The sequence below is a fragment of the Euleptes europaea genome, chromosome 12 (genome assembly GCF_029931775.1).
Source record: "Euleptes europaea isolate rEulEur1 chromosome 12, rEulEur1.hap1, whole genome shotgun sequence".
Lineage (NCBI taxonomy): Eukaryota > Metazoa > Chordata > Lepidosauria > Squamata > Sphaerodactylidae > Euleptes > Euleptes europaea.
In genome coordinates, this window is record NC_079323.1 from 44,137,387 (window position 1) to 45,290,819 (window position 1,153,433).

The following is a 1,153,433-nucleotide window of genomic DNA, read 5'->3' on the forward strand; positions in this document are numbered from 1 at the left end:
AATGGAATCGTATTGGATTACCCAGTCCTCCCAGTCCCTCCTGATTGAACAGAAGACATCCACAGTAAGACCTCTTTTGGGGCTTTAATCTATAATTTTTCCCCGTGTGTATGTGGGGGGGGAGCAGAGTCTGTGTGGGGGGGGCAGTTTCTGTGTGTTTGAAGATGCCAAGCTTTTCCCTCGGTGGATAGGAGATACAGAAAGGTTCCCCTGGAGGATAGGGTATGTCCCTGTGCTTTAAAGGAAATTGAAACAATAGAGCACGCCCTACTGCGCTGTCCTTTATATCATGAGGTTCGATCTAAGTTTATCTCTCCCTGGCTTAGTTGGCATTACAGTCATTCAGGTCAGGAGCAAACTAAAATGTTGCTTATAAATGAAAACCCACAGGTTACAGTAAGAACGGCTAAGTTTTGTGCAGCGGCCTGTAGAATCCGCCAGACGCTGCTGAGAACACTGGTGCGTCAATAATTTAATGAGTAGTTTATATAGTTTGCAAAGAGTCCAAACAACATTTTTTACTATTTGTATTAACCTGTGGGTAGAGCATAACACTAAGGGTTTGAATAGTAAATTGTGAAGAGCTGTGCTGGTCTATGACTGTTTTTAATAAAGACTGATGTTTGCCTTCCAGTTGATTTCCCCCATATGTTCACACTGATCATCTATTTAAATGAGAAATATTTTGCATGTATCTGAGGTTGGCTGGATTCATAACATCATAAGCAGTTGGCTGACAGGGAGGGGACCGACATAGGATGGGAACTTCTGTGTACATACACACACCCTCTCCTACATTTTTTGCCACACTCACTAAAGTCTACTAAACACATTTAAGTGTTTTAAAATAGAAGCTTGTCAAAATATGAGCGGTTTCAGGTTGCACAGGAGGCTATTTGTCCATCACTAGTTCTAGGGTTCAGCCTTGTTGAGCCATGACTCATATTAAACCCTTTGCCTATCCCTCTATATTTCAAATATCAAGCACAGTTTTTCCCCATTAAGTTTCAAATGTTGTTTCAAAAAGCCATTTACAAGGGAAAAAATAATGTGAAAGCCAGCCCTTTCATGGCTCCCAGATGATGCTGTTCTGGTTCTAAATTACTAAATGCAAACAAAAGTACCAGAATTGTCACCTATTCATTGGATAAGTTCAGCTGCACTGTCACCTCCTGATAACAACATTTAGCAGAGCATATTTTACAGCAGAACTTATTGGCCAGTACATATCGCCCTCCAAAGAACCCATCTGCAAGGCCATTACCCTGCCTGAAGCCATTAGCACTTTGCCTAGATCCAAAGGCATTTGCAATATCTACAAACAATCAAGCAACGCTTGAAGACACCGTTCCAGCCCTCTGAAATTCAGAAATCCATTTCAAATAGAAGGGCGCTGTGATCAGTACAGAAATGATTAGATTTCACACTTCCACTGGACTATTTTGACAATTTAGTCCTTTGAAACCTCTAGGAATAACCATTCTGCAAACAGAGAGGCATCAGCTCAGCATGATACAAGCCTCTGATCTTCTGTTAATCTTTCCAAATAAAGCTACCAAGAATTGAACTTCGTCACTGATTTTTTTGGGAATACTTTATAGGAGGCTTTATCTTTTCCTTTTGTTTCCATTCTCGTTTCAGTATATTCCCCAATATTACAATCAATCTAATAGTTGCCTCAGATTATTCTGTTCTTTTACACATGAACTGTGGAAAGAAAGATAGAGCCACAGAGGTTCACATCAAAGCCTTGTCTTTGTCTTCATTTGGTGATATCCGATCTTTGGCCCAAATCATCTTTCATGATGATCTATTTGCTGAAGGATTGTTTACACTATCCATTATCCTGTGAGTACTAACTGTGAATATTTTTTCAGATTGGTTGTATACAATCAGAAGCCTAATCAAAGTCTTTCGTTAAGGAGGGAAAGGAATTCTGTATGCTTGAAGTTGGCAAATATAAATCAGAGCCTTGGATATGGAATGAATCTAAGAAGCTGGTTCTCAAGAGCACTGAAGCCCATGATTACAAGATGAACAAAAATCTCTAATCTAAAAGGTAGTATGCATATCGGGAAAGGGGAAAAAATCTCACATATGCACATCCCTCAGGTGTGTTCTGTTTATTTATCAGGACAGATGTTTCAAAAATAGCACACAGAAAATGGAAGTGGATAACAAATAGGCAGCTAAATCAACATTGCAGTAAGCATAAGAATGGATCTTAGCTGCAGCTCAGCAAAGATCCATTTAGTACTGAGTTCTGTTTCCAGTAGTGTCCTGCCATGTATTTTTCAGATGTAGAGTGATGGCTATCCTCTTTTATTTGACCGTAGCACTTGATAATTTGGCACAGCACTTCAGAATATATGCATTCCATTCTTAGTTTAGCTGTGTTTACTGGCCCAATGCCCACATAGTTTAGTACTGCCTACATTGACTGGCAACAGCTCTCCAGGGTCTAGTGTGAAGAATGGTTTTCCTAGCATCTCCTACTTGATCCCCTCTATCCATAGGCTGATTTTGCCATGTATGGGAAAGTGGGTGAGAGGCAGTGTGGCATACTGTTAGAAAGTTTGGTTTGCATGGTGGCAAACCACGTTTAATCACCTGCTTAATATTGAAGCTAACTTAGTGGACCTAAGTGAATCTCTTAGTCTAGGCTTCTATACAGTCTTTTAGGCTGAAATAATACTCTAGTTCTGGAAGGAGCCATGGCCCAATAGTGGAGCATGCACTTTGCATGCAGAAGGTCCCAGGTTCAATCCCTGGCATTTCCAAATAAAAGGCTCGGTTGGTAGGTATTGTGAGACCCTCCCAGTCACAGTAGACAATACTGACCTTGATAGACCAATGACCTGACTTGGTATAAAGCCACTTCAAACTTGGAAGAAACACATCCTTTGTGTTATCTGTCTTCAAATTTCTTTCCAAAAGAGTCATTCACTGGATAACCCCAACATCAAGAGTTTTGAAAGTCAGAAAATATCTCCTTCTTCTGTTGGGCATTTAAAAAATGAATTCTTTTCTTGTGCTTTTTTGTCATCCTCATTTCCCCCAGCAAAAATAACAAAAACAAAAATATCTTTAAAAAACCCTCAAATGGTTGCTTCTTCAGGAATGCCCTGAATCTTATAAACTACAAAGTTTATAAGAACATATGCCAATCAGATCCTGCCTATTTGGATAGTGCTTTTTAAAATTATGGCAAGCTTGTGGGTTATTTTGAGAGTAATGACCACATAAAGAATAGCATGGCTATTATGTCACATATGCAAAGAGTAATATGTTTAGAGTAAAGAATCATCAGCTAACGTACCAAGGAAAAAAAGCTGAGATGTATGATTGACAGTGAAGTCCTAAGCAGAGTTACACCATTCTAAATCTGTGGAAGTCAACATGACTCTGCTTGAAGCCATGACTGTGCTTAGGACCACACGGTAGGTTCTCTGGCCATGTAATGAACAGTGTTGATTCAGGGTTAAATTAGGTGTCATGTGGGAGATCTGCTGGGTTTTTTTTTTAATGTCAAAGCAGTTGCAGAGGCTGCTCCCAATCTAATTGGAAGCCACAGGTTGTGTGGGATTGGCCCTTCCTGTTGCTCTCTTTATTATGTAAATCCCTCATGAATTTACTATTTGCCCAGGGAAGGGGAGTGTATTACACCGGTAACAACATGGAGGATGGGATTAAAACAAAACAAAACACAAGAACAGGGGTAGTGGTGGAATGCAATATCTCCAATTGAATTGGTGCTCACTCAGCTGCTTTAATTTTTTTTAAAGAGAATATCTTCCATATCATGTCCCATTTGGCCTTCAGAATATTAATATGGAGACAACCTTTCATGATTTTATGATTCTCTAATGAGATTTGTGCCACTCATTGCAGTGTTATTAAAAAGATATCCAGATCTCTTTTATGACAGGCATTATTCTACACAAAAGTAAAAGGGAGCCACTTGATACCCTTGTCAGTCATAGGAGACAGGCAAGCAAAACACAATATGAGGAGGAGTCACATCCTCTGCTCATGCAGCATTTATCCAAGGGCCACAATGCCTTAAAGAAAAACCTTGGAACTCAAGGGGTTTTCAACAAGAAAAGTTAAAGAATACCAAGGAAAACATCATAACCAAACAGACCAAAGGAAACGTGTATTCTGCAAAATTTCAGTAAAAGCTAACCAGGTGTGTGCAAAGGTTCAAACTGTTATTACCTGTTCATTTTCTGCTGAATTGTAGCAGCAGCCATCAGACTGCAATCTAAACTGTAGCGGTACTGATTAAACATACGCAATAGCTGAAGATTAATGTGTAAGGTTAGATGGAACAGAGGAGAACACATAACAGATGATTTCATGCTGTTCTAATACTGAACCATGTGAAAGCATGAGTCTATGGGAAAGTATGTAATGTACCTCAAGTATCCGGGCCTGCAAACCCTGAAGAGGCATCACTGCAACAGTTCTAGCTGAATGAGTTCTAATTTGCCACTCAAGAGGCAACCTACCAAGTAATAACTATGAGAATTGTACAGTGCTCCTAATACAATGTACTGTAGTTCTGTTTTTAAGCTAGCGGCTGATATATGTGTATGCCAGCTTCATCTGAACGTCTCCTGCTATCCCAACTATTTTTCTGAATGCAAATAATCAACTGTGCTAGAAAAGCTGGGAAACCCTAAGAATGAAAAACGAGTGATACATGAAATCCTTCACTCATAATCCTGAAGCCTGTTTCCCTTTATATAATACAATTTACCATTTGTTGGCACTATGGAGGTTTCAATGTTTATGATAATGTTTTATTATATTGTTATGACTGTAAACTGCCTTGGATACTTTGCTTAAGACCGAAAGGTGATATAGAGAAAACTGATAAACAAAAAGTATTTTATTGTGGGATTGCTTAGTTTCTCACTAATCGAGAGAACAGAGCACCTTCTATCTGAGAGCCTTTAAATGGAGAGGAACCTAATATCTTTTGAATGTAAATCAGGTGTTCTACCACTCAGCTACTGTCCCAGAGTTGTCTTCCATCCCAAGGGTATTGTTCTCCCAGCAGAACCTGGGAGACAACATAGGTTTTTTCTTCAACATTTCTTTTCCAAGACAGCTACAGAAGTGGCTCTATAAAAATCACAAATTCAAAGGACTGATGTGTAGTTTTCAACCTTTTTCAAGGGGAAAGGGTTGTGCAAATCAGCCTGTGTGCATGCTGATGTATACATCCAAGCCATACATATCATCTGGCACACGAGCATATGAACTGCTCTAAAGTTAGTACTTCAAAATGGAAACCAGTGGCAACAGACAATGACCTCCCGGAGAAACTATTCACATGATCAGGAAGATCCATGAGAGAAGAGTCACTATCTGATATAGGGTTGCCAGGTCCCTCTTTGCAACCAGAGGGAGATTTTTGGGGTGGAGCCTGAAGAGGGTGGGGTTTGGGGAGGGGAGGGACTTCAATGCCATAGAGTTCAATTGCCAAAGCAGCCATTTTTCTCCAGGTGATCTCTATCGGCTGGAGATCAGTTGAATTAACAGGAGACCTCCTGCTACTACCTGGCAGTTGGCAACCCTAATCTGATAGCAATTTGCCATGTGAGTCAAGTAGCCCAAATACTTTATTCTCCCCCTCCGTCATTATCAGTGACATAGTATGGATTTGTTAGGGGAAGGGACTGGTTTCTCAACTTAGTCAGAATGCATTGGTCAGCCCAGATTGGGCATTGCCTTAGGCACTTTAAGAGCCAAGGGTGGTATGTCAAGAGGCTACCCATATGTCTTCAGTGTATGCTCTTAATAAAGAGGTGACAAACTCAGCTGTGGCAATTGCAGCTTCTAGGCAATCAGAGAATCGTGAGAACAAGCCCCCTCTGACAACAGCTGGAAGGTGTATCCTTGTCACAGTTGGTTGCCTTCCTGTTTCTATTCTGAGCTCCCCAGGAGAAACTGTAGAAGGACTTACTATTTAAGCGCTTATTTGTTTTAACATTTTATTATGCCAGAATCAATCCTGAATAAGTTGCTCATCATCCTGGCTTTCTACATCAATACTCAGCACAATAAAGAAATGAATCAATTGACTCAAAATAGCACGTAAAGAAGGTGTAAATAAAAGAAAGGGAGAGAGGGGAAGCAGGCAGTTGGGGAAACGGAGAAAAGGAGAACTGCTCTTAACACCCAATATTAGTATTCATTCTTCACATCCATTCAAGGCTCTTGGCTCATGCACGTCTCTCCTATTAAAGGCAATTTTCTTCTTCACCTGCCAGGTCTAGGAGATCTTCTGCTCACAGTTCTGAAGCAGCTCCCATAAATCTGACCACATAGCTTGTTATAACAAAGTATCTCACATGAGTAAAGCAGGACATTTAAGTACCCAGGGGTGATAGTAAATGACAGACTGAACATGAATCAGCAGTAAGATGTTGTAGTAAATATGGTTAAATTTAGGGGATTGTATTTAAGTATAGGGCTTTCCAAGTCATAATATAATATCAATAATACTTGCATATTGCTCTCCAATGTTTAAAGCTCTTCACATACATGACTGTGCTGTAACCCTTACTTGCCAGGGCTTAGACTTACAGAGATAGCAAGTCTGCAGGGGTAGGGAATCATTTAAGATGATCTGCCCCTATAGCTTGTTCAGTCTGGATCTGACTGGTTTTCAGAGGGCATTAGGGGATTTTCCTGCTGGTTGGTGCTCTAGATGATGCTCTGGTTCACCTCTGGAATGAGGAAATGACCCAGGCAATTGACACAATTGGTAGGGTTGCCAACCTCCAGGTACTAGCTGGAGATCTCCTGTTATTACAACTGATCTCCAGCCAATACAGATCAGTTCACCTGGAGAAAATGGCCGTTTTGGCAATGGGACACTATGACATTGAAGTCCCTCCCCTCCCCAAGCCCTGACCTCCTCAGGCTCTGCCCAAAAGCCTCCAGCCGATGGCAAAGAGGGACCTGGCATCCCTACCAATTGGTCCTAGTCACCTTCTCTCAGGCCTAGGAGCCCAGGCAGCCCCTTGGTTTATGGAGGAGCTGTGGACAATGGAAAGATAAGGAAGACAACTAGAGCAACAGTGGAGAAAGACTCAGGATGATGAATCTAACAAGACATGGACTAGACTCATTTTAAAGCCTTCTCTGTGGTTATGATGGTAGCAAATAAACAATATTTTTCTGCCACCATTGCATCCACATGGTGTAGACCTGCATAACTCTTCAGGAGCCTATGGGGTTCTGGTCTAAAGGAGGAAGTAGACTGCTCTGCAGCCTTCTGTACTCATATTGGTGAACACTTTTTTGAAGTGAGGCTTCCAGAACTGCACACAGTACTCCAGATGTAGCCTGACCAATGCAGTGTATAATGCTGTTGTACACTGCATTGGTCAGGCCACACTTGGAATACTGTGTACAGATCTGGAGGCCTCAATTCAAAAAGGATGTAGACAGAATAGAGCAGGTGCATAGGAGAGCAATGAGGATGATCAGGGGCCTGGAGACCAAGCCCTATGAAGAAAGGCTGAGGGTGTTGGGAATGTTTTGTCTGAAGAAGAGGAGATTGAGGGAGGACATGATTGCTGTCTTTAACTATTGGAAGGGCATTCACATAGAGAAGGGCACAGAACTGTTCCTGTTGGCAGCAGAGGATAGGACTCGCAATGATGGGCTTAAATTACAGGCAGAAAGGTACCATCTGGATATCAGGGGGGGAATTCACAGTGAAAGTAGTTCAACAGTGGACTTGCTGCCTAGGAAGGTGGTGAGCTCCCCCCTCACTGGCAGCCTTCAAGCAGCAGCTGGACAAACACTTGTCAAGGATGCTCTAGGCTGATCCTTCATTGAGCAGGGGGTTGGACTAGATGGCCTGAATGGCCCCTTCCAACTCTATGACTCTATAATAAATTCTCTTGCATCCATTCCAACTTGGGCTCTACATTAGCAGTTGCAGAATTGGATGGTCCCAAGGTGTCAATTTGTCCAGTTGTGTGGAATACCTTCCAGCTCGTCAGGGCCTGAGGATGCAGATAGAGCTTGGAAATGTGAGATCTTTCACCTGCTTGTACGCCCTCTGCACTTTTGGCTGCTTAAATCTTCTAGGAAAACAGACAGATTGGGTCCAGAGACAGTAGATGACTCTCACAAAAGAAGTGGTCACCAATGGCAAGTGGTGAGTCCCCTCCTAGTCATGCTGCATACCTATTCTCTCTAGTATCAGAGGAGCATGCCTATTATTTTTGGGTGCGGTGGAGCACAGGCAGGATGGTGCTGCTGCACTCGTCTTGTTTGTGGCTTCCTAGAGGCACCTGGTTGGCCACTGTGTGAACAGACTGCTGGACTTGATGGGCCTTGGTCTGATCCAGCAGGGCCTTTCTTATGTTCTCCTAAAGAAATCTACTCTGGACCCAGGAGAGTTAAATAACTACCATCCAGTCTCAAATATACCATTCTTGAGCAAGGTGATTGAACTAGTGGTCCCTGGACAACTGCAGGGATTCCTGAATGAAGTAGATTGTTTGGATCCATTCCAGCCTGGTTTGGGATTGAAATGGCCTTGGTCTCCTGGGGACCTGTGATGGGAGGGGGACAGGGTGTGACCATGTTAATTCTCATGGGCCTACTAGAGGTTTTTGATACCACTGATCATGGCATCCTTCTGGACCGCCTTTTGGGATTGGGACTGGGACTGAGAAGCACTGTTCTGCTGTAGCTTCGGTCCTACCTCAAAGGTCCTACCTCAGAGTGTGGTGCTTGGGGACTGCTGCTCTGTTTCTTGGCCTGTGGTCAACAGGATCCCACATGAATCCATCTTTTCCACCATGTTTTTCAACATCTGCTGGGAGAGGTCATCTGAAGATTTGGGTTGATTTGCTACCAACACATCCCAAGGAGAGTGTGAAAACCATGAAACCATGAACAGGTGCCTGGAGGCAGTTTGAGGATGAGTAAGGGCTAACCAAACTATTGTACATGGTGCTTTAATGTCTCTTAGCCACTCTGCAATATCAGTGCTCTGCCCTGTGTCATATCATCTAACAGGGTTTACACGCTTTCTTGTTCACTGTTATGGCTGGTCTGGAAAATACAAATAAAAGTGAGGCAAGAAAAAACAATGTGTGTGTGCGTGCGCGCGCGTATGTGTATGTGCATTTTCATGTATGACAGGAACTGAGCAGTCAGCAGGCACCCAGAATATTTTGGTTTAAATTGGGGTGGGTGGGAATCAGAGGATTATTTCCAGAAAGCCAGAAGAAGCAAGGTCTGATGTGGAAGCAAATGCTGACCCAACATGTGATACCACAGAGATAGGTATCACATGACTTCTTTGGATTTCATGTAGCTAGTTTATAGAATCCGGTTATGTGAACTGGCAAAGATAAAGAAGCCCATCTTGAGAGGGCTGCTGTTTTAGCAAGCTATTATACCCACCGAGGAGCACCTCAAAGTTTAAAACTTAGAATTTGATGTCCAGTTTCTTTCTCACTTCTGAATGTGAACAGAAGACTCTTATCTTATGCCTTTGAGGAATCCCAGTGAGCTACTCAAGGGCACATTCCCTTCCTATTTTTAAAAGACTTGAACACTCATGTGTCATAGTTGTTTCTGAAAAAGTAATATGGAAATAGTTCCACAGACACCAGGTAAACTTCACTAACAGTTCCAGAGACACATGAACACATGAAGCTGCCTTATATGGAATCAGATCCTTGGTCCATCAAAGTCAGTATCGTCTACTCAGACCAGCAGCGGCTTTCCAGGGTCTCAGGCAGAGGTCTTTCACATCACCTAGTCCCTTGAACTGGAGATGCCGGGGATTGAACCTGGGACCTTCTGCATACCAAGCAGATGCTCTACCATTGAGCCACTGCCCCATCCTGCGGGCATTTTTAAAATGCTTGTATTTCTTCACTTTCTAATCCTTGGCCAATGATTGAACTGGCAAGGTTGGGGGAATATATGCTGGAACCCACAGAAAGCCAGAGAAAAAACATGACTGATCAAATGGGAATTAGATGGTGGTACACACATAAGGCTGTTTCTCAATAATGCTTTCAACCAAGTCAGGAGCAAAGAAGAAATATTAGCTAATACATATATGGAAGCTTGAGGAACCAGTGGAGAGAAGGGAAAAGTGAAGGAAGGAGACAAAAATGCAAGCAAACTCACACAGGCAAATATATATCATGCTCTTATATCTGAGTAGAACCACTTTCACATGAATATTTGGGAGGTGACTTTGAACTAACACCACTCTCGAGAGACTGAGAACTCCTTAGTATGAACCCTGGGTTGGATCCAGTGCTGAATGTCTGCTTGCACTAGAGTATAACCAGCAATACAAGAAAAAACTACAATTGTCCCTTGCACTCTCAAATGTATTGTATTCCCAACCAGTCCTGGGTTTTCAGGAAGTGATCCAGCAGGTTCTTCATTCTCAAAATGACTCCCTGGGGTGCAATATGGGAGAGGGAGAAGATAGTTGCACAAGATCTTGTGTATGTTATTGTATATATGATCAAACTATTACAGGAGTGGAATATGTTGCTCAAGAACTTGTGCAATCCCTTCTGCCAGCAGAACTACATTAAGTACGTTTCTTTTTCTGTTTGTGCATCCCTGAAGCCAAACCACTGAAACCCTGTAATACTTTCCTAATATATCTCATAGTCTAAGGGTAGAAGCACATGTTAGTTGCCAGAAGGATATCTTTCTGCATTGAGTATTGAGCCTTCATGTCATGGTCTTGATGTCCATTCAGGGGATCATGAAGAAGCACAATATACCAGAAGAAATCACATTCAAATTGGGAGAGGAATCATTAATCAGGGAGAGGTTTGGCCAACCCAGGTGGCCTCTTCATAATAACTCTAAATTATGATCCAGTCCAGCTTTAAAAAGAGAGATAGAGAACATGGTTTGCATTGGTTTGATTCCTGTGCTTTTGTAATGTTTTGAATAAAAGCAACTGCTGTTATATGGCACTTACTAACTTAATGTAGATCACGATGGGTAGCTGTGTTAATCTGTCACTAGCAGTAGAAAAGAAGAGTCCAGTAGCACTTTAAAGAATAACAAAATTTCTGGCGAGTATGAGCTTTTGTTAGCCACAGCTCAGTTCTTCAGGTATCTGAAGAAGTGAGCTGTGGCTCATGAAAGCTCATACCCATGTAGTATTATTGTTTTCATTATAAGAAGTAACTTTCCTCTCAACCTTTTTTGAATGGTCTGTAGTAAGAGGACATATTCTCAGAAGTTCTAAAATAGCAGTGACATAATAGTAGGATAATTATGTCAAAGACAGCACACGGTTTGCATATTTCTAATCTGCAGATCTTCTAATGTTGGGTAAGACTTTTTTTAAGGTGCACTAATAGTGTTCTCTCCATAGAGGGAGCCATCCTCAATGTTGTCTGAATCTGAATGTTAACATTCCCTCTCATTCGATTTCAGTTATGTCTTTAAAACGTTCTTGAACTAAAATGTTGAGAGATCCCAAATTAATCAGTGCTGCTTTATTTTTTCCCCTTTCACAGATTTAATTAGTTCCCAATGACCAAAGATTTTTCTGGTTTCGAGAGCATGCTTTCTTATAGTGCATTACTAATATTTGTTTTTAAACATCTTAAGTGAAAGATAATCTAAGTTATAGATCTAACACAACGGAATATATTACTGCCAGTTTTTTGGTTCGGGGACACAGAAGGACTAATAAATCAGAAGACCAAAATTGAAAACTAAAGTAAATACTAAAAAAAGCATCAAAAGCACATTGAGATAAGGAGTTGAATGAATGAATAAATTTATTTACGGCAAAGGCCAGAATAAAATGACCAGATACAACCTGTGAGAGATTAGGGTCTCTCTTGTTTAAAAATATCACAATTTAAAAACAGTTAAAATCTATAATTTACCAGATTAGCCAGTCTCAATGTTCACCTTTCCGGTACGGCTCTTAATTGCAGCAGTGCAAAATCTGGCAACTTGAGAGAGACAAAAAGAGTCCCCATCCCAAAGAAGAAATTTCATTACCTCTTCCTCTGACTCCATTAAATTAATAAGTGGATGGATCAGCTTTCACCGAATACCCTCGTAATAGCCACATCTGAGGAGTACATGGTTTGTGTTTTCCAGTTCTCCTGCACCACACGGGCACTCCCACTGTGCTCTTGGCAACTTCCTGAATTTTCCCTCCAATAAAGCTGAGGGTAGAGCAGATCCTCATGCGAGGGTTAAAGCTGTCCTATGCTTATTTAATTCTAATGTAAATAAATACATTGCAGGGACCATACGGTAGCGTGTACTGGAAGGAGCTAGATAAGCCAGGGTGATAAGGAGTTAAACTTATAAAAGCAAAACAGTTAATCAGAGTGGGTAAAGAATGTGAATTAAGCATTCCTCAAAACGGAAAGAAAAGGTAGTTTTATAACAATATTTTTTAAAAAAAAGTATGCTAGAAGCTATTATTTCCACTGATTACAAGATGCAAGGCCATTAGTTGTCTTAAGAGCGCCGCAACAGCTACTGGGCAAATACTTTGGAGACTGGAACCTGTGTCATTTTTGGTGTCATGTTTATTTATCCAATTATACTCTTTGAACAAGTGGCCATTCCAGAGATCAAGGTTGCAAATATGTGTATCACCAACAAGGATATGTAATTCTTTGCCTGGGATGGCAGAGATAACACCAGACACTCCCCTTTTTGTATCCCCTGCCCACATAGCAAAATCTAGCATCCACCAGGCCCATTTGGGGGGGGGGGGCACAGATGCACCTTATAAAGGTCCTCACACCAGACAGCAAATTTGACAATCAGTTGTTGGGAAGCTTCACCCTGGGGCCAGGGAAGGGGAGATATAGAGCAGATATTACTGAGGAGGCCCTATGGGTCCTTCACAGGCTTGGCCACACCCCTATAAGGCTTCTGGCTAGAGGGAGTCCACTGGGTATGCTCCAAGCCTTTAAAAAGCTTGAGGGAGGAGGCTGGTGAGGACAAACAAGTACTGGCTCCCAGCTCAGAGACGTAGAGCTAGAGGAGAGGAGGTAGAACAGGGTGGTGCTCAACTCCCGCCCCCCTCTCTCTGAAACCACTTCAGCCAAATTGGGCCCTCAGGTGTGATGGCTAAGGCCTGGGATCCTACATTCTTACTCTATTAAAAAGATACAAGAGGGAATTAATGTAATTTAAAAATAACGGTTCAGGGGCTATTCACTTAATACCATGTGACTTAATGGCAGCTTCTCACAATCTACCTGTGAGAAAGGTCAGCAGCAATTTGCCCTTGTAAATGCATTCAGCCTAGCTCTAGCTTGTATGTGCAGAAAACCTATTTTACATTCTAATTCTATAATTCTTGCAGTGGAGTGGGGTGTATACAACTATCCATGGACTTTGTGGAGTAGAACTTTCCCACTCACCCCCTCCTGCTGCAGCCCACTGAGCTAACTAAAATTTTGTCCCTGGGTCATGACCCGAGGGATCAATAGACCATCAGGAACAGCACTGGCAGCCAAATGGGAGAGAGGAGAACCAGCAGAAATTGCTGATCCCTCTTCCAAGAACAAAAGTGCTGTTATGTTTTCAGATTTGAATGGTTGTATGTATGCAAGTGTCATGGCCCAAATCAATGATCTAGACCAGCGTTTCTCAACCAGGGCTCCCTGGAACCCTAGGTTCCCCAAGAAGTAGTGATAAATAGGCTAATCATATGTAAATCATATGTAATCATATGTAGGGGTGTATTGCCAAAGCGATTTTTCACTACCTGAGACATGAATATTATTTCATGGGTTCCGCAAGGGTAAAAAGGTTGAGAAACGCTGATCTAGATGCTGGCTACAAGAAGGATGGTGTCATATCTCTAGGCCCAAAAAGGAAACAGGTGATGTCAGCAAGGTGACAAGGTGGCAAGCTGACAGGGCCCCAGAGTCTCTAAAGGCTGTCCCGAGGATAAGTGATTCCAGCACGGAGGAGACACAAGCTCCAGCTTAGAACTCCCTATTCACCAATCCTTTCTTGCTTGGGATGCCAACTGCTCTGCTAACATAATGTAAATTATAGATCTTGGTAACAACCCTGGAAGACCCCCCCCCAAAAAAACATTATGAAAAATTATAGCTTGAACTTAAAGGAGTAAAGAAGATGATTTTAATTTACTGCCGCCTTTTAATAATTTTATTTTTATTTCTTTTTATTACTGCTATTCTGAATAAAGACGATGTGTTATATTTTCTTTATAAAGGGTTGTCTATTTACCCACATTTTCCTGGAAATATTTATATTTGTTCACCAGAATTTTTCCTCTTCTTACCATAATTTTTATTATTTACATCCTAAATGTTAAAGGAGTACTGGAAATCAGAATACAGCCTTCTTTGTTGAGGAGACGGGCTTCAGGCAAGCTATAGAGTCTACTCTGCTATACAGAGAATTCAGAACTTCCTAGCTCTGCTTAGGAGCTATCCAAGGTCTAAAATCTTTCTATTAGGCTGAATTGCTTGCCCTGGGTGATCCACCTCATCCAACTCCAGCACAGATCTGTAGTCTCCGATGGTCACAACAGGCTGTTTTCTTCTCACTTCTGTGTGACTCAGAATCTCATCCTTGGCACTTTATCAAGCTACAACAGGGCAGTTATTACAATGAAAATATGGAAAGGAATATTCTAGGGCCACAATTATATTTATCTCCTTGATGTACCCAAGAAAAAAAATGATGAAGAAGGGGAAGGGCCATGGCTCAGTGTTTGAGCCTCTGCTTGGCATGCAGAAGGTCCCAGGTTCAATCCCTGGCATCTCCAGTTAAAGGGACTAGGCAAGTAAGTGATTTGAAAGACCTCTGCCTGAGACCCTGGAGAGCTGCTCCCAGTCTGAGTGGACAATACTGACTTTGATGGACCGAGGATCTGATTCAGTATAAGGTGGCTTCATGTGTTCACACTGTTTCACCTTGAAAGGAAAATTGAAACTTTTAAAAAATAATGTCTATTCCTTCCTTATTTCTTGGAATTTGCTTTGCACTGCAATGAATAATCTTTTAATATCACATAGTAGGGATGTGGATTTGGTTATTAATTTAAAAAAAAAGAAATTCTTCCTGCTATTAAAATGAAAACAAATAGGAAAACTATATTTCTTTCTCTTCATTATTCTGGCTTCTAGTTGTCTGGTTTAGAAAGTTCAAGCAGAGTTCAGAGCCAAAGGGAGAGGAGGTCACTGTGTAAAAATGATGAATCTGACAATCATAAGTCATGCCACAGAAAGCATATTTCCTAATATCTTTGTTCCCACACTGTCTCACTCAATCATCAGAGCCTTGTGAATATATTATTTGGTTTTACATAAGCCGTTAAGAATACCTCCTGAACCACCATCTCTTTTTTTCTGAGCTAGTCTGTTCTTTTGGAGACATTTGAGACCTCTATTTGAGCCTGTTTTCCAGGTTTTTCCCTGTACATCTGAGAGGGGAATTGATTTGGTATTCTTGGTAACCTTAGTGTGACATTGTTCAGGACCGAATAGGCCACATGAGCAACATAATTAAAGTAAGGTATTCTTGGTATGGGAGCATGTTGCTACAGTGTACATGTATGGGTGTTAGTATGTTAATTCTGTAAGTTCTGTACTTTTTCTTGTGTATATTACAGTGCCATCCTAAATAGAGTCACACCCTTCTGAGTCAGCTGAAGTCAATGAGCTTAGAAAGGTATAGCTCCGCTTAGGATTGCACTGCTAGTGTTACCATTTTGCATGTTACTGTATGTTACTAAGACTCTTTGCAGTGCATGGAAATATTAAGTTTGTATGTTACTCATGGTGAGTCATAGCAGGTATGCCTATCACTCTGTGCATCACTGATTCCTGCACATACACACTCAAAGTGATCTGCACCAAACACTATTACTTTTATCAAACGTTTCCATTCAGTCTGTTAACAATGAGGAAACTTCCTTGTTTATTTATGTTGCTCACTGAGATTGTATACTTGGAACAGGGTTACATTCTGTGCTCTTTTTGAGAGATAATCATGAATGCAAGCAGATCACATCATCTCTAGATGCTAGATGCTGGGAGATTTGGAGAAGGCTTTGAGTGCAATGTCAGACACAGTTAGTGACAGCACTATAAAAGGAGCATCTAGGATACAACTTTTTTAAAGGCCTTCTCTTCTCCTACTCTAAAAAGAAAACACAGAGAATGTGTATTGCAGTTTTAAAAATGCCATTTGTGAACACTGCACACGCAAAGAGAAATTTCATATGAGGATCCATCTAGTCTTCCCTCACTGGCTCCAGTGACAGCATTTTTTAAAAAAATCCTACATCTGCATGCAAATCTGGCTAACTCATTTCCAGAATGATAGAAATCATAAGAAAGATCAAAGAAGAGCAACAAAATAATTAAGGGGCAGTAGGGATTTGACTATAAGGAAGATTAAAAGAGCTAAATAAATATGTAAAGTTTGGCTAAGCGATATCTGAAGAGAAGCATGCTAACCATCTACAAATATTTGATTGGTTTAAACACTTGGGACAGTAGGGAATTGTTTTGCACTGACTGAACAGGTACAGCTAGAAAGATGAAATTAAGAAATGGAGAATTTAGGCAGGAGCAGAACTCAAACCTAATTCTCCTGACAGCTGGATGGAGAAATGAGTGGGCAATATACTAGCAAATGTACAATGGGAAAGAATTCTACTCAGATAAGGAAAGGGACTAGATGACCTACTGGGTCTTTCCAATCTCAAATATTTATGATTCTGTAATTAAGTATTATTAAATATAATTGCCTGTGCCAATGGTTGTCCCTCAGAAATCTTTGACTAATGCCTTAGGTCAGAAGTGTGCAATTATCACCTAAGTAAAGGTCTTTCACTTTAACTCATCCACTCTTCTGAAATTACCTTGCTGATTTTATGATTTACAAGTGCTTTCATGAAGGCACCTGTTTGATCTTGCAGCTGTTCTGGGGATTGGAACAAGAACTGTGTATGTGGAATGGCTGGTGAGAAAGGATGACTGGAGAAGAGTGGATACTTCAGACTGACATACACCCCTTCCCGAACAGTGAGATATTGCAATCAATCTTGGCTTTATCTACCAATGATTATATGTTGAATCAGACAGCATCCAATCAACATATAACTTCTGACCATATTTGTTACTTTGAGTCTCCACAGCACATGAATCGCATGGTCCCTTTTCATTTTCATGAATGATCTGCCTCTCCATAGATTAGATGGGTGCTCCTTACACACAAAGAAAGCACCATTACTGGGAAAAAATGATACATGGTGGAATTTTCAAAGCATCACCCTAATACATGAGAATAATAAGAATGAGCATGGTAATCCAACAGCAGTAATGGTGTTTCATCAGCAAGACCAACAAGCAAGAATATCATTGTTCCTCCATTCATTGGTGATAAAGCAGATTCACAGTGTTGCCTGATGTTGACAGAGCGATCTGGTTTCCCCCAATATTGGGAACTATTTGGGAGCGTAAGCACACAGGAAGCTAGGTGCATGGTGTAGTGGTTAAGAGCGGTGGTTTGGAGTGGTGGACTCTGATCTGGAGAACCAGGTTTGATTCCCCACTCCTTTACATGAGCCACAGAGGCTAATCTGGTGAACTAGATTTGTGTCTCCATTCCTACACATGAAGCTAGCTGGGTGACCTTGAGCTAGTCACAGCTTTGATAGAGCTCTCTCAGCCTCACCTACCTCACAGGGTGTTTGTTGTGGGGAGGGGAAAGGAAGGTGATTGTAAGCCAGTTTGATTCTGCCTTAAGTGGTAGAGAAAGTTGGCATATAAAAATCAACTCTTCTTCTGCATGGTACACAGTTGTTTTAAGCAATTTTAATCATACTACTGAAATTCTTCATTTTCAGGGTTAGTAGACTGAATGAAATGGACTAACATGTGTAGGCTTTCCAAATGACTTCACACAGGATTAGATGCCTACATGCTTCCCAGTTTCAGCATCAGCTGGTTATGTTTGAAGATGACCTATTCATTGAGGAATAGATATAAAAAACAACAACAACATAGATTTTCCAATTTCATAGCCATGTAAAGAGCTTTCCCCTGCTAGGCTGATCATTTACCAAGATACCTTCAGTCATTTTTTCTTGTTTGCCAGCTTTTTTTTTGCAAGGCACATGGCTTTTCTCTCCTGCTTTTCATCCCTTGACTAGTTATGCAGGAGAATCAGTATTAGCACATAGCAGGTTTCCACCATCTTACACTGTCAAAATTCTCCTTCATTTTGTTCAGAGGAGCTGCCAAAGCCAACTCACAGTCTCCTTTTAATATTATGTATTATCATGAACCACTGAGAATAATAAAAGCGACACAGAATATATTCAGAAATTCATTATTTTGTTTAATCCATCACGTTGCACATTTCTGCACTCCTCTAACTTTATGTTAAAAAAAAAAAAGCTTGCAGAGGCATATTTGGCAGCACATTATAGTCATTTGGAGCCAAAGTTAAGCACTTCTAAGGCCCATGATTTCAATGACGGATAAGCATATTCTAATCTAGAAATATGCTTGAAATCACTCAGCACTTAATTTTTGAGTCGTTATTTCAGCAGGCATAAGTGTGAGATATACTACAGCTATCCACGTTTCACTATATTATTGTGTTGGGTAAGAAATAAATATGGGTGCTGTTGATCGATGTGGTGCTAGAATGGATGCTTCAAGATGAGGTATAAAAAGGCCTCTTTTTTTTTTTTTTTACTAACGGCATGGTGTATTGTTCAGATTTAAAACTGGAAGTGGAAATTGAGGCTGGGACAAAGAGATATATTCCCTCCCTGTTCCTTCTTTGTGTTTCATCCCCTAAATTCCATTCTGGGACCTTAGAAAATGGACTTCTGGATGTTTGCTGGACTGATGTACAATTTTTCATCAGATAACGTAAGTGAAAGAACAAAGTAACCTAAGAAGAGCCCTTCTCGATCTGGCCAGTTGTCCATTGTGATGGATACAGGGTTAAAAGTAAACTCTGAGACTGAGGAACTCTTTCAGCCAATACTTGCAGGCCATGGGCAGAGTCTGGTGAGCTGACAGGAGTCTTCTTGGAGCTCTGAGCTCTTGAACTGTGCAGATGTGTGTAGAGACTCTTAGAACCTGTGTGTTCAAATGTAACCTAGCTTGTATAAACCAAACCTGAGTGGTGACAGGGGAAGATTGTGATAGAGAGGTAACCCTTTCTTCAGTCACTAAGTGGGAGGTGGCTCCTGAAACAGGGAGACTCCTGATTCAGTGTTTGGGGGAGAAAGTTTTGTTTTCCACAGGAGGTAGGCAAGTCTGAGGAGTGGGAAAGGTTGTGGATAAACCTCCACTCTCTGGTATTCTTTGTGCTAGGGTAAACTGAGTCTGGATGGCCCAGGCTAGCCTGATCTCATCCTATCTCAGAAGCTAAGCAGGGTCAGCCCTGGTTAGTATTTGGATGGGAGACCACCAAGGAATACCAGGGTTGCTGTGCAGAGGAAGGCACTGGCAAACCACCTCTGTTAGTCTTTTGCCATGAAAACCACAAAAGGGGTCGCCATAAGTCGGCTGTGACTTACACACATAAGTTGTGTGACTTACACACAAACTGAGTCCACACTGAGTATATTGAGTGTAATGAATATATTGAACAAAGCCTGAATATATTTACTGAATAGCCTGAAGAGACTGTACCGAGAACTAAGTACTGTGCCTGTAACCATTTAAGATTTGAACTGTTCCTAACCAGCTAAGCTTTGTGCCTCTATTGAAGAAAAACAATCAATCTACCTCTCTGTAAATAATAAACTTCAGTTTATATTCATAATTATAAAATCAGCTACAGCCTCTAAGCCTCTCAATTTCATCTGGAGGGAGGAAAGGGGAGCTTTCTCCTCACACTAACAAAGGTGACAAGGTGCGGGGTTTAAGAAATATTAAAAACCCCTCACAGTTATTGGTAACAGAAGAAAAAAAATGGGAGGGTTCAAAAGGGATCAAGGACCCTCACATCCATCTAGTCTAGCATACTGTCCCACACATCTGCCAACCAGTAGCCCTAGAAAGCCAACATACAGGACAGAGAGGCCAAGGCCTTCAGCTGTCGTTGCCTTATATTAAATTGCCAAATTGTACATATGTACATAATATCAAACTAATGCATAAGCAAAATCCTGTGGCATCACACAAGAGATCCTCTTGATCTTGCATCCCATTCCAATTACTCCTTATGGAAATTTGCATGTGTTAATTGTATTGTGTAGAGAATGCCTTCTTTTGCATGTCCGAAAACTACTCTCCATTGACAGTCTTCACACCTTGCTTAATTTTATCAGCCTTTGTTGTGCCACCCTTTGTCATATGCGGCATAAAGTGAAAATCCCGAGCAATGTGTAGTGGTTAAGAGAGGTGGACTCTAATCTGGTGAACCGGGTTGGTTTTCCCACTCCTACACATGAATCCAGCTTGGTGACCTTAGGCTAGTCACAGATCTCTCCAAACTCTCTCACCTACCTCACAAGGTGTCTATTGTGGGAAGAGGAAGGGGAGATTATTGTAATTTGAGACTCCTTAAAGGTAGAGAAAATCGGGGTATAAAAACCAACTCTTCTTTTTCAGTCTTTTCTCACAGGTTTTAATTATTGATTTAAGAATTTATGTTCCACTTTTCTCCCTACTGTGGACTCAGAGGCTTACCCCAGAAAAAATCATTTAGACAAATAAGCAAAGAAAACCAAGTATACAATGCAAATGAATACAGACATATAGATCAGAATTAGGCCAAAGATTGGGAATCCACAAGCCAGTCAAGGCACAAATTCAAAACAGGCAGGACTCAAGAACCAGGCTCAGCAGCACCATCAATTTGTTCGTGTTATGGACATGTTGCTCAGCCTGAGAGGTCCAGCTTTCTACTTCTAGTCTAGATCTTCATGGACCCTTCAGTCACTTGCGCCTTGAAGCTCTCATTAGATCCTTCTAAGCAGGTGTACCTTCTTTGCTGGCTATCTTCAGGAGGATGCAGAGGAGTTTGGGTCAATCCTTCTTTTCTGAAGGCAGGCAGCTAAGATAATGTGCAGAGCAAGCATCTAGAGCTACTGAGCCCAGGTTCTGTTCAGGTCCCTAAGGTGCTTTTCACCATATTGAGTGATTTGGTGTAATGTGTAAATTTAGCAAGTGCATTGCTCAATTCAGACAATTTATGAACAATCTAAAAAGCACCAGTACTAATACAGATTCCTGGGGAACCCTGTGCCTATTTTCCTACATTGATCATCCATTTACTCTGACACACTGCTTTCTAATCTACTGGATTTAACCTGTTTTTAATCCACAAAATGACTTTTCCACTTATCTCAGGATTGCTAAAGGCCAAACCAGATGCAATGTTGTGAGTTCCATGAATGGAGTTCCCAGAATTGTTTCTTCCTTGAAAGCAGGTGCAGGGGACCACAATTTGGATTACCGTATATACCCGTGTATAAGCCGACCTTCGTATAAGCCGAGGTGCCTAATTTCTCCCCAAAAATGGGGAAAAATTAGGCACCCGTGTATAAGCCGAGGGTTGGCTTATAGCCCCTTCCCCCCCCAGCAGGTTTACCTCATACAGGTGTGCATGCAGGCGGTGGCAGCGCCCCCCCCCCCGCGGCCCAGGAGGCCCCCCCAGGGCGCTGCTGGTGGGGGGGAGCCATGGGCGCCCGGCGGGGACGACGGCGCGGCCTTCCCGCGGCCGCAGAAGGCCCTCCCAGGCTGCTCCTGGCCTGGGGGAGCCACGCGGGCCCAGCAGTGAGGCCTTCCAGTGGCCACAGGAGGCCCCCCAAGGGCGCTCCTGCCCGGGGGAAGCCGCGCAGGCCTGGCGGCGATGGCGGCGGCAGTGGCAGCGGTGGTAAGTTCCCTCCTCCCTCCTCCCCTCCTCTACCGTATTGACCCGCGTATAAGCCAAGGCCGGCTTTTTCAGCCCTTTTTTTGGGCTGAAAAACTTGGCTTATACGCGAGTATATACGGTAAGACCACAGCATAAGGCTGTGGTCCCAAAACAGCCCAGTGGAGTTGCTCTTTGCCTCATTGGGTACCTGTATGTTTTTCAATGGGGAAAATTACAGGCTTTTTATTTTAGGAAAATAGTACAAAAGGAATGTTTAACCACCCCCTCCCTCACACAGAGGGCCTATGCCAATTGGACTCATATGCAGGTGCTTTTAAAAGAAATGCAAAGGTTCATTCACATCATTCCCACTGTGATATCTGGCTTGGCTCTAGGTTTGTGCAGGTGCCTTTGATGAAGGAATTTGTCAAAAGCTTTTTTGCAAGTCTAAGTATTGAACATCTGCCGGTACATGTTTTTCCCTCATGAAATCCACCCCCATTATTGATTTTTAAGGGTCTGTGTGATTTATTTTGGGTGATGGGTCCTGAAGAGAGAAGATGGTTTGGGCTAAGTTTCAGTTCATGGGTCCTAATTCAGCTCATTGCCACCCTAGACACTGGATTGGAGCCAGGAATGAGCAAGCAGAAAAAGAAACCAACTCAGTACAGTTACCCTTGTGCAAGGTTTTGTGCAGCATATAGTGCTTCCCTCCCCATATATTTGTCTGGGGATGCAGTCTTTCCCAACCCTGCGCTTACTTCCTTCTGGGGGAAGGAAAGGCAACCTCTGAAGATTCCCTGGAACAGAAGGAAGGCCCAGCAGGCCAGAAACAGACTGGGAAAATATGGGACTGGCCCTAACCCTGAGGAGGAAGGGCTAGGAGAGGTTTTTAAAGATGTATAGAAGAAAGGGAGCCCATTGGCCACGAGGACAGTCACTCAATGAGATGTGTTGGAGGGAGCCCAGGGAAGTCCAGCCCCAGGTATACATTTATAAGGCCTGCCTAGAGGCAGCCACGGAGGAAGAAGCCCAGGTCTTGTCCTCAAAGCCAGACGGCAGCCAGAGACCAGGGAGAGAGGGAACCAGGGTGAAGGAATACCCCCTTCCTCCCCATTGCTCAGGCATTGTGCACAGGCATGCTGGAAAAAGAGAAGCTGGGCAGTGAGACTGCCCCCCAGGCTCTGGCCCCTGACCAGTGGAGTCTGACAATATTATAGTGCCCAGAAACTAGATGCACAATACCTTGTGCAAGCAGATACACAAGTACAATAGGTTTGACTTAGTGGAAGTGACTACTGTGAACTTTCCCCATGCATTTCTACTTGCACAAGAGTATTTGCACAAGTGGAAATTTTGTGCTGGATCCAGCCCAATGTGGTTACTGTAAGGGGTGTTACCATAGAGAACTAGTTCATGAGTTGCCCAGCATATGATAGGGTCAAGAATATCATTGCATGTGTGCATGGGTGTGTGTGATTGTATTGGGTAGTATTGTTTTTATTTCTTTGTTCATCTCCAGTAAACTGTTTTTAGCCTATATATTTGCTTGATCGCTGCACATGGTACATACATGTAGAAACTCTTGACCCATCCATTCCCTTCCTTATTTTAAGCTTTCTTACTTACAGACATTAATAGTGTTAAAATGATCTCTAATCAGATTTTTCTTAGGTCCACACATTTTAATTCCATCCTTTTTCATTGGGCAGACTTTTCTTAATCTTTTCCATTGTAATCACTATTGCCACTTTAAAAGAGTTTATTGATTATTTTTATAGCACACAGCCTAGAAGCTGCTGGGGAAAAAAATATATATACTAATAATTTAAAATGAAAAGGCTTACATCTTCAGCCTCAGAATAGTACGCCAGGAACACATACATATTCACCATACAAAGTCAAAACTAATTTATACATTTCCTTTCACACTGACTTTCCACTGAGCAGGAAGTAAAAAATACATACTTTTGGAGTTGTAAAATATATAGCTGTTTACTCATGCATGGAGAACAAATTACTTTTTGGTAGCCTGAGAATATTAGACTTTAGAATTGAAGGATATTTTGCGTTATCCTAAAGAATAATGTCAAATCTTTCCTCACAGGATAATTTTTTTTAAGACAACAATAAGAAATTACTTTGCAGCTGTGATGCATTGTTAAATTCAAGACACTCAGATATTCTGCATTCTGTATTCTTTTTTTTTCTTTTTTTTGCAGAGTTTCCTGGATCACTTCTGTGAAAGATAATTTCCCTCTCTGACATTCTCCAGATAGTGTCTGCAGATTGTCCCTGGGGAAAAAAAATAAACTCCTATTAGTAGCTGAAGATGACTATTCTTTTGCAATCAACATTCAGAGAGAAAGGTTTTCCTCCCCCACACTCCTTCACCTGATTTAGATTCTGGAGCCATTTTTAGCAGTTGCCGGGCTATTCCTTACCTTATTTCTCACACTTATGCCTTGAAAAATCTGTACTGAGATGTTTGCTCTGAGAAGAGCCGTGGCTCAGTTGTGGAGTGCATGCTTTCATGCAGAAGGTCTCAGCTTGAGCTCCTGATAATCCATAGAAGTCAGTGCTGTGAGGGCCCCGTAGCTCCTGCCAGTCAGTCTTGCCAAGATTCATGGATCAGTAGTCTGATTTGGTATATGGCAGGTTCATATGTTTGTTAATTTATTATCGGGTACACCTTTATTCCATCTGTTCTCCAAAGAATTCAAGGCATTGCATATGGTGCTCCTCATCTCTATTTTATCTTTACAACAACCCTGTGAGGCTGTGAAAGAATGATAGGCTCAGTGCTCAATACGTTTAATGGAAAGTGAGGATTTAAACCTAGTTCTCACTGATCCTAGTTCAACAGTAACCACTACACCACAGGATCATGCCATGCTGCCTGGTTTGTTTGTTTTGGGGTTGGTTTTGTTTGTTCTTAGATTCAATGTCATCCCCAAATCTGATTTTTATTCCAGGGCTTACAATTCTGGGCACAGTCTATATTACACAACATATTTCATACTCATAATTTTTTTTGTCTTTCCCCCCTTACAATTCTAGGGCATAGGGTTGCCAGTTATGGCTTGGGAAATTCCTGAAGATTTGGGGTTACTGTGCGGGAAGGACAGGGTTTGGAAAGGGAGCTCAGCGGAGATGTGATGCCCATGGAATCTGTGCTTCAACGCTCCACGGAAACAGATCTCTGTAGTCAGTAGATCAGCCGTAATTCCAGGAGAATTCCAGGCCCCACCTGCAGGCTGGTAATCCTATATATGAAGAACAGCAGTATTCCTGAGCAGGTGCTGGGTGTATTTCTTTCCCCTTACCCCATATTTATATGTATCTGATCACCACATGGACTGGTTTTCTCCATGCCACCACAGATAACTAGGGGGATGATTGAATTCATGCAGGGGAAATGGTGAGCTGGTGCATACAACTAGTGTGACTTATTGGTAAAATCTCTCTGGGAAAACCACTGTAGGATTGATGTGAGGATTCCCTAGCACTAAGTGAAGAGTATTCTAAGGGAAGAAGCCTTACTCCATCAAAGGAAACACCTCACTTAGTGCTTCTTGGATGCAACCTAATGTGCCCACTGGCTCTAAAACAGCCTAAATTAATTTCCCCCCTCAATTTGGTTAGCTAGCTCATATATCAGGATACCTTGCATGAATAGACTTACCAAGCAATAGCTAGCCATGATTGTTTATTATTATTACAGCAATTGCCAGTAAAAGAGTACAAATATACATTATAAATACGAAAAAAGAAAAGTTATGTAAGAAAACAATGGTCAATTTTGATCATAGTTGCAAAAGACAAGAATTCCTCACTTTTCTGGCACGTCAAATCAAGCTACGACAGTTTATACCCCTTTGGATTTGGTCATTGCTCCAAGTAAATGGATTTCCTATTTTAGGAACATGTTTAATGATTCTAATTCTAGGGATTCTTATATGGAGTTACCATACCAGAAGGGACATCAGAATGGCCCCCAATTACACTGGCAGAAATTCAGTCTCATATAAAACAGCTTGAAAATGGGAAGGCACCAGGAGAGGATTCCTCCTGAATTCCTTAAAAATATGAAGATTGGTGGGCTCCTTTTTTGGCAGCCATGTTTACATATATTGATTTTACTGGACATATTCCAAAAGATTGGGGAAGGGCGGTGGTAATTCAATTTTTTAAGAAAGAGAAAAGGGAGGACCCTAGTAATTATAGACTGATTCACCTTTTAAATATCACTGAGGAAATCTATGCTAGGCATTTGTTAGATAAGCTCACGTTGTGGCTGCGTCAGGAGAAGATAATAGTACAAGCTCAAGCAGGGTTCAGAGAAGGCAGAGAGCTAACCATTATTTAGACATAATTTTTGAATTTTCCCATCCTGGCTCTTTCAATCTTAAAATCCCCATTTTGCTTTGTCTTACTTGTGTGAATGGAACCTAATTTTTTTTGCATCATTTTCTGTTTCTACATACTGATTTCCCCCCATGAAATAGATAAATTTTCCAGTGATATTTGTGTATCAATAAACCAGCTTTATACACATATTATATACATAAATGAAATGCATTCTGTATGTTTGCATGCGTGCCACACCATTAAGCATTAGTACACAATACAAACCAATCTACAAAACTAATTAAAAACAAAGAACAGAAACCATTGCCAATAATATAAACAAATATGAAAAGAAATGTAATAAGCAAAGTTTGCTCATACTATTGATACCACTGGCATCAAATAGGGTTGCCAACTTCCAGGTAGCAGCTGAAGATCTGCTGCTATTACAACTGATATCCAGCCAATAGAGATCAGTTCACCTGGATAAAATGGCTGCTTTGGCAATTGTACTCTATGGACTCCCCAAACCCTGTCCTCCTCAGGCTCCACCCCAAAAACCTCCTGTGGGTGGTGAAGAGGGACCTGGCAACCATACGCATCAAACCATTAGGAGTGTCAGATTGGGCAACAGTTAGGGAAATGAAATCAAAAGAACACAAGAGCTTGCAAACATTGGCACCTTTAGGGGGGAAATGGATAAGATGGTCTGAAAGTAGATAATAAAATCATTATTGTTGAGGAGGACCAATGTCACAATTAAATCCTAAACAAGGTAGCATCATAGCAAACAGGGATTCTAATAAGAGGAATCAGTATCTGGTTTTGGTCTGGACCCAGTTTGCTACAATAGTTGGGTGGGAGAAAAGGCAGAGAAATAGAAAACTAGAGGAAAGGTACACATCATGAAACCAGGCAGCAAAAAATAGGCAAAAGTGGTGCAGACTATTGGAGAGGATGAAAGAGAGTTAAGTGGATTATACCAGAAACCTGGAGACTCACTGATGAATGGAAGCCTCTAAAGACAAAGGAAGAAAGAACAGAGTAAAATGTATGAGGCTCCTGAAGACACATGTAAGGTAGAGAGGAAAGGGCAAAAGTAGAAAGGAGGTGCAAGCCGGATAGAAAAACCTGAGCCCATGAGAAGACTGCGGAGGCAAAAAATGTAAGACTTCAAACAGCTTTACAAAGCAGTGAAGGATCTTTCAGAAAGAAAGATGGTCACATGTGGTGCCCATTAGAGACTCTCCTGGACAGATATTGAAAACACACAAAGAATAAAGCTAAGAGCTGGAAAGAGCACTTTGATTCCATATTATATTACTTACATAGAAGAAAAATATCACTGTGTCACTGAAAAAGGTGATCGTGTCCAGAACACAGACTAGGAATAAAGGCCATTGCTCTCCATACTACCAGAAGGGCCAGCACAGCTATAATGAAAGACAATATTTTAATCTTCATATAGGATTGTTTCTTTGCATTGCATAAACAGGATTACAGCAGCCAAAGGAATGAAAAGCCAGATGGTAAACCTTTTTTCGCATTAGGAACTATGGAGAGCAACAGTCCAACTCTGCAGCCTTGTCCACAAGTTACACTAAGCAGCTGTACGATTGTACAAATGCACACTTTTATTTCTTTGTATGTGTATCATGTAATTCTCGTGTTATGTTCAATGCATGTACAGCTCAACATGTGACTTAAACCACACATGTATACGGAAAGGGTCCCTGTTTTTATTTGTAAAGTAACCACGTGTTGGCTCTTTCTACGTGGCTTGAGACCCTGGGTATCTGAAGGATCATCTTCTCCCATACATTTCTGTTTAGGAATTAAGATTGCAGGGGAGATGAAATCCCAGTTAAAGAGGGCACCCAAGAAAGAGCCTTTTCAGTAGCAGCCCCACAATTATGGAACAACTTTCCCAGGGAGGTGCCCCCAGCCCCCTCATTGTCGATCTTAGGACTGCATTTTGATGGATTTAGCTTTTATTATTGGCAGCCCTAATAGAAATTTTTAAACCGTGACTTTTATGGGTTTTATAAAAGTGGTTTTTATTGCTTTTTTAAAATGTTTTGTAAATAATATGAGCCACCTTGAGTTCTGCAAGGGAGAAAGGTGGCTAATAAATTTTTAAAATAAATAAATAGATTGTGCTCCAAGTGATCTTTTGTAGGGAGAGCTAAAGCTTGGGTTATACTACAGAAATGTCCCTGTCTCTGAGGCTCACCCATCAAGCCTGTGAAAGAGGGGGGTGCACATAGCAGGACCTCCACTGAAGATCTTAATTGCACAGAATGTAGATAAGTAATTATTTTATTTAGTTTACTTCATGCGTGCCCCACCTTTCTTCCCAGTGTGGCTACCATTGTTCTCCTATCCTCCATTTTATCTTCACAACAACCCTGTGAGGAAGATTAGGCTGAGAGTGTGTGATTGGCCCAAGGTCACCCAGCAAGCTTCTGTGGCAGAGTGTGGATGCAAATCTGGGTTTCCCAGATCCTAGTCCAACACTCTAACCAGTACATCACATTAATGCTGCAATCTAAACTAATATGAGAAGTAAAACAAGATACAACTTTTCTAAAAACCTTATCGTCCCAGAAATAAATATTTGCTTTTGCAGATAGATATATTGGACATGTTACATCTTTTTACAGCAGGGTGTAAATATCCATGGAAATCATAGGGTAGGTGTCATATATTCCATGTGGCTTAATTATGCATAGTTTCTACTTTGGACATAAGCAGAAGCATTATATTATTTTATTGGTTTATCCGCTTGCTCTTGCACATATAGCTCTAATACAAAGTGCTCACCAGCGTGGTACAGGATGTCTATAGTGTAGATAATAATACAGCATAAAAAGAAGTAATGGGGGGTTAAGTTCATAAAAATTCTATGCAGAAAATACAACATCAGACCACTGGAAAAAAAATTCTGCCTTAGAAAAGCTCTTTAAATTAATTCCATAGACTTCAAAGCTGAATTGCATGAGATGTTTCAAGAGAGTTTGTACAATAATATTAAGTGATATGGATATCAAATGAACCGATTGCTGTTGCGAAGAGTTCCGGTAATATTAGCTGATATGCATTAGGATCTGATGTAAGCTTGATGTAAGTATGGCAAGGATGGCTATTGTCATCAATTCACTTTGCACTGGCAACAGACTGAGGTGCAAAATTGTAGCCAGAAATAATATGAATGGGGTAAATAGGCTAATGGAGATGAACAAGGCAACCTTGACTCTGACAGTGCCTTTTTTGAGGTATGTCGTAAAGCAAAATGGTGTATTTCATGGCAGCTGGTGAACTGAAACCAGAACTGAACGAATACCCTGGAATAGCGATAAGTGGAGAGAAAACAAGGATCACAAAACAAGTTACTGGACAAGATTGTAAAGCTGACAATGGGCAAAATTTAAATGGAACAGGAAGACGTCAAGGAAGCATAATAAACATGAAAACTTGACTGCAGTAGGTGATCAAAAGGGGAAAAATATACATCCTAGTTCTATCCACTGTCATAAAGATTTTAAAAAAACAGCAACAATTATAATGAGCATATTGTTATTATAGGCCAATAAAATAGTCAACAAAATAAAAAAATCAATAAAATGGTCAACAAAAATTATACTTGAGGCTGAGAGCATTTTATGGAAAGACAAAGCATGAGATTTTTGTTGTTGTTAAAAGAACAGACCCTTCCCTAAAACTCCAGGTCTGAGGTTCTTTATTTTTTATTGTTTTTTATTGTTTTTCTCTAGTATCTTAACCCATCTTTTCAACAATTTAAAAAATTCTATTAACTTTTTTTTAAAAAAGAGTAAATAATATTGTTGATAATACATTATAAATTTAAATCAAACAGTTGACGTCCCCTCACCCCTTCCATCTAATAATAAATTTAATACTCTTTTGCATATCAGTACTAATCCCGATATCATAAGGTATAGCAAATTTCTATCACTTCATAAACACATTGTACAATATAATAGATGATCTCACTTAGGCTATGTTTATATTCCTTTAAAACACAAAATTCATTGTTATAAATTTACCTATATGTAATAATAAAAAGTTTATAAACAAAAGGATTAGATCAACGAGTAACCTTTAAACATCCCCGTTTGAATTTCATTTTCATTTTCACAGTAAATTTTCCATGCCCCCCATTCCCATTAGTTTCAATGGAAGACATCCTCCAAGTCTGTACCTTCATGTTTTTCTATCCCAAATGGACAAAACTAAAGGGATTGCAGTACTCTCTGAATCCATCCAAAACCCCAAATTTCAGATAGGTAGGATAAAGGGCTCCCCCTTTTTGAAGCAATGGCAAGTGCCCATGTTTAATGTTAAAGTCTACGGATAGGAAAGCGTCCAAACAATAACACAGATGACAGTTGCATGAGGAAATTTGGGACTGCAGCCACATAACCTGAAGAGCAGTAGCACAAGAAAGTACTAGGCTGACAAGGCAAGGGCATTTGGTGGCACAAGCAGGCCAAGACATCTGAGCAAGCAGGCAATAGCATGATTACCTTGAGATAGATTTGCTAGGATGTGGGATAAGTTTTGGAGAGCAATAGACAGGCAGGCAGGTGGCTGCAAGGAGGAATTTGGCAGAGCAGGGCAGGCATTGGGAGGAGACAGGAAGGCATAGTCCCACCTCACGTACATAAGGATGAGAAAACCTCATATATGTGTGTAATCCTAGTGGCTGCAATGTTCAACCAATCAAGAACGTTCAGAGCCCCCCCCCCCGCCCGCTTGCCCAAGGAACACTGTGCGTGCTATGCCCTGACTAGGAAAATGTTGGCTGACTTGTAAAAGTGAAACTGGCCAAGTCAGAGAGAGAGAGAGAGAGAGAGAGACTAAAATAATGAAAGAAACAGAACACAATGAAAGAAAAAACATCAGTATTTTTCATCATAGGCAATTTAGATGGGGAATTTGTTTTGATCTCATACTAATCATAATAATCACAAAACACTCAATTTTAATAGCTGTTGTACTTAATAATGAAAGGAACACACAAGTCTAATAAATCATTACACTCAAGTTTTTAAAGTAATCCGTAGATTTTGTTGTTGTTTTTGTAAACCACTACTGGTGGCTCCAAGATTGGAACCTATCAAAAACAGTGCCTTTTCAGTAGTTGTAGACTTAGCTTGTCTATAATTTTTGCTGCTGGTTTTGGTGATTCCTTTATACTGGGTGTATATTTTATATGTAATACGTATTGTATTTATGCAAATAGTTTAGGAAGTTATATACTTGCAATATATAATGCTGATTTACTGACACAATTAATAGTGAAAATGCATATATCTTCCCCACAATAGTGACAAAAAGAGAATCACTTGGTGTAATTTGCACAAGGAAAAATAAATTTAAAAGATGCATTTTCATGTTGAAATGGCAGAGATTAGAAATTTAGAACAGCCTAAACAGCTCAGACAGCTCTTAGTAAGAAACATTTAGACCTGAACCTCAAAAGAACAAGATAGGACCTGTGATTTATCAGGGATAGGACCAGAAAATTGGGCCTGCTCCTGGTAAATAGGGGGAGCTGGAACATATGCCTTAATACATCTGATTCCCCAAGGAGGACACCTACAGATTGACCTCATTAGAAAATATGTTTCCTGGATGAAAGAGAAAGTTGTGTTTTGATGTTACTATTTAAAACTGTATTTGACAGAGCATGTCACCAGTCTCACATGAACACATGAAGCTGCCTTATACTGAATCAGACCCACGGTCCATCAAAGTCAGTATTGTCTACTCAGACTGGCAGAGGTCTTTCACATCACCTACTTGCCTAGTCCCTTTAACTGGAGATGCTGGGGATTGAACCTGGGACCTTCTGCGTGCCAAGCAGATGCTCTACCACTGAGCCACAGCCCCTCCCCACCAGTCTCCACCAGGATGTCCTCCAGCTTGCTCAGGTTCACACATTGGATGTCCCTTGTTTGTTTAATGTAAAACCAGTGTCATTATTTCTTCCATTCAAACACCGGGAGTTATGCTAGAGCATATCCTTGCTCATTCCCTTTCAGTGTTCCAACTGTGGGTCCTCCTGGCTACGTTCCTCATTCTTCCCAAGGAAATGGGACATGGCTGTGCAGGTGCTTCCTTGCAAAAACTAACATTAGCTCAAAGACTGTATTCCATCTTTCTGTAAACTTTTTTTCTTTTTTTTCTATAAAAGAGAAGGTACTTTATTTAAAGATTACAAGTATCTGCAGTCACCACATTATGGAATTACTATAACCATATTATCAATTAGAACAGCAGGTTGCAATGCAGAGACTATTTATTCCTTAAAATGGTTATAAGAATTCAGTCACAGAATGCTGAAGAAAGAATCTGAATAGCTTTGCTCATGCCATTCAATTTACTGGTGAAAGCTCTGCTGATGTGTGTACATCTTCAATGCATCTTTTCTTATATCTTCAGGTGCATTTGCATTACTTATAAACTTAATTCTGTACAAAGGTCTGCTATCATTAAGTAACATTCCACGTTGTGGTTTTAAGCAAAAAAACACATGCAGCAGACTTAAGTTTTAACTTGGGGGTCCTACGTGATACTGGCCAGAGTCCCAGGCTCAGGTCTCTTCTAGGGCAAGCAGTGTCATTCTAGGGCAAGTAGTGTTCTGGTTGGTTTGCCAGCTATGACCATTCCTTGAGAAGTATGATCTGTCCGCAGTGATCCATGCTCTAATCACATCCCAAGTTAGATTACTGTAATGCACTATATGCGGGGCTGCCTTTGAAAACAGTCTTGAAAATTCTGTTAGTCCAAAATGTGGAAGAGGGTATTGTTGGGTGTCAGTTACAGGCATTGTATCACTAGGGTTACCAACCTCCAGGTACTAGCTGGAGATCTCCTGCTATTACAACTGATCTCCAGCCGATAGAGATCAGTTCACCTGGAGAAAATGGCCGCTTTGGCAATTTGACTCTATGACATTGAAGTCCCTCCCCTCCCCAAACCCTGCCCTCCTCAGGCTCCGCCCCAAAAGCCTCCTGCCCGTGGTGAAGGGGAACCTGGCAACCCTATGTATCCCCCATGTGCTAAAATATTTGCACTGGTTACCCACTGAGAGAAGAAGTGGAATATAAATGAAGTAAATAAATAAACCTTAACATAAAAAGTGCAAAAAAAGCTCAAAAGCAACTTATATGTTACATATGAAGACGCCCTTAGTGTTCTGAGAAAGGATCAGCCAGAAATGAAGCTGCTATAGAGACAATACATGTTATTGAACCACTGAGAATTCTACTCTGTTGCTGCATGCTGAGATGATAGTTGTTGTACGTTGTCGTTCAGGATTTTACTCGTCATCACTGTACTGTCTTTTTTTTATTCCAAATTTTCTCTGAGACTCAGTCAACAGTCAGACATACTGCAGAAGGAGGAGTACTTTTATCAGATTTCGAAAGTCCAGCTGTCACCTGGCCCTTCCAGGCTCTATCAGTGACTAGGAGAGGGAAGAATTGACAGCAAGGCCCCTTCTATACGTTTTCTTTCACCTGTTTCCCTTGTTAGTCATATTTGTTAGTCATCTTTGATTTTTCTTTTTAAAAAGGAAGGAAGGATACAAATATAATAAATTCAAGCGCAAACAAATGGTGCCTTTCAATTGATGTGTCTATGTGAAATTTAAAAGGAATCCAATGACACCTTAAAATCTAACAAGATTGTATTTCAGCATAAGCTTTCGTGGACTAGAGCCCACTTTATCAAAAGTATGTAGCAGATCCTCAATATAATAGAAATTACCTCCTAGAATTCAACCTAGTTTCTGTGGTGGGATTTCATTTAATTATCCCTTAGGGTCTGTAGGCTTTTGATTTTTAAGTGGAACTGGTAGGTTGTCATGGAATCTCATATAGAATTCGAGCCCTTTTGCTAAAAAAAATAAATCCCCTAGAGTTCGTCTTTGTTTGTTTCATTTGTTCCCTAGCAATTGATACAGCACTCTCAATGTGCATTATCAAAAATTGAATGGAGTGGTAAAAAAATGGTTTGAAACATTTAGAACTGGCATCGCAATTCATCTTGTGCTCATCCTCATGAGACTGTTAAGCACCTTTGTTGGTTTTACTCTCGCAATTACCAATATCTACTCAGTATCCTCCCCCCCCCAAGTAAATAAAAGATAAATAGCCCATTCCTGAAGGGGGGGTGGATCTGCGGCAACCAGGAGCGGCGCAGCCACGCTGCCTCCTCAGAGGCTTGGAGGACAAGAGATGTGCCACAAGACAGGAGAAGCGCAAATATTATCTTAATCTTCAAAAAAGGGAGGAGAGATGACCCAGGAAATGGCAGGCCGGTCAGTCTGACTTCTGTCCCAGGGAAGACACTGGAGCAGATTTTAAATGGGGTCAATTTGTGAGCATCTGAAGGACAATTTGGTGATCTGGACACACCAGCTGGATTTGTCCCCAATAGGTTCTGCCAGACCAACCACGTTACCTTCTTGATCGGGTGACGAGCTTACTGGATCATGGGAATGCCATCGATGTTGCTTACCTTGATTTCAGTAAAGCTTCTGACAGAGTCATAGAATCATAGAGTTGGAAGGGACCACCAGGGTCATCTAGTCCAACCCCCTGCACAATGCAGGAAATTCACAACTACCTCCCCCACGTGCACCCAGGGACTCTACTCCATGCCCACAAGATGAGTCCCCCATGATGATCTTATTGGTAAACTGGTGCACTGCAGACTAGACTCTAGAATAGTTAAGTGTATAAGGAACTAGCTCAAGAACTGCATCCAAAGAGTAGTTGTCAATGGCATTTCATCTGGTTTGAGGGAAATGTCCAGTGAGGTGCCACAGAGTTCGGTTGTTGGCCTGTTATTTTCAATATTTTTATAAATGATTTGGATGAGGGGTGGAGGGGCTACTAATTAAATTAGCAGATGACACTAAATTGGGAGTAGTAGTGAACAAACCAGAATATAGAGATAGAATTCAATGCAATCTGTACACACTGGAAAAGTGGGCAGATGTGAACAAGATGCAATTCAACAAGGCTAAGTGCAGAGTTCTACATCTGGGTAACAAAAATGAGAAGAATTCATACTGCATGAGGGATGCATGGGTAGCAGTGTGTGTGAATAAGATCTTGAGGTACACATGGACTGTAAGCTGAATATGAGCAGTGAGTTCGATGCAGCAGCAAAAAATGCTAATGCAGTTTTGGGGTGTATCAACAGGGGCATAACATCCAAATTGCAAGATGTCAATGTACACCATATTGATCAGGCTGTACCTGAAGTACTGCATGCAGTTTTGGATGCCTCACTTCCAAAAAGATGGGGGCAGAATGGAGCTGGTTCAGAGGAGAGCAACGAGGATGATCAGGGGCCTGGAGATCAAGCCCTATGAGGAAATGCTGAGGGACTAGGGAATGTTCAGTCTGGAAAAAGGAAGACTGAGGGGGCATGATTGCTCTCTTTAAGTATTTCAGAGGAGGGCAAGGAGCTATTCCTATTGGCAGCAGAGGATATGACTCACAATAATGGGTATAAATTACAGGCAAAAAGGTAGTGGCTAGACATTAAAGGTAGACCCCTGTGCAAGCACTGGGTCATTCCTGACCCATTGGGTGACATCACATCCCAACGTTGACTAGGCAGACTATGTTTATGGGGTGGTTTGCCATTGCCTTTCCCCAACATTAGGAGACATATTTTTACAGTAAGAGTAGTTCAGCAGTGGAATTGGCTGCCTAAGGAGGTGGTGAGCTCCCCTCACTGGCAGTCTTCAGGCAGTGGCTGGAAGAACACTTGTCAGGGATGCTTTAGGCTGATCCTGTGCTGAGCAGGGGGTGTATGGCCCCTTCCAACTCTATGGCCTGTATGGCCTTATGGCCCCTTCCAACTCCATTATTCTATGATTCTATTAGGGTTGCCAGGTCCCTCTTTGCCATCGGCAGGAGATTTTTGGGGTGGAGTCTGAGGAAGGGGAGGTTTGGGGAGGGGAGGGACTTCAATGCCATAGAGTCCAATTGCCAAAGCGGCCATTTTCTCCAGCTGAACTGATCTCTATCGGCTGGAGATCAGTTGTAATAGCAGGAGATCTCCAGCTAGTACCTCGAGGTTGGCAACCCTATATTCTATGATTGGGTTGTAACTGTGCCTGGCCTGACAGCCACTACGCAACTGGGCCCAGCCCAGCATTGGCAGACAACATGGAACTGGGCTGGGCTGGGCACCAGCAGCTACCATTCAACTGGAGCTGGCTCAGTGCCTCTGCTGGCTACTACAAACTTGACCCAGCCCAGCCTGGAGCTATCAGCAGCCACAGTGCAACTGGGCCCAGCCTAGAAGCAGCAGTGGTGTGACTCAGCCAGACTTTTTCTGGAGAAAGTCTGCCAGGAAGAGGGAAAGCTGAAGACAGGGGAGCAGACAAAGCTATGTTGGCTGGTAGGTGGAAAGGGGAGAGCGAAGCCAGAAAAGGGAAGAGGCTGAGGAGGCTGCTAGGGAAGGGAAATAGAGTGGGCAGGAATACGGAGGGAAACAAGATGCCCCCTGCAAGGTTTTGCAGGACCCTCACTTGTTCTTTTATAATGTGAACACATGTTGCTCAGATTTCACAGACAGTTTTGGCATGCAGTGTACACAGTTAATACATATAGTAAATGGATAATGTATGTGTATGTGTGTTCAGTGCCATCAAGTCGCTTCCGACTTATGGCGACCCTATGAATTAAGGACCTCCAAAACACCCTGTAGTTAACAGCCTCGCTCAGGTCTTGCAAACCGAGGACCTTGCTTTCCTTTATGCATAGTGTATAACTGTCATTTAGTAATGTGCAAACAACATTGCAAATGCATACATTTTATGGGGAACAATCAATAAGTGAAAATAGATCATAGTGCAGATATTGGGAATCAGTGGATGGATTCACACAAAGGAGATGCAAAATGAGGATTTGGGGAGAAGAGATGATACATGTGACATACGGTATCCTTGCATACCCAGGTCTAATATGAACAAATGTGTCTATTCATCTTTCAAGCCTCCCCCCTTTTTTGGGGGGAGGGAATTCAGTTTTTCCCTCTTGGGCGTTCAAAAACTGCCTTGACAGTGAAATTATCATGTTTAATTTTACTCTTTTTAGCATGCTCTGCAATTCTTGTCATCATACAGCTGTGAAAAGAAGTTATTTTACAGCGATTTCTTCGTTCCTGGCCTTGTGAGAATAGTGCTGCAGCAGAATCCTTTGATTGTTCACTTGTGGTAAAATTAGCATTAGTTCTGTTTTCCTTTGTTCTGAAGTTCCTTTGGATTTACTTTATGCTTTTGGTAGGAGGGTTTTGTTTATTTCTACATTTCTTAACTGTACTACATTCACACAGTAAGGAATAAAATGATTTCCCTCTCATGTTTCCATTCTGTTGTCTTTCTGTATATAGAACAAAAGATTTTAATAAAACCTATTGAGTAATAATCCTTTAAAAAGATTTAAGGACATGAAAGGAGAATATTACATTGTGACAATCCACTGGAGGCTGATACATAACGAAACTTCTATTAAACAAAGGAAGAATTCAAATTAGAAAGCAGTTTTAATATTTTGTTGTTTTTCTGTTGCTAAAATGTTTTGCTTCAAAAAACAAAACAAAAGTAGGACATCAAAGAATGGGCTGGTGGTAAGAAAATTAGAATCAAACATTATGTTTGAAGTGATCTTGTTTAATCACATTAAAAAGTCCATGAACAGAAAAACCTGAATATATTGCATAACTTTTTGGGAAATGCAAAATATCGCTGTGGGCATGATCCTTTGGTTTCAGTGGGAAGTTAGGCACACACTTATCAACCTAACTGGTCTTATGAACCCACTAGACCTTAACTGCGATAAACTTTGATTGGATCACACTCCATATTTTTATTTTATTAATTAAAACATTTCTACATTATTTGACCATTGTCATGACTAGATCATTATCAGCTTCACACATTTGGATCTAATCATCCTTCACTGCAAAGTCTGTGGATCATTTATGGTGACAAAGCCTCAGAGATTCCAGGAATTCACAGAGGTCCAGGAGATTGTTGTGGTTTCTGCAATGGTAGTTCTGTTAATGCCCTCTTTACCGTTTTGAATGAGAAGATAATTATAACCTCCTCAATGTAGGATCCATAAGTTTCTGTCAGTTCAAAATGCTGCTTCTGTGCATTCATGTATATTGTATCCTGTACCTTTAAAACCCTTCAAAGTTAGGGACTCACATACCAAAGAACCACTTCCCCTTCACATGAACTCACCTGCTAGTTAATATTCAGCCAGCAAGCCTTGCTAGGGGGAGGCACCTCTGTGACAGAAACACATGCTGGAGGTGAGAATAGAGCTTTTCCCAGTAGCCACTTCTTTGCTGTAGACTGGTTTGTCCAAGTCAGTCTTCAAAACCTTTGAGTTTTTTTCTCCATAAGCATTGCAAAACTTTCCCCCCTGTTTTTGCAGACATTTGATTAATTATCTGACTGACTGATTTTGCACTCATTGTTAATTTTATTGAAATGTTTTGATTGAAAATGCTTTTGATATATTGCAGTGTATCAGTGAGGAATAATGCAAGTTTTGTGGGGAACGTACTAAGCACTTACCCTGTGTAACTATGGTGATCAGATGTGAACTAGGATGATCTGTTCAATTTGGTACTGGATGATTCGGACACTATCGAACAGGTCAGTATTGGGTTTTGCAAAACTGCATGTGTGGAAATTCTGCAGATCCAGACAGAGTGACAACCATTAGCACTGCTAAGGACTACTTAGATGAATACCAACATAGAATTTATATATGACAGATTTAAATAGTTGAGACAGTGACGGTTACATCAAAGCTGGCCTCCCTACCCCCTACTTTTTCTCTCCTTCTATTTCTCAGTTCTTTTGGTTTTGGTTTCTGTTTTCCTTTTCTTTTTCTCCCCTGCCCCATCGTGATCGGCTATCCCCATCATAGTAGGGATAGTAGCAGCCTTCCTGATCGGCTATCCCCATCATAGTAGGGATAGTAGTAGCCTTCCTGATCGGCTATCCCCATCATTATTAGGGCGCTAACTGGAATTGTTAAATTAAGAAGGTCTTCTAAATTTTGTAGTATGTATTTTTAAAACTAATTGTCTATCCTTGTTGTGAGCTGCCCTTAGCCTGACAGTAGTCAGGAAAGGGCAAAATATACATCTAAACACACACACACACACACACAAACGACACAAATAAATAAGTAAATGACTAGTGACTGATTTAACTGTCTGCACAATTGCCTGTGGAGCAGAATAGCTGTGCAGCAAGAATGAAGGAGGGAGCAGAAGTCTGTAGGGTTATGTGAGAATGTGCATGAGTGAAAAGCCCATTGCATTGCAATGTACTGTTACAATTACAATTGAACTGTAGTTAGGGTTGCCAGCTCCAGGTTGGGAAATACCTGGAGATTTTGGGGGTGGAGCCTGAAAAGGGTTGGGTTTGGAGAGGGGAGGGGCTTCAATGCTATAGAGTTAGAACATAAGAAAGGCCATTCTGGATCAGACCAAGGTCCATCAAGTCCAGGAGTCTGTTCTCACAGTGGCCAACCAGGTGCCTCTAGGAAGCCCACAAACAAGACAACTGCAGCAGCATTGTCCTGCCTGTGTTTTAAAGCACTTAATATAGTAGGCATGCTCATCAATTGCCAAAGTGGCCATTTTCTCCAGGGGAACTCATCTCAGTAGCCTGGAGATCAGTTGTGATAGCGGGAGATCTCCAGCTATCACCTGGAGGTTGGCAAGCCTAATTGTAGTATATACATTGAAGTGACCTGCCAAACAGCCATGAACAGTCCATCAAAAAGTCGGCTGCCTGATCACTAATGGTGAAGTGCCTATAAACTTCATTTACGGGAAAACATATTCTTTCACATGTATGAATACTCACAGGTTTATGAGGTGCTATGCTCAGGTATAAGAGCATAGCATCAGGCACATATATATTCTGCACACATATGTAAAGGCACTGCCCCATGTATAAGGGGTAAAGAATTAATCTTTGGTTCAGATCCACTAGTGTGTGATCACTGGGTTAGCATAAGCTGGCAGCCATTTCTAATCAGGTGCCAGTGAGATCATCCTTGCTCGGCTGGTACAGCCAACCGCCTTAACAAGGCCTAAGACCAGTGATTGAAGACACCAGAAGTGTCAGATAAGAATGTTAAGTTTCGTTTCTTCAGTAGAGATCATATAGCCACCTAAGTGAACGCCTTAAGACCACGCTCGTAGGACATGCAAATTATTGTATACACACACACACACACACACACACACACACACACACACACACATGAATCTAATGTGTATTGGCTCTGATTGTTATACGCAATGCTGATTACTGCCCTTCATGCTAAAGCAGTGGTTCCCAACCTTTTTTCAACCAGGGACCACTAGGACTTTTTTGTTCGGTGCAGGGACCCCAAGGTTCAAAATAAAAATTCTGAGAATTTGAAAATAAACTTTAATCATAACTGTTAGTTAAACATTAAACTTAGAATAATATTTGAATATATATATATTATAATAGAGAACTTTTAATTAAAAATATTAATTTATTATGGGTTTATAACTTTGTTTCACGGACCTTAATTTAGTTCTCGCGGACCCCCCCCCCCCCCGTTGGGAACCAGTGTGCTAAAGTCTATAAAACACAATGTCTTTGTTTGTTCTTGGTGGAATGCTCTGACGCTTTTTAAGGGCATTTCCACATGCGCTATTTCTTTTATTGGCCAATAAAAGAACTGTTTGATCCTGATAACCTCTCCTGAATTACTTTATTGGGCAATTGGGGTAATTGAGGCATATCATTGGCAAACAGGATCAGAGCCAAAGCAATGAGTATTCTCCCTCATTTCCCTCATTTATTCTTATAAACTGTCTTGACCCTGTGGAAAGGCCACGTATAATTTTTTAAATTAAATGTATTCTGAAATATCTATACCTTGAAGGATGTAAATCAATGTACTCCTAAATCTATCTTTAAAAAAATCTAACATATCCTTCTTTCTGAGAATATTCTGAGTAAAGACTAATGCAATCTTGCTTCCATTGGAAAGTATTACTTCTCTGAAAATATTAGGCAATAGTATTGTCATCTCTGATAATTTACATTTGAAATGTAAAAAAATGTATGGAGACATGTTGGAATATTATTGAATCTAGAAAAAATGTACTTATTTGCAATTTTCTAACAAGCTATTTTTGGTAAAAAAAAATTAATAGCCCTTATTTAAATTAGCCAAGACATAAGAGCAAAAAAGGGTTTTGCCCTTGAAAGCTCTGATAAATATGCATAGCGAATCATAAATGCACTTAAGCAGCAGCACTTATAGCATGATTTTAGGGACAGGGAATCAATTATTTGTAGCATAGTTCCAGAACTCTATTTATTACAGAAATGAGTGGATGATGTATCCTGAGACCAGCCTGGACCAATGATCGCTTTGCACGAAGTAGTTACCTACAGAAGCATTTCTTCTGCAGAGAACAAAATGGCATTTCCAGCAATTCTCTGTTGGGTAAGATTGGCCTGCCACTCCCTCTGCAAGAAGAAATCCAGTAAAGAAGAGCAGATTTCTGGGCCTTTCCCTTATTTTTCTGGCACTTGAACATATGAACCTCCCTTATACTGCTCAGACCATTGGTCCACCTAACTCAGTGACTAGTGGCAGTACCCCCAGAGTCTTTCATAACTAGAGTTGCCAACCTCCAGGTACTAGCTAGAGATCTCCTGCTACTACAATTGATCTCCGGCCAACAGAGATCAGCTCCTTGGAGAAAATGGCTGCATTGGCAATTGGACTCTATGGCTTTGAAGTCCTTCCACTCCCTAAATCCCACCCACTTCATGCTCCACCCCAAAATCCTCCTGCTGGTGGCCCTATTCATAACACCAGCTACCAGAAACCTTTTAACTTGAGATGTCGGGATTGAACCTGGGATCACCAGTGTGTAGAACATGGCCTTTAGGCAGATCCTAATAGATAAGAAGGATCCTTAATAATGACATTAAACAGGTTTTGAGCAGACTCTGCTTAGCTTCCGAGATCTGACAAGATGAGGTTAGTCTAGGCCATCCAGGTCCGACAATTTTACAGCTTACATACTAGAAAAAAATAGAAGCATATAATTTAAGTATTATATATTACACTGATGTAATATCCACATAGGACTTATTTCAAATTCAACAAATATAAGTAATCCATGCCCTAGATACAACTGACTGTTGTTAGATTAATAGTGTGATCCTGTGTTTTGTTGCTGTGCAGCAGTGGCATATGGAACTCATTTTTCCTAGGACAGAGTTTTGTATAGTCTGGTGACTGGTCCTGTTTCTTGTGGCGTGGCAGAGCATCCATTGTATGATAAAAATCTATACAGGGTGAAGTGTAAGGTTGCAAACTTTGGAATGGGAAATTCCTGGAGATTTGAGTGTAGAATATCCTGGGGAGTAGGGTTGCCAGGACCCCCCTCTCGATTGGTGGGAGGCTTTAGGGGGCGGGGCTGAGGATGCTGCATGCACGCGCAACAACGCACATGTGATGATGTAACTTCCTGGTTTACTTCTGGAAGTGCCACATTGCTGCAGCCACTTTTTGAGTGCTAGAGCAGCAGCAGCACTGTGGCGCTTCCAGGGGTAAACCCGGAAGTGAAGTCATCATGCGTGCGTGGTTGCGTGTGCATGCAGCATCCTCAGCCCCGCCCCCTAAAACTGCTTTGGAGCAGCTGGGTGTGCAATTGCCCACCAAAACCACCCACCTGGCAACCCTACTAGGGAGAGTAGAGTTTGGAAAAGGGAGTGAGCTCAGCAGGCATGTAATGCCATATAAATCTGCCCTCCAGAGCTGTCACTTCAGGGGAAATGATCTCTGTAGTCTGGAAATCAGTTGTAATTCCAAGAGAGCTCCAGGCCCTACCTTGAGGTTGGTAGCCATAGTGAAGTGGCATCATATGAGATGATTTCTCAGTCCTAGACAGGACTGCAGGGCTACGGGTGGCAATCTTAATCCTAAAGCCTTATCCCTATAGCATCAAAGGAACTTTGTACTGTTCAAATATTGTAGTAAAGGGCTTGGTGATTCAGGTATACACCCCTGCCCTACTTAACTCGGGTTGCCAGCTCCGGGTTGGGAAATACCTGGATATTTTGGGGATGGAGCCTTAGGAAGGTGGGGTTTGGAGAATCCAGTGACCTCAATGCCATAGAGTTCAATTGCCAAAGCAGCCATTTTCTCCAGGGGAACGGATTTCTAATGCCTGGAGATCAGTTGTAATAGAGGGAGATCTCCAGCCACCACCTGGAGGTTGAACTCAATCAAAGTAGCACCTTGCAATGTCAGAATATATCTGAAAAATTACACTCCAACACAAGATAGTGTGTATAATAGTAGTATTGCGTTCACAAAATCAAAATGTGCATAATACAAATTGTGTGCTTGCACAACCAGCCGCCCGATAGTAAACTGAAGGCACAAACCTTTACTTTGGATATGTTTTCATGGAATACAATCCAACTGTGAGGATTTTCAAGTTTGATGAAGCATGAGCGAAATGGGAAGATTTACCGGAGGTCCATTGCTTGTCCTGTAATCCTGTACATTGCACATTTTATATTGTTCCCGTGTGTTGTTGTTGTTGCAAGCGCACAATTTGTATTATGCACATTTTGATTTTGTGAACGCAGTACTACTATTATGCACACAATCTTGTGTTGGAGTGTAATTTTTCAGATATATTCTGATATTGCAAGGTACTACTTTGATTGAGTTCAGCCTGACTATTTGGCACTTGCCAGCCTTTTTTGAATACCACCTGGAGGTTGGCAACCTTACTACTTAAGTTTCAACAGAATGCCAGTACTTGTTACTGCTACAGCTTCTGCCTTGGTCACTGCAGTGGAAGGAAAGAACAGGACCAGGCCCCATTGTCTTTAATTCCACTCCTCTGTCTTAACATGGTTTCTGGATCAAATTGATAGTGTCATGTGACTGTATAATAAGACTTTATCCTTTACAGTCGGCTCACGTATATACCCATTATCATAGAATAATTAGCGACTAGCATCAGTGATAATTTATTTTCATCATCAATAGAGGTAGTGTTGGCAAATGCAATACTTTTAGATTTATTATTTTACACTTCTTGTAATGGAAATACCTGTTGTATAATTATGGCCTGATGGGGATCTCATTTCATTGTTGTTCTCAGTTTAATTGGAAGCTTATTTCACACTTTTTTTTGGTTAAATTCTAATAAAATTAAAGCAACAACCTACAAGTATAGATTCAATACAGAATGAGTGAATAAATGCCACTCTGCACCATTTTTATGTTGCCACAATTACTCACTTATGGTCACTGTCTTTGTTTTGGGAAATGGCTTTAATAGTGTATGGAACTTAAATTTAGTGTGTGCCATTTTTTAATTATAACATCCATGCTTTCCCCATTCAGATATTTTAAACTTGTAAAACTTACAGGAGATTTGCTTATTTGGGTTAGCAATGTGGTTTCTCCATTGTGACAGATGGCAGAAGCTGTCCAGAAACCAGTTCTGGTACATATCTAGAAAGTCAATTTAATAGGGACTGTATTTTAAGGAAGTTTATTATCACTCTGCTGGGATCCCAACAACAACTTCAACATTTACAACCACTTTAATGTGTATTTGCTGATAAGCACTGAAGTTCTCTCTGCACAATAAGTTTATCATGCAATAAATATGCATTTGTTTCTCACTTGGTTTCATACAGACCCCAGCATGGTGTAGTGGTTAAGAGATGTGGACTCTACTCTGGAGAACCAGGTTGTATTCCCCACTCCTCCTCATCAGCGGCAGACTCTAATCTGGTGAACTGGGTTTGATTCCCCACTCCTCCACATGAGCTGCGGACACTTATCTGGTGAACTGGGTTGGTTTCCCCACTACTACACATAAAGCCAGCTGGGTGACCTTGGGCTAGTCACAGCTTTCTTAGAGCTCTCTCAGCCTCACCTAGGGCTGTCAATTCGGTTCGGTCCGAACTGAAAATCAACCGAATTTCCCCTGATTCGGTGCTTTTCTGTTCGGACGGATCCGAACTCAAAACTGGCGGGCAACCGGGGGGGGCCGAATTCAGCGAGTTCGCGAGTTCGCGAATAAATTCGGCCAATTTGGCCATCAGTAAGCAGCATAACCGTCAGTAAGCAGCATTCTCCTCCCCCGGCCAATCGGTGGCCAAGCTGGGTCTTCTTCTGGCCAATCAGTCAGGATTGAGTACTGGAGGAATCAGCTGATGTGCAACCCGGCCAGGGAGAGAGAGAGAGAGAGCGAAATCCTCGTGTGTGTGTGTGGGGTGCTTGTGCACGTTTGCTCCTTTCTGTGGCTGCAGGGGGTGCATTTTTTGGGGTGCACACACAAAACTTTCACTGGAACTTCAGATGAAGCTTCTTAAGGTACCCCCAAAGTTTTGTAAACATTGGGTCAGGGGGTCCCGAGATATGGGCTCCCCCCCTTTTTCTTTCCATGGCTGCAGGGGGCGCATTTTTGGGGGTACAAATCCCAAACTTTGAGCAGAGTTTCAGACCAGTGTTCTTAAGATACCCCCCAAGTTTTGTAAACATTGGGTCAGGGGGTCTCGAGATATGGGCTCTCCCCCTTTTCCCTCCCCCCTTTTCCATTTATGTGGCTGCAGGGGGCGCTTTTTTGGGGATATAGCCCCCAAACTTTTATCATAGCTTCAGTGAATTATTCTTAAGATACTACCCAAGTTTTGTAAAGATGGGTTCAGTGGGGGCAGAAATATCGCCTCCCCCCTTTTCTCTTTCCATGGCTGCAGGGGGTGCATTTTTGGGGGTGCAGACACAAAACTTTCACTGGAACTTTAGATTAAGCTTCTTAAGGAACCCCCCAAGTTTTGTGAACATTGGGTCAGGGGGTCCCGAGATATGGGCTTTCCCCTTTCCCCTTTCCCCTATTGGGATGAATGGGGCAGCCGATCCGATCCTGTGTGCATCTCTCCAGAGCAAAACGTTCCGTGCCTAATTGGAATCATCTTGGATTACAGCCCGTCCTGCTGGAACAGAAGACAGCCACAGTAAGACCCCTTTGGGGGCTTTAATCTATAATTTTTCTCCTGTGTATGTGTGTGTGTGGGGGGGAAAGCAGAGTCTGTGTGTGTGTGGGGAGGGAGCAGTTTCTGTGGGTGGGGGGGAAGCCAAAGGGGGCTTTCGTCGGTTCTGCCTGGGGTGTGTGTTCCCCCTCGAGTCTCTCGCTCCCTGGTTTAAGGGGGGAGGTTTCAGTTGTGTGTTGCAAAGGTGTTGTTTAACAAGGTTGTGTTTGCAGTTGTTTTGCTAATTTCTCCGCTGTTGTTGGGCTGGGAGCTTTGTGCGTGGGCGGCAAGCTCTGCTGAGAGATGCACAACATTAAGGGTGGGGGGGGACCCCTTTCTGGGCCCATATCTCAGCCCCCCCCTGACCCAATCTTTACAAAACTTGGGGAGTCTTTCAATAAACGTCCTTTGAAGCTCTGCCAAAAGTTTGGGACCTCTAAGCCCAAAAATGCCCCCCCCCAGAGCTGCGGAACGGCGCGGTTGTGTTTTTAATGGCTTTATTCGGCCGAACTTGTTTCCGAACTTTGAATTCCCGCTGAATTGAACGGATCCGAAGTGGGGGAGTTCGGACTTCAGCACGTACCGAATCCACAAGGGCCAAATTCGGCCGAATCCAAACTGTACCGATTTTTTGTTGTTGTTGACAGCCCTAGCCTCACCTACCTCACAGGGTGTCGGGTGTGGGGAGGGGAAGAGAAGATGATTTTAAGCTGTTTTGATTCTGCCTTAAATTGTAGAGAAAGTAGGCATATAAAAACTAACTCTTCTCCTTCTCCTTCTCCTCCTTTTCCTTCTTCTCCTTCTCCTCCTCCTCCTCCATGGTTATTATCATATTTTCTGCCTGGTGAAGCATTTTTATCAGATGGTACTTCCGTGATTGTTGTGTGAATGTCCTTCCTTCCTTCCAATAGTCTGGAGGATTCCTGAGGGATTGATCATACTTCAGAGAAAAACAAAAAGCAGGTTGCTCTTCTGCTTTGTGTATTGTAAGAATAGTGTTTGGTATTGAAGAAAGTTTCCATGGATATGGAAGGAGGGACCATTTTTGGCCATACTCCTTGTGAGGAACTGGGAACATGGCATTTTTGAATTCTGGCTGTCATTTCAACTAATGCACTGGCAATGACAGGAGGTTATGGAACAGGTGTTTACTGTTGTTCCACCCCCATGGTCAGGGTGGCACTCCTTTCCATGCTATGGCTTGGTAGGATGGGACTATCTGATCACTTATGGGACCAACAGGATTTATTTTTAATTCCATCAGACTGGTTATGATGGATTTTTTCCTTGCTGCCTACTGTCTGTTTAGAATGTTTGTTTGTTTGTTTGTGTTTTTAAAAAAAGATTAATTAGATCTAGTCCTGGGACTGGTGAGGCCCTAACTAAGTTGACAGGAATAGTAAGGTGGAGATGGCCTAAGCTACATAGGGAAATTTGTCAGATGCCTTGAGATATATAAGGGAGTGCAGAAACCCATCCGTTTATTGGCTATATGCTTTTGGGTGGGTGGGGCCATGTGAAATCACTTGATTTGAGCAGCAGCACCTACACCCTAGCAGCTGAACAGGTAGGGGAGGGAGGAGGCTAAACACCTTTTTAGTACTGGTTCTATGCAGGCAATGCAGGGCATTGCAGCATTAGCTCTGCTGAGTTTTGTCCCAGGGCTGGCTTGCTCTTATATAAGGAGGTCTTTGTGGGACTCTCTTTAGATTTAGCTCACGTAGTTTGAGGTAGAGGTTAAGTAACTTTTAATGAGTTTCTGTAGGTCATTCTTTCGATAAAGTGTTTCAAACCCTTTTTTGTGTCTCATGTCTTCCTCCTGACCATGTTGATAGCTGACATAGCATCTGGCAATGCAGCAAAACAAAATTTGGGAATAAGCGAGATTCTGATTAGTTTGTGAGTCAAATACCACAGGGAAGCCCACAAGCAGTGCCCACAGACAATACTCACCTGCTGACTAACAAAAGCATTCATCCTCTAAACTGAGAGGCCCCATTTGGCTATCACGGCAAACAGCCAGAAAGCCTATCATCCGTAAACTTGTCCAACCCTCTTTTAAATCCATTTTAGTCAGCAGAGGGATTAACTAGGGTTGGGAGGCAGAATTTGATTGCAAAGCTTTTCATTGTTTTAATGGAGGGATTTAGAAGGGTGAAAGGGGGTTAGTTACAGCTTCCCCCCAGGAAAGGCATTAAAGCCAAGGTAGTAAGTTATGACTGTTCTGATTATCAACTCTCACACTATTGTAAGCTATCCTAAATGAACATAATAATATGGCACAAGTATTCAAGAAAATAAAGGGACTTTCTTTATCGTCTCTGCTCTCCATCCGTAATGTGGAAATGGTAAAGAAGTACCTTAAAAAGTTAACATTATCAAATAAAGTTGGTAGAGATTTTTTTTGACATGAAAATGCTGAAAGTGTCCTGTAAAGGTCTCAAGAGGTTGGCAGGAGGCCTAGGAAATCTCTCTCCCCCCCCCCCGCCTCCATGGCACAATCCTCAAGCTGTTGATGCCCATAGTTCCTTTATGCATATTTTAGAAGGCTCTTCAACCTCTTGACAGGCCATAATAAATCTTGCTCCTTGGGAGCTCTAAAAAAGCACTGGGAGCAATGAGAGCTAATGTATATAAAGGCAACACTTAATTTAGAAGACAATTGGTAGTGTTTTTTATGTACCACATTATTCCTAAAAAGCATTCCAAATTAAAAGAGAAAAGAGTTTCACATCATGGATTGATTTAAATCATGCCAAATCACAATGAAACAGCAAATATCCCATTTAATTCTAGTATCACCGTGCAATTGGTTACATTGGGAACCCTGAGCAGATGTGAAGTTGCAGAGAAAGTAAAATGGAGTTGTTGTGTAATAAAATTGCCCTTGAAGAATACAGAGTTGTATAGTTAAGTTTCTTCTGGAAAACAAAAAAGGATACAAAAGCTGTTATTTTTAATCAACTTTATTTTCTGCTGCAATGCAAACTTTGGCTTGGATCCTACCCATTCCTTCCTTCCATTGGTGTAATGGCTGTAGCACCAGCAGAAGAGCAGTAATTGTATTGCAGAAGAGCCTAGCACTAAGAGAATGTCAGGGTGTTCAACTGTGTAGATCCTGTGTTGGTATCATGGGCTGCAATAAGCTGTAGCAACAAGCTCTAATTAAATTGCATGAACAAAGACTTTCCCACCTCCCTCCTCCTCTCACATGTGCTCCTGCACCTGTACAGTATAACTGCAACTTGTGCTGATGTAACAGCTCAAAGGGAACAATCCTAAGCAGGTGTACTCCAAAGGAAGTCCCATTTTATCCAAGGAGGCTAACTCCCCTGAAAGTGCTTTTAGGATTGCCTTGTAAGGCATATTTCTGTTCTGTTAGTGATTCATGAGATCTATAGGAAACTGAAGCATGGAACAAAATTTTCTTAATATTGTACAGTTCCTCCTACAAACGCTTAAAATACCAGCTGCCTTAACTTTATGTTTCCTTCCATGGAACACTTCAATTGCTTTTTATCATTATAGGCTGAAGAAGAAGAAGAGGAAGAAGAAGAGTTGGTTTTTATATACCGACTTTCTCTACCACTTAAGGAAGAATCAAACTGGCTTATGATCCCCTTCCCCTCCCCACAACAGACAACCTGTGAGGTAGGTGGGGCTGAGAGAGCTGTGACTAGCCCAAGGTCACCCAGCTGGCATCATGTGTAGGAGTGGGGAAACAAATCCAGTTCACCTGATTAGTGTCTGCCACTCATGTGGAGGAGTGGGGAATCAAACCTGGTTCTCCAGATCAGAGTCCACCACTCCAAACCACCGCTCTTTACCACTATAGTATGCTGGCTCTCCAGAAGGTGGGTGGAGATGGTGAACTTCTATCGCCCCGGTAGGGAGTTTCTGGGTCCAATCATGCAGTGAAAGCCATAAACAGGCATACACATAAACTGAGGCATACTTGTGAACAAAGCTCCTTACTGAATCTTTCATATATATATATATATATATATATATATATATATATATATATATATATATATATATATATATGTATGTATATATGTGTGTGTGTATATATATATATATATATATAAATTTTCCATGGTCCTGGATTGCCCCCATGCTGCCTACCTTCACAACTAAGGGTACTTCCAAATTTCTCATCCCTGCTGGTTCAACCCACTGCTCCTGCACAGACAGCCACCCTTGGTTCCTGATGACTGCAGCTGCATGCAAGGAAGGAAAATACCCAAATGTATCATGTTCGAACAAACAAACAACTTTGTTACAGCCTTGCCAGAAAGATACATATGGTTAGATCAACCGGCAAATATATTCATATACATACTATATGTTGTTACAGCTAATTCCCTCTTTCTGGGAAATTCAGTCCTAAATAGTCTAAATACATAAACAATGTATGCCCTTTTAAGATTAATCCTTGCACTCCTTAGGAATACCCTTAAATTGGCGAATCTTAAGCGCTACTGCACGGAACCTGGCTGAGGAGGATGTAACCTGCTTGTCTTCCCCCAGTAACAACATCCGCAATAAATCTGCTTCTGGAACCCCTGTGACTCCTTTTATTAGGGGAAAAAATGAGCTTGACGTGGGCCAATGTATCATGTGTACCTTCTGGCCCCTGGCCCATGCATGTTGCCCACCACTGAAACACTGCAAATAAGTTCACCAGAATCTTTAGAGAGGGCTTTAGAACAAAGACTGGTAAGTAAAGGTTAGTCTGTACCATATGGGATTTGAACCTGAGTTTCCCTGCTCCTAATCAACATTTTTGTACAATACTGATGTGTGTTAATATTTATTATATCTAAAAATTCCTACAACAATAGTCTTGATAACAATACGGTTTATTTTAAGATTTTGATTTCTCCACTTTTGAATCGTGATCAGAGCTGTCAATTTATTTCCAATGAAGTTTCTTCCTGGTTATTAACTGTCTCATAATAGCTCGAGAAAGCTGAATATGATCTCTGTGTCCCTGCAGGTCTTTTTGTTTATAGTTGCAGGTTACACTGTATTAGTCTTAATTGGATCAGGAGCATCCTTTGAGAAATTACATTAACAGTAATTGCTATCTGACAATATTTTATTTTCTAAATGGCAGTGTAGACTCTTTATTTTACTTCTAAGTGACAGAGTAAGCCAATACTTACTTTGAGGAGTGAAATGTCTGTCACTTTAAAGGTTTCTCAGATCACCGCAGGAAGCTACCACAGTCATTTTCCTCAAAGTAAAAAAAACATGTTTGCTTAGCAAGAATTAACAAACTCTCAATCAGCCTGAAGATAACTACCAAAAAAAATCAAACTCTGACCAGCCCCCTGTATTTATTTATTTTTCTTTTGCAAGATGATCCTGCCATCATCTCGTAAGCGTATTTACAATTGGAGTGTTTGCACAGGGGCATTTGTCAGTTATTCAGTGGGAGTTCGCACATAATAGGGAAGTTATACCACTACATCAAGACTCAAGCATGCATTTTCCATCAATTAGAACCGAGATTTACAGTTCACAGTGGGTAGCCGTGTTAGTCTGTCTGCAGTAGTAGAAAAGAGCAAGAGTCCAGTAGCACCTTAAAGACAACAAAAATATTTTCCATACCCGGCCAGAAAATATTTTTGTTAGTCTTTAAGGTGCTACTGGACTCTTGCTCTTTTCTACTACTGAGATTTACAGTGCAATCCTAAACAGTATTACACCCTTCTAAGTCCATTGATTTCCGTGTAACTGCTTAAGAGTAGTAACATTTATTGTGGTCAATGCATTCACTACTTTAGGCTACTTTACACATTCAAATTGAGATATTCTGTATATAGGCATGCCAGACTCCAGGTAGGACCCCTGGAATTGCAGCTCATCTCCATACTACAGAGATCAGTTCCCCTGGAGAAAATGGATGCTTTGGAGGGTGGACTCTATGACATTGTAGCCCACTGAAGTCCTTGTCCTCTTCAGGAGTTTCTCAACCTGGATCTGGCAATCCTACCCCCCATTCTTCATTGGTGGCCAGGGGGACCTGGTAACCCTATCTGTATATAGAGTTCTGGACCACACTCTGCATATTGTGAAGGGATTATTTCACCCCATGAATAAGAAAGTTACAATTTAACAACACAGGCTTGCTGTAGAGTATATGCCTACTTTCTTCATTTCATAGAATTATAGAATCATAGAGTTGGAAGGGACCACCAGGGTCATCCAGTCCAACCCCCTGCACAATGCAGGAAATTCTGACCTGCTTCCCCCCCACACCTCCAGTGACTCATACTTCATGCCAAGATGATGGCCAAGGTGCCCTCCCTCTCATGATCTGCCTAAGGTTATAGAATCAGCATTGCTGACAGATGGCCATCTAGCCTCATCTTAAAAACCTCCAGGGAAGAATTTACTTGCAAAGAAAGTCTTGTGGGACCATGCCTAGTTGAGGGCTTCAGCAACCCAGTTCAGGAAAACGTATTTCAAAACTAAGGCTGAGTGGGATGGTGAATGGAGGAATTCTCATCAGAAATGGGAAAGTGGGCAGTACAAACCAGTGAGATGTCAGCGAGGTGCCCTGTCTCTATGGTATCATGGATCCAATGCTGGACATGGACATGTGAGACCTATATTCAAATCCCTATATAGCAACTAACTAAACACACAAACCTCCTTCATACTTTTCTGAGAAAGGGTGGGATGCAGATGTGGTTCAAAATGCATTCCATCTTCTGCTTCCCTTAAATAAGAGCAAGAAACGGTCTGAACTTAGTAACTTGGAAATTCTGGTTGCAGTATTCTCTCTTTTATTAATTAAAATATCAGTGACTAACAATGATTCATTAAAATAAAGTCCAAGGGGGAAAAACAAGAAAGTATCGTATTTTATACGTGATGCAGAGTGGTAAAGCTGCAGTACTGCAGTCCAAACTCTGCTCACGACCTGAGTTCAATCCCGACAGAAGTTGGTTTCAGGTAGCCGGCTCAAGGTTGACTCAGCCTTCCATCCTTCCGAGGTCGGTAAAATGAGTACCCAGCTTGCTGGGGGTAAAGGGAAGATGACTGGGGAAGGCACTGGCAAACCACTCCATAAAAAAAAGTCTGCCTAGAAAACGTCGGGATGTGATGTCACCCCATGGGTCAGGAATGACCCGGTGCTTGCACAGGGGACCTTTACCTTTTTATCGTATTTTAAAAGTCTACAAAAAAGTAAGCTAACAGCAGAATCACAAACAGCTGAAGAAGACAGAAACTATTTAGCCATCACACTGGCCTACATATCTACCCACCACACTTCTGATGAAGAAGAGTATCTGAGAAAAGGCTGTATTGCCAAAGGGCAACTGGTTCTTTCCTTCCCTTAGGAATTTCAAGAGGCAATAAGTACAACGCTGGGAGAAATTAAGCACTTTTATTGCTTACAAGCATTCAACAGACAGAATAACAAGATAGAAATACCCATGTCCCTTTGCTGCTAGGACCCCAGAATAAACAGCAGTGAGTGGACTCCAGAGTATACACACCAACACACACAGCACCATTTTCCACACTTCAGTCTGGGCTGAGGTCCCCCTGGGAGAAAGTAGTCCCCCTTTCTTATAAGAAAGTAAAAGTGTGTGTGTGTGTGTGTGTGAGAGAGAGAGAGAGAGAGAGAGAGAGAGAGAGAGAAAGAGAGAGAGAGAGAGAGAGAGAGAGAGAGAGAGAGAGAGAGAGAGAGAGAGAGAGTGTGTGTGTGTGCTGGTGCCTAGCAACCTGGGATGGAGCTCTCCAAGGTCAGATAAGGCAGCTTTGGCATGCCAATGCCATCTGCAGATGACTCCCTTTCCCTCCCCAAAAGTGCCCTTGCTAGGGGAGAAGATAGAATACTTCAGCCCCATTAACCCCTTCCAGCCAGTGCTGTCATAGGATGATCTATGGCATAGTGGAGAAGCATCTGGTTCATTACTATCTCCTCAAAATACAATGGTCATTGCAATTTTCCACTACAACTGCACATGACTAGAAGAGAGTAGGTGGATTTGTATGGTTGTAGGTGATCCTTAAGCAGTGCAATTCTAAATGGAGATGTAACATTCTGTCCGTTGAAGTCAATGGACTTAGAAGGTTGTAATTCTGCTCAGAATTACTCAAAGCAGTCCATTACTCTAGTTTTATTTAAAATAAGGGCCAAGACAAACAGCTTCAATTCTGTCACACTTTAAAAGTAACTAATAAGTAGATTTTTGGGAACTTCCTTTCTCCTCTTCCTTCCTTCCTTCCTTCCTCCCTCCCCCCTCCCTCTCTTTCAACATTTATTAGCCACTGTTCTGCCTTATAAGAACTCCAGGCAGATGACTATGCAAATAATAAAATGCACAAAATATGTAAAAACAATTAGTTAAAACCAATAATTTAAAACAGCTGCTAGGCAGAAGAATTGATCAAATGCCATCATGAATAAAGCTGTCTTCATCCGCCTCCTAAAGATCAAGAGTGAGGGGGCCAGGAACACCTCCTGGGGATGTTGTTCCGTAATAGTGAGGGTGCCACAAAAAAGGTCCTCTCTCATGTACCAATCAAAAAAGCTTCTTTGGTTGATGGGACAGTCAAGAGGGCTTTTCCCTGTGATCTTAGTACCCAGGCAACAATGTATGGGAGAGACCGTCCTTCTGATACCCTGATCCCAAGCCATATAGGGCTTTAAAGGTGAAAACTAACATCTTAAGTAGGGTACGGGAGCACATTGGAAGCCAGTATAATTGTTGTAATATTAGATTACATGATCCCAGTAACTGGCCCCAACCAGCAGTCTAGCCTCAGCATTCTATGACTGCAACCTCTTCAAGGGTAGGCCTAAGTAGAGTGCATTGCAATAGTCCAGTCTAGGCGTAACTAAGGCATGGATCACTGTGGCTAGATCAGACTGAGCCAGGAACAGGAAAACCAGCTGAAGCTGGGCAAAAGCACTCCGAACCACAGCAGCCACCTATTTTTCTAAGGTGACCCTGTGTTCAGCAGCACTCCCAAGCTGCAAACTTAATTTTTCAAGGGGAGTGTAACTCCATCCAAGGTAAGGGAGATCTCAAGTTCCTGGTCTGCATTTCTATTAACCCAGAGCATCTCTGTCTTGTCAGGATTAAGTTTCAGCTTGTTCACCCCCATCCAGCCCATTGTTGACTCCACGTGCTGGTTTAGAACATAAAAAGCTTTCTCAGAATTAGCTGGAAAAGAAAAATAGAGTTGGGTATCATCCCCCTGTTGGTGACATCACAGCCCGAACCTCCTGTTGTCTTCTAGTTTTTGGTGTACAGATATATGAAAGCAGGTCCTTGCCTAAAAAAGTCACAATCTAAATTTAGCAAGAAGCAAGCCTCACAAGAAATTATTATTATGACAAATCTGTGCATGTCCCTAGTAGGACTGTGTAGTTTTTTTTCTGGTATTTTCCTGCTTCATACATTTTTGGAAAATCCAGAAAACCCGGATTTTCCAAAAACAATTGGGTAAATAAACCCAAAGCCAAAAAAAGTTGGAAAAAACCCGAAACCCGCCCCTGCACAGCTTCTCCAGGCTCCAGGGAAGCCACATGGGGTGGGCTTCAGTTAGATCCATGCTGCCAAAGCTGGCAGCATGGATCTAACTCATGACCCTCTGAGACCGTCTTCATGGGAAGGTGAGGGGGGGCTCATGAAGATCCATGCTACCAGCCATGGCTGCATGCATCTTAACTAATTCCACTTCTCCATGCGGCTTCCTGGGACTTCTGGGAAGTTATACAGGGAGGGCTTCACAAATATGCATGCTGCCAGCCTTCCCCCTCATCTGTGTTTCCAGGATTCCTGGGAAGGTGGGCAGGGGGGCTTCATGAAGATCCATGCTGCCAGCCTTGGCCGCATGCATCTTAATGAAGACCACCTGCCCGCCTTTCCGAGGGGGGGACTTCATGAAGATCCATGTTGCCATGCTGTCATGCTGGAGGAGTGGGAGGAGAGACCACAGTGGGGGAGGTCAGGGTCATGAGCATAGAATCCTGCAGATTCTACTATTCATGGATTTTGCATCATTTTGCTTTGCAGTGGTCTATGGCAAAGTTTAAAATTGCGATAAAACAGGTTCTGGGAAATGCAAGACAAGTGTGAGTTGGCTGCTGGGTGACCTCTGCAGGACAGAAAATTCATTAATAATAACCTCCCAAAAAGCCATGGGGCAGTTCCGTTTGGATTGTGTGGCAAATAACCAAGCTTAAATGGCCCATCTGTTTGTGGCAGGCTGGTTAGGAGGTCTATCTGACAGGGGAGATGGCATGGGTGGGGATCAGTGGGCTGGGTGTGGTGCAGTGGCTGCAGCATTGAGTCCAGAGCTTGGGGGGGGGGTCCTGGCCTCCAGACACACCTACATAGTTGGAAACTCTCTCATTCTTATCACATGATCATCACTGGGTCATTAAATTGTCCTAATTTTAAACACGTAACTCTCAGTTTGCCTCCTGTGAGACTACTCAGTAGGTTTAAATGACTCACAGTAGACACGTTGCATTCTTTTTGTGTTTGCACAGTATATCAAGGTTCCAAAGGTTAACATGTTATGCTGTCTCAGAGACACCCAAGTCTGTGCCTTTTCTGCTGGAGTCAGCAGTGACACTGCTAGACATGGGAGGAGGGGAGCAGCTGCAGGAAAGCTGCAGGTAAACACATATGCACAGTCATCTTTTTCCTGCAGCTGGACACGTTGGAGCTTTTCAGATTCAACAGCCTCTCAGATATTTGACTCCTATGATCAGTGCACACGAGATAGATAAATTCAGAGGCTGTGAGTATTTCAGCATCCCTGGAAAGAACCCACTGAGGATAGGAAGTTTACTTATTATCTGTGGATGATATACCATTGCAGAGACCAGGATTGCATTTCAAATTAATCTGGGTAAACTGTGATCTCTAAGCCATACTAACAATGCCATCCTAAACAGTTACGTCCTTTTAAACCTGGTGACTTCAGTGAACTTCCCTCTGTTCAGGATTGTACTCTAAGACAAAAGAGACAAAACACTGCTACACAGAGAAAAGTCAAGTGTATACAAGTGTTATAATGTTATTAAGGCAAGGATGTGAGGGGATTCATAGTGGGTCACAATCTAAATATCAATCACTAGTTGAACAGCAGTGTAAATGTTATGTCCTAATTTTGTACTCCCAAAGAAGTACTAAGTGTTTGGAGGTGCACAGGCATGAAGATGCTTTATACCATATGTTAAATCACTTTAACCACTAAAAGTATTACAGCAGTGGGCTGAAAGTTTTGCCGTAGGGAAGCTGTTTCCGGGAGAGAGTATAATTAACATTATGGATATCCCTTCCCTTGTGGCTTTTTACCTTTTATACAAAAGAAAGATACTCTGAGACATTCCTTTGTACAAAATATGTACTGTTGGTTGAATCCAAAGTATCTTTGTGAGAGCAGAGACACTGTCACTCCTAAATTTATGTATTTTAATTGAATTTCATAATTTTAACTGCATTTTTAATTGTTTAAAAGTGTTGATGTTTTTATGTTCACCAGCTTGTGGACCCTGATTGGGCGGAAAGGCAGCATGAAAATTCTTGTAGGTTATCCGGGCTGTGTGACCGTGGTCTTGGTATTTTCTTTCCTGATGTTTTGCCAGCAGCTGTGGCAGGCATCTTCAGAGGAGTAACACTAAAGGACACTAAACACTCTCAGTCTCTCTGAAGATGTCTGCCACTGCTGCTGGCGAAACATCAGGAAAGAAAATACCAAGACCATGGTCACACAGCCCGGATAACCTACAAGAACTGATGAACTCTGACTGTGAAAGACTTCGAAAATAGCATGAAAATTGTTTAAATCAATAAATAAATATAAGGTGGAGTCTGTGATTTCAGCAGATTTCTTCCTTGACATGCAGACACCCTCTCATGTTCTTATGGATGTTTGTTTTAAACTTATTTTATATTGAAATTTTTTTCATGTCAGCCACTATAAGCTTTCAGGGAAAGCAGTATATAAATATGTTAATTAAATAAATATGCAGATAGAAAATGCTTTCCAAATGACCTAATGAACTGCAGAAGAAATTTTTCAAGTAGAATGGGGGACTGAGAGAAGAGGTAAAGAGTCATTCTGGAGATAATATAGCCTAGGAGGACCACCACCACAAGGTTTGCCTGCTTATACTTATTATTTGACAACTTCTCATCTTTCTAGAGCCTTCTGTTTAGCTAGACTGAATGCTAACCCCTCTATGGTTTGCAGGGCAGAATTTTGAATATACCATATCCAGACAGGACCTGTCCTTGCTCCTCTGGCTCTGTTGATTCATTAGCTCATGCCCTCTTGGAATGCTGCTTTTATGAGGAACTTCGATCACATTATATCTCTCCCCTTTTAACATATAAATCTAATGCCTCTGTGTCTGACAATGCCTTTTTTACTAAGTGACAGGGATCCCAAGGCTACATTGTCAGTGCCAAGATTTGTTTCAGTCCTTATATCCCTCAAACATTAGATATATGCTGCTCCGATTCCCTTCATATTTGGCACTGCAATGCCTACAGCCATCTTGAAACTGGTGGCCAATTTTCAAATGCCTACCTTTATTTTCTGATGAGTTATAAGTTAAGGCTCAACTGCCTCCTCCTTGGCCAGTGGTTTCAGGGTGGCATTCTCTCTGAGTGGCTGGGGAGGTTGCCAATGCGGCTACAGCCAGTGAGAATGGTTGCACCAATGAACTGGCTATCAAGGCCATGCCCTGATGGCTGGATAGTGAGTATTATTGATTAATAATAAATAATTCATAGTGATTTCATACTGTGCCATCTCCGACTGTATGGTCTACCAATTGAGTAACATTTATATGTTGAAATTTTTGTGTTTTTCAAGGCTCATGTTATATTGTTCAAACGTTTGTGTTGATTAGTCTTTGCCTACAGCATGTTTTTGAATGTTTAAACACTGATTTTGTTGGAAGTACCAATAAATATATCTTTAATTTGATCGACCATTTACATTTTTATTCCCATGAGTGGCTGTGGGGCTTTCTTTGCCCAGGGGCCTACAATGCTGTTAAGAGAACCCTGGGTTTACAGCACCCTGTAACCAACAGTGATGCTGTCAAAATTCATACTTCATGTGCTTTGTTTGCTCATGCCTTCCTGCAATGTGAGTCAGTACAAATCAGGGAAGAATTTCCCCTGTCTTTCTACTGCTCATTCTTATCTCCTTTCCAACTTACCTGTTGCTACTTTTGTGATGGAAGTGGTGGATCAACCAGCTGACCAGGAGAAAGGAAAAAAAAATTCCTTACTGCTTCTTCCATCTTTGACTGCAATGCCCTGTGCACTGTGGGAAAGGTAGTTTCCAGGATGTCAGACATTTTCTAGTATTTGGGTCTACATTTCCTACCAGGTGTGTGGCTTGCCAGTTGATAAAGGGACAGGCAAGGAGCTCAAAAGAAGGTAGGTGGATCTATCTTCTACTTACCTGGTCAGTTGGCCTGCTAGGTTACTATATATCATCCCATTGCTGCTGCAACAGTAGAGCGATGGGAAAATTAGGCTGGGGCTTCAAGAACCCCATGGTTTTCACAATGCACATAGTTCCAACTCCTCCCCATGCAATCATATTGTGGTCCCAGCGCTGAAGGGGTGAGGATATAGTGAGGCACCCCCACACACACACACATACACCATATCCATGCACATGCAATAACCACAAACAACTTTCTGGACTGAAAATGGCCACAAATTTTGTTGGTAAAGCAGCTATCAAAGCCTTGGCACAGCATGGGGCAACAGATCTAGGCATTGGCTGACCCACTTGCCGGTCAATGTACACCTCCTTGCTTCAGCCCAGCCGCTAGGGAGGGAATCAACCATGGGATGGCAGGTGTGGGATTCCACATGAGCTGAAGCCACTGCGTGGTCTCCCCTGCAATGTGAAAGTGAGGGTGCCCTGACAGTCCCTGAGCTGTGAATGTCACTTCCAAATCCCTTAAGAGGATCCCTGAAGATGGGGGAAGTGGGCACTGAAAATAAATCTGGCCTAGGGTTGCCAACCTCCAGGTAATACCTGGAGATCTCCTGCTATTACAACTGATCTCCAGCAGATAGAGATCAGTTCACCTGGAGAAAATGGCCGCTTTGGCAATTGGACTCTATGGCATTGAAGTCCCTCCCCTCCCCAAACCCCGCCCTTCCCAGGCTCTGCCTCAAAAACCTCTCGTCGGTGGCAAAGAAGGACCTAGCAACCCTAATCTGACCCCATGCTGATACTGCCCAACATGGTTGGAAATCGAATGACAAGAATATAATGCACCATGGACCAGATGCAACAATCCCCAAAATGCCATAAACAGAGGGAGGGATGAGTGGGGGAAAGCCACAAGGCCAGCTGAGTCCCAGCAGCTCAGCAGGGCCTGATATCCTAGCACCCTCTGAAAGGTCAACCAGCTAGGCCCAAAGACACCTTGCCTCCCCTGCCCCTGTCCCAGCAAGCCTGCAAATAGGCCCCAGATAAGTCTGGGGGCCTCTCGGCTTTTTACTCTGGATAACATGGTAATTCGTCTACGCCAAGTTGGGTTATCTGCCTCTGATTGCAAGGGAAACCCTGAGTGCTGAGCAATTGCTAGAAACCATAAATATCTCCCCTTGTATTGCAGAAACGGAAGCAAGAAAAACAAAGATAACAAGAAGGGCAATATTAAGTGACGTTACTCTAGTCAGAGGGCATTGAGTTCAACTGACTTACAGCCCATTCCTGAGCTGAGGCGTACAAGGACGGCAGGGGTGCAGTGGCGCCTCTTCCTAAGCCTCTCCCCGTACACCATTAAACAAACAAACAAAAAAAAGCCATTTTGCGGCTTTTTTTTTTTTGTTTAACTGGGGCGTTTTGCCCCATAGGGAATAGCGAGGCTGTGCCTGCTAAAAAGCAGGTGCAGCACCGCCATTCACGGAGCCGGTGGAAGTGGCTGAAAGGGGCTAGGGAGCCATCTAACCGGCGGCTCCTTCCCTTGGCCCACCCCCGGCCCACCCCCCTGCTCCGGCGTGGCCTCTCCACTCTGGAGAGAGAGAAAGAAAGAAAGAAAGAAAGAAAGAAAGAAAGAAAGAAAGAAAGAAAGAAAGAAAGAAAGAAAGAAAGAAAGAAAGAAAGAAAAGAGAAACAGCAAGATTAAAGAAACACACACTCCTTGACCCCCTGCCAGCCTGGCCCAGCACAGACTCCCTTCCTCCCCACAGGGGTGACTGCCCTCCTTCTTCCCTCACCATTTATTCTGTTTGGAGGGAGGGGCTAGCACAGTGTGTGACTGAGATGGGAGAAGAAAAAAGAGACCCAGGAGCTCCATCCCTGCAGAAGTGCAACCCTGGGCTGGGAAGGAGGGGCTTGGGGGAGCGCAGAAGGGAACCTGCAGGGACAGAGGGAGGAGCGCCAGTGGTTTTAACACCCCACTCTGCCCGCCGCCCAGGGCAGCTACTCCCTCTTGCCCCCTAGATCCAGCCCTAGTTATAAATGTCTGTTTACGTCCTCAGCCCTCGAATTGAGAAACAATTCACTTTGAAGTCCCCAATTCTTGGAAACTATTATAAAGGGTCCTCCTGAAAAGATTATTCAGTCCTATGAATAGCTCACATCTCTTTTGGTACCTCTTTGCACAATCACACAATCAAAGGAAAAAAATCTAAACACGGCCCTTCTTTGTTTAATGCATTTAGCCACAATGTTAAGCATGCAAAAGTATATTTATCTAACAGCCCATTCCGGACATGCGTTGGTGACCGGGACCAAAGGCCTTTGGAGGCCGGCGAAAGCCTACACTGGCGCAAGGGCCCACAGTGCCGGCATTTGGGCGGCACACACAGGTGTTTATGACCCCAGCGCTGGCATGCAAGGCCCAAACGCCAACGGAGCCGACTGCCGGCGTCTGGCCACCAGCAAAGGCCACGGCAGCGTCCCAGGAGGCATTCCCAGGGCGTCCTGGCATCTTGAGAGGCATTCCCGGGGCGTTATGACGCCAGCCGGGTGGCAAGGAAACCTTTACGGCTCCAGAATGCCCCCTTTTTTTCCTATGAGGGTTGCACGTTTTTTTGGCGCCGGGTGGAGGTTTCGGCCGGGCCAAAACCTCCTTAGGAGGCAGCGCCGCTGCATTACCTCCTAATCCCAGCGCAGGCATTCCGGTCAGGAATGCGCTGTAAGTTCCAAAGATCAAATGCTCAGGAATTTCTGCTGCAGTACCTAACATATAAAAAATACTGTTTTCATATGTATGTAAAAAGAAAAAAAAATGTCAATATGTTTGTAAAAGGAAAAAAAATTTCATTCTAACTTGGCAGAAACTGCTGCATGCTTCACAATATCGTGATAGTTAAGCCTTTTGGTGAGTGATAAACACAAGTAACAAACCTTATACTAATGGGGGGGGGAATTCCACACATTTCAGTGGAACTCTGTGGAAACTATTTCACTACAGTTTAAAATGAAAAAGAACTCACTACACTTCCATCTTTTACTTTACCTCTGACAATCTTTCCAAACGGTCATTGGTTGAACTAGAGAAAATCTTTTCCTTAATAAAAGGATTAAAGTATGTTAAGACTCCGGCCCAAATTGGACGTCTTCAGACCTTTTTAAAACATACTGGGCGTGGTGGGCTCCAATTTTAAAACATTTATTTACTGTGATAGATTCAACTAGAAAAATTCCTGGAAAATGGCGAGAAGCATTTGTTGTTCTGATATATAAGAAAAGTTCACCTCATTCTCTAGCCAACTATAGACCAATCAGTCTGTTATCAATATCAGTAAAGCTTTATGCAGCCCATCTACAATTAAAACTTTGTAGCTGGAGTTAAATTTGCCAGTATCAGGTCCAGAACAAATTTGCTTTAAAAGGTTAATCTACATTACATCATGCATACGTGCTCTCCTTTCTTGCTGACAAATATTCATCATATCCTAAGGGAAATTGTTTACTGCTTTTATAGATCTCCAAGCAGCCTTTGATAATATCTCCCACACAAGGCTTTGGAACAAATTGAATCAGTTGGGAATTCCTAAACAATTATTACATCTGAGTGTAGTTGTTTTTCACATTTACATTTCAACTTCCACGAGAATAAGAAGTACCATAACTGTCAAATCCAGGCCCAGTTACAAAATGAGTTAGACAGGGATGTGTTTTGGCCCCAGATCTATTTAGCCTCTACAGAAATACAGACAGAAATACTTACCCATTTTTTATTCAGTTGTGATTTATATTCTCCTATAAGATCTTCTTTTAATACTCCATTGATCTCACACTTTCCAGTATGTTCACACAATTATTATTTAATATATTTGCTGCCTGGTAAAGATAAGGTTGTTACCCTATCTGTAGCTCATTTTTTAATGGCTGCCTTGAAAATGCGTCAAAAGCTATAATCAACTTACGCCTAAATGCTTATTTGCATACAAGCGCTCATTTTGCACTGGAACTGGAATGTAAACTATTTGGGATTCATTAACAAAATCATGTGTTGACAAATTATTGTGAATCAGTTTTCAAGTATTATCAAAACTGAGCATGAAGACTATCAAATCCATTCTAGTAAAGCAGCGGAGTGCTTTTGAAAACTGTTTACATGATGCTATTTGCATTCTTAGCTCAAAAACAAAGTACATGCTCTGAGCAATATTGCTTAGCAATTTCTGAGAAAAGGCGTTATTTTTGATGTTACATTAAACTGACAGTTTCTTAGATATGAAAAAGGAGCTTGAATTAAAACATTATGATTATAATGAAAAGGGTTTCTTGTTGTGCTAGCACCAGCTTACCATATCATATATACAGAAGAAGAAGAAGAAGAAGAAGAAGAAGAAGAAGAAGAAGAAGAAGAAGAAGAAGAAGATGATGATGATGATGATGATGATGATGATGGTCAGAGGCTGTCCTTCCAGGTGAATTTTGTAAGTAATTATAAATAAATGCCAAAGGCAAATTGGGATTGTTAGGGCAGTGAAAGACACTGTATAACACAGTAAGTTATCACTTGGAAAAGTGAGTTTTGAACTGATTTATTATTTCAGCTTTTGATTAATTTTGCAGTATATTTTTCATCTTCTAACTTTTAAAGTTATACCTGATTGAATTATCTCAGGGAGTCCAATAACTTATGATAGAAGAAAAGGCATCATGATAAATTGATACAGACTTCTCCTTAGGGTACATAATTCCATAAAAACCATGTCCATCATAGCTGACATCAGAATTTAGAAACAAGGCTCTCATCTGTTACGATGTAATATATTACCAATAAAGGGTAAGAATGAATTATAGTGAAATTTACAGTACAATCATATGTAGATTTACTTCAGTCTAAGGTCAATTGCTTTAGACTGGAGTAAGTCTGCATAGTAACCCATCTATGGAAGTCTATTAACTGAAAAAAAATCTTTACAAGTTTGTAATTTGTAGCTGTGGCAGAAGATCATACATTTTGCCAGCATTACAGACTGAGCAATCACAAGCGGAGCTCTATGAACATACTTCATGAATGGATAACCCTTTTCCTGTATTTTCTCCTTCTCTGACAGCTTGGGGGATTCTGTCTACCCTCATCCCCTGAGAAGAACTACTGGAAGTTCAGGGATGCTTCAGTGATGCCTGTCCAAGCACAGTTAGAATTATGAGTCACTGGATTCCCAGCTGGGTCTCTTCGTGTCTTCCCATTGCCTCGTATCTGATCTTTAAAGTGGTTTCTAATTAGTAAAGGAGAAGAAAGGAAAAGAAAAGTGAGAGGTTCTAATCCTGGATCTGGCATATTTATATACTATTCCCTAAGTGTGCTCCCTATCGGCGAATATCTAAATCCACTGATCTGGCCACGCTTGCACTAAATAGCTGTTTCAGCAAACTTGGGGGACTCCCTGGGCTTGTAGAAAAATATAGGCGCTTTTGACTCCATTAACAGGCCAATCCTTTGGGAGAAATTGGAAAAATTGCGAATAGATCAACGACTTTTATGGCTATTGCGCAAAATCCACCTTTCTAACACCTGCCAAGTTAAAATAGACAACAACAGGTCCCTGACCAATAAGATCCCGGTCACCAAAGGTGTGAAGCAAGGCTGTATTCTAGCCCCAGCCTTGTTTAATCTATTCCTTTCTGACATCCCATCTAGGGCTGTTGAAAAAAAAATTCGGTTGAATTCAGATTCGGCAAAATTCAGCCCATTTTTATTCGGGCCGGGCCGAAGTCCGAACTCCCCCACTTCAGATCCCCGAAATTCGGGGGGGATCCGGAGTTCGGGGGAAAATCCCCCCCCCCCGCGCGCCTTCAGGGGGATTCCCTGAAGGCGCGCTGGGGCTCTTTAAACAGATCTGTGCCTCCCAGCTGGGAGGCACAGATCTGTTTAAAGGGCCGCCCAACAAGCCCCTCTGCAGGGGTTTAAAGACCCCCCCCCCGCCCGCCTTGCCGGGACTCCCGGGAAGGCTGGCGGGGGGTTGTCAAGTGCCTCTGCACTCTCTGCGCAGAGAGCGCAGAGGGGTCTAAAGACCCCCCCCCCAGCTTTGCCGGGACTCCCGGGAAGGCTGGCGGGGGGTTGTCAAGTGCCTCTGCACTCTCTGCGCAGAGAGCGCAGAGGGGTCTAAAGACCCCCCCCCCAGCTTTGCCGGGACTCCCGGGAAGGCTGGCAGGGGGCTGTCAAGCCCCTCTGTGCCCTCTGCGCAGAGAGTGCAGAGGGGTCTAAAGACCCCCCCCAGCTTTGCCGGGATTCCCGGGAAGGCTGGCGGGGGGCTGTCAAACCCTTCTGCGCTCTGCGCTAGGGGCCCTTTAAACAGATCTGTGCCTCCCAGTTGGGAGGTGCAGACCTGTTTAAAGGGCCCCCTCCCTGCGCCTTCATGGAAGCCCCGTGAAGGCACGGGGGGCCCCCGAATCTGCCGAATTTATTCACTGAATCCCCAAAGTTGGCAAATTTGGCTCCCCGTTTCCCGCCTTTTTTGAGTTCGGTTCGTCCGAACCGAAAAACAGCCGAATCAGGGGAAATTCGGCTGTTTTTCAGTTCGGCCCGAACTAAATAAACAGCCCTAATCCCATCTCATATGTTTAATCAAGGTAACCATCCCCCCAAACTGAACGCCTACCATGTGCCTATATTGCTATATGCAGATGATGCAGTGGTGCTTTCTTACACCAGAGTAGGCATGAAGCGGGCATTTTCAGCCTTTGCTTCTTACTGTGATAAAAACCTTTTAAGTATTAACTATACCAAAACAAAAATATTGGTTTTCTCCAGATCATGGAGACAGGAGATCTTGAGAATTGGGGACAGGGAAATCGAACAAGTCAAAACATTCCGTTACTTGGGTTTACTGTTTTCCTACAACTTGAACTGGTCTTTACATAGGGAGTGAGCACTTATATCTACTAAGAGTAAACTTTCAGATATTGCCCAATTTTATTTTAGAAATGGGAACCAATTTGTCCCCGCGGCCATAAGAATTTTCCTGACCACACTAATTCCACATCTATTGTATGGAGCCCCAGTGTGGATCCAGACCTTTAACAAGGAGGTGGAAGGGGTTAATATGTCATTTCTTCGGCGTATACTTGGCATACCCAACTCCGTGGTTATCATACAGTTTGTGCGAAGCTAGGCCTCCATTCTATTGAAAGCAGACCCTGGATCTCAACTATCAAGTTCTGGCTGCACATACACTTCGGTGCCCCCTCAAACAGCCTTATAGCTAGTTTGGTCGCTGACCCGTATATATCCAAATGGTCTGAATTTATTCAAAAAAAACGCCAAGACCTTAGGCATTGATACTGAGGGACTGGCTAATTCCAAGGATACATATATCCTCCGGACCATCTCAGGGTGAATTAGGGATATTGAATCGCAGAATATAATTGCAGGAGCAAACAAGATCTGCTCCCCTACATATTTTGGCCTTACTTTTCAAAAATAAACCTCAATGGCCAATTATTTTTCCAGCCTAACTCACCCATTCCAGCGCAGGGCCTTCATGCTAGCCAGATTAAATATATTCTCATCTGCTATAGTTTCTGGCAGATACAGGGGCATACCCTGGAATAAAAGAATTTGTACCTGCCAGATGGCAAAACCAGAATCAGTTGAACATATTCTTCTGCATTGTCCCCTGTACCATAATTATCATCTAGAATTGATAAATCCCCATATTACACCTTCAGAAAATACAACACATGATATCATTAAATTTTTACTTGAGGACAAGATTCCTGCTTCACTGAACATGTGGCAGAGTTTCTGATGGCTGTCATCAAAACAAAACAAAAGAGTAACAATTAAGTAAATGGTATAAAATTAACCTAGGTTATTTGAAAGCACGGGGCTTCATCATCAGATAGAGTGCCGGGGTCTATTGTAGCTCATAGTCACCTGCTGGATATATGTATTGTTATGTTTGTAGGATGGAGTGTTTATTATATATCTTTGTACCATTGTTATTTTTATATCAGTGTCCTTTATATGCCAATAAAGGTGTCTGAATCTGAATCTAGAAAAAATATGACATTAAAAGAAATATCGGGGAGTTTATATTCCCCCCTACCTGCACTTACCTAAGATGGTTCTCCAGATTAGAGTCTACCTCTCTTCACCACTACACTGTGCTGGAAAGGCAAAAGAGATGGAGGATAGGTGGACAGATAAGAGGAATGAGATAAAGGGGGCAAATAGGGGGTAGATTGACAGAAAAGGCGGTAGGTTGATGGAGAAGGGGTGGGGGCAAAAGAGATGGGATAGGTTGACAAATAAGGGGACGGGGACAACTAGGGATAGGTAGATGGAGAATGGATGGGGGACAAAAGGTAAACAAGGGAAGGTTGACAGATAAGGGGAGAGGATAAAGGGAGGAGAGAGAAGTAAGTTGATAGAGAAAGGGAGAGGTGTATTGACAGAGAAGGGGTGGGAGAGCACAAGAATTGGGGGTAGGTTGACACATAAGAGAAGGGGGAGAAAGAGTGAGAATATTGTTATAGAAGGGGGAAGAGGGAAGGAAACAACGGAGGGGAAAGGATGCTCCCTCTCCATAAGGTTCTTGGGGGTCCCCACGTCTGTATACTAATAGTGAAGTTAGCCAAATCTTTGGATATTTACCTCCGGTGACTGGATGTGTGAACTGGCAACATCAATTGTTCTACAAACCTGAAAAGGGCCCTAGGGTTGTATAAAAATGGGAAATCTTTTTTAAAAAAATACATTGGGGGGGGGGTTTAAAAACCCAAAATGATAAAAGAAGCACCTGTGGTTTTAAGCAATGGATTCCCTCATTCCAAGGCTTAGTTCTATCAGTAAAAGCAAGGGGGAGGGGCAGTGCCCTTTCTAGGCCTATTTTGGGCCTTTGAGGGAGGACATATCAGGGCCAAGCCTGACTAGGATTGCCAGCTCCAGGTTCGGAAATTCCTAGAGATGTTGTGATGCAGTCTGAGGAGGGCAGTGTTTGGGGAGAGGAGCGGCCTCAGCTGGATATAGTGCGATAGAACCAACCCTCCAAAGCAGTCATTTTCTCCAGGGGAATGGAAATTTGTCATCTGAAGTTCAGTTAAAATTCTAGGAAATCTCTAGGTCCCACCCTAGGCCTGGAAGCAATCTCTGGGTGACTTGATACCACCTGACTTCTATGACTCAGTTAGGACTGGCTGCATGATACTGTTCAACAGCAGCCACCCTATGAAAGCCAGTGTAGTGTAGCACTTAGAACTTCAGAGTAGGGTCTGGGAAATCTAGGTTCAAATCCCCATTTTGCAGTGGAAACCCATTGGTTGATTTTGGGCCAGTCACATACTTTCAGCCTAACCTACCTCACATGGTGGTTGTGCAGATAAAAAGGAGGAGAGAAGACTAATGTAAGCTGCTTTGGTCCCCACTGTAGAGAAAGGTGGGGTATTAAATGAAGTAAATAAATAATAAATATAGCTGAAGATGGGAAGCAGATAAAAGGTAAGTTGGTGCATGGCTGAGAAGAGATTGAGGCAGGAAAAATATGGGGGTTGCCAGGAGAGCAAGGAGAGGATATGGGGAGAAGATATGGGAGTTGTCAAGAGGGTGGAAAGAGAAAAATAGTGTGGGGAGGGAGATACAGGGGAAAATTAGGTGCCATTCCACAAGTCCTTCAGGATTCCCTATAATGCAAGTGGGCCTGGCCCAGTAGTTCGTACCACACAACTGGGCCACAGAGGGGCATATAGAGGTAGGTTGGCTGTTGTCTAGGAGGGAGATAGGTTAGGAAATACCTGAACATTTGGAGGGTAGAACCTGGGGAAAGTGGGGTTTGAGGAGGGGAGGGACCTTAGAGGGATGTAATTGCATAGTCTTCACCCTCAAAAATGGCCATTTCCTCCAGGTGAACTAGGGTTGACAACCTCCTGGTGGGGTCTGCAGATCACCAGAATCACTGCTCTCCAAATGACAGGGATCATTTTCTCTCGAGAAAATAGCTGCTTCGGAGAGTGAACTGCACGGCATCGTACCCTGCTGAGGTTGATTCCCTCCCCAAACCTTGCCCTCACAAGGCTCCACCCCCAAATCTCCAGGAATTTCCCAACATGAAGTTGGCAACCCTTGGGAGTTGATCTCTGTTGTTGGGAGATCTGTTTTGGTTCCAGAAGATATCCGGGCCCCATCTGGAAGTTGGTAACCCTAGGAGGAGAGAAGGGATCAGGAAAAGGGGAGGGGGGATAGGGGCTTTCAGGAAAGGGAAAGAGAAAATTGTGTGTGTAGGGGGGGGGAGAATGAGATGCCTCCCACATTTCTTTGTGTGTTCCCACTTCTCACATCTAGTTTAATGATAGCCCTCTGCATATATTATGTCAGTGTAATGGATTCATGTGAAGCAGGAGCCCACCAGTCATGCATTTGGGGAGTACTTCATGCATTATTGTTGTATCGTGTGAATAGAACAACCTGTGAGTGGAGCTGTATGTGCATGGCATCTTGCCTATCATGCATATGGTATTACCCAAATGCATGGCTGGCACATGAATACAACACCAGCACGGCATCTGCAAAGGGTGCTCAGCCTGTCTCTCATCTTTCTATCCCAAACCCTCCTTTCTATCCTGTCGGGGCTAATCCTCAGTATCATACTTTGTGTTAGCTGAAAGACTTCAAGTTTTTTCATGAAGTCCTTGCTGTAGAGAATCAGTCTGTCTACTGAATTATGACATTCACCCAAGTATCAGAGGAAAAATATGGAGACATGAAATGAAAATTTAAAAAAAAACAATTTTCATATCCTTGAATAAAACAGTAGACTACTTTGGAAATGGAAAGAACCTATTCATAAATAAGCAAACTTCAATTCCCCAAAACAATTATTTCAAAACTTCTGCAAGCCAAAAATACAGAAAGGGGGTTTAAAGCATCTAGATGTGGGTTAGCAGCATTGCATCACAAAACAGTCAATAGCTTGCTGCATCCTAATGGCTTTGTTTAACTAAATTTGCAACATGAGAACGTAGGAGTAGAAATAATTGTAATGAGACATTATTTGCTTCACCTTACCAATCCGTGTGTCTTTTACAGTTCCATGGCTCAGAAGTAATTTAAATTGGACAATACACCATGGAATACCTGTGTTTGGTTTTCTTTTACTTGTAGTAGCAAATTGTAACATTTTTGCCTACACCAGCCGAATTGTAACAAATCGCTTGTTGTTAGCTATAAAAAATTCCCACCCTGAATGTATTCACCTGGGGTTAGGTTTTATTGATGTCAGTGGAGATTACATCCCAGAAAAAAAAATCCATAAAATTGGCCTCCAGAGCCTGAGTATACAATTTCAAGGGAGTTATTGGGAACTTGGAGCACCTCTTTTACTTAACTGCATGTGAGGATCACTTCTGAGGGTTGAAGGGAATTAACTCACCCTCATTGCTGTTTGCTGTCTTCCTACCAGGCACCTAGCACTAAATCCTTGTTCTTATCTTCTCTTTGCTTAAAACTTGTAATGTCCTTGCTCCATTACATATAGGGTTACCAACCACCAGGTACTAGCTGGAGATCTCCTGCTATTACAGCTGATCTCCAGCCGATAGAGATCAGTTCAGCTGGAGAAAATGGCCGCTTTGGCTATTGGACTCTATGGCATTAAAGTCCCTCCTCTTCCCAACCTCACCCTCCTCAGGCTCCACCCCAAAAACGTCCCGCTGGTGGCAAAGTGCAACCTGACAACTCTAATTACACACGACTGCCCTCATTTCCTGTTTTATTACTGTCTGTTTCCTTTTCTCCTCTCAATGTGCCATCCTTAGCTGCCCAAAATTGGCCCACTTTCTTAAAAGTTTTCTCACATTCTTCCTTCCTGTCCTTTTTATCTGGAATTCCTACCAAGAACACCTATATAACTGCTTTTCTCTCTCTGTCTACAAATCATCCTTTAAATCCTCTCTCCCATCCCCAATAAAAGTCTAAAGGAATATAGTTACCCATGCTCACACCTGTCCCTTCACATGTTTCCTTCCTTCCTTCCTTCCCCTTCACTCCATTTTAATCCCCTCCCTACTATTAAAATTTATATTGTTCAAATACTTGAGTTAAGGATCTGTGACTTTTGCTTATGGTATATCCATTTATTTTTATTTATAATTCTATACTACTTTCCAGCCCTAAGGCCTAAGGTCTATATAATAAAAGCACAACAACAAATTATCAGAAACTACTTTAAAAATAAAATGCAAAAATATGAAGGCTCAGATTTTCTGTTACCTAAAGTGCAAATTAATTCAAATTAATTCATATTAAGAAAATGTTTAAACAGATTTCCTAAGAATCACAGAGCAAGGAGCCTGATGACTTTCCCTTGGAATTTCAGATGGCTAACCATACACCATGATCCCCAAGCACTTGGTCAGGGTATCCAGAATAATTCCGGGCTGGCCATCCATCAGCAAAAAAAGCTGGGTGTCATGCATACTGATGACAACCCAGCCTGAAACTCTGGACAAGCTGGGTGAGGAGATGCATATAGATATTAAAGAGCATTGGGGAGAGGATCATCCCCTGAGGTTCTTCACACACAAGGAGGTGACAAGTTGAGGTCCTCTCCCCTAGCAACACCCTCTGTCCCTGACCTTGGAGAAATGAGATACACCATTGCAAGGCAGTCCCATGAATCCCAATGTCGGCGAGGCAGTGGGTCAACAGATCATGGTCAACCATGTCAAACACTGCTGAAAGGTCAAGCAATAATAGCAGCACTGACCCGCATCAGTCCAGTTGTTGACAGAGATCATCTGTGAGGGTGACCAGTGCATTCTGCATCTCAAGGCTGGGCTGGAAGCTGGATTGAAATGGGTCAAGGACTGACATGCCTTCCAGGAATGTCTGAAACTGCTCAGCTACTGCTGTTTCTACTGCCTTACCCAGAAATGGCAGATTAGAAACTGGGTGTTAGCTGGCTAGATCTAGAGATTTTTTTTTGAGCATAAGTGTCACTATTGGCTCCTTCAGAGTCCCCAGGAAGTCTTATGAACTCAGAGATACATTGATGATAGCTTCCAGGGAGCTTGAACTACCCCGCCCCGCCCCCCGCCCCCCACTCTAGCCTTGACTAGCCAGGTGCCCTAAACATGGGGGGAAAGTATCTTTCATTTTGGACTTCTGCTGCCTGCCCTATACTGACACATGAAATGGCCATATACTGAATCAGAAATCAGTCCATTAAGGTCAGTATTGTCTACTGAGATGGGCAGTGTCACTCCGGGGTCTCAGGCAGCAGTATACTGACCGGTCCTTTGAACTGGAGAGGCCAGGGATTGAACCAAGTACTTTTTGCATGCTAAGCAGATGTTGCACAACTGAGCCATGGCCCTTCCCCTATAAGTGTGGACAGAATCCTTCCCCAAAGTATAATTTTGATCTACTGCCCCAGATGCACCATATTCGTGTAGCTGACAATGTCTAATGACCCCTCATAAGAAAGGCCCTGCTGGATCAGACCAAGGCCCATCAAGGCCAGCAGTCTGTTCACACAGTGGCCAACCAGGTGCCTCTAGGAAGCCACTAACAAGACGAGTGCAGCAGCACCATCCTGCCTGTGTTCCACCGCACCCTCTTCTTTTCCCATCTTGGATTACTTGCTTCCCTGCCTCATTATAATCTCTCGCCTATATGTTATTTCTGACTTCTTTCTTTCCTTCCTTCCTTTCTTCCTGAGTGGAATAACTTAGAATTGGGGGACTGGAAGTAACTTGCTACCTGATGGGCATCTAGTTTTATGAACCCAGTAGCTTCCTAAGTATAGATTTGGGGCTTCAGTTGGAAAATGGGCCATATTCCTAAATTCACACTGAAATATGTCTCTTAATCACTCATAGTGTCAATAGTAGAGTGTAAAGTGGCAGAGAATGTGGTGGTGCTATATACAAATACTAATAAAATTTCAGATGGACAAGGTTAAGCTGAGTATCTGATGGTTTGTGAATGGGGTAGTAAGTTTGACCTCAGGGTATAGGCATTGTATTGAAGATGTTCAGTTCTCTCTTCATGGAGTAGAGGTCTAGCAATGGTTACTAGCCATAATGACTAAAGTGAAACTCCATATACATAGGAAGTAACCTTGGAATACCATGTAAGATGACAGCATCAGTTGAAGGCCTTGACCAATATGTGTTATTTATTTGGCCCTCCAGAAAAACTGGTTAGCATTGTGTGAAACAATATGTTATATTAGATGGGCCACAGGTCTGATCAAGCAGGCTCTACTTATATTCTTATGTAAAAACCCATTTTAAAAAAAGGAATGCAAACATAATAAGTCACAAGTGATAACAATCTTCCTGTTATGACAGATTTTTGCGTAGGAACCCAGCAACATATTCTACCGGATTCTACTTCCATCGTATATCTATCCACTTTATATTTATTCTGCAACTTATACTTGTTTCCTGTTTCATTTTTAAATATATTTGCTCAGTAGAATCTTATACTGGAAGCAGATTATGTTTTGGTTTGACTTAGCAAATCATTGTTACCCCATATGTTCCTGGAACATGCTCTCTTGCATCTGAGCTGTCTGGTACAGAAATAAAAAGACAATCTCTCTATAGGTGTTCTGTCTCCAGATGGTACAAACTTGGGAGTAATGTGCCTGAAACTTTGAAGGCATTCTACATTAGGAGTAAGGTCCCCCTCCCAGAAACTGTGCTACATACGTGGCAGAAGCTGGTGTAAGATAGGAAATAGCTTTTCTTCCAAGGTAATAATAGTAAGGCTATAATTGCAAACTTTCTCATAAGTAAGCCCTACTGGATTCAGTAGGACTAGCTTCCAAGTAAATGTTCATAAAATCAGCCTGTAAAACATTTTAAAGGATTTTTTTTTACCAGAGTAAACTAGGATCATACAATTTCTTGGTATTAAATACTTGAGCCTTAAACTTTATTGTGCTCTTAGAATAATTATAGGTTATTTCTGGTACAGTTGAATACTTGAGTTCTTAACAGCCAAAGTGGTAGAGCAGAATTCTCTTTCCTGGTAATATACTCTTATGATCTGATTTTTAGCTACTTAGGCACAGATTAAATGTTGGGTAGTGTCCCTCCCATGGTAGGAGACATGGTTCTGCCATGGTCTTGCTGTGCTTCTATTTGTTCCAATCGGGCCTGTGCATGAGAAAGTCCTGGTTCATTACTATGCACCAGGTTCTTACATGAAGAGCTGGTTTTATCCTAAAGTGCTTCATATAAGCGCCCCGTGGCGCAGAGTGGTAAGCTGCAGTACTTACCAAGCTCTGCTCACGACCTGAGTTCGATCCCAACGGAAGTTGGTTTCAGGTAGCCGGCTCAAGGTTGACTCAGCCTTCTATCCTTCCGAGGTTGGTAAAATGAGTACCCAGCTTGCTGGGGGTAAAGGGAAGATGACTGGGTGAGGCATTGGCAAACCATCCCGTAAACAAAGTCTGCCTAGTAAACGTAGGGATGTGACGTCACCCCATGGGTCAGGAATGACCCGGTGCTTGCACAGGGGACCTTTACCTTTTTAATGTGCTTCATAAAGTAGAAACCAAAGTGACATATTTTCATGCTGTGTTGATTAAATTAATCCAGTATGCATCAGTTCATATACACCATATGCACCAGTCAAAAGTAGGGGAGATGTACCATTTTGAAATTTGCCTTCCAGCTGCACTGATCAATTGACTACATCTCTCCAGTTTCCTTGGGATTTCTAAGAGCTCTCTTAAGCAAACTGATTATAGAACCCCATTGACTTCCCTACTAGTGACCTGCAGTCAGGAATACTGAAATATTTAATACTGGTTTGTGGGTTTTTAAAGAACACATTGGAAATTGTATGATCCCACATGGGAAACAAGATTATTTCAGTTTTTTAAAAAATTAAATAGTATGGAGTGACAAAAAAAAAATCTGAGAAGTTTTTCTTTTGGAAATCTACAAAATGAATCGGATAATACCCTTTAAAAAAAACCTGTTGGTTTCTATTTCAACTCTATTCATTTGATAGGGAGACTTGTGTCATTGACTTTGGGATGAGAGAAGGAAGGATCCTTCAGGTTGTTTTTCTTAATACTGTTCCACTTCATTATTAAGCAATAATGCCAAGCTGTTCACCAAGATTGCTGCTTGCAGGCTTGAACAGCTCCTGCCAAATGTGATTAATGCAGATCAAAGTGAGTTTATTCAGTGGAAGAGATTGGCAGATAACATTTATCATCCCTTTGAGAGAGAGTTGGGATTTCCAGGTTGTCATTAGGCTGGTGATAAACTTCGGAGCTGAAGGGTATTAGCCCAAGCAGAAAGGAGTTGGGAAAAACTTGCATGAGTATCATTAGTACAGAAATTCAAAGCGATTCTCTGGGAATCAGATTTGCATCTAAAAAGCTACTTTTAGTAATGAACATTTCCTGACAAAAGGCAAATAGGCATCCTGCTGGCAGTGGCAATAAATTAATTTTTAAATTTAGGAACAGAAGAATTGCAATCATAGACCAAGCCAATGGATGACTTTGTTTCTCACAGGCTGATACCATCTACTTTGTAGGGAATTAAATAGCCTTTGCTGTGTGTGCCTGTTTTTCAAACAGGAACAGTCTCTTCATAGTGCTGCATTGACACATGATGTACAACACCACATTCATCTGAAGGGATGGGATTATAAAATAGGAATATCAGGGTCACTGTCTTTCTTCCATTGCTTTTTCTCAGAGGCATCCTGGAGACACACTCATATCTAGACCAGTAATCACTGAATCACTTGCCTTAAGAGAATTACTAGAGTGCCCTGAGATATTAAGAAAAGCATAAGCCTCCTGTGAGAACAAGGTGCCTAACCAGAGGGTCAAATACAGAATGGAACCAAAGTTCTTCTTTTTTGTGCCATGCCACAATCCTATACTGAATTAGGCCCAATGTTCGTGCTTCTGAAAAAGATAGAGGAGGGGTTAATTCTCCTCTTTCACTTTCCCAACTTGAAATGGTCCCACAGAGCTGGTACCTATAGCAGTGGTGTAAGGCTGTTTCTGTTGGGAACACAGCACGAGGGAAACCTTAATCTCTCTTCATGTCATAGCCGCAGCCTGAACTGTGTTGATATGCACATGCTACTTAAAGAAAAAAGACACTGGGAGCTCAATTTATGGAAATTCCAGGGTTGTGTCTAGCTGGACCCAGAGAGAAGGTTTCCCACTGGTTATTGTTATGATGTGTTGTTTTGGGCCTGCCACCTTCCAATCAACCACTGCAGGGGCAGGTAATTTTTAATCCACACCTCTACACCATGTGATGGGCAGCAGATATAGGACACACAATTACTTTTTCATACGGTGGAACCACTGCTGCTGTGTTGATCATTACCATAGATGGCTTTATAAGGGAATGAGACACATTCTTGAAGAACAGCTCCGTCAATGGTTATATGGCATATGGAATCCCATGTTCAGTGGCAATATAATTTAATGTATTATTATTACAGTCCTTGGACCAAGCATAAAATGTTTGCAGTTACATGGCGTGCCCAAACCGGCAGTATAAAAAACACTGGTCAATATAAATTTAAACAACCTGTCCCCTCTACAACTTTTCATTTCTATTTAGATTTCCTGCAATTAAATACTATTCTACAAAACTTGGCCACTAACTTTGTTACCTGAGAAAATTCATCCTTAAGAAGGATGTTAACTCTAAAACATTCAGGATAACCAGTGCTCTTTCTTAAAAGAGGGCCAAGAATCTTCTCCCTGTCCTCCTTATAGTATCTACACCTGAGAAGGACATGTTCCAGTGTTTGCAACCACTGTTGCAAAGTCAGAGCCTTTGTGAGAGGGGAGTCTTTTTGAATTTACTTCTAATACTACAGAGGGCAGAGCCAAACATTGAGTTAGAGTAAATGCTCTCCTAGTTATAGTTCTTTCTAATATTGAAAGGTATGTCACTGGGCAAGGGATGTACTTGGCTTTGACAGATGCCCTAAAAAAGGTGCTCTAGCTAGATCAAATTGCCTTTCAGAGTCTTTTATTCTTTGTTTTACTGCTTGTCTTGCTCTATCATAACCTAAAGCCCTCCGATTCTCTGGGGGGGAACCAAGATGTTCCATTTTGTTTCTAACGGCCTTAAGCCAAATTGATGGGTAGTCACCCTCTAGAATCAATGGCAGAAGTCCAGTGGCAATATACTTCTTAATACCAGTTGCTGAGGAGCAACTAGAAGGCTTTTCCTTCTGCGCCTCTACTTATGGGCCTTCTGGAATATCTGGTTTCCCACAGTGGCCCCTTGGTCTGAGTCAGCAGAGTGGTTCTTACTGGATCATTCAGACACTCCTGGTGCAGAAACATGGCAGAATTAAATTCCTGCCTTTGGTGAGTCCCACCCTGAACAGTTACAGATGCATATTTACAATGGTGAGCTCCTCTGAAGTCAAATAGTGATTACTTTTTTCAAGTTTAGGAAAAAACATTTTTATTCTACGGAAAGCTGTCTCCGCTAACATAAGTTCACAAAATGATGCTCTTGTCATTTTATTTGCATTGCGTTTCTGAAGAATAGCTCCCCCCAAGCTTATCTTCTAGTCATGACTTGAGAGGGAAAATTAGGGGAAATATCCTGGTGTGACTCTGAAGAAAGAAAGTATGAACCTGATTCAAATGCATCATTGCTGCAATGAACAGAGCTGCACAAACAGGAACTTGAAAAGAATCAAGGCTACAAGTTTACTAAGTAGTTGCTTTCACAGTGTGCGAACGTATATGGGTGCCTTTGTATATGTCAGTGGGATTCCATTCAATCCACTTTATTCAGTTCAGCTTGCCAGCTTGTTCAATTTAGCAAGAGCCCAAACAGCGGACTTCTTTCAACAGCTCATAAATGTATAGGATGAGGCTCAGTAACAGTTACGCCACTGTGAAGTCATAGCACTTAATGTTATGACTGTCTCCAAACAGCAACATTACATTCCCTTTAGAGCTATGCCAAATAGGTGTTGAAAGCAGATCTTCCAATGTAAAAGTTGAAGGTTACATTATACATGACTCTTAACGTTAACCTCACTTGCTTTTGGAAAGAGGTTTCTTTTCAGAAAAATGCCCATTGAACCATGGTTACTGTTTCAAAAAGGCTTGGTGAGAGTCAAGATACAGCAGAATCAATTTCATTACATTTTTATCCTGCTCTTTCTCCAAAAACAGCGTAGCAAATAAAGGTCTCTGACCTCATTCTATCCTCACAACAACCCTAAGGGGTGTGTTATGATGAGAAATAGAATATAAGTCATTGCCACTTCCATGAGCAAAATTTGAAGCTTGAGGGACCAGCCTGAGGGACCTTCCACCAACTTAGGCTCTTCTGCCAGGTGAGGAGCTCTTTAGTTGGAGGAACTCTCCTTAGATTGGAGAAAGTCTTCAAACTTTTCTCCCTGTGTGGTAGAATACAGGCCACTAATAAACCTAGAGTCACTCAGAAAGCTTTGTGTCTGATCTTTCTCCTTGGTTGAAGTCCACCACTCCAATGTGCTAGCAATTCCAAGCCATTCTGAGCAGCACTTGTGTCTTAGATCACATGGAAATACAGAAATGTAAACATGTTTAAGATATTCTGAGTGGATATAATGAGTTTTGTGATTAAGATCAGGATACCAAGCATGTCTGACCTCTGCTACAATCATAGGAATGTTTGTATGAAGTCTACATGTATGTTGTGCTTTTCCATGATTCCGGATCACCTAGAAAAGTTTTGCTTGTACCCTTATAGGTGCCTAGGGTCTGTATACACACTTCCAATGAATGTACATGGGTCAAAGCAGAACTTACCACCATGATCCCATTCTCCTCCCCAATTTGATTTTGAAATACCTGAAAAGGGCTACAGGTACAGGTAGCAATTATATTTTCTAGCCACCGGGATCACAGGAATTGCTGTGCCTATATTTTACATGTGCTTCAAGAAAAAAAAATCATTATAATTTCAGATTCGGGGTTCAGAGGGAAACTTTTACTGTGATTGCTGGTTTTCAGGTAGAACCTTACTGGTTCAGGATTCAAATCAGTTAATTTTTTTCAGGTTCCAAAATGTTGGGACCATTATTCTCAATGGATAACCAATCTGAGAGTCCCATGGGACCTGTTTTTAAAGATAATGGCACCGATTTTGCACAGGACATAGTCCTTCCATTAATCTGAAGACCCCCTAAATTTCAAGCAGAATGGACAGAAGAGCTTGATTTTATAGACTCCACAACTCATGTGCCTCTCGTCACAGGTTCATTTCTCTCCACTGATTCCCATGAGGAGGAAATGGCAATAACCCAGCAGGAAAGCGCTGGCCACCAGAATTTAAAAAAACAAAACAAAAACCTGTCTGCATCCATTTTTTTAACATAATCTTACAGTGATTGACTGACATGTGGCAGTAGACTTTGTTTCCTTTCACAAAGTAAGGAAGGCTTCTTTTTTGGGGGGGGAACCCTCCCTTGCCCACTCCATCCCTGCAAATTTTTCAAATGAAAACAAACAGATCATGGGTGTGTGATTGAATATGATGACTCAACCACCCAATTTTTATGAGACATATGTCTTCATTCTGGGCTTCCACTGTTAAGGGTACCATAATTAGTAATCAGTGCAACTACTAATTAAGGAGTTCCTGGAGGAGGAGGAAGAAGAGGTGGAGGAGGCTGGTTTATGGAAGTCCAAAGGTAAAACATTTGTTTATGAGTTGTTCCCGGGTTCATTGTCAGATGTCAGCTCCAAGAACATTGCTTTAAAAACCATAGAAGCTGGTTTTGCTGTTGAGTGGTGGCAAGGGGGAGGACGGGGCTCTTGCTTCCCCCTTACCTTTTTCCTGATCTTAAAAAATACCCAGTGGGTTGTTGTTTGAATACATTTGGAGCTGAACATAGAGTATTGTGAGCATTCACAGCTTAGTTGCTACTCCTCCATGGATGTTCCTTCTCTGGGGCTTGTCTCCAAAGTTGATTGGCTGGGAGAACTTACCTCTTGATCCTTTGCAACAATCTGACTGGGAGAAATACCACTGCTTGGGAAATCAGGAGAATTAAAGCAAACACCTGCTGCTGCAGACAGAAAACCCCTGAACACGAAACACAAATACACACTCAAATGGGCAGGATGAAAATAACATATGGCAGTCAATATGATATGTGGGTTGATTGGCCCTAAGTATTTCCCTTGCAATACTGATGCATAGCTGAGATTACCTAACAGAGCCCTCTCAAATACAGCATCATTGTAGGTACATAGCATAACAAGCGAACAGCCATTCTTAGTGCACATGGTAGCACTTTTTGTTTGTTTCAGGTTTCCTATGCTCAGGTTGTAAGATCTGGGCTGACTTTAATTGGTCATAATAAAGCTGATCCTTTCTTTGCTTTAAGATTTGGTGAGTTTTTAAAACCTTCTGCTTGATAATTGAAATACACTGTGGCACAAAGCAGGAATTTTGTTGATGCTCCAAAACAACCAAATAATATAATAGCTTTCCTTTTTAATTCATAACTTTCACTTATTTGATAACAATAATCCAGATCTTCTTGTGGGCAATGCCCATTCAAATCAGTCGATGTATGAAAAAGCGTATGTCTTCAATTAATTTCAGGCAGGCTTTCATGCTACAGTAGATATTCCTGGTAGATGCTATGCTGTATGAATGGGTTTTCTTCTTAAGTGAAAAAAGTAAAATATCATGTTAAAGAGTTTAGGGACCTGGCCCTCTGGTATCCACCAAAGGCCAAAAGAGCTTGTCTTCCATGTCTGTTTGTAACCTCTTATTCCCTTTAGAAATCTGCTGAGAAGAAATTGTTCCTTCCTCTGAAAGCTTATAATATCTAGTGGCAATATGACCTTATGATTGTGTGCAGATAAACAAAAGGGGTCAGAGAGCACTTCTTTCTCTTTGTGCTGCTTTCTCTGCCATTCGTTATATCACTGCAATGCAAAGCATCAGGGCCAGATCTACATTTTTTTTGAAGGGGGGAGGATAAAAGTACAAAATGATGCCCTCCCATATATTATATGCATATTTTTTCTGGATACATTGTATCTGTATGGAGAAGCCCGGTGAACTTTCCCATCATTTAAAGCCTGGCTGCTCCATTGAGATACATTGTGACGATCACACTAAAGAATCTGAACACAGCCACTTTGCCAATGCTTTTCAATGGAGGATGGGGTGACCCCTTCCAGACCCCATAACTCCAGATCCCCTGACCCAATCTTTACCAACCTTGGGGGTTCTTGCAATGAGAGTCCCTTCTAGCTACCCTGAAAATTTGGGACCTCTACCTACAAAAATCCCCCCTCCGGGAGCTGTGGAAAGCCCCATAAGCTTTATTGGACCCGAATTTTTTCAGGAAACCCAGAAAAAAGCTGAATTCCCATATTTACCAATATGGGAAATTCGGCTTTTTGGCTTTTCCTGAAAAGAACTGGGACCAATAAACCCGAACCCGAATTTTAACGATTTTTTAACAGCCCTATGTACTGGCAGAAGCACTGGTGGCACATGTTGAGGCAGCTTCATGTATCTGTATTTGTGTGCATGTTAATTTACATACATTAGGCGTACCAGTTGCCTACCGTGGCAGACAAAGTCTTGTCCCTGGCTTCCAGCTCTTGCCACTAATTTGCACTCCAGTGGGAGCAAAAATAAGGTGTGTGAAGCAATATCACATGGCCTTGTGAAGTCCCTTCCAGTACCCAGAAGTGAAGTCACAACACTCTAAGAATCAGGGAATTCTTAGAGCATCACAATGTCATGCACCATCACTCACCCCCCCCCTTTTGCTCCCACTGCAGGGAAGAGGCTGGCAGGCAACTCTTGTTGTGTGTGCTACAGAAGTAGCAGCTATTATTGGGAACTTTCATTGCAAACATGGTCTCTTGAATGAAAATAGACAAAGAAACAACATGCCTGTAAATTAAACAATGAGAACTTAAGGAGTGCCAGGAATTTTGTTAAAAAGGAAATGAAAGGGGGGGGGACGTTTTGAAAGATGAATGACTGTGAAAGCATGTGAAAGGGTTTTTTTCTGTAAATTAGTTTGTGGTAAATATCCTTCTTGAAAAATAAATCTGCATTCTAGTGTAGATGGTAATGAATGAGGTAATACCTTACATTTGATAGGGTATAGGACGAAATCTCAGGATTAGTGCATTTCCTGTTATATCTTGCATTTTGAGGAGTTGCTTTATGACAGCCCTACAGGCATTTGTGGCACTGTGAGTCAGCTGCTTTCATTTTGAGACAAGTTGCTACGATCCTCTGTAGTACTCAGGAGTGTGCTAGGCCCCAAATTAAATTGGGAATAGTTTTTTTCTTAATGCAGTCTAACATTGGTCTGAATCTTATAGACAGTTTTATTGTTCAATAAATATTGTATAGTAAAGCATGGAACTGCCCATTGTACGATTCTCACAACACATTTCCTATCTGCTTCCACATGCAGAAAGTAAAACTTGTGCCAGGCATTACTGTGTGCTAATGTATTGTGACTGGCCAGATTTAAATTGTATTTCTTCTTTTAAAAGAGATTAAAGAAAGGTAAAATGTATTACCCAGTTTCTTTTCTGCCACCACTGCCACCACCAGTGGCTAACTTCATCCCCAATTACCCTAGCCAAGTTTACTTGGGATGCTATGCAACCACACCCCCATGGCAGCTGAAATCCTTTGATGGTATAGTACAATTTATTTCTTTGTGATTTCTGCAGAAGTACAGGCAATATGTCTCTGCTTTGGGGGTTCTTGTAACTACCCAGTTTTTTAACCTTTGGGATATTTATTTATTTGTTTATTTGTTTATTTTTGCAAACTGGGGGTTCCCCCAGGTTTGCAAGGGGGAAAACCCTTTCTATATATCACAACCTTTTTTTGATCCAAATTCTGAGGTCATGTTCATCAAGGGATATGATATACCGTATATACCCTTGTATAAGCCGACCCGTGTATAAGCCGAGGTGCCTAATTTCTCCCCAAAAATGGGGAAAAATTAGGCACCCACATATAAGCCGAGGGTCGACTTATAACCCCTCCCCCCTCAGCAGGCTTACCTGGTACGCAGGCAGGGGGCGGCGGCCCACCCCCCCCCCACGGCCCAGGAGGCCCTGCAGGCCGCTCCTAGGCTGCTCCAGGCCCTGCAAAGGCGGCGGTGGGGGGGCCCCCGCAGCCCAGGAGACCCCCCCAGGGCGCTCCTGGCCGGGGGGAGCCTCACGCTCCCGGCGGTGGTGGTGGCGCAACCCTCCAGCAGCCGCAGGAGGCCCTCCCAGGCCTGTGCCGGCCCGGAGGAGCCGGGCACGCCCGGCGGCGATGGCAGCACAGCCCTGCAGCAGCCGCAGGAGGCCCTCCCAGGCCGGTCCTGGCCGGGGGAAAGCACGCACGCCCAGCGGGGGCGGCGGTGCAGCCCTGCAGCAGCCACAGGAGGCCCTCCCAGGCCAGGGGGAACCATGCGCACCCGGCGGTGGCGGTGGCGCGGCCCTGCAGCAGCTGCAGGAGGCCCTCCCGGGCCGGTGCCGGCCGGGAGGAGCCGGGCGCGCCCTCGGCGATGGCGGCACGGCCCTGCAGTGGTAGCAGGAGGCCCCCCCCAGGGCGCTCCTGGCCGGGGGGAACCGCGCGGGCCCGGCAGCAATGGCGGCGGCGATAAGTTCCCCCCTCCCTCCTCCTTCCTCCCTCCCCCCTACCCTACCGTACCGTATTGGCCCGCGTATAAGCCGAGGCCAGCTTTTTCAGCCCTTTTTTTGGGCTGAAAAACTCGGCTTATACGCGAGTATATACGGTACTGTTTGTTAAGCACTTTTAAAAATGGGGGTTTTAAACGCAGACTAGACTGCAATCTTGCACCAAGTTACACATGGTTAAGATTCACTGATCTGAGTAGGAATTAAGAATGAATCAAATTGGTTCTGAAACCTTAATTTGGAAAGTGGTTTGTACTCATAACTGTCCTGTAAAGTAGGTAATTATTGTTCTAATGTAATAGTTGGCTGATGAAGCTGAGTAATAGCGATTTACTCACAAAACAGATCTATGAAAGATGTGGGCCTGGAACCTAGGTTTCCAAGAGATTAGTCACTCTAAATTCATCTAAAAACTGATGTTGTACTGAATTCTGTAATTTTTGAAAGCCCTCACTAGCTGCCAAAGTACCAAACAAACGGAATCCATTAATTCATACACAATGTTATCTGTTAAGCACAGATGGATATTTATTGCTGTAATGTTGGATTCAAAATTGGGACTGCCAACTCCCCCTGCCCAACTGCAGTTCCCACGTGGTATGCTCTGGATGTTCCCTAACTTCTTGGGCACATGGAAGGCAATGCAGCCTGGGGAAAAAGGGACCAACTGGTGCTAAAAGGATTTGCTCACTCAAACATGATGATTTCTGGTTCCAATTGTATATATAATAGGCTCCTCCTAACAAGCAAAAAAGTCATTTAGATGTGTGACCTATGAATGTATCAGTGTGGCCCCAATGAGACAGGTCTTCTGAGCAACCGCTTCAGAACACAAAGCACAGAAACTCTACTTGTGCTTGTCAGTTCAGCTGTGTTACAGGGGCTTGTGCTGTGAACTCATTCTACTGACAAAATGTATGAAGTACAGCTACTAATAAGGATTTAGTATGTTGGAAGGAAACTATGAATGCAGAAGGCCGAGGTAATTGCTTCGAGCATTTATGTGAAGGTGTTCTGAATTGTTCTTCCCAAGGCAGTGCCCTTCATTATCTGAGTGCCTTTTCTTGTGAAGAACAGAACTGAACTACAAATTATTTGGAAAGTCAAAATCTGTACAGTATTTGGCTTTCATCCTACTATACAGCTGCATATTTCTTAATACAGTTCCAAAGATACCAAGTCTCTCCAACCTGCTCACCAACTCTAAATGAAATTTGACATTACGAGGTCAGTTCTGATTTGCCTTATACATGACTAAAACATTTACAGAAACATAAGTTCACTGTTCCCCCAAGAATCATTCCTCAACCGACTGGCAGTTTTTGATGGATATAGTTAAATTTCACTCAGTAAATGGAAGAGAATATTCCTGATATAATAAACTTCTCATGGTCCCACATGTTCTACACACTGAAGAATATATAGGACATTAAGTAGATAGTAGACTTTTTTAAACAATAAAAAGTCTCCATACTTCATGAACATCAAAAGGTCTATAAAATGAAATCTTTCACCTACCAATGCATAAATCAGGAAGACAACCCAGCCCTTTTTACATATAAGTGCATTAATTGGAATGTATGTGTAGAGCTTATGGGCTTTCATACCAATGCATATAAAGGTTCTCTCCATGCAATTTGGAATACTGACTTTTCAGGGTTAACATAAGAACATAAGAAAGGCCCTGCTGGATCAGACCAAGGCCCATCAAGTCCAGCAGTCTGTTCACACAGTGGCCAACCAGGTGCCTCTAGGAAGCCCACAAACAAGAGGAGTGCAGCAGCACCATCCTGCCTGTGTTCCACCGCACCCAAAATAATAGGCATGCTCCTCTGATACTAGAGAGAATAGGTACGCAGCATGACCAGTATCCATTTTAACTAATAGCCATGAATACCCCTTTCCTCCATGAATATGTCCACTCCCCTCTTAACATAGCCATTTTAACTAATAGGTTTCCTAATTGTGCAGAGAAAATGATATTAACTGAAGCTCTATGTATACATTCCAATGAATGTGTGTTGCTTGGGGACAGAGTTTGCTGCCACGGTCCCACTCTGCCACATGTCACCCACCGTACATGCTGAAAATGATGACAAAGCAATTTGGAACATAAGGAAAGTACTCTGTAAATGTTGTTAATATATATATTAAAAACCCTGTTAAGCATGTGTTTCATTTGTCTTGGTTCAGCTCAAAACATCTAAAAAAGAACCTCACAAATAAAACTACAAACTAAACACACATACACACACACAACTACCAATTTACCAGTAAATGCCTATTTGAGGGAAATTTGCAGTGTCTGCCCCAAACAGATACATAGTGTTGGCTAGAGAGCTTCTTTGGAGAGGGAGCCATAATAGTGAAACCATCCTTGGAAAGTTGTTGTTCCTTTCCCTGGATGATCTTTTCAAACTGCTCAATGTATGATATCCAGTCAAATCCATTTAAATCAAAAGGTTCTCCTTTTGAAAGGAAAATAAGTTCATACATTTATTTCTTTTATTTACAAAATTTGTATCTGCCTCTCTGCACTTACAAGGGCCAAGATGGCTAAATATTTAAAGCATACCTGATAAAATACATTATACACAATTAAAATAACCCTTCCTCCAAATGCACCTCATTGAAATAACTTTTTTAAAGTTAAAAAGACAGAGTTAAAATACATATAAAACAGTTGAAATACATATGAAACATAAAACATGGATGAAGAAGGAGATCATTGAGAGAATGCCAAACAAAACAAAACAGTCTTCACTTCCAGTCTGCTGCTAGAAAAGATCCACAGAAGGGGACAGATAAACTTCCGGGGGGAGAGAGTTCTAGAGCTTTGGTGCCATGACTGAGAAGGATACCTCCCGGGCTGTCACCCATCTAATCTCAGAAGGTGGGGGCATCTGGCCTCTGCAGATGACATGGATAGGCATTGCAAGGAAGGATACATGTAGACTTTTTTTTACAGCTGTGGGGACATGTACTAGCACCTTGAATTGTGCTCAGAATCTACGTCATTAGACTAGGCTTACATAGGCTTACACCATTTTCATGGGAATATGTTTTTGCACATGCCTTCTCATAGAGGAGACTGGGAAAATTATGAGCCTCCAGATGGAGCTTCCAAATCACAGCCATGCTATGTAGCACTGGTACATTAATTAAATCATGTTGACAAGGTGAACAAAAACTGTTTTAACTTCTGTTTATGAAACCCAAATTGTACATATTTGAATCCTAAGCATTCCAAACTGACATTCAGTGTTATGTAGGTGCTGAACTTTAGTAGATTACATATGTTATGAAACGATCCACAACTGTAGATTTAGATCAGAGATTTTGAAACATCATCGTATTGTAGAACAATTGACTGGTTTATTTGGTTATATACATATTTAGAAAGAGCCACCACAAGGTCAGGTGCTTCAAAGTCTTCCAAATCAATCCTCAACCACATTTGCATTCTGATGCAGCTTTCCACTGTCATTGGTCTAAAAGAAAGAATCCATGGGGTGAAGGGAAAGAGGAAACAGTGCTGGGTAGCATTGCCACCTTCAGGACCAGCCCCACACTGCGGAGAAGTTTGTCAATCAACATACTACTTTTCTGGGTTCTGGAACAACACACGTATGAAGAAATATTTCTGCATATTTCTGCATATTATTATGGCCTGCTGAAATGTATATTCTTGGATCTTGTTTCTTTTAGTTTATAGTGACAGAGAATACTTTATGTTTGGTATACTTGGAGAACAACCTCTATTATATCCAGCCTTTTGTCCTTTTATTGATGTTACTCAGAAAGGTTACAGCTGCAAATGTATTGAAACCTTGAATTAATGGCTTTGTGAGTCCTCCTGAATTGTACAGTTCAAGAAAGATTGGTCCATTCAAAATGCCCTGTCTTGGCTGCCTGCCATTACACAAATAATGAATACTTGCAGGGGAAACTTGCCTAATGTGACCTATAATGATCCCTTTTTCTTAGCAAACTTTTAAGTGGTAACTAATAGCAATGTGACATGATATTGCCACTTTTGGCTTCCTCCTTCCTGAATTTGATCAGTGTCACAGGTTTGTGACAAGGAAACTTTCATGAACAGCCTCTAAGTGCTGACACCTGGTGAGCAGGTGGGTTGCCCTAGCAACAGAAACTAGCAAAGGAAAACTAATTGCTGAATAGACCTCAACATTAGGACCAAACGGAGCCTATTGAGGGCAGAAACAAACATACAATCAGAAGGCTAATTAAAAACACCCTGAGAAAAGCCACAGACAGCTCATCAGACCAAACCAGAGACAGTGATGGGCAGAACTGTATTGAACAAAGTTTCTTCTGTAAGGGTGAAGATGGGGCCAAAGATATGTATTTTTATTTTATGGGTTTTAATTTTAATTGCTTCTGTTTTTAAAATGTATTGATTTTTGTAGTGGGGGAGGGGCAGGATATAAATCTAAAATATACATACATACATACATACATACATACATACATACATTTATGGCTTCATTTTAGTCTTCTCTCAGACTATGACCAATGTGGTGTTTTCCCTGAGCTCCACTGAAACACACAAACCCTATCACCATGTTAAGATGTGCATCCAAGAGGTAGGTGGAGAAGATGGAGTGAAAATTGGTGGAAGGAACATTAACAATTTGAGATATGCAGATGACACCACATTACTGACAGAAAATAGTAAAGACTTGAAATATCTACTGATGAAGGTTAAAGCAGAAAGTGCCAAAGCAGGAACATCAAGAAGAAAAAAGTAATGAGGAATGAGGAATGACACAACTTTAATGTTGACAATGAAGAAATTTATATTGTTAAAGATTGTCTATTCCTTGGATCCATCATCAACTAGAAAGAGAGACTACAACCAAGAAATCAGAAAGAGATTGTTAGCGCTTTCCTGAGCCAGGAAGGCACTGCAACGGCGTCTGGGCAACTTACACTGGTGTTAGTGGCCCGAACGCTGGCGAGAAGGCCCGTCACCGGTCACTGGTTGCTGCCGTGGCAGCACCACCCCGGGAAGCCGATGGGGCCTTCTGCTGGCATCCGAACACCATCAAAGCTTGCACTGGCATCTCGGGAGGCATTCCCGGGGCATCCCGGCATCCTAGGAGGTGTTCCTGGGGCATCCTGGAACTGGGCTGGGGGAGGAGCTGCTGTTAGGCGTCCTCCTAAGGCCTTTTGGACCAGGAATGCCCCTTTTTATTTTTTTCAAGATACGCCACCTTTTTAGGTGACGTATCTTTGCCTCCAAAGACCAGCACAGGCACTCCTCTCAGGAATCCACTGTGAGACTGGGAATGGCAGTCATTCAACTCCAACTAAAAAGCAGCAGCTTCAACAGCTATTATAGAATCATAGAATCATAGAGTTGGAAGGGACCACCAGGGCCATCAAGTCCAACCCCCTGCACAATGCAGGAAATTCACAACTACCTCCCCCCTCCACACCCCTAGTGACCAGAAGATGCCCAAGATGCCCTCCCTCTCATCATCTGCCTAAGAATCAGCATTGCTGACAGATGGCCTTCTAACCTTTTCTTAAAAACCTCCAGGGAAGGAGAGCTTACCACCTCCCGAGGAAGCCTGTTCCACTGAGGAACTGCTCTAACTGTTAGAAAATTCTTCCTAATGTCTAGACGGAAACTCTTTTGATTTAATTTCAAACCGTTGGTTCTGGTCCGACCTTCTTGAGCAACAGAAAACAACTCGGCACCCTCCTGTATATGACAGCCCTTCAAGTACTTGAACATGGTTATCATATCCCCTCTCAGCCTTCTCCTCTTCAGGCTAAACATACCCAGCTCCTTCAACCTTTCCTCATAAGACTTGGTCTCCAGACCCCTCACTATCTTTGTTGCCCTTCTCTGGACATGTTCCAGCTTGTCTGCATCTTTCTTAAATTGTGGTGCCCAAAACTGAACACAGTACTCTAGTTGAGGTCTAACCAGAGCAGAGTAAAGCGATACCATCACTTCACGTGATCTGGACACTAAAATTCTGTTGATGCAGCCCAAGACTGTGTTTGCCTTTTTAGTAGGGCTGTTGAAAAAAAATTCGATAAAATTCGGATTCGGCAAAATTCAGCCCGTTTTGATTCAGGAAATGCTGAAGTCTGAACTCCAACTATTCGGATCTGTGGAATTCAGCACCAAGTTCCAAGTTCGGGAAAAAATAAGGCCGAATAAAGCCATAAAAAACCCCCAAGTTTTGTAAAGATTGGGTCAGGGGGGTCCCGAGATATGGGGCCCAGAAGGAGCCCCCCGCCAAATCGCCCACAGGAATAAAGGCATTAAAAACACATTCGCACCTTTCCGCTGCTCTGGGGGGCATTTTTAGAGGTAGATGTCCCAAAATTTCAGCGTAGCTTGAGGGGACCCTTCTTGCAAGAACCCCCCAAGTTTTGTAAAGATTGGGTCATGGGGTCCCAAGATATGGGGCCCGTAAGGGGTCCCCCCCAAAAAAATCACCCACAGGAATAAAGGCATTTAAAACACATTCACGCCTTTCCAAAGCTCTGGGGGGGGCATGTTTGGAGGTAGACGTCCCAAAATCTCAGGGTACCTTGAGGGGACCCTTCTTGCAAGAACCCCCAAGTTTTGTGAAGATTGGGTCAGGGCCCCTTGAGATATGGGGCCTGGAAGGCGTCCCCCCATCTGCCCATTGGAATAAAGCCATTAAAAGGGATGTACTAAAATGAATCACAAGTCAGCCCATTGGAAGCAATGGGAGAGGCTGCCCAGCCCATTGAAGATAATGGGAGAGGGGAATGTTGGTTGACTTGCATTGACTCTACTGAAATACATTACAGGGGATGTACTAAAACGAATGACAGGCTAGCCCATTCGAAACAACAGGAGCGGCTGCACAGCCCATTGGAAATAATAGGAACCAGCCAGAGAGAGACTCACTGACCCACAGTTAACTCCGCACGAAGTTGGCAACTGGTCAAAACAGTAGAAAGCACAGTCCCACACAGAGGCAATCAAGCCCACCCCCCAGCAGAACAGGTAAACACCCCCCCCTTTGGCTTCCCCCCCCCCACACACAAACACACACACACACACACACACAAAATCTCCCCCCACATACACACACACAGGAAAAAAATATAGAGAATTATAGAGAAAAGCCCCCAAATGGGTCTTACTGTGGATGTCTTCTTCTCTTCTACCAGGAGCAGAGGACTCAGGAGTAATCGAATACGATTCTAGCAGACTCACACACACATACTCTCTGGCATGGGAGGTTTTGCCTTGGATTTGCCACTCTCTAGATGAACATTAAGGATTGCCTGCTCCCATTCATTCCAATGGGTGGATGGGGGGACCCCATAACTCAGGATTAATTGCCTTTTAGTCAGACCCCCTGGCCGGGGTAATGGTACGGCCCAACTGCCGAGGCAACCAGACCCCCAGGCTGGGGTAATGGTATGGCCCAACTGCCAAGGCAACCACCAGACCAGATTCCCGGGCCGGGGTAATGGTACGGCCCAACTCGAATGTGTTTTTAAAGGCTGTAATGGGCAGATCATGGGGGACCCCTTCTGGGCCCCATAACTCGGGACCCCCTGCCCCAATCATCACCAAACTTGGGGGTTCTCGCAAGAAGGGTCACCTCAAGCTACGCTGAATGTTTGGGGCCTCTACCTCCAAAAATGCCCCCCCCCAGAGCCGCGGAAAGGTGTGAATGTGTTTTTAATGTCTTTATTCCAATGGGTGATTTTGGGGGGACCCATTCCGGGCCCCATATATCGGGACCCCCTGACCCAATCTTTACCAAACTTTAGGGTTTTTGCAAGAATGGGCACCTCAAGCTTCACTGAAAATTTGGGACCTCTACCTCCAAACATGCCCCCCAAGAGCCGCGGAAAGGCGCTAAAGTGTTTTTAATGCCTTTATGGTTATGCTGCTGATTCGGAGCCCCCAAATTTGCTGAATTTATTCATTTATTGCCCCGAACTTGCTGAATTCGGCTCATTGTTTTCCCGCCTTTTTTTAATTCAGTTTCATCCAAACTAGAAACTGCCGAATCGGGGAAAATTCAGCTGTTTTTTTTGTTCGGACGAACTGAATTGACAGCCTTACTTTTTAGTTACAGCATCACACTGCTGACTCATGTTCAGTGTTTGGTCTACTAAGACCCCAAGATCCTTTTCACACACACTACTGCTCAAACAAGTCTCCCCCATCCTATAATTATGCATTTGATTTTTCCTACCTAAATGCAGAACTTTACATTTGTCTTTGTTGTAGTGCATTCTATTAGTTCTAGCCCATTTCTCCAGCCTGTCAAGATCATCCTGCATCTTGGCTCTGTCTTCTGCCATATTTGCTACCCCTCCCAATTTAGTATCATCTGCAAATTTAATAAGCATCCCCTCTATTCCTTCACCCAACTCATTTATAAAGATGTTGAACAACACAGGGCCCAGCACAGATCCCTGAGGAACTCCACTAGTCACTTCTCTCCAAGTGGATGAGGAACCATTAACTAGCACTCTTTGGGTATGATCTGTCAACCAGTTGCAGATCCATCTAACAATAATAGGATCTAACCCACATTTTCCCAATTTGTCAACTAGAATACTATGTGGAACCTTATCAAAAGCCTTACTGAAATCTAGATAAACTATGTCTACAGTATTCCCCTGATCCAGCAAGGTAGTAACTTTCTCAAAAAAGGAGATAAGATTAGTCTGACATGACTTATTCTTGAGAAACCCATGCTGGCTCTTAGTGATCAGATCCATCCTTTCTAAATGCTCAAGGACAGACTGTTTGATGATTTTTTCCTGATGGGTCGGTAGTTACCTGGATCCTCCTTTTTCTGCTTCTTGAAGATGGGGACAACATTTGCCTGCCTCCAATCTTCTGGCACCTCACCTGTTTGCCAAGACTTTTCAAAAATAATGGACAGAGGTTTCGAAATTACATCTGCAAGTTCTTTGAAACCCTTGGGTGCAATTCATCTGGCCCAGAGGATTTTGTTTCATTTAAAGAAACCAGGTGTTTGTGCACTACCCCAATGCCAATTCTAGGCTGCAAATCCCTTCCCTCATCACATGTTCTGTTTATGCCACATTGAGCACCACTTCCCTCATGAGAAAAAAACTGAGGAAAAGTAGGAATTGAGGAGTTCTGCCCTCTCTTCATCTCCTGTTACAATTTCACTTTCTGGTCCATGCAATGGGCTTATCGTGTCCTTGTTCTTACTCTTACTGTATACATAGGAAAAGAACCCTTTTTTGTTGCATTTAGCATCTCTCGCTAGCCTAAGTTCATACTGAGCTTTAGCTTTCCTAACACTCTCCCTACAAGCACTAGTTATTTGCTTATATTCCTCTTTGGTTGTAAGGCCCTCCTTCCACTTCCTAAATGAGTCTTTTTTATGTCTCAACTCTTTAAAAAGCTGTTTATGGAGCCACCCTGGCTTCTTTAGGCTCCTCCCATTTTTCCTTCTCATAGGAATGGTTTGGGATTGCACCTACAGTATTTTATTTTTAAGAAATGCCCACCCTTCTTGAACTCCCTTCTCCTTAAGTATTTCTGACCATGGGATTCTACCTAGCAAAAAGTTTGTTAAAATTTGCTCTTTTGAAGTCCAGCCTACATGTCTGACTACGTACAGGTTTTCCTCTCCCCAAGATTGTAAATTCCAAGAGTATGTGGTCACTGCTACCCAGGGTGCCTACTACTTTAACCTCATCAACCAGTTCTTCCCTGTTGGTGAGAATCAAGTCTAAGATAGCAGACCCCCTTGTTTCCCTGTCCACCTTCTGGAATAGGAAGTTGTCAGCAAGACAAGTCAGGAATTTATTGGATCTTGCATTTTTAGCAGCATTATTGAACAGGCTTTGTTCTGAAGAAGGGTACTCACCCACAAGGATGAGCAATCACCTTCACAAGAGAGGCCTTGGCCATGACTTTGGCTGGCTCCAACCTGCTCTCAAACTGAAGGCTGCCTTGAGTAGAGGCTTTGTATCCCCACACCATGAACAGCTCTTGAAATAAGATTTTTGATGACTATAATAAAGGACTGTTCACAGGATGTCATTTGCCACCAAAAGAAATGTTTTCTGTGCTTTATTTTTCTTTCATTTAAGCCATTTTCCTCAGTTTGGAAGCTAATTTGCATGAACATCATACTATGTGCCCCAGATACGAATGGAGCCCCCAGACTTTGAGGTGCCAGCCTGCCAATTGGCTCTTTCCACCAGTCCTCAGCAATACTGAACTTATGAACCTGAAAACCAATGGACAGCTCGGTTCTCAAATGCCTAGAGGATGGGGGTGACCCCTTTGTGGGCCCATAACATTGGACCACCGTTCCAATGTTCACCAAACTTTGGTGTCCGTCTAAGGAGATTTCCTTGCAACTATGCTGAAAATTTGGTGACTCTACCTCCCAAAATGCCCCCACAGGAGCTTTGAAAAAAATTCCCAGACTATAATGGGCCCAATTTTTTTCCAGTAAACCCGAAAATAAAACCAAAATACCCATTTGCCGGTATGGGTATTTGGCTTATTCTGGCTTTGCCCAAAAAATCGGGCCCAATAAACCCAAACCCAGAATTTACCAATTATTATTTTTTTTGCACTACCCTAGCTGCTGGTGGCCAAGATCAAGATAATTCATATTGTAGTATTTCCCATTACTATGTATTGCTGTGAAAGTTGTAATAGTGAAGAAAGCAGACAAGAAAAAGTTTATTCCTTTGAAATGTGGTGTTGAAGGAAAGTTTTCCAGATACCATAGACTGACATAAATAGATAGATAGATAGATAGATAGATAGATAGATAGATAGATAGATAGATAGATAGATAGATAGATAGATAGATAGATTCTAGGTCAAATCAACCCTAGACACACCCCAGAAGCTAAAATTACTAAACTGAAGCATTGTACTTTGGTCACATTATGAGAAGAAAAGACTCACTGGAAAAGACAATAATGCTACAAAAAGTTGAAGGCAGCAGGAAGACCCAAAATGAGATGGATTGACTCAATAAAGGAAGCCACAGCCCTCAGTTTGCAAGACCTGAGCAAGGCTGTTAGCGGTAGGACATTTTGGAGGTCATTAATGCATAGGGTCACCATAAGTCAGAAGCGACTTGATGGCATTAACACACACACAATCCTGACAATATTGTAACCAAAAAAGAGTGAAATGTGAGTGGATTGCTGATACCTTAGTCTCACAATAGTTAGAGACAAATTCCCAACGCTTATACTGAATGAGTTTGTCATTTACCCTCTATGTAATAATCTGGAAATGTATCTTCCTCACATCAGAGTTCTGCCATTTCTGAGCTGATATAGATCAAAAGAAGCTTGGTCTCAGAAGAAGTCTCTAGCTTTGTGTTTCATCTTCTTTAGCTCTGCGGTTTAGATGAACTCTTCTGCTGTTGCTCTTATCTTTCCTCAGACAGATTATTTAGGAACACCTCTGTAGCTCCTTATTGCTAACCCCTTTCCATCCTTGACTGACTGACTGTCATTCTCCTAGTAGACTTTCAAACATCACCCTTCTGAAAATGCAATTGCTGCCTCATCCCTTGCTATAAGGGCTTAAGAAAACCCAACCAAATAATTCTACCAAGAGTTTACCTGATTTTGGTCCTGCTTTCTCTCTTCAAGGGACTAGCATTGTGTCGAACAGTTAGCAACCAGCTCAATATATGCAGGATTCCCAATTGAATGCAATGCTACATATAGCCTGTGCCTCCCCACAGGTCAACTGTCAGCTTGTGGCTATGAGATCATAACACCCCCATCAATCTGGGTGAGCAATGCATCATTTATCTGTTATTTGTTTAGAAAATTCATATGCCACTTCTCCAGACCTGCTTGATGCAGCTTACAACTAAAAAAAGAATAAAATGAAGTGAACAGCAATAAAACAATAAACACAAATCATAACAATAAAATGTATATAAAACAATTCAAGTCCAAAAAATTAATAAAACCAACAAAGTCAATAAAAAAACAGCCAATAAATTCAAGCATATAAAAGGTAAGGTAAAGGTCCCCTGTGCAAGCACAGGGTCATTACTGACCCATGGGGTGATGTCACATCTCGATGTTTACAGGGTGGTTTGCCAGTGCCTTCCCCATTCATCTTCCCTTTACCCCCAGCAAGCTGGATACTCATTTTACCAACCTCAGAAGGATGGAAGGCTGAGTCAACCTTGAGCCAGCTACCTGAAACCAACTTCCGTCGGGAACGAACTCAGATTGTGAGCAGAGCTTGGACTGCAATACTGCAGCTTACCACTCTGCACCACGAGGCTCATGCATAAATTCAAGCATAACAGCACATAAAACAGAGAGGTCTAAAATAATATTGATAAAACAGTCCTCATTCTAGGAGGAAACCACACTACAGCTAAAAAGTTCAAACCCGTTAAGTTAAAAGTTTGAATAAAGAGAAATGTCTTGGCCTGGCACATAAAGGAAATGAAAGTAGGTGCTTTTGTGTAATGAAGGCTATCTTCAGATACTAATCTTCACATCATTTGCATTTATACTTCATTGCTCCAGTCATGAAATGGGTTGAAAGGTTCCCTCATCTGTTGACTAATCTGTACTTTCATCATACTGTATTTGCATGGCAATGGCATGAACTATTCAGTCAATGTTTCTCAGAAGCCTCTTCTAACAACAATGGACCTGTCCACCTAGTTTCAGAAGAGCCATCCAAAAACATACTAATCTATGAATCCTGCCATAAAATCCTCATGTTACACTCATGGAAGGAAACACATTTATGAGCATAAATAGGAGGGCTAAGGGAGCCTATTTGGCTACTCTGCCAGGAAGGGAGAAGACAGATAACTTTTAAGATTCCAGCCTAAATCCACGCCCCCCCCCCCCCAGTACTGCATATGTCATGATTGGTTAAATTCTGGTTTGGCAAGAAGTTGGTAACACAACCCCACAATATAGGATCAGTCCCACAGAATTCCTCCCAGATGGTAAGGAAAGTGTTAAATGTTCAGTTTACTCTGACTAATAGCAGTTACTATTCATTGGCTAAAAACAGGAGACTAGGTTTTCCCCACAAGACAGTTGAGGCACTCCCCAGCTTCACAGTCCCTTGCATCCTGTAAAGCATGGAGGGGGAGAGCTGAAGGGTTGAGGGATCATGACGTGGTAGCGGTGGGATTGCGGTAAAAGTTTTGAGCAGTCTGGCAGCTGTAAAGCACACTGGGTTGGGAAATATCAGAAGAATGTGTGCTTAAGTGCTTGTTTGGAAAGGACTGTTTGGTTAGTTAGGGAGGACAGAAAGCAAGGCAAAAAACAAGCTGGGGGCACATGCACTCTGGAAGCCTGGGTGAAGTGGAAAGAAGGGGGGAAAGAGACCTGCCATCACCGTAAAGTTCACTGAATGGAATGGAAATGTCAGTCCAGGAAGGTCAGAGGCAGCTTTGACAGCAACAGGCACATAATTTGTCTCTTTTCAAAAAACCTCAGATTAATTAAGGATGCTGTTTATTATTTTTAATAGTGTGAATTAAAATTATCTATGGTTACACATTAAACCTGTAAATCATACAGATGCTCAGGGATTAGGCTGAAGCGAGTTCAATCGCTCTACTGAAAGCCTTTCTCCTCCTTGCTCTGAGTTCTACAATTATGGATTTGATATGACAAAAGTGTTTTTCTATTTTCCTAGATTGATGAAAGTATTAATTTTGTCCAGAGCACTCCTGAAAGAGGATAAGGATATATTTTCACCATCTCAACCAAGTAGGTTATGGGACAAACAGTGCAAACCTACACAGGGTTATTCCAGTCTAAATCCGCTGAAATCAATGGGTTTAGACTGGAGTAACTCTGTTTAGGATTGCCCTGAAAATCCAACCTATTCCCACTTCCATCCCAGGGCTAGGCAGATGTGCTTTTACCCCCCACCCCCCCCACACACACACACAGAGCTAAGCCAGGAATGGCTTTTTGCACCTAAGCTATGTTCATGTATGTCAAAAAGCCTATTTGGAAGGAAGTCCATGTGTGGCAATAATATACATGACTGCCTTGCCATGGACTAAAGTACCTGGAAGTGGTATATATTTTTTTTCCTCAGCTGAGCTCGTCACGAGAAAAAGCCCTAACACAAGGTTTGTAGGGGGGGGGATTTGCATAAGATAATGGCAGGGAGTCTTTTTCTGAACAACACAGTTTAAGAACAGTTCTCCTAAAAACATAAAGGGGATTAAATACGATGAGGCAATAGAACAAAACATAAGTCAGCAGCTATTATTCTTTCTAGTTATTTGGTTTGTTATCTTACAATGTGAATCACACCACAGTTGAAGGCTATAAAAGAATGCACAGAGATGTACTTGTACAGAATCCTTACTCCATACGTTTGCATGCTCTTGCTCAGTGGGGTATTACTTTCTGGCTGTCTCTTTGGGGTATTCTTTTGTGATGGATACTGCTGAATGAAAAACTCTCCTTTGCTAAATCTATTGTTTCATCCACTAGAACTATTCATAGATTAAAATATTGAATCCACAAAGAAAAACCTCCTGGAACTTGCATTTTAAGTCTGCAATCTAGAATACTGGATGAAGTGGTTATGAAAATAAAATTTTAAAAACATTGAAACTAAACTACACATTAAGGAAGCATTTCCTTGCATTGTTCTGGTTCTTAAAACAGAGATTGGGACTGCTGTTTCCCACATCCCACATTTTGTTTCTGTAAATAGGCTAAAATGCAGTTCCTGTTCATTCTAGCAAGACCTGCAATAGTATAGCGGTCTAGGGAGAGAATTTTACTTATTCATTACTTTATCCCTTCCTTCTTCCAAGGAGCTCAGGCAGCTAATATGGCCTACCCACCATTTATCTTCACAACAATTTTGTGGTGTAGGCTACACTAAGCATATAGCAATTGGCCTATGGTCATCCAGTGAGGTATATGACAGAATGGGAATTTGAACTTGGGTGCCACTTTAAACAATAACTATTTATTATAAATGTAAACTAAAACAGCTTTCTCCTCTGGGTTCCTTCCCTGCATGTTGTCCTGGCTCCTCCTCTCTTCATTGGGCCTAGTGTAGGATCACATCTCACTATGCCAGGTCTCCGTGGTCCTAATCTAACATGTGAACCAGGCCTCCCGTTGAATAAACAGGCAGCAGTGGTGGCCAGGAGTGCCTTTCACCAACTTTGGCCCTTCCTGGGCAGAAAAGATCTTGCCGCTGTGCTGCATGTCCTGGGAACATCTAGAGTAGATTACTGCAATGCACTCTACATGGAGCTGCGCTTGAAGACTATCTGGAACATACAGATTGCAGGATTGCATCTACGTAGCGAAAGTAGGCTGATTGAAAGTTCTCACAATATAAATCAATGGGGATTTTTTGTGAAGCTCCTGTGGGGGCAATTTTGGGGGTAGAGGTCCCAATTTTTCAGGGTAGCTTTCAGGGACTTTCCTTGCATGAACCCCAAAGTTTGGTGAAGATTGGGTCAGGGGGTCCAGTGTTATGGGCTCTGGAGAGGTCACCCCTCTCTCCTCCATAGACAAGCACTAGCCGATTAGCGAACCAACAGAGAATCTGACTCTTACCTTCCTGCTTGTGTATGGAGGTGAGACCCCATAACTTCAGACCCCCAACCCAATCTTCACCAAACTTGGGAGTTCTTGCAAGGAGAGTACCTGCAAGCTACCCTGCAGGTTTGGGGGCTCTTCCTAAAAAAATGCCCCCCCGGGGGCAATTATTTTTTTCAGGAAACCCAAAAATAAACCAAATCCCCATATTTACCAGTATAGGAATTTGGCTTATTTCAGGTTTCCTGAAAAAAAATTGGGCCCAATAAACCTAAACCTGAATTTTACCAGAATTTTTTGCACACTCCTAGTTGTAATAGCTGGAGATCTCCATCCACCTCCTGGAGGTTGGCAATCCTAAGCAGAGCCCATATCATTCCAGTTTGCTTCCAGGCTCAATTCAAGATGCTGGGAACAATGTACCTCAAGGACCACCTCCTCCCATAGGTACCTACCTGTACACTCCAGTCATCTTTGGAGGCTCTATTTTGGTTGCCCAGAACATCTGAAGCTAGGCGAGTGTTTTCCCGAGAAAGGGCCTTCAATTTTGTGGCATCAAAACTTTAGAATCCCTTTCCCAGGGAGATTCATCTGCCTTCCTCTATCAGTGTCTTTTGCCAGCAGGTGAAGACTTTTTCATTTCATCTGGCACCCCCAATACTCCTAATAACAGTTACTGGCCCTCCTTCTAGTGTTGTTTCTTTGTGTGTTTTAACTGAATTATTTTATAATTTTAACTGTATTTTTAATTGCTTCAGTGTTTTAAAGTTTATTTTAAAAATATTCAGCACCTTACAGACCCTGATTGGGTGGAAAGGCAGCATAAAAATATTTTAAATAAATAAATGCATACACTACAGCGATGTTTTTCGTACTTCTGTTGGAAGTTGGCTTGCATCATCAGACTTCTTGTCATTACTTCAGAAAAAAAAAACCTTCAGCATGTGGCAAGGATGTCAGCTAGAACTTTTGAAAACCCTTACTTCTCAAACTTCACTTAAGTTCTTAAGGTAATTTATGAGATTTTGTTTTGCAATGTGTATCAGCAAACTCTGATACTAATTTACTATTGCTAGGTTTGAGTCTTGTAGCACCTTAGAGACCAACAAGATTTTCGGGGCATGTAGTATCTGATGAAGGTAGGTTTGTCTCTCAGAAGCTCATACTCCCCAATATTGTCGGTCTCTAAGGTTCTACTGGACTCAGATCTAGCTGCTTTACCAACAAGGCTACCCTCTGAAACTCATTTTCTATTGTGTTTGATCTTTCATGGGGTTTAGCATAATGGCACAACCTGTCTGCTTCCAGCACTCCCATGGAACCACTCGAGCAACGGCTTTTGGCTTTTCCCCTGATGATTTCTTCCAGCTGTGAAGTGGCATAAATGCAGATTTATGAAAGGGCTATGGAGGGTTTGGGAAAGATATTGGAAGATTGTAGCAACAGTTCCAGTTTCAGTTCCAGTGCAAAATTAGCTTCTGTATGCAAATGAGCATTTAGGCATTACTTGATGATAACTTTCAGCGTATTTTCAAAGGGGCCATTAAATAATAAAGTACGAATAGAGTAACAGCCTTATCTTTACCAGACAGCAGATAGATTAAATGATAGACGTGAAAACATACAGGAAAGTGTGAAATCAATGGAGTAATAAGAGAAGATCTTATAGAAGAATATAAATCACAACTGAATAAAAAATGGGTGTTTCTGATTTTGCCTTCCACATGGGCAGACTCTCTGTAGCAACAGTGCTGCATTTGCACAAGAGGTTAGGACTGATGTTTGTTCAAAAAGTGGTCTCCACTAAAGCCTGTTTGTTCAGACACTTTGTTGTTGTTATTGAGGAAAATGTAGTCTTGTGCTTCCTGAGAGATACTTCCTTCTATTCCTTCTTCCCACATCCCAGAACTGAACCCTGAAGTTAAACCCTGACACAAACTGATCAGGATACTCTCCCAGCTTGAGCCCCTAGGGTCCTTTGAGGCGGCTGCAACCCAACAAGCCAGTCGTTTTTGTAAAGTTGAATTCATACAAAATGTTGGCACACAGCCTGGGTACTTGTGTGCTGGTACAGCAAGTCTTATACAGATTGTTAGCCAATTTTGAAGGGTATTTTTAAAAGCTCATTTAGAGTAAGTTTTGCAAAGAATTCTGTGCCATCCTCATTTTCGAAAGCTGCATAGCATGCAATTATAGGCAGCATATTGTTTTGGCAGAGGGGTGGTCACACGTTGAGCAGCGCTTCACATTAATTGTATAGAGTTTCTGAAAGCTAACTTGGATACCCATCGAAGCTTCGTAGTTTAACATATGTGCAAGAAATTACAGTCATAATCCACTCGCTTGGACAAATGCATGGCTGCTGTGAAATCCTAATAATATTTTTCCACTAGAGTGATGCATCTAAATACACGCAGAGGACTGTCATTTATGATCTGAATAATACTCAAGCAAAATGGTTCCCCCAGATATTAATTTTGATGAGATTCTCTAACATAACAGACAATAATACAATGTTCCAATGAAACTTGAAACTATCTCGAAGAGATGATTTTCTGAAATATGTTTTTACATGCACCTGAAGCATGCATCTGTGGCTGTATTTTCTTTTTGTCCCTTTAAAATATGGCCATGTAATAGGATCCCACAGACCTCCACTTCTACTTATTATTAATCCCATCAGAAGTACCTTGAGAAAGTTTAGTTTGGCTCTGACTTTTGTCAAGTAGAGACCTGTATCTCATATATGTGTCAGGTACAGTTTCAAAATCCAAAAATGCATAGCTGAAATGTGACTGGCAGTGCAATCCTAAGAAGTTACATCTTTTTTGAGTCAATTGAAGTCAATGGACTTACAAGGATATAACTCTTTTTAGGATTACATGGTATATTTGGGTAGAGAAAACGTGTGGTGTAAAAACCAACTTTCTTCCTCCTCTTCCTCCTCCTCCTCCTCCTTCTGTTGCCCACTTAGTCATTAAGCCCCCTGGCACGGCCTGGAATTTACATATTCTATTTTTTTTAATTATTATTATTTTTATTTTCTTGCATTTTTAAGGGGTACAAAAAAGGAAAAAGGGAAAGGGATAGTTGTTAACATTATAAAAACAATACAATATTGTAAGATGATTTCTAAATAAAATAAAGTTACAGAATAACTTTAGTTTGAAATTCTTGCTTCATAATTTCTCTTATATTTTAAAAATTCTTATTCTTGTTTAACAGTTATTTGAGATAAAAAGTATACAACAGAGTCTTATAATATTTTAGCATAGATTATTCATGTTGGTTGCATTTCATATATGTATAAAAAGAAGCCCACTTTTCCTGAAATTGCTCGATAGATTCACTGAGTTTAGGATTTAGTTCATCTGTCATTTTAGCCATTGCTGCATATTCCAAAAGTTTTTCTTTCCAGTCATCAATTTCAGGTATGTGGGTCTGTTTCCATGTTCTTGCTAGGATTATTCTGGCGGCTGTTGTGGCATACTTAAAAACGTCATGCAATTTTTGAGGTAAATTTAACGGTACTATACTGAGTAGGTAAAATTTTGGGTCGAATAAAAACTTCATATCTAACATCAATTGTAGTTCACAATGAACTCTTTTCCAGTATAGTTGTAACTTTGGACACGTCCACCAGACGTGAAAATAAGAACCGTCTGATTCTTGACATTTCCAACATGCGCCTTTTTTCCCTGGAGTTGTCATTTGAGAAAGCATATTGGGAGTCAGGTACCATCTGTAGAAGGTCTTATACCAATTTTCTTTCACTTCTTGGGAAACAGTGTATTTCAATTCGGAAGAGCAGAGTTTTTCCCATGAGTCCATATTGATCATTTCTCCAAGATTTTGCATCCACTTTATCATGTTTGTTTTTACTTGTTCTTCTTCTGTATCGTATTTCAGGAGAAGTTTATATATTTTTCCTAGTACGTGTGAATCATTTTTGGATATCAACTGCTCAAATTCAGTTAGTTCACGAAATGGTTGTGGATATGAGCAGTCTTTTTGCAAATTGGATCTCAATTGTAAGAAAGTTAACTAGTTCAACTTTTGGAAATTTTCTTGAAGTTTGATCATATCCTTGATTTCACCCGTGGACTCTATCATGTCGTTGTAAGTAAAATGAACACCCGGTTTTAGTTTAACATTATCATGATAAGCTTCAGTTGGTGACATTATAGATGGTGGAGAAGGACTTATTCTCTTTTTATATCTTTTCCAAACTTTTAGTAACACTGTTTTAACATCGCAATCTTCTTGTACTTTGTCTTTTTGGATTTTTGATTTGGGGTCCCACAAAACTTTGTGAAAACCCTGTCCCAAATCTGCCCGTTCTAAAATAACATGTCGACTTTTTGGTTGTTTTATCCATTCGGTTATCCAAGATAGGCAGGCTGCATGGTGATATAGTTTGATGTTGGGCATTGCCAGCCCTCCTCTTTTCTTTTCATCTTGAAGGACTTTAAATCTTACTCTAGGTTTTTTCCCGTTCCAGACAAATCGGTTGATTTGTTTTTGCCAATTATCTAATATCTTTTCAGAGATGTCAATCGGCAAAAATTGAAATAAAAAATTTAATCTAGGAAGAACGTTCATCTTTATCGTCGATATCCTTCCTAACCATGAAATGTTCATCTTTGACCATAAACTCAGATCTTTTTCTATTTCTCCCCAGATTTTCAAGTAGTTTAACCTTAAGAGCGTGTTGTTTTGTGAGGATATGTTGACTCCCAAATATTTCACTGATTCTTTGGTGATTCGGCATCCTGTAATGTCTTCTATAAGCTTGTCTTCTTCTGCTGTTAAATTAAAAGTCAGTATTTTCGTCTTTGTTTTGTTAAGTTTATACCCAGAGTATTTTGCATATTCGGTAAGATGATTGTAAATGTATGGGAGTGTTTGCTCAGGATTTTGACAAATTAAGACAACGTCGTCTGCATAACTTTTAATTTTGTGTTCTTCATTTCCTATTGTTAAACCTTTGATTTTTGGATCATTTCTTATGTAATTTGAGAAGACCTCCATTGATAAGTCGAATAAAAATGGAGAAAGAGGACAACCTTGTCTAGTACCTTTTGTGATGTTCAATTCTGTAGACAGCTGACCGTTAATCAAGAGGCGAGCTCTTTGCACCGAATATATCGTATTAAAGACTTTAAGTAAAGTTTCTCCACAGTCCATTTGTTGTAATGTTTGACTAATAAAATGCCAGGAAACATTGTCAAAAGCTTTTTCAGCATCTAAAAATATCATTGCTGTTTTTAATGATTTTGACTTTGCATATTTTATTGCACTGAGAACCAGTCTCACATTGTCTTTCATGAGTCTTTTAGGAATGAAACCTGTTTGATCTGGATGTACCAAATTTCCGATATATTTTTGAAATCTTTTGGTAATTATAGAGACAAAAATTTTGTAATCAATATTCAATAATGATATTGGTCTGTAAGCTTGGGGAAGGTATTGGTCTGCAGCTTCTTTTGGAATTAGTGAAATGTGAGCTTCTTGCCATGATGGAGGAATCTTACCATGTTCTATTACCTCGTTGTAGAGAGAAAGTAAAACTGGGGTTAATTGATGTTCTAGCAATTTATAATATTGAGGTGTTAAACCAACTGGTCCAGGTGCCTTGTCTGATTTTAGATTGTTGATAGCATCTACAATTTCTTGGGTTGTTATCTTCTGATTGAGTGTCTCTTGTTCATCTAGCGAGAGTTTAGATAGTTGTGCGTCAACTAAATAAGTTGAAAGTCCTTGTTCTCGCAAATCATCCTTCGAATAAAGTTGCTTGTAGTATTCCAAAAATATTTTTTCGATTTCTTCTTGTTTGTTATAAATTTTCCCATCAGCTTTGGCACCAATTATCTTCCGTTTCTTCTCTTGTTGTCGAAGTTGATTGGCTAAAAAACAACCTGGCTTATTTGCTCTTTCAAAAAACCTCTGCTTGGCATATTTAATTTTTGTTCTAATTTCTTCTGTTTCTATCAACTCTATTTGGTGCTTGGTCATCTTGATATCATGTAGAATGGTTTTATCTGGCTTAATCTGGATTTTCTTTTCCAATTTTCTTAATTGATCTTGTAATTCTTTAAATTTCTTCTGTCTCTCTCTTTTTTTTTTAGAATTCAGGGCGATCATTTTCCCTCTTACAAAAGCTTTGCTGGTGTCCCATATAACAAGATCGGACATATCTTCTGTTTTGTTTAAAATAAAAAACTCTTTCAAGTCATGTTTACATTGTTCAAGTATTTGCTTGTTCCGAAGTAATTGATCATTCATCCGCCATCTTCTGATCCCTGTTTTGCCTCTTATTAAAGTCAATTCAATTGGATTATGATCTGACAATATCCTGGGTGCTATATATATCTTCTCCACATTTGTTATCATTGATCTAGAAGTCCAACACATATCAATTCTTGAGTGTGATTTATGACGGTTTGAGTAGAAAGTATAATCTTTTGTTTTTGGATTTTTCATTCTCCATATATCAATTAAGTCAAATTCTTTCATTGATTTAAAGACACTCTTCGGCAACTTTCCAGATGTACTGCTATGAGTCTTATCAATCATGGGATTCACAACTGCGTTGAAATCTCCTATCATTATAATTTCTCCTTGATGGTATTCTGTAAGATTCTTAAACAGTGCTTCATAGAAAGTTTCTTTAGCAGCATTCGGAGCATAGATATGCACTATTGTGAAGCAAATTCCATCTGATCCAAAAAGGATTAAAATCTGATAGCGTCCATCCGAGTCTGCTATATGGGATTTTACCGTCAAAACTTTCTCATTGATGTAAATTGCAAGGCCTCTCTTCTTCACCTTCGCCGATGCCAAGTAAGGGGTTCCAAGATGGTTTATGTGTAAAAAATTTTCATGATTTTTTTTTATATGGGTTTCTTGGAGACAGATGATGTCTTTCTTTTGCTTTTTTAAACTGTGAAAAACTCTTTTTCTTTTGTTAGGAGAGTTGAGACCATTAATATTTAGTGATGTTATCTGCAGATGATTCATGGTAAAATTAAGATTCGATTCTACAAGGCAGCTGCTTGGTTTAGTTTGTCGCCTTCGGAAGTCTTCTTGTTTTTTCTAAGTTCTCGCTTCTCAAGCGGTTGTTTTTTCCCCTTCGGAATCGGTTGAGATTTACTGGGGCCTTCTCCTGGAGAGTCTTCGGAGTCTTTTGGAACTGTGTCTCCTTGAATTTTGAATTCTTCAAGTAACTCTTTGGCTTGGAGTTGATTATGAATTATCCTTTTCCCTTGCGGCAAAGAAATCTCTAGTGAGTATGGAATAAGCCAACGAAACCTAATTTGTCGCTTGTCCAATTCTTGCTTCAGATCGTTGTACTCTTTCCTTTTTGTTAGGACACTTCTTGGAAGATCGGTTAGGATCTGTATTGAATTCCCTTCCCAGATTAATGGATCGTCTCTTTGTGTCTTTAACAAGAGATCTCTAGTTCTTTTATGGACAAATCTCACCAGTATATCTCTTGGTTTTTTATATTTGGTGGCATAAAAAGAGTTTATTCTGTAGCAAAATTCCAGGAGAGTATCGTCTTCTTCAAATTCGTAGTTATCATGGAGAGGTGTCCTGGTATCGGATTCTAGAGTTTCTTTCCCGAAATGTTCTGGAATCCCGCGAAATTTGATGTTCTTATCTCGGAGCTTCACCTCGTGGGCATCAGATTTAGTTGAAAGATCTTGAATTATTTTTGATTGTTCCAGAAGTTCTGTAGTATGATGTGTTACTGAAGTCTCAATTTCGTCTTGCTTCTGTTTAATTTTGACAATTTCTTGGGAGTTGAGTTCAAGTTTCTCTTCAACCTTAGAAATACTTTGAAGAACCTTTTGTTCTGAATCTTGTATTGATTTCTGTAAAGAAGTTTTCAAATCTAGTATCATCTCCTGTGTACGTAGAAAAAAATCTTGATTTTCTTTTGCCATGACCACACTTTTATTTTTTTTATCTTGAGTATTCTCTGGTGTAAGTTTAAATTTTGCAACGTCTACCTCTTGTTCTTCTTCTTCAGAAACTACGAATTCTTCTAAGAATTTTTGTTGTTGTTTACCTTTCAACTTCTGGGATTGTCTGTGTGCAAAACTTGTAAATCTCTTCCTCATAGTAGTCAAAAAAAGAAACTGAAAATTATCAATTCAAATTACACACACTGATTATGGTAATCTGACCACTTCCACCCCCACAGAACCTGAAAATCTGATGTAAATCTAACAGTTCGTTACTTTCCGTTCATTCAATGTACTGGATCAGACCGCAATATTAGTTCAAATGATTACAAAAATAGAGTTAATTGAGTTATATATCAGTAGGGAAATTGATCAGTGTTTTCTCTTTTTTTTAAAAAAAAAAAAGAAGGGTTATGTAAATTACATGTGAAGGAGTCAATGGTATTGAGGGAGAGAACCAGAATCTCAGTCTAGTGTATATAAAAATAGATGGGGAAAATTAACTGCAGTTGATCCAGCAGCCACAGGAGGGCAGCAAAGCGTTCTTTAGTTCTTTAGAGGGAGAAACGAAAGTTAACTTTAGTAGCCGGGCTCCATTTTTTTGTTCTTCCCCTTTTCCTCTGTTTCGAGTTCACTTCAGATCAGGAGCCTTACTGTGAGAGATTAAAAAAAAGAACGAAGAAAAAATATAATCCTGGGGGCGCGGAGCTAAATCCCGTGCGAACGTTGTGTTTCTTGGAGGGGGGGTCGAGAAGAAAGCAGGAAGGAATCGAGTCTCCAGCCGGGACTGCCGCTGCGCCGCTGCTCTACCGCCGCCTCTCTGCCCGGTCTCCTACAGCCCGCCCTGCCCCCGTTCGCCCGCCCGCACCCGGGTGGGCCAACTGGATCAGGGCAGCTGCACAGAGACCCACGATTAATTTCTGGCACGGACACCCAGAAGGAAGCCACAGCAGCCTCGAGCCTGGAACACACAGCCGCAGAAAAATCCCCCCCCTCCTCTCCTCTCTCTTCTCCCCTCCGGTTGTCTTCGCTCAGACGCAGCCCCTTTCAGCAGGTATTTAGAATTAGATATATTAGGATGAATTCTTGAATTGTTAAGTTCTTGGTTTGTTTTTATATCGTTTTGAAGAGTTCTTTTAAAAAAAGGGAAGTGGGGGGGGAAGGAAAGGATAGAGCGGGCGGCCGCCATAGTCTCAGTGGACTCACCCCCAGCTGCTTCCTTCTTCACCAGACGCACAACGGCGTTTTGCTGGCAGTCGGACCCCCGGGAGTGAACCGGGGGGGCTTTATGGAGGGTCTCTCCTATATGGCCGACTCCCCCCAAGCCTGGGGAGGGTCTCCACGGAAGCGGTTGGGAAACCGCGAGAGAACTCGCATCTGGCGAGCTCCGTCTCCGCCCGGAAGTTCCGAATTTACATATTCTAGTGACACAAGGTTCATCACAGCAGCATTGCTCCTTCCCATGCTACCAAGGTAATGAAAAAACACCAGACTACATTGGAGGAGTGCTTGTTGAAGCTCTTCCTGATGGGCAACTGGGTTAGTGTTGGGATAAGGAGAAGCTGCATGGTGGGCTTCTCCAGTGTGGTGCTAGAATTGTTGTGTTAACTGGCATCATAGCAACAAGAGAGTGCCTACTGCTCCCATCACACTGCAATGCTATAAGAATCCAATGCACAAAGGAACATGCTTGTGTAGTTTTTCCCTTGCTACTGCAGCTGTTGATACAGGAAAGCAGCAACAGGGCTTCCCCATGGCAAGTGTACCCATAATTTTCCCACCGCAGCCTTTTGGCAGGGACCACACCCAACCACTTACCCCCCGCACAGTGTCACAAGGGCTTTTTTCAGTGAATATCATTATAGCGTTGTATTTTTTCCCTTTATTTACTTCATTTAAACTCCTCTTTTCTCGCCAATGGGGACCCAAAGTGGCTTATAATAATCTCCCATTCTCCATTTTATCCTCACCATATCTATGTGAGGTAGCTTCAACTATCTCTGTATCTGGTTTTCTGAATTCCCAGCACTGATTTTTTAAAGGAAGTGTCTAGCCATTTTGGTTGTAGAGGTATGAATTGCCACATGAAAGGAGCAAGAGACTTTAAAAAATGAAAGCTGGGAATTTCAGAGAACCAGAGTAATAATATTCAATTGCTTGTAGCAAGGGGATGAAATTGCCACCTCAGGAGCTGGTGCAGAGAAAACGGTTGCCATGTGGACAGGACTGAGAAAATCCAAACTTTCTCACCCACATGAAAGCCATTCAGGCTTTGCTACAATTTTTTCTTTGCAGCCAAACGGGTTTGTGAAACTTTGAAGAAAAGGGGAAACCAAAGGGATTGAGCTAAACATTATCTAATATAGCAACCAATAAATCTATTTTTATTATATATTGTGCACAACTGTACTTAAAAACACAGGGCCTGATATACAGGCTTCCTAAAAAGGACCAAGTTACAAATATTAGCAACACATAACAGTTAATTTAAGTACATAAAATGGCCAACATCTGACCAGACGTGTGTGTGTGTGTGTGTGTGTGTGTGTGTGTGTGTGTATACATACACCTTTTGTGTTTTTAAATACAATTGTGCAGAATATATAATAAAATAGATTTATTGGTTGCTATATTAGATAGTGTTTAGCTCAACCCCTTTGGTTTCCCCTGACTTTCAGGTTGAATTTCTTTGTTTCCCTTAAACCTCTAAGAAAAGCCAGGGAAACTTTGGGAGGTGGGCAAATGCACCTTGATATAGGGTTGCCAGTTCTGGGTTGGGAAATACCTGGAGATTTGGGGGGTGGAGTCTGAGGAGGGCAGGATTTGGGGAGGGGAGGGACTTTAATGGGGTATAATGCCGTAGAGTTCACCTTCCAAAGCAACCATTTTTCTCCAGGTGAACTGATCTCTGTCGCCTGGAGATCAGTTGTAATAGCAGTTGTAATCTTCAGCCACCACCTGGAGGTTGGCAGCTCTACCTTGATACTGTGTGGAAGCAGGAAAAAAGACCCACTTCCTAACAGCATCAAACCAGGGTCAAGTAATCCCTGTGGAAATGGCTTAAGTGGCCATTGTTGCTTAAATTAATCCCTCACAACATCTCTTCTGATCTTCAACCATATCACAAATAATATTATGTAAGACCAAATTCCCTTCCCCTATAATTATAGATATTTTCACTGTCTCATTAAATGCAGCTGATATTTCACTGCCCCAGCCCCTCTCTCAAGCAGGAAGTTGAATATGAAATTCTGTAACTTACATGACAAAATAACTATCAAGTGTCCAACATAATTCAGGAAACTAGACTTGGAAAGTTTTCAACATATGTTAATGGTACTGGGTACGATGTTCAGGCATCCAGCATATCAATGATCATGCACATTTGAAATAGGGTTGCCAGCTCCGGGTTGGGAAATACCAGGAGATTTTTGGGGCGGAGTCTGAGGAGGGCAGGGTTTGGGGAGGGAGGGACTTACCCTAACACCCTAGACAGCCACTGCCAGTCTGAGTAGCCAATACTGATTGTGATGGACCAGTGGTTTGATTCACTATATTTATTTATTTATTTTGTGATTTATAGCCCTCCCTCCCCGGCCAAAACCAGCTCAGGGCGGATAACATCACACAAAAACATTAATACAGCAATAATAAAATTAACCATAAAATCTAAATTTAAAACAATGAAATCCCAATTTAAAACTTAAAAACTACAAAACTATAGGTGGCTCCTAAACGGTACTAGTGTTGCCGGATATTTGCAGCAGGTTACCCCTCAATTGACATTAATATAAGAATGTGGAGTAGTCAGAAATAGGCGGTACAGGTGTCAGGTAACTCTGTCCCTGATTCCATCAATCTTCATCAGCCGCTTATTCAATTAGCAATAGTAAAGCAGCATTCTATGCATAGCATGCCTGAACAAAAACGGGACCCATTCCATCTTCACTCCAGAAGATAACAGAACTGGTGGGATAGCAACAAAAATTACAATCTCATTCTTAATATATCTTGTGGGTATGGTCATATCTCTATCTTGCCCGTCTTCCTGAAGCAGCTAGCTAGAATCAGTCTCGAGGGCAGCCCTACGTAGATTGAGTTACAGTAGTATAGCCTAGAGGTGACCATCACATGGATCACCATGGCTAGGGCAGGACAGATAGGGCACCAGCTATTGGGCCCAACGTAGATGGAAGAAAGCCATCTTGACCACGGCTGCGACTTGGGCCTCTATAGACAAGGAGGAAGAAGAAGAAGAAGAGGAGGAAGAAGAAGAGTTAGTTTTTATATGCCGACTTTCTCTGCCACTTAAGGGAGAATCAAACCGGCTTACAATCAACTTCCCTTTTCCTCCCCACAACAGACACCCTGTGAGGTAGGTGAGGCTGAGAGAGAATGACTAGCCCAAGGTTACCCAGCTGGCTTCAAGTGTAGGAGTGGGGAAACACATCCAGTTCACCAGATTAGCCTCTGCCACTCAAGTGGAAGAGTGGGGAATCAAATCCGGTTCTCCAGATCAGACTTCACTGCTCCAAACCACCACTCTTAACCACTACACCATGCTGGCTCTCCAGCTCTCCAGGAGGCATCCAGGATTACACCCAGACTCTTGAAGGTGGGTGCAGATGTCAGTTGCACACCGTCAAGAGCTGGGAGCCGGCACCCCGACCCCAAGCCACCCTGGCCCAGCCACAGGATCTCCGTCTTCGCTTTTTCTCAACCAACCAGTCACAGCATCCAGTCAAGCAGCTTCATGTGCTCAACCTCAAATCTTACATGTGATTGGCTTTGTTGTGCTCATTTGTATACCTCCATGTAGTCCAGGCACTGACTATTAGACATTGGATAATGAAAGTCTCTGGTATTACTTATGCTAGTGATAAATTCAGTTTAGAGTCTCAGCATCTCCAGTGTTTATTGGGGGGGGATGAAAATGTACCATTTACTTGATCTGCAGAGTGCTAATAAATATACAGAACATATTAGTTATACTAGTAGGTATTAAACTACTATCTGCTCAGTGTTGTCCCATTATTTGTGCAGATAATTGCTGTAGTTCTGCAGGACATAAAAATGTAGATACAAATTGAGTGGGATATTTATTTTAATAGACCAAAAATTCAGACTGGGATATTCTAAACTATCCATGAATGGTTACAATAGGGAAAAATTACCACATTTTATGAAAAATTGAAAACAATGTTTTAATATCTATGTCAAATAACAAAGTTATTTGCATCTTAATTTTCTCACAGTTTTACAGTACATAAAAACATTTATGCATTTAGTTATTGAACACCATATGGAGTACATAGCAGAAAACTGTTTCCTAGAAATATTATTCCAATATTTGAAATCACAAATCCCGCCCCCCCACATTAAAACTGTCAAATAGCATCCACAACAATGGGTCACAGTTCAGCATGTGCCAGTGGAGCATCTACAGAATACAGTATGTAGCATGATTTAGAGGCCGGAGTGTCAGAGTAGGATCTGGGGGACCTACATTCAAATCCTACATCTTCTGGGTTCATCTTGCAGAGTATTCAAACGTCCATGACATTACTCCTTGAAAATGCATTTCAAACCTCGCTTCTCATGGCACAACATGCAATTACATTTTAAAACATGATTAGAAACTCACATAATTAGAAACTCAATATTACATCCTGCACTGTATATCATAATGATATAGCTAAACCTGTAGCCAATCTGGTATTTAAACCATCTGCTCTCTCTGTTTTGCCATATTAACGCCTCATTGTTGGTAGAGAACATGTCACCTGATCCCCAACTGTCTCACACTATTCAACTGCCTCCTTTTTTTTATTGAGTCCAGTGATGTTCGTGGCGCTCAGTTGCTTTCAGGAAGTGCTCGTCACTTCACAAGATGATGCCTTGCATGAGAAATACTCCTTTCTATTCACATATCCTTTTTGCGGATAATACAAAAGGGTGCAGCGATCCACTCCCTATTATTGACATCTTTCATGCCAGATAGGGAAAAAGCGAAACTGCAGCCCTCCAGCAGTTTTCATTTGAATAGAGAAATCCAACTGGAGAGAGGACAGAAAGGAAGAGGCGTAAACTTCCCTCCTGCTAAATTTTTACCTTTTCAGGTGTCTTTTGATTCTTGCAGACTATTTTTGAATACTCAGTGGCAAACTTCCATTGATCATTACATTTTTATGCTAGAACAACATTGTAAAGAGTTTCTTGCTTTTAAATATGCTTTTTAAATGGTGGCTGCTGTGTGTAGCAATTTCTAAGGAAAAAATCTGGCTCTTTATCCATTATTCATGCTCACAGATTTATTAGCTATTCTTAATTATTGTAATTTCTAGCTTCCTTCTTCCACAGCCAAGCTTGTTTCATTGTTATGAGTCCTTTTTAACATCTTCTCAGTACAGATATTTTCTCTCTCTCTAGCTAGTATCATGGGGGAGGGGAGTATACTAGTTGTTTTTTTATCTGATGGGCAACACAATCCATGGAGGGTGTAGCCAGCAAACTGGCAGGGATGCTCCCCCAACCCCTGTGAAACTGCTGTATGCAGCTCATGGGACTGTGCCAATGGTTTTGCCAGCTTGTGTCAGCTATTGTGGGCATCCCCAGGATGAAAGGGCTCTGGGAGCTGACTAATGCCAGCCCTACCCTCTTTGGTGTCAGTGTGAGACCCTGCGCTGGAGGTGTGCTGACACTAGGGTTGCCAGCTCCAGGTTGGGAAATACCTGGAGATTTGGGGGGCAGAGCCTGAGGAGGGCAGTGTTTCGAGAGGGGAGGGACTTCAATGCCATAGAGTCCAATGGCCAAAGTGGCCATTTTGTCCAGGTGAACTGATCTCTATTGGCTGGAGATTGGTTGCAATATCAGGAGATCTCCAGCAACCACCTAGAGGTTGGCAAACCTAGCTGACACTGCCACTGTGCCAGCACCCATGCGTGGTGCTGCTGCACCGCTCCCCAGTGCCAGCATAAGTGCTCCAGTGCAAGTGTCCCTTTTGCTGGTGCAATTGGCATTTACGCCAAGGTCATGCTGCCTCCTCACCAGTTTCGTCCTCTCCTTGTGGATTGTGCTGTTAGGGTAGTCTCTTTCACTTCAGCATATCCATAATATTCCTTCAAGGTTCTCAGTGTGGTATAGTGGTTAAGAGCAGTGGCTTGGAGCATCTTCAGCAATGTGAAATTGAATGAGTGGTCTCAGTAATCTATGGTGTGAAAACAAAGGAATTAGAGGTACACACAAAGTGGCAGTGTTGATCTGCACTGTTATATGCTGGAGGATATATTCTCACAATATTCCAAAGAAAGACATACCTTATTTTTCGCTCCATAAGACGCACCTGACCATAAGACGCACCTAGTTTTTAGAGTAGGAAAACAAGAAAAAATATTCTGCCGAATAAAGACCCCTGTCCAGTTTCCAGGGAGTCCCTAGAAGCCGGGCGGGGGTCTTTAAACTGCTCTGCGCTGCCTGCCTAGTTTTACCTCCCCCCCCCTTTCCCGGTCCGAGGCTCAGCTGTTGGGCAGGGGCCCGCCCGGCTTCTAGAAACTCCCTGGAAGCCGGGCGGGGGGGGGGGGTCTTGAAAGGCCCCAGGTTCAATCTCCGGCATCTCCAGTTAAAGAGCCCGGGCAGGTAGGTGATGTGAAAGAGCCCCTGCCTGAGACCCTGGAGAGCTGCTGCCAGTCTGAGTAGACAATACTGAATTGGGGGGGGGTCTGATTCATTAGAAAGCAGCTTCATGTGTTCATGTGTATTTTGGAGGGGGCTGTGAGCTCAGTGGCAGAGCCTCTGCTTGGCATGCAGGAGGTCCCAGGTTCAACCCCCAGTGGCATCTCCAGTTAAAGGGAACAGGCAGGTAGGTGATGGGAAAGACCCTTTCTGCCTGAGACCCTGGAGAGCCATGGGGAGGGGGCTGTGAGCTCAGTGGCAGAGCCTCTGCTCGGCATGCAGGAGGTCCCAGGTTCAACCCCCAGTGGCATCTCCAGTTAAAGGGAACAGGCAAGTAGGTGATGGGAAAGACCCCTGCCTGAGACCCTGGAGAGCCATGGGGAGGGGGCTGTGAGCTCAGCGGCAGAGCCTCTGCTGGGCATGCAGGAGGTCCCAGGTTCAATCCCCAGCGGCATCTCCAGTTAAAGGGAACAGGCAAGTAGGTGATGGGAAAGACCCCTGCCTGAGACCCTGGAGAGCCGCTGCCGGTCTGAGCAGACAGTACTGACTTGGATGGACCGAGGGGGGGGGGCTCTGGTTCAGCATAAGGCAGCTTAACGAGGAGGGGCCCGTGGCTCAGTGGCAGAGCCTGTGCTTGGCAGAGGTACTACTGCAGGTCCCATTACTGCCTTTTTCTCTTTTCTTCCTTGCCTGTAATTAAAACGGGCAAGGGAAAGGGGGGTGTGTCAGCTTTTAACTCCCTTCCTCTCCTGCTTTTCCTCCACAAGAGGGGATTCCTTGATCTGCAAAGGAAATGCTTCAGAAGAACCACTAATAAATATATATATATTTAGAAATCTCTCTTGTCTCTCTCTCTGGTCCTGTCCCCCCCCCTTTCACACTCCAGTGACAAGTTTTAAATTGAGTCCACAGGGGAGATCTCTTCCCCACTCACCCCCCCATCCATCCCTTTTTTTCCCCCAAGCCAGAGGCAAACCCCCCACCCCCACCTTTTCCCTTCAGTCCCAGCAAGAGCCTCTCCTCTCTGCCTGCCTGCCATTATGTGCAACCATCTTTTCAAGCCAGGCTTCCCTCTCCCCCTCTCTGCAGGCTGCTGTGGCAGGGAGAGGGAGCCCTTAAACATGCCTGCCTGAAAAAAAAAGCACCCTTCCCAGGATCGGCCCCTCCCTGGCTTTGCAGCACGCACTAGCCTTCTTGCTCAAGGCTACCAGCAGCAGCAGCAGGTCTGTTTGCATGGGGGTGGGGAGGCGTTTTGCATGCCATCTTGGGGAATTGGGGGGGGGAGAAATCTTTTCTCTCTTTCTCCTTTTGGCTATTTATTCATGGAAGGTTTTGCATTGGATTTGTCACTCTATAGAGGCACATTTTCCCCATCTGAATTCTCAAAGTTCTGCACGGGGGCTTATTGTTGAGTTTTGAGAATATGGATGGGGAAAAAGTGCATCTAAAGAGCGGCAAATCCAATGCAAAACCTTCCATGAATAAATGGCCTTTGTTTCCTGGTGGGGGCCTGCCTGCTGCAACCCTTGTAAACTATTCCTCCCCCCCTCCTTTTATTCGCGCATACACACACAAGGGGGTGGAAATACATATTTGCAGGCCCCGCTTGCAAGACACCAGCAGTTCAATGCAGCAGCAGCAACGTTGTTACGGCTCTGAAATGCCTTCGCGGTGGGGATCGCCGAGGGGGAAGTGGGAGAGGGAAAAAAGGAAGGCCGGGCGGTCGGGGCGAGCGGAAAGGAAGGAGGGAGGGCCCGCGGATCGTCCCAGCGGCGGGACCCAGCCTCGCTCTTTGCCCACCCCGCCTGGTCTCCGTGCAGTGAGTGGGGGGGGAGAGGCGGAAGCCCCCGGTTCAGTCCCTGCGGGGTGCCTCCGCTCCCTCCCGCCCCTGGCCCCGGCGAGCTCGGAGCTGCCCGGCCTCCGCCTCTCCCCCCCACTCGCTGCACGGAGACCAGGCGGGGCGGGCAAAGAGCGAGGCCGGGTCCCGCCGCCGGGACGATCCGGGGGCCCTCCCTCTTTCCCTTCTGCTCGCCCGGCCTCCGTGCAGTGGGGATCGCCGAGGGGGAAGAGGGAAGAAAGGAAGGCCGGGGGTTGAAGATGGTGGTGCTGGGGCGGCTCCTGCTGCTGCTGGGCTCCTGGGCGGCCGGCGCTGGAGGTAAGCAGACCCCCCACCCCCGACCCCCCGGCCTTCATTTCTTCCCTCTCCCACTTCCCCCTCGGCGATCCCCACTGCACGGAGGCCGGGCGAGCGGAAGGGTGCAGTGAGTGGGGGGGGGGAGGCGGAGGCCGGGCAGCGCTGAGCTCGCCGGGGCGAGGGGCGGGTGGGAGCGGAGGCTCCCCGCAGGGACTGAACCGGGGGCCTCCTGCTATGCCAAAGCACAGGCTCTGCCACTGAGCCACGGGCCCCTCCTCGTTAAGCTGCCTTATGCTCAACCAGACCCCCCCCCCTCGGTCTACTCAGGAACAGGAAGCGGGGGAGGTTAAACTACTCTGCGCTGCCTAGGCAGGCAGCACAGAGCAGTTTAAATACCCCGCCTCCCAGCTGGCTGTCCCGGCAGAACGCCGGCTTGCGTTCGGGTGCGCCCAGCGGCTGGGGGGAGGGGCGGGGGTCCGCACATTCGCTTCATAAGACGCACCGACATTTCCCCTCACTTTTGAGGAGGAAAAAAGTGCGTCTTATGAAGCGAAAAATACGGTATATATTGCTTCCTTTTACTAATGTATTAAACCTTCACTCTTTAAAACACTGAGGCCAGTTATGCAGGGACAATTTTGCTGCTCGCTCAAAGCTGTTTTTTTTAAATGCGACCTTTAAAATGCTTATTCACGGTCCTGACGCAAAAGGAGAAATTCCACCCCCCACTTGCCTGCTCCTTTGTTCCTTCCATTTAGCAATCTCTGTTTGCATAGCTAATGTGCAGCTGTGAATTTTGCATGCTTCTTTGAGGGGATTCTTCCCTGCGAGGGAAGAGCAAACACAAAAGATCGCGTTAATGGGGCTCTTAAGAAATTCAAAGTAGGTATGTGCCGCGCAGTCCCTTCCTGAATGACAGTTCAGCGTGCAAAACTCAAAAAAAGCTGCAGGGCACTTCAGCCTGGAACGCACTGCTAATTACCAAACATAAATGGCCTAAGGTGTTCTATTGTTGATATCCTTTTATTTAGGGTTTTTTATGTTGTTTGCACCCACTTCTTAATGCTGGCCACAGTCTTGGTTCCAGATTTTTCCAGTCTTTCAGGCAGAGTGTCATGTCAGAACCCCTTAAATTCCTCCCTTTAGTCAGTCAGAGCCTTTCAACAGGGCATTTTGCCCAACAAGCTACAGAGTTATTAATTTCTTCTTACCGACTGTATCTAGCACTGCTGTCTTCCTATTAACAAATTGCCAACTACAGCCTGACTTCAGATATGTGAATTGTTTTCTAAGAGTGATTGTTTATAATTGTCAACAGTGTTATATTAATATGTAAAACTCAGTAGAACTGGCTTGCCTTGTTTGAGGAGAGAGGTGTTGTTTATTACTCAAATAAGAATATGTCAAGAACATCAGAGTACACAGTGTAGTAATAGTAAGTGTAGCAATAACAAAGAAAACTAATCAATGTTTACTTCTCTAATCTGTATGTATGTATGTATGGATGGATGGATGTATGGATGTATGGATGTATGTATGGATGGATGGATAAAATGGCTTGGATCCCATGGAGTATTTCTGCAGCAACTTTCTAGACTTTTCTAGCCATGGCAGTCTGAAATGCCCTTCCAAATCCAGTTCCTGCTGGATTCAAGTCAATGATAAGGCTAAGGAGGCACAGATTCGTCTTCCTTGTTCCATTTCTGCTTATATCCATTTATATTTTCAGCAATGGGTTTAGTTCTCCAATCTTCCTGTGGTTTTGTATTGTGAACATATAGCATGTGTTTTTATATAATGTATGATAGATATAATTTATATATGCATCATATACAGTATTCATTTATTAATGGACAAATACTATTGAAAAATGCTTACCTTTCACTGGGAATATTCGAGAAGAGGAAACAGAAAACAACACAAAAATAATCATGAGTTTAATTCACATAGGGTGAAATATAATCAAAGCCAGGGTTTGGGGTTTGGAACACCAAGGATGAGAAATTTGACATCTACTTTGCGCCTGTGATGCTGGAATTCCCAACATGGTGGAACATATCCTATTGGACTGCCCTCTCCATAGCGGACCTCATCATCTAATGCTTAGCCATTTGCCAGACCCTTGGTGCACAAGATCAAAAAGGAATCTGACTCGTCTCCTTTTGGCTTACCAAGACAGAAACTTCACAGCTTCAGTAGCTTCCTTCCTAGCTTCAGCCCTTACCAAGAGAAGCATCAAGCCCACCCGGTTTAAGAGACCTTAAATAAAATTTTAATCAATAAATATTATTTTTAATGAACAACGGAAGATTTTAACCTATTTTTGCTGACGTTTTGGCGTGTTATATCATGTTATGATGCCAATAAAGGTATTGTATTGTATTGTATTATTGTTGACATCAACTTAATCTAAGCTTCTATCAGTTACCATTAAAAAAAAACAGTCTGTGCTACATGGAGGACAAGGATAGCTCTCCTTTCTGCTATATACTAGTTATACTGTTGCTATTTTTGAAGTAAAATGGACACTTGTACCAAAATAGCCTTCCAAAATTCTCCCCGTGTACATTAGCATATACAAATCTCAAACATAATTTTCGTCTGATTTATTCCATTTTTGTCTTAACAAAGCAAGTTGATATCATTTCGGTTTCTATTGCTGTGGCAACAGAGTAAAACCCAAGAATCCGATTATTCCAATTCTTCTATAGTTTACACTTATTTGAAACTAAGTAGTCTGGAGAATTAGATTTGGTTCAGAAATCAAAGCAATCCTATTGTTCCTCAGTAAGTATGACATGAGTCGCTCTGTTGCAACAATCCCTCTGCATTCCACTGTTAATTGCCTCAAAATTAACAAAAGGGTTAGATGCATCTCACTGTGAGAGAATGAATGAGTCTGATCCCTGCTGCTAATGATGATTCTACTAAATATATAGCAGATCAGGAGTTTAATAAGGAAACTGTCAGTTGAACAACTGAATTGGCCATTTTGTGAATTATCTGCAAATTTGTTAAGCCCTCACTACAATTCACTCTTTGTACCACCCAGGTCACTATCTTCTATTCTGTTATTAGAAATTCCCCATTTTGGTAGAAGAAATTATAAAGCTAGAGCTTTATATGAATCATAAAGATCTTTCTTTGTTATTTGATGATGTTCTTGTGAACACTGCCCATAATCCCACACATCATTGGTACAAAGGGACACTTGGGCTCTCCCAAGTTGATAGAAGGGAGAATCATCTTTCAACAAAGCATGCAGGTTCATTGTTGGCTGAGAAAACCATTGAACACCAGAGATTCAGTTAAGTAAGCATTTCAAACGTTTTCTTTCCAGTTTCTTTTCATACTGTGTTAAGAGAGACTGGAAGTTGCCATAAACAATGTAGAAGAAGTTCTCATATATACACCCCTGTCCTTCCCTGTAAATTCCTTTCATTTGTATGTTTTTTCCTGAATACTTAATAAGCTTCTTCCTTATCAGATAAGCTAGAAACAGATATTAAGTAGCAGTGCTATCCTAAGTAGAGTTAACCCTTTTAAGTCAAAGGGCTTAGAAAAGTTTGACTCTGTGTGTGTGTGTGTGTGTGTGAAGTGCAGTCAAGTTGCAGCCAAAAACCCATTCGGGTTTTCAAGGCAAGAGACTAACAGAGGGGATTTGCCATTGCCTTCTTCTTCATGGTTATCCTGGTATTCCTTGGTGGTCTCCCATCCAGGTACTAGCCAGGACCGACCATGACAGTGTTTAGGATTGCACTAAGGAGCCAGCATAGTGTACTGTTAAAGAGTGGCGAACTCTAATCTGGAGAACCAGGTTTGATTCCTCGCTGTTCCTCATGAAGCTTGCTGGGTAACCTTGGGCCAGTCACAGTTCTTTCAGAACTCTCTCAGCTCCATCTAGAAGAAGAAGTAGAGTTGGTTTTTATATGCTGACTTTCTCTACCTTTTAAGGACAATCAAACTGGTTTACAATCTCCTTCCCTTTCTCTCCCCACAACAGACATCTTGTGAGGTAGGTGGGGCTGAGAGAGTTCAGAGAGAATTATGACTGGCCCAAGGTCACACAGCTGGCTTCATGTGTAGGAGTGGGGAAACCAATCCGGTTCACCAGATTAGAGTCCACTGCTCATGTGGAGGAGTGGGGAATCAAACCCAGTTCTCCAGATTAGAGTCCACCACTCTTAACCATTACACCATGCTGGCTCTCAAGGTGCCTGTTGTGGGAAGAAAAAGGGAATGTGAATGTAAGCTGCTTTGAATCTCCTTAAGGTAGAAAAAAACAGGGTATAAAATCCTTTTTTTCCCTTCTACTTTAACAGTGTAGTCTTATGAGGAATTTCTGCAGTCTGATCATTTTCCTTCCACACTCAGATATACGGTACTGCCATATGCTCCCTCTCCTCTTCCTTTGCTTCCTTCCCTTCTTTTCTTCCCTTCCCTCTTTCCCTCATCTCCATCCCCCTCCCTGATTGTTCTCCCCATCGTTATTGTTAGTATTCGTTTTAATGTTTGGTAAAGATTTTAAATGTTAACTTTATATTTTATTGGTTGTTAGCTGCCCTGAGCCTGAATTCAGTGGGGAAGGGTGGGGTAAAAATCAAATACATTAATTAAAAACCTTAAAAGCACCCAATGTAGGCATTTCTTTGCAGTCTTTAGGTCATAAATCCTGCCATCTCCTGAGGCTTCTTCCTAGATGCATTGAGAAATGAGTACACAATATACTTGTACACATTTTTAAACAGGGTACAAATGAACAGGGGAAAGGGGGAATAGAATCATGCCTGTTGGCCCAAGCTGGATTTCCAAGCAGTCATTGAAACCTGTGGACTGGGGCTCTGAATGTGGGATCAGTAGGAGAGTACAAGCAACACATTCAGACCATATACCGATTATTATGCCCTATAAACAAGTTGCTGTGAATATTCAGAAGCCAATAGTGAGGCATGGTCTGATTCCCCATCCATCCATTTAGCTGCATCCTCTCTGAATGCCTAGACTAATACAGTGGTCTGACTGGTGTGAAACACCTGTTTATGCTTTAACCCAGTAAACCTACCCCGTGTTAACCTGAAAATGCTGCAGCTTTTATTATGTCTGTTCACTTCTTCTAAAATTGAACTCAAATAGAGAAGAAAATAAAAAATGAAACAAGGTCTTTACCAAGACCATCATCATTTTCTTGGGGTGTATTCCTATATAATATGAAACAGAATTTAATATAACTCCTGGACTCCAGATTCAATAAAATAGCAGTGTCTATTAAAAATGAAAAATAGCAAAAAGGAAATTAAATAGAGTCAGACCTGTCCAGCTCCCCAAGGGAACAGGTGAAGCATATTTCATTGCAGCAGCAGCATTCAGTATGATATTGACCATCTCTGCTCTTGGGTTCCCCTCTAGAAACCATTTGTTGCATTAGCAACAAACCTAGGAACAATGATTTATTTCTGAAGTCCCTGGAGATGCAGGGTGGTGCAAAGGTCTTAAATCTGCTGACTAAGATAAATTGCATGTTGGAGTACATTTAATAAATGATAATGCAAAATGCAGGAAAATATATAGCATCCAAGATAAGGGAGGAGAACAATACATGACCTGCCTGAGAAGTGTTTTAGTACAACATGCAAATATATATTGCTACCCAGAAAAAAACTTTGTGCTTCTGATAGGGGGGAAAAAAACACAACTGGAGTGCCATGTATTTTGCTAATTCGATGGGTAACTTGCAGAGAAAAGAAACTATGAGTTTCAGAAAGGAAAATATTTTTGTTAACAACTGAAAGTATATGTTGCATAATGTCAAAGAACTCCATTAGCCAAGGACTACTGGGACTTACATAGTACAGACTTCCTTCAAATTTGCCCTGAGGCAGACTACTAGACCTCAATGCATTAAGGTCTGAACCAAGCCAACGGATGTTTGTTCTGAAAGTGAACATCACAATCTTTCTTAAAGAAACAAAGAACAGTTCAGAAGCCCTTCCAAAGTTCCAAACTTTGGTGTTAAGAATGATTTTCACCTGAGTGCCTTTTGAGCCAGAATGCCCCACATGAAAACATAATGCACTATGCACTGGTTTCCCTTCAAAATCAATTTGGAAACTATTATTAGGAGCTAAGTGGCACATTGCTTTACTAGGTTGATAACTGCACACATCATATAAAGGAGGCATATGAAAACCAGTATCACAACCAGAGTCAATCTTACCAGATGGTTGAGTAATTGGTAGTATAGTATACAACCTATATACATGCCTGCTTGGTTTGATTTAAAATGTTTGTACATGTATATATTTCTGTAAATGTATGCAGGTGTTACATGGGTTTTAATTGACCACGGATACAGGCCAAATAGGCCGAAACGCATCTGGTATGTGGTTAGAGACATCAACCTCAGGAAATGCCATTGTGCTATTTTAACGTTTTTTAAATAATTTTAATCTAAACATAGCGCTTGTACCCAGCTTCTGTTTTCTAGGATGTGTTTTATTCCCCTCTTTTTTCTTCTAGCTAAGTGGCACATGACAGTCAGAGTGATGTAGTGGTTAAGGGGTCAGACTAGGACCTGGGAAACCCAGGTTCAAATCCCCACTTGTGGCATGGAAGCTTGCTGGTTGACCTTGGCCCAGTCATGATACAGAGGCAAGCAATGGCAAACCACCTCCAAACGTCCCTTGTTTGATTTTCCCAATGGTCATGGGCGGTTTGATAACTGAACCACGCTTATGGGGCTGTGCAAAAAAAAAAAAATTATATAAATCTAGATCGATTAGCAACCATTAATGTTGATCAGAGTGACACAGATGAACACCAGACTGTAAGAGACCTTTAAGGTAAAGGTCCCCTGTTGATAGCATACGGGCCGCCTAAACTCCCGGACTGGACCTGGCAACCCACTATGCAGGCACGCGACTACTGTTCCAGCCGCGCGCCCGCTCCAAATGCTACTGGACGGTTGCAGCGCGTGCCATTGAAACTGACACGGCCACTCCTGCAAGCTCCGTGCAGCCAGCCACTAGGAAACAGAAGCAAGAGCAACCTCCAGAGAACCTGAGAGACTCCATGTTCCTATGCTAACCCTGTTCCAGCAACAGCCATTTCATGAAAAGCAGACAGTCACGTAGTCAGTGCCAACACCCCCCCTTTCCCATTGCAACATCAGCAGCTTAATGGGCAATCAGCAGCGATCCTGATATCAGCAACGAGTCGTTCCTCCAGTTATGCAACAGCGATACCCGGACGTTTGCAGAGAACGCACCCATTGTTCCAGAACGTTGATCACTTCAGCAGAGATCTCCCAGTTCCTCCCGGGTTGCAAAAGTTATTGGAATCAGAATAGATTTCCAAATTCTCACTACCCCACCCTGGTAGCCACAGATTAATTCTTTTGTCACCTTTTTGCCACCTGGGAACCTAGGAGGGGTAAATCCCCTCTCCCCACCCCCAGAAAAACAGTATATCTGGGGTACCCCTAGCCCATTATGACACCTTAGGTCTTTCCTGGCTCCTACGCCGTTACTCTGTTGGTTTGGTTTCGCGCAGCCTGACCACGCTCCCTCCCGCCTTGCTGGCCAAGTCTACGTGAACTTGGACAACACCTCTTCTGGAAGGTAAATATTACCCATCATCGATCCCTGCCACGTTGGCATCTGTGCTTGTACTCCTCTCTTTGAATTTCCTAGATTTCTTTGTATGTGTGTATGCAACACTGATTTGATTGAAAGACGACATAAACACTTTTTATTCGAAATTCCCTTGTCTGTCTTGATTCTTAAGTTCACAGTTAATGGGCTCTGGTATAGTTGGTTGATCTCGCTTTATAAAAACATAGTTTCTGATTCCCCAAATAAAGAGCAATTCGGGTAAGACTGTGCAAGCACCAGGTCATTCCTGACCCATGGGGTGATGTCACATCCCAATGTTTACTAGGCAGACTTTGTTTATGGGGTGGTTTGCCAGTGCCTTCCCCAGTCATCTTCCATTTACTCCCAGCAAGCTGGGAACTCATTTGACCAACATCGGAAGGATGGAAGGCTGAGTCAACCTTGAACTGGCTACCTGAAACCAACTTCCATTGGGCTTGAACTCAGGTCGTGAGCAGAGCTTGGACTGCAGTACTCTGCGCCATGGGGCTCTTAGGAGACCTTTGAGTGACTGTTTTTGTTCATTCTTCATTTAAACAATTAATGACGGAGAATAGCGTAGCAGGAGTGACGGGAAGGAATTTAATCCATACTATGTATGTGCAGAAAATAATCCAGTGGACAGATTCCAGCTGCTTGCAAGCAATCTGAACTGCACATCAAACCATCAGCTCCCCGCTCATGATGGACGAGCAGGATGCGAGCCAAACTGGCAGATGCTTGAGCATCCCTAGCAATAATTTTAACTCTTGTTAAAAAGAGCCCTGTTAAATTAAAAAAAAATAGAGCCAATTATAGGCCAGTCTTCCAACTTTTTTGAATAAGGTGGTGGCATGAGGAAATGGTTATGTTGCAAAATGATCTCATGGTATGTTTGCAACATAAAGAGTACCGTAGCCTCAGAAGTCTTTTTTCAAGCTTTATTTATCTTTTTTTATCGCATATATTAGACTCTTAATGATAATTCTTTAAAACATGAAAAAATGCAGTTATTGTTGTATCTTATTCATGTTTAAAGATTAGACAGGGTTGTTGTTGTTTTTTGCTTCATCCTCAAGTGATAAGGTCATACTATGATTGTGTAATTTTATGTATTATTAATGTGTTCCAGATGAAGAACCTCATTGTGTCACTTCTGGTTTCGACAGAAAATGTGAGTTCAGAGTGGGTTGCCATATTCTACTTCACATTTTTGCTTGGTTGCACTATATTGTTTCTGTAATTAACTTTAGATTTGATACTTACTATTTTCTTCAATGTACTTGAAAAATCCATAAGTAGTTCTACTGAAATGAATGTGCTTCGATGCAGAATATGTACAGCACAATACAACAGATAGACGCAAATAGAGATAATTATTATAATATTAAGGATGAAAGCCCAATTGTGCTCGATATAATACTTTAAGCAGTGATCAGCATGAAAAACTAGAATGCAGTATAGTGGCTACACACGAAGGCGGAGAGGAATGTGCAAACACACACCAAACACACACACACACACACACACACACACACACAGTATATGCCCGCGGGGGGGGGGGGAGGAACAGATCTGCGCCTTCCAGCTGGAAGGCGCAGATCTGTTTAAAGGGGCCAAATTCGCAGAATTTATTCGGGAACACCCCGAACTCGGCGAATTCGGCTCCCCGGTTTCCCCCCTTTTTGAGTTTGGTTTGTCCGAACCGAAAAACTGCCAAATTGCGGGAAATTCAGCTGTTTTTCGGTTCAGACCGAACCGAATCAACAGCCCTATATAAATGTTTTTATAAACAAACAAATATTAGGCAGCCCCTCCTCCTCCATGCCACACAGTCCTGACCTGAATTGGCCCCCTGAGGGTCCCTACGGGGAACTCCAACATTATTATATAGTTGCAGGTCCCTGTGATGATCACACAGCAGACATAATGTATAGTTGGGCTTATGGAGGCTGGTTGAACCTGGCACCTAAAAGTGCTGTCATTGGGCAAAAACGCACGGTCGCTTTAGCCTCCTTTATTCCCTGTTTCAGCCAGGATTCAGCCAGGATCGAACGCATGTGTTTCGCCAAATGTGCGTTCGATCCTGGCTGAATCCTGGCTGAAACAGGGAATAAAGGAGGCTAAAGCGACCATGCGTTTTCGCCCATTATTTCTTGTATGCAACAGGTTCCACTAGCCACTCATTAGCTGCATACTGGGATGGTGCTCCAGCCATGGCCCCAACCACTCAGTCACTACTTTCAATCTTCCCTATTCCCTTCAGTGATGCTCAGTAATGGGGGGCTGAGATATTTTCTTTGCCCCTACCCAAGCTGATGCTGCCTAGAATGATCTGTGGTACCTTTGGGCATATTTAACCAGCCCACAACTTGAGACTGACCATTTCTTCCCTACTATATGTGTCTTTATTAGGTGAGATTGAAGAGCAGCTAGGACAGGGCTTTTCAGTGGTGGCCTCCCAGGCTTTGGAACTCCCTCAGAAGTCTTCAGTTTTTAACCTTCCATAAATCTGTGAAGTCTGTTGTTTCCCAGATGGTGAGCCTGAATCCAAACTATTATGCTGATCCCTTTATCATTTACTTTTTATTGCTGGTTTCAGTCTTGATTTTGTTATGATGTTTTGGGTGCTTTGATTTGACCATTTTTATTGCTTTGGTTGCTTGTTTTTGTGCTTTTGTTTAATTCATTTATACCCTGCCTTTCCCCCAATGGGGACCCAAAGTGGCTTACAGCATTCTCCTTTCCTCCATTTTATCCTCACAACAACCCTGTGAGGTAGGATAGGCTGAGAGAGTGTGACTGGCCCAAGGTCACCCAGTAAGCTTCCATGGCACAAGTGGGGATTCAAACCTGGGTCTTCCAGATGTGGTCTTTGTATTTTTCTATTTTCAATTTTGTGAGCCATCCCAAATGCCATTTTGGTAGAATAGTAACATAGAAAGTTTTTTTTTTAATAAATACATTTTCTTATCTTAAAATTTATTTAAGATAAATACTGAAGTCAAATTCATAATACAGGACCTCAAGGCACAAGTATGTGCTATGCTCTTTTTCAAAAAGAAATGAGTGATATGCTCTACAGGATTTCCTTCTGCAATGTTCTAGCTCTAAAATACTACTGTGTCTTTAAAACATCTTTTAAGAAAGTAGACACTGGGATATTATTTGGGAAACAGAGAACAGCTTTAAAGGAAGAAGACATGTAAATGTCCCAAAGAAGAATAACAGCAAACCAGCAGCAACTGAATGTCCTTGAGCTGTTTCCGCAAGGGCTTCCTAATGTCTAATACCAAAGGAGCCAGACAGATGTATGAAGGCAGCTGAGACAAGGTGCCTCTTCAGTGTTAAAGGGGGGGGGGTGAAGTTATCTTAGTCTATATTCAGATAAAACAACAACAGAACAACAGAGATTGTGCCTCAAATAGGCATGGTTAGAAGAAATAAAGGGAAACAGTGGGATATCTATGACTTTCTTGAACATTTTTTTTCAGAGGAAAAAAACCCACATTAAATATGGAGTGATAGCTTGCTAGTTTAGGGAGGGGAATTGACAGTGGTCTATTTTTACTTTCTTGTCCACAACAACAAAACTACTTGTTACAGAAAAGCCCACACAATTCCTAAGCCTATTAGTCTGCTGTAATAAGTAACAGCACTTTCTGAGGCCTGCATTATTTGCATGCTATTTAGTCATGGTTACAGTCATCAACACTCATGGGTAAGGGTGAGTGGACCACGGGATGCTCATTTGTATTGGCAGTGCTGACAACGGCCTGGCCTTGCTCAATACTGATCTTTATAAGAACTGGACTAGCAAGGCCTGGCAATAACCACTACCATTAAGTAGCTAACAAGGACCAACCCCTCATTCCCTGACCTTTCATAGCAACTGTGATGCTGTCTGAATTTCATTAGGTCCAGGTATGTAGAGTTGCCAACCTCCAGGTTGCGGCTGGAGATGTCCCGCTATGACAACTGATCTCCATGCGATATAAATCAGTTCCCCTGGAGAAAATATAACTACTTTGGCAACTGTACTCTATGGCATTGAAGTCCCACCCCTCTCCAAACCCTGCCCTCCTCAGACTCCACCCCTTGAAATCTCCAGGTATTTCCCAACCCAGAGCTGGCAACCCTATCAATATATTCTGCATGTTCATGATGCCATCAAGTTTATATTAATGCTCCAAATAGGGTTGCCAGCCTCCAGGTACTAGCTGGAGATCTCCTGCTATTACAACTGGTCTCCAACTGATAGGGATCAGTTCACCTGGAGAAAATGGCTGTTTTGGCAATTGGACTCTATGGCATTGAAGTCCCTCCCCTCCCACCCTCCTCAAGCTTCGCCCCAAAAACCTCCTGCCGGTGCTGAAGAGGGACCTGGCAACCCTACCTTTAAAAATCATTAAGCTGAATTGCAGGTTTATTTCCATGTATAAATAACTTTCCTTGGCTAATTCCTGTAGATCAACCAACTGTTAAAGACATTCAAGTAAAGATTGGTTGAAAGGTTGACAAGCTTTTGAGGGAATGTACAGTTCGTATGGATTTTCAGGAAAGACCTGTGCACATGAGCAGATATGGATCTATTCTTCCCTTCTAAGATTTTCCATGTAAAATCCTCATTATTGCTGCAATGCAAAATCTTTTTTTATTAATTGGGGGACTTATATCCTCATGTTACCCCAACAATGTTAACAATAGCTAAGTGTTTGGGTGTTGATGTGTGGTCTAATTTCCAAGATGACAAATGAAATATTATTGCCATTTAACCACAACTTGTAGAATTACTTTCCAAAGCAGAATAATGAGATTCGGTAACACAAAGCCTTGTAAAATAACCACAGCGTTAGAGCTTTTGCCATTTTTATGAAGCCATAATCAAGTTGTCTCATAAGGAAGTAGATTATAGCCTCATAAAGCAACATGGTGGAACTACAGTATTGTTATTTTAATGCATACAAAAGCAATGTTGCTACAGGACATTCTGACAAAGTCTATAATGTGGTATTGCAGTCATAAATATAAAATCAATCAAAATTGGATTTGATTATGGTTTTCACAATATTAAAATGGAAAAGTAAAAATATAAAAATGCAAAATAGGTTAGCCAGTTGTCGGAGTAAATGCTATAACAAAAGACAAGTTGACGCTTGAAACTACCTAATTGTAAAATACTGTAACATAAACATCACAAAGGGTGCTCAACGTCTTAGTGTTTGTACGTAATATATATGTGTATTTTAAAAGCTGGGTTTTTTCTGTCATAAAACCTGGACAGAAGATAAATTTACCAAATGGAAACACATCTAAAGGCCATGCATACCCACGGTCATTCAAAATAAGTTTCCGTTAATATATAAACATATCCATGTTTATTCAAAATAAGTCTCACGATAACATATGATTTATTATTTGCATCACTATTTTGTTAAAAAAAACTGCTTGCATAGAGTATCATGCCAGCTTTATCCATGTTTTATGTATAGTTTGAAGTGTACATTTTGTTGCTGTGAAATATATGGAAGAGATTACATCACAATAGATTTCAGTTTTGCAGAGGAAAACATCTCACTTTTTTCTACCCTACCAAGGTTAAAATGTCACAGTCATAACTATAGAAGCACCCACCCTTCTCATGCAAAATCAGAGTCCACAGTTGGGTATCCTGCATATGGCTGACTATACTGTATGATGATATTGTGGCATGATCGTGTACACCATGCAAAAGGAGGGCTGTGCCTTAGTGGTAGAGCATATGCTTTATATGCAGAATGTTCAATGTCAGTCCTTAGTATACTTAATTAAAGGATTTCAAGTGGCAGGTGTTAGAGAAAGACTTTTCATTGTCTGAGATCCTGAAGAGCTATAATCCTTCAGAGTAGACTATATATTTGTTTGTTTGTGTATTTAAACATTTATACCCCACCTTTCTTTGTGTTTCAAGATGGCTTACAGTAATAGTTTAAAAAACAATTAAAACCAAAATAAACTAATAAAATGACAAACCTCATCCCTTTATCTGGACAGATCAATCTTTGGATTAATTATAAGGCAACTTCATGTATACTTTAATATAGTTCATAAGAAGAAGAAGAACATGCCAGTGGGTCGCAGCCAACTCATAGGGACCACGGGGCATTCCAGACTAGAGAAGAGCAGAGGTAGTTTGCTATTGCCTTCCTTTGCACAACAACCCCATTCTTCCTTTGCAGTCTGCTATCCAAATACTTCAGAGCTCATGCTAAGCTAGGCTATTTAGACTACTTAATTACTTAGAGGCATATCTAAAGCTACTTCAGTATAGTTTTTGGCTCCAGATTGACCTACTTGAAGCCGTCATATTTTTACAAAATTGACTTCAGACCATGTTTCTGTGTAGTTTGCCATCAGAAACTGTGACTTTTGCTGAGAATACAGTGTTACAGCACCTGTCCATTGCTTTGTAGGGGTGTGCTCTGAGATAAAATTCATTCTAATTTTGGATCTGGGATTTGGGGGGGGGGTTTACTGTGATTACTGATTTTTAAGTAGGACATTACCTGTTTAAGTAGGACATTACACATTCATTGACCAAAAAGGAACAACACAAGAAGCACACTAGTACAACTTTCCATGCATCACCAATATAAATCTGTATCGCAAAGCCACAGTGTTATCCTAAAATACCTGCAGTATCATTTTTCATGATGAAAAAATCTCATACACACCCCTCCTTCTTTAGGTAGATAATATCCACGAGGAATGTTTGAAAATCAGAATATACCGGGGGGGGGGGGGTTTCCAGAAAAAAATTGGAACAGAATAAAATAGCCTTGAAAAGCTTTTAAAAAATCCTACCGTTGTGAAGTATTAGCCCACCAGTACAGATTGTTAATGTGCACTTTGCAGAAAAAAAATAGCATTTACCTGTTTAATGCCGAACTGCTTTCCTGATGGAATTTTGCAGAACTCAAAGGATTGTCTGACAGTGAAAAGTGCAGAAAGCTAATGGCAGCAAATAAATGCACAGAGAATTATCTTCAAATGGAACATGTATAAGTAAAATTACATATAACAAAATGCTGAGCTGTGTTAAAGCTTCCTTTGCTAAGCTGTGAGAAAAGGAAAAAGGAAAAATTTTTCTAGTGTTCTCTGTTTGCCAAAAGCTCCAGAAAGAACCAGTAAAAAGGTGTTTTTTTGGTAATAATCAAATATGCTAAGTTGTTTTACAAGAACATTAAAACAAAAATCTCAGCCTTAAGAGCTACTGTGAAGTTGTGGGTAGGTAGCATGTAAAACTAGGAATGTGGGAGACATGGGTTCAAAATCCCACAGTGTTGGTATGAAGACAGAAACCCTGTCTTGGTACCAGTAGAGTGACTGAACAGCTCTGGGTTAGGCCAGTGAACTCAACAACATAGCTTAAAAAGCTTTATTGACAGAAAAGTTCAAGAAAAAGGTAAAAATACACATTACATAGTCAATAGGCAAATGGCGATAATAAAATCTAGCTGGCTACTTACTAAGTTGTTACATGATAAGCTGGATCTTAAAAGCTAAAGATGTTCTTCAAAGAGGCAGAGTAAGATGCTGGAATCAAGGGGTGAAAACACATGGTCACTTTTAGACTCCTTTATTCCCTGTTTCAGCCAGGATCCAGCCAGCATCGAATCCATGCGTTTTCGCCGAACGTGGGTTCGATCCTGGATGAATCCTGGCTGAAACAGGGAATAAAGGAGGCTAAAGTGACCATGCATTTTCGCCCAAGGTGTTAAGGAAGCTTAGCTACTGTGAAGCATAGTCAAACTTATGGAAAAATGAACCTAGAACAGGTTACTCTAAACTCCCATTCAGGGTGAATATTTGGGAGAAGTCTCTAGATCATGGGTATCAAACATAAGGTTTGAGGGCCAGATCCAGCCCCTTGAGAGCTATTATCTGGCCCGTGAGCCAGCCAAGGCAGTCAGTCTGGATAAAATATTAGTGGTGTACATTTTTTCATGTTTTGGTTTGGAAAATAGCAAAGGCAAACCAGAAACCGGCACAGAACTAAAGGGACATAATCTGTCTATTCCTAGTCAAGGTTGTCCAAGATGCAGGGGAAACCAAGAATGCTTTCTGTGGAGCTAACTCTGCAACTGCTCTGCTGCCTTAGCCTTTTCTCTCAAATGTTGTAACTATCAGTTGTGTCTTGATAACTTTATGGCTACTCTGCTGAAATGTGTTCTATATATAATTGCTGTGTCAAAATTTTCAGCTGGTACAAAATGTCACAACTTGGCTTATGATGAGGGTTTTTCCCCATCTTCTGTGCATGGAGAAGGGGTCACGAGGTGTGTGTGTGGGGGAGGTAGTTATGAATTTCCTGCATTGTGCAGGGGATTGGACTAGATGACCCTTGTGGTCCCTTCCAACTCTATGATTATATGAGGATGGGATGTTGTGAACACATTATGGCACTGCAGGTGCTCAAGATGCTAATTTGGATTTAGGAGACCTAAGTAGATAAGAGAGCAATTCTAAGCAAAGCTACTAAGAATTCTACTCAGGTCTAGTCAATGAGGAAAGTGTTCACAGAAAAGTGTTCTTAAATGTGGTCCATCACAAACTTCCAGAATCAATGAGGAGCACTCTCAAGTTTACTGTCCATATGGCAGCATAATATGTGGAAACACATTCTTAATAGCTACCTTCCAATTGTGTAATATCTTTCCCCTATGACTCTGACCAATATTGGTTTTCCGGGGAAGGAGCATTACTTTATTTTAGTTGACTTTTGGCACTGAGGATAGAAAGAGATGGTAACAGTATTAATAATGCACTTAGTTTTATGGCTTTAATAAGTTCCTACATACCCAAGTATTTGAGATGAGCTCATCTACAAATCAAATTGATCCATAAATACAATATGTCACAACTGAGGTGTGACTCATACAGCTATTTCCAGTCATCTGAAAATGTTATATGCTATTAACCCATAGTCCGGAGCTACTTGACAATAATCTACATTTAAGCAGATGCAAGCTTTGGTTGCACTTGGTTGTGTGCATTTCTTCATGTTCACTGGCATTTTATTACTCTCTTTTTTATATAAAAGGACTTCAGTTGTATGCCTCCCAGTGAACATTACGTTTGTCAAATAATAATCTGTTGGTGGTCCCCAGCCCAAAGAATGTCTGGCTGGCCTCGACCAGAGCCAGGGCTTTTCTGCCCTGGCTCCTGTCTGGTGGAATAGTCTCTCTAATGAGACCAGGGCCCTGCGGGACCTTAAGGAGTTTCGCGGTGCCTGCAAGTCAGAGCTATTCCACCAGGCCCCTGGTTGCAGCCAGCTAAGGGTTTCCAGCAATGTTGGCCTCCCTACTCCCCCTTCCCACATCTCCATCTGAACTTATTAAAAACTATGTGGGGGGACCTGACTGCCCACAGGCCTTGCTGTGGCTTATATGCTACTATGGGAGAGCTCCATCTCATACATTTACTGTGGATGTTCTTTTGATTATGCTTATGGGGCTGGTTTCTTTTATAAATGCTGTTTTAACATGATTTTACTGGAATGTTATGGATCTGATATTTATGATATGTAAGCAGCCCTGAGCCTGGCTCTGCTGGGAAGGGTGGGATATAAGATTAATAAAATAAATAAATGTTAATTTCCTATCCTTTATAAATGTAAAAACATAATAGCTATGATTGCTTTAGGGTAACCTTTCTATCTTTAGTCTTAATACAAATTTGGAAAAGTGTTACTACAAATTTGCTAAAGGGTTAAAATAAAGAAAAGTCTGGTAATTCTGGTTTTATTATTCAGTGGAAATTTTGGCATACATTTAAGAGTAGGTAAAGGTCCCCTGTGCAAGCACCGGGTCATTCCTGACCCATGGGGTGACGTCACATCCTGACGATTCCAAGGCAGACTTTGTTTGCGGGGTGGTTTGCCAGTGCCTTCCCCAGTCATCTTCCCTTTACGGCCAGCAAGCTGGGTACTCATTTCACTGACCTCGGAAGCATGGAAGGCTGAGTCAACCTTGAGCCGGCTACCTGAAATCGACTTCCGTCGGGATCGAACTCAGGTCGTGAGCAGAGCTTTTGACTGCAGTACTACAGCTTAACACTCTCCGTCAGGGGGCTCCTACATTTAAGAGAACCTATATTAAATAATATTTTATTAATAATCTGCTAATTCATTGTATTTTCACCTTTTCCCATGTGCATAGGTTGAACCAGCACAATATACAGTAATTTGCCAAGCTCAATATAATTGAACCAGCACAGTATAATTTGCCAAGTTCTCTTTCCTGGGAGTAAGCTCTGTGGAATAAAATGTGATTTGAGTAGAAATAGACATACAGTGAATATGAACACCTAGTTTTCCATGGTTGGATCCAGCCAACTTTTTAATTCCCTTCATTACTGTGGCCCTTATCCCACATGGCTTTTCTACATGCAGGTCCCATGATACCCAACTTAGTCTTTTTGGGTGGTCAAAGGGGTCCACTACTTCCTTTTCTAACAGCAGAAATGTTGATTGGATCCAACCCACAGTCTGTATTCCTGAACTGGATCTTTGTCATAGGATAACTTTGATTTCTTTCACAGCTTTCTTTTTGAAATAAGACCAAATGGTTAGGGTTGCCAGCTCCTGGTTGAGAAATACCTGGAGGTTTTGGGAGGCAGAGCCTGAGGACAGCGGGGTTTGGGGAGGGGAGGGGCTTCAATGCCATAGAGTCCAATTGCCAAAGCGGCCATTTCCTGTAGGTGAACTGATCTCTATCAGCTGGAGATCAGTTGTAATAGCGTGAGATCTTCAGCCACCACGTGGAGGTTGGCAACCCTACAATTGGTCAATCAGAAAAATCTTAAGTTACAAATGGGGACCTGTGAAACTTGCAGTGGGAATCCCCCCCCCCCACATTGCCACCACTGCAGGGCAAGTGTGGCTCTCACTCACTCCACCATCATTGCTGCTCCTGAGCTGGCTTCCCTCTTCCATCACCAGTTCTGCTGCACCTTCTCCCCCCACCCTCACTGCTACTACAGCCAGACTCCCTTACTTCCAGCTCAGGAAGGGGGTGAGGACTTCTGTGCCTCCCCACCTGATTTCATAGTTGCTGGCTCAGAGGAGGGGCAGTGAGGACTCTGCACTCCCACCGGACTCCTTCATTGTCAGCTCAGTGGGGGGCGGGAGGACTCCTGCACCTCCCTGCCTGACTCCCTGGTTGCTGATTCAGCAGGCATGCAGGCATGCTTGCTGTCCTGGTGGGAGGGCAGCAGGCACTCCTGCCTACCTCTCTCCTTGCCAGCTCAGTTGGGGGGTAGTGATGGCCACCAGCAAGCCACACTTGGGCTTTTCTGTCCCCCATTACCAGTGCAGGCAGCAAGCCCTAATTGTCTCCTAATCTCTGCCACCAGGCCCTCTGAGACTTCCCCCCATGATGCTGGCAAGCCCCCCACACCTCTCGGCCTTCACTGAGGCTTTCTGCCACTTCCTTCCACAGGAGAAGGAGGAGGCAGGCACATTCTTATATCTGGGGGGAATTTAACACCCCAATGTATTTTAACTATTTTCAGATTTTTCTGCAAATCTTGATGGGGGTCCCCCAAATATGAAGAATAATCTCCTTTCTCTCATTGTAGGCCCAACCCACAGATTTAGATATCCTCAGATTGGCCCAAACATGCATATTGGATATATACTTAAGTTATCTGACACGGACAGAGGATGAAAAGAATATACTACGTTGTTGCTTTTTAATTGAAAGTGCCAATTGTCCCCCTTTCAGGGAGAAGGATAATGTTGTTCAGGCATCCGGAAATGTTGGTTAATCATCAGAGCTACACAATTTGTGACCCAACAAGCTGAACACAGCCTCCCTGCCATGCTTGTTGGACAATCTGTTCTCAGGGACTCAATACATCTCTTGGTTTTGCTACCTGACTAAACACCTGATAAAAATAATGCAGTTTTAGGAAGAGTTACTCCAGTCCAAGGTAGGGATGCTCAAGCACCTGCCAGGTCAGTGAGCAGGCGGCTAAGGGGAGACATGATAGAGGTCTATAAAATTATGCATGGTTTGGAGAGAGTGGACAGGGAGAGGTTTTTCTCCCTCTCCCATAATACTAGAACGCGAGGTCATCTGTTGAAGCTGGAGGGTGACAGATTCAAAACAGATAAAAGGGAAAAAAATTGCACACAACGCATAGCTAAATTGTGGAACTCCCTACCCAGGATGTGATGATGACTGCCAACTTGGAAGGCTTTAAGAGGGGGAGTGGACATATTCATAGAGGAAAGGGGTATTCATGGCTGTTAGTTAGAATGGATATTAGTCATGCTGCATACCTATTCTCTCTAGTATCAGAGGAGCACGCCTATTATTTTGGGTGCAGAGGAACATAGGCAGGATGGTGCTGCTGCAGTCGTCTTGTTTGTGGCTTCTTGAAGGCACCTGGTTGGCCACTGTGTGAACAGACTGCTGGACTTGATGGGCCTTGGTCTGATCCAGCAGGGCCTTTCTTATGTTCTTATGTTCAGTTCAGCTGTTCATGAGCATCTCAAGCTTGTTTCCAAATATTCAAATGGCAACATACAGTATAAGTAACTGCATTTTATACAAGCACATTCTCACACTGCCTGGTGAGAGTTCTAGTTTCACCTCAGCCTTTCATCAGTGCACTTGCTCACTTCAGCTTTCCTCCTTTTTGAGCTACCGTAAGTAATATTTATACAGACAGTTCAGAAGTTATGTTAGTAACAAGCATGGTTCCCCCCACCCCTTAGGTTCTTTTTCAAGCTCCTAACAACACTAACACAGAGCACCCTAGACTTTCAGCTTTCATATCTTGTATTTATAAATAATAAGACATGGTATGTATAGTAAGAGTTGCCTCATACTTTCTTTAGGGAAAGTATATTATATATTTTATCAAAATTGTATTGTTTAAAGTGGAGCATTTCATACCGTATAGGTGCTTGAAGCTCAATTGTATGGGAAAGTTCTCAAGGTCTGATGTTCAAATATTTCTCTCTCTCCAAAAAGTTGAACCTGTCATGCCAAGAGGACAAATTAATGGGTTTACGGATGTCAACTTTCACTCATACTTCCATGCATCCCATTGAGATCAGGCGAGTAATAGGAGCATTAAACACTGAAGCACTATGTTTTCAGTGTTTCTTAACCCATATTGACATTTGTATAATATGGGGGGTGGGGAGTAATGGGGGGGAACTTCACTTGGTATAAAGTTGCTTTTATGCTAACTCCATTAACAGGCCTTCAGTAGAATACAAGGTCACAAGATGGTTCAAGTATGGTTGATGAGGAACATCTTTCAGGGATTTTGCTTTCATTTCCCTGTAACGGTTCAGCTCCCGTGCATACATTTATTTCAAACGGCAATATTTGGCAATTTACCATAGGCAGTTAGGCTGTTATTCTTCTACTTTCTAATAAGACAATAACAATGAATTTTTAAAATCCTACTCCTACAATATTTCAGACACTGCTGATCATAGTGACCGATGTTATAATTATGTTTCTTCTCCAATAAAGCATATCAGATTGTAACATATTCATTGATGGATGCTGTTAATACCAACTGGTGAATGTCATCTCTGAAGAAGACGTGTCTGGAAACTTGCAAGGCTGTCTGCTATTTTCCAATCCGCTTGCAATTTGCAGAAACTCAAAATCATACTTGATAAGGCCTCCTCCTTCCTATAGACAAGAGATAAATGAATAATGCTCGGCATCAATAATACAGCTCCACAGTCATTGGCAGTATATGTTATCTACCGCTGTTGTCAGGTCGGGCTTTGCAGGCCCCTTTGAAGTTGAATGCGTTGCTACTGTGACACAACAGAAGTCAGACATCTCATTAATTATTTTTAGTATCCCATAACATGGGAGACCAGGAGAGAATGTTGTTATCTGTGCAATGCTGCTGCATTTTCACAGATGAGAAGTGCTTAATTATAGAAATTAGCTTTTTGTTTTATAAGGATTTACTGGGAGAATATAAATAATTTTTAATCCACAATTATTGCATGCATGTGAAGAGGAGAATTACAATTGTGCATTTATCTTAAGATACTTAAGAGTGCCAAAGGGAGTGTGGACTCTATCACTATTTGTAGACTGTTTTAATCGTAACAGCTGAGGACTTTTTCACTGAGTTCCACTGAAGTTTCATAATGTAAATGAGGAGCTCACCACATAGACTGGCATTATGAGAAATCTTTACCACACCAACCTAAAGACCACTGGTATCAGACAAGGATGCCATAAACTTCACAATGAGCATGTTCAGCAGCCCAACGTACCATGTTTGACACTCACAATCAGATCATAAGCTGCCCATGGATTTGTGTGGGTAGTAAGATTTAATACTGTGGTAATAAGTGAAATTGTGCTTATTTTTTTCTTTATTTAACCCATTTTTTATATTGTCACAGTTTAGCTTTATTTATATAATGACGTAAGAAAATATGTGAGGTAGTGGTATCCTAATTACATTTGTTCATCATCAATATATCTGATTGAAAGCATGGAGGATATGATTGATAGAGCCTCAAAATGGTGCTAGGGATAGATTGGGACAGATTTTCCTATAAACCTGAAGGAAGTCCCAGATGTGCTGAAAAATCTGCACTCTAAATAAATAAATTAGGGGGATTAAAACTCTGCAAAAAAAAACAACAACAACCCAAACAACATCTGCAGCTTTAAGAGAAGAATAGCCATGAACTCTCAGCAACTGCTGGGGGTTACTAGGACATCACAACAATATTGCCCAGTCTTCCAATCTCTTGTTTCTATAAAGTGAAGCCATGGGTGGGGAGAGAGCAAGAGTGGACTGGGAGGCTGAAACAGCCCTGGAAAAGGTCCTACCCCCCTTCAATGTCATGTCCCTTGATGGAGGAGGACTTGGAAAGGACAGGACAAGCAATGATTACCAAAAGCTCACTACGCACACAACTCAGCCAGGCCTGGAAGCAGCGGCTACCATGCAACTCAACTCATACTGGCCACTGCACAACTGGGCCCAGTCACTGCACTGACCAGACCAGCACCAACTGTCATGCAGCCTGGCCGACATTTCCCTGGGAGAGGCTGTCAGAGGTTGAGAAAGAGGGAAAGCTGAAGACATGGGGGCAGATAAAGGAAAGTTGGCTTGTGTGTCAGAAGGAGAGAAGGAAGCGGGCCCAGAGGAAGCAGGCCCCACACAACTGGGCCAAGACCTGCACTGGTGGCCACCACACAACTCAGCCAAACTTTTCCTATAGAGAGGCTGCCAGGAGGAGGGAAGAAGGCAAAAATGAAGACGTGGGAGGGGGGTAGAGATAAAGGTAGGTTGGGTGAGAAGGAGAAAAGGAAACAGGAAATACAGAAAGGCAATGGGGGCTACCAGGGGAATTTTTGCCTCACATTTGACGACAGCTGGTATGTCGACAAAGCAATGCCTGTGGGCTGCTCTGTGGCTTGCATGGCCTTCAAGCCATTTAGCACCTTTCTTGAATGGCTGGCTAAGGATTGCATTCATTCCCCATACGTCATGCATTACTTAGATCAGGGGTCCCCAACCTTTTTGAGCCTGCAGGCACATTTGGAATTCTGACGTGGCATGGTGAAGTTCATTTGAGTCACACATTATTTATTCTTATGTATAATATGATTTGGTTGTTTTTACTCTATTAGCCATGGCTAGGGACCAGAGTGGATTGTATTAAAGAGGAAGAACTCTTCATATTGAATGAAGTAAAACCATGCAATGCTTGCATTTGTAGTTATCTGAAAGGGTCCCCAAATATTCACTGATTTCCTTTCAAAATCTTCACTGTGATTTCCAGGATTACCTTTATTATTATCTGACAATTCTCTAGGATAACTTTTGTTGTACCCGAACAAATTATACTCTAACTTATACAGTAGATGTGCTTATTTAAGATATTTTATGCCACTTTTCCAGAATCCTGTTTAGGGCTTAAAAGAGGAGCCATATTCTTGGTATTGTTTAATAATTTCTGTTGTGATGCAATCAAGACCAGTCCATAGTTAATTTTGTTTCCAAGTCATTTCATGTATATTCTTTTCTGTGATGCAGCATCCAGTTAATTCAATGAGGGAGATGTTGCTGGACCCTTACAAGGCCTTTCTGCCCCAGTGTGAGAAGAGAGCAGAAAGAATAGAGAAACATAGTTTAACAACCTGAGGTGAATGTCAAAGGATTAAATACATCTCTGAGAAACAAAAAATGAAGGGGAATGAGTCAGAACCCCAAATGACCTACTGAAAGGCAGCGTGAAGAAGGCAAAGGCATAAGAAGGAACAGAGAGGTTTGAGAAAAGAGGATTGGATACCATGGTAAATGAAGGCCAGTGAGACGAGGCACTTATGTGCACCTTCCTAAGAAAGATCTAAAAAAATAACTGTATTTCAAAAACAGCAAAAAAACTCAATAAAATGGAATCCTATTTTGTTTCCTTTGGGGTACGTGTGTCTTTCATAAGGCTATACAACTTCATATACAGTGAGAACACTGGTAGAGAAATGGACTATGAAAGGCAAAGTGCTGATGCATGACCAAGGTTGGCTGCAGGATTGCAGGTAACAGCCATTCAGTGGCTATTGTATCCACACATAGCAAGCCTTCTTTTCAATCTCATGTTGTGGAATGCTCTCAGTTTGTGGAATGCCTCTGCATGCACATAAGAGGAAGTGAGATTTCTCATTGTGAAATAGGCATGTGAGAATATCAATGAGATCTCGAAGTTCTCTTGTTGCACCTCCAGTTTCCTAAGGTTCTCCATATTGTGAAAGATCTAGAACAATCACTTCTATTCAAGATAGCTATAATTTATGAAGGGCTTGTGAAGACTACAACTCATATGGAGTGCCTGGGAAAGTTGATGGTGGAACAAGTAACAAATACTATATTCAACTTTCTCAGATGCTCAGTTTGGAATGAAAACCTGTGCCACCATCTTCTGCACACCACAGAAGATTCTGGTCTCACTTAAGGAGTGCACCATCAACGGGGATGTAATGCTGGGTCCATGGAAGTAGCTGCAAATCTCACTGGTCTCCTCAGTGCCAGAACTAGGGTTGCCAACCTCCAGGTACTAGCTGGAGATTTCCTGTTATTACAACTGATCTCCAGCCGATAGAGATCAGTTCACCTGGAGAAAATGGCCACTTTGGCAATTTGGACTCTATGGCATTGAAGTCTGTCCCCTCCCCAAACCCCGCCCTTCTCAGGCTCTGCCCCCAAAAACCTCCCACCAGTGGCAAAGAAAAACTTGGCAACCCTAGCCAGAACTGTGGGGCTTGTCTTGGTTGCTCTTTTCCCAATCATCACAGGCTTTATGCCCTGGCTTGGGAATAACCATTTTCTCTCTGATAATGAGCAGGTTTTCTGCTCATGCTGGGATGGTCATTTAAATCATTGGTCATGACCGTATGTCACAGTTTAACTTGCAACTGAGCAAAACAAAACAATCTTTTGCTTCCGCTTATACTGCCTGGTCTTTATGATCTGTGAGCCACCATAAACAGCTCATCAACAAGATAGAATCTAAAAAACAGAAGCTTGACTCATGCGCATTTACATGGAAATAAGCACTATGGAACTCAGCTGGACTTGTGTGTGTTAAGTGCCATCAAGTCGCTTCCGACTCATGGCGACCCTATGAATGAAAGTCCTCCAAAATGTCCTATCTTTGACAGCCTTGCTCAGATCTTGCAAATTGAAGGCTGTGGCTTCCTTTATTGAGTCAATCCATCTCTTGTTGGGTCTTCCTCTTTTCATGCTGCCCTCAACTTTTCCTATCATGACGGTCTTTTCCAGTGACTCTTGTCATCTCATGACGTGACCAAAATACGACAGCCTCAGTTTAGTCATTTTAGCTTCTAGGGTCAGTTCAGGCTTGATTTGATCTATAACCCACTGATTTGTTTTTTTGGCAGTCCACGGTATCCGTACCACTCTCCTCCAACACCACATTTCAAAGGAATCTATTTTCTTCTTATCAGCTTTTTTCATTGTCCAGCTTTCACACCCATACATAGTAATAGGGAATATGATGCAAATCATATATTTACTTGGACTTACTTCCAAGTAAATAGGCATGGGCTAGAACTGTCAATGAGTTACTTTATTTTAGAACAAGGGAAATACAAAAAAATCTTATTCTTATATTTTGCATTTAGCTATGGATATGTGAGTTCTGCACCAAGTATGAAAAATACACACATGCTTCAGATTTTTCTCTTAAGGTGAATAGAACTGAGGAACTAATCCTTTCCCACTTGATACCTTCATGTACTTTACAGCACTGTTTGAAACAGGTATTCATCCCGTACATTATATTTCCACTTACATATAAAAACATAAAATGTGTGCACGGCATATAACTAGTTAGCCAGGGTGGGTTATGGCTTCCCTCCCTGTATGTGGTTTGTAGGCTGCTATAGTGTGAAGAATCTATAATCCAGGGTACACACATATTTTCTTTAAATTCTCTTGCGAGAAGCAGATTTTCAAGTATAAAACATACCCTTTCTTTCATGCAAAACAGTCTTGAATGCCAGTCTCATCAACAACCACTGAACAGCCCTTCATTACCTTTCCATCATTTAAATTCCTCTTTATCCCCCTAACCTACAATTTTGTAAGGTCCTCTACACTAGTGAGTTTTCTTTGCATGCCCTGCTAAACAACTGTCTTTCTCACATAACCATGACTTCCCAGACAGATCCCAATTAAGCTAAAGAATAGACTTCTCTCCCTAATCCCTTAAATCCCTTAATCTCTGATTATTGGAAGGTTTGTTGTAAAAGGTGGCCCATTTATTGAGAAAATTGCATCATATCATATGTCAATTAATGCGCTGCTTAATGTGCCAAAAGCTCTTCTGACTAGCAGTGCATATCAGTTAACTGTTTTCTTCCCATTTTGTCATCGCAATGGCCCTTGTAGCTCTATTTTCTCTTGTACTGATGTTATATTGTTGCATGTCTGGAATGTACAGTTCATGGTTTGCCATAGCACTGTGTCTGACCTCCACATGAGCATCTAACCATTATTTTAAACTGGAAAATCCTGGGGATTGGAAAACCAGGGGAAGTGTCGTGTCAGAAGTATGCTGGACCCGCAGGAGGGGCCCCGCCATGCATTTAGACTTTGGGGATTCGCTAAATCAGTGGGAGAATCACAAGACAAAATAGCTATGCATTAATGGCCCTAGTCCTAGAACACTGGTCATAAAATGTCTCCTCATATTGGTTCTTATTAGATGCCTGTTCATATGGAATGCTATCAATTTACACCGTGTAATCTGATTTGAATCTCTGGGAGATTCACTCTCAGTAGCAGCTTCATATAAGCCTCCTGATATATCAGTCTCTTGACTGAGGTGATTTATAAGTAAAAATACGTGTAAAATACCTTAAAATCATACCAAGCAATGCTTTTGCATATAGTCTGATGGTAAAATAACAATGCATTATTTCTTTGGGTTTCCCTTCATACGTGTGCAGTGTACCCATAGTGGAATTTGTGACTGTTCTTAATTTGTGTTATTTAAAACAGTGGATGTGATTCATCTTAAGCTGAGCAGTTTTATATCCCATTGATTTTCAGGGGGGGAAATTAAACAAAAAAATTAACTTTCCCATTGAAATGGATGGAACTTGAAAGTTTAGGTTTAGCTGAATCATGGCTATTAATTGCATATTAAATTTGTTAATGTTATTCCTAGTGGTTCACTTCTTATATTAGTTGGTTCATTTGTGATAACCACTATTGTGTTTGTGCCTGATTTATAGAAGTACAACCAGCATTATTTAATACATGTTACACATTAATTCCAGAGGCAGGTGCTTGAGAGCCTTAATATGTCAACATTAATGAGGACCATAGGCCTACAGATAGATGTACAGAAATTATCAGAGTGCCATTTTCTCTCCTATGTGGAATGATTTGCTACAATTTTAAAATGCCTAATTATAAATGATTGTATTTCCCGGATGAAAAATAAATTAATCTAAAGTGCACATTATACAAAAATGCTAATTTTAATAACATAAGCAAAGAAGAGAAAATTATTATTCTGATGGAAGGGTTGTATTACTGGCTTGGATCCATTTCTGTGTATGGAAGGATTTCTGCTTGTGAAGCGTGACTTTCTTGTCTCCCCCCTCCTGTTCTGTTGTGCTTTGTGAATAGAAATCCTTCCCTCTGTGGAAATGCTCCAATGGATCAAAAATATTTTCTCATTTTTTGTAGCTGAAATTAAAACCAGGAACAAACCATGGTGGTAGAAGAGGGGGGAGGGAATTGATAGGGCCCTTTAAGTCCCATGAAGGGAGGCGGGAGCGAATGTACTGTAGCGGTGAAACTGTATGTGTTCAGTTCTTTTATTTTGGGGTTCTGGATTTCCCTGTCTTTTCTGTAGTGCTCTGGAGGAACAGCCTTTTTAAAAAGAGCAAAGGCAGCTGAAAATAAAAACAGATCTGTGAAGATAATTTGGTCCTGAGCAGTTTGACTCTGCGGATAAATGCATTTTATTTGGAGCTTGGACTTTGCAAAACTGCCACACTTGGTTTGAAACGTTTTTCTCAACAGTGCACAAGCCATTCCCATAGTAACTAGACACAGGTAGTGGGAGCCATGGGCACTAGGCAGAGCCTTTAATTGGCAATGCAGAAGGGAAGCTAGGAGTGATGGTGGTAGGGTTGCCAGCCTCCAGGTACTTAGCACAGGAGCTAAGGCTACACTTTGTATCCCTGCGAGGAACCAGTGAACTTGTTGCAAGATGTTGTAAAGAATTATGCTGCCATATTTTGTATCTCTATGGGGAACCAACTAATTATCCTGATGTGAGATATTGTAAGAATTTTATTCTGGAAAAACAGTACAAGTACAATAACTTTTGTTGAATTGATTAGAAGTGGGACTGAAGAAGAATTCGAAACGGCTGTATCCCCCTTCTGCTTTCTCTGATGGTACCAACTGGACCTTCTTCTTCTTCTTCTTTTTTTTTTTAAAGGTTTTTAAGGTTTTATTTTTCTTTGTGATTTTTTTAGGGCATTAGTTCCATGTCTCTTTAGGGGCTTATCTCTAGAGGTCAAATGTAACACCAGTTAGCAGTGCCATGAATTCAGAAATCATTACAATTGTGTAGGTTGCTATCCTTAACACTTTGGATACTGCTAACAGACAGTAGTATCATTTTTTGTGCAGGGGAGAGAGCTTCATTAGAATATGAATATATCTAATTCTCCATATGGCCAAATCTGTAGATTTTAAATCTGGAGATAGGAGTCATGAACAAACAAGACAGATATTTTCAGAAACCTGAAAAAATGTCCCAGGTTTATAGAAAATCCTGAAACCTTAAAAAAAAAGTCCTAGGAATCAAAATCCCCAAGAATAATGGAAAATGCCTGTTGCTTTAAGAAATGAATGCCCTCAGTGACCATTGCTACACAACCACTACAGTAATACCAGCCTTCAAGGCTTGGTTTCTGTCAGTATAAGGGGAGGAACTGTGGCATAGTGGTAGAGCATCTGCTTGGCATGCAGAAGGTTCCATGTTAAATCCTGGCATCTCCAATTAAAGTATCTGGCATAGGGCTGTGCATTTCCCCCCCAATAAATTTTGATTTTATTGGTCCCGTTTTTTTTTTCTCCAGGAAAACTGAAATAAGCCAAATACTCATACCGGTAAATAAGTATTTCAGTTTTTTTCTGGTTTTCCCAAAACAAATTGGGGCCATTATACCCTATGGAGATTTTTTTTCCCCAAGGCTCTGGGAGGGGGGTATAAATGTAAGCCAATATTTACAATGGTTTCCTATGGAGAAGAGGGGCGATCCCTTTGGGGGCCCATAAAATTGGACCCCCTCACCCAAACTTCAACAGACTTCTGTGTCTGTCTCAGGAGAGTCCCTTGCAGCCATTCTGCAAATTTGGTTACCTTGAAAAATGCTTCCCAGAGCACTGAGAAAAAACTTCCTATAGCCTATAATGGCTGAATTTACATCCAAGATTCGTAAGAAAACTCACTTTCCCATGATTTCTTGCAATGGGTACATATAAAGCAATGGGTAGACCTGGCCTTTTATTGCTTTGTACAGGCCCATTACAAGCAATCATGGGAAAATGGGTTTTCCCACGTATTCTCAGATGTGAATACGGCCACTATATTCTATGGGAATTTTTTCAAGGAGCTGGGGGTGGTGTTTTTCAAGGCAGAGTAAAATTCAGAGTGTAGCTGCAAGGAACTCTCCTTGCATGAACACTGAAGTTTGGTAAAATTTGGGACAGGGGGTAAAAAAAGAAAGACGGGGCTTGGCACCTCCCAGCACAATATGTGAAGGGGAGGATAAACGAGGCAGGTGGTAGCCACTGGCCAAGTTTGGAGCAAGGGTGGATTTGCCAGAGAAGGCAGCTGTAGATAGGCTGCCTGGTGCAGCCCGCCCTCAATTAAATTATTAGCATAAATTACTGTTGATGTAGATCAGCTGATTTAATTTAAACTAGTTAAACCACTATGTTGTCTCAAGTCTTCATTTGGGTACTGGGGCAAAAGACTCTGCTCTAGTATATATGTACCAAAATTGAATAAATGTGCCACTGCAAAGTTAGACTAACCAAATACAAATGTTCATCATAAAAACATAAAAGGTAAAATGAAAAATAACCCCCTCCAAGCTCTGGGAAAATAAGAAGGTCTTTTAAGAACATAAATAGATGACCACTGGGAATAAAACAGATCTCATAATAAATGCAGAGAGAAGGCATCAGTTGCCTTTCTCTATTTTGAGGTAGTATTACTCATTCACATATATTTCAAAGGTGACATGAGGTTTGACTCGGCAATGACTGCTTGGTGCCTCAAGTGCACAAAATAGATGAATGCTTTGAGGGGTATTGCTCAGTCTTGCTAGCCCTCCGGTATTTTTTTTTCTAAAATAGACTCATTTTATGGTAATCAAAGATCCCCAGCAACAGAGAGATTTCTTAAATGTCATCTCTGAAGACATCATCATTGCTATGTAAGATATGGGGGGAAATCATTCATTGTTATAAGCTGGTCTTTTAAATTGACTTGTTCTTCTATTTTGTCTGAGCCCTTGTTAATTCCCCTTGAATTATCATGATGCTTTTTTGGTGATTTACAGATACAAATGACTTTTTTTCATGTGAACAGTAGCTGCTGAAAGTAATGTTTCTGATGTGATTGTATTCATTTAGTACATTTTTGTCCTACCTTTCTTTCAAGGATCTCAAGATGGCATATGTCAACCTGCCCGCCTCCAGTTTACCATCACAACAACCCTGTGAGGTAGGAAGCTGAGAGAGTGACAAGCTTCATGACAGAGTGGGGAATTGGTATTAACCTAATAAGACAGCTGTTTGTTTTGAACCATCTTTCTTAGAAACACAAAATAGTATTAATTGTACTGATGCATTAGCAACAGAAACACCTTCCAATATATTTTTTTTAAAAATCCCAAGCATCACCACTGAATCCACGTTTACTCTTTTTGATGTTGTGACAGGGTCCCGAGCATTAAGCTTCCCAACTGATTTTCTACCCTATTGTCAGGCTCTTAAGCAATTCCTACCTTGTTTCCCACAAAACATGAATGACAGAATATTTTAGCAGCTGTATCTGCAGAATGAAGGCTGCAAAGCATTTTCTATGTAATCATGAAATCTAAAGTGGGAAGCATACTATGACCGAGTAATGCATTCTGAACAGATATGAGTGCTTTTGTGTACTTAACGCTCATATTTTCCTTTTTGATCTCAGTTTCTACATTTAAAAGCATCCTAATCTTGTCATTTTAAAACTTATCTCAAATGTTTATCAAGAGGTGATGTCACGGTAGATGTGCTATATGTGCCTGTATATATGCCTGTATATTTGTTTAAAAAATAAGGCTGGCTTTTATTTTTTCTAAAACTCTCTCTCTCTCCAATTGAAAGGTAAAGGTAGTCCCCTGGGCAAGCACCGGGTCATTCCTGACCCGTGGGTGACATCACATCCATGGGTAGACTTTGTTTACCGAGTGGTTTGCCAGTGCCTTCCCCCGTCATCTTCCCTTTACCCCAGCAAGCTGGGAACTCATTTGACCAACCTCGGGAGGATGGAAGGCTGAGTCAACCTTGAGCCGGCTATCTGAAACTGACTTCTGTTGAGTCCGAACTCAGGTCATGAGCAGAGCTTGGACTGCCGTACTGCAGTCTACCACTCTGCGCCACAGGGCTCTTCTCTCCAATTAGGCTGTGTTATTTTGGATGAAGAGTGATTACTCACTATAAATTGACAATCATATGATAACTTAACTTGTCATTTTATTAAAGGGGATGTGGACTGGCAACATTTCAGCCATATTTATCCTCTTCTATAAATAATGACTTCATGACATCCAAAAATCTGGTGACTGCTAGTAAAATAGTTGCTATTTGCTAAATGTAGGTAATTGTTGGAAATAACATAAATTATTCCCAAACCTTACCTTGAGGTGTATAACTAAATGTCAAGATAAAAAGGAAGTTAATCCATACAAGAAGCTGCATGTACTTAGGTAATTCTCAATGTTTTCATTGATCATAGGGCAAGTAGTTTGTGTCTCAGCAAATGAGTTGTAGAAATTGCATCAGGGGGAAAAAGTCTGTACATATTTGTATGCTGCCTTTCCACCCAGTTGGGGTCTCCAAGGTGGCACACAAAAAAAGTTGAAACATTTGAACAGAAATTTACAATTATAAAATATTTCAACAAAAGCACATTAAAAAAACAACACCAGGACCAGGAGGAGGGCCAGTAACTGTTACTGGGGGTACGCCAAATGAAATAAAAAGTTTTCTCCCAATGGCAGAAGACATTGACAGAGGGAGACAGACAAATGCACTCAGATACACCAATATAGGAACAGAAACAAGTTTCTCTGTGTGCAGCCAACGGGGATGAAGTTGTGTGTCAATTTTCACTATGATACTCATCCATGCTCTGTTAAAGTGGTGGAATTCTTAAGAATTAGAATTGAGATGCAACACAACTTTAATCGATGCAGAGCTTGATGACAGGTTTATTTATTTATTTATTTAGATATTACTATCCACCACATTTTTTCCCAGTGGAGAACCAAAACAACTAACAATATTTTCTCCTCCTCCATGTTATGCTCACAGCAACCCTGTGAGGAAGGTTAGGTTGAGAGACAATGACTAGCCCAAGGTCACCCAGCGAGCTTCCATGGAAGAGTAGGAACTTGAGCCTGAGTTTCTCAAATCCTAGTCTGACACTGTAACCACTACACAACACTACTTCCTTCCTTGTGCACCACATGAAACCTTACTAATTCCTTTTAAATTCCCCTTAGTCTTCCCAGTTGACCATAAATCACAAATAGCGCAGAATACAACTCATTTGCTGAGGCCACCAGTGTGTATGCATAACTCACAGCCCATGTGGACACCACAATTTAAGAAGTTTGTAGACAAGCTGAAACGTGTCCAGAGGAGGGCAACAAAGATGGCGAGGGGTCTGGAGACCAAGTCCTATGAGGAAAGGTTGAAGGAGCTGGGTATGTTTAGCCTGGAGAGGAGAAGACTGAGAGGGGATATGATAACCATCTTCAAGTACTTGAAGGGCTGTCATATAGAGGAGAGTGCCGAGTTGTTTTCTGTTGCCCCAGAAGGTCGGACCAGAATGAATGGGTTGAAATTAAATCAAAAGAGTTTCCGTCTAGACATTAGAAAGAATTTTCTAACAAAGCGGTTCCTCAGTGGAACAGGCTTCCTCGGGGGGTGGCAAGTGCTCCTTCCCTGGAGGCTTTTAAGCAGAGGCCAGATGGCCATCTGTCAGCAATGCTGATTCTATGACCTTAGGCAGTTCATGAGAGGGAGGGCATCTTGGCCATCTTCTGGGCATGGAATAGGAGTCACTGGGTGTGTGTGGGGGAGGTAGCTGTGAATTTCCTGCATTGTGCAGGGGGTTGGACTAGATGACCCTGGTGGTGCCTTCCAACTCTATGATTCTATGATTCCTGACCCGAAAGGACAAAAGTCCTTAGGAGACCAGGAAGTGGCTGCACCTGCATTCATGTTCCCTGTGCCAGCACCCATGCCACTTACGCCATCCAGGGTGGAACGGACGCCGGCAGGGAGACCTGGAGACTATCCTCCTGGCGCTGCCATAGCAGCACCATAGCAGGCTCAGGAATGGGCTGCCCAGCTGGTGAAGAAGAAGAAATGTAGAACTGAGGTTGTGTTTATATAATTCCCGCCTAAACTGTAAACCATCAAACTCTGTGGCCTTGCCCATTGAGGCTCTTTCTTTTTCCCCTGGGGAAGGCAAACATAATTGGCTATCACCACCATAGCAAACATCCCCCCCCAAGCAAGACCACCACCAGTTCATAAAAGAAACAAGGACAGTGACCCCCCCACACACACACACGCACAATAAACATTATAAAGATGTATGAGGAGTTTAGCCTATCAGATGGTTGACATCCATCCCATGGCTAAAAGAACCTTCTTGAAACAACATGTTATGAGTCAAAACAAAGAATTCTTTTACATCCCTACTCCTGCCTGGCACTATAAATAGAGGGTGCTATCAACTGACAGCATATAAGACCATCAATGGATTCCATTCAGTTTGGTAGAATCCAGTTGTACAAACCTAACTCATGCATGGCATAGATGTATAGCTATTAAAAGAATGAAAGCTGTTATAGAACTAGTTAATGATATGATTTTTTAAAAGTACTAAGGTTCTTATGTATGTGATCACTGTTACAAATACCCTAGTTAAGCATAAAGGTGCCTACTTGTTATTCGAAGCAGAGTAACATCCTTCTAAGTCCATTGGAGCCATTGGGGTTAGAAAGGCATCACTCTCCTTAGATTTCATTGCGAAGCACTTTCAATTGCAAATAGTATAATTCACCTATCATTTTATTAGTGCATTTCCTAGATGGTATAGGTGTTGGGTTGCCAACCTCCAGGTAGTGGCTGGAGGTCTCTCACTATTACAACTGATCTCCAGGTGATAGAAATCAGTTCCCCTGGAGAAAATAACCACTTTGGCAATTGGGCTCTATGGCATTGAAGTCCTAACCCTCTCCAAATCCTGCCCTCCCCAGACTCCACTCCCAAAATCTCCAGGTATTTCCCAACCTGGGGCTGGCAACCCTATATGGGTGATGTATCATGATTTGCTTTTCAAGTACCCATGAACATTTCATTTAAATTTAAAGTGTATTTAAATTTGAATAATTAACTGAAATCTATTTGGAGAGTTGTTCGCATCCCATGTTACCTTGGGGCAAGTGGGCCTCATTGGGCCACTCAGAAGAAGTGAAATAAGATTGATTTCTAGGTAAAGCCAAAAAGTATCCAAGTGTTGGGCTGGTATAGTAATAGATGAAAGTGGTTCTGTAGTCAAGTTTTAACCTTCTTCTGGAAAGTGGCAAGTGTACATCAGGGCTTGTGAGACCCCGCACCCCAACCGAACTGCATGTGGAGAAACAGAAAACAGGTGTACCATTAAGATTTACCTCATCATGCCATGCATATTTGTGTCACTAAAATTCAAATGTCTGTAGAGACAGCAAAGCGAGACCCAAAATTGCAAAGCAAGTCCAAGAAAACACATGCAGTGCTGGTCTTCTGTAATGAGAAATTTCTGTCCACCAAACATACCAGTCCATCAACAACATCCTGTGTTTTCCCCAGAGGATATCCCTATCATTTAAAGCACTTTAAAATTCCAGTGTAAACCTATCTCTTGATGATACTTTATACCATTATGATTCAGTGGCTTGGCCTAGTTCATAATGAATTGTCTCCCTCCTCCCCCTCTTCAAGTTTTTACTTGCTTTTATTAGCATCTAAAATGCATTGCTGTAAACCCACAGTTTATCACCTGGTGTTTAGATTATGCTGCAAGTTGGATTGCTGCATTTTAGATTTAATATGCCTTTGATTATTTTTTTAAGAAACTGATTCAAAACAATATCTTAAAGAAGATTTATTACCATTGGATTTTTGTGTCATTATCTTAGTGGCCACAGCCAGGCAACAAACTTAAAACCAGATAATTTCTCTGAACAGCCTGAAATAGACAAGCAATCTCTTCCTGTCCCCACTAGGTCTGTGTGAATATTTACTACAGTCAAAACCAAGGGGGTGGAGGAGAAAATACAGTTTTAATGGAGAGTTATCTGAGTGCACTGCGGCAAAGAATTTGAGTGCAATACAAAATTGCATATAGTCTCACTTGGTTTCCAGTGCCTTTTTGTGATGTTAACGGAGAAAGCATCTTTAAAAGAACAATGGTGAGATGGGTTTGTAGTATGCATAGACAAGTATGCATTAGGGGAAAGGTCATCAAATTAAATTCCTAGACTCCAATCCTCAGTACAGAGCTGATAAATTTGAATTGTGGTGGTTATTATTTAGCATGAGAGGACAATAAAGAATGAAAGAAAAGAAAAGACTAAATACAAGGTGTTCCTAGTGGATTGCTAGAAAGATGTTAAATGAAACAGTCTATAGATTGTGGGATTATTTAGATGTCAAAAAAAAGTGATGAGAAACCAGAATCAGGGCATTAGGGACATGATTTTCAATAATAACATCATTAAAAATGTATTTGTCATGAAGGGGTATTTGTGTGTTTTAAGGTTGTTGCCTCACACCTTGTACAACTGTTGATTGTATCGTATCATCAGGCTGCACAGGAAGTGCCAGAAGAATGGGAATCTTTTTTTAATTCTTTCAGTTCACTGTCAAGTCTTTTCATGCATTGTGCCCCACTTCTTCTCTCACACGGTGTGGGCTTGATATATGGATAACAAACAACTATGGTTGCCAAGTGATTTTTCACATTTCTGGTAAACTGCCCAGATGCCTTGACTATACCCAAAAGAAAATAGAGCGGGGTATCCCTGGGGTCCCAAGCTTGTGTAATGATCTCCCTGTGGAGGTTTCGAGTTGCTCCTTCCTCATACCATTTCACACAGAGTAGAGGACTTGTCCGTTTCCAATAGTGTTTGCCTGACAAGGGGCATCTGCTTCACTGTTGGGTTTCTGGATTTACTGTTTTATATAGTCCCCCTTTAAACCCTGGAAAGGTGGAATATAAGTGTTTTTCATGGGGTGGCTGTTGTTGAACAGTAGCAAGCAGCCGGGCCTCAGTAAACTGCATGGTAGCAAGTCAGTCAGCGGTTGCTGCCAGGCTTGGCCCTCCCTCAAAGGCCAAAACAGCCCTGGGAAGAGTCCTTCCCCCTCACCTTACCTCAATGGTCCCTCAGTTTTTTGTATGCTTTGTATGTATTTTAACTGTTTTGTATGCATTTTAATTCTGTTTTTTAACTCTTTAAATTTTATTAATAATGTATGTTTTTATGTTTTTGCTGTAATGTATGTTTTTATCATAATGGTTTTATAATGTAATTTTTTCATATCTTTTAAATTGTTAGCCAACTTGGCAGCAAGGGCAGAAAGTGGGATATAAATTTTGTAAATAATAATTAATCATAATGAACACATGAAGCTGCCTTATACTGAATCAGACCCTTAGTCCATCAAAGTCAGTATTGTCTACTCTGACCGGCTGTGGCTCTCCAGGGTCTCAGGCAGAGGTCTTTCATATCAGCTACTTGCCTAGTCCCTTTAACTTGAGATGCCAAGGATTGAACCTGGGCCCTTCTGCATGCCAAGCAGATGCTCTGCCACTGAGCCACAGTCCTGCCCCTAATAATAATAATAATGGAATTGCTCTGTGCTATCTCAGTCCATCTAGAAATTGTGTGCAAGTACTTTATCTGAGGTCTTCTTGTAAGGGTGGCAGGCTTTTCAGTAGCAAACTCTATGTTTTTGCTAATTTTCTGGAAAAAATAGTTTGGCAATGTGGCAATATAAGTAAAAATAAATATAAGTAAAAGCAGACATTATATTATTCCCAGATTTAAGGTGAACCAGCTGAACACTCAGTTAAGTAAATGTCCTTAGAAATCCTCTGAATCTGTTGAAACTCTTCTGCCATTTGGTAAATATGAGTTCATGCCAGGCAGGGTCTCATTTAATGATATGTATGTTTATTGTGCTCTTTTGCTTCACAGATTTCTAAACTCCTGCTGAGGGTGCCTTTCAGGATGACTCAATAGATGTGTGTGTGGTTAAAAGACTCCATGTTTGGAATAACATAGTTGGCTTATATGCTTAATGTATATTTTATGTCATTAATGAGACTGCTGACCTGAAGAAAGAAATCGTATAAATAATTACTGCTGAACTAATGCTGGCTTAAACAAGAAAGAAGACAATTTTGAAGTTGCCACTACAGAATTTTGTTCCCAGCATTTGTCAACAAGTACACAATAATCTTCCACTATGATTTCATATTTTGCCCAAGGACACTGAAAAACTTGGGGATTTTAAATGCAAATTCCAATGAGAAACTACTGAATCCTAGTCCAGAGAAAGACCACTGAAACCTATATCATACTAAGAACTCAAAGGCAGTTAAAGAGGACAGAATTGGAACAAGAATATTTGGGAGATAAAATTATGAACATTGAATTTGCCTGGATGGTAAAATACAATATTGGCAGGCAGAACAGACCAGCAATTAGGTAGCTAAACATACTTTGCTCAAACTCCCTGTTTTTCATATGAGTTGCTCCAACTCCTTGTTGCTCCAACTCCTTGTTTACATATAAGCTGAACATTCTCAGTATTTCATCTCACAATTGTTGTTTGATATTCATTTTGAATGTCATGTAGAACAGGTTTGCATCAGCACATTAGCTACTTGTGCTACAGAGTCATAGCTGAGTCATGCCTTACTAAATAAGGTTTGATTGTAACATATATGTTCCAGCTCTCACAATCAATGAACCAAATCTTCTCAGTCACTAGAAACACATAACAACCCCCTAAGGTTATTGTTAGCTCATTAACAGTACAATTTTAAGACTACTTCCCTGGAAGTAAACTTCATTAATTAGACTTGAGTAGGATTCTGAGTAGACCTGCTTAATATTGTTCTTTAAAGTGACTTAATGACTGAGCTGAGATTCACTCACAGTGTGTTCTCTTTTAGTTCCCGCACAGTCAGATGCATAATTTATATGACTTACTGGATACATTGCCTGTTCTATGTGCCAGCACAGTTGGTGGCATCTGTCACCATTGCAAGAACTAATAACTCTAATATTTGGCATGTAGGTTCATAATCAGGTCATGTACTTCACTAAGTTAATAAATATTCACAGCATATATTCTCAGTCAAGACAATTTAGCTGCCTTTCTTTTTAGTTGTCAATAGGGTCATGTAAAAAAAATGGTAAATTTCAGGTTCGGATTTATCGGGCCCACTTTTTGGGGGGTAAACCCAGAATAAGCCAAATACCCATACTGGTAAAGGCTTTATTTCTGTGTTTACAAAAAATTTTGGGTCTATTATAGTCTATGGGGATTTTTTCAAAGCTCCCGTGGGAGTATTTTTGGAGGTAGAGTCACAAAATTTGCAGCATTGCTGCAAGGGACTCTCCTTAGATGGTCACAAAAGTATGGTGAACTTTGGGACAGGGGGTCCAATTTTATGGTCCAGCAAAGAGGTCGCCCCCTCCTCCAGGCATTTGTGAGCCGAGCTGTCCATCGGTTTTCAGGTTCAGAGGTTCAGCATTGCTGAGGACTGGTGGAAAGAGCAGATCTGGGGGCTCCCTTCATATCTGGGGCTCATAGCATGATGTCCATGCAAATTAGCTTCCAAACTGAGGGAAATGGTTTAAATGCAAGAAAAATAAGGCACAGAAAACATTTCTTTTGGTGGCAAATCACATCCTGTGAACAGTCCTTTATTATAGTCATCAAAAAACTGATTTCAAGAAATGGTCACGGTGTGGGGAAATGAAGCCAGTATTCAGGGTGACCTTCTTTTTGAAAGCAAATTTTCATGGGGGGGATGATATCGGAGCCAGCCGAAGTCTCAACCATGGGGGCTGTTCTGAAGGAGACTGCTCATCCACATGGGTGGGAAAGTCTTCTTCGGAAGCCTGGTGGTGTGAGCAGCTGTCGAAGCCAGTGCTTTTTAGTTGGAGGATATATCCCTTCGGACAGCACTATGTGAGCCCTGTCTTTTAAATGACCCTTATGAAGACTAATCTTGATCCAGATTAACTCACTGAATGGTGATGATTGGTCAGACCAAGTTGCCTTTGGTTACATGACCCCTACCTCAAAAGGGTCCCAACTAGGGCTGTTGAAAAAAAATTCGGTAAAATTCAGATTCGGCAAAACTCGGCCCGTTTTTATTAAAGAAATGCCGAAGTCCGAACTCCCCCGCTTCGGGTCCATGCAATTCGGCATGAGGTCCGGAGTTTGGGGAAAAATTCAGCCGAATAAAGCCATTAAAATCACAACCGCACCTTTCTGCGGCTCCGGGGGGCATTTTTGGGGGCAGAGGTCCCAAACTTTCAAAGCTTCAAAGGACCCTTCTTGCAATAACCCCCAGGTTTTGTAAAGATTGGATCAGCGGGGGCTGAGATATGGGCCCCAAAAGGGGTCCCCCCTCCTTAATGTGCATTTGCAATTAACAGAGCTTGCCGCCCACTTGAAGCTCCCAGCCCCGACAAACAGCTGAGCTGCGGGGAGCAAGGGTGGGGCAGGTGCGAAGAAGTTTGCAAACCATGAAAAGCATGCAAACCATCACGTTTGCAACCATGCAAAGCAACACCTGATGCCTGGGAGTTTGCAAACCATGGAAAGGGACAGAAGAAGTTTGCAAACCATGCAAAGCAACACAACCATGCAAAGCAACACGTTTGCAACCATGCAAAGCAACACCTGACGCCTGGGAGTTTGCAAACCATGGAAAGGGACAGAGGCATGCCAGCTAAGCATAAGGAGCAGGAGGGGGTGGGATTTCCCCTTTTGCATCGGACTCGGGACCAGGGAAATGCATTCTTTAAGTCACAATTTGAAAACAATTTTTGAGCAAGCATCAAATAGACCTAACAGATCTTATGAATGAGGGAAAACCTGAGGACACACAACTGAAGCCCCCCCTCAAACCAGGGAGAGAGAGACTCTAGGGGGCACACACACCCCAGACAGAACAGGCGAAAGCCCCCTTTGGCTTCCCCCCACCTACAGAAACTGCTCCCTCCCCACTCACACACAGACTCTGCTTCCCCCCCACACACACACACAGGAGAAAAATTATAGATTAAAGCCCCAAAAGGGGTCTTACTGTGGATGTCTTCTGTTCCATTAAGAGGGACTTGGAGGACTGGGTAATCCAATACGGTTCCATTTAAGCACGGGAGGTTTTGCCTTGGATTTGTCGCTGTCGAGATGCACACAGGATCTGCTGATCCCATTCATCCCAATAGGGAAAAGGGGGGGGGCATATCTCAGCCCCTGCTGATCCAATCTTTACAAAACTTGGGGATTCTTTCAAGAAGGCTCCTCTGAAAGATTTAGGTTACAATATAGATTTGGAGATTTGGGAAAAGTTGTGGGAAAAGGAGTTTAAATTTACCATTTCAAATGAAATAAGAGAAAATTTATATAAAATGTTTTATAGATGGTATATAACCCCAGTATTATTAAGTAAAATGAAAAAAGAAGATAAAGCTCTCTGTTGGAAGTGCGGTACGGATACAGATACATTTATGCATGCTTGGTGGTTTTGTAAAAAAATTAAGAGATTTTGGCGATTAGTTTTGAATGAAACTAATAATTTGATTAAATCAAAAATTAGGAGAGATCCCGCCTTTTGTTTATTGGGTATTTCAAAAAAAGATTTAGATAAAGGTGACAGAGTCATATGTCAATATAGTTTTGCAGCGGCAAGAATTATAATTGCTAAAAAATGGAAGCAAACGAATAAACCTTCAATTAAAGAGTGGAGAGAAAAACTATGGATGTATATGCGGATGGCCAAAATTACAGTTTCTTTACATGGTAAAGATATGGAAGAATTTAAATCTACATGGTCAAAGGCTGCCGCATATTGGGATAAATTGGTAAAAACGGATCTTAAAAGTATTATTAACGAATTATAGTATTAAGTGATTTTTAACTAACGACAATAATAATTTTTACATTTTGCCACAACATTCCATCGGAAGTCCCTTGGTGAAGGGCACTGTGGTGGGGGATGGGGTTTGGAATCAGAGCACTAATAGGGTCTTATAACGAATAATGTATTAGTAATTAATCATTGCTCTATATATGTATTTTTTCTTTTTTTTACTTTGCATTATATATCTTTTTTCTTTTTTTTCTTTTTTTCTTTTCTCTTTCATGTATTCTTTGTATGTTTTCATTATAAAAATGCAATAAAAATTTATATAAAAGAAGAAGAAGGCTCCTCTGAAGCTACACTGAATGTTTGGGGGCTGTACCCCCAAAAATGCGCCCCCTGCAGCCACGGAAAGGAGTGAATGTGTGCTGTAAATGGAATAAAAATGCACATTAAGGGGGGACCCATTTCGGGGCCCATATCTCAGCCCCCGCTGATCCAATCTTTACAAAACTTGGGGATTCTTGCAAGAAGGCTGCTCTGAAGCTACGCTGAAAGTTTGGGGGCTGTACCCCCAAAAATGCACCCCCTGCAGCCATGGAAAGGATTGAATGTGCACAAGCACCCCCCACGGGGATTTCTCTCTCACACAAACAGATACTCTCTTTCTCTCCCCGGCCGGGCCGCGCAGCAGCTGGGCTCATGCACTCAATTGCGACTGATTGGCCAGAAGAAGACCTAGCTTTGCCACCGATTGGCCGGGGGAGAATGCTGCTTACTAACTGACGGTTATGCTAATGCGCCGAACCCTGAATTTGCCGAATTTATTCACCGAACACACCGAACTTGCTGAATTTGGCTCCCCGTTTTCCTGCCTTTTTTTAGTTTGGTTCCATCCGAACTAAAAGCCGCCGAATCAGGGGAAATTCGCCTGTTTTTTGGTTCGAGACGAACCGAATCGACAGCCCTAGTCCCAACTATGGGGCCCTAACAAAACCAGACAAAGATAGAAAAATGGGAGAAAGAACAGAGCCGTACATCTGAGTAAAGGTGATTAGTCAAAACACAAAAAAGCCAAATATCTATTCAGCTTTTTTGGGATCGCCTATTCAGCTTCAGGCAGATTCCCAGGCTTTTGTATTCTGTTGACCCAAAACCCAAATATTGCCAAAATGGCTAATTTCGGGTTTAATTTTGGTTCGAGCATGTCGATGTACACAACCCTAGTTGTCAGTATGGGCCACCATATACCAGGACAGGAATATTATGTCAAAAGTTTAACAAGCTCTGACATGCATCCCTTTTAGTCCTGTAAAAAAATTAAAATAAGATTTTTACAGCAATGGGGGACTGCAGTTCCCATGAAAGGCCACTCAAATTGATCAGGATCCAGGCATCCATTGATGGACATGGAGCAACACTGTCATAGCTACCAAGCAGAGACACCAAAAGCAGTATGTCTCAACTCAAAATTGTCTTTTTTCTGCAATTGAATTTGTTTGAGATTTTTAGATTAATAGTATTTTCAACGTTCAACTGCTATGATTGCTATCCAGGAGCAGAATGTGAACTAAACTGGTGGATAATCAAGCATTCATGCTTTCACCAATATTATATTCATTTTGGGCTATAGTTCTTCAGTATTTTCTCAGTTAAGCTGGAACCCATGTTGCATCTATTGATGGACACCAGATGGATGAAATTATTTTCATAAAAATTACATCCTACAAATACAAAACTTTCTTTTTTTCATTCCCCCGTTCTTAGACTGAAAACATGAACAATAAAACAATAAAACTTAAATAAGACCCATATCTAAAAACTCCTCCTTTCGACTCTTCTCTGCAGCCTCTAAAAAATGAGCAACAAAATAAATACATTGAGGGTCCTCTATGAGGAATTGAACCTTTTGCTCTAAAGTCACCTGAGAAAATGTGGACCATTTATTAAACATGGCACAATCCATTTTAGCCTAAGTTGGAGCACATAAGGGCATTGCAAAAGGATATGTATCAAGGAATCCACTGACTAAAAAGGGCAGATACATAGCCGGTCTGAAAAAGTGATCCTTAGCAGACAGCCCAGTAAAACCATTGAAAAAGGGTAATTAAATCTTGAGTGCATAAAGGTTCTACATAACTTTAGTCTAACCAGAGAATCCAAAAAGGAAGGAAGATTACCCTTAGATAAAAGGCCCAGGGCAAATGAAGAGCATGTTCTCCAAGCATCAAAATGAATGTAATTCTTATCTCTATCACAGATTAATTTGGCCACATATTTTTTACACTGATCTACAGAAAACAGAAAAGGTCCTCCACTTCCAGATTTACAAGTGATAACTTCTGTTCAAAAAGCTGGAGCCAGGGAGCCTTATAACAGTCCCTGAGGGTTAAGCTTACCAAGTTACCCTCAGGGACCTCAATAAATAGTTGAAACGAGAAATTAAGGCACATACCCAGGCACAAGCTTCTGTTGAGCTAAGACTAAACTCATAATGAAGGGGTAATAATGAAATGCACCTGGGGAGCCCTCCAATTGCTCAAAGGAATGAGAATTGCACTCTATTTATAGAATTGTCTACAGCAGCAATCCATATAGGGGAACCATACAAAAGTTGTAAAATCACTATTGGGTTAAAGACTCGAATAGCTACTAGAATATAATCTGCCCCATTAGACCCCACCCCCGCAAAATTGCCTTCGTAGTAGCCATAGACTTCTGAGAGGCCAATTGTTTATGACATCTCCAAGACAAGGTGGAATGAATTAAGACACCCAACAAATACAAAACTAGCATGTTGAGATGTTCTAGCCATTTTAGTGATCTCTTTCATGTTCTTCAAATATGTGATACTTGCTGCCGCCAGACACAAAACAAGCCAGTGGCTGGGAGACAGACCTTTAAATAGGCAAAGGGAGCGAAGCAACACAGGGAGTGCCTGCGTCATCAGTTTCTGACACCATCTTGTTACTTCGCCTGCCCCCAGCACAGTGATAGGCTGCAAGGCTGGAAGGAGCGGGCAGGAACATCCATCCATGCGGCGGGGGTGAGAGCGACAATGCTTGCCCCTGCAAAGCTCCTTCCAAACAGAGCCACTGCCCAGCTGGCCACAACGGGCGGCCATGGTAAGACATGGCTGCATGCATTTACTTTAGCTCACTGTGTGGCCTTGCCCTCTGCAGTTCTGGAAGGGAAATTTTAAAATCTAAACAGAAATGAAAAGGTGTTCATTGCCATCGTGCTTCTGAAATTACTTTCCTTAGCCATTGTATTCATTTTAAATATATTAATATTTTGTTTAGTGTTTAACTAAAATGTATCAGTTTTTTACTATTGAAATGGTTATGTAAAGATAATTTTCAAAAACTACATGTTTGGTCAACGACCTTAATAATAAATGATGATGACATAGGGAACGTAGCTTGGTAGCCTGAGATGATACTCTGTGATGGGCACTCATAGAATCCACCTCAAATTCCTTTGCAACAGTGATGGACAGATACATAGTGATGAATTGACCTGGTCATGGAACCTTGAGTTACAGGAGATTCGAAAAGAAGAAAAGCTTCTGAGAATTCTACAGTTGGCAGTTGAGAGAGATTGTTAGAAACTGACAGTGGTTAACTGACTGTCGAAGTGGACAGTTGAGGCTAACAGCTGGAGTGAGAAGAACACAGTTGTTTGGGATCAAGAAAGATCCTGTTTGTGAAAAAAGTGATTTCAGTGTCCTTCCCTAAGGGAAATAGCTCCTTAGTAAAAGGGAATGGTCCCTAACAAGTTTTAAGGAAGAAAACCAGAAAATTATGTGTTTTGTTCCTGACTCCTCCAACATTTGGAATATTGTTTCAAGAAGCTTAGGTCTGTTTGACTAAGCAGTGACCGCCAAGGGTTCTCTATCTCAGTCTATATTAAAAGTATAAACACCTGTCTATGAAATACATCAGATACAGCCTAATCACAAAATATCTATTATTTATAAATATCCTAAGTTTCCTCATTCCTGTTGTTGTTGTTTAACCTGCCAAGTTAATTTCTTGAAACCTCCCTGCAAATCAGACTTTTCCTTTTCCCCAGAAGAGACAAATAGAACAGTTGTGAATTTTTATTTCAGTAAACCTCTTGCGCCATATTCTAACTTATATAAAGAAATAAGGGTGTTTTTTTGGGGGATGGATCCCCCAACCATCTTAACTGTGGGACAAGAAAACAGCAAGAGCCACTTTATAAGTCTCAGGCATGATAGTGGTGGTTGGTGAGAAAAAATAAAACAAAACGAGATATGTCATAACCACATATAAGCAAACGTACGTTGGTTGCTCTTTATGTATTACTATACACACTACAAAATACAGAAAAGTCAGCTTATAATTTTTTTGTTAAAACAATAAAAGCACCCAAAAAAAGAAACAAACCAGCCATCTAGGGAATAAAAAGCTTCAGTAACAAGTTTCTTACATATGTGAGTGATCAGTCTGTTTTATGGATAGAACTACGGGGCTCACCACATTCCTGGCAGAAAATAGTAAAGATTTGAAATGACTCCTCATGAAGGTTAAAGCAGAAAGTGCCACAACAGAATTACAGTTGAACTTAGAGAAGGCACAAGTAATGACTACTGAAGAATGACACAGCTTTAATGTTGATGAAGAAGTTGAAATTAAAATGTATGGGTGTTAAAGTTTTGGGCAGTGAAGAAAGCTGACAGGAAGAAAGCTGAAATGTGTTGAAGGAGAGTTTTATGGATACCATGGACCACTAAAAAAACAAATACATGGGTTCTAGATCAAATCAAGCCTGAACTCTCCCTAGAAGCTAAAATGACCAAGTAATGCTAAGATAGTAATGCTAAGAAAAGTTGAAGGCAGTAGGAAAAGAGGAAGATCCAACATGAGATGGATTGACTTGATCAAGGAAGCCACGGTCCTCACTTTGCAAGACCTGAGAAAGGCTGTTAACAATAGGATGTTTCAGAATTTATTAATTTATAGGGTTGCCATAAGTTGGAAGTGACTTGCTGGCAGTTTATACACACACAAGGAAATAAAACTGTTAAAATTGATAGCTATTTAAAACCAGCCAATAAAACACAGAAACATAAAAGCACATAAAAACCCAGAGCATAAAATATTTGACAACTTAAATGATTTTTACAACTGTCTTCAGGCCAACAGCAGATAATGAATCAATTTAAAAAGATTGAATATCTAGTCAAAACCCTGGGTGGAAAAGATGTGCTTTGGTTCAGCACCTTAAAGAGAGTAGTGCTGGTGCCAAGAAAGTCTAAAAGGAGGGGCATTCCACATGCTAGGTGCCACCACTAAAGAAGCCATCTCTCACCTCTGCTGGTAGGGGGCACAGAGAGCAGCACTGGGAAAGCAGACCTTAACTAGTGGGTGGGACAGTAGACAATTCTGATCTGCTTAATAAACAAAGAATGTGTTCCTAAGGGGAGGGGGAAGTTGTTTGGAGGTGACGTGACCCCACACCATCGTAAGTGCCCACTTATCACAGTATAAGGGGCACTTTGCTGGCACACAGGCATTCCCCTTCGGCGACTGGGTGCTGTGGAGCTGGGGCTTCCCCACCAGCGCAGCCTCTCCAGGTACTAAATCCCAGAAGAGAATGGCTGCGTCAGCATGGAGGGAGGGTGTTCCCAGGGCAGAGCTAATTTTAGTCAGCTTCCTAACCCGGGAAAACCCCTTGCTGTGGCGGCAATACTTTTTTTGGTGTTGCAGCCCCGCTGTTCTCAATGGGGTCATTTTCCACATTTTTGCCTTAAAAAAAAGGGTTTTTTTTATTCTCTGTGGTGGCCAGGAAACCTCTGAGGAGGCAGTATGGCTGCACTGCTCCCAGCCACCGCGGATCCACCTCCCACCCTCAGGAATAGGCTGCCCTAGTTAGTCTTCGTAGGAGGCAGCTTCAAGTAATCATACTCCAGCTTTTGGTTTGGAAAGAAACATCAATATTTTACTTTACTTAAAACCAGAACAATTGCTTTTGATAATTTTATGTTTCAGCATTCTTGGATTATAAAAAAAAATGAGCATGCTGCTCAGCACGTTAGGGCAGAAGAAAATTCATGCTAGCACCTATCTCATATGTCAAAACACAAAGTTCCATCCCAGCTGCAGCCATGGTGCTCAATGCTCAACTTAACTCTCCACATGGATGCAAGGATCACTCTTGTTAATATATATCAGAAAAGCAAGCTCCCAATTGGCAGATGACATGTTTGACGTATTTCTCTACTGGAACATTTCCTGAGCAGTGCCGCATTCACACCAGGTAGCTGCACAGTGTTCATAATTAGTGCTGAAGAACCCCCAAAAGAGACAATTAAATTAAAGAGTCCACTTAGGCAGCAGATGCCAAAGTTTCCTTGTTAGACCCATTTGTCATAATATTCAGGCCCCTGATAATAATGCACATCCGTTTGTCATGTGCAAATAACAAAAGCTCCAGAATAATTAACGCTCTTGTTTTTTTCCCAGACTACCTCAAACGTGCTTTCAGCTGAGCCGTAAGTTGTTTGTTCAATGTGGTAATGATTCAGTGCCGTGATCAGAGTTAGACAGGTTGGTTTCTTCTGCAAAATGTTATTTTAATAACTTGTTTTAGACTTGGAATTCAATACATAGCATAATTGACAGATCACGGAGTAAATCACCTTATTCAGCAAGGGAAGCAGGCAACCTCAAAAAGCAGCAACTGATACTGGACCTTGATCTTTCAGCAACATTTCATTTCTGTGTCACTGAAATGGCACAATTAGTTCCTCGTAGGAAAAGAAATATGGCATTGCAGGATTGTTAGTTCTGCAAGTGTTTGATGGAACATCCTGCATACCTTAGCATACGGAGGCATCCACACTAGAATACATTGCAGCTTAAGCTATCATGTTCATTAAAAGCATATTATACATACCTAAAGGGAAGCCCCTTTTTTCCTTTGGGGCTGCTCTACAATTTAATTATTATGGTAGGCTTTCCTTTCATTTTATGAGATTCCTTGAAGCCATAAAAATGCAGCTTGATTCATGCCATCACTTCACATTCTATCAGAGCGGTATACTTTAGCTTGGTGGGGGGAGGAGAAGATATGGCTGGTAAAAAATTCTGAGGACAACCTACAAAAAAGACAATTTGTTCCAGCCTTCATAAGAGGTGATGCATCATGGCACTAACAAACCATTACAGTCTAGAAACATCGTCAAAACATGTGTTGGCGAGGGAAATATAGCACCTTGGTATTCCCCCCCCCCATTATACCAGTCAGGCTACAACACTAAATTTCCAGTTTTGTGAGGTCATATTTACCCAAAAGTAGAAGCAAAGGAGATTTAGATTGGAGAACAAACTATCATGTTGACATTTTTTCAAACGGCTGTGCTAAAACTTTGCTTTTAAAAAAGTGTAAATAGTTGGGCCCAAAAGATATATACAAATACAGACATGCAAACAGAAGCCGCAACCAACAACATGAGGAAAAGCAGACCATGTCGTTTGCACAGAATTGCAGTTTGTGTACCAACACATGTATGTTTTGGTAGGAACTAGGAAATCTAAGCTCAGACTTCCTTACTGTATCTCTTTTTTTCTGTGCTCAGTGACATAAATATGACCATTAATTCTACTTCATAAGAACTTATAACTCAGTTGAAAACATGATCAGCAATATCTCATGATCAGCAATATCTCATAAGAACTTATAACTCAGTTGAAAACATGATCAGTAATATCTCACAGGACAATGATTAGCACATTACCTTTGATACTTTTTGCAGGACAATGATTCAGCTCAACCCAACCCCTTTCTGACTATATATTACTCTTCCTATACACTTGGCACTGAGAGACACTGTCCTTCAGTGTTACTCCTCTGAAGATGCCTCCACAGCTGCTGGCGAAACGTCAGGAAAGAAAATACCAAGACCACGGTTACACAGCCCGGATAACCTACAAGAACCAATATCTCATCTATTTATTTTATTTACTTCCAGTATTTCTAGACTGCCTTTTCCCAGAAAAAAATGAGCTTAAATCAGTTTACAATGTAAACAATACGCAAAACAAACAGCTACAAACAGTTCGAAACCGTATTTATCATTAAAACAGTAGTCTAAGACAAGACTGGAGGCATTTCATTTCCCCCTCCTCCACTATTTCCTCTTTCCTTTCCTGAAAGCCCCCATAGCCTCTCCCCTTTCCCTCCTTCCTTCTCTCCTTAGGGTTGGAAGCTCCAGGCGGGGCCTGGAGATCTCTTGGAATCACAGCAGATCTCCCAACTACTTAGATTAGTTCCACCTTTTAAAAAAATTGTTGACTATAAGAGGCCATATAATACCAAATATTTTGTGTGGGTTGATGTAAACTCTTAACCAAATTGTGGGTCTTGCCACATGGACAGTTGCTCACACAAACTAGATGACAAAAGTTAAGGTTAAGGTTACTATGAATTAAATAAACCTTTAAAAACCCCATAACAAAAGTGTATATAAATAACCAATCAGAACTAATCTGGTACAGAATTAACAATGCTTCCGGATGTGTGTACGTCAACCTGTGATAAATCTAATTGGCACTAGTACTCTGATGAAGTCAGCTATTATATATAAAAAAACAGAGGATGATGCAATACCTCTCATATGTTACAGCTTCCAGGAAGAGGGGGGGGGAGAAAAGAAAAAGGGGAGGGGCGAAGGAATTAGAGTGAAAGGTTTTTTTTTACTGCTAATCTGAAAGCTACAAACCTAGTTATGCCCTACACATCCAATCTACTGATTCATGTGGAGGTGCCAATTTTCACACACCCGTTTTTCCACAGTTGCAAGCCTGACAGTTGTTCAGTGCACTTCATAGTCATGTGGAGACCCCTATAAATGTGAAATTCAATCCAGACTTGTTAGGCCTTTTAAGCAGGAACGCTTCCCCGCAGTCACCCCCGACAACTGGTTTGGGGCTTCCTTTTGATTATGCATGCCTTTTCCACCCGTCAGAGGTAGCCTTTATCTCCCCATGTGTTTTGCCTGCATTTTTCAGATTTTGGCTCAAACAGCATCTGGAAAACAGGGGCAAAACGCACAGGGAGAATGAGGCAACCTCTGACAGGCAGAAAAGGCACGCATAATCAAAAGGAAACCCGAAGCAGTAGGTTGGGGTGACTGCAGGGAAGCGTCCCCGTATAAAATGCCTTAGTCACCTTCCAAATGACTGGTCTACTTTATCCAGCTGGTGACATGTCCACCCCAATGAAACCCTCTTTTTAAGATCTTTACATACAAGAAAGAACAAGAAAAGCTTGCGGTGGCACTAATATTCCAGGGGAGGTGTTTTAGAGAAGCTTGATTTCACCCAGTGTTAGTAGTTGTGGCATGAAATAATTGCAAAAATGCTGGTTCAGTCAAGATAACACATGACCTAGAGAATTTGAGTTGGTGCCACATGAACCATAGCTCCAGTCACATACAGAAAAGGTTGACCTATATGCTGACAGCAACTGTTGCCATCTGGCTGCTCTGCGCCGCATATAAACAGCTCTTTTATCTTCCCATTCTGTTTGCTCAGTAATTGTAAACAAGGACACTTTCATATTCGTTTCTCTTGCCTTCATTGCTGAAGGGGCCCAAACACCTATCTCTTGGTTTGAAATTATCAGATTGGTTTGTTTCAAAGGTTTCTTCACTGCCATCTGAAGAAAAAGGAATGAACAACGTTCAAATCATTATCACAGTTTCAGAAGGATGCTTCATCTAGTACTATTAGATAAGCCACAGCCACCTCTAGTGCCAAATTTGTAACAGGAATGTTTGCACGAAGATTGCATTTCTTGATTAGATTAACCTATCAGGATCTTACATAGGCCTTCAGTTTTGGGGCACTTTCTTCCCCTTCTGCCCTTCATTTACACACACACATACACACACACACCAACTGGAATTATACATGTGGTGACTGCTGCTGCAGTCATCTTGTTTGTGGCTTCCTAGAGGCACCTGGTTGGCCACTGTGTGAACAGACTGCTGGACTTGATGGGCCTTGATCTGATCCAGTAGGGCCTTTCTTATGTTCTTATGTTCACACAATTATACATGTATACACAAACTGGAATTATATGTGTTCACTTTAATCACCATTTTTGAATACATGAAGATACAAAACCATAATATGTGACTACATTTTCCAGAGAAGACAAGAATGAGACTTCTTTAAAGGGGAATCTGTCCCTCAAATGTTTCAAATGTTCATTTAATCTCAGATTACGCTCTGCTTTTTCCAGTGCAATATGTATAGGTGGCTTGATTCAGGCTATGCTTCAGATTATGAAGATTTAGTTATGGTTTGGTGTTGGTGCAAAGTGGACTAGGACTGACATGCTCTGGGATTGGCAACATTTATTGTCATGAGCTGGAACATTGTTGGAGTTATTATGGAACATTATGCAATATAGGAGAGCTTTTGCATAAGGCCAGCCTGAGGTTCTTGAGGAGGGACCATTGTCTGATTGTAGAACCGTGCTTTGTATGAAGAAAGTCCCAGGTTCAATCCTTGCCATCTCCAGTTTGATCTTGAGGGCTGAGGAAACCAGTCTGCCTGAAACGTTGGACAGCTGCTGCAAGAGTAGTCAATTCTGGGGGCCGCGTGGCTGAATGGTTTGACTCAGTATAAAGCAACTTGTAATAAGTCGCAATAAAACTATGTACTGGAACTTGTGATAATTCACTATGCATTGGAACAAAACGTATGTTGCATTTTTCAGATTTATGTTTGAGGATTTGATTTGTGGCCCCTTTCTGTTGTTTTAGTTGCAATCCTATATTGGAGAAATTCTTTAATACTTGAAGAGACCTGACAATTAACTGGATTTGTCTTGATGCCTGAAGGACGGGTGATATATTTAACATATCCTGAAATCAGTTGACTTAAAGATGCTTCATTTTGAACAGGTTTGTTTACAATGCCTTCAACATCAGAAAAGTACTTGGCACTCCAATCAAATCAGCTAAATTTGGCAAATAGTTACATAGTAGTAAATATTTGATTTGACTTTAGTCAAAGGCTTCAAGTTCTCGCCGTCTTTTTCTTAATGAATGATGGAAGGCTGTCTTTTTCTGACTCTGTTTGCTAATGATCGTGCCTATGAGACTGCTGACCTTGAATGAATGTCGTGCTTAATTTGGTTGAAAGATTAGGCAAGAAAAGTCTGACAGAAAACAAATGTGATGAGACTCATAGCTAATATTTAAACATCTAATAACAAGGCACAATTATTGGAAAGGCAGAAATAGAAAGCTGAGCCAACACTCCAACTACCGTAAAGGGATTTATGCCAGAAATCACTTTGAATGAAATTGGTATTACAGAAAATGCAAATAAATACAATTTTTGTCATGTAGCTCTGCTTGAATCAGCGATGATCATAATCTTGCATTTGTGAAATTGCGTATGTTGCCAAAATTAGCAGGTTTTCACAAATAACAACTCAGACAGACCTCATGCAGTATCAAATCTTTTTTAATTAGATTGCAACTGTTTTTAATCTTAAACAATTTACTGAGGAAAAGCAAATTAGCAAAGTATAATGAAAAGCATCATAAATTAGAAGATAAAGGGTGACAAAGTGAAATATTTCAGGCATTCCAAAAACCCAAGTGTAAGGTGTTAAACTGAAAGGGAACCCTAATAAAGCACAATGACAACTTGTTTAGAGAAGGATTTCTTTAGAAAAAATAATGTGTAGTTTAGGAATAGCATGTCATAATATGCAAATGACACCCAGCTGTACATGTCTCTATCAAAATGCCCTAACAATGCAGGAAAGGTCAGGAGTTGCTGCCTGACTGCTGTGGTCAAATGGCTGAAAACAAATAAATTAAGACTAAACCCAGACAAGGTGGAAGTTGTGCTGGTTGGGCAGGTGGATATCTTGAAGGACCTTATGCTTCCTACTTTCTATGGGGTTCAGCTAACACTTGCTGGCTCAGTTAAGAGCCTTGGTGAGAGCCAGTGAGGTGTAGTGGTTAAGAGCGGTGGTTTGGAGCGGTGGACTCTACTCTGGAGAACCAAGTTTGATTCCCCACTCCACCACATGAGCGGTGGATGCTAATCTGGTGAACCGGGTTGGTTTCCCCACTCCGCCACATGAAGCCAGCTGGGTGACTTTGGGCTAGTCACAGCTGTCTTAGAGCTCTCTCAGCCCCACCTCACAGGGTGCTTGTTGTGGGGAGGGGAAGGGAAGGTGATTATAAGCCTTAAGGGAAGGGGATTCTTCCTTAAGTGATAAAGTTGGCATTTAAAAACTAACTCTTCTTCTTCTTCTTCTTCTTCTTCGGGTTATACTAGATCCAGCATTACTGCCAAAGAAGCAAGTAAGTGCTGCAGCAAAAAATGCTTTCTTCCAACTCAGTCTAACCTGAAAGATGGCCCCTACCTTGTCGCAGATGATCTGGCAACCAAGATCCATGCCAGGGTAATATAAAGATTAGACTATTGTAATGCAATTAGACTATTGTAAGTCTCCCCTCAAAGTCAATTTGGAGACTTCAGTTAGTTCAAAACGCTGTGCCTAGGTTATTATTGGGAGCTAGGTAGAACACACACATCATTCCTATTCTGAAGTCACTCCATTGGCTGCTCATCGATTACCTGGCTCAATTCAAAATATTGACCATCCTATACAAAGCCCTTCATGGCCTTGGTCCCTCTTATTGGCGAAACTGCCTCTCTCCCTCTGCTCTGCCATGCCAACTTCACTCATCCCAGCAGGATCTTCTGTAGGTACCATCCTGCAAATGGGCAAAATCAATAACTGCCTATGCTCATGCATTCTCTGTTGTGACCCCCCACCTTATGGTATGGCCTCCCTGACATTGTTAGGAAATCTCCCGCTCTCCTGGCTTTCCACAAACTATACAAAATGGAATTATTCAAGAGGGCTTATTGCACAGGTAAATAGGTCTGTACTGTAATGAAATGGTCAGAAAAACTGTAAGTATGCTTCAGACTAGATAGTTTCTACACCAGTTAATGTGTCATGTTTAACTGCTCATGCTTTGTCTCTGCTCACTGGAAAAGATAATAATGCTAGGAAAAGTTGAAGGCAGCAGGAAAAGAAGAAGATCAGTCATGAGATGGATTGACTCACTTAAGGAAGCTATGGCCCTCAGTTTGTAAGACCTGAGCAAGGCTGTTGCATATAGGACATTTTGGAAGTCATTAATTCATGTGTGTTGTACAGTGCTGTCAAGTTGCAACCGAGTTATGGAGACCCCAGCGAGGGGCTTTCAAGGCAAACGAGAAGCAGAGGTGTTTTGCCATTGCCTTCTTCTGCAGAGTCTTCCTTGGTGGTCTCCCTTCCAAGTACCGAATCTGCTTAGCTTCTGAGATTGGGCTATAACATGCCTTTTTCCCGCCCATTAATTCATGTGGTTGCCATAAGTCAAAGCGCCTTGGTGGGTCACAACACACATTATTACAATCACTGCATCACACACACACACACACACACACACACACACACACACTGTGCAACATGAAACACTTTAAATGCTTAGTTTATCCTTATCAGGCTACTAATGTATGTCACTGGGTAACTAGTAGAGCAATGTATTGCAATGTAAATCACTGGGTAACTAGTAGAGCAAAGTATTGCAATGTGAGTCTGTGAACCCTTTCGGAAGCAGAGTAGTCAGTATAGTCCATCTTATTACTAGGATGAGCTAGCTGAGAATGAGATCTGGGAATAAAGCAAGATAAAGATATCAGAAATCTCAAAGAAAATGATGGGATCCTTCCCCCCCACCCATGTGTCACTTCAACATAGTATCGGGTATCGGGTATTATTGCAGGAAAACAGAACAGATATCACCAGCGGTATGATTTTGTAATCTGATAAAGTCACAGATTCAGGACTTACCCTCTGCCCACCCTCAAGCAAAGCCAACATATTTTATAGGCAGTGACTCATGTCACACAAATGATACTAAGCTAATATAAAATCCTGTTACAGCAAAGGAAAAATATTTTTTTCTTGATATGACCCTTGACTGGGAAATAAGGAGACAAGCGATTCTTGCATTAAAAAAACAAACACAGATACTGATTTCTACACAGAAAAATGGCTAGCCAAAGATTGTAAAAGCTTTATTACATCAACTGTGACCAATATCAAAGTACTTCTGGCAGTGACACTGTACCAGTATTCAGGGTGGAATGTATGAGACATATTAATGCAGGAGACTATGTGGTGAAACCAAATTTTGTGCTGCAAAGAGAATCTTAATAGTTCTCCGCGTAGCTCTTCCAGTCCACCATCATAGACAAAATATCATCCCATCGAAACAGCAGCGCTTTTCTTATCAGCAGGCAATTGAAGTGATTTAATCTTTGCCAAAAGTATTTTTCACCCTCTGACAGTCATCTATTTAGACCATTTGGTAGTGGCTTAAAGCTGAAATCTGTTTTCTTACTGATTTGTTTTCTACTAATGCATGTGTACAGTCTTGTTACAATAAAGCTGTTCTGGGCTGCAAGGCATTGGAACATTTGTTGTTAAATTAAAAAATTAAAAAAAGGAATTATGGACGCTGATAAGAGATATTAGGAATGCAGACAAGTGAATATTTCACTCTCACATCATTGGACGCCTTTCTTAGTGATATAACGCTGGTACATTTGGGTCTCTACCTGGAAATCCTAACTTTGTTTCTATTGGAAAGGACTATGAACAATATTTCCTGTAGATTAGTGAATAAACGACCACCAACTATTATATTGCTAGATAGTATGAATTGAACCCTGGTAACATGACCTTGAGGAGCCCTGTGGCGCAGAGTGGGAAGCTGCCGTACTGCAGCTCTTCTCACGACCTGAGTTCGATCCCAACGGAAGTCAGTTTCAGGTAGCTGGCTCAAGGTCGACTCAGCCTTCCATCCTTCCGAGGTCGGTCAAATGAGTACCCAGCTTGCTGGGGGTAAAGGGAAGATGACGGGGGAAGGCACTGGCAAACCACCCCATAAACAAGGTCTCCCTAGTAAACGTCGGGATGTGACGTCACCCCTTGGGTCAGGAATGATCTCGTGCTTGCACAGGGGACCTTTACCTTTTTAACATGACCTTGGGATGATTCCTTGGGTCCTGTTTTGCTCATGCTCGTTGTTTAGTTGACCCACATTTTGATCTGGGAAAGAATGTTACCATATGAAAAGACAGAGAGTGACCTTGAATGTTTTTTGTGTCCTCCTCAGGAAAGTATGGTTTGGAATATGTGCGTGAATCTCTTGGAGCTGTTAGAGATGCTGGCATCATTTATACAATGGGCCCGCTGTCTGATTGTGACAAATGATAATGCCAGTGGTTTAAGTGGATCTGTATGTGGCTGGTTGGTGGGTGTTCCTGTTTTATAGGATGGCCCTGGTCTTAACAGTCCTTTATTCCCCGTTCAAATTCAATGATCTTACGATTCAATGGAACTGTGAATGTTTGCACTTATCTTTCAAACAGCAGTAATATACTGCCACAGGAACTTCAGCAGCAGAGTACTTCACTACTGTAATGCTTGCAATGTCACTTCAGTGGGGTCTGAGTGACTGATGTCCCCCTGCCTTGCCATCATGTTGAGAATAAAAACACTGGCTAACCCATATTCCTCTCCATGGAGTAATGGATTCTACAGCATGCTACATTTGAAGAGGGCATTCTAACCAATTATACCTGCACAGGAGGACAGAAGTACTTACCTTGCATTCCAGAGGCATCTTTTAGAGATGTCGTAGTCTCTTTTTATGCATGGCAGAAGGGAGGGAGGAGTAATCTGCATCTGGAGTAGTATGCAACACCATATTACTGCTTGGCCATTGTAGGTCTCCCAGCACAGGAGGTACGACAACAAATAGTTAATTTTCCAAGGCAATGACTTAGGGCTCATTCCTGAGGTTGGGGGGTGATTGGGCTTAGGAGGCAGAGTGACCCTGCCACCAGCATAAGTGCCTCTTATTCCGTGATAAGAAGCACTTACGTTGGTGGCAGGGGCAGTTCCGTTGGCGCCTGAGCACCATGGAGCCGCATGCAGCTCCCCCGACAGCGCAGTCTCTCTGGGACATAAATCCTAAAAGACACATGCAGTGCCAGCATGGAAGGGGGGCATTCCCAGGATGTTTTCAAGGGCGGAGCTGATATTAGTCAGCTTCCACAGCCCCTCCAGGCCAGGAATGCCCCCTCCAGGAACACCGTTGCTGCAGCAGGTTTTTCCTGGCGCAGCCTCGCTGTTCTCAACAGGGGGAAATGCCCCATTTTTTCTTTTTCAATTTTAAAAAGGCTTTTTGCAGCCTTTAGAAGGCCGGGAAACCTTTTTGGAGGTGCTGCGGCCACACCGTTCCCAGCCGCCGAAAGGCTCAGGAATTGGCTGCCCCTCCTTTGGGCAGATTCTACCATTAATCTGGCCTGTGGTTGGGGCCTCATTTTGACTGTGTACACAAACCTTGTACCTTTTCTGTTCCCTATTCCTTCATTTATGTTGTACATGTATTTCTGAGAAGATTAATCCTCCCTTCTATGGTCCATCATGTGCATATGATGTGAACCATAAATTGCTTTACTGTAGTGTGCATTTTCCTCTTTTAACTGACAACTTAAGCTTTCTTCTTATGTCTCATTTATCAGTTTCCCAACAGTGAAACCTGGGGAAATCTTCGTATCAATATTTAGTGGACAAACAGCTCACTCCTTCTGTGGCCTTAGCTACCCAGGGTACTGTTGCAAAAGGCCTCTTTAATTCTCACAGCCTGGTCAAATATTACTGCTTCTTCATTTCTCTGCTTCTGGGGAAAGCTTGAGCATGTTCTCATAGGAATTAATTATGAAGCAGTTAAGCTTGGTTAAAGCCTCTATTCACTGAATTTACAAAATGCATAATACTCCAGGTCTCTCCCACACACTAATAAAAAGGAAATAAGTTGGAGGACACCATGCTACTTGCTGTCAAAATGTTCATACACGAGTTGATTCCTTCTCCTGTTTATAGATTTGCCCCATAGGGTTTCTTTCTTGCAAGGAGGATGTTATTTTCAAAGCTGATCCATAGGGGTTATGCTTTTTTGTAAAATTAAACATATGCACAGCTTCCTGTGAGGCTAGGATCCGAATGTGGCTGATTTTTTTAGTTAATGATAGAAATAGCAAAGTTGGGTCCCAAAGATTTTATAAATGCATTCAAGCTGTAGCAAGGGATCATTTGGTTGCAGCAAGATATAATGCTCTGTTCCAGATTCCACTAATATTTTCTTTGTTGTATTCTTAATATCCAGCCCCGGGTTTACTGGAGGAGAAAAGAGACCAGAGAGCCTGTATACAGAAAACAAAGCTGTAGCTTTTATTGAGTACAATGCATTGCACATCAGTCCCCCAAGGTATTTACTCACATGAGCCGGGGCTTGCCAAACTTGGGAATAGGACTGGTGGGTCAGGAGAAATCTAGCAAAGGAGATTTCTGCCCTACTTCTGGAGACCCTACTCTTTATATCCCTTCCTCCAGGGTCTTGCAGGTACATCATTGCTACATGGGGCAGTCTGGGGGACTTGTCACTTGTCCTCGTGGAACGATCTCATCTCCAGTCCTTCAGCTTATGCAGCACTATTTCTTCTTGAGAAGAGTGTTCACCCTGGCTATTCAGCCTTACTTCCCTCAGAGGGTTGCCAGCTTCAGGTTGGAAAATTGTAGGGGTGGAGACTGAGGAGGGCGGTGTTTGGAGAGGGGGGGGACTTCAATGGGGTATAATGCCATAGAGTCTACCTTCCAAAGCAGCCATTTTCTCCAGGTGAACTGATCTCTAACACCTGGAGATCAGTTGTAATAGCAGGAGATCTCCAGCCACTGTCAGGAGGTTGGCAACCCTATTCCCTCTTCATGTCTTTTCCTGTGTTGTTCTGCTGTAGAACAGCTAGATTCGAATCCAGTAGTACCTTAGAAACCAACAAGATTGCCCATATATGAGCTTTTGAGAGTCAAAGCTCCCTTCATCAGATACTTGGACTGTAGTTTCTCTCCTGGTCTGAGATTTCCCAAGGGCGAGCACATGATTCCTGCTTCTCATCTCTGGTTTTTGCACTTCTAACCTCTGGTTTTTGCACTGGACACTTGAACTTCTGGCCCTTGATTTGATAACGACTGTGTTTCTCACCACTGGTCCAGTGCCTTGAATTATAGCCAGACTCCTGACTCTGACATTCTGAGCAATGGCTAGCATGCTATCTTCCATGTGCTCTGTACACATGAGTGCACATAGAGGATAAATAAGGAAAGAGGGTTCCGTGGATCCAGTTCCATGCCACAGATACTGATGAGTGCATGGTGAGGCAGATCATGACTTTAGAACTTTGATTAAGTATAACAGATTCTGTTTTTACATATTACTGAAATACCTACATTCAATATAAAGAAAATAAAGTTTAGGTTTTAAAAAAGCTCATGAATAAAGCATGCCTATTAAGTGAATTAAGTAGATAAACCTGGGGATTGACAGCAGGCTCCACAAATAATATTAAAGAAACATAATGTGGAGCCGGAATGGAATAAGGAGAAGTTAAGAAATAGCCCTTCTATTATGAGTTATGATGTGTTTTCACTTTCAGTATTTAGCAATAGCAAAGCAGCACTAGTAAACTAAAAGCACAATGAGAAGAAGGGAGGGGCAAGAAAGAGGTAATTAAGATTTCTTTTTCAAACAGCAATTTGTGTCAAAGATTTTTCAAACCTCCAAAAATTGTCAAACCTAGAGCACAGCACATGTTGTGAAAGTTAATGTGAAAGAAGAAGAATTTTTTTTTTTAAGGTTTCGGAGTCGGACTAATTAAAGTAAGATTGATTTAGCATGAGAGCAAACAAAATAAAGGTTAAATGAAATACCTCCCACATTGAAACTACAGAATTCAAGTAAAGGAGTGTTTTTATGGCAACAGTCCCTTTTAGCTACTAGAGTAAAAAATTAAATGTTTATGTTGCATTGTAAATTGAAGCAATTTCATCATGTTAAATATGGCAGAATGGAGAAAATAATAAACTAGAAATATTTATTTTATTTTGATTAAACTGAAAAAAAATTAATAGAGGTACATGAAGACCTTTTTCTCAATTAGTAGTTGGTATATATATCCAGTATTTTACAAAGTCCCTGCATAAAAATTAGCCCTTTAGCGATGTAAAATATTTAAACTAGATGGTTAGTACTGTGATGGGATGCTGCTCTTGCACTGCCAACCAAAATGCTCACTTAAAAATAGAATTCAAATAGCTGTGCACCATCAATATATCTAATTCTCTACATGGTTACATCTGCAGATACTTAAATACACAGATCAGAGCCATGTACAGAGAAGAGAGGTATTTCTACAAACCTGTGGGAACACCCAGGTTTGCAGGAAAATCTGTAACCTTTCAAAGGGGAGGGGGGTTACAAAACTCAGCAAGCACTGTTTCCCATTTACCATAGCAGGCAGGAGGGCAGGGGAAGAGGAAAAAAGAAGAGTCTGTTTTTATATGCCGACTTTCTCTACCACTTAAGTAAGAATCAAGCTGGCTTACAATCACCTTCCCTTCCTCTCCTTACAACAGACACCCTGTGAGGTAGGTGGGGCTGAGAGAGTGTGACTAGCCCAAGGTCACCCAACTGGCCTCATGTGTAGGAGTGGGGAAACGAATCCAGTTCATCAGATTAGCCTCCACCGCTCATGTGGAGGAGTGGGGAATCAAACCTGGTTCTCCAGATCAGAGTCTGCTGCTCCAAACCACCGTTCTTAACCACTATGCCATGCTGGGCATAGCAGCAGCCATTACCATCCCTTTAACTCCATGTAGTGAAGGAGCAGGCGGGTGGGGGAGAAGGACTCATTACTTGCCCCCCTCAACGCCTGAGGCCACGACACTGAAGGTGGGCAAGGGAAGAGGATGAGGAGGTGAGAGCCATCTCTGCCAATCCCTCCACCCCTCAGGTGGTAAAGCTGCAGTCAGGCAGGGGCGAAAGAGGAGGTGGGGAGGAGTGTGTAGTGGAGCTTCTTCAAGTGGGACCGGCCAATGTTCCCCTCCACCCTCCCACAGAACTGAGGCAGCACCGCTAGAGGAAGGAGGGCTAAGGAAGAGGAGGGACAGGTGGACAGACCAGCTGGGGTGTCCATGGGGATTAGGCAGCCCCTTTCACTTGGCCACCTAGACATCACTGCAATTAGCAAAGCCCCTCCACTTGCAAGCACCTTGCCGTATAGACTCAATTCTGAATGATATCAATGCTCCATTAATATCATAGCCCAAATAGTCAGACCTCCTTTCAGTCTATCCATAGAGGGAGGCCCATTTTAAAGATGCTGCTCTAGCAACTTGAATATTTTCAAGTACTCCCTGTTTAAGTGAAGCCTTCTAATTTCTATAAACAATATGATCCGAAACTCCCGCTTCTATATCTTAAAATATTTTCACCATCAGTGAGTACCTCTCTGAATATTCATGAGTTATTTTTCTAGCAATGTTAAAAGTTGAAAACTTTTGCTTCATCAAGACACTCAACAGCAAGCCTTGAGAGAACTAAGTTTCTACCTTGAGAGAATTCAATTTTTTCCAGGAGATTTCATTCCAAGAAGGGACGGTGCTCTTTTTCCTGCCATCTGCTCATACCTTGTTAGGTATTTTTACAGCGTTTGGGGGTAAAGAGAAAGCAAAGGGATACAAAAAGGGAAGTCTTAAGTCCCAATTTCGTTTTCCTACTGAAGATTGGGCAGAATGTCAGACCAACTTCTCTGCTTATTCAGACCAGTTCAACCATCCCTAATCAGAATGCTTGCCTTCAGCCAGCTGTGTTGATCTTTCCCTATTCAGCACACAAGTCTTCATGTGCTGTTGAGAAAGAGGCTCTTATCATTAGGCTAAGCTCAAGACAGAACAAATGTTACAAGGGGGAAAAAAAGTGATCCTAACTATATGTTCCTTTCATAATGATAATGTGGGGTAGCATTTTCAAAGAAGAATCAAAGGCAGGGCTTAACCCTTCCCACTGATTCTCTATTGCAAATATTCCTCGTCCCCCAAGTCACTTTTAAGGTGGAAGTGAGTAGATTGCTGAAAATGCCCTGTGAATTGGTATTTACACCAGGGAGAATGAACACATGTAGGGTGGAGCCTATCTGGGTTTTTTTCTGTTTAAGTTATACAAAAGAGCCCATGTAAGCACATGTCTACACATGTAGGTCCTGTACACACAGTTGCAACTTACATTTGCCACGGTTCCCAGGTGTACAGACAAAGGCTATGATGAACACAAGCTTGTGTACCCATAAGCTCCTGTGAACATGTTAACTGAAATGTTTGTAGGAATGGGGCTAACAGTCACCGTTCTGTTCTCTCCTACATGCTCCCACAATCCTTTAAAGCCATACCTTACAAAACTTAGTCTCCCATGTAAGGTTTTTTTGTTTTGTTTTTTAATAGAGGAACCCTAAGGATTTTAGTACAGGAATCTGGTCACTTGCTGGGTTGGTGGGAACCTGTTCTCAAGTTGCAATCATCACAGTTCAATATTGAACTTAAACAAACTGTGTGCCTGTGCCCAAACAGTTCAAACGCTTTTGATTGGGGGGATCTATTGTGCATGTGTGATCACATATTGCTTTTCGTAGATCTCTTCTGGCCTCCAACCCCCAGCTGTCCCTACCTCCTTTTGTCACATTATTTAAAATTGTGATATCCTAGTGAGGTGCCTTACTGCCTCTCTTTTGACAGCACCACAAAGATGAGTTTGACATCACAGGGACCCTGGCTTCAATTCAGGATCCTGGAGGTTGGGATAGAAGGATTTGGTCCCCTCTCCCTCCTCATGGACCTGATCATAACTGGAGATGTGTGCCCTTGAATTTGACTTTTACAGATGAATAGGGGAGCTATAACCTTCATCATGTGTGTTTGTACTCTGTCACTTTTTGTTATGGGTCAGGGAGGTGAAACAGTGTTACTTGTGGCACTGTATGAATGCTTTCTAGAAAGGAATGGGATAGGGAGAATCATTCTCCTTATAAGCAAGAGTTGTGTGATAAACAAAAAGTCTCCAAAAGATGCAGTACAAGGTGCTTCTTCCAAAAAGCAATTCAAGGGTTCTACAGAAAAGCTTCAGCCATTCAATCTGAAGAATCAACCTAAGTAACTGAACCAATAATGTAATTTATTCCTAAGGAGGAAAAGCATTCTGAATGGCAGACACAAGAGAGGCCCCCAATAGACAAGGAACAAGATCACTTTTCCTTGAGAACTCTGAATATTAATACCATACAGCCAATTTACGACTCACCTTTTTTTAGGTTATTCCCCCAGAGTTTTATTTTACCTAAAGCTAGGGTTTAGCTCACGAACCTGGTTCTCATTCTGGGGCTCAGTCTGTAACAGTACAATCCTAAATATAGTTACACCTTTCTTAGACCATTGACATCAATGGACTAGAAGGGTATAACTCTCCTTAGCTTTGCCCTGTATATAGGTGCAGTAATAAGTGCTTCTGAACATACGTCGAATATGTATTCCCTTAAAACTGAAATCAGGAGAAGGTCTGCTGAAGTAGAAGATGTGATCTTATGTCAGACTTCATGTCTCAAACAAGGGTGCTTGAAGGACTACCTGGCTGAATACAAATCTGTACAGATACTGAGATCATCTTAGGGTTCTTCCTGCATTACCATTACCTGACACAGAGTGGCTGGTGGCTGAAAAATATAGGGCCTTGCTGATGCAGGGCTAACAGGAGAGAAGGCTCTGTCTTCGAACAATTCTTGAATGCTCACAAAACACACTGAACACATTATTCTTGGAGATTAATGGCCACAACTTGTTTATTTAATTTTCAACAGCTGTAAAGCATTGGCACCGCATGTGGGCTGGATCCCTGAACATTTGCCAACCCCCAATGCACACCCTACTTCCAGTGGTCCCTCTAGGAGTAGCTAGGGATGGCAGTAGCGGGAATCACCAGGGCGTGAGCCACTTGGTGGTTCCCTTGCCACCTGGGAGGAGGCAACTTAGACCACTCCTGAGCTGGGCGTGTTTTATCCCCTTGCCTCCCCCCCCCCAAGTCCCTTATTGGGACCCCTCAAGGCAGAGGAAAGGGGCTCACAGACCGCTTTCCTCCCAAAATGAATCCAGCCCAATGCACACCCCACCTAAGTTGTGACAAAAATAAGTTCAGGAACCAAACAGTAATAAATTCATAAACCATTCAACAATAATTAACACATCCATATTAATTTAACTGCTTCAACCATCCAACAATAAAGGGAGGGAGGGTGGGGATGCAAGCCGGCAACGGACTGAGGCTGCCGAACAAGCTGCCCCCTTTAAATGCTATGGGGACAGACCAGAGGGAAAACTGCCTCCAGGTCCATTCCCGGTATGCCCAACCCCTCCGGCGCCGGCTGCTCCCATAGGCTTGTTCAAATTGACGAGCAAGACCTGATTGGCTGGCCTGGGCCCAGCAAGCGCAACAAACCCCGAGCTGGGACGGTTGCAATGAAGCCGCTTCACACACATACCCAACTCTGCCGCCTGCCCCCCGTGCTTCCTGCACCTCCTCCCTCCTGGGCCAGGAAATCAGGCTCAAGGTAAGTCCTGGAACCCATGGCTTCTCTGTGGTGCTGCCTTGGTTGAAGAATTCTCTCCCCAAAGCTATTTGGCTAACATTGAACTTCTTGTGTTGTGAGCACTGGCTTCAGAGGATTGCTGTTGTTGTTTAATTCCTCAGGCTTTTAGTTAGTTGCTGAGTGTTTTAACCTGTCTTTTAACATCAGTCCAGAGTGCTGTGCTTTTACAGACATGTTTAGATTGCTTCTACGTGTTTATCGATTATGACTGTTTTAGCTGATCTTCTGCTGCAGCTATTTTTTACGTTGTCACTACGGCTGCAGGTTTTGAATTAGTTAATATTCTAATGCTGGCATCTGAGTTATTTCTGTGTTGTTTTGATATTGTAAGGATTTGTAAACTGCCTTGGGAGCCTTCTGGCTGAGGATGCATTCTAGAAGAAAGCCCAATTAACAAACAGATAATTAATCACTTGGAACCTGGTCCTTCAGATTTCAAAAATTTAAGCACTTCTCACTGCCTTTTTTTAAAAAAGTAATATTTTGAAATAGGCAAATTGAAACTAGCATTGGTTGTTTGCTGCTGTTGTTTCAAAAGATTCCATAATCTGATTTCTCCAGGAAAGGTGGCAACTCCAATTCTTGAGAATTCTCTAATGGAAACTCCGTATACATGTAAAGACCCCTTTCTAGGCAGGAATTATAGTGAAAGAACCCTTCTTATGTGGTTGCTGAACAAGCATTTGCAATGAAGTCCAACCTTTTCTAGATCAATACCATCTTCCTGTGATAGATAACGCAGCAGCATCCATTCCCCTTGCTCATGCCAGCAATACTTGACTTCCTGAAATGACAGGCTCTTTGGTGATGGCTCTCAGTGCCTGTGATAATTGCAGCTCTTTTGCAATTCGGCTGTGGTAAGGAATCACATCCTATAAGCTTCAGTTCTGAATAGCTGAATGGAATTCAAAAGCAACAGCCTTTGATTCCCATTGTAATTGCTCAGACAATGTCATCTAGTATTTACTCACACTTTAGTAACTTCCACACTGTCATTTTTTTTAAAAAATGGGAATTCAATTCATGTGTACACTTATTGCAATCCACCTCAAAGAGCTCTCTGGGGATATCGAGAAGAAAGAAAGAAAGAAAGAAAGAAAGAAAGAAAGAAAGAAAGAAAGAAAGAAAGAAAGAAAGAAAGAAAGAAAGAAAGAAAGAAAGAAAGAAAGAAAGAAAGAAAGAAAGAAAGAAGTCTTAAAATATAACATAACATACAATTTATTTCCTATTGTAGGGAAATTCAGAAGCACTAATTTTTCAAGGATATTTTGTTTTAGAGAGGGACCATGGCTCAGTGGTACAGCATCTGCCTGTCATGCAGGAGGTCCTAAGTTCAATATCTGGCATATCAGGATCAGGGAACAGGTGATGTGAAAGACCTCCAGCTGAGACCCTGGAGAGCTGCTACCAGTTTGAGTAGACAATACTGATTTTAATGGACTTGATTCAGTATTAGGCAACTTTATGCATGTATCAACATATTTAGTTCCCTGGCATATCAGAGCTGGCACAAATGTTTTGGTGCCTGAAACAGCAAGTCCATTTGGCACCCATGCCATAATTTGTCACTTTGTAATGCACCCAAATTTAATAAGGATGAGCAGATTTCCCCCTCTCTCTTATTCCAAAATTTATAGAATCCCATTCCTTAATTCCAGTTTAACCAAGAGAATTTCAAAAAATATTGCACAGCTTTCAGTTTGAGTTAATTGGTATATTCCTCCCCTTTTTTCCCCCTTGGGTGGAGGCATTTAAAAGGGCTTAACTTTGTATGGGGAGGAAAAGAAGCTTTTTGGTGGGAACGCAAGGTGTATGGAGGGGAGAGGCCATTGACTCACATGACTGTGCATGCTCCCTCCCTCTACAGCTGTTGCCCATTTAAAGAGGGAGGAGGAAGGCAGGAAAAGCCAGCCAGAGTGCTGTCACAATGGCTGAAAGGAGTGAACCCTGCATCAGAAGAAGCACACTCATGAAGCAACAGCGGCAGGGCTGCCTCGCCTTTCTTCTCTCTCTCCCCTTCTGCAGTTAATGCCCATTTAAGGCTGGGGGAGAAGGGATGAGTGCACCGGAATGCATACACACACAGGGCACTGGGCCGGGTGGGAAACGAACGTGGCTGTTTGCCATGCGCATGTGAAGCGCCACTCACTGGGAGCCGCATTTTCAAGAGGCAGATCCCTTCATTTTCTGTGCAAACTCCATTCTTTCTCCTCCATTCCTCCTGCAGGCACAACCCCTTATCCCCTGCTTCTTATCCATCCATTCACACATTGATCTTGGACAGGGTTGTCTTCACCACTTAATGGTGGGAGTCTAGGTTCTATTCATATGGTTCTTGTGTTCCCCAGCCACTTGATGAGCAATGTATTAGTAGTTTAAGACAGCTAATTCTTGTTATGACTTAGACATAAATGGCAGGAACACAGTTTAATACAGTTCCAGTAGATGGAGTAATGCTAAAGCAAATGCTAAGGCAAATTCATCTTTCTTTCTTTTTCTTTCTTTCTTTCTTTCTTTCTTTCTTTCTTTCTTTCTTTCTTTCTTTCTTTCTTTCTTTCCTTCTTTCCTTCTTTCCTTCTTTTGTTCATTCTTTTGTTCTTTCTTTTTGTAAAAGAAATTCTTGAACTTATCAGTCTTACTAGGTCGAGTGCACAGAACAGTCACAGCTTTCCATGACAGAACATTCCCTTGTACTTAGGGTTGTTTGTGGGAGTTCAGTTTCCGAGTGTCCTTTTTGCATTTTAAAATCTATATTTATTTATAATACTTGCATTCTATGTTTTGACTTACCTAAGGTTCACTAAGTGGCCAATAATATCTATGAACAGCACACATAAAGTGGCCAAAATGTAGGAAATGTAGACCGTGGAAGTAGAATCATAAAAATCAAAGCAGCCAGCCAAAAGGGGGAAAAGCCCACCAGTAGGTTGTTGGAAAATATATTATGCCACAAGCCTAGCACATCTAGGTCAGGTTAGTGGCTGGATGGGAGACTTCCTGGGAACTCTTGCACACTGCTTTCAGCAATTTCTGATGGAAAAACCACCTTGGTCGTGACTTGAGCTGGCTCCGATATCACCAACACCCCCCCCCCTGAAAGCCTGCTGTCAAACTAAATGTCTCCCCAAGTAGTGGCTTCATTTACCCACACCATGACCGTCTCTTGAAATCAGATTTTTGATTACTATAATAAAAGACTGTTCACAGGATGTGATTTGCCACCAAAATAAATGTTTCCTGTGCCTTATTTTTCTTGCATTTAAGACATTTCCCTCAGTTTGGAAGCTAATTTGCATGGAAATCATGCTATGTATCCCAAATATGAACGGAGCCCCCAGACTTTGAGGCGCCAGCCTGCCAATCGGCTCTTTCCACCAGTCCTCAACAACCCTGACCTTCTGAACCTGAAAACCAATTGACAGCTCAGCTCTAACCTCTCACAAATGCCTCGAGGATGGCGGCAACCCCTTTGTGAGCCCATAAAATTGGACCCCTTGTACCAAACGTCACCAAACTTTGGTGTACGTGTAATGAGAGTCCCCTGCAGCCACACTGCAAATTTGGTGATGCTACCTTGAAAAATCCAGGTGGGGGGCAGCCTTGAAAATAAATTCCATAGACTATAATGGATCCAGGTGTTTTTTTTCCAGGAAATCGGGAAATAAAGCCAAAATATCCATTCAGCTAATTCGGGGTTTAACAACAACAACAACAAATCAGGGCCATAAACCTGAAATTTATCCCAAAAAATTGTTATAATATGTAGCAGAACTATTTTCACATAAGAATCTACTTATGAAAAGAAGATAGTCATTGGCAAGTATGAGACACTTTTCAAAAAGAAAAAAATGCTATTGGCTATCTTCAAAAGAACCAAGGGATCTTTAGAAATTCTTCTTTTATTAGGATACCTATCCATATAAACATTTAACATTTTGGTTTAAGGAGGAGTGATTACTCATACTTTTGGGATTTTATTTTGTCTTTAATCTTCTTTACATGTTTTATTGAAAATTTTAATGTACAAAGACCCTTGAATGCTCTTGCCAGCAAATTTACATATCTCTGGATAATGATTGTTACAGCCTCTGTAAGTGAGTTGGGGTTTTTTGTATGAAAATACACAAAGAGCAATGTATATTGGGAGTATGCATAAATGACCATCAAACTTGTCATTGGAGAAAGTCCAAATTAATTTTCACTTGGTTGAAAAATGCAAACTGAAGCTAGGCCTATGAGGAAAAATAAAGGAATGAAAGTGATTATAAAATGTACCACAATCATTCTATAAAAGAAGAGATGTAAGATTAATGGAGTCAAGGATTGGAATGATCTCCAGAGACCAAGCTCATAATCTTTGACATGTTTTGACACATGTATAGTAGAAGAAAATGAATTTTAAGGATGAATAAGAAAGGAACACTTTTCAGAGCTTGTACTTAATTAGCGTCTCATCCTGGAAATTGCTCAACACCTTCTGCTATGTACTCAGCAACCTGAATTCCAATGGATTTCCACGGGAATTCAATAGTATTCATTAACATGGAAGAAGCACTCAGCACCCTGCAGAATCCATTCCATTTGGTAATTAAAGTAATGGTACATTTACAATTCACCCAAAGTAGAGACTGCATGGGTTGTTGTAAAATAGCTACAGTTCCCAGCAGGTACAAGATACACTCCCTGTCCTGCCAAACACAGTCTCATTAGCTTCCGGAGCACATTCAGCCAGTATGTGAAAAAAATAGAAGAGTTGCCAGTTATGACATAAACTGCTTGTGAAAAGCTGACTAAAGAAGAGGTTGGGGTTTGGTTGCAAGAGTCTGTCAATAAGCAATGAGAGTAGACTATCATCATCTTTCATTGGCAGATGAACTGTAGGTCTTCAGGGGGTTGGGTGGAACCCTCTAATTGAACCAATGCATCTCTGCAGTTCCCCTTCATTCCAGGTAGCATTACGAGATTTACTCTTCTTCATTGCTATGACTGGCTGTTGTATTTTTCTTTCCCTGTGTGGGAGGGGCACAGCTCCTTTAAGTAGCACCTTATAATGGTTGTATATTCTAGCACTGAATTACATTTACCCAGCTGTTTTCCAATCCTGACCCAAGGATAAGGAACCCACAAACTGTTTTGATTCCATTCAAGTTGTTTTGGTTGTAAAGGGATTCATAACTAGCTTTGCACATATTATGTGTTATTTATTTTTAGTTGTCCACAGCCTCAATGGGAACAAACATGTTTATTAATGAAATACAAGACAATCAGTAGAGGGTTATGAAGAAGGCCAGGGAGGCCACAAATTTCACAGCAAACTTGTTTGGCAGTCAAAAATACTCTATTTGACCCTCATGATCAGACCATTAGCCAGCTGAGGATAGCAGATAGCTTAGCAGTCTGGTGGGAATTTTGTCAAAAGCTTTTTGGAAATCCAAATACACAATGTCCACAGGATCATCCTGTCCACATGCTTATTGACACTTTCAAAAACTCTAAAAGGTTAGTGAGACATGATCTACCTTTACAGAAGCCATGTTGGGTTTTGCTCAGCAGGGTTTCCCCTTCTATGTGCTTGACAATTCTATCTTTAATAATACTTTCCATCAATTTACGTGGAACAGACGTTAAGCTAAATATTCCATGTAAAAGTTTGCTATTACTGGACTGAGTGGACTCAGTAATAGCAAACTTTTACATGGAATATTTTGAAAAGACAGCATTAGAATCAGCACCTTACAAACCTACAGTCTGGTTCAGGTTCGTAGATGATACATTTACCATTTGGAGCCATGGTGAAGAAAAATTAATGGACTTTCTAAACCATCTTAATAATATCCATCCAAACATTCAGTTTACCATGGAAAAGGAAATTGAGGGTAAACTCCCATTTCTTGATACCCTTGTCATCCGTAAATCAAACCTTCAGTTAGGTCACAAGGTCTACCGGAAACCAACTCACACAGATCGCTACTTACACAAAAACTCCAACCACCACCCCCGACAGAAAAGAGGAATAATCAAAACATTAATGGACCGTGCAAGACGGATCTGTGAACCACAGTTTCTCAAGGAAGAAACTAACCATCTAAATCACGCACTGCTAGCAAAAGGCTACTCCAAGAATGAAATCAGAAGGGCCATTGAACCAAACAAAAATCAGAAAACTCAAGAAAAACAGTCTCCCATAGGAAAGGTATTCTTGCCATTTATTAAAGGAGTCACTGATAGGATGGAGAAACTTTTGAAAAAACATAACCTACAAACAGTGTTTAAACCCACCAAGAAAATACAACAAATGCTACGATCAGCAAAAGACAAAAGAGACCCCCTCACCTCTGCAGGAGTATATTGTATACCTTGCAGCTGTGGAGAAGTTTACATCGGGACCACAAAACGCAGCATACAAACAAGGATAAAAGAACATGAAAGATACTGCAGACTTGGCCAACCTGAGAAATCAGCAGTGGCTGAACATGGACTGACACAAACAGGACACAGGGTCTTATTCCAAGACACTGAAAAACTGGACAATTCTACCAACTATTTTGTCAGATTACACAGAGAAGCCATTGAAATTCATAAACATCAGCACAACTTTAACAGAAAAGAGGAGAGTTTAAGAATGAATAAGGCTTGGCTTCCTGCCCTGAAAAACCTCCAGACAAAGACAACATTCAACAATAGCCATACAGATTAGTTTTGGATTACACACATTAACAGATCACTTCAGGATACAATGGTTCCATATTAACATACCATACCCTCATTAGCACATTATCTTGATACTTACAGGACAATACTTTTGCAGGACAATACTCAGCTCAAACCCAACCCCTTTCTGACTATTTATTACTCTTCCTACACCCTTGACACTGAGAGACACTGTCCTTCAGTGTTACTACTCTGAAGATGCCTGCCACAGTTGCTGGCGAAACGTCAGGAAAGAAAATTCCAAGACCACGGTTACACAGCCCGGATAACCTACAAGAACCAATGAACTCTGACCGTGAAACCCTTCGACAATATTTTAAAAAGTAAATAGTTTGCTGTTTCTTTTAGTCAAGAAATTTAAGGATGAGATCTTTTAAAGATAAATCTCATAGTTTTATTTAAAGGCAATTTCTTGAACATCATAATTCTGGTTTCACATCAGATTTATTCATGAGATAAGGTCACTCATACCATCTAGAAATTAAGCTCTGATGCTTCCAAATCAACTTAGGTTTGTGTCATCTTTATGCTTTAATAAAACAACCTTAAAATGTATCATTCAGGTTTTTAAAAATGTTATTTCAGTTATCATATCTCTCTAGAAATGCTCACTGTTATTTTGTCCTATTTCTAGTGTAATTTAAATTATTTCTGAATGATAGATTGCACTTACAACATTGCTAAATTAACATCATCTACAAAATAGTAACTTTAGTTAAAAAGTTCATGTTAAATTACCATGACATGTCACTGATCCTTTGCAACATAAAATCTACTTCACTTTTGTCTTGTTCACATTTTGTTGTTCCCTGTTATCACTTGGATTTTTTCTAGAGGTGGGGAAGAGTATGTGCTAGCTTCAATAGGTGCAAATGTGTATCCTCAGAAATCTGGATTTGTCCTGTTCACACAAAATGCTTATTGGGCATAGTGACATCTCCTCTTGTGTGTGGTTGGATCACCTGGACTACTGGGTCAAATACTGTATTTGTCTATAGATTATATTCATGTTCAGAGTTAAATATTTAGCTGGCACCATGAAATGTTTGATCCTTACCTACTGTAGGGTAAAAATAGAATAAAATGAAACGGTGTCAGCATACAGAATTCAAGTCTCAATATTCCTGCTATTTATATCATATTACAGCACCTGTTGTCACCAGACCTGAAAGTAAACAAAAGACTAGAAGTCAACATTCTGGAATATCTGGTCTTGAAGATCAAAAATCTGTCTTGTACATTAGCTACATTTAATATTATTTTAAATATCACTGATCAAAGCAACTTGTGCTAATGATCAGCATTGTGTTTAACTTCATTTTTTTTATTTTCCAGAGATAACAGAGTAATGCTAAGTACTATGTAGATTCAACAGAGGAGTTACAGTAGAGCTTTCAATAGTAAAAAGATCAGAAAGAAAATTTAAAGAAAGAATTGGAAGGAAAAAGCTATGTTACCCTAAATTTATATTGAGAAGTGCCTAGCAAGGTATACCAAGAAATAAAAATAGGATCCCTATAGAGTTATGTAAATTGATGTTCTATAAATATGTTCTTGGTATCAAAGGATTTGATCATTATTAAACTTGTCTTATGTTTACTTGCCACTTGCTAGACTGAAGAGCTGTTAATTGCAATATGTGTCCTTAGCCTTGACCTTCCAGTTAACTATGTTATTAATGGAATGGATTAAGGGGATTGTACTTTCTGTTTTTCAATGTATTAGATTATTGTTAAATCATAATGGATTTACATCATCTACAGGGTGCATATACCCTCCTCTTTCAGTATGGGTTAAGTCTAAGCTCAAGTAGTTCTAGCAAAATCATCAGTTTGTTTGTTTAACACAGCCACCAAATGCTTATTGGTAATTGTGAGATATTTTTGTTGCCATGTAATAATCCTCTGTATAATCCTTTTCTTCTCTTCCAGTGATTGACTAAAGCTCCAAACCACTACTGGTATCCACAATAAAATAAAATAAACCCTGCAGTTCAGCAAGGCTGATTCCTATTTTCTCTTTTGCCTCTACTGTGGGGTATTCCTTATCATACAGAGAGGTTAAGCAAATCCTTTCCTTCTTTCCTAATGGTATACCCCAGAGGTATATGGGGGGAGGGGGAGAGAATGACACCCTGTGGTCACTGCTTTGTCCCCCTTTTTAAAACTATGTGAACTTGCCCTGAGATAAAGGCAAAACTAGATCAAGTCAATGGGAAGTTCTTGATTATACCTCCAAGTTGTTGTTTTTGTTTTAACTGATAGCTTTTAGGTTGAATAAGTTCTAAGATTCAGGGAGAGGGGTTGCCAGGATGTTGCCTCTGTGTTTCTCCTAACTGGCCAAATGGCATCTCCAAGGGTTTCATTGAGGTTGACAAAATAAAGCAGAAGAAAGGAGTTGCCATTCATTTATTTGTCCATTTATTTATTATATTTCAAACCTCTCCTTTCCCCCAAGAAGTTCAGGGTGGTGTACATCATTCCCCCCTTGCCCATTTTATCTTCACCACAACCCTGTGAGGTAAGTTGAACTGAGAGAGAGAGAACTGAGAGAGAGAAGCCAGGAGTCCCCAATGTGGTGCCTGTGGTTGCCATAGTGCCTGCCAACACATTTCTGGTGCTGACCAAGTGTTTTTAGGAAGTGGGTGGGGCCAGGTAGGGCTTTTGCCCAGCAAGCCTTCTGATAGACTACTGGTTTGGTTGTGCAGAACTTTTTAAAATGTTGGTTTGGAGGCAGATGCCACCACAAGGATCTACACTAGGGTTGCCAGGTCCCTCTTTGCCACCAGTGGGAGGTTTGGGGGGCAGGGTTTGGGGAGGGGTTTCAATGCCATAGAGTCCAATTGCCAAAGTGGCCATTTTCTCCAGGTGAACTGATCTGTATTGGCTGGAGATCAGTTGTAATAGCAGGAGATCTCCAGCTAGTTCCTGGAGGTTGGCAACCCTAATCTACACTATGTTGCTGAGGTTAAGCTGTGGCAATCATTTTGTGGCTGGGTCTGCCTCCTGTGGCAGCCATTGTGGCTGTGCCTACCAAGCCGTGTCAGAATTCCAAATGTGCCAGCAGGCTCAAAAAGGTTGGGGCCCCCCAACCATAAGCTCTTCCAGCAAGCTTCATGGACGAGTGGGGATATGAACCTGAGTTTTCCCAATCCTAGTCTAACACCCTTGCTGCTACACCATCCTTGCTTGCCATGTCATCTGCACTACCACCCAAGTCCAAATCAGAGGTGGGGCATGGCTGAAATTTAACAGCAAGAAATTCTTGGATTGCTTAGCAACCTAGCATCAAAAAGAACCCATTTTAAAATATATCAGTATATCTATTTCTGAACCGTGCTGTAGAGAATATGATCAACAGAGTCCCAATATGGAGCTAGGAACAGACCAGGGGGGTTCATTACAAACCTTAAGTAAATCCCAGGGTTGCAGAAACATCTGAAATCTTTTTTAAAAATGCACCTCACTACTCTACCGCTCCAGTGGATGCAGCCACCCCAGCGCTAGACCCAGCCTGAAGCTAGCAGCAGCCACTACAAAACTGGGTCTGGTCACCTGGTGTGACCCAGCACTAGTGGCTACCACACCACTTGTCCTGGCCTGGCCCAATGCTGGCAGCCATTGCACAACTGGTGCTGGCCCAGTGCTACAGGCCACCATGCAACTGGGCCTGGCCCCACACTGACAACCACTGTGCAGCTAGGTCAGATTTTTTCCTGAGGAGGAAGGGGCTAATAAAGGTAGGTTGGCTGGTGGGTGGGTAGGAGCAAGGAAACAAGAAAAGAGGAGAGGCTACAGAGGCTGCCAGCAAAGGGGAAGAGGAAATAGTGGGGAGAGGGAGAACTGAAATAAAAGTCCCGTGAGAATCTGCAGTGTATTTTACTTCGTTTATTCAGGCTACAGTAAGTTCTTGTTATGTTCCAGTGTACTCAAACAAGAAACGCCAGGAATTTATGAGTTTGGTTGCACATGCATGTTCAGCAATTGATGCACGGGTGAGTGTGTCAGCGCATCAATATATCAGTGCATGTGTGAATGAGTTGTCACATGTTGGACACCACAGTGTTATCCAATAGTACAATGTTATTCAATATAGAAAGGGCACACATTGAGCTTTCAGTCATCTTCCCTCTGCACTGCTACTTATCTCATACAATTTTAAGCTCAAATGGCGTCTCTCAAGATTCAAAACAAATGTTCTTTAAAAACCAGATAAGCTAAATTATTATATATGATGTGGTTCAGCTCTAAATCACTAATAACTCTCAGAATAGGAGATTAAAGGACAAAAATATAACCTAATTATGAAGGATTTGCAGTGGGGAGCAAAATTATTTCTTGTTGAAAGCAAGAGTGCCTTGAATGGTTTCTTGCACTCCGGCGTATTGACCAGCATAATGACCAGAAATGTCAATGAGGGGTTACATGTAATCATGTCCCATTTTGGCAGCCTATAGAAAATAAATTGAGTAACACAGACTTTTTAATTGCTTGTGTTTTGTAATACAGAAAAAAAGGCTGATTATGAGTAGGGAAACTTTCAGTAGAAATTGAAACCTAAATTCAACAAAGAAGAAGGCCAATTTCAATGCAATCAACTTGAATTGTGCAATGACATTAGTACTAGCATACCGTTGATTGCATGCTATTGGTCTGCTGGACAATCTGAGCATTTGGCCCTGTCCAGAGGTTCAAGACATCCATGCCAAAAAAAAGTCACAAAGCTTAGGACTTGAGAATAAAGGCAAATTTGCTTAAACATCCAACACATGGAGGCTTCTTTAAATAGTTCTTATGGTAGCTCCCTCTGTGTAACAAGCCTTTCATATGCAGCCTCCTGTGGTTTCGATCATACAGTTTTCTCCATGCAACACGTTGCATGCTAGTTTGTGATAGAGAGGATAAAATAGCTGTACGTGTACACAAATGATTTGCCACATGGAGGCAACTAAAATGAGCTTCTTGTGGCTTCTCATTGAGGCATATGCCCTCTTTTGATCTTGTTCACTTGGACACGATGGCAGATTAGTATTGAGTCAAGTCTTCTGCAATAAAAAAATTCAGATTTGATGATGAGATTTAAAAATTAGCATTAGAAAAATTGCAGTCTATTCAGAGCGTTAATGTTTATTTTTAAGTATCTTTATATATGTATTTTATATACATATTTATATATATCCACTCAAATCAACCCAGTGTGGGAAAGACCCCTTGCAATTACCTTAAAATAATCTTACTTAATCATGCCGCCCTTTCAGCCGGGGATTAAAGGCAGGATACAAATAATAAATAAATAAATGCCCCTCAACTTTCCCCCAATCTAACTACACCTACCTACCTACACTCAAATGCCTAACAAACTACTTATTCGTCTAAATAAATAGAGCCTGCGCAATCTAGCGGTTAAGAGCAGTGGACTCTATTCTGGTGAACTGGGTTGGTTTCCCAACTTCTACACATGAAGCCAGCTGGGTGACCTTGGGCTAGTCACAGTTCTCTCTGAACTCTCCCACCCCCCCCCACCTACCTCACAAGGTGTCTGTTGTGAGGAGAGGAAGGGAAAGAGATTGTAAGCGGTTTGTTTCTCCTTAAAGGTTGAGGAAGTCAGCATATAAAAACCAGTTCTTCTTCTCAATACGTACCTAACAGTACGTTTTTCTTTTTTTCCCCTTTTTTTGTACTTATTAGCATTAGCTTACTACCCTACATGGGTGGTGTTGAAATCGGAGCAGAATAGGCAGTGATACAACATGGCTGCCACCAAGTCCCACACACAAAATGGCACCAATTACATGGCAATCAAAGGGTTGAAACCCAAATGGCCACTGGGCCCTAGAAATTGCTGCTTCATGGCCAGGCCCCTATGGAAATGCTCAATGAGGCCAGCGCACATGTGCTGTTATCTGTAGCAGGCAATTCAGCTTCTTTCAACTAAAAGCCTAAGTGAGAAGTGCTCCCCCCACCGGCACTTCCGTCATGGGGAATCCACTGCCACCACCCGATTCCTTGTCAACATATCCTGCTGCATCATTCAGGCTTTACAGGTGAGATACCACTGACAGGAGGTTTTTGGGATGGAGTCTGAGGAGGGTGGGGTCTGGGGAGGGGAGGGACTTCAATGCCATAGAGTCCAATTGCCAAAGTGGCCATTTTCTCTAGGTGAACTGATCTCTATCGGCTGGAGATCAGTTGTAATAGCAGGAGATCTCCAGCTAGTACCTGGTGGTTGGCAACCCTACTCTTCTTCCACTCTTGGCATCAGGCACAAAAGCCTGGAGTGAAGGGTCAAGGCTTGCTTATATAGCCCCTTCATCCTGCTTTCCCATTGGATGGCTATCATACATTACAGCCAATTCCACTCATGCCTAATTTGAAGACGGACTGGGGCAAATCAATCCCCAGCTTAAGACTCATGAATGCCTCTTCTGATAGGAATTGAAATCAACAAAGGGATTGTGCAGAACAAACAATTCCAGCCATGTGCCTTTTGAAAGCTATTACAAAACACTTTTAATTTTTGTGTAGTTAAAAAAAATATATTCAATCCTAGTGAAAAGTACATGGTACTGAAGTCCCACTGAAATCAAAGCAACTGTGGACCTCAGAAGAACATTATTGTTTTGTCTGGATTTTTAAATCTTTCCTATGAACCTTGGTGAGTTATAAACATTTCAAAATGTCTGACATTTTGAGGGTTACAAGAAAACTCTTGTAGGCAATGAAGCCTCTACCTTTCCAACATGGGGCCCAGTTGCGGCCTCTTCAATGTGCATTGCAATTGCAACATGCAGAGATATCAAGGTTCCCTGATTATGAAGCTGCACATAAGGCTTTTCATATAACTGCAGACACAAAATTGAGAGAATCTCAATTGCTTTTATGAACTATGGCATGTATATTTATAAGCAAGCTTTAAGTTACACTTGTGAAAGGAATGCTAAAATAAACTAAAGTATGCTACTTGAGTTGGCTGATTTCTTAGCCATCAGCAGGGAACTACAAAACGTTTCTAGCTGAACCAAGTCCTCAAGGGCAAATTACACCTTCAGCTACACAGATGTAATGTCATTGATTTGCACCAGCATAAGAGAGGGTGACATTTGTCCCCAAGAAACTGTGTTATCTTAGTGCTGTAACCTTGTAAAATGGCTTGTTTTCAAAAGGCATGCTCATTACTGAGGAAAGTTATAATGGAACTCAGGTGAGTAAACAGAGCAGACATCAAATCTGACTTTGCTCAGTTTCATCAATGTAATGTATACCTGAAGTGACTCCATTATCTCTAAACTGGATCAGTTCCAAAGCAATTGAGCACACAATTAACTCTTTACAGGTGAGATACCAAAGACCAATGCCTCTGCGCTAGCCAAATGTGCCACTTAAAATGGCAGCAGATGACATGCATTAAGTTCCATCAACAGGTCTTAGATACATTCACATTTAAATCCTCTGCTTTGGAAGAATGGGTTGTGTCCAGCCCGAGATCTCAATCTCAGCCAATCTCCTTTTTTATTGCAGCCCCCGTTCTACCTGACTCTGTCCGTACAGGTTCCAAAACATAGTCTTTTCAGTTGTCAAAGGGGACTGTTGCTTCCCTTTTCACTAATGGAAAAAAACTGGCTGGCTCCAACAGAATGTATTCTAATTATTTGTTTTTTATATTTTGTCTTTCCATTCTCACTGCTGACTTATTTTAAAGTTCCGTGCTTATCAAAGGAGGGCCAGTGAACTCTCAAATTGTAACTCTTCTTCACTCCTTTCCTATGAAAAGATGAAAAATGAGGTAATGATGACATGATTTTGTGCCTCAGGCAGGGAACTGCTCTTATTTCTTTGCCTCAGTCATTAGGGCTCTCACTCCTTCCTGAGAGGGCAGGGAAAGACAAGGGGTGAGCTGGCAATTTGAACTCTCCAGCCTCTCCTGACTATTGGAAGAGCTGAAAGAGCGGCCATTTATTCATGGAAGGTTTTGCATTGGATTTGTCACTCTATAGATGCACATTTTCCCCATCTGAATTCTCAAAACTCTGCATGGCGGCTTATTGTTGAGTTTTGAGAATATGGATGGGGAAAAAGTGCATCTAAAGAGTGGCAAATCCAATGCAAAACCTTCCATGAATAAATGGTCAGCAAGATGTTCAGGATTCTAACAGCCAATAACCAGTAGCTTCCCACATGGCCAGCTGTAGAGTGTAACCAGGGCCTCGGTCAAGGCTGTGCAACCATAGCTTTGACGTCCCTTCAGTATACAATGCCATGTTTAGAAACATTTCCTGAAATGACTATTCAAAAAATGGGCACAATAATTATACTTGTGAGCCTACAACTAAACACAAATAGATCCAGATCAGGCTTTGGATTTTCTATTAAGAGTTTTGAGAATACTTGAATTTGGGGTTAAAGGCATGGAGTGTGCATTTTCAAAGAAAGAGAAAAATATATTTTTTGCCTAAATTTTGAAACTTGCTGGTTAAGGGCTTGGGGATTTAATAAGTTCATGTTCTCCTTCTAGCTCTCCTCCACACGTCAAGGACAGTTCTTTGTTCCAGTCTTGAGGTAAAAGCAAAAATGTATTTTAATGGATTCAAAAGAAATCTCTAGTGTCCAAAGAGAACTCAAGAAACATCCATTTGTCTTTTTCAGTCCCTCCACAATATTCCCATTTAGGAGACGTGTCATCTGTAAAGAGACCATCTTACTCCCTAGCTAGTCACTTCAAAAACATTAAAGTATCTTTCCATTTTCACTCATTATATTTCCTATTGTATTTCCCAGACCTTGTGCAATGGATAGTCATTATGAAAATATTGTTTTAGCAGCATAGCATCCATTAGGCAACTGTCTGCTATCCTTGGAATGGCATAAGATGAACAGGTCTTTACTATACCTGAAACAAATTCAGAGTCGTTTGAGGTGGTATGGAATATTTTTGGAAGCCTCAGGGTAAACTCAGCTGCCACAGTAAATGTAACACAGGGTAAAAGGATGAGGATTTACTGAGAAAGATTTGCTACAAAATTCCCTTCTAGAAAATCTCCTAATAGAAGGGATCCTGTCTTGAGCACCAGCTTTCGATCAGAGCTGACAGATTGGAGGAAGGTTCTATCTCACCTTCTACTCAGGTGGCAAAAAATGGAAGGGGAGCTTTTATCAGTTTCTGAATATGGACTGGAAAATCTTAATTTTTCCTTCACATCTTAAAAACTTCCCTTAACCTGGAGCGTATATTGGGCAGTATTCAGCTTGCATGAGCCAAATAAGATAAATTCAAAATGTTGGGCAGGGAGATGTTGGCAGCAGAGGATAGAACTTGCAATAATGGGTTTGAATTATGGGCAGAAAGGTACCGACTGGTTATTAGGAAAAAAATGTTTTACAGTACGTAGTTCAGCAGTGGAATTGTCTGCCTAGGGAGGTAGTGAGCTCCCCCTCACCGGCAGTCTTCAAGGAGCAGCTGGATGAACACTAGTCAGGGATGTTTTAGGCTGATCCTGCATTGAGCAGGGGTTGGACTAGATGGCCTATATGGCCCCTTCCAACTCTATGATTCTATATTGTCGAAGGCTTTCACAGTCAGAGTTCATTGGTTCTCGTAGGTTATCGGGGCTGTGTAACCGTGGTCTTGGTATTTTCTTTCCTGACGTTTCGCCAGCAGCTGTGGCCGGCATCTTCAGAGTGTTACTGCTCTGAAGATGCCGGCCACAGCTGTAGGCGAAACGTCAGGAAAGAAAATACCAAGACCACGGTTATACAGCCCGGATAACCTACGAGAATCTATGATTCTATGATCACACAGATCTATAACAAGCCTCATGAATGAACATCAGTAGGTCGGAGAATGGTGTATGACAAACCTAAATTCTGTAAATGCTTCCAGGTGAAGCTTGGTCCTAGCATAAGATACAACACCATTCAGGATTCTTATGTTCTTTGCCCCTCTTTACCTCAGCCTGCATGCCACATTCATACAGCCTTACCTTGCTATACAGACTGAGTTGAAAGAGCCCAATATGGCAAAGGCAGAAGACATTTTAGGCTAGTTATATTTAGGGCTTCTGTATGTTTTACCGCGGATGTGTTCAACAAACATAACATGACCCAAGGTTGATCAGTTGTGAGCTGATCACTCACCCTACTTTTTTTTTAAAATAGAACTAAAAGTAACTGATAGAAAAGGAGTGGCAGGATATTCCTGCCTGTATGATCAGGTAAACTAGATGAAGGGCAGAGCTGACTATGAAGGCAAATGAAAGGAAGGGTTCATTCTCCACATCCATGTCATTTTTTCCACCTTGATTTGCCCTAGATCTGCTATTTGCCCCCCAGGGGAAAAATACAGTCATAAGGGTCCATGTCTAGCAGTACAGCATGGCCTATCAGTTAAAGTGCTGGACTAGGATCTGAAAGGCCCACATTTCGAATCTGCCTAGGGTCCATGTCTAGCAGTACAGCATGGCCTATCAGTTAAAGTGCTGGACTAGGATCTGAAAGGCCCACATTTCGAATCTGGGTTTCCACTCTGCCATGGAAGCTCACTACCTTGGGCCAGTCATACTTTCAACCTAACCTGCCTCATGGGCTCATTGTTGTGAAAATAAAATGGAGGAGCGGATACCATTGTAAGCTGATTTTGGTACCTGTTAATTAATTGTTGTCTTTGTGAAGTGAATATATTCCCCATTGTGTGTGGGGGGGTATGTCAAAAAAGGCATGGGGGAAGTTGGTTAAATGTTCCTCCCCTGCACTGGGCTCTGATCCAGATTTGTAGTCCTGGACCTCTTATTTCTGCATTAAAAAAACAACTCAGAGATCCATTCATAGACCTTCCACCATCATGTTTAGTTTGACCTTTAGCTTACCCTAGTGATATGATTGGAACCTGGGATAAGAGGCAGTATAACAGATCTGGACATGGATTGTAGTTATTCACCCCTTTGGATCTTGACCGTTGTCTGTGGTTCTTCTTTGGAGACAATGAAGTTATAGGCTTGTGCAGAAAGCTCTGGTTCAGGCCTCAACGGGAGCCATGTTTGCTGCCCGAGGCTAGAGGGAAGCTGAAGCATGGAGAGGGGGGAGACAAAATGGACGGCCGACCGACACGTGCATTTGCTCATGCTCGGGAGGTTTGTGCCGGTCCTTGTCTGCCCTACAACAGTCTTCCCATTGGCCAGGACCCAAAGGGCGTTGAGCCAATGGGGCCATGGGCGGGAGCTTGGGGTAGGCGGGGCAAGCCCTCCCACAAGAGTCTAAAACGGGGAGAAGGGCCTGCCTCCAGCTCACTCCGTCTTTTCTTTTGAAGACGGAATCGAGCGGAGAGAGAGAGAGCGATAAAAGCGAAGGAGCGGACAAGCAAGAGAGAAAGCAAACATGAGCGGACAAGAGAAAGAGAGAGACAAGTAATGGAGAGGACAAGCGCAGACAGAAAGGGAGCGGAGGGTGAACTGAGGAATGTGGGGTAGATCAGCTGGATAGCGCAACTTACATCAGCGAAGGGGAAGGGAGGGCGGGGCACCGGCTATGCGCCTCCATTAGGAAGGGCGGGGCACCTCCCCCCGCCAGACGGTTGCCGCTAACACCGCCGCTCCCTGTTTGAGGCAGCTGCGGGTGTCTGTTATAAGAGCCAAGCAGGCTCTCATCACCCCCACCCCATATATATTCTCCGCATACGGGGCATACCGCTCCTCCTGTTGGAGGCAGCATTTGAGTTTACATCGCTCCTCCTTTTGGAGGCGATATCTCCGCAGTGACCCCAAACACTGGTAGGGAGGCAGGGGCCGGTGATTTGCGGCACCTTCCCCCCCTCTCCATCTGTTATTCTCTGTGCTCTCTGGGCATAAGACACAGCATCTGGGCTCTAAGGGCGTAAGGCACAGCATTCTTACTGCTGCGCAGTTACTTAGGCAGTGGGGAATAAGGCTCAGTGGTGCCAGCTTCGGCAAGATCATTAACTGAGTTGCCTGCCAAACACCACAGGTCCCAGTCCAGCCTGCAAACATACTGAGTGTCAGTAAGCAGGGCACGGCCATGCCGCCAAAACGTAAGAACACCCCAAAGAGAGGTACTCCCCTCCTCGTACTAGGGGGAGGGCCGGGGCAGCTAGGCGGTCTTGGGAAAGCTTGGCACCCGCCAGATGCTTGGCCAGACCGACCCGGGTAAGGGCCGCCTCCAGGTCCACAGGATCAAGCACTGCCTCCAGCGCAGGAAGCCATAGCACAGCCCCCATGAATATGTCTGGGTGTGCAGGAACAGGCAACACCGTTGCACCCAAAACTGGCCAATCAACCCGCAAGGGTGGGAGATTTCAAGGGGTCTCAACCACAGCCCAAACAACCGCTACCATGTCCAGGGATAGGCTACGTGCAGCCACCATATGAGACCTATCATATGCTGTAGAGCAGCTTTCCAATACTGTGGGCAGGCTTAATGCCCAACATTCTGAGGTTGAGGATGCCCCTGACCCTAGTGGCTTGGGAGCATCTTGAGGCTGGCCGGTTACCCCCAGAAGGAGGAAGAGGGCACCCTCTCCCTCCAGCTCATTGGATTCCAGTGAGGAACCACGCCGGGCTAGGCGCAGGGGGAAACCTGCCAAAAAGAGGGGCAGGAAGAGGGTGGCCAGTAGGAAGATGGCAGCAGATTCCGATTCCTCAACCTCTGACAGTGAGACATCTTCTTCTAGCGATTCTTCTCAGGGCAATAGGTACGACTACTGGCTGGCAGCAGCCTCGGTCCCAGGCTTACCAGCATGGGCCCTCAGGCGCAGGAGGCACCAAGTAAAAAAGCGAGGTGAAGGGGAGGCCAGAGACTTGTGGGAACCTGAACAACTTGACAGGGACTTCTTTCTCCCTCCCACGTTTCAGGATAAGGAGGATCCTCCTGGGATCCACCTTCCTAGAAGGCTAAGGGAAGATATCCTCAATGGGTACTATATAGATGTACTTACACTTAGCAAACCTGATGTTGAAGAGGGCTTAGATCTAGGACCTCATCAAGGGATAAAAAGAAAAATAAGCCGGTGACTGTAGACAGGTCGTTCAATAAATGGATGGCCAGATACAACATATTTGTAGGGGTGTTAGCCTCTGTCTACCCCGAGCGAGGGTGGCATCTTCTCAATCATCTGGGCAACGTTCTAAGAGCCAGAGCTTTGGCCAGCGATTTAGCCGCCATCGAATACGATTAGGCCTTTCGGAAACGGGCCTCTCAGAACTGGAGAACCTGCTGGGACCTCATCAATGACAAGCTCTGGCTTGTGAAAGTAGGTCCACATATTAAAGGGAGAACAGAAGGTGGGAGGCCCGCCTGGGCCAATAAACCCCGTAGGGGCGTCAACCGGTGTATTTGCTGGGACTTCGGCCAAGGCAAATGCCAACGCAAGGCATGCAGATTCGAACACTGCTGTGAGACCTGCTTTGGCTCCCATCCACGCACTTCTTGCCCACGGGGAAATTCCAGTCAGCCCCCCCTTTCGAGGGGGCAGATCAGGCTCTTCCAATAACAAAAGGTGGGTGGCCCTACCACCAACACTAACGCATCCAACAAATGAAGGGCAGTGTTGGGGGGCCTGGCTTGCACTCCAATTAAGAGGGACACTTTAATACCATTACTGATTGAATATCCTAACAAGGCAGCGGCACAATATGTAATGGCTTCACGGCCAGCTTTTGTATCCCCCATGGAGGCTGGCAACCTAAAATTGGCCAAGGAAATGCCGGAGGTGGTAGCCAAGAAAATCAAGAGGGAGTGGGAGTTGGGCAGAATAGCGGACCTATTCCCGAGACCACCTATTCCAAACCTTAGGATTTCAGGATTGGGGGTGGTGCCAAAGAAGGCCCCTGGGGAATTTAGGTTGATACATCACCTGTCCTAACCAAAAGGGGCTTCCATCAATGACGGGATACTGGAACACCTCTATGGATATTTGCACAAGAGATGTTAACATTGAGACCATTGAGACCATCCCAATTTCTCAACTACCAAGATCTTTTGGTATGGGAAGATAATAAATGTGCCCTAAAGGAATATGAACAATTGAAGGAATACACGCAGGCATCATTTGTGGCTAGCATCACAAAAGATTGGTGTGCCATGGTGCCAGCAGCTGCCCCTGGCTCAATCTATGCTGCTGATTTGCAGATGCTGCTACTGTATACCAACTCCTCACCTACTTGTGCTATTTCTATAATATACATTACATTGTAATTAATAACACATGATCTTGTGTCCCTCATAGCCATTGGCCAATGAGAAAAGTATTTTTCACACTCAAGAGAAAATTAAGCCTTGAAGACATGTTTTCTTTTAACAGTAATTGTCCAGGTCTGCTCACTTGCAGGGAACAGCTCTGCTGCTTGATTTCCAAAGGATATTTTATACGCACAATTTTTAAAGTGGAAATTATTTGTAAGTTAGTTTATCTAAGGTCTTGTTGACACATGCACATTTGTTACTGAAGAGAGTTCAAATCAAACGTGGCTTGGGTAAATTGAAAATGTACTATTTAGCCCAGACTTAATTCTGTTTCTCTCCAGTTATGTTCCTAATTAGGTTGGCTCATGGTAGAAACATAGCCAGCACCTACTCATACACCTTGCTCAAGAATGGAATGTTGTCATTACAGTATGAAGATAACCAAAGCATTGATCATATTGCCATATCACACCTCTTCTGGAAGTAGGGGTGAGTAGTGCAGTGGCCACGTTTGCAGATGACACCAAACTAGGGCTGTTGAAAAAAAAATTCAGTAAAGTTCGGCTTCGGCAAAATTTGGCCTGTTTAAATTCGGGACATGCCGAAGTCTGAATTCCCCCGCTTCAGATCTGCGAAATTCAGCGCGAGATCTGGAGTTCAGGGGAAAATTTGCCCCCCCCCCCGCGGGCCTTCATGGGGTTTCCATGAAGTGCGCGGGGGGCTCTTTAAACAGATCAAGCGCCCCCCTGCACGCCTTCAGGGAAGCCCCCTGAAGGCGCGCGGGGGAAGGACTGAAAAAAGGCGGGAATGCCAAACCTGCCAAATTTATTCGGCGATGCCCTGAATTTGCTAAATTCGGGGTGTCGTTTAACCGCCTTTTTTCAGTTCGGTTCCATCCGAACTGAAAACAGCCGAATCAGGGGAAATTCAGCTGTTTTTCGGTTTGGGACGAAATGAATCGACAGCCCTACACCAAACTATTCAGGATGGTGAAAACCAAGGATGACCATGAAGAGCTCTAGGAGGATCTCCAGAAATTGGGTAAGTGGGAAACAATGTGGCAGATGAAGTTCAGTGTGGGTAAGTGTAAGGTGATACTAGGGCTGTTGAAAAAAAATTCGGTGCAGTTCGGCTTCGGCAAAATTCAGCCCTTTTAAATCCGGGCCATGCCGAAGTACGAACTCCCCCACTTCGGATCCACGGGGCTTCCCTGAAGGCGTGCAGGGGCCCTTTAAACAGGTCTGCGCATAACAGCTGTTAGGCGCAAATCTGTTCCCCCCCGTGCGCCCTCATGGGGCTTCCCTGAAGGCGTGCGGGGGCCCTTTAAACAGGTCTGCGCCTAACAGCTGTTAGGTGCAAATCTGTTTTCCCCCCCGTGCACCCTCATGGGGCTTCCCTGAAGGCGCGCGGGGGTGGAAACAGATCTGCGCCTCCCAGCTGGGAGGCGCAGATCTGTTTAAAGGGCTCCCCCTGCGCCTTCAGTGAAGCCCCGTGAAGGCACGCGGGGGGGGGGGAGCTTGATGGTTATGCTGCTGCACCAAACCCTGAATTTATTTGCCGAACACCCCGAAGTCGGGGAATTCGGCTCCCCCGTTTCCTGCCTTTTTTGGAATTCGGTTCGTCCCAAACCGGAAACCGCCGAATCGGGGGAAATTCGGTGGTTTTTCAGTTCAGGATGAACCAAATCAACAGCCCTAGGTAATACACATTGGAACAAAAAAATCTCAGCTTCAATTATTGGATAATGGGATCTAAGGTTGCTGATCTTGGGGTCATAGTAGATAGATTAATGAAAGTGTCAAGCCAGTGTGCTGCAAATGAAAATGAAAAGGGCAAATTCTGTGTTGGGGATTATTAGGAATGGGATTGAAAATAAAATGGCCGATATTGTAATGCCCCTGTACAGATCTAGGTACGGCCTTATTCGGAATAATCTGTGCTGTTCTGGTCACTCAAAAAGGACATTGCAGAACTAGAAAAAGTACAAAGGAGGGAAACCAAGATGATTAGGGGGCTGGCGCAAGAAAGGGGCCACAAAAAAAGTAAATAAATAGATATGTGACCAACAGTACCTCAGTTTTGATCTGGATTAAGCTTCAGTTTTCATATTTTTTGCCATTCCTAAATCTATTCCCAGTTTTTCAAGGAAAGCTTTAAGATCAGCCAAGTAATAGTGCTTTGTAGCCTTGAATTCTTTGTACAGGCAATATTTATATCTGATATGCAGGCAGGTAGTTTTGATCTCTGCTGAAGTTACTGTTCATTTTTAAATCCTTCTTAAAATACATATGATGCAATCTTCAAACCACTTTGGAATAATCATATGTATTTCAGTTAGCTTATTGCAGATTGAATAGTTTGAATATTGCAGCTCTCAGCACTTAATACACTAATGCTATTGTGACCATTTTCCTTTGTGATATTTAAAGAATATTTTATTTCACAAGGACATCAAATGTTGTATAGCTTTTGCTAAATATGTTGGCTGTCTGTAAGTAGAATCTTGGCAAGAAATTTTGTTCTAATAAAAGCAGGATTGGTACTTCCCCTAGGGAAGGACGTCTAGTACAGCTCATTCTAGTTATGCGAAGAAATGTGCATATATATATGTAAATGTTAAATTTACAATAGCTTAGAAAGAAAACTGTAGAGGTAATTTAAACCTGAATGGGTTGCAATCATGATCACTACCATGGTCTTTTAGAAGTGATAGTAGATGGGAATGTGGTAGTAACAAGTTGACCCATGAATTCAATTAATTACAGGAATAAATATAGAGAATCAAAACCACTTGTGGGTTTGAGTATGTGCATTCCATGTTGATCTTTGAAAATCTGTTTGACAGGCCCAGACCAACCATAGAGGCAAACTAATAGAGATGCACAACCATGTGGATGTTTGGCCCCTTGGAGGTTCATCTTGTCAAATCTGGAGTAGTGACTTTTGACTGAAGGTCTTGGCATGGGTCCTATATGTTCAGCCTTCTTTGTGGTTGCAATCTACTCCTCAAGAATGGGAGATATTACTTGTATCTTACTGATTGGTTTTTAGAGAGTTTCTTCTGTGCTCAGCCTCCCTTTGTTTGATTAAGGTTACTGCTTCTGTTGGCTTGACAGGTACCAGTCTAGTGCTGTTAACTTTCTACCAATTGATTGATCAATAGATACATATTGTTTCTTAAAAGCTGCTAATTAGATTTATAAAATAACATGACAGATCCTGATGACAGATCTCCAGACCTGTAGCTGGGGGGGGGGGGCGGCGGGAATGAGGACAGCCGCTGCTCCTGTGTCATGCAGAGAAGGCAGCAGAACTGCCTCTCCTACCCGGCCTGCTCCTCCTGTGTGAACACATTCATACACAAAATGTTCAGCTTGTTTCCTTCTTCCAGGATATCCACATTGTATGTATGTACATAGAATGTATGCTCATGTACATGTTGGAATGCATAAAGGCTGAGCTGCATTTTTATTATGAAGCCTCCAGGAGTTCAAGACCACAGCAAACCTATACAGGGCCTGGAACATAATGTTATCTTTCTATCTAATAAAAAAAATGCTTATGCTTGTTTGAAAGTACTGAGAGCTGTTTTCTGCTAACTACAGAAATTATTGGATAATAGATTATTCTGCATGTCATTTGTTAGTTCTCACTCTGTTCACACGTACAGGAATTGCTTTTATGAAAAATGATTATCATAATCTATAAAAACTAAATGGTAAGTTGCCTTACTAAAATAGAGATAAGGTTGATACATAAATAAGCTCATGAAATATTTAGATTATTCTGGAGAACCATCTTTCTATTATTTACTAATATAAAAAAGAGTCCAAAATACATTAGAGATGGGAATTGAGTATCTCCATGGAAACCTCCAATGAAGATTATGGACACTGACATCAAGTAATTCAAAAGGAATTGGTAAAAAAAAAACACTAGCAACTAGAATCTTAAGAGGATAATAAGTAAAAAGAATGTGTCTGAAACAAGATATGTACTGTAGAGGATGTGGGTAACTGGAAGCAGTAGCTGTGCAGAGATACTGAGAAAATAACTATGGATATGGTATAACTAGACTGAATCACTCTTAATATCTGTACATTTGAGTGGAAATGTTTAAGTTAAGAACAGTTTAGTGGAGAAAAAAAGTTGAAACCAATGGGACTTCAAAGTGTTTAACTTTGGCCAAATCATGTAAAATGTACAACAGGAACTAATAACAGAACAAGTTTTATCTAGAGTCATAGAATCAGAGTTGGAAGGGACCACCAGGGTCATCTAGTCCAACCCCCTGGACATTTACAACTACCTCCCCCCACACCCCCAGTGACCCCTACTGCATGCCCAGAGAATGGGGGGGAAAACCCTACAGGATCCCTGACAAATCTGTCCTAGAGGATAATTGCTTCCTGACCCCAAAGTGGCGATCAGCATTGCCCTGGGCATGTAGGAAAGGGCCATGAGAACTAAAAACTTCCACAAACCTTCCTGCCCTCCCTCTCGATCTGCTTACTGATCAACAGTGCTAGACAGATTAGAGCAGAAATAACATTTTACTCAAATTTGAGTTGAGTAATATTTTGTCATTCAGGTCAAACTGTCAAACTTAAATGATCTTGGGCAAATCATTTATTATTGTTGGTACAGAAATGGAAAAAATGAAAAACACTAACTTTTCCATTAAAGGACCAAATAGGGCTCAACATTGTAAGACATTCAAATATCAGGATCACGGATCACAATGCTAGTAGCCAGTTGAGGTTAATTAATATTAATTAATTAATATTTCAGTGGGAAGACCAGTGAAAAAACATGGGACTTCAGTTTTCAGCATTACTCAGCAAGAACTTATACTTATCTAGGAACATCGCAGGCCAGAACTTCTATACAGCATAAGGTAAGTTTAAATTTATCAAGAATCTGTATCAGGATGAAGACAGAGGTTGTTTATGCATGGGTACTTTCACTCACAGTCACCCCCATTTGTCTCGGTGGTTACTTGGAGTTATGCATGAGTTTTCCCTCCATTAGAGATGACCTAGCTGCCAGCCCTCACAAATCCCGGGACTTCTTGTCCCTCTATTAATCCAATTCTTCCCTCTCCCCTGATCTCAGCCCAGGTTAAATCCCCATGCATAAGGCAAAGTGTGGGACACAGAAGTTTGGTTTCTCTCACAGCAAGCAGACAGCCAATTAGAAAGCAGTGTGTCAAGGGGCAGGGATTTAAATGCTTCCTGCTTCTTCAGAGTTCTTTCTGAGCAGAAGGCTTTTAAAAACAAGGCTTAGATTTCTCCCCCCCCCAGTTCCTTTCAAATAGCTCTTTTTGTTTGTTTGTTTGTTTTTATATTTCAAATGCCCTTAAAATGCTTTTTTATGGGAAATTGGGTTTCGAGGGGGACTTTTCTCTCACTACAGCCAGTTACAAAGCAGTATTTCAAGGGGCAGGGATTCAAATACTTCCAGATTTGAGCTTGGAGACTGCTGGTGCATAGACTCCCAACAGGAAAGCATGGGTCCAGAGAGCAACTTCAGGTAAAACTCCCATGGATAAATGACCAGAGTGTTGTGGTTAGAGTGTCAGACTACATCTGATTCAAATCCCCATTCAGCCATAAAGTTCAGTGGCTGGCCTTGGGCTAGTCATTCTCTTTCAGATTAACCTGTCTCATAGGATTGTTGTGGGTTTAAATTGAAGAGGTAAAAATGATATCTGCCATCCAGAGCTCTTTAGTAGAGTGGTGGGATAAAACTGTAATGGGTTAATAAGAGGGACGGGCTCATGGCATGTGAAGAATCTCCAGCATCTTCAGTTAAAAGGATCAGGTAGTAGGTGATGTGAAAGACCACTGCTTGAGTCCTTGGAGAGATGCTGCCAGTCAGAGTACACTATATTGACCTTGATAGATCAATAGTCTGACTTAAGGTAAGGTTGATTTGGCTGCTTCTTCACAGTGAGCTTTCTCTGTGTTGCTCTCATTGTCGGTGTGGATGCAGAGGCATTCGCTTTGGGAACAGAGATTACCCCCAGGTGTTTCTGTACACTTTTCTGTCATCAGCACCTTTTATTTAAGATTGTAGCAATTGTGTTTTCCTAGAATTTGTGATACTTTGTTCTATGGAAAGCACCAGCCAGTACCCTTAGAAATGATATTCTTTAGATCTCTGAAATAAAAACATTCTGACCTCAAAGATAAGAGGGGATCAGGCTTACAAATGAGAGAACAGAGCACTCTTTGACTTAAAACCTAAATAACAAAGTATTCATTAAAATCCAATTTTCCACATGCACGCTGCCCTATTACAAATAAATCTAATAGCAATTAGAAACGAATTGAGATAAATTCTAAGTCTTGTGTACTGCGTATTGGTGTAAAGCTGTTGTTCCTCCCTCCCCCCCCCCCCCCCGTTTAGTTGCATGTTAAATTCTTTGAGGGAATGGCTACAGTGCATATAGGTGCATTTTCAGAATGTCAAGTGAATTCAGGCTACTACATTCTGATTTGTTCCCTTGCATCAAACTTTGTTTTGCACATCCGGTGGTGTTTACTTAGGTAGAAAGCGATCTCCTCTGCAGAATACAAAAATCCTTGTGGGAAACAAAAATGGCTGCTAATTGTTTCCTTCAGAAACCAAACAAGAGAATGTCTCCTGTAATGATTTCAAAATCTCCCCCTCTCCTGATAGTTGCTTCCCTTTGCATCTTAAATGAAAACAAATATTTGGAAGGGGAGAGGGAGGAATATAAAGTCAACAAAGCCAAGCAAACTATTCATATATTTTTCTAGCTGGGATGACATGTAATACAAAGGAATGAGAAGCAGTGGCTGACATGGCTTAGAAGAGAAAATACAGGATAATAACGTATTGATAGAGAGGATGCAAATGGAATATCATACCCTACTTAAGTGCCAGGCCCAAATATTTCTTTTTATCTGGGCTTTTAACTAATAGTTTGATCTTTTAAATTGTTTTTAATTTTACCATCTGCTTCTACTTGAAGACTGTTATGGTTTAGGTTAGGATTGCTAGATGTTTTATGTTGTAGCTTTTAATGTGCTTTTATGCTCTGAGTTTTTATTGGATGGGTTTTATTTGATTTTATGTTGCCATGATTTTAATCTCTTTTTATTTTGCAAGGTGCATTGGGGAGGTCTCTAAAAAGGTGGCACAGAAATGCGTTTAATAAATAAATAAATGGAAGAGGCCAACCTATGAAAAGCAAAGGAAGAACCAGCAAACAGTACTGAAATGAAAGGAGAAAACAAGTAATGGGTCCCCTCAATGTATTTCAAAAGAAAAACAGATGACTACACTCCCTTCCTCTTTTCAAATAAGAAATGGTATATAATGTAGTGGTGGTAAACTCAATCAAGAACCACTTCCCTGCTCATACCATTGGAATGAATAAGTCTTGAGATAAAATACTACTCTGTGGCTAGGAGCAGCTTTTAGTACATGGGTATAATATAACCCAGTGGTTCCCAAACTATTTGAGTCATGGAGCACTTTTCAGGAGAGAAATTAATCAAAGAGCACTAATTTTCACCTAGCATCTATATACTAAACCAAACAGCAGTAATATTTTACTTTCCAATCTCATCACAGAGCACTAGGAGATATTTCGTGGAGCACAGTTTTGGAACTGCTAATATAACCCATAGTTGTTCATTATTATGATTATCTTATATACTAATGACCAAGTTGGCAAAATCTGAGGATACTTAAATCCGGTGATTGGAGCTGTGAACAGGCAAGATGGATCTTTCTACAAACATGAAAATGGCCCCAGGTTTGCAGAAAATTTTTTGAGATCTTCCAGGGCTGTTTTGGTCTTTGAGGGAGGACTCATCAGGGCCAGGTCTGGCAACAGCCACTGGGTGACTTGATACCACCCAACTGCATGACTCAGCTAGGTCTGGCTGCTAGCTACTGTTCAACAGTAGACACCCTATGAAAGCCTGTATGATGTAGCGGTTAGAGCTTCAGAGTAGATTCTGGGAGATCCTGTTTTCAATCAACAATCTGCTGTGGAAGCACACTAGGTGATGCTGTTCCTGTCACATGCTTTCAGCCTAACCTACCTCACAGGTAGGGTTGCCACGTCCCTCTTTGCCACCGGCGGGAGGTTTTTGGGGTGGGGCCTGAGGAGGGCGGGGTTTGGGGAGGGTTTTCATTGCCGTAGAGTCCAGTTGCCAAAGAGGCCATTTTCTCCAGCTGAACTCATCTCTATCAGCTGAAGATCAGTTGTAATAGCAGGAGATATGACACTTCTTTGGTTATGTAAGTACCTAAGCTATCCACCTATCCACATATAGTACAGTTAAGTGTTTTTTCACCTACCCTTCCAATTTGCTACCTTATGTGGCCCACTGTCACAGCTTACTAGACAGAGCCAAAAATATTGCATTTTCCCAGCAGACTGCACACAAGTCTTCTGGGACCAATCCACTTGGTTACTCCCATTGTTAAAAACATGTTCTCACACTGTCCACAATGGACCTTAGTACAGGGCATTGCCAAGGCTGTGAATTTTGTTTACTGATTACTCTTTCAAAACTGTAATCCTTGCAGCAGCTCTGTGTAGAAGGCACCCTGCAAGGCAGGCACCACAGTAGTAGTAGGAAAAGCCACAAGAAGAGATGCAGGAAGAGGACACTGAACTGGGACCCGGACCAACAGTGGAAGAGACCCCTCCTGAAGAAGAGAAAGTGCCTTTGGCACAAGGTTTGTGAATGGTCATTAAATTGTTGGAAGGGACACCTAGGGAAAATAGTAGTGGTTGCTGGTCATCCTTTAGTAAGTGACTTTAGCTTCCATATGTATCTTTGCTGACAGGTGAGCAATCTGAAAATCATCCTGCCTGAAGAGCTAGAGTGACTGATAAGTATCCAGTTGCAAAAAATTTGTGTAGGGAGGGGACATGGCTCAGTGGAGGGCATCTGCTTTGCATGCCGAAGGTCCCAAGTTCAATCCTTGCTATCCCCAGTAAATTGATCGAGTGAGAAGTGATGTGAAAGACCCATGATCCTGGAGAGGCACTGCCAGTCTGAGCAGATAATACTGACTTTGATTAACCAGCATTCTGGTTCAATATAAGGCAGCTTCATGTGTTCATGTGTGTGTTGAAAGTATATTAACCAATGTACAGGTTGAGTATCCCTTATCAGAAAATCAAATAGCCAAAATGATCTAAAACTTTTTGAATGCCCACAAAAGGTAATAAAATGGCACATGTGCAGGCCATTCGAGCCAATGGCAGGTTTCCCACAATGCCCCACATGCACAAAATTATTAATATTGTATAAAAGTGTCTTCAGGCTATGTGCATAAGGTGTATATAAAACATAAATGAATTTCATGCTTAGACTTGGGTCCCACCCCCAGGATACCACATTATGTATATGCAAATATTCTAAAATCTGAAAAAAAAATCCAAAATCTGAAACACTTCTGGTCCCAAGCATTTCAGATAAGGGATACCCAACCTGTACTTACATTATGTGCTACTTTTATGTCAGGAGGACAATCATGGCCCTACCCAGACAGATAACCCTGGATCATTCAGAGAGGTCATTGAGTGCCTCCAGTCCATGAAGGAACAAATGAAGACCACCTTTAAGTGAAATATGGTTGTTTTTTACAGAAGGCACTATAGGTAAAGGCTCATACTGTCCAACTATAGACACTTAATATGTTCCTTGCATGTCGAAATGTGAGGAAAAAACAAAGGCTCTACAAAATGATATCAGGACCATGAAAGAGACATTGGCTGGACTTGTGGGGGAACAGTAGTACTTTTGTATATAGCTCTTCATAGGTAAATTTAGATATATTTCTTGTTATTATGTTTTGGATTTTTAATTAATGTTGTTTATTAAAATATTTTTCCAATCATAACTGACATTTAAAAAAATCCTCAATATGTAATTTTCAGTTCAGCTGTGCAAACCCAGCTCTTTCATCTTTCCAGTGAAATCCTATGCAGACTTCCTACAATCAAAGCCTATTGATTTCAATAGATTTACAGTGATGTAATCTGCATAGAGAGGAGCCCCGTGGCGCAGAGTGGTAAACTGCAGTACTGCAGTCCAAGCTGTGCTCACAACCTGAGTTCGATCCCAACAGAAGTTGGTTTCAGGTAGCCGGCTCAAGGTTGACTCAGCCTTCCATCCTTCCAAGGTCAGTAAAATGAGTATCCAGCTTGCTGGGGGTAAAGGGAAGATGACTGGGGAAGGCACTGGCAAACCACCCCATAAACAAAGTCTGCCTAGTAAACATCGGGATGTGACGTCACCCCATGGGTCAGGAATGACTCAGTGCTTGCACAGGGGACTTTTACCTTTACCTTTAATCTGCATAGAATTGCACTGGTAGAATCCAACAGTGCTACAGGGAGTACTGTGATACACTGTCACCAGTGAGATTTATTTTCAGTAAAACAGAAATAGCCTGCATTGTTCCAAAATGTAAGATTTATTAAAAAAAAAAAAAACCTCTGGAAAACATAATCTCTACATTAAAGTTTTTACTTAATGAAAACTGAATTAACACACGGGAGCCAAACATTTCAAAAACATGCAACCAGCTTAAACAGCATTTGGGATACATGATTAGATTAGGGTGATAGTCTCTTTTGGGCAGCCTTCATTTCTCTTCCTTTGTTTTCCAATTCTGAGGTTCCCCAGTGCTGAAGGTGCAGGATTGTTGATCCGCTGATTAAGGTGAGCCTCTTTGTTCCATCTCTGTGCTCTGTGGAGGATTGTACAGCTCTCTTTGCAAGAGTTCAGTGAGCACAGATTGAGTTTGAACACATTCATATACAACTTCAGAATGATGGCTGAGAGCTTGTTGCAGCATCTCCCTGTCCTTACGTGCACACTGTTGAATCTGCTGTATGGGCTGCCTTTTTGCCTCCATGTGTTCAGCATCATGCCTCTGAGACAGGGCCTTCTATGCCTGGCTCTTGAGGTCATTTCAACAGATGCTTGTTCAGGAGGCGGGTTGCTTTGACTGGAAGGTCCAGCTTTTTCTTAAGGAATTTTGGGCACTGAATGGAGATAAGAAATAACATCAGCATAAAGAATCCTATCAGTAAACAGTTCCCAGCGAACACCTGACTGTACTGAACCATTATTCAAACTACCAAGGATGGACATGCTAGTGGTTTAGGAAATCATCAATATGCAGCCTACATTGTACATATTATCCTCAAAGGGAGAGAAACTGAGAATAGGAAGATTGCATCTTTTTTTAATGTTTAGAGTTCATCATACATGTATGATGCCCTTACAATAACGTCACTAAAGTGTTTTGTGTGTGATGCTGATGCAAAATAACCCACATCGCTCTATCATCTTTTTTGTTTCAACTGAATAATGTACTGTAATACAATACTGATTCAGTGCATACAATCAAGGCAATACTTAAGAGTGACAAACATTCCTCCACCAGTGTTTCCTCAGCATCATCGATGTCTAGTTTTCCTGGTGGTCACCTGTGCAAGTTTAAAAAACATGTGATTATACAACCTGGGTGATTTTGAAAACATTTGTGAAACCACAAAGATCCTTCAGTAAGTAGAGGTTTACTTTCCAAAAAGCTGATACAAAAATGCCATACAAAAATAAATAAGCAAATAAACTGTTGATATGCTGCCTGTCTGAAATCCCATTCAATGCTTAATTCCAACAAATTACCAAGCAAATACAGTTTCAATGGTATCAGTTTGCATCGGTATATCAGAACAATTAAGATTTATTTGATGGTATAGACAGACATTAAATCAACAGGGCTATGGCCCTCAGAGGTTCGTTTTAAAGACAAAACAAGAACCCTATAAAGTAGGTAATACACATAGTACAATATAAAGTAGGTTTAGCATAGTTTTATTATATATATTTATTATCCATCTAGCATTTTATTAACCTAGTATTTTCCTTTTATTATGTATTTGTGGTATAGTTGACATGCTTGTAATGGCCTAAGGCTATATGCATATAAAATTATTCCGCTATAAAGTAGGTAATACACATAGTGCGTGATGGACTCCTCTGTGCATCAGCTTTGGAAGTGGAAAACAGGGATGTGCTTCCTTCCACACACACACCTCACACAGAGCTTGTTGGGCCTGGGAAAGAGAGTGGGCATCTCATCCCTCATTCTCTTCACCAAACCCTTCAGCAAGACATGAAGTAAGAGCACAAGAAAATAACCCCACACACAATGCATTAAACTGCAGAAAATGCTTTATTCCCACCCCACCCCCTCATGTCAATCTGTGGAACATCTGCTGAAACCATATATGATCTGGTGTGCAGCTAATGAAAGTCTTCCACTGATGCAGCTCCTTTGGTTTAAAAACCCAACTGTCAGAAAACACAAACAAACAGGCATGTCTTCGGAATGCTACTCAGGCTGAAAATGCATGAGCAACTTACCATGATCGTATGCGCAGATGTCCTCCAAGTTAACAGTGGAGGTTCCTCATTGCAGAAAAATTCTTCTGACAGATCCTCAGGGGGCACAGAACACACAGGCTGCTGTTCTTCAAAGGAGATGCTGCCTGACAACCTCTTTGGCTTCACAGTAGCATCTCCTTTCGAAATGCTATGCAACTCCATTTGTGAAATGTGGCAATATAAAAGGGGGGCTCTATGTGTTTAAGAAATCCATTTACTCATCATTGAAAAGACAACAGTGATCTTCTCATTGAACTGCAAAATGCCCTCAATCAACTACTCAATGGACTGTAGCACTAGAACATTGCCAGGGTTGCCCCTTAAGTCCATCATTGAATTGGAAAACTTGGCAACCACAATTCATTGTCGAAGGCTTTCACGGTCAGAGTTCATCAGTTCTTGTAGGTTATCCAGGCTGTGTGACCGTGGTCTTGGTATTTTCTTTCCTAATGTTTCACCAGCAGCTCTGGCAGGCATCTTCAGAGGAGTAACACTGAAGGACAGAGTGCTACTCCTCTGAAGATGCCTGCCACAGCTGCTGGCGAAACGTCAGGAAAGAAAATACCAAGACCATGGTCACACAGCCCGGATAACCTACAAGAACTGATTGGCAACCATAGTTCATCATCATCATCATCATTAACCTTTATTGGCATGCCAGATAACAAAAATAAAACAACAATATACCTCCAAGGGACAATACATATAATTCACAATTCCGGTTAATAAAACTTTTCTTGTTCTTTAAGAACTCCTGTAAGAAATTCAGCCACAGTAGCCGTAATTTTAGGATCCTGATCACTCAATAAAAATTTACATTTCACTTCATTGCTCCTGTATCTCATGGACTGGAGCAAAGTAAATAACAGTTTATCCCACAGAGTCACATAAAGAGGGCAGTCTAAGAGGATGTGATCAATTGTATCAGGCAAATTTAAGCCACACGGGCATAAACGTTCATGCCTGGGGATCTGAAGATATCGGCCTGAGAGCATCCTAGATGGGAATGCGTTAACCCTAGCTAATAAAAAAATGAGGCATTGAGAAGGTACCTCTAGATTAACCAAATACCTAGCCATTTTACCCAAGTCGTTATTAAGGCCTAAAGCTGCAGGAGAACAGACGGAAGGTAGAGCTGGGTTAAGATTCTGCAGTTCTACATCCAGGATTTGTTGTTTAATTCTTTTAAAAATATAAGATTCATTGGCTAGACTAAGGTTATCTAAATCAATTCCAATTTGACAAAGTTTAGATCTAATTAATATGTCCCATGTAGAGTAGTGAAGTTCACTTTTCAAAAGATTTAAAAGGGAACCTGGCTCAGTTTGAAAATATAATTTGAGCCAATATTTTATTGTTTGAATCCAAGCTTTAGTGGTAATCAAGTTTTGTCCGATTTCGAGGCAAATTGTAAAATATGAAACACATTTAGGTGGCAACCACAGTTGGTCTGGTTTGTGTCTCCTCGGTCTCTGTCTGCTGCAGCAGGCAAAACTCCAGGGGTGCTGCAGTTTCTGTGTGCTGCAGATAGTACTCGAAATTGTCAATGGAACATGTCATGCAACACTCCAATCCTCTTTAGGAAGTGGGGAAAGGAATGCAGCAATGCTCAACAGAACAACAAAGATAACTTTAACACCTGAAACAGTTTGTTAGACCACAAGTTTCTAACATAGCCATGCACAATTGGCACTGCCGTGAAACATTTGGCACATGTTTCATCCATTGTATCACTGTGCATCACTGTCAGGAAACTGTGGTCAGTCATGCTGTATCAAACATTAAATCCTGCATGTGTGGGTTGTACCACGAGCCACATTGGGCCGTTAGACTCAAATTCTCTATCTCAAACCTTCCGGCCCATACATCATGTGAAAACAAATCACATGACTTACCTGACTCCATGGAGCCCTAACAATAACTAGGAATGCTTCCCCCATCCCCAGTCCCACCTGTTGTAGAGGAGGCTTGTAGAGGAGAACATGAAGAATTTTCTAGCATCTGAAGCACAGCATACTGTGCCTTAGAACACCTTCATTTTTCTTACCCGTCACAAATTCACACACACTTTTTCCTGCTGCAGAGCAAAAAAGGAAGAAAAGAACAAATCCCAGAGAAATGCTGCACACATCCCAAAAAATGCCACACGTTTCCAGTTTACAGACAGATTCTTAGCAAAGGCTATCAAGACACGCCTTTTGTGGATGCAAGCTACTAAGGCTAGTTGACAAATGACTTGCTTATATGCCCCCCAAATACAGGGGAAAGGCCCTTAGACCCAAATGCTACTTTTGTCCCACATTTTCTGTTGTTCCAAGCCATCTTCCCCAGGATGTATACTCTTAACTTCTGCAGAATCAAACAGAGAAAAGAATAGGCAGGGCAAAAATAGAAAGATGATTGCAACAGGAACCAGGAAAGTGATATTTCTTTCTTTCAGGATAATAAACAGTGATTCAAAGATCACCAAAGTCTTCATTTCCCAGCCAAAGTGGCCTTTTCCTTGACTCTCCTTGATGACTTGACTCTGCCTAGTTCTTGTGGAAGGCATCTTGCCCTTTTAAAGGAGAGCCTCGGAGAAAGCTGGATCTCTAAGTACAAGACTTTGTTGTTACTGCCCACTGCCCCTTCCCAATCTTGCCTGTTTAGGTAGATCTGCTTTGCTTCCACTCATTCCCATCTGGCTGAGTGGTATTCCCCCCTCCCCCTCTTAAAATTTGGTTAGCTGTCATCAGCTGCTGTTCAGTTCTTCTCTGCCCTCTTCAAGGCTGCCTCGCTCATTTTCCTCTCCACTCAAACTTCAGGCATACATGCTAGCAGTGTGCTTAGATACTTGCGTTATTTCTGGAATGATGCAGGAAGTGTGTGGGCATGAAGGAGTCGTTCTGCAGCACCAGCCTCGAATGATGATCATGATCAACAAGCGCAATCAGGGTCAGTAGCTCCTATGCTGTACTCTTCTTTCTTTTAATACATTAATTGCTAATCAGACACCTAAACAATCCTCTCGGAATTTTAGCTGTATTCTAAATTCTCATTAGTTTCCACACTACACAGCAATATTAATAAAAATTACAAGAGACACAACTTTTTTTTTTTTTTTGCAGCTCCAAAGCAGGTAATGGAACGAACTCTAAAAGATATATATCTGAAATCTTGCTGTGTTAGGTAGGGGTTTACACTTTTTGGGGGGCGGGGGGGGGAACGTATTAATTTCAGGTCGAGATTTGAAGAAGCACACTGCTACCATTATTCCTAACCCTAACCCTAACCAGCACTATTCTAGGATTTTATGGGGGAGCGGCTGAACCAAGACATTTGGGTCTGACTTTTTACATTTTGTCCCCATCACATTCAAAGGCAGCAGAGAAGGGGGAAAGGGACCAAACTAGTCCAGACTTATCACTATTCCACAAGATGCCTCCCCCAAACGCAAAACACTCCTGAAATCCCAGAAGATTAATTTCCATTGCTTCTGGGATTTGGGGGATTATTTGGGTCACTTTGGTATATCTGAGCTGATTATAAACAGTGATTTTCAGGTTTATTGTGTTGGTCTGGGTATACTCAAAAGCAAACCCCTAATGTTAGGCCTGATTTAAACAGTATGCATGGTGTATAATGAAAATATATCGACCTGATTGCCCACACAGTTGACTGCGCATTTCAATCAGACCTTCAGCCACTACATGTGTAGTGTTCGCATGGTGCTGGACTGGATCACAGATCTTTGGCACACTAACAGTGCCCCGTAGGCAAGACAACCCAATTTCAATAAGATGCCCGAAATGTTCCCTTTGTGGTATTACCGGTATCTGAATGCATGGAATGTCACAAAGGGAATGTTTTGTGTATGCTCAGAGTTTCATTTAAATCAGTTCCCAACAATGCTGCTAAAAAACGTTTAGGTTCTGAATGGAAAGTGCTGGTGAAGTCAACATCTTCTGGTTATGTCAACATCACTACATAACAATGGGGAGAGGCTTTGCCTGTTTATCTGGGCTTTTCATATTTCCTTATTGTCTCTGAGCACTCAGGCAGAGAAAATCCAACTCAATGCATCAGACGTGACCATCTAGAGAGCTAATTAGAAATTAAAGCTATCTCTTGCAATACTCAGCAATAACAATGATAATGAGAGTTAGAGAGGGCACCCAAGGTGTGCAAAAAGTCAATTCTGATTTTATTCTTGTATTATTTTAAAGGCTCAAGTAATGCCTGTCATATTAGGAAGGTAATCCAATAACCATTACTATAATCATGGTTCCCCTGCCTACCCAATAGGGATGACATTCTCAGCCAAAAATGTAGTTCACTGAAACTTGAACTGCGCCCTCTCCCATATTTGACTTCATTGTCCTCCCTTTCTTTCAGCATTTCTTCCCAAATAAATAGTACATGTGAAGAGGAGAGTCATGAATATTTGGTTCCCTCCATCATGCAGGGATTTTAAGAGTAAAGAGTAAAAACCACCAAGCCTGAATTAGTGGTCCTCTGTCAGAGGCAGAGGATCTCATCATCAGTTATCTTTCTCATCAACTAAGTGTGTGCATGTATGTGTGTGCACGTTTGTAGGTTTTTGCCCCTTACCTTTGGGAAAAGGGTGAAGTTTCTAACTCTATCTCCTCCCCCCCTAGGCAAGAGAGGGTAAGACATCACTTCAGCTTTCCCACCATCTCTCTGCTCCATACCAACTAGAGGGAACTGCCTGAGGTGGTGGAGAGAAAGAAGCCATAGCCCACAGGCTATGGGAAGAGCTTCTATGCCTCTCAATCAGCCCAGCCTGTCTGCCAGCATGTGCAAGTAAAGTGTTTACACCCCACAGGTGAAAACCCAAAGAATGAAATAGCTTGTGTCCCCACACATGCTTATATAGAAGTAGAAAATCCTTCTAACACAAGTAAGGTGGTGAAAAGTGGACATTTTGCACACAGAAATGCCAACTGAGATGAAAACAAAATTGGATGTTATGGTTGAACAATGGCTTTGAAATTGACAAAGGGCAGTGTTAGTGTCTTCTCATATAGCCCCCTCCACTTTCCAGGAGAATGAAACCATACATCTATACAGCAAGATGTGAAAATTACTGTCAAATCAAAAAGCTTCTGACTCCTGAAAAAAAAGTGAGAGACAATTTATGTTTGATTTGAAGCCTGCATTATACTTATGAATCAGTATGGATTTGATCAGATTTTGTTTAGAAACCTTTTTACTGCACTTCATGAAAGGGCACATCTTATCCCCAAAGTATACAAAGAGCAGTGTTTTATGGGCCTCCTGTTGACGAATATGTAACCTATCCACATACTGTCTCCTGGCCTTCCTGCCCTAATTTCTCTCAGTGTTGCAAAAATATCAGATACCTCTTTGTGAAGTCAGGAAAGCTCAGATCTGAGAATACTCTCCGCATCGTCTCCTTATTCCTGCTCTCTAATGTGTCCTCTTGACTACAGGTCCTTCCCAGTACTTCTTTGTCATAAGACCCTTTAAAGAACACCCAGTTTCTTCCACCTCTGTTTGCCCCAGTTCTTTGCATACTCTTTAAGAACATAAGAAAGGCCCTGTGGATCAGACCAAGGCCCATCAAGTCCAGCAGTCTGTTCACACAGTGGCCAACCAGGTGCCTCCAGGAAGCCACAAACAAGACGAGTGCAGCAGCACCATCCTGCCTGTGTTCCACCACACCCAAAATAATAGGCATGCTCCTCTGATACTAGAGAGAATAGGCATGCAGCATGACCAGTATCTATTCTAACTAATAACCATGAATACCCCTCTCCTCTTTGAAGTACATCAACTATCCTCCTCCTTATAGCCCTTCTCTCTTAGCTCCAATACTGTTATTTCTCTAATGTAAAACAGCCATGGACATTTGAATCTTTGTAAAGCAATGCAATAGTGTCTTCTTCCTTTGGAAAGTGGCATCTTTGAACCCGGGAAAGAGCAGTGAAATGGTGTCATGGTAAGTTGTCAGCTGGTCTTGGAAGTTAGAAAAAATCAGGGAGAGCTGAGAAGTTTTGAGGTGGAGTGTAGTTGGGTTAGAAGTATTCTAAGGCAGGACTGTAGAACCTGAGCAGTTGCTCCCTTCAATTAGTCTGATGTAGTATCAGTGGTTTTGCTTCCTGATGTAGGGCTCTGTTTTTTTCACTGCATGTATATTTGTAAATAAAACAAGATATTACAAAGCCAGATATCCATATGACTCCAGCAAACCCTGAAATGCTACCCTTCAGCACTCCAGCAAAGGGTGGGTGTGAAGTGCTTAACAACATTTAAATACTGTATAGTAATTGTAAAATGTTACTACACTACTGCAGTAAAATGTTTTTTGCAAGCACTACAGATAATCTGCACTTGTTATTGCCAAATTGTTATTTAGAAATACATAAAAGTTCAGACTCAACCAAACTTTATAAGCTGTAATTAAGGTGTTAGTAGGTGCTTAAATGCATAATGGTCTAATTTAAGAAAAAGAGATATAGGTCTTTGAACATGTATTAATAAAAATCATAACAATGCACTTTGTCTTATTTGGTATGTATCAGTGATCCCCAAACCTTAAAAAGTCTGCAGCACTAAAGTGGAGTACACCACTTTTAAGTATTTCAGGGATCATACATATCCTTTTTATGCTCTAGTTTTGCAAATGCTGTTACTTTACAATTTTGTAGCCTAATCCTTTTCTCCCTTGAGTATGATAGAGGCTATTATTGCAGCAAGACATTATTATTGCAGCAAGACATTTTCATATCTACTGAGGTGTTACATCTTCAGGCTTTATTTTCATACGTGTATCCTTAGTCCGAATCACAACAACCATGAAACAATCGGACACTCATCTTCGTAACTGAGAAAGAGAAGGTGTCACAATGACTGGTGAAGAAAGAGGAGGCTAACACATATCGTTCCACTCCTTGAGAGAGAATTATTGGACTTTCCAGAATGATCTTCCCCTTATTCTGCTGCCCTGAAAGGTCTTTCCTTTTCCACTTTTAATATTAGATTTTCTGTGATTCTCCTGACCACAGTGCCCCATTACTTCATCTATCAGCACAAAAACCATGAAGAGAGTCAAGAGGAAAAACATTTTAAAAAAGATGTCACTTCCATGGAAGTCAGAAATTTATTGCTTCAGTCTTCACAACTGACCTGATTCTATCAGCGAATTTCTATGCTGTTCTGCGTCGGTTTGACAGAAAGGAGTAAAAAGGAGGATACGTGTGGAAAATAAAGTATCATATAAGTATGTTTATAGGGTTTTGAGCAGATATTATTTGAAATGAAGCAGCATGTCATGTATTTTCAGATATTCCTATCTATACATATATTAAGTTAATTTTCAACTCATTTATGTTATCCATTACATGTTATCCATTACAATTTAATCAGTGCAGCAATTAGAAATAAAATAACAATAGGGGGACTCACAAAGACTCACATGGGGATGTGTCCCCCACTGTTCATTCTCCCCATGCTATCTGCACTTTCCTTCATCCCTCCATATCAAAGTACCTGCAGCTCCTTTCCCTGTTTGATTCTCTCCAATCCACCCATCTCAGTTTGTCCCATCTGTCACTTAACCTCCAGTCCACCCATCCTTCCTTCTTTTCACAGCTTCTCACCCTTTCCTGCTTATTTCCCTACCTCTTTGACAAAATGAACATGCATGTTGATAATGGTGACCCAGTAGATATTATATACTTGGACTTTCAAAAGGCTTTTAACAGGTACCTCACCAAAGACTCCTGAGTAAACTTAGCAGTCATAGGATTAAAAAATTGGTTACGTGATAGGGAGTAAAGAGTAGGAATAAATTGACAGTTGTTAAAATGGATAAATGAAAGCAGTGGGGTCCCACAAGGATCACTATTTGGGATGCTACCATTTAATTTGTTCATAAATGATCTGGAACTAGGGGTGAGTAATGTAGCAGCCAAGTTTGCAGAAGACACAAAATTATTCAGGATGGTAAAAACCAGGGATGATCGTGAAGAGCTCCAGGAGGATCTCCACAAATTGGGTGAGTGGGCAACAATGTGGCAGATGAAGTTCAGTGTTGGTATGTGTAAAGTGATGCACATTGGAACAAAAAAATCCCAACTTCAAGTATATGCTAATGGGGTCTGAACTTGCTCAGACAGAGAGGAAAAGATCTTGGAGTTGTAGTAGATAGCTCAATGACAGCGTCAACCCAATATGCTGCCGTGATGAAAAAAGCAAACTCTGTGTTGGGGATTATTAGGAAATGGATTGAAAATAAAACAGCCGATATTACAGTGCCCCATTTAGATCTTTGGTGCGGACTCATTTGGAATACTGTGTGCAGTTTTAATCACCGTATCTCAAAAAAAATCACAAGAGCAGGAAAGAGTGCAGAAGACAATTAGGTAGTTGTAGCACCTCTATGAGGAAAGACTGAAGATTCTGGGACTTTTCAGTTTAGAAAAGAGACAACGAAGGGAAGACATAATAGGTGTTTATACAATTATGCACGGTGTAGAGACAGTTGACAAAGAGAACTTTTTTCTCCTTCTCCCAAAATACTATAACTTGAGAGCATCCAATGAAGCTGATGGGCAGTAGATTCAAGACAAACAAAAGGAAATATTTCTTTACACTGCAAGTGATTAAAATGTGGAATTCACTGCCAGAGGATGTAGTGATGGCCACAGGCATAGACAACTTTAAAAGGGGATTATTCATGGAGGATAGATTTATCAGTGCTACTAGCAATGATGACTAAATGGAACCTCCACATTCAGAAGCAATAAACCTCTGAATACCAGTGCCAGGAGGCAACATTGGGGAATGCCTCAGCCCCTATGCCCTGTTCTTGGACCTCCAGAGGAACTGATTGGCCAGTTTGTGAGACAGGATGTTGGATTAGATGGACCAATGGCCTGATACTCATTCTCCTCCACAACTCACCTTCATTTTCAAAATGAAATTGCACCAGCCGTTTTGAATTAGCTAGATGACCACAGCTGCCTAAGCAGTTCAAATAGTGGCTGCCTAGATCCCTTGAGGAAATTTTATGCTGACTCAGTACTTTAAAGTTTGTTTTAAATTCTCTTAACCTCCACTCCCCCTTTTAAATTAAGATTTTCTCCCCGTCTGTCCCTGGCTCCATTGTGCAGGGTTTTTTTTGATCTACAGCCTGGGACCAAGTATAGAATAAGATACAGGTGATATCAAAGAGAGAAAATTTGCCATTGGCTTAAACAAGAGCACCAATTTTCTCAGTGAAGACAGTTCCAGGTTTCTACTTTCAACGTATAACTTTTGCCCATCATCACTGTGAATAGTTCCACATATGTCACACATGATTGAATGTGAACTATTAGTTCTAATCATAGAAGAAGAGATATATTAACCATTGAAAAGGCAAACAAAGGTATTTAAGCATATGGAGCTGTCTAAATCTGAGTCAGCTTGTGTTTCCTGCTCCGGCTGGCAGTGGTTCTCTAATAACACAGGCAGACAAAAATCTTTCCCCGCATCTGCTGTTTGGGATCCTTTAACTGGAAATGTAACTTGGTACTTCCTGAATGGAAGTTATGTGACATTCCTGTGTACTAAGTGTGCTCAAGCATAATCTTGATTTTAAATTATTTGGGCCTTGCAAGTAATATATGGGGGCAACAAGGGAAACTTATGCTTAAAATGCATCTTGAAAATCAGTGTTTGGAGATTACCCTGACCCAGAATCGTGGTAGTGACAACCCCTGACTTCCCAGACTCATCTCACTGGGAGCCATGGCAGGAGAAAGCACTGCCAAAACAAGAGGTGCCCAAACTACCACCCAAAAGGAACAAACTGGTGATGCAGGACCCAGCACCGTAGCTACCTTCATCTTGGGAGACACTGCAGGGACCAGGAGTAAGGAGAAGCAGGAGCTGGGGTGAGGTCCCAGGCTCTGGATCGAAAGGCCTAGGCAGGAGCTGCTTGCGGCGGCAGCCAACACCCACAATAGCAGTGTGTTGCTAGCCAGTGATGTAATTGGCTGGGGACAGGCAGCATCCCTCCAGAGAACAGAGGGGAGAATCTCCCTGGAAGGGGCCAGGCTTCCTGGCCATGGCCATGGCCAAGGGGGGAAAGGACTAGAGAGGGAGGAAGAGGGGCGGAGGCTAGGGATGAAATAAGGTGGCTCAATCCAGGATTGGCTGAGGCAGGACGAGGAGGGGAAGGGTCCAGGACTGAGGGAGGAGTATAAAGGAAGTACTCCAAGACCAGACCAAGGAGAAAACATGATGCCTGGATGAGTGGCTAAGTGCTCCTGGGGTAAGAAAGAAACACATGATGCTGCAAGCTAGGGCTGTTGATTCGGTTCGGCCCAAACTGAAAATCAGCCGAATTTCCCTTGATTTCCCCGAATTTCCCAAAAATGGCGGGCAACCAGGGAGCCGAATTCAGCGAGTTCGGGAGTTCACGAATAAATCCGGCCAATTCAGGGCGGCAGTAAGCAGCATAACCTTCAGTAAGCAGCATTCTCCTCCCCCGGCCAATCGGTGGCCAAGCTGGGTCTTCTTCTAGCCAATCAGTCAGGATTGAGTACTGGAGGAATCAGCTGATGTGCGGCCCGGCCGGGGAGAGAGAGAGGGAAATCCTTGTGTGTGTGTGCGGGGGTGCTTGTGCACATTCGCTCCTTTCCGTGGCTGCAGGGGGCACATTTTTTGGGGTACAAACCCCAAACTTTCAGGGGATATTCAGACAAGCCTTCTTAAGAGACCACCCAAGTTTTGTAAACATTGGGTCAGGGGGTCCTGAGATATGGGCTCCCCCCTTTTTCTTTCCATGGCTGCAGGGAGTGCATTTTTGGGTGTGCTGACCCCAAACTTTCAGAGGAGCATCAGACAAGGCTTCTTAAGAGACCCCCCATGTTTTGTAAACATTGGGTCAGGGGGTCCCGAGATATGGGCTCCACCCCTTTTCCCTCTCCCCCCTTTTCCATTTCCGTGGCTGCAGGGGGCGCTTTTTTGGGGGTGCAGCCCCCAAACCTTTATCATAGCTTCAGACAATCCTTCTTAAGAGACCACCCAAGTTTTGTAAAGATGGGTTCAGTGGGGGCAGAAATATCGGCTCCCCCCCTTTTCTCTTTTTATGGCTGCAGGGGGCGCATTTTTGGGTGTGCCGACCCCAAACTTTCAGCGGAGCTTCAGACAAGGCTTCTTAAGAGACCACCCAAGTTTTGTAAACATTGGGTCAGGGCCCCCCAAGATATGGGCTTTTCCCCTTTTCCCTATTGGGATGAATGGATCACCCTCGAGAGATGCATACATATGGATCTCATATTGGATACAAATGGAATCATATTGGATTACCCAGCCTCCCAGCCCTTCCTGATGGAACAGAAGACAGCCACAGTAAGACCCCTTTGGGGGCTTTAATCTGTAATTTTTCTTTTCTGGGTGTGTGTGGGGGGGAAGCAGAGTCTGTGTGTGTGTGGGGAGGGAGCAGTTTCTGTGGGTGGGGGGGAAGCCAAAGGGGGCTTTTGCCGGTTCTGCCTGGGGTGTGTGTTCCCCCTCCAGTCTCTCTCTCCGTGGTTTGAGGGGGGGCTTCATTTTTATGTCTTCAGGTTTTCCCTCATTCATAAGATCAGTTAGGTTATTTTGATGCTTGCTCAAAACTGGTTTTCAAATGGTGACTTAAAGAATGCATCTGCCTGGTCCCAAGTCCAATGCAAAAGGAGAAATTCCACCCCCTCCTGCTCATTATGCATAGCTAGCTGCCTCTGTCCCTTTCCATGGTTTGCAAACTCCCAGGTGTCAGGTGTTGCTTTGCACTGTAGCAAAGGTGTTGCATTGCGTGCTTGTGTTGCTTTGCAGTTGTATTGTTTTGCAAAATTCTTCACACCTGCCCCGCCCTTTGCATGTTTGCAAAGGTGTTGCTTTGCAGTTGTGTTGCTTTGCAAAGTTCTTAGCCCCTGCCCCGCCCTTGCTCTCATCAGCTGTTTGTCGGGGCTGGGAGCTTTGTGCGTGGGCGGCAAGCTCTGCCCAGAGATGCACATTAAGGGTGGGGGACCCCTTTCGGGGCCCATATCTCAGCCCCCCCTGACCCAATCTTTACAAAACTTGGGGGGTCTGGCAAGAAGGGTCCTTTGAAGCTCCTCTGAAAGTTTGGGACCTCTACCCCCAAAAATGCCCCCCCAGAGCCGCGGAAAGGCACGGTTGTGTTTTTAATGGCTTTATTCGGCCGAATTTTTTTCCCGAACTTTGAATTCCCGCCGAATTGCACGGACCCGAAGCAGGGGAGTTCGGACTTCGGCATATCCCGAATCTAAACAGGCCGAATTCAGCCGAATCCGAACTATACCGAATTTTTTTTAATTCAACAGCCCTACTGCAAACCTCATCTCTTCTTCTATTTCCAAAGCTGGTGGAGAACTATGTTGCCAGGCATGACCGAGGAGGGTGAGGGAACCTCACCAGTCAAAGGGAGCTTTCACAGTCAGTATATTTATTTTCTGAAGAAATAGAAATATATGACTCATTAATGTAAAGAAAAACAGCAATTGCTGTTTTACTGCCAGTTTCATCTTTACTTAAAAGACCACTGAACAGGTCATAGTATCCAACCTGACACCTAAATGTACGGATTATGATCTAACCTGGTTTTTTTTCCTGCCAGACCAGGTTAAATTATTGTAGTCTCATTTTAGAGCAACTATTACTGCCAGTCGAAAAGGAACCTACTATACCAGTTCAAGAAAGACTCTAAATACACAGTTTCATATCTCACTTTCTGCACAAAGGTGACAAGGCTGTTTCCAGTGTCCTTGCCTTTTGTAATGAAAAAAAGAAGCTCATATATTCTATCTCTGCACTTTGTTTTCCGAAACATGCAGGCAGAGATGACAGCAAAGGGTCACAAGTCTTCCAAGCTGCCCTCTTAAACTGAATGGCAAGCTGAAAATTGACACCGAACATTAAAATGGATGCTTTCAATCTTTACATAAATATGGAAAAGAGAATAGGCTAAGTAAGGAACACCTACTCTTTCCTGTTCTCCTTCATTGAAGCTGAAGGCAGACCTGCTGGCTGTACTTCTCCAAACCAACTTTTTCTAATCAGTGGGTTGCAAAAGCACCCCAAAGAAATATTGCCCCCAGACACACTATAATTGGCTTCATAAAACACACATATTTACAGGCACAGAACACAGACTTTGCCACATAAATAACATTATACTAATGCACAATAATACAAAAATGTCAAGCTTAAAGGTTCTTCCCAGAACCCCAAATAAACAAGAAAGATGCAATAATTTTCTCCTAGAGGTTGCCCTGCTGGCATTATTCTTGCATATTGTAATAGAGGAGAATTTCTGAACCTGTAAGATAACATAATTAAATGTGGGGGTGGGGGTTTAAAAAGTTTGAAGGTCAGCTATAGCACCTAGAGAGTTGAAGTTTTAAAAAAAAAAAACTTCAAAAGGATTATTTTAATTCTGTAGCATTTCCGAGAACAGGTTGCATGATTTTCAAGAACGTGTTATCAACTATGTGTCAACACATGAGACAAGTAAGGAAGAAACTGTCACAATGTGCTTCCACACAGCCACAGTATTAAGTGCATGTATCATGATATAGCATGATTTTTAGCTGATCAATAGGCAGGATGTGCAGGGGATGTTTTACCTGAAGGAACAAGTAGGCTAGGGATTCCTGACTCCTAAGAGACAAACTAGATGATACCGTGTCCCCAGGTCTACCATGGGGAAGTGGCTCCATTTTAAAGCCTTTTTTAAGTTTTAAAATTGTCGTGAGGGCTAATCCTGCTGGGGACCAGAGCACAGGGGGATGAGGAGGGAGAAACTGTGAAGCTGCCTCTTCTGTGGCAAACCCACCCAACAACTGGCTCTTGACCTTGTGGTGAGCAGTTTTTTTTCTAAGCAATTTACTGCATAAGATGAACTGTAAAATCTTCCCTATTTGTCTTTTCCCTTTTTTTTCTTTTCCTGTACCCCCAAGATGAACTGTAAAATCTTCCCTGTTTGTCTTTTCCCCTTTTTTCCATGTACCCCCTTCAAAAAATGAATAAAATCATTTAATTAAAAAAGAAAAAAGAAAGCCAGCATGCTGCAGTGGTTGGCATGCCAGACTGGAATCCAGGAAAAGCAGTTTTGAATCCTCACTCTGACATAGAATTTGTTGAGGGACCTTCGACCAGTCACTATCTCTCTGTCTAAGCTAGTAGTTCTCAATCAGGGGCCATATGCCCCCCCCCCAGGACCCCGGGATATTCCAAGGGGGCCACAGGTGAAAACTGCTATGTGCATTTTGTGTGGCTGTTTTATGCTTCTTTGTTCCTTGGCTATTTACAAACAAAACATTTAAATAGCTACCTTTCTACCAGTAGGACAGGGGGCCACAGGAATAAAACAAGGTCGGAAGGGGGCCACGGTCGGAAAAAGGTTGAGAACCACTGGTCTAAGCTACTTCATAGGGTTGTTGTCTGAATAAAACGGAGGAGAGGGGAATGATCTTTGAGCCCCCATTGCGGAGAAAAGTGGGATATAAATATCCAAATAAATATAATCCCAAGGAGACTTTCCTGTGAAAAGCCCCATTGAATAGATCTAAGTAGAATTCTGAGTAGACCTACTTAGGATTCTTTCTTAACCTCCCCTCACCTGGACAGTAGGCAGAATTGTTTTCAGTAAAGGAAATGCTACATTTCAAGGTTTTCATAGCCATAAAACCAATATCCACCTATCAGCCAACTAAACGTAGACTCACAATTAAACTGAGAAAATGAAAACCACCAATAATTTACTTTTTTGCTGTAGCTTCAGCACTTCGGTCTTATATATACAGCTAGTTATGTTGACACACTGTGGGGCAAAGTTTCATTTATAAAACATTAGTTAAATTTATTGCTTCATATATTGCTTTTGAATGTTTAATGCCAATCTTGTTTCTTGCAGTAAATACACTGCGTCTGCAGATCTTCTTTGATAGTCTCACTGAACATTATCTGCCTTCTGAAGAGATTCAGGGTCAGAATCTGCCTTCTGAAAAGATTCAGGGTCAGAATCAATTGGAAATTCATTATTTGCATGCGCGCAAAATGTAATCCAAATAGAAAAGCACAGCCCACAGCACAAACTGCAATATGCTGCAACCCATGTGTTTCAGTAGCCTTAAAAACTTGCATCTCTGGGCTGAACAGTGACCATACTATAATGTGACATAGATGGTCAGGGGTCACAATCCAGAATTTGGTCCAATCAATTTCCTCCAGTAGGGACTGAAGATTTGTAGGTACAGCTACCCTTTTACCTAATTCATGGCCTACCATTTACCTTACTGCGTATGCATCTCTCGAGCACTGCTGTAGGTTCAGAAGATGCTCCAAGTACTACTGGTCAGCTGTCTAGCATGATAATAAATGCTCCTGACTGCACAGATGCAAAAGCTGCACCCAGATTTGAAATGCAGTTTGTTTTAAATTGTGAACATGTGGCAATCCAAGAGACTCGAGAGCAAAACTAACATGACAAGCAGGGAAAGTTCCATTTTTGAGCGTGTTATTTTTGAGGCGAATACCTTCACCAGTAGTTACTTAGCATACAGATGGGATTGTTAAAATGGAACTGCTAAGTAGAGCAGAAATATTTGATGGGGCAAAAGGGAACAAAGGGCGCAAACAAGCTGGTCCAAGCCACGTGAACTTTCAGGGATCAAAATGAGCACCTTGATTTCCAGTATTCCATTGCTGTCAAGAAGCAGACTGTCCTATGAACTAGGCTTACCAGGTCCCTCCTATGCTCCGGCGGGAGGCTATGGGGCTGTGGGTGTGATTATGTGCGCACGTGCCAATGCGCACGTGCTGCATTTCCAGTTACAACCAGAAGTGCCCCCTCGCGAGGGGCCTTTTCCTCTTAGTTTGAGTGGTAAAGCGGCACGAGTGCGCGTTTGCCCGCCGACCCTCAGGTAGTTGGTGGGCAGAGGGGCGAATTGCCAGGGTTTTGCCCGCCACCACCGGGCACCAGGCAACCCTACCTATGAACAGTCATGAAAGGTCTTAAAGCTGCTTAAAGAACATTGAACCAAAAATGTTGAAGATGAAATTGCAACATAAATGTTATTAAAAAATAATGAATAAGTACTTCATTTGCCCTAAAATAGCTAACAACATAGCTGTGAAATAGTTTCAGTACACTCTGGGGCTAACACAATGCTAATACTTCAATTTTCCACTCTGGAGCTCCTCAGAGGCTTATCATAAGTTCATCAAATATTAGAACAGTAGTGGGTGATAACTAGGGTTCCCAGTCGCCAGGTGGTGGTTGGAAATCTCCTGCTATTACAACTGATCTCCAGCACATAGAGATTGGTTCCCCGAGAAAATGGCCGCCTTGGTCTTAGGACTCGATGGCATTGAAGTCCTTCCCCTCTCCAAACCCTGCCCTTCTCAGGCTCTACCCCCAAAATTCCCAACCCGGAGCTGGCAACCCTATTGATAACTCTCATAGCATGCTTCTTAGAACACTTCCCAGAATTCTTTTTAATAGACAAGGGTGCTGGGGATTCTGTACATATCTGTAGAGGCAAAAATGTAGGAGTGATGTGGCAAACACTGATAGTTTGAAAGCTACTGGTACACTTTATCTGGTAAGAACCAGAATAAGGAAGTAATGGGAACAAGATCAGAAATAAGTTTCATCTGACATAATACACAAAACCTGTGAGACATTTTAGGCCTATTTCTCACTGAGGCATGAATGAGTAACTGGGCTATACCGCTTCAGAAGGAAAGAGAAGGTTCACTTCACTGGATGAAGTTCCATATCCCTCCACACAGAACATATCTGTCAAGGAGAAAGGTTGTGGCTTAATCTTGTCACTGATATATTATCTTCTAGTATACTGGGAATTTGTTTTTTTTATGAAGATCACTGAATCATGTGAACCACCATTTGCTACCTAAAGTAGTATAGCCCCAATATTAGTTTACTGCCTCTGGAAAGAACTAGGAGTAGGTTTGCCATGTGCATGCCAGGGGCAGGAGGTCTCCCCCCCCCAGTGGGCCTTGCCTGCTGGCACTCCAGCAGCTGGCAGGAGAAAGAAATATTTTTTAAAAGAATAATAAGTTATGGTGTGATATCACTTCTGGGAAAACCTGGAAATGACATCATGCCTCTCTCTAGGAATTACTACAATTTTTCAGCGATTCCTAGACTTACGTCACTTTCAGGGAAAACCATAGGGGTTTTACCATAGAGTTCCCAATGATTCCTAGAGGTATAATATCACTTCCAAGTTTTCCCAGAAGTGAAGCTGTCACTGATGGCTGCCCCCCATGTCCCTGCCATACCTGGTCTCCCACTGGTTGCTGAGCTGGAAATTATGGGAATGAAGGCTTGTAGTCAAAACCTCCATGAGACTTAGGCTTAAGGAACACAAACAAAAGAAAGGTTTCAAGCTTGAATTGTGCCAGTGCTTAGGGGGTTTGCTTCATTAACCTCCAGATGATAGAAACTATGGGTGACAGCAGAAAAAGTAAGTTGAAACAGCTCAAGGAAAGATGACAACACGTCAGGACCAAGATGAGATGTGACAGAAAAGAACCCAGGAAAATGGAAAAAATATCTAGGGAAGACAGAAGATGCAAATAGGAACTGACAGCAAAAAACTGCTTGAGATTGTAAATGAGCATAGTGGAAAGAGAAGAGGAACACTCATTGGGCTGGAACCACTGAATTATGGGTTTAAGCCCCCAGAACTCTAAGCATAGCAATACTGTCTCCCACCCAATAGATCAGGCCTCAATTTATTACACTGTGTGCAGCTCTCTGCCTTTCTCAGGCTGTCCTTGCAGGATCCTTGTCATTGATGCTGACTGAAAAATTAACCAACCTCTTTCTCTCCTTGTCTCTTCCTCTCTTTGTTAAATTAGTGAGAAAATGTAAATGTTATTTTCTCTCTCCCTGTCCATCTCCTCACTGACTCGGTGACATACTAGATACTAATAGTGAGAATATTTAATTCTTTGGTTTTCTTCTGTCGCCTCGCAGCCTGGTGGCCCTTTGCAGGCGCTAATGGACTCTCTCGTGCACACAAGTCATCACGCTCTGGGACAATTACTTTCAACAACTTCCTGCCTAGCTTATGCAAAATGTATAGAAAGAGATCTAACTTGAAAGGCTGGCTATGGTCTCACAGGGAACTCTGGTTTGCTCTCTAAATTCATGTATGTCATGATACCAAACTCACTGTCATGTACAGTCATAATGGACTGAGAGAGTGTGGGTGGGTTGCAGTTGAATTACTGCAATACAATGGAGAAATGAGAGAGGTATACAGTTCCCTTGAAAATGTGTATGGAATTATCTATCCTTTGTCAGGGACCACATCAGTTCATACTAGCTAGTTTAACTTGCACTAAGCCACTGTTCACCTTTGCTGTCAATAACCCAAATCAATAAATCAATAACCCAAACTGAAGAGCACTAAAACTCATGATGATACTTACAATACTTACTCTTTGCTTTGCTGTTTCCCATCACTCAGGAAATTCAAAGTATATCAAAAAGCATGAGTATCAACTACGGCTAAGTTAACATTTCTAGTGAATAATAGATCAACCTCTGATTTTTATGAAAAATGGAAAGTATTTCTTGAGTATATAGTTGTTAACTGATAAAAATAATAGAATGTTAAAATTTAAGTAAGAAATACATAATTGAATATGCAATTATAACAGTCAAAGAAGATATAATACAATAGAAGTTATAGAGTAAGTTCCATTATAATGTAAGAAAAAAACATTAGTATGACACAACTGCTCAAATCTGAGGAATCAACTTGTCATTGAGGGAACTGCACTCCCCTTGAAGGAGCAGGTTGGGGGATGTGCAGGATGAATGTCAGCTGATATACCAATTACAGCCATTTCTTTACAACTGTGATCTGGTCATGGTAATCCATGCCTGATCATACCCATGCTAGGTTTCTGCAGTATGCATGTTTTGCCTTTGAAAACTATGCAGAAACTTCAGTTGGTCTAACTGTTTTGGGCTGGATCATATCAGCCCTGGGCTGAAAACTCTGCCCTGTCTTCTCTGTTTCCAGGCACAAAGTGCTGGTTGTTATCTTTCAGGCTGTAAATCACTTGGGGTCAAGGTACTTCAAAGCCCAGTGCCCACCTCCTCTAATAGCATCCAGTAGCCAGTCAAGGTTGAATTGTTCATTTGATTTACAGGGATATTCCTGGTGGGTCACTGCCCTGGAGGGCACTGGGAATCAGGAGCAAAGAAAGCCAATCCCCAATAGGTTTGCTTAGTACTGCAGAGGCTTGCTCTAGGGCCATTTTGATTTCCCAGTCAATGCTTGTTCCCAGTTAAAATCATCTACCCAAGTCTGGCTCATTGTGCACCCACCTGCAGAGGAGCGGTAGGTGGCAAATACAAACAGGGATTTTCCATCTTGCTTTGTTTTCTTTAAATTTCTACCCCACCCTTTCCTGGCAAAAAAACAAGCTCACGGTGGCTAACAACAATGTAAGTTTCATAATTTATCAATACAATAAAACATCAAACATATATATGTGTGTGTGTATATGTATGTGTGTGTGTGTATATATATATGTGTGTATGCTATTCGTCTGCGTACTCTATATACATGTATCAACTAATTGAGCAGAAGCTGCCACCACCTTACACACGTCAGAAATCCCTACCACTGTTGCCATTGAGGGCGAGGGCTGCCTGACTGGTGGTGCTGGTTGTCCCTGGCCTCCAACCATGAGGTTGCCTGTCACATCCTATGCCAAGCTGACCTAAGCCTTTCTAAAATACAGGGGCGCTCCCCTGCTATGTTGGCATGACTCACTCAGCTCAATCAACTGAGGGTAAAGGTAGCAGCATCAAGCTGACACTCCCCCCCACCCCAGAACTCGTTAAAGAAGTGAGCATAGACAAGGTCTATGTGGCATGCTTTAGCCTCTCTACCCTGTGTCATAGAGCTATTTCTGTTTCCTGGCTTCTAGGGTTGGTTAGTGGGTGGGGAGGGAAGAAAGAGGCTAAGTACTGACATTTTCATCTGTAAAGTAGAAGAACATGCTTTTGAGGACATTCCATTGTATTCAAATGCACCCAGGTGTCCAAGGGCACACATAGGGTTGCCAGCCTCCAGGTAGCAGCTGGAGATCTTCCGCTATAACAACTGATCTCCAGGTGATATAGATCAGTTCACCTGGATAAAATGGCCACTTTGGCAATTGGACTGTATGGCACTGAAGTCCCTCCCCTCCCCAAACCCCACCCTCCTTAGGCTCATCTCCAGGTATTTCCCAACCCGGAGCTGGCGACCCTAGGCATACAAGAGGCAGGCTTCATCATGACAAGAAGAACGTCTCTCTAGGCCTTGGGGTTCTGCCTGACTGATATGACCCCCACCTATGTAAATTCCTTAGTAGTCTGTTGGAGCCACCATAGCAAGAACCTCATGCTGTGTATGTCAGCTTGGCTGGCTTCTTTTGAGACCAGAGTGGTTGGCTCAACTATTTCAAACAAGCATGAGTATATGAATGTGTTATTTAGATATACTATGGTGCTGGTGCATGAATATGTGTGCAAATGCCCCTCCAAAAGCATGTATGCTTCACCAATCAAATCAGTCTCCTCCTTACCACCCAGCTGCTTACTCTGTATAGCCTAATAATTCCAAAGTTTATTTATGTTGTATTTTGCCAGGTTGTGTGTGTGTGGGGGGGGGGGGTTAACATGGCTATATGGTAAGGGATATCATGAAGAACTCTTGCACTTCAATTTGTACCAGCATCTTACTGAGAATCATGTACCCCCAATGAGAAGTTGAAGCTAAAAATCTAAATCAGCTTCCCTTGCCACCTCTGACATCCTGGAAGGGCAGCACTAAATTGGTGCCCTTCAGCATCACTCTTTAACAAAGCACCTATCCTAAAGCCATGCTTAACCTTTAAAAAAAACCTTTGTTATACTTAATAAGGTTGTGGATGGTTCAGTTTGGTATGGTGAGGATTTTCCCACACAGAGGTGAGAGATAATCCACTCTGAGTGCTTCAGTGCTACGATTGCTAACTTTTTGCAGGAGTGAGACACCAGGAACTTTGAGCCTATGCAAAGGAGCTCTAACCTTTGTGCAGTTTTTTGGTTCTTACAGCAGGAAGCTTGCTAGTTTAGTCTGGCTAACACAAGAAAGTTGATACCTGTTGTGTACTGCCTCTTTAAGATGCTAACCCAGAAGGCATCCATGCAAGCAGGAGAGGAGAGAACACAGTTTCACTTCCATAGTAATGATCTGCAGGACAGTTGTGCCTACACAAACTGCTCGAGATCAGACCAGAACAATCCTGGACCTAATGGAAAAGAAACACCTTTTAGTTAAGTATTGTTATATTTACTTTTCCAAGCCAAGTTTCAAGCTCTGAAGTTTCAGTGTTAATTAATAAACCATTAAGTTAAAGGAAACTAAGTGTTTGTTGTTGCTCCACTATGTAATAATACCCACAATACTTTATTACAATGCAGTCTTTGGACCATCCTTTACTTATAATTCAACTTAATATAAAAATCTAGGTCTTAAGTCTGTCCTCTGATCAAATGTTATGAAATATAGCATTTTCACCTTTCAATATTTGTATAAGACAACACCTTATTTAAATTTAGGAATAAACACCTAAGCATTGCAGAATTATAGGTACTGATATCATCACTTAGCTAATGAAAGTAACCACGTAAGGCTATACTTTTGATATTGAAAAACATACTCTTTTTCTAAGTGATTTTAAAGATAAGAAAATATATGCAAAAAATATGTTAGTGTTAACTTTAAGCAACCTAGCATTACAGCTTACTGGCTTTCTGTCTGATGGATGTGAATGCCAGCAGCTCCTGTGAAGAAAGGAACAGTCCAGCTGCATGAGAATCTGTAGGGAAATTGTGGAAGACCGTTGTCATCTCGAGGAGTCAGGAGGTGAGCCTGCTACAACTTTCCATTTGAGCCTGAGTTCCCTTGCAGACCCCAATACCTATCTCTGCTTTGCATGCATCTCTAGCTGATGTACAGAACTAGAGAGTACATTGTTGATAACTTATGTACCTGGTAAAGGGAGCAGTGGGAACACAGCACAGTTATCAATAGGAGTGTGCGTTCGGGAAAGACAAGCTGAATATCCGTAAAATACCTTACCAGTATATTTTGGCTATTTTTTCAGCAAAAAAAAAAAAAAAAAAAACTGATGCTTTAAACTGTAGGCAGCAATCCCAATCCTGAAAAGCCAAAAAAATTCTGCTGCTGGTCTTGCACCTGGGTTCTTCTGATAGTCTTTTACACATTGCAATGGGTTGAACACATAAACACATGCAGCTGCCTTATACTGAATCAGACCCTTGGTCTATCAAAGTCAGTATGGTCTACTCAGACAGGCAGCGGCTCTCCAGGGTCTCAGGCGGAGGTCTTTCACATCACCTACCTGCCTAGTCCCTTTAACTGAAGATGCCGGGGATTGAACCTGGGACCTTCTGCATACCATACAGATGCTCTACCATCTTCTTCTGGGCTTGCAAAATTGTGTATCCCCCCACCCCTTAAGATTGCTGTGCAGGGCTTCTTGCTCTTGATTATGAAAAAAGAAAAACAAAAAATGTTTAAAAAACTGGCATTCTGTGGTTTGACAACAGTTCTGTTGGGCTTTCACTGCCAGAGTGGGCCTGGGTTCTGGTGGGCACCTGCACATTGCATTTGGTTCATCCAGGCTAGCAACAGTGCCCCCTTGCTTGATTTTTTTGTGCTGTGATTCTCTGGTTTGACAATGGTTCTGTTAAAATTTGCCACGTTGGCTTGTGGTTCTACTGGATTCCTTGGTTCTGGTTTGTTTCTGATGGGCATGTGATGTTTCTTGGGGTTGGAGGCATTGACCTGTGGTTTCTCACAGGCATGCCTCTTTGCTTTCCCTCTGGAGGAAAAAAGGCTATTTTCCCCCTCCAATGGAAACTATAGAAGATGGATGAGGCACCCTGTTCGGGGCCCATAAAACCTCCGACCCAATCTTTACCAAACTTGGGGGGTTCTTCTAAGGAGAGTCACCAGCAACTATGCTGAAAATCTAGTGCCTCTACCTTAAAAAAAAATAGCTCCCCTGAGCCCTGGAAAGATTTCTCATAGGATATAATGGAGCCAACAATTTTTTGATTCCCCCCAAACCCCCCCCCAATCCCATACCTGTATGGGAATTTGGAGATATTTTGGGATCCCAAAACTGTTCAGCTCTGATATACCAGAATCCAAAATTTCCCGGTTTTTGTTTTGCACACCCCCAGTTATCAATATTGGACACTTGCCACGTACCATTGCAAATCAGTTGGCCTGGGAGAGTTTCAGATGTATGACTCCTGACAAGGTCAGTTATGTAATATTACAGGCACCTATGACATTAATTACTCTTGAGATAGTATATAAAGCCCCAGGAGTAGCCAAGAGATTGGAACCTCAGCACAGACTGAAACCATGGAGCATTGCTGTGCAGTAGGCCAGCTCCAGGGGGATCCGTCCATTATCATTCTCCAGGATTTCCTGACAGCTGAAGGGATGCGAGCGTATGATTTTGTTGCACTGATTATTCTGTAGATGTGGTTTTCTTCTGTAGACTACTAAAGCTACTAAATAAAATCTATTTTCTTTCACCATTTGTGTGTTCATTGCCTCTGTATACCTTAGAGTAAAAGAACCATTGCCCCCTGGCTAGGGCTGTCGATTCGGTTCATCCCGAACCGAAAAACAGCTGAATTTCCCCCGATTCGGCTGTTTTTCAGTTCAGGATGAACCGAACTCAAAAAAGGCGGGAAACAGGGGAGCTGAATTCGCCGACTTCGGGGGTTCAGTGAATAAATTCAGCAGATTTGGGGTTCCCCCCCCCCCGCGCCTTCATGGGGCTTCCGGCCTGGAGGCGCAGATCTATTCCACCACCACCCCACGTGCCTTCAGGGGACTCCCCTGAAGGCACACGGGGGGGGGCTTTAAATAGATTTGTGCCTCCCGCGCAGGAGGCGCAGATCTATTCCACCCCCCCGCGCGCCTTCAGGGGAGGCCTTTAAATAGATCTGCACCTCCCAGCAAGGAGGCACAGATCTATTCCACCACCACCATCCCGCGCCTTCAGGGAAGCCCCCTGAAGGCGCACGGGGGGGGGGCAAATTTTCCCCCGAACTCTGGATCTCGCCCAAATTTCGGGGATCTGAAGTGGGGGAGTTCGGACTTCGGCACGGCCCGAATCAAAACGGGATGAATTTTGCCGAATCCGAATTTTACCAAAACATTTTTCCAACAGCCCTACCTTTGGCAACACACTTTTTTTAGTGGCGCAGGCCCGCTTTCCGCTATGGGGGGGAACCCTTTTTTCCTTTTTTTATATCAGAAAAAAGTCTTTGTTCCCCCCCACGACAGCTCAGAAGCCTCTGAGGAGGCTTCTCAGCTGCACCTTCCTGGCTGCCACGGTTCGCGCCCCCCGCCCCAGGAATGGGCTGTTTGTGGCCCTGCACCAGCATTAGTGCCCATTTAGCTGGCGCAAGTGGCACTAATGCAAGCGCAGGGATCATGCGGGCTCCTAACATCATTCAGCCCCCCCTTCAGGATTGCTCTGCCCAACTTTCAAAGGCAAACAGTTTTTTAAGAAGACTGTTGCTGAAATTACTCCAAGTGCTGAATAATTACAGTGCCATCCGAAGGAGTTACACACTTTTAAGTCCATTAAGGTCAGTGAGCTCAGAGGACTGTAGGTCTGCTTAGGGTGGCTGCGGAAGAGTAATTAGATAAGAGCAACAGCAGACAAAGGGGGGAATTAATTTGTGACCAAAAAGTTGATTTCTCATTGAGAAGTAAAACAGACATAAATGTATAAATATACTAATAATTTATTTAAATGTAAACATTTTTACAAGAATTTAGGACAGGAGAATGGGGATTACATAAATACAGAAGAACTCTAAAAGACCTGAACATTGATGTCTCTACTGGGAAAATATTTGCCGGCAGACTGTGAGATTCCACTGCAATTACTGGGCTAATCTGACTGCATGATCCTTGTGCGATAACATGCACACCTGGAAAAGCCTGTGAAGCCAAACTAGAAGGTACAATGGTGTAACCTGTATGTTACATTGTGAGTTGTGCCTGTTTTCTGTGAAACAGGAAAACGATTGATTAATTCCTGAAGACATTTACATCCCACTTTTCTCCCCTGTGGGGGACCAAAAACAGCTTACAGCATCATTCTCCCCTCCTCCATTTTATCCTTAAAACAACAACCCTGTAAGATAGGTTAGGCTGAAAGAGAGTGACAGGCCCACTTAAGGTCACCCAGTGAGCTTCGATGGCAGAGTGGGGATTTGAACCTGCGTCTCTCAGATCCTAGTCCAACACTCTATCCACTACACCACATTAAAGTACAGCACTGTAAAGACTAAAGTGTGCATGCCCTGTTTCTGCTTATAAAGGCAAAGGTCCCCTTTGCAAGCATCGGGTCATTCCTGACCTATGGAGTGACGTCACATCCCAACGTTTACTAGGCAGACTTTGTTTTCGGGGTGGTTTGCCAGTGCCTTCCCCAGTCATCTTCCCTTTATCCCCAGCAAGCTGGGTACTCATTTTACCGACTTCGGAAGGATGGAAGGCTGAGTCAACCTTGAGCTGGCTACCTGAAACCGACTTCCATTGGGATCAAACTCAGGGCGGGAGCAGAGCTTTTGACTGCAGTACTGCAGCTTACCACTCTGCGCCACAGGGCTCCCTATACCTTACACCTGTATATATTTTGGCTATACTTTCCATTCCCCAGTCTTTACTGTTAGTTTGTATATTTCTTAATATTTTAGATGCAAGTTGTACAGTTTTATATGTTGTTTGTAATATTTATACATACAATGTATGTCAGATATTTGTTTATAAGTTGATATATTGATGCACATCTTACTTTGAAAATGTATAGTTTTATGGGATCATTTCAGAACCTGGAAACCAAATGGCACAAAAACAAAGAAACACAGATTCAGTTCATACGCAGAAGAAGAAAAATCAAAATGAGGATTTGCAAGTTGATTAGCAGGGATAAGAAGTTTCAAATCATTCCTACAGATTCCCTTTCCCTCACCCAGAAAAATACCTTCTTGGGCTTAACATGGAATTCTTACACTTTATTTTTTCTGTCTTAGATTTTGGGATCATTTTCTTTTCTATGGTACAATTGTAATTTACTAATAATCTCCTGTATTTCCTAATGTGCAAATGGAGATACTAGGTTGTTTTAAATAATAACAAGAAACATTACTAGAAAGTCTTTGATTTATTAAGGGGAGTTAACTTTGGTGTGTTAAATTTAATCAACAGCCTGGGTAATTTTCGATAAATAATAGGTTAGGATAATAAGGTTTCAAAGGCAGCTCATATGTACATTGTAATGATTTTTTCTTGGCATTTTTTAAAAGCATGCAGTGTAATGTTGTGCTATGGCTGCACGGTATTTTTTTAACGATGAAACCCTTCAGTGAGATGACAGATTCTTTCAGGAGGTTTGCCCTTGGATTAGAGGTCTCTTATTTGTTCACACTGATGTGATAAATGATAATGGTCCTTGAAGAATTGATATTGTTTATTGTGTCCACTGAGAATCCTCTCTTTGCAATCACTTTTAAAACAAAGGCAAACTCAAAAGGGTATTACATCAATGCTGAAAAGTTTTGCTTAAAAATCTTGCAAGCAGAACAGTTCATAATGTAAAACTGAGTGAGTTTTGAGTATTTGCTTTGGTTTGGGTTAATTTTTTTTTTTTACAATTGGCTGCTGCTGCTGCCCTTACCTGGCACATGGCAGCTTGCTGTCACATTAGAACGTTGTAAGATAGCATCAGCAAAGGAAGGTTTGCAGCAAATCCAGACTGTCACATCAAAAGGAAACTATAGACCACTGCCAACAGCCATTCTGGCCAGGATCACATTGATTTCTGAAATGGCATTACCGCAGCCATCCATTTCGTTCAATGTAAGCAAGGGTTGCAAACCACTCTATCCTCACATAACAAACTTGCAGAAAGATTGTGCTCTATGAAGCAGCCACACTGCGGCCACCTCAAGGAAAATAGAAGGCATTTTAAAAAAATAAAAAAGGGAAATGCCCCCATTGGGTAAAGCGAGGCTACACCACCAAAATCCCTGGCATAGCAACGCCGCAGCTCGAGGGAATGTTCCCAGGTCCAAAGGGGTTAGGAAGTTGCCTAAAGGCAGCTTTGTTCCCTGAAATGCCCCGGGAACACCCCCCACACACACACGCATGAGCTCCCACTTCCAGGATTTTGCTGCTGACGTAGGAATGCTGGCAGCAAAGGTCCATGCAGCAGTATGGCTTTCTGGCGCCAGCGTGTTTGCCCCCGTGCCAGCACAGGTGCTGCGTTATTCCATGATAAGGTGGCACCTATGCTGGCCCAGGGTCACACTGGCTCCTAAAGAGCTCCAACCCCCCTTTCAGGATTTCAGCCAAAGTCCTGTTTAAGGGGCAGGTTGGGCAAAACAAAACAAAAAGGCTGAAGTGTGGGTCCTCACACTTCAGAGTATCTCCGCCACCCATCCTCTTACTATACAGCCAGCCAGAGACCAAGGGACAAAGCCTCTAGCCCTCCCAAGGCTAAGAACAAGAAAATCAACACTACAAGGTACGATGCTTACAAGGTGAGTTCCAGAAAACATTTACTCTGGTAACTGTAGCCAATATGGGTTAAAGTACTGGATTCAGATCGAAGCCCCAAAACCCAAGAACACCACAAAACATACTTAAAGTGATTTTTTAAATAAAATTGTGCAGGAGCATACAATAAAAGAGCAGTGAATAGTGAGGATAGAAATAACAAAGCTATAAATCTAAGCTAAGCACATTTACAAGCATTGGTTCAATATCTAGCTGTTACCCAACAAGACTGAGTCCAATAAGGTTTCAAAACCCAAAGTCCAAGACAAGCTGCTCCAGTCAGCCTGACCCACCCACAATCAAGAAATGTCCCAAAGTCACAGAGCAAAACGAAAATGAAATATATTTCCTTTATGTTCGACATTCTTCATTGGCCTGATTCTAGTTAACCAATCAGATTTATAGCATATGATGTAATTTGACAAATCAGATATATTGCTAACCAGATGACTCAACTGATCAGTTGAGTTTGCCAATTAGAGCCAACATTCTGCAGCTGCATCCAGTCCAATTAAGCCAGGGGAGGGGAACGTCAGGCCCGGGGGCCAGTCCTGGCAGATGTCTAGCTCAGAAGGATCTAAGACTGGTGATCCGCCCCCTCCCGCAGACAGGAATAGCCTCTATTCAAGGCAGATGTGAGTTTGTTTTGCCAAGAAAAGGAACCTTTCCCCCCCTTGCAGAAGAGTCTTAGCTATGGAGCTGCTAGGACCACCTAAGAAACTGTTAACCCTTTCCCACCCAGGCCATGGAGAAACGTATTCCCTCTGTACTACAACAGGGCTGGGGGAGGAAGTGGCAACAATGGGGGTTAAAGGGGACAGGGCCAGAATGTGCGAGGGGGGCAGTTCTTAGCTAGTGTGTCCTCATTACATCCCTGCAGGCAGAGGTAGCGGGAGCCGGCTGTAGAATCCGGCCCCGACCATGCGGAGCAGGAGCAAGTCTGGCATGCAGCTGGACGGCTATGCCCAGCTGGTGCAACAGATCATCCTGTGCCACCAGGTGGGTGAGTGCGCCACCGGTTGGATGCCTGCCTGCTTGCCCACGCTGGGGAGGGTCGGGTCATCTGGGGCAGCTGCCTGCTTGGGGCTTGGTAGGCTAATTTTTAAGTTGATAGTTTTGTATGACCCGCAAATGATGTTATAAATATCCAAATGGCCCTTGGCAGAAAAAAGTTTCCCCACCCCTGAATTAAGCAAACACCTCCTCCCACCCACGGGCTCGGTCACTAAGGAGATGGAATGTATCTTCCTAGATTCTTCTGGCCTTGTGTGTCCTTGAAACTGCCAGGCCTAATGGACTGATCATCACCTGAATTGCCTCTCATCTCACAGAATCATAGAATCTTCCTTATCTGGATCTTCTAAGCTTGACTTAAGTTCTCAGAAAGAAAAGTTTCCATGATTTATAGCAAGGCTTCAGCTCAAACAATTGTTGAATTTATCAAGAAACTACTTCACAGGTTTCTTGACAAGCATAACAACCTGGATTTTAAATCTATATTTAAGTTTTTTTCAGAGATTTGAGATGATATGAGAGAGGCAATGTTGCTTGTGATGTACACTTGAATCTCATTATAGTTTATGATGTACATATTAGGCAGCTTTTATTACTTGAAAAACCTGCAAAGATCTGTTTGACCAAAGATGACGGTGGAGAAAAGGAAATGATTGGAAATTATCATGAACATAATAGACAATGATGCCTACACCAGGTTAAAATTTCTCATTTAACTCTTTGAAAAAACAGTTGTTTATTTTTGTAACTTGGGTTTCTTTTTAGATCAGCTTTTGGACTGTTAACTGTTATTTATTATTTATTTTTTATTTCAGTTATACCCTAGTTTTTCCCCCATTTTTCCCCAGTATAGCCCCAAATTATCTTATAAGATTCTCCCTTGAGACTTTCTTATCCTAGTCCAGCATTCTAACCATTACACCATGCTGGCTTTCATTGTGAGCAGAACACCTAAGTTATTCCTTTGAATAAATGTATCACTCCACCTCTTTTGCTCTGTTGTGTTTTAAGTGGTTTTAATAGTAAATTAATTGTGTTGCATTGATTTTGTTGAATGTCACCTTGGGCAAGGAATTTAACTTAGATAGATCACTATTACATTTTAAAATAATGTACAAAAATTATAATGAACCTTGGAATCTAATCAGAAAGACCGGAGTGGAACAACCAAGTGGAAAATTCAGGTATACCTGAAGGGGGTTGCAAAAAAAAAAAATCAGCAAATTAATTTACGGCTGATCTTCTCTGCATGATTAAGAGATAATAACCCACAGCTCGCCTGAAGTCCCACTTTGCCTAACTTATAAAAACAGGCAGAGAAGAAGGAAAGTGAATAATATCACACAGTATTTGAAGCAGGGGTTAGGAACTAATGAGAGATAGTTGGACTGTTGAAAATGGCCTCCCACTGAAGTCCTTTAAAGGGCTAGCAAATTATGGATAGGACAGTCATTAATTGCCTAGTCATCACAACGAGCACATTTTAACTCATGGGCACTTACAAAATGTTGTCTCCAAATCCCACTCTGAGCACATAATACTGTCTTTTATTGGGAAAGACAAGTACTTGCACTGACTAGATACTACTTCCATAGCATAAGATACCTCACCATCATTTGAACCAATTCTCTTTCATTTGCATGAGAACAGAAATAATAATCCTTAAGGGGTAAGGGTTTTTCTATATTGTTTGATTCCTTAAATGGATTACAAGAAAACTTAAAAGCAATAAAATTTACGAAATACAATAAATATCTAATACAACTCATCCATTTAAAATCAGAATCAATGGTGTGCAATTGTAGCTTTGACTTTAGTATATGTACTGGGAGGGTAGGTAAATCTATATATTATTTGAATTGCAATGTGTTGTGTTTAGATTGGATCAGTTACTTGCATCTTATTCTTTATTTAATGTTATTCATCAGGAATTTCCTTTTTATAGTCCAAAGATTTTGTTTATGTTTTAGTCCAACATAATCCAGTAGGATGCCTTGCCTGCAGGTTTGGTAAGCATGTTACTAGTACAAACATACATCCTCACCTTTGCCATCCACGTGCACATCACTTTTAAGATGTAAAGAATCATCACTAATAATGAAAGAAGGGAAACCTGCTTTCAAATAATATTTAGCAATTCTACTTGGTATCACCGACATAATTTAGCCAACTATGTGTAATTTGGGAAGGTTTTTGCCTGCTTCTTTTCACCCTGTAGGTGTTACAATTAATTACTCCACTGTTTTCTGTTTTGCAAGTACTATTATAGTTAATGATGATTGGTGTAGATAATTTTGTTAAGACTCCCAGCTCCTTGCTTAGGGCTATCACTTTCATTTTAAAGAGCTGATTGTTTCTTATCTAACTTTGAAAATGAGATTAGATACGTTTAAACCGATGTTTCTTATATTGTCTAAGTATGTAGATTTATATGGTAATTTAAAATCTGATAAGATAGGAGTGCCATAATAAAGCAATCCCAGTGGATGACACATTGGAGAGAATTAAATTGTTTTGCTATAAAAAGGGGGGATACTATTGAATGCAGAAAAAAGTGGAAAACATTTTGAACTGAAGTTATTACTTATGTTATATAGAGTACCTTCTGTTTGGAGCTGCTTGGAAGGTATTATCATACATTTGTAGAGTGTCGGACTCATGGCTTGTAACTGATACTTTATAAGCAGCAATTGTTATGGTCCTTTATTATTACAACTATAGAAGAGTTAATAAATAATGACATAATCCAGACATTACTGAAATAAGATACTACTGCTGCTACTATTACTACTACTTGAGTCCCTGCAAGAAAGGCAGACTATAAATAAGGTAAATAAATACTACTACCCCCACCCCATATTATTTCCTGCAAATGAACAATATGCTTAGCATTGTAGTGTGTAAACTATCCATGGACAAAGAATTACAGAAATGTACCAGCTTTTCAGTTTAGAAACCATGGCTGTGTGTGTGATATGCTTGTTAAATGAGACAAAAGTCTCCAGATCTAACACTGAAAAGGATCATGTTATGTTCAGGATCAACTGCTATTTATTTAATACAACTATCAGAGCTCGTGCAAGTGAATAAGAAGGAAGCTAGGGATGCATCAATATGCCAATCTGAAAGATAACTTTCAGGTATTTTGGTGTGTGTGGGGGGGGGGGGTTTAACTGCAAAAAAACTGCAGCAAAATGGGAGCCGAAAATCAGATTCCCGAATAATGTCAAATTTATTTGGCATTATTTGGGCCACATTGGCTCCGCCGCCATTTTTTAAACCCCCTCCCTCTTCCCTTCCCTCCCTAACTTGCTGCTGGCTGGCTGGCTGCCCTGCCATCGCTGCAGGTTCCAGAAGTCCTGGACTTCGGAGTAGGCAGTAACATTGAACTGTGCCTTTTTTGTTTAGCATTACTGCCCGGTCTGAAGTCCAGGACTTCTGGAAACTGCAGCGACCCTAAACTGAAGATGGTGCTGTCTCCCAGCTGGGAGACAGTGAAATCTTCACTACCTTTCCACCCCAGCCAAGCCCCAAGTAAAGTTTGACTGGGAGCGGGGAGAACTGAATATTGTGTTGTCTCCTGGCCGGGAGGCAGCGTGGTATTCACTCCCGCCCCAGCCAAGCCCCATGAGACTGGGGGAGGGGCCCCTGAAGATAGCACTGGCTTTCAGCAGGGAAGTCAGCACGAACTTCACTCCTTCCCTGCCCCAGCCAAGGCACATGTGGAGCTTGACTGGGGCAGAGATGAAAAACTGAAGATTGTGCTGACTCCCGGCTGGGAGCCAGTGGGATCCTGTCCACCCCCTCATACTGGACAAGCTGAAAGGTAGCCCACACAACTGGACAAATTGGCACCTGGGACCAGCTGATTCTTTCACTGCTAATGTTGAGGCCAAGTCAGAGCAGATGTGAAAGACGTTGTCTGCAAAATATTTCGCAAATATTGCAGCTGGCTGTAGAGCAGTCCACCTTCTCCTGTAGGCTGGAACTCAATAAACCACTGACTACCCAGAAGAGTTCTACAGGTCGACATTGTGCAAAACTGACAAAGAAATACTGGTTTTTTGCCACCATCACTGCCATGGATTAGGCTTTAAAATGAGCTCTAGCCTGTGTATTTTTGGATTTGTCCTGAGTTTCCCCCTCACACTGTCACTCTAGCCATTTCCTTTGTCATTTCATTGTCCTCAGCCCTCAGTAAACCAAGAGGCTGCCCAGGCTTTTAGACTTCAGAGTCTGGCTGCAATCATATCAATTGCCCAGGCCATTTCCTCATTTTGATCAATCAAGGCATCAACAAGAGCGCTGACCATATCATTTTAATCGATACCCCATCCTTGAGGAGTCTTGGTATCCATGTAGGCCTAAATTCCAGCAAGTAGTGATCTCTCCAGGATGTGGAACGGTACAGTATAGCCTGGTCCTGTCAGATCTCGGAAGCTAAGCTGCTTTGGTACTTGAAAGGGAGACCTCAACAGAAGACTCTTCAGAGAAAGGCAATCGCAAACCACCTTTGCTTAATCACTTGCCTTGAAAACCCCACTAAGGATCACTATAAGTCAGCTGTGACTTGATGGCACTTTACATATACGTACAGTGATCTGTCCGTGACAAGATGACCATCTCCAGTTTTCCCCACCTTCAGATCATCTCCTTCCTGTCCAGAGTACAACAGCAGATCAAGGATGTGACCTGGACAGTATGTGGGACCTGTTATTACCTGAGACAAGCCCATGGTTGTCATGGAAATCATGAAATCCTGAACTGTTCCCAACAAGGTAGCCTCAGCATGGATGCTGAAGTCCTCCAAAACTACCACCAGCCTAGGAGTTTTCAACAATGCCTCCAAATCCATCAGCTCAAGAAAGCAGATGGTTGGGCAGTGGGGTGGGTGGTACATCAACTGAATCTCAGACCTGACTTACACTCCCAACACCAGCTACACCCTCTGAAAACCAGCAGAGACCTGGACGGGCAAAGGGATAGAATCCCAATAGAGTACAGCAACACCACCTCCCCACCTGCCAGACCTCTGTTGATGAATCACAGTGCTATGGGGGGCATAGTTGGGAGAGGTTCTCCTCCCCTTCCCTCAGCCGGGTCTCAAATGCATTCAAAAGCAAAAGCCTTTCATTACAAGCCTTTCATTACATACCTTTCATTACAACAACAACCAAAAAAAAGGAAACCAAATAAGTTGTGCTCAGTGTCTCATATTGAAAGCCCTGTGAGTAATGCCTCAGCTGCCTGTTACCTACTTCACATGCAAAACTCTTCCTTTGCTCAATCTGTTTGGCAAGGTAAGGAACGCAATTTTCAGTTGTCCAAAGAGTCAATGGGACAATGGATGTTATAAATAAATCCAAGTCTTCTGTACCTCACTGATACTGATGACTCAGTTCTGAGGTCTGACTCCACAGATTTAAAAGCTTGTGCATTGTCATTGCATTCCGATGCACTGTCCCATGCAAAGGAATGCTTCCTCTGTCATCTTCCATCTCCCAGCATGCATGGTTGTGGCAGAATGGAGCCTTGAAAGAAAGAAAAATGAATGTGCTGAGCACATTGCGAACAATATGCCTTTCAACAATGGTTGCTTTTCTCCTCAGAGAGATTTCTGTGATCTACTTAGTTATGTAATCCATATTTCATAAGTGCATTGTGATCAAACAATATTACAACCATTGTACTTGCGCCTTTTACATCTTCACAGTAGACTCTGCGATAACTTTAGACAGTTGAATTAGATTGTTTTTCTTAAATTCCTTTCTAGTACAGTCTGATGCGTAAAGATCAAGACAAGGAGGATGCAGTCTTGGGAGAAACAGGCTTTGTACCTTTGGGCGGTGTAAAGGAAATGCATAAGACCCAAAAGGTGCAGTCATAATTTTTGTTCTCTTAATGGGAAAAAGGGAAGGAAGGAAAAACTTGCATGTAAGAACTGGGGGGCGGGGGGGAATGGTACATGGATTTAATTAGCTAAAAAGCAGATCATCTGGAAAGTAGTGTTTTATCAAAATGCCTTTCCTCCTTCTTACAGATAATCACAGTCCACAATGTAAACAGTAGAGTTAGAGCACCAGTCAGATTATCTCAAAGGCTTTCAACTCCTAACCTAAAAGATACTACTTGATCTATTGTTGTTTTATATGGCATCATGCTGCTCTACTTTGTAAAATTACTTAAGTAAAAGACTGATCCTGCCCTATCTAAATTTAGATCAGGCAGAAAGGAAGACAAGAAAGGGGAGAAGAAAGAGTGGTACAAGTACTAAAGAAGAGCTTCAAACAAACATTCATGTGTCCCCTTTGGGCCAAGGTGTAGCAATAATAAATCCTCACATGTATGAGCTGAATGCTTTCTCAAATGGATTTATGAAGGATGTGCTGCGTTTTCCTCATCCTCCAAATTAAATATACACAAGTGTATATATTTGATTATAAATACCAATATACCCCTGTGCAATGGACAGCCTCTAGTTCTGCTCTCTAGGCATCTTAGCAAATTTCTGCCTACAGGGGGAATATGCAGATACTCAGCAGCATTAGGCATTGAGAAGATGTGGAACTTCTTGCAGGGGGAGGGGAGAGAGTTTGGTGGAGAAGAAGTCTGTCATCCCCTTAGACAGGGCTTGAGGAAGTGACAGAGAAACAAGGAAAAACTATCAGGATATTAGGTAGTTATGCTTTGCCAGGTAAAGGAAAAGAACGGAGACATCTAGGTACATAGGACTCATGGGCTTTGTAGGTGTCTTACATTTAGTCTGGCAACTGATAGTAAGTAACCAGGCTGTGGCATTCTGTACCTACTGGAATTTCCAAGCTGATTTCAAGGGCAGACCTATGTAGACTGCATTACAACAGTCTTTGTGTGTGTGTGTGTGTGTGTGTGTGTGTGTGTGTGTGTGTAGCCATGTCACAGCTGATTTATGGCGACCTCATAGGGTTTTCAAGGCAAGAGACTTTTGCAGGTGGTTTGCCATTGGCTGCCTCCACGTCATGACTCTGGTGTTACTTGGAGGTTGCCAATCCAAATACTAACCAGGGCTGACCCTGCTTAGCTTCTGAGATGTGATGAGATCAGGCTAGCCTGAGGCTATCCAGGTCAGGGCTACAATAGTCTAGCCCTGAGATAATCACTGATGAATCCAGATGGCCAGATAAGCTAAATCAAAGGAAGGGCCATCTTCTGGGCTAAATGGAGCTAGAAGAATGCATTTTTGCTGCTGCATTAACTTGCTTCTCCAGCAATGGTGCTGGTCCTGGATCCAGTGTAACCCCCAGGCTCTTCACTGAGTTAGCAAGCATCAGCTGGACCCTATCAAAAGTGAGAAACACAATGGCCTTCAAGAGCTCAGCCTTCCCAACCAGCATTACCCTCTTCTTGTCAAGATTCCATTTCAACTTGCTTAGGCAAAGTCCTTTAACTACAACAATAAGGCACTGACTCAGGACTTCTACAGCACCAGCAGGCAATTTGGATAAAGAAATATTGATCTGGGTGCCATCAGCATATTTCAAAACCATGAATAATTTCTCCTAAGGGTTTTCCATAGAGGCTGAATAGAATTTGAGATTAAACCGAGCCCTGAGGAACCCCACAAGACAGGGAGCCCCACTAATGACTGTTTGTCTCCAGGGATAACTAAGACCTGCCTGGAAGTTACAGAAGCATACATCAGAATGCCATGAGCCAATCTGTCTAGAAGGAATGAGGCTGTTTGTACAAGAGACAAATGAAAGAAGGTACACTGGAACTAAAGCAGCAAGAAACTGCAGAACTTAATTTTGCAGCTAAGAAATTTCCCTAGTTAAACCAAATTTAAGAAGAGGAAAGAATTTACAGGGAAATAAAGGAACATAAATGGGGTAATCTGCTTATCCCTATGGAGGAGAAGCAGTACGGTAGGAGGGAACACCGGAACAGAAAGTGTTCCGCACCCTCATCCATTCATCCATCTGTCCTTTAAATCACATACTTTCTTGGAATTCAGCAGCAATCTCATTCTAATACATGGATCTGCTACCACCATATTTAACTTTCCCACTGGAAGCCTAATTTTTTAAAATAGCCCATTGGTTTTCTACTCCACTTGCAGTTTTGAAGGTTAGAAACTAGTTTTATATAAAAAATAAACTCTTCCGTATCAAACCTGGCATATTTAATCAGAGCAGGGAATACTAAATGTGGTCCATGTGCAACCAAGAACAAAACAGCTACTACATTTTTTTTTGGCAGAGGATTATGGGGGCCAGCTCTTGAGGCTGTCCATGAAAAAAAAATAGTAGCCCCTGTTGTGCTCATTTTTCATAACTATGAATGAGCCTGGTCCATAGAAAAAGAATGTTTTTGCAAGTGAACAATTAGTTTCTTCTTCACATATTTTTTTAAAGCAGAGGGCACACCATCTACTCCATAGCTATTAGCATACCCCTTATCTCATTGTTAGCAAAAATCCATTTCAAATTTGTCAGCGTTCCCTGAATATCTTGAGCAAAAAGACTTTCATTCCATATTCATTAGCATTTTTTATGCATCTTCATAAACAAAACACCCATTCTGTGTTCCTCTGCTTTCTCCATATGGCCTGAACAGAGAAACTTTTCCTTGGCAATTATTTTGTGTGTGTGTTTGGGTTTTTTTTTTTTTTTTTTTTTTTTTTTGGTATTTTTCATAAGGATTTGCCTGGCATCCATCAGTTTTATGTGTATCTACTCAGAAAGTAAGATGACTGCTCAGCATTCATGGACATACCAAACACAATCTCATTATGGGACAAAGGATGAGCTAGGCATAAAGTCAAATATCAAATTAGCATTACAGCAAGGTTTGCTGTGCTCTGGATTTACCATTAGGTTAAGTGGTTAATAGAAGCTTCCCAACAACCAGTAAAGACTGTGGGTAATTAAGCCTCTTTCTTATTTTTCTGCTGCAGTGATGCACTTGCATGCTCTGTTGTGGCCTTTTAAGGGCTCTTGGATGTGCCTTCTTTCACCTAGCAATATTATGGGTCAGTCAACTGCAACCTTTTTTGCTATGTGTTGCCAGGCGTACAAACAAAGGTAATAGGTGAACCGTAGAGAAACCCAAACAGGATTCTGCTCAAGCAATAGGGGTTTCCTGCCCTCTCCTTACCTATGTTCCTGCAGAAAAGCTGGTCCTGAGGATAAGAGAACCTTCTGGAATGACATGTGACGGGAATACAGGGGCTGCTGCTAGAAGGGGACCTGGCTAAAATCGGAAATTTTCCCTCGAGTGAAAGTGCCCTCTGCTCACATAGCGGATTATTGATCCTGTCCATAATGTCTAATCTCCCACTGTGGTCAACCTGTTTGAGTCTTCCCTAGTTCAAACTTGCTCCACTTTACAACTGGAAAAATCCCAAGCATTATCTAACTTCTCCAGATCAGAAGAAATTATCAAGACTTGTACCGCAGATCCATTGGCTTCTCCCTACCAAATTCTATGCAGTTGTGTAAAGGTATGTCTGTTTTATAGGCAGTTAATGTTCTGACTTGCAGAGAGGGCACGGGGGAGGCATTTAGCAACACAAAATGCGGCGGGGCACAGAGCTGCACACCGGGCTCGGCTGAGCATAGCCCAGCATGCAGCTCTGTGTCAGTCGCTACCTCTGAGCCCCACTGGGGGACCAGAGGCTGCTGTGGAGCTCTGCACTGGCCTGGCCAGCTATCAGGTAAGTGAGGGAGAGGGAGAGAGGGTTCCCCCCCCCCAGTCTTTTTTTAATGACCCGAATTTTGCCAGAAGAATTCGGCATGATCTGGGATCCACTTTTCGGCTCCCTTTAAACTGGTTCCATTACTTTTCAGGAGGAACCTCCCCCACCCCCAAAAAAAACACCTTATTGGGGTTTTTTTTGGGAGGGGGGTTCTGGTTCATCTTTGCTGAATGCATACCCTTGCAAGGAAGTACTACTCTTGGAGTATTGCTCTAGATCCATAGTGTGGTTGCGCACAGCCAGCCTGTCAGTTGGCCTCCTTTGCACTACTTCAACCTGGACCTTCTGCCACCACCATTCCTGCTGGGGTTGCCAACTCTGGGTTTGGAAATTCGTGGAGATTTGTGGGTGGAGCCTGAGAAGAGGGGTTGAGAAGGGCAAGGACCTCAGTAATGTATATTGCCATAGAGTCCAACCTCCCAAGCAGCCATTTTCTCCAGGGGAACTGATCCCTGTCATCTGGAAATCAGCTGTAGTTTTGGGAGATATCTAAGCTCCAGTTGGAGGTTGGCAACCATAATAATTGCAGAGTGGGTCCTGGGGGGGCAATGGGCCCAGGTTCACGTCCTTCTTGTCTTCTTCTAAGGACTTCAAGTTAGACTCACTGGGCTGGTCAGAGGGGTCATGACACTGACTTAGATTCTACACCTTGCTTAAATAATGCCCTATTGTGGCCAGTGAACCACTCCCACTAAAGTGGTCAGAGCCACTACCAGCTTCAAAGGAATACTGCAAATCAGAGTGAAAACAATGCTTATTGAGGAAAGTAATATAAATGTCTGGACTAGAGAATTAGCAAGAATCCATTGTAATGGCCAAGACTAGAAGTTCACATCAAGAGTCAATTGTTCCACATATCCAAACACTGTGCAAATCACTCAATTCAAGAGGCAACTAGGAAGACTCACTTAGAAGGTAGAGTAACAGAGAAAGCCAAGGTGATTATAGCTACCCCTTCATACAGTCCAAGAGGAGGTCTGATTTCCAAGGTTGGGTGTGTAATTGCAAGCATCTGGGCATCAAAAATAAGGAAATTATCTCTTGACATAGTCCAAAGTGGTTAAAGAAGCAGAGACATAATGTGTGTAGGGGGGAGTTCCTGTAGCTGCTCAAAGGAGTGAAACCTGAAGAAGCTTATGATATTAGGTGCTGTGGAACACAGGCAGGATAATGCTGCTGCAGTTGTCTAGTTTGTGGACTTCCTAGAGACACTTGGTTGGCCACTGTGTGAAGAGACTGCTGGACTTGATGGGCCTTGGCTTTTCGTATGTACTTAAGCTCATAGATGGAGAGGGTGTATGTTTGAGGCTGTCTTGATCTGATCAGAGGAGTGTAGTTTTGGCAGGCAATTTGAAATAGCCTAAATTAGATCAATCTGAAGCAAGAAACCCCTTTCTTTGAGAAATGCTAATACAACAGGCTCTTTATATGGCTAAAGACACACTGATTAATGATTGACAGGTCTTGATTAACAATCTGATGGCCAGATAGTGGGTGAGGCATCACCTTTCCCAGAGACATTCTGTTCCAGTAAAGGTGATGAAATTAAGCACAGTCACATGCCTCAGCTTGCTGTCTTGTCTATTGTTATGGTAATCGCCAAAAACTGTTTAGTGATTCCATGCAGAGAGCGACAGAGAGAGAAGAAGAAGAAACTGTCCCCAGCACTGGTGGGGTGTGTGTGTGTGAAAAATAAAATGAAGGCTTATCAGCAACATAGAGTTTACAAATGAGTATGGGGCTAGTTCAATCAGGTTATATTACTTGTACTTTTTTGAGTATGCTCTTCTCTGACCGTGTTTTCATATAAGGTAACAAGCTAATATTGTAACATAATTCCTGCACAATGGGGTGGGGAACAGTGGAGGGAAACGCCAACGGCTTCAATACTAATCACTGTGTGCTTCTCTGAAATCAGTATCCCAGTCAAACCAAGGAAAACTCGCCTTATTTCTAGCCCTCAGTTGCCTAGGAAGGCCTACCATGAAAAAGGATCTGGTAGACCCATTTTCCCCTGTCAATTAATGTGAACAACTGCTTCCAAGAAGAACACAATCATAACAGACACCCACTAGTGAGGCGGAAGGCGCATCAGACACCTATGAATATGCAAGCAGAAAACAGCAGGGAACTGCACACCAATATGACAACACAGAGAAGATGCTGTGAAATTCAGGAATCTGGCAGTGTGACAGATAAACAATGCAATATGACCCTACATTGATAAGAAAGGGCGGGGGAACCCACAGCTTTAATTAATTGCAGTTCTCTAAAAGTGCCATCTTGAACAGAGTTACACCCTTTAATGTATTTAGAAGGAGGCAATGTTGCTTAGGTGGGCCCTGTGCTTCAGTTAAATAGGGCGAATCTTACCATTTCACTGACAAAGTATGTTTATTTATTAAAATATTAATACCCCACCTTTCCTTTTGGCTCAGATTTGCAGCCTTCCTCCAACACAAGGAGCCATCCTCCAAATTAAGTGGCTTTTCCATTGGAGGAAGAGCCACTTAAGTTGGGGGAAGTCTCCTTAGGCTGCAGGAAGGCTGCTTGAAGGATGGTTGTAGCCAGTCCTGTATGTGTAGCTCTGATCAATAAGATACACCGGATTTTTTTTTTACTACAGTACTCTTGCTGATTTAATACTGTGATTGTTCTTCACAATTTTTATGAACTACCTGAGCTTAGCAAAGGCAATGCACAAATGTCTAAATACAGAAATAATGGTTGTTTCTACCACTCTGCTCAGCTAGCAGGAGTGCTTTGCTCTGGTGGATCATGTTCTTCCTCTGGCAGAGGGCACATAAAACCAAATAACTCTCCAATGACCCCCAAAATCCAAAGAACAAGTGTCATGATCCAAACTGGACCTTAGATTTGCTCAAACTGTAACTCCCCTCCATTCCACATGACAAAAACTGAGGGACGTTTCATACAGCACTTCTGTGATATGGCTTGTGTCAAGCCTGAGGTCCTCTCCAGGAACCCCAGAGCTTGTTGTAACGAAAACCGAGCGTAGGTTAGTCTACTCAACAGAATACCACAGCTTTAAAAGGAAAGCCGAAAAGGGCTTTATTTAAAACAAAATTCAAAATACAAATTAAAATACAAGTTACAGATATGGCACACTGGCAATAAAATAAGAAAATAATCTATCTAGTCAGAAAGCTCACTAGCTGACATTTAGCAGATGATCTTACTGCTCTGAACTGGTTCTGGTCACAGCCTTGTGGCTGGGCATAAATCTTGGGTAGCAAAGTTGCAGAGTAACAACATTCCAAGCAAAATAAGGTGTAAAGGTATCAAGGCATTGTAGAAAATCAGAAAAGGAAGATAACCACCATATTGCCTAACTGCAATTATGGATTATCAAAGGGGGAAAGTCAGAAATTCCTTTGGAGACACATAAATCTTTGGGGGAGGACCTCAAAAATCTCTTTGGAGTACAGCTGTTTATTTACAGAAGCTTTTAAAATATCATATAATACACTTAATGTATTCTCAACCTGTTATTAAAGAACTTAACAAACAGATATAATGGTTTGAATATACTTTTGAGTAACGTGTTGTGACATTATTGCCCCAGTGCCCATCAGGCCACCTTCACTCCCTGCCTTATATATATATGCCTTATTGTTACTGAAAAATGAGTCTGCCCAAAACCCGGAAATATTTAGGATTAAACAGGAATATCAGGATCCAGCGTTTGCAGGCTCCCAGGACAGTTCATTTCCCTGCCCACTTTGTGTTTCTGTGTCTCCTAAGGCTTGGTATTGGCTTTCCAGGCTTCTTTAGATAAGATTGTCAGTTTCAAGTGTTTTTGTTGTTGTTTTTAAGTTTGTTCTTTGCTGGAGTTGGCTTGTGTCGGGTTTGTGGAGTTTTTTTGTGTGGATTCTAAGGTTTTACATAGTTTCAAATTCTCGAGTTCTACATTGTTGGGTTTAGCAGTCCCTTTCAATAGCCTTTCTATGGGGAGATCCTCAGGTTTTATACTTGTCACAGGTGTTTTTCACCATAGAAAAAAATGGAAGATGGCTGGGGCACCTTTTTCAGGGACCCATAGAACTGGTGGCGCAGAGTGGTAAGCTGCAGTACTGCAGTCCAAGCTCTGCTCACGACCTGAGTTTGATCCCGACGGAAGTCGGTTTCAGGTAGCCGGCTCAAGGTTGACTCAACCTTCCATCCTTCCGAGGTTGGTAAAATGAGTACCCAGCTTGCTGGGGATAAAGGGAAGATGACTGGGGAAGGCACTGGCAAACCACCCCATAAACAAAGTCTGCCTAGTAAACGTTGGGATGTGACATCACCCCATGGGTCAAGAATGACCCGGTGCTTGCACAGGGGACCTTTACCTTTGCCTTTTATAGAACTGGACCCCTTGATCCAATTGACTTGAAATTTGGGAGTTGTTTAAAGAAATAGCACTAGCAGCTCCCCTGCAATTTTGGTGCCAGTATCATTAAAAACACCTCCCAGACCCCCAGAAAGCCTCCCCAAAGGGAATAATGAAACCTAAATATTAAATACCATACCAGTATTTGGAACCCAGGACACTGGGAATACTGGTATTTTTCAGCTCCGATGTATCCAGATCTGAAAAATACTTTTTTTTTTTTTGCTGCACACCCCTAATTCAGAGTTTTTCTCTTCCGTAACCCACCACCAACTCCTGATCCCTATCTCCTTCCCTAGTTGGGAACAAGGAACTTCCAAACAGGGACTGCTTTTGTAAAGTGAGCCTCAGGGAGGTGCATAGGTAGGACTCAAGGCAATTGCTTTCTCTTAACTAATATTATTCTAGAGTAAATACATATCCCAGGACTAGGGTGCAGACTAGTAAAAGAAACGGGAGTGGGGAAAAATTGCTAACATTCAAAGAACTTACAAATCATGAGCATCTGATCTCTTTTCCCCACTGGGGAGACCGAGAGAGAAGGGACAGCTCCTTTTCAGTTTAGGGGCTTAAAAAGTCTGGATTCCTAGAAATGCTTTTTACTGCTTTAGAAGGCCAGTGCTTTTTCTCTCTCCCTTTGTTTGTTACAATTTGAACTTGGTAGTCCCCGATGAGATCTCAGAAAGAACTTCCATGCTGCTACTTTCAGAAGAAGCTCTTGCAGGCATTCATGAGCTCCTTTGCTTTGTTCCCCATGATCTCTCCCTTTTTCTGGTGAGTAAAGGAGACAGAAAGGAATAAGGACAGCAAGAGAAAGATAAAATTTCATCATGTGGGAATAAAGTGGGACCCTGTGTGTGGAACAAAGAAAGAAATGTCATAGGGCGGGACCACATTTACAATCCAAAATAATATCTCAACCACAATCAACCTTTAAAAACTATGCTAACTTTCATGGGTTGTTTTTGTTGTTGTTGAATGAATACTTTCCCTTAACATATTCTGTTAGCAGCAGCAAATATTGCTTAAAGAGCAAATTGCTATTTTTGAATTTTTTTTTTTACTGAGCTTTTTGAGTATAGGAATTTCTTTGGAGAATGGGGCTTAGAGCACTGGAAGATATGCACCTCTTAGTCATTTTCTTCCTCCCCACCCCTTCTTAGACTCTTTACAGTTCCTTATATACACAGCTTTGCTCTTTCCCCCTGTTAGTTTTCCTCCTGTTTTTCTCTTCTTCACTTTCCCCATCCCAAGTAATGTAGTCTAGATTTGAGTCTAGTCTTCTCTTCCCCTATTTCTCTTTCCATATCAATCCCTTCCCCTTCCTAGTACATTCTTTGTTTGTCCCTCTTCTCTCTGTTTCTCCCCCCCCCCCCGCTTATTCACCCCACCCCAAATTCCTGGGTAGGGTGGCTGGCAGAACCAGCTTTAAGATTCAAGGCCAACTGTCAGAATGGAGTAGCTAGCTGCCAGAAGCAACCAGCAGAGCGATCCGTCAAAGGATCAGTGGCAGGCGGGCAGGGAGAGAGAGATTGTGTGATACTGAGAAAAACAGAATATGCCTATCTGACTGCCTAGGTTTTGAATTCTCTACTAAGGATTATCTTCAGACTCTCAGCCTAAGAGTTTCCCATCCACAAAACAAATAACTTGTTTCTCAGAATGTGTTCCATATGCTTAATTCCTTATAGTATGCTATCTATATGTGCGTTATATCATTATCTTACATTCTAATAGCAAAGATGGCCAAATCTTTGGATACTTAAATCCAATGACTAGAGTGTAAACGAGCAAGACAGATCTTTCCACAAACCTGAAAAGGGCCCCAGGTTTGCAGAAAAATCTGAAATATAAAAAAAATGCATTGGGGGATTCAAAAAAGCCAAAATTGATAAAAGCAATACCTGTAGCTTTAAGCAGTGGATCCTCTCAGTGGCTTCTAGGCAACCACAATGTTAAAGGCTTCAGCTGCTGTGAGTAAAAAGCAGAAGGAGGACCCTTTCCAGGCCTATTTTGGCCTTTGAGGGGCTCATTGGGGCTAGGCATTACTAGGGTTGCCAGCTCCAGGTAAGAATTCCTGGAGATTTTGTGGTGAAGTTTGAGGAAGGCAGGATTTGGCAATTTTTGCCAGATTTGAGCCTAACGTACTTCTTGCCAGATTTGTGCATTCCAAGAGCACTTTGAGTAGTATTAGTAGTAGTATTGGCCCAGTGGCAGCCACCAGACAACTAGGTCCAGCCCAGTAATAGCCTCCATGCAACTGGGCCCGGCCCAGACCTTTCCCATAGTGGCCAACCAGATGTCCTGGAAGACCATCAATTCAGGCACAAAAAACATGGCCTCTTCTGTTGCTGTCACCCAGCTTTATAGTTTTTATTATGTTTTATTTCATAAGCTGCTTCAGGCAGATTCCATGGAGAGGTGACATAGCAATTGTCTAAATTAATAAAGAAATGGTTGTTGACAAGTATACTGTCTCTGAACACAGAGGTTCCTGTTTCATCAACATAGCTAAACATCACTGTTGGATCAATTTTCCATGAATAAGTCTAATTCCATTTTTAAGTCATTTAAACTGACAGGCATCACAATTCTTCTGTGTGGCAATAAATCCCAAAAGTTCGTTATGTTTTGTTTGATTAAGTACTAACTCTGCTAATCAACTTCATTGGGTCTCCCCAAATTCTAGTATTTTTGCCAAAGGAGATAAAGGTCTATCAGCTTTTTCTATCTCATGAATAGTTTTATGGCTCTGTCATACCCGCTCCGTGAGTTCAAAGTTTAAATCATATAGCTAATGCTGAACAGGACCATATAAATAGATCCACAAAACAGAGTTAGCGACAGATAGGGGACATTTCTCTAAAAATCTGAAGAAAATCCCAGGTTTGTAGGGAAACTGGAAATAAAAAAATCAGGGGATTAAAACTCCTCAAAATAATAGGGGGGAAGCCTGTCACTTTAAGAAAAGAATGCCCACTGAGCTCTCGGTGGTCATTTTGGAGGTTTCTAGCCAACCACAACAATACTGCTGAGCCTTTTAAACCTTGGTTCTACAAAGCAAATCCCTAGAGGGGAGCACTTGGAAGCCAAACAGCACTGGGAAAGGTCCTGTCCCCCTACCCTGACATGTTCCCTACTGGAGGAAGACTTGCCAGGGATAGGCTCAGCAAGAACCACCAGAGACTCGCTTCACAAACAACTAGGCAGCATCCAGTGATGGAAGCCACCACCCAACTGGGCCCTGCCTTGCAGCAGCCAGTATGTAACTTGGCCCAGTAGCAGCCACCAGGCAACTAGGTCCATCCCAGTAATTAGGGCTGCCAACCACCAGGTACTAGCTGGAGATCTCCTGCTATTACAACTGATCTCCAGCCAATAGAGATCAGTTCCCCTGGAGAAAATGGCCGCTTTGGCAATTGGACTCTATGGCATTGATGTCCCTCCCCTTCCCAAACCCCGCCCTCCTCAGGCTCTGCCCCAAAAACCTCCTGCCGGTGGCAAAGAGGGACCTGGCAACCCTACCAGTAATAGCCTCCATGCAACTGGGCTTGGCCCAGCACCAGTAGTCTCTGTGCAACTTGGCCCAGCCCAGCAGTGGTGATCTCTGGGCAACTGGGCCTGACCCTGTAACATCTGGCCCCAGTCTGACACTGTTAGCAGCAGCCCCTGTGCAATTTAGCCATATTCTTCCTGGGAAGAGGTTGCCAGGGGGAGGTAAGGGTGGAAAGCTTGTTACCCAAATTGCCTACATGTTACCCAAATGGCCTGTCCAAATGTCCCAATGTTTAGAGCATCCTCCTTGAGTGTCAAGCACATACATGTGTATTCCAGGGTAAAATTAAAGTACCAGTGCCTATGTATACCAAGGTCCAGAATTTGGAGTGGCACTTCACCATGGGAATGGAGAGACTCCCATAAATAAACAGGGGGGGGGGGAATGGAATCAAAGTTTAAATCTTTTTTTTTTTAGAAAAATGGTGCTAGAAAAACAGGGAGCTGTATGCTCATCGACCAACCCACACAGATACACAGTAAACACAACCCTAATCAATTCTAGCATGGAATCAATAAAGGAACAAATAAAGGGGTGGGGCAAATACAAAATTTTGGATGATGAATGTTTGGATGGATATTATTGAGATGGTTTAGAAAGTCCATTAATTTTTCTTCACCCTGGCTATTTCTGGAATAGCCATGGTGAAGAAAAATTAATGGACTTTCTAAACCATCTCAATAATATCCATCCAAACATTCCGTTTACCATGGAAAAGGAAATTGAGGGTAAACTCCCATTTCTTGATACCCTTGTCATCCGTAAAACAAACTTTCAGTTAGGTCACAAGGTCTGCCTTGTGAAACCAACTCACACAGATCGCTACTTACACAAAAACTCCAACCACCACCCCCTACAGAAAAGAGGAATAATCAAAACATTAATGGACCGTGCAAGGATCTATGAACCACAGTTTCTCAAGGAAGAAATTAATCATCTAAATCATGCACAGCTAGCAAATGGCTATTCCAGAAATGAAATCAGAAGGGCCATTAAACCAAACAAAAATCAGAAAACTCAGGAAAAACAGTCTCCCATAGGAAAGGTATTCTTGCCATTTATTAAAGGAGTCACAGATAGAAGGGAGAAACTTTTGAAACATAACCTACAAACAGTGTTTAAAACCACCAAGAAAATACAACAGATGCTACGATCAGCAACAGACAAAAGAGACCTCCTCACCTCTGCAGGAGTATATCGTATACCTTGCAGTTGTGGACAAGTTTACATCGAGACCACACAACGCAGCATACAAACAAGAATAAAAGAACATGAAAGATACTGCAGACTTGGCCAACCTGAGAAATCAGCAGTGGCTGAACATGGACTGATACAAACAGGACACAGGGTCTTATTCCAAGACACTGAAAGACTGGACAATTCTACCAACTATTTTGTCAGATTGCACAGAGAAGCCATTGAAATTCATAAACATCAGCACAACTTTATCAGAAAAGAAGAGAGTTTAAGAATGAATAAGGCTTGGCTTCCTTTCCTGAAAACCTCCAGACTAACAAAGACTACAGTCCACAATAGCCATGCGGATTAGTTTTGGATTTCACACATTAACAGATCACTTCAGGATACAATGGTTCCATATTAACATATCACACCCTCATTAGCACATTATCTTGATACTTACAGGACAATGATTAGCACGTTACCTTTGATACTTTTTGTAGGACAAATATTCAGCTCAACCCAACCCCTTTCTGACTATATATTACTCTTCCTACACACTTGACACTGAGAGACACTGTCCTTCAGTGTTACTCCTCTGAAGATGCCTGCCACAGCTGCTGGCGAAACGTCAGGAAACAAAAAACCAAGACCACGGTCACACAGCCCGGATAACCTACAAGAACCAAAAAAAATACATGCCTGTCCAAAGTGTGTGGAAGCCCTGGAGGGTCCAGGGTGGAAGGAGCAAGAAGAAGGGTGCACAGCAATGCTACACTCTGAGCAATTCTAGGCAGCAATCAAAGGAGAGAAAGGAAAAGTGGGGCAGAGGCTGAAGCCAGCTTTAGATCTCAGTGGTTTTCCTGTGACAAGGCACAAGGGCAGAGGGCAGATGGTCCAAAAAGTTGTTGCTGCAGACTTCTTGGGGCTTGGGGGAAGGCTATATTTATACTAAAAACATGCTGGAAGATGAGCAGCCCATGGGTTCCAAAGCCAATACTGGGCTGAAGCCAAAAAAAACCTTGAATTTTATTGATGGATTTGATTCACCAATAAATAAATAGTGATTTCACTCAACAAATTATAAAATCAGTTTCAGATTGAGTCCTAATTTTGATTTAATAAGGTGTGCCCATCATTTGCAACATTAATCCCCATGTTCACTCCCAAGTTTTTAAGGGCCATTAGGCGCTTTCCTTCATTTGCTAGATATATATAATTAAAGGAAGGCCCAGGATCATTATTACTGTCTGAAACCTGCAGTAAGTGTTACAAAGTGCCCTCTGCATTTAGATGTGATGAATTATGCCTCTCAGGTCAAGCAGCACACTATAACTGCTCTAATTCACTTTGCAGCCTGGTAGCCCAATTCCAGTTCAGATGCTTTGAAGAACCTAGTAAATCAAGCAGAAATCTCTGCGCGAGACAAAATGCTCAAAGGGTATAAATCAAGTGAAATTTGTCTCTGAAGAGTGACTTCATAAAAAATAACCCCCTCATTTTTTCTCTCAACATTTTCAAGCGTGTGTATGTTCAGTTTTCAAGCAAAATATACTCTTCTTTAGACTTCAGACTATATCATCCTAGTCAGCCCCATTATTCATCTGTTTGTAACAAACATAAAACGAAAGTTGGGGATATAGAGAGGAAAGTCTACATCCAAGTTAAATGCCTACCATTGGCCTTTTATGCATGGCTGTTTCCCTTGCCGTCACCCCTCTGACAACTCCAGGTCTTTGTTCTGATTATGCATGCCATTTCCGGCCGTCAGAGGCCACCTTGCGCTCTCCCTGCATGTCCTCACATTTTGCCTGCGTTTTCAGAGACCTGTTTTATCATGAATTTGAAAATGCGGGTAAAATGCAGGGAAACTCATGGGAAGAGCGAGGCAACCTCTGACGGTCGGAAATGGCACGCATAATCAAAACAAAGACCCGAAGTTGTCAGAGGGGTGACAGGGAGGGAAACAGCCATGCATAAAAGGCGGTTGCCTGTTTTGAGGGAATAGGATCAGCAACCTGAAACTACTTTATTGCCTTACGTAATTCAGGAATCGTAACTGGTCTTTCCTTTGGGAAGGACCAAGAAAGTTCACTGAATGAAAAAGAAATCTGCACGTGTCATTACAGCCCACAGGGAAATGCACTAGTCTCAGAGGAGGGTATGACTGGAGCCTTTGTACCAGGAGGGTTAATGTGTGTGCAGGAATGAGCATGCCAGCCTTGGCACAACATGTGGCAGACCTGCCCCCCCCCCCATCATGCATTCACTTAAGCATGGGCATAAAACAAACACAAGCTGTATATGCTTAGGCACTGTGTCCATGTTCAGGGCATACACACATGGACTGAGGCACTGCTTGGATCCAGAACACAAGATGTGAGTCCTACACCTGGCGTGTAGTCCTTTTCCCCCTTCCCTCGTGCAGCTGCTATTCTGGAACCTCCTTCTGCAGGAAAGGTGACTATGAACCGCTTGGGAATCTCAAAATCTTTACTTTCTTAGCTCTGTGGGTTAGGAATTAACTGTTTGTGTGTGTGTGTTTGTTTTCACCCTATTTGATTACTTTTAATAAAACCCTTAAAATTCATAAAGGCCTCCTCGTTATTGTCTCACCTAGGGGCCAAATTGGTTTAGAAAGATCCCCATGCCAGCCTCTTGCAAAGCTCTATTTATTCTCCAACTAATTTCCCCAAATAAAGGAGACCCTCTGTGGTTGGCATAACACGCTCTCTGTTCCTCCAACCCAGGGCTCTTCTTCCTGATGTTTGCAACTGATGTCATGGAACATCTTCGTGCCCCAACCCCATCGAGATGAGCTGTGGCAGCCAGGGTCAGTCATCCTCCAGATGCTGGGCATCAGCCCCAGGGCCAGCAGCTGAGGGAAAGGTCATGTTGCAGGCAGACTTGACATCCATGGAAGGTGGGGGCAGTGGGGTATGGGAAGGGTGGAGGTGGAGGAAGCAGACAGCTGCCTCCGGGACCAGGTAGTGTGGCCAATGGAGTCCCCAGTAATGTGGGAGACTCTGGCCCCTTGCCTGGGCTCCAGGCACAGGGCCCGTGTCCAGCTCAGCCCACTCCCCACCCACTCTTCCATGCAGGTGGTAGTCAAGTGGGAGCAGCTGAAGACTGGCTGTAAGTGGCAGGATGCTTTCTCCAGGGGTGACCATTGCGTGGAAGGGCTAGCAGCATCTGTGACAGCAATGCCACACACCTATAGGGGCTGTTTGCTGTTGTGAGGGATGTCAGGGTTGGACAGGTGTACATTTAGAGGCTGCTGGGGGACTTGACAGTGGTGCTACAGGCCCCCTCATCACAGGCTGCCTTTGTGGCTCCCCTGTTGCTCACCTCCAAAAGAGGTGGCCTGCAGGTTGGCCCAGGGGTGATCTTGGCAGCATGGCCAGGCTGCTGGGAGGCATGCCCACCAGTGAGCAGAGGACACCTGTGACAACACAAACTATCTCTGGCATCATCCCATGCCCCTTTCTAGGTGATGCCACCCTTTGTGCCATATGTGGTGAGGGATGTCTTGGTGTCTCTCCATGAGGGGGGTTGCTCTCTATCAGCTTCCCAGTGACTTATGGCAGGGCACAGTCCCTTCAAAGGGGAGTGTACCACAGTCACGGAGCCATCATCCCTGGCCACAGCCCCACCCACTCCTCACCTCTAATGAGCAGAGGGCCTGCTGGCCTGCTGGCCCTTGATTAATTCTGCCTGTTCTTTCTGTCACAGCCCAAACGTAGGGTTGCCTAGACCCTCTTCACCACTGGTGGAAGGTTATTGGGGTGGAGCCTGAGGAGGGCGGGGTAGGGACTTCAATGACAGAGTCCAATTGCCAAAGCAGCCATTTTCTACAGGTGAACTGATCTCTATCGGCTGGAGATCAGTTGTAATAGCAGGAGATCTCCAGCTACTACCAGGAGGTTTGGAAATTAGCACGGGTAAAAGATACACAAATGCACAGAGCCAGTTAGCAAAATGCAAATATTAATAGGTGCTAGAAAAGAGAGACAAACAGTGTGAAGCAAATATTCCTAACAACTGTGACTAAACCATTTACAATATATACATGGAATTAGTAATTTTACAGGCAAAAAAGTCCTCTTCTTAAATATTTCAAAGATGATCCGTTCCAATGGCATAAGTTATTCTCAGGTATAAATCCAACAGGTATAGATCCAAAATTTATAGATCAAAAGATGGGGGACGGCCGTTTCACCTTGGTTTCTTCAGCCCCACATTATCTCCTACATATAAATATTAGCATTAAAATAGTTTCATATCCATATTTCCATTGGTACTCATTATATAAAAATATAAATATATACTTACATCCATACAATGGTAATTTAAAGCCTAGCAAAGTCCATAAAGGTTCAATATTAAGCCACAGCAATGTCCACAAGTTCCCAAATGGGATACTAACGTAGTGAAATACTTCACTCTTTGCTCACAGTTAAATACAAAACAGGTGTTAATCTACGGCTCCTACATGCATCTTCTCCCTGAGTCACCGTATATACTCTATTGCAGACGCCCTCACTGTTTGGCAGCTACCGTATAACATGTAAATTATATAAAACACGAAAGGTCATTTTCAAGGTTCAAACCTCTTGGTTTAACAGAATCAAAAAGATGGATAAAAAAAGCCTCTTTCTGTCTTAAAATTCTTAAAATTGTTAGGAATATTTGCTTCACACTGTTTGTCTCTCTTTTCTAGCACCTATTAATATTTGCATTTTGCTAACTGGCTCTGTGCATTTGTGTACCTTTTACCCGTGCTAATTTCCAAACCGCCAAGGTATAGGCACGGAGGTGCCTTTGTTTTGTTTTTGCTAACTACCAGGAGGTTGGCAACCCCATAGCTAGGGACCTTTTGAGATAGGGTTATTTAAAAGACGGGGCTCACCCAGTTCCGTCCAGAGGGATATACTCTCCAACTAAAAGAGCCAGCTTCGACAGCCCCTCACCAGGCTTCCGAAGGAGATTTCTTCATCCACATGGATGAGAATCTCTTTCAAACAGCTCCCGTGGTCATGACTTCAGCTGGCTCCGATATACCCTCCCCATGAAAACCACCTTTCTAAAAGAAGGTTGCCCCGAGCAGAAGCTTTGTTTCCCCGCATGTTGACTATCTCTTGGAATCAAATTTTTCATGACCACAATAAAGGACTGCTCACAGGATATCATTTGCCACCAAAAGGGCTGTTTTCCATGCCTTATTTCTCTTGCATTTAAGACTTTTTCCTCAGTTTGGAAGCTCATTTGCATGGACATCATGCAAAGTGACCCAGAAACAAAGGCAGACCCCAGACTTTGAGGTGCCAGCCTGGAATCAGCTCTTTCTGCCAGTCCTTGGCAATGGTGAACTTTTGAACCTGCAAACCAATGGACAGCTTGGCTCGCAAATGCATGGAGGCTGGGGGTGACCCCTTTGTGGGCCCATAAAATTGGGGGCCCTGTCCCAAAGTTCACCAAACTTTGGTGACCATTGAAGGAGAGTCCCTTGCAGCCATGCTGCAAATTTGGTGACTCTACCTACAAAAATGCCCCCCCCCCAAGAGCTTCGAAAAAATCCCCATTGACTATAATGGCACAAATTTTTAAAGGTAACCCAAAAATAAGCTGAATATCCATATATACCAGTAAGGGTATTCGATTTATTTTGGGTTTACTGAAAAAAAAAACAGGCCAAAAAAACTCAAACCCGAAATTTACCGAAATATTTTTTTTTGCACAACCCTACTTCCGGGTCTTAGGTGACAAAGGCCTTTCCCAACATTTGCTATCTGAGATTTTTCACCTGAATGTGCAAAGACAAATTTTGGGACCTTCCTCATGCAAAACATACACCCCTCCCATAAGATTTTTGACTCCTCCCACTCAGATAAGGCAAAAAAAAAATCACTAAGGAAATCAAGACACTTATTATGTAGTTTTCCTCCAGGGAGCACCAAATGCCAAAGAAAAGCTTCAACAGTGGAGAGAAAGTTGTTTGAAACTGCACAGGATTACCTAAAATACAGTGTTTACAAGACTCCAGGTAAAGCTTTACTTCTTGTCAAACATCTTGGACAATTGCTGCCTGATTATAATTCATATCACATAAAATTGAATTACATGAATTTTAACAGATTCTGATCTGAAGAGTGTTCATCTTTTAGATTCAAGAAAAAGATAATCTAGTAAATTTGTGGTACATTAATCAGGTTTAAGAGTTGTTGTTCTGTGCTTTTTTTTTTTTTTTTTTTTTGAATGTCTAAGGAATTTGTTATGTGTATGTTCCCTTTATAGAAATTGGTATTCAAGGCAGTTCCTATAAAATAACAAAGCAACAAAAATAACAATAAAGGTAACTAACAAAAGTAGTAACACAGTTAGAAAGATGACTAGAGCCAGTATAGAACAAAAAAAATCCCCTCATTTTAAAAGGGAAAAAAAACATTTAAAAACAAAACCATACAGCAAAATCTTTTGTATGTACATTTGGTAATAAGTCCCATTAAGTTCAATGGGATATTGTGACAGACAGATCCCTTTTTCAGATCTGCCAGTTCCTGTTGCTCTTTGGTGCAACAGCCAATCACAGCCTTCAGAACCATCAAGGGTAAAAGGGAAGGGGAGGAGGAAGGGATGGAGGAAATCTGTTTAATTACTGTATGAAGGCCACACTAAACATTACAGTGGCTATAGGTCCAACCCCTGGCCACCAACATCATTTCAGAGGAAAATTTATCCATTAAAAAATTGCTGCGAGGGCTGAATCCTGATCATAATTTTCTGGGTTATTTGGAAACTATTGGGCAGTCAGATGTCTGCAGTTTAAAAGGCTCTCATATTAGGAAAATTGAGGGGAAAGTAACAGCTTTTAAAGTCCAAAGTAGTCTGACAGTTACTGGCTTTCTTGCTACTCTATAAAGTTGGTTCGGAACATCGCCTATTTCCTTTCCCCCAAACTATAAAATTAACCTTTTTGTCTTGGTATTTTAAATCTCTATTATCCTATTGCTATTAAGAGTGGAAAAGGTTATAATTGGGTTTACCAGGGCAGGAATGTGCATCAGGAGCGCCATAATGATGTATATCAGGGTCAATACCAGTAAATAGTGTCAAGCACTGACGGGCCAGTAAAAAAATAATAATCGTTGGCCTCTTTCACAGGTTGCTTGGTGGAGTGATGGAAGAGTTGTGTGGGCAATTTTTTTTTTTGCCAACAAGTCAAAGCTGGCTTATGGCAACCCCATAGAGTTTTCAAGGCATGAGACGTTTGGAGGTGGTTTGCCATTGCCTGCCTCCACATCATAACTCTGGTATTCCTTGGGGGTCTCCCATCCAAATACTAGCTAGGGTTAGGGCTGAGAGTGTGTGACTGCCCCAAGGTCACCCAGCAAGCTTCCATGAAGTGAGTGGCACTGTGCCATACAATATTTAATGCCTGCTGCTGCCATCCCAACTTGTCACAGATATATTCTCAAGAAAGTGTGTATAGCATTGCAGCCAAATGGCCTAAATTGTATGCCAAGCTTTAAAAAGTGTAACTCTTCTTAGGATTGCACTGTTGGTTACTAAAAGCTCACATTTCACCCAAATGGCAAATGGTGCCGGATGAACATTCCTCATGAGGAAGTTTCTGGCATGGTCACAGCACAGAAAGGGCTTGGTCACAGAAAAGGCCTCTTTTCCCATAGCCACCTGTGACCCCACTTCACAAACACAGCCTCTCACCACAACCCTGTCACTCAGGTTCAGCTATAAAGGTAGGTCAGGCAGTCACAGTTTGCTATCTGTCCTGTCTCCTTTTAATATACAGAGAGCCCTGACCCTTTCTCATGCCAGGTCCTCTCTCTCATTACCAAAGACACTACCAGACAGGGCAGTCAGTCCCCTTATCAACCATCCCTCACCCACACACTTCACAGGTTGGGACCCAAATACCACTTCAATCTTACAATGCAATCATTTATTCATGTGTGTGTGTGTGTGTGTGGTTCTTTCCCTGAGACAATATACATTTACAGAAAAGAGGCAACTTTTATTGAAGGCTTTAAGCAACACTGGAGTGGTTCAGGTAAATAGATATAACATTTCTTAACACTTGAACTTTTGATCCCTGGTTTCTTTCATGCTTACAAATCTATTTGTTACAACTTAACTTCCTTTCAGCCAGCTTCAGATTATTATTTTCTCACTCACTGGCTCAAGCTGTCATCTCCCTTCTACACAGCTCTAGCTCTCTCTCCAACTGGCTCAATGGCTCTAATTGCCATCATGTTCAACGTTCTGTCAGGTCTCACTGGCTGTTTGCAAAGAAAGGCAGGACTGGACCTGTCCGGCACACCACCTACTTACCTTCTGAAAATAGTAGCATCTGAATGATCTAATGAAGATCTTATATGAAAGTAGGTGATCCTTCTGATACCTAGTCCAAACAGATCAAGTGTCTGGTCAAAGGTACCTTCGTTTCAATTCCACATTCAACCCAATTCAAATATTGCTCTCTCTAGGGCTGAGAAGCAAATGGACCTGTCTCCATTACTAAGTATTTTCTTCCAGGAAAGATTTCCCTCTTTTTTTTATATCCCCAGAATGAGTAGATTTGGCTGCATGAGTGGCGTGGAGGAAGCTTTGGGGTTCAGACGAGTCTTCCATTAATTCTAATTGATCCAATATGTGCCACATGTCACCCTTCTGCAATATTCCATTGTCATCCACAAGCTCTATTTCTAGTCCATGTTTGAAACTGGAAGAGCGCGAACATCATAAAGTGTAAAGGTAGTATGGCACAGAATCCTATCACCTCTACATATTTCCGCAAAGGGGCACAAAAATAAAGACAGCCAATTAGTCCAATCCAGGACGATGCTGTCATATTTTTAATCAGAGAACAAGACCTCTTTTATTGTAAAGGAATATACTTAGGTAAAATTTCTTCAACATCAAAGGGCTTACATATTTTATGAGCTAACATTTTAATCTTAAAGTTCAAAATTTTCATAAAGAGCTATTTTTGGCATGTGCTAACTATTAAAATATTCAGATTTTGTGCTCAGCTTGCAACCTTGTGCAGCTAAAGCTATATGGGAGTAAATGAGGGGTGCAGATGCGCTTCGTAACAGAGAGATTGCATGAATAATCAGCCATACACATAACTCATAGCAGTTTCATGGAGACATTGTGGGGGAAGATATTGAACTCAACTGACAATGGCTAATTTTGATGTTTAATGCAACAAATATAACCTCATTCTGTTCAAAAAGATGCCTTCATAAGGAGGGGAAAACTCATTTGGTACTAATTATAAGTTAATACAACTTTTCACTGCCAGAATTGAATACTAATTCTCCTATTTCATGAATCTGTAATTTGGGGCTCTTCTTGAATTAGCAGAGTATTTATTGCACTAATAGTTTTCTGAAATGTCATTTTTAAAGTTCTTCCATCTTTAGGATCTGCAGTACTTGTTATTTAAAAATCTGTAAGCATAATCAAAACTTAAAATACTGTTATAAATACATTATTAACTAGGCTCAAACTACATCAGTTAATGATGTTTTTTCAGAGGTTTTGAAATGACCAGTTGCTGCCAATATTTAGGAGATCATTAATATTTGTCATGGTCTGGAGCTGTAAGGTGTTTTGAAGCTCACCAGGAGTAGCTTGGGACCCTGACAGCCACTTACTTTCCCTGGGAAGAGAGCCATAAAATGTACCAAGAGGCCAGCAAGAGCGGAAATGCATTTCTGCAAAGAGATAACCATTTGCTCTACCTGCTAGGAAAAGCAAAATGGATAGCTATTGTAAAACATTGATATTGAGATGTATGGAACATGTGCCTTTGGATAATTGGCAGATCAGGGTCCACCATCCACGGGTGAGAGAGTTTCCTAAATCTGGATTAGGTAAGAGGCTTCCTGCCAGCAAAGGCAGGAAGGATTAAAAGGTTAGTAACTTGCAGTTAGCAACGTTCAAATGCTAGGAGTTGGATTCTCCTGCATAGAGCAGACAGGGGTCAAGATTTGCATTTGCTCCATGGACATCCAGGGAAGAATGTCAGAGGTAAACCTTCTGTACTGTTAAGTTTAACTTAGTGAGATGATTTTTCCTGTTCTTTTTCTTGATCTGTGAACTAAGAAAAAGATGGCTTGATAGTTATTTTCCATTGTCTTGTGCTCTATGTTAATAACCTATAGCAATAAAGTTTTCCTGTTTAAGAGAGCAGACTGTGTTTCAAGCTCCTCCCTGCACATCTTGGCTACTCACAAATGCTTATACAAGTGCACAGTGGAAGCGCCGAAGTAGTTAGGAACTCTGCCCTTTGTACATGCTCAGAGGATGCCTTTACTTGTGTTCCCCAAGTCTCTGGTAATGTGAGAGGCTGGATTTAACTTGGAGTTGTGGCTCCAAAGAAAAGCATGCTTACATGCACATGCTACATTCATGTAAAACACAGACCCAGGGTGGGGGTTATAATAATCCCCATCCCACTCTTTCACTCATTACCAGCTGAGGAAAGCTGACAGTGCCTTGCTCCATAGCCCTTCCTTGTGGAAATTTAGAACATTAAAGGCTTGGTTACTGTGTTAGTGGCCGGACCACTCCAGTTACCTGGGATGCCATAAGTGAACATAGGACCAAGTCTGGCACAGAAGCAGGGCACTGTTCCACATAGATGAACCATGCTTTCAGGGGATCCTGGAAGCCATCTTTGTGTTTTTGTTGCAACGTTGGAGGTGGAAGTGGGGTTGGTCACTTTACATTTTCTCCAAGGCTCAAGGATGTGAATGACTGAAACAATGGGAGTGGTTAAGCTTCGTTCACATGTTAAATCATGCACTCCTGGCAGCCACCTGGCAAACATTGAGAACTTTAAATCTCATCAACTGTGAGCAATCAAGGTTATTAAAGAGAGTCACACAGCATTTCTCCTGTATATCTGATTCCATCAGGTATTCAAGGGAGATTGAGCAAACATCTTCTATCTGACTCATACCCATCCTGAGAAACCCCTCAACCATTTTCCCACATTCTAATGTCTATATCAAGCAATCACCAGAAATTAATCAAGCAATCACTCAGACATTCTCCTAGTTCCTGAGATACATTAAACTTCTCTCATTCTTTTGTCTGGACCCTGGAGGAGCAATTAAGTTCTTTGTCCCTGGTAATGTTTCATTGTCAGTTACCTCATTTCTGGGTATAAATATTGCTCCTGTGTGTCTTTGGATCCAAGCACTCACCCCATGCTTGCATGTAGGGTTACTCTATTTTGCTCCAGAAACGCTGGCTCGTTTCTCCTTCTACAGCACTGTTTTCATTGGACATTGTTCTCCTAGATTGGTAATTATCACCCGAACCCTATCTCTAGAATTCCACCCCTCCACCCTTTATTTTCCTTGTATGAACTGTGCATGTTCATTCACCCTGTGTGCTTGAAATCATTTTATCATAAAATCCAATTAATTGGAACAAATAGCTTCCTTATTGGGAGTTTTCCAAAGGGACTTATCCCTACATACACTGGTTAAAAGATCCTGGTTACCCAACCTCGTGCAAGGCTTAGTCACCAACATTAATTCCCCCAACTAAATCGGAGACTATCTAATTCAAGTAACAACTGAATTATGACTGATGCTGCTTTTAACCTGTTCCTCTTGATGCTGCTGATTGTTTTGTTGTTTTAGCTAAAATCAGGGTTGTTCTTTGTATCCATGTTGCTGTCTAACTGGAGCAAATGCAGAGGTGGAATTTAAAATTTTTAGTTTATTTAAACATGTATGTATTTAATTTGTCTTGCTGCCTTATGTTCGACCATTCAGACAGTGACAAAAGTTCCCTGTTTATTCAATTCCCTATCCAGCCAAAACATCAAAATGAGGCCCTGGAAGACTTGTAGGAAGGAGAAGGCAGTTTCCATTTTACAGAGCTGTGAAGGAACAGGTGTTCTGCAAAATATCCTACTTGAGCTTTTCAGTCAGTATGTTTGAGAACTGTGAACCTGTGAAATATTTTTAATGAAAATACTGCAGAGTGAAAGTGCACAGGAAAAGGGGGAAATTAATCAAAACTCTGTGATGAAAAGTTACTGATCCTAAAATGGGGGAGGGAGACTAGTCAATTGTCATCCCCCTTGGCTCCATGCATGACTTTTCTATTTAATTTGCTTAAGCTTGGTAAAGTTGGTCAAGAAAGAGAAATGAGAGAAATGGCTTTGCGGCAATGAAACATCATTTGAGTCATCTTGAAAGCATTTGCTTTAAATGGAGAAAGCATTTCCGTATTAGTATCCTCTGCATGCATATCAGTTATGTATAGATAACTCATTTGTCAGCTTTTAATACAATCTGAACCATTTAGCACAGTCTAGAAGCATGGGACAAACTGATGCTTCTTGTTCACAAAGTGCTGCCAGAGGAATGCACTGTAAGGGAATTTAGTGCCAAGAATGGCAGGAGGAAGCAGAACATGGATGACCCTGAAGCTTGGGGGATCAGTTAGTACAATGAGCAAAGTAATTCCCTGATGGTATGCCAATGAACTCCAGTGTGTTAGGAGGAAATGATGAATTATGTTGTCGAAGGCTTTCACAGCCAGAGATCATTGGTTCTTGTAGGTTATCCGGGCTGTGTGACCGTGGTCTTGGTATTTTCTTTCCTGACATTTTGCCAGCAGCTGTGGCAGGCATCTTCAGAGGAGTAACACTGAAGGACAGGGTCTCTCTGTCCTTCAGTGTGACTCCTCTGAAGATGCCGGCCACAGCTGCTGGCAAAACGTCAGGAAAGAAAATACCAAGACCACGGTCACACAGCCCGGATAACCTACAAGAACTGTTGAATTATGGTTTGGGGGGAGAGAATTTGGAATACACTGTTCCAGGAAACTTCTCTCCCTCCCTTGCTTTTGACCTTCCAGAAATCTTTTAAATGCCCTTTGGAATATCTATATATCTGTTTCCCGAGTGTATCCCCTGCAGATATCTAAATCCATGGATACGGCCATACTTGCCCTAAACAGATGTTTCTGCAAACTTGGGGAACCCTATAAATTCGCAGAAAAATCTGTCATTTAAAAAACAATTGGGGGATTTTATTCCCCCCCAAAAAATTTCTGCACTATTTACCTCAGGGGGCAAAGCAAAAGCCATGCTGCACCCTGCAGCAGCAGCAGCAGGGAGCCACAGCTGTCCTGGTGAGAGGGTGGGGGAGGTCTCAGCAGGCCCGCCGGAGCAGCTCTGGCCAAGCCACTGAGAGTGGGACAGTGAGGAGAGCGGAAAGAATGATGGGGTGGAGCTGGAAGAAAGAAAGAAAGAAAGAAAGAAAGAAAGAAAGAAAGAAAGAAAGAAAGAAAGAAAGAAAGAAAGAAAGAAAGAAAGAAAGAAAGAAAGAAAGAAAGAAAGAAAGAAAGAAAATGATGGGGTGAGCATCCTAAAGAGAGAAAGTGGCAGTAGACAGGAAGAAAGTAAGAGAGGGAGTGGGGGAGTGAAAGAGAGAGACACTGAGAGAAGTGGGGAGGAGGGAGGAGTAAAAGGTGGGGAAATGGCATGGCTGTTTCCACAAGTTTCTTGCAGGTCCCCACTTGTCTACATACTAATAGCAAAGTCTGCCAGATCTGAGGATACTGAAGCTATGAACAGGCAAGAGAGAACTTTTTACAAACCTGAAAAGGGTCCAAGTTTGCAAAAAATGGTAAAATCTCAAAACAATACATTTCAAGCCTAAAAATTATAAAAGGAGCACCTGTAGTTTTAAGCAATGGATTCCTTCAGTGTCTGTGCTAGGCAACCACAGTATTCCAGGCTGGGTTTCTGTAAGTAAAAAAGCAGGGGGAGAGGGTGGGATCCTTTCCAGACCTATGTTGGCTTTCAAGCAAGGACCCATTGGGGCCAAGCCTGACTAGAGTTGCTAGCTCCAGGTTGGGAAATTCCTGGAGATTTTGTGTGGAGTCTGAAAAGAGCAGGGTTTGGGGAGGGGAGAGGCCTCTGCCAAATATAATGCCATGGATTCCACCCTTCAAAGCAGCCATTTTCTCTGGGTGGCAGATATGTTTCGTCTGGAGTTCAGTTGTAATACTTGGAGATCTTGGAGGCTAGCAACCCTAGGCCTGGCAGCAATCGCTGGGTTACTTGATATCACCTGACTTCCATGACTCAACTAGGCCTGGCTGCTTGCTACCTTACAGCTGCCCTATGAGAGCCAGTGTGGTGTAGCAAGTCACAGAATGGATTCCTCTCCCTAAGTGCACACTGGTGGCAAACCAACAAGGTTCTGGGTGGGGGTGGGGAGAGCAGCATTAGGCAGGGTGAGGGCCAATGGGCCGGCTATTGCCAGGCTCTGCTCCACATTGAGCAGTTCGATGTGGCACACATGCTGGACAACATCACCACCACCATTAGACACCAGTTAGCGTCCTGTGTAGGCATGGGTGTCACTACGGGTTTCATGGTGACTGATAGCAGCAGTGGCAATAGACCTGGATTTACTGTGCGGCCCACCTTCTCCACCTTGTGGTGAGGGATGTCCTGGATCTGGGTTCTTCAGAGGAATCCAAATTAGATGCTGCGACTCATGATTTCCATCATGAAATGCCACATCTTACGGCTCACTTCTCATGACATTTGAAGGACAAATTGCTGCTGTGTGACAAGCAGGCCCAGACATGTGTGCCAAAACACTACCTTTTTGGCAATGTCAGCACTTGCTGGAACTCCACCCACACCATGCTTGAGCGTTTGGTGGAGCAGAGGAGAGCCCTCAATGCATTGTTCCATGAGATCGACATGTTGCGGCAAGAGAGCCAGCTCAAGCAGGAAGAGTGGTTGACTATCTCTCAAACCATAGAGGTTCTTCAGCCCTTTAAGGACTACACACAGATGCACTCATCTGACACAGCGATGCTGGCTCTGGTAATTCCCATGACACAAGTGCTTCATGAGAAGATGGCCAAGTTTCTGGAGCCAGCTGAAGGACATGCAGACTACATTCCAGCAGTGTGTGCGCTGGTGCTGAGGCTGCAAAATGATTTGACAACCCATCTTTAACCTCTTGCCCAGCAGCCAGTCTATATGTTGGTGACCATGTGTGACCCGTGCATCAAGGGCAGCATCGCCGAGCAGGACAACCAGCTAGTGCGCTGGAGTAACGAGCTCTCTGTTACCCAAACTGCTCTCAACTTGGGGAATTATAGCAGCAGTTGGAAATCACAGAGTATTTATTTATATTGCGGAATCACACCCAATGTATACCAGAGTTGTTTTCAGTACCCCTGAATAAAGACAGAGGCAAATGGCTTTCGGATTAAGAGAGTTTATATAAGCAAATGTTCAATGATGCATACACACATACAGAAATTCCTATGAAAGAAAAAGGTGGTATATACAGAGACGATTCTAAGGTCATTGGTGGGTAATACATTACCAAATCCAGAAGATGTCCGAGTTCCATGGCAGAGAGGAATAAAAAGGGGGCTGGGGGGGTCCTCTGTATGTTCCAGCATGGCTGCTCACTCTGGCTGAGTGACAGTCAGTATCAGAGAGAGAGGAAGAGAGAGAGCTAAGGACTTTTGGGGGATTCAATTATACCTTACTCTGGGGGCAGCGTGGTGAGGGGCTTCCCAGGGGGGGGTAGAGATCACCCCAGTTGGCTCCTTCTCAAAACAATGGGGATCAAAGACTTCTTGGGATGTGGCAATATTATATGCTATCCTGACACCAGTGATTTGTACATCCACGGGACTGGCTGGAATCTGATTCTTCTCTCTTGGAGATTTATGGTGATGTCTCATGAAGGTGCGAATCTCAGCTTTCCAGGATGTGGCAGCTGTGGGAATCGTCTCCAGCTGCTATTGTAGATTGCAACGGATGTTTTGGTGATTGAACTGTTGGGAGGGGGGAATGCAGGAGAAGGCTACGTGGTGCTCTCGCCTCGGCTCCATGGCTTCTCTTTGGATCAGGAGACAATCAGGATCATGGCTTCCCTCTGGCTTGTTTAGGGGAGACCCGGTCTCTTGTCCTGGGCAGTCTGGCTTGCATGAAGCAAAGGAACGCTTGCCAAAACGACGGGCATTGCCGCTTAGGCAGTATAGTGAGTCTCTGGTGTGGTTGCCATGACCAGGGCAGGAGGTCAGGCTGCCCACCTAGTAACATCTGGACTTTGAGGGTGGCTGAGGCGAGCACATTCTTGTGCCTGCATCCCCTCAGAGTCTGTCATGGGAAGTTGGGGTGAAATGCTCTTCCTTGAATAAAAAAGTCAACATTAGGAAGAACTGGCAGGTCAGATTTCCAATTTGATTGGTGGTCCCCTCCCCAACCCCTAATGCCACCTCAAACCTACCGGCACACACACCGAAGCTTCCATTGACCCTTAGTGGCCGTGCAGCACAGGGAAATGTTGAAGGTGGTTCTCAGCTCACTCAGCCCCTTGGACATGCACCACACACAAAATCTGCATGCTTAGATTAATGCAGTAGCACCAAAAGTGTTCTTCAACTCTTCAGAGATGAAAGGGGTGCAGTAGGATAGGCACCAGCATTTTAAATGTTACATGGCAGAAACCAATGGAGTGGCTACAACAATAATGAAGCTATTTAAGTGTTTCTCCCTAGCTTTCTTCTTTGCAGGGGTGGGAGGTAGAAAGAGGAGAGCCAGCAATGATGAAAGGCAGCCGGAGCACCAAAGTTTCCACCTCATGGGCTGTGGTGGTGTGCGAGACTGCAGAGAGAGGAGGATCTGGGTGCATAACAACCCCCTCCCTCTCACTTTCTGAGGCCTTCCTTCCAAGGGAAAAGTGTGGGTATGTATCTTTGTTGTGTGCCTGGTTGTGGTTGAGTTTTGCCCTGTGTGTCAGATTGGTTTGGCATTACATCTGGGCAGGCAGCAGTTTAAGAAGCTTTGATCTAGAGTAGGGATTCCCAAACTTGTGGGCATATGTGGAATTTTGAGGAAGGGGAACAGTACCACCACAAAATGCGGTGATGAAGGAGTGGGACCAATACCCAAATGGTTGTCGTGCGGGGGGTTGTTCTATCCAAGTCTAGCATCCTGTTTCACTTAGTGTTATTATTGTGTTCTTTAATTGTAAGTGTGTGTGTTTTTGTAAATGTGTGCATTTGTAAATGACAAGATGCGTTTTACTTACATTACCACCATTATAATCTGAAGCCATCTGCTTTAGTTCCAGCTTTTAGTTAGTGGCACATTTGAGCCTGGATTGTGCTGGTTGCACCCTTGTCCTCTAGACCATTCTTCATGATTCCACACATTGCTCCAGCTGCTCCTGCTTCTATTTTTATCTGTGAAGTACTTAAGGCTGTGCCATGTCCCCCTGTATAAATTTCTGCCCTTTCAAAAGTAGCACGCCAAGGAGAAGGGTTCATTCTCCTTTCTGACATACTCTGTTCCAGTGCTTAAAAGATGATAAACTGTCATCTCCACACCATCAGCCTAATATAATCAGGAGAAGCTTTATCTACTTGATTCTCTTGATTGTACTGTCTCTCAGATTATTAGGACCAAGGCAAACTACTCTGGAGGCTTCAATGGCAAAAGCAGGACCAGTTATTTTGATCTAGGTTTCCAGGTATTGTGAAAGCTGTTGGGAAATGATCTTGTAAGCCCTGCTTCTGCCCAAGTGGGAGCTTGGAAATTTCACATCCCGGCTCACCCAGAGAGACCCCTCCCTTACTCCCATTTAAGTTCCTTCTCTCTGGGTATTTCTTCTGCCTCCAACTAATCTCAAATAGTATCTCCTGCTAAAGGACTTGAATACTCTAGCACTCTTTATGTGTGTAAAGTGCCATCAGTTCGCAGCCAACTTATGGTGACCCCTTATGGGGTTTTCAAGGCAAGAGACTAACAGAGGGGGTTTGTCAGTGCCTTCCTCTGCATAGCAACCCTGGTATTCCTTGGTGGTCTCCCATCCAAGTAATAACCTGGGCTGACCCTGCTTAGCTTCTGAGATCTGACGAGATCAGGCTATACCATGCTGCCTTCCCCTAGTACTCTTTACCATGTTGCCATTTAAAGGCTCAATCTTGTTTCTGCATCTCTGTCTTCTCTTGCACTAGCTACTATGGGAACTACTTCCATGTGCACTCGGTGATGAAAGTATCAACTGCATAGCTGCCCTAAGTCGAGAATTGTCAGATATCCCCAAAAGGGACACCTGTGACATGTCTCTCCTGTTACTTCTCCTTGATAAGTGTGACTGAATGGGCTTAATGTGTGCATAGAGATCAGACTACCAAAATTCAAAATATAAAGTGTAATTCAAAAAATTAAAAGTCTACATGGTCTGTAAATGCATCAGAATGAGCATGGATTAAAAGAAAACATAATGTATCATTTAGTTTTCTCAAGCTCTGTGGTTTAGGTGTGACTTTTCTATCCTTTATTCTTCTCTGGCTCATCCATCTGCATATTTACTGAGCTAGATGGCTCATGCTTGGGGATGAGTGATGCCTACCCTGCTTTTCCCTTTTGCACCTATTAGGCTGTAAGAGGCACTTTGCACTCTGAACATATACAGAGTGCAGAACTAATTATTGTAACTTTGACATAATTTCTGGGTACAAGGCATTTAAGCACACAGACCATTGTTAGTTAAACTTTAGCAGCGTTAATCTTTGTTTTACCTAGGCATTTTCTGTGGAAACATCAAATCAGAGGAAGAACCTCCCCCTAAGAAGCTCAAATGGCACTAACTCTCTTTTCTTAGGGGCCAAGTCAAGGGATCTTCCATTCAGGATATGACCCGATCAAGACCTGCTTAGTTTCAGCAAGCTGTATCATGTACCTTCCAACTATACTCTGGAACTCCAGGGAATCCTTTAGTAAGTAAATAATAGAAGATGACTGTTGCAACTGGAAAAAAAATCCATAAGAGTGGATTGTTGATTGGGGAAGGATCAAATGCTTTTGAGCTTGTGGAAGCATGCTTCTAAATCCCTGCATTCTAATCCAACATCTGTAGGTTTATACGTTTCCACAACCACAGTCTGCTATCCCCTTAGGTAACTAGCTAGTATTGGATCAGCCCTGTGCTGCTACAGTCGACTTACTTTCCCAGTGTAAGCCCTCAGTGACCCATGATATCAGCTTGCTCCTGCCTGCAGTCCTTACTTTTGCTTTGTTAGACATCCTGATGAGACTGCCTATTGGATTTCTTCCTTTTCATCATCAAAGAGACTGACTCTCCAGTTTTTTAAATAGATTCTGTTATAGTGTAGATCACTGATTCATTTTCACTGGAGATAGCCAGTCATTGTAAAGAGCAATTACGTATAATGAGAACCTACTGGTTCTCAGACATTCACTTAACAAACACATACTGCTGTGCTTATCCAGACAGGCAAGAAGATAATACACTGGTAATAAAGCACAGTGTCCTTGGAAATAGTTTTGCTAACCATTGGGAGGTTCATCAGTAGAAAAATGTGTGTTCTATATGGTATTTAGAGTTTAGCTCTGAATATTTACATGCATTTCTGTCAATGGATATCTTGAGCTTTTATCATCTGAACTGAAGGAAGGGTGGGGTTTGGAAGGGGAGGGTCTTCAATGCCAAATGGCCAAAGCAGCCATTTTCTCCAGGTGAACTGATCACTATCAGCTGGAGATCAGTTGTAATAGCAGGAGATCTCCAGCTAATACCTGAAGGTTACCAATTCAAATAAGCACGGTACTGCAGGAAGATTGCAACTGTAAGAAACCAGTACTTCTGTTGGATGCTGTTCACTTACCTGTTTATGGCTTCATTGGATAATACTGGACTGTAATTTCTCAACTTATAAACACGACTGAATGGTCAGAAGTCATTCAACCACAGCCAGTGTACCGTTGTGTCAAGTCCACTGTTGACTCGTCGGATTTTCAGCCACCGGGTTTTTTGTTATAGGGGTCTGCAGTCGTCTTGCTTCCCCTTGTTTTACTTTGGATGTGGTATTTTTTGTAGATATTATATATGTTTGTCCTTTCCATGGTATCATATTGTATTTGTATGTGTATTGTTTGAATTTTTGGAACATATATGCAATTTTAGAGCCTTTATACTGGTTTCTTACCCTGACCTGGATGGCCCAGGCTAGCCTGATCTCATGAGATCTCAGAAGCTAAGCAGGATCAGCCCTGGTTAGTATTTGGATGGGTGACCACCAAGGAATGCTAGGGTTGCTATGCAGAGGAAGGCACTGGCAATCCACCTCTGTTAGTCTCTTGCCATGAAAACCCCAAAAAGGGGTTGCCATAAGTCGGTTGCGACTTGATGGCACTTTACACACACACACACAGGTTTCTTATAGTTGCAGAATACCTGGAGGTTGGCAACCCTAGGGCCTGGGCCCAGCTGTCACTAGGAGCTGTTCCATGCTTGCTCCTTCTCCACTGAAATCACTGGACAGAGACACACACACACCTTCACCTGGATCCTCCCACCACACTACTTGGAAACGTCTTCAAAAGCATTAAGACTTCTGGACCAGGCAACGTATGAAACTTTCTGCTCTTCTTCTCTGATCCTCTCACTCTTCCTTCTTCCCTAGTCCCAGCCCTGCACTGAATAGCTGCTAAAAGAAAACTTGCATCCGCTGCCATCCTCTCTCTTCCCCCTCTCTAGGGATGCTGTACACTGATAACAATACAGAGGGTGGGTTCTGACTTTCTGGACTACCCTGAGGTTCAAATATCTAGTGTAATCAGGACAGCTTCCACTAGGAATAATCTGATTTGCTTGTTGCTCTTTATTCCCCAAATGTGTCTGTGATTTTTGTATGCTATTAGTTATTTGATTGTCAGTAATTCCCCAAAGGTAGTATTGTATTGCTCTTTCAATCTACCTAAATTTTCCTGCTTTCTCTTATGCTGATTTTACATGTTCAATAAAGTTTAACACTTAAATATTGTCTCCCTCACTGTCTGCCAGCCCCAGCCCCTCCCTGAAATATTGCCCAGGTTTGTACTCATTTGGAACCCAAACAGACAATCCCTTGTCCCATAAATCTAGGAGTGCATGTGTGAATAGAGTTTTCACATGAACACTGGTAACAGGGGACCATCTTGTGCTGTTTGTGCTGAAAAATCGAGTGTATGCTTACAAATCATAACAAAGTCAATGTTCTCTTGCTGATTTTTATTTATTTGGACCCATCAAGTAAAGGCTGGTAGCAGGACCAGTTCCAGGTTTTTGGAGGCCCTGGGGAAAGTTCCAGGGTCCTCTCCTCTCCTCTACTCGCCACCAGGCCTTGCTCAAAACGTAATTCCCTCCCACCAGTCTTTATGAATCCCATCTGCCTGTGCATCCTTCCCCTGCCTACTTGGAGACTTCCCACTGCCCATACTCACAGCCACCTGCACTGCCCAAAATCCTTTCCCTGGTTGCATGGGCCAGTGCATGCAGCAGGCAGCATTGGTGATGGAGCCATTGCAAGTGAATAGGAGGAGGGGTTGGCAGCAATGGACCCTCCTGGCAGCTTTGGTCCCATATGCCCTCATGGCATGCCAGGTTGCTGGGGCAGATAGGGAGATAACATTACACAGGAAATGATTATTAGCAACATATATTGCTATTAGTTATAGGGTTGCCAACCGCCAGGTAATCAGTACAGGAGCGAAACACTACTTAAACAAAGTGCAAAATAGATTTATAAATAGCTACGTGCAATTACATACTGAGCTTCCTTACCCTTCTTGGGACCGGCATCTGAATGTTACCCATGGTGGGACAAACATTATAACCTACAATTTGAAATGAAAACTAGGTCGAAAATACTGCAAGATGCCTTTTGAAGGACTGAAGAAGAATTGTTAAATTGCCAAGAATTTGAAACGGCTGTATCCTCCATTACTATTGGCATCCATTGTACTACATGAGATTAGTCTGTGGAAGAAGAATTTGTACCCTGCTTTTGGGACATTTAAAAATATGAATGTCTATGAATGACTTTTTGTAGGTCTTTTGTGTACATAATGTCTCATATTGTATGTAATTGCATGTAGCTATTTATAAATCTATTTTGCACTTTGTTTAAGTAGTGTTTCGCTCCTGTACTAATTTCCAAATCTGTTGATATTTGTACAGTGGTGTCTATTTTTTCCTCAACCTCCAGGTAATAGCAGATCTCCTGCTATTACAACTGATCTCCTGCCAATAGAGATCAGTTCACCTGGAGAAAATGGCCACTTTGGCCAATGGACTCTATGGCATTTAAGTCCCTCTCCTCCCAAACCCCATCCTCCTCAGGCTCCACCCCAAAAATCTCCGGCGGATAGCGAAGAGGGACCTGGCAACCCTAATTAGTTAATAGTTCTTATTTTGGCACCTGGCTATCACTTTTACTTCTTTCTGAGTAAATGTGGCTATCAAGGTTGGGGCGTGAAGCCACAACTCTATGAGTACTTACTTTGGCAATTAAACTTGGACATTTCTTAGCAAATATGCAATTTGTGTCTTCTTTTTTACACCAAGCTTCAGGAAAGGCTAATCTACCCTTTCAGTGGCCGGTACCTCCAGCTCCCTACCTCATCCTTCCTAGCTCTGTTCTGCACAATCTAGGCAGAGCAGAAGCACTGAGGGTTATTGGTACTTTGGGTCACATTCCTTATATCTTACCCTGTTTGCTCTGGCAGCTGACTGCTGGGGCAGAGGGTGGAGCTGTAAGGACTGTGCCTCTCTGTGAACAGAGTGTTTTGATTAATTTCACTGAAGGTGCATAGTTCTTTCCCTTCTTAATGTTGCCAGGGCAGTATGTGATTATTCTCTTGCTTAGCAGTTGACAGATGTATGGATTGTTGGTTACCAGGGCCTGTGAGCAGCCATTGCAAAAGAAGACTTTTTTGTCATTATTCTTGTTTGTGCAGCTTCCAAGACATATTTGGATATTGAAGCCCTTGATTTATCTACAGGCTGGGATCCACATACTTACCAAGGATAGTAGGAGGCTTAGAAAGAGAATTTCAGAGACGTTGCTTGGTGTGTCCTTGTGAAATTCTTACAAACCTAGGACTATGTTTCCTAATAAAAAATCCTCTGCCTTTTTGTTTTGTTACAGTATTTAACATTACCCCTGGCCTTTAGCAATAGAGTTGGCTGGTTATTTTTCAATCACTGGCCCCAGTCCAGATAATTTAGAATATAGTAATAAAAAACCCTGCACATCTGTTGTTAAATCTTCAGAATACCCCACTGCAGCTCTCCTTGCCTAAGGGAATCAGTGCTGCTCACCAATAATGTGGGAAGGATCATGAAAGGGGGAAACAGGACTGATCGAAGCACCTTTTCCCCTCTTCCCTCCATATAAAGAATGACTGGAATTGTCAAATTAGGTAGTATATGAAAGAAAGGTTACTGGCTGAAGGGAGACTGGTTGCTGGTTGCATACTACAACCCCCAGGACTGCACTCGCAAGCCATATCCACCTTCATTTCTCACATGGAACCCTCCTACAAAGCAGCTCCCTTCTCTTGCCTGAAACAAAGGAAAAGTTCCTCATTTCAGACCCCCTTCCAGGTGGGTTGCCGGAGCCTTAGCCAATCAAGGGTCCAGGTCCTTGGCCTCAAGCCAACCAGAACATGGTCCTTCCAATCAAGAGGTGTTAGCACTTCAAAGAGACTGTGAAGTGTTTCTTTCCCTTACTTTGCCAGACTCTGGGGTGCCAACTCAGCCTTCCATCTCTGTAACTGTCTTAGAACATCTTGCCCATCTACCTCTTACCCCACAAGAGTGACTTTAGCGGTGGGAGCCAGCATGGTGTAGTGGTTAAGAGTGGTGGTTTGGACTGGAGCAGTGAACTCTAATCTAGAGAACTGGCTTGATTCCCCACTCCTCCAAAAGAGCGGCAGATGCTAATCTGGTGAACCAGGTTGGTTTCCCATTTCCTACACATGAAGACAGCTGGGTGACCTTCGGCTAGTCACAGTTTTCTCTGAACTCTCTCAGCCTCACCTACCTCACAGGGTGTCTGTTGTGGAGAGGGGAAGGGAAGGTGATTGTAAGCCGGTTTGATTCTTCCTTAAGTGGTAGAGAAAGTCGGAATATAAAAATTAACTCCTCCTCCTCCTCCTCCTCCTTCTCCTCCTCCTCCTCCTCCTCCTCCTCCTCCTCCTCCTCCTTCTTCTTCTTCTTCTTCTTCTTCTTCTTCTTCTTCTTCTTCTTCTTCTTCTTCTTCTTCTTCTTCTTCTTCTTCTTCTTCTTCTTCCTAACTTACCTAGAGGAGAGGAGAATGATGTAAGCCAGGGAGAATGGTGGGATATAAATGAAGTAAAATGTGTTTTTTAAAAACATAAATTTAAAAAGTTGTTGGAGTTTACAGGAAAGCCAAGGTCAATACTTGTTGTACGTATAGGCCACTGAAGAGTTTTTCCTCCTTTGTGGCATTCTATGCTTTTCATTCTATAGGACAAAAACACAAACTAATCTTGATGTTATCATGACTTTAATAGCTGAATGTATTAAAGTGCTTTAAAAACATAGAAAATCTTCTCTGTGTGTTTGTGTACATGCCTGTCTATATTTTGCAATCAAGCACATTCATATATTCTTTGCATTGAATGCACATACATAATGGATTTGATTCTTAAGTTTCTCAGAAAGTAGAGTCATGGTATGAAATGGTGGGGAAAGTAAGAGATGGCTCCCTTGTATTTCAATGAACAAAGTACTTTATATGTGCTTTGCATCCTGCTACTTCAAACCCTGCTGGAATTAGATATTGTGATTGACAAGCTACCTTCCCACTAATTTTTTTTAAAGTTGAAGTGTCTAATGAAATTAATCGTAGCCTGAAGAGACAGTTCAGAACTTGCTAAGAATCACATTTATCTGAGCAGATTTTACAACTTGCTAGGACTAATTTGCAACTGGCAAATATATCACTGTCAGCCAGTTCTGTAAAGTTTGCATTTGCAATCTTTTGAACTATCAATACAACCCAAGCGTCACTGTGAAAGACTAAGGGAATAATGGAAACACTGATGCAAAGCGTCCTGCATCCCAGCAGTGATCCTCTTAATAAGGATGTATTGCTATGTCTCTCTTTGATCTAATTATACTTATTTGGAGTCCACCTCAGGAAGTCAGGGGGAAGTGTGGTGTACTACATAAGACCCAAACAAGCAATCTCTAAGGTAAACTACCTAGAAGAATATAAATACCATTTCAATTAGTAGCTTATCTACAGCTACCACCACCCCGGGCCCTCAGTTATATCTTCAGGATCTTTTCTGAGAGCTTTTGGGGCAGCTTCTCAAGGGAGCTCACCAGTTTTAGGAGCTCTCATACCACATCCATTATTTTAAAGAAACATAAATCTCCACCGCCTCACAATTGCTAAGGGATATTTAGAAACGCAGGAGGTATTCATTATTCATATCTCAAACCTAAGAACTTCCATAAGGGATGTACATTTGATCGAAACTCATGTGAATCTAGTCAAAGAAGGCCTTGTACATTATTTTATTTATGTATTAAAAATTACATCCCCTCTTTCTACCCTTACAAGTTTAGTTGTTGCAACTACTCTTAACAGAAAAAGATAACATTTCAAAATAATGAGGACAGATAATAATCCTCTGTGTATTCTCTGGCAGTTTGCGGATGGTGTTTCTGTATTGTGGAGTCAGTGAAGGGGAGAGGAGGCAGAAAGACTCAGGAGATAAGTACTTGACAGAGATATCCTCCAACCAGGAGAGTTTGCCAGGTTCCATCCAAGCAAGATCATTCCAAATGGTGTTTCTTTAAAGAGCTTTCCACTGGACAGTTGTAACATTTCAGTTGTAACATTTGTGGGCTTCCTAGAAGTAGCTGGTTGGCCACTATGTGAACAGAATGCTGGACTCGATGGGCCTTTGGTTTGATCCAGCATGGCTCTTCTTATGTTCTTAGCCAGTGTCCTGTTTGCACGAGCTATTTAATGCTATAGGACCGTGTCAATTAGTAAGCAGGGCACAGGGCAAAGCTTTGTTTGTAAGCAGACACTATGAGCACTATGGAGATTTTGGAGCCATAGAGGCAGAGGCTCAGTATTTGTATCCCATATAGCACCAATGAAGAGCCAATGCAGGAGATGACATAGGCAAATGATTTGCTTGCAACTAGCTTGCAGGCTGGGGGGTGGTAATTGAGGCAGGGATAAGGCATTGTCATTTTCCCTCCCTGCAATAGGTGGCTCGCTTTATTTGCTGTCTAGAGCAAGAGAGAAAAGGCAGAAATTGAAGGTTTGCTCTCCAGCGATAGAATGTACACATAATGAAACCAGGCGAGATTTAAGATATCCGTGATTAGAAATGATCAGACAATTTCTCTCTGTGTTGGGCTCTGAGGTTTCTCAGCTGAGAATGCTACAAAATTTCTTAGCTTTGCTTGTCCATTTTGAAAGCTGCCATTCCAATCTTGTTTCTTACTCAAGCAGATCAAGCATCCAAGTCTTAATTTTTGTATCTTTTGGGCTTCTTCACACCAGATTTCTACGCCTAAAATAACCAATGTTTCAACATTGTTTTTGCATCAATTTTATTTCATTGCATAAAGGAAACAAAGAAATTGAGTACACCAGCAACCAAAATGAGGGGAACAGAGATAAGCGATGAACAGCTGCACCCGAGAGAAATGCTATCCCCAGTGCCTTTTGACCCCAGTAAAGGGTGTCAAACATGCTTGTGTTTCTATGTTCATTTGATAAATAATAGCAGTGCAGTCGTACCTAGAAACCACAGACCAGCCTTGCCTGCACATGTGTAGTTCCCACATAAAATTGCACAGGCTGTGATGATGGGCTCTAGTTTTAAATAAAACCATGGGGCGTGTGTCAGGGAAGACAAAGCCTGTTTCTAGTTTGATTTTACTCTGGTGCTTGCAGCTGTTTTCTCCTAGACAGACTCCAGTATCAGAAGTTGGTCAGGATGGGAGGGGGAGAATGCTGAAATCAATGGAGCACAGTGAATTAAAGTAGGGGAGTGTGGTGGTTTGGGGGTGACAGGAGCAGGCAATACAATATTTTTGGCTGGAAAACTCCCACATAGCCCAGGGTGACTGAAGGTGTGTATACATTTTTTTTTTAAAAAAAGGAATGAAATATGGAGAGTGGAAAGTTAGCCAGGAAATGCCAAGTGCCCATCAAGTTTCTTAACCTTTCAGAGAACCACTGCAGCTTTTAAAAAAACACAGACCTCAGCCTGTCTTAATAGCTTTCCAATCACCCAGTAACTTTCCAATTGCCTCATAAGACAATATGTGATCCATATACCACTGTGTGCCATGCCAGATCATCACACCGAACAGTCCACTTTCACCTCAAGTGACTGGAAACAGAGCAAGATCTCTACCCTGCTTAAGGAACCTGTAAACTCTGACTCAGACCTCCATTAAACAGGCCTTTCCCCATCTGCTCTTCCGAGGGTTGCCAACCTCCAGGTACTAGCTGGAGATCTCCTGCTACTACAACTGATCTCCAGCCGATAGAGATCAGTTCACCTGGAGAAAATGGCCACTTTGGCTATTGGACTCTATGGCATTGAAGTCCCTCCCCTCCTCAAACCCCGCCCTCCTCAGGCTCCACCCCAAAAACCTCCCGCCGGTGGCGAAGAGGGACCTGGCAACCCTAGCTCTTCCCCCTCCCTTCAAGTGCGCCAAGGGCCCTGATTGGTCCTTTCTGTCTATATCTCCAAACCACCAGGGAACAATGGGGATTGGCAGATACTGGAAAAGGGGACAGACTTGGCTGTGACCACCACGGGATATATGTTTAGATGTAACCAGACAACACTAGGGGTGTGCATCCCAAAATCCCGGAACTGAAAATATATACAAAAATCACTGAGTTGTTAACATGATTTCTGGAATGGTAAACACAAATCCAAGAGTCTTAGGCATTTCAAAAGAATCTGTGTTATTTTCTGTGTTGTGCACTTACCGCCATCTGTAGCAATAGGTATCTTGTTTTTCTTTGATTCTCATGCTTTCGCAGGCAACAGCATTTCTTCAACTGGATCCTTGCAAGGGTTCAGGAGCACTCCCAGCCAATCACCATTTCAGATAACCCAGAAAAGGAATTTTTAGGGCCTGCAGCTGCTTGTCTGAGCCAGATGCCATTTTCAGAGGAATGAGAGACCCCACTCACTAGGAATTCCTTAAACAGTAGTACCACTACAATGGATGCCCAGGCCCCAGTATGAAAACATGTCTCATAGCAATTGGTATGGTTGCCAACCTCCAGGTGGTGGCTGGAGATCTCCGGCTATTACAACTGATCTCCAGGCGACAAAGATCAGCCCCCCTGGAGAAAATGGCCACCTTGGCAATTGGACTCTATGGCATTGAAGTCCCTCCCCAAACCCCACCCTCCTCAGACTCCTCAGATTGCAGTGATGGGGTGGGAAGGGATAGTTTTATTGTCTATGTATGTGTGTGCATGTGTTTTGCAAAAAAAGCCTTCCTTGTTTTGTGAAAGAAGACAAGGGGCCAAAACAAGGAAGGCAAATGCAGCGTTTTCAGCTGAAAGAAGTCAGTCACTGTAAGAGATAATAAAAAAGCAGATTTTTTCCTGCCATTTTACCTCCATAGGAAATGGTGGAGTCAAAAGAGTAAATCATCCAGTCAGAGTCAGTTCGTCTCTGTTGAATTGGGAGGAGGGCAAAGTCATAGTTTGCCTAGGGTGCCAGAAACCCCTGGGCCAGCCCTAGAAGGCGTAAGCCCTGCTCAGTTTCCTTCCACTCTTTCCTTCCTTCAGCTTTTTTTTTTTTTTAAGGGAAATTGCATGCCCATCATTCAGTAATCTGTGTGGTTCCCCAGACAATCTTCACATGGATCTGGGCATGTGATTCCCCCTACTTCTCTCTCCTTATGTATTGTAGTGTCTTTTGGCTTTCTTCCATGTAGTATTCAAGAAGTGAGTACTGGCCTGGACCCAGTCTCTCCCCAGTACTACTTGCAGGCCTATGAATCCAATTCTTTGCTGAAATCTTTAGGGCAGATATTGCTTTGCATAGTTACTCGTCATGCCATTTAATTGTACAAATATGCCCTTTTACAGAAAAATTGGGGGCAAAGAAACATAAAATGATGTGGCAGTATAATGGATGGATTTGATTAAGCGGTAAGCAAAATTGAAACAGGAATTTTAGAACTGCTATGGTGGATCCACAAAATGTAGTAATGGCTGGGCTTTCTCCGCCATCAAAGCCTTCACTACTGGGGTTTAAGCAGCAGTTGAAGGCATTCTTTACCACTAGCATTTGACCTATAACAATCTTTATTTTTGCTCTTTTGTATGTGAATTATTTGCAGCTTATCATTGTTCCATTGTATTGATTTGGTTTTACTGGATGTTTAACTGTGACCTACTCTGAGCAAAGTTTCTTTGGAAAGGCAGCTATTTTTTTTAAATAAATAAAAAAGTACAATACATATGTCAAACTTAAAAAGGCAATGCCACTTCTGAGAAGTCGTTTAAAATGTTAGGGGACTCAATAACCCTATAAAGCAAGGAACTATTAGATAAAAGTGCAATGCAGCAAGTTTTTTTTATCTGCCTTAATGGTACATGATGAAATTAATAAACAAGCATTAAATATCAATGGGGAAAAGGCACTGCTAGCAAAGATGCATCTGCAGAAAAGCCTAAATGTAGATTAAAAAGCACTTTTTCCTGTGCTGTGGAAAAGCACTGTGGAAAAAAGGTCATACCTTCAAATATCTAGAGCACTGCTGCACATAAAATTGCCTCACCCCGACAACAGATGTGAACAATAGATAGCATGTTTTCACTGAATGTTACAGGTACATTTTATTTGCAAAGTGAAATCTATTCTTTTTCCTCCTTTTTGGCTTAATCTCTTGTAGTTGATAAAACTGTCAACTGCCTCTTCTTTTCTTGATATCACTTTCAATCATGCTAGTTTACATATAGACTCGAAATTCCTGGTTATGGATCAGCTGTGCCTGTGTGAATATGGAAAGAGGCATGTATACCTTATTCCATGCTAACAGTACATACTGTGATACAGAACGTTGTCTGGCATTTGTGTTCACAGAGAGGTCCTGTATATCTGGGCTGCTCCTTCCATTGAAGTGGATCAACTTTTCAGTGGTACTCCATGTACATATCAAATTTCTGGATTGGATTGCCGGATATGTATTTTGCATAGCAAAAAAAATTAGTCGTGTAAGCAAATATTGCCTGCATTTTGGCATACTTTTATGTATGTAATATTCTCAGTGATAGGGATTGGTGGGAGTTTGGCAAAGAAACATTTTTTTTTATCTAGGCTCATCCAATCTAACATCCAACCTGGAACTACAGCAGTTACCCTGGGGAAAAAAGAGAAAAGAAAGCAGCACTGTTGACTTTCCCTGGTAACATACTGTGATATCTTCCTGGACCAGGCCTCTAGTTTGGGCTCCTGTGGGTCCATTCTTTCCAGGCTAACTGGTTCCAGAAAGTGGTGGTTAAGGACTGCAGCTCTTTCCCAGAACATTTTTGTGTGGCCACACAGGGTTCTAGCTTGTCATTTATGCAATTTAGCAAGTACCTGAGATCACTTAAATCAGGGGTGTCAAACTGGCGCCTGCGGGCTGGACCCCCCCCCCCCGCACTCTCCGGGGCACAGCCAGGCTGCTACTTGCATGGCAGTAGACCTGGCCTCCCGACGGGGACTCCCCACACCCCACCCCAGAGGTCTACCCATTGGTCTCTCGTCTCACTTCCCTCTACCTAGGGTTGCCAACCTCCAGGCAGTAGCTGGAGATCTCCTGTTATTACAACTGATCTCCAGCCGATGGACATCCGTTCACCTGGAGAAAATGGCCACTTTGGCAATTGGACTCTATGGCATTGAAGTCCCTCCCCTCCCCAAACTCCATCCTCCTCAGGCTCCACCCAAAAATACTCCCACTGGTGGTGAAGAGGGAGCTGGCAACCTTACCTCTCCCTCACTGCTTGGGCTGTACAGCTGGAACAGCACTATGGAGGCACTATCGCCACACTTTATGCATATCAAGATCATTCATTTTGTACTCAGTATAATCAATGTATTGTTTGGCTCCTATTTTAATTAGGTACCATCCACCTGTTCTAGTAATAGAGTGCTTTTTTACTAATAGACCAGCATAATGATGTATCTGTTACGATGCATTATTCTTAACGGTGGGCCACACATTGTCACTGTGCTAGCAAACACGGATGAGATGTTGTAAGTGGGAGCTGTATGGTTTTATTGCAGGGTGCATATTTTATATTTTATGCCGGCCTTTGGCCGTAACAAAGATGATTTGACTATGCTAGCAGTGGATCCTATGATCCTCATACAGAATGGAACTTTCCCCATCTTTCACTATATACAATTGTACCCTCCAAGATCCTGCCCCTGGAGTTCAGGGGATGCTTAGGAATGAATGCCGGGTATGATTTGTGGGTGTCAGGCAGTAATAGAAAGAATCTGCAAAAGATCATCACCCTTCTCCAACTGCAAAAATTGTCTTTATACTGATGGAAATCCCATTACTTTAAAAAATATTTTCTGGATTATCTTCCTATATATTCATATTAATAAAATTAACCATATCACTGGTTACTACAAATGTGCAAATTTCATTAATTGTAATGTTTACATATCTTGCAAGATGAATGTTTACCTTCAGATGTCTAAGTAATACAAAATGAGATTCTGCACACGTAGAAAATAGTCTTAATTTAAATTAATGTTTTTGTTCTTGTCATATCCTAAAGGATGGGAATCTCACAGACCTGTAAGGAAGAACCGCTGGATCCTCAGGGGGGAAAAGCTACGCAATCTGTGAGTTTAGCTCATCAAACGCGGAGAAGTTTTCAACTGTGGAGTCAATAAGGTTTATTTCTTCTCACACACTTTTATTTCCTTTACCTTTTGACTTATTGTGAGTTCCCAAAATATACTCCAATTATGTATTAGCTTAATATATGATTCGTGTGTGTGTGTGTGAGTGTGTACAGTACTCTGAACAAGGGGCAATCATAAGATCCTGCTATTCCTTGTTCCCCTCCCCTTTTGCACTGTTCTTTGGATTGAAACCAGATCTATAAAAATTCTATGGAACAGTGCAAAAGGGATTCACCATTCAGGTGTTTTACCCAAAGTTTTTCTCTGGTATCCAGGCAGATTTTAAATATAGGGGATTAAAAAAAAATTACGTTGTAAAGTTATGTACTTACATTGTCCTGAGATTCAGGGATCTTAGAAAATGAGTGCCAGTGAGTTCCCTACAACACAGAATAAAAACAGAAAGAAACCTCTTCAACACTACACCTTTGTGTGTTACAAGCATTTTAAGGGGTTGTTTTTGAGCATTTTAACTCCTATGAGGTTTTCATTATTTCTGTATGTCTCTGTGCTGCAGAAGAGTGCAATTTAAAGTAAATTTTCTCCAGTGCCCATGGACACCAGAGAAACAGTGAGGTCAGTTCTCTATTCATTGTCTTCTATTTTTTAAAGATCTATAACATTTGACAGAGATTTTTGGACTGAAACCCCAGGAGTAAAGAAAACATGCATCTCAACAGGATGGAGCTGTGAGGACTAGGGTTGCCAGCTTTGGGTTGGGACATTCTGGGGATTTGGGGTTGAAGTCTGGCACAAGCAGGATTTGGGAAGGGGAGGGATCTCAGCAGGGTATAATGCTATATAGTCCACCCTCCAAAGTGGCCACTTTCTCCAAGGGAACTGATCTCTGTAGTCTGGAGATCAGTTGTAAATCCGGGTGAACTCCAGGCCCCACCTGGAGGTTGGCAACCCTCATCAGAATGCTTCCCATTACTGTGCTTCCCTTTGCTTCTGAGGAGTATAAAGCCTGCCTTGAGCCCCTGCTGTCAAAGACAGAACAGGCAGTGTAGGGTATTTATATTCTCTGTATGCACTCTCAGAGGGTACTGCAGCATTTCAGTGTTCCCAGGATGAGTGTTGATTTGAACAATGTAGAAATATAAAACAGTAGTAATGGTGGTGGTGCTAGCAGTAGTCTAGGAACCTAGAAGGTTGAGCCACAATAATTAAATATAATTTTAAAAAGAAGGCCCTTTGGGCTGAAACACATATGGTCTTGGTGGTTGCAACATAGTGCAACAAATTGCGCTGTTTTATGCGATTTCATATATGGATGTAACTTATTTTTTGAGGCTTAAGTTTCTATCTCTTTTAAAGTGCAACTGCACTTAATAATAAAGATATATTTATAATGTTATTTTAATTATTGTGGCTCAGCCTTCCAGGTTCCTAGCTGCTCCCTTCCAACTCTATGATTCTAGTCCAGTCTAGTCTAGTCTGTATATACTATTCTATTGCTCTCTTTAAGTATTTGAAGGGATGTCACTTAGAGGAGGGCAGGGAGCTGTTCCTGTTGGCAGCAGACAATAGGACTTGCAAAAATTGGTTTAAATTGTGGGCAGAAAGGTACCGGCTGGATATCGGTGTTTTTTTCTTTTTTTACAGTAAGAGTTGTTTGGCAGTGGAATCAGCTACCTAGTGAGGTGGGGAGCTCCCCCTCACTGGCAGTCTTTAAGCAGAGGCTGGACAAACACTTGTCAGAGATGCTCCAGGCTGATCCTGCATTAAGAAGGGGGTTGGACTAGATGGCCTGCATGCCCCCTTCCAACTCTATCACTCTATGAAACTGTGATTTAGCAAGATTAAAACCGAGAAGTCTAAACTTTGATGTGCGTACATGAATCACAACCTTTGTTTGCATTGATTTGCTTTCTTAACTATGTATATGGTTTACAATACAGCCTTACCATGCATTCCAATATTTAAGAAATCACCAGCTGTTACAGCAAAGAAGACTTTGTTTTTAGTCACATCAATATTGGTGCACCATATATAGTTTATAAAGATGTGCTTATAATATCAGAAATAGTAGTTCAATGTGCAACACACTGCCAACATGGTCGTTTTCAGGTAGAGATACAAATTATCCTCAGATTTGTCAATAGCAGTTCAGGTAGTTTTGACTGCCAAATCCATGAGCTATATATATTAAATGAATCAATACTTCAGTAATGTCCAACAGATAACTAAAATTGAAATTTTATTTTTTAATAATATTTAGACATTTCTCTGACAAGACTTTACTGAAAGATGAGGTGCAAATGGGAACCCTGTAGAATGTTTATAAAAATCGTACATGACATTTCTTAAGTGTTACTTAAGTACACACTGAATACTCTGTAAGTATATAGGCAAAGCAACATGCAAGTGTCATGTACCTAACATTACAATATGCATTTTGTTCACTTCAAATTAGGAAAAAATTTGTGAGGTAACTGTGCTTTCATTGTCAGTGCAGCATACTTAACTCCCCTGGGTCTGGATTGAGTGCTGAAATGTCAGAAATGTACCCTTTCAATTGCCATAAATTGTAGGTGCTGAAGTCAATCACACTGCCGTTCTAGGATACTGCAGAAGCCTTGCCATTAGCCGCTTACCTGGGGCAAGTAACAATTCCTTCTTAGTGAATAACCTACCTGGCTGCTCTGTTCTAGTGGCTCGGAAGCACAAAGACACACACTTGGCAACTGTACTTGTCAGACATTTTGTGATGTAGTACATTTTGAGAGCAATCCTACCCAGTTCTACTCACAATCCTACTCTGGTCTATTCAATGGGGCTTACTTTTGGGAAAGCGTTCTTAGGATCACACTTTTAGTGTATCTGCAAGCCTGCCTAACAATGTTCATGCGTGCAACCCTTGCATTATTTAACTGGAAACAGATTAAGCAAATCAGAAATCAAGTTTTTTTTTTAACCTTTTCATAAACTTGTTATTTATCCAAACACCACTTTCCTGTGTAGGAGGAAGAAACAATTATAGGAATCTACAGATCAACACTTTAGGTAAACTTAAAGTAGAATTTTGGATTTTAAGAGCTGTAAAGCAATACAGCGCATAGACTTCTTTTAAAAGGATGGGTGCTGCTTTGCTCTTGACCTGAGTAGGAAATGAGTATCTACTACCTGAAGGAGTGGCATGGCTCTGCTTGGCATGCAAAAGATCCCAGGATGAATACCTGGCATATCCAGTTAAAAGAATCCAGTAGTTGGTTGATGTGCCCTTGAGAGCCAGTGCCAGTCTGATTGGACTTTGAATTTGCTAGACTAGGCTCTGATTCTAGATGTCTACAAGGCCTGTCTCAATATGTGCTTGCTTTTATATATAGATTGTCATGTTTGTTTGCTTATTTGTTTTTGTAGTTTGAAACGTTTTTTTGTCTGGTTATGGCCTTTCTGGGGGAGGGGCCTCCCTAAAAGGGCTTACATAAATAATATATATGGAAGTATGGATCTACATGATGTCCAGAAAACATAACTGTAAATCATCCCTACATATTATTGCGAAAATCTTGCATACTGGAGGGTAATATACTATTATTTTTTAGGTTGGAAAGCCAGTATTACACTGGGGGAATCTATAATTATGTTTTATGATCAGCAATGCATTATGTTGTCAACAAATAATACTCAAAGTCTTTTCAGTTTGAAAAACTGAGCTGTAAAGTTCACGAACACTACATTGGTAATTAGCAATATATGTGCTGATTTTTTTTTAAAAGAGTAGATCATACACAAGAAAGATTTGTCTTTGCCCTGAGTCCATATCAAGGGGCTTCTAGAATGGCCCTCTGTCAGTCTAGTTTGGACTAAGGAAGTAGAGAACTTTGCTGCAAATGAGTCTGACAGGTGGAGTTACCATGATTGATGGGGACTGACTGTGATGAGCTGATCTCGAGATCATTTTCCTTGTGCAATAAACATCATGTGAATGAGTGGCCTTTTTTTTGCCCCCGCCCCCCACCAATGTCATGATGCACAGCAGAGGGTAGAGAAGGACATAGCAGAAACGGAGCCTCAGCAGGAGAAGAACTTCACAAAGTGGTGTAAATGGTCTGATTCGGTATAAGGCAGCTTCGTGTGAAATTTACTGGGGTGGGGTGGAGCTTTGACCTCCAGAAACAGAGATGCTAAATGAGAAGAAAAAGCTTGGTCTGAAAAGTAGCCATGGGGAAAACACAACTCCCAGGCTCCTTTGCTAAACCACCCATGTATCAGTGCTGGTGGTTGTGCTAGATGCGCAGCCACCCAGCTAATTCAGACAAATTGCTCAGCAATCGCATGTCCTGATCAATCAATCAGTTGGGAGGGGGAATCCTGACCGGTGAAATATGGTGCAAACTGAACCTTCAGGAGTTGGTGCATCCCTAATTTAGACCTGAAATTTTTACTGGAAACCTATCATTAGGCTTTGTAATAAGACAAAAGATAAAAAGAAAAGGTCTCTATCATTTAAGACTGGAGCCTTAAATATACATTATGAGGTTCTCTTTTTTCTATACAGCCTCTGAATATGTGGTGGGGAGAACTGTCTAAGAAAATCTTCTTGACATGTGGATCAGCACATGGTAGTTTGGGATATTAGGGTAGATTCTCATTTTTTTATAACCTCTCTTAACAGTTTCATGTTGGGTAATGGAGCTGACCTCTTGTTGGTCATAAAGGGACCCAAAAAATCACGCCAGTGTATAGAATAATGGTGAAATTTATCTCTGTAATTTCAGCAGTGCACATGAACTAGGGCAGGTGCTTTAATTGTAGATGATTATAAAAACTTAGGGTAGACACAGTTTCCTTCTGTGCATCATGTCATCACCACATATTACGTAAGTCTAGCTATATCTATATCAATCTTTGATGGCATATGAGAAGCCTGCTTCTTTCCAAGGATTTTCCAGTTTGTCTGCCCACACTTTCAGATATCCATAGAAGTCTGCAGAAGACACCTCAGGTATCTTTTTTTTTTAAACAAGTTATCTGAGCATAGAAGTTTTACTGTCTTTCTAAAAAAAGCAGTGGTTTAGCTGATACACATTGTAGCATGGGTCTTGTTAACTAGCTGTGGGTGGGACTGTGCATTCTGCTGTACCTTGAAACAGAGTTTCCATTGATGCACATGCAGTTTATGTTCCTTCTCTTTACCTAGCTTGTGAAGGAGTGCTCATATTCAGCCTCCAATTATTATTTGTTTCTAATGAAAAATAAAGTGGATAGAATTGGATTGTCTGCGCTGTCAGAATTTGAACCAGATGAATAACTATGACATTTCTAATATGTGATAAAATCCACATTAATTTGTAATAAGTGCTTGATAAAGGTACACTGAATACTGTCATGAAAACAGTGGAGCATGTGTATGTAGGTGAATGTGTACAGGATTGCAGCTTGCATATGTTTCCATGTGGAGTCAGTGTTTGAAAGCTGAGATGGAAGGTTGTTTAGGTAGCGTCTCAAAAACGAATCCAGCAGAGGTAATCTCCAAGGACATAATTCCACTCATTTTAATTCATTGAAGTTAAAGTACCCAGCATGCTTAATAGTCTAGAGCAGCGGTTCCCAAACTGGAGCACTTGGTGCTCCGCAAAACATTTCCTAGTGCTCCGTGAAGAGATTGGAAAGAAAAATACTACTGTCATTCGGTTTAGTATGTAAGTGCTAGGTGAAAATTCACGGTCCATGACGAATTTATCTCCTGCAAAGTGCTCCATGACTCAAAAGGTTTGGGAACCGCTGGTCTAGAGGATCATGGCTTATGTGCTCTAATGCCACTGTAGGATGCATCGCTTCCATGAACCTTCTTTAGTTAGTGGGCACAGCTGAGTATACTAGAGAAAGGGATGCTTATCTTTAAATGTATCAGTGCCTGAGTGGTACTTTGGCTATTTCTAACTAGCTCAGCAGGTCCTGTTTGAAGGCAGGAGGTACACTGACGTACAAAATCTATCAAATCACATAAAATATTGGATTATTATATTTTGGAAATACTTTTCCTTATTTATTTGATCATCTACTACTCCCCCAAGAGGTACTGGTTAACTGGAGAACAGGCCAACCCTTCCAATGTTAACACTAAAGTAGCATGCTTTATTCTATTGTGAATCTACAATGCTGTTATCTGAATACTTCCTCTGTATAAGAGTACAAGGCGTTTAATACAAATACATGATCAAAATATTAAAATATTTGATGTGTATTATTAAATACTCATTTTAAAAAAGTGTGTGTGGTATTTTGCGTCATGGACATAGCTGTGCATGCTAGAGGAGTTGGCACAGGAAATGGCAGAGCCCTCTTTCCATCTTCAAAGCATACTTGTGGCCAAGGGGGCAGGGATAGACTGGGGGTGGAAAATGTTCCCTGTAAAGGCCCCCCCCTCAATAAAGGACTCAATAAAGGAAGCCACAGCCTTCAATTTGCAAGATCTGAGCAAGGATGTCAAAGATAGGACATTTTGGAGGACTTTCATTCATAGGGTAGCCATGAGTCGGAAGCGACTTGATGGCACTTAACACACACACACAAAGGACCCCCCTATTGCCCCAGCCCTGCCCTGGCCAGCCCTGCCAAACCATAGGAGGAAGGGAGGGAGGGGGCAGCTTGCCTGCCCAGTGGGCAGGGCATGGCCTCTTCATCTGCCCATGAGGCTTGGATGGGTGGGTAGGGGGCCCCTTGCCAATGTGTGGAGAATGGCATCTGGGAAAGTCCCAATGGCCATAATGGCCAGTCTGCTCCTGCCAGTGGGGCTGAACAACATTAGTTTTAGCAGAAAGTCTATGTAAACTTCCTATTTAGTTATTCTGCCATCTCTCTTCCCTCCACCAGGGCTCCAACAAATTAGTCATGTATGAAGAGCCTGAAGCAAAGTCCTTTGCACTCACAAATTAACAGTACAATCCTAAAAACATTTCACCACTCTAAACCTATTGACTTCAGTGGGTCAGATGGACGCAAATCTCTTTAGGGTTGCACTGTAAACCCCACATTCAGATCACAGTTTCTTAAAAAGAGTGCACAACTAAAGATGCACTGCACAGGTGCATGCAAAGGTTGACAGGACCAGAGGATTAAATTCAAGCAACTTAGTACATGGAAAAATAAAACCAAACTAAACAGGATTACTAGCCAGAGAACAAACCTCTTCCAAACAAGTCCCCGTTTATGATGGGAACTAGTTAAAATTGGGCAACTGAAGGTGGGTTAAATGCCTTGGAAAATAACAACAGTGCTTCAGACAGAAAAAGAAAGCTACAGCATGAGAGGCTCCAATGCTCTGCAGTGTTCAATTTAACAATATTTCTTGTGTCTGTGATTGTTCTGTGTTATCTTGCTACTTTCAATGCATTGCTTTTGGACGAGCATGATGGAAAAAATGACAAGATGAAAAGGATCAATGATATAAAATGTCATGTTTGGAAAAAAGTTAACTTTATCATTAAAGGCATCCTCTCTGGTTTGATGGAAGCATTTTGTACTCACAATGTAAGATTACCTGACATTATTGGGAAATAAATAGCAGAAATTCCAGGTGAGGTGCATCAACAAAATAGGGGTCAGGAGAATGCAGTTCTCTGTGCTTCTCTTTCCAGTTCTCTCTGCCTCTCCTTCCATCACTCAAGCTAAAAATACCAGGGCAAATGGCAACACTTTTCAAACATCTTAGCATGCAAGGCTCCCTCAAGGAAGATAAAAAGAGCAACCTTGTACTGTTAGGCTAGAAATAGATCACTGAGCAACATTCCCAGACAGTGTGCTGGCAGCAAAGCTATTAGCAGAATTGAAGTCTTTGCCCCAAAGGTGTATGGAAAGAGCCTTTAGGGACTCAAATAAGAGGAGAGACATAACCAAGTGGTGGTTGGGTCTCAAGAGAAATATGGCTTACAATAACTAAAATATTCTTCGTAAATGACAGGGGAAGTGCACATACTTCTGGATACAAGCTCTATATGTATGTTTATAGCTCACTGCTTTTTACACTAAGCACTTGTCTCCTTTATAAAATAATCAAAATGCATATTATAAATACATGGGTTTCCAATATCCATACAGAGAAAGTACAAGATACTTAGACTGTAGTTACCTATATTTTTGCATAGTTTTAGTGTGTACTTTGTGCCACTTAATCAAAAGCATTACTCAGTTATTTCTGCTAGACAGTTTGATCAGGAAACATTTGAGCACCTGGAAGAGTTTTTATTTATTCATTTTTTGGTATGTTCACTAAAAATGGTCATTTCTGAAGAATGAGAAGATAGGAGCAATCTTGGAAAGCTTTGGATAAAATCGTAGCATGGCCAGAACAGTTCATGATTTTCAGTTTATCAGCATTTACTTTTAGTCTCAACAGAGTTGTGAATTCAAGAGTTTTTATTTTCCGTTTGGTAACACTTTACAGTAAGTGGCACTAAATTACACTTGAACTGTAATGTTACATGGAAGCACATGTAACCACACTGTCACAATCAAAATACCTAATGCACGCATGCGTACATGGTAACTTCAGTGCTTTTACAATCATCAATTATATAAGCTCCCATCCTTTCTTCTCACACTGAGGGATTTATATAGATCGGTAGATATCCTTGTCGTGAATACCATATTCAAAAAGTCCGCTTCAATGGTTTGTTTCAAAATCAGCTTTTTCTCCTTTGTTCTTTCTAGCAAGAATCCCAGTGCAAGATGAACTGCTGTTCATAAATGTTAAAAAAATGTCCCAGGTTCATTATATATTAGTTTTCCTTACCTGCTTCTTGGATTTGTTAATGACATTTATGAATGACACAACGGTGCATCTATTTATTCTGAGATGCCACACTCTACTATTTTATAAATAAAAATATTGAAGTCTCAAAGGAAGATAATTGAGATTAAATATTAAATCGGTAACAGCTTGATACTTTGTATTGTTTTACTTTTAAAAAATGATATATAATAAATGGCCCTAAACATATTCCCCTTGAGAACTATCCTTTTCTACAATTCCCTTGGTCACTGTCATGAGGCCATCAACATAACATGGGCTCTCTACTTGCCATAGACTGTAATTTAAGTTGCTCATTTCTGCAGGTTGGTGCCTTGCTCCAAGTGTATTCATCTAAACCCAGGGTTCTCAAACTGGAATTGTGTGCTCATTGTAGAATCTAAGAGGGGGGGGGGACTCATCAAACTATATCAATTATGCAAAACCTTGAAAGTGTGTGTGTGTGCGCGCACGCGCGTGTGTGTTATAGCCTAACTCAGATAATGCTGCATTTTCACACCAGTAGAAAGGTAAGCCTCCATTCCCTGAATAAGTAACTGTTTGTGGTATGTTGCAAGCCAGAGGTTAGGAAAGAAGGAAAGACTACACCTCTCAGCCATAATGAAAACTAGGTACCTCCCAGCCTGAACTAAAACCATCCTGAAGGCAGAGATGGGATCTATTGCCCTTTTTTTAGTTGACCTCTCCCCTGCTCTTCCCAGTCTCCAAAGGTCAAAAAGGCACTGAATCAGGGAACAGGAGTAACCGAGATCTGCTCAGGTACTAGCACACGATCTACATGGATTCAGGGACACTGGTGCAAAGAATTTTCATGGCATTGTTGCCAACATTACGGATTCATGGAGAAAAACTTGTAGGTTGGACCAATGAACCCCATTCTTTATTAATGAAATAATTAAAGTATCAGTAGTGCAAATAGTCTGGTATAATAATAACTAGCACTTCTGCTAAAACTGCAGATGGTGTGCAGAAAAAAAAACAGACTGAAAAAGCCTCGAATGTCCATGAGATATATCAAACCTGGAGTTTCTTTATAAGAGAGAGAAGCTATTATCCCACTAAGAAAAGTTTGAGGGCCTCATATTTAACTGAGTGCAGAAGACAGGAAGTGATAGCAGGCCAGAAATATCTTAACATTGCATGTTCTTTTCCCATACCGTCGCCCTTTGGGCCTGTTGTAAATTACATCCCAAGGTACAAGGCAGGAAAACTTCAAAACAAAAATATGACTGCAACTGAGCGGAGAAGAAAAAAAGTTAACAGACTAATTCCTATCTACTTTTTACAAATTCCAATGATTTCCTTTTCCTACACTGACAATATGCTTTGGAACAGCTTACATCTAAAGATGCCCAAATTTCTGAAAATCTCACATTGCACAGTGACAAGCAGGTGGATAACATAAGCAGCAGTTCTATATAATCTAAGCAGAATGGACTTTAGAAAGAATGTATGATGACGTAAATATTAACACAGCACTATTGGACACTGGAGTTTCAGTAAACAGAATCTTACTGCAGCAAGGCACTTAAGCACCATTAAGTGCTTTGCTGGCCTGGACATTAATTCCACAAATCAGCTTTTGAAATAGTATTTACAGCTCACTGCTGTGACAAATACTTTTCTTTCCTAGTAGTAAACTTCATTCCTTTTGTCAGTTCTTAAAAAAAGTATTCTTTGAAAGACATGATTATGTTGTAAACCTATACTACCCTCAATGTGCCTAGTAGCCCCTACCTGATTCTCTCAAACTACCGTAACTAGATTAGCATATTATTGCATTTCCCCCCCACAGACGGAGTGAACTGTAAAAACAAGCATGCAATCACATCAATGCAGACGTATTTCTTTAAAATGTCATACTGTATATGATTTATTATGTTAACACTCAACCACATCATATTATTTATGTTCTGTATACTTTGAAAAAGTGCTGCTTGATTGATGGTCTCTCAATTTTTTTTTCTTGTAGAAATTAACAGGGTAAATGTTTCACCCACCCCAACAAAAAAACCATTTAAAAACTCTACTATTGTCTTTAAAAGGTGATATCTTCTGATAAATAATCCGACACAGCACCTTTGATTTCCATTTACTGCGACACATGATGTCATAATCAAATGCTACCCTCCCTCCACCCCTCCCCCACGCAAAAAATAAATCCCTGGAGATAATCCTTTACAATAGGCCATTATGCTTTTAGACTTCACCAGTAATAGCATCCATATAGAAATATTCCTTTTTCTAAGGTGCAGCACTTAGGAGATGAATTTAATCTTCTGACATGGGACCAGCAAGGAAGAACTCATCTGGTGATGTTTTGATTTTTTGGGAAGAGGAATCAAGCCAATCACCTTATATTAGGGTATGTTTAAATCCTGAGGGGTGTTTTTTTTAAAAAAGATGTAATTTTTGCCCCACATTTGGAGAATGATCTCAAAGAGGTCTTTACTGTGGAGCTAAAAGCATGGCAGAAATTCTCTATCGTTCACCGTGACATAAGTTTGTACCTCACAAAATGCATAGACAGGAATTTAATATAAAGAATTAGTCCATTTACCATATACACAAAACATAGAGCTTTTGTTGTAACACTTTCGTTGTTTGTGTTTTGGCAAATCCAACATAGATAAGCAGCTCTGGGACTGCCAAATTATAAACTGAATATTTTAGCAACTTAATCATTAATCATTAATGTGGTTGTAATTTAAAACCTGAGGCTGTGCACTGGTTGTTAGCTTAAAACTACCTTTCCATATAACATTGTGCTTCCATTGTATAACAAAGAAAAATTAACTGGAACTAGAAAAAGTTTGCTGCTGAACAGTGCTAGGACATACAGACAAAAAGTACTAATACATGTTATCTACTCAGAATATTAAGTCATATCTAAAGGGATATAATGGACATTAGAAAATGCGTACTTGTGACTGACTTATCTACAGCCCCAAAAGTTAAATATGTATCAAATAATGTTTAATTGGTTTTATTATATGCACTATATACAGATACTAAAATGCCTTGCCGTTGTGCCCCATGAACACGTCCAATTTGAGTAGGCAGGTGAGCCCATGTGAAGCAAATAAATTAAAATGAAAACAGAAATGACAGAAATAGATATGGAAGTCTTTATAAGCCTAAAAGCCTTAAAAGAGCTGGACAAATGTTTTCGAAATGGAACAATGCAAGCCAGCTCTTTGGATTCTATACAGACAAGACTGCATGGTGTGGTTACCACCCCGGTGGAGCTTTAGTACTGATGTGCCATTAAAAGAAAAGGTCTGTTCACACCCCCTTCACTATCGTTTCCAAACAAGCACACAAGAAACTATGCTAGAGTGCTCTGGGTTGATGTTTTCTAGGGCATAATGTTTCAAAACTAGGCTGATTCTGAATTATAGACATATATAAAACATTCTTTGTAAACTCTAATCTTCCTTGTAATGGTTTATGTAAGTACATTTATGTCCTCACCTAAACACATTTTGCTATGACAATGATTGGTGAAGTACTGGTAAGGACCTTGAGGAAAGACAATGGGGAAAAAAGAAAATCCATATACCATTCCCCCCCCCAAAAAAAAATGTAGAAAAAACTCAACAACATTAACTGAGATGATTAAAATTGTTAAGGCTGTATATTCAAGCACTGTATGTTAAGAGAGTAATGGATATGACATTTAGGCCATAAGAAATGTCCTGCATTATGAATGGTACCGTAATTAAAGCAAAAATGCTGTCCACAGCTAATTGTTGGCATAAACTGGCTACTGAAAGATGTTGTTTACATTAATAAAGGTAGCAAAAGGATGGGAGAAAAGAATTCTGAAAGATGAGAGCCAGTTTTCTCCAGCAGTCAGCCTGGTGAGTAATACTTAGAGAATCTAAGTCTGCATCTATATGAAATATTCCTTCTTCTCTTCTGCATTGACTTGGCTGCCTTCTGCATTGATAATGGCTGTATCTGCATCAGGTGCGTCTTCTGCTCCTTTAGCTTCATTCGTTAAATATGTTCCTGTGGGAAACAAAACAAAAAAATGTTAGTGCTTTGATACCATGGAGGACTTTTTTCAAACGTGGCTCTATTACAGTGGACTAATTGGTCCTAGTGAGGTGTAGCGTAAATGTCACACAATACTGTAGGATGAACAGTATGCCTGATCCTCCAATTTTGGAGAGCAGTAATTGTGATCCATAGCCCTTGTAAGGTTACAAATGCAAGCCAACGGCATAGAAAGGCCACACTGCCAAGAATGCATTAACAATAAATATTTGGGGAAATGTCTCCTGCTTTCTAACAAAGTCAGAAATGTTGCCAGTCTCTCAAATTCAACCAAGTAATATACCCTGTAATTTCAAAGCTCACATTTTAAGTCCCATTCATTTCAATGCAAGAATGCTAAACGCATGTAACTTTTCCCTGTTGAGAGACTTAAAGGTGCTTAACATTGGGTTGAATCATGCCTTACAATAGCTACATTAGGTTAATCCACTGCTGTCATTGAAACATGTTATACTTGAATAATGTTACACTTGAAACACAACCCTTAAATATGTGTGCCAACATATCTACCTGCAGTGCCTCTGCAACCTCCCGATTTTGTTCTGTTAGCCTGGCACGGCAGTAGGCCCTTTCTATTTGCTAGCTGCTAGGGCAGTAAATCTTGGATTCGTGCAGCAAATCATTCATAGCCAGTGATGTCTGAAACAGCCAATTTTCACTTAGCGCAAAGTGTTGCTTATTTTGAAGCTTAGGACATGTGTGTTGTCCTGTCTAATAAGAGTGGAACACAGATATTATATTCTCCACTAGATGTATAAAATTACTTGTTCCTTTTTGTATACAAGCTTACTCATTTGATTAAACAAATCATTCTTTATTAGCTTGTATGAACGAGCTGAACAAGCATCCTTGGAAACCTAGGTCAAATGTTTGTTCTGGAGCAGATGAAAGTGAGTAGCTACTCATTCTAAAGAAACAGACATCTTTACAACAATAGCTATCTGAGTAACCATTACTGGGGTTGTGTGGTGTTCTTGAATACACAGTAATTAAAATATATTAGTTTTTTGCCAACTAAGGTTTAAAAACAACATAGTGATAGGGATGAGCAGACTTCCCCCATTTCATTGTCCCACAATTTCCCTACGTACCATATTTTATACGTCTCAAATTCCAGTTTACCTACACATAACTGTGAAATTAATTCCAGAATTGGAAGAGGCACAATCTGACTCACTGCTTATTTGCATTTCCCCCTTATCTACATTCCCAATGCACAAGAGCACACTGTTAAAACGCTGTAAGCTTCATCAAGGTTATTTTTGTGTGATGTTTTATTGACACATATAAGTACACGGGAACAGAAATAAACACCACACATTTTTTTAATGTAATTACACATATGGTGCAGAACTTTTTTTCCAGATTTTTAGTAATGGATATGTGGGCACTGGCAATATAAAAAGAGAAAGGACACAAAATTACTGATGGAACTAAGTGCCACTGCAAAATGTGCATGCGTAGGGAACTGAACAACATTTCAGGGGGGAAACACAGAACAATGGAGACTTTCTAATGCAAGAGCTCATTTTCTGAAACAAGAATTAGAACTCCAAAATTCAGGGGGTAAATAGGATGGAAGGAACTTTGCAAGCATTCCTATTTGGCGATAAAACTTTTAATACATGATTTTGAGCTTGGCTTTGGCTGGGAAAGGGCGGGGTCTAAATCAAATCAAATCGAATAGTCTGGACTTAACCCCCACCCCCAATCCGTATGTGCATTAGTACTGGCAAGTTTTTTTAAACCCAGAACTTGAACAAACCTTTAGGATTTAATCCTCAATATCTTTTCTGTTGTGACTTTCAATCAACAGGTTATGTCTATTTGTCCCCTTCTCATCTGCCTGTATACAAACTCACAAAGCATGTTGAAGTAACAAACCTCCTAAACTAAGAAGCTATCTAGGTCTGCTTCATGGCACTGCAAAGTCACCTAACTGTCTTTTCACTTGTCTGATTCCCTGAGTCACTGACTCCTTGCATGACCTTGGGCAAATTGCTAGACATTATTTTGCCACAGTTAATCCAACTGTAAAATTGGGTAAAATCCAAGACCTTGCTAAAAACCCGAGGCTGCATCATCTGAGCTGAGTTTTCCTGGGATGAAGGAAACGGAAAAAGTGCGGCAGGCAAAAGCTAATCACTAGGAAGTATTGCTGCAAAAGGTGACTGCACTTCGATTAAATCTAGCCTACCTTTATGTCTTGCCAGATATCGACCAAGCAGAAATATAGAACATAGCGTGACGAAGACAACTACAGCCACTATCCCTCCTATAACAGCATGGTCTGGTCCAGCCTGTCCAGCCAAAGCATTCGGGTCTGGGGGGAAATAAAAGACAGGATATGTTACTTTGGAAAGCTGTGAATTGACATAAAAATCCAACTGACTAAGTTGCAAAACAATTGGTTGGTTGGGGGGAATTAAGCATTTAAAAACAAGTTGTTATTCCCTCACTCGATTTCCCCGTCTTATCAGCAATACAACATTGCTTATATTCCTGAACTGTCAAAGCCCTGAGGACATCGCAGTATTAAGAGAAAAAAAAATCTTGCTAGCACAAGCTGTTAAATGGGAAAGGGTTTCTGGTTTTGTCCTCATCACTTTACAACCGGAAATCTGGGCATAGCTATTTATAGAAGCAAAAACAAGGGATTGAGAACTGGGGATCAGATAGAATCAGAGGAGTAGTGTCTGCATAATACATAATTTATAGAGCTGAATCTCAGTGGGGATCCCTTATATATTCTCCTCCTGTCATTCCTATCATTTTGCACTGGGGGGGGGGAAATAAAAAGAGAACCAGAGATAAAGTGCAGCTGAGCCAAGTTCCTCCGCAGATGGCTGAGTCTGCATGAATTTGGTCAGATAAATGTAAATGTACCCTTAAAGAACATCATTCATTCTCAAGTGTTACATTTGTGAATTCAAAGCAGTTATCTGATTAATACTGAAGTGAGTAAATTCAGATTTTTTTTGTTCTAATAATCTAGGAGGCTTTGTTTTAGGTTCTGTGTTCAGAGCGTTAAGAATTCCACTGGATTTAAGCTTGTCACATTGACCATTTTTCTTTTAGGGACCTCGTGCTCTGCAAAAGTCTCAAAAAAGGCAGTCACTGAAAATGAAGCCAGTTAGGGGTCAGTAATTCCTCATACTTTCTGATCAATGAAGTGGTGACCTTCAGGTATCAATTCATCAAAATAAATGAGGGGAAGTTTTTTTTTTTTAAAATCACATTAGTTCTATAAAATCATGCCAGAATTTATCTTTTTATATGGCAGTGTCGAAGCTAGAAAAATAACAGCAATTCTGCCAAGATTAAATATACCAGCTGGCCTGCATACATCGATCCTTGGCTATTTCCTCGGGAGTTATATGCTGCAGTTAGTTTGGAGATCACTATCTGAGTTGTATACCAGAGATATGCAAGTTATATCCAAGATGGTAACTGACTTGTGAAAATATTGAACACCATTCCAGACTGAAAGGGGGAACATTAACCTCTTCCACTTATATTTACTTTACTTTATTTTAGACTTATACCCCTCCCCTCCCCTGGATTACAGGATCCGGGGATGGCTTACAACAGTTCAATTGAGCAATCATTCAACAACAATAAAACATACAAAATCTTAAAAATACAAGGGAGCAAAATAATATCCTAACAGACAACAAAATAAAACATCATCCATTGGCACCAGGCAACCTACATCCTAGACTATCAAAATCAGGTGGCACTGCTGATAAGGTGGGAAAGTGGCCTTGACCATCATCAACATAATGCCTGGCTGAACAATTCCATATTACAGGCTCTACAGAATTTAGGAAGATCCTGCATGGCCTGGATGTCATCTGGCAGAGAGTTCCATCTGGTAGGAGCCACTAACAAAAAAGCTCTTGCCCTCGGTGAGGACAGTAGAGCCCTTGTGTGCCAGACCCCACCAGTAGACCATAGGAAGAAGAATGAACCATTGTTGGGGTAATATATAGGGAGAGGCAATCTTGAAGGTATGAAGGTCCCAGACCATTTACAGCTTTAAAGGTAAGAACTAGCACCTTCAACTTGACTTGGAACCCAACAGGGTAGCTGGTGTTGAACAGTAGCAAGTGGCCAGGCCTAGTTGAGTCATGCAAATTGGGTGGTATCAAGTCACCAAGAGGTTGATGCCAGGCCTAGGGTGGTACCTAGAGCTCTCCCAGAATTACAACTGAACTCTAGATGATGCAGATCTGGCTCCCTGGAGAGAATGACTGCTCTGGAGGGTGGACTCTATGGCAATGTATCCAGCTTGGGCCTCTCCCCTCCTCAAACCCTGCCCTCCTCAGACTTCACCACAAAATCTTCAGGAATTTACCAACCAAGGGCCCTCCAGAGCAGAATCACAGAGTTGGAAGGGACCACCAGGGTCATCTAGTCCAAACCCCTGCACAATTCAGGAAATTCACAACTACCTCCCCCCACACACATCCAGTGACCCCTATTCCATGTCCAGAAGATGCCCCCCCCAAAAAAAAAACCCTCCAGGATCCCTGGCCAATCTGGCCAAAGTGCTTCCTGACCCCAAAATGGCAATCAGCATTTCCTGGCCATGTAAGAAAGGGCAACGAGAAACACTGACACAACCCTTCCTGCCCTCCCTCTCATGATCTGCTTTAGTTCTCAGAATCAGCATTGCTGAGAGATGGCCATCTAGCCTGCGCTTAAAAACCTCCAAAGAGGAGACTCCACTACCTCAGTAGGAAGTGTGTTTCACTGATGAAACCGCTCTAACTGGAGATGGTCACAAGGTTATTAAAAGGTAAATGGAATTAATTATTTGTCTATCTCGACCTTTATTCTACAAATACGGGCTTGCAACAGTAAAAAGCAACAGTAAAAAGCATTAAAATTTGCAACAGTAAAAAGCATTACAATATTATGAGAAGTGAAAAACGAATAGCTAGTAACTATTTTCTCTCAACTGAAAAATGGATGAATCTATTTTATTAAGTTATAAGGCTGCACTCTGAACCAGGATCTTGCATACCACTGCTTAGGATAAATATCAGGCCGGTCAAGGGATTGTCTACTGTGTGGTTACTACTTTTCCACAGGTTGCCAACTCTGGCATAGGAATTGCTGGAGATTTGGGGTGGTGCCTGTGGAGGGAATAATCTGGATTTCACCTCTAATCTATGGAATACCATACAGTTTGCCCTCTGAAGCTGTCGTTTCCTGTGAGGGAACTGATCTCTGTAATCTGGAGATCAGTTACAACTCCAGGCCCCATCTAGAAGTTGGCAACCCTAGTACAGATGTCAGTTCTGAGGGAATTGCCCAATGTTATCGAAAGACCAATGAATACAAACAGGTTTTTTTTGCTCAAAGTCAAGACTAGGTTTATTTTATCAGGCTAAAGACCTGGTAAATCTAAGTGAAATGGGTCTGGTCAGAATGTGTGGAGAGGGGTTCAAGACATGTGCTAGAACCATCTGAAAGATCATTTTGATGCAAGTAAAACCCTAAGGAAGTTCATTCTTTTTTATTCCAACCTTGTAGTAATCTATCATGTAATAAATTTATCACGTGACAACAGAAATCTATCATGTCAATTTCCTCAAAATGCAAACATTATATAAGTTCACATTATAGACATGAAAAATCTAACATTCAAAATGCTTCCAAGAGTTTTGTTAGGAAAGCAGAAAAGCAAAGGATTGGTCCCAGAAGACTGTATTCTGAAGCTTTTGGCCATTATATTGAAGTAAAACATAAACTCAGTGATGTGGCTAAATCCTTTCTTTGTTCTACAAGACCAAAAGGCCAAATGTTCTCAAGAACATTTAAATTTATATTCTCTGCTGCTCAACTTTATCTTTAGTTGATGTTCCCTTACTAAACTGCTGCTGATATATGCTGCATATTATTTTGTTGTGCCTGAATTCAGGCTTAGAAACTTCAAATTTGGCTGATAAGAGAACATAGGATTTCAGCTTTTTTAGGACTAGACTTTGTAAAATCACGGGAAAGTTTTCCTTAGCTGCTCAGTGAGCAGGGCCTGAGCCATTTCCCTCCAGAGCTGTATTCCTGGTGGCAAAGCTTTGCCTCCTGGAAGCAGGAATCGTTCCCTGTGCAAGTAACTCAAGTGATATTTGTGTCTTTCCTCCTCATCCATGGAAGTCCTCTTCAGCTGATGCCCCTTTACAATGATACCTTACTCAGTCCCATTTCCTTCCAAAACCCACAATTCTCTGTTAAGGCACTGGCAAAAATTTCTATCCACCGTAAGAACACCCCTGCTAGATCAGACCAGTGGTCCATCTAGTCCGGCATCCTGTTTCAACCAGAAGTTTCATATAGCAGCAATCTTCATCCCTACATTTGTCTCTCCTAAGAGTTTACCCTCAACATACAATCTGGTTTCCCCATAAGGTTAATGTTCTTAAGGCATTGTCTTCTTGATCTCAAAAAGCTTATTGATAAACATAACTCCTCCAGACATTCTCAGCTTGTTTCAGCTTGTTCACTCTCATACAGCCCATTCCTGACTCCGTTCACTGGTTCAGAAAATCAATGACATCATTGGAATTAGGTGGAAAAGAAAGCTAGAGCTGGGTATTATCTGCATATTGATGACATTGCAGCCCATACAACTTGATGACCTCTCCCAGTGTCTTCTTATAGACATTAAATAGTATGGGGGCAAATGGAACCCTGCAGCAATCCACAGGTCAATAGCCATGGGGCAGAGCAGGATTCCCCCAGCACTACCATCTGAGATCGACCCCCCAGATAGGACTTTTATCATTTATTCTGTTCTTTATGCTCATGGACCCACATGTCATGAGCAAAACAAATTAAACAATACAGAAATAACCAAACATCCAGATATACAATATCTGAGCAGTATAGTTAAAAGAAAGTATCATTAAAAACCATAGATAAAAAAATTGCCACGGTGAGGGTTACATTTGGATCAGTATCAGCCAATAGCTTTGCAACTACCAGGGCAGGTCCCCACCTCTGAATGTATACTGTGATCCATTTGTCTGGCGAGATCATGCTCTTTACAATCCACACACACACAAAAAATGCCAAACAGTGTCCAAACTCCCTGATCCAAAATCACAAAGTCGCTTGGAAAAGGGGACCCCTGAAAACCTGCCTGCCAACTCCCCCAATGGCAGAGCATTTAATCTAGCCTTGGAGAAAAGCACTCTGTATTTGGGAACAGTTACAAATTTACAATAAGCAGGTAGAATCTTTGGAATGGGGAGGCCCAGATGGTACAATGAGCATATCCTGCGCAAACTGCAGCCAGTGCTCCATTTGTCAAGTTGCAATGATCTGACTAATTTACATGCAGAGGGATATTCCATTTGCTTTAAAATCTCAAAGGACAAATTCAATATTCCTCTAAGTAGTCCCTAGTGATGTGGATGGATGCTTATTTGTTTGATTCAGTGATGTCTTTGCACGTGCACAATTTTGCAAAAAATCTGATGCAACTGTTCAGCAGGCATTCACAATTGTTCAACATGGACCAAACAGACTGGGTGACTGGCTCATGTCTCCCCAACACTTTCAAACATGATATGCTTAACTGCTGAACACATTTTTACACCATCCCTACTCTTGAGTGGTGTTGCTATCTATGGAAGTGAAAGTATAGTAAAGTAACTGAATGCAGGTTTCTCCAATGAGAAGTCTACCTCTCTAGGCAAACAGAACACACAAGTTATCAGATGTTGTTTCAGTTGAGCTAAGTTGTTCTAGAGGCTAGCTCAGCCCATGCCAGTCTCCTGGAGTATCTCCACAGAACACAAATCAACCTTACATCAAGTCAAATCATTGGTCCAGCTGCCTCAGTGTTTTCTCCTCTAATTGGCAGCAACTCGTCAGTGTCTCAGGCAAAGAAAGACCTTTCCCACTACCTGTTATCAAAGATCTTTTAATCTGAGATGTTAGAGACTGAACCCAGAACATCTGTGCACAAGGCATGTTGTCAGTCAATGAGCCAAAGCCTCTCCCCAAACATCACAGATTATAAATACTGCCTTCTCCATTGGTATTACTTGCTAGTATATGAAATAATTTGGCAGCACTTAACACACACACACACATTTTATGCCTTAAAAAAATAAATCGTGGCCAGTTTCATCCAAGTATATTGGTGTCTGCCTATTTATTTATTTACAACTTTCATCCATCCAGACTTAGTAAAATGCCTATTTACTGTTACTTAGATAAGAAAGAAAAAGTTTTGTCCATGTATCTGCAGAATTAGTTCTTTTAAAAAACGAATCAAATAATCCTTGTAAAGCACAATATGGAAATGTATGTCCTGTTTGCATTGCTAGTGGTTTGTTTCCCTTTTCACACCACAGATTCTGTACCAACTACTCTTTCCCAGTGTCAAAGAAATCATTTGGTTAAAATGCTCTCTTAAAATTTCAGCATTCTAATGAATGGAATTTTTGTATCTGAGCACAGAGCAGAGCACTTCTTATTTTAGTTTATGGAATAATCTTCCAGACATAACATTATAGCTTAATAGTTTAATGTGGTCAACTCATTGCCTAGAAATTTGTAGCGATGAATTTTTTTTCTGTTCCTGCATTATCATGTCTTGCCTCCATCCTATTTTCTGCTGCCAATGTGGGAAAAAATTGACAGAAAAAAACCCATTATTTTACACAGTCCTGCTCTTGTGTACTGACAAGTCCTCTGGACATTTTTCTGACTTATAGGCAGGCAAGATGCTGCAATATCAATGGGAGATTAAAATAATAATCACTTACCACTACAGAGGGGGGGAAAGCATATAGGCAAGAGTATCATGACACCGGGAGCAAGGATATGAAATAAGCAGAATGAAGTGAAAGTTCTGTGAATGGTACAGATAAGAGAGATTGTGAGTGAGGGCAGGATCTACAAAGGCAAACCTCTTTTCCTCCACAATGTTATGACAGAGGTCCACTTTAAATAGCACACTGTGTTTATGGAAGACATTTGCCCAAGAATAGCAGAAGAAGTGTTGGTTTTTATATGCCGACTTTCTCTATCACTTAAGGAAGAATCAAACCGGCTTACCATCACCTTTCCTTCCCGCAACAGACACCCTGTGAGGTAGGTGGGGCTGAAAGAGTGTGATTAGCCCAAGGTCACCCAGCTGGCTTCATGTGTAAGAGTGGGGAAACAAATCCAGTTCACCAGATTAGCCTCCGCCGCTCATGTGGAGGAGTGGGGAATCAAACTTGGTTCTCCAGATCAGACTCCACAGCTCCAAACCACTGCTCTTAACCACTACACCATGCTGGGTCTCTAGGAAGGATAAAAGAGTGGGAATTATAGGATGGGGAAAAGACTGGGAATTATAAATAAAGTCCCAGCTTGCTCTCAATATTTAAAAGAGTGTTCCCATTGGGGCACAGCAACACCACATTTTTAGTCTGTCTTGCAATAATCTGATATGGGCAGAGCAATCCTCAAGGAGGGGCGAATGACCTCAGGAGGCAGTGTGATCCCAGCACCAGCGTTAGTGCCACTTGTGCCAGATAAACTAGCAACAAATGCCGGTCCGGGGCCACTTATGCCTGTATTGGGGAGCTGCGCTGCAGCACCACAAATGGGCACCAGCACATCCACTACAGCAGCATTTCCCCAGTGCAAGGTCTTGTGCCAGCGCCAAAGGGGGTATCCCCAGGGGCGGGACTGACTTTAGTCAGCTCCCTAAGTCTTTTCACCGTGGGAATGCCATCCTTAGCTGGCGCAAACTTGCACCTACAAAAAAGGAGGTGCAACCCTTGGAACTGTAGGGAGCAGTTTCATGGGGTTCTCATTAAAATAACATTTTTGGCTAGTTGCGCCCAGCAGCAAACTGTTCAAGAGGCGGCCTGCCTGCGCCATCCCCAGGTGTCGTGAGTCAGCCTGAGAGTTACTCTTCAGAAGAAGAGGAGGTGGCAGAACAAGCCCTCACTCCCTCTGAAGAGATAACACTGGAACAGAAAGACGGGGCCTCTGAGCCAGAAGACTGGCTGTCTGAAACAAGAGAACAGGAACAGGGAAGAGAAAGCCTTTCACCTTCAGGGTCTCCTCCTGAAGGTAGAATGGCACTGCAGCAAAGGAGAAAGTCGGCCCAGCTTTTGGACAAAAAAAATGTAAGTTGGCGCAGGAGGAATCAGAATCTGAAGCCGACAGTTGAGCTGAAACACCTGAAGAGTCATGAAGACAATATAAGCAAGACTGACCGTTAAGTATCTCGTGGGAGCAAATGTTATTGCATGCCGGCTGTCTCTTGACAACCTCGTCTGAGATTTATCTCTTCTAACCCTTATCTTGAGAAGCTTTATTTGGAGTCCTGTTTGCCATGTTGTTGAACTTCAAAGAAAGCCGTGGCCTGCAGCCAAGACCTTAAGAGCGAGGAGTTCGCGTCTGTATGTGACCTTTTTCCTGAATGGTGAGTGTACTGTTTCTGTGCTTATTGAGGAGCTGCCGGCCCCTCCCAGCAAGAGTAAAATACGCGTCAGGCTCTGCTTCCTTCAGCACCGATACATTGCTGTGTGGAAAGCAGAGACTCAGACCTGCCTGTACGCAACACCAGGTTTGCTGTGACTACCCCCCTTTAGGATTGCACTTTGAATTATATCTGTGGTTTAAGTATAATGGTATTTCTCTATTTTTGTGTGTGTGTGCCGTCAAGTCACAGCTGACTTATGGCTATTCCGTAGGGTTTTCAATGCAAGAGCCATTCACAGTTGGTTTGCCATTGGCTACCTCTGCCTCATGACCCTGGTATTCCTTGGAGGTTGCCCATCCAGATACTAACCAGAGCCGAACCTGCTTAGCTTCTGAGATCTGACAAGGTCAGGCTAGCCAGGGGTTATCCAGGTCAGGTTTTTCTCTAATAATAACTGGAAAATCACACAGGTTGGCATTTAATAAACTCTTATTGGATTACTTTTTTTTTTTTTTGTCTTAACCGAATTTCTTTCTGGGAGCTTTTTCAGGTGGGTAGCCACATTGGTCTGCAAGAAAGGTTGCAACCTTTGCATCCTGACACCTTTCTGTGCAATACCCTCCCACCTTCTGACTGGGATGTAAAGATGCAGGGATCTCCTCTCCTACTTGTATCTGATGAAGAGACCTTTGTCTCTTAAAAGCTTATACCCTGGAAATATTGTGGGTCTTTAAGGTGCTACTGGATGTGAATCTTGTTCTCTGGGAATGGCAAAGCTTTCCTCCCGTAACAATCACAATGTAAAAATACTATCCGGTATTAGCAGAGTGTTCTATGTTGATTTGAATACTGTGCTTGCCAAGACTGAGTCTGAGCTGATATTTGGTTTCCTAAAGTCTTTATATGAAGAATGAAATGCTGGGCAGCTCTTGGTTCATGGTGTTTCCTTACCCGCAAATGTGTTTTTTCCCCCTAAATAGGATTGAGAGTGTCAACACTCTCAGTTGAAAAAAGGATCAGAATTCTGTGTAGGTAGAACCTCTATTGGGTTGCAAATGACAGATTTATTCATTGCTTTCTCTAGAGATGGAAATAAGGGCTCAAATCAAAAGGTCCAGTGTAATTATTATGTATATTTCAGATTGAATAGAAGTAATAAAAGCTTCCATCTGGCTGTTGATCAAATGAGCAAAGGGAAGCTGATTTCCAATGACATATTACAATATGTTGCTTGTAAAAATCTCTAATGTCATCTTGCAAATTACGTACATTTGGGATTACTTGACAAAAGGCAGACAGCCATATTATCCACTTCTTAAGTGATGCCTACTGGGAGAATGTGAGATGTGGTCTAATCTTAAAGTTGTTAGGCAAGGCACTACCAAACAATGGAGCTATTTCATTTTACTAAATGGGCATTGTGCTGAAGCTATTTGAAGAAAGGAAACTCAGGTCAAAAACGCATGGTCACTTTATTCCCTGATTCAGCCAGGATTCAGCCAGGATCGAATGCACGTTCGGCGAAAACGTATGCGTTCGATCCTGGCTGAATCCTGGTTGAAACAGGGAATAAAGGACGCTAAAGCGACCATGCGTTTTTGCCCTCAGTTGTATAGCAAGCAACATGAGTTGTACCAGGAATGGTAACAGGTTGACATTAAAATAAGAATGATAAAAGGTCATTCTCAAACCTAATAATGTTTGCAAAAGTATGATACTGATGGCTAGTCAATATATAAACAATAATACTATAATTTAGTAATAGATTGCTTAAGGAAGAAATGTTCTTTAGACTCAGGGTTTAACTCCAAAATGAGTTTTCATGCCAGGACCCAGCCCTAGGTCATATGAAGAAGAAATAGAAAAAGTCTTCAAGCATATGCCATGTAATGGGGAGCTGTGCATGGAAAAAAATAATTATGTTTCTCCCATGTTAATTTTCAAGAGCCATTCATTTCATTTTCATTTGGGTATAATTATATTATTTTCATTGTCCATTCATGATGCATTCATTTCTCCACTAAGGTGGTCTTAGAACATAAGAAAAGCCATGCTGGATAAGACCAAGGCCTATCAAGTCCAGCAGTCTGTTCACACAGTGGCCAACCAGGTGACTCTAGGAAGCCCACAAACAAGACAACTGCAGCAGCATTATCCTGCCTGTGTTCCAAAGCACCTAATATAATAGGCATACTCCTCTGATCCTGGAGAAAATAGGTATTTTTGCAGAATGTTTGCAGATATTTATAGGTGACAAGAAACTGACCTTTAAGGCAAGATGCATGGTCATGAATGGCAGGATTGACAGTGGGGAACATGAGGTGCTAGAAGAATCACTGAATATGTAACAGCTTGATGACTAGGAATATCTTTCAGTCAGGGTCCAGTATTTAGAGATTTTCCTGAGACCTACCATGGACAGCCAGGTCCATCTGCCATTACAACAATCACAATTTTGATCCCTGACAGAATATGGTTGAATGCATCAACCAAATCATAAACAAATGTGGGCTAACAATCAAACAGGTGCAAACAATGTTAAACAATACACATCACAAATATCCCTCATTTCACTTCTAGATACCTGAGATATTAAGCTTGTCTAGTTAGCATCAGTGGGACGGAAGGCAGCATGGTATAGCCTGATCTCGAGAGATCTTGGAAGCTAAGCAGGGTCAGCCCTGGTTAGTATTTGGATGGGGGACCACCAAGGAATACCAGGGCCGATATGCAGAGGAAGGCACTGGCAAACCACCTCTGTTCGTCTCTTGCCTTGAAAACCGCCATAAGTCGGCTGCGACTTGACGGCACTTCACACACACACACACACACACACACACACACACACACACACACACACAGAGTTATCATCAGTACAATGGATACTGCTGTTGCCAAAGGAGGCCTCCTTCTGCACCGAACCAGCACCTCAGGAAAAACAATTCTCAATAAGCACGGCACCTTAGCAAAACAGCAACTCCATTTTCCCTCCACTACAATCTTTTAAACTCAACCTAGATACTATGTCATGATTTTAATGCATTCTCTTTCTCTCTTCATTAACAGTGGATTGGCTTATAACGATCAACATGGGTGTCTCATGAAACCTTAGTTTGCCATCCAGAAGTGTGCTGGAAATCCAACAGCAGATGCTCCAGAACTCCATTCAGATACAAACGCTGCTTTCATCTGCCTTGACACTTGCCCACCACAATCATTTTAATAATTGGAACACAACTGTGTGTAGCAGCTCTAACTTCATTTCCTTGCTATAGCCTTCAGCTATTGGCATCATTTGCTCTCCTACATTCATGTAACACCAGCTTTTATTTCTAAAAGCTTTATTGCCACATTTATCTTTATACTTGTAAGCACTGTTTTATAAGAAACCATGTTATGCTTCAACTCATTTGATTGTGTCTTTCATACTTTCAAATCCGTAAAGCTATGTGAAAGTTTTAAATAGGCTTTGATTTATGATGCACCAAATCGTATATTTGGCAATATGAAAAGAAGGCAGGAAGATATTGGTTGCCCAAAGCAGTCACTCATTAAACCATACTGACATTTGCTGGTCAAAAAATACCCTGTTTGGGGTAGGTTCCTGTCAAAAGATTTCCACTTAAAGAGGCAAATGAAATACCAGTGAGAGAGATTCTGAACAGAGGGAGACCCTGCATTCAGCTAGGAGACAGGATCTAGGCTGTGAAATTTGACTTGATGCCTACTTTCCCATTCTCCATATTTAGGAACAGAACAAGAAGTACAACTTAAACACAATTTACATAAACTATCTCTATAAACAGTATGATTTCTCATTCCCCAGTTAGCTCCATACCCTCCTGTAAGGGCACCTGCTTGCTTTACCATTACTTTGGTTTCAGGTTTGGGCAATTCAAGGACTGTAGAACCAGGGTGAACTAGTTCTATACTGTCATTCAGACAAACATATATCAGGATAATCTGTGACAGATGGGGGGGGGGCGGATACTGCTCAGGTACACAGAATGCCAGAGTGTACTTTAAAACACATTTGAAACCTTTAAAAATACAAAATAGAGAAGTATTTTCAAATAATTTTTAAACTGTCTTCCTCCACTGGACCTTCTCTGTATCAACTCTCTTACTGAGGTATCCAGGCCATGAGAAAGAGTTCTTTTTTCCCCTTATCTCTGCAGCCCAAGTTGATAGCTTGGGGTACAGAGAAGGGAAATCATCTGAGTTCCAAATTTGCTGACTCTTGGCAATGCTAGAAGACAGCAAAGTTTCTAAGCTGGAAGCTCAGAAGAACCCAACTTCCAGCTGATCTGCTGGGAGCCAGCTCCTGATCTCCCTTCTATCTGTGCTGAGATGGATTGACTCTATAATGGAAGCTGTGGCCCTCCGTTTGCAAGATCTGAGCAAGGCTGTTAACGATAGCATGTTTTGGAGGACATTGATTCATAGAGTCACCATGAGTTGGAAGCGACTTGACAGCACTTAACACACACCCATGGCAAACTTGCTGGGTCTCACTATTTACCCCATGTGACTGAGGGTCTACATGAGCAGGTACGAATGAGGCGATAGAATGAACTGAACCATTTCGGCCTACTGGGGCAGATGCTACTTCTTCCTGAAAAAGGAAAACTTGCCCATCAGAGAGAAAAGTTCTTGCTGGGTCCTTTACCTGCTGTGCTGCTTCTCCATTTGCACCAATTTGTATTGCAGTGTTAGGTCATTTATGCCTGGGAGTTTTTACCTGAGGTTCATTGCTGGCTGGACCCACACTTTCCTGTTGGGAATCTATGCCCCAGAAGCCCCCAAGCTCAAATCAAGCCCCGCCCCTTTAAATGCTACTTTGTAATTGCAATGCTCACTGTGAAAGAAGATCCCCTCCCAAAAAAACCAATTTCCACATAAAAAAGCAATTTAAGAACAATAAACAAAACCCGGAGCAATCTGAAAGAAAGGGGGGGGGAGAAATCCAAACCTCCATTTTAAAACCCTTTCCTTTTGCTCAGAAATAGCTCAGAGGAAGCAGGAAGTATTTGAATCTCCACCTCTTTACATGCGGCTTTGTGATTGGCTGTGAGAGTAGCCAACCTTTTTGTGGTCTGGTTTTGCCATCTGCATGGAGATTTCAGCCGGGCTGAGTTCAGGTTAAAGGGAAAAGTCAGATTAATGGAAGAATGGGAAGACCTGGACATTGCGAGAGCTAGCAGTGAAGCCATTTCTAATGGATGGAGAACTCGTGCAAAGCTCCAATGAACAACCGAGTCAGACCGGGGCCGAACGTGAGTCCAAGTGCCCATGCATAAATGACATCAGAAAACATTACTGCCCCACCTGCAGCCTGAAATACTGCAGTCCCTTCTATCACCTCTGCATTCTTCCATCTTTTTTTGCTGCATGTGTTAACAAGGCCTGATAAAGTGATTGTAGATTACAGTCAGCAGTGCTCTGCAGCTGTATATTGCAAGGAGTATGTTGTAGTTAAGGGCTAGTTGCCTTTCTGAGAAACTGTCCTTCGTTACTGATCTCAGTGAGGAACTCCTAATAAGCTCCTAAAGTAATCCAAGTACCCTGAAATATTGAAAACCTGGATTCCACAGCAAGGGGTTTTTATTCTGCTCACATCCCTTAAACACAAAGTCATTAACATAGCCATATTTTAAGATTAAAAAATAGATTTTATTGCCAAAATTTATAGCTTGTTGACAATTTTTCTAAGCTTCTAAATTTTTTATGGGGCCCTACTAGGGATAAAGTGTATCTCAAAGCCATTAAAAAGTTTTCATTTAGATACTGCTGTGAAAGATTTATACATAACAGTTAAGACAGAAACGCTTAAATATAGATTGACAAAACTTACTTTAAATGAATCTCGCATTATACACTGAAAGTTTAAAACTCTTTCCAGCCATAACACAGCTGTCCTTTGAAATAACATCTGCTTATCTACTTTAGTTACCTGCCTGGTAACATTCAAATAAATTACTATAGATTTTATGTAGCAGCCGGAGAGGGGGTGGGAAATCTCTTGTCCTGTAATAGCTCAGATGCAACATGAAATTGCTGGTCTGAATATACCTGTCACAACTACACAGAGGAGAAAAGTCTTACTTGGGAAACAATTTACATAGCACAGGACAGGACAGCATAGCTTTGCTGTTAGTATATTGTAGTTAGATGAACAATTCCCAGTTGAATTTTTACATTCTGGTACAAAAGGTTTTCTTAAAATAAGAAAATAAACATGGAAACTGCTGACTGTCCAAAAAATCTAGCCATTACATTTACATTTAAACATATTTGTTATGTTTTACCACCTGCCTATCCATTTCCTATCCAAAACAAGTACAACTACACGATCGATCTTCAAGTAATGAATACTCCCCACCGCAATGTCTGATTTTCAGCACATTAAAGTTAAACGGGATGATACACATGATGCAGCAGGGTTCCACAACAAGATGGCCATGGGCACCATGGTGTCCACCAACACCTTTCCTGGTTGAGAGTTATTCGAAAGTGGGCTTCAAATTTTTTTAAAAAGGTAAATGTCCCCTGTGCAAGCACCGGGTCATTCCTGACCCATGGGGTGACGTCACATCCTGACGTTTTCTAGGCAGACTTTGTTTACGGGGTGGTTTGCCAGTGCCTTCCCCAGTCATCTTCCCTTTACCCCCAGCAAGCTGGGTACTCATTTTACCAACCTCGGAAGGATGGAAGGCTGAGTCAACCTTGAGCCGGCTACCTGAAACCAACTCCCGTCGGGATCAAACTAAGGTCATGAGCAGAGCTTTTGACTGCAGTACTGCAGCTTAACACTCTGCGCCACAGGGCTCCTGGGCTTCAAATAGACTGCCATTTATTTATTTATTAATAAAAAGGTTTCTTCAGAGGCAACCACAGCACAAGGATTGGTGATGAATGACTAAGGAAGCTGCTGCCAGCCTTAGCCATTACATCCTGGGTGGTCTCTCTCCCCCCCCACCCCCGCAGAAGGGGGAAGAAAAGCCTTTGCTTCCCTCATGTAAGCCAGCATGCTTGTCCTTGCTTGGTGCTGCCACTGCAAGCACAAGAGAGAACACTTTCCCTTTCCCTTTCTCACTCATGGTGCTATGATGCTCCTAATATGTTCCCAAGGGAAAGCCTCGGACAAATTCTTTTTGAATGCACTGTTTGAACAGAAAGGATCCAGGCTGGGAAGAGCCAAAGAATAGGATGAGAGGGAGGAATGATGCGGACTGTGCAGTTGCAAAAGCAGTATACAAAATCCAGCTTCCTGCACACAAGATACATCTCTATGTTGATTTAAGGCATAGTAACCAAGCACGTATGATCAGAAAATATGCTAAAGGCTTTCCTCCTGCCTCTACCAGCTCCTTGCTCCTTTTGCTGCCCATCCTCCCTTGCTTTTGTCTCCCCATCCTTCAACTTCCTATTCCTTGTAGATTGAATCCAGCCCTCTACACCAAGAAAAAAAGTTGAGATGTCCTTTTTTTCTCATTTCTCATATCCACTATTTTTCTTTGTAGGCATCACCATGCAAAACAGAGAAAGCGGAAACAATAGAACATGTTCTGCTGCAATGTCCCTTCTACAATGACATAAGATTGCAGTACATTCTCCCCCTATTGTCATCCTTTCCTGGGAGATCAGAAGAAGCTAAAGTTTCCCTTCTCTTAGCAGATAACTATTCAAGTACCCAATTTTTGCCTCCGGTCTAGTGGGATTCGTAAACGGCTAATTGAAAACCTTTCCCCATAGAAGATCTTTCCTCCTCTTCTTCAAAACATCCCTTCCAGAATCATCAACTTTAATTATTTTATTTTATTATTTTAACCTTACTTTGATTTTTATTCAGAGCTGATATTGTATCGAAATAAAACTTGATTGGTTTGTAGGCATCAAAGGTTTCAAACTGATCAAGACAACTTGACCAAATTGATCTTTGTTGTGTTTTCTTCACTTACACAGACACATAACTTCTTGCTTCCTTTAGCTATGACAGATAATTTCTGCCAAGCTCTCATGAAAACAAAACAATTAACAGCCATCAGCGGAAAAAAACATTAAGTAACTATTCTGAACCTTTAACTTAACCAAGGCATAGCCAACATTTGTGTCAATACTATTTCAGATCACACTTGGTATGATCTTTTGCAAAAGCACACCAAGCTGGGGAACATAATGGCATCTCATTAAAAAAAAAGTTGCAAAGACAGTAAAAGAATGTAAAAAACAACAGCAACAAAAGAAAGATGACAGGTAAAATGGAATTTTCCATCAGTAAAAGGGAACTTTCTGCCTCCCCTACCCCATGGCAACCCACCAATTTCCATGAAATGCTGCCCATGGGGATAGGGTACCCTGAGGAATCACCTGAGTGGGGTCTACATGAAGAAGGGGGAATTGGTGGAATTTGCCATCAGCAGGGATCCAAAAAAACACAATTGAAATTTGACAGAATTATGAGAGAATTTTTATAGAAATACGCTTCTGCTTGAATTTTGTCAAGCAACGAGGAATCAAAATAATAGTTTGTGCTTTCTCCGTGCCACGGTAGAAAGAAATATCTGAAACCTCCATAGATCAAGTTGAGCAGATTATTTGATAATTGCTTACTCAAATGTAACAAACTGAAAGGATCATTTAAAAGCTTTGTGTTGCAATGTACTTTTTTACCTTCAGAGATCATTTGGAAGGTAGCACTGGCATAGGATATAGTTAGGGTTGCCAACCTCCTGGTGCTAGCTGGAGATCTCCTGCTGTTACAACTGATCTCCAGCCGATACAGATCAGTTCACCTGGAGAAAATGGCTGCTTTGGCAATTGGAATCTATGGCATAGAAGTCCCTCCCCCAAACCCCGCCCTCCTCAGGCTCCACCCCAAAAACCTTCTGCCAGTGGCCAAGAGGGACCTGGCAACCCTGGAAGTACTAACTGATGTCCAGTTGCCAACCCAAGACAGGAGAAGTATATGGAGGGAGTATTAGCTTTGCCAACAGAACTTGCTGGAAGCCCACTTTGAGATCAAGAGGTGGGACCCGGCTCACTGCTCTCCATTTTTTTCATAAAAACCTTGCTTCTGACCAGGCTTTCAGTGTAAATATACAGGCAGGAACTGCATTTCTTTACAGAAGCAAGTTAGTTTCAGAGCTTTTTAAACAATAGCTTTATAAAAGTATATAACTTTATAACACATACAACTTTATATCATTGCCACCATTCTGGTTCTTTAATTAGGATGTGTATACGTCATGAAGTCTGTGTATATTGAGCTCAATTTCAACTATTAAATAAAGAATTAGATAACTAATACAAATCTGACACTACAAATGATAATCAAGTATAAAAATCATGATGGCATACAAAAAATGAATGAGTATCTAATTATAAAACATAAATAATATAATCTATCCGGTACAGAGCATCATTATGTGACCTTTCCTAATTACATTCCAAAAATATGAAAAGTAGTAAACATGGTTGCTTTTCATAAATACACGTCCAAAAGGGAGATCACATCTTTCTTTACTTGGCTAGAAGTAATGTCAGTGCAAAATAACCAGCTGTGCATGAAAAACAACATCTCCTTCCAGGCAGCTCCAAGAAAGCCTGAGGATGTAAAAGAGCTGATAATTATAATAGTGCAAAAGTAATGAGCTCTTAGTGGGTGTGATGATGATGATGAGCAGCTCTGTTATTGTAAATCAAAAAATCAAACTCCATTTTCAAGAGAGAGTGCTATTTAGCGTAACATTTTAATAGCAGCTTCTATATCTAAATTGTACAGGAGCCCCTTCATCCCCATGAAACCCTGGAAACAAGGTGGCTAATTTCAGTAGGTTTACACCTTGAGAAACATTTTAACCTTGAAATCAATTACTATGAAATTGATGTTGTGTTAGCAGTAGTACTGTTAAAGAAAGCAAGATTCCCCCTTTCTCCCCTTGTGATATTCAGGGCTTGAAAACTGCATTATAACCTATCAATAGAAAATCTGAAGTAGCTGTATTCATATTAATAGATTAGGGACAGAAGAGAAATCATGAATAAAGGCAGACAAGTCCTTTCCTTTTATTTTTGATTGATTTTTGAAAACAGAATCATAGAGTTAGAAGGGGCCATACAGACCATCTAGTCCAACCCCCTGTTCAATGCAGGATCAGCCCAAAGAATCCCTGACAAGTGTTTGCCCAACCGGTGCTTGAAGACTGCCAGTTAGGGGAAGCTCCCCACCTCTCTAGGAAGCCGATCCCACCACTGAACAACTCTTACTATAAGACATATTTCCCTAATATCCAGCCGGTACCTTTCAGTCCATAATTTAAACCCATTGTTGTGAGTCGTATCCTCTGCTGCCAACAGGAACAGCTCCTGCCCTTCTCTAAGTGACAGCCCTTCAAATACTTAAAAAGAGCAATCATGTCCCCCTCAGTCTCCTCTCTTCCAGACTGAACACTCCCAAATGCCTCAAACATTCCTCGTAGGGCTTGGTTTCCAGGCCCCTGATCATTCTCGTCGCTTTCCTCTGCACCCGCTCCATTCTGTCTGCATCCTTTTTGAGGTAAGCCCTCCAGAACTGCACACCATACTCCAGGTGCGGCCTGATTAATGCGGTCTACAGCGGTACTATGACATCTTGAAATTTGGATATTAAGCCTTTGTTGATACACCCAAAATCGAATTAGCCTTTTTTTGCCCCTACATAACACTGGCTGCTCACAAAATAAAGTTCATATTCTTAGACTTCATGGAAGAGTCAACATATTCTGAAAGTTGCTTTCTGAATTCTGAAAAAAGATATTGTGCTTATATTGTGTATAAATACGTAATGAACAAAAATAAGGATTTTAGTTGAATACAAGTGCATGAAAATTAAGAAGGGATGGATCTAAAGTGAAGTTACTTACCATTGATGATCCCCACTTCAGAATCCCACATCATACCCTATACTGTTATAAACCCCTTGTCTCACCCAGAGACTGCTTCTGCAGGGAGCACAAAAGGCTACAACAGAATGAGGGAAAAGGGAAAAGTCTACTTAGTGAACAGATTTTTTTTTTTTTTACATCCAACCCAACGAAAAGGAACCACTTCCATTAATAAGACTTATTCTTATTTTCAGCAGGGCTAAACTGAAAGCAAAGGCAGTTTATATGGACACATTTGACTGTATGAGCCCACCCACCCTTTTGCAATAAGTGAGGTGCCTTTGAAAAGGGTCCAAAGATTTGGTGAAGGATCCAGAAAGAAAAGCCACAACAGTTTGGCATGAAAGGTTGACAATATCAAGACCTGACATTCAGGGTAAAAAAGCCCTGCCTTTACCTGCCTTCAGTCATGCTATGTGTTAAGTGCCATCAAATTGCTTTTGACCTATTGTGAGTCTATGAATTAATGACCTCCAAAATGTATTAACAGCTTTGCTCAGGTCTTGCAAACTGAGGGCTGTGGCTTCTTTTATAGAGTCAATCCAGCTCATGCTGGGTCTTCCTCTTTTTTTGCTGCCTTCAACTTTTCCTAGTATTATTATATTTTCCAGTGGTCCTTGTCTTCTTGTGACCAAAATACAATAGGCCCAGTTTAGTCATTTTAGCTTCTGGGGAGAGTTCAGGCTTGATTTGATCTAGAATCCATTTATTTATCTTTTTGGCCGTCAAAGGTATCAGTAAAACTCTCCTCCAATACCACATTTCAAAGGAATCAACTTTCTTCCTGTCAGCTTTTTTCATTGTCCAACTTTCACACCCATACATAGAAATGGGGAATACTGTGGTATGAATTAGCTTGATTGCCAGCAACACATCCTTACACTTAAGGATCTTGTTAAACTCCTTCATAGCTGCCCTTCCCAGTTTCAATCTCCTTCTGATTTATTGGTTGCAGTCTCCTTTTTGGTTGATGATAGAGACAAGGAATATAGGTTGAGTATCCCTTATTAGGAAATCCAATATCTAAAATGATCCAAAATCCAAAATTTTGTGAGTGCCCATCAAAGGGTAATAAAATGGAATGTGTGCAGGCTGATCATGCCAACAGCAGGTTACCTTCAGGCTATGTGTATAAGGTGTACATAAAACATAAATGAATTTCGTATTTAGACTTGGGTCCCATTCCCAAGATATCTCTTTATGTATATGCAAATATTCCAAACATATGGAAAGTTCCGAAATATGCAACACTTCTGATCCCAAGCATTTCGGATGCTGCATAAACCTGCATAAAATCAGTAACAATTTTAATTTATTCATCTTCTTAAAGTTATGTAATCCTCCTATTGTCATTACTTTTGTCTTCTTGACGTTTAGCTATAATCCTGCTTTGGCATTTTGTGGTGTAACCATCAGTAGTCATTTCAAGTCTTCATTATTTTCTGCCAATACTGTGGTATCATCTGTGCATCTCAAATTGTTAATGTTCCACCAATTTTCACTCTACCTTCATCTAAATCTAATCCAGTGTTTCTTATTATATTTTCTGCATGTATATTGAAGAGATAGGGAGATAGAATGCATCCTTGTCTGACATCTTTGCCCATTGGAAACCATTCTGTTTCTCCATATTCTGTCCTAACAGTAGCCTCTTGTCCAGAGTATAGGTTGCACATCAAAAAGATCAGATGTTGTTTTCTTTTAAAACCAACCAACTTTTCTTGATCCTAGAAGAAAAATATTATTGGCTACATGGCATAATATGTTCATTACACTTATTGCGTGATTCCTGGTTGGCTGGAATTAAAATGCAACCTCATCAGTCAAAGGGAAAAGTAGCCACCAGTTTTTCCCCCTGTCAAGTCACACCTAACTTATGGTGACCCCCATAGGGTTTTCAAGGCAAGAGATGTTCATAGGTGGTTTGCTATTGTCTGCCTCCATGTCACAACCCTGGTATACCTTATGTTACCCCATGCTTGCCAATCTCCTGGACTGGGTGTATGGCAACCCCAGAAGCCACGTGTCGCCACCGTTCCATATTTGGGGCAAGCCCCAAATGTTAAAGGGCTCCCACATGGTTCCGCGAAACAGGCATGAAGGAACCATGGGCAGGACGGCCCCTCCGAGTGAACCAGAGAGAATCCATTTTCTTGTGACCCCATTCGAGTGTCCAGCAGAAGCCATTTTGCAAGGAACAACCAGACACGTAGCCAGCACCCACCCAGCCATCTGCATGATTAACGACCCATCGGAAGCCTCCGGGATATCATCAACTAAAGATAGCACCTCCAGCAAAATAAACTCATCAGCGATCATCTCCTGGAATTGCTCAAGCCATAGATTTTAGCTAGCCTGTCTCAATTGCCCTCGTCACACCTTTGCAGCTGACCATTAAGGTTTCATTCACCTTTTGTTCACCATGGGTACCACGAGGGGATAATCCCATTATCCCCCACCCTAAAAAGAGTATAACTGGAGTCGCTCTCTGCCATAAGCTACCTTCCTTTTTCCACTCTCATACTCGCTGTCACTCTGTTGGTGTGGGTTTTGCACAGTCCAGCCACGATACCCTCCCGTCTCTCTGGCCAAGCCCCAGGAATCCCTTGCCCCTGCTTTTCTTGTATTATAGCCGCACGGAACCCCGGACATCCGCTTCTGGATCAGGTGTAGTATTGCCCCTCTTAAAAGGGAAACTGCCACATTGGCGAATGTCTCTATTCTACTACCTTTATTTCCTAGGCTCTGACTGTGTGTTGTGTACGTGTTATTGGATTGCTTGTAGACATATTATTAAGTAAATTTTATAAAAGAAACCAGTGCTTCCGCCTTATTCATTGAACCTTGGAACGGACTCCCGTAGACACAAGTTTAGATCCTGCGGTTATGCCCAGTGCCGGTTATTGATTTGCTAATTCCCCCATATAAATATTTATAACTGAGCAATTTGGCTAACACTTAGAGGTCTCCCATCCAAATACTAGTCAGGGTCAAGACTGAGAGTATAGCGCTGGAAAAAAGATAAAATAAATATTTAAAAACACAATTTGGTGTTGTTGAAAGCTTATCTTTTGCTCTGAAAATATTTATGACATGCATTCAGCATAGTTCTAATTTTCAGTAGGAAATATATGCTTTAATGGGTATCCCACAACTTTATGCTCTTCTTCTTCTAATTAAAATGGTGCCCTAATCTGGATGGCCCAAGCTAGCCTGACCTCATCTGATCTCAGAAGCTAAGCAGGGTTGGTCCTGGCTAGTATTTGGATGGGAGACCACCAGGGAATACCAGGGTCACTATACAGAGGAAGGCAGTGGCAAACCACCTGTCAGTCTCTTGCCTTGAAAACCCCACTGGGTTGCCATAAGTCAGCTGTGATTTGACAACACTTTACACACACACAATTAAAATGGTACTGAATCATTCTGTTAACTTGTAAACATGAATATAAGTTCTACTTTATTTCACTATATATTTTACATTAAAAATATGTCTGGAATGGAGACGAGCCTAGGGGGCAGGTAGAAAATTAAAACACAGACACACTATACTGGGAGAAAATCCGGCCACAACTTTATTGATTACAGGGTCCTCAGGTCTTGATGCAGCATAGGCTGGGGACAGTGGGGACAGCTGACAGCCTTTTTTGAGAGAACCCCCACAACTTGCCTGTTGTGGGCAACCAAGGAAAGAAAGCCAAGGAAGAAAGCTAGTCATAGGCTGGAAGTAGCAAAAGCCACTGTTTCTGCCTACTGCCAGCCTCTTGGGGTGGGGGTTAACATGCCAGCCCTGAAGGTAGCTGTCATGTCCCTTACCCTCAGAGCCTCTTAAGGGAACTCCCATTCATGCACACCCTGTAGTATGTCCCCAGACAGTGCCTAAATACCATGTGAGCCAGTTAGCTTAGTTGGCTGATTCTACTGCCAAACCAAAGGAAGTCGTAATGTGTGCATCATTGGTTCTGAAGCCCATATCCTTGCCTCCCCATAGAGATTTATGCCATCAGTCCTATAGAGGCCACTCAGTTTGTGATAAATGTCCAGGTTCCCTACTACTACAGTACCATGGCCTAAAACAAAGGACCAGAGTGCTCTATTACAGCACTACTATGGGTTAAAATGAGGATTGCCAGCTGTGGTCGGGAAATCCCTGGAAATTTTGGGGGTTGAGCCTGAGGACGGCAGGGTGTGGGAAGTGGAAGGACTTCAATGGGGTATAATGCCATAGAGTCTAACTTCCAAAGCGGCCATTTTCTTCAGGTGAACTGATCTCTGTTGCCTGGAGAGTAGCTGCTATCCCAGGAGATGTCTAGCCACCACCTAGAGGTTGGCAACCCTAGAAAGGTCTGGAGTGCCCCATTACTCCTTCACCATGGGCACAAAACATGCCAGAGTGTCTAGCCTGCCTACAGCCCTTCTGTTGAACATCCAGTGCAAACCAAATCAGAGCATGATCATCAGGTCTGCTGGCCCTACCCCCAACAACGTATAGCTGGCCAAATGGGGGCAGGCCACACAGCAGTGTGAGAGCCACCTGGCTGAGCCAGTGCTCGACACAACTGGCCAGAGTCTTCCGCTTCCTCTCTCCACACCAGGCCACAAGAATTGCCCAGCTTAAGGCTGTGAGTAGGCCTTAAAGGTAGGAGAAACCAGGTGTTACTCACTGTGCACTAAAATGTTTTAAACTGAGAAAGCAGCTCGAAAATTTGCACTACAAGACATGCTTCAGAAACAGCCGGAAATAGACGTCTGTGTTCTACTTTTATTTTGAATTTGGCGTTATGTGACCCAGATTCTCTCAGGGAGAATTTTTAAAAAGAGGTGTTTGATCTTGCTGGATTGGAGGAAGAGGGAAAGCTGCATGGCTCGTCTCTCATTTCTGAACATACCCCTTTGCGGCCCCATCCCTATGGGGGGGAACAGGGGGAGGCTGTTACCCCGGGGGGAGAAAAACCCTACCCTGGCAACCGACCCGTGGTCCCACCCAAGAACGACTAGAATACGTAGCTGGAGTAAACAGGTCACAACTTTATTGATTACAGCATTAGGCATTGGCAAGCATGAGGGGCAGGAGCCAGGGATCAGCTGACCCGCCTGTCAGCTGATAGCACCCTGCGCCCAACCCGTCTGCTGGGCGCAGCCTGAGATGACAGTATGCCGGGTCCCCACGTGGGCGGAAGCCAACTGTGTGGTCCACTGCCACTTGGGAGGAGGCCAAATCGCAGCCCCCGAGACAGGCTTCACCAATCATGGCCTCCCCCCAAAACCCTTTATTAGGGTCCCCAGAGTGGGAAGCGGGGCACGGGCCCACCTCCCCCCCACGGGGGGGGAGGCGGCAATGCCCTGCCGCCCCCGACCAGCCGAGGCAGCCGGTAAGCCGGGACCCCCACTTGCCCCCCCGTTCCCCACCCCCGCAGGCCCACAAACCCGGATCCCCCCAAAGGGATCTGCCGCTTTTGCCTACCTACGTTTTTTCATGAGCGCTTTTGGGTCCAGATCATAAATACACTATGCATGGTCATTTTAAACTGGGTCTGCTTTGCCATGGCTGTTCTCCTTCCCTTACTGTCCACCCAAAATACCCGGTAAAAAAAATAATTTGGAAAAAATATTACTTTCTTGGTTGTCTCAGTCCTGCTGGCCAGACTATGCGGGGAAACTGCTTATCTTTCTAATGTTTCAGTCTTACTTCTTTTACATGCCTAATAATGTTATGTTTAATTAACAAATATTTATGTGTTTTCACACTGCCATCAGGGTACTGTAGTTCAATCCTGTAAGTTCTGAGCATACATCAGCATGAATTCCTGTGACTGATGAATGCTAGCAAATTGTGCAGATGCAAAAACAGCACACATGCTCTAATATGGTTGATTTTATATAATCCATGATCTGTCCATAATGGCCCAAGGGATATGCAGTCCAAGCAAACTGTGTGTCGACAGCAGCTAACTGGCTAGTTACCATGTTGAATGCCATCAATGTACAAACACAAAATTTTTCAACATGCCACTCATTTTGAACGGCAAGCAAATCATCGAGCTCATCACATGCGGTGCTTGGCTCAACACCGAACAGGCACTGTGAAAATAGTAAGTTCACATTTCAGATGTCTGTTTTGTGAAAACTGAATCATCCCTGCTCCCATTCTTCATAATCAGGTGTTCGGTGGTATCTGTTTATTTTGATACAGCCTCAGATGGAGCAAGATCTGCAGGTTGGTGGCAGGTCTCTTCGAGATGAGAACACAACTTGTCATCCAAAGCCTTAGCTGGGTATAAGAGATGGTAGCCCAACTTTTCTTATATCCTGCTTTCCCCTTCACACTGTAGTACAGTCAACACTGCAAACACCAGTATTCACATGGCAAGTATATTCTGTGTAAAGTGTGAACCATCTTTCATTGTGGGAAAGTCTAATGCAGAACCAAGCAAAATTAAAAACCAAGTATTTACTGCTTAACAAAAACACAAACAAATGAACAATAAAATCCTTAGATGTGGTCACAAACTGGCATTTAGGTCTCCACAGTTAATCAGTATTCAAGCTTACCGGCGAAGCATCCAGCTCATTTCCACTCATTATGAATCATTACTTGAGAAACGGAAAAAATATCAAAACTACTAATGATGAAGACTGCTATTATGCAGATTTGTATAGGCAACAGCTCCTTTTCAAGTTGCTGGAATCGAGCCAGCATTCCAATCTCTGCCTGAAGCAGGCAGGAGCTCCCGTTGAAAGGGGACGAAGTATAATGTCTCTATTGAGAGGGAAAATGTGCCTTGTGCCACGATTTTTATTTTCCACTCTCCAATTGGCTGAAAATGCAGTACAGAGCCTCCCCTTCATTACTTAATAGAAGAAATTTCCCAAGACCTTTATATAGTTGGGATAAGGTCCTTTAGAGGCATCATTATTCCCTATATCATACATCCATATTGAATGCACTATACCTGAATAGGTTTAGCATTGCATTTACCATAAAACAAGAGTATGCATTTTATAAAACACGCAGATCACTCTTAAAGATCCACAGGAGCTCTGATGCACACACCATTTCCCTTGCAATTAAAGGTTTCTCCATTCATTTCACTGGTAGGAGGAACTCCACATATGCACTGGAAATAAAAGATTTCCTTGAGTAGTGATCACACTGTTACACTTAACCCCTTCCTTCCCGTCTTCCTAGAGAAACTAAATTTATAAACTGGTGGAAAGTTTGATAAGCTGTGAAGAAAAGGCTGAACTAATCCAGCTGAATTAAAGATAGGAAAGAAAAAATAATAAAGAAAAAGCTAAACTGAATTCGAATGTTTTTATTTTGAATTTGACAAAGTGATTTTTGCCATGGGTCCCATGGAAGTATAGAGGCAGCAGAAATTGTTGGGGGCAATATACGGATATGTAGTTAAAACTTATTACATTGGCTAAGAGTGACTCAAGCTCCTTGGCGGGTTGGGGGCTGCAGTAAGTAGCTGGCTCCAAGACACTCCCCAATTTGGTGCTATGCCAGAAAAACACGTGACTCTTCCTTTTCCTGATTCCATCCTCCCCCCACCCCTGTATGTTCGGAGGAATAGTGTCTATCATTACTCAAGGAGAGAGGATCATTTTCTACATTGTTAAAAAGTTTCTCATCCATTCCTTTGAACATATGAAGAGTTCTGGATTTACCAAAGGTCAATAGAGACAGTAGCCCATTTCCTACAATGGCCACCATAATCAGACACTTCTAGGAAGTCCACTAGCAAGGCTAGAATGGTATACCCCAGCAATGCTGGGACAACTGCTGATATTCAGTTGCATACTGATTATAAACTGCTCACAGAACTAACTTCTCTGTGTTTGTCTAATCCACTCTAGTAGACATGACCACATCCTGTGATAGTGAATCTGGTTTGATCATACAAGATCTTTACACTTGTTAATGCAATCAGAGCATGTTTACCATCCGTGACCTATTCTCCTCTTCCAGTCCATAAAATAACTAGAGAGATGCACACACCAAACAATATGTTTGCACAATACACTTCTACTTCTGCACAGGTATAACATCATAGCCAAGAAGCAAAGCGCTATCTGAGGTTCAAAACTCACATCAAGTATAAAGTCACTAAGTGGATTAAGGTTTTGTCAGCCTCAGTATCCCCCACTCTCAACCAAAATATTATAATTGTAATACTGACGTACCCTATGGAGTTATTCTAAGAGTGACTGCAATAATACATGTGAAGTGTTTGGGACATTCTAAAGCATTCAGTATGACAATGATGGTGGTTGAAGGGAATGTAGTATTATACATTTGTTTTAGACATTCTAACAAACCCAAGGGTGAAATCCTATTAATAATAGGACTATAATCAGGATGCTAAAATGTATGTGCATACACAGTATGTTATGAAGTAAAGTACATCCGGCAATACATCTGCTAGAGGTACGCCGACATGAAACTTTCTCGATTTCCCATTAATGCAAATAGAAGGAAACAGTCCACACATCATTTCTTTGTTCATCCCCATTAGCTTTCTAAATCTCACAGTGAATCTATGCATCTTTGGGACCTGGGTATGCATCACAATGTATGTAGAACTCTGGACTCAAATGGACATGCTGTGTGTAGCCAGAGTGCTGGAGCTGAGCTAGGGACACCAAGCTGAATTACCTTTTCAGCTATAAAGGTGCCCTTGAGTCACTGGTAGGGTTGCCAACTGCCAGGTAGTAGCAGGAGATCTCCTGCTAATTCAACTGATCTCCAGCCGATAGAGATCAGATCACCTGGAGAAAAATGGCCGCTTTGGCAATTGAACTCTATGGCATTGAAGTCCCTCCCCTCCCAAACCCTGCCCTCCTCAGGCTCGCCCCAAAAATCTCCCTCTGGTGGCAAAGAGGGACCTGGTAACCCTAGTCACTGGGCTTGTAGGTAAGTCTGAGCCTTGCTTCTTAGCACAAAATTCTTCTAATCTATTTAAAAAACTCGATGTTCTCAGTATTTTATTGATTTTTTTGTTAAAGCTCATGATTAGGTAAACAAAATACAAACGGTACAAAATATGTCCTAGGGGAAAAAACTATGGCAAAACTCAAATTGCTTTTCAGTAAAAGAACAATAATTTACAAAATCATAAACTACAAATTTTTAAAATACAATTATTTCCTTGACATTCTAAAGGATTTATTTTCTCTTTTCTGATTATTAATTATATCAACATTCAGAATTGTTATGATTGAATGATTTTCTGTTTGTACAACATCTTACTTTCTTCATGTATCTGAAAGATATATTAAACTAATGATTCAAATTTCCTGCCCTCAATAATTTCAAAAAGCTTTTTACTCTGCTACTTTAGAAATGGGGGAGATATTTTCTCCATAGTGATGGAGCCAATGATTACTTACAAGGCATGGGGAACTTTATCCCAGTCTGTTTCTTAATAGCCCATCACATGAAGAATCAGGTGTCACTGACCAAGAAATCTTCTAAAACTGTCAAAGAAAAACCTTTGAAAAATTTGAAATGATCTTCTCTCTCAGTAACATGGATGCTTAGAGATAATTTAAATGGTGGGATGTATTTACTTTTGCATGCCTTATTTGCTGTTTAGGCAGAGAGAAGATATAGGAAAAGCTCAGACAGCTGCAAGAAACATTACAGCAGGTGAATTCTGCAGTGCTTGGGTGTAGATTCTGCACATGAATTATAGCAGGGTTAAGAAATCCAAGGTGCCTCTGAGAATTTAGGGTGTGGAAATTCCTTGGGTAAATCACTTATCTTTTGGTGCTATGTCATGTATAGAGTGCCATGTAGTTATGCCAAAGCCAAGAAACTCCAAAGGACCAGTTGCATTGATTTATATAAGATTTAAATGGTCAGAAAATTGACAAATATACTTGATTCAATGCTTCTGTGTGTTTGTATTTGAGAGAAAGAGGGGGGTGGAAGGGACCAGAGAGGAGGTAACCCTGGATTTAATCCTTAGTGGTGCTGCCAGAGACTTAGAGCCAAGTGGCATAGTAGTCAAGAATGGCAGACTCTAATCTGGAGAACCGGGTTTAATTCTCCACTTCTCCAAATGAGTGGCAGACTCTAATCTGGTGAACTGGGTTTGTTTCCCCACTCCTCCACTTGAACCCAGCTGGGTGACTTTGGGCCAGTCACAGTTCTCTCAGAACTTTCTCAGCCCCACCTACCTCACAAAGTGTCTGTTGGGGAGGGGAAGGGAAGGTGATTGTAAGTCACTTTGAGACTCTTTTCTTCTTCTTCTTAGTGCAGGATGTGGATGTGGTTGAAACAACTGGCAACAAGGACCACAAAGGCATCACATTTAATTTGTATGTATGTGGGAAAGTTCCTGGGAAATCTCACACAATTACATTTAAAATAGAGAACTTCTCTAAAATGATGAATCTGGTAAAAAGGAAGCTGAAAGGAACAGTTTGGGGGGTTAAATCTCTAAATACGTGGGGGGGTATTCAAGACCTCAATACTAGAGGCTCAGTTAGATTGTATACCACAGGTAGTATAAAATCCAAGAGATTACTGCCATGGCTAATGGGTAAGGTGAAATAAGCTATTAGAGAAAAAAAGGTTTCCTTCAGAAACTGGAAGACTTGCCCAAATGAAGCAAACAAAAGCAAGCACAAACTTGCACAAACTTGCACAAAGTTTACAGAGGAGGAATTAGGAAGTGAAGAGCCAAGGGAACAGAGGGTAAAGGATCAGAAGACAGAGGAAAATCCCGGGTGAAAGGGTACTCCAATGGCGGAGCCTATCGGCGAAGCTGCTTCCCTGTACAAGGCAGGACGGAAACTGGATATGGGTGGAGATCCCGCCCAGGAAGACAGGAAGTGAAGCTTTTAGTCCTGCCTCCCTGGGCACGTGATGGTAAAACCCACAGTTGCAAGATACCTGGAGAGCCCAGAACGAGAATGGAAGGCTTGCCCAAATGAAGCAAACGAAAGCAAGCACAAACTTGCACAAAGGAAATGCAAGCAGACAATCAGGGATGTAAAAAACTGATTTTGAAGGACATATCGCTAAACACATCAAGACCAACAACGCATCAAGACAAACAATAAGAAATTCACTAAATACATTAGGAGCAGGAAACCAGTTAGGGAAGCAGTTGGATCACTGGATGACAATGGGAGTAAAGGAACACTGAGGGAAGATAAAGCAATTGCTGAGAAGCTAAATGAATTCTTCTCATCTGTCTTCACTGTTGAAGATACAGGGCAGATACCTTGTCCGGAACAAATGTTTTGGGGAAGGGAGAATGAGGAGCTGGGGCAAATAGTGGTAACAAGGCAGGTGGTTCTAAAATATATAGACAAACTGCAAACTAATAAGTCACCTGGACCAGATAGTATCCATCCCAGAATTCATCAAGAACTCAAATGGGAAAGTGCTGAACTTCTAATGATGATATGTAAGATCAGCCTCTGCACCAGAGGACTGGAGAATGCCCATGTGTCAGAACATTGATCTGTGCCACTGACAGCAACCACAGTCCACACAATTGGATTCCCTGTGCACTTTAGGAAACTTCTGAGCGCTGAACACAATAACAACGCATGCACATGGGAACTACTATGAGAAGTAGTTGTGTACTACAAGCATGTTTGAATCTGGACTGAAAACTATCAGGCTTTCTGAAAGCAGGTTCGGGGGGCTACATGGACTGCCCCAGAATGTTACAAAGCCCTGGAAAAAAAGAACTAGCACAGGAAGTTTCCATCAATTTTACCCAAATAAACTGCTAGCTTTTTTCTGCAATAACCAAACTTGGTAATGATAGCACTTACTGAACCAACTGCCAATAATTATGGTAAAAGCAATAAAAACCCATACAAACAACTAATGTAAATGGGCCCCAGAGCTTTTGAGAAACATCAGTCACACATGCATATTGACACGACAAAAGCAATTACTCTGAAACTGCAGTATAAATGGAACAAACAAATGCTCTTTGACATCCTAAGTACCATAAATGACACAGAGGAGAATAACAATTAAGAAACGTTTCTTTGTCTTGAGGTGTGGGATAGCCTTTAAAAACGATTGCCCTCTACCATAGCAAACACTGAGATGGACTGATAGATCAGTTCTCTTAAAAAATGAGTGCTTTTGCAGCCTTCAGGTATGTAAGGCAATATTTCCAGTGCCACACTTTCCAACTGTCACTGATGCATCGTTTACCTTTTGATAGTTGAAACTACAGAAAGAACCCATCTAAGTCCTGGTCTGCATTGGTGAATATCTGACAGGTAGTCCATCAGCTGATGGCGATGCATATCTATTCGTATTATTTTTTTAAATCAACACATCCTGCCTCTGTAGGTCAGAGGCATTAAAGTAGCAATGAACAGAGAAATCGAAACAATGCTTCCCCCTGTCCAAATGTTAATGTTGTAAGTGTACAAGAACTGGGTCAGAGCTGCCCCCACGTACCCTTGCTCTAGAGAAAATTTATTCCTACCTGATTAAAGATGTGGGGTGCATATCAGATAGGAGCTGACACTCCAAGGTATTTATAGAATTTTATGTCTGCCCTCCATAATAAATGTGGTGAAATCCACAATATGCTCAAAACTGGAGCCAAATGTTAACAATAGGTTCAAAGAATTTAGCATCAGAAACCATTTGGTCATTCTGAAAGGGCATTGCCCTAATGTGCCCGGAAGTAAGGAAGTTCATGTCTCAGTCACTCTCGAACAATTAACAAATTGGTTTCCTAAGACACTGCTGCCAGCAATCCCAGCAGTCACAGTACGCTACAAGAGACTTCTTATACTGCCAGAAGTCCCAAAGGCACTGAGAGCCTATAACAAGTCTCAGAAACTCTTTGGCAGAGTTTCAGGTAATGGAGGAGAGCCAGCCCCAATGGCAATCAAAGGCTCATTTCTTTTTCACACTCCAAACTCTGGAAATATTGGGAACAGACGCTTCAAAGAAAAGCCAGGAGCTTCTGGAGTCCAAACAGTTCACAGACTTTGGTAACTTGGATATCGTTAAATTGAACATGCTACCGCACTCTAGGTTTAAAGGCCTGAAAGGCAGATGGAGCGAAGTTCTGACAGCCACCTTTGTGGCTGCTTATGACAATGCTAGAATATTATTTGAAAACTGGGATAACACTTGTAAGACTGATTAATGTCTTGTCCTCCGGGGGTGGGGGGATGTTACAAAATGTGATTCTGAAAATCATTTCTGATGCAAAGAACACTATAACTTTAAAACACTGAAACATCAAAACATTTCAGACATTTAATTTTTTTTTTAAACATTAAAAGATTTCACAAATTCAAAAGATTTAAAATACAAATACAGTGCCTAATATTTTAAACAATTACATAATATAAACACATGAACACATAATAAGGATAAGCACATAAAGCACATGCAAAGAAGGAGGAGGGGTTATAAGAGTTAGTGAAGGAATGCCAAACAAAAAAGTTTTCACCCACAGGTGGAAGACAACAATAGAGGGAGGTAGACAAATGTCCCTGAGGCATTGCAAAATTTTGGCATCACAACTGAGTAGGCCCTTTCTCAGGTTGCCACCCATCTATCCTCTGATGGTGGGGGCACTCAAAGCGGGGCCTCTGAAGATGATTGGGGTGATTGGATAGGTTCTCAGAGTAGGCAGACCTTCAGGTGTGCTGGCCCCAAAGCATATTCAACACAGTGTCCGGAACACTAACTAGCGTGGGTCATAAGGACCATCTTGTTCCAGTTGTGGCCATCTACACTGGCTCCCAATTTGCTTCCAGGCCCAATTAAAGGTGCTGGTATTGACATTTAAAGCCCTTTTGGGGGAGTACGACTCCATCCAGAACATGAGATACCCCCATTCCTGGGTCAAGCTCCCCTCCCCACCAGAATCACCTCCATTTTGTTGGGATTAATTTTCAGCATGTTAACACTCATCCATCCCAAAACTGCCTCCAGGCAGTTCACCAGTTTACACAGCCTCCCTGGGATCTGCTGGAAACGCGAGATAGAGCTGAGTGTCATTCATATAAAGGTGGCAACTCAGCACTAATTTAAGCTTTCTCCTCTGAGATGAAAAAAAATCTAAAATAATTGATTACACCCTAATATGGCCTTCACTACTGTAAATATGGTCTGAAATATAATTGGAACCAGCAGAGATATCCATGCAAATGATGAGTAAATATCATCCATAGTGGTATAGTGGTTAGAGCATCAGCGTTAGAGCATTAGAGCATCTGGGAGACCTGGGGTGAAATCCTCACTCTAACATGAAAGCTCACTAGGTACCCTTGAGCCAATCATTCTCCCTCATCTTCACTTACATCATTGCACTGTTGTTGTGACGACAAAATAGAGGAGGGGTGAATGATGTTGTAAGCCGGCTCTAAACAGCTAAATAAATAATGTGGACTATATAAGTGATCCCAGGAGGAGAGGAAAAAAGAAGGGAAGAAAGACAGTCCCAACAGACAATCCTATCACTAAAATCTCCACAGAGTTAGATGATATACAAGCGATGAACCTTCAGAACAAACAACTGGACCACACTACAACTTGTAGGAAATGACAGAATGGTAAAGCTTGGGCCATTTTAACTAGAGTATGCTCTATGTCAATACAGATTTCAGAAGCAAGTCAGTGAAGGTGGCATAGAAGTCAGGCTCTCTGTATGCATGGCAGCATTTAGAAGTTCATGTTTGTGTATATGAAAATAGAGGAGAAGCACAGGGTATGTGTGAGAGAATGTAAATTGCTATTTCCACTTTGTTTCTAAGAACTGGGTGGGGGGAGAGAAATCCTTGATTAAAGATTGATTCATTTTTCCGGAATTCATGTTATCCAATTCACAGCAGGATTACATTACTTGTAATCAAACTTTTCATACGTTGCATAAATCTGAAGGAAGACAAAACAGTACTCAACTTGTTGCCCTCCATCACAGTTAATTATGGACTGATTCACAAGCTTATTTTAAAAGTGATAAAACCTATATACGATGGCTTTGCCATTTCAGTTTCCGTGCGGTGAACTGATTGTATGCAAAACTCTCCTCATTAAAAAAAAAAAAAAGTGGTGAGGAGAAAGACTCAATGGCCAAAAACACATGGTCCCTTAACCCACTTTATTCCCCATTTCAGCCAGGATCAAATGGATCCGGGCTGGGGGGATCTGAACGCATTACCTTGAAAAGCAGGGACGAAACTGTGTGCAAATCCATCCATGTAAACAGAAAGTGCGGGAGACGTGCACAGTTCCTGTTTAGCTTGCAACACCCCCACCCCCGGTGATTGGTCGTTTCCCGGGGCAGGGAAGGCCCTTATTGGTCAATTTGAAACGACCAATCACCTGGGCATGGGTGGGGGGTGCCAAACTAAACAGGAACTTCATGTCTCCCGCACTTTACATGGATCGATTGGCACAGTTTCGTCCCTGCTTTTCAAGGTAATGCGTACAGTTCCCCCCACAGCCTGGGTAAATTTGATCCTGGCTGAAACGAGGAATAAAGTGGGTTAAGGGACCATGCGTTTTTGGCTAATATCTTGTCTAAAGCAGCAGTGGTGGGGAAGGGCTCTGCATGAAGCCCTGTGGAATTACTGTTAGTCAGAGTAGGAAATACTTAAACCAGTCGGATAAATGGTTTGGTTCAGTATGTGAGGCTGCTACCTACGATCCTTTTCTATGACATAACTTACCTATATTCTAGAAGGAAAACACTCCATGTGCAAATAAAACGCAAGACAAACTCAGTGCAGGCAGAGTTAGTGATCTGAAAAACACAACCAATCACCCCACTATTTCTTGACAAAAATATTTTTGCTTCTAGGTTAGCTTTGAAAAAACACTTTCTTGTCAATTATAGTTGCAAGGTTTTTTTTTTTAACTTTCAACAGCAATTTCCTTTCATAGACTAACATGCACAAAAGGTTCAGGTTTAAATATGACTGCAAGACTATTCATAGCAAGTGCCATTAAACTTGGGGGAAGGGGAGAGTTTAACTTATCAGTAAATATGCATCAAATCAGACTGCATTGTCTTAAAACAGTATATCAGAATTTAACACAATGTTTTTCTTGATTATTTTGAGGATTGATATTGCAACTTGATATGGCTTTATATCAGACCCAAGATATCACCTCCAAATCTTCTGCCAGTATTATATTAATTAAGTGTGCAGTCCTAAGAGGGGGACCTGAAAATGGTCAGGGAGCCAGCTGACCATTATGGCGGAATATCTCTGAGTTACGCAGCATAAGGGCCAGTTACGTCGGTGCAGGCCTCTGACGCCTCTCTACCACTCTTAGGCATCAGCACAGACCTGCCCGTCGATGCAACTGAGACATAGGTCCCCACGCCAGCATGATTGTGGGTGGTTCTGGGGGCGTGGCTGGAGTTAGTCAGCTCCCTAAGCCCTTTCAGCCCGGGAACGCCGCCTGTCAGAGGCGGAAAGTTACGCCAACACAAAACATGGCATAGGCCACAGGCACCAACTGTACTCAAAAAGCAAGTGCCCCTCCACTGCCGCAGCCACACCCATGAGGCCCGGAGCAGCTCATGATGTGACTACAGGCGCGACCAATCATCTCCCTTCTCTGTGGCAGCCAAGCCCCCTCCCAGCATCCAATTACAGCCCTCCAGCCCTATAAACCCCCCAGCTTGGACACCTCACAAGTCAGTAGACAGGCTGTGTGGCATGGGACTCTGTCTCAGAGTTCCATGCCATACAGATTTGAGCGAGTGGTGAGGCACTTTGGTGGTGAGAAAAGAACAAAAAGGGCACTTAGCACTACTGGGCAAGCACTTTGGGTCAACACCCAACACTGATACTCTGTGGATGACCTCTCTCATTTCAGAACCCAAACAGGTACCCCACCTCCAGAGGCACCACCCAAACGGGCAGCTGTGCACTGACAGGTAAGCAGGGTCTGGTTGCCAATCCTGTTTCCCTGTTCCCCTTGCTTGGGCTGGGAGCGAGCTGCCCTGGCGACACCAGTTCCACACCCAAACCCAGAAGCGTTGTAGTTGAGTAGGGGCGACAGGACCCATGGACTCCTGGCACTATGGCCCTTGCACAGAAGGGGGACTGGGGAGTAGGGTGTGGCCTGGGGAAGGGGCTCAACTTTTCAGCTCTGCACTGGGCTGTATGCTCACTCCTTTAGTGGGCTCCTTGCCCAGAGAAGGTGCTTTGTTGGAGGGGTTGCAGCCCCTCCATTCTAAGTGGAGTAGGTTCCCACACAATCAATGATCTCATTCTCTTGCAGGAATAAAGCCCTGTGTAGCAGCTGGTACAGAAGATGAGCATTTCAATGTAGGACAGGTGAGCATGGTTCGGAGAGTGCCAGCAGCTTCCTTGGGGGTGGGGGGTCTGCAGTGGATTTCCATCCCATGAGCTACAGAGTGGAGTACCTGGAGGGCTGTGATGGACATAGCTGCTCCCAGCAAGACACTCATGGTTGCTTGTTGTTGCTGATTATGTCTCTGTTTTGCTTTTCTGCAGCTGAAGATCCAATAGGGCAAAATCTGGCCCAGGCCAGTACTACCCCTGCCCCCATTCTGCTCAGACCACTGCCTTCAGAAGTTGACTATTGTTCTTATATTGCTGCTCCATCTGCAGCTCCACCCCACTTGCCGCCCCAGGAGAAGAACAATCCATTCCCCCATGGCTCATCAAAGGTAGTCTCTAGAGCCCCTTCCTCCACTGGCAGTTCAAAAAACTTTTGTTTTCTGTCACAACTGTGCCTCTGTCTGTGTGAGGGTTGTGTGTCTGGTACGCAGCACTTCAGCATTGTCTCAGAGAATCACCAAGGGGATGGTGTCCCCTATTTGTAAGTCCACAGTTGCAGGTGGCTGCATTTGTTAGTTGCAGCTTCTTTTCACCCCCATGCCCTCAGTTAGGCACCTGCAGCCTGGCTGCAGCCTACCCAGACCACTTACCCAGTAGCCATCCTTTGTCCTCTAGCCAGGAGACCAACAAGTGGTTGAGACCTGATGCTGCAAAGATCTGCACATCATGGAAGCTGCCCAGAAACTTGGCCATGATGTCTGTGAAAATTCCCTGATGATTGAAGGTTGCATGGACATTGAGGCTGTAGAAGCGATGGCAGTTTTGGTACACCTGCAGCTCTTCCAGGGGGGTAATGAGTGCCGTATGGATGCAGTCCACAGCACCTACTATGTTTGGGAAGACTGTGTCTGCTGTGAACCCTATCCAGATGGGTGCCAGCTCTGTCTCTTCTGTGGTGAAGCACACATGCTCCTGTAGGTGGCCCAGCACGGCATCCAGGAAGCTGTGCAGGCAGCACCTTGTCGAGGAATGGGACACCTCTAGGACCTCTGCCATGACCCCTTGAAAGGATTCGGTGGCCAGGAGTCTGAGGAAGAGCAGGAGCTTCTGTAGGACAGGGAGGACACACAGGCTGGGAGCTTGGCCCTGGAGACCTGGCCCAAGTTGGATGGCTGCCTTGTCCAGGAGGAAGTGATCCAGACAGGTACTGTCTGACATTTGCAGCATCCTGATGCATGCTGAGTCTCACCAGGCATGGCGCCTTCTCTGCTGTCACAGTGCCACCCAAACACAGCCCTTGCAACAGGTGGGTGAGTCATACCTCTAGCAGAGCGGGGAGAGGCAGAATGGAGCAGCATCCCAGGGCAGCTTGGCTGGGGCCTGCAGAGAGTGTTCAAAATGGTCAAAGTAGTTTGGGCCCCTGCGACCTAGCTAACCTCATGACCCCTCTTTACCTACCTCCTTTCCCCATGGATGACTCCCCAGTCTGCGTGGCCTCCTCCTGATGCCTGGTGTCCATTATGGGAATAGGCGGAGGTGGGGTGGGACAAGGGTTTTTTAGGCTTCCCACAATGTCTCGCTCAACCTCTGCATTCCCCTGTGTGTGGGTGCCATAGCTGTGCCAACATCTGGCAGTGACAGTGGCCACCACCAGCCTAACTGGACTGAGGCTGAGAAAGCACTGGTGTTGGTGGTGAAGCATGCCAGCATACCCCTTGCGACCGCCGGTACTGGCTTGGCCACAGCAAGCTATGGTGTCTTCTGGCTCATGACAGCAGAGTGGGTCTCTGCCATGGCACATGATGTCCAGATGGAGATATCGACCCTGAAGCACTGGAATAATTCATTTGCTCAGAAACGTTTGTGTGCCTTCGTGACCCAGGGTGTCCTTTGCGAGTGGGCAGTAGCAGAGGGTGTCATGAAGGTGGTGATACCCTTCATGGTAGTGGGCAGCTACTGCATCAAGGTGTTGTGTGGTAAGAAAGGGCCTGCTGCCCCCACCCTTTCCAACTCCTCCTACATTAGCTGACACCTGCCCTTCCCCCTGCAGGAAACTCTCAAAGTGGGAGCATTGTTGGGCAGCCATCAACAGAAGTACCTGAAGGGGGTGCTGGGACAGCCACAGCCCCAGGAAGCCAGGAACCAGCCCCAGGGAGGAGAGGACCTCCGCCATCATGGCCACTCCATTCCCCCACAGTAGGGTGCTTGTCCAAGACCCCAGGGTCTGGCAACCCTGGCCTCCATCTCCTTGTGCTGAGCCAGGAGGATGTTGTGGACCATCTCCACACCCTGACCCTCATAAGACAAGCTGAAGCCGCTGGGTCAGTTGTCCTGCAGACACAGGAACCACGGAGTTCTTGGGGCCAGCAGTTGAGGACAAGGCCATGCAGTGGGTGGTGTTGATATCTTCAGAAGGAGGAGGATATTGGGGAATGGGGAGGGTGGAGGTGGAAGAAACAGGCAGCAGCCTCTGGAGCTGGGTGTTGTGGCTGCTGGTGCCCCCAGTGACGCGGGGGACTCTGGTTCCTTGCCTGGGCCTGGGGCGAGTGGATGGCTCAGCCTATCCTTCCCCCCTCTCTTCCATATGGGTGGTGGTCAAGTGGGAATGGTTAGAGGCCTACCCCAAGTGGTGGGGTGCTTTCTCCATGAGTCACCAGTGCATGGAAAGGCTGCCAGCATCTGTCATTGCAGCTGCCAGGCACCTGGAGGGGGTACTTGATGTCATGATGGATGTCAGGGATGGACAGGTGTGTATCGAGAGGCTGCTGGGGAACCTGCTGGCAGTGCAATGGGCCTCCGCATGATGCCCTGCTCCGATGAACTACTCTCCTGCTACACCAGCAGCAGGAGTAGCCCAGGGTTGGCCTGGGGCACCTTTGACAGCATGGGCAGACTGCTTAGAGTTGTGACTGCCAGTGAACAGAGGACATCTGTGACTGCACAAACACCGGCGGCTGGCCCCTGCATCACAGACGGCTCTTAGGATTGCACTGCGCATTTCCTACAGCAATAAAATGTGGGGGAAAAGGAATGAAATTAAGATGAACTTTCTTTTTGACACTTAAAAACTGGTTCTAGGTTTTCTATTGTGTGAAATACTACTGTACACCCCTGGAATTCATGTGTCGTTTAATTAACAATTTTAACTGGAAACTATGTTTACGCAGTGGGAACTTTTGATGCAATTAAAAGTTTTGGGCCAATCTATTAGTAACAAGAGCATGAAGCTTTTCCACCAGAAGAGTACTGCAGAAGACAGAGCCAACTTGCAATCAGCCTTGGATACCGTGTGGAGCTCATTTGAATAAAGCTCAGATCAACTATGCAGAAGTACCCTGTTTGCTGCACTTTACTTGTAAACAGGGTCTTCAAGGTTATTGTTTTTATCGCATTGTGGGTTTTGTTTTGTTTTTAGCGCATTGTTCAGAGAGATAAGGCAACCTCAGGATTTTACCAAGGTCACCTTCTATCCAAAAACGCAGTGCAATTAGTATCAATTCACTATTTCATCAAGCTCACCCTGGAAGTTATTAGCAGTGTTTCAAATGGAATGGCAGCACAAACAAGAGCAGACCCCAGACATCTTTTCAGCTTCAAATGCACAGCTGATAATTTGAGCTTCTGGGTTTGTAAGAAAAACAAGCATTTTCATTTAATAAAATATGGAGAGAGAGAGAGAGAGAGAGAGAGAGAGAGAGAGAGGGAGGGAGAGAGGGGGGAGAGGGGAGAGAGGTGTCTAGAGCGTCTTTCCTTTCTTAATTCCTTTTTATCATTTGATAATCTTTATAACAAAAAATGTATAACAAATACATGGCTATCACTACATCCAACATTATAAATGAAACTGAACTATCTGTATCTTTCGAATTGACTATTCTGTTTTATCATTATAATGAAAGCATCTAAATAAAAAAAGAGATATACTGAAAATAAACTTCAAAACTGATAAAAACATTCTACTTTAGAATGTAGGAAACGTCCACTGGGTAACATTGAATACTCAACTGCCAGATAGGAAAAACACACACACACATATATACCCAATTTATATTAAGTGAAAACAACAGGACGAGTTCAGTGAGAGTTCTTTAAAGATGTATTTTTCTTTATTTGGTTCCAAACCCATGTAATACAGTTTGTATATATTTTCTTATTTTATAGGCATTAGTATATAAATTCTCAGTTTGTCATTTGTGGAAACTGATGATTCTGATGTCTCAAATTAGACAATTAACATTGAGACCCCAATAATTAATCATACTTCAGCCATATGATCAGTGATGTGGTGTTGATGGGGTTACCAACCTCCTGGTGGGGCCTGGAGATATCCTGGAGTTATAGCTGATCTCCAGGGCAGACACTATGGCACTATGTCTTGCTGAGGTCCCTCCCCTCCCCAAATCTTGCCCTCTCCAGGCTATACCCCAAAATCTCCAGGAATTTCCCAACCTGGAGTTGGCAACCATAGGTGTTGGTGTATAAATGGGTGTTTCATTGTGGCTCTTTATATAATTGCACAATGTACTGGTATTCATACAGAAAGTTGCACTGATTTCCACATATTCACCATCACAAAAAAGCCCTGCAGCAATTCCTATATTACACTTACAGCCCATTCCTGAGCTGACGGAGTAGGGAAACGGCAGGCAAAAGGCGGAGCAGGTCCTCCTCCTAAGCCATTTCGCGGCTTTTTTTGTTTTTGTTTAACTGGGGCATTTTGCCCCATTGAAAACAGCGAGCTAAATAGCAAGCGCAGCAACGCTGTTCCGGCCGCCAGTGCAAGTGGCCGAAAGAGGATAGGGAGCCAACTAGCCGCCGGCTCCTCCCGCTGGCCCGCCCCTGGAATGCCCCCCTGCACCACGCAGCCTCTCCAAGCCATTGCCGGCGCCACAGAGAGGCTGCGCCGGCGGAGGGGGGAGGCGCAGTCCTGCTGCACTCGGTCGCCAGTGGGATTGGCCTCGCCGTCGGCGTGAATGCATGTAATCGCCTCCAATCGACTTTCAGCCCGATCCTCAGGAATGGGCTGTAAAGAACTCCTCCTTCGAGGAATTTCATTAGACATTACTTATGACTACAGACATGTTACAGAAGCTGATCAAATGTTCCGAGGTATGGGTGGCAAACCCAAAAAGGAAAAAAAAAAGATGCAAAGTGACAGGTGACAGCTTTATTGTCATGTAAAGCCCCTACGTGTTTCACTCTATAAGCTTCATCAAGGGGATCAGAGTTATAGAACTCAATTGCTGTGGAAAGGTTCAGAAAAAAGAACTCTGATCCCCCTGATGAAGCTCATACAGTGAAACATGTTGGGGCTTTACATGACAACAAAGCATTCATCAGTCACCATGCATCTTTTTTTGGTTTGCTTGCACCGTTGCTTGGGGTAGCCCTATTTTTCTCTCTCTCAAAGATATGGGTGGCACATAATTTGGCATCTTACAAGCATTAGTAGAGAAAATTCACATTTAACAGCGCAATTGGGGTAGGGGAGGTAGATGCACCACAGCTGGGGAGGGCACAGCCGAGAGACCTCCTAAGCGGCTTGCTACGCTGCAGCCAGCAACCCGACAGGGACCTTCCCCCAACCCCCGTGGAACCGCTGTATGCAGCTCATTGGGCTGCTTCTATGTTTTTGCCAAATGTGGGCATTCTCATGCCAAAAGGGCTCAGGGAGCTAACGCCAACCCCGCCCCCGGGTACGCTCCCTTTGGCACTGGCACACGCCCTTGTGCCAGAGGTGCGCCGGTGTGTGCAGCTGTGCTGGCACCCATGTGTGGTGCTGCTGAGTTGCCGTTGCGAATGCCCCGGCGCTGTTGTAAACAGCCATTATGCCAGAGCAAGTGACATTTATGCCAGGGCCAGGGTCAAATTCAGTGCTCCCCCCTTGTAGATTGTGCTTTAAGAGAGTAATCCACAGCAAATCTACTCAGAATCCTACTAAGGTCTATTCTCTGAGGCTTTGCCTCTGGAAGGTGATTTTAGCATTGTGCTGGGAATTACCCACATGTTCTAATAGCAGAAGTCACTGAAATTCTAAAATAGCACAATCCTAGCCAAAGCGTTTATCCATGCTGATGGACTTCCATGTAGCTAGACACAGCATCCTACACTTGACAGACTCTGGTCTAGTTCCCCATAGCAATTCCTTACATTTTCATAATCTGATGCTTTACTGGATTGGCCAGAAGAACAAATAGCAACACTTCCCTTATTTTACATTGTTCTCTGCATACAGACCCAAAACTTTACTTATCAATACATTTATTTATTACAATATTTATACCCTGACTTTCTCTTTGCAGCTTGAGTTGGCTTATCATTTATTGCATGAATGCCATAAACATCAAGTAATACTATCCTTAAGAACAACACACAAACACGTTAGTGTTGGCGTAACGCCAAAACACGTTGGCGTTAGCTCCCTGAGCCCTATTGGCATGAGAATGCCCACATTTGGCAAAAACATAGAAGCAGCCCAATGAGCTGCATACAGCGGTTCCACAGGGGTTGGTGGAATGTCCCTGTCGGGTTGCTGGCTGCAGCGCAGCAGTTTTCAACATGAAACAACCTTGCCCTTTTACTCAAATGTCATTTTCCCACCAGGCTACAATCTTGTTTTGCTAGCTGTGGCTGGGATCCAGATGGGTCTGAGCTCACTGGTAGTGCCATAGGCTCTTGGTTTGGACATGGTTGGTGGTGGCATTGGTCCAGCTGATGACACGTTTTCTCCCATACAGGAGTGAGCCAGTGAGGGGAGTGGACATATTCATGGAGGAAAGGGGTATTCATGGGTATTAGTTAAAATGGATTCTAGTCATGCTGCATACCTATTCTCTCTAGTATCAGAGGAGCATGCCTATTATATTAGGTGCTGTGGAACACAGGCAGGATGGTGCTGCTGCACTCGTCTTGTTTGTGGCTTCTTGAAGGCACCAGGTTGGCCACTGTGTGAACAGACTGTTGGACTTGATGGCCTTGGTCTGATCCAGCAGGGCCTTTCTTATGTTCTTATGAGCCAAGCCTCTGTGTCTTGTCAGCCCCCACCTCATTTTGGGTGATGAATTTGTCCTGCTTTCCTGGTAATTTCACACTTACCTTTCTTCCCTTTTTGCTATATGTTATCTCACTATCATTAGACTCATTCTATCAATTTCAGAGTGTGCATTAAAAATATCCATACATTAAGCCAAATACAGACAGGAGGTTTTTTTTTTTTTTTTTACTAGCCTGGAGAAAACCCCAGTTTTGCAGAAAAATTAAGTAAAATACATCGTGCCAGTTAAAAAACAAAATAAAATATGTCTCATTCTTTAAGAAAAACAAGCCACCAAGATCTCATGAGACTAAGCTGTGAGTTCTTGCTGAGGATTCCAAGTAAGGATGCCAGCCTCCAGGTGGGACCTGGGGATACCCTGAAATTATAGCTCATCTTCAGACTACAGAGATCAGTTCCCCTGGAGAAAATGTATGCTTTGGAGGGAGAACTTCGTGGCATTGTATCTCACTGAAGTCCCTTTCCTTCCCAGGCCCCACAAATCTCCTAGGGTTTTCCAACTTGGAGCTGGCAACTCTATTCCCTCCCCATCCCCCACCGGTGGCCGGGGAGACCTGGATACCCTAATTCCAAGCCTCAGGACAGGGAAGGGACAGACAAAACAGATAAAAGAAGGAAAAGAAGATAAAGCTGTAAGGGGTGTGTGTGGAAAAACAGAAAGCCGAAGATGGGGGAAGGGAACATAAAACTGTAAGTGAGTTAGTGAGGGGGGACAGAGCCTTCCAGGGCAAGAAACAGAAAATGGTAGGTAAGTAGGCAGATGGCAGTCAAGGAAAGGGAAGAGGCTGCCACCAAAAGGGAAAACTAAAGATGAGGAAAGATGCAAATAAAAAGCTAGAGGAAGCTGCAGGCACTGCCAAGAGGAAACTAAGAGGAAAAACAAAAGGAAGAGAAGTAATGGGGAAATTAGTCTCCCCCATCATTGTGGGTCCCATACATCTAAAGGAACATGATTGCATCTATATTTTACAAAACAGTGTACCTGAATGGTTCACTTGCATGATTTCTTCAAAGAAACCATAGCTGGGGCATACATAGTAGACTTGACCCCAAATAGGGTTGCCAGGTCCCTCTTTGCCACCGCGGGAGGTTTTTGGGGCAGAGCCTGAGGAGGGCGGGGTTTGGAGAGGGGAGGGACTTCAATGCCATAGAGTCCAATTGCCAGAGTGGCCATTTTCTCCAAGTGAACTGATCTCTAGCAGCTGGAGATCAGTTGTAATAGCAGGAGATCTCCAGCTAGTACCTATGTGATGTACTTTACTGACGTCTGATTGCTCATACTTACCCTGTGTGGGAAGGAATGATGAATATGTAACAGCACTTTTGTATTAAGGACTGAAGAAAGATTTCCACTGCTGTGGATCTGAAACGGCCGTATCCATCGATGATTGTGGCTCTATATGAACTTTACACAAGGATTACAATATTAGCATTCATTTGGTACTCAGTTGAGACCTTTGGAACTTCTTCTATATATTTGTGGTACTCAGTTGAGACCTTTGGAAATTTCTCTACATTTTTTGTGTGAACTGTACATATTGTATATAATTGTGTTGTATATATGTCACGTATATGGTCTATGTTTCACCTCAGTAGCTTATAAATATTTGCACTTTGTGTATATACAGTTTCCTGTACTGTTTTTCTAAACCTTTTGGTACGAGTACAGAGGTGCCGTTTTTCTCCCCAGTACCTGGAGGTTGGCAACCGTATAAGTAAAGCAATATTCTGATTAACAGCTTAATGGGAAGCAAAGGTGGGTGGAGAAGGGGGTGAACTACCTGGATGTTGGCATTCCTACTCCAAAAGCAGTTCTTTCTCACATGCCATTTATGCACGGAGGTTTTGCCTTGGATTTGCCACTCTTTAGATGCACTTTCTCCCTATCCATATTCTCACAACTCAACAATAAGCCCCCATGCAGAGTTTTGAGAATTCGGATGGGGAAAATATGCATCTAGAGTGGCAAATCCAATGCAAAACCTTCCATGAATAAATGGCCAAAGTCTGTGTTTGGGTTTTCAGAGTCTTGGAACACAATAAAGCTCTGGTGGTGGCAGTTATGGAAAAATAGTCCTAACTTGCAAATTAGAATTCTGTTCAGGCTTTGAGTGAATGAAAACAACAAGAAATATCATTGATTATTGTTTAGAAATGAGGATGCCAGGGGAAAACATGCTTACACTCAGTTATTTGATGAGAAAGTCCTGGCTGAGCAGAAAACTCTGGAGAGGAAAGCTTTACGTAAGCTTAAAAAACAATTAATACACAGAGAAATTAGAAAGGTAATTTCTCCCTTGGAGGTCAAAGCAAGAAGACATATCAGTTTAATTAATTGGCTAACAATGATAACTGTTATGAAGTGTGATAAAATTGCTAGCTCTTTAACCTGCCGCTGAACACCACTGCTTTAAAGGTTAGGCACTGATCACACCTTTTATTTTCAGTCCTATATATGAGTAACCCTATAACATAGGGTTGCCAACCTCCAGGTACTAGCTGGAGATGTCCTGCTATTACAACTGATCTCCAGCCAACAGAGATCATTTCACCTGGAGAAAATGGCTGCTTTAGCAATTGGACTCTATGGCATTGAAGTCCCTCCCCTCCCCAAACCCCACCCCAGGCTCCGCCCCAAAAACCTCCTACTGATGGAAAGAGGGACCTGGCAACCCTACTATAACAGCTATCTTAGAGATAACTTCTTCCTTATCTCAGGCACCATTCAGCCCAACTGTCCTCCCTTTTTCTATGTATAACTTTGCTGTTGCTTTGTGCTGTATTTCTTTCTCAGTATCTTGGAAAGTAGCAAGGTACTTTAATAAGATCAAGCAGGAGAAAAAATTAAGGTGCAAGCAGAGACTTGGTGTTGCTGAATACATTTCTATATCTAATGTATTGGAAAATAGAGCTACCACCCAGGTAATTCTTGCAGCTTAAGCTCCAATACAAAAGATGTTATAGCTAATTTTTCCATACACATATATATATACACTCCAAATAACAAAGAAAGGGTGAGAGTATATAATTTCACAGGTTGTATTGTTGCAGTTTGGTGTGATGAAATTAAAATATTCATATTTAAACTAGAGCACATTGATAAAATCCTCAGTACTTCAATTAATTTAAAGTAAAGTATTTCTTAAATTTAGATGTTTAAATGGCACTTATAATTCTTTTTTGAAAAAATTCTAATGCATTTTTAAGTGGCAGTAAAGACAGGAAGAAGCATACTGTTGCACAGGTGTGCAGCATTATTAAAATTAATGGATTTTAGAGACACACTGAATATAAAACAAATGCTTTGAGTTCCAGGCATAACCATCTATAAGCACAATGTTGCCTTCTATTAAAATTGCTGCACATTCGCCAAGAGGCAGGAAATATAGGGTAGGCTTTAAAGGATAATTTTCTTAATAATGTGAGTATTGGAAGTTTGGCATGTCTGTAAATGTCCATATAGTTACAAATCTATAGAACCTACAGAAATTATAAAGGTACCGAAAAAAGAAGAAAAAAACGGGCTGCAATGCTAATCTCAACAACAGTAGACTGGAATCCAAAAATGAAAACTTTCAATTCTCCTAACTACTTTGCCATAATATCAAGACTAGTTTAAAACTCCCCTGAACAAATATTGCACTGCTGATGCATGAAACAAAAGGGTGTCTTTTTCTGCAGCAAATTGCCCATTATTCTATATTGTCCACTATCAATACACAGATCACACCAACATTAAAGTCGGGACCATTTTGCATAATATATAATATTAGTATCACCTTTGTTCTGGTTGTTTCATTTTGTGATTTACAACTAAAACCTGAGCGGCAATTATTAGATCAAAGCACAACTCTGGAATCACTTGCAAACTCATCTGCAAAATTTGCAACATGCCATTTGAATATTAATTAAAATAAGCATGCTAAATCTGAGATGCTAAATAACTTATATCAAAGGCCTGCAATGCAGACCTTGCAAGACTTTAGATTTCTGCTGATTCGTTGTTAGCAATGCCAAAATTACATCACTAAAAATCCTTATATTGCATTAAAAACATTTCAATTTTGTTTCCTATTAGAATGTTAAGAAAACTAATGTTACCAAATTAGCATATATATATACCTTGCTTTTCTAGTCTTTATTTTCATTAATGGTGAAACCAGGGTTGCCAGGTGTCCTGCTATGGTGGGAGACGTACCACTGGCAACCTGCTCTTCCTGCTTCTGCCCCTTTGGGTGGTGGGAGTATTTTTTTTTTAATTACTGTGTTGTGCACACGGCATGACATTACTTCCAGGGAAAACCAGAAGTGATGTTATATAGCTCTAGGAATTACTAGAAACTCTATAGTTTCACCATAAAGTTTCTGGTGATTCCTAGAGCAACACTGGCACATACACCCTCCCGTGTCCCTGCTCCTCCATCTCCCAGTGAAACAATCAAGGGACAATCAGTTGGGTTTGTATACTATAGAGAGGGGTCTAAAGGTATTTTTTTTTTGTTTCCAAAATTTGGCAAGCACAAATCTGAATGTAACTAAATAAGTATACACACAGTAGCACTTCTGGTTCATGCTTGCTTTTAATAGGTTCGTCATAAAAATTCCAATATTGATTGCAATTAGTTTGTTTACAGTAGGATCCCACCTTAGAGTGATCAAGCCCAGAAAGCCTAGAGCTAGTAAACCTATAGCCCAAGTGGCCTAGAAAACCTGCCAATACTTCTCTGACTAGTTGAGTAAGACATAGTTGCTCAACACTATGTTTATATAGTTTGCAAAGAGTTCAAACAACTTTTTTTTTACTATTTGTATTAACCTGTGGGTAGAGCATAACACTAAGGGTTTTAATGGTAAATTGTGGAGAGCTGTGCTGGTCTATGACTGTTTTAATAAAGATTGATTGATTGATTGATTGATTGACTGACAATCAAATGCAAGGCATCCTATTATTCCGAATGATGTGGCACAAACTTGCCTGGGAGCTGTTGAGACTCGTAGGGACAACTAGGACATTCAATATCCACCTTAGACTTACACTTATGCTATTTTCTTTCAGGTGCCAGGCCAAAACATTTCTGTTTACCCAGGTTTTTAATTAAGCGGCTGATTTTTCAACACCATTTTTATAGTATGCTTTTAGCTTGAAAACTATTATCTTCATTGTTAAACTGCTCAATAATTTATGTTTTTATGCTCTGACTGGGTTTTAAGCGCTGGGTTTTAATTAACAACTGTTTTGTGGTTTCATTACGTTTTATTTCGTAAGCTACCTTACAGAGGCAGCAGGCTTTATTTCTAAATAAATAAAATAAAAATAAATAATAGTTGTGTTCCAGGTATGTTGTGGACTGTCAGTGGCATGACTGTCTACATTAGCTTTGGAAGTGAGTTGTACCCATAGTTCCATGGTAGCCTGAGTAAATTACAGTAAATTACTGTTGCAAAACTGCTTATAAAACCAAATGTATGAAATTTAGGAAATGGTCATCAGTTGGGACTCTCTCAGCCAAACTCATAGGAAATATATTACCATTCTGTACCATTCCATTAGGATAAAGTCTATGATTAGATCCTAAAGGGGAGATAGGGTTGCTAGGTCCCTCCTGGCAACCAGCAGGAGCTTTAGGGAGGCGAGTTCAGGGTTGGTGATCCCCTGTGCGATGATGTCACTTCCGGCTTGATGCGGAAGGACCGGCATCACACTGGGCGATGCTCTAGCACTGGAAGTGACATCATAGCACAGGGGACGCAGATCACTCCCCCCCTTCTGCCGGCCTGCTTCTGCCCACTGACCAGCTGAGTGTCGGTGGGCAGCAGCACAAATCGGCGGATGATTGCCCACCATTAGTGGGCAGCTGAAAGCCCTGGGGGGTGGGAAGGACATAGAAGAGGCATCCACTAAAAAATTCTTCTTCACATATTAAGCATTTCCTTTTCTTTTGGTTCTGCAGGACTTATCACTCTAGATATTTGGGTCTCTGTACTTTTCTTGACTTGATTCTTAGGTTTTTCAGACACTTGACACTACTTCTTCCTCACAGCACTGAATTGCACTTAGAGGTTTGTATTTAATGGGCAATGCAGAGCTAAAGAAGGGAGGTGATAGTGGATATCACATGAGGATTGGGCTTAAGAGAAAATATGTGCCTAAGTGAGTAAAAAGCTAGATGGGGGAACCTTTCATGAAATACTGTTATTAATGATCCAAGTAGATTTAGTAACTTTTCAAGGTTGCTTCCTGAACCTTATGCAAATGAAAAGCCTATCTGGGCTGCAAATCCTCAGAGTAAACTGTAAATTTTACTTACCTGTGTAACACATACGCTGTAGTCTAGGCACCAGTGTCATAAGGAATCACTATAGTGTGAAATGAGTTAATGGTTAAGATGGGTGCTCTAAAGTAGGAAAGCTATATGTTCTGTAAAATGTCCTTATTGAAATAGTGCCTTTTGTGACTGCATATGGAATACTAGAAAGACAAATTTAATGGCTCTTGAAATGCAGGGATCATGATTAATGATAAGTAATGACTTCATGCAAATTTAGAGGCCATACATAAAAGTAACGCTTTAACAAAGGAACAATAAAGAGGTCATGCACTTGCATCTCTGTGGAAATAGGTGTGTTTCTTATTTAGCTTTGAGACCAGGGTAGATGATTGACTGGGATTCGTCCCCACCACAAATTTATGCTGTGTCATTCTTTAATATATGCAAAAAGAGCCAAACTGATTTCTTTTAAAAAAGTAGAATGTGCTGTGAAAACAGAGGGGATGTGCTGTGGTTCAGTGGTAGAGCACCTGTTTTGCATGCACAAGATCTGCGGTTCAATCCCTGGCACCTCCAGTTAAAAGAAACCAGTAGTCGATAATATGAAAGATGTTGACCTGAGTCTCTGGAAGGCTGCTACCAGCCTAAGTAGACAATTCTGACCTTGATTAACCTATTATCTGATTCACTGTAAAGCAGCTTCATATGTTCATGTGATCTTGGTTCTGAAGTGGAACTGATGCATTAAGCAAACTTACCCCAAATTATTTCTCCTTGAAGATGATAAGCAAGATATTCTTACCCCAATCGGAGATAAGACAGAATGACATTGGCTCTTAGAGTAGAGACTGCTGTTGCAAATAATTAAAAGCTTTTTCAGTCTGCTAACTCCTAATAACTACCGGTATATTCTCACTATTTTCTTGTTAAAGCTGCACCATTTTCTCCCTCTATGTTCACTTATACACAGCCCTGACTTCAATACTATTGGGAAGTGGGTTTTTTCCTGCTTCCCCACAACATCATGATGCTTCCAGGGTTTGCCTATCTTTCTGCCATCTTTCTCAAACCTGCTTTGCTATGATGTTTTGGGAAAGCAAAGACAAGATAGCACCCATGTGGACAGGAAAGTTTGGATTTTCCCAGTGCCTCGTACATCAGCACTATTTCCCCTGCTCTAGTCCCCTGCTCTGGCTATTTTCCTCAACATTACCACCCCCACCACTGGAGAGCATTTTTAATTGACAACTGACATACAGTTATAGTGTCATAATGTTAAAACACTATCAAGTTTTCAGAATTCCTAGCTTTCATTTATTTTAAAAGGAAGTCTCTAGATGTTTTTGTTGTAGAGATATGTCTTTCCGCTTATACCTCTGGAAGAAAAGAGGCTAGGGCCTTCCTTTTTTATTGAAAGCTAGTAATTCAGAATCTGGTAACACAAATTGTTATAATGCATAGGCAGCTACTACAGATATTTCGGCATCCCAAACAATAACCTAGCTGCCATGGTTTGCACCAACTGAAGTTTCTGAGAAGTTTTAAAAGGCAGCGTGCGTAGAACACGTTACAGTAACCTAATGTGGATCATCATAGTCATATCACCCTTTTCAAGTAACAGCCATAGCTGGATTCAGCTGAGGAACTGTACACCATGGAAGATACCTGAGCCTGCAACCACAGACCAGGATCCAGCAGCCCCCCAATCTATGAACCTGATTCTTGAGAAAGAGTGCAAGTTATCTTCTATAACAATCCATATTCCTTGAGCAGTTTCTTCATGGACAAACAGCACCTCAGTCTTGTTTCCATTGGGCCTTACATTACTGGCCCATATCCATCCCATTACCTTCTCCAGGCACCTGTTCTGAGCTTCCACAGACCCATCTGACTCAGCTGTTAAGGACAAATAGAACTAGGTGTCATCTGCACACTGACGGCAGCTCATTTCAACCCCCTGGATGATCTCTCGCAGCAGTTTCATGTAAATATGGAACACCATGAAGAACATGATGGATAAATGTGAAGATAAATGTCAGCGGGACAAGCAGCAGACCCTGAACAGCACCATCCTCTAAAGTTGTCCAGTCAAGTAAGACCAGAACCTCCAAAGCATGGTGCCTCCCATTTTAACCCAGCCAACTTCTATAGAAGGATACCATGGTTGATGATATCAAAAGCTGCTGAGATATCCAAGAAAATAAATAGGGATGCACTCCCTGTCTCTCCTGTAGAAAAAATGGTCAGACAGAGCACTCAAGGCCATTTCAGTTCCAAACCTAGGCTTGAATCAAGACCGAAATGGGTCTAGTTAATCCATCTCCTCCAAGACTACCTGAATCTGTGTGGGTACCACTAAGGATGCCATCTATTCTCCAATGCCACCGAAACGTGGAATTTCTAAGGAAGTTTAAAGTTCTGTCTAAAATAGTTTTAGTGCTTCATTTGTTGACTTTAATTCTTTTGCTTTACTGGATATGCATTTTTACTGACACTGTAGCCCACTCTAAGTCCTCTGAGGAGAAAGAAAAGTTAATATTCCTTACATAAATAAATACAACTTTCATGGTAACTTCCAGTGTTTCATTTTGTCATTAGTGATCCATTGCCTTTCCTAATGCATTCCAATACCTTTTTCGCTTAGAGCTTTCCCGATATTATAGGGCCCAGAGACTGGCTGCATACAGTCTTGCACAAGAGGAAATGCAAATTGGGATACAATAAGTTTGTCTTAGTGCAAGCATCCACTCTGGTCTTTTTCTTGCAATTCTGCTTGTGCAAGAGCTTGTGCAAGCAGAAATTTTGCACTGGATCCAACTTTCAGCCTGTAATTCACCATCAAGTTCTTTATAAAGTAGGGGATTGCAAGACCTACAATTAACTGCACCTACATGAGCCATCTGATAGGCCACAGCAATTCATATGAAAAAACCTGATCCCATCAGAGAGGGGAAAAAATCTCACCTTTTGCCTTCAGTAGTTCCATTCATCAGCTGTTTGAACTTAGTGCTTTAGACATTGCTACTCCATATGATTCAGCAATCCTATGATACGCCAATGTTTCAGCACGAGCTAGTACTGGTTGTTATGTCACTTACCTCCATTAAATGTTTGTCATTTTAAGAGGTAAGCTCTGAGATCTGTGACAGAGTCCTATCATTCTCTACAGAGTTTTTACAATTTAATTATCATGAATAGAGTTACATTATCTGCATCATAGTTAATAACTTTTTCCATCCCGTTGAAGCATCCATTATACCAAACATGGCCTAGGGTCACTAATTGTACTACCCACTGTAGCAAGAATTCATTGATTTGCAGTCTGAATCACAAGCATGGATATTTTTATATTATATATCTTTGATCCTTAAAATGAAATAATGCCAGCTTGTGAGTCAGACTGCAACTCAGTGCAGACAAAACAAAGATTGACAAACATTTATTGTATAATGGAAATTTCATAGCCCAATCCTATGCATGTTTAGAGGATTTATTCCCAATTAAGAATGCATAGGGTTATAGTTTATGTGTATCGTTTGGAGCGGTTCTCCCCCTCAGTACATCTATCACAACAAATTCCAGGTTCCTCTTAGAAGAGTGAGAATATTTTACAAAAACGAGTTTGTTTTGTTTTATTTCAAGCAATATGATAAAAAGCGTAGAATGTTGATTTCACACTGAGAAGGTTCAAAAAGTGTTTGTATACTTTTAAAATGTGTACAGTATGAGCTTGTGCTGAGTGCTATTAAAAATATAACACTTGCTTGTGTCCATTGTATATAATGTGCCACTAAAGCAGTCAAGATTTGGAAGGTAGTTGCATATGAACTTTGAAAAATATCTACAATTTAGAACTCCACTGCAAATTATGCTGAAAGATTCAAGATGTTTTTTGTTTTAACTGAGTGCAGCCATAGTAAGATTTTTAACTTGATCAGACAACTGCAGGGGCAGGACAGTCCTCCTGCATTATTGAAATAGTCCAAACTCACTAGCTGCTGTTTGCTTGCTGGGGAAGGAAGTTGAGTGCTTCTATCTTGCTGGGGAAGGAAGTTGAGTGCTTCTATCTTGCCTGTACATTTCTCTGTAGACAGGAATCAGCATCTAGGAAGCTTATTTTGACCAGAAAATAGCATGGGGCAAAGGGTCTCCCCTCCCATATCCCCAATTAAACTATCTCCATTCAGTTAAAAAACAAAAAAGAAGATTGATATGCATAATTAGCAAAATAGCAAGACGCAATGGCAGCAACACAACCACTAATAACTATGTGGTAAGTATTTTATATAACAACCTCTATGAATATGAACACTGAGTTACCAAACTTGCTTACCAAATGTTCTAAGTTACAATTTTATTATACAACATTAATAAATACAACCGAACAACAAAGGAGCGATTCACAAGAGGAAACAGCCTCCGTGCCAAAGTCCAGAGCAGCCGTTAAGGTTGAGCTCCTAAAAGCCATTGCACACGAGGAGAACAAACCTTCTGTATTGAAATCAAAAACAGCCGCGGTAGCTTGGCTTGGCTTTGTGGGTCCTGGCAGATCTCTAGCTCAGAAGGATCTAAGACTGGCGATATGCCCCCTCCTGCGGACAGGAGTAGCCTCTATTCAAGGCGGATGTAAGTTTGTTTTGCCGAGAAAAGGAACCTTCTTTCCCCCTTGCAGAAGAGTCATTAGCTATGGAGCTGCTAGGACCGCCCAAGAAATTGTGTTAACCCTTTCCCATCCCGGGCCGTGGAGAAACGTACTCCCTCTGTACTACAAGAGGGCTGGGGTCGGAAGTGGTGACAATGGAGAGGTTAAAGGGGGCAGGACCAGAATGCGGGTTGGGGGAGTTCTTAGCCAATGTGTCCTCATTTCATCCCTGCAGGCAGAGGTAACAGGAGCCGGCTGTAGAATCCAGCCCCAACCATGCAGAGCAGGAGCAGCTCCAGCGTGCGGCTGGATGGCTACGCCTGACTGGTGCAACAGACCATCCTGTGCCATCAGGTGGGCAAGTGCGCCACCGGTTGGATGCCTGCCTGCTTGCCCACACTGGGGGGGTCATCTGGGGGAGCTGCCTGCTTGGGGCTTGGTCGGCTAATTTTTAAGTTGATAATTTTGTATGGCCTGCAAATGATGTTATAAATACTCAAATGACCCTTGGCGTAAAAAAGGTCCCCCACCCCTGCTCTAGGAGATGCCACCATGTAAAATCACTAGAGGGTCATCTATTGTACTGGGTTATCTTATATATTTCCTTTTATGCTCTGTAACTATCTGATCTCTACAATGTAATCAGGTCACAAGTTATGAAAATTAACTTCCTAAAAACAAATAAGATACTTTCTTTTTCATCCTAGGAAAATAAAATGCTCTGCCCATGGCCTACCAGTTTTTGCTTGTGGAAATCTGGCATCTTAATTGTTTCAAAAGAGGAAAACTTATGTTTTCTTTTCTAGTCTATGAATAAAAGTGAGGGGAAGTATGAGGTCTATTTGTTTAAAAAGTTTTCAGAACTACCAAGAAGAATGCCAGTGGAAAATATGAAAAAAATGTGTGTAACGTTTAAGGTTGTTTAGTTTAATAAAACATAATGTGTGCATGTTTATGTGTCTGTGATCTACTTCCCACTACTAACTCTCTGCAGCTTGAAACACATAATGTCATAGTTATAAATTAAAAAGCACCATAATTAGCAGTTATAAATTTATTAAGCAGTAATGTACTTTTCTAAAGTTAGTTAAAAGTACTGAGTTTATGCACACACACATACACACACAAATCGTTTATACACATACCCCTGTCATAAATAGTGTAATGTTTCAATTTAGTAACATTAATTAATTTGTTTTAGTAGTTATAATAATATTATGCAACATTCAAATATATGAAGAGATGCCAATAGGAAACTTGATTGAAAACAGTTACTTAAAGTGACTTCTTATTTGTTTGTTTGTTTGTTTGTTTACTTACATAGTACTTACTTACTTCATTTGGGTTTCAATGGAACCCAAAGCAGCTTACATCCCTTTCATCCTCACAACTACCCTGTCAAGTAGGGTTGCCAGCTCTGGGTTGGAAAATACTTGGAGATTGGGGTGGGGGGGCTTCAATGGGGTATAATGCCATATAGACCACTTCCCAACATGGCCATTTTCTCCAGGTGAACTGATCTCTGTCACCTGGAGATCAGCTATAATCCCAAAAGATCTCCAGACACCAACTGGAGGTTTGCAACTCTATTGTGAGGAAAGTTAGGTTCAGAGATTTGAACCTGAGTGTCCCAAATCCTAGTCCTCTAATCTAACCTCTAAACAACACAGCCTCTCCACACTGCCTCTTCTCTTGGTAACTGAGATCATCTTGATTTAAATCAATCTCCTCTGAGAACCACCATAACAGGTAACAAGGATGGGGAGGAGCTACATTCAGCAGCTCTATCCAACAAGCAAAACAAAATACCATAACGGCTGGGGTACTGGTTGAAGGTACTGGTTGGGGAAATGTAACATGTCACAGTTGCTATTTAATAGGATTCCATGTCATCAGTACAGACACAGAATACAGTGAATTCAAATATGAAACGGTCGTTTTAGCTAGGGAGGAAACTGCCATTTTCCAACCAAAAATGTGATTTTAAATATTGTTTGGATTGGGGAACCAATTTCCAAAAAACAAAACAAAACAACTTCTCCCTTTCAAATCATTATCTAGATCATCAAGTACAAACAACAAAACATCAACAGATTTCCAGCGCAATAAAATAGCTGCCTTAAAATTCCCATTTTGTAGATTCAGTATAAAACAGAAGTCTAGAAAAAATTACGCTATAAACACTGATGAAATAGCTCTAAATATATGGTTAAATCAAAATCTCTTGACACATTCACAACATATTAGCAACAGAAAACAAAATAACCTTATTAAGAGATGATGTTAATTTGAAATAATGTATATTTGCTTCCAGCACAAGTTTGGTATGGCAACTGTAAAGGAAGCAACTGCTGATAATAATCATACCACCAACAAATTGTTATTAGACAGAAATGCATGCTGTATTATTAAATCATTAACAGCTATGTTAACTGTTGAAAATTAGCTGCTTACTTAATACACTGCTGACTTTAAATCCTAAATATTCATTCAGAATCTCTGAAACATTTTGACCGTATTTTACTGCTTTTCTACCTGTCAACGACTGTTTATTTGCAGGCCGTAACAAAGAAGCATACTGTACCTCGGGTGTCGATGGCTGTTGCCGATGGGACTGTGCTTGTTAAGGCTACAGTGGTTGTGACTGTTGCAGTGGTAAGGGAGGGGATGACAGTGGTAGGAAGCAAAATGTTGGAAACATCTGGTGAGTGGAAAAAATATAAAATAAAATCATATCATGCAAACATAGAAGCCAGCATAACAATGATTCAATTTCTAAATACACACATGTAAAAACGTATAAATTAAAACATGCTTAGCACAGACCAACAAAGGTACAGTAGTACACTTTCAAATTCTTGACATCAGATCACTCTCTCTCTTTTTAATGTTCAGATATCAGTAGACAGGCTTTTGAACAAAACAAAACAAAACAAAAAGACGGTTAACATGACTGAGTTTTCACAGAGCAGGAGAGTGAATCTTTAAGTGACAAGAATCCTTTTCCTCACTGAGCCATTTTAAATGTCTCAAACAGTAATAAAGCAAATACAGATGAACATGCTGTGTCAGCGTGGGAGATGAAAACACGACACCATCATGCTAAAATAAACACGTGTTAAGAAGAGATGGCTTATGTTAAAACACCTACTTTCAGACAGACTGTGAGAAAAAAAACATGGGCAAATGGCTACTAACTCTAAGAGCTGCTTTATGGGCTTTGCTTGTCTTCTTCCACATATTTGTTTTAGATACAGTCGTCTGCCAAGATCCAGAGCAGAAAATACATCAAAATCTTTACACTAGTGAACAGCAAATGCTATTTGACAACTGTTGTGAGTATGGGTAACTCAAAAGAACCATTATTAACCATACGTATTTTGTTTGAAACCCAATGCTAAGAATGATTTATAGTAATGCTGTTAACTGTGTGTGTGGGCTGGGATGGACCCTACCAACAAATAAACATATAAATAAATAAATAACAACAACATTTTCAGTTACGTTCTGAATCGAGAAGTGCAGGTACACAAGCTAAAGATGTCAATGCTGATACCCATCATAAATTCCCCTTAGCAAAGGTTTTGTTATATTAATACATAGAGTACAAATAAGTAGGCAAGTTTGTTACAACAACAACAAAGAAAAAAACCAACACTCCTAACAGCAGAATCCTAATGGGAGGGGGAAGGAGATAGGAGCTGGCATGACTTCTGTGCCAGTGTCAGTGCCACTTGTGCTGGCTAAAGTGGCATGAATGCCGGCATGGGGGCACTTATGCTGGCTCTGGGGAGCCGCGTGGCTGTGCCATACTTGGGTGCCGGTGCAGCCTCGCCGGCAGCATTTTCCCGGTGCAGAGGCTTGCGCCGCTGTCAAAGAGGGCGTTCCTGGGGGCAAGGAACGGTGTCAAAGGGGCCGTTCCTTTTAGCCTGGGAACGCCCCTTTCTGCAGGCGTTGAGTTACGCCTGCCTTTTTGCAGATGTAGCCCCATGGAACTCTATGGAGAGTTTCATGTGGTTTTCTTCAAAATAGCCTTTTCAGCTTGCTGTGCTTGGCAGCAAGCCGCCTTGGTGGCGGCACAGCGGTGCCATCCCCGAGCACCACTTAACCCGCACTCCTGAGGAAATGGCTGCCCCAATTGCACTGAAAACAGTACTGAAGATCAGTGTTCATTTTTCAAGGAAGACATCACAGATAAAACATAGGAAAAAGCCTTAAAATGCTCTCAAACTCAGCTTTGATTATGAAGCATCTATGATACATAAGTTTACCGGCACCATCATTTCAGAAATGGCTAATGCAAATAAAGCACTGACTCAAAAAAATTATTTGCTGTGTCATCCTCTTCCAGAGAGGAAAAGGGAAGCTAAAATTTTACAGCATCATACATGGCAGATGGTTCTGCCATTTTTAGACATACCCTGTTGTTCTTCTAGTTAACACAAGAGCTACCCCCAAATTCCACAGTCACATTTGCTTCTAGTAAATAGCAGAATTATCCTCTCGAGTCCATACTTGCCATTTTTTTCTTTCAGCAAAGACATCTCTATAGATTCACTCTTTCATTCTTGGCATACTGATATTCACATCCGTTCTTCACTGAGAGATATTCCCTGGCCAGCAAACGTAGAGCAGGCTTTTCAAAAATCTGATGCTGCCATATTAATGACAAGCAGGGTGGATAAAAATCAATGATTTTTTTACAATTTTTTTTTTAAATTTAACTTGGATTAAAAAATTTAATCAGATTTTTTAAAAATAAAATCCTTTTTGAGGAAAAATCTATCTAAAGATAGTTTAAATAGTTTTCTATTTAAGATGCATTATACTCCAAAGGCTATTTATCATGAAACAAAGATTAGTTTTTAATTATGTAGCATGAGACTGTATATTCATGCAATGTTTAAATTTTGTGGTAAACAAATTCCATTGATCTCTTCTCTCCAGGATCAGAGGAGCATGCCTATTATATTAGGTGCTGTGGAACACAGGCGGGATGCTGCTGCAGTACTCTTACTTGTGGGCTTCCTAGAGGCACGTAGTTGGCCACTGTGTCAATAGACTGCAGGACTTGATGGGCCTTGGTCTGATCCAGCACGGCTTTTCTTGTGTTCTTATGTTCATTCACACTGTCATGTTTTTCCAGAGGCTTCAATAAGATTATTTTGGGCAGTTTTTCTATCCAGAAGATATCACAGATGCTTGATTTTGCAGTTCTCAAAACTGTGAATTTGTGTCTGCAGAGATAACATGCCTCTTCTTCACAGCAAAAATGTTATAAAATGAACATAGAGAGATGAGAAAAAGACTTGAATCCCATTGTTCCTTTGGAAATCTATGTACACAGAATCAACCCCTTACCTCTTAAGCGCTAAATTTCAAGAAGTTTAACGAATGGATTGTTTGGAGTAGAATAGATCTGTACAAGGAGCTAAGTGTGAGGAGGGAGGGGCAAACAATAAAAATGAAAGTGAAACCTTTTGAGCAGAATACTCCACAAGTCTTGGGATCTTTGGGTGAAAACACATGGTCGCTTTAGCCTCCTTTATTCCCTGTTTCAGCCAGGATTCAGCCAGGATCGAACACATGCGTTTCGCCGAACATGCGTTCGATCCTGGCTGAATCCTGGCTGAAACGGAATAAAGGAGGCTAAAGCAACCATGCATTTTTGCTCTTAGTGTGTATAGCCACAGGTTTTATCACATCATTCTGGCTCTGGAGGAGAAAATCTATGATGGCAGCAGGCCATAAAAGAGTTTGGGAATATTTTAGTGAATTTCCTCTACCTATGGGTAAGGCGGGCATGCATGCAAAATGCAAACACTGCAACAAAGAAATGCAAGACCTGGCAGCCCGAATGAAACTGGAGATAGTTCACACCACAACAATTTCATAATTATATATCTATGTATTTCTAATAGTATAACCAAATCAGTAATTTTATGACATAACTATAAAGCTAATCTGAAAAGTTAGTATTCTAAAAATGAAACCTTCATCTGGTTGTAAATATTAATAATTAATTATACCAGCAAGAATGAGTTTTTATGTAGAAAACCATAATTTAAATCAAGTCTTACTGACTAGTAATCATGATTTAAATCGATTTGATTTAAATCAAATCCACCTTGATCAGAAGGACAGACTTTAGCAGTGTCTGGAGTGTAACTGCCATGACAATTAAACAGTAGATGTTCGTCCATACTGTTAATGAATGATCACGTTTTGCAAAATAACTTGTGCTTATATTATTTTACATGGAGTGAAATTATTTTGTCAATCAACCCACTGAGCACCCTGGAATATGGCTGCCCTATAAACAGTATGATACACAGGACTGTGTTTGTCAGTTGTGCTATAAAGCTGCCATCCCAATATCTATCACATTTCTTGTCACCTTTCTCCCCTTTCAAGTCAATGTGCATTTTGGAAAGCACAGTAGCAGATGAATTGAGCTCACAAGGGACGCTGTTCTGGCAGTGCAATCCTAGGCAGAGTTGCAATTTTCTAAGGCAATTGACTACAATGACCTAGAAGGGTGTAAACTGTAGTTAGAATTGCACTGTAAATTCTGCTTCACGCCTACAAACATTCCTGTGTTTCTACTGTAGGTCAAAACACAGTTGGGTTTGAAGGGCAAACTGCCCATGTCTGTATACTGAAACCCGTGGCATTCTCAAACCAACACCCTCATTCATAGAATTAGAACCACAGAATCATAGAGTTGGAAGGGGCCATACAGGCCATCTAGTCCAATCCCCTGCTTAATGCAGGATCAGCCTAGAGCATCCCTGACAAGTGCTTTTCCAGCCTCTGCTTAAAGACTGCCAGTGAGGGGGAGCTCGCCACCTCCCTATGTAGCTGATTCCACTGTTGAACGTTCAGTCACTAATGTAAAAAAAAAAAAAAGTGTAGTATATCCTGCAAAATCTAATGTCTGGCAAGTAAAGCACATCATTCTCCCTTCCCCATCTCACTATGATGAAAGGCTAGTGCATGCTTAAAATGGACTATGCAGTTCCCATTGGCTTCAAAAGGAGACTGCTGGCATCCTATTTACTGGCTACTTCATATTAATCACAATAGCTTTTCTTGCAGGCATCGTTGTGCTAGAAGCTATTCCGAGGCCAAGTTCCAGTCTTGCATCCTTTCAGCTTCTGCCATAAGTCTCCCTGAAGTGGGTCTTAATACTACCAAGTCATGCTGTTCTAATAGGCTTATAAAAGAATGAATAATGATTTCCAGGGCTCTCCACTATTTCATTGTTTATTGGGCATGAATAGGGGTGATATAGTGGTCCTTAGCATTTTGGGAAAGGCTTTCAGCGAATCAACCTGATTTTCATATGTTCAGAGAGTTAACAAGGTATTGCTGCAGCTGCTATCTAGGCCATGTTTAAAAAAAGAAGAAATGTTATGCTTATTGATGAAGTCCATTGATACTATGAATAAGCAAAAGCAAATCCCATTTCATAGGTTGTAGGCTTACAGAACTATTTCAGGCTTTTGGACATGTACGGGCATCTTGGGAGAGCAACAAAAGCATATAGCCAAGTTTTCTAAATTAAGGCCTGTTTAGAAAGGTAAAATATGCCGACAATACAATATATACACGAGGCACCTGAGCCCCATTTGTTAGACTTCTTAGACAGAAGTTTCACTCAGTTATACCCATTTAAGTTCCTACCTCCAGGTGGGGGTTAGAGATCTCCCAGGATTACAACTGATCTCCAGACATCACCCTGAAGAAAATGGCTGCTTTGGAGCGTAGACTCTATGGCACAGTGCCCCTCTGAGGTCCCTCCCCTCCTGAAACCCCACCCTTTCTAGGCTCCACCCCGAAAATCTCCACGTATTTCCCAAGTTGGAGTTGGCAATTCTATACTACAGCCTGACCCTAAATCTAAATTCATCAAGCTTTCTTTCTGATAGGTTTGCCAAGTCTTGCAGCCATAAGCATATATAGTTGGAAACAATACTGTAGCCCCTAAACAATGTGTTGCAATCAAAACACCTTATTCCAAGAGATCCTGTTTGAAAGTCAGGTTTCAGTAGAGGAATATGGAAAACTGACTGTATCACAGTAGTCATCGATCAATTTCTCACTGACCAGCCAGATGCCTTTCAAGCATATGTAGGGTTACTGGAAGATTTTATAGGGGGCATCTTCTGGGCATGGGGTCCCTGGGGGTGGGGTGGGGGAGGTAGTTGTGAATTTCCTGAACTGTGCAGAGGGTTAGACTAGATGACTAGATGACCCTGGTGGTCCCTTCCAACGCTATGTTTCTATGATTCTGAGTAGAACAATGTGACCAAAGCCTCCCTCTATTGCTTTCTCCAGCAGCTATTCAAAACAGGTTCCGCTTAGTTATCATTTATGGGGCATAAAAAAAGGTAAAGGTCCCCTGTGCAAGCACCAGGTCATTCCTGACTCATAGGGTGATGTCACATCCCAACGTTTACTAGGCAGACTGTGTTTGCGGGGTGGTTTGCCAATGCCTTCCCCAGTCATCTTCCCTTTACCCCCAGCAAGCTGGGTACTCATTTGACCGACCTCAGAAGGATGGAAGGCTGAGTCAACCTTGAGCCAGCTACCTGAAACCGACTTCCATCGGGATCGAACTCAGGTTGTGAGCAGAGCTTGGACTGCAGTACTGCAGTTTACCACTCTGCACCATGGGGTTCTTTAGGGGCATAGACGTTTTAATTTTTTGGGAGGGGGGGAGGGAAAACCTATGAAAGGGTTGGGATCAAACCTGGAAAGAGGGTGGTGCCATAGGCCAAGATCCAAAAAGACAGCTCAAAAATAAGTTATGTACAACAGATCTTTAATACATAAATTAATAAATTATTACAGCTAACAGAACAAATGCAGTATATAACAAATGCAGTATATACGTATATTGCTAAAATTATTCAGTACATTAAGATTTATCTTCTAAAGAGATCTGTTTATGTCCATGTAGAATAGCTATGTGATTGATCCTGGCTTGCTCCATGGTTGACTGCAGAATGAAACACATATAGCGAGGCCTGTTTTAAGTAGCCAATGGAGTTACAGATCAGAAAAGAAGCTAATTTAAAACTCAAAACATGAATCAATATGGACATCTATTTTTCTAACAAAGTTAATCTGTTGGTTGAGCATGTTCAGTGGCCACATTTTTGCGCAAAAGAACCAATACAAATCACTAAAGTCTGAGTTGAACCATCAAACCTAAAAAATTATTCTGCTTCTCTAAGGAATATTACAAAAAGCTTCTTTACTATTTTAAAAAACCATCTTCTTTCCACACTGTAACAGCCATAAGTAAGCCTAAGAATACTGGAGGCAAATTTATGCTACACCGAAGGACTACCTATGCAAGTTATACTTGCAAAAATCACAAGAAAGAATTGATCATTTTACATACCTAAAATATTCTATACAACTGAAACGGAAATTTGACTCTAGGACAGACCTACACATAACACTTACAGTCTTCAGCCTAACGACTCACAACTATAAGCAGCTCTATCTTTTTGTGGGAACGTATGCAACATATAGGTCTGTCAGCATTGGAGATGGCGGAATGGAGGGGTTATGTCTTGTTGTGCTTTCTGGATTATGGGGATTAAGAAATACATCATGGCACAGTTTAACAGTACTTTGTTATACACAAATGCTAAAAAATTACTGAAAGGGTAGGAGATAAAAGAACTTTCGTGATGAACAATACTGAACTTGAACTGTTGACCCAATAGGCTGCTTCATGACCTACAGTAGCCTTTGAAATTACCTTAAAATTATTTCCACAATATTATTCTCTTTAGAAGTAGTCCATTGCTATATGCCATTGAGAGCTGGCTGAAAAATAGGAAGTGAGATTAGGAATCAATGGTCAGTTCTCACAATGGAGGGATGTGAGCAGTTGGGTCCCTCAGGGATCTGTGTTGGGACAGGTGCTTTTCAACCTGTTCCTCAGTGGTCTGGAGTTGGGGATGAACAGCAAGGTGGCCAAGTTTGCAGATGACACTATCGCGGAAGCCAGCGGGTTATCAGTTGGTCCAAAACACTTCACCAGACTTCAGCTACTATAAAAGTGCTTAGTTTATTTACAGTGTATAAAACAACACTCCCAACAATAGCTTCCCGACCACCAGCATATACTCCAACACTGAGCTTTACATGCTACTCACTTATATACATATCAACACCCAGATATCTATCAGGCCACCTGCTGTTACACCCACAGCTTTACATCATTTCACCGGCCATATCCGGTTTACTCCAGCACATACTGCTGCTTCCAGGCTCTTGCAGCCTCTTGCATCAGCCCAGATCTTACTCATCTGACAGGTATTTGACAGCTCTTACTGACCAGCTGTCTGTCACAATATTATGACATGCTTGTATTTCTGACAGGCACCAAATTATTTAGGGTGGTTAAAAGAAAACTGAACTCTGACGAGCTCTAAAATGATCTCTTCAAACTGGAGGAATGGGCATTACAAGGGCAAATGAGATTCAATGTGAACACGTGTAAAGTGAAGCATACTGGGGCAAAAAATCCCAACTTCACATATACACTGATGGGATCTGTCCTTGGCAGTGACAGACCAAGAAAGGGTTCTGGGGGTGGTAGTGGATAGCTCAATGAAGATGTCAACCCAGTGTGCGGCTGCTGTGAAAAAGGCAAATTCCATGCTGGCCATAATTAGAATAAAAATAGAGAATAAAACTGCTGCTATCATACTGCCCTTGTACAAATCAATGGAGAGAGACCACACTTAAATCAATGGAGAGACCACACAACCCCTACATGGTTCTGGCAGCCCTGTCCATCACAGCCCTGCCGCCTCCCCGCAGCACCTCCAAGGAACACAGGGGCATGGTTACTGGGCAGGCTGATACAGTTGTGGCCACTGTCAGCCCCCACCCCCCCAGACTTTTTCCCTGCCAGCCACTGTGTAAGCAAACCCTACAGGGAACGGACTAGCAGTGCCATAGTTACACCACGGCCACCTGCAGCGGCACAGATGCACCTCAGGATTGCTCTGCCTGAGCACTAAGCCCTACTGAACAGACCTCAGTAGGATTCTGAGTAGACATGCTTAGTATTGCTCTCCGTTTCTAGTATTTAAACATGTTATTCCCAACACTCCAGAATTACACAGAATGTATGAATTTTCCAGTATTTAATTCCAAATAATCCAAGAATATTTAAACATTTTTAAAACTTCAGCTGTGATCCAAGAACAAATTATATGGAGCTGAAAACTGTATCAGGCATTTCCATAAAAAGGTTCTTACTAGCTTCCATCAAAATATTTACTTTAAATAAGAATACAGACAACAAATTAATAGGGGTGGTTGGATATTTTACACCTTTGAATCTTGTACAAATCACAACCATACATTTAAAAAGAATAACAAAGTAGAAGAAACTTGGGAACCAAGAAAAATAATTTATGTAATTGGCAGCCATGAAAAATATAATAGTAAACATATGGGTGTAGATGTAGATCATAAATGGAGAAATTCAGGAGTTCAATCGTTCTGTAATATGTAACTAGCTCTAACCTTGGAACCAGTGGAACTGAAAGCGGCTTAACTTTAACTAATTATATGGTTAACTTTAACTAATTATATAGTCTAGAAAGTCTTGGTAAAATAAGATCAAAGAATATGGAAACACCATTTATCTGCCTGACAGTATGGAATACTGCTTTACAAAACAACATATGCAAGAAATGCTGCGGGTGTGGCTATTGTGAAGACACAAACCTGCCTGACATATCATTTATAGTTTAAGCAAATCAGTGAAGGGAAGCAGCTCCAGTAAACAAGCAGGTTAATCATGCTGTGTTCAAATGTTGATTACACATTTGTGAAGTTCACAGGTTCCCTCGATCCAGATGATATGGATACTGAACGTGGCCTTTTGAAGCAAGATTCCTGAGAGAATAGTGGGTTTGGATGATGTCGATTATCTCCATCCATTTCTATCAGGCTTCAGACCTTGTTTAGATTAGAAATGAGCTTTCCTTGGTTATGCTGGTGCGATGACTTTCATGAGGAGAGCATTACGGAGAGCATAACTCTGTTAAAATCCTGGAGTGCTCAATTTTTTAACGTCATCGGCCGTGATATCATTCTGTGCCCTTTTGCAGGATTTTGTCTGGGGGGCGGGGGCATTGTTATGTAGCAGTTCCAGTCTTTCCTGGGGAATAGATCCCAGAAGGCGGCAAACTATAGTTCTTCTCCATGGGAAACTCAGATTCTCAGCTTTCATCTTGACCCCCCCCCCCGCCCCCAATCACCGGATGTAAGTATCCAAAGAATTGGCCAACTTTTATTAGAATATAAGCTGTATACATCCCTATGGCTTTTATGCAGAATGTATATATTATCTATACACACCATACACATTTTCATGTAAATATATCATAAACAAGGGATTCTCTAGCAAAAAATGGTGCAAGGAAACAGAAAATGGTGCAAAACAAAGAAGCATTGCTTAATTCTGCACAAAGAAGAAGTGCAATCGGAATGTTTGGTCTGAAACAACAGAAAAGATGATTTTGAAATTATCCCTACTGTATTCCTCTGATTCTAAGAAATTTCATGCATTCACCATTAGTAGAAAGACTTCAATAGTAAGAAATAAGAGCTCATTAAGATATTACTAAACAATATCTGGTTCAATATTTGGCATGCAATAATTACTGCATGGTTGTCTTTGTTTTAACTATGGCTAACAGCTAAAGAACAGGAAGCCACTCATCTAACTCTGGAACTCAATCATGTAATACTATGAAGGGGGGGGTGATCCTAGGCATGAATTCCAACCCTAATCCTAGGGCTATGAGATGAAGCAATTAGCTTTTAAAGGCAATTAGAAAGCCCTGCAAGGGCTTCCATTCCCATTTAATCATATCCACCAGGACTCAAAGTAGGATTGCCAGAAAACCAGCAGGTGACTAGTTGGGGAGGCTGCTTATTTTATCATCCATTATTACATTGTTTAATCCACAAAAATCAAACTTTTAATTTGAGATTTAACTCAGCCTCTAATTAAATCAATTCAAGAACAAACAAGCTGATTTGTTTACATACTGACAATATGTTTATGAGTATAATCAATTTGATACTGTTAGCCTATTTCCACAAGTGACGCTGAAATCAGATTTTTTTTTCATTTCCCCAATCTGCAACTTAAATGTCATACTTCCATTGGATAAAATATATTTGATTTTTAAATGTCTCTCTTACACTTATTAACTTAGATTAGCAGCATTTACATGTGTGCATCAATAACAAGAGACATTCAAAGGCATAGAAGCTATGAGAACGGTATAACTGGGAAGTTCAGAGTAGCAAAATGTTTCCCCCTGTCCACATATACAATTGACTATTTTTATATGCAATTATCTAACAAAGGATGTTTCTCCAAGAACTGGCCGTTTTTGTGACGTGCCACATAATGCATGCTCTACTTTTTAATGTCATGTGTAAAATGACCTTATTAATTGATGTAGAATGAAATGTCTTATCTTGAAATATAATGTTAAAGTAATTAGTGCATATTTGCATTGCTTTCCAGATACCTGCTATGAAATCAGCTACACATTTTAATGCTTCAAATCCTAGTTGTGTGGGTATAACCAGGCCCTTATTGAAAAATATATTATTTTGCTGAACATTATGAAAAAAGATTCAGATCAAATTATGGTTTTCGTCCCTACAAACTAGTATTTTATATCAGAGTTCAGATACTAATGTTTCTAATGTATGTTTTCCTAACACCATTTAATAAATTAGATGTTATTTCCAGTAAAAAACGGAATTTGGGAATAATAGAAATATATGCAATCCTTACAGCACAATCCTGATGGGGGGCAGTTAGGCAGCGGCCGGGAACAGCGCAGCCGCGCCACCTTCTTAAAGGCTTCCCAGCCACCACAGAGGGAAAAAGCTGTTAAAAATAAATAAAAACAAAAAAAGAAGAGAAAATGCCCCATTGAACAGAGTGAGACTGCACCACCAAAAAAGGTGGTGCAGCCACGCTGCAGCTTAAGGGGGCATTCCCAGGGCGAACGGGGTTAGGAAGCCACCCAAAGGCACACCAGCGTGGCCACTCTCTTCTAGGATTTAGTTTCTGGAGTAGCTGTGCTGTTGGTGGGGGCTGGCAGAGCTCTGTGGCTACCAGACGTGGGCATGTTTGCTCCTGTGGTGGGCAAACACGCCGGCATCCATGATAAAGTTGCGCCTATGCCAGCGTGGGGTCACACCAGCTCCTAAGGAGATTAAGCCCCCCCTTTCAGGATTGCAGCCTTACTGTCCTATCAAAGCTAAACTAATTTGACTGCTTTAACAATATAGAATGCATCATTATAACTTACTTCACACGTAAAATTCCAAAATTTGACATATTTATGGAATTTAAAAGTTATAAATGTTGGGCAGAGCAATCCTGAAGGAGGGGGTGGTTGTGGGGTGCTTGGGAATGGCGCAGCTGCACCGCCTCCTGAGCAGCTAGCAGAGGCACGGCTGCATTAAAAATCAGATTTCCCTCAAGCCCTGTGAAACTGCTCCACAGAATTTCACAGGGCAACACCATCCTTTTTGCAGATGCAAGTTCGCGCCAGCAAAAGGCGGTGTTCCTGGGGCGGAAGGGCTCAGGGAGATGACTAAAGTCAGCCCTGCCCCCAGGAACATTCCCTTTGGTACCGGTGCAAGCCCCTGCGCTGGAGAAACGCTGCCGGCGAGGTTACGCCGGTGCTCCTGTCTTCCACTGGTGTGCGGCTCCCCAACACCAGCGGAAGTCACCCTGCACTGGTGTTGGTGCCCATTTTCATGCTGCAAGTGGCATTAAAGACAGCGCAGGGGTCATGCCGGCTTCTAAGCCAATCCCCCCCCTTTGAGGATTGCCCTGTTTTGTACAAGCAAAATTGCAAATATACCCAAAACTTGAGAGAAAACAGCAAGCTGATGCCAGTATGCTACCTTAGCATGCAAACCTTCGTTTTTGCTATCTGGTTAGACACAGGTCAGTTCTCAGTGAAATGTTCAAAGTTTTTCTCTGAGGCTTTGTTGCAGTTTCTGCCCCACCTCCTTCTGATCTTTTTCCCTCCAGTAAATTCAGGCTACTTTTTACCCAATCTGTGGGTGTATGTGTCACAGTAGTTTGAGGGAAAGGTGAAAAGCTCAATCACAAGTCAAGTCAAAAGGACAACAGCGGTTTGCAACAGTTGAAAAGCTATGAAAGCCCTGCATCTTGTATTTAAGAGCTGTATATGTCTACAGCATGCCCAAATTGTCTTTAAAAGCATTTCACTCATTTTAAAAGAGAAAACATTTCATAGGAGTTTTTTTTCAGCACTCCCCAAATTTTCTAATTTTTCCATTGGTAAAAAAACAACCTGTTTTCCCCTGCATTTTTCCAGTTTTTTTCTCGGGACTTCACATTTCTAGCATTGTGTTCAGTCAGAGTTTTGTACTAGGATAAGGAGAACATGGCTTGAATATCCATTCTGCTGTGCTGCGTGACCTTGGACTAGTCACACACTCTCAGCCAAACCTACCTCACAGGGTTGTTCTGAGGATAAAATGGCTGTAAGCTGCTTTGGGTCTCCACTGGGGAGAAAAGCAGGGTATAAATGAAACGAATAAATAAATATTCCATAAGTCAACAATGATTCTAGTTACAACCTTTAAAACCCTAAAAATCTAGGTCAAAAAGATTCAAAGGACTGCTTTCTCACAGATGAATCTGCATGGCAATTAACATCGTTTCTGGACGTCCTGCTTGTTGCCAATGTTTTTTTCTGATTACATTGTTTTTTATACGAGTTATTAATTTTCAATACGATGGAACCACAGGAGCTTGTATTGCTGTCTGATTTGGGTATAAAAATACATCTGGGGGGGACGGGACTGGAAAGACAACTTTGCCGAACAATCACATATAGGACTCACCCAAGCTTAATACACCATGGCTGACCCTCAATACGTATTCCTTATTCTCACACAGTGATTTGTTGCTATGTGCAGCTACAGACTATTATAAAGAGCTCCATGAATTTCTTTCTCTCCCCCATTTTTTTTTAAAATGAAAGCTAATGGAGTCTGCAAAGAGAAGCAGAGGAAGGGTGTGTGTGAGGGGGTGCTTACATTTATTCCTATTTCTCTTCATTTGCTTTTCTATCCACAGGGCAATTTTGAATCGAAAAACCACTGGCAGGAAACGAGTTAATTACCAATTTCTATCCATCCTTGTACCACTCCAAACATCAGCCTCCAGGGAAAAGTTTCATGCAACTCCGTTACAAGTTCCAGCATACAGTTTGCCTTTCAGTTGCTTAATCTAATTGGTATAGAGCAGAGTTTTTCAAACTTTTTGAGTCATGGAGCACTTTTCAGGAAAGAAATTCATCACGGAGCACTAGTTTTAAACCTAGCACCTATATACTAAACCGAATGATAGTAGTATTTTTTCCTTCCAATCTCTTCGCGGAGTAGTAGGAGATGTTTCTCAGAGCACCAAGTGCTCCTTGGAGCACAGTTTGGGATCCTCTGGTATAGAGGAACGATCGTAAGTCAGGCTTTTATCCAAGCTGTGAGAATAAGTAGCAACAGAGTATCAATCCCTCAGAAATGCATGATTTAAATCAAGGCTAACCTTAGAAAGCTTGGTAGGGTCAAGACTAAAATCTGTGTAGGCCAGAACACATCCATGTGTGCGTGACACAGTTGCGTAAAGGGTCAAAGGTAGCAGGAATAAGTATGCTGATTCCACCAACACCTACATCTACCTACCACATGTGGGTGTACATTTTGTATGGATGTGGAAGCCATTCCTGTGATCAAAAAGCAATGTTACTAATTACAGGGATGGTGCATGCATGTATGTCTTGTGCCAATGTGCAGTGAACACATGTAAGCAAGAGACAGAGCTAGCACGCTTCTTCAAGAGTGGGAGTGGGGTTAGGATTGACAATTCTAGGAAGGCTCAGATCTGGCAAGCTACGGGGGTCTAGTGGAGCCACAGGATAAAGCCTTCTGCAGTTAAAGGGGGGGGGGCAAAAGACCATGACCTAGGAGCTGAGCTGAGAAGTAAAAGGGTGAAGTGAGAGCTACCAAGTGCCCGGTGGTGGCAGGTAAAATTCCGCTGATTCATTGGGCTGCGTGGAAACCATAGAGTTTTGACTGAGATCGCTAGAGCATCCGCATCACACAGAGTGCACGCACATGTCACGCCAGGCACACGCGCACATCGTGCACTGCAGCCACAGCGCTGGAAAGCTCCTGCCAGTGGACTACGGGGCCTGGCAAGCCTAGGTGGAGCCAGCACAGAGCATGGCTATTCCATGTACTTACAAGTCCTACCAAACATGCATCTGAGTTGTTTTCTAGACTGTGATCTAAATTCTTAATGTTAGATGCTGAATTCTTTCATCATATGCTGCATGTATGTGCATTATGTGTGTGCAAACTATAGTACTCTCACCTGCCTCAGCGATATATTGTTTAGTTCTTTCTTTAAATTCCTGGCAGCACATTTGTTTCTGGGAACAATTCTTTCTCTCCCCAACTACACAGATAAAGTGGCTACTAACCAGATACAGTGCTGTTTCAGTGGTGGTGCCTCACCTTTAGCATATCCACCCAAGGCACCTTTCCTGCTCTTTAGATGGTAGGCCAAAACATTTACCTTATTCAGACTTTTACTGGAAGGGCTCCATCTTGTTAGTGGCTGGTTTTATTAGTTATGCTGCAGAAATCACATTTGATAGTTGAACATACCTCGTTCAACAGCTTTGGAGCTGAACATCCAGTCTGTATGCTTGGCCACCAACCCCCTCGAAACAACTTTGCAGCCCCTTTCAATGGCTGTCAAATAGCTTTGCCACTGTGCAGTAGCTGTGGTGGTGGAGTTTTGTTTCCTTCTAGTAGCAGAGTTTCACGTCTTTGTTTTGCTGCCACTTTTTCATCTGTGTGGTATGTGAGTTCAATTCCACCCAGAGTGGTTAACTGATAGGATTGCCAGGTCCTCTTTGCCATTGCGGGAGGTTTTTGGGGCGGAGCCTGAGGTGGGCGGGGTTTGGAAGGGGAGAGACTTCAATGCCATAGAGTCCAATTGCCAAAGCGGCCATTTTATCCAGGTGAACTGATCTCTATCGGCTGGAGATCAGTTGTAACAGCAGGAGACCTCCAGCTAGTACCTATTGCTTAAACAATAGTTCAACATTCATTAATTACTAGAATCCCCCAGGAAAGTGTCTATGAGTCCGGCAGTAAATATAATTGCAATGGTAGAAGCTTAGGATTGCAATAGAAGATGCTCTCAATGCCACGGTCTGCTGGTATGTAGTTGAGTGCATACAGTTCTGGGTCAGCTGATCGCTGCTGACCAATCAGGTTGCTGGAATCTCGTTACTGCTGGAAAAGCTAGCATAACCGCTTGCCAATGATGCTGTGTGTTGCCCTATGATATAAAAACACAGAAAACACTAATTGATGTTACAAGATTCCGGTTATTTCTTGTTTCGCGTTGAGGTTTGCTTCATCAGACTGTGTAGTTATTTCTGGCTGCAATCTTGCAGCTCATAAGAATGACTCCTAGTCATTCAGCGATCAGCTGACCCGGAACTGTATGCACTCAACTACATACCAGCAGACCGTGGCATTGAGAGCATCTTCTATTGCAATCCTAAGCTTCTACCATAGCAATTATATTTACTGCCGGACGCATAGACACTTTCCTGGGGGATTCTAGTAATTAATGAATGTTGAACTATTGTTTAAGCACACATTTGTATTGAAAATCTTGCTAAACAAGTTCTATATTTATGCAGAATTGTAACTACCAAGTTCTTCTGTATATGTTGATGGTTATATGGTATTGCTAAGCAAACAAATATATTGGTAAAATAGTATACATTTACTGTGTAGTGGCTGTGTACTGAGAGTTTTCCTTTGGATTTTAAGTACCTGGAAGTTGGCAACCCTATTCATTGATGTGTGTGTGCGGTGGGTGGGGGGGAGAGGAGGAACTATACCTCATAAGGCTATGTGAAAATGTGCCTGTGTGGATTAACAATAGTATCACAGACTTAAATGCATACCAAATGGTAAAACTTTTATTTAAAAACACACACACACACACACAGAGTTTTTACTTATAATTGCTGGCTGACTGATTTGCTTACTGTTTACTTATACAAGTGGTTGCTGAGTGGCATGTCACAGCAACAGGCCTGTGGGAGAGGGGAGAAGCAGGACTGCTGTTGGCCTCTGCAAGAATGCACATAGCGACAGTACGTGAAAAATAACCTGATAAACAGACTCGACCTGTTCACAAATATCAACCTGATCCTCAGACAACTGGCTTCCTGTTTGTGGCTGGCAAACAGATAGTGAGCTACTCCGGCAGGTGTTCAAGGACCCTTAGCTTTCATGACCTGCTTGTAGCCTGAAGGCCATTTTATGGATATCTGAATATTATTTTATGCTGTTTTTATTCCCCTGTTGGGTTCTTGATTTGGTTTAAGACTTTAAAATAATTTTAACTTGGTTGTTATGATTATATTATAGTGCTGTTTACCTTTGTGATAAGGCTTGAACAGATCTCTCGAAAGGCATCATATGAATTTTCTGAATGAATAAATAATATACATAAAACCAATGAATGAAGAGGGGCTGTGGCTCAGTGGTCTGCTTGGCATGCAGAAGGTCCCAGGTTCAATCCCCGGCATCTTCAGTTAAAGGGACTAGGCAAGTAGGTGATGTGAAAGACCTCTGCCTGAGACCCTGGAGAGCTGCTGCCGGTCTGAGTAGACAATACTGACTTTGATGGACCAAGGATCTGATTCAGTATAAGGCAGCTTCATGTGTTCATGTTTTCATCCAGTTAGCAACTCTAAGCAGGTCCAATGCACTTTATCTTGCTCCATTTATATGCACATTGTTCCTGTGCATAGCTATGTTGCATGTACAGGGTTTACGAATTCTTGCAAAGGAATTCTAGCTTGCATTGAAGTGTATTATTGATGACTGTTAATACTAATAATGACCAAGTTAAAGACAGGCAACAAATATAACTAGAAGACATTGCTTGCTAGTCACAAGCTGAGAAATGTGTTGATTTACATTATTATAAGAGAATATGAAACAATATTTCTTCAATACTACATCATGGGAGAAAGTGATACCTCTAAAATTTATTTTTAGGCTGCCTTAATTAAAGCATCATATTATTCATGTTGTTTTTATAATTAATATGAATAAACACCGTGCTTGCTCTTAATCTCTAATTATGATAAACTACACATTTCCATTTAAGTCAATCTTCTGCTTCTACTAAAGCTTTCTAAATCTCTCCTGAGTTTTGAAGATAACTTTGGAAATTGAGGGAATTAGCAGATAGGGTCCCACTGAGAGCTGTGTTCACAGGAAAGGGAAGAAAAAACAGATAGGTGGGTCCAAAGTACTTGATAATGGAAGCTAAAAAGCTGTTGTGGTTGAGATCATCAAGTAGAAATTGTGTGCACACATTAAAGCACAAATTTAAAAAGAACAAAATGACAGAGATTCTGTGCCCCACTCCCTTCTCAACTTATTCTGAGGTTCACATTGGTGGAGGTGGCAGACATAAGGGGTGTCAGGCAACTGGCAGGAGTTTGGGGGGGGGGCTGCTGGTGGCAGTGGTGTGATGTCACTTCCAGAGAAAATTTTGAAGTGATGTCACACCTCTCTAGGAATTTCTGGAAACTCTATGATAAAACCATATAGAAACTAAAGTGATATCACACAATCATTGACAGCTTTTTTAAAACATTATTTTTCTCCCACCGACCACAGGAGCTGTGGCTGGAGGGAACCTGGCAACTCTAAGCAGACAGTGGAAAAGTCATACATATATGCATCATAAATAAATACAATCTTTCTTCTAACTCCAGTAAACTTAGTCTTTTCCATATTCCATATCCCTTACACCACTGAAGACCACAAAAATTAAGATGAGTGAATCATTTACCTTCAGTGCAACCTTAGCCTTATAATGGAGCCGCTGATGGGTAAAGTCAATACAGGGGCATGGGATCTTCCAGAAACTTGCTAGCTTTCAGCCTGGAAACTATTATTATGTTTGTCCTATGATAAAATATATAATAATTTAAATTTAAACTGATCAAATATTATAAATTGGACCCCAGTTATGCTAGGATGAGGATTAAAAAACTGGGGACCTGCAAGAGTTTACAGGGGACATCTCATTTTCTCCTCCCCACAATTCCTTCTTTCCCTGAAAGGCCCCATAGCCTTTCACCTTTCCCTGCTTCCTTCTCTCCTTTCCACATGCCAATCAACCTACCTATTATCTGCTCCCCATCTTCAGCTATATTTATTATTTATTTACATCAGTTATACCCCACCTTTCTCCACATTGGGGACCCAAAGCAGCTTACATCATTCTCCTCACCTCCTTTTTATACTCGCAACAACCATGCAGAGTAAATTTGACTGTGTAACTAGCCCAAGGTTACCCAGTGAGCCTCCATGGCAGACTGGGGATTTGAACCTGGGTCTCTCAAATCCTACTCTGAAACTCTAACTACTATACCTCACATGCTTTTGTTTAGGTGGCTGCTGCTGAACTATAGCTAGCAGCCAGGCCTGGGTGAGTCATGCCAGTGGGATGGTAGAAAGTCACCCAGTGGTTGCTGCTGGGCCTGGCCCCATGAGATCTCTCTCAAAGGTCAAAACAGCCCTGGAAAGAGTCCTGCACCTCCCCCTGCCTTTTCCTGCAGAAACTAAGGCTTCAACTGGCAATACTGTTGTGGTTGCCTAGCAATGGCCACCGAGGGCATTTCTTTCTTAAAGTTACAGGTGCTGCTTTTATTTTTTGGGTGAGGTTAACCCTCCAGTTTATTATTACTACTATTAGTTTGGATTGCAGATTTTTCTGCAAACCTAGGGCTTTTCTGGGGCTTGTAGAAAGATCTGGCCCCAGTCTCTGAATGTAAGTACCCACAGATTTAAATACATTGAGAATTAGATATATTGATACATTTAGTCCAAGGCAATTATAAACAGATCCACACCCTTCTGAAACCATTGACTTCGATGGCTTTAGAAGGGTGTAACTCTGAACAGGATTGCACTGTAAGTTTTATTTTGTTAATTAAATTATTCATGATTGCTATGTGTTTCAGCCTGGATAGATTAATGTATGCCCCCAAATACTGAATCACTGTAATAAATGAATGTGTTCTAATAAAAAAAAAGAAAAAAGCTTTGGCTCCAAAGCAGATACCTCTTTGAAAGCATAAACGACTGGCATTGTCCTAGTTTGTTTCCGTAGGGGTGCTGTTAAGTAGAAAACCGTAGATGGGGGAAGAGGCAAAAAGATCCCTTATCATCCTTCCCTTTCACATATCCACCACACCTTTTTGATTCTTTTGTGTCACCTCCCTATATACAACAACTCCCCAGTTCCCAGGATGTTGCCCAGGAGTCTCAGCCTAAAAAGCAGCATTTCCTCAACTTCCCCACTTATAGTTGAATTAGATTTGGCAACAGGCTATTTCCAGTCTTCTTTTTGTAATAGTAGATTAGCGAGGTAATCTCTGCTTTCCAATGCAGTGTCATGTGAATAACTGGTAATGTAAGTTCCCAGTCTTGCCTGAAGCAAGTTAATGTTTTTGGCATATTTTCAGAACCGAGTGCCTTAATTCTGTTGTGCTCCTTCCTCTTAAACTGAGCTCACAACGAGGAAAAGACCATCATAAATTTCCTTACCCAACCACAGTGGTTATTAACTCTGGGCTGAAAGAATATATTAAATGCTGGAGACAATTTTTGTGTAAAGTGAAGATAAGAAAATATTTGCCCTCTATTAAATGGCATAACCCTCTCTTCAATTTTCACATGGCAAAGTAAGAAAAAAAGGGGGGAAAGTTCTGTCCCTCTTGCTGGACCTCATTTAGCTATACATCTAATCTCATTGCTCAAAGTAAGGACAGAAAATTGTCTAAGATTATCTTTATTATCAAACTATAGTGAAGAATCATTTGATCTCAGATGCTATGAAACACTGACAGTTTTAAAACTGTTGTGGTTGAGATCATCAACATTATCTTATTTCCCACAGTTTTGCTGAACTCAAAATACATTTTCTCAATTACCCTCTGAAGTTCTAAATCTGTATTTGCAGAAATTTAATTAGGAAAAAAAAAATCTCCAATGTCCATTACATAAAAATGTCAACTTGCAAGTTAATATGAAAGATGTGCTGACAGGGGCAACCAAATCATCAGAATTAACTACCACAATGGAATCGTGATAATGAAGCATCTCTCTGACTGAGCTACATAATCAGATCAAGAGGGTGTAATAAAGGGGTGGGGAGACCAAGCTCATAAACATTCTGTAACTCATTTGTCTAAAACAAAAAGTTGTATAATGGTATAAATAAGAAAGATCAGTCATCACTTAAGCAAAATCTGCAGTTGTTCTTGAAAATTCATTGTAACATTTGTTTCATCATACTTGGATGATTGAACATTCATTGGTGTCTATCATTTTATTTGAAAAATTACCATTATTAAAATTGGTGTAAAGGGAAAGCTCGAATACTTTTCACTTGTGCCACTGTTGGCAGAGTCCAAGGGCTGCAAGCTGCAGAGGCAGCTGGATTGATATGTATTTATTATGTAGATCGATTTAAAGTATTAGGCACCTTTCTGCCTTCTGGAACTCAAGGTGGCTTACATTAGTAATACAATTAAAACATAAAATACAATGTGTGTGTGTTAAGTGCCGTCAAGTCGCTTCCGACTCATGGCGACCCTATGAATGAAAGTCCTCCAAAATGTCCTATCTTTGACAGCCTTGCTCAGATCTTGCAAACTGAAGGCTGTGGCTTCCTTTATTGAGTCAATCCATCTCTTGTTGGGTCTTCCTCTTTTCGTGCTGCCCTCAACTTTTCCTATCATGACGGTCTTTTCCAGTGACTCTTGTCGTCTCATGACGTGACCAAAATACGACAGCCTCAGTTTAGTCATTTTAGCTTCTAGGGTCAGTTCAGGCTTGATTTGATCTATAACCCACTGATTTGTTTTTTTGGCAGTCCACGGAATCCGTAACACTCTCCTCCAACACCACATTTCAAAGGAATTGATTTTCTTCCTATCAGCTTTCTTCACTGTCCAGCTTTCACACCCATACATAGTAATAGGGAATATGATGGCATGAATTAATCTAGTCTTGGTGGCCAGAGTCACATCCTTACACTTCAAAATCTTTTCTAGCTCCTTCATGGCTGCCCTTCCCAGTCTCAATCTCCTTCTAATTTCTTGGCTGCAGTCTCCCTTTTGGTTGATGGTGGAGCCAAGGAATAGAAAGTCTTGAACAATTTCAATTTCCTCATTGTCAACCTTAAAGTTGTGTAATTCTCCTGTAGTCATTACTTTTGTTTTCTTGATGTTCACCTGTAGTCCTGCTTTGGCACTTTCTCTTTTAACTTTCAGCAATAGTTGTTTCAAATCTTCACTATTTTCTGCCAATAATGTAGTGTCATCAGCATATCTCAAATTATTAATGTTCCTCCCTCCAATTTTCACTCCACCTTCATCTAAATCTAATCCAGCTTTCCTAATTATATGTTCTGCATATAGATTGAAGAGATAGGGAGATAAAATACATCCTTGTCTGACACCTTTGCCAATTGGAAACCATTCCGTTTCTCCATATTCTGTTCTAACTGAGGCCTCTTGTCCAGAGTACAGGTTGCGCATCAAAACGATCAGATGTAGTGGCACACCCATTTCCTTAAAAACCAGCCATAGCTTTTCATGATCCACACAGTGGATAAATTACAATAAAAACCACAAATTAAAATCACAATCTGCCAATAAGTAGGGGGGAAAAAACTAATCAAATGCTGTCCTGAATAAAACCATCTTCAGCTGCCTTCTAAGGATCGAAAGTGAGTGGACCAGGCGCAACTCCCTGGGATGGTTTTCCATCGAAATGGCCCTCTTTCATGTACCCATCAGAGCAGCTTGTTTGTTTAATGGGACAGTCAGGAGCGCCTCTCACTGGGATCTTAATTCCTAGGCAGGAATGTATGGGAACAGCTCTTGAAAGTTGGTGTCTCTTCCCCATTATCTGAGTCATCACCAGCAGGGTCTGGCAAATGCATTGCATAAGATGGGCCGCAACAGCACAAAAGCAGGGTACACAAGCTTTCTACTGTTAACCATCAAACACATGGCTCCCCAGGCCTGCTTTGCTGCTGAAGATATGCAAGACAAGCTCTATCAGAACAATGCAGAATATGGTTGCCAATATTAAGATGAAACTGGGAGTGCGGGGCAGCATGGAGAGTGGTCTGTTGGACCCTTGGAAGTGAGTTTATAGTTCAGTTTCACTGGGATGTCCTCTGGTTTTGTGGGAGGAAAGGGTTAACTTCAGGGGAAAGGGGGTGTGCCTTTATGGTGCTAGCAACACAGGCTGGGACAGCAACTAGGAGAGCTAGAAAATTCTCAAACCAAGATTTCTTAAGGCAAACTAGGATTAAATATTGTCTGTGACATTATGGTTTCACAAACTAACCATATGTCAAACAAACCATGGCTTGACATTATGTCTGAAGTGAGATAATGTTCCATCTAGAGCTGTCAATGAAGACTAGGCTTTCCTGTTTCAGTTGACCCTAACTAATTTAGAACAAAGACTTCTCTATCCGTAGCCTCATAACTTTATCTGCACAGATCCACCCTGGGTTCTATTTCTTCATCAAACTGTGACAAAATACCGGGGGCTACCATATGCTTGTGCACAAAAGCAAACACAAGATTTGCATTTATTGGGCTTTTATTCTCATTCTTTTATTCTTGCTGTTTCCCTTTTTATTGAAGCTTGGGGTTTTTTGTGCAGTGTTGTTGTATACACACACACACACACACACACACACACACACACACATTAATATCCATTATATTTCAAGTCAGCATGGTGGGGTATTGGGAAAAAGTTTTCAATTAGCAAAAATTACATCTTGGATCAACCTCAATGGCTATGCCACTGCCACTGTGCAAAGCTCACATATTAATACTTAAAAATATATAACCCACACATTTTAGCAAACTCTTCAAAATTCTTTTGGGGAAGAGACAAAATGTATGAACTAATGTTTGCTGATTCTGTTTATTTCATTTTATAAACATTATACCAGAGTACTAATTACTCACTGTTTCAATGAGTCTGTCATTACCTTTGTCACTAATCCTAGGTAAACTAATGATAAAATTCACAGCACTTATCTAGCATCAGGAGCATTAATCCATGGGGTGTTTTTTGATAAATTGCAGTTCAATGACCGAGCCAAAAATGACTAATTAAAAAGTTGCTCAGAGAAGTACTTATCAAAAATGTGAACAAAAACAAAAGGCAAACTTGGATATTTCACGAATTCTGTTGCTAGTGACTTTGAAACACTCAAAATTCTCCACATGGAGTACTTACAAAATTAAATTAGCTTAAGATCTCCCAGTCATTTGACTTTTGCATGCAAACTTTAAATGCAGTAATAATGAAAAAGAAATGTGCACAATTCTGGATCAAGAAAGCTTAAGACACTGAAGTGAGGCAGATATAATGTTCTTTCCTGTCTGAATTTACCACATTTAAATGTGTATGAAAATAATATTCATAACTACATGGACACTGCCTGTTCTCTCCAAAAGGCTTCTTTCTAAACAAAGACGGAATCTAAAGAATTTTGAGAATGGGTCCACACATGGAACTGACCTTTGCCACTTCCTGTTTCACGCAGTGTCTTCCTGAAAAGACTCTCCCTGAAGGTCAAGAACTATCAGAAACGATGTGGGGTATGGTTGCACCCCCCCACACACACACTGCTTCAGACTGGCAGGGGAAAATGGGGAGGGTGCTAGTGCTGTGCCGATATGTGACATCACTTCTGGCAGAAAAACAGAGTAATGCCTTCACATTGGGGTGATGCTGTAGGATTCACTCTGAACTCTGGTTTATGCAGCATTTAATCCTAGAGTTTCATCCCAGTGCAATAATGTCACTTCTGGTTTTGCACCAGACATTGCACATTGGTATGATGCTGGCAAGCCTTCCCCCCCCCCTCTTATTTCTCCCTGAGGGTTGCCAACTGCAGCTGGCACCCATAAATGTGGTGAAGGAGACTGCAGCAGACAAGAAGAATCAGTGGCAACTGACATCCCTTCCCCACATAAAAGAATCCTTTCACTCATGCAAAGGAGGTCTGAATTCAATCCATGGAAAGTGGGATTATATATGCCTGGTCTCCATCTTGCCGAAACAGGCCAAGCTCTGAAGCTCCATGATCTTTTGTAAGGGCACAGAGATCCTGCCACTGCTAACTTTACAATCCTCCTACACGGGCACAGCCAAGTGATTCTTTCCACAATAACCTACAGCTTGTATTAGTAGATTATCCAGATCTCTCTCTATCTCTCTATCTAGTTATATATACTGTTGTATTATGTGTCTCCTGTCCCAAACACCCTCCTTATAATACCTTTTCCAAAATTGTGTAATCCAGTTATAGATAAATTTGGCACTGTTAGAATCATATTAAAATATTTTGCAGAACTTTTAAATACATATTTCTCAATTCACATAAACAATTTATAAAGCAACTTGCATCAAACGTATTTATTTGAGAAAGAGGCCTAAAATGCTAGAAGTGAGATGTAGCCAATTTCATTTTTGAAAGGCAGAGTTAAAAAAAAAAAATTAAAGACAAAGAAATTAACTGAATCATATGTCAATTTATATCATAATTTAAAATATATACATGGAGTACTTACCATGAATAATCAGGACATACTCTGCGCTGTTTTGGCCAATAGTATTTTCTGCTTCACATCGATATGTACCATTGTCCGTTTTATTTAGGAAATTAATGTTTAGCTCCCTACCGTTGACAACCATTCTTTCTGGATCTGGCAATTCTCCACCATCCTTTGTCCATAATACTGGATCTGGCCTATTAAACAAACCAAACATTTAGTATTTATATTTATTTATATTAAAATGTATATTCTGCAAAATTAACTTATAGGTGTCCTTGCCAAGCAGACAACAATATAAAAAGAAAGAGTAAAATCTAGCACCAAATAAAATAATCAGAGTTAAATGACTCAATTCGCCATCAATGAGTTTCTCTCACTGCATAAAATACCAGAACAGCTATTTTTATTTTAAACCAAGTTCACTTTTGCCTAGGCAGCGGCCATGAATTCCAACCCAAATGTTCGAATTTCAGACAAGATGTTATTCATGAATAGATAATGGTTGAATAACATATATTTAATATCAAGTGCACCTTTTATGACATGTCTCTGGATAACCCTATTTGATACTAAGCATACACAAATATGCTTAGAAATCATGTAAACCATGTACAGTGCTTAAAACGTTTGTTTTAAAAATCATCCAGGAGAGTTCCCAGTGCATTGGGTCTGTTTTGGAAATAAGACTGTCATCCAGAACTTCAAAATCCAGGACGAAATTTGAAGTATCTTGTCCATGTCCCTAGGTATTTTACCACTGCTTTCCCACAAATGGTAATGTCAAATTGGTATTGTGGGAATATAGACTTATTCCTGCAATACATAATCAAATACTTAAGATGGAAATAAAATAATAACTCATTACAGTGCAATAATTTAAGGCAATAATACATAGCACTTGCATGCGACGAAAAGGTACAGAATTAGAAAAGGTGAGCACCAAGTTTTCATAAGAATCATGAAGGAAAATGAGTACGCATCAGGGAAGCAATATAAGCACAATAAAATAAGGTGGAGTGGGACACAGTTTAATGGAATTGGGAGAGAGAATTAATATATAAAGTTTTGAGTGCTGTAAAGGAATTCTCTAATGGGAACAGGATAGGAGCAAATAATCTATAAGGAGACAGATTTGGGACAGCCAGCATGAAAGATTCTTTTTTAAAGATGACTGACACTTTGATTGTTCAGAATGAAAGAAACGCCACAGTCAAGAAAGTGAAACATCTGAATGCTCAAAATCTCTATTCCCTATTCAGTATAAATAAGCTTGAATAAACCCAAACTAGGAATATCTATATTAAATTTAGCATACATGCAAAAACCACTACTGCCAATGACAATGTAGTGTTTAAAGGGGCGGGGACTCAGGCACTTCCTGATTTCTCCTTGTGATTATGCTGTGCTCAAGAGACTGTCCAGGCCTTTCTTAACTACAAGCAACACCATGCATAAGGTTTTCCAATCTAGGCATATAAAAGTGTGAGACATGAGAGGGATGAACCAGGGACATCCAACCCATGCATAAGCAGCCTAAGGGGCTGGTGGCAGCGGTATCCTGAGGTGGGTGGGCTCACACTTCAGCCTTTTGTTTTGTTTGCCCCTTGCCCAAACCAACTGCTCTCCTGAAGCAGGACCACTTAGCAATGCTGTGGAGGTGGTGGATTTATGACAGAGGGGTATGATCTCTAACGCCTCTCAATCTTGGACCCGTTCCAAGAAAGGAAAATGTACTATACACTTCGAAGTAGATATTAGCTAGGAATTACTTTTTGGTTCTTCTCTTACTGTTCTGCCTTAATTCTACCTACTCAGAGATTGTTCACAGGTATCTGTTCTTTCTAGAACAGTGGTTTCCAACTTTTTGACCAGGGACCACTAGGACTTTTTTGTTCGGTGCAGGGACCCCAAGGTTCAAAATAAAAATTCCGGGAATTTGAAAATAAACTTTAATCATAACTGTTAGTTAAACATTAAACTTAGAATTATATTTGAATATATATATTTTATAATAGAGAACTTTTAATTGAAAATATTAATTTATTATGGATTTATAACTTTGTTTCGCCGACCTTAATTTAGTTCTCGCGGACCCCTGGGGGTCCATGGACCCCTGGTTGGGAACCAGTGTTCTAGAATGTATGTATAGTTGTGATGCAATAGTGCCCTCATTCCACCTAGGATTAACTTGAATATTAAAAGGCCCAGTCAGACTAAGCAGGTACACCTGGCTTGGGAATCTTAGGTCCTTATCTCTCCCATATTTGGGCAGTGGAATGTGTTAATTAACATTCACTTTTGAAAACCAGGCCCAGCTGTGGTAAAAGGATGAGGGGTGGGGGGAGAAGAAGGTATAGGTGCAAGTGTTTTTTGGAACACTGCTAAGAGATAAGGATCTTATTGATTGAAATGTATCATCTGATGCTGTAGGCCAAACCCTATAATTGGGTATAGGGATTTAGGGTGGGCTATCTCTTTCTCTCTTATGTGTTTGCCTATCTTCCTGACATCTGTACCTGATGCTCAAGCTAGTATGATGTATTGTGCCATAATTTCGATTATTCTTCTGCTCACTATTATCAGGTTGTTCACAGAAGATTTACCATCTTCACTGCCAGTATCCTATGTATTATGTAGTGAGTTAGGTGATGTTGTTTTTTGTTTTTTTGCTCTTGGACCTAAAGAGAATGTACTGGAATTTTTTTTTCTTTAACTTGTAGAAATAAAATATATTTGTATTATATCTGGTTTAGTTACTGTGTGAGCAGGAATCACATTGGAACTCACAGGAAAGTAGTTTGGGAGCTTTGCAAGGTTTTGGGGAAGTTGCTCAGGGTTCCAGGTGTTGGCACCAGGAACAACATCCCTGCAGGGGAGCTTCAGTCCCGACAGTAGTCAATAATGTTCTTTTAAACCCAGTATCCATGGGTTTTTACTGGGACTGCTTGGGGAAAATTCTACCTATTGATGCTTGAAACCACTCAAAACATGTATTGCCAAGTAGCTGATGGTGATAGAACCCTCCTATATCAAGCACAATCTTATATCAAACTCATATATCCATGTGTGTATGTATATGCATACATGTGTGGGTGTGTGTGTGTTTGGGTTTGTGTACAAATAACTGTCAGTCATAAAAATTTTAAAAAACAAACAATGTGCATGAATGTCTCCACCTCCAATCGGACTACTATAATCCTATAAATATGAATGCAGGTTAAAGTTGTTTTAGATTTTATAACCATATCTACATGTATGACATCAATGATGTTATGGGATCCCCCCCAATGGATTAACACCACTATCTGCAGCATTGTCTGTTTTGAAAATTCCACATTTAGCTGTCCAACTGGGAAAAAAGATGATCCCTTCATTGGGACTTTAATTGTGAGGAATTCATGTTTTCCATCCACTAGGTAGGCAACACAATTTGGCTTCTATTGACTTACTACCTATTACATCATCAAAATTACTTTATTAAGTTGTCAATATAAGAAGTGTCACATTTTCTCTGCTATTCTCTTTTTTTAAAAGTATCTGTAGTTCAGAGATGGGGATACTGGCATTTATATTTTCAAAGGGTAAGAGTTTTTGTTAAATTGATATCAGTAACAGAAAAATTACTGAATTAGCCTTGATGCAGCAAATCCTCTTTTAAAGATGACACACAATTTGATAACAATTCCATGTATATTAATAGAACAATTGTGTCTAATTCCATGTTTTTCATCTCACTGCAAGACCTGAAAGATCCCCAGGAGTTCATTCGTATGTGTGAACCTGGAATACAAACTCTAAAAATAATGTGGTTAATTGTATGTAACCTCATATTTCTATTAAGCTTGTCTGAATTCTTAGATTGTATGAATATAACAAATACAGAATATAATAAATATAGCTGTGCATAAGACCATACCTTTCACCTTCTTACAAGTTTTAAAATGAGTGGCAAGTTTCCAGCTAATAGCCGATTACTACATTTCTTAACCAAAAATAATATGGAACATAATATTAAATTAACATCAAAATCTATTTATGGCAGAATACATATGCATAAACTTTACAGAATGGCAGCAAGACTCCCAACACTGTTGAAATGCTTGAAAGACCTTAAGTGTTATTGTTAATTGGTTAGGGTTGCCAGGTCCCTCTTAACCAGCAGCAGGAGATTTTTGGGGTGGAGCCTGAGGAGAACGGGGTTTGGGAAGGGACTTCAATGTCATAGAGTCCAATTGCCAAAGCGGCCATTCTCTCCAGGTGAACGGATCTCTATCGGCTGGAGATCAATTGTAATAGCAGGAGATCTCCAGCTACTACCTGGAGGTTGGCAACCGTATAGTTGGTAGATTAGTAAGTAAGAGATATTCAGAGAAAAGATGCAACAGCATTTATACTGGGTTTACAAACCCAGGACAATCTGTTGTCTTGCTGCTGGAGGGGAGAGTTGCTTCTCCCGTGTGTGAGCTCTTGCTCCGTTTGCACAAGAAGTTCCACAAGTGTGTGGGATGACTCCCTGCTCATTTTCAGCACTGAACTGTACACCATTCCAGAACGCCCCTGACCCACAGGAACAGCTTTGGGGGAGGGGAATCAAGAGGAGGGCGGGGAAGACAAGACCTATTATATAAAATCTGTACTTGATGGCTTTTGGGATCCAAATCAGTATTACCAGGCTGAAAGCAACTGTATTGTTATCCCCCAAAATATGTACTACATTCTCTCCTGGAATACATTTAAAATCCTGTGTGTATATTGGAGGGGGTGGTGGTGGAAAGTAGAATAATTAATTGACAAAGGAAAACAGCTGTACCATAACTGCCTTTGTATTCCAAGTACAACCCAGCACTTCCGTTGCAAAAAATAATTTCCTTCGCAAAATAAGTACTTCCGTTCTTCATTTATTATTGTCAGCTTGTGTTGAGTCTGGCTTTTCAGTCCTCTGGTTAACTTCCAATACCAAAGCTAGAAACTCAAGGGAATCTCTTATGCTGCAAACTGATGAGCTTTGAAGCCAATTGTAGGCATGTAATTTAGCAGAAACATTTATGTTCAAACACTCCATGTGTTTGTGTTAACATTCCAACTCAATGAATTTCTTTTTAGAGAGGAGAAGAAAGGATGAAGAGAAAGAGGTGCAGAAAAAGAGGTACAATGTTTTAAAACCTAGAAGGTATTTAGAAATTGTCCTCTTCCTTGCTTCAAAAATGTATAAAACCTACATTACTCACTTTACCTACTCTTGTTTTAGCATTCAGCTTTAAAACAGTTGCATTTCAAAAATAATACCAGAACAGCTATGTATACATCATTACATCATATGTATAACAAACAATGCTCTATTACTAGAAATTAAGAATATTTTAAAATACTGTATATAATTTACTAGAAGATCTGAAGGGAAGATCCAGTACCTCTCTGTATCCATTCCCTGCATCCACAGTGAGGTGCATGGAATATAACACCAGGGTAATGTAGCAATTTTACCATTTAGGAGAGAAGAGGACATCCGAACCACTTGGTTGTTCTCTTCCACATGATCCCACGAGACAGGAAGTATACTGATCTTCCTATCTCTGAGGAGAAAGAAGTGCCCCATTCCATTTCCTGCGTCTCCACAGAGAACAGGAACAAGGATGAGTTCTGGATACCTTGTCTTGTGGGAGTAGGGTTGCCAGCCTCCAGGTATTAGATGATCTCCTGCTATTACAACTGATCTCCAGCCAACAGAGATCAGTTCACCTGGAGAAAATGTCCACTTTGGAATTGGACTCTATGACATTGAAGTCCCTCCCCACCCTCCTCAGGCTCCACCCCAAAAACCTCCCAACGATGGCAAAGAGGGACCTGGCAACCCTATGTGGAAGCTCCTAGGCTGTTCCCCCCTTTCTTCCTTGTGTGCCTTTCTTCATTCCCTGTCTTCAGATCCTTGACACCCTACTGTTTCTTCCCTATGTTACCTTCTTGTCCCTCCTCTGAAAACAAACATACAAAACAAAATCTGCCTACCCAATGTTTTCCCCTCTCTGCCTCTCTTGCCACTTGTCTTCCTCATCACACCAGTCAGCTGCAAAGCATCCCCAGATGGACAGCTAGGAGCCATTCTCCTCTAGATGCTAGACAGGAGGGTCCTGCAGTCTTGCATGCCCAGTTGCCCAACAGAGAACCAGGATAATGTTGTTTACAAGATCTCAAGATCAGAGAACAACACAGATGAGTAGGTGTGTTTTGGTGTCAAAACTACAGCGTAGCCCAATGAATCCAGAGGGTGGAAGGATGAGATATTGATCCTCCTTCCAGGACTCCAAGCATGACAGGCAATTTGTTATCAAAGAAATGGGGAAAAGAAGAGAGCAATACTTAGGCTCTAGGGAAAGGCAAAACACATGGACCCCCAGGTAGATTCCTAACACTGTGTCCGTGCAAGCCTCTAGCAGTGCTCACAGGGCATCCTGGCCCACAAAGGTTGTCAGGAAAGACCCAAATATCCATACCAGCAGGTTCTCCTCTTGCTCATCCTATAAGAAAAAATGACACAACAGTCAGCATTTATATTATCTCTTTGCCCTGAAGGAAATGCCCTATCTCCAGTACAGAGCCCTTAAAATCCTACGATTACTGATCTTCAAGGCAGATAAAACAAAAGCAGAGGAGAAATCATAAGAAGCTGATTTCTACGTTTCTCTATGGAAGATATCGAAGACGAGTAGGCTGACCATGCTAGTCAACAGGGAATATATAAATATTCCCTTCTCCTCAAAGGTGATACAGCTGGTCAGAGTACCTGTAGTGAATATTTCAATGGCCAGCCTAGATTCAGGCACAGCTGTCCCTAGGGAAGTGAAAAAGGTTGCTTAGGGACACCACAGACAGAAGGAGTGATGGTGCACCCAAACACTTTCATAAAGATTTAGCCCTTTTCATCAGGGCATCAGCAGCCATCTTGCTGATGGCTAGGACTTTGACAATGTAATTGAGAAAACTCATGAAGGAGTTTCCAGATACCAATAGGAGCACCTATTAATATCTGACAAGCCTTTCTACTAGATGCAAGTATACTTCCTATGTACTGAATGGTTGTCCTTCATCATGGGGGAGTCCTTCACTTGGGGCTAACAATGGCGGTGCCAAAATCTGTCCATCATCCCTGACTCTGGATAATCCACCCAACGCTCTATAGGTGCCAATGGAAGTGTCCCATTTTCTAAATGTAGCATAGGGCTGTGGGGAATAATTTTATGAAGTTTCCTCCCACCAAAATCTGTGGATCTTGGTTCAAGGTAGTGTAGGAGAAACATGGCCTCCTCTTCCCTCATTACCAAAGGAAGCATCTGCTATGAAGGGAAACATAATATGAATATTCCTCCCTTCCTGCTTAAAACCTGGATGCCTGAGTCAGTATAGAGCTACAAAAAGCATGGAAAAGCAGTTCTGTCCCTGACCTTGATACCATCCTGTTACGATGGTCTCATTTAGGGATGCACAAACTATTGCATTTTCAGTTTGTTGGGATTCTGCACATGTAACACCAAGTTTCCAACATTTTTCACTTACAACCTGTTTATAAATGAATTTTACTTTTATAACTTTCCTTTTGGCTCAAGTTTGAGGTCTTCTTTCAGCCTAAGCTAAAGAGTCTTCCTCCAACTTGTGGCTCTTCCACTGGAGGAAGGCACCTTTGTCTGGAAGAAAGTGACTCAGAGGATGGTTGGCTCAACCCTGCTGTCCAGGAAATTGTATCTATTAACTTCCAGAGAATGGGTAGGGTTGAGTGGTGGAATTAGCAGCAGAATTTTTTTGTACTTCCTCTGAATACCTTCAAAAGAAACAAACAAAATGTCCCTTTTCTGATGCTCTTTGGATAAATGCAGTGACAGATGTTACACTCCACCCTCTTCTCTGCAAAGATCATGAGCATGAATGTGGGAATGACATAAAAGTTTAGACTGCAAATTAAAAACAAACAAACCTGGAGAACACACACTAAGCAAGGATGTAAGTGCATTTTGGGTGTCTATTAGAGGCACCTGTGTTTTCATAAAAGGACTACACATCTTTAGTTTAGCCCTGAGGAAGGAGACCTGCATCATAAGACATGAGGTTTGATGTAACATCATTGACAAAGGTTGAGTCTGGGGCCACATAGGAATCAGGTAGTTGCATGGGTGGGTAAGTTGCCTTCTGGGGATGAGCCAAATGAATAACTGTTGCTGTGATTGTGTTTGAAAAGGCAAAATGCCTAAAGCGATTTTCAATTATCTCGTAACTTCCTTGACCATCATCCTCTGTGTTATGTTACTCAAAGCCAATCTAAAGCAGACTGAAAGCTGAAGCCCTTTTTTTAAAAACAAAAAAACAAACCTTACCATGTTTAAAAGCCAGACAATGATCATGTATGTTTCTATAATTATAGCACAGACATGTCTGCTCAAGCTGGATCAGACAATGTCAACTGAGTCAGAGACAAGAAAGAGCAATGATTGGAAAGGCATGGTATAAAACCTCTCCTTTTAAAGCTGTAGGAACTGTCCTATACAACTGTAGGAACTGTCCTCTACAACTGTTAAACTCAATCCCCAGGCAAATCCAGCATTTTTCTTTATTTGTCATTTTTCTTTCCTCTCCCTAGGACCTGGCAGACCCAGGTTTGAATCCCCACTTCTGCCATGGAAGCTTGCTGGGTGACCTTGGGGCCAGTCACATACTCTCAGCCTAACTTACTTCACAGGGTTGTTGTAAGAATAAAATGGAGGAGAAGAGAGTGATGTGAGGCACTTTGAATCTTTGTGGGGAGAAGGGTGAGGTAGGACTCTAAACAGGACATGTTTAGATATGGTGAAGAATTAGTGAAGAAACTGAGGACTATATTCAGACATTATGTACCCCAAGGACTACATTTCTCAGGACCCCCAGGATTGTCTCAGATGCTAGGGAAAGAGGGGGAGGCTGCTAGGGAGAAAGTCACTAGAATGATATTGAGGCTTTGTAGGTCCACCATCTCTAATTTAGATCCCTGCCCAACCTAGTTAGTTAAACCCTATTGGGACAAAAGAAAAAAAGAGTGGATCCTCTTTCCAGGATAGTTAATCCATACTTAGTGGAGGGAATGTACTAGTCAAGATGACCTATTAGAGGGGCAGGTATTAGGCCTTTATTGAAGCATCTATTCTTTGATAGAGGGCTTTTGGCAAATTACTGTATTTTCTGGCGTATAAGACTACTTTTTAACCCAGGAAAATCTTCTCAAAAGTCGGGGGTCGTCTTATACGCTGGGTGTCGTCTTATACGCCGGATGCTGAATTCCGAGCTGGACTGGAAAATCTGCCTGGGGAGCGCCTCCGCTCTGTCCATGTCCACCGGAGGAGGGAGGGGAGGCGAGCCCGGCGAGGGTGCTCACTGCCCGGCTCGGAGTCGGAGCCAGGCGCGCCGGGGTGCACGGAGGGAAGTGCTCAGCTGCGCTCCAGCGGCAGCGCAAGGCAGGCAGGCGGCTGGCTGGCCGGGGCTGGGGTGGCCACTCTCTTCTCCCAGCACAGGGTGTTTTGGCTGCCGCCTAGCACACCCAACATGCCCCCTTTCCTCCCCGGCCTCCCCTCCAAACCCTCCTTTAGCCCCGTCCTCCGCGGGCTGTCGGCTCAGTCCCCCCCTCGCCTTTAGCCTCGCCCTTCTCGAGGGCCCTTACTCTCGCCCCCGTCCCCCTCTTCTTCTCCGCTCCCTTCTCCCCTTGCCGACTCCCCCCGAGAGCCACGTCCCGCCGCTTCGGGCTCCCACCCTCCCGCCAGAGCCCGGGGCTGAGCCTTGGCTACAGCCGGCGTCTCTAGCTGTGGGGCTCCCGCTGCCCGGGGAGGCTCCCTCCCCGCCTCGCCTCCAGGATTTGTTCCGGCCGGGCCGGGTCGGCACACACTCTTCCATGCCGGGAGGTCGGCCCCCGGCCTCCTCCTGTTTCTCCCGCCAGCCCCGCCTCCTGGCGCGCTGCCAGCTCGTCCGGCCGCCCCCGCCCCCTCTTTCTCCCGCCCTGGTAAGTGGTGTTGTTTCCCCGGGGATTGAGCCGCCCCAGGAGGACCGGGGGTGGCCGCAGGGTTGGGGCGCAGTCCCGAGGGCCGGCCCCAGGCCGCGGACTCGGGTTGGGCCGCTCCAGGAGGTCTGGGGGCGGCCGCGGGGTTGGGGCGCAGTCCCGAGGGCCGGCCCTAGGCCGCGGACTCGGGACAATCCCAAACTCTATATTTTAACTGTAAAAATGGGGGGTCGTCTTATACGCCCAGTCGTCTTGTACGCCGGAAAATACGGTATGTGCTGTTTTCAAATGTCACCTTTCTTGGCAAATAGATAAAGATGATGGGGGCAGAACAAAGTTCTGCCTTGGAACTTCTTCAGCCTGTTTTTATGTTTGGTTTTAGGCTAGTGTGGTAGACAAGCTCCACTTATTAATGGAGAAGGGAAATGCTTCCCTTTTGATCTATCTATCTATCTATCTATCTATCTATCTATCTATCTATCTATCTATCTATCTATCTATCTATCTATCTATCTATCTATCGCTCCTGACCTAATAAACTTTTTTTTTTTTAAAGCCTTTTAGCGGCTTTTTTTTTTGGGGGGGGGAAACGGGGCCCTTTTCCCCCATAAAGAAAAGCAAGGCTATGCCTGCTAAAAAGCAGGCACAGCTTCACTCTTCTCTGTGCTGGCATTCATGGGGCTAAAGGGGACAGGAAGCTGCCTAACGACAGCTCCTCCCCCCATCCTGCCTCGGGAATGCCTTCCAGGATGCCGGAACGCCTCCTGGGATGCCAGCGTGGGCTTTTACGCTGGTGGGATGCCGGCAGAAGGCCCTGTCGGTATCCTGGGGTGGTGCTGCCATGGGCCACTACCGCCGGCATAAGTAGCCAGGACGCCGGTGCGGGGGGGCCCAAACACCAGCGCAGCGCCTTCCTGGCCTCCTAAGGGCTTTTGCTTTGGAGGCTCAGGAATGCGCTGTTAGTGTGCTTGTGGCCTTTTCAGTAGTGGTATTAACTCAATGGAATGGATTCCCATTGAAGGTCAGGAGTATGTTCACTTTGCCAACATGTAAGGCAGCTTTAAGAAGGCTTTTAGTTATGTGTCCTAATAGGATCCTGTAATCATCCCTAGTCTTAATTCCATTTTATGTTACTTGCTGTGGGTGCTACGTTTAAAGTTGGTTAAGCAAAGCAATAGAAAGTTTGTACCAGCTTTGTTGCTTTTGCAACAACAGACTAACACAGCTTCTCTTTGCAAACTGACATGAGTTTGCTGTGTGTAGCACCTCCTTCATCTCATTACTTTTAGAATGGCGACTTTGATGAATTTGCAGGCCATGGCTCAAGGGACCATGACATTAGAGATCAAAACAATCCTTTGAAACTATGAATTGTACACCTTTGTAACTGTAATGTGTGGTTGCATAATTTAAATGATGATGTTAGTTTATAAATTATTTAATTAGGATCGGGGGACTGGAGTGTTAAAAGGGGGACTGTTGAAGTACCATATCCAAAGGACTGTGGAGTAGAAAAAATAATCCAGCATCAGAAATACTATTTGCGGTCTGTGTGTGTGTGTGTGTGTGGGGGGGGAATGCAATCGTGCACAAAATGTTAAATCTTGTTTCACCTCTAGGGATGTATGTATTGCAAGGCCGGGTATGTATTACTATCACTACCACTTAATTGAAGTTAACACAAGGGGAAAGCTCTAGAAAAAATTGTACGACAGCACACAATTGTGTTCTATCTTAAGAGTTTAGGAAAAACAGAACAATGAGACCATACTCTCACAGGTTCTTGTTATTCAAAGATTATCTATCTTTTTCATGGTTTAGACACTAGGCAACATGTTGTAGATCTGTGATCAGATCTTCTGATTAGGACTGTCCAACTGCAGAAGGGGGAAGATCCTTTTCATCTATGCCATTTTTCTAATGCATATTACCCCTTCTGCACTGTTATTTACCTCAGGAATATGGCACAATAAGAAACAGTTAAACGCCTCCAGTCCAATGTCCCATTGTAGCCTGTCCCCTCTCTACTAAAACTGATTTTTAAAAGACATTTAAATAGACATGATATGATCACAAATGTCCACAATCTCATCTCGTTTAAAAAGGTAATGGTAGTCCACTGTGCAAGAACTGGATCATTACTGATCTATGGGGTGACATCACATCCTGACATTTACTAAACAGACTATGTTTTCGGGGTGGTTTGCCATTGACTTCCCCAGTTGTCTACACTTTACCCCCAGAGAGCTGGGTACTCATTTTACCGACCTTGGGAGGATGGAAGGCTGAGTTAACCTTGAGCCGACCTCAGAAGGATGGAAGGCTGAGTCAGCCTTGAGCTGACTACCTGAAACTGACTTCTGTCGGGATCAAACTCAGGTTGTGAGCAGTGCTTTGACTGCAGTGCTGCAGCTTACCACTCTGTGCCATGGGGCTCACCATCTACTTTAGCCATAACAATTAATGTTAATTAATGGCGAGGCCGCAGATCACCTCAGCATTCCGGATGATCATCTAACAGCCAGCTACAAGGAAGGAAGCTGCTGTTTAAACTTTTTTTTCCCATCTGAATGTGCTTTATGAGCTCCAACATTTGCCAGACAGCATCTGTGGGAGTGTTACTTTTGGTAAGGCTGTTGGGCTGAGGCCATGATTCTCATTGGTTCCATTCCCAGACAATGCTCTCCTCTAGGGAAAAGGAGGCACCCTTTTAAAGGGAGGGGCTGTTGATATGCATGCATAAAATCCCAGGTACAATCCCTGGTACTTCATGAAGACAGACTTCAGCCTGATGTCTTTGGCTTGCAGCATTTCTCCATGAGGCAGTACCAAGCTAGGTAGACCAATTATCTGCTCATAAAAAGCAACATTTATTTGTGCTGTTGCTTTGACAATCATGTTGCTGGGAGTCTGGTACTATGAATGCCTGCTTCTCTCCATCTCTGTATCTGTAACACTTCCTTGATAGTTCATCTTTGAATAAACAAATATTATAAAACACCACAGCTCTTCAGGCATTCAAAGCAAAACCTTGTAATGCAGTCCAGAAACCTTTAGTTGCTCATTTGCTGCCATCCTTCTTTAAAAGGTAGAAACTGAAATGCTGCAAAAGCAGATCCACAGGAAAAGCAAATGAAAATAGTAGTATAATTTCCCAGGGAAAAAAGGCCTTTAGGACCAAAGTGAGCAACTGGAAAACCCCACAGCGAAATCCACAACCACATTTCATTAGCATTAAAAACACGGCTCTCAATTAATCTCAGTAATTTGTAATAGCTATTCTGATGCATCCACTTGAGTGTTGTATTACCTTGATATTGCTGACATTTGCATGTCTTTGGAATACACTTTTAAATAATTTATTATCCTTTAAATACACTGCCATTTTTTAACCATCTTTGGATTTATTGATATTTTTGCAATTTTTTACTTCCTGTAGTTGTTTATAAATGTAGATGGAAAACAAAGGCCTCAGTATAAAGAGCCCCTTTATTGCTCTCATGGGGCTTGTCTATTCACAGTAGTTTGATTCTAATTCCTAACTGCACCTACCCTGTTTGCAAGTGGCTTTTTAAAACCTGGAAGAATTTAAAACCTACTTACCATGTGACATGGGAAGGAAAAGAGATGCAGTTCAAAAATGACATGCTTCAGTGGCACATAATCCCATACCACCAGCTACAACCCTCAATGCCACAAATTTTCCTACACATTTTATACTAAATTATTTCCCCATACTTTCCCTTTTATCTACTGTCCATTATATATCTTTCAATGTGATAGTGATCATTTATCAGTCCTCTCTAACAACAACAACAAAAGCTTTACTATTACAATATAAACAAGTGGAAACCTGCAAGGACTTGCTGGAGGCATATCATTTCTCTCTCTCCCACTATTTCCTCTTTCACTTCCCTGAAGGCTCCCATAACCTCTCCCCTTTTGCTGCCTCCTTCTCTCCTTCTGACCCAGCAGCCACCCTACCTTTATCTGCCCCCTATATACACATTTCTCTCCCCTTTGGCAGGCTGTACCAAGGAAAACTATGGCCCAGTTGTGTGGTGACAGCATGGTTGGGAGCCCTCAAGGACCTCTGGGGGCACCTTACTTTCCCCTTATCCACCACCCCACATTATATCCTTTCCCTCCTCCTGGAAACTCTCATATCCTCTCTCCTTTCTCTGCCTCATTCTCTCCTCAATCATTCATCAACTTATCTCTTATCTACCCCCATCTTCAACTATATTATTTATTTACTTTGTTTTCACCCCACTTTTCTTAACAGTGGGGCCTAAAGATTCTTATATTCTTCTTCTCTCCTCCTTTTTATCCTCACAACAACCCTGTGAGGTAGGTTAGGCTGAAAGTATGTGACTGCCTTAAAATCACCCAGTGAACCTCCACAGCAAGATGAAAATTCAAACCCGAGTCTGCCAGACCCTACTCTGAAGCTGTAATTTGCTACACCACACTTAGGGTGGCCACTGTTGTCTAGCTGTTTGCTACTGTTCCTCACTGAATCATGCAAACCAGGTGACATCAGGTCATCCAGTGGTTGCTTCCAGGCCTAGAGTACCAACCTCCAGGTGGAGCTTAGAGTTTTCCTGGAATTAAAACTGATCGTCAGGCCACAGAGTGCTGTCCCCCTGGAGAAAATGACTGCTTTGGACCGTATAGCATTATATCTGGCTGAGGCCTCTCCCCTCCCCAAATCCTCCCCTCCTCAGACTCCATCACAAAATCTCCAGGAATTTCCCAACCTGGAGGTGGCAACCCTAGTCAGGTGTTGCTTTGATGAGTCCCTCCTCAAAGGCCAAAACAGCCTTGGAAAAGACCCTGCAGCCTTCCCCTGCCTTTTTACTCACAAAAACCCAGCCTGGAAAGCTGTGGTTGCCTAGCAACAGCCACTGAGACCACCTGTTTCTTAAAGCTACAGGAGTTCCTTTTATCATTTTGGGTTTTTTAAAAAAACCTCCAATGTATTTTTTTAAGGTGTCACATTTTTCTGCAAACCCAGGGAATCGTTCAGGGTTGTAGAAAGATCTGTCTTGAACATTCACAGCTCCAGTCACTGGATTTAAGTATCCCCAGATTTGACCAACTTCACTATTAGCATATAGATGCTAAATACACACAAAAAGCTAAAGCCAGGTTACTGGCATCACATACAGGTTGAGATCAAGCTGAGTTGAGTGTCAGATAAAAAGGATAAGTTAGTAACATGCTGAGTTCAAGTAAAATGGGCAAACACCAGGAGACCTGGAAATTGTCCAGCAGCCAATAAATCAGGGTAGAAGCAGAGTCAGGAACAGGTGTGTAAAGGTAAAATAATGAAGCTGTATTTGGGAGCAAGAATGAAGTGGGACCTTTAAAAAGGAACAGAACAGCATGCTAAGGAGCAAGAAGATACTTTTTTTGGACCCAGGGACAGAAGGCAACAACATTTATCCTGCCCCTGAACCCTAACCTATTTGTTGTGGAAGAAGGGGAAAGAAAAATGACACCTCCCCAAAATCTTGCCAGGGAACTGCTAGCTTAAGATGCAGTTGCCCTCCTGAAGCCTCCTTTCCCCTCCTACACTTGAAAGGTAGAAGCAGCTGAAAACAACCTGATAGTCACTCTTGCAATTATGGGGTCCATAGACAAAGAGCAGATAGAGTTGCTACTTGACCTTCCAAACTCACACATCTTTAGTTGCCAGCCAGAAGCACATAATTTGTGCAAAATATACTGAAGAAAAAAGGTGTGACACTCTCAGCTCCAGGAAAGAAAGCTTTACTGGTAAACAGCAAAAGAAACGGTGGGGAGAGATGTAAAAGTTGTTGCTTTAGAAGTTCAGGGGAAACTGTGAGAAGCATCTCAGCTTCAAAGGCATGTTTATACAACTATGGAGGGAAAGGGGGACGGTCAGAAGAAGGAAACATGAATGGAATATAAATAGTGCACAGTGGGGGGGGGGAATCCTAGCTACTCTAGTAAGTTGCACTTATGTTAGCTCTGGTGGTCTGCAAAGCCAGCAGATCAGAGGCTCACATCTTTGAGGTCTGGATGAGCACATCTGCATAAAACTGACACCCAGTGGTTCCAAGGGAAATATGCGTGGTCCTTGATTCTGGGATTTAAAGGATTATGAGACAACAATGCTGGCTGAATGGGATAAGCACTTCTAGGGAGCTTACTTAATGAGGGAAAAGGAATACCAAGTGGGGATATACATAAATAATGGGGATCATCATTACAACAAAACCAGACCAGGATCATCATTACAACAAAACAAGACCAAAAAGCAATGGACCTAGCCTGTTAGAGAAAAACAAAATGGCACCTAGGGTTGTGCAAAAAAACAAACAAACCAAAAAAAAAAAAAAAAAGGAAATTTTGGGTTCAGGTTTATTGAGCTTGATTTTTTTCGGTAAACCAAAAACAAGCCGAATACCCACTCTAGTAAATATGAGTATTCGTCTTATTTTCAGGTTTCCTGAAAAAATCAGGCCCATTATAGTCAATGGGGATTTTTTGAAGCTCCTGGGGGGCATTTTTTGAGGTAGAGCCCCCAAATTTGAACCTTGGCTGCAAGGGACCCTCCTTCGATGGTCAACAAAGTCTGGTAAACTTTGGGACGAGAGTCTAATTTTATGGGACCGCAAAGGGGTTGCTGCTGTCCTCCAGGCATTTGCAAGCCGAGCTGTCCATCAGTTTTGAGGTTCAAAAGTTCAGCATTGCCCAGGACTGGCGGAAAGAGCCGATTCCATGCTGGCACCTCAAAGTCTGGGTTCTGCCTTCGTTTCTGGGTCGCTTTGCATGATGCCCATGCAAATTAGCTTCCAAATGGAGGGAAAAGGCTTAAATGCAAGAGAAATAAGGCACAGAAAACATTACTTTTGGTGGCAAATAACATTCTGTGAGCAGTCATGAAAAATTGTGGTCATGAAAAATCTGATTCCAAAAGAGGGTCATGGTGTGGGGAAACAAAGCCTCTACTCAGGGCAACCTGGTTTTATCTGGGGGGGGGGGGAATGCTATAATTCTCCCTGCCCATATTTGTCCACTAAAAAAAAACAAAAAAAAAACACAGGAACTTTTGAGACTCTTACTCCTAGTTCACCACCAATGCAACAACATATTAAATTTCCTGTGTGCTAGAAAGCTTACCTGTCATGAAGCTATTAAAATCACACAGCTTGTCTTGAAACCCAAAATGTTATTTTGTAACTCAGAAAAGACTGAAAATGAAGACAGAAGCAAATGCAGTGTCAAATTACTAGCCTTTTGTGCCTGCTTCTCCCCTACATTTTTCATCTTGCAGTTACCTTCATGAGTCTTGAAAATGTTTTTCCTCAGAACTGAGAGGCTGTAATTATTTTTATGATGAGAATGAAATTGTGGGGGATTTCAGAAATAAAGAATAATGATAATGTAATTAGGAGCTAAAAGCCCACAGTTTGTCTTATTAAGCTTGTTACCACTTAACACACTTCCAAGCTAATATTGCTTGTCCAGATACCACATCTATTTCCTGCGTGGTGCCATGATTTTTCCTGCCTACGGTACATATGTTATGTCATAGGGTTCTCAGATCATTTTCTTTGCCAAAAGACAATGACAGCTTTGATAAATACTGAAGGAAAACTGCAGAAAGTAGTACCCATCATTACCAATGGAAACAGAAGGCATTTCAATAAGTAGGCTGTTAGCAAATGAAAATTAATTAACAGGCACCTACTCATGTAATCTCAGCCTTTTATACCACTTTGTTTGACAGGAATTTATCGTTCATAGTCACTACAGTATGGTATCCAAATCCTTTTAAAGGGGCAACAGAAAATAATTTTGTTCTGTTTGGGGAAGTTAAAAGAGCTTCATGAGCACGTTCATTCACTGACTTCCATGGGACTAGGGTTGCCAACCTCCAGGTGGTGATGATGCAAAATAAACAGTAGTAGGCAAAAAATAAATCAAACAACGAACAACAGATAGCAAATGACAAACCAGCCAAAGCTGTAGTTATATTGCATAACAATAGAAATATATTACACAACAGGCTAAGCAACCGAGGTTACAAAGCTGAAACGTAACAACGCAAAGAAGAAAAGCGACCAGCTAAAAAGCTGTAACAAAGTTCATGCAAAACATAAAGTACGATTGATCAAGCTAGCAGCCCGTTTGGGAGCTCCATATTTATCCTAGGAATAGTATTTTAAGCCTTTTTTGGCTGATGAACCTACTTTTGTAGCGAAAACGCTGGAATACATCCGGAGCAGCGTTACCATCTGCATCTCCATGGCCTGAAGATATATTTATACAACTTGAACGTGACTTTATGTATAGATATAATGCTATACAGTCCAAAGCAGTCATTTGCCTACTACTGTTTATTTTGCATCAATACTTGTTACAGTAGAGTGAGTGTTTATTTAACTAACCTCCAGGTGGTGGCTGGAGGTCTCTTGCTATTACAACTGATCTCCAGCTGATAGAGATCAGTTCACCTGGAGAAAATGGCCACTTTGGCCTTTGGACTCTATGGCATTGAAGTCCCTCCCCTCCCCAAATCCCACCCTCCTCAGGCTCCACCCCCAAAACATCCCGCTGGTGGTGAAGGGGGACCTGGCAACCATACATGGGACTATGACAGGTCAAATACTAATTGAATGAACCCCTCCCACTGTCACGGCTCTATTTAACCCAGAGAAAATGGGATCTCAATCTCAATTTTGGGATCTCAATTTTGCAGGACAATACTCAGCTCAAACCCAACCCCTTTCTGACTATATATTACTCTTCCTACACCCTTGACACTGAGAGACACTGTCCTTCAGTGTTACTACTCTGAAGATGCCTGCCACAGTTGCTGGCGAAACGTCAGGAAAGAAAATTCCAACACCACGGTTACACAGCCCGGATAACCTACAAGAACCAAGGATCTCAATCTGTTTTGCAAAAAAATAGACATGCAAAATTTTGCCTTAACTCTCCCTTTTGAAAAGTCACAACTGCTTTTTTTTTTTTTTAAGGTTTTTGTAGCATGCTGAGATCATAAGCGTTTTAGGGTGATTGTCAACAAGATGTGATTTCATGGGTTTAAACATGAAATTGTCCCAATCACAGAGCTGGTGGAGGGGTCCAATTTTAACATTGCTAGATCCTCCCTATATTAACAGCTTATCCTCTAAATGGCCTTTTCCACCAATGCTTTTTGTTCAGCCAAGTGCTTGGGCACAGAAGTCAGGGGAAGGTAAGCTGGCATCAGTGGAAAGGTTGAACACTTCTCTCTCACATACACCTTTTCTGGTCACTCCAGGCATGCCTAAATGTAAAGTAATATGTTTTTTTTTATTATCTTATTCACATTAGTGATTGTATTGTTCAATCTGGACATATTAGCAACCTTTAGTTGGTAATGAAATTTCAACTAACCAAGTACAAGTAACTCAAGGGATAAATAACATACTATCAATAGTTAATTGGAATCCAGGGCATAGGCCCCTCTTTGCCAGCAGTTGGAGGTTTTGGGAGTGGAGCCTGAGGAGGGTGGGGTTTGGGGTGGGGAGGGACTTCAATGCCATAGAGACTAATTGCCAGAGCAGCCATTTTCTCCAGGTGAACTGATCTCTATTGGCTGGAGATCAGTTGTAACAGCAGGAGATTTCCAGCTAGTACCTGGAGGTTGGCAACCCTACTAGGGCAGTAACAAGGTAGAAAGTAGCTACAAACAGTGTGGTACAGTCACAGAACACTGGGATAAGAGACCTTAGTTCAAATATCCCCTCATCAATGAAATTTTCTGGATAATCTCAGACCAACTGCCATCAGTCTAGCCAACTTGTCAGGGATCTTGTGCAGACAAAATAGGATAACATGGTGTTTCAGGAACTCCTTGGAGAAAAAGAATACAGAAACGAGAAATTAAAAAACAACAACACCTTCCTACACCCTTTACTAATGGCATGTGCTTTATTACTTCCAATTAAAAACTAGTTCCAAGCAATACACAGGGCTTTTAAAAGCCTTCTTTTTCTCTGTAAGAAGAAAAGGGCATCTACTTGTTTTTTACAGTGCATTTTCTGCACCATTTTAGGAGTAAACATTGCAGCAAAGATGGTTCAAACTAAGGAAGCTCTTCTCCAAAGCTCTTCTCCGATCGGAGCCCATTAAGTGATCTGATCAGTTTACAGACCACTAAAAGAGACATTCTTAGGTGCTGTAGTGGGTTTTATTGTGGAATGTAATTTATAAATGGGCTCTAATGCTTCTACCTGTTTCTTGCCATGACACTTTTTATGACACCAATTTTGTTGCTTTGTAGGGGGAAAAAAGGATTCCCAATTGTAAAATGAAAATCTTGATGCACAAATAGCAAATCTCTTCCATACCACTTGAAAATTTAATGTATTAAAGTATGTTTTTTACATCTTAGCTGAAATAATGCATTTTTCTTAGCCAATTTAACTCTCCGTAGAATAATATATTACCACTCCAGAGTCTTAAATTCAGAGAAATATTGCAAAGTAAGGTTGCAAAGCTAACATTTACATAATCCTGCAACATAATTGACTTTTTTGATGTTGTAACAAAGACAAACTGCCTATTGGAGATAGTTTCCTAAGAGTGTTTTCTCGGTGGAGTCATATTTTGGCTGAGCATCCCCAGGTGTAACTATTACAAAATTTTAGAATATTTAATTGAAAACATACTGCATTTCTGATAGCCAATAAATAAAATCAGCACAGCCTACTAAGGGACAAGGGTAGTCTCTTACCCTTCAGATCTAGCCAGCTTCAAAAGGAATCACATACAGATAACAGCTGGGAAGATTCAGTGGTATAATGGCAGGAGACAGAAATATTTGTATGAGGAAAATATAAGAAATGAAAACTGTGTGCAATAATATATTGGAAACCTGTCATGTTTCGTAATTTGTAAAATCAATTCCTATCTTTCTGTGCTCCTGCACTGAAATGGATGCCATTATGAACTTTCTGGGCATGCATCCCAGGACTATTTTAATTTTTTGCTTACTGCAACATTTACATTGACCCATGTCAGTTTTTGATAGAACTCTTAGATCAAACAGCAATTAAAATCTTTGTGTTTTATTAGAACAGCTATGAATAAGGATTAAAACAGTACTCTTTACATCCCATTCTTATTTATTTAGAAATATTTCAGTCAGGCAAATGGAAAATTAAATCCAAAGGTTCATTTCTTGGCTCTATTGTTTATAGTAGATGAAATCATAGTAAATTTTTCAACATAAAATATTATATATGGGTTAATGTATTTTGTGTGTTTTGTCTATTTTTTGTAGATGATGTACAGTTTGTATGCCTGCACATTAAGTTGCTATGGCCTGTGGCCAGTACACTAAAGCTAATCTAGCTACAAGCCCTGCTATTATCTAATTTTTAAATACCTATATAGATATTTGGCAAGAGTCTAATTTTTTTTCAATTCCTTTTAAAAAGTATTTTTTCTACATTATAACTATTGAAGAATCTCCAAGAAATTGATGAGCATGGAAGATCCTTTTGAAAATAGGTTGATTACATAGGCTGGGATACACCAGGACGTTTCCACAGACAAAAGGATGTAGCATAACTTTCTTACCTCCTCCATCCAGCCCCAAATGCCACCCCAGAAATGCTGCTTCTGAGAGATTGAGATCCCCAGGAATTCTGCATTGCAGCAGGAAGGTGGAAGTGATAAAGTCATGCTCCATGGGTGGAAATCCATTTACAGAAATGCTTCACTCGATCCAAGTCATATTCTTTTACCAAAATTTTTTTCAACAGCCCTAATTTCAACCATATACCAGTTTTCTGAAGATTACTACTCCAGGCATTAGAGAGCCATAGTTACAGTTAAATAGGTAAGCTATTTCTTTGTCTTCCTTTGATATAGGGGCTATATGTCAAAAGACCCTACTGGCATGATCTTCTGGGATGGTGCAAGCAAACAAAACACAACTCAAAAACACCGACGTGTCAGTCCACCCGCCTCAGTAGGTAGCCTGCCACCAGTCCCCTTCACTATCCAGCCAGGCAGAGATCAACAGGCAAGCCTCTGTCCCTCCTGGGACTAAGATCAAGAAAGTCACCCTTGCAAGGTGGGATGCTCACAAGGCAAGTTTCAAAATCTATTAATCTGGTAGCTGTAGCCAATGAAGGCCAAAGTACTGGATTCACATTGAGGCCTCCTGAAATTCAAAGACACCACAAAATATAATTAAAGTGATATATTAAAATAGTGCAAGAATATTCATAAAAGTGCAGTGTACAGTGAGGCTAAAATAATAACGCTAAAAAGATCTAACTCAACACTTTACAAACATTGGTTCCTTTTCAGATGACCCACAGAAAGCTGAGTCCATCCAGGTTTCAAATTCAGAATCCAAAGACATGTTTCCAGTCAGTAAGACCCACCCAGGTTCAAGACAAGACAGAAGGAAGCTTGGAGTTAGCTCAAAACTAGAATGAAAGATCTTAGCTAGAAGCCCCAGGCCTGTGTTAGCGTGATTTGAGTTGACCAATCAGAGGTTGGCCCAATGATGTCATTTTGACCAACAAAATGGTTGCTGACAAGGTGACCTAGTGATCACCGGAATTTACTAATTAGACCCAACATTCTGAGGCTATGCCATGTCCCCTTAGCAAGGCCTCACTCCCACTCTCAGGCATTAACTAGATGGAATGTACTCCCCATCTTCCCTGTCCTTGAAGTTGTTATGCTCAGTGGTGTGAACTGCACCTGGCTTCCTCCTCCTGTCTCCCTTATCTAAGTCTCTGCAGTTGCAAAAACTTGCTAAATTTCAATTAAAGGAAGACTTCCATCTTTTTTAGGCCTCAGCCTGAACCATTGTTTTGAACAAGAAACTGCTTAAAGGACCAGTTTCTTGACACGATAGACTTCGGGATGTATACCATATTAAATTTACAGCCTGATACATATCTCATGCTGGTATATTTCTATGTTCCATAGAAACAAAGGTCTTTGTACTCGCAGATGGAGCCTGGGTATCAAAGCATCAACCTTCAGTTTGTTTTTCTATTCCCAAAGAAAACAGAATAGTTTAGCTGGAACTGTAGTATGATAGTAGCCCACAGAGTCACACATATGGATGACTAGCAAGTGCTTCTTACAAAGAGGAAAAGCAGCAGCACACAGTAAGATGCCAGACATGCCACACTAGGATATTATCAGTCATCACTGAAACTGCCCTATTTCATGCAGGCAAGTCAATATATGGCGCACCATATTGTTCATTTACAATAATGTATTCATGAGTCTCAGCAAGAAAGGAGGGCTATGCAGTAAATATATATCTCAAATGCCATTATTCTGTTTACTAATTTTTCTTTTTAAATGACAACTATGAGAGCCTCAGGTAAGTCCTAGCTCTAAGAGCCACTCTAAATGTTTATTGATGTGAACTTGGAAGTTGTTCATTGAAAAACTTGGATATGTTGTGCTTGGGACTGTTAAATTTTGGGAATTTTCAGTCACACATCTGGTCCCACACGTCATTTTCATGACTCAAATTCTAATTTTATTCTCTAGAATTCTATTTATTCCCCAGTAAGAATTTTTACATGCTTAATAATGACATAGATATGCTGAGATACTAAAATACATTTTTGCTTTACTTGCCAAGAGACTGACTGTATAATTTATTTTATTGTGTTACAATTTTAGCCTAGGAACTAACTTGCAGATACACTTCAGCACTAGGAAATTACAGCATAAGGAGCAGCCAAAGGCAAGATGCATTCTTGCTAACAGCCTTCATAGCTTGAAGAGAAGTGAGAACTGAATGATAACTACACTTATGTGCAAATTGTTTTCTAGCTTTAAAAAAAGCAACAATGGGCAATCTGTCCTTCCATTGCCCATTCCATTTGGTAATATAGCTGTCCACAGTAACTTGATTGCTTACAGATTCTGTCTGGTTCAGGATAAGAACAGGATGAAGTTGTCCATGTTTTTAAAGGAGGAAATGATGATATAAAATGGTGTCCCTTTCACAATGGATGCAGTATGTGTCTCTTTATACTCCAGTACAACATTTAGCATGAAAAGATGTCTTGAACTCATCTTCACAAATTATTTTTTTAATTAACTCCTTTTGGTAAATCCAGAAGTAGGAAGGGAAGGGGACATTTTAGCTTTATGAAATCAGTTCCTTCTTGATGGTTCTTAAAGTAGTTGAGCATGTTCATGGAGGTAAGACACCAGGGTGATTGCTTCTGAACACAGGTCTGCCTAGGAGACTACTCAAGATGGCAGCATTGATCTGGCCAAAATTAATGGATAGTGATGCACCAACTTGCATATTTTTGGCTCTTTTAGGGTTATTTTACATTTGACAATCTCAGTTCATTTTCTGTTTACATATGAATGGTTAAAGGACAAATGTTATTTTTTTGTATAGCTAAGGCAATGGATTGAATCGTCTACACAAATGGTTCTTAACCCTGCTTTTGGTCGTGGATCTCTTTGAATATCTGATGGAAGCCATGGACCCCCTTCCCAGAAAAATGCACACAAACACATACACACAAAATTTGTATATAATTTATTTAACTGCATTGAAAATTTATTTCCTTTACACAGACAGAACATAAAAATGGTCTTTACAAATAATTATGACTCTCTCATTCTCATTTATGCATGTAAATATTAGTGGCCACTTTCTGAAATAAATCCAAACTGTGCAAATAAAACTTTAATTCTGCTCAAAAGTAAATTGCAATGAGAAGTCTGTTGTAGTTTGGCTTGAATAAAAAGTTGAAATTGGGGACTGCTCTTTGACATGGCAACATACCTGTCATCTTGGACATTCAATTGATTTTGACTTTTTGTTTTGATGGTAACAGGTGATGAAAACATTTGCTCACAAAAGGTATGTAATAGCAAACAGAATCAGAGCTCCCATACCTCGCTTTACCAGACGAGGGTAGGCTTGTGTCAAGGAACATCCGAATTCTCCAAGACTCTGAGCTGAATTAATGTTGCATCATTTCCTTTGTCCTCGAGTCAGTGATGGCCATCTTTGGAAAAAATCAGCATCCTTGACGTTGTCTATTTCAGCAAGGAAAGGATTATGAATCTACATTTCAGTTTTAAGATGTCCAGATGTCTGCCTGCGGAGAAACTGACAAGGCTTTGCCACTCTCTACTATAGCCTGTAGAAGCACTTCCTGCTGCGCTAGAAAGTTGCATAGTTGTCAACCTCCAATTTCCTCTTCCAGAATGGCAGCTTGGCCAAACAAACTCATAATGTTTCAGCAGCATCCTTCAAGATGACTGCAAAGCCTTGAATTTAAGGATTTACCTCATTCATTTACCTCTCTCACTCTCACTTTCTCATCCTCAAAACACACGTACACACACACACACACACACACATTTAAACTTCTGCCCAAAGTTCAAACATGTACTTCAAGATTTTTAATTTGGAAAGCCAGCAGTCTTCTGTGTAGTAGAGAACAGCTTCATATTCTCCTCCCATATATTTTTTTGACAAGCAAGAACCCCAGACTTATCTGGGGCCCTATTCATGGCTCATGGGGAGTCGGAGGAGGATGCCATTCACTGGCCACAGAGTCGGTGGGTGGTGTGGCTGGGGGAAAACAGCCAGGGAAGCCTCTATGGCTGTGCCAGCTTCCCAGTATGCCCCAAGGCCTGGCCAATCAGGCATGGCCTTACATTGCTGGGAGTGGGGGTTGGACGCAGACTGGTGGACCTCAGGTCTGCTGGCCCAGGATACAAAAAGCCCCCTCTGTGCCACCGAGATAAGTTGGGCTTGTGTCTTTGCCTTCCCATCTCACCCTTTGTCATTTTGTTATGGTTTCGTGTTCTGTGCACCCTCCTTTTCATTGTCACAATTTGTTGGCTGTGTCAGCATGGGGCTAGATCCATTTATTGGGGAAAACTGGCTTGCGTACCCTTTCCCCCAGCAAAATCCCATTAAGGGATTTTGGGGTGAGGACTCAGGGGAGATGCCCAGCTTGAGGGCTGTCAAGGCACACTCACCCCAAGTGGCCTAAGCCCATGTGGAGTCCCACATGCTGGGTGGAGGCATTCTGCACATCAGCTGGAAGATTGCTTGGCCAATTCCTGGATCCGTTGTCCCTATGCTGCACCAAGGCTCTGTCAGATGTAATCAATAAAGTTGCGGACACTTCCACTCCAGTAATGTGTTAGTTATCTTTCTTGTATGCCTGTTGTTGGCGGGCTCCATGCCACTCTCCGGCTCACCTAAATGTTGGATCCTTCAGGCCTGGTTCTGATTAAATTGATAACTTTCACAGCATTAGACAAGACCCTTGGTCTTCAAGATTTGTGGTAGAGTCTTTGACACTAATACATGCTGACGTACAGAGCTGAGACACCACGATGTGTAGAGTTTCTTTCTTCACCAAACAGCAAAACCAGATGTGTTGTCAAGCATCACAGGTGCTCCATCTATTCTAGATATCATAGCATGGTGAAAATGATGATTGTATGTTACCTGACTGTGTACAGTAGCATCCTATGCTACCCTACACTTATCTGGAGTGAAACAACACCTTAATAACATTTTTTTAAAAATCACTAAGACAATTTCAAAGTAACTAGAAGGAAACTGAAGAAAAGGGTCACTTTTTTGCACCTAGTTTGTGAATCCCCTGAAGCCAATCCATGCATGGATCATGGGTTAAGAGCCATGATGTATACCAAGGATTTCCATAACCCTTTCTTTATAATATATTTTCTCAAATGCTTTATTCTCAATACAATACACCTCTAGGAGCATACATGCAGATTAGTTAGAATTCTTGTTAAAAGTATAGAATTTCTCCAATGTCATGTAGATTTTAGGGTTTTTAATGATAGTTGTGCAGTTTTCAGTGGGGGGCAGTCATTACAGTTCTGCTGTTTCCTCCAAACCTTGCATAATTCTATTTAATTTGAATTTTTTTTCTTAAAAGACCACATAAAAACAAGGAACCACCAAGTTATCAAAGATGGAATAGTCATGTATTAGAAGAAATGCACAGCTACACACGATGGGATGGATCCTGCACAAAAACTCATGAAAAAACTTTGCAGAGTAGATCTTTCCCTATCTTCTCCTTCACTCTTGCTTGTACCAGAAATCCTCTCTGAGGGTTGGAGGACCCTTGTGAACAAAATGGACCCCAGTATAGATGAACACCCCTGTCCTGGATGGCCCAGGCTAGCCTGATCTTGTCAGATCTCAGAAGCTAAGCTGAGCTGGCCCTGGTTAGTACTTGTATGGGAGACCACTAATGAATACCAAGGTTTTTATGCAGAGGAAGGCAATTGCAAACCACCTCTGTAAGCCTCTTGCCTTGAAAACCCTACTGGGTTGCTATAAGTCAGCTGTGACTTTATGGCACTTTACACAAACTTAGGTGAACACATATATGAACACATGAAGCTGTCTTATACTGAATCAAACAATTGATCCATCAAGGTCAGTATTGTCTATTCTAACAGGCAGTGGCCTCTCACATCACCTACTGCCTGCTCCTTTTATAAATGAAGATATCAAGGACTGAATGTGGGATCTTCTGCATACCAAGCAGATGCTTGGTCACTGTGCCACTGCCTCTCCATGCAGGTGGCTGCAAGGAAGAGGAGTAATTAGGCAAAATTATGTTCTTCTGTCTGTTCCACTTTCAGAGTTCTGCTTGCATGAGAGAGGAGGAGGAGGAAATGTCACTTGATCCTCCTTCTTCCTTGCAGTCCCTGTAATATGGTGTACATTATTCATAAGAGTTCTCCAGTCCTCAGAGAGAATTTCTGAGACAAGAGTTGGATGTCTAGCAGGAGGGGAAGGAAAAGATCCACCCTGCCAATTCCTTCTGTAAACTTCTACATGGGATCAAAAATTGTCTGTGTTTCTTCTGTGTAAATGTTCAATCTAATCATTGTGTGTGTGTAAAGTGCCATCAAGTCGCAGCCAACTTATGGCGACCCCTTTTTGGGGTTTCCCTGGAAGACTAACAGAGGTGGTTTGCCAGTGCTTTCCTCTGCACAGCAACCCTGGTATTCCTTGGTGGTCTCCCATCCAAATACTAACCAGGGCCGATCCTGCTTAGCTTCTGAGGTCTGACGAGATCATTAGGAATGTGCAAAAAAACAAAACAAAAAAAAGGTTCTGCCCCCCCAGATTTGGGTATATTGGACCTTAAAAGTATTGGTATTCCCAATATAGGAGCCCCATGGCACAGAGTGGTAAGCTGCAGTACTGCAGTCCAAGCTCTGCTCACAACCTGAGTTCGATCCCAACAGAAGTTGGTTTCAGATAGCCGGCTCAAGGTTGACTCAGCCTTCCATCCTTCCGAGGTCAGTAAAATGAGTACCCAGCTTGATGCTGGGGGTAAAAGGAAGATGACTGGGGAAGGCACTGGCAAACCACCCCGTAAACAAAGTCTACCTAGGAAATGTCAGGATGTGACTTCACCCCATGGGTCAGGAATGACCTTTACCTTTTTATTCCCGATATCCCTGCATTCCAATACCAATATAGTACTTGGGCAGCAGAACAAGTCCAAACAAGAGGAGGGGGGGTTTGCAAGCCCATCAGAACCATTGAGAATGTACATAATGCCAAGCAGAACCCAGGGCCACTTTGGCAGTGCAAGCTCAACAGGACTGATATCATACCAGAGAAGAACAAATCCAAGCACTGAGTGAGCAACAGTGTAAAACCCATGAAGAGAACACAAAACAACTCTTCCAAAGGAGGGGGGGAACCTTCTGAAACTTACAAAGAAACCTGAAACTGACAGAAGCAGTCAGGCAAGTCCATTGAACTCTGCCAAGATGCAAAAAAAGAAAAAAAGAAAAAAAAGAAAGGGGTGGGAAAGACAAGGGTGCGGAACGGTTAAAAAAAAAAAAAAAAACGTTCCCAGGGGCCTGCAAATGCTGGCTTCCAATCTTCCTGGTGAATGCCAAATATTTCCGGGATTTTTTGAGACCAGGGGAGGGGGGTGTCCTGAAAATTCCCAGAAATATTTAGAAGTGCCAAATATACCCAAAAAGTATTTTGGGTATATTTTTTGCTTGGTTTCACCCAAATACACACCTGTATTAATCACTATAAAGGATATCCTGTGTCCTGTATTAGATCATATAATGTATTTGACATATATACCTGCAATTTATAAACGTTTGTTACCAGGGACTTTAATCAATATTCTGTTAAGCATTTATCCAGTATAGTAAGATCTACCATTATTTTTGCAAGAAGTCATCTTCCATATATCAAACTGATGATTTTCCTGTTTTGCTGGTAGTCCGTTTCTGATTATTGGATCAGAAAGGTAACTGGGTTGTTTAAAATCTGCAAAGGGATTGGGTTCTAAAATATCTTCAAGAACATTTAAATCAAACTAGTTAGTAGTGGAAGCCAAGAAGACAGACATTCCAAGTGACTCGGTACTCCAGCATTAAAAAGACAAAAGGAAAAAAAACCCTAAAAAAAACAGAGCCTACCTATTGATCTGTCATATCCATTAGCCACCACATGAACTGCTTCTGAATAGACAGAGCAAATTTTAATTCTTCTCTGACATCTGTCAAACATACAATCTGTATAGCTGTAGGTTCTGTGTAGAACAGCAGGGGAATTATAAACAGCCTGCCATCCACCATCAACAAAAAAGGACTGCAAGAAAGAAGCACCAGACTGCCAAATGGATCTAAGATAGGGTGCCCATATTTTTGGGACATCATCTATGGGATAGGCATTATTATTTTCCATTGAAGTGTTATAGATATTGCTTAACTAAAATATTCATAACCCATTTGGAGTTCACAAAATACATTTCTCAAACACTTTGTTTTGCATTCTTTCTATTACTATCAAACAGTATAGATTTAGCAAGCAGTGAAAAAATGGGGGGAAATGCTCCACTGTTTCAGGAGTATACCAAACTGAAATGATGCACAATATCATTAAAGCTCCCTACATATGCTTAATCAGCACATCACATCCTTATGTTAGATATTTTAGTCTCTGCAAATCTTGCATGGGCAAATAAATAGGGTCAAAAGTTAGATCAGCCCATAGCCCCAGATTTCATGTCTACGCACATGACCCATCATACTAATTCAGTGGTAGGCAAACCGCGGCTTGCGATCCGCATGCGGCTCTTTGGCCCCTTGAGTGCAGCTCTCGGTCGGGTGACGGGAAAGGCGGCGGTGGCTGTCGTCGCCTCCGCCGTGCAAATGAACTGAGCCTCTCCTCCTGCCGCTGCTGCTCGCCCGCTCTGGCACAGAGAGATGCTTGCCACCGCCGCCCTCCCTTTCCCCCCCTCAGCGCCACTCAATCCCCTCAGGCGGGCCTGGGCAGAGCAGGCGGGTGTCCATGCATGTGTGAGGAGAGAGGCGCGGGGACCCGTCACCCGACCAACCGACAGACACCCCCGCACATTCCTGAGCCACGCGAAGTCCCCAAACCTGCTGGGAATCCTGGCTCAGGCTGTCTTGCTGAGGATGCGCTCGCAGGCCCCCCGCCGCACCTCTCCTGGCCAGGGCGGAGGAGCGCAGCAAGACAAGGGGCCGCACCAGAGCCTCCCGCCGGCCCCACAGGGTGGCTGCCAAGAGCGGCTGGGTGCGCTGCTGCGCCCTTGCGACACACAGCGACCCCCAAACCCACCCGCCCGCTGCAGGTGCGTGCCCAGGCTTGCCAAAGCGGCCGCACCCCACCACCTTCTCTTGGAAGCGACGGCTGCATTCCCCGGTTCCCACCAGCTGCGCCGTCGAGGCTTGTCGGGGCCCGGATGCCGAGCCGGGGGTGGGCAGGGTGGCCGCCCCTTCTGCGCAGGGAAAGGAGGGTGGGGCGGGGCCCGCATGTCCATGTTGCACCGCGGCACGCCGGCGGGGAGGGGATCAGGAGGCTCCGCGCCAGCCCTGCGTGATCACCCGACGCCGCGCCCCTCCTTCTCCTCCTCCGCCTCCTCCTCCAGCTGGACCCCGTCCCCGGGGCAGCCCTAGACCCCCCCCCCGGCGGAGAGGAGGAGGAGGAGGCGGCAGCGCATTGAGGAGGTGCATCAGCACGGAGTGTCCCCAGGCGGGCGGCTGGCCCAGGGAAGGCCCCCCCGTGACCCCCAGACGATGCCCGGAGGAGGAGGAGGGGTGCAGCATTGGCGGCGGGTGGTCGCGCAGGGCCGGCGCAGCGCCTCCTGATCCCCTCCCCGCCGGTGCACCGCGGCGCAACATGGACATGCGGGCCTTGCAGGCTGCCCTCCACAGGAAAGCTCTGCCATCACCCTGTTCTTGCTGCAGGAGCTGGGCTTTGCAGAACTCTGGTATGGGAAGATAATGGAAGTTGGCAGAAAAGTTGAAATATATGCAGGGGCTGTGGCTCAGTGGTGGAGCCTCTGCTTGGCATGCAGAAGGTCCCAGGTTCAATCCCTGGCATCTCCAGTTAGGTGGCTCTCAAAAGAAATCTCAATCGTTGTACTGTTGATATTTGGCTCTGTTGACTAATGAGTTTGCTGACCACTGTACTAGTTTTTCCAAGAAACAAGGATCTCTGATTTTGTGATAATTTCTTTAAAATAGACAAGAGATACGAGACTATGTCATGAATATTCTCATTAAATATTATCTGCATAAAATAAGACTTGGGGAATATGGCATGCGACAAAATTGACTGAATAAATACATTTCATATGGAAACTCATTGAATAAGAGAATGCCTGGGAGTAGGCTATGTCAATGGACATATGTAAATATGTCAGTGGACACATTGGTTTTACAATCTTTGTCCTATATGAGATCTCTTTGACAATCTGAAACTGTTGCAAATTTTTGTATAGAGGTTCTGTTCTGAATTAACCCTAGAAGATCATTCTTCTTTCCAGTGTTCCTTTCTGCTTTAGAATGCTTTCTCTCTGTTCTCATATAACTGCCCATCCTGCTTTATTCCCACTCTACAGAAGAACTTAATCTTAAATAGAAGCAAGGCCTAGAAGAAGTTACCATGCAGATCAGAAGAGCCAGCATGACCCTGGGCCAGTCACTCTCTTTCAGTTTAAACCTACTTCACAAGGTTGCTGAGAGGATAAAATGGAGGAGAGGCGAACAACATAGGCCACTTTGAGTCCCCATTACAGAGAAAGGCAGGATATAAATGAAGTAAATAATAAATTATTTTCTGTGAAGATGTACAATATCTTTCAAATACCAGGAGAGCTCCATGATTAAATGTGCCAGGGGGAAAAGTTCATTCCTTAAAACAGCAGGTTCCCAAACCTTTTGAGTCATGGAGCACTTTTCAGGAGAGAAATTCATCACGGAGCAATAATTTTCACCTAGCACCTATATACTAAACCAAATGACAGTATTTTTCTTTCCAATCTCTTCACAGACCACTAGGACAGGGGTCTGCAAACTGCGACTCCCGAGCCGCATGCAGCTCTTCGGCCCGTTGAGTGCGGCAGCCGGGATGCAGAGCCGGCGCGCTTGAGAGCGAGCGAGCGAGCACGAAAGAGCAGGCGAGCGGGCGCACTGTCTCCCCCCCCCACCGTGGAGAATGGCCAGGTTCCCCTTTCCCTTGCCCTCAATGGTTGGGAGGCTAAAGCCTCCCCTCCACTCTAGCCACGCGATTGCTGGGCAGGCGGCTCGGCAGTTCCTGCCCCCCCCGCCCGCCTATCAGCTGTTGGGCGGGGCGGGCTTCCTTTGGTAGACCTGGCCTCCGGCTGAGTCCCATTGGGAGGCCATGTCTACCCACTGGCTTTCTTGGCGGTAGACCTGGACTCCGAGGAGGGGGAAAAAGTCTCCCTTCAGAGGCCAGGTTTACCAATTGGCTTCTATGGGCCTCCGGAGGCCAGGTCTACTGCCAAGAAAGCCAATGGGTAGACCTGGCCTCCCAATGGGACTCAGCCGGAGGCCAGGTCTATCAATAGGCTTTTATGGCGGTAGACCAGGCCTCCAAACGAGGACTCCAGACGGGGAGGGGGAAATGGCAGGGACTTACAATTTAATTTTTATCAATAAATAAGATCACTATTAAGTATGATATCAAGTTTTATTCAGTGTACCTATAGTTTAATTAAGACTTAAAACTTTAATTAAAGTTTATTAAGTTAATAAACAGTGTACCTACCTATATAGTTTAAGTTTAAGAAATTTGGCTCTCAAAAGAAATCTCAATCGTTGTACTGTTGATATTTGGCTCTTTTGACTAATGAGTTTGCCGACCCCTGCACTAGGAGATGTTTCGCAGAGCCCCAAGTGCTCTGTGGAGCACAGTTTGGGAACCGCTGCCTTAAAATATTGTCCACCCACAACCTGTGTACTTGGAATAGGATATATTTTCTAAATTTCTCTTTAATGACCTATGTTACAAATTAAGTAGATAGATTAGCTTGTAATAACATGACAAATACATTGGTTTGTGCACTGCAAATGTACCAAATGCATCCAATCTTAACATTATAAACAAAAACAGAACCATGCCAATAAGGCATGCAAGTTCCTTACGGCTACTAGGATATTAAGCTTACATCAGTTATCTCAACATCTCAAAATAAAATCCCAAATTAACCATCTGAAAGGGTTATAGCTGGGAGTTATGATTACATTATAAGAAACAAACTGTTTTGAATTCTCTTTTCAAATGACAGATTCAATGTATTCTTAAAATGTGTAGGGTCACCTTAAGGTTTGTGCAGGAATGAGTAAACAAATTTCTGGTCAGCCTTAAAAATATACAACTTCATTGCCTTAAAGCTATTTTTAAAAGTAAGATAGCTGAAAAGATAATTTGCATATATCATTAAATTTCCAATTACCATGTAAATGACAACCGAAGCAGGCAAAGAGTTCAACATTTTGGTGTTAAAAAGGTGTTGATTTTAGAAGTTTTTCATCAAATGAGAAGCTTTGAGAATATGTACCCATCATCAGACTGATGATATGAACAGCAAATAAGCCTGCAATCCTTTCAGGTTGAAATGGCTTACTTTTAAAAAATACACAGCAGGAATACTTTCCCAAAACTAAAATAAATGACAAAGTAAAAGACCAGTCTTCCATAGGCACTTAATGAAGACATGCTTCAAGGATTTTTCTGTATCAGAGATCACTTTACACCCCAGGACAAGAGGGGTGGGGGGAAACCCAGCAGAGCTTTGCAGTCAGATACTGCAATCAAAGGAGAATGAAGAAAATAACAAAAATATATTGCTTGTTAAATCACTTACAGTGGTTTTCCTTTGGATTCACAAATCAAAGTTATAGATTGTCCTTCTTCTGGCCATGGTGTGGAAGATATAATTTTAACTGAAGGTATATCTGGAAAAAAAATGTTGCATTAAATTTAATGTTTATGCCAAGATGTTGTACTATGTAAATGAGTAAAGCAAATTCAAATATTACTTAAAGCTAAGTTTGAAGTCTTGGGCTTAGTTTACCATGCTATTAAACGTTGAAATTTTCCATTGCTGAGTGCTCATGGTATTGGAGTAGCAAGTAAAGATGTCTGTAAATAACCATGAGAACTGGAGTGCTAAACTACTATATTCACAAAGTTGAACTGAAAAAATGAAAGAAAAAGTGAATTTACTGAAAATCAATACTATTTCTTTGTAGAAGTATGTGAACACTATTTTAAAAATGATCACATTAAGTGTGCATTTGAACATGAATATTTACTGACATGGTACTCTGAATAATAGAAAAATTTACATTAATGCAAAAAAAAAAAAAAAACCAGAGTATTACAGAGTATAGGATTTTTTGAAAGTGTTTTCAACCATTGATTGATAGTTAGTATTGAAGTTACAAAACCACCATGATAGAACTATAGGGTAATATTACCGGGGAAGATATATGACAAACTGTTCTGTTGGTTTGGCAGGACATCCCCTTCACCTCTTCCACTGCTGGCCCCAAATTTTCCTTCAATGCTGTCTGTGTTCCCTGACTCCCAAGAGTACAATTTCAGAGGACTCAATGATTTGCAGCAGGAGTAGCAAAAGCTCTATTTTGAGAACTTTGTACTGTTAATCGTTCACTGGATGCAAGTCAATCTCTAATAAGTCCGAGATATTATGTTTTGATACAATTAACTTTGACTACAAATGCAACTTCTTTCACACTGTGAATCATAGTCGAGTTTAGTTTCATATCAAGAAACTGAATGCAGACAGAACATAGATGAGAGGATGAGCCTAAGGTTTCCTACTGAGTTCTGTGCAGCTATCTGGGACACAAAGTGAGAGGGAGCAAAATCTGGTTCATGCCTACCCCCTGCCAGGTTTTCTCCTGCCCCAGATATGTCACTAATGCTCTCCTTTTTCACATGTAGATGAATGCTGCCATTTTCTAATACCAGAACTTGTGGTAATAACAACTGGCTACCACTGATGCTAAACGACTCAGCATCCACCCAAAGGGACTATATGGTGGGTAAACTTCATATCTGGAGTCTTACATTTAAGAGCACTGTTGTAGGAGAGGGCAAAATCTGGGCTCTCACAGTACCACTAAGTGGCAGGAATTTTGTGTCTGTGGGCACAGAACTAAAGTACATTATATTATCCTCAGCTGCTCATAACATAAGGCTCTGTCTCCACATGCATCACACATATCATAAAAGTGAAAGTTGCCTTAGTATAAGAAAAAGGCAACACATCTGCCCCAAAGGGACTATTTAAATAGGCACTAAAATACTTTTAATAGAATACCTAGTTATAGGATAGTTACAAGGCAAACAGAAGGCATGATCATATTGTTTCTGGCATTATAGATATAATCTTTTCTGTAATGCAAAAGGAAATATGCTGTGAAGAAATGTTAAAAACATGCTGGAGTGTCCTACTTGGAACAAACATATTTATATGGTTGAACCCAGAGATCCATTAGCCAACAGAACTTCCTAGCTTTCTCCTCATTTAGCTGCCAATTCCAGCACTGATGAAGTTGATTTGAGGGAGCTGTTGAACTGGCGTGGAGTAACCACCATGTTGGGTGGTGGAGTGTACTGGGAAGAAACCACAAGAAATGGGAAGTGGGAAGCATAAACCCTTCCTGCCACTTCCATCAGTATAGCTGCCCTGATTAAAGAGCAAGGAGGATGTCCCATCCCCTCTTCTCAATGCAGTCTGCTGACCCATGTGACTGTTGCTCCACATGGGTCCCTGTACCACAGGAATAAACTTTCCCTGCGTTGGAAGTGGTTGTGGGGTGGAGGAAAAAATGGAAAGATCCACAATTCTTATGGATTAAATTCAAAGAAACTTGAGATTTTATCTCACTTTGAACAATATATAGGCCTGTTTCAGAATCGTAAGAATATACCATGGGCAAACTTACTAACACTTCACAATAAGAATAAGACCATAGACAGAATGGTGATTTCTCTCACGTATGACCAAACATATGCTAGTGTTAGAGAAATATTTGAAAAACATTGCTATCTTCTATCAGGAATCCCTACGTGCAAATCTCATCTATTGTTTACTTGTAGAAGTGCCAGGAGTTTCAGAGACATGCTGGTCTGAAGTAAATTGAGTGAATCAACAGTAGATAAAAATGTGGCAGGAGGCAGGGTAATCCCCACAGGTAATTTTCCTTGTGTAAATTGTTCTGTTGGCTGTCTATGTTTTAAAATTACGGTATTCCATGGTTCATCTCAAACCAAGAGCTTCTACATAAGAGCATTTGTAAACTGTAATTCCAAGGTGTAATTTACGCTATACAATGCCCTTGCAGATTAATGTATATAGCAATGACCACAAGATCGGCCAAAACCCACATATGCAAGCATAGAAGCTGTACCAAACAGCAGAGGATGCAGAGTCCACTTGCGAAGCACTTTGTCTCTTTGAACCATTCAGATAAACAGCTTAGATCAGGGGTGTCAAACTCATTTGTTATGAGGGCCGGATATGACATGAAAGGTTCTTCTATTTCTTCTTCATCTTCTTTCAGGTTGGTCAGAAATTCTGTATTTTGTACTTTGAATAATTTTACTTCATGGTGCCTATTTTAACAATTTGTACCACTGAGGAAGGCCTATTGGCTGAAACACATTTGGTTTTAATTTTTTTAAACTGTTTGTTTTATATTACAGTTTTGTTAATTTATCTTATGTAACTGTGCTAGGCCAGGTCGTCTCGGGTTACTGCCGGCTACTGGTCTTGAGAGCAGGCTGTTATCTCAGGAATGCAGGAATCCGGGGGAGTCCCGCCAGGAGCTGGAAACCAAAATAAAGTCGGGGTGCAGAGGGGAAGTCAAAAGTCCGGTCCAAGGGTCAGAAGTCCATTTATCAAAGTCCAGGAGCGTCAGCAACAAAAGTCAGAGATCCTTTTGCAACAACTGCTTTCACAACGTCTGTCTGTTCCAAGCCTGGGTTTAAGCTGTTTCTCTTTGCCTTAGTTCTCATCCTCAGACAACTCACAGTCTTGGAGCCGTCTCCTTAGTCTTGGAGCGCACTTCTCCTTTTACTTTGCAACTCCATTCTTCCTTTTTGCCTGTGCTATTGTTGAGTGGCTTCAGGTGAGCTGGGTGGGTCCTGCTTCTGTGGAGTTACAGCTGCATCTGGTTGTGCCGAAGGAGGTGATTCTGTGTTTACTTCCAACTCCTCAGCAGGGCTGGTGTTTACTCCTACCTGTTGTCCTTCGCCCTGCCCTGCATTCTCAGCTGTCTGAGGTGCAATGCCCGTTATTTCTTCCCTGCTCAGGCTGTTTCGCCTGTTGAAGCCTGGGCCATGACAGTAACAGTAACCCATCAGTATTCATTCTGTTATTAATTTCTGAAGAATTTCAACATCAATGTTATGTATCATAACTTCTGCGAAGTACAGGGGACCAAAATGTTTGGTTTGGCTCTCTAGTAAAACAAAAACAAAACAAACACCAGATATGAGTGGGAACAGGAGTAATAGAGTTGGTGGTGGCTGCTTATCCATCTGTCTGCATGAACAGTGTATTAGCCAAGTTGGTGGATGACACCCAAGTATTCAGGATGGTGAAAACCAAAGCAAACTGTGAAGGGCTCCTAGAAGATTTTTCCTGAGTGGGTGAGTGGGAAACAATGTGGAGAACAAGATGATGCTTACTGGAGCAAAAAAACAAACATTCCTAACTTTCAATATATGTTGAAGGGGTATGAAGTGGTGGAGAATGACAGGGAAAGAGATCTTGGGGCTGCAGTGGATAAAGCTAAGAAAATATTGACTCAGGGTATGACATCAGTGAAAAAAAGCAAACACCATGCTGGAGATTATTAGGCAAGAGTTTGAAAATAAAAGAGCCAATATTGTAATGTTGCTGTATACACAACTGGAATATTATGACTAGAATCATAGAATCATAGAGTTGGAAGGGACCACCAGGGTCATCTAGTCCAACCCCCTGCACAATGCAGGAAATTAACAACTACCTCCCCCCACATCCCCAGTGACCCCAACCCTCCCCCTGCCATGCAAAAGCACTCCCGACAGATGGCCATCTAGCCTCTGCTTAAAGACCTCCAAAGACGGGGACTCCACCACCCTCCGAGGCAGCACATTCCACCGTCGAACAGCCCTCACCGTCAGAAAGTTCTTCTAATGTTTAGGTGGAATCGCTTTTCTATTAGTTTAAATCCATTACTCCGTTCCCTAGTCTCTGGAGCAACAGAGAACAAGCTAGTTCCCTCATCAACATGACATCCCTTCAAATATTTAAACATGGCTATCATGTCTCCCCTCAACCTTCTCTTCTCCAAACTAAACAAACCCAACTCCCTAAGTCTCTCCTCATAGGGCATGGTTTCCAGACCTTTGACCATTCTGGTCGCTCTCTTCTGGATACGCTCCAACTTGTCAACATCCTTCTTAAATTGTGGAGCCCAAAACTGGACACAGTATTCCAAATGAGGTCTGACCAATGCAGAATACAGTGGTAGTATTACTTCCCTTGTTCTAGACACAATACTCCTATTGATGCAGCCCAGAATTACATTGGCCTTCTTAGCCGCCATATCACACTGTTGACTCATGTTCAGTTTGTGGTCCACTAAGATTCCCAGATCTCTTTCACATGTACTGTTGTCAACCAACTCTCTCCCATCCTGTACCTGTGCCTTATGTTGTTTCAGCCTAGGTGAAGAACCTTACACTTCTCCCTATTGAAATCCATTTTATTGCTTATGGCCCAGCTCTCCAGTCTATCGAGGTCATTCTGAACTCTGACCCTACCCTCTGGGGTATTAACTACCCTTCCTAATTTGGTGTCATCTTCAAATTTGATTAGCATGCTTTCTATTCCATCATCCAAGTCATTTATAAAAATATTAAATAGTACCGGTCCCAGGACAGATCCCTGTGGTACCCCACTGGTCACTCCTCTCCAGGATGCCAATAATGAGCACCCTTTGGGTTCGGTAGGTCAACCAATTACCAATCCACCTAACAGTAGCAGTGTCCAGCCCACATTTTACTAGCTTTGTTTCAAGAAGATCATGGGGGACTTTATGAAAGGCTACACTACATCTACAGCATTCCCTTCATCTACCACACTTGTCACTCTTTCAAAAAAAAAGATATGAGATTAGTTTGGCATGACCTGTTTTTGAGAAACCCATGTTGGCTGTCAGTGAGCACGGCATTTCTTTCTAAGTGCTTACAGACCGTCTGTTTAATTATCTGCTCTAGTATTTTACCTGGTATTGATGTCAGGCTGACTGGGCAATAATTGTTTGGGATTTCTCCCCCCCCCCCTTTTAAAGATGGGGACCACATTTGCCCTCCTCCAGTCTGCTGGAACTTCTCCTGTTCTCCATGAATTCTCAAAGATTATTGCCAGTGGTTCTGAAATCACTTCAGCCAGTTCTTTTAACACCCTTGGATGCAGTTCATCCGGCCCCGGAGACTTGAATTCATTAAGAGTAGCCAGGTATTCCTGTACTATCTCAGTGTCTATACTATGCTTTAATTCCCCTATTGCATCCTCTGCTCCATTATTCCCATGTTGAGCACTATTCCCCTTTTGGGAGAAGACTGATACAAAAAAGGAGGTAAGTAATTCTGCCTTTTCTGCCTCCCCTGTTAATAACTCACCATCCTCTCCATGCAATGACCCGATCGTTACCTTGATCTTCCTTTTGTTATGGACATAACCAAAAAACCCTTTTTCGTTGTTTTTAACTTCCCTGGCTACCCAGAGCTCATTCTGCGCTTTAGCCTTCCTGACTTTCTCCCTACATGTTCCGGCTACTTGTTTGAATTCCTCTTTGTTGATTTCTCCCTTTTTCCATTTCTTGTACATGCCCTTCTTAAATCGTATCTCAACCAAAAGTTCTTTAGTCATCCACCCTGGTTTCTTCAAACCTCTACCTTTTTTTCTCCTCGTGGGAATTGATTGAAATTGCGCCTTCAATGTCTCCCTTTTAAGAATTTTCCATCCTTCATGTACTCCCTTCTCATTCAATATTCTCACCCACGGGATCACACCCAGTAGTTCCCTAAATTTATTGAAATCAGCTTTCTTAAAGTCTAGAGTACATGTTTGACTAGTTCATGTCATATTTTTTAAAAGATATTGCAGAACTGGAAAGAGGACAATTAAGATGTTTAGCGAAGGGAGTACCTTTCCTGTAAGGAAAGGCTAACAAGTTTGCAAGTTTTCAGTTTATAAAAAAATACAACCAATGGGTGGCATGATAGAGGTAAATAAAGGTATGTATGGGGTGAAGAAAGTAGATGAACATAACATTTCCCCACCACTGTCCATAATACTAGAACTCAGGTACAATTAAATTGATAGACAAATTCAGAATGGTCAAAAGGAATGAACTGCCAATGGATATAGCTATCACCATTAGCAAAGATGGCTTTTGAAAGATTAGACAGATTCATAGAGGATAGGTCCATCATGGGCTTTGTCACCTTTTGTCACACAGGAACCACGAAGGAGTCATCCAATCACCCCGCCCCCAGAAAACAGTATATCTGGGGTCCCTACAGTCCATAATGTTACCTTAGGTCTTCCCCTTTTATACCGACTATCACTCTGTCAGAGTGGGCAACCATGCTCGAACACGCAGGGGACCCCCCCCTTTTATTCCTGTTAGCCAACGGAACTCAGGACAACTCCGCTCCAAGACAGGTATAGTATTTCCCATCATCGTGGGCCTGCTACAATGGCAACTGTCTCTCTACTCCTCCCTTTAATTCTTAGACTCTGTATGCTGGTGTGTGTATGATAATTTGAGTACTTGTGCACACATTTTTAAAAGTAAAACTCTTGGAACTAAATCCATTGCCTCGGCTTTAATCTTGAATCACAGTTGGGATTCCTGTAGACATAGGTTTAGATCCTGTGGGTTATGCCATTAGCCGGTTATTGAATGCTAATTCATAACCGGGCATTTTGGCTAACACATTTTTCCAGATTCCTGGTTTTCCAGATTCCAGAAGCCAGTTTGGTATTCAGTTCCGGGCTTTTTGGGTATTCCAATATTATTTGACTCCAATATTATTTTGACTCCATTATTCCCTATGGGGAATTTTTCTGAGGAGTTGGAGGGGCTTTTTGTTTTGTTTTTAGCAAATTGTACCAAAAATAGCAGCAGACAGCCAGCATGGTGTAGTGGTTAAGAGCAGCTGACTCTAATCTGGAGGACCGGATTTGATTCCCCACTCCTCCACATGAGCAGCAGACGCTATTCTAGAGAACCAGATACGATTCCCCACTCCTCTACATGCAGCTTGCTGGGTGACATTGGGCTAGACACAGTTCTCTCAGAACTCTTTCAGTCTCACCTACCTCGCAAGGTGCCTGTTGGGGGGGAGGTGATTGTAAGCTGCTTTAAGACTCCTTTTGGTAGAGAAAAGTGGGGTATAAAAACCAACTCTTCTTCTGCTTCGGCTTCCTGTCCCTTAAATAACCTCAAAATTTCAAGTTAATTGGACCAAGAGGTCCAATTCTATGGGCCCCTGAACAAGGTGCCCCTACCATCCTCCATTATTTGCTAGGAGGAAGGGAGTTCCATGCTGTCACCAGAGCAAGGAATAGCCAAGTTACCATATAAGTTCAGCTTAACCATCTATAGACTGAATGGTAGATTCCCATCTTGGAAATCTATCCCCCTTGTTAAAAGACATTTAAGAAGCCTGTTGGGAGCATGATGCATTTTTATAGACCTAAGAGCAGTGGAGGTGCTAAATAATTTTCATCAAATACAAAAAACAAAAACCCAAAGCTAATGTTCAATCAGGTTGGGTTCTTAAAAGTCAAGGGGATATTCACAACATGAGTCTTCAACAATATTATTATAAGACCACTGTTTCCCAACTTCACCAGGTACGAGATCAATCCATCTAAGAGAACTGAACCATCTGTTAACAAGGATAATATAAAGGAGGACAACAGAATTCCACTGAAGAACTTAATACCTTCATTGGACCTCCCAAGAGGGGAACTTTGTACGGACAATGATATCTTAGAGGTAGAAGTCATAACTGCCTTTGGGGAAATTTCCACATCAGAACAGCAGATGTTAATAGCTAGGTTAGATAAAGTCAGGGCACAATTAGATAAAGTCCTTTTGCCCCCTGCTGTGCTGGACATCCCCTCAACCCCAAGCAGGAGGCTTACAGGCCTGCCAGATAGGCCTTTGAATCCTAGTAAGCCCTCAAAAATGATGGTCAGAGCGGAGGTATTACACACAGCTGAACATCAGGCAGAGATGCAAGAGGCTCTGCTCAATCCGACGTCCCTAGGTAAAGTGTGCAAGGGTCTAGTAAATGGTTGTGTCCACTTTGATGCTAATAATTCTCTAGAAGGAATAGCCAAAGACACAAGAGCAAGCAAAGCAACCCTTGGCCGAAAGCCTGTCAAAGCAGACAGAACCATCAAACCCAAACACAGAACCAGGGAATCCTGGAAGAACCATGGAACAATATGGCAAGCCTAACACAACAAATGTACAATCTGAGAATCCATCCCAAAGACAAACCAGATAATCATCTAAGCCAAACAGAAAAGGACTGCTGTTGCAAGCCCAACAAATGTAAAATAAGACAATTTGAGCCAATGTACAACCTGAGAATTGAAGGCAAAGTCAAACCCAAAAATCCACTGCAAAAAGCAAGCTTGACATGAAGCGCCTTGCACAAAGAATACAATGTTTCAAGACCAACAAAACCAATTTCAAAGGTCAGAATCACAGCCAAACCAACATGGCAAGCATCTGGAAGACAGAGACACAACAGAAAAAAATAAATAAAAAACAGTCCTGGGAGCCTTAAAATGCTGGCTCCCAATATTTTCTATTATTCTTGAGTATTTCTGGGATTTTTCGGGACCCATTTCCCAGTATTCTTAGGACACCTTTTGGGATGTATTCAATCTAAAACTCAAACACTGAGAAATTAATCTTCTCCCCTGCTGCTCCACTTTCTCCTGAGATCTCCCCTACTCATTCCCGTTGTAGGAAAGCAATCTATGGTGACTCTCAATACTCAGCTCAGTCCAACCATTCAGAAACTTTATCATGCTAACCAGGGTTTTGTAGAAGTGCACAACTTCGGATGGGTTTTATGGTGATTGACAAGTTCTTATCAAAATTTAAATTGAAGAAGCAGGAGTAAAGTAAAAGTAAACACAATCTTTTCTAAACAATGTAAGAATGGGTATAAAAGCTTTATTTTTTTAAAGTCATCATGTGTCATTGAACAGTTCTGTATTTCAGCAGTGAATTTTTATTTATATCTGATAAGGGAAGGGAGGTAAGGAGAAAATCACCATGAAAACAAAACCTACTATAGCAGAAATAATTCAATATATGATTAACTATTACTCAATATTTTGTTACAGTTACAATAGCAGGAAAATATTAGCATTCATGGAATAAGTGATAATGAGTAGTGGATCAGATTCTTGGATTAGTTAGTCTGTAATGAATTTACAAAAAAAAGTTTAAAAAGCTTAGAAATTTAGTAGCTATGGAAACATTTATAGTTATAATGATAGGGAGTAATTAATTGTCCTGTCAGTATGACTTCTGAACTGTACTGTGGCTGTTTACCATGTTCATTTTAATTGTGAAACCAGGATTCTATTTGCAGCCAGTCATTGAAATACTTGTTTGCCTGGTTCAAACGCTGGTTTAATTGGTACTTCTCATTCCCTGTTTTTCCTAAAGAAACCAGGTTGGTATCCTGGTCTACATTGAGCTTAGGGCAGTGCTGGAGAACAAGACAAGATTGAACCTCTTATCCCCAGATCCTCCCCCCCCCCCCCGCACGCCCTAGGGCCTGTTCAGCCAAAGGCAGACTTTATCTTGTATTAAACCAGTAGTCCTGATAAGAATTATGCAATAAAAATTCCATCTCATGACGAGACAACCAGGTGACCATGAGAAACCACCACACCCCATGGGATCCCAGGTCAAATTAAATTATTGGTGTTTGAGAGTCAATAACTTTACATTGCATTCTGCTCAAGAGTATCTCTTACAATACAGACCTGCCCAGTAAACTAACCAAGTCCTTAATCAATAGGGATACCATCATCTGCCCCATTTGCATTTCATTCAAAGTAGTTCAAGGATCCAAAAAATTGGTTCCCCACCACTGACAGATTGTAAATATGTAACAACCCCTTTTTAGTATATCATTTAAGGACTGCTTTTCCATCACTGGTATTTTAGGTTCAATCAGCTCAGTTTCATCTCAGGGCTGTTCCTCCACTGCCATGACTCTCAACAATGCTCATATTTCAGGGTCAGACAACATATGGACCTTTCCCCTCCCCCTTTGCCTGATGCCACTGCCTTCGTTGAGGTCAGTCTGTATCCCAATGTGTCTTGCTCCCTTGCTGCTTTCCCCCATCCTCTCCTTAGCTGGAACCCTCCTCCAAAAACCTCTCTCCCCCAATGGCAACATATTCCACCTCCCATTTTTCTTTTGCCCCTTGGGCACTGTACCATTTCTCTCCTCTGCCCTCTTCTCTTAACCTTGCTTGGCTAAGCCCCCCCTCCCCAATTCTTTCCACCTATCTTCTCCTCATTCTCTCTCCCATGCCCAAGTTCACACTCTTGTTGCACCTTTCCCCTTCTCCCTTCTTCTTCTTCTTTATTGGGGACAACATGCATACATCCAAGGTTGGGCTCAATTTGGTGTAAATCATCATGCTTAATATGACTCCTTCCACTAGAAACATTTAAGTTGATTTTCACTGCATTTCCCAATTTATTGTGTGTGTACATTGCCTTCCCCCATTTTGTGCTGTATTGCATTTAATTGCATTGCATCTCTCTCTCTCTCTCTCTCTTACTCTTTCTCTCTCATATTTCTCCAAACACCCCTGTGCAGACACAGACTAACTTTCCCATATTGGAGTTGGCAGCTGTATCGGTAAAGGCCTTGTTTATTCCCTTGTGCTTAGGTAACAAGCCAGAATGTCTGCATTTATAAAATAATGTGAAACTAGGCTATCCTGATCTCGTCAGATCTCAAAAGCTAAGCAGGGTCAGCCCTGGTTAATATTTGGATGCGAGACCAACAAGGAATACCAGGGTTGCTGTGCAGAGGAAAGCATTGGGAAACCACCTTTGTTAGTCTCTTGCCATGAAAACCCCAAAAAGGGGTCACCATAAGTCAGCTGCGACTTGACGGCACTTCACACACACACATAAGGCCAACTATGGATAAAACACCAATTCACAACATGGTTTTAGATATTGTTTTATGTACCTTAACTAGCCAAAATCAGTGTGATGGCCCACATTTGGACAATAACATTAGCAGCATTAGTTTAATTAAACCATAGTTAAATTGTGGAACTCCCTGCCACAGGATGTGGTGATGGCTGCCAACTTTGAAGGCTTTAAGAGGGGAGTGGACATGTTCACGGAGGAGAGGGCTATTCATGGCTACTAGAAAAAATGGATACTAGTCATGATGCATACCTATTCTCTCCAGGATCAGAGGAACATGCCTATTATATTAGTTGCTTTAGAACACAGGCAGGATAATGCCGCTACAGTTGTCTTGTTTGTGGGTTTCCTCAAGGCACTTGGTTGGCCACTGTGTGAACAGACTGCTGGACGTGATGGACCTTGGTCAGATCCAGCATGGTGTTTCTTATGTTCTTATTAGTTTCTCATGATGTCTGAACTGGCTTGGGGGGAGGGAGTGGCTAAGAGTACTAGTATCAGAATCTGCTTCTCTAGTTGTATAAACAAGTTAAAAGGGATTTCTAATCTAATTACGCTACTCTGTTGTGTTGTGTTTTTGGTGGGGGGGATAATTTTCAATAGCATGACTTTAGAGTCACAGGGAAGGTTTTGTTTTGTTTGTTTGTTTGCATTAGGCTCTTGTGCTGCACTCGTTTTCTAGATTATGTTACCCCACATTTGAGCCTTGGCTCCTGAAACAATGGCTTGATTCAGAATATCCACTGCTTGGAGAGCCAGTGTAGTATAGTGGTTAAGAGTGGTGGACTCTAATCTAGAGAACCGGGTTTGATTCCTCACTCCTCCAAGTAAGCGGCGGACTCTAATCTGGAGAACCGAGTTTGATTCCCTGCTCCTCCATGTGAGCGGCGGACTCTAATCTGGTGAACCGGGTTGGTTTCCCCGCTCCTACACATTAAGCCAGCTGCGTGGCCTTGGACTAGTTACAGTTCTCTCTGAACTCTCTCAGCCCCACCTATCTTAATAGGTTTTTGTTGTGGGGAGAGAAAGGGAAGGAGATTGTAAACTAGTATGATTCTCCTTAAAAGGTAGAGAAAGTCAGCATATAAAAACCAACTCTTCTTCTTGATTAGCAAATCATGGTTTGGTGGTGGTGATTGGCCCACACATTCTTCCCCATTCCCTCATTATCAAGCACTCCTTCCTCCTATATCTGATTGGCATTAATGATGGTTTGCTGTGATATTTAAACAAGCATAACTATAGATACCACTACTTACAATGACCAGTAAATATGGCTATGCCACTTCAGACATTGGACTGAACTGCAGTTAATTCTATTTATTAAAGGAAGTGAACAGGTGCCATTAGAGGAAGAGACAGGTACACACAGTCCTTCAGTGCTATAAACCATTGAGAAATCAGCCAGCAAGATGTATGAATTAGAGCAATGTTACCTTTGTATGTTGGAGTGACATTTAATAACTGGAGTCTATAAATTTTGCTATGTTTTTACTATCTTTTACTATACTATACCTTTTACTATACTATATAATGAATACTATATGTTAGTTTGGGAAGTGTCATTGCTGACCATTTGTATTTGTGTGTGTGTGTAAGGTACCGTCAAGTTGCAGCCGACTTACAGCGACCCCTTTTTGGGGTTTTCATGGCAAGCGACTAACAGAGGTGGTTTGCCAGTGCCTTCCTCTGCACAGCAACCCTGGTATTCCTTGGTGGTCTCCCATCCAAATACTAACCAGGGCTTACCCTGCTTAGCTTCTGAGATCTGATGAGATCAGGCTAGCCTGGGCCATCCAGGTCAGGGCTAAACATAAAACAATCAAACTGTACATTTACATGAAATACATAAAATACAAAATCTGTCTGTAAATCTTGGAATGTCTCATTTGCTAGGTTAGTTTGCTCAAGAGACTAAGCTGACCCTTCTCATCTAGACCTCAGAGAACTAGACATACCCTCAACCTTTTTCCAACATACATTTTCCTTGGAATTAACAAAATGGTCATTAGTCTTAGCTCTCTGTTATTAGCATATTTGTTGCCAAGTAACGTCTCTCAGACTGAGCCCAGTAGTTTTTACAATAATTATGCATTTCTTACAGTTGATTTAGTTCTAAGGCACACGTTAGGACAGTAAACTCTAATTATTATACAACATATGTCTGTTCAAAACTTGGTTGGAAAGCTAAGACATTTCTGACACTATTCTCTTTGCAATACAACAGTGACACTCCTAACAATCACTCAGGGTAGTATTCATCAATGTCTGTTGCATTTTTTTCCTCGTACAAATCTGGTGTCCACAATTTTTGTTCTATTGGTATTTTGCATTGGATATACATTTTTAATTAGGAGTGGTTCTATCCTTTCATGGCTTGTTAACACTTTCATTTGGGTAGCACAGCTTTCATTAGCTCTCTGAATAATCACTATTCATTGCGGCAAAGTCCATTTCTTGCAATAACCTTGCTCTGACCTGATTACCAGTTAAACTACAAAAAAAAAAAAAAAAAAACAGTGTCTAATTAGTCCATCAGTTCATGTTCAAATTCACATGAACTGGCTTTATTAGAGAGGTCTGTAGCGTAAATGCCTACGGTCTCCCCTGACTACTTCTAAAGAAAACATTTTGTAGCCTAATGTGCCTATTGGATCATACTAGGGGAATCCGGATGCACTACAATCACCCCTTCTCTTTTCTGTCAAATTCCATTTGGAAAAGTGATTCAAGCAGCTTCATCTGGTTTATATCTGCCAAGGATTTCCCCCCACTGGCGCCATGCAATAAAGGCACAATACATAATAGTGTTGCTTACAGATTATGTTCTCATCTCTGTTTCATAGGTAAAGAATAGCACAAAAGGTTACCATGTTCAAACATATTTATAGGATACAAAGTAACAGGCAGTTCTTAAATCATCAGAATACAGAATTCAAAGAGAATGGGTCTTTCTAGGGTTGCCAGGACCCCCCTGGCCATAGGTGTGTGTGTGGGGGGTGATCTTACCAGGGGAGTGTCTCCCCTGTTATCTCCTGTGTGATCACATCACTTCCAGAAGTGACACCATCATGCTGGTGACATCAAGACTGAGGCCTCATTTTAAGCCTGGTAAGACCCCCGCTGGCAAGCTGGATGGCTCTGGGGAAAGGGGGCCTAAAGTGGGGGATCCTCTGCCCCTGGTGGGGGTCTGGCAGCCCTAGGTCTTTCACATAAATAAATGTTTTTGTCAGTATTTAAACTCAGCGTTGTCACTTTCTCCAATGATTGAGGCATACATTTAATACATTTGTAGGGTTTCCTTAAGATTTTGGGGTGCAGCCTGGGTAGGAAAGAGTTTGAGGAAGGGGAGGGACCTCAGCAGGGTATAAGGCCATAAAGTCCACCTGCCAAACAGTAATTCTCTCCATGGGAATTGACATCTGTAGTGTGGAGGTTAGTTGTAAATCTGGGAGATCTACAGGTCCCATCTGGAGGTTAGCAACACTACACATTTCCATTGCTCGCAGTACCCACACTTTCCTATTGGGAGTCTATGCTCCAGCAGTCTCCAAGCTCCAATCAGGAAGTATCTGAATCCCCGCCCCTTGACATGCTGCTTTGTAATTGGCTGTAGTGAGAGAAACGTGTCCCGCATAAAAAAGCAGTTTAGGAGAATTTTCAGAACAACAACAACAAAAAATAATGGAGCTATTTGAAAGGAACGGGGGGAGTTTTGAAAAGCCTAGTTTTTAAAAGCCTTCTGCTCAAAGAACTGAGGAAGCAAGAAATATTTGAATCCTTTGACATGCTGCTTTGTAAGTGGCTGTCTGCTTGCTGTGAGAGAAACCAAGCTTCTGTGTCCTATGCATAGGGATATGCATAGGGATTTCAAATGGGCTGAGCTCAGGGGAGAGGGAAGAATTGGGTTAATAGAGGGATGGGAAGTCCCAGGATATGTGAGGGCTGGTAGTGAGGTCATCTCTAATGAAGGGAAAACTCATGCATAACTCCAAGAAACAACCGAGACAGACCCCGGGGTGTGTGTGTTGAACATGAGTGAAAATACCCATGCATAAATGACTTATGAAATAGCCATTTCACTCTTTCAGTGATAAAACTAAGTGCTGTCCAATTCCTCAGCTTCTTGTCTTTTGTTAGGGTAATGCCTATAAATGGTTTAATGACTTGAAAGAAGACAGTGAAAACAGAAGCTGGTTCCAGTACCAAGATTGGGGGGGGGGGAAGGGGTGTAACCAAAATGGAGGCTTGTTGACAACAATTGAGCCACTTACACAGACTGGGAAAGGATGCTCAAATCAAGCCAATCAGCAATTATGGAACTGTGATAATTAAACCAGATTGATGCACAATAGCTAATTGGTTGCTCTGCCTTTCAGCCGGGGGCCATAAATAATTTCTCTGCCTGTAAATGGGAAACAACATTCAATAATGCTATGATGCAAATTAATACAAAATAACAGTTCAGAAAATTATATGCTCTCAACAACTTCATATAGATTTTTGAGGATTATGGTGGACAGACATGCTGACAGGATCAAAATAAAAGAACCCTTCATGGTCTGTTTTCAGAGGCATCTGGATTTTGTTTGATACAAGCCTACTTGGCTTACAATGAGAACGGGAATCCAGCTATTAGGGAGACAGCGATTTGAACAGGGCTATGCTAAGTGGAGCTATGCCATTCTAAACCCATCAACTCCAATGGATTTAGAAGGGTAGTAGGATGGCACTGGGAATCAGATACTCAGATACTATGAAACAGAGGCTTTGTGACTGACAGCTTTAACTCCAAACACATATATTTGGGGGGAATATGGGGCAGCAGTAATATTTGATTACAGCACAGTGGCTAACTCAATTTAAAGAAAATTATTCAAACCAGGCACATCTTGCGGGCATGAAATTTATATTGAGAAGATGGAAAAAAAGCCAACATTTCAAAAATGTTCTTGTTTTCCTATATTTCACTCTCTCTCTCAAGAAAAGTTTTATTACTACATGGCATGAATGCTCATTAGAAAAGCTTTATTTAGTTCTAAGAAATAATATGAATTACTGAATTCGATTAGGTACATTCAAGAAAGCTAATATCCTTAATCCCTTTGTGTTCAGCTCTTTAAATGTTTGATTGAAAGTTCTGAGAACGCTTAAATACACACCTGCTGTTTCTCCTTCTGAGCCCTTGAGTGTCAAAGCTTGATTCTACGGAATGGTTTTTAATATATCCTTTCAACTTTTAAAGCAGATATAGGCCTTTTCAGACTTGGGGGATCAGTGTTGAATATGCAAAACCAAGCATATACTATGTTTTCATAGGACTTTTATTGGCCTTGCCAATGCTAAATGATAAGGACTATTACTCTGGCTTTGCTCACATATAGTAACAATGATTGTGTTTTCTGGCAATCTGTTATTGGATCTGGAATGGCTAGTAGGTATTGACAGACTAGCAGAAATCTATTCAAGTCTAATCCATAGTGCTTACTTCAAAAAAAAAAGTTCTTAGGATTTCACTGTTAGGTTGCAATCCTATGGCTAATTTTCCTGGGAGTAAGAACCACCAAATGACATTGGACTCATTTCTGAGAAGACTTGCTTAGGAAGGATGCTGATTGAATAACATGGGACTTATTGGAGAATACCTGCTTAGGACTGACCCTTTTGCCCTTTAGCCGCCATGAAATTGTCTAATCCTTTTTAAGGCCATCTGAGCCACTGACCACTACAAGTTGTGGCAAAGACTTCTACTAAATGGTCTGGGACCATCACATCTATGGGACCATCTCTCTCTGTATGCCCCCCAAAGAGTGTTACACTCAGCCAATAACAACTTGCTGGTTATCCCCGGCCCAAGAAGTGTCTGGCTGTCCTCAACCAGGGCCAGAATTGCAGTCATAACTTAGAGTTTTTCTATAAACTTTTGTGCTAGCAATACAGAAAGACTTCATTAAAGCTTTGTACCATTATGGATGACTGAATTCCTAAAGATTCATCCCGTTAATAATTAGATCTCTCTCTACTCTCAATTCATCCTGCAAATTCTTAACTTCAGGTGTTACCATTCCTTTCCTTTCTAACCTCCATGCCATTTTCCCAAACTAAAACAGCCAAATACCACCTCCTGCATCATTTCAGTTCAGACAAATTGTGGGGAAGGGTGGGGCGTTAAGCTCCTTCTGCATGTGTGCCACAATCACAATCTGAGTCAGTGAATAGGGGTGTGCATCAATTTTTCCCCAGTATTTTTCGAGTTTGGGTTTATTAGACCCAGAATTAAAAAGAAAAAATCTTTCCCAAAATTTTTCCCAAAAAAATCAAAAACATTTGGGTTAATAGACCCAAACCTAAAAATACGAAGTGCAGAACTGAAGGCTAGGCTCATAGCAAGCCCAGCCTTCAGTTCTGTGTCCCCACCGCAGCCAAACTCCACATGAAGTTTGGCTGGAGTGGGAAAGAACTGTAGGCTGTGCTCCCTCCCAACTGGGAGCGAGCACAGCCTTCAGTTTAGCATCACCGCAGGTTCTGAAGTGCTGGACTTCGGAGCGGGTGGTGACACTGAAGGCTGCGCTTCAAAGCCAGTGGCAGACCCAACCAGCAACAAGTAAGGAAAGGGAAGGGAAGGAGGGGGTTTAAAAATAGTGGCAAGCCAAAACAGCTCTGAATAATGCCAGATATATTTGGCATTATTCAGGAATTTGCTTTTTGGCTCCCTTTAATTGCTGCCATTTTTTGGTACCCCCCTGGAAAAATACAGAAAAGGTATATTTCAGGTTTTTTTTTTGAGTTTGGCATATCAATATGCACACCCCTATCAGCGACTACAATGGCAGAACTTGACGAGAACCCACAACTCACACCTGACTGTTACACAGGACCTCAGATCCAACCTGTATATTTCTTGATGTTATTTTTCCTTGAAGCTGTTCCCTTCTGAGGCAAAGCAATACAGTGAGTGCTTTCCCAGTTTTTTTTTTCAGTAGCTAAGAAAGCCTTGCTCAATTTGTTTTCAAAATCCCATGAGAACACTCACTGTATTAGTTATCCATAATTAATTTATAATCATCATCTTCCTGTTTGTAACCAGATCCTGATCTATAAAAGGATCTGCCCTCAGTAAGTGCTAAATGTTTTAAGGAGACACTGGTGAGGAACTTCATTAACAAGTGTTATAGAAGTCCAAGGACACAATCAAAATAAAGTATCATCCCATATCTATATACTTATTCAAAGTAGCAAAGCTGGTATTACCATTTGAGAAATCATTTGTCTTCAGCAAGGTTTATTCCTTTGAGTCGGAAGGTTTATTATTTTATGTATGACAAATCCAGTCTTAATAAAGCTTCCCATCTACTTTTTTAAGGACACACATTGACTATTGGGTCTGAAATTTCACTGGATCATCCATCTAGGACCCTTTTATAAATAGAATTACATAAACAAAAGGCAAATTACACTATCAGATCCATCTACATATTAAAAATAAATAAATCTTGGTTTCCTCCCTCTCCTTTTTTTCTCCTCTTCTTTTCTTCCTGCCAGCACCAAAGGAGTACGTATGCATGCATTTGTGGACATGATTGCTTGACAGAAGGAATTAGCCAATTAATGTGCATTCAGTATTAAGACCATGAGGAAGAACAATTGGTAGAGGGGAATCAGCAGATACAGTTCAAAGAATGCATTCTATATATATCAGTTTATTTGTCTCAGTGAGATCTTAATTATAGGATCAACAATCATTTAGGCTTTACTGTAACTAAAATGCATCAGATTAGATAAATAGATAGAAAAATGAATCATTTGGAAGACTGCTAGTTTGTGATATTTATTTTGCTTGTGATGTTGCTTGTGCTGCCCAACCAATATTCACTACTGGTTTACAGTTAATTCTCCAAGACAAGTCCAGCTGGCAGCCCTAAACATCCTGGTGGAGGAAGGGGGAGGAACAGAAGACTCTGGGCAATTGTGCCCAGCACTGGTCAGGCAAGTGGCTGTCATGTTGCTTTCTGTGGCATTTGGCTAGGTATACAGTACAGGGGGGATGGGACCAGTATACCCAGTGGTCATGCTCCACTTTGGTCAGCACTGCATGCATTAAAAGAAAAGGGCTGGAGGAATTCTGGTTGTTTTGGAGCCATCGGCCAGCAAAAAGAAAAATAAACCCCATATTTTAATGGTGTTGCTACTAATCCTTGCTATGTATGCACTGGGGCACTGGTTAATAGGGCCAGAAAGTCATTTTACACCCTTGGTCAGAACCAAGGCCTTAGGTGTTTTGCCTTCCCCATAGCACCATTTTGAGTATGTTTGCACTATTGAATGAACATAACTGTTCCTACTGGCTGCTGGTGTTTAGGCACTGGCTGGTAACATAGTAGAGGGTGTTTTTTTGGGGGGGGTGTCCTTACATGATCCTAAAAGGGGGTTGTGATGTCCCGTCTCCACTCACACAGAGTTCCTACCACCCTCTTAAATCTCTCTCCGGTTATGGTTCACACAGAGGTCAGGACGTCACACTTGCCATCCTCCTTGTCTCTTTCAAAATACATAGCCGTGACCACTTCACACCTAAGGTCCTCTTTCTTTTACTCACAGGGACATCAGCAGACAGGATAGCCCAGTCCCTTTTAATAACAGACCCCCACTCACACTGAGTTATTGGGGTTGGGGGCTCAAACACTGTTCCATTCACATGCTGCCACCATTTATTCACACATATATAGACCATGATATTAATCTGTGTGTGTGAGTCCTTCCCTGAGACACATAGCCCACAGGGTTAAACAAAACAGTATTAATATAACAGGGAAGTAAGTAAGGTAAAAGTTGCAATGTTTCACTTCCAAGGAACTTTTGAACTGTTTCCCTGTTCCCTCAATTGGGATATTTTGTTACAAATTGACTCTTTTCAGCCAGCTCTAATGTCAGATAGGCTCTCCGCCGGCCCCGGGTAGAAACAAGATGGTTTCCCCCACAGACAAAATGGGGTCCTTTTGCACTCCGCCCCGCCCCGTTTGCACCTGGTCTCCTGCCCAAGTTCTGCAGCTCAATGGAGACCAGCCCCGGTAATGGCTGATCTGATACCGGGTCCCGCAAAACAATACTGGGAGCCCGGGAAGATCAGCCACTTAACGCACGCATTTTACTCTGAATACTTTTGCTCAAGTCTTTACCGGTAGTTTGTTTCGGTATTGTGTCTTTGTTTCCAATAATCCAATCAACCCCATTGTATCCACCCTATATATGTTTCAATATTCCCCATACCTGTATGCTAGCCTTAAGTCTTTGACCTGCTGAAATCGCTGTTCTTCTGAAATAAACTCGCTGCATCGTCTGGAGGAAAGTTATTGCCAGGAACGCATCAACTTGCTGAGGCCTGACATCTACGTATCTCTTCTACACAATTTCACTCAGACATACTCTTTTTCCTCACAGCTCCCTAGCTGCCAACTCCCAACTGCTGTTCTAAGTTGTTGTCCAACTGACTCTCCCCAACATTTCATCAGCTCTCACTTGCACCTCTTAGGGAGAGGTGGAACCTAGCCTGTTTGTCACAGGGGTCCCCTTAGTTGCCTTTCCAGCCAGAGGAATGACAGCCACCTTTGGGGCTTCCCAGTAGGGGGAACGGGGGGAAAGCGTCCTGGAAAGCATCCCCTATGGACTGTGGGTCCGCTGCTGCCCTGGAGCAAAAGACTGGGCACTTGGTGTTGAGGGAATTGGCAAATAGATCTATTCCCGGGGTACCCCACTTGGCGAATACAGGGACAAGGTGACGTGGGAGCAAGTGGATTAGCAGGTCTCCAGGACACACCACCAGAACTCTTGCTTTATAGAAAACAGTGTTGTTTAATTTACAGTGCACAAATACAAAAGACAAACCGTCACGTACACTTCTCTTCCACTACTTCCCAACCGCACAAACACAGAGTATTACATCACCTTACTGCTTTAAACTGGTTAGATGCAGTTCACCTGGGACCATGCAAGGCTATTGCTCCCTCTTGCATCAGCTTAGATGTCCCAGATCTGACAGCTACCTGTCAGCTTTCTCTGTCAGATTATTATGATCAACTTGATACTCTGACACAAGGTACTTGTCCTGTATTGACCACTTGTGCTGTAGAAAGGCATCTTGGCTGAGAGCACCAGCAGGGTTTGATACGCCCACAATATGCATGTCAGTGAGGGAAAGATACATTGTGGGTGATGGCCCATTCCCAAACCTGCATGGCCTCATGGCATAGGGCCATGGAACCAGTGCCTCCCTGTTTGAAGAGGTAGTACTTTGTGGCCGTGTTGTCAGTGGCCACCATGATTTTGGAGCCAGCGAGAAGGTCTGAAAAGGAAGCAAGAGCATATTTCACTGCTCTGAGTTCCAACACATTAATGTGCAGTGTAGACTCTGCTGCAGACCATCGACCTTTCAAAGATAAGTGTTGACAATGTGCCCCCCCATCCCCTCAGGGAGCTGTCTGTAAACAACTGAAAATCATGAGAAGTAACTCCGAATGGAACTCTCTTCAACAGGTTATCCACATCCTACCACCATCGCAGGGACCTAGTAACTTTGTGGAGGATGGACAACATTCACCGTTGAGGCTCCACGTTGATTTTAATATTCCGTAGAACCAGTTCTGCAAAGGCCTAAGACGGAGTCTGGCCAGTGGCACCACTGCTGTGGTGGATACCATCAACCCCAGCAGTTTCTGTACCCTGACCACTGATTGGTACCTACATGCAATGAAATGAGAAGCCAGCAGATTGATGGCTGTAACTCTAGTTTGTGGACGAAAGCCCTTACCCAATTTAGAGTCTAATATTGATCCTATAAACTCGATAGACTGGATAGGTGTCATGAAGTTTACAACAAACCCCAACTGTTAGAGGGTCCTGAGAACCAAGGCCACTTGGTCAGCCAGTGTTTGTGAGGAATCTTCTACCAGGAGCCAGTCGTCCAGATAGGGGTCGATTGTGCACCCTGGCAGTGTCAAATAGGCAACACCTCAGAAACACATTTTGAAAAGACCCGTGGTGCTGTGGAGAGACCAAAGGGCAAAATAATGTATTGATAGTGTTGGTTGTTAAAGGAAAACCAGTGAGGATGCATAGAAATATGGAAGTGAGGATGTATAGAAATATGGAAGTAAGCATCATTGAGGTCAAGGAAAGCCATGAGTTAAGCTGGAGGAGGGGGAGAATCTCTGGAATGGACAGCACACGAAAAGAGCGAGCCCTTATGAATTCAATTCAAGGCCGTCATATCCATGATGGGCCTCTTCCCTCCATCTTTCTTGTCCACAAGAACGTAACAGGAGTAAAAACCATGGTGGACCTCTGCAGGGTCCTTTCTCAAGAAGGGAGCACACCTCCTCCCACAATAGGACTCAGGCGAACGATTCGAGTCAGTACTGACACGAGGTCAGCATCACATTGTCACAATGATTGGCTGGAATCTGCCCTTTCGAGGGTGAAAAGCCCCGACCTCGAGGGTTTGGGGTCGATGAACCTCTGGGGGACGAGGACCTTTTTGAGGTCGATGGAGCAGACAATCCACCATTTGCAGGTTTCATCCAATTTTGTCATCTTGGTCCCGCAGCTCTTACATTTTTTGAAGAGCACCATCCTGGCTCCAAGATGACAAATCAAATATCGAAGAAGAAAAAGAAATACGATGAAAGAGCAGAAAAAACTCTCCAAAGACAGACGAAGCTATCCAAACGTTCTCTAACAGCAGTAGCAGAAAGAGAACTGAGGGAAGGATGCTTCCTGCCCCTCCATCACACGTCCAAAAGGGCGGGAAGGACAGTTGCCAGAGGGGAGGGGGAGCAATTCTTGTTACTGGGCTAAAAAGAAGCTTTCTAAGCATTCCACGGCTGATCTGCGCAAGTGCAGTTCCCATGTGTGCCTGCAAAGAGGCCACGAAGATGAACACTGGCTTCCACCACTTCTGGCCCTGAGACTAGTCCTCCTTCCTTGGTTACCTCTAAAAGGTGGGCGGTGGGCTGGTGCTTTGCTGTTAGCAGTCAGCTATCATCTGCACCCACTGTTCCCACTCTATGCTGTGCCAAGACCTGAGGACCCTGCAATCAGTAAAGTTGTGGGCTGATTTTCTCCATTCCAATATTTCTATGTTATTCTTCTCTCCCTTCCCTCCAGGCTGTGGACACAATTCACAGATAGATTATGATGTGGCATTCCTAAATCCAAATTTAGATATTCAGGGATGATATATACCGTATTTTTCACTCCATAAGACACACTTTTTTCCTCCTCAAAAGTGAGGGGAAATGTCTGTGCGTCATATGGAGTGAATGCCGGCTGGGCGCGTGCGCGTCATGACGGCGCGAGCCGGCGTTCCCCACCCCGACGGCCAGCTGGGAGGCGGGCAGGGCGCACAGAGCCGGCTGGGCGCGTGCGCGTCCGGACGGCGCGAACCGGCGTTCCCCGCCCCGACAGCCAGCTGGGAGGCGGGTGGGGCGCACAGAGCCAGCTGGGCGCATGCGCGTCCGGACGGCACGAGCCGGCGTTCCCCGCCTTGACGGCCAGCTGGGAGATGGGCGGAGCCGCACAGAGCCGGCTGGCCTCATGCACCGGCTCGCGCCGTCCCGATGCACATGCGCCCAACTGGCTCTGTGCGGCCCCGCCCGCCTCCCAGCTGGCTGTCAGGGCAGGGAACGCCGGCTCGCGCCGTCCCGACGTGCACGCGCCCAGCCGGCATTCACTCCATAAGACAAGTTTTTAGAGGAGGAAAACAAGATTTTTTCTTGTTTTCCTCCTCTAAAAACTAGGTGTGTCTTATGGTCAGGTGCATTTTATGGATTAAAAAATATGGTAAATCACTGCAGAGATTTTGGAGGATTGCACCAGATGAAGGAGCATAAACCAGAAACATTTATCCTTTAATAGATACAGAAGATATTACTAAGTAAGAAAGCATTCATAAATTTTTAAAAAAGATAAAAGAAAACTTAAGGAACTGCAGTTTTGAATGTTCTTTCCTTTAAGTACTTTCACATGGAAAAATGGCAAAGCAGGAAAAGAACATGATCACATCCTTTTTTCTCAGTGTGCTAGTTTTCCATATATAAGAAGCTTCTTTTAACATTGGAGAATGTTTAGTAACATGTTAATCTACGAGCAGTTGGTAGGAGTACAGTCCAAGAAGACATCTTGCTAAATGTGTGGATCAGTCCCCAGTAAGATCTGTTATTGTTGACTCCATGCATAAGTTTTTTTAAAGCTCTGTTGTTGAGATTGAAGTGTAAACGATACAACTAATAATTTAGCAAGCATATCACTGCAAAATGTTTCAGAAAAATCATTAAAATACCGTACATTAAATCCATGGTGTCACATCATAGATGACAGTCTCAGCATGAATATTTTCAGTGTGTACTAAAGAACTTGTCACCATAGATTGAAAGTAATTCCCACAGCGGTCATGTGAATCTGCTGGGTGACAGCGTGACATCTTTTCCAGCAAAACTTGTAAATTATGTCAGTCTACTCTATGAATCACTGAAAACTCTATGGTTTTACCATGGCATTTTTGGCAATTCCTAGAGAGGTGTGACATCACTTCACACCATCATTCAATAGCACCCCCATGTCCCATTCCCCCAGAGTCCACCTAAATATGACATGTACACACTGCCTTCATTTGTATGCAGTTTGTAACCATCTGTGAACCATTTTATAATACGTTTGTATTAAGGATGTTAGTAAAAAAAAATTGGTTAATATTTCATTATAAGCAAACCATAACCCTCCAGATAGTAAAGTGTATGATTGTATATTAACCATTTGATCCCAATATTCTCTTTGAAGATAAAAGTTTGGCAGCAAATGAACCTACATGATTTTGAATTATTTCGCTTTTAAAACATGGATTTTTTATTTTCATCCATCATTAACTTAATTGATCTAATTTAAATATGCAGATTGCAGCACTGAATTTTTATGCTAGCAGATATTCTTGGGTGCTTGTCCTAAGAATCTTCTAGGTTGCATTTTTTCCTAGCAATCCTTTGTTTGAAATAAACAAATAAATAATGTTGATTATACTGTTTACATAATAATTCATGCTGATAATTATAATTATTCTAAATTTTAATGTGCTCCAATATTTAAGAAAAATACTAGATTAATTGCTATTAAATATTTCTGATTTTTTTTATTTCCTTGATGTGTTTTCCTATTACAACAAAATGCGTGTGAAAATAGGATAATTATGGAGCAGATCACAACAATGGCTGTTACCGCACTAGGTATTCCCAGCGATGTATCAAGAGTTTGGAAATGTTATAAAACACATCGCTTTAAAAGGGTTTTTGGATGCCACGGCTAAAAAATGGTTGGAAAACGTCTTCACAGCTAAAGGGGCCAAACAAAGTGCGAACAGCGTTTTTTATAAGTTTTAAACTCTTAATACATAGGTGGGAATACATAGAAAGTGCTAACAGTATTTTTTATAACATTTTCAAACTCTTAATACATCGGTGGGAATACCTAGTGTGGTAACAGCCAATGTTGTGTTAATAATTTAATTGATTTTGCCTGATCCCTCCTTAAATACTGGCCCCAATTTAAAAAAAAAGAAAAAGAAAAAAAAACCTGAATTATTATGTTCATTTCAACATGCCATAACCGTAAAAAATAGAGAACTACTAGTTCTTACATTTCTAAAAAGTCCATGGATTGTATTTATCTTATTTGCCATGTGATACTTTAGACTGTTCTTAAACTGCCCAGGTAGCACATGACGACTGAATACATCATTTTTATGTTTGCTGAGCTTTGAGCTTTGAAATGATATTAAGACATAAAAACTCACTCAAAGCCAAGCCAAGCAGGGTTTTTTTTTTGTAGAATATGTTTATATTCTGTCAAGGCAACTAACCTATTTGGGTTGCCGCAGTTATGTATTATGGACAGGCAGAAATGCCATCATGTTTAACAAAAAGTATCATTGTATTAAATGAACAAGAATTATTTCCAATCTATAATGTTGTCAAATTATAATACTTATCTAAGAAATGCTGGGACACTTTGAGCCCTTTCCTAAAAGGGGGGGGGGACAAAACTCCTCTGGAGCCAGTGTGACCCCACGCTGGTGCAGGGGCAAACATGCTGGCGTCCAGGCGCCACCAGAATGGAAAGCCTGAACCGGCATGGGGGGGACGTTCTCAGGGATGGAGCCGCCTTTAGGCAGCTTCCACAGCCCTTTAGCCCCAGGAACACTCCTTAAGTAATGACAGGACTGTGCCACCTTTTTTGGTGGCACAGCCCTGTTAACAAATAGGGATTTCCCCCCTTTTTAATTTTTTTTTTAGGCCTCTTTTTCCCTCTGCGGCAGCCAGGAAGCCTCGGAGGAGGCATCACAGCTGTGCCACTCCTGGCCACGGTGGAATTGCCCCCCGCTTCAGGACTGGGCTGTTAATTACTAATGGAACTTATTGGGGAAGAAAATGTTGTGAGCTAGCATGGTGTAGAGGTTAACAGCAGTTCTATAATCTGGAGAACTGGGTTTGATTCCTCACTCCTCCAAATGAGCGGTGGACTCTAATCTGGTGAACTGAGTTAGCTTCCCCACTCCTACACATGAAGCCTGCTGGGTGACCTTTGGCTAGTCACAGTTCTCTGAACTCTCTTAGCCCCACCTACCTCACAAGGTGTCTGTTGTGGGGAGAGTAAGGGAAGGAGATTGTAACCCGGTTTGATCCTCCTTAAAAGGTAGAGAAAGTCGGCATATAAAAACCAACTTTTCTTCTCCTTCTATTAGTTCTTAAAAGTCACACTCTTTTCTCCCCAAATCCCAGAAAGATCCCAAACTTGATGATCCAATGCTCTTAACATTCCTATGAAGAGTTAGTACAAGTCTGAGCCCGTTGAAATCAATACACTTAGACAGAAGTAACTGCATAAAATTGCACTGTGAGTACTAGGAGTGCTTGAATATGAACCAGTTCAGCTTTCATTTGTTTTGCCGGTTGCAATCAGGCAGTCAGTTTGATGATGGGCGCAACCTATTTGGGTCTCTTTGGTATGAACAGGCTAGATGTAGCCAGCTAACAGAAACTGTTGCTGTTAACCTACCATTATCTAGGACTTAGCTTCTAATTTCCTGCTTAAAAATTTTTGCATCCTTGCTAGGAGTCAGCAGAGTATTCAGGGAGGGTGATAACTAGCTGATCAGTTGTGCGCCCACCCTGGGAAACTTTGCTGTGTCATAGCTGACTCCCCCTGATATCCGAAGAAGAGCTACAACTATCTAAGTCAATTGGACTCACTGGGCTTAGAAATGTGTGACTCTCTTTATTATCACATTGTCTCCCAAACAGCTGGATCCATATCTGTCAGAGTAGCAAGTTGCCCATAATAATCTGACAGAGACAGCTGACAGGGAGCTGTCAGATCAGAGGCATCTAGGATGATGCAAGAGGCAGCAATAGCCTTGAAGGTTCTAGGGTGAACTGCAACTAACCGGTTTAAAGCAGTAAGGATGATGTAATACTGTGGCCAGGTCTGCAGATGGCCTTATTAGTTTCAGGTGGAGTTCTGTATATAAGCCTAAGTAACTGTAACTCTGTGTTGGGAAGTTTGGTGGAGAGAAGTGTACGTGACGGTTTGTCTTTTATCTGTGCACTGTAAATTAAACAACACTGTTTTCTATAAAGCAAGGAGTGCTGGTGGTGTGTCCTGGATAACTGCTAATCCGCCTGCTTCCACATCAATATCAGCTTCTGATATGGATCCAGGAAACTTTTCTATGATTTCTTCAAGTCAACTGCTACATCTGAACGAGTTGATATGACAGAAATACAAATACGTATGCTCCAAGATATTTGCAGTTTGAGAACAGTATATTTAAACGACAACTGAAAATTCTCTCTTGTAGTAGAAGGCAATACAAAGTAGAAGGCAATTTTCCAGCATGGGTTGTATATGATATACCTGGCAATGCTTCCTGGCCTCTGAAATCTTGTCACACACAGCTAAGACAATATTTTTACAAAATTGGCAACATCAATATGCTCACGCTGACTAATTCTGCTCTTTCTACAGAATATGAAACTAATAGCTATTTTAAATTATGGGTCTGATGCTGAAAACCAGTCACAAGCAACTACCTTCTCACAAATAATGTGACTGAAGTGTTGGACTGACTGGTTCAAATTTCCATTCTACCATGAAGCTCACTGATTGAGACAGAGTACAATTTTGCATCCTGTATTGGGGGGAGTTATACTACATTTCTTTTCATTTTTAAAAATATATATAATTAATTATGTTATTAAAAAAATCTTCTATATTCATCATTCATACCCTCTCCTCTCTGTGCAGGCTGGCTGGACTGCTGCAGGAGTCACTGCCAATCTCTTCCTCCCACCCCATCAGCATGCTGGGTGCTCTCTTCATGAACCTGAGATGATGCAGCACGGGATTCCAGTGCGCCTGACATCTCTGATACGTCAAATGAACAAGAAAGAGCATCTGAGATGCCAGGGGAGATGGAGAGACACACTTGTCACTTCCTGTTATCCCTCCTCCTCATCTGGCCTAACCTAGCATGCCAGCCCAGACCTGAGCCTGATCCACACAGTAACTGACTGATGGGCACAATCTAAAGCTTCCAGTCACCTGACATTATCTTCTGCCTCCCTCCCCATTCCTCTGCTAAACCAGAAAGCAGCATATCAGAAAAACGAACAGATACAAATGTCATTTTTGAATTTTAACTCATTATTTTTTACCTGATATCCCTACTGTATTATGCATCCCTACTACTCTGAGAAGATTCCAAGTAAACATACTGAGCATGCATTGTTTAAATGATACTCTTGTGCGTATCATTATACTCTCAATTCTCAAGGTTTTTTCCCCCTTTAATAGGGTAATGAACTCTCCACTTCCTTTTTTTAATGTGGTTAAACAAATTCAAAGAAACTTGTGGCATCTATATAATAACTATAAGTAAGCAGAACAATCAAGAGGATTCTACAGCTGGTCTTTTGTGGGGTGCCATAGCCATATTCGTCATTGCCTTGGGTAGACAAGAGTCAGATCATGGGTCAAGTCAAATCTCCACCCACCCCCAAAGACCTCTGCTCAAGGGCTTACTGCAGATGATTAAGTCCAAGACCTCTTTCATGTGACCACTTTCATGTACTCTCATGTGATACAGTAGTTACACTATCCTGTTGTGGTGTGTGGAGGCAGAAGTAGGTATCAGGGCCCTGAACTGGTTTAAATCATTCCTCGTGGATCGGACTCAAAGGGTTGCCTTTGGTGGGGGAGCTGTCTTGTGGGGCTTTGTAGGGCACTTTCTTATCCCCCATGTTATTCAACCTCTGTGTAAAACCTTTAGGATAAATCACTGATAGCTTTGGCAAGCAGAGATCTTGAAGGACATTGTGCTTCCCATTTTTGATGGTATTCAGCTGACTCTTGCTGACTTAGTAAAGAGCCTAGGAGTTATACTAGATCCAGCATTGCTGCTGGAGAAGCAAGTTAATGCAGCTGCAAAAACATGCTTTCTTTTAACTCAGTGTAGCCTGAAAGATGGCCTGTTACCTTGACACAACCCATCTGGCCACCTGGATCCACACGATGGTAACACTGAGACTAGACTATTGTGGTGCTTTCTACATATGTCTCCCCTTGAACTTAGCTTGAAGACTCCAGCTGGTGCAGAATGTCACGGGTTGGTTATTATCAAGAGCTAGGCAGAGCATGCATATTACACCCATTCTGTAGTCATTCCATTGGTAACTGTAATTGCTGGGCTCAATTCAAGGTATGACCATCACATACCAAACCCTTCATGGCATTGATGCCTCATATATGCAGGCTCACCTCTCTCCCTATGCTCTACCATGGCAGTGTCGCTCATCTGAGCAGGGCGTTCTGTAGGTGCCACCCCGAAAATGGGCAAAGTCAACAACTGTCTGTACACGTGCATTTTCAGTTGTGACTCCCACCTTATGGAACAGTCTGCCTGATGAGACCAGGAAGGCTCCCACCCTCCTGGCTTTCTGCAAAATATGCAACACTGAATTATTTAAGAGAGCTTTTTTTATGCAGGTAATAGAGCTATACTGTAATGAAGTGTCTGAGAAAGATGCATTGGTAAAGGAATAGGGACTGGGGACTCTATTACTGTATATAATATGTACTGTCTGTTACTATTATTCTACTATATAATTTCTGCATCGTTTAACATGCCATTTCAATGTTTATGCTTTGTTTCAGCTATTTTCCGATTTTGACTCATTTTCAGATTTCTGCAGTCCAGCTCCTATTTCATTGTCCAAATCCTGATGATTTAAAATGTCTTATGCTGTGTAATCTACCTTAAATCTCAGTGAGAAAGGCAAACTATAAATTACACAAATAAGTAAATAAATAAATAATTCTGAATCAGTTTCATAGAGAACAATTGTTATCTCCCCTCCCATATCAGGTATAATTTTTCATACCTAACACTGACTAAAAACTACATGCTCTTTTCCCCCCCAAATTATTTCTAGTTGTCTATGTCTCTCCCTCAAGCACTACCTAGTGTCACACTATAAAGTCTAGAGAAGGATTTGAAACCAACAAACTTTCAAATCCTTTCACCTATTAGTTGCTAGTTAGGCAACATCATAATATTGAGCCATTTTATGATAATCCAGTTAACCTCCTCAAAATAATCCAAATTGGAAAAACTGCCTTTAGGTGCCATTAATGGATTTGTTTACATCATTCTCTTATAACAACAGTGACTTTTATAAATACTTCCCCCCCCCCCCACACACACCCCAGACAAATGAGAATTATGAAATCTGGCACATATACAGGTAATAATAGGAATTAATCAAAGTATCATATCTTTTAATTCTCAGATGAGCAATCTTACATATTTAAAATATTTTTGTTTAATGGACCCCCCTCCCAAAATCTAGAAAAATTTCCAAATGTGGAAAGGTGTTACCTTTTACAGCCTTTTCTCAAAAAATAAAATAAAAATCAAATTCGTACATGTTTGCAATTATAAATGTCCTAAAAACTGGGACTATTTTCTTCTCAAAAATTCAAATAATTAAGAAAACTCTTTGTATACCCAAAAGCAATCTTAGTAGTACCTTCAAGCAGAAATAATCCATACACATATTACTTACAGTGTATTTCTAGAACTTGCATTGCTATCTGAGGCGTGGAGTTCAACGATTCGTGGTCTACTCTGCAACTTACAACTGCACCATCATCACTGCGATCTGCTTTGAAATTCATTGTGCTGCTGACAGTGAATGTTTTCCGATTTGCATCCTCTTCTTTTAAATATTTAACATCTGCAAAAATAAAGTTCGCAATAGTTTAGCTCTATGGTTTGGGGTAGTAAAAGGCAAAAGAAGGCTAGAGTACATGCAACCATTCTAAATAGCAAATGACAAATGCACCTTTCACCATTGTTTGCTCACTCTTTCAAAGCAAACAAAGTTATATTTCCAGACATTCCATTATTTGTCTTACAAAACTACCAGTGCTGTCATTCCCAAATGTACACAGACACAGATGGGAAAAGCAGTTTCAATATCAACCAAAAGGCAGAACTGTCAGAATGAGATTCTGCTCCTCATTATCTCTGATATAACTAGATTACAATCCAAATAGTCTTCCCCTCAAATCCATTATAGAAACAAAATATCTTTTTTTCTTAAATTATCTTATTAGGGGTTTTTAACCAACACATTTCCGAGGCCCCAGGCCAGAATTTTTTTTATTTTTTTTTTAATAACACATGAATATATTAAACAAAATGTCAACTCTTAGCCTCTCCCATAAAAGATTTTGGAAGACATTCAAATAAAGGTATAAGTCAGAAGAAGGAATTTCCATAGTGTGAGGGCCCTTCTTCCCTTTTGAACACTCACACATTTTTCTACTGTTACCAATAGCCCTGAGGGGTTTTTAATATTTCTTAAACCCCACCTTTGATTGTGTGAGGAGAAAGCTTCCCTTTCCTCCCCCCAGGTGAAATTGAGAGGCTTAGAGGCTGTAACTGATTTTACAATAATTAATATAAATTTAAGTTTATTATTTATGGAGAGGTAGTTTGGTTGATTGTTTTTTCTTCAAGAGAGGCACAAAACTTAGTTGGTTATGAGCAGTTCAAATCTTAAATGGTTATAGGCACAGTACTTAGTTCTCAGTACAGTTTCTTCAGGTTATTCAGTAAAATAAATCACAAAACCACACAAGGTTGGAAGAGACCACAAGGGCCATCCAATACTCAGATGTTGTTCAATATATTCATATACTGAATATACCCATATATATTATCTTATGGCTGTTTAACCCCCTCCCCCAGTCAGATTTTTCTGCAAGCCTAGGACTTTTCTCAGGATTGCAGACAGATCTGTCTTGTCTGTTCATGGTTCCAGTCTCTGGAATTAAGTATCTACATATCTGGCCATGATGAGAATTAAAGATATTGATATTAGACAATTCGGGATATGAGTTTATATCAAATTCCTTTTCTCATTCTGCTCGATCTTTAGCCCAAAATACTTCTTAATTCTTTCATTCATTGACTCTGAAATGTGAATAAGGGTGCAGTCCCAAGGCCAGTCTTTAAATTCTAAGGATAGTCATTCAGTCTCAGAGTCACATAGCATGGAGATACTGACATAGTGTTCCCTTTAAGACCAAACTATATGATACATCTGGCCATGAGCTGGGTTATGGTTCTCTGAATTTGACTCACTTTCCCCACAACCCCATGGCAGCTATAAGCAACTTCCTTAATCAAGTTCCTGAATGCCTGATTCAGTTTAGCACTGAGGAAGGATGGGATCCACCCTTCTCCCCACGTCATTTCCCCAAACCGACATGGCCTCAAGGAGTGCTTTCCCCCCAAACCAATATGGACTGCACATGCAGTGGCCAAGTGTATTGTGCAATGTGACCCTAAAACTATCAAGGGCAGACCAAACTATGCAAGTATATACATAGAATAAGCCTCTCTCCCCTGTGCAGTTTACATCTTCAATAAGGCAATCACGATAGGCAGAGGAAACTATCACATGAAGTTGATACAAGTGCTTTTTTCCCAGTGAGTTACTCGGGAGAAGTGACAGAAATGCTTTCTGTGAATGTGCAGTTTGCTGTTTATTTACAGAGTGTGTCTTGATTGCCTTGCCAAACAAACAAACAAACAAAAACAATAACGAAAACACTTTGTGATGCATTTTCTCTTCCACACAGGATCTGAATTCTTGTCTGAAGAAGCCTGTAGGCTTTTCATGGCAGTTTCCTATTCTAAGTTAGTTGTATGACCCATTCCAGTAGGATGGCCACGGTTCCTTCTGTGTGTTTGCAAGAGGGGTTTAAACTGTGGACCTTCCAGTAGTAGTTATTCAGTTCCTACAGAACAAGTCCTTCCTAGAGTAGGTGGTGCTGTGTTTCCATCATATCAAGTAACTGAGTACAACTGAGATTCCGAACAATGTTTATTGTAAATCTTAACCAGGCATAACAACTGCTGCATCAGTCAGTAAGGCAGCTTAGGACTAGGCCGAAATGCCACCCTTCTACTTCTTTTTCCTTTCTTACAATACTACATTTCCCAGCAGGATCTGTTGTTTATAGCCACTGCTACATTTAAGAACATCACATTTCCCCCTCTCTTAAGAAACTCTTTTATCTATAAAACTTGCTTATCTAATGATACAACTGATCAACATCTCTCTTTCTATATATACACATTGGCCTCCATCATACATAAAACAGGCAGATAAAGATAATAAAGGTACGCAAATCAGTCAAGACCACTGTCAAACATTACATAACACAGGCTCTGGTGATTGGCTCTGGTAGCCTGTCTTTCAGGCCCAGTCTCTGATGGTGCATCTTGCAGTGCTAGTGATGGGTTTAAGTCAACTATCAAAGGCTGATGATCTGAGCCAGTTCCATCTTGTGTCTGATAAGCTGGTGCAAGATGGGATCATTCCATACACAACCATCAGAAAGTCTGTAGGTGTAAGATCCTCTTTTCTCAACAATTTTGAGAGGGGATGCAGAACCCAGTTTCCCTACTCTAACAAAGGAATCATGCAGAACCACACTTGTCTTTTTATGCCTTATCTTTCTTTTGTTTCTATACCCCCCCCCCATGTCATGGGGTTATAAAGGTGCACCAGTCATTGATGATTTGAGAAGTGCAGGGACTTTTAATTCAGTATGCATCTGTCTCCCATGCAATAGTCCTGCAGGAGATTTCTGTGTTGTAACATGTCACGTAGCCCTGTAAGCCCGCAGGAAATCAGTAGTAAAGATTTCCCATGCTTTCCTTTCCAATTTAGCTGTTTGCAAACTCTCTTTCAAGCTTCTGTTAAACTGTTCAATTTCCCTATTAGCTTGAAAGTAATACAAAGATGATCTTCTGTGTATAATATTCTATTTGGCAAGAAAAGCACCAGATTCTAGCTATGTAACTGAATGCTATTGGTGGAAATTATGTCTTTAGGGTTTCCTCCCATAGTAAAAAATAGAGAGAGAGATTTAATGATTATAGTACAGGTAGCTTGCGATGTAAATGACACTTCAGACCATTTACTGAAATTGTCTATTAGGGTGATAGCACAGCAACAGTCCATTGGAGTAGATTCAAAGGGCCCCACAATGTCAATTGCAACCCTTTCCCATGCAGCATTTAGAAGAAGGACTGGCTGTACTGGTACTGGATGTGTGGCTGCTGCCTTTCAGGAAGTGACATATCCAGCAGTATCATGTAGCTGGCAGGTCACACAGGCTTTAATGGCTGCTTCAATTTGGTAAACCTTCCCTGGCCCCTAATAGAGATCTCATAGTTGCTGTTTGGTTCAGATGATCCTTTGATGCATGTCATGGGCAAGATGTATGAATGTGAACTGCAGTTCCTCTGGCACAAGCAACTGGCGCATGCCTCATAGCGTCCAGCCATTCCGTAAGGAAGGTTCATTACATATTCTAACACTGGAGCAAGTCCTTTAGGATTGTTGGGCCATTTCTTTGTCAAAAATTCCTGCAAACGTTGTTGAATTAGACATGCTAAACAAGCAGCTTGAAATTGCTCTGATATCACTGCAGTAAGTGTGCTTGTAAGGAGAGAAAAACCTCTACACCATCCACCTGTGGAGTGTCTGGTGACAGCAAAGGTAAGCAAGACAAGCAATCAGTGGTCCCATTTTCACAATATCAAAACTAGTTTGTGCTGCAGCTGTCCAGACCAAACTTGAGGTCCACCAGAGTAGATTTCTGAGTGGTTCAGTGACAGAAGCATAGTGCAGAATAAATTTTGCATACCTTGAAGTAACGCCGAAGAAAGAATGCAGGTTTGTTAATCAGTTGAAGTAGGTGCTTGTGAAACTGTTACCACATGGTCTGGATCATGTTTCAGGCCAGCCAATGAAACTGTATGCCCCAAGGAGAGTTCTGTTTGCCTGAATTTGCATTTGGCCAAACTGAGCTTCCGACCTGCAGAGCTGATGCATTTCAGTACAGATTGCAGATTATTTTCATGCTTTTCAGGAATGTTTCCAAATACAATGATGTCACCTGAATAACATCAAACTCCATGCTGGGTCTTGAGGTTTAGAAATAGCATTTTTTGGAAGGCCCTGGGAGCAGAAGCAGCTCCATATGGACTCATTTAGAACAAAATAGTCCATCATATGTAATAAATGCTGTCAACTACCTTCATGCAGTACAGACTGGGGATTTGTACTCTGTAGATCAAGGGTAGATCAAGAAACATTTTTGCTCCACAGAATTTTGCAAGTACTTCTTCTGTGTGTAGAAGTGGATGGCTGTCAGTCATAACGACTTTGTTCAGATCTTTTAAACCCACACAAAGGCAAATGCCTCCATCCTTCTTTTTCACTATCATTATCTACATGGCCTCCCTTGCCCAGCTAGTCCGGAGTTTCGGGCTAGGGTGTCATCAGTATGCAGATGACACCCAGCTTTATCTGCTGATGGGCAACTGGCCAGACACCTTCCCAGATATGTTGGCCATGTGTCTGGGAGCTGTTGTGAAATGGTTGAAGCAGAGTTGGCTAAAACTGAATCCAACAAAGATGAAAGTCCTGTGGCTGGGTCGAGGAGGGCCGGACTGTGGGCTTCAGCTCTTGATGGGATTCAATTGGTACCAGTTTCTTCCATCAGGTGCCTAGGCATTGTCCTGGATGCCTCCCTTTCAATGGAGGCCCAGGTCACAGATACTGCTAGGAGGGTGTTTTTTCATCTTCACCAAATCAGGTAGCTGAGCCCTTACCTGTCCCGCCCTGATCTAGCCACAGTGATCCATGCAACGGTCACCTCTAGGTTAGACTACTGTAATTCACTCTATGCCAGGCTACCCTTGAGACTGCTCTGGAAACTCCAACAGGTCCAGAATGCAGTGGCACGGGTCCTTACGGGGACCGCATGGAGAGTGCATATTCAACCTGTGCTCTGCCAGCTGCACTGGCTCCAGGTTGAGTACTGAACCAGGTTCAAGGTGTTGGTTTTGACCTCTACAGGCTCAACCACAGCAAGGGCTTTTTCAGCCCTGGCACCATCCTGGTGGAACTTGCTGTCGGGTGAGACCTGGGCCCTGCAGGACTTGACTCAGTAACATAGGGCTTGTTAGACAGATGTTCCACTGGGCCGATGGTTGAGGGCAGTGACAGTTTACATCACCTGGCCTCCCAACTGGACCCTTCCAGGAATCATGCTTCCCTGTTGGTTGGTTTCTGCACTGTGCCCTGTCGAGGTACTGTAATTGTTCATTGCTGCTGTTTGTTCATCGTTGTTGAGGAATATTGAGGACACCATCTTTTAATTTTTTTAAGATTTATTGCTAAATAAAGGTTCTATAATTTTACATTGATTATATGTTTTTGTTATAAATGATACAGAATGTTGTTAGCCACTCTGAGCCCGACTTGTTGGGATAGAGAGGGATAAATGGCAAATAAACAAACTATGGGTGAAACCTACTCAGATGAATCAATTTCCCTCAATGATGTCTTTCTGTACCAGCTTCTTAGCTCTTCTGATATAGCCTGTCTGATGAAGAATGCTAACCGCCATACATTTTATTGTACAGAAATCACAGTACGTAGCATTTTCACCTTGTGAACAAACCTCTGTGCACAGCCAGGTTTCTCTTCAGCATGATTCTCAGAACACAGCTAAGATTGGTGTTTGCAATGTAGTAGGGCTTGTCTGAGAAGGATCAATGTGTCCATTAACTATCTTTAGGTTAAATGCAGTAAATATATCTCTGCCAAGGATACGAGTGCCATTATGGACAATGTAAAACTCTGCAGTTACACCATACACCAAAAGTCATATGTACATGCAGGCAACCACATCTAGGAATTTGTTTTTTAAATTAACATACCAAGGGTAATTTTGGTTTAGGCATGTTTTTAAACTAATGAACGTAGACTGAATCAGGCAATATATTATTGAACTAGTATCCAACATTAGTTCAATAGTTGGAGACTTTTTTGAGGCTGCAGCAGATACCACAACAGGGTGCATATTTTTTTTTCTGCAACACATATGAGACTGATTCTGTTCCACATACAGAATAGTAACAACAGTCACTTGGATTGCATGTTCTTGTTGTTTGGAGTGGTTTTTATGGTATACCTTTGCAAACTGTCCAATTTGTGTGTGAGTGTGTGTGTGTTTTTAAAACAATAGATGCACAAGGCTGTTGTTGTTTTTTTGCAGGACATCTTGTATAACTTGCAAGATATTGTATAAAGCCACAACAAAAGCATATTTTTGCAGGGCTTTCAATTTGCTAGGTCTGTGGTTGCTCACTCACTTTCTTGCTGTAAGTACCAGTGATGCAGAAACAATAGAGCTTAGGGCTCAGTGTCATATCCTTTATTCCAACAGACCTGCTTTAAGTTGTACAAAATAGATGCATCAGTAGACATAAGCCTGATCTAGTAACTTACATGTGGACAAGGAAGATCTGATGTTTTGATGGGCAACCTCAAGGATTCTCTTATTAAATATAATGCCTTTACTTTAATACACAGTGTGATTCATGTAAAGAGGTCCTGACTCATTTCAAAATAATGCAATAGATCACGATGGGTAGCCGTGTTAGTCTGTCTGTAGCAGCAGAAAAGAACAAGAGCCCTGTAGCACCTTAAAGACTAACAAAATTTCTGGCAGGGTATGAGCTTTTGTGAGTCAAAGCTCACTTTTTCAGAACTTCAGAAGTGAGCTGTGACTCACAGAGTTCATACCCTGCCAGAAATTTTGTTAGTCTTTAAGGTGCTACTGGGCTCTTGCTCTTTTCTACTGCTTCAAAAGAATGAGTTGCCATCTATGTACCAAAGCCATGTCTTTTTGTACAACAAAGCACACAGAAGTCCCAGAATAAGAGTGAACACATATTTTGCTTCAGGAATTCATGACACAATGGAAATGTTTTGTTCTTCACACATTTTTATTCCTCAATGATTTTTGCTTACTGCCTCAAACATCAACCTTGTCATATTATTTGATCATAATGAAAGGCTATAAAACGTGTTTCAGTAAATGAACCTTCTACCGAGAGTGCATGTGTCCTCTATGTTCTAATCATAAGAAATAAAAATACAAGTGCTTCTAGTTCTATAAATTATACTAAGTCCCATTAGAGACAGATGGCCTACATAACTGTTCCATTGAAAAGTCAGTTTTAGAAATCTTATATTGTATTGCATTTGTGGTAAGGCCTCTCTGCCAACAATGCATGGCTTGATAAAAGAGGGGGAGCCAGAGACAGACATAGACAGAGACCTAGATACAGTTCAGTGCTAAGAATATTAACTCAGACATAAGTCCAACTGAATTGTTGGGTTTATTCCCATTTAACTGAACACAGGGTTATGCTTCTCCTATCTTATCCTCTCTCGAGAAAGAAAAAGGAGCTCAGAAAATTCTCTCTGTCTGGTTTTTCCCAAAGCAAATGACTTCTTTGAAAAGGCAGATTAAACTGGGGGTCTTCAACGTGCTGCCTGTGGGCACCATAGCACCCACCAGCACCTTTCCTGGTGCCCGCTAAGTGTTTTTGGAAAGTGGGTGGGGGAATGGGGGGCTTTTGCCCAGCAAGACTTCTGAATGGCTGCCTGCCGCCTCCAAAGTCCACGGAGTTTGGAGGTGGCAAGGACTCAGCCAGCAGGTAAGTAAGAGGAGGGGGGGATGGTGGTGGGGCTAAAGTGGCCCCGGATAACGCAAAAAAAAAAAAAAGGCAGTATTCGGGATCTGCTTTTTTTGCTCCCTTTAATTGCCGCCATTTTTTTTAACCAATAACCCCTCCCCAATTTTTTTTTCCAGTTTAGCTTCAGCCAAATGCACACCCCTAGCCACTACCACCTCTATCCCTGCTCAATAACTAGATAACCCCTTTTCTCTTTCCCTGGCATCTTCAAACACAGCAAGGCAAGCTGCCACACCTGGGCCTTTGGAAGATTCCTCTTGCAAGAGTTTGTTCAGTTTTTGAATATCTATTGCTAGGGCAACCATCATATTGGCCAAAATTCATAACAAGAGGAAATATTCTGTGAATTTGGGAGGACTGCAAAGCACATGCAGCTTGCTTTACTGTGTTTAAAGGTTCTTACTTTTGAGGCCCTATATAGCTTGGGACAAGAGTACTTGAAAAGCTGCCTCTTTCAATACTATGCAGCATATCAGTTAAGATCTTCTCTACCCCCGGTGCCCCTACATACAGAACTGGTGAGTGGCAACCAGATACAGGGCACTGTCAGTGACTGCACATTACTTTTGGAATGCCTTCCACTTGAGGCTCATCTGAACTTTATTGTCCTTTAGGTACCCAGGCTTTTAGTTTTTTTATTTTGATTTGATTTGTACCCTGCACTTTCCCAGCAAAGCTAAACTCAGGGAGGCTAACAACATGTGATATACATAGATAAATAAATAAATAGATAAAGGGTTCCATCTTTTTAACCTATTTTATAGTCTGCTTATAGCTAGGGGGGATATTTATAGTTTGCGGTTTTATGGATTCTTTTAATATTGATGGTTTTTATGTTTTCATGTTTGGTTGGTTTTTGGGATTTTAATTTATTGTTTTCACCTTTGTGAGCTACTTCAATTTCCTCTCTGGAGAAACATATACATGTTATAAATAAATAAATAGATAATAAAATGAATAAATATCACTAGGGTGCTTATCCAGGAGAATAGCTAGCTGCTATAAAGATGAGCTCTAATTATTCTACTGTGGGAGATAAGGAACTGAATTTGAACTTCAAATGATCACCATTTTTGCAACTAACAATTTTTGGGCCTATGTATGCCATCTGTCCTCCTCAAGAGGGAATAAGAGAAGAAGTTTCACTCCTGTGATCAATTAGTTTATTGATTTTCGATTGTAGCTGTTGGAGACATTTGGCACTGTGCAAAGGAAGTTACTAATTATTTGCTGAAATATAAAATGGTGATGGAGTCCAGTTAGTATAATTACAGTGCTTGGCCAAATCCTTTCATTTAATTTTGGAAGAGGGAGTGGAGTGTGTAATCACTTGCAGATTCTGTATGAAGGCACTGGGTCTGCCTGCAGAAAACAATTTGCCATGAAGCAAATTTGCCATTTCAGGGGATTTGATTATAAATCCTAACACTGTACGTAGTTTCACCCACAGGTTGTTGAAATAGTGTTTCTTGCACGTTCACAATTTCCTGTTGTGTAGGGATGCTACTTGTTTGCAGAAGCAGATATGAACACATGAAACTGCCTTATACTTATACCTCTGGTCCATCAAGGTGAGTACTGTCTACTCTACACAGACCGGTAATGGCTCTCCAGGGTCCCAGGTCTTTCTCTTCAATCCATACCTGGTTTTGCCCATCACCGCCTACTTGGAGGTGCCAGAGATTGAACCTGGAACTTTTTGCATGGCAAACAGATGCTCTACCACCAAACCACAGCCCATCCCCTAAAAAAGCATAAGGCTACTCTCAGCCTTCCAATCAATGCAACATTAAGGAAGATGATTTTCCAAACAGTCATTTCACATTCCTGTTTGCATGCTTTCTTTCCTAGTAATTGCATTCTTATTTAAAGATGCAGCAACCGGCTTAATTGAGTCTAGATTGGAAGTGTGAACAGCCTTATGCCCCCTCATTTAAGAGCCAGGTTGGTGTAGTGGTTAAGAGCGGTGGTTTAGAGCGGTGAATTCTGATCTGGAGAACCGGGTTTGATTCCCCACTCCTCCACATGAGCAGTGGAGGCTAATCTGGTGAACTGGATTTGTTTTTCTTCTCCTACACACGAAGCCAGCTGGGTGACCTTGGGCAAACCACATTCTCTCAGCTCCACCCACCTCACAGGTTGTCTGTTGTGGGGAGGGGAAGGGAAGGTGATTGTAAGCCGGTTTGAGTCTCTCCCTTAAGTGGTAGAGAAAGTCGGCATATAAAAACCAACTCTTCTTCTTCTTCTTCTTCCTCTTCTTCTTCTTCAAAACTAACCAGTCTGCTATTGTACTGAGTTATTTATCACCATAACTCCAAGTTTACTATAGGTAGTCTAGGTCTGCTTTTCAAATTTCTTCCTCTATGGCTGCTCTGCAGGTACAAAGCTATTGCAAATTCCTTCCTGTTTTTGCTGCAGGCTGAGAACTGTGCAGTATAACACAGAACAAGGCACCATGTTTTTTTCTTCCTGTCATCCCTCCCCCTCCCTCTGTTGCTAAATTCTGGACACTCACCCACATCTAGGAATTTTTAACCGAAAACCTATAATCAAGGATTAGTTATATCCCTGCAAGTCAGACAACGGTAAGAAACTTGCAACTCTGTTAAAGTTTTCTTGTTGAATTGAGAACGACATGATTCTTCCTTTTGCTAGGAATTTCCCTTAAACTTGCTGGAGGTGAAGGCTCCACATTCTGTCTCCTGTTCCCTCCTCTACTTGACCACGGGAGCTCAAGTACTTTTTAATGCTGGTGTTTAATGTTTCTGTCTCTTTCAAATAGAATTTTCTCATTTTGATTTAGAAATTTTTCATGACAATAATATTAAAGAAGGGAAAACGAAGACATTTCCCTAGGTACCAACCACAGTCTCTTAGACTTTTTAAATGTTGTATGTTAGCCTTTGTTTTATTATGGATTACTCAGTTTCTGTGGATATTACAGAAAGATTAATGGTTTCTCATTACTTCTGTAACTTTGCTTGGAGAAACTTTTTAACTACAGGGCAAACTCACTTGATGCTAGCAACCCTGACATACATAGATTCTATTAGAATGTTTTAAGAATACTTGATGGAGGCTATCTTTAAAAGCTGATAGTTAAAATTTCAGCAGCAATGCAACATGTTCATTCAAGTTTCTAGAAGCAAGCACGGAAGGGCAAAATAAATGGAGAAGCAAGATTATATCCAATAGCAGAACTCTGCCAATGTTTCAAATCAACAAATTCAAACTCTGGTTTATAAAAATTCATCTGTAAAATTAAAATCTTTATGCCCTTGCCCCAGTTTTCCCCTTAGGTCCAATCTACTTGTGACTAAGTGGATCAGGATCCAGATGTATTTATAAACATGTCAATCTATTTACTATGGATGCACCTATGCTTTTAATACATAATGGAGTGATAATAGGCAAGACAAATCCTATTTCCTCCCTACCATACTCATTTGGTTTCTACACTTTTTGCTAAGCTCAGCTCACATAAGAACATAAGAAAGGCCCTGCTGGATCAGACCAAGGCTCATCAAGTCCAGCAGTCTGTTCACATAGTGGCCAGGTGCCTCTAGGAAGCCCACAAACAAGATGACTGCAGAAGCATCCTGGCTGTGTTTCATGGCACCTAATGGTTTGTAAGAAAAAAAAATACTAAGAACATCAAAGCCTAGTGAGGTCAGACTAGAGAAGGGATAGGGGTTATCTTCATTTTTGTTTTAAGAAAGGGAAAAAGTGTTTCCTGCTTTAATTGTGAAAAGGTGGATGTATGTAGTAGTACATTAACTTCCCGTTTCGCCCTTAAATCATCAGTCTGCACCAGTTATTCATAAGTAGCTATATATACATCTGATGGAAATAGAATGTAGAGGGCGAGTTCTCTTTCTTGTAGCCAGCCAACATCAGTCTTCTTCCAATGGATAACACATTTATATAACTATTGGTATAGGCCAAATAATTAATTATTGCCTCTATGGCATGACTAATAGTTTGAGAAGCATTCAAATGAGAAGCACAATTATGCCAACAAGGCACAATCGGATTATTGTTTTCGAGAGCACCCTGTCATCTTCAGCAGCTTGCACCTATTGGTGCCTCCATTCTATGTTACTTCTTCATTTGGTTTAGCAATCCAACATTATAAACAACAACAACAACCAAGTCCACAGAAATCTACTCTTCTTGAACTGTCCAACAAGCCAAATTACTTTTGTGCTGTAGGACACACACATGCTTGGACTTTAATTTTAACTGCAATGGCTTTAGAATGGCTATTGATGGTTACCACAAGGCATTTGCTCTATGGCATACAGGCAACTGGCCTACTGTTAACATGGCCTGCTTTGCACATACATCTTTGTCACAAACAGATGTCTGGCCACACCTAGGTATGGAGAGGAAAGTGGTTGAGAGCAGCCACAGCTGTATGACTCAGTTCAGTTAAATCCCGCCAGAGGAATGCAGAAGAGGATGAGGTGGTAGCTAAAACCAGCCTGAGAAACTAAGCAGCTACATAGACCAAGAAGGTAAGAAAGGACAAGAGCACAGACTTCTGGACCAGGAATTCAGCGATAAGAAAGCCTGATGTGTTTTTTTCCCTTACTTACCTTACACACTGTATGAGCACTGGCTGCTGTGTGCATGCATCATTTAATCATGCTGTGTGCGTTTTTGAGGTTACTGGGGAAGAACTGTACAGCAGAAGCTGGGCCAGAGGGGAAAAGCTGAGGATTTTTTATTCATTTATGAATTTCTTAGGCCATTTTTCAAGCATTTCAAAACATTGTACAAGAATAGTACTAGCAGTGAGACGTTTGCTTTCCCCCACCCCCACAGGCTACAACTGATATTGTAGAGGTGTGAGAAATTCTTACAAGCTACCTACCGAAATGCTTTGGATTATTCTTTGATTATATGCAAAGCATGTAAATGTAATGAATTCTACAAATCAAATCAACCAATTTACATGTTTAATTAATAAGTGTTTCTTATAAATGTAATATACAATTCCAAACAATACCTTTCACCTCTTTGTCATTCTTGAACCATCTGATATCTGCAGCTGGCTTGCTACCAGAGGTTTTGCATGTAAGTTCCATCCTTTCACCTTCCATAACTGGTGAAGTAAATCCACTAATTTGAGGCGTCTCTGGAACTCCTAACAAAAGGCAAACAAACGAGTCATAATTTTGCTAATAAGCTATTGTAAGTTTTTATCAAAGTTGAGAGGTAAAGGGATACTATTGGTTAGTCCAATTTCTATCAGTGAGCATTTACTGAACTCTATGTCAGCAGTATTAGGATTGATAACAAATCTGTTAGTCAACAATTAATTTCTCAAAACCCAGGTATGATATGCAGAAGAATCAGCAGTCAGTACTCATCGCAGAACCTTGCCCCAACTAAACAAATAATCTAAATCCGACCCTCAGCAGAGGTTTTTCATTATAAGCTCTGGTTCCTGCCTCAACGGGAGCCATGTTTGCTGCCCGCGGTGGGAGGGAGAGGCCAGAGCGCTGGGAGCCAGGAGGAAAATGGCCGACCAGCCGGCATGTGCGTTTGCGAGCACCCGTCGGCTCGTGCCCGTCCTACCCTCCCCGGCAACAGCTTCTCATTGGCTAGAGCCTGGGGGCTCCTAGCCAATGGGGGCTGTAGGCGGGAGCTCAGGGGGTGGGGCTAACCCCCCCTCGCCAGTATATAGCAGGGGGGCGGGCTCGCATCCGGCTCACTCCGTCTTTGTTTTGAACCCACCCACCCTCCCTAACCTTATGTCGCAACTTGGGTGGATAGGCATGGAGATGTGTCAGTTTGGTAGGAAAATCGAACTGGAGGGGTCACTTTCCTAACTTTGGGATCCCAATACGGGGTTTTGGGAGAGGCTTAAAGGATATGCCCTGGCTGGAGGGCAGGTGGTTTGCCTCTTCCCAAGCGACGGGAGAAGACAAACAGTGGCGATCGTCCTCATGTCTTCTGGGCCCGCCGTCCCAGTTGCTCACAGCAGGACCGCTGTGGGCAGGTTGGCGCACCAGGTCGCATTGGGGTCGGCCTGGGCATCTGACCATGCTGCACCACGGGGGTCGCAGCTGTTGCCAATTCCAAGTTGTGGCCGATTACATTCCAATTAATATTCCTATCTTTCAACTATTATGTAAATGTTGTTTAATAAAAAATAAGTTGTATTAAATTGCCTATTATGAAGTTTATGACTATAGCGCGGCCGTATTCCCTCCCAATTCGCCCTGGGTCAGCAAACATGGGTAGCTGGAGAAAACAGAAAGTGGGAAAAATCGTTATCTGTGAGCTCTTTCTGCTTGTGGTGCTATACGATTAAACCTAGGAAATATCACAAAGCTGCAGAAGTGAGGCAAAATAATTAAAAAGACACAAACAGCCTGGTTAGAGTAGGACTAGGATCTGGGAGACCCAGTTTGAAACCCTACTCTGCCATGGAAGCTTGCTGGGTGAACGTGGCCTAATCATACACTCTCAGCCTAGCCTACTTCACAGGGTTGTTGGAAGTATAAAATGGAGGGGAGGAGAATGATATTATAAGCCTCTTTGAATCCCCACTGAGGAGAAAGGTGGGGTTTAAATGAAGCAAACAAATAAACAAATAAAAAAGCAGTTAAACAGAGAATACTGGACAGAATGGACCAATCTCATTTTGCTGGTAGTGCTACACAAACACTGAGACAACATCAACACAAAAATTATACTCTCATTATCACTGGCTTTTTGAATATAAAACATACACAGACTGGGATTTTTTCAGATACAAAAGATGCAACATAAAGACTAGTGTGGGATAACACAAAAGCACAACAGAGCTATCACACCTCAAAAATGGAGGCCGGAGCCCAAATTCTCACATAAAATTGAAGAGAAATTTTAAATACTCACAAATATGTAGTTATATCTCTGGGACAAGGGAGAAATAATTCACCCTGCCATAATTTTTAATGTCTTATACAAGTTGGTCAAGTTGATTATTTGGGGGGTGGGGTGATTGGTAATAATTTACACCATTTGTCACTGAATAAATGGTAACCTGACTGCAACAGTGCCTGGCTTTCTTTTAAATATTTATTTCTAGTCCAAATACATAGGTATCCTTGAACAGTGGTCAACTTGAAAGAAAAAGTAGAGTTTTTACGGTACATTAACTCTGGCTATTTGACCCATAATCCTTAATTGTACCTCTAACACTCAAATTAATAAAATAATAAAAAAGGTACTGAATAAAAATATTCAGAAATTAGGGGATTAAAAATAGACACCAATACACCACAGAAAGAATTTCCCTCCTAACAAAGTATATAAAACAACAGCATGATAAACACCTTTTGAATGCTCGGTATCTTTTCTCTAGAAACATAACAGATGATATCCAGGGCTAAAGGAAGTTAATTACATGCTAAATTTTAATATCCACCTAATTTTATGATCTTAAAATGTGCTTCTTTAGATTGAAAACTGACCTGCAATTGTCTTTATCCTGAAATAATCTGTTCTGAGCTGGTTTCCCCTTCCCTTTAATGTTAAACTGGTAAAATAGTCTCAGTGGAACTATCACAGGCACATATTTCATATCCTAGGCACAAAAGCAATTCCCTGGCAGGATTAAGTTTAATATTACTGGCACATGGAACATTTTACATCAGCTTTTTAAAATTCAACTCTCACCTTACTATATACAGAGAGTTAAGAAGTTGGGGCTTTTTTAAAAAATGAACGAAAATATGCAAAATTCAGGAGCAAATACTCAGATCCAGCGGACCTCATACACACTATGCACATGGATCTTTGCCTGCCCCTGAAAAAAAATAGCAATGTCACCTATAATTTGGGTTTACAAAACATAGGGGATACCTTTAAGAAATCTCTTCTCATAGGTGCCATCTGTCCAATATTACACATGTAGTGTAGAAGCAGAGTGCAAGTCAATGCACACATGGACACACATAGAGAGCTCAGATCTATGTATACAGAATTGGATCCAGAAAAGTTGTCCAAGTGCAGAAGCCAGGTTCCACACAAAGTTTCCTCTTTCTGGATTATAGTACCGTATATACTCGTGTATAAGCCGAGTTTTTCAGCCCAAAAAAAGGGCTGAAAAAGCCGGCCTCGGCTTATACACGGGTCAATATGGTAGAAGGGGGGAGGGGGGAGGAGGGGGGAGGGAGGAGAGAGGGGGGAACTTACCACCGCTGCCGAGCCACCGCCATTTTCTCCCGCCGGGAGGGGCCCTGGGCAGCCTCTCTGCAGCCGCAGGAAGCTGCCCTGGCCCCCGGAAGCTGCCCTGGAAGCTGCCGCAGGAAGCTGCCCTGGCCCCCCCGGCCCCCACTGCCATTTTCTCCCGCTGGGAGGGGCCCTGGGCAGCCTCTCTGCAGCCGCAGGGAAGCTGCCCTGGCCCCCCCGGCCCCCGCCGCCATTTTCTCCCACCGGGAGGGGCCCTGGGCAGCCTCTCTGCAGCCGCAGGAAGGCTGCCCCGGCCCTCCCCGGCCCCCGCCGCATTTTCCCAGCCGGGAGGGGCCCTGGGAGGCCCCTGCCTGTCCCGCTGCTACCGCCCACGCGCCTGGGCGCCTTCCTCCGGTCGGCAGCGGCCTGAAGGGGCCTCCTGCCAGCCCAGGAAGGATGCGCCGCCGCCGCTTCGCCGCCTCTCCAGGTAAGTAGTGGGTTCAGGGGCTCTTCCCCCTCCCCCCCTTGGATGGCACTGGGGTCGGGGTGGGATGGCACTGGGGTCGGGGAGCACTGGGGTCGGGGAGGGCCTGGGAGGAGGCGGGAGGGCGACCTGGGGCAGGGGCCCTGCGCTCTAAAATGGCGGCCGCCATTTTAGAGCGCAGCATTGCGGGTAAAGGAAATTTCTTATTGCCCCTCGGCTTATATGCGGGTCAATAAGAAATTCCCTTTTCTGGCCTCTAATTTGGGGGGGGGTCGGCTTATACTCGGGTCGGCTTATACCCGAGTATATACGGTACCATTTTTTATAATATGCTAGGCATACTATTTATTTTAGATTTCTGATAAATCTTTAGCAATTTCTGGCGCTATGCTACCAACATTCACAGAGTCTCATGAATCTTGAAGGGATAACGATTTTTCTGGATAATTTCTTTTTGAATGTATTTATTTATATGCTACTGTTCTCAAGACCAGCTCAAGGAGGCTTGAAACTAAAACAATAAAACAAACATTAAAACACAGCCATTAAAACCCAAAAGAAAGCTATTAAAACAAGTCACAAACACAATCCATTCTCCATGCTGTCGGAGAAACCAGGTGATTTTGAAATTAAATCACAAAACAAGCCAAAGGAAATATAGCACTGAGGAAACGAGAGAAAGAAATATAAGAAAATAAAAGTTCAGTAGCCCTATTCAACGCACACACTAATTCTTCTCAGTATATTGGGGGAGGGGAAGGACAAGGACACCAACAACTATTAACTCTTTTGTCCTTTGGATGCAAAGTGTATAATTTTTGCTTTCAGGAGAACTTGTGCGAGGCTACTGAGCTGATAGATCTAAAGGTATGGTTTTTGAAACGACACACAGAAGCAGAAAGTGGCAGGTAGCAAAAGATACACACATAGATGGCTTGCAAATTCCTGGAGATTTTTTTTTTGGGGGGGGAGAGCCTGGGGATGGTAGAGTTTTATGAAGGAAGGGAGCTCAGCAGGGATGGGATGCCATAGAGTTCCCCTCCAAAGCTGGCCATTGCTCTAGGGGAGCTGATCCCTGTAATTCCAGCTGCAATTCCAGGAGAACCCCAGACTCCAACTGGAGATTGGCAACCATATGAGGCACACAGATGCCAAATCTGAGAAGTATTTTATGTATGTATTCAATATGTGCTACAATTACTACTTCCATAGGTTTCCAGTAAAGATAATGTGTATTCAAAAAGGTATTCAATGCAAATAGTAAAAAAAAAAAAAAAAAAACATTTACAATTTGAATCAGAACACCATATTCCAGGGCAGAATTCAAAAGCATCCTTATCACAAACTCCTCATTTGTACATCACCCCAAAGTACAAGGACAGAGATAGAACTCATTCACAACTCTATCTATATATCTAATAATCAACATGGATCCATGTAACTAAATCTATGGCTCAGGGCCAAGTGGAAAAAAATGGAGATTTCCCCCACAAACCTGGGGAACTCCTCCAGGTTTGCATTAAAAATTGTAAAAAATTACACAAATTGGAAGAGGGTTAATCCCCTCCACTAAAAAACAAACAAAACAAAACAAAACACCTCTCTGAACTTGTGAAGTACCACCATTAGCCCTGTGATCGATGTCTTTCCTCAGCAGCCTCTGAGGTAGTGATGCAGAGACACTATGTGCAGACAAGCTGGTGGCAGAGACAGAGCTGAGGGCAGGGGAGGAGGAAGAACAACCACCGCCAATGGTCCTGCCATTGCTGCCTCTCCTCAGTAATCTGTGAGGCAGTGATGCTGCATGTGGGGGAGCCAGCAGTGGTGGCAGCACTACATGTGAGGGAGGAAGATCAGAAGAGGAGCTACCCACACAATAAGATCTGCCCCAACCTACAGCCATGGGATCTGCCATATCCTTCCACTGTAGCCACATGAGGGGAGAGTGCCGGCACTACTAGGGTTGCCATCCTCCAGTGGTGGCTGGAGATCTCCTGCTATTACAACTGATCTCCAGGCGACAGAGATCAGTAACCCTTGAGAAAATGGCCACTTTGACAATTGGACTCTATGGCATTGAAGTCCTTCCCCTCTCCAAACCTTACCCTCCTCAAGCTCCACCCCAAAAATCTCTAGGTATTTCCCAACCCGGAGCTGGCAACCCTAGGCACTCCTGGTAAGATCCCAAGTTCATGATGGAGGGAGGGGGAAGGTGAGAGAGAAAAAGTGTGACAGCAGGCATTGGGGGAAGGGAGAAAATGAGAAAGAATAAGAGTAGAGGTGGGGCAGGGAGAAAGAGAGAGACAGAGAGGGGGTGGGGGGAGAGGGGAGAAAGCAAATGTAGGGATGGCTGTTCCCGCAAGTTACTTGAGGGTATCTGCTTGTTTTATACTAATTCTCAGAGTGTCTGAAGCCATCCATAATTGCAGTAGAAAGCAATGATGACCACATGCTTCCTGAAGAAGTTTCTAAAGCCTAGGAAGTTACAATAGTTATCATATCAAACTGTTTTCATTTTTGGTATTCTCAACAGCTATGCTTACCCAGAACAGTGAGGAAAGCCTTGGAAGTCTTGACAGGCATAGTAAATAAAGAACAGGTGTATTGCCCTTCGTCTGACAGTGACACATCAGTGACTCTGATGGTCAGTTCATGCCATGAAGCTCGCAGCAGCTCGATTCTATTGTCCCTCAGAGCTGCAAAGCAAAAACAGAGAGAAGTTTTCAAAACAACCCAATAATAAAAGCACAGTAACAATATATTCAGAATAATAGGTCTCATATGGTATTGCAAGAAATGCTTTAGTTCCAGATTTATTGGAGAAACACCAGACAAAGCAATATAAAATGTTATTTATAATTCCTGATTGCAAAGAAAATGTTGTTCACAAATAGAGAAAACACAGTGTTTTTGTAAAGTAGATGTCAACATTAAGGGCAATCTGAATGTATTACTGAACAAATTACCATATATTCACTGACTTTAAAATATACCATGGAAATTATTACAACCACTCCATTTGTATTTGCTGACATTTTTGAACATGGAGTGTTTCCTTTACAAAATGGATCCCTGTAGCTCTGCAGGGGTCACTTTGCTCAGCCTGCTCTTGCCACCCTGTGGCCTTCCAGGCACTCCTGGTAAGTTAAAGGGCCAGTCCATCAAAAAGAAATAGTTTTATGTTTTCCCTGAAAAGATATGACTAGCATTTTACTTTAACTCTACCTCAAAAAAATGAGTAATACCAATGGACTCAGTTTTGGGCACCACAATTTCAGAAAGATGTAGACAAGCTGGAACGTGTCCAGAGGAGAGCAACAAAGATGGTGAGGGGTCTGGAGACCAAGTCCTATGAGGAAAAATTGAAGGAGCTGGGTATGTTTAGTCTGAAGAGGAGAAGACTGAGAGGGGACATGATAACCATCTTCAAGTACTTGAAGGACTGTCATATAGAGGAGGAGTTCCTTTCTGTTGCCCCAGAAGGTCAGACCAGAACGGGTTGAAATTAAATCAAAAGAGTTTCTATCTAGACATTAGGAAGAATTTTCTAACAGAGTGGTTCCTCAGTGAAACAGGCTTCCATGGGAGGTGGTAAGTGCTCCTTCCCTGGAGGTTTTTAAGCAGAGACTAGATGGCCATGTGTCAGCAATGCTGCTTCTATGAATTTAGGCAGTTCATGAGAGGGAGGGCATCTTGGCCATCTTCTGGGCATGGAGTAGGGGTCACTGGGTGTGCGGGGGGGAGGTAGTTGTAAAATTCCTGCATTGGGCAGGGGGTTGGACTAGATGATCCTGGTAGTGCCTTCCAACTCTATGATTCTATGACTGTCAAAACCACTAAAACAATGCAATCTGGTTGGGCTCCAATAGCAATGGGAATTTCCAAATGTCCATTTTTTTCTGGATTAAAACTGGAAGCACACATCATGTGACACTGAAAAAGACATCTGTGTTTTGTCTATCCATTACTAGAACAAAGGACTCATATGAACACTTGAAGCTGCTCTATATTGAATCAGACCATTGGTCCATCAGGGTCAGTATTGTCTCCTCATACTGGCAGCGGCTCTCTCAGGGTTCCAGGAATCACCTACTGGACAGATATTTAAATGGAGATGCCTGGGATTGAATGCCAAGCAGATTCCCTACCACTGAGCCATGGCCCCTCACCAGTGTGACTATGGCATAGCCCAATTAATGCTGTTTCACAATATCATTTTTTTCCAGTGCTTTCTGAGGCACCGGCATTTTCCCACACTACTGTCAAGGGTAGTGTGCGTTGTTGCCAGAGAATCCTGGCACATCCCTGTTCTCTCCTTCACAACGTTACCAGTGCCCACTCCTCACTCACAGTGGTAGTTGCCTCCAATATGGTGGCTTAATATTTCAACAGATGTGTGTAAAGGAACATAGTTTGGGACAAGAAAATACAAGATGACATCAGCCATGTAATCTACAAATCACGTAATCTACTCTTCCTGGAGTACTTGCTGTGTGGTGGTGCCATATTGTTCAAGATGATACAGCCCAAGGCAGCTAATCCAGGAGCTAATGCATAATGCACATAAGCAGCACCAAAGCTAGCGCTTTCCTACACAATCAGACCCAATGAGGCAAAATTCCCCACCACAAAATTGTACTCCAAATTTTACAGCTGAGGCAGGATTTTCTGCCCATCTCACAATCAGTTTTGCCTTGTGCTTTACTCACTGTGACCTTGATGTTTATTGCATCACATACGTATCTACAGCAAACATCTCTACAAGATAATTTGGTGTTAATTAATTATGTTTAATATGTTAAATACTGTATAGAAATTACAAATATAAAAATCACTTTGCTCCACAGATCACTGGATAAAACAGAGATGGCTAATAGAAAAGAGAATCCATTAAAAAATTGACATTTTGGGAGGGGAAACACACTAAAAATATCCAAATCAAAATGATACTGCTATTTTGGTAAGGAAATAAATTAGAGGAAATAAGAGAAAAATATGAAATGAATATTCATAAGCAGTACTAGATAAACAGAATTGCAAATAAATGGTACTTTATTATTATACATAAAAGTACTGCAGATCATTTCCAAACTGCATTAAATGGGACATACATCTTCACATTGAAAAAATGTTAATGGATCAACAAGCGTTATATATTCCTAGGTGAAAGATATATGTACGTGAATAATATTTGGGAAATAAGGAATTTAAAGGTGGATGGTCCATACAAATCATTTTTGTTAATTTATCTAAGGCTAGCATTCTCTGGATATCTGCTCATATGGACTATCAAAGATAAAAGCAACAACTCTCTTGAAAGATAGGAAAGAAACATGTGGGAACCCACAAGGACTTGTGGAAAGCATCTAAGTCCCCCCTCCTCCACTATTTCCGCTTTCCCTTTCCTGAAAGCCTCCATAGCCTCTCTCTTTTTCCTGTCTCTTTTTCTCCTTCTGGAGTTGCCAACTTCCAGATGGGGCCTGGAGATCTCATGGAATCCCACTAGATCTTTCAACTACATAGATCAGTTTCCCCGTAGGGTTGCAAGCTCCAAGTTGGGAAATTCTTGGACATTTGGGGGTGGAGTCTTGGCAGGGCAAGATTTGGGGAGGGAAGCAACTTCAGCATAGTGCAATGCCATAGAGTCCACCCTCCAAAGCAACCATTTTCTCCAGGGGAATTGATCTCTGTCATCTGGAGAGCAGGTTGTAATTCTGGGTGATCTCTAGAGACCATGTGGAGGTTGGCGATTCTACTTTCCCTGGAGGAAATTGTAGGGTAGAGTCTATAGCAATTTACTCCTCTGAGTTCTCTCCACTCTTCAAACCTCACGCTCCCTAGGTTCTACCCCCCAAATCTCTAGGTATTTCCTAACCTGGAGTTGGCAACCCAATCTCCTTCCCACCCAACAGCCAACCTACATTAACTGTCCCTCTATCTTCAGCTTTCCATCTCCTCTCCCCCTGCAACTTCTACCTTGGAAAACTATGGCCATTCTTGTCAGTGGGGACCAAACAAACAAACAAACAAACAAAATCTATACATAAAACTCAAAATCTGAAAACTTCCAGGAATGTTAGGTACACTGAAACAAGGCTGGAGACATAGTTTGAAACTGTTCTACAAAAAAGACTATGGTTTTGTTGTCAAGATATACACACAATTTAGAGCATATTGCCACGAAGACAACACTACAAGCGATATATAGTTAAAACTGCAAATAAATGGATTTCTGAAATATCAATAATATAAAACCAACAGTATGCATGTGGGTCAGCATAGGGGAAAAATTAAGGAAAACAATATTTACAGACAAACAGCCTATACCAAACCTGACAGATTTGAGTGATGACATAATACCCTCAGTCTGTGGTTGTGACACAAAAATGCCAAAGGACACAAAACTGTCAGTCTTGTTGTTTATTTTCTAACTTGGACTAATAAAAGACTGTGTGTGATTGACCGAAGACAGACACAGGCAGGGTCCTAGGCATACAGTATATACTTTTGTTTGAATATATATTCAAAATATATACTTTTTACATATATCTATATCTATCTATATCTATCTATCTATCTATCTATCTATCTATCTATCTATCTATCTATCTATCTATCTATCTATCAACAAAAGTATATATTTTGAATATATATTCAAACAAAAGTATATACTGTATGCCTAGGACCTGCCTGTGTTCCCCTCAAAAGTGAGGGGAAATGTCTGTGCGTCTTATGGAGTGAAAGTGTGTGTGTGTTACTGGTAACTGGAGCCGAATCGCCAAGAGTGTCCCCGCCAATCAGGTTGAAGCCCTGCTGGGAGAGTTGGTGAAGAGTTTCCTGGGGGGTCGTCACCATGTTATTTTCCACACGTTAACGCCACGTTATTTTCTACCTGCACGGGAAAGCCCTGGGTTCCTTCCCTCTCCCCCCAACCCGCCTCACTGCACACTTCAGGACGCGCTTTTGTCGCTCCCTCGCAACGCCTTTCTCTCTTCCTCCCACCCAATGCGTGCAAGGTTTAACCCAAGGAGAGACTCCATCCAAACGGCAACTGGGATTGCATTTATTTAAAAAGGTGTGGGGCGGAAGCCCTGAAGGAGGAGTGGAAAGGGGGAGGGAGAAAGAGAGAAATCTGAAATTGGGGGTGGGGGGAGAGAGAAAAAAAAATCAGGCCGGCCCTCCTTCCCTGCCTGCCTGCCTTTCCCTCTCGGCTTTGCCCGCCTTCCCTTCCCTGCCGCCTTCCCCCCAAATCCAGGGAGGGGGCCCGAGCCTGACTCCCAGCCCCCATTGGAAAAGGCGGGGAGGGGTCCGTGGGATCTCCTGTCGCCTTTAATAATCCCCATCCGCCGCCTCTCGTGGTGACAAGCCATTGTAATGGATGGGGGAGCTGCCAAGCCCGGGGCCTCATTCTCTTGCAGGGCTGAGAGCTGCTGCAGGCCAATTAGGCCAGCTTTACGAGGCAGCTGGCGGCCCCCTTCGTGGTGGATCCCGTGGCCTGGGAGAAGACTATTGCCACTTATGCACAGGAGGTTTTGCCTTGGGTTTGCTGCTCTCTAGATGCACGTTTCCCCCATCCGGATTCTCAGAACTCTGCATGGCGGCTTATTTTTGAGTTTTGAGAACTCGGATGGGGAGAATGTGCATCTATTGAGCAGCAAATCCAAGGCAAAACCTCCTGTGCATAAATGGCCCATGTTGAAAATTCGGACGGGGGAAATGTGCATCAAGAGGGCGGCAAATCCAAGGCAAAACCTCCCATGCATAAATGGCCTATAATAATAAAGCTGCCTTTGGGCTAGAGCCCGAAATTAGCTTCCTTCACGGGATTGCAAAATCGGGGGGGGGGGGGAGCAGCTCTAATCTATTTATTTTGCATGGTATTCCAACCTCGGCCTCTTTTTAGGAGGGTGGGGGGCATAGAGTCGGATCCGTGGCCTGTTCAATGGGGCTGTCTGCCCTGCAGCCATTTATGCATGGGGAAATTTTGCCTTGGATTTGCCGCTCTCTAGATGCACATTTCCCCCCATTCAAATCCTCAAAACTCAAGAATAAACCCCCATGCAGTGTTTTGAGAATTTTGATGGGCGGGGGGGAATGTGCATCTAGAGAGCGGCAAAACCTCCAGTGCATAAATCATGGCTAGGGTTTATTTTGTTGTGGCTTAATTCTGCTTCTCTACCATCGGGCTCCAATCAAGAAGCAGTCCGTTTGGAAATATCTAGCCTGCCTTCAGTTCAAACATTGCTCTGCAAAACCGAGCTGGAAGATGGAGTTTGTGCCATTGCTTTTCATGAAGGCTGAGATGTCTTAACCTGGTTAGACCGACAGATCCAGCAGGATCGGCCTTGGTTATTATTCGGATGGGAAACCATCAAGCAAGTCCAGGGTCTCTGCGCAAAGGCAAGCAATGGCAAACCGCCTTTGAACATCTCTCACCTTGGAAACCTGACGGGGTCGCCATAAGTCGGCTGCGACTAGACGGCAAAAACAAGTGCCAAAGTTTCTTCAGGTTCTATTTCCTGATTCCCCCCTTGGCAAGTAAGAAAAGTGCCTTAGTGCTACAAATAAATTCTGACTCTAGCAATGATGAGTTCTTGGGGTTCACAGAAGACTAGAAGAGTACTCGGACCTTAAAGTCTCTCTTCATTTGTTAATGACAGTGATGATGGTTCTTAATGCCACTGTTGACTGCTGTTCACTTTACATGGTTGAAATATTATTCTAATATACCGGTAGCTTATTAAATCGTTTAGTACACCATTTGATTCAGAATATATTTTTTCTTGTTTTCCTCCTCTAAAAACTAGGTGCATCTTAGGGTCAGGTGTGTCTTATGGAGCGAAAAATACAGTAAATAAGGTGACTGGAGCTGTGAAGGGGCAAGACAGATCTCTCTACAAACCTGAAAAGGGCCCTAGGTTTGCAAAAGAAAAAGAAAAAAAGGAAATCTAACACAAACAAACGAAAAAGTGTGATTCCAGGAGATCTTCAGGCTCTACCTGTAGGCTGGCAGTCCTAGAAGGAGAAAAGGAAGCAGGAAAAGGGGAAAGGCTATGGGGGCTCTCAGGAAAGGGAAAGAGGAAATAGTGGGGGAAGGGAAAATGTGATGCCTCCCACAAGTCCTTGCGGGTTCCCGCTTGTAAAATTACTGTTTCTTAAGTTACTGTGAATAAAATATAATCTTTACATTAAAAATGTATACTATTATCTAGGAAAACAATAGCCAATAATATTCTTTCAGATACTAGTACCCAATTAATGTAAGAATACTTCATATATGTTTAGAAATTACAAGCAAAATAATAGAATAGAACCATCCTTGTACTGGAGACAACTGCCACAGTTAGTGGAACAGATCCATAGCAATAACCTCATAGCTATTAATTAATATTACTACGGAACTTACAGGAGTTAACCATATCACTGAAAGAGGTTATGAAGTTGTGCTCTGGGAAGTCCTACTCAAATTAAACTCCTCCTCCCAGAAAACAGAACATACAAAAGTAACAGGCAACTCTGAAAAGAGGTAAATACGAGGAGAGTAAGAAATACTGAATGGAAAAAAAGGTAGAAAAAAAGGAGACTCCCCCACCTCCCAAAGAAAGTAGCATAGAAAGCAAAGACTAGTGATATGGAGATGGGAAAAAAGAAAATTGTAGGGGAAAGAAAAGATCCTTGATGAAAATACTGACAGAATAATTGTATATGGACAAAAGGAAAATAGGGGGGGAAGGAGAAAGAATGGAAAGATCAGGAGAAAAAAAATGTACAGAAATATATAAAAGGGTGCCATTTGAAGAACTTTCCTATGAAGGCACTAAATAGGGTTGCCAACCTCCGGAGGGGACTGGAGAATTCCTGGAATTACAACTGATCTCCAGACTACATAAATTGCTAATTTATTCATGTATTTAAAACATTTATTCCACTTCTCCTGGAGAAAATGGCTTTGGAAGGTGGACTGTGTAGCATTATACCCTACCAAGGCCCTTTCCTCCCTAAACATCACTTTCCCAGGGTCCACCCTAAGGTTGCCAGGTGTCCCCTCCCTTCTGGCAGGAGGTTTTTGGGAAGGCACTGGGACAAGGATCGTGCAACATACAATTGTGTCACTTCTGGTTTTTCACTCAGAAGTGCTGCATCGTGATGGGCCACTTTCCCACTCAAACCTCCCAAATGCTAGTGGCCCACTCCTGAACTGGCTGATAGAGTGGGCTAATCCAAGCAACCTGGCAACCCTAGTCCACCCTCAAATCTCCGGGTATTTTTTAACTCAGAGTTGGCAACCCTAGCAATAAGGTTACAAATATATGTATTTTCTTTTTATAGAAACAACCAACCAAAACTATTACTTCTCCCATCTTATCTAATTAAAGACAGATAGAATAAAGGGGCCCTGACCTGGATGGCCCAGGCTAGCCTGATCTTGTCAGATCTCAGAAGCTAAGTAGGGTCAGCCCTAGTTAGTATTTGGATGGGAGACCACCAAGGAATACCAGGGTTGCTGTGCAGAGGAAGGCACTGGCAAACCACCTCTGTTAGTCTCTTGCCATGAAAACCCCAAAAGGGGTCGCCATAAGTCGGCTGTGACTTGACGGCACTTTATACACACACAGAATAAAGGGACAGAAATCTTTAGAAGATTTATACAATCTGAAAAGAAATCAGAGTATATACTATAAGGAGAAATATTCCATATCCAAAGAAATATAAGTTATATATCAGGCTTCAACTCCAGCAGGCCAGAGTCCAGGCCAGGGACACCCTCCAGCATCCTTTTTTCTGCAAGCTCAAGGGTTGGATGTCAGTTTAGGAAGAGGAGAGTACAGCTTCAGCCCAAGCCCTCTTTCTCCTGCCTTGTGTCAACCTTTTAGCTGCAAAGGCATGACTACAACCCTTCCTCTTTAGCAGTTTCTGGTCCAGCCTAATAATAGTTTATTATTAGCGGGAGGGCTGAGGGAGGGCTGACCCTGGTCTCCTCCAATGCCCTCTCTTCAGGGCCAGGCCCAGAGAGCATTAAGGGTATCTGGGCCAAGAACCTCTCTGGCTGGGCTTCTCCTGTCCTGCCTCATCCTTCTTTGAGGTTTTAAGAGGTGGCTCCGTCGACCTGTGCAGGCCCTAAGCCATTACTACGCTTAGGGCTGTTTAGCTTGGAAAGAAAAAGTTTAAGGGGAAACATTATAGAGGTCTATAAAATTGTGCATGGTATGGAGAGAGTGGGCAGGGAGAAGCTTTTCTCCCTCTCTCATAATACTAGAATGCAGGGTCATCTGCTGAAGCTGCAGGGTGAGAGATTCAAAACAGATAAAATGAAGTATTTCTTCACACAACACATAGTTAAATTGTGGAACTCCCCCTTCTCCTCCCCCCAGGATGTGGTGATGGCTGCCCACTTGGAAGGCTTTAAGAGGGGAGTGGACATGTTCATGGAGGATAGGACTATCCATTGCTTCTAGTCAAAATGAATACTAGTCATGATGCATACCTATTCTCTCTAGTATCAGAGGAGCATGCCTATTATATTAGGTGCTGTGGAACACAGGCAGGATGCTGCTGCAGTCATCTTGTTTGTAGGCTTCCTAGAGGCGCCTGGTTGGCCACTGTGTGAACAGACTGCTGGACTTGATAGGCCTTGGTCTGTTCAGCAGGGCTTTTCTTACGTTCTTATGTACTAGCCTGTTCCTGGGTGCAGCCAGCTATCTGAGCCCATCTCCCTTCTGAGGCATATGCTGGGCTTGCCTGGCTCTGAGGCCACTGCTGGCATATTTTTGGGTGTGTCCTCACCCTTTCTCCATAACGTGTTGAGCTGCTTAACTCAGTGGTGCCTGAGGAAGGCTTTCCATCGCTAGCATCCCCTCTACCTGGCCCAAAGGTCCCTCCGGAGGTGGTGAGTATGGAGGTGGGGCAGAGGGCAGATGTTATACACAACAGTTCACAATAGTTCACTTTGGTAACTCATTGCTAGGTCTATTTTCTTAAGACACTGGTGACTAGGGAACATGAACTCTGGTTATCTGATATCTGGATCTTATATCTGTTGTGGTTTATCAATAATAAACAACTACTCAAATCTGGATAACAGTGATTTCAGTTCAAACTCCACATTAAGCACACAATTAGAAAGGGATGTTGCCATTCCCCCCCCCAATTTTTTTTTTATACCAAAGTCATGTCCCTTATGAAAATTCAGACAGCGGTGTCTTGCCTGGAAAATATTTATTTCAATGGCAAATGAGGAGTTCAATGGCAAATGAGAACAGGGGTTCTGACTTCTGTTTGGAACATGAATCACACTAAGTCTCCTGGGAACGTGTAGGTCCTCACAAAGGCAAATTTCCAGCCTGTGAAATAAGAATATTTAATTTGTGCCTGGGGGGATCAAAAAGTTTAATTTAATAATATTCCAAAGGTCACCATAAGTTCTAACTCTTTGAAAGAGGCAGGGATACAACCCCAGAGTGTGGACAGTTTGGGAACACAATCCAGAAACAGGAAAATGTAGACAATTCTCCTTTGGAATGTCATTAGTAGTGTTGCCAAGGCATGATATCACTCTTCACAAGTCTTTTGTTGTGAAAGGCCACATTAGCAAGTATGTGCATTTTTAAAAGTTGATTTTCACCTCCTTCTTTGAACCCTTTTCATTTAAGGAAACAATAATAAAGGACTGTCTCATACACTCATTCACTTAACGTTTCTATCAACAGGAATTACTTCCTGAAACTGAAAAGCAATTGCAAGGAATTTATATTAAGTTTCCTTTTCCATAGCATCATTCTGGGACCTGCCGTCATGCCTACCCTGGGATTTTAAACTGACCCCAGCTACTACTGTGTTGCTCAGCTAAGCTCTGCTATTTTGATAGGGGAAAGATAGAGGAGTTCCCCAGTGAATGTGTTATAATGCACCAGTGATGTTTTTGTGTTAAATGGTTGCAAGGACCTTTCTATGGGTTTAGCTGCCAAGTGGGACACAGCTTAATTTTTGTGTTTTTAATAGTTTCACCCAGCTTTTCTGCCAAAAAATTAATTCCCAAAACAGTTCACAGGAATCAAAAGACAATAATGTGAACATTCAATTAAAGTGCTCATCTGGGATAAGATTCTCAGCTTGCTGCTTTCCCTCACGTGTTCCAATCAGCATCTGATTTGCCATGGAGCTGTTCTTATGTTACCAGAAAAGCACTGTGCCAGCTTTCCTATGAGTGTAGCCCACACTTCTCCATAATACATGTATACTTTTAATTTCCACTGAATTTTCATCAGTTTTCATGTCAAAATATGAAACCTTTCATCAAACAGCACAGCAAATTACAAGGTTATCAAAGGCATGTTTACAAGTTCTGAATGCTGACCACATCCTTGGGGGGAGGGGGTTCTGCAAAGGTTCCTGAGGTTTCATTTTTAAGGTCCCAGAGAATTGCAACACTGTGGCAAAGTCTTGAATCTTGGAAACCTTGTCAATTACTCCGCAGCATAAACAAGCAAAAGTTTATGAGTCCTGTTAGAATTGGGTGGGGAAGACTTTTTCAACTCTGGATAATTATAATAACATTATCCTGCCCTGTCTGCTACCCAGTGGCTTAGTGAGAAGGCTGATATGGAGTATTTTAAAGAATTCTGACAGATTTAGCTCACTTGAATTGGGAAGGTTCCCCAGATCTCGTCAGATAAGACGAGATTGCAGGGTTTTTGTTTTTTTTCCCACCACCAAGAATCAGGTTTTGGGATACTGCAATGCCCTGAGTACTTAACAGCCAGCCTATGATGGCTTTTCTCAGTGTCCCTTATAGTGTACAACATGTGGCTCCAAAGCAGACACAATTCCAAGAGATGTCTGAAAGCACAACAGATATCTCTGGCATAAGGAAACCCAATAAACTGAATAAACTATTGCAGCTCAGCTCTAGTAAGAAGGAAATTGCCTGGGGTGGACTGAGGACATGTTTATTCACAACAATATTAAGAGGTTACCCTACCCTCACTGCTAACACTTCAGGCAGCTAATACTGGTGTCAGGGATAAATAAGAAAATGCAAGGGGGGAAAACATGATGATGCACAGAACAAAGAATTCTAATTCACTCCTGTACAGAAGAAGGACACATCTAAGGGGTAGATTACTAGGAAGTCAATGTGGGGAAACATTAATGGTAACTTTCTCCACAGGTTACTTGTATAAAAGACATAACTTTGAGAAAGAAATGTTTAGTTTGCCTTCTGCTAAAGCTAATTCATCATAGCATTCCCAGTCTCTAGCTGTTTTTTAGTTTGCCTAAGAAAGGAGGATGATAATTCATATGTAAATGAAGCCACAGGTATCCAACATAACAAAATAGAGCACCCCCCCAGCTCCAACAGATTCACACAGCAAGCAGTGGAATTATAGAAATCTCCTAAAGCAGTGATAGACACTCAGTGGCATGTCAAAATGCCACCTGCAGCTGATCTGTGCACTGCTCCCCAATGTGGCACCTGTCCCATCTTTCAGGCAAGTGGGCAAGGCCCGTGCCTGATGGGACCTGTGATGGCAAGTTGGTTCCCACCTTGAAATGACTACCCATGTAGCTGGGAGTTCAGGCACTGCAAGCCCCTAAGAAAATTTTGAAATTTGACCAATTACAGGGACATTTTGAGGCCACATTAAATGGGTATTAGAGCATATCCTAAGGTCAATATTAAGTATTTCAACCCATTGGCTTATGATTCTATTACAATAGTAGCCTTATTTTAATAACAAAAACTTAAAAAAAAACTCCATCTGTTGCGGGCTAACGAATAAATGGAAGAAAAATATAGAATTTTCCCATTTGAACTCCATATAAGCTTCATGTGTAAGGAGAAAACAGGGTTTTCAGAAGCCTGATTCTCAAAGGAAATGACTCAGCTTAAACTGACCTTGAAGCCAGCGAGGAGGCTCCCAGGATGTTCTCTACTGAAACGCTAGCAGCATCAAGGTGTTTCTGACTTTCCCTTTGTATTCTGATAACATTTGCTGTCTGTGAGCAATGATGTAATGAAATGACTCATGTGATGTTATATGAAGTTTTAAGTCCTTTTAAAGTTAAGCGAGTCTTTTAAAAGTAAGACAGGTATAAAATTAATCGTATTCTTAACACAAAGAGAATGTTGGGGAAAGTTATATTGTAAGAAATATCATAAAGCCATAAAACTGACTGTTTAGTGTATGGCCAGGTCAGTAAAGACCTAACAGGTAATCCTTACAAGGTGAAAGCAACAATGCTGCTGAAGTTCCAAAAAGTGCTGATGCCCAGGAACAATCTCAAGATCAGATCTTGCCAAGCACTGTCAAGGGTAAGGAAGGATACTGATCTTGGAAAGTATATAAGGAGGAACTTCTAGCCAAGAGTTAGAGTTCCTAACAGGTTGATACCCATTGACTTGAATGGATCTCTCCATCCCTTACCTGGGATGTAAAAGCTTTGAACCTTGATTCTTGCGTGGATTGAGGCTCTCAGACTTTCCATATGGGTTAAGACTTTTTTGCCTAAAGAGGACTCTCTAAGTATTCAGTCCTTGTGTGAACTGGGTACTTACAGATTTCTCCAACTTTTACTATGAGACTGGAGAACCCCCTAAAAGGGAGATTCTTTTCATGATAGCCAGCCCTTGCTAGCACTGGATATCTGAACTGAATGCCTGCAGACCTCAATCTTTGTGTGGAGTCTAAGAGTTTAGATCTTTCCATATTTGAAATGGAAATACTGAGAACTCATTGATTCTAGCAGGGATTGATGAGTTCTCACTAAGATCTATCTAGCCTTGTATAGGCCTCCCAGTCCTGACAGACCTGGAGATTGTAAAACCTATAGCTCCCTTTATACAGGTCTCTTCAGCCCTTCAAAGAGTTGAAGAGACCAGGAGCTTATTCTCTGAGCATGTGTCAGAGTTTCTCTAGCTGACAGAGAGAATTCTGAACATTCTCTGAGCATGAGTCAGAGGTTTCTCTAGCTGACAGGGAAACCTCTGCACTCAGTTCTTACACAGAACACTGACATTTACATGGCTTTAAGATTTGCATTGCTTTCTAGTTCTGACACAGCTATAGATGGCATGCACATACATATAGATCTTCCTGATCTTAATATAGATCAGAGGCCTTTCATAGGCTAAAAACACTTGGAGAATTCTCTATGGTTTCATGAACTTAGTCCTGGCATGGACTGAAAATATGCTTTGACATGAGCTCTGACATGAACTCATGGAACCAGAGATTTCTCTAACCTTTGCATACACCAAAGACATTTAAATACTAAAATAACACATAGAGGACCAAAAAGGTTTAAATATCTTTAACATGAATTGGGAACTTTTCAGATCTCTCTAAGCCCTGCTGTGCTGGGGAGGTTTGCAAATGACATGACTAGGTAAAGTATGTCTTATGTTTTATGATGTTCTAGGTACTTTGAATTAAGATGCTTTTAACTAAATTAGATCTTATTCATTGCACTAACCATATTTTACAAGATTTCTGTAACTGCTTTATTTCCTGAATGAAATATTATTACTGGTTTGAGGTACAGAGATATAAAGATTGCTTAAGATTGCTTGCATACATGAACATGTATAAGACTCATAATGTCTGAACTTTATAACATATTTTAGAATTTTGTAACCATTTACATGCACATATATTATGTAAAATAAACTGTATATACTTTCACATTTATTTCATAATTTATTGGAGCACTTCAAGAGAAAACTTACTTTGGTAAGAAGCATTGAGTCCTGTCTAGTAGGTGTCTAACTGAATAAGATAACATACTTCTTCTCAGGAAGGGGTCCATTCTAAGAGCATAGGCACGGAAAAGCATTGACCCGCTTCAATCGATTTTGTTGGAAAAAAATCACTCATTTTTTTTAAAAAATTTTGCTTCAGGGCCCCTCCGGGATTAGGGGCCCTGAAGCTTAAGCTTATTTAATTTCATAATAGATCCGCCACTGCCCATGCTGTCTACTTATAATCCTGATCAGTGGGGCTTACTCCCAGGGCAGTGACCTTATGATTGCACTGTTGCTGTATACAATTATGATGAATTGCATATTAAGTACTTTAACTGTTATCTATCTGTGTTTAGAAATATCATGGTTGAAAACGAATACATCTACAGTTTAAGACCGTCTGTATAGAAATATATTTGTGCTTTTCTGTTTTCAGAGGGCTTTTTTTGTTTTTTGCACCTTTGAGTGTTTAAAGCTGCCATTTTTTTGCTTTTGCACGGAGTAGCATTAGCACATCTTGTATGATTTTGTGTACACAGACATACTTGAGCAAATGGGAATGAAGCCTCAGGAAAACTGCAACCATGTGCCTCAAGATTTCATATGAAAAGTACTCAGCCCCATAGCTCTAAGTGACCTTATAAGCAGGCTGCATAGATGAAAGGATTCTGTATAAATGACTGACATTTTATAGAACTGAGAACAAAAGAAGTTACTGAAGAAAACAATTTAAAGGCTTAACTTTCAGTTGCTAGTAGCAACTATCGTTATTTTAAATATCGCACCAGTTTTTTTCCCTGCATTAGCTGTCTTTCATTTTCCTTCCATGCATTTTATATAATAATTTTCCAGTAATATGCTAGCATAGCATCATCAGCTTGACAAATCAGCAATCTCCTTTTCTGATAATTTTTTTAATACCATTGAGATACCTAATAGTGGTACACTGCAGGGCTATTAGAGCATCATTTTGGTGGCTGAAATTACTTGTTCCTTGGCAACATTACTCAGTAAACAAGTCAAGCTAAGGATCAGTAACGTACACCCTACCATGTCTTATTGCTTAAGTAATATGAAAAGCTGTCTAGCCAGCAAACACAACAGCAGGTTAAAAAAAAAAAAAAAGATGTTCAACTCACATATTTCAGATAATAACACAGTATTTTATTATAATTTCTGGTGCAGGAGTCTGCCAACATTTCAGCCATCTGGCCTTTTTCAGGGCACTATACAAGTAAAATATGTGAATGAAATATGTGACTTGAATACCGTTACCTCTTATCCAGTGTACTCAGCCTTGGCTGTGCTGCAGGCTCTTTATCAGCAAATGTTGTGAAGGTTTCTTAAAGAGGCTTCTACTTCTGTTCAGCTGAACAAAAGCATTTTGAACATGGGTGTAAACTTATAATTAAGAATATGCAGGAGTGCCACTATTTAGAATCACATGTTAAGGTCACATAATCAGAAACATTGAATCATGGTTTCACAAATGCCAATTAGCATATTAAAACAAATATTTTTTTAACATTTTTAGCATTTAAACCATTCCTATACTGCCTTTCCACCCAAATAGGGTCCCCAAGGCTGCGAATATCAAAACATTAAAATGTTTGAGACATTTGTGTGTGTGAAGTGCCATCTAATCGCAGCCAACCTATAGCAACCCAGTAGGGTTTTCAAGGCAAGAGACTAACAGAGGTGGGTTTCCGTTGCCTTCCTCTGTGTAGTGACCCTAGTATTCTTTGGTAGTGTTTCATCCAAGTAATAACCAGGTCCAACGCTGCTTAGCTTCTGGGATCTGATGAAATCAGGCTAGCCTGGGGCATCCAGGTCAGACTTGAGACATCTAAAGAGCATTTAAAATAAGGTATATATAATAATAAAATAATCCAATAAAACATATAAACACAAAAACACACATAACAACACATCTAGAGAGGTGGGCCAATAAGAGGAGTTAGTGGGAGAATATCAAACCAAATAAAAAAGTCTTCACCGACTGGTGAAAGATAATGATGGAAGGAAACAGACAAATCTCCTTCATGAGGGAGTTTTAAAGTTTTGCCGACATGACCAAGAAGACTTATTCTTGAGTTGCCACCTGTTTCGCCTCAGATGGCAGGGACACCCAAACCAGGGCCTCTGGAGGTGACTGGAGTGGCTGGGTAGATTCATATGGAAGTAGGTAGTCCAGTATTTCAGGTATGCTGCCCCAAGCCACATGTCCCTTTAAAGGTCAATACTAGGATCTTGAATTGGGTCTGGAAGCAAATTGGGAGCGAGCATAGATGTAACAAGACTGGAATGATATGGTCCCTATGACCCACTCCAGATAACATTCTGGCCACAGCATTCTGTACCAACTGTATCTTCCAACCAGTCTTCAAGGGCAGCTCCATGTAGAGTTAATTGCAATAATCTAATCTAGATGTAACCAGAGCATGCACCACAGCGGCAAGATCTTTTTTTTTCCTTCCCAGGAATGGTTGCAGCTGAGTCACTAACTCAAGCTGGTGAAAGGAATCCCTCACCATTGCTGCCACCTATTTATCCAACAGTGGGCTTGCATCCAGCACCACGCCCACACTATGAACCTGCTCCTTTAGGTGGAATGCAACACCATCCAGAACAGGAGATTCCTGGGTCAAATCTTTTCCCCACCAGTAGCACCTCTGTTTTGTTGAAATTAATTTTCAGTTTGTTACCCCTCATCCATTCTAAACCTGCCTTCAGGCACTTGTTTAAGGCTTCCACTGCCTCCCTGGGATATGCAGGCAGAACTAAATAGAGCTGAGTGTTGCCTGCATATTGACGGCAACTCAGCCCGAGTTTTTCTCCCCTGTCACTCTAGCCATCTCCCTTGTCTTTCATCATCAACAACCCTTCAATGAATCAAGGAGCTGCCTGGGCTCTTGGACCTGAGAGAGGATAGCTAGGAGCTATCATGTGAATTGCTCAGGTCATTTCCTCATTCCAGAGGTCAATCAAGGCATCAACAGAAAAATGACTATATTACCAGGAAAATCCCTTAATGGCATCTGAAAATCAGTTGGATCCATCAGGCTGTGGGGGATGGATCATCTTAATTGATCCCCCACTCCTGCAGAGTCTTAGTATATCTGTGAGTCTTCTCCAGCACTATGTCATTAAGGTGATTAAACACAGATTTACCTTACATTTGTATTCATCTATGCTTAGAAAAGTATAATGGGAGCCAGTGTCATGTAGTGGTTAAAGTGTGTGACCCTAGGCCATGCACACACTCTCAGTCCCCACACAGTCCTCACAGGGAGGTGGCAGGGGCTCGGCCGGGTCTGGCGGAGGCTGCTGTGAAATGGTGGCCAGCTAGGGAGGCTTGTTGGATCTCTGCTGCCTCCCCGGCGGGAACTTTCCCGCCTGGCTGTTCCCCTTCCTTGCCCAGCCCAGGATTCAAATGGGCCACTTAGGCATGTGTTCGTCCGGGGCGCGACTGGTTGGTGGACCACTGGCCTGAACTTTTCACTCAGGTCAGCTGGCCAGATATTTAAGGAGACCTCGCCCACTCTTGACTCACTTGCCTTCGGATTGTCACACCCTTCCTCCCTATATCTTATTTGTTTGATTTGTTCTTTCATTATTTTTGTTCTATTGTCACAACTTTTTGGTGGTGTTTGCATGGGGCTGGATCCAGTTTGGGGGAAAAGCTGGCCTATGTGTTCCCTTTTCCCCACTGTGGGGATCCCAATAAGGGATTTGAGGGGGAGGCCTGGCAAGAGACATTCCCAGCTCTGGGTCTGTCAGGGCGGCCTCCCTCCAAGTGGCAGGGGGCTCACAGAGCGGCTCAAGTCCAAGTGGTGTCCTGCATACTGCCATCCCACTCCAACAGGTAGCCTGGGAGTAGGAGATGCATCGGTCAGTTGACTGATGCCCTGGATCCAGCACCTATGCTACACCAATGCCCTTTCACTGTAACCAATAAAGTTGTGACCGTTTTTATCCCAACATTTGGTCTGTGTTTTGTTTTGTGCATCCCAGTGGTTTTGTTGTGGGGGTTGCGTTCTGTATAACCATCTCCAACCACTCCCCAGTTAAGCACTGGGTCACCAACAGAGTTTCTGGCCTTACAATGTTCACAGAGGCTTGCATCCTGTGGAGCATGGCAAATGAAAGGGAAGAAGGGTGATTTTTGATCATTCTACCTTCCACTGTGGACATCCAACTCCACCCTTATGCTGTTTCTGGGATCCTCTGTCCCACAGGACTGGCATTTTGGGAGGCATTTGGAACTGAAGCAGAAGGCAGGACACAAGGAAGTTGTGTTCCACAGATAAAAAATCCTTTCCATCACCAGAAATTTCTAGCAGATTCAAGCTACTGAGCCAAAAAAAACCCAAAAAGCCAAAACCAAAACAATAAACAAACAAACAAAAAACAACAACACACACCTCTTTTGAAGCTCCAGACCCCCAAAAGTACTAAGAAATAACACCAGGCTCATCTATTTACAGCTTTGTTTTTGGCCTTACTTACTCTGGCCCTGAATCATTGAAAGGAGTCAACAACTGACTACTGACTTAAAAGCAATATTGTATGCTTGCTGGCTCGCTGTGGTGCAAAATTGTTATATGACTGCCATAAAGTATACTGCTGTAAAATGTAGAAAGACGTAACAGAAAACATAAAATCCTCTTTTTACTGTTTTTCAACTCCATTGTTTGAAAGCATGACGCATGATCAAAGTGTTAAGGGGCAATGGCTTAGTATTAGGTTGCCAACTCAGTGAGGATTGATGCCATACACTCCACCCATCAAAACTGCCATTTCCTCTAGGGGGACAGATTACTGTAGTCCGCAGATCAGTTGTAATTCCAGGAAAACTCCAGAGTATGTCAACACTACTTTTTAATGCTCCATACTTGGCTTGCCTTTGAAATACAAATAACACTTTTAGGGAACTATCTTGTCTATGTATAGGGTTGCCAACCTCCAGGTACTAGCTGGAGATCTCCTGCTTTTACAACTGATCTCCAGCCGACAGAGATCAGTTCACCTGGAGAAAATGGCTGCTTTGGCAATTGGACTCTATGGCATTGACATCCCTCCCCAAACCCCACCCTCCTCAGGCTCCACCCCAAAAACCTCCTGCTGGTGGCAAAGAGGGACCTGGTAGCCCTATCTATGTAACCAAGATCAGAACTGCTGAGCAAAACCCAAATCAGTGAGTCCCCAAAAGAGATAGAACCCAACCCCACTCTGTTTTACCACAGACAGATTTTATATTCTGACAACCAGAAAACTTTATGACTGCACTTGGTTAAGTTTCTTAGCAGTCCCGAACTGGAATTTAAAATCTTGGTTTTTATGTTTTAATATATTTTATGTGTTTACCTATGCTGTAAATTGTCTTGAGTTCCGAAGGAAGAAAGGCAGGTAATAAATGATTTAAATAATACAAATAACTGACAGCTAAAATTCTCACACACTTCACAACAACTTCCTAGTATTCTAGTTTATATTAAGCATTAGAATATATTGTTAAAAAAAATGGATACCATTACTAACAGTTATGAAAACTTGGAAAGGATAGGAGACCTTGAATTTTCACATGATTTTTTTTTAAAATCTAATCCAGCAGCCGCACATAATACTGCCTTGCTGAAATTGATCTCTGTCCATTATTGGAATTATTAATGTTTAAAACAGGCTCAGGACAATGACCTTCATTTAATGTAGTTCCATAACAAAACATTACTTAAAATAACTACCAAGGACTTTCAAATCCTCTTCTGCCCACAGAGTTGTGACCTGAACTGAACGGCATACTGAAAACTGGGGGAAAGAATGAGCACTTTTGCATTTTGCTCTTGCAATGACTAAGGTGTTACAAACATTTTAAACCATTCTGTAACCCTGCAGATATTGTACTATGCCATTAGTAGCTTTGATTACAACTGCTCCATTAGTCCAGGCTGAAGTAGGTTGAGTGGATGACAGTCAATAGGCCTCACAGCAAGAATTTACAGGGACACTGATTGCTTAAATATTTGATATTTTTCTTCATTGTATATCAAATACAGTATATCAAATACAAATGGTCACCCTTCTATTTTAAAGAGTTCATTATCTCTGCAAGTAATTTTGGCAGTTGTAGTTCTTGGAACAAACTGTTTTTCTCTACATGGAATAAAAACTGGTTATTGACTATATTAGTGGTAACATATTTTTTAAAAAATATTAGAAATAGAAGCTAATGTTTGCACTAACTGCAAGGAGAACTGGACCTCCACAAAAGGTTTAGCATTGGAAGCATATCCCACAGTTTACTGACTTCCCCCTTAAATATAAATAGGGCTATGTGAAATAACATGTATGTAATTACAAGAGAAGTGCCAGCATTTACTTTATTCTCTTAATCCCTTCAAGTGTGCCAAAGTCTGCCATTAGGAAAGAGAATAGCAATTTTGGATTTGCTCCTGCATTTTTGGCTAAGCTCATGATTAATCATGGACATTTCTGATACCCAGCAGAAACACTGATAAGCATGTCTAGCAGTGCTCTGGAAATTCTAGCTTGGGATGTAAATGGCTGTTGTATTGCCTCATCAACCAAGTTTACATATAATGCATTCACTTGCTAGGTATTCTATCTGCTGCCTCTACAGAGTCCTGTCAGAGGCAGTTTACAAATAAAAACCATTAAAATAAGTCAAGACATAAAAGGATAGCATAAATCAACCATTGAGCACCCTGCAAATCTCCATAAAACAGACTCAAGACAATAAAACAGGTGTTTTTTTTAAAAAAACAGTTTTTTTTAACCCTTTAGGTTAAAAGTCTTCATAAAAAGAAATGTGTTGGCCTTGTGCCTAAAAGATCTTAATTCAAACAAGATGGAAGTACTACTGGTGAACAGAAGGTTGGACCCCAGACTTAAGGTGTCACCCATTTTGGACCCAGCCCTACTGCTGGATAAGCAGGTGGAAGCTGTGGTCAGGAGTACCTTTCACCAGCTTCGATTAACAAGCTGCAACCTTTTTTGGGCAGAAAAGATCAGGCCACTGTGTAGAATGTCCTGGTTACATCTAGATTAGATTACTGCTATGAACTCTACATGGGGCTGCCCTTGAAAAGTGTTCAGAATCTTCAATTGGTGCAGAATGCTGTAGCCAGGGTATTGACTGGAGTGGTTCATGGGGGGCCATATGACTCCAGTCTTGGCTCATCTACATCGGCTCTCAATCTGTTTCCAAGCACAATTCAGGGTTCTGGTGTTGACTGCTGAAGTTCTATATGGCTTGGGAACAGCATACCTGAAGAACTGCCGACTCCATTATGAACCTGCCCAACTGCTATGATCATCTTCCCAGGCCCTACTTTGGGGCCCCTCCTGAGATGAAAAGGGCAGAAGCCTGCAAGAGGGCTGCTTCAGTTGTGGCACCAAAACTCTGCAACTCTCTCCTCAAAGAGACTTACTTGTACTCTCTGTTTCTGTCTCCTGCCAAAGGCCAAAAACATTTTTGTTTTGTCTGGCATACACTCAGTGATCCCTCCTTCTGACCCTATGTTTCAACTGTCATTTGTATGTATGTGCATTTTATTGTGTGTGAGGAGTTTGCCCTGCAGTGTAACTCTAGACCCCAGCACCGCCCCTTCGGTACTCTGGGCTGGCACTTTCTCAGCCTCAGAACATGGAGTGAGAGGAGTCAAGTCTCTCCTCTGACTTCTAGGCTGCAGAGCTGCTCATAGCTCCGAACTCCCTGCAACCTTCCTCCTTCCTGGCCTCCATGATTATGGCCTCTTATATAGAGCAGCTGAAGTTCTTAGCCCCACTCTGGCCTGCCTAAGACCTGCCCACTGAAATTCATAAAAGGAGCCCTGTTGGGAACTCCTCCCAGGTGCGTTCCATCAGTGGCCCACGTGTCTTACTGCCGGTCAGCTTTTGGGCAGATGGGCCTTGCAGCAGCAGCTTTCGGGGTGGTGGCAGCTGTGGCTCCTGGGGATGCTGCCTGCCCATTGTGGACCCACCTCTCCAGGGGTTTTGCGGGCTTGGTCTGGATTGGGCCATGGGCTGACTGCCCGAGGTGCAGCCAGCTGGGTTGGGTGATTGGGGCTTGCTAACAGCCTGTTTCACTCGGCAGAGGCAGTGGCAATGTGGGCCTGGCTCTGGGTGAGTGTGGCGGAAGCAGACAGAGTCCCAAGGCACAGCGAACCGCATCCATCTCAGGACACCCCTCTCCCTTAGGAGAGGAGATTTCTTTCATCAGGTGGCCCTAGAATCCTTGCGTCATCCTCAAAGAGTTGAGATATATAGTTGGTGTTGATATGATGGGCCCCTGACCGGTACTGGACCACATAACTAAAGGGGAGTAAAGACAGATAACTTGAATTGGTACAGGCCAGTAGGGGTTGTGAACATCATTTTCTCCATATATGTCTAGCACATAGGTATCTGCTAGTATCCTTTTGTCAGATCTATTGTTGAGAGGAACCTCCTCATTGATGGCTTGCCTGCGTTGCCACGGATTGTTCGGCACAGGGCCCAGGCGGTGGGGAGGTGTCCAGATTGAGTGTTCTACCCATGTAGTTTGGCCTGGCTTTGAAGAGAATACTGGTTGCAAGGATCGTATCGGGCTGAGCAACTGTCGCTATTGCCCTGTTAAGAGCCCCTCATCCAGGTGTGGGTACTCATGGGCTTCCTCTGCAGGCTACCAGGGTAACTCTCTGTCTGACAGCTCTAAGTGGAGTTATCCCAAATGGCACCCTTCCTCACTGACCTTGCAAGAATGCCACTCCTTCAGATCATTTATATGGAGATGCTTATGACACCTCTGGGTGGGACCACATTCCCCCACATTGCACCTTTCCCAGGCCCAAAAATCTGGTTGCTAACTAACACCCTGTTTCCTACAGCCAGAGCACGGGCTTTGTCCCTCGTTCAAACAGTTCCTTCAGGGTATTCACAAATGTCCTTGGCCCTTAGTTCTTTTCCCACACCAAAGCTTGGAACTTTTGTTGATAGGTGTTGATGGAGATCTCATAGCGCTCCAGGATGGTGGCCTTTAGACAATCATAGTTGGTGCCATCGTCTTTCGACAGTGCCCTCATGGCGGATTGGTCCTCTACCATGAGGAATGGCACCAGAATGAAGGGCCATTGGTCCCGGAAGCCCCTGCAGCCTTGGCAGTTCTTTCAAAGGTTTCCAAGAACCCATCTATCTTATTGCCAGGGGCCAATTTTGTCAATGGGATGGCCGGCATTCAACTTCCACTGGGGCTCGGCTCTGTCTGTCCTGCCCCTGATTCACCTTTCCCTGCTTCCAAAGCTTAGCAGAGACCTTTCAGCGGCGTTTCTTGTGCTTATTGTTGCTGGTGGGCCATTTCTTTCATCAGGTGGCCCTGTTATTTGGTCATCCATTGCCCAAACTGGGCGAAATCCATTGGGGCTCCAGCACTGGCTTCCCCAGATCCATGGGCAGCTAGGCATTGAGGGGATTTGTCTCAGTTGTTGCAGCTGGCTATAAAGCTGATGGCCACAAAACTGGTTGTGCCCCGCTCCACCCAGGTGGCGTGGGGAGATGGGGTGAAAGCTTCCTCACAGGCCAATTTGGTTGGTATCAGTATTTTGATAGAGCTCTGAATAAAAGATCCTGAACATCTCATGCATATCTGTTAGATAAACAATTTTCTTTCATAACCTCTGTGATTCTTCTTTTTTCAGATTCTCTCTTTAGTGTATTCGCTAATAGTTGACCCGGTTTGTTGGCCTGTTCAAAGTATTTCTGTTTTACAAATCTCAACTTCTTTTGTAAGTCTTCAGATTCCTTCCTTACTATCTGTTGCTGTAATTATGCTCCTACTATGTAATTTCTCCATTAGAACATAAGAAAAGCCATGCTGGATCAGACCAAGGTCCATCAAGTCCAGATGTCTGTTCACACAGTGGCCAACCAGGTGCCTCTAGGAAGCCCACACACAAGACAACTGCAGCAGCATTATCCTGCATATTCCAAAGCACCTAATATAAAAGGCACGCGGCTCTGATCCTGGAGAGAATAGGTATGCATCATGACTAGTATCCATTTTTCTAGTAACCATGAATAGCCCTCTCCTCCATGAATATGCCCACTCCTCTCATAAAGCCTTCTATGTTGGCATCCATCACCACATCCTGGGGCAGGGAGTTCCACAATATAACTATGTGTTGCATGAATAATCTGTCACTTTCCAGCTTCAGCAGATGACCCCATGTTCTAGTATTATGAGAGAGGGAGAAAAGCTTCTCCCTGTCCACTATCTCCATACTATGCATAATTTTATAGACCTCTATCATGTCTCCCTTTAACCACCTTCTTTCCAAGCTAAACAGCCCTCAGCATTTTAACCGCTCCTCATAGGGCGGTTGCTCTAGTCCCCTGATCATTTTGGTTGCTCTTTTCTGCACCTTCTCAAGCTCTGCAATATCCTTTTTACGGTGTGGTGACGAGAACTGTATACAGTATTCCAAGAGTGATCTCACCATAGATTTCTACAAGGGCAGTATGATAGCAGCAGTTTTATTCTCTATTCCTTGTCTAATTATGGCCAGCATGCAATTTGCCTACATCATTTACAATGCCATAATTAAATGCTTATGCTTTGTTTCAGATTTCTGCTTCCTCCCCCAGATTTAACTAATCTAAACCCTATTACATTGCTTATTGGATGCCCCATCCTGATGATCATATGGATTTATACTGTGTAATCTGCCTTGAGTCTCAGTAAAAAAAGGAAAATTAGAAAACAATGTTAAAAAAATGCAAATACCTTGGGTATTTAATTGGTGCAATGTTAATTTAAACACTGTTGAAAATTAAATATGAGCTAGTAGGTGTGATTGCTGACAACATGCCACACTATAAACTGCATCTAAGTTGGTCTACCTGTAATTTGGAATGGTCATGTCAAAAACCATGATTTTAATTGCTCCTGTACAATACAAAACATAAAAGGAGTTATCTTTGGGCTAAATTTTTAATGAGCTCTTGAGTAATAATTAAACCCTGAAGTGGTGGCTCTTTATGTCATGGGAATATTATGCATTTTTTTCTTCATGTATAGTTTGAAAACCATCAGTGAAAATGAATTAGGGGGGAGTAGGTATTCCAAGTATTAAATATATATTTTGGCTCTGAATGTCTGTATCCATGGATAGATATAAATGCTAAATCATCTTTATGGCTAAAACGCGGCCATGCAATTTAGCTCTTTTGAAGATTTGCCGAAGTCTGAACCAGAATATTGTCCTTAATTAGGGGAAGATCTTCTATCTTGGATTGCCTATTTATTCATTTGATTGTTATCCCATCCTTTATCCTGGGAGTTCAGAGCTGCATATGTGGTTTTCCTATCAGTTGTTTTATCCTGACAACAACCCTATGATATAGGCTGACAGAGAATGACTGGCTTGAGGTCACCCAGTGAGTTTTTCATGGTGAGCAGGATTGTTGTCCCCAGGCCATTCCAATTACTACACCAGGGGGATTTGTTTGTTTTCATTTAATGGCCATGATTAAATTTATTTATTCACACCCACTTATCTTGGTGGTGCTGGGCATAATGAGGACACACATGGAGCTCAGAACAAGCTTAAGGCCTGCTGCTTGGAAAACCTTGGCCAAGGCCTTTTTGTTGTCAGGCAGGGTGTCAATGTTTGAGGCAATGTGTTCCCTTAGTGGTTTGGCAACACCCCATTTGGTAACATCCCATTATGGCATTGAAGTTAGCCATTCTCAAAGTAAGTGCCCCCAAAGAATATATTTTACAGTCTAGGGCGGCAGTCAAGCTTTCTTCCCTCTGTCAAAAGGGGAAGAGTGCAACCCAAAGCATCCTCACGTCCTTAATACATATTATCAATCTTTTTTAGCAGAGTGGGACACTGATGTTGGCTTAGCCCACAAACCCCTGGCTATATCAAGTAGGCCTTGCAACAATGGGAAAGCCTGTGGTCCTGAATTAGGTAGATTCAAAGTGGCTGGCTCCAAGCACACCAAATCCAGTTGTAAAGACTTTGCCATACAAGTTAATTGTTTGAAATAGAGGCATAGGTCCTCAGTTGGAGAAATGTGGGAGGGAGTGCCAGTGGCCTCATCTGGAGATGGTTCAAAAGAGACGTCAGAGCCGACCATCGATGTAGTCATGTCCTCATCGGAGTCCAATGGGTTTGGGTCCAATGTGAAGAATATAAAAGATACTCGACGTCGAGAGAAATGACGGAGGGTACTGAACCCGAGGAGGGTGTGTGGGCCATCTGATCTGATTTTGATTCCTGCAAGAGGGTTGACCCTTGTCCAGAGTCCCCAAAACCTTCTCCCAAAGGAAGACTTTCAGATGGGAAGCCCTCTCTTGATGGGCTTTTGGGGTAAATTGCTTGCATATGGAGCAAACTCCAACATTGTACGATTTGCCAACAGGTGAGATAGTGGTCATGGTTTCTGGACAGTGCCATTTTTGTCCCACACTAGGAACATTTCTTGAACAAAGCCATCTTGCATCAGAAGAACAGTCACCCAAAGCAGAGGCTTGAAGGTGCTTCCTCAGCTTCTGACCACGCTCAAAGTTGAGTGTTTCACCATCTTGTATATATTTTAGAGAGGAAGTACAGCGGAATGGAGAAAAATAAGAGGGAAAATACAGACCAGAGGGAGATCAAGACGATCTGAGGTAAGAAAAAGCAAAGAGCTAGAAGGAAAGTGTCCTGTCTTCACAGCAACAATGATAGGATTGAGGAGCGGAGCACTCTCCCTGCTTCTGTCATGTGCTGCTTTGGGTGGGAAAACTCTGGCTTGCATTAGAGGGGAGGGAGAGTGCTCCGAATCTTCCAGAAAGCGCTAATACACTTTTACAATAGCTCTCCACAGCTGGCCTGTGGAGGCGCAATTCCATGTGGGACTGCACAGAAGTCGCAAAGGTGAAAGGGCTTTCCCTTTCGAGAAAGCCCTGCTGGCATGGCTGTGCTGGCAGTGGGGGCTGGTGGTGTCCAGACGCCGGTGTGTTTGCCCCTGCATTAGCTCCTAAGAAGCTTCACCCCCCCTTCAGGAATGGGCCCAAACACACTTAATTGTCTGATGCCGGTTAACCTTTGACCTTTTTTTTTTTTTTTTTTTGTATTTTCATCTTATTCTGTAATCAGGCCTTCAAATATGAATCATACAATGACTGTCCTGTATATTGTTGGGACATTATGATAACAATATAAATGTTTAAACAACAACCAGAACTTTAGTTATGAGACCTACATTCTGTGCAGTTACGCAGTGACTTTTCTGTCATATCCATTTTAACACAGAAAGAGATAACAGTAATTCAACTAACAATGAGATAATTTAACTGAAGTAGTGGGTTCCTCAGAAATCATCCACCCAAGTAAAAAGATAACAATTACCATTGTATGTATTATTCATGAAAAATATAAAGAACATTATTAAACAATGTTAAAGATTTGCTCCCTTTTCAAAAGTACTTTTTAACATCCCAGTATATGGACAAAATGATATACTTTGTTCATGAAGTATTTGAGCACTAAGTATGTTTTTGTAAAGAACAGAAAACATTTTAGAGGCCTACAGTGCAATTTAGACATTATTCTGTTCAATTTCTAATAAAAGAAACAGTGGCACATCCCAAGTCTTTAGCATGTTTATTCAGAAGTAGATCTCAATGAGTTTAATTCTGTGCAGGTCATAGGGTTGCAATGTACAAAATGGTTTATAAGCTTGCCTGGATAAATGTTTAGGAGCTGTGGTGTATATCTCTGTGTATAGCTTATTGAAAGTAGGATCCTATTTATGTAATTTCTGTACCCCTTAATGTGTCATATAAATACTAATGCTGTGTGATTCAGTTCTTTCTGGTGGTTCCAAATTTCTAAAATCCTAATGCATTGGTTCTGAATGTCCCATTTTGTTGACTATACCATCTCACAATCTGCCTTGAGTCCCTGTGAGAAAGGCAGACTATAAATAATGCAAATGAATAAATAAAATAAATAATTTATTTCCCGGTGGCTACATTTAGGTTTACACTACTAATCACAGGTTTATACAGTTAAATGACAATGACAGTAATAAAGCTAGAGAAGGCTTGAAATTGGAAACTGAACAAATATATCTGCACAGTATCAAGAACAGGTGGATTAAAGTCACAGGTGCTAACACTATTTGCCAAATTTAATGCCAGTGATTTTTTAAAATATGTTTACTAACCAAATTACCATTACCAGCTTGATTTTATAGTTAGGTCTTGCACAACTTAGCAAAAAAGACTGAGGAAAAACAAAACGTAAATCTCCCCAAAACTTCAAGGGCTGGATTCCATGGATCCATTTTGCTAACAATAGTGCTTTACTCCAGTTTATGGAGCCTACCTCTGACACTAGAACTTTTTCTACCAGTAGAAGAAACTCTTGTAGTAGAGAAGGCTCCATAAGCACAAGAAAAGAACCATTCACAGAACAGAATTCTGGGGTTTCCAACACTGCCTATGCAAATATTGGGAGATTTGGGGGATGGTTCCTGAGGACATGGTATCACTACCCTAATTTCCCCTAATCATTATGGTAAAGACTAGGGGGAATTCCTAGAGCATCACCATGGAGGCCATTTTTCTCCCTCTCAATTTCTCAAGGGTTGGAGACTGGGGCATGGGGTGGGGAATTCCCCACCAGGTCCAGGCAATAAGGATGCCTAAATCCAACCCCATATATAATGTATCTAGAGTTGCTCATAGAAATAATGTATATAGGTAAGATGTTGAACAGCTAATGTACATAACAGTAGCTGTGACCAGTAGCTATGGATCACGAACAATGTGCACATCATATGTCATGAAGAGGGACTGCACAGAGTGTTTGATCAACAGGCTTTGGGGAATATGCATATCTCAACTGTGCCCTCTGAACAGTGTGCATAAATCTCTAACATGCCTTGGGAAATTGTCAGAGTTCTGTGCACTATATCAATATGCATAATGCTGATGGACTTTTTACAAGACTCCAGGACAGGATGTAGGCCAGTCAGCTAAAAATGCACAGTTTCAAAAGTGATGTTGGAGAAAGTAGGATCCTCCGGTTAATATGAGAAAATCACTAATATTCCACAAACTTCCATTCCAAAACAGAAAATAAAAATGGACAAAACATTGTAATTCTATTGTTTAGATCCAAAACATTGGGAAGCCTTACAAAATGCTCCATCAAAGAATCTGATATGTAAAATGCACCAGTAATATCCAATGATTTGGATTTCAAGCTGCCTGCTTATTACAGTAAGCACTGGTTTGTATTTAAACAGTTTAAATATATTTTCAATTATGAGGGATAATAGCAAAATGCACATGTGTGTTCTCATTCTATTGTACTGTGGTTTCCTCACCTCCAATCTCCCTTCCTTGTTTTTATCACATTTTTTAAGAACATGAAACATTTGTTTTTCACAATGAGTGACTTGCAAATGTGAAGTGTCTCCTGTTCCTCATGGCTGCCTTACTCTGTGTTCATTAATAGCAGAGGCAGCCAAACTGTCCAGGAGTAATTTGGGCATACATGTTTTCATAATGTTTTGCACAGCTGTCTTCTACTAGAATGATTTTTTTTGCTCAAAGGGGAAAAAAATCAACATAAAACAGCTAATGTCTCCATTAAGGATGAGCTATCCACAGCTAGGAACCCTTCCCTGCATTGGGCTCTGTAGTTCTTAAAAGTGTACACCTTGGTGGCTAAGAAAACCTTGGACAATTTTCATTACATTTAGGGCTGTGCATATCGGTATACACAAACCGAAAATAAACCCAAAATTAGCTGTTTCAGCAATATTCGGGTTTATTTTCAGCCAAATACCAAAACCTGGGTATCTGCCCAGACCCAAATAGGTGATTCCCAAAAAGCCGAATAGATATTCTCCTTCAGAAGCGCCACATTGGTTGTGACTTTGGCTGGCTCTGATATCACCCCACCCCCATTAAAACCTACTCTCAAACTGAAGGTCACCCTGAGTAGTGGCTTCGTTTCCCTGCACTGTGACCATCTGTTGTAATCAGATTTTTTATTATAATAAAGGACTGTTCACAGGATGTCATTTACAACCAAAAGAAATGTTTTCTGTGCCTCCCCCACCCTTGTATTTAAGCTGTTTCCCTCAGTTTGAGAGCTAATTTTCATGAACATCATGCTATATGACCCAGACATGAATGGAGCCCCCAGACTTTGAGGTGCCAGCCTGCCATTAGGCTCTTTCCGCCAGTCCTCGGCAACACTGACCTTCTGAACCTGAAAACTAATTGACAGCTCAGCTCTAGCCTCTCACAAATGCTTGGGAGGATGGGGGCGACCCCTTTGCAGGTTCATAAAATTAGACCCCTGCCCCAAACTTCACCAAACGCCGGTGTCCATCTAAGGAGAGTCCCTTACAGCTATGCTGCAAATTTGGTGACTCTACTTCGAAAAACGCCTTTGCCCCTGAAGCCTTGATAATAAATTCCATAGACTACAATGGACCCATTTCCCCCCCCCAGAAAAGCCAGAAATAAAGCTGAATACCCATTTACCAGTATTGGGTATTCAGCTTATTCCAGGTTTACCCAAAAAAAATGGGTCCAATAAACCCAATTTCATCTAGAGTGTATTTGTTCGAAGTGGAACAGACCAACTATGGAGTTACACAACTTTGGGATATATAGAATGTATGCATGCACACACACACACTCGAGAAGGATCTTAAGCTGTGAAAAGCAAGTTAGAGGAGTAGAAGGAATAATGTTCCCAGTTGTAAAAAAAGAAAAGTAGCGCATACATTCTAATGCATGTGCTTTTAAAAGATATATCGCATGTCTCAAGACATAATATTCAAGCATGTGTGATCAACAGTTAGCTGGCCACTATGTCAAATGCATGGGGTTGTACACCAATGACAATGGAAAACATATTGTAGGTTACACTGCAGCTGGCTAAAGGCCAGGGCATCCAAAGTTAGTGCTGTCATAATTGCTACCTGTTCCATACCCAGGACCAGCTAGACAAACACAGCTTAAGGGTCTCAATATGCAGATGAGAAAGTAGTACAGGGAGGGTGTAGATTTTTTGGCACTGGGGAACTTTTTGGGACCAGCTGAACCTGTATAAAAGAGATGGGCTTCACTGGAATGAAAAGGGAACCAGGCTGCTAGAATTTAATAGTTTAAAAGGTGGCAAAGCAACTTTGAAACTAACTCCTGATGGAAAGCCAACAGTAGCTGGACAGCCTTTGGTTCGGAACAACTAATCCCAAAGGGATGGTATAGTGAATTCCTGGGAAAATATTGATTGGATCCTTAGAAAGGGAAATGAGGTACTGGTGACTGTTTGCCAATGCCAAGTCTCCAAGCCAAGATTGGACAGCTGCAGTGCTGGCTGCATAATGATCAAAACCAGGCAGCACATTTCAAAACAGAGAGGGACATAAAAGTTGTGACTAAAAAGGAGAATTTTGTAATACTGGGTGACTTCTACTGCCCTCACACCGACTGGACAAAAATTTGTGCTCAAGTCATGCCACAGAAACAAGCTTTCTAGACATTATAAAAGATTGTGCACTCTCGCAGTTGATCACACAGCTAACTAGAGATATAGCAACTCTGCACTGGGTTCTGAGAGGGGCTGAAGACCTGGTGAAAAATGTAAATATTGTACCATTTGGGGAACAGTGATCACAACACTGTTAAGTTCAGCATTTATGCCAACAGGAATTTGTCCCAAGTTCAAAACAAATGAGGCGACTAGTCAGAAGAAAGTTAAAACAAATAATTAAGAGACTCAAATCCTTCCAAGATGCCTGGACATTATTTAGTTTTAAAAACTATGCTGATTGAGGCCCTGATAGATGGATAAGTCAAATCAGGAAAAAACACCAACAGATCTAACAGGATGCCTGCATAGTTAACAGCCCAAGTCAAGACAGCAATAAAAGGCAAAGGGGGCGGGGAGGTTCTTAATGAAGTGGAAGATTTCCCCAATCAAGGTGAACAGAAAGGAGCACAAGTTCTGGAAAACAAATGTAAGTTATGGTGATCAAAAAGTGAACTGGAGGAGCAGATGGAGAAAAACATTAAGACACATTTCTTCAAATATATCAGGAGCAGGAAAACGGCTAAGGAGGTGACAAAGAAGTAAAAGGATTGCTTAAGAAAGATGGGGAGGTGGCAGATAAATTAAACAAATTCCTTGCATCTGTTTTCACTATGAAAAATGTGGGGCATGTACCCATACTGGAACCACTATTTTTGAGAAGGGTATCTGAAGAGCTGAGTCAAATTTAGGTGACGAGAAATGAAATTCTAGGACTACTAGGGGAATTGAAAACCAATAAGTCTGCAGGCCCAGATGGCATACACTGGAGAGTTTTTAAAGAACTCAAATATGAAACTGCTAATCTACTAACAAGTACATGTAACTTGTTGCTAAACTTGGTCTTTGTGCCAGATGACTAAAAATTCCAAACTCCACCCCATTGTTAAAAGGGGTTCAGAAGGGAGGCAGAAAATTACAGGCAAGCTAGCCTAATATCCATTCCAAGTAAATTACTAGAAATTATTATTAAAGAGATATTTGTATGTGCAAAGTGCCATAAAGTCACAGCTAGTATTTTCAGCAGACTGTTCCAGATGGGGCAGCTACTGAAAAAAGCCTGAGTCTGGACCATGGCCAAATGTACTTTAGAAAAAAAATTTTTTTGGGAGGGTGGGTGGTAATAGACCTTGATGGAAAGATCATGGGGATGTGCAGGGAGAGGCGGTCCTTTAAGTACATGTGCCTCAGGTCACGAAGGGTTTTATGGGTGAGCACCAACACCTTAAATGGGACCTAGAAATTAATCAGCAGAAAGGACCCCAGAATAGGAGTAACAGGGTCCCCTTGGCTAGCCCCATATAACAGAGAGCTGCCACATTTTGCACTAGGTACAATTTCTGGATTATCTTCATGTAGAGCCCCATGTAGAGCATGTTACAGCAATCTAGTCTCAAGGTTACTGAAGCAGGGATCAACAGGCCCAGATCAGACATATGCAAACAGGGAGGCAGCTTCCTAACTAGATGTAGCAGGGTGAAATGTTGCCACAGACACCCATTTCTCTAACAGGAGACCAGGATCCAGCAAGACTCCCAAGCTCTTAAAGTATTTCAGTAAAAGCTGTACACCCATCAATGAAAGGAAGAACAAGCCCCCTTAAAACAGTGGCCCTTCAAGCCAGCATCCCTTCTTTTCTGTACTCAGCTTCAGCTTGTTCTTTCTCAGCCATCAGACTGCTGTATTCAGACTTTGGGCCAGGACAGTGACAGCAGCAGTCTGTGGCTTAATGAGAGCAATATTTAGCTTGGTGTCATCAGCACATTGATGAAAACCTACTCCAAAACTGTGGATAGTTATTACACAGATATTAAACAACTTGGGAGAGCCATGCCAGTTACCACTTTAACCCTTCTACCTACTGATACCCCTCTGCAAATGTTCCCTCTACCTCCGAGATTTTGATTTGATTTCTTCTCTATAAGATCCCAAACTGCAGGGGAGGATCAGTGGAGTTTGAAATCAAGCTGCAGCCCCACCTTTACCATATTGAATGACCCCTGTAAGTGCCATGTAGAAGTTATCTCAGCAAATATGGGCTCACATACTGTGATCATGTCTAGTTCTGCCCTCAGTTTCCAAGTAGGGAAATAAGTATCAAGTTTTTGAACCATAGCTCATGTATTCATTTACTGACAAGGGCATTGTTTGCTCAGATGATATGGAGAAGATTCAGCAGACAGCTAAATACCTCCTTTGCAAATTTAGATAACATTCATTAACCTACAGTGTACATTTAAATAGAATGTCTAGAGAACATTACTTTTTATGCAATGTCTCGACACTATTACTTTTTATATAATTGTTATTTCACCAATATGACAACACTGTTTCTAAAAAATAGTACTTCCCCCCCTCTCCCACACACTGTCCATGTGAATACATGAGTCAGAGAAATGGTGGTGGTGGTGCAGATATAAACTTTTTGTTGACCACCTTTGATGCACTAATTGTTTTCTGTTTATTCCAAGGTGCTTTTCCTTTCTTGATTCTTGAAAGTGAAACATGCTATTAAGATATCAAATTGCTTTGTTTACATGCATATACTAATTAGAATCTCCCACTTCCTTTGATCTTTTTAAAAAGCAAATGCTAATAAAATGCAAATATAATCTTTTGTATATATCTCCAGCTATCTATCAATCTATTTATACCCAGCAAATGAACCACATATGCAAACAGGGACCTCAAGAGATCCTACCTTTTGATTTCAAAAATTCTGGTACATGGAATGGGATCAAGGTCATGTGCTTAGATGGATGTGGCTGTAAAAATAATTTATAATGCCACATCACCATGTTACTATGCACCATCTACCCTGTGTCTCACAGCCACAGGAACTGAGCTCATCAACCAAACACTCAAGTATGGTTGAATGGGCTACACACTTTAAACAAAGGTTTAAAGTGAAAATGATGATACAAAACGAAAACCAAAAACATCAACCTGTAGTCAAAACATTGTGACAACCAAACCTATTTTCTGGCATTTTCACAAAACAATTCTGCTGGAAAAGAGCTTAAAAACAAACAGGCTGACTAGAACTTTTCTTTTTGGTGGGGAGGGATGACAACATCTTGGTAACCCATAAATCGAACACCGGGTTAGAATAATGATGCTGATTTACAAAACATGTTACCTCATTTGAATGCTGCCTCATTGATGAATACTCACAATAGACCTGTTCAGACCTCCAAAATGTGCCGGCTAAATGTGTGGAGGGGAGAGAGATATTACACCCACTAATTCTAGTATTTATGCATTTAGTCAAGGACTGAACACAGTCACATGTTCAGAGAGTTGGTACTCACAATTTGTGACTGTTTGCAGGATTACATTGATGAAATTACACAGGTACAATTGCACACACACAAGGAAAGGTCTGCTGATGTCTCTAAGCACAAAAGCACTTTTCAGAGGTTCAGTTTTGATGTTCCAAAGGGATGTAATAGGAACATGTGCCTTGTGTGGTCCAGTATGCGAGGTCACCATTTTGGGTGAATGGGGAAACACACTTATTTTCCATCCATGTACAGCTTTATCATGTGAGAACACAATTCCATATTTTTGAGGTAACCCACATTTGAGTGTGGCAAAGCTGTGTACACATAAGAAAAATACAAACATCACCCCATTCACACAAAATGGCAGCCACACAAATCGATCAGATCGAGTATAGTGTACTCTCCTGTTTGTACTGGCCGGGCAGGCGGGGCTGCTACTGCAGCATGGTGCACAGGGAGCTGAAAGCGGGCGTGGCAGGATGCAGAGGAGGGTACAGATGCCAAGGCTTCTGCAGCCTGGCGGCTGCATAGAAACAATAGGGTCAACAGGGGTAATGCAAAGTCCAAGAAACAGTCCAGAAATCAGGCTGGGGTCTCTTACTTATCACAGGCTAGGCAGCAAGGGTCGTCAGTAATCAATCCGAGGTCTGAGTCACAGGCAAGGCGGTATGTGTCATCTTAAGCAGTCCAAGGTCGTGGTCAGGCAAAATAGCAAATGAAGTGGCGCTTGGCTGAAACCGGAATTCAGTAAGTTGCTTCCCCACTGCAGCTGCTCTTTGCTGCTCCTTAAATCTGGCCAGCTATCAGAGTGAGGTTGGTCCTGTCATCACTCACTGTCATCCTCAACAGATGGAATGCCTCTCCAGCCCTGTAGCCATGCTGAACGCCTTCTTTCACTCAGCAAAGCTCGGAGTTTCTGTCTCTGATGACTCATGGGGGAGGATTCTCCTTCTTCCGAGCCTCTGGCTGACTCTGACAATTGGGCCTCCGAGGGGAACTGACTCAGCCTGACTAGGCGTCGAAGCATCTGATGGCCCCTTTTAATCCAGTAGCTGGTTCAGAAGGCTCATCAGCTGCATTCCCAGGAGGGACAGCCAACTGCTCCAGCTCTGAATCCGAGGCCTTGAACTCAGCCACGGGGTGGAGGGGGAGGGGGGCATGACACTGTTATTCATAGTTGGCATGCCAAAACAGGATGTCTCTGAACAGGGCTACAGATGCTGGGCTCAGAGGGCAATATTCATCTCAATATCTTCAGCCTGTACACTTTGAAAATGTGCACAGACTTTTGTTTTGTTATTTTTAGATGGGCTGGATAGTCACACTCATTCATTCTAATGTTCTTCATAGGGTTTCTGTGAGGGGAAAAGGTCAACCAGACACACTGTATCTTGGAGGACAGGCAAGATGAAAATATAATAGGTTATATAGTATGTAGACCAGTCATTTTTTTTGTCTCAATGACTAGTGTTGCCATCCTTCAGGTGATGGCTGGAGATCTCCCGCTATTACAACTGATCTCCAGGCAACAGAGATCAGTCCACCTGGAGAAAATGGCTACTTTGGCAATTGGACTCTATGGCATTGAAGTCCCTCCCCTCTCAAAACCCTGCCCTTCTTAGGCTCCACCCCCAAAATCTCCAGGTATTTTCTAACCTGCAGCTGGCAACACTACCAATGACTGAGATTGGGGGGGGGGGAATCAAAAGAAAAGGGCTCTTGGGAAGGAAGAATTTCACTATTGCCACTAATCTTACTTCTGCACTATGCTCTTGATAGAAAAGGCACAGCCATGCAAAATTAGATAAAGATCTAGATCTTTAGTGTGTGTGTATATGTGTATACGTGTGTGTTAGGGAAGGTTTAAAGACCCAAGTGCTGTTGTTTTTTAAATGATTACGATTTTTCTTTTAATATTTATTATATAAATTCTGCAGTAGAAGTGGCTATAGTCTTATGGATAAACATTTCATGTGTAATTCCTTATTTTAAGAAAATCTCCAGGCATCTTATTTATGCTTATGAAACTTATAGATTCAGATTCAGATTTAGACACCTTTATTGGCATAGAAAGGACACTGATATAAAAATAACAATAGTACAAAGATATATCATAAACCCTCCATCTTACAAACATAACAATACATATATCCAACAGGTGACTATGAGCTACAATAGACCCCGGGACTCTATCTGATGATGAAGCCCTGTGATTTCAAGTAACCTAGGTCAGGGGTCGGCAAACTCATTAGTCAAGAGCCAAATATCAACAGTACAATGATTGAGATTTCTTTTGAGAGCCAAATTTCTTAAACTTAAACTATATAGGTAGGTACACTGTTTATTAACTTAATAAACTTTAATTAAAGTTTTAAGTCTTAATTAAATTATAGGTACACTGAATAAAACTTGATATCATACTTAATAGTGATCTTATTTATTGATAAAAATTAAATTGTAAGTCCCTGCCATTTCCCCTTCCCCATCCGGAGTCCTCGTCTGGAGGCCTGGTCTACAGCCATAAAAGCCTATTGGTAGACCTGGCCTCCGGCTGAGTCCCATTGGGAGGCCAGGTCTACCCATTGGCTTTCTTGGCAGTAGACCTGGCCTCCGGAGGCCCATAGAAGCCAATTGGTAGACCTGGCCTCTGAAGGGGGACTTTTTTCCCCTCCTCGGAGTCCAGGTCTACCGCCAAGAAAGCCAGTGGGTAGACATGGCCTCTCAATGGGACTCAGCCGGAAGCCAGGTATACCAAAGGAAGCCCGCCCTGCCCAACAGCTGATAGGCGGGCGGGGGGGGGGCAGGAACCGCCGAGCCACCCGCCCAGCAATTGCACGGCTAGAGGGGAGGGAAGGCTTTAGCCTCCCAACCATTGATGGAAAGGGAAAGGGGGACCCGGCCATTCTCCATGGCGGGGGAGGAGGGGAGAGACAGCGCACCCGCTCGCCTGGTCTCTCGCACTCTCTCTCTCTCTCTCTCTCTCTCTCTCTCTCTCCGGCATGCCGGCTCCGCAGCCCAGCTGCCGGTGCGAGCGGGTGCAAGAGCAGGGGCTCCGAACCAAGTTCGGTGAGCCGCACTCAACGGGCCAAAGAACTGCATGCGGCTTGGGAGCCGCAGTTTGCAGACCCTGATAGGTTAATTTTATACCATTTACTTAATCATTACTCTTTTGTTTTGTTTTGACGACAGTCATCAGAAACTCTGCCACATGTTCAGTGACAGCAGGAATCTTGTCCACAAGTAAAAATTTAATGATATAATGCGTTGTATTTTCTGAAGGTGTAATATAGGGGTTTATTAATTCTAGACGATAATTATGGTACAGGGGACAATGCAGAAGAATATGTTCAACTGATTCTGATTTTGCCATCTGGCAGGTACAAATTCTTTTATTCCAGGGTATGCCCCTGTATCTGCCAGAAACTATAGCTGATGGTAATATATTTAATCTGGCTAGCATGAAGGCCCTGCGCTGGAATGGGTGAGTTAGGCTGGAAAAATAATCGGCCATTGAGTCTTTTTGAACAGTAAGGCCAAAACATGTAGGGGAGCAGATCTTGTTTGCTCCTGCAATTATATTCTGCAATTATATTCATTATATATGAAACTTATATTACAAGTGTCCAGAGGTTGGAATGGACTGAGCCTCTGGCCTGCATGCTACACCTTACCTGGACCTCAGGAGAGGGGCCTGTACCTTGCATTGCCCTGGAGGGTGCACAAGCAGCCCAAGTTGGACCAATGCCAGCAGCAACAATGCTGAGGCTGCAATCAGTGCCATTTGTGGTGAGCACCAGGCTGACATGGCCATGCATCTGTAGCCACGTAGAGGGCTAGGCAGGGCAGAAACAGTCCTGAGTCTCCAGGAAGTAGAGCTCCATGGCACCGGGAGATGCCAGCATGGGCGGAGAGTCTTACGAGGTCATATGAATGGTCAAGAGAAGAAATGGAGAGTGGAGCAAGGGGAGACAGGCTTGGGCGATTTAAGTCTTGGCTGCTCCTGGCCAGGGAGGAACTGCTGGAAAAGACTCTGCTGTGTGGACTGCCCAGAGAGAGAAAACAGCAAGCAAGGTCTCCCAAAGGAGGTGGAGGACTGCGGTGAGTTTAAAACCCTTCCCCTCCCATCTGAGGCCAAGAGGAGGAGACAGGGCTTTAGCCTGAAACACTAAGGTTGTTTAGAGCAGTGCAGCTTATGTTGCTCCAGGACCACGTTGCGACATCTGGCACATTACCAAATTTTCCCCACAACAGTGTTCTAAGATTCTGCCATGTGATTGTAGGAAATCCTAGGGATCCTTTCCTGGAAGTAAGCCCCAGTGAATACCGTGGGACTTATTTATGGGTAAACATGCATAGGGTTGTGTTGTCAACAGTTATCAGCAATCTGTTGTACAGATTGTGTGTGTGGCTTAGTACATGTATAAATAGGTGGGATTCAGATAAATTTATGACTACAATGTTTACTTGAAGCTACAAAAAAAACTTAAAAGATCACAAGGACCTATTCTGAAATACTGAGCACATTAATTCTGTTTCTCAACTGTCTTGTGTAGCATTTGGCCTTGGGCTGGAGAGAGATTACTAGCAAGTCTGACATACTTAAAGGCTGTCAAAGTTGAATTAATGGAATACCTAAAGAGGAACAAAGAAAACAAATAACATGTACAGATACTGTGAAGCAGAATAGACTGCCAATATTGCAGCAGGCTACAAATTTAAAACACAGCCAGAAGCATAAACAAAAGATATATTACCATATGTTTTAAGGTAATCAAAGGTTACTGCTAAAGCATTTAAAATATTGTAAACCATAAAAAGAAAATGATAATCTTTAGGAAGAAAATGTCAATTCTGAACTCATTTCAAAAGAGGAGGGAGCAGATTCACTGGTTAGAACAGTTTAAGGAAAGAAAAAAGGAGAGCTGAATAAATACAGCCCATCCTCAAATGTATCATTCTTGAGGAAGGTGACTGAATGAGTGGAAGCTGGCCAACGTCAGAGATTTCTGATTGAAGTGGATTGTAGGGATCCATTCCAATCTGCTTCAGTCCTGTTTATGGAACTAAAATGGCCTTGGTCACCATGGTAGATGACCTGTACTGGCAGATGGACTGGGGTGGGGGGAGTGTGGCTCTGGTAATTCTCTAGGACTTCCTGATGGCTTTTGACACCACTGAGAATCGCATCCTTCTGGACCACCTTTCAGGGACTGGGAGGCACTGTTCTGCAGTGGTTCTAATACTACCTCAAAGTTAGGTTTTTGAGTGTGGTGCTGGGAGAATGCTGCTCTGCCCCTTGGCCCCTGGCCTACAGAGTCCAACAAGGTTCCATCTTGTCCCCCCTTGCTTTTAGCATCAACTTAAAGCTGCTGGGAGAGGTCATCCCTGGATTTGGGCTGAGTTGCCACCAATATGCAGATTACACTCAGCTCCATCTCATCTTTCCAAAAGATCCCAGGGAGAATGTGGAAATCCTAAACAGGAGCCTGAAGGTAGTTTGGGAATGGATAAGGGCTAACAAAATGGAACTTCACCCCAACAAAATGGAGGTGCTGCTGGTGGGGGGAAAGTTTGATGCAGGGAATGGGATACCTTTTGTTCTGGACAGGGTTGCTCTCTGCCTGAAGGAGCAGGTTCAAAGTTTTGGGGGTGCTGCTGGAATTGAGCCTCCTGTTGGATAAACAGGTGGCAGCAGTGACCAGGGAGACCTTTCTCCAGCTTCAGCTGATGAGCTAGCTGCGGCCCTTCTTGGGCTTGAAAGAGCTTGCCACTGTGGTGCATGCGCTGGTAACATCTAAGCAAATCAGTTCCTGTAATCTGCTTTATGTCCTTGAAGACTGTCCAGAAACTACAGTTGGTACAGAAAGATCATCTTTCAGTGATCTTTGACACAGTTGTCCACTCTATTATTATCTGCTGGTTGGAATATGGAGGTGGCATTAAGGAAGTAGTCCTTTAATAGTTCTGTCTGACTGGAGGACCATAAACTGCTGGGTGGGACTTTTCAGGACACTGAATAAGATTGTCCAGAGCTTCGGGGGTGGATGGTATCAATATTTAGATGATACCCAGCTCTGTATTTCATTATACAAGCCTCCAACTGTATCTGTCTTGGTTCTGAACCAGTGTCTTCAGGCTGAAGTTAAGCGACTAAGCAAAAGAAACTAAAGTTGGATCCAGGCAAGACAGAGGTAATGCTGGTTGGAAATGATAATTGAATCCACTTGTTCATGGGTGAAGTGGAGGTTGCTTTTTCAGAGCATGTTAAGAGCTTGGAGGTGCTGATGGACCTTTGCTGTTTTAAATGCAGATTGACAAAGCTGCATGTAGCTCACCAAGTTTCTCTTTTCTTAGACTTTGGTGTCTAACCACAAAAGCATCCATGCTTTTGTCAACTTACAGCTGTATTACTGTAACATGCTCTACATTAGGCTGCCCTTGAAGACAACTCGGAAACTGTAGCCAGTCCAGAATACAGCAGCTCAATCATCATCAGGTGGATAACTGATGGGAGCACATGTTGCCCATTTTGACAGAGCTACATTGGCGGCTAGTTTGTTTCTGACCTTTAAAATCCTTCATGGCCTGGGGCTCTGTGACAGACAAAGGGTTACTATTTAAGAGAAGCTCAGAGAAAGGGGGTAGGCGGAGCTAAGGAACTCACTCTCTTGGGTCTGAAGAAAGGGATTTATTCTGGTTTTGGTAACCTGTGTGATTAGAAGCTGTGTTTGACTCTGAGAACCTGAGGTTTCAGACTTGCTTAAACTGTTGTAAAACAAATCCTGTGGAGTGACAAGCAGAGATTGGGAGGAAAGGTCCCTTTCTCAGGTCACTAAAGGGAATAGACTCTGAGAAGGAGATATTCCAGATACAGGGTTTTGATAAGGGATTACTGCCACTGGAGTGGGATAGTTCTGTAGTAGGCTTGCCAGGTCCCCCCTCCCAATCAGCAGGAGGTTTTAGGGGGTAGGGCTAAAAGTGTGACTGCAAAAGCCGCCACGGTGATGCGGCACTTCCAGAAGTAAAACCGAAAGTGCCACCATCGCATGTGCCCGCCTGCACCCAACCACAGCCCTGGAGCCCTGCACCTGGCAACCCTATTCTATAGTGAGAACAGGAAGAGAGATCTGAGAAGAAATCTCCATACTTTTGTGTTCTCTGGGGAAGAGAAGTTGTTTAATCTCTACCTTTCCTGATAGCTAGGCAGCAGAGTCTGAATAGTAACATCTATAAGAAATTATGGGAACTGAATTTGTGAACTTAAGTTCAGAACTGTGATTCTATACCATCTAAGCCATCTAAGATCTATGCCTTCTCTGAAGTGAACCTTAAAAATTAGCTCTGGTTCTAGGCTTTTCCTAACCATCATTTCCCCTCCAAATCCATCCCTTGTACAGTGTTCAATAAATCTCTGTTAGTTGTTTGTTAACTTGAAAAAAAGACTCTGGTGTCTCATTTCTTCTGAAGTAAAATAAGAAAAAGGGGACTAAGAAGGAGAAAAATTAAAAACTATCAAACATTTTGACAAGTAGTCTCTCTCTCTCTCTCTCCCTCAGTGTACCCAAGAGGGATCATGATAGGCCCACATATCTGAAGGATCATGCCGTCCCACATATTTCTATGCGCCAACTACCTTTTTGTTGCCACCTGCTGACTTTTCCACCACTTAGGTTGGCTTTCCTGGCATTGCCCAGATCCCTAGATAAGACCATATCCCCCTCCGGTCTTAACAAGGACTTCAGATTTATCACTCATTATCAGTGTACACTTTCCTAGAAGTAAGACCCACTGAATAGACCTGAGGAGGAGTTCTAAGTAGACCTGCTTCAGATTGCTCTCTATAGTTGATAATATATGGTATTCCATTCCTTACGATGTTAATTAGCCTTCAGAGTTTTTTACCAGCTTTGGCTGCTGAGCCAGCAGAAAAGATTTTGCAACTGTGGTGCATGTCTTGGTTATATCTAGATTAGATTACAGAAGTGTACTGTACATTGATATGGGACTGCACTTGAAGACTGTTTGGAAGCTTCAGAATGTATAGAATGCTGTTAACTTGAGTGGGTCATAGGGACCACATCACTCAATTCTCTATCTATCTATACTGACTCCCAATTTGTTTCTGGGCCCAATTCAAGGAGCTAGTATTGACCTTAAAAACCCTATACTCTCATATAAACCTACCTGACTTCTCCATTCAACTTCAGAGGCCCTACTTCAAGTGCCCCTGCCATTTGAGGTTAGTTGATGGCAACCCAAGAAGGAGCCTTCTTGGCTGTAACACCTAAACTTTGGAACTCCCTCCCCAGGGAAATTCCTCTGTCTTCCTCTATCCTTGCATTCTACCAAAGGGTGAAGACTTACTTGCTTTTGTGGCATTCCCTCACTAGCAGCCCATTCCCTAGCCTTTCGGCAGCCAGGGACAGTGTTGCCGAGGCACTGCCACAATGCCTCCAAAGAAGTTCCCCGGCCTCCAAAAGGCTGCAAAAAGCCTTTTAAAAATGGGGCATTTCCCCCCATTGCAAACAGTGAGGATGTGGCAGGAAAAACCTGGCGCAGCATTGCTGTTTCTGGAGGGGGCGTTCCCCACCTGGAGAGGCTGTGGAAGCTGACTAACATCAGCTCCACCCCTGGGAATGCCCCCCTCCCCATGCCGGCACCACATGTCTCTTTCAGGCGTACGTCCCAGATAGCCTGTGATGCCACGTGCAGCTCTGCGCCACTCAGTTGTCGACGGAACTGCCCCCGCCACCTTCTAAACCCAATCGCCCCCCATCCTCAAAAATGAGCCATAACTCTTTTAACCTTCCTATCCTGTACGTATGTTTTATGTCTTTTGTTGAATTGTTTTTAATATTATATATTTGTATTTTAAATTTTGTTTTTAATATTTGACATGTTTTAATATTTGTCACCTTGAGGACACAGCTGGTTAAAAAAGTGGCATAGAAATGCTTTAAATAAATAAATAGGATATCTTGATCTTGTTCATTCTGCCTTTTTCCTGGAGGGCACCCTTAAACACATGTGCCCTCCTTTGTACCATCATGGCCTTGTTCCTCCCCTCCAGCTAGAATAATAAAACATGAGTCTAGTAGAGGCTAAAAAAAAGGGGGGGGGGAACCTTATTTTGTTGGTTGGAAAGGTGGGGTATAAATGAAATAAAATAAATTCAAGCATAATTTTTATGATATATCTATTGGACGATACATTTATATTAACAGGGTTTTTGGGGGGAATTTACAAAAAAAGTCAATCAAGACCATGCCCAGCTGTTTATAGATGGGCAAAGTGGATTAAAATAAAATCTAAAATAGGTGAATGCAGAATGAAACATGGCAGAAAATTACAATTGTGTAGCTGAAATAATTAACTTCTGCAAGGGGTGGGATAAGCAAGAAATTAGCACCTATTAAAAAAAATCTTAAACAGGTCTACTCAAAATCCTACTCAGTGGATTTGTTGAACTCTAGCCCCTATTTTAGGACTGGGACTGAGACAGTATTCTGTGACTCCCCCTCCACCCCAAAAAATCTATTTATTCTTTTATTTTTTTTGTCTCTGATTGATATACTTGGCCGGCTAGACATTTTTCTAGGACCATCCTTTATTATATAAGAATTATGAGGCCCATCAAGTCCAGCAGTCTGTTCACAGTGGTTGGCCACTGCGTAAACAGAGCGCCTGGACTTGATGGGCTTTGGTTTGATCCAGCATGGCTTTTCTTATGTTCTTAATGACCTCTAGAAATTGGCAGGCAACGTATATGAGCAGAGACTATTAACCATTCCAAGCTAATTCTATCACTTTTTATGGAAACACTTGCACAGCTAAGTGTTAGATATGACAAAATAGAGAAATATGGATAAATTAATGGCACCACCCAGTAAAGACTAGGTTTGGAATGTCTTGTGATGCATCTTGGCAATCTCGTGTATGAAAAAAGGCTACACAGTTGGGGTTAATCTGTGCACATGGAGGTCAGGAGGAGGAATAGTTTTTACATTGGTGATGCATTTATTACAATTTTTTTTTTTTTTAAGGTTTGGTAGAGGTCAGCACAGAAGCTTTACAATGCAACTGTACCTGCCACCTTTTGTTCCTCATTTATAAAAAGAAAATGCTAGAGGCAACAGTGACTCTGTCAGGTTTTGCTACCACAGCTTTGCTTTCATTTGAGACTGAAGCAACTGGGCAACCGAGACAGAATAAACAATAGATGACAACCACCACTTCATTGTTGTTTGCATACAGACATTCACATAAAATGATAGGGGTGATGAATACAAAAGGAATAGAAAATGCCTACATATTCATTGCCATCACACACACACACACCCTTTGTGATTCTGTAGATTTTGTAAACTAAGTTAAATGACAACTTTAAGGAGTAAAGAAACAGTATTTATTAAGACTGGAAAAAAAGAAGATATCATTACACACATCCCTAGAAAGAAAGGAAGAAGAAAAGACTTCCAAATCCACAAAGATCCCTCCCCGCCCCCTAAATGCTGGAATAATAATAGGCACCTGATTGTCCTGGACATTGAATGTTCCTACTTAGATCTTTAGAATATTGGCATAATCTTAAGCGGGGTGGTCTCTTAAAATTCAAAGCATTGCCATCTTTTCCCTGATACTTTATCAGTATTTCAACAGCTATGAAGTGAGCAATGGTGAAACTTTGTGTGACATGGAGATGCTAGGATTGAAAAAGACCAGCTGAATGCCTGTCTGCCATGTAGCAGACAAGGACACAGAGACTGTGACAGGGGAAAATAGCAATTCTGATGCTAGTTCTTAAAAAACTACAATTAATTCATACTTCAGTCTTAGCCTTCATATTTTTTTCCAAAATCTCTGTGCATTATAGCCTTCACTAACTACCAAGCAATTGCCCCATATAGTGGCAGTAATCCCATGTTCTGGGTGAGTTTCAACTATCAGAAGACCAACATAGAACTGATGAAAAATGTTATCATAAGATAACTCAACAAACACCTTGAGAATTATTGGCATCATAAACCTGCACTGATGTATATGGACTAAGCTGCTAAAGGGGAGAGGACCTTTCCTTCAAAAACGCCAAGTAAAATAGAGTAACCAAAGCACAAAACTAATTAAAGTTGATGCAACAAAAACTAAAGTGTTTTTGATGCAATTTATTAAACAGAAAGGCTGTGAAATTAACAGCAATCAAAAACTAATTAAAGCTGATGAAATAGGAGCAGCCAAAGAATGCCTGATAACATTTATTGAGCCAAAGAAACATGGCTGTCAAGTTAAACGAAATCAACCACATTCTGGTTTTGAATAGTAACGCTAAGATAATTATGCACTGGGTGACACTCTCTGAATAAGATTCAAGTCATTACCTCAAAAGACAAAAGGATTGACATGCAGTACTGAAGTGCTTTTACAGAAAGGGGGTCTTAATATATAAAGCTGGAAAGAGACTCCTGGGTCTTGTGTATGACTCATCAATTAAAGAGAACATGTCATTGTTATGTTATGATAACCATTAATTAATAACTGACATTTGGGATAATGGTGGTGCCTACCAGGGCATTTCAAGGTAGAAAGTGGGTTCCAACTACTTTGCATCCTTTTCCCAAAGCACAATTCAGAACTCGCACTATCTCAAGAGTTCCTTTTCATCTAGCCTCCCATACTCTGCAGCCAACTAGGGAGGTTCAAGTGTCCTCATCACATACAGTGAGCACAGAAGTTAAAATTTTTTCCAGGCGGTTTCTCTGCATGTGAACAGCTAAAACAAGTCCAGGTTGTGTGGGATATATAACATCCCCAATTACAAGCTGTTTTCTTGCAGCTGTTGCCTTCCCTGCCTCTGCCATCACCTCCAACTCAAAAGGTACATTAAAAGAAGGGTAAAAATGTGTTAAGGCTTATTCCTTTGGTGTCTTACTATGACAATATGACTTGCAAGGCTCCCGGTTAAATACTGCAATCTCAATATATGCCATCTGTGCAGGCCCCCAAAGCAGGCAAACTATCCACTATAAATCATTTAAGTGATATATCTACTGTGTAGGTGCAATGAGGGGGCAAACTTTGAGTGATCTGATTATTGGATTGCCAACTCCAGATTGGGAAATACCTGGAGATTTTGACAGTGGAGCTGAGGAGGGCGGGGTTTATAAAGGGGAGGGACTTCAACAGAGTATAATGCTATAGAGTCTACCTGCCCAAACAGCCATTTTCTCCAGGTGAACTGATCTCTGTCACCTGGAGTTCAGTTGTAATAGTGGAAGATCTCCAGCCACCACCTGGAGGTTGCCAACCCTATTGATTAATTTTAATGGCCAGGCTACAATTCTGGGAGGGGGAAGGGGTGTTCACTGATCTGTGCAGGTGCTAAGTGTGGAAGATGCAACACACAAATAAACAAAACTTATCTCACAAGGTACAACTGAGCCATGACTGCAGCACTAGCTGCTGCACAGCTGCAAAAGTGCTCACCATTTGAGCTAGAGACCAAACAGCAAAATTGAGTTGAGCAGGCAAGGAGGTCTGACTTGCAGGAAAGCAAGGCATTTCATCAAGATAAATTCAGCTTGCATTTGTGTTTGTGTTAAAATTCTCAGCATTCCAGGAGCCAATTACTGATATACTGATTTCTGGCACTGAAGAATAAGGGACCAACCTAATTGATTGACCTAATCAATGTGTTTATCAATGGGCTTCGATCCAAGCAACTCTGCATAGCACTGCACTGCAAATCTTCATAAATTGTCTACCCATACCAAAGGTGCAGTCCTGTTTTGAAATGATAATGAGACTGCAACTAGAGACAGCGTGGATGACAAAAATACTGAGTTATGTTTACGTACCCCTATTACTGTTTGTGAACTAAACAAAAAACAATTAAATGCATTTAGTATAAACGCTGCTTGCATTCAAACAGGATGTCATAAAATGTTTCTGTGGTACATTCAGATTTCTTTTTAATATTTACTTCTACCACATGATTCCAACGAGGCCTCGGGGTGGCTTGCATCATATGAAAATACCTCAGTAAATCAAACACCTCAAACCAAACACACCAAGGCCAATACTACTGCTGCTGCAGGTAAACCTTTGCAGGAACTAATTATTCATACTTTCCCTCCCTTTCCAAATAAACCACTTGCAACAGCTGACACTAACAGGTATTTTTAAATACCCGCTCAGGTTTATACCATACTGGCATCTTCACTACTCTACTTGAATTACTCCAATCGATTTCTGCAACCTGTATTAAAGTGTCATTAAATATTGCTAATTAGACCACCTTGTTTATCTTTTACAGTAAAATTCAAGGCACATTTTATTATATTGGCTAGGTATATAAACAGGCTAGGGAAGGACAGGGTAGAAGACAACTCTTACAGTATATGCCTAGTCTCACTAAACAGAGACAATTAATCTACTGATTTATTGACATAATTCATTTTAAGTTCTACCAGTAGTAGTGTGGGCTTACTTCTTTGTCCATTGCATCTGGACAGTGTTCTACGGTGAACATGTAAAGGGAGGGCAGATTAGTAGGGTTGCCAACCTCCAGGCACTCGCTGGAGATCTCCTGCTATTACAACTGATCTCTAGCCGATAGAGATCAGTTTACCTGGTGAAAATGGCTGCTTTGGCAATTGGACTCTATGGCATTGAAGTCCCTCCCCATCCCAAATCCCACCCTCCTCAGGCTCTGCCCCGAAAACCTCCCACCAGTAGCGAAGAGGGACCTGGCAACCCTACAGATTGGGAGGAATGTTGCTTCCAGCTGTAACATCTAAACTGTGTTTATGTTTGTCAGGTGTTTATGTCTCCAGGTAAAACGTTTGGGCACAGTGAAAGGAACGAGGCCTTAGGCATGAAACAATGGGCCCTGGATGACCTGGATCCAGGACAGTTTCAAAAAAGTGTGGGTTAAGAAGAACTAATTTTATTAATCTGTAGCTTATTAATCTGTAGCGTAAAAGCCATATGAAGACCTGCCTTTTAGCTAACCCCAAGCTTCAACTAGGCCTCTGACCTTAAAGGATATAGGAAATTGCACTACTAAAGAGCTAATCAACCAAAAAAGCACATTAGGTGCCCAAAAGAAATATTGTTTAGAGTAACAAGGTCATTTAAAACAGGCAGCAAGTTGTCTGCTTACGACATTGTTTTTTGTACACTGGTCGACGGATAGAATAACCAGTATCAGAGACTCTGGAACTGAGTAACTAGTTTTGAGAACAAGATATTTCCAAAAAAGAGTAGTCATATTTGTGGAAAGCTCATCTCTGGGAAAATTTGTAAGGAGGGGCCGTTCTGAGACTCTGTCTCTCTTGGTTTAGCCTATAAAAGAGCCTCCAAGATGCCAGCCCGTCGTCCTTCCACGGAGAGACCACAGACCCATTGAGTGGTTGCCATCTCTGTCTCTCTTTGGAAGTGACCCAGAGGCCTCTGTAACTGTTTGTCTGTATGTCAACTAGTGTGTGGGTATGTTAATTTCTGTCTTATATATTCAGTAAAGTATTTGCTTCTTTCTTTGCCTTATATTTCTCTTGTAAGTTTAATAAACTGGATGGTTCACTGTTATACGTCATGGTGTATTGTTTAAGAGTGTCTTGCATGTAAAAGGTCTGTCTTTCCTATCACATTCTCTGGCTTTGCTTTGGTGAGTAGCAGGCAGAGAGATTCCAATGTAAAAGGACCAAAGGAAGGGAAAGGGAAATTTCTCTCCACAGACATGAAACGGCTTTGGCGGTGCTGCAGCAGCACTTTGCCCACGCTGCCTCCGGCCACGAAAATCTCAGGAATGGGCTGTTACATTGCTATCCTATGCACAGTTACTCCAGTCCAAGTCCACTGAAATGAAATTTTGTAGAATGGAATAACACTTTTAGGATTGCTCTGTTAGACTGCCTCACCATTGGCATTCTTTCCTGGAAATAGGGTGACTTGCAGTGCCTGCCGTCCTAAGTGTGTCTACTCAGAATCCTAGTCAGGACTATTCCATAGGGCTTAATCCCAGGAAAGTGTTTAGGTTGGCACTGCTAGTCACAGTAATTAATGACATTCTTACATGAAGATTAGACTATTGCAATACTGCTGCTTCCATCTACTTTTTTAAAATACTTGCCTCTGTCTGATCTATTTGGTTATTTAGTTGCTTAGCTTTACTGTGTTGCTTAGCTTTGTTTTGCTGGCAAGGAGTGTTTTGTATGTCTTAATTTGTATAATCTATTTTGATGTGATTATTGTTAGCCAGCTTCTGGACTCAGACACACTAAGAAGCAACATATGCATGTTTAGACAAATAAATGTCTGCATAATTAGGTACCCAAATAAAATAATATACTAGAGTATTGGAGTCTCATGTGTCAACACAGAGAACAGTTTCCAGTTTTAAACTGAAGAATTAAATTTTACCTTAATCTCTGCTTCACGGTGGGGGGAAATACAGATTTTGATCTTCTGAGCTGTGATTAGTTAGAAATTAACATTTTGTAATTATTGCTGGTAGTTAACAAAAGAAGAAAATGAAACCAACAGCAATACAACTAAATGAGTGTAATTATATTCCATGATTAGAATGAAATTTCGTCTACCAGCAATATATATATATATATATTATTTCCCATCCTTCCCATCTTTCTCCTTGTTTTTTTTCCCAGTACAGATACAAGGATTCTTGTCTATCCTTGCACAAATTATGTTCATGAAAATCAAAAATAGTGTGTACATTAACAAGAACAGGTTTCCCCCCCAATAAAATGAATTTACTTCCTATTGATGAGAAAATATTATCTCACAATTGTGTGAAACTTGGAGGATTTTTATGTGGACCTCTCAATCCCTTCATTACAACCTGACAACAACATGGCTATCACATTTTTAATCCTACAGATACTTTTTCCCTCTGAATTCCTTAGAACTGAGACTGACAGCAAAACCTGTCAGTTTGGAAGCAATAAAGAAATAACAAGAAGAAAGATGACATGTGCTGTGAGCACACTAATCTCCAAGAAGACTATAAATATTCCTATGATTAGAAATAGAGCAAAAAAAGAAATCCACATCTAACTGGAGCTGCATTTATGTATAGAAGCTGAAAGCCAATAATCCCAAGAAGATGCAGATAGTCAATGAAAATAAAGACATAAAATAGAATGCATTTGAAAACAGACCAGGAAAACAACAACAACATCCCTTTATATATCCTTTATATATATCATTTGGGGGGTAGGTTAATAGTCTATCTCATTAGGAAAAACGAACACACACTGAGAACATCTTTCTGCCCTTTGATTAAGCAATGAGCCAATACAGTTGTAAATCTTAAAGAAATTCCCCACGGTTCAACTCAAAAGAGCAATGTTCTACACTTTTCACCTCATATCCTTCATTTTTAGACCAGCATTGTATTAAGAATAAAGGGGGGGAAACTTTTCATCATGCTGTTAGGGGGGAAAAACACTAAAGATGTCTCCTTTTTTGTTATTCCTGAGCAGTTTTGAGTTTGTGATTTCCCCACAAAATGTATAGAATGCAATTAGTCAAACATCATGCAAGTATAAATTCTTTCTTTCTTTCTTTCTTTCTTTCTTTCTTTCTTTCTTTCTTTCTTTCTTTCTTTCTTTCTTTCTTTCTTTCTTTCTTTCTTTCTTTCTTCTTCACAGTCAATTAATACAGAATGTTTAGGAGACAAATTTTCCCCTTGCAAAGGACAAGTGCAGTGGGCCCAACAATCCATCTCCAACAAGTGCAACAGCACCCTAGTTCTTCCCTTCTTTCACATTATGTGTGCACAGATCTAGCATGTCAGGGCAATAAGACTAATGGGATGTGCCATGCCCACCTTGATATCTTCTCTCTGTGCTGTTTTCAAGGTAAAGATTCCAAGTAATTTGCTTTATATTGAGTAAAGGAAGACAGGGATGAAAGGTGGGCACACCTATTTTCCATTCTTTATTTCTCCATGCACCAAGGAGGTGGTGGGAAGAAATGCCAGTGCATAGCCCTGTGGACAATCAATTTCCCTTAGTCATGGGTTAAGCACTACAAGAATTGTGCAAGCTGATGAAGCCTCTTATTGAAACGTGTCGCTAGATTGACCCCATGTTCTTGCCCTGATTCGACCCTTCGAATCAAGTTTCCATTCCGAGCTGCTCCCCCCCTGTCTCCCTTCGAGAAGATCCCCAGGCGCGGCTGCGTTCCATGGACGGACCACCTTCCTCTACTCTTTTGGGACATGCGGTATTTACCTTGGCAGTTTACAGCCACATTTAGGTTAGTTTAGCCTATATGCACAAGTTTGCGGCTCCTGGACAAATTGTGAATCTTTTTCTGTTTTAATTTTAGGTTACAGCTGGTCAGGCTGGCCAAATTGTGCATCTCTTTCTGTTTTAATTTTCGGTTATAGCCGGTTAGGCTCTGTTTGATTTCACGGTTGTTGCTTATTTTGTTTTTACATATGTAACTGAGGGAATCATATTGTTGAGTGATTGTTATTCTTTGATCTATATTTTCCAACCCATAAAATTGGATATAGAGTTTATAACGTTTAATGGTTTGTACATTGATAGAGCCCCTCGTGCTGTTCTTTCTACTAGCCAGTTCTATTACAGCATAGATACTTATTTATTATTTGGCAACTTTCCACCCACCCATTTGATCACATTAATGTTGAGAAGTTACTCTTACAAAAGGAGGCTATATTCATTCATCTTTCAATACAGTTCCCCCTTTGGGGCTGAACACATCAATTGATTTTTCCTGTTTTTTATAATCCACTGTGTATATCACTTTAACTTTGAGAAGCATGATCTGTATCTGCTACACGTGAATGTCTCGCTTTGATAAATCCTTGGTCCTCTTCTTACATATGTCAATTTACAATTGTGAAGCCATATCATGTTGGCATGGGAGAATGTCATCATTTATTATTACAGCCGAAGGCCAGCATAAAATGTAAAATATACATAAAACATGGGAGAATGTGAAGACACTTCCCCAGTAAGGTGAGATGATATCTATGAATTATATGTCTCTGTATATTGCTATTATTTTGTATGTTTATTGCTGTAATTGGTGTCTTATATTTCCACCTGCCCTCCTACTCTAGATATTGTTTAAGGTGTGCCAGGTCCCGGGCGGGGCTAGGAGGCTTGGTAGTCATGCGGTCCAAGGTCGAGTCAGTGGAGATCAAAACAGGAGTCCAGACGTGTCCAGAAGAAGAGTCGTGAATCAAGCCGAGGGTCAGAGTTCGAGGAATTCAAGCCGGCCGGAGAGAGGGTCAGAAGCCGAAGTGGATGCGAAGCAGTCCGGAAACTGAATCATTGCTTCCACGGAGACACCTTTCAACAGCCTGGGATTATATGGCCCTCTGGTAGTGTGCTCATTAGCCCCATCAATTACCTAGCCTGGCTCCTCTCAGTATTCAGGGCTTTGTGTCCATCTATACTCCCGTGCCTGCTTGCAATGGGTAGCTAAGTCTTTGCGTAATCTTTCCCGAAGCCTATCTATCCGTGGGGGTGAATCTTCTATCCTTGCCGGCTGACTCTCCTCATCGTTAATCATGAGAGGAGTGGGAACTTCTGTCTCCGATGGAGACAAACTGCCAACTTCAGAGGAGACAGAGGGCCCCACCTCTGCCTCTGTTACCAACTCAGCCGGGATCTGTGTCTGTTCAGTATCTAGATCCCTGCTGCTCACGACAAGTTGATTTCCTTTAGCAACGAGACATACAACTGATGAAAATATTGGATTTGAAATGGTCAGTCTACCAGAACACCGTACTGTATCTATCTTGTTACAGCATTGTAAATCTCCCTAAAGCGGACTGCTTTGGCTTTTCTACACACCTTAATTGGCTTTCATTTATTGTTCCTGAAGATACGCTGTTGAGTCAGCATCTTTACAAGATTGTGATATCTCTTCCTCTGCTTTTTGCAAGGCTTCCACACAACATTTACATCTTTGTTTCTCAATAATGAGTTCAGTGATCCCCCCCACTTTGGACTTATTTATGTTAATTACACATATAAAATTTTGTTTTAGGTTGTTGTATATATGTTATTTGGGTGTTGCGCTCCGAATTATCCATTCATATTTGTTTGTTAGGACTCTATGGTTATTGTTATACACCAATATACTTGTGGCATTTGTTATACTTGGTTTTTCTCTTTTGGTTGAGCATTTACATGTTATGCATAAAAACACATTTTCAGGCCAAACACTATTATTTCCAGCCATGCCTAAATGGGTTGGGGGTGTTGGGGAAGTGTGGTTGGTTGCTAAAAGGATATTCAACTTACATGTTGTTGTGTATGTGTCTGTGTTAAGTGCCATCAAGTCACTTTTGACTCATGGCGACCCTATGAATCGACGTCCTCCAAAATGTCCAATCTTTAACAGCCTTGCTCAGGTCTTGCAAATTGAGGGCTGTGGCCTCCTTGAGACAATCCATCTCTTGTTGGGTCTTCCTCTTTTCCTGCTGCCTTCAACTTTTTGCTAACATGACTGTCTTTTCCAGTGACTCTTGTCTTCTCATAATATGACCAAAATACGATTGCCTCCGTTTACTCATTTTAGCTTCTAGGGTCAGTTCAGGCTTAATTTGATCTATAACCCACTGCCTTTTTTTTTTTTTTTTTTTTTGGGCAGTCCAGGGTATCTATATCACTCTCCTCCAACACCACATTTCAAAGGAATCTACTTTCTTCCTATCAGCTTTCTTCATTGTCTAGCTTTCACACCCATACATAATAATAGGGAACATGATGGCATGAATTAACTTGATATTGGTTGCCAGTGACACATCCTTACACTTACGAATCTTTTTTAGCTCCTTCAAGGCTGCCCTTCCCAGTCTCAATCTCCTTCTGATTTCTTGGGGGCAGTCTCCCTTTTGGGTGATGATGGATCCAAGGAATAGAAAGTCTTCAACAATTTCAATTTCCTCATTGTCAATCTTAAAGTTGAATAATTCTCCTGTAGTCATTACTTTGTCTTCTTGATGTTCAGCTATAGTCCTGCTTTGGCACTTTCCCCTTTAACTTTCGGCAGTAGTCGTTTCAAGTCTTCGCTGTTTTCTGACAGTAATGTAGTATTGTTGGCATATCTCAAATTGTTAATGTTCCTCCCCCCAATTTACATGTTGTCATTCCCCCCCCAAAAAAAAACACCATGAGAAGTTTTATATTTTAGATTCCAAGACATGTTTCTACACAAAAACTGTGCTATGCAATAAACTAATGGCAATGTTGGGATTTCTGAGATAACCTAGGTCTAAACACACCCATAATAGTTTCCTGAATCTGTGTTCAAAAAATTGTCATGGTTGGAGAGTACATACTTTTTGAAGTAATCAAAACTATAGTGACTTTTGCTTTAACATATGCCCCATTTTCTCTTTTAGAAAATCAAATACTGACAGATATTCAGCTTCTCCTCTTCTGTTAAACTAGAAAAGTATTTCAAATTGTTAGCATCAAATTGCACTTGGCTTAAGATTTCCAAATCACAAGCTTCACACTTGTTAAGCACTCAGATGACCAGACACATGCTTGGAATTTCCACTACTGTTCAAAAGTGTTTTGTTGTAGACCCCTTGTCATCTGCATATTTTTCCCCATTTTATCTGGATACTCCAAATGCTATATTTGGTATTACAGTTTAAATATATTATTTGCCTGTTTTCCTGCTCTCCCTCCAGTCTGTGAACCAGGTGTAGGTTACCTGAGATCATGCAGAAGGTAGCCCCAGGCACACAATTAATTCAGCATATAATACATAGACTATCATTATCGAAAGCATTTCTAATGATTCCACCAAAGAAACATACACACAAACAAAAGAACATTCAAATAATATGTTAAAATATAAATGTGATAGTTTGTAATACAATTGGGCTGGCAGGATAATCAAGAACGATATTGTATTTTATTCTTCTAAAGAGTAAACAGAAAAGGTAAAATCATATCATGCATAATACAAAGCCAAATGAAAGGGGCATGTTAGTACAATCACCTAAATCATGGCTTCACTTCATCACATTCCAGTGCATTAACTTCATTCTCAATTTAGCTAGTTGCAAAGGTAAAAGCCTTAATTTCTGCAACCACCCACACTTCAGTACAAAATAACACGACCTCCTACGCTTCACCATTTTCTGCACAAAATGTTCATTTCTCATGGGAGTCTGATGGAAATAAAATAAATTATATAGCTGGGAGTAATTCTATTAATTTATTATAATTGAAAAATGTACGGACACTAACCAGCTTACATAAATTTGAAATGCATGTTTATTTAAATTAATATTTTTTCTAAAGTTATACTGGGGGATGGTTTTCCAAGGTAAAAATCTTTCCTTTTTTGTTGATCAATACCAATATGGACAAATGCTACCAATACTGCTACCAATGCTACCAATACTGGACAAATGTTAATGTTTTTCAAACTTTTGTTAAAAGGCATAAAAATCAACTATATCCAAGCTCCTGTAAATAGAGGAAATTCATTGAAGCAATTTATTTATTTACTTCATTTTCAACATGGAGGTTGCAGCAAAAAGGGTAAAAATCACTCCACTTCACTCTTTCACAAGTGTAACAATCTCAATGAAAGAAGTCACAGCGCATGCAAGGGAGAGGGGCCAATTTCATTTGATTCCCGCTTCTTGCTTCAGACCCTAGTGACATACTAAAGAGTGCTCCCAATGTTCCTCTGGCTCTCTGCAGTAATTTTAAGACAATGCAAGAAGTTGTTGAAAAGATGGACTTTCACTAACTCCCCGTTGCGGTAACATGGATCCAACTCATTACACACATACAGACACACACATTATTTTAGCTACTAAAATAATCAAACCTTCAATGTGACTGTCAGAATAGCATTGGTATAGGAAAAAGAAATACTGTGAAATTAACCCCATTATTGCACTAGAAATCAAGCAGAAAAGTTGGAGGGAGAGAGAGAGAGAGAGAGAGACAGAGAGAGACAGAGAATGTTTGAAGCTTATCCTTTTCTCGTCCAAATTAATTTGTTAACCACTAGTCCATTCCAGTTCCTTACGTATAACTTTCCAAATACTTTGCTAGTTTTTACCTTCAATTTGTAGGGTTTATTTTGGTTTCAACCCTAAGTGTTTTTACATTTTATGCTGTGATGCTGAAGGTCATAAAATATAATTTTCCTCTCCTCATCATCACCATTTCCAATACATGGTGGGGAAACAATATGTTTAATAACTGGTTGTCATCTTTAGGCAAACTCTTCAGCTTTCTTACAGGCAGCACAGTAATATCTCTAGGCAGGGAAAGGATCAACAGAGGAGGCAGCAGTGATCACTAGGGGTATGCATCTATTTTTATTGGTATTTTGTGTGTTCAGGTTTATCAAACCCGGAAATTTTTGGGGAAAAAAATTTGTAGGACCTCCATAGGCAATAAATTTGATGTTAGATCGAACTACCTGTATGGGGCCTGGCACATTTTTAAAAAGGTGGACTGGAAGAAAAGTAGTTTCAGCAACAGTATCCAGCTTGAATATTCAGCACTATTCTATGAATGTGCTGATTTTTTTGGCCCATGCAAGTTCTCATGACGGCAACCCGGTGGGTGTTTCCAGGGCATTTCAGGGGGTGGAGCTGCGGGTAGGCAGCTTCCTAACCCCTTTCAGGCTTTGAACTCTCCCTTTAGCAACAGCCGTGCTGCGCCAGCTTTTTGTTGGCGCAACATTGCTGTTTTCAGTGGGGCTTTCCTCCCCTGTTCTTTATTTTTCTTTTTAAACAGGCCCTCCCCCCCCCCCCCGCTGCTGCAGTGGCCAAATCTCTTTGGAGGCGCTGTGGCACCACCGTGGCCACACCGTCCCTGGCTGCTGCAGCTCTCAGGAATGAGTTGTTAATCACCCAGTGAAGATAATAGATTAGTTTGCCTTAGGGTGCTGAGAATATTGTGGTGAAGATGATAGCTAAGCAAGCATATATGGGAAGCAAGTTCCTGATCAGATAACTTCAATGTCTGTTATATCTACGGGTTTGTATAGTCAGATGCATTTTTTAAATGATCTGACAATCAACAGAATGCATTGTTTGCCTTTGGTGCCAGTGCAGTCTGTGGCACCTATTTGAGAAGTCATCCAAAGAACGGATCAAAATATTAGCTTGGTTCATGAGCAGAAACTAAGTAGTAATTCTCAACTTAAAACAACAACAACAACAACTAGCTGATTCCCCTCCTTCATTTCATTGTATGCCATTTTAAAATAGCAGATGGGCAGCAATGAGAATGTACACAGTTTAAATTATATATAAATAAAATTTGGATGCATCTAAATGGTGCACCAAACTAATTATCATCTTTGTAATGTGTAATTTGATATTCACTGTCCCACTGCTATTTTCCAGGGTTATACCTTTGTTTGATGTTGAGACATTTCTCATGAAAGCAATGCAGTGCAATCCAGCCAAAATTTAAATAATTGTTGTTTGTCTCCCCCTTTCCCCAAAGTCATCACCTGATTCTCAGTCTTTTAGCCCTACTTATCTGTTCTTTCACTTTCATGCGTGACTCACAATCATACCTTTGTATGCTTTCCATTGTTTGTCCTTGACTGGAATGTTAGCAATTTTTGGACTGCCTCAAAACTCTTCTTTCTCATACATCTTTGACCCTGCAGGATCCTGACCATTCATGTATGCCATAATGCCAGTATACTCAGATTCTTCCAGGAGTCCCAACTACTTCACCTTCACCTACACTATTCACAACTTTATCTGCAGAAAACATGTTTTAAATAAATTTAAATAAATTTAGATGTATACGGAAAATTAAAACATGTCTAACTTCAAAGCAAGAAGCAAAACATTAGAGATTATTAGAAAGATTCCAAAGGTACAATTAACAATTGTAATTAGCAAAAAAGTAAACTGTCTTTAGATTTAAGTCTAGGAAATCATGATATGGAACAGGTAACATGGAAGGGATGTCACACCAAATCAACATTTGAACTAATAATGGTCTTATTTATTACTGACAGTATATATAAAAAGAAGGTGGAAAGTATATTCACCTTTCTTGTCATCGAAGTACAGGGTCTGTTGAGCTGGATTTGACCACTGGAGGGAAGTGTTATCATTTTGATCAACCCTACAGGTCAATGTTGCTGTTTCCCCCTCGATAACTGTAACATTCTGGGTAAGTGGAAACTGCCCTTGGCTGCCTGAGAAGGGTTTAAAAAAGTATTTCATTAGCAGGTAGAGGACAGAACAACCTTAATTCCAAGAGGCTTGTGCTGTGGACATTTGTTGTTTTGTACTATTTCCATTGTGAAATACAATATATCATCACATCAGAACATGTTGAAGAAATTGAAGCATATAGAAAAGATTCCTTATTTTGTAGGGATTATTCTGTAATATTTTTTCCATCCTTACCATAAAGACAAACATTTCAGGAGAAATAATCAGAATATTTCCTTCTGTATGCAATTTGTTATTAATTTTCTGGCAGGGTGTCTGAATTGCATGCAACAAAAATATTTCAAGATTTAAACTTAAAATATCTGTGGAGTACAGGAGAAGTTCACGTGACTGTGGCAAATTCACTTAGAACACCATACAATTGTTTATGGTTTCCAATCTTATCCAGAACCCTAGAACAACTATTGTGGGTCGTCTCAAATGCAATGCAACTTTCAAGAATATTCCTAACAATCAGCATTTGTGTGGTTTTCATTGCAATCAATGCAATCGTTTTTCAGGCATTTTAAACCTCTAAATACTTATTTTCCATTCTTCTGCCTTGAAATAGAATATGCAAAGAGGTTTTTTTTCCAAAGTCCCTAGACACTCTTGTAATATCATACATGGATTATCTGTATGATATTTCACATATTTTACAATCATACAACCAAAAAGAAAGCTATATTGTCAAACAATGATAGTGTGAGGGTTCCTGACCTCTCTGTGCAAACTCCATAAAATCACTTGCTCAGACAGTCATGCAGAAACAAGAAACTTTATTTGGAAGCTTCAGATGATACAGGCCGCACACTGGTAAAGTTGCAAGTGAACACCGTTTCACAAATACAGAATTATAACCCCTACAGGGAAGCAGATGTCAAACGTATGTTATGGGAATCTACGAGATAATTGTGCATGGTACAAAACATCAAAGAGCACAGAGCTTGTTAGTACTATCTACCCACCAAGGCCATAGCTGGTGGAAGGGAGTCAGTGAGAGCGAGGGAGGGACGTGGGAAGAGGGGAGAGACATTCCAACCTGGGGCCTGTCAGACGCTGCGCCTGAACCAAGGAAAGGCAAGAGGCCTGGACTGCTTTTACGAGTCCAGGGGGGGGGGGAGAATCACAAAGGCTTACAGACAAGGCATACAGACCCTCACAGATAGCAGCGGGCAGATACTGGTTTTTTGAGAGAATTCTAAGTCATAAATAAGGCTTTTATTTGTTTACCTATCCCATTTGTATTTGATATTTCTATCCAGTAAACAACCAGTAGCTCACATGCAAGTAATATGATGATGATGATATCACACTGTTCATAACTGTCAAAAATCAACCCCTTAATAAAAATCTTGTTTTAATCTAATTCATCAACCAGATGTTAAATGCCTAATTTTACAAAGTGTTCTTAATGCTTCAAATACTTGTTTGATTGGTTGTTTCAGAATTTTAAACCCACATATTAGTCCACATTTCACAACAACTGTTGCTATAATGAACTGTAGAAATTAAATCTGAAAACAGTGAGAGCTGTGACCCTGATTAAACTATTGGATTATGATATTAGGTGTATGATATTGAAGGAAGAAAATAAATTAACTGATATATGCATCTTCTGGTATTTATAAGTTAAAGAGATCAAGACATTTCAAATATGACTGCCTTTTTGTACATCTTTCAAATGTTTACAGTTTCCTTTGCTTTTCGATGTATCTTGATGTCAGACACCTTTATTAGTAAAAATGTTATGAATTGATCTACCGTATTTTTCGCTCCATAAGACACACCTGACCATAAGATGCCCCCCCCAGCTGGCCGTCGGATCGGGGAACGCGCCGTCCAGATGCGCCCAGCGGGTTCTGTGCGCCCCGCCCGTCTCCCAGCTCGCCGTCGGGGCAGGGAACGCTGGCTCGCGCCGTCCCCTGGCGCCCAGCTCTCTGTGCCCCGCCCACCTCCCAGCTCGCCGTCCTGATGCGCCCAGCTCTGTGCGCCCCGCCCGCCTCCCAGCTGGCCGTCGGGGTGGGGAACGCCGGCTCACACCATCCCAACGCGCCCAGCTCTGTGCACCCCCCCGCCTGTCCCGACGTGCCACAACTCATCTAATAGGTCTCACAAAAATACGTATTAGAACAACCTCCACCTTGAATTAATAACACAAATCAACAAGCTTATTTACATTTTATTCTAATTGGAATAATTTTCACAGGACACAGGAAACAACTAGGATCCATATTATATTAAGAAATCTGCAGAAGTGAAAAATAGTCCTAAGCAGATGACACTGAAATGTAGCTTAAAGTGCACATAGTTAATTATTGTTCATTCACAAATCTGTACATCTTGTTGGAATGCCACTTGAGGTCAGATCAACAGAGTCTACAGCTGACTGGCTTTTCTTGTTACATTAAACACATTTGTAAGGCTGCAAGTCAAGAGAAAAAGGTGACTATCTTTACTAAAAGATTCCAAGATTTCCAGAGCAATCTTAAACAGAGTTATATCCTTCTAAATATATTCAGGCCTTGGTGTAACAAGGCTTAGAACTGCAACTGTTAATGCTTTAAATTATGAGACTATTTAAAACAAACAACTTGAAACATGATGTTGCATTGGTCATACTCATTTAGAATTAGAGTATCACACAGTGATAAAAAGATACCCCTTTTTATTACTATCCTATTGAAAGATACAGCACAGTCATCAATAAAATGTTTGTGACCCCTGGTGGTGTTTTTCAAGACTAAGCAGAGGTGGTTTGCCACTGCTTTCCTCTGCAGAGTCTCACTTGGAGGTCTCACTTGGAGAGCCAGTGTGGTGCAGTAGTTGAGAGTGGTGGACTCTAATCTGATGAACTGGGTTGGTTCCCCACTCCTCCACATTAAGCCAGCTGGGTGACCTTGGGCTAGTCACAGTTCTCCCAGAACTCTCTCAGCCCCACCTACCTCACAAGGTGACTGTTGTGGGGAGAGGACAGAAAGGAGATTGTAAGCTGGATTCTCCTTAAAAGGTAGAGAAAGTTGGCATATAAAAAACAACACTTTTTATTCTTCCCTTCCAAGTACTAACCCTACTTAGTTTCTGAGATCTGAAGAGAATGGGCTATACCATGCTGCCCTCCCTTCTTAACTCATGCCCAGTGAAATTTCCCCTCATCCCTCATTTCTACCAACGGACTTTTTGCAGGCTATTTTTATTGAAAGTAAATATGTTGCTGAAGCCGAATCTCATCAGATGTCAAAAGGAAAGCAGAGTCTGCCCTGGTTAATACTTGTGTGAGAGACCACCGAGGAAGTCTAGGGTTGCAACACAGAGACAGGCAATGGCAAGCCACCTCTGAACATCTCATGTCTTAAAATCCGTATATGGTTGCTATAAGTTGGCTATGATTTGACAGCAAAAAAAAAAAAAAAAAGTCATTATGCTATAGTAGTACAGATACTACTGATTAAAACAGGCAAAAAAAAAACACTTCAGTGATGGTATGGTGGGAATGGCTGCAATTAGAAGCTCTGTTGCTGCTGCAAATGGCCCATACTTGTAGAATTGTAAAGTACAAAGGATTAGTTCAGATGCAACATGAAACCATAATTCATTTTAATTGTAGCTAATTTCCAAAACTAGGAATGGGCCACCAGACAATTATTAACCTAAGCTTGTCTTGCTGATTCTTGGTTTCAGCATGGTTAATCTTTCCTCCACCTCCCGACCAGACACATGGCTACTATCCCAGCCTGTGCAAGTGAAGAAAAGGAGAAACTCCCCTCAGCCAACCCCAAACAGAAATGAAACAAAAGTTGAGGAAATGTCCAAGCAACAAAGAACTGAATATAAGAAAATAGCCTACTGATTGTGAACTGTAAATGACCTCAAAACACAAAATATAATATTCAAATTACAACTCTACCATAATTAAACATCAACCTTTAGCATATTAGGATAAATTATATAGACATGTCTATATCAACTTGGTTTTGATCAAAAGGTCTTAAATGATGGCTGCATGTTATACAAAACATCAACATCCAACATTATCCAAAGACAGAAACAAAATAATTGCAATTAAATCTCTTCACAGACAAGCCAGTTAAAAATATTGTCGAAGGCTTTAACGGTCAGAGTTCATCGGTTCTTGCAGGTTATCTGGGCTGTGTGACCGTGGTCTTGGTATTTTTTTTCCTGACGTTTCGCCAGCAGCTGTGGCAGGCATCTTCAGAGGAGTAACACTGAAGGACAGTGTCTCTCAGTGTCAAGTGTGTAGGAAGAGTAATATATAGTCAGAAGGGGGTTAGGTTTGAGCTGAGTCATTGTCCTGCAAAGTATTAAAGGTAATGTGCTAATCATTGTCCTGTAAGTATCAAGATAATGTGCTAATGAGGGTGTGGTGTGTTAATGTGGAACCATTGTATCCTGAAGTGAACTGTTAACATGTGGAATCCAAAGCTAATCCGAATAGCTATTGTGGACCGTAGTCTTTGTTAGTTTGGAGGTTTTCAGGACAGGAAGCCAAGCCTTATTCATTCTTAAACTCATTCTTCAGCTCAAACCTAACCCCTTCTGACTATATAGTGCTCTTCCCACACACTTGACACTGAGAGACACTGTCCTTCAGTGTTACTCTGAAGATGCCTGCCACAGCTGCTGGCGAAACGTCAGGAAAGAAAATACCAAGACCACGGTCACACAGCCCGGATAAGCCAGTTAAAATTAACAAATAATTAAAACGGAATATAGATTAGAATGCAATTAAGAATCAAACACTCATCTAGAAAAAAAGCTATGAGCAAGTTATATTGTAGAAGTAAAACATTGACTATACCTAGCAACAAGTCCACAAAAGGTTTATGGAAATAGAACAAAACATGTAAATGCACACATATATACACAAGTGGGGAAACCACAAGGACTCGTGGGGGCACCTCATTTCCTTTGTATCCCCATCCCCAAGTTATTTCCTTTCCCCTCCTACTGGCAGTCCCCATATTCTCTCCCCTTTCTCGTAAAATGAGTACCCAGCTTGCTTGGGGTAAAGGGAAGATGACTGGGGAAGGCACTGGCAAACCACCCCGCAAACCAAGTCTGCCTAGAAAATGTCGGAATGTGACATCACCCCATGGGTCAGGAATGACCCCGTGCTTGCAAAGGGGACCTTTACCTTTTTTCCCCTCTTCTACCTTCTCTGTTTTCCACTCACTAACCAACCTACCTTTTATCTGCCACTGCAGCCTGCAACTTGATTATTTATTTCATTTATATCCCACCTTTGTCCCCAATGGGGATCCAAAGCTGATTATGGGTGAAAACACACGGTTGCTTTAGCCTCCTTTATTCCCTGTTTCAGCCAGGATTCAGCCAGGATCAAATGCACGTTCGGCGAAACGCATGCGTTTTCGTCCTATATGTTCTCTTGTCCTCCATTTAACCCTCACAACAATCATCTGAGATAATTAGTCTAGTAGAGAGTGACTGGCCCAAGGTGACCTAACAAGCTTCCACAGCAGAGTGGGGATCTGTACCTGGTTCTTCCAGGTAGAATCTAATCACTGCACCACACTGGCTCTCAGCTTCCCTCCCTCTGGGAAAAGTCTGGCAAAGTTGTAAAAGTCATGCAGCAGCAAGTTCTGCAGGTGGCTGCTGGGCCTGGCCAAGTCACACAACTGTGTGATGGTGCCACTGGACCCGTGCAAGTTATATGGCATCAAATGAACCAGTAGCTGCTGCTAGACCTGGGTGAATTGCACAGATTGCATAGTAGCAAGTCACCCAGGTGAGTCATGGATTGGCTGCTATTGCCTAGTAGTAAGGTGCCTAGTGGTTGCTGCTCGGCATGGCCCCTGTGCATCCTTTATCCAGGGCAGGGGGAGAAGAACATGAATGGACTGAGAGACAAAAACAGTCATGGAAACAGCCCTGTACCCTCTCCACGGTCTTTTACTTGACAGAAAGTAAGGCTTTCTTATTGTGATGGATGCCTAGCATCACCCACAGTGGCCACTGAGTTCATAGAGCACTTTCACTTCTTAAACATATAGGCACTGTTTCTATTATTGGGGGTTAATACCCTAATGTACTTTTGTTTTAAAAGTTCAGATTTTTCAACAAACCTGGAGCTTTTGTGAGGTTTGTGTCTTGTTCATGGTCCCAATCTCCAGATTTAAAGACTCAAATATCAGATCAAGTGAGGACCTGCAAGGCTTATGAGGGGAGAATTCCATTCCCGTTACACAAATTGCTGTAAACGTTAAGGTTGTGGGAGGAGGTATCCTATTCCCCTGTTTTTGCTTTCTCCCCCAGCCCTTCTCTCCCAGGCTTTCTCTTGGGGACTGACTTTAAAAACCACTCAGTCACTGGGCACAGGTCTGAGCACTATGAGGAGTGAGGAGGGGCTTCTGACTTTACTCCCATTCTGCTTTCCCTAGAGGAAACAGCTGTGGAAGGGAAGGCAGAACAAAAACACCTCCTTGCCCATCACAGCTCCTGGAGAAGTGTCAGGTAACTGAACGTTTTTTACAGTGTATCCCTGAGAGGAAGAACTGTGTCTCCCATCATTCCAGGGCCGACTGAGGTTGCATTTATTTGAGGTTGCTCAATATTCCTCTGTTCTGAAAACATATAATCCCACCTTAATTTCCCCTAAATTTTAGGATTTTTCTGCAAATCTGGGGGCTCCCCCAAGTTCGTAGTGGGGGAATCTGTCAATGTGGCTCCGACCCATGGATTTAATTTTCCACGGACAGGGCCACATTGACCATTAAATATATTGATAAGCAGGGGACCCATAAGGACTTGCAAAGGCATCACATTATTTCCCTCACTATTTCCTCTTTCCATTTCCTGAAAGCCCCCATAGATAATTGAACATCATTCAATGTTTCTACTTCTGATGAGTAAATTAAAAACGATATCACTAAGGTCCCTATTCTCTCCAGCACAAGGGATTTCAACTGACTTGCCATCAATTTCTATCAGCAGACTTCCTTTAATCTACATTTCTTGTTATTGTCTTTTAGTAGATAGATAGATAATTTATTTATGGCCCTTAGCCAATTGTCTTTTTTTATTTTTCTACATTATGCATCCTTAGAAATCAACAAAGACTGTCTGGATTATATTTATGTTTCATCACAAATATTAATGTCACTTAGATACAGTTTTATGTTACAAAACTGTTAAAGCATGTTGATTTTAATACTGAAATAACTGGCATGATTTTGTTGGACTTGTTGGTGTGCCTCTGTGGACCACAAAATATCCACCAATATGACTACGGTGATCGTTTGATAGTCTCCCTAATGAATTGGTTCAGCAAGCTGCTCATGAATCTAGCAGATGTTTATGTTGTCTAGGATACTAGAAACCTTATGGACCCTTTTCCTTCTCTTCCTCCCAAGAGCAAATGTCAACACAACAGAGATCTGGATACTTGCCATACTGAAGCAGAGACAGGGGGGGGGGGAAAGCTGTCATGATTTACAGTCATGGTCCTGTGTACTAATTTTATTCATAGTTTGATTTTGATAACATCATTTCAAAATACACTGCATTTACTATTCATTATCCATTTCTGTTCTTACAGTGTTACTTTAAGTGCTAATTCTGGTGCTGTGCTCTTCTAAATGATCAGGAAAACCACAAAGACAATGAAGGCACTAAGCACTTGATAGTGGCCTTAATACCTGTTCTGATAAAATTTCTAAAGGGAGCAAGACAGCTAAATTGCAAACAGGATTAGGGATAAGGGAGGAGATATATCAGAAAGAAGTATTATAAAAGGGGGGACACCCAGTTGTTTTGTGCAATTTGAAGGAATCTTTCTCTTCTCTCTTTATAGCTCAGCAATTTATGTTCATTGCTACAAACAAGCCATTTATTGGTCATCAGCATAAGTAGCCAGAAGGATTGATTGTGTAATTGTAGAAAAAGGAGGATACGGATGGCTTTGATTCAAATCACAATGTTTTGCTAACATAAAATATTGAGTGTTATTTACGGAAATGATAATTACTAATGCTGAGCATCTTGGTGACAAATATAATTCTCGTTGTCATAATTATGATTGCAAAGGGAAATGTTACTAATGCCTCTGTTTGCTAGAATTTGTTTTATCTCTGCACCACAATGAGTGTCACAAATATAACTGTACTTTCTCCACTCAACCTCAATTGGGGGAAAGAAATGATAAGTCCTGGGTTCATTAATTAAAGAGCAGGTAAATAGACGACACACTAGCATCCCCAACCATTTGCTTTCACTTCATAAGAGAGGAATGAATTAGAAGGCAGATAAATGGGGGAGATATACAGTTTTCAAACAAGCCCATAGACCCTCAAGTAGACCTTTACTCTTCATAAAGAATACTTATATACCAACAAGGTTCATTTAACAAAGGGGTGGAATGTCAAGGTAGAAAAATGTATGAAATGCAGGCAACATTAGAGACTAAACACAAGCTAGTTGTTTGAGAACTGAAGGGAAAGGACACTCATCCTCGGTTAAGGGCCAGAGTAATTAGGGTCATTGAGAGAATGCATCTTCTCTTACAAGGATGACTCCATGAAGAGAAAAAGCCCATACACATACTGGCACATATAGATATGAAGCTGCCTTATTCTGGGTGGGACACTTAGTCCATCAATATCAGTACAGTTCTGTCTATTCTGAAGTGGGGTCTCCTGTTTGAAATCTATTCACCCCTTGTGTCAGCCAGGTGCTTTCTTAGCTCCCCACCCACCCCGTCAAACCTTCCAGTAGCGGTGAAAAGTTGAATTTAGTTATGGTGTGGGTTGTGAGTGGTCAGTAAAGCAATGCTAACAAATAATTGTGCTGCATTATGTGCTGCTATTATAGAGGAAACCTAAGGAGGTAGAGTAGGAATCTGAAGTGATTTCTACTACTTCTATCCTCCCCTTCTCTTGGAGTAATTCACATCAACACCTCCCTTTCACAATACAAAAAAAAGTGCATTGTCTGTTGTTTAGACGGGTTCAGTGCTTAGTGGTTTAGTGGATAAGGAATGTAAGAACTTATTGGTTAGTACATCAAGGGAGGGCAGAACTCAGCTTTAAAATAGTAACAAATTCACACACCCACAGCTTTACAGAACTGACAGGCTATTTCTGTCAGAGAGAGAAAAAAGAATTATTTTATTTGGAATTCCTCCTTAAACCCAAGAATTTCAGCCTTTTGAAATAGTTTTAGTTTGTCTCTCAGGATATTTTCCTCAGTCCTCTCACAAGTCCCAACCTACCATTTCTCTAAGGTAATACAGGATACCAGCTCCATTCCTGCTTCTTTATTGGCCTGTGAGCCTTATATGCCAACACCACAGATGTCTGAGTGAAGCCTAACTAGCTAACTAATCTCCTGGTACTTACCCGTTTCTCTGTTGCTTCCCCAAGCTCTTTCTGAGATTATGACAGACTTTCCACTTTACTATCCCCCCACCCCCAGGTTCCACAGCCTTACACTTACTGATGCAATTTAGTGTCTGCTTACTCTCCCTGTAGACAGTGATTTGCTGGGATGCCTGGAGAAACTAAAGGCCGTCTGTCACACCCTTCCCGTCTGTCACACCCCTCCCAATGACTTGAGGTAAACAGAGAAGAATTCTTGGATATTTTTCTTTCTTTAATTCTGTTCTAGTTATGTAGCAGTATACTTGTAGCAGTGCCTTACAATATTAGCTGGGGGGGGGGAAGGCTTGGATCTGCAAAGGTTTATGCTGCAAGACATGTATTTTAGATGCCGTAGAGCTCTCATTTTTTGTTGACACAAACTTAGCATAGAATCCCACAGGAACCCATTAGTTTAGGCCATTTTGTTTACATTCAGCTAGATCAAATGGTGGATTTTTAATACACCAAACTGTCATTGTGCATGATGTTTAATAGAGCACAAGAAGGCAAGGTCCTGCCCGAAGGAGTTTACAATCTAAATTGGAGATAAGGAGGATGACAAAGAGAGGGGAGAGAAGATAGAGATGGAGAAAAAAATGCATGGCCGTTTATCCTGCTAATCTCCCTGGCTGTGGCGAATCTTCTGAGTCAACACGCATGGCCTGTGTGATCGACCCACCCAATCCCAGAATTTCCTCGGGTATTCAAAATGCTGATTTGCTGCGATATTAATTTAAAGACTGCTGCAACAGTGAGAGATGCCTGGAGTGTTTCAGCATCCGGGTCAACTCCCTCGCCGGAAGAAGCCTGGTTGGCCCGATGGTGGCAGCAGCAGCAGCGCCCCCAACCCCGTGGCCCCCTTTCTCTCTCTCCCCCCTCCACCCAACACTGGCTTCCTCTCACCTCCACCGGGCAGAGGCAGCTCCTTCCACCCCCCACCAGCTTTTTCTTGCTTCCGCCTGGGGACGGCAGAGTGGAGGAGTGCGGAGTGGCCAGCCTCTACTCTCCATCGGCTTCCTCACCTCTGTGAGGTGGAGGAGTGCAGAGTGGTGGCGGCTCCTGCTAGGCTCTTCTTTCCCCCATGCATTCATTTTTTGGGGGAAATTATGCAACAGTACAGGGACAAATGAATCCGCACAAACATGTGTTAATGGCCTATGTGTTCATTCCAATGCATGGGCTTATTTCCTGTAGAGAGGAGGAACTAAGGGGTTGTGTGAAAGTTTTCAAGTTTTTCCTGGGCTGTGCCTCTTCAGGAACACATCCTCGCATCACAAAAAAAACTGCATTCCATCTGAAAGAAGATGAGGAAGAAGCAACTGTACACCTTAGTCAGGAAGACATTCCAGAGCCTTGGGCCAGCTGTAGAAAAGGCCCTGCTCTTCACAACTAACTGATGTTCTTATCTCTGAGAGTGGGGCCTGACCTGCAGAATTTGGGGTTGCCAACTAGTGTGGAGGGGGAAAAAACCCTGTCCCTTTAATAGATACTTAATGTGTGGAAATGGAATATTAAAGTTTTGGGGGGGCAGAAACATAAATAACATCACCTGCTATATAATACCCCACTAATCCTCTATTAAAAGCACAGAACATTTTTCTTCTGGCCAGTTGGGAACCCCATTTATAATTTAGAGGCAACATTTTAAAATGTAATTTTATCCTGTAAGTTTTAAATTGTTAGCCACCTTAGCAGCCTTTGTAATTGAGAAAAAGGCAGGATACAAATTCTGTAAATAAATTAAACAAATAAACTTGCTTAATATGATGGAGGAAAAATATTTGGTATGGATGAGTCTGGGCTTCTTAATCTTGGGGCTGACTCCTAGGTTCAAATAAAATTTGTCAAGTCCTCATCTGCTTGAACTGGCAGTGATTCTCCAGGATCTCACATACAGATGCTTTGCATCACCTACTACTTTTCAACCTAGGGCTTCCAGGTCTCCCACTTTGAAGGACTCTTGGGCGCCATCCTTCCATTGCTACTTGGTGAAGCAGTGAAAGTGAAATAGCAAAGCCATGTCATGCAACACCCCAATATCACATCTGGTTGTGTAACCAAAAATGTCATCATGATGTCAGACGGCACTCTAGGAACCTCTCATATGTCTATAGTAGAAACCATAAAGATTTGGGGAAATTCCTAGAGCATCACATAATGTCAGTTCTGGTTATGTGGCACTGTGGTGCCGTACAATACAGATCCCCTTCCAATTTTGCTCCTACTGCAAAAGTACATTTATGTTTACAATGTTGGGTAATGCTCTAGAATCCCCCAAATCCATAGAGATTTGGGAAACTCTTCTGGCTGCATAAGTGATGGCACTATGTAACATCACTTATGCAGCCAGAAGTGATGTTACCATGCCATACAATGTTGATGTCACAGTCTCTGTGCCCACCCCCAACAATGCTATTGAAGGCTGCCAATCAAGGGCTGGCAACTCTATTTTAACAGTAGGTGCTGGAGATTTCATCTGGGGTCTTCTGAATGCCAAACAGATTTTATAGAATCATAAAGTAGGAAGAGGGCATACAGGCCATCTAGTCCAACACCCTGCTTGATGCATGATCAGCCTAGATCATCCCTGACAAGTGATTGTCCAGCCTCTGCTTAAAGACTGCCAGTGAGGTGGAGCTCACCACTTTCTAGGTAGCTGATTCCACTGTTGAACAACTCTTACTGTAAAAAACGTTTTCCTAATATCCAGTCGGTACCTCTCCGCTTGCAATTTAAACCCATAATTGCGAGTCCTATATTCTGCTGCCAACAGGAACAGCTCCCTGCCCTCCTCTAAGTGACAACACTTCAAATATTTAAAAAGAGCAACCATGTCCCCCCTCAACCTCTTCCAGACTAAACATTCCCAACTTCCTCAGTCTTTCCTCATAAGGCTTGGTCTCCAGGCCCTTGATCATCCTTGTCACTCTCCTCTGCAACCGCTCCATTCTGTCCACATCCTTTTTGAAGTGGGATACCACTTTATACTACTAAGTAATAAACAGCCTGTCCCAGGCATTGGCTAGAGTAAAAGCAGATGCAGGGTATTTATTCTCCCATACTTGAAAGAAAGAATGCCAGTTGCCTTGAGTCAAGAGAACAGAGGGAAAAGGACACTCTGGTTCATGTCAAAGAAATAAAGGTCATAGGACACTTCCACAATTTTCATCTACGCAAGATTTGCCTAGTTAGGTCTGCTTTATCAACATCTTGATAGCACTGGTCAATCAGATGCTTTGGAAATCTAAGCGACTATCTTTATGACAGTTAATTTCATTGACATGTATTCAACTATCCATGGTCTTTGTGGAGTGAGACTTTCCTACTTCCACCTCCTGTACCAGTTGCCGAATCTTCTGAAATGCTTTTCCTGGGGATCAATGAACCCTTAGAGATATCAAAAGTGGAAAAATAGGGTTCTGCAGCTAGAGGGTGAATAAGTGGAAATAACTACCTTGTCTTTTGAAAACTGAAGTGTCATTAAGTCTTCAGCACTGTGTGGTTGGATCCCTGTCAATGCATGACCAGAATTCAGATGGTGGTGGTAGTGGTGGTGGTGGGCAGAACACTCTAGCCACTTTCTCCGCACTGTTAATGATTTTATAAAATTCTACCATGTTCCTTCTTATCATTTTTCTAAATGAGAAAGCCCCACCTGTTCAGTTTTTCCTCATGTGGAAGATCTTCCTATCCCTTAATCTGCTTGATCGCCCTTTTTAGCACAGCCATTTATCATATATATAAACCTGCCCCGTGGCGCAGAGTGGTAAACTGTAGTACTGCAATCCAAGCTCTGCTCACAATCTGAGTTCGATCTCGACAGAAGTTGGTTTCAGGTAGCCAGCTCAAGGTTGACTCAGCCTTTCATCCTTCCTGTCAGGAACCGTCCTGATGCCTGGCTCTCGAAATCAGTCAGGCCCGTTGCTGGATCCCTGGCTCTTGACATCAGTCAGGCCTGTTGCTAGATCCCTGGTTCCTGACAGCAGTCAGGCCGTTTGTGCACACTGCAAGTGTTTCCCTCGCTGCGGCCCCCTGACCTGTCCTTGACTCTCATGCTAGCAACTCCGGTGTTATGGCTTGCTCACTCCCTTTCTTCTAGCTGGTGCTGTCATCTCCCTATTCCCAGGCCTGCCTAGTACAGCAACCGAGATTGCGTTATGCTTATAGATTAGGCCTGTAGACTGAACTGCCATCAGCACCTTTGAACCTGTGGATTGCTTATGCTGTACCTGTGGATCCTGAATAAACATTAACCTGCTTTGGACTGTCAGTCTGAACGTGTGACTTTTTGGGATTACTGAGGTCGGTAAAATGAGTACTCAGCTTGCTGGGGGTAAAGGGAAGATGACTGGGGAAGGCACTGGCAAACCACCCCGTAAACAAAGTCTGCCTAGGAAACGTCAGGATGTGACATCACCCCATGGGTCAGGAATGGCCAGGTGCTTGCACAGGGGTCCTTTACCTTTTTTACCTTATAAACCTTCTCTCTTTTTCAGAATTAGAAAAGAACATACATTTACTGAGCAAATGTGAGGATAAAGTCACCCAATTTTGCATTTTCATCCCTGTCTGCCTTTAAAAAAAAAAACCCTGCATATTATGAACCCTGTCAGAGTTTTGGTTAGGGGGAAATAGAATGACAGTTTGTCTACAATATTAAGTTACTTTTGGGACTTGATATTTCCTTCTATAGTGGTTTTATATAGGAGTTAATTCATCTTAAAATTTTCTAGTTTATTGGGTTTTATATCCTCTTTAACCGCCCAAATGTATTCTTTCTGTAGATATTATACCCAGAGATATTTATTTATTTATTTAGGGATAAAAGATTCTTCTTTCAAGGGACCTGCTCATAGAGGCTTACACACACACACACACACACACCACACACACACTCACACATATTTGTATCCATGCCCACACTATCTATATTTTACTCTCATTTCCCATATATCAGCTTGCAATGCATAGCATTAACATATAAAGACAAATACTGACTTTCCTCCCATATATTCTTTCCTTGTATAATTCTATGTAATTTGGTGCCTTGAAATGGCTGCCATTTCTTTCTAGAGAAGCCTAAAAGGTCTGATTAGATTGAATTTCCACCCTCTTTGGATTAGAAACCAGTTTATGGGACTTCAGATGACCTTGTTCTATTGCCTCTGCTCAGAACTGCACTGTCAGTGCTCATGACAAATGAAAGATGTCTAAATTGTAAATCAAAAACATTGTCTCGTATAACACCTGGTAATTGTTTTTTTTTCCCCCTAAGTGCTACTGGAACCCCTTAGAGTATACAATTGCACTGCAAAGAGCTTAGTGAGCGCCAAGAAAAAAAAGTTTTTTAGGTACTAGAATAGCTGTTTAGAGCATAATTCTATATTTTAAGCCAGGGATGGGGAACGTCAGGCCCGCCGGCCGTTTATGGCCCCCGAGGCCGTTTTCGGTGGACCTCGGGAGCTCCAGGGCCCTGCCACAGAAACACAGCACAGCACAGCCCTCCCTGAAGCCGCAGCATGCAAGAACGCTGCGGCCCCTTTAAACCCCCTCTCGCCGACTGTCAGCTGTTAATCGGGGAGATGAGGGGGGAGGGAGAAAGACGCTTCCCCCAAGCCAGGAAGACGAAGCGTTCCTGCACGCTGCGGCACAACAGTTTAAACCTCTCTCACAGCTGTGGGAGGGGGGAAGAAGAGGAAAAAGCCAGCCGCTCCCGGCGGTAGAGCATACCCGTGGGAGCCATTCAGGTGGAGGACTTTTGTGGACTGGGAGGGGGGGAGAGTTGGGAAGGCTGAAGCCCGGTCGCATGGAGCCGGCTGTGTGTGTGAAGGCTTTTCTCTTTTCTTCTTTTTTCCTGTCACTCTCTCTCCTTTCTCTCCTCTTTTTCTGTCTCTTTCTTTCTCCCCCCTTCTCTCTATTTCTCTTTTTTTCTCTCCTTCCCTTTTCTTTCTTTCTTTCTTTCTTTCTTTCTTTCTTTCTTTCTTTCTTTCTTTCTTTCTTTCTTTCTTTCTTTCTTTCTTTCTTTCTTTCCGTGCTTCCTTTCTTCTTTCCTTCCTTCTCTCTCTCTCTCTCTCTCTCTTTCTTTCTTTCTTTCTCTCTCTCTCTCTCTCTCTCTCTCTCTTTCTTTCTTTCCTTCCTTCCTTCCTTCCTTGCAGATTAACCCAGGGTGCAAGCTACACCCCCCTGGCACCTCGGTTGCCTGGGCCCACCGCTAGCTGCCTTCCCACCTGGGAGGAGGGGGAAGACCTGGGGGAGCAGAGGCACCCTCCAAGCCTTCTCTGCATAGCCTCCCCTAGGGTTGCCAACCTCCAGGTGGTGGCTGGAGATCTCCTGCTATTACAACTGCTCTCCAGCCAATAGAGATCAGTTCCCCTGGAGAAAATGGCCACTTTGGCCATTGGGCTCTATGGCTATGCAGTCTTCCTCCCCAAACCCCGCCCTCCTCAGGCTCCACCCCCAAAACCTCCCACCAGTGGTGAAGAGGACCTGGCAACCCTAGCTTCTCTCCCCCCCAGGAGATCTACGCCCGGTATGGCCCCCAAATGATGTTATAAATATGCAAATGGCCCTTGGCAGAAAAAAGGTTCCCCACCCCTGTTTTAAGCAGTCATTTTAGCAGTTTCAAATTTTTATTAAAGTACTAACTGAGCTGGTAATTGTCCACTTTAAGGAGGGTGATGGCACTTAAAAATGTACTCCCATGACTTACACAAGGTTCAGGGACTTTTATCCTAGCACAGAAACCTTGGGGATGCATTTGCCAATGTCAATGAATTGCTCAATCTCACAAGTGTTTACCTATGGCAACTGGGAAAAGATATGTGGAAGATAAATGAAACAAATACAAGTCAATATGGTAGAAATACATTTTCCCATGCCCTTGCTGTTAATGTGGACTACTTCATTTACAGCCCATTCCTGAGCCTTTGGCGGCTGAGGATGGCATGGCTGCAGCGCCTCCAAAGCCATTCCCTGGCTGTCGAAAGGCTTTACAAAGCCTTCTGAGTTTGTTTGTTGCATTTGGCCCCATTGAAAACAGCAAAAAGCTGGCACAGCAATGCTGTTCTCACTGTTGGCGTACCAGGGTGAAAGGGGTCAGGAAGCTGCCTACTGGCAGCTCCACCCCCCTGCACATCCTGGGAATGCCCCCCAGTACACTGGCGGAAGGTCCAGCCAGCGTCCCTGGGCAGCGCTCCTGCAGTAGCACTGGGAGAATGGCATTCGGGTCCCCCCGCTGGCGTCCATGCCACCCTGGATGGTGTAAATGGCACAGGCGCCGGCACAGGGAGACCCACACCGGTGCAGCCCCTTCCTGGCCTCCTAAGGACTTTCGTTCTGGAGGCTCAGGAATGGGCTGTTATTGTTATTAGAAATATTTTCACAATTAAAATGTTTAAGTGCCTATGGCAGCAGAGCCCTCTTCATCCATATGTACTAACCTATGGCAAATTTGTGTACTTGGAAGACAAGTCACCATGTGGTTTACACAGCACAAAACACCCTTGTTATATGACATACACAGCAAGGACACTCCCACACAGATAAAGATATCAGTTTACCCACTGAGAAACATGACCTTTCTAAGTAGGAATACCACCAAAATTTGTAGGCCCATTTCTTCTACAGCAACAACAACAACAACAATAAATCCAGTTTAATTTTGGCATTTCTACTGTGTAAACTGAACCCAGTTTTTTTATATATATATTTATTTTGTGCTATTTCCTGTTTCACCACAACCAATGCTTCCTGCTAAAATCATGCAATTTCAATGTCATTTTTGAATTGTGATAAAAGAAACAAATTAATGGAAATAAACAAATTAATCAGAAACTCCAGCAATAAAAAATAGACACAATTTAAAAGATCCTGAAAACAACATACAGAAACCAAAATAAAGAAAAAAGGGCTTCTCCTACAACTCCACTTAAAAAAAAAAAAGACAAGAAAAAAACCTATTCCTTAATGTAATGGTCAATATCCTCGTTCTCTGTGATAACAATGAGCAGCAATTTCGGGGAACAGAACCATTCTATCATGAACCTAAATGTCTTATCTATATACTTTTACTTAGGGTTGCCAGCTCCAGGTTGAGAAATACCTGTAGATTCTGTGGGTGGAGCCTGAGGAGGGCAGGGTTTGGAGAGGGGAGGGACTTCAATGCCACAAAGTCCAATTGCCAAAGCGGCCATTTTCTCCAGGTGAACTGAACTCTGTTGGCTGATTTTTGTTGGCTGGATGTTGGCAACCCTGTTTTTATTATGTCTTGTTTTATGTCACGTTCTTGTGTTGTATATATACTTAACCCTGGCAATTTTGGAAGTGTTTTAGTCAGGAATGTTAATTATCTTTTTTTCTACTCCTTTGCCTTTTACTCATTGTTTTCTGTTTGATGGTGGAAAGTGCCCTCAAGTCTCAGCTGACTTATGGCGACCCCTTATGAGGTTTTCAAGGCAAGAGATTTCAGAGATCGTTTGCCATTGCTTGTCTCTGTGTAACGGCCCTGGACTTCCTGGTGGTCTCCCATCCAAGTACTAACCAGGGCTGACCCTGCTTAGTTTATGAGATCTGACAAAATCAGACTAGCCCAGGCCATCCAAGTCAAGGCATTATCTATTTATCAGGAAGTAATGAAATCATCTGTTAAATAAATGAAATCAGCCACACAGGGGACACATTTTAAGAGAGAAGGTAAGGCATGCTACAGGAACGGCATGGCTTAGAAAAAGCTAAGTCCATACTTATAATGCAGATGGGCTCAGCTTCAATCCATGGCATCTCCAGTTTAAAGACTATCAAGGAGCAGGGTTTTGAAAGTCCTCTGAAGCTGTCATTTCTTCCAAGGAAACTCATCTCTGCAGTCTGGAGATTAGTTGTAATTTCAGGAAAACTCCAGGTACCATTTTTTTTAAGCACACCTCTGTTGTGTTTCTTCATGTACACCTTAATTTTCTCATGCATACTTGTTTATTTATGTTATTTAAAGTCCAACCTTCTCTCTGGGATTTAAATTAGATTACACAGAATAAGTCAATACAATCAACAGGGTGGGACATCCATTATACAACAGGGTGGGACATCCAACAGACAATTCAGTAGGATTTGACTTGTAGAAATCTGGAAACCAACCAGAGATGAAGCACAACATAACTATTAACATTATATGTTAAACAAATGCAAAGATTACATAGTAGGAACCTACTTAAAGGAACAGAAAGTACGAACTGTACCCAGTGGTATAGTCTACAGTCTCTAACCCTTTGCACCAAGCTTCTTTCTGAACCATATTGTTACAGAAACCTTTACTGATTTCTATGTGTAGACCCAGGTTACTGCCATTGCTGCTGACCCAGCCAGATGGGGGACTGGGGTCAGTGCAAGTAATTGTGTGATAAAATAATCTTTCTTTGCCATCCCCACCACATTGGATATAGTTTATGAAGCACTCAAGGTAACATAATCCCAGGCACTGTAATCTCAGGATGTCGGACAACATGGAAAGTCACACATGGTGCTAAAGGAGATATGAGGACAGAGATTTTCTTCCCACCTATACTGAGCCATCGACCCCTGCCTGGCTAGGCTAGCAACAGTAGTGTTTGCAGCCATTGCCCTACTCTGGCTCCACCCTCAGGGGCACTGTGAGTAGGGGAGAGGCGAGAAAATATAAACGTAGATGTCAGATTCATCTCTCCTGGGTCTCTCCCCTTCTCTCTGACCTCCCTGAAATTCATCGGACACAAAGCCAGATGCCAGGATAATGGAAATAAATTAACATTAATGGATATTTAAAAACATCATTTTCCCCATTCCTTTTCACTGTAACAGTGACAATAACAAATGTTGTTTTTGTTTTGTTTTTGTTTGTTGTTTTCTTTAGTTAATAAATGAATGCACATTCCTACTAAAGATCATGAAACAAATATCTGTTGGTGCCAATATATCTAAATAACATTCCATAAGCACCAGAGGATTTTTTTAAAAGGTTAAAAATGAAGTAAGGACAAAGAACCAATGAGCCCTTATATGCCATCCTGATCGTGTGGAGAATGTCCTACCCACCAATTGCTGATATATATGTTCACAGAAAACAAATGTGTGATGTGAGAGAATGGAAGACTTTGAGCAGTTCTGCCCTACTTATGCATTACTTTTTACTTTTCAATTTTTAAATAGTGATTTCTAGTTATTACTTTGCTTTTCAACTTGCAGATTTCCACCCAGAATTCTTCTGTAGCTTCATATACATACAAAACTGGTCGTCAAACAATGTTATTGGTTCACTGGAAAAAAAGTTAAAGTTACATTTCAATGTATAAAGTAAACCTTGTAAAATTCTATGGAAGAAAATAAAAGGAAACAATAGTAAAAATATAAGAAAATATATTGATAAATGCATTAAAGCAATTTTCTGGATCAGTAAGCCCAGACCTGAAATTGCTGTCCATGTGAAAATTACTTTGTGTGTGTGTGTGTGCGCGGGCGCTGAATAATGTTTTAGTTGAAATATTTTATACCATAACTTTCTGGAGGTGATTTTAAAGTTAGGCCAGTGTTGCCAGGTAAATATCTCTTTTTCAACAAAGTTATAACATCATTTGGATGATAATATTGAATAATGAGATTATACAGGGATAGTTTACATAGGGGTGATCCCATTGATTTATGGTCAATATTGCTGAGACTTTGCTCAGTACCTTGCAGTTTACAGCTTGGCTAGCATAGAATAGGGGGTGTGCATCACACACACACACACACCCCTCAAGTTAAACCTGAAATTAGCTCTTTTGAGTCAGTTTAAAATTATACAAAATTATCCCAAACATTCCCAGAATTCTAGGAATAATTATAGTTTGTCTCCCCAAATGTCATACGTTTTGGGTTTCAGGGAGATATAGGAGCAGGGAGAGAGTGGAGGGTGAGAAAGAAACCACACCTAACTTTCAGCTATTTCCTAGCATGGTGGACCTGGCCTCTCTACCACCCATAGGAAACAATGGTCCCATTATTCCTGAGACCAGGTCTACTTTCACCACCACCACCACCATCTGTTTGGCAGGATTTCCCTTGAAAACCCCATGAGGTTCATAGGGTTGCCATGAGTTGGTTATGTCTTGATGGCACACTTTATCTTTTTTTTTTTTTAATTTCAGCCCACTGAATATTTTTGATCATGGCAAACTTACTGTGTTTTAATAAAACCATCAAGGAGTGTGCCAATCACCTGGTCTGTTCAGTTCATTCCAACAACTCAAACACCCCACAAACATATTTGCACCCCCTTCCAAAGGAAGGGAGCAGAGTATGCTCCAAAATATGCCTACCCCAACAGGTCAATATACATTAACAGAGACTAAGGATTATTGAGATTCATACCATATTTTTTAACAGAGCATTTATTATGATTTATATGAATTTGATGTCTATGGCTGTATACAAAACAATGAGCCACCATTTTACCTTGATTTCCTCCTGCTTTTCCCCAGACGGCTTTCAAAAATTGGTCATTGCTATAGTGAATATGCAAAACAATGTTAAAATGATCTATTGCCACAATCTCTGAATTACTAGCTTTTTTTAAGTAAGCCTCGAGATTTTTTTTCCTTGCAGAGTAGTAGGACAGTACAGTTCTTGAGTCAGGATTTATATTTACAAATACAAATTTATATTTCTGTCTCATGTTGCAGAAGACAGAGGGTTCTGGTGCAGGCAAGAGGATACGAGAGTTCTACAAGTCCACAGTAAACAGAAACTATAATCATTATTATACATTTTCTTATATAACTATCAGAAATCTTTCAAAGGAATAAATAGCAGCTAAAACAATATTTTCAGACTTTGTCATTAAAAAGTATTCACCATTGTAAAAGAGAAAATATTTTATAAAGAATTTGTTCCCCATTTTTTTGCAAAAAATTAAAAACGTGTTCAGAAAAAAACAAGCAATGTTTCACGTCTCTAGCTGAACAAGTATGACCATGATGAAAATAAAGACAAAAAATGCAGAATATATTGAAAGGGATCAAAGCTAGCCTATTATGAGGCATAAGACAACTTCTGCTGCTAGTCATAAATTATGAATAGGATGACATTTTTACTTGCGCTGCTAGTACTACAGAAAATCCTGGATTAACACTGACTGCCAAACTGCTCATTTTCTTTTATGATGAATTATGCAGATGCTTCCAATACCAGAACACTGTTAAGGCATTAGAGTTCATCTTCACAAACATTTTACATTCATCCCAAAGCAACAAACACCAGTTGTTTGGGTCCCCCCACCCCCTGTTCATATTGGACTGGCATTTTGCAAAGAATAGTTGCTTTCACTTAGATATCGCCTAGAAATAATGTGTTTTCAAGTCAGCAGTGCCTACTCACCTCCCAAGTACCAAACTTTGAGTAAAACAGGGTTGTTGTGTGGAACCTCAACATCTAAGTGCTCAGTAGCATGATAAAGGCCAATACTATGAAGGCAGCAGGTGCTAATGCGGAAGGCTCTACAAGCCCATCTACCTAGAGCCTAGCCTAATGTTGCAGAAGAAAAGAAAAAGAAGAAAAAAAAGGGGGGGGAAATGAAATATTTTTAGAGGACACCGCCAGTCTTCTCATCATAGTCTGGGATTCTGGCAGAATATTAAGCCATCAGAATCATTGTTCAAAGTCTTTCGCAAAGTCTTTCACCTGACTTTTCTTTCAGGATCACAAGGTGACCTTTTGTCCTTAAAGAAACAAACCTGGTTAAGAGTTGTTCCTTGTCTGAAAATATTGCAGAGATCAACACAAATGTTCCTGGAATCTTTTTATATTATTATTAGGTTTCTACCAAAAAAAAAAAAGACAGAGTTTCTATGATTTGGTTAACAGCATTTCGGTTTCAAATACTCTCTCTCTCTCTCTCTCTCTCTCTCTCTCTCTCTCAAGAATCACTCAAGGAGGAAATCCCCAGCACAAAAACAAGCTGCAGGATTTATTTGCAGTGATATCTTATCTATTAAGGTTTGTTTAACGTGCAGATGGACCATGTTACACATTTTGGATTGAATACAGTGACTCAGTTACTATGCTACAAATAGCAAACTGGTTAATACAGATTAAATTTGTATGCTGTGAAGGTTATCTGTGCACATTAAAATTGTCCATTTATCTCAAGGTACTGTACATGTTTCTTTGATCCCAATTCTATCTTCACAAAAACCTACTGAGACGGATTAAGCTGAGAGAAAATCACTGGTTCACCCAGTGAACTTCATCATTTCTGAGTGGGGATTTGAATTCAGCACTCCTAGATGCAAGTCCAGCATTCTAACCACTACACTTCTTTGACTCTTGCATGGAAGTGTACTACTATAATTTAAATTAGCACAACTGTTAATGTGCAAACTGGAACATCATTTGGGGAACTGGCTTTCAAAAGTACCGGGAGTCACACTGGAAAAAAAGCATTTGCAAAATGACAAATGAGAAGGGTAAGATCTTTTCAATCCTTGGGAACACCACTGTGTTTTAGATAGCCATTCTACTTATATCAGGTTCTTGCCCATTAACCTTAAATTATTATTTAGTTTCTTTCATCTACCTCTAATTGTGCCATAAATATATTTCTGGAAGTTCAGCCACCCAGTTGCTTGACATGGAAATACTTCATACGGAAACAAGCTAAAGCAGTGGTCTTCAGTTTTTCCAATCACAAGACCCACTGAGAATGGGGCCCACGGAGTTGCAAGCACATGATAAGAAGTCAGGTTATATAGTCAAGATGCAGGATGAGGTGAAGCTGGAGTTATGCCATCACTGGTGCAAAAGCCAAGGATTTGGGCAGCGAAGAGCTGGGGCAGGAATCACAAGTCAAGCACCAGGAGATATACTATAGTGAAGATCGAACCAAAGGAAAGCCATGAAGGAACCAAAGGAAAGTCATGAAGGGATTTTGTCCCCCACTATGTGATGTGCTCTTTAATTAGGAAGTCCTTCCAAAAGGCAGTATGAACAAGTCCCTCCCAAGTCCTTTATAGGGACTTGCAACCCAGTACTGTCTACAACCTTCATAGATACTGCAAACTGTACTATGCCAATAAAGGTATTTGAAATTTGAACCATCATAGAGTCAGACAGGTGGAAAGGCCAACATAAAGCATCCCTGATAAGTGTTCATCCAGTCACTGCTTGAGGGCTGCCAGTGAGGGGGAGCTCACCACCTCTCTAGGCAGCCAATTTCACTGCTGAATTACTCTCACTGTAAAACATTTTTTCCTAATATCCAGCCAGTACCTTTCTGCCTGTAATTATTACCCATTATTACAAGTCCTATCATCTATTGCAATCAGGAACAGCTCCCTGCCCTTCATTAAGTGACAGCCTTTCAAATACTTAAATAGAGGAATCATGTTCCCCTTCAATCTCCTCTTTTCCAGACTGAACATTCCCAAGTCCCTCATCCTTTTCTCATAGGGCTTGATCTCCAGGTCCCTGACCATTCTCATCACTCTCCTCTGCACCTACTCCATTCTGTCCATATCCTTTTTAAAGTGAGGCCTCCAGGTGAAGACCACCGATCTAGGGGACATAAGATGATACTATCTGAATTTTTTTTAAAAAAATACTGGTGGACATTATCAATCTGTCCCTGAGCTCAGGGGTCTTCCCAGGGGAGGGTTGAAAGAGGCTGTGGTGAGGCTGCTCTTGAAAAGCAAACAACAAAAAAACCTTTGGATTCTATTGTTCTTGTCAAGTATTGCCCAGTGTTGAATCTTTCATTCCTGGGTAAGGTAGTTGAGAGAGTAGCAGATGAACAACTCCAAGCTTTGCTGGAGGACACTTAAGTCCTGGACCCATTCCAGTCTGGTTTCTGGCCTGGTTATGGGACTGAGGTGGCATTGGTCGCCCTCATACACAAACTCAATTGACAGCTGGATTGAGATGGATCGACGCTGCTGTTATTGCTTGATCTGACAGCAGCATTTGATATGGTCAATTACAATCTGTTGACCCACTGCCTCACCGATACAGGTATATGTGGGACAGCCCTGCAATGGCTGGCCTCATTTCTCCAGGGCTGGGGACAGAGGGTAGTGCTAAGGGACAGGGTGTCACTACGTTACCTTTAAAAAAAAACTTTTCAGATTTTTCTGCTAGATTTAACTTTAGCTGGTTCTGTTTCAACCATTCCACCATGCCTTCCAGACACCTGGCCAATATAACTGGGGCAGTATCCAGCCACCCACCCATCAATAGATACCACTGGGTGTCATCCGCATACTGATGACAACTCAGCCCGAAACTGGACAAGCTGGGTGAGGAGGCACATATAGATTTTAAATAACTTTGATGAGAGGATCGCCCCCTGGGGGACTCCACATACTAATGGATAACGTAGTGACATCCTGCCCCTTAGCACTACCCTCCGACCCTGGAGAAATGAGACCAGCCATTGCAGGTTCAAATATCCATCTTGCTGTGGATTTTGGTCTAGTCACACACTTTCAGCCTAATGTACCATGCAGGGTTGTTTTGAGGATTAAATTGAGTAGAATGGAATAATGTAAGCTGCTTTGCCCCCCACTATGGAGGAAGGTTGAGTAGAAGTGAAGTAAATAAATATTAAATATAGCTGAAGATGGGAGGCTGATAAAAGGTAGGTTGGTGACAAGCTGTGAAGGAGAGAATGAAGCGGGTAAAATGGAAAAGATATGGGGGTTGTCAGGGAGAGGGAAAGAGGAAATAGTGTGGGGAGGGGGATACAAGAAAAATGAGGCACCCCCCCAAGAAGTGCCTACAATGCAACTGGGCCTGGCCCAATGGCTAGCACCACACAACTGGGATATAGTTTTCCTAGATAGAGGCTGCTGGTGGGGAGAGGGAAAACTAAAGGCAGAGGGACAATAAAGGTAAGTTCCACTGTGAGTGGAAAGGAGACTGAGTTGCCAACTGCAGGTTAGGAAATTCCTGGAGATTTGGAGGGATGTATCCTGGGGAGGGTGAGGATTAAGGAGGGTAGGGACCTCAGGATGATATAATGACACAGACTCCACCTTCCAAAGCAGCCATTTCCTCCAGGGGAACTAGAGTTGCAAACGTCCAGCCTCCATCTGGACATCACCCAAAATTACAACAGCTCTCCATATGACAGAGATCAGTTCCCTTGGAGAAAATGGCTGCTTCGGAAGGTGGAGTCTGTGGCATTACACCCTGCTGAGGTTGCTTCCCTCCCCAAATCTCACTTTCTCAAGGATCCACCCCAATTCTCCAGATATTTCTCAACTTGGTACCAGGAACCCTAAGGGGAAATTATTGCTAAGGGGAACTGATGGGAGATCCATTGTGATTCCAGGAGATCTCCAGGTTGGCAACTCTAGAAGAAGAGAAGGAAGGAGGAAAAAGGGTGAGGCTATGGGGCTTTTAGGAAAGAGAAGGAGGAAATGTTGCGGGAGGGAGAACTTAGATGCCTTCCAAAAGTACTCGTGGGTTCCCATTTGTCCATATAGCTAATAGCCAAGTGTAGCCCCCATCTGGAGATACCTAAACTTAAAAAAAATGCATTGGGTGGCTTAACCCCCACCCCCCAAATACAAGAGCACAGACAACACATTTACCTTCTCCTCTTCCTATGTCAGGATGCAACAATGACTATGGGGAGAAGAAGCTCACTGGGACAGTGACAGAGGTCAGGAGCTGGAAAGGACTTGCCAGCAGCGGCAATGAGGGACAAGCAGCAGCTTTGGAAGTCAGGAACTGCATTGCTCTTGGCCTCTGCTTCTCTTGTCTGGGGGGGGGCATAGTGCTCTCCAGCAAGGTGTGAATGGGGAGGGAGAAGAGCCAGCATTGTCAGTGACAGTGTGGAGGGGGAGAATCCTTGGAGGTTGGGAGCCTTGTGGCTCTTGGACTCTGATTCTGGTGTCCAGGGGAGAAACCACAGAGACCAGGACCTGTACAGCTCTTGGCCTCCAATGCTGGTGTCACGGGAGAGAAGCCCGGAGGTGGGGAGCAATGTCTCTCAGCCTTCAATGCCAGTGTGTGTGTGTGTGGGGGAAGAAACCTCAGCAGCCCTGCAGCTGGGCAGGAGGAATAAAGGTCAGAAGCATAGAGGGTATCACAGGTCACCACTTATAAAGTCTAAAAGCCAGGAGTATCCTGATCTGTTAGCAAACTAGGTCATGAAGAGATGAGGATAATTAATTCAATGAGGATTTCACTATCCAAACAAGAAGAGCTTAATGTTAGATTCTGGTATCTATAACCAACCTTGAGAAATAACCCTATCTGAAAAAGAAACATTTAGGATAATTTGAAAACCAAGGAGTCTTTAACATTTCAGATCAGATTGCTTTAGGATATAGAACTCACTTCTCTATTGGAGGATGGTTTTATGTCACATAACCAATTAAGGTCATGTCTGGCAAAGGGCTGCCCCAGAGTAAATAATTTAAGGACCATGCATTTTAATACTTGAAAATAGGAGGAAAATGAGATCATTCATGTAATGAAGTCATTACAATGTGTAAAAATGCACATTATTATTTACTACTGCTATTATATCAGCCAGTGTGATGGGGCTGTTAAAGTGTTAGACTAGGATCTGGGAGATCAGATATTTAACCCTCCACTCAACCATAAAGCTTCATGAGGGCCCTTTCAGATGGGATTTGTGTTTGGTTTATTGTATGAAGAGGCTGCTTTGCCTCTGCAGGTTGTTAGGACATTTGCAGGGCATTCCTTTCAAGGGCTGACTTCCCATTTCCCTCCTCTTTTAAATGCTGTCTGAAATTTCCACTCCCATTTTGTTTCAGAGAAAGAGAAGGCAGCAATGGAAAAAATGGGATAAGGTAGCAGTGTGAAAATGTCATGAGTAAGCCTAAACCAGTCAGTCCTAGCCTACTATCATAGGGTAGCTATGGAACTTCACAGATGGACTCTTCAGTCAGCAATGGGCAGGAAGAGGGATGGATAAGATAAATGAAAATGGTTCCACTTCTTGGGTTATGTATACAATGTTGAATTCTTCTTGTGATAGCTCTGGGTAACTCAGCTCCTCATCATAACTGTTTTCTTCTTCAGAGCAAGAAGAGTCTACAGGTAGGTTTCTTGAGGCAAGATTCCCTTGTTGCCTGATTTTTTCCTCGAGTCCTTGGATGCTTAACATCATTCTGAGGTGGCTTTAGTGGTTGCCCAACCAGTTGTCCTGCTGGTAACAAATGATTCTGTTTCTTCACCCACCTTCATGTATCACCTTGTAGAATGGCAGCTCAAGAATTTTCTGCCCCATAAAAATCTGTTTTCCATCAAACTGCTATTTAAAGCTTTTCTAATAACCCAAAATTATAAAGGAGAACTCAGTCTCCAAGTTGTAAATCCTGGCGGTTGAACATGCTGATTAGCTTTATTATAAGCATTGTGATGGCCTGCAGCTTTTGCAGCTAGGTGGTAGATCTCTCTTTAGCAATCAAGGTGTGCAGTGTATTTCATATACTCTGCTGCAGGTGTTCCATTTGGTGAAACACCAAAACACAGGTCTATAGGCAGATACACTTCTCAACAAAACATGAGATCATAAGGAGAAAACCCTGTAGCATCATTTTTGGTACAATTGGATGCATGTATAAGGGAACTGAGATGCTGAGTCTGTTTATTATTTCTTCTAGATTCCAAAGTCTCAAGCATATCTAGCAGAGTTCTGTTAAACGTCTCAGGTTGAAGGTCATCTTGCGGATGATAGTGTGTAGTGTGAGACTTCCTAATTACTACAATACGGAACAATTCAGCAATTAAATAGCTTTCAAAATCCTTGCCTTGATTTGAGTGAATTATTTTGGGCAATCCATAATGGGCAAATGATTTTCTCCAAAGAATCTTAGCAATAGTGCTGCCTCACTGGTCTTTAATTGGATAGGCATGAGCGTAGCAAGTGAAATGATCACTAATCACAAGGATGTACTTTAAAAAAACTTTTTACTGAGGGTAAGAATGTCCCTACAAACCAGCTCTAAAGGCATTTCTTTGACAATGCTAACCAGGCTTGCAGAGCAGAATGAGAGAGTCTTTCTCTGGATGTATTTGACATTAGGCCAATAAAATTAGACACAATCAAGATCTTGTGTTCTTTCTATCCCAAGATGCCCCATGCAGTCTTAGAGAGATCTCATCACTTTCATATGCTACTATGGTTGCCTAGCAACAGCCACTGAGGGAATCCATTGCTTAAAGCTACAGACCCTCCTTTTGTCATTTTTGGGTTTCTTAAAAAACAAAAAACGCTAATGCCTTTCTCTTTCTTTCTTTCTTTCTTTCTTTCTTTCTTTCTTTCTTTCTTTCTTTCTTTCTTTCTTTCTTTCTTTCTTTCTTTCTTTCTTTCTTTCTTTCTTAAATTCCAGATTTTTCTGCAAACCTGGGACCCTTTTCAGGTTTGTAGAAAGATCTGTCTTGGTTGTTCACAGCTCCAGTCACCAGATTTAAGTATCCTCAGATTTGTCTGACTTGCCTATTAGAATGTAAGATGGTGATGACATGATTAGGTAGTAGAAACAACAGTTTATTATTTCAACTCAGGAGGACTGATTTCACATAATTATCACCAGAGAAATACTGAGCCATTCAATCTGTCTTCAAGTTTAAAGCAAGGACTAATACTGTTTATTTTGGCAGCATAACATGGTAATCTGATCAATTTTTTTTAAGTTGATGGGGGGGGGGAGGAGATGAAAAGTGACCCTGTAGGTAAAAACTGCTAGTGTGGTGAGAATAAAAAGCACAGCAGTCAAAAGAACCTTTTCAAGTTTAAAGAGGTCAGTGGGGTACTAGGAGGAAAAAGATGAGGTGCCAGTGGCTTTATTATTATTTATAAAAAAACAGCTGGAAGATGCTACTAAAAGCAAAATATGTATATTTTAAATAAATGATAGCATAGTGGAAAAGGAAGATATCTAAATTGAAAATGGGTAAAATCATTCAGTATACCCACTGATATACAACCTGCTGAATGGTGAATGGATGCATGTGGAAATAATAACAATTATTAAAGAAAATACATGAAGAGAAATAATACCTGCCAAAAGAAAAGGTGTTAAACTTATAATAGACTCAGTGGCAATACAAAAAGCACAATGCAACCCAATGGGAGGCTGAATAAATAGATTTGGAGGGTGGACATCAATATGAAACCATGAAGTATATACACCATCAGTCAGAACCACTGGGAGTAAATCGGATTGCGCCAGGCAGACTCTTGCACAGAGAGTGGAAAATATTAGAGACAGCCTAATTTTGCTTAGCTTAAAATTTCAATCATTTTTTCTACTGGAGATGATAAGTACCGTACAAATTATTCCTCAATATACCATCATCATATTGTATTTTTGTTAATGCTTAATGACATACACTGCTGATATGATAAATATGCACATGTTTTGGCATGATTTTCACAGGCACCCGTTGGATCAAATACTTCTCCCCATGCCTAGATTTTTTAAATGTTTCCAAAAGGCTTTTTTGTACAAGCTAAGAACCAATGAGGTCTTGCAGGGGGCACCTCATTTCCCCCTCATCCCCCTCCCCATACTATACTCTCCCTTTTCCAAGCAGCCCCTGTATCCTCACCTTTCCCTGCTTCCTTCTCTAGTTCCCACTGACCAAACTTCCCTGCCACCCTAGTCTTCAGCCTTATATATTATCTATTCAATTCATTTATACCCTGCCTTTCTCGCCAAGGACACGATGCAGCTTATATACTGTTCATCTCTCCTACACTGTATCATCACAACCCTGTGAGGTAAGTTACACTGAGAGTGAGTGCCTTGCCAAAGGTCACCCAATCATGGCATAGTGGGGATTCAAACTGTAGAAAGATCAGGCTTCTCTGTTCAAGGCTCCAGACTCCACATTTAAGTATCCACAGATAAGGCTATGTTGAGAATTAGATATATTGTTGAAAGAGATTTGTTTTCATCTCATGTTTCTGCTAAGAAATAGCATTCACAATGGCGTACAAATATAAAATTCAGCAATTGAATAGTTGATGTCTAACTTTTAGTGACATCAAAGTAATAACTTTGATGTCACTAAAACACAGATAAACAGGATATTTAAAAAGACAATAGACTAAGCACCTGGGAAATATGATTGGGTAATAATAATTTGGATGTCACCACACCTAAGTAATATCTTGGGTAACTATCTGCCCAGCCTCTGAAGTCTGAACGCAGGGAGAAGGTTATTTGATGTAGATTTTATCTGACAGGTAGATTTGTACAGGTGGAAGTAATAATTCCATATTATATGAAAAGTTGAATGACAGCTAGTGTGTTATAGTGGTTAGAGTATCAGACTAGGATCGATGAGATCTTGCTTCAAAATTCCACTCTACCCCAAGATCACTGGGTGGGCCAATCTCATACTCAGCCTAACATACCTCACAGGGTTGTCGTGAGGATAAAACAGAGAAAAATAATGTTGTAAGCCACATTGTGGGAAAACTGAAGTATAAGTGAAATAAATGTATCCAGTTAATGCCCATGTTATCTTCTCTTTTAAAACAAAAAGTGCAAACATTGTCCCCTGCTTAAGAGTGACACTATCTAGGCCAGGTACCTTTTCAGGCTCGTCATTTTAATTATCTCATTGTCTATTATGGTACTATGAGAAATTGATGCAGTTAGGTATCATATGAAAAAAGATGTAGGGAAGCAGGGACGAACAAGCCTCATCTTGTTCCATTACATTTGCACATTTATGAAGCTACCAGTGTTACTTCTGAGCTAATGCCACAATCACATTAAGCAAGGAGGTACTTGTATGGCTCCACAGAAACAATTGTTCTATACAATCATCTCCCATGTGGCAGCAGAAAATGTCTTCTTTGTGCAGAGGGGAACGCAAGACTTCCTTCAGATAGCAGCCCTTCATGTCTTGTGGTATACTGTTCCAGAGGATCTTTCTACATTGGGAACAAGCTGTTTGAAGAAACATCGACTGCTGCTTGATGGCGGAATGTAGACGTTCCCATGTGCGAGCAAGAGCATCACTTATACAAGTTTGGATTTAGGCTAATAATTATAACAGTAATAACAAAAATAATAATTATAATGTATATAGCTAAGGTTTTATCTTCTTTGTAGCTTTACAAAACAGAAAGTTCGTCTTCTCTGTATTTCCCTCACGTACAACCACTGTAATATGAAGTATAACTGAAAAGCATTATGTGTATTATTAAAATCTAGTTAATGAGATGCCTCACATTTTATTCTAACTCATGAGCATTTATTGATTCAGAGCTACAGATTTAGTTTTTCCAAGATTTCTAGAATGTTTATTTGTACAGGATATATTATTGGAGCGGTTTAGATTTCAACCAACTGCAATTATACCTCCTCTAGCCCTAAAATTGTTAACCTGTTACACCACTTACATCTGTTATTGTGTTTCTGCAACAACAATACACTAAGACCGCCACCCAATTTTGCCCAACACAATGGATCTTAGGGATGGTACCACTTTTCAGAAGTTGGACTCTTATGATTTCTCAGTGCTTTTCCCTGAAGAAATAATAAAATTAGTAAAATAGACAGTGAAACTGTTGCTAGCTTTGTTGTATAGCTGTCCTGTGTATATGCCACAAGGTATATGACATAAAAATGCCATACAATAATTGAACAATATGGGGTAGCTAGCAAAGAACAATAAGCAGAATTAAAATACATCAAAAATATTAGTAAAATAAATGAAAAGTGGCACTGTTGCACAATTTGCAGCAGAATATCAGGGGGAAATTAGATACAGGTTTCTGGCAAGGGGAAACTCTGCTGAACCAAACAGGTTCCAGTGAGATATCTGGAACCGGGCATGGAACTGTTTGGCAATTCACACTTGTATGTGTGTATAAAATCCCTTCAAGTCACAGTTGACTTATGGCAGCTCCATAGGGTTTTCAAGGCAAGAGACTAACAGAGATCATCTGCCATTGCCTTCCTCTGCATACCAACCCTGGAATTCCTTGGTGGTCTCCTATCCAAATACTAGTCAGCACCGACACTGCTAAGCTTCCAAGATCTGGCTTGGGAGACTCCTATGTCATGAGATACAAAGGAACTGCATAGCCCTTCAGTTCTTACACCAACACAATCAGTATGAGTACGAGAGCGTACGTATGAGAGAGTACAGGATGCCTTTTGGGACATCATGACTTTCATATCATATTATATGAAAATCATGACAGCATTCCTTCTCATTAGTGAAGTCAGATAGTTTTGAAAGCTTGACAGGGCATTAATCAGCACATGCAGGCTCAGATTGTGTAACAGTAAAAGGGAATGTGAGCTGATTCACACATTTCAAAGTTCTCATGGCTCCCATAAAGACTTTGGATCACACTGTGCTAGGACTTCCATGTTTATCAGGCATGTGGGGCCAGATTCAGATCAGGACCACAACACAAATAGAAAAGGGTAGAGATGGATCTATGATTTTTTTTGAAACGGAGCAAAAGTACAAATTGATGTCCCCGATTTATTATATACATATTTTTATTTATATAATCAAAGACAGTGAATGAAGTACAACTGAGAGATCTGAACACAGTGCAGACAAAATATAGGTAAAACCCAACAAAAGAAGCTGGAAAACACTTCAGATGGGAATCTTAACTTTCAGATAAGCACCTTTCCTGTTTGTTTCCATTTATAAGAAACATTTCAGAGGTAAAGTGCCTCTGTATAATCAGGGAGAGCTATGTGGTAAAAAAAATCCCTCTCAGAATTCATTTTTAAAAATCTCTCCCTATCCTCACTCAATTCTCTCTCACAACATCCGTTCCACCTGTTTGTCGCACACCTTTAGTTTAGGAATGTCTACTTGGAAGAAAGCTCTATTGAGTTCCATGTGTCATGTTGCAGGCAAGGAGTGAGGGCTGGAAACATAGTCTGGGAAGGAGTCCAAGGTCATTCACAGTTCAGGCAGAGTCTGACAGGCAAGGGCAGGCCAAGGCCTTAGTCTGAATCAGTCCAAGAAGTCAGGATACCAGGAATCCAAAGTATAGCAAGGAGACAAGGCTGATACGCACAGAGGTTAGCAACAGGTTGCTTGCACAACAGCCAAGCCTACTTGATGACTTAAGTAAGCCTGGGGGGGAACCAGCTATTGCTGGTTATCCCATCTCAGCACTCCCTGCCTGGTCAAGCTCATTAATCTTCATCGCTGTCAGCAGGGACTATTCCTTCCTGGGCCTGCAATCTAGCACTTCTTCTTTCCTCATGTATCTGTGCCTTGAGTCTCTTGTGCCTCTGTTCCAGCGGCTTTGGGGGGGCTCTCTGGTGGCACTGCCTGTGGCTGAATCTCTGACACAGGTGAGTCTTCAGTGCTGGGTGGCTGCAGATATAGGAAGGACTCATCTACCTGAGGCTGCTCCTCTCTTTCATAGCCTTCAGTTTCAAGGTCTTCCTCATCTGATGAAGCCCCAGTAGGCTGACCCATGACACCATGAGACTTATTCTCAGGCACAGAGAGGATCACTATGCAAGAATAAGGTCTTTAGAAAAGAAGGGAGAAAGTCTAAACAGGTCTACTCAGATCAAGTCCCATTTTATTCCCAAGAAAATATTGCAGGTGAAGTTGCCTTCCTAACTACCCCCCTGGGAAAGCATCCAGAATCAATTAACTGGAGAAATTCAGTCTCTTTTATGGAATCTACCCCATCACCCTCCCCCTTTAATTCAAATACATTATTAAAGAAAACAAAGTCTGGTCTTTATCTCCCATCAGTCATTCATTGCCTGAGAATCCCCCCTCAGAAGAGGGATGCTAGCTCCCTCCCACTCTCTGTCTTAAAACAATTGCGGTGTTTTAACTCATTCAAGTTAATTCTTCTGAGGTATCCAGGAAACCACATGTGCTAAACTTTCTCTTTTCTGGCTGTAGCAGATGGGGACGCTTATAAGTAGTGACAGGAGGATTCCTGGCTAGGATGTCACTTGCCCCACCCTCCAGCATGCTGCGCCCCTGGAGGAGGGAGAACCAGGGGGCCAAAGTAGGAAGCCTCCCAGTCCCAGCACCTCCTCCTTAACCCTCACTGTGACAAAGAGCAGCATTAGGAGGGTGCACTTCTTCACCTGAGCTTAAAAACAAACAAACAAACAAATAAAAACTGGATTTTCCCCATGGCCAGGAGAAGGGAGCAAGGGACCCTGGCATTGCCCCTCAGGGGCTGGGGCTGGCTCATCGCAACCAGTGGTCTCTGGGGCCTCTTGGTGACACCAGGCACTCTACACACCAGCCAATGCTGCAGCTGCTCATGAGAAAGCTGTTCAGGGGGGCAGGAGGAGCCACCAGCCAGGAATGGCTGGTGGGGCACCCTTTATGCTGCCCCATCTGGGTGCCACCCAGGCATGTGCCCCCTTCGCCCCCCTAGATCTGTCCCTGGAAAAGGAGCTTCAGCTTTCACCCTGTGCCATTGTCCTAACCTGAAATGGCCCCAGGGAGCCACTATTTGCTCTGCTGGGGAACTTACATGTAATTGCGGCTACATGTCCATTTCTCAGCAATGCAAACAGTGGATCCCTGGTGCTGCTTCAGGTCAGGAAAATGGTGTGTGAGATGGGGCAGGCTCCATGTGTCATGATCCTAATCCAAACAGACCTGAACATGTGATCTAAAGACATTGTGGTGATCATGACACCTCTGTAATGTGTAAATTGCCCCCTCTCTAGCAGTTTAACAGCAGCACAAAAACAAACTGCCTTTAAATAAAAGAAATGGAGATATTCTCTCTGATATTGTATATATCTCAAATTCTTCAGCTTTAGAATGAAGGTGGGTGTAGCTGGTAGGGTAGGAAGGAAATCTGTGCTTACAAGTCACACAAAAAGACAAAATTTTACTTCATCCTTGTTTACATCATTGTGAGCACTGTTGTAGGGATCAGGAAAAAATAGACGCAGTAAATGGGTAGAGACTGGCTATACTAGAGAACATGGCAAAAATGCTACCTATAATTTTGTATGGCACAATGACTGATAAAAGGAATTATTCTATTCTAAACTAGAAGGGGGAAAATGGTGAAAAGCATCTCTGTTTTCCCAGATTTCCTGATCCATGTTTATATTTGCAAAAATGTCTGCTATTGGTGATGAAATGAATGCTTGATTTTGTTAGGTTGCTATTCCTAAAGAAACCATATTGCATTGTAACCACAGAAAAAATACTTTGTATGTTCAGGCTTTAGATCTACACACTCCACTAACTTTTTATAATAGTTTCCTTTTAAAATAGAAAAAAATAAAGATATTGATTTTTCATTTAAATTTCATCTTGGAAGTGAAAGATTATAACCCAACATAAATACTAGAGACCTGTATAGAGTGGATTGGCCTATAAATTCTAATGCACACAACCATACACACAATTCCTAATCAGTTGGAGGAGGTAGAATATCACTCTGTTTACTCTTCACACCGGTACTCTAATTTGCATGCACATATAACCTCTCTTACACATTCTCTCTCTCTTATATACCACCTATTTTTGCCTCATCCTCTCCCCTTCTTTTAACTCCAAGGTTGATGTACATGCTGTTTGTGGCAGAGATTCACCACAAGTGATTACAGTAGATCATTCTTTCATATTATTCCAAGAATTATGGCATTTGGCCGTGTCTCCACATTAGGTTCATGCTTTTCAATCTTTTTTTACATTTGCACTGGCTTTCAATTTTCCATTATTGTGTACTATGTCATTTTTATGCAGATGATCCTCAAATTTATTTATTTGATTAAAAAAACAACAACCAACAACAATCAGCATTCAGAAAACAGTGCAACCCTGTCTGATTGATGTTAAAAACTGAACAGCTCAGGAACTGCAAGATAATACAAATAAGATAGATATCATGAACTGGGTCTCTTTCTGCAATCTAATTATTCTAACTTGGCAGCAATCTTCTGTGAATACAAGAAGGTTTTATATTTTGTGATGGGATCTGTCTTTTTAAAAAAAGATATAGTAAATGAGTACATCACACAGTACAATTTTTTTTGGGGGGGCGGCACTCCAGGCATTAAGTTTTGCAACCAAAGCATGCAAATTCAGTAAATATATGCAAATATATCTCATTTGCATAATTAATTGCAATCACAGTAGGGTGACTACTGGAAAACCATGCAGTGAAGATCATCAAGAATTAAAGTGGAAACTCACCTTTAGCTTTGCTCTTTGTAGCAGCCACTGGGACCAAGGAAAAGATTGCAATAGGAGAAGAGAACAAATATAAATTAGGCAGATGCTCTGAACAAGAATTCAGAGACAGTTTTACTATTGTTTCTAAAATAACAAAAGGCCAAATTCAAATGTATGAGCAGTTTATATTAGCCAACTTGATTTTCCTGACCTATAATATGTCAAGTCCCACAACTTCCATTTTGCTTTGTTTTGATTTCGGTATTTTTTCAAAGTTCTTGGAAAACAGATGAACAGCAGCGATGTTTGCCAGTATAAAGAGAAAAATCGTTTACAAGTACCCATAAATAACACTTGCCACACAATCTGCAAAATCTAAAAACTATCATGCCTACAGGACTAGTTCTATCTTGAACTGAATTAACTGCACACCACACATCTGTTCTGGCACATTTTTATTTCCTTCTGAATTTGGTTTATTAAGCGTAACCCATTAAGCACAAACCTACTACACGGATATAAAAGTTTATATACAGCAGTGAGTTTTTGAACTTTTGAGGAGGAAAATTTAGATGGATTTGGGTAGAATTTACATGACTCCTTTATAATATGTTACAGCATTTAATTCCTCAAAACAATATAATTACATGAATAATTTACAAAGGTTAAGAAAGAATGCATTCTTTAACTATAGCGCCTCCTTTCTCAATTTGCATAGCTCAAGCCACTTTGTCATATTTCCTGACCCTAAAGTTGCACAGGGTACCTACTATGACTCAAGCCACTTTGTCATATTTCCTGACCCTAAAGTTGCACAGGGTACCTACTTAGCAGAAGCTTTCTGGGGAAAAAAATGAAGTATTTGTTAATGGAAAGGCCAACAGGCCTTTCACACAGAATATAAATATCCCAAGAAGAAGAATCAAATGCACAATGGACTTTTAAAAAAACATTTACTAATTTGGATAGTACTTGATGCTTAAATGGACAAAGAACACATGTTCATTAGACCTGCTCCCATTATTCCCTCATGCTACCATGGTGACACTATAAAACACAGGCTACTACAAATATTAAGAAAATAACATTAGAACAGAACAAAATCAGTTTGGTAAAGCCAGGGAAACTACAATTACTAATGACAAACTAAACATTTATTAAATCACAAACTTTAAAGAAATAATGCAATGTACAAGTCCTCTTGGAAGACAGTTATTGCCAATACAACACTATTCATCTCCAGGAAGACCATCATATTTAAGAATGGAAACAATAGTTAATTTCAGCTTCACCTTTAAGCACTGAACAACCACTAGTAAAATGCAAAATTTGCAGTGGAAGGAGTTCATCTAGCAGTAACTCTAGCAGTAAACTAGTCACAATGTTTGTGTATGATAGATCCCAAAAGCTGAAGATAGACCTAAATTTATGTTGCCCCCTATCTGTCCCAGAAACCTGGCATGCCATAAGGGCACATAGAACCAGAGCTAACAGGGAAAGCAGGGCACTGCTATACCAAGGTGAACCAAAGAGACTTGGACTCCATCTTGGTGACCTGTGTCAGCTTTGGATGCTGTCAGGCTGAGATGGGTTATTTGCATTCCTCTGGCCTTGAGATGGAGAAGCTGAAAAACAATAGGGTGTAAATGAGCTTCCCTTGCATCTTTAATGGAACACTCCAAGCAGACATCTGTGGAACTGATAGCCAGCCCCTTAATTCCATCAGCAATTAGAGTCCATTCAAGATCTCTGACCAGTCCTCTTAGCATATATGGATTCACCCTCCAGCTCTATCTAACTTGCAGAGTAGATTAAACCAAAAATCTCTTGTACACCCCTCTTTTCCTGCGAAAATCTTCCAAACATCTTCACATACATAAAACTCTATACTAGAGTATTTAAAAGGTAAAGGTCCCCTGTGCAAGCACCAGGTCATTCCTGATCCATGGGGTGATGTCACATCCCGACGTTTACTAGGCAGACTTTGTTTACAGGGTGGTTTGCCAGTGCCTTCCCCAGTCATCTTCCCTTTACCCCCAGCAAGCTGTGTACTCATTTTACTGACCTCGGAAGGATGGAAGGCTGAGTCAACCTTGAGCCGGCTACCTGAAACCAACTTCCGTTGGGACTGAACTCAGGTCGTGAGCAGAGATTGGCAGCTTACCACTCTGCGCCACAGGGCTCCTACTAGAGTATTTACCAAGTACATAATCAAGCAAACTCAGGTATTCTTCCATGATGCCATCACCTCATGTCCTTTCATACTTTAATATCTTATTCATTGGAGAAATAATCAAACCTTTTGGCTAAGTCCATTATTTTTGTCAGTTACCTCATGCAGCCTTGGGGCTATTTCCCCCCCCCCATAAGTAGTGCCCATTTCGCCATTAAACATGTGCGTGTTTTTTACTTGGATCTGAGACACCCACCCCTTATGTCCATAAGGATCTTTCTTTCTGAGAGATGCGGGTCATTTCTCTGCCACTCCGCGCTGCTATCATTGGGACACCCCATTCATCTGGACAGGTAAATATCACCCTCAAGCCCTCATATCCTTGTGTCCAGCCCCTCCTCTCTTTTATTTCCTAGGCTCTCGAGTGTATCCGGTGTGTGATTTTATTATTATATGTGTGTGTGCTTAAAACTATATTTTCAATAAAAACCATAAAAATGAGAAACAACGCTTTTTTATTCAAGAGTTTTCCAAGGAGGCTTATCCTCGTAAAAATTGGTAAAAAGTTCCCGAACCCCTCCCTCTTGCTAAGCTAGTCTCCAAAAGCTAATTCTGCCAACTGAAACAGAGATGATCTGGTGGGGTAACGTTTAGGAAGGTGTTATTGCAACCTAGGAAGATTGCCCTCCCCTTTTGATTGCATCACTTTAGCTAAAAGCTTATGCCATGGGGGTGGGGTGGGCGATAATTGCCTTTAAGGTGAGACTGGATTTGAATTCATAGCTACAAGATTCAGGATTCTTGTCATGTTGTTAGCATCATTAAAATACTGAAACAGGACTACATCAAAAAGCTACTAATGAAGTCTGGTTCACTTACAATACAAAACATCTCTGTCTATCTGTTTTTGTGTGTTTTCAGCCTTTCAACATTAAAAACGTTTCCTGATAATAAAGATATGTTTTAAAAAAAAAAAAGTTAAATGAGAGATAATCCTAAAATTTGACATTAGCAGCCCATTCCTGAGCTCTGGGGCCAAAAAAGCTCAGGAGACGTGCAAATGGCCACACCAGCATCCAGGCCTCTTGCACTGGCATACGGGCCGCTTGTGCCGGCACCCAGGCCACCTGAGCCGCCGAGAGAGACACGGAAGCCAGCATTGGGGTGCTGACACTGGCTTCCCTGTGCTGGCATGACACCGCGGCCCTGGGACGCCGGCTCGGCCTCCCACCAGTGTCCCGTTGGCGCAAGTCCCCACGCCATCATCCCGGGGGCATTCCCAGGGCGGAGCTGCCTGTAGGCAGCCCCCTGACCCCTTTCAGGCCAGGAACACTCCCTCCAGCAACAGCATTGCTGTGCCGGGTTTTTCCTGGCACAGCCTCACTGTTCTCAATGGGGGAAAATGCCCCATTTTCTGAATTGTACCTTTAAAAAGGCTTTTTAAAGCATTTTGGAGGCCAGGTAACCTCTTTGGAGGTGTCACCATGCGCCTCGGCCACAATGCCCCTGGCCGCCGAAAGGCTCAGGAAGGAGCTGTGAATCAGTTTTCTAAACTGGATTTATAGATTCTCTCACTACTGCCTGGGAACACTACTTGGATCCTGTAAGCTCTGAGCATGTATCAACACCATGAATGCAGACAACTGATTAATATAATTAACTGTGCATGAGCAAAAACAGCATATATATCCACAACAGCATATATATCCATATCCATTGAAATGATGTTCATGTGATCACCTTGGGGCTGGGACTGTACAACACCTAATTCTGCCATGCAGAATTATGTCACCATACAGATGCAAAACTACTCAAAATCATGCTCAGTTTGAATTGCAATCATTGTGGTCATATAAGGTGCTTGCTGTAAAAAACAACAAATAATACTTTTTTTCTGATGATTTGTTATTTATATATCCAGTCATATAAAGCAAATATTTATCTAGTTTGATCAAGATGTTTTCTTATATCTCCCCTTTTTTTCTTTTGCTTCCTTTGGGTAATTATTACCGTATTTTTCGCTCTATAACACACACTTTTTTCCTCCTCAAAAGTGAGGAAAAATGTCAGTGCGTGTTATAGAGCGAATGCACGGCAGTAGGGCGTGAAGCTGGGCCACCCCGGAGCCGGCTGGGACACTGCCAGCCAGCTGGGGGCAGGAGGCCCCTCCCAGCCGCCCAGCACAGCGCAAAGCAAATTAAAGACCCACCGCCCCCCTTCCCGGGACTCCCGGGAAGGGGGGGCGGTGGGTCTTTAAACTCCTCTGCGCTGCCTGCCCAGGCAGAACGGAGCACTTTCCCCCCCTTCCCGTCCCGATGCTCCCACCCAACATCTGAGCTGGGGGGGGAAGTGCTCCGAGCGCTGCCTGGGCAGGCAGTGCAGAGCACTTTAAAGACCCACTGCTCCCCTTCTCGGGAGTCCCGGGAAGGGGGGCAGTGGGTCTTTAAACTGCTCTGCGCTGCCTGCCCAGGCAGTGCTCGGAGCACTTCCCCCCCCCTTCCCGGTCCGATGCTCAGCTGTTGGGCGGGACCGCCCAACAGCTGAGCTGGGGGGGGGAGTGCTCTGCGCTGCCTGGGCAGGCAGCGCAGAGCACTTTAAAGACCCACCGCCCCCCTTCCCAACGGCCTGCTGGGAGGCGGGCGGGCGGCACAGAGCCAGCTGGGCGTGTGCGCGGACGGCTCAAGCCGGCGTTCCCCACCCCGACGGCCAGCTGGGAGGTGGGCGGGGCTGCACAGAGCCGGCTGGGCGTGTGCGCCGGCTCGCGCCGTCCCGACGCGTACGCGCCCAGTTGGCTCTGTGTGGCCCCGCCCGCCTCCCAGCTGGCCATCGGGGCGTGGAATGCCGGCTTGAGCCGTCTGCGCACGTGCATGCGCCCAGCTGGCATTTGCTCCATAAGACAAGTTTTTAGAGGAGGAAAACAAGATTTTTTCTTGTTTTCCTCCTCTAAAAACGAGGTGCATCTTATGGAGCGGAGCGTCCTATGGAGCAAAAAATATGGTATCTTAAAGGTGTTGCTAACTATTTGGCCAAGCATAACTGCCATGGGAACAATCCAATGAACAGCCACAGCAATCATATAACTGAGTATGAAACTGGAGCTTTAACTGCTTTAGAAGAATCTTTTTTTGCTAGTCAAACTAAAGTTGAGCACAGGGTTATGCTTTTAAAATTTGGGTGATAATGATGTCAATGCCGTTTTTGGAAACTATGCCTAATGAAATGTAGAGTTAAAAGGTTCTCTCAGTATATAGCATGCTCTGCTACACATATTCTCTGTACACACATTCACATGCCATAATGTTATCTGCCACATCCTCCTATAGTCATGGGGCCCATGCGGTATAAGGTGTAGAAAAAAATATATCTTAGATCAATTAGAATCCTTATAGGAATTAAGTGAAACAAGAGGAAAACCACAAGGACTTGTGGGAGACATCTTATCCCCCTCACTATTTCCTTTTTCCCTTTCGTGCAAGCCCCCACAACTCCTCCCCTTTTTTCTGCTTTCTTGTTTCCTTGTCTCCTTCACACCCAAAAGCCAACCTACATTTATCTTCCTCTCTGTCTTCAGCTTTCCCCAGAATCATCTTCCTAGGAAAGCTATGACCCAATTGTGGTATGCCAACCACTGGGTAAGGTAGGAAACCCTGGAGGACTTGGGGGGGCACCTCACTTTCCCCTGTATACTCCCCCCTATTTTCTCTGTTCCTCCTCCTTCAAAATCCCATATCCTCTCCCCTTTCCGTATCTCATTCTCTCTTTCTCAGCCATTCACCAACTTACATTTTATCTGCCTCCCGTCTTCAGCTATATTTATTATTTATTTCATTTATACCCCACCTTTCTCCACAGTGGAGACCAAAGCAGCTTACATTATTCTCCTCTCTTCCTTTTTATCCCCACAACAACCCTGTGAGGTGATTTAGGCTGCAAGTATGTGACTGGTCCAAAACCATTCAGTGAACTTCCACAGCAAGATGGAAATTTGAACTTGGGTCTCTCAAACCCTACTCTGAACCTCTAACTGCTATACCACACTGGCTTTCATAGGGTGGTTGCTGCTGAACAGTAAGCAAGCAGCCTGGCCCAGTTGTGTCATGCAAGTTGGGTAGTCTCAAGTCACCCAGAGGTTGCTTCCAGACTCAAGCCTGGCCTCAGTGAGTCCTCCCTCAAAAGCCAAAATAGGCCTGGAAACGGTCCTGCTCCCTCTCCCTGTTTTTTACTCTCATAAACTGAACCCTGGAGTGCTGTTGTTGCCTAGCAACAGCCATTGTGGGGATCTGTTGCTTAAAGCTTCAGGTACTTCTTTTATCATTTTTGGGTTTGCTTAACTGCCCAATTTTTATTTTTAGATTTCACATATTCTGCAAACATGGGTTCTTTTTCAGGTTTGTAGAAAGATCTGTCTTACCCGTTCATAGTTCCAGTCACTGGATTTAAGTATCCAAAGATGTGGTGACTTTATTATTAGAAGATAAGATAAAATGCCAGATCATGAGGCACCCAAACGTCTGTGAGAAACTGTCACACCCCTTCATCAGAAGCATGTCTCGTGATTCCATGTGATCTCCCCACCAGCAGACCAAATTGTGTTTCCCCTCAAGAGAATGTCTCACAAAACAGCCATGCCTAATGACCAAATTAAACTGTCAATCACCAGAATAACTTCATATTCCTTTCCTTTCCTTTCCTTTTATCCCTTAGAAGCTCCTTGATCAATTGATCTTGAGCAGCATATATCTAGTGTTGGAGGGATATAAGGACTGAAACAAATCTTGCCACTGACAATGTAGCCTTGGGGTCCCTATCACTTAGTAAAAAAGGCATTATGTCAGTCACAGAGGCATTGGATTTGTATGTTAAAAGGGGGGAAATATAGTGCGATCGAAGTTCCTCGTAAAAGCGGCATTCCAAAAGGGCATGGGCTAATGAGTCAATAGAGCCAGAAGAGCAAGAGCAGATCCTGTCTGAGTATGGTATATTCAGAATTCTGCCCTGCATTACCATAGAAGGGTTAGCATTCAATCTAGCCAAGCAAAAAGCTCTACAGAGACGAGGAGTTGTTAGATAATATGTATAGGCAGATAACTTCATATTGTGCCTCATTAGCACCATTTCAGGGTAACATTAGTAAAGTGTTCCTACCACACCTTATAGCCTCACATTATATATTGTGTTTCACTCTAGGCTAATCCCTTCACCGACACAACTCTGGACTGTGTTTAGGAAACCAGGAAACATATGGACCTCCTTTGCCCCTTGCCTTTATCCCAAGTTAGCAGTTCTCACTCTCAATTCAGTTCTTTAACTCTCCACCCAGCTCTCCTGGTTTTGCTCTCTCCCCCCAATCTTAGAATAGTGCTCCACCACCCACCACCTCCTCCAGCAACACACTCTCTTTCCCATTTTCCAGTAATTTTCAATTTGCTCTTGGGCATGCCACTCTGCTCCCCCTTCTCCTAGCTTCCCTCAACTAAGCTCCAAAACTCATTCTCTACCTATCCACTCTTTCTCCTTGCACTTTCCATGTTAACTTCAATTCTTCCCTTCCCAATCTGTAATAATTCATCTGCTCCTAGTCTCTCTCTTTTCCTTTTGAGACACCACACATGCAGTTCTAGTGTGTTCATAGATGGAGGTGGAGTGAAAATTGGGAGGAAGGAACATTTACAATTTGAGATTTGCTGATACCACATTTCTGGCAGAAAACAGCGAAGACTTGAAACAACTACTGGTGAACGTTAAAGCAGGAAGTGCCAAAGCAGGACTACAGCTAAATATCAAGAAGATAAAAGTAATGACTACTGGGGAATTACTCAACTTTAAGGCTGACAATGAGGAGACTGAAATTATTCAAGACTTTCTGTTCCTTGGCTCCATCATCAACCAAAGGGGAGACTGAAACCAAGAAACCAGAAGGAGATTGAGACTGGGAAGAGCAGCCATGAAGGTGCTAGAAAAGATTCTTAAGTGTAAAGATCTGTCACTGGCAATCAACATCAAGTTAATTAATGCCATAGTATTCCCTATTACTATGTATGGGTGTGAAAGTAGGACAATGAAGAAAGTTGACAGGAAGATAGTAGATTCCTTTGAAATATGGTGTTGGAAGAGAGTTTTATGGATACCATGGACTGCCAAAAAGACCAATCAGTGGCTTCCAGATCAAATCAAGCCAGAACATTTGCTAGAAGCTACAATGACTAAACTGAGGCTATTGTACTTTGCTCACATTATGAGAAGACAAGAAGCACTAGGGGGGAAATGTAAGGAAAAGTTGAAGGCAGCAAGAAAAGAAGGAGACCCAACATGAGATGGATTGCCTCTATAAAGGAAGTCATGGCCCTCAGTTTGCATGACCTGAGCAAGGTTATTAACAACAGGACATTTTGGAGGACACTGATTCATAGGGTTGCCATTAGACAGAAGTGGCTTGATGGCACTTAAAACACACACTCACTGATGAGCACACATAGCTTAGCATCACTGCTTCCACTAGGAGTTACTTAACTGCTTGCAATTGCATTCCCTAATTTGAGTATACATGTGTATTGCTTTGCATTGCTGAATTTTGCTTTCTCTTTTCCTACCTGGCGAATGCAATAAAGATTAATTAAATATTGTCTCCATCCCCTATTCTTCTTCCTAAATATTTTCCCAAGCATGTGTATACATAGTTTGTGGACTAGGATCAGAAGGTGCAGGTGGAACAAGGTCTATATGTGTAACCCCAACCCTGGATGCCTGTTGGGCAGTAAAAATATACACAGTGCATTCCCTTAAATGGGATTATTACATTATACAACTTGAATAGCTTAGTGGGAGAGCATCTGCTTTGTGTACAGGAGGCACCAAGTTCAGACCCTGGCATCTATATTAAAGGAACCGGTAGTAGGTGATATGAAAATGGGCTTTGGATTACTTTATTTCACTTGACTAAAAGAAAGGGAGACATACAGAGTTTCCAGTGTATTGAACAGGGAAACTGCACATATAAAACCAGAACGCCTATGCATGCATATGACTGGATGTATCATGACTGCAAGAAACTTCACACTTTGATATGCATATGGTTTTTGAAATACACATTATGAACTATATCATTTCATTTTTTTTCATTAAACAAGAGCTCTCTTATTGTTTGCTTTGTTAATACTGTAGAAATAGTCACTGTGTAGTTAAAACAAACTCCATGTATAAGTTTTTATTTCCCCTTTGCCAGTATGACATTCACAGTCGAGGACTGAATCAATTCTTCCACAGAACAAGAGCAGCTATTCATTAATGGGGGGGGGGGGTCAGATTAGTTCCCTAAAAATGCAGATGAATGAATTAGTGTTGACAGCTCTAACTTGTTTCTTGGCAACTCTGACAGGATGTAGAATTTCCCCATTCTTCTAACCATGAACATGATTTGAAGTAAATGAAACCACACAGAAACATCAAAATCCATTACAAAAGAACAGTCAATGAAAATATTAATAGGTGCTATTTAACTTAGCTCATTATTTTAGACAGAAGTATCATTCTAAAATGCCATCCTGTTGAATTCTATCAGAAAAAGAATATGCTTAGGAAAAAAAGTAATAGATAAAAGGGCAGAATTCAAGGGGAAAACGAATATGGGAGTAAGGCCAGAAGACTGCTATTTGTAGCAATTTGCAGCTGTGAACATATGCTCTGTGGTATTTAACCAGATGCACAGTTGCTATCTAGCAGTAGTACATAAAATTATGCCCACGTGCTCTTGTCAAACCCATGATTCGCATTAGGAATGCACATAAAAATATGCCATACTATTCTTTCCATAAGAAACAAGACTAAACAAAATGAAGGGGGGAGCATTGGACTTCCAAGTGTCATGGCTCGTGTTGTTAAGGGGTCTACACTCTTAGAATGTATCACCTACTAAGAAGTGAAGTTATCTTATTCAGCGAGACCTCACAGACAGGAGTCAATGATAATTCCTACTACTGTAGGCTTTCTATTGAAGTGTGCCAGAAAATTTATAAACAATGAACTTCCTTTAAATAACATTTATTTCACATAATATATATATATATATATGCATGTGAATATTTACACACTCTCAAAACATGTCATAAAATACATTATGATATATGCAAGCAGTTTCAAACAATCTTTATAAGCAATTTCTATGTTTCATAATATCTCTCTCTATGAGAGTTTAAACCTTTCAACTTGTATCTCTATTTCATTTAGTATACCACAGTTACAGAATCTTGTAAAAACATGGTTAGTGTATAATCATTACAGAATCCCTATCAAAACATGATTAATATAATGGGAGGGAAGATATGGTTAGTAAAAACATCTTAAAATCATTCCAGGTATCATAGCAATATTTCAGGACAAAATACATGCTTTTATCTTGCCATGTCATCTGTAAATTATCTTAACTTCATGGGAACTGAATTTATGTTAAGGTTATTTATATGTTTCAATATGTGTTATCTTTACCCAATGTTGTGTGTAGATGATAGAATTCCATAAGCTTGTATTTAATCTATTCTATGTTTATGGACTTCTGATCATTGTTGAGATCAGGAATGCTACATACATGCTAAAAGTATGCATAAGAGTCTCCATAAATAAGCCTAATAGGTTCTGTATATGAAGCAGGAGAACGCCTCATAGAATTCTGTGAAGACAACAATCTGTTCATTGCAAACACATGTTTCAGGCAACCAAATAGACGATTGTATACATGGACATCACCAGACGGCCAGTATAGAAATCAAATAGATTATATAATTGGAAGCAGAAGATGGAGAAGCTCTATTCTCTCGGCCAAAACAAGACCAGGAGCCGACTGCGGTACAGATCATGAACTGGTAATATCGAAAATCAAGATAAAGCTTAAGAAAAACACCAAAATATTCATAGCACCAAAATACAATCTAAGCAATATTCCGGAAGACTTTAAAGACCATGTAAGGAACAGATTTGCATTACTAAGTTCAAGTGAATGTAAACCTGAAGAACTATGGGTGGAAACTAGAGATATTATCAAGGAAGAATGTGCAAAGACTATTCCTGTAGCCAAAAGAAAAGAAAAACCTCGATGGATGTCTGAGGAAACTCTTAAAATTGCCAGAGATAGACGAGAAGCAAAAGTAGAAGGTGACAGAAATAGAATCAAAAGTCTAAGTGCAACGTTCCAGCGACTAGCACGTAGAGACAAAGAGACCTATTATAATAACCAGTGTAAAGAAATAGAAGAGAACAACAAAAAAGGAAGAACAAGAGATCTGTTCCACAAGATCCAAGAAATCAAAGGGAAATTTAAAGCACGGTTAGGCATGCTGAAAGATCAGCATGGAAATACATTAACTGAACAGGACAAAATAAAGAAAAGGTGGGAACAATACACTGAAGAACTATACAGAAGAGATGAAAGGATAAAAGATTCTTTCCAAGAAGAATCTTTTGAAGAAGAACCTACAGTTTTAGAAAGTGAAGTGAAAGCTGCATTGAGAGCAATCGGGAGAAACAAATCACCAGGAGCAGATGGGATATCAATAGAGCTATTTCAAGCCACAGAAACGGAGTCCATCAAAATCTTGACAAGAATATGCCAACAGATATGGAAAACAAAACAATGGCCCACAGACTGGAAACAATCCATTTACATTCCAATTCCCAAGAAAGGAGACATCAAAGATTGCAACAACTATCGGACCATTGCATTAATTTCTCACGCAAGTAAAGTGATGCTCAAAATCTTACAGCAAAGACTGTTACCATATATGGAACGAGAAATGCCTGATGTTCAAGCTGGTTTCAGAAAAGGAAGAGGCACTAGAGATCATATTGCAAATATACGCTGGTTACTGGAGCATACGAGAGAATTTCAGAAGAAAATCAGCTTGTGTTTCATAGATTACAGCAAAGCTTTTGACTGTGTGGATCATGAAAAGCTACGGCTGGTTTTAAAGGAAATGGGTGTGCCACTACATCTGATTGTTTTGATGCGCAACCTGTACTCTGGACAAGAGGCCACAGTTAGAACAGAATATGGAGAAACGGAATGGATTCCAATTCACAAAGGTGTCAGACAAGGATGTATTTTATCTCCCTATCTCTTCAATTTATATGCAGAACATATAATTAGGAAAGCAGGATTAGATTTAGATGAAGGTGGAGTGAAAATTGGAGGGAGGAACATTAATAATTTGAGATATGCTGATGACACTACATTAATGGCAGAAAATAGTGAAGATTTGAAACAACTACTGCTGAAAGTTAAAAGAGAAAGTGCCAAAGCAGGACTGCAGCTGAACATCAAGAAAACAAAAGTAATGACTACAGGAGAATTACACAACTTTAAGGTTGACAATGAGGAAATTGAAATTGTTCAAGACTTTCTATTCCTTGGCTCCACCATCAACCAAAAGGGAGACTGCAGCCAAGAAATTAGAAGGAGATTGAGACTGGGAAGGGCAGCCATGAAGGAGCTAGAAAAGATTTTGAAGGGTAAGGATGTGACTCTGGCCACCAAGACTAGATTAATCCATGCCATCATATTCCCTATTACTATGTATGGGTGTGAAAGCTGGACAGTGAAGAAAGCTGATAGGAAGAAAATCAATTCCTTTGAAATGTGGTGTTGGAGGAGAGTGTTACGGATTCCGTGGACTGCCAAAAAAACAAATCAGTGGGTTATAGATCAAATCAAGCCTGAACTGACCCTAGAAGCTAAAATGACTAAACTGAGGCTGTCGTATTTTGGTCACGTCATGAGACGACAAGAGTCACTGGAAAAGACCGTCATGATAGGAAAAGTTGAGGGCAGCAGGAAAAGAGGAAGACCCAACAAGAGATGGATTGACTCAGTAAAGGAAGCCACAGCCTTCAATTTGCAAGATCTGAGCAAGGCTGTCAAAGATAGGACATTTTGGAGGACTTTCATTCATAGGGTGGCCATGAGTCGGAAGCGACTTGACGGCACTTAACACACACACACAACCTCCAGGAGGTGGCTGGAGAGCTCCCACTGTTACAACTGATCTCCAGGTGACAGAGATCACTTCACCTGGAGAAAATGGCCCCTTTGGAAGGTAGACTCTATGGTGTAATACCCCAATGATGTCCTTCCCCTCCCCCCTCAGGCTCCACCCCAAAAATCGAATCTGGAGTTGGCAACCCTATCTCACATAGATAGAGTTATATAGTAAGCTTGTTAATATAGATAGAGATACTTAAGACATAGAATATGACAATATATTGGTGCAGATTTTTTTGTTTGTTTAAAAAAGGCTTCACCTTCTCCATTCATCTTAATATTGATGAAAATATTATTAAATGGTAGCTATCCCCTAGTATGTTAGCAAAACTATACGGAACATTAAATGGGAATTGTTGGTATTGCTATGCAGACAATGCAAAATTTTTGCACATGTAGTAGAAATGCCCACATGCTATTCAGTACTGGCAAATGGTAACAGAAACATTATCAATTGATATAGGTTTTCAGCTTTGTGCGTATGTGTGTATATGTACCAGAATAATTATGTAGCAGGGTTCTGTAGAAAAAACTTGCATTATTTTATGTTAAATGTAATTACTACAGTTCATTGACTATTTGCCTTTTTTTGGGGGAAAAGATGCTAGTTACAAAAAAAAAAAGAAAAGGAGTGGATAGATCATTTAAAGGATTTATTTATCACCCTAAAGCTGATTTTTTGATCAGAAAAGAAAATATAAATTGTCTTATTACCTAGGAATCAATATTATTTCATATGGAAAATCTAGGATGTATTTATTATATGTAATAAATAATGTTTTCAAAAAGAGTGGTGGCAAACAACAGGAAATTACTTCACTGAAACGAGTTCTGATTAAGTTAATATTTTATATTTTTATTCCCATCTTAGGAGGCCTTGAAAGCATAATTGTTCAAAACACTTTGAAAGTGTTTAAATGGGGGGGGGGTCTTTGTGCTGTGATTTCTGATGCTTTAAGTGTTTTATTTTGACTATGTACTGTAATCCACTTTGATCACTCATTTGAGCAGAAATTCAGGATATACATTTTATACAATAAAATATAAAATATAACTAGATAGCAGTAAAGCCATATTGCCATATTTTCAGAATCTAAAACACACACTGGGGCATTTTTAAGGACCAAGAAGTAAGTGACATGCTTCATTACCGACCAAGTAGAATCTATTTGTTTAAAAAAAAATATTTAGGATACAATAGTTGCAGAGTCTTTCTGCCTAATCTTGAATATTTGAATACCTTGGCACTAACTACATGGAAGGTAGGGTTGCCAGGTCCCTCTTTGCCACCGGCAGGTTTCTGGGTAGGAGGTTTCTGAGGAGGGTGGGGTTTGGGGAGGGGAGAGACATCAATGCCATAGAGTCCAATTGCCAAAGCGGCCATTTTCTCCAGGTGAACTGACCTCTGTCGGCTGGAGATCAGTTGAAATAGCAGATCTCCTGCCACTACCTGGAGGTTGCAAAAAGCAATAACCAACAACAAGAACCTATGCTGGAAAAAAAACTAGTTAGAGTTTGTGAACCTGCATGCTGATCTGTTTGAATGCATGACAACCCTGTTTGATTGTTGGCAACCCTAATGGAAGGGAATGGAAAAGGTACCAAGGAAAACACATGGGTACAAGGCCAAAAATATCATCAGACTCACAGAATCTGAAGAGTCACTGATAAACATTACATATCTTGTGATTTTGTAAAGCTTTACCTGGTGTTAATTTTGCAGGTATTTATTTGGTATTTCAGGATGCCTTAGATTTTTTTGTGTGAACATATTATTATGCAAATAATAATAGTAAACAAATAATGAAGGTGAAAACTGTTAACGTGTGCTAGAAATATTAAAACAAATCTGAAGCAAATGTGTGTATAAGAATACAATGGGGGATATCCCATAGAAAAAGGAAGATAACTCATGATTGAGAATGTGAATGAAATAAGTCAAGGCATAAAGGATGTGAAACTTATATTGCATGGAGACACTGATTATGGCAGATGTAGAAAAATTATTATCAACTTTAGACCCCAAGAGCAACATAAATGAAATCACATCCCTGTGTTCTGGGAAATAAAACAGGCAGCTTGGACAGAAATAAAGAGAGGCTTTAATTATCTAAAAGTGCATTGGGAGCAACCAATGATAATTCAGAAGTAGGGTTGTTATAGAACACAATGAAGGGATAATTCAGAAATATGTTTATTCAAAAACATCAACAGCTGGGTTTAATAATAGGCACAATGGATAAAAAAATGAGTGAAACCCTGAGACAGAAGATTATCAAACAATTCTAATCATATTATTAAATTTGCAACAAAAATGACAGACAATATATAAAGCACAATTGATACAGCTTAAAGAAAACAATTTTGAGTAACATAATTCCTTAAAAAATAGATGGTAAAAAGTGATGGGTTGTCATCATGAGCCTTATGAAAATGCATGGATTTGTGCAGGTGCACCACAGCTGAAAAAGGCAAATGCATAGGCAATTGGTTACCAATTAAATAATAAACTACATTAAAAAAAATTCATGCAGCCACTTCAGAGAGATTTCAAGCCACTGAGAAGGCCAAGTACATGGACAACCAGCTTCATTTCTCACCACGATTAATGGTGGCTAGTGAAACCTGTCCAAATACCTCCTTCCTTTTTAAGGCATCACCTTAGAAAGGAAGGGGGGAGGGAATATTTGGATATAGTCTATGGATACTCAACCTTGAATCCCCACACAGCCATGGCACTTACTGGGTGACCTCAGATTAGTCATTTTCACTCAGCCTAACCTACCTTGATTATATGAATATAACTTTAATTGAACACTTACATTTTTGTTTCTCCCTCAAGATATGTACACGAGTGACCTTGTGGTGTTTTGGAGTCAAAATTGTTGTCCTGTCAATTATTTAAATAAGTATTCTCTCCCTGTTAGAAGCATTAAGATGACTAGATGTTAAAGCTACCAGTATCTCGTGTGTGGGTTACAGAATAAAACTAAACAGTGAACCGGAAGCAGAATAGGTAATCTCACCCCTAATCCACCACACAGAAGATAAACACACTTCACTCAGTTATTGTAAGGATAAAATATGAGAGCTATGTATTGCCACCCTTGGCTCATTGGAGGATGGGCAGGGTAAAAATAGCGAAGTTGCCAACATTTGAGGATACCTAAGTACAGTGCCGCCATGAGTCGGAAGTGACTTGACAGCACTTAACACACACACAAGTACAGTGACTGGAGCTGTGAATGACCAAGATAGATCTTTCTACAAACCTGAACAACACTCCAGATTTGCATAAAAATGTGAAATTAAAAAAAATGCATGTTTTTTAAAAAAAAAATCCCAAAATGATAGAAGGAATGCCTGTAGCTTTAAGCAGTAGCCATTGCTGGACAACCACAGTATTCCAGGCTGGGTTTCTGTGAGTAAAAAGGTAGGGGGAGAGGACAGGGTCCTTTCCAGGCTATTTTGGGCTTTGAGGGAAGACTTGACTTGGGCCATTAACGCATGGTCTATTTTAGAATTGTTTGTCCCTCCTCTGTAGCGCTCCTTTCGATCATGCATTCAAAACATTGAACACATGTACCGATAAGGCACGCTGCTGGAGAGCAAGAGAGGTGCTGGGTCTGGCAGCGGGTAGAGGTGGTGGCATGGCTCTGCACCCCTCCAACACGCCATCCCATCAGAGGTGAGGGGAATCCGGCAGGCAGAGGCGGGTGGCAGAGGCATGGCTGTGCACTCCTCCACCACACCATCCCACCAGAGGTGAGGGGAAGCCAGCGGTGAGTGGAGGCGAAGAGTTGGGGCACGGGGTCTGGGTGCCGTAAAGGTACCTCTGCTGCTGCCACTAGGACTGCCAGTGGCTCTCCTCTGGCTGGTAGTCAACCCAGAAGCTTAACACTCTGGCAAACTCTCGCCTTTGCAGCGGGGCTTGAGTTTAAGTCATGATAACAGAGCGACTCAAAAACTCGGGGAGGCTTCGGGATGGGCCGAGTTGAACATGCAGGCCAGAGTCTAAGGAGGGCAGGGTTTGGGCAGGGGAGAGGCCTCAGTCAAATATAATCTCATGCTGTTCACTCTCCAAAGCATTCATTTTCTCCAGGGAGGCAGATCTCTGCATCTGGTCCAGTTGTAATTCTGGGAGATCTTCAGGTTTCACCAGGATGTTGGCAGATCTTGGCCTGGCAGAAAGCACTGGGTTACTTGTAATCACCTGACCTGCATATGCCTGTCTGCTTGCTACTCTTCAACAACAGCTGCACTATGACACCCAGTGTAGTGTAGCAATTAGAGCTTCAGAGTAGGGTCTCTGATCTCTGGTAGACCTGGGTTTAAATTACCAGTCTGCCATGGAAGCTCACTAGGTGATGTTGTGCTAGTCACATACTTTCAGCCTAACCTTCCTCACAGGGTTGTTGTGAAGAGAAAAAAAAGGATGAAAGGAGAATAATGTTAGCTGCTTTGATCCCCACCATGGAGAAAGGTGGGGTATAAATGAAGGAAATAAGTAATAAATGTAGCTGAAGATGGGAGTCATGTAAAAGGTAAGTTGATGAATGGCTGAAAAGAAGAGAATGAGGCAGGGAACTGTGGCACCACACAACTCCTAGGTAGAGGCTGCCAGGGGTAGAGCTTGGGCAGGGGAGGGTTTTAAGAGGGGAGGGACCTCAGGGTATAATGGCATAGAATCCACCCTTCAAAGCAGCCATTTCCTCCTGGGGAACTAGGATTGCCAGCCTCCAGATGGGGGCTGGAGATCACCCGGAATTGCTACAGATCTCCAGATGACAGAGATCAATTTCCCTGGAGAAAATGGCTGCTATGGAGGGTGGGCTTTATAGCATTATACCATGCTGAGGTTGCTTCCCTCCCCAAGCCTCAACTCCCAAGGCTCCAATGCCAAATCTCCAGGAATTTCTCAACCTAGAGCTGGCAACCGTAAAGGGGAACTGATCTTTGTAGCGGAGAGATCTGTTGTGATTCCAGGAGAGTTTCAGGTCCCAGCTGGAGGTTGGCATATCAATATACCAAAGTAAAGACACACACACACACAAAAATACCTTTTTGGTATTTTTCAGGTTTTTTTTTTTTAAAAAACCAGCATGATAAAGGCGGCAATAAAGGAAGCCGAATAAACGGATCCCAAATAATGCAGAATTTTTCAGAATTATTTGGGCTGCTTTGGCTCCACCAACATTTTCCCCTCTCTTCTCTCCCCCCTTACTTACCTGCCTCTGAATGAATTCCACACTGCCTCCACACTGGGGCGACATAGAATTCAATTTAGATCTGTGCTGTAGGCCTTCTCTAGGCCCCGTAGAAGGCCCGAAGCACAGACCTAAATGATTTACATGCTGTCCCAATTCGCTTAAGCCCAGAGAATCGGGGCAGCATGGATTTCTCTTCCATCCCATTTTTGGGTTCGGGTATTTTTCAGGTTCATTAACCTGAAATTTTTACAAAAAAATCTGAGTTTTCCAGATTTTTTGAAAAATTCTGAGTTTAATAAACCCAACCCGAAAAATACCGTTGTTGTTTTTTCACACTCCTATTGACAACCCTAGAAGAAGAGAAGGAGGCAGGAAAAGGGGAGATGCTATGAGGGCTTTCCGGAAAGGGGAAATTGTGTGTGTGTGTGTGTGTGTGTGTGTGCGTGTGTGTGTAGGCTCCCACAAGTTTTGAGGGTATACTCTATAATCATCACTTCTCTCATCTTTTCAGATGACCATGCTGTGAAGTAGGCTGTGAAGGGAGTAAATTTTTCAAAAGATCTTTTGTCTTTTCTGTGTACTTGAATATATTCACTGATACTGGCAGCGAGAATGAGTGGAGTGGCCAAGTCACAGAAATCTTCCTGTCTTCGATTATTCCCTCAAACCCATTTAAACTACTCATTTGTTCAAAACTTGCTGGGGGGGGGAGTCTCATCTTTGTAACATGAATATGGTCATATCAGAGTACACTAACAAAAACACATAGCAATAAACCCCCTTTTAAATATATCATAGATGAGCTTTCTCATGTACTTGTGGCTATTTTCAGATTACAAAGATGAGGACCATCAGTAATTTCTTTCTAAATGTATGCATTAATTTTACTGCAGGAGTATAAAACTAAATTGAACATAGGCTGTTTGGTTTTCCCATGGAGGGAAAAAGATATAAAAGTTTGTAATTTGGACATGAAAATTACTGAGGTACTCTGTAATTTTTATTCAAAGAATAATAACTTACATTACATTTCCTGCATAAAATTATTTTCTACAGCCTTGTAATAATTATTTAAAATCTAGTAGCTAGGATTGCCAACCTCCAGGTACTAGCTGGAGTTCTCCTGCTATTACAACTGATCTCCAGCCAACAGAGATCCGTTCACCTGGAGATAATGGTTGCTTCGGTAATTGGACTCTATGGCGTTGAAGTCCCCCCCTCCACAAACCCCATCCTCCTCAGGCTTCCCCCCAAAAAACCTCCCACCAATGGTGAAGAGGGACCTGACAACCCTACTAGTAGCACACAAACATTCATACCGATGTGAGTAATTTGTGTCACAGGTAAGTAATATTTTGAAAGCAAATCTCTTTTTAAAAATATTTCTTCAAATATACAAAACAAAAATTAATTTCTATTAAAAAACAGTCCCCACCTTACTTCCAACACTCCAGAATTACTGTTAACTGCATGTACAATAAATGCCACCAACATCAATGAAATAGTTCACTGTAGCAATCTAAGCAATTGTTAGCTTCTGGCATTGAGTGCCTGAATAGTCTACTTGCAACAAGTCAGGAATGTTCCATAGCTTAGGCTCTGGGATGAATGCTGTAATATGTGGTGCTCTCAGGGCAAATCTTCTCTCAATATGTGAGGAGAGCTAGAAAGGGAAAATAGGGAACTATAGAATTAGCAAAACATGACAACTGAACGTATTTTTTAAAAAGATTTGTGCTGAATTTAATTGCATTCCTTACATGACCATACATTTGCACATGTAATTAAGAGATCAAGTTGAAAATGTATTATCTAATATTCATTTCATCAAATTACAGTCTTAAAAAGCCATATTGTAAGGAGGGGCAGACAATAGGTATAGTAGTTTGCATATCAATGAATTTGGACAACCATCTATTGTAAACTATAGTTTTAATTAGATTTCCTCACATACTTCAAATTAAATAAATAGTATTTCTGATAATTAAAAGAGATGATAGGTGAAGAAAAAAGGGAAGGGGAATAAAAATGAAAGTATTTAAAGGGAAAATTCATCAGATAATGGCGATTTTAGTAGGTGGAATTGCTTAACTAAAGATCTGCAGGTTTACCCATCATTATTTCTTATAAGCCTTTTAATTAAATATTGCAAAGCATAGAAGATTATCTTTGAACAAGGTAAAGCTGCTTCATGTGTCACTGTGCCATATTAAAATATATATGCATGCCAGAAGCCTAACTTCAGCCATTTGAGTTCTGTTCTGCCACTGGCTATTTAAAAGATCACATCCACTGCATGGAGAATAGTATTGCTTCAATTTTCCAAAGTGTGAAAAATAATAATGTTCTGTTTCAATGTAAAATAAAATTGGGGAAAAAATAATCACAGAGATCACAAAAATGAAGAATCACAATTCCTCCATAAGAAAACTGAAGTGTACTTCAGGTTTTCAGAATGTGGTCGGATACAAGCGACTTACATTTATTATTCTAATAAAACAAGATGGGGATTTTACAAGGAAACAGACAGGATACTTTGGAAATCATCCCCAAACCTTTCCTCCAGGAACCTCTAAGCTTTCTGGGCATTGAACAAAATTATTTCTCCCCCTCCCCCCTACTTTAACTGTCACTCAGCTGCTCTCAACTCTCTATCCTTTCTAGGGCATATTTAGTCATCAATGTTGTCATTTTGTTTCTCTCTTTTTTTATTTGGCTGAATTTACATCATACATTTTCCCTTATTTACCTAGGAAGTCCCACAAGTAGACAGAGACCCCTAGCTTGTCTGCAGGCGTCCTGTTTTTTTTCTGCTTTAACCATCCACACAAAGCCTGGTAAATCTAGTATTAGATTGTAATGATTTACACTATAAACAGTCATGAAACATGCTGAGAGAGCAGTTCCTCTGTTTCTAAGCTGTAGTGAGATACCCCCCCAAGAGGGGGACGGGACTAAACAAGAATACATCTCATACTGCTAAAGCAGTACTGTTTTCTCAAATTACTAACTTCTGGAACCAGAGCATCATTATGGTTAGCAGGTCATTTCCTATAAATAAAAATCAGGATGATAAATAGTTTAATAGAAGTGTACAAATGAATTTTACATTTCCTCCCTATCTTCTAGAAATTACCCACAGAAGATTACACTATTTATTAAAAATATGAAAGGAACTCAGAAAGAAACAGAAAAGTGAAAAAACGTTTGTGAATGCATAATTCAGAGACATATGTATGATTCAAATATTAGTATCATAGAGTTGGAAAGGGCTATATAATCCAACCTCTGCTCAATGCGGGGTCAGCCTAAAGCATCCCTGACAAGTGTTCATCCAGCTGCTGCTTGAAGACTGCCAGTCAGGGGGAGCTGACCACATCCCTAGCCAGCCAATTCCACTGCTGAACTACTCTTACTGAAACTCCCCCCAATATCCATCCAGTACCTTTCTACCCATAATTTATAACCATTATACCCTCAATCGCCTCTTTTCCAGACTGAACATTCCCAAGTCCCTCAGCCTTTCCTCCTAGGACTTTGTCTGCAGGCCCCCGATCATCCTCGTTGCTCTCCTTTGCACCCATTCCATTCTGTCCACATCCTTTTTGAAGTGAGGCCTCCAAAACTACACACAGTACCCCAGATGCAGCCTGACCAATGCAGTGTACAAGTGGATTATGACAACTTGTGATTTGGATGTTATGTGTCTGTTGATATACCCCAAGACCACATTGGGCTTTTTTGCCACTGCATCACACTGACTGCCAGCCTCCAGTAGGGGCTGGAGATCACCCAGAATTACAACTGCCCCCCAGATGACACAGATCAATTCTCCTGGAGAAAACGGCTGCTTTGGGGGGTGGACTGTGTGGCATTATACCATGCTGAGGTTGCTTCCCTCACAAAACCTTGCCCTCCCAAGGCTTTACCCCAAATCTCCAGGTCTTTCCCAACCTGGAGCTGGCAACCCTAAGGGGGAACTGATCTCTGTAGTTAGAAGATCTGTTGGAATTCCAGAAGGGCTCCAGGCCCCACCTGGAGGTTGGCAACTGTAGGAGAGAAGGAATCAGGAAAGGGGGAGAGGCTCTGGGGGCTTTCAGGAAAGAGGAAATAGTGGGGAAGGTGGAAATCAGATGCCTCTCACAAATCCTTGTGGGTTCCCACTCATTCTGTTCTATTACTAGTCACATAATGAGGACACACAATGAAAACACGGTAGTGTCTCCATTGTTTATGTTAAAAATACACACCAATTTGTGGCCCATTGAGTTTGCTTCACCCCACTTCTTTTCCAATAGTAGATTAAATTGAGTATTTCAAGGTCACAGCAGCAAAACAGTGGTGACACTGGCACTTGGTGTACAGTTCAACATGTTTTGTATTCATGCCACATAACACTTTTGTATCATGTGCAATACAGACAACTCAAGGTTTTATATTATTTTCTTATGGCTTTGGTGTCAGTCCATTTGCTATAAGTAGGCAACGTACTTTATTTCTTATGGCAAACTGTCACTTACTAGTGTGTACAGACTAATAATTCATGAGTTGTTTTCACCTCTGCCTGGGATTATACTCTTTTGCCATGCTGATCATTCATAGTTGGGCTCTGTAATAAATAATATCACAGTTGCTGACCTTCAGGGTTTGAAACTCTGCATCGTTCTCTATGTCATATCTTAGATATCAGATTCAAAGCTTGTGTTTTTATTTCTGTGCACTAGCAACTACAGCAAAAATATATGTTACAATCTTAAAGGAATTTATGAGAGCCAGCACAACGGGATCAATATTTTATGTTTAAGGTTATTAAATTTCTACAAAAGATCCTATTAATCAAAAGGATACACACAGGTATTTGCTCCATTTTTAACCTGTTAAGAACATTGTGCATTAGATAAACAAGTCAGAAAATCAATGAAACACATTTCTGTTATGTTTGCTGTGAACGGCCATGGAGGGGAAGTTTGTACTGACAAGCACCACAATCTTAAATTTATTTACTCCTATATGTTTCAAACAAACTGTTATCACATCCCAAGCTCCTCCATGTGAAATCATCAAACATTCTGGAGTACCATACAATAGTAAACAGAATATTTGGAACTATTTTTTTATTGAAACGTTACGTCTTGATATGTCTTTTCATATGCCCACCAACAGATAGCTTCCCTCAATCATCAAAATAATAGTAAGTTAAGCTTTCTCTAAATTCCACATTACATAGAAAAAAATGAAATAAATATACACATACATTTATAAGTTTGGCTATTTTTTTATCTTGCTATCCCATGTAACTGTTTGCTCTAATATTGCTACATTCTGTGCTAAGAGTAGAAGTACAGATTCAGAAAGTTGATATAACACAGCTTTTCTGGTACTACTTCAATTCCAGAATTAGGTTAGGCAAACTACAGGCAGGTCTTTGGGATCTCCCAAAATACATCTGACCTCCCAACTACAAATCCATTTCCCAGTAGACAATATCTGCTTTGTGGGGTGGGAGGTAGGGGTTTCCTCTACGGCATTATACCCCACTGAGGTCCCTCCCTCCCCAAGCCATGTGCTCCCTATGCTCCATCTCCAATTCTCCATGAATTTCCCAACCTGGATTTGGCAATCACGTTCAGAATGTATGTCAGAATGAAGTTTGAATGCTCCCTAAACCAGAACTTCCCTACCTATAGAAAGCTAGCATATAAAAGCATAAGATTATGTTTTTTGTCTCTATAAGCTAATGCTGTATGTGCATAGGATTTCCTTTGTGAAATAATTTTGGTCTTCTATTAAGAACAACATAGGGTAAGGATATCTGTATGTATTTATTCTTGCATACACCCTCTCATGTAATTTTACAGAAAACAGAGCTTTCAAATTAGGAAACTTAAATCCTACTCTGTCTCCTACATTATTTCTCTGCACTTCACTGCCCTAAGAATAAAACTAACCCCCAGTGTACAATTAGCTACCCTGTAAAAAAAAAAAAAAAAAAAAAAAAAAAAAAAACAGTGACAGGATATGGGAATTAATTCTTTTTTCTCCATCAATGTCCACAGCTGACCAATTAATCATAAAAGGCAATCTAGGCAACTTCTATCAACCAGTTGTCCAAGGAGAATGGTCTAGAAATATCCCCAAACTGCTCTTTCTGGGCAAGTGTAACAAAACTGAACAAAACACCTATTATCCAATGACAACTTCCTTGTCTGGATTCATTTTCAATGTGTATGTTCTCATTTAGACCTACATTGTCTTCAGACAGGTAAGTACTTCTCCCTGGATTTTGAGGGAAAGGAGACTGAGAGCTATATGTAATCAGCATATTAGTAATATTGGGCTCTAAATCTCCGGATGTATCTTCAAGCGGCATCATGAACAAACATGGGTGACAAGGCTGACCCCAGTGGCCATGGAGCAAAAGAGAAGTCCTGCAATGTCATCATCTGGGACTCATGTATGAAAAGTGTCATAAAGTTCCTTCCAATTTACGGCGACTCTAGGAATAATGACCTCCAAAACGTCCTATCATTAACAACCTTGCTCAGGTATTGCAAATTGAGGGCCATGGCTTCTGGGTCTTACTCTTCAAGAAAGAAAGTCAACACAACACTGTTCTCCTAGTTAGGTGGTCTAGATGCACACCATAGTCAATGGAACTGAAAGTCACAGAAAGGTCCAAGAGTACCAGCAGGGATGCACTTCCTGTTGATAGACTGATATAAGTAACCTAAAAGGAGCCAAGACCAGGCTTGATTCCAGATTGAAAAGGATCTAGCATGCTGGAGCTACTTGGCCACTACCCTTTATAAACCCTTATCATAAATTATTTTTATTGGTCTGAGTTTATTTATATAAATAAACTCAGACCAATTATTACTGGTCTGAGTTTATTTATATCTATGCCTTCAAGAAAGGCCATTCAGAAGAGGTCTAACTATGGCTTGTTTCAGACTGGGGAGTCCACTCTGTTTTCCAAGCTGCTGCTCATAATGATTTCATCCAATACACCCCCTTATAGACATGGGTTAAACAGGCAACCTCTTATCTCCAAGATTCTTGTCCACATCTTCAAACTTAATTAATTGAAAGACAGACATATGAAATTGCAAACTTCAAAACGTAATTCTCAGTCCCAGTACACTAATTCCTGATCCAGGAAGAATAAGCATAACTCCACAGAGTGGTGCCATAACTAGTATATTCTTGTCCCTGTTATCACACCCCTCACTTCTGACAATGGGGCATCCAGACTGGGCATCTCTGAGTAAGACCTTAAGGAACTGGTAGACTCATAAAGAAATAGGATGGCCTCCAGATATCATTTTCAGAGACAATTTAGAACTATATAGAATTGAAACAAAAATCAATACATCTCTTTCCAACACTGGAGTGACATATTCCTTATGTTTTATGCCTCTGCCAACAACATTGTTACATGTTCTGGAAAAGTTGATATTTTGGAGTGGTTTTCAGAGGCAGCCATATAGGGTGCCATACATAGCCCATATCACAGTAATGCAACTATAATGTGACCAGAGCATGGAGACTGTGACAAGATCATTTCTTTTGAAGAATGGGTACAGCCTGAAGATGGGGAAAATGTTTTGAGGTATCCAAAGATACAGCTGGATCTAAAAGCACTCTCCAGCTGAAAGCCTAGTCCTTTGAAGGAAGCTCATTTTATCTAGAACTGGCAATAATCTGCCATACTGTTCTGGAAAACCTTCCCACCAATTTACATCCTGCCCACCTCCAGACATCTGTTCAGTACTTCCACTGCATTATCTTACACTGGAGAAATATTGGGGGACCTCATTATGTATTCCCAGTGATTTATTAAGAGTTTGAAAATGTTATAAAAAACATCGCTTTAAAAGGGTTTTTGGATGCCACAACTAAAAAAAATGATTGGAAGATGTCTTCACAGCTAATGGGGCCAAACCAAGTGTGGACAGTATTTTTAATAATATTTACAAACTCTTAATACATTGGTGGAAATACATAGAAAGTGCTAACAGTATTTTTATAACATTTTAAAACTCTTAATACATCGCTGGGAATACATATCTTGGTAACCCCCATTGCTGAGTGTCATCAGTGTGGCACTTCACTTCAAATTCCTGTATGACATCAGCAAGTGTTATCATGTAAATGTTAAACAGCAAAGGGACATAGCATAGTATGATGATATCATCCTGTCAGGAACATGATCTCTGATTGCCAGGAGCACCCATATGGCTCATGCAGGAAGCATCCAGGGGAAACAAGGATGCCAAATTAGATTTTTAAAAGGGTAAATTATTTTAAATTAGCATGATTTTGTTCAAATGCATAAGAACTTCAAGCTTAACATGGATGACCACATTGTTTTGTTCCAAAAATCCCACTTGTTGATATTAGGTTCTCCTCAACTGGGATAAACTGGGTCCTCTCTTCTCAGCCCCCATGAATGGAATTAAATTCATGTTAAAACTGATACATCAATTACAACGTTGCATCCATTTAATAACAATGATATACAAGAAACAAATGAACCAGGAACATCAACCACAAAAATGAGGAAAATTAAAAGGTTTACAGTGACACCATATGAAAACAAAAGCAAATCAATAAAAACACAATTAATGCACCGTTGATACATAAATGTTGTTTGATTGTGCCCAAACATTTTGATTCTCAACAAAAAAGAGAGGGAAAGGGTAGCCATCCCCACCCTTAATAGGATGAAATATAAAAGTTCAATAGTTGCTCCTTTCCTTGCATGGAAAAACAGAGACAGGGAAGGGTGACTGGTATGCAATTGTCAAAGGGCAGAACCTCTCTCATAAAAAGCAAGCAAACAAACAAAAAAGCCAGGATAACAATTCTGATTGAAGTCAAACATGTTTATCTCCTCTAAGAAGGCTGTTACAACAGGTTACAATGAAGGCAAACAGTTACAACTTTCAGAAATGGGACGGAGTAAATTATTTGATAATGGGGTCCCCAATTTCTCAGAACAGAAGCAATGTGTATTTTCAATATCTTTCTGGGAGGCTTGTAAGACTAAAGTCAACAGAGCTTATAACCAAATAAATTAAGGTCTTTCAAGGGCACAGCTACACTAGTTGTAAGTGTGGATCCTTTTATGGCTGACACGCAAAAGAGAATCTTCCCCCTGCTCCCTACGTGTATTACACTATAAATAATTAAGTAATGAAAAAGAGACTTCGCTCTTCTTGGCATTTTAAAAACTTCCACTTTTTTTGTAGCTTTAAGACATTTTTGATTTGTTGACTGATGCTGCTTTTGGTAACTTGAATGTTTTCTGTCTAAAGGTGTTTGTGCTCTATAGACAAAGGGAAATGTAGTGAAAGCAAGCTGACAGGAAATGTTAATACCATCTATTCAAATTTTAAGCTTACTTTTCAAACCAAACAAACCAAAATAAAAATATAAAAATTGAAAGGTCATCTTATTTAGTAAGAGGTAGTAAAGTAATTGCCCTAACCCAGATGACCCAGGCTAGCCCTATCTTGTCAGATCTCAGAAGTTAAGCAGCGTTGGCCTAGTTAGTATTTGGATGGGAGACCACTGAGGTTACTATTTGGATGGGATACCACCAAGTCCATTACACAGATGTAGACAATGGCAAACCACCTCTGAACATCTCTTGCCTAGAAAATCCTACGGGATCGCCATAAATCGGCTGCAATGATGGCACTTTCCACCACCACCGATGAAGGAATTAAGATAATTGTGCAGGGTTGAAATGGAACATCTAATACAGTGGTTCTCAACCTTTTTCGAGTCGCGACCCCCTTTTACAATTGCCAAGTAACCTGCGACCCTTGTCACATTTGCATAAATGACATTTTCAATAGGATAAAGAAAACACATTTGTTTTTTTTTGGCAGTCCAGGGTATCCATATATATAATTACTTTAAATTTTAAAGTTTAAAACAAACAAGCAAACGGTACTACCACCTGCTGCGCAGCGGCTGTGACTGTGTGGCGCGGCAACCTTTCCTGGCACAGAGGAAAGAGTGCCTCTGAGCATGCACTGCGTTCCTTGTCCTCCCCTCTCTCCCCAAAAACTCTTTCAAGCAGGCCGGGGCTCTCGCGAGAAAACCCCCTCTCTTGTGGCTGGGACACTGCTTGTGCACAGAACTGAAGTTATCCCTCAAAGCGGAGCTCCGTTTAATCACCTCACGAGAGCGAAGGGCCAGGAAAGAGCCGAGGGCCGCTTATCCTGCTCGGACTTTTCGTGCCTTTTTCTCCCCTCCGCCAGTCACCGCTCCTTCTGCGTCTCACCGAACCTGCGCGGTCGAGGGGGAAATCCCGAACTGCACATGCACCTCGACTCTCTCCCCCTTGGCCTTGCCAGAACAGAACTGATGACTCAGGGCAGAGTGGAACTGATGACTCAGGGCAGAAAAGTGAAGCCACACTACAGACATGTGCACTTGGATTCCAGGCTGAAGCTCCCGCCCCACCCAAGTGTGGCTAAAAGTAAAAACAACGTGGCTGTAGCGGCCTCAAGGGGGACCGCCCTCTTCTCCTTCGAGACCTGAACTGGCCGAGCCAGGGGAGCTTCCTCTGCCTCCCACACATCCTGCCACATCATCTGCCCGGCGCAGGTACGACCGCGCCCAGGGCTGGCCCGCCGGCCTCTCAGCTGGGCAGCGGGGCTACAGCTGGTGTGCGGCGGTAACCGCCGCGTCTCTGCAGCCCGGCTCCTTCTGGCTGTTGGTCGGCCAGTTCCTCACTCTGCTTGGGGTCTTCCCTGCCCTCGCGGACGGATCAGGGTTACAGGGCGTCTGGGTTAGTCCTGGATAGCCCGGGATGGGGGCTGTCCCAGGACAGTGGCGGCGACCCCCCAGAAAACACTTCGTGACCCCCTTGGTGGTCCCGACCCCCAGGTTGAGAACCACTGATCTAATAGAATGGTAACAGTTTGTAATTCATACAACACAAACATATCTATTTAGGAAAATCATGCACTTGTTGACTCTCTAAAATAACAACAACAACAACAAAAACCATTATTGCACTTATAGTTCATTCCTGAAAGGGGGGGAAAAGCTCTTAGGAGCCGGTGTGACCCCATATGCCAGCATCCATGTCACTTGCGCTGTGCAAACTGGCACAGACACTGGTGTTGGGGCACTTACATTGGCCCACCTGGACCAGGGCGACAGCGCGGCCCTTGAACGCCAGCGTGGTCACCCATCGGCATTCTCCCAGTGCAAGTCCCCATGCCGGTGTCCTGATAGGCATTCTTGGGGCATTCCTAACCTAACCCCTTTTGCACTGGGAACACCGTCTAATGCAACAGCATTGCTGCACCACCTTTTTGGGTGGTGCAATATCGCAGTTTTCAATGGGGCCTTTCCCCCCGTTTCTGGCTTTTTTCCTATTTTACCTCTTTTTTTTGCCCTGCAACGGCTGCAAAACATCTATGGATGCGCTGCAGTGGCGCCACAGCCACGTCGTCCCTGGCCACTCCAGCTTTCAGGAACGGGATGTTTGAGTGCAACAAAAATCCCTCAGCAGAGAATAGGAAGTTGAAAAACCATTGCAAAACTGACATTAAAACATTCCAACACTCATTTCCAAACTTCCCTTGTGTTATATGTGTCATAATTTATCCCCCCTCCTTTTATTAGTACTTCTTGGTGTTTTGTCTCCTTTGGCTATTGAATTTTAATTTGAGTATACTGAATGTTCTGTAATTATTTTTTTTTAAAAACTTATACTATATTGTACATATACACATTAAAAAATCACAGGTGCATGGTAGTCTATTCCCACAAAATGGTGACAAATGCAACTTGGTGTTTCAAGTTTTTGGTTTGTTTTGTTTTTCATCCAGCTCCTAAGAGTATATATTTATAGTTGTCTGGCTGGTGCCGTATCAATAAACATTTACATTTACATCCAGCTCCTAAAAAAGATGAAAATTATTAGGAATTTGAAATGCACAACTGAAATTGCATTCCCTTTGCTCCTAATGAACACAGGGGTTTGTAATATTTGTTACCTTTTAAAAATATTGGGATCACAATACCATGCTTCCACACTATGGGAAACCCCCTGTTGTATTGATCTGAGTAAACAGCTTAGTCAAAATGCCAGCCCACCAACCAGAGAAATACTTAAATAATTCTAGGGGAATCACTTTCTCCCCTGTTGCCTTGCCAGAGAAAAGAGAGGTAACCAGGCCTTTGATCTCAGAAACTGATACAGGAGGCCTGCAGGGCAAAATAGATAAATCAGTAGATAAAGCCAGATCAGTGGTCCCATTAATTGAAGCAAAAGGGGTCCCAAATATCTGACTAAAGTGTGTGTGCCAATCTTTGGTCAAGATCTGGGGAATGGCTTGCAATGACATTCAAAGTCACTGAAGAACTCCAATCCCCTCTTCAATTCCTTCCTCCTTCCTGCTTATCTTGAAGTGGTTCATGCTGTAGTCAGTGGCAGCTGTTGGCAGCTGGCTGGCTGGCTCGCAGAATCTCCTTCTTCCCTTCCCACAACCTTTCCCAGAACAGACGTTTTTCCAGCAGCATTTGAGATACATCCATGCCATGTGGGAAATGGCATTCTCAGGGTATCTGATATCTATCTGCAACAAGGAAATTGGGACTGGGGGAGGTAAGGAGAGAGAAGGAAAGAAGGAAAATGAGTCTTCCAAAATAATTTTGATTTGGGTACTGGAACTGACAACACCAAATCAATTGCCAGTTATTTGGCAAATACTTCATACTGTCCCAAGGACAATTCCAATATAAGTGGAGGGGACAAAACCTTTTCTAATCTGATCTATTTTCCCCCAACCATAACTAAATTCAGTTTCAATAAATGTACAAACTATTGAAGTAAGCTGTTATAGTTGTTAATTTGGTTTAGAATATATTATGAAACATTTGGCATTGCTCATTAATTCTGTGATACGATGAATGATATGAATGCATGTATATGATAAGATATACAGAATGATGATATGATGAATGCAGAATATACATGCATTCATCATATCACAGAACAATCATTCAGCCAGGGAAGCAGTAAAAATATCTCATGTATTTAGGGTTTTCATAAATTTCTTCTGGCATAAAATGTTAGAGGAAAACCAACTTCTTATAGATTTGATCTAAATGTACAGAACTGCCTTTAGTAGGGAACTATTTCCACATCAGTTAAAATCATTTAAAATGTGTGTGTCCTGCGTTTCATCCATTCCTGAAGAAATTATAGACATAATATACTATATGCTATTATTTTGTATGCTCTTAATTAACATACAGTTCTTCTGTACTATACATTATTTAAAAACAATGCAGTATCAACTATTGGGATAATGCCTGTGATACACGTTACATGGTTCCAACTTGCTGTCTGAATGATCCCATTTTGCAGTTTCTATTAATGCAGTGTTATTTCAGAAATAAATATTTTCAAAAGTTCAAAATAATGTTTGTTTTCTGAATGCTAAATTTTAAGATTCATATTCCACTTCACAATTTTAATGGTACATTCTAAACTCTGAAGTGCTGTAAAGTTGTTGGCATCTTTTGATTTTTGCAGGTTCAAATATGAATTCCTATAAATTGTTAATTATATTGTTACATGGGCAGCCCGTTCCTGATGGGAGAAGCTGAATCCTTTGGAGCCAGCATGACCCCGCGCCAGCAAAGGTGCCATCTTATCACAGAATAAGATGGCATCTACGCCACAGGGGCAAATACGCCAGAGTTCAGGTGCCACCTGCCCCTTCCACCAACACAGGGGAAGGGATAGTCAACTTGGGGAGGCATTCCTGGGGCATTCCCAAGGGTGTAGGTGCCTTTAGGCAGCTTCCACAGTCCTTTAACCATAGGAATGCCCCCTTGAGCAGTGGCGGGGCTACGCCACCTTTTTTGGTGGCGCAGCCTCACTGTTTTCAATGGGGCATCCCACCCCTCTTTTTTTTTCCTTTTTGTATTTTCAAAAAAAAAAAAATTTCCCTACTGCGGCAGCCAGGAAGCCTCTGAGCCACTCCCAGCCATCACGGATCTACTCCCCCTTCAGGACTGCACTCTAAATCTATTAAATTCTTCTTACAGCTAATTACAAAACAATAATCAATCACTGTCAGTTAGGAACTGTGGGTGTCTGCAGTGGAGAATGGGGATGCTTATCCTCCTGGAATCCTAAATTTACTGATTTTAACATACCTTGCCATAAACAAACTTTCAGTAAGAGGTCTAGAGTGGGCTCTGAATGCCCACCCTCTAATTATTTCTGTGGATGCCTTTGGTAACTTTGGATACTTCACAAGGGGATTCTTAAGCCGAAGAATAGTTATAAGGCACCTTGGTCACCTTTGCAAGTTACAGACACAGGAATGTTGAGTGTGTTCTTTCAGTAAGTGGGAGAGGAGTTATAAAGCAAAATGTGGTGTTATTGCTATGATAATAGATTTTTAAATTTAATTTAAACATTTCTGGGCTGCCTTTTCACCCAAATACGGACTTCAAGGTGGTGAACATAAAAACACTAAAGCATTTCAAAATATTTAAAAAATACACATGCAATAACTCAATAAAACATATAAACATACATAAAAGCAGGAAGGTCACTGTTGTTGGGAGTTTGGTAAAATAAAAAAGGCTTCAACCACTGACTGAAGACAACAATAGAGGGAGACAGATAAATCTCCCTGGGGAGGGAGTTCCAAAGTTTTGGTGCCACAGCTAAGAAGGGTCTCATCCATTTCAAAACTGCCTCCAGCCATCTGTTCACAGTTTCCAAAGCCTTCCTGGGATCTGCTGGAAGCACAGCTTGGGAGCTGAGAGTCGTCTGAGTATGCATATGATAACAAAATGTAACAGCTTCAACCTGGAGGCTTGAAATGCAACTGATTTCCACAAAACAGCCATCTCTCTGTTGAAAAGCAGCTAAAAATATAGAAATTATTCCCACATTAAGCCTTTTGAACACAGGTTCCAGAAGCAGAGGGGGAAGGGACAGTATTTTACCTTACTCCCCTAGAGTAGTCAAATAAGTGTGTTGATTCCCTCTGTAACAAGTGCAAAAGGGGAGTCACAAACACCACACTAAGCTTTGGTGGAGGGGGTCTTAATGAAGTCCTAAAAACTAGTTTGATGGCTGCAACCCAGAGAGAAAGAGAGAGAAATAGGGAGTGAAGAAAGGGGGAACCTTGCTGGGCTGGAGATTTGGGAAGGCTGGGACCTCACTCTTGCACCAAGCAGCACCACATACTGCACAGTGAGATACTTGAGCCCAAAGTGAGCTCATTACTACCAAAGCTGAAATTAATGGTGGCAGCCAGAGGAGGATCTACTGTGAAACTAATGAAACTTAAGCTTCAGGGCCCCTAATCCGGGAGGGGCCCCCTGAAGCAACTTTTTTTTAATGAGTGAATTTCTCAACAAAGTTGATAGAGTTTTTTAGTGATAGAATAATAAGCCAATGGGTTGAAGTACTTAATATTGACCTTAGAATATCCTCTAATACCCATTTCATGTGGCTTCAAAATGTCCCTGTAATTGGTCAAATTTCAAAATTTTCTCGGGGGTTTGCAGCGCCCGAACCCCCAGAATCTATTCATAGCTTACATTTTGGCAGCTGGATCCTCAAATCCTTCACTGGTGCACAGCTTAATAGTTCTATAATTTTATTTCATCACTGTATGGCCCATTTTCAAGGAGTCCACCCCACCACCCTGTTCTCCACCATTTGGGCCTTGAGGTCCTTGCAAGGGCAGCAAGGCCCTTTGGACCTTGTTGGATGTTGCCCTACTGTTGCTGGTTGCAAAGGGCCCCCCATAACAGTTCAAGCTTCAGGGCCCAAAAAATGTAGGTCCGCCACTGGTCGAAGCCTTATGTTAAGCTACAGTTCTGAAAAGTCTTTGTGTGCATCATTGCTGAGTGTTCATGCACAGTGATCCTAGAGTGACACTAGAGTGACAAAAGACTCAAAGCTTTGGCAAACCATAAGGGTAATTTTAACAACATCAGTCATTTCCAATTATAGTCGCCTCAGATCTCTCCTGTATTGATATTTCTAGTTATGCTATGATGTAGATTGGGGCTAAAGGACAAGGGTCTGAAGTAAGAACAGCTCTAGAAACGTTTGAAAATATGATCACATTGTTTGGAACTCAATCTCTTGCCTTTACTTTAAAAACATACACAAAACAAATAACTCACTGTTACTTTTTCAGTAATTTCTCCTGACACTCAAATACATAAGGCTGCTTTCACATGTTAGCAACTGACACTTGTCACCCATCTAATGAAAGGAGGAATATTTTTCTTAGATGTCCAGACTCAGTTGTTTTGTAATATCACAATTTTTTTTTTGCCCTTGGCAAAAGGAATGATTTTTAAAATGGTCTTCCCAAAATATCTGTCTAAATCAACCATTAGTAAAAATGAACTTTTTATGCAGCATTAGTTTAATCTGTTCAATAATTTAACAGAATAATGAATTCGTTATACAAAGGAACAATAACAGAATTCTCCTACCAGTGGTAGGAGGATGGATAGCAAAAAGGAATTCAGTTTATTGAAAGTAATAATTTCAATTAATGAGTGTGATAGGAAGACTTTACTCACAAGAACGTCAAGTGAGTCAATGCATTAAAAAAAGTAGGGTGATATTAATCCATGCACAGAAAATTATTGGGGATGATTCACCATCAGTAAAAGCTGGTTTAATTTCTTAAAATATTAGCAAATATGCTTCATAGTGATAGTATAGACTATAAAGAGAAGTGATACTACAAATCAAGCATGTAAAAATATATGTTCCATGTCTACCCTTGAGTGGATAAGATCTCAATGCCTTATTAGAAAGGGAAGAGGTTTTATTTATTACTTCCATATTCCAAGGGGTTACTAGCAGAGTTGCAATTTTCTCTTTGAAGAAGACTCATGCAATACCTTATTATTGTGAAGCCTCACTTATGCTGAAACTGATTACGATTTTATATTACCCCACTGTGGTACCCTAACGGGCAAAAATAAATTTGGTAGATGCTTATTAAACCCTAGAAAGAGGGGGAGATATTCCTCTTTACAGGTTTAATATTTTGATTATATGATGAAGTGGGAAGCAAAGGGGGGTTAAAAGAGTAATTTGTTAAATATCACTACTGGTAAATCGGATGTGATATTAATGTATCTTATTTCAAGGACTGCATTATGTTGCAAAATTAATAGAACTCTGAAGTACATAATTAGCGATTTGGATTTTGTAGGAAGAAAATGAGAACATTTTTGCTTTCCAAGTGCTGGAAGCTTGTTTTTTGAGGTTATGTTTGTTTGTTTGTTTTGTTTTGTTCAAGAGCTGTAGTTGCACAAATGCAGATGCATCAAAAAACAGACTCTTTCCAGTCTTTTACCTGACAGAAACAAACATCAGTACTACAAGAAAAAAAACATGAGCATCTCTAGGAATTAAAAAAAAAGTAAAGGTAAAGGTCCCCTGTGCAAGCACCAGGTCATTCCTGACCCATGGGGTGACGTCACATCCCAACGTTTACTAGGCAGACTTTGTTTTGCGGGGTGGTTTGCCAGTGCCTTCCCCAGTCATCTTCACTGATGAAGGCCCAACAGGCGAAACACGTTTGGTTGTGGTTACAGATGTCAACCTTAGGATATGCCATTGTGCTATATTAGCGCTTCCAATAAATTATATTTGCAGTATTTATACACACACACACATGTATGTATGTATGTGTGTGTGTGTGTGTGTGTGTATATGTGTGTGTGTATCTATCTATCTATCTATCTATCTATCTATCTATCTATCTATCTATCTATCTATCTATCTATCTATCTATCTATTCCTTTTAACCAACCTTGGGTACCCAGCTGCTGTTGAACAGGAGCAAGCAGCAAGGCTTTGGTGAGTCATGCAAGTTGCGGGTAGCGAGTTGCAAAGTGGTTGCTGTCGACACTGGCCCCAACAAGTCCTCCCTCAAAATTCAAAACTGTCCTGGAAAGCCCCCCCCCCCCTTGCCTTTTCCTGACAGAAACCAAGGCTTCAACTGGCAATACTGTTCTGGCTTCCTAGCAATGGCTACCAAGGGCATTTGTTTCTTAAAGCTTCAGGTACTGCTGCTGTCATTTTGAAGTGTTTTAACCACCCAGTGTATTTTTTAAGATGTCTGATTTTTCTGCAAGCCTGGAGCTTTCCTCAGTTTTGAAGCAATATCTGTCTTATCCGTCCATGGCCCCAAACTCCGGATTTTAGTATCCACAGGTAGGGATAGATCATGATGTGTAGCTGTGTTAGCCTGTCAATAGCAGTAGAAAAGAGCATGAGTCCAGTAGCACAGCTCACTTCTTCAGATACAGCTAGAATGTGAGCATCTATCCTTAAGTAGAGAAGAATGTAAATTAGACACACAATGGCAATGATGTAAGCAGCTTTGGGTTCCCAAAAGCAAGTAAATGACATTAGCAGGCATGATTAGATTAGGTGTGATATGCAAGCCTACTATCCCTCTGCATATCACACGTAACCAATCACGCCTGCTAAGACATTTATTAGATTTTGACATTTACATTGCCATTGTGTGTCTAATTCACTTTTATCTACTTGAGGATAGATGGACTCACATTCTAGCTGTATCTGAAGAAGTGACATGTGGCTGATGAAAGCTTATACCCTACCAGAAAGCTTATGCCCTACCAGAAATTTTGTTAGTCTTTAAGGTACTACTGGACTCTCGCTCATTTCCACAGATAGGGAATTAAATATATTGATTGTCAACAGTGATTTTTTTTGTATCTCTCATTAAAATATTTTTAATTAAAACCCTGAAGATTTTGATTAAAACCCTGAAGGTCCTAAATTATGGATGGGGTGGTATTTGTAAAAAATTAAAAGTACTTTATTCAAAAACAACCATTTCATTAAAATTTTACAGAATAAAATTATTAGAGTATAAACTGCAAGTTTATTCAAAAGTTTATCACCTTTTTTTCTAAATAGTAACGCTTCTGCTTAGCTGGATAACACTTCATAACTACACAGAAGTTTATCAGAAAGAAAATGAGAGAAAAAATATTGTATATGTTGGTCAATTTTGTCTCTGGGGAGAACTGATAATATCTGGTGTCAATCACTATCCATCCATGCCTCTGTTTTTTGAAACTTTGAAGATAGAAGGAGTGATTGATCTTAAATGTTCTCTAAAATCATTTTTTGCTTCCTGCTTTGTCTGTTGGAAAGCCCCAGAGAGCATCCTGTCTCCTGCTGATCCACTCCATAGTATGAAAACACTAATCAAACAAGACAGTAGCATGATCAAAGTAATGCAGCCAGCTTCCTGCATGCATTGTATGATATTCTATGAACTGAATGTGAACAAGAACTTTCAAATATGAAGTGAAAGTGCTACTTTTAAACATATCATCTTCCAGCTTAATATCTGTCAGTGCGCAACAGAAGACTAAAAAGATAACCACCTAATGAATCCTTTTGATCTGGACTAGGAATTGTCTTACCGTGTAGCATATATTGCCTTTCAAGTGACAAAGCCACAAACTACATGCTAACCTTTGGACCTAAGGAAATATTTTAAATATCATCTTGATAATGTTTCCACATATTAGCATACTTGTAGAGAAGAAGGAAAGGTATGATTTGTTTTTGCATTCAGTTATAGGGTTGTTGTTTTTTACACTAACAGAGAACTCCAATTGGATTCCTGCCCATTGGTTGGAGGTAGGATTTCCCTTAAGGCCAAACCAAAGGTGGTCCCTGTAAGTTGCATGAATGCTTGCAGTTGTCCCCAGCCACAACTGCAGCCGGGGCTGTAACTGGGGGTAGGAGGGTCACGAGGGCAGCCACCACCCTTGTGGCATGCAGAGAGGGCGAAAGAACTGCCTCTCTTACCCGACACAGTTTGCTGCCCTCTCTGCATGCCACAGGGGCAGTGGCTGCCCTCCTCACCCCCCACCCTCCGTTACGGCCCTGACTGCAGCAGCTGCACTGTGACCCAGGCAGGCAGAGGCTCTATGGTTCTTGTTTCTGCTTACACTTACTACATATAATCTACATGAAACATGCAAGGCAAGGGTTGACAGCACAAAGCAGTTGAAATACACAAAGGGGCTCTCTCAACTACAAGCCTCTAGGTTGTAACCATATCACTTATGGTTCACATGGTGTTCAGCACCCTTATATATGCCAGTATCTGAAAACTCAACATTCAGGTTGTTTATCCCTGTTCTGAACGCCCCTGCTTGCTTCTTCATCTACATAGAGAATAATTATCCTTTTAAATAGTTAACAGAAGTTAGGGTTGAGGCTTGTATTTGTTTATTAGTCGCTTAGAACTAAAGCCCTTGGGTTGAAACCCAAGGTGTCGTTAGCCTTATCTTCTATGTTAAGAGCAAGGGACATCTGTTTTGTTGATTTCCTTCTCCCCCTTCCACTGAAAACCCTCACTGCAGCAACATGATGTTTGTGCCCCCCCCAAACACCCAGAAGAAGAATCGCAAAGGAATCCTTGCATTAAAGGGGTGAAGGGGGAGGAAGTCCCAGTTTGCCAGCTGTTCGTGGAACTTTGAAACCCCAAGGCATCCCTTGAAATTAACGAGAGAAGACAATTCCCATAAAAAAACCGGTAAAGAGATTATATTACAAATTAGATGCATTCCACAAGTCTCAAAAAAGTTGAAAACTAATCACATAAATATTAAATAAAAATAGCAACAGCTGTTGTACAATTTCTAAGTTGTTTAAAATCATTTTTACACTGTTTACAATTTAATCCAAAGAATAATTATAATTCACCTCATCAGATTTATAAGGATGTAATTCTTTAGGATTGCACTGTTAGAATTTAGAATACAACATGTTATGCACCAGAAGTATCCTCTCATGATTATGCCAAGGTCCTCTAAACAACCCACATATGTGCAATTCAGTCATAAGAAGCATCTTCTCTATTATGTACAGCACAAGTCATATATACAGAGTGTGATTAATATAAAGCCTTGGTCCTGTACTTACAAAGAATATAGCACAAACAGTAACATTTAATGAAAATGTGCAATAAAAGGCTGACATATAAAACTCAAGAGAGAGTACTAACCTGAGGCTGCCTTCCATCCCTGCTACAGCTCTCTCTCAATGACCTTTTATTTGACCTACAAGGCTTACTACCACTAAAGAATAGCAATGAGAAGTGCAAGAAGACAACATTTCATTATATACCTTCCCTAGACAATATTTGGCAGGCAGAGCTGTCCTTCAAAACAAAACTTATATGAGCTTTCTAAAGACCTGAACACCTTCAAGATAAAAACAAAACAAAAACCTGAAACATTTTTTTCCCTTTATCCAGAAAGGTGGAGGCTAAGAAAGGCAGGGTAACCTATTAACATAGAAATAAGGATAGTATGCTAAATGTTTGCCTACATTGACTGCTATGAAATTACAAAAAAAATATTTAATTATGCACTTTTTTCTGTGTTTTGATCAGTTACTAGATCATGCAGGCTTATTGATTCCCGGGGCAACATATGTCACTGTCAGAAAGTGACTACTGAAAGCACTTGCAAAATACAAACACAACAAAAACAGTAGCTTTTATTAATTATGTCAAGGCCAACTTAATATCCCATGGATCAAATAATTTGTTTATAGGATTATTAAATGCATCATTTCTCTAATAAAGTCCTGACTGTATAAAAGTTGGGGTTCCTGCCATATGCTTGTGAAAAGGCATCAGTGACTGCCAATTTACCAACAGATGGAAACTTTACATTTTAAAAAAAAATACCATCATGATGAAAGAAATCCAAACACAACTAGAGTTGAGACTACAGTCTCTGAATGGAAAACCTGAAATATTTCTTGATAAAGGTAATTCTTATTAAAATGTTCCTAATAACTCCACATTTATAAAATATGCAAAAGGTATTCCCCTCCACAATATCGTTTCCAACTGAAGCTCTCCTTCATCATATGAATGAAGGCAACCATGGGGCCTTCTACTCTCTGGCCTCCTATCTTCAGGACTCAAACACTGATAAGCAGTTGTAAGGTGCTCCCCCCCGCCCAGCCACTCTTGTCCACCTGATGGGATTTTTGAACCCAATGTTACTGGGAGTGATAATGCGGAATTTGGGAGTTGCGTTTGGGAATACAGCAGTGGTATCAGATATTGCCAACCTGACCAGATATCCCAAATATTGCTAATGTTATTGAGTCTTTATGGCAGCAATCCATAATATACTGGTCCCCTAAGTCTTGCAAGTTAGAACCAAAAACCTCTGTTATAAGAAATCTAGTCAACCATAGTAAAAGCTGGAAATTCTGACAGCTATTTCCACTCCTTGTTAGGACAACCCACCTTGCTGCTTTAATTTCCTCAGTGGTCTGTGTGTGTGTGTGCATGTGTTTGTGTGTGTGTGTGTATTCAGATGTTATCTTTCACAATCACACACCTTTAGCAACTCTCCAAAATGTGACATATGAAACAATAAGAGTCCAGGTGAGCAGCAGAGAGAATATTTTTACATCATCCTTCAGTCAAGACTAAGAATTCCAGATATCAAAGCAAATTTCTTCCCCCACTGCTGTACACAAGGCTATATGTGAACTTCAGACATATCCCGTCCCCCATCATTTAAACAGCATAAACTATAATTTTAGCAAATGAAGCAAAGAGCTAATCAAGTTTTGATTTGGTAATTACTTCTCAATTTGATTAGAGCTGGCAGCTAATCATCTCCAGAAATGTAAAGTCAATCTCTCACATTTGCAAATCAGAACCTTAGTGTAAAGAAATACGAATATACCACTATCATTTGGCATGTTTTACTACGAATTTCTGTATTTTAACAATACAACTCATAGTGACATTTTCGCCAACAGACTGAAGAGTGAATATACTGTATAGTTCTTGGAGGTTCTACAAATGAACCATAAGACATACTTTCTGAAGTGACAGTGTTAAAGGGTGTGTATGCTACATTAAACAAATACAATACAGATCAGAAGTATGCTTCAATTCATGTGGGCAATAGTAATACAAAGACAGGTCATATGCCAGCAACGAAAGTTTCAGTCATAGTTTCTGTTGTTCAATTCAATTCAATTCAATGTCTTAGTTTAGAACATATTAGAACTCACAGAAAGCAAAATGTAAAATACATTGGCAAAAATGAACTTTAGCAAAGTACATGGTACAGAATTAATTTAATGAAAATATGTTATACTGCATTACCAAATTGTTTAAGGTAGTTGATATAATAAAAAGCTATAACTCAAAAGCAATATAATCCATCAAAGCCTTTAAAAAGTAACAAATTCCCAAATCAGCCATAAACAACATATAGCAGCAACTAAAAGAGCCAAAAATAGCAAAAACCCACAGTAGCAATTGAAAGTAATTAAAAACAACTATCACAGTCACTTAAAATCAAATTAAAACCAGCAGAGGAAGTAAACAAACCAAACAGCAATTCATTAATTAAAAGCTGAAATAAATAATTAAAAAAAAAGGTCTGGTCTTGTGCCAAATGACAGATAATGACGGCACCTGATACAGGGAGAGGGGGAAAGCATCCAAAGCTGGTAAAAGGCAGCCAGTGAAAAGGGCCTATCAGTTGAGACCATCTACCTCACCTCAGAAGGCAGAGGACAATTAAATAGACCCTGAAATTAAGAGTGCAACACCTGGGCAGGAATATTTAGGGACAAGCAGCCGTTTAAACACCCAGATTTTAAGTTGTCTAGTACAGGGGTTTTTTTAAGCACCTTGAATGGGGACAGAAAGGCAAACAGGCACCAGTGACGATCTTTCCTTACTGAAGTGATATGTTGCCTGTAACCCATACCAGCTATAGCAATGTTGTCACTGCAATCTTGCCACTTCGCCACTTTCAATTTTTTTTTATCAAAGACAGCCCTATACACAGCACATTAAATAGTCAAGCCTGGAGATGACATCAGCAGAAAGAACTGTTGCCAAAAGAGAGCCAGCGTGGTGTAGTGGTGAAGAGTGGTGGTTTGCACTCATTGGCAGACTCTAATCTGGTAAACATGAAGTCATCTGGTGACCTTGAGCTAGTCACAGTTCTCTAAGAGCTCTCTCAGCTCCACCTACTTCGCAGGATGTCTGTTGTGGGGAGGGGAAGGGGAGGTGATTGTAAACTGGTTTGATTCTTCCTTCAGTGGTAGAGAAAGTTGGCATATAAAAACTAACTCTGCTGCTGCTACATAAGAAGTACTTGAATAAGCTAAAATAAACATTTTAAAGACAACCATGTTTATTTGAAGCTAATAAAACAAGGACAAAGATTGTCTGTGATAAAGAAACTCAACTTGTGCTGTAAACGGGCACCATTGCTGATAGCAGGGATTTTTCAGAAATTGTATGAACTTGTATGCACTTAGCTGCCTGATGGGAACCAAATACAGTTTCACTTTGAGTGAAGGCCATTTGAAGGCCATTAGCCTTCACCTACAAGACAAAGGGGATAGAACTGTTACCTTGCTGCCCCTAGTTTGGATGCCAAACTTCCACGATTAATATTAAATAAAGATCAGTGAGCTCTCCCCAGCTCACCTTGAGTTTCACCTTAAAGAAACAGAGCCCTTTGAAGACGCTTCAACCTTCAAAAAAATAATTTTATTGGAACTGAAGTCCAAGTTCTCAATGGATTTGGAACACCTTTGCATATCTAATGATGCCATCAGATTGCCGTAGGGTTGAAGATGTTACGCTCTGTTGGAACAAACGTTTTGGTGATTGCTAGCCCTAAAACTATCCGGCTATCCTCAACCAGAGCCAGGGCTTTTTTGGCCCTGACCCCAGCCTAGTGGAACTCCCTATGTAATGAGACCTAGGCCCTGTGGGATCGCACCCAGTTCCCCAGGGCCTGTAAGACGGAGATGTTCTGCTAGGCCTCCTTATCCCCCTTATCTCCTTATCCCCCTTATCTCATTCCTTCATCTCTTAGCTTCTTTGCTTCTTTTTTCCTGTCTCCCTCCTTCCCACCTCTTCTTTTCCCTGTTGTGTTTTTCCTATCCCTGTGTCTGTCTGCATCCCTTTTCTTCCCCTGTAAACTGAGTGACATCAATGGTAGGCACTGATACACAGTGACTTTCCTACAACACCCTCCCTAAGGTGGAGTAGTATGGGTGCCATCAGCATAGGATTTATCAGTTAGCATGGTTTTTATACTATGGTACCTACATAATGTTAGCCGCCCTGAGCTCGGCTCGCCAGGGGAGGGTAAAGTGGTATTAATAATAATAACCATCACCCTCCAAACCTCCTTCCATCCCCCTTTCCAACAAACCAACTTCTCTGCCTTGTTGATAGAGAGAAAAAGGGTACTTAGGAGAAGACTGCTGAGAAAGGAAGCCTGATCCCCCCACTCTCTTCCTTGTTTTCTTCTCCCAGAGGCATGCTAGGAATTGTAGAACTTAGAATGTCTGATATTAACTATCAAGATTTTGCACTCTGCAATTATCTGATTTCATTGGTACAGAAAAACAAGAGCAAGCGAAAGCAATACTGAAATTTCTCTCCCCATCAATAAAGCAGATAAGTTAGAAAAGGGTGAAAAGGAGGATATTTCATTGATTTAGATGATAAATCCAACCCAAAGAGGAATTTGGAAACTGTAAAGGTTGTTTTACTTCAAATCTGGAATTTCTGAACCACTTCAGCTCATACTCCATGCCAAAGAATTACAAAGTTCATCAACATCTCTAGTGCCCCTCAATTTTTGCCTTTTATGCATGGCTGTTTCCTTGTGGTCAGCCCACCACCATTTCAGCACTTTGCTTTGAATATGCATGCCTTTTCCAACTGTCAGAGGTTGCCTCACTGTGCCCATGCTTTCTGTGCATATTGCCTGCATTTTCTGGCTTCTGGTTGAAACAGTATCCAAAAAACACAGGCAAAATACGTGGAAATGCGCGGGGAGGGCGAGGCGATCTTGGACAGTTGGAAAAGGCATGCATAATCAAAGCAAAGTCGCAAACCAGTCAGGAGGTGACCACGAGGGGGAAAGCCTTTCATAAAAGGCTTGTGTATCAGAACCTGAGCAAAGCTGATTTAAGGAGTATCTTACGATCAAGAAAAAGAGATTGAAGGAAAGAGCAGGATTGTACCTAATCCAATTATATAATCAGAAAGCCCTTGGAAATGTCTGGGAACTAGCAGTCAACTGAGATAAGATTATTAATTAAGATTCCTAATCTTATCAGTGGCATTTTGACACAATGATCGCATTTGCTGTTATTAGCATATCCACTTGTCTATTTACTTCTTCAGTTGAACGCACCTGTAATCAACATATCCAAAAGCCATGCACTTATTTGAACCAGGCACTACTGAACCCGATTTTTCATCTATCACAGTATTTTTCTAGCACCCTCAGATCAGCCCAATTCTACCCAATTCATACAGTTTGGTATCATATCTAGCCCCTGCCAATGCTTCCTTTTGTTTCTAAGTCCGGAAAGAAAATAATATTTCTGCCCATCTGGAGACAAAATCCTTCCCTACAGTGCATTTTTTTACTTGCTCAAATACTATATTTGTCCTTTGAACTGTTTGTTCCATGCAAGTTGTTTCCCCTCTTTTGGCTTCAGTTGATGCCCAGGTCCCATTTATATAGGTGCTATTTTCCTTGCCTCAGCCCCTGCAGCTACCATTCCCTCCCAGCAGAGGGTAGTATGGGGCTTACTAAATGTCTATTTATTTATTTGTTTATTGTTCACATTTATATATAGGGACTTGGTAGATTGCTATAGCCCTGACCTGGATGGCCTATGCTAGTCTGATCTCATCAGATCTCAGAAGCTAAGCAGGGTCAGCCCAGGTTAGTATTTGGATGGGAGACCACCAAGGAATACCAGGGTTGCTATGCAGAGGAAGGCACTGGCAATCCACCTCTGTTAGTCTCCTGCCATGAAAACCCCAAAAAGGGGTCGCCATAAGTCTGCTGCGACTTGATGGCACTTTACACACACAGATTGCTATAACATTATAATGACCTACCACAATCTACTAGTTCCCAGCTTTCCTTTCCCCCCAAGTCTCTATCCCGCTTTTCTTGCAGAGTTAAGGTGAAAGGGGCAGATAGGACATTTCTCCTTATAGTTCTACAAGAGGAAAAGCTAGACACTTCTTTATAAATGAAAACTAGGGACTAGTAGATCATGACAATACATTGTCGTAACATTATAACACTATAAAAATCTAGCAATTCTTGATTTTGTTAAAGATTCTCTGGTTGAAGGGGAGGAAACAGTGGCAGTGGGGGATTGAACCACGATAAAGGGGAAACTGTGTGGACACTCTGCATTTGAAGCAGAAACAAGAGCTACACAGAGAATCATCTCCATGAGGAAGCCGCCACAGCACAGTGAACTGAAGCAAAGTACTGCATTCTGTTCAGTTTCTACTGAATTAATAGCTTGCTAATTAAAGATCTGAGGAATAATAAACATCAGAAGTATTTAAAAGCTAGAAGTAAGACACAGCTAAAGGAAATTTCTGAAGCTTTTTTTTTTTTTTTTTTGTAAACAGATTTTAAAATGAATATTTGGACCTAAATAAGATGATAATATAGTTGCAAACACCTGATACAACTTCTGGATTTGAGAAAAAAGTGTATTCAACAGAGGAAGCAGTATTATATAATTATAAGTACCTTTGCAAGTTACAAAGCATTTCGCAGGTAGGGGTCCACTTCTTTATTCATTATGATTCAATATCATTTGAGCAGTGAAGGTAAAGTGTGCCTCAGCAGGATATTGCAAATTAATCGTGCTACAACTTTTATTAGCACTGATTCATACAGCTCGTCTCAGAACTCCAAAAGTGTTTGCCTAACATTTACATACTGAAATAGGGAACACCAAGTTTATAGGGAGGGGAGAGCAGCTCCAAATCTAAGTACCAAAATTGCTGTGAAATTCGAGCATCTTAACAAATCATCTACAACGATATAATGATGCAACCTGCTGAGCCTCCAAAGATAGAGTGTTACACAACTTTTCATATGTTCAATGAATGGATGTCCCATAGCCAAAGCACTCTCAACAGGACCCCTAATAGAACATTAATAAATGGGAGGCTCCAAAGTTATAGTTATCTGTCGAAGTGTACCGCCCACACATTATTCTCCAGTATGCGTACATTTAGTATATTTATCAGGGACACTGTGAAAAAAATAACCTAAAATATAGGGTAACAGAATTCTGAGTGAGAAGATGTTGGTAAACATCTTCATATTTTATGGATAATTTTTAGAAGTTAGGCAAATATACCCTTGTTAGGATTTAGTTAAGCTTCCTTTTTAGTCACTTATCTCGCAATAGATTTTTAAAAATTCTAGAGATAATGGATTGGTAATTCTTGCTGGATCAGAATCAAGCCTCTTTGCGAAAATGGCCCAGTAACTAGTGTGGAAGTTTCATTTAACTATCATCACTGCTGATACACCAATTTTTCATTAACAGTCCTCTCTGAAACTGTATGTTTTAGTTGTGTTTGTATGTGCATCAATGCTCACCACCACAATCAATATGGAATACTATTATCAAAACTCAGGCATGAAACAATGCTGTAGTAATAACAATAATTAAAACACACAAAACAGTGTCAAAAGCAAAAGCTTCCCCTCTCACTTAAAAACTACAATGCACTCCCTTCAGCCATCTTGGAAGGGAGATACAAAAAGATACCATATGCAGGACTATGATGCCCCTGCTCTGAGACCCTTGAGCACGTTGTGTTTGAATGCAAAATCTATAACAAGATATGAGAAGCCGTTCTTTCTGTATTATCGGGCCTCCCAGGGAGATACAGAGCTTTTAGTCTTTCTAACATGATCTCAGACAAAGATATGGAGATAACTTTTAAAGTGGCCAAATTTGGGTGGCAAGCTATGAGGATCAGGCGTGCATGGGTTTAACTTAATGGTTGAGTGATTTTAGATTTATATTTATGCTAATTCCAAACATGTAATATGTTTAAAATTATGTGCTTAACGGCTTTTATGAGTGAGAGATTGTAAGATGTTACAGGGGCTCGCACGTGATACTCTTTTATATGTGTTATGTTATGTATGTATATCTGGTATGTTTTTATGCTGGTCTTGGACCGTATTAAACTCTCTTTACCTTACCTAAAAACTACAACTAAATCCTATATGATAGTATTTGAAGGTTTCTGAGCAGTAAATACAATCTGAGTACCAGAATTTTTTCTTTTTATTAGTGATATGGTGGAGTTGGAAAATCAGCTTTTAGGAGCTGTTTCTAGGAGTGTCCTGCACCCTTTCTTATTCATCTACATGAACGTGACCTTGTACAGATCAAGTCTCTCACTGAGCTTTCACATTCACAATCTGGAAATAATCAGATACATGTTATCAAGGATCAACCATATTGTGATTCAACATGCTAGAAAAGAGGGTCTGGAGGGAAGCACTGAAATCCAACTAGGGGCTTGCACAAGTTCTGGTGGCAAAAAGAGGAGGTGTTATCCATCACGATATTAAATTCTTAACTCTACACTGCATTTGTCTCTGGCTGGTTCCGATTTACTTACAGATGATATGCAGCACAGTGTGAAGGAATTCATAGTCAGTAAATGGGGGAAAACGCTGAATTATGTTAATGCCCTCTACAGAGGTGATATGTTTGAGGGACAATGAGAAAAAAGAGGTGTTCAAGGGCAAACCATAGGGTTGCAGAATAAGCACCCTGAAGCATTGTTTGATTAAAGGAGATTTCCTACACCATCCTTGTAAGGCTGACTTGCACAAGAGGAAATTGTTGGAATTTCCATGAGGGGGGAGGTAGTAGGAACACAGAACTCTCAGTTACTTGGCAAAACAGGGTTGCATTTACCTGTAACTGTTGTTTCATAGAATCATAGAGTTGGAAGGGACCACCAGGGTCATCTAGTCCAACCCCCTGCACAATGCAGGAAATTAACAACCACCTTCCCCCACACACACAAAACCCCCAGAGATCCCAACTCCATGCCCAGAAGATGGCTATTTGTCTGTTTGTACCACACTGCAGACATTTCTTAAACAGAGATTTTTGAACCATTTTGAAGAAGAAAGGTATGGTAGAGAAACACAGTAAACTAAGAGCAGAGCTTTGTGGTCCTCTCAGCTCAGCGGCTAAGGAAGAACTGAGGGAAAATGGCTCTGCTCCATCTTGGCACCCATTGTTTTCACCAGAAAAATGTGAATGTGTGTACCGAGAGGGAGGGGCATCTTTTAAAGGCTTTAGAGCTAGAAGGTTCTCTTTGGGCAGGTCTGTGCATGCACAGTCCCAAATGTGCAGAAGACTGAAGATGAAGTTTTGGCAACACAATCCTAACTGGCTATCACCTGGTCCAAGTATGGATCATTTTCATCAGGTTATCATAATAGATGCCAAGAAGATCTGTGAAGGCCACTGCTTGTTCCCTGGATACATGCCGTCTCCTTGTTATTGAATTCATGCAAGGATCATATCAGTGAGACCCTGATATCCATCATAAAAGCAATCCTTGAATCAAGACACCTTTCCCCAGTCACCTCAACAGGTGGTCATCCATCAACTGCTTAAAAAAAAAAAAAAACTTCACTAGATAAAAAAATGATATGGCCAATTATTAGCCAGTATTTAATTTACCCAGTATTTAATTTAAGACAATACAGAGTGGTGGTAGAACACTAGGTCCTCCTGGACCACTTGTCTGCTTTAGACCCCTTTCAATGTAGTCTAGTTTCAGGCCAGGTGACAGCACTGATGGCTTTAGTGAATGATCTCCATTTGAATGTGGTCCAAAGGTCATGACTCTCTGTTACTCTTACTGCATCTATCAGCAGTGTCTGACACTGGGGACCATGACATCTTGAGGCTTTGCTTTTCCGAGCAAAGCCCTCTGAAGGTGCCACCCTGCAAATGGGTAAGATCAACAACTGCCTGTTCACATGCATTCTCAGGGGTGACTCCCACCTTGTGGAACTGCCTGCCTGAAGAGGGCAGGAAGTTTCTCACACTTGTGTCATTCTGCAGAATGTGTGAAAGAGAAATGTTCTGCAGAGCATTCTTAAAAAGGGATAAGAGTTGTAGTAGAATGGAACAGTCCAGGAGAGCTCCTTTACAATGGAATAGGAATATAGCCTGTTCAATTAGTATTGTAGGCATCACCTGCTTTTACTACATTGTCTTCTACCTTGTAATCAACTTTCTGTGTTGTTTAACGTGTAGCTTTCCTTAGTTTGCTGTCTGCATTATCTAATTGTGCAATCCAATTCTTATTGCATCATTCATTGATTGTCATATGCTGTCTGATTGCGCTGTTATATATTCTGTAATCTATCTTGATCCTCAGTGAGAAAGGTAGACTATAAATAAATAATGACCCTGGGAAGATGCTTCAAGATACTTTATTATATAATTTGTAAGATGATAACAATAAGCCTAAAACACATGACTGAGACTGCATTATCCCCTATATTAAAAGAGTTAACATCAATAACTATGTTTTAATTTGTAAAAAGTTGGAAATAAGTTGCCACTGTCTTTTTAAGTAACAAAATATAGAAATATTTGGATTATATGCAGATGTGGCATCTGTTGATTCACAAAAGTAAAATGTGTTCCAGATTTTCTATTTCTTGAAAAAGATAATTACCCTTCATGGGTGAAATATTTTATTTATTCTACAGAGACTCGTCTCATTTCACTGTAAATTAAACTGTTTAATTCAACATTTTCAATACCTTCTCTATACGAAAAGAAAGTGGAGAAAGCAAAGTCAAAACTGTCAGAGGCGAAACAGGTCGTTCTGTGAAATGCAGCAATTAAATATTGTTTATATTAATTTTCAGAGGGTGAGTTGTTGCTTTGGTACCACTCGAATCCCTTTCTTTCATCCAATGTCATCTGTCTAAGAGCAGGTACACAATCCCCGTGAAAAGTGTATGTTTTTCCCCCAGGAATCTTTGGGTTGGATCCAAAGGTGGATCCAATTTACAAGCAGAATGTTGTCACTCACCCCAGGCTTGTTTTGTACCTTGTGGCAGAGCACTAAACAATAGAAATTCTTCCAGTCGCACGAGCAGAAGAATGATAACCTCTATAGAACAGACTCTTCTGTCAGTCAGAAGAACTTGCAGAATAGTACTAGCAGCTACTTTCTTTCTTCCTGCAGTTCTTTGGATACAGCTTTGCATTTCTGTGGCTTTATTTTGAGAGACAACGCCCAACAATAGCAAAATAAATATAAAATTCTGCACCAGCTGCTATAAATCGTTGTCCCATTCTCTTTTGGGGCGAAAGAAAGCAAGTGTCACAGCTCACATTTTTCACTGTTAATTTAATGAGATGATACCCAATCCTAAATTGCATGTGATTGCTGCTGAAGGTGTTTGACAGCTGAGTTACATATTAGTGATACATGATGGAATTAAATGTCACTTCAAATTACTTCAGATAAAAGTAATTATTAGATTTTTTAAAAAACCTTATTAAAAGTAGCGATGAAGTATTGATTTTCTCCCCCCTACCAGATTAAAGTGCAGGTTTATATTCTACTATATTCTATTCATTTGTCTACAATGAACAATGATAATAAATATATAAAAATTAAATGCCTTGAAAACTCAAGGTTTTCAAAGGTGTTTTTCTTTTAGTTGTTCTCATATAAATGGGCTCCCCAATATCTATTCTACTTTTGAGCATGCGGACAGTCTTCTTGCTAAATGAGTGGATTTTGGATATTATTCACTATTCCAACCCCAGCACTAGAAAAGGAATGGAACAAGGTTTCTCTGATCCTTCCTAAAGACATGGAGAGAGACCAAAGCAGCAGTTCTTGCTAAATCCCCTTCTTCTTAAATAGTGTTGGCATTATGAGACAATGAGAGTACAGTCCCCCCACCCAAAATCAGACATGGACCAGGGAATGTTTAAATATATGTCTGAATTGAACATTATGGTCCTCCTCCAGGCACCAAATTCTTCTCCTAAAAAATTAAGAACCATGGATCTAATTGGACAGATTCACAATATAAAAATGGAAAAGAGAGGATCAGCAGCAGATCTGAGAGACAAGAAAAAGAACTGCAGTCCTACAGCTAGACTTGTTTTTATGGAAAAGAAGTTGAAGAGTATATTGCGTGGAAAAGAAATATACGTCAACTTGAAACAACTAAAATATAAATAGGTTATTTAAAAAATAATAATTTAAATTGAATTGAGTTTGAAGTGTCAAGATGTCAATTACTCAGCAAGGAACAATATTCTAGTATGACTACTGACTGATGTTGTATTCAAAACAGAGAGGTTGTATCTGTTCAACATAGCTTTATCTAATGGAACTTACTTTCAATTTGCAGTGGCCAAAATTGATTCATTCATCTATGTTGTACACAACTGGTAGGCCTCTAAACAGGAGGAATTGTGATAATGTAGAAGTGGAAATGTGTGAGCCGGGATTCCTTCTCAAAAGTATAATCTAAGAAAAACATTTTGTTTGTTTTCAGGAAATGTGATGGGAAAAGGGAGGATGTCAGCTAGAGACAGGAACATATCACTGGAACACATTGTACACTTAATCAACCGGATCTTGGGGGGGTCTGGCAAGAAGACAGGGGATACCAACATGGTTATGGGGAGAACGGGCATGGGGAGAAGGTGCACCACTGTGGCACAAGCACAGCTTCCCGCCTGTGTCCCGGCTGGTGCGCACGCCTCAGCTTGTACCTGCCACTGCTCTCCTGCCACCAGCGCCTGCTGAATTTATTTAGCAATCGCCCGAACTCGCCAAATTTGGCTTGTCATTTTCCCGCCTTTTTTTGAATTTGGTTCGTCCCGAACTGAAAACCGCCGAATCGGGGGAAATTCGGCTGTTTTTCGGTTTGGGACAAACCAAATCGACAGCCCTACACCTGGTCTGGGGAGTCTGCAGGTGGGGGAGCCGCCTGGAAGCTGAAGACGATGGCAGGATCGGAGCCATGTTCAACTGTGGGTCGTGGTTTTGGCGATCTACCCGAAACTTGAGTCACCCAGTGGGGCAGACAGGCATGGAGCTGGCAGGAGGAGCGCAGGGCACACCCCTTCCTCCCCTCTGCCCCCGGCACTTCTTCCCCCAGCTCTGTGCCTGAATGCTCAGTGCTTTTTAAAGAAACACTACTTTATATTTTGCTAGAGGTATCTTCATTCTTATGTTATATTTAAATGTTAGTTTAAATAATAAAGTAGTATTATGACACATGAGTCGCCATGAGTCGGAAGCAATTTGACTGCATTTAACACACACACATTATGACACAAAACATGCGAAATTCATGGTGATCCTATGAATCAATGTCCTCCAAAATGTCCTATCTTTGACATCCTTGCTCAGGTCTTGCAAATTGAGGGCTGTGTCTTCCTTTATTGAGTCAATCCATCTCTTGTTGGGTCTTCCTCTTTTCCTGCTGCCCTCAACTTTTCCTAGCATGACTGTCTTTTCTAGTGACTCTTGCCTTCTCATTATGTGACCAAAATACAATAACCTCAGCTTAGTCATTTTAGCTTCTAGGGTCAGTTCAGGCTTGATTTGATCTATAACCCACTGATTTGTTTTTGGTTTTTTTGGCAGTCCATGGTATCCGTAACACTCTCCTCCGACACCACAATTCAAAGGAGTCTACTTTCTTCCTGTCAGCTTTCTTCATAGTCCAGCTTTCCCACCCATACATAGTAATAGGGAATACGATGGCATGAATTAACCTAATCTTGGTGACCAGTGACATATCCATACACTGCAAAACATAGGACATCCTAAAAGGTTTTTTTTTTGGGGGGGGGGAGGTTTAAGTGCATTTGGTTTTGGGAAACTGCCATTTATTTGTACAAAAGCTAAATACTTCTCACTCTATTAGATGGCTATTTTAGAGACTGCAATAGTATACGGCAAAATCCTGAGAGAGCACATTCTATACACAGAAGCACTGCAGTTCCCTGCAGAATGTTTGTCATTGAAGGCTGTCCCAGCTTTTGAAATGAAACAACACATTTTGTTTTCATTCTAAGTGTCCACAAATACTTAACTGTCACTTCTCTTTCTTTAAAAAATGGTACTTATTACATTTTTATAAATAATAATTGATGTATTTATTAAATAGAGAGGTAGACAGGGATTATAAGAGTGGAACTATGATTGTCATGATGAATATATAATATTAAGTCTTAGGTTAACCAGGTTAACCAGTATTATAAATGAGAAACAAAATACTAAAATGGGCAGTCATACTGTGGTAGTATGGTAAGGGAAGAACTGCTCACAAAGATGATGATGATGATGATGATGATGATGATGCATCTAATGCCCAATGCACCTAATGCATGATATTGTACATGATGCCTGTATATGAGGTACACACATTAGATTTTCAGTGAGATGACACTTTTACTTTTTCCTGATAGGAATGAATGACAACCATTTATTTATCTGGAGGGATCTAACAAAATGCAGACCAGAACCTGTTCGGATGAGGACAAGTCTTCGTATCCTAAATAATTTCAGGGACTCTATCGCTAGGGACCCCAGCCACTGAAAACAGATATGTGATGAACTATTCAGTTTACTCAGAGCTGGATTTGGAGGGCAAATAACCTTGATTATTTCAAATCTTACTTTCATATCAAAATGCCTACTAGGAGAGAGAGAAAAAAGAAAGATGTAGGGGAAGAAGCAATGGGAAAACTATATTCAGATCTCATAACACATATTTTTTATAAATGATTTTTATGTATATGTAAAAATGACGATTTTCATAAAAGATTTTTCATAAAACTATAATCTCAGTTATATTTTTTATACCGTAGATTAATATACTACAACATTAGTTTACCCACTGGGGGGGGGGGAGTCTTTTAACAGTGAAAATGTAAATAAAAATACTGGCTGCCTGGATAATCAACAATTTGGTGAACTTTCATGTGTCTGCATCTAACCAGCCCTCCAGTTACGTTTTGCTTGAAATCTCCCCAAGGAATCTGACATATACAGATAATAGATCTGGCATCCACTCCTCTTGCTGGCAACACACTGACATTTTATAATCAGATAAGCTACACATGCTACTATAAAAAGAATAAAATACTCCACCAGGAATAAATCCAATTTCATATTATGCTATTGAAGGAGAGCATTATCACAGAGAAAGTTAATTATGCAAAGAGTAATGGTCTAATGAGATTTCTAGTGTGGAAATCTATATGGTAGTGAAAGGATTCACAATACTGTGGTTATATTTGTAGTACTAATCAGGCCATTGCAACACTTTGTAAAGAGTGGATCTGGACTAGAACAGAGCTTAACCTTTCTCACAGTTTCATTCCAGACAATGGATGAATTTGACCTTGTCATACTTCAAAACCACAGCGTCTAATCAGAATCAGAATCAGATTTATTACAGTGTCTAATCTGAAAGCCACACTGAGAGTCAGTGTGATGTAGTAGTTAAAAAGTGTCTGACTAGTATCTGGGAGACCCAGATTCGAATCCCCACTCATGCCATGGAAGTATGCTGAGTGACCTTGGGACAGTCACACTCTCTCAACCTGCCTCACAGAATTGCTGTGATGATAAAATAAAGGAGAGTAGAATGCTATAAGCCACTTTGGGTCCCTTTTAGGGAGAAAGGTGGAGTATAAATGAATTAAATAAATAAATAACAGAATGATCACACTGAAAATGGGGCTAAAGATAATTGTTCCCTAACCTCCTATTAGACATATTCAATTTCCTGGGCAGCCCATTCCTAAAAGGAGGGGCTGAATGCCCATGGGAGCTAGTGTGACCCATACACCAGCGTCCATGCCACTTGTGCTGTGTAAACTGGCACGGACACCAGCTCTCGCACACTGGCGCAGCCTCTCGCCAACATCTCCCCAATGTATCTCCCCGTGCCGGCATCCTGGAGGGTGCTCTGGGGTGTGCCCAGGGTGTGGAGCTGCCTCTAAGCAGCTTCCTAACCCCTTTCAGACTTAATGTGTGCCATTTTGCAGGCGTCAAGAGGCTAACAATACACTTACAAAATTCATGGTGCAACCTCATGGAACCCTATGGGGAGTTCCACAGGCTCAGGATTGCACGGTTAGTGTCTACATATGTTTGGTAGTTTCTGTTGGATTTCACTACAGTGAACTACTCAAAAACACAATTTCAGTTACTCAGAAGTTTAGCAGGTTTCCTACCATATCGTTATTCATTGCCCTAGTAAACAAGTCATGAGCCCTGTTCTGAACCCTCACAAGGTGTTTATTGACAAAAAAAGTGCTCACACATATAAGCCGTATTTCTGAAAAAATATTAGGACTAATCATACCTTGGATTACTATACCTACCTAGTGTAGTTTTAAAAAAAATCAACTAACCAGACTGATACTGAAGCGGGTCAGTGCCTTTCGAGTGACTATGCTCTTAGAATCGACCCCTTCCTGAGAAGTGGTATGTTATCTTATTCAGTTAGTCACCCACTAAGCAGGACTCAATTACTTAACTCACTTAAAAAAGTAAGTCTTTTTATTGATGTGCTCCAATGTAATTGTGTACTGTATATATATATATATGTGTGTGTGTATATGCAAGTATTACAGTCTTAAAATTCAGTAACAATGTATACAGTAAAGCAAGCAAGTTCTACATACTATTCAGTTATAAAACCCAACACTTAAAATATAACAAGTTAAAGAAGTCTGATTTAGTTCAAAGTATTTAATTCACATTCTATAATAATATATTTGTAGAGCCATACATACCAATACCATCTTCTGAGCCTCCCTTAGAGGTCTGAAATTCAAGCCCTCTCCCTGCCTGAATTAATACTGTTTAAGTCACCTTCAATGGGCTTGAACCTTGAGCATGAGCAGGATGCAGTTGTACTGCACATGCTCTGTGGCTTCCCTTTAGACTACCAAATAAGAACTTCCTCTTCCACCAGGCTTTTTTGCTAAACTTTAAGCAGTCAGTTTTGAGTTTTGTTATCTATATAATCCATTTCACCATCATTCTCATCTCCAGAAAAATCCATTGAGATGGAACCTATTCATTAATTTCTGGCATCATGTCTTCATGTTTAAATCTTAAAATAGAATATATTGTTTACATTACATCATTACATCATTAGTCAGCATAATATACCCTTGGAGTATAGAGGGTGGAGAGTATTTCTGCACTTGAAGTCATTGGAAAGGCAGGAAGTGAACACTCTGCTCTGTTGCCTAAAAAATGTGGGAGGTGCTGCAAAGGTTTTGCTCTCTAGCCATTGAGAAAGCTGGGAAAGATCACAGAAAAAGGCAGAAAGTGAGATGAGCAAATCTGCACTAACACTGAAATCTTTTGACAGAGTAATTCAGAAACATAAGCCTCTGGCAAAGAATATCCAGGCTTGCTTTCCTTTTAAAAGGAAATTTAAGCCTCTGCTGTATAGTTTGTAGTTCATATGTGTAGCTTGGTTTTACATTGAATATTTCTGCATATGTACAACACTAATTCCATAGTTCATGTGCTCTAATATGTCAAAGCCTGTAACAATACCCAGAAATAGAATGCTTTTAACACTGACAATAAAGAGATAGCCACTGGTTGTAAAACCAGTCTAATGCATAGTCAATTATTTGCCACCCATCTTGGATGACAATTCCTTCTTACACACTTAGGTTGGCAGACCTTTTCTTGCCTACAGCCAGACTTCCAACCTTCTCACCAACCACGGATCACCTAACAGAAACACATACCCAGGAACCAAGCCCTACAAAAAACCTAGATGACAACTTTGTCCTTGCATATACTCAGTCAGTGTCATTTCAGGACCCAATAACATAAACCATATCATATTGGATTTATCCACTGCTTCAACCTCCACTCAATATATACCAGCATGTGCTAATACGTTGGACAAATAGAACAATCCCTACTCAAAAGAATAAATGGTAACTAATGTGACATTTAAAATATATATATTAAAGTAAACTGAAAGTTGATAAATGCCTCATTCCACTCTTCTCCTTTTAGGCAGAGAAAGCAGAATGAACTGCAGAAGGTTATCTGATCAAGCAAATTACAAGGATGTAAGAAATAGCCCTTTCATCACTTAGCAGCTACTGTATTTGCACTATATCTTCTTTCTACTCATAATTCCCCATCCCTGGCATATTTGCAACATCATTATTTTGGTCTCTCTATTGTTATCTATTGTTTATCCTTTGCAATATGTCGGTTTCCATTTTTAGCATTAGTTCTTGAAATGTTATATTCTAATAGCAAAGTTTGCCAAATCTTTGGATATTTAAATCCTGTGACAGGAGCTGTGAATAGGCAAGGCAGATCTTTCTACAAACCTGGAAAAGGCCTCAAGTTTGGAGGAAAATGGGAAAATCTTAAAGAAATACTGTCAGTAAAAGGCAGAGGAAGGGGAGCTCACTGGAGCTAGGCCTGGCAAGGTTTGCCAGCTCCAGGTTGGGAAATTCTTAGAGATTTTGTGGTTAGTCTGAGGAGGGCAGGGTTTGGGAAGGGGAGACTGGTCAGCCAGTTATAATGCTAGAGTCCACCCTGCCCAGCAGCCATTTTCTCCAGGGAGACAGATCTCTGTTTTCTGGAGTTCATTTGTAATTTTGGGAGATCTCAAGGTCCTACCTAGAGATTGGCAACCCTAGTCCTGGAAGCAACCTCTAGGTGAATTCATACCACCTGAGTTCCATGAGTCAACTAGGCCTGGCTGCTTGCTACAGTTCAACAGAAGCCACTCCATGAATGCAGGTGTGGTGTAGCAGTTAGAGCTTCAAGGGATGTCTGGAAGAACCAGATTCAGGGGAGGAGAATAATGTAAGCTGCTTTGGTCCCCACTGTGGAGAAAGGTGGGGTATAAATGAAGTAAATAAATAATAAATACAGCTGAAGATGGGAGGCAAATAAAGGGTAGGTTGGTGAATGGCTGAGGAGAGAATGAGGCAAGGAAGACATGGGGGTTGCCAGTAGGATAAGGGGAGGATGCAGGAAGACAGTATGGGGTTGCCAGGAGTGGGAAAAGAGGAATAGTGTGGGGAGGGTGATACAGGGGAAAGATGCCACCCCACAAGTCTGTGAGGGCACCCTATCATGCAAGTGGGCCTGGCCCAGTGGCTGGCACTACACCACAGTTTTCCTAAGTAGATGGTGTTGGGTGGAGGGGAAAGAAAGCTGAAGACAGAGGGGCAGATAAAGGTAGTTGGCTACTATGTGGGAAAGAGATAGGGTTTCCAAGTCCTGGTGAGGAAATTCCTAGAGATTTGAGGAATAGAGCCTGGGAAAGGTGAGGTTTGAGGAGGGGAAGGGCCTCAGAGGAGAATAATGCCATAGACGTGACCCTCCAAAGCAGCCATTTTCTCCAGGTGATCTAGGGTTGCCAACCTCCAGTTGGGGGCTGGAGATCACCCACAATTACAACTGATTTCCAGATGACAGAGATCAGTTCCCCTGATGAAAATGGCTGCTTTCGAGAGTGGACTGTATGGCATTAAACCCTGCTGAGGTTGATTAGCTCCCCAAACTTCACCTTTCCAAGGCTCCACCCCCAAATCTCCCTGAATTTTCCAACTTGGAGCTCACAAACCTAATGGGGAAATTTATCTCTGTAGTTGGGAGATCTGTTATGAGTCCAGGAGATCATGGTGGAAACTTAGTAGTATTAAATATAGTTAAATAGATTAAGATCATATTTTCTGAAAGTTACAAATCAAATGATAAAGCCAAGTCTAGACCTCTGTATCCAGGTTAGATCTTAACCTGGATCTGAGGGAAGCCGTTATTTGGAGAGAGATTCTAAGTCATACAATTCTTGTTGCCATACACTGTATTGTGATACATTTCTTACTGATCAATGCTAAATGCATTCCCTGAAATATCATAAATCCTGTACCTACTTCTCAAACAGATCTGAGTGTATCTCTGTGTGTATTAGTAAACTGTATGCAAATTTGTCAATTGAATGCAAATCCTGTTTCTTGAATTAAACGATTAGAATGCAGTACAAATCTATGGAGCAAGTTCTAATGTCTCTGCATATAGGAGGAGAACCTCATGTGACTACTGATGCAGCAAGCAAGAAACGTCTTCATTAATATTAGTAGCCACCTTTCTGAGATTTTGTGAGAGATGTGTTCTCTGTCAGCTACTCTGATACTTTTTCTTGTACCTCTCATCATGGCAAAATGGAAGGTGAGGAAATGGGATTAAGCAACTTTTCCTTCATTCGCAATGAATCCGTAAAACTCAAATGTGTCTGCTGTCAAGCAGATATATACCTGGAAATAAAAAAGCTATGAACTCCAAGAAAGATCTCACACAGTTTGAAATATATTATTTTCACCCTCCTCGTATATCCATTTCAATTTAAATTATTAAATTCAAAGCAATTTATCTGATCTTATAAAAAGGCCACAGTATTGTATTCCAAAAACTTAATTCCTAAATTTTAATTATATATCCTGAAGCTTTCTCACAGAATATGCACCAATCTTATGAAATTTAGGGACCCACGTTATGGTTTATCCTTAGGGTACACACATATACAATTTCATTTTGCATGATCATTAAATCTGAAGAAGTGAGCTGTGACTCATGAAAGCTCGTACCCTGCCAGAAATTTTCTTAGTCTTTAAGGTACTACTTGACTCTTGCTCTTTCCAGTAAATCTAACATTAGAGAAAAACCTTTGTTTTTCTCAGCCTCTGACATGCTCTGTTGCTATGCTGTAAATGTTTAAAGAGGTAAGAAATAATCTTTAAAAATAACCTTTTATTTCTTTTTAAACTGATTTTTAAATAAATGTTTACTAAATTTTATTATTAGCTTAATATTTAAAAGTCAGCTACTTTGCACTTCCATTTGTACATCTATCTAATCTAGATCTACTCATATTAATTTGATAACTTCTAGATATATTACATCTAAATGTTTAATTGACAATCTAAATTACATCTAAAATAAAGTTTAATTGAAAATATTGATAGAGCTATAGCTTTTAAGCTGTACAAGAGTTCAAACAAAAAACAGATTATATTAGAAGCCAAACCCAACCTTCCAACAAAGTTTGCTCCCCGCTTATAAGGTTTTCAAGTCAACATCAAAATCTCTACTCTCTGTTGCCTGTTTCTAAAAGAGGAAACCAACAATGGGAAGGAGTGTTAACAATGGCAGATAGCTCATATTCAAGTTATAGAGGTTCAAATTGAACACCATGGTAGGGAATATGGAAAATGTAGTTCCCAGAACTACCTGACTTAAATGACAGAGCTACAGATTTTAGAAACTAAATTCCCTACTATTCCTTGCAGACACTGCAACTCTGCAAATGTTCAAATTCAGACCATAAAGAGGATGCCTCTTCTGTTAGGAGTTTTCATTCCCCTAGTTACCACTCAAATACACTGTATAGAAAAATATGGAAGTGCCAAGGTTAAGTACATGACTACACACACACACAGCCTACCTCTCTTAAAAGTTCTTAGACAAGCTTGAAATGGTCCATTTTAAAACACACAAGTAAATGCACATGCAAGTGATCCAAACTTAAAGCATATACACAAAGCAGCTGGGACTATGAATGTAACAGACTTTTTAATGTCACTGTTTGAATCACTGGTACAGCAGTGTTGTCTGAACAACTTGCTCTCTTCCTGAACTGAAGATGTTTTACCTTTTTGAAGAAGTGCACAACTGCAGCTGCTGGACAGTGAATGTGTGCTGCACCTGTTTGCATGAATCATTACTCATCCAGCAGAGTGTCCCTGGCTAAACCGGGATTACATTCAACATAAAGAAATACAATTTTCTTAAACATCATAATCAACTTTTTTTCAACAATGATGACAAATATAAAAACAATATGAATTTGAATAAAATCTGCAGGCAATTTACTGGAGCTTTCCTATTTGTCAAATTCATTAAAATACACAGTCCATCGCTCCAGCTAAATTCATAAGCCCCGTTCTTTGTGCCCACCTTCGGAGGTTAAGCAGGTAGAGATCAGAAACTGGACTTTTTAGGCTTTTCCCCTTGAGACTCATGTGGTGCCTATGCTACTTTTTCTTTTCTTTTTTTCTTTTTTTAGGTACCAGGACAAAAGCTCTCTTTTTATCCAGGATTTTAATTAATGGGTTGTACAGTTTTCCCTATGGTGCAGAGTGGTAACCTGCAGTACAGCAGTCAAAAGCTCTGCTCACAACCTGAGTTCGATCCCAACGGAAGTTGGTTTCAGGTAGCTAGCTCAAGGTTGACTCAGCCTTCTATCCTTCCGAGGTCGGTAAAATGAGTACCCAGCTTGCTGGGGGTTAAGGGAAGATGACTGGGGAAGGCACTGGCAAACCACCCCGTAAACACAGTCTGCCTAGGAAACGTCGAGATGTGACATCACCCCACGGGTCAGGAATGACCTGGTGCTTGCACAGGGTACCTTTACCTTTTGCAGTTTGCTTTTAGCCTCAAAATTATAAAACTAATTTTAAGTTTCTTGGTGTTTCATGTTGTTTTGCCACATCTGTTTTTTATGGCTGTGTTTTAATTAAGAACTTTTTTAAAATGATAGCTTATTTTTGTTTGTTTGTTTTCATTTTGTTTAATTTATTTATTTTATAAGCCACCAGGGGCTGGTTCCATGGAGAAGTGACATAGAAAATTTACAAATAAATAAATACATTTTTTCTACAGCAGTATATTCTCATTTTAAAAGCGATTTATTTCAAACAATTGACCTTTGGGACATTGACAATTCAGGGTTGTATCACAGTAATGGATTCTGTTCAAATTTTGCACTGCACATTGAAAAACATCAATAACCTTTTAAAAATATATCTTACAGAGTCAGGGCCTTACTCTTCTGAAAATCTGTTTGTGGTCACATTTCCCACAAAACACTCTTGTTACCACAAAATGAAATGCACTCTACCAGAAACTGTCATTAAAGCCTCATTGGAGTTTTAAATCTCTTTAAAAATGGAGTGTGTGATGTGCTATTGTTAGCAATAATGCAGCAGTAATTGCAAAAAAAAAAATGCACCACTGTTTAGCATACAAACAACTTCATTTAGTAAATCAAGGACCAGGCAATTCAACACTCAATAGACCAAGTGGCAGTCTGGAGCACCAAACTGGCATTTCATCTTCAATACAATAGGTAAACATTCTTAAATTAAATCATTTGCACTCTTAACTTCAACTTAAGCCTATCAAAGTCTGGAAATAAAACTGACCAAATGAAATTGACAGAAGTACATACCTTTGAGGCACGCCAAATTCTGGCATCTCTTTAAAAAGGCAAGGATGTGAAGTTCAAGGGAAAAGGAGGAGTAACTCTGCTAACTGCAGAGGTGCAAAAGCAACACATATAATCTATCGGATATGCTTTTTAAAAATGCATTCCTTGATTATCTGGGTCACGGTAACCACCTATGTACAATCTAAATTTTCCAACTATGTTGCCACTATACAGGTTCAATGCAGTTTCTGACCAAATCTTCAAAGCAATCAAAGTGAGAGAGGCTGTTTTGAACAAAGTTTGAATGTTAATCACAATTCTTGTGAACTCAGGTCTGTGGTTTAAATACTCATATATGATTAGAAAATAAAACAAAGACCAATAATATCCAAAATAGATAAGCATTAAAGTTTTATCCAAATAATAATACTGTCTCTTGGGATTGTTCTTTCACACATTATTGTAAGGAGTGACTCTTTTCTATACTCAGATATATTGGTAAAATTTCCTTTTCTATGTTTACCTGCCTAGGATTTCTGACAGCACAAGGCAGTTTAAGTATGTCCAATCAATATTGAGAGCATATACAGAACTTTATTTTATAACAGTTCATTGGAGGTTGCTAGAAACCTGGCAAACACATTTTGAAAACCATCTGCTTCTATTGAGTTGATACCATATTTTTTGGTTATTTGTAAGTAAAAATGTGTCCTAGCGCATAACCCCTCTCCTTCCAAATAAATATAGTGATGTCAAATATTTCACATTAGAAACATCAGAACCTTGATATTACAATACTATTATTTTCTAGCATTTTCCTAAATGTTCAGAGTACCCCTTATGGATTTTTGTAATCCTTACCATAGCCCTGTGAAGTAGACTTGTATTGCCTCTACAGAGGGAGGGATGGGTACTGAGAGTGAGAGTGACTTGCCTAATGTTACCAAGTGAGTTCATGGTTGAGTTGAATTATGAACTGGGGACGTCCCAGCTCAGAGCTAATTTTCTACTACACTACACTGGCTCTATGAAATACGTAGAAGTATTTCTAGAAGCAGAAGCAGTTTAAGTATGAAATCTATTCCCTAGACACATCCGTATACTTTAAATTATCATTTTAAGGCTGATTAAATAAGGATTAGTGCCAATGTTTCACTTATTAGTCTGTGCCTTCAGCTGGAACTGATGATGGAGCATGCGTCAATAACTAGTTCACAGCCTTTAAATTTTTCTAAACTAAAATCTCTGCTACAGAGATAGTCTTTTTCAAAATGTTGATGTAACTCCCAAGTATAAGAAAACCATTCATTATATAATGATACAAGCTTAAAGTGGCATGTATCACAGCTGTTTGATTACTGCTGGGAAGATGACTTGCATTCCCCTTATAGCCCTCTATCAGGATCCAACAGTGATGGATTGGATTTCCCACACTTTAGCACGATGATGGATTACCTCAGCAGGATGGATAAGAATGGTAGAGCGTGGGATGAAATTAATTAACATCACAAGTAAAAAATGCCGGAATTGATCTAAGCATGATTTAAGATAGATGGGAACTCTCAGTGAACTATAAAACTTTAGTACAAATAAAGGGCGGGGGAGCTTAATCTGGGTAATGGGAGCAATGACATGACCCATACCATTCTAAGAAATAAAATATATGAATAAGAAATAGGACTTTAATATTCCGGACAGTTATCTAAAACAAGGCAACTAGGCAGCGGCATTAAATGTTAACACAAACAGAGTGCTGGATGAACAAATCTGTTTCCTGGGAGACTCTTTTAGATTTGTTGGTGGCAGCGGTTACTACCCAGAGAGATGCTGGTATCCCCTGGGAGTAGCCCATTCAGTATGGGCAGCCCATCTCCCATGATTGTGTCTGATAGTGCAAAATTTCAGCTATTCCCAAGAAACCAGCTGCCCTGTACTGTGTACAGCTTTAATGGGGACCTTGGATGTGATATACCTGAGCATTTCTACTGCACTATGACTTTCTTCTGTTTGCCTTTCCACGTGATTTATTTTCCTAAGTGACTGTATGTGAATGTGCAATTGTGAAACCCATTTTTGATGTTCTATTGTCTGTATCCTCCTTGCCTGGGAAATATTCTGGATCCATCTTGGATACCTTCTGTCAAGTGAGCTCCAAAGCATGTGGATGCTGCAGTTGACACAGCCGTAGTTACTTGTCTATGTGTCTTACTGGCAAAAGAGAACATGGGTGCCAGATGGCTCTCAAACCCGCTTATTTGATTGTCTCAAGGTTCCTACTGTTTCATGGCACAGTTCTCCTTCCATTTCCTTCCTTGCTGTGTTCTGTGTGGGAGGCAGAAGGCTGATATTAGAGGAGCTTGCCTGCATTAGAATACACTAGTTAGATTCAAGATATCATGGCAACATCATTGACTTGCCACACAACATGGTTGAGAGTCATGGGAACTACTACAGACTCCAAAGCAGCTGCTGTGCTTTCAACACCTAGGAGCTGGGACTTTATTTTGCTTTCTCCCTCTGCTAGCAAGCATAGGATACCAACTAGCACAACCAACAATAAGCTGGCATCCAGGTTTTAGGATTGTGCTGACTATCTTTCCATGGGTGTTTTTGTGGTTTCCATCAGGCCAAGTGGTGAGGCAAACACTTCACTATGATTATACACCTTTGGACATTACTGTATAGCTGCTTATGAACAGGAAAAAGATGCACAAGAGATAAAAGAGAAGACTACTTCAACTCCCTCGTCCCCATGATATTTGGCTGAACTATAACCCGTACCAAATGGCCTGGTAAACCAGGCTAGTACTGTACTGACGTCTGAGTCAAATTGTTCATATACACATCCATTTGGGGACCAACAATTTGAACATAGATTTACAATTTGAAGCAGGTACGTCCATGACAATTTGTTCATTTCACTGCATTCTTCACTTATTCCTTTTTTTTAACATGGTGCAATGAAAAAGGTGTATAGTACAACAATATGTTTCAAAGAACTACATTCACAACTTCATGGTTTTTAAAACAAAATTGTAACATGATTTCAAGTTTTTTGGTTCTCTTCTGTCATACTTTCCAATTATCTAATGGGCTAGACTATTACATGTAGTTTGGTAATGATACTCGTGTAATTCCCCAAAGTACTAAATCCTTTATTTCTAGAATGAACATTATGTCCAGGTTAATTTCCTTAATTTATCAATCACCAAGATTTGTATTCTGACAATATACATTCTCTGTCACTTGGTATGTTATGAACAGGCAAAACAGATCTTTTTACAAACCTGAAAAACACCCCAGGTTTGCACAAAAATGTGCATGATTTTATAGATCAGTCTGCTTTCTTCACCATTGAAACCTTTTAGTACCCTCCCCAAAAAATCTGGTTTATAATGATTAAATACATATGCAGAAATCTATCACTGTTAAATTAGCTTCATATGAACAAATCAGCAGTGTATCTTGAAAGGACAACTCATGTGAACTACCTGCAGCAGTTTCATCTATATGATCCAATTTCAAACTCTAATGTGATATGGTTATAAGGCACATGATACTACAGCCATGTTGAAGCTCAATAGGATTGGGTCTCATCAGTGTCTTTGTGGAAGGCCACCTGAACTCTGTGTACACCTTCTTTAGTTCCATGAAGGAAAAAGTGTGATATAAAAGTAATGAATAATAATTAGAAACAATCAATTTAAATAATCTGAAGTCACAATGAAGCATGTTTACATCCAAGCAGTTTCAGTAGAAGAAAATGTTAAGTAATGCTTACTTTTTACATCAGCTTCTTCACTGACACAGTGAGCTCTCAATGACCATGAATCAACTCATAAACTAGATCAGAAAATATAAAATGGCTACTAAATGTGTATTTAAATAATGGAAATAGTTGTGTGTGTGTGTTAAGTGCCGTCAAGTCGCTTCCGACTCATGGTGAACCTATGAATGAAAGTCCTCCAAAATGTCCTATCTTTGACAGCCTTGCTCAGATCTTGCAAATTGAAGGCTGTGGCTTCCTTTATTGAGTCAGTCCATCTCTTGTTGGGTCTTCCTCTTTTTCTGCTGCCCTCAACTTTTCCTAGCATGACTGTATTTTCCAGTGACTCTTGTCGTCTCATGACGTGACCAAAATACGATAGCCTCAGTTTAGTCATTTTAGCTTCTAGGGTCAGTTCAGGCTTGATTTGATCTCTAACCCACTGATATGGAAATAGTTACTGGCTTGTCTTCTATCAACTGCCACCTAGATTTGTGTGTATTAAGCAGAAAGCAAATAAAAGTTAATAATTCCTAGTGAACAATTCATGGGTTTTGATTGAACAGTCCTGTCAATTTATTCATAAAGAATCACTCTTTAATTGCTAAAGAATTTGTCCAAATCTGGGCACTTGATTCACACTGACAGAAAATAATATTTTCAAAGTTTAATAATTTTAATGCTTTTCTTGATTTGTGGATCACCAGATAAATTTATCCTGCTTTTTAAAGCTAAACAAAATTCAAGGCCTGCTGTTTATAGCTATCACAAAATTATTAAAGGTAGTGATATCCTTGAAATAAATATGCAGTTATTAAAACCCATTAAAGGTAAATTGGTAGTTCTCTTTCCATTTGGGTTCCAGACAGTATGGCATACTTTTTTTAAAGCATTCCTTTGGATTTTGACTGAATTTTAAGGGGAAAGGAAGGATTATTAAAACAGTATTTTAAAAAGTATTTAAATATTTTCATTATTAATACATTTGTAATAATAATAACAACATTATTTTGTTTTGTTTACCAAGTTGGGTGAAGTTTTCCAGAAAAGTGTGGTAGCTTTGCTTTCTATTAGTAAATAATTACATACATACTATCATTTTCCAATAAAATATGCCATAGCCTTACTTAACATTAAACCCATGATTTATTACTCATATCATTATAATTCTATCTCATTCCCTTTCTCTTTTTTTCTTATCACAGGCTAAAAATAGTGAAAGGTGAACTCTCCTCAGCTCAATTTGTAATGCATCAGCAAATATCATCATACAGTGAAGCCCCCAATGTGTTTAACAGCTGTGCCTTGACTTATAATAACATACAAAAATTTGAATATTTGCGTATGATTTTAGTTCATTTTGATTCAAATTCTTGGCACAACTAAGTGACTATGCTCCCAAAGCATTGTTTCTAAGGCTCCAGAGAAGTACGGGCAAGTCCAGAAATATCCACAGCCTTGGGAAACAGAAACTGTCCAATCAAGAGCTTAAATCTATAACTTTTTCCATACCCAGTTAATAATTTCCACACTTTCATAGTTAATACTAAATCTAACTGCCTTTTCATCATATGCTAAAAATGGTAAGAAAATAAAAGCTAGAGAGGAAACACAAAAGGCTAGATTATCTTTCAGGTTTAAAGCTACGAAACTTCCTTGGTGTCTCCACAGTTTCCTGGAGCCTTAGAAACACCTTTAGGGAGTATATAGCTCTTTAAGAGCTATTATTAGTGTTGAAAACTTGGACCAAAACAGTCCAACAGTGCAATCCTAAGCAGAGTCACACCTTTCTAAACTGACTAAAATCAATGTGCTGAATGTCTGGTAAAGAAATCAGTGGGCTTGGAAGGGAGTAACATCATTTTGGATTGCACTAGGATTGCAGTGTTAATCTGACAGCATGTTCCCTCATTTACAGAACCTTGTTCTATATGGGCAGCCCAATCCTAATTGAGGGGGAACCAGCTTAGGAGCCAGCATGACCCCAGTGACAGCGTTAGTGCCACTTGCGCCGGCTAAACTGGCACTAAGACTGGCACAGGCCCATTTACGCCTCTTTTATGCCAGCATTGTTTTCCTGGCACAAGGGCTTGTGCCAGTGTCAAAGGGGCATTCCTAGGGGCGGAGCTGGCTTTTGACAGCTCCCAAAGCCCTTTTGGCGTGGGAACACCCCCTTTAGCCGGCGCAAAAAGGCAGGTGTAGCCCTGTGAAATCCTATGAAGGAGTTTCATGGGGTTTTGTTAAAATTACCCTTTTGCCTTGGGTAGAATCCAACCCAATGTTTCAAACTTAGATTGATAATTTCTTAAAATAATTTATTTCAGATTTTCATTTTCAGATCTTTATCTATCCAAGCATTATATCCCAGGTTAAACTGTACTATTTCTTCTGTGGGGGTTACAAAACTTTGTAGCAAAATAAAAATGTCATTTTAGAATGCAACTTCCAAAGTGACTCTTATTTCAATATCAAATCAACCCCTTCTTTATAGACAGCAAGAGGGAATCACTGAATAAATTTATGATTGTTTAATATAGTGCAAACAGGAGCTCTGATTCTGCCTCTCCCCTGCCTGGAGACTTCTCAATAATTAATTACACCGTTAGACATCACCTGTGAATTTCCTCATACCTGCTGGCCCCTTTGGCACAAGCCTATCCTGAGGAAAAGCTATGGGCCAAACCAATTTTGCTTTAACTATTTCAAAGTGAAATATTGTTTCTAAGGTCACAATATTAAAGTGCCTCAAGCCCACTAAAAACAAGTGAAAATCACTGAAACACTTTGGTTAATGGAGGGAACAGTGGTTTCAACCTAGCTGTCAGCAAACATGAATTTACACTGCCTGTGATTCAGCCAGACAGCACATTTATTTTAATAACATTACACAGATGTTCTGAAGGACAATGAATGCAACCAAAAACAAATTTAGAAAATTGAAACTGAGATACAAATATGCTTTGTAAAAAAAAAAAGTATAACCTTCACTGAAGCACATTTCAGATACATATGCATGTGCATTGAATAAGCATGATGATTCAGAAAATACACAGTTAAATTGTTACTTTTTCTGTAGGCACAGATATACTAAATGCAGCTATGTGTTGTTTCCACTGCAGACACTGTCTCATCATGATACTGCATAATGTTACAGTTTCCCAGTCAGAAAATTATCAGGCATAATGCAGTACTATTTCCTTCTTCGCACATAAGAAAAGAGACAAGCCAGAGTGATGTGTTGTGCTGTATTGTGTTGAGAGGAAAGTATGCACCCTCACCTCCACAACTTTTGATAGCACTGCTGGAGTAGCCTAAGAATGGTCACATCACTGTCTTTAGCACAGCTGCCATGCGGGATGACAAAAGACTCATTTTTTTCAGGAGTGTCTTAATCTTCTCAAGGGTAATTACAGCATTTATTCAGTAATGGAAGAAACACTCTATACTTCTGTTCTGCAAGACAAAGATAAGCTCTTCCTTATGCTTAAAATTGAGTAACTGTATGCTGATGGCAGAAATGCACCTGTCCTTGCTTAAGCACAAGTAGTCAAGTTTAATACAAAAAGATAAAGAAATAGATTCAGAAAATAATAGCATAATTTATCAAGAACATTCTAATCAAGTCACAAATACAAGGCATCATTATTCTAGCAAAAAGGCTACTGGAATGTTTGGGAGAGGGGAAAACAGGTGACCAAGCATAATGCATCGCTTGACCCTGTGCTGACATGCTGAAGGACTGGGCAATGTTTTTCTTAAGGACAATTGCAATTCCCTTCTAGATCTAGATCACTTGCTCATTGAGAAACATGCAAGTAAGTATATTATTCAGCATGCCCTATGCATTGGTGATTCATTTACACACACCTTATCACTTCTAAAAAAATACTATGAAAACTATACTAACAAATGCAGTACAGTTTTGTCCATTTTTTATTCGCCCAGATCTCCTGAGAATGTTATGCGAGTTTCTCTTTGTAAACAAAACAAATATAATTATTGAATCATTTCTTCTTGTTTACCTCTCCTTGAACTGTCAACACCAACTTCACTTCATTTTGATTTGATGTATTCTGAGTGTGCTTTCAGTGCCTTATGGGATGAATAAAGGCACACACATCCAAACAAAATGCTTAATCAAAGCAGTCATCTTCTGTTAACATCTCACAATATCAGTGGGTCAGCTGTACTTGATATCAGCCACCTGGTGAGTGCCTTCTGCTCGAACCTCGGATAATAACTTTCTGTTGTAATGTTGGTGTTAAATTATAGGTGGCTTTTAACTGTATATACAGGGTTCACACACAGGGAAACATAAAATTATAACAGTGTTTTGTGTATTTAGTCAGTTTTAGTTACATATGGACTCGTCATTAATTTAAGATGGAACTGAGAAAGAGTTGGTTGGTTTCTTAGGTTGCATATGGACAAATGGGAGTGAGGTAAAAGGAAAGTAGTGCATTTCCAGCTCACATAGAGTAGGGCAGTTTTGCTGCACATCTCCCTAGGATAAATCATAAGCACCAAATGTATATGGGGGGAGCAGTAAAGGCTGCATTATTTAAATGCAGAAAATCAGGGACATCAACAAGTAGATATTTAAATACATCCTGTCTTACCCAGGCATGCTGTTTGCTGAAAAGTTCCCAACCCATCCCAGCTGAAGGGAAGAAATGTGGGATTAGCTGGTCATTTCAGAGATGAGCAGGCTTTTTTGTGCAGGGAGGGGTGCTCTTCGATTGGTCTTGAGCAGAAACTTTATTTTTCCTGCTTCACATTCTTTTTGTTGGATTGGGTCATATAAGCAGGCGTGATCTTGAGAGGTTGTTTAGGCCTGGACTAGAATTCACAGGGTTTTTGTTTGTTTGCTTGTTTGTTTTTAATAGTGGCAAGCACTCTGACATATTGGGAGGATGGGGATGATACCCAAACCAGCCACTCTTGAATGAATGCTATTGGGGGCAGGGGGACTGGGGGCTTTAATCTCCCATTTCTGTGCATCAACAATTGAACCTTTTCACAGTGTGTTATGGGGATAACATTCCTTGCCTCTGCACAAGTTTGTTGCAGGCAAGGAATAGCAAAGTGAAACTCAGGGCTATGTTGATCTTGGGCATCTTTAAGGGAACCTACACAACTGGGGTCTGAGAGCTTTATAAATTGTATATGTCCATTTTTTTAGCTTAACCTACACATGAGCTTTTGATATTATTTGTTATTATTATTTATTCGATTTATAGGCCACCCTTTCCTGGCCGAGACCTGGCTCAGGGCAGCTTACAACCTTTAAAAAAGTTTAAAACATTCTATAATTTACAAAGTTTACAGCAACAAGGATAAAATACCAGGTGCTTTCAAACCAGGAGCAATAACACTTAATTTGCAGGGAGTGTAGCAGAGGCAGGAGAAGAAAGAGATGGAAAGAAGAAGAGGCGGGGAAGCCAGCTAGATGGAGTACTGTTGCTATCCTCAACCATATGTCTGGTGGAACAGCTCAGTTTTACAGGCTCTGAGGAATTGTTTCCCACAGGCCCCGAATCTCAGTGGACATAGCATTCCACCAGGCCAGGGCCAGAGCCAAAATGTCTATGGCCCTGTTCAAGGACAGCTGGACACTTTTTTGGGATGGGGATCACCAGCAGATTTTTTCCAGCTGAGCAAAGGGCTCTTGGGGGGGGGGGGTGTAATGGGAGAGGGGACAGTCACAGCTATGGTGGAGATTGAGCCATGGATAGAGAATGATCACTTTTTTAACATTTTAGAGAATGAGAACACTCATGTTTAGCATTGTTTTGTTCAGAGGGACATGACAGAGCAGATGGCCTTTTAGTCCATGAGACAGGGAGGCTTAATGTAAGGAGGTTCTAGAAGGCAAAGAGTATGGGTCAACAGTAAACGAAAGTACAGGGAACAGGAAAGGAAGCAAAAACCAGGAAGAGGGAAAATAAAGTCAAAAGACTACATGGGGCCTAAACCTAAAAAATTCTGTATACAATTGACAGAAAGGATTAAAAAAAAAAAAAAGCAGTGCTAGGCAATGAAGGATGCTAGTTTGGAGGCTCAATAGTGAAAGAAGCAGGACTCGTAAACTATGAAGAAATGTTAAAATAATTGAGGCATGGAGTAGAAGAAAGGAAATGTCAAGGAAAAAGTTGTGTTAAGGACAATCTAGAAGAAGAAGAAGAGTTGTTTTTTATATGCCAGCTTTCTCTACCTTTTAAGGAGAATCAAACCAGTTTACAATCTCCTTCCCTTCCTCTCCCCACAACAGACACCTTGTGAGGCAGGAGAGGCTGAGAGAGTTCAAAGAACTGTGACTTAGCCCAAGGACACCCAGCAAGCTTCATGTGTAGGAGTGGAGAAACTGACCTGTTTCACCAGATTAGTCTGCTGCTCATATGGAGAAGTGGGAAAACAAACCTGGTTCTCCAGATTAGAGTCTACCACTCTTAACCACTACACCACACTGGCTCTTTGGGTAGGATGCCTAGAGCCCTCACTTTGGCCCTGACACGGCGCCTATGGCTCTGTAAATATTAACATATTTGAAGCCATGTTCTCCTTTCCACAGCTGACATATGGTTTATTTAGCAAAAATTGCTAACCCAAATTCTTTTTGGAGTTAGACTTGTTCAGTAATGGGATTACACACCAAAATGCTTCTTCTTCATCCAAGCAGAGGAAATGCCAAACTACTTTAATAAATAATGTATTTTTTTTCTTTTGCCTCCATTTGCTTAAGTTGAGAATGGTTTGGTACAAGCAAAAGCAAATATTAGGGTCAGGCTTCCAAACTAATTTGATCAGGTGTAAATCCCATTAATCTTAATCGGATTTATTCCTGAACATGTGAGTGGATATTTACAGACATTCAAAAAGCAATGGGAAGAAATATTTAAATGGTGTGCTACATTAAAGGCTAAATGTTCGAATATTAACTTGATTTACAAATTTGCCCACAAGAAGAAATGTGCATGCTTAATGGTAAGAATAGTTCTCATTTCCCCTTATATGAATATTCAACGAGTTTCACAACACTGTGGTAGTCTTTGAATTAACTGAGGCATAACTTGAAGTTATGCTTCCTAATTTTAAACTAATTCACATTACTCGGATTTACCTTTTTGGCCATGTTTTTTTACCTTTCCCCCCTTCATTTCTTCTTCTAACCAGTAGACAAAAAGGCACTTAAAGCAAACAAACAAAATCCCTACACACATGTAAACTGCTGAAAAAACAACAAAGACATTGTCACGACACCATATGGGATTACTCATGCATATGGGATTACTTTTAATGTTGAAGATAAACTAAATATCTTCTACAGTGCCATCTAATTCAGGAGAGCCTTTTATTTAGAACCAGACAGAAAAGGCTCAAATTCTAACAGACAACATATGTGGTAGTCTTATGCAAATCTTTCTTATTTATTCCCAGTTGCTTTTCAAAGTACTGTTCAAATTCTGTATTACATTGAAAGTTTGTCTATTAATCCTTTGGGGATTTTGCTTGTTTGAGAATTACCTGGGCTGAAATGCAGAATTGCTAGCTGGTGAGGGGTGGGGGAGGCAGCCTTTAGGAAGCATACAAAGGGCATCTTCTATGCTCTTCTATTTCGAATCAGTTGCTGGGATTGTCGAAACAAGATAGTTATAGGTGGTTGTAATAAGTGGCCTTGTATTTGCACAGTGGACAGAGTGTATTGAGTGCTGGAATATTTGAACATAATCTAAGGGTAGCTGGGCTGATCTGCAGTAAAAGAGTTAGATGTGAATCCAGTAGAACCTTAGAGACCAACCAGAGTGCCAGGGTGCAAGCTTTCGAGAGTTAAAGCTCCCTTCATCAGACACAGAAGAATAGAATTGGAGATCTGAGACCTTCTATCCTAGTCAGCAGGTGGGAGATTTAGGGTTAGGGTTAGAGATAAAATCATATCTCTCTATTCAGCCCTGGGGGGTCCATTGTTCAGAACTTGTGAATTAACTCAAGTTTAGCAATCTTGCTTTGTAATTTCCCCTTGAACTTTCTTTGTTTGAGGATTGCCACTCTTAGGTCAGCAATGGAATTACCTGGAAGATAAAATTGTCTCCATTTGATTTTTGAGTGTTGTGGTTTTTAATGTCAGATTTATGTCCATTTATTCTTTTGCATTGGGACTGACCTCTTTGTCCAATGTAGAGAGTGGAAGGGCACTGCTGACATTTGATGGTGGTGGCTTCAGCAATGCAGTTGCTGGCTGCCCAGCTCCTGTATTTTCAGGGATCTCTCAAGGTGCTGATGTCCGAAATGGGACAGCCTGGTGAAAGAGTTAGCCTCTCAGTTGGGGGAGTACTATTGCTGCCATGCCAAAGAGAGTAAGTAATGTAGGCCCCTCCAGTGGTACAGCTCTCACCACTCAGCAGCACCCAAAAATGACCCTGTTTCAGAGCTCACAATATTTGTGATGTCTGGCTAGGGAGCTGCACAGAGGACACCCCCATAGCTGGCAGTGGGGAAGATATCTTCGGGGAATGACTGAGATGTGGGATGAGGCATGGGCAGAACTTGTCTTTCCCTGGGGTCAGTTTTCTTGGCCCCCTCCTTGGCTCCATCATCAAAGGTAGTTAGTAATGCAGTCCTAATCATCTCTTGCAGAGCCTTGTGCCTCTTGCATCACAGTCCGCTTGTCTTGGCATGACACAAGGCACTTCCCAGACAGGAAATACTCCTTGCCGTTGGCAGATTACCTCTTTATGCAACTAGCTTAAAGTTGGGGGGGGGGAGAGGTAGTATATGGATTTGCTCTGTTTGTTTTTTAGGAATCTTAGCTCTAGGAGGGTCAGAACAGGGATTATTCAGTTCCCAGGACCTGGGTTCTGTTTGAGGGGCATGGCTCCTGGTTCTGCTTGTGGGATGCTTGACAGACCTCTATCCCCTGGTAATGCTTGTGAGGTGTGGCCCCTAGAACCTGTCAGGGCTCTGGCCCTAAGGATGTGGTAGTAATTAGCATCCAGGTTAATTTTTGAGCTTTCAGCTACCAATTTCCTTTTGGGTAATTCTTTTCAAAAAATAAAAAGGTATGCAGACAGTATTTAGGGCAATAGAGGTTAGGCAGTAAACTGACAGCTTCTTTTACATGTGACCATCTTGTGCAGCCTGATCAGGTTGCTTATAGTGGGTAGTCCAGCCAAGTTTGCCTAACCAATTATTAGGGGATAGGGCACTGGATATCTAGTGTCTTTAAGAATATTTGATAGATTCTGTTTAGCAATGTGTTTCCCTCTCTTTTGAGGGATGAGACATTATCCAGGGAACTGGTGGATGTTAAGGAGACCTGGTCATTACTACTGGATTGTATTGGGCAGTTTTTAGTATGTAGAGAACATGTTATTGGTGGTGAAATCCATTTGGACCTATTTGGTGGCTTTGTCTCTTCAAGCCAAAGCAGAGGGTTTGTTAGACAATAATTTAGTTTTAGCGTTAGGAGCTATGTTAGGGGGGTGGACTAAGGAAATCCCAGCAGTGAAGACTGTTAGGCACCTCTTATGCCAGATGGGAGGTATGCAGGGCCATTGTGCCTGTTAGAGTTTTCTTAAGCACATAGCACACCACAGTAAGATATAGGGGCAGATCAAGGTGCTAATGTATGAATGAAGTTCCTTGATACTGTTAATGGTCTTTTTTTGGCTATGGTACCTATATATTTTCAGAGATCAAAGGCAGTGGTGGTGGCATTGACTCCACAAGAGCTGACTATGCAAGACAATATAAAAGGTTTGTTGTCATAAGGGACAGTTTAGGCTTAGAACAATTTTGGCTCATCAGTTGAAGATGGCCAACAGTTCCTATTTGTTTGAGAGAGAAGGCGTTAGCTGCTACGTTTCCTAGAAGCCAGCTGGCTGCACTAGCCTATAAGGCTATGGTTGTGGTTTTAAAGAAAACTCAGACAATTTGGATCAGATGGACTTTGAACGGCTGGTCACATGAAATACTAGTGCAGTGTGATTCTACGTGCCAATTTACAGATGCATTGATAAGGCTGTTGGTGCAACAGTATGGCAATATTTAGACCCTAGCGAAGTTGATTTCTGGGTTGCAGTTTTGACAACCAGCTGGGCTGCATTATGCATCAGTAAATTGTTGGTCTTGATGGGAGAGGTTGTTTGATCAAAGCCCTACAAGTGTCAGGCATGTAGCTTTCACCAGAAAAGGTGGTTTGGTGAGCCACAGGTCCAGATCTGAGCAGTTGGGCAAGGGGTATCATCTGGCTTGAGGCCTGCCAGTGATCACCAATTTTGCCTGCTCAGAAACTCAGGGTGTTCTCCTTTGAACAAAGGGCTGTGGCCTGGGTTGGTAGGTTGCCCTTGACAGGTTTGAATCAGATAAGTTGGGCAAGGGGTATCATGTGGTTTTGAGGACTGCGCTGAGATGCCCAATGTTGCCAGGTTCAGACACTGAAGGTGTTTCCTTTGAACACAGGGCGGCAGCCTGGGTCACCTTTCTAGCACATGGGTGGGTCACCCTTGACAGGTGTCTGAATCAGATCAGTCAGGCAAGGAGTATCATGTGGTTTGGAGGACCACGAGGGATTCCCAGTGTTGCTTGGTTGAAGCATTCAGGGTGTCCCTTTAAACATAGGGCTGCAGCCCAGGTTGCCTTTTTAGCACAAGGGTGGTTCGCCATTGACACAGGTTGAACTGAGATGTTGGGTATCACGTGGTTTTGAAAACTGCCAGGGATCCCCCAATGTTGCATGGTTCAGGCACTCAGGGTGTTCATTTGAACACAGGGCTGTGATCCAATCTGTTGTCATATTGTCATTGAAGGGTGCATGGTGCAACAAGACTACTATAACAGACGTTGTAAAGACGTTGTTTTTACAAACAGACGTTGTTTGCTGAATTTTCAGAAACTTTAATTAGTCTAAAACATGTAAGCAGGGGAAAAATAACCTCATTTTCCCTCAGCCTCTCGGCAACTTTATATACCACCAACCATATTTTCTTTCTGGACTGGTTTATTAGCTGAAGTTACTGGGGACACCACAGTCCACTTGCCAATCAGTTCCAGAAGGTGGTGCAGACATGGGCTGGATGAGGAATAATAAATTCAAACTCAATCCACATAATGCTAAGGTACTATTAGTTGGTAATACAAAGTCATTTGTGGGGTGGCTTTGTCTTGTTGCACTGTATTATTTATAAAGCTCTATGCAGAACTGGGACCATTAATTTTGGTCTTCATCAGAGGATTTGTTCTGTTCACACACACACACCCCAAATGCTACATGGATGAATATCAGAGAAAAGGTCTTCTCAGTAGTGGCACGTAGGTATGCTCAGGGTTAACTGATACTCACTGGAGTGCAGGATTGATTTTGAGTTGATCCTTTATCGACGGATATCTGTGGTAGTATATCAATTGTTTCCATACTACTGTAAGGCTTAGAGGCAATGATTACAAAACAACAGGGCAATGATCCCAAATCAATGTATAAACATGTCTTAATAAAAATGAATTAATGAGGGATCCTCTGAAATACAACTATATAGAAATGTTAAGCATACTTAAAGTACTGAAGTGAAGATTATTAACCTAATACAAAGGAGGGACATGCAACCGCACATGCAGCAGAGCAGTTTGTTATTAATTCGGTTTCACACAGACAGAAACAGAAGATTCCCCTTGAGGAAATTGGTAGAGGTTATAATAATGATTTATCTATAAAAACAATCAGCTAGGTGTGTTGATATAAGATCTGTGCCCTGGAATATTGCCAGCTGGAAAGTCAAGAAGTAGTCTTGGAGATAGATAGATAGATAGATAGATAGATAGATAGATAGATAGATAGATAGATAGATAGATAGATAGATAGATAGATAGATAGACAGACAGACAGACAGACAGACAGACAGACAGACAGATTCTAAAACTTTTAAATGAATGTCTACCCTTTTTTTGGCTCCTTCTAGAATTAGGGTGAAGAGGCCAATGGCTTAGAGGAAGAACTAACAATTAGTGGTGTAACATAAGTTTTAGTGTAAGTTTTCATATATGTTATACTATGCATTTTGAACATTTGATGTATTCTGCAAAGTGTTATGTCTAGCGGCTAATATGAATATTATTTCTGTGATATTTAATGCTTGTGAACCAAAAAGCACAGATTCAAACAAATAAGAACAGCTGCCGCCACCCCTCACACTTTCTGATTTTGTTTTCTCTGGGCACTAAAGAATGACCTGCTGTTTAACCCTGAAGAGTGCTCAGAAACAGCCCATGTAACTGACATTTTGTATAGTATTTATATTTCAGTTATAAGATGACTGCAACACCCTGGAGAGCTCCCAGACTGATCCAGTGCTTGATAGTCAGTCAAGGCCTCATTTTCAATGTTATAAAGCATTTTCTCTCTGATATTTTATCTCTGATATATTGGTTAAGTGAGAGAAAAAACCTGACCCATTGTTACAAAATAAGGAATGTTTTCTTTAATTGTCACTATAAATGTGGTCAAGTTATTTCAAAACCTCATTGTGAACATACCCTTCCCTACCTCCAAATAAGTTTCCTGAAATATGAATGTTGAATTCCCTAGCATTTAACATTGGATTCTGGTGCTTGGGTTTATCTTATAATCTTGACCATCAAACTGATGTTTCTCATATTTTCTGATGCTTAGTTAGCCATATTCCCTGTTTACTTCTTATTGGCTAACATTACTTTGTGGCAGGGGTGCCCAACCTTTTTGAGTTTGTGCACACCTTTGAAATTCTGGCACAGCGTAGTAGGCACAGCCACAAAATGGCTTGTGGCTCCAGGAGGTGAAACCAGACACAGAATGGCTGCCACAACTTACCTTCAGTCACACAGTGAAGTTCCTTGTGCTGTGGCGATAACTGCTGACAAAGCAACATTTTAAAAAATCTGCACAGCCAATAGAAATTCTATGGACAGTGAGAAGCCTTGCTGGGCAAAAATCCCACCCACTCTTTCTTACCTATGTTAAGAATGGAATCATGCTTCTGAAATGTGATATAGCTTGACTACATTTTGTTTTCCAAATGCATTTTACCAATCTACATAATGAATGTGTTTTGAAGGACTAATCCGCTATGGTTATCCAATGATTATAGCTGAGAAATCATCATCACAGCAACTAAATACTAACTATGTGTCAGATAGGGCTTCTGACAGCTCCGGTCCCAAACAAGATGGTTTCCCCGCAAACAAGATGGAGTTCTCTGTGCACTCCTCCCCCCCCCCCGTTTTACACACGAGCTCCGGCCAGGGATTTGCAATTGTATTGGGACCCGCCCGTGTAAATCTCCGATCTGATATCGGGTCCCGCGCACAAAGCCGAGAGCTCGGCCATCTCCTCCACTGATTGCTCTTAAATGTTTCTGTTTCAGTTTTACTTAAGTCGTTACCGGCAGGAAACGTCTACATTGTCTCTTTGTTCCTGTAACCCTATTGTATCAGCCCTATATATGTATCCTCTCCCCCCCAGTCATGTATTCCAGCCTTGTTTGCCTCCTTACTGAAATCATTGACTTTTGGAATAAATCTTTGAATCGCTGCTCTGCCTGGATTCGAGTTCTATTGCCTGAAACGCTGTGCATTTGCTGAAGCCTGACACTATGACAGTGCCCACGTATGTTGCTCAGGATGCTCAGAACATTAATGTGTATATGACTTCCATTCAGTCTTACCTTCAAGCTTCTCCCTTCCTCTCAATTCAACCCCCCCCCCCTGCAAATTCACTGATGGATGTCAGATTCAAATGCTGTGTCAAGCAGCTCTGCAGATATTCAGTAGCCACTTTGCGCTACATGGTAATGGCTCAGTCCTGCCATAATAGACAAGCTTAATTTAGCTTGTGTGGCTGTCTGCAGTTGCTTTTGCACCTACCCCATGGTCACAATTTGTACCCACTTTGTGCTTGCATTGTTTTAATGACCTACATTGGACCTATTGCCTGATTGGGTTTTTTTCCACCAGTTGAACTGGTGGAATCTACTGAGCACAGGTTAATTAGTTATGCTATTATAGAAGGGCACATAGAGACATCAAAGGTGTGTCTCAATACACAATGTGTATATTATCATATTTTGTTCACAATCATAAATGTTCAAACTGAAGATGCAGACAGCCTGATGAATAAGTTGAATATTTGGCTCCTGAGATCACTAAGTGTAAGGAAGGCACAAGCTGAATTGGTGGGTATTCAAGAATCTGTAACGATGCTATACCTTTTATGCCTTTTCAAACTAAAACATACCTCACTCAAGAGAAATATCTGCTGCAACATTCTGAAACACATATTTTAATCTAATCTGGATTTTGGTAAATTGAATAAAATATTTTTGTTGTTGATTTGTTGTTTTTAACTTCTATTCGTTTCAAACCCAGCCCCCCAGTGTAATCACTGGCTGTCACCAGACTCAACAAGGTTTTTTTTTCTGCTCCTACCAGTTGCATAAAAAATTTTCCTTAGTAAGTAAGAAAAGTAATTTTTTAATGGTAGGTTGAAGCTTGAGGAAATATTACACCTGAACAGTTGGTGACATTTGTCACATTGGTGTATACTCAGAAACTACCAAAAAAATATTTCGGAAGTAGTGGTCCCTTTACATGCTACAGCGAGTGAACACACATGCAGCCTGTATGTAGGTGTGAACACTTGTTTGTAAGCAAGAGCCAGTGTGTATTACAACTGAAACCAGGGACAAGTACCTGGATAAATGTGATGGTTCAGTCACAAGTGTACACAGACTGTACAAGTGTTCACTGTAACTTGTGAACAGGGCTAGTGAGACAATGCTTTGCACAAATCAATACATATCTGGACAGTTTCCAAGCCATTAATACATGCACAAACGAAAGGTACACAAGAAAACGCTTTACTCATAAATTGCCAACAGGGAAATCTAAATTTTATTGTTTAAATCTTGTGGTGAACAGCATGCAGAGAAGTAGCAGCAACTGGGGGGGGGGGGAGGCAGAACAATCTGTTTTGTACAATCAAATATGTTTGAACTGTTGGGACATGTGTGAACAGTTTGATGAACATTTCACTGTGGATGATTACAACCTGCGAGCATGCCAAGATCCAGCAAGCACCTCTACTAGGCAACAGTGTGGACCCTTAATGTATGAAACACTACAAAATACCTGTAATACTAGTATTAAGCACAGAATGAAGCATGTAGGTTCAGCTCCATAGGCATATCAGGCAGTGAATGAAAATAAGTTGACTTATTAGTCAAGCATATCATGATCTAGAGTATAGTATATACTTACTTGAGTTACAAGGTTTCAAGTTTCAAAGCTCACTTAACAACAGCTTTCCCACATACTAAAAGGCAGATGGCTGGACAGCACTGTACTAAGCATTTATTGTCAGACAAAGAAAAACAGAAGGGTAACTCACCCCAAACTGATATACTCTCCCTACAGTAAAGGTAAAGGTCCCCTGTGCAAGCACTGGGTCATTCCCAACCCATCGGGTGACATCACATCCCGACGTTTACTAGGCAGACTTTGTTTACGGGGTGGTTTGCCAGTGCCTTCCCCAGTCATCTTCCCTTTACCCCCAGCAAGCTGGGTACTCATTTTACCGACCTTTGAAGGATGGAAGGCTGAGTCAACCTTGAGCCGGCTACCTGAAACCCACTTCTGTTGGGATTGAACTCAGGTCGTGAGCAGAGCTTGGACTGCAGTACTGCAGCTTACCACTCTGCGCCATGGGGCTCCCTACAGTAGCCTAAACAAATCTCCACGTGCATTTGAGTCTCTTAGGAATTGCAGTCCAGCTTTTAAATAGGGAGCAGGTAGGGCTTCCTAAAAGCTTGCTGGGGGGAGGGAGCTTATGCTAAAACAAGGTTTCTATTCCCTGTGCTAATGAACACTGATTTGAATTAAGCACTCATAAGTGTTCAACCTGGATAATGGAAGAAGAGTCCAAGGACGCCGCTACTAGGGTGACAGAAAAAGGAACGTACATGCAGGCAAAACTGGAATGTTACCCTTTAAAACAAAAAAATAAGAAATGATAAACAGGGAAAACGTTATAAATCATGGTAAGGATAAGCCAGATTCATCACAGCAAGTATGACAAGACAACAAATCAAACTCCACTTCAGGCCATTCTGTGAGAAGACCACTGTTTTGAATAATCATGATGTTCTATATGTAAATTATATCAAAGAAGAACTTTGGTAAATGGTGCATTTCATAACCACAGGGAAGAAAGCTATTTATAATAAAACAACTAATCTAAGTAGACAGAGATGTCATGTTTTATTAGGGTTTTTTTAAATTTGTAAATCCCCCAACTTTGTAAATTTCTAGGCCAATACTGTTTTCTCTTCTATCCAAGGTCATTACAAATTGCTTAGTATTAGAAATTATGTAAGAAAGGAATCCCTAAAGTACTTATAAAGCACTTTTCTCATCATAAAAGACTCCTTGGTTTGTTCTCACTGTTTTAGTCTCTCTAATTTTTTTTTTTTAATTATTAGTGGGAGTCATCCAGTGTCCTTACAAGAGTGGAGGTAGCAAAAGTCTCCCAATCTTACAAAACAACTCAAAAGATGACATAAGCTGCTTTAGACTCCCACTGGGGAGAAAGGTAGAATATAAATAACATAAATGAATAAGCACATTTTTGTGACCTGTTGAATTTTAAATTGAGAGTGGCTGCAAAAGAACAGGTTTACTAAACAAAAACAATTCTACAAGAACATTCCACTGTCATCCCTGGTTGATTATGAACTCCCCCCCACTTTGGCTTCACCTCTCTTTGGAACATCATGGTTTCAGTAGGGTGGAGTCTTGCTTGAAACCTCCAGCTGTAAGTGAAGGTGATGTAGTAATTTAATGATTTCCTGGAAGCAGATACTTTCTGCTCAATTAGCCTATCCAGCTTTCTTCTCAGCTTGAAAATATCAGGTATCCGGAGATGTGGTCAGTGAGTACAGTCCAAGGTCAAGCACAGATAATTTTGAGTCCAAAGCATCAAAGCAGGAGAGGGCAAGTCCAAATGACATGGTTGGGTCCTGTCTAGAAGAGTCAGGTTTGCAGAAGGTCCAAAGTATAGCAGGGCTACGAAGGCAGGCACACAAACGGTGGCGATGCGTGACTCCCACACAAGGTTATCCTCACTTAAATAGGAAAATATCTTGCTAGGAAAGATAAGCCAGCTGTAGTTTATTTTTGTACCAGTATTCCAATCCAGGTGTAATTAATCTGCCTCAACACTGTTGTCATCTATGCCCAGCTAGCAATCTTGTGTTTCTTCATCTCCCTTGGATTTCTCATCTTAAATGCCTCCTTCTTTGTTCTAAAGGCTTTGGCGACCCTAAAAGTGAGGCCGATAGTTGCTGAATTTCAGACATGGATTGAGTTCCTGAGCAGGAGGACTGAGGGCATGCTGCAACAGCTAAGTCTTGTGACTGCTTCTCTGTTATAACTTCTGCCTGCAAGTTCTCCTCTATTATCAGCCCAGGGCTGGGACTGACCTCCTCCAGCTCCTCCTCATCCAAGGAGGTGTCAGCAGGCTGAATGACAGTGGTACAATTTGGTTGGTTAGGACCTAAACAGATTTTTGGGATGCTAACCTAGATTGGCAAAAGGGATTGACATATTAATCTCTACCTACACCCTCTACATTGGACAAACAGGCCAGTCTCTGGGACAAAGATTGAATGAACATAAGTCTGACATCAGAAACCACCACAGTCAAAAACCAGTGGGGGGACATTTTAACCTTCCAGGACATTCAGTTGCTTATTTAAGAGTAGCAATTCTCTTACAAAGGGATTTCAAAGGGAGATTAGAAAGAGAGACTGTTGAATTACAGCTAATAATGAAGCTCAAGACTATGCATTATCCTGGATTGAATAGAGATCTGGGATTCCTGTCTCATTACCAATGCTAATTTCTCCACGCCTACTATCCCTCTGCATATCACACCTAATCCAATCACACCTGCTAATGTCATTTACTTGCTTTTGACATTTACATTAGCATTGTGTGTCTAATTCACTCTTCTCTACTTAAGGACAGAGGGACTCACATTCTAGCTGTATCTGAAGAAGTGAGCTGTAACTCACGAAAGCTCATACACTGCCAGAAATTTTGTTAGTCTTTAAGGTGCTACTGGACTCTTTCTCTTTACCTATAGTAACAGAGTTTTTGTGCCTTTTAGTTACAAGCATAAAAACTTGAAATGCACCCTGAGGCATCCGTAGATAAAGGTACTCCCTGGGGCTCAGAAGCATGTCTTGAACTGCCATCACCCATGGTTAGAAATGGTGCATGCTAGGGCTATTCCAGCTGGCTTGCTTCTGAGGATGACATCAAAGATGGAAACAGACCCACCTTTTCAACCATTACTGGATATGCTAAAACATTCCAAAACACTTTGTTGAGGGTCCCCATTGGATTTCAATAAACCCTAATTTAACTTACTTAGTGAATTGTGTCTTTATTCCAGGGTGTGAGGGCAATACAATGTGACAAGTTGTTTAAATTACCATCTAAGTGAAAAGATATGTGGCATGGAAATAAATAATTCTTAGCAGCATAAAATAATGAAATGTGTCTCCAAATTTTCACCACATTCAGCAAATCAATGTTTATGCTTATCAAGCAAGCCCTGCCAAAACTACTTCACTTCTTAGTGATGTTCATTGTTTCATTAATGTGCAGATTGAATGGCAGGTGACATTTCATAAATGTAAATAAAGGCAAACATTAATCAAATTAAAAGTACCACTTCTCAAAAAACCCTTATTCATTTGCATATTAAGTATAATTGAATCTGCAAGTACACAAAGAACTTCAAATTAGAGGGCATAATGAACTGCATTTTTACTTACTGTAATGAACATATTGCATAGGTAGCTTTTGAGCTTTTCTAAAATTCCAGGTAAGACTGGTGTATTCATATGCCCCTGTAGTAGGAATTTTTTTATATATTAACATCAAATGTAATCATAAAAATGATTTGAATATGCTTCACTGTGGTAAATGTGGGCCATGTGCCCACACTGGGTCACTGTTTATAGCAAGGTTGTTTAAAGAATAGAGTCAAACTGAGATAATGAGAGACGAAGTTGCGGGACTACAAGACAAACTAAAAAGTCTCCGTCCAGATGGTTTACACTCTTGGCTTTTTAAGGAAGTCAGATATGATCATCAACATCATCTAAGCAATATATGTAAATTGCTTGGAGAGTGATCTTACCGTCTTTGCTCTACATGACTTGGGACCTCATGCCCCAAATAAATCTTCACAATGTTATTTTCTCAGGTCCTATTGCCAGTGACTATTTGTAACAGGGTAATAATGATAATACTCATAAGAATTTTCTTTGGCTTCTCCTACCTTAGTCTACTGAAGATGGTGAGGGAGCTATTTACAAGGTTGTTGTTTTTGGAATCATTGTAAGACTGAACTGTTTTTTAAACAGCATTTGAGAGACTATGAACATATTTACCATCAACATGTCTGTTTAATATCTGCATTAGTGAATGAATTTTGTTCACAGCTTTTATGTTTATGCTTTTTTTTTTTAAGGATTTCAACTTTGTAAGCTATTTTGTAACTCTGGGAGAAAAGAGTGTAGAAATACTCTAAATAAACAAATAAAAATCATTGCATTCAACCAAAGGCTCTCAAGGTGGTTTAAAACAGTTAAATACAACAGACATTAAAAACATAACCCATGGTCGCAACGGTAAAAGACTAAATTAAAATATATAAAATGAACCACAGTTAGTTTAAAAAAAAAAACCCAACAAAACTGTTCCCCTCATTCCCAATTTCTAAAGAAGCCAAACTGATTACAAAAAGTCAGTCCAGAGTTTCTACAAAGAAGGGGGACCTAAGCTAACAATGAAAATCTAAGATTATAAGAAATGTAAGATTTCATTCCAGCCTAATACAACTGAGGTACCACTAAAGAAAAAGGACAGTCTCTGAACACAGTATTAATTTGTAATGGTTCCCAGAGCAGTGCCTACAAAGATGATGTTAGTATTTAGAGAAATTCACTGGGGAGCAGACATCTTCAAATACCCTGATTCCAGACCATAAAGAGCTTTAAATATGATTTGAATTGAGCCTCCAAGCAAATGGGCACCCAATGGCAAGATATATACCCTGCAATTATATAACAATCTTGCTGCTTGATTTTGGAGCCCTTCGAAATTAGAGAATCCTCAAAAGTGACGTAATACATATGACATTATATGCACTAAAATCAACACACGCAGAAGGGAGAGAGTATAAGAAAGCTGACCTCACTCCACACTTATGCATCATTGCCAGCTTGGGCGCATGAAATCTACGAGTACACATGTGAATGCATGTAGGCTCTCTCCCCATGGTAAATTCAAAAACTGGTGTAATGGCCTGTCCTTTAAATGATTAAACTAATGGCAAATATTCCAGGAAAATGGTGCATATTAATATACATTCTTTATTATTTTAATCCATCCTCTGCCTTATGTCATTAAGATAGAAGGACCTAGCCAATTACCACTCGGTGTCAAACCTTCCATCCCTGGGAAAGGTGACTGAGCAAGCAGTAGCCAAGCAGCTTCAGGAATTCCTGGAAGAAACATCCGCCCTGGATCCCTTCCAATCAGGTTTCAGCCTCGGGTTTGGCACTGAGATAGCCCTGGTAGCCTTGGTTGATGACAACTGATTAGACCTTGCTAAAGGCTGACCAGCACTGCTGATCCTCTTGGATGTGTCAGCTGCCTTAGACACAGTTGACTATCTAGTCCTGGTCAATAGCCTAGCCCAGGGGTCGGCAAACTCATTAGTCAAAAGAGCCGAATATCAACAGTACAACGATTGAGATTTCTTTTAAGAGCCAAATTTCTTAAACTATATAGGTAGGTACACTGTTTATTAACTTAATAAACTTTAATTGAAGTTTTAAGTCTTAATTAAACTATAGGTACACTGAATAAAACTTGATATCATACTTAATAGTGATCTTATTAATTGATAAAAATTAAATTGTAAGTCCCTGCCATTTCCCCCTCCCCGTCTGGAGTCCTTTTTCCTCCTCCTCGGAGTCCAGGTCTACCGCCAAGAAAGCCAGTGGGTAGACATGGCCTCCCAATGGGACTTAGCCGGAGGCCAGGTCTACCAAAGGAAGCCCGCCCCGCCCAACAGCTGATAGGCGGGGGGGGCAGGAACCGCCGAGCCGCCCGCCCAGCAATCACACGGCTAGAGGGCAAGGGAAAGGGGGACCTGGCCATTCTCCAGGGCGGGGGGGGGGGAGAGACAGAGCGCCCGCTCGCCTGCTCTCTCTCTCTCTCTCTCTCTCTGGCGCACCGGATCCGCAGCCCGGCTGCCAGCACAAGCGGGGGCGAGAGCAGGGGCTCCAAACCAAGTTCGGAGAGCCTCACTCAACGGGCCAAAGAGCCTCATGTGGCTTTGGAGCCGCAGTTTGCAGACCCCTGGCCTAGCCTCCCTGGGATAAGAAACATTGCACTGAGGTGGTTCTCCTCATTCCTCCAGGGATGGTTACAGAGGGTAGCCATTGATGGAGAGAAATTGGCTATCCAGGCCATAACTTGTGAGGTCCTGCAGGGGTCGATGTTCTCTTCAATGTTGTTTAATATCTATATGTGCCCTCAGGTGGAAAGCATCAGGAGATTTGGAGTTGGATGCCACCAATAGTCAAATGACAACCAGCATTACCTCCTACTTGAAAAGCAGCCAACCGCTGGGATCTCAGCCCTGGCCTCATGCCTGGATGCCATAGTGGACTGGTTAGGTGACAGCTGGCTGAAGTTAAATCATTCAAAAATGGAGGTCATGTGGTTGGACAGGGCCAGGGTGGCTGGCTTTACCTGCACTTGACAGATTCCAGCTCTCTGCATTGGACTCGGTTGAGCTTAGGGGGTGACTTGATTCTTCCCTTACCCTGGAGAAACATGTATCCAGGGTGGCCAAGACAGCATTTTAACATCTACACCTAGCCTGCTAGCTGGTGCCCATCTGTCTCACTCTGACCTTGCCGCTGTGATCCATGCAATGGTCAGCTCCAGATTAGTCCACTGTAACACACTCTACGTACGCTGCCTTTGAAGACACTTCAGAAGCTTCAGGGGGTCCAGAATGCAACCGCTAGATTGCTGATGGGGTCTCCCTTGTGTGTACATATAACATCAATACTTTTACATCTGAACTGGCTTCCAATCAGCTTGTGATGCCAATTCAAAGGACTGGTTTTGACTTTTAAAGCCCTAAACAGTCTGACCATCTTACCTGTGTCACCGCCTCTCCCAGTATGATCTTCCTGAGATCATAATCACAGGTATTTAGCTAAAGAGTTTGCACATTTCCTTAATCACTGCCTTGCCACTCGGCATGCTAAATAAATACACTCCATTGTGTCAACCTCAGGCAACACTAGGAGAGAGAGTGGGGCTGATTTTTACCAGGGTTGGCAGAACATTACCAAGGAGGGCCAAGAAGTGACTTTCTGCCCCAGCTTTCTGACTGGGCTGTGAGATGGCAGGGCAAGTCTGGGGAGAAAGTACCCTTACATTTACAGGGAGGTAAAACCATCCTGCCACAATGTTATTAAAATAATCAAAAATATTTCTAGGGGAATGTGGTGGAATTTAACAGAACCTATCGATTTAGGTTTACTTATTCCTATTGTTTTTTTTTTTTAAATGTGATATTGTAAGTTGGATTGGAGGACTACTTCTGGTGAAAAGGCACAATATTACAATTGTTATTGCAATATTTTATTGAAATGTTGTAAGCTGCCTTGGAGGATTACTTCTGGTAAAAAGGCGGAATAAAATATTTGTAAAACTAATATAGTACAGATGGGAAAGCATTCTTAAGGGGCTATTTACATCAATACAATGTCACTACCTGAAATGAAACAGCAGTCTCATGTTGTTATGTAATAATGCTATTGCATATTGTTGTCCGCTGGTGACAAATTCCAGAGGGTTAGAAGGCCATTCCTATGCCAGCTTAATCTGAAACAAGACCCAAGATGCTCAATGCTACTTGCTCCCTAGTAAATCAGTTATGGGAAAACAAGTGCATGCCACAATAAATCTGTCAGTATTTAAGGCATCACTAGACTCCACTTTATTTTTTTCTGGTATGACTCTGACAAGATAAAAAGGATTTATCGGATTTAGTTCCATTGGGAAGTACTGAAAAATGAAATGTGGAATCTTATTTAACATTCATAGGATACTAAGGCACATGCTTTAAAAATTAACTTTTGAAGGAAAAGTCTAAACATTATTTCCTGTTGAACTCAGGTACAGCTTTCTATTAACTTTGAGAATCAGTTCCAATGATACTACACTGGCAAATCAATTGCTCACATGAGTACTCTGTTCTTGGCAATGTAATATAGAGACATAAGCTGTGGTGAAATCACAGCTTCCCTTCCATGAAAAGAAACACTACAACTTGTGATTTTCTATTTCATGAATGAGGAACCACAATCTTCTGAGAGTTTATGCCTCTAATATTATACTGTTCACAAGCAGTCAAGAGTTTCCAGGGGTTTTGTTCAAACTGACCAAACAGACAGAAGGAGTTTTACTGAAAGCAATCATAAGCAGATTTACTCAGACTTTTACTCAAATCTATTTAATGTGGCTTACTTCCAGAAAAGTACTCTTTAGATGGCCCTGCAAATCAGTCATTCAAGGGTACCAGACAGAGCAAATTATTACATAATATGAAGAACATACAATGGAAGTTACATAGTTATAATTCTCTTGAACAATTATGTACAGGAACTGATACCAGTACACAGTATGAAAGAAGCACAAAAGAATATATTGTGATTGAAGGACGTAAAGGAAGGTTATTATACACACACACACAAGGTTCCCCCAGTATACAGAAAGGTAGAAAGTGATTAATTCAGAATGACACAGTACATTTGGAAGAATACTGTACATGAACTGGGTAGCCTGGATACACTTCCTCATTCAGCATGAAAGGTTTTTTTGTATATTTGAGCTCCCACTATCTCTAAGATCAATGCAGGGCTACCAACAGGAGGACTGGAGGACAGAATTCCTGGAGCCCAAGTTAGCAGCATTCAAAATTCATCTCAATGGAGTATTCAAAATTCATCTCAATGCAGCCACTAGGGGTGCAGGGAAGGTAGAGCACAGAAAATAGCTGTTGCTTTGCTCACACTGGCTTTCTGCAAAGTTTACTATGAAGAGGCAAACATTTGCATATTCTGTTAAACCCATCACTGAAACAAAGCAAGTCCAGCCACCACAGCTCAGGGCTGCTATAGTCATTGCCTGGCTGCAGCCTCCTAAGAAGGTTGTTGTTCCCAGCAGTCTGTTTCTCTCTTTCTTTCCTTCCACCCAGCTTTGTCTGCTCAGCCAGATCTTCCCTGTTAGTATGCTGTAGAAAATAAAACATCCTTTCCTCTTTTCTTAATTTAATTTCCTCTTGTCCACACTTTTCCGTTCCTTCATTTTGCTTTCTTCTTTTCATAATAAGCCTTTATTTCTCTACCCACCAATCCCTCCCTTCATTTGTCAGTCTTGTCTTAACTTCTTCTCATCTTTGGTTGGCAACTTAGAATGTACACAATAGTAATACAGAAGCAAACTCTTGTTAATATTATGAACAGAATCAGGAGGGGGTTAATATTTCACCATTACCTATCAAAATAGTAGGAGGATGCTCTCCCCCCCCCTTTACATGCATGATAATGTAAGGTTAATCTGTTTCAGCCATTACACGTTGGAACATAAATTATAACTCCTTCTTACCTGCTCCCTCCCGTTAGATTTAATTACATTTTAAACACTGGTCAAGCAGTGGGTTGTTGTTGTATTGATGGGACATCTAATATCCCATTGTAAATGCTACTTTGTTACTGTAGACATTAAACTTAATGTTATATGACAAATGACATAATCTTTTTAGAAAATGTGTTAGCAAAATCATTCCCAATGATCCCAGTGCTTCTCATCCAGCAGCACTACTTGATCAATTTGACCTTGCTTTTGCACTAGCTAAAGGTGCAAGGATAAATTTAAATAGATTTCTTACTATTTACTTACAAAAGATTTATTGTGATATGAAGTTTTTATGAACTACAGCCCACTCAATCAGATGTAAGAAGTGTGTTCTATATTGGTACACATATGTATGTGTATACAAATATAAAATTACAAAATTACATACATTATTTGAATCAGTGTCATACCGGGGGGGGGGGAGGTGGAATCTTTGTCCGTAGGCCCATGGGAACTTTCGGCGACCCTGGATCAACAGGATTTTTTCTGTATCTTGGGGTAGGGAAAAATTGTTTTCCTTCCATTCAGTGGCCCCAGCACAGAGTAGAGAATTGGGCCTCCATATTAATAGTCTGCTATGTTGGTAATTAAGCAGGCACAGTCCTCTTGATCTCTATTTTGGGATTGTCTGTTATTGAATGTGTGAAGAAATCATATTTTCCTGTGCGTTCAAGGGTTCTAGTGAGAAACCTTCTTCTTTGTAGATGGCCCAGTCTTTCTTATATTCTATACTATATTATCAAGTGATAAATAAACAGCTCCAGTCAGTGATGTCTCTGTTCTAGACACCACCACACCCAAAGCCCAAGCATGGTTAGGTGCTATCCTAGTTGAACTATTCCTCTACTGTGGTGGCACAAGGGAGCTGCTGTGACAAGCTATATGGTCTAGAATGCCTATATTCAGCATATACGACAGGGGTTTCCTACCTGATATAGAAGATATAACCTTCGAACTTGTTCATTTTACCAAATATCTAATACCAAAACCAAACCTTACAAAACAAATGAAATAATTTTGACTGACTGAAAACCTGTCATAATATAGTATAAAGTGTGCACTTGTATTTCAAACAGTAACAAAAGCAGTAAAAATGAAAAACCCTGCAAACATTTCAGAATAAGAACACATTACAGACATCCAATGATGTCTCTAGATTTGGTGAAGTAATGCTTTTTCAAAATGGTATATATATTTCAAAGTTGTCACTACAAAGAATTTCTGGACCATCAAAAGTTATTTTAAAATAGATAGCAAGAATAAATAGTGATGGATTCCCAATCGCCCTTTTTTACACCTTCTTGATAATCAAAGCTCATAGTACAATTGCAAACTGCAAATCAGTAACATTTTTAAACAAAAACAAACAAAAGAAGAAATGATGATTACCCTAGATATTTTTTTAAAAGTAGGCATTGATCAATGACATTAGAAAATACTCACTGTAAATGCCAGTTTGGCAAGATTAATTATCTTTAAGGCCGAACAGTTAAATGCAAAAGAGGCAAAGCATTGTTGAAGTCTGAACCCATACTTTTTCACCAATAATGTCAAGTAGGCATCAAAACATACATCCATTGTACCTTAGCGTGATACCAAAAAACAACAAAAAACATTACATTAAGAGCTATGACACTGCAAGACACACATCTTTATCTTTTTATTTTTTTTATTTTTTTATTTTAGTATTTCTAGCCTGCCCTCCCCCGGCCAGGCCGGGCTCAGGGCAGGTTACAACATTAAAATTTCCGATATAACAATAAACAATAAAATATATGAAACCATAAAATCGTAAAACAACCCAATTAATTTAAAAGATGGTCGCCATATATAAGTGCTTACTGTAGCAGATGAGGCCAACCATAATATATAATTGGTTCGGCTATCCACTCTCAAATAGATCACAAACTGAGGGTGGGGATTAGGAAGGCCAACACCGATCTCACTTAGTCTTAAACAAATGCTATAAGTGAAATATAAGTTTCAACTATAAGTTTCAACTAATGTAAACTTTTGGGATTACAGTGAGCCCCAAACAGAACACTGTTACCTTTAAGCTATCATGCACATCCTATATGGGTGCCATATTCATTATTTCAGAGGAGTTGCAGATACAATAGAAAGAGCACAAGCTGCATGTACTGAAACCACATGGAGGTGGATATCCACATCAAATCCTAACTGAAGCCCCAAACTCCTAAAGTGATTATGCCAGACGGGACATAATATGTAAACCCAACCAAATAATTGTTTAATTGTAAGGCTCTTAAACCCATGAAATAAGCTTTGGAAATAGACATGATCCTGGGTAATACTCCATAAAATACTATTTGTCTGCAATCATTGTGATATGCAGGTTAGAAGATTGAACGAGGGGCAGAGAGCAGTTTTGCCCTTGGTAGTCTGACTACTGATTCAAACACATGATGCCAAGAGGTCACAAGAGGACCATGTAATTCTAGATCATAAAGATAAATTAGCACAGCTGGTCTTTTACAAAAGAGGGAGTGTTGGAAAAACTAGTTAGTATATCTGTATTAAGTCACTTTCTACCCATTTGTGGCCTAGCACAACTATGTTAAACAAGGATGAGTTGCCGTAGGATGAGTTGTCATCTGGGTACAATCTAAATGTCATCAACTGTCACAAATAATATCTGGTGTTTACATACTGAATAGCATGGCAAAATCATTTACAAATAACGATTTGTACCCAAAATCAATATGCAATTTCAATAAAAATTTACGTTTATATTATCTCAAAAGCTCAACTGTATATAAAGTTATGTTTTCCTCCTAGTAAGACAATTTTCGTGCATTTGGTATTATACGGATGTTTGTTAAACAAAAGTTCATACACACATGTTCATCACTCAATAACAGTAACAGTAAGCAATGACCTGCCCATGCGAATGGTCATCATAGATCCCTACAGAATTTTCTGCCCACAGAGAAAAATTTTGGACTGCCACAGGAGGGGAGAGGGGGGAAAGTCCTGCTTCACAGATAGCCATGCTCCACAATTGTTGCATCCACAAAAGTACTATTCTGGATCGAAGCCAGTGAATCAAGTGATTATTAAATTCATGTCATTGAATACAAGACATGCTTGTTTGCACTTAACTTAAACTGAAACTTTAAAAGGTAAAGGTAGTCCCTTGTGTATGCACTGGGTCATTACTGACCCATGGGATTACGTCACATCATGACTTTTACTAGGCAGACTTTTATACAGAAATTCGCAGCAAATTTTTAAGCCCTATTTTGACAAAAAAAAATCAAACTTTCCTGATTGTTTTAAAGCTCCTTTCTTGCTGAATAATCACTCTCCTGCTATACTGGAGATTGTAGCACAGTTTCTGAGACTTGCTATGAATGTTCGTCAGCAAGTTAAGTAAAGGGCTTTTATTAATTCCGCCATTCTTTTATCTATTATGTTTTATCCTTGTCAGAAATGTTCAACTGCAATAATTTTATGTTACTATGCAGACACCCCATGTTTCGATTTTATGCCAATAAAGGAGATTGTTGTTGTTGTACTAGGCAAACTATGTTTACAGGGTGGTTTGCCATTGCCTTCCCAGTTGTCTACAATTTATCACCAGCAAGCTGAGTACTCATTTTACTATCTGCAGATGAGGAACACAACACAAAAAATAGGTTTTATCGAACTTGGGAGACCATCAGGTTTGCATAACAATCTGAAAACTTTTTTTTAAATGGAGGGAGCCCTAATTCTCCCCTCAAATGGAGGACCGTTGCCTGTATTTGAGAACACTATGCATTCTTTTCACCTGGCTTCATCCTTGAAGGAAGGCGGGGGGGAAGAACCTCAGAAGCAGCAATTATGCAAGCAGGAAAGTGAGCAGGGGAGGAGCAGGAGAAACCACCATCTCCATGGCCCTCAAAAGAGCAACCCACAAAAGAGCAGCAATGCAGTTGGAGGGGGGGAAGCTACCACTGCTGCCCCCTTTGTGAGCTATGGAAGGGAGGCAGTGGAGGCAGGCTGATGATTGGGGAGAGGAGCTGGAAGAGGAGCCTCTGCTGCCATGGTAAGCATGGTAACAGCGGAGGCAGCAGTGAGGCAGTTAGGCAAGCTAGCAAGCCACAGGGGTGTCAATGCAGGTGGACAGGGGAGGAAGGAGCCTACCATACCACCACGTGAAGCAGCCGTGATGTAGACTGGCTGGCAAGCAGAGCAGTGGGAGCCAGCAATCCTTCCCAACTGAATCTCACAGGTACTTGTTTTAATTTTATGTCTTATTTCTAGATAACAAAATTATCAATATGTGCTAAAATATGATTATCAGCATAAAACACAATATCCAATTCATTTCTTCAGATGTCATATAACACTTTCTAAATCAAAGAGCATTAAAAGTGATGGTCTCTATCTTAATGAAATATATGCATAACCCAAGAGCTCAGGTAATGCAACTATATAAACTCTGTGTGTATGATAATCCTTTTTATAAGCTTACTTCTTTTAAAGTAATAATCTACAAGCAGCATACTTACTTTTCAAAGCAAACACATTTCAATCTTAAATTATATGTATCATTCATAGCAGTGAATTCTGAGTAAAGTTTGTCAGCTCCGAAAGCAAAAGCAAAGAAAATATGGTTTGGGGAGCCAGATTCGAAAGGCAAGGCAAGGCAAGGCAAGGCAAGGCAAGGCAAGGAAAGGCAATAGAGCAAGTAGTCTGACATTAATGACTGCTCCTTCACTAACTATGCCTCGCCACAGCAGCTATTCCAGTTCGGGTGACAATTATAGACTACTGTGGACTGAAGAACAAATGATGGGAAAACATGGGCTAAAACAACTCATTTCCTGTTTCAACAGACACATCATTATGAGCGATTTGGCACTGCGTATCATCAGCACAGCAATGTCATGTCAGGCAGCAGTCCTACAAACACATACCCAGGATTACTGTAAACCCCATTGAATAAAAATGGGATTTACTTCTGTGTAAGCATGCATTGGATCAAACCATTAATGATCTAAAAAAAATCAACAGATACTAAAACTGTAATACAGAACAATTCCTGAACAACAATAACAGTAATTCATTTGACTCACTCAGACTAATAACTGTTTTCAACATGTTTGAAGTAGGCAGTCAGCACTCTGCATAATTCAGTATTGCATGTGTTAAATAGATGTACAAATAATATTAGTTATCACACTATGATTAATAGTATACCTGAAATTGGTTTACCTTCTTTGAGTCTGATTATACTGAAGAAGCTTTTATTAGCTTACCTAAAAAAAAGAAAAGAAACGGCAATCTTGTTAGCTTTCATAATAGATTTTTTAAACCCAATTTATTATTGAAAGTATTTTTTTAAAGTTGTAAGGAATATAAGGGCAAATTAATCCTAGCAGTTGCAGATGCTGTCCTTCCCCCCTACTGTTAGTAGAGGTCCCAACAGATGTCCCATGGGCTGTAGTGGTTGATGTATGATGTAGTGGTTAAAGGGAAGAGGCCAGGTTTCAAGATCTCCATGCAGATCAGAAACTTCATTGCGTGACCTTGTGCCACTCACTATGTCTGAGTCATATTTATTTACTTAAATGAATATAATTACTGAAAGCTTTTTATATACCTGGTTTTCTTATCCTAGACTCAATATTACTTAAAATATTATCAAATCAATCAACAAGAGTTGATTAATACATTAAAACTACTTTGGATAATGGGAGACCATGCAATATATGCTTCTTAGCTATCAAAGCTACTCTTTTGGAAAGGCTGTTCTAAATAATTTCATCATACCATGGTACCAGAAGGCCAATAGCATGGAGACCTTGATGGCTAAAGCACCCTGAGGGTGCAGGGGCTCTCTCTCTCTCTCTTTGGGGATCTGATGTGGATGCTGTCCAGTAGGTAGGGTTGCCAGTTCTAGGTGGGAAATACCTTGAAATTTTGGAGGTGGAGCATGAGGAAGGCAGGGTTTGGGGACCTCAGCACGGTATAATGCCATAGAGCCCACCCTGCAAAGCAGCAACTTTCTCCTGGGGAACTGATCTTGGTTGTCTTGAGATCAATTGTAATAGCGGCAGATCTCCAGGTGCTACCTGGAGGTGGGCAGCCCCACCGGTAGGAATGTGTCTTTGCATTTTTCTGTGCTCTACCTATACCTATAAATAAAGCAAATATTACAAAAAATGCATGTCTCCAGTACTCAGCGTTCTAAAGAGAACCAACCCAAAGTAGTAGTCCCTGGAACTTCTCGCTACTTTTAAAAATAGCAACTGCATAACAGTGCATTACTGTTGTACTTATCTAGTTGTTGTACTGTAGTATCAGGCTTCGCTGTCTAAGCCTTTCATACATCTTGGCAATTTCTTGCCTGCAATCTTGACTTGTTAAAGCCCCAGATGTAATGTTGGTATCACTTCAGAGATATTTCAATTGTATAATACTAAGATACACAGTTGTGTTCATTTAGGGTCAGCCCCAATGAATATTCTTGGTTCACTGTACTAAATTGCAGTGAATCAGTTGATAAAATGTGTAGGAAAAAAATTACATGTGTTATTTTCCCCCAACCCAAGGGACATATTCGCAATTTCTGAAGATTTCCTTCCTGAGCTTCAGCCCCTGAGTAGTGCCCCTGACTATTCCCAAGTTTCCTCCAGTCCTCAGGAACAGCTTTTCAGGGGTGGAGGCATCTGCAGAAATAAGGAAGCTCTGCTCACAGTTCATTACATTCAAGCAGCTGTGTCATAGTGGGCTGAGCTGCATCACTTTCACTGTGACAAAGATTTCCTAAAGGAATATCAAGTGCAAACATGCTGCAGACTAGTACCTATGCATTAAATCAGGGGTGGGGAACCTTTTTCCTGCCAAGGGCCATTTGCGCATTTATGACATCATTCAGGGTCCATACCAGGTGTAGATCTCCCGGTGTGTGGGGGGAGAGGCTAGGGTTGCCAGGTCTCCAGCCACCACCTGGATGTTGGCAACCCCAGGGGAGGCCACACAGAGACGGCCTGCAGGGCGCCCCCACTCCCCCCTTCCAGGTGGGAGGGCAGCTAGTGGTGGGCCCAAGCAAACGAGGCGCCAGGGGGGTGCAGCCCACAGACGATCGGCAAGGGAGGAATGGAGGAAGGAAAACAGAGAAAGAGGAAAAGGGAGGGAGGGAGGGAGGGAGAAAGAGGAAGGGAGGGAGAAAGAAATGGACGGGGAGAAAGAAAGAAAATGATGGAGGGAAAGAAAGAAAAGGACGGAGGGAGACAAAGAAAGAGACAGAAAAAGAGGGAGAGGGGAAAGAGTGACAGAAAAAGAGGAAGAAAAGAGAGAAAAGCCTTCCCCCCACACACCCGCACCCGCCGGCCCCGGGTGACAAGGCCCCAGTCTCCCTGCCCCCCCCCCATACACGGCAGCGCACGGAACCCTGTGCAACCGGGCCCCAGTCTCCATACCCTCTCCCCCCAGAGTCCACAAAAGCCCCCCTGAAGCCCAATCGGCTCCCGCATGCATGCATGCTCTGCCGCCGGGAGCCGCTAGCCTCTTTCTCCCCCCCTCGCTGCTCAACAGCCGACAGGCAGTGAGAGGGGCTTACAATGTGCCACAGCGTTCCTGCACACTGCGGCTGTAGGGGGCAGCCTTGGGGGAAGCATCCCTCCCCTCTCTTCTCGCTGATCAACAGCCGACAGTCGGTGAGAGGAGGTCCAAAGAGAGCCGCAGCGCCCCTGTAAGCCGCAGCCCCAGTAACACCCTCGGGGAGGGCCGCCCTGCGCCCCGCCTCCGCGGCAGGGCCCCGGAGCTCCCGAGGGCCACAAAAAATGTCTTCGGGGGCCTCATACGGCACCCGGGCCTGAGGTTCCCCATCCCTGCATTAAATGTTGCTTATTCTATTTCAAAGCAGTTTACAGAGAAACTTGCACTATGTTGAGTTGTTTCTTATGGGAATTGAAGCACCGGACATGTTTCTTCTTCATTACTAGATTTAACATTTGTAGCCAATGCATGCAATCACATGCCCCATTATTAAGGTTGCCAGCCTCCAGGTGGTAGCTGGAGATCTTGTACTATTACAACTGATCTCCAGCCAGTTAACCTGGAGAAAATGGCTGCTTTGGCAATTGGACTCTATGGCACTGAAGTCCCTCCCCTCCCCAAACACTTTCCTCCTCAGGCTCTGCCCCTGATCTCCAGGTACTTCCCAACCCAGAGCTGGCAACCCTACCTATTATAAAAGTTTAGCATGATCCTGGCTGCAGTTCTAAGCATACGTAGGCTGCAATCCTGGAAAAGATTTTTTCTGGAATTGAGCATCATTGAATAACAAAGGACTTGTTTCTGAGTAGATGCATTTTGGATTACTTCCTTAGGAACTCCTCTGTTGACATGGCTAGGGTCTGGCTGTCATATGCCAGGAAAAGACACTAGTAATGCAATCCTATGAAGAGTTATTCTGGTCCCATTTATTTCAATGTGATTAGGCTGGTGTAACTCTGCACAGGCTTGCACTGCAAGAGGTATGACAATGTTTAAAACTGGCAAGACCTTAATTCAGGATTCCTATATAACTAAATTACAGCAATTATACACAGCCATACAGGAAATAGATTCCTATATATTACTCATCACTGAAGATTCTGTTTGGCCTTCTCTCTCACACACATATAAAGAATCACCCCATGCTATGAAACATCACACTACTCAAGAGTATGACACTATTTAACTTTTTTTTAAATTGAAAAGTTTATACTCCAGTTGTCTACGCTCAACACTGCTACCAGTCACTTAAAATAGTATCTTTATAATTGAATATACAACCAAAAAAAACCCCACAAAATGTCTCACAAAAAATGCATCACAATCTAAAACAAAAAAGACAAAGCCATACTTGAAAACATGATCTCAATAACCAAATAGTGTTCATTCTCTTATTTTTCTCAGATCCAGAAAATACATACCATTCACACTTCACAACATGTTTGCAACACCATGAGGAGTAATTCTTACGAGGCCGCATCTGTATGTTTCATTAAACACGCACACAGATACACACACATATACATACATATACAACGTCCCAGCCAATTCATTATAGTTCTGCAGTTTAAAAATTGCTCAAAATATTTTATTTTCTCTGTACTCTTCAACTTCTATGTTCACATAAGTATATCAAAATCATGAAACTCCATTTCCTTCCACGTTAATGCTGCATGAAGACACGCCTTTTTATGTTCTTGCAGTTGCCTCTAAACCCTGCATTAAATGTACCATGCAACACATGTCAAATTTGCCTGTATCACTTGAACCAGTGAGACCTGCTTGTATGGCAGGAATCTTCTTTGTGCAAGCATGACTTTGAGTTGACTTTGAAGTTTACAAATGGAATAGCTGCTAAATTAAGCAGAACAAAAACAACCAACTGACAGCTAAAGTAGTGGACTCAAATATACTCATTCAATTAGTTTGCTAGCTTTGCCCACACTTTTCTTTTATGGCTCTTTCAAAGAGTTCTTTAGAAACAGTGTAAAAGGAAACTTGTTCAGTCTCTTAATAAATTAAATAAAAACCAAATGGAGGGACTTTTGCATTGTAAAGGGAAAAGATCACTCAAGCTTTCATTCTCCTCTTATACTTATGCACATATTTGCTATTCTTCATATTCAAGTATTCTTGATGAGATAAAATATTAAAGTTATTTTAAAATGGATTAAAAAAAATTCTGCACAATTGCAAATGAATAATATTTTTATCAAATATGGACAACTGTTTAAACCTGATATTTTACCCACCTAGTTTTCAAAGCACAGCCCAAAGGACATCAGTTTATAGACAATGTATTTTCTGAGTGACTCTGTTCCATTTTCACAGAAAGACTAAAAAGTGAAAACCATCAATCAAATAATGTTCACCTGCTATTCAGCACCCAGTGATTTGGAACAACCCCTGCTAGCTTTATACCCAATTACCCAGCATATTTTAAACCCTGGAGAATGCAATAGCTAACTGCTGCAAGGCTCAACTGGAAAGCAAGCATGTAGTTTCTCATTGAATTGGGTTAAAGTACCACTTTCTATTTTTTCTTCTTGAAGTCAATAATTAGTAAAATACATAAAACCAATTAATCTTTGAAAGACAACATTGTTCCCTGAGGTTAAAAAATTGCCACTGCAAATTTTATACCACAACTCTCTAAAATTAACACTAACAGCCCATTCCTGAGGGGGAGGCCTGAGCTGGTGACATAACTCCAGGTGAACCGGTGTCCCAGGACCGTGCTGCCATGGCAGTGCAGGGAGGCTGGTGTGAGAGCCCCAACACTGGAGTCCGTGCCACTCTGGGCAGTGCAAGTGGCCCAGGCGCCTGCGCAAGCGGTCCAGACACAGATGCTGGCCCTTGCGCGCCTCCTGTATACTTTCACCCATGGAGCTCAGGAATGGGCTGCAAGTGTTGTTCATGTCCATCTTTCTCCAACTCTTACTCTTCAAGGTGGGAACCAGACTTATTTTGGTCGCTGTTATTGAACTGTTTTATTCATTGGTCATTACAGTGGGTTGTATTTGTCAATTCTGTCAGCTACTTGAGTACAGAAAAAGCTGGGATACAAATCTGTTGAAATGAAATACATTGTACAGTATAATCCCATTTCACACATTACAACTGGTCTCATGAGATCTCAAGTCAAAGATATTGGTTTTTAGTGATTTTTTTTTTTTTGGTAATATCACGCACAGAAATCCCACAAGATTTCAGTACACACTGTACTTCAGTTATACCAGTTATTCTTCCCAGCAGATACTGGCCTGTACCCTATCACTCGGCTCAGCAAAATCTGAAACTTTTCTCCACCCTAAGGAAACTTCCTCCAACTGCAGCATCTAATGAGGCTGCTTCTATTAGCCATTATTTGAATGTCCTTCAGTTGCCCCTAAAGGGCTTAGGGTTGCTTATACAGGTTTGCATTATGTTACAACCATTTCATCAATTAAAATATGATGTGAAGAGAAGAACATAAAATATCAAGTACAGGTTGAGTATCCCTTATCCAGATGTCTTGGGACCAGAGGTGGTCCATATTTTGGATCTTTCTGAATTTTGGAATATTTTGGAATTTTGCATATACATAATGAGGTATCTTGGGGATGGGATCCAAGTCTAAACACAAAATTCATTTATGTTTATATATGTTTTATATATACTTTATACACATAGCCTGAATGTAATTTTAAACAATATTTTTAATAATTTTGTGTACATTTGAACCATTAATGGCACTGCTGAATGCATGTGAGTAATGCCTGCATGCCGGCTCAAAAGGTCTAGTCTGAATATTGGATGTCCAAATAAGGGATGCTCAACCTGTACTCATTTTGTATATGTATGGAAGTGTTTTGTTATTGACATAAACAATTGGTTAGGTTCTGAATGTTATTTCTATTGAAGTGCTGATCTAATACCCTGATCAGTAGTTAGTTTTCATTTCCTTTCTACTTTTGCCCCAGTTAAGCTCAACTATTCCCAAGAAGAAACCCTAATCAAGTACATTTGTCATGCGAACAAGTATAATAAGGTAATTTATCATAGTCTGTCAAGAGTTTCATTTCAGAAAGACTGCTGCAATTTTATTCTTATTTAAAAATTTGCTGTCACTCTTGCTGAAAAATTTGGTAGACATTTTAGACATGTTTAAAAGTCATTCAACACTGATAGTGACAGAAAATTAAGTTATCTGCTATCAATGCCCTTTTTTGGCTCTGTAAAAAAAAAGTATGCTATGAACACTCAGGCTGACTTAATATGACCGGTTCACTGAGTGTAATCAGATGTCCCTCCCCTTTCTCCATTTAATAGCAGTCAATGACCAATGTAATTCACTAAGACGAATTAAGCCTTCCTAGAGAGTCCAATTAAGCAATTTTGGTTTTCCTTGGAAGAGATCAAATCAATTCCATCAATGTCATTGGTTCACTAGATAAGGAAACTCATCAAGAACGGAAGAATGGGAACAGGTTTTAGGTTACTGAACAGCATACTTAAAAAATCCAGTACTAAATTACTGAGGTTTTGCTTTTTTAATTTTTTGTATTTATTTAAAATATTTATATGCCTGCCTTTCTGCTGATAATCTCATGACCCAAGTCAAGTAACAACAATGTAAAAATAAATAAAATTAATATTAAAAACAACAGATATAAACAATTTAAATCAGTCACATTGTGCCATTCATCTGTAGGTACACCGTCTTTGCCCATGCTCACACTGTCACACAAGCTCTCTAGAAGTTTATCCTTGTTAGAGTCAGAAGGGTAGGAGTTAGGGCTGCCAAGCACCTGATGAGGGTGTCATTCCCCCATCTCCAGCTCCTATTTCCTAAAGCCGCTACTGTGGCTAGCGGGAAAAAAAAAATCTCAAAAATCATTGCTTGGTGACTGTGTGATGTCACTTATGGAGAGAACTCAGAAGTGATATCACACCTCTCTAGGAATTGCTGAAAACGCTATAGTAGAGCCTGGTTTTTATGCCTGGCAACCTTAGCAGGAGCCTCTCTGACCTCTGGCTACTGAAAAGGCTCAAGCCCAGATGCTGACTGAGTCTTGGACAAGGGTGGGGGGTAATGGCAGTAGACCCTGATGGGAATAATGAAGCTGTTACATAGGAATACGTGGTCCTTCAAGTATGGGGGGCCCAGGTTATGTTGGTATGCATCAACACCTTCAACTGGACCTGCAAACTAATTGGCAAGCAGTGAAGAGACAGTGAGGGGAGGGACGGTGGCTCAGCGGTAGAGCCTCTGCTTGGCATACAGAAGGTCCCAGGTTCAATCTCCGGCATCTCCAGTTAAAGGAACCAGGCAAGTAGGTGATGTAAAAGACCTCAGCCTGAGACCCTGGAGAGCCGCTGCCGGTCTGAGTAGACAATACTGACTTTGATGGACCAAGGGTCTGATTCAGTATAAGGCAGTTTCATGTGTTCCGAACAGGAGTAACATGGTTCCACCAGCTAGACCCAGATAAAAAATGTGCTGCCATATTTTGCAACAGCTGCAGTTTCCAGATAGAGCAGCCCCATGCAAAGCACACTACAGTCATCCAGCCTCAAGCATAGATCAGTGTGGCCATATTGGAAGGGTGCAAATAGGGAGCCAGCTTCCTAATTAGATGTAGCTTGAAAGGGGGGGAAGCATTTTCACTCTCATGGATACCTGTTTCTCCAACAAGAGACCAGGATCCAGGAATACTCGGAAGCTCTTAACAGTCTTTCAACAAAAGCTGCACACCATATAATACAAAGGGTAGTACTGCTTTGGCATTATCAGACCACTAAACAAACAGCCCAAATGAAAAGGTATCATTCAACTCTGAAACAACTACAGTTCTCCCAATGTTTGGGAAAAAATCTATTACAAATAAAAACAAAAGACAGTTTTATTTGTAATAGAGAATATTTTGTTTTGTTTCTGGTATAAACCTTAACTGAACTGGGACAGATAAAATTAATTTGAGTGCTGAATCCAGCCCACAGGCTGTCGAGTGTCCTGCATCTTAAAACTGCTTAGACAGTCCTTAATATTTTCCACATGGAGGCAGGCTTGTGTAGTTTTCTTGTTACTGCTGCAGCTACAAATACAACACAGTGGCAATAGGGCTTCCACATGGCACGTTTCCCTACCCCAGTCCCACAGCAGCCACTCCATCATCAAGAACCACTAGGTTTTAAGATTATTTTTATTGGCAATTGAATTTTGTTCTAGCAATACAATATCCTGTCTACAAGTTTCTGTCAATTCCTCACGATGTTAAGAAAAAAGTAAGTCTCTCTGTTAAGTCCGCATGGGGAGAACACACGAGGTCAAGACAGAGTTCCAACAGCAACTCATTTATTGTGAACAGAACAGAACTAAAGAATACAGTGAACCGGTCCTGCTTATATGCCCCCCTGGCCGCCCGCGGCCACTCCCCCCCTGATCTGGGATAGGGGGAAATAACCCCCGGGTCGCCAATGGCGCGTGCCAGCTTAGGGCCAATGGCGTATGCAGGTTTAGGATCCTTCATCGGGGACTCAAGCTCCTAGGTTTTCCCCTGCTTACCAGCCTAATTATATACATACATAACACCTACCTTCTTTTGTTGCAGCTATATTCCTTTCCCCTTGTATCTCTGCAACAAAAGGGACTAGAGACTTTAAAAAATGATAGCTGGGATTTCAAAGAACCTGTTACACAGACTATTATAACATCATACCAATGTAATGGCAATAAATTGCCCCCAAAGCCCCCTGGAGGTGGGAAGATCACCACTACAGGAAATGGCTGCCATATAGACAGGAAAATCCAAACTTTCTTAATCACATGGCAGCCATCCAGGAAAGACTGCACTCTTTCCCACAACTTTGCAGTAAAGCAAGTTTGGAAAGCATGGATTCCCATACCGTATCAGGTGTCCACTTTGCTGCCCAAGCTGGGGGAGGCAGCAGAGGGAGGTGCGGGCCAGGCAGCGTCTTGGGCAGCAGCTGGTGCACGTGATCAGAGAGCATGCCTTCGGCTATGTTGTCTTGGATAAGCAGCTGCCATTAGGGCTCAAATTGAACCCAACAGGAGCTGGGGGTTGGGGAGGCAGTTAGCGGGCAGATGCTGGAGTTAGTTTTACTCCGGTCAGCCCGTTCTGCCTGAATAAAGGGGCTCACCCAGCTGGAAGCTCCAGTGTCTCCAACCCTCCCTCCGTTATTGGGTTTGTTTATAATTTTTTGTCATGACTTAGGCGGTGTAAGCATGAGCCTAGATTAGTTTTGGGGGAAAGCGGCCTGCGTACCCCTTTCCCTCCCGTGGAGGATCCCACTAAGGGATTTTGGGAGAGACTATGGGATGGACATGCCCAGCTCGGAGGGATGTTCAGGCAGCCTCCTCGCAAATGGCGGGGGAACACCAAGTGGCTCATGCCATGAAATCTTGGGCATTTCCAGTTAAAGGAACTAGGCATAGGTGCTGTGAAAGACCTCTGCTTGAGACCCTGGACAGCCGCTGCTGGTCAGAGTAGACAATATTGACTTTGATGGACCAAGGGTCTGGTTCAGTATAAGGCAGCTTCATGTGTTCAAGTCTTCATATCTCAGCCAAAATTGCTCCCAATCTATGCAACAATGGAAAAATTTACACACACACCGACCACTTTTTCTACTCATAACTATCTTTTCAAGGTAAAATCTCCATTCTCCAAACTTTGTGTATGCACGGAACCATGACAAAAGCCTTGCCATTGTGAAGTTCTAAGTACTTGACCACTTTATCACAAACAAACAAAATAAAAAAGCAACACAATACGGACAAGTCAGGACTCAGATTTAAAATGCCTATTCAGAATCTAAGTAAAAATTCTTAGCTCTCGCTCCAGAAAGAATTCTTCCATCAAAGAATTTCATTAACCTACTTCCCCCATGAGGGGTTAACACTTTGGGCATCTGTGGTTAACACAGACGCCCAGTGCTAACCGCATAGGAAACAAGCTTCATGAGAAATCTCCCAGCACCAGAAGGCATAGGGAGGTTTTTCCCACGGCTCTGGAGGGGGCATTTTTTGAGGTGGGGGTCCCAAACTTTCAGGGTAGCTTGGGGGGACCCTCCTTGCAAGAACCCCCGAGTTTGGTGAGAATTGGGTCAGGGGGGCCGGAGTTATGGGGCCCGGAAGGGGTCCCCCCGCCCATTGCATGAATAGCAGCCGGCTTCTGTTCTTTCCTATGGGTGGATGGGGGGACCCCTTCCGGGCCCCATAACTCCGGACCCCCTGGCCCACTCTTAACCAAACTTGGGGGTTCTTGCAAGGAGGGTCCCTCCAAGCTACCCTGAAAGTTTGGGACCTCTACCTCAAAAAATGTCCCCCCCCCTCGAGCCACGGAAAGGAGCGAATGTGCTTTAACTAGCTTTATTCGGCTGGATTTTCCCCCGAACTTGAATCTCGCGCTGAATTCCACAGATCCAAAGCGGGGGAGTTCGGACTTTGGCATTTCCCGGATCAAAACAAGCCGGATTTTGCCGGATCCAAATTTTTCCGAATTTTTTTTCCAACAGCCCTATAAACAATATACAACAATACTCACAACTCCTCCATTTTCACTTTGTCGCCTTGTTTAAATTGCCGGTGCTATATGCCAAAAAACAGGGCATTAAGGCCAAGGTCCTACCCTGCTGCTTCCTCCCAGCATTGGCATTCAGAGGTTTGCTGCCTCTGAAGATGGAGGTTCCCTTCAGTCACCAAAGTCACACTGCTCTATTAATCTAAGCTTTTAAAGCTATCAATGCTGTTACTATCCCTACTGGCAGTGAATTACACTGTTTAATTATTCTTTGAGCAAAAAAAGAATTTCTGTTTGTCTGTCCTGATGTACCTATTTCCTAATAACTTCATTGGGTGCTCCTTATTATGGGGGAGGGAGAAACAGCTTCCTATATCCACTTTCCCTCCCAATGCATAATATTATAAACCTCTACCATGTCTGCTGTCCCTCCCCCCGACCGAAAAGTCCAACACTCTCGAGCCTTTCCTTATAGGAAATTTTATCCAACCACCTAATCATCTGGGTTGCCCTCCTTAGCACCTTTTTCCTGCTCTGCAACATTATTTTTGATATACAGAGACCAGTATTCCAAACGAGACTACATCATAGCTTTGTACATGGTCATTACAATCCTGGCAATTTTATTTTCAATCCCATTCCTGGCATATAGTTTGCTTTTCTTCCCCTCTGCTGCCGCACACTGGGTCAATATTTTCAAGCTTTCCACTAAAACCCCAAAATTTCTTTCAATCCCAGGTTCAGCCGTTCAAACCAATTTCTCCATCATTCTTTCTGATATGCCCAGAATTCTGCCTGGTCTTGAATTCTGGCAATTATATTTTGACTGCTCTCTGATACCTAGTACTTGATTAATGTTTCTGCCCAAAACTATTGTAGCATGTTGATATGGTACATGACATTATGCTCTTGCCTTACGTACACCTATAGCACACAATTACTGATGTGCTAAGTAAGCTCTCTAATAGGACCACTACATCTCTTTGTTTAAGGCAGTGTCATTAGCATTCTTATCTATAAAGCTATTACTACACTTTCTAATACGGCTGAATAATTTTTTCAATTCTGCTGAATGTAATATTTATGTAAATAGATATTTGAATTTATATGACTAACTTAGCAAAAGTATTTCATACCACGCTATTTTTACATTTATTTTCCTTTTAACTGTCCTGCAAGTTACAAAATTTAATACCTTATTTGTGTAAATAAAAGATGCAAGGCTATAAATAATAATTATGGCACATTTTTTATTTCTAATTCCTATGAGCAAAACCATTTTGCTTTTGGCGAGAATAATTTCAAAACACAAATAAGTAGTGTGTATATGTGCTAGACTGTTAAAGTCTACTGAGTTTGAAATACAGATTTTTTTTGTGCTAGTAAACGATAACTTGTATGCATGAATACTTCTAACATAGTTAGAAGGTCTTATTTACAGCGCAATCCTAAGTGGGGGGTGGTTACAGTAGGCTCAGGGATGGCGCAATCGCGCCACCTCCTGAGCAGCTTGCTGCCAGGTGTAGCAATCCAAAAATGTTACCTTAAAGAAAACGCCGTGAAACTCTCCATTGAGTTCCACGGGGCTATGCCTTGGAGCCTGCAAAAAGGGTGTACCCAGGCCAAAAGGGCTTAGGGAATGCCCCCTTTGGTCCTAGTATGAGCCCTTGTGCTGGAGCCATGCTCCTGCGGCAGCAGAGCTCGTGCCCAGCCTAGACACTGCCATGCCGTTCCCACCTACCCCCGATGGCACAAGTTCCCCTTCACGTAGATGCCAGTTTAGAAGACATTCGTGGCATCTATGCTGGCAATGAGGTCACGCCAACTCCTATGCCCTTTCTCCTGCCCTTTCAGGATTGCTCTGTTAGTAATATATTTAATTAAAGTTCTCAAGAGTCTTGGCTCTTCATTCATTTAAAAAGGTAAAGGTCCCCTGTGCAAGCACCGGATCATTCCTGACCCATGGGGTGATGTCACATCCCAACGTTTACTAGGCAGACTTTGTTTACAGGGTGGTTTGCCAGTGCCTCCCCACCAAGCTGGGTACTCAGTTTTAGAGCTATGATATACATTTAGAGCTATGATATTCCTAAATTCCCTTCTATTTCTGCAAGCATCTAAATTCCATGCTGCTTTATCATCCCCAGCATATTTCACTTTCAGAAACAAATTTGTAACTGTTGTAAAACGTATAAAATACTTACAAGTGATATTGTGACAAGTAAAAACACAGCAGAGACAAGGTGCAAATATTCTCCTTTCTTAATCATTTTCCAAACAACAAAAATGTGTGTGTGGACAGGAAGCTATGGTTCCCGCCTCAACGGGAATCATGTTTGCTACCCGTGGTGGGAGGGAATGGCCAGAGCGCTAGGAGCCGGGAGAGAAAATGGCCGACCGGCCGACATGTGCGTTTGCGCGCACTCATCAGCTTGTGCCGGTCCTGCTCTCCCCGGCAACAGCTTCCCATCAGTTGGAGCCTGGGGCTCATAGCCAATGGGGGCCGTGGGAGGGAGCGTGGAGGGGGCGGGATTAGACCCCCCGGCAGTATATAACAGGAGGCGCGCTCACCTCAGGCTCACTCCATATTTTCATTTGAAGACGGAAGCAAGCAAGCGGGTTTAGAGAGAGAGAGAGTGGAGAATACAGAGCGGGCAAGCGAGAGAGAGATCGAGAGAGCGGACAAGCCAGAGAGAACGCGGAAGAGCGGACAAGCACAGAGAGACAAAAAAGCAAAAGTGATAGCAGGGGGCCGTTTGCGGGTAGAGAAGCGGGGACGCTCAGGTGCAGCCACATTGGCAGCCGGGGTGGCCTAACAACGGAACACATACAAGCCATGAGGCGATGGCGCTCCCCGGAGTACCTTTAATTGTGTTTATGAGTTTCAGGACGCTGTCGGACAGTATGGATTGTGTGTCGCAGCATCGTTTTCTGGAACGGACGGTATGCCACCTTGGCTGGTTGGAAACAGCATTTGGTCCTGGAAAGTGCAGTCCGGATTTACTGGCTGGGCCAACGGTCATGGAAGGGTGCCCGCAACGCCAAGCGAATGTTGTGGCGAGTTGGAAGGTCACCAACGCAATTGGCTGAGCGTTGGTCACATTGTCTGGAAAGTCACCAACACAATTGGCTGAGCGTTGGACAGAAGGCCACCAACGCAATTGGCTGAGCGTTGGACGGAAGGCCACCAACGCAATTGGCAGAGCGTTGGACGGAAGGCCACCAACGCAATTGGCTGAGCGTTGGACGGAAGGTGACCAACGCAATTGGCTGAGCGTTGGTCAGATGGGCCGGAACGGAACAGTAATTCTTCAATGGGACATTTTCCGCATGGCGGTATCTTGCCGCTGGGAGGCAGTGCACCTCTCCGGCTGGGGCATGGATTTATGGCTTAGGACATTTGAGGGGCTTGGGGAATTGGCTTCAGCTGTGTGATGTAGCGGAAGCTGCTCTGGTCCATGGAGAAAGGGGGCCCAATGCAGCTTTTTGGCGGATAGGCATGGAGATGTGTCAGTTTCGGGGGAAAGCGGCCGGTGGGAGTCGATTTCCTAACTCTGGGAATCCCAATATGGGGTTTTGGGAGAGGCTTCAAGGACATGCCCTGGCTGGAGGGTAGGCTGTCTGCTTCTTCCCAAGCGGCGGGGGTAAACACCCAGTGGCGATCGTCCTGGTGTCCACCTGGCACTGCCATCCCAGTTGCTCACAGTGGGACCGCTGTGGGCCGGTTGGCATACATGGCCGCATTGGGGTCGGCCTGGGTACCTGACACATCGTACATGCTGCGCCACAGAGGTCACAGCTGTTGCCAATTCCAAGCTGTGGCCCATTATATTCCAATTATCATTCAAATCTTCGAATTAACTATTATGAAAGTTGATGTTTAATAAAGTTATGTTGTAATAAAATTGTTAATTAAGAAACTGTCTTATGACTTCATTAGCACATCGGCATTCCCTCCCATTTAGCCCTGGGTCAGCAAGATGTCAACATCTAAGATATTGCATGGTAATTTTAAAATGGAAGTGTAACAAATATCTTACTGTTATTGTAGGGTGAGTGGGTATAATGCACACAGTAGATTTCCTGACAGATTAAGGGTGTCCACCAGTTACTTTAATGGGAAATTGGGTGCTGTATATTTGTTTTGCAAAATAAAATATCAAATATCTACTTGAAAAACTTACTTCCATTTAATGTATTTCTTTAAGCCTGTGCAACAGAAGGGATTTGTATCGTGCACTCTGAATCAGTCTTTTAACAGCAGTACTCTCTATGGACCAGAAAGTATGTATACCATACATGTGCCAGTATGAATGTGGCCCAATTTGCAGTTTGAGCTCAACTACACATTAAATATCTCCTCACCGGTGTTTTGTTTTTTTTGCGGGGGGGAGCTCGCAGTACAAGAGGCTACTGCACAAGTGCATAGCTTCTCAGATGATGGTCAAAATGGACTTTCAGCAAAAAGATCCCAGTGATTCAACCCAGACTTCACTTCACATGTGAACAAGGATAAATGTTAAGTTTGCCCAGTAATGGTGCTTGTGCTGAAATTCTCAGCATCCTTAATAACAAAAAGCTCTGATCACAGCCTTATGCAATGCAAACACAAGAAACATTTATGAGGAAAAAGGAGGATAGTAAATAGAAAGAAGAAAGAACCAGAAAAAGGCAGACTACCTTAAGAATATATTTGAATGCAATAATAAAGGAGAGTCACATATTAGAGAGCATTCTAGTGGTAGGGAGCCAGCATAGTAAAAAAAGGAATCCAGGTATGGAAAAAAAGAATAACTTAGGTATAACTATACATCTGGTACACTTACCATGAAGACATTTTAAAGTATTAAAAACCTTTAAAGGGACATAATCAAAGATTAAGTCAGTGAAGAGATCAGAAAAAAGTTAAAAAAAATTGACCTGACCATCAACCAGAAGATAGCACATAGGTAGAAGAATTCAAGACAAAGTGCGATGGCATAAAGGTAGAAGCAGGAAGACTAACAAGAAGAATGTAACAGTAGTCTAAATTTGACATAATAAAATAATGAACTAAAATCTGGACAGCGTTTGAAGAAAGAAAAGAGCAAAATATAGAAATAATGAATAATTTAAGCAGTACTTGCAAGAGCTTAGTCATAAGAGAAAGGGAAATAATAAATATAAAGGCTATTGCAAGATTCCAAACTTGAGCAGAAAGACTAAAAATGGGAGAGGGAAAGAAGACAGTTGTATATTTGAGAAAAAAATGGGCATTCATCTGCTAAGAGATTACAAAAAAAGTAGCTGCAACTAGGTAAAAGAAGGAGAGGAATATCAGGTAAAGAATAGTTCAGTTCTAAACCATAAAGGTCATATTGTACACTGATTATATGGATAATGGAACTAAGAGGGAGGATGTAAAGAGAAAGGGGTCTATTATTTATCCTTACGGCCAAACATCACAAAAAGAAAGAAATATGTACAATTGTGTTTTTCTTGTTTTGTTTTAAATGAAAAGCAGTCTTGGAGACTATACCTGGGAATGGAACAGAAGTGTGGAAGAGGCTTTACCCCTTCTCATGAGGACACAGTATATGTTAGGAAGGCTAATTTTGAGCAGACATTTTTTTATAGACAGCCAGCGTTCTTTTACTAGTCATCCTGTAGCCCATCTCACAGAGTGGTTGTGAGGATATAGGTTAAGAAATCAAGAACACCACACAGAGCTCCTTGGAGGAAGATGGGGCGGAGGTAATAAATAATAGGAGGTGGCACAAAGGTCTCACAACCTTCCCACTTGTTGAAACTGGCAGGGCTCCTGCAGCTGACTTTTATTCAAACAAAATTCCGCTTCATGCATCTTCCACGTATTTAATTTGACCCCAGTACTAGCTGGCCTTACCTAGACTTTAGTAACTCTTTCTGACAGTGAAGTAGATAGCGGTAGTTCACTTTTAAATAAGGGATACAATTAAACATAAGAGCTTGGGCTGTGATCCAAGAGACTTTGCTCCCACTGGCCCTATTTCATGTCTCTTGAAAATTTAATGAGACACAGAGTAGGCAGAGCAGGAATTAGAAGTGCAAATATTCAGGAACCTAAATGGACAGAGAGGAAGAGGTCAGGCTATACTAGGTGGTGAGTTCATTAGCATTTCAAAGAAACAGGTATACAGGTTGTATTCATTTGAGGCAAATTTTTAGCTGATGATACAGTTAGGTGAGGCCATGTCAGCTAGGAAGGACTACCTTATTAAATTGTATTTATTTTAGATCAATTTCACCTTGGCCATATTATACAATATTTTCCTTGGGCAGAAAACAGGGAAAACTCAAAGTAGTGAAGTATTACAGCAGAACTCCAATCCTTCCATCTCGTTTTATGATGCAGTGATATTATTAAATGTATCCCAATATAATTAAAGGAAATTGGCTAGCATTTCTTTTCTTGAGACTCCTGGACACATTTGCTTTCCATAATATGGCCTTGCCACAATAACAGCTTATGCCACAATCAAAAAGATCCACATTCACTTTTACAGGCTAAATGTGTGTGCTGCTGGTACCCCACACAGCAAACTACCACAACTTTACTTCACTTACCAAAAGTATCCTCTTTAGAATTCATTTCATTTTATGTTAATTGATAGCACCAAGTTATTTCAGCATAGGGATTGAGTCTTTTTTATTTTTATTTTGTTAAGTAACTTTGTAACTTTCAAATTATAAAGCAAACTAACAAGGGAAATAAAACAGAAAAAAATGCAGCCTTAACTCTAAACTATATCCCCCAACCCTTTTCTACATTATCAGTTTGAAATCCTGCCTGGCAACTGTATCCCTGATACTAGCAGTGGCATACTATGCATTTCACACTTACACCTTTGTTTATCCACTGACCTAAATAGAAGGGTGTTTAGGATGGCACTGTTAGCAACATTTCCTTGTTTCCTTTACCAGATGTTTTTCAGATCTCTTCCCTCTCAACTGTGTTCAACTGTTTAATCTCCCCACCGATTACACTTGTAGCTCACTACCCAGCCTATTACAGGAAAAGTCAAGAAACCCCATTAAACCCCTTACCTTCTTTAGTCAAAGCAATTCTTCAGGAAAATAATTTTTCATGACCCTTGCCTTTTCAATTATTTAGCCTTGTCACCCATTATTTCCCCTTTAACTTTCAAGTATGGTATTTAAACACATGCCCCCAAATACTTTTTTCACACTTGTGTACACAGATATAAACTGACGTTTTACACATGGTACACCCATAGCACATCTTCCACCAATTGTCATTACTACTAACTCCATTTTCCCACCGAGTTTCATTTTTCATTTCCACTTATAGTCACACACCAACTCTCAAGGTTTTTGAGGTTGGGGGTTGGAGATGGGATTAAGAACAATAATAATATATTTAATACTCAAAGACCAGCAAAAGATCAATTAAGGTCAGTCACCATTTGATTGCATGTCTTCCACATGGTTCCCTTATATTTCAAAAACCAACACATTCTAAAGCACAGATCATTTCAGCAGTTTCCAGAACTGATGTCTACAACCTTTAACAGAGGACGAAAACGCATGGTAGCTTTATCCTCCTTTAATCCCTGTTTCAGCCAGGATTCAGCCAGGATCGAACGTATTTCCCCTAATGTGCGTTTGATCCTGGCTAAAACAGGGATTAAAGGAGGATAAAGTGACCATGCGTTTTCGCCCAGAGATTTTCTAATCACAATGCATAGTGTAACATAAATATTCTAATCAGGGCTGCAAACTGAATTGTATAAGTCTGAGCCAGCTTGCTGGGGAGGACGGGTTATAAATCTAAAAAAAATAAATACATAAAATGCATATGATACAAAAAGCATCAAGAATAAAGACACAATTAATAGACAATTGTGCTAAATGAGGGTGTGGTTATGTAATAAATGTTTTATATTATGAATACTAACATCTCAGTTATATGCCGTCTGGTTTTCTCAAACAAAATATATGGGAATTTTTAATCGTGATGCTCTAAAACTGAGAATAGCTGAAAAAAATAACAGATGAGTTAAGGCAAAATTTCCATTCCTTTGTTGCCACCCAGAAGGGGCTCATAATCATGATACTGTGTTCTGCTTCAGAGCCTAGAAGAAAAGAAGATAGAAGGCTTGGAAGCAAACTACTATTGTCAATATCTAGTAGTGAAAAGGAATAATGCCTTTGAATTTGGAGGTTTCACTTAGACCATGGTCCATAACTACTGATATCAATCACCCAAATCCTTTTTAAAACTTTCTGAGATAGGTTTTCATAGGTTGTTGGGCAAAAAGACATTATATCTCTTCCAGTCTTACTCTCAACCCTTCAAGCTGATCTTCACTGAAAAAATCTTTACTTATCTTCACTGCAACCCTTCAAGCTGATCTTCACTTCAGAATTTGACACCAAAGCTTTGATTGCACACTGCCAGTCACTTCTTCATTATTTATTTACTGTACTTATAGTTTGCCTTTTTCAATGAGACTGAAAGCGGATTACACAGTCAATACAATCAGTATGTTGAGACATCTAATAAACAATGCACTAGGACTGGGATTATACAACTCTGAAACAGCATAGCACCTTAGACATGATATAGCATGCTACAATGCAGAAAAATGGCATTACACCAGTAGAAAATAATGCACTGATAACAGGATAATATGTGCAGTAAATAGTTATGTTCTATACACAGTGGTATAGTCCACAGTCATGTCCACCATATATGATAAAAAGTACAGTCCACTTCTTTACATTTCCAACATTTCCCTTTACAGCTCTTATCCATCTTCTTGATATCCTTTGGAGTAATATACCACCAATAAAACATCCTGTACCAACTTCCTCTTAATGTTTGGCTGGCTGTAAATTTTATATGTCGTCCATAAGGATTCCCATTATTGGAAGGATATTTCTTCCTTAAAATTTTGCATCCACCTAATCATGCATGTTTTAACTTGGTCTGTTTCTGTGTCAAATTGAAGTAATAGCTTATAAATTCATCCTAATAAATGATCCTTTTGCTGCTTTGTCACCTTTTCAGATTCACAGTGCATTCCTGAGCCTGGGGGCTGAATGGGCTTAGGAGGTGCCCAGACCCCAACATCAGTGTCTGTGCCACTTGTGTCGTGCAAACTTGCTTGAACACCAACATAGTGCCACTTGCACTGCCCCCCCCCCAGGACTGCCGCAGCAGTGTGGCCCTTGGACACCGGCTCGGTTTCCCGCCGGGGTCCTGTAGGTGCAAGTCTCACGGCAACATTCCGGGAGGTGTTCCTGCAGTGTTCCAGGGGGCAGAGCTGCTGGTAGACAGACTCCTAAGCCCTTTCAGGCCAGGAACGTCCCTCTACGCTTCAGCGATGCTGTGCCAGGTTTTTGCTGGCGCAGCATTGCTTTTCTCTATGGGGCTTCTCCTCCCCTTTTAATTTTTAAGTTAAAAAATGCCCCCGTCCCCCATGCAGCAGCTGCAAAACCTCCTTGGAGGAGCCGCAGCAGTGCTGTGGCCACGCCATCCCCGGCCACTACAGAGCTCAGGAATGAGCTGTTAATCACCTACTTTATTATGTCTCTTCCTGTGTGAATGCCCTTTTTAAATCTTGAAACTAATTGAAAATATAATAACCATTGTATATTTTTTGCCTTCATGCTTCAACTTTTGCCAAGACTTGATTTCTCCTTAAAAGTTTATCATATCTCCATATGTTATAAAATCATTATTTTTTTGCACATTCTTATCATAATATGCCTCTATGGGGAACATTAATGGGGATATTGGATTAATTCTTATTCAAGAAGATCTCCCAATTTTAAGTTGTCTCTGATTACATAGCTTCTATTTTGCATTATATTTTAACTTATTTTTATTCTATAATTATGTAAGCCGTCTTCTAAATCTGCCATTTCTAATTTTATTACTCTTTGATCTGGATTTTTAATCCAATCCAAACCAGGCCAGCTGCTTGATAATATAGTTTGATATTAGGTACTGTAAGTCCTCCTCTCTTTTTCTCTTGTAAAACTTTAAATCTGACTCTTGGCTTTTTGCCATTTCATATGAATTTATCTGCTTCTGTCATTTCTTCAAGATTTCCTCTTGTATATAAATTGGTAACATCTAAAATTTAAAAAAAATGAAAATACATTCATTTTTATTGTAGAAATTCTTCCTAGCCATGAAATTTTTAGCTTAGACCATCTCTGCAAGTCCTCTTGTATCTCCATCCACACTGTTTTATAATTATCTTTAAACAGTGTGTTGTTTTGTCCCATCAGATTTATTCCAAAATATTTAACTGAAGTGATTACACATCCTGTAATCTTTCTAATATCTTCCTCTTCCTGTTTCATTAAAAATTTAAAATTATGTTCATCTTTTTCGTATTGATTTTATAACCTAAAAAAGATCCACATTTTTCAATTTGTTCCAATATATGTTGCATCAACAAGTGGGGTTTTGAGATTGTCTAAACCATATCATCAGCGTAACTTTTCATTTTAAACTCTTCTCCATCCACTTTCAATTCTTTAATTCTAGGGTCTTGTCTGATCGTAGTGGCCAGCACTTCTAGTGCAAGAATAAATAAAAATGGCAATAATGGACATCTTTGATGTGTTCCTTTTTCAATTTGAAATCCATCAGTTAATACTTCATTTATTAAAATCTTTGCATGCTGTTCTATTTATATACTCTGTCTCCAGTTCAGGAATCTTGAGCCGCAATTTGAATTTCCAATTAAAAAAAGGCCAAGCTATACTGTCAAATGCTTTTTCAGCATCTAAAAACATTGTTGTTTTTCAATCATGAAGCGTACATTGTCTTTCATTAATCTATTTGGTACAAAGCCAGTCTGATCTGAATGAATTAGTTTTGTTATACTTTTCCTTAGTCTCTCGGACATTATTGAAGTAAAAGGTTTATAGTCCATATTCAATAGTGAGATGGGTTTGTAAGACTGTAGTAGTGTTGGGTCTCTGCCTTCTTTATGTATCAGTGTTATGTAAACTTCTTGTACATTTAGTTGTTGATACTGCTCATTTGCTGTGTTTCACAAGCAAAACTTGGATGATAATTGGCCACATCATCATCATCATCATTATTCTGTAGAGATGGTGTTTTAGGTAGTGAGTGGATAACCATCTCAGCCAGTTACTAAGGGAAGGCACTTTGAGTCAGTGACTTATTCATGATGGACACCAAAGGCTCCTTAGATGACTGCAGCAGCCAGGATGGGTGAGGATCCAGTCTTCAAAGATCCAAAGATCCTGTCAACATCTGACACAATAACTATGTTGAAATGATCCATAAATGGACCAGAGACCGCATTAAACATGTTTTCTGTCTGAGGTATGTTACAACCAACATGAAAGAATAAATGCCTTGTAGATAAAGGAGGATAAAGGAGGATAGGAGGACAGGAGGATAGGTTTGGACTAGAGGACCCTGGTGGTCCCTTCCAACTCTGATTCTATGATTCTATGAAGGGGTGATATTCACAGTCTGCTTGTATTAAAAAGCACTCTGACAGCCATGATTGTTACAATTGTTAATTCATATAAAGATGAAGAAAGCCCATGCGTGTATACTGTTTAAAATAGGTGTCACACCTTTACAAGATTTTAAAATGACAGTGCTCATTAGTAATAACTGTATATAGAGTATGTTCCGCATAATGGGCAGTATCTGTAAACAAAATTGTCTTCATAATAATACAGCAAAGACAAACAGTTTATGTTAAATTTACACATGCCTTATGGTGACCTTCATGGTTATATACAACAACAAAAAGTCACTTAAGGGAGCTTTGACCAAAAAGCTTTGACGGGAAGATTCACCTATTGTTCTTCTGCCAGCAGGTAAAGACTTTTGGTTTGCTTGGCATTCCCTCGGTGATCCCTCCCCCCTCCCCAATGTTTAACTATTGTTTTTTATCTTTTGTACTTACTTTAAGCTTGGGGTTTAACTTGTTTTAATGATGTATTTGTGTGTTTTAATGGCTTTTAAAATGAGATTTTATTTTGTATGTTTAACTAGTTAGCTGCCTAACAGCCCATTCCTGAACTGGTGGCGTGCTGGGACATTGAGGAGGAGGCGCTGCGGCGGCACCTCCTAAGCAGTTCCCTGCATGCTGAAAACATTTAAAAATCCTTTTTGGGGCTTTTTAAAATTTTAAATGGGGCTTTTCACCCCATAGAGAATAGTGAGGCTGCACTTACTAAAAAGCAGGCGCAGCAATGCCATTCTCAGCACTGGCATCAGGTGCTGAAAGGGGACAGGAGGCTGCCTAATGGCAGCTCCTCCCACCGGAAGACCCCGGGAACACCTCCTGGGATGCCGGAAAGCCCTCCAGAAAGCCGGCGTGGGCCTTTACGCCAGTGGGATGCCGGCATAAAGGAAGGCTGCCGGCATAAAGGAAGGCCCGCCAGCATTCCAAGGTGGCGCTGCCATGGCGGCATCCGGAGACCAGTGTCCGGGCCTCCATGCCAGCACTGGGGCCGCTAACGCCGGTGTTACTAGCCTGGATGCCGGCATGGAGGGCCCCAAAGCCGGCGCAGTGCCTTCCTGGCGCAGACCCTTAACGGTCAGGAATTCTGTTAGTGGTCCCATGAGGACAGAAAGGTAGGGTAAAATCTTGTATAACAGCAACAACAACAACAGCTACAACAACTGTGTAGATTAACATCTCATTTTATTTGTGCATGATCTAATCTCCATTCCTTGGATAAAAGAATAAAAAACTTGGATAAAGGGTAAAAAAAACATTGGTTGAAAAGATGTGGTAGGCGGGGAAAGCTGGAGACATAAAACTAGAAAGGGGAGGAAGGTTTATGGTGTAGGTAATTCCCTCATACTTCCTGCACCTACAAATCAGCTATGGTTCCAGAACTATCCAGTGTTACTTATCCACCCAACTGACCTTAGGAAGGAGAGGGAAATTTCCTACACTGGTTAATCCTTTTTCTTTTCCACTTGAAGATCTCCAGTCACATCTTCACAGCCATGCTGGATTTCTTAGTGCATAATTACATCTAGAGTCATTTTTAACAGAAATTGAACAAATAATTTAAAGTAAAAATTAGAAGTAAAATGGAAAAATGCATTAAAATAAATTATAGGTATTAACAGAGAAGGAATGTTGAATGGCACTTCAAGTGAGACTCACAACTGTATGTGAATATAGTGGATTTTTTGTAATATCAATGTTTAAATTTCATTCTGATCTTAGTTTTGAAGGACAAAGTACTAGAAACCTAGGTAAGAGGAAGCAGTTTGTAATAATGACAAGATGCACTTAAGCAATCAGATGATTACCTACTGCATCCTTTAAAAGAAAAAGCTATCAGCAGGAAGTTAGATATTGTGTGATAAATGACTGCCAAGAAGTTTAAAAAACCCACTACTGTTGAATATTTAAGGATCTAAACACAGCTTCTGGAACACACGTATCAATAAAGTTTGGGTATTTGGCGTGGGAGCAATTTAAATAAAACCCTTCAAAAATACTTCTTTCTACTAGTGACAGTTCTCTTTCATTTAAAAAACTGCTTCAGTACTCAATCCCCAAAATGTGTTTTGAATTCCAATTTTGAAGACTGGTTTAGCGGCTTGTAGGAACCTTTTTAAAAAGAGGGAAAAGGTAGACTATCTCTAGAAAAGGACTTGTAGTCTGCTGAGAGTGAATGTATACTAATTTGAATTATTTTCTGTAAGTAATTCTGTTTTGCATATTTAAAATGTACCTTAATTCCTTACATCTAAAGAATGAAGATGTCAGCAATCTTCATTAAAAATAAGATTGAACAGTTCCTGACTCACAATATACGTGACTCACAATATACGTGTTAACTAAAGAATGAAGATGTCAGCAATCTTCATTAAAAATAAGATTGAACAGTTCCTGATATACGTGTTAACTCAGATAACTCATATACATAAAATTTAAGGCAATAAACAAATAATTATCGGGCAAAATCATAAAAACTCTCGGAAGATTTTTTTTAAATATTGGAATTAGAGAAACTTATGGAAAAGACTAAAAAAAAGCACAATCTGGCAAAAGTTCAGGGACAGAATCAAATAACGTCATATTAAGGCGTGAATGTATTGAATTTGCATTGTTTAAATACCAAGACTATTGAATGACAGGTTGGACCTTCCCTTCCCCTATGTATTGTGTATGTTCACCCCATTCTTTTTCCCCCCTTTGTTTTAAATTTGAATAAAAAGATTTTTTTTAAAAAATGTACCTTAACTCCTTACCTCCATTTTGGTTTGTACACAGTGGATTGGATTAAATCCTTCCTCCCTGTCATGAGTAGAAGGCACTTAAGTTTGCAAACCATAGAAGAAAGGTGTCTTCATTTTTGCACCTTTTCTCCACTTGGCTACTGTGACAGGCGGAGTGCTGATGCTGAATCAACCCCTCCATCTATCACAGGCTGCTCAAAGGCAGCCAGCTGAGCAGAGGACAGTGAACAATAAATATGTGTGTTGGTAAGTGGTCAAATAAAGCCAAATGCAGATATTAAGAAGGCTGAATAACATACTGAAGTCTATGGATGGCAGTCAAGGTTTCAGGGGATAATCTAGACTTCCTTTCTCCTCCTCCTATTCTTTTGACTCACACAGACTCCTTATTTTAACACCACAATAATTAGTGTATTGTCTCTTTCATAGAGGGTTTAAACAGCCTACTTTTGGTTGACTAGTAAAACACTGTGCCAGTAAAACGTACTGTTTTCACAGTTAAGCTGGGTCTCCGTTCTCTAATAATTGTTACAATGGCACACCCACACCCAGGGCGACAGAACTAACAGACTGTTCTGGTGAGAGAGATGGAGTGATTTTATCTGGGAAAGGTTTGCTAAACACCAGGATTTCTGATCTTTTTGCTACTGCCTTCACTACACTAATAGGTATACTGGAAGTATGGACCTTATCTATTTAGTCCCAGCCTGGTCCCCCTTTGACTCAGATCATGAAGATAAGGTTAGCTGATATCTCAGGATTCTTCCTTGACCCTTTCACCCATCCCTAACCTACTGCCTTTCTAAGATAGACTAATGACACCTATATCAGTGCTGCACATCATATGGCCTGGGGGCGGCATGTTACCCACAAATGCCTGTGGTATGGTGTGGTGCAGTTCCCACTGTCATTTTAGTGGTTCAGTAGCAGTGGCGGACTGGGTCTAAAAATATTGGTTGCCAGGAAACAAAGGGGGCCCACCCAGAACTATAAAGCTATCATTTAATTGGTTCTTGTAGGTTTTCCGGGCTGTGTAACCGTGGTCTTGGTATTTTCTTTCCTGACGTTTCGCCAGCAGCTGTGGCAGGCATCTTCAGAGGAGTAACCCTGAAGGACACTCCTCTGAAGATGCCTGCCACAGCTGCTGGCGAAACGTCAGGAAAGAAAATACCAAGACCACGGTTACACAGCCCGGATAACCTACAAGAACCAATGAACTCTGACTGTGAAAGCCTTCGACAATATTATATCATTTAATTCTTATTAATTTTTTATTTTTATCATATTGTCTAATGTTTAAGGAGGCCCACTTCATCAGGGGCCCACAGGGCCCACTTGCCATCGGGCAAGCTAACACAACAGCCAGTCCGCCACTGTTCAGTAGGCATTGATGGTCTCTGTGACCTCAAGTGGCTGCAACTCTGAGCAGGGGTCAACTTAACAGTGTCGGGGTATCTGGGGGCCAATAAAGCAGCTTCACAAGAGACAGTCAACAAATCATAGGCAAGCTGCAGACAAGCACTAATATATGTGACTTTTTTTTTTCTCCTTCAAATGCCAGCAACAAAGCAGAGAGCCAGAAGCCGAGTGGAGGCTGAACATTTAAACCTCTGCAATTTAAACCCTGCAATTTGTAATTTATCTGTGGAATAATACTGAGATCTTCTTATTGTCTGTTTGAGGTCCAAGTGTCACCAAATCCCAAGCATTCCAAACCCTGAAATTCTTGGGGCAAGGCCTGAATATCATGGGACAGGTCGTGGTAACGTCATACTTTCACAGACCTGTTTAGTTACAATCTAAGTTAATTCTGGCCCACGTATTTATTTGAGTTGTGTAGCCTTGACCTGTATCATTACAGGAGGCATAGAATGTGACCTATTCCCCAAGATTTCACAACAATTATTTTGAGTTACTGCAATAACAAACCTACTTCTTGTGTAATTTCTGTGTAATGCATCAGCGCCATCTAAAGCTGCTGCCCATCACTATGTTCACAAAATGCCTAAATAAAATGAATGCTTAAGATACTACAGCCTAACCAATGTGTGAATATCGTTGTGATTATCAAGATCATCTCTCTACCAACTGTATTCCAGACTTCTTTACAAAATCTATTCATGTTTGGCAAAGCAACTAGAAGCATGTTTGAACCCAGCAGCATTTTCAGTGCTTACTGTTCAAAGAAAGAACATGGAAACTAATTCTAAAACTGTGAAAATTAACCACTCTCTAGAACCCATTATTTGGTTTTAATATGTGTGTGTGTGTATGTGTGTGTGTGTGTGTGTGTGTGTTTTGTCAATTTGCTGCTCAAAGGTGAAACTGCAAAACAAACAAACAAACAAACAAAAAAGGTGAAACTGGATGCTGGTGAGCAAAAAACAACAACAAAAACCACCAAGCCAAATGGGTACTAAAAGTTCATTGCTGAAAAACAAGCAAACAAACAAAAAAAGCTTTGTCCCTATTATGTCCCCGCTCCATCATCTTTTTTCTAAACTGAAAATGCCCACTCTCTTTATCCTTTCCTCATAGGAAAGGTAATCCAGCCCTTTAATCATCCTAGTTGCTCTCTTCACTACTTTTTCCAATGACTTTTTTGAGATACAGTGACCTGCACACAGTACTCCAAATGACGGCACACCATAGATCCATACAGTGGCATTATAATATTAGCAGTTTTATTTTCAGTACCTTTCCTAATAAATACCAACATGGAGTTTGCCTTTTTCACTGCTGCTGCACACTGAGTCGACATTTTCATTGAGCTATCCACTATGATTCCAAGGTCTCTTTCCCTTTCAGTTACAGAATTTAGCAAATCATTTACAGAATAATTTAGCCAAACCATTTCATTCCTGATTTCAACCGTTTACGAACTAACTTTTTTCTCAATGAAAATATATGTTCCCTTGTTGCTATTTTACTATGCCAATAAAGGTGTCTGAATCTGAATCTGAATCTAAAGGGCGTCTCCCAAGTTTGTCTGTGTGTGCGTGTGGGCAAAAATCCTCCCCAAACTCTGTTTTGATATCTGCACATGGACAGGCTTAAAACAACAACAAAACACCTATGACCAGACGTTGGCCAGCACTTTGGATTGCTGTAGCACAATGCATGCTGGGGCAGCCACATTTTGGCATATGAGCTCAGTATCAGATGTGGCCAGAATAAGGAAATAGTGAGTTGGATGGGCGAGCAACAGTGATCGTGAAGGAAGGCAACATCTAGTGATCGTGAAGGAAGGCAACATCTATCTGGGGAGAAGGTAGAGAATAAGCAATGGTGACAAAGCAGGAATGGTGGCAATTGTAACCAGGAAGAGGGGGGGAGTTTATGGTGAACAGGAGGATGGGAGAGAAGGATGTCCCTTCTCTTCCAAGACAGAACGTGTCACCCACATGTCAGAAACTAGTTATATTCTATCATATAGAGTTCTACAAATCTCTCATATTAATCATGCATAGTTACTCTCTCCTGAAAGCAGGTTCTAAAATATAATTTTATTTCCTAGAAATCATGTTATGTATTTGTCCTCCTCTTTGTATACTGGATATGCTGACTCCCTGCATTGTTTTCATTAATTTTAGTACTTACTTAATGTTGCAATATAGTTTGTTTTACATTTAATAAAAGCAGTAACTCTTATTAAAACTTTCATTGTTTCGCTAAGGGCTATGGCAGTGTTTGTGTAGCTTCTCTAACAAAGACAATGAATTTTTGTTCAGAAAAATGCAAAATATAATTACTGTATCATCCTGCATTGCAACAGAATTAATATTATTAAAATTAAAATATATAAAAATGGCTTCAATACTCGTTAAAATTTTTAAAAAGATATCATTGTGATACATTTTAAATTAAGAATAGAATTTAAACTGTTCTTGATCTACCGAGGAGGCATCATAGAAGACAATAGCTATAGGGTTGTATTTGAGTCAGACATTTATCCCTTTCTGCCTTTCTGGGGGGGTTTTTTAAGTGAGGTAGGAACATTTTTGTTCAGACAGCAATGAAATCTGTTTGCAAAATGTCCTTAAAATACTGTATCTATCTCAGATGGCACTGCATTTTTCTGTGGAGGGGGGAAGGTGGGAAAAAGAAAAATAGCTCCTTTTAAAAAACTGCAGACCTTCAAATTACAGGCTGCTGACATTCAGAAAACCTTCAGATCAAACCTGGTTATTAAAAATGCAAGTTAAGTTTCAATTAACAGTGAGAGGTCAGCAATTAGCATTTGGGTGTGTGAAACCACAAAAGGCCAAAGTGGGTTTTACCATTTTAAAAATCAGTGTGCCTTCAGAAGCCAAAGTGGGTTAAAGAGCCCATAGAAGGCGGCCCGTCTTTATAGAAGCCAGCATAAAGTCAGAGTCCATACAAGCAAGACAAGGGTATAAATCTGTTTTATTTGTGCTGGCATCCATATCTGAAAGGGTCTTCCCTAACCCCACTCCACCCCTAGAAGCATGCTTCATTTGACTCTTCAATTAAAAAAATCTGCCACTCAGTCTCTAGAAGGAGCTAACAGGAACATATTACAGCCAGGACTGGATTATAAATGATTAATGGTCCTGTTTCAATGCTGTCCTGTGTATCTAAAGCCATGAAATACCAAAGATCCTCTTAAAGACCAAATAGCACGCACGCACGCACACATACATACACACAGCTTTTTGTTTAAGATTCAGCTTTTTTCTTCAAGATTCAGATCGCTGGTCTTCATATTTGCTTTTAAAATCTAGAGACAGTCATATGTACATAAATTAAGTTTAGCCTTTGATTAGCTGGTGGTTGTCACCTGTGGATGTTACTGATCAAAGGCAAAACTTAATTTATGTACTTATGACTGTCTCCAGATGATAAAAGCAAATATGACAACCAGATATTTGAATCTTAAAGAAAAAAGCTATAGCTCACAATTGAAAGTGGTAACAGTTACTTGACTATTGCTCCAACTAGGACATCAAAATTAGTGATGAAACTTAAAGTGGTCACTTCAGACAATAGTGGTTCACCCAAAACATGAGTACTTTCATAGAGGTAACAAGACATACAGATCATCATTAAGTGTTGTTCAGAAGCAGGTTTTTAGTGTTTCTGTGAGTATGAGATGCACCAATTGGAAGATACACACTGGGATGTACTTATTTATCATCCATTGCTGTCCAAGGGCTATTGGGCTGAGAACGGATATAAGTAAGCTACAACTCATCTTTAATAAACCTATAACAATTTTATTAACAAAGAACAGTATTTTTTATTAGAAAACATTTTTCATATTGGAAAAACATGGCCACAACTAAAATTAATGGCAACAGTGTTATTGACGCATTTGCGAAGCATGGGAAGGCTGGATGGGGGCATCAGTCGGCCCTCTGCGAACTGATGCGGGCCTGAACTCCCAGAGGTCCTGCTGGGAGCAGCAGGGGATAACGGTATGTGGGATACGCCGGGGCTTGCGCCACTTGGTGTTCCCCCATCACTCAGGTAGAGGCCACATCTGCCGCCCCCTTTGCGGCAACTCAACACCCTTGGCCTCCACCAAAACCCCTTATTGGGGTCCCCCAGTTGGAGGAAGGGGCACGCAGGCCGCATCCCCCCATCAAAACCCATCCAGCCCTATGCGCAAACAGCCAACTAGCTGGGCATTACCCCGCCCAGCTACCGCCAACGCGCCCTAGCACTTCAGCCATGTCTTTATAGCATCTCAAATGCTGTGTAGCCACGTATCAGACCCCCACTCTGACAAGTGGACCCCATCTGGTCCGAACAACGCCACCAGCCGGTGGGAGATATTCAAGTGCCACACTATAAATCCCCCGAGGGAGACCACGGTCTTCCCCCCCACCAGTGTTTTGTGACCTTACGCTGGGCAACATCCCAAAGGCCGGGCAGGTGCCCACCTGTTCCAACACCGCCTGACCATTAAACCAGACCAGCCGATGACCATGTTAGGCCAATGCCTGGCCAGCGCCCATAGGTCTTGTAGTGCCACCTCTGAAAAAGAGTCATCCCCGGGAAGCAAAGCTGCCATCTCATTCTTCGCTGATAGCTGTCCAATCCCCCAGGTGGCATCCCCACCCGGACATCTCCGCATACCGTCCAGCCCGGTATGCAATGCTGAGTCCCATAATCCATCCTTTCGGTGATCGGCACACTGGAACTCAAACAAATGGAAAAAACAGAGCTTGCATTAGTTCAGGTCAGGGTGGGGGCGAATATAGGCCCTGCAAGCGGCCGATTATCACCTGCCAAATGCCTGGATGCAAATGCCCTGCAACTCCAGTCCAGCTGCTGTGGCCCCAATCCTGAAAGAATGTGAATCAAACTCGGCCGCTGGTAAACCAGAGGAACCCAAACACCTGAACACTTAAACAAACTGAAAACCTTATCACAGGTGAAACAACACTGTGCATGAATATCCATCCAGGTCTGGGAGGGCGAACCTGCAGAAAACGTGTTAGTGCCCCGGTCCTGGCAAGATACAGGGAAAGAAGCCTGGAAGCCTGGCAAGGGCCCTTTGATGGGTGTTGGAGCCAAGCCTAACCCACTGTCCCCCCCTTACTTTCCACCTGTGTTGTTGCTGTTTGATCCCCCCTCCTTTCTTGCCGAGGGGCGTCTCCCTCGAAAGGACTGAGAGCTGGTACCCCCCCCCGCAGGCAATTGGAACCCGGGTGGGGGCCATAGCAGGAATCGCAGCAATGATCGTACCTGCATTTTGGCCGCTGGCACTTTCCTTGCCCATAATCCCAGCAGATGCGCCTATGGCTATCCCCCCGGTTAGGTCTCACTTGACCTGGGCACTCCCCATCCTGCTTGGCCTTAATGTGGAGACCCACCGTCACTAACCACAGCTTGTCATTGATGAGATCCCATCTTGCGCGCTTGCTCTGCGATGCGCGCTTCCAGAAGGACTCATCATACTCCATCGCCGCCTGGTCCCCCGCAAGAGAGCGGGCTTTTAAAACATTCCCCAGGTGGTTAATCAAATGCCACCCTCTTTCAGGGTATGCCGAGGAAACGACTCCCATGTAGATGGTGTAACCGACCATCCATTTGTCAAAGGACTTGTTGCTGCCCACCCCTTTGTCCTTCCACTTCTCCCTCCGGGAAGATTTGGACCTGCAGCCCTCATCAACCTCGGGTTTTGCAAGGGAGAAGACATCAACATAGTAGCCGTCTAACGCATCCTCCCTGATTCTCCTTGGGAGGTGAACCCCTGGGGGGTCCTCGTCATCGTTGAAGGTGGGCAGCAAAGTGAGGAACTCCTCACCCTGCCCCCTTCCCAGACATGCCTACTGGATGATCTGAACCCACCCTCCATGGACCTCCTCATTCTCCACAAAGCCCAGGAGGGCAAGCCCAATACGTTGGCCGCTGCCAACCAATAGTCCCTAAGCTGATTGTCAAACCCGGACCCAGAAGAACTCTCACCCGATGAGCTGGTGCTCTCAGATGTGTCTGGTCACCGTCTGTACTTCTTCCCCTTGCGACCTCTCCGGGATGGCCTCCGCTTACGGTGGGACGATCGCCTACTCATCTCCGAAGAATCAGGAGTTGATAATTCCCCCCGGTGGCGCCGCCTAGCTGTAGACTTCCTGGTGCTGGTGCTGGGCTCCTCAGCAGAGGTTTCCATCTGTTCCTTGCTAGCTATGGCCTGGCGGGAGCGAAACTGCCCAACTTCCGCCGACAACTGCTGCATCACCACTGACAGCTCCTCCAGGGTCGCCTGTCCGCTTGTGAATTCCTGAGGGGGCTGCCCACCCACCTCATAGGTCAGCATCCTAGAATTAGATTGCCCACTAGAGGCAACAGTTGGTAGGTACAGCCGACTAGCATTGGACTGCCCCCTGGAGGCACCAGGTGGCGGGGGCATCCTTCCGGCGTTAGATCATCCCCTAGTGTTTGTTCGCCCCCTAAATGCGACAGGCGAAGAGTTCTGCCCCCTGGAGGCAACTGGCGTTGAGGCCTGCCTGGGCCTGTAAGCTCCAGAGGCCTGACTGCCTGCCTGGGGGGCAGCATTTTGTGCTCTTAAGAACATAAGAAAGGCACTGCTGGATCAAACCAAGGCCCATCAAGTCCAGCAGTCTGTTCACACAGTGGCCAACCAGGTGCCTCTAGGAAGCCACTAACAAGATGAGTGCAGCAGCACCATCTTACGTGTGTTCCACAGCACCCAAAATAATAGGCATGCTCCTCTGATACTAGAGAGAATAGGTATGCAGCATGACTAATATCCATTCTAACTAACAGCCATGAATACCCCTCTCCTCCATGAATATGTCCACTCCCCTCTTAAAGCCCTCCAAGCTGGCAGCCATCCCACATCCTGGGGCAGGGAGTTCCACAATTTAACTATGTGTTGCATGAAAAAATACTTCCTTTTATCTGTTTTGAATCTGTCACCCTCCAGCAGATGACCCCATGTTCTAGTATTATGGGTGAGGGAGAAAAACTTCTCCCTGTCCACTCTCTCCAAACCATGCATAATTTTATAGACCTCTATCATGTCTCCCCTCAGCCACCTTCATTCCAAGCTAAACAGCCCTAAGTGTCTTAATCATTTTGGTTGCTCTTTTTTGCACCTTCTCAAGCTCTGTAATATCCTTTTTTAGGTGTGGTGACCAGAACTGTACACAGTATTCCAAGTGTGGTCTCACCATAGATATGTACAAGGGAAGTATGATATCTGCAGTTTTATTCTCTATTCCTCGTCTAATTATGGCCAGCATGGAATTTGCCTTTTTTACAGCAGCCGCACACTGGGTTGACATCTTCATTGAGCTATCCACTACCACCCCAAGATCCCTTTCTTGGTCTGTTGCTGCCAGCACAGATCCCATCAGTGTATATGTGAAGTTGGGATTTTTTGCCCCAATATGCATCACTTTACACTTACTCACATTGAATCTCATTTGCCATTTTAATGCCCATTCTTCCAGTATGCAGAGATCCTTCTGGAACTCTTCAGAGTCCGATTTTGTTTTAACCACCCTAAATAATTTGGTGTCATCTGCAAACTTGGCTACTTTACTGTTTAACCCCAACTCCAGGTCATTGATGAACAGGTTGAAAAGCTCCAGTCCCAACACAGATCCCTGAGGCACCCCACTGCTCACATCCTGCCATTGGGAGAAATGACCATTGATTCCTACTCTCTGCTTCCTATTTTTTAGCCAGCTCCCAATCCATAAGAGGAATTGTCCTCTTATCCCATGACTATGAAGTTTGCTTAGCAGTCTTTGGTGAGGGACTTTGTCAAAAGCTTTTTGGAAATCCAAATACACAATAACCACAGGCTCATTCCTGTCCACATGCTTACTGACGCTTTCAAAAAAACTCCAATAGGATAGTGAGACAGGACCTACCCTTACAGAAGCCATGTTGGGTTTTGCCCAGCAGACCTTGCCCTTCTATATGCTTGACAATTCTATCTTTAATAATGCTTTTTACTAATTTACCTGGAACAGACGTTAAGCTAACTGGCCTGTAATTTCCTGGGTCCCCCCTGGAACCTTTTTTATAAATGGGTGTTACATTGGCCATTCTCCAGTCCTCTGGTACAGAGGCTGATCGAAAGGACATGTTACATATCTTTGTTAGATATGTTACATATCTTGGCCCATTCCTTCCCCTCAGCGTCCCAGCCGTGGAGGGGACCCACAATCTCCTCACAGCTCCCGCCTGACCCCTCGTACGAGGATGGAAACGGGGTGGCGATTCTGCCGCCGGCTTGGGCTTTGGGGACATCTTTTCCCTCACACCGCCTCTTCAAAAGCAATTAAAATTGCTTTTTAAAGTGCCTTTTCGTTACCCCCCCCCCCCCAATATCTTTTCTTGCTTTTTACTGGAGGCGGACGGCCGCCCGGCAATGGCCCGGTCGAACTGCCCAAAAAACAGTGGCAACAGCCGCCACACAGACGAAGCGCGGGCAAGGTGGCAGGGCTTCTGACTGTGGTGTGTGGGCAGGCTCCGAACCACGTCCACCCACCCCTTGTGTTTCTTGTTTTTTACTGGGGCCGGTGGCTGCTCACAATGGCACGGCTCAAATGCCTGACGGAGGCGGCAATGGGCTCCGCGAAAGGCATGGGCGGGCTCCCCAGCAAACGTCCCGATCCTGGCTGACACCGCTTGTCTTTTGGGGCTGCTCCCTGGCCGCACCAGATGATCCGTGCCGCCGCCCACTTTTGCCGCTACAGTCTCCTCGCCGCTGCCGCGTGCTACGCTGCCGCTCCGCAGCTCCTACACAGCATGCCTATCTGTCTCCAAAGCCAGAGACAGACTGAGGCAACGTGTGGGGGCCGCCGGGACACATTCAGAGCAGTGGGGGAGGAGGCCGAACAAAGCCTCCCCCCTGCACAGCAACAGCCTCCCGGCCCCACCTGACTGGTCGGGAGCAATTAGCTCCCTAGCCCAATCAGGCGAGCCCCTGGAAGCCAAGACCGGGTGAGCGAAGCTGCTTAGCCTTTCTCATCCCCCGCCCCGGACACCAAAGCTGGCTCCGGGTAAGTCCAGAACCTTTGACTGCATGAGCAGATTTTCCCTGGTCAATCAGGGTGCAAGCACATTGCTCAGAAAACACAAATCAGTGAAAATCTAGTCACAACATTTCTGTTTTATCTTCCAGGATTTAACATGAAACACACTATTTTTATGTTTTAAAAACTTCTCAAGATATCTTTGTTCAAATATTTAAAATATTTAAGTGACTTTTTGAATATAAGCTAAACAGTTAGAAGGAACTCATTCCAATGTCAGTTAGCTATAGCCTGCTTAAAGTGACATTAACATTCACTAAAAGAATTATAATTCTTTCAAATAATTCTTTTTAAGTCAATAATACATTAAAAGAAATGATATGGAATGGGTGAGGAAAGCATCATACAGATAATAATGTAGAAATACAATTACTAAATCAATAAAATAATATCTAGTATGTCTAAGGAGATAAATTGCATTGCATCCAATATGTGCTACTGGTATATTGTCAGTCTCTAATCTTTTGAACAGAGTTCTTCTGAAATATTAATGATACTGAAAATATTCCTTCTAGCAAACCATTATATTATTTAGTACATTTTTCAAAATGGATGTATTTTACATCCCAAATTCTTTTCTTATATCTCCAGACAAAACACCAGTTTGAATTCGATTTGCTACCCTTTTCCTAAGGGGGAAAACAATTTTCCCTCCACAAAGTTCGTGTCCTGAGGGACTGAGATTGATTGCTTCACACAATACACAATGACAAAAAGATTTACTGTTTTTGATCAGAGTTACTGGTACAGGCACAGGCATCCTGTGGTATTACTTCAAAGCCAGTGCACAATTTAAGATGAATTGGTCCTGAGGAGGACCTCTGGTGAGCTACCAAGCTCAAACTGTAAAGTCACAATTTGTTCTGACATTTTGTTTCATTTCCTCATCCTGTCTGTCCATTTCATACGTTTAATAACTCACTGATGGATGTTTTGATACATTAGGCATGTTTTACTGGAAAAAAAGTATTCTTCTGTGGTTCACAAACATGTAGCATGCTGAATAATATCTACTGCAGACCTAAACGAGTACACAAATTACAAATGTACAATAGATGCCAAATAATTGCAACTACTTTGTTATAGAAACATAAGAATAGCCATGCTGCATCAGACCAGTTCATCTACTCCAGCATCCTCTCTCACACAGTGGCCAACCAGTTAGGGTCTAGAGGCTTTATGTGAAAAGAAATCTGAAATATGGTTTATAAAATGGTCAAATGTTTCAACATATTACATGACCTGTATGGGTAAAACATATGAATGACATAGCAAGTTTTCTTTAGAAAGTCATATTTATCAGTTAATTTGACTCTAGTTGGTATAGTCTTTCTCATTTTGTATAGAAGTACATTTGACAAAAAGAGCTGTTATATCTAGCTAGCTTTATCCAATAATTTAATCCCCAATTATATTTATAATCGCCTTGCAGGAAATGCTATAAGTATTAAAGCCCTAAATAGTGTGAAACTAGGCTATTTAAAGTGCTTCCTGTCCATCATTTAAAATCCTTCTCCGAGACTGTATATGTAGGTGTATAGGTGGGTGGTTATCAACGACAGGGTCTTTTTTGTAGTGACACTTCATTTATGGAACTTTCTACTTGCATCTTTCCAGCTCATATCCAGGCATCTGATTTTTGTTGTTGTTGTTCACCCAGATCTTTGGCTGATTCATATATTTTTTCTTGGTCTTTTTTTTTTCAGTACTCTGCTCCTTGAATATGTTTATTATGCCACATTGTTGTGTAGTAGCAACTGTGTGGTTAATTTAGTTGTAAGTATTTTTATTGACACTGTGTTTTTAAATATTGACTCATTTACATAACCTCCACCATAAGTCGGCTGTGACTTGATGGAACTTTCCACCATCATCGCCAACTTGGAAATGCTTTGGCTGGTTAGACGAGATGACTTTAAAAAATTAAAACAGATACATTAAAAAACTAAGGTATTTGGCCCATCCTAGTAAGGAATCAGGTCTATATATAAGGGACAAATGATCTTCCCCACCGTTAAAGGTAGGACAAACCAGACAACATATGAAAAACAGTTGACTTCTTTTTTAAAGAGGTGAAATTGACAATCGTTTGGGACATGCACTGCACCCCAGTAATTACAGGGGAAAGACAGAGAACAGAGTATCAGTGGCTTACTGATGGCATCATACACCACCTGTCTAGGCAACCTCACTGGCAGTTTTATGAAGATGTTAAACAGTAAGGGAAAATGACAGGTTCCTGTAGAACCACACAGTTAAAGGGCAAGAGATTGAGCCTTCTATTTTACATTGTTTTCCAATGATATCTGTTTTATTGTTATGGTTGGAAATCTGCTCAGTATATAGGCCTATAAACATTTTAAATAAAATACATTGAATAGCTTTCCCCCGCCCCTACTCAGAAGCTTGTGGGCTAGCCCAGGGACTGTACAGTTCCATGTTTTTAGGAACTTTCTAGAGTTCTGAGTTTTGGCGAAAGGAAGGAAGGAAGCACACCAAAGATGTTTGGGGTTTTTTGGGAGGGAAAGGAGAAAAAAGACAGGACTTCAAGTTGTGAAAAGGAATAAGAAACGACAGTGGAGCTGGGCATGGGGACAGCTATCACCAAACCCCACAGATTATCACATTTTAAAAGAAAGCAGTGAAAATAACAGAGGTTTATTAAAAAAAGAGAGAGAAAACACTTTCCATATTTTCTGGGATTCATTAAAGAATATTTTTTCCTCTGCTGAAAAATGCTGTCACCATATGTTTCAGCACTCTCTGTTCTAACATATTTCCTGATATCCTGTCAGCTGTCCTGACACTCGTGCTACTGTTTAGATGTTGAAGATGTATGCATTTGCATGTGTAACAGATGTCTCAACAACTCTTGGTACCACAGTGCTTCATATCTGAGTATCGCCTCCCTCTCACTTTCCTAACAAGAAAATCTATTTGCATTTTCTGTAATTATTGATATTGTGCATGATGTATCCTGAATCACCTTTCAAATCCCACCTTCACTTTGGTTCCTGAACTGCTAGAAAATTCTATAATTCATGCAGTGAATAATTGACAACTGTGTCTCTTCTACCATATCATTTCCTAAGTTCCCCCCCCCCATGTTTGCTTTTTATATGAAGAATGTGTACTATTAGCATATGAACTGCAAAGGCTGCCCTTTCAATTTAACTTCCAAAGGTATTGCCAAGTCTAGTGCAAAATTGCCTTGGCAGATCCATGAAACAGAGCTTTATAAAACATACATATCTTTATTTTTAGTTATTTATTTATTTATTTTACAAAAAAAGGTAACTTTGGAGTAGTGATTTCTTGTTTACCTCCTGGCAGAGAATGTCTAAAACAGGGTTAGGTGCCCTACAGTAAGAAAGCAGAAATTCACCAAGCTCTGGTTGGAGACTGACAACAGCCAGTGGGGGTGTTATGATTAGAGCAGGGTTCCCCAATGTGGACCTCACAGGCACCAAGGAATCTGCCAAGTTTTTTTAAAGTGGGTGTGGCCACTCTATGTCAGGTCTTGCTATTGCTCCCCTTAATCAATTAAGGCTGGGTTTTTTTGTTTTTTGTTTTTTTGCACAGCTGAAAAAGCAGCCATAGCAGCTGGAGGATCAGGAAGACTGGTGAGCACCTGGACTTGCCTTAGGCGGTGTGTGGTTCCATTGCCCCATCAGACTTTCCTTGCTTTTATTCCCCCCATCTCTTTCTCCCTCCCCCATGGGCTTTCCTTCATTTATTTTATTTCCCCTTCTCCCTCTCCTCCCCCCCCCACATGGTATCCTTCCTTTTTATTCCTCTTCTTTTCTTTGAAAAACAAGCATTTACCTTTTTTTACACAAAAAGTTTTTTTTAAGAACTCTCCCCCCACACACACAAAAAAAGAGCTTATTCATATGGGACCCCAGAGAGAAGTTTAAATTGCATGAACATCGCTAAAAACAATGTCATCAAGAATGTATGCAGACACAGTAAAGCCAGTTTTTACTTTGATAAACCAATACTCAATAAAAAGTTGTTTCATGTGTTCAACATGGAATAAAATGAGGCAAAAGTTATTAAAGTAATGGCACTGAGTTTGTGACCATGAGCTTCTATTGCAGAGGTCAAACTGACTGGCCTGTAGTTTCCTGGGTCATCCCTCCTCCCTTTTTTGAAAACTGGGATGTTCGCCCTCCTCCAGTCTCGTGGCACATCCCCCGTCCGTCAAGAGGTCTGGAAGATGATGGACAAAGGCACTGCAAGCTCTCTAGAAAGTTCTTTGAGCACTCTTGGGTCACCTACTATGCATCAACGAAATCTATTCCAGCACCTTGCACAGGCAATCACACCCCAAAGATATATGACAGGACTCACACCGACCCTCTCTTTTACCCCTGTTATACACATCTCCAAAATGATTTCCTTCCCACTGCATCTGAAGAAGTGTCTCATGAAATTTCATGCTGGAATAACTTTTGTTAGTCTTTAAGGTGCCACTGAATTGCTGTATTATTTTTTCTTTATGATTAAATAACTTTATTCCAGTATAAGCTTTCATGACTCAGAACTCACTTCTTCAGATGGATAATATGAAGCGGAAATTTTGCACAAACATTTATAACCAACAACACAGAGAGGGGAAAAGATGGTGGGGGGAGAGGGAGTTGGAGAAGTTCAACTTAATGGATGATGAGAGAGTTCACATTCTCCTATAAGGTTCAGTCACTGTGAGAAAGTAAGAAAGTAACAGAATTAGTCCAGAGTATATAAAGTGAAACTATAGACAAAGACACATTCTGGATATAAGAAATCCATATTATTCAATATTCAGTGCTTTGAAAATATGTAATAAAATGTCTAATCTGTACCATTTGAAAGTGAATTTGCAAGTGACCCCTTGGACTGAGCTTTAAGATTAAGCTCAGAAAACTTTAATGAAATCATACGTAGGTAGGCATTGAGGGGGGGGAATTTCATTAGCACACTATTTTCTACCCCTTTTCATTAAGCCATCAACATGGGGAAACAGCAAATATAAAAGAGTAATTGATATTAATTATGTAACTGAAATAGTCAATTATATTAATATTTCAGATTTGTCTTTTTCAGAAAATTAAATGCAAGCAAGCTGTTTAAAAGTACTATATAACTATAACCATCGTGATCTATATGAATATAGTTTAGAATCTTACTGAATATCTTATTTTAAAAACACAATTTGTCAGTAGCTTTAAAAATTTAAGATTAAACACCCTTAAAACTTCCAACAGACCTCTTCTCAAAGCAGGCCGGTAAGAGAAAGATCCGTTGTTGTCTCTCCCTACCCATAGTCAAATTGCTGTATCTTCTCAGTTTACATAACCGGTACATTGTTTCAGTGGTTAGAGCAGATCTGACTACAGACACCTAACTTCGCGTGTTAGGGGGCTTTCAACTATGACTTATCATCTCAGCTGTCGGTAACGGCAGAAGCATGGATTCTATTGGTAAGCAGCATTCAATCTAAAACATGAGGGATGAATCCTTCTGTTAAGGAATCCTCTCTTGGAAAAGTCTTTGTTCAGTGCAGGATTTCTCAGTAGAGAAAACCCAACAAAACACTGTACCCAGCCCTTTCCTATTGATGAAACATAACATATATATTATCTTCTGATGAATAAAATGGCTCTACAGCCTTTCCCACAGTGCAGTAGCAGTTTAATTAATTTCAATTAATTAGATTAGTTTACCTGAGGACTTGTCTATGTGTAACAAATATAAATATTGGTCTATTAGCCATGAATTTAAATCACAAAGCTCATCAACTTCTGTTGGCAAGGTGAAAGATAAAAGTTACATAAAGGGTTTCATGCCTCTGTCAGTAATGATAAACAGCATTAACTGCTTTTGCAGACACTAATGCTGCTATCAAGGGAACACAGGCAGCCTCCACAAGAACTTTACAGCTGCACTAATCATAGTCTTGTTTGTCATAGAACATCAAACAAAATCTCAACAAGAAAAACAATAAATATTAGCATTTATTAACAAAGGAAGGTCATATAAACATGTAGATCTGAAAATACAAGATGCTTGCTTCATTAAACAAATACCTTCTTCATTAGTAAGAGTAGCTTGGGATAAGACTAGCTTTCATATTAATTACTGCCACATCTCGTGCTTACAAAACAAATATTCTAAAAAGCAATAGTTACAGACTTGACAGAATACTGTATTCGTCTCCCGACCCATCCCTCACTTCATAAACACCCAAAATGCAAAGCGACCTGGGTTAATGATGGGGTTGGGATCTCTGGCCTGCGGGGAACAAAGGCGATCTTTAACAGAAAAGGGTATATAAAGACCTACACACTCAGAGGTGAACAGATCACAATAAAGGACCCACATTGATTGCATCAGTGTGCCTTAGCCTTTTGTATCTTTAGGACAAAAGACCCCTCCCTCTTGCTATGCTGCCATTTGTTCTCATACAGAAAACATACCCACTTTTAAGCCCCATCTCATTTCAATTTGACAAGGAATCTACCCACTCTTGTCTAACATCTGATTTATTTTGGCCCAGCCCTCCCCAAATTTGATACAGTTTGGATTCGCTACTGGAAAAGAACACACACACACCCATGCATATTTTAGACTCAATTCTGGCCCATGATCTCCTATTTTGTTGCCAAATTCAGAAATATTTGTTTTTCTTTTTGTGTCCTTCCTGTTTGCCACATAACTAGGGAAATAATTCTTCCTCATTGTTGTCTCTCCCCCTGAATAAGCTTGTATTTTCAGAGGTGCTCAAACCCCTGTCCGGTACACATGTGAGTCTGCCCCCCATGGGTTTACTAACCTTCCCAACTCCTGGATCCCCCCCACACACATACACACACTGGTAGTGTATTCCCTGGTGAATCTCAGGATTGGTTCTCTCTCTTACGCAGAACACATGCTCAAGTTTTGCTTCTCCTTGTTCTGTGATGACTAACCTGCTTACCTTTGGTGTTTACTACTATCCTTGTGCCCTTCCAGTCTTATGACTGTAGTCCATCTCCATTCTAAGATCCTCATTAGTTTAATGTGTTACATTGCTGTAAATAGTTACTAGATCTTAGGAAATACATAAGAATACTGATCCCTGGGACATTTTGTTTCACCTAGTGTTAAATCCCAGCGACCAGCTCTACAGTTAAGGGTAGAATCTCTGGATGAGGAGGACAGGTTGCTTTTCTGAAGCCAGGTTTTTTAATGTGACTTCTTTTTAAGGAATAGAATTAGATTTGTATTTAGGTTGTATTGCCCTAAAAAGATTTTAGGTTCTTTCCTAGCAAGAGGTTATTGTTCTTCTTACAGTGTATTCCTGACCTTCGAGGGCGAAAACCTTTAGGAGGCCAAGAAGGAGCCATGCCGGCATTGCCCCCCCCCCCAGAATCCAGGCTACTTACACCGGCGTTAGTAGCCCCAGTGCCAGCAGGGAGGCCCAGACGCTGATCTCCAGGTGCTGCCATGGCAGCACCAGCCAGGGTCGCCGGTGGGGCCTTCTGCCGGCATCATGCAGGCATAAAGGCTCGTGCCAGCATTCCAGGGGGCATCCAGGCATCCCAGGAGGTGTTCCCAGGGCAGGCTGGGGGGATAGAACTGCCGTTAGGCAGCCTTCTGTCCCCTTCTGCCCCGGGTATACCAGTGGTAAGAAGAGTGAGGCTGTGCCTGTTTTTTAGCAGGCGCAGCCTCGCTTTTCTCAATGGGGCGAAAAAAACCATTTTAAGAGAAAAAAGCCTTTCAAAGGCTTTTTTCGAGCTGCTGGCAGCCATGGAATGGCTTGGGAGGCACTGCAGTGGTGCCTCCTCCCCACCATCCCCGGCCGCCAGGAGTTCAGGAATGCACTATAAAACATGTAAGAAATGTTTAGACCACCCAGTATAAATTTATTAAAATTTAGGGAGACACAAACCAAGGAATAGACCACTATGCATATTGTTTTAGTGCTTGCACCCTCTGATGCCAACTCTAGCAATAATGCTGTGGGTGGCGTAAAGGGTCCACAACAGGAAGAATGTCAGATATAATTTTTTTAGTCCTATAGGGTTTTCTACCCTTATGCGAACAAATGTTAAAAAAACAAAAAAATCCAGATACACACAGCCCCAGACTTACCTGGAGCCAAGGTTGGGGACCCGGGCAGGGGAGAAAGTTGCTGTTGCTGGGCAGGGCGGCCGGCTGGAGCGGGGAAAAATACCGGCTGCAAGGCAACAAGGCCCAGCCAATCACAGCCCAGCTCCAGGCTCAATCCGGCCTATAAAGGGAGCTTGGCAGGCGGGGAGGAACAGTCCGTATGCAACTTTGTCCTACCCTCCCTTCCCTATATTAAAGTTTGCCTGTTAAAGTTGTCACAACTTGGCGGTGTAGGCATGAGACTGGATTCGTTTGAGGGGCGAGTGGCCTGCGTGCCCCTCTATGCTAATTTGGGGACCCCAATAAGGGGTTTTGAGGGAGGCTCGGGTGCTCAGCTCGGAGGCAACAGGCGGGAGCCTCTACCTGAGTGGCGGGGGAACCACCAAGTGGCGGAAGCCCAGGTGTTTTTTCCCAGCATCGCCATCCTTTCCAGCCCTCCCAGTGGGATCGTTGGGAGAAATTCATTATCAGCTCGCAAGGTGGCGGCTGATACCCTTTCCAGTTCCCATGCCACGCCAAGGCACAAACAGCTGTTAGCCAAATAAAGTCGTGGCCATTTATCCAAAAGAATATTGTGTCTGAGTTTTATTGTTAAGGTAAAAGGGGGGTTGGCAGGGTAAAGCAGCTGAAACCCAACTTAGCCCTGGGTCAGCAACAACAAGTCACACAGCATGCAAAGCAGAAGTGGGGAGAAAAAATTTTGTAACATGCAGCAAATTTGTTGTGTGTGTGGTTTCCTCTTCAGGAGACAGAACATTTTGCAACAAAAATGTGAATCTGGCAGCTTGAAATGAACTTATGTAGCTGGGAGGGGGTGCAAATCATAGCCCATAAGTAAATCTATAAATACAGCAACTGTCCAGGTAGGGCCAAGAGGGAATAAAAAAGAGTGATTGAAAGTATGAGTGGGCTGAAGACCAAGGCTAGAAGACAGAAGTGGACAAGACCACCAGCTTTAAAGTCCCTGGATGACCTCTGCCCGAGAGACTGGAAAGTGCCATCATCAGTTCCCTATCAGGGACAAAAAGAAGAGACTGAGCCATGAGAAAAGATGTGTGTTAGTAAAAAGCTCCAGAAGATCTGTGAGTCAAGACCACCATTACAAGACCCCAGGGCCAGAAACGATGGGTGCCAAGATGACCAAGATTACTATAAAAGACTCCCCTGACAGGAAAGTGAAGAGAAGGAAGAACAGACTATAAAATCCCAAGATGCCAGATTTGGGACAGAGAACATCCCACTGAAGATCTAACCTGTCAGTATTGACACCTCAGGCTTAGCCAGCCATTTTAGGTGAGTGGGCATATCCATTATCAAATCAAAGGCTGCTCAGGGAAAGGCAGAAATCTCCCTTGACAGATTTCTCCTGACCCATTAGTATCAAGACTAGACTTGGCCAGAGAGTGTGTGTGAGTTATGGTTATTTTTTATAATCAGTAAAAGCTACAGCTTTGTTCTCCTGTATCTCTTGTTTTCTTTCTGTCTTGGTAAACCTAAAGCTCGATAAAGAGAATCCTGTGCTAAAATTGTTGAGGCTTTACTAGGAAAACCTGATCACCTTTTCTTTGATTCCTGAGACTCCTAGAATTCATTTCTAACACTGTCTAGGGAACATGTGTGCCTTACTACACATAGTAAAAACTGTCAACTTGAAAGTAAAATGAAACATTCAAGATATTTGTCAGTGGAGCTATTTTATTCATTTTAGTTATGTAAATGTCTTAACTACAAATAGAAATAAGAATGTTTTGCTGTTCTGAAAAGTTAGTAAGAAAGTTTCCAGCCTATATTGAGATTCTTGTATTACTGTGTGAACAAACTACAAACCTCGTGAAAACTGAGCATGCCCAGATAGTGTTATTAAATAGCAATAAATACTGTGTATCTTTTGAAGTCCACAGTTCAGTACAATTTAAAATACAGGCTCCTTGACAGCAGAGGAACTATGGTAACCAGAAAATTTCTGCTACGTTCTACACCAAGTAACTATAGATATGTCTCACAAAAGGCCTTCCCCCCCTTTATTTTGTAGATGCATACTTAATGACATGGATAGAAAAATATGGAAGGAAACATTTCCATTTCTATTGTTAGTGAACATCAATGCAGTATCAATCCTGTTCTGTCATCTATAGTAGCACAAAAAACAGAACTATGCGTTGTCAGACCTATTACTGCATTTAAGATTTACCAGGTACATTAAAACAAACCCATGATTTTAAAGCACTGCATTTCTTGTTAACCGATCCCACTAAACAAATAGTGCGTGGATTCTGGTTTCAGTTTATAAACCCCATTATGTTAAGAGATGTTCGTTTCTTTATTTCTCACTGATGTGCAGCTAGGTCTGCCAGGAACATCTGTTTAAGTCAGGATAAGAAATTACAGAATTTCAAACTTCTGCAGCATTTGGCATTATGGCATATTATTAATACTATGTGTCCTATGGATAAACATAGGGTGTATGCAGGTATCATTATCTTCTGCTGAGAATGATGTGAGACGCTGGTACAGATCGCTCTGCAATGCCTCACATCACCACCTTGGCTATTAATGCATGGCTCGCCACCGGCCTCCCCTCGCCTCCACCCAGGGACAGCAAGGTGGAGGAGCAAAGAGCGGAGGCGGCTCCCACGGGCCCTCTTTTGCGCCATGTGTTAGATTTTGGAGTTCCCGGTATAAAAAAACATGTCTTGGTATCACTTTCCCTCCCACAAAAATCATGTGCCTTATAGAACAGGGGCCATTATCACATCACTCAGTTTTCATTACTGGAAGAGATTTTTCTCTCTGTGAACCCAACTCTCCATCTACTGTAGAAACATTGCTATTACTTTCAAGTTTGTTTTATTAAAATGAATACTTAATTGAAAAAAACTTGGCAGTACTCTTTTAAATTAGTGGAATTAGATCGAATTCTTTTTTGGAAAAAAAAACACTTGTTGATCAGTATGGCAAACATATTCATTAGAAGAATTTGGTCTTCACATATGGTAGGTTCTAACTCCATATGTTATGGGCAGATACCCCTGGCTTTGGAGATAGAATTGTCAGACTATTCTCTCTTTCATCTTTGGGAAAGGCAAAGGGGAGTAGAATAGACAAGGCAGAAATTGCAGTGATCGTAATAAAGGGATCATGAAAGGGAAAAAAATCAATGATAGCCAACATCTGCTTCTGAAGCTTCTTTATAAGGCTTGCACTAAGTTTTTTTTTTAACTTTCATTGAAATATCACTTTCTGTCTATTCTAGTGAACCAGTATTCTTTACGTGATTAAAATTACTATGTTGTTATTTGTGATGTACTGTTTAATGTTTTTAATTGTTCTCAAACACTGTATGTAACAAAATATAACAAATCACCAAGCTAACAAACATTTTAAACTGTATTGTCATATTTATGATATAAAAATTTGCACTTCGCTGCATCTTGGCATTTTGTACAACTGATACTGACAGTGATTAACATGGTTTGGGCTTCCGATTTTTCACCCAAGAGAAATAAAACACCAAAATCTCAGCAGGTGTGTAATGGGCCAGAGATTCACAATCTGTTCTGCAGAGTCAAGACTTCAAAGACTTTAGAAACAAAAACAATAAAGCTGGCAGTGCCTGTGAAGTCACTCTTTATTTGTTGTATTTCAAGGGTCTCTGTTCTCAGTGGCTTAGATCCTATACTTCTGTGAGTGGTGCTCAAGAACCTTTTTTCCACTGATGTAAGATGATCTTGCATTAATTCAAGAACATCTTATGTCAGCATAAGTCTTTGTGCCAGAGAAACGTGCTAGTTACCCACTAAGCAGTATGCTAAGATTCAACACATTACCTCTATAATATATAGTGGTTAATGAAATAGTTTTCCTAACGTCATATTCATAATCAGAATCAGGCCCACATGTCAGGGAGGCACAAAATTCCCATTGCAAATCTGATGCAAAGTCCTGGTGGTGGACACACCTTTGTAAAAAGTGAACTGGCTTGCTGTCACTCAGTTCTTAGTTGCAAATAGGAAAGGTGTCCCTTACGTGAAACGCCTTAAAAAGTTTTTCCGAATCAACACAACAAACCTGACTTTTACTATAATTTCAAAACACCAGCCACATCACCCACAGATGAGTATTCATTATTAAGCAGCAAAAATGCCTATCATTATGACAGAGTGGGAGGCGAAACTGGAAGGAGTACAGCGGAAAGCTGCTCAGGGTCTACTGTGCATGTCCTTGCTCTCTGCACAGAAATTCACTGGACACATTAAAACAAATCCCTACACAGACTGCACCATTCAGGCATACCAACATAGGCCCAAGAGTAATGTTTCACAGTTTCTGAAGTCAATGGTCTTAGAAGAGTACAACTGTTTGGGATTGCATTGAGCATTTTGCCATAGGTAAGTGGTAGCATTTACTCTTCTGAAAGGGGGCAAACACAGGTGCTGCAAAAAAAAGCAGAAATGAACTGGGTTTTGGTATAAAGCCAAAGGAAGCAGGATTGTAGTCTATTCCACTGCTTATTGTATGTATCATCCCGCTCTTCCTGCACCTTTTTCTACTTTTATAATTCCATTTTTGCACTGCTTATGACATATCATGCATTGTTTTTCATTGTTTTTGTGATCAGAGTCCTATTGCACTGTTTGTTGGATGTTTCATGATGTTGGGCTGCATTGTCTTACACTGTGTGGTCTGCCTTAATTCTCAGCGAGAAAGGTGGCCTATAAATGAAGAAAACATTTTTTTTTAAGGATAGCAGCCATTCTAATAGGAAATGTGGAATGCTCTGAGATAACTTAATACAATCATCATGGGTACAAAATTAATGTATGACAAGAGATATATACATGTATATGTATGTGGGGGATCATGATATTGCAATATTCAGACTGTATAATTTCTCTGACTGTATAATCTTAAATCTTGATCCCGCCAAACCATCTTGTCTGTTATCAAAATCCCAACCTGTTGTCATTTTCAAATATTAATATGTATAACAACAACAGTATTTTACATTGATGATGCTTTAGACCGATTCCATCCACTTGAAGTGCATGAAATGAAACTGGAATTTTCAGAGCAGATTAAGAGCTTGAAGGGATTTATGAATCCAGTCTTGTTATTTGAAAAGCAAGTTGGTGTAATATCCAAGAGTGTTTACTAGCAGCTGTGTTTGGTGTGCCATCTCTTTCCTTTCTTAGACTCGGATAATCTGGCTGGGATGATCCATGCTTTTGTAACCTCAGAGTTTATGCTAGCGGCCATCACTATATCCACTGGCAATGAACTGCACAATTTAATTACATGTTGAATAAGGAAGTACTTCATTTGTCTGTCCTGAGAAGTTAAGGTAAATGTTAAACACATGGAGCAGCTACAATTTTTAAAAGTTGTTACCTAGCTTCTGGCCCATGTAAAATTAATGAATATCCCAGCATTACTGCTCATCTATACTTTGTTGCTAGTATATATGCCTGACCAAAAATACTGCCCATAAAAACCATTAACAGTATTGGAACAAGAAAGGACTGGTATAAGATGACCAACGTGGATAGAAGATAAAAAAGCAGGTTTGCTTTTAAAAGAAAAGTCTGAGCATTTTTGCACAAGAGATCTCTAAGGTGCATATGCCTAGGGAATAATGCTCACAACAATTATCCACAACCATGAGAACCAATCAGCCATTCCAAGTCTGAAACTATTACAGAAATGACTATCTAGGGCTGCATCATCAGCATTACTGGTGTACCATGAAGGAGAGCAACGAAGCACAAATATTATAAATATTATAAATGAAATGAGACCAACGATCAACTAACATGTTGTTAACCCAGTGCTACAGATTTACCATTACCACATTCATATATATGGGAGGAAATTTACAAGTTTTGACATGTATGTGTCAAGGAAGTGGGCTCCCACCATTCCTTGCTTTTATAATTTCTTTGGTTCAGGCTTTGGGCCTGCTATAGTCTAATACTAAACTCTGAAAGGTTGGAGTGCAAATAGGTCTACCTGCAATTTTCAGCCTGCAGTTTCACTTCTGAAGGATTCACTCCTGTGGGGAGGGGGGGGGGGAGATAACACACAGCTGTGAATCGTTTACAGCCATCTCTTTCCTCCCTAAATTGAAGGTCGTTAGTCACTAAGGTAACAAAGCTGTTGGACAAGGCCTTATCTCTCGTTGAGAATGTCCAGGTGAATTGAGTTCTGCAAGCTCAAGGCACCTTTGAATTCCCTGATGCAATAGAGGGGCAATGTTTGACAAGTCAATTAATTACTGGTTTATGGATTTCTTCGCAATCTCATTGGCTTTTGTGAGCTCACACTATTGGGATTTTGACGATAAAAGTAGGCCGGTTTTTAGCCAGATGATGAACACTTGGGGATGGCTGGTTCCATGCCCCGCTTCATCAAAACCCATTTTGATTTGCCCTTTCAGGGGGAAACTCTGTCAGACTGATTTTTGGAGCAACTTCGCATGCTGAACTGAGATGCTATGAACTTTGTGGAGTGGTAAACTTATTTGAAACAAGTCTGTTTGAAACTTGCCTGAAGCTTTTTGAACCTAAGAACCTTAATGTGTAGTTAGCTGTGTTAAGCCTTTTGTTGTTTTCTTGCTCAACTGCTTCACGAACCTTTTGTTTCTGTAACGAGCACAAATCTTTGGAATAAATATTTAACCTATATTTTGGTTGTGTCTTTTGGCTTTATGGGTTTCAAGCTCTAAATCCGAGTGCCTTATTGTTTGTTTGACCACCTATCAAAACCTAAACCTTTTGCTAGTGTAATTCTCTCCTGTCGGGCCTCCTACTCTGCAGGAAGAGCGTTGCGCATTGATTTGGTATCAGCAGGCAGAGGCTGCCCTTATCCTCTGCCAGGGGCTAAACGATTGCATAAGGGCTGGTGGCAGCTTACCCACTGAGCGCAGGAAGGCTCCTTGGCTCAGTGTTTTGTTTAGAAGTGACTTTGGACCACCCTTAATAGAGGACCACCCAGAGGAGGCTGGACGGCATTCCTCTACAGTATGGAGGTCAGAAATTATTATGACTGATACTAAAGGGCTTATTTTTTTTTCTTTCATATGCAACGCTGTGTATAATTGATTTCCTAAAAAGTCAGTGTAATGCTTCCCACCATGCGATGGCAAACATATAGAAGACACTATGTGTTTTAGTAAAATGCCTCCAAATACCATACCAGCAAAATATGGTCCATCGCTGATTTTCTGTACTGTACTGTTACTAAAAAAAGATGTATAATTAAAAAAATATATGGGATATAGTCCTTCATATGTATGCTGGTCTGTGAGCACAACTAGAAGCAGAAGAGTTGGTTTTTATATGCCAACTTTCTCTACCACTTAAGGGACACTCAAACCAGCTTACAATCACCTTCCCTTCCCCTCCCCACAACAGATACCCTGTGAGGTAGGTGGGGCTGAGAAAGCTCTAACAGAGCCGTAACTTGCCCAAGGTCACCCAGCTGGCTTCATGTGTAGGAGTGGGGAAACAAATCCAGTTCACCAGATTAGCCTCCACCGCTCATGTGGAGGAGTGGGGAATCAAACCCGGTTCTCCAGATCAGACTCCACCACTCCACCCACTGCTTTTAACCACTACACCACACTGGCTACCCAACTGGGCATCCCAGGAGCACCACAGTCATTTTACTGTAAGAAATATTTTGCTTTAAAATTATTGTGGGCACCCAGTCCTGCCCACTGGGCTCTTGAAAACAGGAGCTCCTCCCCCCTGCACCGTGGTCCTGAGCAGCATCAAGCCCCCACAGCATTTTTCAAGCAAGAGAATTCCTATGGTAAAGAGGCTGCAGTGTCTCCAGGTCATCCCCGGTGACACCGTATTGTCTAGTTGTGCCCTCTATCGTAGGAGGCATCATACACAGTGAGAGCAAGTCCATAGACTCCCACCATCATTTTACAGAAAACCAAAACTTTTAGCATCAACAACTTATTGTGCATCAGGCATCACATTTAGAAATAATGATCTCATTATCTGTCCAGTAAGTTTTTTCGTGCTATAATCCATTAATATATTTATTATATCTTACAGTAAATGGAATGGCTCATGTCAATCATGAAAGTAACAAGTCTTCCCAGAGTCAACACAAGGGAGTTTACATTCTTGGGAGTCTCCCAGGTAATGCAGAAAAAATATGACTTCATAAATTAATAAAAAGAGACATTAAAAGCCTGATTACGACTTAGCATGCTCCAGAAAGCATGGAATATTGATAGCAGTTGAGTCAGTTAAATAAAATCAACAAGAAGGGATAGGAAAAAACTGTCATTCTCAAACCCTAAAAACATATAGCATGCTGGAGAGAAAGAGAAATATTTCTAAATTGGTTATCCGGCCCTCAGAGTTTCACACAGGCCTTCAACTTGTTTCATCTAACAACAAATATTATATTCAGAGAGAACTGAAAGAGACCATCCACAAAAAAAGATGGACTTTCTCCATACATGGAGAATACACACACACTTAAAAACAAACAAAAAAGGAACTTCTATTTTCAAATAGTCTTGATGAGGACTGAACATGTTATTGACCTTGGAATCATAGGAGCAGTCAAGCGTCAGGTGGGGCTTGGAGTTTTCCCAAAATTACAGCTGATCTCCAGAGCTGGAGATCTATACCACAGGGTCTAGGAGAACTGGAAGCCCTAGAGAGGATGGATGTTGTAGGACTTTTCCTAAGGTATACTACTGTATGATATACCACAGAGACTAGAAGAACCTGTTCGGCTATCACCTGTGAAGACACAAGAGGCCACAGGCCTGTTAGGGATTGAAAGATGAATGGACTGCTCTTAGCAGGCATTCTCTTATGGGTCTTCAGAGTGGATTTTTCTTCTTAACACTGAGATCCAAACTACATGACATAGGGTTGCCAGACTCCCACCAAGGGTGAGGGAATCCCCCAGTTTAGGTCCTCTCCCCCTAGCGCCATTCAGCTTGTCGGGGGTGTAGTGAAGTGTAATCTTAATTGGAGATTGGAACAGAGGAGAAGCAACTAACAGGAAACAGGAAGTTACAAGGAGACTGGGAGAGAAAGCAAGCAGGCACTAGGGAGGAACTGTTGACTTTTCTTTGTGCAAAAGAAAATACTTTGTTGTACCAATAACTGAAGTCCCTGGCATTAATAAGACGGGGGGGGGGGGTCTCTTTCTGGGTTTAAAATGCTAGACCTCGACGGTGTCCGCACAATGATGTCACTTCCAGAAGTGATGTCATCATGTCGGCGACACTGAGATGCTCTGGTATTTGATGTAGTTACCCTTCCCAGTCCGTTGAGTCATTCAGAGCACAACGTCAACCACTACCTATCAGGAGGTTCCTGAGGGGAGTTATAGTATGTTACACCTGCATTCTTCCTAAAGGCATAATTTCCTGTCATATATCAAAGTGCCAGCTGTGTCAGAATAAACAGAGCACAACTGTATTAATTACTATGGGAACAATGGGAGGAATTGTAAGGCATCATACACATCGAAGTCAGTGACAAAAAAATTATCAGCCCCGTTATCTAGCGGTTGGCCTTTGTCTAACATGGTTTTGCTACTCATTTTCAAAATGCTCAATGTGGCTTTTCTTTTATTTTCTTTCTTTTTGGCCATCAACTCACAGCTGACTTATGGCAACCCTGTAGGGTATTTCAAGACAAGAGACATTCAGAGGTGGTTTGCCATTGCTTGCCTCTGTGTCACGACCCCAGTGTTCTTTGGAGGCCTCCCATCCAAATACTAGCCAGGGACTGAGTGTGTGACTGGCCCAAGGTCACCCAAAAAACATCCATGGCATGAGCTTGGGTTTCCCAGGTCCTAGTCTGACATCTTAGCCAGTTTACCACGCTGGCTCTCATTCAAGGTGGCATACACAACTGAATAAAATACAGCAGCTTGCATTTGACATAGCACCAGTTTAAAATGTGAAATGCAACAGTAAAAGAATCACACATCAACAAATCTGAGTATTAGCCAAGAGCAGACAATACTGACCTTGATGGGTCAATGGTCTGATTCAGTAAAGTGCAGCTTCGTGCTCTCAAGTTATGTTTATTGGTCTTTGTGTGTGCAGCGCTTTACAGAAGTAATGACAAGAACTATTGGCTATCCCAAGACAGATGAAGAACCATCAAAAATCTCTAACAATATATAAATTTAATCAAAGGATATACAGTATGATCTACGAGACGTATTACTTTATATTACCTTCATACATTACATTGCTCACACAAATAAGAGTGTAAACTGAGATCAGAGTATTGTATGAAGTAAAATTACAGTGTATTTGACCAAGAGACTCACAGCCCAATCCTGTCTATGTAAGCCCTGAAGAATTAAACAAGACCTGAAATGATGTTTAGGATGAAATCCTATTTGAAAGTGTAATACAAATTAGAGAAATTCAGTCAGCATCACGACAAGGAAATGTCTACCTTCTGTCCTTGGCCAATGTTGGAGTGTACAGAGGGAGAGTACTTCTTTTTATTCTTTGCACATTTTCAGTTTTTAGAGCAGAAGTTAATTCCTGAACGTGTTTTCCTTGAGTGCTTACCAATATATCTTCTCCTTCCAAGAATTTAATTTAATCTGCTTTAGTTAACTCAGTGACTGGATCAAGCAGCAATTCTTAAGTGATGAAAAGTCCATCTCAACGTCTGTAACCAGAGTTACTTTCAACCCCACATTTATATAAAGATTCTTTACTACTTATTACAGAGAAACACAGCTCAGTGTGTGTGTCTGCGCGCACATGCGCACCGTCAAGACACAGCTGACTTATGGCAACCCCGTAGGGTTTTCAAGGGAAGAGATGTCCAGTGGTGGTTTACTATTTCCTGCCTCCACATGGGCTGAGAGTTCTGAGAGAGCTATGACTGGCCCAAGGTCACCCAGCAGGCTTCATGTGGAAGAGTGGGGAATTGAACCCAGTTCTCCAGATTATATAAAGAAAAACATAGATCTGTATGTGTGTGTGTTTCATCAAGTCACAGCTGACTTATAGCAACCCCATAGGGTTTTCAAGGCAAGAGATGTTTGGAGGTGGTTTGCCATTGCCTCTTCACAACTACAGTAAGCTGGCTCAGCTAGTCATATAATTTATCCCTGGGGCATTTAAAATCCATAGATCATCAAAAGCCCAAATGAACCAAAGAATAAATGATAATGACTACAATGAATGACGTGGCATTTGTGAATGTTTCAAGTGTGCCTTTCATGTACCAAAAAAACAACTGACCCTCACTATTTGGAAAAAAAATGTTTCATAATTTTAAATAATGGGCAGGCACAAAAAGCATGTACACACCTTCATCTACAGTATCCAGTTTTAATACTAATGCTGAATCTTAAGTAATACAATTCTATTTTGTGTGATACAATTCCTTGTTTCTTACCTAGCTAAGCATTAACCTGATGCAGCTACTCCCAGGCAACAAGCGTAATACAGTATCATACCAAGCCACCAACAATGGAACAGAGACAAGTGCTAACAGTGCCATTTCCACAATACAGACAGCATACTGAGAAGACTATGCTATACGTACTGCTATACGTACTACATCCAGGCTTTTATATCCATCTTTAATTGTTCATTGGTTTATTTAAAATCTAAAATATCCACTGGGAGTCATGGTTGTCCAGTCTATGCTTAAGGAGGGGAGGATATGCATATACCAGATAAAATTATGCCAAAAACCCCAACTTGTATATAATCAACTTTTCTGGGAAATCCATAAGAGGCAACAGAGAGTGCTATTGCAATAAAATAAGTTTTGTTGACTTTACAAAGCGTGAAGTCGTTAAGATTCAGGAATTTATAAAAATTACGTATTTTTAAATCATTGGTATTTACATTTTCATGTCATTGCTTTAACTATCTTTTTCATATTTTATTAGACCATCAAATCAGAGAAAACAATGCTTGTGGTTGTATATAATCATAAAACATATTATTCCATGGCTCTATAAATAAAATGCTACTTTCCATGAGTTCACTTGAAGAAGCACTTTCTGTTGCTCTTTATGCCACATTACACATCATGCCCACATGCCACATTAATAATTACACTGGCTGGCTTTAATTTGATGAGAAAAAATGTTTTGTTTTGTTTTAAAGGGGGGACTGGCAAGCTGTGGTAATTTCTATTCCTTGATTGTCAATAAGAAGTAGTTTCTCAATATGTTTAATTTAAAAGTAATGACCAGATCAATATCAATATATATAGGATGGGTTTTATGATAAAATGCTCTCAGAACATACTGTCAGATATATTCTAAATTAGCATTTTGTGTTTACCAGAGGAGCAAGTTTTCCAGTCAGTGTGCCATTGAGGAAATATGTAATTAAAATGTGACATATCTCCCCCAGCACGCTTGCAAAAGTATATATGATTACTAGTAATTGTTGATATTCCAGTGGTTGGTTATCGCATTGGAAGGTTTTGGAAAATGGTCATTGAAATGATCTCTTTCAGGATAGAATCAGAAATCCCTTGTATTCTTGAACTGTAAAAGAAAATTGAGCAAGATTGATAGTGTGGGGATTTGGGGTGGGATTTTTTTCCCTTAGGTTATCTTCCATTATTTTTGTGTGTGTGTGTTTTAATAAATTTAAAAACTAACGTACAAAAATGCTGTATGACAAATGGTTTCATATCAATCCATTAGAGCAGAGTGATGGTGACTTCTAATGATGTAACATATATTCTTGCTCCTGTCATAATATAGGTAATTAATTTGAAATAATCACCAACAATATTATTTTCAGCACCACAAACACCTTATTTTTATGAACTTTTAATCTTTTTTACTTAAGTATTGTGAGACATTTGCTAAATTGGAAAGGGACATGTAAATACTTTTAATAAAACAGAAAATGTTTTTATTGAAATGTTTTGCAGGCAGAATGCTAACAACATCTTTTTTTTACTAATTCCATGTACTACAAAAAAAGAGTTTTAATACTTTCAAAAATGCAGAAAAACTTATAAAAATTAAGATACACTGGTGTTGAAATCCAAATACCATTGCATGTGAGGGAATCATTTTACAGGTCTGAATATTTAACCCTTATTATTAAAAACCCACAACCCCCCCCCCCGAAATCCTATGCAGTTATTGCAATGTAAACCCATTGAAATCGATGGGATTTCTTTTGTAATGAAGCAGGTTCATGTCTTCAAATGCATGAAATCTATTTTTCAACATAATTTGTTAAAGACTTTACTGAAGTTTTTTTTATTGTTACTACTACTGACTGCATATTATCAATGTGGCATTTAATTACTTCATATTTTAAAATTATAACTGCAGAAACCAAGGAATGCTGCTTTAACCAATAAGAGAACTGATGTGAACTATGCTTTCACTGATCATTAACTAAACTATAGAAAGAGGTCATGCTAATAAATAGCTACTATTTATCAAGGTACACATGTAATTGATGGATCAGCTAGTGCCCACTGGAATAAGTAATAAGAATAGAACATGCTAAACACATGATTTTGGTTATGTTCATAATTGTTATTGTTCACTGTTACTGTGTTTACTGATGGCTGATTTTGATGACTCTGTAACCACCTTAGTTCTCATATATGGAGAAATATGATTGTCGCTGAACTGTGAATCATAATTTAAAAGGGGCCGATTAAGTTTTTCAAAGAAGAAAATAACAATTGCTGTATACTAAAAATTGGAACATGCATCAGTTATGCATCCCACATTCTTCACGTAAAAGGATGCAAAACCTGTTAATTGCATGGAATTTTAGTTTGTTCTCTCCTTGATGAAATAGTGTGGTTTCTAAACTCCTGTTTTAAGACTTGAGAGCATGTTTGACATGCAGTTCATTTGGTCACAAAAGTCAGAGCTCAAAACTATCTTATACAGTTCCTGTTTCCAATGTTTCATTTTAACGAAGTTGTCCACCATTAAGATACAAAATATTTAAATTAACGGAGACATTAGAATTTTATTCAATGGGGCTTACTCTCCGGAAATTGTTTTTTGCGCTAAAGCCATTATGGATTATATCAAACAAATCCAGTGGCTACATTGTCTCATGGATATGGAACAAAATCAAAAGACCAAATAGGGAATAAAATAAAACCTACCGTATTAAGTGAAATTATTATTTGTATTGGAAGTGGCAGGGGATGAGGAAATACAGGCTAACATTTATCCAGCTTTAATGTCATTTAGAAAAAATTTCTGTGCAATTCTAAGGGGGGTGATGGTTAAGAAGCGGCTGGGGAGGGTTCAGCCGTGCCGCCTCTGGAGCACCTTGCCGTCAAGCACAGCAAGCCAAAAATGCTTTTTTTCAAGAAAACCCCATGAAATTCTCCATTGAGCCCCATGGGGCTATGTCGGCCTTTTTGCTGGTGTAACTTTGCACCTGCAAAAAGAGGTGTTCCTAGGCTGAAAGGGCCCTGGTAATGCCCCCTTTAATGTCAGCGTGAGCTCTTGTGCCGAGAAAAAACTTCCAGAGAGGCAGCGCTGGCACCTCACGCTGCTGCCTGGAGCTGGTGTACGTTGCCCTGCACCGCCATCAGTGCCCACAGCCAGTGAAAGTAGCACTAACACCCATGCAGGGGACACTCTGGCTCCAAAGGCCATTTGCCTCCCCCTTGAGTATTCTGCCCCTCTAGCAAACCACACAAACACTGTGTTCTGTACAAAATCTGGAAGTACAACAAAGAAACAGTATATTCCTGATGCATTGGTTGTGCTTCAAAAAGAAGGTCTTATAATTCAGAATTCCAAAATCTGTGGAGAAAATCAGAAGCATCACTAAGCTCTAACTGGGGAGGGGCTGTTAATTCCCCATGGATTTTCCTCAGAGTTTATAGCAAGAAATTGTAAAGGGCTGAAGGTCTGTATTACTGTTTAGTCTCATTTAATCTTTAATTTTCGTTTTGCATTTTAAAATACATCTCTGCAACCCCTGTCCCAAATATTCTGGTACAAAAGTGTGTGATTAAGCAGACCAATGTTTTGATTGAATTTCCTATCGTTAAATGCCTAGTTTTATATGAAATATAAAATATCACAGTAAGGACAGAACTTAGTATGAAGCTGCCTTTTAACAATACTGTGTGATATGTAGGAGACTACTGATTATATAATCCCTGTAGAAATTTATTTGTGAGCTGTGCAAAAAAATTCATTTCACCCCATTGTGACCTGGAGTTCTTGTGGAACAAGATTTCATCAAATTGACATAAACACACTTTTCTTATGTATTCCCAAATAAATATTAATATAAACTGCTGTCTGGTTGAGTATTTGTTTGGCTAATCAAAAAGCAATAATGTGCATTACTTATGTTGTAGAATAAAACTTATTATGCACCACCATAATTCAGGTGGTCACAGATTCACATGGAAAGAGAAGAAAAAAACATATGAACAAACAGCAAAAGAGAAATATCAGTAAATTACACGTTATTGCTGTATAGAAAACAGAGCGATGGTTATAATATGCCATAAAATGCTTGATTGGTGAAGAGGAAAAGTGTAATCTCCATGCTCACTTAAAAGTAAAAGGATGGCCTTGAATAAATAACTATAGGAATTCAGTGTTCAAAGGAGGGGAACCTATACCATAGAATAACATTAAAGATTGTTTCAGGCCTCAATTTTTAAAACTATTAGCTTTTATCCTTTCACTATACATACTATTCTGAACAGTGTTTTAGCACAAAGATCATTGTGACATGTTTCCCAATATTGCCCCAATATTGAGGGCAGGCAGAACACCCATATGGATGGTCCATCTGCAGCCACCATACAGTTCATATTTGGTTCTAAGGGGAAAGCCGCAGGAGACCCATGAATTTTATTCACAGTGTGCATGACATCCGATGAAAGCTCCCTTTAAATATGGGGCATACTTCTCTCCATAAGGGGGGAAAACCTTGAGGGGAAGCTCCCAAGTCATACAACCTTTTTGTTTGTATCCTCATAAACAACTCTGTATTTCTTCTCCAAAGAACTTAAATCCATTTTCCATTTTAACTGTTTGTATGATAATTCTTTTTTTGGGAACTGTCAAGTAATCAAGATAGGCTGGAGTGGAGTTTGGATACGCCAATCACAAACAGAGAGGAGAACAAACTCTATGGTCCTGGATTATGGTACTAAGGCATAGAGGAGTTTCAAAATTAGATTTCTAATAGAGGTCAAACTGAGGGAATCAATATCATTAGGGGAGATTCCCAAACAGTCAGGGCAAGAGGTTACCAATTTCTGCCAGGTTGTTCTAAAGGCATCCATCCTCAGTAAAAAGAGCCCACCAATTTCTGGGGAGGTGAATTAGCCTGAGCTAATGTTTGATTTATTTCTATGACTTCTCTTACCTGTGCTACTGTACCATTTGCTTTGCCCTGAACATGAAGGCCTTTAGAACCTATCTCAATATGCTACAGACAATGTTTCTATGCACTGTTCTTCTATTTAGGCCCATTCTCAAGGCTACACAGAGTTCAAATTATTCTATATGTAGTTTATATGACAATCCTAGAGTGTTGAGTATGTGTGTCCTTGGATATTAAAATGTAATTGATTTATGTTTTATTTAGCACATCTCATCCTTATAGTGTTCTGCCCCAGGCTTCATTTCTTCTTATTCCAGAAAGATGCATCATTCCTTATTCATGTACTGCCTGATCAAAGGCTTATATTTAGCACAACATATATTAGAAAACAGATTTTGGATGGATTTCTTGCAGCTAAAAGAGAATGCAAACTATCTCATGTAAAATGTATGAGACCATGTTGTTTTCATGATCTATACACTAATTTAGTTAGCAAAATATACAAGAAATTCAAATAAAATTAAAACTTACAGCAAACACATTGTAGAAGGTGGGTAGTGGTATAATATCATACAAAACAAATGATAACTTGATATAATAAGTAAGGGTTAAATGTGAAGTCTAAAATCTTTAACTTATTTGTAAGAAATTACTTGGTCAAAAAGTACTTGGACAAGTAAATAACATTCTTTTAATTGTTAACTGCAGATACACTGTTAGCCAAATTGCTCGGTTATGAATATTTATATGGGGGAATTAGCAAATCAATAACCGGCAATGGGCATAACTGCAGGATCAAAGCCTGTGTATACCAGAGTCCATTCCGTGGTTCAAAGAATAAGGCAGAAGCAATGGAGTTAAAATTAAAAGTTGTTTACTTGATTATATGTTCACACACAAACAAAACAATTTTTTACAAAACACACAAACAGAGCCTAGAGAATAAAAAGGTGGTAGAGTAGAGACGTTTGCCAATGTGGCAGGTTTCCCTTTGAAGAGGGGCTATACTGCACCTGATCCTGTAGGGGGGGACATCCAAGGTTCCGTGCAGCAGAGAGGAATAAAAAGGGGGCAGAGGGGGTCCCTTGCATGTTTGAGCATTGCTGCCCACTCCGACAGAGTGACAGCGAGTATGGGAGGGAGAGAGCTAGCTTGCTGATGGCTGAGAGCAACCCCAGTTATACTCTTTTTTGGGGTGGAGGCTAATGGGATTATCCCCTTGTGGTTCCCATTCATTCACAAAAGGTGAATGAAACCTTGATGGTTGGCTGCTAAGGTGTGTCAGGGGGGCAATTGAGACAGGTAAGCTAAAACCTATGGCTTGCGCAATTCCGAGAGGGTCTTGAGACAATCGCTGATGGGTTTAAACAAAGGCGTGAACAGCTGTGCCCGGGCGAGTCACTTTCGCAATGCCGGATGAACGATTCTTAGTTGCTGATATCACGGAGACTTCCGATGGGCCATTAATCATGCAGATGGAGGAGGGGGGAAAGGACTGTGTGCGTGTCTGATCGCCTCTCGCGAAATGACAGCTTGCTGGGGACTGGGTACACTTCAGAGAAAATGGATTCCCTCTGGTTCTCCCTGAGAGGCTTCCCTGCCCGTGGTTCCTCCTTGTCAGTTTCACTGGATTGTGCGAGAGCCCTCTCTATTGCGTCTGGGGCTGGGTAGACGTGTCTGCTGGGTTGCCAGGCATTGCAATCCAGGAAGTGGCAAGCACTGGCTTACAACACAGAAAGAACTACTGGGTACATACAGAAACATGACACTTACTAAGCGAAGAAGTCAACAGGCTGAGAAGGGTGCAACTGCTTAGGATTGCACTGTAAGACTCCCTTATTGCTTCTAAAGCAAACGAATGTGCAGAGCAACCAGGGAGACACTTTTCTCCGTCTCTCATAATACTAGAATGTGGGGTCATCTGCTGAAGCTGCAGGGTGAGAGATTCAAAACAGGTAAAAGGAAGTATTTCTTCACACAACACATAGTTAAATTGTGGAGCTCCCTGCCGCAGGATGTGGCGATGGCTGCCAACTTGGAAGGCTTTGAAAGGGAAGTTCATGGAGGATAGGGCTACTAGTCAAAATGAATACTAGTCATGATTCATACCTATTCTCTCTAGTATCAGAGGAGCATGCCTATTATATTAGGTGCTGTGGAACACAGGCAGGATGCTGCTGCAGTTATCTTGTTTGTAGGCTTCCTAGAGGCACATGGTTGGCCACTGTGTGCACAGACTGCTGGACTTGATCGGCCTTGGTATGATGCAGCATGCCTTTTCTTATGTTCTTTTTTATTCACAAACTGCTTGTGCATCCATGCATAAATTGAAAACTATCACAGAAGATCTACTTTACATATAATTTGTAAACAACCAACTCATGGTGACCCCATCCACAGGGTTTTCCAGGCAAGGGATGAGCAGAAGTGGTTTGCCATCGCCTTCCTCTACATAGCAACCTCCTTTGTAGTCTCCCATCCAAGTACTGGCTGTGGCCAACCTGTTTAGTTCTCAAGCTCTGACAACCCCAGGCTGAGCTGGACTGAGGCTCCTAAAGGGGCTTAGAAACAACTAACTTTGTACAGGATTGCAGCTGTCAACCTTGAACTGACGTTCTATTAGGGATGTATTCCATTGGTGGAGGGAGTCACTTTTGCTTTAAAAAACCTGATTAATTTTCATTAAAATAGCAATTATAATTGCAATGTTAAGAACACTTATCTAAGAGTAAGCCCCATTGAATAAAATGGGACATTTCTAAGTAAGCACATATAGGACTGCACTGCAAGGCTATTCATTTAGACTAGACATGATGGGGGTATCCCTGTGGTGATGGTGATCTATTTTTAAACAAGAGTATGTGCATTAGGTCAGCTACATGATTGCCCCTACATGGTCTTACCTCCCTAAGCTCCATAGCATTTTTAATGAGGGACTCACTTCTGGCATCAAGCCGATGTGGAGAGTAAAATAATGGAAGTACCAAAGTACAACAAGATAAGACATGGGGCCACAGCGGAGAATGCCACCTTCCCCAAAGTTTGTTCCCAAAATATTCCCTAAAAGAGATCCCCTCACCTCTGCAGGAGTATATCGTATACCTTGCAGTTGTGGACAAGTTTACATCGGGACCACAAAACGCAGCATACAAACAAGGATAAAAGAACATGAAAGATACTGCAGACTTGGCCAACCTGAGAAATCAGCAGAGGCTGAACATGGACTGACACAAACAGGACACAGGGTCTTATTCCAAGACACTGAAAGACTGGACAATTCTACCAACTATTTTGTCAGATTGCACAGAGAAGCCATTGAAATTCATAAACATCAGCACAACTTTAACAGAAGAGAGTTTAAGAATGAATAAGGCTTGGCTTCCTGTCCTGAAAACCTCCAGACTAACAAAGACTACATTCAACAATAGCCATACAGATTAGCTTTGGATTTCACACATTAACAGATCACTTCAGGATACAATAGGTCCATATTAACAAACTACACCCTCATTAGCACATTATCTTGATACTTACAGGACAATGATTAGCACATTACCTTTGATACTTTTTGCAGGACAATGATTCAGCTCAACCCAACCCCTTTCTGACTATATATTACTCTTCCTACACACTTGACACTGAGAGACACTGTCCTTCAGTGTTACTCCTCTGAAGATGCCTGCCACAGCTGCTGGCGAAACGTCAGGAAAGAAAATACCAAGACCTCGGTTACGCAGCCCGGATAACCCACAAGAACCAATATTCATGGTTTTGTTTTTTTCACTTTGACTTTGTTTCATTAGCGGCTTTATTTTAACAGAGGGCCATTTGGGAGTCAGATTTTCTTTGTATAAATTAATTTTTTGTTTCTTCGTAAGCCGCTTTGAGTCTGCAATGGGGAGGAAGGTGGGATAGAAATCCTTAATACATGCTTTGAATATTTAGATAAATATATTTTTACAAGTGTGATCACATCAAAATTAGAGAGAGGACATATGACTGTTGTACCCATTATCAATGTGATCCAGTTATCCACATTTTATATAAACATGAGTATGTTGGTATATATGATGAGACTATAAGAATGAATACAGAATGAAGTTGGGCAGCCCAATCCTGAAGGGGGGGCAGATCCACAGTAGCCAGGAGCAGTGCAGCCGTGCAGCCTCCACAGAGGCTTTCTGGCTGCCGTGGGGGCAAAAAAAGAGGTGTAAAAAATAAAACACATAAAAAGGGGGGAATTCCCCATTACCTCCAATGGGGCTGCGCCACCACAGCACAAGAGGGTGTTTTTGGGGCAAAGGGGGTGAGGAACCTGCCCAACAGCAGATCCTCCTCTCTGGGAAAGCCCTTCCAGCTTGGCTGTGCTGGCAGCAGGGGCTGGTGGCTCCTGGACACCGGCGTGTTTGCCCCCGTGCCAGAGTAGGTGCCACCTTGTTCCATGGTAAGGTGACACCTATGCTGGTGTGGGGTCACTCCACTTCCTAAAGAGCTTTCCCCCACTTCAGGAATGGGCTCTTAGGAAGGAATTTACAAGGTCATCCTGGTCAAGTCCATTGTTCTGAACTTGTGAATTAACTGGAGTTCAGCATTGTAATTTCCCTTTGAGGTTTCTTCGTTTGAGGACTGTCACTCTTAGGTCAGCAATGGAATGATATAGAAGATTAAAATGTTCTCCTGCTGTTGTTTGAGTGTTGCTGTTTTTAATGTAAGATTTCTGTCCATTTATTCTTTTGCGTAGAGAGTGGATGACATATATAATGGTGGAAGATGAACAAGTGAATGAACCGGAGATGGTATGGCAGGTGTTGTTAAGTCCAGTTACTGCGTAGTTAGAGTAGATATGGAGAAACAACTGGCATCTTGATTTGTTGCGACTCCTGGTCCCAGCATCCATGTTCATGTTTGGAAGGGTATTGCTGGGGGTGATAAGTTGTTTAAGGTTAAGAGGCTGCCAGTGGGCAAGAAATGGTTTGCCTCCCAATGCCTGTGAGAGAGGAGTACCATTGTAGGTTATAGGTTTTTAACGGTGTGTTGAAAGGTTTGAGCTGAGAGCTGTATGTAAATACCGGTGGTGTTTTGTTGTGGTTTCGTTCAGGCCTGTCATGTGGCAGGTTATCCCTTGGTAACGATGGCCATTAATGCATGGCCGCTTTCTCCCTCTTTTTTCCTGGGAATGCAGCGAATTGAGGAGGTCTGTATGCATGTGCTTCGCCCACGTGCACATTCAGTCCTTCCCCTTTCGCTATATCCCCGGGAGAACCCATTCTTCTGTTATCGCGACTTAAATGGAAGTTGCGTAACAAAGGAAGGAGTCCTCCTGTGCATGCTCTGCTGGGTCGAGTCCCTGCTGAGAGACTTCCAGGCCCAGCAGGGGCAGCAGCAGTGGCACCTTTTCCTCCCCCCACCACGCACCTCTCTCTCCCCTCCCCCCGCGGCTGGAAGAGGGTAAAGGTGAGGGGAAGCCAGCAGCAAGTGCAGGTTGTGACGCCTGGGGAAAGGAGCTGCCGCAGCCTCCACGTGCTTCTGGCTTCCTCTTGCTTCGACCCGGGAAAGGGGACTGCAGAGAGGCGGTGACACCTTTTCCCCACCGTCTCCTGCTCTTCTCCAGCTGGGGGAGGCGGGCGGTGGTGGCTTCACCAGCACTCGCCACCCCCACCTTCCTCCGGCTTCTCCTCTACTTCGGCTGGGGGAGGGGAGGCAGGCAGTGGCTTCACCAGCCCCCACCGCCTCCACCCTTTGCCGGCTTCTGCTCTTCTCCGCCACGAGGGAGGCGAGCGGCTGCCCCCACCCTCCACCGGCTTCCCCACCCCCCGCCTGGGTGCACCTGTCTCTCTTCCACCCTCTGCTTGGCAACCTTAGTAGGGGGGCGAGCCTTCCCGACCATGCGTTCAATTATTTGAACGAGTGATAAAGAGGTGCGCCACAGGGGAGAGACAAAAAATTGTGAATCTTGCCATGCATTAATGACCATTGTTTATAATTTGTCTAACATGAATACCATAGTCTTCTGTACTGGAATATTCTTCACCACAGTTTAGAATCGTATGCAAATTTTATTAGCATGTTGTTTATTCCCCTTTCCAAATCATTAATAAAGATGTTAAATAAAAGTGGCTGTAACAGCAATCCCTGTGCTATTCCTCTAGACACTTTCTGCTTATGCTCCTTTAGCCAGATTTTAATCCATGTAACAATGTTCCTATCTAAGCCAATTTGAGTTAATTTTTGATGGCTGGGAAAGAGAACAGAAAATCTTTGTTAAATTCCAAGTGCATCTGCTGTAGTTTCCCCAAATACTTCACCTTAAATGTCTGTTTTATTATTATTTACAGAGCCAGAGGCACACAGGCAGGCACTGGGTGGAAGCCCAGTGCCTTGAACATGATGACATACAGGTTTTCTGGAGAGGGAATTTTCAGTCATGGGCGCTGATCTCAGTCTTGTCAGAGTGATGTCTAAGCTTTTTCCTGACTGTTGGAATAGGCTGGGGGGCATCCTCCTCCCAGTTGCTTCTGCCTAAGTGTTAGGCTGAAGTCTAGCCCCATTTTGGTTGTACCCTCCCTTATTTCTGGTTGGAGGGATTGGGATGGGCATCCATGCCTCAATCTCTAGAACCAGATCACCTAAGGCCTTTATTAGCACACTGAAGTGATGCAGTAGCCAGTTTTTGGTTCTATATTTAATACTGCCTTGGTCTTGAGTGGTACTCCTCTTCCTCTTCTCCTTATTTATGTTATGCCTGTCTAGAAAATGATAGAAACTCTGTGGTAAACCCTTAGAGCAGACTGATGTTACTTCTGGGTTTTCCCTGGAAATAACTACGTGTTGTTGCCGGTGTTTTGTTTGTTTACATCGTTTTTTCTCCTGCTGGCTGAAGGAGAAGCAGTAGAAAACAGCAACTGGGGCAGGGTCCCCCCCCCCAAAGTCCCCAGTGGGAAACTGGGAGCACTAGTTTGGATACACAATGCTTCACCTTAGGCTGGGACATTGACCACACTAATGAACAGCAAATGGGGCATGCCTAGGTCAATGGAAACATTCGGAGCATAGCTTTTCCAAGGATCCACCTAAGGAGGAATGGCCTAAACGGGGGTTTATGGGGATTGCCATACCACAGTACTGCCTAAGAGCCCATCTCAGATCAGGCCTACATACAGGTGTGCCAGAGGTAGATGGATTGACCATTAAAATATGTGAGCTTTCAGAAGAAAGGGTTTTCCTCCTCTTCATCCCTCCCTTTCCCAGGACTTTATTCTCTTTGATTTTCCAATAGAAAAATCGAGGAACTTGGCCATCCCTAAAAAAAAGTCTTTTGGAATTGGTGAAATCTTTGTTCAAAGTTTTAATCATTTTAATATGTAGCATGTACAATGTTATGTAAGGCAATTTACAACATTAAATAATGATAATTCCTATAAAAATATGGAGAGACTTTCTGTACAAATAAATGTTTCATATATGTGTGTGTTTCTTTAAAACATTTTTATGCTGCCTTTCCACCAAATTTAGGATTTTCAAAGCAACAATCAATTAAAAACATTAAAACCAGCTTTTAAAATGCATGTAAAACAAATTAAAGCAACGCTTAAACAAACACAAACAAGGAGGGTCTGTGAGAAAACACCAAACAGAAAAATGTTCACCCACTGGTAGAAGACAATGACAGAGGGACAACTCTCCCCAGGGAAGGAATTCCATACTTTTGATGCCTTGACCAAGAAGCCTCTTTCTCAAGTCTAGCTGAGGCTTTCTCCATCTTCAGATGACGCAGGTACTCAAACATATTTTCAATTATATGTTTATTGTCTAAAAGTGAATAATTTTGGCAGTATTTAATATGCTGTGTTTAAAAATAATATATTAAAGAGTTCAGTGGCTTCAATGTTATAAAGTCGAACTTTATAGCTGAATATGCTGGCCCTACTGTAACTGTCAGTCAGTCAGTCAAGTCTTCATTCGGTACATAACTAGCCAAGTTGCAAAAAGTCTAATACACTGTTTCTGTAACTGACTGAGACTGTTTCTATACAAATAATTTCTTTTATATGCTAAAAATGTGCTTTCTAACTTCAAGGTTTTTTATTATTATTTTATTATGATTATTGCTGTGTCTGAGATAGCAAAAATTAATATTCATGTGCTAAGGTAGCAGAGGGTGCATCAAATTGCAGCTGTTGGGTATAATTGCAGTTTTGGTTGTAGAAAAGGTATTTATACTTTTAATTTCCCACACACAAATATACCAATAGTACAATTACATATGCTCACTGAGTTAATAAGTTTATATTTGGTAGGCATTTCAAATACATTGAAGTAGTTCCCAAAACTTCTATCCTCCACCCCACCAGAAAGAATTGTTATATAGCTAATTGGTCAAGGCAATAGGTGGTACAATGTTGGCAGTAAAAGCAGCTGGGGATTTCCATAGCAAGGCTGTCAGAAATAGGTTTGGACTTCACAGCTTGTACAGCAGGGTAGTATTTGGAGAAGTATCTCCTGCCAAGCACCAAGGAAAAGATTAAAAAAGGCACATGGATGCATTTTCCCAGTTGTCTAGAGAGATGGAGTCAAAGACCAAGGATAAAATGGGGGGAAAGGACAGATGTGGGGATGTATGATTTTAAGGTTTTAATTAACCCACTCTGCTCTCATCAATAAAAATATGTCCAACCATTTGACTCTCAGAATTGTCTCCATACCTGTTTCAGTCCAGCCTTATTGCTCTCCGTTAAATCATCACTGGTCCTGGTCATAGACTTTATTTTCCTGTCTTACACTGGTCTTGTGGGCAAAAATAGTGATGAAAGCTAGAGAGCAAATCTGTTATGCCAGGGAATTTGTAAGGCTTTCCATAGAGATTTATGAGGTGTTATAAATTATTGCTGAGTTGTTGATGTCATAACAGTTATGTATTTTTGTCTTGCTGAACAGCCTGCTATTTGAATCCTTTTCACCAAATTCATTTTATAACAGTTTCTCGTTTGAGAACAGTCCAGGGTCACACACTTGTCATTAGATATTTCCATTTTAAATATGAAGAAATAAAGGAGAGCAAATCAAATCAGTTCAATTACTCTGAGGGTTCTTTGTCCTGTTGAAACTGTTTGCTTTACCAGCCCCTACAATGCTAGAACAAAAGCTGATCAACATGGAGAATTTCCATCCCCTTGTGATATTCTTCTAAATTCTCTTTTCATACCAAAATGAGTGAGATAGAATAGTCAGGGCTTTGTACATGGGGGCTTTTTAAAAAAAGTTACATCCCCCTCAGGCCAGAGGATGCTGGAAGAATTGAATCCACCAGTCCTGAATACCCTGCTATTTGAATTTTATCATTAAAATAGAAAGAGGGAGAGAGGGAGGGAGGGAGAGGGAGAGAGAGAAAACAGTGCCAAAAGCTCCAGATGTTGAATTAGAAAGGTGAACCACATATGTAGAGCCCAGTAGCAAACAGAAGTCATCTGTCAACTAAATAAAGCCCAATTCCAAATGCATAAGAAGCCAAGAAAAGTTTTTTAAAAGGCTTCTTTTAAAAGGTGGAAGGTCTGCACCAATGAATTGAACATATGGGACCATAGGCTCTGGATAAATAAATGCAAGTCAATAATTAGGCATGCAAAGAAAGAGTTTGAGGAGCAGACTGCAAAAAGCATAAAGAAAAACAATAAAAATTATTAAAATATAACCAGAACAGGAGACCAGTCAGAGAAACAGTTGGGCCTTTGGATGACCAAGGAATAAAAGGATTGTTAAAGGAAAATGGGAAGATAGCAGAAAAGCTCTTTTTTTTTTCATTTTTGGCTTCTGTGTTCACTGGAAAGTGTGGGGCATGTACCCATGCCACAGTCACTATTTTCAAGGAAGGAATCTGAAGAAGTGAGTCAAATTGAGGTGACGAGCGATGAAGTTCTAGACCTATTGAGGAAATTAAAAACGGATACCGGTAAGTCTCCAGGCATACACCCAACTCAACTGTGAGATTGTTGATCTACTACCCCTACATGTAACCTATCATTACATTCAGCCACTGTAACAAAAGACAGGAAAGTAGCAAATGTTACACTGATTTTTAAAAAGGGGTCCACAGGGGAACCAAAAAATTACAGGCTAGTTTGTATTAGGGCCAGTACTATTAAATTTTTTCTTAAATAATCTGAAACTAAGAGTGAGTAGTGTAGTGACCAAGTTTGCAGATGACACAGCATGGTAAAAACCAAGGATGACTATGAAGAGCGCCAGGTGGATCTCCACAAATTGGATGAGTGGACAACAATGTGGCAAATGAAGTTTAATATTGGTAAGTGTAAGGTGATGCCCATTGGAACAAAAATTCCCAACTTTAAGTATAGGCTAATAGAGTCTGAACTTGCTGAGGCTGAGAGGGGGAAAGATCTTGGGGGCAATGAAACTGTCAACCCAGTGTGCTGCAACAGTAAAATAGGCAAACTCTATATTGCGGATTGAAAATGAAATGGCCAATATTATAATGCCCCTGTATAGATCTATGGTGAGGCCTTACTTGGAATACTGTGTGCAGTCACCATATATCTAAAGGGACATTGCTGAGCTGGAAAAATGACAGAAGAGGGCAATCAAGATTATTTAGGAGGTCGAAGCATCTTCTCTATGAGGAAAGGCTGAAGAGTCTGGGGCTGGTCAGTTTAGAAAAGATATTACTAAGGAGGACATGAAAGAGGTTTATAAAACTACACGCAGGGGGAAAGAGTTGAGAAGGAAAAAAAATTCTCCCTCTCTCAAAATACTAGAACTCGAGGGCATCCAATGAAGCTAATGGGCAGTAGATTCAGGACAGACAAAAGGAAATACTTCTTTACACAACGAGTGATTAAAATGTGGAATTTGCTGCCAGAGGATATAGTAACAGCCAGGGGCACAGACAGCTTTAAAAGGAGATTAGACAGATTCATGGTCTATAAGTGGCTACTAGCCAAGGGAGCCTCAATGTTCAGGGGCAGGAAACCTCTTAATACCAGTGCCAAGAGTCAACAGCAGGGGAATGCCTCGGCCTCTGCATCCTACTGGTGGCCCTCCAGAGGAACTGGTTGGCCACTGTATGAGATAGGAGGCTGGACTAGATGGACCACTGGGCTCATCCAGCAGGGCTCTTCTTATGTTCTTATGTTGGACTCTAGTTAAACTGGTATATTTCTTTATCAAATTATCAATACTGAATATAGAATATTGCTGTGATTATCAATGTATCAGAAAGGAAGCATGTGCAAGTTCTCATACATTTGGGGGGGTTGTGTTTGTTTTCTGTTTTGGTTTTTACATTTTGATGATCTATACTATAAAACCATGCATGCAAAATCTTTGCCTCTGGCTCCGTCCAACCTTCATTTTTCAGTATGATATCCAAAATTTGAATATTAATGAAGCAGCAGTAATTTTCTTAAGTAGTAACTTAAGAAATTCAAAGAATACTCAGTTATGAAAGTCTACCATAATATTAATTGATGATTATGTTGCTAACAGAGCTATAATCAAATTTTACAGTTACACATACTATAATAAATATTTTATTACTGAGATTTCAAGCTCTGCTCTTATCTTTCATTACCAGGATCTCTCTGATGGTATCCTCTACACATATTTGATAAATTTTGTTCATTCTCCCTAGCTTTTCCCGTCCCTGTTGGTGTCCTGCCACCCATATCGTTTGTAGGTGAGACCATTGACTTTCCTGGGCTGCATTTTGACTATATTTAATCCACAGAACTACCACTAGATGTTGAGAAACTTGTGGCGCATGAGAGAAGGGCAAATAGGGATTGTTTAGTTACTATGCCAATGCTGTAGTTCTAAAAACTAAGTTCTACTGCATCTGCACACTAACATCCAGCATTCAAGGTCAGTAACAGAGCTTTCAGGCAACAGGTTGACCACCCCACTAACAAAGGCAATATAAATGCCACAAATGAATAAGCGTGTGGGTAAGTGAGTGACTGTGGCAGCTCCGGCTACCATTCCAACTTTATGCTTCATGCTTGGATAGACAAGCAAAGAGCAAGCTTCCAAGCAGCAACTATTAGTGCAAGGAGTTGGGTGAATAGGGATGCCACATCCCTCTTTGCCACCAGCAGGAGGTTTTTGGGGTGAGCCTGAGGAGGGTGGGGTTTGGGGAGGGGAAGTCCAATTGCCAGAGTGGCCATTTTCTCCAGGTGAACTGATCTCTATCTGCTGGAGATCAGTTGTAATAGCAGGAGATCTCTAGTAAGTACCTGGAGGTTGGCAACCCTATGGGTGAAGCTGATGCCAAATTCCAGCTGTAACAGCAACTGCTTCTGCTTCCACACTCTTCTTTTCCAGTATATGAAGGAAAGGAGTAACATGCTTCCAAAGAGAACAGTACTTGTCCAACTGTGCAGGGCATGCAGCGCCTCCTCTTCCTGTTTGGAGATGCAGGAGAACACTGCAGCTCTAGGCAACACTGGAGGCAAGAGTAGGGACTGCATAGTCTCCCATGCTGAGGAAGGTGAAGAAAGGAAGAGAAAAATAGAGTTTCACTTACCTGTAACTGTTGTTCATCTGGTGGATCTTCTATGCAGGCACACATTGGGGACTGTGCAGGCACAGGCCAACCACAAATAAGATTTGTCAGCTTCTAGCAAAATGTAAGAGAGTTCTCCCCCTCCCCTTGGGGCATGCAATCTTCCCGCCCCTCGGTCACATGACCCAAGGGGGAGGGAGCACTCTTCCCACCAGTTCTCCAACCTGCCGTCAAGGAACCACCCTCCTTGCTGAGGTAATTGTGACCAAAAAGGCCGCCTTGAACGATAGCAGAGCCATTTCACAGGTGGTCAATGGCTCAAAGGGTGGTCTCATGAGTTGAGAAAGTACTAAGGAAAGACTCCACTGAGGAACGGGTGGAGTGACGGGAGGATACAAATTAGTGAGACCTCTCAAAAACTTTTTGGAAAGGGGATGAGAAAACACTGAAAAGGAGTCGATATCCGGGTGAAAAGCCGAAATTGCGGCTAAATAAACTTTAATAGATGAATTAGATAAACCATCATCTTTGAGGGTTAGCAGATAATCAAACACAACAGACAGTGGGCAAGTAATTGGCGAAACATCTTTGACTTTAGCCCAATCAGAAAAATGTCTCCATTTTGTGTCATAAGATCATCTCGTGGAGGACTTTAAAGAGTGCAATAAGACCTTAGCTATCCTGTCAGACCACTGCCCTGGGGCCGCACCCTCCAGGCAGTGAGTGGTAGATCTGGGGGGAAGTGGGAGGGATCCTTTGGGAGAAGGATGTAGTTAACTTGCGCAAGTGACATGAGCACTGTGAACCACGGCCTCCTGGGCCAAAAGGGAGTGACAATGATGGCATCTGTCTTGTCGTGGTTCAACTTGGCTAGGACCTTACGAAGTAGAGGGAATGGGGGAAAGAGATAAAACAGATCCCCGTTCCAAATCATCTGAAAGGCATCCCCCAATGAACCCGGGCTGGCTCCCGCCCTCGAATAAAACCTGCGACACACGGAGTTGAGGTGTGTCGCAAAAAGGTCCACTTGCGGGTATCCCCACTGTTGGAATATTTGGTGAAGATAATCGTCGCTTAAGGTGAGCTTGTGCGTTTGATTGGGAAGGCGACTCAGAGCATCTGCTAACATGTTGCTCTTGCCTGCAATGTGAATTGCTACAAAAGTAGCATGATGAGCTAAGGCCCATTCCCAAATGTCGCTGGCCTCTTTGGAAAGCGAAACGGACCCTGTGCCGCCCTGCTTGTTTATATAATACTGGGCGGTGGAGCTGTCCGTAGCAATCTGAATGTGATGTCCGTCCAGGTGCCCTGCAAATGAAGACAGAGCGAGACAGATGGCACGAAGCTCTAATAAATTTGTGTGCGACCGGGATTCTAAATGTGACCATGTACCCCGTGACGTAAGATTACCACAATGAGCACCCCATCCAGAAAGGGAAGCATCTGTGAACAGGTACCTCTCAGGGGAAGGACAATGAAAGGGGACGCCTGAGAGGATGTTGATGTCATACGCCCACCACTGCAGGGAAGCAATGACATATCTGGGGATGGATAGGCGTTTGTACTGGGAGTCGACATTGAGCCTGAACGCCCAGAGGAACCAATTTTGGAGCGGGCGCATACAAAGTCATGCAAAGTCCACCACAGCTGTGGTGGAGGCCATGAGGCCTAACAACTGCTGAATGTGGTAGGCTGTCTGAAAGCATTTCTTAGTGAACTTGGCCACCAATGTTTGGATGGCGCGACCTCTTTGAACAGGGAGGAAGGCCCTGGCTTGTTTGGCATCCAAGCGCGCTCCAATGAAGGTCTGTACCTGTGCAGGGACAAGTTTGGACTTGGAAAAATTAACTAAAAGACCTAGATTATGAAGGACTGCAAGGACTAAGTCCACTTGTGTGGCCGAATGTGATTGAGAAGGACCCACGATTAACCAATTGTCGAGGTAAGGAAATATTACACAACCCTTTAGGGCAAGGTAAGCTACCACGACCGCAAGGCACTTTGTGAAGGTCCTGGGGGCCATAGATAACCCGAAGGGTAACACATTGTACTGGTAACATTTTCCGTTACATTCAAACCTCAAGTATTGGCGACACTCTGTGTGAATCGCGATGTGGAAGTAAGCATCGTGGAGCTCTAGCACCGCGAACCACATGTACCTGTCCAGGAGGGGAAGCACTTCTGGGAGCGAGAGCATTTGAAATTTTCTGGTCTTAATAAAGGCATTAAGGTCCTGGAGATCCAGGATAGGGCGCTTCCCCCCTTTTTATCCACAAGAAAAAAGCAGGAGCAAAACCCACGGTTCTGGTCGGCAGATGGAACCTCTGAAATAGCCCCCTTAGAGAGGAGATTGTCAACCTCTTGTACGAGTAGGTCAGGGGCCAGTGACAGAGAGCGGGCCAAGGGTCTATGTGGCGGTAACGTAAGAAACTCTATGAAGTAACCGACATTTATTATTTTCAGAACCCATACATCACTGATAATTGCAAACCACGCATGGAAGAAATCAGACAGGCGATCACAAAAAAAACCGGACACGTCTAGTCATGACTGTCAAAGAGCTCCCCAACCTGTCTCCACCAGTTGGAGGCTGCTTTGGTTTGGTCAAAGGTTTTTCAAAAGACAAAACCTTGAACTCCAGGCTTTCGCCCCAAGCCCAAGGAGTAGCTGCCACCAGCCCTTTCAAAAGATTGAGCTCCAGGGGGAAGATAAGGGCAATCCTCTCCCAACTCACTCCAAAATTGAGTGCAACGCTTAGCAAGGTAGAGGCCTGCCAGGGAAAGATTACACTCCCAAAATGTCTTAGGTTTTTGGTAGGTGGTTTTTACACTCAAACAAGGCACTTAGAATTTAGGCTTGGAATCCCAAAATCACAGACACAAGCCATTTAAAGGCTAACAATTTATTTATAAGATTCAAGCTGGTTTACAGGAAAGAAAAAGTCATGAAGTGTTAAGCAAGAAAATAATAAATTGTTTAGCATATCTAGCTAATACATTCAAAAGCCTTTTTGGTTCAAAAGGATTGGCAAAGGTTTCTTGCATCAGGTTTATAGTTACCAACTTCCAAAGATGCTTCCAGCATTCAAGAGTTTCAAAAGGTTGTCCAAAGGTTTCTCCAAGCAGGTCAAGTTGACCAGAGTTTCCCCGTAGGGCCAAAATCAAATGGGTTGTGATGCAGCCAGCACAGCCTTCCTGCTGTATCCCCAAAGCATGCATAGTTTTCTCAAGGGTTGGTTTGTCCTTATATTCGTTTTCTCAGTGGCATGAGCTCATGGAGGCCAATTGAGAAAACGCAAGCACTTAGCTGTTAATTAATCGCTTGGTCAGAATTGCTGACTCATTCAGAGATGTGTTCAGGTGAGGAAGCCTGCAGAACTACCTGCACCTGGACATTGTCATGATGGCTGACCATTTAATTACCATGGCAATGCACGGCCTTGCATTCCAAAAAGGGGAAAGGTTAACTAGCACCAGCTGGGGCTTACTCCCTCCACAGAAGCAGTTTTCAAAAGGAAACTTATTTTGCTGGTCTAAAATCCCAATAACACAAAATTCATAGGCCTCCCAGGCCTGAACCAAAAAATCATGCAATCCAAGAAATTGAGAGACCTCAACTTCTTGACAATGACTGTTTCGGTTTGTTGAAATGGCCCGGAGACCCTCTGGGGCCTTTGCGGACCCTAGGTTTGCTTTGGAACTTCCTTTCGTTCTGAGGGCGAGGAAAGGAAGGGCGGAATGAAGGTTGTGTGAAAGGTTGGTTGGTTGGTCGGCCAAAATAACGTCGCTTGAAATCAGGCGCCTGAAAGGCAATCCCTAGAGACTTTGCATTTGTCTTATTCTTTTTCAAGCGATCCAGGAAGGTATCTGTTTGGTCGCTAAATAGGGACGTCCCATCAAACGGAAGGTCTTCGATACGTGCCCTAGTACCATAGGGGAGCGCAGATTGATGCAACCAAGTGTGTCTGCGAATGACTATGGCGAAAGCAATGGCTTTACTGGACGAGTTCGCCACATGGCGTGCTGCCGTGAGCTGCTGCCTTGCTAAAGACATACCCTCGGACTAAATGGCTATCGCCGAAGGGCGTTGGTCGTCAGGAAGGATGGAAATTTGAGGGGATACACGATCCCAAAGGGAGTACTGATATCTGGCCATGACCGCAAGGAAGTTGGAAATGCGGAGGCCTACCACACTAGAGGTATAAATTTTTCTAGCAAGGAGATCTAGCTTGCGGCCCTCTCTATCCTGTGGAGAGGAATGTGCTCCTGACCTATATTTACCAGGCAAAGCCTCCACTATAACGGAATTAGGAGGGGGATTCTGGTAGAGGAATTATCCACCTTCTCTGCGAATCTTATATAGATTCTCTACTCTTTTGGTGGAAGAGGGGACTGAGGCAGGCTTAGCCCAGTTGGTACGGACCACTTCGAGAATGCTTTTTATCATAGGGAGGGCCACAGGGCCTACATCAGGGTTATGGAGAATATCCATTATATCATCGATAGGACCTGAATCCTCTGGTTTAAAATCAATTTTAAGAGCTTTCGCCATGCGGATTAGTTGTTCCGCTTATAAGCGAACGTCCCCCGTAGGAGAAACTGGTTTAGAGTCCCCAACAGTGTCCTCGGGTGAGGAAACTGAAGTGCAGGATTCCTCATCCTCATCAGGGGAGAAGGAGGCGTCATACTCGGATGGATCAGTGTCCCTTGACATAGAAGGAGACCTGGATAGAGGAGGCTTGCGAAGCGATGCTTGCCTTGGACAGATGGAATCCTTGGAACGATCATCAGGATGGCGAGACGGCGTGTGTCGACGCCGACGAGAGCCTCCAGAAGGTGAACGTGAACGTCTTGACGCCAATGAGAGGAAGAACGGCTCCTAGAGGAGTAATGGTGCCTCTGAATGGTCGGTCTGCGTGAACGAAGTAAACGGCTATGTCCGGTAACTGACAGTTTTGATGATGAATGGTGTTGCTAAACGGCTGGAGTACGTGAGCGGGATGAACGGCTATGACCGGAAGAAGACTGTCTGGATGAAGACCGATGAGATTGGGAGTGGCGAGAGGTAGATCGGCGCCGACGAATGGATTGGCGCCGACGAATGGATTGGCTCCGACGAGACGAACGGCTCTGACGAGAGGAACGGCTCCAACGACGGGATCGGCTCTGACGATGGGATCGGCTCCGACGATAAGAACGGCTCCGACGAGTAGATAGGCTCCGACGAGAGGATGACCGGCGTCTGCGGGAAGCGGATCGACTCCGACAATCGGCTCGACATCGAGAAGAGGATCGGCTCCGATGGGTAGAGCGGCGACGGCGCAAGTTTGACCGACGCCGACTGGATCGGGACGAAGCCGGAGTTCGAGAGTGGCATCGAGAAGTCGATCAATGCCGAGGCCGTTGGCCGGGTTCGAGATGGGACGAACCTTTCGGAGACTCCACTTGGTTCTTTTCGACAGACTGCTGGGAGTCTTGTTGAGCGCTCACAGGAGGGGGTGGTTTATCGGCACCGACCTGGAGCTCTGTAGGTTCTGCCCGAGGCCCTTTATCATCAGGCCGTGGGGACTTTGTAAGCACCGGAGGCACATCTTTATAGAGGTGAAGGAGGTGCTGTTTGAACTCAGCCGAGTCTTCCTGGGCCCTGCTCGGACATGGAACCGAGGGGGTAGCCAGGGAATGAGGAGGCAAATTTTTGATGGTAACAGGCTGCTGCAGAGCTAATTTGGAGGCAAGCAACGCCAATGGTTGAGACGCTTTGGTTTGAGATCGGCGTCGAGGAGAAGCCGAGGATGATCGGCGTCGAAGAGACTTCGGCGAACGCGAAGGTGATGGGCGACGAGGCGATCTGGAGCGGGACGCATGGGGCGAAGAGCCACAGCGCAGCCATCTTGCGAACCCGGAGCAATAAACTTTGCTGGACGAACAACGACCGACGAGGGCTTCTTAGAAGTGTCACACTGCTTGGATATTTTTGTTGGGGGACCCGGTTCGGATTGCGGCTTACCAGTCGAAGGACCAGGCTCAGCAGATTGAACTTGTGGGCGAAGAGACTCCTTATAAAGATGACAGAGCAGGCGAGTCGACCAAACCCTCAAGGCCTTGTTAATGAGTTTGGAGCAAATTTTACAAGTTGCAGGAATACGGCCTTCCCCCAAACGAAGGAGGCATTCAAGGTGAGGATCATTCTTCACCATCTTGGTACCACAGGAGGTACATTTCTTGTAAAGTGGAGCTTTCTTGGACTCCATGGCTAGAGACAAAGCTAACACGTTCTCTCTCCGTGGCGGCATAAAGAGAACTGGAGGGAAGAGTGCTCCCTTCCCCTTGGGTAATGTGACTGAGGGGCGGGGAGATAGCATGCCCCAAGGGGAGGGGGAGCACTCTCTTAGATTTTGCTAGAAGCTGACAAATCTTATCCGTGGCTGGCCTGCCCCTGCGCAGTCCCCAATGTGGGACTGCATAGAAGCCACGCAGATGAAATGGTAATAACTATTGCATGGTACCACTGCTGACTGCTCAACCAAGCCACGAACAATACAGTGGCAACGGTAGCTAGGAGTATTCATATTATTGTCCTCTCACACACCTATGAACCTACTCACTTGGGAGTATTGGTGCTTCTCACCTGCCCCTGTGGGGGTGCCTACACATTCTAAGGACAGTAATTTCTTCACTATGCACTAAGGTGCCTTCAGCAACGTTCTCTCAGCCCAGCGCCAATATGAGAAGCCAGCCAATGCTGAAAAAATCAAGGCAGAATTTTGCCCTCCTTACTATGTGCTCCAGTGGTGCCCCACTATCCCTTTTTTATCTAAATGAGATGAACTGCATGTTTTCTTCTTCTACCATGTCTACTAGCAGTTTGGTTTGTATGTGTCTGTGTGTGTGATGGTGCCCGCCAACAGTTCTCTCTCATATCTCATTGAGTTTTACCTTTTATTTCCTTTATTCCTTTATTCCATTCTTTATGCTTGTGGATCAACAGGTCATAAGCAACACAAATTCAATACATTCCATAATACATAAATAATCAAATGTACAAATTACATGAGTAGTCACTGCTAGGAGGCAAAGTAGGCCATAGCTTCTTCCCCATTTTTCTGCAGGGTAGGAGTGCTGCTGATCATCCAGTGGATGGGGTAACAGCCTGAACACTTTTTCCTCCATCTTCCATCCCCACAGTGCTGCCTGAATGTTATTTAGAACAAACAAGGTGTTCACTGCAGGGTACATAGATTGGCAGGTGCCTCCTACCTATGTGTTGGGAGGGGAAGTCATGGTTTCTGCTTCTATCCCCGTCAGGTCAGCTGATTATCACAGACAAGTTAAGAACATAAGAAAGGCCATGCAGGATCAGACCAGGGCCCATCAAGTCCAGCAGCCCGTTCACATAGCTGCCAACCAGGTGCTTCTAGGAAGCCCACAAACAAGACGACTGCAGCAACATCCTGCCTGTGCTTCATAATATAATAGGCATACTCCTGTGATACTGTAGAGAATAGGTATACATCATGAGTAGTATTCTTTTTGACTAGTAGCCATGGATAGCCCTATCCCTCCATGAACATGTCCACTCCCCTCTTAAAGCCTTCCAAGTTGGCAGCCATCACTACATCCTGGGGCAGGGAGTTCCACAATTTAACTATAACCCACAACATTTGCCTCTTTTCCTACCCTGTTTGTTTTTTTCCCTAGCAAAGCAATTGCCCTCTCTGATTAACATATGTGTAGTCCCAAAAATGACGGAGAAGAGCTTGTGCTTACATTGAATCTGAAAGCTTTCACAAAATCAGTTAAACTGTGCAATGATTAACAGAAAGGGAAAATCCCATGCACATAAATGCCAAAACAGGTATCATCCTTTTTGATGGGAAGATGGGCTAACTATTCTGGTTGGACAACATCCCTGCTATATACAAAATTATTCAGTGAGTCACTCCCCTGCAAACGTAGAAAATAAATACAGACCAACAAAATGACTGACTACCATATTATATGGTTCTGTCCACTTCTGGAAACAATTATGTTCAACCTCACAGCATGATATTTCTGATTGGGGTGTAAATTGCAATTAGTAAATATCCAACTATATCTCTAGTGTACATGCAGAAAGTGTATTTGTTACATAAAGTGTAGTGCTGACCATAGAAATTTAGAAAGCATTTATCTGTATTAATAATATGACCTACATTTTAGACTAGAAAATATTTTAGTAATCACTTTTTTGCAGCAAATAAGGTTTCATTATTTAATCTCCCATATTCAGCTGAAATTTTGATCTTAGCCTGAAGCACAAAGGCAATCAATGTTGATGAATGACTAAATCTATTATGTTTGTATTTCAGTTATTTCCGAAGAGAAAGTTTTATTATTTTATTCCAATCACTCAATCAATTCGCCAAGGGCATGTGGCTCTGCACTTCACTCTGGAATAATGTGATTTATATTTTGCTAATACGAATGATAAAGTGAAAGAAAGCTTTAATTAGGTATGATCACATAATTCACTGGATAGATATTTTCCAGTAAACTGTTTTTCAAATTGAAACCTAATCTTTGGAAGATCAAATGAGCAATTTAAGAGACATTCCTATTTTGGTGTCTTTATTTTTACCAAGGATCTGCATAAACTGTAAACACGGTGGGGGTGTTGTTTAAAGCTCCACAGCTGTACATCTGAAACAATAATCTAATCTAATCCCCCATGTCATTAGCATTGTTATCACAGAACAAATGTCTCTTTTTCCTTTAAAAGGTCTAGTAAGATCACAGTTTCAGTTAATGGAGAAAAAGGGAAACATAGCCCTGCTCTGAATTGTGATTATATGCAGGCAATTTATCATTTATTTAGTGTCAGAGATCCTTAGCAAAAGGCAAAAGATGTATACAATCTAAAGAGAAACCAGAGTATACAGGATAGAGATCCATAATCTTCACTGTGATATTTGGGCTTTCACAATATATAACTGTTGTCAAGGGTGTTCTAGCACCAAATGAAGTAGTTCTAGACTAATAGTTTCCAGTGGGGGTGGAAGTATTTCTTGAGTAGGCACAAGGTATGCTGCTTTCTTTCCTTTCCTTTCTCCCTTAGAAGTTCCTTGATTCATAAATCTTGAGCAGCATAATTCTAAATCTATTGTTTAAGGTATATAAGGACTGAGATAATTTTTGTCACTGCCAATGTAACCTTAAAATCGCTGTCACTTAATACACAGGGCATTAACTCAGACACAGAAGTACTAGTCCAATCTGTTAGAAGAAGAAGAATATAACTTAGATCCTCATAAAAGCAACATGCCAGGAGCACGTGGTACAGAATCAATAGAACCAGAAGAACATGGGTAGGGCTTTTCCAAATGTGGTAGGTTCATGTATCTACCCTGCATAACCATAGAAGGGTTAGCATTTAGTCTAGCAAGAAAAAAAGGCTCTTAAGAAATGAAGAGTTGTAAGAAATAGGTATAAACAGGAAAGCAACATGAGGGAGAAATTTCAAAGAACTGAGATGAGCAAAAGCAACAAGTACAAAATGACATGCTAACAATAATAAATCTCTTTAATATGCTTTTTTTATTTCAGAGAAAGCCTCTGATTTCCCAAGATCTCTTACCGTACCCCACGATATGCTCATCAATGACAATTTCTCATCAAACAAATTTTGCCATAAGGATCTATTCACATCATGTTTCAACCCCCCCCAAAAAACCTAGATATCCCTCAGTGTTAAAAACAGCCTAAATTGCAGCTTAAATGCAAACAACCATGCCCTCACTTCAAGAGACATTTGGCTAAACTCAGAACAAAGGACAACACCAGAGACACACTCTGGGACATTTAACAGCCTCCATAAAAATTTAATGAAAAAGGAAACCTATGCTGAATATAATGCAAGATGCAAAGCAAAAAACAGCATGGTGGCTCTAAATCAGAAATATAATAACATGAAGGATATAATCAAAAACCACTTACACACTAACAACACACACTGTATACAATGTGCTACAATATAGGAACAAACAGCAGATGAACTGGTAACAATTGCACAAATACACGGTAGACACTGGTTGCATGGTAGACACTAGACGATCTATAGACTCATTAACAGCAGTTATCCAAATAGCAAATAGTCAGAAACTAGCTTCCTGGTGCATCTGTTGGGACTCTGACAGGTTGGGACTAGTGTCCTGTCCTGGATCTGTAGCTGTTCCTCCTTTTGATGTATGGTTGATGGGAAGGATCTAGGAGCTCTGACAGGCTTTGCGTGCAGACACATTATGATCCTCACCCAGGCAAAGGAGACAGAGATCATGGTCATCTGTGACATCTTTGCACTGTACCGAGTACACTTTTTGAAGAGGCTCTCTTGGACCATGATAGTAAAAGACCACCAACCCAATCCCCCAGCACACTGAGGTGGAGCTGTAAGAAAAGTCCTTCAACTGACAGAGAAAAATCATGCCACCAGCCTGAATGTAGTAAACCCAGTAAATGCTGGATATTTCTTCATCCAGATCAAGCTCAATCAAAGAAACATACAGGGAAAAATGTAGAATAGATAACACTGCTGAAGCGAACAACTCTGTTAGCAGTGAAGAAGAAACTGAAGGAGGGGGTGCAAAGACATGCCAGAGCACAAGACCATTTTTACAGGAACAGCTCACAATGGCTCTGGTGTGCTGCACCCTCTATTGAAATTTTAGCTGAATAACATCTCCAGCGGCAGACCTGCACATGTGCCATCTCAATGTGGGGATGCACAGAAGATGAACTTGTAGACAGCCCTGGCATTTCTACTTCCCACTAAAGCCTTGACAAGAAGCCCTAAAACCTGAGATCTTGGGCCAAAGCATGAAACCCGACAGCCCCATTTTTACCCCCTGCTTCCTGTTTTGTGCACTGATGGTGAAGAGACAATATTTTAAGCAGACTGAACTTCACTGCACTTCAGAACTTAAGTTTATTATTTCTTACCCTTACACTCCTAAGACCAAATTAAAGGGGGGGGGGGGAACAGTCACTTACAGTAAAACATATTATTAATTCATTTATTTTATTTATATCCCATCTTTCTCCCCAAAGGGGACCCAAAGCAGCATACATCATTCTCCTCTCCTCCATTTTATCCCCTCCTCTATGGCTCTCTTGCATGACAGACTAGGGATTCAAACTTGGACCTCCCAGAACAGAAGCAATAGCAGAATAATAAATCAGCTTCCCTTAAAAAACAGAAGTCTTGATGAACATTTTAAATATTGGCATAGAGGAAACCCAGCTCAGCCATACTGGTAAACAGGTTTAACAGGGTTTCAAGAGTGCGCTTGACCAAGACAATGAATAAATTACATTTAAGAGTGGAATTATGAATGCTTGATCTTTCTTATATTACTGATTCTTATATTACTGATTTGTGTTAAGCATGGCATCGAAGGAATAATAATGCTGGAATAGCTGTGAAAAGTTACTGAGATATGAGACACCAGTGATGTTCTTGCTTTCACAGAACAATTGTTTGGTTTTTGATTGCTACATGTGCAGCATCATGTGGTGCATAACTATCTATGGATCACAGCCATTCTTTACAAGTGAAAAAAACACACAAGACTTCTGGAATTATTCGTGTGGACAATCAATTTAAGATTATAAAAGTTCTTGTATGCATAGTCCCCAGCGCTGTGACAGACAACCACATAACTTCTTCCAACTTCGAATTTCTCCAGCCTTTATACTTTGAAAGTTGAATCAGATTGTGGATAGAAAAACAATTCCTACTGAAACTAAAATTCTTGATCCCCCCCCAAAAAAAACCCTGAATATACTGTTTTCTATGATTCAGCAGTATCATCAGTATCATAATCTCTGGTATATTCTGGTATGCATGCTGTAGAATCCTTTTCAATATAGAGAATGTGGTTATTAACAATACATAGATAACAAATCTGGGCAAACAATCTCAGCCATGCCATACAAGATAAACAAGTCTTACAAGCACACAAATTATTAGTGAATAATGTTTATACTCATCACATTAGGGCATATACATTTAAATGGGAGAAAAAATACTGAAACATTAACACTTCTCAGAAAAGCTAACAAGTTTAACAAATCCTGGATCATGTTCCCTTGCATTAGTTCAATAATATCACCAAACAACAAAGAAAGCTGTTCCAAACAATCTATTCTAGTTTAGTTTCTCATATTTGTTAAATTAATCCAAAACTTTAACCATATTTCAATCCATGTGGTATTATTTTTTTCTATTACAAACTTTACCTTTTGCTATATATTCTAATCTTATCTTGGGGATTTCCCCCCCCCCCATGTAGATTATCTCCAAAACACATCACTGCACACCAAGGTCTTGTACCCTTCCTCCTCCCTAAAAAATAGTGAAGCTTCATATTATTATATTAACAAATCTATAATATTGACCAGTGTTAGAAAGTGTATTTTTCAAGAAACAAAATACTGGAAAAAGGTGAGATGACTCAGGAAGAGTCAAAGTTTTGAGAATGCTGAGAGCTCTTTTGATGAAATCGCTTGTGCTACTGCAGAGACGCAGGAAGCATACTTTTAAAAAGCTTAACAAAAACCTGATTCCATACAACTTGCAAAGTAATTTTTGCCATGACAGCTACCGCCTCGTAAGTACTGTAAACTTAAATTTCCACCCAGGCTGCATATGTTTCATGATATATATTCCTTAAATACTTTAAAATAAAGCATTAAAAATTGTAATCCCCTTCAAGATAATGCTGATCAGGAAGCCGGGCCGGGCGGGGGGTGTTTCACAATTTAAAAAGTGACCTTTAAAATGGTCACAGGTGAAAAATTCAAAAGAAGCTTTTTAAAAAAAAAAAAGCAAAGAAAAATCTCGCCAAAAAAACAAATGTTGATAACTAGACACAGCAGGGAGAACTACATTGTATCTAGAGAAACAGCAGGAGGACTGAAGCCACTAACTGGGAACTGTACATTTGTAAATTGAAACCCTCAAGTGAAAAGGGGACTAGACTAGCGAACAAACTTGAGTTAACTGACAAGCCTGCATATATTAAAAAAACTATTATTAAGTGTGTCTTACAACTGATACTCACAAAAGTAAGCCTCATTATCACAGTATAGTTCAAAGTAATATTATATGCAAACTGTCCCTGTGAGGATCAAAGACAGCACAGATGATTTCATTTAGCACCCACAATATAATTCAATGCACCACAGACAATTCATGGTCATTGTCAAAATCGTAATTATTCACACGTCTACAGGAAGATTAATATACAATTTTAATATTATCTTCAGCAACACAACTTTGCAGCATCAAATAACAATGTGTTCTAATTAATCTTTATTTTTGTGATGTTTAAAACAAAGACTTCTAATACTGTAGCAACAAATGATGGTTGGGAGGGGTTAATTTTTTTAGGAAAAGGGTGCCATATAAACGGTAAGTATTCCTCTGATTCAAAGCTTTCAAAAACAGTGATAAAGAACTCTAAGAAACCTATTTGGTACAGGATCTTAGTAACACAGTAACATTTTTTTTTTGTAATTTCAGCAGATGCAATGCTTAATAAGGTCATATAAACAATGGCAATGTCACAGTGATCACTCAATATACTGGAGATATTCCTAGGTGGTTTAAACAACTAGAGTCCCCAGACCTTTGAGAAATAAGCTCTCTTTTAATACAGACTGCAATGTTGTGCACAGTTAGGCTGCTTAAGTCCCACTGACATCAATGGGAATTAATGGGAATCTGTAGGATTAAATATCAGTACTATTAAAATGTTCAAAGTCCTGAATTGCAAATTTTAACTTTTCAGGTTTCAGTGTGTTAATCATGAATGTCTGTTTGCTGCATTAAAGAGTACTCCATTATCTTATTTACATACTTACTAGTGATTTAGACAGATAGGATTAATAGAAGCTATATCAGTTAATAGTCTATGCTAATAAAATAGAACATTCCTTTTTATAATGGATATAAAAAAGATTCTCAGTGTATGTGTTCACTACAAGTTTACCTTATTGAATCAAACAAGTATTTAACAGAAATTACCATTAGATAGATAAAGTTGCTCATGCTTAGTTTATTCAAAACTGAAGATGGGATTCATGGAGTGATAATAGGGCTTTAAAAAGTATTAGTACTCAGTAAATAAATCAAGGTTAGATATTGAACACTGAAATAAGCAAATGAATCAGGTTAAGTCAAGTCTAGGCAATATTTAATTTTATAGAATTCCTGGAAAAGTCCTATTCTTTGTATTTGAGTAAATATGGTAGCCTGCATAATGCTTAAAGCCTCACTCACTAACACTGCAGTGACATGTATTACCTAGAATAAACCAAAGAAGCACCACATTTTCAAAGTGTCAAAAGAGACCTCAATGAAATTCTGCTTTGTCAGGTTAGAAAGATGAACTTGGATTCTGTTGAAAACTTCAGCACATTGAGGTGAGATTTCCAGGTCTCCCCGCTCCTGCTGTATCCTAAAATGCCACCCAAAATGCCACTTCGGGACCCCCAGGAGCATCTGGAGATATACCTGGAAGGCTGCCATGGGAGGGGGAGATCGGCAAAAAATTGCCCTCCTCTGAATTCATTGTATTAATGATTCATTGTATTAATGATCCTGCAGAATGTACATTTTTAAAAATCTCTTAACATTATTTAATATACCTGTCCTTAAAACACCACCCTGAAACCTTTTTATAGGTATTTTGAAATGAAAACTTTCTAAACAGCTTGTTGTTGACCATAATATACAGTAATAATTGAGTTCTCTACTCAGCAAATGATTAATTAAAGCTTACCTCGATTATTATAGTTTTATAAACTCAGCTAATAGACTGAATAATTAGATACTTATGATTATGTAACTTATTGCCTCTTGGAACAGACTATGAATAAGAAATCAAACCTTGACAGCAACAACCCAATGGAGTAATATGCTTTAATTTTATATTTATAGCTCTCCCATTATAGGAAAATTTCAACCTGTAACTGAATTCAGACAAAATGAATGCTGATGTATCAGATAAGATCTTTCTTTGACAAACTTAGCTAATAGCTTGGGAGTTTTGTTAGACCCAACCATTGTTTCTGACAGACAAATTATAGTAGTTGAATATGCTTCCCCCAGCTTTGTTACAAACAGAAATTACCCCCCACACAAACAGATACCCTTTAGACACCATCATTCTAGCCACAATGATTGATGCTACAGTAACCTCAAGTACAGACAAGTATAATATGTTATAATTTATAACATGCTTTCTTTTTTAAAGTCTTGTAGCCATAGTTAATAAAGCTCAACGTCCAGTCCTTCAGGCAAGCCCTGAAACATCCATTAATTACATTAAAATAATAACCAACATACACAGATCATAAATAGTTCTACTGTACAGGAAACCCTTTGCCAATATGGCAAATAAATCATTAAACAAATTCATATGCACCAATCCCCATTTAACACATATTCAGTTGGCCAAATAATAAAATAAACAGAACACCAAACACGTTTTTGCTATTGCCTTCCTCAGTGGTGCAAGAACTATTATCCAGCTAAAAACGTCTGATGAATACCATAAACATCAGATAATATCTATATACAAATGTATCCATAAATATCTCATATACAGGAAAATCTCCCCATGTTCAGTAGATACTGTAGACTTGTCATTGAGTGGCTAGTAAGGAGAATTCTTAAAGACCACATTTAAAACAAGGCTTCTTTGAAGTCCTACCATCATAAGATGTGAAGCATATAACCAGGTCAAACTGGATAGAATAATATTTGAATAGGCATCAACCAATATTCCAGACCAAATGGAGAAATTCTACTCTAGTTGGTCTTGAATACTGATTGATACCTATACAAACACCATTCTGTCTAGTTTGACATGGTTATGACCTGGCACTGCATTAGTTAATAAATTTCTGGATTCAGCTCAAGGTGCTAGTTATTACTTCATGGAAGCACTTCATGGAATGCAAAGCTCCTGGAAGCCATTAACATTGTGCCCCCCCCCCCATCAACCTATCTGACCCTCAAGATGGAATCAGATCTACATGGATTGTCATGAATTGTTTGTTTTTTACACATACCCCAGATGCCTGAATCAAGTTTACCATAAAAATAACACATTTTCTTTGTCAACTAAGAACAATTAAGCCAGGAAATGATCAACTCCACAGACCATTTTTAACAACTACAACCTCTCATGTTCCTTCTGTTCCTTACCAGACAGCACAGCAAAAGCCCAGGCCTTTCCAGAGCAGCACAGCATATGCCCGAGCAGCAAAGCAACACCACACTTACCTTCCGGTGCTACAATTGGACACGGGGCAGCCGGTTCCGCTACCCTTGTGGATGATTAATAAATTCCATACAAATCCACTGGCGAAGCCTGTCAATCTTTCCTTATTTTAATATGCATCACCTCTTTCTTTAGTTTTGCATTAGGCTGCCATAGGTGAGGTTGCCACCTACGGTTTGGGAAGTACTTGGAGATTTTGGGGGGTGGAGTCTGAAGAGAGTGGGAGGGGAGAGACTTCAGTGGGGTATAATGCCATAGAATCCACCTTCTAAAGTGGCCATTTTCTCAAGGTGAACAGATCTCTGTTGCCTGGAGATCGATTGTAATCCCAGGAGTTCTCCAACCATCACCTGGAAGTTAGCAACTCTAGCTCAGAAAAGAACCTGTGCCTTTTAGAAGAATGGGGGGGGGGGAGAGGAACTTGGCTGAGGTCCAGAAAGACAAGTGCACAAGAAGACTAAGATTGATTAAGGAGGGAGCTGACAGCCTGCAAGCCCTGGATTGGTAGTAAATTCAGGAAGGCTTTACTTTTACTTTAGTTTTACTGTAAAAGAGGCAAGCAGCAAGAAGCTGAGCTTGGTGGGACACTGCCCCTTTTGCTCTAATGGACCAGCCGCACCTGCTTGGTTGGTTCAATTTGAACCTATAGAAATGCATGCTTTTCCTAATGGCATGGAAGCTTGGGATAGCAGATGCATATTTTATGGGGTGTTTTGCCTGCACCCCTCAGCTATGTGCACCCAAGGCAAGTGCCTTGCCCTCATTACAGCTCAGGCATGCAGTGTTCACAGGTCTGCGGGGAAGGGGAAGAAGTACTGCCATTGCGCACCATTGATCGCCTTATTTCATACTGTTTAAATCATGAGTCGGTTTAAATCATAAGCAAAGAAAAACATGACTGAACAATTGGTTCCCTCTTTGTGACTGGAGAACAGCTGGTGACCTGAACTGGCAGATGTTCAAGCAACCCCAGTTTTAACTGTCTGTAAAAATTGTCCGTAAAAACAGTTTTATTGCACTGTTTATTATTTGTATTGTACTAGCCTTTATTGAATTATTTCAAATAAGTTTGTGCAATGGCTTTGTTTTGTTTTAAACTTTTTTTGCACAACTTATAATTTATTGCTAGAGAATTTCAGATGCTTGTTATCATGGAAAACCTGCTTTCCAAGGGTGTCTGTATGACAAACACACAGTTATCAAGCATATTTTATCATTTTATTACTTTGCATTGAATTATACAATAGGCCCTAGGTGATGAGTTTCGATTAGTAGAGAATCCAGTTCTGTAAAACAGCTGATATGCCATTTGCAATACTCAATATGCATTTTTATTAATAAAGATATAATTTGATAATACAAAAGTAAATTTCAAACAAGATTTTCAAACACTCTATAAACTAATAATGGCCTATGTAACAGACTGTCAACATTATATCTGTCCCAAGTGGAGGATGGCACTAGCTGTCCTCCACTTGACAGCAACAAATTAGCGAAACTGTAGTCAATCCTACTTTAAAAAAAGTTTTCTGGTAAACTGTTAAAGTTACTCATTTGTATTCAGTCATTTATGCACCTCATGAAGTGGACCTTTCCCATTTCCTCATTGTGCTGCACTTCCTCCTGTTCCCCCTAAAAGTTTGTTCCTAGGGATCAATCCTCAGGGGCAGAATAAGATGCAAAGCTGGAGTCCACAATGGAATGGGAGAATAGGCAAAAATTGCCACAATTCTCCTGAAGACCTCAACGCATTAACTTTTCAGAACTCTGGTGTTTGGATACATAACATCAGGGGTCGCAACATGGCTCCCACCAACACCTTCCCTGGAGTCTGCCAAATGATTTTAGAAAGTAGGTGGGGCCTTTTGGAGGGGGGTTTAAAGTTTTTTTTATGTCTGATAAAATGCTGACAGTGGCTTTATGTAAAGTGCTTTGCCTATGAAGATACTGGAGTGATAGTCTAAAAACACAGAGGGACTTGCTTCTAACTAAACATGATAGAGCTCTGTGGCTAAACTGCTTAATGCACCTAACTGGAACTTCTACTGGAGACGTCACATCTTCCCAATATGAACTTTTTTTATTATTCAGGTAGGAGTTGTTAACAGCACCACATCAAATTTTGTTCACTTTTCAAAAAACATGTTCCTGTCAAAATGTGGTCAGAATCTCTTTCTTACTGTACATGTGTAAGGAGCTCTCTCCAGCATTTCAGCACTAACTGTCATTGTTAGAAGAAACAGTGTAGGGTAAAATGGCTGGGCTTGTGGGGGGGAAAGGGCTTATGTAAAGGAATAGCCTCAAGAAGAAGCATTTTTCCCTTCTCTTTTTGCATAACTGTTAGATCCCTGCAAAATGAAGATGCCTGATAGATGAGGTTTTCTTAGATAGCTTAATATGTTTACTTATTGTGTTTGTGTGTGTGCAAGAAAATATTTTAAACAATATACTAAATTTAAAAGGCCTCCCGTTGAACAGAACTTCTGTTTGAAATATTGAAGAACTACTATAGGAGTTATGCATAACCTCACTCCCTGATGCTTTGTGGCTGGCTCAGCCTCCTGTGGCAGCCATTTTGTGGTTGTGCCGATCATCCTCTGTCAAAATTCCAAAGGTGTCAGTGGGCTCCAAAAGGTGGGGGACCCCTGTATAACCTCTTAAATGATACTTTAAAATTAGCAAGGGCAAAAAAATCTGCCTTTAAATCTTAGGAATTGGTTGTCCAGCGATTATGTTATAACCAAACAAAACAAGTATGGGCATGGCCTCTCATACCCAGCATCCCTGGCACACATAGACAAGTGTGCAGGACTGGACCAGGAAAGGCACACAGAAGGCACACAGCACAGGACTGGAACAGTATCTCACAGCAAACTTCATCTCCAATAAGCTAATTTCCCCATCTAAATACTGGAGACCTCAGCAATCCCCGTAACACAAGCACAATGAAATTTAAGAAACGGTATTACTTAAGGAAGTTTAGTAATAATATTATATAATTTACTTTGGTATGTAACTTCTTGCTTACACAGACTGACCATATATATACTCATTTACACAAAGACGGTAATAGTTAATGACTGGAATCCCCAAAAAGTTACCTCAGGCAAGTCCATGATTTATATACAGCTAGTAGGAATGCTGGCTAAACATGTCACTAATAAAATTATGAAAATAATGTTTAAAAAAGTGCACTGAACTTGCTGTTATTTGTTATGTGGCTAGGCATTCTGATGTTATTTCCAGCTATTTCTTTTTGAGAGGGTTGTTTCATGTAACCTCTTGAGGACAATTACAGATTTCCATTAAAAATAAAAATATTATTATTATTTTAGCCACTACATCCATACTGACACACTGATTCCAGAAATTACATTTGGGAACTGTTAACCACGCAATGTTAATAATTTTGTCAGCTGGAAATGAACTTTGGCTGTGTGAACACTCCAACATGGTCTCTCAGAATCAGCTTTAGCATAATATTACAAGATTGCTGCAGGAAATTAGAAAATACAGCATTGCTACAGGAATTGTGTGCTTTATTGCAAAGCAATGTTTCCCATTGATTAGAGCCTTAAGATTTCCAACAATAGTTATTTTATAGATTACATATAATACACATGATGCAATTCAGCAGTTACTTTTACTTACCAACCACTGACTTCAGAATACAGTAAAGTATATCAGCAATTTTCAGTTACTCACCTGGGGAGAGACAGAAAATAATTAATATTGCTCTTCAACTAAATTATGCTAGGTGCATTTGGTTCTTATATAATATAATTTAATTTTTATATATAGAGATACAACAAAATAAACAGCAGAACACATAGTCAGGAACATGCTTTATGATACTGAGAAAGATAAATGTCAGGTTATTACCTAGCAAGTCTCCTTGACTAACAATGTAGGTGCACTTAATAGTACATAATGAAACTTAAGAAGCATTATCAGTGTTGAGTGTTCCTCACATTAACTGCATTGCTATATTCCTTACAAAAGTCTTGTAAAGCAGTCCATATCTCCATATTGCAATGGATGACTGAAGAGTGGCTTGTCTAAGGGCAGTTAATGAGTTAATAGAAGAAGAAGATTTGGCTTTTATATGCCGACTTTCTCTACCACTTAAGGAAGAATCAAACCAGCTTACACTCACTTTCCCTTCCATTCCCCACAACAAACACCCTGTGAGGTAGATGGGGCTGAGTGTGTGTGACTAGCCCAAGGTCACCCAGTTGGCTTCATGTGTAGGAGTGGGGGAAACAACCTGGTTCACCAGATCAGTGTCCATCGCTCATGTGGAGGAGTGGGGAATCAAACCCGGTTCTCCAGATCAGAGACCACCGTTCCAAACTACCGCTCTTAACCACTACACCATGCTCACTAGCTCAGCCTAGTTCAGCTGGGCCTTACTTATCCAGCTACTGTATAATACATATGTTTCTGAACCTAGTTCTATCCTCTTAGCTTTCTCAATGTGAAAGAGCAAAGAAATAGTTTCATTATGAGAAAAATACTTAGTTATAAAGAGGCCAGACTTAACCATTGGGTAATGGTTTGTCCCATATCATCATCATTCACCCAATTGAAACAAACCTAAAAAGAACTTTATGGTTGCATTTTGGTCTGGAAAACCACCCATTATCAGGCATTTTTACAATATATCTATTAAATGGAAATGTCATCATCATCATCATAGACCTTTATTGGCATAACAATTATTACAAAAAAATAGGATCATAAAACTTAATATGCAAATAGTACTGTATGACATTACATGGAAATGTCATACAGTACTATTTGTATACCTGGAAAAATGAGTGAACATTTCAAACACCCGCACATAACTGGAATTTTCATTCTGTAACAACTATCTGAATCTACCATCACAGTTATTCATTTACAATCCTTCCTTTTCTCCTGAGAGCTTAAGAATGCATTCCTGAGGCAGGGAGCCGAATTGCCTTAGGAGGCGACGTGACCCCACCGCTGTGCAAACTGGCACAGATGCCAGAGTAGTGCCACTTGCACCGGCCCCCCTGGACAGCCGCAGTGGCACGGCCCTTGGACACCAGATCGGCCTCCCGCCAGCGTCCTACCAGCGCAAGTCCTCACACTGGCATCCTCAGAGGCGTTCCCAGGGTGTTCCGGGGGGCAGAGCTGCCAATAGGCAGCTTCCTAACCCCTTACAGCCCAGGAATGCCCCCTTTTGTACAGCGGTACTGTGCCAGCTTTTTGTTGGTGCAGCATCATTGTTCCCTAAGGGGCTCCCCCCCCCTTTTAAAAATTATTTGGGGGGAAATGCCCATTTCCCCCCCTGCACCAGCTGCAAAACCTCTGTGGAGACACGGTGGCGGCAGCGCAGCCATGCCGTCCCCGGCCGCTGCAGTTTTCAGGAATAGGCTGTAAGACAGCAAAAACCCTATAAGATCCACAAGCTAATATACACATACACTCACAAACCTTTGAAACAAAAAAACTCCATATTGACATTCATATCGCTCCTTTTCAAGGCAAGCGACTAACAATGACAATCAACAAGAGATTAATTTATCACTTGAGGCAAATAACACAACAATGAAGTTCCATGACCAGAGCACAAGAACTTTCGTCCTAAAGAGGTAGCTACAGGGGTCCCTGATATGAATGTAAGCCATTATGCTGGGGAAGTAGAGGCTAATTCTTCCCCTTGTACTATTTGCCATATCAGAGCTGTTCCCATACTTCAACGCCGCGGGGGGTGGGGGGGAGAGGACAAATACACAGAGCCTTTCCCCCCCTCACCCTAAGCATAATGTTCCTGGGGAATGGGAATTTTAAAGCAAGGAAATTGCAGGGGGAGCTCTTGTGGACCACCAAAGTGCCAGTGCAAATGTCCCACATCCATAGCAGCTTTATAGAGTTAAATTGTATATCTCGGGATCGAGTCACAAAAGCATGAAATCAACTCAACTTGTGTTCAGTTTACACACAGAGAGATAATCAGAGACCTGATATCTCACCTTCTTGCTGAATAATCACTCTCCTGCTATACTGGAGAAAGTAGCACAATTTTTGAGAGTTGCTATGAACCTTCGTCAGCAAGTTAAGTAAAGGGCTTTTATTAATTCTGCCATCCTTTTATTTGTTATGCTTTATCCTTGTCAGAAACGCTCAACTGCAATAATCCTGTGTTACTATGAAGACACCCCATGTTTTGATTTTATGCCAATAAAGGAGATTGTTGTTGATATCTTACCACTACTTTACAACAAAGACTATGTGCCTGCACACAAAATGGCAGTCTGCTTATGCCACTATTTTTTAATGTATATGATATTAACCACCCATGCACATGATACTCCAGCACTTCAGTACCTCCTGCTTTGCCTGTTATTATCTATATATAAGGAATTTACACTTTGATACCTTTACTGTTCACATCCATCAAAACAGTGTTGAATATCAGCATCGGCTGTACCCAGCACTATGCAACAACACAAATGCTATATGCATCTAATCTGACACATGGCAGAAGCATTTAAACCTTCAAATTCAAGGTTACTTTCAATTACGTACCATTGGGAATATACAGGAAAATATTTTGTAATTATTCAGAACATAAATTAATAATAAAATGAAAGTACACTATCACAGTATTTATATCTTTTGAAAAGCATTACAGTGTACCTTGGACTGTTACCTCAATATATGGTCATGTTTGCATGTTTACCTACATACATGTACATACAATATTAACTGAGGTATACAGGCTTCATTTCAGCAGACTCAATTAAGCAAAGGTTATAATACCATAATAATACACATTCCATTTAAAAGTAGCATTACTTGCAAAACCAATTTTAAGATGCCACATTATTAAAAATGTGAAGCAAGGGACCTATGGTAAAATTAGCTTCACAATGTGGACAGATCCAACTAGCTTTCCACATGACTATAGTTACATTGGATTGACTTTCCAAGAAGACACAATATGGCAAATGAACGTCTACATCCACAGGTAAAACACACTGAAAATTAAAGCCATAGTATGTTCAGTTTCAAAGATCAACTGATTGTTATGGTTTTGGAGTTGGGAATGATGAATATGGTGAGTGTACCCAGCTATTTAGAGCCCTGTATAGCTTAAAACCATCATACTTTCTTTTCTCATATGAACCTACTGATCCACTATGGTCATCTTCTGAGGCTCTGGGTTTGGTGCCCCCACCATCTGAGGCTAGACAGGTGGCAACCTGAGAAAGCTGGCATTCCCTCCCCAGAGAGATTTGTCTGTCTCCCTCTGTTGGTATTTCCCACCAGCAGATGAAGACTTTTTTGTTTTGTTTGGCATACCCCCAATAACTGTCAGTGGCCCTCCTTCTGAATGCTGTGTGTTTATGTGTTCATATTTTAAAAATAAATTTTGAATTCTATTTTAAATGCTGTTTTGATGTTCAAATGTTTTCATGTTTGCCACCTTGGGGATGCTATTTGGGAGGAAAGTCTCCAGGAGCAGTTAGTGTTGCTGTTAGTGGTGAGCATACCTCTGCTGAGAGACAACAAGCTGATTCTGAATCCTGATAAGATGGATGTGGATGGTAATAAAGGTTATGACTACTAGGCTGGGAGGCATCCAACTAGCAGCTTGCTTTGCCCACTGCCGGTTGGAACAGCAGCAGGAGACAAATTAAATAAACCAGCAACTTTGGCTGTGTCACTACATCACTTCTAGGAAAACCAGAAAGTGGCATAGGATAGCTCAAGGAACTGCCATAGAGTTTTGACAATTCCAAGAGCTACCCTTGTCATTTCCAGGTAACTCTAGGAATTGCCAGAATTTCTATGGTCAGAACTTCCTGTAAGTAGACAAGGCTTATTTTTCTTTTAAATTTCTCTCCCCAGGACGCTCCTCCCAATTTGGTCTCAGTTTTCACCAATTGATCAGGTAAGCATTGGCGGGCAAGGTCCACAATTACGTGGTGGTCTCTCACTATAATCATGTAAAAGGGAACCCTAGCAATGACACAGTCAATGTTACACACCCCATTTCCCCACCCTCAACTGTCCCAACAAAAGTGGAAATCTTGGAGTTATAATTCTTCCCACCATGGATGGAGTAGGTGTGTTCTTGTCAGAGTCAATTAAACACTTAGAAATCTTGTTAGAGCCAGATCCTTTGTTACAGACACCCAAATTCATTATGTTGCAAAAATAATTATTATTAATAAAATTAACAGCATGCAGAGACCTATAGAGAATAGGAACTAAAGGTTATGATTAGTCATGCTTGTTCAAGGAAGCATATACAGAATGCTGAGGGAAGAGGGTATACCAATCACCTCTACATATCTGTGACAGATAAAATAACACTTGGAAATTTACCTGGAAACCTTAAGTTCAATGCTGGAACTACTTATTGACAGATGTACTTTGCAGGGATTTAAAATAATTCAGGAAAGCAAGTGATGCATGCAATTACATTTTGGCTTCGCTTTAATACACAAATACTCCAAACCATCTCTCTGTAATGCAGAGAAGAGTGTTTGGCATGCCTGGGCCTGCTAAGTTATAATAGGGGAGGAAAGAAGAGAAAGGTTCATACAAAAGAGTAGCAAACCATCAATGAAGAGAAAAATAGTTGTACTGACACTGTCAGAGGAGAGAGGCTGCCAGTGGGGGGTGACTATTTTGCCAGTTTAATAAATGGGTATACATAAATAATTATAGTTTGTGACAGATTTAATGGCAAGTCAGCCAGGAATGGAAGAAATATGCATCCTGAGAAGTGAAACATGTCAGCCTGTGAAATGACGGAGCTTGGGGGAGGGAGAGTTTACTGGGAAGTAAGACAGGCAGCTTATCTAAATATGGCTAATATTAAATACAAGCAATTATAATACAAATAAGATGCATTTCAGTTATTTTTAAATTGTTTGGTCTTTTCAGCTGCAGATTACACCAGATGCTAGGAAATCAGCAGCATCAATACTCCCTAGCAGTTAAGAATATCCTACACTGGTGTGTTCATGTCACTCTACAAAAAGAATGCTCTTAAAAGCAGCTGGAAACAATACCACCTCCTGCTGTCTGACTGAATCCAGAGAGTATAAATGCTAACTTTAAAAAGTATTAGAATGTCTGAAAGCAAACATCATTGTATATCAGTCATCAGTTATTTTTTAATATGTAAAATTATCTTCTAGAAGTATACATAGAAAGGCTCCAAAACCTTGCTTGCCAGCTGTATACTCTTTTTCTAAGGCAGTGTTCTATGGCACTTGAGGCCATCTGGGGCAATTAACAGTTGGTGCACTGTTCATTGGTGGGCTAAGAAGGCCTGTCCTTCCTCTCTACTAAATCCATTCAGATGACAATTTTCTGTGATGACTGGTAAGCCTATTTCCACCATCTGCATTTAAAGGAATACTTCCAACACATCACTAAACAGTGCACCAATGGACAGACACCATCTCCTCTACATATCAGTTAACGTGTGATGCCCCTTCTCCAATCACACAGAGTGCCTACTGCCCTCAGCAAACTCTCTTCCACAGGTTCTGGGTTTCACAGGTCCAGCTGTCACACGTCACTATGCTTCTTGTATCTTTTAAAATCTTCAGACAGCCATGACCATTTCACACTTCAGGTCCTGTCTCTCTCACTCACAGAGACATCAGCAGACAGGGTAGTCCAGTCCCCTTTAATAACAGGCTCTCACTCAAACATTTCACTGAGTTATTGGGGTTGGAGGCTCATACACTGTTCCATGCACACACTGCCACCATTTATTCATATCCTAAACATCTACAGACTGAGATCCGGTTTGCCTCTGCATAGCAACTCTGGACTCCTTTGTAGTCTCCCTTCCAAGTACTAACCAGGGCTGACCTTGCTTAGCCTCTGAGATCTGACAAGTTAGGGCTAGCCAGGGCATTCAGTTATGAGGGGCTTTATAGTTTTACTTGCCAATTAGCTTACAACAACAGGTTACCTATATTTTTATTGTGTTGCGGTTGCATTAATTAATTACCTTAGAAATCTATCACTGGTAAACAGTGACATCATAATATTGTTGAAGGCTTTCACGGTCAGAGTTCATTGGTTCTTGTAGGTTATCTGGGCTGTGTAACCGTGGTCTTGGAATTTTCTTTCCTGACGTTTCGCCAGCAACTGTGGCAGGCATCTTCAGAGGAGTAACACTGAAGGACAGTGTCTCTCAGTGTCAAGGTGTAGGAAGAGTAATATATAGTCAGAAAGGGGTTGGGTTTGAGCTGAGTACTGTCCTGCAAAAGTAATGTGCTAATCATTGCCCTGTAAGTATCAAGATAATGTGCCAATGATGGTATGGTATGTTAACATGGAACCATTGTATCCTGAAGTGATCTGTTAATGTGTGTAATCCAAAACTAATCTGCATGGCTATTGTTGAATGTTGTCTTTGTTAGTCTGGAGGTTTTTTAGAACAGGAAGCCAAGCCTTATTCATTCTTAAACTCTCTTCTTTTCTGTTAAAGTTGTGCTGATGTTTATGAATTTCAATGGCTTCTCTGTGCAATCTGACAAAATAGTTGGTAGAATTGTCCAGTCTTTCAGTGTCTTGGAATAAGACCCTGTGCCCTGTTTGTGTCAGTCCATGTTCAGCCACTGCTGATTTCTCAGGTTGGCCAAGTCTGCAGTATCTTTCATGTTCTTTTATCCTTGTTTGTATGCTGCGTTTTGTGGTCCCGATGTAAACTTCTCCACAGCTGCAAGGTATACGATATACTCCTGCAGAGGTGAGGGGGTCTCTTTTGTCTTTTGCTGATCGTAGCATTTGTTGTATTTTCTTGGTGGGTTTAAACACTGTTTGTAGGTTATGTTTTTTAAAAAGTTTCTCCATCCTATCAGTGACTCCTTTAATAAATGGCAAGAATACCTTTCCTATGGGAGACTGTTTTTCCTGAGTTTTCTGATTTTTGTTTGGTTTAATGGCCCTTCTGATTTCATTCTTGGAGTAGCCGTTTGCTAGCAGTGCGTGATTTAGATGATTAGTTTCATCCTTGAGAAACTGTGGTTCACAGATCCGTCTTGCACGGTCCATTAATGTTTTGATTATTCCTCTTTTCTGTCGGGGGTGGTGACATCATAATTTGTGCATTTCACTAACTTAATGCTCCTCCTACATACTTGCTTCAAATTTCCCTGGCGCCCATGAATTAGGTGTTGCTGTTTAAGAGTTATCAATTAGGCAGATCATGAGAAGGAGGGCATCTTGGGCATCTTCTGGACATGGAGTAGAGGGGGGTCACTGGGTGTGTGGGGGGGAGGTAGTTGTGAATTTCCTGCATTGTGAAGGGGGTTGGACTAGATGACCCTGGTGGACCCTTCCAACTCTATGATTCTATGAATATATCTAATTCTCAACATGGCCAAATCTATGGATATTTACTGAAACAGACAAGACAGATCTTTCTGTGAACCTAGAAAAAATAATGGGGATTGCCACTGGTGATGGTGTGACTTAACATCAGTGCTCTCTAGGAATCACTGGAAACTATGGTTCCTAGAGGGGCATAATGTCACTTCCAGGTTTTCTCCAGAAGTGACATCTGCCATCACCCAAAGTTCCCCCCATGTCCTCCCCACTCCTGGACTCTTGCTGGAAACTCTTATATAATACTGAATGTTCTTAAATTTAACTTATTTTCCCTTCCTGCTCAAAATGATATGAACGGAAGGGTCAATACCAATTCAAAGTTGAAAGAAAGGGCACTTGCAATTCTGTATTGAATCTCCTGCAAACTGAAAGGCTCATCCTGGCCTGTTCCTGACCATGTAGAAACAACCTAGTAGTGGCCTGAATTTGCTGCTAGAGCTTAGCTATACGAGTTTAGTCTTCAAGGACTAAAAACAGAAGTAGTAGTGAGAAATATGTTGGAAGACGATAGCCTACATCTTGGAGTAATACATGTCAGATAGCAACATCTTATCAACAAAAATGAAACTTAATAGTTCTGTGCTTACACAGAAATCAAATTAATCATGAGTTAATAAGAAAAAAGAAGGATTGATTGCACTGTGCACCTGACTTCAGCTTTTTTACCATTTATAGTACTTCTGATCAAAATTATTTCATCCCTTGCCTTAATTGTATGAGTCACGATAAGGATTTTATGCCTGTCATGGATAATGCTAGTGTGCAGTGCCTTTTGCTAAGTTAAATAATGAACATTTGTTTTCAATAGCTATAAAAATGAACATTTGTTTTCAATAACTATAAAAATAGTTCAAACATGGCTAATTTTTTGCTTAGTAATATCTGCCATTTACTTGACATGGATGCTTCTAAATCAATCCATAAGAATGCTTTAGAACTAACAGAGAAGTATCCTTGCAAAAATATGCCCAAAAATGGAGATACCATTACAAGAATACTGTCTAAATACAACCTTCATAATGCTAGAAAACATACCAAAATCCTAACGTTGTTTAAAACAGCTTTAGTTGTTTCTGGTAGTAATGCTTATTCCTTTAGCTAGGACTGTGAGTCTCAGAATCCTGGCATGAAAGGGAAGAAGGCTCACATTTTCAGCTCAGCACTCTTTAACATCTTTAATGTATAGTGATAACAAGGCAATATAATCTGATTAAAGCATTGTGCAGGATGAAAACTGGTGCTTGCTAAATTAAGAGCCAAGTCATGTTTATGCACATCCCTGACAGAGCCCTAGGCTCATTCACTGCAGCTCTACTTGCTCCCATAACACCTCATATAGACAGAATTAAGCTTTCCTGACAGCCTTTACTGGCCTGTTCTTTGCTTGGCTGTCAACCATGCCAATTACCACTATTCTCCAGGAATCTCTATTCTGTTTAATTTGACCCACTGTGACCATGATCAACAGAGCAGGAATAACTTCCCTCTCCTCCAGATATTGCTTCATTTCCTTGTATCCATAGGTAGGGATTTTTCTCCAAAGCTACTGTGCAGCTAAAAAGGAAATAAGAGTGGCTCAGCTCAGACATACGGTAACACAAACCCACAGGGTTTTCTTTTTCTTTCCTCCATGCTGCATTCATGAAACCAGAATTCAACTTACAGATGAAAATTCAATACTGGTTGATCTCCACCTACTCTGATTTCAGAACCTTCACTCTTTCCCACACCTCTCCTGAAAAGATCAAGCTACATTGCAGAACCTTGCCTTGTTACCAGCTCCCTACCATTGGCTCGCAACACTCTGAGGTCAGAGAAACCACACAGCTACTTCCTCAGGAATCTTCCACCACTGTCAGCATAATCTATGCCCCCTTCCTTCAGGCACTCACAAATGAAGCTTTATTTATTATTTATTTAATTCATATATACCCCGCCTTTCTCCCCAATTAGGATCCAAAGCAGCTTACTTCATTCTTCATTTTATCCTCACAACAACCTTGTGAATAGGTTAGGCTGAGAGAGCATGACTGGCCCAAGGTCACCCAGTGAGTTTACATGGCACAAGTGGGGATTTGCACCCTGGCCTTGCAGCTACTAGTCTGACACTCTTAACCACCAAACTGGCTTTCCCAATATTGCTACTATAATCCTGCCATATTTTGTTAAATTCTCTCTTCACTACACAATTAAATTTCCAAACCGTGGTCATAAAATCTATTGTGCTGCATGGTCAATGGTATATCAACAGAAGTGCAACCAGTAGAAAAACATACTTCATATATTGTGAGTTAGGCAGTGGATATCAGAAATTGTCTTTACAGATTTCTGCAATTGTACCTTCACTTCAAAATCTAGGTTACCGTAATCTTTAGCAAAATCCCTGTTAAATTTACAGCACAACGGACTAGGATTTGCATCCTATTATTTATTTATTTCTCTTCATGTATAGTCATTGTTCTCTCTGGGACTCAGGGTGGATTGCAAGTATGATAAAAAAAACCTTTCAGTTAATAAGTAGGCAGTTTAAGAAGTATGATTACGTCAGTCAATCAGTAAGCAGTTTACAAAATATGAAAACATTTGAATCTAACAGTAAAGATTTGTACTAAGACAAAATAATGAAGTTAATCTGGGATTGCAGAACAAGAGGAAATAAAATACAATGCATGCAAACATATTTTTAGGGAAACAAAACAGCACAGGAAAACGTTATCCCTAATAAAAGTTACCTCCAGAGATGATCTATTACACTGCAGCTTTGCTTCCTTTACCAGAATGCCCTCCTGAACAATGCTGGTTTACAAATATTGGAGAACAATAGAAGTGGGGGGGGGGGCTTTACAAATAGCCTCAGACAGACTATATCACAATGTAGAATCCACCACAAAGAATGTGTGTGAACAAGTTGTTGCTGATATGACCTGTTTGCAGGGTGGAACCTTCAGGAGGCTTTGTTCAGATGAGTGGAGCTGACACAGAGAAACACAGTAGGAAAAGCTGTTCTGCCGATATGTTGGTCCAATGCCTTTAAGGGCATTGTAGGTGACCGCTAGAACCTTGACTTGAGCTTGGTAACTGATTAGGAACCAACGAAGTGTCGGTAGAGAGTGATATGAAGATCTCGCTTAGTGCCCAACAGTAGCTTGGCCTTGGCATTCTGTACCAGCAGGGGTTTCCAATGTTGTCTTTACAGGCAGACCCATGCAGAGTATATCTAGCTTCAAGGTAACCAAGTATGGATCCCTGTGGTTAGGTCAGCAGAGTGAAGATAAGGAGCTATTTTCTGAGTGAAATGGAGTTGGTAGAATGCCTTTTTTTGCAGCTATTATCTGCTGGCTTCCCTAGCAATTAATCCAGATCAAGATTTATCACCCCTAGCCTCTTAATCATCAGTGAGAGTTAGCAGGACCCCAACAAAAGTGCCATGTCAATCAAGACCCCAACTAGTGTGACAGACAGGTGAGGTTCCACCTCTCCCAAGAGCTGACAGAATGTTAGTGAAAGAGACAGCTGAAAACAGCAGTTAACAAAGTAGATGTGAGCAGTTAGGGAGTTGACAGTGTGTCTGGCTGAGTGAAGCTGTGGCAAAGAGCAGCTTAAAGCTGAATGGGAAAAAGTTAATTTGTAACAAAAAAAAAATCCCAAATGCTGGAATAGGGAACAGTTCAAAAGTGCAGCTGAAAAGAAATGTTGTAACCTTTATTCAACTTTCTTCAGAGTTATGTTCAAACCATAAATAAAAGTTATATCTTTGTTTAACCCTGTGGGCTGATTGGCTCAGGGAAAGAAACACACATATACACACACCCAAGCTAAGACTTCAGTTTATATATATTTTAGGATATGAATAAATGGTGACAGCATGTAAATGGAAATGGGTTTGAGCCCAAATCCAGATAACTCTGTGCAGTGTTTGAGTAATGTAGGTGAATTGATGAAACTAGTACTTAGTAGGGTTGCCAGGTCCCTCTTCGCCACTGGCGGGAGGTTTTTGGGGCGGAGCCTGAAGAGGGCGGAGTTTGGGGAGGGGAAGGACTTCAATGCCATAGAGTCCAATTGCCAACGCAGCCATTTTCTCCAGGTGAACTGATCTCTATCAGCTGGAGATCCATTGTAATAGCAGATCTCCAGCTACTACCTGGAGGTTGTCAACCCTAGTACATAGGAATTTGGTTGGAAAACAGTAATGGATGGTGAATAAGGTAGAAACGAAGGGAAATCAATAAAACTTTCTCTGATGTACTTTAATGATCTTAGGTTTTCTGTCCATACGATGACAATAAGGGCATAAGAAGAGCCATGTTGGATCAGACAAAAGGACCATCAAGTCCAGCATCTTGTTCACACAGTGGCCAGTGAAACTGAGATTATTTGCCTCATTTGCTCACACTGAATTTCATTTGCCATTTTAATGCACATTTCCCTAGTTTGGAGAGATCCTTTTGGAGCTCTTCATAATCTACTTTTGTCTTAATCACCCTAAATAATTTGATGTCAGCTGGAAACTTGGTCACCTCACTACTCATCTCTAACCCCAGGTCATTCATAAACAAGAAAAGCACTAGTTCCAGTCCAGATCCCTGAGGGAACCCACTGCTCACATTACTCCATTGCAAGAACTGACCATTTTTCGCACTCTCTGCCTCCAGTTTTTTTAACCAATTAAAGGACGATTACCATGCTTAATGCTTTTCTGTGCATGCACAGTCACAACAATTACTGATGCCAGACATGTTCAAGATATTCATATGCAAAACAAACTGCCTAGCAAATGTTCAGCTTTAGCCACTGTGGCATGCTATCATGATGCAAGCTGGATTGTGAGTCTACATAAGAACAGTCCAGCCACTGTCTTTAGTGGCTTTGCCATGCAGGATTAGAAGTCGGGGGAGGGCCATGCAACCACCGAAGGTCATGCAGGAAACAGTTTTCAAAATCACAGACCTTAAATAAAGCCTGTTCCCTGGCAAAAATATGGTTCCTGGCCTCCATACGGAGGCAGTAGCACCTCAGATATTCCCAATTATTATTTTAGAGGATTTCAGAGTACAAGTCATCCAACTGCAATATTTTGTGTGTGTAAAGTGCCGTCAAGTCGCAGCCGACTTATGGCAACCCCTTTTGGGGGTTTTCATGGCAAGAGACTAACAGAGGTGATTTGCCAGTGCCTTCCTCTGCACAGCAACCCTGGTATTCCTTGGTGGTCTCCCATCCAAATACTAACCAGGGCTGACCCTGCTTAGCGTCTGAGATCTGACGAGATCAGGCTAGCAATATTTTACAAAATACATACCAGTTTCTTGATACTGAAAATACCATTTGCCCAAAAGGAATGTGACCGTGAATGTAAGACAACCCTAAAAAAAGTTATGTACTATAAGAAACTCTTCATGTAACTTAACTGTGACTCAAATCCCATACAAAACTACCTCCTGTCACTCATTGCGGGGGGGGGGGAGAAAACTAGTCTTCTTTTCAGGTAAATAGAGCAGTTTCAGCCTAAGAAAAATGTTTTCATCTATAGCTACATGCCACATAAAAGGTATAATTCCTCTCGATTAGAAATAGCATGCCACTGACTGAAAAACAGCTGCTGGACCAACATACAACCTCAGTGGGGAAAAATCAGGAACTTTTCAAAGTTCTGGTCGGGTTTTGTTAAAAAAAAAAATTAAGCCAATTTAATATTTCCAAGAATCTACAATATGTACACAAAATGTGTTTGAATACAAAAATGTTCTTTGGCAGCAATCATCTCTATTCATCCTTAATATTCAACAATTTAAAAACATCCACGAATGAATTAGGAGGGCTGAATTTCAAAGCATCTATTAAATACTGTCCCATTCATACTATCCATGAACCAGTTTTTTTGGTTTTTTGCTTATTTAAAGTAAGTACCGCTTGCTTGGTGACAACAGCAAACTTTATTCCAACTAAAGAGTTAAAGAAACTGCAGTTTAAGAAATGCTGATCAGCAATGTAGAGACAACCAGCTGTGCTTCCCAACATCTGCTAATCACAGAAATAGGGCAATTATGTCTTCAACATTTCAAACACTCTCTTTACGAGACTACTTATTTTATATAGCAAACATAATCTACAAGATTTTTTTAAATTGTACAATAAGACAAAGTTCATGATTTGCAGCGTCTTAGTCTGAAAGGGCACACCCAAGTGGCCATTTGTGTTTATTAAAAAAGGCCATATTTTAATAATCAAGCTATATTTTTTTCTTAAAAAAAAACCCCAAACAAACAATTTATTCATTCTTTCTTTTGGAAGGCACTGTTCTGTGATGGTTTCAGTCCTACATCAACATTAAATTCCACAGTGTGGTGCTGGGGGACAGCTGCTAGCTTCGCCCCTTGGTCTCTGTCCTGTGGGGTTCTGCAAGGTTCTATCTAGTCATACCTTTCAGCATCAATGTAAAGCCACTAGGAAAGGTCATCCAGAGATTTGGGCTGCATTGCCACCAATATGTGGGACTACATTCAGCTCTATCTCATGCTTCCAGCAGATCCCAGGTAGGCTGTGGAAACTGATCCACCTGCAGGTGGTTTGGGGATGGATGAAGACTAATTAACAAACTTAACCATGACAAAACAGAAGTGCTACTGGTGGGGAGGGGGAGGTCTGACCCAAGAAATGGGATAATTCCTCTTCTGAATGGTGTTGCACTTCACGTAAAGAAGCAGTTTTGTAGCTCTGGGGTGCTCCTGGGCCTCCTGTTGAATGAACAGATGGCAGCAGTGGCCAGGGATGCCTTTCAACAGCTTTGGCTGGTGAGCCAGCTGTGGCCCTTCTGGGGGAAAGATCTTGCCACTATGGTATATTCCCTGGTAACATCTAGATTAGATTACCGCAGTGCTTTCTACATGGGGCTGCCCTTGAAAGCTGTCCAGAAGCTTCAGTTGATTGGAGTGGGTTGTAGTAGGTGCTGGTATTGACTTTTAAAGCCCTGTACAGCTCAGGCCCAGCATAGCTTAAAGGCCATCTTCTCCCATAGGGAACTATATATACATTCCAGTAATCTTCAGAGGCCCTGCTTCAGGTGCCTGAGCTATCTAAAACTAGAAGGGCAGCAACCAAAGAAAGGGCCTTCTCACTTGTGGCACCAAAACTTTGCAGCTCCCTTCTCGGGGAGATTTGTCTGTCTCCCTCTACTATTGTCTTCAGCAGGTGAAGACTTTTTAATCCTGTGTGGCTTACTCCAAAAACTGTTATTGGCCCTCCTCCTTCATTTTGGTGTTATGTGTTTTTATAGAATTATTTTATATATTCTTTATTTTAAATGATGTTTTAAAGGTGACATAGTTTAATGTGCTGATGTTCACTGCCTTGGGGACTCTATTTGAGCAGAAAGGTAGCATGGAAATGTTTTAAAGGTGGCATAGAAATGTTTTAAATAAATACCACGAGGCAAGAATTTGACTGCTTTGAAAATCTATATCTTTTCATCCAAATACCTGTAAACAGATGCTAAGGTTCTGAGCATTTTATGATTTCTCCAATTTAAGTGGCTCTTCCTCTAATAGAGGAGCCATTTAAATTGGAGGAAAACTCCTTGGACTGGGCAAAGGTCTCAAACAAGCCAAAATAAAAAGTAGGGTATACATATTTTAATAAATGAATAAAATTTGCCAGTGGAGTGGTAGAATAAGGGTCAGATCTATCCCCATATCTAAAGCTGACCTTTGCCGTAAAGTTCCAAGTTACCTTATCCATGTTGGGTTTTTTCTTACCATTCCCCGTGATTGGCGAAGCTTTCTAAAATGGTTAGGATGAGAACATGAACACATTTCTGAAATACCTTGACCTCTGTATCAGACTTTCATCAGAAGGGTCATTTAATAAGAATATGAGCATGCATGTGTAACTCAGCAGAACCCTGGTTACCCTACTCCTAAATTACCTTTTCCAATTAGAGAGTGAGGGGAGGGAATCAGGTCAATAAATAATAGCACCCTTGTGGCTTGGCAAACTTTTGTAAAATTGCTACAAAATGAAAACATTTAAAGTATTAGTTTCCAAGGTAACAAATATTTACCATAAACCCAACAATTTTACAACTACAGGTAAAACTGAGTCATAATTGCTATGAACATAGAAACATTTTCAGAGACAGGATCTTCAGTGCCCTTCAGGAAGGACACTCTGAACAAAGGCAAGTCTTAGCAAACAGTGCCCAGTAACACACAAAAAGAGAAAATCCAAAATGTTAACTTAGAGAAGTATAGAGTTGTTTCTTCCTCTGTGTGCTCTTCAGTTCTCTTCACACTGGAGGCTGGCAACCCTCGCTGCAGGTCAGACTGATTGAGGGGGTGGGGCGCTTGCAAAGGGTAATATGTGAGCAAATTTACTATCTTCCCATGCTCTGTGACCTTTTGCTCCTGAGGCTATAAATTCTACACCTTTGAGCAGAAATAATGTGTTAAAGTGAAAATGACATGGGTTACACATGCCCTATAAAAACTTTTCCAATGGTTGGTTCCAACGGAAAGTTCTGCTGATGCAAAGGGGGAGATTTTCACCAATTTTCCCCTGCCACTGCAGACCTCCAACGACTTTCTCATGCTGTTGAAATTTTTGATTTATTTATTAAAACATTTATATCCCCTTTCCTCTTGAGTCAAGGTGTACAGTTGCCAACCTCCAGGAGTTTTTAATTTGGCTCAATGATAGAGATCCTGCTATTAAATTCACAGGTACTTCTGATCCTGTACTGGTTAATTTTTTAGACATCACAGTCTATAAAACCCAGAATTCCACCTTGGCTATTAAACCTTTCAAAAAACCTACAGATAGAGGAGCATTACTGCACTTTAATTCATTTCACCCTGGGCATATTAAAAGAAATCTACCATATGGCCAATTATTGCGTCTTAAACGCAATGCTACTAATGATAATGATTATCAGGATGCTGCTAAAGGTTTGAATAACATTCTATTACAAAGAGATTTTCCGAATGCCATTTTACAACAATGCAAAAATCGTGCGGACAAAGTAGACAGGAAAGATTTACTTACTCATAAATCAAATTTCAAAAATAATAACTCAGGAACAGGAATTACTGCAGCATTACAATATAGCCATAAAACGAAGGAAATGCAAAAAATCATAAATAAGCACTGGCATTTGGTCAAGGACATTCCGGGTTGTTCTCTTCCCCCTCGCTTTGGGCTCCGTAGAACGGGCTCTTTAAGGGATAAATTAACCACCTCAGACTGCACCTTATCAAAACTTCCTGCCGTTACCGTCGGCCATTTTAAGTGTGGCGACTGCAGCGCTTGTGCGCAGGCGCTGCAGGTCAAAGAATTTAGGGACGAGCAAACGGGTTTTAAGTTTACTTCACGAAACTTTACCAATTGCAATAGCAAATATGTTATTTACATCGTCAGATGCCCATGTGGTCTCCCCTATGTGGGTAAGACAAAGAGACCCATTAAAGTCAGAATTCAAGAACACAGGTCCAGAATCCGGAACCGCAATTTGGAGGCGCCATTAACCGCCCACTATCTGGAAAAAAGGCACCAAGATTCGGAGATGCAATTCTTTGTTGTATGGCAGTACAAGGGCAGGTCCTTTTCTACCGTGGATATTGACCGTTTGATGTCTCAGCAAAAGTCCCGCTTTATATTTATGTTTAATTCCTTTATTCCTAATGGATTAAACACTTATATGGATTTATCTAGCTATTTATAATAAAATCAATTTGGTTCATTGCACGAGGCACTTTTAAGTGGCTGGGCTACAATTTTAAGGGTATTACAGTAAAGAGTTCGCTTGCTCTGAGACCCTATTTAATGACGTGGCTCACTGAATGTATTAGGCGTCTTACTTCTGTCGTCCTAAGAAAAAGGAAAGGCACACTCCTTCAAACTTTGAATGGTATGCTGTTTTAATTATGTAATTACTTATTCTCATGTATTCTTATTTATTCTATTTATTGGTATTTTACAACGGATGGCCTGTTATAGGACTATGCATTTTTTCACAGAATGTTGCACGGAACAATCTAAAGGCTTGAGAAAGTCTATACGAAATGGAATTTTACCGGACTTCCATTGCCACTCAACTCATGGTTCCTGGTGCTGTATGATGTGATTGTAAAATATACCACAGACTACGAACTGAATTTAGCTGAGCTCTGCCAGCATAAGCTACAATTTGTATTTGTCTTGGAACTTTGTTCTAATGTTATATTTGTTGTGCTAGAAGTGGTTCTGTTTCTAATGTTCTAATACATTATTCTCACTGCAAGTTTTGCATTGTGATTTTCCTGAATTGGATATTTTTGTTTAAGTGCTATATTTTGAATTCCAACCTCCAGGTACCAGCTGAAGATCTCCTGCTATTATAACTGATCTCCAGGTGACAGAGATCAGTTCACGTGGAGAAAATGGCCACTTTGGCAATTTGTACCTCCCCTCCCCAAACCTCACCCTCCTCAGGCTCCACCCCAAAATCTCCAGGTATTTCCCAACCCGGAGCTGGCAACCCTATCAAGGTGGCTTACAATAATATTCAAGCATCCCCAGCTAAAAACAAAAATCAAATAGGAAGCCCCAAATCCCTCCCCTGTTAAGATGCCTGCCAAACCCCCGCAAAAGCTCTGACAAACAGGTAGGCCTTGCAGCACCTCCTTAAAATCTCCAGGGAGGGTCCCACACCTCTTCGGAAGCCCATTCCACAGAGCAGAGACACATGTAAAAGGTTCTGGTCGAAGCCAGATGGGCTACCCTAAGTGGCAGGATAGCCAACAGATGGCTGACTGATGACTGTAGATGGCATGCAGGGACATATGGAAGGAAACGGTTCTTCAAATATTGTGTCCTATGTCCTATGCAGCAGCAGCCAACCTCCAAACAACTTGTCAGAATCCTAAGGCCACAGCATATAAGAACATAAGAAAGGCCCTGCTGGATCAGACCAAGGCCCATCAAGTCCAGCAGTCTGTTCACACAGTGGCCAACCAGGTGCCTTTAGGAGCCACTAACAAGACGACTGCAGGAGCACCATCCTGCCTGTGTTCCACCGCACCCAAAACAATAGGCATGCTCCTCTGATACTAGAGAGAATAAGTATGCAGCATGACCAGTATGCATTCTAACTAATAGCCATGAATACCCCTCTCCTCCATGAATATGTCCACCCCTCTTAAAGCCCTCCAAGCTGGCAGCCATCACCACATCCTGGGGCAGGGAGTTCCACAATTTAACTATGCATTGTGTGAAAAAATACTTCCTTTTATCTGATTTGAATCTCTCACCCTCCAGCTTTAGCAGATGACCCCGTGTTCTAGTATTATGGGAGAGGGAGAAAAACTTCTCCCTGTCCACTCTCTCCAAACCATGCATAATTTTATAGACCTCTATCATGTCTCCCCTCAGCCGCCTTCTTTCCAAGCTAAACAGCCCTAAGCATAAACCTATCCAAGAAACCATGGCTAATCTTTCATAATATTCAGCAGGAGCAAATGGCATCCAAGTCAGAAAAGATGCAAGCAATTTTATCTTTAAAAAATGCCATGCAAAAAGGGCATAATTTTTTCCAAGTTATCTACAATCCTTCACAAAGCTCTACTGGATGCCCTTGCACAGCTGCCCTAGTATCAAACTAGTACTTATTTTTCACCAGCCATGAAGGCACTACAATATGGCAATATTTTACAACCTTTCGATAACTGGAAGATTGGGGTTACAAAGAAATATGCAAGCCTAAAGGAAAATGTTGCATCTATCCATTGTATAGATATTTAATGATTATGGCAAGTAGACTTTAAATGATACATTCCTTTAAAAGCACAGTAGTATATATTACATATATTAATTTGAGTTGAATCGAATTTACACCCTATTTTGGGGGGGTGGGGGGGTGGGAATCTTTTATCACATATTCCTCAGTAGCCAGATCCATTAAATTTTTTTTAAACTTCTCTTGATCACACTTTCACAGAGATGATTACTGTGCTTTTTTAAGCATTTGAAGACTGCTGACATAGGAAAACCATATTCACCAGTGTATGTACTTTGCAAGTTAACAACACAGAACTTACCTAAAAACAACATCAAGGAGAACTTCTGCCTATGCAAAATCATTGATATTCACATCACAGCAAAAATCCAGATAATGTCAGCAATAGCAACAGCCAAGCTCCATATTTTAAAAGTGCATAAAAGGCAATATTGTTAAAATGTGTTTGTTAAATAAAATTTCAAAATATTTAACAGAACAGCAACTCACAAAAATACTACATGCTGAACTGTCTGACTGAACTTCCCTGACAGCTTCCCTGAAATTGGTCAAACAAACTCTGGGGGTTACTTAATTTCTTTGTCTAGTCCCCTTTGAGTCAAGCACCTGGTTCCCTAATACTTTTAAAAAAGCCACTGGTTTTTCACAACTCTATTTATGCTATCTGGCCTGACCTGGATGGCCCAGCTAGCCTGATCTCGTCAGATTATCTGGCTCCTCTCTCTACTACATTCATAATTTTATAAATAAATATCTCTACTTTCCCTTGTAACATTTTATAGGTTAAATACATATACTATAAGGAAGGTATTCCAATCGCCTGACCATTTGGTTACCTTTTTCCAGTTATCGCTTTCTGAGACTCAGTATTCAGTAGTGCCCACAGTATTCTGACCTGAACAAAGGTGTTTATATTCCCACAACATATTTTATTTTGTTTTTCATCAACTCCCAAAATACTTGTTCTTTTATTTCCGTTGCAATGACCTGTCCACTAGGAACTCAGATTTCTTGCCAAGACAGCCAACGTAGATCTCAACAGTGATACATAAAATTGGGGGGCGAGGGAGGGTTGTACCATGTACATTGTTATTAATGGGTTTTTCCCCACCACTCCACTTATCATTCTCCAATTCAAGTCTCTCTTTTGCCATTAACACCATTAGCTTAAATTAAGTGGTAACTAACCCTCAGAACCTCATTGAACTAGTTATTCAAATTCTGGAATTTTGCCATTCTAAATAATCTAGGTACACTGGCAAGTTTGACTACCTCACCATTGACCCTTGCCAAAAATTCACATCACCACAGTGAAAGTCAGGATGAAACAGTCCTAAGAGTAATCATTTAAAAATGAGAAATTCCAATCAATACCTGAAACTTAAAATGTCCCATCCAGGCCTCAATATATCAATATATTGACACAAAACCATATGAACTATATCAATATCTATTACCTCCTGTAACTACACAGTTAAAATTTGACAAAGTCCTTCAGTCTTTAAAAGATTGTGACATGGGCGTGGCTTCCGTAAAGAGCTGCACTGCTTTTCAAGTCACTGGTTAATATTTAATATTAGCAGAACTATAAATTTTGTGTGCTTTGTGTTTTTGGTTAAAAATGTCTCCAATTAATTAAGGTCTTCATATTCTGATTATTTCAACACAGCACTTTTTGTGAAGTTGAAGTATCATCATTTATGCTTAAAAGCTGAAGGTTTCCAGAGTGTTCTATTAGCATTACTGCCTTAATTAAAAGCCAATTAACACTGTTTTTGTTGAGTTAATAGCTTGAAAATAGTAATGTCATGAGTCATCAATTATGGATTCCTGTTAAAAAGAGAAAGTGACTTCATAGCACAAATCAAAAAGTCCTGAGAAAAGGTCCTCACTGAAGGGGGAGGAAGAATTCAAGCCCACTTACTTTATCCATAACATATTAAATTACAGTGTGGCATTATGAATCATTTGACTGCAAACTTAATGAATTATGATTCACTAATTATATGGAACTGTAGATACTGCTTATATGCAACTCCTATGGCTTGTATCTGTGCACACAAATTCTGTGTGTGCTAGTTTCTGTAGCGGAGCACACTTCCATTTCTGGTAAAAATTCTATTTGCTCAAGATTGCACAAGGGTTCATATTCATATGGTAGTTCTGTAACACAGCCAAATATTTTTGGGGAAATTGTAATAGAAACAGTTAATGAAATATATACTCAGGTATAAGCCGACCCGAGTATAAGCCGAGGTGCCTAATTTCACCCCCAAAATGGGGAAAAATTAGGCACCCACGTATAAGCCGAGGGGGAAACGCACCCCTCCCCCCCCGCAGGCTTACCTGACCGGGCTCCAGGCACGCAGGCAGGCGGTGGCAGCGGCGGCGGCCCCCTCCCTGCGCGCAGGAGGCCCCGCAGGGTCAGCTGGCAAGCGGGAGGACCGGCCCGGGGGAGGTGGGGGATGGGGGAGGTGGGGGGGAAGAAACCCCTGCCGCCCAGAAGGCAGGGTGGAGTGGGGTGGGGGTGAAGAAACTGCCACCGCCACGCAGAAGGCGCGACGATCGCACAAAAGGCGCGATCGGGTGGGGTGGGGTGGGAAGAAACCGCCGCCACCGCCGCCGCGCAGAAGGCGTGATAGGGTGGGGTGGGGGGAGAAGGCGGGACAGCCCGCCCATCAGCTGGCCGGTGGGAGCGCGCTGGGAGAGGGCCCGGCAGGCGAATTACCGTATTGACCCGAGTATAAGCCGAGGTAAAAAAACTCGGCTTATACTTGAGTATATACGGTATTCTTGTTTACCTCTTGATTCTAGTTGGACTATGTTATGCACCAGCCCAGTATATTTACACAACCTCAACACTTATGGCAAATCCTATATTTGAAAAATATTGTGATGTATGTTTAAGAAAATTATGTATAATTTACCAAAATTACACCACCATCAGAAATGTTTGGAGTTCAACTACTTGTTATAGAATAGCAAAATTGTGCATAGTAAATATCAAGTAGCTGAATATAAGAATGCATTCTTCACTGAATCATTTCTTCCTCTGGGTATGATTCATGTTTTTATATATATACCTATTTAAAAATCTCAATAAATAACGGTGTTATATTTAGCTATATATATGAAAAGAATTTACCTTTTTAAAGAATATTTTAATAAATTTCCTAGATCAGAAGAAAAATAATTAATGTAAGTCAGACTACTAGCACATGTCCGATGCTGATTGGACAAAGAAGAGTGCTAGGAGATCTGAAAGTCAATTCAGGGAACAGGAATGTTGTTTTACAGTTTTTTCTAAGTTCGAAGTATCCTTAAATGATACCTCCTTTCTTCCAGTCAATGGTCATACCACAAAGAATGATGATTGCTTGCATTTCTGTTCTGAGGGAATAAACTGGAATGCACAAACCTCTCCACTCTTGGTTCTTTCAAGGGTCTTTAGTGTTCAAGTTTGCACTGTCCTTTCAATCGTTCATCCCAAAGTCTTTTTTAAAACTACCTACTTTTGAATCCATTAAAACATGTTCTTCTATGTGAACTGTTCAAATCAGCTTTTTTCCCCTTTCCCATAAGTGTGAACTGGATGCATTCTATTTTAGTGTTCAATTTTCACTCTCTAGGGCAAAAAGATTGTTGTTTCCTGTTTCTGACAGGTTAGGTCTATTCTGCTCTGCTCTTACTGCTAAGCCAGTAAGGTTTCCCTTCCTTAAAATTAATGCTTTCATGCTATCTTCTGTCTCGCTTAGGCTTACCAAATGCCCATTCTGGCAGGCAACCGCCCACTAATTAAGCAGGCGAAATAAGGAAGTCTTCTTTCCAGCGATCCAGCGCGGCTGTGCAATTACATCACTTTCGGGTTTTCCCTGGAAGTGCTGCATCAGGATGGGGATGCTCTAGCACTCCCCAAAAAAAACCTCTATGGATTCCATAGAGTTTTGGGGGTGAGAGTGCTAGAGCATCCCACACAATGTGGCACTTCCACGGTAAATCTGAAAGTGACGTAATCACACCATCATGCCTGCGCACACATGATCGCTGCCACCAGCCCCGCCCCAAAAAGCCCCCACCGGTGGGGAAAAGGAACCTGGTAACCCTACTCTTGCTCGCTCTATAAAGACAAGCCATTTCTTTTTAGAAACCAGCTCAATTCAATTCACAATCACACCAGCTTTTGGCACTTCCTTCTGCGATCATTATTAACCAGTTAGGCATCAAAGGCTTGTCAATATGACCTGATCAAATCTATATCAGCATCTCTAAGATGTACAAGTTTGCTTTGATTTTCAAAAGTTATTTGTTTTGTAAAAATGTTTTCTCTTATGAAAAGGGTTGCCAACCTCCAGTGGTGGCTGGAGATCTCCTGGGATTACAACTGTTTTTTAAGAGACAGAGATCAGTTCCCCTGGAGAAAATGGCTGATTTGGAAGATGGAATCTAGGGCATTATACCCTATTGAAGCCCCTCCCCATCCCAATCCCAACCCTCCTCAAGCTCTACCCCCAAAATCTCCAGGTATTTCCCAACCCAGAGATGGCAACACTACTAATGAAACACACTCCAGATGACACAGTGCAGGATAAAACAACTTTAAACTAGCTCAAAACAATCCTTTCTTCATATATCCGCCACAACTTAACGATAATTCAATAGAACTATTAAAGGGTCACTTTGGCCAAATTTAAAATGCCAAAAAAAGGAAAGAAAAAAACTATATTTTACTAAAATCTATTTTCCTCTCAAAGTTTGGAAACAACCATGTTTGATGATCAAAGATCGAGCCTGGGGCTTAAGAGTTCCCATCCAAAATAATATTGCTTGAAATGCCCCAATAAATATGAAAATCCTTTTTAATGAAGAACAATGAGTTGTGTATCTGTAGTTTCATACTGTTAAGTGATCATATCAACAAAAAATGCCAATATTGCAAATTTATTTGAAAAGTTAAATTAGTTTATACATTTGAAAACTTAACTTCAGATGAATTTACTATCAGGTTCATTTCATTACTATAAGGTCCAACACATTTAAGTGGACGTTGATTTTTTTTATTTTAGAAAAAGTCTGGACAGTATTTTATAGTTATATACAGTACGGATATGCCCCCCATCCTCATTTGACATCATCAGTACACCTTTTGTCTTCCCTCTTTAAAAGCTAACATTTAAATAGGTTTCCTGTAAGCAACATTTTCATGACTGTAGTCATTTTTGGATAAAACAGATTAACTAGACCTTTGTCAATCCAATGTGCTTTTATCTGCAATGGAAGCAAAGATTTGCTTAGGAAGGGTAGGCAGCAAGTGTGGAAAATATCGCCTCTATTACAAAACAATAGAAATTGATCTATCAGAGCTTGATCTATCAGAGCTTGTATGGTGTAGTGGTTAGAGCATCATACTAGGATCCAAGTTTGAACTCTTACTTTACCATTGAAGATTGATGGCCGACCTTGGGCCAATCACACACTCTCCACCAGACTTACCTAACAGGGTTATTGTGAGAATAAAATGGAGAACAGGAGAACAATGTAAGTGTAAGCTCTAGTCCTGCGGCCCCCTTAAACAGACTTCAGCAGACAACCAATCCACAAAAGCAGTTTTATTGGGTAGAATCGACAGGTTTCAGAAGCCATATTCAAAAGGACACTAGTAAGGGTCAAAAGCAAGGTACATAGCATATATGGAAGAGCAAAAGGAAATAACCGGTTACCCAGCCAACCCCCCCCCTCCAAGAGGCAGGAAGGAGTACTTGGCGATTCCCACAGTATGGGAATCTATGAAGACTAAACACGGGGCATAGACTGGCCTTGGACAGAATAGCACAACAGCACCTGGAAGCAGCACAATCGCACTACCGCATACCATCCTCACGGCCTGCTCCTGAAATTCTGCCCCCCTAAAGACCCCCCCTTCACCCTCCCACCGTGGGTTTTTGAGGGTAGGCAGCATGGAATTCTTGTACTAAGCAGGGGGCAGAGACAGCACAGGCGCGCACCCATTCATCCTGTGCGGGACTAAAATGTTTTCAGCGGACCAGGTACTGAAGGGTACCGTAGCAAATGAGAGAATCCAGTGTTTTAGCTACTTCAAAATGCTCCCCCCCCCCACCACCATTTCAGGCACTTCGGGTTGTGACTCAGGATGCCATTTTTGGGAAGGAACATACGGTTTTAAAAGACTGACATGGAACACAGGATGAATTCTTCGTAGAGACTTGGGCAAGGAGAGTTCCACAGCCACTGGATTAATAATCCGGGAAATGGGAACGGACCCACATACTTGGCACTGAGTTTATCACACGGGCGGGTGGATCGTAGGTTCTTGATGGATAGATAGACGAGATCCCCCACTTTGCATTTCGTACCAGGGCAGCGATGTTTGTCAGCCTGAGCCTTGTAACACTGTTTGGCTCGCTCCAGATTTTTAACCAGCTATGGCCAGGTTGTTTGAATTGAACATACCCATCTGGCCACGTCAGCTCCCCCGTCCTCCCCAGAAACATCAACATGACCAGCGGGGCCAAACTCTTTACCATGGACTACCTGGAAAGGGCTGAACCCTGTGGATTGGTGAATCGCATTATTATAAGCATATTCAGCAAAAGGCAAAAGGTCTACCCAATCATCTTGATGGTAATTAACATAACAGAGTAAATAGCATTCTAACACCGCATTCACCCATTCAGTTTGACCATCCATTTGGGGATGGAAGGCACTAGACAGTCCTTGTTCCACTCCAACCAATTTGAGAAAAGCTTTCCAAAATCTGGCCACGAAATTTGAACCCCTGTCTGTCACTATTTTGCGTGGAAAGGAATGGAGACGGAAGACGTGACACAAAGAGGTGGGCCAATTTCGGGGCGGAAGGGATACCTGCGCAGGGTACGAGATGCACCTGTTTCGAAAACAGATCAGTAATTACCCAAAGAACTGTCTTTCCCCCACTAGGGGGTAGGTCCGTTATGAAGTCCATTGTAATTACTTCCCATGGTTTCAAGGGAGTCTCTAATGGCTGTAAAAGTCCGGGCGGCTTTCCCTGAGATCGTTTGGCTGCTGCACATATGAGGCAGCAGCGGATGAAGGAGTCCAAATCTGACCACACGCCCGCCCACCAAAACTGTCTCCTTATCAAATGCAATGTCTTGAGAAATCCGAAATGTCCGGCGGACTTGGCGCCATGAACCAAACCCAAAACCTCCCCCCGCAACACTTCCGGAACATACAATTTAGAATCTTTGTACCAAAACTCCCCGTGTTTAATTAGAGTAGCTGGAAGGGTCTGCGAGGTAAGTTCCACTTGATAACTGCGAAGAAGAGTCTCCTTAAAGGAAACAGTCAGTCCTTCCACCCCCTCCGGAGTTGTACTGGTGGGCAGCTTGACCAGGGACGGAGCCGGTGCAGGGAGCAGCTGAACGGGGCGCTCGGGTCCCCACACCTCAAGAACTGTGGCTGTCAGTCCCTCAGGGGGAGGAGGAAGCGAGGCGGGCGGCGCTGCCGGATCAGTCAGGCATGGGGCTTCCCCTCCCACCGAAAGCGGCGGCGGTGGGGGTCGGGTCTGAGAACGGGTTTGTACGGCCAAAGTGGGCAATAGACCTCGTTGGGCAGGGGTGAAGAGCGACTCTGTGGGCCGATCAACCTCGGTGGGATATTGGGGAAGTCTGGATAAAGCATCAGCCAGAAGGTTTTGCTTCCCTGGTACATATTTCAGGACGAATCGAAACTGGGCAAAGAAATCCGCCCAGCGCACGTGCTTTGCGGACAGCTTGTGAGCCCCCGTTAGGGCCTCTAGGTTTTTGTGATCGGACCACACTTCAAAAGGCACCTTGGAACCTTCTAAAAACTGCCTCCACACTGTCAGGGCATGCTTTACCGCGTCGGCTTCCTTTTCCCAAACGGCCCAATTGAGTTTGGTTGAGTGAACTTTTTAGAAAAATAGGCACACGGATGCAGGTGCCCATCCTCCCCCCACTGCAGGAGCGCACCCCCCCCATTGCTACGTCGGAAGCATCTACGTGCACTATGAATGGTTGATTGCAGTCTGGGTGCTGCAAAACAGGCTTGGACGTAAAAAGCTGCTTAAGGCTATCGAAGGCGGCTTGACACTGGGGGGTCCACTCCACCCAGGCGTTGGGTAAGGTGGCTGTATTCCCCTTTCCCTTAGTCTTAAGGAGGTTCGTGATGGGTAGCGCAATCTGAGCGAAATGTGGGAGGAACGCCCTGTAAAAATTTGCAAACCCGAGAAATCTTTAGACCTGTTTACAAGTAGAGGGTGGTTCCCAACCGAGCACCGCTTGCACCTTTTCAGGATCCATAGTCAGTCCCTGGTGTGAGATAATATATCCTAAGAAAGTCAATTGCTTCTTGTGGAACTCGCACTTAGACACTTTGGCATAGAGCTGATTGTCTCTGAGATGTTGCAACACCTCTCGAACCAAGGCAACATGCTCATCCATGGTTTTAGATTAAATGAGAATGTCATCTAAATAAACCACCACTCCTTTGAACAGTAGATCATGGAGGATCTCATTAATGAGTTGCATGAAGACCCCCGGGGCCCCTTTTAATCCAAAAGGCATCACCATAATTTCGAACATCCCAAAGCAACTGGAAAAGGCTGCCAGAGATTCATCCCCCTCCCAGATTCTGACTCTGTAATAAGCCTCGACTAAGTCCAATTTGGTGAAAATGTGTCCCTCCTTCAATTGTCCCAAGAGATCAGAAATAAGGGGGATGGGATAAGCATTCATTTGAGTAACAGCATTGAGTTTCCGAAAGTCAATACACAAATGCAAATCCCCTGTTTTCTTACGCACAAAGAAAGCCGGTGCCAAATAGGGCGCGGTGGAGGGTCGGATGAAACCGCGAGCCAAGTTCTTGTCTAAGAACTCGCGGAGCACCGTCCGTTCCGTAGGACTCATTGGGTAGATCTTACTCTTTGGCAGTTTTCCATCCCCCACCACTCCAATAGTACAGTCCGTCCAGTGGAGGTGGGGGGGTAACACATCACACTCCTGCACATTAAATACGTCTGCAAAGTCCTGATAGTCGGGTGGCAATTGGGTCGGACTGAAGGTGTCCGAGGCCAGGGCAGGAGTTGGTTTGATTACGGTTTTAACGGCCACTTCATATCGGTGTAACTCACATAGCGGGCTCTTGAACTTTAAAGTCTCAGCTTCCCAGTCTATGGTGGGACTGTGTCCTTTGAGCCAATTTGCTCCCAACACCACAGCATATCGAACATTGGGCACAATAGTAAAGTTTATTTGTTCCCAATGGTGGCCAATTCCCATTGGCACTCTGTCAGTGCGACGGTCGACTGGGAATCCCCTGAAATCACTGCCATCCATTTGGGCAAATTGAACAGGTGCCGGCAAAGGGACTGACTTCACTTGGAGCGCCTTAAAGGTGGTTTCGTTAATTAACGAGCGGGCACATCCAGAGTCTATTAAGGCTTTAAGTTGTAATTGAGGACCTTTTCTATAATGTTGTAATATCACATCTACATACACAGTCTCTTCTACTTCACTCACCATGAAAACAGCCTCGGGTTTTGCAGGAACACCTGCGGAGGTCTGCGGTATCACTCCCTCTACCGCAGACCCAGTCCGTTTTTTGGCTGTTCAAGGGGAGACTCCAAGTTAAGGGCTGGGGAGTTCCAGTGGTCACCCTCCTCTGAAGAAGGGGAGCTACTCTCCCCAGGAGTAGTAACTGTAATCCTGGACCCCGATGGATCCGCTGGCGAAAGGTCCATCATCACTTCTCCGGCATGCAGAGCTGGGGGAGCTTTTCGTCTTGGAGCGATGCTCCGCTCGGCTGCGGTGCCTCTCCCCCGAGCGCGTCCTCTCCCTCGAGGAGTCCCCTCTGGCTGGGGAGTGGGACTCGGCAGTCCCGGACATGATAGACAAGTGGCAGCGAAGTGACCCATGGCACTGCAAACGACGCAGGCTCCCCTTTGAAACCGCAACACTCGGTCATGCGGAGGAAGAGCCGGCCTGAGGAGGGGCCTGAGGAGCTGCAGGTTTGGGAGGGTTTTTCTGGCTTCCCCCCTCCCTGGCCTGCTGTCAGGCAAGGGAAATAAACTGGTGGCGGCTTTCCACTTCCTCCGCCAGTAAAATCCACTCTTCCAAGGTGGCTGGGTCTCGCTGCATGTATGCCCAGTTTAGAATCTCAGGATGCAACGCTGCTCTGAAGTAATGTACCCGGGTAGCTTCAGTCCAATCAACTATTTTATTAGCGAGCCTTTGGAACTCATCCGCAAACTCTCAGACTGAGGAGGATCCTTGACGGAGTTGTAGGAGGGCCGCTTTGGCCTTCTCCCCTTGAAACGGATCCTCGAAACGTCTCCTTAACGCTCGCATGAATTCACTGAGCGAACGTATGGAGCGGGCCCGGGTATCAAACTGGAGGACCATCCATTCTGCAGCCTTTCCAGCCAGAAGCGAAGAAACGAATCTCACTCGGCTGTCTTCCGTGGGAGACATGTAACTGTCCATTTGATGCAGAAAACAGGGCAACGCGTCCGCGGAGCCATCAAAAGTCACTCGCAAACGGGGTTGCTTCCACTGCATGACCGGAACCACAGGCTGGACCGGTCCCACTGGTGGTGGTACCGGTGGGTGTCCTGGGGCCGGCTGCCCGGGAGCCGGTTGTACCGGGGCTGGCTGCCTTGGAGGCGGTTGCACCGGAGGTTGCCCTGGAGCCGGCTGCAGCGGAGGCTGCTGGCCAGGGGGTTGTTGGCCTGGGACCGGTGCTGGCGCAGGCGCCGTTTGAGCTCGCTGTAGGCGACCGTACTCATTCATCAACACATCCATTTGGCCCTGCATACGGGCCATACGATCCAACAGCTCTCGGTTTTGAAATCTCAAGGCATGGATCTCCTCCTCAGCTCCCCCAGTCCGTCGGGCTTGGCTGACTCGGTAGTTCGTATTCCAGTCGCCCTCCTCTGCATACAAGTCCTCCTCCTCCGAATACTCTTGCCCATCAAGAGCAAAGGTGAGCCGTTGCCTGCGCGCTACCTCCTGGGTAAGGGCAGGTTCTGGGGAGCCCAAAGAAAACGAGGGGAAAGACCAGTCCAGTCCCCCGCTAACTTTCGACCGCAGGACTAGAGCTTACAATAGGACACTAGTAAGGGTCAAAGGCAAAGTACATAGCATATATGGAAGAGCAAAAGGAGATAACCGGTTACCCAGGCAACCTCCCCCTCTCCAAGAGGCAGGAAGGAGTACTTGGCGATTCCCACAGTATTGGAATCTATAAAGACTAAACATGGGACATAGACTGGCCTTGGACAGAATAGCACAACAGCACCTGGAAGCAGCACAATCGCACTACCGCATACCATCCTCATGGCCTGCTCCTGACAGTAAGCCACTTTGGGTCCACAATGGGAAGAAAGGTAGCTCAGACAGGGAAGATTGAACTTATCTCCTCCTTTTTAAACAAAAAGTTTTAAGAACCCCCCCCAAGCTATCTGAGACAGTGTGGTACAGTGGTTAGACTAGTTTTGAATCCCACTTCTGCCACAGAAGCTTGTTGTGTGACTTTGGGCCCACACATACATTCACAGCCTAATCTACCTCACGGGGTTGTTGTGAGGATACAGTAGACAAGGAGAAGAGATCTATGCAAGCAGCATGGGGTCCCCACTAGGAACAGAGGAGGGATAAGATGTTTAAATCTAATTTGGGCCACAATTTCCAAAAAAAAAAAAAAAAAGATAGATGATGGCTTTTGCATCCTCCAGTATTGCTGCAGTTGTTTTGGAAGGAAGCAGAACTGCTAATTCAGTATTCAAACTACCATTAAATATTGTAATCACAGTGACTTACAGCATTGGCTAACAGACCAAGTGGCATTCTTCTAGACAATTATATTATCTAAACAATAGAACAGACTATGAACTTTTGGTTTTATATATACTAAAAGTTTTGGTATCTAAAGCATTTGAGGACAATGTTATATTTGACTTGAGGATGGATGTTACCCATTAGCTAATTAACTGGGATCATTACACCAGCAAATGTGCTCTTTAAATGGTTATTTACAGTTGTTAAGTCTTCTCAGTGTAAAGCATTAGACCATGATGAAGCAGTTCTAAAATGAAATATATTTAAATTCATGTCCTGTACTATAGGAAGGTTGAGCAAAATGTTTTATCACACTTCTAGCACTTACACCCCTCCAGTTCATGCTGGAGTTGATCTGTAAATCTTAAGAATAAATTATCTTCAAGTTCTATATCTGGTTTTATCCAGCATAATCCTTGCTAAATGCTATATAATGGAAAGTACTGTTCCATGTTCAATTTAAAACATTTATCTGTCACCAGTGTAAAAAATATCGTCCAACTCCCACTGCCTTTGTAAAAACAATTGTTTACAGGCATTCCTAACCTATACTTAAAGCTAGTTGAGTTGTCATTTTTACCCCACTACATAAGAACATAAGAAAAGCCTTGCTGGATAATACTAAGGTCCATCAAGTCCAGCAATCTGTTCACACAGTGGCCAACCAGGTGCTTCTAGGAAGACCACAAACAAGATCACTCCAGCAGCATTATCCTGCCTGTGTTCCACAGCACCTAATATAATAGGTATGCTCCTCTGGTCTTGGAGAGAATAGGTATACATCACGACTAATACCCATTTTGACTAGTAACCATGGATAGCCCTGTCTTCCATGAACATGTAAACTCCCCTCTTAAAGCCTTCCAAGTTGTCAGCCATCACCATATCCTAGGGCAGGGAGCTCCACAATTTAACTATATGTTGTGTGAAGAAATACTTCCTTTAGTCTGTTTTGAATCTCCTGCCCTTCAGCTTCAGCAGATGACCCCACATTTCAGTATTATGAGAGAGGAAGAAAAGCTTCTCCCAGTCCACTCTCTCCATATGATGCAGAATTTTACAGATTTCTATCACGTCTTCCATTACCCACCTTTTATCTAAGCTAAACAGTCCTAAGCATTTTAACTGCTCCTCATAGGGCAGTTGCTCTAGCCCACTGATCATTTTGGTTGTTGTTTTTTCTGCATCTTCTCAAGCTCTGCAATATCCTTTTTTAGGTGTGGTGACCAGAACTGTACACAATATTCCAAGTGTGGTCTCACCATAGATTTGTATAAGGGCAGTATGATACCAGCAGAATTATTCTCTATTCCTTATCTAATTATGGCCAGCATGGAATTTGCCTTTTTCTCAGCAGCTGCAAACTGGGTTGAAATTTTCATCGAGCTATTCACTACCACCCCAAGATCCCTTTTTTGGTCTGTTGTTGTCATTACAGATCCCATCAGTGTATATGTGAAGCTGGAATTTGGAGGGGGGGTTGCTCCAATATGCATCACTTTACACTTGCTCACACTGAATCTCATTTGCCATTTTAATGCCCATGCCTCAGGGACATGTTACATATCATCATGAGAAGTTCAGCCATTTCCCAATTGAGTTATTGAAGAACTCTAGGATGAATACTATCTGATCCCAGTAACCTGTTAGTCCACTAATGAGAACCAATCCTGAAAAAGTTTACACCAATATGCACACTGAAGAAAATGCAGCTAGAATGGGCTATTCTTTCTTTTTGGGGCACTGTAGTGGTGTAGTAGTTGAGAGCAGTGGACTCTAATCTGGTTGATTCCCCACTCTTTTACATGAAGTCTGCTGGGTGACTTTGGGCTAGTCATAGTTCTCTCAGAACTCTCTAAGCCATTTTAATTTTATATTACATACTACCCTTTACACTGTCATTCAACTCATAATATATATGCTTTATATTTGCATGATTAAGCTAGCCTATAATACATCCTGTTACTCCATTTATAATTGCTAACCAACTTATTTAGGTTCAAAGAAGATCATAAAAGCTTTTTCAGTACAGTCTCGTATCTAAGCATTTTCATTTCTAAATATACTTTGCACTTGAATAATAATTCTAACCAAGGTTAAATGTAATCTCTTTTATAATACACATTCACTTACTTGTGATAGCTAACTTCCATAAGCGTAGGTTCCCGCCTTAACGGGAGCAAGGTTTGCCGCCCGCAGCCAGAGCAAAGGCAGAGCGTGGCAGCAGGCAGACAAAATGGCCGACCGGCCAGAATGCACACATTTGCACATGCTTGGAAGACTCGTGCCAGCCTCGGTCTGCCCAACAACAGCCTCCCATTGGTCAGGCGCCTTGGGCATCGAGCCAATGGGGACCTTGGGCAGGAGCCTGTGGGGGAGGGGTTCGGCCTCCCGGTTTAGCATATAAGGGGGAGGAGGCCCCGCCCTCAGCTCACTCCGTCTTTTCTGTTGAGAAGACGGGATGTGATTTGGAAAGAGAGAGAGCAAAAAATTTTGAGAGCGGACAAGCGAGAGGGAGACAAAAGCTGAGAGCGGACAGGCCACAGAGAGAAATCATAGTAGGAGCGGACAAGCACAGAGAGACGAAGAGAAAAGGGGCTGCGGGGGGCAACCGGGGGTAGCGGGCCGGGTGGCGGGGTGAGTCAGGCCGTTGCCGGAGAGCAGCAACACGTGCCAGGCAGGCGCACACGGGCCCCTCTCATTTTAGTGGCGGCATTAACCGCGTTTTCGGCTGGGTTTTGCGGGCGCCTTCAATATTCAAGGAGTGCTTACCGGGACTCACTATAAGCGCGGGGCAGCCATTTTACTCCCTTCCCTCCTTTTCCTAGTTATGTCTAGAGCGCTGCTCCTCCTGTTGGAGGCGGCATTGGTTTGTCGCTCCTCCTATTGGAGGCGATCAGGCACAGCACTCCTCAGGCTTCAGAACTACAGAGCCTGGGATTGTTTTTATTACTGTGTCTAGCCTCGCTGTTTTTTCAGTCACAATAGGTGCAATAGAAGCTGCATTGTATCACAGCGCCCCCGTTTGTCACTTCACAAGCCTCCAGGGCTTTTAAAACAGCATCTGTTTTGTATAACAGCGCAAGTGAGGGCATTTGTACAGTCCCAGCTTGCCAGTTCCAGCTTGCCTGAATCATCTGGGCTTTCCTAAATCATCCAGCTTGCCTAAATCATCTGGGCTTTCGCCAAGCCCCCACTGCGACTTCTGCAGCAGCATTTGTGTCGCCCTAATATTCTGACGGGGCAGACGGGGTGCTTGCACCAGGCAAGGGGCTGCCTTTTATTCCCCTTCCTCAGGTATATTTCCCTTCTCAGGGCATACCTCTCTAGGCACACCACTCCTCCTTTTGGAGGTGGCAATCGTACAATCGCTCCTCCTGTTGGAGGCGATACTTGTTTAGGCTCTCAAGCCCAGTATTTCCAGCAAAAAACAAAGCAGCCTGCACCACACAGCACGTTATTTACTGGGTTAGCCTCCTGGCTCAGCTGGCCAAGCAGCCTGTATTACATTGCTGCTTTATTACATTGCTGCCTTCAGGCTCGGTGGGCCAAAACAGTCTGCATCATATTGCAGACCACCACCACCCTTTTTATGGTGGTAGCCTCTGGGCTTAACGGTTCCAGTTGAAAGCTTCCAGGCTACAGGGGTCAAGCAGCCTGCACCAAGTTTCAGGCCCATTTACTTTGTTAGCATATAAGCACAGTGGCTACAGCTTCAGAAGGCTTTGGCAAGCATCCTGCATTACACCACAGAGCCTTCTCGGTCTGAATAAACATATTGAGTTAAAACAAGCTCGGCGTATTGTGTGTCAGCAGTCAGGGCACGGCCATGCCTCCAAAACGTAGAAACACTTCTATGAACAAGCTGGGCATATTGGGCGTCAGCAGTCAGGGCACGGCCATGCCTCCAAAACGCAGAAACACTTCTAAAAGAAGTGGCTCCACCCCTCATACTGGGGGGAGGGCTGGGACAGCCAGGCGGACATGAACAAGCCTTGCTCCTGGCGGACGCTCGGCTGGGCCGTCACGTGTGCGGACCGCCACCAGGTCCGTGGGTTCCAGTGCAGAAAGGCACCTTCCCAGGCGGGGTAAAAAAGCGGCAGATCCCTTTTCCTCAACCTTAGCTGGTGGGGCATCCGTCTCTAGTGAATCTGCCCCAGAAAAGGTGGATGAATATCAGTTCCGAGCCTTCCTGCATGGGCCCTCAGGCGCAGGAGGCAGCAGGCTAAAGATCAGAATGGCAGGGAATCAAAAGGCGTGCAGGAACCCGTACGACTTAACAGGGGCTCTTTTCTTCCTCCCACTTTTGAGGATGGGGAGGATCCTATAAGGGAGGATATTCTCAACAGGCAGTTTACAGACGTCTTTGCACTTACCAAACCCGAAGCGGAAGAGGGTCACAGATCTAGGACATCATCAAGGGGTAAAAAGAAAGTTCAGTCAGGGCCGGGTGACAGGTCTTTTGAAAAATGGTTAGCAGGTTACAATAGACTTGTAAGGGTGGGAGCCTCTGCCTACCCCGAGCGGGGTTGGCACCTCCTAAATCATCTGGGCAATGTTTTAAGAGCGGGAACTTTGGCAGGCGATACAGCCGCCATCGATTACAACGAGGCCTTCCAGAAGCGGGCCTCTCAAACCAAGAGAACCCGCTGGGACCTCAAAAATGATGAGCTCTGGCTTATGATAGTGGGCCCACATATTAAGGCAGGAGTCCTGCCCATGCCAACATGCCCCGTAGGAACGTTAACCAGTGCATATGCGGGGACTTCGGCTCGGGAAAATGCCTACGCAGGGCATACAGATCGAGCACTCTTGCGACACCTGCTTTGCCCACACCCACGCACATCTTGCCTGCGTGGCAATTCTAGCTAGCTCCCATTTCAAGGGGCAGAGCCCCTCGACCAACATTAAGGCATCCAATAAATGTGGGGGTGATGTCAGGGGTCTGTACTACCCTTGGATTCAACCATAATAAGTGCACCACTGAACATTCTGCTAGTATTCTTTCTACTGATCTATCATAATTTGCCAGGACTGACAGTGTGTTCAAAAGACTATAACTCAATATATTGTTTGGCTATCATTTGAGGGATTTATAATAAGAAACCCCAACTATAAAAGCTTCACTTCATTTTGAGTCAGGCCCACACCCTTTTAAATCTGGTTCTGGCTTGATATGAGTTACACTATCTTTCCCCCACACACACACCCCTTTCAGCTCCTAGTGGCCTCTGAAATAATGATTTGCCTATCATTTCCTGCTGTGGATTCCCCCCCACCTGTAGTTTTCTCTGCCCCCCTCGTCATCAATCCTGGAAGCAGGGAAACTCTATATCTCCTAGGGCCTGAACTGAAATGACATCCCCTGACATGCTTACCACATCATTTCCAGAAAGTAGAAAGCAAGCCTCACTGCTAATGAGATCATCCTCAAGAGTAAGGGAGTCATTTAATTTGGGAAGGGATATGGGGCTAACTGGCAGAAAGGAGTGTGTTTTACACATTGTAGTTTTTCAGCCTTTCAACAGAAGATCAAACATTTTTGCGTTTTCTGAGTTTTCTAAAAAATCCCATTAGTTTTCAAGGAAAGATTTGGTGCAGTATGACTACGAATTTTTTTTAACACTGGCAAAATGTTAGCAAAAACCCACCAATTTAATTTGGCATCAAATCAAGTTGTTCTAGTGTGCATGTAGAATGTTTCATACTGCACAACTCCAAATGTTCCTTCTTAAGAGTCAGGGAAAATAGAAATGTAAATCTTTGAGGCCTGGATAGCACTGGAGTCATGCTGTGATGTGGGATTTCTGGAAAGAATGAATTGGTGGCTTTTTTTAATGTCATAAATTAAAAGCATGGCCTTATTTAACATATTAAGCCTGCCTAATATTTTATTGGAAATAGTATCCATTTACTGCCATTAATTTTATAAAACAATGAATCTTTGAAAATGGAAGATTTTTCACAGAAAATTACTGGAATTTTTTTCAGACAGTATTTGTTATAAGGCATGAGCAATGACTTCTCTTCATATTTTAAAGAGTCCTTGCACTGCTGATGCATAGTTTTAGTATGCCGATAGTTATCATAAGACTGCAAACCGAGGCACACTTTATTGAATGTAAAACCCACTGAATGCACTGAGTTTTACTTATAGTTATGTATATTGTTTTGCTGTAATATTACGTTGTGTTAAGACTGAAACAAGCAAACAGGGGTCATGCCTCAGCACTGAGTTCAGTGTTTAAGCCCATCTATGCCATTTTTGCTTAAGTACACCCTATTTCGATCGTGCAAAAAGGACTAATTATGCCACTCAAACATCCATTTTCCTTTTATTTTTTCCTTTTCTTGAACATCCACCCTGAAGAGTTTTGTGGATCTCAAGAGGCTCATATAATACATTCTAAACTTTGGTTGGATCTAATAGAGGTATTCCTTATCCACCTTATGAATTTTGTCAACATGGACCAACTCACATTCGCTAAACAATTTTGATCTTCCCTAGTCTTATCTGATGCACTGCCAATGAGGAGTAATTGTTAAAGAGCTTGAATGATGAGTAAGGAAGTGGACTGAGACTCCAGGCTTATTTCACGTAGGCCACAGAACAGATGGTCACAACCTTCAATCATTACCAGACTCCTGCAGATTCAGACTTGTGATCAAGAGGTAAAAAGCCTTGTATCTCATTAGCAATCCCCTGAGCCATCTGGTCTCCCTAAAGTCATGTACTATAAGGACAGTACAAAGCCTTTTTAAAAAATATTGTCTGCTTAAATCTTGTAAAAAGCGAAACATTTTCCACCTTCTATAAATCAAGTTACCATCCATTTCTTTTTTTTAGATTTTTCAAAATATAATACAACACATTTCATACTCCTATCTCAGAAAGAAAGAAACAGGCATTGTAGCAACTCATAAATGCGTATTGAAACACTTTCTCCCTCACCTTACTATTTCAAAACATTATTAACAATTCACAATGATCAATACATTTTCTAGGACAATGAAAATTAGTTCTCTGGGCAATTTGATGATATGTTAATTTAGTTATTAAAGCAGTATGCCACATACAGTAGAACTATTCACCCTCTGAAGGAGATTACCATCCATTTCTATTATCAATTTCTTGTTTTATCTGCACCTTTTCTACCCAGGTATCATTTGTAACTCAAGTAAAAAGTGAGCACTATCAATAAATGGAAGCAATTCATTTGTAGTCAAAATGCTGAAAAAATGTCTTTCTATACACAGGCGTCTGGTTTGAAAACAAATTATTCTTTGTGAAATAAACAAGCTAAATAGGACCAGAATCCATGAAAAGCTTGCCACCTAAAACCAGCTATTCAAAACTAAAGGTATGTTGTAAAACTCCAAGTGATTAAGAATTCAGAAGAAATGTTTTGGCAACTTTGAGAAATATTTCATCTAATATGCTGTTATACCAAAAGCAATTCATCCTCAAATGTCGAAAGTCAATATCCTTGTATCTTCAATACCCACTCAGTTTTGCTAACTGAAAGTAAGTGTATTAGTGTTTTAAAGGCAAAAAATGCCTTTCTTACTCTAAAATGCCAACAAAACTTCCATTAGCAAAACTGACACCAAAAAAGTTAGCTAATATGTATAGAACAATGTCACCAAATTGTTGGAAATGTCAAGATGAGGTTGGTTTTTTTCATCATGTATGGTGGCTATGTGAAAAAGCCAAGAACTTTTGGGATATGATTTATAATGAATTAAGACTGATAATACAACAAAACATCCCTAAAACTCCGGAAATGATGTTGTTAAGTATCATACCAGAATCTATACTGACTCAGAGATCTTTTTTTGATATATGCCACTACAGCTGCAAGATTGGTTTATGCAGCAAAATGGAAATTGTCTGAGACACCGGATAAGAAGGACTGGATTAATAAAATGTTGGAACTAGCAGAAATGGCTAAACTTACTGCATTAGTAAATCAAAAGGACAATATGGAATTTGTGGGAGAATGGGAGGCATGGACAACATACTGTGTAAATGAATTTCACTTGGGAAATATAAAAGGTTATGTTTTGATCTAATTCAACTGATTAAACTAGAAATAATATTAATGTTAATATTCAGATTTTAAGTCAAAAAGATATGTAATTAAACAAATGAAATGCTATAGTGAATTAGAATTTAAATACAAAGGGGAGAACAGAGATATCAAATAGATAGAAGAGGGGAGAGGGGAAGTCAAGTTAGAATTTATATTGTTTAGATAAATATTGTTTATGTTGTACAATTATGTTAAACTGAATGATGGAACTGAATGTGATTTAAGGAGAAAATAAAAAAAATATTTTAAAAAAAAAGCAAAACTGAGCAGGGCTGAAGGGTTAAATCTTCCATATCTATACATCTGTTTTTGTTCCAGTAGTCATTCTCTAGCATCAACAGTGAATGCGAAGGTATCTCAGTTTGTAACAAAAAAGAGTTTTACCCATATTTACAACAGCTTCATTTAACATTTTGTAAAGTGCTCTTTAGCTAACTTCTTAAAAGGATTGTGGGCTTTCAATATGAGGTAAAAAGGAGGGGAAAGATAAGGTTACATAGCAGATAAGGTTAAATAGCCATATTCACATTCCCGCACAGCACTATAGCACCTGTAGTGCTCCATTAAAGTACATGCAAAGCTGCTTCCAGTCAGAGTAGATAATTCTGACCCTGACAGACCAATCACCTAATTCAGAATAGGGCACCGGGGGTGGGGTGGTAGGGAGCAATGATGAGAGACAATATTAAAGTTTTACCTGTGATAGTTAATCTGCAATTGCTCTCATAAACAGATTTAGAAGAACAGGGATTCTATACAGACAACAGATATATAGAAAATGAGGATATTTAAGTAGCTTTTCATATACTTTATGACACGTTGCATCTTCCAAAATTTCGTTCTCGACACAAGAATAGCAAGAGAAATACAAACAGATTTCTAGTGACTATTGCCTAATATAAGTACCATGATTTTCTCAAAACATTTGCTATTTTGATGATTTTTTTCAAACCAAATATACATTTTAAACAACCATAAGTAGGGGAAACCCCTATTTATGTTTTTTGTTATTGAAAAATACATCTGCATTGTTATTTAAAAATGCATCTAAGAGATTATATTTTCTGTCCTTAGTTCCTTACTTCCTTCATCATTTACTACCTTGAACAGTAATAATTTTCCTGATCGGATTGCTGGCCATGGTGCAGCAAACCGCTCAGAAGGTAATGTGGCTGTGCTGTGGCTGTGCCAGAACTACCCACCCTTAGCATTGCTCTGTACAAAATACCACCACTTCTAATGGTTTCTCTCAAGATTTACCACTGTATCTGTTAATTTATGGAGACTGTATTCAATAAGTATAGTACTCAACATGAATATTTGTCTCTTTATATTAAGTAGTCTGGATTTGCTGCTGAATTAGTTTTTTGGCAGACTTTAGAAAAACTGCTTTATGTTATTCAGTAACTCTAAAAACAAGTAGGAAAATTTGTCACCATTTATAATGCAGCACAAATTCATTTTTCTTGTCTGGAAAAATGTAATTATATGCTTTTGTAATATAAAAGACATTACTGAATACATTTAACATACATTTTGCAAGTTCAACCTAATTAAAACATGTGTTAAGTAGTGAAATTGTGACATTACAGAAATTAAATGTTCAAGAACAAGACAATTTTTATCTCTGCTTAGTTCATCAGTTTTGTTGGTAAACACCCTATACTCTTTCAGACACTCTTCAAATTATCAGAACAAAATGTAATGAATGTAAAACAATATACTATGAAACAGATACGTTACAATAAATTATCCCAATATAATTAAGCAGCATGGGAAAAACTGAATCACTACATAGATAAACATAGGTTAACGCTTACAAATATAGATTTCTTGATCTTGAAACAAAAATTAATCTTGAAGAAACAGTTCTTGTAGGTTATCCGGGCTGTGTAACCGTGGTCTTGGAATTTTCTTTCCTGACGTTTCGCCAGCAACTGTGGCAGGCATCTTCAGAGGATTTACACTGAAGGACAGTGTCTCTCAGTGTCAAGTGTGTAGGAAGAGTAATATAAAGTCAGAAAGGGGTTGGGTTTGAGCTGAGTACTGTCCTGCAAAAGTAATGTGCTAATCATTGTCCTGTAAGTATCAAGATAATGTGCTAATGAGGGTATGGTATGTTAATATGGAACCATTGTATCCTGAAGTGATCTGTTAATGTGTGTAATCCAAGGCTAATCTGTATGGCTATTGTTGACTGTTGCCTTTGTTAGTCTGGAGGTTTTCAGAACAGGAAGCCAAGCCTTATTCATTCTTAAACTCTCCTCTTTTCTGTTAAAGTTGTGCTGATGTTTATGAATTTCAATGGCTTCTCTGTGCAATCTGACAAAATAGTTGGTAGAATTGTCCAGTCTTTCAGTGTCTTGGAATAAGACCCTGTGTCCTGTTTGTGTCAGTCCATGTTCAGCCACTGCTGATTTCTCAGGTTGGCCAAGTCTGCAGTATCTTTCATGTTCTTTTATCCTTGTTTGTATGCTGCGTTTTGTGGTCCCGATGTAAACTTCTCCACAGAACCACAAAACGCAGCATACAAACAAGTGTCTGCTCTACTTGGCAGACACTCGGTGCCGTCTCTGGTCATGTCTCTTGGCTAAATGTCTGACCAAATATAGCAGGCTAATTTTTAAGTTGATAATTTTGTATGGCCCACGAATGATGTTATAAATATCCAAATGGCCCTTGGCAGAAAAAATGTTCCCCGCCCCTGCCATAAGATAAGCACAAGTGTCCCATGACTATTATCCAACTTGACCTTCTCCTGCATTTCCAAATAACCTTTTTGTCAGCTTTTTCAGTTGCTGTGCTCCCTCCTGCATGAGCTGATAATGGCTGATCCCCTAAAGATTTTCCCTCATGCTGATAATGGCTGATCCCCTAAAGATTTTCCCTCATGGGTTTGAAGACCTGCTAGAGGGCCTTTAAGTTAGACTACAAGAGGTGGTGTAACATAGGGAGTTGCATTATTAGAAAATAGTATTTTATGGTAATTTTGTTGCTTTTACTGCCTTAAATGGCTTTTATTTATTTTACTGAGTTGTATATGGAGACTTTTAAGTAGAAAGGCAATTAAAAATTGTGGTCAGAAAATATCTGAAGACGTACATGAACCTAAAGAAACAATAGTTTTGTTGTAAAATTTCAATTATGAAAGTTCTAAATTCTACAGAGAAGAAAATAAAACATCTTCTGGTTTATGAATTGCCAGGTCTCTCCTTGCAACCAGCAGGAGGTTTAGGGAGGCAGGGTTGGGGGCGGAGATCAGCATCATCTAGGTCAGGGGTCTGCAAACTGCGGCTCCCGAGCCGCATGCGGCTCTTTGGCCCGTTGAGTGCGGCTCTCCAAACTTGGTTCGGAGCCCCAGCTCTCGCCCCTGCTCTCGCCCCTGCTCTCGCGCCTGCTCGCGCTGGCAGCCGGGCTGCGGAGCCAGCGCACCTGAGAGAGAGAGAGAGAGAGAGAGAGAGAGAGAGAGAGAGGGGGAGAGCGCGCAGGCGAGCGAGTGCGCTGTCTCTCCCCCCCCCCCGCCGTGGAGAATGGCCAGGTCCCCCTTTCCCTTGTCCTCAATGGTTGGGAGGCTAAAGCCTCCCCTCCCCTCTAGCCGCGCGATCCCCCTCCCGCCTATCAGCTATTGGGCAGGGCGGGCTTCCTTTGGTAGACCTGGACTCCGGCTGAGTCCCATTGGGAGGCATGTCTACCCACTGGCTTTCTTGGCGGTAGACCTGGACTCCGAGGAGGGGGAAAAAGTCCCCCTTCAGACGCCAGGTCTACCAATTGGCTTCTATGGGCCTCCAGAGGCCAGGTCTACTGCCAAGAAAGCCAATGGGTAGACCTGGCCTCCCAATGGGACTCAGCCGGAGGCCAGGTCTACCCAATAGGCTTTTATGGCGGTAGACCAGGCCTCCAGATGGGGAGGGGGAAATGGCAGGGACTTACAATTTAATTTTTATCAATAAATAAGATCACTATTAAGTATGATATCACGTTTTATTCAGTGTACCTATAATTTAATTAAAACTTTAATTAAAGTTTATTAAGTTAATAAACAGTGTACCTACCTATATAGGTTAAGAAATTTGGCTCTCAAAAGAAATCTCAATCGTTGTATTGTTGGTATTTGGCTCTTTTGACTAATGAGTTTGCCGACCCCTGATCTAGGTAATGACGTCACCTCCGATTTATCAGGGTGGTCCCAACTGGAGTGCTGGAGAAAAAAAGCAGCCCCAGATGACCACCAGAATGAGGGAAGCAGCAAAGGGAAAACAGGCTGCAAGCAGCGCCCCATCCTCCTGCTTCGTGCCAAACAGCTGATTGGGAAAAACAGCTGATTAGCAGCGAGGCTCTGGGAGGAGCGGGGAGGGTAATTAAAGGGGAGGAAACAAGGCGACTCGCCAGCTTATTTCCCCCCCCCCTCCAGCTACCCTCCCTGCACCTTGCCACTAATCAGCTGTTTTTTCCCAATTAGCTGTTTGGCATGAGGCAGGAGGACAGGGCGCTGCTTGCAGCCTGTTTTACCTTCTTTGCTTCCCTCATTCCAGTGGTCATCTGGGGCTGCCTTTTTTCTCCGGCGCCCCAGTTGAACTCATGACTTCATCATGCCGGATAGATCCCCCTCCCTTCACCCACCTGCTTCCTCCTGCCAACACCTGAATTGATGGGCAACAGGAGCACTGGATGGTAGATTTCCCACCAGAAGCGGGCAGTTGGGAACCCTATTGATGACGCTAAATAAAAAGGTTATTTTATTTGCTAACGAATTATGTAGGTCATTTCTTAAGCAAAAATACCACTACATGTGCACCCAGTTCTTTCTTCAATTACATAGTCTTGTTCAGTACTCAGAGTATTAGCTCAATATCAGTTCACTCAGAATTTGGCAAATTACCAATCTGGCCTTCAGTTTCTTCGCTAGAAGTAAACGCTCACATTTGAGCTGCTGAAAAGTAGAAAGGCCCCCGGAACTGATGGAATTCTTCCGAAATTCATTAAGGAGAATATAAATTGGTGGGTACCTTTCCTGGACTCCCTATTTACCGATTTAGATAAGAAGGTAGTAGTCCCCCTTTAAAAAAAAAAAAAAAAGGCAATAGAAAAGATCTCTCAAACTTTAGACCTATTTGCCTGATAAATATTATTGCCAAACTCTATGCCAGGCACTTGTTAGAAAACTTTAAAACCTGGTTGGAATTAGGAAATATAATAGCTGAGGAACAGGCAGGGTTTAGGGAAGGAAGGTCTACCTTGGACCATTGTTTAACCTTGCAGCACCTGATAGAAAAATACAGCTCTATGGGGCTGTATTCATTGATCTCTATGGGGCTGTATCTATGCTGCATTTATTGACCTCAAAGCAGCATTTGATTCTATGTCCCGTCCCAAACTGTGGGCCAAATTAGAAAAATCTTCTATTGATAGAAGGCTCTGCCTGCTTATTCGTGCCCTCCATGAAGGCACATCCCTCAGAGTTAGGTGGAACAGGAAGTGACAATTAACTGTGGCTATTAGTAAATGCAGGGGAGTCAGGCAGGGCTGTTTATTACTCCCTGTGTTATTTATATTTTACATCAACAATATGGTAAACGACCTAAAGGAGCAGAATTCCCATCTGCTTAAAATTACCCACTGCCACGTTCCAGTATTACTATACACAGACAATGCTGCTATCCTTTTGAGAACACCGGTGGGGCTTAGGAGGGCACTAGCCAAATTTGCAGTTTATTCTAAGAATGAGGAGCTAAATATAAATTATCAGAAAAGTAAAATAATGTCCTTCGACAAAAGTCAAAAGCTTAGGAAATGGTCTATCAATGGATACAGAGTGGAGAAGGTTAGAAATTTTAAGTACCTAGGAATGGTACTCCAATCAAATGGCACCAGAAATGTGCACAGCAATTACGTGGCTGATTTAGGTAATAGATCTGCACGGGGTATTTTGAAGTTCTTTCATACTAATGGCGGATTTATTGTTCCTTCATCTCTTAAACTGTACCACGCAAAAATGTTGGCACAACTCTTATATGGTTCCTTTTTAGGACCACCTTCCTCTTGCTTCGTTCCTTTAGAGTGAACCCAAACACAATCTTTAAGAATATTGAACTCTATGGTGAGGTTGGAGACTGGCCAAATAAGACTTATGGCTAGGATTGCTTTATTATCAATCTATACATGGCTTAAATTGAACCTCAGACCCTGTGGACTTTCTCCATTGATCTTAAAGGATAATTATTCATCAAACTGGCTTAAAGTTGTTAGCACCAAAATAGAACAACTTGGATTTTCCCCAGAATATCTGAGGACTTTAGGTTATGACACAGCGAGACATGTTTTAAAACAAAGAATAAAAGACACTGAAAGGCAATTCAATCTAGCCAGAGCACCCTTTTTCAGGGCATATCTTACGATGTTAGAAGTAAATACTATTAGGAGAGTATTTACTTTTGCTCGCTGTGTGGCCTTGCCCTCTGCTTTACTGGAAGAGGAATTTAAAATGATTCTGCATGCGCAAAGTCTCTGTCCCTGTAGTAGTGGAGAACGGGAAACACTGGAACATGGCCTTCTTAGGTGTAGTTATTATAATGCGGTCCAGGCAAAGATCTTAGGCCCTATTTTGAGAAAGAGTTCTGGTTTTTCTGAACCCTATAGAGTCGATATACTCCTTAAGGACAAATTTCCACAGGTAACAAAGCAATTGGCCAAGTTCTGTAAAATAGTATATAATTTCCGAAAATCTAAGCAGAAATGAAAAGGTGTTCATTGCCATCATGCATCTGAGATTAGTTTCCTTAGCAGTTGTATTCATTTTAAAGATACTAATACTTTGTTTAGTATTTAACTAAAATGTATCTGTTTTATACTATTGAAATGGGTATGTAAAAATAATTGTTAAAACTATGTGTTTGGTCAATGACCGTAATATTAGAAGATGATGATATACAGTCTTGTTTAAGGCTACCTAGGATCATGGTTTCTATTACAAACCAGCAGTTCGAGGAATCCATTTTGCTGACCTCCCTCTGGCACCCACCATCTTAGCAATTAAGACCAGCTCTACCACTTAATACGAGAAAATTAGTTTCATGCCACCTACAATACAAATACTGAGACAGCAGAGAGGGAGTAGGATCAGGCATACAGTGAGAGAAAAAAGTATTTGATCCCCTGCTGAATTTGCCCATTTGCCCTCTGACTAAGAAATGACCAGTCCATAATTTTAATGGTAGGTCTATTGTAGCTGTGAGAGACAGAATAACAACAGGAAAACCCCCAGAAACCCAGTAAGTGCATGTAGGCATTTGGTTAGTTCTATCTTAATGTTGCCATTCTAGTATTATCACTACATAATGACCTATAGAGTATGCCATCATTCCCATCAGTAACTAATTTGGATTTAGCTATATTCATGGTCTCAGTAATCTCAAAGGTGCACTGGGCTCTTGATCACTTTTAAGAAGATCTGTTTATAGAATGTTATATGGGTTATTGGCTTAGGGTTGCCAACCTCCAGGTGGTGGCTGCAGATCTCCCACTATTACGTCTGATCTCCAGGCAACAGAGATCAGTTCTCTGGGAGAAAATGGCCACTTTGGAAGGTGGACTCTATGGCATTATTCCCCATTGAAGTATGTCCCTTTCCCAACCCAGACTTTCTCGGGCTCCACCACCCCCACCCACCCCAAAATCTCCAGGTATTTCCCAGCCCAGAGCTGGCAACCCTATATTGGCAAGGTTGGTTTAATTCTTAAGCAAGGTGTAAAAATCTAAGCCAGTGGGTAAAGAACAGAGAGAAGAAAATATTTCTCCTTCTACGCTCAAGCTATAGACATTGATAGCTCTGACCTAGATAGCCCAGGCTAGCCCAATCAAGTCATAGCTCAGAGGCTAAGCAGGTTGGCCCTGGTCAGTATTTGGAAGGGAAACCACCAAGGAATATCCGGGTCATGACACAGAAGCAGGCAATAACAAACCACCTCTGAAGGTCTCTTGCCTTGAAAACGCCATGGGGATCTCCATAAGCCAGCTGGGTCTTGATATTGGCATTGATACAAGATTGGAAATGGAGCTCTATTCATATAAACATGTGTTTAGGATACATGCATCTTTCCCTATCACATAAGATAAAACTAGTGAAGATAGAATTGTTGGCAAATGCAGTGCATTGACATCTATGAAGCCAGCCAGTCTATTGTTTGGCTATTAAAACAAAATATTTTTATATACCACACGTTATGTTATTGTTTACTATATTGTTTTTCACTATATATTTCTGAGTTGTTTTCTATTCCTGTAAAAGTCCTGTAGCATCGCTTATTGGATGTTTTATGCTGTCTCACTGAATTTTTAATACACCTATTGTAGTCTGCCTTGAGTCTCAGCCAGAAAGGTATCAATGAAGTAAATAAATAAAACCATTTGATAAAATGTCTTTCCATATAGATGCATAATTTTCTGCAAATGGTGCTTGTCATCAACACTGTGGTATATACTGGCAAAGAAAACTTTATAACCTGGACACTTTCTGATAATGTAAAAATTCTTTCTAACCCGAGACCAGCATAATAGAGGGCACATACATATACTTCCTTATGAGAGAAACGCAACGAGGTGCTAGACGTGCAAAACTACTGAAATTTTTAATGACATGTTTTTTGGGGGGTTTGATTTTAAAAAAGACTTTTGAGAAGTCTGCCTAACAAGATCAAATTCAATTTCCTTATGTGGCAATACCCTGGACTTTTCTTGGGCTTCCTAGAGAGAACTTAACCCTCTATATAGCAGATAGCAGTATCCTAAGAAAGCATGCAGAGAGCTATAATGTAGTAGCAAGACAGAGTGTTCCTCTTTTAAAGATTTTTAAGTAAGCTGATATTCACTTACAAAAATTTTCTCAGCATCAGGTACAAGTGATGTTATCAGTGTCCTGTACATTCTGATAAAACTGCTACTTGATCTTAGAGATCCTAAACCTTTAGAGTAAAAGCATTTTAATGACAATTTTAATCTCTGTTGATGAATTTGTTACTTTTCTTCTTTGACTGACAAAACTATGGATATGGTTAAGGTATGTAGATGGCCATTCTTAATGTAGAAGTTCTGAGAAATCTGTCTTCAAGACTGAATGAGGAAATTGTCTTAACACTGACAGTCAGCCCCTAGTTCAGGGACTACAGATGGGGTCAACTGGAAATCTGTGACTAGACCTCCACACATCTTTAATTTTCTTTAAACACAGATTGGGGGAAGGGAAGATGGATTAAAACAGTGACTCTGCTGACAGAAAGGCATTTGCCACAGAAAAAAATCCTTAAAAGTATTAGCCCCAGTTCAAAGCCGCCGCCCCTTTACAAGGGCTAAGAGTAACTTGGGAAGATTTTCTCTGATTATGGATAGCTAATATCTTGTTCAGCTGAACTCAGTGAAACCGAACTGCATTCTTGGCAGATCTTCCTTTATAGGTATTAAGTTCACATCTACAGATATCCTTTATGAAATTTCCTTTATCACACATCTTAGAGATCATCTATGCCTTGCCATCTTTGTGGTTCTCTAACATTTGTTCAGGCAGTTTTTCCCCTTCTCCGTATAAGTGGGGCCATGAACATAAGTAAAGAGTCTCAAAAAAGTAAAATTCAAATCCTGTCCACACTTAAGCTGCCAAAATCCTATTGAAGACAACAGAAATCAAGGCACTTCACAGTGTACAAAACCACAATCTAATCTGCTTGATGTGAAAATGTCAGCATATGCACAACATGCATTGGACCAAGTACAGGCTGAGTATCCCTCATCAAAAAATCTGATATCCCAAATGATCCAAAAACCAAAACTTCTGATGAGATAGTGACATCTTTGCTTTCTAATAGTTCATTATACACAGACTTTGTTTCATGCACAAAATTATTAAAAATATTGTATAAAATATTGCATAAAATTTGTAAGAAACAGTACCAAAATTATTTATTTATTTACAGAATTTGTATTGCATCTTTACAAGGGCCACCAAATTGGCTAACAATTTAAAACATACACGATGAATTTCATTTTAAAACATTAAAATCACACACACACACCCAAAAAAACTTGCATAATTAAACAAAACAGAATTAAAATGCATATAAAACATAGGAAGGCAGGATCATTGAGGGAATGCCAAAATGAACCAAAGTCTTCACCCACTAGCATGAGACAGTAATAGAATGGGACAGATGAATCTCCCAGGGGAGAGTTCCAGAGCTTTGGTGCCATGACGGAGAAAGCCCTCTCCCAGGTTGCCACCTGCCTAATCTCAGAAAGCAAGGGCACTTGAAGCTGGGCCTCCAAAGATGGCCATAGTGGTCAGGCAGGTTCATAAAAGATTAGGTGATCCATCCAGTATTTTGGTCCCAAACCATATAGGGCTCTGAAGGTCGAGAGCAGTACCTTGAATTATACCTGGAAACTAATTACAATCAAGTGTAGATGGGCCAACAGTCCAGTCAACAGTCTGGCTGCAACATTCTGTGCCAACTGGAGTTTCCGAACACTTCTCAAAGGCAGTCCTGCACAGTGTGCATTACAGTAATCTATGTAACCAGGCCATGCACCACAGTGGCCAGGAAAGGTCACAGCTGGCTAACCAGTCAATGTCGATAAAAGGCACTCCTAGCCACAGCTGCCACCTGCTTATCCAGCAGTAGGTCTGGAACCAAAAGCACCCCCAGCCTATGAATTTGTTCCTTCAAGGGGAGTGCAACTTCATCAATTCCTGGGTCAGCCCTTCCACTCACCAGTCGCACTTCTGCCTTGTCGGGATTAAATTTCTGTTTATTAGCCCGCATCTGCTCCAAAACTGCCTCCAGGCACCAGTTCAAGTTACTATAGCCTCCATGGGATCAGCTGGAAGCACGAGATAACAGCTGAGTGTGAACTACTTTTCTTATTTTAAGTGATAGTAGAACATAACTCTGGCAGAATGCCCAGAGAGAAGACAGATATGAAATCCAGTTACATTTAATGCTAATTAAAAGTTCAAAACGGACCAGATATCTAGTCAGATTTCAAGCTAATTAAAAGTTCAAAATGCCAAGAAAAAACAATCCAATAATTGTCCATTTTAGAGAATGAAAGTAACCCACAAGTAACTGAAGACCCAAGGGATACATCCCACAACAATTACTGAAGGCCAAATTAAATTTTGCTTAGTAGCCTTATTACAAAAAAAGGATTAAAAATACTACCAGTTATTCATAGAATATAAATTATTCTGCTCTAATCGCACACACAACTAGATAACATCCTCAGTGAAACCATTAACTGCAATTAGTGATAAGTACTCCAAATATTAATACAATCATGTGATTAATAAATATTCCAAGTTTACAATAGAAGAAGAATTGGTTTTTATATGCCAACTTTCTCTACAACTTAAGGAAGAATCAAACCGGCTTACAAATCACCTTCCCTTCCCAAACTTTAAAAAACAAAAAACTGAGTGAGCAGATTTTACCAGTCAAAACTCGATAGTTCCAACGCTCAAAATGCAATTGATAAACATATGCTGCACACGTGGACCCCTACAGGAGGGTCAATTCAATTCTGCATTCATTCCAAGTTCTATCAGTTATCTGTCTTTTCCAACCACTAATAAAAATGGTGTATGAAAAAGATAGCAGATTGCCTAAACTGTGTGTCCATCAGAAATTCAATTTTAAAAGCACTTCCATTATGATCAGAAGGGTTACAATGAGCATTTAATAAAAACTTCCAAATTTTGTCCACTTTATTTGTACTAAATATGAAGAGTGTTATTTATCAGACATTTGGAAAAATCACTTTCCAGGTCTCAACAGATATTGACAGTAGTCTAAAGGGTCAATATAGATTTTTTTTCCCTGAATGCAAGAGCAGTGATTTTTTTAGAGAACAGTGCAGGCTTTACTATACTACTCATCACTGCATCCCACTCACAATGGTTTTATGACCTGAACATTTTAATCATTTCTTGCTCAGAAAGGACTGTTGGCCACCTTAAGGAAAACATTGTGTGTATCAACATGTGTGGTCACCATGTTGCGTGAACAGGGAACAAATATGCACATTTACTATATCTGTGTGGGTCCAGCATGTGTGAAGTGATTAGTGGATTTGCAGGGTTCACATTCATGCGCATCAAGGCTATACACACATGGTTAACATGCACTGCTCCAGTTCATCCAGCAACCACAGGAGGCTCACTACTAGTCCATGTACCCAATACATGTGATTCTAATAATGTGAGAAGGGATCAATATGGAAATACTATCCCCACAAAATGGCTATCTATGCCCATACAGAAGTGAAAGAGCCAAAATTTGCAGACATATATACAGGTGTACCTCAGAGATATTGCAGGCTCCGTTCCTGACCACCACAATAAAGCGAGTCACACTAATTTTTTTGTTTACCAGTGTATATAAAAGTTATGTTTACATTATACTGTGGTCTATTAAGTGTGCAATAGCATAATGTTTAAAAAACAATGTACATATCTTAATTAAAATACTTTACTGCTAAAAAATGCTAACCATCGTCTGAGCCTTCAGCAAGTTGTAATCTTTTGGTTGATTGCTGACTGTAAAAAACGCAGTTGTCTGCGAAGCACAATAAAATGAGGTATGCCTGTATATAATTAAAATATTTATAGGGCTGCTTTTTTACTAAAAAATTTAGGATTAGAGTTGTGCATACCAATATGCCTGAACCGAAAATAAACCTGAAATTAGCAGTTTCAGCAATGTTCGGGTTTTGGGTCGAGTGAATACCAAAACCTGGGAATTTGCCCACAGCCGAATAGGCAATTCCTGAAAAAGCCGAATAATTATTTGGCTTTTTCGGGTTTGCCTATTCACCTTTGCTCAGATGCACAGCTCTGTGCTTTCTCCCATTTTTCTATCTTTGACTAGTTTTGTTAGGGCCCCGTAGTTGGGGCCCTTTTAAGGTAGGGGTCATGTAATTGGAGCCAACTTGGTCTGACAATTAATCAGTAGATTGTTCTGCAATCTGCATCAAGCATAAGGGTTACCTAAAAGACAGGGCATCCCCCTCCCCATACAATGTACTCTTTCCCTCCTCCTGGCAACTCCCATATCCTTTTCCCACCTCATTCCTTCTCAGCAATTCACCAACCTACCTTTACTGTCTCCCGTTTTCAGCTATATTTACTATTTATTACTTCATTTGTCCCACTTTTTACCACAGTAGGGACCAAAACTACTGACATTATTCTCCTCTCCTTTTTTCTCCTCTTAACAACCCTGTGAGGTAGGTTAGGCTGAAAGTATATGACTGGCCTTAAATTACTCAGTGAGCTTCCACACCAAGATGGGGATTCAAACCTGGGTCTCTGAGATCCTACCCTGAAGCTCTGCTATACCACATTGGCTTTCATAGCTGATGCTGAAGAGTAGCAAGCAGCCAGGCCTAGGTCAGTCATGCAACTCAGGTGTTATCAAGTCACCCAATGGTTGCTGCCAAGCCTGGCTGTGATGAGTCTTCCTTCAAAGGCCCAAACAACCCTGGAAAGGACCCTGTCCCCTCCCTCTACCTTTTATTCATAAAAACCTAGCCTTGGAATGCTGTGGTTGTCTAGCAACAGCCACTGAGGGAATCCATTTGTTAAAGCTACAGGTACTTGTTTTATCATTTTCAAATTTTTAAACCCCCAATGTATTTTTTTTAGATTTCAGATTTTTCTGCAAACCTGGGACATTGTTCAGATTTTTAGAAAGATCTGTCTTGCCCATTCACAGCTCAAATCACCGGATTTAAGTATTCTCAGATATGGCTGACTTCGCTATTAGAATATATGAAGGGGGCCCATTATTCTTGTGGGGGAATCCCTTCCACATGAACACATGAAGCTGCCTTCTACTGAATCAGATCCTTGGTCCATCAAAGTCAGTACTGTCAGACTGGCAGCGGTTCTCCAGGGTCTCAGGCAGAGGTCTTTCACATCACCTACTTGCCTAGTCCCTTTAACTAGAGATGCCGGGGATCGAACCTGGGACCTTCTGCATGTCAAGCAGATACTCTATCTAGCAGATGCAAGTCATTGTCCTACAAATAATGCCACCCTTAAAAGGCAAGGCATCTCATCACGTGCATCAGATTCATGAGAGAGATGTACTTATGCAAAGCCATGTGATCAGGAAACACTACAGATAAGATTACGGATCACCAGGGTGATGCATGTCAGATTAGGATTGCCAGGTATGACACGGGAACTACCTGGAGATTTTGAGGATGTGAAATCGCTTTGTGATGTCATGTCCTGTGATGTGATGTCACTTCCTGGTCAGAGGTCCAGTTATGACACAGTGTGATGCCACTTCTGTTCTAGGGAGCTGCATGTTCTGCAGTGTCAGAGAGCTTTGTCAAGTGACTCTGTACTTTAAATAAGGCTGAAACTGCAATTTGATACCAGCTACACAGTATAATATATGTGGCATAGATGTTCACTCTGTATCTGATGAAGCGAGATCTAACTCATATCTACTTATGCTGATCCTGTTTAAATTTCCCCATCACCAGTTTATCTATTCAAACCTGTCTGGCATTCTACACAACATGTTTGCAAATGGCTTTACATAGAACACCCCCTCCCTTAATGTCCAACCTGATGAAAAGTTCCAGCAAATTTGAAAGCTTAGCTCGTACACTGCTTTGTGTTATTTTGGTCAGTCTTAATAAAAGGTACAGTATGATATGGCTTCTGAGTTTTGTACCTCTCTCTCTTTTTTTTTTGGTCAGAAAGCTGGTGGTTACAGCAATGGATGAGGGCCAGAACAGTTCACACTAAGAATTTATCTTTCAGCCAGGTACTAAAAAACAGTCCCACCCCTGTACAAACTATGGATAGGGAGAGTGCAAGAATGGGATTTATCAGCCAATACTACATATGCTTTGTATCTATCATCTATATGTAAATGCCATAAAGTGACAACCAATTTATGGCGATCTCAGTAAGGGGCTTTCAAGACAAGTTAGAGGCAGAGTTGGTTTGTCATAGCTTTCTTCTGCAGAGCCTCTCGGTGGTCTCCAATCCAAGTACCAATTCTGCTTAGCTTCCAAGACCTGATGAGACTGAGCTATACCATGCCAACTTCCCTTTCTTTCATCCAGAATCCCTCTTAAATTTCAAATACATGAAATGCATTAGGAGAAAAAAAAGCTTTCAGACCAATCTTAAGCAAGCTGATCTGGAAAGTAAATTCCGTTGTATTCAAAGGGAATTATTCCCAAGTGAACGTATAATGAACTGCAGCCTAGGTACCATGCAATAATTCCTATAATAGCACAGAGTGAGTCAAAATATGGTAAAGAAAATATTAAATTAAAATGTGTACTTGTTCCACTATTTGGCGGGGGGGGGAATCAGACCACCAGTCACATTGCCTTTGCCATTCGAGTCAGTTGATGAAACAACATTTCCCCCCCCCCCACAAACACACACACTGGATTTATTATCTCTCCCAAAGGGGGGAACTGGCAGTGCTAATCTGCCTGCCTTTTTTAATCCAGATGTTTGAACACATACACATAGCAAACCTGAGGCAGGGAATAGGGGAACTCCCCCATGTCAACAGAACTCTGGTGCTGCTTAGCTAAGGAGAGAGGACCAGAACAAATCAAGTGTCATAAATGTGCAGTTCTTTTGGCTGTTTTCCCTTGCACAGATCCTCATATTCATAACCCTATTTGCATTACTGTCATGTGGCTGATATTTTTCTCCATATAACTGATTATTTAGCCATTTTAATTTTTAGAATCCTAAAGTTTTTAAAACACTTAAAGAACACCCCCCCCCCAAAAAAAAATTGTCCTTCACTGTCACTTGGGCTGTGGAGCTGAAGAGGGCTTATGGGGGGGGGGGAGAATAACTGGGAAAATGTAGGAAGAATTGGGAAGGCACAACAGTTTTTTAGGGAGGTCTGTGCATCCCCCTTTTCTTTCAGTTTTGCATCTGAGAGCAAGAGAATGAGATGCAACCTCTCTTAGTCACCTCAGATACTTCATTTTTGTCTCTGCTCCTCGGAATTGTGGCTGCCCACTTGAGGTTGAGGGCAGTGGTGGCCACAGCAGCAGCAACCCTAGCCTCTTGGAGGCTGTCAGTAAGCAGGAGCAGCCTTATTTACTACACCTGCTCATCCACAATCCCCCTCTAACTCTTGTCAGATTGGGGGGGGGGGGTGAGGTGGGAAACAAGGTTGCTGCTTTGACTGGATTGGGGCAAGACCCTGCTTGAAAGGAAGGTGAGATAGGGGAATAGGGAAACAGAGGCGAAGTTAAAATGTCCTTTCATCTTTCCTGATCCGGGCTTCTGCTCAGCCCAACTGCCTAGCTCCTGTCTACTCAAGCTTTCCCAAATTGCTCCTCGAGGAAAGCCAGCTGTAGCTGATGGCCGAAATCCCTCACTCACACACACTCTGAGGGGAAAGAGGCAGCAGAAGGAGCTGCAACCTGCTGCTGACTCAGCCAGGGGAGAGGAGAAGGATTGAGAGGGTTGGGTAGGAAAGGGGGGCAACAACCACAGGCTTCTCATTCTGCACAATTTACTTGCCCTCATGAAGGGGCTCAAGCAGTCAAGAATTAGGGGGAAGGTGACATACTGCTCAGGTTGAACAGCAAGCACTTAGCTCAGGAGGAGTGGGCAGGGAGGTAGCCAGGCAGCCCAGCCAAGAGATGCAGTTTTGGAGTCTGGTTGCCAGTAGAGAGAGAGCTGAATGCATGTTCCTCTCTCCTTCTGTAGAACTGCAGATGCCCACGGCGTGCAGGCCAGCTTCTAAGAGTAGACCTCCGATGCTCTGTGACTTTCCTTTGTAGTCTCTATGGTTGCCATAGGGAACCACCATTTTTCTCTCACTTTTGCTTAATTAACTAGCGGGCCGAGTGGCATTTCAGCAGTGGGCATTTGGGAACCCTATGTCCACTGCTGTAGAGGAGATTCAGCTTCGCAGCATTAGAGATATCCAAAGCTTGGAAGAAATATGTGAAAATCACATAATACTGAAGGGATTTGGGGAAAAGGTTCTTCATCTGCCTTATGTCAGCAAGATATCTTAATGAAGTTCCAGGAAGTGGAGGGAAATGCCTATCTAGCCTCTAGCTTGTCAACAGTGAATACTAAGGTTGTCCAGCTGGCTAGCAATGTTGCAGTGCCAAGATCATTGTGGTGCTTTTCCTTTGATGACTCACTGGCTGACACACTCAGAGATGAGTTGGTATGGCTTAAATGCCAGATTCTCATACACCAATAGGCATTTCTATGTACTTCAGTAGCATTTGGGATACAGCGTATTAAAGCTAGAATTCCTCATTTGAAAAAAGACAGAGCCAAGAAGGATAAAAATAGCCTGGTGAAATAAAAGTGAGAAACAAATATCTAGGGAACTGCAGAAAAGCCAAAAAGAAATAGGATTGGGACAAAATTTCACATGGGGCCAAAGAACTAGGGTGACTTTGTACTATTGGCAAGAGAAGAAGGGACAGGCAATTGAGGACTATGAGTATATGATAATGGAAACTGATGGAGTACCTACCTACCTAGGGAAAGAAAGGGTTGCCACAAGGGTTGCCAACTCTGAGTTAGGAAATTCTTGAGATTTTGGGGCACAGCCTGGGGAGGGTAGAGAGCTTAGTAGGGATGCAATGTCATGGAGCTCACCCTCCAAAGCAACAATTTTCTCTAGGGGAACTGATATCTGTCATTTGGAGGTCAACTGTAATTTTGGGAGATCACCAGGCCGTACCTGGAGGCTGGCAATTTTATGTTGCCATCAAGGGCAGACCTGCTACTTCCCCCCACCCCTGTACTTAGTTTGTTTATGTCTATCGATAACTGGGGTTTAAATATTTTTGTTGTGCCTCTGTGTGTGGGCGGGGTTATATTGTAAATCATTTTGCATCCACAACTGAGAAAAGTGAGCCCACCTCCAGGTGGTGGCTGGAGATCTCCTGCTATTACAGCTGATCTCCAGCTGACATAAATTAGTTCCCCTGGAGAAAATGGCCGCTTTGGCAATTGGACTCTATGGCAAACCCAGCCCTCCTCAGGCTCCACCCCCAAAATCTCCAGGTATTTCCCAACTCAGAGCTGGCAAGCCTAAGAAGTACCCTAAAGGCACTGAGCTACCATCATTCTCTGAAATTCACAGAAGGGAAATTCTGCATTGTGCCATGGCTTCCCTAAAGAGAAAAGATGTCTATTTACATTTCTCAGTTCAAAGCAGTCCATATATTTCCTATGGCTGGGTGTGTAAGTAAGCCTTTCTGACTAGATACACAACTACATGGTTATTGGGTTGTAACACAAGAAGCTCCAGAAGGTGAATAATCATAACAACACCCTATCCAATGGTGTATGGATGCTACGTCTGTTCCCTCTAGTAACTTGCAAAGAAGGTGTGATAGCAGGGGAGGGGAGGTAGCTATTAAAGTGATAGAAAACTAAGCCTGTCAAACTAATCCCTTTTTGATGGCCTGTCACTGAGTATCAATAAGCTTGTCCATGCCTAGCAAGCCAAGTAACAACAGGGCTTACATGCCATGTTGATAAGGAATTTTAAAAAGTCCTCTCCAAACCACTGAGAAAGTGTAGTGACTGGCAGAAAACAGAAACATCAATTAGAGTGATCCAATTTCAGCAGTAAATACGCTAACTATTATGGTTGGATGACAAATTTCTTCTGAATCATTCCGCCCCTTGATGTTGAGAAACTGAAAGTAAACAGCAAGGAACCAGAATAGGATCAGACAATTTCTAAGTGTAATTGAATATCTGAAATTGCTGGTAAGAATCATTTACTATATTAAAGAAAGGACATGATTTAACTAGATCTTTATTATTACCCAACTATAAATCACCAATACATATTTATTTTACCATCCCCCAGCTAAGTCACAAATGCACAGCTTCTTTTCATACTAATATAAAATATCTGTAATATAGGAAGTTTATTGCTAATCACTATTTCCCTGATAAAATGACAGAGCAAAAACTAAGGCTTTATACAAAATACATAATTAAAGCTAACATCAGGCACGTAACACCCTAATATTTATATTAGGGAGGCCAAACATCCATTAAACAACTGAAAATTTGAGATTCAACAGCAGCTGAAATGAACTCCTCAGAAAAGCCCAACAGGCCTTGCGACCAGAGTATAAATCTGAGAAATGAAGTGATGATAGGTCCACAAAAGAACAATTAAAAATGTCACAATATTGTCAAAACACACTGAAGAATATCAGTTTCCTTTAAAAAACTATCAGGACTAAGTAAGTGTGTTAGGGTAGATATTAAAACTTTATTTTCTTGATTTTATGCACATCTTTTCTAGAAACGACTTTCAGGACTCAACGCATGAGCAGTAGCTGGGTCTCTTCATTAGCTAAAAGAACTAGAAGATCTCAAACATTGTTCAGTAAGATCCTTCCAGAAACCACATGATTGCAAAACAAGCCTTTTCATAGAATCATAGAGTTGGAAGGGACCACCAGGGTAATCTCGTCCAACCCCCTGTATAAGGCAGGAAATTCACAACTACCTCCCCCACACACCCCCAGTGACCCCCTACTCCATGTCCAGAAGATGGCCAAGATGCCCTCCCTCTCATGAACTGCCTAAGGTCATAGAATCTGCATTGCTGACTAATGGCCATCTAGCCTCTGCTTAAAAACCTCCAGGGAAGGAGTACTTACCACCTCCCGAGGAAGCCTGTTCCACTGAGGAACCGCTCTAACTGAAAAATTTTCCTAATGTCTAGATGGAAACTCTTTTGATTTAACCCGTTGGTTCTGGTCCGACCTGGGGCAACAGAAAACAACTCGGCCCCATCCTCTATATGACAGCCCTTCAAGTACTTGAAGGTGGTTATCATATCCCCTCTCAGTCTTCTCCTCTTCAGGCTAAACATACCCAGCTCCTTCAACCTTTCCTCATAGGACTTGGTCTCCAGATCCTTTAAAAACAATCAAGACTAAGTAAGTTTGTTAGGGTAGATATTAAAACCCCTTTATTTTCTAAGCAGAGTTCTTGAGTGTACATACAGGTGATAGTTAATTCTAAAAGTCACAGCAGCACTGTGGTTATCCTTTAGCAACAACAAAATCCAGGCTGCTGACCTTGAGAACATGAATAGATCTGCAAAGAAAATTACTCCTCAGCATTTCAACACAAGATTGTAGATGATCTTGATCAGTTTTAGTCTTGATCACCTCCCCCCCCCCCACACACACACACACAGCAGAGAATAATTGTAGTAGCTTTTTTATTTCTCTTACTTAAAAAACAAGCACAAAACCCAGCAAGGAGAAAACACAGAGAGAAGGACAGTTTAAAAGTTAAGTTTAGGAAGGAGACGACATTACAATTACCTTAGTCTTTGCTCTGCCAGTTTACCAGAATAATATTGATTACTGTTTTCCTCCTGACCCTATCTTAGTTAAGGGCAACTTTTGTTGAAAATGTACATATTGTTGCCTTTATATATATATATGGGGACAGGAATTGCATTTTGTTCTGATATTTTCTTTATTATAGTTTTTATATTGGTTTGTATTTTTTTCTAGCAGCTTTCATTGGTTTCTATGGAACATATTTTTGCTTGTAACTTTGCTTTCTACCAATTGAGATTAAATTTTCATGAATTCTTCCCAAATGAATTCTCTCAGCCAAATTGCCGGAAAATAACAGAAAACATTCCCAGTGTGGAGACATTAAAATTCCCCACTAATGCAGGGCAATAGGAGGTATACATTTGCATATATGATTTTTTTCTCTTTCCCAGGATCCCCAAGTAGGGTATGTACTGAAGAGTAAAAGCTTAAACAAAAATGGAGGTCACCAGAAAGGAGATCAAAATCTCCCCACACCCACTATCCTGTGTGCAGTTCCCTTCACCTTTTCTCTCCAACATGCAGGCTTGGGCACGCTATAGCTTCTCTCACTCATGAGTTCCAGTTCTGTCTAACACAATCACATCCCACTCACTTCTTTCTTTACCCTTTAATGGCAGTTTGCTTGTATTTTTTCAAAGTGGGGGAGGGTATTGTGAATAAGGCATGGCTCTTACATGAAGTGAAAGATGCGGAGAATTCTCAGACCCTGAACCAGTAATACTATTTTGCAGACAGGATAAGAACATCTCTTACCACTTTCTCACATCTTGTCTGGTTTGGTTTGCTTCTGTGCTCTCCTAATCTGCGAAGTAGGCAAGCTAATTGTATGCGGAACCTAAGCCTCTGCCTTTATCCCATCATTCTCCCTAAACAGCCCGGGCTGCTAGTTAGTGGTGCAAATAAAGCCACAGAGAATGAAGTAGCTCAGGCAACCAGAACCATGGTTATGCAGGATTATAAAGTCTTGGAAAGTAAAATGATGTTGTAAAGAATCACAGATCCAGAACGATCCTCTTTGGTGAGAACTTCAGCGCATTCCAAGTTGGACATGCCATTTTCTTCCTTCAACTTGTTTCCTGCTGCTTTGTGGAACTGAAACAATACTATGATATCAAGGTACCAGAGAATTTACTATTATTATTTCTGAAAGAAAATTTCACTTTTAGGATTAGTTATAATAATAATTACATTCATGATCAGGGCCTGTTGTGGTCAGATTTTGATTAGGCTATATCAAAATACCCATCCCTTAATTTTTTTCCATAAAAAACCATCCAAAATGCCACATATAGCACAGAATGTCACCTGTAATACAAAATTAATGTGAAACAACTCATTTTCAAAATAAATAGGAGATACCACTTGTCATTATCATTAGCTTTTGAAACCTTTGAGTTCAACTTAATTAAAACTGATGAACCACAATTAAAAAGTGAACCCTGGAAAGGTTACCACTTTCTATTGTCTTGGGGAAGAATGGAAGTTAACTCATGTTTATCAAAATGTAATCTGGCAGTAAGAATATTTTTTTATTGCATGGTCCAAACTTGAGTTCTCTGTTTACTTTACTTTGAGGAATTAGATACTAGAGAATGGTTAATCTGACTTTTGATTTAAGAGAAATTCAGCATTCTTTGGTATTGAATAAGACACGCAATATTTATACATATTCTGTTTATATGGTACTTTAGTGGACAACATAAGCAAAAAAAAATCTACCTCTCTACCTCAAGAAGCTTGTAATCTAAATATCTATGCACCAGAACATGTTGGGTAACATCTTCATCAACATTTTCACACCATTAGTACAGTCTGCATTGGTCTTGATCTATTTATAAAGCACCCAAGATTGTATGTTTACACAACCGCTAGCAAACACATAACAGGCCCTACCCCCAGGCTAATTATTAATAGATTTCTCCCTACAATGCAGTTCATTTTAAAATAGTCAATACCCATGTAGATATACGTACTCCAGTTCTGTTTCTGGATTGACCTCTCTCCTAGCTCCAACTAACAGAAGCAACTGCTGTGTTTTTCCATGCCAAGCTGATCTTTACATTCAGTGTTTACAAAGAAAGGGAGCCATGTATCTCCTCAACTAGTAAATAAATGATTTCTGCAAAAATTAGATCTACATCCTTAACCAAAAAAGAGGGATAGCTGAATTGCTAGTGAGAAAAGAAAGCCACATTAAAAAGAAGACAGAAGAGCTAGGCTAATATACAAAGATGAAAGAACAGCACCACCTAGTTCCCTATCTAAAAGTTTCCAAGCGTGTTATGCTGAAAAATTTACATTCAAGAGAATAGATAATAGTCTTGTAACAGGAAATTTCCCCTTACGTTACAATTTCAATAGTAAGAAGTTATCAAGCAATACATCTGTGAACTTAACCTTGCTTTTTAAAAACAGCTGAAAAGTATATAATACCAAGCAAATTGAATGGAGGCACAAATGTTAGTTCTAAATTAAAACTGCCAAAAAATACTAGTAGATGAAAAGAAAAGAAATACAATAGTACTATAAGGCATTAAGGAGATTTCCCCCCCAAATAATTTCTAAAGCATGCACTGTATACTAGTAGGATTCATAGGAATGGGTGCTTATAGCTACTTCAGACATCACTGATGTCAGACTCCATATTACATTAAAAGAATTCCTATGCTTTTGAAGCTACATAGTGCCTTCCAAACTAATTTCTTGAGAAAATGGGAATACAGTTGGAAGATACACGCTCACATTGCAGTATTATTATATATTATATGGGAAAACGTACAATATTTTGAGTAACAGAAGTACATTCATAAGCAGATCAGTTTTACAGCCAAATCATTTTAAACAGGATAAAGACAGTTTTTTGAAACGCATACTGCACTATTCAGTATTCAAGACCAATCTGAGAATTAGCAAACAGTGCATTTCAGCACCTGATCTAATAGATAGCAAACAGTATATTAACATATCTCCCCCATTCTCCAATGGGGAAAAGACTAATTTTGACTTTTAAAAAGCACATTCCTGAACAACTTCTGAGGCGCAGATGGTTTTTACTAAACTTCAAGATTCAGCTCACGAGAGTGTTCTCTGACCCAGTTATTATGCCACATAAAAAAGAACTCTATGAAAGAGACTCCTATTCTTCCCAGTACACTAAAGTTACCAGAGGGCGTGCCTAGTGTTATCCCATCTGAGGAAGGCAAAATGAACTTCTTAATTGACTCCTTTATTCCCTCACAAATTCCTCTTAGAGAGCCTCTAATTCCCAAGATGGACCTTCTGTTGAGGAACAATTGTGAGGCAGCGAATGATGCTGCTTCACCATTGGACTGTGCTTCCCTTGAAGACTCTTTTCTCCTCTCATTTGATAAATTGCCTCCCTTGGAACAACAGGAAGTTATTAGAAACCTGGAAAGTACAATCCATCGTCTTCAGGCACATAAAATTTCTACCTCTGCATCTACCCCCACCACTCCTTCGGGGTCCTGCCCGCCTGCAGGTCCTGCCCTCCCGTCCCAAGATTCCTCGAATTCTCCCAGCATTGGAAGGATGTTCTCTCCCTCCCAGACTATAAACATTCCAGTGGCCTCGGATTTAGTAAAAGATTCAGCTTTACCTGTCTGCCCTCTAAAAATCTAATGGGTGTATCTTCAAAGACACTCACAAGAGGCTGGACCTAATTGAAGAATCAGACTGACTAGCCTCAAAGAGCCCTGTTAGAGATGTCCAAATGATGTTTCTGGCTGGAACAACAAAAAGCTTGATTTTGATTTTATCAATTATATTAGGAACTTCGACTGCATCTGCTTCCAGGAAACCTGGATGACAGAAAATTTTACTGTTAACGGATAGCCATTCTAATTAAACAAAATGTTTTCCCTAGGGTTGTGACACTGGGCTCCTGTAAATGTATTGCTCAAGCTGTTTTAATTTCTGATATTGCACCTCGCTTTATTTTAATCAATATTTACCTTCCCTCTACCGATAATGACAATTTACTAGATTCAAACTGGTCACTCCTTACCAATTTCGTCTCAAAAATCTCTCAAGATTTTCCAACAATCCCAACTTTCCTTTTAGGAGATTTTAAAGCTCGGATAGGCCACGATACTCGGAAATGGGCACTTTCTATAGATCTAGATGATATAGAGCCCTCACCTCTGCAGCTGGGCTTGCCCCGCCATTCCCATGATTCCTGTTTTAACAAAGCGGGCTGCAAATTAATTGAATTGATTTGATTACCTTAAATGGTCTCTGCCGATTTCCAGCTTCGTGGTATTTTACATTTAGTACGGGGCTAGGGAGGAGTGTGATTGACTATGGAATTTGTTCCTCTAGATATCTACCCTTAGTCAACAATGTCAACATAGGCTTCCATACTGAAAGCGATCACTTCCTGGTTTTATTCTCCTGGCGATGCCCGTCTGAAAATTCTTCCCCACAAGAACCTCTATCTGCACTGCAGGCCATCATGAACTTGAAAAAAATTAAATAGTCTGACTCTAAGAGAATTTCCTCTTCCATTCTTCTCCATTCTAAAGAATTGCTGGTCCAGAAATCATTAATCTTGAACTCTGACTCGCATACGGAGATATTATCAGCTTTCTCCCAGATTGAAAAGTACTGCTTTTCATTGGCCGAACCACTTCAGACTAATTCTATCAAGTCTGCATCATGGTTCGACAAGGAATGCCTAGCACATAAAAGATCCCTAAGAACCCTGTTTAGGAAAGCTAGTATGAAGGACACCTGTGTCAGCTACGATGATTGCTTTACATACAAAAAGTTATACTTAAACCTAGTTACTAAAAAGAAGAAATTCTTCTTTCAACATAGATGGTCACATTCGCTTTCGTATCTTAAGTCTAGAAACAGTAAAACCTTTTGGAAGGCTATTGCAACCCCAGCTTCCTACAACTCTCTTCCCACTGTCAGTATCCCTCCCCAAGTTTGAGTAGAACATTTTTCCAAATTTTTCAATTCTCACACTAACCATGTGTTTAACTCTGATGAATCTATGCCCTTAACTTACCCTAGATGGCCAGCTGTAGATGTCGAGGAAATTATTGAATTAATAGGTAATCTGAAGCCAGGCAAAGTCCCAGGTCCGGATGGTCTCCCGGCCAAATTGTTTAAGGCATCTATTGATTGGTGGGCTCCGCTCCTTGCCAAACTATTCACATCTATTGACCTGTATGGCATCTTGCCAAACTCCTGGCTAAATTCAATAATAAGTCCTATTTTTAAAAAGGGTGATCCAACTCTTCCTGATAACTTCCATCCCATCAGTCTTCTTCCAGTCTTGGGCAAACTGTACGCGAAACATCTAGAACAGCGACTCCTTAGCTGGGTAAAGGAAAACGCAATAATAGGCCCAGAGCAAATCGGCTTCTCCAAAAACAAATCAACCTTGGACCACTGCCTGGTTCTTGCCACAATTGCAGAAAAGTATATGAAAATGGGTTGCAAGAAACTCTTTGTCGCTTTTATTGACCTAAAATCTACCTTCGACTCCATTATCAGAGATAAACTCTGGTCTAAGCTGTCTAGTATGGGAATTGACCCTCGCCTTTTATTCCTTTTAAAAAAACTTCACTCATCCGCAACATGCCAACTAAAATATTCTTCAAACGCTGGCCTTACTGATAAGATCCCATTTAATAAGGGTGTGAAGCAAGGTTGTATACTTGCTCCCCTTCTTTTTAATATGTTTCTGTCAGACCTGGCTTGTTCTTCAGAGCCTATTAATGGACACCCTCCTAAATTGGGAGGCAAAGCTGTTCCTATTCTTTTATATGCTGATGACACTGCTATTTTATCCTACTCTAAAATCGGACTCAAATGCTACTTAAGTGCGTTTGAGGAATACTGTCATCTAAATCTTCTTAAAATTAATTACTCTAAGACTAATGTCGTGTTTTTTTTCAAAAAAATGGTCGCCCACCAGCTGGTGTATTGGTCAGGCCAAAATCCAACAGGTGAAGAGTTTTAAATATCTCGGCATTACTTTTAATTATAACCTTAAATGGGCAGTTCATAGATCCAGGATTACCAAACTAGAGAGAATTTCTTCAATCCAACTGATGTCCTTCTTTCTTTATAAGGGTAACCAGTATGTCCCTGCCACAGTTAAGGTATTCAACTCCAAAATCTTACCCCAAATTCTGTACGGTGTACCTATCTGGGCCAATGCGTTCAATCGGGACAGAATCCATTCAAGCTAACTTTTTAAGAAAAATTCTTGGTCTCCCTCGCTGTGTCTCTTATTATGCTATTACCTCTGAACTTGGTCAAAGCTTGTGTGAAACCAAGGCATGGCTGCTAACCATTCGTTATTGGCTTAAACTGTTTTTTAGAACAGAGTGTGGTTCTCTGATGTCTCTGCTGCTAAAAGAACTTCATAATACCTCCTGGGATTGTCTAATTCTGTCTAAAATAAGATCATCTGGAGTCTCTGTGGAAGACCTGGCTTTAACTACTGAGGCCCATATTTTTAAAATTGTTAAACAGCGTTTCTTGGATATGGAGCATCAGACGTTACTCCCCACTCAACCCTTGGTCTGCTCCCCAGCAATGTTGGGTCTCAAGAATTTAGCCAACAATATTCCCCATTATTTTCACACTCTGGACATCCCACCCCTCCACAGAGCCTTCTCTCCCGCTAGGGTTAATGCCTTTCCTTCAAGGATGCTATATGGAAGGTATCAACAAATGCCGATCCAAGAAAGGACTTGTCCCTGTGATACCTATTCCCTGGACTCAATTGATCATATTCTGTTGGTCTGCCCTCTATATGAAACACCCCGTGGGAAATGGTTAAAAAATTGGCTTCTTTCCAAATATCACCTATCTACCCAAGCAAAATGTCAATTTTTATTAAATGACTCCGATCCGGAGGTTACTGCAGATGTTGCCAATTTTCTAGTAGATGTGATGAAAGTTCAAAAAGCCCAAAGTCTGTAATTTCTACTTTTGGAATTTACTGGCCTATGTTTGTATCTTAATGACTGCATATTTTATGTACCTTCTGTAACAATTGTAATATTACTTACGCCATTAAAGGTTTTTCATTCATTCATATTAACATAAGTATCGACCTTGTGCCTTCTGTGGAAAAGTCAAATTATAAATGAAGCCAATAAAAATACAGAAGGCCCAATAGTGCCATCCCAAGTACAGTTATACCCTTCTACACCCACTGACTTCTGCTTAAAATGGCATTATCACTTCCCTATCCCACAACACATGAAGCTTAAAAAACATTAATTATTAGAGTCAAGTCTTTTTCCAGGATACTATGCAACCTCCAGTTAATAACTCATGATGCTGGCCACAATCTTCACAATATAAATTAGTCACTTCTAAACCAAGGGTTTCAAATTCTTATGCTACAGCAGCTCAAGAGGCCTGCAACATAACAGAGTTGCCAGCAATTGGTTTCATGGAGAGGAAAGATAGTATTACAATACAGCTGGGTGAAGGATGGCGTCAGAACATGTGTTTTATCCAGAGTTGTTTGTTTGGAAGGTGCAATCTTAAAGAGAGTTACTCCAGTCTAAGCCCACTGAAATGAACAGGCAGAAGTAACTCTCCTTAGGATTGCACTGTACATTTTAAATTTTTCATTGGCAGGTGATCTGCAATCCTAATCCTGAAGCAATTTCTAGTAATCCCATTCTAACAGCTGATCACTATTGCACTAGACATGAAAGTTTATTTTAAAAGATAAAAGTGACTCGGTGGTGACGACAATGCTTTTATAATATTACATGGGATAGTTCCTTCATTAAGTACCTAAAGATAAAGGTAAAGAGCCCTGTACAAGCACCGGGTAATTCTTGACCCATGGGGTGATGTCACATCCCGACATTTTCTAGGCAGACTTTGTTTACAGGGTGGTTTGCCAGTGCCTTCCCCAGTCATCTTCCCTTTACCCCCAGCAAGCTGGGTCCTCATTTTACCGACCTCGGAAGGATGGAAGGCTGAGTCAACCTGAAACCAACTTCCATCAGGATCGAACTCAGGTCATGAGCAAAGCTTTGGACTGCAGTACTGCAGCTTACCACTCTGTGCCACAGGGCTCCTCATTAAGTACCTACTTCAGCATTTAATGAATAACATGGGAAAGAGGTTTTAAAAAATTCTCAGTGGCCACCAAGCACCATGAAGTGGCTTCTACAATGAACACTGCCAGTCAAAGTAGTCAAAACTGAGTTCCCTAAAAGAATCAGGTAACAGGAGATATGAAAGACCTCTGCTAGAAACCCTGGGAGGACAATCTGAGTAGGCAATACCAATGTACCAATAAGGCAGCTTCACAGTATGTGTAAGCAAAATGCACAAATGATAATGACTAGGTATAAACCAGCTCCATACATTCACTTTACCAAGATGTAGGAAGAAGCAATGAAAGAGCAATTCTTCATAACTTCTTGTGTTGCCATAGTTTAATCAATGAAAACTAGCCTTGAGCCTTTGCTTCAGGATTTTTTTTTGAATGAATGAATGAGTGTGCCCTGATCACTTAAAAATCAAAGGAGGAATTAAATAGTAAACCATAGCTACTTTTGGCTTAGACAGACAATTCTTACAACGGGAGTTGCTGTAGTCAAGGAATGCTCTAATTCATATCTAGATCTAGGTCTTGATTGCCAAATGGCATCCTAGTATTCTTCAATCATGTAATTTGTCTATCCTCAAAAATTAACCAATAATGCCTGAGGTTTCATAAGGGAATATATTAATACAGAAAAAGTGTCCATATCTTCATTATCTAGCATTTGTTTTCTCACAAAACATTGTCAATAAAACTGTAGAAATCACTACATACTCAATTAACCATCATTATGCTCTTTGATAGCAACACCATATTTACAGTAGCACTAACGCATCCACTATTGTATCCTTAAGATTAAAATGTATACTATACTTATTGTTTTGTTTGTTTTTACATAGCAATCTTACACTATCTTATGTTCATATATACTTCAGTAATCATTATGGTAGACTAGAGGAACACTGTATGACCATAACTGATGGTCTCAAGTCATGTTCTATAGCCATTTAAAGCAACTATAATAATTATTCATCCTATATAAAATTTGTTTCCCCTCTTCATTAACCTACTTTGGCCTCTGTAAGCAGCTTAAAGATAAATAATTCAAATCCGGGACATCAGTTAAAATAGTCACTGCAACATCAACAACAGTAACAGCAGCAGAATAATTGACCCTGAATACTGAAAGCCTTCCTGAGTACATAGCCAGCTTTTCAAACATCAGGAGATATTCAGCAAAACAGATTCTCACAGGCAGGGTACCACAACTGAAATAGTTCTAGATCTGAATAATATTGTCCAGACAGGCTGTACTGACCATACATATAAGAGATCTTTGCAGTTGGAAGAGACTAAGGCAACTTGTTGGATGCCTGCCTGCTTGCCCGAGGGGGGGGTCATCTGGGGCAGCTGCCTGCTTGGGGCTTGGTCGCCTAATTTTAAAGTTGATAATTTTGTATGGCCCGCGAATGATGTTGTAAATACCCAAATGGCCCTTGAAGTGGGTTATCTTAAGAAGATGCACCTCTGCTTAGGACTGCACTGTCAATCTTGCAAGTGCTTTTACTTCAGAGTAATTGCATAGGACACGCAAACCTTTCACCCAGAGCTAAAGTTTACAACCTCTTCAATATTGCTTTACAGGTTCAAAAACAAACAAACAAACAAACAAACAAAAACCCACCCTGGAGCAGTGCTTTGTTTTCCAGAAACCTCTTCAGCATTGGTTTGATGTTTTTTTGTGATTATCCATAGAATCTTCCCTCACCCAATATTCATATTAACTATCTAAAACCAACAGAAAATTGGACAAAAAGATAGAAGAGTTGAATAGTCTTCAGTACAGTTTCACACTACTGTTGAACCTATGCATAGGAATATATAGTGAGAGTTGATTCCTTTCACTTTCTATTTTCTGAAAAAAATTGTTATAGTATCACTGTTAATATAAAACGCTAGCCGCAATATATTTTTATAGCAGATCTCAAGAACATATGCACATTAGGTGTCAATAACAAACATGACTTTTGTTGCAGCACTGAATTACTCTCTGTTTCAAAAAAAAAAATACAAATTTGAGATGATAAATCACAGTGGATAAAGATACTATGAAGCCTGCATGGAAGGCAATACCATGTACTCCAGCCTTTGAAAAGCTGGTGATAGAGGTCACTGGACCACATGGACAAGTGTATAGTGTCTCAGGCTGAAAAAGAAGATGGGAAACATGGTCCATAACATCCAACACCAACTTTTCAGAGGCTGGAGAAGTTGATAGGGAAGTGGATGAAAAGAAAGATTCATATTCCTGGCCACCTGTGTTTACTTCATAGGACTTAACCCAATAACTCCCATAATTTTAAGAAAAAGGTCCAAGAATTTGAGATCTTGACCAGACAAATTAGACCTAAATACACTAAACAATTTTGATATGAAAGCAAGTTGTTCAAAAAGTTCTATGTGTTTTCTGTTTAATGTAAGATTAAAATGGAAGGATATATATATATTATCCAACTGTTGTTGTTGTTGTTAACCCTTCAGTACTGATATTCCTGTTTCAGCTCAAGTATATCTGTTTCTACCAGCAGAATCTCCACACTGTTTCTGAATGGGAGCACAGGGGACACACATTGCTTCCCAAGCAAATCCTGGTTCCCATTAGAACATACACACAAACACAGTAACAGTACATGGATATGATGTTTTGAATATGTGTATGGAAGATGACATTAAAAAGATAAATTCTGTGATACTGCCACACAGAAATAGCAATTATCTCAATCCATATTTATTTACTTCATTTAAATCCATACCTTTCTTCCCAATGGAGACCCAAATGGCATACATTATTCTCCTCTCCTCCCTTTCATCCTTTCAGTAGAAACCTCTGAAACTCCCAGGGACTTTTGGTCAGATTTGACATCCTTTATTTTCTCTTCCCTTTAATTGCTGCCCAGGATTACAGGTTGCCCATCTACAACTAACCTAGATGATCAATGCTAGAAAAATTCTCTAGAGCTCCCCTGCACCATGTATGATGACTCTTTTATTTAGTATTACTACACCTCAAAAATCATTCAGCTCATAAAAACTGTATCTTAATAGTCATTCAGTCAGAAGATTAGGTGCAATTTTTTTAGGCTTTTGAAAAGTAGGACTAATAACAAGCAACATTTTTGAAACCCAATATACATAAATTTGTATCCAATGCTGAACACAGATTTTTTATTACTCACATTTAATTAGTCCACTCTTTTCCTAGTTGGGGAATAATCAGAGCAGTCTCTTTCCATATCGCATGGCAGGAATAGAAACAGGTCCACTTACACTGATAATCTAGCAAATGTAGGTCAGTTTGGTATTTTTCCATTTGTTCAGATATTTATCCCTACACATCTACTGAAACTGACACTTAGATAATTTGGCCTTAAATTTTCTCAGAGCTGTCAGAAATTTTTAAGCTACTGGGACAGAAAGCTTTGCTAAGTAAAACCAGACTTAAGGCTCACAAATAAGGCTGGATAAATATTGCAGAGCAACTCTTTGAAGAGAAACAGAAAAGAACAGGGGGGGGGACAAAGCAAGAAAAGTCACTAAAATCATTGCTGAATAGACATTAATCACGTTTTAATTAAAAGTTAGCAGAAACTGATCAACCAGATGTTAATTATCTGAATTTACTTTGAATCTCCTCCCTCATGGCCCCACAGCAATGTACATTTGTGATAAAGTGCATTCCCATTTATTTTGGATTAATCTTTTATCTTTCAGTAACTGGGACTTGGCCATCATTACTACTTCCCCTGCCAAATGACTGCACTGATCTTCTAATCTCTGGTATGTTATTCCCTATGTTTCCCACCACATGACAAACATGCAGAGAAATTATGAATAGCTAGGACAAAACTAAATGAATCGCTGTGACTTTGTAGATAGATGGCTTATTGGTAAGTAGCTGGGGGGTGGAGCATTTAGGCTGCTTTCATAGTATATAGCCTTAATTAATGAAGGTTGAGTTATACTAAAGACTGTTGCTTCGGATTCTTTGTGAAACATCACATAATTTCTTGACAGCCACCATGGGGGGGGGGTGGAGGAGCTCCAGGAAAGGCTGCCAAATTAAAGTTCAACTGATCCATTAGTCTTTTGATTGGTCTAACTAAGTTACTTCCAGGCCTCTGAGTTCAGTAGGCAGTTCTGACATTCCCACCACAACCACCTAAAAAGCAGAAGAAGCAACTTGCTCTGTGGTATAAATTTAAAGGTGCAAATCCTGAAACTTGGATTCTTTCTTCAGCAGTAAAAGACATGAAAGCACTGAAGATACATTAAAAAAAAACACATTTGGAAGAAATTAAGTGTTGAACACATTCTTAAACAAAGCAGATTACAAATATGAAGTTATTGTATAAGTTTGCACATACAATTTTACTGTTTACATTTAATTGTATGAATAATTATTTGTCTCATTTATACCCCGCCTTTCTCCCCAATGGCGACCAAAAGATGCTCCTCTCTCCTCAATTTTATCCTCACAATAACCATGTGAAATAGGTGAAACTGAGAGTGTGTTACTGGCCCATGGTCACCCACTAAGCTTCTCTGGCGGAGTGGGGATTCGAACCTGGTTCTCTCAAATCCTAGTATGACACTACACCACACAGGCTTTCATTAATGCCTTGTTTCATTAAGAAATTAAAGATATATCCTGTGAAAATATAAAAAAGTCTTGTGGTAATTTACAGGCTTATTTTTTGACACCTAACCTTTTGTAGGCCAGATCCCATAAAGACCTATGTTTGTGTTTGTTGGCTCATGCCCATGAACATGTATTCTTCAATCAGTTTGCCTTTCAAGTACCACAAGACTCAATTTTTCCTGCCAGACTACCGTAGCTACCACACTGAAATATAGCCTGAGTGAGGTACAAGGTAACCAGACTGAAAATATATTTGTGCAATGTGAAAGCAAAAAGAGAAATTATACGATAATATATAAAAAATAAGCACTATAGTAATAACATAAAAAATTAACCATATTATTTGATCTGATGCTGTTACACCTCATTAAATAATATATCCTTGAATACAAATGCTATTTACCGTATCTGATCAGAATCTTTGTCTGAAAGATCCATGGCTCCTTTTTAATAACTGTCACGTTGAGCTTCATGAACTTCAGAAGATAGAAAGTATGTATAAATTGAAGCAACTGGCTTTTTCACGTCAATTTGTTTAACATTCATCTGTTTCAGCACCTTGTGGCATAAGATACAGCTATTTATTTATATCTGAGGTGACCTAAAGTGTATAAAGGCTTTACCACTATGCTGTGGACAAAATGTATTTAGGAGACTCCCAGATTAGATTACAGTTCTGCATCAGACACTGGCAGAGAAATCCTCAAGGTGGGGCAAATGGCCTCAGGAGATGGTGTAACCCCTGCGTTGGCATTAGTACCACTAATGCTAGCTAAACTAGCACTAACCCCGGTGCGGGGCTACTTATGCTGGTGCTGGGGAGCCATGCAGCAGCACCACACATGGGCAGCTGACATGGCAGCATTTCCCCGGCACAAGGGCTTGCGTCAGGGCCAAAGAGGGCGTTCCCCCCCAGGGGACGGGGCTGACTTTAGTCAATTTCCTAAGCCCTTTCACCGGCATGAACTTGTGCCTGCAAAAAGTGAGGCACAGCTCCATAGAACTATGTGAAGCAGTTTCACGGGGTTTTTCAGTAAAATAACATTTTCGGCTTGCTGTGCCCAGTAGCAAACCAATCACCATCCCCAGGCGCGCCTCTACTACACCCCCTAGGACTGGGCTGTGAAAGATGTTATGTATTCATCTGTGTTTTAAAGTACTCTTTTTCTTCTTTTTTTTGCCAATTCCTATGAATGTTGTTTAATAAACACAGTAACAATGTTAGTAACTTATACAGCAGCGTGAACTGGCTTGAAACAATATCTTTTAAAATCAAGCCAGCACAGGACTTGATTTGCTTTTTTTAAAATCCTGAATCTTGAAGGAAATATGCAGAAACAATCCCTACTGGTCACTGCTCATGTTCCTAAATTTGACAGCAAATAGAGAGAGATCCCCTGTCTAAACTCAGGGAAACCCTGCAGAGAGAACGAAGCTACAATTTAAGCCAAGTCAAAATAGGCTTAATTTAGCCCTATCTACTTTCACATTGGGCACTGGTTCCCAACCAGGGGTCCATGGACCCCCAGGGGTCCGCAAGAACTAAATTAAGGTCCGCGAAACGAAGTTATAAACCCATAATAAATTAATATTTTCAATTAAAAGTTCTCTATTATAAAATATATATATTCAAATATAATTCTAAGTTTAATGTTTAACTAGCAGTTATGATTAAAGTTTATTTTCAAATTCCCAGAATTTTTATTTTGAACCTTGGGGTCCCTGCACCAAACAAAAAAGTCCTAGTGGTCCCTGGTCAAAAAAAGGTTGGGAACCACTGACATTGGGGGAGGAGAGAGCATAAGAGTAGAGAAAGGGTATTTTAAAAGAAAACTAAGCTAAATCAGAATCACTTCTGAGAACTTTAACCTTAGCAAACATGGACATTTTGACATGGAAGTTCCTATCACTTAAGTGTCTCAAGATGTCATTCTGAAAGCAAATATTAAATAAGGCATTTTTATTCAATTTTTCCTCTTGGCCTCTTGGCCCTAGGTGGAATCTTCAAAACACTTTCCATGTGGTCTTAGGAACTACCTAAACATATACTACAGAGCACTTATGGTCCTTAATCTACAGCTATCAGCTTAATTGTCAGCTCTGTTAACATATATGAAACAAGAAAATAGTTTGACTTTGGAACCATATACAAATTCACGTTGTATAAAGGATATCCTCACCAAGAATGAATAAAACCACATTTTTAAAGGAAATATATCAATTTCTTCATTCAAACAAAAGATTTTGTGAAACAATGATTAACATGGTCTAGTGTCTATGTTCATCGAACAAAATTAGGCAATGGGCTATGTAGAAGTCTTCATTTGAAGTACTTGTCATACAATACAGAATATGCATGCTGAGGCTGTACAATCCTATTCTTAGACGTGTGCGTGTATAGTGAACTAACTATTACATGCAAAGTTTTCCAAATTATTTAGTAGTCTACAAGGATTACATCTTACAATTAATGTGTGTTTACCCCTTTAAAGTTGGAAATTAATTTAGGGTTGTCAAAATTAATAGACGTTTTTTTAAAGAACTACTGGGTTTCACATTATTAGTCTGAATTTTTTATATGAAAGCCACCTCAAGAATGTACAGTGTAAATATTAAGCAACAAATTAAGCCCTGCCTTCGTCCACCATACCTTGCCTGTAGTGGCCATGGAAAACCGATGAAGTGGTTGGGGGAGAACCAAAGATAAGAAAAGAAGCAGTATCCTCCTATTATACATTGATCTATTCTGGTTTCACCCAAACAGGTGTTAATGAAAAAAGGAAAAACACAATTCTTCCCAGTGGACTAATACTCACTGTATCTAAAGTCCATTGTGAACATATTTGAAAAGCCAGAAACTGCATGGTGCTTAATCAGTTCTGTCACCAGGATGCTAACTAGCAGGTGGAGAACACTCTGATCAGTTCCCTATAATCAGTTCTGTGTCTTAGGACCATGAAATAACTCAGGCATGGATCCTGATGCCCGTAAACACTCGTTTTTGATGCCTGTATGGGTTTTTTGTTTAAATGCACTTGCTTATTTGTCACAGTTCCTTTATTAAACAAGTTACAATTTTAAAATAAAAATAAGTTACACATACTTGATTTATGTCTGCACACTCTCAAGCTATTTAAACCTTCTTACACTATATTTTCAGTCAGAGTCAACTGCTTCAGGGAGTTCCAGACTTATTTTTTTTCCTCAGAGCAAAACTCACATGATCTCATGGTGGGAGCTGTAGCCAATTTCCTTGTTATTGCTATGATCTTCCAAATGACAAGGTGTGAAAATGCTATTTCCATCTCTTATTTGCCCTGTTCTAAACTCTTTGCAAAAATTCACAAATTGTTAAGAGTATTGCTAAAAAGTTGACGATATTTGCAGTTGAAAACACTACAAAACTTCAAAAATAGAAGCAACAGCTCATTCCTGAGCCTTGCAGCGGGGTTGGGGACGGTGTGGTCGAGGCCCCGCTGCAGCGCCTCCAAAGAGGTTTCCAGGCTGCTGCAAGGCTAAAAAAGGCCTTTAAAAAAACAAAAATTCAAAAATGGGGAAAATAGCCCCATTGAAAACAGTGATGCTGCGCCAGCAAAAAAGTTGGCGCAGCACCGCTGAGACAGAGGGGGGGGTTTCCCAGCCCGGAAGGGGTTAGGAAGCTGCCTGCCAGCAGCTCCGCCCCTGGAACGCCGGTGCAACGACTTGCACCAGCAGAAGGCCACGCCAGCATCCTAGGGCTGCACTGCCACAGCAGTCCTGAGGGGCCGACGCAAGCGGCACTACAATGGCATCCATGCCAGTTTGCATGGTGCAAGTGGCACAAACACCAGTGCAAGCCCCTCGCTGCCTCCTAAGCCCATTCGGCCCCCAGGCTCAGGAATGAGCTGTAACTGTCTTAATATGCAAGTATTTATATTTCAATCAAGCCAATTTCATTGACCCAAATGGCATTCATTTCCACCAGTAACATTTTACTCCACCTCATGAAAGCTCAGTATTGAAAAAGCAGGCGGAAGTTCAGATACTGCTCCTCATGTTTACAATCAGTAATATTAAAACATTTGTAACATTCATAGAAAGGAATAAATAAACAAAAAGTTGTACAAACTATTTCTCACTAAGTTACATACTTCCAAGAAATTACAATAAATGCAAGCCACATTCTATTGAATTCAGCACTGCACTTCTTAATTTTTGTAATGTGTGTGTTTACTAATACTAACCTATGCACCTATCAATTAATATTTTATTTAATTATTCAATAAGTAATTAAAGTTGGAATCCCATGCTCACTTCACTGGAGCTATGTCCCCTTTATATCAATTGGACTTTACTTCCAAGTAAATATACATAATTTGGATGAAGAATTTAAGCTGTGCATTAGCACTTAAAGTAGATTCACAAAACAATTGTTGAAGTTTTTAAACTGTAGAGATCTAATGCAGCTGCTTTAATTGAGAAAATTACATGTAAAATCACCAGCATTAAGGATGGTATTTTTCAGTGTATGGAATGTCAAAACACTTTTTTAAAAAATGTAAAAACTGGTATTGTGTGCGTGTAAAGTGCCTTCAAGTTGCAGCCGACTTATGGCGACCGCTTTTGGGGTTTTCATGGCAAGAGACTAACAGAGGTGGTTTGCCAGTGCCTTCCTCTCCACAGCAACCCTGGTATTCCTTGGGGGTCTCCCATCCAAATACTAACCAGGGCTGACCCTGCTTAGCTTCTGAGATCTGACGAGATCACGCTAGCCTGGGCCATCCAGGTCAGGGCAAAACTGGTAAGGTACAGCTTGAGTATCCCTTATCCAAAAATCTGATATCCAAAATGATCCAAAATCCAAAACTTTTTGAGCGCCCACAAAAGGTAATAAAATGGCACGTGTGCAGTTGGTCGTGCCAACGGCAGGTTCCCCACAATGCTCCACATGCACAAAATTATTTAAAATATTGCATAAAATTACCTGCAGGCTATGTGTGTAACATGTACATAAAACATAAATGAATTTTGTGTCTAGACTTGTGTTCCATTCCCAACATATCTCATTATATAAATGTAAATATTCCAAAATCCGAAAAAATCCAAAATCCAAAACACTTCTGGTCCTAAGCATTTCAGATAAAGGATACTCAGCCTGGAGTAACTGTGTATCTGCTTAGACAGCAATAAAATGGTGCACGTGCACACATACATATATGCACATTGTCATACTTACCAAAATATATTGATGCTACACTATATATTAAGCCCATTTTTCCTCATACTATAATCAGTTGACATAGGTGTGGTAGAATCACTAACAGGCAGTATTTGAAGTTGAATGACCATGTTGCTACTTTATGACTTGAAATTATGTCTAATTCAGTGTATTACAGCCAGCTTAGTTGTTTATAGCTTTTAAGGAAAAAATCAAACAAATCACTGATGTATACACTTATCAGCAAGATGTTTTGAAAAAACATCACAATCAAACTCAACATTAGCTAGTCATCTACTAATAATCACTGAATTTTTCACTTCAATCACACTTCTTCAAGATCCTGCAAAAAACGCTCTGAAATATTTTCTTGCTACTAGTGAAGTGTCTAGTGTACCAGTTTTGCAACCAATGCAGTGCTACCCAGTATTTTTGCAACAGCACAGCACATTAAAGCATTAGATGCCATTTGCATTATCACACAGCAGGGGGCTACAGCAGCTACAATTCTGGGACAATTCTAACACCTCTATACACATGAAGTACAGTAAAATATATTTATCTCTGCAGTTTCATACTATACATTATGCAGTCATATTAAGCCTTTGCAACTACATTACCTTCAAATCACTAATTTTATATTGTATAAGTTAATGTTTTAGACTTTATAAAGTATTTGTTACATAGAAATCCCAAGTATTTCGCTTCGTAAATGTATTACATAAAATCATGATAAATAACTGTAAGTTTCTATATTACATAATGACAGAGTTGAGATTTGTGGGTAGGATCACACTTGCATATTCAGAAAGTTCTATTTCTATTGCAACTAGAAGCAATAGATCTTCACTATCTCATACTCATTTTCAAACCTAGAAGAAAAACTATTTCTAGTATTAACCAAATCTTACATTAACAGCCTCCGTTCCAGTATCATTAAACTGTCTTTAATTTTTTAAAAAATACTGGTATAGATTGTACAAAGGTTCCTTATAGACATTGGATTTTGAGCTTCTGCATAAAATTCCATTAACTCCTCATGCGGTGAACTTATTTTTTTTTCTCCTTTAGCCAGTCTCTGGTTAAGAAAGGCCATTCACATAAGCCAGAGAGATTTCTATGTATGTCACTTGATAACACAGAATAGCATCTCTATATCAAAATCAAGACTGCACTTCTTTGTACTATCTCACTATATACTAATTTGGGGGGGTATTTAAACAATGAAATCCCCACTCCAAAGAAAAATTACTTGGAAACAGACTCCATTGATGGCTATCTCCAGGTAAGGTATTTAGGACAGGAGTGCTAGATAACAAGTTTAGAAGTGTGGCCTTACAATTCTAAGTAGCCAGATCTATTGAAATGTATCTTCTCAATAGGTATCCACTGCAAATGCTGATTTTGGGTATAATAATCAGTTCTCCACCTAAACGCTATTCTGGAAAATAAACAGGGGTGGGGCATGAAGAGCAGGGCTCAATGAACTTTCAACTGATTTACCTGCTTCTGTTTTAGAAAGTGAATTAAGCTGACAAGATGTCCCAGACAAGAATAATGGTGTCCATAGTTTAGGGTATTGGGTGAATTTACTGTGTAGCAATGCCAAACTAGTAACAAATTAAATTAATAGGCAATAAACATAATGGAAATCTTAAAAAAAGATAACACAATATGCACCTACTAGGCATATTATACTGTGGCTCTCAACGCACATTTATTTCCTATTCCAGCACTGTTCTATGCCATTATGCGAAGGAAGAGTCAAATCAGGGCATTCTATGCAATCTTTTACATATCCCAAAGTATTCACTTAATTTATAACCATAAGGGAGAGAGGCCAGACAACAGTCTTTTCAGCCAGAGCTCAGAAGACTGAAAGCTTGAGCTGTTATTTTTGTCAGCTGCTGCTGAAACAAAACTGGCAGACTTAACACACACACACAATTTAAAATACAGAGGAAGTGCCAGGTATCATAGTAAAGGAAGGGGCATTCTCCATCCCATAAGGAAAGGCCCAGCTTGATTATCTCCACCCAAGCAGTACCAAAACGCAGCCTCTTGCACAGCATTTTTTTTTTTGCCTGATGCTGCCTGCAGTGGTGCAATTTTTCCTGGATCAGTCACTGAACTATGTTTTAAAAACACATATATCTAAACAGATAACATTTTTAATTTGTTAGTTTACTCTTGAACACATTGTGACTGAATGAATCTAAATGTATACTGAAAATATAAAGCTTTCCATCACCAAAAGCAATCACGATTTTATCGATGGGGGGGGAACCAATCAAGGGAGCTCCCCCACCCCTTGCAGCAGACAGAATTGACAGTTCACATGGAAATGCAAGAAGAAAAGAGGCAACCCCCTACATGTGCCACCTGCCAGATTCCCCAATAAATAATTCTATGCAGCAGCTCCTTGTGCTAGGACATTCCCAGAAGCTCACACGGACTTGCAAGGAAAACAAGTAGCCAGCTGCATAAAATCATTGCAAGTCATCAAATAAAAATCACATCCACGTTTTTTCAGCACCACTATTAAAATGCAACTTCCCCAGAAGGTGAAGCAGGGGCTCCATACAAATGCAGAATCACTTAAAAGCTTACTTCAGCTTTTGGGGGTGGGAAATGCTTCCACTACCTTCCCTGGAGACCTCACCTCATGATACTGCAAGTGCACAGAGGCATGAAATACAATAAACTTTCTAATGCTGCTGAATAAGAGGCAGGAAAATAGCACAAGGTCACTTAGCTCTTTCTGAATCCCCAAAATACAGAAAGACCCAGACAATTATTTGGCCCTGGCCATCCTGCTGGTGGCGGGGGGGGGGGGGAGCCATCCTGTGGAAAACATGAAGAAGTTGTAGGCTCGCTGACCTCATTTAGAGCCTCCAAAAGCTGTCTAGATGATGGTTAACACTAAAGAGTCCTTCCCTCGACACATTTAGGTATCTAGCCACCTCATCTCTCCCCCTGCCTGTGGGAAAGGGAAGGAGAAAGGGGCAGCAAAATATCTCCACTCATTCTCGAACACCGCAGCCATAAAGACACCACGCACATACACGCGCGTACACACACACACATCCATCACACTCATTGCACATTCCAGCACCATGTCCGCATTCTCCTAACAGCACAGGAAACAACACAGTCTCTTGTTGCTCCTTAATACATATTGCCATTTATTCGGATTAGCAAGGGTGGAGAAGGAGATCTTGAGCGCTGGAAAGATGCTGCCCTGCTCCTCTCCCTACTTATATCCCTACAACCAGTCCTTTGCATAACGGTAGTAGTAGCTTGCCCATTTTTTCCCATTCCGATCCCGACACACCACTCGAAAGGGCTGCATGAACGAAAGGGAGAGTTGCCAAAGGCGCATAAGAAATCGGAAACAGGCAAGGAATCCACACACACCGCTTGGAAAGTGGCTGCGAAAATATATTGAAGGGTTATAAAGAAAGGAGGGGGGGTGTTCGGTGTTGCAAAGATAGCTTTGGTCGTCTTTAAGTCTCTGTCTGCCAGCAAGCCGTACATGCACAGTCCCTTTATGGAAGCCGTACATGCACAGTCCCTTTATGGATGCTCAGCTTTAAAGCATATCTCCCCCACCTCCCACCCCAGGGATGTGACAGAGCACACCGTGCTTTTCTCCATTCTCCCTCTCTCTCTCTCTTTATAAGCATATCTGATGGGGAGGGGGTGAGAAAGCGTGGCTGAAGGGGAAGGCGGGCAGGAGTTGAAGAGGGGCTGGCAAGCTTCAGGGATGGAGAGTGGGGGGGGGGCAGAGAAGGAGTTTCAGAGCCTGGGAGAGGAGGATTAATGTCCGCGCAGCACTTTGGGGAGGGGAAAGCGCCCTCCAAGTGGAGGCTGCCGAGAGAGAAGGCTGATGGAGAGATGCAATGGGAAAGGGGGGGGAGGGATAAAGGAGAGACAGAGAGGATTAGAGCGCCCAGAGGCGAGGGGGAAAGAGCTTGGGGGGGGGGAAGAGCTGGGGGGGGGGAAGAGCTGGGGGGGGAAGAGCTGGGGGGGGAAGAGCTGGGGGGGGAAGAGGGGGGGGGAAGAGATGGGGGGGAAGAGATGGGGGGGGAAGAGATGGGGGGGAAGAGCTGGGGGGGAGAGGGAGACGCAGAAGGCAAAGGAGGATGGGGGGGGGCAAGCCTCCAGGGGAGCGGGAAGAAGGTCAAGGGAGGAAGTCCGGCAGGAAAGAGGAGGAGGGGGAGAGGGGGGAGGGGGACGCGGGACACCCCTCCTCAGCCCCCTCCCCCCACAGGCGCGTGCACAGGCGACACCCCCCCTTCCCTCGACGCTCGAAGTTGGGAGCGCGCGGGGGGGGACACAAAGAGGGAGGGAGGGAGGGGGGTTTACCTTGTATGAGGATCCCGCAGAGACTGTAGAGGCGCAAGACGACGCTCGCTTTCAGCCGCATCCTGGGGGCTCCCCTCGGGCAGGCCGGGCGCGAGGCGCAGGATCCCGCCGCTGCCTCCTTCCCCGCCGCCGCCGCCGCCTCTTCTTCCTCCTCCTCCTCCTCCTCCTCCTCCTCTCTCCGGGCTCGTCGTCCCCCCAGCAGGAGCCGCCTCCGCCGCCGCGGCCGCCGTGTCTCCCTCAGCCTCTCCAGCGGGGTGAAGCAGAGGAGGACCAGGGTCGCGCGGAGGGGGCGAGCGGCGGCCGGCTCCCCCTCCCTCCTCGCCCCGTTAAGGCCCCCCCGCGCGCGCACGCGCCGTCCTTCCTCGGGTGGGCACGCGGCAGCGCCCCCCCCCCACACTCACACACCCCAGCACCACTCCCGCCTTGCGAGGAACGGGGCGCCCCTCCTCTCCTCTCCTGAGGCACGGGCGCGCTCGCTTCCCCCCCTCCCCCCTCAACGGCCGGGGGACGGATGGGCAGCCGAGGCGCTCTCCCGCCCGCCCAACGCTCCGCGCGCGCTCTCCCTCGCCTCAGCTCGCGGGGACAGCGCTCCGCTCCCCCAGCGCGAGACGCAAGGGCAACCGCCGCTCTCTCGCGCGCGCCTCCTCCTCCTCGCCGCCGCCGGGCTCCGCCCCTTCCCAAGCCACGCTTCCCTCTCGCTCGCTCTCTCCGAATAGCCACGCCTCCTAACTCCTCAGGCCACGCCCTCTCCCCACCCCCGCTTAGGGATTTAGACGCGCCGCCTCTCCCCCAGCTGCGCTTCCCTCTCTCTCTCCGAATAGCCACGCCTCCTAATTCCTCGGGCCCCCCTCTCCCCCCCGCTTGGGGGTTTAGACGCACCGCCCCTTCTACAGCCGCGCTTCCCTCTCTCTCTCTCTCTGAATAGCCACGCCTCCTAACTCCTTGGGCCACGCCCTCTCCCCCCCCGGCTTGGGGTTTAGACGCGCCGTCCCTTCCACATCCGCGCTTCCCTCTCTGTCTCTCTCTCTGAATAGCCACGCCTCCTAACTCCTCGTGCCACGCCCCCTCCCCCCCGCTTGGGGGTTTAGACGCGCCGCCCCTTCCCCAGCCGCGCTTTCTTTACCTCCCTCCCCCCCGTCCCCTCCCCACGGTTGGGACGTGACAGGCAGCCGCGGCTCTCCAATGGGCGGGGGGCGCGTGCGGCGCGCCCGGCCTGTCAGCGGGCAGCGCGGATCGCGGAGGAACGAGGAGGAGTGGGGCAGGGGCGGGACGCGCCGCGTTTGAAGGCGATGGATGGCTTGCCCTCCTCCTCCCTCTTTCGGCAACAACTTCGGACGGGCGTTGGCTCGAGCCTATGAGAAATGCCACTCGGCGTTTCTTCCCGGCCAATGGGAGAGCGGGGAGCGGCGGAGGGGGGGGCGGGGACTAAAAGGTGCGGGGGAGAGAAGTCGCTGTCCAAAGGCAGTTCTGAAAAGTGGCCGCGTTTGTAACTTGGATGGGTTCGGCGCGAGGGAGGCGTGCAGAGCGGGCTGAGCCCCAGCCCTTTGCACGCGGTTGAGAAGCACAGCGAGAGAGGGGAAAGCGCTCCGGAAAAATGGGTCACCGCGCGCAGGCAACAGCAGCAACAGACTCTTAAAGGGATAATTTGCTGCATGCCAAGAGGAGACCGGGGGGGGGGGGGGGAGAAAGAGTCTCCAGCCAAGCTGATGAGCAGACGACGGTCCTCCAATCTGTTCTAGGGATACAGAGACAGGGAAGTGAGCTGTGGCTCACGAAAGCTCCTACCCTACCAGAAAATATTTTTGTTAGTCTTTAAGGTGCTACTGGACTCTTGCCCTTTTTGACTACTGCAAACAGACTAACACGGCGACCCACTGTGAAAGACAGGGAAGAGTGACAGATGACCAGACGCTAACAGTAGGCGCCTGTGGAATAACCATCAAAATAACCATCAAAACAACAGAATTGCGAATGTGTCAATAGGTGTCAATGGACTTTATCGTAGCATAAGAGGCTAGACCTTTGGCCTAAAAGGGCCTCTTCGATCCTCCTCCAGCACCTCAGATTCTGCTCCTTTCCCCTCTTAGCGGCTATCTTAGGGAGCATCTCCAAATGCTAAGCGATTGCTTTGTTGCTTACGTTCTCCTCCCAGGATTGCTCTTCTTTTTGACTGCGACAGTTGTGAGAATCCTGGGGAAAGCTCAACAGCACTCTCTCAAGTGACGCTTCCTTAGGGCATTATGTGAGCTTTCTCTGGTGAATGCCATTTTGAGTTAGGATGAACTTTGAAGAGATCTGGGTCCACCTTCCCGTTGGTTGACATTGATTGAGTTTTTGAGTTCACGACACGGTTCCTGCAAAATTAAAACACATGTTGGCATTTTTATCTCACCTTTCCTCCAGTAGGCGGGTGGCAGTGTTCATATGTTTCTTACTCTCAGTGACAATTGTGAGATAGGGTAGGTTAAGTAATAATGACTAGTCATCCAATGAGTTTCATGACTGAGACTGCAATCCTAAGAACACTTTTCCTGCAGGTGAGCCTTCCTGAATAAAATGGGACTCCTAAGCAGAACTGCTTAGGAAGACTGCCTGAGTAAGGACATGAACTTGGGTCTGTGGTCACAGTCCAACTTTCTTGCTCAAGGAAGTTTTCAATAGCCCAACAAATTCTTTGGAATCTCTACTAGTTTTCCACCTCACATACATTTATATAGGAAAGCTTATCTATGCAAATGATAATCATTTTTAATAGTATGTAGATCATCCTATTGCAAAAGTCCTGAATAAGTAGAGTGTAATTGTCTATTGGAAATGATAGTGCCTAGACAGCTTTGTGGAACAGCTCTGACCAGAGTAGCAGAAAAGTGTATTAAAAATGTGTTGAGTTTCAATTACAGTGGATGACAGTATTTTGAACAGGACATCGTAAAATTAACACAACAGTATCCAAACTGAATTAATGTCCTCTGAAAAGCCTGACAATAGATACACAATCCACTTGATCCTGAAAAATCTACACATCTAAGCAGCCTTCAGTGTACCTTGCCAACATAAATGCATGTTCGGACAAACATTCCATCCATATAGTGATGTTCATCTGATCTTTATTGGAAATGTGTTTTTTGATGTGAATGGGGATGCACATCTGTATGTAGGATCACAAATTGTCATGAATGAGTATTGGGCTGTGACCACAGATGGATAGACTTTTAAAATGGCTTCACAGTGTGCTTGTATCATCTAGACATTCGGAATAATTTTCTAACAGCTAGAGCTGTTCCTCAGTGGAACCGGCTTCCTCGGGAGGTGGTAAGTGCTCCTACCCTGGAGGTTTTTAAGCAGTGGCTAGATGGCCATCTGTCAGCAATGCTGATTCTATGACCTTAGGCAAATCATGAAAGGGAGGGCATCTTGGCCATCTTCTGGGCATGGAGTAGGGGTCACTGGGGGTGTGAGGGAAGGAGGTAGTTGTGAATTTTCTGCATTGTGCAGGGGCTTGGACAAGATGACCCTGGTGGTCCCTTCCAACTCTACGATTCTATGAATAACATTGGAAGAGACTCTGGGTTGTTCTTGTCTTAAGGGGCCAGATTGTTCATAGAAATCACAATGAAGTCACTACATTGCATCCATAAGCTTTTAAAGACATCTCTCTCTCTCTCTCTCTCTCTCTCTCTCTCTCTCTCTCTCTCTCTCTCTCTCTCTCTCTCTCTCTCTCTCTCTCTCTCTCTCTCTCTCTTTTGAAGATCTGAATTAATCTGAATAATACTTACTGTGGAGCTAAAGAAGCTGGTCCTGGATCAACACAGGACCTGTTGCAAGTGTCACATCTTGCACTTGTTTATTCTGATGCTGTAGTAATCATCTATCATCATAGGTTTATATGCCAAACCAGACTTCATGCTGCCAAATACTCTTACTAGTTGCCGAAGTTCCCCCACTCATTGATGTCACGGTTTCTTGTCACATTTATAAATTCCCTTATATTTGGGTTGTGTGTAACCTTAACCTCTGGATCTCTTAGCATTTCCAGTCTCACTATAAAGCATGCCCTTCTGTATGTATATACCTTCCATCCTGTGTACATGCCCAAGCTATCTGTCTGAAAATGTTCAAAATACTTAGTAGATTTGACTGAACTATAGCATATGTAATTAGTGGTCTTGTACTGCCACAAAGTATCAAGAACGTGATATGAACAGTCAAGTAGAACCACATTTCAGGGCAACTCTGATTCAAATGTAAAGTCGTATCTATTTTGTGATTTCAATATATTTCAGAAAAAAATAGGCATCAATTTCCTAATCACAGTATCAAAATTTGAGAGAATTTTTAAAATCAGAATTAATGCCTATTGTTCAGATTTTCAGCGTTAATTTTTTTTAAAATGCTGCAGTTGCAGGGTCACTATTTCTTTATTATGTTATGACTCAATTGCTGTCTGATATTTCCTCATTTGGTGTTCATAATCAAGAGATTAGCACAAGAGGTTGACAAAAGTGAACCCCTTTAGCTAGGGGGATGGGACAGGACCCTGTGTGTATATGAGAGAGAAAGAGAGAAGGATAAGGAGGAGGAGAAAAAGAAGAAGAAATAGGTTTGATTGGAAGAGACAGAAGAAAGGGGTTGTGTAGGGAACAATGCAAAAATGTCAGTCTAATGCCCACTTTAAACAATACAAGGTGGGATTACACAGTTAAATAACAATGACATAATACAGAAGTATAATAATCTGATAAAATGCATAATAATATAATAAGATATGTCATATGAGGAATGGATTGTTTTTTTAAAAAGAAAAAACTAATTTTTTTACAGACAATCACTCTGGCAAAATTACTCCATCCGTTTGGAGCTGAGAACCTCCACAGTCGTTACTGTGACCTCAATAGTAGCCTTGGTTTCTATCCAGCACTTCAGTGTTAGCCAAGTCAAGTCAAGTTTTATTTCGATACAATCTCAGCTCTAGGTAAAAATCAAAGTTAGGTTAAAATAATAAAATAAGATAATAAAAGTTGATGATTCTGGAAGGATGATTTGAAGAAGAGGAGGAAACGTTTTCAGTTAGCATCAAGTATCTCCTGCAACACTTAATCCATCCACCAATGTTCAAACGTCCTTTTTCATACATAAGTAGTACAGTGGGTGACATTCTTTCAAGGCAAGAAATCTATAGTGCATCTCTGCGGACTTCATATTGAGTTCATCCATAACATGCAAGCTCTGACAGTTAATCTAGTGCTTTCTGGAAGATACCTGTCACAGAAATATACAACCTACTGTAGTCTTTCACCTAGCGTGATTTTTTTTAGTACCTTCATGGCTGGTAGATGCAGTGGATCCAAGGATTATCTTACTTTTGTTTTAAATGTTGCATTAGTAAGCTATTTGTCTTTCCATTATCTAGTTGTTGTCTGAATCCTATCTTACTTTTGTTGGGTTCTATGGCTATTTGGGGAGTTGTATTAATGTTGCCTTCTTCAGCTGCATGCTTTGTCTCAACAACAGACATAATTTTGTTTGCCTGGGCCTCAAGCCAATCCTTGCAAGTCGTCTACTTGCTACAGGTAGTTATGGGTTCCTACAGATCACTCTTTATTTTAAAATGCTTTCATATTCCCTTGAAAGCTTTCTTTGGAAAAATGTCTATTTAGTAATCAGAAAAATCTTTATAGAGTAGTCTTTGAAAAATTTTCTTGTTCAGAGAGTTGATACATTGAATACCTTCATTCTATATGCCTATACCTAGTGAAGGGCAAGTCCCACCCACCCCCAAAAAAACCTTATTTCCAATATAAGACCCTACTGGGGAGGGCGGGTTAGAAATCAAAAATAATAAATGAATAAATAAACATGACAGGTACCTCTCCCTTGGAGCCTCCAATCTTCTCTAAACAAGAAGGAGAGACACTGTTCTATAACTTCTTTCCCAATATACCTGTTAAGGCAATGATGACATCAATGACATTGCTGGCAGGGTGCTCTCACTGTAAACTTTTCTGTGAGGTCTTCCTTCCTTGTCCCCCAACACCTTAAATGTTGACATGGTAACCCTGTAACTTCTAGAGCATCTGATATTTCTACACTAAGAAATGTGGAAATGACTATTACACTGTTCCCAGAGACCTCACCAAGAGGCCTTTCACAAGACCTCCTTGTACTACTACTTCCATCACCTCCACACTGGAAAATGGAGAGGCAGGTAAACACGTTAGGAAGTCCCCCCCCCCTTTTGGTACAAATTATAATCTGAGTGGTAGAAGAACTGTTGCAGACTTTAGATGGCAAGTGAAATTATAATCATAAAATTTTAAATTTTAAAACAGCTATATAAAACTGCTGGGTGAGGTTATCAGGAGATATGGGCTGGGTTGTCACAAATATATGGATGACACTCAGCTTTATCTTGCACTTCCAGCAGATCCCAGGGAGGTTATGAAAATCTTGAATAGATTCCCAAGCACTTTGCACCCCCTTCAGGATTGCATGGCTAATATCCAAATGCTCACTCCTACAATTAAAAAAAAATAGTTAAGGTTTAGCAGATTATATTACTAAACCTAAAGAAAAATAACCCTCAGGAACAAAAAAATAATAATATTGTGGAGAAGCTGTCCATTGGGATAACCATCTAAACCATCAGTGAAAGCTCAACTTCAAAAGGCAGGTAAGGATGGGATTAATATAGAGAAAGTGATACCCTACTCTCCTTTTTCTATGTTTAGGCCTTTCTCTTCACTCTGAATGATGCTTGTAAATAATTTGTAACACTCTAGATGGAGGAAAAGCCAGTTACTTTACTTTCTCTCAGCACTCACTGTGTAGATTAAAGTCTTTTTATTCCACTTTTCTTTCTCTGTATATCTTTTAAGTTGCAGAGAAATTAGCAGTTTCAACATATACATTCAACACATAATAGAAGCCTGCCTTTCTTGAATGCTGCTTGAATTTTTCTATTTTATTTATTTTCTATTAACATCACTACTGATCGTTACAGATACGGAAAGAATAAATTATGTATCTGAAAATCCCATTCCAGCAAATAGTGTCTCTTTCCTTTACTATTACTTTCCTTTACTCATACCTGTTTACTGCTTTATAGAAGTTTCAAATATACATCAACAAGAACAAAATGGAAAATACTCAACATGAAATTTTAATTATTTCTTTTCTGGTAGTTATCAGTCAACATTTGCCCAAATCTTTTGATTTTACCATGGTTATACTCTTATATCAAAATCTTTGGATACTTAAATCTGGTGACTGGAGATGTGAACAGAAAATTCAAATGGTTCTACAAACTTGAAAAGGGCCCCAGGTTTGCAGAAAAAATGTGAATCTAAAACAAAAATGGCCCTGACCTGGATAGCCCAGGCTAGCCTGATCTCATCAGATCTCAGAAGCTAAGCAGGGTCAGCCCTGGTTAGTATTTGGATGGGAGACCACCAAGGAATACCAGCGTTGCTGTGCAGAGGAAGGCACTGGCAACCCACCTCTGTTAGTCTCTTGCCATGAAAACCCCAAAAGGGGTCACCATAAGTCGGCTGCGACTTGACGGCACTTTACACACACACAACTTGGATATGATCAGAGCATTTTTCGAGGAACAGCTATCACTGGATCACTGGAGATCAGCTGACAATGCCAGTATAGATTTGTTTACTGGAGTCTCAAATGAAGGAAGGAAAACCTGGGAACTTGCCTGGCATTGCTGTTGGGGAAGATCTCAGGGGATTCCACTGCCTTCTCATATAAAGATGACAATCATATGAGCAAGTTCCTTTTTCTGTCACCAAAAAAAGAAGGATTTAAGAACTTAGACTTCACCTCCCTGGCTCCACACACACTCTTCTTTGGAGATTCAAGGGAATGAATGGGTATGATGCATACCTATTCTCTCTAGTATCATACTGCATCCCTATTCTCTCTAGTATCAGAGTATCATAGTATCATGCTGCATACTGTACCTATTCTCTCTAGTATCAGAGGAGCATGCCTATTATTTTGGGTGTGGTGGAACACAGGCAGGATGGTGCTGCTGCACTCGTCTTGTTAGTGGCTTCCTAGAGGCACCTGGTTGACCACTGTGTGAACAGACTGCTGGACTTGATGGGCATTGGTCTGATCCAGCAGGGCCTTTCTTATGTTCTTATGATTCAAATGTCAGGGATGCATTCATGCAGCTTTCTCTCCTATACCCCCAGGCACAATTGAAACAACCATGGACAGTAGCTCTTTTGTTAATTAGTATTTTTGCCACGATTTTGAAGGAGTATCTTGACATCTGCAAAATGGGTCCTTTCCAGCCCGAAAGGGATTAGGAAGCCGCCTAAAGGCAGTTCCTCCCCAAGGAATGCCCTGGGAAGGCAGTGCAGGCTCAGGAGGCTCGCACTGCTGTGCGGCACCCTGGGGCCAGCATAAGTCACCCTGCACCGGTGTCTGTACCAGTTTGCATGGTACAAGTGGCACAGACGCTGGTGTAGGGGTCATGCCAGTTCCTGTGCGGCTCTGCCCCCCCTTTCAGGATTGCACAGTTAGATATATTGATTTCATATTGAAATACCTCTTTCTAATAAATATGTAACCTCTAAATTTGAATGCTGGTAAAACTCAAGTTTTCTGAGTAAAGCTTATATTCATGCCTTGCATAGCTTTAAGCAGAAGGCATCCAGTCAGCCATGAACAAGCAGATAGTTATTTGACATCTGATACTCTTTTGTCTCTTTGTAAGCTTTGCTTTCCAAATTACGTTATTTATGGCACAATTCTGACTTTATGGTGATGGGAAACAAAAAATAAAATAGCCTGGACACCCGTATCCCTTCTTGTATGTGACAGGCACAATAGTCATCAAGTTGGATCCAGACAGATTTTCCCCACCAACTCACCCAAGCTTTCTCCTTTCTAGAGTCCCCTGTCATATGTCTTTGTCCCATGATCACCAGCATAGCATCTTTAAGGAGTTAAAGGAGACCCTTCCTGCCTTTTTCATCATACCAAAAGCTGGCCAGATCCAAGCCACCATGCAGTGTGTGAACATTAATCCCCCCAAAGTGTACGTTCCTCTGTACTGGCAAAGTCTAGTCTGCCTCTTCCATTTACAGTGATCACATTTCAGAGAGAGTAGAGCAGGTTAATTAAATAATTATAAATCTTCACAATAGTTGTTTATTATGAGAAAGGTAATCTGAGCAGAACAAAGACATTAGAATCTTTTTCTTTTGCTCTGTCTCACACAGCTTAAGCTGCTACACGATGTGGATGACTTGTCAATAATACATGCTTTGTAATAGAATTCTGAAGTCAGTTGTTCTATACATTTTAAGTGGCACTGAGATATATCAAATAGTGCCCACTATTACTGTGTTGCTAAAAAAAAATCAGACTTTTATCCCGTGAGATTTTTTTTTTTCATGATCACCAACCAAGTTATTTTTGTTCCACTGGTGGGTAAATAAGCTTTTTGCATTGGAAACTATGGTTGCCTCTTGCAGGAATAACACATCAGCAAATGAAGCTTGGAGTATCAAAACTGGCCACCGCTTCAGGATGATCGGAGGAATTGCAGTCCTAAAAATGAAGGGAATCAGGACCTCCTGGCCTACATTAGATCCAGATACCCACCCCCATTCTATTTGCAATGGAACTTAGGGTTGTCGTTTGCGGCAGGCATAGATCATAAGAAAATAAAGATAGGTTTCTCAAACTTGGCCATCAGCCTTCAGGACAATGATGGCATTTGCAGAGCTAAAAATGAAGGGAATCAGGAGCTCCTGGCCCACATTAGATCCAGATACCGACTCCCATGCTATTTGCAATGGAACCTGAGATTGTGGCAGGCATAGATCATCAGAAAATAAAGTTAGGATTCTCAAACTTGGCCGTCAGCTTCAGGACAATGATGGCATTTGCAGAACTAAAAATGAAGGGAACCAGAACATCCTGGCCCACTTTATCTTTAAAAACTTTGCATCCCCATGGTATTTACAATGGAAGCTAAAGATCTTTATTTGTAGCAGGCTGAAAAATCATCAGAAAATGTCCCAAAATCGGCCACCAGTTTTAGGATTATGATGGGACATGCAGTGCCCAAACTAAAAGGACTAAAAGCTGCTAGCTAAACCAGTTTTATTTATTATTTAAAGCATTTATACTCCATTTTCTCCAAAAATTGGACCCAGAGCAGCTTACAGATCAAAACTTAAAACAGTCTATCCACCACCACACAGACAACTATAACACTACTTGTTGTTCCCTGATCCTTTGCTATTATATCCAAAGCCTTTGGAGATTCATGCAAGATTTCTTCTGGCTACGACTTTTATTCTCACATGAATCAGAAAGATTGGATAGCTGCCAGTGGGTTTGATGAGTTTCAGTGCTTTCTCCATTTTATCTCAGACATTCCAGAAAGACCACACTCCTCTCTAGATTGTTCAGGCTGCACAAAGCTTTCTCCATCTCTCTTAGCATGGAGTCGTAGACCACCGTTATGTGTCTGTTCTTAAAGGAAGTGATTAGATTCCATTTAAAGGTGCTTGAGTGTTTGCAATGCCTTATAGCATTGAAGGTGGTATTCCTTCTCCAGGTGGTCCAACACTCTTCAAGGCTAGCTCCATATAAAGCACATTGTAATGACCTAATCTAGATGTTTCCATGGCATGCACCACAGTAGGGAAGGACTGGTATGGGTTATGTAGTTCCAGTGACACAGACTGTCTGCTCCAACACATCGTGTTCTTCCACACACTTGCCTCTTTTGTTTTCTTCCAACCTCCTGTATTGGCTGTTCTACCAGAGGCAACTTGCCATGCATCCAAAAACCTTTAGTCCTGCCTAATTAGCCAGGGGTGGTAGGCATATCTTGGACCCTTTCACCTTTTCTTCTAGAAGTAATATGAACTTTCACTTGCTGTATTTATACATTATTTTATCTTAAGGAAGGATAACATATGAAGAGCTGCAAGTGTAGGATGGAACTTACCCACATTCTCTTTCCCTCTGTAGCCTACTGTGCTCTCTGAAAGCACACCAGGCTTGCGGTTGTTGGTGGACCTCAGGAACAGTACAGGAGTAACATGATTGGTTGCAGTGGGATGGGGGAACTTGTGTGATCAGAAATGTCCCTTGTACATGTAGAAGACTTAGGAACAAACCCTATAAGTTTCCAATGCTCTCTTACCCAACAGACACTAAATTTCATAGCAGTGCTCCTGAAATGTTTCATTGCACAGGGAAATGGGGAGAGCATAACAATATGTTTCATGTAAGTTATTTAAAGTGCTATAGAGGAGATTCCATGAACGTTTCTTTTTTTCAGTAGAAGGGGGGATTGTGGGAAGATGGTTGCCAGCTTGCAACATCCAGGCTTAGTGTTTGTCACTCCTGTGCAGATATTTCAGGCTTGGATGTGCCCAGGAGCATGAGCCCTTTGGTGTGAGCACTTTGGCTGCTGGTTGTATCCTAGAGCCAGCAGAAAGATCTGGCGCGTGCAAGCACGCGCACACACACACACACACACACATGCACAAACACACATACATATAGAGGGAGACAGACAGATTTTGTCTTCCTTCTCCTGTTTGTTTGTTTACTGTTGTGCTTTATTTTCTTTTGTGAGCCACTTTAGGGAAATGTTGGGCTATAAATTATATGGGCTCAGAACTAAAAATGTATGGTTTCATTGTATCTTAAACCTGTTATGGCTACTTAGATATCATTTCCATGTCACAGTGGAAGAATGGTAGTATCCCATGGAATTGTCCTGTAGTACTGCTATCGTGTTTAAATGCCTTGCAGCGCATGGGCAAGGTCAGTTGTTAATGCACTTGCCATGCAACTGTGCCCTCAGTTTCAGCAATGGTTATATGGGAAGGCCTTGTCCATTTTAGTGTAATACCATGGGATGAACTCACAGGAAAACTGCTCTTGTAGCAATGTTAATAGCATCTCAGTTTAGATGGAGGCAGTGGAATAGAAGCAGTAAAAGGTATTCAACAGTCAAAGCATTTAAACAATTGCAAACTCTGTGTTTGAATTCAAAGCCAGATGTGTGTACATAGTTTGCCAAGTGCTTTGCCACATGAACAAATATTATTTGTTATTATTTTTCTTACCTTCTTCAAGAACTCATAGGGACATTTCAGCCTCATAATTATCCAGGGAGAAATGTTTGACTGACAGACAGTGACTTGCATAAGGCCAGCCAATGCACCTCATGACTGAGTGGATATTCGACTCAGAGAATCATTGGGTTGGATCCAGACTAAATTTTCCGCTAATGGCAGGGGAGGGGGCAATTTTCACCAATTTTCCCTTCTTGCTGCAGCTCCCCAATCTGCCCCAAAGGTGTTCCTGAGGATTCCCTTATCCCCTTGAGGCAGTATTTCAGGGAAATCAGTGGGCTGCAGTGGGAGAGAGGAGACAGGAAAGTTCTGTTCCACTGATAAAAGTGCCTGGTGTGAGCAGAAAATTTAGTGTGGCCCCAAAACATAGTACTGGACAGGCCTTGTTGACCATCTAGTCCAAACTTCAAGAACAACAACAATTCCCGGGATCATGAATAGACTTGTATCTTTCACATCCACTGATCTGTACATGATCTGGGAGCAAGGCCTAGCATCAATGCCTTGAAATTATTTGGTGGATTAAAATGGATGGAGTTGCATAAGAACACCAGTTTGCTGAATCACAGTCACACTCAGGAAAGGCTTCTACAAGCAATACAACTAACAATTAAAATGACCTAATCTTAATACTGAAGGGATAGAGTTCTTTTGGTAGATATTGAGCTGGTAAAATATTACGCTAACAGCATTTTCTGAGTAATCAAAGCAAAGTTGTTTCTTCACAGCAAGCTGAACTTCTTGTTTTTAAAGGATTACTTTCACTCAGATTAAAAAAAAACTTTTTCAGAACAAAAGCATCTGCATTCAGTGTGGAACTTTGTCAATGAGCCCAGCTTCCTTCTACTGCTGTTTGCTATTTTGAGTGCAAAAATGCCTTGTTTTTAACCTCCTGCCACCCCACTCTGCTGAATGCTAATAAGGAAACAAAACACATGCTTTTATATGGTGTACTTAACTCAAAATTAACAATGGAGCCAACGAACTTGTGAGTTTGTTCTGTAATAGAACATTCATCTTGCTACATTTGTCTTTGCCGCTACATATTCATACTGCTCGGGATGCTGTAATATATTTAGTGTACAAAGGAAGTTAGAGCTCAGTTATTAGTGCCATGCCTATAGTTCATGTTGTTTAATGCTCATGAACTTCTGATGCCTCAACCAGGTTTTCAGCATTATATTATCTTTTTTTTAATGAATATGTGGTATAGTCAGCCACACTGATAAACTACACTTGCTACTATATATAAGAAATACATCTTGGCAGATGATGATTATTAATTCTAAGAAGTCTTACTGGAAGTTATTTCAAAAGCTTCTGATTCATAGTTAAGATGGTGCTGTTAAAAGCTTGAGTTCCTCAGCTTGGCTTTCAGAAGATTTCAGCATGCTGGAAGAATACATTGGATCCTCTTTGTATTTATTAGCTTTTCTTGATAATGAGAAACAACCACTGGACAGGAAGCAGAATCACATATTTTAAAATAAATAAATAATAGAAATATAAGGTTGGAAGGTTCCAAGAGTCTTCATAACCTATCTTGAATATGGTCCTCTCTACATAGTACGATCCACCATTAATATATATTAACCAAAGCCACCCCTCCCTGCAATGTAACACAGAAGGCTAAAGATGTACACTGCTGCATACTTACACACTCCATTCTAAAATCATTGATCCAGCAAAACAGTTACATACAAAAGCAAGCAAACCCATCCACTGATTTGTATAAACCATCCCTCTAAGGGATACTGAAATGCAAAGAAGATGATATAGTAGACGATTTTAAATTGGATGTCCAGTGTGGTTTTTATTGCTGAACAGCAACTACAGGGGAGGAACAACTTACATTGGGGCTGGAGTGCAGAGAGAGAAACCTTGGAGTCTTTCTTGCTGCGTCATTTTCCTGATTTCATATGGCCCTACTGAACAACTCCCCACCCCCCAAATTGGGGGTGTTGTGGATGAGATGCAGATGGGCAAGAGTTGCTGTGACAGTGATGGAAGAGGACATTGGCATTATTAGGGTCTGGACTGCTCCAGCTCCCTGGGGTGCCATAGCGTGCATATGGGACCAAAGGCTGGCACAAGAGCAGGGCACTGCTCCAGTGAGGTGACCTGGAACCCGTCTAGGCATATGTGCTATACTTTGCAGTTGGAAGTGAGTTGGTCACTTCACATTTTCTACTGGCTTGGGGTGTGAAAGGTTGACAGGCAATGGGGATGACTAAACTTCCCCTTGCATATTAAATTAAGTGCTCCTGGCAGCCACCTGGACAACACATTGAGAAACTTTGAATTTCATCAACAGGTAACCAAGGCTGTCCAGGAAAGGCCTAGCTAGTCTTCTGCATATCAAATACCCCTCAAACTTCATCAGGCATTCAGATGAGATTGAGAAAACCCCTCTGACATTTCCCCATATTCTAATATCTATACAGAGCTATCACCAGCAATTAATCACTGCAATCACTCAGACATTCGCTTGAATGACACACATCAATCTACCCATTTCTTTGTATGGCCCTCAAAGGAGCAATTAAGTTCTTTGTCCCTGGTAAGGCTTTCTTTGCCAGTTACCTCATATTGCCCCAGGACCTATTTCTGGGTATAAATATTACTCCCAGTGGCATTCATACTCTGTGCATGTCCTTGGATCTGAACACTCACCCCTTACTTGCGTGTAAGGTCTTTTCCTTTCCTTCCCAGAAACACTGGTTTGTTTCCCACTCTTCAGCTCTGTTTTCACTCAGATGTCACTCTTCAAGATCAATAATTATCACCTGAACCCTAACTCTGGAATCGCACCCCTCCACTCTTTTATCTCTGAGCTCTTGTATGAATTGTGCGTATTTACTATTTTGTGTGCATGAAATCATTTTGTAAAAAACTCCATTTTATTTGGAACAAACCGCTTCTTTATTGGGAGTTTTCCATAGGGACTTATCCCTATATACAAAGGCTGCAAAGATCCTGGTTACCCAACCTCTCACAAAGCTCTGTGTCCACACTAATTCCCCAACCAAAACAGAGACACTCTAATTCAGGTAACAGCATCCCTGTGATGGGGAGAATGTGGAAAAGTGGTGGTGGCTTTCTCCAAGGTATTGGAGAAAGAAAAACTTTCTGCTCCAGCTTCCTGACTGGGCTGTGAGCTGGCTGGAGAAGTCTGGGAAGAAAGTGACTTCATGTTGACAGAGTACTTAAGCAGTCCTGCCACAAGGTGGGACCGTCCCACCACACAGTGGCAGGGGTGGTCTATCACCACAGGGGGAAACATAAAACAGCAAAAAACAAGAACCCTCATGGATGATCTCCGAAGACAACTGGATTGGGGTGGGTCAGCAACATTGGGGTGGGTCAGTAACGTTTGATGTGGTGATCATGACCTGTTGACCCACCATCTCACTGATCTCATTTTTCCAAGACTGGGGACAGAGGGTGGTGCAAGAGGGGAGGATGTCTCCATAGTACCCCCTGGTATGTGGGGTCCCTCAAAGGGCAAATCTCTCACCAGAGTTGTTTAATGTCTATATGCACCCCATCGCCCAGCTGGCCCAGAGTTTTGGGCTGAGGTGTCATCAGTATGCTGATGACACCCAGCTATATCTGTTGATGGAAGGCTGCCTGGATGAGCTTGAACATCTGCCAAAGTGTGCTATAGCCACTAAACTTTATTCTACAGCTAAGCTGTTAGTTTTTAAGGTGCCATTCAATTCCTCAGTGGTTTAGTGTAGATATTCTTTTTAAAAGCATGGGAGACAAGGTAGAAACTTGGTTTCAAATTCATGAGATAACAGCACAATATTACCCAGAAGGAGATTGGAATCACATTAGGTTTGTTTGCTAGTGATCTGAACAGTAGGAAACTATCTTCTGAAAAAATAGCATGAAGAAAAACCTATATTGCCAATAAAATGACGTTATCTAAGGGGTTGCAAAATATTAAATAATTGTTATTTCAGAGAGATATTTTTGGATATTTGGTGGGAGTTTACACGTTGTGTAAATCATCTGAAGTTGATTTTACAAGTAGGAGGGTTGTCTTACACCTACTAAGATCCTTTGCACTTTCCAAATGTGATTGCAAAATCTTACTGTTTAGATTAGATAACACATTTACTTTGCACACACTTAACAATGAGGTAATTGAGGACAAAAGACACAAGACATAGGAGACTCAACCCCAGGAAATCAAGAATAGTGAACTGGTTTCCCTAAGATGAATATGTTTGTTCCTTACATGTATATCTTTCTCTAAGCTATTTAGTTGGTGTGGATAGATAGACATAAACACCCAGAAATAGCATAATTAACATATGAATGGAATATGAATCAGATTTGACAGATCATCTTATAGAGGAGAAATAGTACTTCAGAGCATCAAGGAGCTTTGTATGAATAAATTAGCTATTTGATAAAGCTAATTATAATATCTCCCATTACCTGACAATCCAAGTAAGTTTTGAAACTACATAAATGTATCAGATATACAATGATTATAGCAAATGTCTTGACAAATGTGTCATTTTGGAAATATATCTCTAAATATCACAATCCTCTCCTGTACAGGAGTAAAAATTAAATTTGAGGCACAACTCATTTCTCCCATTTTTATTTACTATGTCAAGCAATTATGTTATGTTAAAAAATAAGAATTTGTTGCTTGGTGTTTGCAGCAAATGTTTGCAGTATTTCTTTCTTATTGGCTTACAGGTTATCCAGTTTAATGGTGGAGTGGGAAGCAACCATGTTTCGATCATTATAATAATCTTGGGGGGAGCTGTAGCTCAATGATTGAGCATCTGTTTTGCATTCAAAAGGTGCTAGATTCAATCTCTGTTATTTCCAAGTTAAGAAGAGCAGGCAATAAGTGATGAGAAAGGTCCTAGACAGCCACAGCCCATCACAGTAGACAATACTTGCCTTGATATACCAATGATCTGGCTCAGCAGTTTTACATGTACTTAGGATGGTTTGGGCTGGAGACATGGAGTGACTGGTCCTAAGAAAGACCATACTATAAAAAATTCCTATGACACAACATTGACTATAATTATTAACAAGCACCATTAGCTGATAATAGTCCAATTCAAAAATTTACCCACAGAGGTTGTTCAGCCATGAATGTATCAACTGAGTTTATTGTGGAGGTTCACTTGTTTGAACGCACCCTCTCCACATGAAAATTACACCCCCACATCAAAGCCTTCTCTCTGAGATGTGCGTTGAGGTTGTGTGCAATTTTAGTATGGAAATGCTTTCATACAGTATCTCCCTACACACACACACACACACACACACACACACACACACACATGAAAATTCAGGTGATACAATTACATTAGCAATAATTGTATCAACTCAATGACTGGGTGTTTGATCAGCTCATAAAACTCCTGAGGCAACATATAGGAGGTATGCATACATCATAAGAATGTGCTGAAGCATTTTCTTTCTTTTGTAAGAATTGACCAGTAGCTATAGGGAGAGTTCATAGATTACCGGAACTCCAGCATTATTCACCACAATCCATTAGCCTTCAACCATGCAGTTCCTGAAGGAAATGAATACATAAGAGCTGATATTTCCTACATTTCATCTAGTTTCCATCTCTTTCATGTATGGAAAATCATTGAATCGCTCTCTATTATGTTGATTAATTCCAGAATCTTGATTCACATTTTTCTCCATGTAATAAGCTGTTGAGAATAAGTTGTCAGAACCTGAACACTGTGTTACAAATATAGCCTCTTCATTTTACTTCAGCATTTCTGGGGGGTGGGGGTGGGGAAATCTACTGTCTTAGATGTGATACATTCATTTAGGCATGTCAGAAGTTGGTATGCATTCCTACTTCTGTTGAGTTGTGGGGGGAAAGGCTTAAAAATTTATATACTGTTACCCCAGAACTTTGTTTTGATTAGTGTTTTGGAACACATTACTGTTAAGGGTACAATATATTCCCTTTTCATATTTCCGTTATTTATATATTTATTTATGCCTCAGGCCTTATTACCTTACATTCTCAACCCTGAAGTGTATAAACTAGTTACCTGCTCTTGTGTCTACACTTCCTAAAGTTTTCTAAATTGCATTGTATCCTCTCTTTATGTCGACTGACCCTTCCCGTATCCCCTTTTGTATATTGTGCCATCAGCAAATTTCATCAGTGTCCCTCACCATACTATATCAATTGAACAAAATTGACTGTAGTACCCTTGTGGCATGCCTGTAGTCACCTCTTCTCATTTGAAACAGCTCCCTCAATATATATTCATTCAAATGCTGCACACCTTCAGCAATACTATCCCTTGAAGCAAAACAAAGTCTAAGATACATTCTGCTATCAGGAGGGGGGGGGGAAAGCACCACTCTAACTCTGTAACCCTTTCCCTTTCTCCCTGTCATTTCCTTCCCAATTGTTTCTAATGGTATGTAATATAGACTGCAGCTGTAATCCACATGCCATTTAAATTGACATTTTTGCATTTAAACCATTACAGTCTGATTAACATCAGTGGACAGTATAGGGTAGAAACAAGGAAGTTTAAGTGTAAAGGTAAAGGTGCAGGCACTGGGTCATTACTGACCCATGGGGTGATGTCACATCCCAACGTTTACTAGGCAGACTATGTTTACGGGGTGGTTTGCCAGTGCCTTCCCCAGTCATCTACACTTTACCCCCAGAAAACTGGGTACTCATTTTACTGCCCTCAGAAGGATGGAAGGCTGAGTCAACCTTGAGCTGGCTACCTGAAACTGACTTCCATTGGGATCGAACTCAGGTTGTGAACAGAGCTTTTGACTGCAGTACTGCAGTTTACCACTCTGCGCCACAGGGCACCTTCTTCCTCACGCCTTTGGCTGCAACAGGAAAGGGCCGCTTTGTCTGCAATCCGAAATGACCTTGGCTGAAAGACCTTGAATTGTGCTGACCTTTTTCTATTCATATGTAACTTAACCTTTGTTCATATATTACCTGCTCAGAACAAATGTATAACTTGTTTTTGAAGTACCTTGTACGTTTGGAACATATTACTGTTGAAGATGCAATACATTCTGTTTCATATTTCATTCTTTTTTTAAAATGGTTTGTTTCATTGTTTGTTTCATGGAGGATTGGTCTATCAGTAGTTACAAGCCATGGTGCCCACTGCTCTGATGAGAGCTGAAACAGGCTTACCATCTCTTAGGGCCCGTATCCATCTTGAGGTTCTAAAACTATTTAAAAAGTATAGAGTGGACAGATCAAACTCATTTAGCAAACTGTCCTTTGATATTATGCTCTCAAGGGACCCAGCACGACCAGGTTTTATAAACAAACTATTAACCCAGTACTCCATCCCCGATGACCTTCTAGGACTTTCAGCAGCGAGCACACAATTAAGAGACTGGGTCTTTAGGTGTGATGCCCTGTTGGACAGGGCATTAATTCAGAAGGCACAGTCTGCACCATGGTTCAAATTACTTAAAAGTGACCACCTTAGAGCCCAGTATCTAGCTAAGATTTCAAATTATAACCTTAGAGCAGCGTTTTCTGCTCTACGCTTTGAAACCATGCCAACGGCTGTTTTAGTTGGGCGGTACAAACAAATCCCCAAGGATCAACGCTTGTGTATCTGCAATAACAGTGTGAAGGAGGATTTCCCCATTTTTTGCCCACTCTATGCACAGCCCAGGGCTAAGTTTCTGGATGGGCTACTAGTGGGAACAAACCTCCGCTCAGAAAAGGAGAAAATCATATTCTTGCTGTCTGACTCCAATGAGTATATTTCTCATAGAACATCATTGTTTCCTCCGGCAGCAAGGAAAATAAGAGCTAAGATAGTTAGCTCTAGAGCAGAATCCCACAAATGATGTTGTTTTTGGTGCTTCGTATCCATGTTAACCCTACCAGATTTTATCTTCTTGTACATATCTTTTTAAATATTGTATTACTTTGTGGATGATGTTTTGTGAAGGCCTATGGCCACATACAAATAAATTTCTCACATTTGGTACTAGCCATGGTGACTAAAGGGAGCCTCCATTTGCAGAGGCAGTCAATCTCTGCAGAGGCAACATCAGGGGAAGGCCTTGGCCTTTATGTCCTGTTGTTGGATCTCATGAGGGACTGGTTGGCCACTTTGTGAGACAGGATGCTAGACTAGATGAACCACTGGTCTGATCCAGCAGGGCTCTTCTTATGTTCTTATGTTTGTACTTCAGGACTTATTTCCTGACTTTCTCAGTACTAAATTGCATAAACACCAATGTAAGTCACCGAGGTTCTATTCCAGCTTGCTTGCAGACAAGCTTCCCACATGATCTGTTATTTGCTTATATGCTTTAGAACAGAGATGAGCAAATGTTCCCCATGAATGCCCAGTTGTATGGGATTTGGGGGTGTGCAACCCGATAGTGCTGCTCCAGTGAATAGTTCTCTTATTAGATCAGATTGGCAATATCTGATACTGTGAAAGGCACTCTTAGAATTTCCTGATTATATTTTCCCTCCCATAATATTAGAAAATATCATAATCATGTTGGAAACCTTTTCTGCTTCTGCAGCCTGCCAGCATTTCCTGTGGTTTCCCAGGAGACAAGAGGGAGGGACAAAAGGGAGGTAGCTTTCTTTGGAAGTGCCTATAAACTTCATTTATAGGAAAACATATATTCTTTCATATGTATAAACATTCATAGGTTCATGAGGTGCTATGCTCAAGAATAGAGCATAGCATCAGGCAGATATATTCTACCCACACATGGAAACTTTGGGAACGTTGGCATCCATAACTACAAGAGGCCAACAGAACACATTGCCTGGTACAGGCTTTCCCCTGTAGAGAAAAACAGTGTCTTACCTTCACTGTTAGGAATGTGAATCACAAGACCAAGTGCTTGCTTAGAGACAGCTTCTACCAATCTCTATATACTATGTTAATTAAAGAAAGGCAGACAACCAATGTTTAGTAAGTCGACGTAATTGGAACATCCCTAACCAGAAGTTATAACTGGGGTAGCAATCCTTTGTTCTGTATGAAGACTGTCCTGCGCATTAGGGCAGTTTTATCCGGTATGTATATTGAGCTCAATAAACTGCTGCTTTGAACTATCAACCTCCCACTGTGTTATATTAATTCGAAATTAACATTATAACACAGGCTTTACACTTTCTGGTCTTGGGAAGGGATAAGGAGGGCTACTCATGGCCAATCAGGCACCCTTTGTCAAAGGGCTGAACATGTGAAGTTTATGCCTGCAGCCCTGAGCAGGCATTTGTGTGCTCCTAGCTGGTAAAGGCTTCAAGACTGGACCTTGCTCTTCTGGACCAAGTTTGATTGATTTTGATTTAATTGTTATCTATGTAGGATTTTTTAAAGTCCGGTTTTCCGTTTCCATGGGGGAGTTGTTCAGCCTTGTGAATTTACTTCATTTACCAGGAGTGGTCGATACTTTAATATGTTGCTTTAATGGGGTGGGGGGTGCCTCGTGTTTTGCTGGGGCTTGTACATTTACAACCCATTACAGCCCATTCCTGAGTTTGGGGGCTGCATAAGCTTAGGAGGCGGCATCACCTCTACGCCGGCGCCCGTGCCACTTGCGCTGTGCAAACTGGTACAGACACTGGCGTAGGGCCACTTGCACCAGCCCCTCTGGACCACAGCAGCAGCACAGCCCCTGGACACTGGCATGGCCTCCCACTGGCAGCTTCCCAATGCAAGTCCTCATGCTGGCATCCCAGGAAGCGTTTTCAGGGTGTTCCGGGGGACGGAGCTGCCTTTAGGCAGCTTCCTAACCCCTTTCGACCCAGGAACGCCGTTGCCACACCACCTTTTTGTTGGCACAGCATTGCTGTTTGCTAATTTTTATTTTTAAAAGCCCCTCTCCCCCTGCAGCAGCCGCAAAATGTCTTTGGAGGTACTGCAGCGGCGCCATGACCACACTGACCCCAGCTGCTGTGGCTTTGAGGAATGGGCTGCCTGAGCGCAAGCCTAAGGGAGAGGCAAGTAGGCTTAGGAGCCGACATGACCCCACACCAGCATAAGTGCCCATTTATCCCATGATAATGGGCACTTACGCTGGCACAGGAGGCCTCCCCCGCCAGTGCAGCCTCCCGCCAATGTTCACCCGGCACAAGTCCCCGTGCTGGCATCCAGGTCATTTATATTTTACATATCATCAGCACTGTTGATTATTTTTGTAATGGTTTATACTTGTGGTTTTAAATGTAGCCTGCAGTCCAGGCCCAGTGTTTTTATCCATTATATTGTGTACACTTAATAAATATATAAATATATTTTAAAAGAATTTTTAGTTCTCAGCTCAACCCTTAGGTTCCCTGTACTTTTTATGGTTGAGTTTGTCCCTCCCCCCATTTTTGTGTTATCAACTTCCTAACCCCTTTCAGGCTGGGACACCCACCTCCCTTTGCCCTTACCATGAGTTACACCACCTTTTTAGGTGGTGTAGCTTCATGGAACGCTATGGAGTGGTTCCCCGGGGCTCACAAGTAAGGGCAGCATTTTGGCTTCAGCGGAGGAGTTGGATCCTGCTGTGGAGGCGGCACAGCTGCACTGCCTCTGGCTGCCACCTAACCACATTCCCTCAGGAATGGGCTGTTAGTGAGTGAGCAGTTTCTGTGTGAGTTGGGTGTGAATTGGGATTCTGGGCCTGTGCTGCTACCAGTCAGTGCTTGCTGATGTCACACATTAGCTTAGAAGAAGAAGAAAAGTTGGTTTTTATATGTCTACTTTCTCTGCCATTTAAGGAAGAATCAAACCAGCTTACAATCACCTTCCCTTCCCCTCCCCACAACAAGACACCCTGTGAGGTAGGTGGGACTGAGAGAATGTGACTAGCCCAAGGTCACCCAGATGGCTTCATGTGTAGGAGTGGGGAAACAAATCCAGTTCATCAGATTAGCGTCCGTCGCTCATGTGGAGGAGGGGGGAATCAAACCAGGTTCTCCAGATCAGAGTCCACTGCTCCAAACCACCGCTCTTAACCACTACACCACACTTTAAATATTAATTAAAATGGAAATTTTTCCTTACATTATTTTCTGATACTGTAACAATACCCCTAATAATCAAAAGCATTGATAATCATGTCCTTACCAACATTCTGACACAGAATTAAAATGATATTTTTCAAAGTTTATATCCCTGCTTGGATCACTAATTGAGACCTTGGTTAGCCTTTTTTTTCTGAAGTTGTGATGTGTGGCGAACATCAGCCATTTATGCATGGCTGTTTCCTTGAGGTCGCCCTGCTAACTACTTTGGTGCTTTGCCTTGATTATGCATGTATTTTCTGACTGCATTTCCACATGTTTTGCCTGGGTTTTCTGGATGCTGGCTAAACACAAAGAAAACGTGAGGAAACAGCCATGAATAAATGTCCATCACCTGCAAGTTTCAACTTAAAAAAAAAATCGATGCTGGATTTTTCCTGCAACCTCTGGATTCTCTTCGGTTTGTAGAAACAGCTACCCCTTCTATACCTGGAGCCATTGTATGGATTTTCTGATCCGCTCTCTGGGGCCAAGTTCAGAATTAGACATATCAAATGCTACAGAGTTTTTGTCCCTCAATAATGCTCCATTGACTCGGCCCACTGCCTGATCTTTCATACGATACGGTATTCCATGTCAGTCTTATGAATTGGTAGGGGATTCATGTTGGCTGAAAGCAGCAGCTGAGCAGTTTGAATGGCTTGCATGCAGACCACCTGAGTCCCATTAAAAAAAGAAATCATGCTCTTAGAGATAGTAGTCATGATAGCAGTAAAAGTCATAAAACAACAACAAAAAGAGAACATTAAGTATAATTACAAATGTGGCACATTTCCATGACATTTTCACTGCAATAATTTTTCTACCTAATATTTTCAAAATATAGCAAAAGCGCAAAAGAGCTGCCAGGAAACAACAAGCTGTCATAATACCTGTGTACAATTTGCCTTCCAATAGATCGCTTGTCATCACATCGAGTGAAGATATTTTGTTTTAGTAATGATTTCATTAATTTCCCTTCCATCCGTATAACAATAATGCATTCCAGTTTTGTGTAATAGATTTTAAAGTGGGCAGAAATCCAGCAAACACAATGAGACATTATCGGCATAAGCAAATTAAGGCCACTATGTGATAGTCATTGGAAATATGGTTAGAAATATGTGATGTGGAATTTGGGAGGGGGGGGGTTGGCTAGAAAGCTGACACCTGGGAGTACCAAAGTAAGCATATGCCTACTGCCATGAAAAGCCCACAAAGCTTCATTCTGAAGTTTTCTCAATTTAGTATGAATGATTGCGATGCATTCCATGGACCCACATGGGATTTTCTATCTTTTCTTCCTCAACAGCTCCAGGTTTACTTGCTCACATTTTGTTTCTTCCTTATCCAGTGAATGTGAGACAACTGAGAGACACAACCAAGGGAAAATATTTCAGAAAATACTGCATGTGTGTTAGTGTGCGTGTGTGACTCTGTAGGATTCATGTGATACCCAAGATAATCTGTTTTTTGTTTTGTTTTGTTTGTTTCAAGACATTATGGTTAGAATCCTAAGAACGTTTTTTCGGGGAGTGAGCCACATTCAATGAAATGGGATTTTCTCCTAAATTGAACTGTTTAGGATTGCTCCCCCTATATCTGAAGGTGTGCTACAGTGAAATACATACATGAGGAGTCCGTTCGATGTAGAAAGAGTTGTCTAGACAAATGTCATAACAATAGTAAGCAGGAGTATAATATTTGCTGTGGTAGCTTTTAATGCAGATCCACAGGAGATTGATCCTTTTTACCATAATCAGTTGTCTCCTTGACATCTCAGGAAGTATGGCAGTATTGCAGGTATGTGCTGAGTGGTGAGTACTTTAAATATTAATATATGATGCTCTTTACAACAAATATTACTGCATTAATGGGAACATATCACAAACCATTTCAGTTTCAATGGAGGCTCCAGCTAGCCTATACACTACATGCTGCCAGTGCACAGGATGCTTGTACATAGAACCCCACATTAATATTTTAAATATTCATCACTCGACAAGCACCTATCATTTAGAGAACAAGCTGTGCTGATGGCAAAATAAAAAGTTGATGAGGGTATGGAAAGACCCAACTAACTTTTCCAGAAGCTTTTGCTAAGGAACCACAGGAACATAATAAGCAACATCTATCTTTCTATTTAAAATAAAAAGCAAATTCATAACACTGTTAAACTTAACTTATTGGATTACAGCTGTGTTTAGGCAGCTGCATCTATGCTTTCTAAACTGATAAGGGATGATTTCACTTTCATATAGGAAAGATTTGCCTCTAAATAATTTAATATGAAAATCACAACATTGGCAATTTCACTGGAATGGTTTAAAACTAATAGGTTATATTCTAACTACTGACAATGGAAGGTAAAAATATTTGCTGCATTCCTGTCCTCCCAGCAGCCTCTTCCAATACTCAGAGTCTAGTTTCCAGGGTTTGAAGGACCTGTATGGAGTAATAGTCACAGGGATCAGGGTGTTGCTGTGGGAGAAGGAAGAGGGAAAATCACCCTTTCTTGTTATGTAATTTGTATCGTTAGCATCCTAAAATTTCCTGTTTATGGTGAGGAGTTTCAGCTTTAAATGTAATTATACCTGCCAGACATTGTAGAGAATACAGATTGAGTGCCCCTTATATGGACTGCTCGGGACCAGAAGTGGTCCATATTTCAGATCTTTCAGTATTTTGCAATATTTTGGAATATCTGGCCCTCACCTGAGACAGAGAGAGTGAAGCAGCTTCTAGCAGGCGTGCCAGTGGTAGTCTCCTTTTTCCCGGAAGGAAAGCTGGCTTCCCTTTTTTTTTCTCTCCACCCTTTCCCATCTTCCTTTTTATTTCCTGTCTCCTCTGTACCCTGTTCTGGGCAACATGGATCAGCCTGCATGCCAGTTCAAATGGTCTGGTTTTCAGGTCAGTCTAGATATCAGATATCAGTCTGGATATTCCAGATCCTGGATAAGGGATACTCAACTAGTACATTAAAAAGAATAAGAGAGAATGGCTATAGGAATGCTTTGGTGCCTTTCAAATGGCTATTTAAATCTATTGATTTTCGGAAGGGCCATTGGAAAGCATTAAAAGTAAGGGAATGGGTTTCTTACAAGGGAGTATGTCCAAATGATAGAACTTAAGAAAATCCCAATGAGATTATAAATAGATACAACATATATACATTCAAGATATATATTCACTCATTTGTTGAATTATGTCTGTTGCAGCAAACTTCGTATTTGGATATGCAAGCAAAGTATTGGGGAAACACAACACAATTCAGTGCATGCATGTATACCTAGAACATTTAACACATGTACTGTCTCTGTCAAGAAGTTGAGGTCTCTCAATTTCTTGGATTGCATGATTTTTTGGTTCAGGCCTGGGAGGCCTATGAATTTTGTGTTATTGGGATTTTAGACCAGCAAAATAAGTTTCCTTTTGAAAACTGCTTTTGTGGAGGGAGAAAGGTAAGCCCCAGCTGGTGCGAGTTAACCTCTCCCTTTTCTGGAATGCAAGGCCGTGCCTTACCCTAGTAGTTAATCGGTCAGCCATCATGACGATGTCCAGGTGCAGGTACCGTATATACTCGCGTATAAGCCGCGTTTTTCAGCCCAAAAAAAGGGCTGAAAAAGCTGGCCTCGGCTTATACGCGGGTCAATACGGTAGGGGAGGGGGGAGGAGGGAGGAGGGAGGGGGGAGGAGGGAGGAGGCAACTTACCATCGCCGCCATCGCCGCCGCTGCTGGGCCCATGCGGCTTCGCCTGGCCAGGAGTGCCCTGTGAGGGTCTCCTGCGGCCGCTCAAAGGCTGCACGGCCGCCGCCGCCGGGCGCGCCGGGCTCTCCCCGCCCTGGAAGGGCTGGGGGAAGCCTGCTGCGGCCGCTCTAGGCCGCGCGGCCGCCGCCGCCGGGCGCGCCTGGCTCCCCCCGCCCTGGAAGGGCTGGGGGAAGCCTGCTGCGGCCACTCTAGGCCGCGCGGCCGCCACTGCCGGGCGTGCCTGGCTCCCCCCGCCCTGGAAGGGCCGGAGGAAGCCGGCTGCCGGGCGCGCCTGGCTCCCCCCGCCCTGGAAGCCTCCTGCGGGGGGCCCACCGCAGCCACCACCGCCTTCACCGGGAGCCCGTCAGGTAAGCCTGCGCGGGGGGGAGGGGTTATAAGCCGACCCTCGGCTTATACGCGGGTGCCTAATTTTTCCCCATTTTTGGGGAGAAATTAGGCACCTCGGCTTATACGCGGGTCAGCTTATACATGGGTATATACGGTAGACATTGGCAAGCATGGTTATTGGGTTGCACAGATGCAAGCAGAGAATCGGAACGAATGCAATCTAATGCACTTGCAGATTACACATGCAGAAAAATACCTTTTCTACAAAATACTTTGCTTTCAGGGCCAAATGTGAAGTTTGCTTGGGGAAGTGCAATTCAACACATGAATAAATCTATGTTTTGAATAACAGCCTTCGTACTATATTTGTAATATCTTGATTTTTTCTGAAATTCTGCCATTTAGCGACAATCCCTTGTGAGCAACCCATCCCCTTGGTTTTGATGCTTTCTACTGTTCTTTCTGCAAATCAGTAGATTAATTTGGAAGGAATCAGTATATCCCTATAACCATTTATTTGGCACCCCCCAATTGAAGGGCTCTGGAACAATCACTAATTTCTGCTTGGGAAGTATGCTCAGGGAAGAAGGCATTTTCATCTTTATCATCTGCCTTCAAGCCTTGTAGAGGTACATTCACCCAAGTGGAGTTGAAGGAGCTTGGGGGGTAGGAATAGGAGATAATTTGGTACAATATTCAATGCTCCTCATAAACTCTGGAGGTTTTTCCTTTCTAAGTGTCTTAACTTTGAACTTTACATAGTCTGATAGCATTTCAATTATAAACAAATGCTAATCTTTTTAAGAATTTACAGATTAACACATCACTAGTAAAGCATGAGATAAACTTCCATTGGAATGCATACAAGATTTTCTTTTATGTATCAGTGTTGCTGTTGTATGTATTTTAGTATTGGTCTTTGACTATAATAAATAATACATTCATTAATACAAATTTAATGCTGAATTATAGTTGGATAGTATGCAGAAGTATTATTTTATCCATAGACTGGTTGTGTCCTGTATGAGCACTTGAACACCTGGCACTAAAAACCCAGTTTAGTATATTTAATACATTAACTTTAAGAATATCAGACATATATTTAGCTGTTTATGGTTTTAACCTGGCTAAATATTCTTCCCATACAAAAACACTGTGAATTATTATGTTTGCTCATCATAACTAGGGATACCTGAGGCATCCAAGCAAAAATTTACTTAATACCCCTATTAGTTTGGGGAACTCGTTGAAATATTTATTTTAATTTAAAGTTACTGTTATAAGAATGTAAAAACACATCGCTCTGAGTGCAGGTTATAACTTCATGAACTATAAAAATTCATTCTAAAAACATATGGTTACCAAACCCATAGTTTGATCAATATTATTAAAAACATAACATGGCATCACATTTTGAGGATATCTGACTTCAAAATGTGCTGTATAATCAATCGCATTTTTGTCTCATCCTTCTTCCAAAGACTTCAGGGAGATGTACACTTTATCCTCTAAACAGCCCTGCAAGGTAGGTTAATCTGTGACCAGCCTGAGGTAACCCAATAAATTTCATAGCAGACTGGGGATCTAAACCAGTTTTCCTGGTCTGAGATGCACCATACTTTTCTCCCTTTAATACATGTAAATAATGTGTGGTCCCACTCCCACCTGTAGGTTGAAAGGGAGAAATACATTCTCATGTCACACCTTTAAATAAAAATATCCTTATAGTACTTTTATGCTATTGGAGCAGAAGTCTGTTTATTTGTTTCTCCAGGCTGGAGTGTGTTAATCATACTCTGTAAGGGGAGTCAATGGAATCTATTGGGCTCTCTGTATTGGGCCGAGGTACAGAAAACTAATTGTCATAGTGGTTGCTGAACACTAGACTTTGCAGTACTGTCAATACTTTTTTCGGCAGTGCTTGGAAAGGCGGGCAGCCTATTCCTGACCTCCAAGGATGAAAGGGGCTGCGCCAGTGTTGAGGCCCCCTGCGCCAGCACCATGCCATGCCGTCCCTGGCTGCTGAAAGGTTAGGAATGGGCTGCGAGACTCTTTTAAGGCAGCTTTTAAAAGAATAAGATAAGTGATTTATCAAAATAGCTCCCGGTTAACCAGTGGAGATTTGCTTGAGAAAAGTTAGGGAGGGAATGGTCTAAGCATTACCATCACCCAAATCTGGCATGAACCACCACCAGTCACACCACCTCTTAGTTCTGAAATGTATGACTTTTTGCTCATCCATTCATGAAGGTCCCAGTGATGCAAGAGGCTGTGTCTGCTCATTGATTCACAAGGAAGTACAAACAGAGCATGCTCCTCACAGAGGGCACTTGAGGTCCTTTCCTTTCCCCAGTGGTCACCATGCTGCTCACTGCCAGCCATATCAGAAAATCTAAGGTCCAGTAAATGAGGAAATACAGCCATTTCAACCTCCAGCTTGGGGGCCGGGGCAGCTGCGAAAGCCTGCAATCCCCAGTGACAGGCTTCATGGCCCATTTTTGGATTGGGACCATAGGTTGGGACATGCTGTACACATGTTGCAGTTATATATTGACCTTTGAAGGCCTATATGGCTTAGGACCAGCATACCTGAAGGACAAACAAACCTAACAAACAGCATCCTCTGAGTCCCTGCTTCAGATGCCTCTGTCTTGTGAGGTTAGGCAGGTGAGAACCTAGTGTTAGGGGATTACAGGGGGTCTCCTGGTTTTAGTAGGGTAATTTAGCTATGGAGACACCTAGAGCACTATGAGAGGTCTTCAAGCCAAATCTTTTCCCAATGTGTACAAGGGATGAGCAAATCACCAGAAAAAGCTTTCAATAAATAAATATTTGTATCAAAAAGAAAGGGTTTTTATTAAAGGGAATTAAAAAGGGTACAAGTGCACACAAAACACAATATGAGAGCACACACTCACACACAAGAGCTATAGGCAAAAGAGTTATATTTGCCTTTCAGAGGAGGAGGAGGACGTGTGGGGCTATCAATGACAAGTGTCTTTTGCTAGGAAGAAGCCACACAGCAAAGTATGGGGCACAACATTTGGATCCAAAACAAAGTACAAGGAACCATTGCAAATGGTGGCTATATTTATATCAAATTTCTGCCCTGGAGCAGGGTGATTTCACCAGTAATGGTGGTCATCAGGAGCGGACAGAGGCTGATTGCTTCTGGATTGGCTTAGTTAGGAGATGATGTAATGCCCAGATATAAGGGCTGGTATAGAACACTATGTATTCATACGCACACACATGGAAGCTTTGGGAACGTTGGCATCCACAACTATAAGAGGCCAACAGATTACATTGCTTGCCTGGTACGGCCTTTCACCAGTAGAGAGCTCTGAATTACCTCAAACCTCGGGAATGTGTTTTCTACTTCCTAGATCACAAGACCTAGCACTTGCTTAGAGACGCCTTCGGGCAATATCTATAGGCTATGCTAATTAAGATTGTGGAGTAGACACCTAATGTGTATTGGTGCTCTTGTGTACCAATCTGCTTGTCAGCAGATGGGGCCTGCCCCATCCGAATGCATAAATGATACTGAGCTTCCTTTGTTCTCCGGTGAATAACCCTGCATCTTATCTTTGGTTATTTCACCCCAGGTCTGTGTTTAGCTAAATAAAGAACTGTTGCTTTTAACCTCCTCCTTGTTGTCTATCATTGGACTATATAAGACAACCAGACACTTCAATGAGGGAAGGTGTGAGACAATATTCTAGTGGTTCTGATTAAGTATAGTTAAGTATCCACTATAGAGTTTTAGATGGTGAAAGATATTATAGGAGCTGTTCCCAAGAAGGACAGAGGGTGAGGCACGAGGTTTTGACTCCCAGTTCTGATGAGATTACCCGGCTCTCCAGCCTTGAGGAGGGAGGTTCCAAAAGTCTGAAGGGAGTTTGATTGTCTCCAAACACTGGTGTGATGAGAATATCTATTGCAAGGAGAGCATCAACACAAATGTAAAAAGGTAATATCTTTCCTGTTATGTGAGTTTTGCACCTGGCATTGACCTGGGGGGAGTATCCAAGGAGGCCTGATCTTGACCTCTCAGCCTGTTTGGAGCTATCCCAATATGGGTGCCAAGCAATTGCCATTTTGTCCCTGGCAGCACAGCAGTGCCTTCTCTAGTGCTTAACTCCGTCCCTGCACCCCTCTGCAATGGGTACCAGGTTAGGCCCAGGGTAGATAGGTGGCCCAATACTAGGAGAGAGCCTAAAGTGCAATTCTGTCCCCCAGAGGGTCATCTGTCTCCTTCTGTTGCCATCTTCTGCAAGTGAGTGAATACTTTTTTGTTTGGTGCTGCCTCAGTGTTATTTTTTATATATTTGGATGTATTTTAACTCTGGTTTCAGTTGTTTCAATTATGTGTTCTTGTTTGATTTTAATTAGTTTAATTATCCTTCAATAACATCCATGCCCTTAGAGCCTCAAAAATGAGCAGTTTTTAAAGGCAAACAATTCACAGTCTATATGGTTTGCATTGGGGTATGGGAAGGGAAGTGAAGGAACTGGTTTATTTGAGCAGGGTAACAGCCAAGTTGACTGAAAGTAGTTTGAACAGTAAGGCTAATTGGATAAGAACAAGGGACAAAAAGGCAAATTATGCAATGTTTGACATTGGAAAGGAGATCAAATAAATAATCCTAACCATTACTATGTTTTACATGATAAGCAGCTGACCTCTTCCCAATGCATGCCATAAAAGCATATGTCAAAATAGATATTACAATTGTACAACAGATGTCAACACAACAACAAAGGAAATCAGCAAAACTGGAAGCTTTGCAAAAGAAGTAAGAAAACAATTAACTTCCCAACCACACAAGAAACCCAAAAGAACCAAATAATAACATATACCTTTAATTAAAATCCCATCTTTACCATAGCTCAAGGTGCATACAAATTCCAATTTTAAACATACAATGAAACTTATTATAACCCCCAATCCCTGTAACCTCCACCTCATTAAAAGCCCTAGCAGCATCTCCTAAACACTGCTAGAGATGACACCTCCTTCATCCACTCAGGAAGCCTGTCCCATATGGTGGGAGGTATAATGGGAAAAGCACAGGCTCTACTTGATGGTAGACAGGCCCCAAGATGGAGACCAACCAACAGGTGGCAACCTTAGTGCCCTAAATACAATATTGGCTTCTGAAAATAGTCTTTTTGTATAAGCTTGAACAAGATTTAATGTTTTATAGTATCTAAGATTTGGGGGGAAATGGATGCAGAAGTAATACACAAAAATTCAGTACTGTTTGAAATGGCATTGCATTGCATTAACAAATCCTATGATGAAATGACAGTATCCTTTCTATCCTTTTTAGACATCAGTGCCTGCCTGCGTCCCTTGTCTTTAACAGTTTACAATGCAGTGATTGCTCGCATCAGTCCATCTGGCACATCCTAGAAAACAGTAGCTGAAAACATGGTTTGCTGACTGATATAGTCAACACAAAAGAAATTAAGGATCAAGGGCAAAAATGCTTCTACAATTATCTGCCTGTGAATTTTCTTCCTTTTGATTTTTGATGTTCCAAATGACCCAGTTTTGTTTTAGCCGTGGAACCAATAGTTTAGAAATTTTCCATTGCTCTGTTTTTCCTCTCCTTCTATTTTGTCTTCAAAACAACCCCGTTGTGAGTATGTTAGGCTGAGAATGTGTAACTGGTCACCCAGTGAGTGTTCATGGCAGAGTGGGGACTTGAACTTAGTCGAAAACTCTAACCACCACACCATACTGGCTGTTGTGTAGTGGCTGCTATTGAACAAAAGCCAGCAGCTGGGCTTGGGTGAGTCTTACAAGTCACATGATATCATGTTGCCTGGAGGCTACTGCAGGGCATGGCTCCAATGAACCCTTCCTCAAAGGCCAAAACAACCCTGGAAAAAGCCCTGCCCTCTCTTCCTGCCTTTTACTAATAGAAATCAAGGCTGGCAATACTGTTGTGGTTGCCTAGTGACAGCCACTGAGGACATTCATTTCTTAAACCTACAAGTGTTGCTTATAAAATGTTGGGGAGGTTTTAACCCCCAATGTATTTTCTTCTAGCTTTCATATTTTTCGGCAAACCTGGGGCTTTTCTTATGCTTGTAGAAAGATCTGTCTTGTCTGTTCCTGACTCCAGTCTCTAGAGTTAAGTATCCACAGGTTTGGCCATGTTGATTAACTATACTGATGAGGAGGAGGATATCTACTTGATTCCTTTCCCCCTTAGCAGTGCTTTGATACATAGATCTTGAACAGCGGAATTTCTTCTCAGTTCTGAAATCAACAAGGTTGGTAAAAAATGCTGAAAGAAATAGAGTGCACTGAGGTAAGACATGAGCGCAAACAGGAGTATGAGTTAACTCTCCTTTCCCATGTGTTCCATTTTTAAAAATAAAAGAGCGCCTCCCCTCTACTTTGAAGTCTTAAGAAGGGAGGGCAACACACGAATTGATGCCTGTCGGTGCTCATGATAATTTTGTCAGACTGTGGATGCTTTCTGCTGCCTGTTAGAAATGTTTGAGAAAGGATCCATTGTGTAAAGAGTACAATCTCTCAATTGGGTATGTGAGAAAGTCATACCTGGAAGGGTGTTGAAAGCAACAAAAGCCACTATCAAATTGGTTTCCTAATGCACCTATGTTTAATTCCAATATTGTAGAATACCTTAAACCCAGTTTGGAATCCAACTTTTTTGGGGGGAAAGGAGGAGAAACATCTGTTGGGTCTTTACCAGTTTACACCTCTATACTTCCTTACAGCTGTTTTAACAGAAACAAAATATTAGTTTACGCAACAAGAAGTCTAGGAAATGCTAACACAGAATTAAAGTTTAATGAAAATATTGAAGAGTCAGGACATTCAGCTCAGAAATAGATGATATTTTCAATAACCTGCAGATGAATAGAGAAAAAGGCAAGTTGCCTCCCCCCCCACACTTTTCTGAGAAATGTTCCCTTCCAATATAAGGTCATTAAAATTTAGGAAGTAGATTCTTAGCTCCCACCTGAGATTTTCGCTGCCAGTGTAGCTGAAATAAAGAGTCGTGCTGCTTGACAGGCTGACCCAGACAGCAGTGTCACAACATGAACTGGAGTTGAGAGCAATAAAGGTTCTAAATAGCTAACACACATTCTGGTGAACAAATATACCTGCCAAGCCATTTATAAGTAGACTACATTCAGCACGAATGATTTCCAACTAAGTTAATAACAGGGATATCAAACTTTTTAAAAAAGTCTTAAACATATATATGCTTTAATTTCATACCCTAAATCATTCAGGATTTTTTCTTTCTTTCTTTCTGGAACAGATGGTTAGAAAATACTGTAATTACTGTTACACAGAAATGTTTTGCCTTTTTATTGCATATGTCACCACAGTGTGTACTTGATAGTATTGGATAATAAAATGCTAATATTAATCAGTGGATCATTAACATTGACATTCAGGTTATGAAAGAACTAATATTTATCTCACAACAAGCAACTGAGTAGTATTTTATCTCTAGAAAACTTTGAATTGTACATTCATTACATTAGGTTCAGCCGTATCTCGTCTAAGCGAAAACAAAAACATCTCTTGCATTTTTGCTAGGTTGTGCTTTGTAAAGCAAGATGATAATTCGTTTTTTTTAAGTCAAGAATTGGCATCATGTTATGTGGATGAGCCAACAAGATTTCCCCATAGTTCAAGGCAGGTGTGTATATACCCATCTGTTAGTCCATTCAAGCCAGATGATTTGTTTTCATATGATGTTGAGGTCTAGGCAGTGTGAGGAACCACAAAGAATCTTTCTATGGTTCCTATTGTAGCTCCAGGCAGCACTAGAGAAGAATAAAGGGATTCACTATGCTATTCAGAGCAAAAGAAAGAAAGTTTCTCCCCTTAATCTAAGACAATTGTCCCTTTCAGACAGGCTCTTTTTAACCCATTTTGTCTTCTGAAGGCAAATGGACTTCACAAGCCTTAAGGCACTCTCCTAACCTCCTCCCCCTCCAGATTAAGGCTTAATTACCTGTGTAAGGACAGTGTTTTATCCTTAAACTGTACAAAACCTTAAAAAAAATCCATTGCCTCAGAAGCCAAAGTGGGTTAAAGAGTCCATATGAAAGGGATCTACTCAGTCATGTGAGATACTTCAGTTGTGTGTTAGTATGTGTAAAAGAAGTTGTGTGAATGGGAAAGATGAGCAACTGCAGGGTATGGCTGTGTGTTTGTGTGTAAAACAGAGGCAGAGGGAGAGATAATAGAACACTTTCTCTGAGTTACTATGTAGAAAGATGAAAGCTATTGTTATAAATTGATAAGACCAACTTTCCCATTTTGTTCTGTGGAGAAGACAACTCCATACACATATCTTTTATAGGGAATCCTTTATGGATAGTGCTGCTCTTTGCATAATGTATTCATAGAGAAAGGAAATTTCAATTCTTACAAACTCATGAAGACTTTGACTAACAGGGAAAACCAAGATATTTTGCAGCTTCACAAGGCATTCAGTTCACTTCATTTAGCATGGGGCATCTCTTCTGTTTGTATCATCTATTCATAGAAATGTTTCCTGTGATCAGTTTCAACAATAGCTATCACTTTCTGTTTTCTTTAGCACTGGAAGAACAGTAAAAGGCAACAGGACATATCAACATTCTACTTGCCTGCCTCCTCAGATGCTTTGTTCAAGTGCACTACTATGGCAATTTGATAAATTTCAGAAGTGTAGAGTTAGAAATGGATCTCTCAAATGTCCAGAAGGATTTTGGGGGAAGAGGAGGATATTTAGAAGTGCAGACAAATATATGCATGCTTGCTCGGAAGAAAGCGCTACTGTATTCAATGAATTTTATTTCTGAATAAGGGTGTGTAGGGTTTCAGAAATCTAAAGAAGAAATGAGGAACCCTAATCAACTCTGAGCTCTTCTCATGTGAACCAAGAATTAGGACTATGCCATCAGAAGCACTGCTTGAGAAGCATCAATTCTAGCACCCTTCATTTCTGAAAATGTAGTGAATGACTGTTCTGTTGTTGCTGTGCAACACACAAATGTTTTCCATTGATTGTGTTCATTTTCATACATTTGTATTTTGAAATTCATCTGTTTGAAGCAATCACAATATGGTTTAAATGGGTTTTTTTGGGAGGGGGGAAGATGCTTTAAACCAAAAACAATTATTCTATGATATTTTATAGTTAAATGTTTCTCCAACATAACATTCCATAATAAAATTATGAATAGTTATTACTGCATATTGAGTGATATTCATGTGCCAAAATTGTTTAAGCATTCTCTAGCAAAGCTTCCTACATTGCTTATATGTGCTTCTATTGGCACAACTCCAATAAGCCTGTTTCTGCTTGTGGCTTGTTTAGAAAAAAACATAGTAATTAATAGTTAGTGTTTATGCAGCATTATGAACACATGACTCATTAGCTACATTCTAAGGGTGAAATATCCTTCCTATTAAAATCAATGAAAGCTGGTCATTTATGTCTCTAGAGCCATGACTGCATGCAAAGTATTTTTTATTAAGACGTTGATGATGTGGTGGCATATACCATGCCTGGGAAGAACTTGGCTATTTTTCCCCTTAAATAATCTCTGTCTTTAAGTCATAAAAGAATGCTTAATTGTTGTAGTGATTTTGGTTTCGTTTGATCTATTCTGATACAAGTTACTTTTCAAAGTACCCAATTTGATCTACCCCCTAATTGATTTCCCCTGAATTTATTGTCATGCAATATGTACAGTATCTCTCCTTATTATATTTTTGTCATGCTGCTTTTTTTATAGCACTATAAACTGGAATATCTCAAGCTATGACACCCACTCTGTGCAAGTCTTCTAGCACCTCATGTGCTTTCTTTGGAAAAGCTCTTGTGCAAATGAAATCCCAAAAGGCATATGCAAGAACTACCATCTGCCAAATGACACGTTAAAACCTGGCAAGTTGTTCCTTTCCTCATCCAATTACGTTTTCCAGTGCCTTAACTGGGCATCTAGATGACGTGAGCAAATACAGAAGACAAACACTTACATGCACACCTCACACTCTTTGTAGGTGTACCTTGTTATCTTGATAAGTTCTACAGGAGTTATCAACATTATGGAAAACTTTCTGGTAGCTACTAAGATTATAATAGCTAAACAGAGAAACCTAGAATGCCCACTTTCCCCCATGCATGTGGGGAAAATGGAAGGATTTTCATTGATGTAATGCTCCCAACTGCACACCATTCTGTGCTTTCGTAATTCATCACTGATGCAATGATGTATCTCTGGAATCATCAGCATATCTTTGGGATGCTCTGGCATTATTCAGAAATATGTTGTCATGGTCTTCATCCTAAACCCATTCAAGCTGGCGTTTAGGACGAGGCTATTACTTTGTGCTGCAGAAAGGTTTTTGTCCTAATTTTACCCAGCCACTTGAGTACTTGTCTGGGGCTACCAGTGATTAGTACAGCAGAGACAAGAAGGAAAAAGTATAATGGTCATACTTAGTATTTAAACAGCACTGTTTCAAAGATCTTAGCAAACACTATCACTGTAAAAACTGCAACAGCCCTGTAAAATATTGTTTACATGTCTAATAGCCAAGTGAGGGGGTCTATCTTAGAATACCTAAATCTGTACCTCGGGCCCACACTGACAGAAAGGAGATTTTTTTCCAAACTTGGGAGGCTCCCCAGGAAAAACTCTGAAAAAAATACATTGGGGGGTTTAAATACCTTCCATTGCACAATGCACCTGCCTCCTCCATCAGACTTGTAGCACCTCCTCCTTGCCAGCGAGGTGTAGTGGTTAAGAGTGGTGGACTATAATCTGGAGGACCTGGTTTGATTCCCTACTCCTCCACATGAGCGGGGGTGGACTCTAATCTGGTGAACTGGGTTCGTATCCCCAGTCCTACACATGAAGCCTGCTGGGTGACCTTGGGCTAGTCACAGTTTTCTCTGAACTCTCTCAGCCCCACCTACCTCACAAGGTGTCTGTTGTGGGAAGAGGAAGGTGATTGTAAGCCAGTTTGAGACTCCTTAAAGTTAGAGAAGATCAGGGTATAGAAACCAAGAGGTAGTGCCCTCAGGTTCGGATAGCAAGGCTTGACTGTCAGCTGGAGCTGAAACAAGGAGCTGAAACTGTGACACAGGTTTGCACCTAGTGGATCAGTTGATTCAGCAAGGTTCTCCTCCCAATGTGGTGGTAGAGTCATCAAGTCACAACTGACTTATGGCAACTCCATTGGGTTTTAAAGGCAAGAGACAATTAGAGGTGGTTTGCCACTGCCTGACTCCACGTAGGCTGAGAGAGTTCTGAGAGAAGTGTGACTGGCACAAGGTCACTCAGCAGACTTCATGTGAAGGAGTGGGGGAATCAAACCCAGTTCTCCAGATTAGAGTCTGTAACGATACCCTTCTATACCCCCTGCAATATGGACACCCTTGGACTCTCGTGTCTGTACGTTGGGACTGTTGCTGAATGGCAGGGGAGGCATGGAGAGAGACAGCACCACACTCCAAGACACAGGAGCATCCCAGGCACCCCACTGGACGTCGCTCTACGGAGCCAGCAGGGACCTGCGAATGGCACACAGCACCTGAACCCGGAGAAGGGAAGGGGACCTGAACTCCATCTTGGATCTGAATGCAGAGCAGAACAGAGAACTCCAAAATCATCTGCTGAGCCTCTCTGCCAGAGTCTCGCCCCTGGAACAGCTGCCTTCCTGGACATCTTTTGCATAACCAAAGAAACGACCAGCATATCAAGATCTGCCTGACGACTTCAGACTCAGAACAATAGCGTTCTCCCCTTCCACACCTTACATTCCTTCTCAGAGCAAGCTAATCCCATCTTCTCCTTCCCCTCTCTGCTCCCAGTTCCTGCCAGCTGTCAATAACACAATCACTGAGTGATTGACAGTCATCAATAATCCCCTCATGTTCTGATCATCCTGGCTCCCACCTTTTCACCACTCAATCTTTCTCCAATTTTGAAGCAATCTTACCTTTGTGCCCCACTGCTCACATGCCCTGTGAGTCAGTCTGCCCCAAGGGCAGAATTTGACTATAAAACAGAGAGACCTGGCACATGTCAGTGGCTTCTCATTATGGATCCAGAACACAAGATGTGAGTCCTACACCTGGCGTGTAGTCCTTTTCCCCCTTCCCTCGTGCAGCTGCTATTCTGGAACCTCCTTCTGCAGGAAAGGTTACTATGAACCGCTTGGGAATCTCAAAACCTTTACTTTCTTAGCTCTCTGTGTGTTGGGAATTAACTGTTCGTTTGTTTGTGTGTTTTCACCCTATTTGATTACTTTTAATAAAACCCTTAAAATTCATAAAGGCCTCCTCATTATTGGGTTGCTCTCCATTTTGGCTTGCTCACCTAGGGGCAGAATTGGTTTAGAAAGATCCCCACACCAGCCTCTTGCAAAGCTCTATTTAGTCTCCAGCTAATTTCCCCAAATAAAGGAGACCCTCTGTGCTTGGCGTAACAAGTCCACCACTACACTAGCCCTGGCTCTCAGCCCAGGGCTTAAATTGGCAAAGAGGAGAGCAACTCCACCTGCTTTGGAAGCAGCACCTGGAACTTCTCTGGGGCCAGAATCCTGCAAAGGATTACATCTAACATGATCGTTGCCAGGAGGTGGAGCATGAGGTGCCAGTCTGGCACTGTGTCTTCACTGGGCTATCTCGGCACAAGCCCTCTGCTGCTCCTACCAGGTGGAGGCTGATTCTGATGGGCTTGTGGACCAAGTTCTGGACTGGAACTTAGTTGCCCCATGACCTGGAGGGAGAATAGATGGAAGTTCTGGCAGAGGAGCTCCTACTGCAGGTTCCTCAGGGACAAATTCTTGAGCATATGGGGTATGGACATCTGCCCTGCAGGGGTCTTTTGGGGTTTCCTGCTCTCCCCTAGGCCATGTCTCTTGCTCCTTAAATTAACAGGCTACTATTGCTCCTTCAATTGCTATTGCAACGTATTAGTGCTGTTATTGTATTATATATGATTCAGCAATTCTGAATGTAGTCATGCACAGAAGAGATAGGCTCTTGAGTATCCCAATATACTTGAATGTGTTTACACTACATTTTTTTTTCAGGAATACATCCTATTTTGTCATGTTTGTCAAATGTGGTACACCTTTGTCCCCTTTCCCAGTTCCCCTGCTCTGCCCATTCTGGCATTGTTCTTACCATAATTCTTTTTCATCTGATCCTGGCAAATCTTGTCTGGCTGTGAAGAGGGGCAGAACTGAATTTCTTGCCAGTTGCAGCTAAGTATTTTATCTGCCTAAATTATTTCCCCCCCCCCCAAAAAAAAAATCTGAGTTCATGTTCAGATTAGATGTTTTCTTGCAGTTCCTGGAAGTTAACTATCTAATGAATTGGGTAGTATCCTAGCTTTTGTTCTAGAGGGGTAACTATATTATTATGTCGCAATAAATCCGTTGGTCTATGAGGTTCCCCATGACTCTGTGTTACTCTGGTTTCTATCATTATAGAGCCATGGCAGCTGCTCTGCAATTAGAGTGGGTCACATTCTATATTAAAACTGCAAAATGCTACTCCTCTGATTGAAAACCTATTGCCCTCATTGCATAGGGCTGCTAGGGACTATGTGAAGGTACAGCTGTCTCACACTCGTGCGAGAAGTGTGCACATTGCATCCTACATCTGGACCTGCCCTCCAAGTGCATCATGTGTACCTCTCACTGAAGGTGCACTGGAGGCAACCCAATGACATTCTGGGTGGGGTTGGGGAAACCAGTGTTAGGCAGGGTGAGGGCCACTGGGCTGGCTCATTGGACAGGCATTCATAGGGTTGAATGGGAGATATGCCACCTAAAAAGTTGGCATATCTCTCAAAAATAAAAAGGGGCATTCCCGGTCCCAAAGGGCTTTGGAGGCTGCCTAAAGGCAGCTCCTCCCCCAGTCCAGCACCGGAATGCCCCGGGAACGCCTTCTGGCACGCCTCCCGGGATGCTGGCATGGGCTTTTCCACCAGTGGGATGCTGACGGAAGGCGTCCCACCGGTGTTGGGGCCACTAACGCTGGCATAAATTGCCCTGCGCTGGCCACTAACGCTGGCATAAATTGCCCTGCGGGAAGGCGCAGGGGGCCTGAACGCCGGTGCAGTGCCTTCCTGGCCTCCTAAGGGGTTTCGCCTTTCCAGCTCAGGAATGCGCTGTGAGTCCTCACACTGGGGAAAGGAGGTAAGCATACAAATAATTTCAATAAAAATAAACACATTGCAGATTAGTTCCTCTGAGGTACACAGTCAATCCACAAGAGGCACTTTCTGCTCATGCAAGATGCTGTGCCTTCTGTGAGTGTGAAGGGCCGAGCACCAGAGAAGCATGCTCTGCAAAACAGGCCACATAGGCCAACTCTGTGCAAGTCAAGGATAATAAGATCCAAGCCGCTGGTAATAATTATGGGTACCTTATTAAGTTCCCCTGCCTCTTTTCAGTTTATGTTGTTTTTCAGAGGCTGTGAGCAATGATGATGACTTGTACTGCACCAGAGCATTTTTAAACAGGAAATATTTAGGCCTTTGCCTCAAATCTCTTCATTTTTCTCATTCTGCTAGGGCTGGGTGATTTACATCTATTGTTGTTTCTTCTTCTTATGCTCCTGCTGTCATCTTCTCCCTTAATAGTATGGTTATGAGGATGGATGCTATTATTAGTCTCACATGCTTAGATAGCACGGAACCATTATAATCTTAGTGGAAGAAAGAGAGCTGAATGGTTCAATTACAATGGGTTTTAGAGGAAGAAGCTTATGAGTCACACTCTTCTGAATTTCTCTTTTGTTTTGTTTTTAATTTTTAACTTTTGTATGAAGATTGTTAAATTAAATTTTCACTTTAAATGCTGCCTCCCCTAATAAAAGCTGTATTCTGTGTTCATTCCATACCAGCATGTAATTTATTCTTGAAAAGTCACCTCTCATGCCTGTGGATTAGTTTTAAAAATCCAAAACTAAGAAAAAACGTGCCCCTTTAGATTCCAAAGTGTAACTTCAGAACAGCTATGTTATATGCCTTCTACAGAAACTCAGGGCTCATTACAGCGCAATTAATTTACTTGTTTCTGTCTTGTTTTAGCCTCACAGAAAATGGGAAGCTTTCTCTGGTTAGTCAAATGAAAAATTAAGAATAAATTCCAATTTGGATGCTTTAAACATGTCAATAGCTATATATTTTTCCTTATTGCTTCATGCATTTCTAACATTTACCCTAGGACCCCTCTTTGCCGCTGGCAGGAGGTTTTTGGGGCGGAGCCTGAGGAGGGCGGGGTTTGAGGAGGGGAGGGACTTCAATGCCAAAGCGGTCATTTTCTCCAGGTGAACTGATCTCTAACAGCTGGAGATTAGTTGTAATATCAGGAGCTCTCCAGCTAGAACCTGAGGTTGGCAATCCTAATCTACTCCCTCTTGCTTTTTAACACCTCTGTCACCTTTTGCATTTCATAATCTGGGAGTTATGGCTTGTCAGGGAGATTCCAGTAGATTTCTACAAAACAGCCCTGCTCAGCTATGATCACCAGCTATTTCAACAGGATTTCTCAAACGCTGTGTTGTAAGTGGGGACTTGTGAAAAGGAAATAGCAGATGGCAAGAAGAATGGCAAGACAGAAGATTTTTTCCTCCTTTTCTCCTCAAGCTCTCACTCACATTTCCTGGATCATGAAGCTAGTTTGTGAAGCATCACAGCAGCTTCTGAGGTTTAGCCAGGAAGCACATGAACTGAGCAAAATAAGTCTTCCTGGGCTCAGAGCCATGGCATTCTCTCCAGGGATAGTTGCCATCCCACTGCCTCTGCTTGAGCCAGGAAGCAGCCAGCTTGAGCACAGACTACACTGTGTGTCCTCGGACTGTCTGCATGGACCTAGTTTTGTGGGAGTTGCCACCACTGCAGCCTTCATTCCTCAAGATGGGAAGAGTCTGGGTCAGTTAGAGTGGCTCCTATGGCAAGTATCTCATGATTAGTCTCCTACCATGGCAAAGCAGATTTAGAGAGTATGGTTCACGTTCCTCTTCTTCCAAACAGTTTCTATAGAAAGTTATATATATTTTCCTTAGGGAAGTAGATAATGTATGAAATAGACAAATTCTCCAGGATTGTCTGCATTGCATCTGTTTGTCAGAAAACATTACTTTGGATCCAGCAGTAGTTTCCACTGAAAAAAGTCATATTTGTCAGCAGAACATGATTCTCAAATTGCCGTTCCTTGGGGCTCCCAGGAAAGCATGGGGGTGGGGGAGTAATCAGTCTGGAGTGGGAGGGGGGATTCAGTGAAAATCGCCCTTTTTCATCTGCATAAATCTTCCCCAGATCCAATCTATTATCTGGAGAAATTTGGATTATTCCCATTTATTATGACTGTCTTAAATATGTACAGCATCTTATTAAAGCAGAAAACATAAATTTTGTTTCCTGTAGAAGTATTAATGAGAAATATGAATGTAGGTGACATCTCTTAACTTAATTTTTTTGAACAATGGATTATTTATTATTCTAATGTATTGAATTTAGAGAATATAGTAGAGCCAAAATTAATTATCCTCCATGCTTCTCAAAATTCTCTTTTGGAAAATTAGATAGTCCATGTACATTCTCAGAATATTATTCACCAGTATTTATAGTCAAAGGATATTATTCTTCAACATTATCTGGTGCTGATGTTTTGCAATACTTGATAGCTGTGCTGGCCAATGGCCGTAACAATAAATGTATGTAATACTTGATAGCTTACAGGCAATGGTATTGAATATTTAAGAAGTGATAAGTAATGATATATCACAATGGTAATCTAACTTTCTAACTTCAGGAGAATTTCCTAACATCAGCATTGTTCAAGGAACTCTGCCCATGCCACAGAAGCCCTGTACATGACAAAGAATTCTTGAACATGGCTCAGCAGTGCACACCAATTTCACATAAGATGATATCAGGCCATCATTCAAAATGAACTGTGAGTGTATTTTAGAACATACTCTATATTCCCTTGGAACTGCATATTATAGGAGAAGATAAGTAGCAGTAGGTAACATTGAGGAACCCCAAAAGAGATTTCAGAGAATCCAGTGTTCTCAAAAGAAATTGTTAACATCAATAATATATGACAGTTTATCTTATGACAGTTTATATTTGAAATCTGTCAAAATCAAAATAATGAATATCACTTCACAAGGTCCTTGTTACAACAAATGAGACGCAAGTTAATTTTAATATTCTGAATTTAAAATGTTCATATTCTAAATCTGCCTTTTTCTTTGAACTTTTTAATCCAATAGTGTGAACAGTGCCATTGAAACAAAATCATCCACTTTCAAATCCATAAAAAATATTATTTTATGATGTAGTATATAATATATTATGTTTCAGGACTGGTTCATATAATGCCCCATTGGTGTCACTGAGATTTTGCATGCTTGATTTTCTCAAAACAGTGCATGAATTTCCGTGATCCTTCCAGGCAGTTCAATTGTAGAAAATGAACCAGGGGACTTCCACAAACAAAATATGAGCTCTACCACTAAGATAGGTTTCCTTTCCTAATTTCTGATGATTATATCCCTGTGTTAGGAGTCAGCTTCCTCTGAAGATGAAGGGGTGGCAGAGCAGGGCCCTGCACTCTCAAATGGCTTACTAGAATGGCCTGGATTCTGAGCCAGCAAAAGCAACATCGGGGGATGAAGGCTGTTCCACTTAGCAAGGGATGAAAGAGCAGAGGCAGCAACAGGAGAGCTTATCACCCCCAGGGTCTCCCAGGATTAGGCTTACCAGGTCCGGCGGGAGGTTTTTGGGGTGGAGGTGAGGTGAGATCGCGCACGCGGCCACGCCGATGCAATCACATCACTTCCGGTTTACACCTGGAAGTGCAGCATCGCAAGGGGTCTTTACCACTCAAACTGGGAGTTTGAGTGGTAAACTGCCCCTTGTGATGTGGCACTTCCGGGTGACGTGGCGCTGCAGGCAGGTGCGCGTGCACACGTTGCCTGCCAACCCTCAGCTGCTCAGCGGGCAGCCAGGTGGATTGGTGGGGGTTTGCCTGCCATCACCTGGCACTTGGCAACCCTACCCAAGCTGATTGAACAGCAGAGATTAAAGGCATGGTTCACAGTGCAAGAAAGAAGGAAGAGTGCATGCTTATCAGCACAGCGTCATAAGCTTTCACAAGAATTGGCACCACCAGGTGATACAAAACAGCTGGCTGTGGAAGAGGGCCCAGCTACGTAGGGCAAGAAAAGCTGGGCTGCCAGCCAGATTCCTTGTGGGAATTACCCTGTTGTTTCTGCCGGCACTGACACTTGTGCCAGAGATTCCTCTTGCCTACGTGCTACTGATAAGCTCCATGTGTGGGGTTTTTCTGTCTAGGTGCCAGATTCTAGCTCCTGCGCCTAGAGTCCTGTGGCCCCCAGCTGAGACGTTGGGGGCAAGGAACTCGTGGTGGCGAGTGACCTTGTTCCTTTGATTTGGGTGCTTGCTTTGTGCTTACCCTTGTGCAGCCTGGCACTCCCAGGAAGAGTAAAACCAGCGTTAGGCTCTGCTCAACGCATTATCTCCATTGCTATGATTGGAGTCAGAGGCCAAACACCACGGCCTGGTCCCTGCCTGAACACAACACCATGATCCATTGGTGCACACATTACATTTCTGCATTAAGTAACATACTCAGGAATACCAGGGACTGTGCACCACATGAAGAACATATGTCTCAAAGGCAGCAATCCAAATAATACTTTCCTAGGGGTAAGCTCCACTGAATAAAGTTGGGCAGAGTAGATGTGCTTGAGATGCTAAATTTCATATTGCTTAACAGTGCTCTCTCTCTCTTTAATCTCCCTTTCTGTTTCATTACTTTCCTTTCTACAAGGTTATACATTTATATATTTGTATAACAAACAAGACTGGACACGTGGAAATGGGGCTTTATTATAAAAAATGGCTTTTATTAAGGGTATCATTGTGCAACAACTGACATGGAAAATGACTCTATTATTGTCTGCACTCTCATGATATTATAATTACCATATATTCTTATATTGCTGTTGAAAATTTTAACGAACAGATTCTCAAAAAAACAAAATGTAGTGCTGTGTCATCCAGGACAGAAAATGAAGCATGTTTTCATGAATGAAAGAAGAAGCTGTCTATACACACATGTATAAACCAGGTAATTGTGTTTCAATAGGGGCAAAATCCTCTGTGAACATTTGGGATGTAAACATTTGTTAGGTGCCCAGCGAAGACTTGGATATGTGTGAGTGGGTGGGTGTGTCAAATTGAGAGATATTTTCTTGATGCAGAATCCCAGCTGAGCAGGGTGGGGGGTGGGGAATACTTCAAGCGTGGGCAGTGAGGTCAAAACGAATGGGGCTGTACACAATCTCAAATGCCTTTCTGGACCATACTAAATTTCTGCACAACTTTCAGGGCTAAGATTCTTCAGAGCTGGCTGCCGAAGTCTCAGCTGTTGCTGATGGATAAGCTGATTATCCTTTACAGATCAATTTAGCCACAGATTATATAAATATGTAAGAACACTAATGCTAAAACCTAGGATAAATAATCACTCAATTATTTCGCTTAATCTTGGACACTTCTCTATTCCATTTTTTGTTGCTACACCATATCAAAGACATTCTGTGTTTATGGCTGACCAGCATTATGACTAGTGACATTACAGGTTGTTGGGAGTTCAAACTGAATAGTGAGTTCTAATTCCACTTTCCAATCCTTCTATCTCTGAATGTAGCTTACAAAATAAAGGGATATGGCTTCAGCACATACCAACATTTGTGCATATCAGATTTGTTATGAAACAATCTCTTTTTCATTTGGGCTGCTTTATTCAATTACAATGGAGGAAACATATCTTTATTTGCATTCCTTAATGTGAGTTGATTTGTTTCTTTAATAAAATTCACAGGGAACTCTTATGTGCAAGGAAACCCTATGCAGAATGGAGACACTTCAAGGGATTAGGATGTACGATGTGGTGAGAACATGCAATTTTACAGTGCATGCAGGGGAAATATATCACATGCAGGCCCGGCCAGAGTAATTACAGGGCTGAAGGGCTACTATCTGGTTGTTGTTGTTGTTGTTGTTTTAATGGTTTATGGCGACCCTGTAGGGTTTTCCAGGCAAGAGACTTTCAGAAGTGGCTTGTCATTGCCTGCCTCCATGTCACCCAGGTATTCTTTGGAGGTCTCCCATCCAAATACTAGCCAAGGTCAGGGCTGAGAGTATGTGACTGGCCCAACGTCACCCAGCAGGCTTCCATAGCACGAGCGGGGATTTGAACCAGAGTTTCCCAAGTCCTAGTCTGCCACCTTAACCACTACACCACGCTGGCTCTCAGATATTATCTGTACAACTTTAATGTTTCTTTTGGTGTTCTTTTCAAAGAGATAATTGGCAGGGGTGAGGTCGAACACTGGGATCCAGTATCTAGAGAATGAACCAATTAGAAGCTGTCTCATACTATAATACTCTTGTTCCACATAGCTCAGTACTGTCTACTCGCTGGCAGAGAGCAGAGTTCCAGGGTGCCAGGCAGGGGCCACTCTTGTCCAACACCTGCTGTCTTTAACTGAAGATGCCACATATTGAATGTGCATATTGAATATGCATGCAAAACGTATGTGCTTTGCCATTGTGCTATTGTGACTTGGCAGCATACCTTTGGAAATCTCCGAATTTATGAAATTATTAGCTCTAGACTTGCAGAGTTAATTATTCCGAATGGATAAACGGGCCTTAACAAGAAGGGAGGGCTGTAGCTCAGTAGAAAAGGACATACTTTGCATGTGGAATGCCCCAAGTTCAACCACCCACACCCCTATAAAAAGAATCTCTGGTAGTAGGTATTCGGAAAGACCTTTGTCTGCCTAAGACCCTACAGCCACTGATACTTAAGATAGTCTCAAGACAGATGCTTCAGTAGTGTGATTCGGTATAAGATAGCTTCAAATGTGAGAAGGAAAAGTGAGGCAATTGTCTGGACAAGGGGCAATTTTACAATTAACTAGCACATTACCATTCTGACCTGGATGGCCCAGGCTAGCCTGATCTCATCAGATCTTGGAAGCTTAGCAGAGTCGGCACTGGTTAGCACTTGGATGGGAGATCACCAAGGAAGTCTAGGGTTGCTACACAGAAGCAGGCAATGGCAAACCACCTCTGAACGTCTGTTGCCTTGAAAACCCTATAGGGTCACCATCAATCAGCTGTGATTATGGCATGTTTCTCCACCAGTATATTACCAAGTGATTTTCATACCAAAGGACATTTGGATAATTGCTTTGAAATTCTCGTCTTAAAGTTTACAGCACTGTATGTGTGGTTCTATCAGCCTGTCTTCATAAAAGTGGTTTAGTTCTACAGAGGACTTGTGATTTCTTCAAGTGGAGAAAAAGAGCCTGAAAGGGCTTTTCCATCACAATAACCTTTGGGTTTTGAGCACAACAGAACAATGACATTGGCAGAATTAGGAAGGGTCAATTGATTGAGTAAGGTTTTTCATTTGGCTTTTGCCAGACTGCAGCAAACAAGTGGTCACCCAAACTGACTCTGCTTAGCTTAAGAAATCATAATTCACGAATCATGTGTGTCATTTGAAATTGGCTAGCACAGAACTCTGCAAGGGAACTGTATAAATACTATAACATCTGCAAAATGACATTTACAATTTGTCTAAATTATAGGGTAGTTTAGACTCTCTCTTCCATAAGAAATAGCCTGCATAGCTTTTCTGACTGACCAGTGAGCTTACATCTCTGTGCTTCCCTTCCCATTGCTGTTGACCCTCATCATATTTCTTGGCTGCTTCTCAGTGGTCAGTATCATTTTAATTCTTTCTTCATAGTTTCTGCGTGCACAGGTTTGCATGTCTAAAGGGGAGATTGTATGGACGTGAGAGTGCTCCACAACATACATATAAGGTAAGTGCGTAAACTGGCAATGCATCAGAAAACTTCCTGCTGCACTGTGACTCAAAAAGTAGCCAACTAACCACCACAGGATGTATAGCAACTTTGGAATAAGTGTGAATGACAAGACTGGATTAAGATATATTGAGGTCCTGAAGTATGTCAGCTTTAAGTGGTCCCATAGCATTACCAGAAACAAAGATAATTTAGTAATTTTTTTGCATTCTTCTTGTACTTAGAGGCCTGTCATAATCAGAGGCCGTAAGTTGTAGTTTACTTAGTTTGTCCATAAATCAAGTTTAGTGACTTGACTACTACTGATAGGTAGCTTTGAAGTTTGAAGTGAGAGTTGACTGCAGAGGATAGGCATGGCCATAGAGGTAGAAATACTAGAGTAGCCCACACTCCTTGGTTTTGTTTGATTTGGGAAATCCCAGCAACAACAACAAAGGTGGAATATTATTTGTGGTACATATTGTAAACTTTGTAGTGTAAGGACACTATTGACACTATGCCTATATTCCACAATGTTTTCAAGTAATATACATGCAGGAAATAATTAATACAAAGACCTAAGAGATTTCTTTTCTTGTCTAGACCAGGACTTGATAGTGCCACTTTATCACAAAAGAGAATAAGCCAGTGTGGTGTAGTGGTTAAGAGCAGTGGTTTGGAGTGGTTACTCTAATTTGGAGAACCGGGTTTGATTCCCCACTCCTCCACATGAGTGGCAGATGCTAATCTGGTGAACCAGATCGGTTTCCCTACTCCTACCCATGAAGCCAGCTGAATGACCTTGGGTCTCACAGCTCTCTTAGCCCCACCTACCTCACAGGCTGTCTCTTGGGGGGAGGGAAAGGGAAGGTAATCGTAAACTCGTTTGATTCTTCCTTAAGTGGTAGAGAAAGTCGGCATGCAAAAACCAACTCTTCTTCTTCTTAAAGGTATTTAGTATCTCATTAACAAAAATGTTGCATGGCATGGGAATACCATGGGAATACCCTCCCCCTTTGGCATGACTAAAAAAGTATTCAAGAAAAGAGTAAGTTAACAAGTTTATGACAGCATCACAGGGGAGTGAAGATATAAAGTGAAACCAGAGCTTTCTTATTAAAGCCTATTGATTCTGCTTGCTCAAAGGTAATTCTACATTTTTATCCGTACTGTATTGCTAACCAATTACTTTCTAATTTTCAATACAATATGCATTGCAGACTTTGCAGTTCCAAGGAAACGGATTCTATTTGTATCTAATCCACACAGCTTTAAAAAATAAATCTTTACTTCCAAATTAAGAAAGGGGTAGTTTTACTCTGCTTGTTTATACACAGACCAAAATACCTTATCTTTGGTTTTATGATGTTGTTCGTGAACTCTAGAGATCCTAATGTTAATTTGATCTTTGTTATACTCCTGGATAATCTGTTCTGTAGCTTTGTGTATTGCTGACATACAATGTTCAGAGCTTGGGGAATTTCCTCCCCCCCAAGCGAGGGTCTGTTGTTTAGTCTCTCATCTCACTGAAGCTCATTATCAGTTATTCTGCTCATTCAGCTGTAAGGTTTCAATCCCCGTCCATCATGTTCTCTAATGTGCCATGTTTGTTTTGTTGCAATTGATACAACACCATTTTCTTTTCTATTTTTTTTCTTTAGAATCATGACCTTTTTAATATCTGTAAAACAATAGCTGGTTCTATGCCTAGTAGTACTTACAGCTTATTGGATGGCTTCATTAGTCTGTGAATCATATCAGGACCAGCATCCTCCAAGATCAATCTTCTTTGAAATTCCCAATTCAAGGGGCAGGTTGGTGAGCTGATGCATTGGTTGTGGTACAGGATACTTTACACATATATTATTGCTTCATATAGGATGGCAATCAACTTCTTTGTTAATCATGGCTCATTTTGAATGCCAAGTACATTTCACAAGTAAGGTCCCCCAGCTAAGGTGTTTCTGCTGAATCTTATGTACCCTTGCAATTCTAAGCATAAATGGAATTTCATCTAGCATAGGAAGTAAAGAAAAAGGAAAATTAATTCTGACAGAAGTGCATTTCTGAACAGAAGTGAGTGTGGAGTTTACAATGGATGAAATTCAACTTTACTTAGTCCAGCATTAAACAAATACGCGCAAACACCCACAATGTTTTGCTTTATAAAGGTTATAGGGGGAGGAAGTAATACTCAAACCAGTAAGGATGTCTCAAAAAGGCTCTACGTTTGGAGTGCCAAGTTTCAGAAACAGAAGGCTGAATTGAGATTGTACACAATGCAAGCACACACATGTACTTGCAGCTGTGCGTATAAATCTGGTATTTGCATATGAAATCACCCCATATGTACATGTATTTTTGTTAAAAACAAGTTGGCCTCCACATTCTATGTATATACACATTTCACCCTAGTTTCCAGCATCACCTTTTTCAAACCTATCAGCTTTATACCTTATAGTTATCAGCTTTATAACTTATAGTTGTATTAAAGAAATATTTTCATTCAATGATTTAATGTTTTTCATTTAATGATTTATTCAACATTCTTAACTAAGATAAGCAACTTTTAAAAGAATATTCTCTGTAAAAACAGAAAAAAACCATAGTACTTCATAGGGCATCATTAGTACTTAAATGATGAACATTTCAGCCAAGTGTGTTCAAGCCTTTGAAAGGAAATTCAGCAGCATGCTTTGATGTCAACACAATTTTACAGTTTTACTTTGAGCACAATCAGTGGCACACTCACACAGAAGGGTATGAGGATAACAAATCTCCATTCTCTCCTTCTGTCCTACTTACCAGTTGCCTATAGGCACTCCACGTTAAGGCGTTTACATGGAAAACAGAGAGGTCTATGCACGGCTCCCATATTCCCATCTAACCTTCCTTGTCTGCTCGGTTCAGAAATACAACGCAGAGCTCATGTGCCTTGACCGAGCAGATAGAATGTTCTTGTAAAAATTCCACAGGAATCTATTTCAAAATTGGACTGCTGTCATATCATGAGGGATACGAGTTACTGCTGCAATTTTATAGCGGCCTAATTGTGATGGGAAACCAAAATATCTTCGAAGCTTTTAAAAATAATTTTAAATCATATCTATCACTGGTAACTTCTGTTACTTTCATATCCAGTGATAGAAGAGCCATTAATCACTATCCCCATATACACTATACATTTGTCTTGATCAAGGTTTAAATGAACTAAATCCAAGAACTTTCAAAATATGGTTATAAGAAAGTTACTTTGTGCCTTGCATATCTTACTAAATATTTTTCTTCTTTATGGTCTGCCTCTTTCTCCTCCTCGACTACTGTAATAATACACAGTCTATATGTGAAAGTTGTAATATAAATGTATTTTAATTCATTCATCCGCTGGAGGGAAGTCACTCCTTGCCATGGGAGTATTGCTTATGCAAATGAGAGCAGAATTTGATCCATGATCACAATTGCTTCACCCCACTTTGTCTTCCTCCCCGACCCCTGTTTTGCAGCATCTGTGCCTTACATTCCAAAACTTTGTTTATTTTCAATAAGCTTTTTGAGAACGAAACCGGTGGTCACACTTGCCGTTATGCGCTATTGAAAGTCCTTTCGCAAGCATGTTAAATGCTTCTATACCCTAGCAGCCTGCTTTTCAAGTTGTTTATCCTTGAAAGTTCTTGATCCAATTTTATGCCTAAAGCAATTGCTGCTTTAGTCTCAATTTATCAGAATAAAGGGTTTTTGTTGTTGTTGTTGTTCCAGGAAAGCTATATAGTCGCTTAACTTTGACTGAGGCAATGGGAATGTTTCAGACATCAGGATCTTTATCTCCCATGCCCAGTTCTTCTAGATTTTCACCACTACCAATTATTCAAGAATAAATGTGAGTGAAATAAGCAGCACTGTTTTTCTTTCAAAAAATGGTCCTTGCTAAGCTTATTTTTGAAGTTCTAGTATTTAACCCAAAACCGTTGAATTTGCAAAAGTCAGTAACAGTTTTAAAAGATTCTGTGTGGAAAAGGAATGTGAAGTTCAGTCAAAACATGCCCCCGTGATTCCCCATGGGCTTATTTTTCTGATACTGACTTTTCAAGAGTCACTTTATTATCTGACACAGGAGACAAAAGGAGGCTTTTATTATAATAAGAGAATGATGATTGTTCTATCTCTTTGAATGAATGAAGAATCCAACTATATTCATACACCTTTTGTGAAATTCTAATTTAATAATAATAATAAGGAACCTTTGAGTGAGGAAGCGCCAATTCTTCTGGGAAAAGAGGAAAAGGTCATCAAATAGAAAAGTTTTCACAAAACAGCTAAATATTTCTCAGCTTAAAGAAATGAAACTCTAATTTAAACCAGACAGACGGTATGCTGCTTTTTTTAGCTTAGCATGAGCTGCAGGAACTGCCTGAGAAACCCAGAGGCAAACCACACATTATACACAAATGCGAATAATGATGGTACAAATGATTTTTAGCTAAAAAGCAACTGCAAGAGGCTACAATTTAGAGATGCTTAACCTGTCCCCCATCTGCTGTTTTCCATTCCAAAACTTTCCTTCCCTAGTTGTGTCTTACTGTGGGACACACGTATTTGGAAATACCCATATTGAATAAAGGGTTAACCTGGAGTAAAAAAAAGCAGCAGACAGAGAAAGTGTGTCCTCACATATTCTCTGCTCCACAACTTCCAATACTAAAGCAGCTTTTCTTAACAAAAATAAAAAATCAAGGTTTCATTATATAGGTTCATACATATGCATATTGATACTCATGTAGGTTGCTTTAGAGGTGATGCACAAATGAGTGAAGGAATACATAAATAGGCAAAATGAGAACTTAACATGGAACTTACTGTTACTTTTTAAACACAGTGATTGTTTCTAAAATTGCCCATATGTGGTATACAAAGTATTAATGATAGTCCTAACTGAATTTATGAATGTCACTAATAATTCTTCAATAGTCTGTGCTACATTCTTCCATTTATTCTGGCTAGATAGGAATCAGGGTGGTTTTCAAAAATGTGTCTACCACTAGTTTTACTGATAATGTTTCTCTTCCTATATAAGCGAATAGATTCTACAGGAAGGAAACATACTCTTCTTTGTTTCTCAGGTCACCAGGGGCAAGGGGCAAGACCAGCCCACCAGTTAAGATTCTCATCCAAGTCCTGGTCTCTGTGCCCTGTCATGCAGAGGGGAGGCTGGTGGTGACCAGAGACAGGGTTTTTTCAGTGGTGGTACCTCCTTTTTGGATTAGCCTTGTGCTGTGCCTACTTCACCTTTCTTTAGGTTCCAGGCCAAAACATTTCTCTTTATCCAAGCTTTTAATTGAAGAATTCCATCTTTTTAATGGTGTTTCTATGGTCTACTTCTAACCTGAGGGCTTTTTATAGTTATCATTTCAGTTTGCTTAACATTGGTTTTATGACTTGGTTTTATAGTTTGTTCTAATATTGATTTCTTATGGTTGTTTTAAAATGATTTTATTGCATTTGTTTTTATTTGGGAGCTGCCTCAAGCAGGGATCTAGAAGGGCAGCATACACAATTTCCAAGTAACTAAATAAACTCCATCTCAGTTTGCCATTCACTTCTGTAGAAAGTACATCACTGCATGTTACAGAGATCAGAACAAAATGTTTGCCAGCATTGGTACTGGGTGACCCAACGACAACTGACTGGAATCTTGTAGGATGGTATAATGCTTCATAGGCCTTTTATACATGGCTGTTTCACTCATGGTCACCCCTCCAATGAGGGGTTTTGATTATGTTTGTTTTGATTATGCATGCTGTTTCCAGCCATTGACCTCTGACCCCCTGCATTTCCCTGCGTTTTGCCTGCATTTTCAAATTTGAGAGAAAATGAGGGCAAAACATGGGGAAATGCAGGGGGAGATCAAGGTGACCTCTGACAGTTGGAAACAGCATGCATAATCAAAATAAAGACCTGAAGTCATCAGAAGGGTGATGGCGAAGGAAACAACCATGCATAAAAGGCCTTCATATACTCTGACTATACCTTTGAAGGACCCTGCCTGAGAACATGCCAGCTTGGCTCTTATTCTGTTCTCCGTTCATAAACTGGGAGCCACTTTTTTGTTGATTGTTTAGCTGTTTGTAGGCACTTCAAGCATGTTTGTTACTTTTTGTGTATTCCATCACTATTATACAGGGCAATCAGCAATAGGTTTTTTCTTCCTCCATGGACTTTCCTCCATGCACATCTCTTGGCACCTAGTGGTATAAATACAGTGAGGGGAAAAAGTATTTGATCCCCTGCTGAATTTGCCCGTTTGCCCTCTGACGAAGAAATGACCAGTCCATAATTTTAATGGTAGGTCTATTGTAGCTGTGAGAGACAGAATAACAACAGGAAAACCCCCAGAAACGCAGAAGACAAAAGTCAGAGATTGATGTGCATTATAATGAGTGAAATAAGTATTTGATCCCTTTGCAAAAGATGACTTAGTACTTGGTGGCAAAACCCTTTTGGCAATTACAGAGGTCAGACGTTTCTTGTAGGTGGCCACCAGGTTTGCACACATCTCAGGAGGTATTTTGTCCCACTCCTCTTTGCAGATCGTCTCCAGGAAAGTAAGATTTCGAGGCTGATGTGTAGCTACTCGAACCTTCAGCTCCCTCCACAGATTTTCGATGGGATTAAGGTCTGGAGACTGGCTAGGCCACTCCAGGACCTTAATGTGCTTCTTCTTGAGCCACTCCTTTGTTGCCTTGGCCGTGTGTTTTGGGTCATTGTCATGCTGGAATACCCATCCTCGACCCATTTTCAATGCCCTGGCTGAGGGAAGGAGGTGCTCACCCAAGATTTGATGATACATGGTCCCGTCCATCGTCCCTTTGATGCGGTGAAGGTGTCCTGTCCCCTTAGCAGAAAAACACCCCCAAAGCATAATATGTCCCCCTCCATGTTTGGCGGTGGGGATGGTGTTCTTGGGGTCGTAGCCAGCATTCCTCCTCCTCCAAACACAGCGAGTTGAGTTGATGCCAAAGAGCTCGATTTTGGTCTCATCGGACCACAACACTTTCACCCAGTTCTCCTCTGGGTCATTCAGATGTGCATTGGCAAACTGCAGACGGGCCTGTACATGTGCTGTCTTGAGCAAGGGGACCTTGCGGGCTCTGCAAGATCTCAGTCCTTCATGGTGTAGTGTGTTACCAACTGTTTTCATGGTGACTATAGTCCCAGCTGCCCTGAGATCACTGACAAGTTCCCCCCGTGTAGTTCTGGGCTGCTTCATCACCATTCTCATGATCATTGCAACTCCACGAGATGAGATCTTGCATGGAGCCCCAGACCAAGGGAGGTTGACAGTTAGGGTTAGGGTTGTCACCTTCTCACCAAGCTGCTTGGCAATAGTCTTGTAGCCCAGTCCAGTCTTGTGCAGGTATACAATCTTGTCCCTGACATCCTTGGACAGCTCTTTGGTCTTGGTCATGGTGGCTAGTTTGGAATCTGATGGATTGATTGCTTCTGTCGACAGCAGAACCCTAACCCTAACCCTAATCTGGCTGGTTGATAGGGGATTAAATACTTATTTCACTCATTATAATGCATTTCAATCTCTGACTTTTGTCTTCTGGGTTTCTGGGGGTTTTCCTGTTGTTATTCTGTCTCTCACAGTTACAATAAACCTACCATTAAAATTATGGACTGGTCATTTCTTCGTCAGAGGGCAAACGGGCAAATTTAGCAGGGGATCAAATACTTTTTCCCCTCACTGTAAATAGTGAGAAAAGGAATTAGTCAGACAGTGATTATAAATAAACACTCCCTTTCTTTAAAAAAAAATCTTATCAGTTGGTATTTTTTTCTATCTTCATTATTGAGGTTATTTCATGTACATCCGTGTTTTCACAGCCTTATGGGAGGAATAGGTCTCTTTCCACATCATTTAATTATTTGATTCAACTACCCATGGCCCCCGGGGGGGGAATTTATTTCACCTACTGCACAGATGCAATAGCTCCTGCAAGATAAGGATATGAAACTCCACTATCATAGCTACTGGACAGCTGGAAAGTTTGTTCAGCTTGAATGGCCATGAACTGAACAGATCCAAGATCCAGCCCTTAGGTGACCATTGTTGTTGAACGTAGTAAGCTGAACCTGTTTGTGGCAAAGTTCATGGTATTTCTGCTTACAATACAAGGTCTTCTTTCTACGGACATCACCCCATCCCAATGATGGGCATTTTACTGATCCTTATATAATGCTTTCTTCCTTACACCTGGATGTTCCAGTCATGCTATAAGTAAGATATCAAAGACAAAAGTTTTTATATGTTTATCCACACCACTCCTCATTTCCTGTATTTTCAGTATTTGCTTGTTATTGCAAATTCTTACTCTGACTGGTCTTACCTTGAGAAACTGGGCCTATAAGAAATTTTTTTGACAATCGCCAATATCTCTGAGAGGCATGTGTGAATAAAGTATATGTTGGCACAAAGCCCTTCATGTTTTCAACCGTAATTCTCTGAAATTCTGTTATGGGATACATTTCATCTCAGAGCTTTTCACCTAAACAACATATAAATAACTAAACCAAGCAGTTCACCAGCCATGCATGGTGGCCCACTGTTTTGGGTTGGTTTCTGAAGAGATTGTACCATTAGGGTAAGACTGGTAGTCAGGACCTCTGCTAGCTCAGAGTTGGAACATGAAGGACATTTATTGAGCCCACAGAAAATCAAGAGACCAGTTCATTAGTACTGGCTACAGAACAACTGGCAAACAGGAATCTTGGACTATTATTCAAGAAGAAGCTTCAGTAGCTCTGCATGGAGGTTCTGTCCGCATGACCCAACTGACAGAAGTTGTGGCGCGGGGGGGGGGGGAGAAACCTCTGAGGTTCAATTTTTTAACAAAACACCCTTATTTAATTTATATAAACCATAAGAGGTGATCAACATTGGAACTGGTGGTGGAACATGGGACTTGCTATTAGGATTAGTACAATGAGAATTCTCTTGGATTTTACAAGAGCTAAAGATACAGTTTCACACAGCATAAATGCAGTCCCACAATCCTCCAAAATACAAGTGGCAGGAGGCAACATCAGGTCTCTGTGCCCCATTGTTAGACCTCCAGAAGAACTGGTTGGCCACTACGCAAGACAGGATGCTAGACTAGATGGACCATTGGCCTGATTCATCAGGGGTATTCTTATATACTTAAACAATAGAAAGAAGGGCTTTTAGCCCTAAAGGAACAAGTCAAAAGGAGTGATTGAGTGTGAGTTCAGCAATACCATGACCAAAAGGCTAGACCTTCTGAGAGGCATTAACAATGCACTGCAGCTGTTGAGGAAAAAAGCAAGACTACGGCAAACTGAAGTCCTGTAGTGACTATGACATTTATTTTATTATTAGGTGTTCTCACCTTTGCTTTAAATAAAACATTAAATCTAAGTAATGGCTATTATAGACATTCTGGTGATTGATGCTAGATTTCTTTTGTCCTTGTCCTTTCTCTGCTCTTCAGCACTAGTTTGATCCTGCAATTCCTACAATCTTTAATATTATAAAAGAGCAAGAGTCCAGTAGCACCTTAAAGACTAACAAAATTTCTGGCAATTCCTACAATCTTTAATGTTAGAAAAGAGCAAGAGTCCAGTAGCGCCTTAAAGACTAACAAAATTTCTGGCAAGGTATAAGCTTTCATGAGTCACAGCTCACTGCTGTGACTCACAAAAGCTCATACCGTGCCAGAAATTTTGTTAGTCTTTAAGGTGCTACTGGACTCTTGCTCTTTTCTACTGCTGTAGGCAGACTAACATGGCTACCCATCGTGATCAGTCTTTAATATTGTTATGACACTCATGATATTCTCTCTCCTTGTTGCTCAATGTTTAACGAATCTCTTTAACAATAAATATGTTAGAGCTTCTACATGTGGAAACTATACTAAGTGGCTCATCACTGGACACCTGACTCAGCAAGAAATCAACCACCCACTGAGCCTTTTCATTTGTTTGTCGTCTTGCACAGTTCCAGTCCATTCAGAAGGACTGAACAACCGGAGATTTTAAAAGCTCATTACATGATTTCTTTGCAACAGGCCACTTACTAACACTGATGAATCTGAATATTTTAAGTTTGCCACCGAGAATGCTCAACAATTGCTCTACCTCCGAAACTCAGCATGCTTTTATGCATTTCCTTTGAATGTGGTAGGTACTCTGGGATAGATTCAGATTGTTAGTTGGCACGAGCAAAACTGCATGACATAGAAAAAGATCTGCAGGCAAGTCATGTGATTTGTCTTTTTTTGTGTGATTATGGGGTTGTGTCTGGATAGTGTGATGGACACTCCAGAAGGTATCTTTGGCTGCGGGGCTATGGCAGTTCTTGGCAGCCCTGTCTGAGTTGGGTTGGGTGGGCAGAAAACTGATGGAGGTTGGATTAAAAGATGGGAGTGGCAGTTTGGTTGCGGCCGGAAATCATAATGATTTATCGTTCGCTTGTATTCCTGGGTTGTGTTAAAACATATCTTTGATTATTGTCTGCTTGTCTCAGTGAAAATGGAATATGAATCATTTATTACCTAACTTGTTGTATGGACTTGTAGCAATGTAAAGTGTATTTATACAAGGATGTTTTACAATATAAAAATATAAAAGGAACTGTTTTACTCTTTTAATTCCTTAGATATTGTTTGTTTGTTCGTTTAAAATATTTCTGTGCCACCTTTCCACCCCAATAGGTTCCCCAAGGTGGTAAACATCATGAGTAATAGCACCTTTCTTATCCTAGTCTACATGCAATTGGTATGCCAAAAGCAAATGTAACTCCATCACACTTCTCCCATGCTGGCAATCGCTAGGGTTCAAATGCTGAAGCCTCATCCCTGAGGTGGCCCTTTCTCAATTTCTCTGACTGTTAAGCCATAAGGCAGTAGTTTCAGAAACCTTCCCTCACCAAGAGGTGTCTCGGGGTGCTTGCCAAACTATTCCTAACTTTACACCAAAACCCTCATTGTTTTTTCAGGCCTAATCAGTTTATAACCAGGCATTATTACTTGATACAACTGACCTGAGAAGTGACAAAATGAAGCAGGCAGAAAAGAGATTCCAAAATTCCTGCTTGTCTCCAAAGTGACCGGCTACAGGAACAGGTAGGTGGGTAGCTCAGAACACCAGGTGTTACTGTGGGGGAGGAGCAAGTCTTTACGCTGTGCTTGCTACTTGCCCCTATTTGGCCTGGGAGTTAGGGTTGCTAGCACCTGGTTGGGAAATACCTGGAGATTTTGGGGGGTGAAGCCTAAGGAGGGTGGGATTTGGGGAGGAGAGGGACTTCAATGGGGTATGATGCCATAGAGTCCATTTCCCAAGCAGCCATTTTCTCCAGGTGAACTGATATCTGTTGCCTGGATATCAGTTGTAATATTAGGAGATCTCCAGCCACCACTTGGAGGTTGGCTACTGGAAGTCCAGCCTTGCACATTGCCTACCTTGGTGTCTTCCTGTTAGGGAGGTGGAGGAAAGGCAGCTCTAAACAACAGAAGGGTGGGAACAGTACAATAGATAAGTCTTTACCATGAGAATCAGAATGTTTTGCCTACTTCATTTGTTGTGCACCCTAAAAGACTTGTCCTGCTTTCATAGTTTTAGTAGGAAGTACCTGTCTGACCTAGGTCTTGCTTACCCACATTACAAATCTGACACAATGAATCAGAAGGAGTGGGGAGGAAAGGCATGCAAAATCAAAACTGTCACTAGAGCAGCTGATTCACTGAAGTCTTTGGGCTTCTCTACACGCTTGACTTACTCCTGATTTTCTTGGGAGTCGATCCACAATCATTGGAATTGGTTTGGGAATGGTTCCTTCACACGTCTGCCCTCCCTCTTCATTTTCACAGTTGTAGAGTCAGTTTATTTTCTTCTAAATGTGCCTTCAATACTGAGGATTTTCAGGGTGCTATCATCGTCATTGGAGTCACTGGCGGTGTGACAGCACTCCTCCCTTTTTCAAAAAGGGCACTTTTCCTTTATATCTCCATGAGGGAAGCGGTTTAGAGACGTACTTGAAAAAAAATGAAAGCTAGGAATTCAGAGAACCTGCTAAGCCTGTTGTTACAACTCCCCATTGATATATTAATATTTTATTGCCATTAAAAAAAGAAATTGCTCATCTTCTGGGTGGGGGGAGAAAAGTGAGTGGTTTGACCAAAATAGTCCAATCATTGAAAAGTGAACTGGAGTTGGGTGATGATGGGCAGGACAAAGAAAACTGACCAAAAAAATTATGTACAGGAAAAAGCTGACTCAAAATCAGCTTCCAGAAGAAAACACTGGAGTAAATTGGTCTCAAAACAACCAGGAAAAAAAAAGAACAGGACCTCCCCCCACCCCCCAAAAAAACCTAAATAATAAAATAAAGGCACAAATATTTGTGTGGAAATCAGGAGATCAACCTAAGCAGTATGGGGCTAGAACCAACATCCCCCCCCCCCCGCAAATGTGGAAAAGTCTATGTCTGACTTAGGGCCTTAAAAAACTATGTAATTTCTGAGTCAGCTGAAGCCTATAATTTCCAACACAGGAAATGGGGTTTACTTCTAGGTAGACCCACCTAGGATTTCTCTGTTTGCTTTTCAGGATCCGCACTTTATCTCTGAGTGGTTTGGCCTATTTCTTGTCTGATACTGTGAAAGGGACATGAACCTGTCATCTATTGTATGTGGAAATAATTACTGCAGATTCACCACCCTTCTTTTGAAGCTATATAATATAGCCTGTCATATTAAATTGATAACAAAAATATACAGATGAAGTCCATAAAAACATATTTCACATACAAACACATAAAGATTAAGTGGTGGTATCAAAAGCCCTCCTGAATAATTCACTTTTCATAACTTGAAGAATTTCAATAAAATGGAAGTCTTCCTAACAAGTTCAGGAAGGCTATTCTATAAAATAGGAGCAAACTGTTAGAAAGCTCTAGTTTTAGGTTTAGCAGTGATTGTCATAGCTACATTAGAGGAGTAACCAAGAAAACCAAAAATCTCAGCCACCATTTTTCCAAAAGAAGGAGCAGCTGCGTGAGCTAGGAAGACAGGAAAATGGGCAGGCAGGAAGGTGGCGGGAGAAACTGGAGCTGTGACCTCTACTTGACATGCAGAAGGTCCCAGGTTCAATCCTTAGCATCTCCAGTTAAAAGGATCAGGCAGTAGGTGATATCAAAGACCTCTCTCTTCCTGAGACCCTGGAGAGCTGCTGCCAGTCTGAGTAGACAATATTGAACCGGATGGACCGATGGTCTGATTCAGCAGAAAGTAGCTTCATGTGTTCCTGGTTCACCACGCCAGGCTGGAGAAATGAGCAAGAAAAAGCAACAACACCTCCCCCCCCCCACACACACACTGCTGGTGCTGTGAGCAGGCAAGGAGGACAGGGGAGAAGGATCCACTGCCACCCCCACTGCATCTGCATGAATCAGGTAGTTGGGCAGAGCAATGGGGAGGGGGAGAGAGAGAGAGATGAGGAGCTGAACGGAAAGCAGATCAGCAAGGAGTGAGCAAATGTGCCAGCAGCACTATGCTACTGCCACCAGGATTCCTCTCGCCCGCAAGTTTCTCACAGGTCTCTACCAAGAAGTCCGCCAAGGTTTCTTTCCCCTTTGCTTAACACTTGCCCTGACCAACCAGATGAGTTTCTGGCTAAGAAGCTCCTAACTGATGAAAAATCACAGTTTATCCTGTTGACTGCTAAATTCTGTGCTGCAGCTATTAAAATATGTCGTACCCTGACAGGACAAGAGTAACAGAAATACTTTATTACTCAAAATATTAAAGGGGTCACACCAAGTTATACGATGTTTATATAAATTTTATTCATACACATAACATGTAATTTTAAGGCTCAGATTATTTGTAGTAGCAGTAGTAGCGGTTGTTGTGGTTTTCTTATTATCTATTGTGGCGGTTGTTGTTTGTTTTTGCTGGTCAGTGACCGTATTAATAAATAATAATATTAATAACTACTACTACTACTACTGCTGCTGCTGCTGCTACTACTACTACTACTACTACACAGGTCCCTGCTTGTTTTTGTTTTCATATTGGACAGCCACATTACCAGAGATCAAGTCCTTGTAAGTGTCTATTCTGGCCTTTTCCCATTTTTTTGTGTTATCGAATTGTGTCTATATTTAAATCAAATTACCTGATTACTGAAGTTAGGGGAGACATGCCTGGTAAAAGTCCCTTTTTTCGAGAACTGATATTAATGTTTGCTGTTATGATATACTTCCAATGTTTTTTCCAGCCCTAGCCAAGTTCTAAGCAGAATTTCTACAAAATGTTGTTCAATAAAGGGAACTATCCCCTCTGGCTCGTTTAAGAATCCATTCAAAAATCCATGATACTCTAGCAGCTTGATAATATAGTTTAAGATTTAAAATTTCTGTTTTCTTTCTTCATCTATTGTGTTTTTAATTTGCCTTCTAATTTGATGCTTGGATGAACCTTTTCCTCACACTACCCACTGTTTCCTAAGCTACATATTTTTCACTACTGTAGAGGGTGCACTTGCAAACGTTCCTAATTATCATCTGATGCCTTTAAAGGCTATTATCCATACTTGTTGTCTTGCTCCATTTCAGAAAGCAGGCTTTCTTAATTGCTTCCTGATCTGCGCTTTTCCCTCTTTCCCTCTTTGTATGGAACCAGACTTCATTTTGTCGATAGCACTTGCTGTTTATTTGTAGATATGAGTTTTGGGCTGTTCATCAGTTTACTATTCTAGCTGAAGGCGGCTTTTGGCATTTTCAGCCTGCCAGGCAGTAATCACCCCTACAGTATGCTGTGCGGCTAGAATATTATATGTATTTGTTAAGCTGAAAAATGTTACGTGCATGATCTAGTTTCTTTACACAATGGTTAAAGAAAATACAAATAAACCAGCAGAAATCAGAGGTTTTTTTTCCTGCAGAGTTTGTTTCAATGTTGGCACACCTTCAGTAGCTGTACTGCTTGTAAGTGGTAGTTAGTAGTGCAGGTTAGAGCAAGAGAAAAGGGCAGATTGGCTACTGGATTTGTGGGTATCTAAGAAAGCTGACAGGAAGAAAGTTAATTCATTTGAAATGTGTTGGAGGCACGTTTTACAGATACCATGGACCGTCAAAAAGGCAAATAAGTGGATTCTAGATCTAATCAAGCCTCAGTTTTCCATGGAAGCTAAAATGACTAAACTGAGGCTATCGTACTTTGGTCACATTATGAGAAGGCAAGACTCTGTGGAAAAGACAATAATGCTAGGAAACGTTGAAGGCAGCAAGAAAAGAGGAAGACCCAAGATGAGATGGATTGAGTCAATAGAGGAAGCCACTGTCCTCAGTTTGCAAGACCAGAGGAAGGCTGTTAGGACATTTTGGAGGTGATTAATTCACAGGGTCACCATAAGTCGGAAGTGACTTGATGGCACTTCACACAATCCATGCTTAAACTTAGCTGCAGAATCTATTCTTAATGCCTGTGAATTACAATAATGAAAGTGCCTCTGGGCATGTACAGAAGGCTTTTTTGTAACCAACTAGCCTCCACACACCTATGATGAGTCCTGCTATAGCCACAGCTTCCTTTCATTCCCTCATAACCTAATGCCCTATGATGTCATATTATCCAAATATTCCCCCAAATATTCCCCATGATCTAATGCTCTAGTCTAGGCTGCCATATTATGCAAGTAAAGGATTGCATTTTGTGTCTGAAAGGGAAGCTCCATCCTCATCTAAAAAACTGATTAATGTTCTGTCATATTGTTTAGAAATAAACAATATTTCTAAACTGTTTGAAATTACCACCACTACCTTGAGTAAGAAATAGCTCCCCGATATGGAATAATGAAATAATAACAAATAATAATCAACCAAAACCAGGAAGTACATTTACCTGGAAATTTGTGTTCTTTCCTTTTTGGAAGGATGACAGTTACAACTATGCATTGGTTTCACACTGAACTGTGGAATCCAGGTCATGAAATTACTCAAACCATGCCTATTCAGCAACATCCTGAGAATAATTCATGCATCAACAAAGATCTCCAGTTAGCAAACCTAGAAAAGAATGATAGGGCCTGAATTGGCAGTAGCTGACCAGGAAAGAGATCTTGGGGTCCTGGTGGATAATGCAATGAAAAAATTGACAAAATATGTGGTAGGGGCGAAAAAGGCTCATTTTTTTTTGCTAAGGATTATTTAAAAAGACGGGAATTGTAATGCCCTTATATAAATCTATGGGGTGGCTTATTTGGAATAATGTGTACAATACAGCAGCCATAAATGAAAAGGTATATTGTACCACTGGAAAAAGTAAAGGAAAAAATATCAGAGGGTTGGAGAATTTTTCCTCTGAGGAAAGGCTGGAAAATTTGGACTTTTCAGTTTATAGGGGAAAGCCACAACTAAGAGGGGCATGATAGAGGTTTCTAAAATCATGCATGGGGTGGAAAAAGTGGACGGGGAGAGTTTTTCATCCAAATTGTGTCCCTCTGCCACATTGATAAAAATATAATATAAAATTGCCTGTTTTCTGTCCAAAACAGGTTTTAGGAAGCAACAGTGGCTTTATGACAATTCTGTCAAGCCTATTTCACTCCACAGCCACACTCTTCTTTTAAACTTCCCTTGAAGATACAATATGACAAAAACAATGACAAAGCCTATGCTAGGAACTACAGAAAGAATGTTTAGCTCTACTAACTAAAGTGGCATTCTGGCCATCCGACACCGTCACATTGCAGAGATAGTTGGAAACTAGGAAGTACAAGCAGCTAAGGCTGAAAATACTTAAAGCTATTTCATGAAATAAAACAATATTTTCCACATGGGCATTTTAGGAATCTTTCTTTTTTGTTTTGCTATAACTGTTGTGCTATATCTGGAAAAAGGAAGAAAACATAATGCAGCAATGAGACACAAGGTGAAGAGGATAACATAATGGTTGCTTGGGATAAAAGTTGGTTGTAAAATTCAGAAGCAACAGATCTAGCGATGGCACCATGGCCTTTTCTTTTTACAGATTATTTCTACAACAGCATTTAGGGAAGGGTCTCTATATGGAGTTTGGCGGGGCTGGGGGAAAACCAGCCACCAAACAGCATGCTACATAGACAGAAGCGTAAAGAATTTTAAGATTACGACTATGTATATGGTCAGTATTCTTTTCTCTGTTCTTGTGCTGCTGTATTCCATAGTTAATTAAGGAAAGGGGAATAAAGTTAATTAAAGAAAGGACCAATAGGCTCAGGCTGCAAGGCCATATTTATGATAAAATTGGCATGTGGTAATTCATTGTTGGAATGCTTAGTCAAATGATGAGAGGTACATTTAAAAGTATCAGAGAGAACTCTGGATTTCAGGGTTGGAATACATAAAATGTTGGTATTCACTGCACGGCCAATAAGAGATGGATATGATACACAGGGTGAAAATGCATGGTCGCTTTAGCCTCCTTTATTCCCTGTTTCAGCCATGATTCAGCCAGGATTGAACGCACGTTCGGCTAAATGCATGCATTCGATCCTGGCTGAATCTTGGCTGAAACAGGGAATAAAGAAGGCTAAAGCAACCATGCGTTTTCGCCCACAGAGACAAATTACAGAGGGGTAGCTGCATTTGTCTGCTGCACTCAAAATAAAGGCTATATCTGCTCTGGGTTCAGGCCTTTGGGGAAGTGGTCTGCTTCCCCGCAGCATTGTGGCACATTCGTGCACTTTCCAGAGTTCCCCCAGCGTTTCTCCAAGCATTCTCAAAACTGCTTTGCTAGTCAAAGATTTTTGGTAAAGATTACAGTTACACCTGGATGACTGCCATGTGGTTGGGGAAGTTCAGGTCCTCTCCCCCCTCTACATGGCAGCCATTTTTTCTGACACTGTCCTTGGAGCAGCTATTTCCTCCCCCCACCACTATGGGACTTTAAAAACAATCACCAATTAAATATTGTTATATCAATATACTGTTGTAACAATTAGTGATATCTTCTTCTTTTTAAGTAAATATTCAGCCCCTTCCATTGCAGGGATATAAGAGGAAAAGCATATAACGGTATATCAGTGCAACAATATTCAATTACTGATTAAAAACAAACTCCAAAAGCCCTGGTAGCCTGGGGGAGGGAAGATAGTGGCTGCTGGGGGAGGGGAACAGCAGGGAAACTTGCCATGTAAAAACCCTAGTGTTGTTGTGCTGTATTGGCAGCCACACCAGCAACAGGGAAACCAAAAACTGCATTGTCACATAAACCTTTGTGCGCTAAATCCCATTTTGTCAGATGCTTTGAATGTTCCATTCACTTGGCAGAAAGATTTATACTGAAAAGTACAAACGGAAGAAGGACAGGAGGGGTAGGGAGATGTCAGAAACAAGGAGAAGCCAGTAAACCCATTGTCTGGGGAGGAGGTATGTAACGCAACATTGTAGAACATAAATGAAAACAAAAAAACAAGCCTAAAGAGTAAACAAACTACTCAGAATAGTGCAGACCAGACCCCACTGTTGATAAATTGGTATGAATCTCAATAGTTTCCATAAACCTGTAAGATACAGCAATTACTTTTCATAGTGGGATAACCATCTATTGCAGGGGGGTCGAATTCATTTGTTACGAGGGCCAGGTATGACATAAATGTCACTTGGTCTGGCCGGGCCATGTGCACCATAAAATTTAATGCCAGGTACCGGAGATACAAACTTTATAGAAGTCAAAGCCAATTAATGATTTTTTAGAACTTTTCAAAAAAACCTTAAAATACAAACATGCTTAAAACAATAACACTCTTGCAGTGTTTTATTTTATTTAACAGTCTTTGATAATTGACACCTCAGGACTGGAGGGTTGGTTTGAATCCCCACTCGTGTCATGGAAGCTCACTGGGTGACCTTGGGCCAGTCACACTCTTTCAGCATAGCCTATCTCACAGAGTTGTGTGAGGATAAAATGGAGGAGAGGAGAATGATGTAAGTCACTTTTGGTCACCACTGAGGAGAAAGGCAGGGCACAAAAGAATGATATAAATCAATAGGCATATAAGTGCCAATTCAGTAGTTTCTGGTTAAAACGTGTTACAGAAATATTGCAACCGTTATGTCTCTTATTGAATATTAGGGAAGCTGAAATGCTAATGTGCCACTGACATTTGGTGTGGTGGAGCATTAATTCAAGGGGACCTATGTGGGTACAAGCTGTATGCACGTGCATTTTGTACTTTTTATGGGTGATCCTCAATGGATCTCCTAAACAATTTAATAAATCTCAGCCTCTGTATTAAATCTCAACCAATGAATGAGGAGTACTGATCTATATTTCATATAGATGGAGGCCTAATATGTTTTCTACAACTGAAAGCATTGGACAGCCAAAATGCTTTCTATGAATCTCTGTTAGGGGTGTACAACAACAACAAAGTTGGTCCAGTGGCCATCAGAGCAGGCCCTTGAGCCCTGAGCCATGTCAGGAAACTTCACACAGCCAGACTGGAAGACAAGTAGGCGGGGCAGTCAAGGGTGAGGAGATGCCAATGGGGGGCGGAAGCTGCGTGGGCAAGTTGCACATTTAAAAGGAGACAATGCGTGTGTGGGGGTGGGGTGGGGTGGTGATGATAGCAGCAGATGCTCAGGAGCCTGCATGGGGCTGGGAGAGCAGAGAATCAGCTGGGATCAGTGAAGCAGCTCTCAACTGTCGGTTACTGGACAGGAGGCAGCTACCGCAGTAAAAGACTTGGGAAGGGCAAGAGAAGACTGCACTAATCAGTGAAGGAAATGGGGCTCACCCAGAGAAGGCAAGGCTAGGGGTGTGCAAAACAAAATCTGGTAAAATTCAGGTTCGGGTTTATTGGGCCTGATTTTTTTGGGAAAACACGAAACAAGCCTTATTCCCATACTGGTAAATATGGGGATTCGGTGTATTTTCGGGTTTCCCAAAGAAATTAGGCCCTGGGGGCATTTTTTGAGGTAGAGCCCCCCAAACTTGCAGGGCAGCTTGCAGGGACTCTCCTTGCAAGAACCCCCAAGTTTAGTGAAGATTGGGTCGGGGGGTCTGAAGTTATGGGGTCTGGAAGAGGTCACCCCCTCCTGCCTCCATACACAAGCAGGAAGGTAAGAGTCAAATTCTCTGTTGGTTCGCTAATTGGCTAATGCTGGTCTATGGAGGAGGGAGGGGCGACCACTCCAGAGCCCATAACACTGGACCCCCTGACCCAATCTCCACCAAACTTTGGGGTTCATGCAAGGAGAGTCCCTGAAAGCTACCCTGGAAATTTGGGACCTCCACCCTCCAAAAATGCCGCCACAGGAACTTCACAAAAAATCCCCATTGGTTTATATTGTGAGAACTTTCAGTCTACTTCTGCAGGATTGTGTCCATGTAGCGAAAGTAGGCTGATTGAAAGTTCTCACAATATAAACCAATGGGGATTTTTTGTGAAGCTCCTGTGGGGGCATTTTTGGGGGTAGAGGTTCTTGGCAAGTGTTCCACACCCAAGTTAGAGAACTCAAATGTGTCAATATATGTGAAAGGGAGCACATGTGGTAACAGAGTGGTTGAGAATGTGGGCACCAATATGGGTTGGGAATGGATTGGGCATTCACACTTGAGTGTTTGTGTAACCAACCATGGGACAGTTGGAGCAGAAATCTCAGGGTGGGAACAAAATGGATTTTTCCTTCCTTCCTTTCCTCTCAGCTCTCTCTTAAGCTTGTATTTGGAAACTGTTTTTCACAAAGGGCGAAAACACACGGTCACTTTATTCTCCTTTATTCCTTGTTTCAGCCAGGATTCAGCCAGGATCGAACACACGTTCGGCGAAACGCATGCGTTCGATCCTGGCTGAATCCTGCCTGAAACAGGGAATAAAGGAGGCTAAAGTGACCATGCGTTTTAGCCCAAATAGTAGTGCCAGGAACACTGTTTGTGCTTTTGAGTTACAGAAGCATTTCTACCTAGGAATTGTGCTTTGAGAAACTGCTATGTTTATTTTGTTAGCAGACCCAATTTAGTTGTGTGTGTGTGTGTCTTAACTTTGCCAGAGCAAACACATTTGTTATTGGTTTGTCGCACAGGCACCCAAGTAAATTGCAGTAGTTGGTAGCCAGAGTTTTGTGCACAGTGACAATGGTAGAAGCCAAGAAAACTGGACTCATAAGCCTCCTTGTAAACAAGGGTTGCTTTGGTAAGTTGGAAAGTTGGGCTCCTAAGAAGTAGGGTGTTTTAAAAGTGAAGGTATGTGAAGGGGTGGGATATAAATCGAATAATAAATGAATAAATAAATAAATAAATAAAATTTCTTAGTAATAGGCCATGAAAGAAAGAATCCAGTTATTAGGAAAAATTAATGTTATTTTGTTAGTTCCCCAATTCCATTAGGAAGATGAGTAACGTCAAAGGGAAACAAGGAGCATGCTGGAAATGTCAGGAGACAGACGGCTCTTTTACTTTCATGTTTGGTGGACCTGTTCGAAGCTGCAATCATACTGTCATAAGATGATAGATCCACTGTTACAAAACATGTTCCAGAATTTTTTTTTATTTGAACTCTAAAAGTTTCTTACTTGGCATAATGCCACTGGAACTGTCTCTGCAACTAAAGATTTATTTAAATACCCCACAACAGCGGCAAGAGTAGTTCTTGCAAAGAGGTGGATTCAACCAAATTTGCCAGATACAGACGACTGGAAAGATAAAATGATGGAATATGCCACAATGGCTTAAAAGGCCCACATGTTGAACACAACTGATGAGGAAACTCTTGAACAGTTTAATGGAAAATGAAGTTTGTTTTATAGATATATAGAAACCAAGAGTTGAAACTCTATAAGATTAACACCAGATTAAATGGTATAAACACTGGCTAAAGTATAGTGAAGCTATTTTCTAGTAGAATAAGAATGAAGGTATAATCATTTGTTGTAGCAAAATGAAGTTATTTTCTATTAGAATAAGATACTTTATTTAATTAACTGGAGAAATAGATGTGGTAATTACGTTGTAATTATATATATGCTGAAATGTTCTTTTTTTCTACATATATATCTTATCCATAGACTGTCCCCTATTCCTTCCTTTTATCTTTTGTATTCGTTTTTTGAAATAAATAAAATTTGTTAAGAAAGAAAGAAAGAAAGAAAGAAAGAAAGAAAGAAAGAAAGAAAGAAAGAAAGAAAGAAAGAAAGAAAGAAAGAAAGAAAAAGAATCCAGTCATTAGGAAAAATTAATGTTATTTTGTTAGTTCCCCAATTCCCTTAGGAAGCTTCTTACATAAAATTATGGTGACAGACCAATCCAAAGTAATCACAACAGGATACATTTACAACTTCACCACAGTTCATATTTCTTTAAGTTTTGAATTTCTGTGTGTCCTTCAGACACACAGAGGAAACAGCAGTTCTATGCTAATGGCATTTTTAAAAATGGAATTTCCAAGGGAAAAAAAGATGATTCTGTCATGGTAGGATGTGCTGTGAAGATAGTTAATATCTCCTAGAATAAAGTAACATGACCTTCTAAAATAGGTTGCAATTCTACCATAGCAACACTGGAAAGTGCAAATGAGACAAGCTTTGTAAGCTCATAATAGCCCCCAATTTGGCTTCCATTGACTTATGCATTAATTAAAATTAATCCTCAGTATCAAGAACATGATTACTATGTTGTTTCTGTGCTTTGAACTGTTTAAGGGACCTTGTGAAGTGTGCTCTGTTTTATCCTAGACCTAGAGGGACATTTGTTTGACTGCCTGTTTTGTTAGTTGCTTCCATATCTGGCTTCTTCTTCCCACAAGGCCAAATGTGCAACTTGACACCGGCACCACTTGATCTCTGCATATCTGCTCATAGCCTAAACCATCTCATCCATCCATCCATCCATCCATCCATCCATCCATCCATCCATCCATCCATCCATCCATTGCATTTATACCTTGCTTTCCCCCCAGTGTAGATCCAAGTCCATTACAACATTCTCCCCTCCTCCATTTTACCCTCACAACAGCACTGTGAGATAGGTGACTAGGCCAGGGTTACTCACCAAGCTTCCATAGGAGAGTGGGGATTCAAACCTGGGTTTTTCTTTTCCTCTCCCTTCATCTCCCTTTTCCCTTTAAACATCTAGTCTGATATAGAATTCTTGAGAAACTGAGCGCTCGCACACTATTTTGTGTTATTTTGTGTGCATCCTAATAAAAGGTATAATAACTTTTTATTCTGGGGCTTTTGCTTTGAATCAGTGCAGCTACCTGCATCCTTTGTAAGCAATGTGACTGGATGCCACACAGATGGAACTGATATCGATCTGTGCGCCAAACTTGAGTTAAATGTAACTAAGTCCAGTCTAATCAATGTTCTCTGTTCTGGGCATATAGCTCTGATAGCATTTAACAATAATAATAACCATTTATATGGAATGAGACTTCCTTTCATTATGATCATAGCGAGTGCTCAGTTGTTGCTCTCTCCGAGAAACATCTACTGAGAATTTCTGTAATCTTTTCCAGACTTTTGTATGCTGCTCTGTAGCCTTAGAAATACCAGCGTAGCTCTATTGCACAATAACACACTTTCAGTTTGGCTACAAACTGAATCCGTTTTCATTCTGCCAAGCATTTACTGAGCATTGCCAGTTGTTTGTGCTAGGCATGAATGGATTGACTACGATGTGAGATGGGGGGGAGGGAACCAATAGTTTGTTGCAATCTCAGGAAATTTCACTTTTTGTATGTTCTGCCTGCGGGCTCCTGTCTTTGTATTTGGGATCAATGATGCTATCATAGCTATTATCCCAGACCGTCTTCCCATCTGTGATTTCTTCACCTTGAATTCTCAAAGTGCAATTTCCTATAAGCAGTGTTATTTTATATCTCTAGTTTAAGTTCTGCAGGAATACTGTTATATGTATTGGCTAGTAACTCAGAAAGAATATCTGCCGGAATGCCCAGGGCTCTGCTATTTTTGTCACTTCAGTACTTTCTGGATACTCAGTTTGATGATCTGCCACCATGCAGCATTTTATTAGCTTTTTAGAGGCGATTTTGTTCAGTGATGTAGGTCTCCGGCTTGTAATCATAGCTTAAGGTTTCAATTTTCCTAATTATTGTTGCTGATTTTCCTTCCTTTTTGGCCACAGAAGAAGCTATGATTTCAATTTCATTTTCCATTGAAGTTCTGTAATAAGCAAGGACAGTTTGCAGATTTCCATGGAGAGTACCCCTGTTTGTGCCAGGTTTTAAATCTTTTTAAAATTATGATAGTTTAGTTTTATTACTTGTTTTGAAAGCTAGAAAGGAGTATGTTCAGAAAATGGCCTGACCTTTTCTAGGGGTGTGAGATAGGCAACAACAAAAGGTTTAAAGCTCTCTGGGAGGTATTAAAATTGCCAGGACCTGTTTTATCAATTTCCCCGGCAGATAGTTTATTTAAAGGAGCAAGAAAATAAATCCAAGTAGCTGCGATACATTTGATCAGAGCTTAGAAGAGGTGCATTTTTTCTCTGTAGTGACACAGCCCCACCTGAGGTAATAATCCATACTTTATAACTAGACAAACTAAATTCTCTCCAGCTGCTGGGTGAGAGGAATAGCCAGCCTTTTGCTTCTCTTGTTATGTCCAGAGTTTCACATGATAATATGTAAAGGTTTTATCAGGCAATATTGTTGCCAGGGCATTTCCTCTCTACTTTCAGATTTCCTCTTTCTTACCACTTTCTTAATGCATGAGCGTGTGATTTGCTTGTTCCTCTTCTGTGATTCCCTCCCAAACACAAAGTTAAAAGTTAGTTTCAATTCTTAACATATTTTGATACTGTAAGTGGGACCTGGACTGTATTATAGAGAGCCTGAACTATATTATGGAGATTTATATTCTATAATCTTATGGGGAAATACCCCACCTGCTGCTAATATCATGAAACAAGTATGTTCTTGGGGGTTACCGCACTTGTATTCCCAGCGATGTATTAAGAGTTTGAAAGCGTTATAAAAAATACTGTTCGCACTTTGTTTGGCCCCTTTAGCTGTGAAGACGTCTTCCAACCATTTATAAGCCGTGGTATCCAAAAACCCTTTTAAAGCAATATTTTTTACAACATTTTCAAACTCTTAATACATCTTTGGGAATACAAAGTGTGGTAACCCCCAACTTGTTTGATGCTTTAAATAAACAGTTATAAAGATGGGGTTGGATCCAAATGCGCTTTTCCACCAGCATAATGATATTTATTCCTGTGGAATGGCACATCGGTTGGCAGAGGAGTGATCCGATTTCGCTGATTCCCCCTCCTGCTGCTATTTGTGAGCATCTTCTGGCCTACCGAGCAGAAAAGGTGGAGCTCAGTGGGTTTCACCAAGAGGTGGGAAAGCCTCATTCCACTCACAGTACTGTTCATCCAACCCATGGTTACTAATATTCGCTTTATCTCACTCTTTTTAATAGTGTGGAATGCATCTGAGGGTTTATTTTCCTTGCATGAGGACACATCCCTTTGTTCATGCTTTTGGAAACTTTCCAGTTTTGTGGTAGGCAGTGCCACAGAAACCAAGTTCCATGGCTCTTTGGGATAAAGTACACATGATTATGTACCCTTTGCATTATTGCTCCCAAATAACAACCAGGGACCAGGTATAGGAGGAAGGAATGGGTTCTCCTTACTCAAGGTGGGGTGAAAGTTAATTTGTCATCATTCTGTATTGGGCCACCTATCTACCCTGGCACCTGTCATGGGTCAGCCTGCTGGGGCTCCCTCAGATGATGAAGACCTTGAAGCTGAAGGCCATGAAAGAGAGGAACAACAGCAGGCAGAGAAGCTGCAGGCAGAGCAGCTGCAGGCAGATGGGCCCTCCCCATGTCTGCAGCCACCCAGCACAGAAGACTCACCTGTGTCAGATGTCCAGCCACAGTCAGTGCCACCAGAGAGCCCTCAAAGCCACTGGAATAGAGGTGCAGGAGACTCAGGGCACAGCTAGATAAGCAAAGAAGGAGTGCTAGACTGCAGGTCCAGCAAGGAGCACTCCCTGCTGACAGTGACAATGAGCTTGACCAGGCAGGGAGTGCTGAGATGGGATAACAAGCAACAGCTTGTGTCCCCCCCCCTCCCCGGCCTACTTAAGTCATCGAGTAGGCTTGGCTATTGTGCAAGCACTTGTCACCAACCTCCTTGTGTATCGGCCTTGTCTCCTTGCTATACTTTGGATTCATGGTATCCTGACTTCTTGGACTTACCCTGACTTAAGCCTTGAACTGCCCTTGTCTGTATTGGTCTCTTGGACTCTACCTGAATTGCGTATGACTTTGGACTGCTTCCCAGATTGCGCTCTGATCCTCTGGCCCTCGCCCCCTGCCTGCCGCATGACAGCACCCACTGGAGAGGGGGGCAGGAACGGAGTGAAGCACAAGAGCAGGCACTGCTGTGCTAGCAGGGACAAAATGGAAGTCCCTTGGCAGGCATATTGGGATAGCTCCAAACAGGCTGAGAAGGCAAGATCAGGCATCCTTCGTGACTCCCCCTAGGTCAATGCCAGGTGCAAGCCTCACACAGTAGGAAAGATACTACCTCCATTGCACTTGTGTTCACACTCTCCTTGCAATAGGCATGCTTATTGTTTGGAAACAATCAAACTCCCTTCAGATTCCCGGAACCTCCCTCCTCAAGGCTGGAGGGCCAGATAATCTCCACAGAATTAGAAGCCAACACACCATGACTCACCCTCTGTCCTTCCTGGGAACAAATCCCATAATATCTTTCGCCATTTAAATATCTAAGGTGGATACTTAGCCATACTTAATCATAACTACTAGGGTATTGGATCTTCCCTCATCTCCTGTCTTTTCTTACTTAAATGACTAATCCAATCCAGAAGCAATCAGCCTTTGTCCACTAGTCACCCTGCTCCACTGCAGAACTTTGGTATAAGTACAGCCTTGTACTTTGTTTTGGATCCAAACATTGTGCCCTGGACTTTGCTGTGTGGCTTCTTCCTAGTGAGAAATGCTGGTCATTGATCGCTCCAAGCAGCTGCTCCCCTGGACATCGTCCTTCTCCTCTGACAGGTAGCTGTACAACTTCCTTCTATCCCTTTTTGCCTATAGATCTTGTATGTCTGTATGCTCTTATATTGGGCGAAAACGCATGGTCGCTTTAGCCTCCTTTATTCCCTGTTTCAGCCAGGATTCAGCCAGGATTCAGCCAGGATTGAACACATGCATTTTCGCTGAACTGTGTTCGATTTTGTTAGGTGTGATTACAGATTATTTTGAATTGTTTTTACCTGAAAATTTCCATTTGGATTTTTTCCCACCCTTGCAAAAAACCAACCCTTTGAGTCTGTATTCTACATTCCATTTCCTGTCTCTGTGCACCGAGTTTTGCTCACAAAACCGACATGTTTTTCAACGTTATTTTGCATCAGTAAACCGGCATTACTCAATATATATGTATTTATACATATAAATAATGTACATTGCACGTATAAATTGCATATGAAAACCATACAGCATGCATATACAGTGAGAACAAATCTGCAAAGCCAACAGTGAAAATTGGAGAACTGAAAGTGTTGACCAAAAAAAAAAAGACTATAAAAAGAGGGAACATTTGCTCATCCCTATGCATGATAAGCTGGAGCTCCCAAACTTTCCCTGTGCTCACAATTATTAAAGGCTTGTAAGTTCTTCCCTCCTTTGCTTCCAGATATCACATAATGCATACCTGAATGTGTGCAAAGAACAAGACTAGATATTGTAGTTATCCTCTCCCCCCTTGAAGCAGGATGGGTAGACATCTTGCAGCCATAATTTATTTAACTTTTTTTAAAAAAAGTAGTTAAACAATGTGTGTCAGTATGTGCTGCTTTTTACAGTCATTGCAGTAAGTCTAGCAATGTATAAAATTAAAACTATTACAGGAATAGAACAAACAGAAGCCCACACATAGAGCAAAAAGGGAACAGCAAACTAAAAAATGACAGAGAAAAGGGAAGGGGGAATCCTGTGTCATTGGCTGCTTCTCTTTTGTTTAATCACTGAGTTGTTAGCTTGCAGTTGATGACAGAATATAATGCATAATATAGCCTTGGTTGTTAACAGGTATATTTCCCCGTATGTCAAATAATTCAAACCTGCTCTGGTTTGATTAAAATACCCTTCTGCCCAAGTCATGGCCTTGCGTCCACCTGAGGTGCTTGCCTGGAGGCCATCAGCAAAGGTAAACTGGCTGAGAGGCAAGCAACTGGAAAACGAATGCTGAGAAACTCATTTTAATCTGCACATTTGCACAAGCTAGCACTTTTTCTTTAGGCACATATGCATGCATTTCCAGCTACTGTGACTGCAGACTGTGCAATTGTGACCACAGAGGGCGTGATCTACAGGCCCCAAGCATACAGGAGGTTCTTGTCTGTAAGGAACTAATTTCAAATACAATTGGGGGAGAAACGTGCGAGAATGTCAAAGGATTGCTCTCACAGACAAGAGGGAAAAGGAAAATTCCTTTCATGAGGGCATTTTAGAGAAAGGTGAGAGATGGTTCTCCATTCTTGTATAACTGCCCTCTACATCTATTTCTGGAAAATGCACCCAGAAGATTGTCAACATATCTAATTCTGAATCAGGCCCTAGGCAGTGAATAAAAAAATCCACACCAAAAGTCCAGTGACACTTTGGGATGATTTTTTTTCTTGTCAACTAGAACAATATTGTCATGCCTTCCAAGCCTTAATTTTAGTCAAAGGGTAGGAGAAGATTGAAAAAAAGGTAAAAGATGGGGAGGGAGGGAAGAGATGGAAGCAAGAAAGGAGAGCATAGAAAAAGAAGCTGAAGGTAGGGAACAGAAAGACTTTGGCAGGTGCGAGAGAAGAAAAGAGTGAGTCTGCTAAGGGGAGGGAAGAAGAAACTGGACTAGAGGGCAGGTAAATGTAAGTTGTTTGTTGTGTGGGTGGGAGGCAAAGAAGGAAGAAGGGAAATGGGAGGTGCTAAAGGGGCTACCAGAGGGAGGGAAATAGTGTGGAGATGGAGAAATGTGGAAAATGAGATGCTCCCATAAATTCTCATGGATCCCCCACTTATATTTAAATACTTTTGAAGTGATAGATCAATGATCAAGCAAACATAATTCAAATTTTCCTTGAAATCTTTATATACCATCTTAGTCCATAATTTGTGCACATTCTAGGGATCCTTAAACATCTGCTGGTTTAGCTTCCCGTAAGTTCATGGATCAGGAAATAGAATTGATTTTCCATGTATGCTGTCTGATAGCCAATTATAAAAATAAACAATGAGCAAATCAATCCGTCATACAGAGATTAAAAGTACTGTATTTTTTAAAAAGAGCCTGTCATTTAGCTCATCTCCTCCTATAGCACTTGGAGAGTTGATGGCTAAAGCAGGCTGAGCAAGGGTCAAGCTTCCATTCTGCCCCCAGCACAAGAATGACACACAGTCAGAGCTGTGGCAACTTGTCACTCTTTATTAGTAACACTGTTTGAGGGCACCTCCCAAGTAGATTCAGCCGACCTCTCATTACACAGTGTCTGCCCAGCTTTCCTTCACTGGCCACCACCCTGAGTATTTCATCATGGCTTTTAAGGTGGGGCCTAACAGCTGACCCTTGCTGGACTCACCCCGGGAGCCACCTGTGCCCTGTTAGTTCCCCACAAGCCTTCTCCCCCCAATGCTACCAACCCCATCAGCCAACTTCTCCCCACTGAGTGCATATCTTGCCTACAGGTGGACCACAGAGGGCTCCCACTCCTGAGTGACCCTCTCCCTCCACTGCATACCTTCAGACCAGCACCCCTGATCATCCTCCTCCGGACTGCCATTGTCCTTGGCATGTGCCCGCCACCTGGACCTGGCCGGGGTAGAATACAATGTAAAGTGCTATTTAGAGACACAAAAAATAGCAATAAAGTTCTGTTTAGATATACAGAATATGTAATTTGGAACTATACCTGGGCCTAAGGTCTACTTTACAAGTTCAGTGTTTTTAGTGGTGTAAGCAGTTGCGAATTAGGTTAAATTTTCAGAGGTAGAGAAATAAAAGATAAATCAGAGTTTGAGAAGCTGATGTTACAAGACAAAACTCCAACTTCAAAAACATATTCAATTATACTTAAAGATAAATTAAATCAAACAACGGGATATCGGGATAAATGGAACACTTACTTAGAGCATTAAGTGACCAAGAATGGGAACACATTTTCACAAAGGGATTAGATTTTACAGTCAGTATGCAAAGTTCGTATTAGGAGTTTCAGGATATGGTTAGCATTAGCCTTTTTGGGGGGTATGTGTGCACGTATTAGCATTACATAGAGATATCTGAGATGTTAACGTTTTGCTGCTAAGTGATATAATGAAATCTGCAAGACTTTGCCACCAGAACTATTTCTACTTCAATTGTCACTCCAAATTTAAATGAACATCCCCATCTGAATTACAATGCTGGGCTGAGTGGGTTTTTTGATGTGCTTGGGAATGTGATTTCCACTCCACCTGGTCCCATGTTTTGTTACTGATGAAAATGTGTGCAAATACAGTCACTTATAGTGGTGTTTTTTAAAAGCAGAATGCGCAGCAAAGCCAGGGCAAAGAATAAAAATGAAACAGAATGGGGAAGCACACTATCTCTAACTGGTTCTAGATAGGATAAGAAATTCCACCAAATCAAGGACAAAGAAGGGAATATTTGTGCAATTTAGCACAATCTCATTTTGGCCTACAGGAACTATTGAAAAGAAAGACACGATAGTTGTAGCAGCACCCTCCCCCCAAAGAAGTCACAAGACAAACATGTTTATGTTAAACTAGATTTTGTTATATGCATGATCTGCATCATCACAAATTTCCCTCTAACTTCTAGGATATGCCGCAGCTACCCTGATGACTATCGACCTTTTGGGCAAGTCTATCCTAGCTTCAAACTTGGCCAGTATTCGTGCCAGTTCTGTGCTCATCTGCACATCAACTGTGCCAAGAGATTCCAAACCTCATATCTCTCCCTCATGATGCCACACAGATAACTGTTTAGCTGATGCAGACAACCATTGTTTTTTATTCCCCCAGCCCACATTACAAATAGGAGGGGATATTCTGAAGATAATCTGAGTCAGGAGGTTCTGTTTCCCTTCATGTTTGCCGCTGCAACTCCCATGATTATATTGAAGCCAGTGGCCAACTTTGGGGTTCCCTACCTAGGGAGGTGGTGAGCTCCCCTCACTGATAGTCTTTAAGCAGTGGCTGGACAAACACTTGTCAAGGATGCTCTAGGTTGATCCTGCATTGAGCAAGGGGTTGGACTAGACGGACTGTATGATTTCATGATGAATTACATGTGCCACAGATGGGCTGATCCTTTTATTATTATAGATGTTATTAAAAATAACCAGGAGTGTTATTTTATTGTACATAATTTTATACATATTGCTCACAAGAGTTTATAGTTTGTTCCCAGGTAGCCTCCTGTTCAAAAATCTTATAAACTTTTATCATCTGAGCATCTGAGCAGTGAACCGCTTATGTACACAGACTACTCTTTAGGCCTTGCTTTTGTGGGAAAAGGATTTAAGATTAGGAAATACAGGGATAATTCTTTATATTTGGAACACTTCAGAGTAAAAGAAATATCAGGACAATGGAACATGTTTAATAGGACTGCTAAGAAATCTACCTAGTTCAAGTGAAAATTTCATAGTATAAAATTACTTAGGTGGTTACTGAGGGTCAAACCAATATCATGTGTATGTTGACTCCCCTCAGATGTAGAAGTATATATTATGCTAGCACATTGCTGATATTTAGTGGTATGACCTCTCGAACTGGTCTTGCAAAAAGTCAGACCTTAGAAAGCTTAATGAGTTAAATGATTGTGTGCCTCTATAATCTTGCCTGCTAGGATTAACCCAGATACATGAGCTACTAGACTCACATCCTTTCTGAGCCATATCAGCTGTGTTCACACTACTGTGTTTTCAACGTAAATAATATAATGAACACATTTTACTAATGTGGGTAGCCGTGTTAGTCTGTTGCAGTAGACAGAGTATGTTGCAGTAGAAAAGAGCAAGAGTCCAGTAGCACCTTAAAGACTAACAAGATTTCTAGCAGTCTATGAGCTTATGTGAGCCACAAGAAGTGAGCTGTGGCTCACGAAAGCTCAAACCCTGCCAGATATTTTGTTGGTTCTTGAGCTAGTTTGGAGGTTCTAGCAGGGGAGCACAGCTATCGTATACCCTTGACCAAAAAACGGTGCATTCCTTCTATCTGGAATGGTCATCCTCTTCCACCGAGCATGTAGTTTTGGGAGGGACGCACATGGAGCGGTGAGGGAGGTAGGGGACACCCACCTAGCCAGCCAGATCAGCCGAATCAACCCTGGCGATCAATGGGATGACAGATGTCGCAGCCAGATCGCCCTCACATCCATATTTTGTTGGTCTTTAAGGTGCTATTGGACTGTTGCTCTTTTCTACATTTTACTAAGTAGCTATTTGTTAATGATTTAACTTACCACCCCTTATGGTTGAAATAAAAATGGAGCAACCAGAATAACTCTACTATATTTACTATACCCCTACCAAAAAAACAAAAACAAAAAAACCCAGGCAAGAATCATGTATACAATTATATGCAGGATGTACATGTGATTGCAGTGGCTTTTATCTTCAAATTACAGTGTAACATTAGTATCACATACCAGATTTGCAGCAAACCTAAGGACTGGGGTTGACCATGCTTTACAGATTCAGCACCACTCCACCAATGTCAACGTTACTGATGTTTATAGTGTATTTGGAGAGGACTAAACTAGGGCTGTCAATTCGGTTCGGCCCGAACTGAAAATCAGCCGAATTTCCCTTGATTCGGCAGTTTTTAGTTCGGGAGGAACCGAACTCAAAACTGGCGGGCAACCGGGGGGGCCGAATTCAGCGAGTTCGGGAGTTCGCGAATAAATTCGGCCAATTCGGGGCCGTCAGTAAGCAGCATAACCTTCAGTAAGCAGCATTCTCCTCCCCCGGCCAATCGGTGGCCAAGCTGGGTCTTCTTCTGGCCAATCAGTCAGGATTGAGTACTGGAGGAATCAGCTGATGTGCGGCCGGCCGGGGAAAGAGAGAGAGAGAGGGAAATCCTCATGTGTGTGTGAGGGGGTGCTTGTGCACATTCGCTCCTTTCCGTGGCTGCAGGGGGCGCATTTTTTGGGGTACAGACCCCAAAATTTCAGGGGATATTCAGACAGGTTTTCTTAAGAGACCACACAAGTTTTGTAAACATTGGGTCAGGGGGTCCCGAGATATGGGCTCCCCCCCTTTTTCTTTCCATGGCTGCAGAGGGCGCATTTTTGGGTGTGCCGACCCCAAACTTTCAGCGGAGCATCAGACAAGGCTTCTTAAGATACCCCCCCAAGTTTTGTAAACATTGGGTCAGGGGGTTCCGAGATATGGGCTCCACCCCTTTTTTCTCTCCCCCTTTTCCATTTTCGTGGCTGCAGGGGGCGCTTTTTTGGGGGTTCAGCCCCCAAACTTTTATCATAGCTTCAGAGAATCCCTCTTAAGAGACCACCCAAGTTTTGTAAAGATGGGTTCAGTGGGGGCTGAAATATCGGCTCCCCCCTTTTCTCTTTCCGTGGCTGCAGGGGGCGCATTTTTGGGTGTGCCGACCCCAGACTTTCAGCGGAGCTTCAGTCAAGGCTTTTTAAGAGACCACCCAAGTTTTGTAAACATTGGGTCAGGGCCCCCCGAGATATGGGCTTTCCCCTTTTCCCTATTGGGATGAATGGATCACCCTCGAGAGATGCATACATATGGATCTTATATTGGATACAAATGGAATCATATTGGATTACCAGCCTCCCAGCCCCTCCTGCTGGAACAGAAGACAGCCACAGTAAGACCCCTTTGGGGGCTTTAATCTATAATTTTTCTTTTCTGTGTGTGTGTGGGGGGGAAAGCAGAGTCTGTGTGTGTGTGTGGGGAGGGAGCAGTTTCTGTGGGTGGGGGGGGAGCCAAAGGGGGCTTTTGCCGGTTCTGCCTGGGGTGTGTGTTCCCCCTCCAGTCTCTCTCTCCCTGGTTTGAGGGGGGGCTTCATTTTTATTCTTCAGGTTTTTCCTCATTCATAAGATCAGTTAGGTTATTTTGATGCTTGCTCAAAACTGGTTTTCAAATGGTGACTTAAAGAATGCATCTGCCTGGTCCCAAGTCTAATGCAAAAGGAGAAATTCCACCCCCTCCTGCTCATTATGTATAGCTAGCTGCCTCTGTCCCTTTCCATGGTATGCAAACTCCCAGGTGTCAGGTGTTGCTTTGCACTGTTGCAAAGGTGTTGCATTGCGTGCTTGTGTTGCTTTGCAGTTGTATTGTTTTGCAAAATTCTTCACACCTGCCCCACCCTTTGCATGTTTGCAAAGGTGTTGCTTTTCAGTTGTGTTGCTTTGCAAAGTTCTTAGCACCTGCCCCGCCCTTGCTCTCATCAGCTGTTTGTCGGGGCGGGAGCTTTGTGCGTGGGCGGCAAGCTCTGCTGAGATACACATTAAGGGTGGGGGGGACCCCTTTCAGGGCCCATATCTCAGCCCCCCCTGACCCAATCTTTACAAAACTCGGGGAGTCTTTCAATATACGTCCTTTGAAGCTCTGCAGAAAGTTTGGGACCTCTAAGCCCAAAAATGCCCCCCCCAGAGCCACGGAAAGGCACAGTTGTGTTTTTAATGGCTTTATTCGGCCGAATTTTTTTTCCGAACTTTGAATTCCCGCCGAATCGAATGGATCCGAAGTGGGGGAGTTCGGACTTCAGCATGTACCGAACCCACAAGGACCAAATTCGGCCGAATCCGAACTGTACCGAATTTTTTTTTTTTGACAGCCCTAAACTCATAGCTAACCTTGAAAATTTCAGATAGGGCTAATATGATCCATGAGCTAAGAACTTTTCTGAATATCAGTTGGATTACTGCAGGCATTATTTTAGGGATTGAATGTTAGTTGTCTTCAGCTACCAATATTACAAATACAGTATAAATAATGCAGAGGTATAATACAAATACAGTATAAATAATCAGTCTTCATATCTTTCTTCTATGCTTTCAGACTGTCTGTAAATAATTTCTGGTAGAGGTTAATGATGCTAGGCTGTTTCTGCCACAAATGCATTCTATATGCCATACAGAAGAATTATCTCTGCACCTATGGTATGTTAAACAACTTCTATAATGATGTGTCTTAAGTACTGAGAAGCTAAGTGCTACTTTATTGGTATGAACCTGGGCTCACCAAAGCCTCTGCTGGGGCAATAACTCTTACCAGAATTGTCCTAAAACTGAAATGAGCATGTATTCTTAGATAAAATAAATTTAAGTTTTCATTAAGAGTAGACAGAACCATATAAACCCCCAGCATACAACTTACCCAAGCTCCCTCAAGACATGTTTCTGGTAAGTGAAGCAAAGCACTTCAGCAAAATAATTAAATAATTGAACGGTCCAGTCTACCACAGAGACTCCGGATGACAGAGACCGATATGTACCATATTTAGACTGTTCCCTGTTCTAGACCTTAATTTTGATATCAGTGGCATAATTTGCCGGGATAATGCAATAACAAGGAAGAAGGCACATATTTTATAAACAATAAATGTAAAAAATCTGCTGCTGGGCAGAGATAAATGCAGAGGCCTAAGAGCCTGGTGACATGCTGTCTTTATCCCAGTGTGACCCATACAGACTCTGCATACCTTTCTTAGTAAGTCATGCTGAATCATTTGGCTCTGAACAGCTGCCCTTTGTAACTTTTAACAGCTGCTTTTCAGACTTCAGACACTCCATGGGTCATAGGCATGGTTTATGCCCTAGCAGCAATGTAAAGGGAGTCACTGCAATATGGCTGTTTCCTCTGAAGGAAGCTATCATGTGGATACGGCCATTGACATAGCTACTCAATTAGCTACTAAACGATTAGGGCTGTTCGGTTTAGAAGAAGGCGGTTAAGGGGAGACATGATAGAGGTCTATAAAATGATGCATGGTATGGCGAGAGTGGACAGGGAGAATCTTTTCTCTCTCTCTCATAATACTAGAACTAGAATCTGCTGATGCTGGAGGGTGAGAGATTCAAAACAGATAAAAGGAAGTATTTCTTCACACAACGCATAGTTAAATTGTAGAGTCCCTGCCCAGGATGTGGTGATGGCTGCCAACCTGGAAGGCTTTAAGAGGGGTGTGGACATGTTCATGGAAGATAGGGCTATCCATGGCTACTAGTCAAAATGAATAGTAGTCATGATGCATATTTGTCCCTCTCCAGTATCAGAGAAGCGTGCTTATTTTATTAGGTGCTGTGGAACACAGGCAGGATGCTGCTGCAGTCATCTTGTTTGTGGGCTTCCTAGAGGCACCTGGTTGGCCACTGTGTGAACAGACTGCTGGACTTGATGGACCTTGGTCTGATTCAGCATGACTTTCCTTATGTTGTTACTCTTGTGCCATCATCTCCAGTCAGCCCCCAAGGTTGAAAAATGCTGGGGCATGACGTAACCACATCCCTGGCCTGGCCCTTTAGAACAGGGGCGTCAAACTCATTTGTTAGGAGGGCCGGATATGACGTAAATGTCACTTGGTCGGGCCAGGCCATGTGTACCAAATAAATAAATAAATACAATAAAATGTAATGCCAGATACTGGAGATACACACTTTATAAAAGGCACAGGCAAAGTCAATTACTGATATTGGGTTTTTTTTACTTAAAACACAAACAATAACAATTCTTATAGTATTTTCTTTTATTTAACAGTTTATTATTGTTATTGTTTAAGTATGTTTGTATTTTAAGTAAAAATAAAGTAAAAATAATATTATTAATCGACTTTGCATGTCTCTTCTATACAGTTTGTATCTCTAGTCCTTGGTATTAATTTTTTTAAAAAAATTAAACTGGGGGGGGGCTGCCTTGGTTGACGAGCCTGCAGTGGGCTCACCAGCCCAGATCTGGATGGGGTGGGGGGCTGCCTTGGCTGGTAAGCTTGTAGAGGGCTCGCCAGCCCAGATCTAGACTGGGGGGTGGCTGCCTTGGCTGGTGAGTCCACAGCAGATCACCAGCCCAGATCTGGACTAGGGTAGGATGGCTGCCTTGACTGGTGAGCCTGCAGCCCTCCCCCAGTCCAGAAAGACAGGGAGGAAGGGAGAGAGTAGAGAAAGAGAAAGAAAGAGGGAAAAAGAAAGAGACAGAAATGATGAAACAGATAGGGGAAAAAGAGGGAGTTAGAGAGAGAAATAAATAAAAGGGGAGTGAGACATAGAGAAAGAAAAAGAGGGAGAAAGAGAGAGGGAGAGAAAGAGGGAGGAGAGACAAAGAAAGTGGGAGAGAGACAAAGAAAGAGGGGAAAAGAGAAAGTGAAGGGAGAGAATGAAAGAGAGGGAGAGAGAGGGAGAGAAAGACAAAGATCTGTGCGCTGGGCTCGCAGGGCAGAAGTCCTGTGAAGTCCAGAAAAGGATGGAGGAGGGCTGCTGGCTGGTCTCGTGGGGCCCGAGAGGCCCCAGGAAGCTCAGAAAGGGATGGGGGAAGGCTGCTAACTGGGCTTGCGGGGCCCAAGCAGCCCCGGGAAGCCCAGAAAGGGATGGGGGGAGGCTGCTGGCTGGGCTTGGGGGCCCCGAGCAGCCCAGGGAAGCCCAGAAAGGGATGTGCACTTGGGTGCCTGCAAGCAGTGCATGTGCACTTGGGTGCCTGCAAGCAGTGCCGAGCTGCGTTCAGAGGCAGCAGAGGGGCAGCAGAGGCTGAAATACAGCCTGTCTTTGTGCCTCCATTGCCACTCAATGCAGCTAGGGGCTGGGCTCCCAAGTGCCCTTGCCATGAGTGGGGGAGGGGGAAGTAGGGAGTGGCTGCTGACTCGCTGGCTGGATTAACAGTGCTTAAAGGGCCAGATTTGGCCCGCAGGCCACATGTTTGACACCCCTGGTTTAGAGCTTCATAGATTAGGTAGTGTGACTCCTCTGCCACTATTAATGCAAGTGATTGGACTAAGCAGTTAGAAGGGAATGAAAAACTATTGTGATTTCCTGGTCAAAACAAGAACATCTTTCCACTAAACCTCACAAATCAACCTACCAAGGCAGATTACAATGTGTCACAGCTAAAGAATCTTGTACCACACAAAAGTATTTGCAGAACAAATATCTTCATTTATTTATCATTGAAGTGAAAGGCTTCAGTTGGACACCAGGTCCAGGGGTTAATCACAGCCTTTTCTCTGTATTTTTTAATCTGTTTGAAAATGTCCACTTCCATAAACCTTTTCTATTTGCCTCTTGTTCACTTGTTTCATTTGTAATGGTGAGACAATTGATTATTCTGGTTTTATCATTGCAGTGGAGTTATCAATATAAACCTATCTACTGAACAATTGTTCAAACAACTTCAGACTTATAACTAAGGCTGGTTTCCATCATTTGGCCAACACACTGTAGCTTTGCTTTCTCATGGCTATAACGTGTAAAAAAAATACTAGCCTTCATTGTATTGTTGGAGGCGTTTCCACCTTCCCTCACGCTGACTCACAACCTTTGAAGCCTGTACCGCTTAGCTTGAAGTTCTTTGAACCTACCATTACAATAGGTGGCTCAGGATTTCATTCCAGTTAAATGACAACAGATTACGACTGTTTCCTTGTTCATGTGGGAAAGGGTTATCATTTGACTGGTCTGCAGCTAGGCTGATCTTATTCTATTTAATGTAAAGTCACAATTTACATTAGGGTAAGAGATAAGTTAGTCCAGAGACAATTATTTTTTGCTGTCAAGTCACAGCTGACTTATGGTGATCTTGTGGTGTTTTCAAGCCAAGAGACATTCAGAGGTAGTTGGTCATTGCCTGCCGCTATATCTTCTCTGGACTCTTTGGTGGTCTCCCATCCAAATACTTATCAGGGCTGACCCTGCGAGATCTAACTAGATTGGGCAAGCTGGGCTATTCAGGTCAGGGAACATAGATATTGTGTGTGTGTGTGTGTGTGTGTGCGTAAAGTGCCGTCAAGTCGCAGCCGACTTATAGCGACCCCTTTGGGGGTTTTCATGGCAAGAGACTAACAGAGGTGGTTTGCCAGTGCCTTCCTCTGCACAGCAACCCTGGTATTCCTTGGTGGTCTCCCATCCAAATACTAACCAGGGCTGACCCTGCTTAGCTTCTGAGATCTGATGAGATCAGGCTAGCCTGGGCCATCCAGGTCAGGGAACATAGATATTACCAGCTTTTAATTAATACCAGTGTTTGATGATTAGAAAAAAGTGGGGGATCCACTTGTGGGAGGCATCTCATTCCCCCCCACACACTATTTCAAAGCCCCCATAGCCTTTCCCCTTTTCCCACTTCCTTCTGTTCCCACCCACACACCCTCCAGCCAACCTATCTTTATCTGCTTCACTACCTTCAGCGTTTTTCCTTCCCTTCTCCTGGCAACCTCTCCTTGGGAAAAGTCTGCCCTCAGGAAGTTTGGCCCAGTTGTGCAATGCTGGCCATGCTGGGGCCAGTTCAACAGTGGGGAAACTGCAAGGACTTGCTTGGAGCACCTTATTTTGCGTTTTACTCTCCCCTAGGGTTGCCAGGTTGCTCCTCAGCACTGGTAGGAGCTTTGTGGGGGCGTGACTTTTGTCCACAATTGGGGTGTGTGTGACCCGCTTTTCATGCCAACATCACTTCCAGGATTACTCAAATGCGATGTGGATGCTCTAGCAATTGTCTCTGAATCTCTATGGTTTCCATAGAGTTTCAGAGGCAATTGTAGAGTGTCCACGTCACTTCTGGGTAAACCCAGAATAACGTTGTGTCGGTCAGGTCACACACACGCAGATCACTGTCCCCCCTCCACTGGCCCTCTTCCACCCACCAACCAGCTGAGGGGCGGCGGGCAGCCCAGTGTATTGGTGGGCTTTTGCCTGCCCCCATCTGGCAGTTGGCAAGCCTACTCTCCCCACACCATTTTCCTCCTTCTGGCAGGCCCATATCCTCAGTTTTCCCTGTTTCCTTCTTTCCTTCTCATCCACCAACCAAACTTTTAACTGCCACCCATCTTCAGCTATGTTTATTATTTCATTTATACCCCACCTTTCTCCCCAACGGAGAAGAAGTCAGCTGACATCATTCTCCTCTCCATTCTGTCCTCACAACACCAGCCCTGTGATTTTGGTTAGGCTAAGAATGTGTGACTGGCTGAGTGAGTTCCACGGCAAAGTGGGTTTGAAACCTGAGTGTCAGGGGCCAGGCAGGGAGACAGGGTCAAGAGCAATCTGAAGTCAAAGCCAGGTTACCTGCAGAGTTTGGTCTCAAGTAGTAAACATAGTTCAAGAGAATAGTCAGAGTTCAATCCAGGGTCATAGGCATACAGAGCTTGGAAACAAGTATAGTTGCTGTTAGCACAGGGTGGTAGCACAAGTTGTTCCCTCACTAGCCTGAATGCAAGTGCTTGCTGAAATATGCCTAGGTGAACCAGCTGTTGCTTGTTCCTCTGACTCAACATTTCCTGCTGGCTGCAGCTTATCAGCCTCATTATTATCAGCAGGGAGTGCCCTTCTCTGGGCCTGTAGTCTAGCTAGGGTTGCCAATTGCCAGGTAGTAGCAGGAGACCTCCTGCTAATACAACTGATCTCCAGCCGATAGAGATCAAATCACCTGGAGAAAAATGGCCGCTTTGGCAATTGAACTCTATGGCATTGAAGTCCCTCCCCTCCTCAAACCCTGCCCTCCTCAGGCTCCGCCCCAAAAATAACCTACCGATGGGGGACCTGACAACCCTAAGTCTAGCGCTCCTTCTATGCTTGTGTAAGAGTGCTCTGAACCTTTGGCGTCTCTGCTAGAGTGGCTTTGGGCTCTCGGGTAACTCTTCCTGTGGCTGGCCCTCTGACACGGGTGAGCCCCGTGTTCTAGGCGGTTGTAGGGATGGAGGGAACGTATCTGTCTGTGACTGCTCAGCCTGCTGCTGTTCCTCCTTTCCACTGCCTGCTGTTTCAAGGTCCTCCTCATCTGAGGAAACCTCAGCAGGCTGCCCTATGACACTGACTCTCCCAGATCCTAATCTGAAATCTAACCACTATACCACACTTTTTGTGAAGTGGCTGCTGTTGAATAGTAGCAAGCAGCTATGCCTGGTTAAGTCATGCCAATTACAAGGTAGCAAGTTGCCTGGTGGTTGCTCTGGGACTGGTCAAGATGAGACCTCCCTCAAAGCCCAAAACAGCCCTGGAAAGGGCCTGCCCCCTCCCCACTTTCACTGACTGAAATCAAGCTATGAAGGCTGGTAGTACTGCTATGGTAGCTTAGCAATGGCCACAGAGGGCATACATTTCATAAAGCTATAGGTCAGGGGTGTCGAACTCAATTGTTTCAAGGGCCGGATATGACATAAATGCCATTTGGTCGTGCCGGGCCATGCCTTGCCAGCCCAGATTGAGAGTGGGGGATAGTGGCTGGCTTGGTTGGCTTGCGGGCCGGATAAGAGCTCTCAAGGGGACGGATCCGGCCCTCGAACCTTATGTTTGACACCCCTGCTATAGGTACTGCTTCCATTATTTTGAGTTTTTTCTACCCCCAACATATTTATTTTTTAAATTTCAGCTTTTTCTGTAAATTTGGGGGCTTTTCTCAGGTAAAGCAGAGTTCCACACTTTTAAACCAATTTACTTTGCTAGACTTAGAATGGTGTAACTCTACTTAGAATGGCACTGTTTGGATTGTAAGACACAATTGCATGAGGGACTTGAATTAAAAACTGGTCTATTCATTTCCCTACTCTTTTTATCTTCCAGTGTGTTGTGGAATGATAGTGTATTTATAAATTATCTCTTCTGTGTATAATATAAAGACAATAACTAACAGGAAGACGAAAAACACCTAATAGCCTTGACTTAAAAATCAGTTATTATAAATTAATACCATTACACAGTATTTAGAAGTAGATGTTAGGCCATCTCCAGTAATGATATTGCTTTAACCAAATGTTATATTCAGGTATAATATTAGTGAGGTATTTGCCTAAAAAAAGAAATAAGAACAAGTCAATACTCCCACAGCTACCTCTTATTGATCATTCATTTGATTTAAACAGAAAGAAGACAAATACGTTGGTGAGGAAGGGGGAAAAGTCAAATTATTTAACATGCTTGGCCAACCTCAGATGCATTTACAGAGGAGAAAAAATAAGCTGATGTATCTTTCTTATTCATTTATGAAACATCAAATAACTTTGATTATACAACTTATGTCTCATCTCAAGATACATAGCATGTGGTTTGTAGTATCTTTCATAATATTCTAAACCTTTCCCCAAACATCTGCAAATAGCTCCTTATAGTCATTGTAGAATAGTCAGTATGTTGTATGGGACCAAAGAATTTTTCATGCTGTGTGTGATGTCTTATGAAATTATAAAATATCTGTAAAGGATAGCTATCTATGAAGGCAATGGAGGGTATATCAGAATAACTAATGAGTTAATACACTAGTCCTGTACACATGTTCCCTCTGCACATTGCCTGAATTCATGAAGAGGGAGAGTGGGCATGTATGTGCTGGCTCATGTCTCACCCCACCTCTGCATAATGCTGGCTTGTGAGCAGAGGATGTTTTTGCACATATACTCCCTCCCTGTGATTGGCAACATTTGGAAAGCAGCATCCCCGATCACTGGGAGGGACTTGGGTTGCCAGGTCCCTCTTTGCCACCAGCGGGATGTTTTTTGGGCAGAGCCTCATGAAGGCAGAATTTGGGGAGGGGAGGGACTTCAATGCCATAGAGCCCAATTGCCAAAGCAGCCATTTTATCCAGGTGAACTGATCTCTATTGGCTGGAGATCTCCAGCTAGTACCTGGAGGTTGGCAAGTCTAGGAGGGACCGTATGCATGGACACTTCCTCTGCTCCTTCACACAATGCAGATGACCCAGAGATCATGTGGGGGTGATGAGGGGCAGTGAGCTCATGCTTACTCTCCCTCAGGGCTACAGCGGAATGATTTTCACTCACTGAAACGAGAAATTTATTGATTAATGAATCAGCAGTTTTGGAGAAATGGCCTCCACTCAATAATTCACCTGAATATTTCTGTTATTGTGACTGCACTCTGTCCATGAACAGAGACCTAGCTGAAAACTTCTAGTTGGAGAAAGGAGCCATCAAGTTCCAAACACAGAGCTCTAGATATGAGCCCAGTAGCACCTTAGAGGTCAACAAGATTTTCAGGGTATGAGCTTTCGAGAGTCAAAGCGCCTTTCGTCTTGTTGGTTTCCAAGGTCCTACTGAACTCAAATCTAGTCATTCTACTACAGATCATCAAAGCTACCCTCTTAAACTGGCCAAAGCAGGAAAATGGTTAACAACCCCCCACACTGCTGGTAAGTCGCAACTGGCCATACAGGTGGGAAGACTAGAGTGATAAAACAAAAACTCTTCTTGTGGGATAGGAAGGGACGGTAAAGTTATCCACAAGTGGAAAGGGAGAAAGACAGATGTTATTTAAACACTGGACACAAGGAAAACGCTCTCTTCATCTATGGCTCATGAGCCCCCTGTTCTGTGATCTACTGGGGGAGAGAGCCATGGTTCAGTGGTAGAGCACCTGCTTTGCATGCAGAAAATCCCAGGTTCAGTCCCAGGCATCGCAGATAAAAAGGACCAGGTAGTAGGTGATGTGAAACACCTTTGACGGATACCCAGAAAGCCATTGCCAGTTATATCATATTGACCTTGATAGACCAGTGGTCCATTAAGTGTAAGGCAGCTTCATGTGTTCATATGATTGCTGGTCAACCCCCCCACCCCCAAAACTAATACTGTGCATTAAATAAATATAAGAATGAACAGAATGACTTTCAGGAGGGAACCACCGAATCTTCAAGCTATTCTATTAAAAAAGCAAAATGACTAAATGGGAATGTTCCGTACGTAGGTTGAATGGATCCATGTACACAATAAAGTGGTTGTGGATTTTTCACCAAATGCCCTGGATGCTTCACAACCATATTTATTTTACTCTTCCAACTTAATTTTGCCATAATCAGTTGATTAGTGGGACATGTGATTCAGATGTAAATTTGGCCCGAGAGTTCATGTGTGTGTGTAAAGTGCTGTCAAGTTGCAGCCGACTTATGGAGACCCCTTTTGGGGGTTTTCATGGCAAGAGACTAACAGAGGTGGTTTGCCAGTGCCTTCCTCTGCACAGCAACCCTGGTATTCCTTGGTGGTCTCCCATCCAAATATACAGCTGCTTAAATTGTATGCTTAAATTGCAGCAACCCACTCAATTCACATTCACAGCAGAGCAACTGTGTGTACGGGTTCTTCCAATCACACATTCCAACCTATTCTTGAAGATGTATTATACATACTAACAGTGTACTTCTAAGCAGAATAATGCCCTTCTAAGTCCATTGATTGCTCTGTATGTGTCCTGGTTGTGTACTCTTGCCTGGAACTGATCTCTTGGTCCCCATAATGCTGAAGCCTTACAATAATGCCACCACAGGAGGTGATAAAATTCATGCTGGTATATTATTCATTGAGCTAATGTTTCTGGTTACTGGGGAGATCTGTCAGACAAATTCAAAAAATTTCTTATTAATCAGGAATAATCACAATCCACTGTTACTTAGTCCACGGTACTATTGATCATGTCCTGAGGTCAACAATAGCATTAGTGCAATGGATTTTTGATCATACTGCGAGATGCCTATGGGCCAACAGTTGCTCACAAATAGGCTCTGGCCCTGCTTTCAAGTGAGAAGATTGGAAGTGGTTACCGTATGCACATTCCATTTCTTGTAAGATGTGGAAAGGGCTACAGTCTAATTTGTAGACTGCAGGCTGAAAATGACAGGATTAAACTTGGAAAATAATTGTGTGATTTGTCTAAATTCTCTTCCCATATTCTCCATATGTCAAAAAAAAATCAAGCTGAGACAACATTTTGTCTGGCAAAAATATTAGCATTTTTAGAGAAAGATGGTACTGAGCAGACATTTAATTATTTGCAGTGTTTTAAGCCAATCAAACATGCCCCTTTTCAGCTTGCTAGCATGCATATCATTTATTCCGTTTAATGTGTTTATTACATTTTATCTGATCTTTCCTTTCTTATGGAGTTATTATGATGTTTAATAGCAATGTAGCATAAATTATGTACAATTATACAGCACCCATGGGTTTAATACATGTTGGTAATTTCCCAGCTCTTGTTGACACCATGTTCTCTGAAACTCTGAGATCTATCTTAACAAAATTTAGCAACAAAATTAAATCCTTAAACCAATTATTCTCGAGTTGTTTGGCATTATTTGAAATTAGTCATTTGAAGTGCAAGCATATTGATACATGTTTGATTTTAAAATACATTTTTCACAGAATGCTAACTTTGGTTACATATGCAGCATTTGGCTTCCTTTTTCTATCCATGCTGTTCATGGAAGAATCGCCCCTTGTCATGAAGCTCATATCATGCAGCCTTAAGTAAAGATATAATTCTTGAACAACATAATAAAATCAGCATACAGACTAAACATTACCACTGCTTAAAATGAAGAATATTTTATATCCTGCAGAACCAAGGGAGGGATTGGTATGCAGATAAGACTGAGATTTCTCATTGGGGCTACACCCTTCTAGGACCATTAGTCCTCAATGGATTTAGAACAGAAGACTTTCTATTCCTTGACTCCATCATCAACCAAAAGGGAGACTGCAGCCAAGAAACCAGAAGGAGATTGAGACTGGGAAGGGCAGCAATGAAGGAGCTAGAAAAGATTCTAGTGTAAGTGTAAGGATGTGCCTTTTTTAGACAAATTATGGGCTTCCCAAACTGTGTTTCTTATTATGCATTGTGTTCTGAATTAGGATTAAATTTAATTGAAACTAAGGCATGGGTGTTAATTATTCGTTATTGTCTTAAACTGTATTTTAATACTGATGATGGTTCGCTTCTGTTTTTTTTTATTAAAGGAAATTTATAATACCTGTTGGGATCATAAAATTCGATCTAAAATAAGATCCATTGGCATTTCCCTGGAGGAGTTAACTTTCTCCTTGGAAGTTTATATTTTTAAGACCATTAAACAGAGGCGTTTAGATATTGAACTTCAAAAAATACAGCCGTCTCAACCCCCTGTCTGTTCATCAGCTATACTAAAACTCAAGAATGTTGTGGGATGTATCCCCCATTTCTATACAATCTTGATAGTCCTAGCCATCGCAGAGTTTTTTCTCTTGCATGAGTAAATGCCTTCCCATCGAAGTTGTTATATGGAAGGTTTCAAAATATTCCTAAACATGAACGGAAATGTGAATGTGGCTCTAACTCTTTGGACTCAATCGAGCACATATTGCTAGATTGCTCACTATACGCGTCCACTAGGAAGAAATGGTTAAATACTTGAATACATTCTAAATATTATCTTCCTAATAAAATAAAATGTCAATTTTTATTGAACGATACAACAGTAGAGATCACTGTGGCGGTGGCCAATTTCTTAGTCGATGTGTTAACAATGAAAAATTTGGGAAACTGTGTTATGATTTTATGTTTGTTTTAGCTTTTTTTTAGCTGATAGTTGTATTTATACTGTTTTTTCCTCTTTGTAATATTGGATATGCCATTAAAGGTTTATTGATTGATTTATTTATTGATTGATTATAGTGTAAGGATATGTCACTGGCCACCAAGATTAAGTTAATTCATGCCATTGTATTCCCTATTACTATGTATGGGTGTGAAAGCTGGACAATGAAGAAAGCTGACAGGAAGAAAGTAGACTCCTTTGAAATGTGGTGTTGGAGGAGAGTGTTACGGATACCATAGACTGCCAAAAAACAAAAACAAATCAGTGGGCTATAGATCAAATCAAGCCTGAACTGACCCTAGAAGCTAAAATGACTAAACTGAGGCTATTGTATTTTGGTCACATTATGAGAAGGCAAAAGTCACTAGAAAAGACAGTCATGCTAGGAAAAGTTGAGGGCAGCAGGAAAAGAGGAAGACCCAACAAGAGATGGATGGACTCTATAAAGGAAGCCACAGCCCTCAATTTGCAAGATCTGAGCAAGGCTGTCAAAGATAGGACATTTTGGAGGACCTTGATTCATAGGGTCGCCATGAGTCAGAAGCGACTTGACGGTACTTAACACACACACACACCCCTCTTCTTAAAATCTACTTTTATGTCTGATGGAGAATCTGAACCCAGATCTTTCCAGATGTAATTCAGTACACAGATCATGGGTTCTTAATCATAATATAACAAAAATTGCTTTTGTGTAAACACCATTGTATGTCGAAATCAACATTGCATCAGTATGGAGAATCTTTCATCAGCCAGGAAAATTGTTTTTTTTCCAGCATGGGAAAAAATTTGGAAACATCTGTCAGACTTTCATGTAGTTCCATTCAGAACAATAGGATTGTGTGTTTACTCATGGAATGCTTTGAGGTATCTTGCCAGTGTGGCAAGGTTGCTGTGGAACTCAAGGTCACAGCAAATTATAACACATAAAGGACTGAACAGATGTTGTTGCTGTTTTGCTTGTTTCTTCTGAACCTTCACCTCTCAAGTTGTGAAACATATTAGCTCCTCTTCATCAGGTTAAGTGTCTGTTGTAGGGGCCTCTTCACTCCAATCAGTTCCTTCATGTTACTGTAATTCCTTAACCAGAGTAGGATTAAGTGATATTAGAAATCTAAATGGCTGCCTACTTGGAAGGCTTTAAGAGGGCAGTGGATATGTTCATGGAGGTTAGGGCTATCCATTGCTACTAATCAAAATGAATACTAGTCATGATGCATACCTAATCTCTCCAGAATCAGATGAGCATGCCCGTTATATTAGATGCTGTGAAACACAGGCAGGATGCTGTTGCAGTCATCTTGTTTGTGGGCTTCCTAGAGGGACCTGGTTGGCCACTGAGTGAACAGACTGCTGGACTTGATGGGCCTTGGTCTGATCCAGCGTGGCTTTTCTTATGTTCTTAAACCAATTCAAATTTGGGTTGCCTTCTCAGTATTCAATGTTACTTTCTTTCCCTCCAATAGATAGATAGATAGATAGATAGATAGATAGATAGATAGATAGAGCACACACAAGCACCCATTCAAAAATACGTACCCCCACTAGGGTTGCCAGGTCCCTGCTGGCCAATTGTGGGGGATGGGGAGTAGGATTGCCAGAAACTCTTGGAGATTTGGGGATAGATCCTGGGGAGCACAGGGACCTCAGTGGGCTACAATGCCACAGAGTCCACAATCCAAAGCATCCAGTTTCTCTGGGGGAACTGATAAAATCATAGAATCATGTTGGAAGGGAGTTGGAAGGGACCACCAGGGTCATCTAGTCCAACCCCCTGCACAATGCAGGAAATTCACAACTACCTTCCCCTCACACCCCCAGTGACCCCTACTCCATGCCCAGAAGATGGAAAAAAAACCTTCCAGGATCCCTGGCCAATCGGGTCAGGAATCAATTTTCCTCCAGGTGTGGTGAACAGCATTACCCTGAGCATTTAAGAAAGGGCCACAAGAGCTAAACTCTGACACAACCCTTCCTACCCTGCCTCTCATGATCTGCCCCATGATGTCTATAGTCTGGGGATGAGCTGTAATTCTGGGGGATCCCCAGATCCCACCTGGAGTCTAGCATCCTTATTCCCTACTGAGGCTGTAGATACACCTTCCCATTTGTTGTAGCCTGTGCAGACATTCCTGTACAGTTGTACATTTATCCTTTTCCTGCCATTTTTCACCCAGTCCAATTTTAACTGGAGAAGATATAGAAGAAATCAATATACTCTAAATGAAACTAACAAGTGTTTTTTTTATCACTGAAGTTTATCAGGGAAAAGGTCTAACGCAACTGACAAATCAGCAATCAAATTTGCCTGATCAACATACTAATTGGGATATTCCATTACAGGTATTATAAGGCTCACAGGCAGTATGTGATTAACTATTGCTCTTTTTTTTTCTCCCTTTTTAATTTTTTTATTGCTTTTATAATAATACATACAAAAAAGAAAAAAAGAAAAAGAAAAATATATATAGTAATAATAAAATCATAATCCAATACAGAAAAAAAACATGAAATACACAAAAAACATATACAAGAAAAAAAAATTAACTATTGCTCTTTTGTGGGGTTTCACCCATAGGTTGCATGTGCTAGTTCCTTTTTGTAAAAAAGATACTTATATTTTTTTATTAAGTTCAAAATAGAATACAAATATAACATAAAAAATAAAGGGAATAATTTCCTGTATAAATGGGAAGAACGGGGATGATTTAAAAAGAGAGAAATGGGTGCATATAGAAGAGGGGGAGCAAGGAAGAACACAAAGCCAAAATTGCAATAATTTTCAAAACTAGAGAAGAACATTACAAAATTCTTACTGTGCACCAGGGGGAAAGTTGCATTCTTCCTTCCACTTTTCTGCCTTATCCGTGAACCTGATCTAAATTCCTCTTCCCACAGCTGCAGATCACCTCATGGATTTCTGAGCATTTTTTTTTTGTCTCATCAGCCATGGAGACCTTTGGTTCAGTTCCCTTTTTAGCCCCAAAATGTAGTGGAAGATCTTGGACCAATTACTGTGTTTCAGTCTTACACCTCACAGAACTGCAAGGATTTTTTTAAAAATTGATAGAACAATGTATGCTGCCCTGAGCTCTAGATTTGGAGTAAAGGTGATATATAAGAATAATAAATAATACAGAAGTAAATGATGGATTAGAGAACACTTCCCTGGAATGAACAGTTCAAAAAAGAGTAGTGGAATGAACAAAAGGGAAATTTCTTAATGAAATCCAGTGCAGAGTAAAGATGCTCTGGAGAACAGGATATAATGTCTGTTTATTATTTCTGAACCCTCATCTACTCTTTGTCAAAATACTGAATTACTAAAGCAGTAGAGGAGAGAAAATGCTGTCAGCAAAGCTGTCAGCAAAGAATTGCTTTGAATGGCTACAGTTTTAATTTTTGTTTGGCAAACATATCTTGGATTTTCTTTTCCATATTTACTTCTTGCGAGAGTCCTTAAACAATTTTGACAGGTCTTAAAAAATGTTATTTCCAGAGTGTGGGTAGTTTAAAATCTTATGCTGAGCAAAATCGCTTGGATATTTAAGCGCAAATCCTCCAAATCAGCTTAAAAAAAGACTTATAAAATGTGAAGTACCATCGAGTTTTCTGGACGCTCTACATCGACAAGCAGACAGGAAATAGGAAGACGATCAATAGAGCCGCGGACCTTCCGTCGTCCCCTTTCAGTAGTTTTTAGTGTCAAACCTTTTTATTGGGACATTGGCTAAAGTTTTAATTAATTTTTAATGTACAAATTCATTAAGGTAAAGAGAACCTGCACTTTAAATACTTGTGCAGAAAGTAGACTTTTGGCTAATGCAGCTGGAGATATCTTTGTGCTAAAGAGAAGAATAGTAGAACCTGCTGAAATGTCCCCTTCTACACAGCATGACGGCTTGAGAGTTAATTACCAATGGCTGGGGGGTTATGCTTCCCTAAAGTACTCTGAACAGGAGCCAGTGAGGTAGTTAGCATGAGAATTAAATGGTACCAGTGGGAACCCACAAGGACTTGCAGGAGGCATCTCATTTTCCCCTCCCCCACTATTTTCTCTTCCCCTTTCCTTGAAAGCCCCATAGCCTCTCCCTTTTTCCTGCTTCCTTACATGGTTGCCAGCTTCATGTTGGGAAATTCCTGGAGATTTGGGGGTGGAGCCTTGGGATGTGAGGTTTGGAGAGGGAAGTGATTTACCATAGAATCCACCTCCAAAGCAGCCAGTTTCTCCAGGGGAACTGATCTTTTTTAGCAGGTGCAGCATCGCTGTTCTCTATGGGGAGAAAAGCCCCATTTAAAAAAAAAAAGCCTCTAAGAGGCTTTTTTTGGGGTCTTTCAGTGGCCATGAAATGGCTTTGGAGGCACCTTGGCTACGCTGTCCCCAGACACCGAAAGGTAAGGAATGCGCTGCCAATGGCTGATTTACATCACTGCTTATTTGAATAAGCTGGCGATTTTGAGACAGGATTCCCAGCTCCAGGTTAGGAAATACCCGGAGATTTTGGGAGTGGAGCCTGAGGAGGGTGGGGTTTGGAGAGGGGAGGGACTTCAATGCCATAGAGTCCAATTGCCAAAGCGGCCATTTTCTCCAGGGGAACTGATCTCTATCAGCTGGAAGTCAGTTGTAATAGTGGGAAATCTCCAGCTATCACCTGGAGGTTGGCAACCCTATTTTGAGGGTGGGCTGTGTTTGGACGTGGACAGTCTTGTGAAATGGTAAAACATTCCTGCTTGGCCCTAAATATAGCAACCAACTAGTCCTGCACTGCCTGTAGGGAGGGTGGGTAGGGCAGTTGCAGCAAAAATGCTGTAGGTGAGAAGGTGCAGTCAAATATAGCAAGCCCACCACCCTCTCCTGATTGCCTACCCAGATTTGCTGTGATCCAGTTGCGTCTCGGGTCTCATTTGAAATTAATGGGTCTGAGGCAACATGATCCACAGCATGATGTGCTGTGAATGTCTTGTTTTTTAAACGGAAAGACAGAGAAAAGGAAGCCTATAAGGAGGTGGGGAAGGGATAAACATTCCCTTTAAAAATCTGAGTGCATTCTTCTCTCCACCTATTCTTATCTGTCGGTATGTTTACAGCAGCCAAATGCATTTCTCCACCTTAAACAGAGTTTCAGTTGCACACAGCGTTTGTATCCTGCTCTTGTCACAACTTGTATTCTATTTCCATATTTGTATGATAAAATCAGAAAAAAGAGATGTAATGCTTACCATTGTGTACCTTGGCACTACTAAAATTCTGGAACCAAAGTCTCCCATTCTTTGTTCCATCCCTCCTTATTCATATTTATTAGGTTTTTTAAAAGTCTGATGGTCTATATTACATGCATATTTAGCCACTGAGATGTGAATATTTCTCCTTTTTCTTCTTTGCTGGTTTCCACACTTCCCATGAATGTAGCAACCACTCGCAACAGATACTTTCTGTTTGTTCTTCACCTCTCTGATTTTGCTTTTGCATATTTAGCATTAAATGGATGTGGTAATACACAAATCTGGTTACCTATGTGCTTTTCTTAGAAGCTCTAAGCACTACCATACTTCAGATGGGACGAAAAGTCCAGTTTATGTTACTGGAAGTACATATGTAGTGAATAGGTGTGCAAGATGCATTCTCAAAGAGTTCATGGGAATACATTCCTCATGGAAACAAAGTTATAAGTGTAGCAATAAAGGGATGCTAGTATGCAAACAGCCAAAGTCCTAATCCAACCCACTGAATATTATTTTAATATGTCAACATTTGAAATTCTCAACTGAAAATATCTGATCATTATGTGAGCCAAGCAACCCAGAAATGAACCTTGAACTCTGATATGAAAATAATTACTTTAAAACAAAGAGATCTGCTTCAGCAAGGGGCATTGCTTTGTGAATTCAGTGGATGGGACTGAGCAGCAAGAGTTGACCATTCCATCAGTGTGGGTATTATTGATTAGGGCTGCCAACCTCCAGGTACTAGCTGGAGATCTCCTGCTTAGGGCTGTTGAAAAAAAATTCGTTAAAATTTGAATTTGGCAAAATTCGGCCCATGTTTATTTAGGAAATGCTGAAGTCCAAACTCCCCCAATTCGGATCGGTGGAATTCGGCACCAAGTTCGGAGTTTGCAAATAAATTCAGCCGTTTAAAGCCATTAAAAACACATTCGCGTTTTTCCGCGGCTCCGGGGGGGACATTTTGGAGGTAGAGGTCCCAAACTTTCAGTGTAGCTTGAGGGGATCCTTCTTGCAAGAACACCCAAGTTTTTTAAAGATTGGGTCAGGGGGTCCCGAATTATGGGTCCTGGAAGGGGTTCCCCCCATCTGCCCAATTTGGAATAAAGCCATTTAAAAACACAGTCGCTCGTGATTTTGACACCCCGTGCCCCCGCCCTCCTGCTCCCACAAGCCTCCGCGCATCTAGGAGGGCTCACTCAGGGAAAATGGCCTTGAGAAGAAGGTGGTGCAAGGAGGAAATGCGCCTCCTCCTCCGCTTCCTCGAGGGGCGCGGGCTGGCATTTAGGGTGCTGAGGTACCCTAGGGATTTTGTCCTGTGGCTGTTTAGGGAGATTGCCATGGGCCTCGAAGCCTGTGGCTACAGGAGGAGGTCCGCGCATGAGTGTCTTGACAAGTACAGGCATGTGTGCAACACCTTCTACGCCTCCGTCGGACTCCCGCTGCAGCCTGGACAAAGGAGGCCTGCCTTCATCAAAATGATGAAGCTGCATTGGGAGCTGGAGGAGTGCCCCCCCAAACCCCCCTGAGGGCGCCGAAGCTGAGAGGACAGGTACGTTGTTCGTGCGCACTCTCTAAATGCTAGTCGCCATTGGATAGCTCTCTCCTCAATGAACATGTTTACTCCCCTCTTAAAGCCTTCCAAGTTGGCAGCCATCACCACATACTGGGGCAGGGAGTTCTGCAATTTATCCATGTGTTGTCCATGGGTGGACTGGATGGAACTCACAAACAGTACCTCTATAAGATCCCCATGTGCTCCCACATGGCCAAGCAAATGGGACTAGTTTCCAGTCATTCTGCAATATTCCTCCAATTTTTCTTTCTCAGAAGAAAGAAAGAAAGACAAATACTACAGTATGGAACTTGAATTAACGGGGAGACTATCTGACCACTGCAAGTTTATCATGTGGCTTCTACCACCCCTCCACATATTTACAAATATCTGGATTGATAAAAGGAAGTGAGCACAGGGCATCAAAATAACATTAGCAAAGATTCACCCAAAGAGAGGAAGAATCTTTTTGTATATGCTGTTTAAAAAAAAAAAACAACTCTTGTGCTAGTGTTTGTTTGTTTTTTCTCACTGGCTGGCACCTTCGCCTGGAGTATTGAGATTTCAGCTGGGGAACATGCACATCTATAGAGTGGCAAATCCAATGCAAAACCTTCCACCATTAATAAATGGCCAGATCTTGTGCTACTCTTTCCCATTAACTTGACTGGGGCATACATTCTACTAATTAGGGATTTTTCACATTTTATGCCTCTGTTGACATGAGTCATTAGCCAAATTGGGGGGAGGGGTTTGCCAACCTCCAGGAGGGGACTGGAGATCTTCTTTTCTTGCAACTAATCTGAGCCCAACTTTCTCTTTTTCTCCCTACAGAGGCAGACAGCATCACAAAAAAAGCAAATAAAGGTGAGCGGGCATCAGAGGCGAGCGGGCACAAACACAAAGCCTCGGCAGAACTGGCAAACCCCCTCCCCCTCAAACCAGTACGGCTCGGCTCAACCCCAAATAAAGGCGAGAGGGCACCAAATCCCCCTCCTCAAGCCAGTACAGCTCAGCTCAAGCACCTACAAACGACCCAAGGAGGAGGTGGGGCGGTTGGCGAGTGGAGGGAGAGACTCATGCATGCGCGCACCACTGCACGGGCTCAACTCCAGGTGAGGACTGGCCACAGGCCACGGGCAGAAAAAAAGCAGAATGCAAACTCCCGCAGAGGCGAGCGGGCACAAACACAAAGCCCCGGCAGAACCGGCAAACCCCCCTTTGGCTTCCCCCCCACCCACAGAAACTGCTCCCCCCCAGTACACAGAGAGAATCTGCTTTCCCCCCCCACACACACACACAGGAGAAAAGGTATAGAGGAAAACCCCAAAAATCAAACTGTGTGGATGTCTTCCAGCAGGAGCAGGAACGAGAAGTAAATCCAATCCAGTCCTATTCCAGTAAGCAGGAATCGGGATTCGTCAGGAGCAGCACCACCAAAATGAAAGGAATTCCAGACTTGAGTCGGGACGGGACGGGAGGACGGGAGTTTTTATACTCTTCTCCTGGCAAATTCAAAAGGGAGAATCCCTGTTCTGATTGGCCAGGAGAAGACCTGGCTTGGCCACCATTGGCCGCGGGAGAATGCTGCTAGTTGCTTACTAACTGATGGTTATGCTGCTGATTCAGAGCCCCCCCGAATTTGCTGAATTTATTCGGTGATCACCCCGAACTTGCCGAATTCGGCTCGTCATTTCCCACCTCTTTTTGAATTCGGTTCCATCCGAACTGAAAACCGCTGAATCGGGGAAAATTCAGCTGTTTTTCGGTTCGGATGGAACTGAATCGACAGCCCTACTCCTGCTTTCACAACTGATCTCCAGCCAATAGAGATCAGCTCACCTGGAGAAAATGGCCACTTTGTCTATTGAACTCTATGGCATTGATGTCCCTCCCCTCCCCAAACCCTGCCCTCCTTAAGCTATGCCCAAAAAAAACTCCCACTGGTGGCAAAGAGGGACCTGGAAACCCTAATTATTGATATATCTCTCTGTGTGTAAAGTGCCGTCAAGTCACAGCTGACTTATGGCACCCCGGTAGGGTTTTCAAGGCAAGAGACTAACAGAGGTGGCTTGCCATTGTTTTCCTCTGCATAGCGACCCTGGTGTTCCTTGGTGGTCTTCCATCCAACTACTAGCTAGGACCGATTCTGCTTAGCTTCTGAGATCTGGTGAGACCAGGCTAGCCTGGGTCATCCAGGTCAGGGTATGGTTATATCTACAGTGATGCAAATAGCATCTGAGAAACAGCCTGACAAGGATTGTGTTGGTTGTCATCTCTTTACACCAGGATTCTCCAACCTTTTTTGAGCCTGTGGGCACCTTTGCAACTTTGAGAGGGGGATGATCATGCCACCCTAAAATGGCTGCCACAGGAGATGGAGCCAAACACAGTACCTCCATCCTCCCTCAAAAGAACCATGAAAGGAGAATAAGGAGAAATTAAATAAAGTTTGAGGGGAAGGGAGAAAGGGAAAGGGACATTCCTCACTTATTGGAGTTTCTTAAACATTGATTGCTTCCCTCTGTTTTCTGCCATTAAGGTGGTTGATACCACCTTCAGTTGGAGAAGAAAGAAAGAAAAGAATGTGAAATGAGGAATTTTAAGTTACTTTAAGAAAGATATTTTGAGCAAGACACTAGAAATTTCATTTAGAAATATTTAAAATGGCAATTTTCACATCCCTTCACACACACATCTATATGACACATCTGTTTTTCTTTCCCTCACCTGAAGGCATACTGAACTGCACAGATGTTACTCCTAGGTGAAAGCCAGAATCAAGCCAGTTTCTTAGGAGTTTTTTAAAAAGTTAACAGCTTTCAAAAGACAGAGCATTCTCTAGACAGTTTATCCTCCAGGCTGCTCAGTCAAAATTCGATAGATTTTCTGTTGCACATATAGAAAAAAAATGACCCCACAGATAAAGTGAAACCCTACAGCCCTGGAAATATGTGTTTAACACCTTGTTCTGATACCAGCACCCTTCATAATGTATTTTAAAAGCCCACATGAACACAAAATGCCACATCTTCAGATTATCATATACAAAAGCAAAACTGAAGTTCCCAGGTGGAAGACATTTGCTGTGGGAGGGAAGGTAGCCTGGTATAGACTGATCTTTTCAGACCTTGGAAGCTAAGTATGGTCAGTACTTGGAAGGGTGATGACCAAGAAAGACTCTGCAGAGGAAGGCAGTGGCAAACCAGCTCTGGTTCTCACTTGCTTTGAAAACACCTTGCTTGGGTTGACATAAGTTGGCTGCGACTTGGTAGCACTTTATACACATATACATATTTCATTGTGCTCTCTCTGTGTGCTCCTTTATTAACACAAACTAGTAGACATATTTCATTGTGCCGGTTTGGGTTAATAGAGGAGCATACTTCACAGGACTATTTTTTTAAAATGGACCTCCTTTTTTTTTACTGTTCTTCTGACTCAAAGGTCTTGAACAGATCAAGATCTTAGCCTCTCACAGGCAATCACTGCAGTTAAATATTTAGCAACTGCTAAGGTAGTTTTCCAACCCTCATCTACAAGGAAAAACTGGACAAGTTTTTGAGATAATAACATTCCATTCTTGAGCTTTTGGTGTGCGGGGATGGTGGGGAGGAGGCGCTGCCATGGCCCCTCCCAAAATGTTCCACACACACCAAAAGCATGAAAAAAACCTTTAACCAGCTTCCTTCGTGTAAAATGGGGCAAAAAGCCCCTAATAGCGAGGCTGTGCCTGCAAAAAAGTAGATGCAGCAATGCCATTCTTGGTGCTGGCATCCAGTGCTGAAAGGGGACAGGAGGCTGCCTAACGGCAGCTCCTCCCCCCCAGAACGCCGTGGGAATGCCTTCCAGGACACCAGAACGCCCCATGTAACGCGTGGGACTTTATGCTGGTGGGATGCCCGTGGAAGGCCCTGCCAGCATTCTGGGGCGGAGCTGCCACGGCGGCATCTGAAGACCAGCATCCAGGCCTCCACGCCAGCGCTGTGGCCACTAATGCCAGCATAAGTAGCCTGGGTGCCAGCTCGGGGGCCCCGAACGCTGGTGCAGCCCCTTCCTGGCCTCCTAAGGGTTTTTGCCCTTTAAGGTCAGGAATGCACTGTAAATGCACATAACCTGTTATGAGGGAGGACAAACAGCTTTCTCTCAAATCAGAACAGATTCCACACTCCAATAAAATATGTTCTAAGGACTCAAGCTGACCAGATCCACATTTACAAACTCTGTCTGAATATGCTATGCCTGTGAACTGGCCTTGAGTATGGCCAAGGGAAAAGCATTTAACTGAGCCAGCCGAAATGCTCTTCTATAATGAGGAATCCTTAGGACTTTTAAGTAGTTCAGAATAACACAAGAGAAGGGAACTCTAAAGAATGCGGGCATGTATACATGCCATGCCCTCAATAAGGTACTTATTCTATTGAGGGATTAATATTTTTAATGAGTTAGGATATAATATTGATTTGAAAATCTGGGAAAATCTTTGGAAAAAAGAATATAGATTTACAATCGCCAATGAAATTAGAGAGAATTTATATAAAATGTTTTATAGGTGGTATATAACTCCCGTGTTGATAAGCAAAATGAAAAAAGGGGACTCAGATTTATGTTGGAAATGCGGAACTGAAAAGGGAACCTTTATGCATGCCTGGTGGTTGTGTAAAAAAATAAAACATTTTTGGAGAAAAGTAATGAAAGAAACCAATAACTTGGTTAACATAAAAGTTAAAAAGGATCCGGCTTTTTGTTTATTAGGAATCCCCCAAGTAAAAATCGAAAAATGTGATAGAGTCATATGCCAATACAGTTTTGCAGCTGCAAGAATTACAATAGCTAAAACCTGGAAGCAAACAAATAAACCTTCAATTAAGGACTGCAGAGAAATTATAGATTTATATGAAGATGGCCAAATTAACTGATTTCCTACATGGAAAAGATATGGAAGAATTTAAGAAAACATGGGTGAAGGCCGCCACATATTGGGATAAACTGGCAAAAATGAATTTTACTGTTATAGTTAATGAGTTATAGAAATAAATGTGTTTAATCTTTTATTATTGTTAGTATTGAAATATTTGTAAACTGTTAAGACACTTCTCTGGAGGTCTGGTGACGGGTCACTGTAACAAGGTGGGTGTTGGGTTTTAAGGGTACTAATAATTTTGGAATTTTTACGGTACTATGTAGTTAAATCAATTGGTATGTACTCTTATGTATGTTATTTTATATTTTTGTTTGTTTTGTTTTATATTAAAAAATAAAAAAAAATAAAAAAATATTTTTAATGATGTCTATATCTTTATCATTGAATTCTAGCCATTGGTATCTATTCTTAATTATCACCTTCCACAGCCCCCATATAAGGGTCTTTCTCAAGATTCAAAATTCCTTTCCTCACATTGGAGATTTTTTGCTTTAATTTAAATGCCAAGATCCACGCACAAGCTTCCCATGAATTCTGGGCCAATTCAGCTCTAAGAGCAATACCTGAAACATAGCATGGTACAACAGCAACTCTTGTGGATAAACTGTAATAGAGGTTGATCGAATTATTCACCCACCACCTCTATTAAGACCCCAATTCCATACAACAATTGGGATACTACCTTAGCATTGAAAACCTGAATAGCACCTGGTGTGTAATTACCACCCCAGATTTGCACACATTCAGGAAATGAAGAAAACCATACACGTTGTTGGATAAATGAAAGGCCACAACTTTATTCAAATGCAACAAAGTGTCTGTGATAGGCAGAATAACGGTTTAAATTTCCTATTCTGCCTCTAGTATGGGTAACTAAAACCTTAAGAATGAGTATTCTTATGGGTCAATAACTGAGAGGAAAACATACGTGACATTACAATACCAGGACTTGATAAAAACAGATGGATCTGTTAAGACAATAACTGAACTACAAACTGATTACCAGCGGATGTCTTGGCTGGTATACTACCAACTAACCTCAAGATTTAAAGAGGATTGCTGGACCCGAGGAATCTTGCAAGGTAAAACAGACTTTGAACAGCTGATAAGTAAGTCGACAGATCACTTATTAGGCAAAATTTATCACTTACTGCTGATATATGATACAGAAGACGAACAAATAAAATCATGCCAAATTAAGTGGATGGAAAACCTTGATGAGATTATAACTACGGATGAATGGGAACAGCTATTCCGGGGAAATCTCAAATTTACTCTCAGCCAAGGAATTCAAGAAAACTGGCTCAAAATGCTACATAGATGGTACATTACACCGAGTGATATTCAAAATATGAACAGTTCAGCATCCGGTTTGTGCTGGAAATGCGGGAAAGCAAAAGGCACTTTCTATCATTGTTGGTGGACGTGCACATTAATTCAAAAATATTGGAAAAAGATTCATAAGGATCTAGAAACTATAATCGGTCAACCTATTGTATATGATCCTAATTTTTTTCTTTTAAGCAAAGTACCAGACAAATACAGCAAAGATCATCAGATTATATTAAAATATCTAACAACGGCGGCAAGAATAGTTCTAGCATCAATGTGGAAAACAGAAAAAATACCGAAAATCAAACTTTGGATCGACAAAGCATATGAATTTATAACAATGGCACATCTAACAGAGCTACTACAGTCAGACACTCAAAAATCAAACGAAGACAAATGGCAAATTTTCTATGAATATATTTAAACTAAAAAATAATAAAAAATCCTTTATTATGAAAATAAAGCTTATGATTATATATAGCCTATCAAAAAAACGAGAATATCTAACAGAAGTACTTCAACCACATATCCAAAACTTGAATAAAGATAAACAATCAATCTTTTTTTCCCTTTCTTTTTTAAAGGAATTTATTAAGATTAGAAAACAGTAATAGATTCTTTTAAATGTTATGAAAATGATTTTGGTGATTAAATACAATATGTTAAAAAATGATGACTAAGCAAACTATGTTAGGGGGTAACAAACGTATTTTCTTTACACTTCCCTTACCCTTTTTCCTTTCCTGTATCCCCAGATAATTTTAAAAATCAATAAAAATATCTAAAAAAAGAAAAAAAAGAATGAGTATTCTTCATATCACACCAGGGATTCCAGTCTGAATATGATGCTTGACTTTTGCTAGTGGGGTTCACAGTGTAGAACATAAACAGACTGAATGATGAAAGAAGACAGTTTTGAAAGTCTGATGCCAGTTATATTTGCTCAGTTACATTTATCACGAACACTATATATTTGTTAGTACTTACCTGTATACAATCATTGAAAAATGGAATAGCACTTGTCAGTTTCTGACTGAGAATCTATACTTACGTTCTTACTTAATTCCAAATTGCTGCAGCAGGTCTTCCATAACTTCTGTTTACTTTCAACCCCCTTTCACTCATGGTAAATTGGGAGTGATTGTAATAGACCATAAACAAAGAGATGCAATTAGAATGGAAGTTCTATTGCATTCTAACTGAGCACCTGTTAAGCCCTGTACAAATGTTTTTTGTGGGTCCATCACTGTCCATCATCCTCCAGAGACAGAATTTGAAGAGGACAAACAATTTAAAGTAAATTTTGTGTGCTGCTAGCTGAAGGTAGTCAGAGATTATAGCATCCATCAAATAGCTGCCTACATCAGTAGAGAATGGTGTGATCTTAAACTAGTAAAAACTGCTGTAGCTTTTTGAGATCAGTATTCTCAGCAGCTTCATGATCCAAGGCCAACAGCAGGTGATCACTTAAATGTCCATCACACATAGTGATTCTTACAGTATATAATCCCCAACTCACTTCAGCATAAGGAAGTATCTTTCATTTGGTGCTTCAGAAACTGGTAAATTTAACACAATGCCAGTTATTGACAGAGCAGGCTGATAAACTCCAGGTATTTTGTTTGGTTCCTGCCTCTAAATGACACTGATATAAAATGTGAACTCCTTGGTTTGTGCTTATCTTGTAAATGCATCAGATTTTTGTTACAAAATTTCTAAAATTAGGCATAATATGAGCACTGCAGCCTGATGTATCAGGAGAATTAGAAGAACCAACAATTTAAAATAAATGGTACTGTAAATTGAGGAAACTGGTCTTTTAGATGGTTGTAAAACTGTGTAATTTCTACAACCATTCCCCCAATCAATTTGCTCCTGGAGGAATTGTATCTAGGTAAGTACTAACTTTGGCATTCTGTCATGTCAGCATATATATTTAGACATTACATTTGTCCAAGGACCGAAAAAGTAATAGCTGAGCCATGCCCTGTTTAAATCAAAGTACTTGGGATTTAGCAGATTTATGCCTTGTGACTCCAATGGAACTGAATCAGCTTAAAATTGAATGCTTACCTGAGTTCTATAGATTCATTTGAAAGACTTAAAACAAAATATTTTGCATAAACTTGCAGACTCCTGTCCATCTATCTGAATGTTTTGTATTGATTCTTATTGCAGTAGTGCCTCAGCATAAGAACATAAGAAAGGCCCTGCTGGATCAGACCAAGGCCCATCAAGTCCAGCAGTCTGTTCACATAGTGGCCTGTCTGTGTGAACAGCAGTCTGTTCACACAGCATCATCCGTGTCCAATTGGTTAGCAATGAATGAACAGTGTCCTTCAGTGTTACTCCTCTGAAGATGCCGGCCACAGCTGCTGGCGAAACGTCAGGAAAGAAAATGCCAAGACCATGGTCACACAGCCCGGATAACCTACGAGAACCAATTTATGCACAATGTTTAACTAGGAGGAAACAGTAATCAGAAAATATGGAACAAGTCAATCAAGAGAACTACATTCTATGATAAGCAGTGCTGATGTTTTGGTTCATATAGCATGGCCCTAAATGTAAAAGAATTCTGCATTGATTACCTCAGTATTTATTTAAATATTTATACCCTAATTTCCAATTGTGACTACAAACAGCCTCCAAGTCCATGACTAAAAACATACAAAAAACAATAAACCCCCATCAATCCCCTTCCCCAAGAAAATGTGTACAGCTTAAACCTCATAAAAAACCCTAAAAATAAATCAGCCTCACAACGCCTGCTAAAAACGTCTAACCACAGTGCCTCTCTCACCTCCTCAGAGAGCCCATCCCACAAGATAGGAACCAGTATAAAGAAGGAACAGGTTGTAGTAGATGCCAAGCAAGCCATCTTATGAGAAGGAAACCAATGATCTCAGTTGATGCATGGGAATATTTGGGACAAATGACATTTCACTAATGTTTCTAACAATAAACAGATCAGTATTGTAACCACTATATTGCAGGTGTGGATATGAGTGTAATTCATGGGATGACTAAGGCCATTCACTGAGTCACTAGAAGAGCAGAGATTTGAACCAGAGTCTTCCAGCTCATAGGTCTTGATTTTAACCCAGTACACTACATCAGTTATAATAGTTGATGCTGGGTATAGTGGTGTTCCCAGAAAATCATTTTTATTAGAGAAGATGATTTATGTCAGGGATACGTGCATTTTTACTTTTGTTTTTGTTTTAATTTTAGTTTTTTTTGTGGGGGGATAATTTGGATTTGTTGCAGCTGATTAATTATATTAACTCAGTATTACGTTTGGTAAGGAAGCAAGAAATATCCCTCACATAAGAGATCTTATATGACAAATTTCAGGCAGCTAAGAGAAAACTTCCTATTTTGTAGCCAATTAAGATTCCCACTGACAAAGTTGTCACAGGGAGGCAAATATTTAACTGACTTATTAGTGATATTGCCCTTCTTTCCTGGGTCTCCAAGAAGGGAATGAGGTGGCGTGCATACCGTATATACTCGCGTATAAGCCGAGTTTTTCAGCCCAAAAAAAGGGCTGAAAAAGCCGGCCTCGGCTTATACGCGGGTCAATACGGTAGAGGGGGGAGGGAGGAGGGAGGGGGGAACTTACCGCCGCCATCTTTTCGCTGCTGGGAGAGGCTTCCAGAGGCCCTCTGCGGCCGCGGGGAGGGCGCTCAGCTGCCCCCGCCGCCTTCTCCCGGCCGGGAGAGGCCTCTAGAGGCCCTCTGCGGCTGCGGGGAGGGCGCTCCGCCGCCCCCACCGCCTTCTCCCGGCCGGGAGAGGCTTCCAGAGGCCCCCTGCGGCCGCGGGGAGGGCGCTCAGCCGCCCCCGCCGCCTTTTCTCTCTGCGGGGAGGGCCTCCAGAGGCCCCCTGTGGCAGCGGGGAGGCTGCTCTGCCACCCCCGCCGGGCCGCACCACTTCCCGCCGCCAGGAGCGGCCTGGGGGCGGCCTCCTGCAGCTGCAGGAAGGCCACCCCCGCCGGATCCACCGCTTCCCACCGCCAGGAGCCCAGAAGGTAAGTCTGCAGGGGGGGAGGGGTTATAAGCCGACCCTCGGCTTATACGCGGGTGCCTAATTTTTCCCCATTTTTGGGGAGAAATTAGGCACCTCGGCTTATACGCGGGTCGGTTTATACACGGGTATATACGGTACATGTCTTTTCACACAAAACCAGAACTAGAGATTGCAGAGTCAAGAGCTTGGTGAGTGGGGGAAAGGAAAGGGGCTTTTATCAACAAAGAGAGGATGCACTAAAAAAAGAGGTAGTGAGCAGGAGAGATAGAGTTTATTAATACATTGCCTTCTACTGAACCATGAACAACGTACTTGTTTTGGCAGTGGAAGGCAATTCTAGGGCAAAAACAGAACCATTTCCCCAGTACAAACATAGGTCTGGGCCTGGCACCAGACTATTCACATGGTCTGGTGGTAGATGTATAGGTTAAAGAATGACCTCATCAAAAACTTTGGGGGCTTTCCTAATCATGGCACAAGATCATCAGCAAAGCCAAGACAATTTCCTGTCATGATTAGCAAAGCCCTCAAAGTTTTTGATGAGGTCATTTGATGAAGTCAGAAAAGTGGCTTGACTTGTCTATCTGATGGTTTGATATAATTTTGGAAATTTGTTAAATATGCTGGAATGTTTGCTAATGTCTCACAATCACTAGTCATCCTCTTAGTCTGGTTTTAGGGTGATCACCTGGAGCCACAAGAGTTAAGCTCTTAGGCATGGGGAGTTTCACAGTTCTTGGCTGCATTATTGTGAGACAATTTTGTCTATATTCTAATAGTCAAGTTGGCCAAATCTGAGAATATTTGAATCCGGGGACACATGAATGGACAAGACACATCTTTCTACCAACCTGGAAAATACCCTAGGTTTGCATACAAATCTAAAAAAAAAAAAATTAATTGGGAAGTTAAACCCCCAACAATTATTAAAAGAGTGCCAATAGCTTTATGAAATTGATGCCCTCAGTGGCTGTTGCTAGGCAACCTGGCCTGGATGACACCTGAATGAGGCAAGGCAGACATGAGGCAAGTACCTGGATGAGTCCCAGGTGAGGCAGACAGCCCAGCACAGCTCCAAGCAAGGCAAGGTAGACAGCAGTGTCTGACCCAGTCCCATGCAAGGCAAGGCAGAGGGCAGCGCCAGGCCCGGTCCCACTTAAGATGAAGCAGTGCAGAGGTCAGTGCCCAACCCAGCCCAACTTGAGATAAGACGGGGGCAGTGCCTGGCCAATCTAGGCCCCTATGTGAAGCAAGGCAAGGCAGAAGGTGGAGCCTGGCTGAGCCCCATGTGAGGCAAGGCAAGGCAGACAGTGGCGCTTTGCCTGGCCGAGCTCAGTGCAGGACAAGGCAACTCAAGGCAGAGGGTGTCAGCTGGCCTGGCTGAGTCCTGCATGAGATGAACAAGGCCAAAGGGAGGTGCCCGGCTTGGCCCACCTGAACCCTATGCAAGGTGAGGGAGGAACCTAGCTGAGATGAGTGAGGCAGTGCCCAGCCCGTGTGAGATGAGGGAAGCAGCGCCTGCCTGAGACCTTCCTGAGGCAAGGAAAGCAGCACCCAGCCAATTGGTTATGCAGGATGTTTCTTCCTCCCTCCTTCCAATCCCCCTTTAGAAGGGAGGGTCACGGTCAGATAGACTGCCTCTTCCTCTTTTCTTACCTCCTTTGGAGGCCAGGGCAGGGCTGGATGGAGGAGGGGCCCTATCCCAGCGTTTTCACTTCCAGTTCGCCCCTAATCCAAAGGTTGTTCTGAGGAGAATGAGGTAAGGTGCTTGAAGATGGAGGGTGGGTAGACTGGAAGGAGAAAAGGAAGCAGAGAAGGTTGAAGATATGGGGGTTGCCCAGTGGAGAGAAAGAGAAAATAGTGTGGAGAAGTCAAGACAGGAAAATGGGTGCCCTTCAGAAGTCCTTGCAGGTTCCCAACTGTGCAACTGAGCTTGTCCTGGCAACCAGCACTGCACAATAGGGCCATAGCTTTCCTGGGTAGAGGGTGCCAGGGGTAGGGTAGGGCAGAACATTTCAGATGGGGAAAAGATGAAGGTAGGTTGGATGGTGGATGTAAAGGAGAGGAGGTAGGCAAGAGAAAGAGGGTATGGGGGCTTTCAAGGAAGGGAAAGAAGAAAAGGGGGAGGGAACATTCACCCCACAATTCCTTGCAGGTTCCTGCTTGTTTGGTTTTATTTCCTCCAAGGGTTGACTAGAATTCCTTAGTCTTTCCAAGATAGATATTTTATAACCCTGGCAGTGTGTTGTTCTTTTTTCAGGGGTGAGGGAGAGGGGTTAGAAATGCATAAATAGATTTGCCTTTTTTTCCATATCAGGGTAACTAGCAGCTTTAGATGTAGGAGGTGTTTTGCACTGGGGAGACAGAGTGGCTATTTTTATATAAACGTTTTTGTCATGGATCTCCCATGGACAGCGCACACATACACTCAGATCCTTCCATATCACAGTTTATGCAATTTATCTGGTTTGGCTTGCCTTTTTGTGGAGAAATGTATCACCACTACTCTATGTGTCTACTTCCCCTTCCTCAGCCTTTGTGAGAGCACCAGCAAAGCATTTGTTTCCCTGCTCCATAAATACCCTCCCTGTTATGGTAAGTATACTTGTAGCCTTTGTCTTTATCCCCATCCAATCTATAGCACCTGCTTTTCAAAACTACAAGCAAAATGATTGCCCCTGTGCAAGTGAGCAGGTGCAGCATCAAAGAGAAGAATGAATTACCAGGCAAACAGGTCCAACTTCTGCTTAGTTAGATCCAGAAAGCCCTCCCCAAACCACTAAAACAGAACAAAGATTGATAAAGTGGAACTGTTGTGCACATAAATGCTTATGGGATCAGCGTCTTTAACGGAAACATCTGCCAGCTCTTGTGGTTGGGTGAGTCTGGATTGTCAGATTATCTGTTGACAGTCTCCCCTGTCAGTGTCCCTCCTACTGCTCTTGCAATAACCATTTTCCATGGTTTGGGCAGATTTCAAATTATTGTTAAGTTTACAGCAAAAACATTCTGTGCGGAACATAAGGAAGTATAGGTAGATCAAGCAATGATTTCTGAATGTGTTATAAAACAATTCTTCACTGGTGCAATGTCTACTGGTCCCTGCTGTGCTGAAATGGGGTACATTGCATTTTGTCTGCTGTGATTTTGCACATTCTGAATAACTTGTATTTTTGTGCGTTATTGTTATTATGGTCATTGTTTTCATACAGATTTTTTTAAACACTGTAAGTCACACTGAGAAACAGCCTAACAAAATTGGGTAGTAAATACATTCATATATGATAGAAAATTCATCTGCAATTACTGCCTAGAAAATAGATGCATGCACACACACACACCTTATGTAGACATGGCCCTGGGATCTTGCATCTTTGTTCATGCGGTGGATACTTCAGTCTTATTATATTGCCGATATGTGCCATCATCACTACGCTCTGACATGGGGACCTCTCTGTTTCATTATCATTTCTCAGGGCATTGCATAATCTAGTCTCAAAATTTTTGTGCACAGGTTTCTACTTCCTTGCAGACATGCTGACAGTAAATCACATCTCTCTAAGTAAAATGATAGCATTTCCTTGAGAGAAATTCCAGGTTACATGAAATTACCTTTTGGGCTTGGAAAAAAATAGCGCTGGCATTTTATAAAAGTATTTTTAATGCATATTGTTCTTGTAGTTCAGGAAAAAAGAGAGCCTTGTACTCGTGCACTGATCTTCACTGCTTTGCATTTGAAATGGTGGATATTGGAATTGGAAATAATGTTTGGTTTGGAAAAGAGTGAGGGTTCTCTTTGGTGCATGACAGGAAAAGTCACTGTAAACACTGTGAATGAAGAAAGGGAAGGTTCTGCATCACAAGGGAAAGCTGATAGCTAGGCACTATTGAAAGTTAGGGGTTAGGAATCTGTAAAGGGATTATTATCCCTGGTGTAGGCATGGTCCAAACCACCCCTGACAATTTTGTAATGGTGTTTCATAGCAACAGCATGAACTGTAAATAAATATATCAGAATTGCCATGCTGTGTCAGCTCAGTGATCCATCTAGCTCAGCATCCGGTCAGCTAGGAGTGAACAGACAGATGCCTCATGGAGGTTCCCAAGGTGGAAATTATGATGGTGATACCTATCCCATATTCTTAATTCCCATCATCTGCTTTCAGAAGTATGCTCTTTCAGGCGATGGAGGGTTCCTTTTGGATATCATGCCAATCTTTCACATATTTATCTTATGCCTTTTTAAAGTCATGTGTTTTATCTGTAGGGTTGCCAGGTCCCTCTTTGCCACTGGCAGGAGGTTTTTGGGGTGGAGCCTGAGGAGGGCAGGGTTTCGGGAGGGGGGGGACTTCAAGGGCATAGAGTCCAATTGCCAAAGCGTCCATTTTCTCCAAGTGAACTGATCTCTGTCGGCTGGAGATCAGTTGTAGTAGCAGGAGACCTCCAGCTAGTACCTGGAGGTTGGCAACCCTATTTATCTGAGGAAGAAATGAGTTCAATTTGTCAGGGTTTCAGGGTTTCCTGGCTGAATCTTGGTTGGGATCAGGGACTTGGCCTAGTGGTGCACCTTTAATGGTGCGTGCTGAAGTTTAAAGAACAGAATGTAAAATGAGCTTCTGCTGTAAATTTTTAGATCTGTGACCGTCTAAGCCGCCTGACCTCCTCTCCCAGTGTGACCCCCCTTGCCTCCTTAATATTATCACCACAGGGTATGCTACAGATGCCTAGCCTGCGAATTGCCCATCTGTCAACCACCAGGGCAAGGGCATTCTCAGTGGTTGCCCCTTCTTTCTGGAAGCAGCTAAGTCCATACCCTATGGGGCCTGCCAGTATTCCATAGGGTACACAAGGCTGCTTTGTTTTGTGCAGACTTTGGTAGCTTTATGAACCGGGGAGCTGGCCAGTTGTGTAATCCCTTCAGATTGGCTTGTTAAGTTGATGTTGTAATTGGTTTTTGCTGTTTTATACTCATCATATTTATTTGTATTCTATTTGTATTTATTATATATTAAATGTTGTAAGCTGCCCCAAGTCCCCTGTAGGCGAGGGTGTGGGGAATAAATAAATAACTAAATAGGCGAACCCTCTGGATTGGCCAGATCTACTATAAAAGCTTGGAAATGAACATTTTGTCCTTGTCAGGTCATTGGAGCAATACTGAATGCATGCTGTGCCCTGGGCTTCAGCTTCCTTCTGCTTCCAGAAATACTGCACTTCCCAAGTCTGCTTTCAGATATTAACTCCCATAGCAAGTTATAAAATAAATGATCCACTGAAGATTTCCTTTTAAAGTTAAATAGTTACATTGTGGCCCTGACCTGGATGGCCCAGGCTAGCCTGATCTCGTCAGATCTCAGAAGCTAAGCAGGGTCAGCCCTGGTTAGTATTTGGATGGGAGACCACCAAGGAAGACCAGGGTTGATGTGCAGAGGAAGGCACTGGCAAACCACCTGTTACTCTCTTGCCATGACAACCCCAAAAGGGGTCGCCATAAGTCGGCTGTGACTTGACGGCACTACACACACACACACAGTTACATTGTGGAGCTCTCTGCCCCAGGATGTGGTGAGGACTGCCAACTTGGAGGCCTTTAAGAGGGCAGTGGACATGTTCATGGATAGGGTTGCCAATTGCCAGGTAGTAGCAGGAGATCTCCTGCTAATTCAACTGATCTCTAGCCGATAGAGATCAAATCACCTGGAGAAAAATGGCAGCTTTTGCAATTGAACTCTATGGCATTGAAGTCCCTCCCCTCCCCAAACCCCGCCCTCCTCAGGCTCCGCCCCAAAAATCTCCCGCCTGTGGCGAAGAGGGACCTGGCAACCCTATTCATGGAGGATAGGGTTATCCATGGCTACTAGTCAAAATGAATACTAGTCATGATGCATACCTAATCTCTCCAGGATCAGATGAGCATGCCCATTATATTAGATGCTGTGAAACACAGGCCGGATGCTGTTGCAGTCATCTTGTTTGTGGGCTTCCTAGAGGCACCTGGTTGGCCACTGTGTGAACAGACTGCTGGACTTGATGGGCCTTGGTCTGATCCAGCATGGCTTTTCTTATGTTCTTAAACCAATTGAAATTTGGGTTGCCTTCTCAGTATTCAATGTTACTTGCTTTCCCTCTAATCTGTCTGTCTGTCTGTCTGTCGATAAAGCACACCCAAGAACCCATTCAAAAATACATACCCCCATTAGGGTTGCCTAGGCCCATCAAGTCCAACAGTCTGTTCAGAACTTTTGCCAGTAAACAAATTAACAAGCGTTATTACAATGAAACTTAAGTTTCATTGTAATAATGCTTGTTAATTTGTTTACTGGCAAAAGTTCTGCTTTTAAAAAACCACTTGCAAGGCCTTCTCATGCCTTCTCCCCCCTCCATTTTCTGGCATCGTCCCGAGCAAGCACATAAAATCTTACGTCAACCAGAACAGCTTGAAATCTTACCCCATGGAAAACCATGGAAGTGATTGGTGAATTTTGGACTTTTCGACTAGTGACTAAAGCAACTGTCCTGCCCCCAGCAGGCACTTCTTGATGTGCATTCAAATGATTGTACTGAACCACTTCTACAGAGATAATGTAATTCAACTACACCTTGGGCACTGCTTTGAAAAGGAGCCAGATCAGTTCAGCAAAACCATTGTGCCTCATGAAGTCTATCAGACTCCACTAACTCTGCTATCTCTTGGCCTTGGTCTTGCTTGGCTGTTTTGAAGACATTTGTAATTACTGCCGAGAAAAGATGTATAACTCCTTAGACAGGATAAATACTTCCTGCTCTCTGTGTGGCAAGCTGTGCATTAGACTGTGAGACTGACAGGGAACAGACTGCAAATGGCTGGTTCTTTTCTCTCCTTCTTATTCAAGCCTGCTCTCTGGATCAGAGTCCACTTAAGGCAGAAAATGCCATAATTATACCTGGCAACGATGTACAGTAGGACTGTAATTGAGATTAGGTTTCAATCACTACCATTTCTGAATCAAGAGTATTGAAAGAGGTTCAGTAGAGTTTCCAGGCAGAAACAATGTAGAACTGTGTCCCAGAACATTTCTTTTCTTGGGGAAAATCAGAACAACATAATTGTTTACTTGAATTGTTGTCTAGAAGACATATATATATTATAATATTCTAAGACTGAAAGGAATATTATAGGCAGAAAAGGACACCTTATAGGGATTTAGGCAGCATCACATAAATATGTAATTTTTAATTGGAAGGGACACACACGAACCTCTTCTTCAATTGCAAAATGAGGTATCACAACAACCCCCTTCACCCAAAGTTATATTTACAAAGTGTTCAGATACAAGATTTTTCCCTGTTCAAGTAAATATTAAATCTAAAAGAGTTGACTCCATTATGAAAACTAAGAATGCATCTTACAACTTTATTTCTAGGAATTTCAATGTATTTTGTAAAAAGGTGGACAAATATTTCCCTTTTATTCCACCCCCCTCCCTGTCAATATGAGTGAGTTCAGTCCACCCAGTTCTATTGCCAGTGCTGGTAATTTTAACATTTCTTTTACACTTTTAAAAGGGATTTTTATGCAATTTATATTTGCACTTCATGGTATATAATTTTCACCACCAACATGCTTATAATATCCATGCACAAATAATGTTAAAAATACCACATGTGTACATTCAAATAGGGTTTAAGCACCATTATTGCTATTAGTAATTATTCCGTTTGTGTGTGCGTCAAGTCGCTTCTGACTTATGGCAACCCTATGAATTAATATTCATTTTAACAAACCACAATTACAATAGCTGTCAGTATTATTTCACTTTTCCAAAGTGTGATTACATCATCACTGGGTGTCATGATAAATATGGCACTTTGTAGAAACATGAATGGAGGTAGTATCCTGTAGAGCATAACAATCTAGCTTCTACAGCACAAGCAGAAAAATATAATCGAGAACAAACAACATATTGTCAAAGTATTAGTAAAAATAAAACTTACCTTAATCATCCTCCTCCACATCCAAAACTAGGCAAAATGTATTTTAAAATTCCACTTCCAGATTTTTAGAAGGAAATGTCTTATAAATCTGGCAGAAATATCAGATTTCATTGGCTTCTGATTACCTGTGACTGAATTCAAGAAAAAAAACTATTTATTGTTTTATGCTCCAGATTTTTGTCTAGGGTCGTTTATGGATGGGTACTTTCATTCACATTCACCCCCCGTCTGTCTTGGTTGTTCCTTAAGTGTTATGCATGAGTTTTCCCTCCATTAGAGATGACCTCGCTGCAAGCCCTCACAAATCCCGGTACTTCCCCTCCATCTATTAACCGGATTCTTCCCTCTCCCGTGAGTTCAGTCCGCTTGAAATCCCTATGCATAAGGCAAAGCGCGAGACACAGAAGTTTGGTTTCTCTCACAGCAAGCAGACACTCAATTACAAAGCAGCATGTCAAGGGGCGGGGATTCAAATACTTCCTGCTTGCTTGGAGTCCTTTCTGAGCAGAAGCCTTTTAAAAATGAGGCCTGGGTTTTTTCCACCCCCTTTCAAATTGCTGTTTTTTGTTTTTGTTTTATAAATGCACTTAAAGTGCTTTTTTATTAAGCAATTGGGTTTCGGGGGGGGACTTTTCTCTCACAACAGCCTATTACAAAGCAGCATTTCAAGGGGCAGGGATGCAAATGCTTCCTGATTTGAGCTTGGAGACTGCTGGTGCATAGATTCCCAACAGGAAAGCGTAGGTCCAGCGAGCAACAGACCTCAGGTAAAACTCCCATGCATAAACGACCTAAGAGTATGTGTGTTGCAGGGTATGAGCTTTCATGAGCCACAGCTCACTTCTTCAGATACAGCTAGAATGTGATCTTTTAGACTGCTTAAACATTGTCACATATTACGCATGAAAATGAAGAGGAACTGTAGCATTCTGATTACTTGGAGAAAAATATCTATTGCCTCAAATGCCTGAAAAAAAGTAACAGCTAATAGGAACTGATACTGGTAGTATTATAATTAGTTTATGAACAGATGTGATTCAGGTTCTGCATGAGCTGATACTTAAATGCACACGGGGGGAGGGAATAAGAGTGGGCAGCAAGACAATGTCCATGCCAGTGCTCTGATATAATATAACATTCCTTCTTACTTATTATAGTTAATTTTTCTTCCACGTGTCTGTTGCCTGAAGCTTTCTGAAAAGTTTAATCACTTCCATTTAATATTTGAAAAATACCGACTTAAAATTGGTTTGCTGATCTATATTTCACACCACCGCTACAAAATGTTGACATTGGGATTTCAGGTTCATAAATCATTAGTTTTATGCATTCTCAATAACAGCCAGTCTCTCCACAGCAGATATTTACTCTACATTTTGAAAAATGCACTATGACAAAATCCAACATGTTCTGAGACCCCAAGTTTCCCTTTTGTCATTTTGTATGCTCCTTAGTGGAGAAATTGTAGATTTGAAATAAAAGTTATATTTTTAGTAGCTCCAAGTACACATCAAATGTTAGACACCTAATTAGACTGGTGATATTACTTTACACATACATTAAAGCATGTGATGCCCTGCAGGACTACCATGGCAAATATCATGTACAGCAGGAGGAACATTCTGGAAACATATCGTTAAAAACATGAAACCACCTGCTTGGAAGTACTAGAATTATTCCAACTTCTACTTCCTTTACCCTTAGTTTACTCTTGTTCATGATGATGAAGACTTATATCTGTACTATACTCACCAATATACAGGGTGTGGTATATTGATACCCTAAATTTCACCACTCTATTCTGAGGATACAACTATGTATTCTCAAACATCACTTCCATCATCAGAATGGATGAATTTTTAGAGTAAAGATAACAATAACATAGAATAAAGATAACATTTTCTACATATTTTCTGCCTATCTGAATGGAAAGATGCAAACAAAAAAATTAACAAAATCTGAGCATACGCAGAAGAGAAGAAAATCAGGGATAGGAACTACAGAATAGAGAACTGAAAGTTTTTTAATCAAAGAATTCTAGCAATATTCATTTGGTCATTGTCACTGTGTCAAGTTGATGTAGGTCTATTGTTCACTCCTTATTCCAGTTTTTTCCTTTTGTGTACTGGTTCAGAACTTCTTGCCAAATCTCACTATATTACTGCTTAGATATATGAGAATGAATCTGCCTAGAACTATTTTAAAGCCCTACAGGGTCCCATTTGGATCATAGCTACAGAGCAGAGGAAGGAGGTAGCTAATCATTTCACTCAGCAAAGTTTTGAAGGAAAAACCCCTCATCACCCTCCACCCAATTATCTTAAGGTACTAACAATAGCAAGGACAGTCAGCTCTGCTTGGTGAAGCCATGCAGATGTTGAAGCATTCAAGTAATTCTCTTCCTTCACCATGGTCCTGATCTAGACCACAGCCCTGAACAGCTGTTTGTATTTGAAAAACAAATAAACAAACCTGGAAGACCTATTCAGAGATCTTCCAGTGTTATATCTAATTAAAACCTTGAGCCGCCTGGAGGAGGTTCTCTGGAGAGGTGGTATATTGGTGGTGGAGGAAAGAAGAAGAGTTGGTTTTTATATGCCGACTTTTTCTACCACTTAAGGGAGACTCAAACCGGCTTACAATCACCTTCCCTTCCCATCCCCACAACAGACACCCTATGAGGTACGTGGGGTTGAGAGAGCTGTGATTAGCCCAAGGTCACCCAGCTGGCTTAGTGTGTAGGAGTGGGGAAACAAACCCGGTTCACCAGATTAGTCTCCGCTGCTCATGTGGAGGAGTGGGGAATTGAACCCGGTTCTCTAGATCAGACTCCACCATTCCAAACCACCGCTCTTAACCACTACACCATGCTGGAAAGTGCTGTCGAGTCACTGTTGACTTATGGTGACCCTGTAGAGTTTTCAAAGCAAGAGACATTCAGAGGTAGTTTGCCTTTGCCTATCTTTGTGTAGCAACCCTGGTATCCCTTAGTGTTCTCCCATCCAAGTACTAACTAGGGCTGACCCTGCTTAGCTTTTGAGATCTGATGAGATCGGGCTAGCCTGGGCTATCCAGGTCAGGGTGTGGTATATTGATACCCTAAATTTCACCACCCTATTCTGAGGATACAACTATGTATTCTCAAACATCACTTCCATCATCAGAATGGATGAATTTTTAGAATAAAGATAACAATAAACACTTATTTCTGCTCATTAGTTGGATTGGTTACCTCTCTTAATTTGTTTTGATACAAATGATTATTTTCACATGCCTCTTAAGAATACTGTTCTATCTATTATTGATCAGTTCAGAAAGAAACCTGACTGAAATAGTTTACACATTTGCTATTAGCATCATGGTAGCTAATTTGTTTGTTTAATGATCAGCTCTTTCCATTAGTCGTCAATATGATGATTTAGTCTTTACGTTTTCTGAAGCAAATGTGCACATCCAGTTGTTTTTCACCACTCTGTCCACCCCACTCTCAGCTGACAGGTCAGTCACTCACCCACCCAGCTGAAGCACCACCTGCCTGTTTGCTGCAGGAGCTCCCTGTCCCTCACTCACCTAGAATGGTGGGGAGGGAGAGGACAGTGGGTCTTCTCCCACCCACCCTGCTCACGTATGGGGCTGCAGCAGCTTCTCCTCCTGCCCCTCTCTGCTGCTGTATCCTCCAGCTCACATGTCCCCTGCAAAAATTGGCCCGCTCTCCTCCTTCCCCTACCCACCTGTAGTGCTACCACCTCTGCCATCAGGCGGCATCTCGGACAGAGGTATGTTGTTTGTGCATGTGCAAACAATGCTTCTCTGTTAGGGGAAACTTAACCTTCCTCAATTTTTGCCTGGTTTTCAGATTTATCTGCAAACTGGGGTTCCCCAAGATTGCAGGAAAATGTCCTTACTCTGTGCCACCAAGTTGCAGCCAACTTATGGTGACCCCAGCAAGGAGCTTTCAACGCAAGTGATTAAGCAGAGATGGTTTGCCATTGCCTTCCTCTGCAGAGTCTTCCCTGGTGGTCTCCTTTCCAAGTACTGACCCTGCGTAGCTTCTGAGATCTGACAAATAGGGCTATACTTGTTGAAAACCCCTAATCTAAAGAATTCTTTTGGGGTAGGTCAACAAAACATAAACTTTCAAAACCCTGGAGTATGAATCCTCACACCTCAGTAGCTGCCACCAGCCCCTTTGTCTACCCAAACAGCCAGAAGCCAAGGGGCAAGCTTCCAACCTTCCTGGGATTAAAGTCAAGAAAGTCACCCTTGCAAGGTAGACCACTTGCGGAGTGAGTTTCATAAAACAATTAACCTGGTGGGTGTAGCCATGTGAGCCTAGGTACTGGAATTAGATTGAAGCCACCTGAAAACAAAAAAACCACAAGATAATTGAAGTGATTTATTAAATTGTGTAAGAATATTTCTAAAAAGAGAACACTGAGCACTGAGGAGTTAAAACAACAAAACTAGATCCAAAGGACTAACTACACAGTAATAACATTAGTTCAGTTTACCAGATGTTGCTCTTCCAGCTGAAATCTTCCAGCATTCAAAGTCCACTCTTTCCAGAGTCAGCATGGACAGACAGAGTGTCTGACCCATAAAGCAAGCACAAAATCAAGAGGTCCAAAGTTGGATCAAGGAGCCATGAATATAGCACCAAGAACAAAATCAATTTGGAATTGCTAGTGTTTTATGCTCATAGGATCTGATATGGACTGAGCTCATTGACCAATCAGATCCATGGCTAATGATCTCACCTCAGTTAACTATGTAACCTTGTTACTAGCCAGGTGACCCAGAGGGTCATAGTCTGATAAAAGTGGTAAGGCTATCTGCAAGGAAGTCCTCCCATTTCTCACACGTGACAAGGTTTCCAACAGATCAACCTGTATTGAACAAGTACTGGAAGATTAGTCAACAAAGCTACCATATACCGACAAAAGAAAAACAAATTTCCAGTGTTTGTTTTAAATATCAATTTTTTATGTGGCAATAGCAATTATCATTTGATTAACTGGTAACTTCAAGCTTCCGACATAGTTGTTTCTGTGATGGCCTTCTCACTAAATGTATGAAACCTAATGTATAAGTTGTTTTGGAGCATTACACAAAGCATTGGAGCAACAACCCTTCCCACACATCCACATGTAGCCTCTATTAATGTGTGTTCTCTTCAGGGTACTCTCAGGGGCTTGCATATCAAAGGAAATGAGAAGTAATTACAAAAACAAATAGAATTATATACAGACAATGTATTTATATGTAAAGGTCTAAATTGGGCTACAGTCGTATAAAAATTTGGTTACTTTTTCTTTCCACAACCCATGCTGATTGCTGAGGTACCCTCAAACTGAACTAAAACTCTAATCTTTGACCCTTATGCCTTCTAGGCCCAACATAAAACTCTGTTAGAGAGAAAAGCACACAAAACAAATAATATGACTACAATATAACTGCTGCAAAACGAAACTCTGAAGATCCCTCTTTACTCCATACTGACCTATATCAAGGTGTTCCAGAGCCTGTTAGATACCCTGTCAGCTGCCTCAGAAGTTTTCCTAGTGAGCAATGTGGAAGAAATGGGGCAGAAATATTTTGTTTATGTGTTGACATCACTTCTGTGTTTTGCTTGGTGCTCCAGGATTTCTAAAATCTCTATGGTTTTACTATACAGATTGCTGAAATCCTAAAGTGTCAGTGAATTCAGTGATGTCACTTCCAGATTTTTGCTGAAAGAGATGGTGATATGTACACAATATCTTTTATCCCTATGCCTGCCCTCCAAAGCCTCCTGGGGGGTTGCAGGCATGTGCCTAGACACAAGCACATGCAGCTTCATTCTACTACCCCCCCCACATCTTGAAAAGGGAAAGACATTCTTCTGATGCTTTCTCCTGATACCAAAGTTACACACAGACACACACACACTGTCCCTGGGTTCTGTTTGGTGTCTATGGTTTGACATTGGTTCAGTTGGGCTTACAACATTGGCCCTTAAGTTGGTTTGGTTTGGATTCTCTGGCTTGCCATCATTTTTGTAGGGCTTCCCACACTGGCCTGTGATCCTTTGGGGATTCTCTTTTTTGACATTGGTTCTATTGGGATTGTTTGTTCTGTTTTCATTAGGAGGATTTTGGCTAGAGGTTGTTCTTGGGTGTTTGGCTGTTTGCTTCTTTGCCCTGAAGAAAGCATGGAGTTATTGCCCATAGGAGGGGCACCTTGTTCAGGGCCTGTAGAATGGTATACCATGATCCAATTTACTTCAAATTTGCTTCAAACTTTAGGAAGCAGGCAAGACTAAGATACCTGAAATTTTGGTGTCATTTGCTGGGGGAAAAAGCCACTCCAGTCCTATAGAAAGAGTCCCTCATAAGGAATAATAGGTGCAACACTCTTTGGAATTAAAAAAAAAAAGAATCCGAATTTGAATTCCAAAACAGTAATGACAACATGAATAGTTTAGAATACCAGTACAGATACCTTTCCCAAAACTTGAATCTGAAAAAAATCCTATTTTTTTCCCAAATGCACATCCCAAGTCTCCATACTTCTTCAAATCTTGTGGATCTGATAGGCTTCTTTTGCATGGTCTTCAGCTGATCTTATTAGTAGGGAAAATCCCTGTTTTTTTGAGTACTTGTTCATGGAAAACACTGTCTAATTTTGCATTCTGAAGAAATATTATTGATTTTGCTGGCAGCTGCGTACACACCAGGGTGGTAAGAACCTCATTAGCAGAGGTACCCCTAATTAAGGAGACCAAGTTAACAATACACACATGCATATACTTGAGTTCTTCAGGTTTCAGTGCTTTCCAACTATATTTCAGTCAAGAGCAGATACATCTTTCCGTACATGTGTATGTCTGAATTGTATTTATCTTGTTAGAAATATAAACAAATGAACTGCAAAATGAAACATTCTATCAAACATTCTCAGCTATTATGTAAAATACACAGCATACATGGAATGATCTTCAGCAATATATAATGTGTGTGTCTGTGTTTGTAGGCAGAATGCAGTGATCCTGGTGTGAGAACAGGCTTCCTTTTTTTTAAAAAAACCCTGTAAAATATTGGGAGAGAAGCATTCCTTAAAATATTGCATTTTAGCAGAAGAACTGAGAGTTATTGTAAAGAAGCCATACATATTATTCAGAGGACAACTAACAAATATAACAGTAGACCACAGATTGCACTGAGTTCTGAAACAGTTTCTGGTCATATGACTTTGGTCTGTCTTAGCAGAACAGGGTCATATGCTACATTTGTAGCAGATACTTGCAGTAGCCACAAGTCTGCTAGAAACCACTGCTGAGACCCTTTCTTCTTTGATGTTGGACCATTCCTTACTTCTCCGTAACTCAGGTCTACCATTGGAAAACTTCCACTGGATCTTTCTGAGCACCAGAAAAATGTTATCAGTCTGTCAGTGGGAAGGAAATAGTTTTTGCTGCTGCAAAATGTTGCCACATAGGGATGGCCTGCAAAATGTGTGGTTTTCCAAGCCCAGTGCTATCTCCATGTGTAAGCAGTTGGCCCCCTCCTCCATTAAGGGGTGCCATGGAGGCTCGGGGGGCAAAGACTGGCATAAGAGCAAGACACTGCTCCCCCAAAATGGATGCCCCTCAGAGAGTTTTGGGATCCATTTTGTGTGTCAAGTTTGGGCAGGAAGGTGGTTGGCCACTGAACTTTTCCCCCGGCCCTAAGGTGTGCCTGGCTGGACAATTGGGCTAGCTAATCTCCATTGTGTCACCCTAATGTGATTTAATCAATGCTCTGAGCAGACCATTACTTATCCTATCTGCACCCATCCCAGCAATCAATCAATATTCAAGAGAATAGTCCAAGCATTCCTTTGGGTCCAGAGGACTCATCAAGCCTCTCCTATCTTTAGTTCTAACCCTGGAAAGCAATCAATTCTTTGTCTCTGGTTTTCCTGCCAGCTTACCTCATACTGTCTCAGGACCCATTTGGGGGTATAAGTATTGATCCTTTGGCCGTTCATAGTGTGTGTGTGTTCTGGATCCGTACCCCCCCACGTGCTTGTGGGATCTTCCTTTTGCTCCTGGAAATGCTGGTCATTTTCCTCTTCAGCGCTGTTTGCCCTGGACATCCCTTCAAGACCGGTAACTATCACCCATGCCTGAAATCCTATCAAACTTCCTCCCTTTTTCGCTTAGTCAGCTCTTCTATGCTTTGTGTATGTATGATCATTGCTTAAAATACATTTCTTGTTTTTACTATCATTATTCTTTAAATAAAGCCCATTTTAATTAAATAACCACCTGCTCATTTAAGAGCTTTCACCAGAAACAATCCTGGTATACATAAGTTATTGATCCCAATTGCCCCTTCTTGCTTTGCCTCCCCAGCTTATTCCCCCAAACCTAAGTGGAGACTGCCTGCTTAGAGAAACATATGCATAAATTGTAGCCTATCAGGTGTTGAATAAAAACAGTGTCTTCTTTTAACAGTCCCAGAAAGGCAGCAATAACAAAAAGTTTATTGAGCTTTCGGTGAACAACAGCCACTTTCAAGAAATGGTGGGAAAACTCCAACATAAACACGAGAATGCCATGATAACTGGCGTAACACATTACGCCTGGGGCATGTTATCATTTGGAGGCCCCTTCCAAAAGTATCCACATGATTTTCATAATGTCTTCTTCAGCTCCTCAGACTGCTGAAGGACAGGGCAGCAAACGTAACAGACAAACAAGGATTTTGCTCTAAGTTTCTATGCTTTGACTTAACAATGAAACAATTCAAGAATGCTGCTATGATATGGTATATAGAGATTATACCACATGAGATAAGTAATTTGGAAGTATCCCATGTGAAAAATATGTCCCATATGAAACAAATTGAGCAAGAGGCTTAAAAACTAGCAATTTTCTGGGGTATGGGGCATAGCGATCTCCATATTAGGTAAGGGGGCACTTTCAAATAAATCATTTTTAACATGAAGTTCCTATGTGAGAATGGTTTCTTCTTCCTTTTGCTGGTATTAATCACCCCTCAATTCACCCTCTAAATAGGTGGGTAAGTCTTCTGCTATGTGAATAAATTCACTTTATTTATGATAGAATTGCAACAAGCATGTCCATATATCAGATACACAAAGAAATAAATATAGCAGGTTGGTTTAATATGTGAATGTAGTTAAGGCTATAACAGTCTTTATTTTCTATGTGCTGCAACTATTCTTGCTAGGGGATTTGTGCTATATTGCCCCCCTTTTAATAGATCCCTTGCCTAGAGAAAGATAATTATGGGTATCTAAAATGTGCTTGTGTCTTAGCCCTATCACCTACTCTCACACCTCCTCATTCTGAGTCATTGCTGAATACCCCACACCTTTCTATGCTCAAGTGTTAAGAATGGAATAAGAAAAAGCACAGGCGGTATACCCCCTACTGCAAGGTTAGATTTCTTCCACAGCTGTTGGTCTTTTCATGGTTTCTTCATCAGAAGAAAAAGAAGAATGATGAAACTCTTGATGTCCTGTAACATTACATTTATTGTTACTGCCATTGGTCAGCACAAGCTGATGTCCTGTAACAATACTATCAGTTTCCTCAGATAGATCTCTGCGATTTCATTGATGACATATTTAGAAATAATTTTGCCCTGGTTTGCAAATTATATTTCCATATACCTTTACCAGAATTTGTCTCTTCTTGTTCTTTTTTTCCTTATAGCACAAGCAGCACATTGCCTGCGTTCTATCTGCTGAAACATATATGTGCTAAAAAAAACCCCCAGATTTGGGCTGGGAGAAGGGGAAGTCAACCAAACAGCAAAAATGAAACACTCCCCCAGCCAAGCAACAAATTGAAATTATTTTAGAAAAGTATTAACTTTGCTTTTTGTTTCTTTAATCTGTCTACTTATCAAATGGAGATTATTTACATTTTGAGAATCACTGAGTTTAAAATATGCTATTTCTGTCCATGGGCCTTACTCCTGAGAAAATACTCTTAGGTTTGCCACTCAGTGCATGGATGGATGAATCCATAATGAATCCATTATGCATGGATGAATTTGCTGCTCCCTCAAAGCTTTTTTTTTTAAATCCGCCTTTTAAAACACTTATTCATGTCACTGAATCAAATGAGAAAGTCCAGTGTTGATTGGAGCCACGAATTATGCAATGGTATCCCAACACGCAGAACTTTGCTCCGATGGGGCTGGGTTATCTCAATGGTGTTCCTCCCACAGCCATTTACCCACCTCTTTCCCCTCCCTCTGTTGTCCCACACATGCGCATGGCGCGGCAGCCACCCTCAAAAAAGCCTGTTTTCCTTTGGTAGAGATCTCACTAAGGACTATGTCGTCCTTTTTTTTTTTTTAATTTCTCCCCGATAAAATAGCTATATACTGATAAAATGGTACCTCCCTCATGGGAGGTCTTGCCTTGGAATTGCCGCTCTCTGGATGCACATCTTCCCCATCCAAATTCTCAAAACTGAAAAACAAGAGGTCTCAACATTCACTGCAATGGAAAAATATGCATCTACAGAGTGGTAAATTCAAGTCAAAACCTCCCATGCAAAAGTATCTTGATTCCCAGAGCAAAGTTTTCTTGCCAGCCCAAAGCAGAGGCTGCAAGAATCCCAGCTGCACAAAGAGAAGCAGGGTGTGTGTTGTGTGCCTTCTGCACAGGGTAAAAGGACTGGGAGGATCACCCCCCCGCTGCCGCCACCTTCACCTCAGAGCTACAGCCCATTTACTGGAACCTCCTGAATCCTTACAGACTCCCCCCCCCATGGCCCTGCTCCCCCAAAGAGAGAGGAGTTTTTCTTTCAGGGAGCAGAATTCCAGAAGCTTTTCCCAGAGCATGCAGAGAATTCCAGAGCTTTTCTCCTGCAAGCCCCCCCCCCCAAATGCAAAATGTGGGTCCAGTATCCCAACCTCTAGAGAAAAGGAACAAAAGCTATTGATAGAGAAGTCTAGCGCTTTATCGCAAGAGTTGGGGGGAAAAAAATTCCCACATGGGAGGGCATGCCTTGGATTTGCCGCGCTCTAGATGCACATTTTACCCAAAGAATGTTCAGAAGTCAAAAAAAGCACCTCTACTTGCTTTGAGAACTCAATGGGGGGGAGATGCATCCACAGATAGAAGGGGGGTGTTATGAGACTGCGGAAAAAAGTTGCCGGGATCTGAGAAAGAGTGAAGCAGGAGAAGAACATGCTGCATGGCAGGGTCGAGATAGCAAAATAGCGATATATCGAAAAGGAAATGAAATAGTTAAAAAAAATAACGGCGAGTTGTTTGCATTCACTCCGCACTCTGTGTGCAAAAAATGAACAGGGAAATGGCTTCCTCCCTCGACGGCAGGTTCGGAAAGGGGATGGGGTTGGGAAGAGCAGGTAGGAGGTACAAAGACGTGGGAAGGCCTGGGTGGGCGGAGGAGAGGAGGGGACAAGATCATTCGCGGCTTTGATTATTCATGCAACCTAGAGTGCATTCTTCACAGTCATGGTGGGGCAGTCCCAAAAAGTCACGTTACAAGTGCTTTTCCAAAATGTGTGGTTCGGGAGCACTGGCTGCGCAGTGGCGTCTGATTCATTGATTTCCGGTGCAAAACTAAAAAAACAACAACTGTGGGGTACTTCAGCATGGACCGCACAACAAATTGCCATGCATAAATGGCCAATATGTTTTTATTCATGATACTGCTGTGTGTGAGAGCCAAACTAGACATGACAGTATCCCCAAATCAATCATGGGGAATGCCTCTGCCATTTTTTGGGATGAAAGTGTCTACTTACAAAAGCTGTGGGGGAAAGTTTCTGATCAGGTCTGCAGCATGAGAGGAGCTCCTGTTCCCCTCTACACAGGTGCCATTTTCAAAAGCTCCAAAACCAGGGGACTGGGCTCTTAGAAACGGTATGCAGGGATGGACCAGGAGCCTCTCCCCCCAGTGTCAGGATCAGGCCCCCATAGCTTTTGTAAACAAAAGGAATTTCAATCCTAAAATGGTGGATGTGTCCCCATGGTGGACTCCGGTACTCTGTCACCTCCAGTTTGGCTCTAAGAGTCCCTAGCTAACAGGGATCTGGAATACGGAGACTGCAGAATTTTATGTTACTGATGAACAATGTCTTTCCCAGCTATCTGATCACTAACACATTTGATGAGATTGAAATGGAATACCAACAAGTCACATTGCCGCAATCTCCTCTGCTGCATGATGACTGGAAACCACTGTATTTATGGTGTTGGGGAGGGGTGGACTGCAATACTTGTGATGGCTCATTAACATCCCAAACAATCTCTTTGTGTTGCAACAAAGTATAACCTAGATGTATGAACTGGGCTTTACTATCTCTATTACTTCACATCCAGTAACATGGGTACAAGAACTCCTTCATACAGTATAAATCAGGAGTTCACACTTTGATGTACAACATTAAATCAGAATTGCTATTTCACTTTGTGTACAAAAAGATGTGGTTGGCCATGAATCCATGGACTGTGTAAAATGCATGCATTTGCTTTAATTGGCCTTGTAGCAAGTATTGATATGTAATATGTTGCTGTTATTTAATTTCATTATTTAATCATATTGTTTAATAGTCTTATTCATTATGATATTATACATTGTTTTATAGTCTTTAGGATTTCATTTTTTGTTTTTTGCAAATTGGGTTCACAAAGATATGGTCCAGCCCATCTAATCTAATTGCCGTAGGAGCTTCATACTAATCCTAGAATCAGGATGAATTTGCCAAACCAGTTTTGTTCTGTTGGACATGTTTTTGCCATGCTATGTAGGCATGGTCAATATACATATATTTTTTTTTCTTGAGGTAACTTTCCGTATGCCTGGTTATTTTATTCCATGTCAAGAAAAACCGTGGAACAGATAGTTCATTAGAACCTCACATTTAAAACATAAGTTTACAAGACTGTACATTCACCTGAACACCCTTACATAAATAATCTCCCAGTGCCATTTCTATTATAACTGCAAATGCTGACCTCATGTCTCCTAGCCAGTACTGTGGTGCTTTGTCAATCCTTTCTCTATGATTGCAGCATGAAAATGTGATACCTGCCTGAATTGTTAATGCCTGGCTTTTGCCCTGTTGACTCAAAATGGTAATGTTACTTACTGTAAACATGTTTTCTTTATTTATTTCTGCCATTGCACACACACACACACACACACACACACACACACAAAAAAACCCTGGGGACTATCCAAGCACTATATCGTTACACGCACATGGTAACAGGGTTCAGAAGTCACCTCTGGATGTTCAGCATACTGGGGTCAGAGAAGAGCGGCCTATTTTCATGAAATAATAGGAGAGGCCTGCTGCTAGTTGGCTTCCTAGCAGCCTGTTCAGTGACTGTTGTACCATGAAGCTTGTGTGCTATATTTTCAAGTAAAGGCATTTTAATGGCAATGGCTTATTAGCATTAAGGGGATGAGACCTAGATTTTGCCTGATATCAAGAACATAGTATCATAGTTAGCTTAACATCATTCATAGTTAAGTGCCCATTTTTAGGATCAGGAAAAGAAGAAAACACATGTGTGGGATTTTCTCCAATCATCTGGACCCCAGTCTTCTTGATCATGATGCCTTTCATATTTTCCTTCCTTTCGTTATTGCCCTTTCAACAGTGTCACCCCCGCCATCCATTGGCTTGCAGAGGTTTAGCTGAGAAATGCGAACACTTGCAAGTAGAGGGGATTTTCCAACAGTTTGTGATCAGCTCAACATAAGCAGCAGGTCACTTTATGTGTAGTCAAACATTACAGCACAGTGCTGTCAGCAGCATTTCATACAGGTACACTCTCACAGAGCTCGACTGGAATCTGAGTTTCTTGTGCACTGCTCCACAGCCAATCGTTTAAATAAGGAGTGAGTGAGTGAGTCAACAGTTTATAAACACAGTCTTTTTTCAAGTCTTACCATTTGGTGGTCATCTGAGGTTGTGTTATCCTTGTTATTTTGTGCACCTGAATTTTAGCACCGCCTCATGGTAGTCATAGTTTTTCCTGTGTCATTTTACTGCCTGATTGGAACAGCCATGATGACCCTTGGGGGATAATCAATTTAATTAACTCCACCACCACAACTACTTCGCAACTGCAGAATTGTTTGACATCTGCTCAGGTTGGATGTTAGAAAGATGAGGAAATCTGAGGATCAGAGTATCTATGTTCCCAGCTGTTAAAAATAGTATGTTTGTCTGCTGAGCATGTTTATCCACCAACTATTTTAGAAGATTTGACAGAGATGTTCAGAGAAATGTGAGTAGTCCGCGTCTGAGGTTGTTCTGCTATCATTATTCTGAATACAGTAAAGTAATACATGAAGGAGGAAATAGTCTTTTCTGTGTTCAGATTTTTCTCCTTATATGGCTACAGGATCATCAACAGATGTGACTTACCCCACTTGAGCAAAGGATTCCATTATTTGCTTTGGCTGAATATGTAGGTTGGCTTGAACCTGCAAAATAGATTGGAGTATTGAATATAAAGAATATAAAGATGAGGATGTGGAGTACTTGCTAATAAAATTTGCATATTTCCCCCTTTTTATGAAATCTGCCACTACTTTTCATTAAATCTTCATAACTTCTACCCCCAACATGCCAGTGAATATTGTGCTTTCCCCTAAATGCTTTTCCCATTTCTATAAAGAAGAGTCACTTTAGCTATAGTTCTTTTAATGCATACTCATTCCATATTTTCTTGAATGCAGCTTTTTAGATAACAATGGTAAAATCAGTGTGAATACTAATAAAAAAGTTCAGTATACAATTTCTCACTTCTAAAATGTGTGAACCAGATGATAATGGAAATAGAAGTGCAGAAACCTTTTATAATCTATTTGTGGCATAATGCAGACAAAATGTGCCACTTTATTGTAGCTGAATGTGGCTAATTATTAAGCAGAAGGGAATCAGAATTATTAAAAAACACATCAAGGGTTTTTAAAAATGTTATGGCAGGGTGTCAATGAACTCATGAATCTGTGATATTGAAATAACAGATGCATTTTTCTTCAGAACTGTAGTCAGTAGTATGGGGCAGTTATAAAGATAGTCTCATATTATGAGGGATTTTGTAAAAACACACTCATACATATATGGGAAATTATCTATATATTCTGTTATCAGAAGCATGACTATTGGAAATCTATGATTATTTTTATCCATCGTAACCTGGTCACATTATGGAATGAGGGTTGTGTGTCTGCCAACTGATTATCTAAATGTTTTGGATGTCCCAGGTTGTAAAATATATGTACCGTACTGAGCAGAGTAGATACTGTTCCTTCTGCCCCTTACAACAGTGCGAGCAGGCAGACACATGTAAAAGTAATTCAGCAAATTGTGAGATCCATAGGTCTTTCTCTGTGGCAATGTACTTTATTTGTCTGTATTTAACGGCAGTACTTAAAGTCTGATTGCACTCTCCTTTCCTCAGCTGTGAAAGATTTAGGCACTGGGAAGGTGCTTTGTTAAAGTACTTGCTGAGCCTCCGGGGCTGAGGAGCAAGGCTCTTACCTCTACAGTGCTCTCTTGCCAGGTGGTACGGCAGCTTGTGGCAGCAGTTAAAAGACACGGCCATATGCCCATTTTTCCAACGTAATTGCTATGGAGGAAAGGACATTGGGGAAAACAAAAAGAAAAATGAATGGCAAGAGGAATATTTTTTCCCTAGTCTAGGGAGGATAACAAAGAACCGCTCTAAAACACACATAAAGGACACTCTAATCTGTAAAAAGCCTGTTGGTTTGATCACAATCTGCAAACATCTACTAAACTGGAATCCTGGGCTGACTCGGACGGCCACCAAGAGTGGCAGGCTGCTCCACAACCAAATGAAGACAAAACACTTGGAGTGAAGCTGTTTTTCCTTTACTTCTATCGGATTCAGTCAGCTCAAGTCCAAATACTTCAGCTAAAGATGTCTGCGCCTCTGACAGTGAAGGATGACAGGAAATAGTTATTTATTTGCTTGTTTAGGAAATGTATATGCCACCTCTCCAGAGACCTGCTCAAGGTGGCTTCATAAAAATAAAACTCATAAACATATGAGATTTATTCCTATCCTTCAGTAAAGGGAAATGCCAGGTTTACATTTAGAGCAGAACTACATGTTATAGACAGTTATGTGATAATTATGAACCTAAATAAATAAATAAAATTCTAGCTCTGTGCTAAGGTTTAAAGGGGAAGGCTGGTACATGGGAGATAAGCAATTTAATTCTTTTCCGTTGCCATTTCCTGACCCAGAATTGCTACTCCAAATCTGGAGAACTAGTGCAGTATGAAAGAGTTAAGGAACCCCTTTCACCTACATCAGTCTCCCTCTTTTAATTGCAGCTACCACATCTGCTGTTAAAAAAATATGTTGAGAAAAATAATCAAGGACATGTATGTAACATCTGACACATTTTAATGCTCAGCTCTCAATTATGTCTAAGTCTAAATTATTGGCCCAAAATAACTAACTGATTGCATTCACAAAGACTTTAATTTTCACAAATGGCTGTTTTTTTTTTTTTTTAACATAATTGGTTTGTTTTAAAACTTTGTAAATCAGTTTTCTAAACTCCAAGAAACAAGAGCAAATAAGAGAAGAATTTCAACCATCAAAAGCATGGAGAAACAACAGAAGACCTGCCTGCCATAATCTTTGCCAATCTTTAGGTGCCAAGCAAAGTCTATCATATTTCTTAGTGTTTTTAGTGGCTGACATTATTTTTAATATGATGGAATTCTACAAGTCATGCAGTTTAGTTTAAAGGCCCTTTTTCTGCTGGATATCCATCCAACTTCTGAAGTGGGAACACTTGGAAGAAAGACCTGAAATGATGTTCTTATGTCAGGGGTGGGGAACCTTTTTTCTGCCAAGGGCCATTTGGATATTTATAACATCATTTGCGGGCCATACAAAATTATCAACTTAAAAATTAGCCTACTATATTTGGTCAAACATTTAGCCAAGAGGCACGGCCAGAGACGGCTCCGAGTGTCTGCCACACAGAGTGACTCACTTTTGAGCTCTGCTGTCCCCAGCTGGGCCCAAGAGATTCAGGCAGGGCAGCATCCTTCTGAGCTAGAGATCTGCCAGGACCCATGAAGGGCCAGACCAAATGATTTCGCAGGCCTTATACGGCCCCCGGGCCTGACGTTCCCCACCCCTGTCTTATGTGGTAGATACTGTCTACTCATGTTAGGGGTTTCCTGCTGTCCCATCTTGCCAGCATGGAACAACCTGATGTGACTTAAGGCCTGTGTATAATTCTTGCTATAATTTCTCTGAAAAAAGGGGGCTGTGAGGGTTCCTTGCACACCTCCTTTTTCTAAATACAAAAGATGCTTATGGGATGGGAGCCAAGGCAGGTAACTTGTCTACCCAGGCAAACTGGGATTAGCCCTTGCCTTATGGAGCATGGTGGGAGAGGCATCATTTACCACTGTTCCTATTTTAAGGTGGCAGTTTGGAATTTAGTCTTAGCTTCGGTTTCAGCCTTTGAGTAGCACTTGCCTTAGTTATAGCTGAATTTTGGCCTCAATAGTGATATAGTGTTGGCAACAATGTAATGATCAATTTCCAGTAAGTGAGGGTGGGGGATGAGTTGACAAGGTGACCTCAACATATAATCCCCAGATTAGAACAGTGACACTGAAGTATTGTAAACCAGCTTCAGGCCCACTGGTTTGAGACCTAGGCATAGCCTTTACCATGGCCAACACTCAGGAAGTAGCAAGGGTGTGTGGCAGGGTTATGAAGGGTCATTAGGTTCCCTTGGCATGCCTTTAGGGGATTGCAACAAGGAGAAAGCTGTGATCTCATTCTTTACCACCTTTGGATTTCTGGGACCACATAAATTAGCAACAGGAAAGGGATGGGTGCTGTGAACTCTGCTTTTTGAACATCTGCAGCATTCAAAAATGGTCCTCATTGAGGTTTTAGGCAGGGGCAAAGCCATTAAAGACTAGCCAAGTTCCCCATTAAATTTTGTTTGGTGGTGGTATGTTTATTGCCCTGAATCAGCAGTCCTTTGTGGCTTGGCAAAGGCTTTGTATGCAGCAGATCCCAGCTGAAGCAGCTTCAATGGGATTTGCTTGGGAGGACAGAGAGAGTTAAAAGAGACTGCCGAATCACTTGAGTAAGGGCCAAACTGTTATATTTACTCAAAAGGACACTGAATGTTTGATGATCCCCCTAAAAATGTATACCCAAACATATTTTTATAATTGAACATAACTGTAACTTGTATGCACATTTCAGATGACCTCCCTTTTATGGCATATTTGGGGTGGTGGTGGTGGTGGCCTAGGCTTACATTTGAGTAAATACAGTATACATTACAGATTGCAGCTGCAAGTCCTTGTTGGGACCAAGGTTCAAGGATAGGAGGGGGTTCTGCACACCCCTGCACCATTTTCCAGAGCTGAAGAGGTGTGGAGGTTGGGCATTATTTGCCCCATCAAGGGTTCCGGTTGGGCTGAGTGGCATTTCAGTAGCATGTTGATGCAGCTCCTGAGCTTTGTTTTAAATTCCTATTGTTTTTATCCAGCTGTGTCTGCTTTTGTTTTCTTTTTTCCCTTCCTCTTTGTTTACCCCATTATTTCGAAATCTTCTGCTACTGTTATCTTAATGTTGACTTAAGTGTTGACTTTGAGAGGCACCCTTGGAACATTGAACCTAGCCTGCTAACTACGCCGGCAGGCTGGGCGGGGGTGCTGCTTTTCTCGGCTCATTTTTCTCCTTTTATTTTCATTTTATTCTTCTATATTTGATTTATATATCCTTGGGGGCAGTTCACATACTACCTGTGAGACCTTGAGTCCCTGTTGTGGGGCTTTTCCCTCTTTAACTAAACTACGATTGTTTTGGTTGCTTTAACTGAATCATAATTGTTATTTTTTGGTTTGCCCCATCAAGAGGATGCACATGCAAGAATTCAGTACATGTGCAGCTTCGCAATGGGTCAAATAATACCTCAGGCCATTTTAGCTACAGAAAATGGTGTGGGGGTGGCAGGGCCCCATCCTCTCCTCATAATATGGTCCCAAAACCAAATTGGGCTTTGTGGTGTTTTTACACAGAGTTGCCACCAATGATTTGGAACCATCGGTATATTCCTTAGTGATTGAAGGTATCTTGATTAACTACACAAGTAGACCTATAGATGCAACCCTTTTCCCTAAATGGGGGAAAAAACAGATCATGTTAATACAATTTTATTCATGGAGCATCTGTGGAATATTCCCCCCCCCATGTATATTATGTGCGGGGGCGGGTGTATAAATGTAAAGAGGATTCACAATAAGATGAGTGTGTCAACACAGGTATAGTTAAACCAGTAGGCATGTAAATATTCTTTGCACTTTGGTTTAATCCTTAATTTATTTGAGAAAGAGCTCTTGGTATTTTACATAATATTTGTTTTGTATGGTTATCATTCAATAATTCAACTTTCCAAGTAGATGGAAATTCTCAAATGATCTGCCTTTCCCCCTTATACCATCAAGAGAAAAACAGGAGCTGCAGTTTAGATATAAAAATAAGTACATAAAGCCACCAGCCTCTTTAGAATTTATGCCTGATGAAAGGTCATTCTTTATCTTTTTTTTTAAATAGTTAATGGAATGCAGCGTTGTGATTAAACTGAAATCTGAATGTCTTCAGAAAGTTTGAAAACTAAACAATAGTGTTCAAGATAACAGACGAAAAATAATTTCCTTTGGAGGATGACCTTTCTTAAATGACACGTCCACCTTCCTTTAGCAGATGGCAACATGTCAGCTTTGCATTAGATACAAAACATTCCCATTTTGCCAGACACCGATTTTCACAGTAAAATGAAACCAGCAAGAAGTTTTTGTTGTTGTTGTTCAGTAATATTCATAAGGTCCCCCCCTCCCAGAACTCCAAATAAACAAAGGGACGTCTGTGTGTGTTTTGTGTGCTGCTTGTCACAGGAGTTAGCTGACTTGGTTTACAAGACGCTAGTGGTGGATTCTCAGCAAGGACAGATGAGCGCTCTTCTAGGAAGAGAGCAAGATTTTTGGGGCAAGCTCTCAGCTGAACATTGTCAAAGCTGACCTCTTCTTATCACTTCCTATAACACCTCTACGAAAAAAGATATTCGTTGCATTCATAATGGAAGAGTGATAAGAGAAATGTTAAAACAAACAAGATAAATCAAACACACATCCTACTTTCACAAGAAGATAATTTTGTATCTGCTAATGTTGTATCTGCTAATGTTATTTTTTTTAAGAACCCTCAATTATGATAAAGTGAAAGGTAGAAAAGAAATAAGGACAAGTGAACTTGAAGATCCTGTTTGTTTGTCAGAGTTTACATATTATTACAGTCTCCCCACTTTTCTGAGCAGCAAGAAATCCCAGGGGCAGTACTTGCTGGGTTGGCTTCCTTTGGAGGAGAGAGCACTGGAATCTTGAGCCATTTTTGTAATAGTTGTGTATGTACAAATAGACATAGGTGAAGGCAAAGAGGCAGTTTTACATGATAGCAGATCTACTATTCTACAGCTGATCCTCAGAAAAAAGAGGAGGGGGAGAAAGGGGGGAGACTTGATTCACCCGCACGTTGCTGTCCTTTGGGTAGGCTCCAGGAGGAAGGAAGGCTCGCGAGGGAGGTGGCATGCCACTCTTGCCTTTGGGGGCGGGGGGCGGCTCACCACCCACGGCTGCCAGCCTGTACTCAGGGTTCTTTTCAGTACAGTCCTAAATAGAGCTGTATCGTTCTAAGACCATTGATTATAACTGACATTCCCCAGAACTAAAACTGATGTCCAGATTACAGAGACCTACTCTCTGAAGGATGGACTCAATGGGATTATACCCTCTTGAGGTCCCTCTCTTCCCCAAACTCCGATCTCCCCAGGCTCCAATCCCAAATATTCAGGAATTTCCCAACGCAGAGATGGCATTCCTATTTTTACTGGAAGAGTTCATCTCTTCCAAATGTTGGTAGTCATTGGAGCATAACCTCATACCAGCTAAGGCCTATATCAAGAACAAACAAAAAATTGTGTTTGGTCTAATAACTTCCTTTTGTTAAGTGAGGAAGTTTTCTTCAGTTGGAATAACCCTTCCTGTTATAGAATAAGTCTTCCTCCAACAGAGTATGGTTCCTTCTGAAAGTGTGTGGCTTCTCATGTAGTGGAAGGGTTTGGATCCAGCTCTTTGAGTTGTTCTTTCAATCTCCTTAACTGGTAGCAAGTGTCAAGGCAGCCTTTCCTTCTGAGGAAAGAGTACTGGAGATGCTTATTAACAAATATGCAGGTTGAGCAGGTAGGCAGCCTGACATGCAGAATTAATCAGGACCCCAAAGACATCAATAGATTATTGCAGTTCTGTAAAATGAATAGCACTAATCACCCTGCTTTGTCTCAAAACATTCAAACTGCAAATCTGTCAGCTTCAGCACTTACTGAAGAGAGTGACACAAACTCCAGTGGTTTTGAGTAGCACCACACATCAGAAGTTATCAAACAAGAACCAACTAGAAAGCTATACAAGTGCCCAGAGAAAGGTGGTTTCTTTTGTATGATTGAGTAAGATGACTGATGAAATCATTTTACCGACAAGGCAGCGTATATAAAGAGTCTGGGTCTTCCTCCTGCCCCATCCATTTTGTATGTTGCTCATAAGTGAATGACACTAGCATCACATTTTTAAGTGTGCATTATATTTGCGGGATGGAGTAGAATTTCATGTATAATTGAAAGAGGGGAAATAGTTACCTCTACCAATTTTGGCAGCCACGGTTTTTTTCTTAGCCACACAGATGCTTGAACAGGGTTTTATGCATTCCTGTATGAGTGTCTTACATTAATTACATGGTATGAGTGCTTCCCTATTTATATTTTATTTTTTCAACAATTTTCAAGCACCTCATCCAAACCCTGAAGAATACTTGTCATAATATCGGGCTTGCTGTGATTTCAGTCTCAACCTCTACAGGGACAAAGGTACATCCTAATAATACTCTGTAATTGGTCCCTTTGCACAATTAAGAAGTCAAAGCGTATCAATCAGGCAGTTGTTTGTCTGTACAAGATCAGCTGTGCTTGCTAAACAAAGAACAGTATTCACAATAGAGACCTTTCAAACCAAAGAAAATGAAGAATTTCTTAGTTCTTAGGACTGTTCTTTGTATTTTGGTGATATTGTCCCTTATTTCTATTCCAGCACGGGTAGTATTTTGAAGAGAGAGAGAAAAATCAGCGGGAAACAATAGTAGTTGGTAAATGTGGCACTGGATCCCAGGATATAGTTGGAAGGTACTGGATGCAGCAGACTTGCTAAAGCAAAGCAAAATCAGGCCTGGTTAGGAGACCATTTGTGAACCCTGTACATGATGCCTTGATTTCCATAGTGGAAGAATGAAGGGTATAATTATAACTGGCCAAGGCTGCTAAATGGCATCAAAGGATATCTTTGTGTTACGTCCTAGCAAGGATATAGCAAATGCAGAATCTAGAGTTGGAAGGGGCCATATAGGTCATTTAGTTCAGGGGTCCCCAAACGTTTTGAGCCTATGGGCACATTTGGAATTCTGACATGGCATGGTGGGTGCAGCAACAAAATAGCTGCTACAAAATGGCTGCCACAGGAGGTGGACCCCGACACAAAATGATTACCACAGCTTCACTTCAGTAACACAGAGCAGATCCTTGTGCTGTGGTGGCAGTTACTGCCAAAGCAACATTCAAAAGCATCTGCACTGCCAATCAAATCTCCAATAATCAATCAAAAGCCCTACCTGCCCCCACCCACTTCCTAAAAATACTTGGTGGGCATCAGAAAAAGTGTTGGCAGGTGCCATGGTGCCCATGGGCACCATATTTGGGACCCCTGATCTAGTTCGGCCCCTTGCTCAACGAAGGATCAGCCTAGAGCATCCCTGACAAGTGTTGGTCCAGCCGCTGCTTGAAGACTGCCAGTGAGGAGGAGCTCACCACCTCCCTAAGCAGCCAGTTCCACTGCTGAACAACTCTTACTGTAAAACATTTCCCCCTAATATCCAGCCGTTACCTTTCCACCCATAATTTATGCCCGTTATTGCGAGTCCTATCCGCTGCTGCCAACAGGAACAGTTCCCTGCTCTCCTCTAAGTGACAGCCTTTCAAATACTTAAAGAGAGCAATCATGTTCCCCCTCAACCTCCTCAGGGCTGTAGTTCTACTTATGATATGTGTCCATTTGTAAACTGTGAGCAGTACGGTTGTGGCACCTACCTAACAGATTGATGGGGATTCCTCGATGAGTTCAGGACTGATACGAACATAATTTTTGGAGACCCCATAATAATATTATACGGTTTGACATGCAATCTACTCAAGCTTGGAAAATAACTGTATATTTATCTTTGTATGTGTGTATATATTTTCTGAGACCACCGAGGAAGGCCTTTCGGCCAAAATATATATAGCCACAGTGGTCAAAGCTGCTACCAAATTACATTGCTTACTTATGGTGGTTTGAAAACCTTTATGAAGCGTTGGTTTTTAATATTTGCATGTATTTGTGCACACAATAAAGAAACTACTGTTTGGATTTATGCTAGCGCAACCTTTTTGGTTCCTAACCTCTTTTTTTGGGTGGTGGTGGGGGGGTTGGTTCCCTTCATCCTTGTTTGAATTGCATCTTATTCACATTGGCCCACTTTCCAGCGTGTTCAGTTCTTGTTGGATTCTATCTCTATCTTCTGAGGTGTTTGCTACTCCTCCCAATTTGGTGTCATCGGCAGATTTCATGAGTAGTCCCTCCACCCCCTCATCCAGATCATTTATAAAAGTATTGACAAGTACCGGGCCCAGAACCAAGTCCTGTGGCATCCCACAGAACACCTCCCTCCAATCAGATGAAATACCATTGACAATTACTCTTTGGGTGCAGTTCTCCAAACAATTACCTAACCACCTAACTATTCTAGAGTCTACAGTCCTTACCCATCAGAACATCATGGGGAACCCTGTCAAAAGCTTTACTGAAATCCAGGTAAACAACGTCAATGGTTCTTGTAGGTTATCCGGGCTGTGTAACCGTGGTCTTGGAATTTTCTTTCCTGACGTTTCGCCAGCAACTGTGGCAGGCATCTTCAGAGTAGTAACACTGAAGGACAGTGTCTCTCAGTGTCAAGGGTGTAGGAAGAGTAATATATAGTCAGAAAGGGGTTGGGTTTGAGCTGAGTATTGTCCTGCAAAAGTATTGTCCTGTAAGTATCAAGATAATGTGCTAATGAGGGTATGGTATGTTAATATGGAACCATTGTATCCTGAAGTGATCTGTTAATGTGTGTAATCCAAAGCTAATCTGTATGGCTATTGTTGAATGTTGTCTTTGTCTGGAGGTTTTTCAGGGCAGGAAGCCAAGCCTTATTCATTCTTAAACTCTCCTCTTTTCTGTTAAAGTTGTGCTGATGTTTATGAATTTCAATGGCTTCTCTGTGCAATCTGACAAAATAGTTGGTAGAATTGTCCAGTCTTTCAGTGTCTTGGAATAAGACCCTGTGTCCTGTTTGTGTCAGTCCATGTTCAGCCACTGCTGATTTCTCAGGTTGGCCAAGTCTGCAGTATCTTTCATGTTCTTTTATCCTTGTTTGTATGCTGCGTTTTGTGGTCCCGATGTAAACTTCTCCACAGCTGCAAGGTATACGATATACTCCTGCAGAGGTGAGGGGGTCTCTTTTGTCTTTTGCTGATCGTAGCATTTGTTGTATTTTCTTGGTGGGTTTAAACACTGTTTGTAGGTTATGTTTTTTCAAAAGTTTCTCCATCCTATCAGTGACTCCTTTAATAAATGGCAAGAATACCTTTCCTATGGGAGACTGTTTTTCTTGAGTTTTCTGATTTTTGTTTGGTTTAATGGCCCTTCTGATTTCATTCTTGGAGTAGCCGTTTGCTAGCAGTGCGTGATTTAGATGATTAGTTTCTTCCTTGAGAAACTGTGGTTCACAGATCCGTCTTGCACGGTCCATTAATGTTTTGATTATTCCTCTTTTCTGTCGGGGGTGGTGGTTGGAGTTTTTGTGTAAGTAGCGATCTGTGTGAGTTGGTTTCCGGTAGACCTTGTGACCTAACTGAAGGTTTGTTTTACGGATGACAAGGGTATCAAGAAATGGGAGTTTACCCTCAATTTCCTTTTCCATGGTAAACTGAATGTTTGGATGGATATTATTAAGATGGTTTAGAAAGTCCATTAATTTTTCTTCACCATGGCTCCAAATGGTAAATGTATCATCTACGAACCTGAACCAGACTGTAGGTTTGTAAGGTGCTGATTCTAATGCTGTCTTTTCAAAATATTCCATGTAAAAGTTTGCTATTACTGGACTGAGTGGACTTCCCATAGCTACTCCATCAATCTGTTCATAAAATTCTTGATCCCATAGGAAATAACTTGTTGTCAAACAATGGTGAAATAAGGCTGTTATATCTTCTGGAAAAATCTGGTTAATCAATGAGATTGTGTCTTTTACTGGAACCTTGGTAAAGAGGGATACAACATCAAAACTGATTAATATATCCTTTGGATTGAGTCTTAACGGACTGATTTTGTTGATGAAGTGAGTTGAATCTTTGATGTAAGAAGTGGTTTTTCCAATGTGGTCCTGTAGGAGGGTGGTCAAATATTTAGCTAATTCATATGTTGGGGAACCAATGGCACTCACGATGGGTCGGAGTGGAACGGAATCCTTATGAATTTTAGGTAGTCCATATAATCGTGGTGGTTGTGCTTCAGTCTTGCATAGTTTTCTGTGTGTGTCGGGATGAAGAGTGGAATTCTTGATCAGAATGCTAGTTTTCCTGGAAAACTAGCATTCTGATCAAGAATTCCACTCTTCATCCCGACACACACAGAAAACTATGCAAGACTGAAGCACAACCACCACGATTATATGGACTACCTAAAATTCATAAGGATTCCGTTCCACTCCGACCCATCGTGAGTGCCATTGGTTCCCCAACATATGAATTAGCTAAATATTTGACCACCCTCCTACAGGACCACATTGGAAAAACCACTTCTTACATCAAAGATTCAACTCACTTCATCAACAAAATCAGTCCGTTAAGACTCAATCCAAAGGATATATTAATCAGTTTTGATGTTGTATCCCTCTTTACCAAGGTTCCAGTAAAAGACACAATCTCATTGATTAACCAGATTTTTCCAGAAGATATAACAGCCTTATTTCACCATTGTTTGACAACAAGTTATTTCCTATGGGATCAAGAATTTTATGAACAGATTGATGGAGTAGCTATGGGAAGTCCACTCAGTCCAGTAATAGCAAACTTTTACATGGAATATTTTGAAAAGACAGCATTAGAATCAGCACCTTACAAACCTACAGTCTGGTTCAGGTTCGTAGATGATACATTTACCATTTGGAGCCATGGTGAAGAAAAATTAATGGACTTTCTAAACCATCTTAATAATATCCATCCAAACATTCAGTTTACCATGGAAAAGGAAATTGAGGGTAAACTCCCATTTCTTGATACCCTTGTCATCCGTAAAACAAACCTTCAGTTAGGTCACAAGGTCTACCGGAAACCAACTCACACAGATCGCTACTTACACAAAAACTCCAACCACCACCCCCGACAGAAAAGAGGAATAATCAAAACATTAATGGACCGTGCAAGACGGATCTGTGAACCACAGTTTCTCAAGGAAGAAACTAATCATCTAAATCACGCACTGCTAGCAAACGGCTACTCCAAGAATGAAATCAGAAGGGCCATTAAACCAAACAAAAATCAGAAAACTCAAGAAAAACAGTCTCCCATAGGAAAGGTATTCTTGCCATTTATTAAAGGAGTCACTGATAGGATGGAGAAACTTTTGAAAAAACATAACCTACAAACAGTGTTTAAACCCACCAAGAAAATACAACAAATGCTACGATCAGCAAAAGACAAAAGAGACCCCCTCACCTCTGCAGGAGTATATCGTATACCTTGCAGCTGTGGAGAAGTTTACATCGGGACCACAAAATGCAGCATACAAACAAGGATAAAAGAACATGAAAGATACTGCAGACTTGGCCAACCTGAGAAATCAGCAGTGGCTGAACATGGACTGACACAAACAGGACACAGGGTCTTATTCCAAGACACTGAAAGACTGGACAATTCTACCAACTATTTTGTCAGATTGCACAGAGAAGCCATTGAAATTCATAAACATCAGCACAACTTTAACAGAAAAGAGGAGAGTTTAAGAATGAATAAGGCTTGGCTTCCTGCCCTGAAAAACCTCCAGACAAAGACAACATTCAACAATAGCCATACAGATTAGCTTTGGATTACACACATTAACAGATCACTTCAGGATACAATGGTTCCATATTAACATACCATACCCTCATTAGCACATTATCTTGATACTTACAGGACAATACTTTTGCAGGACAATACTCAGCTCAAACCCAACCCCTTTCTGACTATATATTACTCTTCCTACACCCTTGACACTGAGAGACACTGTCCTTCAGTGTTACTACTCTGAAGATGCCTGCCACAGTTGCTGGCGAAACGTCAGGAAAGAAAATTCCAAGACCACGGTTACACAGCCCGGATAACCTACAAGAACCAATGAACTCTGACCGTGAAAGCCTTCGACAATAACGTCAATGGTGTTCCCATGATCTAGTAAGCACATCACTAGATCAAAGAATGAAACAAGGTTGGTCTGGCAGGACCTGTTGGAGACAAATCCATGCTGACTTCCCAGGATCACCAAGTTGACCTTTATATGCCCGCAGATCGACCCCTTTAGACAGCCAAGTGGTGTAGTGGTTAAGAGTGGTGGACTCCAATCTGGAGAATCGAGTTTGATTCCCCACTCCTCCACATGAGTGGCAGATGCTAATCTGGTGAACCAGGTTGGTTTCCCCACTCCTACACATGAAGCCTGCTGGGTGACCTTGGGCTAGTCACAGTTCTCTCAGAACTCTCTCAGCCCCAGCTACCTCACAAGTGGGGAGAGGAAGAGAAGGTGATCATAAGCCAATTTGAGACTCCTTAAATGGTAGAGAAAATTGGGGTAATTCCTCCTGCCCCTCCTCCTCCTCATCTGCTCCTGAATCTTCCCTGGTACAGAGGTTGGACTGACTGGCCTGTATTTTACTGTGTCATCCTTCCTCCCTTTTTTTGACTATTGGGATAACATTAATCCTCTTCCAGTCTTGTGGAATATCTCCCATCCTCCAGGAGGTCTTGAAGATGATGGACAAAGGTTCTGCAAACTTTCAAGAAAGATATTTGAGCATTCTCAGGTGCACACCATCTGGCCCAGGTTTGTGCACATCCTGTGCAGCCAGGTGCCTCTCAACAACCTCTCTGTCCATGTTAACCAGCAGCCCGGATGCCATGGCTTGCCTAGTACCATCTCTAGATGAGCCTGTTCTTTTCTTTAGGGAAAAAACAGAGACAAAATAGACACTGAGCCTTTCTGCTTTCTCCCTGTTCTCTGCCAGTTTCTCCATTTTCACCCCAAAGTGGGCCTATTGCCTCTTTTACCTCGCATTTACTCCTCACATATCTGAAGAAGCTTGTCTTGTTGTAGCGAACTGTAGGAGGCAGCTAAGGCAGGGCACAGCACATGCAGAACCATGCATACTTGTGAATGGCCAATGGCAACTTATGTGGCTACAGGCTGATGGTGTGTTGCTGTGTATCAGTCACTGTTGGCTACTCATCAGCAATATGTGCACAAATTGCTCCCCCAGCTCAGCTGTCTACAGCACATGCAAACTGGAAAGTGTGAAGGCCTCATGTTTTTCCAGTTCTCCTAATGTAGTCCTGATCTGGGAATGGACTGAGGCAGAAAACAGTATTCTGCAATTAGATACTTAAAAGATGTCCACACCAGCCCATTTCACCTAACTGAAAAAGGAGGCATGAGGTCTCTGGAATTTCACTTTCCTTGCTCCGATGCATATAACAAAAAGAAGTACTTACTGAGGTGCTTACACAGAAGTAGAGCTGCTAATGACTCATTCCTCACCAGATTCAACTAATGAGGAAAACAGTTACTGCTTTGTGTTTCACACAGCAGCAGGCTGCAGCTGTTTTTGGCAAGCAAATGTGGTGTTCTGGAGAAAGAAAGGATAGAATCATTGAGCATAAATGCAACTGGTTGCCCCTCCAATAGCTGTAAAATTCTATATGATGCTTTTTGACCCATTGCTTTCAGTGACATTTTACACTAGATACTATAACTAGAGATTGCAAAATACCGTATATACCCATGTATAAGCCGACCCGCATATAAGCCGAGGTGCCTAATTTCTCCCCCAAAATGGGGAAAAATTAGGCACCCGCGTATAAGCCGAGGGTCGGCTTATAACCCCTCCCCCCCCGCAGGCTTACCTTACAGGGCTCTCCAGCGGCAAGGGTCCGGCGGCGGCGGCGCAGCCCGGGGGGGCGGGGCAGCCTTCCTGCAGCTGCAGGAGGCCGCCCCAGGCCGCTCCCGGCGGGGAGAAGCGGCGCCGCCGCCCGGGGGGGGGCTGGGCAGCCTTCCTGCAATTGCAGGAGGCTGCCTCAGGCTGCTCCCGGCGGGGAGAAGCGGCGGCGCGGCCCGGGGGCGGGCGGGGCAGCCTTCCTGCAATTGCAGGAGGCTGCCCCAGGCCGCTCCCGGCGGCAGGAAGCGGCACGGCGGCGGCGGTAAGTTTCCCCCCTTCCTCCCTCCTCTTTCCTCCCTCCCCCCGTATTGACCCGCGTATAAGCCGAGGCCGGCTTTTTCAGCCCATTTTTTGGGCTGAAAAACTCGGCTTATATGCGAGTATTACAGTCAGTTCATATTTCATTAAAGAAGTCACATCGAGGAATTGTGAAAAAAATGTGAATTCAAATTCAAGAATTTTAACATGATATGTGTCAGGGATGTACAGCATGTGGCTGGCAAGCTGCATGTGACCCACTATGTGGTGTGGCGTGTGGCTCCCATTGCTGGTTTTAGTGGCTTAGCAGGCTTTAGTGGACTTTATACCTCCAACCAGCTGTATGTACAAGCAGGTGCCATTGTGGCAGGGTCACGGAAGATGGGTGCTAATGAAGCAGAACCACAGGCAACTCTCAGGCAAGCTACCAAAAAGGCACAAATGTCTGGTATGGCTGGCAAAGAAATTCCTCTGGTTCCAAAGCCTCCAACTCTTGTGAGCACCAGTTTTGATAGAGCATGGGTGGCTTGTCATGCTTTATTTGAAGAGGGCTTAGAGACAGCCAAAGAGGACTCATTCACTCTCCTACAATCTGCATCTTCCAGTTCACAGTCTCCCCCAACATGCCAAAGAGAATGAATACAGCAGCAAATGCTTTGAGGGGGAAAAGATTAGGAATGTTGGTAGGGAAATACCGCCGCTAGGTACTTTGAGGGACTGTATTGTCCAGATAAAAGATGCAGAGAAGAGTTGGTTTTTATACCCAATTTTCTCTACCTTTAAGGAGTCTCAAATTGGCTTGCAATCACTTCCTCTCCCCACAACAAACATCTTGTGAGGTAGGTGAGGCTGAGAGAGTTCTGCGAGAACTGTGACTGGCCCAAGGTCACTCAGCAGGCTGCATGTGGAGGAGTGGGGAAACCAACCCGGTTCACCAGATGAGAATCCACCACTCATGTGGAGAAGTGGGGAATCCAACCAGGTTCTCCAAATTAGAGTCTACTGCTCTTAACCACTACACCAGGTTTCATGACAGGGATAGAGAAGGAGCAGCTGTTTTGCAAGAGCTCCAATCATGAATGCTCTCATTGGCCATTTATGCTTGGTAATTAGCAGCGCACTCCAGGCTGAAGTGCCCCACATATTTTTTTGAGTTTTTCACGCTGAACCGTCATTCAGGAAGTGGCTGCGAAGCTGGCGCATACCTGCTTCGCATTTCTTAAGAGCCCCTTTTACGCGACCTTTTGTGTTTGCTCTGCCCCAGCCTCGAAGAATCCCCTGAAGGAAGCATGCAAAATCACACAGCCATGGCTTAGCTATGCAAAAGACTATTGCTAATGGAAGGAACGAAGGAGCAGGCGAGTGGGGGTAGGGTGGAATTTCTCCTTTTGTGTTGGGACCATGAATAAGCATTTTGAAGGTCACATTTTTAAAAAGAGCTTTCAGCAAGCATCAAAACTGACCCTGCATAAATGGCCATTGCCTTCTAGATGAGTGTGTATGTGTGGGTTCTCTAGCTGGCTCCTCATAGACAACTGACTGCCATTCAAGAGAACAAAGAAACATTAGGAAGTGGTTGTTGATTCAGGCTGAAGATGATATCTAAAGCCAGAGACTATCAAAGAGTAATAGTGACTTCATTGGATAAGGCTTTGAGCAATTTCTTCTTTGCCTCTACATTTTACCATGCCTGGTAAATGTTTAATATCATTACTGAAAATATTACACAGGATTGGCTTTCTATAGGTATTCCTTTTGTATGGTTTGATTGTCAGCTGATTGCATGACCCATGACTAATTTAAATCAGTCATATTTATTATTGTTGGTATTGTTATGATAATAATAATTGTTGTTATTGTTATTACTTCTAGGAAGTACCACTCCAGTCCTGCAAGGAAGCTGTGCACATGAAATCAGCCATCACTAAAGATAGCCCATGCAGACCTGGATGCAGATCACCAACTGTTATCATATTGCTCATCCAGGTTTGGTTGAACAGGCAGGATGTGTCTTTCAATTCACATGATGCTCTGCTTGGCGATGTGGGCCACCAGTAACTATTCCAGTCTAGCTGCCCCAGATAGAGATGTATGGTGACCAATGTTATTTACATAGTATGTCTCCTTTACCATTAAATTTAATTTCAGCAATGTCTGGTAATGATTTAATTCTTGCCATTAGCTAAGGTAGCAAGTATGAAGAAGAAATTGAAGCCTTAGCTTTATGGATGGTCCAGAGGCAAACCATTTTATGACCAGTATAAACCATGGCTGGTATCATGAAGTCCTGGCATTCATGATCAGGGCACAACTTTCAGATTAACAAAACAAGTAGCTTTCAGATTAACTAACCAAGACATTGTAGGATATCTTCAGGAGAGCTTCCGACTCAGATTTATTGCTTCAGCATATCTCCAGATCTCTGAAGAAGGACTCAGCCCAGTCCTGCAACAATGGAGAGATAGGGAGTTTTCACAAAAGGAAATTCTCTGGAAATGAAACAGTCAGTGCAGAACAGTCTGTGGCACTTGAGCATGAGACTTGTATGGCTTAAATTTGGTCTCATATTGCTGTGCGAATTGTGGAAAATTCCTTATATATGCAATGGGGAAGCAACAGTTCAAAAGGACCTTGCAAAGTTACTCATGAGCATTTACAGATGCTATGGGACTGAATTGATATCTCTCAAATCCTGTTGCACTTGCTTCCTATGTTGGCAGTGTAGTGCATTAGTATTAAACAACAATGTCGATAACAGTACCCGTAAAAAGAGATCTCATGCCACATGCGGCAATGCGTAACATCCACCAGTTGTGACCTCTGCAACCTAAACCAATTTCAATGTTCTCTTGGCATGCTATGTAGGGGGTGGGGTTGTTACAGAGATAATCACAACTGCTCAATGAATGCAATCTTTAGACAGTAGGGAGACAGGTAGGGATCTGGAAAGCATATGGGCCAGAAAATGGATGTGTAGGCAAGTATGCTGAAAGCAGTTTAAGGAGAAAAGACAGGTGAGACTTTGAAAATTTATGAAACATGGTAGAACTTAACTAGCCTCTTGTGACATCTGACTCCTGATGAATGGGTTGCTGAAATGCTATCACCTGCCCTTTTGCTAAGGTGGGACTGAAGTGTTGTACCAAGGAAGTGAGTAGGCCAGCAAAGAACCAAACTGGCAGGGTAAATAAGGTGTCATGGTTCTGCTTCCAGAGTACACAGTTGTGAGGTTTTACTATCACATTCCACTATAAACCAAAAGTTGATGCAATTCAGCTTTTTAAGAACAGCTGATTTTTGTCTTTTCTAGAAAAATCTCTACTACAATATCTACAGCCTAATGATCATAAAGATGTTCTATTCTAATCTAGGCAAAGATAGATGAGGACACTTGTTCCTTTTTTATTACATTACTTTAAGAACAATTTCCATGCCCTATTTTATGGTATGCTAAGATGCAGTAGTCAATAGTGCAAAACCACAGCATTTCCTACTGGACTTGCATCTTGTACTGTTGACATATGCAGTGTTAAAAAAAAATCATTTGCTTTTCAGTTTCCTGTAGATCATTACATGTGTTTGGCATAGGCTGTGAGAGAACAGCCAATTGATCAGTCAATCAAAATTGACTGAAAATTGGATCATATCCTGTTTTGAAAGCCTTTAGAAGATTTTTGAGCTATTATGTTGTGCGCTAGAAAGAAAACTGAACAGAACCTATCTGGTCAATTACACAGGATTAGCAACGGACATTAATTGGGCATATAGGTTTGTGTTGTTTTTTTTAAGTGCCCTGGGACCTTTTGAACAGCATTGTAAGGTTTTCTTGTTTGAGGAAACATGCCAAGACTGCAGATGGATTGAGGGTTTTAAAAGGGTTGATTTATTTTTTTAAAAAAGTTTTTTATTGTTACTGTTCCTGAGCCTTTGGGAATAGGTAGGATCAATGGACAAACGTATTTCCAATATCTCGACAAATCTCAAAATAATCCTTTGGGCTGCTATACCAGCAAATGTGCAGGATGAGGCAAAAATGTTGTGCAAGCATTACAGGCCTAAGCTACATATCGCTCCAGCGCAGTGGCTGTGTGCCAGCACTTTTACACAGGCAGTGGCTGCCATTGCTGAGTCGATAAGGTATTGCACAAATCTGTTGCTCAGATTAATTGTAGTCAAAGAAGTGCTTTGGAAGAGTGGGATGGCAGGAAAATGTGCAGTCGAACTGAATGATGAATACATTGGAGGATAACCACAGTAGCAAGACAACTCCCCAAGAAACACAGCTGAGTCAACTCAGGCTGAGTGACCTTCCCCCCCCCCCCAATAGATCAGGAGTCAGCAACCTTTTATAAATACAGAGGCAAACAACATCAACATTCTGAGCAAGAGATCAACAGAGAGCCATTATAAGAAATCCCATTTGCATAACTGATAATGTATACCAACATTACAGTTAATTGACTCAACTTGTCATAATCCATAAAACTTCTGCAGCCTGAACACTGTTTGTTGCAAGTCCTTTATTAGAAAGTAGACACCCGAGGTCTCAGAATAAATAATAACAATAGCAATAATAGGAAGAGGAGGAGGAGGAGTTGGTTTTTGTATGCCTACTTTCTCTACCACTTAAGGAAGAATCAAACCGGCTTACAATCACCTTTCCTTCCCCTCCCCTCCCCATGGAGGAGTGGGGAATCAAACCTGGTTCTCCAGATTAGAGTTCACCGCTCCAAACTGTTGCGCTTAGGTATGGGTTGGAGACACACTTAGCAAACAAAAACCACACAGAAGCCAGAGCACGTTAGTGCAACCCAGTATATTGTCAGTGAAAACTATATACAGACTATTTACAGAGTAGGATATAGTTAGTTACCAAGTTGAAATCACCAGTACAAAATCAGAGTCCAGTTACACAGTCCTTAGTTCAGCAGTTAGTAATCCGTCCATCAAGAGTTCTGGCTAGTAATTGGTTTTTTGAAGAAGAGAAAGAGCTTTATCTGCTCACCACATTTATATTATGCTTAGCCAATCAGCACAATGCTGAGTCACTGTTGCAGCTGAGTTGCATCACCTGGCTACAGCTGGTTTGAGTCACCTTCCAAAGAAAGCCTAGTCATGCCCTGTCGAACCTGTCAAACACCATTGTTGTTCACAATCTTTTTTATTCTTGACACAAACCACCACTCTTAACCACTTCACCATGCTGGCTTTCCTGAGTAAATATGCACAGGAACACCCTGTGCAATTGTTTACATGCATTGTCATAAATCTGCATGTGGCTCACACTTGGATTACTGGCAAGTATTCACCTCTATCATTTCACTTTCTGCTCCACAATTCAAGGAAACCCTTTTAGCCCCATAATTTTATTGCCCGCCATTCCCTTCCCATACTGGTTATTTTAGCCTACCGCTTACCCTTGCAATATATATTAAAATGTTGTTTTATTTATTTATTTTAGATCCATATTTGGTTCCGTGTGTTTGTTAAGTGCTGTCGATTCGCTTCCAACTCATGGTGACCCTATGAATGAATGTCCTCCAAAATGTCGAACAGCTTTGGACTTTTCTTTTGCATCCATTCATGTCTTGGTTCCGTATTGAGCCACATTTGGCTCTGGAGCCATTGGTTATGGACCCCTGCTATAGATTTTGCTTGCCGGGAGGGGTGAACAGATCAGTCCTCTTCTTAGAATGCCACTATCTGTGTGCACCATTCTCTTTAATTCTGGTTTAATGAGGAGAGTTTCTCAAATTAATTTGAGAATTGTAGCATGCACAATATCTGCATGCTGAACCTTTAACATTTTTGTATTGTTACAAATTACACTGGAATCATTTTATGTGGAAATATTACTAAGCAGTGGGAAGAAGAGCAAAAAATAGGATAATATTATTCAAGGAATCTCTGAACTTATTTTTACTCCCTTTAAGGGAGAAGATTATTGATTGTGTCAGCATCCTTCACTTTGCTTCACTCAAAGATCCAATGTAGGACAACAATCCACTTTATAAAGAAACACAAAGCACAATTGCCCTGCATCGTAATCCGTATCATATCATATTATTTCTGGTAACCTTGAAATATGTTATTCAGCTGCCTTGACACAAAATTCATCCTGGTTGGTTATAATATAAAGGGGACCTCTATGCCGTCCCATTCTTATCTTGCCTTGTGAGAATCACAAACTTCACTTAACATTTTACAACCTGTGACCGTATTGTTTGGAATAAGGTTAATTGAAAGAAAAAGAAAAAATAATACTGTGCTTCAAAACTGTAGGTTGCAGTGATTTACTCTTCCATTCAAATTCCATTTTCTCAGCAGAGGAAAAACAACAAACAAAGGGATTTCTTTCGACCTGAATGCCCACTGTATCCAATTGCTATAGAAGTCCATTCAGTTTCAGTATTTATTTCCTTATACTTAAGGTAGGTTACATTGTACAATACCTTTTAGATGTTCATCTGTTCAGGGTTGGTGAAAAAAATGACCTTTCCAACAGTTGTAGTGGGGGAATAAATTCTTAATCACAGAGCCCTCAAATAACTCTCAGATATTCATTACACCAATGAAAGCTTTGAATTTTAATGAAACATTCATCACCAAATAATTTTTCCTTAGAAAAAATCCTGCTGAGAAGTACCAACTTTCCCCCTCAAAATTCCATCCAAGCCTCCTGATGTTTCAACATAACATAAACAACATCTTTGATCGGAACATATTTGCTGCTACTTTTACCATGTAGCACCAATGCCCAGCTTTCTAAGCCCTCAGAGTGACATAGGGTCCTGGAATTTTATATATCTAGTCCCATCCCTCGGTGGTCCTGCTTAGCATCTAATATCTTGTTGATATGTCGTACTGTAATGGGTTGTCACTTTAGCTCAGTCTGGTCTAGGGTTGCCAACCTTCAGGTAATAGCTGGAGATCTCCTGCTATTACAATGGCTCTCCAGCTGATAGAGATCAGTTCACCTGGAGAAAATGGCTGCTTTGGCAATTGGGCTCTATGGCATTGAAATCCCTCCCTCCCCTCCCCAAACCCTGCCCTCCTCAGGCTCCACCCCAAAAACCTCCCACCGGTGGCGAAGAGGGACCTGGCAACCCTGGTCTGGTCTCTGTACACCAACAAAAACGTCTGGAAATGGAAGCCATGCAGGTTACAGGGATCCTGTGGTTTGGGCTCATGCTTTTGTCACACTATCCAAGAACTGGCAGCCATCATGAGATAATTTCTCAAATGATTTTCTCTCCTTCTGTGATTCCTGATTGCTGACATTATTACTGCCATGTCCAGACTAGAGCTGCACTATACGTTCTTTATTTTGATACTCACTTTGAAAGTAGCATATTCGATTACACTGAACAGAATACAAAAAAGAAAAAGATCACCTCAGTGATTTTTTTTAAGTCATTGTCAGACTACATTTCCCTCCTTCTGGTGGCTACTTCTTCTCATTGCCTGATTTACCATCATTACTTTTTTATTTGATTGATTTTAGTAAGGCATGCAATTTTGTTTATGAAATCTGTCATGTTGTAACTACATGGCATCGTGACTTAATTAAAAATATCAGATGAGCTGTCACAACCAATAGCATTAAATAGCAATGTATGAGCAAATCAGGTCAAATCCAGTGGTGGGGTGGGGTGGGGATAAAAATGGGAGTGAAGAAAAGCATTGAAACAAGAAGAATATATTTGCAACAAGTGCTGAAAAGTCCCAAAGACAGGAGGTACTTTTGACAGCCACAGAAAGAACAATAAGACAAGGGGAAAGGATTAATCTCAGCCCTTATTCAGAGAGCACCACATAGAAATAATAACAATGCTGCTGAGACACTGGAAACAGGCTTGTCTGGCTTAATGGGAATTGAGCTATTTTAAAGATATCTTCCAAGTTTTGAGTCACTACACTGTAGACAGTAAAAAAGGTAAGACAACTTCTTTTAAAAAGTAAAAGTCGTGTCACACTGGATACTACAGATACTGTAAAAGATATTGTACCGATATTGTCAAAAAACAGCTGAACATCAAAAAGACAAAAGTAATGAGGAATTACACAATTTTATGGTTGACAATGAAGAAATTTAAATTGTTAAAAGATTTTCTATTCTTTGGCTCCCATCATCAACCAAATGGGAGACGGCAGCCAAGAAATAAGGAGCCTGAGACTTAGAACGGCTGCCATGAAAGAACTAGAAAAGATCCTAAAGTATAAGGAAGTGTTGCTGGACACCAAGGTCACAAAAATTCATACTATGGTATTCCCCATTACTGTATATGGATGCAAATGTTTGACAGTGAAGAAAGCTGACAGGAAGAAAATTGATTCATTTGAAATGTGATTCATTTGAAAGTTGATTCATTTGAAATGTGGTGTTTTGAGGAGAGTTTTATAGATACCATGGACCACCAAAAAGACAAATAAATCCGTTCTAGATAAAATCAAGCCTGAATTCTCCCTATAAACTAAAAAGGATTAACCTGATGCTATTGTACTTTGGTCACATCATGAGAAGATTGGAAAAGTCAATAACGCTAGGAAAAGTTGAAGGCAGTAGAAAAACCAGAAGACCCAAAATGAGATGGGTTGAGTCAATAAAGGAAACCACGACTTTCAGTTTGGAAGACTTGAGCAAGGTTGGTAATGATATAACATTTTGGAGGTCATTAATTCATCGGGTCATGATTAAGTCGGAAGTGAATTGATGGTACATAAATAAACACAAAGAGTATATACATTCTACTGGCTTCCCATGGGAGACCTAGCCAGCATTTTCCTGTCTGTAATGTTGGCCCTGGTATTGTGCTGGAAGGGATGCTCAAATGCTTCTTTGTTGAAGATTAGGATCTAGCCAGTCTATTAATTATACTATTCTCACTCTTCCATCTCCCTGTAATCTTTCTGTGAACTTGAGATACTCTTCGAGCCAGTGCATTCAATGCAAAATGCCATCACTGCATTGCTTTTAATTACCACTGTAATGCAATGGAAAATGAAATGTAATGCCAATGGAAAGCAAAAGAAAAATGAAATACATTAGATTTTAATTAATAATTTTGAGTTAAAAATCTCTTATAGAAATTAATGCAATTTATCAGGATCATTTATTACATTCTCCATTTGTTTTAAGCAAATGTGGATCCCTAGAAGCCAGCCAGAGATGCAGTAACATTGTTGAGTGAAATTGTCACAAGAAAATTGAATGAAGATTTGCAGTGAAATTAAATTAATCTTGTGTATCATTCTTCACTGCAGAAAACAGGGAAATTCTCATAATAAATATTTATCCAGGGAGAACAGACATAAGATTTATTAAACACATGCTACGGTGACTCATTTGACTCATGATGGCTGACAATAATCTCCATTTATTTCCTAAAATGTTCTGAGTATAGTTATATCTGCAGCAGACTTTTCTGTTAAAGTTAAAAAGTTAGCTTCACCTGCCATGGAACTGGGCTATATACTGACATCATAGGTCCATCTAGCTCAGTGTTGACTCTTTTGACTGGAAGCCACTCTAAGGCATGTATGTATGTGTAAAGTGCTGCAAAGTCGCACCTGACTTATGGTGACCCCTTATGGGGTTTTCAAGGCAAGAGACTAACAGAGGTGGTTTGCCAGTGGCCTTCCTCTGTATAGCAAACCTGGACTTCCTTGGTGGTCTCCCATCCAAATACTAACCAGGGCTGACCCTGCTTAGCTTCTGAGATCTGACGAGATCAGGCTAGCCTGGGCCATCCAGGTCAGGGCACTCTAAGGCATAGTAAGGTCTTTTCCAGAATAGTTACTTGAAAAACCATGTAACTTGAGAGACAGTGCAGGTACTGAACCAATGAACTACTACCCCTTATCAACTCCAGGGGAAGTTAGTGTAATAGTTATTTCAATAAAGGTGAAATGTGGAAATCTGTAAAAGTTCTCAGAGGTGGAAAGGATTTGCACCAACTTACTTTTACTCCATAAAGCAAGCCCTAGTTTTCTTAGCCCTACCATTTTGGTGCAATATAGCAAGGGTTAAAAAAGGGATTTATCATAGCATTATGACAGTCCTTTCCCTTCTGAAGAAAGAGTGAAAGAACAACTGCAGTTGCTAGAGCAGGTCTGGAGCAATATTGTGAGATTTTAACTGCGCATTCCTGAGCTGTGCCGGCAGCCAGGACGAAAGTTATGCGTATTTTAGAAGGTTTCTCCTATATCAGCACCAGTTCGTTGTGACAGCCCGTGGGGCCATCATTGCCCAAAATTTTACAGCCCTCAATGTCTATGAAGAGTTCTGCACAAGCAGAGAGAGCATCCCATTCATGTTATTATAAAGAGATTTTCCTATACAACATGTGTGGGTTCTGGAGCATTTTTCAATATTGTAATAAATGGCTGTGCAGCCGGGGCCTAGGGAGGAAGTCACCGGGTAGTGCCAGCCAAGGGAGCCCAGAGACAGCTAGGAGCAAGTACTGGCTTAACCTGGGGGAGGGGCAGAGAAGGTGGCAGTTACAGTGGCACCTTCAACAGCTACTTAGGCTAGGCCAACAAAGCTTGAGGCAGCGTGCCAACAGGTTGGATGGGCCTGGCCAGTAAGGTTGCCAACCTCAAGGTACTAGCTGGAGATCTCTTAGTATTACAACTGATCTCCAGCCAATAGAGATCAGTTCACCTGGAGAAAATGGCCACTTTGGCAATTGGGCTCTATGGCATTGAAGTCCCTCCCCTCCCCAAACCTGCACTCCTCAGGCTCCTCCCCAAAAACCTCCCGCTGGAGGTGAAGAAGGACCTGGCAACCCTACTGGCCAGGCCAGAGATGGGAAGACCCTGCCCCTCCTAGCAACTGACAAGCTGCCAGGTGAATGGCCAGCCGCAGAAAAGGACACAGGGCAGGAGGAAGGGCAGCAAGCAAAGGGCACATCCCTCCCACTCATTGGGTCTAGGATAACTGGGGCGAGTGTGGAAACCCTTTAAAATGGAAGACTATCATGAAGGCCAGAGAATATGGAGGATGGGGGGGGGGTCCTGTTACTGGGGCAGTCTAGCCAGGGCTAGACTTATGTGCTACTAACCCCTTCTTCAACCCTATCTGAGCCTTGAGGGGGCTCCTGGGGGGCAAGCAACATGACAGCGGAAAGGCAACAGTTGGGGCCTGTGGGGAAGAAACCCCACACAAGGTATAACTAACGAACAATAACTGTGTGTGTGTTAAGTGCCGCCAAGTCGCTTCCGACTCATGGCCACCCTATGAATGAAAGTCATCCAAAATGTCCTATCTTTGACAGCCTTGCTCAGATCTTGCAAATTGAAGGCTGTGGCTTCCTTTATTGAGTCAATCCATCTCTTGTTGGGTCTTCCTCTTTTCCTGCTGCCCTCAACTTTTCCTAGCATGACTGTCTTTTCCAGTGACTCTTGTCGTCTCATGGTGTGACCAAAATACGATAGCCGCAGTTTAGTCATTTTAGCTTCTAGGGTCAGCTCAGGCTTGATTTGATCTATAACCCATTGATTTGTTTTTTTGGCAGTCCACGGAATCCGAAACACTCTTCTCCAACACCACATTTCAAAGGAATCTATTTTCTTCCTATCAGCTTTCTTCATTGTCCAGCTTTCACACCCATACATAGTAATAAGGAATACGATGGCATGAATTAATCTAGTCTTGGTGGCCAGTGACACATCCTTACACTTCAAAATCTTTTCTAGCTCCTTCATGGCTGCCCTTCCCAGTCTCAATCTCCTTCTGATTTCTTGGCTGCAGTCTCCCTTTTGGTTGATGGTGGAGCTAAGGAATAGAAAGTCTTGGACAATTTCAATTTCCTCATTGTCAACCTTAAAGTTGTGTAATTCTCCTGTAGTCATTACTTTTGTTTTCTTGATGTTCAGCTGTAGTCCTGCTTTGGCACTTTCTCTTTTAACTTTCAGCAGTAGTCGTTTCAGATCTTCACTATTTTCTGCCAATAATGTAGAGTCATCAGCATATCTCAAATTATTAATGTTCCGCCCTCCGATTTTCACTCCACCTTCATCTAAATCTAATCCAGCTTTCCTAATTATATGTTCTGCATATACGGTAGATTGAAGAGATAGGGAGATAAAATACATCCTTGTCTGACACCTTTGCCAATTGGAAACCATTCCGTTTCTCCATATTCTGTTCTAACTGTGGCCTCTTGTCCAGAGTACAGGTTGCGCATCAAAACGATCAGATGTAGTGGCACACCCATTTCCTTTAAAACCAGTCATAGCTTTTCATGATCCACACAGTCAAAAGCTTTGCTGTAATCTATGAAACACAAGCTGATTTTCTTCTGAAATTCTCTTGTATGCTCCAGTAACCAGCGTATATTTGCAATATGATCTCTAGTGCCTCTTCCTTTTCTGAAACCAGCTTGAACATCAGGCATTTCTCGTTCCATATATGGTAACAGCCTTTGCTGTAAGATTTTGAGCATCACTTTACTTGCATGAGAACAATAACTACTTATGGACAATTTACAGACAACATGCAGCTAACCATGGCCACCAAGCTAGAATTGCTAGGCCAGATCAGAGATACATAAACTCTATTCCATACACCATAGGAAGTAACTTCTGGTTAGCACGAACCATAGTTTCTGCAGCTTAGACATCACAGCAAACTATGTTTATTGCAAACCCAGAAAGGAGGGGCAAATTTGCATGTAAAAGATGGAACATACAAAGGGATGTGGCCACAGCATGCTTCCTGGCTCCAAACTATGGCTTTCAGATTGCCTTTCTTAGGTGACAGTCCTGCTTTTAAATACTTTTAAAATCTCATTGAGGTAAGTGGCCAATAAGCAGCGTGTATGCAGATTTCCCCCCATGATATCATTTTTGATGAGTATAATTTTTGATGAGTACATGCAGGATTGTTGCCCCAGCAGAAACCCCCAAAGCTACAGACTAAGCAAATTTTGCTTCTGACACTTCTAGATATTTCCCCTTCAAACTGCTGCCCTCAAGACCTCAGATATTTAGGGATTTGTTCAGCAGCAGCAGCAGCTTTTTATTTTTTAATAAATGGCCCTTAAGGCACTTTGGAAGGTTATAGCAGAATTAGTAGTTTGGTCACATTTAATGTGCTCCCTTAGAGAAGCAATAACACAGCCTTGTTATTTCTTGTGTTATTAACTTATAAAATAGCATCTAAGCTCTATGCACTTCTTGTTAGGTGGCAGTATAAAAACTAATACTAATTGCATGGGGTTGATCCCCATTAATGTATACCGACCCCTGCTATTTCAGAATTGGTTTATGAGTATTCCCTTAATGGATTGGTTGAAAAATAGTGGTTATGAGCAATGTTCTTTTTTTAAATGAAAATAAAGTTTGATAGAACATTATCAAAACCAGAAAAGAAATATATTGTCCTAGATTCTCATGTCTATTGCAAAAGCAGACAACAATTAGTCTGTGGAGAAAAATACACACCGGTCATTTATGCATGGGAGTTTTACCTGAGGTTCGTTGCTCGCTGGGTCACACTTTCCTGTTGGGAATCTATGCACCAGCAGTCTCGAAGCTCAAATCAAGTCCTGCCCCTTTAAATGCTGCTTTGTAATTGGCTTACTTGTAGTGCTTACTGTGAGAGAAAAATCCTCCCTCCCTCCACCCAATTGCCACATAAAAAAGCATTTTAAGAACAACAACATAAAAATAAGAGCAATCTGAAAGGGAAGGGAGAAATGCAAGTCTCCATTCTGCCCAGAAAGAGCTCCCAGGAAGTGTTTCAGTCTCTGCCTCTGGACATGCTACTTTGTAATAGGCTGTGAGAGAAACCAAGCTTGCGTGCCCTGCACTTTGCCTTATGCATGGGGATTTTACCTGGGCTTTGCTCAGGGAAGACGGAAGAGTCAGGTTAACAGAGGAATGGGAAGACCCAGACATTGCAAGGGCTGGCAGTGAGGTCATGTCTAATGGATGGAAAACTCACCATAACTCCAAGGAACAACTGAGACAGACCAGGGGCAAACGTGAGTGAAAGCACCCATGCATAAATGACCACTGTTGGATCTCACAGCCCTGTTTTACTGAGAAATCTTGGTCCAGGGGAATGGCACAAAACATGAGATCCAAACTAGTCAAGTGGTGGCCATTTTCTATTCCACTTATTTTCAAAGTGTAATATATCCTAGAAGAAGGCTCAGACACAATTATTTGTTTATTTAGAAAATGCATGTGCTGCTTCTCAATCATATGGTGCTCTAAGTGGCTTCACAACTATATATAACACATGATTCTTCCTTAGCATATCAGTTTAAAAAACACATTATACAGTTTTGTGGACAGCCGTTTGAAGGACAGGAAGACAAGGAAGTAGATTTTAAGCAGAATAACAGTTTCTACTTTCTATGAGCTAGCTAATAGAAAGTAAATAGGATCTGGCAGTTTAAAACGATGACGCAGCGACCATTACAGTTGATAATTATCACAAGGGGTACTTGAACCCCAGCTTGTTCAACTCATATTCTGCTCCTTGGTCACCAGCAGGGAGTCAATTTTTCGATGGACTGTTCAGATACTTGCAACCAGCATGAGCCTTTTTGTTAGGTTATTTTTTGCACATTCTAAGACTTCAGTATAGAACAGTGCAATTGGCAGTATTTCCTGCATATGTGTATTACCCACCCTGAATCCCACCCCCCACCCCCGACACAGACCTGTCATGGCTGTTCACTTGTCAGTTGCCAACTGTATAGACAGACAGTGAGCAAATGAATTTGACCACCAGAAGTTATAAATTGAAACCGTAAGTTGTTTTTTTTTTAAGTTGCTTCTGGGTGTTTATTTAAGTCCTTGCTTTGTTGAGGTTATTTTGTGTGTGCACGTTTTTACACAGTCTTACAGGAGTCCTCACATAATTTAATTACATGGCCCAACTACCTGTGACCTGGGGATAAATCAGGTTCATCTACTGTGCAGATGCAGCAGCAGCTTGCAGGACAGACAGACGAAAGTGAAATACTGCATTTAACTGTGCTACTATAAAGATGTTCAGCATCTGATCGAGCTAGATAGCAGAGAGCAATGACAACCAAGGCTTGATTCATGAGTGATTACAGCTATTGAAACATTGTATATTCACCCACTGAACCTGTTCACAGCAAAGTTCATGAAATGCTTAGTTAACTCAGCATCTACCTGCCCTGTCTGTTGTGGCAGTGCAGAACTAATCAATTATCTTTCAAGGGTCAGAGTAGGGTTCTTTCTCCTTTGACTTGAATTAGCCATGGAAGGAAACTCTGTTTTTTCACACCTGAAATGTTGGAGGGATGTATCCTTTCTGTTTGGGCCTGTGCATGTACTTTGAAATCAAGTAGGTCACAACTTGGCAGTCAGTGAAGACTGTGGGCTCAAAAGATCAGATAAGGTTCTTTGGTGAGAGGTATCACTTGAGTAAATTAGCCTTCCTTAGATCAAGGTTACTGGGTTTAAGAGGAACAGAGACCAGAAACTTGCGGGGGCCTGCCCACCTCTTCTACATAGGGCTTATTGGGTTGTGAAATAATTACTTAGCCAAGCCTCCCTCAGCACTTTTTCTGAATAAGTGCTGCAAAGAACCAGGAGATATATTTACAACTGCTCTGTAGTTCAGAGGCAGGATTAGGTGTTCAGGAGGAAATTGCCACCAACTCATCCCAAAAGTATTCACAATGAACAGTTAGAAATACTATTTAAATAAAACATTTAACTTTTCTATTGCTGCTGCTATATAATACTAAAGTTGTGATCCATTTATCATCTAGAATTTCTCTCCCCTCTTTACTCCTATGTCTACTCTTAATTGAACATGTAAACAGCACATATGTTCACAGAAAATTAGACAGGATATGATTGATAGAAAAAAGGGGTAGAGGCAATGAAAATGAGAGTGGTACATGTCATGAAAGCTGACAGTCCGTCCAAAGACATTCTACCTGATTCAGAGGCAACTCTTGTGAAAGGGAGCTCTGAAGTACAAAGGTGCTTCATATTCAAGGTTTCCCTCACAGATCCTTTAATGTCCTATGCACAGTGCACACACAGTAGTTCTTTGAGAATGGGCTCGCCTGCCACCGTAACTGGTGGAGCCATTATACACATTGGGATAAATGTTTGGTCTGGAGCCTTTGTTAAGGAAAAACCTATAACATGTGCCCCAGAGAGCTTTTGGTCTGTTTCTTTTGGTCTGTTTCCATCCACCTGGTGTTCTATAAAAAAGATTGTGATATGGGATGGGGTGGGGTGGGGTAGGTCTGTGGTTCAAAGTAAAAAAAAACCCTCTCTTAATCTTCTGAAGATGTGTTATCCTAATCAGGGTTACATCCTTCTAACTTCAATAGACTTAAAAGGTTGTGTTTCTGCTTAGAATGATGGTGTTAGTCTTGGTATAGAGATGTGTCCCAATCCCCTGGCATTATCTTTTTATGTCCCCACTGTTTTGGTGTTGGTACAGAAAGGATATTTTGTAGTTTTTTTTAAAAAAAACTTGGCATAGCTTCTTGATGAAGGATGAAGTGATATATAGAGAAACATTTAAATTACAAATTTACTAACCAGAGTAGAGCCTTTGAACATCCACTAATTTCTTGTAAAATAGTATGGAAAGAAAAAAGTCATTATTAATATAGGGGGAAACTAGGTGAACAGAACTTTTCAATAAAGAAATCTATCATTCACCAACTAATTATCTCAATACTCTTCTCCTGTATTATTTATGAATTAAAAAATATTTACAGCCTACCTTTTAGCTAACATATGTCCCTGAAGTAGCTAAGTAAAATAAATAAAACAGTTAATTCAACAAAACTACAATAATCAAAAGGAATTAATTAAAAGAAATTACCTTGAAAAACACAGAAAGCAATTTAACGGCACATTTATCCAAAAGTGGCAAGAAAAGCACACGACAACTAAAAATGCAGCAACCGTAGGCAGCTCAAATGACCTCCTAAGGAGAATTTCACCTAACAGAGAAATATAATTTGGGATAACACAAGGCAGGGGTAAAGGTGGACCATGCCTTGGTGCAGTAAGGTAACCAAGCTTTACCTGGGTTTGGTCTCAGTAACTCCCCGAGTAACACACACCATAAAGCAAAAGAAGGCTTTACTGAAGAAATTAAGAAAAGATATTAAACATGAGGGATATAGTTCAATGCATAAACATAACAAAACTATCTACTTACAAAGAAAAGGGCAAGAGTCCAGATGGCGATTGACAACTATCCCTGGGTAGGGAACTACACAACTATTACAACCAAGAAGTTCCTCTCTTCAGTTGCCACTTGTCTAGAAGGGCCTTAAAGTAAGAACCACCAGTTTGAATTGTGCTGGGGACAGATGGGCAGCCAGTGAAGAATTTTCAACACAAGTGACATAATTCCTGTATCCCCCCCCTCCCCACCGGTTGCCTGGCTGCTGCATTTAGGACCACCCGAAGTTTCTGGACCATTTTCAAAGGCAGCCCCATATAGAGTGTATTAAAGTAATCTAACCTGCATATGATCAGAGCATGGATCCCTGTGGTCACCTGTGGTCTACTGGAAAGGGCAGCCAGAGAAAGGCTTCAGAGGTAAATATTACTATGAATGTGGGCTTCTATAGGAGTAAACAGACTCTTAAGCATTTGGTTCCCAGACATTGCCAGCGAGTGAAGTTTGAATAAAATATTATCATGTGGTCTACACAGCTATCCAGCATAACCAGGGTCACACATTCTGTACCAGTTGTAATTACTTCAAAGGTAAAATATTATCATGTGGTCTACACAGCTATCCAGCATAACCAGGGTCACACATTCTGTACCAGTTGTAATTACTTCAAAGGTAACCCCATGCACAGTGCATTACACTAGTCAAGTCTGGCTGTATCTAAGGCACAAATATCTATGGTTACATTGTTTCCTTCTAGGAAAGTGCAAACCAGCATAAATTGATAATATACTTTCCTGTCCACCACTGTAATCTGCACATCCAAATGAGGCGACAGATCCAAGAGCATGCTCAGACTTCTAGCCTGGGTGTTAAGGAGGAATACATCCTCATGCAACACAGGCTGTACATCTATCCCCAGATAAGAACAATTCCCAGTCATCAATACTTCGTTTCCATCTAGAAGGTTTTTCTTTTGTATGTGTGTGTGTTGCTCTCATTCAGTCGGCTGTGAACTCCAAACATTGATTCATCATTTCCATGGCCTCCCTAGAGAGCACAGATAGGTGCTTATAGGTAACACCACACCCCAGATTCTATAGGAATCCATTCTAGAGATTATTTTTGAGACCCTACACCAGGTGCCCCTACCATTAGAAGTTGCATGGTTCAACAATCTTTGTTTAAAATTTAGATTCAGGTCAACATAATTTTATTTTCCTAAGCTTTTGAATAAACAGCTTCTTGTTTTTAGTATCCCTGCTGTCTTTTTTTAAAATTGCATTTTCTTTTCTTCTATGCAACTTTGAAAAACATTCTCTTGAAAGTGGGCAAAACTCTTTACTTGAAGCGTAACTGCAAGAAAAGAAGCTTCCAGGTGCATTTGGGAGGGGGGTGCACAGAGATGACATTTCTATGAAGTACACTGTAGCTCAGGGGTGTCAAACATAAGGCCCACGGGCAGGATCCAGCCCCTTGAGAGCTCCTAGCCAGCCTGCAAGCCAGCCGAGGCAGCCACTCTCCCCCCACTCTCGAACTGGGCTGGCGAGGCATGGCCCAGCCTGACCAAGTGACATTTATGTCATATCCGACCCTCGTAACAATTTAATTTGACACCCGTGCTCTAGCTGCCATCACCAAAAACCTTCCCTCAGAGATGCCTATTCAGATAATCTCAAATATGTATTTAAAATATTTCTATGCTGCCTTTCCACCCAACTCAGGGTCCCCAAGATGGTGAATATGTCATTTGAATTGTAAAACATGCATTATAAAATTAATGCAACAGTTTAATAGTACGCCAAACTATCAACTACAGGATTTTAGAAATAAATATTTCATGCTGAAATATGTAACCCTGATTATTAGTTCTATGTTTTCACTAAATTTCTTACTAATAACCGACAAAATAGAAGAAAAACATCTAACTCCATTATAGTTAGCCTATTATGCAGGCTATTTAATGTTTAGAGCAGACTTTTTCAATTCCTGGCTCTGTGTAAGTTGGCAAACTCTTTAGCAAAGCGATATTGCCTAGGGCATTTTTTTTCTCATGAGAAGGGGGAAAAAACCCCTAATAGCTAGTTTAATTTCATTCAGTGAAATGAAAATGAGGTCAGTTATGTCCATTATATCACTAGGTGAAATTTTAGACAAGGCATGTTCTCTTGGTATGCTGTATCATTGCTGATAAAGATACGTCCTGAGCTTTCCATTAACTTTACAGTCAAGTCAAAGTTTATTCTAGCGAAATGAGTCTCAGTACAGTAGTGAGGGGGCTGTAGCTCAGTGTGGAGCACATGCTTTGCATACACAAGTCCTGGGCATCTCTAGTTTAAAAAGTAGTAAGACTTTGAAAAGCCTTTGTCATACACCTTGGACGTCCACTGCAGCAGCCAGAGTAGACAATGCTGGGCAACATGGACTCAATACAACGTAGCTTTATATGCCCAGTTTCAGGGAATGATTCTGTGAGTTTCTATGAATGTTCAGGGCTAGGGACAAAAACACTGCTGAAACCAATGTCACACCTTTTTTCTCTGAGCTACTGGTACAGACTATAGAAAAGAGTAGGAGTCCAGTAGCACCTTAAAGACTAACAAAATTTCTGGCAGGGTATGAGCTTTCGTGAGCTACAGCTCACTTCTTCAGATGCAGCTAGAATGTGATTCCATCTATCCTTAAGTAGAGAAGAGTGAATTAGACACACAATGGCAATGTAAATGTAAAAAACAAGTAAATGACATTAGCAGGCGTGATTGGATTAGGTGTGATATGCAGAGGGGTAGTAGGGGTGGAGAAATCAGTATTGGTAATGAGACAGGAATCCCAGATCTCTATTAAGTCCCAGAGAATGCAGAGTCTTGAGCTTAGTTATTAGTTGTAATTCAGCAGTCTCTCTTTCTAACCTCCCTTTGAAATCCCTTTGTAAGAGAACTGCTACTTTTAAATCAGCAACTGAATGTCCAGGAAGGTTAAATGTCCCCCCGCCGATTTCTGAATGTTGTGGTTACTGATGTCAGAATTATGTCCATTCAATCTTTGTCTCAGGGACTGGCCTGTTTGTTCAATATAGAGGGTGGAAGGTAGCACAGTGGTTCCACTCTACAGTACACACTTCTATTCAGTGATGCCTTGCTGCTCAATATGATCCCCAAAAGCCATTATGCAACACAAAACTGGGTAGAAAAGAGGAACAGGACATGTGAAAAATGTATTTAACTCATCTAACACATTCTAAAGAGGCTGCGGCCATTAATTTTACAATTAGGTAGGCTGGTACAGCATCAACATTCTTGTTAAAATGCCGGTTCTTGTTATAATGATGCAAGGGATCTGGAATTAATGGCCAATATGGCAATACAGATATTCTTTATCTGACTTGCACATGATATCACTCACATTATATGTATTAACTGTTCATAAAGATGTAAGAGAAAGAAGGCTCTTGAATAATTAAGATGCTGATTTCCTGTCCCACTTTTTCTTCCTTCTTTCCTTTCTTCATTCCAATTTCCTTTGTTGGTCCTTTGTAACTTCATACCTGCTAAGGTTAGGGGAGAGGGCAAACTGCCTGTTTATAGTAGAGGACTTCCAGCTCAAATGTTGCAAGCAGAAGGCAGTCTCATCACTTGTACTGCTATTGATGGTCTGGCTTGTGGGAGAACTTTGCTTGGACGTCTGTAAAGTGGTGCAAAAGCATATGAAGCTATCAGTTATATCCTGCAGTAACTGGCTATCCTTTGTTACTGGCGATTTTCATAAGAAACTGTGTCAAGCGCAAATGTGCACCTTTGAGTAGAGCTGGGGCCCATGATCCCATATTCAGTAGTGAGCAGATGGAGAATTCCAGGCAAGGATCCTTTAAATGAAAGAAAACTTTATCTAATAAACATTTATGCATCCTAGGCTAACCTCATTCACTCCCCACTCACCCTGGCTGGCCATGACTTGTTGCATGCAAGGACTGCTCGAGCAGGGAACTCCATTGATGGTGGAAAGAGGAACTCTGCCCTGTCCCAACTTGGTCTGTTATGGAGAGGGGAAGGGAAGGCAACTGTAAGCTGCTTTGGGACTCCTTAAAGCAGGGGTGGGGAACGTCAGGCCCGGGGGCCGTTTAAGGCCCACAAAGTCATTTGGTCTGGCCCTTCGTGGGTCCTGGCAGATCTCTAGCTCAGAAGGATCTAAGACTGGCGATCTGCCCCTTCCCGCAGACAGGAATAGCCTCTATTCAAGGCGGATGTGATTTTGTTTTGCAGAGAAAAGGAACCTTCTTTCCCTCTTGCAGAAGTCGATAGCTATGGAGCTGCTAGGACCGCCCAAGATGCCACTGGTTGGATGCCTGCCTGCTTGCCCACATGGGGGGGTCATCTAGGGCAGCTGCCTGCTTGGGGCTTGGTCGGCCAATTTTTTTAAGTTGATAATTTTGTATGGCCCGCAAATTATGTTATAAATGTCCAAATGGCCCTTGGTGAAAAAAAGGTTCCCCATCCCTGCCTTAAAGGTAGAGAAAAATGGAGTATAAAAGCAACTCTTCTTCTTCTTCTCCTTCTTCTTTGACTGATGATATGATATATTTGGCTTTAACCTTAACCCATCTCTCTCAGCCTACAAATGTGGGCATGCCCAATTCTTGCTTGGTACCAGAAATTCCTTGTGGGCATCTTTGTTGCCCCTTTGCCAAGCTCATCAGCTCGGTCCATCTCTGCTGTTTTCTCCTTATCTTGCCGTACTGGGTTGGGGAGAGGCTGAGAGGTTTAAGTACATCATGTGTGTCCTTCTAGAGAGGAACAGGCTTTTCTAGGACCAGAGCGTGGATCCTTGGCATTGGGCCTCCTTTAGCACTTTCACACATTCTTGCAAGCATTCTCTATTTCTAAACATGGCTTAAGGAAGTTTCATGTTAAAGTTGTTGAACACACAAGATAGTTCAGGGACAGTGGCCGTTTGCAAAGAGGCGGAGGTGGGCATTCCCAGGCTGAAAGGGGTTAGGAAGCTTCCTACTGGCAGCTCCGCCCCCCGAATGCCCTGGGAACACCCCCGCGGGATGACGGCATGAGCACTTGTGCTGTTGGGATGCTGGCAAGAGGCCAAGCCGGCGTCCCAGTGCCATGCTGCTGCAGCAGTCCACGGATGCCATCATTAGCACCCCAACACCGGCATCTGTGCCTGTCTTGGTGGTGCAAGTGGCACGGGTGCCGGTGGAAGTAGCATGGATGCCGGCACAGCCACTTGCACACTGGAGCTCAGGAATGGGCTGTTAGACTGGAATGACTCTGATTAGGAAATGAAGCATGTAATAAAGCATATTCTATTAGCAGCCAGAGTTGAACCACCAATCTATATTCCATGCCTCACAACATTTCCCAGGAATCAGGAATGCTGACATTCCAAACCATGGATACAGACTACATATAAATGCGCTCTTCAGTATGGCAAGACATTTTTGCAACTCTACCCTCATTGCATTTATAAGTGCTAGATGTGAAGGAACTGATCCCGGTATATTGTATGACATGTAACTACAAGTGCAGAAAGCAAATTCACAAAGCCAATAGTGGTATTATAATTGTACATGCCTTAAATTTTGTGTTAGGCCCCTTTCACATTGCCCTTATAATCAGTTCAAGCAGCCAGTTGCTAACATATTTCAGACCCAACTATTGTGGCTCTCAGCTGCTAATGGATTTTTTTAACCTTTTCAGACAATGGCTGCAATCCGGAAAGGGGGGGGGGATCTTCTTAGCAGCTAGCATGACCCTGCACCGGTGTAGGTGCCACTTTAGCACCTGGTGTGGAGGCAAACATAATGGTGTCCTGGAGCCATGGGGCTCCACCATCCCCCACAGCCAGTGTAGCCACTTTGGGAACTAAATCCCAGAAGAGAACACCAGTGCTGGTGTGCGGGAGGCGGTTCTGGGGTGTTCCCTGGGCAGAGCTGCTTTTGGGCAGCTTCCTAACCTCGTTCGTCCTGGGAATGACCCCTTGAGCTGTGGTGTGGCTGCGTCACCTTTTTTGGTGGTGCAGCTTCGCTTTATCCAATGGGGTATTTTTTTCTCCTTTTTTGTTTTTTATTATTTTGAACTGCTCTTTTTCCCTCCGTGGCAACCCTCTTTTTCCATGGCAACCCTTTTCCCCTTTCTTTTTCCCTCCATGGCAACCAGGAAGCCTCAGAGGAAGAGGCACAGTTGTGCCACTCCCAGTTTAACTGTCCCCTCTTAAGGACTGGGCTGAAAGCTGCTTGCATCCTGTTGGCATTCTGGGCTCAGGCATTTATTATGAAAACTGCTTTCTCCCATTTTCAATTCTTCCTTGTGCTTTTGAATCATTCCAGTGTTCTGTTGGAACTGTCTGGAGTGCTTCAGAAAGGACGACCCTTTTTTCCTCTGTTTTTTCCATGTCATGCTCTTTTTCAACAGGTACAGGCATGTCAATGGTACTGCTATAGTGCTATAGCACAAATCTTAGAACATTAAAAAAAGCTGAAAAAGAACACAGCATGGAAAAAAGCAGGGGGGGGGGATAATGGCACTGTTTGAAAGGGTCAGAGCGCTTCAGAGTGCTTTAGAGATAGCTCATAGACAGATTGAAACAAGCTGTATGAAATGCCTGGCCCTGTATCCCTTTACTAAGATTCAGGCCAACAATGGATGACATCCTGTTTAGAACGATAATCCGAAAGGGGGCTTCGTGTTTTCTCCTTGCCTAATTTGCTGAGTAAGTTTAAACAATGTGTAGTTTAACTTCAGATCAAAGGACATTACAACATTTGTTTGGAAGCAATTTTCTACATTTTCAACTGTGAATTTCCATCTCCTCTCATTATTATTTCTCATTCTTCCTCTGAGGAATACAGTTACATAAAGCTATCCCATTTTTTATCCTCAAAACAACCTTATGTGGTATGTTGTTTTGAAAGAAATGCACCCAGTGAGCTTGATGCCTGATTAATGAACTAGTGAATTAGTGATCACTTGCAAAAAACGTGTTTAAAAATTGAACTTACTTTCTTTCAACCACTTTCTCCATACAATCACATTGATTAAAAATGAACAATATTTTGAGTGGTTTTCTGCCTGGGCAGTTGGAAGCATCCCTCAATCAGTGGCATTCATCATGTTGGTGTATGTTCAAAACTGGCTAGATTTCCAAAACTATGTTTCCAGGAGGAAGTATTTTCAGTTTAGTTTAAAAAGGTAAAGGTCCCCTGTGCAAGCACCGGTCATTCCTGACCCATGGGGCGACGTCACATCCCGACGTTTACTAGGCAGACTTTGTTTGCTGAGTGGTTTGCCAGGGCCTTCCCCAGTCATCTTCCCTTTACCCCCAGCAAGCTGGGTACTCATTTTACCAACCTCGGAAGAATGGAAGGCTGAGTCGACCTTGAGCCGGCTACCTGAAACCAACCTCCGTTGGGATCGAACTCAGGTCATGAGCAGAGTTTGGACTGCAATACTGCAGCTTACCACTCTGCGCCACGGGGCTCCTTCAGTTTAGTTTAGGACGCTTAACTAACACTTAAGTAACATGAACACACTCACTTTGAGAATCAGACAGGCATAATAGGCAAAACTGGAATATACCCTGCTTTGCCCTACCATCATCCTTAGGTTCGTCCAGGAGGGTAGTAACAACAAAATTTGCAACTTAGATTCTGCAACCTGATTTATACTATAATAGGTTGTTTTTGCTAGAATACGATCACTCTAACAACCTAGGTACTTCTTTTTGAGGTGACTACCATCATCCCAGCAATATCAAGACAGCAAAGAAAATAACTTCTCTTTAAGTTTTTTTTTTAATGTAAGGGGATTTGGCAGATGTGGAAGGATGACAGGGAGACCCATAGGAAATCAGTGTAAGAACCCATATATGCGAAACAATTGAAATGCAATTTAGAGTCACCTTGAATATTTGATTAAAAGTGAGTGTTTAAAATAGCATTCATTGGTACTGTTTCATTATTTGTGATCAAATTAGAATTTGAAAACGAGTGTTTTCCCATCACTGATGACAACTTACATCATCCTTGTTCAGAACCATGACACTCGATTAAACCACCCCATCTCTCTGCCATATTATAGCATTGGGCTATTAGGATGATGCTATTTAATACAGTACTGAAGGTATTACAAATTTAGTTTCCCATAGGACTTTGACTATGGGTCACATAGTATTTACATAAATGCTTAATTTAGATTGATTTCAGAGACTGAGGGGACCATGACTGCATCACAAAAAAGTAGGGTGACTACCACAATGGAGTTATATGTAGGACTGATTAAAAAAAATACTAATATGCGCTGGAGCCTTTAAGAGAAATCTGAAAAATTAAGAAATTAATCAGATGAAGTTTTTTCTGCCACTTTCCCATGCTTGGAAAAAACCGCATCTCCTAAAATTTTGTGTGGCATTCTGCATTTAAAGGACCAGTGGAAAAAGTGGCAGCCTTAGATATTTAGTTTAAGAAAGACTGGCTGTAAAATGTAGACTGTCTGTTTGCACATGAAGCTGGAAATTAGAATCATAGAATCATAGAAACATAGAGTTGGAAGGGACCACCAGGGCCATCAAGTCCAACCCCCTGCACAATGCAGGAAATTCACAACTACCTCCCCCCTCCACACCCCTAGTGACCAGAAGATGGCGAAGATGCCCGCCCTCTCATCATCTGCCTAAGGTCACAGAATCAGCAGTGCTGACAGATGGTCATCTAACCTCCTTAAAAACCTCCAGGTAAGGAGAGCTTACCACCTCCCGAGGAAGCCTGTTCCACTGAGGAACCGCTCTAACTGTTAGAAAATTCTTCCTAATGTCTAGACGGAAACTCTTTTGATTTAATTTCAACCCGTTGGTTCTGGTCCGACCTTCTTGAGCAACAGAAAACAACTCGGCCCCCTCCTCTATATGACAGCCCTTCAAGTACTTGAACATGGTTATCATATCCTCTCTCAGTCTTCTCCTCTTCAGGCTAAACATACCCAGCTCCTTCAACCTTTCCTCATAGGACTTAGTCTCCAGACCCCTCACCATCTTTGTTGCCCTTCTCTGGACAAGTTCCAGCTTGTCTACATGTTTCTTAAATTGTGGTGCCCAAAATTGAACACAGTACTCTAGTTGAGGTCTAACCAGAGCAGTAGAAATTGCCTAGCCATTGAAGCAGTAACAGTTTGAAATACGTTGATGATGTTCTGTTTTCATTTGCCATTACCAAGGGAGGAGCAAGCGGTAAAACCACCACCACCACCACCACCACCACCACCACCACCACCGTATATTGCATTCAAACATGCTGTCTCTTAGTATGACCAAGGGATTGGGCTGAAAAGACTACGTGCTCCATTTACCTGCTGATGGTCTTTCCATCATAAATTCCATAGTCCGGCCATCACCCTTACTCGTATATAAGGCTTATGTTACCATTAATTCCAACAATGGTTAACACTAGGGGCACTTTCACACCTGCTGTATAATGCATTTTCAATCTACTTTCAATGTACTTTAATGATTATTTGCAAGTGGGTTTTGTCGTTTCACACAGTAAAATCCAGCTGCAAAGTGCATTGAAAGTGGATTGAAAGTTCATTATACAGCATGTGTGAAAGTGCCAAAGACCATGGTTCCTTGTGTGATGATCTGTACTTATTAATTTGAGAAAGTAACTATGAGATGGCTCATAGTTTCCTGGTTTGTTTTTCTAAGCGTTGCAGATTCAGAACCACTTCTGTTGGTATTGTTACATTCTCCCCATTTATCTAAGCAAGAAGAGTTTCCAGGGTTGGTTTCTTTTGGAGAAGAATGCTTTGCCCACCAAGTATGAAGGTGCAAAAATATCATAAACACCAACAAATGTAGCTTGTTTATGGAGGCAAGACTGTCATGACCCCATAATGTACAAAGCCATTTATTCAGGAAAGCCTTTGACATGGCTGTGTACGCATGTCATTTTTTTATAGGGCATTTAATTGGAACTTCAAGGAAAAACATTGAAGTGGTTCAGTAGGCACATGGCTCAACTGTAAATGATGAGTTTGATCACTGTATGCTTGATAATTATATCAACATTCACAGAATCCCTATTGTTTTTTAAACAATAATTGATTGATTTACACATTTACAAGTAGAACACATGGTAAAGTGGCACTTTATAGGGCTGCAGATCTGCTATACAATATCATATACACAATATCATATTTAGGGGAAGAGAGAGAGAGATATCTTGCACTGCCCAAGTGCTCCAGTCAATCCACAGTGGTCTGTCTCTTTATCAGTCACCAACATGGTGTAGTGGTTAAGAGTGATGGTTTGGAGTGGTAGATTCTAATGTGGAGAACTGGGTTTGATTCCCCACTCCTACACATGAGCAGTGGATGTTAATCTGGTGAACCAGGTTGGTTTCCCCACTCCTACACATGAAGCCAGCTGGGTGACCTTGGGTTAGTCACAGCTCTCTTAGAGCTCTTTCAGCCCCACCTACCTCACAGGGTGTCTATTGTGGGGAAGGGAAGGTGATTGTAAACGGGTTTGATTCTTCCTTAAGTTGGCATATAAAAGCCAACTCTTCTTCTCCTTCTCCTTCTCCTTCTCCTTCTCCTTCTCCTTCTCCTTCTCCTTCTCCTCCTCTCAGAGTGCTCTCTTACACCTTCCTGCTCCCCCCAAGCCAGCAATTCTCACTAAATCCACATAATGTCAGGCCTGTGTCTCAGTTGCTTTCGTTTCCTGCTCTCTGTTCAGACTCAACAGCTCAAGGATTGTTATGCATACCAGTCTGACTTTGAAGCTGTGTGAACTGCAGTACTGTTTGTGTTCTGTAATCTCTTACGTGTTTTCATGCTTTTATATTTCCAAGCCCAAGTCAGCAAAAGCCATTGCTGTCACCTTTTCCTCATGCTCTGTAATCCTATTTAGACCAAGTAAAAACCAGCTTCTTTTGGACCTGGCAATCTCTGATGTGGTTTTTTTTGGTTCTGATTTAGGCCAAGGGCTCACACATAAACAAAGCAGTTCTGTAGTGACTTGGAGGCCTTTTTTCGCAGCCTGTACCTGAAGGAGTACTTTAATCAAGTCTAGAAACAGAGCACAGATGGACAGACAACATCTTCGCCACAAAGCAATCCACTATCTAGTGCTGAACAGCTGCCATCTCTTCTACCCACCATTGGACAACACATTGACCACCATTCTTCATCCACCCAATGCTACAAGAAAAAGGAGTCTACGTGGACCCCCATGGCCACAATGCTGCACTAAATCTCTGCACAGAATGTTTTCACTGCTGAGCCCAAACTGACATGATCAAGAAATACCATATCTCACAACACAACCTCACCCACACCAAAAGAAATGTCGCAAAAACAATCCAAACATCATTATTAAAGAAGCTGACAAAAGAGGAGCAGTTGTCATCATGAACAAATCAGAGTACATTCATGAAGCTGGAAGACAACTCTCCAATACCACTTTTTATAAATGACTATCCACAGACCCCACTGAGGAATACCAAAAAGAACTAAGCAGGATCATAAAGTAATTACCTACAAACATATAGGAACAGATCTATATGGACACATCACAAGAACTTTGACTAGGCATTTTTATGTCCTGTGCAAAATACACAAGCCCAACAGCCCAGGGCGTTGTATTGTCTCAGGCTTAGGTACCATCACTTTAGAGGTATCTGGATACGTGAACATTATTCTCAGGCCCTATGCCATTAAAGCCCCCCCCCCATTATGTGTGGGACACCACAGACGTCCTGTTAACAATCTTCCAGGAAACACTATTTTGGCTACCATCGGTGTTGAGTCTCTATATACCAGCATCCCCAAAAAGATGGATTGCAAGCTATTTGGAACACCATCTCTGACAACACCATATCCAACCTTGCTACCAAGCTCTGCTAGTTTGTCCTCACCTACAACTACTTCATATTTTGGGAAGATTTATTCCTTCAGATCAATGGCACAGCCATGCGTGCCTGCATGGCATCACAATATGCCAATATTTTAATTGCTAACCTGGAGCAGCACTTCCTCTGCTCCCATCCGTTAACATCCCTCTTGTACCTGAGATTTATTGATGACATTTTCATCATTTGGACACATGGGAAAGAAGCACTGGAGAAATTTCACCAGGCCTTCAGCAACTTCTGCTCCACCATCAACCTGACCATGAACCAAACTGCTTAAGAAATACATTTTCTAGACACCACTGTAAAAATACATAATGGAAGTATAAAAACCATTCTGTACCAGAAACCTACAGATCGCCAAACAAACCTACATGCTTCCAGTCACCATCTTAAACACACCAAGCAATCCATTGTCTACAGCCAAGTTCTACGCTACAGCCAAATCTGTTCCAACCCCTCAGACCTGCAGGATTTACAACAGACATTTTTGGAATTACAATACCCACCTGATGTAGTAAGGAAACAGTTCAACAAAGCCAGAGTGATATCGAGGGATAACCTGCTACAAGATGCCCAAACAAAATAATAACAGAACACCACTGGTGGTCACATGCAGCTCTCAGCTCAAACACTTTCAACATACCATTAACAACCTACAACCTATGTTGGACAATGATACTTCATTCTCACAAGCATTAGGAGGCAAACCTTTTCTTGTCCACAGATAGCCTCCTAACTTTAAACAACTTCTCACCCACAGCAATACCCTTACAAACATTGCCACAGACTCTGGGACTGGGGCCTGCAACAAACCAAGATGCCAGCTCTATCCACATATCCACTTTGGAACATAATAACTGGACCTAACCATCTCAGGGTCATTCACTTATTCATCTTCCAACATTATATATGCAATCAAATGTCAGCAATGCCCTTCCACTCTCTACACCGGACAAACGAGTCAGTCCCTACACAGCAACACTCAAAAACCAGTGGGAGAATATTTTAATCTTCCATGTCATTACATTGCTAACCTAAGAGTGGTAGTCCTGAAACAAACAAAAAATGCAAAGGGAAATTACAGTGTGACGTGGCTGAACTCAAATTAATTCACAAGCTAAGTACAACAGAACCCCCAGGGCTGAACAGGGATTTTTATCTCACTACAGATTCGAATTTTCTCTCCTCCCCACCCTCTAATCAAGCTGATCGCAGCATACATTGTACCTTTGCATTCTTTACAAGCATTCATTACAACACCCCTCCCACTTTCTGACTATGATAAAAGGACTCAGATCTCAATTTCTACTCTCCTGTGTCTGACAAAGGGAGCTTTTACTCTTGAAAGCTTACACCTTGAAACTCTTGTTGTTCTGTAAGGTGCTGTGGGGCTCAAAGTTCTTTCTCCAAGCTCTGATGAGTACTTGAAGAGTGCAGTTTCTTCAGAATTAGTCCCTGTTGAGGAAACATCCACAATCATTAAGGGACATTCCTTTGTCATAAGCCGTCTCTCCAGTCCCTTTAGACCAGTGGTTCCCAACCTTTTTTTGACCAGGGACCACTAGGACTTTTTTGTTCAGTGCAGGGACCCCAAGGTTCAAAATAAAAATTCCGAGAATTTGAAAATAAACTTTAATCATAACTGTTAGTTAAACATTAAGCTTAGAATAATATTTGAATATATATATTTTATAATAGAGAACTTTTAATTGAAAATATTAATTTATTATGGGTTTATAACTTTGTTTCGTGGACCTTAATTTAGTTCTCGCGGACCCCTGGGGGTCCACGGACCCCTGGTTGGGAACCAGTGCTTTAGACCAAACCCATTCATATTGATTAGATGTCAGTTTTATAGTAGTATTTATCCTGTTCTCATATCAATCCCAAGGAAATCATAACATGTTACAAACTACTGCGTAGGAAGCCAAGTTTCCAATTAAGGATTATTAGAAAGTGATTTTTTAAATTAAAAAAATCTGCACGAGAAAAGAAAAATAGAAGAAAGAAAAAGGAGAGAGAATAAGTAATGGAATTTTGTGTCGCAATTCACCTTAGTTTTATGTGAATGTTATGGCTTGCCATACTACCCTTATTTATTAGTTATTCATTGTTGCCAAGAGAGGCACATTGTTCCTGATATAGCTTAAGTGTTTAAGTAGGTGTTTAAATATAAGTGCAAGTCTAGTTTCATTCCAATGCATACCATTGTTTAGGTGCTGACAATCAGGTGCGTGCTTAAATACTTTGAAAGTCTGCAGTCTTGCCGAGCTTACTCTCTAGTTTTATTCATTTATTTAGCACCCCAACGTACCGCTCGATATCGCTACAGTTCTCTGAATGGCTCTCATTTGTTTAAATGCCACAGTGAATAAAAAACAATAACTTCTATTCTAACAGTAGTAAATTAAATATGATTATCAAAGGATTAAAACAGCAGTTCTCTGACATAAAGCTTCCTTCCCTAGGAACTCCATAGAGCGGTGTCTGCAGCTGCTGGGTTGAGAGGCTGAGCTGTAGAAAGTGGGAGGAAGACATTCTCCCCATTTCCTCACCACTTCACTATTCCACCTGGGAGCTACAACCGTGGCTCAGATAAAATGTGGCGATGTGTAGGAGGGACCTCCCACACTCCCACGCTCTTTTCAGTCCTCCAACCAAGGCTCCGCCATTGCCAGGGGGAGAGACGGGAGAGACGCTGTCACGGCGACACCCCTGCAGTTTAAAGTGCCCCATTTTGTCTCTCAAAGCTGAGAAGCCAATTGTTTACATAATTATAAGTCTCCCTTGGGAGAGAACAATAAAGGAAACTAAAAGGATTCTGGTTTTTTTTTTCCTGGTCTGAACAATTTGAGATTAACCTGTTCATTATAACTGCTTCACAGTAACTGCTGGATTCAGTCAGCCCGCCATAGCATGTGAAAAAAGTATTTCTGTAACTTGAGTAAAGTATTTGAACTAAGCAGCCTTTAAACAGTCAAAATTAGGTACAATTGACCACCATTTTCTAAGACATATAATTGAAGGTAATGCCACAAACAAGACAATGTTAGCAACCTGTTTTCTGGTAATCCTAACTGCTACCCTCGTGCAGCATAGTTCCTCCAAATGGAAGAAAACATACGCAGATTAAAAGTGACATGTGGGTTAGTGTCTTTCCTTTTGTCCTCTACTCACATCACAGAATCTTTCCGTAAGAGTATGTTACTTTTATCTTGGACACAATAGATGTCTGTAGACTGTTGCAGTCTGACGGAGTGCAATCCTAAATTCAGTTGAGTCCTTTACTTCATTTATACCCCACCTTTCTCCCCAAGGATACCCAGCAAGCTTTCATGGTAGAGTGGTGATTCAAACCCTAGGTCTCCCAGATCCCAGTCTGACCCTCTAGCCACTATATTACACTGAGACCAACAAGAGTTTGGAGGTATAATCCTTCAAGGGTCCCCTTTGCCAGATATCAGATGAAGGGAGCGTTGATTCTCGAAAGTTTATACTCCCAAAATCTTGTTGATCTCTAAGGTTCTACTGGACTTGAATCTAACATTTATGGGTGTAATTTCACCCCTTCCCAATTTGGATGAAAGTCTTAGGGATTGCCTCATCCAGTTGAGATTGCCTATGAAATTTCAGACAGATTGGAGAAACATATACCCATTCCATAGGCAATCAAAATTCTTGCTTGAACTGCAGGCAAGAACGCATTAATTGACAAAGGAAGCTTTAACTCTCAAAAGATTCTATAAATCTTGTGGGTCTCTAAGGTGCTACTGGACTCAAATTTAACTGTTCTACTGCCAACCAATAAAGTCACCATCTGAAATTATCTGGCATGTGAACCAGTTAATCCCTCCTTTCCTGAAACTGTTAATTGCGGGTTTTTTTTTTTTTTTTTTTTACAAGAATGGAGCACACAAACAAGGGAAACTAAACCCTTTCTTCTGCTATGTTTTAACTGCTGCTTTCAATTTTTATTTTTCTCAGGCCTGCTGATTTCTTCTAGCAGAGCCTGTTTGGGGGGAAAATATGCTTCAGATCTGGAATTCAATGAGTTAAGGAGAAGGGGAAACAAGAACAGCTCACACCGGTACAATTGTTCTGTTTTAAAATAAATCATCTCACTTATAATGCAATTGGAACCACTATGAATTCAATGCTTTTAAATATAACAGCTAGAAATCTCAGACTTGGATCAGTGGCTCAGTCTTTCACAAAGAGATGATTTGATCCTTCATCATTGCCGGTCTCTTTTGCTCTTCTAGGTGTTTGTGTGTTACCTGTTTACTCTTTACCGTTACACTGGATCTTAAGCCTCTACCTCCTTTCAGTCTGCAGGACTGTTTACTGGGAGCAAAGGTTTGGTCTTTGCCTCTATTCCCTGCTCTTTGCAGCAGCATTGCCTGCCAGCCAGCATGTTCAAGAGATAAGCATGCCTTTGTATGGCAGGTAGAGTAGCTGCGTATCCAAGGAGGAAGAACTTGCCTCTGTTCTCTCTCCTATCTGTTGCCCGCCTGTCTGCAGAGAGAGGCAAAACTTTGCCCCTGCTTAGTAGTAGGTGTCGTCCCAGAGAATGAAACAGGCCATGCAAAAATAGCACCTGTGCTTATATACAATCAGAGAACCCACCCAAAGACAGTGAGGCAATACAATGATTGGCAGACAGTGGAGGCATTGTCCACAGAAATGCCAACCCAAATGATCCTTTTTGGTGACAAGGTCCTCTGATTGTTCTGATTGGTGATGTCCCTGTCACATACGTATCTGCTGACTCTCCCTTTTCCTTCACTGTGTCTCCTTCCTCCCACTGATTGAAAAACTGAAGAAGGCAATGAAAGGCAAAATAATGGTTTGATCAGAAGGCTCCTAACCACTCCAAAATGTTAGAAATACTTCCATTCATATTCAAGGCTTTTGATAAAATTATGGATGGGCATGGTTCAAGCTGATTATTGGGTTCTCACTGTTCCTTTCAACTGGAAAAGGTTGCTAGTCCTAGGACTGAAAATGCCAAAGTCTTCTGTAAGGGTTCTATAATTATCCCAGCTTTAAGTTGCAAGTGATAGGTCTATTGTGGATCTCTATGACCAGAAAAACGGAGTCTCATCAGTTAAAAAAAGTATTTTCTCCTCCAGGGTCATAGGACTTTCCAGGAATCAGGATTTTAACTTTGGATGGATTTATTTTCAATAAAATTACCGAATCTCATTCGTTCGTTCGTTCGTTCGTTCATTCATTCAGTTTACACCCTGCCAACACCGGGCTCAGGGTGGCTTCCAACAAGGATATTCTTTACCTTTCCCTAGATTTAACAGCAATTGTCTCTTCATCCTTTCACACTTTAAAATAGGAGAAATGAAATTTAATTTTTCATTGACACTATAAAAAGTTACCACATCTCTCATGCATTTGACCAATCTACTTGACAGCAGATAACGCAGTATCCACTTCTCAGAAAGGGCCTTTAGCTGTTTTATCCAGGGAGTGATATATTTATTTCCTGTAGTATTATTTTGTGGACATGCTAAAACAATGTGGGCTAGGGAGTCTACTTGATTCGGATAAAATGGGCATTTTCATTCTTCTGCGATCATTTTATTGTATCTCTTTTGTGTCTCAACTGAGTCTAAGGATATATAACTTCAATTTACATTGACCAAAACATACCATATACAATTACAACTAAGTCAGTTAAAACAATGAGGACAGCCAGATGGTTCTAGGGCCAGGGACTACCAGTAAGTTCTTATCAGCAGAGCATAATGCTCTCTGGGGTGGTATATCGGGAGAGGTGGTCTCGCAGATACAGTGGTCCCAGGCCATTTAGGGCTTTGAAGGTAAGTATCAAAACCTGAACCTGATCCAGTACTAAATCTGGATCCAGTGCCACTGGCAGAGCACAGGTTGTATGTGTGCCCTTAGCAATGTCCTTGTGATGCCCCATGCCACCGCATTCTGGACCAGTTTCTGGAGCAGCCTCAAGGGTGGCTCTGAATAGAGTGGATTGCAGTAGTCTATAGGTGACTTTTGCATGGATCACTCTGGCCAGGTCAGAACAGAACAGGTAGGGTATCAGCTGAGTCCCTGTACTGTGACGTTGGCCAACAAATCATGATCGACCATATTTAACTCTGCTATGAGATCTAACAACAGCAGTGCCACCCTACTCCAATCCAGTTGCCTATGGAGCTTGTCTGTGACGGCAATCAGTACCATCTCTGACCCATTGCCAGGCAGGAAGCCAGACTAGAAGAGATCTAGGACAAATGCTTACTCCAGGAATGTCTGCAGCTGTTTGGCCACCGCCTGTTCAACTACCTTGTCCAGAAACGAAAAATTCGGAGTTGGGCGGTAGTAGGCTGAATCCATAGAATCTAAAGATGGCTTTTTTAGCAACGAGGTCACCACTGCCTCCTTCAGTATTCCCGGGAAGATCCTTGAATGCAAGGTCCAATTGATAATGCCTTTCTGGGAAGTTCGCACCTCATCCCCCCGCACTGGATTTCACCAGCCAGGAAGGGCACAGATCAAGGATGCAAGTGGTTGGCCGAACAACTGATAATACCCTGTCGACATCGGATCCAGAGAACCATCTGAAATGATCTAACACAAGACCTGAAGATGGCCAAAGGGCCTCTAGTTCACTCACTGCATCAATGTTGATGAGGAGGTCATGGCAGAGCGACAAGGCTTTCTCCACAAAAAAGCTTGCAAAGGCCAAATGACCAAATGGGCTAGATAGACAAAATGGGCTACATAGAGAGATGATGGAGCATATTAGCATATAGGTGGTGCCTTATTTTAAATCTTCTCATGCTTGTGACCAGCAGTCTTACATACATATTGAACAGGAGGGAAGACAAGTAAGAGCCCTGTGGAATACTTAAGTCAAGAAGTTTTCAAAAGTTTTTTTTTAAATCATTGATAATGAAATTGCTATAGAATATTCTGCATATTAATGAAGGCTTTTTAATAAGTTTCAAGCAGTCATAAATTTAATATCAGTTTCTTTAAATTCCTTATTTTGTGCTAGATTCCCTTTAGCAATTGTGATCATTATTCTATGATGTGTGACATTGTGTTGTATGTTGTCTGTAATTTAATACAATTTGCATTTTATCCTTGTAGCACTAAACCTTTTCAGTATTCAGTGGGAAAAAAATATGGCCCATGGGAACCTGCCAATTAGCATGCAAGAACAAACTGTCAGAGAATGCGTGCATGAACAACATTGAATTTGTGATTTACAGTTCATAACTGTTTATGAGCTAACACATGGTGGACATTCTCACTTAAAGAGATTCATACATGAGAATGAGTCATTTCTCATACAAGGTGGTATGCTCTTACAAACAGCTAGCTTCATAATAAATGGGGATGAAAAACGGTAACCATTTGAGGATACGGATTTGTTTACCATGTATATATTGCTGCAAATGTTTAAACAAGCCATTCAGAATTATTTTGGCACCAGGCATGCCTCCTTCTTGTGCATAATCTTCACATGCTTCCCACTTTGGAAATGCAGTTACTGAATGCCGTGATAAACCTACATTACCAGATTTTTATGTCAATTTGGTACCCAATTTTCTGGTATTGTAGCATTACAATTAAACCTACCAGTGCAAAACCAGCTATGGAACTGTCATCACAGCTGTAGCTGTCTTCCTGAGCTGATGTCCCAGCTGTGACCACCAAGCCTTACCCCGGGGAGAAAGAAGCAATCAAGGAAGACTTGGGCAGAACAGCCAATACACCTAGGCCCTAGCCCCGTGTTGGCGAACCTATGGCACGGGTGCCACTTCCGGCACGCGTAGCCCTTTCTGCCGGCACGCACGGTTCCTCCAAGCCACTGGTCTTTCCGGCTCTGCCCCACCCCGGATGGGGGAGGCTGTAGCCCAGGGGTGGGGAACCTCCGACATGATTGGCGGTGGCCCCCGGACTCTCCCACAGAAGCTGCCGCCATTGCCGCCGCTGGAGCGTGCGCGGCCAGCCAGGCGGGTGGGAGAGCGGGGAACAGAAGCCGAGCGCTCACACTCGGCATGGCCGGCGGCTTCTCCGGCGCCCTCTGGGCCTGTGTGGGCGGAGGGGCATGGCTGGTCGGTGGGTGCGAAGGAGGCGCCCTCTGCCCCACCCTGCTCGCCTCTCACAAGCCTGCTGCCGCGCCCCACCGAGTGGCAAATCCAAGGCAAAACCTCCCATGCATAAATGGCCTCTTTCTTTTTCTGTCTCCCTCTGTCCTTTTCTTTCTCTCCCTTGCTCCATTTCTTTCTCCCTTTCTCTCTCTTTTTCTTTCTTTCTCTCCCTCCCTTCCTTCCCTTTCCCCCTCCCTTCCCTTCTTTCCTTCCTTCCTTCTTTCCCTCCAGCGGCTTCTCCGGCACCCTCTGGGTCTGTGCGGGCGGAGGGGCGTGCAGTCCTATTCCACCTTTGAAGTGCCCACAAGCCATCCTCCAAACACCTTTCCATTTGTCTTGATATGTAGAGAGAAAACACTAAGGAACTAGTTGCCAATCTCCAGGTACTAGCTGGAGATCTGCTATTACAGGTGATCTCCAACCAATAGAGATCAGTTCCCCTGGAAAAAATTGCCACTTTGGCAATTGGACTCTATGGCACTGAAGTCCTTCCCCAAACCCCGCCCTCCTCAGGCGCCACCCCAAAAACCTCCCACTCATGGCGAAGAGGAACTTGGCAACCCTAGCCTCTCCCTCTGGGCCCCCTCTGGGAGTGGTATTCAGGTTAAATTGCCGCATTGGCACTCGGCGATAAATAAGTGGGTTTTTGGTTGCAGTTTGGGCACTCGGTCTCTAAAAGGTTCGCCATCACTGCCCTAGCCCAATGAGCAGCTGGCTGGCTGGGCTGAGCACGTGATTCTCAGCCCACCTGTTCTGCTAAACTCTGGCAGGCCCTCATCTGAGTGTTGATCTGGAGGGTATTGGCAAGTCAAAACAGGTGTGTTGGAGAGAATGGATAACAGCATGGCAATTTACCCATTTGTGGTGGTCTAGCGCTAGGATTGCCGACTCTGGCTTGGGAATTCCTGGTGACTTGGGGGTGGGGCTTGGAGAAGAAAGAGAGTGGGGAGAGGAAGGAGCGAAGCAGGTATGCAGTTCCATGGAGTCTACCCCAAAAAGCTGCCATTTCCTCCATGGGAACTGATTGCCATAGTCTGGAGATCAGCTGTAATTCTGAGAGAACTACAGACCCCAACTGGAGGATGGCACCTTTATGACTAGTGCAAAGCAAAAACCCAGACAGCATTGCCCCTGTTATTCAAAGTGTTTTTTTTTCCTTTTCCCGTGCTGCTTCATCGATAAATCATTGAAGTGTTAATAAATTAAGCCCTTTATTGATAAAACAGCACCATGAAAGAAAAGAAAAATGCTGCAGCTCCCCACCAGCGAATTCCCACTTCATGGCCACTGCTGCTGCCTGTTACCCCACCTCTCCCTCCTTCTCCCATTTAACATATTCCATGGCCAAGGGACTGGTGGGCAGGTCGGAGCCTTCACTTCCAGATCGGATGCCATCCTCTTGCTGGGCCACCAGTCCCCCAGAGAGGGGGCACTCTGCCGGGTGTGAGGGGACCGCTCTGTCTGGCAAGCGGGTGAGCCAGTTTGCTGGTTGGCAAGAGGTGGCAGGGCGCAGGCTTCTCTCCTGTGGTGGTGGCTGCTGCTTGCTTAATGCTGCTGTGGTGCAGCTCTCTCACTTGCCCTGTCTCTCCTCCAGCCCCTTTGAAACCTCTGCTCCAATATGTAGAAAACAAAGTGACCCCTCCTTTGCAGAAGAGCGGGTCAAGGGCTCGAGGAGAGAGAGAGGTTCACCATGGAGTGGGATATCCCTGGAACACTGGAGATCAGCAATCATTTTGTGTGTGTTAAAAAAAGGAAGAAGAAGAAGAGTTGGTTTTTATATGCCGACTTTCTCTACCACTTAAGGAAGAATCAAACCAGCTTACAATCACCTTCCCTTCCCCTCCCCACAACAGATACCCTGTGAGGTAGGTGGGGCTGAGAGAGCTCTAAGAGAGCTGTGACTAGCCTAAGGTCACCCAGCTGGCTTCATGTGTAGGAGTGGGGAAACAAACCCAGTTCACCAGATTAGCATCCGCTGCTCATGTGGAGGAGTGGGGAATCAAGCCCAGTTCTCCAAACCAGAGTCCACTGCTCCAGACCACTGCTCTTAACCACTAAACCATGCTGGAACAAAAAGACGTGCAAAAGAAACCCATCAGGTCAACACGATGACCCAAATTAATTCCTGGGCAACTGCAGTGGCAAACAACTGAGGGGGGGAGGGGCCCAGGAACCAACTAGAGAAGCATTCTCAGGAGGGAGGGACTCTGGCAGTCTGCATTTTCATGGTGACTTCTTCACTGAATTGATTTACTTTCCTGTCAAACCCTAGAACCATAGAATCACAGAGTTGGAAGGGATTACTAGGGTCATCTAGTCCAACCCCCTGCACAATGCAGGAAATTTGCAAATACCTCTCCCCCACACCCCCTCCATGTCCAGAAGATGGCCAAGATGCCCTCCCTCTCATGATCTGTCTAAGGTCATAGAATCAGCATTGCTGACAGATGGCCATCTGTGTGTGAGTTAAGTGCCGTAAAGTCGTTTCTGCCTCATGGCGACTCTATGAATCAATGTCCTCCAAAACATCCTATCTTTAACAGCCTTGCTCAGATCTCGCAAACTGAGGGCTGGGGCTTCCTTTATTGAGTCAATCCATCTCTTGTTGGGTCTTCCTCTTTTCCTGCTGCCCTCAACTTTTCCTAGCATAATTGACTTTTCCAGTGCCTCTTCTCTTCTCATAATTTGACCAAAGTACGATAGCCTCAGTTTAGTCATTTTAGCTTCTAGGGTCAGTTCAGGCTTGATTTGATCTATAACCCATTGATTTGTTTTTTTGGCAGTCCATGGTATCTGTAACACTCTCCTTCATCGCTACATTTCAAAAGAATCTACTTTCTTCCTATCAGCTTTCTTCATTGATAAGCTTTCACACCCATACATAGTAACAGGGAATACGATGGCATGACTTAACTTGATATTGGTTGCCAGTGACACATCCTTACACTTAAGAATCTTTTCTAGCTCCTTTAAGGCTGCCCTTCCCAGTCTCAATTTCCTTCTGATTTCTTGGCTGCAGTCTCCTTTTGGGTTGATGATGGAGCCAAAGAATAGAAAGTCTTGAACAATTTCAATTTCCTCATTGTCAACCTTAAAGTTGAGTAATTTTCCTATAGTCATTACTTTTGTCTTCTTCATATTCAGCTACAGTCCTGCTTTGGCACTTTCTCTTTTAACTTTCATCAGAAGTCATTTCAAGTCTTCGCTATTTTCTGCTGGTAATGTAGTATCATCGGCATATCTCAAATTGATGATACTCAAATTGATGATATCTCAAATTGATGGCCATATAGCCTCTGCTTAAAAACCTCCAGGGAAGGAAAGCTCACCACCTCCTGAGGAAGCCTGTTCCACTGAGGAATCGCTCTAACTGTTAGAAAGTTCTTCCTAATGTCTAAATTAACTGCGAACTGGCAACCTCACTAGGGTTGCCAACCTCCAGGTACTAGCTGGAGATCTCCTGCTATTACAACTGATCCCCAGCTGATAGAGGTCAGTTCCCCTGGAGAAAATGGCTGCTTTGGCAATTGGACTCCATGGCATTGAAGTCCCTCCCCAAACCCCACCCTCCTCAGGTTCTGCCCACAAAACCTCCCGCCAGTGGGGAAGAGGGACCTGGCAACCCTAACACACACGCTTAATTTGGCTTCGATAAAAAAGAGAAGCATTTACTGAGAAACAGACCTTTAAGACAACCTGAACACAAACACAAATTATATGCAGAAAGCAGGAATTATGTCAGTTTGATGGAATGTTGAGAGGTGGAGGAAGCATTCTTATAGAAAATCAATGCTTGTGCTAAGCCAAGGAAACATTATTTAATAACTCTATATTACTCACACTTTGATGGCCTCAAACATCTGTGTCTGGCTATATATAGTCCTAGTGGCACTGAATCAGCAGACATAATAGCGTTCTTCGATTGTAAACTTATTGAAGAGATTAATTCAGGTATTGCAGTCGTATATGCTGCAGCAGCCAAATCAACATCCTGTGAGGGGGAAATGGAACATACCAGCCTGCTCCACTTGCCACTTATGTCTGATAGTAGAGAGACCGCCTCTCCTGGTATACCCCCGAAGGACACTAAGATTGTCCGATGGAAATTTACTGGTGGTCCCTGGCCCTAAGAGCATACAGCTGTCCTCAACAAGAGGCCTGGTGGAATGCTCTGCCTGGTAACATCAGGGCCCTGCAGGATCTGAAAGTCTTCCGCAGGGCCCACAAGGCAGAGCTTTCTTGCCAGGCCTACAATTGAGGACAGCCGTTTATATCAGCTTATACCATCTATACCATCTTACTGGCCTCCCCCCGTTCTCCCCCCTTGAGTGGGCACGATACAAAGGAAGGGTTGCCACCTGCATGGTAGCTACTGTTTTCAGATTTGGTGCGCCATCATGTTAGGTTTTAGAATTTTATTGCTGGTTTTATTATGGAATTTTATATTGGTTGGATTTATATTGGCTGTTGTGTTTTTTAAATGATGTCACCCGCCCTGAGCCAGCTTGCTGGGGAGGGCGGGCTATAAGTCGAAAAATAAATAAATAAAATAGAAAAATGAGACATAGGTGTATATCAATAGCAAGACCATTCCAACACCTTTCAAGATGTGCTTTGGAGCTGTCTGTGTTGTAGACTATAGATTGTTCTCTTCTCTGCCCTTCATTATTTCCTGCCTCTTGGGTAGCACTTATGTGTCATGCTAGGAGTGTAGGCAAGAACCAGTGGCTGCTCCAGCTGAGGCCGAGATTAGTGCCAGTTCAAAAAGGGTTCTTACCTTCTGTTCAATCCTATGTATTCCTACGAGACAACACTAGATTACAGAATTGGGCCCTGTGTAACTTCTAAAAAGTTACGCATTTGAATGCAGATGTTGGATTATGAGGGCTTTGTTATGCCCAAATCCCTGTTAAATTAGCAGAGTGAACAAAGGCTATTGTGCGCAGAGAAGCTCATCCAAACCTGTGTGTGTGCCAGGAACAAAATTGTTAGGAGCCTTTTGTCTATTTAACTAATATACTGCACTTATTGTAGGAAATCCATTCCTGGATAGGATCGAGTAGAATATAGTTCCCTATCTATTCTAACTAACTAGGATGGAGGGAGATCCAGGATATGCGTCCTTCCCTCAAGGTGGCAAGATGGAGAAGAGTGCCAATGTGTGTGAGGAGGTGAGGAAGAAGCAGGAAGGAAGGAAGTTTCCCCTAAGAGTAGCAATCTACACATCAAAGGGATAGTTCAGAGCAGCAGAGAAAGGATGACCCAGTGTCTTGTCCCCTCTATCTCTCTGACTCACTAGTCTTGTCCCCCTCTGGAATCTGAGGTTAAGAGACAGCACAAAGTTCTTCACTTCCAACAGCAGATGCTTCACAACATCAGATTTACTCTAGGTCACATAACATTTACTGATTTAGCTGATGGTCCCTCAGAAATAGCTCCTATGCATTGATACTATAATGACTTCTGCCTACAGCACTTAGAGCACTGCTGAATAAAAACTAATAAAGCCAGGTAAAATCAGAGGTAAAGATGTTTATTTCATTGCATTTTTTAAATTGCATTTTTACCTTGCTCTCCCCAACCCAAAGGTCGGACTCAGAGCGGCTTTACTTAGGATATCATTTACTTAGGATATTTATTTACTTAGGATATAATTGGTATGTGATATTTAGAGTTTTGTTGAATTTCAATAGATTGTTGAACACCTGTCAAATAAAATCCTTAGCTCTCAGTTAAAAAGAAAATAGGTTGCTGAAAAACATGCCTACATTTAGCTCATACTTTAGCTATCTGTTAATTCCTGCCTCCTGGTTATTACTGAATTCTTGGTTATATTTTCGGTCTGCTTGTGGTATTGTATGGAGAATTGTTTCCGTGGATCAAAGTTCCTTAGAAGCACTTCAAAATAAGTTCACATTTCAGGGCAGCATAATCCACTTCTAAATCAGGCTCATTAAATTTGACATTATGTGGCATGAAGGTTTTATTCCGATGTAGTTCCAGGAGTCGGAGCAGTCTCAGTCTGCGATCACTAAAGCCAGAGTTAAATTCTGTGCCCTTATCAACACATTTCTTCACATACTGATCTCAGTAAAGTCCATTCAGTGTGCAATTTGATTGCCTGTACCACTTTCAAAAGTTTCTGCAGGTATGTGTTACAATGTCTTGCAGTGCACAGAGTTTCAATGAAAGGATTAGCCAGTAATGTTAAGACACAATGCTGTGCCTCTGAAATGCTTTTGCTGCCAAACAGTCATTAGAGATTTTGCTCTAATTAGTTCTTTCACAATATAATAATATCCCATTAGGACTCATTATTGACTACCTAATCATCAGCCATTGATGCAATGTCTTGCTATTTGAGAATAGCTCAGTCATTTGCTTCCATACCTCTGGATAGAAGACCCAAGGCAAAGTAAATGGGTTGAACTACGGGTCACAACTTTATCACTCTACACGTCTCATCTGCAACATTAAAGCCCCTAAACATAACTTCTAATCACTCCATGCGGAGATACTTGCTACTAAGTTGACAGCTAGGAAATCACATCTTCAGATGCTCGTCTTATTTGTGTGACCCCGGGGCAGATTAGAGAGGTAAAAATCCCTGGGAAACAGTCCCATCCCCAGCCTATCCTGGCACTGTCAGCCCAAAAAAGGGCGAGAGAGCCTAAATTGGAGGTGCCTGCAAGCTTCCTTCCCTGAAGCACCAGCTCACGGCAGCAGCAGATCATGGGGGGTGTTTTGTGTGTGTGGACCTGGTTGGGAGATGGCTTGTGGGTTGGAACTGCCCAAGGAAGGGGGCAGGTAGGGTTGCCAACCTCCAGGTGGCACCTGGAGATTTCCCACTATTACAGTTGAATTCCAGATGGCAAAGATCAGCTCCCCTTGAGAAAATGGCTGCTTTGGAGGGTGGACTCTCCTCAGAGGCTGAGGTCCCTCTCTTCCCAAATCCAGCCTTCCCTAGGCTCCACCCCTGAATCCAGGTATTTTCCAACCAAGAGATGGCAACCCTACTCTCAGGCCATCAGCCCACCAAGACTTTTCCTGGTAGCCTTAATAGCCGGTTTGCCCCTGCTGAACTCCTTCTCAGGATTGGTTCAAGATATGTTATCATCCCATGCTGCTTTCCATTGCTTCCTTCCATAGGAGCTATGTCAGTCACTTCCTCCTGCGTCACCACTGTCTGGGAGCAAGCCAGGCCTCAGCACCACTGCCAATGAATGCACTGGGGACTTCACTTGGATTCCGCCAGCCAGAGCATGGGTTGTGGAGGTATGTCTGCACCTTCCTCATTGGACTTCCCCAAGCAGATTGGGTGGCATGGGCAGAGAATCAGCCTTGGTGACCCAATCCTCAGTTCCATCCATTGGCTTAACAATACAACTACTCCTTGTTCTTTAGCCCCACACACATGAATGGCCCTTTCAGTGTCATCATCTCTGTGGTCAATGATATCACAGAACCCTCTATGCCATACTCTCTGACCACACAAACCATAAGAGGTTGGATTGAGCAAGACTATTTTCTTTTCTTTTTTCCCCCACTGGATTTTTTTAATTGTCTCTCTTCACCAGTTTAAGGTGCTCATAATTGTTCCTTTATTTTCTCCTTCCCTCTCAAATGCAAGGACCTTGCTGGTTCCATCCCATTTATGTGATTAATGTGAACTTTAGCCAATTAATCAACCCATACCACAAAGCAGGTAAAGCAAAACAATGTAGTGTTTAGCATGTTGGACTAGTGTCTGGGAGACCCGGGTTCGAATCCCCACTATGCATGGAAGCTTGCTGAGTGACCTTGGGCCAGTCACACAGTCTCAGCCTAAACTCCCTGACAGGGTTGTTGTGAGGAAAAAATGGAGGAGAAGGGAATGATGTAAGCCATTTTGGGTCCCCATTGGGGAGAAAGGTAGGCTATAAATGAGGTAATTAAATAAACAAACAAGGCTGCCATAAATTCCAACTTAACTCCACTGATGAGTCATGACTACCTAGCCTCATGCTGTGGTTAGAGTATGTCAGACGTTGCTGACAGGAAATAAGGCAAGGAGCCTTTTCTACAGAAGGCAGGGTTACCTTGATCAGTGTGCCAGACAGCATAACTAAGCCAGTCTTATCTTTGCGATGAGGCAGCATAACTAAGCCAGCCTTTGCACTCCATTCCTCCAAGGAGTACAATAATCCCCTTAATTCAAGGTAATCTGGGGAATGCCACTGTGCACATATTCAACAATTGTGTGGTGATAATCTGGGAAATAATGTTTGCGACATAGTCATCTTCTGTGGTCAGGACAGATGGTGTAAGTCACCATTGGTGCTGTTTTGAAACATGTGACGTGAGACACTGGGAAACATTATATCCCTTGCTTTTGTATATTACATATGGTGCTTCATTTGCATCAGTCTGCCTGAATATGCATACCTTATTGCCAGATATTTTCCCACCCATATGTTAAGCCTATGAATGTTACTGCTTTTGGTTTCTGAAAATTATTCAACCACAGTGTTGCTACTGCACAATTAACTCCAAAAGCCTAGATGTCTTTCTATAACTGCCAGTTGAATGGCAGAAAATGACTACAACCTTTATCTCAAGATTTCAAGGGTATTGTTTTCTTGTACACTTAAAGTGGTTAAGCACATGTCAAAAACATTTAATTATATTGTACCTTATTGATTTCAGTTTTTGTGTTTTTTTTGGTGCTGGAAGTAAAGGAAAAACTAGCTTGTGCATACAACTACTTAAGTTGAAATCTGAACTTGAATGACAATGATGCTCTTTGAATTCAATTGAAGCATTTAATTTAATGAGAATTAGCTATTTTGTCTCCTACGAGCAAGATAGTTCAATGAAGCTCAGAAAGCGCTGTTTGTTAACCCATATAGCTCAACTTGGAATTAAATATCTTTACTACTTTAGGAAGGGGTTTCTATTCTCTAACCTATTGGGAATTCCTATAGGACAGGGGTGGGGAACCTTTTTTCTGCCAAGGGCCATTTAGATCATCATTCACGGGCCATACAAAATCATCTACCCTCCAGAGTTTCTCCAAGGAAACTGAGCAGTGTAATCTGGAGATCAATCGTAATTCCAGGAGATCTCCAGGCCCCACCTGGAGGCTGGCAAGCTTAGCTCTGCTATATTTGGTCAAACATTTAGCCAAGAGGCATGACCGGAGATGGCTCCAAGTGTCTGCCACGTAGAATGACTTGCTTTTGAGCTCTGCCGTCCCCAGCTGGGCCCAAGAGATTCAGGCAGGGCAGCAAACACAAGATGGAGTGAGCAACAAGCCACTTGGGGCTTGTAGGCGAAGGAGCCCGGTCCAGTAACACCCCAATCTGGCACTTTCCCGCCCTACTCGTCTTTTGCAGGACTTAGAGGGGAAAGAACCAGAAGGGAGAGGGGGGTACCGACCAAGCCCAAAGCAGGTAGCTGCCCAGATGACCTCCCCGGCGCGGGCAAGCAGGCAGGCATCCAACCGGTGGCACACTCATCCACCTGGTGGCACAGGATGGTCTGTTGCACCAGCCGGGCATAGCCGTCCAGCCGCACGCCAGAGTTGCTCCTGTTCTGCATGGTCGGGGCTGGATTCTACAGCTGGCTTTTGCTACCTCTGCCTGCAGGGATGAAATGAGGAGGACACACTGGCTAAGAACTCGCCCCCATGCATTCTGGCCCTGCCCCCTTTAACCCCTCCATTGTCACCACTTCTATCCCCAGCCCTCTTGTAGTATAGAGGGAATATGTTTCTCCATGGCCCGGGTGGGAAAGGCTTAACACAGTTTCTTGGGCAGTCCTAGCAGCTCCATAGCTAATGACTCTTCTGCAAGGGGGAAAGAAGGTTCCTTTTCTCAGCAAAACAAACTCACATCTGCCTTGAATAGAGGCTATTCCTGTCTGCGGGAGGGGGCGGATCACCAGTCTTTGATCCTTCTGAGCTAGAGATCTGCCAGGACCCATGACCAGACCAAATGATTTTGCGGGCCTTATACGGCCCCTGGGCCTGACGTTCCCCACCCCTGCTATAGGAAAACACAAATTACTGTTACTTCAGATAAAGTCATGGGAAAGCCAGTGGTACTCAGCAATATTAGCTTCCATGATGCTAGAATTTATTTGAGGCATTCTGTCCATGGTAAAGCAGACTGATCTCTCCCGTTCTGCTCACACTTCCTTCCTTCTCTCCACCAAGAAAGCTGAGACAGATTTAGACTGATGGCAAATTCTGCAAGCAGTTTGACAAAATGCGTAGGATGGTAGATTTTGATACCCTGACAGATGGGTGAAGCAGAACTAAGCTTGCCAGCCTCCAGGTGGGGCCTGGAGATCTCCTGGAATTACGATTGATCGCCAGATTACACTGCTCAGTTTCCTTGGAGAAAATAGCTGCTCTGGAGGGTAGACTTTAATACATTATACCCTACCCTCTGCAAATCCTGCTCAGTCTCTGCCCCCAAATGCCCAGGAACTTCCCAATCTGGAGTTGGCCAGTTTAGGCAGGGCATGGCAGCACCCACCCTGCCAGGCTGCATGGAGGTGAAAAGTTGCCACCTACCCTCCTCATCTTTGCTGCATAGGGTTGCCAGCTCCCTCTTCACCACTGGTGGGAGGTTTTTGGGGAGGAGCCTAAGGAGGGCGGGGTTTGGGGAGGGGAGGGACTTTAATGCCATAGAGTCCAATTGCCAAAGAGGCCAATTTCTCCAGGTGAACTGATCTCTATTGGCTGGAGATCAGTTGTAATAGCAGGAGGTTGGCAACCCTACTACTGCAGGCAATTGGCCAGTATGAGGTCAGTTGGGTTGGCTGGTGCTCCTCTACCTCTCAATCCCTAGGTATCACACCGAAGGAGATTTTTAATTTTTTTTCTCCTGTCAGGTGCCAGAATGGCAGGGAGAAATAGGAGCTGGGGGGGGGGGGGGTTTCCCTGTTCTTCCACCAGGAAAACTGGGAAACTTATACCAGGCGCTACCTGGAGGTTGGCAAGCATAGTTTTGGTAACCTCTACCCATCTTCAAGGTTTCCCCCCTCAATCTTACATTATCTGGAATATGCAGAGGTTTTTCTTAAGTAAACATAATATCACTTTAGTCACAATAAAGAAACAAAGGAACACAAGGCCTACCAAAGTCCTGTTACGCCCCGTTCAAGGAGGGGCTGGACCAAACAACAGTCCCCAACAAAGGAAGATTTATTCAGCTATATGATAACTGCGGCAAGAATCTTTGTTGCCATTAAATGGAAACAGGAAGAAATACTGTGCTTAGAAGACTGGTTGGACAAGCTGTCGGGATATGCAGTGATGGCTAGGGTTGCCAGGTCCCTCTTCACCACCGGTGGGAGGTTTTTGGGGCAGAGCCTAAGGAGGGAGGGGTTTGGGGAGGGGAGGGTCTTCAATGCCATATAGTCCAATTGCCAAAGCAGCCATTTTCTCCAGGTGAACTGATCTCTATTGGCTGGAGATGAGCTGTAATAGCGGGAGATCTCCAGCTAGTACCTGGTGGTTGGCAACGCTAGTGATGGCCAAGCTAACATATCTTGTTAATAAGAGACCTATGGAAGAGTGGGAGAAAACTGTAGATTGTATTATGATTTTATGTGTTAAGAATTTTAATCTGATTTAATAATGATTATATTTAGATTAAGAAATGTTACCAAATAAGTTAATATTGGTTAAAATAAATACATAATAGAGAGTAGACTGAAAAATTAATACTGTATTCATAGTTGATAACTCACACAATAATACACAGAATAACGGTCACATCAATTACGAAGATGATCTAACTATATAATAAGGGTGAATTATTACTCCATTTCTTTGTTTTGCTTCCTTAACAGGATAGAATAGCAATATCCTGAGTAAGATTTGCTATATGCTAGACTAGGATTTTTTCCCTTGCTATTTACATTGCTATGTAACAGCCTGTGTTGTGTTTGTATGGTTTGTATGTTGTTGTTTAATGTACGGGGTGGGGGACCAGCAAAAAAACCTAGCAAAAAACCGAAAACAAAACCCAAAACAGGATCTGACTACTTCCTCTAGTGACCCTGCCAAGGCTTCCAAACCCACATTAAAAACCAAATATTGGGGTGTGGGTGGATTCAAATGCAAACTGAACAGAGCAGACATAAGGTCTTCGTGAGTTGGTCGCAGGCAACCTTAATTTTCACCCAAAGAGTTCTGCTTGTTTCAAAAATACATTTTAGCATGATTTAGATTTATGGCAATCCTTGTCTTTATTTTTATCCTCTATTTTTCTTCACAGCAGTACTCTGCTAATGCTATTCTAGTTGAATGAATCTGTTCGGTGTTATTGAGGCATTTCAAGTTTCCATATTCTTTTCCTTTTCATTCCACAAAACAGAGGAAGCCCCGACACAATTATCTTTTGGCTCAATTGACCTCAAACCTACTGTGCTGTCAGTGGTGTCCTAATTCAAATGCATAGCTTTGATGAAGAACAATATCAATATATTTATATCTTTTTTTGTTTAAAAGAATTGTCTCATTTCAAAGCAAAGATTTTTGGAATATGCATTCGGGTCCTTTCAGCAGTTCGGTCCTATCATCTGCAAAGAGGGGTTGTGCACGGACTAGAACGGGATGATTGCCCCCATGAGCAGGCAGGATGCAGATAATGTGATGCGGTAGTGCAATGCTGGTTAAGTACAGCTGAACTTCTTTTTTATGCGAGACGTGGGAAGGAAATGGGTTCCTGTCCCTTTTAAGTGGAAGCCTGTGGGAACATTTGAGACATTCTCCTGCAGGAAAAATAGATCATGGCAGTGAGGGCAATAATAATAAAGGGAAATCAAAGCTGAGGAACTGAACAAAGCTTCAGCTATCTGGCGAGAATCATTCAATATGTACAGTGCCCACAAAAGGATGACTAAAGAGAGGGTGTAATGACTGTGGCACCTCAAAAGCTCCATGGAAGAATGTAGCCCACAAAGATGGTTGCTACTAGTAGAGGAAGAAAACTCTAGTGTTTCACATTACTCCATAGATGTATATTTTTTTGGTATTATTTATTTTTATTTACTCCATTTATACCCTGCCTTTCTCCCCAATGGGAACCAAAGTGGTTTTCCGTATATACTCGCGTATAAGCCGAGTTTTTCAGCCCCAAAAAAGGGCTGAAAAAGCCGAACTCGGCTTATACGCCGGTCAATACGGTGGGGTAGGGAAGTGGGGAGGAGGGAGGGGGGAACTTACTGCTGCCGCCGCCGCCGAGCCCACACCGCTTCCTGCTACCCCGGCCCTCGCCCGGCCACGCCGCCGCTTCTGGCGGCCGAGAGCGGCCTGGGGCGGCCTGGGGCGGCTGCCCCGGCCCTCACCCAGCCGCGCCGCCGCTTCTGGCAGCCGAGAGCGGCCTGGGGCGGCCTGGGGCGGCCTGGGGCGGCTGCCCCGGCCCTCGCCCGGCCGCACCGCCGCTTCTGGCAGCCGAGAGCGGCCTGGGGCGGCCTGGGGCAGCTGCCCCGGCCCTCGCCCAGCCGCACCGCCGCTTCTGGCGTGCTAATCGAACCATGAATACAGAAAAACAGTCTCCCAAGCTCAAATCAAGTCCCACCCCTTTAAATACTGCTCTGTAATTGGCTTACCTTGCATTGCTCCACGTGAGAGAAGATTTCCTTCCCCCCAAACTGCCACATAAAAAAGCATTTTAAGAACAAAAAATGGAGCTACCTGAAAGAAGGTGGGGGGAGAAATCCAAGCCTCATTTTTTTTTTTAAAAAAAGCCTTTATTTTGCTCAGAAAGAGCTCCAAGGTAGCAGGAAGCACTTGAATCCCCGCCTCTTTAACACTGCTTTGTGATTTGCTGTGAGAGAAGCCAATCTTCTGTTTTCCCCTCTGCAGGCTGCTTTGAAGAGAGGGTTGGAAAAGGGTGGGGCGTGATGGCACGGGGAAGCTCAACCCGAGAACAGAGTATGCATGCTCTGTGACTTCAGAATGAGCCAGGATGAATGGTTTAATTCAGGCCAGAAGAGGAATGGGAAAAGCTGGGTTCATTTTGCACTGAAACAGCATTGAGCTTCCAAGAAATGAGGTATCGTGCATACTGAAAAAAATTGATCCTGGCTGAAACGGGGAATAAAGGAGGTTAAAGCGATCATGCATAAATGACCTATGTCTTTTGCATATGAGGACACCCTGTTGAGTGGAGTGTCTCATTCATCTTCATGTTATGGTTTAGCTATGTTGGAGTTTGCCGCTATATGGTATGCATTCTTAGTGGGCTTTGTATAGGCCATAGATTTTTTTTTTTTAATTACTTAGGGTGTACTGTTAAGTTTTGCATATTTTGTTGGGCTAGCATCTGACCTCCATCAGAAATGTAGGGTGACTGGCCTATTGTGTTGCTTGATGAAGTTTGTTTTAATTAGCATTGGTGCTTAAACAATGTTTAAGGAGGATGTGATGTTATTGGGATAGGTGCAGATTGCTTGGCTTTTATTTAAACAGATTTGAGTGGTATGGTGTCATATTCTTTAGGTGGGGGAGCGATTTTGCTTTGTGATGAGATTTTATATTAATTTTATTATTGAGACAACACATGGGCTGTTGCTTAAAAGTTAGGTTTAGAGTTAGGTTTTGACATACTCAGAGGCCTCAAGAAATTGCAGGAGGAGCAGAATCTTCTATTTCCTTAAAATATTCCACCCCTGGATTCTCTACGGTGTCAGGTAGTTGAGAAGACTAATTTCTCCTTCACTCCTTTCCTTCAATGAAGGCATATTAGCTATCCACAGCCTATTGCTCCATCTCTTCTGTTGTCTGTTTAATCTCCATCAGGATAGTTGTTTAGGACATTCTTTCCTTTTTTCTTTTGGTTAGTTAAGCAAAAATCTGTTGCAAATCTCAGTGTTTTCCTCAAGAAGGAGATAACAGGGATGGGCTGGGAGGACAAAAAAAAAAGCTTGGAAAGGGCCCCTCCCCTGCCATGCCCCTCTCTCTCCATGCTCCCCATGGAGGACTTACTTGGCCTGGTGGTGGCCACTACACCAATTGCCCAGGCTGGGCTCAGCAGCTAATATCACACAAATTGTCCTGCCAGTGATGGCTACTCCATGGCTTGCCCAGATTGAGCTTGAGGGTGGCAACCACCACATGGCTTGACATCTCTGGAAATTCTCCCTCTTTGGCCTTGATCCTGTGTATCATTACTCAGAAGTAAGCCCCATTGAGAACAGCATATATTCACAAAAGCATTTTTTCCCTGAATCCTGCTCTTCAGCCCTCTATATGTGGGTTTTGTATCCCTTGTGGTCTCCAGTCCCCAGTTACTCTAGGAGCATTTGGACTGGTTACCATGTTGTGCAGAACTTTGGTCTTCAGGGAAGAAAGGAACTGTTGAACAGGTGAGGAAGAAGAAGATGAAGGCTTTTGTTTGTAAGAAGCTTTTGCCTTAGCTGCTCACCTGCTCAGAAACATTGTGCACAGGGGGAGGAGGGACTACTCTTCCATTGCACTCTTTCCAAGAAGTCCCACTCAAGGAAGGGGTCAAGCATCCCCTCACCCAGTTGGTCCAGAATTTCGGGCTGGGATGTCATCTGTATGCGGATAACACCCAGCTGTATCTGTTGATGGATGTCCTGGACACCTTGGCCGTGTGCTTGGGGGCCATGATGAAATAGTTAAAGCAGAGCTGACTGAAATTAAATCCATCAAAGATGGAGGTCCTGTGGCTGTGTCAGGAGTGCAGAGTGCAACCCTTGACAGGGTTCAGCTTACATCAGCTTCCTCCATCAGGAGTTTGGGTGTAATACTAGATGCTTCCCTCTCTTTGGAGGCCCAGGTCAAAAACACATCCATAGGATTAAGCTGCTTGATTAAGTGGGTCTAAACAGGATTCAGATTTTACAGTGATGGATTTCAGAGCTCATGCAGATTCAGTGGAGATGAATTTCTGCTAGGGATGACGGCCTCCAGGTGGGACCTGGGGGTTACCAACCTCCAGGTACTAGCTGGAAATCTCCCGCTATTACAACTGATCTCCAGCCAATAGAGATCAGTTCACCTGGAGAAAAATGGCTTCATATATATATATGTATATATGCCAACAGATGACTCGCTTCATGCATCTGATAGTGGGCTCTTATCCATGAAAATATAAATCACAAGAAGTTTATCTTGAAGGTACCACAAAACTTAATATTGCACAATGAATTTTAAATTTTTATTTTAAATTAGGCAACTTATCTGGGATGCATCGCTTTCTAGGCACCTGCTTTGCATACTTGGAGACTGGAGGATTTTTTAAATTTTAATTTTTGCTGTCAACTCTGTAGGATTTTCAAGGCAAGAGACATTCAGAGGTGGTTTGCCATTGCACCTGCCTCTGTGTGGCAACTTTGGTATTCCTTGGTGGTCTCCCATCCAAATACTAACAAGGGTCAACCTTGCTTAGCTTCCAAAATCTGATGAGATCGAGCTAGCCTGACCTATTACTAGGGTTGCCAGCTGCAGGTTGGGAAATACCAGGAGATTTTGGGGGTAGAGACTGAGGAGGGCGGGGTTTGGAGAGGGGAGGGACTTCCATGCCATAGAGTCCAATTGCCAAAGCCCTCTTTTATTCCCTTGAAGAGCATGCAATGACCTTTATATTTCCTATGAATTTGGTATACTTGAATCTGATCATCTTCTTCCTCAACTGCTTTGGGATTTGCTGTCTCTCTGGATTCGTCTCTCCTGCATTCTATAACCTGATCATGACCTTTGACCCGTTTTTCTCATTATTTCTCCCATTCCCTCATTTTTCTGTTTATAGTAAAAACTGCTGCCTTCCTAATTTTCACAAGATGACCTTTGGAACTAATAAAACCTGACTGCCAAGGTTAAGCAACTCAAAAAGGTGAATTTAGATGTGGACTCCATATCTGGATTTTTTGCTGGGTGCTTGTGATCTTAGTAGGCCAAACTAGTGAAAAGCAGAGCTTTCTGTCCCAGTTTTGAGTAATATAAGGAGGTACTAGGTTTACCAGGTCTCTCTTCTTCTTCGGCGGGAAGTTTTTGGAGTGGAGGCGGCACTTCCGGGTGTAAAACGCACTACAAGGGACCGTTTTCCACTCAAATGGCCCCTTGCAATGCGTTTTACACCCAGAAGTGCCGCATCGCAACAGGCCTTTACCACTCAAACTGGGAGTTTGAGTGGAAACCGGCTCTTTGCAATGCAGCACTTCCAGATGTGAACCGGAAGTGACCTGTCCCTACCTGCACAGATTGCCCGCCGACCCTCAGCTGGTCAGTGGGTGGCCAGGTGGATTGGCGGGGGTTTTCCCACCACCACCTGGCACTTGGCAACCCTAGGAGGTACCAAGTTGTAACTGTTGCAACTTTCAATCTCTATACACTATACTTTTCCATCCCAAAGGTTGCTGTTGGGTTTCTTGGGTGCGCAAGTGCTTTTTAGTAAAAAAAAAATAAAAATAAAAAAAAAAGGGAAAGAAAAAGAAAACAAACAAACTCTTAAAGGTATTGAGATATTTTAGTTTGGTACAATAACGGTGCTATTAATAAAAAATAAAACAGTAAGCCTAGTTTAATACAATTGCTCATTAGTGATTTAGCACATGGGCATTTATAGCTCACCTGGTTATTGAAATATCCATAACAAAGGACAACCAATGGATCTATGTAGCAAAGCACAGTGTGGAATTCTGCTGTCTGTAACTCAGGACTGAAGCTGAAGACCTCTGTATTATATCCAACAGGCAAGATGTCTGATGATAGCAGCCAACCAATGGGAACTTAGTCTGAAGAAAGACCACAACATCAAGAGATGAAATATATATAAAAAAATATATTTTAATTTTTACCCTTTTACATTTGTGAATTGTATTATGCCAATAAAGGTATTTGAATTTGAATATCCAAACAGAGGTGAAAGTCACTGTAAACCACAAGGGAGAATAATATACTTGGGGGACTGAAATGATTCTCTTGTCTGAGACTTAAGGCTGGGCAAGTTCAAGTTTTCCAAGCTAATACATATCTAGGAGTCTTCATGTATCTGAGGGTATATAAGTGGACACAACTCTAGCCAATGTAGGCACAGATTTACACAGGGTCACATTTATCTCACACAATATAACATAGTTTATTCCTACTCTACCTGATAGGCATTTGCACAGGAGAATTTGTGGGATCTTATACTTAAATTTCTCTGTGTTGCTTCTCTTCCACAAATGCAACTCTCCTTGGTAATTTTTGAAAGTTTATTTCTCTGCTAATTCACAGTGGGTAGCCGTGTTAGTCTGTTTGCAGTAGTCAAAAACGGCAAGCATGCCAGCAATGCCCTTCCACAATCTACATTGGACAAACAGGTCAGTCTCTTAGACAAAGATTAAATGGACATAAGTCTGACATCAGAAACCACAATATTCAAAAACCAGTGGGTGAACATTTCAACCTTCCAGGACATTCTGTTGCAGATTTAAGAGTAGCAGTTCTCTTACAAAGGAATTTTAAAGGGAGATTGGAAAGAGAAACTGCTGAATTACAGTTGAAATTCAAACTAAAGTCAATGCATTTACCTGGGCTGAATAAAGACCTTGCATTCATGGCCCATTACCAATGCTGATTTCTCCACACCCATCTCTCCCCTGGACATCACAGACTCTTCTGCATATCACACCTAATCCCATCAAGCCTGCTATTCACATTTACATACTGTTCCTCCACTTAAAGACCGATGGATTCACATTCTAGATGTATCTGAAGAAGTGAGCTGTGGCTCACGAAAGCTCATACCCTACCAGAAAATATTTTTGTTCGTCTTTAAGGTGCTACTGGACTCTTGCCCTTTTTGACTATTTCTCTGCTAGAATATGAAGCTAGAAGTGGGGAGATGGGATTATCTGGAGATCTTCAGGAGGCGCTGCAAGACCTGCTTGTTTGCCAGGGCTTTTGAGGGGCTTTGAATGGCTGGTATCAAGGGAGGGAGGGGGAGAAATTTTTGAGTTTGCTGTTTTATTGTGGTTTTAACTGAGAATGAACACACATGAAACTGCCTTATACTGAATCAGATCATTGGTCCAGCACAGTCAGTATTGTCTACTCAGACTGGCAGTAGTTCTCCAGGGTATCAGGCAGAGGTCTTATCCATCACCTGTTACCTGATCCTTTCAACTGGAGATGCCAGGGATTGAACCTGGGATCGTCTGCATGTAAAACAGAGGCTCTTCCATTGAGCCACAGCTGTTATTGTATTGAGCTATTACTGTAAGCCATCTTGAACCATGAGGAAAGATGGGATATGTTTTTTTAAATAAATAAATAAAGGGGAGAATGGGGGGTATGAGAGGATAATCTCCTTTTCTTTTTGGTCTATAGATCCTCTCCTACAAGTGTTTTACACCTCCACAGTTCCCACTATGATTTTAAATGGAAGGCTGGACTGTGCATTTGCTGACATATAGTACAGCCTTCAGTTGCTGCTAGGTGGCCTTCGATGATTTCCTAAAGCACATACAAAACAACTTGATCTCTGTTGTTAGGAGATTGTTTTTCCCAATAATAAATAATTATATGTTGTAAAGTCGTAACTGACTCAGGGTGACCCCTCATGGGGTTTTCAATGCAAGAGACAAGCAGAGGTGGCTTGCCATTGCATAGCAACCCCGCTCTTCCTTGGTGGTCTCTCTTCCACTTACTAACCATGGACAACCCTGATTAGCCTTCCAGCTCTGAAAAGGTTGTGCTAAGCTGGGCTATTCAGATTGCTGTTTTCCCCAGCCCATTAATTAATGAGCGCATTCTGGATGTGTGTTGTCTCAGCATGGTTGTTGTTTAGCACATGTTTCTGGCAGCTATGGGAAATGTGGACTGTTTCATGAGGCTATAGATAAAATGCATTATTTTTATTGCAGTCGTGTTTTTGGAGAGCAGCCTAGCACCAGTGCAAGATCTGGATACAGATCCCAGCAACTCCAATAAAATGGAGTCTACAGCTCTTATTCTGTACTTGTCATACCCTTTCGTTACACTTGTCTGAACTAAGCGCTGGTTCTGTACAGAGTTACCTGTGCTGCCCAAGATGCTGACACTAGTAACGACTTGGGCTCTCTGATCATTATTAGTATGATTGCACTATTTTAAACCCTGTTGGCACATTTCTGTCCAGAGGCCACATTTCCTTGCCAGAGGATAGGACTTTGCCTTAGTGCTCACAATAGCTGATTGCAACATTTTCCCCCTCAGCTGTTCTTTTGAGAATCTGTGCTGTAGGTCATTTTTTGTGTTACTAAACAGATTTAGAACCATGAGTGCGTGGCAGGGATGGTATGCATACTCAAGCCTCCAAGAAACAGTATCTAACACTGAAGCTTCTAGCATAGCATCAAATGCTTGCTACCAAATAAAAAAGGCTATTGGTCCAAAAACATTTCCCATGAACTAAAGATTTCACTGTAGCAAGTTGAAAGAATCACTGAACCGATTACATGGAAGCCTGAAAATACAGCACCAGTTCAGTCAGGGTCAAATGCTGGAGCACCATCTGCTCCCAACGGCCCGAAGAGCTCACAGCTGGTTTAATCAAATCCTCTGCATGCTTGCATTGCCTTTTCTGTTTCAGCCAAAAGGCAGGCTCCATCCCCAGTCTGAATGTTGGGTTGCATAAAACATCAACCCTACTCCTGCCATTTCTTTGCCTGCGTTGTCACAGCCCCATGTGGCTTGCTGCACTTTGCTGCCCAAGGCATTCCATCAGTTTGCAACTGACTTATGGCAACCCCATAGGGTTTTCAAGGAAAGAAACAAGAGGTGGCTTGCCAATGCCTGCCTCTGTGTAGCGACCCTGACTTTCTTGGTGATGTCCCATCCAAATACTTACCAGGGCTGACCCTGCTTAGTTTTTGGTCATTTATTCATGGTTGCTGTAGCCTCTTTTATTCCCTGTTTCAGCCAGGATCAAAGTAACCCGGGTTGGGGAAAACTGTTTGCATTGGGTGGAATGATCGGGGACAAAACTGTGCTAATGGAGGCATGGATACAGAAAAGCAATCTCCCAGGTTCAAATCAAGTCCCACCCCTTTAAATGCTGCTTTGTAATTGGCTTGCCTTTCAAGAGAAGCTTTCCTTCCCTCCAGACCCAACTGCCGCATAAAAAAGCATTTTAAGAACAAAAAATAAAAAATGGAGCAATCTAAAAGAAGGGGGGAGGAGGAGAAATCCAAGCCTCGTTTTTAAAAAGTTTTTCTTTTGCTCAGAAAGAGCTCTGAGGTAGCAGGAAGAAGGAAGCACTTGAATCCCAGCCTCTTTGCGCACTGCTTTGTGATTGGCTGTGAGAGAAGCCAATCTTCTGTGCTTCCCCTGATTGGCTATCTGCATGCTGCCTTGAGGGTTTGGAAAAGGGTGGGGGCGAAGCTCAACCCAAGAAAGTTGTATGCTCGCTCACTGATTCCAGAATGAGCCAGGAGGAATGGTTTAAATCGGGCCAGAAGAGGAATTGGAAAAACCGGGTTCATTTTGAGTTGAAACAGGGTTGAGCCAACAATGAATGAGTGCATGCAGAAAAAATTGATCCTGGATGAAACAGGGAATAAAGGAGGCTACAGCGACCATGCGTAAATGACCTTTGAGATCTGATGAGGCTGGACTAGCCTGGGCCATATAGATAGTTAAGAAAGTCCTGGACAGTCTCTTGAGCACAGCATAATCACAAGGAAAAATCAGGAAGTGCCTGAGTCCCCCCCTCTTAAACGCTGCATTGTCATTGGGAGATGTGCTTACTCTGACAAAAAAAGTCACCCCCTGTGAGTGGCCATTTCACAACCCAAAATGGAGTACAGAATTGCATCCACAAGAGTAAAATGGAGGAGATTCTCCTTTGTACACACACTGCCGAAACTGACTAGAATCCCTGTGAATCGCGCAGAAGGAAAGTGGGGAGGGGGGAATCTCTGCATACCTGAATAGACGGGCAAGTTTGCCATTCATCCCTGTGATTCGCACAAAAGGAAAGGGGGGGACTCTCTGCGGTTAGACACACACTGACGAAAATCACCAAAATAGAAGCCTCCTTCTCTGTGCCCCCTTGCCACTGTTTTTAATTCCCCCCCTGCCACTCCGATAGAATACCGATATATCATCATATCATTCAAAATCACGAAGAGAGCCAGCAGAGCCTAGGATCATGCACTCGCTCCCCCCCCCATTGGTAAGTCATCACCGAATTGTGGGGGGGAGGGGAAAAGCAAACATATGATCCTAGCCTCTGCTGGCTCTCTCTGCAATTTTTGATAGTATTTTGGATGATATGATGATATATCAGTATTCCAATCAGATCAGCAATTTTTTTTAAAAAAAAAAGACGTGGTGAGGGGGCACAGAGAAGGAACTGACCATGGCACACTGTTTCCTATGGGGCGAAAGGCCCCGGTAAAACAAAAAAAGCCGCGAGACGGCTTTTTTTGTTTTGTGGCGTACGCGAAACGGCTTAGGAAGAGGCACTGATGCGCCTCTTCCCCGCCATCTCCATACGCCGTCAGCTCAGGAATGGGCTGTTGGTCATCTGAAGTATGGACATGCTGTTGTCTTCTATGAACTAATGGCAATAGAAAGACAACTCAAGCCAGCCTCTTGGTCTTTTCTTTCAACGGATCAGTTGCTTACTTCCAGAAAGAGCTTGCTCACTTAAGTGGGAGCTCACATAAGTTTGCTGTTTTCACAGCATGCTTCCCGTAGAACCTAATTATTCACATGAGCAATTATTTATGGAATGAATGGAGCGTGACTGTAGGAAACAACCCTTAGTTAAGAAGGATGAAAGAGCTGATTGGCTTGTGCTGTACCACCTGATGATTTGGTTCGCATTATATTTCTTAACAGGGATTTCCCTGTTCACAGTAGCAATGCCTCATTACCAAACTACCAAATTTACACAGATTTCAAAAGTCTACATTTAGGTATTTCTATCACTATTGTTGGATTTCTGTCAAACTTTCATGCATGTGAAGGAATTATTTTTATGTTGCCCTCACTGTATACTGAAACAGTATACTGAAGGTATCATGTTTATTTCTTGTCAGCTGAAGGGGTGCAATTCAGAAGTTAACTGTACACATGGTACATCAAGAGAACATATGATCCATACTTAAACATTTCACGGGACTTTGGGTTACATTTGAAGTCACAAATTCAAAATCAGTTTAAGGAAAATACAGAGAGTAAAAGGAGCCAAGGTGATAACACAATATATTGGATTTTGGTAATATGATTGGGATTTCTTTCTCATCCTCACCTCACATGGCTTCAGGGATTTATAAAGACCTTTACAGAAAGAAAAGGAAGTGGATTAAGAATCAACAAAAAGAAATAAGACTTTGAGTTCTGTGAAAATAAAAAGATTAGATTGTTTCTTTCTGTAGAATATACATATATATGGGTTTGAAAATTAAATAGTTTTATGGGGAAAGATATGGGTAGATGGCATACAGAGCTTCATTTATTTCTCGGAAGAGAGCTGTATAAAATCTCCTTGTTAGTAATAACATTTGGTGTGTGCAAATAAAATAAATAAATAAAACATTTCTAAAGCTTTCAAAGGGATTTAGGAAAACATACAATTCTGTACAAATAGAAATAATGATATTTAATTGTTTTTATGTTTTTCAAAGTTGCAGATAGTGTTGGTTCTTTTTCATTTATACTGATTTAGGGTACAGTGTTCTCAGGTTGGATTAGTTTTATAGTCATGCAGGATTACAGACGGCCTCTTCTAGATTAGTGTGGGCAGCTGGACTAATTCATTTGAAGCACTGGCAGTTTAATTTCATACCAGAAGAGTGTATTTTTGAAGAAAAATTCCTTCAGAACAAAATTTGAACTTTCCCAGAAGACTAAAAGAAAGCCCAATACATGATTCAGTCCTATTAAACAATTTAAATCAATGGCAGTTTTTAAAAAGAAAAGAAAAACTTGACAAGAAATAAAAGTATAATCACTCAGTGGTTGGGGATTTGCATTAAAATATTCAAAGCACGGCTTAAACATTCAGATTATGAATGACTAGATCCCTCAGTACAAGACAAGTAACCCTTATATTAAGAAATGGAACTATAAAACAAAGGTGCTATACAATTCAGATAAATTTAAAATGCTTGTAAAAGAAAGAACACGTCCATCTAAACAAAATGTTTAAATACAGTCAACAGACATGAAGTAGCAACAAGACTCCTCCATAATATTTTTAAAGTTCCATTGTTTTAAATGTTGATGACAGCTGTCCCACCTGGTGATGGAAAAAATATTTCAGCCATTATATCCTGTTTAATGCATTATGCCTTGTTGTAATGATGTTAGCATGATAAGATCAGTTGAATAAATGGAAAATCTAAAATGCAGCTTTGTACTTAGAGATTGGCTCCACATATTGCTGCGTTCTGTATTATTTTATATCTAGATAGGAGTGTCCAGGAGGTGAATTGCAATAGCATAAGATCCAACAACATGTGGATCTACGAGACAAAATGCTTCTTCCCAAGGTTCTTATAATGTAGTCTTTCAATAATGGATTTGGACACTCAGAAAATTGTGGTAAGGGAAAATGTGGTAAGGGTACATATCCATCTATCTCTGCATCTCTCTCTAGATCTATTTTTACCATACGCAACTGAGGTTAGCATAATATTAGCATAAGTTTACTAACCTCCATGTGGGGCCTGGATATATCCCAGAATTACAACTAATCTCCAGTCTACAGAGATCAGTTTCCCTGGAAAAAAATGGCTATTTGGAAGTTAAACTCTATGGCATTATACCCTGCTGAGATCCCTCCCCTCCCCAAACCCAACCCCCAAATCTCCAGGAACTTCTCAACCCACAGTTGGCAGACCTAGGTTAGCAGGATTACTGTAGGATGGCGGTTATATTGTTTTAGAGTGGCAAGCATGCCGAGCACCCAAACCAGCCAGTCTTGTACAGTGTGGGATAATAGAGTTAATGGGCAATATCTCTCAGCACAACTTGGTGTAAGCAGGGAGAAGCAAGACACGGCTTGCTGAGCTTTGAGCTGGGTCAGATCTTAGGGAACCTGACTAATAAGAGGTGGAGAGTTTGGTCTTTTATGCATGGCTGCTTCCCTCACAGTCACCCCTCCGACGACTTTAGGTCTTTGTTTTGATTATGCATGCAATTTCTGACCATCAGAGGTCACCTCGCTCTCCCCCTGCATTTCCCCATGTTTTGCCCGCATTTTCAAATTCAAGATAAGACAGGTCCCTGAAAACGTGGGCAAAATGCACGGAAATGCAGGGGGAAAGCGAGGCAACCTCTGATGGTCAGAAACAGCATGCATAATTAAAAAAAAAACCAAAGTCGTCAAAGGGGTGATGGCGAGGGAAACAGCCACGCATAAAAGGCCTCCATTTGCACAGTTCAGAAGCTATTAAGTTCAATAAACTCTTGTTAACCCATATGAAAGATATCAGTTGCTTTTATTTCAGAATATGAGGGCAAATAGAACAAGTCTGTGGAAAGGATTTTTGCCGAATCCACCTCCCTACTTCAGTCTACCCTGGAAAGCTGCTTTAGAGGGTGCTTAGAAACAATGTGGGATGTACAGACTGGATTGCAGCCAGAAGAGAGAATCATATCCACCCACTTTTTGGATAAACTCTGAAAGAAGTTGCCCAAGGAGTATAGAGCAGGGGTGTCAAACGTAAGGCCTGAGGGCCAGATCCAGCCCCTTGAGAGCTCTTATCAGGCACATGAGCCACCATAGAAGTCATCCCTCCCCACTCTCAATCTTGGTTGGCAAGGCATGGGTTGGCCTGACCAAGTGACATTTATGTCATATTTGGCCCTCAGAGCAATTGAATTCGACACCCCTGGTATAGAGGGTCTCTAAGGTGCTACTGGACTCAAATCTAGGATTTAGGGGGGTTTCTGCTGATTCCTAGTTTCTTACTGTGTCTTCCATGTTGTTTCTCATGCTGTTCCTGTGGATTCATTGACTCCCCAAGGGTAGGGTTTTTTTGGGAGGGGAGATAGAGAAGTTGCATCAGGGAGGGAAGGTAGCCAAAATAATTTCTGCAAATTTCTTTCACTTTTGGTACTTCTTTATCAAACCTCTTATCCTCTTTTTGTAAGCTGCATCAGTTCTGCCTCTAGATTTCTAATTGGCTCAGGCTATTACTGAATGTGATAAGTTCTTTGAAATGTTGTTTTTCATAGCTATACATAATAGATTCAGTACATAGATTATCAGTATCTATTTCCAGGCATAGTAGAAAAGGGCAAGAGTCCAGTAGCACCTTAAAGACTAACAAAAATATTTTCTGGTAGGGTATGAGCTTTTGTGAGCCACAGCTGAAGAAGTGAGCTGTGGCTCACGAAAGCTCATACCCTACCAGAAAATATTTTTGTTAGTCTTTAAGGTACTACTGGACACTTGCCCTTTTTTACTACTGCAGACAGACTAACACGGCTACCCACTGTGAATTATTTCTAGGCATAGACACTGTAAATCTAATAATCATTTATTAGAAAGAAATCCCCAAATAGGGACAGTTTATTTCTTTATTTATTGGCTTGATGAAAGCTTGTAAAAACAGCAGAAATGGGGAAATGGTTAACCTTACCAATACAAGAAGGTAGACAATGATTTAATGACTTTAAATCCATGTATTCTACATATTGTTCTGAAACACTCATTGTAATGAATGAACTCAACCCAGTACACTATATTAGTATGACTATCTATATTAGTACCTCTAGATAGTATCTATAGTAGTATGATAGTATATTATGATTTGGGATGAATTATGGTAATTAAAACTTCATAACTTTAAAAATAGATGCATAGAAATCCCTCCCTTGAATCACGCTTCTCTGTAAAAAGAAAAAAGAAGCCTACAGAAGGGCTTCTCTCTCTCGCTCTCTTTCACTAGCTTGAGGTTGGTAAGAGCATGATAACCACTTGAGGCTGTGTACTTGAATCAAGAGGAATAAAAGGATTGACCAAAGTACCCTTTCACCATAGGCATATTGAAACCTGGTATTTCTTGCTACCTGAAATAAGTCCATGTGTAAGAGTTTCATGTTCCATTACAAAGCTTCATAGTGTACTATAGGTTGAAGTTCTTCTTTCAGCCATGATGGCAAAATCTTGATTTTTTCTGACAATTCTACTGGGCATGAATTAGTAGAATTATATTACTCACCATTATTATTATTATTATACAATTGGTATCAAATCAAATTTATTCAATAAAGTCCGAGACCAATAAAAATAGAATCAATACAATAATTCTAACTTCCAGAATATCAATGAGATTGGTATCTATTTTGAGAAGTTAGCAATCTTTGTTTTTGTTTTAAGCAGTAAATGCATCAAGTGCAAGGGAGAAGAAACAAGAGGAACAGGTTTCAGAGCAAAATAATCCAATTATATGCACTAATGTCTCAGTTAAGACACAAATCATTGTAAATATCTGAACTTCTAGCTTGGAAACCTGAACCATACGTTATTTGTGATTAATACATTTAAATAAATAGTGAACAGAAGTCAATAGAAAATAAAGCAGAACATACAAATATGCCTTTATACCAAGTTAGACCACTGATCCAATTAGCCCACAATGTCTTCTCTGTCTGGCTCTGGCAGCATCCATCCATGGCTTCTGCCACAGATCATTCATGGTGCTGCTACCCAAGATTACTTTAATAGGAGAAGCATCCAATTGAACTTGAGACCTTTAGCATAGAAACCATGCGCTCTACTACTGAGCTATGACCCTTCTCTATTGGTTTGGACAATCCAAATTTGGACAGAGACCCTCTCATACCAAATGGGGAATCCTGTCCCTGGATGTCAAAGTCTTATATTATGGGAGTAAACCATAGACCAAATGAAATATTTTAAACATATTTATCTCAGACAAAAGCAGCAATGTCAAGCAATAGCAGTGCTTGTTTCACAAAGAATTGGGAAACTAGTTCCATAATCCCAAGAGAGTTTTACAGTGGAATCCTTCTAAGCCCATTGAGTCATAGATAAATGCCTATAATAAATGAATACCTGTAGGTATTTACAGAAACAGAAGTCTACGCACACATCTATTTACAGTATATACAGCACTGCATCTGTTTTGAGTGTTAGATATTTTAAATCATGGGTCTGTTGTCTTGAACCCAACTGATCTATGATACCTAGGGCTGTCGATTCGGTTCGTCCCGAACTGAAAAACAGCCAAATTTTCCCCGATTCAGCGGTTTTTAGTTTGGATGGAACTGAACTCAAAAAAGGCTGGACGGGGAGCTGAATTCGGCGAGTTCGGGGTGTTCGGCGAATAAATTCGGCAAATTCGGAGTTTGGCACAGCAGCATAACCGTCAGTTAGTAAGCAGCATTCTCCCGCGGCCAATCGGTGGCCAAGCAGGGTCTTCTTCTGGCCAATCAGTCGCGATTGAGCACGTGAGCCCAGCTGCTGCGTGGCCCGGGGAGAGAAAGAGAGTATCTGTTTGTGTGAGAGAGAAATCCCCGTGGGGGTGTGTGTGCACATTCACTCCTTTCCATGGCTGCAGGGGGCGCATTTTTGGGGGTACAGCCCCAAAACCTTCAGCGTAGCTTCAGATGAGGCTTCTTGCAACAACCCCCAAGTTTTGTAAAGATGGGATCAGAGGGTCCAGAGATATGGGTTCCCCCCTTTTCCCTACTGGGATGAATGAGATCAGCCAATCCTATGCATCTAGAGAGCGGCAAATCCAAGGCAAAACCTCCCGTGCTTAAATGGAATCGTATTGGATTACCAAGTCGCTCCTGATGGAAAAGAAGACATCCACAGTAAGACCCCTTTTGGGGCTTTAATCTATATTTTTTTCCCGTGTGTATGTGGGGGGGGGGAAGCAGAATCTCTGTGTGGGGGGCAGTTTCTGTGTGTGGGGGAAGCCAAAGGAGGCTTTCGCCCATTCTGCCGAGGGGTTTGTGACCACTCACCTCTGTGGGAGTGTGTGTACTGCTTTTTTTTAAGTTTAAAGTTGAGTCTGTGCGGCGGCTAGCGAGTCTCTCTCCGCTCGGCACCCAGGCCACGCCTCCTCCTTGGTGTTTTTCACTGTTTTTGCCTCTAGCCTGGGGTTGAGTGCAATGGGGCGGCTTGCGTGAGATCCCCTGCGTGAGATCCCCTGATTTTTTCCCTGTTTGGGGGGTGCACCACGGCGCCGTATTGGTTGGAGAGGTGGGGGGGTGCTGGTGAGACTTGCTTGAGTTTGGTGGGGTCGTTTGCATAAGGGGGAGTGTCCCTCCACCATGAGAAGAAGGAGCAGGGCAGAAAATACAAACTCTGGGTTTTTTTTTGCACGGTCTGTTTTGCTGCTCACTCAAAAATGTTTTTGCAAAATCTGACTTTCACAATGCATTTTCATGGTCCAAGTCACCTGCTCCTTTTTTCCTTTTTGCTATAGCTAGCCTAGTGCGCCTCTGTTCCTTTCCATGGTCGCTTGCGTGTTGCTTTGCATTGTAATGGTTAGCACGGGAGGTTTTGCCTTGGATTTGCCGCTCTCTAGATGCATAGGATCGGCTGATCTCATTCATCCCAGTAGGGAAAAGGGGGGGAACCCATATCTCTGGACCCCCTAATCCCATCTTTACAAAACTTGGGGGTTGTTGCAAGAAGCCTCATCTGAAGCTACGCTGAAGGTTTTGGGGCTGTACCCCCAAAAATGCGCCCCCTGCTGCCACGGAGTGGCTTGAATGTGTGCTGTAAATGGAATAAAAATGCACATTAAGGGGGGACCCCTTTCGGGCCCCATATCTCGAGACCTCCTGACCCAATCTTTACAAAACTTGGGGGTTCTTGCAAGAAGGCTCATCTGAAGCTACCCTGAAAGTTTGAGACCTCTACCCCCAAAAATGTCCCCCCCGGAGCCGCAAAAAGCGCCAATGTGCTTTAAGTGGCTTTATTCCTGTCACTGTGGGCGATTTTTTTTGGGGGGGGCAACCTCTTCCGGGCCCCATATCTCGGGACCGCCTGACCCAATCATTACAAAACTTGGGAGTTCTTGCAAGAAGCGTGCCCTTAAGCTACCCTGAAAGTTTGAGACCTCTACCCCCAAAAACGCCCCCCGGAGCCACGGAAAGGTGCAAATGCGTTTTTAATGACTTTATTCGGCCGAATTTCCCCCCGAACTTGAACTAGGCGCCAAATTCCACGGATCCGAATCGGGGGAGTTCGGACTTCAGCATATTCTGAATCGAAATGGGCTGAATTCTGCCCAATCCGAACTATACCAATTTTTTTTCAACAGCCCTAATGATACCTCCATTGACTTCAACCAAGTTACATCACGAATAAGTACTAGCTGCAGAATAAAAGCCAGGCAGTAAAAGGTTCTCTATTGGTGGCTATCTGATTGGGTTTAAAGGGTAAAATAGAATATGAAGGATAATTTTTCTGAACTGTGTATAAAAGATTCAGTGCAAGTTCTATTATTAGTTTGCATGATGTATGAGTGTTATAAGTAATAACAGGATTCCCATACACTCTTTTCTAATACACTGCTGTACAAATTTACACCTATGCATTCATTGAGTTTAGACTCTGAATAGTAAAATTGGATTTTCAGTTTTTCTGTACAATTTAAATCAATGCCACTCTCACCTTCATCTAGAGCAGGTGGAGCCTGAAGTTCTCCTGGAATTACAACTCCAGACTACAGAGATCAGTTCCCCAGAAGAAAATGGCAGCTTTGGAGGCTATATAACACAAACACAACACAGACCTTTATTGGCATAATTACGATGTCATAATAATAAATCCATATAAAATACACTTAAAGCATAATATAGATTGGACGGATACAATAAAGTTCTATATAAACTAAAATATTATAAGATATACTAATTAAAAGCAGTTTTAATCTTAAACACTTCTGTGAGATATTGGGCCACCGTCTTAGTTATTTCAGGGATCGAATCGTTCAAAAGAAACTGACATTTAAGATCATTATTCAAAAATCTTTTGGTAGCTAATAAAGTAGATAGCAATCTTTCCCGCAGACATTCATAAAGAGGACATTCTAAAATTATATGATCAATGGTGTCAATAGAGTTAGAGTTGCAAGAGCATAGACGTTTATACCTTGGAATCTGGGAATATCTACCAGAGAGCATTTTAGATGGAAAGGCATTTACCCTGGCCAATAGAAAAGCTCTACGTTGTAAAGGTACATCCAGAGTAGAAAAATAGGTAGCCATTTTACCGGGTTGAGGCTATATTATTGCATACCTGTGTAAAGGAGCTCCCTCCTCTCTCCAAACACCATCTTCCACAAGCTCCACTTCAAAATCTGCAGGAATCCCAAACTGGAATTGGAAACCATACTGATAACATATAAGTACATATTTTGTTTATTTTTATTTTATTGATATTATAGCCTGTCCTTTCCAGCAGAGTCAGGCTCGGGGCAGCTCACAACATTGTTCATTCGACAAAGCAATCAAATTTCCATAAAATGACAACAAAATCATGCTAAAACAACACTATAGTGAAAACCAATCCTATATATTAACAATAGGTGTGTGTTTGTATGTAAATAAATAAAGATGATGCTCCTACTGTGGCATATAATCCACAGCCAGGCCTGTGGGAAGTCAGGTTCCCCAACGTAGTTAATACTACTTAGATGGAAGTAAATGAGGGGGGAGGCCAGCATTGATGGAAAACCATAGCTGGCCTCAACCACAGGCATGGTAGAATAGCTCTGTCTTACAGGCCTTGCAGAACTCCTTAAGGTCCCCCAGGGCCCTGGTCTTGTTGGAGAGACTATTCCACCAGGCCAGCCGGACAATCTTTGGGCCACGGACCACCAGCAGATTATTATTTGACGAACATAATGTTCTCTGGGGGACATACCAGGAGAGGGGGTCCTGCAGATATGAAGTTATAGCAATCAACATCCTAAGTATGCTTATCCTTGGGGATCTTTTTTTACAGATGTTGATGTACAAAAGGAAAAAAAAACACCCTTTCTCTCCTGTAACTTATTACCCAATCAAATTCTAGTGCCATTTTCCAGATGTGTAGCAATCCCCAGCATGAATAAAGTGTGCAGTTGCGTTTGCCCCTTTACAAAAGGATATTTCAGAATCTGAAAGGGTACAAAGCAAGAGGAGAAAATGCTTAGTGACCTCAATGTTTTCCAACTGAGAGAACCTAAAAAGGAGGGGAAAACACTCTTCAGTTTAAGAAGAGCATTTCTGAGATGAAAAAGATGGAGGCTGGGAAGATCACAAATGCTGCTGAGAAAGAAAATAAAAGTATTGTATAACTTTCATGCTGTACTATAGAAGGCACTTCCCAGAGCTGAAAAGCAGGAGAATTAAAACACACACACAATAAAATACTTCCATAGTACATCCATAATTAGCTATTATTCAGGACCACCAGGGGATACCACCTAATATTCTGTGTACCTGCAAACCACTGACCAGCAGAAATAGCAAATGAACAGGATACGTAACCCTCTATTTGTTACTCCTTGTTCATTTTTTTCCTGGTTCCACCAGTTCCTAGTCTGGCCAGTTCAGCTCATCTCTTGCTGGCTAATTGCAAGCAGGGAGTTGATCATTTGGTGAGCTATCAGGATATGCCCAAATGAATTTCCACCTGAGCAGTAGTCTCTTAATTACTAAGCCCAGCCAAGCCATTGCATGATTATAATGACAGTGCTTTTTCACAGCAGCCACTCCCCCTATATGTCTGCTACCATCTCTAATTTTAAAATAGTAGTTAAAACTGGGTGGTTCTTAGGATTACATGTGCTTTGGCATATTTTGGAAAGCCTAATTAAGACTGTTAATCTCTGAACAGTTTGCCATAACCATCATTTTTTTACAAAGTTAAAATTGGCACTAGAAGAACAAGAAGAGTTGGTTTTTATATGCCGACTTTCTCTACCACTTAAGGCAGAATCAAACCGACTTACAATCACCTTCCCTTCCCCTCCCCACAGCAGACACCCTGTGAGGTAGGTGGGGCTGAGAGAGCGTGACTTGCCCAAGGTTACCCAGCTGGCTCCGTGTGTAGAAGTGGGGAAATAAATCCAGTTCACCAGGTTAGCCTCCGCCGCTCATGTGGAGGAGTGGGGAATCAAACCCAGTTCTCCACATCAGACTCCACTGTCCAAACCACTGCTCTTAACCACTACACCACGTTCTTATACCATTAAAGTATTTCAACTATTAGTTGATATTCTTGATGTTATAGTGCTATTAGGGTTAAATTTGAAACAAAATCGATATACTTCCCTGATGACATTAAACAAAGGGGGTAGGATGCTATTAGGTCACCAGTGGGTTTTTTACAACATCCATGCCCCCGGCCACTTGTCTGTCACTATATATAATGTTTAAAGGCACATTGTTTAAAACATACTATTTGCATTATGATTTACTATTTAAGTGTATCTCTATGCTTCTGGTTTCTGCACATCATGGCTATGAATCTGCTTGTCCCTCTGAAGTCAGTCAAAGTATGTCTCTGTAATTTTTCCCCAGTTTGAGCCTATTATGTTGTAGTACAAGGGATATCAACAAATGGTATAAACAGTTTAATGGTGTAATAGCACCTAGTTTGTTTGTTTTTAAAATGACAACCACAGAAAGCAATTCAGATGTTGGCCTATAGAATTGCAATGACCTGGTTCTGTAAAATAAGCAGCTACTGCACAGGCTCAAAACTACCTGACAAAATATTTGACAACAACTATAGAGGTGATCTGATCAGGAGTTCGCCACGTATCTAATTGCGGAAGTCAAGCAAGGTAAGCTTGGCTGCCAATCTTGTCTGATTTCTTCTGATACCATTAGAGCAATTGTTTCTCAGGTGTTCACAGCAGAAGGGCAATCTCAGAATTATCTGGGGGGAAAATAGCTAATGGAAGGAATTTCCTAGAAAGGTGACAAAATTTGTCTGAGGATAGGCCTTGATGGGAAACTTCTGAAACTGGGAAGTGAGATGGAAATAATTATGGATAGAAGTATATCAATCATTTTGAACAGATACTTTGAAGCTCGTTGTGAACCAAGTCTCCAGATTTCTACCTGAAGCTGTTTTTAGAAATATGTATCATGGCAGAAGTGCCATCTATTTCAATAGTGCAAACACCACTGGAAAAAAACTGTAAAGGGTGTTCATGTATAAGCAGTATTTTGTACATAGATGACAGGCCCTTGACAACTACCTACTGTGCCTAATTAACACAAGCTAAAGGATTCAGAAGAGCAGCATTTTATTTTTTAATTCTGTGTGTTTCCAGACAGTGGACATCTCCTGTAGAAAGTCAATTTGTTTCTTCTTCAGAAGAAGAATTATTGCTTAATAGCAAACCTAGGGATGCAAGGGAAGTTCAATTAATTAGGGAAAGAAAAGTAAGAGGCTGTGTCTGGCATTAGGAAAATTGGCTGTAATATATTTGACATACTTACCGTTAGGCATTTATGATGAATAAGAACAGAAAGTGTGATCCTCGCACCTTGCTGATAACAAATCTTAAATGTCGTAAGTTATAAATCTCTCCAATTTTTTCTAGTATTAAAGGAGAAGGGAAGTATTAATGAACATACATCTTGGTGGTATTCAGAAGCATTTATTGTAAGTGTTCAAACTACATCATAATCAATTTCAAAGCAATTCCAGTATAGCATAATATAAAATGAGCACCACCCTATCTCTGCAGGGGGTTTTCTTTGGCTGCTTGTTCCCTCATAGTAAAAGTGTTACTATGCAATTCCTATAAAATAAAATCAACTCTAGATGAAAAAGATAATTGGCCCATTTGATGTGACAGATGGAGCAAAATGCTTACCGTTCACTATGGTTTCATATGGACAAATTTTGTTTAATGAAGTGGGGGTTTCTCATAAGCCACTCATTGCAGGTTGCACAGATGACTTCTTTCAGCTCCTGCATATACATAAGGGTTAGAGGTTGGTTATTCAACCCAATTTATCTTCCAACCATTACTCCTTGTATGTCCCTTGTGTGTGTGTGTGTGTGTGTGTTTGTATGTGTGTGTGTAAAGTGCCCTCAAGTCGCAGCTGACTTATTGTGACCCCTTTTTGGGGTTTTCATGGCAAGATACTAACAGAGGTGGTTTGCCAGTGCCTTCCTCTGCACAGCAACCCTGGTATTCCTTGGTGGTCTCCCATCCAAATACTAACCAGGGCTGACCCTGCTTAGCTTCTGAGATCTGATGAGATCAGGCTAGCCTGAGCCATCCAGGTCAGGAACCCAATTGCCCCTTACAGGAACCCAATTGGCTGGTACTTGTGACATAGAATCATAGAATAATAGAGTTGAAAGGGACCACCAGGGTCATCTAGTCCAACCCCCTGCACAATGCAGGAAATTCACAAAGCTTACAGGTTGGTTATTCAACCCAATTTATCTTCCAACCATTACTCCTTGTGTGTCCCTTACATCACCATGGATGAGATACATTCCATGTTCATACAACTTTCAGTGGGCTTCAGTGGACTTAGAAGGGCATAACTCTTCTTAGGATTGCACTACAGTACTGCTTGAAGGCAAGCACTTATCAGGTGTTTATAAAAGGTTTGAAATTACATAGAAGCACCACTAGCTTCATTGAAAAATCCCATTAAAGTGTATTTAACATGTTTATCCAGCAATAGAATCTCACTAGTGAAAAAGGATAATGTAATGCAGTCATGCTAAGCCTTTCCTTACAGGCAGTGATATTTGGTTTCTCTTGTTCTTGCCTTGTGGTGAGGTCTTTGGATTTTCTCCAGAGTGTCACTTGCTCCTGGCATGTTTTGATTTTGCTGCAGGGCTTACCTTTTCTTTTGTTGAAATTTTCCACATATTTTGAAAGACAGAGTCAACTTGTTACCATCTTGTTAAATGCAACACCAAGTTTAGCGAAGTATATAGAAATTCTTTTTCTACAGCAGTTTTCTGAAATAATATTCCTTCACTGTACAGAAACAGTGAGCTGAACAGAGGCATAGGTGCTTCTGAGAAATAATCACATGTAGTTAGAAATCCACTCTCTTCCTAAATGGTGCCTCACCTTTTGTAGGTCCCACACACTGGATCAGGATGTTAATAACATGCTTCAAGCTACTGCGAATTTAACACAAACAGCATAGCATTCAGTCAAATCTAAGTTTGATTAAAAATGAGCTGTCTAGATTAAATCGTAGAAATGGCAGGGAACCTTGCATTTGAAGGGAAGCCAACGAAAAAACTTAATGCTAGGGTAAATCATGCAAGGTCTTAACGGGGTTATGACAGTAATGTCAAAAGAAATAGTAATACTTTTAACTGGAGCATGAAATATACCCCTTTAATGAGCAATTATACTGCCATCATTAGCAGTAGCAGCAACCAAATTCCTTCACTTAACAGTCTTAAAGTGTGGGGAGTAAGCTGTTCTTTCATAATGGAGGCAGAAGACTCTACAGAAAATCCATGGCAGAAATATTAATCTGGGAAAATGCACTTATTTTATTAACTGAGTATAGATAGTGTCTAAATTCCACAGCCTCACCACTAATTGAATTCTGTATCACCAATCACTAAGTCCTATGAACTATGGGAAGGAGCCTAAGGACAGACATGAGGCTTCTTCACAATTGCTAAGTGACTTACAGTGCCATTCCAAGGAGAATTACACCCTTCTAAGCCTATCGACTTCAATACACTTAGAAAGATGTAACTTTGCTTAGGATGCCTCTACTAATCACACTCCCTACATGGAATAACTATACATGTATGGCAATGTATAGTAAGAGCAGAGCCTAGGAAGAAGTTGGTTTTTATACGCCCATTTACAATCCCCTTCCCTTCCTCTCTCCACATCAGACACCCTGTGAGGTAAGTGGGGCTGAAAGAGTTCAGAGAGAACTGTGACTAGCCCAAGGTCACCCAGCTGGCTTCATGTGTAGGAGTGGGGAAACAAGTCCGGTTCACCAGATTAGAGTCCCCCACTCATGTGGAGGAGTGGGGACTCAAACCCGGTTCTCCAGATTAGAGTCCACCGCTCCTAACCACGACACCATGCTGGCTCTCTAAGAAAGCCTGCCCCATAATGTGGCATCCTAGGAGTTGTGGCCTATGAGGAAAATGTTGGAACAATTTTTATATGAAATATTGGGCAGTACCACTGTTGCCATGCAAATGTGGACAATATCTTACCTTAGGCTGGGGAAAATTCTTTTGGAGAAAAGGCCACTTAAGTTAAAGGAAAGCTCCTTAGCCTGGAGGTAGTCTTCAAACTGTTTAGTACAGTAGTAGAATATGGCTCAGTAGCTAGATTTGTAAGAATGGGGTATAAATATGTTTACATAAATACATTTACAGAGCAATCCAAAGCAGAGTTAAACTCTTCTAAGACAAGTTACTTCAATTAATTTAGATGGCTGTAGCTCTGTTTAGGATTGTACTGCTTATTAGTTAGTCATCCTGGGAAAATGTCCAGAACACAATACTTACTAATAATAATAAAATATTTCTGGGATGGACAGGAGGTTGTGCAGTCCCTAGCAAAATTTTGATCCCCTGTGAATGCCTGAACAGATTTAATGGTTGCAGCTATAACCAATCAGCTTTCAGAGAGCTGATAGAATGTCAGGGGAAGAGCAGGCAGTTGACAGAAGGTCCGTATCTGGGAGACAGCAGATCAAATATTGTTAAAGTTTGTATCTGGGAATTGGCAGACATATTATAGTTAAGGGGTCTGACTCTTGGAGGGAGTAGACAAAATATAGTTGAGGTCTGACTAGGAGACAGCAGATAAAGTAAAATTGAGTCAGAGAGACAACCAACAAAAATTAGGATCTGTCTCTGAGAAAGATCAGACATATTGCACAAAGAGTCTGTCTCAAGGGTAGAGTAGACTGGGTAGATTATGGGGTTCCTCCATGGGGTTCTCCAAGGTTCTATTTTGTCCCCCATGCTTTTCAACATCTATGTTATGCCGCTGGGAGAGATCATCTGACAATCTGTGCTGAGTTGCCACCCATATGCTGATGACACTCACCTCTATCTTGTGCTCCCAACTAGGGCTGTCAATTCGGTTCGGTCCGAACTGAAAATCAACCGAATTTCCCCTGATTCGGTGCTTTTCTGTTCGGACGGATCTGAACTCAAAACTGGCGGGCAACCGGGGGGGGGCCGAATTCAGCGAGTTCGGGAGTTCGCGAATAAATCCGGCAAATTCGGCCATCAGTAAGCAGCATAACCGTCAGTAAGCAGCATTCTCCTCCCCCGGCCAATCGGTGGGCAAGCTGGGTCTTCTTCTGGCCAATCAGTCAGGATTGAGTACTGAAGGAATCAGCTGATGTGCGGCCCGGCCAGGGAGAGAGAGAGAGAGAGAGAGCGAAATCCTCGTGTGTGTGTGGGGGGTGCTTGTGCACATTCGCTCCTTTCTGTGGCTGCAGGGGGCGCATTTTTTGGGGTGCAGACACAAAACTTTCACTGGAACTTCAGATGAAGCTTCTTAAGGTACCCCCAAGTTTTGTAAACATTGGGTCAGGGGGTCCCGAGATATGGGCTCCCCCCTTTTTCTTTCCATGGCTGCAGGGGGTGCATTTTTGGGGGTACACATCCCAAACTTTGAGCGGAGTTTCAGACCAGTGTTCTTAAGATACCCCCCAAGTTTTGTAAACATTGGGTCAGGGGGTCTCGAGATATGGGCTCTCCCCCTTTTCCCTCCCCCCTTTTCCATTTATGTTGCTGCAGGGGGCGCTTTTTTGGGGATATAGCCCCCAAACTTTTAGCATAGCTTCAGTGAATTATTCTTAAGATACTACCCAAGTTTTGTAAAGATGGGTTCAGTGGGGGCAGAAATATCGCCTCCCCCCTTTTCTCTTTCCATGGCTGCAGGGGGCGCATTTTTGGGGGTGCAGACACAAAACTTTCACTGGAACTTCAGATGAAGCTTCTTAAGGTACCCCCCAAGTTTTGTGAACATTGGGTCAGGGGGTCCCGAGATATGGGCTTTCCCCTTTCCCCTTTCCCCTATTGGGATGAATGGAGCAGCCGATCCGATCCTGTGTGCATCTCCTCTCCAGAGCAAAACGTTCCGTGCCTAATTGGAATCATCTTGGATTACAGCCCGTCCTGATGGAACAGAAGACAGCCACAGTAAGACCCCTTTGGGGGCTTTAATCTATAATTTTTCTCCTGTGTATGTGTGTGTGTGGGGGGAAAGCAGAGTCTGTGTGTGTGTGGGGAGGGAGCAGTTTCTGTGGGTGGGGGGGGGAAGCCAAAGGGGGCTTTCGTCGGTTCTGCCTGGGGTGTGTGTTCCCCCTCGAGTCTCTCGCTCCCTGGTTTGAGGGGGGAGGTTTCAGTTGTGTGTTGCAAAGGTGTTGTTTAACAAGGTTGTGTTTGCAGTTGTTTTGCTAATTTCTCCGCTGTTGTCGGGCTGGGAGCTTTGTGCGTGGGCGGCAAGCTCTGCTGAGAGATGCACATTAAGGGTGGGGGGGACCCCTTTCAGGGCCCATATCTCAGCCCCCCCTGACCCAATCTTTACAAAACTTGGTGAGTCTTTCAATAAACGTCCTTTCAAACTCTGCCAAAAGTTTGGGACCTCTAAGCCCAAAAATCCCCCCCCCAGAGCCGCGGAAAGGCGCGGTTGTGTTTTTAATAGCTTTATTCGGCCGAACTTGTTTCCGAACTTTGAATTCCCGCCGAATTGAACGGATCCGAAGTGGGGGAGTTCGGACTTCGGCACGTACCGAACCCACAAGGGCCAAACTGTACCGAAATTTTTTTTTTGACAGCCCTACTCCCAACACATCTCATGGAGACTGTGGAAACTGTGAACAGGTGCCTTGAGGCAGTTTTGAGATGCATGAGGGCTAGCAAGCTGAAACTTAATCCCAGATAAATAGAGGTGCTACTGATGGGAGGAAGGAATAACCAAGGAATTGCAGTGTCTCTGTTTTGGATAGGGTTGCATTCCCCCTAAAGGACCAGGTTTATAGCTTAGGGGTTCTCCTGAACAGGTGGCAGTGGTGGCCAGGGGTGTCTTTCACCAATTTTGGTGGCTGAGCCAGCTGTAGCCCTTCCTGGGCAGAAACTATCTTGCCACTGTGGTGCATGCCCTAGTAACATCTAGATCAGACTACTGTGATGCACACTATATGGGGCTGCCCTTGAAGACAGTCCAGAAGCTACAATTGATACAAAATTCTGCATCTAGAGTGTTGACTGGAGTCCATGGAGTCCACTCCAGTCTTGTTCCATCTGTGCTGGGTTCCAAGTTGCTTCTAGGCCCAATTCAAGGTGCAGGTATTGACCGTTGAAGCCCTTTATGGCCTAGGACCAACATACCTTAGGGATTGCCTTCTACCATATGAGCCTACCCATACCCTTCGGTCATTTTCCGTGGCCCTGCTTTGGTTGCCCCTGTTATCTGAAGTTAGATGAGCGGCAACCTGAGAAAGACCTTCTCGGTCATGTCACCAAAACCTTAGAACTCCCTCCCCAGGGACATTTGTTTGTCTCCCTCTATCAGAATATTTTACCAGCAGGTGAAGAGGTTTTTTTTTTTCATTTGGCAAACCACCTCATTCTGGTGTTTATGTCTTTAAACATATTTTAAATTGCTGAAATGTTTTAATTTTTTTTATGTTTGCTGCCTTGTAGACCCTGATAGGGTTGAAAGGTGACATAATAATGCTTTAAATTAACAAATAAACAATAATATTAAGTGAGTCTAATCTGGTCTGTCTTCTCTACAAAAAGGAGGAAACTGGTTATAAACTGTTAAAACTGTGGGAGTCTGACAGAGACAAATTTTCTCGAGGTGAACTCCATGAATGACTTCTGACTGGAAAAGATATTTTAAAGAGGTGAAATAACACTTGGGTTCTTTATGAACAACTGAGGTTAATTGTATGTAAAACATTCTGACGCTAACTCATTAAAGTAGAAAATATTTATGTCTACCAAGGCTTTAGCAGGACATTGTTCTGTGGCCAGTTTACTGTGGTCTGTGACTATCTAAGCACTTCAGCCAGTTTGAAAGATCACAATCGCTGTTCTTTTCTAATCCTACCTCAAGAGTGCTCTTAAAATAAATTAATTAATTAAACTTGTCTCACAACAGTGAACCCATGATTCCACAGCTATTGAAACAGCTAGAATACAGTGGAAGAGGAAGGTTTATTATAACATACATAATTCCCCTTATATTGTAGGAGGCCATCACAATTCCTTTTCACAAATGCTCAGGTGAGTCACAAGTAGTTTGGGATTGCATAGGGATATCTACTTTGTCACATCCAATACAAGGAAGACTACTGTGGCACTTTAAACACTAATTAATTGCAGCAAACATGTTCACGTGCCAGAGCCCACTGAGACCAAGACATGAAATAGTATCTCTCATAAACACAGGCACAGATGTAATGGAGGTGAATAAATGTTATTACAAAATGTGGCCAGAGAGGCCAGCAATGGAAAAGGCTGGTGGGATACATCACTATGTGAAGTACTAATGAAAATAAAATCTAGACAGAAGATTAAAAGTTACCGTCATGTTAGGTGTGACTTAGTCCCAACTGGTGATAAATAAGATACATAAAGGGTTTGATCATTTAAATGGTATAAAACGTGCTACTTATGCTCTCTTCCCTCCTAAAGAGATTTGCTGTACTCATTGCTGAATATAAAGTTTCAGGGCTTCCAGCTTTTTCTTAGATCAAATTTCATCTCTTACTTCTCTTAAACATTTATTGTGCACGGAGGGAGAATATCTCATGTTTTCTTTCTCATAAATGTAAATAAATTTTGACATTATCACTTCTTCATTTACCGTATAAATCACTGCTAATTCATTTCAGATCTGTCAGTATAACGTATATTAATTATTACTGCTATTAATTTGAGTAACTCCCTCCAGTAAATCAAATCATCTCATCAGCAAGCTTCTTAAGTGGGAGACTACTCCCTCTTCAGATCTGTAGGCTTGGATTACTAGATTCTGTGGACTAAATCTCTTTAGGCTCCTATCCTTTGGTTGTGCGACACCCCCATTTTCTGTGAATGACAATTCCCAGGGCAGGAATGATTTGTCATTCTTGAACACTCAAAATTCATATTGTCAGATTCAGGGGATTACATCTTCCAGAAAACGCTTGGCATCTCAGATGCTGCCAGAACCTTGTCTAAGGAGCCAAAGAGGCCAAGGAGAGAGAGGAGTGGAGGGAGAGCAGTTTGTCCTCCTTCTTCCAGCTTGTTGGTTGCCTCAAAGCAGCAGCAGGATGCACAGAGGACTTTGAGGAAAGCTCTCAGGAAACCTCTGACACATCCAGTGATATCTTCAGGATCATCACAGACATTAGATTGGGACTATGCCATAGACATAACAAAAATTGCCAATATTTTTTAACCTAATTCTGACTTGAGCCTGGGGGTGTTCACCCATTTCTAATTCACAGTTTTACACAGCTTTGAGTTTTTTCTCATAAGTAGCCATTTTCCATCTATATGGACATGCCACAGTGCCAAAATGATGTTAGTGTACATGTTGGAGAGTGTGGTCAGTGCAACACTAGGTACCCCACCAATATTATTACAATAGGCAATAGGTCACTTTATTTGCACTTGCCTGGATGCAGGAAATAATGTCTGCCTGTAGATTACTGTGGAGTGTGTGTTAAGTGCCGTCAAGTCATTTCCGACTCATGGCGACCCTATGAATCAAAGTCCTCCAAAGTGTCCTATCCTTAACAGCCTTGCTCAAATCTTGCAAACTGAGGGCTGCAGCTTCCTTTATAGAGTCAATCCATCTCTTGTTGGGTCTTCCTCTTTTCCTGCTGCCTTCAACTTTTCCTAGCATGATTGTCTTTTCCAGTGACTCTTGTCTTCTCATAATATGTCCATAATTAAGATGTGGTGTGTACCTATAAAGTCTAACTCTTTATAGGTACCCATTGCAAAGAAAGGTGTTTTACTAGAGAGTACAAAATGCCCCACAGGTTGTTGAATATATTAAACTACAGCTAATGACCCTGTAATGACCCTATCAAACCAATACAATAATGCAATTCAGTCTTCAGGAATCTGGTCCTATGTATCAGGAACAAATGCAGCTCCTTACAGTTATCCATTTTTAAAAATAACAGTAATAGCATTAGCACCACAACAGATCAATGCAAATAAAATTCATTTTAGCATTTTAATAGATTTTAGCTATTTGTTTTATTATATATATTCTATTTTGACATATTTTGACATATTTCCATTTTGTTTCTCAAATATATCTGAAGAGGGAAATATAATTCCAAAAAAACCTGTAATCAACTGTCCACAAGTTAGATCACTGTGTTAATTAAATATTAAGATTAACTTTTGGCAGTTTGAGTAGGAGACAAGTGGAATAGGTACCTTTTTCTAGCAAAATAATATGCCAAAACAATTTACAATTTTATTCCAAATATATTCCAATATATTGAAAAGTGTGCAGGTGAAGAAAACATAGCTGATCTGTTTACTAAGACATCAGATAGTAACAGATTTCAACAATTGGTAAAATTATTATGACAACTTGAGAAGGAGTGTCAGAGTAACAAGTTGCCCATTATAATCTGACAGAGACAGCTGACAGGTAGCTGTCAGTTCAGAGGCATCTAGGATGATGCAAGAGGCAGCAATAGCCTTGCAGGTTCTAGGGTGAACTGCAACTAACCGGTTTGAAGCAGTAAGGATGATGTAATACTGTGGCCAGGTCTGCAGGTGGCCTTATTGGTTTCAGGTGGAGTTTTGTATATAAGCCTATGTAACTGTAACTCTGTGTTGGGACATTTGGTGGAGAAAGTGTACGTGACAGTTTGTCTTTTGTATCTGTGCACTGTAAATTAAACAACACTGTTTTCTATAAAGCAAGGAGTTCTGGTGGTGTGTCCTGGATAACTGCTAATCCGCCTGCTTCCACGTCAGGATCATAGGTGACTTTGCTACCAATCCAGAAACTTCTGGGCATGCTAGGAAGGCTACCTAGAATAGTGATGATTTCTGCTATTCTATACATACAAAAGTAGCATGTAAATTGGAAGTTCCTATCATTTTCAACTGTGAATATATCAGAAATTAGAAACTATTGGGAATTGAATCAAGACAAACTGAGTATTATAAGTAGGGCAAATTTGATTTTGAGTATGGTATTTGTGAGCTTTTCTAGGGTAAAAAAAAAAAACCCTCACAAATACCATACTCAAAATCAGATTTGCCCTACTTATAGTACTCAGTTTGTCTTGATTCAATTTCCTAGAAGCTAAAATTACTAAACTGAGGCTATCGTATTTTGCTCACGTCATGAGACGACAAGAGTCACTGGAAAAGACAGTCATGCTAGGAAAAGTTGAGGGGAGCAGGAAAAGAGGCAGACTCAACAAGAGATTGATGGACTCAATAAAGGAAGCCACAGCCTTCAATTTGCAAAATCTGAGCAAGGCTGTCAAAGATAGGACATTTTGGAGGACTTTCATTCATAGGGTCGCCATGAGTCGGAAGCAACTTGACGGCACTTAACACACACACATTTGTGAGGAGTGCAGTATCACTAGAATATTATCAGTTTTTAGCAGTCTGCTAAATATCAATCATTTTATGCATTTTTTTTGAAAATGCATTTGATGTTTCTTGCTCCTTGTAATTTTGCATGGATTTCTTTTTAATAAAAAGACAGTTATTGTTAGATGTGCCTTTGAGGCAAAGTAACAAGTTTACAACATAATAAAGTTATTTTCTGAAAGAATCAAACATAGAGTAGGATAGATTTCATTTTAAGCATGTACCAAACTTCTGTTTATGCTAAACTGAGCAACACTAGAATTAAGTTTCAGCATCTGACTGCATGCTTCATTTTTGTCATGTATGAAATCTAATAAATGGTGATGTTTCTCCATTGGCCTGTCATGTCACATGTGATTTGTACACATTATTGGGGCTATAATATCTCAAGGTACAGATGGCATAAAGTATTGCTAAGTTATTTTGATATGTTGTTGCTATGAAACTGCCATCTATAACAGATGCAATACATAATTGTTATGGGAACAATCACCCTAGAATAATTCTTGGTTTGAAAGTGGTCTCTGCTATAATGTTTTCTTTTGTTTATTGTTGCCCTGGAAAGACAGCAATTATAAACCATTAGTGGCAGTAAAAACAAGAGCCAATTAAAACCTGGGAGTTTAACTCTGGAGCTGGTGTAGCTCATTATTTATTTATTTATTTGGTTTTTTAAAAAAAATATTTAAGACTGAACACACAACTGTGTAATTTTATTCTTGGTACCTCTTTAATAATAATACATTTATTGCAGTCACAGCCTCTTTAAAAGCAGAAAATTAAACCTGTGCATAAATATATCACTTCTGGCCAACATTCTAGGAGGATATTTAGATACTACCCATAACAAAGTGTAAACAAAATTATTGCTAAATTCTATGTAGATTTATCTGCAATTTTCTGTTGATTTACTATTAGTTATTCTTAATTAACTAACATTAACATTTAATAAATGTTGGTTCTGTAAATTACCAAATGCAGATTATCTGCACATGTGGTGGACATGTTGTAGAGCACAAACCCATTGGTCCTCTATTATAGCTTGTCTAAAAAAAGGGCTTTGATATAGATTTTCCCTTTTCTGCTGAAGTCATGCTACTAAGCTACACAGTCGTTTTGCCAAAAGACAAACGGAATTTAATTGCACATCTGTTGACAGCTGCTAGACTAGTATTTGCAAGATATTGGAGATAAGAGATTTTTCTCCAAGCTTGGGAAACCCTTCAGGTTTGCAGAAAAATCTTTAAACTATAATAAGATGTGTGTGGGGGGGGGATTGTGTGTATGTGTGTGTGTAAAAGCCCCAAAATGTAGTGCTGCTGCAGTGGGGGAGGGGAAGAGGATGGGGAACATTAGAATTTGAGATGCATGCTAGGTAGGGTTGCCAGCTCCTAGTTGGGAAATACTTGGATATTTTGGGGGTGGAGCCTGAGGAGGGTGGGGTTTGGGGGAGGGTAGGGACTTCAATGCCATAGAGTCCAATTACCAAAGCATCCATTTTCTCCAGGTGAACTGATCTCTATTGGCTGGAGATCAGTTGTAATAGCAGGAAATCTCCAGCTAGTACCTGGAGGCTGGAAACCCTAGTGCTAGGTGAGAGGAAATCTCCTCTGCCCCCACAGCTCCAACACTATTGCTCCCCACAGTTTCCCTGATTAGAAGCCAGCAGGAAAGTTTAAACAGGGCAGCTGAGCTGGTGGCTATGGTGGTGGGGGTGAGAAAGAACCTCCTCATTCACCTGTACACCTCCACAGCTGCCGGCTCAGCTGCCTGTTTAAACCTCCCTGCTGGTCTAGCCAACCAGACTGTGGGGATTGGTGCTAAAGGTGGGGTGCGGGGGCTGGGTTAGACCAAATGGTCTGCAGCATGGGGAGATGAACCTTATCTCAGTGCTCATGGCAAGATAGCCACTCCTCTCTTTTATTTGCCTGTTTGCCATACTGTTCCGAGAGGAGTTAGACAGCAATACCCTTCCACCGTGCCAGTCAGTGTGAGTTTAGGTAACTGTGTTCAACACAATTATGGTTCCATCCCCAATCACTTGAGTTGGCCAGCCCTCAGTGTCTGCTTTGGTTATGTCTCCCCATCGTTAGATGCCTCAGGGTGCTACCCAACGTAAGCATAATGATATTGCGACAGAACACACAATCTACATTGTGATACATATTGTATGTATTTTATATGTATTTGAAATGTGCAAACCTTCTGCAGTGACAATAAGAAACATAATGCATATCGAATGCATACTCCCCTGCCTAAATCCAGGACACATCCATAGTAAACGGGCAGAAAAAATACACATGCAACTCTGACCTGGAAAGCTCAGATCAGATCAACATATTAAAGCTATTTCAGTAGACGTATTCTTTTTATCATACACAAACAAACCCTATGTAAACTGTCAGTACACTATGATGTATGCATTTCTCAGATCTGGATTTCAGTGAGGCTTCTTTTTATGCAAATGCGCTGGGTAAGAGCATTAATTCATTTTAAAATTCAATTTAAATAGAGTAGCAATGTCATATATGCGTATTTGTTCTTAACTGCTTTTATCTATGCCACTGCAATGTATGTGTCTCTAATATTCTTTTATCTAATGGTTTTTATGATAATACATTGAGTGATAATACACTGAGTGATTATTAGCTGGGGAAGACAAAGTTTTCACATTGAACCTGGAACAAATACATACATCTCTGATCTTCCCGTAAAGTCAGAAAGCCGAGCTTTGTGTTAATATTGGAGGGAGCGTTCACTCACCGCACAGTAATGTGACTTAGTGGCTTGTGGATTGTATTAATTTAGCCAAAGAGTCTTTTGGTTTCAGTGTGGCTGTTTTAAGGTGATGACCCCTCACAAGAGGGTCTTTTAGACTGCTTTGGTGTGTTTGTTGTAAGGCAATTACGGGAAGAGGGAATTCTATGCCATCCTGAGCTCCTTAACCAAAGAGCAGGATAAAATTGCTGGCAGTAAAATAAGAGTAATAACGAATCTCTGGCTGCCAGCCCAACCGGTGCTTGGCCGAGGCCCTGATCAGGGCTGTTGGTAGGCTTGCCAGGCACCGCAGCTCCACCGGTGGGAGCTTTGCGGGGTTGTGGTGGACGTGCGTGGTGCGCACACCTGGCACGGCACGCGTGCACCCCACGTGATGCACCTATGTCACTTCCGGGTCAATCCGGAAGCGACGCGGACGCTCTAGTGATCCTGGCCAAAACTCTATGGTTTCCATAGAGTTTCAGCTGAGGTTTCCAGAGCATCTGCGTCACTTCCGGGTAAACCCAGAAGTGATGCGCACGGGCCTGCTGATTAACAGCTTAATGGGAAGTAAAGGCGGGTGGAGAAGGGGGTGAACTAACTTCTGAGTACTCAAACTTTTTAAAAAGCTAGCCAGTAACAGGTGACATCTAGCATCCAATCACAGAGGTGTCTAGCTGGAACTTTATGGGTGATACTGGCTAGTTCAGGCTGGTTCTGTGTTCCCAGAGGAAGATGAGTAAGTCCCCTCTCCTTTCATAGCTGGATCTCATGAGTTAATTAACTTTAGCTTCAGAAAAAGACCTTGACAAGGCCTACTGATAACACATCTGCAGTTTTGAGAAACACTGGGTCTCATGATGGAAAATTACAAGCTCACCAGCTAGAGAACAAAATGGATTTCAAAGAGACAAGATGGATTCTGTCTTGACACCCTCCTTTGCCCTTTATGTGTACAGATGGGTGCATAATTGACCAGATTTAAATTATATATGCGATATGTTAGTTGCCCTGAGCCTTCCTGCAGTAAGGGAAGGGGTGGGATAGAAATAAATTAAATATACAAGCAGTGCTATAGGGTATTAAGGGGAATGGGAGGTCTTTGTATGCCTTCAATTTGTCCTTTCCATGAAATATTAGTTACTCTTGGAGGGGCAGGACTCCTTCATGCATGGGTATTCCATCTGTGGTGGGAATGGATTTTCCATATGGTATTTTTACTATCCTCTAAATTGTATTGAGGATGATAAATATCACCATTTTAATTAGTGAGAGAATATATTCTTCCACAGAACTGCATCCCGGTTCAAAGTGTTTTAAATAAACATTGGTTAATGAGAAGAGCACCTAAAATCTGGAAAACTGAAAGTGAACAGAGAAAGTAAATTTGAGCAGTAGACACGAAATAATTAAGGTGAACTCCTGTTTTAGAATACTTTAAAAATATTTTACATTCTAAAACCTATTAAAAATGTCCTGAAATACCATGGTCATCCTATATCATATGAAAGTTGTTTCTGTTCTTTCTTCACAGACCCTGAAGCTGTGTCTCTTGTAACCACAGTTTGGGGATGGAGGTGAGGAAGTGTTATTTAATTACTGCATTTGCCATTTTTCATTTTTCCATAGTTTAAATGTGCCAATATAGTCCATGGGTCAGACAGGATGTCAGTATCAGGTAAGACGCCAAAACCTCTTAATGTTTATCTGAAAGGTCTGTGTCTATGTGTTATGTTTTGATGTGATAAACCATTCTTATTGAGAGCCAGCGTGGTATACTGGTTAAGAGTGGTGGTTTGGAGCGGTGGACTCTGATCTGGAGAACCTGGTTTGATTCCCCACTTTTCCTTGGAGTGGCGGACACTAATCTGGTGAACTGGATTTGTTTCCCCACTTATACACATGAAGCCAGCTGGATGATTTGGGCTAGTCACACTCTCTCGGCCCTACCTACCTCACAGAGTGTCTGTTGTGGGGAGGGGAAGGGAAGGTGATTGTAAGCCGGTTTAATTCTTCCTTAAGTGGTAGAGAAAGTTGGCATATAAAAACCAACTCTTCTTTCTTCTTCTTCTTCTTCTTCTTCTTCTTCTGCTTCTGCTTCTTCTTCTGCTTGCTTAAGCTTTTATGAAGTCATCAAGATGGCTGAAGCCATATTTTCCTAACTTTTATCATTTGAGCTATAACTCATGAATCTGTCTCCCTAACCCTTCAATCTATATGTGGAACATATCATAAGGAAAGGTGGATTAGATTTAGAGGAAAGTGGAGTGAAAATTAGTGGAAGGAACATTAGCTGAGTTGTATTAGTTATTTGTAGTGGAATAGTTTTCCAACAATGCTTTAAAATTTGAAATTGGTCACTTGGATCATGAGTCACAGCTCAAATGAGAAAAGGCAGTAAAAACTGGCTTTGGCCATCTTGATGACATCATAAAAAGCTAAAGCTACCAATCAAAACTGGCTATCACATAATACATAATAATAAAACATAATACATAGACATACACCTTTCAGAAAAAAAAATGAAAATAATTTTTGCCACCTTACCTCATACTAATATGTATCCTGGTTCTGGATGGTGTGTATTTAACACCTATGCCTGCCATCAGGAGCCCGGCTGTGATCCTTGATGCCTCTTTGTCAATGGAGGCTTAGGTCACAGCTGTGGCCAGTCAGCCTTTTTCCATCTCTGCCGGGCCCAGCAGCTGGTACCTAGAGGTGATCCACACGACGGTCACCTCTAGACTAGATTACTGTAACTTGCTTGACATAGGGCTGCCCTTGAGACTGACCTGGAAATTCCAGCTGGTACAGAATGCTGCAGTGAGGCTTCTTACGTGGACCCTACTGTGGACACACATTCAGCCAGTGCTCCGCCATCTGTACTGGCTCCAGCTAGAACACTGGATCAGATTCAAGGTGCTGGTTTTGAGCTTTAAAGCCTTTCACGGTCTGGGACCCTTGTATCTGTGGGACTGCCTCTCCTGGTATGCCCCCCGGAGAACACTACATTCTTCAAATAACAATCTGCTGGAAGTCCCCAGCTCAAAGAGTGTCCAGCTGTCTTCGACCAGGGCAAGGGCCTTCTCTGCCTTGGCCCCTGTCTGTTGGAATAGCCTCTAATGAGACCAGGGCCCTGCGGGACCTTAAGGAATTCCACAGGGCCTACAAGACGGAGCTATTCCACCAGGCTTATGGTTGAGGACAGTATTCCATCAATGCTGGCCTCCCTACCCCCTTCCTCCACCTCCAGCATCTTCTGTGAATTTTTCACTGACCATTATGTGGAGGTACCTGACTACTCGCAGGCCCTGCAACAGCATATATGCTAAAAAGGAATGCCATTTTATATATTTATTGTTGATGCCATTTATTGATGATGCTTTTGGGGCTGGTTTTTATTTATTATAAGCACAGTTTTAGTGTGATTTTATTGTAACTTTTATTGTATTTATTATGCAGTTTTATTGTGAACCTCCCTGAGCGCGGCTTTGCCAGGGAGGGCAGGATATAAGAATACATACATGCATGCATGCATGCATGCATGCATGCATGCATACATACATACATTCATACATACACAATATGTCAGATTTTTGGCTCTTCAGTCATGGAATAATATGATGAAATTTAACTACCGCTACATGAAAATCCATATGAGTTTTTGACTAACCTTTTCTATAGATATTGTATAAATTATCTCTATTATACCATGCAGTATAGATAAACAAGATGCATGCACGTTCCCATATTGCTGAGCAACTTGTGTGAGATCTAGAGATGCTATTATTATTATTGTTGATGCTGTTGATGATGATGATGATGATAATAATAATAATAATAATAATAATAATAATTCTAGCCCACCCTCTCCAGCTGAAACCAGGCTCAGGGATGAAGGATGGTAGTCGAAGGCTTTCATGGTCAGAGTTCATTGGTTCTTGTAGTTTATCCGGGCTGTGTGACCGTGGTCTTGGTATTTTCTTTCCTGTTTCGCCACAGCTGTGGCAGGCATCTTCAGAGGAGTAACACTGAAGGACAGTGTCTCTCAGTGTCAAGTGTGTAGGAAGAGTAATATATAGTCAGAAAGGGGTTGGGTTTGAGCTGAATCATTGTCCTGTAAGTATCAAAGGTAATGTGCTAATGAGGGTGTGGTATGTTAATATGGAACCATTGTATCCTGAAGTGATCTGTTAATGTGTGAAATCCAAAACTAATCTGCATGGCTATTGTGGACTGTAGTCTTTGTTAGTCTGGAGGTTTTCTGGACAGGAAGCCAAGCCTTATTCATTCTTAAACTCTCTTCTTTTCTGTTAAAGTTGTGCTGATGTTTATGAATTTCAATGGCTTCTCTGTGCAATCTGACAAAATAGTTGGTAGAATTGTCCAGTCTTTCAGTGTCTTGGAATAAGACCCTGTGTCCTGAACATGGACTGACACAAACAGGACACAGGGTCTTATTCCATATTATCAATGTTATTTCATGCATGTGTGCTTTGGCACAGCCTTATGGGAACTGTAGTCTTCCCATCATTTAATTACCTGACCTAACCATCCATGAACATGGAATAATTGATTTCACCTACTAAAAATATATATAAAAGTGGCTGCAAGGCAGAAGGAAATGAAGCTCCACCACCACAGCTATTTCACAGCCACAAAGCTGTTTTGGCAGCTTGCCCAAGTCAGAGGACAGTGAGGTGAGGCGATCTGAGGCTGGGTTCACAGTTGGTTGCAGCTGTCAAAATTGGAACATGTTAATTCAAGTGTATAGTATCCCTAATCATTTGCCCTGAATTCACAAAGCCCCAGGTTCAGTTCCAGGCACCTCCAGTTAAAATGACCTTGGGTAGAAGGCATTGAGAAAGACACTACCCCTCCCCCTGGGATGAGATCCTGGAAAGCAACAACCAGCCACAGCAGACAATACTGAGCTAAATGTGTCAATTGTCTGGATTGGTATAAAGCAGCTTTGTACGTGCATATGCCTGTGTCCATTGCTATTTTTTCTCAGTACTATGAAAACATTTCCCTGCTTGAACTGTAAATTTGTGAGCAGCACCCTTGTGAACTCGAAAAACGTGCTTATGTCTTACTGAGCAATCAAAATCGTTTGACGTTGTATTGCAATTGTTTTGGGTCTTCTCTCACTGCTTGCCTCCAGCAGTTCCTATTTCCCTATCCCATCTACCTAATCCAGGCTGTTACCACACTAGGTATTCCCAGCGATGTATCAAGAGTTTGGAAATGTTATAAAAAACATCGCTTTAAAAGGGTTTTTGGATACTACGGTTAAAAAATGGTTGGAAAATGTCTTCACAGCTAAAGAGGCCAAACAAAGTGCGAACAGTATTTTTTATAACAGTTTCAAACTCTTAATACATCAATGGGAATACACAGAAAGTGCGAACTGTATTTTTCATAACATTTCCAAACTCTTAATACATCGCTGGGAATAGCTAGTGCGATAACAGCCCCACTTGACTGAAAGAAATAAAAGAGATGTCAGTCTAGCTCGTCTGAATCCCACTCAGGTGGTGTGGAGTGGGGAAGGAAAAATACGTTATTCCAGCCTTGTCCATTTTGCCTGATACCCAAAGCCAAGCATATGTGTGATAATTGAAATCTATGGGCTTAGACTGGGAAGCATACGATTGGACTAAATAGAGGGATCAGGTCTACCCAAAAGCAAACCTTATTGTGTTTAGTAGGACTTGCTCACAGGTTACTGCGAATAAGACTGCAGCCCTATGCTACAATCCTAAAAAACCTGGCAGTAAGTCCTATGGAATAAAAGGGTTTCTGAGTAGACCTGCTTAGGCTTCTAACTTGGAGTGAGAAACTTCCTAAACATATATGACACTCCACATACACACAACCCTTTTCACTTTTCTGAGTGGCTCCCCCCACCCCAATCTACTCCCCAGAGGTAAAAATGTATGCAGATATATTATAACCCAGCCTAGGATGCGGAAGATCTAAAAACCCTTTGTTGGTGTATGTCTGTATAAGACACATATGAGGCTGATATTAATTCACAACACATGAACTGTTTTATTTCACTCCCATGGGGAAATGGTCAGACTGTCAGGGAGATTTCAGTTTTAAACTTAGCAGGTGGAAAGGAAACAGTAATGAGGGAAACTTTGTATAACTAAATACAATAGATAGTTGTCACAAAATTGTACATGTTTTGTTCTACAGACTGGTGTTTGTAGATGTTTAAAAAGATCCCTTTGCTGTCACTACTTAGATAAATATTCACAAGCTTAGTTGACAAAATTACTAAAATCTATGCAGGCACATATCTTCCAATTTTCTATCTTTAACAGTTGTTAAGGGGTCACCCCCTTTTTCTAGGACCTATTTATCTCAGAGAAGAACCACCAGTTCCACTTCCCTATTTCAGGATCCTCTCCTCTCTACTCCCACACCCTCCTTCCTATCTGACACTCTCAATTGAACTCTGTCAGGTAAACTGTAGAATTCTTCTTGAACCCGATGTCAATCAATGTTTTCAGATGGATGTAATACATCTGCAGTTAGCTGTCCATCACAACATGTTCTTTAGTTTGTCCTGGACAGCTGGTTTCAAGTGAAGTATTCTATGACCATGATGATGCTAGAAGTATGCCAGTCACCATCATGGGCTACCCAGCCAGTCACCATGCTGAATGCAGAGACACAAATCTTCTTGAAATATTGTTGCTTGTTAATGGCAGATAAATCATCAACGTAATTTTATAGGGTGGTGCATGCTAAGTTCGAGTTGTCTCCTTATCTGGGAAAACTGAATCATTATTAGTTTCTTCCAGATTCAGTGTTAGACTCATTTTGGTTATTTTAATTTCACAGAATTAGTCATACATTAGATCAGGGGCGGGAAACCTTTTTTCTGCCAAGGGCCATTTGGATATTTATAACATCATTCATGGGCCATACAAAATTATCAACTTAAAAATTAGCTGACCAAGCCCCAAGCAGGCAGCTGACCCAGATGACCCCCCCTCACACACACATGGGCAAGCAGGCAGGCATCCAGCCGGTGGCTCACTCGCCCACCTGGTGGCACAGGTTGGTCTGTTGCACCAACTGGGTGTAGCTATCCAGCTGCACACCAGAGTTGCTCCTGCTCCGCATGGTCGGGGCTGGATTCTACAGCCGGCTCCTGCTACCTCCGCCTGCAGGGATGAAATAAGGACACACTGGCTAAGAACTCCCACACCCACTGTGCATTCTGGCCCTGCCCCCTTTAACCCCTCCATTGTCGCCACTTCCGCCCCCAGCCCTCTTGTAGTACGGAGGGAATAAGTTTCTCCACAGCCCGGATGGGAAATGGTTAACACAGTTTCTTGGGTGGTCCTAGCAGCTCCATAGCAAGGGGGAAAAAAGATTCCTTTTCTTGGCAAAACAAACTCACATCCACCTTGAATAGAGGCTATTCCTGTCCACGGGAGGGGGCAGATCGCCAGTGTTAGATTCTTCTGAGCTAGAGATCTGCCAGGACCCATGAAGGGCCAGACAAAATTATTTTGAGGGTCTTAAATGGCCCCTGGGCCTGACGTTCCCCATCCCTGCATTAGATAATCTTAGGGTTGCCAGCGGGGAGGGGGGGACTTACCAGCAGCAAACTAAAGCCTAGGCCTCTGTCACCAGCAACACATTGACTCATTGACATCACTTCCAGTGTACACTGGAAGTGATGTCATCATGTCACCAGTGATATGGGGACTATCTGGTGTTTGGGCAAAACTCCATGGTAGAAGCGGTTCTTACCATAGAGTTTTTGCCCAAATATCAGAGTGTCTGTGCATCACTGGTGATGTAATGATGTCACTTTTGGTGAGTGCTGGAAGTGATGTCAGCATGTCACCAATGACTGAGGTCTCTGCCTCAGTTTGGTGCTGGTAAGTCCCCCTGCTGGCTGAATGGCATCAGGGAGAGGGGACCCAAAGCAGGGGATCACCCACCAGGAGTCTGCAAACCCTAAATAATCTTGATAAGACTGTACAAGCTTTCTGCTGAAATGAGGCAGTAAAGGTAATCTTAAACATTTACAGCAGAATGATACAGTGACTCATAGCGCTCAATACTTTGCTCTATTCCCTAAGAATGGGAAAACTAGAGGGAAATCCAGTGTCTTAACTTCATTACACATTTGTTAGGTCTCAATGGACTCTGAAAGAGACTTTGAGGCTGAATATTTAAAACGTCTAAGTAGAAAATTTGAACATCTTAGATTATGGTATAAAATCAGGAACACTATTTCCACCTCTTTTCCTCATCTTCAAGAACGAGCTGTATCGGTCTGCTACTGTTATAAGTCAAGGCAATCGTGCATACTGACTCCAGTCATGGAACAATCCTTCACTGTATTTGGTATTTACAAGACAACACCAATTTACAAGAGTTGTCTGTCTACACTGAGATGGGACTGTAAAATCTCACTCAACCACGAATGAACCCAAGGCACAAAACACAAGCCACATTTTGAGTAAGTGAGAGCCAATAACAACTGAGCATTTATTTTCAGCATTTCTAAACAAAGATCTCTTTCTTGGCAAGTGCTCATACAATATAACATTGTTCAACAATCTAAGAAACAAAGGAATTTGTAAGATTGGAAAAGATGAAAATGACTTTATGTAAGAATGACTGGGTATGTTTTGAGTTTCAAGAATACCCACTGTTTTGGCTCTTTTAGTCTCTTTAGACACATAGCAAACATTTAAAATCCATTTCCTAGCAAGCCATAATATGTAAAGGTGTTATGGTAGAGTGGATACTAAATTGAGTTCACTATTCTTTGTTCTCTTCACAATGTAAAGTGATTCTAAATAGATCCAAACTAAGTACTTTTCTGTTTATTTAACGTCATTACATATTTTGTTCATGTATTTATTGAAGAAGTTATATGTAGTGCTCAAACATCAAATACAATGTTTTGCCCATTGCTCATTTTAGAAAATAAATCATCCACAGTAGATATGTCCTGTCCATTGAACACATACAAAAGAATCTAAACCATCAATACAGTTAAATCCTACAGGCTTCAGTAAGCATATTCATTAATTTTTTCTTAAAAAAAATAACTGGTTGTCCCATAAGAGCAAAAATGTAATGGCCAGAAAATCAGGAATAAAGCAGAATTTATGTAATAAATTTCACAAGTTGTTCTGAACACACAGATGGTAAGGCATGGCTTTATTGTTGCTTGTATTGATTTTATTCAGACATATTCTGTGTGATACAGTAGAATCTGTTAGCAATTTAAAAAAATCTGAAACTACCAAAATGCAGAAATGCTTACTTCGGTTTATGCATAGAAATACAAAAAAGAAATTGGTGAGCCTGAATATTGGATATGCCTAATTCTTTCCTCCCTCAAAAATTACTATTCAGTATACATTTGTTTTAAAGATAAGCAGTTTGGAAAGCTTTAGTATCAGACATTCTGATTCATGCATCTGAATTATGATTTGTTAATAGTAAGTAAAGAACCAAGAGGTTATATGTCACATGTTTAATGCATTCCCCTACAAATGGCAAACTCAAATGTGCAGACATTGAAACACTCACAGTTATAATTAAACTGCATGTGTTTGAAATATCTGTCTCTCAGAGATGCTCATTCTTCCTTGATATGATGCCAGAAAACAATTTCCCCTTTTCATTAGATCATATGTTCTTACATTAGACTTTGCAGTAAGATTACATATGCAGTTTCTTACATATTTCAGGGAGACAAAGAAGATATAACAAACGTCTTGTCTGAGCCTGGCTACCTAGCAAACTACTTGCTACAACTATTTTCTGCTAATAAAATCTGAATATCTCACTGGAAGACAAGGACTGAGAGTCTGGAGAAAACATCTTGCTTTATCTTGGTACATAATAGATACATAGATACATAGGTAAATAGACACACATTTATACAAGTACAATTGTCCTGAACTAGTAAATGTAATGTTGCAAAAGAAGATACAATGATTTGTGGGATTTGGAAGCAGGGCACTGTCAAATATGTCATTCACACTAGGGAATTCTTTGGGGGGGAGGCAGTGAGACCTAATTTGGGGGAAGTTGCCTTATCTTAATTTTGGACAATGGCTGCAAGGGGAGGGGGAAGTGGGCAAAATCTCCCCTCTTATACCTGCTGCCCCTCTTCCACTGGTGCAACAGATTTGGGCTCAGGAGAACTAGGAATATGATTCAAATCACCATCTCTATTATTCATTGAAGGTAGCACCATGAATTAAGCACAAAATTCCTGCTGTTCCTGCCTCCAGAAGATTGTTGCCTACAGAAACCCTAAGCTATTTAACCAGATAAAAAAGTAATCAATGTGTATTATAGATGTCCAAAGCAACTCTGAAGCTTAGTAGGTCTAGGTTTGCTTACTATGTAGAAGGAAATCAACATGGAAACATCATCTATTTCATCAAGGTACATTGGTTATCTGTATGATTCTGCCAATAGATGACACTAAAGAGTACCTGGTGCATAAAATGTACTCTGGAAAAAAATTAAAATAGCAATCTATATGCTCTGCTATGGTTGTGCATATTAATAAACCCGAACTGAAAATAAACCCAAAATTAGCTGTTTCGGCAATATTTGGATTTTGGGTTTACTGAACACCTAAACCTGGGGATCTCCCTGAAGTCAAATAGGCAACTCCTGAAAAAGTCAAATAAATATTCAGCTTTTTCGGGTTCAGCTATTTGCCTTTGCTCAGAGGCATGGCTCTGTGCTTTCTCCCATTCTTCTATCTTTTTTTTTTTACTGGTTTTGTTAGGGCCCCATAGTTGGGGCCCTTTTGAGGTAGGAGTCATGTAATTGGAACCAGCTTGGTCCGACCAACCATCCAACCACACAACCATCCATCCATCATCGTTCAGTGGGTTTATTTGGATAAAACATAAGGGTTTTTTAAAGACGGGGCTCACCAGTCCCAGCTGGAGGGATATACCCTCCAACTAAAGAGAACCGGCTTCAGCAGCTGCTCATACCACCAGGCTTCTGAAGGAGACTTTCTCACCCATGAGAATGAGCAATCTCCTTCAGACAGCCCCCCCAGTCAAGACTTTGGCTGGCTTCGATATTATCCCCCGAAAACCTGCTCTGAAACTGAAGGTCACCTTGAGTAGAGGCTTTGTTTCCCTGCACCATCTCTTGAAATAAGATTTTTCATGACCGTAATAAAGGACGGTTCACAGGATGTCATTTGCCACCAAAAGAAATGTTTTCCATGCCCTATTTTTCTTGCACATAAGCTGGTTTCCTCCGTTTGGAAGCTAATTTGCATGGACATCATGCTATGCGCCCCAGATACAAACAGAGCCCCCAGACATTGAGGCACCAGCCTGCCAATCAGCTCTTTCCACCAGTCCTTGGCAATGCTGAACTTCTGCACCTGAAAACCGAAGGACAACTCGGTTTGCAATGCCTGGAGGATGGGGGCAACCCTTTTGCAGGCCCGTAAAATTGGACCCCCTGTCCCAAAGTTTACTGAACTTCAGTGACCATCTAAGGAGAGTCCCTTGCAGCCATGGTGCAAATTTAGGGACTCTAGCTCCAAAAATGCCCACACAGGAGCTTAAAGGAAATCCCCATAGACCAGTGATGGCGAACCTTTTAGAGACCGAGTGCCCAAACTGCAACCCAAAACCCACTTATTTATCACCAAGTGCCAATACGGCAATTTTTTTTTTTATATAGATTTTATTGGATTTTATACTAAAAATTTTCCATTGCATTATACAACATCTATGACAATATAAAATTTCAATTCTAACCTAAAGTTGTTATAGTTCCATAACATATAATAAAGAAAAAAAAGAAAAAAAAAAGAAATGGAAAATTTTGACTTCCCCTTCACCTCTATCTTCCTCTTAATAAAAAGTTCATCTCGTCGTAGTTAATCTAATCTTAATAAACTATCAATATCCTGTATAAAAAAAACCATAATCTGTTAATAAATATAATTATGCTTATTCATTATAAAAAAAACCAAAAATAATCCTCTGGATCAGATTAGAAAATATTCTTCCATTCTTCCCAATTTTAACTCATATTCACAATAATGCATCCACGCCTCCCATTCCCCCAGAAACCGAACGTCATTTTCTTCATTTAGAATAGCTGTGAGTTTTGCCATTTCTGCCACTTCAAACATTTTAACAATCCAGTCTTTTTTCTCAAGAATTTCTAGCCCTTTATTCCCAAAATGATGTCTTAATCTTAATTCCACTACATCATTAATAGCCATGCCACCCGTCCACACTATCAAAGCCTTTGGATCCAGCAATCATGTTTAAATCAATCCTTTAACCATGGTCTAATACTTCCTTCTGTAACTGAAATAGGCCATTCAGGTATGGGAACAGGATTTCTTTGTTCTTTCTCATTTCCTCAGACAGGATACGTATCCAAAAATAACTCTTTCTGGGCTTCATCTCCATCGTGGCTTCAATCTGTATTCCTTGACCTGCTCTCTTCTTCCTTATATCCACACGTCGTTCCATGACTTTTTTAAATGAAAAGTCTATTTCTTGTATGTCTGATCTCTTTATCGCCGGCTGGTTGCTTTCTTGAACTTCTGTCTTCTTCTTTGTATCCTTGTATTCTTCCATGACTTTTTGGGCAGAAGAGTCCATTGCTTGTATGTCTGTATTTGTGGTCATCGTTTGAATTTTCAAGACTTTTATGTCTTCTATAACCAGATCCAACTTCTGATTGCCTACCTGTGATGATTGGTCAAGAGTCGTCATCATTGAAATCAGTTGAGCCATCTGTGTTGAAATCTGTTTTAATTGTTTAATTGTCGCCTCAGAATGTTTAGCAAGCATGTCCTGTATTTTTTTTTCCATGTTTGAATTCTGTAAAATTCCCTTTGATTTCATAGGAGCAGGGCTATGTATTAAGCCAAAAGAAGCTGGTAAAATACATGTGCACAGACAGGGCCTTTAAAGTTCTAATTAAAAGATAATAATTCAAACATCAGCCTTATAATTTTTTCGGGTTGAAAAGAGTCGAAATTGGCTCTAGAATTGCGTTTTAAAGTTTTGAAATACCAGTGAGTTTTTTTCGGTCGCTCTAGGTCGGGCTGATCAGGAAGTATACAGGAAGTTGCTAGTGCCGTGGACCTTCTACCGCCTCTTCTTGATGGTTGTTCCTTCAGGAATGATTTCCAAGTAACTCGAGTGCGACGCGTAATCGGTCCTACAACTACTTCCTGTTATTTTAGTTCCGATGATAGATAGGTTGTTATAGAGGGTCTTCCGTTCCAGGCGCTCCCTTACTGCAAACGTGGCAGGATATTCTTCGCCGGAAAATCAGGAAGAAAAATCACCCTCCCCTTCCCTTGGACCCATTGGTGATAGTTCTTGTCAATCAAAAGGTATCCTTCCGACTCTTTATTATGGTTTAGGCTGATCGGATTGATAAGGCTCCTGTCGCTAATCCCGATGGCTAACTCAGATCAAACTTTTTCAGTTCGGATTAAGGAGGAATGGGGGTCCCAGAAATATTCTTATCAGCCCCCCGTCTGTTCAAGTTTCCAGTAAGTAGACGAAGAGTTCTTTTGTACTCACTTGGGTGTCAAGAGGTGAGGTTCTTTTCTTTATGTAGTCCTTATGTTGGTATTAAGGTGGTGGAGGGTGGAGCTTGATGCCTAAGTTGCGTTTTGGCGATGTCCTTCCCTAGTGCCCTCGCAGGACCGGCGTCCAGGACTCCGAGGGGCTTAAAAAGCCCCCTCAGAGTACCTAGGAGGTCAAACCGCGTTTGCGGGCTGCAGGGAATTCCTGCTTTCCAACCCACTTGCAAGGGTCGGATTGGGGTATCTATGTACCCCAGAAATAACGCAAACTTGGATTTCTCCCAGGACAGCCTGGGGAAATGGAGTGCTCTCCCCAGCAGCACCACCGGAAGTCCGCCAATACGGCAATTTAACCTGAATACTGAGGTTTTAGTTTAGAAAAAACAACTCATACATTCACATATTTTGCGTTAAAAGAAAAACACAATAACAGAGCTTTCAGTGATACAAACAACTTTTTATTGAAAGATAAAAGTTTGCATTTGGCATGCATCTCTCCAGGACTCATCCTCTGCTCAGCCACCGGACATTATTGTACATAAGTAAACAATTATACTGTGCCTGAACCTCCTCAAGAAGTGCTTGAAACTGTCGACAATTCAGAGCACGAGCCATGATGTAGTTCACCATTTTTGTGACATCTTTGAGGACATCGTCAAATTTTTTGAACAATTAATGTGATTTTTGCTGTTGTGTGCATGCTGATAATTTGTCTACCCTTAGCTCATACTTTGTAAGTTTGAGAGCAACACATGCAGCACTCAGGTCATCTGTTAGCCTGTTTCTGGTGTCAGATTTGATATAATTCAAAGCTGAAAACAGCTGCTCACAAGCATAAGATGATCCAAACAAAGTAAGGAAAGCAATCCCAAGTGCTTTCATTGACTTAAAATTATTTGGCAGAGAATTCCACACTTTAAGGATTTCATTTTCAGAACTAACTGTGCTGTCCTTTGGCATCCCTTCTATCTTCTCCAGTGTTTCACGCAGGTCATAGAATTTATTTTTCCAGATAGAGCTTTCTTGAAATTCTATTAGCTCCATTTCCAGATTTTCTAAATCTAACCAGTGTAGGCAGGAAAGATCAAGTTCTTCAAATTTGGCTTTATCTGGAGAAGTAAGAAAACACAGGGTTGTCTCCATCTTACGGAACTGTAAAAATCTGTTACTGAAATTCACCTTTGCAGCTGCTACAATGCTAGAAAATTCCTTGTAGATTGTCTGCAAATGTTGTAGAATTTTATAAATGCTTTTTTAGACAGGGGGGCCCCCAAACAAACTGAAGACGGGCGGGGCCCCGACAAACAGCTGAGCTGCCCCGCAGCTCAGCTGAGGGGGGGCATGGCAAGGTGCTTGGCCACAGCCTCCCGGTCCAAACTGAAGATGGGCGGGGCGCCCCAACAAACAGCTGAGCTGCGGCAACAGCTCAGCTGAGAGAGAGGGAGGGGCTTGCCCCGGGTGCAAGGAGAGGGAGGGCACCAGTGCAGGCTTGGGGAGAATGGGCTTGGGGAGAAGGAGCACCGGCCTCAGTGCCCTCACCACGGCAACACGGCACAGCCCTAGGCAGATGCGACGGTCCGGGCGTGCCCACAGAGAGGGCTTGGTGTGCCGGCTGCGGCACGCGTGCCATAGGTTCGCCAACACGGCCATAGACTATAATGGACCCAAATTTTTTTGTAAACCCGGAAATAATCCAAATACCGATATTTACAGGTATGGGCATTTGGCTTATTCTGGATTTAAAAAAATATATGGGTGCAATAAACCCGAACCTGAAATTTAACAATTCCCCCCCCCCCCCACAACCCTATGCTCTGCCATTTTGAGGTCCCTGGAAAAAGAGGTGGGATACAAATGCAACAAATCAAATTCTTTGAATAAATGTATTAAATCTTTGAATTGATATAGTATTTACTGTTTGTTACTTTTTTACATATATGCTGCTAAGAACATTCCCTTTTAACTAAGGCACTAATCTGTTTCCCCTTGACTAGCCACAATATCTTTGATTCATTTGAATACTTCCATGAGATACTTTTAAAAATACCCCCAGTTTCTACCTCTAAATGCTGCAGGGTAATGAGGTAAGAGAACATATTGTAATGCAGATGAACTAGATTCACATATGCTGAAAGACAACTTTTAACAACTATATGACACAGCACTAACGTGAATTCCGTCCATCACTGAAAAAGCTTGACAGTAGGTATTTCTTTAAAAAAAAAAAAAAAAAAAAAAACACCCTGTTAGTAATCATTCCTTCTACATTCTTGTCTTCCGGAATAACATCTTCCCCATTGGGTGTGAACATGAATGAGAAAGGCCATGCGTAGGTTGCAAATGGTTGTTGCAGCTTAAGTACATGATCGCTGGAATATTTTCCTGCTAAGGAGATCACTGTCAAGGGACTATCTTTGCCTATCTTAGATTTGGCTTGGTAGTAAAAGATATCACTAAGGCTGTATCCATACAGCAAGCATCTTTGCTTTTCATTTATTGCCACAGAACTCGCTGAGTTTTTTTTTAAAGGTCGGTAATTGTTATAGCTCCATTGTGCTATAGCAACTACCAAATTAAAAAAGTAATAATTTTTTTTAAAGCCCTCAAAAACCTTCCGGTGACACAGTGGGGAACACAACAGTCACTAACAGCTAAACAAAGGAAATGGTATTGATGTGATTTACAGTCTTAAAGTGGTTGGACTGTCTTCTTTCCTAAAAGGGCAACTGAAATAATCACTCCGTTGCTACAAGGCAGGGCTAAAGTATCTGAGAATTTTTACTTTAGGAAATAAAAGTGGCTAGGGGAGACATATTAGTGGTCTACAAAATTACGTATCATTGACAGAAAAGGAATAAAGATAAACTTTTATCCCACTCTCATAATACCAGAATTGGTTGAAGAAGAGTCAAGACAGACAAAAGAGAGTGCTAACTCACACAACTGTTTGTTGACATGTGGAACTCACTGGCAAGAGATAAAATATGACCACTGGCTTAGATTTTAAAAAGGATTTAAAATATTTAGAAACATAAGGCAAAAAACCTCCAGGATTCCTGGCCAATCTGTCTGGGAGGAAGATTTTTTCCTGACTCCAGAGTGGTGATCAGCATTACCCTGGGCATGTAAGAAAGGGCCACAAGAGCCAAGCACTGACTCATACCTTCCATCCCTCCCTCTCATGATCTGCCTCATCACAGAATCAGCATTGCTGACAGATGGCCATCTAGTCTCTCCTTAAAAAACCTCCAAAGTAGGAAAGCCGACCACCTCCCAAGGAAGCCTCTTCCACTGAGGAACCATTCTAACTGTCAAGACATTCTTCCTAAAGTTTAGCCTAACACTCGTTTGATTTAATTTCAACACATTAGTTCTGGTCTGACCTGGGGCAACAGAAAACAACTCCATCCATCCTTTATGTGTAGGCTTACCAATTGCCTGGTGGGGGCGGGTAAAAGTCCGCCAATCCACCGGGCTGCCTGCCAACCAGCTGAGGGTCGGCGGGCAAAAGAGAGCTAGGTAGAGCCTGAGGCACGCAACCTGCACTCTGCACCGACATTGCTTCCAGGTTTACCTAGAAGTGACACAGATGCTCTAGCAATCTCTGGTGAAATTCTATGAAAACCATAGAGTTTTGGGGTGAAAACGCACGGTCGCTTTAGCCTCCTTTCTTCCCTGTTGCAGCCGGGATTCAGCCAGGATCGAACGCACGTTCGTGCGTTTGATCCTGGCTGAATCCTGGCTAGAACAGGGAAGAAAGGAGGCTAAAGCGACCGTGCGTTTTCGCCCTTGGTGGAGATTGCTAGACAACTGCGTCGCTTTCGGGTAAACCCGGAAGTGACGCCGGCATGTCATGTGTGGGCACACGTGCATTGTGCAGGGGGCACACACGTATCACACACCCCCAGCCACACACCCGCAAAGCTCCTGTTAGTGGAGTGAAAGGCCTGGCAACCCTTCAAATACTTGAAGATGGCTAGCAGATCACCTCTCGGTCATCTCCTCTTCAGGCTAAACATAGGACTTGGTCTTCAGACCCCTCACCATCTGAGTGACTGAGAGCCAGCTGAGGAACACATCTACTGCCCCCATGCTGAGGGACTGGTCCAAACAATCAGTGATAAGCTGCCAGCATGTAAGTCTTCTGGAGCTATAAATATCACTGTATTCTGCCATGTGATTGTAGAGATGGTTTTTAATGTATGTATTTGATGGTGCAGCAGGAGTCTGGGTGGGGAGGGGACATGGGCGGCAGCCATGAGCAACAGGGTGTTGTCACTTCCTGGAAAAACTGGAAGTGATATCACACTTGTCTAGGAATTGCTGGAATCTCTATGGTAAAACCTCTCCAGGAATCACAGTAGAGTTTCACCATTGAGTTTCTGGCAATTCCTAGAGAGGTGTGACATCAATTCCAGGTTTCCCTGGAAGTGATGTAGGGTTGCCAGGTCCCTTTTTGCTACTGGTGGGAGGTTTTTGGGGTGGAGCCTGAAGAAGGCGGGGTTTAGAGATGGGAGGGACTTCAATGTCATAGAGTCCAATTGCCAAAGCAGCCATTTTCTCCAGGTGAACTGATCTCTATCAGCTGGCGATCAGTTGTAATAGCAGGAGATCTTCAGCTAGTACCTGGGGGTTGGCAACCCAAAAGTGATGTCATGGGTTTTTTTTACTTTTTTTTTTGCTTTCTCTTGAAAGCCACTAGAGTGCTGGCGGACAAGGCCTGTTTGGTGCAGGAGATCTCCCAAGTGCAGCAGGTACATGGCAACCCTAGTATTTGGGCTTACTCTTAGGCTACTGGTTTTTCTCACTAAATATGTTTTGTAACATGAATAGCAGGGGATAGAGGTATTTAGAGGGTTAATTCAGCTCTGATGTTCTCCAATAGATAGACTCTGTATGTTGCCTAGCAACTGATTGGGCCTAGAAAGTTTCTTTTTTTGCTTACCTCTCTTGTATCTGCTGCAGACCAGGAGAGAGCTCTGCGTTGTTCCTTCTCAAAATGTGGGCCTATGCAGTTGTTTGTTCTGTATGTTTAAAAGCTAAGTCAAGGATTTTATTCTTCAGAAAAGTCTTCAGCTTGGACTCAGTCATTTGTTATCAGCTACACCCATCAACATGGGGACTTTTCAGGCAGTAGTTTGTACCAGGAGCCTACCAACTGTGCACAATAGGAGTACATGCTACTTGCGATCCTTTTGATATGCATGGTCATCATGTTTGTAACTGGGGGCAACATACATATTTATGATGCATGCACTGCTTCAGTATGGACAAAGTGATAACTGGATTTTTCAAGGTTTGCATTCATACATCCCAAGGCTGTACACACTTCATGCTCACACATGGTAACACTTCATATGGGGGAACATCACAAGCAGCATATGCTACCATTATGCAAGAGCTCCTGACATGTATTACTGTAATACTATGGAAAACCAAGAATCAAAGTGATGTGTTAATGTGTATCTAAGGATATAGTTCTGCCCAATTAAAATCCATGAGTGATTGTGCTATTAAGGTCATCAGGATGAAGACTAGGGTTGCCAACCTCCAGGTACTAGCTAGAGATCTGCTATTACAACTGATCTCCAGCAGATAGAGATCAGTTCACCTGGAGAAAATGGCCACTTTGGCAATTGGACTCTATGGCACTGAAGTCCCTCCCCTCCCCAAACCCCACCCCCACCCTCCCCAGGCTCCACCCCAAAAACCTCCCTCCAGTGACAAAGAGGGACCTGACAACCTTAATGAAGACCATAATTGTGTAAAAAAAATATATAAAAAATAAAAGTCCCCTGTGCAAGCACCGGGTCATTCCTGACCCATGGGGTGACGTCACATCCCGACGTTTACTAGGCAGACTTTGTTTATGGGGTGGTTTGCCAGTGCCTTCCCCAGTCATCTTCCCTTTACCACCAGCAAGCCGGGTACTCATTTTACTGACCTTGGAAGGGTGGAAGGGTGAGTCAACCTCGAGCTGGCTACCTGAAACCGACGTCCGTTGGGATCGACCTCAGGTCATGAGCAGAGCTTGGATTACAGGACAGCAGTTTACCACTCTGCGCCACAGGGCTCTAATAATAGTGTAACTCCTGTTTAATTCAAAGTGAGATATCAAAGAAATATTGTTTTTCAATTAAGAACTGAGGGAGCTCACGTCTTTGACAATGTGATTCCACCTTGTGATAATTATCATTTATGGAAATAACAATGGCCTTCATATTTGTTCTTTCCTTTTTTCATAAGAAATAATATATAGAACAGCAATTAAGTATACAAAACATGTAATAGTTCAGGCCTGTTGTGCTCAAGCAGACCAGGGTCTCAGTCTTTTCTGACTTGCGGCTTTGCTGTGTCTTGGTGTGTTGTCTCTTCTTTCTTTTAGGAGTTCTATGTGGCCCTAGAATATTAAAATGTAGTTTTATAAGAAGGCTGGAATCCTTTTGAGGTAAGCTGCCTGTTGCTTCAAGCCCTCCAATCGCTCTGGGAAGATTGTGCCTCCCCCACCCTTATATGGAATACGCCAAGGGGTATTCTTCACGGAGATTTGCTGCTGTTTTGACGCTGATTTGCGTCGGAGTCAAATTTTGGTTATTCACTGGAGATCCGTATTTTCCCCCACTGAGCAAAATAAGCTTCATTAAAAGAGAGGCAATCCAAACCACTTTTGAGACGATCTTTCCTGTGGACGCGTGTTCTGTTGCACGGATGCCCATGAAAAAATGTTTGCTTCATTCCCCGGGACGTCTCCTTTCTCCTCCCCCAAGAACGGCGATTGGCTGGGGGAGTTTTGCGCTTGGACAAGAATACCGCCCCTTTTTTGCTGCCTGCCTGCCTGCCTAGAATCCTGGCACTTCTCTCCCTCCTTCCCCGCACGCCTTCCCCGCCCCTCGCCCGGGATGGGCCTTGGAGCTGGGCCCACACCTCCAAGCCCAGGGGGACGTCGGACGGATGGCTCCAGGGGGAGACCGGCGGGGCCACGCCATGTGCTCCTCGCGCGCTGGGGGTGGTGGTGGTGGCAGCTCAGTCTAGGGCAGCTGGACCCGTGGGAGGGATGTTCAAGGGAAGGGGCTGTTGGCCTCTCTACCCCAGCAGGGAGGGGGGATTTTTGGGAATTCAGATGGGAAAAATGTGCATCCTGAGAGCGGAAAACCCAAGGCAAAACTCCCTCCCATCACTCTTCTGAAGAGTGGTGGCCAGCCTGCTCTTATCTCCCTCCTCTCTCTCGATGCACTGTGGACGGATCATGGCCAGTGCGCAATCCAGGGGCCTTCTTTCCTCTCCCCCCCCGCCATGCACACTGGCTGGATCGGGGCTGGCGCGCAAGCTAGGAGCCCTCCTGTCTCTCACGATGCAATGTGGCCGGATCATGGCCGGCGCGCAATCCAGGGGCCTTCTTTCCTCTCCCCTCCCCCATGCACACTGGCTGGATCAGGGCTGGCGTGCAAGCTAGGAGCCCTCCTGTCTCTCACGATGCAATGTGGCCGGATCATGGCCGGCGCGTAATCCAGGGGCCTCCTTTCCTCTCCCCCCCATTCCCACTTTCAGCTAAACACTTCTCTGGGCACATGGATTCCCTGCCCCCCCCCAATCCTGTCTATCATTAAAGGGCAATGGGTTCCACACCTATAGAAAATGGAGGGAAGCTTTGAGGAAAGCGCTGCCTTGTGCCCCCCCCCCAATTTGGAATCTGACTGTTCCAAAAGCAGAACAGAGCGAGGGTGGAAGAAAAATGGAGGAGACCAGAGGGACTGGTGCTTGTTTTTTGCGCTGGGGCTGGTGAACCGCATGAGGTAATCTGCTGGGCGGAGTTGGGGCGGAGCTGGGGGCAGGCATAAACAATGAGCCTGTTGGAAGGGGAGGCCTCCTGCAAAAGGGACAGACCAAACCATTGTCAAATACAGCGTACTTTGTTCCCATGAAAAACCAAAACTACAGATAATTGACAGGGATAAATCGCTGCCATGAAAAAAACATTTAAATCGTGTTTTTTTTTAGTCCGTGGCAAAACAGAAGCAAAATCTACCGTGAAAAATGCCCCCAAGTCTTTAGCCCCTCCCAGTGGACTGAGGGTCACAATAGCATGTTCCAAAATAGCTTGAACAAACACTTTCTTTACGGAGTCAGCATTGTAGGGCATGCCAAGGTAGAAGAACAACTGAAGGTGCCTTTACAGTACATCAGCTGAGGTACTTAAGGGCTCCTGCGTTGGAACATGATGTGCAGGAGTATGCAGTGACAATCAAAGAAAACTTTATGTGTGATACATCTTGGAACAAAGCCAGAGCAAGTGCCATTTTCTGCTGTCGACAAACATTGTATACACTTACATAACAAAGCGCTTGTTCAGTTAGAATCCTAACTGACATTAGAATGATAGCACCATAAGTATACAACAATCCAGCAATACAAATTATATGAGAGTTCATAAGTTCTGAAATGTCAAAATGTTTTTGAACTGTTAGCCCCTGGCACTGTGAGGAAGAGATTCAACAAGTGAATACAATATACTTTCTGTTTTCAGACTCTGCATGAACACTTTCTTTCCCTTACCATTTTATTAACAACAAACAAAACCAATGTTTTAAACACCTGTGCATACTATTCCATTACTACTACTCTACCAGGAAGACTTTATGATATGTTCAGTGAACTTTAGATTATGCTGGGATATTTATATACATTTTCCCCTCACTAGGCAAATGATTTTAAGATTGGTTTTATTTGTGGATTTGTGGCTATGTATCTTGTAGTTTTAGGGGAAACAGGGGCATTACAAAATGGATAAACAACATAATAGAAATTTAAAGGATGTTCAATTAAGTTATTGAAAGCCTTTAAAAAGGCAAAGCTGTTTCCAGGTGTGCCGGCCGTTAATTTTGAATGAAACTTGAGGGTCCAGCTAGGATGAGGCTGTTTGCTTTGTGCAAACCTAGCCAGGAGGAGGAGACAATATGGCAACACAAATCAACATATTTAAAACCAGCAAATAAAGGGCAGAACTTTTAAAATGTAAGCCAGCTCTGGGCACAACTACATGACATACCCAAAACATGTGGGGTCTTGTTGAAGGACTGCATAGGAAAGCACTCAGTGCACATGCAGCTGTCAGGTGGGGCAAACAAAGCCCCAGCAAACATCACCAGGTTAGCCTCCCCCACTCATGTGGAGGAGTGGGGAATCGAACCCAGTTCTCCAGATCAGAGTCCACTGCTCCAAACCACCACTTTTAACCACTACACCACACTGGCTGGGAAACTCCCATCAGAGCTAGAGATGCTGCAGTTCCCTCCCTGCCAGCTACTATTTTAGCGTGCTGTGCCAGCTGGCCCAAATGATCCCTTTGGCCCCCAAAATACCTGTTGTCTGGCCCTCCAAACCCCACTGAACCCTTGCACTGGCTCCAGCCACCCCCCCCAGTGCAGGCCTGAAAATAGGGGCTCTCCCGTAAGTCATGCTTTTGAGAGTCAAAGATCTCTTTATCAGAGCCACATTATTCCTGACCCCTTTTACAATCTACTGATTTTCTTCTGTTATTAATTTAAATTAAAAAATAATCATTTCTCTCAATTAGACACACATGCACATAAACAAAGTCAGAAGTAATCAGTGTGCTTTTTAAAAAGTCTGGGCCAAATGTCCCAAAAACCAGTGCTTTCAGGCACGGTACCTTTACAAAAGATGATGTTAACCTAGCCAGACATATTGCCTTCACTAATCTGGTTTTACTAGGTACTTGCCCTTATCCATGTATTTACTGATCCAGAGCAGAAATCTGTATAAATAGGAAAACCTGTTAAAAGCACTCATATGACAGATGTGTCATGCCATGCATTTATTCATACATGGCCTTAACAGGTAAGTTGTATATACGGCAGGCTCATGGGCATGAGACAGAGGCCATTAACACATGGCCACTTTCTCCCTCTTTTCTCCCGGGAATGCAGTGAATTGAGGAGGTCTGCACGCACGTGCTTCACCCACATGCGCGTTCAGTCCTCCTGCTTTCGCTATATCCCCGGGAGAACCCATTCCTCTGTTATTGAGACTTAAATGGAAGTTGCGTAACAAAGGAAGGAGTTCGCCCGTGCGTGCTCCTCCGGGTTGAGTCCCTGCTGGGAGACTTGCGGGCCGGCAGTGGCCGCAGCGGTGGCACCTTTTCCTCCCCCACCTTGTGCCTCTCTCTTCCCTCCCCCCTGGCTGGAAGTGGGTAGAGGCGAGGGGAAGCCAGCAGCAAGTGCGCCTGGGGAAAGGAGCCGCCGCAGCCTCCATTTGCCTTCGGCTTCCTCTCACTTTGACCCGGGGAAGGGGAGCGCAGAGCGACAGTGACTCCGTTCCCCCACCGTCTCCTGCTCTTCTCCAGCCGGGGGGGGGAGGCGGGCGGTGGCAGCTTCACCAGCCCCGGCCACTTCCACCCTTTGCTGGTGTCTGCTCTTCTCCGCAGGGAGGGAGGTGAGCGGCTGCCCCCACCCTCCACTGGCTTCCCGCCTGCTCTGCCTGGGGGACAGCAGGGTGGCGGCTTCGCCAGTCCACCCACCGCTGGCTTCCTTTCACTGATTTCCTTTAAAAAAAAAAAAACCTCACACAATTTTCAGCATCAACATCCTTTAGCAGCTGCCTGGGGGGTGGCAGGGCAGAGGCGGCTGCTTTGCCAGTCCCCCGGCCGCAGCAGCCTCTGCTTGCTGCCAGCCTTCACCCGGGGACGACGAGGTGGAGAAGAGCGGCAGCGGCTCCCACTGGACGCTCCTTTGTGCCGTGCGTTTGATTTCCCGCAGTAAAAAGGTTTTGGCATTAAAAAAGTGTGCACCTTTACCGGCACAAAGGAGCCATGTGTTAACTCCTCTCGTTAGAGATTGAGAATGTTTATGGTGCCTTGTCTTAGGCTACGGTTCATATTCCATGTATTGGCTTCCACTGGTGGATGAAGAGAACTCACAATGGAATCATATCACACTTCTCTTAGTACTTTATAGTACATGGGAGGAAGAGAGAGGATGTGGGTCTTCTGTTTCTAGAGGCAAATTTCTCATTTGAGCCTTGATTTAAAAAGGAAAAACTGAAAGCTTTTATAGCACCAATTATATTATTGTGCTTGCAGAATTGTTCAGTTCATAAGCTTATATATGTTTATGAGGCGAATGTCAATGCTAACTGAATGGAGGTCAAAGGAAGATTATGTAAGTAAGGTGAGCTACCATGCTAGTAGATTAACTGATAAGGGAGGGAAAGCATAGAACAATAGGATTCCATTTCTAGAGGGGAAAGGGGGAAAACAGATGCTGTTGCTATTTTGAGAATGGAAAGCAGAGATGAAATCCAGGAGGAGAACAACAGTGTCCACAGCAGCAAAAATGCAATACCAGCAGCAGCTGTAGTAGGTGATGCATCATTTTATGCCCTGCATTGGCTATTGCCCAGAGGCAGGAGGAAGAAATAAGCATTGGTTTTCATGGTGTATGAGCAGAGGCTTAATGAAATGTGTTATTTCTTAAGCCTCTTTGATGCTATTGTCTTCTATTAGATAATGGCATGTATAATTGTATTGCTAGAAACAAATTCCTGGAGAAACTTTTGAAAAAACATAACCTACAAACAGTGTTTAAACCCACCAAGAAAATACAACAAATACTACGATCAGCAAAAGACAAAAGAGACCCCCTCACCTCTGCAGGAGTATATCGTATACCTTGCAGCTGTGGACAAGTTTACATCAGGACAACAAAACGCAGCATACAAACAAGGATAAAAGAACATGAAAGATATTGCAGACTGGGCCAACCTGAGAAATCAGCAGTGGCTGAACATGGACTGACACAAACCGGACACAGGGTCTTATTCCAAGACACTGAAAGACTGGACAATTCTACCAACTATTTTGTCAGATTGCACAGAGAAGCCATTGAAATTCATAAACATCAGCACAACTTTAACAGAAAAGAAGAGAGTTTAAGAATTAATAAGGCTTGGCTTCCTGTCTTGAAAACCTCCAGACTAACAAAGACTACAGTCCACAATAGCCATGCAGATTAGCTTTGGATTTCACACATTAACAGATCACTTCAGGATACAATGGTTCCATATTAACATACCACACCCTCATTAGCACATTATCTTGATACTTACAGGACAATGATTAGCACATTACCTTTGTTACTTTTTGCAGGACAATGATTCAGCTCAAACCCAACCCCTTTCTGACTATATATTACTCTTCCTACACACTTGACACTGAGAGACACTGTCCTTCAGTGTTACTCCTCTGAAGATGCCGGCCACAGCTGCTGGCGAAACGTCAGGAAAGAAAATACCAAGACCACAGTTACACAGCCCGGATAACCTACGAGAACCAATGAACTCTGACCATGAAAGCCTTCGACAATAAATTCCTAAAATATTTCTTTGCAGGATATAGGGGAAAAACAGGAAAAGTTTAGCTTCTTGAAAAGCCAGCCTATGGACCAATATTTCAGATTCATACCTCTAGTAAGACTAATTGAGAAACGGACATTTGTTTTTCAAACACCAAAGCCTGGTAATACTAGTAAATTGGTTAGGCTGGATAAACCAGAGAAGATGTACTCTGAATATGCACAGAATATGGTTAAATGCTGGTGTATCTTCATCATGACCTCATTATGTGGGGGCAGAATCATGTGTGGGTTAGGCCAAGAAGGACCTTTCAACTGACACAAGCCAAATTAGATCAAGGAAGAATGTAATTGTCATGCCTTGTCCAGAAGCCTTCTATATATGTAAAATTCTATCACTAGTTAACAGATGAAACATAACTATATGTCTTTTGAGGGTGGACATATTATGGCCATGAGGTACCTCCTCTAGTATTAATAGCATCTTTTTTGGACAGTCTCTACTTTTGGATATTCCCACAAAGTTTTTACTTCACAATTAAGAAATTTGCTGAACTTACTGTCAACTAGGAAACTTTAAAAAAAAGATTGATTACTGGCAGGGATAGATTTACCCAGCTGAATTACTTTTTATTGTTAAGAAGAGCTTAATTTAAAAGCAAGAACGAGCTGAAAGACAAAAAAAAAAGTGAATTAGCTTGGTTATCTTTAAGTAAATAAAAGCTCCAATGAAAGATTAAAAGAAAAAATGTTCAGAAGTTCATTGCTTGCATTTTAAAAATTAGACAGGATTTATCAAATCTTAAAATATTAGCACAGTGTTGCAGTAGAATTAGCATGTCGGAGTAGTTTTCTGGTTTTGAAATAAAAGAGATTAAAGCAAAGATGTGCATCTCTCCTTCATGCTAGTACCCTCCCTCTGTCTCATCAAGAGTCTTAGCTCCCTCCTAAGCCATTCATATTCTGTCAAAATACATCTATCCATTATCACGTCAGTGTACTTTTCACATTCCTTTGTAGGCCACCTAATTTCCTGCTAACTCTTTTACCTTGGTTCTCATAGGAAAGCTTGCTTTGTATCTCTTTTGCTGACCAATTAGCTTTTTACAACAGGAAAGCTGAAACACAGAGTTATAATTTTAATGCAGCATGTACAAGCATCGATCAGTTTCTCAGGTAAACTTTCCACTTTCTACGAAAACCTTGCTGGTTGCTTAGAAATGCAGGTACAATGTTTGAAATGGCTGTGTGATACATAAAATAATACATTGTTGCATGGTATTTATGTAGAACTCTTAAGTTTCATGTTGGATTTTGCTAACATTTTTTGCCATTAGGGCAACCCCCAGTGGGGTTTTCAAGGCAAGGGATGTGCAGAGGTGGTTTGTCATTGCCTGCCTTGGTATTCTTTGGTGGTTTCCCATCCAAATATTGACCAAGGCCAACCCTGCTTAGCTTCCAAGATCTTAGCATGATCTATCTATGTCAGGGCATTTTGTGAACTACACACAACTTATAGGTACCTACTTTCCATGATGGTAATGAATGTGTTTTTTTTTATGTGTGTATGTGTGTGCATTGGTCAGTTGGAAAACCTATAACTTTGATATCCCCCTTCATTTGCCCTAATTGTTCTGCAGTTCATTTCTGTTGTATCAAAACTGGCATTCATGTGCTGTTTCAAATATTCTCTCTCTGCCCACCCTTCTTTTTCACTCACGGAGAAAGAGAGAGAGAGAGAGGCTGGAGAGTAGGAATTAGATGAGGATCAGGGAGCAACTATGTAAATAACTTGAAAAAGCAATTAAGCAGTATAGAATCTCCCTTTATAAAGGCAATACTCACTGGACATTGCACTGACACAAACAATTTGTGTGTATAGCGGCTGAGGGCAAGTTTAAATTCTTATTTAAATGTGGTTATGTGAGCATTTATTGAAAATATTTTAAAGACATTTCAGTTACACTTTTTTTACAGGCAGCCCTGATTTACTGAGGGTCTAGAGATGATAAAAAGACAAGGGAGGTGACTGGAGCAACAATGGAGAAAGACTGCATAGGGGTGGGGTGGCAGAATAGATCTGGGAGACAATAAATACTGCTTATGAAAGTGGATCCTGCCTTGAAGCAGGTAGTGATGCATCCACTCCTAAAGAAACCTACTCTGGACCCAGCAGAGTTGAGTAACTGCCATCCAGTCTAGGGCTGTTGAAATTTTTTTTTTGGTATAATTCGGATTTGGAAAAATTCGGCCCGTTTTGATTCGGGCCGTGCCAAAGTCAAAACTCCCCCACTTTGGATCCCCGAAATTCGGGTGAGATCCGGAGTTCGGGGGAAAATTTGTCCCCCCGTATGCCTTCAGGGGACTCCCCTGAAGGCGTGCGGGGGACCCTTTAAATAGATTTGTGCCTCCTGGCCGGGAGACACATATCTATTCCTGCGCAGGCAGAGCAGAGGGAATCCCAGGAAGAGGGGGGATGGGTTGTCAAGCCCCTCTGCTCTGCCGGCGCAGGCAGAGCAGAGGGGTTTAAAGACCCCCTGCCCCTCTTCCCAGGAGTCCCGGGAGGAGGGGGGGTGGGTTGTCAAGCCCCTCTGTGCTGTCTGCGCAGGCAGAGCAGAGGGTTTTAAAGACCCCCCCGCCACTCTTTCCGGGAGTCCCGGGAAGAGGGGGGATGGGTTGTCAAGCCCCTCTGCTGTGCCTGCACAGGCAGAGCAGAGGGGTTTAAAGACCCCTGCCCCTCTTCCCAGGAGTCCCGGTAAGAGGGGGGATGGGTTGTCAAGCCCCTCTGCGCTGTCTGCACAGGCAGAGCAGAGCGGTTTAAAGACCCCCTCTTCCCAGGAGTCCCGGGAAGAGGGGGGATGGGTTGCCAAGCCCCTCTGCTCTGCCTGCGCAGGCAGAGCAGAGGGGTTTAAAGACCCCCTGCCCCTCTTCCTGGGACTCCGGGGAAGAGGGGGGATGGGTTGTCAAGCCCCTCTGCTGTGCCTGCGCAGGCAGATCAGAGGTGTTTAAAGACCCCCTGCCCCTCTTCCCGGGAGTCCCGGGAAGAGGGGCAGTGGGTTGTCAAGCCCCTCTGCGCTGGGTGGAACAGATCGAGATCTCTTTAAAGGGCCCCCGCCCGCCTTCATGTTGCTTCCCTGAAGGCGCACGGGGGGCCCTTTAAACAGATCTGTGCCTCCCAGCTGGAAGGCGCAGATCTGTTTAAAGCCCCCCCCCGGGCCTTCAGGGAAGCAACATGAAGGTGCAGGGGGAACCCTGAATCTGCTGAATTTATTCGCCGAACGCCTGAAGTCGGCAAATTCGGCTCCCCCGTTTCCTGCCTTTTTTGAGTTCTGTTCATCAGAACCGAAAAACAGCCGAATCGGGGGAAATTCGGCTGTTTTTCTGTTCGGGACGAACTGAATCGACAGCCCTAATCCAGTCTCATATGTACCATTTTTGAACAAGGTGATTGATAGAGTGGTGGCTGAGCATTCCTGAATGAAGCAGATGGTTTCCAGTTCCAACCTGGTTTCAGGCCTGGTTTTGGGATTGGAATGGCCTTGGTTACTCTCATGGATTATCTGCACTGGGACATGGACAGGGAGAGTCTGACTGTTAATTCTCCTGGACCTCTTTTTGGTTTTTGATACTATCAATCATGGTATTCTTCTGAATGACCTTTTTGGGTTGGGACTGCAAGGCCGTCTTCTGTGGGATGGTTTGAATTTGACCTTAAAGGGGGTCGTAGGGACCATGTCAGTCTAATCTTGTTCCATCTGCACTGGCCTCAACCTGCTCTGTGGCCCAATTCAAGGTACTAGAATTAACCTTTTAAGCTCTATCAATTTGGGGCCAGCATGTCCTAAGACTGCTTTCTTCCATATGAACCTAACCATCTACTCCAATTATCTTCAGAGGCCCTGCTATGGTTGCTCCTGGTGTCTGAGGCTAGATGGATGACACCCTGAAAAATAGCCTTCTCAGTTGTACTGCCAAAGCTTGGAACTCCCTATCCAGGAGGGAGAACTCTCCTCTATCGTTGTCTTCCACCAGATTTTTTTTGTTTTGTTTGGAGTTCCCTCACTGTTATTAGCTCTCCTCCCTGATTGTTGTTGTTCTGTATGTTTGTATATTTGTATGTTTTAATATTTTATATACACTTAAATGTATATACATTTATATATTTTATATATATATATATATATTTTATATATATAATATACACTTTTATATTATTTTAAATGTATATACACTTTTAAATGCTGCTTTAAAGGCTTGATGGTTTAATGTTGAAACTGTTTAATGTTTTGGTGTTCGCTGCCTTGGAACCCTATTTGGATGGAAAGGAGCATAGAAATGTTTTAATAAATAATAATAAATAAAAGGTAAATTGTTCCATAGAAGGAATAATTTCAGAAGTTATTGAAACAAGTTGGGACTAATTCAGATGAACTGCTATGATAACGTGTTTATTGGTTGCTTTAATTCTTTGGATATATCACAAAACAAGACCACAGGTTTGCCACCAGTACAGTCCTAGGAAGTGTTATACCCTTCTAAACTCATTGACTTCAATGGGTTTAGAAGAGTAAACTGCTTAGGATTGTACTATATGCCTTGAACATTTTACAGAATATCAACTAAACTAGAAGCAGTATGTCATGATATCTCTGAATACACAAATACATTCAAATAATGTTTTAGCTTTGCAAAAAATGTCCATATGGTAACATTTTCAGGTCAGAAAATACCTTGCTTATCTCTAACTACTCATGATACAAACCTGCAGGTCTACATAAATATTCAGGGATGTCTTTTATATATTGTATCACTGTTAAGTAAGAGAAGGTTAAAATAAAAAATAGTAATTTCATTCCAAATGTTCAAATTATCAAATAAAAATACTCAGTAATTTGAAATATCATTGAACCAAACATACAATGACCCTTAGAACAGGTGTTGGGATGAATTACTGAATTTGTTTGGAATCAATTCTTTTGAACTGGTCTAATTATTGGGGCAAATATTGCAGTCCTAATCCCCCCCCACACACACACACACCTTTTTTGTAAGTAGGTTGTCTACATGAAGGGTGAAGTATGTGTTTGGAAAATGGGATGGATATATAAAAACAAAAGAAACTATAAAATATCAGATGTTTATGTAATGTAATGATGTGAATGTGTTACTGCAGTTACATACATTTTAGTAGTTAGCTACCTGGAATGCAAAGATATCACAATATACAATACCACCTGCTGAACCCATTCATTGCCAAGTTCAGGTCTTTCCTACTTGGAACAGCTGAAATAAACTGTATTTGCTTAAGGGCCATCACAAGAAGAGTTGCCCATTCGAAGCTCATTGTCTTCATTGTTTGTTACTTCTATAGACAACTGGCCTAGCACAGGGCATAGATTTAAGAATACTTGGATTGCTTCCAGTGTGGTAGGTGAAATATTTCAGCCATGGGCGGGGGGAGCAGAACAGAATGGAGAAAATGCTGAAGAACTAATATGACTGGTTTAAGACCCCATAAAGCTTTAGAAACCTTCAAAGGTAATACGAAATAACAGGGCTCAAGATTTTAAAAGAAAAAGCTGATATTCCTTTGTCCATCACTATTCCCTTGTACAAAATTGTTTCGTAAACAGAATGTCATAGCATTTTTTCAGCTCTAGTTCTAATTTAATATGTCAATACAATACAAGGGCCAGGCTGGTTTTTTTTTTTTTTTTTTTGGTCATCATGTATACACTGGGTTGGATCCAGTGCAAAAGCCTGCAGAAGGAGTTGGCAGAGCAGACCGTTACCCATTTTCCCTTCCCCAAGCAGCCTGCTGTTTATCCTGAAAATGCTGCCTTAGGTTTGGGAGCCTTGCAAACATAGGTCATTTATGCATGAGAGTTTCACCTGAGGTTCGTTGCTTGCTGGACCCACACTTTCCTGTTGGGAGTCTATGCACCAGCAGTCTCCAAGCTCAAACCAGAAGGAATTTGAATCCCCGCCCCTTGACACACTGCTTTGTAATTGGCTGTCTGCTTGCTGTGAGAGAAACCAACCTTTGTTCCGCGCTTTACCCTATGCATGAGGATTTCAAGCGGGCTGAGCTCAGGGGAGAAGAAAGAATTGGGTTAATAGAGGGAGGGGAAGTCCCAGGATTTGTGAGGGCTGGCAGTGAGATCATTTCTAATGGAGGGGAAACTCATGCATAACTCCAAGGAACAATTGAGACAGTTGGGGGATGAACGTGAGTGAAAGTACCCATGCATAAATACCCATAGTTTGCCACATAATTTGAAATATCCTTCCTCAGCTAGTGCGAACCACTTTGTTTGTGTACTGTGACTCTTAAAGAAAAATTCTGGCACAAATAAATCCACTCTACCAACTATTTCTGCAAGATTTTCTACTGGATCCAAGCCAATAACTGAAACTGGTCATGACCTAGTGACTGCTATGTATATCTTTCTACGTGTTCGGTGTTTCTATTACAGGTAACATTTGAGAGGTACAATGATAGGATTGCCAGCTTTGGGTTGGGAAATACCTGGAGATTTTTTGTGGGAGAACCTGAGGAGGGTGGGGTTTGGGGAATGGAGGGACTTTAATGTCATAGATTCCAATTGCCAAAGTGGCCATTTTCTCCAGGTGAACTGATCTCTATTGGCTGAAGATCATATGTAATAGTAGGAGATCTCCAGTTACTACCTGGAGCTTCTATATCAAGAAACAGCACGAAGGCTCAAAGTTGCAGTACAATGTATAATATTTAATTATGACAACTACCGGTACTCTACACTATAAATATCCTACAAAGCTATATACAACACTCTACACTATTAGTTTCATTTTGATATTTAACTACCTGGAGGTTGGCAACTCTAACAGCAATACACATGTGAAACATTTCCATTCATGGGAACTCCATGGGGCTTTGTATTACAACTACTGAGCATATTTATAGAATATTGTCGCACATAATTTGTGGATGAAGTAAACACATGAAGACATGCATTTTACCTATACTTCAAGAGACATTGGAATGCACATCATCATCATTACAATGGCATGTGAATGGGGTTTACAAACCCAGATGCTGAACCTATATCATAATTATGTCTGCTGTTCTCTATCTAGGGATATAAGTACAGAAGAATATCGTTTGCTAGATCATGGTGACTATTTTACTAGTGCTTCCAGAGTGTGTTCTTTGTCACTGAGACAGACTTCTATCAGTACTATAGATATTTGAGACAAATTATTTCTGCATTAACTGTGTTCAGAGAATAAAAAACAAATAAATTTTTTTTTTTAGAAACCCAGACAGATAAAAAGGTATTTTGGAAGGTCTATCACTTTCAAAAGTGAAATAATGCAGACTTTTATGAGGGTTAAATATTATCCAGACTTGCAAAAAGTAAAGGCAGTTATTTTATTTAAACAAGAAAAATGCTATTTTCTCTTGCTGAGTTCTGACAGCAGCCTTAGATTTGCTCTCTAGTAGATTCTTGCTGCACTTACAGTTGACTACAGGGATTTTTTTTTTTTTACTGCTCTGAAGATTGGGAAGACAAAAATGTATATAATTTGTTCAATTGTATTTTATTTATTTAATTACTGCCTATGAGAGCTGAAAATTATATATATTACAAGCATTGTTTGACACTGAACTTTGGAAAGTTAGGCTGATTGTTTAATGTAATTGTGGAACAGGAACTACCACGGTGTGCTGATGCCACATTCTATGTATGATTCATATAAGTTTTCCAGTCCATTAGCAACATTTAAAACTGCCCAAAGCCACATTTATATTATGATGAGAAAATTGGAATTAGGGGATACTTTATGTTCTTTAGCTGTTGAAAACTACTGTAGTACACTTACACATAGAAAACAAATTGATTTCCCAATCTTTTTTGCCTCTTATGAAACAGATATGTCCTGATCCAGAGATCTATTTGCACCCACCTCCAAAACAAAGATGCTAGATAAAGAAGTAGGCTGAACTAAAGTTTATTAAATTATTAAACAGCTGTACTGTATTCATATTAGTGTGGGTTCCCTAAGAGAGTACCTGATGAGTTCACCAGAATTTTGGAGGAACCTCCTTGGCTCAAGGCTTGGAGTGGTAATAAAGTTGATCCTCACTTTTCTTTGCCTGCACACCAAACTGTACATCAACACTATCCTTTACATTGCTCAGTGCCCAAGTTTAAGTTAAGGTGCCCAATACTGGGAGAGTTCCTTCCCCCATGCTTAGGGAAGTCAGCCTTCAGGACCTGATTCAGTTAGCTTCCACCCCACCTTAGATGTTGCAAGGTGTTAAGAACATGAGAACATAAGAAAAGCCATGCTGGATCAGACCAAGGTCCATCAAGTCCAGCAGTCTGTTCACACAGCGGCCAACCAGGTACCTCTAGGAAGCCCACAAACAAGACAGCTGCAGCAGCATTATCCTGCCTGTGTTCCAAAGCACCTAATATAATAGGCATACTCCTCTGATCCTGGAGATAACAGGTATGCATCATGACTAGTATCCATTATTACTAGTAGCCATGAATAGCTCTCTCCTCCATAAGCATGTCCACTCCTCTCTTAAAGCCTTCCAAGTTGGCAGCCATCACCACATCCTGGGGCAGGGAGTTCCACAATTTAACTATGTGTCATCTGAAGAAATACTTCCTTTTATCTGTTTTGAATCTCTCACCCTCCAACTTCAGCAGATGACCCCACATTCAAGTATTATGGGAGAGGGAGAAAAGTTTCTCCCTGTCCACTCTCTCCATAGCATGCATAATTTTATAGACCTCTTATCATGTCTCCCCTTAACTGCCTTCTTTCCAAGCTAAATAGCCCTAAGTGTTTTAACTGCTCCCCATAGGGCAGTTGCTCTAGTTCCCTGATTATTTTGATTGTTTTTTTATGCACCTTCTTAAACTCTGCAATATCATTTTTAGGTCTCACCATAGATTTGTACAAGGTCTCAAAAAATTCCAACTTCACATTTACACTGATGGGATCTGTGCTGGCAGCGACAGACCAAGAAAGGGATCTTTGGGTGGTAGTGGATAGCTCAATGAAGATGTCAACCCAGTGTGCGGCTGCTGTAAAAAAGGCAAATTCCATGCTGCCCATAATTAGATGAAGAATAGAGAATAAAACTGCTGATATCATACTGCCCTTGTACAAATCTATGGTGAGACCACACTTGGAATACTGTGTACAGTTCTGGTCACCACACCTAAAAAAGGATATTACAGAGCTTGAGAAGGTGAAAAAGAGCAACCAAAATGATTAGGGGACTAGAACAACTGTCCTATGGGGACCGCCTCCTCATCTCAGGAGGCATCAGCAGGCTGACCCTCAACAAACAAAATCTCTGGATCTTATGAGCCCTGGTAATAGATAAATTAATAATTCTTCAAGAGTTGAAAGTAACAGCTATGCTACATATTGAAATGTGGACTGAAGCAATCTTAACCTTTGCAGTCTAAGAATGAGTTGGTCTTTAGGAAACAAAGAAAAATAATGTAAAATATTGTGTTTGTTCTGAATTTGTGGGTAAAGTTTTGTTAAGAGAAAGTCTCTTAATTCCTCTTTTCCCAATTTCTCCCTGAAATCCAGCAATCCATCTCTTTTCCTCTTTTAGGAATTTGGAGTCTGTTTCCAATAAATTCTTTTTGAAGAGAGGGGGAGCAAGAATGGAGGTATTGCAAAATTGCAAAATTTCAGCCTGCAGATGCAAAGAGGCAGGCAATGTCTTCTCAACCCTTTCTTCTTATCCTCCTGCTAGAGTACCACTCTATGGCACATATCATCATCCCCCCCACCCACCCCACGCCCCAAACCTACTGCAAGTTCTGAGATTGTGAAAAGGCACACATGTTGTAACTGAAAATAATGAAAAATTCTTCTTTCCAAAGAGAAAAGGGAGAATAAAAGGGTGGAGAAAGTGAATATCAGGAAAGCAAATGCCACTCATAACAATGCATATTATGGATATATTTGAATATTAATGAGGGTATGTGTCGTGGGTTGACAGCACATTTATGGTTAGCTGTTCACTTTGGGGCAGAGCAGGAATCTTTTAGGATTGTCTTCATTTGGTGGGGAGAAAGTCCTTAGGTTGCTTGCTTCATGCTGCATTAGGAACTTTAGACTAATTTAGAGTAGACTGTAGTCCAAAAGGGCAAGAGTCCAGTAGCACCTTAAAGACTAACAAAAATATTTTCTGGTAGGGTATGAGCTTTCGTGAGCCACAGCTCATACCCTACCAGAAAATATTTTTGTTAGTCTTTAAGGTGCTACTGGACTCTTGCCCTTTTTGACTACTGCAAACAGACTAACACGGCTACCCACTGTGAATTAGAGTAGACTGGTTAGAGTAGGCTGGGAAGGTCCTAACTAAAGTGGCGAATTTGGTGACGGTCAAGTACATTTAATTGCTATAGTATATGCGGGGCTGATTACCAAGCACCCTGAGACATCTAATGATGAAGGGCTGTTCAAGAACCAGCCCAATAACAGTTGGATTAGTTGGAGATGGGGGCCCCTTATGCATCAATCATACCTTATTTGCTAGAGTAGCACTCAGGGGGAAAGGATGAGGCTTAGCCCTCTTGGCACCTTTTTATGTTCTGGCTAAGAAAAATGAAGCTAGCAGTGAAGCTACCCAAGTTTGGAGCTTGGATGGATTTGCCCCAGGTTTTGGTAGACCAAAAAGAAAAGGGAAAAAAGCAGCATGTAGGAAAATGCATTGATAAGAATTTTTTCAACAAAATGGTCCCAAAGAAGTGAACTCTGATTTGACAAGGATCTGTAGGAGTTGTGGGTTTAGTATATTGACAAATTGCAACTGAAACAAACACTAGGAACTTTCATATTTAGAACTTCATCAATTCTCAGAAATTAACTGAAACTCCACAATTAAGTTACACATATTATTTTTTAAAAAAGCAGAGTGGATGATTAAAAGACTGGAATTATTTTGCAGGACAAAAGAAATAAAAGGTTGCTGTTTAACCATCTTGATATAAAGAAGACAAACAGAAATATCAGTGCATGCCAATGGAGATAAGAGTTTGGAAACCAATATCAAGTGAAATAAAATGTTGGTCTCTCAACCATAAGCACTACTCTAGTTTTAATGAAATGTAGTCTTTGAAGTATTCATAAGCCACAATATATATCAATGTAGAAAGCAGTGATTCTCCAGATCTGCAATCTAAGAAATATATTTTGGGAATTCCAAGTCACTTTATTTCTTTATAGAAATTTCTATCTAAGATGAAAAGAAGGAAGTTGGGTGGAATTACGGTTATGAGAAAGAATGGTACTGTGACCTGAAAGGTGACTGGAGTTTTTGTACGCCAATGTCCTAAATCTTATTTTTAGTAGAATTATAGAAAAGGGAAACATAAGGACATGGCAACATGAAAAATGATATATGAATGCATAGTCTAGCATTCTGTTTCTAGCAGTGGCCAAAAAGATGCTTCAGATGATGGTTGATACTAGCTATCACTTTTTTTTTAAGTTCTTCCAGTATCTGGTCATCAGAAATACATAGTCTCTGAATGTGGAGAGTGGGGGAAGATCTTTATACACTGCCTGCTTCTGTGTGTGATTATTTCTCAGCTGGAACTACCTCTGAATCTATTTAGTCTTGGCATGTACAAAGACAGATGTTAGGCAAAAATCTTGAGCAATAGATAGCATAATATATGTTGAATATTTTTAATACTTTAAAGAAAAGATGCTGGATTTTGAATTTAGTTTACAGTGGGTAACCCTGAAATCCAAAATACAGAGAAGACATTGGTATAAAGAAAATCCAATCAAATAAAATGCTGACTAATCATGAAGTATCCAGGAAACTGTAAAACCACGCTGCCTAAAGGCTTGTCTTATGACTGCACAAGATCACTCTAAATTCGGAAAACAGGATGATGGGTGCTTGTGAGTCATTAAGAGATAATCCCTTATATTTAGCAAATTTTCACAAAAACAAACAAACAAACAAAAACCAAACCAAACCATCAGTCGGGACAGTAACAGTCCATTCCTGAGCTTGGGGGCTGAATGGGCTTAGGAGGCACCATGACCCCTATGCCAGCGTCTGTGCAACTTGCATCACCCCCCTGGTCTGCTGTGGCAGAGCGGCCCTTGGACACTGGCTCAGCCTTCTGCCAGCATCCTGCCGGTGCAAGTCCTCACGCCCGCATCCTGGGAGGCATTCCCAGGGTATTCTGGGGGGGCGGCGGCCAGTAGACAGCTTTCTAACCCCTTTCAGCTCAGGAACACCCCCTTTAGCAACAGTGGTGCTGCACCATCTTTTTGTTGGTGCAGCATCACTGTTTTCAATGGGGCTTTCCCCCTCCTTTTCTTATTTTTCTTATTAAAAACAACCTCCCTGCCCCCGCTGCAGTGGCCAAACCACTTAGGAGGTGCTGCGCTGCCACCGCAGCCACGCCGCCCATGGCCACTGCAGCTCTCAGAAATGAGCTGTTAGACTTCCTGAGTTCATTAGCAAAGTTGGAATTATATCCTGCCACAAAAACGAGAATTGTCCCCAAAACAGCTCTCTGTGACGTCATTCCTGCCCTTCTGGTAGCATCACATGACCAGAAGCAACATTACTGATTCTTAGGCCCTGAGCAAAAGTTCCAGGTGGGGCCCCAGCTTCACTTCTACCCCTGCTACCAGCCTCACTTGCTGGGGCCTAAAAGGGGTGACCCTTGCCCAATATGAGATGGGTGCAAGCTATCCCCAGAAACTATCTGAGGCCATTTATTCTTGGTAATTAGCAGCGTGTTCCAGGCTGGATTGCCCTGCATATTTTTTTTTTTAGTTTTGCACGCTGAACCATCATTCAGGAAGTGACTGCGAAGCCGGCGCATACCTGCTTCGCATTTCTTAAGAGCCCCTTTTACACTACCTTTAGTGTTTTCTCCACCCACACTCCGAAGAATCCTCTGAAGGAACCATACAAAATGATAGCCGTGCATTAGCTATGCAAATGGCAGTTAGCTAATGGAAGGAACAAAGGAGCAGGCGAGTGGGATGGGTGGGTGGTATTTCTCCTTTTGCCTGGGGACTGTGAATAAGCATTTTAAAGGTCACATTTTTAAAAAGAGCTTTGAGCGAGCATCAAAATTGACCCTGCATAAATGGCCTGACTGAATCTTAGATGGAGCAAGCACAAGCAGCTGCTGCTGAGCTGGCTGCCCAAGCCCCAGACAGGACAGGTGTGAGTGGTAGTGGTGGGAGCCTGCTTTTTTCCTTTCCCTTCTCCATCAAGGCTTTCAACTCTCCCCCCACCCAGCATGGGTCCAGGGCAGCTGCCCCTTTTGCCCTTTGCTAAAACTGCCCCTGCATGTGACCAGAGAGCCCAAGAATTTAGAAGTATAAAATACTCGCTTTCAAACTGGCAGATGAGGTTTGGGTTTACCCTTCATTGCCCTTCATTGATTAATGGGCCGGGTCCTATGAACTGAGAACAGAACAAGTTTATGATAGATCTCTCTCTTTATGGAATAGATCTCTCACCCTTCTCTTTCTCATGTATTTCATGATGGTTGGGCTTTTGGCGGAGACAGACTGGAATGTAGTGGGGAGGAATACAACTTGGTGGGAAATCACAGAAATCATGCCTGTTCTGTAGCATAAGTTTTTTCCATTTGAAAGTATTCGTGCAAGAGTTGATAGTGGGGGATTTCTGCCAATTTCCACTTCTTGCTGCAGTCTCCTGCATAGTTCATATGATCCAACTCTGTATGTGAGGAGGTTCCTCTTCCTAGATCCTGAATACTTTTAGAATTGCCCCTTTCACTAAAAATTAAACACAGTGTCAGTGACTGATATATAGCTGTATGTATTATATGTTTGGAAATTTTAATATCATTATCTGCTCTGAGTCAAAACTAAAGGATAAATTAAGAAACATCAATTCATGATTCAGTCTAGCTGAACCCACTAATACTGCCATCCTAAGCAGAGCTATCCCTTTCTGGTGGTGGAGGAAAGTGTCATCAAGTCACAGCTGATTTATGGCGACCCTGTAGAGTTTTCAATGGTTTGCCATTGCCTCCTTCCCTGTGGCCTGAGAGAGTTCTGAGAGAACTGTGACTGGCCCAAGATCACCCAGCAGGTTTCATGTGAAAGAGTGGGGAATTGAACCTGGTTCTCCAGATTTGAGTCTGCCGCTCTTAACCACTACACCACACTGGCTCTCCTATACCCTTATAATTTCATTGAAGTCAGTGGTCTTAGAAGGATGTAACTTAGTTTCTTTACTGACCTAAAATATAAAAACAAATTATCAATTGTGAAAAAAACTAAGGACCCCAGACTATGGGGCTGAGGGTAAAATGATACAAATGTGTTCTCAAATGGATGTTTTTTAATGTCACAATTTTTCACAAGATCACCTTTCTCCAAGCCAAGAAACAAAGAATGTGAATGTTAAAAAAGCTATTGCCTTGGATAACTAAGTCACATTTTAGCTACAGTAGTTCTGAAAGCAACTAGTGAATTACTACTGTTCACTATTCCCAGACATAATAGTAAAAAAATGTATTACTTTGACTGTGGGCAATGAAAGTATTAATTTGTGAATAAATGGGAAAAATCATATACAAATGTTCAGCAAGTGCAAGAAAGATCCTTTTACTGTTCCCTTGAAATGTTCCTAGCCCTTTCTTTCCTATTTACTATGTGCAACAGAACTACTGCTATTCATGATATGGTTACTGTGATAAAATTTTGTAAGACCCAACCTCCTCTAACTATTTGGATAACAGGAAGGCTGTGAATTGTAGAAATTCACTGGTAATTAACTATTTTGTTTGAGTGTTCTGATATCCTTTTCTGATATCTGTTTGATATTCTGTGTCTGTAACAGCTTCAGGAAAAGAGGTCTTTATATAAATGCAAATACATCTTGGGAACACCTAATAATCAAGGAGTGTCTTGGTTGGGTCACTGCTGAACAGGCTTCATGTGGCGCTCTATAGCTTTATAGCTCTGTCACATATCAAAGAAACCCAGATTCAGCCTTGTTTTGAAGAACACCCAAAGACTGGATTTAAAATATTCATAGAATAAGGGGCTGGAACTGGAACTGCATCTGAAAACCCTTTGAGCAATGGCATGGATCATTTCCCAAGCTATAGCCTGAACTTGACGTTACAGTGTATGTGAGTGTGAGGGAGTGGGGAAGGAGTTTCTGCAGTTCCAGTTTCCCCACCTTTATAGACCCTCACAAATTTCTCCCTGTTACCAATAGCTGAGAGGAGGATTTAATACTCTTTCTACCCCACAGACAGTCACCCTTGCTTTCGTGAGGAGAATTTCTCTACACCCCACCCCCAGTAGAAATAGAACAGCTTAGAGGCTGAATTTAAAAGTTGAATAAAAAGATGTTTATTATTTACAGAAAGGTTTTTAAATTGTTGGTTGTTCTTCCAGAGAGGCACAAAGCTTAGATGGTTACAGGCGTTTCAAAATCTTAGATGGTTTCAGGCACAGTTCTCAGTTCTCAGTTCAGTTACTTCAGAATACTCAGTAATATACTTAGATGTTGTTCAAAATATTCTTAGACTCAAAATACTTAGTTTGGACTCAAACTAACCTAGCACACAAAAATACTGGTGAGTGGAGGTTCATCCACAACCGTTCCCACTCCTTAGATTTGCCCACCTCCTGTAAAAACACATCACTCTTCCCCAAAACTCGGAGTTAGGAGTCTCCCTGTTTCAGAAGCCACCTCCCACCAAGTGACTGAAGAAAGGGCTCTCACACACTGCCACCATCTTCCCCTTGTCACTACTCATGTTTGGTTTTAAAACAAGCTTAGGTAGTATGTGAACAAGTGTTCACAGAGTCTCTCTACACCACCACACAGTTCAGGAGCTCAGAACTCTATCCTTCCAAAGAGCTAACTCCTCAAGATCTCCTCTCTCCCTCCAAAAAGAACCTCTCAGCTTTCCAGACTCCAGCCATTGCTTGGCGGCATTGGCTGATGGTTACCAAGTCTCTCTGTTCAGCCCTTTATCCATCTGTCACCCACAGCCATGCATCCTCAGATCTCCCCAAGAAACATTCCTATTACAAAGCATATTATGGGAACTCATCACACTGTAAGTGTACTTGCCTTGCAATCGGCAATGTATGAAGATGAGATGATCATGGAAAGGTTTCAACTTCTCCACCACAAATGTGGAGGCCCCAAGCCTCCTCCAAAGAGCTACTTGGAAAGGACAGCATGTTAGAATACTTTCTGCTTTAAACTAAGCCTCTCCCCACCAAAATAAACTGGTTGGTGGCAGCTGGGAGAGGGAGCACTGGAGTAGAAAGCCCATCCTGTGCACTTCCTGTCCACATTCTATTGTCTTTTCCTTCCATCCTGTCATTACTGCTGCTGCACCTCCATTGCTGCCTTCTCCACTGTTCCTGCTGCCTCCTCCTTCCTCCATCCTGCCATTACAAGCTTGCCCGATCCAACAACTCTCTCTCTCTCTCTAAGTCTTCCTCCTGTCATCATTTTCTCCCCCTACCCTGAGTTGTATTTTCAGGGCCACTTATAATACCAACAATAATCTCATGAGATCTTGGTTTTTGTTGTTTTGAGTTGTGAAGTTTACACAAACACAGACATCACTGATGTGCTTTGACGTTTTTAACTATCCCAATGTATTTGAACAGTTTGGATTTTTCTGAAATTTTGGCGTTTTCCTCAGGTTTTTAGGGGAGGAAATACTCCCATCGGTATGTGGCCCTATTGTGTGGATTTTTTTATTTGCACTCTGGGTACATATTCAGAATTAGAGTTAGAGATCGAGACAGATATAGGTGTACAGAGAAAGATTAAGTAAGGCTGTACTTTCTTTGAATACTTTTTAAATCATTGGTTGGAGATAGGGTAAAAACATCCATGTTACCACTATATTATATGAGTTTCTCTTTCATTTTTAGTATATAAGAAAAGATATGGTGTTCATATCTACAATCTAGCATTCCTTTGTGAGAACTTAAAAATCCCTGGCAGCATTCTGTTTTAGTTTTGGACTCCATGTGTAGACAAAATAATAAAAAGCAACACTTTGATAAATGTGATTCTTGATTGTTTAAATGAATTATTTGAATTCTGAACATCTGTATGATGAACCAAGAAGAAACTTACAGCTGCACTCAGTTCTTCACTATTTCAGCAATGCTTCTGTATTTTCAGCAGAATGGATTATAACGTTTGGCAGGCATGGAATATCAGAGTAGCTTAACCACTGAAGGTTATTAAAATGGCAAGAAAATGTAATAAAATTTTGTATCTCATTTATCATATTTGTAAGACTGTAATAAGGTATACAAATAATTTTGGTCAGCTAAAATGTTTCACCTAGGGATTTTGACATTGCAAGAACTTATGATCATTAAATACCTGTGGATTGAAATTACTGGACTCGTGCTTTATAAACCACCAAATAAATATTATTATAAAATAAACTGAGTCAGCATGTTCAACCTGGTACTCTGTTCTGGAGAGGTGCCAGAATATTATACTTCATCAAAGCTTTCATGTTTGAAATATGTTTTTGCTTTCAAAGATTAAAAAAGGTTTAATACAGAGGATACTGAGACTCCTAGAATTTGAATTGAGGATGTTTCAGTTTCCAAAGATGAAAACTATTAGGGGGGAAAAATCTACAAATACCTCTGGGATACTTGCAAAATACATGCTTATAGAAGCTTTTTTCAAGATTAGTTCAAGTCCATTCAAAATTATAGTTTGAATCTTATGAAATCCTGGTTGGTTTACCTTATGTCATATTTTACATCTGTTGCTCTTAAGTCTGATCTTTATCATACTAACTTTGATTTAAAGCCATAATTGTTGGTGAGAGAATAAGCATGTTATATGCAAATTCCTTCTCATATTATTAGTTATGCAGTCATGGTTTCCTCATTCATCTCATTATTTACATAGCTTTTCACCTTCAGTAAAGTGATAGGATAAGTCTTTGTACTTTTTATGTTTAATTCATCTTATTTACAACAAGGGCTGCCAAGCCCAAGCTAGGGTAAGGGATCCACTACCCTGAATTACCGTTCCCCACAGCTGCGTGCAGAAGTGGAAGGGGAAACATTTTTTCTTAAAAAAACAACTCCCTGGCATCATGTGCAGGATGATGTCAATTCTGGGGAATGCCACAGAATACCAGGTTTTACCATATATTTTTCATTGATTCCTAGAGCTACTGCCATGGTATTTCCCGGAATACCCTCCGCATGCCTTCTCACCCTCTTGCCAGCTGCCCTGCTTGGCCTGGCAACACTATTTACAGCTCAGACATGTCCAGTCTTTACTGCTGCTATATGCTTATGACAATATCAACTACTAGAGCAATACGCTCTACATTAGGCTGCCCTTGAAAAATATCTGGAAACTACAGCTGGTACAGAATGTTGCAGTGGGAATGCTGTCTAGAGTGGTTGTAGTGGCCATATCACTCTGATCTTATTCCATCTGCACTGGTTTCCAATCTGCTTCCAGGCCCAATTCAAGGTGCTGGTATTGACGTTTAAATTCCTATACAGCCTGGGACCTTAAGGACCACCTACTCCCATATAAACCTTCCTGACCATTATGATCATCTTCAGAGGCCCTGCTTCAGGTACTACTGTCATCTGATGCTAGATGGGTGGCAACCAGACAAAATGCCTTCTCAATTATGGCACCAAAATTATGGAACACCCTCACCAGGAAGATCACCTCAATCCCTGTCTTTTGCCAACAGGCAAGGGCTTCTCTGTTTCCTCTGGTGTATCCTTACTTTTCTTCTTCCTTATTTGCTTTTAATTTCTGGTTATATATTATTTGCTTTTAATTTCTGGTTATATATACAGGCTATTCATGGCTACTAGTAAAAATGGATACTAGTCATGATGCACCTCCAGGATCAGAGGACCATGCCTATTGTATTAGGTGCTTTGGAATGCAGGCTGGATAATGCTGCTGCAATTGTCTTGTTTGGGGGCTTCCTAGAAGCACCTAGTTGGTCACTGTGTGAACAGACTGCTGGACTTGGTCTGATCCAGCATGGCTTTTCTTATGTTCTTATAAAATATTATAAATAAATAAGTAAATAAGTGAATTAATAAATGAATAAATATTTTAAATGTGGACATTTACTTCAGAACAAATATACTTACTAGGAGCATGGGCAGCCAAATCCTGAAGGGGGGAGTACTTATGAGGTACCCAGGAATGGTGCAGTTGCACCACCTCCTGAGTGGCTTGCAGCAGCATAGAGAGGGAAAAAGTGATTCCCCCCCCCCAAGCCCCATGAAACTGGCCCGTAGAGTTGCATGGGGCTATACCACCTTTCTCAAGGCAGGTTCCACACTGATGACAACTGGTCTCTAACAGCAACCCTCTGAGATCTGCCCATAACAAACGATTTAAAGCAATCTGAAGCACATCACTTCAGATTCCTACTTCTAACTCTAAATGTTTCCAATAAGAATGCATAGTTAACTTGTGGAATTCACTGCTATGACTTGCGGTGATAGCCTATCGTTTAAATTCTAGCAATGACCGCTAAATTATTTTAAAAGACTTCTGGCAGGGATTAGACAAAATCATGGAGAATAAGTCTACCATTAGCTTTTATCTATCATAGCTAAAGGCACAACATTACATCCAGATATAGTATACCTCTGAATACTGGTTTCTGGGGAGGGGGCAACAACAGAAGTTGACTTGGCCCTCAGTGCTGTGCTTGTAGACCCTCTGTGCGCATCCAGTTTGCCACTTCAACACACACAGTGCTGGGCAGGTAAACCATTGGTATGATCCAGCACTATTCTTCTTCTCTTTTTATTTTATGTATTTTTTTACATTATTTATAGCCTACCACTGCAGTACTGCAGTCCAAGCTCTGCTCACGACCTGAGTTTGATCCCGACGGAAGTTGGTTTCAGGGAGCTGGCTCAAGGTTGACTCAGCCTTCTATCCTTCTGAGGTCGGTAATGAGTACCCAGCTTGCTGGGGGTAAAGGAAAGATGACTGGGGAAGGCACTGTCAAACCACCTAGTAAACATAGTTTGCCTAGTAAAGTCGGGATGTGACATCACCCCATGGGTCAGGAATGACCCAGTGCTTGCACAGGGGAACTTTACCTCTTTTTTTTTACCCTTCTTGCTGGGACTCAAGGCAGAATGCACATATTGAGTACAGTTAATTTGTTTAAAGCCAGGAGAGTGGTACCCTTCCTGACCTCCTTGGGCAGGCCATTCCATGACAGCCACAATGGAGAAAACATGAGCATGGGCAATAGTTGATTTTGCCCATTTGATGGTTGGCACCTGCGGAAGACCCTGCTCAGATAAGAGAAGCTGTCATGGTAGAGCATAGGGGGAGAGGTGGTCCCACATATAAGAGGGACCAAAGTCATGAAGGGTTTTATATGTGATAGTCAATACCTTGAATTGAGCCCAATAACAAATGGACAGCCAATGGAGTGTCTTTGGAATGGGAGTAATACGCTTGCTCCATCCAACTCCCGATAGTAGCCAAGCTGTGGCTTTCTGCACCAGTCAGAGTTGATTTTGAGAGGAGACCAATGTACAGTACATTACAGTAGTTTAGTCGCAATGTTACTGTGAAGAAGAAGAAGAAGAGGAAGATTCCCCCGCTCCCGGTTTCCTCTATCGTAAAGAGTCTTAAAATGGCTTACAATTGCCTTCCCCCTCAAACACACAACAGACACTTTGTAAGATAGGTGGGGCTGAGAGAGTTCTGAGAGAATTGTGACTAACCTAAGGTCATGCAGCAGGCTTCATGTGGAGGAGTGGGGAATCAAACCTGGTTCTCCAGTTTAAAGTCTGCTGCTCTTAACCACTACACCACACTGACACTATACCATACTGGCATAGAACCTGGTGGCCAGACCAGCCGTATCAAGGTAAGGGGCCATCTTACGGGCTACGCTAAGTTGGTAGAAAGCATTTTTGTTAGGGCATGGTATATTTTTCTTGTTATATACAACATTTGGGGGTACTATGTTATCTTATCCCAACCATTTCCTCTTATTCAGCGTCTCTCCATGAACCCACCAGACAGCCTAACATACTGGCTTCTAGAGAAACCTGTCCAACACAGGATTTTATCAGAAATTATTAGAACACCACTGTAGAAGATTCTATTTCTTCTTTGATTGATCACGAATTCTATTAGATTATCAGCAAATTATTTGCTTACATCCAGCTGTGTGCTACAGATCAGTTATATGAGCTACAGTAAAACCTCACAGATTTTAGCATAAGGGTCCTAGCATGGCATAAAAGACTAATTAGGATACAACCATTGTCAATGCTGCTGTGCCAGATGTTCTTTTAAGATACTTCAGTCATTGCTAAATTGTGCAAGGACAAAGTCAAGTTTACGTTAGCGATTAGACGGAGATGTTTCTCTTGTTGCTCTCTTGCATAGCATTCTATGGGGTTTTAGGCAACAGATTCTAATTCAGTGCCTTGATAGATACTCATAATAGTAAGAGAAGAAACAAGGATTTCCTGGGCAGGCTTCTGGGTATGGATTTACACTGTACTTTCTGTTGTTCCAGCAATACCCTCCTCTTTCTTGGTCTTGAATAGTGTTGGCAACATCCACATGGGACCTGGAGATCTCATGAAATTACACCTGATCTCCAGACAAAATAGACTAGTTCCTCTGGAGAGAATGGCTTCTTTGGAAGGTGGACTGTATGTCATTACTCCCCAGAGCTCTACGATCATCTAATACTAATTTGCTGGTGGTCCCCAGCCCAAAGAGTGTCTGGCTGGCCTTGACCAGGGCCAAGGACTTTTCTGCTGTGGCCCCTGACTGGTGGAATACCCTCTCCAATGAGACCAGGGCCCTGCAGGACCTTAAGGAGTTCTGCAGGGCCTGCAAGACAGAGCTATTCCACCAGGCGTATGGTTGAGGCCAGCTACAGTTTCTTTCTATAAATGCTGGTCTCCCTACCCTACCCTGCTCACCACTTATTCCATCTTATGGGGATTTGTTTACCTCCAGTCCCTGCTATGGCTATATGTTACAATTCGGGGTGTCATCGGACACATGTTGTCCTTCATTTACTGATTTTATGGGGCTGGTTTTAATTATTGCTTTTAAAATGCTTTTATTCTGTTTTATTGTATAGCATAATGTTGTGTGAGCTGCTCTGAGCCCAGCTTTTGCTGGGGAGGACGGGGTAGAAACTTAATAAAGCAAACAAACAAATAAATAAACAAACAATACGCTGCTGAGTAGGGCTGTTGATTCGGTTCGGCCCGAACTGAAAATCAGCCGAATTTCCCCTGATTCGGTGGTTTTTAGTTCGGGAGGAACCGAACTCAAAACTGGCGGGCAACCGGGGAGCCGAATTCAGCGAGTTCGCGAGTTTGCGAATAAATCTGGCAAATTCGGGGCCGTCAGTAAGCAGCATAACCGTCAGTAAGCAGCATTCTCCTCCCCCGGCCAATCGGTGGCCAAGCTGGGTCTTCTTCTGGCCAATCAGTCAGGATTGAGTACTGGAGGAATCAGCTGATGTGCGGCCCGGCCAGGGAGAGAGAGAGAGAGAGCGAAATCCTCGTGTGTGTGTGTGTGGGTGCTTGTGCACATTCGCTCCTTTCTGTGGCTGCAGGGGGCGTATTTTTTGGGGTACAGACACAAAACTTTCAGTGGAGCTTCAGATGAAGCTTCTTAAGATACCCCCCAAGTTTTGTAAACATTGGGCCAGGGGGTCCCGAGATATGGGCTCCCCCCTTTTTCTTTCCATGGCTGCAGGGGGCGCATTTTTGGGGGTACAGACCCCAAACTTTCAGTGGAGCTTCAGATGAAGCTTCTTAAGATACCCCCCAAGTTTTGTAAACATTGGGTCAGGGGTCTCGAGATATGGGCTCTCCCCCTTTTCCCTCCCCCCTTTCCTATTTATGTGGCTGCAGGGGCGCTTTTTGGGGGATATAGCCCCCAAACTTTCAGAATAGCTTCAGACAATCATTCTTAAGATACCACCCAAGTTTTGTAAAGATGGGTTCAGTGGGGGCAGAAATATCGCCTCCCCCCTTTTCTCTTTCCGTGGCTGCAGGGGGCGCATTTTTGGGGGTGCAGATCCCAAACTTTGAGCGGAGTTTCAGACAAGTGTTCTTAAGAGACCACCCAAGTTTTGTGAACATTTGGTCAGGGGGTCCCGAGATATGGGCTTTCCCCTTTCCCCTTCCCCCTTTCCCCTATTGGGATGAATGGATCAGAGCAAAACGTCCCGTGCCTAATTGGAATCATCTTGGATTACAAGTCCTCCCCAGCCCCTCCTGATGGAACAGAAGACAGCCACAGTAAGACCCCTTTGGGGGCTTTAATCTATAATTTTTCTTCTGTGTGTGTGCGTGTGTGTGTGGGGGGGAAGCAGAGTCTGTGTGTGTGTGGGGAGGGAGCAGTTTCTGTGGGCGGGGGGGAAGCCAAAGGGGGCTTTTGTCGGTTCTGCCTGGGGTGTGTGTTCCCCCTCGAGTCTCTCGCTCCCTGGTTTGAGGGGGGAGGTTTCAGTTGTGTGTCTTCTGGTTTTCCCTGTTGCAAAGGTGTTGTTTTACAAGGTTGTGTTGCCTTGCAGTTGCTTTGCAAACGTCTCAGCTGTTGTCGGGGCTGGGAGCTTTGTGCGTGGGCGGCAAGCTCTGCTGAGAGATGCACATTAAGGGTGGGGGGCCCCTTTCAGGGCCCATATCTCAGCCCCCCCTGACCCAATCTTTACAAAACTTGGGGAGTCTTTCAATGAACGTCCTTTGAAGCTCTGCTGAAAGTTTGGGACCTCTAACCCCAAAAATGCCCCCCCAGAGCCGCGGAAAGGCGCGATTGTGTTTTTAATGGCTTTATTCGGCCGAATTTTTTTCCCGAACTTTGAATTCCCGCCGAATTGAACGGACCCGAAGTGGGGGAGTTCGGACTTCGGCATATCCCGAATCTAAATGGGCCAAATTCAGCCGAATCCGAACTATACCGAATTTTTTTAAATTCAACAGCCCTACTGCTGAGGTCCCTCCCCTTCCCAAACACCACCCTTTCTAGGTCTATCCCCAAATCTCCAGGAATTTCCCAAACTGGAGCTGGTAACCCTAGGCTGGAATAGTCTACCAGTTGATGGCTGTCTTAATGGGCACTCAACCACCTCTCAAAAACAAAAAAAAGCCATGTAGTCTTTTATTAATATCAACAAAAATCACACAATACAGCGTGCAAGCTTTTGAGTTCTCCTGGACTTTTCATCAGGTAGTTGGTAAAGGGGTATGTGAGTGTGTGTGTGTGTGTGTGTGTGCAGCTGGCCATGATTTGGAGGCCTCTCATCTTCATTCCATATAGAACCATTGTGGAAAGTATTTGAAGTCACTCCTACCTGCAGGCTAGGGGTTTGAAAGAAAGCTGGCTGGGAAAGACTGTTAACATGTTTCTGAAGGACAGGAACAGCTTTTTGGGATACTGGGAGCTAGCACAGTTTGCTATATTGTAAATAAATTGATATTACAAAATATAAGCCTCCAGTTCACAGTCTCTCTCTGACTCTACTAGAAAGAAACTTGACCCTAGGAAGCTGCCCTGGAACACATTCCTATTTAGAGAAATACAGAGAACACAGCTTTGCAAGCTCCAAACAATGCATTGGATTGGGGTGACAAAATGAATGCTTTCTATGACTCTCTCAATATTTGCTTGATTTTTAGTTCAAGATAAAAAAAAATACTAAAACGGCAGTGGAGCATAGCTTGTCCATTGCATCTTTCCAATCAGACTCCCAATTTTCACTCATATTCCACACACAATTTATTGTCCTCCCTAAGCTGCCATCTGTCCTTTTCCTTTTTTGTTCAGCTAAATTCCCTCCCCCGTAGAAAACTTCTTGTGCTTCATTCTTCGCTCATGCTCATGACCTTTTCTAAGACTTTTCATCTATTTCATGCCCTTACCAGAGACATGGATGGAATTTAGTCTGTTTCTATTAGAGGGGTGATTGGGATTGTTCTTTGGCTGGACCTGATCACCTCTGTATTAGATCAAATAGCTGCATGGTTAACCAGCCTTTTTGTCTTGGCACTTTCTAACACAGGAATTATTAACACCTCACATGCTGGTATGTAGTGTTTCTCTAACTGCTCAAAACTGCAACAGTTACTCTAATTCAGGCAGTCATGCCCCTTTAGTATTCCAGACCTTACTTGGCACCTAATTCAAATGGTGTTTGTGTTATGGTTCCTTTTGGTCTCACTTACTGTGTTTGATTTCAAACATTTCAATCTGGATTTAGATGTTTATACATTTCTGTGCACTGCCCTACAGCAGTTTGCTGGCGGTTTTTCAGCTACTGTGTGATAGAACCTTTCTAAATTCTGGTCCTGCTCCATGCTTTCAGTAGTAATTAAAGCAAAGCACTAACTTTGAAGAGTGTTCCTAATAGAAACTGAATTAATGAACAAGAAATTGTAAACAGGACTATGGAAGTCACTGGAAGAATAAGTCTATGCTACCAAAATCCTAGGTATGAAAGGAGAAGAATAAAGATCTCACCTAGGCTAGTGGTGAAGAGAGGTTGGAGTAGCCATCTTCCTCTACCATGCTGATAATGTCTCTTCTGCGTTCTAGCTTTTATACACTCTTCCTCTACTTTCTGTGTTTACAATCCAGATATACATGAACCAAAGCTATGCCACTGTTCACACACAAGCATACACACACACACACACACACACACACACACACACACTAGAAGAGAAGAGAAGAGAATCTAGATTTACAGGGAATACTAGCAGACAGTCTAGAAAGGAAGAGGGAGGAGAGCCAAGAATTCTCAGTGGCCATTAGGAACCCAGGTAAGGAAATGTTCTTTCACCAATCACTAGGCTTACCAGGTCTCACAGATCCACTGACAGGAGCTTTTCTTTGGTGTGTGATGCGCGTGCGCGCCTGACGCAATGCGCCCACGCACCTGTGTTGTGGGGAGGGGAAGAGAAAGGTGATTGTAAGCCCGTTTGATTCTTCCTTAAGTGGTAGAGAAAGTTGGCATATAAAAACCAACTCTTCTTCTGCTTCTTAAGACTGGGTCAGGTTTAATACTTATTAAACCTATTTTCCTTCTGCGAAATTCCTAGATGTCATTTGTCTTTAAAAGAAGAAGCTGTAAATTGGGTATATTTAGACAAAAAGAGTGGATTTTTAAAGATCTCATTGTAACCCTATATTGAACAAGATATTTTCAACTCCAGAATTTACAACAGTTTTCATCTAGATTTTTTTTATTAGCTGACTTATCACTACTAGTTTATTTTAAAATTGTGAAAGACTACCTTCAATTTTTCTTAATGCTAATGACAGAATAATTCACATCAATTTTTTCACTGTAGCTTGCACTGATAATATTGCTTCATAAAACAGTCCAGTGTTTGGGCATGAACCATGCAATCCTGAAAGGGGGGGAGTGAATCTCCTTAGGAGCCAGCATGACCCCATGCTGGCATCCGTTCCATTTTACCATGTTGCAAAGTGGCACCTATGCCAGAGCGGGGGCAATCACGCTGGCACTGGGGAGCCGTAGAGCTGCTCTGGCCTCCTCTGCCAGCACAGCCATGCTGGCAGGGAATTCCCAAAAGGGAAAGCCTGCTCCGGCGTAGGGGGGATTTCCCAGGGGCACAGCTGATGCTTATCAGCTTTCAGACCCTTTTCAGCCTGGGAAAGCCCCTTTCCATTGCAGCATTGCTACACCACCATTTTTGGTGGCGCATCCCCTATGGGGGGTATTTATGCATTTTCCATTCCCCCCCTTTTATTTTATTTATCAAGAATGGTCTGTTAATGCCATATATACCTAGTGGATTGGTTATGGAAGCCACTTCAATAACATTGAGATTGACTGCTGATGTGGTTATTTATTTATTATTTATAACACCACATTGTTTTTTACCCTATTCATTTAAATTTTCTTTATTCTTGGCTAAGTGCCAAGGCCTTCAGTTTGCAAAACCTGAACAAGGCTGTTAACAATAGGATATTTTAAAGGTAAAGGTCCCCTGTGCAAGCACCGGGTCATTCCTGACCCATGGGGTGACGTCACATTCCGAGGTTTCCTAGGAAGACTTTGTTTACGGGGTGGTTTGCCAGTGCCTTCCCCAGTCATCTTCCTTTTACCCCCCCCCCCCCCAAGCAAGCTGGGTACTCATTTGACTGACCTCGGAAGGATGGAAGGCTGAGTCGACCTTGAGCCGGCTACCTGAAACCAACTTTAGTTGGGATCGAACTCAGGTCGTGAGCAGAGCTTGGACTGCAGTACTGTAGCTTACTACTCTGTGCCACAGGGCTCTTTTAGGATGTTTTGGGGTTCATTAATTCATAGGGTCACCATAAGCCGGAAGTGACTTGATGGTAGTTAACACACACAGAGAAGTGCTTTGCTCTGATACATGTCAGCAAGCAATTATTATTATTATTTTTAGCGGTGGGGTTTTCTGGGGTTTTTTTGGGGAAAAACTTTGGTTAGAAAAAGTGATTTTAAAACAATATAACACTATCATTAATTACCTACAAAATATATAGTACAAGCAATATTAATTTCAGCTTTACATTTATTATTTTGATTTCTCTCCATTTGTATACGCCTCCTATTTGTGCTTATAAAGAAATGAAATTAAAACAAGCAGCATGTAAGCTATTTAAGGCTCAGCATGGAAACATATAATATGCATATCTCTAAAGAAAATGACGCATATAAAGAAATAAAATAAATGAAGATGAATGGGAATGCCACTTTTAAAAGCTGGCTGATTTATGAAAACTGAAATCCTCAGAGAGGCTGGCTGTCACGAATACCACTTGTTTCAATAAAGGTCATTTGAGAGGATATTTGAAAAATGGGCTGGATGTCAGTGGTTTGAATGGTGAGATCCATTCAAGCAGATCATCTGAGTGAAAAATGGACCTATAGAGCAACAGCTTAGTAGCAGACCAATAGTTTCACCTTTTGGTATCTTTGTCTTTTCTTCTCAAATGCTTGCACCTCTGTAGTAATACTGCAAAAGTAGACATATTTCCCTCTCATCCTTAGTGTGGGGATCAGTTCAACATATTCATTATGTGCTGGGCATCTCTTATCAGAAAGAGAGTGAGTGTGGGAGATAGTGAGTGACTGAGAGAAGGAAAGATATATATAGAGAGGAGAGCATTCATGGCAAAAGGGTTTTATGTGTAGAACACCTGCAGTGATACCATGTAGTGCAAGTGGTGGCCAAACAACCAGAATAGCACCATCATTATCTTAATTATAGTATATAATAACTGGCATTCTAGTGATAACCATCATGTAATATACACAGAATGCAATAAAAGCATCAGTACTTTTCTTTAATATAAATAAAAGCATAGGCTCTGATACAAGATCCAAGAAGATAAGCATTTCGGCAAGTTATTAATTTTATCCATGTGTGCCCAGATCAAAATGACACATTATGGACCCTTGCTTTCGGTGTGTGAGTGACAGATTTCTGCCTTTTAAAGGTAGTCTTTTGGGGTCAGACCAATAACTTGTATAGCTGAGTAAGCTGTGTTTGATAGTGGTCTTTACAGGATACTTTGAAGGACATAGCCAGGAAACAACTGGGTAATTATAAATGGTTCACTGGATTCTGTTATTTACTCAGTTTGAAGAAAAGGTTTAGAGACGGGTTTAGAGTGCGATGGCATCACCCAGCAATGGTTAGCAGCCATAATAGTTTCCACTGCTATATGTGGCAAACTCTTTTTCATACTCCAATGTACACATTGTTTTAACTAGTTTCCATAGGATTCAGAGTTAAGTCATTCGTTGTGTGCAAAGTCAGTTTAATTAACAAATGATTTAGTACTTCGTATCTGAATAAGAATGACAGAGTAATCTTGTTGGCTGAAGCCCAAAAGAACATCTGCTTTGAAAAATGGTATCTTAAAGCAGAATCCTAATGCCCGAATACCAGCACATTACAAACAGGAAAAATATGACAGAAACATCCCAACAAGCCCTGAATACATTGGCCTGAGTCCTTGCCTAGATTCTGGCTCCCTTTTGCCAGGGCGCTAGCCTCGGAGATAGTCTCCAGGCCTCTGCCACGCAGGATTCGAGCATGGCCCTGTAGAGCCCCCCCCCTACGGACCATTTTAGACTGCAGGAATGCTGGAAGCAGAGGGCCCAGGCTGAAGTGACACAAGGAGGCAAAGGGCTTGGCTGGCTGCAGCACCAACGTAGAGCAGTGCACTGCGGGTGGGTCCTTGCCGAATCCTGGCTAGTGTGCAGAGCCACCTCAGGAGCTCCAGCCCCTGTTGGCAATACAGCTGGACTCAATGGCATCCCAGCTGGACTCAATCACATCCCAACCTACTTCAGCAGGGGTCCTGAAAAAACAGCCTTGCTGCATCATCCAGTTTGTAAGGTCACAACCTGTGCCTGCTGGAGCTGGCTCTAAACCCAATCTGCTTACGAAGCTCAGACCCTGCTCAGTGACCACCTGCAGGATAAGCCCTGACTCTTGGAAGACCTGAGGTGAGGACATTCAATTTCATTAATTCTCAAAACATGAATGCTTTCCAGGGGATAATTAAAATATCATACAAAATGTACACATCCTCAATCGGTTTTCATAATTTTATGCAGAATAATTCCTCTCTGAAATTAAAATACCTTTGTGAATGTTTTTGTGGGGGTTGGGAACGGGCCATGGGTTTTTTTGTTTGTTTGTTTACTGTTCCTCTGAAATCAAATTCATTGTCAAAAAATGTACCACCAGCTGATTTTATAATTAGCTAGCACTGGAAGCAATTTTCAAGGGCAGTAATAGTAAAATGCTCAATAAATTGTAGTGGTTCGCAACCTAGACAGTGGAAGAAGTGAAGAAAATATAACAGTCTTAACACGACGCTAGAAAATATTTGTTGTAACCTTGAGAGAGACCTGAGTCTTTTTTTCAGGAATGACATTAAAAGGAAAGGTCTCTTAAAATTAGTCAGGGCCAACAAAATGGCACTGGGAGTGAAGAGTTAGTTGGCCCAGGTCAGTGATCTGAATGGTGCTAACACAGAAAGAGGCTGTACTAAAAAAAAAAATGGCCATAACTTTCAGGCTCTCTTCCAGGAACTGGTGCTAATCAGACCCTTCATTTCAAAAGGAGCTAGAGACAAAATTTCTATATGGAATTTAGTTAAGACTTTTTCAGCTGATATCTCATCCAGGACTCCTGGTGTAAGCCAGGGACAAAAAAAAAAAAAAAAAAAAAAAAGGCTTTGCAAAGGGAAAAAAATACTGTTTAACAAAAACTGTACTGTAGCTATGGAGAAATCTATAAATTAGTAATTTCACACAGAGATTGCTATGTTGTAAAAAAAAAGTAAAGTTAAAGGTCCCCTGTGCAAGCACCGGGTCATTCCTGACCCATGGGATGACATCACATCTCGACGTTTACTAGGCAGACTTTCAAAAAGGGCAAGAGTCCAGTAGCACCTTAAAGACTAACAAAAATATTTTCTGGTAGGGTATGAGCTTTCTCTTTTTTTTAATAAGTAGGGTATCTGAAGAAGTGAGCTGTGGCTCACGAAAGCTCATACCCTACCAGAAAATATTTTTGTTAGTCTTTAAGGTGCTACTGGACTCTTGCCCTTTTTGACTACTACAAACAGACTAACACGGCTACCCACTGTGAATTAGGCAGACTTTGTTTACAGGGTGATTTGCCAGTGCCTTCCCCAGTCATCTTCCCTTTACCCCCAGCAAGCCTTTACCAACCTGGGAAGGATGGTTCCCTTTACCAACCTGGGAAGGATGGAAGGCTGAGTCAACCTCGAGCGGGCTACCTGACACCGACTTCCGTCGGGATCGAACTCAGGTCGTGAGCAGAGCTTGGACTACAGTACTGCAGCTTACCACTCTGCGCCACGGGGCTCCTTATGTTGTAAAAAAAAGAAGGTAATTTCTGTACTCAGCTATTATATATTTCGTGAGGCTGTACCCCCGCAGAACCCGCCTTTGCTCCCCTCCAGGGTCCTTCTACCCTCCGCTCCAGGGTGAGAGGAGTTTCTTTGGCCTCAAACCAATTGGAGGGAGAGTCAGAGTTGTCCTCTCCCTCCGTGGATGCCAGGTTGCTTTCTTAGAGTGAGCTTCTTGCAGCCTACTGTCTCCTCCCTGGCCTCAGCTCACAACTCTCCCATTATACCTGTTGTTCCTTCTGGGCCCCTCCCCATCCCCCACAGGCTACACCCCCAGGAGGCTATATATGGACCTCCTTCCCCCAGTTCCAGCTTTCCCCCCTTAACTGGACGCTACATGCCACCTGGCCTGTCTCTTCCCCTCCCTCGCCCGACTGGCCATCAGCTGTTTGGCGGGCAGGTCCGGGGCAGGGTGTGCTGTGGTTGTGGGCATTCTGGGCCAGGTGTGGTCATGGCTGGCCTCTTCCTGCTGCCTGCCTAACCTCGTTGGGTTTGAGGCACTGGGCATGGGCAGTGCCGTGCGTAACTCCCTCAGCTGCAGTGATGGCAGGGACCACATGGCTGGCCTCTCGGCATTTCACGCCACTCCTCCTACGTGGACGGGCAGCGGGTCAGGTACCAGTTTGGGGAGTGCGTTGGGAGGCTCCTGTGCCTCGGTCTGCTCCCCTGATGAACCTGGTAGCACTTCTCTGTGGCTGGAGGTAGGTTTTGGGAGATGGAAAGGTTCTGGGGTGCTGGGGCTGGAGGATGCCCCGGGACATATCTATTAATCAAAGAAATTCCCTTCAGCATTGCAAGGCAGTTTACGGCAACTTGCAGGATGTTTGGGGTGGGGGGCAGTGTCCTGAGAGAAAAATTAAATAGTAAAGTTCCTGGTGATTCCTAGAGGAACCCAAAAGTGACAAAGAGTATCTTCATAAATTGCTAGAAACTTTATGGGAAAATCAGATTTCTTACCATAGAGTTTGAAGCTATTCCGAGAGCTACCATTTGTCACCAGGAACTCTATGGTAAGAACTTAGTGTAAGTAGATCAGACCTTCCAGCTGTGATGGGCAAGAGGACCTGGGGGCAGGGAATCTCCAGCCCCCACTAGGGGCTTGGAAATCCTAATTTTCTTTAAGTTCCAGGCAAAACTGAAATTGTATATGTATGTATATAGATAGGTTTCCCTTTACCACACCTCTGAGTAGGGTTGCCAACTGCCAGGTAGTAGCAGGTAGTAGCAGGAGATTGCCTGCTAATTCAACTGATCTCCAGCCGATAGAGATCAGATCACCTGGAGAAAAATGGCCGCTTTGGCAATTGAACTCTATGGCATTGAAGTCCCTCCCCTCCCCAAACCCTGCCTTCCTTAGGCTCCACCCCCAAAATCTCCCACCGGTGGCAAAGAGGGACCTGGCAACCCTACCTCTGAGATATGCAGACAATTTTAGCTTTGTGGCTGAAACTAAAGTATCCATCTCTTCTTAGGGAGCAATCTTATTCTCATTTTTTTCCAACCAGGCTTACTCCCAGGAAAATGTATATAGGACTGTAGCCTTAGAGTGCTGCAAACTGAAGCAGTTACTGTAAAGGAATGATTGAAATGCATAAGACACGACATAGATATTTAACAACTGGACTCAATCACATGAGATGTTTCTCTTAGACCCACTTATTGAAATAACAATGTAAGGGGCAAGTGTTAGATTTCCAGTGACATAAATTCCTTATGTAATTTTCTTTAATGCATTTATGTTTTAAAATTATATATTAAGGACTGCATGGTTACCACTTAATTATATCACCTGACTTACTAATTAAGTTATGTTGTTTAAAAATAAATTAGAAAAGGCCTCCCATCAGTTCTTGTCTTGGACCAGTGATTGAAGCTCAAGAAAATGATACGATACAATATCCGGAAACAGGATCCTCACATTTCCACACAATCCCTGCTGTTACTGTTCTTCTGAGCTTTGCCCTTTGTTCAAATGTATCACTTGCCTGACCAAACAAGCTCAAAAGGGGGGGGATAGAATGTGATGATAGGATCATGACTTTCATCATTTAAGATAATTTAGAAATACAGAGGACTGAGCAAGGAGAGTGGAAAAATGGTGGGGGGAGGTTCCAAGAGGTCCTTGTTCCATGAGGAATAGCATAGCACTGTTAAACAGGGAGACATTTCTATTTCATCCTCATTCTTTTATAGATCCATTATGAAATCTGTCTAAAGTATGACTCCTTCCTATTTCAATTTCTTCCTTTTTTCTTGATCAGAGATAGCTAAATAGAAGCCTGAAGGCTGCACTGGTCTCAGCAGCCATTTGCTATGCCCCCTCCACTTCTTACTATGGCATGTATACATTAAAATGGAGTGTGGTCTGCTTCCCCTCTAATTCTTACTTGAGTTGGTTTATCTTGGTAATATTGATGTGACTTGGTTTTGGGATGGAGTCCCTGCTTAGTTAGTTCTGTTTGTCATCTAGAAGTTTAAACTGCATGAGCTCGCTTGTTCTGAAACCAGTTGCTTGTATCTCCTTGTTGATAAATAGATATTCTTTTGATTACACCCACTCTGCTTTATGCATGGACAGACTGGCCATTTAACTTACAGGGAAAATTACCAGTGTGTTACTGTCCTAGAGGGCAGCTGGTGGCTTGGAGCAAGCATACCCAAATCCCTCAGAGGCCACTTGGCTCACAACTTTCACCAGCAATGACAGTTGGTGTCAGCTCACTAGTTGGCTCCTCCTGCACTGCTGCCACTTTGGCAGATAATGCAATGGGTAGCCCAATGAGTAGTCCCACTGAGCTGAGTAGCCCTGACAATTCTGCTGGTAGCACCATAAAGAGACGCTCAACTGGGCTATGCTCCAGGGTCATTTCCACTTCCCAGTCCACTCCTGGCTGTATGAACCAGAGGGCAGGAACCTGAGTGAGTACCCTAATCCTGACCTACATGTAGGAGGGAATATTCTATGGTGAAAGAAGTGATTTTTGTTTCTCCCTTGTGCCTCTAGAACTGTACAGAAAGATTTCCTGATCCTTTGAAACATTTCAAACCTCCATTAGATTTATCCTTTTGTTGGGAATTGGGGGAAAACTGGAAATGATGGGAACAGAAGCTGTACCTAGCAGTCATAAAGGCAGAAGAAGAGTCTGAGGATTATAAACGTGCAGTCTTGATTCACTGTATAGAAACAAAGGCCTTGAGATTTAAAACAATACACATGGTGTATTTGTAGGTTTGCTGGGTTGGGAAATTTCTGTTGATTTGGGGGATGGAGTCTGGAGAGGGTGGAGTTTGGGGAGAGGAGGCACTTCAGTGGGGTACAATGCCTTAGAAGCTACCTTCCAAGCAGCCATTTTCTCAAGGGGATCTGAGCTCTGTCACCTTGATGTTGGCACCCTTATGTATTTGCAAAATCTAACAATATAGTTCTGGCAGATGTTTTAGCAGCTTAAAAATCCTGTGCTAGAGAGGTATTAGTTCTGACAGTTACAATATAATGAAGTTGCTGGAATATATGATTTAGTCACCAAGCTTAGAAAAGTTGTTAAGGGTTACAAGTTTGGTCCATCTCAAGACTTTATGTTGAGGGACATGATTGTGTTAATCATAACTGATTGCAAGCTTAAGGAGAAACTTCCCCTCATCCTAGAACAGGTTGTGGATAGTCTTTTCTGCATTTTGATTTTCCGCACTTGGGTATTCCTGTTGCTTTGGTGGTTTCCCCCCTCCTATTTAAGAATGTAAGAGCATAAGAAAAGCCATGCTGGATCAGACCAAGGCCCATCAAGTCCAGCTGACTGTTCCAGGTGCCTCTAGGAAGCCCACAAACAAGATGACAGCAGCAGCATCCTGCCCATGTTTCACAGCACCTAATATCAGAGCATTCTCCTCTGATACTGTAGCGAATATGTATGCATTCATTTTGACTAGTAGACAAGGATAGCCCTATCCTCCATGAACATGTCTACTCCCCTCTTAAAGTCGTCCAATTTGGCAGCCATCACCACATCCAGGGCAGGGACTCTACAATTTAACTATATGTTGTGTGAAGAAATACTTCCTTTTATCTGTTTTGAATCTATCACCCTCCAGCTTCAGCAGATTACCCTGCTTTCTAGTATTTCTCACATGCTTTGCTCCCTCTAGTGGTCAATTCAATATTACATCGGTTTATGTCCGGCAGATTTAAATGTCAGACATAAACCGATGTAATAACGAATCAGCCACTAGAGGGAGCAAAATATGTGCAGAACAGAAAATGAAACTCCAAAGCAACAAGAACACACAAGGATGGAAAATGAGAATGCAAAAAAAAAAAAAACCTTCCTCTCAGAAGCTTCAGTGTTAAATACAAATTAGATATACCTACCGTATATACTCGAGTATAAGCCGAGTTTTTTAGCCATGATTTTTGGCTTAAAAAACTCACCTCGGCTTATACTCGGGTCAATATGGTAATTCGCCTGCAGGGCCCTCTCCCAGCGCACTCCCGCTGGCCAGCTGATGGGTGGGCTGTCCCGCCTTCTCCCCCCACCCCACCCGATCGCGCCTTCTGCGTGGCGGCGGTGGCGATCGCGCCTTCTGCGCGGCAGCGGTTGTTTCTTCACCCTGCACCTCACCCGGGCCAGTCCTCCCGCTTGCCAGCTGACCCTGCGGGGCCTCCTGCGTGCAGGGAGGGGGCCGCCGCCTGCCCGCGCGCCTTCCCTGCGGGCCAGGAGCAGCCGGCGGGGCCTCCTGCGCGCCACCGCCACCTGCGCGCCTGGAGCCTGGTCAGGTAAGCCTGCGGTGGGGGGGAGGGGGTGCATTTCCCCCTCGGCTTATACGTGGGTGCTTAACTTTTCCCCATTTTTGGGGTAAAATTAGGCACCTCGGCTTATAGTCGGGTCGGTATTTACTTCCATCCATCCTTTTTTTTAGTCTGCCCATCAGATGCATGAAGTGAATCTTCATATAGCAGATAAAACTACACAAATGGCTATAGAGGGGGACAATGTTAACAATGGGATTGAAAGGCCATAAAACCCAAGAACACTTTGTCATATTCTATTTCAAACGCAAAAGTATAAAATAGCTCAGTGACCATTCACAACAGCTGTAACTGTTGTTTGATCTTTTGTTAATACAATTACATCTATTGTAAGATTCTAATACAGTAATTTTATGCTACAATAAATCTATTAGTGTTTGAAACAATTCAAAACTATTTTTTGTTTAGAAAGAAAAAGAGCAGTTATAGCACCCATTCAAGTGCATTATGGCATGGAGTTAAGATCTCTTGCAATGAATTAATAAGTATTATCTAATTAACATTAAATAAGTCAAAACTTGTCCCAGAAACCCATGTTTTATGAAGTAACAGTGGAGGGGGCAGGCAGTGAAATTGTATTTGCTTGGGGTGACAACTGGCCATGGATATATGAGCATTGCACTCTGCTCCTTCCCTTTTTGATTAGTATCCTCATCACAGTATCCTTGTCATTACAAAATGTGAGAATGTCACAATAGCCTGTTCAGAATTCCCTAGGCCAATTTTGCTTTTGTGTACTCCTTTCATTCTTGGTGTCCTGTCCACTCTTCCCACTAGCAAGGAAAGGAGCACCGCACAATTCTCTTGCACTCTTTTTGACCTGATTATCCCTTGAATTTTCAGTTGAGGGCAGATTCACCCTCGGTGACAAATGGGTGGTAACATCATTCCCAGGAAGACTTCTAGGCTTCAAGCAGCCTTTGGGAAGACTGTGGACTTCCGAACTAACAAAGGTCTCTGTCCCTTGTGGAGTCACAGGTTCTCTGACAAGAAGAACAAATGCTGTTTGAAACATCATTTCAGAATGTGATACTATTAGCTTTGTGTATGTATAGAGGGTTTGTGAGGGAAAACCAGTTGGATTTCAAAGTGTTACAATGTGTGGGTCACACAGTGGCACTCCTTCCTTTTGTTTCCTCAAAATGGCAGCTGAGATCTCAAGAAGTGCTATTGTGAGATCTCATTTCTTTTGCCCATTTTTTTAAATTTTTGTACACACCTGGGTGCTGAAACAGGTTTGTGCAAGCATCCTCCTACTCTGAACTTAACTGCAGAGTGGGGATTTAAAAGGCATGTTTATTCAAATCTTGTTCTGAATGATTCTGGAATGCTGGACTTTAGAATGTCCCTCAAAGCATCCTACATCTAATTCTGCACTGAGACATTGGTGTGCAGTTCATTAAGCTCGAAAGTATAAAATAATATCTAATAACAACTTATGGCCCCCATCTGCAGATACTAAATCTGCAGATTGGGGTCACACCAATGCTAAATAGGTTTTCCTGCAAACTTGGGGGGCTCTCTAAGTTTGCAGAAAAATCTGAAATAAAAAATATATAGGGGGGTTAAATTCTCTCTCCCCCCCCCACCAATACAATTGCATTGTCTGGACATGCAGACATTGTCTGAGCAGAGCTGGGGGTAAGAGGGGGAAGACTGATATACAAACAGTGGGGGAAAATGGGGGGAAGAGGATTGCTAGACCAGGGGGTGGGGGAGAAAGAGGGGAAAGACTGACATAGGAGGGGTGAAGGGAGATGGGGGGTAAGGGAAGACTGATAGATGAAGACAGAAAGGGAGAAGGGGGAACTTTGACAGAGAATGGGGGAGATGCCCCTTCCCCACAAGTTTCTTGCAGGTCACTTGTACTGACTATCTGCAGCAGCTGTAACTGTCATTTCAGATCTTCCGCCTTCCAACTGCCTTCTCAGCCACTTCTCTGCTGCCTCTGTCAACTGCCCCTTCCAGCATCATATGAAAGGGAGCTAAATCATAGAAATAAATACAAAAAATGATTTAAAAATTCATCACAGCAATGCTCAGGAGGTGTTTCAGCTTGTTCTAGGACCTATTCTCTACCTACGCATCTCCAATTTTGAATGAGTCATAGTCCAATATGTGGGAAAAGAGCTCAAGACATGCATTAAAGAAAAATAATGACATGTTTGCCATAGCCATATGGTCTGAAATACAATAAGATATTTTTGTCATAGTAGGGTTTGCTAGGGATCCGAGCAAATATTCCCTCCCAAGCTTTAGGAGGGAATCACATTGAAGCCCTTTTGAGGAGACTACACTGCACACCCAAATGCCCGCACCATATGGGGGAAAACTCAATTTACACCCCACTTCAGAGTCGAAGAGCATGCAGGGTGGCATTCTGCACGACTTCAAGTCTTGGTTCCTATGGGAAATCTGGAGGTGAAATAGGGTTTGTTTTGTCCTTAACTCACATCCTCGCCTTTTCCTTTAAAAAGTTCAAAAACAAAAATAAGTTTGATATGTGATGGGAGTAGGAGAGATCATGCAATTGAGTGGGAAGCTCTTTCAAGGTTAATTCTCATAAGTTTTCACACACTCTGAATAACGCACTTTCAGTCCACTTTTAGTGCCCTTTAAGCTGGATTTTACTGTGTGAAGTGGAAAAATCAACTTGCAAATGATTGCTGAAATACACTGAAAGTGCATTATTCATCAGGTGTGAAAGTGCCCTAAATCATTATCAATCATTCCTTACTGGAATGCCTGCTCCGGGCTTAGGAGGCAATGCAGCGGTGTTGCCTCCTAAGGAGGTTTCGGCCCAGCTGAAACCTCTGCCTAGCGCAAAAAAATCTGCAACCCTCATAGGGTTGCCCGGGAGATACGCCACCTAAACGGTGGTGTATCTCGGGGGGGGGGGAGGGGGCGTTCCCGAACTGAAACGGGAACCCCCTGGCCAGTGCCGTAACGCCCCAGGAATGCCTCCTGGGTTACCGCCGCGGCCTTTGCCAGGGTCTGGAGACTGGCATCTGGCCTGGCACGCCAGCCTGGGGGCCACAAATGCTGGAGTGCGCCTCCCAGACCCCGGCACTGTGAGCCCTTGCACCGGCATGGGCCTTCACCGGCCTCCTGAAGATTTTGGTGCAGGCCGCCGGCATGGGTCAGGAATGCACGGTATAACTGAAACAAAATTCAATCAATAGACATTCATAAAGAAGAATACAAAACTAGGAAATCAGAAATCGTTAGATTTTCAAGTTTACAAGAAAAGAAGATATTCAAAATCTGGTCAAATTCAGTGTTTATCTTTGGATGGTAAGAGGTACAAGGCACATATCTGTGTAGTTACAGAGTTCTGAAAGTCTATTTTTCAATTGTTGGTTTTGGGGAAGGCACAAATTGGAACCTATTTTTAACACAAAAGAATAGGAATATACATTACTGCCCCATATCAGGAAGCTTTTAATCAGAATTTTAGGGCTAGATTACTACCTTTAATACAGAAAATCTGACAACCACCTCCCAGGGACAAGAAAATCATCAGTGACAAGAAACAAAGTTTATGGAAGCCAGACATTGCTGGATAATACATGCTTGTGAAGATGCCTGAGGAAGTCAGGAAGGAAGAAGAAGAAATGTTGGCTTTTATACCTTGCTTCCTCTACCTTTAGAAGTCTCAAAGCAGCTTACAATTGCCTTCCCCTCCCTACAACAGACACCTTGTGAGGCAGGTGGGGCTGAGAGTGTTCTGAGAGAACTGTGACTAGGCCAGGGTCACCCAGCAGGCTCCTACACTGTAGAATGCTCAAAACAGTAATGTTCAGGAGGGCATTTTTATAAAAGGAACAGAATTACAGTATAATGGAACAGTCTAAGAGGATGCCTTTATAAGGCAACATGATTGTAGTCTATTGCAGTGTTTATTGTATATACCATGTTTTTTTTAAATTATTTTTATTATTTTCTACAATTCAACAAGAATAAACATATCTCAACAATATATTCAGTTGTAACTGCTTGTAACAAAAAAAGTTCATTGCTATTACTGAGAATATGTTATCTATAATATTCAATGCTATCTGCTATATGTGACTTCCCAGCATCTTCTTCAGTCACTAATTCTACTGGTTAACACTTTTGCATTTCAAATTAATTTCTAATCCTTATTTTCTCTCATACAGACTTGCTTTAAGCTATCTATACTACTTCTATAAGCAATTTCAAGTCCTACCTAGTTATAATATTATCATCATTGTCTCTATATAACATTCTATTATTCTATAATAAAGGGATTAGATCAATACATAAACAAATTTTCCCATTAGAAATTCATCAAAGTAAATCCACCGTGGCTCCCTTACACCCCAAAAATAAGCATCATTTTAGCCATTATCTTGTTTTGGGAGGGGATCTGCCAGTCCTTCTTTATTTCCCAATCCCCACCCCCCGTTTTTCAATATAGTAGCTGCAATTCTGGCCTCTGAAAATGTAAAAGAAGATCCCAGTGATTGTATCCATTGGCTTCTTGTTAAAATTTCCAGCAGCTTCTTGGTAAAATCCTTCGTCATGTCTCCCTCCATCGCTGGCTGCCAGGAAGTGTTTTCTTGGGATAATAATGTTCCTCCTGTCAGCAGTAACTCAGACAAGTAGATTGTAGAGGTATTGAGTTCTCTCATGTTGCTCTCTCTCATTGCCAGCTGGTCACTTGCAGCTACCTTTTTAAAAATAAATCGTTCTAATTCATTGTCATTTTTTCCAGATTTTATCACCATTTCCACATAGCATTCAATCGTCATCTCCTTAGTAGAATCTTTTTTTTCCATAGTAGAATCTTTTTTTTCCCATAATTGTTGTCATATCTTGGGTCTTCATATCATGGATCTCCTCAATAATTGTGTCCAGTTTTCCATTAATTGATTTAAATAGGATATTCATCACCTCAGCTAGTTGAAATACTTGATGTGAGAGCGCTTGTTGTTTTTCAAAGACTAAATCTTGTTGCACTGCAAACATGTCCATTTGTTTGAGTAACATCTCTTCCATCCTCTTGTTTGACATATCTGCTTTTCTTATATAGAAGCAGGCTTTGTAATTTTCAAGATATCCTCAATTACGCTTCAAAGCAGCACAGATAAAGAAAATAAAGTAGACAGGAAACTGCAGTATCATAGACCCTGCATCGTCTCCTATCGGTGGTTAAGTGGTAGGAACGATTTGATGGTTACACCGGGGAGATTCACTTCAAGTTTTCCAATCTGCCCTGTAGGGCTGTCAAAAAAAAAAATTCGGTACAGTTTGGATTCGGCCGAATTTGACCCTTGTGGGTTCGGTACGTGCCGAAGTCCGAACTCCCCCGCTTCGGATCCCCGGTAATTCGGGGGGATCCGGAGTTCGGGGGGAAATTCGGCCCCAGCGCGCCTTCAGAGGGATTCCCTGAAGGCGCACGGGGGCCCTTTAAACTGATCTGAGCCTCCCAGCTGGGAGGCGCAGATCAGTTTAAAGGGCAGCCCGCCCCCCTTCAGCGGGCTCCGTTGAAAGGTGCGGGCTGCCCTTTAAACTGACCTGCGCCTCCCAGCTGGGAGGCTCAGATCAGTTTAAAGGGCAGCCCGAGCCTCTCCAGCGGAGCCCGCTGAAGGGGGGCAGGCTTCCCTTTAAACTGATCTGTGCCTCCCAGCTGGGAGGCTCAGATCAGTTTAAAGGGCAGCCCGAGCCTCTCCAGCGGAGCCCGCTGAAGGGGGGCGGGCTGCCCTTTAAACTGATCTGTGCCTCCCGGCCGGGAGGCGCAAATCAGTTTAAATGACAGCCCGAGCCTCTCCAGCGGAGCCCGCTGAAGGGGGGCGGGCTGCCCTTTAAACTGACCTGCGCCTCCCAGCTGGGCTCTTCAGCGGGCTCCCCTGAAGGGGGTCCGAATTTGCCGAATTTATTCGCGAACTCCCGAACTCGCTGAATTCGGCCCCCCCGGTTGCCCGCCAGTTTTGAGTTCGGATCCGTCCGAACAGAAAATCACCGAATCAGGGGAAATTCGGTTGATTTTCAGTTCGGATCGAACCGAATTGACAGCCCTACTGCCCTGTCTTTTCGATGGTAACAAAGCCCTTCTTATTATCTTCCGGTCTTAAGAGGCGACGTGGCTGGACATTGAATCAAAGAGAGCCGGAAGTGGGGGGGGGAAGGTTTTCATCTCCCTCCCTCCCCTCAAAGCATTTAATTGGTAGTTGTAAAGTCATTCAAAAGTCCCTTTTATTGCGTCTACTCACTGATCAAGTTGATAAGGTCTTAGTCAGTTCATTTAATGGCATTTGTTTATTTTAAAAGTCTCGTTACGCTGGGCAGGGAGTCGCCGGTTTTCGTAGGTGTTTTTATCGTCATTCAGGTCTTCTCAATCAAGATAAAGGCAAAAAGTGTCTTTTTACTCACTCTGACTTCCAAAGGTGAGGCTTCTTGTTCTTTTCATAGATTATTTGATGTTAATGTATAGAGGAGGTCAAAGCCTATAATCCAAAGAGTCGTCCGTGGCAATGGTAGCCCCTATGTGCCGGTGGGGACAACCATGTTTTTACTGCACTGCCTTGTACCTTTCTAATCCACTCTCTGCATTATGGTATGTCATGCCTTACATTGTTCTGTTTGCATTGTTTCATAATTTCTGCAATCCTAGTCCTATTGCATTGTTACTGGATGTTTTGTGCTGTCTGATTGAATCAATATATCTAAAGCTAATTGTTGGCATGGCCACATTTGCGGATACTTAAATCCAGAGACTGGAATCATGGACAGAAAAAGACAGATCTTTTTACAAACCCATGTTTTTAGAAAAATCTGAGATTTAAATATACATTTATGGGGTGGTTTAAAAACCCCAATTGAAGCAGCACCTGTTCTTTTAATAAAGGAGATTTTGGTGGCTATTGCGGGGGTAGCTAGGTAATAACAATACATTCAACAATACATGCAACAAATACATTCAACCAGAATGATATAAAGGTATGACTTTGGCACCCAATGTCACAGGAAGATACACAATAGCTCAATACCTAAACATACACATGTGCAATGTATTAATTCCAGAGGAAGGAGGATTTAGGGCTGGTGAGAGACAGCTGTGGGAATAACAGAAGGTTATAAAACCTAACCTGAATGGGGAAGTGCCAAGCATCTGAGCAGTCAACAGTTTTCAGACCTAGGCAAGCTGGGAAGTTTGGACTAGAGCCTGCAAGGACCAGAAGGAGACCCAAGTAACTGTTTTGGTAAAATCCTAAGGGAAGATATCCAGGCAGGTGTCCAAGGAGAAGCACAAAGCGGCATTCAAATAAAGAGAGCTCAATACAAGAGCTAAAGCATGAGGTACACAGCAGAGAAGGAACATCTCAAGAGCTGATTACAGGCCATGTTTGTGGGAAGTCAGGCAGCTGTGATATAGGAGCAGAGAAATGCCAGGAAACAAATATTTGTTTTTTTCTTCCCAGACTAGGAGATTGTAAGAAATTCAGGTGAAGTCAGAGAACAGCTACCTGACCGGCTGGGACTGACCGGCTGAGACTTTCTCTAATATGAAATTATTTCTAAGTAGAGGAAGGGAAAGCTTGGGGCAGAGAAGAGGTGTGTTGGAGAGAGTTCTGTGCACTAGGAACCTTTACAAATAAGGAACAGGAGGAAACAAAATATCTTGATTCATAAGCTTTGAGCAAAGAATAGCCCTTCAGTCAGTTTCTCTATGGGCTTCCATTCTGCAAGGGAAATCTATCTGAGCTTATCATGTGCCTTGCAGAGAGGTCTTTGTGCTTCCATGGCTATGATGCAATTAGATCGGACAGCCTTCTCCTTCTTATTCTTCTACTGACTCACCTCCTATTTGTCCTCTGTCCCCTCTTGAGCATGTCACTCATCCTTTTCCACCAATTCCCTTTCTTTTCTTTCAAAGAATCAGGGTACCAGGTCTAAGTGTACTACTAAGGGGCACTGTACAATACCCCCTCCAAAATGGCATACATTTTGGACTTTTCCCAGTTTGTTTTTCTAGTTGCAAAGCCCCATTTTCTCCCCTTCCTGAACCAGAGAATATTTCATTGTGTCCCCCAGCATCTTATTTTTGATATTTATGTTTCTGCCTCATCTGGGCTTCTACTTTTCCAAGAGTTGTAACTGTGTCATTAACATAGGCTTGTGCTAAGTCACTCTCCTGGAACCAGTTTTGTGGTTCGCCCTTTATACTCCACCATAACTAGTAGGGTGGGCAACACTTGAATTTACCTTGGATATCTGCAGGTGTTGGCACAATTCATAAAGCAACCATGATACAAACTCTTTCCCTCGATCGCTACTGTTGGGTGGGCTAAACAGCAATACAACATGCTTCATGAGTGCATCCATCATAGTCTGTTCTTTTATTTTAAGTGGATGCACCATCACATACTTTGAAAAAGTATCATGTGCTACCAGCAAATACTAATTCCAAGTTGCTTTTTTTTGGTAGTGGGCCTTTTGTGTCAACTTGAATGAATTCCCACGGTTTTGCAGGTTGTATCTTGTCTCCAGTGTAGTTCTCTCTTGTTTTACTGGTGCTTTCATTTGTTGGCAGATGAGACAAGACTGCACCTGTTCTGCAACATCCTTTGCCATACCAATCCAAAAAATATTTTTGATACCTGATGAAGTGTCTTCTTATTTCCCAAGTAACCTACCATTTCATTATCATGTAGCTGTTTGGGTTTTTTTCTGTTAGGACGGTGGCATAATAATCTTGTGACCCTTATAAACAAGTAAGTTGGAAACAGGATCAATGGATATTTTCTTCTGAATTGGACTAAATATCCCCATCCTATGTTTCTTTTTGATATATCTGCTGGGAAGGGGCCATGGCTCAGTGCTAGAGCATCTGATTGGTTTGCATAAGGTCCCTGCTTCAATCCCCAGAATCTCCAGTTAAAAAAAAGAAGGAGGAGGATCTGGCAGTAGGTGATGTGAAAGACCTCTGCCTGAGACCATGGAGAGCCACTGCCAGTCTGAGTAGACAATACTGACTTTGACGGACCAGGGGTCTGATTCAGTATAAGGCATACAACACTCAATTCAGGGTCCTTGCACTCCTTCCAGTCAGTGTTCTCCCAGGACCAGACTGTAACTATTTTCAATGCTTAGAGCATCTGCTTAGAGCATCTGCAACCACATTCTGTTTTCCAGAACTGTGAATGTATATTCAGAGAGTTTATGGATCCATCTTCAGAGCAAGCCTTCTGGATTATGCTTTGTAAGTATCCATTCCAAAGAACTGTGGTCCATTTGAACTGTAATTCAATACCCAGTAAATAGGGCTGATAAGCTTTGAGAGCCCCCTCTATAGCTCACTGTTCCAGTTCTGTTGCTGAATATTTGATGTCACGCTCATTCAACTTTCAGCCACCAAAAGCTACTGGTCTGTGTCTTCCCAGTTCATCTGTTTGTTCCAGTGAGAACCCTACAGCAGCCTTTGAGGCATCACAGATTACAACAAATAGTGGGATGCATCTGGAAATTTAACTTCCTTCAGTGATCCAAATACTGCCTGATGCTCTGCCTCCCACACACAGTTCTTTGTTAGCTGGTACAGAGGTTCTGCCCTCTCTGATAAATCTTGTCCCAATCTTCTGTAGAAACTTCAGCACCCAAGGAATTTTGCACCTCTTTCACAGTTGTTGTCATATTCCAGTTGTTTACTCACATCTAGTTTGAGGGGGGGTTGGCACTCCAGGTAGGGATCCCATTTGCCCAGTTATGGCAGGCAAGCAACCTGTGTGATGCTGACACTTCCAGAGTAAACCCAGAAGTGATGTTATCGTGCTCCGTATGTGGATTGCCACCCCCAGCCCTGCCTCCATGAAGCTCCTGCTGGTGGCTAGGGGAAACCTGGCAACTCTAGCTCCAGTCCATTACCACAGGAACATGATGCAATTTGTTGCAAGCTGTCGCTTATTCCCTGCCAGTTGGTCTAGACTCTTTGAATCAGTTCAGAATCTTTTCCAGCCCCAACTAATGTTCCTCCCATGTTTTATAAAAACTAATGAAATTATCTATGTAGGTGTGAATGTCTCCAATTTTCAAGACTCTTGTAAGGTCTGTCCATGACTATTGGCTACATATTCTCTGCCTACCTACCTGAAGGAGAGTCTGCTCCTTGAAACAGGAAGATTGGCGGATTCTGTTACACATAACACACAATGATAATATTTAGGCAACAATCATGACATTTGAACTTGTATATACATTTTTGTAGTGATGTGTTTCAGCATATGTGTTTTTGGTTTGGGTCACTGTTGTTCCTTGGTGATTGTAAGCAACTAATGAGACACCAGATTTCATTCTTGCTCCAACCAGAGGTCAGTATTTTTAAATCAAAATTTAAGGTTCCTAAACATTAGCTTTTCTTCACACCTTTCAAACCATGCAGGCTGAATGCACGGAGGATTAAATCAGGATCATGCTGTCCTCCCTCATTTGACTGCACATTCAGCAAAAGATCTCAGCAGACCACTGCACAGTATGTGCACAAGATGATCTTTGCAAATGAAATTCTGCAAAAGGCAGGATCTCAGATAGTATCTACAGAGCATATGTGTACACAGTTCATGCATGAAGGGTTTGTTTTGTATCTTTGGCTAAATATGTGAAGGGCCAGGTTTGTATTTGTAGACTTGTTTTCTTAACTTTAAGTGTAAATAGGTTTAGTCACCAGCTTTCCAGTGATGGTCCCACAACTCAAAATGTGGCTGCTTCTAGCATGTCTACAATTACAAAGACAAACCACCTACCAGAGAGGAAAACAATGAATTGATAGCCTGTCAATCACAGAAAGATGCCTGAGGCCAGCTAGGGAAATTGTAAAGCCTTTGCAACATAAGGCAAGAAAGCAGGTAATGCCAAGCTTCCTTTTTAAAGGAACAGGGCCCTAGACAATAGAGGAATATGCTGACGGGCAATATAAAATGTATATTAACTTGTAGAGTAACTCACATCTTGCTAGAATCTTTGCTTTTTACTAGTTCATGTTTTAGAAACAAATATTTTACTTTTGCAGGGACATGCAGAAGAGTTGAGGCCATGCAATGTATTGTACTGATATAACTATCACCGGGTTAAGGAGACATGGATGAAGCAACAATCATGTCATATCACTTCAGATGAAACTGTTTGGAACACAAATGACTGGGAGTTCAATAGAATT

At 41.8% G+C, this 1,153,433-nt stretch overlaps 1 protein-coding gene and 1 pseudogene across 3 annotated transcripts; both read right to left on the reverse strand.

Annotated features, from left to right (window-relative positions):
• Nucleotides 1-308,291: 308,291 nt before the first annotated feature.
• CADM2 (cell adhesion molecule 2) lies at nucleotides 308,292-845,575 on the reverse strand. Of its 3 annotated transcripts, XM_056858350.1 has the most exons (11): nucleotides 845,467-845,569; nucleotides 574,255-574,281; nucleotides 537,517-537,666; nucleotides 478,363-478,515; nucleotides 472,178-472,315; nucleotides 459,092-459,262; nucleotides 427,481-427,571; nucleotides 393,263-393,441; nucleotides 367,996-368,112; nucleotides 311,001-311,126; nucleotides 308,292-308,755 (listed from the first exon to the last, which is right to left on the reverse strand). In XM_056858350.1, the coding sequence occupies exons 1-11, from the start codon at nucleotides 845,525-845,527 to the stop codon at nucleotides 308,637-308,639; spliced, it is 1,332 nt and encodes a 443-aa protein (XP_056714328.1). In that variant the 5' UTR covers nucleotides 845,528-845,569; the 3' UTR covers nucleotides 308,292-308,636. The 3 variants fall into 3 exon arrangements, with proteins under 3 accessions (XP_056714328.1, XP_056714329.1, XP_056714330.1); XM_056858351.1 differs by lacking the exon at nucleotides 574,255-574,281 and having other exon boundaries at nucleotides 845,467-845,575; XM_056858352.1 differs by lacking the exon at nucleotides 367,996-368,112 and having other exon boundaries at nucleotides 845,467-845,542.
• On the reverse strand, nucleotides 391,341-391,499 carry LOC130485702 (U4 spliceosomal RNA; annotated as a pseudogene).
• Nucleotides 845,576-1,153,433: the final 307,858 nt, after the last annotated feature.

Excerpts from the sequence above, each read along its gene's own strand:
- CADM2 (XM_056858350.1), bottom strand. The coding sequence starts at position 845,527 with ATGCGGCTGAAAGCGAGCGTCGTCTTGCGCCTCTACAGTCTCTGCGGG. Across the intron at positions 478,516-537,516 it reads GTACTTCGATGACAAGAAAG|CTCTGAGGGACAATAGAATC; the intron begins GTGAATATACTT and ends TTTGCTTTGCAG. Across the intron at positions 472,316-478,362 it reads GGCTTTCCTCACTGTTCTGG|GAGTTCCAGAGACGCCTCAA; the intron begins GTAAGCATAGCT and ends GCCTTTTGTTAG.